The sequence below is a fragment of the Phyllobates terribilis genome, unplaced genomic scaffold (genome assembly GCF_046119375.1).
Source record: "Phyllobates terribilis strain yellow unplaced genomic scaffold, ASM4611937v1 Scaffold_325__1_contigs__length_2139453, whole genome shotgun sequence".
NCBI classification, from domain to species: domain Eukaryota; kingdom Metazoa; phylum Chordata; class Amphibia; order Anura; family Dendrobatidae; genus Phyllobates; species Phyllobates terribilis.
In genome coordinates, this window is record NW_027363085.1 from 1 (window position 1) to 1,100,538 (window position 1,100,538).

At 45.5% G+C, this 1,100,538-nt stretch overlaps 429 non-coding genes and 46 pseudogenes across 429 annotated transcripts; all 475 read left to right on the forward strand.

Moving 5' to 3' along the window:
- Positions 1-541: 541 nt before the first annotated feature.
- On the forward strand, positions 542-732 carry LOC141221195 (U2 spliceosomal RNA). The gene has a single exon (XR_012289237.1). It is a non-coding gene; the product is annotated as a U2 spliceosomal RNA (small nuclear RNA).
- A 1,115-nt stretch (positions 733-1,847) lies between these two features.
- Positions 1,848-2,038, forward strand: LOC141221463 (U2 spliceosomal RNA). Its single transcript, XR_012289494.1, has one exon. It is a non-coding gene; the product is annotated as a U2 spliceosomal RNA (small nuclear RNA).
- Positions 2,039-3,153: 1,115 nt separating this feature from the next.
- LOC141221207 (U2 spliceosomal RNA) lies at positions 3,154-3,344 on the forward strand. Its single transcript, XR_012289248.1, has one exon. It is a non-coding gene; the product is annotated as a U2 spliceosomal RNA (small nuclear RNA).
- A 1,115-nt stretch (positions 3,345-4,459) lies between these two features.
- Positions 4,460-4,650, forward strand: LOC141221218 (U2 spliceosomal RNA). The gene has a single exon (XR_012289259.1). It is a non-coding gene; the product is annotated as a U2 spliceosomal RNA (small nuclear RNA).
- A 1,115-nt stretch (positions 4,651-5,765) lies between these two features.
- On the forward strand, positions 5,766-5,956 carry LOC141221487 (U2 spliceosomal RNA). Its single transcript, XR_012289518.1, has one exon. It is a non-coding gene; the product is annotated as a U2 spliceosomal RNA (small nuclear RNA).
- A 1,115-nt stretch (positions 5,957-7,071) lies between these two features.
- Positions 7,072-7,262, forward strand: LOC141221229 (U2 spliceosomal RNA). Its single transcript, XR_012289270.1, has one exon. It is a non-coding gene; the product is annotated as a U2 spliceosomal RNA (small nuclear RNA).
- Positions 7,263-8,377: 1,115 nt separating this feature from the next.
- Positions 8,378-8,568, forward strand: LOC141221241 (U2 spliceosomal RNA). The gene has a single exon (XR_012289281.1). It is a non-coding gene; the product is annotated as a U2 spliceosomal RNA (small nuclear RNA).
- Positions 8,569-9,683: 1,115 nt separating this feature from the next.
- LOC141221252 (U2 spliceosomal RNA) lies at positions 9,684-9,874 on the forward strand. The gene has a single exon (XR_012289292.1). It is a non-coding gene; the product is annotated as a U2 spliceosomal RNA (small nuclear RNA).
- Positions 9,875-10,989: 1,115 nt separating this feature from the next.
- Positions 10,990-11,180, forward strand: LOC141221264 (U2 spliceosomal RNA). The gene has a single exon (XR_012289304.1). It is a non-coding gene; the product is annotated as a U2 spliceosomal RNA (small nuclear RNA).
- A 6,155-nt stretch (positions 11,181-17,335) lies between these two features.
- Positions 17,336-17,530, forward strand: LOC141221600 (U2 spliceosomal RNA). Its single transcript, XR_012289615.1, has one exon. It is a non-coding gene; the product is annotated as a U2 spliceosomal RNA (small nuclear RNA).
- A 1,115-nt stretch (positions 17,531-18,645) lies between these two features.
- LOC141221278 (U2 spliceosomal RNA) lies at positions 18,646-18,836 on the forward strand. Its single transcript, XR_012289316.1, has one exon. It is a non-coding gene; the product is annotated as a U2 spliceosomal RNA (small nuclear RNA).
- A 1,115-nt stretch (positions 18,837-19,951) lies between these two features.
- On the forward strand, positions 19,952-20,142 carry LOC141221290 (U2 spliceosomal RNA). The gene has a single exon (XR_012289327.1). It is a non-coding gene; the product is annotated as a U2 spliceosomal RNA (small nuclear RNA).
- Positions 20,143-21,257: 1,115 nt separating this feature from the next.
- LOC141221302 (U2 spliceosomal RNA) lies at positions 21,258-21,448 on the forward strand. The gene has a single exon (XR_012289338.1). It is a non-coding gene; the product is annotated as a U2 spliceosomal RNA (small nuclear RNA).
- Positions 21,449-22,563: 1,115 nt separating this feature from the next.
- LOC141221313 (U2 spliceosomal RNA) lies at positions 22,564-22,754 on the forward strand. Its single transcript, XR_012289349.1, has one exon. It is a non-coding gene; the product is annotated as a U2 spliceosomal RNA (small nuclear RNA).
- A 1,115-nt stretch (positions 22,755-23,869) lies between these two features.
- Positions 23,870-24,060, forward strand: LOC141221488 (U2 spliceosomal RNA). The gene has a single exon (XR_012289519.1). It is a non-coding gene; the product is annotated as a U2 spliceosomal RNA (small nuclear RNA).
- Positions 24,061-25,175: 1,115 nt separating this feature from the next.
- LOC141221324 (U2 spliceosomal RNA) lies at positions 25,176-25,366 on the forward strand. Its single transcript, XR_012289360.1, has one exon. It is a non-coding gene; the product is annotated as a U2 spliceosomal RNA (small nuclear RNA).
- Positions 25,367-26,481: 1,115 nt separating this feature from the next.
- LOC141221453 (U2 spliceosomal RNA) lies at positions 26,482-26,672 on the forward strand. The gene has a single exon (XR_012289485.1). It is a non-coding gene; the product is annotated as a U2 spliceosomal RNA (small nuclear RNA).
- Positions 26,673-27,787: 1,115 nt separating this feature from the next.
- On the forward strand, positions 27,788-27,978 carry LOC141221336 (U2 spliceosomal RNA). Its single transcript, XR_012289371.1, has one exon. It is a non-coding gene; the product is annotated as a U2 spliceosomal RNA (small nuclear RNA).
- Positions 27,979-29,093: 1,115 nt separating this feature from the next.
- Positions 29,094-29,284, forward strand: LOC141221347 (U2 spliceosomal RNA). Its single transcript, XR_012289382.1, has one exon. It is a non-coding gene; the product is annotated as a U2 spliceosomal RNA (small nuclear RNA).
- A 2,412-nt stretch (positions 29,285-31,696) lies between these two features.
- On the forward strand, positions 31,697-31,883 carry LOC141221552 (U2 spliceosomal RNA). Its single transcript, XR_012289579.1, has one exon. It is a non-coding gene; the product is annotated as a U2 spliceosomal RNA (small nuclear RNA).
- Positions 31,884-34,295: 2,412 nt separating this feature from the next.
- Positions 34,296-34,482, forward strand: LOC141221554 (U2 spliceosomal RNA). Its single transcript, XR_012289581.1, has one exon. It is a non-coding gene; the product is annotated as a U2 spliceosomal RNA (small nuclear RNA).
- A 1,115-nt stretch (positions 34,483-35,597) lies between these two features.
- On the forward strand, positions 35,598-35,788 carry LOC141221454 (U2 spliceosomal RNA). The gene has a single exon (XR_012289486.1). It is a non-coding gene; the product is annotated as a U2 spliceosomal RNA (small nuclear RNA).
- Positions 35,789-36,903: 1,115 nt separating this feature from the next.
- Positions 36,904-37,019, forward strand: LOC141221615 (U2 spliceosomal RNA; annotated as a pseudogene).
- A 524-nt stretch (positions 37,020-37,543) lies between these two features.
- Positions 37,544-37,724, forward strand: LOC141221545 (U2 spliceosomal RNA; annotated as a pseudogene).
- A 1,115-nt stretch (positions 37,725-38,839) lies between these two features.
- LOC141221359 (U2 spliceosomal RNA) lies at positions 38,840-39,030 on the forward strand. Its single transcript, XR_012289393.1, has one exon. It is a non-coding gene; the product is annotated as a U2 spliceosomal RNA (small nuclear RNA).
- Positions 39,031-40,145: 1,115 nt separating this feature from the next.
- LOC141221370 (U2 spliceosomal RNA) lies at positions 40,146-40,336 on the forward strand. The gene has a single exon (XR_012289404.1). It is a non-coding gene; the product is annotated as a U2 spliceosomal RNA (small nuclear RNA).
- A 2,412-nt stretch (positions 40,337-42,748) lies between these two features.
- LOC141221566 (U2 spliceosomal RNA) lies at positions 42,749-42,935 on the forward strand. Its single transcript, XR_012289593.1, has one exon. It is a non-coding gene; the product is annotated as a U2 spliceosomal RNA (small nuclear RNA).
- A 1,115-nt stretch (positions 42,936-44,050) lies between these two features.
- On the forward strand, positions 44,051-44,241 carry LOC141221455 (U2 spliceosomal RNA). The gene has a single exon (XR_012289487.1). It is a non-coding gene; the product is annotated as a U2 spliceosomal RNA (small nuclear RNA).
- Positions 44,242-45,356: 1,115 nt separating this feature from the next.
- On the forward strand, positions 45,357-45,547 carry LOC141221382 (U2 spliceosomal RNA). Its single transcript, XR_012289415.1, has one exon. It is a non-coding gene; the product is annotated as a U2 spliceosomal RNA (small nuclear RNA).
- A 1,115-nt stretch (positions 45,548-46,662) lies between these two features.
- Positions 46,663-46,853, forward strand: LOC141221395 (U2 spliceosomal RNA). The gene has a single exon (XR_012289427.1). It is a non-coding gene; the product is annotated as a U2 spliceosomal RNA (small nuclear RNA).
- Positions 46,854-47,968: 1,115 nt separating this feature from the next.
- LOC141221406 (U2 spliceosomal RNA) lies at positions 47,969-48,159 on the forward strand. The gene has a single exon (XR_012289438.1). It is a non-coding gene; the product is annotated as a U2 spliceosomal RNA (small nuclear RNA).
- Positions 48,160-49,274: 1,115 nt separating this feature from the next.
- On the forward strand, positions 49,275-49,465 carry LOC141221417 (U2 spliceosomal RNA). Its single transcript, XR_012289449.1, has one exon. It is a non-coding gene; the product is annotated as a U2 spliceosomal RNA (small nuclear RNA).
- Positions 49,466-50,580: 1,115 nt separating this feature from the next.
- Positions 50,581-50,771, forward strand: LOC141221428 (U2 spliceosomal RNA). The gene has a single exon (XR_012289460.1). It is a non-coding gene; the product is annotated as a U2 spliceosomal RNA (small nuclear RNA).
- Positions 50,772-51,883: 1,112 nt separating this feature from the next.
- On the forward strand, positions 51,884-52,074 carry LOC141221439 (U2 spliceosomal RNA). The gene has a single exon (XR_012289471.1). It is a non-coding gene; the product is annotated as a U2 spliceosomal RNA (small nuclear RNA).
- A 1,118-nt stretch (positions 52,075-53,192) lies between these two features.
- Positions 53,193-53,383, forward strand: LOC141221450 (U2 spliceosomal RNA). The gene has a single exon (XR_012289482.1). It is a non-coding gene; the product is annotated as a U2 spliceosomal RNA (small nuclear RNA).
- Positions 53,384-54,501: 1,118 nt separating this feature from the next.
- Positions 54,502-54,692, forward strand: LOC141221462 (U2 spliceosomal RNA). The gene has a single exon (XR_012289493.1). It is a non-coding gene; the product is annotated as a U2 spliceosomal RNA (small nuclear RNA).
- Positions 54,693-55,807: 1,115 nt separating this feature from the next.
- Positions 55,808-55,998, forward strand: LOC141221473 (U2 spliceosomal RNA). Its single transcript, XR_012289504.1, has one exon. It is a non-coding gene; the product is annotated as a U2 spliceosomal RNA (small nuclear RNA).
- A 1,115-nt stretch (positions 55,999-57,113) lies between these two features.
- On the forward strand, positions 57,114-57,304 carry LOC141221484 (U2 spliceosomal RNA). The gene has a single exon (XR_012289515.1). It is a non-coding gene; the product is annotated as a U2 spliceosomal RNA (small nuclear RNA).
- Positions 57,305-58,413: 1,109 nt separating this feature from the next.
- Positions 58,414-58,604, forward strand: LOC141221495 (U2 spliceosomal RNA). Its single transcript, XR_012289526.1, has one exon. It is a non-coding gene; the product is annotated as a U2 spliceosomal RNA (small nuclear RNA).
- A 1,109-nt stretch (positions 58,605-59,713) lies between these two features.
- LOC141221508 (U2 spliceosomal RNA) lies at positions 59,714-59,904 on the forward strand. The gene has a single exon (XR_012289538.1). It is a non-coding gene; the product is annotated as a U2 spliceosomal RNA (small nuclear RNA).
- Positions 59,905-61,019: 1,115 nt separating this feature from the next.
- LOC141221519 (U2 spliceosomal RNA) lies at positions 61,020-61,210 on the forward strand. The gene has a single exon (XR_012289549.1). It is a non-coding gene; the product is annotated as a U2 spliceosomal RNA (small nuclear RNA).
- A 1,115-nt stretch (positions 61,211-62,325) lies between these two features.
- Positions 62,326-62,516, forward strand: LOC141221530 (U2 spliceosomal RNA). Its single transcript, XR_012289560.1, has one exon. It is a non-coding gene; the product is annotated as a U2 spliceosomal RNA (small nuclear RNA).
- Positions 62,517-63,631: 1,115 nt separating this feature from the next.
- LOC141221542 (U2 spliceosomal RNA) lies at positions 63,632-63,822 on the forward strand. Its single transcript, XR_012289571.1, has one exon. It is a non-coding gene; the product is annotated as a U2 spliceosomal RNA (small nuclear RNA).
- A 1,115-nt stretch (positions 63,823-64,937) lies between these two features.
- LOC141221553 (U2 spliceosomal RNA) lies at positions 64,938-65,128 on the forward strand. Its single transcript, XR_012289580.1, has one exon. It is a non-coding gene; the product is annotated as a U2 spliceosomal RNA (small nuclear RNA).
- A 2,412-nt stretch (positions 65,129-67,540) lies between these two features.
- Positions 67,541-67,727, forward strand: LOC141221568 (U2 spliceosomal RNA). The gene has a single exon (XR_012289594.1). It is a non-coding gene; the product is annotated as a U2 spliceosomal RNA (small nuclear RNA).
- A 1,115-nt stretch (positions 67,728-68,842) lies between these two features.
- LOC141221635 (U2 spliceosomal RNA) lies at positions 68,843-68,934 on the forward strand (annotated as a pseudogene).
- A 796-nt stretch (positions 68,935-69,730) lies between these two features.
- On the forward strand, positions 69,731-69,906 carry LOC141221598 (U2 spliceosomal RNA; annotated as a pseudogene).
- Positions 69,907-71,021: 1,115 nt separating this feature from the next.
- On the forward strand, positions 71,022-71,212 carry LOC141221564 (U2 spliceosomal RNA). The gene has a single exon (XR_012289591.1). It is a non-coding gene; the product is annotated as a U2 spliceosomal RNA (small nuclear RNA).
- Positions 71,213-72,327: 1,115 nt separating this feature from the next.
- LOC141221492 (U2 spliceosomal RNA) lies at positions 72,328-72,518 on the forward strand. The gene has a single exon (XR_012289523.1). It is a non-coding gene; the product is annotated as a U2 spliceosomal RNA (small nuclear RNA).
- Positions 72,519-73,633: 1,115 nt separating this feature from the next.
- On the forward strand, positions 73,634-73,824 carry LOC141221456 (U2 spliceosomal RNA). Its single transcript, XR_012289488.1, has one exon. It is a non-coding gene; the product is annotated as a U2 spliceosomal RNA (small nuclear RNA).
- Positions 73,825-74,939: 1,115 nt separating this feature from the next.
- LOC141221576 (U2 spliceosomal RNA) lies at positions 74,940-75,130 on the forward strand. The gene has a single exon (XR_012289599.1). It is a non-coding gene; the product is annotated as a U2 spliceosomal RNA (small nuclear RNA).
- A 1,118-nt stretch (positions 75,131-76,248) lies between these two features.
- LOC141221588 (U2 spliceosomal RNA) lies at positions 76,249-76,439 on the forward strand. The gene has a single exon (XR_012289606.1). It is a non-coding gene; the product is annotated as a U2 spliceosomal RNA (small nuclear RNA).
- Positions 76,440-77,554: 1,115 nt separating this feature from the next.
- Positions 77,555-77,745, forward strand: LOC141221599 (U2 spliceosomal RNA). The gene has a single exon (XR_012289614.1). It is a non-coding gene; the product is annotated as a U2 spliceosomal RNA (small nuclear RNA).
- A 1,115-nt stretch (positions 77,746-78,860) lies between these two features.
- On the forward strand, positions 78,861-79,051 carry LOC141221611 (U2 spliceosomal RNA). Its single transcript, XR_012289620.1, has one exon. It is a non-coding gene; the product is annotated as a U2 spliceosomal RNA (small nuclear RNA).
- A 1,115-nt stretch (positions 79,052-80,166) lies between these two features.
- LOC141221623 (U2 spliceosomal RNA) lies at positions 80,167-80,357 on the forward strand. Its single transcript, XR_012289623.1, has one exon. It is a non-coding gene; the product is annotated as a U2 spliceosomal RNA (small nuclear RNA).
- A 5,689-nt stretch (positions 80,358-86,046) lies between these two features.
- Positions 86,047-86,237, forward strand: LOC141221634 (U2 spliceosomal RNA). Its single transcript, XR_012289624.1, has one exon. It is a non-coding gene; the product is annotated as a U2 spliceosomal RNA (small nuclear RNA).
- A 1,112-nt stretch (positions 86,238-87,349) lies between these two features.
- Positions 87,350-87,540, forward strand: LOC141221645 (U2 spliceosomal RNA). The gene has a single exon (XR_012289625.1). It is a non-coding gene; the product is annotated as a U2 spliceosomal RNA (small nuclear RNA).
- Positions 87,541-88,655: 1,115 nt separating this feature from the next.
- On the forward strand, positions 88,656-88,846 carry LOC141221646 (U2 spliceosomal RNA). Its single transcript, XR_012289626.1, has one exon. It is a non-coding gene; the product is annotated as a U2 spliceosomal RNA (small nuclear RNA).
- A 1,115-nt stretch (positions 88,847-89,961) lies between these two features.
- LOC141221464 (U2 spliceosomal RNA) lies at positions 89,962-90,152 on the forward strand. The gene has a single exon (XR_012289495.1). It is a non-coding gene; the product is annotated as a U2 spliceosomal RNA (small nuclear RNA).
- Positions 90,153-91,266: 1,114 nt separating this feature from the next.
- LOC141221465 (U2 spliceosomal RNA) lies at positions 91,267-91,457 on the forward strand. Its single transcript, XR_012289496.1, has one exon. It is a non-coding gene; the product is annotated as a U2 spliceosomal RNA (small nuclear RNA).
- A 1,115-nt stretch (positions 91,458-92,572) lies between these two features.
- Positions 92,573-92,763, forward strand: LOC141221647 (U2 spliceosomal RNA). The gene has a single exon (XR_012289627.1). It is a non-coding gene; the product is annotated as a U2 spliceosomal RNA (small nuclear RNA).
- A 1,115-nt stretch (positions 92,764-93,878) lies between these two features.
- LOC141221481 (U2 spliceosomal RNA) lies at positions 93,879-94,069 on the forward strand. Its single transcript, XR_012289512.1, has one exon. It is a non-coding gene; the product is annotated as a U2 spliceosomal RNA (small nuclear RNA).
- Positions 94,070-95,184: 1,115 nt separating this feature from the next.
- Positions 95,185-95,374, forward strand: LOC141221534 (U2 spliceosomal RNA). The gene has a single exon (XR_012289563.1). It is a non-coding gene; the product is annotated as a U2 spliceosomal RNA (small nuclear RNA).
- A 1,115-nt stretch (positions 95,375-96,489) lies between these two features.
- Positions 96,490-96,680, forward strand: LOC141221493 (U2 spliceosomal RNA). The gene has a single exon (XR_012289524.1). It is a non-coding gene; the product is annotated as a U2 spliceosomal RNA (small nuclear RNA).
- A 1,115-nt stretch (positions 96,681-97,795) lies between these two features.
- Positions 97,796-97,986, forward strand: LOC141221494 (U2 spliceosomal RNA). Its single transcript, XR_012289525.1, has one exon. It is a non-coding gene; the product is annotated as a U2 spliceosomal RNA (small nuclear RNA).
- Positions 97,987-99,101: 1,115 nt separating this feature from the next.
- LOC141221155 (U2 spliceosomal RNA) lies at positions 99,102-99,292 on the forward strand. The gene has a single exon (XR_012289199.1). It is a non-coding gene; the product is annotated as a U2 spliceosomal RNA (small nuclear RNA).
- Positions 99,293-100,407: 1,115 nt separating this feature from the next.
- LOC141221156 (U2 spliceosomal RNA) lies at positions 100,408-100,598 on the forward strand. The gene has a single exon (XR_012289200.1). It is a non-coding gene; the product is annotated as a U2 spliceosomal RNA (small nuclear RNA).
- A 1,115-nt stretch (positions 100,599-101,713) lies between these two features.
- LOC141221522 (U2 spliceosomal RNA) lies at positions 101,714-101,904 on the forward strand. The gene has a single exon (XR_012289552.1). It is a non-coding gene; the product is annotated as a U2 spliceosomal RNA (small nuclear RNA).
- Positions 101,905-103,019: 1,115 nt separating this feature from the next.
- Positions 103,020-103,210, forward strand: LOC141221388 (U2 spliceosomal RNA). Its single transcript, XR_012289421.1, has one exon. It is a non-coding gene; the product is annotated as a U2 spliceosomal RNA (small nuclear RNA).
- Positions 103,211-104,325: 1,115 nt separating this feature from the next.
- Positions 104,326-104,516, forward strand: LOC141221157 (U2 spliceosomal RNA). Its single transcript, XR_012289201.1, has one exon. It is a non-coding gene; the product is annotated as a U2 spliceosomal RNA (small nuclear RNA).
- A 1,115-nt stretch (positions 104,517-105,631) lies between these two features.
- LOC141221158 (U2 spliceosomal RNA) lies at positions 105,632-105,822 on the forward strand. The gene has a single exon (XR_012289202.1). It is a non-coding gene; the product is annotated as a U2 spliceosomal RNA (small nuclear RNA).
- Positions 105,823-106,934: 1,112 nt separating this feature from the next.
- LOC141221501 (U2 spliceosomal RNA) lies at positions 106,935-107,125 on the forward strand. Its single transcript, XR_012289532.1, has one exon. It is a non-coding gene; the product is annotated as a U2 spliceosomal RNA (small nuclear RNA).
- Positions 107,126-108,240: 1,115 nt separating this feature from the next.
- LOC141221159 (U2 spliceosomal RNA) lies at positions 108,241-108,431 on the forward strand. Its single transcript, XR_012289203.1, has one exon. It is a non-coding gene; the product is annotated as a U2 spliceosomal RNA (small nuclear RNA).
- Positions 108,432-109,546: 1,115 nt separating this feature from the next.
- Positions 109,547-109,737, forward strand: LOC141221617 (U2 spliceosomal RNA). The gene has a single exon (XR_012289622.1). It is a non-coding gene; the product is annotated as a U2 spliceosomal RNA (small nuclear RNA).
- A 1,115-nt stretch (positions 109,738-110,852) lies between these two features.
- Positions 110,853-111,043, forward strand: LOC141221161 (U2 spliceosomal RNA). The gene has a single exon (XR_012289205.1). It is a non-coding gene; the product is annotated as a U2 spliceosomal RNA (small nuclear RNA).
- Positions 111,044-112,158: 1,115 nt separating this feature from the next.
- LOC141221162 (U2 spliceosomal RNA) lies at positions 112,159-112,349 on the forward strand. The gene has a single exon (XR_012289206.1). It is a non-coding gene; the product is annotated as a U2 spliceosomal RNA (small nuclear RNA).
- Positions 112,350-113,461: 1,112 nt separating this feature from the next.
- LOC141221629 (U2 spliceosomal RNA) lies at positions 113,462-113,577 on the forward strand (annotated as a pseudogene).
- Positions 113,578-114,102: 525 nt separating this feature from the next.
- Positions 114,103-114,284, forward strand: LOC141221540 (U2 spliceosomal RNA). Its single transcript, XR_012289569.1, has one exon. It is a non-coding gene; the product is annotated as a U2 spliceosomal RNA (small nuclear RNA).
- A 1,115-nt stretch (positions 114,285-115,399) lies between these two features.
- LOC141221616 (U2 spliceosomal RNA) lies at positions 115,400-115,515 on the forward strand (annotated as a pseudogene).
- A 524-nt stretch (positions 115,516-116,039) lies between these two features.
- LOC141221547 (U2 spliceosomal RNA) lies at positions 116,040-116,224 on the forward strand. The gene has a single exon (XR_012289574.1). It is a non-coding gene; the product is annotated as a U2 spliceosomal RNA (small nuclear RNA).
- Positions 116,225-117,339: 1,115 nt separating this feature from the next.
- Positions 117,340-117,530, forward strand: LOC141221452 (U2 spliceosomal RNA). Its single transcript, XR_012289484.1, has one exon. It is a non-coding gene; the product is annotated as a U2 spliceosomal RNA (small nuclear RNA).
- A 6,382-nt stretch (positions 117,531-123,912) lies between these two features.
- Positions 123,913-124,149, forward strand: LOC141221592 (U2 spliceosomal RNA; annotated as a pseudogene).
- Positions 124,150-125,264: 1,115 nt separating this feature from the next.
- Positions 125,265-125,455, forward strand: LOC141221163 (U2 spliceosomal RNA). Its single transcript, XR_012289207.1, has one exon. It is a non-coding gene; the product is annotated as a U2 spliceosomal RNA (small nuclear RNA).
- A 1,115-nt stretch (positions 125,456-126,570) lies between these two features.
- Positions 126,571-126,662, forward strand: LOC141221638 (U2 spliceosomal RNA; annotated as a pseudogene).
- Positions 126,663-127,471: 809 nt separating this feature from the next.
- On the forward strand, positions 127,472-127,651 carry LOC141221584 (U2 spliceosomal RNA; annotated as a pseudogene).
- Positions 127,652-130,604: 2,953 nt separating this feature from the next.
- LOC141221612 (U2 spliceosomal RNA) lies at positions 130,605-130,797 on the forward strand. Its single transcript, XR_012289621.1, has one exon. It is a non-coding gene; the product is annotated as a U2 spliceosomal RNA (small nuclear RNA).
- A 1,115-nt stretch (positions 130,798-131,912) lies between these two features.
- On the forward strand, positions 131,913-132,103 carry LOC141221535 (U2 spliceosomal RNA). The gene has a single exon (XR_012289564.1). It is a non-coding gene; the product is annotated as a U2 spliceosomal RNA (small nuclear RNA).
- A 1,115-nt stretch (positions 132,104-133,218) lies between these two features.
- On the forward strand, positions 133,219-133,409 carry LOC141221164 (U2 spliceosomal RNA). Its single transcript, XR_012289208.1, has one exon. It is a non-coding gene; the product is annotated as a U2 spliceosomal RNA (small nuclear RNA).
- A 1,112-nt stretch (positions 133,410-134,521) lies between these two features.
- Positions 134,522-134,712, forward strand: LOC141221527 (U2 spliceosomal RNA). Its single transcript, XR_012289557.1, has one exon. It is a non-coding gene; the product is annotated as a U2 spliceosomal RNA (small nuclear RNA).
- Positions 134,713-135,827: 1,115 nt separating this feature from the next.
- LOC141221165 (U2 spliceosomal RNA) lies at positions 135,828-136,018 on the forward strand. Its single transcript, XR_012289209.1, has one exon. It is a non-coding gene; the product is annotated as a U2 spliceosomal RNA (small nuclear RNA).
- Positions 136,019-137,133: 1,115 nt separating this feature from the next.
- On the forward strand, positions 137,134-137,324 carry LOC141221486 (U2 spliceosomal RNA). The gene has a single exon (XR_012289517.1). It is a non-coding gene; the product is annotated as a U2 spliceosomal RNA (small nuclear RNA).
- A 1,115-nt stretch (positions 137,325-138,439) lies between these two features.
- LOC141221491 (U2 spliceosomal RNA) lies at positions 138,440-138,630 on the forward strand. The gene has a single exon (XR_012289522.1). It is a non-coding gene; the product is annotated as a U2 spliceosomal RNA (small nuclear RNA).
- A 1,115-nt stretch (positions 138,631-139,745) lies between these two features.
- On the forward strand, positions 139,746-139,936 carry LOC141221166 (U2 spliceosomal RNA). The gene has a single exon (XR_012289210.1). It is a non-coding gene; the product is annotated as a U2 spliceosomal RNA (small nuclear RNA).
- Positions 139,937-141,051: 1,115 nt separating this feature from the next.
- Positions 141,052-141,242, forward strand: LOC141221167 (U2 spliceosomal RNA). The gene has a single exon (XR_012289211.1). It is a non-coding gene; the product is annotated as a U2 spliceosomal RNA (small nuclear RNA).
- Positions 141,243-142,354: 1,112 nt separating this feature from the next.
- Positions 142,355-142,545, forward strand: LOC141221168 (U2 spliceosomal RNA). Its single transcript, XR_012289212.1, has one exon. It is a non-coding gene; the product is annotated as a U2 spliceosomal RNA (small nuclear RNA).
- Positions 142,546-143,660: 1,115 nt separating this feature from the next.
- Positions 143,661-143,851, forward strand: LOC141221169 (U2 spliceosomal RNA). The gene has a single exon (XR_012289213.1). It is a non-coding gene; the product is annotated as a U2 spliceosomal RNA (small nuclear RNA).
- A 1,115-nt stretch (positions 143,852-144,966) lies between these two features.
- On the forward strand, positions 144,967-145,157 carry LOC141221170 (U2 spliceosomal RNA). The gene has a single exon (XR_012289214.1). It is a non-coding gene; the product is annotated as a U2 spliceosomal RNA (small nuclear RNA).
- A 1,112-nt stretch (positions 145,158-146,269) lies between these two features.
- Positions 146,270-146,460, forward strand: LOC141221509 (U2 spliceosomal RNA). Its single transcript, XR_012289539.1, has one exon. It is a non-coding gene; the product is annotated as a U2 spliceosomal RNA (small nuclear RNA).
- A 1,115-nt stretch (positions 146,461-147,575) lies between these two features.
- Positions 147,576-147,766, forward strand: LOC141221173 (U2 spliceosomal RNA). The gene has a single exon (XR_012289216.1). It is a non-coding gene; the product is annotated as a U2 spliceosomal RNA (small nuclear RNA).
- A 1,115-nt stretch (positions 147,767-148,881) lies between these two features.
- On the forward strand, positions 148,882-149,072 carry LOC141221174 (U2 spliceosomal RNA). Its single transcript, XR_012289217.1, has one exon. It is a non-coding gene; the product is annotated as a U2 spliceosomal RNA (small nuclear RNA).
- A 1,115-nt stretch (positions 149,073-150,187) lies between these two features.
- LOC141221175 (U2 spliceosomal RNA) lies at positions 150,188-150,378 on the forward strand. Its single transcript, XR_012289218.1, has one exon. It is a non-coding gene; the product is annotated as a U2 spliceosomal RNA (small nuclear RNA).
- A 1,115-nt stretch (positions 150,379-151,493) lies between these two features.
- LOC141221510 (U2 spliceosomal RNA) lies at positions 151,494-151,684 on the forward strand. The gene has a single exon (XR_012289540.1). It is a non-coding gene; the product is annotated as a U2 spliceosomal RNA (small nuclear RNA).
- A 1,115-nt stretch (positions 151,685-152,799) lies between these two features.
- LOC141221176 (U2 spliceosomal RNA) lies at positions 152,800-152,990 on the forward strand. The gene has a single exon (XR_012289219.1). It is a non-coding gene; the product is annotated as a U2 spliceosomal RNA (small nuclear RNA).
- Positions 152,991-154,105: 1,115 nt separating this feature from the next.
- LOC141221177 (U2 spliceosomal RNA) lies at positions 154,106-154,296 on the forward strand. Its single transcript, XR_012289220.1, has one exon. It is a non-coding gene; the product is annotated as a U2 spliceosomal RNA (small nuclear RNA).
- A 1,115-nt stretch (positions 154,297-155,411) lies between these two features.
- On the forward strand, positions 155,412-155,607 carry LOC141221537 (U2 spliceosomal RNA). Its single transcript, XR_012289566.1, has one exon. It is a non-coding gene; the product is annotated as a U2 spliceosomal RNA (small nuclear RNA).
- Positions 155,608-156,722: 1,115 nt separating this feature from the next.
- Positions 156,723-156,913, forward strand: LOC141221178 (U2 spliceosomal RNA). Its single transcript, XR_012289221.1, has one exon. It is a non-coding gene; the product is annotated as a U2 spliceosomal RNA (small nuclear RNA).
- Positions 156,914-158,028: 1,115 nt separating this feature from the next.
- LOC141221160 (U2 spliceosomal RNA) lies at positions 158,029-158,219 on the forward strand. The gene has a single exon (XR_012289204.1). It is a non-coding gene; the product is annotated as a U2 spliceosomal RNA (small nuclear RNA).
- A 1,115-nt stretch (positions 158,220-159,334) lies between these two features.
- Positions 159,335-159,525, forward strand: LOC141221179 (U2 spliceosomal RNA). Its single transcript, XR_012289222.1, has one exon. It is a non-coding gene; the product is annotated as a U2 spliceosomal RNA (small nuclear RNA).
- Positions 159,526-160,640: 1,115 nt separating this feature from the next.
- LOC141221180 (U2 spliceosomal RNA) lies at positions 160,641-160,831 on the forward strand. The gene has a single exon (XR_012289223.1). It is a non-coding gene; the product is annotated as a U2 spliceosomal RNA (small nuclear RNA).
- Positions 160,832-161,946: 1,115 nt separating this feature from the next.
- On the forward strand, positions 161,947-162,137 carry LOC141221181 (U2 spliceosomal RNA). Its single transcript, XR_012289224.1, has one exon. It is a non-coding gene; the product is annotated as a U2 spliceosomal RNA (small nuclear RNA).
- A 1,118-nt stretch (positions 162,138-163,255) lies between these two features.
- Positions 163,256-163,446, forward strand: LOC141221182 (U2 spliceosomal RNA). The gene has a single exon (XR_012289225.1). It is a non-coding gene; the product is annotated as a U2 spliceosomal RNA (small nuclear RNA).
- Positions 163,447-169,588: 6,142 nt separating this feature from the next.
- Positions 169,589-169,779, forward strand: LOC141221184 (U2 spliceosomal RNA). The gene has a single exon (XR_012289227.1). It is a non-coding gene; the product is annotated as a U2 spliceosomal RNA (small nuclear RNA).
- A 1,118-nt stretch (positions 169,780-170,897) lies between these two features.
- On the forward strand, positions 170,898-171,088 carry LOC141221185 (U2 spliceosomal RNA). Its single transcript, XR_012289228.1, has one exon. It is a non-coding gene; the product is annotated as a U2 spliceosomal RNA (small nuclear RNA).
- Positions 171,089-172,203: 1,115 nt separating this feature from the next.
- LOC141221186 (U2 spliceosomal RNA) lies at positions 172,204-172,394 on the forward strand. Its single transcript, XR_012289229.1, has one exon. It is a non-coding gene; the product is annotated as a U2 spliceosomal RNA (small nuclear RNA).
- Positions 172,395-173,512: 1,118 nt separating this feature from the next.
- On the forward strand, positions 173,513-173,703 carry LOC141221188 (U2 spliceosomal RNA). Its single transcript, XR_012289230.1, has one exon. It is a non-coding gene; the product is annotated as a U2 spliceosomal RNA (small nuclear RNA).
- Positions 173,704-174,818: 1,115 nt separating this feature from the next.
- LOC141221189 (U2 spliceosomal RNA) lies at positions 174,819-175,009 on the forward strand. Its single transcript, XR_012289231.1, has one exon. It is a non-coding gene; the product is annotated as a U2 spliceosomal RNA (small nuclear RNA).
- Positions 175,010-176,124: 1,115 nt separating this feature from the next.
- LOC141221190 (U2 spliceosomal RNA) lies at positions 176,125-176,315 on the forward strand. The gene has a single exon (XR_012289232.1). It is a non-coding gene; the product is annotated as a U2 spliceosomal RNA (small nuclear RNA).
- Positions 176,316-177,430: 1,115 nt separating this feature from the next.
- On the forward strand, positions 177,431-177,621 carry LOC141221191 (U2 spliceosomal RNA). The gene has a single exon (XR_012289233.1). It is a non-coding gene; the product is annotated as a U2 spliceosomal RNA (small nuclear RNA).
- A 1,115-nt stretch (positions 177,622-178,736) lies between these two features.
- Positions 178,737-178,927, forward strand: LOC141221192 (U2 spliceosomal RNA). Its single transcript, XR_012289234.1, has one exon. It is a non-coding gene; the product is annotated as a U2 spliceosomal RNA (small nuclear RNA).
- Positions 178,928-180,045: 1,118 nt separating this feature from the next.
- Positions 180,046-180,236, forward strand: LOC141221193 (U2 spliceosomal RNA). The gene has a single exon (XR_012289235.1). It is a non-coding gene; the product is annotated as a U2 spliceosomal RNA (small nuclear RNA).
- Positions 180,237-181,348: 1,112 nt separating this feature from the next.
- LOC141221194 (U2 spliceosomal RNA) lies at positions 181,349-181,539 on the forward strand. The gene has a single exon (XR_012289236.1). It is a non-coding gene; the product is annotated as a U2 spliceosomal RNA (small nuclear RNA).
- Positions 181,540-182,654: 1,115 nt separating this feature from the next.
- On the forward strand, positions 182,655-182,845 carry LOC141221196 (U2 spliceosomal RNA). The gene has a single exon (XR_012289238.1). It is a non-coding gene; the product is annotated as a U2 spliceosomal RNA (small nuclear RNA).
- Positions 182,846-183,960: 1,115 nt separating this feature from the next.
- LOC141221197 (U2 spliceosomal RNA) lies at positions 183,961-184,151 on the forward strand. The gene has a single exon (XR_012289239.1). It is a non-coding gene; the product is annotated as a U2 spliceosomal RNA (small nuclear RNA).
- Positions 184,152-185,263: 1,112 nt separating this feature from the next.
- On the forward strand, positions 185,264-185,454 carry LOC141221532 (U2 spliceosomal RNA). Its single transcript, XR_012289561.1, has one exon. It is a non-coding gene; the product is annotated as a U2 spliceosomal RNA (small nuclear RNA).
- Positions 185,455-186,569: 1,115 nt separating this feature from the next.
- On the forward strand, positions 186,570-186,760 carry LOC141221198 (U2 spliceosomal RNA). Its single transcript, XR_012289240.1, has one exon. It is a non-coding gene; the product is annotated as a U2 spliceosomal RNA (small nuclear RNA).
- Positions 186,761-187,875: 1,115 nt separating this feature from the next.
- Positions 187,876-188,066, forward strand: LOC141221199 (U2 spliceosomal RNA). Its single transcript, XR_012289241.1, has one exon. It is a non-coding gene; the product is annotated as a U2 spliceosomal RNA (small nuclear RNA).
- Positions 188,067-189,178: 1,112 nt separating this feature from the next.
- Positions 189,179-189,369, forward strand: LOC141221200 (U2 spliceosomal RNA). The gene has a single exon (XR_012289242.1). It is a non-coding gene; the product is annotated as a U2 spliceosomal RNA (small nuclear RNA).
- A 2,412-nt stretch (positions 189,370-191,781) lies between these two features.
- Positions 191,782-191,968, forward strand: LOC141221555 (U2 spliceosomal RNA). Its single transcript, XR_012289582.1, has one exon. It is a non-coding gene; the product is annotated as a U2 spliceosomal RNA (small nuclear RNA).
- Positions 191,969-193,083: 1,115 nt separating this feature from the next.
- On the forward strand, positions 193,084-193,274 carry LOC141221515 (U2 spliceosomal RNA). Its single transcript, XR_012289545.1, has one exon. It is a non-coding gene; the product is annotated as a U2 spliceosomal RNA (small nuclear RNA).
- A 1,115-nt stretch (positions 193,275-194,389) lies between these two features.
- On the forward strand, positions 194,390-194,580 carry LOC141221201 (U2 spliceosomal RNA). The gene has a single exon (XR_012289243.1). It is a non-coding gene; the product is annotated as a U2 spliceosomal RNA (small nuclear RNA).
- Positions 194,581-196,992: 2,412 nt separating this feature from the next.
- On the forward strand, positions 196,993-197,179 carry LOC141221556 (U2 spliceosomal RNA). Its single transcript, XR_012289583.1, has one exon. It is a non-coding gene; the product is annotated as a U2 spliceosomal RNA (small nuclear RNA).
- A 1,115-nt stretch (positions 197,180-198,294) lies between these two features.
- On the forward strand, positions 198,295-198,485 carry LOC141221202 (U2 spliceosomal RNA). The gene has a single exon (XR_012289244.1). It is a non-coding gene; the product is annotated as a U2 spliceosomal RNA (small nuclear RNA).
- Positions 198,486-199,600: 1,115 nt separating this feature from the next.
- LOC141221204 (U2 spliceosomal RNA) lies at positions 199,601-199,791 on the forward strand. Its single transcript, XR_012289245.1, has one exon. It is a non-coding gene; the product is annotated as a U2 spliceosomal RNA (small nuclear RNA).
- Positions 199,792-200,906: 1,115 nt separating this feature from the next.
- On the forward strand, positions 200,907-201,097 carry LOC141221205 (U2 spliceosomal RNA). Its single transcript, XR_012289246.1, has one exon. It is a non-coding gene; the product is annotated as a U2 spliceosomal RNA (small nuclear RNA).
- Positions 201,098-202,212: 1,115 nt separating this feature from the next.
- LOC141221460 (U2 spliceosomal RNA) lies at positions 202,213-202,403 on the forward strand. Its single transcript, XR_012289491.1, has one exon. It is a non-coding gene; the product is annotated as a U2 spliceosomal RNA (small nuclear RNA).
- Positions 202,404-203,518: 1,115 nt separating this feature from the next.
- Positions 203,519-203,709, forward strand: LOC141221206 (U2 spliceosomal RNA). The gene has a single exon (XR_012289247.1). It is a non-coding gene; the product is annotated as a U2 spliceosomal RNA (small nuclear RNA).
- Positions 203,710-204,824: 1,115 nt separating this feature from the next.
- LOC141221470 (U2 spliceosomal RNA) lies at positions 204,825-205,015 on the forward strand. The gene has a single exon (XR_012289501.1). It is a non-coding gene; the product is annotated as a U2 spliceosomal RNA (small nuclear RNA).
- Positions 205,016-206,133: 1,118 nt separating this feature from the next.
- On the forward strand, positions 206,134-206,324 carry LOC141221208 (U2 spliceosomal RNA). Its single transcript, XR_012289249.1, has one exon. It is a non-coding gene; the product is annotated as a U2 spliceosomal RNA (small nuclear RNA).
- A 1,115-nt stretch (positions 206,325-207,439) lies between these two features.
- Positions 207,440-207,630, forward strand: LOC141221209 (U2 spliceosomal RNA). Its single transcript, XR_012289250.1, has one exon. It is a non-coding gene; the product is annotated as a U2 spliceosomal RNA (small nuclear RNA).
- A 1,115-nt stretch (positions 207,631-208,745) lies between these two features.
- Positions 208,746-208,936, forward strand: LOC141221471 (U2 spliceosomal RNA). The gene has a single exon (XR_012289502.1). It is a non-coding gene; the product is annotated as a U2 spliceosomal RNA (small nuclear RNA).
- Positions 208,937-210,054: 1,118 nt separating this feature from the next.
- On the forward strand, positions 210,055-210,245 carry LOC141221210 (U2 spliceosomal RNA). The gene has a single exon (XR_012289251.1). It is a non-coding gene; the product is annotated as a U2 spliceosomal RNA (small nuclear RNA).
- A 1,115-nt stretch (positions 210,246-211,360) lies between these two features.
- On the forward strand, positions 211,361-211,551 carry LOC141221211 (U2 spliceosomal RNA). The gene has a single exon (XR_012289252.1). It is a non-coding gene; the product is annotated as a U2 spliceosomal RNA (small nuclear RNA).
- A 1,112-nt stretch (positions 211,552-212,663) lies between these two features.
- On the forward strand, positions 212,664-212,854 carry LOC141221212 (U2 spliceosomal RNA). Its single transcript, XR_012289253.1, has one exon. It is a non-coding gene; the product is annotated as a U2 spliceosomal RNA (small nuclear RNA).
- A 1,115-nt stretch (positions 212,855-213,969) lies between these two features.
- On the forward strand, positions 213,970-214,160 carry LOC141221472 (U2 spliceosomal RNA). Its single transcript, XR_012289503.1, has one exon. It is a non-coding gene; the product is annotated as a U2 spliceosomal RNA (small nuclear RNA).
- A 1,118-nt stretch (positions 214,161-215,278) lies between these two features.
- LOC141221213 (U2 spliceosomal RNA) lies at positions 215,279-215,469 on the forward strand. Its single transcript, XR_012289254.1, has one exon. It is a non-coding gene; the product is annotated as a U2 spliceosomal RNA (small nuclear RNA).
- Positions 215,470-216,584: 1,115 nt separating this feature from the next.
- On the forward strand, positions 216,585-216,775 carry LOC141221214 (U2 spliceosomal RNA). Its single transcript, XR_012289255.1, has one exon. It is a non-coding gene; the product is annotated as a U2 spliceosomal RNA (small nuclear RNA).
- Positions 216,776-217,890: 1,115 nt separating this feature from the next.
- Positions 217,891-218,081, forward strand: LOC141221215 (U2 spliceosomal RNA). The gene has a single exon (XR_012289256.1). It is a non-coding gene; the product is annotated as a U2 spliceosomal RNA (small nuclear RNA).
- Positions 218,082-224,221: 6,140 nt separating this feature from the next.
- Positions 224,222-224,412, forward strand: LOC141221216 (U2 spliceosomal RNA). The gene has a single exon (XR_012289257.1). It is a non-coding gene; the product is annotated as a U2 spliceosomal RNA (small nuclear RNA).
- Positions 224,413-225,521: 1,109 nt separating this feature from the next.
- On the forward strand, positions 225,522-225,712 carry LOC141221217 (U2 spliceosomal RNA). The gene has a single exon (XR_012289258.1). It is a non-coding gene; the product is annotated as a U2 spliceosomal RNA (small nuclear RNA).
- A 1,115-nt stretch (positions 225,713-226,827) lies between these two features.
- Positions 226,828-227,018, forward strand: LOC141221219 (U2 spliceosomal RNA). Its single transcript, XR_012289260.1, has one exon. It is a non-coding gene; the product is annotated as a U2 spliceosomal RNA (small nuclear RNA).
- A 1,115-nt stretch (positions 227,019-228,133) lies between these two features.
- On the forward strand, positions 228,134-228,324 carry LOC141221220 (U2 spliceosomal RNA). Its single transcript, XR_012289261.1, has one exon. It is a non-coding gene; the product is annotated as a U2 spliceosomal RNA (small nuclear RNA).
- A 1,115-nt stretch (positions 228,325-229,439) lies between these two features.
- LOC141221221 (U2 spliceosomal RNA) lies at positions 229,440-229,630 on the forward strand. Its single transcript, XR_012289262.1, has one exon. It is a non-coding gene; the product is annotated as a U2 spliceosomal RNA (small nuclear RNA).
- Positions 229,631-230,743: 1,113 nt separating this feature from the next.
- On the forward strand, positions 230,744-230,934 carry LOC141221222 (U2 spliceosomal RNA). The gene has a single exon (XR_012289263.1). It is a non-coding gene; the product is annotated as a U2 spliceosomal RNA (small nuclear RNA).
- Positions 230,935-232,051: 1,117 nt separating this feature from the next.
- LOC141221223 (U2 spliceosomal RNA) lies at positions 232,052-232,242 on the forward strand. The gene has a single exon (XR_012289264.1). It is a non-coding gene; the product is annotated as a U2 spliceosomal RNA (small nuclear RNA).
- Positions 232,243-233,357: 1,115 nt separating this feature from the next.
- On the forward strand, positions 233,358-233,548 carry LOC141221224 (U2 spliceosomal RNA). Its single transcript, XR_012289265.1, has one exon. It is a non-coding gene; the product is annotated as a U2 spliceosomal RNA (small nuclear RNA).
- Positions 233,549-234,663: 1,115 nt separating this feature from the next.
- On the forward strand, positions 234,664-234,854 carry LOC141221225 (U2 spliceosomal RNA). Its single transcript, XR_012289266.1, has one exon. It is a non-coding gene; the product is annotated as a U2 spliceosomal RNA (small nuclear RNA).
- A 1,115-nt stretch (positions 234,855-235,969) lies between these two features.
- LOC141221226 (U2 spliceosomal RNA) lies at positions 235,970-236,160 on the forward strand. Its single transcript, XR_012289267.1, has one exon. It is a non-coding gene; the product is annotated as a U2 spliceosomal RNA (small nuclear RNA).
- Positions 236,161-237,275: 1,115 nt separating this feature from the next.
- Positions 237,276-237,466, forward strand: LOC141221227 (U2 spliceosomal RNA). The gene has a single exon (XR_012289268.1). It is a non-coding gene; the product is annotated as a U2 spliceosomal RNA (small nuclear RNA).
- A 1,115-nt stretch (positions 237,467-238,581) lies between these two features.
- Positions 238,582-238,772, forward strand: LOC141221228 (U2 spliceosomal RNA). Its single transcript, XR_012289269.1, has one exon. It is a non-coding gene; the product is annotated as a U2 spliceosomal RNA (small nuclear RNA).
- A 2,414-nt stretch (positions 238,773-241,186) lies between these two features.
- LOC141221571 (U2 spliceosomal RNA) lies at positions 241,187-241,371 on the forward strand. The gene has a single exon (XR_012289595.1). It is a non-coding gene; the product is annotated as a U2 spliceosomal RNA (small nuclear RNA).
- Positions 241,372-242,486: 1,115 nt separating this feature from the next.
- On the forward strand, positions 242,487-242,677 carry LOC141221230 (U2 spliceosomal RNA). Its single transcript, XR_012289271.1, has one exon. It is a non-coding gene; the product is annotated as a U2 spliceosomal RNA (small nuclear RNA).
- A 1,115-nt stretch (positions 242,678-243,792) lies between these two features.
- LOC141221231 (U2 spliceosomal RNA) lies at positions 243,793-243,983 on the forward strand. The gene has a single exon (XR_012289272.1). It is a non-coding gene; the product is annotated as a U2 spliceosomal RNA (small nuclear RNA).
- Positions 243,984-245,095: 1,112 nt separating this feature from the next.
- LOC141221232 (U2 spliceosomal RNA) lies at positions 245,096-245,286 on the forward strand. Its single transcript, XR_012289273.1, has one exon. It is a non-coding gene; the product is annotated as a U2 spliceosomal RNA (small nuclear RNA).
- Positions 245,287-246,401: 1,115 nt separating this feature from the next.
- On the forward strand, positions 246,402-246,592 carry LOC141221233 (U2 spliceosomal RNA). The gene has a single exon (XR_012289274.1). It is a non-coding gene; the product is annotated as a U2 spliceosomal RNA (small nuclear RNA).
- A 6,055-nt stretch (positions 246,593-252,647) lies between these two features.
- Positions 252,648-252,838, forward strand: LOC141221234 (U2 spliceosomal RNA). The gene has a single exon (XR_012289275.1). It is a non-coding gene; the product is annotated as a U2 spliceosomal RNA (small nuclear RNA).
- Positions 252,839-253,956: 1,118 nt separating this feature from the next.
- Positions 253,957-254,147, forward strand: LOC141221489 (U2 spliceosomal RNA). Its single transcript, XR_012289520.1, has one exon. It is a non-coding gene; the product is annotated as a U2 spliceosomal RNA (small nuclear RNA).
- A 1,118-nt stretch (positions 254,148-255,265) lies between these two features.
- LOC141221235 (U2 spliceosomal RNA) lies at positions 255,266-255,456 on the forward strand. Its single transcript, XR_012289276.1, has one exon. It is a non-coding gene; the product is annotated as a U2 spliceosomal RNA (small nuclear RNA).
- A 1,117-nt stretch (positions 255,457-256,573) lies between these two features.
- On the forward strand, positions 256,574-256,764 carry LOC141221236 (U2 spliceosomal RNA). Its single transcript, XR_012289277.1, has one exon. It is a non-coding gene; the product is annotated as a U2 spliceosomal RNA (small nuclear RNA).
- Positions 256,765-257,881: 1,117 nt separating this feature from the next.
- On the forward strand, positions 257,882-258,071 carry LOC141221538 (U2 spliceosomal RNA). The gene has a single exon (XR_012289567.1). It is a non-coding gene; the product is annotated as a U2 spliceosomal RNA (small nuclear RNA).
- Positions 258,072-259,189: 1,118 nt separating this feature from the next.
- LOC141221237 (U2 spliceosomal RNA) lies at positions 259,190-259,380 on the forward strand. Its single transcript, XR_012289278.1, has one exon. It is a non-coding gene; the product is annotated as a U2 spliceosomal RNA (small nuclear RNA).
- Positions 259,381-260,498: 1,118 nt separating this feature from the next.
- On the forward strand, positions 260,499-260,689 carry LOC141221490 (U2 spliceosomal RNA). Its single transcript, XR_012289521.1, has one exon. It is a non-coding gene; the product is annotated as a U2 spliceosomal RNA (small nuclear RNA).
- A 1,118-nt stretch (positions 260,690-261,807) lies between these two features.
- Positions 261,808-261,998, forward strand: LOC141221238 (U2 spliceosomal RNA). Its single transcript, XR_012289279.1, has one exon. It is a non-coding gene; the product is annotated as a U2 spliceosomal RNA (small nuclear RNA).
- Positions 261,999-263,113: 1,115 nt separating this feature from the next.
- On the forward strand, positions 263,114-263,304 carry LOC141221240 (U2 spliceosomal RNA). Its single transcript, XR_012289280.1, has one exon. It is a non-coding gene; the product is annotated as a U2 spliceosomal RNA (small nuclear RNA).
- Positions 263,305-264,419: 1,115 nt separating this feature from the next.
- Positions 264,420-264,610, forward strand: LOC141221242 (U2 spliceosomal RNA). Its single transcript, XR_012289282.1, has one exon. It is a non-coding gene; the product is annotated as a U2 spliceosomal RNA (small nuclear RNA).
- A 1,115-nt stretch (positions 264,611-265,725) lies between these two features.
- LOC141221243 (U2 spliceosomal RNA) lies at positions 265,726-265,916 on the forward strand. The gene has a single exon (XR_012289283.1). It is a non-coding gene; the product is annotated as a U2 spliceosomal RNA (small nuclear RNA).
- Positions 265,917-267,031: 1,115 nt separating this feature from the next.
- LOC141221244 (U2 spliceosomal RNA) lies at positions 267,032-267,222 on the forward strand. The gene has a single exon (XR_012289284.1). It is a non-coding gene; the product is annotated as a U2 spliceosomal RNA (small nuclear RNA).
- A 1,115-nt stretch (positions 267,223-268,337) lies between these two features.
- LOC141221245 (U2 spliceosomal RNA) lies at positions 268,338-268,528 on the forward strand. The gene has a single exon (XR_012289285.1). It is a non-coding gene; the product is annotated as a U2 spliceosomal RNA (small nuclear RNA).
- Positions 268,529-274,599: 6,071 nt separating this feature from the next.
- Positions 274,600-274,800, forward strand: LOC141221604 (U2 spliceosomal RNA; annotated as a pseudogene).
- A 1,118-nt stretch (positions 274,801-275,918) lies between these two features.
- LOC141221246 (U2 spliceosomal RNA) lies at positions 275,919-276,109 on the forward strand. Its single transcript, XR_012289286.1, has one exon. It is a non-coding gene; the product is annotated as a U2 spliceosomal RNA (small nuclear RNA).
- Positions 276,110-277,227: 1,118 nt separating this feature from the next.
- On the forward strand, positions 277,228-277,418 carry LOC141221247 (U2 spliceosomal RNA). The gene has a single exon (XR_012289287.1). It is a non-coding gene; the product is annotated as a U2 spliceosomal RNA (small nuclear RNA).
- Positions 277,419-278,536: 1,118 nt separating this feature from the next.
- On the forward strand, positions 278,537-278,727 carry LOC141221248 (U2 spliceosomal RNA). The gene has a single exon (XR_012289288.1). It is a non-coding gene; the product is annotated as a U2 spliceosomal RNA (small nuclear RNA).
- Positions 278,728-279,836: 1,109 nt separating this feature from the next.
- On the forward strand, positions 279,837-280,027 carry LOC141221249 (U2 spliceosomal RNA). Its single transcript, XR_012289289.1, has one exon. It is a non-coding gene; the product is annotated as a U2 spliceosomal RNA (small nuclear RNA).
- Positions 280,028-281,142: 1,115 nt separating this feature from the next.
- On the forward strand, positions 281,143-281,333 carry LOC141221250 (U2 spliceosomal RNA). The gene has a single exon (XR_012289290.1). It is a non-coding gene; the product is annotated as a U2 spliceosomal RNA (small nuclear RNA).
- A 1,115-nt stretch (positions 281,334-282,448) lies between these two features.
- On the forward strand, positions 282,449-282,639 carry LOC141221461 (U2 spliceosomal RNA). The gene has a single exon (XR_012289492.1). It is a non-coding gene; the product is annotated as a U2 spliceosomal RNA (small nuclear RNA).
- A 1,115-nt stretch (positions 282,640-283,754) lies between these two features.
- On the forward strand, positions 283,755-283,945 carry LOC141221251 (U2 spliceosomal RNA). The gene has a single exon (XR_012289291.1). It is a non-coding gene; the product is annotated as a U2 spliceosomal RNA (small nuclear RNA).
- Positions 283,946-285,060: 1,115 nt separating this feature from the next.
- LOC141221496 (U2 spliceosomal RNA) lies at positions 285,061-285,251 on the forward strand. The gene has a single exon (XR_012289527.1). It is a non-coding gene; the product is annotated as a U2 spliceosomal RNA (small nuclear RNA).
- A 1,115-nt stretch (positions 285,252-286,366) lies between these two features.
- Positions 286,367-286,557, forward strand: LOC141221533 (U2 spliceosomal RNA). Its single transcript, XR_012289562.1, has one exon. It is a non-coding gene; the product is annotated as a U2 spliceosomal RNA (small nuclear RNA).
- A 1,115-nt stretch (positions 286,558-287,672) lies between these two features.
- LOC141221253 (U2 spliceosomal RNA) lies at positions 287,673-287,863 on the forward strand. The gene has a single exon (XR_012289293.1). It is a non-coding gene; the product is annotated as a U2 spliceosomal RNA (small nuclear RNA).
- Positions 287,864-288,978: 1,115 nt separating this feature from the next.
- Positions 288,979-289,169, forward strand: LOC141221254 (U2 spliceosomal RNA). The gene has a single exon (XR_012289294.1). It is a non-coding gene; the product is annotated as a U2 spliceosomal RNA (small nuclear RNA).
- A 1,115-nt stretch (positions 289,170-290,284) lies between these two features.
- Positions 290,285-290,475, forward strand: LOC141221467 (U2 spliceosomal RNA). Its single transcript, XR_012289498.1, has one exon. It is a non-coding gene; the product is annotated as a U2 spliceosomal RNA (small nuclear RNA).
- A 1,115-nt stretch (positions 290,476-291,590) lies between these two features.
- On the forward strand, positions 291,591-291,706 carry LOC141221630 (U2 spliceosomal RNA; annotated as a pseudogene).
- Positions 291,707-292,231: 525 nt separating this feature from the next.
- LOC141221541 (U2 spliceosomal RNA) lies at positions 292,232-292,413 on the forward strand. The gene has a single exon (XR_012289570.1). It is a non-coding gene; the product is annotated as a U2 spliceosomal RNA (small nuclear RNA).
- A 1,115-nt stretch (positions 292,414-293,528) lies between these two features.
- Positions 293,529-293,644, forward strand: LOC141221631 (U2 spliceosomal RNA; annotated as a pseudogene).
- A 525-nt stretch (positions 293,645-294,169) lies between these two features.
- On the forward strand, positions 294,170-294,351 carry LOC141221543 (U2 spliceosomal RNA). The gene has a single exon (XR_012289572.1). It is a non-coding gene; the product is annotated as a U2 spliceosomal RNA (small nuclear RNA).
- A 1,115-nt stretch (positions 294,352-295,466) lies between these two features.
- On the forward strand, positions 295,467-295,582 carry LOC141221618 (U2 spliceosomal RNA; annotated as a pseudogene).
- A 524-nt stretch (positions 295,583-296,106) lies between these two features.
- LOC141221548 (U2 spliceosomal RNA) lies at positions 296,107-296,291 on the forward strand. The gene has a single exon (XR_012289575.1). It is a non-coding gene; the product is annotated as a U2 spliceosomal RNA (small nuclear RNA).
- Positions 296,292-302,676: 6,385 nt separating this feature from the next.
- LOC141221590 (U2 spliceosomal RNA) lies at positions 302,677-302,912 on the forward strand (annotated as a pseudogene).
- A 1,115-nt stretch (positions 302,913-304,027) lies between these two features.
- LOC141221256 (U2 spliceosomal RNA) lies at positions 304,028-304,218 on the forward strand. The gene has a single exon (XR_012289295.1). It is a non-coding gene; the product is annotated as a U2 spliceosomal RNA (small nuclear RNA).
- Positions 304,219-305,333: 1,115 nt separating this feature from the next.
- LOC141221639 (U2 spliceosomal RNA) lies at positions 305,334-305,425 on the forward strand (annotated as a pseudogene).
- An 809-nt stretch (positions 305,426-306,234) lies between these two features.
- On the forward strand, positions 306,235-306,414 carry LOC141221585 (U2 spliceosomal RNA; annotated as a pseudogene).
- A 2,973-nt stretch (positions 306,415-309,387) lies between these two features.
- Positions 309,388-309,560, forward strand: LOC141221606 (U2 spliceosomal RNA; annotated as a pseudogene).
- Positions 309,561-312,533: 2,973 nt separating this feature from the next.
- LOC141221607 (U2 spliceosomal RNA) lies at positions 312,534-312,706 on the forward strand (annotated as a pseudogene).
- Positions 312,707-313,825: 1,119 nt separating this feature from the next.
- LOC141221257 (U2 spliceosomal RNA) lies at positions 313,826-314,016 on the forward strand. Its single transcript, XR_012289296.1, has one exon. It is a non-coding gene; the product is annotated as a U2 spliceosomal RNA (small nuclear RNA).
- A 1,115-nt stretch (positions 314,017-315,131) lies between these two features.
- LOC141221258 (U2 spliceosomal RNA) lies at positions 315,132-315,322 on the forward strand. Its single transcript, XR_012289297.1, has one exon. It is a non-coding gene; the product is annotated as a U2 spliceosomal RNA (small nuclear RNA).
- Positions 315,323-316,434: 1,112 nt separating this feature from the next.
- On the forward strand, positions 316,435-316,625 carry LOC141221259 (U2 spliceosomal RNA). The gene has a single exon (XR_012289298.1). It is a non-coding gene; the product is annotated as a U2 spliceosomal RNA (small nuclear RNA).
- A 1,115-nt stretch (positions 316,626-317,740) lies between these two features.
- On the forward strand, positions 317,741-317,931 carry LOC141221476 (U2 spliceosomal RNA). Its single transcript, XR_012289507.1, has one exon. It is a non-coding gene; the product is annotated as a U2 spliceosomal RNA (small nuclear RNA).
- Positions 317,932-319,046: 1,115 nt separating this feature from the next.
- On the forward strand, positions 319,047-319,237 carry LOC141221466 (U2 spliceosomal RNA). The gene has a single exon (XR_012289497.1). It is a non-coding gene; the product is annotated as a U2 spliceosomal RNA (small nuclear RNA).
- A 1,112-nt stretch (positions 319,238-320,349) lies between these two features.
- On the forward strand, positions 320,350-320,540 carry LOC141221260 (U2 spliceosomal RNA). The gene has a single exon (XR_012289299.1). It is a non-coding gene; the product is annotated as a U2 spliceosomal RNA (small nuclear RNA).
- Positions 320,541-321,655: 1,115 nt separating this feature from the next.
- On the forward strand, positions 321,656-321,846 carry LOC141221261 (U2 spliceosomal RNA). The gene has a single exon (XR_012289301.1). It is a non-coding gene; the product is annotated as a U2 spliceosomal RNA (small nuclear RNA).
- Positions 321,847-322,961: 1,115 nt separating this feature from the next.
- On the forward strand, positions 322,962-323,152 carry LOC141221502 (U2 spliceosomal RNA). Its single transcript, XR_012289533.1, has one exon. It is a non-coding gene; the product is annotated as a U2 spliceosomal RNA (small nuclear RNA).
- Positions 323,153-324,267: 1,115 nt separating this feature from the next.
- Positions 324,268-324,458, forward strand: LOC141221262 (U2 spliceosomal RNA). The gene has a single exon (XR_012289302.1). It is a non-coding gene; the product is annotated as a U2 spliceosomal RNA (small nuclear RNA).
- A 1,115-nt stretch (positions 324,459-325,573) lies between these two features.
- LOC141221263 (U2 spliceosomal RNA) lies at positions 325,574-325,764 on the forward strand. The gene has a single exon (XR_012289303.1). It is a non-coding gene; the product is annotated as a U2 spliceosomal RNA (small nuclear RNA).
- Positions 325,765-326,879: 1,115 nt separating this feature from the next.
- On the forward strand, positions 326,880-327,070 carry LOC141221265 (U2 spliceosomal RNA). The gene has a single exon (XR_012289305.1). It is a non-coding gene; the product is annotated as a U2 spliceosomal RNA (small nuclear RNA).
- Positions 327,071-328,185: 1,115 nt separating this feature from the next.
- On the forward strand, positions 328,186-328,376 carry LOC141221267 (U2 spliceosomal RNA). The gene has a single exon (XR_012289306.1). It is a non-coding gene; the product is annotated as a U2 spliceosomal RNA (small nuclear RNA).
- A 1,113-nt stretch (positions 328,377-329,489) lies between these two features.
- On the forward strand, positions 329,490-329,681 carry LOC141221536 (U2 spliceosomal RNA). The gene has a single exon (XR_012289565.1). It is a non-coding gene; the product is annotated as a U2 spliceosomal RNA (small nuclear RNA).
- A 1,115-nt stretch (positions 329,682-330,796) lies between these two features.
- Positions 330,797-330,987, forward strand: LOC141221268 (U2 spliceosomal RNA). Its single transcript, XR_012289307.1, has one exon. It is a non-coding gene; the product is annotated as a U2 spliceosomal RNA (small nuclear RNA).
- A 1,115-nt stretch (positions 330,988-332,102) lies between these two features.
- Positions 332,103-332,293, forward strand: LOC141221269 (U2 spliceosomal RNA). The gene has a single exon (XR_012289308.1). It is a non-coding gene; the product is annotated as a U2 spliceosomal RNA (small nuclear RNA).
- Positions 332,294-333,406: 1,113 nt separating this feature from the next.
- LOC141221523 (U2 spliceosomal RNA) lies at positions 333,407-333,598 on the forward strand. Its single transcript, XR_012289553.1, has one exon. It is a non-coding gene; the product is annotated as a U2 spliceosomal RNA (small nuclear RNA).
- A 1,115-nt stretch (positions 333,599-334,713) lies between these two features.
- Positions 334,714-334,904, forward strand: LOC141221270 (U2 spliceosomal RNA). Its single transcript, XR_012289309.1, has one exon. It is a non-coding gene; the product is annotated as a U2 spliceosomal RNA (small nuclear RNA).
- A 6,120-nt stretch (positions 334,905-341,024) lies between these two features.
- Positions 341,025-341,212, forward strand: LOC141221578 (U2 spliceosomal RNA). Its single transcript, XR_012289601.1, has one exon. It is a non-coding gene; the product is annotated as a U2 spliceosomal RNA (small nuclear RNA).
- A 1,118-nt stretch (positions 341,213-342,330) lies between these two features.
- LOC141221273 (U2 spliceosomal RNA) lies at positions 342,331-342,521 on the forward strand. The gene has a single exon (XR_012289311.1). It is a non-coding gene; the product is annotated as a U2 spliceosomal RNA (small nuclear RNA).
- A 1,118-nt stretch (positions 342,522-343,639) lies between these two features.
- Positions 343,640-343,830, forward strand: LOC141221274 (U2 spliceosomal RNA). The gene has a single exon (XR_012289312.1). It is a non-coding gene; the product is annotated as a U2 spliceosomal RNA (small nuclear RNA).
- Positions 343,831-344,942: 1,112 nt separating this feature from the next.
- Positions 344,943-345,133, forward strand: LOC141221275 (U2 spliceosomal RNA). The gene has a single exon (XR_012289313.1). It is a non-coding gene; the product is annotated as a U2 spliceosomal RNA (small nuclear RNA).
- A 1,115-nt stretch (positions 345,134-346,248) lies between these two features.
- LOC141221276 (U2 spliceosomal RNA) lies at positions 346,249-346,439 on the forward strand. The gene has a single exon (XR_012289314.1). It is a non-coding gene; the product is annotated as a U2 spliceosomal RNA (small nuclear RNA).
- A 1,115-nt stretch (positions 346,440-347,554) lies between these two features.
- Positions 347,555-347,745, forward strand: LOC141221277 (U2 spliceosomal RNA). Its single transcript, XR_012289315.1, has one exon. It is a non-coding gene; the product is annotated as a U2 spliceosomal RNA (small nuclear RNA).
- Positions 347,746-348,860: 1,115 nt separating this feature from the next.
- Positions 348,861-349,051, forward strand: LOC141221279 (U2 spliceosomal RNA). The gene has a single exon (XR_012289317.1). It is a non-coding gene; the product is annotated as a U2 spliceosomal RNA (small nuclear RNA).
- A 1,115-nt stretch (positions 349,052-350,166) lies between these two features.
- Positions 350,167-350,282, forward strand: LOC141221621 (U2 spliceosomal RNA; annotated as a pseudogene).
- A 524-nt stretch (positions 350,283-350,806) lies between these two features.
- LOC141221549 (U2 spliceosomal RNA) lies at positions 350,807-350,991 on the forward strand. The gene has a single exon (XR_012289576.1). It is a non-coding gene; the product is annotated as a U2 spliceosomal RNA (small nuclear RNA).
- A 1,115-nt stretch (positions 350,992-352,106) lies between these two features.
- LOC141221640 (U2 spliceosomal RNA) lies at positions 352,107-352,198 on the forward strand (annotated as a pseudogene).
- Positions 352,199-352,990: 792 nt separating this feature from the next.
- On the forward strand, positions 352,991-353,175 carry LOC141221577 (U2 spliceosomal RNA). The gene has a single exon (XR_012289600.1). It is a non-coding gene; the product is annotated as a U2 spliceosomal RNA (small nuclear RNA).
- Positions 353,176-354,290: 1,115 nt separating this feature from the next.
- On the forward strand, positions 354,291-354,481 carry LOC141221280 (U2 spliceosomal RNA). Its single transcript, XR_012289318.1, has one exon. It is a non-coding gene; the product is annotated as a U2 spliceosomal RNA (small nuclear RNA).
- A 1,115-nt stretch (positions 354,482-355,596) lies between these two features.
- LOC141221619 (U2 spliceosomal RNA) lies at positions 355,597-355,712 on the forward strand (annotated as a pseudogene).
- A 524-nt stretch (positions 355,713-356,236) lies between these two features.
- LOC141221546 (U2 spliceosomal RNA) lies at positions 356,237-356,417 on the forward strand (annotated as a pseudogene).
- A 1,115-nt stretch (positions 356,418-357,532) lies between these two features.
- On the forward strand, positions 357,533-357,723 carry LOC141221500 (U2 spliceosomal RNA). Its single transcript, XR_012289531.1, has one exon. It is a non-coding gene; the product is annotated as a U2 spliceosomal RNA (small nuclear RNA).
- A 6,135-nt stretch (positions 357,724-363,858) lies between these two features.
- On the forward strand, positions 363,859-364,049 carry LOC141221281 (U2 spliceosomal RNA). Its single transcript, XR_012289319.1, has one exon. It is a non-coding gene; the product is annotated as a U2 spliceosomal RNA (small nuclear RNA).
- Positions 364,050-365,164: 1,115 nt separating this feature from the next.
- LOC141221282 (U2 spliceosomal RNA) lies at positions 365,165-365,355 on the forward strand. Its single transcript, XR_012289320.1, has one exon. It is a non-coding gene; the product is annotated as a U2 spliceosomal RNA (small nuclear RNA).
- Positions 365,356-366,467: 1,112 nt separating this feature from the next.
- LOC141221284 (U2 spliceosomal RNA) lies at positions 366,468-366,658 on the forward strand. Its single transcript, XR_012289321.1, has one exon. It is a non-coding gene; the product is annotated as a U2 spliceosomal RNA (small nuclear RNA).
- Positions 366,659-367,773: 1,115 nt separating this feature from the next.
- LOC141221479 (U2 spliceosomal RNA) lies at positions 367,774-367,964 on the forward strand. Its single transcript, XR_012289510.1, has one exon. It is a non-coding gene; the product is annotated as a U2 spliceosomal RNA (small nuclear RNA).
- A 1,115-nt stretch (positions 367,965-369,079) lies between these two features.
- Positions 369,080-369,195, forward strand: LOC141221622 (U2 spliceosomal RNA; annotated as a pseudogene).
- A 524-nt stretch (positions 369,196-369,719) lies between these two features.
- On the forward strand, positions 369,720-369,904 carry LOC141221550 (U2 spliceosomal RNA). Its single transcript, XR_012289577.1, has one exon. It is a non-coding gene; the product is annotated as a U2 spliceosomal RNA (small nuclear RNA).
- A 1,115-nt stretch (positions 369,905-371,019) lies between these two features.
- LOC141221285 (U2 spliceosomal RNA) lies at positions 371,020-371,210 on the forward strand. The gene has a single exon (XR_012289322.1). It is a non-coding gene; the product is annotated as a U2 spliceosomal RNA (small nuclear RNA).
- Positions 371,211-372,325: 1,115 nt separating this feature from the next.
- Positions 372,326-372,441, forward strand: LOC141221624 (U2 spliceosomal RNA; annotated as a pseudogene).
- Positions 372,442-372,965: 524 nt separating this feature from the next.
- On the forward strand, positions 372,966-373,150 carry LOC141221551 (U2 spliceosomal RNA). Its single transcript, XR_012289578.1, has one exon. It is a non-coding gene; the product is annotated as a U2 spliceosomal RNA (small nuclear RNA).
- A 1,115-nt stretch (positions 373,151-374,265) lies between these two features.
- On the forward strand, positions 374,266-374,357 carry LOC141221641 (U2 spliceosomal RNA; annotated as a pseudogene).
- A 792-nt stretch (positions 374,358-375,149) lies between these two features.
- Positions 375,150-375,334, forward strand: LOC141221575 (U2 spliceosomal RNA). Its single transcript, XR_012289598.1, has one exon. It is a non-coding gene; the product is annotated as a U2 spliceosomal RNA (small nuclear RNA).
- Positions 375,335-376,449: 1,115 nt separating this feature from the next.
- LOC141221286 (U2 spliceosomal RNA) lies at positions 376,450-376,640 on the forward strand. Its single transcript, XR_012289323.1, has one exon. It is a non-coding gene; the product is annotated as a U2 spliceosomal RNA (small nuclear RNA).
- Positions 376,641-377,755: 1,115 nt separating this feature from the next.
- LOC141221287 (U2 spliceosomal RNA) lies at positions 377,756-377,946 on the forward strand. Its single transcript, XR_012289324.1, has one exon. It is a non-coding gene; the product is annotated as a U2 spliceosomal RNA (small nuclear RNA).
- A 1,115-nt stretch (positions 377,947-379,061) lies between these two features.
- On the forward strand, positions 379,062-379,252 carry LOC141221288 (U2 spliceosomal RNA). Its single transcript, XR_012289325.1, has one exon. It is a non-coding gene; the product is annotated as a U2 spliceosomal RNA (small nuclear RNA).
- Positions 379,253-380,367: 1,115 nt separating this feature from the next.
- Positions 380,368-380,558, forward strand: LOC141221289 (U2 spliceosomal RNA). The gene has a single exon (XR_012289326.1). It is a non-coding gene; the product is annotated as a U2 spliceosomal RNA (small nuclear RNA).
- Positions 380,559-381,673: 1,115 nt separating this feature from the next.
- LOC141221291 (U2 spliceosomal RNA) lies at positions 381,674-381,864 on the forward strand. The gene has a single exon (XR_012289328.1). It is a non-coding gene; the product is annotated as a U2 spliceosomal RNA (small nuclear RNA).
- A 1,115-nt stretch (positions 381,865-382,979) lies between these two features.
- LOC141221468 (U2 spliceosomal RNA) lies at positions 382,980-383,170 on the forward strand. The gene has a single exon (XR_012289499.1). It is a non-coding gene; the product is annotated as a U2 spliceosomal RNA (small nuclear RNA).
- A 1,115-nt stretch (positions 383,171-384,285) lies between these two features.
- On the forward strand, positions 384,286-384,476 carry LOC141221498 (U2 spliceosomal RNA). The gene has a single exon (XR_012289529.1). It is a non-coding gene; the product is annotated as a U2 spliceosomal RNA (small nuclear RNA).
- A 6,155-nt stretch (positions 384,477-390,631) lies between these two features.
- On the forward strand, positions 390,632-390,824 carry LOC141221597 (U2 spliceosomal RNA). Its single transcript, XR_012289613.1, has one exon. It is a non-coding gene; the product is annotated as a U2 spliceosomal RNA (small nuclear RNA).
- A 1,115-nt stretch (positions 390,825-391,939) lies between these two features.
- LOC141221292 (U2 spliceosomal RNA) lies at positions 391,940-392,130 on the forward strand. Its single transcript, XR_012289329.1, has one exon. It is a non-coding gene; the product is annotated as a U2 spliceosomal RNA (small nuclear RNA).
- Positions 392,131-394,443: 2,313 nt separating this feature from the next.
- LOC141221620 (U2 spliceosomal RNA) lies at positions 394,444-394,559 on the forward strand (annotated as a pseudogene).
- Positions 394,560-395,083: 524 nt separating this feature from the next.
- LOC141221544 (U2 spliceosomal RNA) lies at positions 395,084-395,265 on the forward strand. The gene has a single exon (XR_012289573.1). It is a non-coding gene; the product is annotated as a U2 spliceosomal RNA (small nuclear RNA).
- A 1,115-nt stretch (positions 395,266-396,380) lies between these two features.
- LOC141221499 (U2 spliceosomal RNA) lies at positions 396,381-396,571 on the forward strand. The gene has a single exon (XR_012289530.1). It is a non-coding gene; the product is annotated as a U2 spliceosomal RNA (small nuclear RNA).
- Positions 396,572-397,683: 1,112 nt separating this feature from the next.
- Positions 397,684-397,874, forward strand: LOC141221529 (U2 spliceosomal RNA). The gene has a single exon (XR_012289559.1). It is a non-coding gene; the product is annotated as a U2 spliceosomal RNA (small nuclear RNA).
- A 1,115-nt stretch (positions 397,875-398,989) lies between these two features.
- LOC141221293 (U2 spliceosomal RNA) lies at positions 398,990-399,180 on the forward strand. Its single transcript, XR_012289330.1, has one exon. It is a non-coding gene; the product is annotated as a U2 spliceosomal RNA (small nuclear RNA).
- A 1,115-nt stretch (positions 399,181-400,295) lies between these two features.
- LOC141221294 (U2 spliceosomal RNA) lies at positions 400,296-400,486 on the forward strand. Its single transcript, XR_012289331.1, has one exon. It is a non-coding gene; the product is annotated as a U2 spliceosomal RNA (small nuclear RNA).
- A 1,115-nt stretch (positions 400,487-401,601) lies between these two features.
- Positions 401,602-401,792, forward strand: LOC141221295 (U2 spliceosomal RNA). Its single transcript, XR_012289332.1, has one exon. It is a non-coding gene; the product is annotated as a U2 spliceosomal RNA (small nuclear RNA).
- A 1,115-nt stretch (positions 401,793-402,907) lies between these two features.
- LOC141221475 (U2 spliceosomal RNA) lies at positions 402,908-403,098 on the forward strand. The gene has a single exon (XR_012289506.1). It is a non-coding gene; the product is annotated as a U2 spliceosomal RNA (small nuclear RNA).
- Positions 403,099-409,091: 5,993 nt separating this feature from the next.
- LOC141221591 (U2 spliceosomal RNA) lies at positions 409,092-409,273 on the forward strand. Its single transcript, XR_012289608.1, has one exon. It is a non-coding gene; the product is annotated as a U2 spliceosomal RNA (small nuclear RNA).
- Positions 409,274-410,388: 1,115 nt separating this feature from the next.
- On the forward strand, positions 410,389-410,579 carry LOC141221296 (U2 spliceosomal RNA). Its single transcript, XR_012289333.1, has one exon. It is a non-coding gene; the product is annotated as a U2 spliceosomal RNA (small nuclear RNA).
- Positions 410,580-411,694: 1,115 nt separating this feature from the next.
- On the forward strand, positions 411,695-411,885 carry LOC141221297 (U2 spliceosomal RNA). The gene has a single exon (XR_012289334.1). It is a non-coding gene; the product is annotated as a U2 spliceosomal RNA (small nuclear RNA).
- A 1,115-nt stretch (positions 411,886-413,000) lies between these two features.
- On the forward strand, positions 413,001-413,191 carry LOC141221518 (U2 spliceosomal RNA). Its single transcript, XR_012289548.1, has one exon. It is a non-coding gene; the product is annotated as a U2 spliceosomal RNA (small nuclear RNA).
- Positions 413,192-414,306: 1,115 nt separating this feature from the next.
- LOC141221298 (U2 spliceosomal RNA) lies at positions 414,307-414,497 on the forward strand. The gene has a single exon (XR_012289335.1). It is a non-coding gene; the product is annotated as a U2 spliceosomal RNA (small nuclear RNA).
- Positions 414,498-415,612: 1,115 nt separating this feature from the next.
- Positions 415,613-415,803, forward strand: LOC141221300 (U2 spliceosomal RNA). The gene has a single exon (XR_012289336.1). It is a non-coding gene; the product is annotated as a U2 spliceosomal RNA (small nuclear RNA).
- Positions 415,804-416,918: 1,115 nt separating this feature from the next.
- Positions 416,919-417,109, forward strand: LOC141221301 (U2 spliceosomal RNA). The gene has a single exon (XR_012289337.1). It is a non-coding gene; the product is annotated as a U2 spliceosomal RNA (small nuclear RNA).
- Positions 417,110-418,224: 1,115 nt separating this feature from the next.
- On the forward strand, positions 418,225-418,415 carry LOC141221303 (U2 spliceosomal RNA). Its single transcript, XR_012289339.1, has one exon. It is a non-coding gene; the product is annotated as a U2 spliceosomal RNA (small nuclear RNA).
- A 1,115-nt stretch (positions 418,416-419,530) lies between these two features.
- Positions 419,531-419,721, forward strand: LOC141221304 (U2 spliceosomal RNA). Its single transcript, XR_012289340.1, has one exon. It is a non-coding gene; the product is annotated as a U2 spliceosomal RNA (small nuclear RNA).
- A 1,115-nt stretch (positions 419,722-420,836) lies between these two features.
- On the forward strand, positions 420,837-421,027 carry LOC141221480 (U2 spliceosomal RNA). Its single transcript, XR_012289511.1, has one exon. It is a non-coding gene; the product is annotated as a U2 spliceosomal RNA (small nuclear RNA).
- A 1,115-nt stretch (positions 421,028-422,142) lies between these two features.
- Positions 422,143-422,333, forward strand: LOC141221305 (U2 spliceosomal RNA). Its single transcript, XR_012289341.1, has one exon. It is a non-coding gene; the product is annotated as a U2 spliceosomal RNA (small nuclear RNA).
- A 1,115-nt stretch (positions 422,334-423,448) lies between these two features.
- Positions 423,449-423,639, forward strand: LOC141221306 (U2 spliceosomal RNA). Its single transcript, XR_012289342.1, has one exon. It is a non-coding gene; the product is annotated as a U2 spliceosomal RNA (small nuclear RNA).
- Positions 423,640-424,754: 1,115 nt separating this feature from the next.
- LOC141221307 (U2 spliceosomal RNA) lies at positions 424,755-424,945 on the forward strand. Its single transcript, XR_012289343.1, has one exon. It is a non-coding gene; the product is annotated as a U2 spliceosomal RNA (small nuclear RNA).
- A 6,231-nt stretch (positions 424,946-431,176) lies between these two features.
- LOC141221569 (U2 spliceosomal RNA) lies at positions 431,177-431,352 on the forward strand (annotated as a pseudogene).
- Positions 431,353-432,467: 1,115 nt separating this feature from the next.
- Positions 432,468-432,658, forward strand: LOC141221308 (U2 spliceosomal RNA). Its single transcript, XR_012289344.1, has one exon. It is a non-coding gene; the product is annotated as a U2 spliceosomal RNA (small nuclear RNA).
- Positions 432,659-433,773: 1,115 nt separating this feature from the next.
- LOC141221309 (U2 spliceosomal RNA) lies at positions 433,774-433,964 on the forward strand. Its single transcript, XR_012289345.1, has one exon. It is a non-coding gene; the product is annotated as a U2 spliceosomal RNA (small nuclear RNA).
- A 1,115-nt stretch (positions 433,965-435,079) lies between these two features.
- LOC141221310 (U2 spliceosomal RNA) lies at positions 435,080-435,270 on the forward strand. Its single transcript, XR_012289346.1, has one exon. It is a non-coding gene; the product is annotated as a U2 spliceosomal RNA (small nuclear RNA).
- Positions 435,271-436,385: 1,115 nt separating this feature from the next.
- LOC141221311 (U2 spliceosomal RNA) lies at positions 436,386-436,576 on the forward strand. The gene has a single exon (XR_012289347.1). It is a non-coding gene; the product is annotated as a U2 spliceosomal RNA (small nuclear RNA).
- Positions 436,577-437,691: 1,115 nt separating this feature from the next.
- Positions 437,692-437,785, forward strand: LOC141221614 (U2 spliceosomal RNA; annotated as a pseudogene).
- Positions 437,786-438,603: 818 nt separating this feature from the next.
- Positions 438,604-438,797, forward strand: LOC141221560 (U2 spliceosomal RNA). Its single transcript, XR_012289587.1, has one exon. It is a non-coding gene; the product is annotated as a U2 spliceosomal RNA (small nuclear RNA).
- Positions 438,798-439,912: 1,115 nt separating this feature from the next.
- On the forward strand, positions 439,913-440,103 carry LOC141221312 (U2 spliceosomal RNA). Its single transcript, XR_012289348.1, has one exon. It is a non-coding gene; the product is annotated as a U2 spliceosomal RNA (small nuclear RNA).
- Positions 440,104-441,221: 1,118 nt separating this feature from the next.
- Positions 441,222-441,412, forward strand: LOC141221314 (U2 spliceosomal RNA). The gene has a single exon (XR_012289350.1). It is a non-coding gene; the product is annotated as a U2 spliceosomal RNA (small nuclear RNA).
- A 1,115-nt stretch (positions 441,413-442,527) lies between these two features.
- LOC141221315 (U2 spliceosomal RNA) lies at positions 442,528-442,718 on the forward strand. The gene has a single exon (XR_012289351.1). It is a non-coding gene; the product is annotated as a U2 spliceosomal RNA (small nuclear RNA).
- Positions 442,719-443,833: 1,115 nt separating this feature from the next.
- LOC141221316 (U2 spliceosomal RNA) lies at positions 443,834-444,024 on the forward strand. Its single transcript, XR_012289352.1, has one exon. It is a non-coding gene; the product is annotated as a U2 spliceosomal RNA (small nuclear RNA).
- A 2,599-nt stretch (positions 444,025-446,623) lies between these two features.
- Positions 446,624-446,809, forward strand: LOC141221605 (U2 spliceosomal RNA). The gene has a single exon (XR_012289617.1). It is a non-coding gene; the product is annotated as a U2 spliceosomal RNA (small nuclear RNA).
- Positions 446,810-447,924: 1,115 nt separating this feature from the next.
- Positions 447,925-448,115, forward strand: LOC141221524 (U2 spliceosomal RNA). Its single transcript, XR_012289554.1, has one exon. It is a non-coding gene; the product is annotated as a U2 spliceosomal RNA (small nuclear RNA).
- A 1,115-nt stretch (positions 448,116-449,230) lies between these two features.
- LOC141221317 (U2 spliceosomal RNA) lies at positions 449,231-449,421 on the forward strand. The gene has a single exon (XR_012289353.1). It is a non-coding gene; the product is annotated as a U2 spliceosomal RNA (small nuclear RNA).
- Positions 449,422-450,536: 1,115 nt separating this feature from the next.
- LOC141221318 (U2 spliceosomal RNA) lies at positions 450,537-450,727 on the forward strand. The gene has a single exon (XR_012289354.1). It is a non-coding gene; the product is annotated as a U2 spliceosomal RNA (small nuclear RNA).
- A 1,115-nt stretch (positions 450,728-451,842) lies between these two features.
- Positions 451,843-452,033, forward strand: LOC141221319 (U2 spliceosomal RNA). Its single transcript, XR_012289355.1, has one exon. It is a non-coding gene; the product is annotated as a U2 spliceosomal RNA (small nuclear RNA).
- Positions 452,034-453,148: 1,115 nt separating this feature from the next.
- On the forward strand, positions 453,149-453,339 carry LOC141221320 (U2 spliceosomal RNA). The gene has a single exon (XR_012289356.1). It is a non-coding gene; the product is annotated as a U2 spliceosomal RNA (small nuclear RNA).
- A 1,115-nt stretch (positions 453,340-454,454) lies between these two features.
- LOC141221321 (U2 spliceosomal RNA) lies at positions 454,455-454,645 on the forward strand. Its single transcript, XR_012289357.1, has one exon. It is a non-coding gene; the product is annotated as a U2 spliceosomal RNA (small nuclear RNA).
- A 1,115-nt stretch (positions 454,646-455,760) lies between these two features.
- On the forward strand, positions 455,761-455,951 carry LOC141221322 (U2 spliceosomal RNA). Its single transcript, XR_012289358.1, has one exon. It is a non-coding gene; the product is annotated as a U2 spliceosomal RNA (small nuclear RNA).
- Positions 455,952-457,066: 1,115 nt separating this feature from the next.
- Positions 457,067-457,257, forward strand: LOC141221323 (U2 spliceosomal RNA). Its single transcript, XR_012289359.1, has one exon. It is a non-coding gene; the product is annotated as a U2 spliceosomal RNA (small nuclear RNA).
- Positions 457,258-458,372: 1,115 nt separating this feature from the next.
- LOC141221326 (U2 spliceosomal RNA) lies at positions 458,373-458,563 on the forward strand. The gene has a single exon (XR_012289361.1). It is a non-coding gene; the product is annotated as a U2 spliceosomal RNA (small nuclear RNA).
- A 1,115-nt stretch (positions 458,564-459,678) lies between these two features.
- LOC141221327 (U2 spliceosomal RNA) lies at positions 459,679-459,869 on the forward strand. The gene has a single exon (XR_012289362.1). It is a non-coding gene; the product is annotated as a U2 spliceosomal RNA (small nuclear RNA).
- A 1,115-nt stretch (positions 459,870-460,984) lies between these two features.
- LOC141221328 (U2 spliceosomal RNA) lies at positions 460,985-461,175 on the forward strand. Its single transcript, XR_012289363.1, has one exon. It is a non-coding gene; the product is annotated as a U2 spliceosomal RNA (small nuclear RNA).
- Positions 461,176-462,290: 1,115 nt separating this feature from the next.
- On the forward strand, positions 462,291-462,481 carry LOC141221329 (U2 spliceosomal RNA). The gene has a single exon (XR_012289364.1). It is a non-coding gene; the product is annotated as a U2 spliceosomal RNA (small nuclear RNA).
- A 1,115-nt stretch (positions 462,482-463,596) lies between these two features.
- LOC141221482 (U2 spliceosomal RNA) lies at positions 463,597-463,787 on the forward strand. The gene has a single exon (XR_012289513.1). It is a non-coding gene; the product is annotated as a U2 spliceosomal RNA (small nuclear RNA).
- A 1,115-nt stretch (positions 463,788-464,902) lies between these two features.
- LOC141221330 (U2 spliceosomal RNA) lies at positions 464,903-465,093 on the forward strand. Its single transcript, XR_012289365.1, has one exon. It is a non-coding gene; the product is annotated as a U2 spliceosomal RNA (small nuclear RNA).
- A 1,115-nt stretch (positions 465,094-466,208) lies between these two features.
- On the forward strand, positions 466,209-466,399 carry LOC141221331 (U2 spliceosomal RNA). The gene has a single exon (XR_012289366.1). It is a non-coding gene; the product is annotated as a U2 spliceosomal RNA (small nuclear RNA).
- A 1,115-nt stretch (positions 466,400-467,514) lies between these two features.
- LOC141221332 (U2 spliceosomal RNA) lies at positions 467,515-467,705 on the forward strand. The gene has a single exon (XR_012289367.1). It is a non-coding gene; the product is annotated as a U2 spliceosomal RNA (small nuclear RNA).
- A 1,121-nt stretch (positions 467,706-468,826) lies between these two features.
- On the forward strand, positions 468,827-469,017 carry LOC141221333 (U2 spliceosomal RNA). Its single transcript, XR_012289368.1, has one exon. It is a non-coding gene; the product is annotated as a U2 spliceosomal RNA (small nuclear RNA).
- Positions 469,018-470,132: 1,115 nt separating this feature from the next.
- Positions 470,133-470,323, forward strand: LOC141221334 (U2 spliceosomal RNA). Its single transcript, XR_012289369.1, has one exon. It is a non-coding gene; the product is annotated as a U2 spliceosomal RNA (small nuclear RNA).
- A 1,112-nt stretch (positions 470,324-471,435) lies between these two features.
- On the forward strand, positions 471,436-471,626 carry LOC141221514 (U2 spliceosomal RNA). Its single transcript, XR_012289544.1, has one exon. It is a non-coding gene; the product is annotated as a U2 spliceosomal RNA (small nuclear RNA).
- A 1,115-nt stretch (positions 471,627-472,741) lies between these two features.
- LOC141221504 (U2 spliceosomal RNA) lies at positions 472,742-472,932 on the forward strand. The gene has a single exon (XR_012289535.1). It is a non-coding gene; the product is annotated as a U2 spliceosomal RNA (small nuclear RNA).
- A 1,115-nt stretch (positions 472,933-474,047) lies between these two features.
- LOC141221335 (U2 spliceosomal RNA) lies at positions 474,048-474,238 on the forward strand. The gene has a single exon (XR_012289370.1). It is a non-coding gene; the product is annotated as a U2 spliceosomal RNA (small nuclear RNA).
- Positions 474,239-480,347: 6,109 nt separating this feature from the next.
- LOC141221586 (U2 spliceosomal RNA) lies at positions 480,348-480,551 on the forward strand (annotated as a pseudogene).
- Positions 480,552-481,666: 1,115 nt separating this feature from the next.
- Positions 481,667-481,857, forward strand: LOC141221337 (U2 spliceosomal RNA). The gene has a single exon (XR_012289372.1). It is a non-coding gene; the product is annotated as a U2 spliceosomal RNA (small nuclear RNA).
- Positions 481,858-482,972: 1,115 nt separating this feature from the next.
- LOC141221338 (U2 spliceosomal RNA) lies at positions 482,973-483,163 on the forward strand. Its single transcript, XR_012289373.1, has one exon. It is a non-coding gene; the product is annotated as a U2 spliceosomal RNA (small nuclear RNA).
- A 1,115-nt stretch (positions 483,164-484,278) lies between these two features.
- Positions 484,279-484,469, forward strand: LOC141221457 (U2 spliceosomal RNA). The gene has a single exon (XR_012289489.1). It is a non-coding gene; the product is annotated as a U2 spliceosomal RNA (small nuclear RNA).
- A 1,109-nt stretch (positions 484,470-485,578) lies between these two features.
- On the forward strand, positions 485,579-485,769 carry LOC141221339 (U2 spliceosomal RNA). The gene has a single exon (XR_012289374.1). It is a non-coding gene; the product is annotated as a U2 spliceosomal RNA (small nuclear RNA).
- Positions 485,770-486,884: 1,115 nt separating this feature from the next.
- On the forward strand, positions 486,885-487,075 carry LOC141221340 (U2 spliceosomal RNA). Its single transcript, XR_012289375.1, has one exon. It is a non-coding gene; the product is annotated as a U2 spliceosomal RNA (small nuclear RNA).
- Positions 487,076-488,190: 1,115 nt separating this feature from the next.
- Positions 488,191-488,381, forward strand: LOC141221341 (U2 spliceosomal RNA). The gene has a single exon (XR_012289376.1). It is a non-coding gene; the product is annotated as a U2 spliceosomal RNA (small nuclear RNA).
- Positions 488,382-489,496: 1,115 nt separating this feature from the next.
- LOC141221342 (U2 spliceosomal RNA) lies at positions 489,497-489,687 on the forward strand. The gene has a single exon (XR_012289377.1). It is a non-coding gene; the product is annotated as a U2 spliceosomal RNA (small nuclear RNA).
- Positions 489,688-490,802: 1,115 nt separating this feature from the next.
- On the forward strand, positions 490,803-490,993 carry LOC141221343 (U2 spliceosomal RNA). Its single transcript, XR_012289378.1, has one exon. It is a non-coding gene; the product is annotated as a U2 spliceosomal RNA (small nuclear RNA).
- A 1,115-nt stretch (positions 490,994-492,108) lies between these two features.
- Positions 492,109-492,299, forward strand: LOC141221344 (U2 spliceosomal RNA). Its single transcript, XR_012289379.1, has one exon. It is a non-coding gene; the product is annotated as a U2 spliceosomal RNA (small nuclear RNA).
- A 1,115-nt stretch (positions 492,300-493,414) lies between these two features.
- Positions 493,415-493,605, forward strand: LOC141221345 (U2 spliceosomal RNA). The gene has a single exon (XR_012289380.1). It is a non-coding gene; the product is annotated as a U2 spliceosomal RNA (small nuclear RNA).
- A 1,115-nt stretch (positions 493,606-494,720) lies between these two features.
- On the forward strand, positions 494,721-494,911 carry LOC141221346 (U2 spliceosomal RNA). The gene has a single exon (XR_012289381.1). It is a non-coding gene; the product is annotated as a U2 spliceosomal RNA (small nuclear RNA).
- Positions 494,912-496,026: 1,115 nt separating this feature from the next.
- LOC141221348 (U2 spliceosomal RNA) lies at positions 496,027-496,217 on the forward strand. The gene has a single exon (XR_012289383.1). It is a non-coding gene; the product is annotated as a U2 spliceosomal RNA (small nuclear RNA).
- A 1,115-nt stretch (positions 496,218-497,332) lies between these two features.
- LOC141221349 (U2 spliceosomal RNA) lies at positions 497,333-497,523 on the forward strand. Its single transcript, XR_012289384.1, has one exon. It is a non-coding gene; the product is annotated as a U2 spliceosomal RNA (small nuclear RNA).
- A 1,121-nt stretch (positions 497,524-498,644) lies between these two features.
- On the forward strand, positions 498,645-498,835 carry LOC141221154 (U2 spliceosomal RNA). Its single transcript, XR_012289198.1, has one exon. It is a non-coding gene; the product is annotated as a U2 spliceosomal RNA (small nuclear RNA).
- A 1,115-nt stretch (positions 498,836-499,950) lies between these two features.
- Positions 499,951-500,141, forward strand: LOC141221350 (U2 spliceosomal RNA). The gene has a single exon (XR_012289385.1). It is a non-coding gene; the product is annotated as a U2 spliceosomal RNA (small nuclear RNA).
- A 1,115-nt stretch (positions 500,142-501,256) lies between these two features.
- Positions 501,257-501,447, forward strand: LOC141221352 (U2 spliceosomal RNA). Its single transcript, XR_012289386.1, has one exon. It is a non-coding gene; the product is annotated as a U2 spliceosomal RNA (small nuclear RNA).
- A 1,115-nt stretch (positions 501,448-502,562) lies between these two features.
- Positions 502,563-502,753, forward strand: LOC141221353 (U2 spliceosomal RNA). Its single transcript, XR_012289387.1, has one exon. It is a non-coding gene; the product is annotated as a U2 spliceosomal RNA (small nuclear RNA).
- Positions 502,754-503,868: 1,115 nt separating this feature from the next.
- LOC141221354 (U2 spliceosomal RNA) lies at positions 503,869-504,059 on the forward strand. Its single transcript, XR_012289388.1, has one exon. It is a non-coding gene; the product is annotated as a U2 spliceosomal RNA (small nuclear RNA).
- Positions 504,060-505,174: 1,115 nt separating this feature from the next.
- LOC141221355 (U2 spliceosomal RNA) lies at positions 505,175-505,365 on the forward strand. Its single transcript, XR_012289389.1, has one exon. It is a non-coding gene; the product is annotated as a U2 spliceosomal RNA (small nuclear RNA).
- Positions 505,366-506,480: 1,115 nt separating this feature from the next.
- Positions 506,481-506,671, forward strand: LOC141221356 (U2 spliceosomal RNA). The gene has a single exon (XR_012289390.1). It is a non-coding gene; the product is annotated as a U2 spliceosomal RNA (small nuclear RNA).
- A 1,115-nt stretch (positions 506,672-507,786) lies between these two features.
- Positions 507,787-507,977, forward strand: LOC141221521 (U2 spliceosomal RNA). The gene has a single exon (XR_012289551.1). It is a non-coding gene; the product is annotated as a U2 spliceosomal RNA (small nuclear RNA).
- Positions 507,978-509,092: 1,115 nt separating this feature from the next.
- LOC141221357 (U2 spliceosomal RNA) lies at positions 509,093-509,283 on the forward strand. Its single transcript, XR_012289391.1, has one exon. It is a non-coding gene; the product is annotated as a U2 spliceosomal RNA (small nuclear RNA).
- A 1,115-nt stretch (positions 509,284-510,398) lies between these two features.
- Positions 510,399-510,589, forward strand: LOC141221358 (U2 spliceosomal RNA). Its single transcript, XR_012289392.1, has one exon. It is a non-coding gene; the product is annotated as a U2 spliceosomal RNA (small nuclear RNA).
- A 1,115-nt stretch (positions 510,590-511,704) lies between these two features.
- LOC141221360 (U2 spliceosomal RNA) lies at positions 511,705-511,895 on the forward strand. Its single transcript, XR_012289394.1, has one exon. It is a non-coding gene; the product is annotated as a U2 spliceosomal RNA (small nuclear RNA).
- Positions 511,896-513,010: 1,115 nt separating this feature from the next.
- On the forward strand, positions 513,011-513,201 carry LOC141221361 (U2 spliceosomal RNA). The gene has a single exon (XR_012289395.1). It is a non-coding gene; the product is annotated as a U2 spliceosomal RNA (small nuclear RNA).
- A 1,115-nt stretch (positions 513,202-514,316) lies between these two features.
- Positions 514,317-514,507, forward strand: LOC141221362 (U2 spliceosomal RNA). Its single transcript, XR_012289396.1, has one exon. It is a non-coding gene; the product is annotated as a U2 spliceosomal RNA (small nuclear RNA).
- Positions 514,508-515,619: 1,112 nt separating this feature from the next.
- LOC141221497 (U2 spliceosomal RNA) lies at positions 515,620-515,810 on the forward strand. The gene has a single exon (XR_012289528.1). It is a non-coding gene; the product is annotated as a U2 spliceosomal RNA (small nuclear RNA).
- A 1,115-nt stretch (positions 515,811-516,925) lies between these two features.
- LOC141221363 (U2 spliceosomal RNA) lies at positions 516,926-517,116 on the forward strand. Its single transcript, XR_012289397.1, has one exon. It is a non-coding gene; the product is annotated as a U2 spliceosomal RNA (small nuclear RNA).
- A 1,112-nt stretch (positions 517,117-518,228) lies between these two features.
- Positions 518,229-518,419, forward strand: LOC141221528 (U2 spliceosomal RNA). The gene has a single exon (XR_012289558.1). It is a non-coding gene; the product is annotated as a U2 spliceosomal RNA (small nuclear RNA).
- Positions 518,420-519,534: 1,115 nt separating this feature from the next.
- On the forward strand, positions 519,535-519,725 carry LOC141221449 (U2 spliceosomal RNA). The gene has a single exon (XR_012289481.1). It is a non-coding gene; the product is annotated as a U2 spliceosomal RNA (small nuclear RNA).
- Positions 519,726-520,840: 1,115 nt separating this feature from the next.
- Positions 520,841-521,031, forward strand: LOC141221451 (U2 spliceosomal RNA). Its single transcript, XR_012289483.1, has one exon. It is a non-coding gene; the product is annotated as a U2 spliceosomal RNA (small nuclear RNA).
- A 1,115-nt stretch (positions 521,032-522,146) lies between these two features.
- Positions 522,147-522,337, forward strand: LOC141221511 (U2 spliceosomal RNA). Its single transcript, XR_012289541.1, has one exon. It is a non-coding gene; the product is annotated as a U2 spliceosomal RNA (small nuclear RNA).
- Positions 522,338-523,452: 1,115 nt separating this feature from the next.
- On the forward strand, positions 523,453-523,643 carry LOC141221364 (U2 spliceosomal RNA). Its single transcript, XR_012289398.1, has one exon. It is a non-coding gene; the product is annotated as a U2 spliceosomal RNA (small nuclear RNA).
- A 1,115-nt stretch (positions 523,644-524,758) lies between these two features.
- On the forward strand, positions 524,759-524,850 carry LOC141221636 (U2 spliceosomal RNA; annotated as a pseudogene).
- Positions 524,851-525,612: 762 nt separating this feature from the next.
- Positions 525,613-525,814, forward strand: LOC141221581 (U2 spliceosomal RNA; annotated as a pseudogene).
- A 1,114-nt stretch (positions 525,815-526,928) lies between these two features.
- On the forward strand, positions 526,929-527,119 carry LOC141221365 (U2 spliceosomal RNA). Its single transcript, XR_012289399.1, has one exon. It is a non-coding gene; the product is annotated as a U2 spliceosomal RNA (small nuclear RNA).
- Positions 527,120-528,234: 1,115 nt separating this feature from the next.
- Positions 528,235-528,425, forward strand: LOC141221366 (U2 spliceosomal RNA). The gene has a single exon (XR_012289400.1). It is a non-coding gene; the product is annotated as a U2 spliceosomal RNA (small nuclear RNA).
- Positions 528,426-530,426: 2,001 nt separating this feature from the next.
- LOC141221593 (U2 spliceosomal RNA) lies at positions 530,427-530,609 on the forward strand. Its single transcript, XR_012289609.1, has one exon. It is a non-coding gene; the product is annotated as a U2 spliceosomal RNA (small nuclear RNA).
- A 1,115-nt stretch (positions 530,610-531,724) lies between these two features.
- LOC141221367 (U2 spliceosomal RNA) lies at positions 531,725-531,915 on the forward strand. Its single transcript, XR_012289401.1, has one exon. It is a non-coding gene; the product is annotated as a U2 spliceosomal RNA (small nuclear RNA).
- A 1,115-nt stretch (positions 531,916-533,030) lies between these two features.
- LOC141221626 (U2 spliceosomal RNA) lies at positions 533,031-533,169 on the forward strand (annotated as a pseudogene).
- A 470-nt stretch (positions 533,170-533,639) lies between these two features.
- LOC141221557 (U2 spliceosomal RNA) lies at positions 533,640-533,832 on the forward strand. Its single transcript, XR_012289584.1, has one exon. It is a non-coding gene; the product is annotated as a U2 spliceosomal RNA (small nuclear RNA).
- Positions 533,833-534,935: 1,103 nt separating this feature from the next.
- LOC141221368 (U2 spliceosomal RNA) lies at positions 534,936-535,126 on the forward strand. Its single transcript, XR_012289402.1, has one exon. It is a non-coding gene; the product is annotated as a U2 spliceosomal RNA (small nuclear RNA).
- A 1,115-nt stretch (positions 535,127-536,241) lies between these two features.
- Positions 536,242-536,380, forward strand: LOC141221627 (U2 spliceosomal RNA; annotated as a pseudogene).
- A 470-nt stretch (positions 536,381-536,850) lies between these two features.
- On the forward strand, positions 536,851-537,043 carry LOC141221558 (U2 spliceosomal RNA). The gene has a single exon (XR_012289585.1). It is a non-coding gene; the product is annotated as a U2 spliceosomal RNA (small nuclear RNA).
- A 1,103-nt stretch (positions 537,044-538,146) lies between these two features.
- On the forward strand, positions 538,147-538,337 carry LOC141221369 (U2 spliceosomal RNA). The gene has a single exon (XR_012289403.1). It is a non-coding gene; the product is annotated as a U2 spliceosomal RNA (small nuclear RNA).
- A 1,115-nt stretch (positions 538,338-539,452) lies between these two features.
- Positions 539,453-539,591, forward strand: LOC141221625 (U2 spliceosomal RNA; annotated as a pseudogene).
- Positions 539,592-540,061: 470 nt separating this feature from the next.
- On the forward strand, positions 540,062-540,254 carry LOC141221559 (U2 spliceosomal RNA). Its single transcript, XR_012289586.1, has one exon. It is a non-coding gene; the product is annotated as a U2 spliceosomal RNA (small nuclear RNA).
- Positions 540,255-541,369: 1,115 nt separating this feature from the next.
- On the forward strand, positions 541,370-541,461 carry LOC141221632 (U2 spliceosomal RNA; annotated as a pseudogene).
- A 794-nt stretch (positions 541,462-542,255) lies between these two features.
- On the forward strand, positions 542,256-542,440 carry LOC141221610 (U2 spliceosomal RNA). Its single transcript, XR_012289619.1, has one exon. It is a non-coding gene; the product is annotated as a U2 spliceosomal RNA (small nuclear RNA).
- Positions 542,441-546,908: 4,468 nt separating this feature from the next.
- Positions 546,909-547,101, forward strand: LOC141221574 (U2 spliceosomal RNA). Its single transcript, XR_012289597.1, has one exon. It is a non-coding gene; the product is annotated as a U2 spliceosomal RNA (small nuclear RNA).
- Positions 547,102-548,216: 1,115 nt separating this feature from the next.
- LOC141221371 (U2 spliceosomal RNA) lies at positions 548,217-548,407 on the forward strand. Its single transcript, XR_012289405.1, has one exon. It is a non-coding gene; the product is annotated as a U2 spliceosomal RNA (small nuclear RNA).
- Positions 548,408-549,522: 1,115 nt separating this feature from the next.
- Positions 549,523-549,713, forward strand: LOC141221458 (U2 spliceosomal RNA). The gene has a single exon (XR_012289490.1). It is a non-coding gene; the product is annotated as a U2 spliceosomal RNA (small nuclear RNA).
- Positions 549,714-550,828: 1,115 nt separating this feature from the next.
- Positions 550,829-551,019, forward strand: LOC141221372 (U2 spliceosomal RNA). Its single transcript, XR_012289406.1, has one exon. It is a non-coding gene; the product is annotated as a U2 spliceosomal RNA (small nuclear RNA).
- Positions 551,020-552,134: 1,115 nt separating this feature from the next.
- LOC141221373 (U2 spliceosomal RNA) lies at positions 552,135-552,325 on the forward strand. Its single transcript, XR_012289407.1, has one exon. It is a non-coding gene; the product is annotated as a U2 spliceosomal RNA (small nuclear RNA).
- Positions 552,326-553,440: 1,115 nt separating this feature from the next.
- Positions 553,441-553,631, forward strand: LOC141221474 (U2 spliceosomal RNA). The gene has a single exon (XR_012289505.1). It is a non-coding gene; the product is annotated as a U2 spliceosomal RNA (small nuclear RNA).
- A 1,115-nt stretch (positions 553,632-554,746) lies between these two features.
- On the forward strand, positions 554,747-554,936 carry LOC141221525 (U2 spliceosomal RNA). Its single transcript, XR_012289555.1, has one exon. It is a non-coding gene; the product is annotated as a U2 spliceosomal RNA (small nuclear RNA).
- A 1,115-nt stretch (positions 554,937-556,051) lies between these two features.
- Positions 556,052-556,242, forward strand: LOC141221374 (U2 spliceosomal RNA). The gene has a single exon (XR_012289408.1). It is a non-coding gene; the product is annotated as a U2 spliceosomal RNA (small nuclear RNA).
- A 6,192-nt stretch (positions 556,243-562,434) lies between these two features.
- LOC141221580 (U2 spliceosomal RNA) lies at positions 562,435-562,623 on the forward strand. The gene has a single exon (XR_012289603.1). It is a non-coding gene; the product is annotated as a U2 spliceosomal RNA (small nuclear RNA).
- A 1,115-nt stretch (positions 562,624-563,738) lies between these two features.
- On the forward strand, positions 563,739-563,929 carry LOC141221375 (U2 spliceosomal RNA). The gene has a single exon (XR_012289409.1). It is a non-coding gene; the product is annotated as a U2 spliceosomal RNA (small nuclear RNA).
- A 1,115-nt stretch (positions 563,930-565,044) lies between these two features.
- Positions 565,045-565,235, forward strand: LOC141221376 (U2 spliceosomal RNA). The gene has a single exon (XR_012289410.1). It is a non-coding gene; the product is annotated as a U2 spliceosomal RNA (small nuclear RNA).
- A 1,115-nt stretch (positions 565,236-566,350) lies between these two features.
- Positions 566,351-566,541, forward strand: LOC141221378 (U2 spliceosomal RNA). Its single transcript, XR_012289411.1, has one exon. It is a non-coding gene; the product is annotated as a U2 spliceosomal RNA (small nuclear RNA).
- A 1,115-nt stretch (positions 566,542-567,656) lies between these two features.
- On the forward strand, positions 567,657-567,846 carry LOC141221526 (U2 spliceosomal RNA). The gene has a single exon (XR_012289556.1). It is a non-coding gene; the product is annotated as a U2 spliceosomal RNA (small nuclear RNA).
- A 1,115-nt stretch (positions 567,847-568,961) lies between these two features.
- On the forward strand, positions 568,962-569,152 carry LOC141221379 (U2 spliceosomal RNA). Its single transcript, XR_012289412.1, has one exon. It is a non-coding gene; the product is annotated as a U2 spliceosomal RNA (small nuclear RNA).
- A 6,192-nt stretch (positions 569,153-575,344) lies between these two features.
- On the forward strand, positions 575,345-575,532 carry LOC141221579 (U2 spliceosomal RNA). Its single transcript, XR_012289602.1, has one exon. It is a non-coding gene; the product is annotated as a U2 spliceosomal RNA (small nuclear RNA).
- A 1,115-nt stretch (positions 575,533-576,647) lies between these two features.
- LOC141221380 (U2 spliceosomal RNA) lies at positions 576,648-576,838 on the forward strand. The gene has a single exon (XR_012289413.1). It is a non-coding gene; the product is annotated as a U2 spliceosomal RNA (small nuclear RNA).
- A 1,115-nt stretch (positions 576,839-577,953) lies between these two features.
- On the forward strand, positions 577,954-578,144 carry LOC141221381 (U2 spliceosomal RNA). Its single transcript, XR_012289414.1, has one exon. It is a non-coding gene; the product is annotated as a U2 spliceosomal RNA (small nuclear RNA).
- Positions 578,145-579,259: 1,115 nt separating this feature from the next.
- LOC141221383 (U2 spliceosomal RNA) lies at positions 579,260-579,450 on the forward strand. The gene has a single exon (XR_012289416.1). It is a non-coding gene; the product is annotated as a U2 spliceosomal RNA (small nuclear RNA).
- A 1,115-nt stretch (positions 579,451-580,565) lies between these two features.
- Positions 580,566-580,756, forward strand: LOC141221384 (U2 spliceosomal RNA). The gene has a single exon (XR_012289417.1). It is a non-coding gene; the product is annotated as a U2 spliceosomal RNA (small nuclear RNA).
- A 1,115-nt stretch (positions 580,757-581,871) lies between these two features.
- On the forward strand, positions 581,872-582,062 carry LOC141221520 (U2 spliceosomal RNA). Its single transcript, XR_012289550.1, has one exon. It is a non-coding gene; the product is annotated as a U2 spliceosomal RNA (small nuclear RNA).
- A 1,115-nt stretch (positions 582,063-583,177) lies between these two features.
- Positions 583,178-583,368, forward strand: LOC141221385 (U2 spliceosomal RNA). The gene has a single exon (XR_012289418.1). It is a non-coding gene; the product is annotated as a U2 spliceosomal RNA (small nuclear RNA).
- Positions 583,369-584,483: 1,115 nt separating this feature from the next.
- Positions 584,484-584,674, forward strand: LOC141221386 (U2 spliceosomal RNA). Its single transcript, XR_012289419.1, has one exon. It is a non-coding gene; the product is annotated as a U2 spliceosomal RNA (small nuclear RNA).
- A 1,115-nt stretch (positions 584,675-585,789) lies between these two features.
- LOC141221387 (U2 spliceosomal RNA) lies at positions 585,790-585,980 on the forward strand. The gene has a single exon (XR_012289420.1). It is a non-coding gene; the product is annotated as a U2 spliceosomal RNA (small nuclear RNA).
- A 6,155-nt stretch (positions 585,981-592,135) lies between these two features.
- On the forward strand, positions 592,136-592,335 carry LOC141221602 (U2 spliceosomal RNA). The gene has a single exon (XR_012289616.1). It is a non-coding gene; the product is annotated as a U2 spliceosomal RNA (small nuclear RNA).
- Positions 592,336-593,452: 1,117 nt separating this feature from the next.
- On the forward strand, positions 593,453-593,643 carry LOC141221389 (U2 spliceosomal RNA). The gene has a single exon (XR_012289422.1). It is a non-coding gene; the product is annotated as a U2 spliceosomal RNA (small nuclear RNA).
- Positions 593,644-594,758: 1,115 nt separating this feature from the next.
- LOC141221390 (U2 spliceosomal RNA) lies at positions 594,759-594,949 on the forward strand. The gene has a single exon (XR_012289423.1). It is a non-coding gene; the product is annotated as a U2 spliceosomal RNA (small nuclear RNA).
- Positions 594,950-596,064: 1,115 nt separating this feature from the next.
- LOC141221391 (U2 spliceosomal RNA) lies at positions 596,065-596,255 on the forward strand. The gene has a single exon (XR_012289424.1). It is a non-coding gene; the product is annotated as a U2 spliceosomal RNA (small nuclear RNA).
- A 1,115-nt stretch (positions 596,256-597,370) lies between these two features.
- LOC141221392 (U2 spliceosomal RNA) lies at positions 597,371-597,561 on the forward strand. Its single transcript, XR_012289425.1, has one exon. It is a non-coding gene; the product is annotated as a U2 spliceosomal RNA (small nuclear RNA).
- Positions 597,562-598,676: 1,115 nt separating this feature from the next.
- On the forward strand, positions 598,677-598,867 carry LOC141221394 (U2 spliceosomal RNA). Its single transcript, XR_012289426.1, has one exon. It is a non-coding gene; the product is annotated as a U2 spliceosomal RNA (small nuclear RNA).
- Positions 598,868-599,982: 1,115 nt separating this feature from the next.
- LOC141221396 (U2 spliceosomal RNA) lies at positions 599,983-600,173 on the forward strand. The gene has a single exon (XR_012289428.1). It is a non-coding gene; the product is annotated as a U2 spliceosomal RNA (small nuclear RNA).
- Positions 600,174-601,288: 1,115 nt separating this feature from the next.
- LOC141221397 (U2 spliceosomal RNA) lies at positions 601,289-601,479 on the forward strand. Its single transcript, XR_012289429.1, has one exon. It is a non-coding gene; the product is annotated as a U2 spliceosomal RNA (small nuclear RNA).
- Positions 601,480-602,589: 1,110 nt separating this feature from the next.
- Positions 602,590-602,681, forward strand: LOC141221642 (U2 spliceosomal RNA; annotated as a pseudogene).
- A 794-nt stretch (positions 602,682-603,475) lies between these two features.
- On the forward strand, positions 603,476-603,658 carry LOC141221565 (U2 spliceosomal RNA). The gene has a single exon (XR_012289592.1). It is a non-coding gene; the product is annotated as a U2 spliceosomal RNA (small nuclear RNA).
- Positions 603,659-604,773: 1,115 nt separating this feature from the next.
- On the forward strand, positions 604,774-604,865 carry LOC141221643 (U2 spliceosomal RNA; annotated as a pseudogene).
- Positions 604,866-605,659: 794 nt separating this feature from the next.
- Positions 605,660-605,842, forward strand: LOC141221562 (U2 spliceosomal RNA). Its single transcript, XR_012289589.1, has one exon. It is a non-coding gene; the product is annotated as a U2 spliceosomal RNA (small nuclear RNA).
- A 2,433-nt stretch (positions 605,843-608,275) lies between these two features.
- LOC141221601 (U2 spliceosomal RNA) lies at positions 608,276-608,479 on the forward strand (annotated as a pseudogene).
- A 1,115-nt stretch (positions 608,480-609,594) lies between these two features.
- Positions 609,595-609,785, forward strand: LOC141221398 (U2 spliceosomal RNA). Its single transcript, XR_012289430.1, has one exon. It is a non-coding gene; the product is annotated as a U2 spliceosomal RNA (small nuclear RNA).
- A 1,115-nt stretch (positions 609,786-610,900) lies between these two features.
- On the forward strand, positions 610,901-610,978 carry LOC141221613 (U2 spliceosomal RNA; annotated as a pseudogene).
- Positions 610,979-616,542: 5,564 nt separating this feature from the next.
- On the forward strand, positions 616,543-616,736 carry LOC141221561 (U2 spliceosomal RNA). Its single transcript, XR_012289588.1, has one exon. It is a non-coding gene; the product is annotated as a U2 spliceosomal RNA (small nuclear RNA).
- Positions 616,737-623,859: 7,123 nt separating this feature from the next.
- LOC141221399 (U2 spliceosomal RNA) lies at positions 623,860-624,050 on the forward strand. Its single transcript, XR_012289431.1, has one exon. It is a non-coding gene; the product is annotated as a U2 spliceosomal RNA (small nuclear RNA).
- A 1,115-nt stretch (positions 624,051-625,165) lies between these two features.
- LOC141221400 (U2 spliceosomal RNA) lies at positions 625,166-625,356 on the forward strand. Its single transcript, XR_012289432.1, has one exon. It is a non-coding gene; the product is annotated as a U2 spliceosomal RNA (small nuclear RNA).
- A 1,112-nt stretch (positions 625,357-626,468) lies between these two features.
- Positions 626,469-626,659, forward strand: LOC141221401 (U2 spliceosomal RNA). The gene has a single exon (XR_012289433.1). It is a non-coding gene; the product is annotated as a U2 spliceosomal RNA (small nuclear RNA).
- Positions 626,660-627,774: 1,115 nt separating this feature from the next.
- On the forward strand, positions 627,775-627,866 carry LOC141221633 (U2 spliceosomal RNA; annotated as a pseudogene).
- Positions 627,867-628,659: 793 nt separating this feature from the next.
- Positions 628,660-628,842, forward strand: LOC141221563 (U2 spliceosomal RNA). The gene has a single exon (XR_012289590.1). It is a non-coding gene; the product is annotated as a U2 spliceosomal RNA (small nuclear RNA).
- Positions 628,843-629,957: 1,115 nt separating this feature from the next.
- Positions 629,958-630,148, forward strand: LOC141221402 (U2 spliceosomal RNA). Its single transcript, XR_012289434.1, has one exon. It is a non-coding gene; the product is annotated as a U2 spliceosomal RNA (small nuclear RNA).
- A 1,119-nt stretch (positions 630,149-631,267) lies between these two features.
- Positions 631,268-631,458, forward strand: LOC141221403 (U2 spliceosomal RNA). The gene has a single exon (XR_012289435.1). It is a non-coding gene; the product is annotated as a U2 spliceosomal RNA (small nuclear RNA).
- A 6,072-nt stretch (positions 631,459-637,530) lies between these two features.
- Positions 637,531-637,748, forward strand: LOC141221603 (U2 spliceosomal RNA; annotated as a pseudogene).
- A 1,115-nt stretch (positions 637,749-638,863) lies between these two features.
- On the forward strand, positions 638,864-639,054 carry LOC141221404 (U2 spliceosomal RNA). Its single transcript, XR_012289436.1, has one exon. It is a non-coding gene; the product is annotated as a U2 spliceosomal RNA (small nuclear RNA).
- A 2,004-nt stretch (positions 639,055-641,058) lies between these two features.
- Positions 641,059-641,241, forward strand: LOC141221595 (U2 spliceosomal RNA). The gene has a single exon (XR_012289611.1). It is a non-coding gene; the product is annotated as a U2 spliceosomal RNA (small nuclear RNA).
- A 2,004-nt stretch (positions 641,242-643,245) lies between these two features.
- LOC141221596 (U2 spliceosomal RNA) lies at positions 643,246-643,428 on the forward strand. Its single transcript, XR_012289612.1, has one exon. It is a non-coding gene; the product is annotated as a U2 spliceosomal RNA (small nuclear RNA).
- A 1,115-nt stretch (positions 643,429-644,543) lies between these two features.
- Positions 644,544-644,734, forward strand: LOC141221405 (U2 spliceosomal RNA). Its single transcript, XR_012289437.1, has one exon. It is a non-coding gene; the product is annotated as a U2 spliceosomal RNA (small nuclear RNA).
- Positions 644,735-645,849: 1,115 nt separating this feature from the next.
- Positions 645,850-646,040, forward strand: LOC141221407 (U2 spliceosomal RNA). Its single transcript, XR_012289439.1, has one exon. It is a non-coding gene; the product is annotated as a U2 spliceosomal RNA (small nuclear RNA).
- Positions 646,041-652,266: 6,226 nt separating this feature from the next.
- LOC141221573 (U2 spliceosomal RNA) lies at positions 652,267-652,443 on the forward strand (annotated as a pseudogene).
- Positions 652,444-653,556: 1,113 nt separating this feature from the next.
- On the forward strand, positions 653,557-653,747 carry LOC141221408 (U2 spliceosomal RNA). The gene has a single exon (XR_012289440.1). It is a non-coding gene; the product is annotated as a U2 spliceosomal RNA (small nuclear RNA).
- Positions 653,748-654,862: 1,115 nt separating this feature from the next.
- Positions 654,863-655,053, forward strand: LOC141221409 (U2 spliceosomal RNA). The gene has a single exon (XR_012289441.1). It is a non-coding gene; the product is annotated as a U2 spliceosomal RNA (small nuclear RNA).
- A 1,115-nt stretch (positions 655,054-656,168) lies between these two features.
- LOC141221410 (U2 spliceosomal RNA) lies at positions 656,169-656,359 on the forward strand. Its single transcript, XR_012289442.1, has one exon. It is a non-coding gene; the product is annotated as a U2 spliceosomal RNA (small nuclear RNA).
- Positions 656,360-658,795: 2,436 nt separating this feature from the next.
- LOC141221582 (U2 spliceosomal RNA) lies at positions 658,796-658,986 on the forward strand. Its single transcript, XR_012289604.1, has one exon. It is a non-coding gene; the product is annotated as a U2 spliceosomal RNA (small nuclear RNA).
- A 1,115-nt stretch (positions 658,987-660,101) lies between these two features.
- Positions 660,102-660,292, forward strand: LOC141221411 (U2 spliceosomal RNA). The gene has a single exon (XR_012289443.1). It is a non-coding gene; the product is annotated as a U2 spliceosomal RNA (small nuclear RNA).
- Positions 660,293-661,405: 1,113 nt separating this feature from the next.
- On the forward strand, positions 661,406-661,596 carry LOC141221412 (U2 spliceosomal RNA). Its single transcript, XR_012289444.1, has one exon. It is a non-coding gene; the product is annotated as a U2 spliceosomal RNA (small nuclear RNA).
- A 1,115-nt stretch (positions 661,597-662,711) lies between these two features.
- Positions 662,712-662,902, forward strand: LOC141221413 (U2 spliceosomal RNA). Its single transcript, XR_012289445.1, has one exon. It is a non-coding gene; the product is annotated as a U2 spliceosomal RNA (small nuclear RNA).
- A 1,118-nt stretch (positions 662,903-664,020) lies between these two features.
- On the forward strand, positions 664,021-664,211 carry LOC141221271 (U2 spliceosomal RNA). The gene has a single exon (XR_012289310.1). It is a non-coding gene; the product is annotated as a U2 spliceosomal RNA (small nuclear RNA).
- Positions 664,212-665,326: 1,115 nt separating this feature from the next.
- On the forward strand, positions 665,327-665,517 carry LOC141221414 (U2 spliceosomal RNA). The gene has a single exon (XR_012289446.1). It is a non-coding gene; the product is annotated as a U2 spliceosomal RNA (small nuclear RNA).
- A 1,115-nt stretch (positions 665,518-666,632) lies between these two features.
- LOC141221477 (U2 spliceosomal RNA) lies at positions 666,633-666,823 on the forward strand. Its single transcript, XR_012289508.1, has one exon. It is a non-coding gene; the product is annotated as a U2 spliceosomal RNA (small nuclear RNA).
- A 1,115-nt stretch (positions 666,824-667,938) lies between these two features.
- Positions 667,939-668,129, forward strand: LOC141221513 (U2 spliceosomal RNA). Its single transcript, XR_012289543.1, has one exon. It is a non-coding gene; the product is annotated as a U2 spliceosomal RNA (small nuclear RNA).
- Positions 668,130-669,244: 1,115 nt separating this feature from the next.
- On the forward strand, positions 669,245-669,435 carry LOC141221415 (U2 spliceosomal RNA). Its single transcript, XR_012289447.1, has one exon. It is a non-coding gene; the product is annotated as a U2 spliceosomal RNA (small nuclear RNA).
- A 1,116-nt stretch (positions 669,436-670,551) lies between these two features.
- On the forward strand, positions 670,552-670,742 carry LOC141221416 (U2 spliceosomal RNA). Its single transcript, XR_012289448.1, has one exon. It is a non-coding gene; the product is annotated as a U2 spliceosomal RNA (small nuclear RNA).
- A 1,115-nt stretch (positions 670,743-671,857) lies between these two features.
- On the forward strand, positions 671,858-672,048 carry LOC141221418 (U2 spliceosomal RNA). The gene has a single exon (XR_012289450.1). It is a non-coding gene; the product is annotated as a U2 spliceosomal RNA (small nuclear RNA).
- A 1,115-nt stretch (positions 672,049-673,163) lies between these two features.
- Positions 673,164-673,354, forward strand: LOC141221419 (U2 spliceosomal RNA). Its single transcript, XR_012289451.1, has one exon. It is a non-coding gene; the product is annotated as a U2 spliceosomal RNA (small nuclear RNA).
- A 1,115-nt stretch (positions 673,355-674,469) lies between these two features.
- LOC141221420 (U2 spliceosomal RNA) lies at positions 674,470-674,660 on the forward strand. The gene has a single exon (XR_012289452.1). It is a non-coding gene; the product is annotated as a U2 spliceosomal RNA (small nuclear RNA).
- A 1,115-nt stretch (positions 674,661-675,775) lies between these two features.
- On the forward strand, positions 675,776-675,966 carry LOC141221421 (U2 spliceosomal RNA). Its single transcript, XR_012289453.1, has one exon. It is a non-coding gene; the product is annotated as a U2 spliceosomal RNA (small nuclear RNA).
- A 1,115-nt stretch (positions 675,967-677,081) lies between these two features.
- On the forward strand, positions 677,082-677,272 carry LOC141221422 (U2 spliceosomal RNA). The gene has a single exon (XR_012289454.1). It is a non-coding gene; the product is annotated as a U2 spliceosomal RNA (small nuclear RNA).
- A 1,115-nt stretch (positions 677,273-678,387) lies between these two features.
- LOC141221423 (U2 spliceosomal RNA) lies at positions 678,388-678,578 on the forward strand. Its single transcript, XR_012289455.1, has one exon. It is a non-coding gene; the product is annotated as a U2 spliceosomal RNA (small nuclear RNA).
- Positions 678,579-679,693: 1,115 nt separating this feature from the next.
- Positions 679,694-679,884, forward strand: LOC141221424 (U2 spliceosomal RNA). The gene has a single exon (XR_012289456.1). It is a non-coding gene; the product is annotated as a U2 spliceosomal RNA (small nuclear RNA).
- Positions 679,885-680,999: 1,115 nt separating this feature from the next.
- Positions 681,000-681,190, forward strand: LOC141221425 (U2 spliceosomal RNA). Its single transcript, XR_012289457.1, has one exon. It is a non-coding gene; the product is annotated as a U2 spliceosomal RNA (small nuclear RNA).
- Positions 681,191-682,305: 1,115 nt separating this feature from the next.
- LOC141221426 (U2 spliceosomal RNA) lies at positions 682,306-682,496 on the forward strand. Its single transcript, XR_012289458.1, has one exon. It is a non-coding gene; the product is annotated as a U2 spliceosomal RNA (small nuclear RNA).
- Positions 682,497-683,611: 1,115 nt separating this feature from the next.
- On the forward strand, positions 683,612-683,802 carry LOC141221503 (U2 spliceosomal RNA). Its single transcript, XR_012289534.1, has one exon. It is a non-coding gene; the product is annotated as a U2 spliceosomal RNA (small nuclear RNA).
- Positions 683,803-684,917: 1,115 nt separating this feature from the next.
- Positions 684,918-685,108, forward strand: LOC141221427 (U2 spliceosomal RNA). The gene has a single exon (XR_012289459.1). It is a non-coding gene; the product is annotated as a U2 spliceosomal RNA (small nuclear RNA).
- Positions 685,109-686,223: 1,115 nt separating this feature from the next.
- On the forward strand, positions 686,224-686,414 carry LOC141221429 (U2 spliceosomal RNA). The gene has a single exon (XR_012289461.1). It is a non-coding gene; the product is annotated as a U2 spliceosomal RNA (small nuclear RNA).
- Positions 686,415-687,529: 1,115 nt separating this feature from the next.
- Positions 687,530-687,720, forward strand: LOC141221430 (U2 spliceosomal RNA). The gene has a single exon (XR_012289462.1). It is a non-coding gene; the product is annotated as a U2 spliceosomal RNA (small nuclear RNA).
- A 1,115-nt stretch (positions 687,721-688,835) lies between these two features.
- On the forward strand, positions 688,836-689,026 carry LOC141221172 (U2 spliceosomal RNA). The gene has a single exon (XR_012289215.1). It is a non-coding gene; the product is annotated as a U2 spliceosomal RNA (small nuclear RNA).
- A 1,115-nt stretch (positions 689,027-690,141) lies between these two features.
- Positions 690,142-690,332, forward strand: LOC141221183 (U2 spliceosomal RNA). The gene has a single exon (XR_012289226.1). It is a non-coding gene; the product is annotated as a U2 spliceosomal RNA (small nuclear RNA).
- Positions 690,333-691,447: 1,115 nt separating this feature from the next.
- On the forward strand, positions 691,448-691,638 carry LOC141221431 (U2 spliceosomal RNA). The gene has a single exon (XR_012289463.1). It is a non-coding gene; the product is annotated as a U2 spliceosomal RNA (small nuclear RNA).
- A 1,118-nt stretch (positions 691,639-692,756) lies between these two features.
- LOC141221628 (U2 spliceosomal RNA) lies at positions 692,757-692,899 on the forward strand (annotated as a pseudogene).
- A 744-nt stretch (positions 692,900-693,643) lies between these two features.
- On the forward strand, positions 693,644-693,829 carry LOC141221587 (U2 spliceosomal RNA). Its single transcript, XR_012289605.1, has one exon. It is a non-coding gene; the product is annotated as a U2 spliceosomal RNA (small nuclear RNA).
- Positions 693,830-694,944: 1,115 nt separating this feature from the next.
- Positions 694,945-695,135, forward strand: LOC141221478 (U2 spliceosomal RNA). Its single transcript, XR_012289509.1, has one exon. It is a non-coding gene; the product is annotated as a U2 spliceosomal RNA (small nuclear RNA).
- A 1,115-nt stretch (positions 695,136-696,250) lies between these two features.
- LOC141221516 (U2 spliceosomal RNA) lies at positions 696,251-696,441 on the forward strand. The gene has a single exon (XR_012289546.1). It is a non-coding gene; the product is annotated as a U2 spliceosomal RNA (small nuclear RNA).
- A 1,115-nt stretch (positions 696,442-697,556) lies between these two features.
- LOC141221517 (U2 spliceosomal RNA) lies at positions 697,557-697,747 on the forward strand. The gene has a single exon (XR_012289547.1). It is a non-coding gene; the product is annotated as a U2 spliceosomal RNA (small nuclear RNA).
- Positions 697,748-698,859: 1,112 nt separating this feature from the next.
- LOC141221432 (U2 spliceosomal RNA) lies at positions 698,860-699,050 on the forward strand. The gene has a single exon (XR_012289464.1). It is a non-coding gene; the product is annotated as a U2 spliceosomal RNA (small nuclear RNA).
- A 1,115-nt stretch (positions 699,051-700,165) lies between these two features.
- Positions 700,166-700,356, forward strand: LOC141221433 (U2 spliceosomal RNA). The gene has a single exon (XR_012289465.1). It is a non-coding gene; the product is annotated as a U2 spliceosomal RNA (small nuclear RNA).
- Positions 700,357-701,471: 1,115 nt separating this feature from the next.
- LOC141221434 (U2 spliceosomal RNA) lies at positions 701,472-701,662 on the forward strand. The gene has a single exon (XR_012289466.1). It is a non-coding gene; the product is annotated as a U2 spliceosomal RNA (small nuclear RNA).
- A 1,115-nt stretch (positions 701,663-702,777) lies between these two features.
- LOC141221435 (U2 spliceosomal RNA) lies at positions 702,778-702,968 on the forward strand. Its single transcript, XR_012289467.1, has one exon. It is a non-coding gene; the product is annotated as a U2 spliceosomal RNA (small nuclear RNA).
- A 1,115-nt stretch (positions 702,969-704,083) lies between these two features.
- Positions 704,084-704,175, forward strand: LOC141221644 (U2 spliceosomal RNA; annotated as a pseudogene).
- Positions 704,176-704,970: 795 nt separating this feature from the next.
- Positions 704,971-705,153, forward strand: LOC141221594 (U2 spliceosomal RNA). Its single transcript, XR_012289610.1, has one exon. It is a non-coding gene; the product is annotated as a U2 spliceosomal RNA (small nuclear RNA).
- Positions 705,154-706,268: 1,115 nt separating this feature from the next.
- LOC141221469 (U2 spliceosomal RNA) lies at positions 706,269-706,459 on the forward strand. The gene has a single exon (XR_012289500.1). It is a non-coding gene; the product is annotated as a U2 spliceosomal RNA (small nuclear RNA).
- Positions 706,460-707,574: 1,115 nt separating this feature from the next.
- On the forward strand, positions 707,575-707,765 carry LOC141221436 (U2 spliceosomal RNA). The gene has a single exon (XR_012289468.1). It is a non-coding gene; the product is annotated as a U2 spliceosomal RNA (small nuclear RNA).
- Positions 707,766-708,880: 1,115 nt separating this feature from the next.
- Positions 708,881-709,071, forward strand: LOC141221437 (U2 spliceosomal RNA). The gene has a single exon (XR_012289469.1). It is a non-coding gene; the product is annotated as a U2 spliceosomal RNA (small nuclear RNA).
- A 1,115-nt stretch (positions 709,072-710,186) lies between these two features.
- LOC141221438 (U2 spliceosomal RNA) lies at positions 710,187-710,377 on the forward strand. The gene has a single exon (XR_012289470.1). It is a non-coding gene; the product is annotated as a U2 spliceosomal RNA (small nuclear RNA).
- Positions 710,378-711,492: 1,115 nt separating this feature from the next.
- On the forward strand, positions 711,493-711,683 carry LOC141221440 (U2 spliceosomal RNA). The gene has a single exon (XR_012289472.1). It is a non-coding gene; the product is annotated as a U2 spliceosomal RNA (small nuclear RNA).
- Positions 711,684-712,798: 1,115 nt separating this feature from the next.
- On the forward strand, positions 712,799-712,989 carry LOC141221441 (U2 spliceosomal RNA). The gene has a single exon (XR_012289473.1). It is a non-coding gene; the product is annotated as a U2 spliceosomal RNA (small nuclear RNA).
- Positions 712,990-714,104: 1,115 nt separating this feature from the next.
- On the forward strand, positions 714,105-714,295 carry LOC141221442 (U2 spliceosomal RNA). The gene has a single exon (XR_012289474.1). It is a non-coding gene; the product is annotated as a U2 spliceosomal RNA (small nuclear RNA).
- Positions 714,296-720,526: 6,231 nt separating this feature from the next.
- On the forward strand, positions 720,527-720,702 carry LOC141221570 (U2 spliceosomal RNA; annotated as a pseudogene).
- A 1,115-nt stretch (positions 720,703-721,817) lies between these two features.
- On the forward strand, positions 721,818-722,008 carry LOC141221443 (U2 spliceosomal RNA). The gene has a single exon (XR_012289475.1). It is a non-coding gene; the product is annotated as a U2 spliceosomal RNA (small nuclear RNA).
- Positions 722,009-723,123: 1,115 nt separating this feature from the next.
- On the forward strand, positions 723,124-723,314 carry LOC141221444 (U2 spliceosomal RNA). Its single transcript, XR_012289476.1, has one exon. It is a non-coding gene; the product is annotated as a U2 spliceosomal RNA (small nuclear RNA).
- Positions 723,315-724,432: 1,118 nt separating this feature from the next.
- LOC141221512 (U2 spliceosomal RNA) lies at positions 724,433-724,623 on the forward strand. Its single transcript, XR_012289542.1, has one exon. It is a non-coding gene; the product is annotated as a U2 spliceosomal RNA (small nuclear RNA).
- Positions 724,624-725,738: 1,115 nt separating this feature from the next.
- LOC141221539 (U2 spliceosomal RNA) lies at positions 725,739-725,929 on the forward strand. Its single transcript, XR_012289568.1, has one exon. It is a non-coding gene; the product is annotated as a U2 spliceosomal RNA (small nuclear RNA).
- A 1,115-nt stretch (positions 725,930-727,044) lies between these two features.
- LOC141221483 (U2 spliceosomal RNA) lies at positions 727,045-727,235 on the forward strand. The gene has a single exon (XR_012289514.1). It is a non-coding gene; the product is annotated as a U2 spliceosomal RNA (small nuclear RNA).
- Positions 727,236-728,350: 1,115 nt separating this feature from the next.
- LOC141221445 (U2 spliceosomal RNA) lies at positions 728,351-728,541 on the forward strand. The gene has a single exon (XR_012289477.1). It is a non-coding gene; the product is annotated as a U2 spliceosomal RNA (small nuclear RNA).
- A 1,115-nt stretch (positions 728,542-729,656) lies between these two features.
- Positions 729,657-729,847, forward strand: LOC141221485 (U2 spliceosomal RNA). Its single transcript, XR_012289516.1, has one exon. It is a non-coding gene; the product is annotated as a U2 spliceosomal RNA (small nuclear RNA).
- Positions 729,848-730,962: 1,115 nt separating this feature from the next.
- LOC141221446 (U2 spliceosomal RNA) lies at positions 730,963-731,153 on the forward strand. Its single transcript, XR_012289478.1, has one exon. It is a non-coding gene; the product is annotated as a U2 spliceosomal RNA (small nuclear RNA).
- A 1,115-nt stretch (positions 731,154-732,268) lies between these two features.
- Positions 732,269-732,360, forward strand: LOC141221637 (U2 spliceosomal RNA; annotated as a pseudogene).
- A 789-nt stretch (positions 732,361-733,149) lies between these two features.
- LOC141221589 (U2 spliceosomal RNA) lies at positions 733,150-733,334 on the forward strand. Its single transcript, XR_012289607.1, has one exon. It is a non-coding gene; the product is annotated as a U2 spliceosomal RNA (small nuclear RNA).
- Positions 733,335-734,449: 1,115 nt separating this feature from the next.
- LOC141221506 (U2 spliceosomal RNA) lies at positions 734,450-734,640 on the forward strand. Its single transcript, XR_012289536.1, has one exon. It is a non-coding gene; the product is annotated as a U2 spliceosomal RNA (small nuclear RNA).
- Positions 734,641-735,755: 1,115 nt separating this feature from the next.
- On the forward strand, positions 735,756-735,946 carry LOC141221447 (U2 spliceosomal RNA). Its single transcript, XR_012289479.1, has one exon. It is a non-coding gene; the product is annotated as a U2 spliceosomal RNA (small nuclear RNA).
- Positions 735,947-737,061: 1,115 nt separating this feature from the next.
- LOC141221507 (U2 spliceosomal RNA) lies at positions 737,062-737,252 on the forward strand. The gene has a single exon (XR_012289537.1). It is a non-coding gene; the product is annotated as a U2 spliceosomal RNA (small nuclear RNA).
- A 1,115-nt stretch (positions 737,253-738,367) lies between these two features.
- On the forward strand, positions 738,368-738,558 carry LOC141221448 (U2 spliceosomal RNA). The gene has a single exon (XR_012289480.1). It is a non-coding gene; the product is annotated as a U2 spliceosomal RNA (small nuclear RNA).
- Positions 738,559-745,028: 6,470 nt separating this feature from the next.
- LOC141221572 (U2 spliceosomal RNA) lies at positions 745,029-745,213 on the forward strand. Its single transcript, XR_012289596.1, has one exon. It is a non-coding gene; the product is annotated as a U2 spliceosomal RNA (small nuclear RNA).
- Positions 745,214-751,308: 6,095 nt separating this feature from the next.
- On the forward strand, positions 751,309-751,500 carry LOC141221608 (U2 spliceosomal RNA). Its single transcript, XR_012289618.1, has one exon. It is a non-coding gene; the product is annotated as a U2 spliceosomal RNA (small nuclear RNA).
- Positions 751,501-1,100,538: the final 349,038 nt, after the last annotated feature.

Genomic DNA, 1,100,538 nt, shown 5'->3' on the forward strand with positions numbered 1-1,100,538 from the left:
GATTAGTCTGTGGCATTCTGTTAAACTGTTGCTTATGGCGGTCTCTGTGAGCTTCTCAGCGACATTCAGCCAGCCAGGTATCCTGCCTGCAGTAGATGGAATGTGGCAATGGAACGCTGGCTGCGCGTGTCATAATAGGCTCTGAGCCTTTATATACCTGTGCACAGCAGCAGCCACCTTCAGTCTGCTGCTGGACAGCCAGCAGCAGCAGCAGCAGGAGAGGTATGTAATCAGGAGCCCTCCTGCTAAGGGTAGACAGCTGCTCGTTCCACCCCACCCCCCGCCTTAATTGGTTCTCCTCCCTTCCAACGGTGTTGAGGCGGGTGGGAACAGCAGGGGGTGAAGGTGCTGTGTTTAAAGAGGTGGAGTTATGCAGATCTAAAACGCGTGGATTGCAGCAGCAGCAAGCCGAAAAGTGCAGGCATGTAAGGGATCTAGAGGTTGACAACATGTCTTCTTAACGGGAATCCAGGAGCTCATCTCCACAAATGGACTTTTCAGGATCTTTGGGTGGCTCCGTAGTTTGAAACCAATTCTGGTTATCGCTTCTCGGCCTTTTGGCTAAGATCAAGTGTAGTATCTGTTCTTATCAGTTTAATATCTGATACGTCCCCTATCTGGGGACCATATATTAAATGGATTTTTAGAACAGGGAGATGGAAAAAGAGCTTGCTCTGTCCACTCCACGCATTGACCTGGTATTGCAGTATCTCCAGGACCGGTGCACCCCTTCTTTAATGCAGTTTCTAAAATCAGAAAGAATTGAATTCAATGTTTTTTGTTCATTTTGCTTGTTTGTCGGATTTTGGGATGGACTCTTTGGCTTTGCTTTTCTTCTCCTCATTGGATTTTTCATGTTCAAAGTTGCAGAAGCCAGATTACAAGCTCATTTTGGTTCAACTTCAGCAACTGTGCATTGCATTGCCATGTAATGTGATGCAATGCTATCTTTCTAGCTCTCCCTTTTTACTTCCTTTTGGATAAACAGACATATTAGGCAAGCATTTTGGAGCTTTCACCTAAATAACTACAGGTGGTGAGATAAGCTGCACAATATAATTGACCTTTCAGTATATTGTTGCACACACACCATCTATTTAGCAAATGCCCTTGTTATCAACAGCAGCCTTTTAAACTCACCTGAGCTAACAGGTATGTGCGCTGGTTACTCTGCTGCGCTTAAAATTTCTTTTTTGGTTTGCTACAATGCCTTTTCTGAAACGTTGTCTCCTTCTGCTGGAACACTGACTTCTTTCATTTAATGCCTGCAGACTATAAAAGAGAACCCAACCCAAAAAGTTTGGTTGATTAGTCTGTGGCATTCTGTTAAACTGTTGCTTATGGCGGTCTCTGTGAGCTTCTCAGCGACATTCAGCCAGCCAGGTATCCTGCCTGCAGTAGATGGAATGTGGCAATGGAACGCTGGCTGCGCGTGTCATAATAGGCTCTGAGCCTTTATATACCTGTGCACAGCAGCAGCCACCTTCAGTCTGCTGCTGGACAGCCAGCAGCAGCAGCAGCAGGAGAGGTATGTAATCAGGAGCCCTCCTGCTAAGGGTAGACAGCTGCTCGTTCCACCCCACCCCCCGCCTTAATTGGTTCTCCTCCCTTCCAACGGTGTTGAGGCGGGTGGGAACAGCAGGGGGTGAAGGTGCTGTGTTTAAAGAGGTGGAGTTATGCAGATCTAAAACGCGTGGATTGCAGCAGCAGCAAGCCGAAAAGTGCAGGCATGTAAGGGATCTAGAGGTTGACAACATGTCTTCTTAACGGGAGTCCAGGAGCTCATCTCCACAAATGGACTTTTCAGGATCCTTGGGTGGCTCCGTAGTTTGAAACCAATTCTGGTTATCGCTTCTCGGCCTTTTGGCTAAGATCAAGTGTAGTATCTGTTCTTATCAGTTTAATATCTGATACGTCCCCTATCTGGGGACCATATATTAAATGGATTTTTAGAACAGGGAGATGGAAAAAGAGCTTGCTCTGTCCACTCCACGCATTGACCTGGTATTGCAGTATCTCCAGGACTGGTGCACCCCTTCTTTAATGCAGTTTCTAAAATCAGAAAGAATTGAATTCAATGTTTTTTGTTCATTTTGCTTGTTTGTCGGATTTTGGGATGGACTCTTTGGCTTTGCTTTTCTTCTCCTCATTGGATTTTTCATGTTCAAAGTTGCAGAAGCCAGATTACAAGCTCATTTTGGTTCAGCTTCAGCAACTTTGCATTGCATTGCCATGTAATGTGATGCAATGCTATCTTTCTAGCTCTCCCTTTTTACTTCCTTTTGGATAAACAGACATATTAGGCAAGCATTTTGGAGCTTTCACCTAAATAACTACAGGTGGTGAGATAAGCTGCACAATATAATTGACCTTTCAGTATATTGTTGCACACACACCATCTATTTAGCAAATGCCCTTGTTATCAACAGCAGCCTTTTAAACTCACCTGAGCTAACAGGTATGTGCGCTGGTTACTCTGCTGCGCTTAAAATTTCTTTTTTGGTTTGCTACAATGCCTTTTCTGAAACGTTGTCTCCTTCTGCTGGAACACTGACTTCTTTCATTTAATGCCTGCAGACTATAAAAGAGAACCCAACCCAAAAAGTTTGGTTGATTAGTCTGTGGCATTCTGTTAAACTGTTGCTTATGGCGGTCTCTGTGAGCTTCTCAGCGACATTCAGCCAGCCAGGTATCCTGCCTGTAGTAGATGGAATGTGGCAATGGAACGCTGGCTGCGCGTGTCATAATAGGCTCTGAGCCTTTATATACCTGTGCACAGCAGCAGCCACCTTCAGTCTGCTGCTGGACAGCCAGCAGCAGCAGCAGCAGGAGAGGTATGTAATCAGGAGCCCTCCTGCTAAGGGTAGACAGCTGCTCGTTCCACCCCACCCCCTGCCTTAATTGGTTCTCCTCCCTTCCAACGGTGTTGAGGCGGGTGGGAACAGCAGGGGGTGAAGGTGCTGTGTTTAAAGAGGTGGAGTTATGCAGATCTAAAACGCGTGGATTGCAGCAGCAGCAAGCCGAAAAGTGCAGGCATGTAAGGGATCTAGAGGTTGACAACATGTCTTCTTAACGGGAGTCCAGGAGCTCATCTCCACAAATGGACTTTTCAGGATCCTTGGGTGGCTCCGTAGTTTGAAACCAATTCTGGTTATCGCTTCTCGGCCTTTTGGCTAAGATCAAGTGTAGTATCTGTTCTTATCAGTTTAATATCTGATACGTCCCCTATCTGGGGACCATATATTAAATGGATTTTTAGAACAGGGAGATGGAAAAAGAGCTTGCTCTGTCCACTCCACGCATTGACCTGGTATTGCAGTATCTCCAGGACCGGTGCACCCCTTCTTTAATGCAGTTTCTAAAATCAGAAAGAATTGAATTCAATGTTTTTTGTTCATTTTGCTTGTTTGTCGGATTTGGGGATGGACTCTTTGGCTTTGCTTTTCTTCTCCTCATTGGATTTTTCATGTTCAAAGTTGCAGAAGCCAGATTACAAGCTCATTTTGGTTCAACTTCAGCAACTGTGCATTGCATTGCCATGTAATGTGATGCAATGCTATCTTTCTAGCTCTCCCTTTTTACTTCCTTTTGGATAAACAGACATATTAGGCAAGCATTTTGGAGCTTTCACCTAAATAACTACAGGTGGTGAGATAAGCTGCACAATATAATTGACCTTTCAGTATATTGTTGCACACACACCATCTATTTAGCAAATGCCCTTGTTATCAACAGCAGCCTTTTAAACTCACCTGAGCTAACAGGTATGTGCCCTGGTTACTCTGCTGCGCTTAAAATTTCTTTTTTGGTTTGCTACAATGCCTTTTCTGAAACGTTGTCTCCTTCTGCTGGAACACTGACTTCTTTCATTTAATGCCTGCAGACTATAAAAGAGAACCCAACCCAAAAAGTTTGGTTGATTAGTCTGTGGCATTCTGTTAAACTGTTGCTTATGGCGGTCTCTGTGAGCTTCTCAGCGACATTCAGCCAGCCAGGTATCCTGCCTGCAGTAGATGGAATGTGGCAATGGAACGCTGGCTGCGCGTGTCATAATAGGCTCTGAGCCTTTATATACCTGTGCACAGCAGCAGCCACCTTCAGTCTGCTGCTGGACAGCCAGCAGCAGCAGCAGCAGGAGAGGTATGTAATCAGGAGCCCTCCTGCTAAGGGTAGACAGCTGCTCGTTCCACCCCACCCCCCGCCTTAATTGGTTCTCCTCCCTTCCAACGGTGTTGAGGCGGGTGGGAACAGCAGGGGGTGAAGGTGCTGTGTTTAAAGAGGTGGAGTTATGCAGATCTAAAACGCGTGGATTGCAGCAGCAGCAAGCCGAAAAGTGCAGGCATGTAAGGGATCTAGAGGTTGACAACATGTCTTCTTAACGGGAGTCCAGGAGCTCATCTCCACAAATGGACTTTTCAGGATCCTTGGGTGGCTCCGTAGTTTGAAACCAATTCTGGTTATCGCTTCTCGGCCTTTTGGCTAAGATCAAGTGTAGTATCTGTTCTTATCAGTTTAATATCTGATACGTCCCCTATCTGGGGACCATATATTAAATGGATTTTTAGAACAGGGAGATGGAAAAAGAGCTTGCTCTGTCCACTCCACGCATTGACCTGGTATTGCAGTATCTCCAGGACCGGTGCACCCCTTCTTTAATGCAGTTTCTAAAATCAGAAAGAATTGAATTCAATGTTTTTTGTTCATTTTGCTTGTTTGTCGGATTTTGGGATGGACTCTTTGGCTTTGCTTTTCTTCTCCTCATTGGATTTTTCATGTTCAAAGTTGCAGAAGCCAGATTACAAGCTCATTTTGGTTCAACTTCAGCAACTGTGCATTGCATTGCCATGTAATGTGATGCAATGCTATCTTTCTAGCTCTCCCTTTTTACTTCCTTTTGGATAAACAGACATATTAGGCAAGCATTTTGGAGCTTTCACCTAAATAACTACAGGTGGTGAGATAAGCTGCACAATATAATTGACCTTTCAGTATATTGTTGCACACACACCATCTATTTAGCAAATGCCCTTGTTATCAACAGCAGCCTTTTAAACTCACCTGAGCTAACAGGTATGTGCGCTGGTTACTCTGCTGCGCTTAAAATTTCTTTTTTGGTTTGCTACAATGCCTTTTCTGAAACGTTGTCTCCTTCTGCTGGAACACTGACTTCTTTCATTTAATGCCTGCAGACTATAAAAGAGAACCCAACCCAAAAAGTTTGGTTGATTAGTCTGTGGCATTCTGTTAAACTGTTGCTTATGGCGGTCTCTGTGAGCTTCTCAGCGACATTCAGCCAGCCAGGTATCCTGCCTGCAGTAGATGGAATGTGGCAATGGAACGCTGGCTGCGCGTGTCATAATAGGCTCTGAGCCTTTATATACCTGTGCACAGCAGCAGCCACCTTCAGTCTGCTGCTGGACAGCCAGCAGCAGCAGCAGCAGGAGAGGTATGTAATCAGGAGCCCTCCTGCTAAGGGTAGACAGCTGCTCGTTCCACCCCACCCCCCGCCTTAATTGGTTCTCCTCCCTTCCAACGGTGTTGAGGCGGGTGGGAACAGCAGGGGGTGAAGGTGCTGTGTTTAAAGAGGTGGAGTTATGCAGATCTAAAACGCGTGGATTGCAGCAGCAGCAAGCCGAAAAGTGCAGGCATGTAAGGGATCTAGAGGTTGACAACATGTCTTCTTAACGGGAGTCCAGGAGCTCATCTCCACAAATGGACTTTTCAGGATCCTTGGGTGGCTCCGTAGTTTGAAACCAATTCTGGTTATCGCTTCTCGGCCTTTTGGCTATGATCAAGTGTAGTATCTGTTCTTATCAGTTTAATATCTGATACGTCCCCTATCTGGGGACCATATATTAAATGGATTTTTAGAACAGGGAGATGGAAAAAGAGCTTGCTCTGTCCACTCCACGCATTGACCTGGTATTGCAGTATCTCCAGGACCGGTGCACCCCTTCTTTAATGCAGTTTCTAAAATCAGAAAGAATTGAATTCAATGTTTTTTGTTCATTTTGCTTGTTTGTCGGATTTTGGGATGGACTCTTTGGCTTTGCTTTTCTTCTCCTCATTGGATTTTTCATGTTCAAAGTTGCAGAAGCCAGATTACAAGCTCATTTTGGTTCAACTTCAGCAACTGTGCATTGCATTGCCATGTAATGTGATGCAATGCTATCTTTCTAGCTCTCCCTTTTTACTTCCTTTTGGATAAACAGACATATTAGGCAAGCATTTTGGAGCTTTCACCTAAATAACTACAGGTGGTGAGATAAGCTGCACAATATAATTGACCTTTCAGTATATTGTTGCACACACACCATCTATTTAGCAAATGTCCTTGTTATCAACAGCAGCCTTTTAAACTCACCTGAGCTAACAGGTATGTGCGCTGGTTACTCTGCTGCGCTTAAAATTTCTTTTTTGGTTTGCTACAATGCCTTTTCTGAAACGTTGTCTCCTTCTTCTGGAACACTGACTTCTTTCATTTAATGCCTGCAGACTATAAAAGAGAACCCAACCCAAAAAGTTTGGTTGATTAGTCTGTGGCATTCTGTTAAACTGTTGCTTATGGCGGTCTCTGTGAGCTTCTCAGCGACATTCAGCCAGCCAGGTATCCTGCCTGTAGTAGATGGAATGTGGCAATGGAACGCTGGCTGCGCGTGTCATAATAGGCTCTGAGCCTTTATATACCTGTGCACAGCAGCAGCCACCTTCAGTCTGCTGCTGGACAGCCAGCAGCAGCAGCAGCAGGAGAGGTATGTAATCAGGAGCCCTCCTGCTAAGGGTAGACAGCTGCTCGTTCCACCCCACCCCCTGCCTTAATTGGTTCTCCTCCCTTCCAACGGTGTTGAGGCGGGTGGGAACAGCAGGGGGTGAAGGTGCTGTGTTTAAAGAGGTGGAGTTATGCAGATCTAAAACGCGTGGATTGCAGCAGCAGCAAGCCGAAAAGTGCAGGCATGTAAGGGATCTAGAGGTTGACAACATGTCTTCTTAACGGGAGTCCAGGAGCTCATCTCCACAAATGGACTTTTCAGGATCCTTGGGTGGCTCCGTAGTTTGAAACCAATTCTGGTTATCGCTTCTCGGCCTTTTGGCTAAGATCAAGTGTAGTATCTGTTCTTATCAGTTTAATATCTGATACGTCCCCTATCTGGGGACCATATATTAAATGGATTTTTAGAACAGGGAGATGGAAAAAGAGCTTGCTCTGTCCACTCCACGCATTGACCTGGTATTGCAGTATCTCCAGGACCGGTGCACCCCTTCTTTAATGCAGTTTCTAAAATCAGAAAGAATTGAATTCAATGTTTTTTGTTCATTTTGCTTGTTTGTCGGATTTTGGGATGGACTCTTTGGCTTTGCTTTTCTTCTCCTCATTGGATTTTTCATGTTCAAAGTTGCAGAAGCCAGATTACAAGCTCATTTTGGTTCAACTTCAGCAACTGTGCATTGCATTGCCATGTAATGTGATGCAATGCTATCTTTCTAGCTCTCCCTTTTTACTTCCTTTTGGATAAACAGACATATTAGGCAAGCATTTTGGAGCTTTCACCTAAATAACTACAGGTGGTGAGATAAGCTGCACAATATAATTGACCTTTCAGTATATTGTTGCACACACACCATCTATTTAGCAAATGCCCTTGTTATCAACAGCAGCCTTTTAAACTCACCTGAGCTAACAGGTATGTGCCCTGGTTACTCTGCTGCGCTTAAAATTTCTTTTTTGGTTTGCTACAATGCCTTTTCTGAAACGTTGTCTCCTTCTGCTGGAACACTGACTTCTTTCATTTAATGCCTGCAGACTATAAAAGAGAACCCAACCCAAAAAGTTTGGTTGATTAGTCTGTGGCATTCTGTTAAACTGTTGCTTATGGCGGTCTCTGTGAGCTTCTCAGCGACATTCAGCCAGCCAGGTATCCTGCCTGCAGTAGATGGAATGTGGCAATGGAACGCTGGCTGCGCGTGTCATAATAGGCTCTGAGCCTTTATATACCTGTGCACAGCAGCAGCCACCTTCAGTCTGCTGCTGGACAGCCAGCAGCAGCAGCAGCAGGAGAGGTATGTAATCAGGAGCCCTCCTGCTAAGGGTAGACAGCTGCTCGTTCCACCCCACCCCCCGCCTTAATTGGTTCTCCTCCCTTCCAACGGTGTTGAGGCGGGTGGGAACAGCAGGGGGTGAAGGTGCTGTGTTTAAAGAGGTGGAGTTATGCAGATCTAAAACGCGTGGATTGCAGCAGCAGCAAGCCGAAAAGTGCAGGCATGTAAGGGATCTAGAGGTTGACAACATGTCTTCTTAACGGGAGTCCAGGAGCTCATCTCCACAAATGGACTTTTCAGGATCCTTGGGTGGCTCCGTAGTTTGAAACCAATTCTGGTTATCGCTTCTCGGCCTTTTGGCTAAGATCAAGTGTAGTATCTGTTCTTATCAGTTTAATATCTGATACGTCCCCTATCTGGGGACCATATATTAAATGGATTTTTAGAACAGGGAGATGGAAAAAGAGCTTGCTCTGTCCACTCCACGCATTGACCTGGTATTGCAGTATCTCCAGGACCGGTGCACCCCTTCTTTAATGCAGTTTCTAAAATCAGAAAGAATTGAATTCAATGTTTTTTGTTCATTTTGCTTGTTTGTCGGATTTTGGGATGGACTCTTTGGCTTTGCTTTTCTTCTCCTCATTGGATTTTTCATGTTCAAAGTTGCAGAAGCCAGATTACAAGCTCATTTTGGTTCAACTTCAGCAACTGTGCATTGCATTGCCATGTAATGTGATGCAATGCTATCTTTCTAGCTCTCCCTTTTTACTTCCTTTTGGATAAACAGACATATTAGGCAAGCATTTTGGAGCTTTCACCTAAATAACTACAGGTGGTGAGATAAGCTGCACAATATAATTGACCTTTCAGTATATTGTTGCACACACACCATCTATTTAGCAAATGCCCTTGTTATCAACAGCAGCCTTTTAAACTCACCTGAGCTAACAGGTATGTGCCCTGGTTACTCTGCTGCGCTTAAAATTTCTTTTTTGGTTTGCTACAATGCCTTTTCTGAAACGTTGTCTCCTTCTGCTGGAACACTGACTTCTTTCATTTAATGCCTGCAGACTATAAAAGAGAACCCAACCCAAAAAGTTTGGTTGATTAGTCTGTGGCATTCTGTTAAACTGTTGCTTATGGCGGTCTCTGTGAGCTTCTCAGCGACATTCAGCCAGCCAGGTATCCTGCCTGCAGTAGATGGAATGTGGCAATGGAACGCTGGCTGCGCGTGTCATAATAGGCTCTGAGCCTTTATATACCTGTGCACAGCAGCAGCCACCTTCAGTCTGCTGCTGGACAGCCAGCAGCAGCAGCAGCAGGAGAGGTATGTAATCAGGAGCCCTCCTGCTAAGGGTAGACAGCTGCTCGTTCCACCCCACCCCCCGCCTTAATTGGTTCTCCTCCCTTCCAACGGTGTTGAGGCGGGTGGGAACAGCAGGGGGTGAAGGTGCTGTGTTTAAAGAGGTGGAGTTATGCAGATCTAAAACGCGTGGATTGCAGCAGCAGCAAGCCGAAAAGTGCAGGCATGTAAGGGATCTAGAGGTTGACAACATGTCTTCTTAACGGGAGTCCAGGAGCTCATCTCCACAAATGGACTTTTCAGGATCCTTGGGTGGCTCCGTAGTTTGAAACCAATTCTGGTTATCGCTTCTCGGCCTTTTGGCTAAGATCAAGTGTAGTATCTGTTCTTATCAGTTTAATATCTGATACGTCCCCTATCTGGGGACCATATATTAAATGGATTTTTAGAACAGGGAGATGGAAAAAGAGCTTGCTCTGTCCACTCCACGCATTGACCTGGTATTGCAGTATCTCCAGGACCGGTGCACCCCTTCTTTAATGCAGTTTCTAAAATCAGAAAGAATTGAATTCAATGTTTTTTGTTCATTTTGCTTGTTTGTCGGATTTTGGGATGGACTCTTTGGCTTTGCTTTTCTTCTCCTCATTGGATTTTTCATGTTCAAAGTTGCAGAAGCCAGATTACAAGCTCATTTTGGTTCAACTTCAGCAACTGTGCATTGCATTGCCATGTAATGTGATGCAATGCTATCTTTCTAGCTCTCCCTTTTTACTTCCTTTTGGATAAACAGACATATTAGGCAAGCATTTTGGAGCTTTCACCTAAATAACTACAGGTGGTGAGATAAGCTGCACAATATAATTGACCTTTCAGTATATTGTTGCACACACACCATCTATTTAGCAAATGCCCTTGTTATCAACAGCAGCCTTTTAAACTCACCTGAGCTAACAGGTATGTGCGCTGGTTACTCTGCTGCGCTTAAAATTTCTTTTTTGGTTTGCTACAATGCCTTTTCTGAAACGTTGTCTCCTTCTGCTGGAACACTGACTTCTTTCATTTAATGCCTGCAGACTATAAAAGAGAACCCAACCCAAAAAGTTTGGTTGATTAGTCTGTGGCATTCTGTTAAACTGTTGCTTATGGCGGTCTCTGTGAGCTTCTCAGCGACATTCAGCCAGCCAGGTATCCTGCCTGCAGTAGATGGAATGTGGCAATGGAACGCTGGCTGCGCGTGTCATAATAGGCTCTGAGCCTTTATATACCTGTGCACAGCAGCAGCCACCTTCAGTCTGCTGCTGGACAGCCAGCAGCAGCAGCAGCAGGAGAGGTATGTAATCAGGAGCCCTCCTGCTAAGGGTAGACAGCTGCTCGTTCCACCCCACCCCCCGCCTTAATTGGTTCTCCTCCCTTCCAACGGTGTTGAGGCGGGTGGGAACAGCAGGGGGTGAAGGTGCTGTGTTTAAAGAGGTGGAGTTATGCAGATCTAAAACGCGTGGATTGCAGCAGCAGCAAGCCGAAAAGTGCAGGCATGTAAGGGATCTAGAGGTTGACAACATGTCTTCTTAACGGGAGTCCAGGAGCTCATCTCCACAAATGGACTTTTCAGGATCCTTGGGTGGCTCCGTAGTTTGAAACCAATTCTGGTTATCGCTTCTCGGCCTTTTGGCTAAGATCAAGTGTAGTATCTGTTCTTATCAGTTTAATATCTGATACGTCCCCTATCTGGGGACCATATATTAAATGGATTTTTAGAACAGGGAGATGGAAAAAGAGCTTGCTCTGTCCACTCCACGCATTGACCTGGTATTGCAGTATCTCCAGGACCGGTGCACCCCTTCTTTAATGCAGTTTCTAAAATCAGAAAGAATTGAATTCAATGTTTTTTGTTCATTTTGCTTGTTTGTCGGATTTTGGGATGGACTCTTTGGCTTTGCTTTTCTTCTCCTCATTGGATTTTTCATGTTCAAAGTTGCAGAAGCCAGATTACAAGCTCATTTTGGTTCAACTTCAGCAACTGTGCATTGCATTGCCATGTAATGTGATGCAATGCTATCTTTCTAGCTCTCCCTTTTTACTTCCTTTTGGATAAACAGACATATTAGGCAAGCATTTTGGAGCTTTCACCTAAATAACTACAGGTGGTGAGATAAGCTGCACAATATAATTGACCTTTCAGTATATTGTTGCACACACACCATCTATTTAGCAAATGTCCTTGTTATCAACAGCAGCCTTTTAAACTCACCTGAGCTAACAGGTATGTGCGCTGGTTACTCTGCTGCGCTTAAAATTTCTTTTTTGGTTTGCTACAATGCCTTTTCTGAAACGTTGTCTCCTTCTTCTGGAACACTGACTTCTTTCATTTAATGCCTGCAGACTATAAAAGAGAACCCAACCCAAAAAGTTTGGTTGATTAGTCTGTGGCATTCTGTTAAACTGTTGCTTATGGCGGTCTCTGTGAGCTTCTCAGCGACATTCAGCCAGCCAGGTATCCTGCCTGCAGTAGATGGAATGTGGCAATGGAACGCTGGCTGCGCGTGTCATAATAGGCTCTGAGCCTTTATATACCTGTGCACAGCAGCAGCCACCTTCAGTCTGCTGCTGGACAGCCAGCAGCAGCAGCAGCAGGAGAGGTATGTAATCAGGAGCCCTCCTGCTAAGGGTAGACAGCTGCTCGTTCCACCCCACCCCCCGCCTTAATTGGTTCTCCTCCCTTCCAACGGTGTTGAGGCGGGTGGGAACAGCAGGGGGTGAAGGTGCTGTGTTTAAAGAGGTGGAGTTATGCAGATCTAAAACGCGTGGATTGCAGCAGCAGCAAGCCGAAAAGTGCAGGCATGTAAGGGATCTAGAGGTTGACAACATGTCTTCTTAACGGGAGTCCAGGAGCTCATCTCCACAAATGGACTTTTCAGGATCCTTGGGTGGCTCCGTAGTTTGAAACCAATTCTGGTTATCGCTTCTCGGCCTTTTGGCTGCGATCGTATGACTGTACCTTGATTGGTGCGAGTCTCCTGGAGGAATCCGGACCCTTTTGTGGAGGATTTTCTGCTTTTTCCTGTGGTATTCCATACCGACAGAATCCAAGATGTCTTTTGTGAAGAACACCATCCGTTTGTCCGTGGATCCATCTGACCAGAACAAGAACAACGTGGTTTTCATTGTCCAAGACATCGTTGAAGGCAAAGCTGGAGCAAGACGTTCTGAGATCTTCAGTGTCAACGAATTTTCACGTCAAGGTAATTATGACGTTACCTTTATGGACCAGGATGTTTGCCTTAATGTCTTTGAATGGCTCCGTGGTCACTCTAGTGACCCCTGCTTGGAAGGAGTTAGATGGGAACCTTTGTTTGGTCTGCAAGAAAAGGAGGTGACTGTGACTGTCTATAACCCTTTTACAGACCCTGAGCTGCTGGAGTGCTTCCTCTCTCGCTACTGTGAATATGTGCGGAAGGGAGTGAAGCAAGTCAATTGTCTAGGAATCTTTAACTGTCAGTATAAATTCCGTGTGAAATTGAAAAGGGATCCTGACAGTGTGGGGGGCTTTAGACACCCTCCATCAAATTTTTCCGTTGCAGGCCATAGAGGTTTCCTCTTTTACCCAGGCCAGCCCATGTTTTGCCGTAGATGCTTTTCTTTCGGACATACCATGGTAACATGCCTTAAAGGGCAGTGTTGCCGAAATTGCAGAAAGGAGGGGCATATGGCCAACCAGTGTCCAGAGGCCAAGTCCTGTGATGTCTGTGGGAGTAGTGATCACATGTATAAGGACTGTCCTATGAGTGCACCTAGACGTTCTGATAAAGAACAGAAGGAGGAGGAGCTGGAGAGGAGGCAGATGGCAAGCGCACTGAAAGTGCTGGAAAGATTGGAGAGGGAGGAGAGAGAGGGAAGGAGGCGGGAAACTGGTAGAGCCTCTCCCTCTACGGCGCCAGAGGAGGTGTCCCTGAGACCATGTTCTTCTTCTGCTGAAGAAATGAGGAAGAAGCGGAGGGAAGAAAAGGAGTTCTGGAGGGAAGTGGCAAAGGTGGAGAAAAAGGCAGTGTCTGAGAGAATATCTAGGAAAGTGGTGGAGGCAGAGCTGCCTGAGATGATGACTTTTGGAGAGGCAATGGACGCAACAGGATGTGAAGTGCAAATCTCGGAACCCGACAGTCCTGAACACCCTTCGGGTCCTGAAAACATTGAAGATTTTTCTTCGGAGGATGATAGGGGCGCAAAGAAGAGTCGTAGGGAGGATGGTGGGGGCAGTGATGATGCAGATTTTAGTGAGCCTCAGAGGAAGATCAGAACTGCCAGAATGAGGAGTGTGGGTGGTGAAGCCAGCGGGTCGGAAACCAGCTGTTCTGTTCTGATGGCGGAGGAGGATAGTGGTGGTGCTGGATAGTGTCACCATATAATATTGTAAATGTTTTTTCTTTTTGTCCTCTTGTGAGCTTTGGTTTAGGCCAAAGGCTATTTCTTTGTGTAATTGGTGAAGGAGTAGAAGTATTATGGGATTTACCATAGTGTCCCAAAACGTAAGAGTGTTTAAAAGTAAAGTAAGAAGAGCTGCTATTTTTGAGTTTTTAGCTATGCAAAATGCATCTATTTTTTGTTTACAAGAATGTGGGGTAGTGGATGGTGTGAAAGGGGATGAATGGTCTTATGGAGCGTCTGTGTGGTCGGGGAGTGCATGTAATAAGAATGATGGTGTGGGTATTTTGGTTAAAGGAAGGGAGGTTGTTTTGAGTGATTATTTGGTTATTGAGGTGGGGAGATGTATCCTTGCTAATTTTGTATACAAGAATGTAAAGTTTTGTGTTATTAATGTTTATGCGCCAGTTGAAAAAAATGAGCGCAAAAATTTATTTGAAAAAATTAAGCTTTTTGTTCCAGGAAGAATACCTGTGGTAATTGTGGGTGATATGAACTGTGATGTGGGGAGAGTGAATGTGGATGTGTCTGGGAAAGCATTATTGGAGTTAGTGAATGATTTTGGGTTGTGTGATATGCAGCGCGTGTGTAACATGAATCCTTTGTTGAACACTTTCTTTTCTGAGAGTGGTAGGGTACAATCCAGATTGGATTATTGTTTTATTTCTAAAAATATGGTTTCTGTTAATTATAGGCAGGAAAACGTTCTTTTTTCAGATCATGTGTGTATGTTGTGTGAGTTGGATATAAAAGTTGATGGAGTGTTTGGGAGAGGATTGTGGAAGTTAAATATTAAACTGTTAGAGAATGAAGATGTGAGAAAGGAGTATGAAAGGCGGTATGAAGAATGGTGTAAGCATAAAAATGAGTTTGGGAATGTTTGTGAGTGGTGGGACTGGGTGAAGAAACAAACAAAAATGTTCTTTAAAAATTTAGGATACAAGTATGCAGCAATTAAAAGAGAGAGTTTTGTTAAACTGAACGCGCGGTTGAGCGTTTTGTATAAGTTAAGGGAAGGAGGAGTTGAGGTGGAGGAGGATATTTTAGAGGTAAAAAAGGAGATTAGTGAGTTTTTGTTGGAGAGAGGGAGAAGCATAGTGTTTAGGGCAAAGATTGATAAGATGGAGCAGGATGAGAAATGTTCTCGGTTTTTCTTTAAAAAAGTTTTTGGAAAGAAACAGAGTATGAGCGTGGTGTATGGAGCAGATGGAAGTGAGGTGAGTGGAGAGGATATGTGTGAAGAGGTGGCTAAGTTTTATGAGGATCTGTATGCAGTGAAACAGAGGGATGAATGTTTGGAGAATGATGTTTTGAGTGTGTTAGAGAGTAAGTTGAGTGAAGCAGAAAGAGAGAGAGTGATGGGTGAGGTGACTGGTGATGAGGTATGGAAGGTTATGTGTAGTATGGCTTTGAATAAGACGCCGGGGGAGGATGGCCTCCCAGTAGAATTTTATCGTGTGATGTGGGGTGTGATTGGTAAGGACTTTGTGGATGTATGTAAGTATATGTGGGGAAACATGGAGGTGACTGAGAGTATGCGTGCAGGTATGGTTGTGTTGATTCCTAAGAAAGGGGATTTGAAAAGTCTGAGGAATTGGAGGCCAATAACTTTACTTAATTGTGATTATAAAATCTATGCAAAACTTATGGCTAATAGGATGCGTGATGTGATAGAGAGTGTGATTGGGGATGAGCAGTGTTGTACGGTACCTGGGAGGCGGATTCATGAGTGTGTGTGTATGTTAAGAGATTGTCTATGGGATTGCATGGGTCGTAAGAAGAGTGTATTTTTGTTAAGTTTGGATTTTGAAAAGGCTTATGATAGGTTGTCGCATGGTTTTTTGTTCAGAGTGTTGTTAAAAATGGGTTTTCCGGCTGATTTTGTTGGGCAAGTGAGAAGTTTGTATGCGGGTGTTTATAGCTGTGTTTTAATGAATGGGTATGTGGGTAGGAAAGTGAATGTGTTTTCGGGTGTGCGACAGGGGTGTCCTTTGTCCCCTGTAGCATTTATTTGTGCAATTGAGCCATTGTTGTGTATGCTGAGGAAAGATAAGGTAATTCGTGGTGTGCAAGTGCCGGGAGGTGGAGGAAAAGAATGGAAGGTGAGTGGTTATATGGATGACGTGTGTGTATTATGTGATTCTGAATGTTCGGTGAGGCGGGTGAAGTTGTTAGTGTCTATTTTTTGTGGTGCATCTGCGTTTAAAGTGAATTGGGAAAAGAGTGAGTGTAAGGGTTTTGGAGGCGGAAGTTTAAGTAGGGATGTAGGTGTGAATGTAGTGAATGGACCTATTAAAGTGTTGGGTGTGAAGTTTTCAGAGAGTTTGGATGGGAAAGAAAGTTGGGATGATGCGAAAGGAAAAGTTGAGCAGAAGTTGAATTTTTGGAAATTGAGGAGTTTATCCTTTTTTGGGAAGATTTTAATTGTTAAGAGTGTGGTGTTGCCAATATTTTTATATATTGCGGTAGTATTTCCACCAGGATATATGTGTATGAGAAGCTTGAATAGAATTTTATTTGTTTTTTTGTGGAACTCGAAAATGGAGAGAGCTAGGAGAGAAATTTTGGTTAAAAGAGTGGAAAAAGGTGGTTTGGGTTTTCCGAATTTGGACGTGTTTTTTGGTGTGAATATCGTTGTGTTTGTTTTGAAAGTGATTAGGGCGGATGGAAAGTTTTCATCTATGTGTAGGTATTTATTTGGAGCGTATTTGTTTCGTTTAAAGTGGCGAGAAAGGGATTTGCGATGTCCGATTGCTTTTGAGGTGCCTGTATGGTATGTGTGGGTTTATAAGTTTTTGGTGAGGTATGAACTGTGTGATGCAGATGTGAGATTGCTGGAGAATAAGAAGGCTGTGTATAGGATGATTGAATGTAGAGAGGTAGAATGTGGAATAAATATGGTTAGGGGTGGTGATGTGCAGAAGGTTTGGAAGAAAGTGCGGATGAGTGGTATGACCAACAAACAGAGTGAAGTTGTGTGGCAGTCTTTACATGGAGTATTACCTGTGAGAGAGTTTCAGAGGAATAGAGGTTTGGTGAGGAGTGAAATGTGTCCAAGAAATGGCTGTGGTGGAAGGGAAAGTGTGTTGCATGTTTTTTGGAATTGCCAGTATGCTAGAGATGTGATTGGGAGAATGGGGCCTTTGTGTAAAGAATTGTGTGGTGTGAATTTGTTGTCTTTTGAGTTGTTTATGTTTGGTTTGGGAATATGTGATGGGACGAAGGAAAGAGTCTTGTGGTTGATGCTTGCATGTATAAAGGAAGTGTTATGGGATGTGAGGAATGTGTATGTGTTTAAAAGGAAGGAAATTGCTGTAAAGGATAGTGTGAAGGTGATTTTGGGGAAGATGTATGTGTGTTTCCTATGGGACAAAAAGAGGAGAGGGGAAGTGGATGCAGAGGGAATATGGAAAGTTAAAAAGTGGAGATATATTGTTAGTACTTCTTGATTTTTGTTATTGTTGTTTTGAAATATGAAATAAATATTTCCGATGATGATGGGGACAGCAAATTGCGTATTGGATTTGACGCAGCTGTTTTGATGGAATTTTCCTTTGTCTGGTTTCCATAGACTGTGGAATTTCCTCGTCTGAGGAGAAAAAAAAAAAAAAAAAAAAAAAATCTGTTCTTATCAGTTTAATATCTGATACGTCCCCTATCTGGGGACCATATATTAAATGGATTTTTAGAACAGGGAGATGGAAAAAGAGCTTGCTCTGTCCACTCCACGCATTGACCTGGTATTGCAGTATCTCCAGGACCGGTGCACCCCTTCTTTAATGCAGTTTCTAAAATCAGAAAGAATTGAATTCAATGTTTTTTGTTCATTTTGCTTGTTTGTCGGATTTTGGGATGGACTCTTTGGCTTTGCTTTTCTTCTCCTCATTGGATTTTTCATGTTCAAAGTTGCAGAAGCCAGATTACAAGCTCATTTTGGTTCAACTTCAGCAACTGTGCATTGCATTGCCATGTAATGTGATGCAATGCTATCTTTCTAGCTCTCCCTTTTTACTTCCTTTTGGATAAACAGACATATTAGGCAAGCATTTTGGAGCTTTCACCTAAATAACTACAGGTGGTGAGATAAGCTGCACAATATAATTGACCTTTCAGTATATTGTTGCACACACACCATCTATTTAGCAAATGCCCTTGTTATCAACAGCAGCCTTTTAAACTCACCTGAGCTAACAGGTATGTGCGCTGGTTACTCTGCTGCGCTTAAAATTTCTTTTTTGGTTTGCTACAATGCCTTTTCTGAAACGTTGTCTCCTTCTGCTGGAACACTGACTTCTTTCATTTAATGCCTGCAGACTATAAAAGAGAACCCAACCCAAAAAGTTTGGTTGATTAGTCTGTGGCATTCTGTTAAACTGTTGCTTATGGCGGTCTCTGTGAGCTTCTCAGCGACATTCAGCCAGCCAGGTATCCTGCCTGCAGTAGATGGAATGTGGCAATGGAACGCTGGCTGCGCGTGTCATAATAGGCTCTGAGCCTTTATATACCTGTGCACAGCAGCAGCCACCTTCAGTCTGCTGCTGGACAGCCAGCAGCAGCAGCAGCAGGAGAGGTATGTAATCAGGAGCCCTCCTGCTAAGGGTAGACAGCTGCTCGTTCCACCCCACCCCCCGCCTTAATTGGTTCTCCTCCCTTCCAACGGTGTTGAGGCGGGTGGGAACAGCAGGGGGTGAAGGTGCTGTGTTTAAAGAGGTGGAGTTATGCAGATCTAAAACGCGTGGATTGCAGCAGCAGCAAGCCGAAAAGTGCAGGCATGTAAGGGATCTAGAGGTTGACAACATGTCTTCTTAACGGGAGTCCAGGAGCTCATCTCCACAAATGGACTTTTCAGGATCCTTGGGTGGCTCCGTAGTTTGAAACCAATTCTGGTTATCGCTTCTCGGCCTTTTGGCTAAGATCAAGTGTAGTATCTGTTCTTATCAGTTTAATATCTGATACGTCCCCTATCTGGGGACCATATATTAAATGGATTTTTAGAACAGGGAGATGGAAAAAGAGCTTGCTCTGTCCACTCCACGCATTGACCTGGTATTGCAGTATCTCCAGGACCGGTGCACCCCTTCTTTAATGCAGTTTCTAAAATCAGAAAGAATTGAATTCAATGTTTTTTGTTCATTTTGCTTGTTTGTCGGATTTTGGGATGGACTCTTTGGCTTTGCTTTTCTTCTCCTCATTGGATTTTTCATGTTCAAAGTTGCAGAAGCCAGATTACAAGCTCATTTTGGTTCAACTTCAGCAACTGTGCATTGCATTGCCATGTAATGTGATGCAATGCTATCTTTCTAGCTCTCCCTTTTTACTTCCTTTTGGATAAACAGACATATTAGGCAAGCATTTTGGAGCTTTCACCTAAATAACTACAGGTGGTGAGATAAGCTGCACAATATAATTGACCTTTCAGTATATTGTTGCACACACACCATCTATTTAGCAAATGCCCTTGTTATCAACAGCGGCCTTTTAAACTCACCTGAGCTAACAGGTATGTGCGCTGGTTACTCTGCTGCGCTTAAAATTTCTTTTTTGGTTTGCTACAATGCCTTTTCTGAAACGTTGTCTCCTTCTGCTGGAACACTGACTTCTTTCATTTAATGCCTGCAGACTATAAAAGAGAACCCAACCCAAAAAGTTTGGTTGATTAGTCTGTGGCATTCTGTTAAACTGTTGCTTATGGCGGTCTCTGTGAGCTTCTCAGCGACATTCAGCCAGCCAGGTATCCTGCCTGCAGTAGATGGAATGTGGCAATGGAACGCTGGCTGCGCGTGTCATAATAGGCTCTGAGCCTTTATATACCTGTGCACAGCAGCAGCCACCTTCAGTCTGCTGCTGGACAGCCAGCAGCAGCAGCAGCAGGAGAGGTATGTAATCAGGAGCCCTCCTGCTAAGGGTAGACAGCTGCTCGTTCCACCCCACCCCCCGCCTTAATTGGTTCTCCTCCCTTCCAATGGTGTTGAGGCGGGTGGAAACAGCAGGGGGTGAAGGTGCTGTGTTTAAAGAGGTGGAGTTATGCAGATCTAAAACGCGTGGATTGCAGCAGCAGCAAGCCGAAAAGTGCAGGCATGTAAGGGATCTAGAGGTTGACAACATGTCTTCTTAACGGGAGTCCAGGAGCTCATCTCCACAAATGGACTTTTCAGGATCCTTGGGTGGCTCTGTAGTTTGAAACCAATTCTGGTTATCGCTTCTCGGCCTTTTGGCTAAGATCAAGTGTAGTATCTGTTCTTATCAGTTTAATATCTGATACGTCCCCTATCTGGGGACCATATATTAAATGGATTTTTAGAACAGGGAGATGGAAAAAGAGCTTGCTCTGTCCACTCCACGCATTGACCTGGTATTGCAGTATCTCCAGGACCGGTGCACCCCTTCTTTAATGCAGTTTCTAAAATCAGAAAGAATTGAATTCAATGTTTTTTGTTCATTTTGCTTGTTTGTCGGATTTTGGGATGGACTCTTTGGCTTTGCTTTTCTTCTCCTCATTGGATTTTTCATGTTCAAAGTTGCAGAAGCCAGATTACAAGCTCATTTTGGTTCAACTTCAGCAACTGTGCATTGCATTGCCATGTAATGTGATGCAATGCTATCTTTCTAGCTCTCCCTTTTTACTTCCTTTTGGATAAACAGACATATTAGGCAAGCATTTTGGAGCTTTCACCTAAATAACTACAGGTGGTGAGATAAGCTGCACAATATAATTGACCTTTCAGTATATTGTTGCACACACACCATCTATTTAGCAAATGCCCTTGTTATCAACAGCAGCCGTTTAAACTCACCTGAGCTAACAGGTATGTGCGCTGGTTACTCTGCTGCGCTTAAAATTTCTTTTTTGGTTTGCTACAATGCCTTTTCTGAAACGTTGTCTCCTTCTGCTGGAACACTGACTTCTTTCATTTAATGCCTGCAGACTATAAAAGAGAACCCAACCCAAAAAGTTTGGTTGATTAGTCTGTGGCATTCTGTTAAACTGTTGCTTATGGCGGTCTCTGTGAGCTTCTCAGTGACATTCAGCCAGCCAGGTATCCTGCCTGCAGTAGATGGAATGTGGCAATGGAACGCTGGCTGCGCGTGTCATAATAGGCTCTGAGCCTTTATATACCTTTGCACAGCAGCAGCCACCTTCAGTCTGCTGCTGGACAGCCAGCAGCAGCAGCAGCAGGAGAGGTATGTAATCAGGAGCCCTCCTGCTAAGGGTAGACAGCTGCTCGTTCCACCCCACCCCCCGCCTTAATTGGTTCTCCTCCCTTCCAACGGTGTTGAGGCGGGTGGGAACAGCAGGGGGTGAAGGTGCTGTGTTTAAAGAGGTGGAGTTATGCAGATCTAAAACGCGTGGATTGCAGCAGCAGCAAGCCGAAAAGTGCAGGCATGTAAGGGATCTAGAGGTTGACAACATGTCTTCTTAACGGGAGTCCAGGAGCTCATCTCCACAAATGGACTTTTCAGGATCCTTGGGTGGCTCCGTAGTTTGAAACCAATTCTGGTTATCGCTTCTCGGCCTTTTGGCTAAGATCAAGTGTAGTATCTGTTCTTATCAGTTTAATATCTGATACGTCCCCTATCTGGGGACCATATATTAAATGGATTTTTAGAACAGGGAGATGGAAAAAGAGCTTGCTCTGTCCACTCCACGCATTGACCTGGTATTGCAGTATCTCCAGGACCGGTGCACCCCTTCTTTAATGCAGTTTCTAAAATCAGAAAGAATTGAATTCAATGTTTTTTGTTCATTTTGCTTGTTTGTCGGATTTTGGGATGGACTCTTTGGCTTTGCTTTTCTTCTCCTCATTGGATTTTTCATGTTCAAAGTTGCAGAAGCCAGATTACAAGCTCATTTTGGTTCAACTTCAGCAACTGTGCATTGCATTGCCATGTAATGTGATGCAATGCTATCTTTCTAGCTCTCCCTTTTTACTTCCTTTTGGATAAACAGACATATTAGGCAAGCATTTTGGAGCTTTCACCTAAATAACTACAGGTGGTGAGATAAGCTGCACAATATAATTGACCTTTCAGTATATTGTTGCACACACACCATCTATTTAGCAAATGCCCTTGTTATCAACAGCAGCCTTTTAAACTCACCTGAGCTAACAGGTATGTGCGCTGGTTACTCTGCTGCGCTTAAAATTTCTTTTTTGGTTTGCTACAATGCCTTTTCTGAAACGTTGTCTCCTTCTGCTGGAACACTGACTTCTTTCATTTAATGCCTGCAGACTATAAAAGAGAACCCAACCCAAAAAGTTTGGTTGATTAGTCTGTGGCATTCTGTTAAACTGTTGCTTATGGCGGTCTCTGTGAGCTTCTCAGCGACATTCAGCCAGCCAGGTATCCTGCCTGCAGTAGATGGAATGTGGCAATGGAACGCTGGCTGCGTGTGTCATAATAGGCTCTGAGCCTTTATATACCTGTGCACAGCAGCAGCCACCTTCAGTCTGCTGCTGGACAGCCAGCAGCAGCAGCAGCAGGAGAGGTATGTAATCAGGAGCCCTCCTGCTAAGGGTAGACAGCTGCTCGTTCCACCCCACCCCCCGCCTTAATTGGTTCTCCTCCCTTCCAACGGTGTTGAGGCGGGTGGGAACAGCAGGGGGTGAAGGTGCTGTGTTTAAAGAGGTGGAGTTATGCAGATCTAAAACGCGTGGATTGCAGCAGCAGCAAGCCGAAAAGTGCAGGCATGTAAGGGATCTAGAGGTTGACAACATGTCTTCTTAACGGGAGTCCAGGAGCTCATCTCCACAAATGGACTTTTCAGGATCCTTGGGTGGCTCCGTAGTTTGAAACCAATTCTGGTTATCGCTTCTCGGCCTTTTGGCTAAGATCAAGTGTAGTATCTGTTCTTATCAGTTTAATATCTGATACGTCCCCTATCTGGGGACCATATATTAAATGGATTTTTAGAACAGGGAGATGGAAAAAGAGCTTGCTCTGTCCACTCCACGCATTGACCTGGTATTGCAGTATCTCCAGGACCGGTGCACCCCTTCTTTAATGCAGTTTCTAAAATCAGAAAGAATTGAATTCAATGTTTTTTGTTCATTTTGCTTGTTTGTCGGATTTTGGGATGGACTCTTTGGCTTTGCTTTTCTTCTCCTCATTGGATTTTTCATGTTCAAAGTTGCAGAAGCCAGATTACAAGCTCATTTTGGTTCAACTTCAGCAACTGTGCATTGCATTGCCATGTAATGTGATGCAATGCTATCTTTCTAGCTCTCCCTTTTTACTTCCTTTTGGATAAACAGACATATTAGGCAAGCATTTTGGAGCTTTCACCTAAATAACTACAGGTGGTGAGATAAGCTGCACAATATAATTGACCTTTCAGTATATTGTTGCACACACACCATCTATTTAGCAAATGCCCTTGTTATCAACAGCAGCCTTTTAAACTCACCTGAGCTAACAGGTATGTGCGCTGGTTACTCTGCTGCGCTTAAAATTTCTTTTTTGGTTTGCTACAATGCCTTTTCTGAAACGTTGTCTCCTTCTGCTGGAACACTGACTTCTTTCATTTAATGCCTGCAGACTATAAAAGAGAACCCAACCCAAAAAGTTTGGTTGATTAGTCTGTGGCATTCTGTTAAACTGTTGCTTATGGCGGTCTCTGTGAGCTTCTCAGCGACATTCAGCCAGCCAGGTATCCTGCCTGCAGTAGATGGAATGTGGCAATGGAACGCTGGCTGCGCGTGTCATAATAGGCTCTGAGCCTTTATATACCTGTGCACAGCAGCAGCCCCCTTCAGTCTGCTGCTGGACAGCCAGCAGCAGCAGCAGCAGGAGAGGTATGTAATCAGGAGCCCTCCTGCTAAGGGTAGACAGCTGCTCGTTCCACCCCACCCCCCGCCTTAATTGGTTCTCCTCCCTTCCAACGGTGTTGAGGCGGGTGGGAACAGCAGGGGGTGAAGGTGCTGTGTTTAAAGAGGTGGAGTTATGCAGATCTAAAACGCGTGGATTGCAGCAGCAGCAAGCCGAAAAGTGCAGGCATGTAAGGGATCTAGAGGTTGACAACATGTCTTCTTAACGGGAGTCCAGGAGCTCATCTCCACAAATGGACTTTTCAGGATCCTTGGGTGGCTCCGTAGTTTGAAACCAATTCTGGTTATTGCTTCTCGGCCTTTTGGCTAAGATCAAGTGTAGTATCTGTTCTTATCAGTTTAATATCTGATACGTCTCCTATCTGGGGACCATATATTAAATGGATTTTTAGAACAGGGAGATGGAAAAAGAGCTTGCTCTGTCCACTCCACGCATTGACCTGGTATTGCAGTATCTCCAGGACCGGTGCACCCCTTCTTTAATGCAGTTTCTAAAATCAGAAAGAATTGAATTCAATGTTTTTTGTTCATTTTGCTTGTTTGTCGGATTTTGGGATGGACTCTTTGGCTTTGCTTTTCTTCTCCTCATTGGATTTTTCATGTTCAAAGTTGCAGAAGCCAGATTACAAGCTCATTTTGGTTCAACTTCAGCAACTGTGCATTGCATTGCCATGTAATGTGATGCAATGCTATCTTTCTAGCTCTCCCTTTTTACTTCCTTTTGGATAAACAGACATATTAGGCAAGCATTTTGGAGCTTTCACCTAAATAACTACAGGTGGTGAGATAAGCTGCACAATATAATTGACCTTTCAGTATATTGTTGCACACACACCATCTATTTAGCAAATGCCCTTGTTATCAACAGCAGCCTTTTAAACTCACCTGAGCTAACAGGTATGTGCGCTGGTTACTCTGCTGCGCTTAAAATTTCTTTTTTGGTTTGCTACAATGCCTTTTCTGAAACGTTGTCTCCTTCTGCTGGAACACTGACTTCTTTCATTTAATGCCTGCAGACTATAAAAGAGAACCCAACCCAAAAAGTTTGGTTGATTAGTCTGTGGCATTCTGTTAAACTGTTGCTTATGGCGGTCTCTGTGAGCTTCTCAGCGACATTCAGCCAGCCAGGTATCCTGCCTGCAGTAGATGGAATGTGGCAATGGAACGCTGGCTGCGCGTGTCATAATAGGCTCTGAGCCTTTATATACCTGTGCACAGCAGCAGCCACCTTCAGTCTGCTGCTGGACAGCCAGCAGCAGCAGCAGCAGGAGAGGTATGTAATCAGGAGCCCTCCTGCTAAGGGTAGACAGCTGCTCGTTCCACCCCACCCCCCGCCTTAATTGGTTCTCCTCCCTTCCAACGGTGTTGAGGCGGGTGGGAACAGCAGGGGGTGAAGGTGCTGTGTTTAAAGAGGTGGAGTTATGCAGATCTAAAACGCGTGGATTGCAGCAGCAGCAAGCCGAAAAGTGCAGGCATGTAAGGGATCTAGAGGTTGACAACATGTCTTCTTAACGGGAGTCCAGGAGCTCATCTCCACAAATGGACTTTTCAGGATCCTTGGGTGGCTCCGTAGTTTGAAACCAATTCTGGTTATCGCTTCTCGGCCTTTTGGCTAAGATCAAGTGTAGTATCTGTTCTTATCAGTTTAATATCTGATACGTCCCCTATCTGGGGACCATATATTAAATGGATTTTTAGAACAGGGAGATGGAAAAAGAGCTTGCTCTGTCCACTCCACGCATTGACCTGGTATTGCAGTATCTCCAGGACCGGTGCACCCCTTCTTTAATGCAGTTTCTAAAATCAGAAAGAATTGAATTCAATGTTTTTTGTTCATTTTGCTTGTTTGTCGGATTTTGGGATGGACTCTTTGGCTTTGCTTTTCTTCTCCTCATTGGATTTTTCATGTTCAAAGTTGCAGAAGCCAGATTACAAGCTCATTTTGGTTCAACTTCAGCAACTGTGCATTGCATTGCCATGTAATGTGATGCAATGCTATCTTTCTAGCTCTCCCTTTTTACTTCCTTTTGGATAAACAGACATATTAGGCAAGCATTTTGGAGCTTTCACCTAAATAACTACAGGTGGTGAGATAAGCTGCACAATATAATTGACCTTTCAGTATATTGTTGCACACACACCATCTATTTAGCAAATGCCCTTGTTATCAACAGCAGCCTTTTAAACTCACCTGAGCTAACAGGTATGTGCGCTGGTTACTCTGCTGCGCTTAAAATTTCTTTTTTGGTTTGCTACAATGCCTTTTCTGAAACGTTGTCTCCTTCTGCTGGAACACTGACTTCTTTCATTTAATGCCTGCAGACTATAAAAGAGAACCCAACCCAAAAAGTTTGGTTGATTAGTCTGTGGCATTCTGTTAAACTGTTGCTTATGGCGGTCTCTGTGAGCTTCTCAGCGACATTCAGCCAGTCAGGTATCCTGCCTGCAGTAGATGGAATGTGGCAATGGAACGCTGGCTGCGCGTGTCATAATAGGCTCTGAGCCTTTATATACCTGTGCACAGCAGCAGCCACCTTCAGTCTGCTGCTGGACAGCCAGCAGCAGCAGCAACAGGAGAGGTATGTAATCAGGAGCCCTCCTGCTAAGGGTAGACAGCTGCTCGTTCCACCCCACCCCCCGTCTTAATTGGTTCTCCTCCCTTCCAACGGTGTTGAGGCGGGTGGGAACAGCAGGGGGTGAAGGTGCTGTGTTTAAAGAGGTGGAGTTATGCAGATCTAAAACGCGTGGATTGCAGCAGCAGCAAGCCGAAAAGTGCAGGCATGTAAGGGATCTAGAGGTTGACAACATGTCTTCTTAACGGGAGTCCAGGAGCTCATCTCCACAAATGGACTTTTCAGGATCCTTGGGTGGCTCCGTAGTTTGAAACCAATTCTGGTTATCGCTTCTCGGCCTTTTGGCTAAGATCAAGTGTAGTATCTGTTCTTATCAGTTTAATATCTGATACGTCCCCTATCTGGGGACCATATATTAAATGGATTTTTAGAACAGGGAGATGGAAAAAGAGCTTGCTCTGTCCACTCCATGCATTGACCTGGTATTGCAGTATCTCCAGGACCGGTGCACCCCTTCTTTAATGCAGTTTCTAAAATCAGAAAGAATTGAATTCAATGTTTTTTGTTCATTTTGCTTGTTTGTCGGATTTTGGGATGGACTCTTTGGCTTTGCTTTTCTTCTCCTCATTGGATTTTTCATGTTCAAAGTTGCAGAAGCCAGATTACAAGCTCATTTTGGTTCAACTTCAGCAACTGTGCATTGCATTGCCATGTAATGTGATGCAATGCTATCTTTCTAGCTCTCCCTTTTTACTTCCTTTTGGATAAACAGACATATTAGGCAAGCATTTTGGAGCTTTCACCTAAATAACTACAGGTGGTGAGATAAGCTGCACAATATAATTGACCTTTCAGTATATTGTTGCACACACACCATCTATTTAGCAAATGCCCTTGTTATCAACAGCAGCCTTTTAAACTCACCTGAGCTAACAGGTATGTGCGCTGGTTACTCTGCTGCGCTTAAAATTTCTTTTTTGGTTTGCTACAATGCCTTTTCTGAAACGTTGTCTCCTTCTGCTGGAACACTGACTTCTTTCATTTAATGCCTGCAGACTATAAAAGAGAACCCAACCCAAAAAGTTTGGTTGATTAGTCTGTGGCATTCTGTTAAACTGTTGCTTATGGCGGTCTCTGTGAGCTTCTCAGCGACATTCAGCCAGCCAGGTATCCTGCCTGCAGTAGATGGAATGTGGCAATGGAACGCTGGCTGCGCGTGTCATAATAGGCTCTGAGCCTTTATATACCTGTGCACAGCAGCAGCCACCTTCAGTCTGCTGCTGGACAGCCAGCAGCAGCAGCAGCAGGAGAGGTATGTAATCAGGAGCCCTCCTGCTAAGGGTAGACAGCTGCTCGTTCCACCCCACCCCCCGCCTTAATTGGTTCTCCTCCCTTCCAACGGTGTTGAGGCGGGTGGGAACAGCAGGGGGTGAAGGTGCTGTGTTTAAAGAGGTGGAGTTATGCAGATCTAAAACACGTGGATTGCAGCAGCAGCAAGCCGAAAAGTGCAGGCATGTAAGGGATCTAGAGGTTGACAACATGTCTTCTTAACGGGAGTCCAGGAGCTCATCTCCACAAATGGACTTTTCAGGATCCTTGGGTGGCTCGGTAGTTTGAAACCAATTCTGGTTATCGCTTCTCGGCCTTTTGGCTAAGATCAAGTGTAGTATCTGTTCTTATCAGTTTAATATCTGATACGTCCCCTATCTGGGGACCATATATTAAATGGATTTTTAGAACAGGGAGATGGAAAAAGAGCTTGCTCTGTCCACTCCACGCATTGACCTGGTATTGCAGTATCTCCAGGACCGGTGCACCCCTTCTTTAATGCAGTTTCTAAAATCAGAAAGAATTGAATTCAATGTTTTTTGTTCATTTTGCTTGTTTGTCGGATTTTGGGATGGACTCTTTGGCTTTGCTTTTCTTCTCCTCATTGGATTTTTCATGTTCAAAGTTGCAGAAGCCAGATTACAAGCTCATTTTGGTTCAACTTCAGCAACTGTGCATTGCATTGCCATGTAATGTGATGCAATGCTATCTTTCTAGCTCTCCCTTTTTACTTCCTTTTGGATAAACAGACATATTAGGCAAGCATTTTGGAGCTTTCACCTAAATAACTACAGGTGGTGAGATAAGCTGCACAATATAATTGACCTTTCAGTATATTGTTGCACACACACTATCTATTTAGCAAATGCCCTTGTTATCAACAGCAGCCTTTTAAACTCACCTGAGCTAACAGGTATGTGCGCTGGTTACTCTGCTGCGCTTAAAATTTCTTTTTTGGTTTGCTACAATGCCTTTTCTGAAACGTTGTCTCCTTCTGCTGGAACACTGACTTCTTTCATTTAATGCCTGCAGACTATAAAAGAGAACCCAACCCAAAAAGTTTGGTTGATTAGTCTGTGGCATTCTGTTAAACTGTTGCTTATGGCGGTCTCTGTGAGCTTCTCAGCGACATTCAGCCAGCCAGGTATCCTGCCTGCAGTAGATGGAATGTGGCAATGGAACGCTGGCTGCGCGTGTCATAATAGGCTCTGAGCCTTTATATACCTGTGCACAGCAGCAGCCACCTTCAGTCTGCTGCTGGACAGCCAGCAGCAGCAGCAGCAGGAGAGGTATGTAATCAGGAGCCCTCCTGCTAAGGGTAGACAGCTGCTCGTTCCACCCCACCCCCCGCCTTAATTGGTTCTCCTCCCTTCCAACGGTGTTGAGGCGGGTGGGAACAGCAGGGGGTGAAGGTGCTGTGTTTAAAGAGGTGGAGTTATGCAGATCTAAAACGCGTGGATTGCAGCAGCAGCAAGCCGAAAAGTGCAGGCATGTAAGGGATCTAGAGGTTGACAACATGTCTTCTTAACGGGAGTCCAGGAGCTCATCTCCACAAATGGACTTTTCAGGATCCTTGGGTGGCTCCGTAGTTTGAAACCAATTCTGGTTATCGCTTCTCGGCCTTTTGGCTAAGATCAAGTGTAGTATCTGTTCTTATCAGTTTAATATCTGATACGTCCCCTATCTGGGGACCATATATTAAATGGATTTTTAGAACAGGGAGATGGAAAAAGAGCTTGCTCTGTCCACTCCACGCATTGACCTGGTATTGCAGTATCTCCAGGACCGGTGCACCCCTTCTTTAATGCAGTTTCTAAAATCAGAAAGAATTGAATTCAATGTTTTTTGTTCATTTTGCTTGTTTGTCGGATTTTGGGATGGACTCTTTGGCTTTGCTTTTCTTCTCCTCATTGGATTTTTCATGTTCAAAGTTGCAGAAGCCAGATTACAAGCTCATTTTGGTTCAACTTCAGCAACTGTGCATTGCATTGCCATGTAATGTGATGCAATGCTATCTTTCTAGCTCTCCCTTTTTACTTCCTTTTGGATAAACAGACATATTAGGCAAGCATTTTGGAGCTTTCACCTAAATAACTACAGGTGGTGAGATAAGCTGCACAATATAATTGACCTTTCAGTATATTGTTGCACACACACCATCTATTTAGCAAATGCCCTTGTTATCAACAGCAGCCTTTTAAACTCACCTGAGCTAACAGGTATGTGCGCTGGTTACTCTGCTGCGCTTAAAATTTCTTTTTTGGTTTGCTACAATGCCTTTTCTGAAACGTTGTCTCCTTCTGCTGGAACACTGACTTCTTTCATTTAATGCCTGCAGACTATAAAAGAGAACCCAACCCAAAAAGTTTGGTTGATTAGTCTGTGGCATTCTGTTAAACTGTTGCTTATGGCGGTCTCTGTGAGCTTCTCAGCGACATTCAGCCAGCCAGGTATCCTGCCTGCAGTAGATGGAATGTGGCAATGGAACGCTGGCTGCGCGTGTCATAATAGGCTCTGAGCCTTTATATACCTGTGCACAGCAGCAGCCACCTTCAGTCTGCTGCTGGACAGCCAGCAGCAGCAGCAGCAGGAGAGGTATGTAATCAGGAGCCCTCCTGCTAAGGGTAGACAGCTGCTCGTTCCACCCCACCCCCCGCCTTAATTGGTTCTCCTCCCTTCCAACGGTGTTGAGGCGGGTGGGAACAGCAGGGGGTGAAGGTGCTGTGTTTAAAGAGGTGGAGTTATGCAGATCTAAAACGCGTGGATTGCAGCAGCAGCAAGCCGAAAAGTGCAGGCATGTAAGGGATCTAGAGGTTGACAATATGTCTTCTTAACGGGAGTCCAGGAGCTCATCTCCACAAATGGACTTTTCAGGATCCTTGGGTGGCTCCGTAGTTTGAAACCAATTCTGGTTATCGCTTCTCGGCCTTTTGGCTAAGATCAGGTGCAGTGATCTACCAGTTGCTGCCTTGGCCTTGGCTAGGAGGTGCCCAGGGTACCCGGCTCCTTGGCCTGGGGGGATCGCTTTGTCTAACGGCAGGGCTTCACCCTCCTGCTGCTATTGGGGAGTCGGATTAGTCCCTGGGCAACGAGAGTCGATCATCGTGTCACCACACATAGCTGTGGGGGGCAGTTCTTTTGGAGGAAGAAGATGGAGTTGACGAGGAAGAGGAACTGTTTACGGTTCTATGTGAAGACGGAGTTAGAGGATTTTTCGTTGGAGGAGAATCAGATCTTGGATATTCTGTTCAAGTATGGGACGATCATTGAAGAGGACATTTTTTGTATGCAAGAAATCAAGTTTAAAAAGGTATTTGACGTAACACTGAAGTCTGAAGAAAAGTGTATTTGTCTTCTCAAGAATTGGGAAGGAAAAGAAATTGGAGTTAATGCTCTTTTTGCTGGAAGGCCGAAAAAGGTGGTTATCTGTATGGATGACCCCTTTGTAGAGATGGAGGAAGTGATGGAGTTTTTGAAGCCATGGAGTATTTTGGTAAAATTCCAGAAGGACTACTTAAATAAAGTGGGAGTCTGGAATGGGAAGAGAAGTTTCCTAGTTTGGGAAAATGGACAAAATGAACTAAGTTTAGGAAGGATTGTTATAAATGGTAAATGTGGATTCAGTTATGTGGAAAATGGTAAAAGAAGAATTGATAATGGGAAACCTGGATTTTGTTATGAGGAAGGTGGGAAAAAAGAGGAGAAAGGGAAAAAGATATTTGAAGAATCGTTTGAAGATTGTAAAGAGAAAGAAGACAAAGATATACAAGTAGTTGAAAATAAGAAGGAGTTTGTGGGAGAGAAGCAGGAATTCTCAGGAGTTGGGGAATCTATGTTTTGCAGACTGGAGAGAGTACCTAGAAGTAAAGACGTTAAGGAAAAAAGGAAGGTGGATGATAAGGGAAAAGAGAAAGTAATGCAGGATTGTGTTGATACCAGTGCTGAAGCTGAAGAAGATGAAAAGATTTTGCTGCAAGGTTTTGACTGGAAATTGTTGGACATGTCATGGAGGAAGAAGAAACGTGGAAGAAGAAAAATGTTGAGTTGATGTTTTTGTTGGAAGTTTTTTGTTGTTGATGTAAGGATATGTTATGTTATGTTTTATTTATTAATTATCATTAAATTTTCTTAAAAAAAACAAAAAGTTGAATTCGGATGATGAAGGCGTAGGCGACATTTTTTTGGTTATCCATGCAAATGGAATTTAATTTATGTCGCGTCTTCTGACGCATTCAATTAAAAAAATCTGTTCTTATCAGTTTAATATCTGATACGTCCCCTATCTGGGGACCATATATTAAATGGATTTTTAGAACAGGGAGATGGAAAAAGAGCTTGCTCTGTCCACTCCACGCATTGACCTGGTATTGCAGTATCTCCAGGACCGGTGCACCCCTTCTTTAATGCAGTTTCTAAAATCAGAAAGAATTGAATTCAATGTTTTTTGTTCATTTTGCTTGTTTGTCGGATTTTGGGATGGACTCTTTGGCTTTGCTTTTCTTCTCCTCATTGGATTTTTCATGTTCAAAGTTGCAGAAGCCAGATTACAAGCTCATTTTGGTTCAACTTCAGCAACTGTGCATTGCATTGCCATGTAATGTGATGCAATGCTATCTTTCTAGCTCTCCCTTTTTACTTCCTTTTGGATAAACAGACATATTAGGCAAGCATTTTGGAGCTTTCACCTAAATAACTACAGGTGGTGAGATAAGCTGCACAATATAATTGACCTTTCAGTATACTGTTGCACACACACCATCTATTTAGCAAATGCCCTTGTTATCAACAGCAGCCTTTTAAACTCACCTGAGCTAACAGGTATGTGCGCTGGTTACTCTGCTGCGCTTAAAATTTCTTTTTTGGTTTGCTACAATGCCTTTTCTGAAACGTTGTCTCCTTCTGCTGGAACACTGACTTCTTTCATTTAATGCCTGCAGACTATAAAAGAGAACCCAACCCAAAAAGTTTGGTTGATTAGTCTGTGGCATTCTGTTAAACTGTTGCTTATGGCGGTCTCTGTGAGCTTCTCAGCGACATTCAGCCAGCCAGGTATCCTGCCTGCAGTAGATGGAATGTGGCAATGGAACGCTGGCTGCGCGTGTCATAATAGGCTCTGAGCCTTTATATACCTGTGCACAGCAGCAGCCACCTTCAGTCTGCTGCTGGACAGCCAGCAGCAGCAGCAGCAGGAGAGGTATGTAATCAGGAGCCCTCCTGCTAAGGGTAGACAGCTGCTCGTTCCACCCCACCCCCCGCCTTAATTGGTTCTCCTCCCTTCCAACGGTGTTGAGGCGGGTGGGAACAGCAGGGGGTGAAGGTGCTGTGTTTAAAGAGGTGGAGTTATGCAGATCTAAAACGCGTGGATTGCAGCAGCAGCAAGCCGAAAAGTGCAGGCATGTAAGGGATCTAGAGGTTGACAATATGTCTTCTTAACGGGAGTCCAGGAGCTCATCTCCACAAATGGACTTTTCAGGATCCTTGGGTGGCTCCGTAGTTTGAAACCAATTCTGGTTATCGCTTCTCGGCCTTTTGGCTAAGATCAGGTGCAGTGATCTACCAGTTGCTGCCTTGGCCTTGGCTAGGAGGTGCCCAGGGTACCCGGCTCCTTGGCCTGGGGGGATCGCTTTGTCTAACGGCAGGGCTTCACCCTCCTGCTGCTATTGGGGAGTCGGATTAGTCCCTGGGCAACGAGAGGCGATCATCGTGTCACCACACATAGCTGTGGGGGGCAGTTCTTTTGGAGGAAGAAGATGGAGTTGACGAGGAAGAGGAACTGTTTACGGTTCTATGTGAAGACGGAGTTAGAGGATTTTTCGTTGGAGGAGAATCAGATCTTGGATATTCTGTTCAAGTATGGGACGATCATTGAAGAGGACATTTTTTGTATGCAAGAAATCAAGTTTAAAAAGGTATTTGACGTAACACTGAAGTCTGAAGAAAAGTGTATTTGTCTTCTCAAGAATTGGGAAGGAAAAGAAATTGGAGTTAATGCTCTTTTTGCTGGAAGGCCGAAAAAGGTGGTTATCTGTATGGATGACCCCTTTGTAGAGATGGAGGAAGTGATGGAGTTTTTGAAGCCATGGAGTATTTTGGTAAAATTCCAGAAGGACTACTTAAATAAAGTGGGAGTCTGGAATGGGAAGAGAAGTTTCCTAGTTTGGGAAAATGGACAAAATGAACTAAGTTTAGGAAGGATTGTTATAAATGGTAAATGTGGATTCAGTTATGTGGAAAATGGTAAAAGAAGAATTGATAATGGGAAACCTGGATTTTGTTATGAGGAAGGTGGGAAAAAAGAGGAGAAAGGGAAAAAGATATTTGAAGAATCGTTTGAAGATTGTAAAGAGAAAGAAGACAAAGATATACAAGTAGTTGAAAATAAGAAGGAGTTTGTGGGAGAGAAGCAGGAATTCTCAGGAGTTGGGGAATCTATGTTTTGCAGACTGGAGAGAGTACCTAGAAGTAAAGACGTTAAGGAAAAAAGGAAGGTGGATGATAAGGGAAAAGAGAAAGTAATGCAGGATTGTGTTGATACCAGTGCTGAAGCTGAAGAAGATGAAAAGATTTTGCTGCAAGGTTTTGACTGGAAATTGTTGGACATGTCATGGAGGAAGAAGAAACGTGGAAGAAGAAAAATGTTGAGTTGATGTTTTTGTTGGAAGTTTTTTGTTGTTGATGTAAGGATATGTTATGTTATGTTTTATTTATTAATTATCATTAAATTTTCTTAAAAAAAACAAAAAGTTGAATTCGGATGATGAAGGCGTAGGCGACATTTTTTTGGTTATCCATGCAAATGGAATTTAATTTATGTCGCGTCTTCTGACGCATTCAATTAAAAAAATCTGTTCTTATCAGTTTAATATCTGATACGTCCCCTATCTGGGGACCATATATTAAATGGATTTTTAGAACAGGGAGATGGAAAAAGAGCTTGCTCTGTCCACTCCACGCATTGACCTGGTATTGCAGTATCTCCAGGACCGGTGCACCCCTTCTTTAATGCAGTTTCTAAAATCAGAAAGAATTGAATTCAATGTTTTTTGTTCATTTTGCTTGTTTGTCGGATTTTGGGATGGACTCTTTGGCTTTGCTTTTCTTCTCCTCATTGGATTTTTCATGTTCAAAGTTGCAGAAGCCAGATTACAAGCTCATTTTGGTTCAACTTCAGCAACTGTGCATTGCATTGCCATGTAATGTGATGCAATGCTATCTTTCTAGCTCTCCCTTTTTACTTCCTTTTGGATAAACAGACATATTAGGCAAGCATTTTGGAGCTTTCACCTAAATAACTACAGGTGGTGAGATAAGCTGCACAATATAATTGACCTTTCAGTATATTGTTGCACACACACCATCTATTTAGCAAATGCCCTTGTTATCAACAGCAGCCTTTTAAACTCACCTGAGCTAACAGGTATGTGCGCTGGTTACTCTGCTGCGCTTAAAATTTCTTTTTTGGTTTGCTACAATGCCTTTTCTGAAACGTTGTCTCCTTCTGCTGGAACACTGACTTCTTTCATTTAATGCCTGCAGACTATAAAAGAGAACCCAACCCAAAAAGTTTGGTTGATTAGTCTGTGGCATTCTGTTAAACTGTTGCTTATGGCGGTCTCTGTGAGCTTCTCAGCGACATTCAGCCAGTCAGGTATCCTACCTGCAGTAGATGGAATGTGGCAATGGAACGCTGGCTGCGCGTGTCATAATAGGCTCTGAGCCTTTATATACCTGTGCACAGCAGCAGCCACCTTCAGTCTGCTGCTGGACAGCCAGCAGCAGCAGCAACAGGAGAGGTATGTAATCAGGAGCCCTCCTGCTAAGGGTAGACAGCTGCTCGTTCCACCCCACCCCCCGCCTTAATTGGTTCTCCTCCCTTCCAACGGTGTTGAGGCGGGTGGGAACAGCAGGGGGTGAAGGTGCTGTGTTTAAAGAGGTGGAGTTATGCAGATCTAAAACGCGTGGATTGCAGCAGCAGCAAGCCGAAAAGTGCAGGCATGTAAGGGATCTAGAGGTTGACAACATGTCTTCTTAACGGGAGTCCAGGAGCTCATCTCCACAAATGGACTTTTCAGGATCCTTGGGTGGCTCCGTAGTTTGAAACCAATTCTGGTTATCGCTTCTCGGCCTTTTGGCTAAGATCAAGTGTAGTATCTGTTCTTATCAGTTTAATATCTGATACGTCCCCTATCTGGGGACCATATATTAAATGGATTTTTAGAACAGGGAGATGGAAAAAGAGCTTGCTCTGTCCACTCCATGCATTGACCTGGTATTGCAGTATCTCCAGGACCGGTGCACCCCTTCTTTAATGCAGTTTCTAAAATCAGAAAGAATTGAATTCAATGTTTTTTGTTCATTTTGCTTGTTTGTCGGATTTTGGGATGGACTCTTTGGCTTTGCTTTTCTTCTCCTCATTGGATTTTTCATGTTCAAAGTTGCAGAAGCCAGATTACAAGCTCATTTTGGTTCAACTTCAGCAACTGTGCATTGCATTGCCATGTAATGTGATGCAATGCTATCTTTCTAGCTCTCCCTTTTTACTTCCTTTTGGATAAACAGACATATTAGGCAAGCATTTTGGAGCTTTCACCTAAATAACTACAGGTGGTGAGATAAGCTGCACAATATAATTGACCTTTCAGTATATTGTTGCACACACACCATCTATTTAGCAAATGCCCTTGTTATCAACAGCAGCCTTTTAAACTCACCTGAGCTAACAGGTATGTGCGCTGGTTACTCTGCTGCGCTTAAAATTTCTTTTTTGGTTTGCTACAATGCCTTTTCTGAAACGTTGTCTCCTTCTGCTGGAACACTGACTTCTTTCATTTAATGCCTGCAGACTATAAAAGAGAACCCAACCCAAAAAGTTTGGTTGATTAGTCTGTGGCATTCTGTTAAACTGTTGCTTATGGCGGTCTCTGTGAGCTTCTCAGCGACATTCAGCCAGCCAGGTATCCTGCCTGCAGTAGATGGAATGTGGCAATGGAACGCTGGCTGCGCGTGTCATAATAGGCTCTGAGCCTTTATATACCTGTGCACAGCAGCAGCCACCTTCAGTCTGCTGCTGGACAGCCAGCAGCAGCAGCAGCAGGAGAGGTATGTAATCAGGAGCCCTCCTGCTAAGGGTAGACAGCTGCTCGTTCCACCCCACCCCCCGCCTTAATTGGTTCTCCTCCCTTCCAACGGTGTTGAGGCGGGTGGGAACAGCAGGGGGTGAAGGTGCTGTGTTTAAAGAGGTGGAGTTATGCAGATCTAAAACGCGTGGATTGCAGCAGCAGCAAGCCGAAAAGTGCAGGCATGTAAGGGATCTAGAGGTTGACAACATGTCTTCTTAACGGGAGTCCAGGAGCTCATCTCCACAAATGGACTTTTCAGGATCCTTGGGTGGCTCCGTAGTTTGAAACCAATTCTGGTTATCGCTTCTCGGCCTTTTGGCTAAGATCAAGTGTAGTATCTTTTGAAAAGGCAGTTTTGTCCTTGGGCTGCCCTAGTAAATTGATGCATATTACACACTGGTTTGGTGCACTTGTTAGTACGCCAGGTGGCTCATAGAGTTATCTGATGGAAAACATGGCCCTCCAGGATCGAAGTCACTAGGCTGGGTAAGTGTGAGGGCTTTGGAGCAATGTGCCCCAGGAGTAGGCGCCCTGGTGGGAGTCCAAGCTTACTGGGACTGGGAACCCCAGAAAGACTTGGCTTCGTAGCACGCCGCACCTTTGCCAATCATACTTTCTGAGCAACCCCCCCTATTCCTGGCCTCCGGGCTAGGAAGGGGAATTTTTATAAACCCGGTCGGAGGTCCGGTCAGCTTTGGGCTGAGAAAACAACACAGGCTCCAGCTCCACTAGGGTGGCAGCCTAGATGGAAGCTGGGAGCACGAAAACGGCTCTTCTCCGGCTTCGGCTAGGGAGAGCATCGGAGATCCCTGACCCTCGCTGTGGCCTTCTGGCTCGGAGGGATGGGGATGGTTTATTGGGGACCCTCTCCTCCGGGAAGGGTCCACATGAATCCTCGCCTCGTGCGCTGTTTTGGTGTGACTTCGGTCACATTTTTCAGTGCCTTGGATGCAGCTTCAATCAAAAATCTGTTCTTATCAGTTTAATATCTGATACGTCCCCTATCTGGGGACCATATATTAAATGGATTTTTAGAACAGGGAGATGGAAAAAGAGCTTGCTCTGTCCACTCCACGCATTGACCTGGTATTGCAGTATCTCCAGGACCGGTGCACCCCTTCTTTAATGCAGTTTCTAAAATCAGAAAGAATTGAATTCAATGTTTTTTGTTCATTTTGCTTGTTTGTCGGATTTTGGGATGGACTCTTTGGCTTTGCTTTTCTTCTCCTCATTGGATTTTTCATGTTCAAAGTTGCAGAAGCCAGATTACAAGCTCATTTTGGTTCAACTTCAGCAACTGTGCATTGCATTGCCATGTAATGTGATGCAATGCTATCTTTCTAGCTCTCCCTTTTTACTTCCTTTTGGATAAACAGACATATTAGGCAAGCATTTTGGAGCTTTCACCTAAATAACTACAGGTGGTGAGATAAGCTGCACAATATAATTGACCTTTCAGTATATTGTTGCACACACACTATCTATTTAGCAAATGCCCTTGTTATCAACAGCAGCCTTTTAAACTCACCTGAGCTAACAGGTATGTGCGCTGGTTACTCTGCTGCGCTTAAAATTTCTTTTTTGGTTTGCTACAATGCCTTTTCTGAAACGTTGTCTCCTTCTGCTGGAACACTGACTTCTTTCATTTAATGCCTGCAGACTATAAAAGAGAACCCAACCCAAAAAGTTTGGTTGATTAGTCTGTGGCATTCTGTTAAACTGTTGCTTATGGCGGTCTCTGTGAGCTTCTCAGCGACATTCAGCCAGCCAGGTATCCTGCCTGCAGTAGATGGAATGTGGCAATGGAACGCTGGCTGCGCGTGTCATAATAGGCTCTGAGCCTTTATATACCTGTGCACAGCAGCAGCCACCTTCAGTCTGCTGCTGGACAGCCAGCAGCAGCAGCAGCAGGAGAGGTATGTAATCAGGAGCCCTCCTGCTAAGGGTAGACAGCTGCTCGTTCCACCCCACCCCCCGCCTTAATTGGTTCTCCTCCCTTCCAACGGTGTTGAGGCGGGTGGGAACAGCAGGGGGTGAAGGTGCTGTGTTTAAAGTTGTGGAGTTATGCAGATCTAAAACGCGTGGATTGCAGCAGCAGCAAGCCGAAAAGTGCAGGCATGTAAGGGATCTAGAGGTTGACAACATGTCTTCTTAACGGGAGTCCAGGAGCTCATCTCCACAAATGGACTTTTCAGGATCCTTGGGTGGCTCCGTAGTTTGAAACCAATTCTGGTTATCGCTTCTCGGCCTTTTGGCTAAGATCAAGTGTAGTATCTGTTCTTATCAGTTTAATATCTGATACGTCCCCTATCTGGGGACCATATATTAAATGGATTTTTAGAACAGGGAGATGGAAAAAGAGCTTGCTCTGTCCACTCCACGCATTGACCTGGTATTGCAGTATCTCCAGGACCGGTGCACCCCTTCTTTAATGCAGTTTCTAAAATCAGAAAGAATTGAATTCAATGTTTTTTGTTCATTTTGCTTGTTTGTCGGATTTTGGGATGGACTCTTTGGCTTTGCTTTTCTTCTCCTCATTGGATTTTTCATGTTCAAAGTTGCAGAAGCCAGATTACAAGCTCATTTTGGTTCAACTTCAGCAACTGTGCATTGCATTGCCATGTAATGTGATGCAATGCTATCTTTCTAGCTCTCCCTTTTTACTTCCTTTTGGATAAACAGACATATTAGGCAAGCATTTTGGAGCTTTCACCTAAATAACTACAGGTGGTGAGATAAGCTGCACAATATAATTGACCTTTCAGTATATTGTTGCACACACACCATCTATTTAGCAAATGCCCTTGTTATCAACAGCAGCCTTTTAAACTCACCTGAGCTAACAGGTATGTGCGCTGGTTACTCTGCTGCGCTTAAAATTTCTTTTTTGGTTTGCTATAATGCCTTTTCTGAAACGTTGTCTCCTTCTGCTGGAACACTGACTTCTTTCATTTAATGCCTGCAGACTATAAAAGAGAACCCAACCCAAAAAGTTTGGTTGATTAGTCTGTGGCATTCTGTTAAACTGTTGCTTATGGCGGTCTCTGTGAGCTTCTCATCGACATTCAGCCAGCCAGGTATCCTGCCTGCAGTAGATGGAATGTGGCAATGGAACGCTGGCTGCGCGTGTCATAATAGGCTCTGAGCCTTTATATACCTGTGCACAGCAGCAGCCACCTTCAGTCTGCTGCTGGACAGCCAGCAGCAGCAGCAGCAGGAGAGGTATGTAATCAGGAGCCCTCCTGCTAAGGGTAGACAGCTGCTCGTTCCACCCCACCCCCCGCCTTAATTGGTTCTCCTCCCTTCCAACGGTGTTGAGGCGGGTGGGAACAGCAGGGGGTGAAGGTGCTGTGTTTAAAGAGGTGGAGTTATGCAGATCTAAAACGCGTGGATTGCAGCAGCAGCAAGCCGAAAAGTGCAGGCATGTAAGGGATCTAGAGGTTGACAACATGTCTTCTTAACGGGAGTCCAGGAGCTCATCTCCACAAATGGACTTTTCAGGATCCTTGGGTGGCTCCGTAGTTTGAAACCAATTCTGGTTATCGCTTCTCGGCCTTTTGGCTAAGATCAAGTGTAGTATCTGTTCTTATCAGTTTAATATCTGATACGTCCCCTATCTGGGGACCATATATTAAATGGATTTTTAGAACAGGGAGATGGAAAAAGAGCTTGCTCTGTCCACTCCACGCATTGACCTGGTATTGCAGTATCTCCAGGACCGGTGCACCCCTTCTTTAATGCAGTTTCTAAAATCAGAAAGAATTGAATTCAATGTTTTTTGTTCATTTTGCTTGTTTGTCGGATTTTGGGATGGACTCTTTGGCTTTGCTTTTCTTCTCCTCATTGGATTTTTCATGTTCAAAGTTGCAGAAGCCAGATTACAAGCTCATTTTGGTTCAACTTCAGCAACTGTGCATTGCATTGCCATGTAATGTGATGCAATGCTATCTTTCTAGCTCTCCCTTTTTACTTCCTTTTGGATAAACAGACATATTAGGCAAGCATTTTGGAGCTTTCACCTAAATAACTACAGGTGGTGAGATAAGCTGCACAATATAATTGACCTTTCAGTATATTGTTGCACACACACCATCTATTTAGCAAATGCCCTTGTTATCAACAGCAGCCTTTTAAACTCACCTGAGCTAACAGGTATGTGCGCTGGTTACTCTGCTGCGCTTAAAATTTCTTTTTTGGTTTGCTACAATGCCTTTTCTGAAACGTTGTCTCCTTCTGCTGGAACACTGACTTCTTTCATTTAATGCCTGCAGACTATAAAAGAGAACCCAACCCAAAAAGTTTGGTTGATTAGTCTGTGGCATTCTGTTAAACTGTTGCTTATGGCGGTCTCTGTGAGCTTCTCAGCGACATTCAGCCAGCCAGGTATCCTGCCTGCAGTAGATGGAATGTGGCAATGGAACGCTGGCTGCGCGTGTCATAATAGGCTCTGAGCCTTTATATACCTGTGCACAGCAGCAGCCACCTTCAGTCTGCTGCTGGACAGCCAGCAGCAGCAGCAGCAGGAGAGGTATGTAATCAGGAGCCCTCCTGCTAAGGGTAGACAGCTGCTCGTTCCACCCCACCCCCCGCCTTAATTGGTTCTCCTCCCTTCCAACGGTGTTGAGGCGGGTGGGAACAGCAGGGGGTGAAGGTGCTGTGTTTAAAGAGGTGGAGTTATGCAGATCTAAAACGCGTGGATTGCAGCAGCAGCAAGCCGAAAAGTGCAGGCATGTAAGGGATCTAGAGGTTGACAACATGTCTTCTTAACGGGAGTCCAGGAGCTCATCTCCACAAATGGACTTTTCAGGATCCTTGGGTGGCTCCGTAGTTTGAAACCAATTCTGGTTATCGCTTCTCGGCCTTTTGGCTAAGATCAGGTGCAGTGATCTACCAGTTGCTGCCTTGGCCTTGGCTAGGAGGTGCCCAGGGTACCCGGCTCCTTGGCCTGGGGGGATCGCTTTGTCTAACGGCAGGGCTTCACCCTCCTGCTGCTATTGGGGAGTCGGATTAGTCCCTGGGCAACGAGAGGCGATCATCGTGTCACCACACATAGCTGTGGGGGGCAGTTCTTTTGGAGGAAGAAGATGGAGTTGACGAGGAAGAGGAACTGTTTACGGTTCTATGTGAAGACGGAGTTAGAGGATTTTTCGTTGGAGGAGAATCAGATCTTGGATATTCTGTTCAAGTATGGGACGATCATTGAAGAGGACATTTTTTGTATGCAAGAAATCAAGTTTAAAAAGGTATTTGACGTAACACTGAAGTCTGAAGAAAAGTGTATTTGTCTTCTCAAGAATTGGGAAGGAAAAGAAATTGGAGTTAATGCTCTTTTTGCTGGAAGGCCGAAAAAGGTGGTTATCTGTATGGATGACCCCTTTGTAGAGATGGAGGAAGTGATGGAGTTTTTGAAGCCATGGAGTATTTTGGTAAAATTCCAGAAGGACTACTTAAATAAAGTGGGAGTCTGGAATGGGAAGAGAAGTTTCCTAGTTTGGGAAAATGGACAAAATGAACTAAGTTTAGGAAGGATTGTTATAAATGGTAAATGTGGATTCAGTTATGTGGAAAATGGTAAAAGAAGAATTGATAATGGGAAACCTGGATTTTGTTATGAGGAAGGTGGGAAAAAAGAGGAGAAAGGGAAAAAGATATTTGAAGAATCGTTTGAAGATTGTAAAGAGAAAGAAGACAAAGATATACAAGTAGTTGAAAATAAGAAGGAGTTTGTGGGAGAGAAGCAGGAATTCTCAGGAGTTGGGGAATCTATGTTTTGCAGACTGGAGAGAGTACCTAGAAGTAAAGACGTTAAGGAAAAAAGGAAGGTGGATGATAAGGGAAAAGAGAAAGTAATGCAGGATTGTGTTGATACCAGTGCTGAAGCTGAAGAAGATGAAAAGATTTTGCTGCAAGGTTTTGACTGGAAATTGTTGGACATGTCATGGAGGAAGAAGAAACGTGGAAGAAGAAAAATGTTGAGTTGATGTTTTTGTTGGAAGTTTTTTGTTGTTGATGTAAGGATATGTTATGTTATGTTTTATTTATTAATTATCATTAAATTTTCTTAAAAAAAACAAAAAGTTGAATTCGGATGATGAAGGCGTAGGCGACATTTTTTTGGTTATCCATGCAAATGGAATTTAATTTATGTCGCGTCTTCTGACGCATTCAATTAAAAAAATCTGTTCTTATCAGTTTAATATCTGATACGTCCCCTATCTGGGGACCATATATTAAATGGACTTTTAGAACAGGGAGATGGAAAAAGAGCTTGCTCTGTCCACTCCACGCATTGACCTGGTATTGCAGTATCTCCAGGACCGGTGCACCCCTTCTTTAATGCAGTTTCTAAAATCAGAAAGAATTGAATTCAATGTTTTTTGTTCATTTTGCTTGTTTGTCGGATTTTGGGATGGACTCTTTGGCTTTGCTTTTCTTCTCCTCATTGGATTTTTCATGTTCAAAGTTGCAGAAGCCAGATTACAAGCTCATTTTGGTTCAACTTCAGCAACTGTGCATTGCATTGCCATGTAATGTGATGCAATGCTATCTTTCTAGCTCTCCCTTTTTACTTCCTTTTGGATAAACAGACATATTAGGCAAGCATTTTGGAGCTTTCACCTAAATAACTACAGGTGGTGAGATAAGCTGCACAATATAATTGACCTTTCAGTATATTGTTGCACACACACCATCTATTTAGCAAATGCCCTTGTTATCAACAGCAGCCTTTTAAACTCACCTGAGCTAACAGGTATGTGCGCTGGTTACTCTGATGCGCTTAAAATTTCTTTTTTGGTTTGCTACAATGCCTTTTCTGAAACGTTGTCTCCTTCTGCTGGAACACTGACTTCTTTCATTTAATGCCTGCAGACTATAAAAGAGAACCCAACCCAAAAAGTTTGGTTGATTAGTCTGTGGCATTCTGTTAAACTGTTGCTTATGGCGGTCTCTGTGAGCTTCTCAGCGACATTCAGCCAGTCAGGTATCCTGCCTGCAGTAGATGGAATGTGGCAATGGAACGCTGGCTGCGCGTGTCATAATAGGCTCTGAGCCTTTATATACCTGTGCACAGCAGCAGCCACCTTCAGTCTGCTGCTGGACAGCCAGCAGCAGCAGCAACAGGAGAGGTATGTAATCAGGAGCCCTCCTGCTAAGGGTAGACAGCTGCTCGTTCCACCCCACCCCCCGCCTTAATTGGTTCTCCTCCCTTCCAACGGTGTTGAGGCGGGTGGGAACAGCAGGGGGTGAAGGTGCTGTGTTTAAAGAGGTGGAGTTATGCAGATCTAAAACGCGTGGATTGCAGCAGCAGCAAGCCGAAAAGTGCAGGCATGTAAGGGATCTAGAGGTTGACAACATGTCTTCTTAACGGGAGTCCAGGAGCTCATCTCCACAAATGGACTTTTCAGGATCCTTGGGTGGCTCCGTAGTTTGAAACCAATTCTGGTTATCGCTTCTCGGCCTTTTGGCTAAGATCAAGTGTAGTATCTGTTCTTATCAGTTTAATATCTGATACGTCCCCTATCTGGGGACCATATATTAAATGGATTTTTAGAACAGGGAGATGGAAAAAGAGCTTGCTCTGTCCACTCCATGCATTGACCTGGTATTGCAGTATCTCCAGGACCGGTGCACCCCTTCTTTAATGCAGTTTCTAAAATCAGAAAGAATTGAATTCAATGTTTTTTGTTCATTTTGCTTGTTTGTCGGATTTTGGGATGGACTCTTTGGCTTTGCTTTTCTTCTCCTCATTGGATTTTTCATGTTCAAAGTTGCAGAAGCCAGATTACAAGCTCATTTTGGTTCAACTTCAGCAACTGTGCATTGCATTGCCATGTAATGTGATGCAATGCTATCTTTCTAGCTCTCCCTTTTTACTTCCTTTTGGATAAACAGACATATTAGGCAAGCATTTTGGAGCTTTCACCTAAATAACTACAGGTGGTGAGATAAGCTGCACAATATAATTGACCTTTCAGTATATTGTTGCACACACACCATCTATTTAGCAAATGCCCTTGTTATCAACAGCAGCCTTTTAAACTCACCTGAGCTAACAGGTATGTGCGCTGGTTACTCTGCTGCGCTTAAAATTTCTTTTTTGGTTTGCTACAATGCCTTTTCTGAAACGTTGTCTCCTTCTGCTGGAACACTGACTTCTTTCATTTAATGCCTGCAGACTATAAAAGAGAACCCAACCCAAAAAGTTTGGTTGATTAGTCTGTGGCATTCTGTTAAACTGTTGCTTATGGCGGTCTCTGTGAGCTTCTCAGCGACATTCAGCCAGCCAGGTATCCTGCCTGCAGTAGATGGAATGTGGCAATGGAACGCTGGCTGCGCGTGTCATAATAGGCTCTGAGCCTTTATATACCTGTGCACAGCAGCAGCCACCTTCAGTCTGCTGCTGGACAGCCAGCAGCAGCAGCAGCAGGAGAGGTATGTAATCAGGAGCCCTCCTGCTAAGGGTAGACAGCTGCTCGTTCCACCCCACCCCCCGCCTTAATTGGTTCTCCTCCCTTCCAACGGTGTTGAGGCGGGTGGGAACAGCAGGGGGTGAAGGTGCTGTGTTTAAAGAGGTGGAGTTATGCAGATCTAAAACGCGTGGATTGCAGCAGCAGCAAGCCGAAAAGTGCAGGCATGTAAGGGATCTAGAGGTTGACAACATGTCTTCTTAACGGGAGTCCAGGAGCTCATCTCCACAAATGGACTTTTCAGGATCCTTGGGTGGCTCCGTAGTTTGAAACCAATTCTGGTTATCGCTTCTCGGCCTTTTGGCTAAGATCAAGTGTAGTATCTGTTCTTATCAGTTTAATATCTGATACGTCCCCTATCTGGGGACCATATATTAAATGGATTTTTAGAACAGGGAGATGGAAAAAGAGCTTGCTCTGTCCACTCCACGCATTGACCTGGTATTGCAGTATCTCCAGGACCGGTGCACCCCTTCTTTAATGCAGTTTCTAAAATCAGAAAGAATTGAATTCAATGTTTTTTGTTCATTTTGCTTGTTTGTCGGATTTTGGGATGGACTCTTTGGCTTTGCTTTTCTTCTCCTCATTGGATTTTTCATGTTCAAAGTTGCAGAAGCCAGATTACAAGCTCATTTTGGTTCAACTTCAGCAACTGTGCATTGCATTGCCATGTAATGTGATGCAATGCTATCTTTCTAGCTCTCCCTTTTTACTTCCTTTTGGATAAACAGACATATTAGGCAAGCATTTTGGAGCTTTCACCTAAATAACTACAGGTGGTGAGATAAGCTGCACAATATAATTGACCTTTCAGTATATTGTTGCACACACACTATCTATTTAGCAAATGCCCTTGTTATCAACAGCAGCCTTTTAAACGCACCTGAGCTAACAGGTATGTGCGCTGGTTACTCTGCTGCGCTTAAAATTTCTTTTTTGGTTTGCTACAATGCCTTTTCTGAAACGTTGTCTCCTTCTGCTGGAACACTGACTTCTTTCATTTAATGCCTGCAGACTATAAAAGAGAACCCAACCCAAAAAGTTTGGTTGATTAGTCTGTGGCATTCTGTTAAACTGTTGCTTATGGCGGTCTCTGTGAGCTTCTCAGCGACATTCAGCCAGCCAGGTATCCTGCCTGCAGTAGATGGAATGTGGCAATGGAACGCTGGCTGCGCGTGTCATAATAGGCTCTGAGCCTTTATATACCTGTGCACAGCAGCAGCCACCTTCAGTCTGCTGCTGGACAGCCAGCAGCAGCAGCAGCAGGAGAGGTATGTAATCAGGAGCCCTCCTGCTAAGGGTAGACAGCTGCTCGTTCCACCCCACCCCCCGCCTTAATTGGTTCTCCTCCCTTCCAACGGTGTTGAGGCGGGTGGGAACAGCAGGGGGTGAAGGTGCTGTGTTTAAAGAGTTGGAGTTATGCAGATCTAAAACGCGTGGATTGCAGCAGCAGCAAGCCGAAAAGTGCAGGCATGTAAGGGATCTAGAGGTTGACAACATGTCTTCTTAACGGGAGTCCAGGAGCTCATCTCCACAAATGGACTTTTCAGGATCCTTGGGTGGCTCCGTAGTTTGAAACCAATTCTGGTTATCGCTTCTCGGCCTTTTGGCTAAGATCAAGTGTAGTATCTGTTCTTATCAGTTTAATATCTGATACGTCCCCTATCTGGGGACCATATATTAAATGGATTTTTAGAACAGGGAGATGGAAAAAGAGCTTGCTCTGTCCACTCCACGCATTGACCTGGTATTGCAGTATCTCCAGGACCGGTGCACCCCTTCTTTAATGCAGTTTCTAAAATCAGAAAGAATTGAATTCAATGTTTTTTGTTCATTTTGCTTGTTTGTCGGATTTTGGGATGGACTCTTTGGCTTTGCTTTTCTTCTCCTCATTGGATTTTTCATGTTCAAAGTTGCAGAAGCCAGATTACAAGCTCATTTTGGTTCAACTTCAGCAACTGTGCATTGCATTGCCATGTAATGTGATGCAATGCTATCTTTCTAGCTCTCCCTTTTTACTTCCTTTTGGATAAACAGACATATTAGGCAAGCATTTTGGAGCTTTCACCTAAATAACTACAGGTGGTGAGATAAGCTGCACAATATAATTGACCTTTCAGTATATTGTTGCACACACACCATCTATTTAGCAAATGCCCTTGTTATCAACAGCAGCCTTTTAAACTCACCTGAGCTAACAGGTATGTGCGCTGGTTACTCTGCTGCGCTTAAAATTTCTTTTTTGGTTTGCTACAATGCCTTTTCTGAAACGTTGTCTCCTTCTGCTGGAACACTGACTTCTTTCATTTAATGCCTGCAGACTATAAAAGAGAACCCAACCCAAAAAGTTTGGTTGATTAGTCTGTGGCATTCTGTTAAACTGTTGCTTATGGCGGTCTCTGTGAGCTTCTCAGCGACATTCAGCCAGCCAGGTATCCTGCCTGCAGTAGATGGAATGTGGCAATGGAACGCTGGCTGCGCGTGTCATAATAGGCTCTGAGCCTTTATATACCTGTGCACAGCAGCAGCCACCTTCAGTCTGCTGCTGGACAGCCAGCAGCAGCAGCAGCAGGAGAGGTATGTAATCAGGAGCCCTCCTGCTAAGGGTAGACAGCTGCTCGTTCCACCCCACCCCCCGCCTTAATTGGTTCTCCTCCCTTCCAACGGTGTTGAGGCGGGTGGGAACAGCAGGGGGTGAAGGTGCTGTGTTTAAAGAGTTGGAGTTATGCAGATCTAAAACGCGTGGATTGCAGCAGCAGCAAGCCGAAAAGTGCAGGCATGTAAGGGATCTAGAGGTTGACAACATGTCTTCTTAACGGGAGTCCAGGAGCTCATCTCCACAAATGGACTTTTCAGGATCCTTGGGTGGCTCCGTAGTTTGAAACCAATTCTGGTTATCGCTTCTCGGCCTTTTGGCTAAGATCAAGTGTAGTATCTGTTCTTATCAGTTTAATATCTGATACGTCCCCTATCTGGGGACCATATATTAAATGGATTTTTAGAACAGGGAGATGGAAAAAGAGCTTGCTCTGTCCACTCCACGCATTGACCTGGTATTGCAGTATCTCCAGGACCGGTGCACCCCTTCTTTAATGCAGTTTCTAAAATCAGAAAGAATTGAATTCAATGTTTTTTGTTCATTTTGCTTGTTTGTCGGATTTTGGGATGGACTCTTTGGCTTTGCTTTTCTTCTCCTCATTGGATTTTTCATGTTCAAAGTTGCAGAAGCCAGATTACAAGCTCATTTTGGTTCAACTTCAGCAACTGTGCATTGCATTGCCATGTAATGTGATGCAATGCTATCTTTCTAGCTCTCCCTTTTTACTTCCTTTTGGATAAACAGACATATTAGGCAAGCATTTTGGAGCTTTCACCTAAATAACTACAGGTGGTGAGATAAGCTGCACAATATAATTGACCTTTCAGTATATTGTTGCACACACACCATCTATTTAGCAAATGCCCTTGTTATCAACAGCAGCCTTTTAAACTCACCTGAGCTAACAGGTATGTGCGCTGGTTACTCTGCTGCGCTTAAAATTTCTTTTTTGGTTTGCTACAATGCCTTTTCTGAAACGTTGTCTCCTTCTGCTGGAACACTGACTTCTTTCATTTAATGCCTGCAGACTATAAAAGAGAACCCAACCCAAAAAGTTTGGTTGATTAGTCTGTGGCATTCTGTTAAACTGTTGCTTATGGCGGTCTCTGTGAGCTTCTCAGCGACATTCAGCCAGCCAGGTATCCTGCCTGCAGTAGATGGAATGTGGCAATGGAACGCTGGCTGCGCGTGTCATAATAGGCTCTGAGCCTTTATATACCTGTGCACAGCAGCAGCCACCTTCAGTCTGCTGCTGGACAGCCAGCAGCAGCAGCAGCAGGAGAGGTATGTAATCAGGAGCCCTCCTGCTAAGGGTAGACAGCTGCTCGTTCCACCCCACCCCCCGCCTTAATTGGTTCTCCTCCCTTCCAACGGTGTTGAGGCGGGTGGGAACAGCAGGGGGTGAAGGTGCTGTGTTTAAAGAGGTGGAGTTATGCAGATCTAAAACGCGTGGATTGCAGCAGCAGCAAGCCGAAAAGTGCAGGCATGTAAGGGATCTAGAGGTTGACAACATGTCTTCTTAACGGGAGTCCAGGAGCTCATCTCCACAAATGGACTTTTCAGGATCCTTGGGTGGCTCCGTAGTTTGAAACCAATTCTGGTTATCGCTTCTCGGCCTTTTGGCTAAGATCAAGTGTAGTATCTGTTCTTATCAGTTTAATATCTGATACGTCCCCTATCTGGGGACCATATATTAAATGGATTTTTAGAACAGGGAGATGGAAAAAGAGCTTGCTCTGTCCACTCCACGCATTGACCTGGTATTGCAGTATCTCCAGGACCGGTGCACCCCTTCTTTAATGCAGTTTCTAAAATCAGAAAGAATTGAATTCAATGTTTTTTGTTCATTTTGCTTGTTTGTCGGATTTTGGGATGGACTCTTTGGCTTTGCTTTTCTTCTCCTCATTGGATTTTTCATGTTCAAAGTTGCAGAAGCCAGATTACAAGCTCATTTTGGTTCAACTTCAGCAACTGTGCATTGCATTGCCATGTAATGTGATGCAATGCTATCTTTCTAGCTCTCCCTTTTTACTTCCTTTTGGATAAACAGACATATTAGGCAAGCATTTTGGAGCTTTCACCTAAATAACTACAGGTGGTGAGATAAGCTGCACAATATAATTGACCTTTCAGTATATTGTTGCACACACACCATCTATTTAGCAAATGCCCTTGTTATCAACAGCAGCCTTTTAAACTCACCTGAGCTAACAGGTATGTGCGCTGGTTACTCTGCTGCGCTTAAAATTTCTTTTTTGGTTTGCTACAATGCCTTTTCTGAAACGTTGTCTCCTTCTGCTGGAACACTGACTTCTTTCATTTAATGCCTGCAGACTATAAAAGAGAACCCAACCCAAAAAGTTTGGTTGATTAGTCTGTGGCATTCTGTTAAACTGTTGCTTATGGCGGTCTCTGTGAGCTTCTCAGCGACATTCAGCCAGCCAGGTATCCTGCCTGCAGTAGATGGAATGTGGCAATGGAACGCTGGCTGCGCGTGTCATAATAGGCTCTGAGCCTTTATATACCTGTGCACAGCAGCAGCCACCTTCAGTTTGCTGCTGGACAGCCAGCAGCAGCAGCAGCAGGAGAGGTATGTAATCAGGAGCCCTCCTGCTAAGGGTAGACAGCTGCTCGTTCCACCCCACCCCCCGCCTTAATTGGTTCTCCTCCCTTCCAACGGTGTTGAGGCGGGTGGGAACAGCAGGGGGTGAAGGTGCTGTGTTTAAAGAGGTGGAGTTATGCAGATCTAAAACGCGTGGATTGCAGCAGCAGCAAGCCGAAAAGTGCAGGCATGTAAGGGATCTAGAGGTTGACAACATGTCTTCTTAACGGGAGTCCAGGAGCTCATCTCCACAAATGGACTTTTCAGGATCCTTGGGTGGCTCCGTAGTTTGAAACCAATTCTGGTTATCGCTTCTCGGCCTTTTGGCTAAGATCAAGTGTAGTATCTGTTCTTATCAGTTTAATATCTGATACGTCCCCTATCTGGGGACCATATATTAAATGGATTTTTAGAACAGGGAGATGGAAAAAGAGCTTGCTCTGTCCACTCCACGCATTGACCTGGTATTGCAGTATCTCCAGGACCGGTGCACCCCTTCTTTAATGCAGTTTCTAAAATCAGAAAGAATTGAATTCAATGTTTTTTGTTCATTTTGCTTGTTTGTCGGATTTTGGGATGGACTCTTTGGCTTTGCTTTTCTTCTCCTCATTGGATTTTTCATGTTCAAAGTTGCAGAAGCCAGATTACAAGCTCATTTTGGTTCAACTTCAGCAACTGTGCATTGCATTGCCATGTAATGTGATGCAATGCTATCTTTCTAGCTCTCCCTTTTTACTTCCTTTTGGATAAACAGACATATTAGGCAAGCATTTTGGAGCTTTCACCTAAATAACTACAGGTGGTGAGATAAGCTGCACAATATAATTGACCTTTCAGTATATTGTTGCACACACACCATCTATTTAGCAAATGCCCTTGTTATGAACAGCAGCCTTTTAAACTCACCTGAGCTAACAGGTATGTGCGCTGGTTACTCTGCTGCGCTTAAAATTTCTTTTTTGGTTTGCTACAATGCCTTTTCTGAAACGTTGTCTCCTTCTGCTGGAACACTGACTTCTTTCATTTAATGCCTGCAGACTATAAAAGAGAACCCAACCCAAAAAGTTTGGTTGATTAGTCTGTGGCATTCTGTTAAACTGTTGCTTATGGCGGTCTCTGTGAGCTTCTCAGCGACATTCAGCCAGCCAGGTATCCTGCCTGCAGTAGATGGAATGTGGCAATGGAACGCTGGCTGCGCGTGTCATAATAGGCTCTGAGCCTTTATATACCTGTGCACAGCAGCAGCCACCTTCAGTCTGCTGCTGGACAGCCAGCAGCAGCAGCAGGAGAGGTATGTAATCAGGAGCCCTCCTGCTAAGGGTAGACAGCTGCTCGTTCCACCCCACCCCCCGCCTTAATTGGTTCTCCTCCCTTCCAACGGTGTTGAGGCGGGTGGGAACAGCAGGGGGTGAAGGTGCTGTGTTTAAAGAGGTGGAGTTATGCAGATCTAAAACGCGTGGATTGCAGCAGCAGCAAGCCGAAAAGTGCAGGCATGTAAGGGATCTAGAGGTTGACAACATGTCTTCTTAACGGGAGTCCAGGAGCTCATCTCCACAAATGGACTTTTCAGGATCCTTGGGTGGCTCCGTAGTTTGAAACCAATTCTGGTTATCGCTTCTCGGCCTTTTGGCTAAGATCAAGTGTAGTATCTGTTCTTATCAGTTTAATATCTGATACGTCCCCTATCTGGGGACCATATATTAAATGGATTTTTAGAACAGGGAGATGGAAAAAGAGCTTGCTCTGTCCACTCCACGCATTGACCTGGTATTGCAGTATCTCCAGGACCGGTGCACCCCTTCTTTAATGCAGTTTCTAAAATCAGAAAGAATTGAATTCAATGTTTTTTGTTCATTTTGCTTGTTTGTCGGATTTTGGGATGGACTCTTTGGCTTTGCTTTTCTTCTCCTCATTGGATTTTTCATGTTCAAAGTTGCAGAAGCCAGATTACAAGCTCATTTTGGTTCAACTTCAGCAACTGTGCATTGCATTGCCATGTAATGTGATGCAATGCTATCTTTCTAGCTCTCCCTTTTTACTTCCTTTTGGATAAACAGACATATTAGGCAAGCATTTTGGAGCTTTCACCTAAATAACTACAGGTGGTGAGATAAGCTGCACAATATAATTGACCTTTCAGTATATTGTTGCACACACACCATCTATTTAGCAAATGCCCTTGTTATCAACAGCAGCCTTTTAAACTCACCTGAGCTAACAGGTATGTGCGCTGGTTACTCTGCTGCGCTTAAAATTTCTTTTTTGGTTTGCTACAATGCCTTTTCTGAAACATTGTCTCCTTCTGCTGGAACACTGACTTCTTTCATTTAATGCCTGCAGACTATAAAAGAGAACCCAACCCAAAAAGTTTGGTTGATTAGTCTGTGGCATTCTGTTAAACTGTTGCTTATGGCGGTCTCTGTGAGCTTCTCAGCGACATTCAGCCAGCCAGGTATCCTGCCTGCAGTAGATGGAATGTGGCAATGGAACGCTGGCTGCGCGTGTCATAATAGGCTCTGAGCCTTTATATACCTGTGCACAGCAGCAGCCACCTTCAGTCTGCTGCTGGACAGCCAGCAGCAGCAGCAGCAGCAGGAGAGGTATGTAATCAGGAGCCCTCCTGCTAAGGGTAGACAGCTGCTCGTTCCACCCCACCCCCCGCCTTAATTGGTTCTCCTCCCTTCCAACGGTGTTGAGGCGGGTGGGAACAGCAGGGGGTGAAGGTGCTGTGTTTAAAGAGGTGGAGTTATGCAGATCTAAAACGCGTGGATTGCAGCAGCAGCAAGCCGAAAAGTGCAGGCATGTAAGGGATCTAGAGGTTGACAACATGTCTTCTTAACGGGAGTCCAGGAGCTCATCTCCACAAATGGACTTTTCAGGATCCTTGGGTGGCTCCGTAGTTTGAAACCAATTCTGGTTATCGCTTCTCGGCCTTTTGGCTAAGATCAAGTGTAGTATCTGTTCTTATCAGTTTAATATCTGATACGTCCCCTATCTGGGGACCATATATTAAATGGATTTTTAGAACAGGGAGATGGAAAAAGAGCTTGCTCTGTCCACTCCACGCATTGACCTGGTATTGCAGTATCTCCAGGACCGGTGCACCCCTTCTTTAATGCAGTTTCTAAAATCAGAAAGAATTGAATTCAATGTTTTTTGTTCATTTTGCTTGTTTGTCGGATTTTGGGATGGACTCTTTGGCTTTGCTTTTCTTCTCCTCATTGGATTTTTCATGTTCAAAGTTGCAGAAGCCAGATTACAAGCTCATTTTGGTTCAACTTCAGCAACTGTGCATTGCATTGCCATGTAATGTGATGCAATGCTATCTTTCTAGCTCTCCCTTTTTACTTCCTTTTGGATAAACAGACATATTAGGCAAGCATTTTGGAGCTTTCACCTAAATAACTACAGGTGGTGAGATAAGCTGCACAATATAATTGACCTTTCAGTATATTGTTGCACACACACCATCTATTTAGCAAATGCCCTTGTTATCAACAGCAGCCTTTTAAACTCACCTGAGCTAACAGGTATGTGCGCTGGTTACTCTGCTGCGCTTAAAATTTCTTTTTTGGTTTGCTACAATGCCTTTTCTGAAACGTTGTCTCCTTCTGCTGGAACACTGACTTCTTTCATTTAATGCCTGCAGACTATAAAAGAGAAACGAACCCAAAAAGTTTGGTTGATTAGTCTGTGGCATTCTGTTAAACTGTTGCTTATGGCGGTCTCTGTGAGCTTCTCAGCGACATTCAGCCAGCCAGGTATCCTGCCTGCAGTAGATGGAATGTGGCAATGGAACGCTGGCTGCGCGTGTCATAATAGGCTCTGAGCCTTTATATACCTGTGCACAGCAGCAGCCACCTTCAGTCTGCTGCTGGACAGCCAGCAGCAGCAGCAGCAGCAGGAGAGGTATGTAATCAGGAGCCCTCCTGCTAAGGGTAGACAGCTGCTCGTTCCACCCCACCCCCCGCCTTAATTGGTTCTCCTCCCTTCCAACGGTGTTGAGGCGGGTGGGAACAGCAGGGGGTGAAGGTGCTGTGTTTAAAGAGGTGGAGTTATGCAGATCTAAAACGCGTGGATTGCAGCAGCAGCAAGCCGAAAAGTGCAGGCATGTAAGGGATCTAGAGGTTGACAACATGTCTTCTTAACGGGAGTCCAGGAGCTCATCTCCACAAATGGACTTTTCAGGATCCTTGGGTGGCTCCGTAGTTTGAAACCAATTCTGGTTATCGCTTCTCGGCCTTTTGGCTAAGATCAAGTGTAGTATCTGTTCTTATCAGTTTAATATCTGATACGTCCCCTATCTGGGGACCATATATTAAATGGATTTTTAGAACAGGGAGATGGAAAAAGAGCTTGCTCTGTCCACTCCACGCATTGACCTGGTATTGCAGTATCTCCAGGACCGGTGCACCCCTTCTTTAATGCAGTTTCTAAAATCAGAAAGAATTGAATTCAATGTTTTTTGTTCATTTTGCTTGTTTGTCGGATTTGGGGATGGACTCTTTGGCTTTGCTTTTCTTCTCCTCATTGGATTTTTCATGTTCAAAGTTGCAGAAGCCAGATTACAAGCTCATTTTGGTTCAACTTCAGCAACTGTGCATTGCATTGCCATGTAATGTGATGCAATGCTATCTTTCTAGCTCTCCCTTTTTACTTCCTTTTGGATAAACAGACATATTAGGCAAGCATTTTGGAGCTTTCACCTAAATAACTACAGGTGGTGAGATAAGCTGCACAATATAATTGACCTTTCAGTATATTGTTGCACACACACCATCTATTTAGCAAATGCCCTTGTTATCAACAGCAGCCTTTTAAACTCACCTGAGCTAACAGGTATGTGCTCTGGTTACTCTGCTGCGCTTAAAATTTCTTTTTTGGTTTGCTACAATGCCTTTTCTGAAACGTTGTCTCCTTCTGCTGGAACACTGACTTCTTTCATTTAATGCCTGCAGACTATAAAAGAGAACCCAACCCAAAAAGTTTGGTTGATTAGTCTGTGGCATTCTGTTAAACTGTTGCTTATGGCGGTCTCTGTGAGCTTCTCAGCGACATTCAGCCAGCCAGGTATCCTGCCTGCAGTAGATGGAATGTGGCAATGGAACGCTGGCTGCGCGTGTCATAATAGGCTCTGAGCCTTTATATACCTGTGCACAGCAGCAGCCACCTTCAGTCTGCTGCTGGACAGCCAGCAGCAGCAGCAGCAGGAGAGGTATGTAATCAGGAGCCCTCCTGCTAAGGGTAGACAGCTGCTCGTTCCACCCCACCCCCCGCCTTAATTGGTTCTCCTCCCTTCCAACGGTGTTGAGGCGGGTGGGAACAGCAGGGGGTGAAGGTGCTGTGTTTAATGAGGTGGAGTTATGCAGATCTAAAACGCGTGGATTGCAGCAGCAGCAAGCCGAAAAGTGCAGGCATGTAAGGGATCTAGAGGTTGACAACATGTCTTCTTAACGGGAGTCCAGGAGCTCATCTCCACAAATGGACTTTTCAGGATCCTTGGGTGGCTCCGTAGTTTGAAACCAATTCTGGTTATCGCTTCTCGGCCTTTTGGCTAAGATCAAGTGTAGTATCTGTTCTTATCAGTTTAATATCTGATACGTCCCCTATCTGGGGACCATATATTAAATGGATTTTTAGAACAGGGAGATGGAAAAAGAGCTTGCTCTGTCCACTCCACGCATTGACCTGGTATTGCAGTATCTCCAGGACCGGTGCACCCCTTCTTTAATGCAGTTTCTAAAATCAGAAAGAATTGAATTCAATGTTTTTTGTTCATTTTGCTTGTTTGTCGGATTTTGGGATGGACTCTTTGGCTTTGCTTTTCTTCTCCTCATTGGATTTTTCATGTTCAAAGTTGCAGAAGCCAGATTACAAGCTCATTTTGGTTCAACTTCAGCAACTGTGCATTGCATTGCCATGTAATGTGATGCAATGCTATCTTTCTAGCTCTCCCTTTTTACTTCCTTTTGGATAAACAGACATATTAGGCAAGCATTTTGGAGCTTTCACCTAAATAACTACAGGTGGTGAGATAAGCTGCACAATATAATTGACCTTTCAGTATATTGTTGCACACACACCATCTATTTAGCAAATGCCCTTGTTATCAACAGCAGCCTTTTAAACTCACCTGAGCTAACAGGTATGTGCGCTGGTTACTCTGCTGCGCTTAAAATTTCTTTTTTGGTTTGCTACAATGCCTTTTCTGAAACGTTGTCTCCTTCTGCTGGAACACTGACTTCTTTCATTTAATGCCTGCAGACTATAAAAGAGAACCCAACCCAAAAAGTTTGGTTGATTAGTCTGTGGCATTCTGTTAAACTGTTGCTTATGGCGGTCTCTGTGAGCTTCTCAGCGACATTCAGCCAGCCAGGTATCCTGCCTGCAGTAGATGGAATGTGGCAATGGAACGCTGGCTGCGCGTGTCATAATAGGCTCTGAGCCTTTATATACCTGTGCACAGCAGCAGCCACCTTCAGTCTGCTGCTGGACAGCCAGCAGCAGCAGCAGCAGGAGAGGTATGTAATCAGGAGCCCTCCTGCTAAGGGTAGACAGCTGCTCGTTCCACCCCACCCCCCACCTTAATTGGTTCTCCTCCCTTCCAACGGTGTTGAGGCGGGTGGGAACAGCAGGGGGTGAAGGTGCTGTGTTTAAAGAGGTGGAGTTATGCAGATCTAAAACGCGTGGATTGCAGCAGCAGCAAGCCGAAAAGTGCAGGCATGTAAGGGATCTAGAGGTTGACAACATGTCTTCTTAACGGGAGTCCAGGAGCTCATCTCCACAAATGGACTTTTCAGGATCCTTGGGTGGCTCCGTAGTTTGAAACCAATTCTGGTTATCGCTTCTCGGCCTTTTGGCTAAGATCAAGTGTAGTATCTGTTCTTATCAGTTTAATATCTGATACGTCCCCTATCTGGGGACCATATATTAAATGGATTTTTAGAACAGGGAGATGGAAAAAGAGCTTGCTCTGTCCACTCCACGCATTGACCTGGTATTGCAGTATCTCCAGGACCGGTGCACCCCTTCTTTAATGCAGTTTCTAAAATCAGAAAGAATTGAATTCAATGTTTTTTGTTCATTTTGCTTGTTTGTCGGATTTTGGGATGGACTCTTTGGCTTTGCTTTTCTTCTCCTCATTGGATTTTTCATGTTCAAAGTTGCAGAAGCCAGATTACAAGCTCATTTTGGTTCAACTTCAGCAACTGTGCATTGCATTGCCATGTAATGTGATGCAATGCTATCTTTCTAGCTCTCCCTTTTTACTTCCTTTTGGATAAACAGACATATTAGGCAAGCATTTTGGAGCTTTCACCTAAATAACTACAGGTGGTGAGATAAGCTGCACAATATAATTGACCTTTCAGTATATTGTTGCACACACACCATCTATTTAGCAAATGCCCTTGTTATCAACAGCAGCCTTTTAAACTCACCTGAGCTAACAGGTATGTGCGCTGGTTACTCTGCTGCGCTTAAAATTTCTTTTTTGGTTTGCTACAATGCCTTTTCTGAAACGTTGTCTCCTTCTGCTGGAACACTGACTTCTTTCATTTAATGCCTGCAGACTATAAAAGAGAACCCAACCCAAAAAGTTTGGTTGATTAGTCTGTGGCATTCTGTTAAACTGTTGCTTATGGCGGTCTCTGTGAGCTTCTCAGCGACATTCAGCCAGCCAGGCATCCTGCCTGCAGTAGATGGAATGTGGCAATGGAACGCTGGCTGCGCGTGTCATAATAGGCTCTGAGCCTTTATATACCTGTGCACAGCAGCAGCCACCTTCAGTCTGCTGCTGGACAGCCAGCAGCAGCAGGAGAGGTATGTAATCAGGAGCCCTCCTGCTAAGGGTAGACAGCTGCTCGTTCCACCCCACCCCCCACCTTAATTGGTTCTCCTCCCTTCCAACGGTGTTGAGGCGGGTGGGAACAGCAGGGGGTGAAGGTGCTGTGTTTAAAGAGGTGGAGTTATGCAGATCTAAAACGCGTGGATTGCAGCAGCAGCAAGCCGAAAAGTGCAGGCATGTAAGGGATCTAGAGGTTGACAACATGTCTTCTTAACGGGAGTCCAGGAGCTCATCTCCACAAATGGACTTTTCAGGATCCTTGGGTGGCTCCGTAGTTTGAAACCAATTCTGGTTATCGCTTCTCGGCCTTTTGGCTAAGATCAAGTGTAGTATCTGTTCTTATCAGTTTAATATCTGATACGTCCCCTATCTGGGGACCATATATTAAATGGATTTTTAGAACAGGGAGATGGAAAAAGAGCTTGCTCTGTCCACTCCACGCATTGACCTGGTATTGCAGTATCTCCAGGACCGGTGCACCCCTTCTTTAATGCAGTTTCTAAAATCAGAAAGAATTGAATTCAATGTTTTTTGTTCATTTTGCTTGTTTGTCGGATTTTGGGATGGACTCTTTGGCTTTGCTTTTCTTCTCCTCATTGGATTTTTCATGTTCAAAGTTGCAGAAGCCAGATTACAAGCTCATTTTGGTTCAACTTCAGCAACTGTGCATTGCATTGCCATGTAATGTGATGCAATGCTATCTTTCTAGCTCTCCCTTTTTACTTCCTTTTGGATAAACAGACATATTAGGCAAGCATTTTGGAGCTTTCACCTAAATAACTACAGGTGGTGAGATAAGCTGCACAATATAATTGACCTTTCAGTATATTGTTGCACACACACCATCTATTTAGCAAATGCCCTTGTTATCAACAGCAGCCTTTTAAACTCACCTGAGCTAACAGGTATGTGCGCTGGTTACTCTGCTGCGCTTAAAATTTCTTTTTTGGTTTGCTACAATGCCTTTTCTGAAACGTTGTCTCCTTCTGCTGGAACACTGACTTCTTTCATTTAATGCCTGCAGACTATAAAAGAGAACCCAACCCAAAAAGTTTGGTTGATTAGTCTGTGGCATTCTGTTAAACTGTTGCTTATGGCGGTCTCTGTGAGCTTCTCAGCGACATTCAGCCAGCCAGGCATCCTGCCTGCAGTAGATGGAATGTGGCAATGGAACGCTGGCTGCGCGTGTCATAATAGGCTCTGAGCCTTTATATACCTGTGCACAGCAGCAGCCACCTTCAGTCTGCTGCTGGACAGCCAGCAGCAGCAGGAGAGGTATGTAATCAGGAGCCCTCCTGCTAAGGGTAGACAGCTGCTCGTTCCACCCCACCCCCCACCTTAATTGGTTCTCCTCCCTTCCAACGGTGTTGAGGCGGGTGGGAACAGCAGGGGGTGAAGGTGCTGTGTTTAAAGAGGTGGAGTTATGCAGATCTAAAACGCGTGGATTGCAGCAGCAGCAAGCCGAAAAGTGCAGGCATGTAAGGGATCTAGAGGTTGACAACATGTCTTCTTAACGGGAGTCCAGGAGCTCATCTCCACAAATGGACTTTTCAGGATCCTTGGGTGGCTCCGTAGTTTGAAACCAATTCTGGTTATCGCTTCTCGGCCTTTTGGCTAAGATCAAGTGTAGTATCTGTTCTTATCAGTTTAATATCTGATACGTCCCCTATCTGGGGACCATATATTAAATGGATTTTTAGAACAGGGAGATGGAAAAAGAGCTTGCTCTGTCCACTCCACGCATTGACCTGGTATTGCAGTATCTCCAGGACCGGTGCACCCCTTCTTTAATGCAGTTTCTAAAATCAGAAAGAATTGAATTCAATGTTTTTTGTTCATTTTGCTTGTTTGTCGGATTTTGGGATGGACTCTTTGGCTTTGCTTTTCTTCTCCTCATTGGATTTTTCATGTTCAAAGTTGCAGAAGCCAGATTACAAGCTCATTTTGGTTCAACTTCAGCAACTGTGCATTGCATTGCCATGTAATGTGATGCAATGCTATCTTTCTAGCTCTCCCTTTTTACTTCCTTTTGGATAAACAGACATATTAGGCAAGCATTTTGGAGCTTTCACCTAAATAACTACAGGTGGTGAGATAAGCTGCACAATATAATTGACCTTTCAGTATATTGTTGCACACACACCATCTATTTAGCAAATGCCCTTGTTATCAACAGCAGCCTTTTAAACTCACCTGAGCTAACAGGTATGTGCGCTGGTTACTCTGCTGCGCTTAAAATTTCTTTTTTGGTTTGCTACAATGCCTTTTCTGAAACGTTGTCTCCTTCTGCTGGAACACTGACTTCTTTCATTTAATGCCTGCAGACTATAAAAGAGAACCCAACCCAAAAAGTTTGGTTGATTAGTCTGTGGCATTCTGTTAAACTGTTGCTTATGGCGGTCTCTGTGAGCTTCTCAGCGACATTCAGCCAGCCAGGCATCCTGCCTGCAGTAGATGGAATGTGGCAATGGAACGCTGGCTGCGCGTGTCATAATAGGCTCTGAGCCTTTATATACCTGTGCACAGCAGCAGCCACCTTCAGTCTGCTGCTGGACAGCCAGCAGCAGCAGCAGCAGGAGAGGTATGTAATCAGGAGCCCTCCTGCTAAGGGTAGACAGCTGCTCGTTCCACCCCACCCCCCGCCTTAATTGGTTCTCCTCCCTTCCAACGGTGTTGAGGCGGGTGGGAACAGCAGGGGGTGAAGGTGCTGTGTTTAAAGAGGTGGAGTTATGCAGATCTAAAACGCGTGGATTGCAGCAGCAGCAAGCCGAAAAGTGCAGGCATGTAAGGGATCTAGAGGTTGACAACATGTCTTCTTAACGGGAGTCCAGGAGCTCATCTCCACAAATGGACTTTTCAGGATCCTTGGGTGGCTCCGTAGTTTGAAACCAATTCTGGTTATCGCTTCTCGGCCTTTTGGCTAAGATCAAGTGTAGTATCTGTTCTTATCAGTTTAATATCTGATACGTCCCCTATCTGGGGACCATATATTAAATGGATTTTTAGAACAGGGAGATGGAAAAAGAGCTTGCTCTGTCCACTCCACGCATTGACCTGGTATTGCAGTATCTCCAGGACCGGTGCACCCCTTCTTTAATGCAGTTTCTAAAATCAGAAAGAATTGAATTCAATGTTTTTTGTTCATTTTGCTTGTTTGTCGGATTTTGGGATGGACTCTTTGGCTTTGCTTTTCTTCTCCTCATTGGATTTTTCATGTTCAAAGTTGCAGAAGCCAGATTACAAGCTCATTTTGGTTCAACTTCAGCAACTGTGCATTGCATTGCCATGTAATGTGATGCAATGCTATCTTTCTAGCTCTCCCTTTTTACTTCCTTTTGGATAAACAGACATATTAGGCAAGCATTTTGGAGCTTTCACCTAAATAACTACAGGTGGTGAGATAAGCTGCACAATATAATTGACCTTTCAGTATATTGTTGCACACACACCATCTATTTAGCAAATGCCCTTGTTATCAACAGCAGCCTTTTAAACTCACCTGAGCTAACAGGTATGTGCGCTGGTTACTCTGCTGCGCTTAAAATTTCTTTTTTGGTTTGCTACAATGCCTTTTCTGAAACGTTGTCTCCTTCTGCTGGAACACTGACTTCTTTCATTTAATGCCTGCAGACTATAAAAGAGAACCCAACCCAAAAAGTTTGGTTGATTAGTCTGTGGCATTCTGTTAAACTGTTGCTTATGGCGGTCTCTGTGAGCTTCTCAGCGACATTCAGCCAGCCAGGCATCCTGCCTGCAGTAGATGGAATGTGGCAATGGAACGCTGGCTGCGCGTGTCATAATAGGCTCTGAGCCTTTATATACCTGTGCACAGCAGCAGCCACCTTCAGTCTGCTGCTGGACAGCCAGCAGCAGCAGCAGCAGGAGAGGTATGTAATCAGGAGCCCTCCTGCTAAGGGTAGACAGCTGCTCGTTCCACCCCACCCCCCGCCTTAATTGGTTCTCCTCCCTTCCAACGGTGTTGAGGCGGGTGGGAACAGCAGGGGGTGAAGGTGCTGTGTTTAAAGAGGTGGAGTTATGCAGATCTAAAACGCGTGGATTGCAGCAGCAGCAAGCCGAAAAGTGCAGGCATGTAAGGGATCTAGAGGTTGACAACATGTCTTCTTAACGGGAGTCCAGGAGCTCATCTCCACAAATGGACTTTTCAGGATCCTTGGGTGGCTCCGTAGTTTGAAACCAATTCTGGTTATCGCTTCTCGGCCTTTTGGCTAAGATCAAGTGTAGTATCTGTTCTTATCAGTTTAATATCTGATACGTCCCCTATCTGGGGACCATATATTAAATGGATTTTTAGAACAGGGAGATGGAAAAAGAGCTTGCTCTGTCCACTCCACGCATTGACCTGGTATTGCAGTATCTCCAGGACCGGTGCACCCCTTCTTTAATGCAGTTTCTAAAATCAGAAAGAATTGAATTCAATGTTTTTTGTTCATTTTGCTTGTTTGTCGGATTTTGGGATGGACTCTTTGGCTTTGCTTTTCTTCTCCTCATTGGATTTTTCATGTTCAAAGTTGCAGAAGCCAGATTACAAGCTCATTTTGGTTCAACTTCAGCAACTGTGCATTGCATTGCCATGTAATGTGATGCAATGCTATCTTTCTAGCTCTCCCTTTTTACTTCCTTTTGGATAAACAGACATATTAGGCAAGCATTTTGGAGCTTTCACCTAAATAACTACAGGTGGTGAGATAAGCTGCACAATATAATTGACCTTTCAGTATATTGTTGCACACACACCATCTATTTAGCAAATGCCCTTGTTATCAACAGCAGCCTTTTAAACTCACCTGAGCTAACAGGTATGTGCGCTGGTTACTCTGCTGCGCTTAAAATTTCTTTTTTGGTTTGCTACAATGCCTTTTCTGAAACGTTGTCTCCTTCTGCTGGAACACTGACTTCTTTCATTTAATGCCTGCAGACTATAAAAGAGAACCCAACCCAAAAAGTTTGGTTGATTAGTCTGTGGCATTCTGTTAAACTGTTGCTTATGGCGGTCTCTGTGAGCTTCTCAGCGACATTCAGCCAGCCAGGTATCCTGCCTGCAGTAGATGGAATGTGGCAATGGAACGCTGGCTGCGCGTGTCATAATAGGCTCTGAGCCTTTATATACCTGTGCACAGCAGCAGCCACCTTCAGTCTGCTGCTGGACAGCCAGCAGCAGCAGCAGCAGGAGAGGTATGTAATCAGGAGCCCTCCTGCTAAGGGTAGACAGCTGCTCGTTCCACCCCACCCCCTGCCTTAATTGGTTCTCCTCCCTTCCAACGGTGTTGAGGCGGGTGGGAACAGCAGGGGGTGAAGGTGCTGTGTTTAAAGAGGTGGAGTTATGCAGATCTAAAACGCGTGGATTGCAGCAGCAGCAAGCCGAAAAGTGCAGGCATGTAAGGGATCTAGAGGTTGACAACATGTCTTCTTAACGGGAGTCCAGGAGCTCATCTCCACAAATGGACTTTTCAGGATCCTTGGGTGGCTCCGTAGTTTGAAACCAATTCTGGTTATCGCTTCTCGGCCTTTTGGCTAAGATCAAGTGTAGTATCTGTTCTTATCAGTTTAATATCTGATACGTCCCCTATCTGGGGACCATATATTAAATGGATTTTTAGAACAGGGAGATGGAAAAAGAGCTTGCTCTGTCCACTCCACGCATTGACCTGGTATTGCAGTATCTCCAGGACCGGTGCACCCCTTCTTTAATGCAGTTTCTAAAATCAGAAAGAATTGAATTCAATGTTTTTTGTTCATTTTGCTTGTTTGTCGGATTTTGGGATGGACTCTTTGGCTTTGCTTTTCTTCTCCTCATTGGATTTTTCATGTTCAAAGTTGCAGAAGCCAGATTACAAGCTCATTTTGGTTCAACTTCAGCAACTGTGCATTGCATTGCCATGTAATGTGATGCAATGCTATCTTTCTAGCTCTCCCTTTTTACTTCCTTTTGGATAAACAGACATATTAGGCAAGCATTTTGGAGCTTTCACCTAAATAACTACAGGTGGTGAGATAAGCTGCACAATATAATTGACCTTTCAGTATATTGTTGCACACACACCATCTATTTAGCAAATGCCCTTGTTATCAACAGCAGCCTTTTAAACTCACCTGAGCTAACAGGTATGTGCGCTGGTTACTCTGCTGCGCTTAAAATTTCTTTTTTGGTTTGCTACAATGCCTTTTCTGAAACGTTGTCTCCTTCTGCTGGAACACTGACTTCTTTCATTTAATGCCTGCAGACTATAAAAGAGAACCCAACCCAAAAAGTTTGGTTGATTAGTCTGTGGCATTCTGTTAAACTGTTGCTTATGGCGGTCTCTGTGAGCTTCTCAGCGACATTCAGCCAGCCAGGTATCCTGCCTGCAGTAGATGGAATGTGGCAATGGAACGCTGGCTGCGCGTGTCATAATAGGCTCTGAGCCTTTATATACCTGTGCACAGCAGCAGCCACCTTCAGTCTGCTGCTGGACAGCCAGCAGCAGCAGCAGCAGGAGAGGTATGTAATCAGGAGCCCTCCTGCTAAGGGTAGACAGCTGCTCGTTCCACCCCACCCCCCGCCTTAATTGGTTCTCCTCCCTTCCAACGGTGTTGAGGCGGGTGGGAACAGCAGGGGGTGAAGGTGCTGTGTTTAAAGAGGTGGAGTTATGCAGATCTAAAACGCGTGGATTGCAGCAGCAGCAAGCCGAAAAGTGCAGGCATGTAAGGGATCTAGAGGTTGACAACATGTCTTCTTAACGGGAGTCCAGGAGCTCATCTCCACAAATGGACTTTTCAGGATCCTTGGGTGGCTCCGTAGCTTGAAACCAATTCTGGTTATCGCTTCTCGGCCTTTTGGCTAAGATCAAGTGTAGTATCTGTTCTTATCAGTTTAATATCTGATACGTCCCCTATCTGGGGACCATATATTAAATGGATTTTTAGAACAGGGAGATGGAAAAAGAGCTTGCTCTGTCCACTCCACGCATTGACCTGGTATTGCAGTATCTCCAGGACCGGTGCACCCCTTCTTTAATGCAGTTTCTAAAATCAGAAAGAATTGAATTCAATGTTTTTTGTTCATTTTGCTTGTTTGTCGGATTTTGGGATGGACTCTTTGGCTTTGCTTTTCTTCTCCTCATTGGATTTTTCATGTTCAAAGTTGCAGAAGCCAGATTACAAGCTCATTTTGGTTCAACTTCAGCAACTGTGCATTGCATTGCCATGTAATGTGATGCAATGCTATCTTTCTAGCTCTCCCTTTTTACTTCCTTTTGGATAAACAGACATATTAGGCAAGCATTTTGGAGCTTTCACCTAAATAACTACAGGTGGTGAGATAAGCTGCACAATATAATTGACCTTTCAGTATATTGTTGCACACACACCATCTATTTAGCAAATGCCCTTGTTATCAACAGCAGCCTTTTAAACTCACCTGAGCTAACAGGTATGTGCGCTGGTTACTCTGCTGCGCTTAAAATTTCTTTTTTGGTTTGCTACAATGCCTTTTCTGAAACGTTGTCTCCTTCTGCTGGAACACTGACTTCTTTCATTTAATGCCTGCAGACTATAAAAGAGAACCCAACCCAAAAAGTTTGGTTGGTTAGTCTGTGGCATTCTGTTAAACTGTTGCTTATGGCGGTCTCTGTGAGCTTCTCAGCGACATTCAGCCAGCCAGGTATCCTGCCTGCAGTAGATGGAATGTGGCAATGGAACGCTGGCTGCGCGTGTCATAATAGGCTCTGAGCCTTTATATACCTGTGCACAGCAGCAGCCACCTTCAGTCTGCTGCTGGACAGCCAGCAGCAGCAGCAGCAGGAGAGGTATGTAATCAGGAGCCCTCCTGCTAAGGGTAGACAGCTGCTCGTTCCACCCCACCCCCCGCCTTAATTGGTTCTCCTCCCTTCCAACGGTGTTGAGGCGGGTGGGAACAGCAGGGGGTGAAGGTGCTGTGTTTAAAGAGGTGGAGTTATGCAGATCTAAAACGCGTGGATTGCAGCAGCAGCAAGCCGAAAAGTGCAGGCATGTAAGGGATCTAGAGGTTGACAACATGTCTTCTTAACGGGAGTCCAGGAGCTCATCTCCACAAATGGACTTTTCAGGATCCTTGGGTGGCTCCGTAGTTTGAAACCAATTCTGGTTATCGCTTCTCGGCCTTTTGGCTAAGATCAGGTGCAGTGATCTACCAGTTGCTGCCTTGGCCTTGGCTAGGAGGTGCCCAGGGTACCCGGCTCCTTGGCCTGGGGGGATCGCTTTGTCTAACGGCAGGGCTTCACCCTCCTGCTGCTATTGGGGAGTCGGATTAGTCCCTGGGCAACGAGAGGCGATCATCGTGTCACCACACATAGCTGTGGGGGGCAGTTCTTTTGGAGGAAGAAGATGGAGTTGACGAGGAAGAGGAACTGTTTACGGTTCTATGTGAAGACGGAGTTAGAGGATTTTTCGTTGGAGGAGAATCAGATCTTGGATATTCTGTTCAAGTATGGGACGATCATTGAAGAGGACATTTTTTGTATGCAAGAAATCAAGTTTAAAAAGGTATTTGACGTAACACTGAAGTCTGAAGAAAAGTGTATTTGTCTTCTCAAGAATTGGGAAGGAAAAGAAATTGGAGTTAATGCTCTTTTTGCTGGAAGGCCGAAAAAGGTGGTTATCTGTATGGATGACCCCTTTGTAGAGATGGAGGAAGTGATGGAGTTTTTGAAGCCATGGAGTATTTTGGTAAAATTCCAGAAGGACTACTTAAATAAAGTGGGAGTCTGGAATGGGAAGAGAAGTTTCCTAGTTTGGGAAAATGGACAAAATGAACTAAGTTTAGGAAGGATTGTTATAAATGGTAAATGTGGATTCAGTTATGTGGAAAATGGTAAAAGAAGAATTGATAATGGGAAACCTGGATTTTGTTATGAGGAAGGTGGGAAAAAAGAGGAGAAAGGGAAAAAGATATTTGAAGAATCGTTTGAAGATTGTAAAGAGAAAGAAGACAAAGATATACAAGTAGTTGAAAATAAGAAGGAGTTTGTGGGAGAGAAGCAGGAATTCTCAGGAGTTGGGGAATCTATGTTTTGCAGACTGGAGAGAGTACCTAGAAGTAAAGACGTTAAGGAAAAAAGGAAGGTGGATGATAAGGGAAAAGAGAAAGTAATGCAGGATTGTGTTGATACCAGTGCTGAAGCTGAAGAAGATGAAAAGATTTTGCTGCAAGGTTTTGACTGGAAATTGTTGGACATGTCATGGAGGAAGAAGAAACGTGGAAGAAGAAAAATGTTGAGTTGATGTTTTTGTTGGAAGTTTTTTGTTGTTGATGTAAGGATATGTTATGTTATGTTTTATTTATTAATTATCATTAAATTTTCTTAAAAAAAACAAAAAGTTGAATTCGGATGATGAAGGCGTAGGCGACATTTTTTTGGTTATCCATGCAAATGGAATTTAATTTATGTCGCGTCTTCTGACGCATTCAATTAAAAAAATCTGTTCTTATCAGTTTAATATCTGATACGTCCCCTATCTGGGGACCATATATTAAATGGACTTTTAGAACAGGGAGATGGAAAAAGAGCTTGCTCTGTCCACTCCACGCATTGACCTGGTATTGCAGTATCTCCAGGACCGGTGCACCCCTTCTTTAATGCAGTTTCTAAAATCAGAAAGAATTGAATTCAATGTTTTTTGTTCATTTTGCTTGTTTGTCGGATTTTGGGATGGACTCTTTGGCTTTGCTTTTCTTCTCCTCATTGGATTTTTCATGTTCAAAGTTGCAGAAGCCAGATTACAAGCTCATTTTGGTTCAACTTCAGCAACTGTGCATTGCATTGCCATGTAATGTGATGCAATGCTATCTTTCTAGCTCTCCCTTTTTACTTCCTTTTGGATAAACAGACATATTAGGCAAGCATTTTGGAGCTTTCACCTAAATAACTACAGGTGGTGAGATAAGCTGCACAATATAATTGACCTTTCAGTATATTGTTGCACACACACCATCTATTTAGCAAATGCCCTTGTTATCAACAGCAGCCTTTTAAACTCACCTGAGCTAACAGGTATGTGCGCTGGTTACTCTGCTGCGCTTAAAATTTCTTTTTTGGTTTGCTACAATGCCTTTTCTGAAACGTTGTCTCCTTCTGCTGGAACACTGACTTCTTTCATTTAATGCCTGCAGACTATAAAAGAGAACCCAACCCAAAAAGTTTGGTTGATTAGTCTGTGGCATTCTGTTAAACTGTTGCTTATGGCGGTCTCTGTGAGCTTCTCAGCGACATTCAGCCAGCCAGGTATCCTGCCTGCAGTAGATGGAATGTGGCAATGGAACGCTGGCTGCGCGTGTCATAATAGGCTCTGAGCCTTTATATACCTGTGCACAGCAGCAGCCACCTTCAGTCTGCTGCTGGACAGCCAGCAGCAGCAGCAGCAGGAGAGGTATGTAATCAGGAGCCCTCCTGCTAAGGGTAGACAGCTGCTCGTTCCACCCCACCCCCCGCCTTAATTGGTTCTCCTCCCTTCCAACGGTGTTGAGGCGGGTGGGAACAGCAGGGGGTGAAGGTGCTGTGTTTAAAGAGGTGGAGTTATGCAGATCTAAAACGCGTGGATTGCAGCAGCAGCAAGCCGAAAAGTGCAGGCATGTAAGGGATCTAGAGGTTGACAACATGTCTTCTTAACGGGAGTCCAGGAGCTCATCTCCACAAATGGACTTTTCAGGATCCTTGGGTGGCTCCGTAGTTTGAAACCAATTCTGGTTATCGCTTCTCGGCCTTTTGGCTAAGATCAAGTGTAGTATCTTTCGAAAAGGCGGTTTTGGATGTTGGCCGCCCTAGTAGATTGATACATTATGCACACTGGGGTTTAGGCACTTGTTAGTACGCCAGTTGGCTAATATAGTCATCTGGTGGAAAGCATGGCCCCCCAGGATCGACGCCATTGGGCCGGGGAAGATCGAAAGCCCGAAGTGTGAAGTGCCCCAGGAGTGGTGACCCTGGGGTGCCTTAACTCACTGGGATTGGGAACCCCACTTGAGTTTATGGCACATTTGCACTAGCACTTCAATATTTCTTTCTTCACACACACCCTTATTCTGGGCCTTCTGGCCTTAGGATGGGGAATTTTTCAATTCCCGGTCGAAGGTCCGGGCAGTATTATACTGTGAAACCTTCACTATTTATTTATTTTTTTTTGTCACTGTGTGTCCACTTTTTCACGTGTGTCCACGTCCTTACTAGGATTTTGTCGGGATGCGGTTCCCTTACGGGTTCCTCTCTTGGCAGGTCTAGGGGGGGAGTGTGTGGCCATCAGGTTCCGCTCCCCCCTGAACCCCCCTGGCTCTCCTCTTTCGGGAGGAGAGCATTGTTGGCTCCCCTCTTCCGGGAGGGGAGCACAGTCTTTGGCTCCCAGTGCCTTGCTCGGGTGAGAACTCGGGCAGGTATTGGGGGTAAGATTGGGTCGCCTCTGGCTCCGGCTGGAGGTGGCTATTTGTCCCTGTTCCTCGCTGTGGCCTTCTGGCTCGGAGGGACGGGGAATGGTTTGGGGGACCCTTCTCCTTTTGGAGAGGGTTTTAAGAAGACCAGCATCCTAGTGCACTTTTTTTGTGGCACTTGTCACTTTTTTAAGCGCACTCGGGTTTTGTACACGAATTCGGGCTTTCAAAAAAAAAAATCTGTTCTTATCAGTTTAATATCTGATACGTCCCCTATCTGGGGACCATATATTAAATGGATTTTTAGAACAGGGAGATGGAAAAAGAGCTTGCTCTGTCCACTCCACGCATTGACCTGGTATTGCAGTATCTCCAGGACCGGTGCACCCCTTCTTTAATGCAGTTTCTAAAATCAGAAAGAATTGAATTCAATGTTTTTTGTTCATTTTGCTTGTTTGTCGGATTTTGGGATGGACTCTTTGGCTTTGCTTTTCTTCTCTTCATTGGATTTTTCATGTTCAAAGTTGCAGAAGCCAGATTACAAGCTCATTTTGGTTCAACTTCAGCAACTGTGCATTGCATTGCCATGTAATGTGATGCAATGCTATCTTTCTAGCTCTCCCTTTTTACTTCCTTTTGGATAAACAGACATATTAGGCAAGCATTTTGGAGCTTTCACCTAAATAACTACAGGTGGTGAGATAAGCTGCACAATATAATTGACCTTTCAGTATATTGTTGCACACACACCATCTATTTAGCAAATGCCCTTGTTATCAACAGCAGCCTTTTAAACTCACCTGAGCTAACAGGTATGTGCGCTGGTTACTCTGCTGCGCTTAAAATTTCTTTTTTGGTTTGCTACAATGCCTTTTCTGAAACGTTGTCTCCTTCTGCTGGAACACTGACTTCTTTCATTTAATGCCTGCAGACTATAAAAGAGAACCCAACCCAAAAAGTTTGGTTGATTAGTCTGTGGCATTCTGTTAAACTGTTGCTTATGGCGGTCTCTGTGAGCTTCTCAGCGACATTCAGCCAGCCAGGTATCCTGCCTGCAGTAGATGGAATGTGGCAATGGAACGCTGGCTGCGCGTGTCATAATAGGCTCTGAGCCTTTATATACCTGTGCACAGCAGCAGCCACCTTCAGTCTGCTGCTGGACAGCCAGCAGCAGCAGCAGCAGGAGAGGTATGTAATCAGGAGCCCTCCTGCTAAGGGTAGACAGCTGCTCGTTCCACCCCACCCCCCGCCTTAATTGGTTCTCCTCCCTTCCAACGGTGTTGAGGCGGGTGGGAACAGCAGGGGGTGAAGGTGCTGTGTTTAAAGAGGTGGAGTTATGCAGATCTAAAACGCGTGGATTGCAGCAGCAGCAAGCCGAAAAGTGCAGGCATGTAAGGGATCTAGAGGTTGACAACATGTCTTCTTAACGGGAGTCCAGGAGCTCATCTCCACAAATGGACTTTTCAGGATCCTTGGGTGGCTCCGTAGTTTGAAACCAATTCTGGTTATCGCTTCTCGGCCTTTTGGCTAAGATCAAGTGTAGTATCTGTTCTTATCAGTTTAATATCTGATACGTCCCCTATCTGGGGACCATATATTAAATGGATTTTTAGAACAGGGAGATGGAAAAAGAGCTTGCTCTGTCCACTCCACGCATTGACCTGGTATTGCAGTATCTCCAGGACCGGTGCACCCCTTCTTTAATGCAGTTTCTAAAATCAGAAAGAATTGAATTCAATGTTTTTTGTTCATTTTGCTTGTTTGTCGGATTTTGGGATGGACTCTTTGGCTTTGCTTTTCTTCTCCTCATTGGATTTTTCATGTTCAAAGTTGCAGAAGAAAGATTACAAGCTCATTTTGGTTCAACTTCAGCAACTGTGCATTGCATTGCCATGTAATGTGATGCAATGCTATCTTTCTAGCTCTCCCTTTTTACTTCCTTTTGGATAAACAGACATATTAGGCAAGCATTTTGGAGCTTTCACCTAAATAACTACAGGTGGTGAGATAAGCTGCACAATATAATTGACCTTTCAGTATATTGTTGCACACACACCATCTATTTAGCAAATGCCCTTGTTATCAACAGCAGCCTTTTAAACTCACCTGAGCTAACAGTTATGTGCGCTGGTTACTCTGCTGCGCTTAAAATTTCTTTTTTGGTTTGCTACAATGCCTTTTCTGAAACGTTGTCTCCTTCTGCTGGAACACTGACTTCTTTCATTTAATGCCTGCAGACTATAAAAGAGAACCCAACCCAAAAAGTTTGGTTGATTAGTCTGTGGCATTCTGTTAAACTGTTGCTTATGGCGGTCTCTGTGAGCTTCTCAGCGACATTCAGCCAGCCAGGTATCCTGCCTGCAGTAGATGGAATGTGGCAATGGAACGCTGGCTGCGCGTGTCATAATAGGCTCTGAGCCTTTATATACCTGTGCACAGCAGCAGCCACCTTCAGTCTGCTGCTGGACAGCCAGCAGCAGCAGCAGCAGGAGAGGTATGTAATCAGGAGCCCTCCTGCTAAGGGTAGACAGCTGCTCGTTCCACCCCACCCCCCGCCTTAATTGGTTCTCCTCCCTTCCAACGGTGTTGAGGCGGGTGGGAACAGCAGGGGGTGAAGGTGCTGTGTTTAAAGAGGTGGAGTTATGCAGATCTAAAACGCGTGGATTGCAGCAGCAGCAAGCCGAAAAGTGCAGGCATGTAAGGGATCTAGAGGTTGACAACATGTCTTCTTAACGGGAGTCCAGGAGCTCATCTCCACAAATGGACTTTTCAGGATCCTTGGGTGGCTCCGTAGTTTGAAACCAATTCTGGTTATCGCTTCTCGGCCTTTTGGCTAAGATCAAATGTAGTATCTGTTCTTATCAGTTTAATATCTGATACGTCCCCTATCTGGGGACCATATATTAAATGGATTTTTAGAACAGGGAGATGGAAAAAGAGCTTGCTCTGTCCACTCCACGCATTGACCTGGTATTGCAGTATCTCCAGGACCGGTGCACCCCTTCTTTAATGCAGTTTCTAAAATCAGAAAGAATTGAATTCAATGTTTTTTGTTCATTTTGCTTGTTTGTCGGATTTTGGGATGGACTCTTTGGCTTTGCTTTTCTTCTCCTCATTGGATTTTTCATGTTCAAAGTTGCAGAAGAAAGATTACAAGCTCATTTTGGTTCAACTTCAGCAACTGTGCATTGCATTGCCATGTAATGTGATGCAATGCTATCTTTCTAGCTCTCCCTTTTTACTTCCTTTTGGATAAACAGACATATTAGGCAAGCATTTTGGAGCTTTCACCTAAATAACTACAGGTGGTGAGATAAGCTGCACAATATAATTGACCTTTCAGTATATTGTTGCACACACACCATCTATTTAGCAAATGCCCTTGTTATCAACAGCAGCCTTTTAAACTCACCTGAGCTAACAGGTATGTGCGCTGGTTACTCTGCTGCGCTTAAAATTTCTTTTTTGGTTTGCTACAATGCCTTTTCTGAAACGTTGTCTCCTTCTGCTGGAACACTGACTTCTTTCATTTAATGCCTGCAGACTATAAAAGAGAACCCAACCCAAAAAGTTTGGTTGATTAGTCTGTGGCATTCTGTTAAACTGTTGCTTATGGCGGTCTCTGTGAGCTTCTCAGCGACATTCAGCCAGCCAGGTATCCTGCCTGCAGTAGATGGAATGTGGCAATGGAACGCTGGCTGCGCGTGTCATAATAGGCTCTGAGCCTTTATATACCTGTGCACAGCAGCAGCCACCTTCAGTCTGCTGCTGGACAGCCAGCAGCAGCAGCAGCAGGAGAGGTATGTAATCAGGAGCCCTCCTGCTAAGGGTAGACAGCTGCTCGTTCCACCCCACCCCCCGCCTTAATTGGTTCTCCTCCCTTCCAACGGTGTTGAGGCGGGTGGGAACAGCAGGGGGTGAAGGTGCTGTGTTTAAAGAGGTGGAGTTATGCAGATCTAAAACGCGTGGATTGCAGCAGCAGCAAGCCGAAAAGTGCAGGCATGTAAGGGATCTAGAGGTTGACAACATGTCTTCTTAACGGGAGTCCAGGAGCTCATCTCCACAAATGGACTTTTCAGGATCCTTGGGTGGCTCCGTAGTTTGAAACCAATTCTGGTTATCGCTTCTCGGCCTTTTGGCTAAGATCAAGTGTAGTATCTGTTCTTATCAGTTTAATATCTGATACGTCCCCTATCTGGGGACCATATATTAAATGGATTTTTAGAACAGGGAGATGGAAAAAGAGCTTGCTCTGTCCACTCCATGCATTGACCTGGTATTGCAGTATCTCCAGGACCGGTGCACCCCTTCTTTAATGCAGTTTCTAAAATCAGAAAGAATTGAATTCAATGTTTTTTGTTCATTTTGCTTGTTTGTCGGATTTTGGGATGGACTCTTTGGCTTTGCTTTTCTTCTCCTCATTGGATTTTTCATGTTCAAAGTTGCAGAAGCCAGATTACAAGCTCATTTTGGTTCAACTTCAGCAACTGTGCATTGCATTGCCATGTAATGTGATGCAATGCTATCTTTCTAGCTCTCCCTTTTTACTTCCTTTTGGATAAACAGACATATTAGGCAAGCATTTTGGAGCTTTCACCTAAATAACTACAGGTGGTGAGATAAGCTGCACAATATAATTGACCTTTCAGTATATTGTTGCACACACACCATCTATTTAGCAAATGCCCTTGTTATCAACAGCAGCCTTTTAAACTCACCTGAGCTAACAGGTATGTGCGCTGGTTACTCTGCTGCGCTTAAAATTTCTTTTTTGGTTTGCTACAATGCCTTTTCTGAAACGTTGTCTCCTTCTGCTGGAACACTGACTTCTTTCATTTAATGCCTGCAGACTATAAAAGAGAACCCAACCCAAAAAGTTTGGTTGATTAGTCTGTGGCATTCTGTTAAACTGTTGCTTATGGCGGTCTCTGTGAGCTTCTCAGCGACATTCAGCCAGCCAGGTATCCTGCCTGCAGTAGATGGAATGTGGCAATGGAACGCTGGCTGCGCGTGTCATAATAGGCTCTGAGCCTTTATATACCTGTGCACAGCAGCAGCCACCTTCAGTCTGCTGCTGGACAGCCAGCAGCAGCAGCAGCAGGAGAGGTATGTAATCAGGAGCCCTCCTGCTAAGGGTAGACAGCTGCTCGTTCCACCCCACCCCCCGCCTTAATTGGTTCTCCTCCCTTCCAACGGTGTTGAGGCGGGTGGGAACAGCAGGGGGTGAAGGTGCTGTGTTTAAAGAGGTGGAGTTATGCAGATCTAAAACGCGTGGATTGCAGCAGCAGCAAGCCGAAAAGTGCAGGCATGTAAGGGATCTAGAGGTTGACAACATGTCTTCTTAACGGGAGTCCAGGAGCTCATCTCCACAAATGGACTTTTCAGGATCCTTGGGTGGCTCCGTAGTTTGAAACCAATTCTGGTTATCGCTTCTCGGCCTTTTGGCTAAGATCAAGTGTAGTATCTGTTCTTATCAGTTTAATATCTGATACGTCCCCTATCTGGGGACCATATATTAAATGGATTTTTAGAACAGGGAGATGGAAAAAGAGCTTGCTCTGTCCACTCCACGCATTGACCTGGTATTGCAGTATCTCCAGGACCGGTGCACCCCTTCTTTAATGCAGTTTCTAAAATCAGAAAGAATTGAATTCAATGTTTTTTGTTCATTTTGCTTGTTTGTCGGATTTTGGGATGGACTCTTTGGCTTTGCTTTTCTTCTCCTCATTGGATTTTTCATGTTCAAAGTTGCAGAAGCCAGATTACAAGCTCATTTTGGTTCAACTTCAGCAACTGTGCATTGCATTGCCATGTAATGTGATGCAATGCTATCTTTCTAGCTCTCCCTTTTTACTTCCTTTTGGATAAACAGACATATTAGGCAAGCATTTTGGAGCTTTCACCTAAATAACTACAGGTGGTGAGATAAGCTGCACAATATAATTGACCTTTCAGTATATTGTTGCACACACACCATCTATTTAGCAAATGCCCTTGTTATCAACAGCAGCCTTTTAAACTCACCTGAGCTAACAGGTATGTGCGCTGGTTACTCTGCTGCGCTTAAAATTTCTTTTTTGGTTTGCTACAATGCCTTTTCTGAAACGTTGTCTCCTTCTGCTGGAACACTGACTTCTTTCATTTAATGCCTGCAGACTATAAAAGAGAACCCAACCCAAAAAGTTTGGTTGATTAGTCTGTGGCATTCTGTTAAACTGTTGCTTATGGCGGTCTCTGTGAGCTTCTCAGCGACATTCAGCCAGCCAGGTATCCTGCCTGCAGTAGATGGAATGTGGCAATGGAACGCTGGCTGCGCGTGTCATAATAGGCTCTGAGCCTTTATATACCTGTGCACAGCAGCAGCCACCTTCAGTCTGCTGCTGGACAGCCAGCAGCAGCAGCAGCAGCAGGAGAGGTATGTAATCAGGAGCCCTCCTGCTAAGGGTAGACAGCTGCTCGTTCCACCCCACCCCCCGCCTTAATTGGTTCTCCTCCCTTCCAACGGTGTTGAGGCGGGTGGGAACAGCAGGGGGTGAAGGTGCTGTGTTTAAAGAGGTGGAGTTATGCAGATCTAAAACGCGTGGATTGCAGAAGCAGCAAGCCGAAAAGTGCAGGCATGTAAGGGATCTAGAGGTTGACAACATGTCTTCTTAACGGGAGTCCAGGAGCTCATCTCCACAAATGGACTTTTCAGGATCCTTGGGTGGCTCCGAAGTTTGAAACCAATTCTGGTTATCGCTTCTCGGCCTTTTGGCTAAGATCAAGTGTAGTATCTGTTCTTATCAGTTTAATATCTGATACGTCCCCTATCTGGGGACCATATATTAAATGGATTTTTAGAACAGGGAGATGGAAAAAGAGCTTGCTCTGTCCACTCCACGCATTGACCTGGTATTGCAGTATCTCCAGGACCGGTGCACCCCTTCTTTAATGCAGTTTCTAAAATCAGAAAGAATTGAATTCAATGTTTTTTGTTCATTTTGCTTGTTTGTCGGATTTTGGGATGGACTCTTTGGCTTTGCTTTTCTTCTCCTCATTGGATTTTTCATGTTCAAAGTTGCAGAAGCCAGATTACAAGCTCATTTTGGTTCAACTTCAGCAACTGTGCATTGCATTGCCATGTAATGTGATGCAATGCTATCTTTCTAGCTCTCCCTTTTTACTTCCTTTTGGATAAACAGACATATTAGGCAAGCATTTTGGAGCTTTCACCTAAATAACTACAGGTGGTGAGATAAGCTGCACAATATAATTGACCTTTCAGTATTTTGTTGCACACACACCATCTATTTAGCAAATGCCCTTGTTATCAACAGCAGCCTTTTAAACTCACCTGAGCTAACAGGTATGTGCGCTGGTTACTCTGCTGCGCTTAAAATTTCTTTTTTGGTTTGCTACAATGCCTTTTCTGAAACGTTGTCTCCTTCTGCTGGAACACTGACTTCTTTCATTTAATGCCTGCAGACTATAAAAGAGAACCCAACCCAAAAAGTTTGGTTGATTAGTCTGTGGCATTCTGTTAAACTGTTGCTTATGGCGGTCTCTGTGAGCTTCTCAGCGACATTCAGCCAGCCAGGTATCCTGCCTGCAGTAGATGGAATGTGGCAATGGAACGCTGGCTGCGCGTGTCATAATAGGCTCTGAGCCTTTATATACCTGTGCACAGCAGCAGCCACCTTCAGTCTGCTGCTGGACAGCCAGCAGCAGCAGCAGCAGGAGAGGTATGTAATCAGGAGCCCTCCTGCTAAGGGTAGACAGCTGCTCGTTCCACCCCACCCCCCGCCTTAATTGGTTCTCCTCCCTTCCAACGGTGTTGAGGCGGGTGGGAACAGCAGGGGGTGAAGGTGCTGTGTTTAAAGAGGTGGAGTTATGCAGATCTAAAACGCGTGGATTGCAGCAGCAGCAAGCCGAAAAGTGCAGGCATGTAAGGGATCTAGAGGTTGACAACATGTCTTCTTAACGGGAGTCCAGGAGCTCATCTCCACAAATGGACTTTTCAGGATCCTTGGGTGGCTCCGTAGTTTGAAACCAATTCTGGTTATCGCTTCTCGGCCTTTTGGCTAAGATCAAGTGTAGTATCTGTTCTTATCAGTTTAATATCTGATACGTCCCCTATCTGGGGACCATATATTAAATGGATTTTTAGAACAGGGAGATGGAAAAAGAGCTTGCTCTGTCCACTCCACGCATTGACCTGGTATTGCAGTATCTCCAGGACCGGTGCACCCCTTCTTTAATGCAGTTTCTAAAATCAGAAAGAATTGAATTCAATGTTTTTTGTTCATTTTGCTTGTTTGTCGGATTTTGGGATGGACTCTTTGGCTTTGCTTTTCTTCTCCTCATTGGATTTTTCATGTTCAAAGTTGCAGAAGCCAGATTACAAGCTCATTTTGGTTCAACTTCAGCAACTGTGCATTGCATTGCCATGTAATGTGATGCAATGCTATCTTTCTAGCTCTCCCTTTTTACTTCCTTTTGGATAAACAGACATATTAGGCAAGCATTTTGGAGCTTTCACCTAAATAACTACAGGTGGTGAGATAAGCTGCACAATATAATTGACCTTTCAGTATATTGTTGCACACACACCATCTATTTAGCAAATGCCCTTGTTATCAACAGCAGCCTTTTAAACTCACCTGAGCTAACAGGTATGTGCGCTGGTTACTCTGCTGCGCTTAAAATTTCTTTTTTGGTTTGCTACAATGCCTTTTCTGAAACGTTGTCTCCTTCTGCTGGAACACTGACTTCTTTCATTTAATGCCTGCAGACTATAAAAGAGAACCCAACCCAAAAAGTTTGGTTGATTAGTCTGTGGCATTCTGTTAAACTGTTGCTTATGGCGGTCTCTGTGAGCTTCTCAGCGACATTCAGCCAGCCAGGTATCCTGCCTGCAGTAGATGGAATGTGGCAATGGAACGCTGGCTGCGCGTGTCATAATAGGCTCTGAGCCTTTATATACCTGTGCACAGCAGCAGCCACCTTCAGTCTGCTGCTGGACAGCCAGCAGCAGCAGCAGCAGGAGAGGTATGTAATCAGGAGCCCTCCTGCTAAGGGTAGACAGCTGCTCGTTCCACCCCACCCCCCGCCTTAATTGGTTCTCCTCCCTTCCAACGGTGTTGAGGCGGGTGGGAACAGCAGGGGGTGAAGGTGCTGTGTTTAAAGAGGTGGAGTTATGCAGATCTAAAACGCGTGGATTGCAGCAGCAGCAAGCCGAAAAGTGCAGGCATGTAAGGGATCTAGAGGTTGACAACATGTCTTCTTAACGGGAGTCCAGGAGCTCATCTCCACAAATGGACTTTTCAGGATCCTTGGGTGGCTCCGTAGTTTGAAACCAATTCTGGTTATCGCTTCTCGGCCTTTTGGCTAAGATCAAGTGTAGTATCTGTTCTTATCAGTTTAATATCTGATACGTCCCCTATCTGGGGACCATATATTAAATGGATTTTTAGAACAGGGAGATGGAAAAAGAGCTTGCTCTGTCCACTCCACGCATTGACCTGGTATTGCAGTATCTCCAGGACCGGTGCACCCCTTCTTTAATGCAGTTTCTAAAATCAGAAAGAATTGAATTCAATGTTTTTTGTTCATTTTGCTTGTTTGTCGGATTTTGGGATGAACTCTTTGGCTTTGCTTTTCTTCTCCTCATTGGATTTTTCATGTTCAAAGTTGCAGAAGCCAGATTACAAGCTCATTTTGGTTCAACTTCAGCAACTGTGCATTGCATTGCCATGTAATGTGATGCAATGCTATCTTTCTAGCTCTCCCTTTTTACTTCCTTTTGGATAAACAGACATATTAGGCAAGCATTTTGGAGCTTTCACCTAAATAACTACAGGTGGTGAGATAAGCTGCACAATATAATTGACCTTTCAGTATATTGTTGCACACACACCATCTATTTAGCAAATGCCCTTGTTATCAACAGCAGCCTTTTAAACTCACCTGAGCTAACAGGTATGTGCGCTGGTTACTCTGCTGCGCTTAAAATTTCTTTTTTGGTTTGCTACAATGCCTTTTCTGAAACGTTGTCTCCTTCTGCTGGAACACTGACTTCTTTCATTTAATGCCTGCAGACTATAAAAGAGAACCCAACCCAAAAAGTTTGGTTGATTAGTCTGTGGCATTCTGTTAAACTGTTGCTTATGGCGGTCTCTGTGAGCTTCTCAGCGACATTCAGCCAGCCAGGTATCCTGCCTGCAGTAGATGGAATGTGGCAATGGAACGCTGGCTGCGCGTGTCATAATAGGCTCTGAGCCTTTATATACCTGTGCACAGCAGCAGCCACCTTCAGTCTGCTGCTGGACAGCCAGCAGCAGCAGCAGCAGGAGAGGTATGTAATCAGGAGCCCTCCTGCTAAGGGTAGACAGCTGCTCGTTCCACCCCACCCCCCGCCTTAATTGGTTCTCCTCCCTTCCAACGGTGTTGAGGCGGGTGGGAACAGCAGGGGGTGAAGGTGCTGTGTTTAAAGAGGTGGAGTTATGCAGATCTAAAACGCGTGGATTGCAGCAGCAGCAAGCCGAAAAGTGCAGGCATGTAAGGGATCTAGAGGTTGACAACATGTCTTCTTAACGGGAGTCCAGGAGCTCATCTCCACAAATGGACTTTTCAGGATCCTTGGGTGGCTCCGTAGTTTGAAACCAATTCTGGTTATCGCTTCTCGGCCTTTTGGCTAAGATCAAGTGTAGTATCTGTTCTTATCAGTTTAATATCTGATACGTCCCCTATCTGGGGACCATATATTAAATGGATTTTTAGAACAGGGAGATGGAAAAAGAGCTTGCTCTGTCCACTCCACGCATTGACCTGGTATTGCAGTATCTCCAGGACCGGTGCACCCCTTCTTTAATGCAGTTTCTAAAATCAGAAAGAATTGAATTCAATGTTTTTTGTTCATTTTGCTTGTTTGTCGGATTTTGGGATGGACTCTTTGGCTTTGCTTTTCTTCTCCTCATTGGATTTTTCATGTTCAAAGTTGCAGAAGCCAGATTACAAGCTCATTTTGGTTCAACTTCAGCAACTGTGCATTGCATTGCCATGTAATGTGATGCAATGCTATCTTTCTAGCTCTCCCTTTTTACTTCCTTTTGGATAAACAGACATATTAGGCAAGCATTTTGGAGCTTTCACCTAAATAACTACAGGTGGTGAGATAAGCTGCACAATATAATTGACCTTTCAGTATATTGTTGCACACACACCATCTATTGTCACACTGTCACAGAATACTGGAGGTAGGGGGCCTAAGCTCACCCTAAGCTGGGGCCCTGACTAATCCCTCACCCTGGAGGTACTGTTAAAGGTACAGAGGTCCAGGCCGCCAGCGTAACCCCTACCTCCTGAGGATCCCTGCACCTAAGTAATCTAGTCCTGAGAAGGACCCCGATCACAACAATTGGGAACCAGAAATAATATGCCCACACACAGTATTTAGACGAACGAGACAGTACAAGGGAAAAACCAAAACCACCTTGCATACAACTTCTACACAACTACAACAGAGGGAACACCAACGGGAAAGGAGATAAATGATAAAGCGAGGAAAGGGAAAAAACACTTCCAAATACACTTATCTCAGCAACTCCAAACACCACGATCCGCTCTGTAAGTCTGAATGAAAAGCTTTCACCGACACCTCCCAAACAGACCTGCAGGAATATAAAGGAGTCTCACTAAAGAAGCATTGATTGCAGCTGGGCGAGGCTGGACCTCAGCTAGCCCAGAGAGAGAGAGAATTAACTCCTACACTGCCGAGAAAACACAAAGCACCAACAAGTCAGCTGCGAGAAGTCAGGCTGTGTACTCGTGACGATCTTCGTGGCAACACACCCGTGACAGTACCCCCCCTTCTACGAGGGGCCTCCGGACCCTCAGGGCCAGGTTTATCCGGGTGAGTCGTGTGGAAGGCCCGAACTAATCGGTCTGCGTTAATATCCGACGCAGGAACCCACATCCTCTCCTCAGGACCATACCCCTTCCAATGAACCAAGTACTGAAGGGACCGGCGATTAAAGCGTGAATCAATGACCCTCGATACCTGGAACTCCAAGTTACCATTGACAACCACAGGAGGGGGAGGTAAAGGTGACGGTACCACCGGCGCCACATACCTCTTAAGCAATGATCTGTGAAACACGTTGTGAATTTTAAACGTAGGGGGGAGGTCAAGACGGAATGCCACCGGATTAATAACAGAACTGATTCTGTACGGCCCGATGAACCTGGGACCCAGTTTCCAGGAGGGAACCTTAAGTTTAATATTCCTGGTAGACAACCATACCTGATCGTTCACACTTAGGTCCGGACCAGACACTCTCCTCCTATCAGCCATACGTTTGTATCGGTTCCCCATAGTATTCAGATTCTTCAGCACCCCTCTCCATACTGAAGCGAGAGATGAGGAAAATCGTTCCTCCTCCGGAACTCCCGAAGAGCCCCCCCTAGTGAAAGTACAAAACTGGGGGTGAAAACCATATGCCCCAAAAAACGGGGACTTACCAGTGGACTCGCTCCGCCTATTATTGAGAGCAAACTCTGCCAGAGGTAGGAAAGAAGCCCAGTCCTCCTGGTTCTCTGACATAAAACACCGAAGATATGTCTCCAAGCTCTGGTTCATACGTTCCGTCTGACCATTGGTCTGAGGATGAAAAGCCGACGAGAATGACAAATGCATCCCCCGCCGTGCACAAAACGCCCTCCAGAACTTGGACACAAACTGAGACCCCCGATCAGACACCACCTCGGAGGGTACCCCGTGAAGCCTCACAATCTCCCCAATGAACACCTGCGCAAGAGTTTTAGCATTAGGGAGAGCCGGAAGAGCGATGAAATGTGCCATCTTGCTGAACCTGTCCACTACAACGAGTATGACCGTTTTACCCGAAGACGGAGGGAGGTCCGTAATAAAGTCCATAGACAGATGAGTCCAAGGACGCTCCGGGATCTTCAAAGGTAAAAGGGCCCCAGACGGACGGGTATGTGAGGTCTTAGAGCGCGCACAAACCCCACAGGACGCGACAAAAGTTACCACCTCTTTATGTAAGTTAGGCCACCAAAACCGACGCGAGAGGAGATCCACAGTTGCTTTACTCCCCGGGTGTCCTGCAAAAACTGAGTTATGGTGTGCCTCGATCACCTTTTGTCGCAACTGATCTGGAACGAACAGTCTCCCCGGAGGTCCAACAGGGGCGTCCCCCTGAGCCTCCAATATCTCCTCCTCCAGCTCAGAGCATACTGCCGAAACCACCACCCCCTCCTGAAGAATAGGAATCGGGTCGTCCGTATTCCCGGCCCCAGGGAAACTACGAGATAAGGCATCCGCCTTTACATTTTTAGACCCAGGACGATATGTAACGACGAAATTAAACCTGGTAAAAAACAATGACCACCTAGCTTGTCTGGGATTCAGACGTTTAGCGGACTCCAGATATAGCAGGTTCTTGTGATCGGTGATGACGGTGACCGGATGAACTGCCCCCTCCAAAAAATGGCGCCACTCCTCAAAAGCTAACTTAATGGCCAAGAGTTCCCTATTGCCGACATCGTAATTCCTCTCAGCGGACGACAATTTTTTAGAGAAAACGGCGCACGGATGCCACTTACCAGGGGATGAACCCTGTGACAATACTGCTCCCACCCCTACCTCGGAAGCGTCTACCTCTACAAAGAATGGCTGAGACGCATCAGGTTGAATGAGTATAGGTGATGAGGCAAAACATTTTTTCAAGGAGGAGAATGCTTGACAAGCCTTGTCAGACCACCTAGAAAAATCCGTCCCCTTTTTAGTCATGTCTGTGAGAGGCTTAACCATGGACGAGAAATTACGAATGAACTTCCGGTAATAGTTAGCAAACCCCAGGAAACGTTGTAGTGCCTTAAGATTCTCCGGCCGATCCCACTCAAGAACTGCCCGCACTTTCCCAGGGTCCATACGAAAACCGGACGCTGAAACCAGGAAGCCTAAAAACTGGAGTTCCTGTACGGCGAACACACACTTTTCCCACTTGGCATACAGTTTATTATCCCGCAAGATCTGTAACACCTGTCTAACGTGCTCCTGATGAGACACCAGATCCGGCGAGTAAATTAAGATATCATCCAGATATATGACAACAAACTGTCCCACCAGGTGGCGAAAAATATCATTAACAAAGTGTTGAAACACCGCCGGGGCATTAGTCAGACCGAATGGCATGACAAGGTTCTCATAATGCCCCTCCGGAGTGTTAAAAGCCGTCTTCCACTCATCCCCCTCCTTCATCCTAATCAGATTGTACGCCCCCCTGAGATCCAACTTAGAGAACCATTTGGCGCCCACGATCTGATTAAAGAGATCGGGAATAAGTGGGAGCGGATACGGATCTCGGACCGTAATCCGATTAAGTTCACGGAAATCCAGGCAAGGGCGTAGGCCTCCATCTTTCTTCTTAACAAAGAAGAACCCCGCGGCCACCGGTGAAGATGAAGGTCTAATATGCCCCTTAGCCAGACTTTCAGAAATATAATCCTTCATGGCCTGCCTCTCAGGACCAGAAAGGTTATACAACCTAGCTTTAGGTAACTTGGCCTCAGGGAGCAGTTTTACAGAACAGTCATACTCGCGATGAGGAGGTAGTTCCTGACACCCATTCTCCGAGAATACATCCTCAAAGTCCGCCAGAAATGGAGGTAAGACCCAAGGAGTAACTGCACCGATGACCGTGTTCATGCAGTTTTTATTACAGAATTTACTCCATTGGCTGATCTCTCTGGTTTGCCAATTAATAACCGGGTTATGCTTAGCTAACCAAGGAAGGCCCAACACTATAGGAGTGGGAAGACCCTCCAACACGTAGCAAGACAACAGTTCTTTATGTATTGCCCCCACTTGAAGTTTTACGCCATGCACAGCTTGCAAAAAACTTCCCTGACCGAGAGGCCTGGCATCGAAAGTACAATTTGCATGCCTCCCGGAAAACAAAAAACTTGTCCCGCCCCCCAGTGAACCTGTCAGGGAGAGCTACTTTAGGTTCTGGTCCGGCTTGCTCCAGAGGATGCAAAACCTTGGACCTAACGTCCGCCAGCCCCATGGACAAACTCTGCAACTGCCGAGCTAGACCGGCTACTGGATCCATGGTAGCTGGAGAAAAACTAAGTTGGTCGGTGAAAATGTCACACTGTCACAGAATACTGGAGGTAGGGGGCCTAAGCTGACCCTAAGCTGGGGCCCTGACTAATCCCTCACCCTGGAGGTACTGTTAAAGGTACAGAGGTCCAGGCCGCCAGCGTAACCCCTACCTCCTGAGGATCCCTGCACCTAAGTAATCTAGTCCTGAGAAGGACCCCGATCACAACAATTGGGAACCAGAAATAATATGCCCACACACAGTATTTAGACGAACGAGACAGTACAAGGGAAAAACCAAAACCACCTTGCATACAACTTCTACACAACTACAACAGAGGGAACACCAACGGGAAAGTAGATAAATGATAAAGCGAGGAAAGGGAAAAAACACTTCCAAATACACTTATCTCAGCAACTCCAAACACCACGATCCGCTCTGTAAGTCTGAATGAAAAGCTTTCACCGACACCTCCCAAACAGACCTGCAGGAATATAAAGGAGTCTCACTAAAGAAGCATTGATTGCAGCTGGGCGAGGCTGGACCTCAGCTAGCCCAGAGAGAGAGAGAATTAACTCCTACACTGCCGAGAAAACACAAAGCACCAACAAGTCAGCTGCGAGAAGTCAGGCTGTGTACTCGTGACGATCTTCGTGGCAACACACCCGTGACATCTATTTAGCAAATGCCCTTGTTATCAACAGCAGCCTTTTAAACTCACCTGAGCTAACAGGTATGTGCGCTGGTTACTCTGCTGCGCTTAAAATTTCTTTTTTGGTTTGCTACAATGCCTTTTCTGAAACGTTGTCTCCTTCTGCTGGAACACTGACTTCTTTCATTTAATGCCTGCAGACTATAAAAGAGAACCCAACCCAAAAAGTTTGGTTGATTAGTCTGTGGCATTCTGTTAAACTGTTGCTTATGGCGGTCTCTGTGAGCTTCTCAGCGACATTCAGCCAGCCAGGTATCCTGCCTGCAGTAGATGGAATGTGGCAATGGAACGCTGGCTGCGCGTGTCATAATAGGCTCTGAGCCTTTATATACCTGTGCACAGCAGCAGCCACCTTCAGTCTGCTGCTGGACAGCCAGCAGCAGCAGCAGCAGGAGAGGTATGTAATCAGGAGCCCTCCTGCTAAGGGTAGACAGCTGCTCGTTCCACCCCACCCCCCGCCTTAATTGGTTCTCCTCCCTTCCAACGGTGTTGAGGCGGGTGGGAACAGCAGGGGGTGAAGGTGCTGTGTTTAAAGAGGTGGAGTTATGCAGATCTAAAACGCGTGGATTGCAGCAGCAGCAAGCCGAAAAGTGCAGGCATGTAAGGGATCTAGAGGTTGACAACATGTCTTCTTAACGGGAGTCCAGGAGCTCATCTCCACAAATGGACTTTTCAGGATCCTTGGGTGGCTCCGTAGTTTGAAACCAATTCTGGTTATCGCTTCTCGGCCTTTTGGCTAAGATCAAGTGTAGTATCTGTTCTTATCAGTTTAATATCTGATACGTCCCCTATCTGGGGACCATATATTAAATGGATTTTTAGAACAGGGAGATGGAAAAAGAGCTTGCTCTGTCCACTCCACGCATTGACCTGGTATTGCAGTATCTCCAGGACCGGTGCACCCCTTCTTTAATGCAGTTTCTAAAATCAGAAAGAATTGAATTCAATGTTTTTTGTTCATTTTGCTTGTTTGTCGGATTTTGGGATGGACTCTTTGGCTTTGCTTTTCTTCTCCTCATTGGATTTTTCATGTTCAAAGTTGCAGAAGCCAGATTACAAGCTCATTTTGGTTCAACTTCAGCAACTGTGCATTGCATTGCCATGTAATGTGATGCAATGCTATCTTTCTAGCTCTCCCTTTTTACTTCCTTTTGGATAAACAGACATATTAGGCAAGCATTTTGGAGCTTTCACCTAAATAACTACAGGTGGTGAGATAAGCTGCACAATATAATTGACCTTTCAGTATATTGTTGCACACACACCATCTATTTAGCAAATGCCCTTGTTATCAACAGCAGCCTTTTAAACTCACCTGAGCTAACAGGTATGTGCGCTGGTTACTCTGCTGCGCTTAAAATTTCTTTTTTGGTTTGCTACAATGCCTTTTCTGAAACGTTGTCTCCTTCTGCTGGAACACTGACTTCTTTCATTTAATGCCTGCAGACTATAAAAGAGAACCCAACCCAAAAAGTTTGGTTGATTAGTCTGTGGCATTCTGTTAAACTGTTGCTTATGGCGGTCTCTGTGAGCTTCTCAGCGACATTCAGCCAGCCAGGTATCCTGCCTGCAGTAGATGGAATGTGGCAATGGAACGCTGGCTGCGCGTGTCATAATAGGCTCTGAGCCTTTATATACCTGTGCACAGCAGCAGCCACCTTCAGTCTGCTGCTGGACAGCCAGCAGCAGCAGCAGGAGAGGTATGTAATCAGGAGCCCTCCTTCTAAGGGTAGACAGCTGCTCGTTCCACCCCACCCCCCGCCTTAATTGGTTCTCCTCCCTTCCAACGGTGTTGAGGCGGGTGGGAACAGCAGGGGGTGAAGGTGCTGTGTTTAAAGAGGTGGAGTTATGCAGATCTAAAACGCGTGGATTGCAGCAGCAGCAAGCCGAAAAGTGCAGGCATGTAAGGGATCTAGAGGTTGACAACATGTCTTCTTAACGGGAGTCCAGGAGCTCATCTCCACAAATGGACTTTTCAGGATCCTTGGGTGGCTCCGTAGTTTGAAACCAATTCTGGTTATCGCTTCTCGGCCTTTTGGCTAAGATCAAGTGTAGTATCTGTTCTTATCAGTTTAATATCTGATACGTCCCCTATCTGGGGACCATATATTAAATGGATTTTTAGAACAGGGAGATGGAAAAAGAGCTTGCTCTGTCCACTCCACGCATTGACCTGGTATTGCAGTATCTCCAGGACCGGTGCACCCCTTCTTTAATGCAGTTTCTAAAATCAGAAAGAATTGAATTCAATGTTTTTTGTTCATTTTGCTTGTTTGTCGGATTTTGGGATGGACTCTTTGGCTTTGCTTTTCTTCTCCTCATTGGATTTTTCATGTTCAAAGTTGCAGAAGCCAGATTACAAGCTCATTTTGGTTCAACTTCAGCAACTGTGCATTGCATTGCCATGTAATGTGATGCAATGCTATCTTTCTAGCTCTCCCTTTTTACTTCCTTTTGGATAAACAGACATATTAGGCAAGCATTTTGGAGCTTTCACCTAAATAACTACAGGTGGTGAGATAAGCTGCACAATATAATTGACCTTTCAGTATATTGTTGCACACACACCATCTATTTAGCAAATGCCCTTGTTATCAACAGCAGCCTTTTAAACTCACCTGAGCTAACAGGTATGTGCGCTGGTTACTCTGCTGCGCTTAAAATTTCTTTTTTGGTTTGCTACAATGCCTTTTCTGAAACATTGTCTCCTTCTGCTGGAACACTGACTTCTTTCATTTAATGCCTGCAGACTATAAAAGAGAACCCAACCCAAAAAGTTTGGTTGATTAGTCTGTGGCATTCTGTTAAACTGTTGCTTATGGCGGTCTCTGTGAGCTTCTCAGCGACATTCAGCCAGCCAGGTATCCTGCCTGCAGTAGATGGAATGTGGCAATGGAACGCTGGCTGCGCGTGTCATAATAGGCTCTGAGCCTTTATATACCTGTGCACAGCAGCAGCCACCTTCAGTCTGCTGCTGGACAGCCAGCAGCAGCAGCAGCAGGAGAGGTATGTAATCAGGAGCCCTCCTGCTAAGGGTAGACAGCTGCTCGTTCCACCCCACCCCCCGCCTTAATTGGTTCTCCTCCCTTCCAACGGTGTTGAGGCGGGTGGGAACAGCAGGGGGTGAAGGTGCTGTGTTTAAAGAGGTGGAGTTATGCAGATCTAAAACGCGTGGATTGCAGCAGCAGCAAGCCGAAAAGTGCAGGCATGTAAGGGATCTAGAGGTTGACAACATGTCTTCTTAACGGGAGTCCAGGAGCTCATCTCCACAAATGGACTTTTCAGGATCCTTGGGTGGCTCCGTAGTTTGAAACCAATTCTGGTTATCGCTTCTCGGCCTTTTGGCTAAGATCAAGTGTAGTATCTGTTCTTATCAGTTTAATATCTGATACGTCCCCTATCTGGGGACCATATATTAAATGGATTTTTAGAACAGGGAGATGGAAAAAGAGCTTGCTCTGTCCACTCCACGCATTGACCTGGTATTGCAGTATCTCCAGGACCGGTGCACCCCTTCTTTAATGCAGTTTCTAAAATCAGAAAGAATTGAATTCAATGTTTTTTGTTCATTTTGCTTGTTTGTCGGATTTTGGGATGGACTCTTTGGCTTTGCTTTTCTTCTCCTCATTGGATTTTTCATGTTCAAAGTTGCAGAAGCCAGATTACAAGCTCATTTTGGTTCAACTTCAGCAACTGTGCATTGCATTGCCATGTAATGTGATGCAATGCTATCTTTCTAGCTCTCCATTTTTACTTCCTTTTGGATAAACAGACATATTAGGCAAGCATTTTGGAGCTTTCACCTAAATAACTACAGGTGGTGAGATAAGCTGCACAATATAATTGACCTTTCAGTATATTGTTGCACACACACCATCTATTTAGCAAATGCCCTTGTTATCAACAGCAGCCTTTTAAACTCACCTGAGCTAACAGGTATGTGCGCTGGTTACTCTGCTGCGCTTAAAATTTCTTTTTTGGTTTGCTACAATGCCTTTTCTGAAACGTTGTCTCCTTCTGCTGGAACACTGACTTCTTTCATTTAATGCCTGCAGACTATAAAAGAGAACCCAACCCAAAAAGTTTGGTTGATTAGTCTGTGGCATTCTGTTAAACTGTTGCTTATGGCGGTCTCTGTGAGCTTCTCAGCGACATTCAGCCAGCCAGGTATCCTGCCTGCAGTAGATGGAATGTGGCAATGGAACGCTGGCTGCGCGTGTCATAATAGGCTCTGAGCCTTTATATACCTGTGCACAGCAGCAGCCACCTTCAGTCTGCTGCTGGACAGCCAGCAGCAGCAGCAGCAGGAGAGGTATGTAATCAGGAGCCCTCCTGCTAAGGGTAGACAGCTGCTCGTTCCACCCCACCCCCCGCCTTAATTGGTTCTCCTCCCTTCCAACGGTGTTGAGGCGGGTGGGAACAGCAGGGGGTGAAGGTGCTGTGTTTAAAGAGGTGGAGTTATGCAGATCTAAAACGCGTGGATTGCAGCAGCAGCAAGCCGAAAAGTGCAGGCATGTAAGGGATCTAGAGGTTGACAACATGTCTTCTTAACGGGAGTCCAGGAGCTCATCTCCACAAATGGACTTTTCAGGATCCTTGGGTGGCTCCGTAGTTTGAAACCAATTCTGGTTATCGCTTCTCGGCCTTTTGGCTAAGATCAAGTGTAGTATCTGTTCTTATCAGTTTAATATCTGATACGTCCCCTATCTGGGGACCATATATTAAATGGATTTTTAGAACAGGGAGATGGAAAAAGAGCTTGCTCTGTCCACTCCACGCATTGACCTGGTATTGCAGTATCTCCAGGACTGGTGCACCCCTTCTGTAATGCAGTTTCTAAAATCAGAAAGAATTGAATTCAATGTTTTTTGTTCATTTTGCTTGTTTGTCGGATTTTGGGATGGACTCTTTGGCTTTGCTTTTCTTCTCCTCATTGGATTTTTCATGTTCAAAGTTGCAGAAGCCAGATTACAAGCTCATTTTGGTTCAACTTCAGCAACTGTGCATTGCATTGCCATGTAATGTGATGCAATGCTATCTTTCTAGCTCTCCCTTTTTACTTCCTTTTGGATAAACAGACATATTAGGCAAGCATTTTGGAGCTTTCACCTAAATAACTACAGGTGGTGAGATAAGCTGCACAATATAATTGACCTTTCAGTATATTGTTGCACACACACCATCTATTTAGCAAATGCCCTTGTTATCAACAGCAGCCTTTTAAACTCACCTGAGCTAACAGGTATGTGCGCTGGTTACTCTGCTGCGCTTAAAATTTCTTTTTTGGTTTGCTACAATGCCTTTTCTGAAACGTTGTCTCCTTCTGCTGGAACACTGACTTCTTTCATTTAATGCCTGCAGACTATAAAAGAGAACCCAACCCAAAAAGTTTGGTTGATTAGTCTGTGGCATTCTGTTAAACTGTTGCTTATGGCGGTCTCTGTGAGCTTCTCAGCGACATTCAGCCAGCCAGGTATCCTGCCTGCAGTAGATGGAATGTGGCAATGGAACGCTGGCTGCGCGTGTCATAATAGGCTCTGAGCCTTTATATACCTGTGCACAGCAGCAGCCACCTTCAGTCTGCTGCTGGACAGCCAGCAGCAGCAGCAGCAGGAGAGGTATGTAATCAGGAGCCCTCCTGCTAAGGGTAGACAGCTGCTCGTTCCACCCCACCCCCGCCTTAATTGGTTCTCCTCCCTTCCAACGGTGTTGAGGCGGGTGGGAACAGCAGGGGGTGAAGGTGCTGTGTTTAAAGAGGTGGAGTTATGCAGATCTAAAACGCGTGGATTGCAGCAGCAGCAAGCCGAAAAGTGCAGGCATGTAAGGGATCTAGAGGTTGACAACATGTCTTCTTAACGGGAGTCCAGGAGCTCATCTCCACAAATGGACTTTTCAGGATCCTTGGGTGGCTCCGTAGTTTGAAACCAATTCTGGTTATCGCTTCTCGGCCTTTTGGCTAAGATCAAGTGTAGTATCTGTTCTTATCAGTTTAATATCTGATACGTCCCCTATCTGGGGACCATATATTAAATGGATTTTTAGAACAGGGAGATGGAAAAAGAGCTTGCTCTGTCCACTCCACGCATTGACCTGGTATTGCAGTATCTCCAGGACTGGTGCACCCCTTCTGTAATGCAGTTTCTAAAATCAGAAAGAATTGAATACAATGTTTTTTGTTCATTTTGCTTGTTTGTCGGATTTTGGGATGGACTCTTTGGCTTTGCTTTTCTTCTCCTCATTGGATTTTTCATGTTCAAAGTTGCAGAAGCCAGATTACAAGCTCATTTTGGTTCAACTTCAGCAACTGTGCATTGCATTGCCATGTAATGTGATGCAATGCTATCTTTCTAGCTCTCCCTTTTTACTTCCTTTTGGATAAACAGACATATTAGGCAAGCATTTTGGAGCTTTCACCTAAATAACTACAGGTGGTGAGATAAGCTGCACAATATAATTGACCTTTCAGTATATTGTTGCACACACACCATCTATTTAGCAAATGCCCTTGTTATCAACAGCAGCCTTTTAAACTCACCTGAGCTAACAGGTATGTGCGCTGGTTACTCTGCTGCGCTTAAAATTTCTTTTTTGGTTTGCTACAATGCCTTTTCTGAAACGTTGTCTCCTTCTGCTGGAACACTGACTTCTTTCATTTAATGCCTGCAGACTATAAAAGAGAACCCAACCCAAAAAGTTTGGTTGATTAGTCTGTGGCATTCTGTTAAACTGTTGCTTATGGCGGTCTCTGTGAGCTTCTCAGCGACATTCAGCCAGCCAGGTATCCTGCCTGCAGTAGATGGAATGTGGCAATGGAACGCTGGCTGCGCGTGTCATAATAGGCTCTGAGCCTTTATATACCTGTGCACAGCAGCAGCCACCTTCAGTCTGCTGCTGGACAGCCAGCAGCAGCAGCAGCAGGAGAGGTATGTAATCAGGAGCCCTCCTGCTAAGGGTAGACAGCTGCTCGTTCCACCCCACCCCCCGCCTTAATTGGTTCTCCTCCCTTCCAACGGTGTTGAGGCGGGTGGGAACAGCAGGGGGTGAAGGTGCTGTGTTTAAAGAGGTGGAGTTATGCAGATCTAAAACGCGTGGATTGCAGCAGCAGCAAGCCGAAAAGTGCAGGCATGTAAGGGATCTAGAGGTTGACAACATGTCTTCTTAACGGGAGTCCAGGAGCTCATCTCCACAAATGGACTTTTCAGGATCCTTGGGTGGCTCCGTAGTTTGAAACCAATTCTGGTGATCGCTTCTCGGCCTTTTGGCTAAGATCAAGTGTAGTATCTGTTCTTATCAGTTTAATATCTGATACGTCCCCTATCTGGGGACCATATATTAAATGGATTTTTAGAACAGGGAGATGGAAAAAGAGCTTGCTCTGTCCACTCCACGCATTGACCTGGTATTGCAGTATCTCCAGGACCGGTGCACCCCTTCTTTAATGCAGTTTCTAAAATCAGAAAGAATTGAATTCAATGTTTTTTGTTCATTTTGCTTGTTTGTCGGATTTTGGGATGGACTCTTTGGCTTTGCTTTTCTTCTCCTCATTGGATTTTTCATGTTCAAAGTTGCAGAAGCCAGATTACAAGCTCATTTTGGTTCAACTTCAGCAACTGTGCATTGCATTGCCATGTAATGTGATGCAATGCTATCTTTCTAGCTCTCCCTTTTTACTTCCTTTTGGATAAACAGACATATTAGGCAAGCATTTTGGAGCTTTCACCTAAATAACTACAGGTGGTGAGATAAGCTGCACAATATAATTGACCTTTCAGTATATTGTTGCACACACACCATCTATTTAGCAAATGCCCTTGTTATCAACAGCAGCCTTTTAAACTCACCTGAGCTAACAGGTATGTGCGCTGGTTACTCTGCTGCGCTTAAAATTTCTTTTTTGGTTTGCTACAATGCCTTTTCTGAAACGTTGTCTCCTTCTGCTGGAACACTGACTTCTTTCATTTAATGCCTGCAGACTATAAAAGAGAACCCAACCCAAAAAGTTTGGTTGATTAGTCTGTGGCATTCTGTTAAACTGTTGCTTATGGCGGTCTCTGTGAGCTTCTCAGCGACATTCAGCCAGCCAGGTATCCTGCCTGCAGTAGATGGAATGTGGCAATGGAACGCTGGCTGCGCGTGTCATATTAGGCTCTGAGCCTTTACATACCTGTGCACAGCAGCAGCCACCTTCAGTCTGCTGCTGGACAGCCAGCAGCAGCAGCAGCAGGAGAGGTATGTAATCAGGAGCCCTCCTGCTAAGGGTAGACAGCTGCTCGTTCCACCCCACCCCCCGCCTTAATTGGTTCTCCTCCCTTCCAACGGTGTTGAGGCGGGTGGGAACATCAGGGGGTGAAGGTGCTGTGTTTAAAGAGGTGGAGTTATGCAGATCTAAAACGCGTGGATTGCAGCAGCAGCAAGCCGAAAAGTGCAGGCATGTAAGGGATCTAGAGGTTGACAACATGTCTTCTTAACGGGAGTCCAGGAGCTCATCTCCACAAATGGACTTTTCAGGATCCTTGGGTGGCTCCGTAGTTTGAAACCAATTCTGGTTATCGCTTCTCGGCCTTTTGGCTAAGATCAAGTGTAGTATCTGTTCTTATCAGTTTAATATCTGATACGTCCCCTATCTGGGGACCATATATTAAATGGATTTTTAGGACAGGGAGATGGTAAAAGAGCTTGCTCTGTCCACTCCACGCATTGACCTGGTATTGCAGTATCTCCAGGACCGGTGCATCCCTTCTTTAATGCAGTTTCTAAAATCAGAAAGAATTGAATTCAATGTTTTTTGTTCATTTTGCTTGTTTGTCGGATTTTGGGATGGACTCTTTGGCTTTGCTTTTCTTCTCCTCATTGGATTTTTCATGTTCAAAGTTGCAGAAGCCAGATTACAAGCTCATTTTGGTTCAACTTCAGCAACTGTGCATTGCATTGCCATGTAATGTGATGCAATGCTATCTTTCTAGCTCTCCCTTTTTACTTCCTTTTGGATAAACAGACATATTAGGCAAGCATTTTGGAGCTTTCACCTAAATAACTACAGGTGGTGAGATAAGCTGCACAATATAATTGACCTTTCAGTATATTGTTGCACACACACCATCTATTTAGCAAATGCCCTTGTTATCAACAGCAGCCTTTTAAACTCACCTGAGCTAACAGGTATGTGCGCTGGTTACTCTGCTGCGCTTAAAATTTCTTTTTTGGTTTGCTACAATGCCTTTTCTGAAACGTTGTCTCCTTCTGCTGGAACACTGACTTCTTTCATTTAATGCCTGCAGACTATAAAAGAGAACCCAACCCAAAAAGTTTGGTTGATTAGTCTGTGGCATTCTGTTAAACTGTTGCTTATGGCGGTCTCTGTGAGCTTCTCAGCGACATTCAGCCAGCCAGGTATCCTGCCTGCAGTAGATGGAATGTGGCAATGGAACGCTGGCTGCGCGTGTCATAATAGGCTCTGAGCCTTTATATACCTTTGCACAGCAGCAGCCACCTTCAGTCTGCTGCTGGACAGCCAGCAGCAGCAGCAGCAGGAGAGGTATGTAATCAGGAGCCCTCCTGCTAAGGGTAGACAGCTGCTCGTTCCACCCCACCCCCCGCCTTAATTGGTTCTCCTCCCTTCCAACGGTGTTGAGGCGGGTGGGAACAGCAGGGGGTGAAGGTGCTGTGTTTAAAGAGGTGGAGTTATGCAGATCTAAAACGCGTGGATTGCAGCAGCAGCAAGCCGAAAAGTGCAGGCATGTAAGGGATCTAGAGGTTGACAACATGTCTTCTTAACGGGAGTCCAGGAGCTCATCTCCACAAATGGACTTTTCAGGATCCTTGGGTGGCTCCGTAGTTTGAAACCAATTCTGGTTATCGCTTCTCGGCCTTTTGGCTAAGATCAAGTGTAGTATCTGTTCTTATCAGTTTAATATCTGATACGTCCCCTATCTGGGGACCATATATTGAATGGTTTTTAGAACAGGGAGATGGAAAAAGAGCTTGCTCTGTCCACTCCACGCATTGACCTGGTATTGCAGTATCTCCAGGACCGGTGCACCCCTTCTTTAATGCAGTTTCTAAAATCAGAAAGAATTGAATTCAATGTTTTTTGTTCATTTTGCTTGTTTGTCGGATTTTGGGATGGACTCTTTGGCTTTGCTTTTCTTCTCCTCATTGGATTTTTCATGTTCAAAGTTGCAGAAGCCAGATTACAAGCTCATTTTGGTTCAACTTCAGCAACTGTGCATTGCATTGCCATGTAATGTGATGCAATGCTATCTTTCTAGCTCTCCCTTTTTACTTCCTTTTGGATAAACAGACATATTAGGCAAGCATTTTGGAGCTTTCACCTAAATAACTACAGGTGGTGAGATAAGCTGCACAATATAATTGACCTTTCAGTATATTGTTGCACACACACCATCTATTTAGCAAATGCCCTTGTTATCAACAGCAGCCTTTTAAACTCACCTGAGCTAACAGGTATGTGCGCTGGTTACTCTGCTGCGCTTAAAATTTCTTTTTTGGTTTGCTACAATGCCTTTTCTGAAACGTTGTCTCCTTCTGCTGGAACACTGACTTCTTTCATTTAATGCCTGCAGACTATAAAAGAGAACCCAACCCAAAAAGTTTGGTTGATTAGTCTGTGGCATTCTGTTAAACTGTTGCTTATGGCGGTCTCTGTGAGCTTCTCAGCGACATTCAGCCAGCCAGGTATCCTGCCTGCAGTAGATGGAATGTGGCAATGGAACGCTGGCTGCGCGTGTCATAATAGGCTCTGAGCCTTTATATACCTGTGCACAGCAGCAGCCACCTTCAGTCTGCTGCTGGACAGCCAGCAGCAGCAGCAGCAGGAGAGGTATGTAATCAGGAGCCCTCCTGCTAAGGGTAGACAGCTGCTCGTTCCACCCCACCCCCCGCCTTAATTGGTTCTCCTCCCTTCCAACGGTGTTGAGGCGGGTGGGAACAGCAGGGGGTGAAGGTGCTGTGTTTAAAGAGGTGGAGTTATGCAGATCTAAAACGCGTGGATTGCAGCAGCAGCAAGCCGAAAAGTGCAGGCATGTAAGGGATCTAGAGGTTGACAACATGTCTTCTTAACGGGAGTCCAGGAGCTCATCTCCACAAATGGACTTTTCAGGATCCTTGGGTGGCTCCGTAGTTTGAAACCAATTCTGGTTATCGCTTCTCGGCCTTTTGGCTAAGATCAAGTGTAGTATCTGTTCTTATCAGTTTAATATCTGATACGTCCCCTATCTGGGGACCATATATTAAATGGATTTTTAGAACAGGGAGATGGAAAAAGAGCTTGCTCTGTCCACTCCACGCATTGACCTGGTATTGCAGTATCTCCAGAACCGGTGCACCCCTTCTTTAATGCAGTTTCTAAAATCAGAAAGAATTGAATTCAATGTTTTTTGTTCATTTTGCTTGTTTGTCGGATTTTGGGATGGACTCTTTGGCTTTGCTTTTCTTCTCCTCATTGGATTTTTCATGTTCAAAGTTGCAGAAGCCAGATTACAAGCTCATTTTGGTTCAACTTCAGCAACTGTGCATTGCATTGCCATGTAATGTGATGCAATGCTATCTTTCTAGCTCTCCCTTTTTACTTCCTTTTGGATAAACAGACATATTAGGCAAGCATTTTGGAGCTTTCACCTAAATAACTACAGGTGGTGAGATAAGCTGCACAATATAATTGACCTTTCAGTATATTGTTGCACACACACCATCTATTTAGCAAATGCCCTTGTTATCAACAGCAGCCTTTTAAACTCACCTGAGCTAACAGGTATGTGCGCTGGTTACTCTGCTGCGCTTAAAATTTCTTTTTTGGTTTGCTACAATGCCTTTTCTGAAACGTTGTCTCCTTCTGCTGGAACACTGACTTCTTTCATTTAATGCCTGCAGACTATAAAAGAGAACCCAACCCAAAAAGTTTGGTTGATTAGTCTGTGGCATTCTGTTAAACTGTTGCTTATGGCGGTCTCTGTGAGCTTCTCAGCGACATTCAGCCAGCCAGGTATCCTGCCTGCAGTAGATGGAATGTGGCAATGGAATGCTGGCTGCGCGTGTCATAATAGGCTCTGAGCCTTTATATACCTGTGCACAGCAGCAGCCACCTTCAGTCTGCTGCTGGACAGCCAGCAGCAGCAGCAGCAGGAGAGGTATGTAATCAGGAGCCCTCCTGCTAAGGGTAGACAGCTGCTCGTTCCACCCCACCCCCCGCCTTAATTGGTTCTCCTCCCTTCCAACGGTGTTAAGGCGGGTGGGAACAGCAGGGGGTGAAGGTGCTGTGTTTAAAGAGGTGGAGTTATGCAGATCTAAAACGCGTGGATTGCAGCAGCAGCAAGCCGAAAAGTGCAGGCATGTAAGGGATCTAGAGGTTGACAACATGTCTTCTTAACGGGAGTCCAGGAGCTCATCTCCACAAATGGACTTTTCAGGATCCTTGGGTGGCTCCGTAGTTTGAAACCAATTCTGGTTATCGCTTCTCGGCCTTTTGGCTAAGATCAAGTGTAGTATCTGTTCTTATCAGTTTAATATCTGATACGTCCCCTATCTGGGGACCATATATTAAATGGATTTTTAGAACAGGGAGATGGAAAAAGAGCTTGCTCTGTCCACTCCACGCATTGACCTGGTATTGCAGTATCTCCAGAACCGGTGCACCCCTTCTTTAATGCAGTTTCTAAAATCAGAAAGAATTGAATTCAATGTTTTTTGTTCATTTTGCTTGTTTGTCGGATTTTGGGATGGACTCTTTGGCTTTGCTTTTCTTCTCCTCATTGGATTTTTCATGTTCAAAGTTGCAGAAGCCAGATTACAAGCTCATTTTGGTTCAACTTCAGCAACTGTGCATTGCATTGCCATGTAATGTGATGCAATGCTATCTTTCTAGCTCTCCCTTTTTACTTCCTTTTGGATAAACAGACATATTAGGCAAGCATTTTGGAGCTTTCACCTAAATAACTACAGGTGGTGAGATAAGCTGCACAATATAATTGACCTTTCAGTATATTGTTGCACACACACCATCTATTTAGCAAATGCCCTTGTTATCAACAGCAGCCTTTTAAACTCACCTGAGCTAACAGGTATGTGCGCTGGTTACTCTGCTGCGCTTAAAATTTCTTTTTTGGTTTGCTACAATGCCTTTTCTGAAACGTTGTCTCCTTCTGCTGGAACACTGACTTCTTTCATTTAATGCCTGCAGACTATAAAAGAGAACACAACCCAAAAAGTTTGGTTGATTAGTCTGTGGCATTCTGTTAAACTGTTGATTATGGCGGTCTCTGTGAGCTTCTCAGCGACATTCAGCCAGCCAGGCATCCTGCCTGCAGTAGATGGAATGTGGCAATGGAACGCTGGCTGCGCGTGTCATAATAGGCTCTGAGCCTTTATATACCTGTGCACAGCAGCAGCCACCTTCAGTCTGCTGCTGGACAGCCAGCAGCAGCAGCAGCAGGAGAGGTATGTAATCAGGAGCCCTCCTGCTAAGGGTAGACAGCTGCTCGTTCCACCCCACCCCCCGCCTTAATTGGTTCTCCTCCCTTCCAACGGTGTTGAGGCGGGTGGGAACAGCAGGGGGTGAAGGTGCTGTGTTTAAAGAGGTGGAGTTATGCAGATCTAAAACGCGTGGATTGCAGCAGCAGCAAGCCGAAAAGTGCAGGCATGTAAGGGATCTAGAGGTTGACAACATGTCTTCTTAACGGGAGTCCAGGAGCTCATCTCCACAAATGGACTTTTCAGGATCCTTGGGTGGCTCCGTAGTTTGAAACCAATTCTGGTTATCGCTTCTCGGCCTTTTGGCTAAGATCAAGTGTAGTATCTGTTCTTATCAGTTTAATATCTGATACGTCCCCTATCTGGGGACCATATATTAAATGGATTTTTAGAACAGGGAGATGGAAAAAGAGCTTGCTCTGTCCACTCCACGCATTGACCTGGTATTGCAGTATCTCCAGGACCGGTGCACCCCTTCTTTAATGCAGTTTCTAAAATCAGAAAGAATTGAATTCAATGTTTTTTGTTCATTTTGCTTGTTTGTCGGATTTTGGGATGGACTCTTTGGCTTTGCTTTTCTTCTCCTCATTGGATTTTTCATGTTCAAAGTTGCAGAAGCCAGATTACAAGCTCATTTTGGTTCAACTTCAGCAACTGTGCATTGCATTGCCATGTAATGTGATGCAATGCTATCTTTCTAGCTCTCCCTTTTTACTTCCTTTTGGATAAACAGACATATTAGGCAAGCATTTTGGAGCTTTCACCTAAATAACTACAGGTGGTGAGATAAGCTGCACAATATAATTGACCTTTCAGTATATTGTTGCACACACACCATCTATTTAGCAAATGCCCTTGTTATCAACAGCAGCCTTTTAAACTCACCTGAGCTAACAGGTATGTGCGCTGGTTACTCTGCTGCGCTTAAAATTTCTTTTTTGGTTTGCTACAATGCCTTTTCTGAAACGTTGTCTCCTTCTGCTGGAACACTGACTTCTTTCATTTAATGCCTGCAGACTATAAAAGAGAACCCAACCCAAAAAGTTTGGTTGATTAGTCTGTGGCATTCTGTTAAACTGTTGCTTATGGCGGTCTCTGTGAGCTTCTCAGCGACATTCAGCCAGCCAGGTATCCTGCCTGCAGTAGATGGAATGTGGCAATGGAACGCTGGCTGCGCGTGTCATAATAGGCTCTGAGCCTTTATATACCTGTGCACAGCAGCAGCCACTTTCAGTCTGCTGCTGGACAGCCAGCAGCAGCAGCAGCAGGAGAGGTATGTAATCAGGAGCCCTCCTGCTAAGGGTAGACAGCTGCTCGTTCCACCCCACCCCCCGCCTTAATTGGTTCTCCTCCCTTCCAACGGTGTTGAGGCGGGTGGGAACAGCAGGGGGTGAAGGTGCTGTGTTTAAAGAGGTGGAGTTATGCAGATCTAAAACGCGTGGATTGCAGCAGCAGCAAGCCGAAAAGTGCAGGCATGTAAGGGATCTAGAGGTTGACAACATGTCTTCTTAACGGGAGTCCAGGAGCTCATCTCCACAAATGGACTTTTCAGGATCCTTGGGTGGCTCCGTAGTTTGAAACCAATTCTGGTTATCGCTTCTCGGCCTTTTGGCTAAGATCAAGTGTAGTATCTGTTCTTATCAGTTTAATATCTGATACGTCCCCTATCTGGGGACCATATATTAAATGGATTTTTAGAACAGGGAGATGGAAAAAGAGCTTGCTCTGTCCACTCCACGCATTGACCTGGTATTGCAGTATCTCCAGGACCGGTGCACCCCTTCTTTAATGCAGTTTCTAAAATCAGAAAGAATTGAATTCAATGTTTTTTGTTCATTTTGCTTGTTTGTCGGATTTTGGGATGGACTCTTTGGCTTTGCTTTTCTTCTCCTCATTGGATTTTTCATGTTCAAAGTTGCAGAAGCCAGATTACAAGCTCATTTTGGTTCAACTTCAGCAACTGTGCATTGCATTGCCATGTAATGTGATGCAATGCTATCTTTCTAGCTCTCCCTTTTTACTTCCTTTTGGATAAACAGACATATTAGGCAAGCATTTTGGAGCTTTCACCTAAATAACTACAGGTGGTGAGATAAGCTGCACAATATAATTGACCTTTCAGTATATTGTTGCACACACACCATCTATTTAGCAAATGCCCTTGTTATCAACAGCAGCCTTTTAAACTCACCTGAGCTAACAGGTATGTGCGCTGGTTACTCTGCTGCGCTTAAAATTTCTTTTTTGGTTTGCTACAATGCCTTTTCTGAAACGTTGTCTCCTTCTGCTGGAACACTGACTTCTTTCATTTAATGCCTGCAGACTATAAAAGAGAACCCAACCCAAAAAGTTTGGTTGATTAGTCTGTGGCATTCTGTTAAACTGTTGCTTATGGCGGTCTCTGTGAGCTTCTCAGCGACATTCAGCCAGCCAGGTATCCTGCCTGCAGTAGATGGAATGTGGCAATGGAACGTTGGCTGCGCGTGTCATAATAGGCTCTGAGCCTTTATATACCTGTGCACAGCAGCAGCCACCTTCAGTCTGCTGCTGGACAGCCAGCAGCAGCAGCAGCAGGAGAGGTATGTAATCAGGAGCCCTCCTGCTAAGGGTAGACAGCTGCTCGTTCCACCCCACCCCCCGCCTTAATTGGTTCTCCTCCCTTCCAACGGTGTTGAGGCGGGTGGGAACAGCAGGGGGTGAAGGTGCTGTGTTTAAAGAGGTGGAGTTATGCAGATCTAAAACGCGTGGATTGCAGCAGCAGCAAGCCGAAAAGTGCAGGCATGTAAGGGATCTAGAGGTTGACAACATGTCTTCTTAACGGGAGTCCAGGAGCTCATCTCCACAAATGGACTTTTCAGGATCCTTGGGTGGCTCCGTAGTTTGAAACCAATTCTGGTTATCGCTTCTCGGCCTTTTGGCTAAGATCAAGTGTAGTATCTGTTCTTATCAGTTTAATATCTGATACGTCCCCTATCTGGCGACCATATATTAAATGGATTTTTAGAACAGGGAGATGGAAAAAGAGCTTGCTCTGTCCACTCCACGCATTGACCTGGTATTGCAGTATCTCCAGGACCGGTGCACCCCTTCTTTAATGCAGTTTCTAAAATCAGAAAGAATTGAATTCAATGTTTTTTGTTCATTTTGCTTGTTTGTCGGATTTTGGGATGGACTCTTTGGCTTTGCTTTTCTTCTCCTCATTGGATTTTTCATGTTCAAAGTTGCAGAAGCCAGATTACAAGCTCATTTTGGTTCAACTTCAGCAACTGTGCATTGCATTGCCATGTAATGTGATGCAATGCTATCTTTCTAGCTCTCCCTTTTTACTTCCTTTTGGATAAACAGATTTATTAGGCAAGCATTTTGGAGCTTTCACCTAAATAACTACAGGTGGTGAGATAAGCTGCACAATATAATTGACCTTTCAGTATATTGTTGCACACACACCATCTATTTAGCAAATGTCCTTGTTATCAACAGCAGCCTTTTAAACTCACCTGAGCTAACAGGTATGTGCGCTGGTTACTCTGCTGCGCTTAAAATTTCTTTTTTGGTTTGCTACAATGCCTTTTCTGAAACGTTGTCTCCTTCTGCTGGAACACTGACTTCTTTCATTTAATGCCTGCAGACTATAAAAGAGAACCCAACCCAAAAAGTTTGGTTGATTAGTCTGTGGCATTCTGTTAAACTGTTGCTTATGGCGGTCTCTGTGAGCTTCTCAGCGACATTCAGCCAGCCAGGTATCCTGCCTGCAGTAGATGGAATGTGGCAATGGAACGCTGGCTGCGCGTGTCATAATAGGCTCTGAGCCTTTATATACCTGTGCACAGCAGCAGCCACCTTCAGTCTGCTGCTGGACAGCCAGCAGCAGCAGCAGCAGGAGAGGTATGTAATCAGGAGCCCTCCTGCTAAGGGTAGACAGCTGCTCGTTCCACCCCACCCCCCGCCTTAATTGGTTCTCCTCCCTTCCAACGGTGTTGAGGCGGGTGGGAACAGCAGGGGGTGAAGGTGCTGTGTTTAAAGAGGTGTAGTTATGCAGATCTAAAACGCGTGGATTGCAGCAGCAGCAAGCCGAAAAGTGCAGGCATGTAAGGGATCTAGAGGTTGACAACATGTCTTCTTAACGGGAGTCCAGGAGCTCATCTCCACAAATGGACTTTTCAGGATCCTTGGGTGGCTCCGTAGTTTGAAACCAATTCTGGTTATCGCTTCTCGGCCTTTTGGCTAAGATCAAGTGTAGTATCTGTTCTTATCAGTTTAATATCTGATATGTCCCCTATCTGGGGACCATATATTAAATGGATTTTTAGAACAGGGAGATGGAAAAAGAGCTTGCTCTGTCCACTCCACGCATTGACCTGGTATTGCAGTATCTCCAGGACCGGTGCACCCCTTCTTTAATGCAGTTTCTAAAATCAGAAAGAATTGAATTCAATGTTTTTTGTTCATTTTGCTTGTTTGTCGGATTTTGGGATGGACTCTTTGGCTTTGCTTTTCTTCTCCTCATTGGATTTTTCATGTTCAAAGTTGCAGAAGCCAGATTACAAGCTCATTTTGGTTCAACTTCAGCAACTGTGCATTGCATTGCCATGTAATGTGATGCAATGCTATCTTTCTAGCTCTCCCTTTTTACTTCCTTTTGGATAAACAGACATATTAGGCAAGCATTTTGGAGCTTTCACCTAAATAACTACAGGTGGTGAGATAAGCTGCACAATATAATTGACCTTTCAGTATATTGTTGCACACACACCATCTATTTAGCAAATGCCCTTGTTATCAACAGCAGCCTTTTAAACTCACCTGAGCTAACAGGTATGTGCGCTGGTTACTCTGCTGCGCTTAAAATTTCTTTTTTGGTTTGCTACAATGCCTTTTCTGAAACGTTGTCTCCTTCTGCTGGAACACTGACTTCTTTCATTTAATGCCTGCAGACTATAAAAGAGAACCCAACCCAAAAAGTTTGGTTGATTAGTCTGTGGCATTCTGTTAAACTGTTGCTTATGGCGGTCTCTGTGAGCTTCTCAGCGACATTCAGCCAGCCAGGTATCCTGCCTGCAGTAGATGGAATGTGGCAATGGAACGCTGGCTGCGCGTGTCATAATAGGCTCTGAGCCTTTATATACCTGTGCACAGCAGCAGCCACCTTCAGTCTGCTGCTGGACAGCCAGCAGCAGCAGCAGCAGGAGAGGTATGTAATCAGGAGCCCTCCTGCTAAGGGTAGACAGCTGCTCGTTCCACCCCACCCCCCGCCTTAATTGGTTCTCCTCCCTTCCAACGGTGTTGAGGCGGGTGGGAACAGCAGGGGGTGAAGGTGCTGTGTTTAAAGAGGTGGAGTTATGCAGATCTAAAACGCGTGGATTGCAGCAGCAGCAAGCCGAAAAGTGCAGGCATGTAAGGGATCTAGAGGTTGACAACATGTCTTCTTAACGGGAGTCCAGGAGCTCATCTCCACAAATGGACTTTTCAGGATCCTTGGGTGGCTCCGTAGTTTGAAACCAATTCTGGTTATCGCTTCTCGGCCTTTTGGCTAAGATCAAGTGTAGTATCTGTTCTTATCAGTTTAATATCTGATACGTCCCCTATCTGGGGACCATATATTAAATGGATTTTTAGAACAGGGAGATGGAAAAAGAGCTTGCTCTGTCCACTCCACGCATTGACCTGGTATTGCAGTATCTCCAGGACCGGTGCACCCCTTCTTTAATGCAGTTTCTAAAATCAGAAAGAATTGAATTCAATGTTTTTTGTTCATTTTGCTTGTTTGTCGGATTTTGGGATGGACTCTTTGGCTTTGCTTTTCTTCTCCTCATTGGATTTTTCATGTTCAAAGTTGCAGAAGCCAGATTACAAGCTCATTTTGGTTCAACTTCAGCAACTGTGCATTGCATTGCCATGTAATGTGATGCAATGCTATCTTTCTAGCTCTCCCTTTTTACTTCCTTTTGGATAAACAGACATATTAGGCAAGCATTTTGGAGCTTTCACCTAAATAACTACAGGTGGTGAGATAAGCTGCACAATATAATTGACCTTTCAGTATATTGTTGCACACACACCATCTATTTAGCAAATGCCCTTGTTATCAACAGCAGCCTTTTAAACTCACCTGAGCTAACAGGTATGTGCGCTGGTTACTCTGCTGCGCTTAAAATTTCTTTTTTGGTTTGCTACAATGCCTTTTCTGAAACGTTGTCTCCTTCTGCTGGAACACTGACTTCTTTCATTTAATGCCTGCAGACTATAAAAGAGAACCCAACCCAAAAAGTTTGGTTGATTAGTCTGTGGCATTCTGTTAAACTGTTGCTTATGGCGGTCTCTGTGAGCTTCTCAGCGACATTCAGCCAGCCAGGTATCCTGCCTGCAGAAGATGGAATGTGGCAATGGAACGCTGGCTGCGCGTGTCATAATAGGCTCTGAGCCTTTATATACCTGTGCACAGCAGCAGCCACCTTCAGTCTGCTGCTGGACAGCCAGCAGCAGCAGCAGCAGGAGAGGTATGTAATCAGGAGCCCTCCTGCTAAGGGTAGACAGCTGCTCGTTCCACCCCACCCCCCGCCTTAATTGGTTCTCCTCCCTTCCAACGGTGTTGAGGCGGGTGGGAACAGCAGGGGGTGAAGGTGCTGTGTTTAAAGAGGTGGAGTTATGCAGATCTAAAACGCGTGGATTGCAGCAGCAGCAAGCCGAAAAGTGCAGGCATGTAAGGGATCTAGAGGTTGACAACATGTCTTCTTAACGGGAGTCCAGGAGCTCATCTCCACAAATGGACTTTTCAGGATCCTTGGGTGGCTCCGTAGTTTGAAACCAATTCTGGTTATCGCTTCTCGGCCTTTTGGCTAAGATCAAGTGTAGTATCTGTTCTTATCAGTTTAATATCTGATACGTCCCCTATCTGGGGACCATATATTAAATGGATTTTTAGAACAGGGAGATGGAAAAAGAGCTTGCTCTGTCCACTCCACGCATTGACCTGGTATTGCAGTATCTCCAGGACCGGTGCACCCCTTCTTTAATGCAGTTTCTAAAATCAGAAAGAATTGAATTCAATGTTTTTTGTTCATTTTGCTTGTTTGTCGGATTTTGGGATGGACTCTTTGGCTTTGCTTTTCTTCTCCTCATTGGATTTTTCATGTTCAAAGTTGCAGAAGCCAGATTACAAGCTCATTTTGGTTCAACTTCAGCAACTGTGCATTGCATTGCCATGTAATGTGATGCAATGCTATCTTTCTAGCTCTCCCTTTTTACTTCCTTTTGGATAAACAGACATATTAGGCAAGCATTTTGGAGCTTTCACCTAAATAACTACAGGTGGTGAGATAAGCTGCACAATATAATTGACCTTTCAGTATATTGTTGCACACACACCATCTATTTAGCAAATGCCCTTGTTATCAACAGCAGCCTTTTAAACTCACCTGAGCTAACAGGTATGTGCGCTGGTTACTCTGCTGCGCTTAAAATTTCTTTTTTGGTTTGCTACAATGCCTTTTCTGAAACGTTGTCTCCTTCTGCTGGAACACTGACTTCTTTCATTTAATGCCTGCAGACTATAAAAGAGAACCCAACCCAAAAAGTTTGGTTGATTAGTCTGTGGCATTCTGTTAAACTGTTGCTTATGGCGGTCTCTGTGAGCTTCTCAGCGACATTCAGCCAGCCAGGTATCCTGCCTGCAGTAGATGGAATGTGGCAATGGAACGCTGGCTGCGCGTGTCATAATAGGTTCTGAGCCTTTATATACCTGTGCACAGCAGCAGCCACCTTCAGTCTGCTGCTGGACAGCCAGCAGCAGCAGCAGGAGAGGTATGTAATCAGGAGCCCTCCTGCTAAGGGTAGACAGCTGCTCGTTCCACCCCACCCCCCGCCTTAATTGGTTCTCCTCCCTTCCAACGGTGTTGAGGCGGGTGGGAACAGCAGGGGGTGAAGGTGCTGTGTTTAAAGAGGTGTAGTTATGCAGATCTAAAACGCGTGGATTGCAGCAGCAGCAAGCCGAAAAGTGCAGGCATGTAAGGGATCTAGAGGTTGACAACATGTCTTCTTAACGGGAGTCCAGGAGCTCATCTCCACAAATGGACTTTTCAGGATCCTTGGGTGGCTCCGTAGTTTGAAACCAATTCTGGTTATCGCTTCTCGGCCTTTTGGCTAAGATCAAGTGTAGTATCTGTTCTTATCAGTTTAATATCTGATATGTCCCCTATCTGGGGACCATATATTAAATGGATTTTTAGAACAGGGAGATGGAAAAAGAGCTTGCTCTGTCCACTCCACGCATTGACCTGGTATTGCAGTATCTCCAGGACCGGTGCACCCCTTCTTTAATGCAGTTTCTAAAATCAGAAAGAATTGAATTCAATGTTTTTTGTTCATTTTGCTTGTTTGTCGGATTTTGGGATGGACTCTTTGGCTTTGCTTTTCTTCTCCTCATTGGATTTTTCATGTTCAAAGTTGCAGAAGCCAGATTACAAGCTCATTTTGGTTCAACTTCAGCAACTGTGCATTGCATTGCCATGTAATGTGATGCAATGCTATCTTTCTAGCTCTCCCTTTTTACTTCCTTTTGGATAAACAGACATATTAGGCAAGCATTTTGGAGCTTTCACCTAAATAACTACAGGTGGTGAGATAAGCTGCACAATATAATTGACCTTTCAGTATATTGTTGCACACACACCATCTATTTAGCAAATGCCCTTGTTATCAACAGCAGCCTTTTAAACTCACCTGAGCTAACAGGTATGTGCGCTGGTTACTCTGCTGCGCTTAAAATTTCTTTTTTGGTTTGCTACAATGCCTTTTCTGAAACGTTGTCTCCTTCTGCTGGAACACTGACTTCTTTCATTTAATGCCTGCAGACTATAAAAGAGAACCCAACCCAAAAAGTTTGGTTGATTAGTCTGTGGCATTCTGTTAAACTGTTGCTTATGGCGGTCTCTGTGAGCTTCTCAGCGACATTCAGCCAGCCAGGTATCCTGCCTGCAGTAGATGGAATGTGGCAATGGAACGCTGGCTGCGCGTGTCATAATAGGCTCTGAGCCTTTATATACCTGTGCACAGCAGCAGCCACCTTCAGTCTGCTGCTGGACAGCCAGCAGCAGCAGCAGCAGGAGAGGTATGTAATCAGGAGCCCTCCTGCTAAGGGTAGACAGCTGCTCGTTCCACCCCACCCCCCGCCTTAATTGGTTCTCCTCCCTTCCAACGGTGTTGAGGCGGGTGGGAACAGCAGGGGGTGAAGGTGCTGTGTTTAAAGAGGTGGAGTTATGCAGATCTAAAACGCGTGGATTGCAGCAGCAGCAAGCCGAAAAGTGCAGGCATGTAAGGGATCTAGAGGTTGACAACATGTCTTCTTAACGGGAGTCCAGGAGCTCATCTCCACAAATGGACTTTTCAGGATCCTTGGGTGGCTCCGTAGGTTGAAACCAATTCTGGTTATCGCTTCTCGGCCTTTTGGCTAAGATCAAGTGTAGTATCTGTTCTTATCAGTTTAATATCTGATACGTCCCCTATCTGGGGACCATATATTAAATGGATTTTTAGAACAGGGAGATGGAAAAAGAGCTTGCTCTGTCCACTCCACGCATTGACCTGGTATTGCAGTATCTCCAGGACCGGTGCACCCCTTCTTTAATGCAGTTTCTAAAATCAGAAAGAATTGAATTCAATGTTTTTTGTTCATTTTGCTTGTTTGTCGGATTTTGGGATGGACTCTTTGGCTTTGCTTTTCTTCTCCTCATTGGATTTTTCATGTTCAAAGTTGCAGAAGCCAGATTACAAGCTCATTTTGGTTCAACTTCAGCAACTGTGCATTGCATTGCCATGTAATGTGATGCAATGCTATCTTTCTAGCTCTCCCTTTTTACTTCCTTTTGGATAAACAGACATATTAGGCAAGCATTTTGGAGCTTTCACCTAAATAACTACAGGTGGTGAGATAAGCTGCACAATATAATTGACCTTTCAGTATATTGTTGCACACACACCATCTATTTAGCAAATGCCCTTGTTATCAACAGCAGCCTTTTAAACTCACCTGAGCTAACAGGTATGTGCGCTGGTTACTCTGCTGCGCTTAAAATTTCTTTTTTGGTTTGCTACAATGCCTTTTCTGAAACGTTGTCTCCTTCTGCTGGAACACTGACTTCTTTCATTTAATGCCTGCAGACTATAAAAGAGAACCCAACCCAAAAAGTTTGGTTGATTAGTCTGTGGCATTCTGTTAAACTGTTGCTTATGGCGGTCTCTGTGAGCTTCTCAGCGACATTCAGCCAGCCAGGTATCCTGCCTGCAGTAGATGGAATGTGGCAATGGAACGCTGGCTGCGCGTGTCATAATAGGCTCTGAGCCTTTATATACCTGTGCACAGCAGCAGCCACCTTCAGTCTGCTGCTGGACAGCCAGCAGCAGCAGCAGCAGGAGAGGTATGTAATCAGGAGCCCTCCTGCTAAGGGTAGACAGCTGCTCGTTCCACCCCACCCCCCGCCTTAATTGGTTCTCCTCCCTTCCAACGGTGTTGAGGCGGGTGGGAACAGCAGGGGGTGAAGGTGCTGTGTTTAAAGAGGTGGAGTTATGCAGATCTAAAACGCGTGGATTGCAGCAGCAGCAAGCCGAAAAGTGCAGGCATGTAAGGGATCTAGAGGTTGACAACATGTCTTCTTAACGGGAGTCCAGGAGCTCATCTCCACAAATGGACTTTTCAGGATCCTTGGGTGGCTCCGTAGTTTGAAACCAATTCTGGTTATCGCTTCTCGGCCTTTTGGCTAAGATCAAGTGTAGTATCTGTTCTTATCAGTTTAATATCTGATATGTCCCCTATCTGGGGACCATATATTAAATGGATTTTTAGAACAGGGAGATGGAAAAAGAGCTTGCTCTGTCCACTCCACGCATTGACCTGGTATTGCAGTATCTCCAGGACCGGTGCACCCCTTCTTTAATGCAGTTTCTAAAATCAGAAAGAATTGAATTCAATGTTTTTTGTTCATTTTGCTTGTTTGTCGGATTTTGGGATGGACTCTTTGGCTTTGCTTTTCTTCTCCTCATTGGATTTTTCATGTTCAAAGTTGCAGAAGCCAGATTACAAGCTCATTTTGGTTCAACTTCAGCAACTGTGCATTGCATTGCCATGTAATGTGATGCAATGCTATCTTTCTAGCTCTCCCTTTTTACTTCCTTTTGGATAAACAGACATATTAGGCAAGCATTTTGGAGCTTTCACCTAAATAACTACAGGTGGTGAGATAAGCTGCACAATATAATTGACCTTTCAGTATATTGTTGCACACACACCATCTATTTAGCAAATGCCCTTGTTATCAACAGCAGCCTTTTAAACTCACCTGAGCTAACAGGTATGTGCGCTGGTTACTCTGCTGCGCTTAAAATTTCTTTTTTGGTTTGCTACAATGCCTTTTCTGAAACGTTGTCTCCTTCTGCTGGAACACTGACTTCTTTCATTTAATGCCTGCAGACTATAAAAGAGAACCCAACCCAAAAAGTTTGGTTGATTAGTCTGTGGCATTCTGTTAAACTGTTGCTTATGGCGGTCTCTGTGAGCTTCTCAGCGACATTCAGCCAGCCAGGTATCCTGCCTGCAGTAGATGGAATGTGGCAATGGAACGCTGGCTGCGCGTGTCATAATAGGCTCTGAGCCTTTATATACCTGTGCACAGCAGCAGCCACCTTCAGTCTGCTGCTGGACAGCCAGCAGCAGCAGCAGCAGGAGAGGTATGTAATCAGGAGCCCTCCTGCTAAGGGTAGACAGCTGCTCGTTCCACCCCACCCCCCGCCTTAATTGGTTCTCCTCCCTTCCAACGGTGTTGAGGCGGGTGGGAACAGCAGGGGGTGAAGGTGCTGTGTTTAAAGAGGTGGAGTTATGCAGATCTAAAACGCGTGGATTGCAGCAGCAGCAAGCCGAAAAGTGCAGGCATGTAAGGGATCTAGAGGTTGACAACATGTCTTCTTAACGGGAGTCCAGGAGCTCATCTCCACAAATGGACTTTTCAGGATCCTTGGGTGGCTCCGTAGTTTGAAACCAATTCTGGTTATCGCTTCTCGGCCTTTTGGCTAAGATCAAGTGTAGTATCTGTTCTTATCAGTTTAATATCTGATACGTCCCCTATCTGGGGACCATATATTAAATGGATTTTTAGAACAGGGAGATGGAAAAAGAGCTTGCTCTGTCCACTCCACGCATTGACCTGGTATTGCAGTATCTCCAGGACCGGTGCACCCCTTCTTTAATGCAGTTTCTAAAATCAGAAAGAATTGAATTCAATGTTTTTTGTTCATTTTGCTTGTTTGTCGGATTTTGGGATGGACTCTTTGGCTTTGCTTTTCTTCTCCTCATTGGATTTTTCATGTTCAAAGTTGCAGAAGCCAGATTACAAGCTCATTTTGGTTCAACTTCAGCAACTGTGCATTGCATTGCCATGTAATGTGATGCAATGCTATCTTTCTAGCTCTCCCTTTTTACTTCCTTTTGGATAAACAGACATATTAGGCAAGCATTTTGGAGCTTTCACCTAAATAACTACAGGTGGTGAGATAAGCTGCACAATATAATTGACCTTTCAGTATATTGTTGCACACACACCATCTATTTAGCAAATGCCCTTGTTATCAACAGCAGCCTTTTAAACTCACCTGAGCTAACAGGTATGTGCGCTGGTTACTCTGCTGCGCTTAAAATTTCTTTTTTGGTTTGCTACAATGCCTTTTCTGAAACGTTGTCTCCTTCTGCTGGAACACTGACTTCTTTCATTTAATGCCTGCAGACTATAAAAGAGAACCCAACCCAAAAAGTTTGGTTGATTAGTCTGTGGCATTCTGTTAAACTGTTGCTTATGGCGGTCTCTGTGAGCTTCTCAGCGACATTCAGCCAGCCAGGTATCCTGCCTGCAGAAGATGGAATGTGGCAATGGAACGCTGGCTGCGCGTGTCATAATAGGCTCTGAGCCTTTATATACCTGTGCACAGCAGCAGCCACCTTCAGTCTGCTGCTGGACAGCCAGCAGCAGCAGCAGCAGGAGAGGTATGTAATCAGGAGCCCTCCTGCTAAGGGTAGACAGCTGCTCGTTCCACCCCACCCCCCGCCTTAATTGGTTCTCCTCCCTTCCAACGGTGTTGAGGCGGGTGGGAACAGCAGGGGGTGAAGGTGCTGTGTTTAAAGAGGTGGAGTTATGCAGATCTAAAACGCGTGGATTGCAGCAGCAGCAAGCCGAAAAGTGCAGGCATGTAAGGGATCTAGAGGTTGACAACATGTCTTCTTAACGGGAGTCCAGGAGCTCATCTCCACAAATGGACTTTTCAGGATCCTTGGGTGGCTCCGTAGTTTGAAACCAATTCTGGTTATCGCTTCTCGGCCTTTTGGCTAAGATCAAGTGTAGTATCTGTTCTTATCAGTTTAATATCTGATACGTCCCCTATCTGGGGACCATATATTAAATGGATTTTTAGAACAGGGAGATGGAAAAAGAGCTTGCTCTGTCCACTCCACGCATTGACCTGGTATTGCAGTATCTCCAGGACCGGTGCACCCCTTCTTTAATGCAGTTTCTAAAATCAGAAAGAATTGAATTCAATGTTTTTTGTTCATTTTGCTTGTTTGTCGGATTTTGGGATGGACTCTTTGGCTTTGCTTTTCTTCTCCTCATTGGATTTTTCATGTTCAAAGTTGCAGAAGCCAGATTACAAGCTCATTTTGGTTCAACTTCAGCAACTGTGCATTGCATTGCCATGTAATGTGATGCAATGCTATCTTTCTAGCTCTCCCTTTTTACTTCCTTTTGGATAAACAGACATATTAGGCAAGCATTTTGGAGCTTTCACCTAAATAACTACAGGTGGTGAGATAAGCTGCACAATATAATTGACCTTTCAGTATATTGTTGCACACACACCATCTATTTAGCAAATGCCCTTGTTATCAACAGCAGCCTTTTAAACTCACCTGAGCTAACAGGTATGTGCGCTGGTTACTCTGCTGCGCTTAAAATTTATTTTTTGGTTTGCTACAATGCCTTTTCTGAAACGTTGTCTCCTTCTGCTGGAACACTGACTTCTTTCATTTAATGCCTGCAGACTATAAAAGAGAACCCAACCCAAAAAGTTTGGTTGATTAGTCTGTGGCATTCTGTTAAACTGTTGCTTATGGCGGTCTCTGTGAGCTTCTCAGCGACATTCAGCCAGCCAGGTATCCTGCCTGCAGTAGATGGAATGTGGCAATGGAACGCTGGCTGCGCGTGTCATAATAGGTTCTGAGCCTTTATATACCTGTGCACAGCAGCAGCCACCTTCAGTCTGCTGCTGGACAGCCAGCAGCAGCAGCAGGAGAGGTATGTAATCAGGAGCCCTCCTGCTAAGGGTAGACAGCTGCTCGTTCCACCCCACCCCCCGCCTTAATTGGTTCTCCTCCCTTCCAACGGTGTTGAGGCGGGTGGGAACAGCAGGGGGTGAAGGTGCTGTGTTTAAAGAGGTGGAGTTATGCAGATCTAAAACGCGTGGATTGCAGCAGCAGCAAGCCGAAAAGTGCAGGCATGTAAGGGATCTAGAGGTTGACAACATGTCTTCTTAACGGGAGTCCAGGAGCTCATCTCCACAAATGGACTTTTCAGGATCCTTGGGTGGCTCCGTAGTTTGAAACCAATTCTGGTTATCGCTTCTCGGCCTTTTGGCTAAGATCAAGTGTAGTATCTTTTGAAAAGGCGGTTTTGTCCTTGGGCTGCTCTAGTAAATTGATGCACATTACACACTGGTTTGGTGCACTTGTTAGTACGCCAGGTGGCTCATAGAGTCATCTGATGGAAAACATGGCCCTCCAGGATCGAAGTCACTAGGCTGGGTAAGTGTGAGGGCCTTGGAGCAATGTGCCCCAGGAGTAGGCGCCCTGGTGGGAGTCCAAGCTTACTGGGACTGGGAACCCCAGAAAGACTTGGGCTTCGTAGCACGCCGCACCTTTGCCAATCATACTTTCTGAGCAACACCCCCTATTCCTGGCCTCCGGGCTAGGAAGGGGAATTTTTATAAACCCGGTCGGAGGTCCGGTCAGCTTTGGGCTGAGAAACCAACACAGGCTCCAGCTCCACTAGGGTGGCAGCCTAGCTGGACGCTGGGAGCACGAAAACGGCTCTTCTCTGGCTTCGGCAAGAGAGAGCATCGGAGATCCCCGACCCTCGCTGTGGCCTTCTGGCTCGGAGGGATGGGGATGGTTTATTGGGGACCCTCTCCTCCGGGAAGGGTCCACATGAATCCTCGCCTCGTGCGCTGTTTTGGTGTGACTTCGGTCACATTTTTCAGTGCCTTGGATGCAGCTTCAATCAAAAAATCTGTTCTTATCAGTTTAATATCTGATACGTCCCCTATCTGGGGACCATATATTAAATGGATTTTTAGAACTGGGAGATGGAAAAAGAGCTTGCTCTGTCCACTCCACGCATTGACCTGGTATTGCAGTATCTCCAGGACCGGTGCACCCCTTCTTTAATGCAGTTTCTAAAATCAGAAAGAATTGAATTCAATGTTTTTTGTTCATTTTGCTTGTTTGTCGGATTTTGGGATGGACTCTTTGGCTTTGCTTTTCTTCTCCTCATTGGATTTTTCATGTTCAAAGTTGCAGAAGCCAGATTACAAGCTCATTTTGGTTCAACTTCAGCAACTGTGCATTGCATTGCCATGTAATGTGATGCAATGCTATCTTTCTAGCTCTCCCTTTTTACTTCCTTTTGGATAAACAGACATATTAGGCAAGCATTTTGGAGCTTTCACCTAAATAACTACAGGTGGTGAGATAAGCTGCACAATATAATTGACCTTTCAGTATATTGTTGCACACACACCATCTATTTAGCAAATGCCCTTGTTATCAACAGCAGCCTTTTAAACTCACCTGAGCTAACAGGTATGTGCGCTGGTTACTCTGCTGCGCTTAAAATTTCTTTTTTGGTTTGCTACAATGCCTTTTCTGAAACGTTGTCGCCTTTTGCTGGAACACTGACTTCTTTCATTTAATGCCTGCAGACTATAAAAGAGAACCCAACCCAAAAAGTTTGGTTGATTAGTCTGTTGCATTCTGTTAAACTGTTGCTTATGGCGGTCTCTGTGAGCTTCTCAGCGACATTCAGCCAGCCAGGTATCCTGCCTGCAGTAGATGGAATGTGGCAATGGAACGTTGGCTGCGCGTGTCATAATAGGCTCTGAGCCTTTATATACCTGTGCACAGCAGCAGCCACCTTCAGTCTGCTGCTGGACAGCCAGCAGCAGCAGCAGCAGGAGAGGTATGTAATCAGGAGCCCTCCTGCTAAGGGTAGACAGCTGCTCGTTCCACCCCACCCCCCGCCTTAATTGGTTCTCCTCCCTTCCAACGGTGTTGAGGCGGGTGGGAACAGCAGGGGGTGAAGGTGCTGTGTTTAAAGAGGTGGAGTTATGCAGATCTAAAACGCGTGGATTGCAGCAGCAGCAAGCCGAAAAGTGCAGGCATGTAAGGGATCTAGAGGTTGACAACATGTCTTCTTAACGGGAGTCCAGGAGCTCATCTCCACAAATGGACTTTTCAGGATCCTTGGGTGGCTCCATAGTTTGAAACCAATTCTGGTTATCGCTTCTCGGCCTTTTGGCTAAGATCAAGTGTAGTATCTTTTGAAAAGGCAGTTTTGTCCTTGGGCTGCCCTAGTAAATTGATGCATATTACACACTGGTTTGGTGCACTTGTTAGTACGCCAGGTGGCTCATAGAGTTATCTGATGGAAAACATGGCCCTCCAGGATCGAAGTCACTAGGCTGGGTAAGTGTGAGGGCTTTGGAGCAATGTGCCCCAGGAGTAGGCGCCCTGGTGGGAGTCCAAGCTTACTGGGACTGGGAACCCCAGAAAGACTTGGCTTCGTAGCACGCCGCACCTTTGCCAATCATACTTTCTGAGCAACCCCCCCTATTCCTGGCCTCCGGGCTAGGAAGGGGAATTTTTATAAACCCGGTCGGAGGTCCGGTCAGCTTTGGGCTGAGAAACCAACACAGGCTCCAGCTCCACTAGGGTGGCAGCCTAGATGGAAGCTGGGAGCACGAAAACGGCTCTTCTCCGGCTTCGGCTAGGGAGAGCATCGGAGATCCCTGACCCTCGCTGTGGCCTTCTGGCTCGGAGGGATGGGGATGGTTTATTGGGGACCCTCTCCTCCGGGAAGGGTCCACATGAATCCTCGCCTCGTGCGCTGTTTTGGTGTGACTTCGGTCACATTTTTCAGTGCCTTGGATGCAGCTTCAATCAAAAAAAAATCTGTTCTTATCAGTTTAATATCTGATACGTCCCCTATCTGGGGACCATATATTAAATGGATTTTTAGAACAGGGAGATGGAAAAAGAGCTTGCTCTGTCCACTCCACGCATTGACCTGGTATTGCAGTATCTCCAGGACCGGTGCACCCCTTCTTTAATGCAGTTTCTAAAATCAGAAAGAATTGAATTCAATGTTTTTTGTTCATTTTGCTTGTTTGTCGGATTTTGGGATGGACTCTTTGGCTTTGCTTTTCTTCTCCTCATTGGATTTTTCATGTTCAAAGTTGCAGAAGCCAGATTACAAGCTCATTTTGGTTCAACTTCAGCAACTGTGCATTGCATTGCCATGTAATGTGATGCAATGCTATCTTTCTAGCTCTCCCTTTTTACTTCCTTTTGGATAAACAGACATATTAGGCAAGCATTTTGGAGCTTTCACCTAAATAACTACAGGTGGTGAGATAAGCTGCACAATATAATTGACCTTTCAGTATATTGTTGCACACACACCATCTATTTAGCAAATGCCCTTGTTATCAACAGCAGCCTTTTAAACTCACCTGAGCTAACAGGTATGTGCGCTGGTTACTCTGCTGCGCTTAAAATTTCTTTTTTGGTTTGCTACAATGCCTTTTCTGAAACGTTGTCTCCTTCTGCTGGAACACTGACTTCTTTCATTTAATGCCTGCAGACTATAAAAGAGAACCCAACCCAAAAAGTTTGGTTGATTAGTCTGTGGCATTCTGTTAAACTGTTGCTTATGGCGGTCTCTGTGAGCTTCTCAGCGACATTCAGCCAGCCAGGTATCCTGCCTGCAGTAGATGGAATGTGGCAATGGAACGCTGGCTGCGCGTGTCATAATAGGCTCTGAGCCTTTATATACCTGTGCACAGCAGCAGCCACCTTCAGTCTGCTGCTGGACAGCCAGCAGCAGCAGCAGCAGGAGAGGTATTTAATCAGGAGCCCTCCTGCTAAGGGTAGACAGCTGCTCGTTCCACCCCACCCCCCGCCTTAATTGGTTCTCCTCCCTTCCAACGGTGTTGAGGCGGGTGGGAACAGCAGGGGGTGAAGGTGCTGTGTTTAAAGAGGTGGAGTTATGCAGATCTAAAACGCGTGGATTGCAGCAGCAGCAAGCCGAAAAGTGCAGGCATGTAAGGGATCTAGAGGTTGACAACATGTCTTCTTAACGGGAGTCCAGGAGCTCATCTCCACAAATGGACTTTTCAGGATCCTTGGGTGGCTCCGTAGTTTGAAACCAATTCTGGTTATCGCTTCTCGGCCTTTTGGCTAAGATCAAGTGTAGTATCTGTTCTTATCAGTTTAATATCTGATACGTCCCCTATCTGGGGACCATTTATTAAATGGATTTTTAGAACAGGGAGATGGAAAAAGAGCTTGCTCTGTCCACTCCACGCATTGACCTGGTATTGCAGTATCTCCAGGACCGGTGCACCCCTTCTTTAATGCAGTTTCTAAAATCAGAAAGAATTGAATTCAATGTTTTTTGTTCATTTTGCTTGTTTGTCGGATTTTGGGATGGACTCTTTGGCTTTGCTTTTCTTCTCCTCATTGGATTTTTCATGTTCAAAGTTGCAGAAGCCAGATTACAAGCTCATTTTGGTTCAACTTCAGCAACTGTGCATTGCATTGCCATGTAATGTGATGCAATGCTATCTTTCTAGCTCTCCCTTTTTACTTCCTTTTGGATAAACAGACATATTAGGCAAGCATTTTGGAGCTTTCACCTAAATAACTACAGTTGGTGAGATAAGCTGCACAATATAATTGACCTTTCAGTATATTGTTGCACACACACCATCTATTTAGCAAATGCCCTTGTTATCAACAGCAGCCTTTTAAACTCACCTGAGCTAACAGGTATGTGCGCTGGTTACTCTGCTGCGCTTAAAATTTCTTTTTTGGTTTGCTACAATGCCTTTTCTGAAACGTTGTCTCCTTCTGCTGGAACACTGACTTCTTTCATTTAATGCCTGCAGACTATAAAAGAGAACCCAACCCAAAAAGTTTGGTTGATTAGTCTGTGGCATTCTGTTAAACTGTTGCTTATGGCGGTCTCTGTGAGCTTCTCAGCGACATTCAGCCAGCCAGGTATCCTGCCTGCAGTAGATGGAATGTGGCAATGGAACGCTGGCTGCGCGTGTCATAATAGGCTCTGAGCCTTTATATACCTGTGCACAGCAGCAGCCACCTTCAGTCTGCTGCTGGACAGCCAGCAGCAGCAGCAGCAGGAGAGGTATGTAATCAGGAGCCCTCCTGCTAAGGGTAGACAGCTGCTCGTTCCACCCCACCCCCCGCCTTAATTGGTTCTCCTCCCTTCCAATGGTGTTGAGGCGGGTGGGAACAGCAGGGGGTGAAGGTGCTGTGTTTAAAGAGGTGGAGTTATGCAGATCTAAAACGCGTGGATTGCAGCAGCAGCAAGCCGAAAAGTGCAGGCATGTAAGGGATCTAGAGGTTGACAACATGTCTTCTTAACGGGAGTCCAGGAGCTCATCTCCACAAATGGACTTTTCAGGATCCTTGGGTGGCTCCGTAGTTTGAAACCAATTCTGGTTATCGCTTCTCGGCCTTTTGGCACGATCTGTAGTTGGTTGTGACATTGGGCTGAAGGTTACTGTGGTGGCAGAACCGATTCTTGGCCTTTGGAGATATCCAGTGCTGCTTTTGGGAATCGGTGCTAAAGCTGCAGTGCCTTTTCTTTACGGAGGACGGTGTGTTGGAGGGAGGACGAACTTCGTGGAGGCTGCGATCCGTGTGTGATATTTTCCTTGGTATCTGGAAAAGAAGAGGAAAATCATGGAGACAAGGAGAAACCCTGGAGGAAGGAAGGAGAATCATGCAAGCAACCCGAATGATTATTTCTCGGAGGAGCATCCGCTGAAGGACACCATCAGGTTCGTGGTTGCTCCTGACCACCGGCAGGTGAAAGATTCTCAATTTATTTTCAATGTTATTTGTAAGCTCTTGAAGATCGACAAGGAGCATCTTTTTTGCTTTCAATCTTTTTTTTCTCGAGGACTTTATGATGTTACGCTTAATAAAGCCTCGCAGTGTGAAAGTGCCTACGCTCTTTATGAAGTAAATAAAGAGAAGGTAGAGCTGGAGGGGGTGAAAGTAATCCCCTCTTTTCAGTTTTCAATGAAAGTACTGACGATTCATTTGTTTAGTCCATTTATTACAGACTCTGAGGTTGAAAGTTACCTATCAATGTATTGTGACAAAATCATCCCTAAGAGACGCGGGGAAACACAGTTTGGAGTGTGGAACGGGAAACGTGTGTATGTGGTATCATTTAGGAAGAACCCGAATGAGGAGGGGGGCGTGTCCAGACCTCCGCCACAGGTTTATATCAACCATAGCCGCGGTTATTTATTCTTCCCAGGGATGCCACACTACTGCCGTGTGTGTAAAAAATATGGACATCTGGATGCAGAATGTAACAAGTGTTTTAGTTGCATGGGTACTCCTCACCAGATGGATGAGTGCCCTAAAAATAAGAAAAAGGATGTAGAGGAGATGGACACATCGCCTGAAGAACAGCAACAAGAAGCTAAAGACGATGTGGAAGCAGGCATTGCTGCTGAAGAGGAAAAAGGGGAAGAGGAGAAAGAAAGGAGTGAGAAGGAGGAGACAGACAGAAAGAGAAAAGAGGAAGAGGAGGGACGGGCAATGAAGGAGAAGAAGAAGGAGGAACGGGTTAAAAAATCACAAGAAGAAGAGGAAAGGAAGTTGGAAGAAAGGAAGAGAAAGAAGGAAGAGGAAAAACAGAAGAGGATAGAGGACATAGAAAAAAGGGCCATGGAGATAAAGAAACAGATGGAAAGGAAAAAGAGAGAAGAGCAGAAGAAAGAAGATAAGAAGAAAGAAGATAAGAATGAAAAGAAGAAGATAGAACAGAAGAAAGAAGATCAGAAGAGAGAAGAGAAGAGTCAAATGTTGCAAGAAATTTCTCCACTAAGTAAAGGGAGTAGTTGTGGAGGGGAAAGTGATATTCCAGAAGTAGTGGAGTCCACTCCTACTAATTCCCTGCCGCAGAGCTTACCTTGCGCGCAGGTACAAATGGACTGCACAGAAAAATCTCTAAAAAGAAGTGTGGATAGAAGTGATAATGAAGGAATACCATGTGGTGGGAAAGTAAAGGCATTAGAAGAAACAAGTCTGCTGGGGAGTGTGTCATCTTCGGATGTATCAGATCTGGAGGTAGACCCATCTTCTCCGGCAGTAGAGAATGAGGGCGGAGGGAAGAGCCCTGCACTAAATGTTAGAAGATGATCCGCTCAATGTCCCTGAATGTTCAGGGGTTTAACGACCTATATAAGAGAACTGCTTTATATGATTTTTTAAATAATGAAAATATTGATTTTATCTTTCTACAAGAATGTAATTTGACAAAAAAAATAAGCTATGAATATTTACAGGGTATATGGAAGGGTAACTTATGCTTTTCTGGTGGGAACGAGTCAAAAAGTGATGGTGTGGGGTTTTTATGCTCTAAAGATTGGGAGATTGTAAATTATGAAGAGATATACCCTGGGAGGATTTTAAGAATTGATGTGCAGAAAAATGGGAAGAAAGTGAGGTGTTTTAATGTGTATGCAAATGCAGAAAAAGCCTTGAGATTACATTTGTTTGAACTGTTGCAGCTGTTTTTACCTGGAGTAGATCCATTAGTTTTAGGTGGGGATTTTAATTGTCATTTAAAAAATGTAAAAGATGGGTCAGCTTCATGTCTTAGAAATATTTTAGCAGCTTTTAATCTTAAAGATACATGGGCATTAGATGGACAAAAAAAGGAGCATGAAGTCACTTGGGTGGGGAGAGGTGTTTCATCCAGAATAGATTATATTTTTATATCTCAAGCCCTAACATGCTCAGGTTTTAAAACGCATTCAACACCTTTTTCAGATCATAAAATAATAGAATGTAGTTTTAAAATAGAATCAGATGTGGATAAAAGACCGTCACACTGGAAATTTAATGTATCCCTACTACAAGACGAGGTGGTTATGGAAGGTTTTAAAAAGCTGTATGAAAAACTGAAGCTAAAAAAAACGTTTTTTAAATCTATTTTTAATTGGTGGGATTTTGTCAAGAAGGAGGTAAAAATATTTTTTATTAAAGAAGGAAAGAAGAAAGCTGCTGCAAAACGTATTTTTTATAATGATCTTAATGCTAAACTGCAATGTTTTTTTCACCTCGAAAATAACGGATGTGATCTGCAGGAGGCGATCCGAACAACAAAAGAAAAGATCCAAAACTGCCTGAAAGAAAAAGGTAAAGAAATTATTTTTAATTCCCGAGTAAAAGTTTTAGACGAGGATGAAAAATGCACAAAATTCTTTTTTAAAAAAATATGTGACAAGAAGGATTATATGAAGGTTTTGGAAGGAGAAACAAGTTTGGAGGGGAAGAAGATGAAAGCAAAAGAATTTTATGATGATTTATTTTCTGTTAAAAACACGGATGTGTCTCTAAAAAAACATTTTTTAGAAGGACTGGAAAAAAATTTTAATGCGGAAGATAAATCTTTTTTAATAGGGAATTTTACTAAAGAGGAAGTTTTTAATACAATTAATATGCTACAAAATAACAAAACGCCGGGAGCAGATGGACTACCTGTTGAATTTTACAAGTGTTTATGGGAGATCATGGGTGAGGATTTTTATGAAGTAATTTTAGAAGCAGAAGCATCTTTTAGTGTCCCAGAGTCGTGGTGGGAGGGTCTTATTGTTTTATTATTTAAGAAAGGAAATAAAGAACTGATTAAAAATTGGAGACCAATAACCCTTTTAAATACGGACTGTAAGGTATATGCAAAGTTACTAGCAAATAGATTAAAAAAGGTAATCGGCTCAGTAATAGAAGTGGATCAGACGTGTGCAGTGCCAAATCGGAGAATCAGCGACTCATTGATTTTAATCAGGGATGTTTTATGGGATGTTTTAGACAGAAAACAAAAGCTTGCTCTAATTACTTTGGATTTTGAAAAAGCGTACGATAGAGTTGCCCATGATTTTTTATTTGCAGTTTTAGAGAAAATGGGATGCCCGGATGTTTTTAGCAAACGTATTAAATCTCTTTACAAATCATGTTTTAGCAAAATATCTATTAATGGTTTTTTATCTGATAATGTAAAAATAAACTGTGGCGTTAAACAGGGGTGTCCCTTATCCCCTATTCTTTTTAGTTGTGCAATTGAACCACTTTTAGCAGCTTTTAGGAGAGATAAGGTAATCAATGGTTTTTTTATTCCCGGGAGTTGCAATGAACAAGTTAAAGTGGTGGCATATATGGATGATGTGACGGTTTTAGTTAAAGACACTAGAAGCATGAACAGAGCCATAAGAACAGTGGATTGGTTTGGGGGCGCATCGGATTTTAAAATTAACATGGAAAAATCTGGTATTTTAACTGTTGGTGATTTTATTGTAGATTCTGAGTGTAAATTAACAAGAATGAATGAAGTAAAAATTTTAGGTATTTATTTCTCAGAGTCAGGTGGTAATGTAAGAAATTGGGAGTCTCTGCTGGAAAGAGTTAAGAAAAAGATTACTTTCTGGCAGTTGAGAGATCTTACCCTGGAAGGAAAAATTTTAATTATTAGACAGGTTTTACTCCCAATGTTTTTATATGTCTCAACAGTTTTTATCCCCCAAAATAATATCATGAAGAGAGTTATTAAGGTATGTTTTAATTTTTTATGGAGATCCAAGATGGAAAGAGTAAAGAGAGAGGAGATATATAAATCAAAGAAAAAAGGTGGGAAAGGTTTTCCGGATATTAGGTCCTTTTTATATGCAAAGTATGTAGCGAACTGTGTATGCACTTTATTAGGACCAGGCTCTAAGCTAAAGTTGTTTTCTATATATAATTTAGGTTTCTATATTAGAAATTATAAATGGTTGGAGATGTCTCTAAATAGGCCTTATAGGTTTTTACCTCCAGGAAATTATATTGTTTTAGAAAAAATTTTAAGAGATTTTAAACTTAAGATGGTCGAAATAAATGTTCTTAAATGCCATACAAAAATCCTAAAAATCCTGGAAGAGAGAATAGGTATCAGTCCTGTGGAACATTTTTCATTCAAAATTGTGGAAAGAATCTGGATGAATGTAAATTATAGTGTGTTATCTAATGAACACAGGGATTTACTCTGGTGTATAGTAAAAGACTGCCTGCCAACCCGTGAGTTCCAACACAGGCGTGGGTTGGTAAGATCTGAAGTGTGCCCAAGATCCAGGTGTGGGAATAGTGAAACACCCATGCACATCTTCTGGAATTGTAATTTTGCACAGACAATATGGAGGAAAGTGTGCAATATAGTGAGAGCTGTGAGTACTGTTAATTTTTTGGATTTTAACAGAGTATTTTATGGGATGGGGATAAGAGAGGAGGATTTTAAAATTGTATGGATTATTATTGCATGTGTGAAGGCGGCATTGTGGAAAGCAAGGAACATTTTAGTGTTTAAACATAAGGAAGTAACAGTCGACCAGTGTATTAAATTATGTCTAAGTTATTTGTACATGTATTTCTGGAGGGACAAAATGACGCTTGGCAAGGTGAAAGCAAATGAGAAATGGAAACAATGTAAATGGAATGAACTTACCTTGTAAGATTTGATTTTTTGAAAACCTGTGGAAAAACAAAAAAAGAAGAACAAAAACAAACAAAAAAAAATAGCCAAAACTATATAATTTTTAAAAAAAAAAAAAAAAGAGGGAAAAAATAAATAAATATATATATATAAAAGAAAAAGAAAATAAAAGATTTGGAGAAGTATTAAAATTGGTAGAATGCACGATGATGGATTTGAGTCTTCTTATCTTTTTGTTGATTCCAAGACTTTGTAATCTGAGTGTAAAAAAAAGAAAAGAAAGAAAAAAAAAAAAAAAAAAAAAAAAAATCTGTTCTTATCAGTTTAATATCTGATACGTCCCCTATCTGGGGACCATATATTAAATGGATTTTTAGAACAGGGAGATGGAAAAAGAGCTTGCTCTGTCCACTCCACGCATTGACCTGGTATTGCAGTATCTCCAGGACCGGTGCACCCCTTCTTTAATGCAGTTTCTAAAATCAGAAAGAATTGAATTCAATGTTTTTTGTTCATTTTGCTTGTTTGTCGGATTTTGGGATGGACTCTTTGGCTTTGCTTTTCTTCTCCTCATTGGATTTTTCATGTTCAAAGTTGCAGAAGCCAGATTACAAGCTCATTTTGGTTCAACTTCAGCAACTGTGCATTGCATTGCCATGTAATGTGATGCAATGCTATCTTTCTAGCTCTCCCTTTTTACTTCCTTTTGGATAAACAGACATATTAGGCAAGCATTTTGGAGCTTTCACCTAAATAACTACAGGTGGTGAGATAAGCTGCACAATATAATTGACCTTTCAGTATATTGTTGCACACACACCATCTATTTAGCAAATGCCCTTGTTATCAACAGCAGCCTTTTAAACTCACCTGAGCTAACAGGTATGTGCGCTGGTTACTCTGCTGCGCTTAAAATTTCTTTTTTGGTTTGCTACAATGCCTTTTCTGAAACGTTGTCTCCTTCTGCTGGAACACTGACTTCTTTCATTTAATGCCTGCAGACTATAAAAGAGAACCCAACCCAAAAAGTTTGGTTGATTAGTCTGTGGCATTCTGTTAAACTGTTGCTTATGGCGGTCTCTGTGAGCTTCTCAGCGACATTCAGCCAGCCAGGTATCCTGCCTGCAGTAGATGGAATGTGGCAATGGAACGCTGGCTGCGCGTGTCATAATAGGCTCTGAGCCTTTATATACCTGTGCACAGCAGCAGCCACCTTCAGTCTGCTGCTGGACAGCCAGCAGCAGCAGCAGCAGGAGAGGTATGTAATCAGGAGCCCTCCTGCTAAGGGTAGACAGCTGCTCGTTCCACCCCACCCCCCGCCTTAATTGGTTCTCCTCCCTTCCAACGGTGTTGAGGCGGGTGGGAACAGCAGGGGGTGAAGGTGCTGTGTTTAAAGAGGTGGAGTTATGCAGATCTAAAACGCGTGGATTGCAGCAGCAGCAAGCCGAAAAGTGCAGGCATGTAAGGGATCTAGAGGTTGACAACATGTCTTCATAACGGGAGTCCAGGAGCTCATCTCCACAAATGGACTTTTCAGGATCCTTGGGTGGCTCCGTAGTTTGAAACCAATTCTGGTTATCGCTTCTCGGCCTTTTGGCTAAGATCAAGTGTAGTATCTGTTCTTATCAGTTTAATATCTGATACGTCCCCTATCTGGGGACCATATATTAAATGGATTTTTAGAACAGGGAGATGGAAAAAGAGCTTGCTCTGTCCACTCCACGCATTGACCTGGTATTGCAGTATCTCCAGGACCGGTGCACCCCTTCTTTAATGCAGTTTCTAAAATCAGAAAGAATTGAATTCAATGTTTTTTGTTCATTTTGCTTGTTTGTCGGATTTTGGGATGGACTCTTTGGCTTTGCTTTTCTTCTCCTCATTGGATTTTTCATGTTCAAAGTTGCAGAAGCCAGATTACAAGCTCATTTTGGTTCAACTTCAGCAACTGTGCATTGCATTGCCATGTAATGTGATGCAATGCTATCTTTCTAGCTCTCCCTTTTTACTTCCTTTTGGATAAACAGACATATTAGGCAAGCATTTTGGAGCTTTCACCTAAATAACTACAGGTGGTGAGATAAGCTGCACAATATAATTGACCTTTCAGTATATTGTTGCACACGCACCATCTATTTAGCAAATGCCCTTGTTATCAACAGCAGCCTTTTAAACTCACCTGAGCTAACAGGTATGTGCGCTGGTTACTCTGCTGCGCTTAAAATTTCTTTTTTGGTTTGCTACAATGCCTTTTCTGAAACGTTGTCTCCTTCTGCTGGAACACTGACTTCTTTCATTTAATGCCTGCAGACTATAAAAGAGAACCCAACCCAAAAAGTTTGGTTGATTAGTTTGTGGCATTCTGTTAAACTGTTGCTTATGGCGGTCTCTGTGAGCTTCTCAGCGACATTCAGCCAGCCAGGTATCCTGCCTGCAGTAGATGGAATGTGGCAATGGAACGCTGGCTGCGCGTGTCATAATAGGCTCTGAGCCTTTATATACCTGTGCACAGCAGCAGCCACCTTCAGTCTGCTGCTGGACAGCCAGCAGCAGCAGCAGCAGGAGAGGTATGTAATCAGGAGCCCTCCTGCTAAGGGTAGACAGCTGCTCGTTCCACCCCACCCCCCGCCTTAATTGGTTCTCCTCCCTTCCAACGGTGTTGAGGCGGGTGGGAACAGCAGGGGGTGAAGGTGCTGTGTTTAAAGAGGTGGAGTTATGCAGATCTAAAACGCGTGGATTGCAGCAGCAGCAAGCCGAAAAGTGCAGGCATGTAAGGGATCTAGAGGTTGACAACATGTCTTCTTAACGGGAGTCCAGGAGCTCATCTCCACAAATGGACTTTTCAGGATCCTTGGGTGGCTCCGTAGTTTGAAACCAATTCTGGTTATCGCTTCTCGGCCTTTTGGCTAAGATCAAGTGTAGTATCTTTCGAAAAGGCGGTTTTGGATGTTGGCCGCCCTAGTAGATTGATACATTATGCACACTGGGGTTTAGGCGCTTGTTAGTATGCCAGGTGGCTAATATAGTCATCTGGTGGAAAGCATGGCCCCCCAGGATCGACGCCATTGGGCCGGGGAAGATCGAAAGCCCGAAGTGTGAAGTGCCCCAGGAGTGGTGACCCTGGGGTGCCTTAACTCACTGGGATTGGGAACCCCACTTGAGTTTATGGCACATTTGCACAAGCACTTCAAATTTTCTTTCTTCGCACACACCCTTATTCCGGGCCTTCTGGCCTTAGGATGGGGAATTTTTCAATTCCCGGTCGAAGGTCCGGGCAGTATTATACTGTGAAACCTTCACTATTTATTTAATTTCTTTGTCACTGTGTGTCCACTTATTCACGTGTGTCACGTCCTACTAGGATTTTGTCGGGATGCGGTTCCCTTACGGGTTCCTCTCTTGGCAGGTCTAGGGGGGGAGTGTGTGGCCATCAGGTTCCGCTCCCCCCTGAACCCCCCTGGCTCTCCTCTTTCGGGAGGAGAGCGTTGTTGGCTCCCCTCTTTCGGGAGGGGAGCACAGTCTTTGGCTCCCAGTGCCTTGCTCGGGTGAGAACTCGGGCAGGTGCTGGTGGTAAGATTGGGTCGCCTCTGGCTTCGGCTGGAGGTGGCTTTTTGTCCCTGTTCCTCGCTGTGGCCTTTTGGCTCGGAGGGACGGGGAATGGTTTGGGGGACCCTTCTCCTTTTGGAGAGGGTTTCATGAAGACCAGCATCCTAGTGCACTTTTTTTGTGGCACTTGTCACTTTTTTAAGCGTACTCGGGTTTTGTACACGAATTCGGGCTTTCGCCAAAAGAATTTAAAAAAAAAAAAAAAAAATCTGTTCTTATCAGTTTAATATCTGATACGTCCCCTATCTGGGGACCATATATTAAATGGATTTTTAGAACAGGGAGATGGAAAAAGAGCTTGCTCTGTCCACTCCACGCATTGACCTGGTATTGCAGTATCTCCAGGACCGGTGCACCCCTTCTTTAATGCAGTTTCTAAAATCAGAAAGAATTGAATTCAATGTTTTTTGTTCATTTTGCTTGTTTGTCGGATTTTGGGATGGACTCTTTGGCTTTGCTTTTCTTCTCCTCATTGGATTTTTCATGTTCAAAGTTGCAGAAGCCAGATTACAAGCTCATTTTGGTTCAACTTCAGCAACTGTGCATTGCATTGCCATGTAATGTGATGCAATGCTATCTTTCTAGCTCTCCCTTTTTACTTCCTTTTGGATAAACAGACATATTAGGCAAGCATTTTGGAGCTTTCACCTAAATAACTACAGGTGGTGAGATAAGCTGCACAATATAATTGACCTTTCAGTATATTGTTGCACACACACCATCTATTTAGCAAATGCCCTTGTTATCAACAGCAGCCTTTTAAACTCACCTGAGCTAACAGGTATGTGCGCTGGTTACTCTGCTGCGCTTAAAATTTCTTTTTTGGTTTGCTACAATGCCTTTTCTGAAACGTTGTCTCCTTCTGCTGGAACACTGACTTCTTTCATTTAATGCCTGCAGACTATAAAAGAGAACCCAACCCAAAAAGTTTGGTTGATTAGTCTGTGGCATTCTGTTAAACTGTTGCTTATGGCGGTCTCTGTGAGCTTCTCAGCGACATTCAGCCAGCCAGGTATCCTGCCTGCAGTAGATGGAATGTGGCAATGGAACGCTGGCTGCGCGTGTCATAATAGGCTCTGAGCCTTTATATACCTGTGCACAGCAGCAGCCACCTTCAGTCTGCTGCTGGACAGCCAGCAGCAGCAGCAGCAGGAGAGGTATGTAATCAGGAGCCCTCCTGCTAAGGGTAGACAGCTGCTCGTTCCACCCCACCCCCCGCCTTAATTGGTTCTCCTCCCTTCCAACGGTGTTGAGGCGGGTGGGAACAGCAGGGGGTGAAGGTGCTGTGATTAAAGAGGTGGAGTTATGCAGATCTAAAACGCGTGGATTGCAGCAGCAGCAAGCCGAAAAGTGCAGGCATGTAAGGGATCTAGAGGTTGACAACATGTCTTCTTAACGGGAGTCCAGGAGCTCATCTCCACAAATGGACTTTTCAGGATCCTTGGATGGCTCCGTAGTTTGAAACCAATTCTGGTTATCGCTTCTCGGCCTTTTGGCTAAGATCAAGTGCAGTGATCTACCGGTTGCTGCCTTGGTCTTGGCTGAGAGGTGCCTTGGGTACCCGGCTCCTTGGCCTCGGGGGATCGCTGCATGTGGCAGTGCGGCTTCACCCCCTTGCTGCTTTTGGGGAGCCGGATTAGTCCCGGGGCAACGAGGGGCGATCAGCCTGCCTGCTTTTTTTAAGTAGGCGAGGAGGATTTTTGCCACCTTTGGTGTGAAGATATGGACGGGAGAAGCCCAAATATGCTGACCTGTGAAGAGGTCCCAGTTTTTGCAAGATTGAAGAATGCAGTGCGGTTTATTTTTTTGGATCCAGAGAAGAAGAAGTCTGGCTTGTTTTTTTTGGTAGAGAAGATTTTGTTTGAACTATTGGAAGTTCAAATGGAACAAGTTTTGTCTATGTTGGAGTTCCCGAAGAGAGGGATATATGATGTTATTTTTTGTTCAGAAGATATCTTTTCTGACTTTTGGAAGAGAATGGATCTAGTGAAGGAAGATTCGATACTTGAAGGTGTTTTTTTTGTGTCGCATTTTCCTAGGAAGTAAAGGCTAATAGTAATAAGGATGTATAGTCCTTTCATATTGGAAGAAGAGATCATGACCTTTTTATCCCGGTACTGTGAGAAAGTGAGTTCTGCTGGCAAAATGTTTAACCGATATGGTTTTTGGACCACGAGGTGGAGGTTCCTGGTCAAGTTCAAGGAAAGTTCGGATGGTGTTGTGGTACTCCCACCAAGTAGATTCAAAATCGGGACAGTTAATGGAGATATGTTCTTTACAGGTATGCCGAAGTTTTGTAGGCGTTGTAAACAGTATGGCCATGAAAAGGATTCCTGTACATTACAGTGGTGTGCCAAGTGTGAAGAAGTGGGACATAAGGCAGAGAATTGTGAAAAAAGTAAGAAATGTAATCTATGTGGTGGCAGTGGTCATTTATATGATTGCTGTCCTGTCAATAAAAGGGAGGAGAAGTCAGTTGACAAGGAAGATGGAAAAGAAGAAGAGTCTGAAGCTGCCCCCCATGATGAAACGGAAGAGAACATATCTCAAAAGAAGGAGGAACAAATAAGAGATATAAGAAAAGAAGGTGATCATATGGAAGAAGATACTGAGAGTGATATCACAGACGTTGAGATTGAAAATACTAGCTTGGAAGAAGAAGTGGAGGTGGATAGGGAGTCAGAAGATCAGGAGGAAAGTGAGTCCTCCAGTCAGGATGAAAAGGAAGGTGCTGTAAGTAATATGGAAGAGGAGGAGGAGGGTGAAGAAACTAGTGAAGAAGAAAGAGAGGATGTCGCATGTGAAGCCAGAGAAGAAATTGAAGGAGTTTTGTCATCTGGGAAGGACTCTAGTAAAGCAAAGGATGTTTCAGAAAAAAATATGAGGGAGATGGAGGAGAGACAAGAAGTGTTGAAAATGCTAAATAGTTGTGAAGGGGGGAGTCAGGCTAGTCTAAGGCGCAAAGTGTGGAATAACATTTATAGCGATATGCATCGTTTTTTTTCAACTTACAGAATACCTCAGTCGTTGGCTAAAGAGGTAGAAGAAGCTTGGGATGGTCGGTTTCTGGATGGAAGGCTTTTGAATGCCTTGGCAGCATATGGCCTGAAGAGAGGAATGTTGCCTTAAATCGTAATGGTAAAGATTGTAATGTTGTGATGTAAAGAATATGGAATAACTGTATTGTGATAATATAAACGTATATATATAAAATAAGATTGGAAAAATGGATATATGACCCACAATGATGGATAACAACCTAATACCATTTGGAAATCATTGCAAAGCATGAAATGGTAAATATGGGACTTGTAATCTGAGTGGAAAAAAAAAAATAAAAAAAAAAAAAAAAAATCTGTTCTTATCAGTTTAATATCTGATACGTCCCCTATCTGGGGACCATATATTAAATGGATTTTTAGAACAGGGAGATGGAAAAAGAGCTTGCTCTGTCCACTCCACGCATTGACCTGGTATTGCAGTATCTCCAGGACCGGTGCACCCCTTCTTTAATGCAGTTTCTAAAATCAGAAAGAATTGAATTCAATGTTTTTTGTTCATTTTGCTTGTTTGTCGGATTTTGGGATGGACTCTTTGGCTTTGCTTTTCTTCTCCTCATTGGATTTTTCATGTTCAAAGTTGCAGAAGCCAGATTACAAGCTCATTTTGGTTCAACTTCAGCAACTGTGCATTGCATTGCCATGTAATGTGATGCAATGCTATCTTTCTAGCTCTCCCTTTTTACTTCCTTTTGGATAAACAGACATATTAGGCAAGCATTTTGGAGCTTTCACCTAAATAACTACAGGTGGTGAGATAAGCTGCACAATATAATTGACCTTTCAGTATATTGTTGCACACACACCATCTATTTAGCAAATGCCCTTGTTATCAACAGCAGCCTTTTAAACTCACCTGAGCTAACAGGTATGTGCGCTGGTTACTCTGCTGCGCTTAAAATTTATTTTTTGGTTTGCTACAATGCCTTTTCTGAAACGTTGTCTCCTTCTGCTGGAACACTGACTTCTTTCATTTAATGCCTGCAGACTATAAAAGAGAACCCAACCCAAAAAGTTTGGTTGATTAGTCTGTGGCATTCTGTTAAACTGTTGCTTATGGCGGTCTCTGTGAGCTTCTCAGCGACATTCAGCCAGCCAGGTATCCTGCCTGCAGTAGATGGAATGTGGCAATGGAACGCTGGCTGCGCGTGTCATAATAGGCTCTGAGCCTTTATATACCTGTGCACAGCAGCAGCCACCTTCAGTCTGCTGCTGGACAGCCAGCAGCAGCAGCAGCAGGAGAGGTATGTAATCAGGAGCCCTCCTGCTAAGGGTAGACAGCTGCTCGTTCCACCCCACCCCCCGCCTTAATTGGTTCTCCTCCCTTCCAACGGTGTTGAGGCGGGTGGGAACAGCAGGGGGTGAAGGTGCTGTGTTTAAAGAGGTGGAGTTATGCAGATCTAAAACGCGTGGATTGCAGCAGCAGCAAGCCGAAAAGTGCAGGCATGTAAGGGATCTAGAGGTTGACAACATGTCTTCTTAACGGGAGTCCAGGAGCTCATCTCCACAAATGGACTTTTCAGGATCCTTGGGTGGCTCCGTAGTTTGAAACCAATTCTGGTTATCGCTTCTCGGCCTTTTGCCTAAGATCAAGTGTAGTATCTGTTCTTATCAGTTTAATATCTGATACGTCCCCTATCTGGGGACCATATATTAAATGGATTTTTAGAACAGGGAGATGGAAAATGAGCTTGCTCTGTCCACTCCACGCATTGACCTGGTATTGCAGTATCTCCAGGACCGGTGCACCCCTTCTTTAATGCAGTTTCTAAAATCAGAAAGAATTGAATTCAATGTTTTTTGTTCATTTTGCTTGTTTGTTGGATTTTGGGATGGACTCTTTGGCTTTGCTTTTCTTCTCCTCATTGGATTTTTCATGTTCAAAGTTGCAGAAGCCAGATTACAAGCTCATTTTGGTTCAACTTCAGCAACTGTGCATTGCATTGCCATGTAATGTGATGCAATGCTATCTTTCTAGCTCTCCCTTTTTACTTCCTTTTGGATAAACAGACATATTAGGCAAGCATTTTGGAGCTTTCACCTAAATAACTACAGGTGGTGAGATAAGCTGCACAATATAATTGACCTTTCAGTATATTGTTGCACACACACCATCTATTTAGCAAATGCCCTTGTTATCAACAGCAGCCTTTTAAACTCACCTGAGCTAACAGGTATGTGCGCTGGTTACTCTGCTGCGCTTAAAATTTCTTTTTTGGTTTGCTACAATGCCTTTTCTGAAACGTTGTCTCCTTCTGCTGGAACACTGACTTCTTTCATTTAATGCCTGCAGACTATAAAAGAGAACCCAACCCAAAAAGTTTGGTTGATTAGTCTGTGGCATTCTGTTAAACTGTTGCTTATGGCGGTCTCTGTGAGCTTCTCAGCGACATTCAGCCAGCCAGGTATCCTGCCTGCAGTAGATGGAATGTGGCAATGGAACGCTGGCTGCGCGTGTCATAATAGGCTCTGAGCCTTTATATACCTGTGCACAGCAGCAGCCACCTTCAGTCTGCTGCTGGACAGCCAGCAGCAGCAGCAGCAGGAGAGGTATGTAATCAGGAGCCCTCCTGCTAAGGGTAGACAGCTGCTCGTTCCACCCCACCCCCCGCCTTAATTGGTTCTCCTCCCTTCCAACGGTGTTGAGGCGGGTGGGAACAGCAGGGGGTGAAGGTGCTGTGTTTAAAGAGGTGGAGTTATGCAGATCTAAAACGCGTGGATTGCAGCAGCAGCAAGCCGAAAAGTGCAGGCATGTAAGGGATCTAGAGGTTGACAACATGTCTTCTTAACGGGAGTCCAGGAGCTCATCTCCACAAATGGACTTTTCAGGATCCTTGGGTGGCTCCGTAGTTTGAAACCAATTCTGGTTATCGCTTCTCGGCCTTTTGGCTAAGATCAAGTGTAGTATCTGTTCTTATCAGTTTAATATCTGATACGTCCCCTATCTGGGGACCATATATTAAATGGATTTTTAGAACAGGGAGATGGAAAAAGAGCTTGCTCTGTCCACTCCACGCATTGACCTGGTATTGCAGTATCTCCAGGACCGGTGCACCCCTTCTGTAATGCAGTTTCTAAAATCAGAAAGAATTGAATTCAATGTTTTTTGTTCATTTTGCTTGTTTGTCGGATTTTGGGATGGACTCTTTGGCTTTGCTTTTCTTCTCCTCATTGGATTTTTCATGTTCAAAGTTGCAGAAGCCAGATTACAAGCTCATTTTGGTTCAACTTCAGCAACTGTGCATTGCATTGCCATGTAATGTGATGCAATGCTTTCTTTCTAGCTCTCCCTTTTTACTTCCTTTTGGATAAACAGACATATTAGGCAAGCATTTTGGAGCTTTCACCTAAATAACTACAGGTGGTGAGATAAGCTGCACAATATAATTGACCTTTCAGTATATTGTTGCACACACACCATCTATTTAGCAAATGCCCTTGTTATCAACAGCAGCCTTTTAAACTCACCTGAGCTAACAGGTATGTGCGCTGGTTACTCTGCTGCGCTTAAAATTTCTTTTTTGGTTTGCTACAATGCCTTTTCTGAAACGTTGTCTCCTTCTGCTGGAACACTGACTTCTTTCATTTAATGCCTGCAGACTATAAAAGAGAACCCAACCCAAAAAGTTTGGTTGATTAGTCTGTGGCATTCTGTTAAACTGTTGCTTATGGCGGTCTCTGTGAGCTTCTCAGCGACATTCAGCCAGCCAGGTATCCTGCCTGCAGTAGATGGAATGTGGCAATGGAACGCTGGCTGCGCGTGTCATAATAGGCTCTGAGCCTTTATATACCTGTGCACAGCAGCAGCCACCTTCAGTCTGCTGCTGGACAGCCAGCAGCAGCAGCAGGAGAGGTATGTAATCAGGAGCCCTCCTGCTAAGGGTAGACAGCTGCTCGTTCCACCACACCCCCCGCCTTAATTGGTTCTCCTCCCTTCCAACGGTGTTGAGGCGGGTGGGAACAGCAGGGGGTGAAGGTGCTGTGTTTAAAGAGGTGGAGTTATGCAGATCTAAAACGCGTGGATTGCAGCAGCAGCAAGCCGAAAAGTGCAGGCATGTAAGGGATCTAGAGGTTGACAACATGTCTTCTTAACGGGAGTCCAGGAGCTCATCTCCACAAATGGACTTTTCAGGATCCTTGGGTGGCTCCGTAGTTTGAAACCAATTCTGGTTATCGCTTCTCGTCCTTTTGGCTAAGATCAAGTGTAGTATCTGTTCTTATCAGTTTAATATCTGATACGTCCCCTATCTGGGGACCATATATTAAATGGATTTTTAGAACAGGGAGATGGAAAAAGAGCTTGCTCTGTCCACTCCACGCATTGACCTGGTATTGCAGTATCTCCAGGACCGGTGCACCCCTTCTTTAATGCAGTTTCTAAAATCAGAAAGAATTGAATTCAATGTTTTTTGTTCATTTTGCTTGTTTGTCGGATTTTGGGATGGACTCTTTGGCTTTGCTTTTCTTCTCCTCATTGGATTTTTCATGTTCAAAGTTGCAGAAGCCAGATTACAAGCTCATTTTGGTTCAACTTCAGCAACTGTGCATTGCATTGCCATGTAATGTGATGCAATGCTATCTTTCTAGCTCTCCCTTTTTACTTCCTTTTGGATAAACAGACATATTAGGCAAGCATTTTGGAGCTTTCACCTAAATAACTACAGGTGGTGAGATAAGCTGCACAATATAATTGACCTTTCAGTATATTGTTGCACACACACCATCTATTTAGCAAATGCCCTTGTTATCAACAGCAGCCTTTTAAACTCACCTGAGCTAACAGGTATGTGCGCTGGTTACTCTGCTGCGCTTAAAATTTCTTTTTTGGTTTGCTACAATGCCTTTTCTGAAACGTTGTCTCCTTCTGCTGGAACACTGACTTCTTTCATTTAATGCCTGCAGACTATAAAAGAGAACCCAACCCAAAAAGTTTGGTTGATTAGTCTGTGGCATTCTGTTAAACTGTTGCTTATGGCGGTCTCTGTGAGCTTCTCAGCGACATTCAGCCAGCCAGGTATCCTGCCTGCAGTAGATGGAATGTGGCAATGGAACGCTGGCTGCGCGTGTCATAATAGGCTCTGAGCCTTTATATACCTGTGCACAGCAGCAGCCACCTTCAGTCTGCTGCTGGACAGCCAGCAGCAGCAGCAGCAGGAGAGGTATGTAATCAGGAGCCCTCCTGCTAAGGGTAGACAGCTGCTCGTTCCACCCCACCCCCCGCCTTAATTGGTTCTCCTCCCTTCCAACGGTGTTGAGGCGGGTGGGAACAGCAGGGGGTGAAGGTGCTGTGTTTAAAGAGGTGGAGTTATGCAGATCTAAAACGCGTGGATTGCAGCAGCAGCAAGCCGAAAAGTGCAGGCATGTAAGGGATCTAGAGGTTGACAACATGTCTTCTTAACGGGAGTCCAGGAGCTCATCTCCACAAATGGACTTTTCAGGATCCTTGGGTGGCTCCGTAGTTTGAAACCAATTCTGGTTATCGCTTCTCGGCCTTTTGGCTAAGATCAAGTGTAGTATCTGTTCTTATCAGTTTAATATCTGATACGTCCCCTATCTGGGGACCATATATTAAATGGATTTTTAGAACAGGGAGATGGAAAAAGAGCTTGCTCTGTCCACTCCACGCATTGACCTGGTATTGCAGTATCTCCAGGACCGGTGCACCCCTTCTTTAATGCAGTTTCTAAAATCAGAAAGAATTGAATTCAATGTTTTTTGTTCATTTTGCTTGTTTGTCGGATTTTGGGATGGACTCTTTGGCTTTGCTTTTCTTCTCCTCATTGGATTTTTCATGTTCAAAGTTGCAGAAGCCAGATTACAAGCTCATTTTGGTTCAACTTCAGCAACTGTGCATTGCATTGCCATGTAATGTGATGCAATGCTATCTTTCTAGCTCTCCCTTTTTACTTCCTTTTGGATAAACAGACATATTAGGCAAGCATTTTGGAGCTTTCACCTAAATAACTACAGGTGGTGAGATAAGCTGCACAATATAATTGACCTCTCAGTATATTGTTGCACACACACCATCTATTTAGCAAATGCCCTTGTTATCAACAGCAGCCTTTTAAACTCACCTGAGCTAACAGGTATGTGCGCTGGTTACTCTGCTGCGCTTAAAATTTCTTTTTTGGTTTGCTACAATGCCTTTTCTGAAACGTTGTCTCCTTCTGCTGGAACACTGACTTCTTTCATTTAATGCCTGCAGACTATAAAAGAGAACCCAACCCAAAAAGTTTGGTTGATTAGTCTGTGGCATTCTGTTAAACTGTTGCTTATGGCGGTCTCTGTGAGCTTCTCAGCGACATTCAGCCAGCCAGGTATCCTGCCTGCAGTAGATGGAATGTGGCAATGGAACGCTGGCTGCGCGTGTCATAATAGGCTCTGAGCCTTTATATACCTGTGCACAGCAGCAGCCACCTTCAGTCTGCTGCTGGACAGCCAGCAGCAGCAGCAGCAGGAGAGGTATGTAATCAGGAGCCCTCCTGCTAAGGGTAGACAGCTGCTCGTTCCACCCCACCCCCCGCCTTAATTGGTTCTCCTCCCTTCCAACGGTGTTGAGGCGGGTGGGAACAGCAGGGGGTGAAGGTGCTGTGTTTAAAGAGGTGGAGTTATGCAGATCTAAAACGCGTGGATTGCAGCAGCAGCAAGCCGAAAAGTGCAGGCATGTAAGGGATCTAGAGGTTGACAACATGTCTTCTTAACGGGAGTCCAGGAGCTCATCTCCACAAATGGACTTTTCAGGATCCTTGGGTGGCTCCGTAGTTTGAAACCAATTCTGGTTATCGCTTCTCGGCCTTTCGGCTAAGATCAAGTGTAGTATCTGTTCTTATCAGTTTAATATCTGATACGTCCCCTATCTGGGGACCATATATTAAATGGATTTTTAGAACAGGGAGATGGAAAAAGAGCTTGCTCTGTCCACTCCACGCATTGACCTGGTATTGCAGTATCTCCAGGACCGGTGCACCCCTTCTTTAATGCAGTTTCTAAAATCAGAAAGAATTGAATTCAATGTTTTTTGTTCATTTTGCTTGTTTGTCGGATTTTGGGATGGACTCTTTGGCTTTGCTTTTCTTCTCCTCATTGGATTTTTCATGTTCAAAGTTGCAGAAGCCAGATTACAAGCTCATTTTGGTTCAACTTCAGCAACTGTGCATTGCATTGCCATGTAATGTGATGCAATGCTATCTTTCTAGCTCTCCCTTTTTACTTCCTTTTGGATAAACAGACATATTAGGCAAGCATTTTGGAGCTTTCACCTAAATAACTACAGGTGGTGAGATAAGCTGCACAATATAATTGACCTTTCAGTATATTGTTGCACACACACCATCTATTTAGCAAATGCCCTTGTTATCAACAGCAGCCTTTTAAACTCACCTGAGCTAACAGGTATGTGCGCTGGTTACTCTGCTGCGCTTAAAATTTCTTTTTTGGTTTGCTACAATGCCTTTTCTGAAACGTTGTCTCCTTCTGCTGGAACACTGACTTCTTTCATTTAATGCCTGCAGACTATAAAAGAGAACCCAACCCAAAAAGTTTGGTTGATTAGTCTGAGGCATTCTGTTAAACTGTTGCTTATGGCGGTCTCTGTGAGCTTCTCAGCGACATTCAGCCAGCCAGGTATCCTGCCTGCAGTAGATGGAATGTGGCAATGGAACGCTGGCTGCGCGTGTCATAATAGGCTCTGAGCCTTTATATACCTGTGCACAGCAGCAGCCACCTTCAGTCTGCTGCTGGACAGCCAGCAGCAGCAGCAGCAGGAGAGGTATGTAATCAGGAGCCCTCCTGCTAAGGGTAGACAGCTGCTCGTTCCACCCCACCCCCCGCCTTAATTGGTTCTCCTCCCTTCCAACGGTGTTGAGGCGGGTGGGAACAGCAGGGGGTGAAGGTGCTGTGTTTAAAGAGGTGGAGTTATGCAGATCTAAAACGCGTGGATTGCAGCAGCAGCAAGCCGAAAAGTGCAGGCATGTAAGGGATCTAGAGGTTGACAACATGTCTTCTTAACGGGAGTCCAGGAGCTCATCTCCACAAATGGACTTTTCAGGATCCTTGGGTGGCTCCGTAGTTTGAAACCAATTCTGGTTATCGCTTCTCGGCCTTTTGGCTAAGATCAAGTGTAGTATCTGTTCTTATCAGTTTAATATCTGATACGTCCCCTATCTGGGGACCATATATTAAATGGATTTTTAGAACAGGGAGATGGAAAAAGAGCTTGCTCTGTCCACTCCACGCATTGACATGGTATTGCAGTATCTCCAGGACCGGTGCACCCCTTCTTTAATGCAGTTTCTAAAATCAGAAAGAATTGAATTCAATGTTTTTTGTTCATTTTGCTTGTTTGTCGGATTTGGGGATGGACTCTTTGGCTTTGCTTTTCTTCTCCTCATTGGATTTTTCATGTTCAAAGTTGCAGAAGCCAGATTACAAGCTCATTTTGGTTCAACTTCAGCAACTGTGCATTGCATTGCCATGTAATGTGATGCAATGCTATCTTTCTAGCTCTCCCTTTTTACTTCCTTTTGGATAAACAGACATATTAGGCAAGCATTTTGGAGCTTTCACCTAAATAACTACAGGTGGTGAGATAAGCTGCACAATATAATTGACCTTTCAGTATATTGTTGCACACACACCATCTATTTAGCAAATGCCCTTGTTATCAACAGCAGCCTTTTAAACTCACCTGAGCTAACAGGTATGTGCGCTGGTTACTCTGCTGCGCTTAAAATTTCTTTTTTGGTTTGCTACAATGCCTTTTCTGAAACGTTGTCTCCTTCTGCTGGAACACTGACTTCTTTCATTTAATGCCTGCAGACTATAAAAGAGAACCCAACCCAAAAAGTTTGGTTGATTAGTCTGTGGCATTCTGTTAAACTGTTGCTTATGGCGGTCTCTGTGAGCTTCTCAGCGACATTCAGCCAGCCAGGTATCCTGCCTGCAGTAGATGGAATGTGGCAATGGAACGCTGGCTGCGCGTGTCATAATAGGCTCTGAGCCTTTATATACCTGTGCACAGCAGCAGCCACCTTCAGTCTGCTGCTGGACAGCCAGCAGCAGCAGCAGCAGGAGAGGTATGTAATCAGGAGCCCTCCTGCTAAGGGTAGACAGCTGCTCGTTCCACCCCACCCCCGCCTTAATTGGTTCTCCTCCCTTCCAACGGTGTTGAGGGGGGTGGGAACAGCAGGGGGTGAAGGTGCTGTGTTTAAAGAGGTGGAGTTATGCAGATCTAAAACGCGTGGATTGCAGCAGCAGCAAGCCGAAAAGTGCAGGCATGTAAGGGATCTAGAGGTTGACAACATGTCTTCTTAACGGGAGTCCAGGAGCTCATCTCCACAAATGGGACTTTTCAGGATCCTTGGGTGGCTCCGTAGTTTGAAACCAATTCTGGTTATCGCTTCTCGGCCTTTTGGCTAAGATCAAGTGTAGTATCTGTTCTTATCAGTTTAATATCTGATACGTCCCCTATCTGGGGACCATATATTAAATGGATTTTTAGAACAGGGAGATGGAAAAAGAGCTTGCTCTGTCCACTCCACGCATTGACCTGGTATTGCAGTATCTCCAGGACCGGTGCACCCCTTCTTTAATGCAGTTTCTAAAATCAGAAAGAATTGAATTCAATGTTTTTTGTTCATTTTGCTTGTTTGTCGGATTTTGGGATGGACTCTTTGGCTTTGCTTTTCTTCTCCTCATTGGATTTTTCATGTTCAAAGTTGCAGAAGCCAGATTACAAGCTCATTTTGGTTCAACTTCAGCAACTGTGCATTGCATTGCCATGTAATGTGATGCAATGCTATCTTTCTAGCTCTCCCTTTTTACTTCCTTTTGGATAAACAGACATATTAGGCAAGCATTTTGGAGCTTTCACCTAAATAACTACAGGTGGTGAGATAAGCTGCACAATATAATTGACCTTTCAGTATATTGTTGCACACACACCATCTATTTAGCAAATGCCCTTGTTATCAACAGCATCCTTTTAAACTCACCTGAAGCTAACAGGTATGTGCGCTGGTTACTCTGCTGCGCTTAAAATTTCTTTTTTGGTTTGCTACAATGCCTTTTCTGAAACGTTGTCTCCTTCTGCTGGAACACTGACTTCTTTCATTTAATGCCTGCAGACTATAAAAGAGAACCCAACCCAAAAAGTTTGGTTGATTAGTCTGTGGCATTCTGTTAAACTGTTGCTTATGGCGGTCTCTGTGAGCTTCTCAGCGACATTCAGCCAGCCAGGTATCCTGCCTGCAGTAGATGGAATGTGGCAATGGAACGCTGGCTGCGCGTGTCATAATAGGCTCTGAGCCTTTATATACCTGTGCACAGCAGCAGCCACCTTCAGTCTGCTGCTGGACAGCCAGCAGCAGCAGCAGCAGGAGAGTATGTAATCAGGAGCCCTCCTGCTAAGGGTAGACAGCTGCTCGTTCCACCCCACCCCCCGCCTTAATTGGTTCTCCTCCCTTCCAACGGTGTTGAGGCGGGTGGGAACAGCAGGGGGTGAAGGTGCTGTGTTTAAAGAGGTGGAGTTATGCAGATCTTAAACGCGTGGATTGCAGCAGCAGCAAGCCGAAAAGTGCAGGCATGTAAGGGATCTAGAGGTTGACAACATGTCTTCTTAACGGGAGTCCAGGAGCTCATCTCCACAAATGGACTTTTCAGGATCCTTGGGTGGCTCCGTAGTTTGAAACCAATTCTGGTTATCGCTTCTCGGCCTTTTGGCTAAGATCAAGTGTAGTATCTGTTCTTATCAGTTTAATATCTGATACGTCCCCTATCTGGGGACCATATATTAAATGGATTTTTAGAACAGGGAGATGGAAAAAGAGCTTGCTCTGTCCACTCCACGCATTGACCTGGTATTGCAGTATCTCCAGGACCGGTGCACCCCTTCTTTAATGCAGTTTCTAAAATCAGAAAGAATTGAATTCAATGTTTTTTGTTCATTTTGCTTGTTTGTCGGATTTTGGGATGGACTCTTTGGCTTTGCTTTTCTTCTCCTCATTGGATTTTTCATGTTCAAAGTTGCAGAAGCCAGATTACAAGCTCATTTTGGTTCAACTTCAGCAACTGTGCATTGCATTGCCATGTAATGTGATGCAATGCTATCTTTCTAGCTCTCCCTTTTTACTTCCTTTTGGATAAACAGACATATTAGGCAAGCATTTTGGAGCTTTCACCTAAATAACTACAGGTGGTGAGATAAGCTGCACAATATAATTGACCTTTCAGAATATTGTTGCACACACACCATCTATTTAGCAAATGCCCTTGTTATCAACAGCAGCCTTTTAAACTCACCTGAGCTAACAGGTATGTGCGCTGGTTACTCTGCTGCGCTTAAAATTTCTTTTTTGGTTTGCTACAATGCCTTTTCTGAAACGTTGTCTCCTTCTGCTGGAACACTGACTTCTTTCATTTAATGCCTGCAGACTATAAAAGAGAACCCAACCCAAAAAGTTTGGTTGATTAGTCTGTGGCATTCTGTTAAACTGTTGCTTATGGCGGTCTCTGTGAGCTTCTCAGCGACATTCAGCCAGCCAGGTATCCTGCCTGCAGTAGATGGAATGTGGCAATGGAACGCTGGCTGCGCGTGTCATAATAGGCTCTGAGCCTTTATATACCTGTGCACAGCAGCAGCCACCTTCAGTCTGCTGCTGGACAGCCAGCAGCAGCAGCAGGAGAGGTATGTAATCAGGAGCCCTCCTGCTAAGGGTAGACAGCTGCTCGTTCCACCCCACCCCCCGCCTTAATTGGTTCTCCTCCCTTCCAACGGTGTTGAGGCGGGTGGGAACAGCAGGGGGTGAAGGTGCTGTGTTTAAAGAGGTGGAGTTATGCAGATCTAAAACGCGTGGATTGCAGCAGCAGCAAGCCGAAAAGTGCAGGCATGTAAGGGATCTAGAGGTTGACAACATGTCTTCTTAATGGGAGTCCAGGAGCTCATCTCCACAAATGGACTTTTCAGGATCCTTGGGTGGCTCCGTAGTTTGAAACCAATTCTGGTTATCGCTTCTCGGCCTTTTGGCTAAGATCAAGTGTAGTATCTGTTCTTATCAGTTTAATATCTGATACGTCCCCTATCTGGGGACCATATATTAAATGGATTTTTAGAACAGGGAGATGGAAAAAGAGCTTGCTCTGTCCACTCCACGCATTGACCTGGTATTGCAGTATCTCCAGGACCGGTGCACCCCTTCTTTAATGCAGTTTCTAAAATCAGAAAGAATTGAATTCAATGTTTTTTGTTCATTTTGCTTGTTTGTCGGATTTTGGGATGGACTCTTTGGCTTTGCTTTTCTTCTCCTCATTGGATTTTTCATGTTCAAAGTTGCAGAAGCCAGATTACAAGCTCATTTTGGTTCAACTTCAGCAACTGTGCATTGCATTGCCATGTAATGTGATGCAATGCTATCTTTCTAGCTCTCCCTTTTTTCTTCCTTTTGGATAAACAGACATATTAGGCAAGCATTTTGGAGCTTTCACCTAAATAACTACAGGTGGTGAGATAAGCTGCACAATATAATTGACCTTTCAGTATATTGTTGCACACACACCATCTATTTAGCAAATGCCCTTGTTATCAACAGCAGCCTTTTAAACTCACCTGAGCTAACAGGTATGTGCGCTGGTTACTCTGCTGCGCTTAAAATTTCTTTTTTGGTTTGCTACAATGCCTTTTCTGAAACGTTGTCTCCTTCTGCTGGAACACTGACTTCTTTCATTTAATGCCTGCAGACTATAAAAGAGAACCCAACCCAAAAAGTTTGGTTGATTAGTCTGTGGCATTCTGTTAAACTGTTGCTTATGGCGGTCTCTGTGAGCTTCTCAGCGACATTCAGCCAGCCAGGTATCCTGCCTGCAGTAGATGGAATGTGGCAATGGAACGCTGGCTGCGCGTGTCATAATAGGCTCTGAGCCTTTATATACCTGTGCACAGCAGCAGCCACCTTCAGTCTGCTGCTGGACAGCCAGCAGCAGCAGCAGCAGGAGAGGTATGTAATCAGGAGCCCTCCTGCTAAGGGTAGACAGCTGCTCGTTCCACCCCACCCCCCGCCTTAATTGGTTCTCCTCCCTTCCAACGGTGTTGAGGCGGGTGGGAACAGCAGGGGGTGAAGGTGCTGTGTTTAAAGAGGTGGAGTTATGCAGATCTAAAACGCGTGGATTGCAGCAGCAGCAAGCCGAAAAGTGCAGGCATGTAAGGGATCTAGAGGTTGACAACATGTCTTCTTAACGGGAGTCCTGGAGCTCATCTCCACAAATGGACTTTTCAGGATCCTTGGGTGGCTCCGTAGTTTGAAACCAATTCTGGTTATCGCTTCTCGGCCTTTTGGCTAAGATCAAGTGTAGTATCTGTTCTTATCAGTTTAATATCTGATACGTCCCCTATCTGGGGACCATATATTAAATGGATTTTTAGAACAGGGAGATGGAAAAAGAGCTTGCTCTGTCCACTCCACGCATTGACCTGGTATTGCAGTATCTCCAGGACCGGTGCACCCCTTCTTTAATGCAGTTTCTAAAATCAGAAAGAATTGAATTCAATGTTTTTTGTTCATTTTGCTTGTTTGTCGGATTTGGGGATGGACTCTTTGGCTTTGCTTTTCTTCTCCTCATTGGATTTTTCATGTTCAAAGTTGCAGAAGCCAGATTACAAGCTCATTTTGGTTCAACTTCAGCAACTGTGCATTGCATTGCCATGTAATGTGATGCAATGCTATCTTTCTAGCTCTCCCTTTTTACTTCCTTTTGGATAAACAGACATATTAGGCAAGCATTTTGGAGCTTTCACCTAAATAACTACAGGTGGTGAGATAAGCTGCACAATATAATTGACCTTTCAGTATATTGTTGCACACACACCATCTATTTAGCAAATGCCCTTGTTATCAACAGCAGCCTTTTAAACTCACCTGAGCTAACAGGTATGTGCGCTGGTTACTCTGCTGCGCTTAAAATTTCTTTTTTGGTTTGCTACAATGCCTTTTCTGAAACGTTGTCTCCTTCTGCTGGAACACTGACTTCTTTCATTTAATGCCTGCAGACTATAAAAGAGAACCCAACCCAAAAAGTTTGGTTGATTAGTCTGTGGCATTCTGTTAAACTGTTGCTTATGGCGGTCTCTGTGAGCTTCTCAGCGACATTCAGCCAGCCAGGTATCCTGCCTGCAGTAGATGGAATGTGGCAATGGAACGCTGGCTGCGCGTGTCATAATAGGCTCTGAGCCTTTATATACCTGTGCACAGCAGCAGCCACCTTCAGTCTGCTGCTGGACAGCCAGCAGCAGCAGCAGCAGGAGAGGTATGTAATCAGGAGCCCTCCTGCTAAGGGTAGACAGCTGCTCGTTCCACCCCACCCCCCGCCTTAATTGGTTCTCCTCCTTTCCAACGGTGTTGAGGCGGGTGGGAACAGCAGGGGGTGAAGGTGCTGTGTTTAAAGAGGTGGAGTTATGCAGATCTAAAACGCGTGGATTGCAGCAGCAGCAAGCCGAAAAGTGCAGGCATGTAAGGGATCTAGAGGTTGACAACATGTCTTCTTAACGGGAGTCCAGGAGCTCATCTCCACAAATGGACTTTTCAGGATCCTTGGGTGGCTCCGTAGTTTGAAACCAATTCTGGTTATCGCTTCTCGGCCTTTTGGCTAAGATCAAGTGTAGTATCTGTTCTTATCAGTTTAATATCTGATACGTCCCCTATCTGGGGACCATATATTAAATGGATTTTTAGAACAGGGAGATGGAAAAAGAGCTTGCTCTGTCCACTCCACGCATTGACCTGGTATTGCAGTATCTCCAGGACCGGTGCACCCCTTCTTTAATGCAGTTTCTAAAATCAGAAAGAATTGAATTCAATGTTTTTTGTTCATTTTGCTTGTTTTTCGGATTTTGGGATGGACTCTTTGGCTTTGCTTTTCTTCTCCTCATTGGATTTTTCATGTTCAAAGTTGCAGAAGCCAGATTACAAGCTCATTTTGGTTCAACTTCAGCAACTGTGCATTGCATTGCCATGTAATGTGATGCAATGCTATCTTTCTAGCTCTCCCTTTTTACTTCCTTTTGGATAAACAGACATATTAGGCAAGCATTTTGGAGCTTTCACCTAAATAACTACAGGTGGTGAGATAAGCTGCACAATATAATTGACCTTTCAGTATATTGTTGCACACACACCATCTATTTAGCAAATGCCCTTGTTATCAACAGCAGCCTTTTAAACTCACCTGAGCTAACAGGTATGTGCGCTGGTTACTCTGCTGCGCTTAAAATTTCTTTTTTGGTTTGCTACAATGCCTTTTCTGAAACGTTGTCTCCTTCTGCTGGAACACTGACTTCTTTCATTTAATGCCTGCAGACTATAAAAGAGAACCCAACCCAAAAAGTTTGGTTGATTAGTCTGTGGCATTCTGTTAAACTGTTGCTTATGGCGGTCTCTGTGAGCTTCTCAGCGACATTCAGCCAGCCAGGTATCCTGCCTGCAGTAGATGGAATGTGGCAATGGAACGCTGGCTGCGCGTGTCATAATAGGCTCTGAGCCTTTATATACCTGTGCACAGCAGCAGCCACCTTCAGTCTGCTGCTGGACAGCCAGCAGCAGCAGCAGGAGAGGTATGTAATCAGGAGCCCTCCTGCTAAGGGTAGACAGCTGCTCGTTCCACCCCACCCCCCGCCTTAATTGGTTCTCCTCCCTTCCAACGGTGTTGAGGCGGGTGGGAACAGCAGGGGGTGAAGGTGCTGTGTTTAAAGAGGTGGAGTTATGCAGATCTAAAACGCGTGGATTGCAGCAGCAGCAAGCCGAAAAGTGCAGGCATGTAAGGGATCTAGAGGTTGACAACATGTCTTCTTAACGGGAGTCCAGGAGCTCATCTCCACAAATGGACTTTTCAGGATCCTTGGGTGGCTCCGTAGTTTGAAACCAATTCTGGTTATCGCTTCTCGGCCTTTTGGCTAAGATCAAGTGTAGTATCTGTTCTTATCAGTTTAATATCTGATACGTCCCCTATCTGGGGACCATATATTAAATGGATTTTTAGAACAGGGAGATGGAAAAAGAGCTTGCTCTGTCCACTCCACGAATTGACCTGGTATTGCAGTATCTCCAGGACCGGTGCACCCCTTCTTTAATGCAGTTTCTAAAATCAGAAAGAATTGAATTCAATGTTTTTTGTTCATTTTGCTTGTTTGTCGGATTTTGGGATGGACTCTTTGGCTTTGCTTTTCTTCTCCTCATTGGATTTTTCATGTTCAAAGTTGCAGAAGCCAGATTACAAGCTCATTTTGGTTCAACTTCAGCAACTGTGCATTGCATTGCCATGTAATGTGATGCAATGCTATCTTTCTAGCTCTCCCTTTTTACTTCCTTTTGGATAAACAGACATATTAGGCAAGCATTTTGGAGCTTTCACCTAAATAACTACAGGTGGTGAGATAAGCTGCACAATATAATTGACCTTTCAGTATATTGTTGCACACACACCATCTATTTAGCAAATGCCCTTGTTATCAACAGCAGCCTTTTAAACTCACCTGAGCTAACAGGTATGTGCGCTGGTTACTCTGCTGCGCTTAAAATTTCTTTTTTGGTTTGCTACAATGCCTTTTCTGAAACGTTGTCTCCTTCTGCTGGAACACTGACTTCTTTCATTTAATGCCTGCAGACTATAAAAGAGAACCCAACCCAAAAAGTTTGGTTGATTAGTCTGTGGCATTCTGTTAAACTGTTGCTTATGGCGGTCTCTGTGAGCTTCTCAGCGACATTCAGCCAGCCAGGTATCCTGCCTGCAGTAGATGGAATGTGGCAATGGAACGCTGGCTGCGCGTGTCATAATAGGCTCTGAGCCTTTATATACCTGTGCACAGCAGCAGCCACCTTCAGTCTGCTGCTGGACAGCCAGCAGCAGCAGCAGCAGGAGAGGTATGTAATCAGGAGCCCTCCTGCTAAGGGTAGACAGCTGCTCGTTCCACCCCACCCCCCGCCTTAATTGGTTCTCCTCCCTTCCAACGGTGTTGAGGCGGGTGGGAACAGCAGGGGGTGAAGGTGCTGTGTTTAAAGAGGTGGAGTTATGCAGATCTAAAACGCGTGGATTGCAGCAGCAGCAAGCCGAAAAGTGCAGGCATGTAAGGGATCTAGAGGTTGACAACATGTCTTCTTAACGGGAGTCCAGGAGCTCATCTCCACAAATGGACTTTTCAGGATCCTTGGGTGGCTCCGTAGTTTGAAACCAATTCTGGTTATCGCTTCTCGGCCTTTTGGCTAAGATCAAGTGTAGTATCTGTTCTTATCAGTTTAATATCTGATACGTCCCCTATCTGGGGACCATATATTAAATGGATTTTTAGAACAGGGAGATGGAAAAAGAGCTTGCTCTGTCCACTCCACGCATTGACCTGGTATTGCAGTATCTCCAGGACCGGTGCACCCCTTCTTTAATGCAGTTTCTAAAATCAGAAAGAATTGAATTCAATGTTTTTTGTTCATTTTGCTTGTTTGTCGGATTTGGGGATGGACTCTTTGGCTTTGCTTTTCTTCTCCTCATTGGATTTTTCATGTTCAAAGTTGCAGAAGCCAGATTACAAGCTCATTTTGGTTCAACTTCAGCAACTGTGCATTGCATTGCCATGTAATGTGATGCAATGCTATCTTTCTAGCTCTCCCTTTTTACTTCCTTTTGGATAAACAGACATATTAGGCAAGCATTTTGGAGCTTTCACCTAAATAACTACAGGTGGTGAGATAAGCTGCACAATATAATTGACCTTTCAGTATATTGTTGCACACACACCATCTATTTAGCAAATGCCCTTGTTATCAACAGCAGCCTTTTAAACTCACCTGAGCTAACAGGTATGTGCGCTGGTTACTCTGCTGCGCTTAAAATTTCTTTTTTGGTTTGCTACAATGCCTTTTCTGAAACGTTGTCTCCTTCTGCTGGAACACTGACTTCTTTCATTTAATGCCTGCAGACTATAAAAGAGAACCCAACCCAAAAAGTTTGGTTGATTAGTCTGTGGCATTCTGTTAAACTGTTGCTTATGGCGGTCTCTGTGAGCTTCTCAGCGACATTCAGCCAGCCAGGTATCCTGCCTGCAGTAGATGGAATGTGGCAATGGAACGCTGGCTGCGCGTGTCATAATAGGCTCTGAGCCTTTATATACCTGTGCACAGCAGCAGCCACCTTCAGTCTGCTGCTGGACAGCCAGCAGCAGCAGCAGCAGGAGAGGTATGTAATCAGGAGCCCTCCTGCTAAGGGTAGACAGCTGCTCGTTCCACCCCACCCCCCGCCTTAATTGGTTCTCCTCCCTTCCAACGGTGTTGAGGCGGGTGGGAACAGCAGGGGGTGAAGGTGCTGTGTTTAAAGAGGTGGAGTTATGCAGATCTAAAACGCGTGGATTGCAGCAGCAGCAAGCCGAAAAGTGCAGGCATGTAAGGGATCTAGAGGTTGACAACATGTCTTCTTAACGGGAGTCCAGGAGCTCATCTCCACAAATGGACTTTTCAGGATCCTTGGGTGGCTCCGTAGTTTGAAACCAATTCTGGTTATCGCTTCTCGGCCTTTTGGCTAAGATCAAGTGTAGTATCTGTTCTTATCAGTTTAATATCTGATACGTCCCCTATCTGGGGACCATATATTAAATGGATTTTTAGAACAGGGAGATGGAAAAAGAGCTTGCTCTGTCCACTCCACGCATTGACCTGGTATTGCAGTATCTCCAGGACCGGTGCACCCCTTCTTTAATGCAGTTTCTAAAATCAGAAAGAATTGAATTCAATGTTTTTTGTTCATTTTGCTTGTTTGTCGGATTTGGGGATGGACTCTTTGGCTTTGCTTTTCTTCTCCTCATTGGATTTTTCATGTTCAAAGTTGCAGAAGCCAGATTACAAGCTCATTTTGGTTCAACTTCAGCAACTGTGCATTGCATTGCCATGTAATGTGATGCAATGCTATCTTTCTAGCTCTCCCTTTTTACTTCCTTTTGGATAAACAGACATATTAGGCAAGCATTTTGGAGCTTTCACCTAAATAACTACAGGTGGTGAGATAAGCTGCACAATATAATTGACCTTTCAGTATATTGTTGCACACACACCATCTATTTAGCAAATGCCCTTGTTATCAACAGCAGCCTTTTAAACTCACCTGAGCTAACAGGTATGTGCGCTGGTTACTCTGCTGCGCTTAAAATTTCTTTTTTGGTTTGCTACAATGCCTTTTCTGAAACGTTGTCTCCTTCTGCTGGAACACTGACTTCTTTCATTTAATGCCTGCAGACTATAAAAGAGAACCCAACCCAAAAAGTTTGGTTGATTAGTCTGTGGCATTCTGTTAAACTGTTGCTTATGGCGGTCTCTGTGAGCTTCTCAGCGACATTCAGCCAGCCAGGTATCCTGCCTGCAGTAGATGGAATGTGGCAATGGAACGCTGGCTGCGCGTGTCATAATAGGCTCTGAGCCTTTATATACCTGTGCACAGCAGCAGCCACCTTCAGTCTGCTGCTGGACAGCCAGCAGCAGCAGCAGCAGGAGAGGTATGTAATCAGGAGCCCTCCTGCTAAGGGTAGACAGCTGCTCGTTCCACCCCACCCCCCGCCTTAATTGGTTCTCCTCCCTTCCAACGGTGTTGAGGCGGGTGGGAACAGCAGGGGGTGAAGGTGCTGTGTTTAAAGAGGTGGAGTTATGCAGATCTAAAACGCGTGGATTGCAGCAGCAGCAAGCCGAAAAGTGCAGGCATGTAAGGGATCTAGAGGTTGACAACATGTCTTCTTAACGGGAGTCCAGGAGCTCATCTCCACAAATGGACTTTTCAGGATCCTTGGGTGGCTCCGTAGTTTGAAACCAATTCTGGTTATCGCTTCTCGGCCTTTTGGCTAAGATCAAGTGTAGTATCTGTTCTTATCAGTTTAATATCTGATACGTCCCCTATCTGGGGACCATATATTAAATGGATTTTTAGAACAGGGAGATGGAAAAAGAGCTTGCTCTGTCCACTCCACGCATTGACCTGGTATTGCAGTATCTCCAGGACCGGTGCACCCCTTCTTTAATGCAGTTTCTAAAATCAGAAAGAATTGAATTCAATGTTTTTTGTTCATTTTGCTTGTTTGTCGGATTTTGGGATGGACTCTTTGGCTTTGCTTTTCTTCTCCTCATTGGATTTTTCATGTTCAAAGTTGCAGAAGCCAGATTACAAGCTCATTTTGGTTCAACTTCAGCAACTGTGCATTGCATTGCCATGTAATGTGATGCAATGCTATCTTTCTAGCTCTCCCTTTTTACTTCCTTTTGGATAAACAGACATATTAGGCAAGCATTTTGGAGCTTTCACCTAAATAACTACAGGTGGTGAGATAAGCTGCACAATATAATTGACCTTTCAGTATATTGTTGCACACACACCATCTATTTAGCAAATGCCCTTGTTATCAACAGCAGCCTTTTAAACTCACCTGAGCTAACAGGTATGTGCGCTGGTTACTCTGCTGCGCTTAAAATTTCTTTTTTGGTTTGCTACAATGCCTTTTCTGAAACGTTGTCTCCTTCTGCTGGAACACTGACTTCTTTCATTTAATGCCTGCAGACTATAAAAGAGAACCCAACCCAAAAAGTTTGGTTGATTAGTCTGTGGCATTCTGTTAAACTGTTGCTTATGGCGGTCTCTGTGAGCTTCTCAGCGACATTCAGCCAGCCAGGTATCCTGCCTGCAGTAGATGGAATGTGGCAATGGAACGCTGGCTGCGCGTGTCATAATAGGCTCTGAGCCTTTATATACCTGTGCACAGCAGCAGCCACCTTCAGTCTGCTGCTGGACAGCCAGCAGCAGCAGCAGCAGGAGAGGTATGTAATCAGGAGCCCTCCTGCTAAGGGTAGACAGCTGCTCGTTCCACCCCACCCCCCGCCTTAATTGGTTCTCCTCCCTTCCAACGGTGTTGAGGCGGGTGGGAACAGCAGGGGGTGAAGGTGCTGTGTTTAAAGAGGTGGAGTTATGCAGATCTAAAACGCGTGGATTGCAGCAGCAGCAAGCCGAAAAGTGCAGGCATGTAAGGGATCTAGAGGTTGACAACATGTCTTCTTAACGGGAGTCCAGGAGCTCATCTCCACAAATGGACTTTTCAGGATCCTTGGGTGGCTCCGTAGTTTGAAACCAATTCTGGTTATCGCTTCTCGGCCTTTTGGCTAAGATCAAGTGTAGTATCTGTTCTTATCAGTTTAATATCTGATACGTCCCCTATCTGGGGACCATATATTAAATGGATTTTTAGAACAGGGAGATGGAAAAAGAGCTTGCTCTGTCCACTCCACGAATTGACCTGGTATTGCAGTATCTCCAGGACCGGTGCACCCCTTCTTTAATGCAGTTTCTAAAATCAGAAAGAATTGAATTCAATGTTTTTTGTTCATTTTGCTTGTTTGTCGGATTTTGGGATGGACTCTTTGGCTTTGCTTTTCTTCTCCTCATTGGATTTTTCATGTTCAAAGTTGCAGAAGCCAGATTACAAGCTCATTTTGGTTCAACTTCAGCAACTGTGCATTGCATTGCCATGTAATGTGATGCAATGCTATCTTTCTAGCTCTCCCTTTTTACTTCCTTTTGGATAAACAGACATATTAGGCAAGCATTTTGGAGCTTTCACCTAAATAACTACAGGTGGTGAGATAAGCTGCACAATATAATTGACCTTTCAGTATATTGTTGCACACACACCATCTATTTAGCAAATGCCCTTGTTATCAACAGCAGCCTTTTAAACTCACCTGAGCTAACAGGTATGTGCGCTGGTTACTCTGCTGCGCTTAAAATTTCTTTTTTGGTTTGCTACAATGCCTTTTCTGAAACGTTGTCTCCTTCTGCTGGAACACTGACTTCTTTCATTTAATGCCTGCAGACTATAAAAGAGAACCCAACCCAAAAAGTTTGGTTGATTAGTCTGTGGCATTCTGTTAAACTGTTGCTTATGGCGGTCTCTGTGAGCTTCTCAGCGACATTCAGCCAGCCAGGTATCCTGCCTGCAGTAGATGGAATGTGGCAATGGAACGCTGGCTGCGCGTGTCATAATAGGCTCTGAGCCTTTATATACCTGTGCACAGCAGCAGCCACCTTCAGTCTGCTGCTGGACAGCCAGCAGCAGCAGCAGCAGGAGAGGTATGTAATCAGGAGCCCTCCTGCTAAGGGTAGACAGCTGCTCGTTCCACCCCACCCCCCGCCTTAATTGGTTCTCCTCCCTTCCAACGGTGTTGAGGCGGGTGGGAACAGCAGGGGGTGAAGGTGCTGTGTTTAAAGAGGTGGAGTTATGCAGATCTAAAACGCGTGGATTGCAGCAGCAGCAAGCCGAAAAGTGCAGGCATGTAAGGGATCTAGAGGTTGACAACATGTCTTCTTAACGGGAGTCCAGGAGCTCATCTCCACAAATGGACTTTTCAGGATCCTTGGGTGGCTCCGTAGTTTGAAACCAATTCTGGTTATCGCTTCTCGGCCTTTTGGCTAAGATCAAGTGTAGTATCTGTTCTTATCAGTTTAATATCTGATACGTCCCCTATCTGGGGACCATATATTAAATGGATTTTTAGAACAGGGAGATGGAAAAAGAGCTTGCTCTGTCCACTCCACGCATTGACCTGGTATTGCAGTATCTCCAGGACCGGTGCACCCCTTCTTTAATGCAGTTTCTAAAATCAGAAAGAATTGAATTCAATGTTTTTTGTTCATTTTGCTTGTTTGTCGGATTTGGGGATGGACTCTTTGGCTTTGCTTTTCTTCTCCTCATTGGATTTTTCATGTTCAAAGTTGCAGAAGCCAGATTACAAGCTCATTTTGGTTCAACTTCAGCAACTGTGCATTGCATTGCCATGTAATGTGATGCAATGCTATCTTTCTAGCTCTCCCTTTTTACTTCCTTTTGGATAAACACACATATTAGGCAAGCATTTTGGAGCTTTCACCTAAATAACTACAGGTGGTGAGATAAGCTGCACAATATAATTGACCTTTCAGTATATTGTTGCACACACACCATCTATTTAGCAAATGCCCTTGTTATCAACAGCAGCCTTTTAAACTCACCTGAGCTAACAGGTATGTGCGCTGGTTACTCTGCTGCGCTTAAAATTTCTTTTTTGGTTTGCTACAATGCCTTTTCTGAAACGTTGTCTCCTTCTGCTGGAACACTGACTTCTTTCATTTAATGCCTGCAGACTATAAAAGAGAACCCAACCCAAAAAGTTTGGTTGATTAGTCTGTGGCATTCTGTTAAACTGTTGCTTATGGCGGTCTCTGTGAGCTTCTCAGCGACATTCAGCCAGCCAGGTATCCTGCCTGCAGTAGATGGAATGTGGCAATGGAACGCTGGCTGCGCGTGTCATAATAGGCTCTGAGCCTTTATATACCTGTGCACAGCAGCAGCCACCTTCAGTCTGCTGCTGGACAGCCAGCAGCAGCAGCAGCAGGAGAGGTATGTAATCAGGAGCCCTCCTGCTAAGGGTAGACAGCTGCTCGTTCCACCCCACCCCCCGCCTTAATTGGTTCTCCTCCCTTCCAACGGTGTTGAGGCGGGTGGGAACAGCAGGGGGTGAAGGTGCTGTGTTTAAAGAGGTGGAGTTATGCAGATCTAAAACGTGTGGATTGCAGCAGCAGCAAGCCGAAAAGTGCAGGCATGTAAGGGATCTAGAGGTTGACAACATGTCTTCTTAACGGGAGTCCAGGAGCTCATCTCCACAAATGGACTTTTCAGGATCCTTGGGTGGCTCCGTAGTTTGAAACCAATTCTGGTTATCGCTTCTCGGCCTTTTGGCTAAGATCAAGTGTAGTATCTGTTCTTATCAGTTTAATATCTGATACGTCCCCTATCTGGGGACCATATATTAAATGGATTTTTAGAACAGGGAGATGGAAAAAGAGCTTGCTCTGTCCACTCCACGCATTGACCTGGTATTGCAGTATCTCCAGGACCGGTGCACCCCTTCTTTAATGCAGTTTCTAAAATCAGAAAGAATTGAATTCAATGTTTTTTGTTCATTTTGCTTGTTTGTCGGATTTGGGGATGGACTCTTTGGCTTTGCTTTTCTTCTCCTCATTGGATTTTTCATGTTCAAAGTTGCAGAAGCCAGATTACAAGCTCATTTTGGTTCAACTTCAGCAACTGTGCATTGCATTGCCATGTAATGTGATGCAATGCTATCTTTCTAGCTCTCCCTTTTTACTTCCTTTTGGATAAACAGACATATTAGGCAAGCATTTTGGAGCTTTCACCTAAATAACTACAGGTGGTGAGATAAGCTGCACAATATAATTGACCTTTCAGTATATTGTTGCACACACACCATCTATTTAGCAAATGCCCTTGTTATCAACAGCAGCCTTTTAAACTCACCTGAGCTAACAGGTATGTGCGCTGGTTACTCTGCTGCGCTTAAAATTTCTTTTTTGGTTTGCTACAATGCCTTTTCTGAAACGTTGTCTCCTTCTGCTGGAACACTGACTTCTTTCATTTAATGCCTGCAGACTATAAAAGAGAACCCAACCCAAAAAGTTTGGTTGATTAGTCTGTGGCATTCTGTTAAACTGTTGCTTATGGCGGTCTCTGTGAGCTTCTCAGCGACATTCAGCCAGCCAGGTATCCTGCCTGCAGTAGATGGAATGTGGCAATGGAACGCTGGCTGCGCGTGTCATAATAGGCTCTGAGCCTTTATATACCTGTGCACAGCAGCAGCCACCTTCAGTCTGCTGCTGGACAGCCAGCAGCAGCAGCAGCAGGAGAGGTATGTAATCAGGAGCCCTCCTGCTAAGGGTAGACAGCTGCTCGTTCCACCCCACCCCCCGCCTTAATTGGTTCTCCTCCCTTCCAACGGTGTTGAGGCGGGTGGGAACAGCAGGGGGTGAAGGTGCTGTGTTTAAAGAGGTGGAGTTATGCAGATCTAAAACGCGTGGATTGCAGCAGCAGCAAGCCGAAAAGTGCAGGCATGTAAGGGATCTAGAGGTTGACAACATGTCTTCTTAACGGGAGTCCAGGAGCTCATCTCCACAAATGGACTTTTCAGGATCCTTGGGTGGCTCCGTAGTTTGAAACCAATTCTGGTTATCGCTTCTCGGCCTTTTGGCTAAGATCAAGTGTAGTATCTTATCTGTTCTTATCAGTTTAATATCTGATACGTCCCCTATCTGGGGACCATATATTAAATGGATTTTTAGAACAGGGAGATGGAAAAAGAGCTTGCTCTGTCCACTCCACGCATTGACCTGGTATTGCAGTATCTCCAGGACCGGTGCACCCCTTCTTTAATGCAGTTTCTAAAATCAGAAAGAATTGAATTCAATGTTTTTTGTTCATTTTGCTTGTTTGTCGGATTTTGGGATGGACTCTTTGGCTTTGCTTTTCTTCTCCTCATTGGATTTTTCATGTTCAAAGTTGCAGAAGCCAGATTACAAGCTCATTTTGGTTCAACTTCAGCAACTGTGCATTGCATTGCCATGTAATGTGATGCAATGCTATCTTTCTAGCTCTCCCTTTTTACTTCCTTTTGGATAAACAGACATATTAGGCAAGCATTTTGGAGCTTTCACCTAAATAACTACAGGTGGTGAGATAAGCTGCACAATATAATTGACCTTTCAGTATATTGTTGCACACACACCATCTATTTAGCAAATGCCCTTGTTATCAACAGCAGCCTTTTAAACTCACCTGAGCTAACAGGTATGTGCGCTGGTTACTCTGCTGCGCTTAAAATTTCTTTTTTGGTTTGCTACAATGCCTTTTCTGAAACGTTGTCTCCTTCTGCTGGAACACTGACTTCTTTCATTTAATGCCTGCAGACTATAAAAGAGAACCCAACCCAAAAAGTTTGGTTGATTAGTCTGTGGCATTCTGTTAAACTGTTGCTTATGGCGGTCTCTGTGAGCTTCTCAGCGACATTCAGCCAGCCAGGTATCCTGCCTGCAGTAGATGGAATGTGGCAATGGAACGCTGGCTGCGCGTGTCATAATAGGCTCTGAGCCTTTATATACCTGTGCACAGCAGCAGCCACCTTCAGTCTGCTGCTGGACAGCCAGCAGCAGCAGCAGCAGGAGAGGTATGTAATCAGGAGCCCTCCTGCTAAGGGTAGACAGCTGCTCGTTCCACCCCACCCCCCGCCTTAATTGGTTCTCCTCCCTTCCAACGGTGTTGAGGCGGGTGGGAACAGCAGGGGGTGAAGGTGCTGTGTTTAAAGAGGTGGAGTTATGCAGATCTAAAACGCGTGGATTGCAGCAGCAGCAAGCCGAAAAGTGCAGGCATGTAAGGGATCTAGAGGTTGACAACATGTCTTCTTAACGGGAGTCCAGGAGCTCATCTCCACAAATGGACTTTTCAGGATCCTTGGGTGGCTCCGTAGTTTGAAACCAATTCTGGTTATCGCTTCTCGGCCTTTTGGCTAAGATCAAGTGTAGTATCTGTTCTTATCAGTTTAATATCTGATACGTCCCCTATCTGGGGACCATATATTAAATGGATTTTTAGAACAGGGAGATGGAAAAAGAGCTTGCTCTGTCCACTCCACGCATTGACCTGGTATTGCAGTATCTCCAGGACCGGTGCACCCCTTCTTTAATGCAGTTTCTAAAATCAGAAAGAATTGAATTCAATGTTTTTTGTTCATTTTGCTTGTTTGTCGGATTTTGGGATGGACTCTTTGGCTTTGCTTTTCTTCTCCTCATTGGATTTTTCATGTTCAAAGTTGCAGAAGCCAGATTACAAGCTCATTTTGGTTCAACTTCAGCAACTGTGCATTGCATTGCCATGTAATGTGATGCAATGCTGTCTTTCTAGCTCTCCCTTTTTACTTCCTTTTGGATAAACAGACATATTAGGCAAGCATTTTGGAGCTTTCACCTAAATAACTACAGGTGGTGAGATAAGCTGCACAATATAATTGACCTTTCAGTATATTGTTGCACACACACCATCTATTTAGCAAATGCCCTTGTTATCAACAGCAGCCTTTTAAACTCACCTGAGCTAACAGGTATGTGCGCTGGTTACTCTGCTGCGCTTAAAATTTCTTTTTTGGTTTGCTACAATGCCTTTTCTGAAACGTTGTCTCCTTCTGCTGGAACACTGACTTCTTTCATTTAATGCCTGCAGACTATAAAAGAGAACCCAACCCAAAAAGTTTGGTTGATTAGTCTGTGGCATTCTGTTAAACTGTTGCTTATGGCGGTCTCTGTGAGCTTCTCAGCGACATTCAGCCAGCCAGGTATCCTGCCTGCAGTAGATGGAATGTGGCAATGGAACGCTGGCTGCGCGTGTCATAATAGGCTCTGAGCCTTTATATACCTGTGCACAGCAGCAGCCACCTTCAGTCTGCTGCTGGACAGCCAGCAGCAGCAGCAGCAGGAGAGGTATGTAATCAGGAGCCCTCCTGCTAAGGGTAGACAGCTGCTCGTTCCACCCCACCCCCCGCCTTAATTGGTTCTCCTCCCTTCCAACGGTGTTGAGGCGGGTGGGAACAGCAGGGGGTGAAGGTGCTGTGTTTAAAGAGGTGGAGTTATGCAGATCTAAAACGCGTGGATTGCAGCAGCAGCAAGCCGAAAAGTGCAGGCATGTAAGGGATCTAGAGGTTGACAACATGTCTTCTTAACGGGAGTCCAGGAGCTCATCTCCACAAATGGACTTTTCAGGATCCTTGGGTGGCTCCGTAGTTTGAAACCAATTCTGGTTATCGCTTCTCGGCCTTTTGGCTAAGATCAAGTGTAGTATCTGTTCTTATCAGTTTAATATCTGATATGTCCCCTATCTGGGGACCATATATTAAATGGATTTTTAGAACAGGGAGATGGAAAAAGAGCTTGCTCTGTCCACTCCACGCATTGACCTGGTATTGCAGTATCTCCAGGACCGGTGCACCCCTTCTTTAATGCAGTTTCTAAAATCAGAAAGAATTGAATTCAATGTTTTTTGTTCATTTTGCTTGTTTGTCGGATTTTGGGATGGACTCTTTGGCTTTGCTTTTCTTCTCCTCATTGGATTTTTCATGTTCAAAGTTGCAGAAGCCAGATTACAAGCTCATTTTGGTTCAACTTCAGCAACTGTGCATTGCATTGCCATGTAATGTGATGCAATGCTATCTTTCTAGCTCTCCCTTTTTACTTCCTTTTGGATAAACAGACATATTAGGCAAGCATTTTGGAGCTTTCACCTAAATAACTACAGGTGGTGAGATAAGCTGCACAATATAATTGACCTTTCAGTATATTGTTGCACACACACCATCTATTTAGCAAATGCCCTTGTTATCAACAGCAGCCTTTTAAACTCACCTGAGCTAACAGGTATGTGCGCTGGTTACTCTGCTGCGCTTAAAATTTCTTTTTTGGTTTGCTACAATGCCTTTTCTGAAACGTTGTCTCCTTCTGCTGGAACACTGACTTCTTTCATTTAATGCCTGCAGACTATAAAAGAGAACCCAACCCAAAAAGTTTGGTTGATTAGTCTGTGGCATTCTGTTAAACTGTTGCTTATGGCGGTCTCTGTGAGCTTCTCAGCGACATTCAGCCAGCCAGGTATCCTGCCTGCAGTAGATGGAATGTGGCAATGGAACGCTGGCTGCGCGTGTCATAATAGGCTCTGAGCCTTTATATACCTGTGCACAGCAGCAGCCACCTTCAGTCTGCTGCTGGACAGCCAGCAGCAGCAGCAGCAGGAGAGGTATGTAATCAGGAGCCCTCCTGCTAAGGGTAGACAGCTGCTCGTTCCACCCCACCCCCCGCCTTAATTGGTTCTCCTCCCTTCCAACGGTGTTGAGGCGGGTGGGAACAGCAGGGGGTGAAGGTGCTGTGTTTAAAGAGGTGGAGTTATGCAGATCTAAAACGCGTGGATTGCAGCAGCAGCAAGCCGAAAATTGCAGGCATGTAAGGGATCTAGAGGTTGACAACATGTCTTCTTAACGGGAGTCCAGGAGCTCATCTCCACAAATGGACTTTTCAGGATCCTTGGGTGGCTCCGTAGTTTGAAACCAATTCTGGTTATCGCTTCTCGGCCTTTTGGCTAAGATCAAGTGTAGTATCTGTTCTTATCAGTTTAATATCTGATACGTCCCCTATCTGGGGACCATATATTAAATGGATTTTTAGAACAGGGAGATGGAAAAAGAGCTTGCTCTGTCCACTCCACGCATTGACCTGGTATTGCAGTATCTCCAGGACCGGTGCACCCCTTCTTTAATGCAGTTTCTAAAATCAGAAAGAATTGAATTCAATGTTTTTTGTTCATTTTGCTTGTTTGTCGGATTTTGGGATGGACTCTTTGGCTTTGCTTTTCTTCTCCTCATTGGATTTTTCATGTTCAAAGTTGCAGAAGCCAGATTACAAGCTCATTTTGGTTCAACTTCAGCAACTGTGCATTGCATTGCCATGTAATGTGATGCAATGCTATCTTTCTAGCTCTCCCTTTTTACTTCCTTTTGGATAAACAGACATATTAGGCAAGCATTTTGGAGCTTTCACCTAAATAACTACAGGTGGTGAGATAAGCTGCACAATATAATTGACCTTTCAGTATATTGTTGCACACACACCATCTATTTAGCAAATGCCCTTGTTATCAACAGCAGCCTTTTAAACTCACCTGAGCTAACAGGTATGTGCGCTGGTTACTCTGCTGCGCTTAAAATTTCTTTTTTGGTTTGCTACAATGCCTTTTCTGAAACGTTGTCTCCTTCTGCTGGAACACTGACTTCTTTCATTTAATGCCTGCAGACTATAAAAGAGAACCCAACCCAAAAAGTTTGGTTGATTAGTCTGTGGCATTCTGTTAAACTGTTGCTTATGGCGGTCTCTGTGAGCTTCTCAGCGACATTCAGCCAGCCAGGTATCCTGCCTGCAGTAGATGGAATGTGGCAATGGAACGCTGGCTGCGCGTGTCATAATAGGCTCTGAGCCTTTATATACCTGTGCACAGCAGCAGCCACCTTCAGTCTGCTGCTGGACAGCCAGCAGCAGCAGCAGCAGGAGAGGTATGTAATCAGGAGCCCTCCTGCTAAGGGTAGACAGCTGCTCGTTCCACCCCACCCCCCGCCTTAATTGGTTCTCCTCCCTTCCAACGGTGTTGAGGCGGGTGGGAACAGCAGGGGGTGAAGGTGCTGTGTTTAAAGAGGTGGAGTTATGCAGATCTAAAACGCGTGGATTGCAGCAGCAGCAAGCCGAAAAGTGCAGGCATGTAAGGGATCTAGAGGTTGACAACATGTCTTCTTAACGGGAGTCCAGGAGCTCATCTCCACAAATGGACTTTTCAGGATCCTTGGGTGGCTCCGTAGTTTGAAACCAATTCTGGTTATCGCTTCTCGGCCTTTTGGCTAAGATCAAGTGTAGTATCTGTTCTTATCAGTTTAATATCTGATACGTCCCCTATCTGGGGACCATATATTAAATGGATTTTTAGAACAGGGAGATGGAAAAAGAGCTTGCTCTGTCCACTCCACGCATTGACCTGGTATTGCAGTATCTCCAGGACCGGTGCACCCCTTCTTTAATGCAGTTTCTAAAATCAGAAAGAATTGAATTCAATGTTTTTTGTTCATTTTGCTTGTTTGTCGGATTTTGGGATGGACTCTTTGGCTTTGCTTTTCTTCTCCTCATTGGATTTTTCATGTTCAAAGTTGCAGAAGCCAGATTACAAGCTCATTTTGGTTCAACTTCAGCAACTGTGCATTGCATTGCCATGTAATGTGATGCAATGCTATCTTTCTAGCTCTCCCTTTTTACTTCCTTTTGGATAAACAGACATATTAGGCAAGCATTTTGGAGCTTTCACCTAAATAACTACAGGTGGTGAGATAAGCTGCACAATATAATTGACCTTTCAGTATATTGTTGCACACACACCATCTATTTAGCAAATGCCCTTGTTATCAACAGCAGCCTTTTAAACTCACCTGAGCTAACAGGTATGTGCGCTGGTTACTCTGCTGCGCTTAAAATTTCTTTTTTGGTTTGCTACAATGCCTTTTCTGAAACGTTGTCTCCTTCTGCTGGAACACTGACTTCTTTCATTTAATGCCTGCAGACTATAAAAGAGAACCCAACCCAAAAAGTTTGGTTGATTAGTCTGTGGCATTCTGTTAAACTGTTGCTTATGGCGGTCTCTGTGAGCTTCTCAGCGACATTCAGCCAGCCAGGTATCCTGCCTGCAGTAGATGGAATGTGGCAATGGAACGCTGGCTGCGCGTGTCATAATAGGCTCTGAGCCTTTATATACCTGTGCACAGCAGCAGCCACCTTCAGTCTGCTGCTGGACAGCCAGCAGCAGCAGCAGCAGGAGAGGTATGTAATCAGGAGCCCTCCTGCTAAGGGTAGACAGCTGCTCGTTCCACCCCACCCCCCGCCTTAATTGGTTCTCCTCCCTTCCAACGGTGTTGAGGCGGGTGGGAACAGCAGGGGGTGAAGGTGCTGTGTTTAAAGAGGTGGAGTTATGCAGATCTAAAACGCGTGGATTGCAGCAGCAGCAAGCCGAAAAGTGCAGGCATGTAAGGGATCTAGAGGTTGACAACATGTCTTCTTAACGGGAGTCCAGGAGCTCATCTCCACAAATGGACTTTTCAGGATCCTTGGGTGGCTCCGTAGTTTGAAACCAATTCTGGTTATCGCTTCTCGGCCTTTTGGCTAAGATCAAGTGTAGTATCTGTTCTTATCAGTTTAATATCTGATACGTCCCCTATCTGGGGACCATATATTAAATGGATTTTTAGAACAGGGAGATGGAAAAAGAGCTTGCTCTGTCCACTCCACGCATTGACCTGGTATTGCAGTATCTCCAGGACCGGTGCACCCCTTCTTTAATGCAGTTTCTAAAATCAGAAAGAATTGAATTCAATGTTTTTTGTTCATTTTGCTTGTTTGTCGGATTTTGGGATGGACTCTTTGGCTTTGCTTTTCTTCTCCTCATTGGATTTTTCATGTTCAAAGTTGCAGAAGCCAGATTACAAGCTCATTTTGGTTCAACTTCAGCAACTGTGCATTGCATTGCCATGTAATGTGATGCAATGCTATCTTTCTAGCTCTCCCTTTTTACTTCCTTTTGGATAAACAGACATATTAGGCAAGCATTTTGGAGCTTTCACCTAAATAACTACAGGTGGTGAGATAAGCTGCACAATATAATTGACCTTTCAGTATATTGTTGCACACACACCATCTATTTAGCAAATGCCCTTGTTATCAACAGCAGCCTTTTAAACTCACCTGAGCTAACAGGTATGTGCGCTGGTTACTCTGCTGCGCTTAAAATTTCTTTTTTGGTTTGCTACAATGCCTTTTCTGAAACGTTGTCTCCTTCTGCTGGAACACTGACTTCTTTCATTTAATGCCTGCAGACTATAAAAGAGAACCCAACCCAAAAAGTTTGGTTGATTAGTCTGTGGCATTCTGTTAAACTGTTGCTTATGGCGGTCTCTGTGAGCTTCTCAGCGACATTCAGCCAGCCAGGTATCCTGCCTGCAGTAGATGGAATGTGGCAATGGAACGCTGGCTGCGCGTGTCATAATAGGCTCTGAGCCTTTATATACCTGTGCACAGCAGCAGCCACCTTCAGTCTGCTGCTGGACAGCCAGCAGCAGCAGCAGCAGCAGGAGAGGTATGTAATCAGGAGCCCTCCTGCTAAGGGTAGACAGCTGCTCGTTCCACCCCACCCCCCGCCTTAATTGGTTCTCCTCCCTTCCAACGGTGTTGAGGCGGGTGGGAACAGCAGGGGGTGAAGGTGCTGTGTTTAAAGAGGTGGAGTTATGCAGATCTAAAACGCGTGGATTGCAGCAGCAGCAAGCCGAAAAGTGCAGGCATGTAAGGGATCTAGAGGTTGACAACATGTCTTCTTAACGGGAGTCCAGGAGCTCATCTCCACAAATGGACTTTTCAGGATCCTTGGGTGGCTCCGTAGTTTGAAACCAATTCTGGTTATCGCTTCTCGGCCTTTTGGCTAAGATCAAGTGTAGTATCTGTTCTTATCAGTTTAATATCTGATACGTCCCCTATCTGGGGACCATATATTAAATGGATTTTTAGAACAGGGAGATGGAAAAAGAGCTTGCTCTGTCCACTCCACGCATTGACCTGGTATTGCAGTATCTCCAGGACCGGTGCACCCCTTCTTTAATGCAGTTTCTAAAATCAGAAAGAATTGAATTCAATGTTTTTTGTTCATTTTGCTTGTTTGTCGGATTTTGGGATGGACTCTTTGGCTTTGCTTTTCTTCTCCTCATTGGATTTTTCATGTTCAAAGTTGCAGAAGCCAGATTACAAGCTCATTTTGGTTCAACTTCAGCAACTGTGCATTGCATTGCCATGTAATGTGATGCAATGCTATTGTAGCACCCTGAGGATTCGGCTGCTACAGGGGTATTGCACCTCAACCCAGAGGTGTGATATTCCACTCCCGGGTAAGGATGGAGTGTGGAACTGAGCTCGGTAGGCTGCATGCACTACACACATCCCATTTCCGGGGAACAGGCCGACGGTACTCCCACTTAGAAATGTGCAGGTACGACCGAGTCTGTTCCTGGCTGGAGTGGGAGGGGGGTGGTACATCCCATGTAGTGTAGGGGCAGATAGGGGGAGCAGCCTGGGTAAAGATAGGAGCTCATTGGGTGCTGGTCACCTGAGCTCACACATAGAGGGTGTATATAAGGTGGGCACCAACAAAGAACAGGGTCAGATGCAGAGAACAAGTCAGTTGGAGACAGCAAGACAGCTGCAGAGGAGCAGACAGCAAGCAGAGAGGAAGTCAGCCTGCAGCAAGGGAGAAAAGAGAGAGACCCAGAGGAACAGAAGAGAGGACTCTAAGATCCCAACTAAAATCCCCGGGTGAAGAGTCGGCATCAGGGTACCGGAACCCAAGCTGGTGGGGGTAAAAACATTCCCCAGCCAGAGACCGGAGACCGTGGGCAGCGTTTGCCACGGTCACCCACCACATCCACCCCGAAGGCACACCACATGAAGGGTCAGGGAACCCAGGGCCAAGGGTGTCCCAACAGAAGGCCCGAGGGAGCTGGACCTAGGTGGATCATTGGTGGGGACGGCCAGAGAACGGGACAGAAGGAGAGCTCAGGGCCACGCTCCGGACTTGTTTGGGGGTTGGCTGGATCCAGGACCTGGTGGACGCAGCACGGCTCGGGTGGTCACTCGAAGCTGGAGTGACCAGTACAACATCTGCAGTAAGTAAACACCCTTAACTGCACAACCCGACTCTGTCTTCACTGCCGTCTGCACTGCACCACCACAACCCCCATCCTCTGCACCTGTCCCCTCTGAGGCTATACCCCTCCCGTTGGGGGTTATACCATCACAAGCTGCACCTACACCATCATCCTCAGCGGACCCTGCTGCAGCGGCGGCCATAGTGACCGCAATACAACGGGTGGCGTAGTCGACATTAAGAACTTATTAACATCTGTAGGACTGCCACATACAACTGAGTTTGACACCCTGGGCACGGACCGGGTCATAGCCACTCGGAGACTACAACCCCCATCTGATCCGGCTCCGGATATTCCCATAAAGAATATGGCCCAGGGGGCGCGTCAACTTTGGCGTAGTCGGCAGGATTACGTGCCCGCAACACCCGGGTACTGCGTGCCTGAAGAAAAGTGCAAGTTTACCTCAGAAAGAAGTCTCCCGCCGGTTCCGGAGGGTCCACGCCATCGGACCCCATCACAGGTCGTTTCCCGCCGATTGTCCGCCATTTCCAGCTTGTTCCCGCCATCTGCAGGGTTTCCCGCCACTGGGCGACGCTTCCCGCCAAATCCGAAGATTTCCCGCCTTGGAAGAGCAGCGGACGCCATTATGGGCGTGCCAAAGGAGGGCAAGAGGCCGCCTCCCATCGTGGGCCAGGACAGAAAATGGCGCCAAAAGTGGAAACCGCCCCCACCAACAGAGACTGTGATGCTAGAGGTGTCTGTCAGCGTGAAAGAACCGCCCCTGGAGCTGACAGTCACCCAGTGGCCCCGGGACCGCCCTCGAAGTGGGAGGAGACGAAAGAAAAGAACGAAGATGGGTACCGCCTGGAGCAGTCTGGAGCGAGCGCACCCGGAGGCAAGAAGTCTAACGAGGAGTAGCGGAGAAGCTTACCCGGATATGGAGAGAAAGCAGAACAGCACCGGCCCGCAGGACAGGAGTCTGCTAAAGACCGAGGAAGGAGAGCAGAGCAGCACCGGCCCGCTGGCCAGGAGCCTGCTGGAGGAAGAGCAGAGCAGCACCGACCCGTTGGTCAGGAGCCTGCTAGACACCACGACCCCACTAGGCCTAGTGGAGGTCCTTGCACAGCTCCCCCGAGACCGGGAGTGTGCACAGACTGCCCTGGAGGGCCTCGCACGGAGGATGGCCCGGGTACAGCGCGAGATATTGGCGGAATGGAGCCGAGAGATGGCCCAGCAAACCAAGGCCCGGAGCACGCCAGCCAAGATGAGGAGACAGACCGCCTCTGAGGATGGCGCGGGAGGACCCAAGGTCGGAGACGGCGCCGAGAAGGGAGCCGAACGCATGGAGGCAGGTAAAGGGGACGCCTATACCCCAAGCCGTGAAACCGCCCACCTGCCCCAGCTCCCCGTCGCAGAGCCCGAAAGTCCCCCTGCTGTGCCCGTAGCCGCCATGTCACCGCTATGGACTAGGCCCCGACCGGAAGCCGCCGCAGCGACCCCTGTGACGTCACGCGCCTCGACCCGGAGCGTGCAAAGCAGGAAATACCACCAGCCTGGTCGCAAGGCCTAGTACCCCCGGGCGCCGCATCACCAACAGCGCCCCCTACCTCCGCGGAGCCTCCGGCCTGGTCGCAAGGCCAGGTAGCCCAGGGCGCCGCCGTATTAACGGTGCCCTTCACCTTCCAGGTGCCCCAGGCCTGGCCGCAAGGCCTGGGCAACCCGGGCGCCACCACCACCGCGCCCGCGCCCGTAAAACCAAGGGTGCCGCGTCTGGGAGAGGACTTGTTTGCCCAGCACACGTGGCCGGACGGGCAGCCTTTCATCTGGCCCCAGAAGTATTACGAACTGGAGCACCAGAGGAGGGTTGGGGCCATGTGTGCACCCCTGATTCCGGCTCCGAAGCCCGTAATAAGGATCTCGCCCCCGCTAGCGGAAGCGCAGTTTGAGTGGGACCCCACCGGAGAAGACCTAATGGGGTTCACTCAGGAAACCCGGGCAGCTGCAGCGGAGCGTGCTGAGTGTTGCCGACAGCAGCTCGAGGAGTTCGCAAGGGAGCGGAGAGAGAGGCGGGTCCGAGAACAACAGGCCCAAATAAGGAGCGCCGAGCAGAAGAGCCGGACCAGGAGGGACCCCCGTGCAGCGCACAGTCCCCGTACCACCGGGACTGTAATAAAGTTCAACCAGCAGCATGGGTGGGGCTTCATTAGAGACAACAACACCCCCGGCGACGTCTTTGTCACGCGCAGAGACGTGGAGTCCCATCTGCCGGAGGGGCACAGAGGTCGTGACCTCTACATCGGAGACGAGGTCACCTTCACCCGGCACAAGTGTGCCAAAGGACCTTACGCCCTCCACGTACACCGCCTGACGGAGGAGGAGTTGCGGTGCGAGGAGGAGGAGCAAGAGGACCCGGACGGGTCTGAAGTTACAACCAGCTATAAGCAAAGAGCAGGAGGAAGACGCCGTTGAGTGCGGCAGAGCAGTGATGTAAATAGTTACCCGACCGGGTATCAAAGAGACTGTTGCAACATATATATAGTCCCCGTTGGGACCAGCTGAGTGCAACATATATATAGTCCCCGTTGGGACCAGCTGAGTGAACTGTTTACCCGTTAACCCCTTAATCCCACAGGCTGAGGACTGTGAGCAGCCATTCCCTTCCCTCTACCTGGCCGAGGACTGAGAGCGGCCAACTTCCCTGTATATAGTTGCGCTTCCTAAAGCGCCCCCTACCGGTTTTAGAGGAAAAACCATTTTTCTAAGAGACTGTCGCACTTTTCCCGGACACACGTTGCACAGTGTCCGGAGGAGGAATCTGAAACAAGAGACGACGAGAATGTTTATATGAAAAGTTTTATATATATATAATGTTTTATATGTTTTATTATGTTTATATGAAAAGAAAAAAATTGTATGTTTTGGTGTTGTTTTATGTCTTACAGCCCGAGGACGTGCTGTGATTTACCAGGGGGGAATGTAGCACCCTGAGGATTCGGCTGCTACAGGGGTATTGCACCTCAACCCAGAGGTGTGATATTCCACTCCCGGGTAAGGATGGAGTGTGGAACTGAGCTCGGTAGGCTGCATGCACTACACACATCCCATTTCCGGGGAACAGGCCGACGGTACTCCCACTTAGAAATGTGCAGGTACGACCGAGTCTGTTCCTGGCTGGAGTGGGAGGGGGGTGGTACATCCCATGTAGTGTAGGGGCAGATAGGGGGAGCAGCCTGGGTAAAGATAGGAGCTCATTGGGTGCTGGTCACCTGAGCTCACACATAGAGGGTGTATATAAGGTGGGCACCAACAAAGAACAGGGTCAGATGCAGAGAACAAGTCAGTTGGAGACAGCAAGACAGCTGCAGAGGAGCAGACAGCAAGCAGAGAGGAAGTCAGCCTGCAGCAAGGGAGAAAAGAGAGAGACCCAGAGGAACAGAAGAGAGGACTCTAAGATCCCAACTAAAATCCCCGGGTGAAGAGTCGGCATCAGGGTACCGGAACCCAAGCTGGTGGGGGTAAAAACATTCCCCAGCCAGAGACCGGAGACCGTGGGCAGCGTTTGCCACGGTCACCCACCACATCCACCCCGAAGGCACACCACATGAAGGGTCAGGGAACCCAGGGCCAAGGGTGTCCCAACAGAAGGCCCGAGGGAGCTGGACCTAGGTGGATCACTGGTGGGGACGGCCAGAGAACGGGACAGAAGGAGAGCTCAGGGCCACGCTCCGGACTTGTTTGGGGGTTGGCTGGATCCAGGACCTGGTGGACGCAGCACGGCTCGGGTGGTCACTCGAAGCTGGAGTGACCAGTACAACATCTGCAGTAAGTAAACACCCTTAACTGCACAACCCGACTCTGTCTTCACTGCCGTCTGCACTGCACCACCACAACCCCCATCCTCTGCACCTGTCCCCTCTGAGGCTATACCCCTCCCGTTGGGGGTTATACCATCACAAGCTGCACCTACACCATCAGCCTCAGCGGACCCTGCTGCAGCGGCGGCCATAGTGACCGCAATACAACGGGTGGCGTAGTCGACATTAAGAACTTATTAACATCTGTAGGACTGCCACATACAACTGAGTTTGACACCCTGGGCACGGACCGGGTCATAGCCACTCGGAGACTACAACCCCCATCTGATCCGGCTCCGGATATTCCCATAAAGAATATGGCCCAGGGGGCGCGTCACTATCTTTCTAGCTCTCCCTTTTTACTTCCTTTTGGATAAACAGACATATTAGGCAAGCATTTTGGAGCTTTCACCTAAATAACTACAGGTGGTGAGATAAGCTGCACAATATAATTGACCTTTCAGTATATTGTTGCACACACACCATCTATTTAGCAAATGCCCTTGTTATCAACAGCAGCCTTTTAAACTCACCTGAGCTAACAGGTATGTGCGCTGGTTACTCTGCTGCGCTTAAAATTTCTTTTTTGGTTTGCTACAATGCCTTTTCTGAAACGTTGTCTCCTTCTGCTGGAACACTGACTTCTTTCATTTAATGCCTGCAGACTATAAAAGAGAACCCAACCCAAAAAGTTTGGTTGATTAGTCTGTGGCATTCTGTTAAACTGTTGCTTATGGCGGTCTCTGTGAGCTTCTCAGCGACATTCAGCCAGCCAGGTATCCTGCCTGCAGTAGATGGAATGTGGCAATGGAACGCTGGCTGCGCGTGTCATAATAGGCTCTGAGCCTTTATATACCTGTGCACAGCAGCAGCCACCTTCAGTCTGCTGCTGGACAGCCAGCAGCAGCAGCAGCAGCAGGAGAGGTATGTAATCAGGAGCCCTCCTGCTAAGGGTAGACAGCTGCTCGTTCCACCCCACCCCCCGCCTTAATTGGTTCTCCTCCCTTCCAACGGTGTTGAGGCGGGTGGGAACAGCAGGGGGTGAAGGTGCTGTGTTTAAAGAGTTGGAGTTATGCAGATCTAAAACGCGTGGATTGCAGCAGCAGCAAGCCGAAAAGTGCAGGCATGTAAGGGATCTAGAGGTTGACAACATGTCTTCTTAACGGGAGTCCAGGAGCTCATCTCCACAAATGGACTTTTCAGGATCCTTGGGTGGCTCCGTAGTTTGAAACCAATTCTGGTTATCGCTTCTCGGCCTTTTGGCTAAGATCAAGTGTAGTATCTGTTCTTATCAGTTTAATATCTGATACGTCCCCTATCTGGGGACCATATATTAAATGGATTTTTAGAACAGGGAGATGGAAAAAGAGCTTGCTCTGTCCACTCCACGCATTGACCTGGTATTGCAGTATCTCCAGGACCGGTGCACCCCTTCTTTAATGCAGTTTCTAAAATCAGAAAGAATTGAATTCAATGTTTTTTGTTCATTTTGCTTGTTTGTCGGATTTTGGGATGGACTCTTTGGCTTTGCTTTTCTTCTCCTCATTGGATTTTTCATGTTCAAAGTTGCAGAAGCCAGATTACAAGCTCATTTTGGTTCAACTTCAGCAACTGTGCATTGCATTGCCATGTAATGTGATGCAATGCTATCTTTCTAGCTCTCCCTTTTTACTTCCTTTTGGATAAACAGACATATTAGGCAAGCATTTTGGAGCTTTCACCTAAATAACTACAGGTGGTGAGATAAGCTGCACAATATAATTGACCTTTCAGTATATTGTTGCACACACACCATCTATTTAGCAAATGCCCTTGTTATCAACAGCAGCCTTTTAAACTCACCTGAGCTAACAGGTATGTGCGCTGGTTACTCTGCTGCGCTTAAAATTTCTTTTTTGGTTTGCTACAATGCCTTTTCTGAAACGTTGTCTCCTTCTGCTGGAACACTGACTTCTTTCATTTAATGCCTGCAGACTATAAAAGAGAACCCAACCCAAAAAGTTTGGTTGATTAGTCTGTGGCATTCTGTTAAACTGTTGCTTATGGCGGTCTCTGTGAGCTTCTCAGCGACATTCAGCCAGCCAGGTATCCTGCCTGCAGTAGATGGAATGTGGCAATGGAACGCTGGCTGCGCGTGTCATAATAGGCTCTGAGCCTTTATATACCTGTGCACAGCAGCAGCCACCTTCAGTCTGCTGCTGGACAGCCAGCAGCAGCAGCAGCAGCAGGAGAGGTATGTAATCAGGAGCCCTCCTGCTAAGGGTAGACAGCTGCTCGTTCCACCCCACCCCCCGCCTTAATTGGTTCTCCTCCCTTCCAACGGTGTTGAGGCGGGTGGGAACAGCAGGGGGTGAAGGTGCTGTGTTTAAAGTGTTGGAGTTATGCAGATCTAAAACGCGTGGATTGCAGCAGCAGCAAGCCGAAAAGTGCAGGCATGTAAGGGATCTAGAGGTTGACAACATGTCTTCTTAACGGGAGTCCAGGAGCTCATCTCCACAAATGGACTTTTCAGGATCCTTGGGTGGCTCCGTAGTTTGAAACCAATTCTGGTTATCGCTTCTCGGCCTTTTGGCTAAGATCAAGTGTAGTATCTGTTCTTATCAGTTTAATATCTGATACGTCCCCTATCTGGGGACCATATATTAAATGGATTTTTAGAACAGGGAGATGGAAAAAGAGCTTGCTCTGTCCACTCCACGCATTGACCTGGTATTGCAGTATCTCCAGGACCGGTGCACCCCTTCTTTAATGCAGTTTCTAAAATCAGAAAGAATTGAATTCAATGTTTTTTGTTCATTTTGCTTGTTTGTCGGATTTTGGGATGGACTCTTTGGCTTTGCTTTTCTTCTCCTCATTGGATTTTTCATGTTCAAAGTTGCAGAAGCCAGATTACAAGCTCATTTTGGTTCAACTTCAGCAACTGTGCATTGCATTGCCATGTAATGTGATGCAATGCTATCTTTCTAGCTCTCCCTTTTTACTTCCTTTTGGATAAACAGACATATTAGGCAAGCATTTTGGAGCTTTCACCTAAATAACTACAGGTGGTGAGATAAGCTGCACAATATAATTGACCTTTCAGTATATTGTTGCACACACACCATCTATTTAGCAAATGCCCTTGTTATCAACAGCAGCCTTTTAAACTCACCTGAGCTAACAGGTATGTGCGCTGGTTACTCTGCTGCGCTTAAAATTTCTTTTTTGGTTTGCTACAATGCCTTTTCTGAAACGTTGTCTCCTTCTGCTGGAACACTGACTTCTTTCATTTAATGCCTGCAGACTATAAAAGAGAACCCAACCCAAAAAGTTTGGTTGATTAGTCTGTGGCATTCTGTTAAACTGTTGCTTATGGCGGTCTCTGTGAGCTTCTCAGCGACATTCAGCCAGCCAGGTATCCTGCCTGCAGTAGATGGAATGTGGCAATGGAACGCTGGCTGCGCGTGTCATAATAGGCTCTGAGCCTTTATATACCTGTGCACAGCAGCAGCCACCTTCAGTCTGCTGCTGGACAGCCAGCAGCAGCAGCAGCAGGAGAGGTATGTAATCAGGAGCCCTCCTGCTAAGGGTAGACAGCTGCTCGTTCCACCCCACCCCCCGCCTTAATTGGTTCTCCTCCCTTCCAACGGTGTTGAGGCGGGTGGGAACAGCAGGGGGTGAAGGTGCTGTGTTTAAAGAGGTGGAGTTATGCAGATCTAAAACGCGTGGATTGCAGCAGCAGCAAGCCGAAAAGTGCAGGCATGTAAGGGATCTAGAGGTTGACAACATGTCTTCTTAACGGGAGTCCAGGAGCTCATCTCCACAAATGGACTTTTCAGGATCCTTGGGTGGCTCCGTAGTTTGAAACCAATTCTGGTTATCGCTTCTCGGCCTTTTGGCTAAGATCAAGTGTAGTATCTGTTCTTATCAGTTTAATATCTGATACGTCCCCTATCTGGGGACCATATATTAAATGGATTTTTAGAACAGGGAGATGGAAAAAGAGCTTGCTCTGTCCACTCCACGCATTGACCTGGTATTGCAGTATCTCCAGGACCGGTGCACCCCTTCTTTAATGCAGTTTCTAAAATCAGAAAGAATTGAATTCAATGTTTTTTGTTCATTTTGCTTGTTTGTCGGATTTTGGGATGGACTCTTTGGCTTTGCTTTTCTTCTCCTCATTGGATTTTTCATGTTCAAAGTTGCAGAAGCCAGATTACAAGCTCATTTTGGTTCAACTTCAGCAACTGTGCATTGCATTGCCATGTAATGTGATGCAATGCTATCTTTCTAGCTCTCCCTTTTTACTTCCTTTTGGATAAACAGACATATTAGGCAAGCATTTTGGAGCTTTCACCTAAATAACTACAGGTGGTGAGATAAGCTGCACAATATAATTGACCTTTCAGTATATTGTTGCACACACACCATCTATTTAGCAAATGCCCTTGTTATCAACAGCAGCCTTTTAAACTCACCTGAGCTAACAGGTATGTGCGCTGGTTACTCTGCTGCGCTTAAAATTTCTTTTTTGGTTTGCTACAATGCCTTTTCTGAAACGTTGTCTCCTTCTGCTGGAACACTGACTTCTTTCATTTAATGCCTGCAGACTATAAAAGAGAACCCAACCCAAAAAGTTTGGTTGATTAGTCTGTGGCATTCTGTTAAACTGTTGCTTATGGCGGTCTCTGTGAGCTTCTCAGCGACATTCAGCCAGCCAGGTATCCTGCCTGCAGTAGATGGAATGTGGCAATGGAACGCTGGCTGCGCGTGTCATAATAGGCTCTGAGCCTTTATATACCTGTGCACAGCAGCAGCCACCTTCAGTCTGCTGCTGGACAGCCAGCAGCAGCAGCAGCAGCAGGAGAGGTATGTAATCAGGAGCCCTCCTGCTAAGGGTAGACAGCTGCTCGTTCCACCCCACCCCCCGCCTTAATTGGTTCTCCTCCCTTCCAACGGTGTTGAGGCGGGTGGGAACAGCAGGGGGTGAAGGTGCTGTGTTTAAAGTGTTGGAGTTATGCAGATCTAAAACGCGTGGATTGCAGCAGCAGCAAGCCGAAAAGTGCAGGCATGTAAGGGATCTAGAGGTTGACAACATGTCTTCTTAACGGGAGTCCAGGAGCTCATCTCCACAAATGGACTTTTCAGGATCCTTGGGTGGCTCCGTAGTTTGAAACCAATTCTGGTTATCGCTTCTCGGCCTTTTGGCTAAGATCAAGTGTAGTATCTGTTCTTATCAGTTTAATATCTGATACGTCCCCTATCTGGGGACCATATATTAAATGGATTTTTAGAACAGGGAGATGGAAAAAGAGCTTGCTCTGTCCACTCCACGCATTGACCTGGTATTGCAGTATCTCCAGGACCGGTGCACCCCTTCTTTAATGCAGTTTCTAAAATCAGAAAGAATTGAATTCAATGTTTTTTGTTCATTTTGCTTGTTTGTCGGATTTTGGGATGGACTCTTTGGCTTTGCTTTTCTTCTCCTCATTGGATTTTTCATGTTCAAAGTTGCAGAAGCCAGATTACAAGCTCATTTTGGTTCAACTTCAGCAACTGTGCATTGCATTGCCATGTAATGTGATGCAATGCTATCTTTCTAGCTCTCCCTTTTTACTTCCTTTTGGATAAACAGACATATTAGGCAAGCATTTTGGAGCTTTCACCTAAATAACTACAGGTGGTGAGATAAGCTGCACAATATAATTGACCTTTCAGTATATTGTTGCACACACACCATCTATTTAGCAAATGCCCTTGTTATCAACAGCAGCCTTTTAAACTCACCTGAGCTAACAGGTATGTGCGCTGGTTACTCTGCTGCGCTTAAAATTTCTTTTTTGGTTTGCTACAATGCCTTTTCTGAAACGTTGTCTCCTTCTGCTGGAACACTGACTTCTTTCATTTAATGCCTGCAGACTATAAAAGAGAACCCAACCCAAAAAGTTTGGTTGATTAGTCTGTGGCATTCTGTTAAACTGTTGCTTATGGCGGTCTCTGTGAGCTTCTCAGCGACATTCAGCCAGCCAGGTATCCTGCCTGCAGTAGATGGAATGTGGCAATGGAACGCTGGCTGCGCGTGTCATAATAGGCTCTGAGCCTTTATATACCTGTGCACAGCAGCAGCCACCTTCAGTCTGCTGCTGGACAGCCAGCAGCAGCAGCAGCAGGAGAGGTATGTAATCAGGAGCCCTCCTGCTAAGGGTAGACAGCTGCTCGTTCCACCCCACCCCCCGCCTTAATTGGTTCTCCTCCCTTCCAACGGTGTTGAGGCGGGTGGGAACAGCAGGGGGTGAAGGTGCTGTGTTTAAAGAGGTGGAGTTATGCAGATCTAAAACGCGTGGATTGCAGCAGCAGCAAGCCGAAAAGTGCAGGCATGTAAGGGATCTAGAGGTTGACAACATGTCTTCTTAACGGGAGTCCAGGAGCTCATCTCCACAAATGGACTTTTCAGGATCCTTGGGTGGCTCCGTAGTTTGAAACCAATTCTGGTTATCGCTTCTCGGCCTTTTGGCTAAGATCAAGTGTAGTATCTGTTCTTATCAGTTTAATATCTGATACGTCCCCTATCTGGGGACCATATATTAAATGGATTTTTAGAACAGGGAGATGGAAAAAGAGCTTGCTCTGTCCACTCCACGCATTGACCTGGTATTGCAGTATCTCCAGGACCGGTGCACCCCTTCTTTAATGCAGTTTCTAAAATCAGAAAGAATTGAATTCAATGTTTTTTGTTCATTTTGCTTGTTTGTCGGATTTTGGGATGGACTCTTTGGCTTTGCTTTTCTTCTCCTCATTGGATTTTTCATGTTCAAAGTTGCAGAAGCCAGATTACAAGCTCATTTTGGTTCAACTTCAGCAACTGTGCATTGCATTGCCATGTAATGTGATGCAATGCTATCTTTCTAGCTCTCCCTTTTTACTTCCTTTTGGATAAACAGACATATTAGGCAAGCATTTTGGAGCTTTCACCTAAATAACTACAGGTGGTGAGATAAGCTGCACAATATAATTGACCTTTCAGTATATTGTTGCACACACACCATCTATTTAGCAAATGCCCTTGTTATCAACAGCAGCCTTTTAAACTCACCTGAGCTAACAGGTATGTGCGCTGGTTACTCTGCTGCGCTTAAAATTTCTTTTTTGGTTTGCTACAATGCCTTTTCTGAAACGTTGTCTCCTTCTGCTGGAACACTGACTTCTTTCATTTAATGCCTGCAGACTATAAAAGAGAACCCAACCCAAAAAGTTTGGTTGATTAGTCTGTGGCATTCTGTTAAACTGTTGCTTATGGCGGTCTCTGTGAGCTTCTCAGCGACATTCAGCCAGCCAGGTATCCTGCCTGCAGTAGATGGAATGTGGCAATGGAACGCTGGCTGCGCGTGTCATAATAGGCTCTGAGCCTTTATATACCTGTGCACAGCAGCAGCCACCTTCAGTCTGCTGCTGGACAGCCAGCAGCAGCAGCAGCAGGAGAGGTATGTAATCAGGAGCCCTCCTGCTAAGGGTAGACAGCTGCTCGTTCCACCCCACCCCCCGCCTTAATTGGTTCTCCTCCCTTCCAACGGTGTTGAGGCGGGTGGGAACAGCAGGGGGTGAAGGTGCTGTGTTTAAAGAGGTGGAGTTATGCAGATCTAAAACGCGTGGATTGCAGCAGCAGCAAGCCGAAAAGTGCAGGCATGTAAGGGATCTAGAGGTTGACAACATGTCTTCTTAACGGGAGTCCAGGAGCTCATCTCCACAAATGGACTTTTCAGGATCCTTGGGTGGCACCGTAGTTTGAAACCAATTCTGGTTATCGCTTCTCGGCCTTTTGGCTAAGATCAAGTGTAGTATCTGTTCTTATCAGTTTAATATCTGATACGTCCCCTATCTGGGGACCATATATTAAATGGATTTTTAGAACAGGGAGATGGAAAAAGAGCTTGCTCTGTCCACTCCACGCATTGACCTGGTATTGCAGTATCTCCAGGACCGGTGCACCCCTTCTTTAATGCAGTTTCTAAAATCAGAAAGAATTGAATTCAATGTTTTTTGTTCATTTTGCTTGTTTGTCGGATTTTGGGATGGACTCTTTGGCTTTGCTTTTCTTCTCCTCATTGGATTTTTCATGTTCAAAGTTGCAGAAGCCAGATTACAAGCTCATTTTGGTTCAACTTCAGCAACTGTGCATTGCATTGCCATGTAATGTGATGCAATGCTATCTTTCTAGCTCTCCCTTTTTACTTCCTTTTGGATAAACAGACATATTAGGCAAGCATTTTGGAGCTTTCACCTAAATAACTACAGGTGGTGAGATAAGCTGCACAATATAATTGACCTTTCAGTATATTGTTGCACACACACCATCTATTTAGCAAATGCCCTTGTTATCAACAGCAGCCTTTTAAACTCACCTGAGCTAACAGGTATGTGCGCTGGTTACTCTGCTGCGCTTAAAATTTCTTTTTTGGTTTGCTACAATGCCTTTTCTGAAACGTTGTCTCCTTCTGCTGGAACACTGACTTCTTTCATTTAATGCCTGCAGACTATAAAAGAGAACCCAACCCAAAAAGTTTGGTTGATTAGTCTGTGGCATTCTGTTAAACTGTTGCTTATGGCGGTCTCTGTGAGCTTCTCAGCGACATTCAGCCAGCCAGGTATCCTGCCTGCAGTAGATGGAATGTGGCAATGGAACGCTGGCTGCGCGTGTCATAATAGGCTCTGAGCCTTTATATACCTGTGCACAGCAGCAGCCACCTTCAGTCTGCTGCTGGACAGCCAGCAGCAGCAGCAGCAGGAGAGGTATGTAATCAGGAGCCCTCCTGCTAAGGGTAGACAGCTGCTCGTTCCACCCCACCCCCCGCCTTAATTGGTTCTCCTCCCTTCCAACGGTGTTGAGGCGGGTGGGAACAGCAGGGGGTGAAGGTGCTGTGTTTAAAGAGGTGGAGTTATGCAGATCTAAAACGCGTGGATTGCAGCAGCAGCAAGCCGAAAAGTGCAGGCATGTAAGGGATCTAGAGGTTGACAACATGTCTTCTTAACGGGAGTCCAGGAGCTCATCTCCACAAATGGACTTTTCAGGATCCTTGGGTGGCTCCGTAGTTTGAAACCAATTCTGGTTATCGCTTCTCGGCCTTTTGGCTAAGATCAAGTGTAGTATCTGTTCTTATCAGTTTAATATCTGATACGTCCCCTATCTGGGGACCATATATTAAATGGATTTTTAGAACAGGGAGATGGAAAAAGAGCTTGCTCTGTCCACTCCACGCATTGACCTGGTATTGCAGTATCTCCAGGACCGGTGCACCCCTTCTTTAATGCAGTTTCTAAAATCAGAAAGAATTGAATTCAATGTTTTTTGTTCATTTTGCTTGTTTGTCGGATTTTGGGATGGACTCTTTGGCTTTGCTTTTCTTCTCCTCATTGGATTTTTCATGTTCAAAGTTGCAGAAGCCAGATTACAAGCTCATTTTGGTTCAACTTCAGCAACTGTGCATTGCATTGCCATGTAATGTGATGCAATGCTATCTTTCTAGCTCTCCCTTTTTACTTCCTTTTGGATAAACAGACATATTAGGCAAGCATTTTGGAGCTTTCACCTAAATAACTACAGGTGGTGAGATAAGCTGCACAATATAATTGACCTTTCAGTATATTGTTGCACACACACCATCTATTTAGCAAATGCCCTTGTTATCAACAGCAGCCTTTTAAACTCACCTGAGCTAACAGGTATGTGCGCTGGTTACTCTGCTGCGCTTAAAATTTCTTTTTTGGTTTGCTACAATGCCTTTTCTGAAACGTTGTCTCCTTCTGCTGGAACACTGACTTCTTTCATTTAATGCCTGCAGACTATAAAAGAGAACCCAACCCAAAAAGTTTGGTTGATTAGTCTGTGGCATTCTGTTAAACTGTTGCTTATGGCGGTCTCTGTGAGCTTCTCAGCGACATTCAGCCAGCCAGGTATCCTGCCTGCAGTAGATGGAATGTGGCAATGGAACGCTGGCTGCGCGTGTCATAATAGGCTCTGAGCCTTTATATACCTGTGCACAGCAGCAGCCACCTTCAGTCTGCTGCTGGACAGCCAGCAGCAGCAGCAGCAGGAGAGGTATGTAATCAGGAGCCCTCCTGCTAAGGGTAGACAGCTGCTCGTTCCACCCCACCCCCCGCCTTAATTGGTTCTCCTCCCTTCCAACGGTGTTGAGGCGGGTGGGAACAGCAGGGGGTGAAGGTGCTGTGTTTAAAGAGGTGGAGTTATGCAGATCTAAAACGCGTGGATTGCAGCAGCAGCAAGCCGAAAAGTGCAGGCATGTAAGGGATCTAGAGGTTGACAACATGTCTTCTTAACGGGAGTCCATTAGCTCATCTCCACAAATGGACTTTTCAGGATCCTTGGGTGGCTCCGTAGTTTGAAACCAATTCTGGTTATCGCTTCTCGGCCTTTTGGCTAAGATCAAGTGTAGTATCTGTTCTTATCAGTTTAATATCTGATACGTCCCCTATCTGGGGACCATATATTAAATGGATTTTTAGAACAGGGAGATGGAAAAAGAGCTTGCTCTGTCCACTCCACGCATTGACCTGGTATTGCAGTATCTCCAGGACCGGTGCACCCCTTCTTTAATGCAGTTTCTAAAATCAGAAAGAATTGAATTCAATGTTTTTTGTTCATTTTGCTTGTTTGTCGGATTTTGGGATGGACTCTTTGGCTTTGCTTTTCTTCTCCTCATTGGATTTTTCATGTTCAAAGTTGCAGAAGCCAGATTACAAGCTCATTTTGGTTCAACTTCAGCAACTGTGCATTGCATTGCCATGTAATGTGATGCAATGCTATCTTTCTAGCTCTCCCTTTTTACTTCCTTTTGGATAAACAGACATATTAGGCAAGCATTTTGGAGCTTTCACCTAAATAACTACAGGTGGTGAGATAAGCTGCACAATATAATTGACCTTTCAGTATATTGTTGCACACACACCATCTATTTAGCAAATGCCCTTGTTATCAACAGCAGCCTTTTAAACTCACCTGAGCTAACAGGTATGTGCGCTGGTTACTCTGCTGCGCTTAAAATTTCTTTTTTGGTTTGCTACAATGCCTTTTCTGAAACGTTGTCTCCTTCTGCTGGAACACTGACTTCTTTCATTTAATGCCTGCAGACTATAAAAGAGAACCCAACCCAAAAAGTTTGGTTGATTAGTCTGTGGCATTCTGTTAAACTGTTGCTTATGGCGGTCTCTGTGAGCTTCTCAGCGACATTCAGCCAGCCAGGTATCCTGCCTGCAGTAGATGGAATGTGGCAATGGAACGCTGGCTGCGCGTGTCATAATAGGCTCTGAGCCTTTATATACCTGTGCACAGCAGCAGCCACCTTCAGTCTGCTGCTGGACAGCCAGCAGCAGCAGCAGCAGCAGGAGAGGTATGTAATCAGGAGCCCTCCTGCTAAGGGTAGACAGCTGCTCGTTCCACCCCACCCCCCGCCTTAATTGGTTCTCCTCCCTTCCAACGGTGTTGAGGCGGGTGGGAACAGCAGGGGGTGAAGGTGCTGTATTTAAAGAGGTGGAGTTATGCAGATCTAAAATGCGTGGATTGCAGCAGCAGCAAGCCGAAAAGTGCAGGCATGTAAGGGATCTAGAGGTTGACAACATGTCTTCTTAACGGGAGTCCAGGAGCTCATCTCCACAAATGGACTTTTCAGGATCCTTGGGTGGCTCCGTAGTTTGAAACCAATTCTGGTTATCGCTTCTCGGCCTTTTGGCTAAGATCAAGTGTAGTATCTGTTCTTATCAGTTTAATATCTGATACGTCCCCTATCTGGGGACCATATATTAAATGGATTTTTAGAACAGGGAGATGGAAAAAGAGCTTGCTCTGTCCACTCCACGCATTGACCTGGTATTGCAGTATCTCCAGGACCGGTGCACCCCTTCTTTAATGCAGTTTCTAAAATCAGAAAGAATTGAATTCAATGTTTTTTGTTCATTTTGCTTGTTTGTCGGATTTTGGGATGGACTCTTTGGCTTTGCTTTTCTTCTCCTCATTGGATTTTTCATGTTCAAAGTTGCAGAAGCCAGATTACAAGCTCATTTTGGTTCAACTTCAGCAACTGTGCATTGCATTGCCATGTAATGTGATGCAATGCTATCTTTCTAGCTCTCCCTTTTTACTTCCTTTTGGATAAACAGACATATTAGGCAAGCATTTTGGAGCTTTCACCTAAATAACTACAGGTGGTGAGATAAGCTGCACAATATAATTGACCTTTCAGTATATTGTTGCACACACACCATCTATTTAGCAAATGCCCTTGTTATCAACAGCAGCCTTTTAAACTCACCTGAGCTAACAGGTATGTGCGCTGGTTACTCTGCTGCGCTTAAAATTTCTTTTTTGGTTTGCTACAATGCCTTTTCTGAAACGTTGTCTCCTTCTGCTGGAACACTGACTTCTTTCATTTAATGCCTGCAGACTATAAAAGAGAACCCAACCCAAAAAGTTTGGTTGATTAGTCTGTGGCATTCTGTTAAACTGTTGCTTATGGCGGTCTCTGTGAGCTTCTCAGCGACATTCAGCCAGCCAGGTATCCTGCCTGCAGTAGATGGAATGTGGCAATGGAACGCTGGCTGCGCGTGTCATAATAGGCTCTGAGCCTTTATATACCTGTGCACAGCAGCAGCCACCTTCAGTCTGCTGCTGGACAGCCAGCAGCAGCAGCAGGAGAGGTATGTAATCAGGAGCCCTCCTGCTAAGGGTAGACAGCTGCTCGTTCCACCCCACCCCCCGCCTTAATTGGTTCTCCTCCCTTCCAACGGTGTTGAGGCGGGTGGGAACAGCAGGGGGTGAAGGTGCTGTGTTTAAAGAGGTGGAGTTATGCAGATCTAAAACGCGTGGATTGCAGCAGCAGCAAGCCGAAAAGTGCAGGCATGTAAGGGATCTAGAGGTTGACAACATGTCTTCTTAACGGGAGTCCAGGAGCTCATCTCCACAAATGGACTTTTCAGGATCCTTGGGTGGCTCCGTAGTTTGAAACCAATTCTGGTTATCGCTTCTCGGCCTTTTGGCTAAGATCAAGTGTAGTATCTGTTCTTATCAGTTTAATATCTGATACGTCCCCTATCTGGGGACCATATATTAAATGGATTTTTAGAACAGGGAGATGGAAAAAGAGCTTGCTCTGTCCACTCCACGCATTGACCTGGTATTGCAGTATCTCCAGGACCGGTGCACCCCTTCTTTAATGCAGTTTCTAAAATCAGAAAGAATTGAATTCAATGTTTTTTGTTCATTTTGCTTGTTTGTCGGATTTTGGGATGGACTCTTTGGCTTTGCTTTTCTTCTCCTCATTGGATTTTTCATGTTCAAAGTTGCAGAAGCCAGATTACAAGCTCATTTTGGTTCAACTTCAGCAACTGTGCATTGCATTGCCATGTAATGTGATGCAATGCTATCTTTCTAGCTCTCCCTTTTTACTTCCTTTTGGATAAACAGACATATTAGGCAAGCATTTTGGAGCTTCCACCTAAATAACTACAGGTGGTGAGATAAGCTGCACAATATAATTGACCTTTCAGTATATTGTTGCACACACACCATCTATTTAGCAAATGCCCTTGTTATCAACAGCAGCCTTTTAAACTCACCTGAGCTAACAGGTATGTGCGCTGGTTACTCTGCTGCGCTTAAAATTTCTTTTTTGGTTTGCTACAATGCCTTTTCTGAAACGTTGTCTCCTTCTGCTGGAACACTGACTTCTTTCATTTAATGCCTGCAGACTATAAAAGAGAACCCAACCCAAAAAGTTTGGTTGATTAGTCTGTGGCATTCTGTTAAACTGTTGCTTATGGCGGTCTCTGTGAGCTTCTCAGCGACATTCAGCCAGCCAGGTATCCTGCCTGCAGTAGATGGAATGTGGCAATGGAACGCTGGCTGCGCGTGTCATAATAGGCTCTGAGCCTTTATATACCTGTGCACAGCAGCAGCCACCTTCAGTCTGCTGCTGGACAGCCAGCAGCAGCAGCAGCAGGAGAGGTATGTAATCAGGAGCCCTCCTGGTAAGGGTAGACAGCTGCTCGTTCCACCCCACCCCCCGCCTTAATTGGTTCTCCTCCCTTCCAACGGTGTTGAGGCGGGTGGGAACAGCAGGGGGTGAAGGTGCAGTGTTTAAAGAGGTGGAGTTATGCAGATCTAAAACGCGTGGATTGCAGCAGCAGCAAGCCGAAAAGTGCAGGCATGTAAGGGATCTAGAGGTTGACAACATGTCTTCTTAACGGGAGTCCAGGAGCTCATCTCCACAAATGGACTTTTCAGGATCCTTGGGTGGCTCCGTAGTTTGAAACCAATTCTGGTTATCGCTTCTCGGCCTTTTGGCTAAGATCAAGTGTAGTATCTGTTCTTATCAGTTTAATATCTGATACGTCCCCTATCTGGGGACCATATATTAAATGGATTTTTAGAACAGGGAGATGGAAAAAGAGCTTGCTCTGTCCACTCCACGCATTGACCTGGTATTGCAGTATCTCCAGGACCGGTGCACCCCTTCTTTAATGCAGTTTCTAAAATCAGAAAGAATTGAATTCAATGTTTTTTGTTCATTTTGCTTGTTTGTCGGATTTTGGGATGGACTCTTTGGCTTTGCTTTTCTTCTCCTCATTGGATTTTTCATGTTCAAAGTTGCAGAAGCCAGATTACAAGCTCATTTTGGTTCAACTTCAGCAACTGTGCATTGCATTGCCATGTAATGTGATGCAATGCTATCTTTCTAGCTCTCCCTTTTTACTTCCTTTTGGATAAACAGACATATTAGGCAAGCATTTTGGAGCTTTCACCTAAATAACTACAGGTGGTGAGATAAGCTGCACAATATAATTGACCTTTCAGTATATTGTTGCACACACACCATCTATTTAGCAAATGCCCTTGTTATCAACAGCAGCCTTTTAAACTCACCTGAGCTAACAGGTATGTGCGCTGGTTACTCTGCTGCGCTTAAAATTTCTTTTTTGGTTTGCTACAATGCCTTTTCTGAAACGTTGTCTCCTTCTGCTGGAACACTGACTTCTTTCATTTAATGCCTGCAGACTATAAAAGAGAACCCAACCCAAAAAGTTTGGTTGATTAGTCTGTGGCATTCTGTTAAACTGTTGCTTATGGCGGTCTCTGTGAGCTTCTCAGCGACATTCAGCCAGCCAGGTATCCTGCCTGCAGTAGATGGAATGTGGCAATGGAACGCTGGCTGCGCGTGTCATAATAGGCTCTGAGCCTTTATATACCTGTGCACAGCAGCAGCCACCTTCAGTCTGCTGCTGGACAGCCAGCAGCAGCAGCAGCAGGAGAGGTATGTAATCAGGAGCCCTCCTGCTAAGGGTAGACAGCTGCTCGTTCCACCCCACCCCCCGCCTTAATTGGTTCTCCTCCCTTCCAACGGTGTTGAGGCGGGTGGGAACAGCAGGGGGTGAAGGTGCTGTGTTTAAAGAGGTGGAGTTATGCAGATCTAAAACGCGTGGATTGCAGCAGCAGCAAGCCGAAAAGTGCAGGCATGTAAGGGATCTAGAGGTTGACAACATGTCTTCTTAACGGGAGTCCAGGAGCTCATCTCCACAAATGGACTTTTCAGGATCCTTGGGTGGCTCCGTAGTTTGAAACCAATTCTGGTTATCGCTTCTCGGCCTTTTGGCTAAGATCAAGTGTAGTATCTGTTCTTATCAGTTTAATATCTGATACGTCCCCTATCTGGGGACCATATATTAAATGGATTTTTAGAACAGGGAGATGGAAAAAGAGCTTGCTCTGTCCACTCCACGCATTGACCTGGTATTGCAGTATCTCCAGGACCGGTGCACCCCTTCTTTAATGCAGTTTCTAAAATCAGAAAGAATTGAATTCAATGTTTTTTGTTCATTTTGCTTGTTTGTCGGATTTTGGGATGGACTCTTTGGCTTTGCTTTTCTTCTCCTCATTGGATTTTTCATGTTCAAAGTTGCAGAAGCCAGATTACAAGCTCATTTTGGTTCAACTTCAGCAACTGTGCATTGCATTGCCATGTAATGTGATGCAATGCTATCTTTCTAGCTCTCCCTTTTTACTTCCTTTTGGATAAACAGACATATTAGGCAAGCATTTTGGAGCTTTCACCTAAATAACTACAGGTGGTGAGATAAGCTGCACAATATAATTGACCTTTCAGTATATTGTTGCACACACACCATCTATTTAGCAAATGCCCTTGTTATCAACAGCAGCCTTTTAAACTCACCTGAGCTAACAGGTATGTGCGCTGGTTACTCTGCTGTGCTTAAAATTTCTTTTTTGGTTTGCTACAATGCCTTTTCTGAAACGTTGTCTCCTTCTGCTGGAACACTGACTTCTTTCATTTAATGCCTGCAGACTATAAAAGAGAACCCAACCCAAAAAGTTTGGTTGATTAGTCTGTGGCATTCTGTTAAACTGTTGCTTATGGCGGTCTCTGTGAGCTTCTCAGCGACATTCAGCCAGCCAGGTATCCTGCCTGCAGTAGATGGAATGTGGCAATGGAACGCTGGCTGCGCGTGTCATAATAGGCTCTGAGCCTTTATATACCTGTGCACAGCAGCAGCCACCTTCAGTCTGCTGCTGGACAGCCAGCAGCAGCAGCAGGAGAGGTATGTAATCAGGAGCCCTCCTGCTAAGGGTAGACAGCTGCTCGTTCCACCCCACCCCCCGCCTTAATTGGTTCTCCTCCCTTCCAACGGTGTTGAGGCGGGTGGGAACAGCAGGGGGTGAAGGTGCTGTGTTTAAAGAGGTGGAGTTATGCAGATCTAAAACGCGTGGATTGCAGCAGCAGCAAGCCGAAAAGTGCAGGCATGTAAGGGATCTAGAGGTTGACAACATGTCTTCTTAACGGGAGTCCAGGAGCTCATCTCCACAAATGGACTTTTCAGGATCCTTGGGTGGCTCCGTAGTTTGAAACCAATTCTGGTTATCGCTTCTCAGCCTTTTGGCTAAGATCAAGTGTAGTATCTGTTCTTATCAGTTTAATATCTGATACGTCCCCTATCTGGGGACCATATATTAAATGGATTTTTAGAACAGGGAGATGGAAAAAGAGCTTGCTCTGTCCACTCCACGCATTGACCTGGTATTGCAGTATCTCCATTACCGGTGCACCCCTTCTTTAATGCAGTTTCTAAAATCAGAAAGAATTGAATTCAATGTTTTTTGTTCATTTTGCTTGTTTGTCGGATTTTGGGATGGACTCTTTGGCTTTGCTTTTCTTCTCCTCATTGGATTTTTCATGTTCAAAGTTGCAGAAGCCAGATTACAAGCTCATTTTGGTTCAACTTCAGCAACTGTGCATTGCATTGCCATGTAATGTGATGCAATGCTATCTTTCTAGCTCTCCCTTTTTACTTCCTTTTGGATAAACAGACATATTAGGCAAGCATTTTGGAGCTTTCACCTAAATAACTACAGGTGGTGAGATAAGCTGCACAATATAATTGACCTTTCAGTATATTGTTGCACACACACCATCTATTTAGCAAATGCCCTTGTTATCAACAGCAGCCTTTTAAACTCACCTGAGCTAACAGGTATGTGCGCTGGTTACTCTGCTGCGCTTAAAATTTCTTTTTTGGTTTGCTACAATGCCTTTTCTGAAACGTTGTCTCCTTCTGCTGGAACACTGACTTCTTTCATTTAATGCCTGCAGACTATAAAAGAGAACCCAACCCAAAAAGTTTGGTTGATTAGTCTGTGGCATTCTGTTAAACTGTTGCTTATGGCGGTCTCTGTGAGCTTCTCAGCGACATTCAGCCAGCCAGGTATCCTGCCTGCAGTAGATGGAATGTGGCAATGGAACGCTGGCTGCGCGTGTCATAATAGGCTCTGAGCCTTTATATACCTGTGCACAGCAGCAGCCACCTTCAGTCTGCTGCTGGACAGCCAGCAGCAGCAGCAGCAGGAGAGGTATGTAATCAGGAGCCCTCCTGCTAAGGGTAGACAGCTGCTCGTTCCACCCCACCCCCCGCCTTAATTGGTTCTCCTCCCTTCCAAGGGTGTTGAGGCGGGTGGGAACAGCAGGGGGTGAAGGTGCTGTGTTTAAAGAGGTGGAGTTATGCAGATCTAAAACGCGTGGATTGCAGCAGCAGCAAGCCGAAAAGTGCAGGCATGTAAGGGATCTAGAGGTTGACAACATGTCTTCTTAACGGGAGTCCAGGAGCTCATCTCCACAAATGGACTTTTCAGGATCCTTGGGTGGCTCCGTAGTTTGAAACCAATTCTGGTTATCGCTTCTCGGCCTTTTGGCTAAGATCAAGTGTAGTATCTGTTCTTATCAGTTTAATATCTGATACGTCCCCTATCTGGGGACCATATATTAAATGGATTTTTAGAACAGGGAGATGGAAAAAGAGCTTGCTCTGTCCACTCCACGCATTGACCTGGTATTGCAGTATCTCCAGGACCGGTGCACCCCTTCTTTAATGCAGTTTCTAAAATCAGAAAGAATTGAATTCAATGTTTTTTGTTCATTTTGCTTGTTTGTCGGATTTTGGGATGGACTCTTTGGCTTTGCTTTTCTTCTCCTCATTGGATTTTTCATGTTCAAAGTTGCAGAAGCCAGATTACAAGCTCATTTTGGTTCAACTTCAGCAACTGTGCATTGCATTGCCATGTAATGTGATGCAATGCTATCTTTCTAGCTCTCCCTTTTTACTTCCTTTTGGATAAACAGACATATTAGGCAAGCATTTTGGAGCTTTCACCTAAATAACTACAGGTGGTGAGATAAGCTGCACAATATAATTGACCTTTCAGTATATTGTTGCACACACACCATCTATTTAGCAAATGCCCTTGTTATCAACAGCAGCCTTTTAAACTCACCTGAGCTAACAGGTATGTGCGCTGGTTACTCTGCTGCGCTTAAAATTTCTTTTTTGGTTTGCTACAATGCCTTTTCTGAAACGTTGTCTCCTTCTGCTGGAACACTGACTTCTTTCATTTAATGCCTGCAGACTATAAAAGAGAACCCAACCCAAAAAGTTTGGTTGATTAGTCTGTGGCATTCTGTTAAACTGTTGCTTATGGCGGTCTCTGTGAGCTTCTCAGCGACATTCAGCCAGCCAGGTATCCTGCCTGCAGTAGATGGAATGTGGCAATGGAACGCTGGCTGCGCGTGTCATAATAGGCTCTGAGCCTTTATATACCTGTGCACAGCAGCAGCCACCTTCAGTCTGCTGCTGGACAGCCAGCAGCAGCAGCAGCAGGAGAGGTATGTAATCAGGAGCCCTCCTGCTAAGGGTAGACAGCTGCTCGTTCCACCCCACCCCCCGCCTTAATTGGTTCTCCTCCCTTCCAACGGTGTTGAGGCGGGTGGGAACAGCAGGGGGTGAAGGTGCTGTGTTTAAAGAGGTGGAGTTATGCAGATCTAAAACGCGTGGATTGCAGCAGCAGCAAGCTGAAAAGTGCAGGCATGTAAGGGATCTAGAGGTTGACAACATGTCTTCTTAACGGGAGTCCAGGAGCTCATCTCCACAAATGGACTTTTCAGGATCCTTGGGTGGCTCCGTAGTTTGAAACCAATTCTGGTTATCGCTTCTCGGCCTTTTGGCTAAGATCAAGTGTAGTATCTGTTCTTATCAGTTTAATATCTGATACGTCCCCTATCTGGGGACCATATATTAAATGGATTTTTAGAACAGGGAGATGGAAAAAGAGCTTGCTCTGTCCACTCCACGCATTGACCTGGTATTGCAGTATCTCCAGGACCGGTGCACCCCTTCTTTAATGCAGTTTCTAAAATCAGAAAGAATTGAATTCAATGTTTTTTGTTCATTTTGCTTGTTTGTCGGATTTTGGGATGGACTCTTTGGCTTTGCTTTTCTTCTCCTCATTGGATTTTTCATGTTCAAAGTTGCAGAAGCCAGATTACAAGCTCATTTTGGTTCAACTTCAGCAACTGTGCATTGCATTGCCATGTAATGTGATGCAATGCTATCTTTCTAGCTCTCCCTTTTTACTTCCTTTTGGATAAACAGACATATTAGGCAAGCATTTTGGAGCTTTCACCTAAATAACTACAGGTGGTGAGATAAGCTGCACAATATAATTGACCTTTCAGTATATTGTTGCACACACACCATCTATTTAGCAAATGCCCTTGTTATCAACAGCAGCCTTTTAAACTCACCTGAGCTAACAGGTATGTGCGCTGGTTACTCTGCTGCGCTTAAAATTTCTTTTTTGGTTTGCTACAATGCCTTTTCTGAAACGTTGTCTCCTTCTGCTGGAACACTGACTTCTTTCATTTAATGCCTGCAGACTATAAAAGAGAACCCAACCCAAAAAGTTTGGTTGATTAGTCTGTGGCATTCTGTTAAACTGTTGCTTATGGCGGTCTCTGTGAGCTTCTCAGCGACATTCAGCCAGCCAGGCATCCTGCCTGCAGTAGATGGAATGTGGCAATGGAACGCTGGCTGCGCGTGTCATAATAGGCTCTGAGCCTTTATATACCTGTGCACAGCAGCAGCCACCTTCAGTCTGCTGCTGGACAGCCAGCAGCAGCAGCAGGAGAGGTATGTAATCAGGAGCCCTCCTGCTAAGGGTAGACAGCTGCTCGTTCCACCCCACCCCCCGCCTTAATTGGTTCTCCTCCCTTCCAACGGTGTTGAGGCGGGTGGGAACAGCAGGGGGTGAAGGTGCTGTGTTTAAAGAGGTGGAGTTATGCAGATCTAAAACGCGTGGATTGCAGCAGCAGCAAGCCGAAAAGTGCAGGCATGTAAGGGATCTAGAGGTTGACAACATGTCTTCTTAACGGGAGTCCAGGAGCTCATCTCCACAAATGGACTTTTCAGGATCCTTGGGTGGCTCCGTAGTTTGAAACCAATTCTGGTTATCGCTTCTCGGCCTTTTGGCTAAGATCAAGTGTAGTATCTGTTCTTATCAGTTTAATATCTGATACGTCCCCTATCTGGGGACCATATATTAAATGGATTTTTAGAACAGGGAGATGGAAAAAGAGCTTGCTCTGTCCACTCCACGCATTGACCTGGTATTGCAGTATCTCCAGGACCGGTGCACCCCTTCTTTAATGCAGTTTCTAAAATCAGAAAGAATTGAATTCAATGTTTTTTGTTCATTTTGCTTGTTTGTCGGATTTTGGGATGGACTCTTTGGCTTTGCTTTTCTTCTCCTCATTGGATTTTTCATGTTCAAAGTTGCAGAAGCCAGATTACAAGCTCATTTTGGTTCAACTTCAGCAACTGTGCATTGCATTGCCATGTAATGTGATGCAATGCTATCTTTCTAGCTCTCCCTTTTTACTTCCTTTTGGATAAACAGACATATTAGGCAAGCATTTTGGAGCTTTCACCTAAATAACTACAGGTGGTGAGATAAGCTGCACAATATAATTGACCTTTCAGTATATTGTTGCACACACACCATCTATTTAGCAAATGCCCTTGTTATCAACAGCAGCCTTTTAAACTCACCTGAGCTAACAGGTATGTGCGCTGGTTACTCTGCTGCGCTTAAAATTTCTTTTTTGGTTTGCTACAATGCCTTTTCTGAAACGTTGTCTCCTTCTGCTGGAACACTGACTTCTTTCATTTAATGCCTGCAGACTATAAAAGAGAACCCAACCCAAAAAGTTTGGTTGATTAGTCTGTGGCATTCTGTTAAACTGTTGCTTATGGCGGTCTCTGTGAGCTTCTCAGCGACATTCAGCCAGCCAGGTATCCTGCCTGCAGTAGATGGAATGTGGCAATGGAACGCTGGCTGCGCGTGTCATAATAGGCTCTGAGCCTTTATATACCTGTGCACAGCAGCAGCCACCTTCAGTCTGCTGCTGGACAGCCAGCAGCAGCAGCAGCAGGAGAGGTATGTAATCAGGAGCCCTCCTGCTAAGGGTAGACAGCTGCTCGTTCCACCCCACCCCCCGCCTTAATTGGTTCTCCTCCCTTCCAACGGTGTTGAGGCGGGTGGGAACAGCAGGGGGTGAAGGTGCTGTGTTTAAAGAGGTGGAGTTATGCAGATCTAAAACGCGTGGATTGCAGCAGCAGCAAGCCGAAAAGTGCAGGCATGTAAGGGATCTAGAGGTTGACAACATGTCTTCTTAACGGGAGTCCAGGAGCTCATCTCCACAAATGGACTTTTCAGGATCCTTGGGTGGCTCCGTAGTTTGAAACCAATTCTGGTTATCGCTTCTCGGCCTTTTGGCTAAGATCAGGTGCAGTGATCTACCAGTTGCTGCCTTGGCCTTGGCTAGGAGGTGCCCAGGGTACCCGGCTCCTTGGCCTGGGGGGATCGCTTTGTCTAACGGCAGGGCTTCACCCTCCTGCTGCTATTGGGGAGTCGGATTAGTCCCTGGGCAACGAGAGGCGATCATCGTGTCACCACACATAGCTGTGGGGGGCAGTTCTTTTGGAGGAAGAAGATGGAGTTGACGAGGAAGAGGAACTGTTTACGGTTCTGTGTGAAGACGGAGTTAGAGGATTTTTCGTTGGAGGAGAATCAGATCTTGGATATTCTGTTCAAGTATGGGACGATCATTGAAGAGGACATTTTTTGTATGCAAGAAATCAAGTTTAAAAAGGTATTTGACGTAACACTGAAGTCTGAAGAAAAGTGTATTTGTCTTCTCAAGAATTGGGAAGGAAAAGAAATTGGAGTTAATGCTCTTTTTGCTGGAAGGCCGAAAAAGGTGGTTATCTGTATGGATGACCCCTTTGTAGAGATGGAGGAAGTGATGGAGTTTTTGAAGCCATGGAGTATTTTGGTAAAATTCCAGAAGGACTACTTAAATAAAGTGGGAGTCTGGAATGGGAAGAGAAGTTTCCTAGTTTGGGAAAATGGACAAAATGAACTAAGTTTAGGAAGGATTGTTATAAATGGTAAATGTGGATTCAGTTATGTGGAAAATGGTAAAAGAAGAATTGATAATGGGAAACCTGGATTTTGTTATGAGGAAGGTGGGAAAAAAGAGGAGAAAGGGAAAAAGATATTTGAAGAATCGTTTGAAGATTGTAAAGAGAAAGAAGACAAAGATATACAAGTAGTTGAAAATAAGAAGGAGTTTGTGGGAGAGAAGCAGGAGTTCTCAGGAGTTGGGGACTCTATGTTTTGCAGACTGGAGAGAGTACCTAGAAGTAAAGACGTTAAGGAAAAAAGGAAGGTGGATGATAAGGGAAAAGAGAAAGTAATGCAGGATTGTGTTGATACCAGTGCTGAAGCTGAAGAAGATGAAAAGATTTTGCTGCAAGGTTTTGACTGGAAATTGTTGGACATGTCATGGAGGAAGAAGAAACGTGGAAGAAGAAAAATGTTGAGTTGATGTTTTTGTTGGAAGTTTTTTGTTGTTGATGTAAGGATATGTTATGTTATGTTTTATTTATTAATTATCATTAAATTTTCTTAAAAAAAACAAAAAGTTGAATTCGGATGATGAAGGCGTAGGCGACATTTTTTTGGTTATCCATGCAAATGGAATTTAATTTATGTCGCGTCTTCTGACGCATTCAATTAAAAAAATCTGTTCTTATCAGTTTAATATCTGATACGTCCCCTATCTGGGGACCATATATTAAATGGATTTTTAGAACAGGGAGATGGAAAAAGAGCTTGCTCTGTCCACTCCACGCATTGACCTGGTATTGCAGTATCTCCAGGACCGGTGCACCCCTTCTTTAATGCAGTTTCTAAAATCAGAAAGAATTGAATTCAATGTTTTTTGTTCATTTTGCTTGTTTGTCGGATTTTGGGATGGACTCTTTGGCTTTGCTTTTCTTCTCCTCATTGGATTTTTCATGTTCAAAGTTGCAGAAGCCAGATTACAAGCTCATTTTGGTTCAACTTCAGCAACTGTGCATTGCATTGCCATGTAATGTGATGCAATGCTATCTTTCTAGCTCTCCCTTTTTACTTCCTTTTGGATAAACAGACATATTAGGCAAGCATTTTGGAGCTTTCACCTAAATAACTACAGGTGGTGAGATAAGCTGCACAATATAATTGACCTTTCAGTATATTGTTGCACACACACCATCTATTTAGCAAATGCCCTTGTTATCAACAGCAGCCTTTTAAACTCACCTGAGCTAACAGGTATGTGCGCTGGTTACTCTGCTGCGCTTAAAATTTCTTTTTTGGTTTGCTACAATGCCTTTTCTGAAACGTTGTCTCCTTCTGCTGGAACACTGACTTCTTTCATTTAATGCCTGCAGACTATAAAAGAGAACCCAACCCAAAAAGTTTGGTTGATTAGTCTGTGGCATTCTGTTAAACTGTTGCTTATGGCGGTCTCTGTGAGCTTCTCAGCGACATTCAGCCAGCCAGGTATCCTGCCTGCAGTAGATGGAATGTGGCAATGGAACGCTGGCTGCGCGTGTCATAATAGGCTCTGAGCCTTTATATACCTGTGCACAGCAGCAGCCACCTTCAGTCTGCTGCTGGACAGCCAGCAGCAGCAGCAGCAGGAGAGGTATGTAATCAGGAGCCCTCCTGCTAAGGGTAGACAGCTGCTCGTTCCACCCCACCCCCCGCCTTAATTGGTTCTCCTCCCTTCCAACGGTGTTGAGGCGGGTGGGAACAGCAGGGGGTGAAGGTGCTGTGTTTAAAGAGGTGGAGTTATGCAGATCTAAAACGCGTGGATTGCAGCAGCAGCAAGCCGAAAAGTGCAGGCATGTAAGGGATCTAGAGGTTGACAACATGTCTTCTTAACGGGAGTCCAGGAGCTCATCTCCACAAATGGACTTTTCAGGATCCTTGGGTGGCTCCGTAGTTTGAAACCAATTCTGGTTATCGCTTCTCGGCCTTTTGGCTAAGATCAAGTGTAGTATCTGTTCTTATCAGTTTAATATCTGATACGTCCCCTATCTGTGGACCATATATTAAATGGATTTTTAGAACAGGGAGATGGAAAAAGAGCTTGCTCTGTCCACTCCACGCATTGACCTGGTATTGCAGTATCTCCAGGACCGGTGCACCCCTTCTTTAATGCAGTTTCTAAAATCAGAAAGAATTGAATTCAATGTTTTTTGTTCATTTTGCTTGTTTGTCGGATTTTGGGATGGACTCTTTGGCTTTGCTTTTCTTCTCCTCATTGGATTTTTCATGTTCAAAGTTGCAGAAGCCAGATTACAAGCTCATTTTGGTTCAACTTCAGCAACTGTGCATTGCATTGCCATGTAATGTGATGCAATGCTATCTTTCTAGCTCTCCCTTTTTACTTCCTTTTGGATAAACAGACATATTAGGCAAGCATTTTGGAGCTTTCACCTAAATAACTACAGGTGGTGAGATAAGCTGCACAATATAATTGACCTTTCAGTATATTGTTGCACACACACCATCTATTTAGCAAATGCCCTTGTTATCAACAGCAGCCTTTTAAACTCACCTGAGCTAACAGGTATGTGCGCTGGTTACTCTGCTGCGCTTAAAATTTCTTTTTTGGTTTGCTACAATGCCTTTTCTGAAACGTTGTCTCCTTCTGCTGGAACACTGACTTCTTTCATTTAATGCCTGCAGACTATAAAAGAGAACCCAACCCAAAAAGTTTGGTTGATTAGTCTGTGGCATTCTGTTAAACTGTTGCTTATGGCGGTCTCTGTGAGCTTCTCAGCGACATTCAGCCAGCCAGGTATCCTGCCTGCAGTAGATGGAATGTGGCAATGGAACGCTGGCTGCGCGTGTCATAATAGGCTCTGAGCCTTTATATACCTGTGCACAGCAGCAGCCACCTTCAGTCTGCTGCTGGACAGCCAGCAGCAGCAGCAGCAGGAGAGGTATGTAATCAGGAGCCCTCCTGCTAAGGGTAGACAGCTGCTCGTTCCACCCCACCCCCCGCCTTAATTGGTTCTCCTCCCTTCCAACGGTGTTGAGGCGGGTGGGAACAGCAGGGGGTGAAGGTGCTGTGTTTAAAGAGGTGGAGTTATGCAGATCTAAAACGCGTGGATTGCAGCAGCAGCAAGCCGAAAAGTGCAGGCATGTAAGGGATCTAGAGGTTGACAACATGTCTTCTTAACGGGAGTCCAGGAGCTCATCTCCACAAATGGACTTTTCAGGATCCTTGGGTGGCTCCGTAGTTTGAAACCAATTCTGGTTATCGCTTCTCGGCCTTTTGGCTAAGATCAAGTGTAGTATCTGTTCTTATCAGTTTAATATCTGATACGTCCCCTATCTGGGGACCATATATTAAATGGATTTTTAGAACAGGGAGATGGAAAAAGAGCTTGCTCTGTCCACTCCACGCATTGACCTGGTATTGCAGTATCTCCAGGACCGGTGCACCCCTTCTTTAATGCAGTTTCTAAAATCAGAAAGAATTGAATTCAATGTTTTTTGTTCATTTTGCTTGTTTGTCGGATTTTGGGATGGACTCTTTGGCTTTGCTTTTCTTCTCCTCATTGGATTTTTCATGTTCAAAGTTGCAGAAGCCAGATTACAAGCTCATTTTGGTTCAACTTCAGCAACTGTGCATTGCATTGCCATGTAATGTGATGCAATGCTATCTTTCTAGCTCTCCCTTTTTACTTCCTTTTGGATAAACAGACATATTAGGCAAGCATTTTGGAGCTTTCACCTAAATAACTACAGGTGGTGAGATAAGCTGCACAATATAATTGACCTTTCAGTATATTGTTGCACACACACCATCTATTTAGCAAATGCCCTTGTTATCAACAGCAGCCTTTTAAACTCACCTGAGCTAACAGGTATGTGCGCTGGTTACTCTGCTGCGCTTAAAATTTCTTTTTTGGTTTGCTACAATGCCTTTTCTGAAACGTTGTCTCCTTCTGCTGGAACACTGACTTCTTTCATTTAATGCCTGCAGACTATAAAAGAGAACCCAACCCAAAAAGTTTGGTTGATTAGTCTGTGGCATTCTGTTAAACTGTTGCTTATGGCGGTCTCTGTGAGCTTCTCAGCGACATTCAGCCAGCCAGGTATCCTGCCTGCAGTAGATGGAATGTGGCAATGGAACGCTGGCTGCGCGTGTCATAATAGGCTCTGAGCCTTTATATACCTGTGCACAGCAGCAGCCACCTTCAGTCTGCTGCTGGACAGCCAGCAGCAGCAGCAGCAGGAGAGGTATGTAATCAGGAGCCCTCCTGCTAAGGGTAGACAGCTGCTCGTTCCACCCCACCCCCCGCCTTAATTGGTTCTCCTCCCTTCCAACGGTGTTGAGGCGGGTGGGAACAGCAGGGGGTGAAGGTGCTGTGTTTAAAGAGGTGGAGTTATGCAGATCTAAAACGCGTGGATTGCAGCAGCAGCAAGCCGAAAAGTGCAGGCATGTAAGGGATCTAGAGGTTGACAACATGTCTTCTTAACGGGAGTCCAGGAGCTCATCTCCACAAATGGACTTTTCAGGATCCTTGGGTGGCTCCGTAGTTTGAAACCAATTCTGGTTATCGCTTCTCGGCCTTTTGGCTAAGATCAGGTGCAGTGATCTACCAGTTGCTGCCTTGGCCTTGGCTAGGAGGTGCCCAGGGTACCCGGCTCCTTGGCCTGGGGGGATCGCTTTGTCTAACGGCAGGGCTTCACCCTCCTGCTGCTATTGGGGAGTCGGATTAGTCCCTGGGCAACGAGAGGCGATCATCGTGTCACCACACATAGCTGTGGGGGGCAGTTCTTTTGGAGGAAGAAGATGGAGTTGACGAGGAAGAGGAACTGTTTACGGTTCTGTGTGAAGACGGAGTTAGAGGATTTTTCGTTGGAGGAGAATCAGATCTTGGATATTCTGTTCAAGTATGGGACGATCATTGAAGAGGACATTTTTTGTATGCAAGAAATCAAGTTTAAAAAGGTATTTGACGTAACACTGAAGTCTGAAGAAAAGTGTATTTGTCTTCTCAAGAATTGGGAAGGAAAAGAAATTGGAGTTAATGCTCTTTTTGCTGGAAGGCCGAAAAAGGTGGTTATCTGTATGGATGACCCCTTTGTAGAGATGGAGGAAGTGATGGAGTTTTTGAAGCCATGGAGTATTTTGGTAAAATTCCAGAAGGACTACTTAAATAAAGTGGGAGTCTGGAATGGGAAGAGAAGTTTCCTAGTTTGGGAAAATGGACAAAATGAACTAAGTTTAGGAAGGATTGTTATAAATGGTAAATGTGGATTCAGTTATGTGGAAAATGGTAAAAGAAGAATTGATAATGGGAAACCTGGATTTTGTTATGAGGAAGGTGGGAAAAAAGAGGAGAAAGGGAAAAAGATATTTGAAGAATCGTTTGAAGATTGTAAAGAGAAAGAAGACAAAGATATACAAGTAGTTGAAAATAAGAAGGAGTTTGTGGGAGAGAAGCAGGAGTTCTCAGGAGTTGGGGACTCTATGTTTTGCAGACTGGAGAGAGTACCTAGAAGTAAAGACGTTAAGGAAAAAAGGAAGGTGGATGATAAGGGAAAAGAGAAAGTAATGCAGGATTGTGTTGATACCAGTGCTGAAGCTGAAGAAGATGAAAAGATTTTGCTGCAAGGTTTTGACTGGAAATTGTTGGACATGTCATGGAGGAAGAAGAAACGTGGAAGAAGAAAAATGTTGAGTTGATGTTTTTGTTGGAAGTTTTTTGTTGTTGATGTAAGGATATGTTATGTTATGTTTTATTTATTAATTATCATTAAATTTTCTTAAAAAAAACAAAAAGTTGAATTCGGATGATTAAGGCGTAGGCGACATTTTTTTGGTTATCCATGCAAATGGAATTTAATTTATGTCGCGTCTTCTGACGCATTCAATTAAAAAAATCTGTTCTTATCAGTTTAATATCTGATACGTCCCCTATCTGGGGACCATATATTAAATGGATTTTTAGAACAGGGAGATGGAAAAAGAGCTTGCTCTGTCCACTCCACGCATTGACCTGGTATTGCAGTATCTCCAGGACCGGTGCACCCCTTCTTTAATGCAGTTTCTAAAATCAGAAAGAATTGAATTCAATGTTTTTTGTTCATTTTGCTTGTTTGTCGGATTTTGGGATGGACTCTTTGGCTTTGCTTTTCTTCTCCTCATTGGATTTTTCATGTTCAAAGTTGCAGAAGCCAGATTACAAGCTCATTTTGGTTCAACTTCAGCAACTGTGCATTGCATTGCCATGTAATGTGATGCAATGCTATCTTTCTAGCTCTCCCTTTTTACTTCCTTTTGGATAAACAGACATATTAGGCAAGCATTTTGGAGCTTTCACCTAAATAACTACAGGTGGTGAGATAAGCTGCACAATATAATTGACCTTTCAGTATATTGTTGCACACACACCATCTATTTAGCAAATGCCCTTGTTATCAACAGCAGCCTTTTAAACTCACCTGAGCTAACAGGTATGTGCGCTGGTTACTCTGCTGCGCTTAAAATTTCTTTTTTGGTTTGCTACAATGCCTTTTCTGAAACGTTGTCTCCTTCTGCTGGAACACTGACTTCTTTCATTTAATGCCTGCAGACTATAAAAGAGAACCCAACCCAAAAAGTTTGGTTGATTAGTCTGTGGCATTCTGTTAAACTGTTGCTTATGGCGGTCTCTGTGAGCTTCTCAGCGACATTCAGCCAGCCAGGTATCCTGCCTGCAGTAGATGGAATGTGGCAATGGAACGCTGGCTGCGCGTGTCATAATAGGCTCTGAGCCTTTATATACCTGTGCACAGCAGCAGCCACCTTCAGTCTGCTGCTGGACAGCCAGCAGCAGCAGCAGCAGGAGAGGTATGTAATCAGGAGCCCTCCTGCTAAGGGTAGACAGCTGCTCGTTCCACCCCACCCCCCGCCTTAATTGGTTCTCCTCCCTTCCAACGGTGTTGAGGCGGGTGGGAACAGCAGGGGGTGAAGGTGCTGTGTTTAAAGAGGTGGAGTTATGCAGATCTAAAACGCGTGGATTGCAGCAGCAGCAAGCCGAAAAGTGCAGGCATGTAAGGGATCTAGAGGTTGACAACATGTCTTCTTAACGGGAGTCCAGGAGCTCATCTCCACAAATGGACTTTTCAGGATCCTTGGGTGGCTCCGTAGTTTGAAACCAATTCTGGTTATCGCTTCTCGGCCTTTTGGCTAAGATCAAGTGTAGTATCTGTTCTTATCAGTTTAATATCTGATACGTCCCCTATCTGGGGACCATATATTAAATGGATTTTTAGAACAGGGAGATGGAAAAAGAGCTTGCTCTGTCCACTCCACGCATTGACCTGGTATTGCAGTATCTCCAGGACCGGTGCACCCCTTCTTTAATGCAGTTTCTAAAATCAGAAAGAATTGAATTCAATGTTTTTTGTTCATTTTGCTTGTTTGTCGGATTTTGGGATGGACTCTTTGGCTTTGCTTTTCTTCTCCTCATTGGATTTTTCATGTTCAAAGTTGCAGAAGCCAGATTACAAGCTCATTTTGGTTCAACTTCAGCAACTGTGCATTGCATTGCCATGTAATGTGATGCAATGCTATCTTTCTAGCTCTCCCTTTTTACTTCCTTTTGGATAAACAGACATATTAGGCAAGCATTTTGGAGCTTTCACCTAAATAACTACAGGTGGTGAGATAAGCTGCACAATATAATTGACCTTTCAGTATATTGTTGCACACACACCATCTATTTAGCAAATGCCCTTGTTATCAACAGCAGCCTTTTAAACTCACCTGAGCTAACAGGTATGTGCGCTGGTTACTCTGCTGCGCTTAAAATTTCTTTTTTGGTTTGCTACAATGCCTTTTCTGAAACGTTGTCTCCTTCTGCTGGAACACTGACTTCTTTCATTTAATGCCTGCAGACTATAAAAGAGAACCCAACCCAAAAAGTTTGGTTGATTAGTCTGTGGCATTCTGTTAAACTGTTGCTTATGGCGGTCTCTGTGAGCTTCTCAGCGACATTCAGCCAGCCAGGTATCCTGCCTGCAGTAGATGGAATGTGGCAATGGAACGCTGGCTGCGCGTGTCATAATAGGCTCTGAGCCTTTATATACCTGTGCACAGCAGCAGCCACCTTCAGTCTGCTGCTGGACAGCCAGCAGCAGCAGCAGCAGGAGAGGTATGTAATCAGGAGCCCTCCTGCTAAGGGTAGACAGCTGCTCGTTCCACCCCACCCCCCGCCTTAATTGGTTCTCCTCCCTTCCAACGGTGTTGAGGCGGGTGGGAACAGCAGGGGGTGAAGGTGCTGTGTTTAAAGAGGTGGAGTTATGCAGATCTAAAACGCGTGGATTGCAGCAGCAGCAAGCCGAAAAGTGCAGGCATGTAAGGGATCTAGAGGTTGACAACATGTCTTCTTAACGGGAGTCCAGGAGCTCATCTCCACAAATGGACTTTTCAGGATCCTTGGGTGGCTCCGTAGTTTGAAACCAATTCTGGTTATCGCTTCTCGGCCTTTTGGCTAAGATCAAGTGTAGTATCTGTTCTTATCAGTTTAATATCTGATACGTCCCCTATCTGGGGACCATATATTAAATGGATTTTTAGAACAGGGAGATGGAAAAAGAGCTTGCTCTGTCCACTCCACGCATTGACCTGGTATTGCAGTATCTCCAGGACCGGTGCACCCCTTCTTTAATGCAGTTTCTAAAATCAGAAAGAATTGAATTCAATGTTTTTTGTTCATTTTGCTTGTTTGTCGGATTTTGGGATGGACTCTTTGGCTTTGCTTTTCTTCTCCTCATTGGATTTTTCATGTTCAAAGTTGCAGAAGCCAGATTACAAGCTCATTTTGGTTCAACTTCAGCAACTGTGCATTGCATTGCCATGTAATGTGATGCAATGCTATCTTTCTAGCTCTCCCTTTTTACTTCCTTTTGGATAAACAGACATATTAGGCAAGCATTTTGGAGCTTTCACCTAAATAACTACAGGTGGTGAGATAAGCTGCACAATATAATTGACCTTTCAGTATATTGTTGCACACACACCATCTATTTAGCAAATGCCCTTGTTATCAACAGCAGCCTTTTAAACTCACCTGAGCTAACAGGTATGTGCGCTGGTTACTCTGCTGCGCTTAAAATTTCTTTTTTGGTTTGCTACAATGCCTTTTCTGAAACGTTGTCTCCTTCTGCTGGAACACTGACTTCTTTCATTTAATGCCTGCAGACTATAAAAGAGAACCCAACCCAAAAAGTTTGGTTGATTAGTCTGTGGCATTCTGTTAAACTGTTGCTTATGGCGGTCTCTGTGAGCTTCTCAGCGACATTCAGCCAGCCAGGTATCCTGCCTGCAGTAGATGGAATGTGGCAATGGAACGCTGGCTGCGCGTGTCATAATAGGCTCTGAGCCTTTATATACCTGTGCACAGCAGCAGCCACCTTCAGTCTGCTGCTGGACAGCCAGCAGCAGCAGCAGCAGGAGAGGTATGTAATCAGGAGCCCTCCTGCTAAGGGTAGACAGCTGCTCGTTCCACCCCACCCCCCGCCTTAATTGGTTCTCCTCCCTTCCAACGGTGTTGAGGCGGGTGGGAACAGCAGGGGGTGAAGGTGCTGTGTTTAAAGAGGTGGAGTTATGCAGATCTAAAACGCGTGGATTGCAGCAGCAGCAAGCCGAAAAGTGCAGGCATGTAAGGGATCTAGAGGTTGACAACATGTCTTCTTAACGGGAGTCCAGGAGCTCATCTCCACAAATGGACTTTTCAGGATCCTTGGGTGGCTCCGTAGTTTGAAACCAATTCTGGTTATCGCTTCTCGGCCTTTTGGCTAAGATCAAGTGTAGTATCTGTTCTTATCAGTTTAATATCTGATACGTCCCCTATCTGGGGACCATATATTAAATGGATTTTTAGAACAGGGAGATGGAAAAAGAGCTTGCTCTGTCCACTCCACGCATTGACCTGGTATTGCAGTATCTCCAGGACCGGTGCACCCCTTCTTTAATGCAGTTTCTAAAATCAGAAAGAATTGAATTCAATGTTTTTTGTTCATTTTGCTTGTTTGTCGGATTTTGGGATGGACTCTTTGGCTTTGCTTTTCTTCTCCTCATTGGATTTTTCATGTTCAAAGTTGCAGAAGCCAGATTACAAGCTCATTTTGGTTCAACTTCAGCAACTGTGCATTGCATTGCCATGTAATGTGATGCAATGCTATCTTTCTAGCTCTCCCTTTTTACTTCCTTTTGGATAAACAGACATATTAGGCAAGCATTTTGGAGCTTTCACCTAAATAACTACAGGTGGTGAGATAAGCTGCACAATATAATTGACCTTTCAGTATATTGTTGCACACACACCATCTATTTAGCAAATGCCCTTGTTATCAACAGCAGCCTTTTAAACTCACCTGAGCTAACAGGTATGTGCGCTGGTTACTCTGCTGCGCTTAAAATTTCTTTTTTGGTTTGCTACAATGCCTTTTCTGAAACGTTGTCTCCTTCTGCTGGAACACTGACTTCTTTCATTTAATGCCTGCAGACTATAAAAGAGAACCCAACCCAAAAAGTTTGGTTGATTAGTCTGTGGCATTCTGTTAAACTGTTGCTTATGGCGGTCTCTGTGAGCTTCTCAGCGACATTCAGCCAGCCAGGTATCCTGCCTGCAGTAGATGGAATGTGGCAATGGAACGCTGGCTGCGCGTGTCATAATAGGCTCTGAGCCTTTATATACCTGTGCACAGCAGCAGCCACCTTCAGTCTGCTGCTGGACAGCCAGCAGCAGCAGCAGCAGGAGAGGTATGTAATCAGGAGCCCTCCTGCTAAGGGTAGACAGCTGCTCGTTCCACCCCACCCCCCGCCTTAATTGGTTCTCCTCCCTTCCAATGGTGTTGAGGCGGGTGGGAACAGCAGGGGGTGAAGGTGCTGTGTTTAAAGAGGTGGAGTTATGCAGATCTAAAACGCGTGGATTGCAGCAGCAGCAAGCCGAAAAGTGCAGGCATGTAAGGGATCTAGAGGTTGACAACATGTCTTCTTAACGGGAGTCCAGGAGCTCATCTCCACAAATGGACTTTTCAGGATCCTTGGGTGGCTCCGTAGTTTGAAACCAATTCTGGTTATCGCTTCTCGGCCTTTTGGCTAAGATCAAGTGTAGTATCTGTTCTTATCAGTTTAATATCTGATACGTCCCCTATCTGGGGACCATATATTAAATGGATTTTTAGAACAGGGAGATGGAAAAAGAGCTTGCTCTGTCCACTCCACGCATTGACCTGGTATTGCAGTATCTCCAGGACCGGTGCATCCCTTCTTTAATGCAGTTTCTAAAATCAGAAAGAATTGAATTCAATGTTTTTTGTTCATTTTGCTTGTTTGTCGGATTTTGGGATGGACTCTTTGGCTTTGCTTTTCTTCTCCTCATTGGATTTTTCATGTTCAAAGTTGCAGAAGCCAGATTACAAGCTCATTTTGGTTCAACTTCAGCAACTGTGCATTGCATTGCCATGTAATGTGATGCAATGCTATCTTTCTAGCTCTCCCTTTTTACTTCCTTTTGGATAAACAGACATATTAGGCAAGCATTTTGGAGCTTTCACCTAAATAACTACAGGTGGTGAGATAAGCTGCACAATATAATTGACCTTTCAGTATATTGTTGCACACACACCATCTATTTAGCAAATGCCCTTGTTATCAACAGCAGCCTTTTAAACTCACCTGAGCTAACAGGTATGTGCGCTGGTTACTCTGCTGCGCTTAAAATTTCTTTTTTGGTTTGCTACAATGCCTTTTCTGAAACGTTGTCTCCTTCTGCTGGAACACTGACTTCTTTCATTTAATGCCTGCAGACTATAAAAGAGAACCCAACCCAAAAAGTTTGGTTGATTAGTCTGTGGCATTCTGTTAAACTGTTGCTTATGGCGGTCTCTGTGAGCTTCTCAGCGACATTCAGCCAGCCAGGTATCCTGCCTGCAGTAGATGGAATGTGGCAATGGAACGCTGGCTGCGCGTGTCATAATAGGCTCTGAGCCTTTATATACCTGTGCACAGCAGCAGCCACCTTCAGTCTGCTGCTGGACAGCCAGCAGCAGCAGCAGCAGGAGAGGTATGTAATCAGGAGCCCTCCTGCTAAGGGTAGACAGCTGCTCGTTCCACCCCACCCCCCGCCTTAATTGGTTCTCCTCCCTTCCAACGGTGTTGAGGCGGGTGGGAACAGCAGGGGGTGAAGGTGCTGTGTTTAAAGAGGTGGAGTTATGCAGATCTAAAACGCGTGGATTGCAGCAGCAGCAAGCCGAAAAGTGCAGGCATGTAAGGGATCTAGAGGTTGACAACATGTCTTCTTAACGGGAGTCCAGGAGCTCATCTCCACAAATGGACTTTTCAGGATCCTTGGGTGGCTCCGTAGTTTGAAACCAATTCTGGTTATCGCTTCTCGGCCTTTTGGCTAAGATCAAGTGTAGTATCTGTTCTTATCAGTTTAATATCTGATACGTCCCCTATCTGGGGACCATATATTAAATGGATTTTTAGAACAGGGAGATGGAAAAAGAGCTTGCTCTGTCCACTCCACGCATTGACCTGGTATTGCAGTATCTCCAGGACCGGTGCACCCCTTCTTTAATGCAGTTTCTAAAATCAGAAAGAATTGAATTCAATGTTTTTTGTTCATTTTGCTTGTTTGTCGGATTTTGGGATGGACTCTTTGGCTTTGCTTTTCTTCTCCTCATTGGATTTTTCATGTTCAAAGTTGCAGAAGCCAGATTACAAGCTCATTTTGGTTCAACTTCAGCAACTGTGCATTGCATTGCCATGTAATGTGATGCAATGCTATCTTTCTAGCTCTCCCTTTTTACTTCCTTTTGGATAAACAGACATATTAGGCAAGCATTTTGGAGCTTTCACCTAAATAACTACAGGTGGTGAGATAAGCTGCACAATATAATTGACCTTTCAGTATATTGTTGCACACACACCATCTATTTAGCAAATGCCCTTGTTATCAACAGCAGCCTTTTAAACTCACCTGAGCTAACAGGTATGTGCGCTGGTTACTCTGCTGCGCTTAAAATTTCTTTTTTGGTTTGCTACAATGCCTTTTCTGAAACGTTGTCTCCTTCTGCTGGAACACTGACTTCTTTCATTTAATGCCTGCAGACTATAAAAGAGAACCCAACCCAAAAAGTTTGGTTGATTAGTCTGTGGCATTCTGTTAAACTGTTGCTTATGGCGGTCTCTGTGAGCTTCTCAGCGACATTCAGCCAGCCAGGTATCCTGCCTGCAGTAGATGGAATGTGGCAATGGAACGCTGGCTGCGCGTGTCATAATAGGCTCTGAGCCTTTATATACCTGTGCACAGCAGCAGCCACCTTCAGTCTGCTGCTGGACAGCCAGCAGCAGCAGCAGCAGGAGAGGTATGTAATCAGGAGCCCTCCTGCTAAGGGTAGACAGCTGCTCGTTCCACCCCACCCCCCGCCTTAATTGGTTCTCCTCCCTTACAACGGTGTTGAGGCGGGTGGGAACAGCAGGGGGTGAAGGTGCTGTGTTTAAAGAGGTGGAGTTATGCAGATCTAAAACGCGTGGATTGCAGCAGCAGCAAGCCGAAAAGTGCAGGCATGTAAGGGATCTAGAGGTTGACAACATGTCTTCTTAACGGGAGTCCAGGAGCTCATCTCCACAAATGGACTTTTCAGGATCCTTGGGTGGCTCCGTAGTTTGAAACCAATTCTGGTTATCGCTTCTCGGCCTTTTGGCTAAGATCAAGTGTAGTATCTGTTCTTATCAGTTTAATATCTGATACGTCCTCTATCTGGGGACCATATATTAAATGGATTTTTAGAACAGGGAGATGGAAAAAGAGCTTGCTCTGTCCACTCCACGCATTGACCTGGTATTGCAGTATCTCCAGGACCGGTGCACCCCTTCTTTAATGCAGTTTCTAAAATCAGAAAGAATTGAATTCAATGTTTTTTGTTCATTTTGCTTGTTTGTCGGATTTTGGGATGGACTCTTTGGCTTTGCTTTTCTTCTCCTCATTGGATTTTTCATGTTCAAAGTTGCAGAAGCCAGATTACAAGCTCATTTTGGTTCAACTTCAGCAACTGTGCATTGCATTGCCATGTAATGTGATGCAATGCTATCTTTCTAGCTCTCCCTTTTTACTTCCTTTTGGATAAACAGACATATTAGGCAAGCATTTTGGAGCTTTCACCTAAATAACTACAGGTGGTGAGATAAGCTGCACAATATAATTGACCTTTCAGTATATTGTTGCACACACACCATCTATTTAGCAAATGCCCTTGTTATCAACAGCAGCCTTTTAAACTCACCTGAGCTAACAGGTATGTGCGCTGGTTACTCTGCTGCGCTTAAAATTTCTTTTTTGGTTTGCTACAATGCCTTTTCTGAAACGTTGTCTCCTTCTGCTGGAACACTGACTTCTTTCATTTAATGCCTGCAGACTATAAAAGAGAACCCAACCCAAAAAGTTTGGTTGATTAGTCTGTGGCATTCTGTTAAACTGTTGCTTATGGCGGTCTCTGTGAGCTTCTCAGCGACATTCAGCCAGCCAGGTATCCTGCCTGCAGTAGATGGAATGTGGCAATGGAACGCTGGCTGCGCATGTCATAATAGGCTCTGAGCCTTTATATACCTGTGCACAGCAGCAGCCACCTTCAGTCTGCTGCTGGACAGCCAGCAGCAGCAGCAGCAGCAGGAGAGGTATGTAATCAGGAGCCCTCCTGCTAAGGGTAGACAGCTGCTCGTTCCACCCCACCCCCCGCCTTAATTGGTTCTCCTCCCTTCCAACGGTGTTGAGGCGGGTGGGAACAGCAGGGGGTGAAGGTGCTGTGTTTAAAGAGGTGGAGTTATGCAGATCTAAAACGCGTGGATTGCAGCAGCAGCAAGCCGAAAAGTGCAGGCATGTAAGGGATCTAGAGGTTGACAACATGTCTTCTTAACGGGAGTCCAGGAGCTCATCTCCACAAATGGACTTTTCAGGATCCTTGGGTGGCTCCGTAGTTTGAAACCAATTCTGGTTATCGCTTCTCGGCCTTTTGGCTAAGATCAAGTGTAGTATCTGTTCTTATCAGTTTAATATCTGATACGTCCCCTATCTGGGGACCATATATTAAATGGATTTTTAGAACAGGGAGATGGAAAAAGAGCTTGCTCTGTCCACTCCACGCATTGACCTGGTATTGCAGTATCTCCAGGACCGGTGCACCCCTTCTTTAATGCAGTTTCTAAAATCAGAAAGAATTGAATTCAATGTTTTTTGTTCATTTTGCTTGTTTGTCGGATTTTGGGATGGACTCTTTGGCTTTGCTTTTCTTCTCCTCATTGGATTTTTCATGTTCAAAGTTGCAGAAGCCAGATTACAAGCTCATTTTGGTTCAACTTCAGCAACTGTGCATTGCATTGCCATGTAATGTGATGCAATGCTATCTTTCTAGCTCTCCCTTTTTACTTCCTTTTGGATAAACAGACATATTAGGCAAGCATTTTGGAGCTTTCACCTAAATAACTACAGGTGGTGAGATAAGCTGCACAATATAATTGACCTTTCAGTATATTGTTGCACACACACCATCTATTTAGCAAATGCCCTTGTTATCAACAGCAGCCTTTTAAACTCACCTGAGCTAACAGGTATGTGCGCTGGTTACTCTGCTGCGCTTAAAATTTCTTTTTTGGTTTGCTACAATGCCTTTTCTGAAACGTTGTCTCCTTCTGCTGGAACACTGACTTCTTTCATTTAATGCCTGCAGACTATAAAAGAGAACCCAACCCAAAAAGTTTGGTTGATTAGTCTGTGGCATTCTGTTAAACTGTTGCTTATGGCGGTCTCTGTGAGCTTCTCAGCGACATTCAGCCAGCCAGGTATCCTGCCTGCAGTAGATGGAATGTGGCAATGGAACGCTGGCTGCGCGTGTCATAATAGGCTCTGAGCCTTTATATACCTGTGCACAGCAGCAGCCACCTTCAGTCTGCTGCTGGACAGCCAGCAGCAGCAGCAGCAGGAGAGGTATGTAATCAGGAGCCCTCCTGCTAAGGGTAGACAGCTGCTCGTTCCACCCCACCCCCCGCCTTAATTGGTTCTCCTCCCTTCCAACGGTGTTGAGGCGGGTGGGAACAGCAGGGGGTGAAGGTGCTGTGTTTAAAGAGGTGGAGTTATGCAGATCTAAAACGCGTGGATTGCAGCAGCAGCAAGCCGAAAAGTGCAGGCATGTAAGGGATCTAGAGGTTGACAACATGTCTTCTTAACGGGAGTCCAGGAGCTCATCTCCACAAATGGACTTTTCAGGATCCTTGGGTGGCTCCGTAGTTTGAAACCAATTCTGGTTATCGCTTCTCGGCCTTTTGGCTAAGATCAAGTGTAGTATCTGTTCTTATCAGTTTAATATCTGATACGTCCCCTATCTGGGGACCATATATTAAATGGATTTTTAGAACAGGGAGATGGAAAAAGAGCTTGCTCTGTCCACTCCACGCATTGACCTGGTATTGCAGTATCTCCAGGACCGGTGCACCCCTTCTTTAATGCAGTTTCTAAAATCAGAAAGAATTGAATTCAATGTTTTTTGTTCATTTTGCTTGTTTGTCGGATTTTGGGATGGACTCTTTGGCTTTGCTTTTCTTCTCCTCATTGGATTTTTCATGTTCAAAGTTGCAGAAGCCAGATTACAAGCTCATTTTGGTTCAACTTCAGCAACTGTGCATTGCATTGCCATGTAATGTGATGCAATGCTATCTTTCTAGCTCTCCCTTTTTACTTCCTTTTGGATAAACAGACATATTAGGCAAGCATTTTGGAGCTTTCACCTAAATAACTACAGGTGGTGAGATAAGCTGCACAATATAATTGACCTTTCAGTATATTGTTGCACACACACCATCTATTTAGCAAATGCCCTTGTTATCAACAGCAGCCTTTTAAACTCACCTGAGCTAACAGGTATGTGCGCTGGTTACTCTGCTGCGCTTAAAATTTCTTTTTTGGTTTGCTACAATGCCTTTTCTGAAACGTTGTCTCCTTCTGCTGGAACACTGACTTCTTTCATTTAATGCCTGCAGACTATAAAAGAGAACCCAACCCAAAAAGTTTGGTTGATTAGTCTGTGGCATTCTGTTAAACTGTTGCTTATGGCGGTCTCTGTGAGCTTCTCAGCGACATTCAGCCAGCCAGGTATCCTGCCTGCAGTAGATGGAATGTGGCAATGGAACGCTGGCTGCGCGTGTCATAATAGGCTCTGAGCCTTTATATACCTGTGCACAGCAGCAGCCACCTTCAGTCTGCTGCTGGACAGCCAGCAGCAGCAGCAGCAGGAGAGGTATGTAATCAGGAGCCCTCCTGCTAAGGGTAGACAGCTGCTCGTTCCACCCCACCCCCCGCCTTAATTGGTTCTCCTCCCTTACAACGGTGTTGAGGCGGGTGGGAACAGCAGGGGGTGAAGGTGCTGTGTTTAAAGAGGTGGAGTTATGCAGATCTAAAACGCGTGGATTGCAGCAGCAGCAAGCCGAAAAGTGCAGGCATGTAAGGGATCTAGAGGTTGACAACATGTCTTCTTAACGGGAGTCCAGGAGCTCATCTCCACAAATGGACTTTTCAGGATCCTTGGGTGGCTCCGTAGTTTGAAACCAATTCTGGTTATCGCTTCTCGGCCTTTTGGCTAAGATCAAGTGTAGTATCTGTTCTTATCAGTTTAATATCTGATACGTCCTCTATCTGGGGACCATATATTAAATGGATTTTTAGAACAGGGAGATGGAAAAAGAGCTTGCTCTGTCCACTCCACGCATTGACCTGGTATTGCAGTATCTCCAGGACCGGTGCACCCCTTCTTTAATGCAGTTTCTAAAATCAGAAAGAATTGAATTCAATGTTTTTTGTTCATTTTGCTTGTTTGTCGGATTTTGGGATGGACTCTTTGGCTTTGCTTTTCTTCTCCTCATTGGATTTTTCATGTTCAAAGTTGCAGAAGCCAGATTACAAGCTCATTTTGGTTCAACTTCAGCAACTGTGCATTGCATTGCCATGTAATGTGATGCAATGCTATCTTTCTAGCTCTCCCTTTTTACTTCCTTTTGGATAAACAGACATATTAGGCAAGCATTTTGGAGCTTTCACCTAAATAACTACAGGTGGTGAGATAAGCTGCACAATATAATTGACCTTTCAGTATATTGTTGCACACACACCATCTATTTAGCAAATGCCCTTGTTATCAACAGCAGCCTTTTAAACTCACCTGAGCTAACAGGTATGTGCGCTGGTTACTCTGCTGCGCTTAAAATTTCTTTTTTGGTTTGCTACAATGCCTTTTCTGAAACGTTGTCTCCTTCTGCTGGAACACTGACTTCTTTCATTTAATGCCTGCAGACTATAAAAGAGAACCCAACCCAAAAAGTTTGGTTGATTAGTCTGTGGCATTCTGTTAAACTGTTGCTTATGGCGGTCTCTGTGAGCTTCTCAGCGACATTCAGCCAGCCAGGTATCCTGCCTGCAGTAGATGGAATGTGGCAATGGAACGCTGGCTGCGCATGTCATAATAGGCTCTGAGCCTTTATATACCTGTGCACAGCAGCAGCCACCTTCAGTCTGCTGCTGGACAGCCAGCAGCAGCAGCAGCAGCAGGAGAGGTATGTAATCAGGAGCCCTCCTGCTAAGGGTAGACAGCTGCTCGTTCCACCCCACCCCCCGCCTTAATTGGTTCTCCTCCCTTCCAACGGTGTTGAGGCGGGTGGGAACAGCAGGGGGTGAAGGTGCTGTGTTTAAAGAGGTGGAGTTATGCAGATCTAAAACGCGTGGATTGCAGCAGCAGCAAGCCGAAAAGTGCAGGCATGTAAGGGATCTAGAGGTTGACAACATGTCTTCTTAACGGGAGTCCAGGAGCTCATCTCCACAAATGGACTTTTCAGGATCCTTGGGTGGCTCCGTAGTTTGAAACCAATTCTGGTTATCGCTTCTCGGCCTTTTGGCTAAGATCAAGTGTAGTATCTGTTCTTATCAGTTTAATATCTGATACGTCCCCTATCTGGGGACCATATATTAAATGGATTTTTAGAACAGGGAGATGGAAAAAGAGCTTGCTCTGTCCACTCCACGCATTGACCTGGTATTGCAGTATCTCCAGGACCGGTGCACCCCTTCTTTAATGCAGTTTCTAAAATCAGAAAGAATTGAATTCAATGTTTTTTGTTCATTTTGCTTGTTTGTCGGATTTTGGGATGGACTCTTTGGCTTTGCTTTTCTTCTCCTCATTGGATTTTTCATGTTCAAAGTTGCAGAAGCCAGATTACAAGCTCATTTTGGTTCAACTTCAGCAACTGTGCATTGCATTGCCATGTAATGTGATGCAATGCTATCTTTCTAGCTCTCCCTTTTTACTTCCTTTTGGATAAACAGACATATTAGGCAAGCATTTTGGAGCTTTCACCTAAATAACTACAGGTGGTGAGATAAGCTGCACAATATAATTGACCTTTCAGTATATTGTTGCACACACACCATCTATTTAGCAAATGCCCTTGTTATCAACAGCAGCCTTTTAAACTCACCTGAGCTAACAGGTATGTGCGCTGGTTACTCTGCTGCGCTTAAAATTTCTTTTTTGGTTTGCTACAATGCCTTTTCTGAAACGTTGTCTCCTTCTGCTGGAACACTGACTTCTTTCATTTAATGCCTGCAGACTATAAAAGAGAACCCAACCCAAAAAGTTTGGTTGATTAGTCTGTGGCATTCTGTTAAACTGTTGCTTATGGCGGTCTCTGTGAGCTTCTCAGCGACATTCAGCCAGCCAGGTATCCTGCCTGCAGTAGATGGAATGTGGCAATGGAACGCTGGCTGCGCGTGTCATAATAGGCTCTGAGCCTTTATATACCTGTGCACAGCAGCAGCCACCTTCAGTCTGCTGCTGGACAGCCAGCAGCAGCAGCAGCAGGAGAGGTATGTAATCAGGAGCCCTCCTGCTAAGGGTAGACAGCTGCTCGTTCCACCCCACCCCCCGCCTTAATTGGTTCTCCTCCCTTCCAACGGTGTTGAGGCGGGTGGGAACAGCAGGGGGTGAAGGTGCTGTGTTTAAAGAGGTGGAGTTATGCAGATCTAAAACGCGTGGATTGCAGCAGCAGCAAGCCGAAAAGTGCAGGCATGTAAGGGATCTAGAGGTTGACAACATGTCTTCTTAACGGGAGTCCAGGAGCTCATCTCCACAAATGGACTTTTCAGGATCCTTGGGTGGCTCCGTAGTTTGAAACCAATTCTGGTTATCGCTTCTCGGCCTTTTGGCTAAGATCAAGTGTAGTATCTGTTCTTATCAGTTTAATATCTGATACGTCCCCTATCTGGGGACCATATATTAAATGGATTTTTAGAACAGGGAGATGGAAAAAGAGCTTGCTCTGTCCACTCCACGCATTGACCTGGTATTGCAGTATCTCCAGGACCGGTGCACCCCTTCTTTAATGCAGTTTCTAAAATCAGAAAGAATTGAATTCAATGTTTTTTGTTCATTTTGCTTGTTTGTCGGATTTTGGGATGGACTCTTTGGCTTTGCTTTTCTTCTCCTCATTGGATTTTTCATGTTCAAAGTTGCAGAAGCCAGATTACAAGCTCATTTTGGTTCAACTTCAGCAACTGTGCATTGCATTGCCATGTAATGTGATGCAATGCTATCTTTCTAGCTCTCCCTTTTTACTTCCTTTTGGATAAACAGACATATTAGGCAAGCATTTTGGAGCTTTCACCTAAATAACTACAGGTGGTGAGATAAGCTGCACAATATAATTGACCTTTCAGTATATTGTTGCACACACACCATCTATTTAGCAAATGCCCTTGTTATCAACAGCAGCCTTTTAAACTCACCTGAGCTAACAGGTATGTGCGCTGGTTACTCTGCTGCGCTTAAAATTTCTTTTTTGGTTTGCTACAATGCCTTTTCTGAAACGTTGTCTCCTTCTGCTGGAACACTGACTTCTTTCATTTAATGCCTGCAGACTATAAAAGAGAACCCAACCCAAAAAGTTTGGTTGATTAGTCTGTGGCATTCTGTTAAACTGTTGCTTATGGCGGTCTCTGTGAGCTTCTCAGCGACATTCAGCCAGCCAGGTATCCTGCCTGCAGTAGATGGAATGTGGCAATGGAACGCTGGCTGCGCGTGTCATAATAGGCTCTGAGCCTTTATATACCTGTGCACAGCAGCAGCCACCTTCAGTCTGCTGCTGGACAGCCAGCAGCAGCAGCAGGAGAGGTATGTAATCAGGAGCCCTCCTGCTAAGGGTAGACAGCTGCTCGTTCCACCCCACCCCCCGCCTTAATTGGTTCTCCTCCCTTCCAACGGTGTTGAGGCGGGTGGGAACAGCAGGGGGTGAAGGTGCTGTGTTTAAAGAGGTGGAGTTATGCAGATCTAAAACGCGTGGATTGCAGCAGCAGCAAGCCGAAAAGTGCAGGCATGTAAGGGATCTAGAGGTTGACAACATGTCTTCTTAACGGGAGTCCAGGAGCTCATCTCCACAAATGGACTTTTCAGGATCCTTGGGTGGCTCCGTAGTTTGAAACCAATTCTGGTTATCGCTTCTCGGCCTTTTGGCTAAGATCAAGTGTAGTATCTGTTCTTATCAGTTTAATATCTGATACGTCCCCTATCTGGGGACCATATATTAAATGGATTTTTAGAACAGGGAGATGGAAAAAGAGCTTGCTCTGTCCACTCCACGCATTGACCTGGTATTGCAGTATCTCCAGGACCGGTGCACCCCTTCTTTAATGCAGTTTCTAAAATCAGAAAGAATTGAATTCAATGTTTTTTGTTCATTTTGCTTGTTTGTCGGATTTTGGGATGGACTCTTTGGCTTTGCTTTTCTTCTCCTCATTGGATTTTTCATGTTCAAAGTTGCAGAAGCCAGATTACAAGCTCATTTTGGTTCAACTTCAGCAACTGTGCATTGCATTGCCATGTAATGTGATGCAATGCTATCTTTCTAGCTCTCCCTTTTTACTTCCTTTTGGATAAACAGACATATTAGGCAAGCATTTTGGAGCTTTCACCTAAATAACTACAGGTGGTGAGATAAGCTGCACAATATAATTGACCTTTCAGTATATTGTTGCACACACACCATCTATTTAGCAAATGCCCTTGTTATCAACAGCAGCCTTTTAAACTCACCTGAGCTAACAGGTATGTGCGCTGGTTACTCTGCTGCGCTTAAAATTTCTTTTTTGGTTTGCTACAATGCCTTTTCTGAAACGTTGTCTCCTTCTGCTGGAACACTGACTTCTTTCATTTAATGCCTGCAGACTATAAAAGAGAACCCAACCCAAAAAGTTTGGTTGATTAGTCTGTGGCATTCTGTTAAACTGTTGCTTATGGCGGTCTCTGTGAGCTTCTCAGCGACATTCAGCCAGCCAGGTATCCTGCCTGCAGTAGATGGAATGTGGCAATGGAACGCTGGCTGCGCGTGTCATAATAGGCGCTGAGCCTTTATATACCTGTGCACAGCAGCAGCCACCTTCAGTCTGCTGCTGGACAGCCAGCAGCAGCAGCAGCAGGAGAGGTATGTAATCAGGAGCCCTCCTGCTAAGGGTAGACAGCTGCTCGTTCCACCCCACCCCCCGCCTTAATTGGTTCTCCTCCCTTCCAACGGTGTTGAGGCGGGTGGGAACAGCAGGGGGTGAAGGTGCTGTGTTTAAAGAGGTGGAGTTATGCAGATCTAAAACGCGTGGATTGCAGCAGCAGCAAGCCGAAAAGTGCAGGCATGTAAGGGATCTAGAGGTTGACAACATGTCTTCTTAACGGGAGTCCAGGAGCTCATCTCCACAAATGGACTTTTCAGGATCCTTGGGTGGCTCCGTAGTTTGAAACCAATTCTGGTTATCGCTTCTCGGCCTTTTGGCTAAGATCAAGTGTAGTATCTGTTCTTATCAGTTTAATATCTGATACGTCCTCTATCTGGGGACCATATATTAAATGGATTTTTAGAACAGGGAGATGGAAAAAGAGCTTGCTCTGTCCACTCCACGCATTGACCTGGTATTGCAGTATCTCCAGGACCGGTGCACCCCTTCTTTAATGCAGTTTCTAAAATCAGAAAGAATTGAATTCAATGTTTTTTGTTCATTTTGCTTGTTTGTCGGATTTTGGGATGGACTCTTTGGCTTTGCTTTTCTTCTCCTCATTGGATTTTTCATGTTCAAAGTTGCAGAAGCCAGATTACAAGCTCATTTTGGTTCAACTTCAGCAACTGTGCATTGCATTGCCATGTAATGTGATGCAATGCTATCTTTCTAGCTCTCCCTTTTTACTTCCTTTTGGATAAACAGACATATTAGGCAAGCATTTTGGAGCTTTCACCTAAATAACTACAGGTGGTGAGATAAGCTGCACAATATAATTGACCTTTCAGTATATTGTTGCACACACACCATCTATTTAGCAAATGCCCTTGTTATCAACAGCAGCCTTTTAAACTCACCTGAGCTAACAGGTATGTGCGCTGGTTACTCTGCTGCGCTTAAAATTTCTTTTTTGGTTTGCTACAATGCCTTTTCTGAAACGTTGTCTCCTTCTGCTGGAACACTGACTTCTTTCATTTAATGCCTGCAGACTATAAAAGAGAACCCAACCCAAAAAGTTTGGTTGATTAGTCTGTGGCATTCTGTTAAACTGTTGCTTATGGCGGTCTCTGTGAGCTTCTCAGCGACATTCAGCCAGCCAGGTATCCTGCCTGCAGTAGATGGAATGTGGCAATGGAACGCTGGCTGCGCATGTCATAATAGGCTCTGAGCCTTTATATACCTGTGCACAGCAGCAGCCACCTTCAGTCTGCTGCTGGACAGCCAGCAGCAGCAGCAGCAGCAGGAGAGGTATGTAATCAGGAGCCCTCCTGCTAAGGGTAGACAGCTGCTCGTTCCACCCCACCCCCCGCCTTAATTGGTTCTCCTCCCTTCCAACGGTGTTGAGGCGGGTGGGAACAGCAGGGGGTGAAGGTGCTGTGTTTAAAGAGGTGGAGTTATGCAGATCTAAAACGCGTGGATTGCAGCAGCAGCAAGCCGAAAAGTGCAGGCATGTAAGGGATCTAGAGGTTGACAACATGTCTTCTTAACGGGAGTCCAGGAGCTCATCTCCACAAATGGACTTTTCAGGATCCTTGGGTGGCTCCGTAGTTTGAAACCAATTCTGGTTATCGCTTCTCGGCCTTTTGGCTAAGATCAAGTGTAGTATCTGTTCTTATCAGTTTAATATCTGATACGTCCCCTATCTGGGGACCATATATTAAATGGATTTTTAGAACAGGGAGATGGAAAAAGAGCTTGCTCTGTCCACTCCACGCATTGACCTGGTATTGCAGTATCTCCAGGACCGGTGCACCCCTTCTTTAATGCAGTTTCTAAAATCAGAAAGAATTGAATTCAATGTTTTTTGTTCATTTTGCTTGTTTGTCGGATTTTGGGATGGACTCTTTGGCTTTGCTTTTCTTCTCCTCATTGGATTTTTCATGTTCAAAGTTGCAGAAGCCAGATTACAAGCTCATTTTGGTTCAACTTCAGCAACTGTGCATTGCATTGCCATGTAATGTGATGCAATGCTATCTTTCTAGCTCTCCCTTTTTACTTCCTTTTGGATAAACAGACATATTAGGCAAGCATTTTGGAGCTTTCACCTAAATAACTACAGGTGGTGAGATAAGCTGCACAATATAATTGACCTTTCAGTATATTGTTGCACACACACCATCTATTTAGCAAATGCCCTTGTTATCAACAGCAGCCTTTTAAACTCACCTGAGCTAACAGGTATGTGCGCTGGTTACTCTGCTGCACTTAAAATTTCTTTTTTGGTTTGCTACAATGCCTTTTCTGAAACGTTGTCTCCTTCTGCTGGAACACTGACTTCTTTCATTTAATGCCTGCAGACTATAAAAGAGAACTCAACCCAAAAAGTTTGGTTGATTAGTCTGTGGCATTCTGTTAAACTGTTGCTTATGGCGGTCTCTGTGAGCTTCTCAGCGACATTCAGCCAGCCAGGTATCCTGCCTGCAGTAGATGGAATGTGGCAATGGAACGCTGGCTGCGCGTGTCATAATAGGCTCTGAGCCTTTATATACCTGTGCACAGCAGCAGCCACCTTCAGTCTGCTGCTGGACAGCCAGCAGCAGCAGCAGCAGGAGAGGTATGTAATCAGGAGCCCTCCTGCTAAGGGTAGACAGCTGCTCGTTCCACCCCACCCCCCGCCTTAATTGGTTCTCCTCCCTTCCAACGGTGTTGAGGCGGGTGGGAACAGCAGGGGGTGAAGGTGCTGTGTTTAAAGAGGTGGAGTTATGCAGATCTAAAACGCGTGGATTGCAGCAGCAGCAAGCCGAAAAGTGCAGGCATGTAAGGGATCTAGAGGTTGACAACATGTCTTCTTAACGGGAGTCCAGGAGCTCATCTCCACAAATGGACTTTTCAGGATCCTTGGGTGGCTCCGTAGTTTGAAACCAATTCTGGTTATCGCTTCTCGGCCTTTTGGCTAAGATCAAGTGTAGTATCTGTTCTTATCAGTTTAATATCTGATACGTCCCCTATCTGGGGACCATATATTAAATGGATTTTTAGAACAGGGAGATGGAAAAAGAGCTTGCTCTGTCCACTCCACGCATTGACCTGGTATTGCAGTATCTCCAGGACCGGTGCACCCCTTCTTTAATGCAGTTTCTAAAATCAGAAAGAATTGAATTCAATGTTTTTTGTTCATTTTGCTTGTTTGTCGGATTTTGGGATGGACTCTTTGGCTTTGCTTTTCTTCTCCTCATTGGATTTTTCATGTTCAAAGTTGCAGAAGCCAGATTACAAGCTCATTTTGGTTCAACTTCAGCAACTGTGCATTGCATTGCCATGTAATGTGATGCAATGCTATCTTTCTAGCTCTCCCTTTTTACTTCCTTTTGGATAAACAGACATATTAGGCAAGCATTTTGGAGCTTTCACCTAAATAACTACAGGTGGTGAGATAAGCTGCACAATATAATTGACCTTTCAGTATATTGTTGCACACACACCATCTATTTAGCAAATGCCCTTGTTATCAACAGCAGCCTTTTAAACTCACCTGAGCTAACAGGTATGTGCGCTGGTTACTCTGCTGCGCTTAAAATTTCTTTTTTGGTTTGCTACAATGCCTTTTCTGAAACGTTGTCTCCTTCTGCTGGAACACTGACTTCTTTCATTTAATGCCTGCAGACTATAAAAGAGAACCCAACCCAAAAAGTTTGGTTGATTAGTCTGTGGCATTCTGTTAAACTGTTGCTTATGGCGGTCTCTGTGAGCTTCTCAGCGACATTCAGCCAGCCAGGTATCCTGCCTGCAGTAGATGGAATGTGGCAATGGAACGCTGGCTGCGCGTGTCATAATAGGCGCTGAGCCTTTATATACCTGTGCACAGCAGCAGCCACCTTCAGTCTGCTGCTGGACAGCCAGCAGCAGCAGCAGCAGGAGAGGTATGTAATCAGGAGCCCTCCTGCTAAGGGTAGACAGCTGCTCGTTCCACCCCACCCCCCGCCTTAATTGGTTCTCCTCCCTTCCAACGGTGTTGAGGCGGGTGGGAACAGCAGGGGGTGAAGGTGCTGTGTTTAAAGAGGTGGAGTTATGCAGATCTAAAACGCGTGGATTGCAGCAGCAGCAAGCCGAAAAGTGCAGGCATGTAAGGGATCTAGAGGTTGACAACATGTCTTCTTAACGGGAGTCCAGGAGCTCATCTCCACAAATGGACTTTTCAGGATCCTTGGGTGGCTCCGTAGTTTGAAACCAATTCTGGTTATCGCTTCTCGGCCTTTTGGCTAAGATCAAGTGTAGTATCTGTTCTTATCAGTTTAATATCTGATACGTCCCCTATCTGGGGACCATATATTAAATGGATTTTTAGAACAGGGAGATGGAAAAAGAGCTTGCTCTGTCCACTCCACGCATTGACCTGGTATTGCAGTATCTCCAGGACCGGTGCACCCCTTCTTTAATGCAGTTTCTAAAATCAGAAAGAATTGAATTCAATGTTTTTTGTTCATTTTGCTTGTTTGTCGGATTTTGGGATGGACTCTTTGGCTTTGCTTTTCTTCTCCTCATTGGATTTTTCATGTTCAAAGTTGCAGAAGCCAGATTACAAGCTCATTTTGGTTCAACTTCAGCAACTGTGCATTGCATTGCCATGTAATGTGATGCAATGCTATTGTAGCACCCTGAGGATTCGGCTGCTACAGGGCTATTGCACCTCAACCCAGAGGTGTGATATTCCACTCCCGGGTAAGGATGGAGTGTGGAACTGAGCTCGGTAGGCTGCATGCACTACACACATCCCATTTCCGGGGAACAGGCCGACGGTACTCCCACTTAGAAATGTGCAGGTACGACCGAGTCTGTTCCTGGCTGGAGTGGGAGGGGGGTGGTACATCCCATGTAGTGTAGGGGCAGATAGGGGGAGCAGCCTGGGTAAAGATAGGAGCTCATTGGGTGCTGGTCACCTGAGCTCACACATAGAGGGTGTATATAAGGTGGGCACCAACAAAGAACAGGGTCAGATGCAGAGAACAAGTCAGTTGGAGACAGCAAGACAGCTGCAGAGGAGCAGACAGCAAGCAGAGAGGAAGTCAGCCTGCAGCAAGGGAGAAAAGAGAGAGACCCAGAGGAACAGAAGAGAGGACTCTAAGATCCCAACTAAAATCCCCGGGTGAAGAGTCGGCATCAGGGTACCGGAACCCAAGCTGGTGGGGGTAAAAACATTCCCCAGCCAGAGACCGGAGACCGTGGGCAGCGTTTGCCACGGTCACCCACCACATCCACCCCGAAGGCACACCACATGAAGGGTCAGGGAACCCAGGGCCAAGGGTGTCCCAACAGAAGGCCCGAGGGAGCTGGACCTAGGTGGATCACTGGTGGGGACGGCCAGAGAACGGGACAGAAGGAGAGCTCAGGGCCACGCTCCGGACTTGTTTGGGGGTTGGCTGGATCCAGGACCTGGTGGACGCAGCACGGCTCGGGTGGTCACTCGAAGCTGGAGTGACCAGTACAACATCTGCAGTAAGTAAACACCCTTAACTGCACAACCCGACTCTGTCTTCACTGCCGTCTGCACTGCACCACCACAACCCCCATCCTCTGCACCTGTCCCCTCTGAGGCTATACCCCTCCCGTTGGGGGTTATACCATCACAAGCTGCACCTACACCATCAGCCTCAGCGGACCCTGCTGCAGCGGCGGCCATAGTGACCGCAATACAACGGGTGGCGTAGTCGACATTAAGAACTTATTAACATCTGTAGGACTGCCACATACAACTGAGTTTGACACCCTGGGCACGGACCGGGTCATAGCCACTCGGAGACTACAACCCCCATCTGATCCGGCTCCGGATATTCCCATAAAGAATATGGCCCAGGGGGCGCGTCAACTTTGGCGTAGTCGGCAGGATTACGTGCCCGCAACACCCGGGTACTGCGTGCCTGAAGAAAAGTGCAAGTTTACCTCAGAAAGAAGTCTCCCGCCGGTTCCGGAGGGTCCACGCCATCGGACCCCATCACAGGTCGTTTCCCGCCGATTGTCCGCCATTTCCAGCTTGTTCTCGCCATCTGCAGGGTTTCCCGCCACTGGGCGACGCTTCCCGCCAAATCCGAAGATTTCCCGCCTTGGAAGAGAAGCGGACGCCATTATGGGCGTGCCAAAGGAGGGCAAGAGGCCGCCTCCCATCGTGGGCCAGGACAGAAAATGGCGCCAAAAGTGGAAACCGCCCCCACCAACAGAGACTGTGATGCTAGAGGTGTCTGTCAGCGTGAAAGAACCGCCCCTGGAGCTGACAGTCACCCAGTGGCCCCGGGACCGCCCTCGAAGTGGGAGGAGACGAAAGAAAAGAACGAAGATGGGTACCGCCTGGAGCAGTCTGGAGCGAGCGCACCCGGAGGCAAGAAGTCTAACGAGGAGTAGCGGAGAAGCTTACCCGGATATGGAGAGAAAGCAGAACAGCACCGGCCCGCTGGCCAGGAGTCTGCTAAAGACCGAGGAAGGAGAGCAGAGCAGCACCGGCCCGCTGGCCAGGAGCCTGCTGGAGGAAGAGCAGAGCAGCACCGACCCGTTGGTCAGGAGCCTGCTAGACACCACGACCCCACTAGGCCTAGTGGAGGTCCTTGCACAGCTCCCCCGAGACCGGGAGTGTGCACAGGCTGCCCTGGAGGGCCTCGCACGGAGGATGGCCCGGGTACAGCGCGAGATATTGGCGGAATGGAGCCGAGAGATGGCCCAGCAAACCAAGGCCCGGAGCACGCCAGCCAAGATGAGGAGACAGACCGCCTCTGAGGATGGCGCGGGAGGACCCAAGGTCGGAGACGGCGCCGAGAAGGGAGCCGAACGCATGGAGGCAGGTAAAGGGGACGCCTATACCCCAAGCCGTGAAACCGCCCACCTGCCCCAGCTCCCCGTCGCAGAGCCCGAAAGTCCCCCTGCTGTGCCCGTAGCCGCCATGTCACCGCTATGGACTAGGCCCCGACCGGAAGCCGCCGCAGCGACCCCTGTGACGTCACGCGCCTCGACCCGGAGCGTGACAAAGCAGGAAATACCACCAGCCTGGTCGCAAGGCCTAGTACCCCCGGGCGCCGCATCACCAACAGCGCCCCCTACCTCCGCGGAGCCTCCGGCCTGGTCGCAAGGCCAGGTAGCCCAGGGCGCCGCCGTATTAACGGTGCCCTTCACCTTCCAGGTGCCCCAGGCCTGGCCGCAAGGCCTGGGCAACCCGGGCGCCACCACCACCGCGCCCGCGCCCGTAAAACCAAGGGTGCCGCGTCTGGGAGAGGACTTGTTTGCCCAGCACACGTGGCCGGACGGGCAGCCTTTCATCTGGCCCCAGAAGTATTACGAACTGGAGCACCAGAGGAGGGTTGGGGCCATGTGTGCACCCCTGATTCCGGCTCCGAAGCCCGTAATAAGGATCTCGCCCCCGCTAGCGGAAGCGCAGTTTGAGTGGGACCCCACCGGAGAAGACCTAATGGGGTTCACTCAGGAAACCCGGGCAGCTGCAGCGGAGCGTGCTGAGTGTTGCCGACAGCAGCTCGAGGAGTTCGCAAGGGAGCGGAGAGAGAGGCGGGTCCGAGAACAACAGGCCCAAATAAGGAGCGCCGAGCAGAAGAGCCGGACCAGGAGGGACCCCCGTGCAGCGCACAGTCCCCGTACCACCGGGACTGTAATAAAGTTCAACCAGCAGCATGGGTGGGGCTTCATTAGAGACAACAACACCCCCGGCGACGTCTTTGTCACGCGCAGAGACGTGGAGTCCCATCTGCCGGAGGGGCACAGAGGTCGTGACCTCTACATCGGAGACGAGGTCACCTTCACCCGGCACAAGTGTGCCAAAGGACCTTACGCCCTCCACGTACACCGCCTGACGGAGGAGGAGTTGCGGTGCGAGGAGGAGGAGCAAGAGGACCCGGACGGGTCTGAAGTTACAACCAGCTATAAGCAAAGAGCAGGAGGAAGACGCCGTTGAGTGCGGCAGAGCAGTGATGTAAATAGTTACCCGACCGGGTATCAAAGAGACTGTTGCAACATATATATAGTCCCCGTTGGGACCAGCTGAGTGCAACATATATATAGTCCCCGTTGGGACCAGCTGAGTGAACTGTTTACCCGTTAACCCCTTAATCCCACAGGCTGAGGACTGTGAGCAGCCATTCCCTTCCCTCTACCTGGCCGAGGACTGAGAGCGGCCAACTTCCCTGTATATAGTTGCGCTTCCTAAAGCGCCCCCTACCGGTTTTAGAGGAAAAACCATTTTTCTAAGAGACTGTCGCACTTTTCCCGGACACACGTTGCACAGTGTCCGGAGGAGGAACCTGAAACAAGAGACGACGAGAATGTTTATATGAAAAGTTTTATATATATATAATGTTTTATATGTTTTATTATGTTTATATGAAAAGAAAAAAATTGTATGTTTTGGTGTTGTTTTATGTCTTACAGCCCGAGGACGTGCTGTGATTTACCAGGGGGGAATGTAGCACCCTGAGGATTCGGCTGCTACAGGGGTATTGCACCTCAACCCAGAGGTGTGATATTCCACTCCCGGGTAAGGATGGAGTGTGGAACTGAGCTCGGTAGGCTGCATGCACTACACACATCCCATTTCCGGGGAACAGGCCGACGGTACTCCCACTTAGAAATGTGCAGGTACGACCGAGTCTGTTCCTGGCTGGAGTGGGAGGGGGGTGGTACATCCCATGTAGTGTAGGGGCAGATAGGGGGAGCAGCCTGGGTAAAGATAGGAGCTCATTGGGTGCTGGTCACCTGAGCTCACACATAGAGGGTGTATATAAGGTGGGCACCAACAAAGAACAGGGTCAGATGCAGAGAACAAGTCAGTTGGAGACAGCAAGACAGCTGCAGAGGAGCAGACAGCAAGCAGAGAGGAAGTCAGCCTGCAGCAAGGGAGAAAAGAGAGAGACCCAGAGGAACAGAAGAGAGGACTCTAAGATCCCAACTAAAATCCCCGGGTGAAGAGTCGGCATCAGGGTACCGGAACCCAAGCTGGTGGGGGTAAAAACATTCCCCAGCCAGAGACCGGAGACCGTGGGCAGCGTTTGCCACGGTCACCCACCACATCCACCCCGAAGGCACACCACATGAAGGGTCAGGGAACCCAGGGCCAAGGGTGTCCCAACAGAAGGCCCGAGGGAGCTGGACCTAGGTGGATCACTGGTGGGGACGGCCAGAGAACGGGACAGAAGGAGAGCTCAGGGCCACGCTCCGGACTTGTTTGGGGGTTGGCTGGATCCAGGACCTGGTGGACGCAGCACGGCTCGGGTGGTCACTCGAAGCTGGAGTGACCAGTACAACATCTGCAGTAAGTAAACACCCTTAACTGCACAACCCGACTCTGTCTTCACTGCCGTCTGCACTGCACCACCACAACCCCCATCCTCTGTACCTGTCCCCTCTGAGGCTATACCCCTCCCGTTGGGGGTTATACCATCACAAGCTGCACCTACACCATCAGCCTCAGCGGACCCTGCTGCAGCGGCGGCCATAGTGACCGCAATACAACGGGTGGCGTAGTCGACATTAAGAACTTATTAACATCTGTAGGACTGCCACATACAACTGAGTTTGACACCCTGGGCACGGACCGGGTCATAGCCACTCGGAGACTACAACCCCCATCTGATCCGGCTCCGGATATTCCCATAAAGAATATGGCCCAGGGGGCGCGTCACTATCTTTCTAGCTCTCCCTTTTTACTTCCTTTTGGATAAACAGACATATTAGGCAAGCATTTTGGAGCTTTCACCTAAATAACTACAGGTGGTGAGATAAGCTGCACAATATAATTGACCTTTCAGTATATTGTTGCACACACACCATCTATTTAGCAAATGCCCTTGTTATCAACAGCAGCCTTTTAAACTCACCTGAGCTAACAGGTATGTGCGCTGGTTACTCTGCTGCGCTTAAAATTTCTTTTTTGGTTTGCTACAATGCCTTTTCTGAAACGTTGTCTCCTTCTGCTGGAACACTGACTTCTTTCATTTAATGCCTGCAGACTATAAAAGAGAACCCAACCCAAAAAGTTTGGTTGATTAGTCTGTGGCATTCTGTTAAACTGTTGCTTATGGCGGTCTCTGTGAGCTTCTCAGCGACATTCAGCCAGCCAGGTATCCTGCCTGCAGTAGATGGAATGTGGCAATGGAACGCTGGCTGCGCGTGTCATAATAGGCTCTGAGCCTTTATATACCTGTGCACAGCAGCAGCCACCTTCAGTCTGCTGCTGGACAGCCAGCAGCAGCAGCAGCAGGAGAGGTATGTAATCAGGAGCCCTCCTGCTAAGGGTAGACAGCTGCTCGTTCCACCCCACCCCCCGCCTTAATTGGTTCTCCTCCCTTCCAACGGTGTTGAGGCGGGTGGGAACAGCAGGGGGTGAAGGTGCTGTGTTTAAAGAGGTGGAGTTATGCAGATCTAAAACGCGTGGATTGCAGCAGCAGCAAGCCGAAAAGTGCAGGCATGTAAGGGATCTAGAGGTTGACAACATGTCTTCTTAACGGGAGTCCAGGAGCTCATCTCCACAAATGGACTTTTCAGGATCCTTGGGTGGCTCCGTAGTTTGAAACCAATTCTGGTTATCGCTTCTCGGCCTTTTGGCTAAGATCAAGTGTAGTATCTGTTCTTATCAGTTTAATATCTGATACGTCCCCTATCTGGGGACCATATATTAAATGGATTTTTAGAACAGGGAGATGGAAAAAGAGCTTGCTCTGTCCACTCCACGCATTGACCTGGTATTGCAGTATCTCCAGGACCGGTGCACCCCTTCTTTAATGCAGTTTCTAAAATCAGAAAGAATTGAATTCAATGTTTTTTGTTCATTTTGCTTGTTTGTCGGATTTTGGGATGGACTCTTTGGCTTTGCTTTTCTTCTCCTCATTGGATTTTTCAAGTTCAAAGTTGCAGAAGCCAGATTACAAGCTCATTTTGGTTCAACTTCAGCAACTGTGCATTGCATTGCCATGTAATGTGATGCAATGCTATCTTTCTAGCTCTCCCTTTTTACTTCCTTTTGGATAAACAGACATATTAGGCAAGCATTTTGGAGCTTTCACCTAAATAACTACAGGTGGTGAGATAAGCTGCACAATATAATTGACCTTTCAGTATATTGTTGCACACACACCATCTATTTAGCAAATGCCCTTGTTATCAACAGCAGCCTTTTAAACTCACCTGAGCTAACAGGTATGTGCGCTGGTTACTCTGCTGCGCTTAAAATTTCTTTTTTGGTTTGCTACAATGCCTTTTCTGAAACGTTGTCTCCTTCTGCTGGAACACTGACTTCTTTCATTTAATGCCTGCAGACTATAAAAGAGAACCCAACCCAAAAAGTTTGGTTGATTAGTCTGTGGCATTCTGTTAAACTGTTGCTTATGGCGGTCTCTGTGAGCTTCTCAGCGACATTCAGCCAGCCAGGTATCCTGCCTGCAGTAGATGGAATGTGGCAATGGAACGCTGGCTGCGCGTGTCATAATAGGCTCTGAGCCTTTATATACCTGTGCACAGCAGCAGCCACCTTCAGTCTGCTGCTGGACAGCCAGCAGCAGCAGGAGAGGTATGTAATCAGGAGCCCTCCTGCTAAGGGTAGACAGCTGCTCGTTCCACCCCACCCCCCGCCTTAATTGGTTCTCCTCCCTTCCAACGGTGTTGAGGCGGGTGGGAACAGCAGGGGGTGAAGGTGCTGTGTTTAAAGAGGTGGAGTTATGCAGATCTAAAACGCGTGGATTGCAGCAGCAGCAAGCCGAAAAGTGCAGGCATGTAAGGGATCTAGAGGTTGACAACATGTCTTCTTAACGGGAGTCCAGGAGCTCATCTCCACAAATGGACTTTTCAGGATCCTTGGGTGGCTCCGTAGTTTGAAACCAATTCTGGTTATCGCTTCTCGGCCTTTTGGCTAAGATCAAGTGTAGTATCTGTTCTTATCAGTTTAATATCTGATACGTCCCCTATCTGGGGACCATATATTAAATGGATTTTTAGAACAGGGAGATGGAAAAAGAGCTTGCTCTGTCCACTCCACGCATTGACCTGGTATTGCAGTATCTCCAGGACCGGTGCACCCCTTCTTTAATGCAGTTTCTAAAATCAGAAAGAATTGAATTCAATGATTTTTGTTCATTTTGCTTGTTTGTCGGATTTTGGGATGGACTCTTTGGCTTTGCTTTTCTTCTCCTCATTGGATTTTTCATGTTCAAAGTTGCAGAAGCCAGATTACAAGCTCATTTTGGTTCAACTTCAGCAACTGTGCATTGCATTGCCATGTAATGTGATGCAATGCTATCTTTCTAGCTCTCCCTTTTTACTTCCTTTTGGATAAACAGACATATTAGGCAAGCATTTTGGAGCTTTCACCTAAATAACTACAGGTGGTGAGATAAGCTGCACAATATAATTGACCTTTCAGTATATTGTTGCACACACACCATCTATTTAGCAAATGCCCTTGTTATCAACAGCAGCCTTTTAAACTCACCTGAGCTAACAGGTATGTGCGCTGGTTACTCTGCTGCGCTTAAAATTTCTTTTTTGGTTTGCTACAATGCCTTTTCTGAAACGTTGTCTCCTTCTGCTGGAACACTGACTTCTTTCATTTAATGCCTGCAGACTATAAAAGAGAACCCAACCCAAAAAGTTTGGTTGATTAGTCTGTGGCATTCTGTTAAACTGTTGCTTATGGCGGTCTCTGTGAGCTTCTCAGCGACATTCAGCCAGCCAGGTATCCTGCCTGCAGTAGATGGAATGTGGCAATGGAACGCTGGCTGCGCGTGTCATAATAGGCTCTGAGCCTTTATATACCTGTGCACAGCAGCAGCCACCTTCAGTCTGCTGCTGGACAGCCAGCAGCAGCAGCAGCAGGAGAGGTATGTAATCAGGAGCCCTCCTGCTAAGGGTAGACAGCTGCTCGTTCCACCCCACCCCCCGCCTTAATTGGTTCTCCTCCCTTCCAACGGTGTTGAGGCGGGTGGGAACAGCAGGGGGTGAAGGTGCTGTGTTTAAAGAGTTGGAGTTATGCAGATCTAAAACGCGTGGATTGCAGCAGCAGCAAGCCGAAAAGTGCAGGCATGTAAGGGATCTAGAGGTTGACAACATGTCTTCTTAACGGGAGTCAAGGAGCTCATCTCCACAAATGGACTTTTCAGGATCCTTGGGTGGCTCCGTAGTTTGAAACCAATTCTGGTTATCGCTTCTCGGCCTTTTGGCTAAGATCAAGTGTAGTATCTGTTCTTATCAGTTTAATATCTGATACGTCCCCTATCTGGGGACCATATATTAAATGGATTTTTAGAACAGGGAGATGGAAAAAGAGCTTGCTCTGTCCACTCCACGCATTGACCTGGTATTGCAGTATCTCCAGGACCGGTGCACCCCTTCTTTAATGCAGTTTCTAAAATCAGAAAGAATTGAATTCAATGTTTTTTGTTCATTTTGCTTGTTTGTCGGATTTTGGGATGGACTCTTTGGCTTTGCTTTTCTTCTCCTCATTGGATTTTTCATGTTCAAAGTTGCAGAAGCCAGATTACAAGCTCATTTTGGTTCAACTTCAGCAACTGTGCATTGCATTGCCATGTAATGTGATGCAATGCTATCTTTCTAGCTCTCCCTTTTTACTTCCTTTTGGATAAACAGACATATTAGGCAAGCATTTTGGAGCTTTCACCTAAATAACTACAGGTGGTGAGATAAGCTGCACAATATAATTGACCTTTCAGTATATTGTTGCACACACACCATCTATTTAGCAAATGCCCTTGTTATCAACAGCAGCCTTTTAAACTCACCTGAGCTAACAGGTATGTGCGCTGGTTACTCTGCTGCGCTTAAAATTTCTTTTTTGGTTTGCTACAATGCCTTTTCTGAAACGTTGTCTCCTTCTGCTGGAACACTGACTTCTTTCATTTAATGCCTGCAGACTATAAAAGAGAACCCAACCCAAAAAGTTTGGTTGATTAGTCTGTGGCATTCTGTTAAACTGTTGCTTATGGCGGTCTCTGTGAGCTTCTCAGCGACATTCAGCCAGCCAGGTATCCTGCCTGCAGTAGATGGAATGTGGCAATGGAACGCTGGCTGCGCGTGTCATAATAGGCTCTGAGCCTTTATATACCTGTGCACAGCAGCAGCCACCTTCAGTCTGCTGCTGGACAGCCAGCAGCAGCAGCAGCAGGAGAGGTATGTAATCAGGAGCCCTCCTGCTAAGGGTAGACAGCTGCTCGTTCCACCCCACCCCCCGCCTTAATTGGTTCTCCTCCCTTCCAACGGTGTTGAGGCGGGTGGGAACAGCAGGGGGTGAAGGTGCTGTGTTTAAAGAGGTGGAGTTATGCAGATCTAAAACGCGTGGATTGCAGCAGCAGCAAGCCGAAAAGTGCAGGCATGTAAGGGATCTAGAGGTTGACAACATGTCTTCTTAACGGGAGTCCAGGAGCTCATCTCCACAAATGGACTTTTCAGGATCCTTGCGTGGCTCCGTAGTTTGAAACCAATTCTGGTTATCGCTTCTCGGCCTTTTGGCTAAGATCAAGTGTAGTATCTGTTCTTATCAGTTTAATATCTGATACGTCCCCTATCTGGGGACCATATATTAAATGGATTTTTAGAACAGGGAGATGGAAAAAGAGCTTGCTCTGTCCACTCCACGCATTGACCTGGTATTGCAGTATCTCCAGGACCGGTGCACCCCTTCTTTAATGCAGTTTCTAAAATCAGAAAGAATTGAATTCAATGTTTTTTGTTCATTTTGCTTGTTTGTCGGATTTTGGGATGGACTCTTTGGCTTTGCTTTTCTTCTCCTCATTGGATTTTTCATGTTCAAAGTTGCAGAAGCCAGATTACAAGCTCATTTTGGTTCAACTTCAGCAACTGTGCATTGCATTGCCATGTAATGTGATGCAATGCTATCTTTCTAGCTCTCCCTTTTTACTTCCTTTTGGATAAACAGACATATTAGGCAAGCATTTTGGAGCTTTCACCTAAATAACTACAGGTGGTGAGATAAGCTGCACAATATAATTGACCTTTCAGTATATTGTTGCACACACACCATCTATTTAGCAAATGCCCTTGTTATCAACAGCAGCCTTTTAAACTCACCTGAGCTAACAGGTATGTGCGCTGGTTACTCTGCTGCGCTTAAAATTTCTTTTTTGGTTTGCTACAATGCCTTTTCTGAAACGTTGTCTCCTTCTGCTGGAACACTGACTTCTTTCATTTAATGCCTGCAGACTATAAAAGAGAACCCAACCCAAAAAGTTTGGTTGATTAGTCTGTGGCATTCTGTTAAACTGTTGCTTATGGCGGTCTCTGTGAGCTTCTCAGCGACATTCAGCCAGCCAGGCATCCTGCCTGCAGTAGATGGAATGTGGCAATGGAACGCTGGCTGCGCGTGTCATAATAGGCTCTGAGCCTTTATATACCTGTGCACAGCAGCAGCCACCTTCAGTCTGCTGCTGGACAGCCAGCAGCAGCAGCAGCAGGAGAGGTATGTAATCAGGAGCCCTCCTGCTAAGGGTAGACAGCTGCTCGTTCCACCCCACCCCCCGCCTTAATTGGTTCTCCTCCCTTCCAACGGTGTTGAGGCGGGTGGGAACAGCAGGGGGTGAAGGTGCTGTGTTTAAAGAGGTGGAGTTATGCAGATCTAAAACGCGTGGATTGCAGCAGCAGCAAGCCGAAAAGTGCAGGCATGTAAGGGATCTAGAGGTTGACAACATGTCTTCTTAACGGGAGTCCAGGAGCTCATCTCCACAAATGGACTTTTCAGGATCCTTGGGTGGCTCCGTAGTTTGAAACCAATTCTGGTTATCGCTTCTCGGCCTTTTGGCTAAGATCAAGTGTAGTATCTGTTCTTATCAGTTTAATATCTGATACGTCCCCTATCTGGGGACCATATATTAAATGGATTTTTAGAACAGGGAGATGGAAAAAGAGCTTGCTCTGTCCACTCCACGCATTGACCTGGTATTGCAGTATCTCCAGGACCGGTGCACCCCTTCTTTAATGCAGTTTCTAAAATCAGAAAGAATTGAATTCAATGTTTTTTGTTCATTTTGCTTGTTTGTCGGATTTTGGGATGGACTCTTTGGCTTTGCTTTTCTTCTCCTCATTGGATTTTTCATGTTCAAAGTTGCAGAAGCCAGATTACAAGCTCATTTTGGTTCAACTTCAGCAACTGTGCATTGCATTGCCATGTAATGTGATGCAATGCTATCTTTCTAGCTCTCCCTTTTTACTTCCTTTTGGATAAACAGACATATTAGGCAAGCATTTTGGAGCTTTCACCTAAATAACTACAGGTGGTGAGATAAGCTGCACAATATAATTGACCTTTCAGTATATTGTTGCACACACACCATCTATTTAGCAAATGCCCTTGTTATCAACAGCAGCCTTTTAAACTCACCTGAGCTAACAGGTATGTGCGCTGGTTACTCTGCTGCGCTTAAAATTTCTTTTTTGGTTTGCTACAATGCCTTTTCTGAAACGTTGTCTCCTTCTGCTGGAACACTGACTTCTTTCATTTAATGCCTGCAGACTATAAAAGAGAACCCAACCCAAAAAGTTTGGTTGATTAGTCTGTGGCATTCTGTTAAACTGTTGCTTATGGTGTGAGCTTCTCAGTGACATTCAGCCATCCAGGTATCCCGCCTGCAGTAGACGGAATGTGGCAATGGAACGCTGGCTGCGCGTGTCATAATAGGCTCTGAGCCTTTATATACCTGCGCACAGCAGCAGCCACCTTCAGTCTGCTGCTGGACAGCCAGCAGCAGCAGCAGCAGGAGAGGTAATTAATCAGCAACCCTCCTGCTAAGGGTAGACAGCTGCTCGTTCCACCCCCCCCCCCCCGCCTTAATTGGTTCTCCTCCCTTCCAACGGTGTTGAGGCGGGTGGGAACAGCCGGGGGTTGAGGGTACTGTGCTAAAAGAGGTGGAGTTATGCAGATCTAAAACGCGTGGATTGCAGCAGCAGCAAGCCGAAAAGTGCAGGCATGTGAGGGATCTAGAGGTTGACAGCATGTCTTCTTAACGGGAGTCCAGGTGGCTCATCTCCACAAATGGACTTTTCAGGAATCCTTGGGTGGCTCCGTAGTTTGAAACCAATTCTGGTTATCGCTTCTCGGCCTTTTGGCTAAGATCAAGTGTAGTATCTGTTCTTATCAGTTTAATATCTGATACGTCCCCTATCTGGGGACCATATATTAAATGGATTTTTAGAACAGGGAGATGGAAAAAGAGCTTGCTCTGTCCACTCCACGCATTGACCTGGTATTGCAGTATCTCCAGGACCGGTGCACCCCTTCTTTAATTAGCAGTTTCTAAAATCAGAAAGAATTGAATTCAATGTTTTTTGTTCATTTTGCTTGTTTGTCGGATTTTGGGATGGACTCTTTGGCTTTGCTTTTCTTCTCCTCATTGGATTTTTCATGTTCAAAGTTGCAGAAGCCAGATTACAAGCTCATTTTGGTTCAACTTCAGCAACTGTGCATTGCATTGCCATGTAATGTGATGCAATGCTATCTTTCTAGCTCTCCCTTTTTACTTCCTTTTGGATAAACAGACATATTAGGCAAGCATTTTGGAGCTTTCACCTAAATAACTACAGGTGGTGAGATAAGCTGCACAATATAATTGACCTTTCAGTATATTGTTGCACACACACCATCTATTTAGCAAATGCCCTTGTTATCAACAGCAGCCTTTTAAACTCACCTGAGCTAACAGGTATGTGCGCTGGTTACTCTGCTGCGCTTAAAATTTCTTTTTTGGTTTGCTACAATGCCTTTTCTGAAACGTTGTCTCCTTCTGCTGGAACACTGACTTCTTTCATTTAATGCCTGCAGACTATAAAAGAGAACCCAACCCAAAAAGTTTGGTTGATTAGTCTGTGGCATTCTGTTAAACTGTTGCTTATGGCGGTCTCTGTGAGCTTCTCAGCGACATTCAGCCAGCCAGGTATCCTGCCTGCAGTAGATGGAATGTGGCAATGGAACGCTGGCTGCGCGTGTCATAATAGGCTCTGAGCCTTTATATACCTGTGCACAGCAGCAGCCACCTTCAGTCTGCTGCTGGACAGCCAGCAGCAGCAGCAGCAGGAGAGGTATGTAATCAGGAGCCCTCCTGCTAAGGGTAGACAGCTGCTCGTTCCACCCCACCCCCCGCCTTAATTGGTTCTCCTCCCTTCCAACGGTGTTGAGGCGGGTGGGAACAGCAGGGGGTGAAGGTGCTGTGTTTAAAGAGGTGGAGTTATGCAGATCTAAAACGCGTGGATTGCAGCAGCAGCAAGCCGAAAAGTGCAGGCATGTAAGGGATCTAGAGGTTGACAACATGTCTTCTTAACGGGAGTCCAGGAGCTCATCTCCACAAATGGACTTTTCAGGATCCTTGGGTGGCTCCGTAGTTTGAAACCAATTCTGGTTATCGCTTCTCGGCCTTTTGGCTAAGATCAAGTGTAGTATCTGTTCTTATCAGTTTAATATCTGATACGTCCCCTATCTGGGGACCATATATTAAATGGATTTTTAGAACAGGGAGATGGAAAAAGAGCTTGCTCTGTCCACTCCACGCATTGACCTGGTATTGCAGTATCTCCAGGACCGGTGCACCCCTTCTTTAATGCAGTTTCTAAAATCAGAAAGAATTGAATTCAATGTTTTTTGTTCATTTTGCTTGTTTGTCGGATTTTGGGATGGACTCTTTGGCTTTGCTTTTCTTCTCCTCATTGGATTTTTCATGTTCAAAGTTGCAGAAGCCAGATTACAAGCTCATTTTGGTTCAACTTCAGCAACTGTGCATTGCATTGCCATGTAATGTGATGCAATGCTATCTTTCTAGCTCTCCCTTTTTACTTCCTTTTGGATAAACAGACATATTAGGCAAGCATTTTGGAGCTTTCACCTAAATAACTACAGGTGGTGAGATAAGCTGCACAATATAATTGACCTTTCAGTATATTGTTGCACACACACCATCTATTTAGCAAATGCCCTTGTTATCAACAGCAGCCTTTTAAACTCACCTGAGCTAACAGGTATGTGCGCTGGTTACTCTGCTGCGCTTAAAATTTCTTTTTTGGTTTGCTACAATGCCTTTTCTGAAACGTTGTCTCCTTCTGCTGGAACACTGACTTCTTTCATTTAATGCCTGCAGACTATAAAAGAGAACCCAACCCAAAAAGTTTGGTTGATTAGTCTGTGGCATTCTGTTAAACTGTTGCTTATGGTGGTCTCTGTGAGCTTCTCAGCGACATTCAGCCAGCCAGGTATCCTGCCTGCAGTAGATGGAATGTGGCAATGGAACGCTGGCTGCGCGTGTCATAATAGGCTCTGAGCCTTTATATACCTGTGCACAGCAGCAGCCACCTTCAGTCTGCTGCTGGACAGCCAGCAGCAGCAGCAGCAGGAGAGGTATGTAATCAGGAGCCCTCCTGCTAAGGGTAGACAGCTGCTCGTTCCACCCCACCCCCCGCCTTAATTGGTTCTCCTCCCTTCCAACGTTGTTGAGGCGGGTGGGAACAGCAGGGGGTGAAGGTGCTGTGTTTAAAGAGGTGGAGTTATGCAGATCTAAAACGCGTGGATTGCAGCAGCAGCAAGCCGAAAAGTGCAGGCATGTAAGGGATCTAGAGGTTGACAACATGTCTTCTTAACGGGAGTCCAGGAGCTCATCTCCACAAATGGACTTTTCAGGATCCTTGGGTGGCTCCGTAGTTTGAAACCAATTCTGGTTATCGCTTCTCGGCCTTTTGGCTAAGATCAAGTGTAGTATCTGTTCTTATCAGTTTAATATCTGATACGTCCCCTATCTGGGGACCATATATTAAATGGATTTTTAGAACAGGGAGATGGAAAAAGAGCTTGCTCTGTCCACTCCACGCATTGACCTGGTATTGCAGTATCTCCAGGACCGGTGCACCCCTTCTTTAATGCAGTTTCTAAAATCAGAAAGAATTGAATTCAATGTTTTTTGTTCATTTTGCTTGTTTGTCGGATTTTGGGATGGACTCTTTGGCTTTGCTTTTCTTCTCCTCATTGGATTTTTCATGTTCAAAGTTGCAGAAGCCAGATTACAAGCTCATTTTGGTTCAACTTCAGCAACTGTGCATTGCATTGCCATGTAATGTGATGCAATGCTATCTTTCTAGCTCTCCCTTTTTACTTCCTTTTGGATAAACAGACATATTAGGCAAGCATTTTGGAGCTTTCACCTAAATAACTACAGGTGGTGAGATAAGCTGCACAATATAATTGACCTTTCAGTATATTGTTGCACACACACCATCTATTTAGCAAATGCCCTTGTTATCAACAGCAGCCTTTTAAACTCACCTGAGCTAACAGGTATGTGCGCTGGTTACTCTGCTGCGCTTAAAATTTCTTTTTTGGTTTGATACAATGCCTTTTCTGAAACGTTGTCTCCTTCTGCTGGAACACTGACTTCTTTCATTTAATGCCTGCAGACTATAAAAGAGAACCCAACCCAAAAAGTTTGGTTGATTAGTTTGTGGCATTCTGTTAAACTGTTGCTTATGGCGGTCTCTGTGAGCTTCTCAGCGACATTCAGCCAGCCAGGCATCCTGCCTGCAGTAGATGGAATGTGGCAATGGAACGCTGGCTGCGCGTGTCATAATAGGCTCTGAGCCTTTATATACCTGTGCACAGCAGCAGCCACCTTCAGTCTGCTGCTGGACAGCCAGCAGCAGCAGCAGCAGGAGAGGTATGTAATCAGGAGCCCTCCTGCTAAGGGTAGACAGCTGCTCGTTCCACCCCACCCCCCGCCTTAATTGGTTCTCCTCCCTTCCAACGGTGTTGAGGCGGGTGGGAACAGCAGGGGGTGAAGGTGCTGTGTTTAAAGAGGTGGAGTTATGCAGATCTAAAACGCGTGAATTGCAGCAGCAGCAAGCCGAAAAGTGCAGGCATGTAAGGGATCTAGAGGTTGACAACATGTCTTCTTAACGGGAGTCCAGGAGCTCATCTCCACAAATGGACTTTTCAGGATCCTTGGGTGGCTCCGTAGTTTGAAACCAATTCTGGTTATCGCTTCTCGGCCTTTTGGCTAAGATCAAGTGTAGTATCTGTTCTTATCAGTTTAATATCTGATACGTCCCCTATCTGGGGACCATATATTAAATGGATTTTTAGAACAGGGAGATGGAAAAAGAGCTTGCTCTGTCCACTCCACGCATTGACCTGGTATTGCAGTATCTCCAGGACCGGTGCACCCCTTCTTTAATGCAGTTTCTAAAATCAGAAAGAATTGAATTCAATGTTTTTTGTTCATTTTGCTTGTTTGTCGGATTTTGGGATGGACTCTTTGGCTTTGCTTTTCTTCTCCTCATTGGATTTTTCATGTTCAAAGTTGCAGAAGCCAGATTACAAGCTCATTTTGGTTCAACTTCAGCAACTGTGCATTGCATTGCCATGTAATGTGATGCAATGCTATCTTTCTAGCTCTCCCTTTTTACTTCCTTTTGGATAAACAGACATATTAGGCAAGCATTTTGGAGCTTTCACCTAAATAACTACAGGTGGTGAGATAAGCTGCACAATATAATTGACCTTTCAGTATATTGTTGCACACACACCATCTATTTAGCAAATGCCCTTGTTATCAACAGCAGCCTTTTAAACTCACCTGAGCTAACAGGTATGTGCGCTGGTTACTCTGCTGCGCTTAAAATTTCTTTTTTGGTTTGCTACAATGCCTTTTCTGAAACGTTGTCTCCTTCTGCTGGAACACTGACTTCTTTCATTTAATGCCTGCAGACTATAAAAGAGAACCCAACCCAAAAAGTTTGGTTGATTAGTTTGTGGCATTCTGTTAAACTGTTGCTTATGGCGGTCTCTGTGAGCTTCTCAGCGACATTCAGCCAGCCAGGCATCCTGCCTGCAGTAGATGGAATGTGGCAATGGAACGCTGGCTGCGCGTGTCATAATAGGCTCTGAGCCTTTATATACCTGTGCACAGCAGCAGCCACCTTCAGTCTGCTGCTGGACAGCCAGCAGCAGCAGCAGCAGGAGAGGTATGTAATCAGGAGCCCTCCTGCTAAGGGTAGACAGCTGCTCGTTCCACCCCACCCCCCGCCTTAATTGGTTCTCCTCCCTTCCAACGGTGTTGAGGCGGGTGGGAACAGCAGGGGGTGAAGGTGCTGTGTTTAAAGAGGTGGAGTTATGCAGATCTAAAACGCGTGAATTGCAGCAGCAGCAAGCCGAAAAGTGCAGGCATGTAAGGGATCTAGAGGTTGACAACATGTCTTCTTAACGGGAGTCCAGGAGCTCATCTCCACAAATGGACTTTTCAGGATCCTTGGGTGGCTCCGTAGTTTGAAACCAATTCTGGTTATCGCTTCTCGGCCTTTTGGCTAAGATCAAGTGTAGTATCTGTTCTTATCAGTTTAATATCTGATACGTCCCCTATCTGGGGACCATATATTAAATGGATTTTTAGAACAGGGAGATGGAAAAAGAGCTTGCTCTGTCCACTCCACGCATTGACCTGGTATTGCAGTATCTCCAGGACCGGTGCACCCCTTCTTTAATGCAGTTTCTAAAATCAGAAAGAATTGAATTCAATGTTTTTTGTTCATTTTGCTTGTTTGTCGGATTTTGGGATGGACTCTTTGGCTTTGCTTTTCTTCTCCTCATTGGATTTTTCATGTTCAAAGTTGCAGAAGCCAGATTACAAGCTCATTTTGGTTCAACTTCAGCAACTGTGCATTTCATTGCCATGTAATGTGATGCAATGCTATCTTTCTAGCTCTCCCTTTTTACTTCCTTTTGGATAAACAGACATATTAGGCAAGCATTTTGGAGCTTTCACCTAAATAACTACAGGTGGTGAGATAAGCTGCACAATATAATTGACCTTTCAGTATATTGTTGCACACACACCATCTATTTAGCAAATGCCCTTGTTATCAACAGCAGCCTTTTAAACTCACCTGAGCTAACAGGTATGTGCGCTGGTTACTCTGCTGCGCTTAAAATTTCTTTTTTGGTTTGCTACAATGCCTTTTCTGAAACGTTGTCTCCTTCTGCTGGAACACTGACTTCTTTCATTTAATGCCTGCAGACTATAAAAGAGAACCCAACCCAAAAAGTTTGGTTGATTAGTCTGTGGCATTCTGTTAAACTGTTGCTTATGGCGGTCTCTGTGAGCTTCTCAGCGACATTCAGCCAGCCAGGTATCCTGCCTGCAGTAGATGGAATGTGGCAATGGAACGCTGGCTGCGCGTGTCATAATAGGCTCTGAGCCTTTATATACCTGTGCACAGCAGCAGCCACCTTCAGTCTGCTGCTGGACAGCCAGCAGCAGCAGCAGCAGGAGAGGTATGTAATCAGGAGCCCTCCTGCTAAGGGTAGACAGCTGCTCGTTCCACCCCACCCCCCGCCTTAATTGGTTCTCCTCCCTTCCAACGGTGTTGAGGCGGGTGGGAACAGCAGGGGGTGAAGGTGCTGTGTTTAAAGAGGTGGAGTTATGCAGATCTAAAACGCGTGGATTGCAGCAGCAGCAAGCCGAAAAGTGCAGGCATGTAAGGGATCTAGAGGTTGACAACATGTCTTCTTAACGGGAGTCCAGGAGCTCATCTCCACAAATGGACTTTTCAGGATCCTTGGGTGGCTCCGTAGTTTGAAACCAATTCTGGTTATCGCTTCTCGGCCTTTTGGCTAAGATCAAGTGTAGTATCTGTTCTTATCAGTTTAATATCTGATACGTCCCCTATCTGGGGACCATATATTAAATGGATTTTTAGAACAGGGAGATGGAAAAAGAGCTTGCTCTGTCCACTCCACGCATTGACCTGGTATTGCAGTATCTCCAGGACCGGTGCACCCCTTCTTTAATGCAGTTTCTAAAATCAGAAAGAATTGAATTCAATGTTTTTTGTTCATTTTGCTTGTTTGTCGGATTTTGGGATGGACTCTTTGGCTTTGCTTTTCTTCTCCTCATTAGATTTTTCATGTTCAAAGTTGCAGAAGCCAGATTACAAGCTCATTTTGGTTCAACTTCAGCAACTGTGCATTGCATTGCCATGTAATGTGATGCAATGCTATCTTTCTAGCTCTCCCTTTTTACTTCCTTTTGGATAAACAGACATATTAGGCAAGCATTTTGGAGCTTTCACCTAAATAACTACAGGTGGTGAGATAAGCTGCACAATATAATTGACCTTTCAGTATATTGTTGCACACACACCATCTACTTAGCAAATGCCCTTGTTATCAACAGCAGCCTTTTAAACTCACCTGAGCTAACAGGTATGTGCGCTGGTTACTCTGCTGCACTTAAAATTTCTTTTTTGGTTTGCTACAATGCCTTTTCTGAAATGTTGTCTCCTTCTGCTGGAACACTGACTTCTTTCATTTAATGCCTGCAGACTATAAAAGAGAACCCAACCCAAAAAGTTTGGTTGATTAGTCTGTGGCATTCTGTTAAACTGTTGCTTATGGCGGTCTCTGTGAGCTTCTCAGCGACATTCAGCCAGCCAGGTATCCTGCCTGCAGTAGATGGAATGTGGCAATGGAACGCTGGCTGCGCGTGTCATAATAGGCTCTGAGCCTTTATATACCTGTGCACAGCAGCAGCCACCTTCAGTCTGCTGCTGGACAGCCAGCAGCAGCAGCAGCAGGAGAGGTATGTAATCAGGAGCCCTCCTGCTAAGGGTAGACAGCTGCTCGTTCCACCCCACCCCCCGCCTTAATTGGTTCTCCTCCCTTCCAACGGTGTTGAGGCGGGTGGGAACAGCAGGGGGTGAAGGTGCTGTGTTTAAAGAGGTGGAGTTATGCAGATCTAAAACGCGTGGATTGCAGCAGCAGCAAGCCGAAAAGTGCAGGCATGTAAGGGATCTAGAGGTTGACAACATGTCTTCTTAACGGGAGTCCAGGAGCTCATCTCCACAAATGGACTTTTCAGGATCCTTGGGTGGCTCCGTAGTTTGAAACCAATTCTGGTTATCGCTTCTCGGCCTTTTGGCTAAGATCAAGTGTAGTATCTGTTCTTATCAGTTTAATATCTGATACGTCCCCTATCTGGGGACCATATATTAAATGGATTTTTAGAACAGGGAGATGGAAAAAGAGCTTGCTCTGTCCACTCCACGCATTGACCTGGTATTGCAGTATCTCCAGGACCGGTGCACCCCTTCTTTAATGCAGTTTCTAAAATCAGAAAGAATTGAATTCAATGTTTTTTGTTCATTTTGCTTGTTTGTCGGATTTTGGGATGGACTCTTTGGCTTTGCTTTTCTTCTCCTCATTGGATTTTTCATGTTCAAAGTTGCAGAAGCCAGATTACAAGCTCATTTTGGTTCAACTTCAGCAACTGTGCATTGCATTGCCATGTAATGTGATGCAATGCTATCTTTCTAGCTCTCCCTTTTTACTTCCTTTTGGATAAACAGACATATTAGGCAAGCATTTTGGAGCTTTCACCTAAATAACTACAGGTGGTGAGATAAGCTGCACAATATAATTGACCTTTCAGTATATTGTTGCACACACACCATCTATTTAGCAAATGCCCTTGTTATCAACAGCAGCCTTTTAAACTCACCTGAGCTAACAGGTATGTGCGCTGGTTACTCTGCTGCGCTTAAAATTTCTTTTTTGGTTTGCTACAATGCCTTTTCTGAAACGTTGTCTCCTTCTGCTGGAACACTGACTTCTTTCATTTAATGCCTGCAGACTATAAAAGAGAACCCAACCCAAAAAGTTTGGTTGATTAGTCTGTGGCATTCTGTTAAACTGTTGCTTATGGCGGTCTCTGTGAGCTTCTCAGCGACATTCAGCCAGCCAGGTATCCTGCCTGCAGTAGATGGAATGTGGCAATGGAACGCTGGCTGCGCGTGTCATAATAGGCTCTGAGCCTTTATATACCTGTGCACAGCAGCAGCCACCTTCAGTCTGCTGCTGGACAGCCAGCAGCAGCAGCAGCAGGAGAGGTATGTAATCAGGAGCCCTCCTGCTAAGGGTAGACAGCTGCTCGTTCCACCCCACCCCCTGCCTTAATTGGTTCTCCTCCCTTCCAACGGTGTTGAGGCGGGTGGGAACAGCAGGGGGTGAAGGTGCTGTGTTTAAAGAGGTGGAGTTATGCAGATCTAAAACGCGTGGATTGCAGCAGCAGCAAGCCGAAAAGTGCAGGCATGTAAGGGATCTAGAGGTTGACAACATGTCTTCTTAACGGGAGTCCAGGAGCTCATCTCCACAAATGGACTTTTCAGGATCCTTGGGTGGCTCCGTAGTTTGAAACCAATTCTGGTTATCGCTTCTCGGCCTTTTGGCTAAGATCAGGTGCAGTGATCTACCAGTTGCTGCCTTGGCCTTGGCTAGGAGGTGCCCAGGGTACCCGGCTCCTTGGCCTGGGGGGATCGCTTTGTCTAACGGCAGGGCTTCACCCTCCTGCTGCTATTGGGGAGTCGGATTAGTCCCTGGGCAACGAGAGGCGATCATCGTGTCACCACACATAGCTGTGGGGGGCAGTTCTTTTGGAGGAAGAAGATGGAGTTGACGAGGAAGAGGAACTGTTTACGGTTCTATGTGAAGACGGAGTTAGAGGATTTTTCATTGGAGGAGAATCAGATCTTGGATATTCTGTTCAAGTATGGGACGATCATTGAAGAGGACATTTTTTGTATGCAAGAAATCAAGTTTAAAAAGGTATTTGACGTAACACTGAAGTCTGAAGAAAAGTGTATTTGTCTTCTCAAGAATTGGGAAGGAAAAGAAATTGGAGTTAATGCTCTTTTTGCTGGAAGGCCGAAAAAGGTGGTTATCTGTATGGATGACCCCTTTGTAGAGATGGAGGAAGTGATGGAGTTTTTGAAGCCATGGAGTATTTTGGTAAAATTCCAGAAGGACTACTTAAATAAAGTGGGAGTCTGGAATGGGAAGAGAAGTTTCCTAGTTTGGGAAAATGGACAAAATGAACTAAGTTTAGGAAGGATTGTTATAAATGGTAAATGTGGATTCAGTTATGTGGAAAATGGTAAAAGAAGAATTGATAATGGGAAACCTGGATTTTGTTATGAGGAAGGTGGGAAAAAAGAGGAGAAAGGGAAAAAGATATTTGAAGAATCGTTTGAAGATTGTAAAGAGAAAGAAGACAAAGATATACAAGTAGTTGAAAATAAGAAGGAGTTTGTGGGAGAGAAGCAGGAGTTCTCAGGAGTTGGGGACTCTATGTTTTGCAGACTGGAGAGAGTACCTAGAAGTAAAGACGTTAAGGAAAAAAAGAAGGTGGATGATAAGGGAAAAGAGAAAGTAATGCAGGATTGTGTTGATACAAGTGCTGAAGCTGAAGAAGATGAAAAGATTTTGCTGCAAGGTTTTGACTGGAAATTGTTGGACATGTCATGGAGGAAGAAGAAACGTGGAAGAAGAAAAATGTTGAGTTGATGTTTTTGTTGGAAGTTTTTTGTTGTTGATGTAAGGATATGTTATGTTATGTTTTATTTATTAATTATCATTAAATTTTCTTAAAAAAAACAAAAAGTTGAATTCGGATGATGAAGGCGTAGGCGACATTTTTTTGGTTATCCATGCAAATGGAATTTAATTTATGTCGCTTCTTCTGACGCATTCAATTAAAAAAATCTGTTCTTATCAGTTTAATATCTGATACGTCCCCTATCTGGGGACCATATATTAAATGGATTTTTAGAACAGGGAGATGGAAAAAGAGCTTGCTCTGTCCACTCCACGCATTGACCTGGTATTGCAGTATCTCCAGGACCGGTGCACCCCTTCTTTAATGCAGTTTCTAAAATCAGAAAGAATTGAATTCAATGTTTTTTGTTCATTTTGCTTGTTTGTCGGATTTTGGGATGGACTCTTTGGCTTTGCTTTTCTTCTCCTCATTGGATTTTTCATGTTCAAAGTTGCAGAAGCCAGATTACAAGCTCATTTTGGTTCAACTTCAGCAACTGTGCATTGCATTGCCATGTAATGTGATGCAATGCTATCTTTCTAGCTCTCCCTTTTTACTTCCTTTTGGATAAACAGACATATTAGGCAAGCATTTTGGAGCTTTCACCTAAATAACTACAGGTGGTGAGATAAGCTGCACAATATAATTGACCTTTCAGTATATTGTTGCACACACACCATCTATTTAGCAAATGCCCTTGTTATCAACAGCAGCCTTTTAAACTCACCTGAGCTAACAGGTATGTGCGCTGGTTACTCTGCTGCGCTTAAAATTTCTTTTTTGGTTTGCTACAATGCCTTTTCTGAAACGTTGTCTCCTTCTGCTGGAACACTGACTTCTTTCATTTAATGCCTGCAGACTATAAAAGAGAACCCAACCCAAAAAGTTTGGTTGATTAGTCTGTGGCATTCTGTTAAACTGTTGCTTATGGCGGTCTCTGTGAGCTTCTCAGCGACATTCAGCCAGCCAGGTATCCTGCCTGCAGTAGATGGAATGTGGCAATGGAACGCTGGCTGCGCGTGTCATAATAGGCTCTGAGCCTTTATATACCTGTGCACAGCAGCAGCCACCTTCAGTCTGCTGCTGGACAGCCAGCAGCAGCAGCAGCAGGAGAGGTATGTAATCAGGAGCCCTCCTGCTAAGGGTAGACAGCTGCTCGTTCCACCCCACCCCCCGCCTTAATTGGTTCTCCTCCCTTCCAACGGTGTTGAGGCGGGTGGGAACAGCAGGGGGTGAAGGTGCTGTGTTTAAAGAGGTGGAGTTATGCAGATCTAAAACGCGTGGATTGCAGTAGCAGCAAGCCGAAAAGTGCAGGCATGTAAGGGATCTAGAGGTTGACAACATGTCTTCTTAACGGGAGTCCAGGAGCTCATCTCCACAAATGGACTTTTCAGGATCCTTGGGTGGCTCCGTAGTTTGAAACCAATTCTGGTTATCGCTTCTCGGCCTTTTGGCTAAGATCAAGTGTAGTATCTGTTCTTATCAGTTTAATATCTGATACGTCCCCTATCTGGGGACCATATATTAAATGGATTTTTAGAACAGGGAGATGGAAAAAGAGCTTGCTCTGTCCACTCCACGCATTGACCTGGTATTGCAGTATCTCCAGGACCGGTGCACCCCTTCTTTATTGCAGTTTCTAAAATCAGAAAGAATTGAATTCAATGTTTTTTGTTCATTTTGCTTGTTTGTCGGATTTTGGGATGGACTCTTTGGCTTTGCTTTTCTTCTCCTCATTGGATTTTTCATGTTCAAAGTTGCAGAAGCCAGATTACAAGCTCATTTTGGTTCAACTTCAGCAACTGTGCATTGCATTGCCATGTAATGTGATGCAATGCTATCTTTCTAGCTCTCCCTTTTTACTTCCTTTTGGATAAACAGACATATTAGGCAAGCATTTTGGAGCTTTCACCTAAATAACTACAGGTGGTGAGATAAGCTGCACAATATAATTGACCTTTCAGTATATTGTTGCACACACACCATCTATTTAGCAAATGCCCTTGTTATCAACAGCAGCCTTTTAAACTCACCTGAGCTAACAGGTATGTGCGCTGGTTACTCTGCTGCGCTTAAAATTTCTTTTTTGGTTTGCTACAATGCCTTTTCTGAAACGTTGTCTCCTTCTGCTGGAACACTGACTTCTTTCATTTAATGCCTGCAGACTATAAAAGAGAACCCAACCCAAAAAGTTTGGTTGATTAGTCTGTGGCATTCTGTTAAACTGTTGCTTATGGCGGTCTCTGTGAGCTTCTCAGCGACATTCAGCCAGCCAGGTATCCTGCCTGCAGTAGATGGAATGTGGCAATGGAACGCTGGCTGCGCGTGTCATAATAGGCTCTGAGCCTTTATATACCTGTGCACAGCAGCAGCCACCTTCAGTCTGCTGCTGGACAGCCAGCAGCAGCAGCAGCAGGAGAGGTATGTAATCAGGAGCCCTCCTGCTAAGGGTAGACAGCTGCTCGTTCCACCCCACCCCCCGCCTTAATTGGTTCTCCTCCCTTCCAACGGTGTTGAGGCGGGTGGGAACAGCAGGGGGTGAAGGTGCTGTGTTTAAAGAGGTGGAGTTATGCAGATCTAAAATGCGTGGATTGCAGCAGCAGCAAGCCGAAAAGTGCAGGCATGTAAGGGATCTAGAGGTTGACAACATGTCTTCTTAACGGGAGTCCAGGAGCTCATCTCCACAAATGGACTTTTCAGGATCCTTGGGTGGCTCCGTAGTTTGAAACCAATTCTGGTTATCGCTTCTCGGCCTTTTGGCTAAGATCAAGTGTAGTATCTGTTCTTATCAGTTTAATATCTGATACGTCCCCTATCTGGGGACCATATATTAAATGGATTTTTAGAACAGGGAGATGGAAAAAGAGCTTGCTCTGTCCACTCCACGCATTGACCTGGTATTGCAGTATCTCCAGGACCGGTGCACCCCTTCTTTAATGCAGTTTCTAAAATCAGAAAGAATTGAATTCAATGTTTTTTGTTCATTTTGCTTGTTTGTCGGATTTTGGGATGGACTCTTTGGCTTTGCTTTTCTTCTCCTCATTGGATTTTTCATGTTCAAAGTTGCAGAAGCCAGATTACAAGCTCATTTTGGTTCAACTTCAGCAACTGTGCATTGCATTGCCATGTAATGTGATGCAATGCTATCTTTCTAGCTCTCCCTTTTTACTTCCTTTTGGATAAACAGACATATTAGGCAAGCATTTTGGAGCTTTCACCTAAATAACTACAGGTGGTGAGATAAGCTGCACAATATAATTGACCTTTCAGTATATTGTTGCACACACACCATCTATTTAGCAAATGCCCTTGTTATCAACAGCAGCCTTTTAAACTCACCTGAGCTAACAGGTATGTGCGCTGGTTACTCTGCTGCGCTTAAAATTTCTTTTTTGGTTTGCTACAATGCCTTTTCTGAAACGTTGTCTCCTTCTGCTGGAACACTGACTTCTTTCATTTAATGCCTGCAGACTATAAAAGAGAACCCAACCCAAAAAGTTTGGTTGATTAGTCTGTGGCATTCTGTTAAACTGTTGCTTATGGCGGTCTCTGTGAGCTTCTCAGCGACATTCAGCCAGCCAGGTATCCTGCCTGCAGTAGATGGAATGTGGCAATGGAACGCTGGCTGCGCGTGTCATAATAGGCTCTGAGCCTTTATATACCTGTGCACAGCAGCAGCCACCTTCAGTCTGCTGCTGGACAGCCAGCAGCAGCAGCAGGAGAGGTATGTAATCAGGAGCCCTCCTGCTAAGGGTAGACAGCTGCTCGTTCCACCCCACCCCCCGCCTTAATTGGTTCTCCTCCCTTCCAACGGTGTTGAGGCGGGTGGGAACAGCAGGGGGTGAAGGTGCTGTGTTTAAAGAGGTGGAGTTATGCAGATCTAAAACGCGTGGATTGCAGCAGCAGCAAGCCGAAAAGTGCAGGCATGTAAGGGATCTAGAGGTTGACAACATGTCTTCTTAATGGGAGTCCAGGAGCTCATCTCCACAAATGGACTTTTCAGGATCCTTGGGTGGCTCCGTAGTTTGAAACTAATTCTGGTTATCGCTTCTCGGCCTTTTGGCTAAGATCAAGTGTAGTATCTGTTCTTATCAGTTTAATATCTGATACGTCCCCTATCTGGGGACCATATATTAAATGGATTTTTAGAACAGGGAGATGGAAAAAGAGCTTGCTCTGTCCACTCCACGCATTGACCTGGTATTGCAGTATCTCCAGGACCGGTGCACCCCTTCTTTAATGCAGTTTCTAAAATCAGAAAGAATTGAATTCAATGTTTTTTGTTCATTTTGCTTGTTTGTCGGATTTTGGGATGGACTCTTTGGCTTTGCTTTTCTTCTCCTCATTGGATTTTTCATGTTCAAAGTTGCAGAAGCCAGATTACAAGCTCATTTTGGTTCAACTTCAGCAACTGTGCATTGCATTGCCATGTAATGTGATGCAATGCTATCTTTCTAGCTCTCCCTTTTTACTTCCTTTTGGATAAACAGACATATTAGGCAAGCATTTTGGAGCTTTCACCTAAATAACTACAGGTGGTGAGATAAGCTGCACAATATAATTGACCTTTCAGTATATTGTTGCACACACACCATCTATTTAGCAAATGCCCTTGTTATCAACAGCAGCCTTTTAAACTCACCTGAGCTAACAGGTATGTGCGCTGGTTACTCTGCTGCGCTTAAAATTTCTTTTTTGGTTTGCTACAATGCCTTTTCTGAAACGTTGTCTCCTTCTGCTGGAACACTGACTTCTTTCATTTAATGCCTGCAGACTATAAAAGAGAACCCAACCCAAAAAGTTTGGTTGATTAGTCTGTGGCATTCTGTTAAACTGTTGCTTATGGCGGTCTCTGTGAGCTTCTCAGCGACATTCAGCCAGCCAGGTATCCTGCCTGCAGTAGATGGAATGTGGCAATGGAACGCTGGCTGCGCGTGTCATAATAGGCTCTGAGCCTTTATATACCTGTGCACAGCAGCAGCCACGTTCAGTCTGCTGCTGGACAGCCAGCAGCAGCAGCAGCAGGAGAGGTATGTAATCAGGAGCCCTCCTGCTAAGGGTAGACAGCTGCTCGTTCCACCCCACCCCCCGCCTTAATTGGTTCTCCTCCCTTCCAACGGTGTTGAGGCGGGTGGGAACAGCAGGGGGTGAAGGTGCTGTGTTTAAAGAGGTGGAGTTATGCAGATCTAAAACGCGTGGATTGCAGCAGCAGCAAGCCGAAAAGTGCAGGCATGTAAGGGATCTAGAGGTTGACAACATGTCTTCTTAACGGGAGTCCAGGAGCTCATCTCCACAAATGGACTTTTCAGGATCCTTGGGTGGCTCCGTAGTTTGAAACCAATTCTGGTTATCGCTTCTCGGCCTTTTGGCTAAGATCAAGTGTAGTATCTGTTCTTATCAGTTTAATATCTGATACGTCCCCTATCTGGGGACCATATATTAAATGGATTTTTAGAACAGGGAGATGGAAAAAGAGCTTGCTCTGTCCACTCCACGCATTGACCTGGTATTGCAGTATCTCCAGGACCGGTGCACCCCTTCTTTAATGCAGTTTCTAAAATCAGAAAGAATTGAATTCAATGTTTTTTGTTCATTTTGCTTGTTTGTCGGATTTTGGGATGGACTCTTTGGCTTTGCTTTTCTTCTCCTCATTGGATTTTTCATGTTCAAAGTTGCAGAAGCCAGATTACAAGCTCATTTTGGTTCAACTTCAGCAACTGTGCATTGCATTGCCATGTAATGTGATGCAATGCTATTGTAGCACCCTGAGGATTCGGCTGCTACAGGGGTATTGCACCTCAACCCAGAGGTGTGATATTCCACTCCCGGGTAAGGAAGGAGTGTGGAACTGAGCTCAGATAGACTGCATGCACTACATACATCCCATTTCAGAGGAGCAGGCCGACGGTACTCCCACTTAGAAATGTGCAGGTACAACCGAGCCTGTTCCTGGCTGGAGTGGGAGGGGGGTGGTACATCCCATGTAGTGTAGGGGCAGATAGGGGGAGCAGTCTGGGTAGTGATAGGAGCTCATTGGGTGCTGGTCACCTGAGCTCACACATAGAGGGATATATAAGGAGGGCACCAACTAGAATCAGGGTCAGATGCAGAGGACAAGTCAGACGCAGAGAGTCAGTCAGCTGCAGAGGAGTTGGAGAGGAGAGAGAAGGAAACAGCAGCCCTGGAGAGAGAGTGGAGCAGAGAAAGACCCAGAGGGGGAAGACTGAAGGGACCCAAGAACCCAAATTAGAGCACCGGGTGAGGAGTCAGCATCAGGGTACCGGAACCCAAGCTGGTGGGGGCAAAAACAATCCCCAGCCAGAGACCGGAGATCGTGGGCAGCGTTTGCCACGGTCACCCACCACATTCACCCCGAAGGCACACCACATGAAGGGTCAGGGAACCCAGGGCCAAGGGTGTCCCAACAGAAGGCCCGAGGGAGCTGGACCTAGGTGAATCACTGGTGGGGACGGCTGAAGAAAGGACAGAGGGAGAGCTCAGGGCCACGCTCCGGACTTGTTTGGGGGTTGGCTGGATCCAGGACCTGGTGGACGCAGCACGGCTCGGGTGGTCACTAGCAGCTGGAGTGACCAGTACAACATCTGCAGTAAGTAAACACCCTTAACTGCACAACCCGAGTCTGTCTTCATTGCCGGCTGCACCGCACCACCACAACCCCCATCCTCTGCGCCTGTCCCCTCTGAGGCTATACCCCTCCCGTTGGGGGTTATCCCACCAAGCTGCGCATCCACCATCAGCCTCAGCGGACCCTGCTGCAGCGGCGGCCACAGTGACCGCATTACAACGGGTGGCGTAGTCGACACAAAAGAACTTTAGTAACATCTGTAAAGCTGCCACATAACACTGAGCTTGACGCCCTGGGCACGGGACCGGGTCACAGCCGCTCGGAGACTACAACCCCCCCCCATCTGATCCGGTGCCGGGTATTCCCCTCAAAAGGGAATATGTCCCAGGGGGCGCGTCCACTTTGGCGTAGTCGGCAGGATTACGTGCCCGCAACACCCGGGTACTGCGTGCCTGAAGAAAAGTGCAAGTTTACCTCAGAAAGAAGTCTCCCGCCGGTTCCGGAGGGTCCACGCCATCGGACTCCATCACCAGTCGTTTCCCGCCGATTGTCCGCCATTTCCAGCTTGTTCCCGCCATCTGCAGAGTTTCCCGCCACTGGGCGACGATTCCCGCCAAAACCGCAGATTTCCCGCCTTGGAAGAGCAGCGGACGCCATTATGGGCGTGCCAAAGGAGGGCAGGAGGCCACCTCCCATCGTGGGCCGGGACAGAAAATGGCGCCAAAAGTGGAAACCGCCCCCACCAACAGAGACTGTGATGCTGGAGGTGTCTGTCAGCGTGAAAGAACTCCCCCTGGAGCTGACAGTCACCGAGTTGCCCTGGGACCGCCCTCGAAGTGGGAGGAGACGAAAGAGAAGAGAAAAGATGGGTGTCGCTTGGAGCAGTCTGGAGCGAGCGCACCCGGAGGCAGGAAGCCTGGAGAGGAGCAGCAGAAAAGCTCACCCGGAGATGTCCAGAGAGCAGAGCAGCACCGGCCCGCTGGCCAGGAGCCTGCTGGAAGCAGAGCAGAGCAGCACCGACCCGTTGGTCAGGAGCCTGCTGGACACCACGACCCCACTAGGCCTAGTGGAGGTCCTTGCACAGCTCCCCCGAGACCGGGAGTGTGCACAAACTGCCCTGGAGGGCCTCGCAAGGAGGATGGCCCGGGTACAGCGCGAGATACTGGCGGAGTGGAGCCGGGAGATGGCTCAGCACGCAGAGACCAGTCAGCGGAGCACGCTACCCTGGAAGAGGAAGCAGACCGCCTCTGAGGATGGCGCGGGAGGACCCAAGGCCGGAGACGGCGCCGAAGAGGGAGCCGAACGCATGGAGGCAGGTAAAGGGGACGCCTATACCCCAAGCCGTGACACCGCTCACCTGCCCCAGCTCCCCGTCGCAGAGCCCGAAAGTCCCCCTGCTGTGCCCGTAGCCGCCACGTCACCGCTATGGACTAGGCCCCGACCGGAAGCCGCCGCGACCCCTGTGACGTCACACGCACCGACCCGGAGCGTGACAAAGCAGGAATTACCACCAGCCTGGTCGCAAGGCCTAGTACCCCCGGGCGCCGCATCACCAACAGCGCCCCCTACCTCCGCGGAGCCTCCGGCCTGGCCGCAAGGCCAGGTAGCCCAGGGCGCCGCCGTATTAACGGTGCCCTTCACCTTCCAGGTGCCCCAGGCCTGGCCGCAAGGCCTGGGCAACCCGGGCGCCACCACCACCGCGCCCGCGCCCGCAATACCAAGGGTGCCACACCTGGGGGAGGACCTGTTCAGCCAGCTCACATGGCCGGACGGGCGGCCCTTCATCTGGCCCGAAGGATACCATGAGCTGGAACGGCAGCAGAGACTAAGACCCCTGGATGAACCCCTGATTCCGGCTCCGAAGCCCGTGGCACGGATCTCGCCCCCGCTAGCGGAAGCACAGTTTGAGTGGGACCCCACCGGAGAAGATCTAATGGGGTTCACTCAGGAAACTAGGGCAGCTGCAGCAGAGCGTGCGGAGTGCTGCCGCCAACAGCTCGAGGAGTTTGCGAGGGAGCGGAGAGAGAGGCGGGTCCGGGAACAGCAGGCCCAAGTACGGAGTGCCGAGCAGAAGAGCCGGACCAGGAGGGACCCCCGTGCAGCGCACAGTCCCCGTACCACCGGGACTGTAATAAAGTTCAACCAGCAGCACGGGTGGGGCTTCATTCGAGACAACAACACCCCCGGCAACGTCTTTGTCACGCGCAGAGACGTGGAGTCCCATCTGCCGGAGGGGCACAGAGGTCGTGACCTCTACATCGGAGATGAGGTCACCTTTACCCGGCACAAGTGTGCCAAAGGACCTTACGCCCTCCATGTACACCGCTTGACGGAGGAGGAGTTGCGGTACGGGGAGGAGGAGCAAGAGGACCCGGACGGGTCTGAAGTTCAAAGAGCAGGAGGAAGACGCCGTTGAGTGCGGCAGAGCAGGTGCTGTAAATAAGTTACCCAATGGGGGTATAAAGAAACTGAAACTGTTGCTGCTAAAATAGTCCCCGTTGGGACCAGTGAACTGTTACCCGTTAACCCCTTCATCCTACAGGCTGAGGACTGTGAGCAGCCATTCCCTTCCCTCTACCTGGCCGAGGACTGAGAGCGGCCAACTTTCCCCTGTATATAGTTGCGCGTCCTAAAGCGCCCCCTACCGGTTTTATAGGAAAACCAGTTTTTCTAAGAGACTGTCGTACTTTTCCCGGACACACGTTGCACAGTGTCCGGAGGAGGAACCTGAAACCAGAGACAAGAGAAGTCTACGAGAATGTTTTATATGAAAAGTTTTATATGATGTTTTATATGTTTATGTTTATAAAAATATGTATGTTTTTGGTGTTTTATGTCTTACAGCCCGAGGACGTGCTGTGATTTACCAGGGGGGAATGTAGCACCCTGAGGATTCGGCTGCTACAGGGGTATTGCACCTCAACCCAGAGGTGTGATATTCCACTCCCGGGTAAGGAAGGAGTGTGGAACTGAGCTCAGATAGACTGCATGCACTACATACATCCCATTTCAGAGGAGCAGGCCGACGGTACTCTCACTTAGAAATGTGCAGGTACAACCGAGCCTGTTCCTGGCTGGAGTGGGAGGGGGGTGGTACATCCCATGTAGTGTAGGGGCAGATAGGGGGAGCAGTCTGGGTAGTGATAGGAGCTCATTGGGTGCTGGTCACCTGAGCTCACACATAGAGGGATATATAAGGAGGGCACCAACTAGAATCAGGGTCAGATGCAGAGGACAAGTCAGACGCAGAGAGTCAGTCAGCTGCAGAGGAGTTGGAGAGGAGAGAGAAGGAAACAGCAGCCCTGGAGAGAGAGTGGAGCAGAGAAAGACCCAGAGGGGGAAGACTGAAGGGACCCAAGAACCCAAATTAGAGCACCGGGTGAGGAGTCAGCATCAGGGTACCGGAACCCAAGCTGGTGGGGGCAAAAACAATCCCCAGCCAGAGACCGGAGATCGTGGGCAGCGTTTGCCACGGTCACCCACCACATTCACCCCGAAGGCACACCACATGAAGGGTCAGGGAACCCAGGGCCAAGGGTGTCCCAACAGAAGGCCCGAGGGAGCTGGACCTAGGTGAATCACTGGTGGGGACGGCTGAAGAAAGGACAGAGGGAGAGCTCAGGGCCACGCTCCGGACTTGTTTGGGGGTTGGCTGGATCCAGGACCTGGTGGACGCAGCACGGCTCGGGTGGTCACTAGCAGCTGGAGTGACCAGTACAACATCTGCAGTAAGTAAACACCCTTAACTGCACAACCCGAGTCTGTCTTCATTGCCGGCTGCACCGAACCACCACAACCCCCATCCTCTGCGCCTGTCCCCTCTGAGGCTATACCCCTCCCGTTGGGGGTTATCCCACCAAGCTGCGCATCCACCATCAGCCTCAGCGGACCCTGCTGCAGCGGCGGCCACAGTGACCGCATTACAACGGGTGGCGTAGTCGACACAAAAGAACTTTAGTAACATCTGTAAAGCTGCCACATAACACTGAGCTTGACGCCCTGGGCACGGGACCGGGTCACAGCCGCTCGGAGACTACAACCCCCCCCCATCTGATCCGGTGCCGGGTATTCCCCTCAAAAAGGAATATGTCCCAGGGGGCGCGTCACTATCTTTCTAGCTCTCCCTTTTTACTTCCTTTTGGATAAACAGACATATTAGGCAAGCATTTTGGAGCTTTCACCTAAATAACTACAGGTGGTGAGATAAGCTGCACAATATAATTGACCTTTCAGTATATTGTTGCACACACACCATCTATTTAGCAAATGCCCTTGTTATCAACAGCAGCCTTTTAAACTCACCTGAGCTAACAGGTATGTGCGCTGGTTACTCTGCTGCGCTTAAAATTTCTTTTTTGGTTTGCTACAATGCCTTTTCTGAAACGTTGTCTCCTTCTGCTGGAACACTGACTTCTTTCATTTAATGCCTGCAGACTATAAAAGAGAACCCAACCCAAAAAGTTTGGTTGATTAGTCTGTGGCATTCTGTTAAACTGTTGCTTATGGCGGTCTCTGTGAGCTTCTCAGCGACATTCAGCCAGCCAGGTATCCTGCCTGCAGTGAATGGAATGTGGCAATGGAACGCTGGCTGCGCGTGTCATAATAGGCTCTGAGCCTTTATATACCTGTGCACAGCAGCAGCCACCTTCAGTCTGCTGCTGGACAGCCAGCAGCAGCAGCAGCAGGAGAGGTATGTAATCAGGAGCCCTCCTGCTAAGGGTAGACAGCTGCTCGTTCCACCCCACCCCCCGCCTTAATTGGTTCTCCTCCCTTCCAACGGTGTTGAGGCGGGTGGGAACAGCAGGGGGTGAAGGTGCTGTGTTTAAAGAGGTGGAGTTATGCAGATCTAAAACGCGTGGATTGCAGCAGCAGCAAGCCGAAAAATGCAGGCATGTAAGGGATCTAGAGGTTGACAACATGTCTTCTTAACGGGAGTCCAGGAGCTCATCTCCACAAATGGACTTTTCAGGATCCTTGGGTGGCTCCGTAGTTTGAAACCAATTCTGGTTATCGCTTCTCGGCCTTTTGGCTAAGATCAAGTGTAGTATCTGTTCTTATCAGTTTAATATCTGATACGTCCCCTATCTGGGGACCATATATTAAATGGATTTTTAGAACAGGGAGATGGAAAAAGAGCTTGCTCTGTCCACTCCACGCATTGACCTGGTATTGCAGTATCTCCAGGACCGGTGCACCCCTTCTTTAATGCAGTTTCTAAAATCAGAAAGAATTGAATTCAATGTTTTTTGTTCATTTTGCTTGTTTGTCGGATTTTGGGATGGACTCTTTGGCTTTGCTTTTCTTCTCCTCATTGGATTTTTCATGTTCAAAGTTGCAGAAGCCAGATTACAAGCTCATTTTGGTTCAACTTCAGCAACTGTGCATTGCATTGCCATGTAATGTGATGCAATGCTATCTTTCTAGCTCTCCCTTTTTACTTCCTTTTGGATAAACAGACATATTAGGCAAGCATTTTGGAGCTTTCACCTAAATAACTACAGGTGGTGAGATAAGCTGCACAATATAATTGACCTTTCAGTATATTGTTGCACACACACCATCTATTTAGCAAATGCCCTTGTTATCAACAGCAGCCTTTTAAACTCACCTGAGCTAACAGGTATGTGCGCTGGTTACTCTGCTGCGCTTAAAATTTCTTTTTTGGTTTGCTACAATGCCTTTTCTGAAACGTTGTCTCCTTCTGCTGGAACACTGACTTCTTTCATTTAATTCCTGCAGACTATAAAAGAGAACCCAACCCAAAAAGTTTGGTTGATTAGTCTGTGGCATTCTGTTAAACTGTTGCTTATGGCGGTCTCTGTGAGCTTCTCAGCGACATTCAGCCAGCCAGGTATCCTGCCTGCAGTAGATGGAATGTGGCAATGGAACGCTGGCTGCGCGTGTCATAATAGGCTCTGAGCCTTTATATACCTGTGCACAGCAGCAGCCACCTTCAGTCTGCTGCTGGACAGCCAGCAGCAGCAGCAGCAGCAGGAGAGGTATGTAATCAGGAGCCCTCCTGCTAAGGGTAGACAGCTGCTCGTTCCACCCCACCCCCCGCCTTAATTGGTTCTCCTCCCTTCCAACGGTGTTGAGGCGGGTGGGAACAGCAGGGGGTGAAGGTGCTGTGTTTAAAGAGGTGGAGTTATGCAGATCTAAAACGCGTGGATTTCAGCAGCAGCAAGCCGAAAAGTGCAGGCATGTAAGGGATCTAGAGGTTGACAACATGTCTTCTTAACGGGAGTCCAGGAGCTCATCTCCACAAATGGACTTTTCAGGATCCTTGGGTGGCTCCGTAGTTTGAAACCAATTCTGGTTATCGCTTCTCGGCCTTTTGGCTAAGATCAAGTGTAGTATCTGTTCTTATCAGTTTAATATCTGATACGTCCCCTATCTGGGGACCATATATTAAATGGATTTTTAGAACAGGGAGATGGAAAAATAGCTTGCTCTGTCCACTCCACGCATTGACCTGGTATTGCAGTATCTCCAGGACCGGTGCACCCCTTCTTTAATGCAGTTTCTAAAATCAGAAAGAATTGAATTCAATGTTTTTTGTTCATTTTGCTTGTTTGTCGGATTTTGGGATGGACTCTTTGGCTTTGCTTTTCTTCTCCTCATTGGATTTTTCATGTTCAAAGTTGCAGAAGCCAGATTACAAGCTCATTTTGGTTCAACTTCAGCAACTGTGCATTGCATTGCCATGTAATGTGATGCAATGCTATCTTTCTAGCTCTCCCTTTTTACTTCCTTTTGGATAAACAGACATATTAGGCAAGCATTTTGGAGCTTTCACCTAAATAACTACAGGTGGTGAGATAAGCTGCACAATATAATTGACCTTTCAGTATATTGTTGCACACACACCATCTATTTAGCAAATGCCCTTGTTATCAACAGCAGCCTTTTAAACTCACCTGAGCTAACAGGTATGTGTGCTGGTTACTCTGCTGCGCTTAAAATTTCTTTTTTGGTTTGCTACAATGCCTTTTCTGAAACGTTGTCTCCTTCTGCTGGAACACTGACTTCTTTCATTTAATGCCTGCAGACTATAAAAGAGAACCCAACCCAAAAAGTTTGGTTGATTAGTCTGTGGCATTCTGTTAAACTGTTGCTTATGGCGGTCTCTGTGAGCTTCTCAGCGACATTCAGCCAGCCAGGTATCCTGCCTGCAGTAGATGGAATGTGGCAATGGAACGCTGGCTGCGCGTGTCATAATAGGCTCTGAGCCTTTATATACCTGTGCACAGCAGCAGCCACCTTCAGTCTGCTGCTGGACAGCAAGCAGCAGCAGCAGCAGCAGGAGAGGTATGTAATCAGGAGCCCTCCTGCTAAGGGTAGACAGCTGCTCGTTCCACCCCACCCGCCGCCTTAATTGGTTCTCCTCCCTTCCAACGGTGTTGAGGCAGGTGGGAACAGCAGGGGGTGAAGGTGCTGTGTTTAAAGAGGTGGAGTTATGCAGATCTAAAACGCGTGGATTGCAGCAGCAGCAAGCCGAAAAGTGCAGGCATGTAAGGGATCTAGAGGTTGACAACATGTCTTCTTAACGGGAGTCCAGGAGCTCATCTCCACAAATGGACTTTTCAGGATCCTTGGGTGGCTCCGTAGTTTGAAACCAATTCTGGTTATCGCTTCTCGGCCTTTTGGCTAAGATCAAGTGTAGTATCTGTTCTTATCAGTTTAATATCTGATACGTCCCCTATCTGGGGACCATATATTAAATGGATTTTTAGAACAGGGAGATGGAAAAAGAGCTTGCTCTGTCCACTCCACGCATTGACCTGGTATTGCAGTATCTCCAGGACCGGTGCACCCCTTCTTTAATGCAGTTTCTAAAATCAGAAAGAATTGAATTCAATGTTTTTTGTTCATTTTGCTTGTTTGTCGGATTTTGGGATGGACTCTTTGGCTTTGCTTTTCTTCTCCTCATTGGATTTTTCATGTTCAAAGTTGCAGAAGCCAGATTACAAGCTCATTTTGGTTCAACTTCAGCAACTGTGCATTGCATTGCCATGTAATGTGATGCAATGCTATCTTTCTAGCTCTCCCTTTTTACTTCCTTTTGGATAAACAGACATATTAGGCAAGCATTTTGGAGCTTTCACCTAAATAACTACAGGTGGTGAGATAAGCTGCACAATATAATTGACCTTTCAGTATATTGTTGCACACACACCATCTATTTAGCAAATGCCCTTGTTATCAACAGCAGCCTTTTAAACTCACCTGAGCTAACAGGTATGTGCGCTGGTTACTCTGCTGCGCTTAAAATTTCTTTTTTGGTTTGCTACAATGCCTTTTCTGAAACGTTGTCTCCTTCTGCTGGAACACTGACTTCTTTCATTTAATTCCTGCAGACTATAAAAGAGAACCCAACCCAAAAAGTTTGGTTGATTAGTCTGTGGCATTCTGTTAAACTGTTGCTTATGGCGGTCTCTGTGAGCTTCTCAGCGACATTCAGCCAGCCAGGTATCCTGCCTGCAGTAGATGGAATGTGGCAATGGAACGCTGGCTGCGCGTGTCATAATAGCTCTGAGCCTTTATATACCTGTGCACAGCAGCAGCCACCTTCAGTCTGCTGCTGGACAGCCAGCAGCAGCAGCAGCAGCAGGAGAGGTATGTAATCAAGAGCCCTCCTGCTAAGGGTAGACAGCTGCTCGTTCCACCCCACCCCCCGCCTTAATTGGTTCTCCTCCCTTCCAACGGTGTTGAGGCGGGTGGGAACAGCAGGGGGTGAAGGTGCTGTGTTTAAAGAGGTGGAGTTATGCAGATCTAAAACGCGTGGATTTCAGCAGCAGCAAGCCGAAAAGTGCAGGCATGTAAGGGATCTAGAGGTTGACAACATGTCTTCTTAACGGGAGTCCAGGAGCTCATCTCCACAAATGGACTTTTCAGGATCCTTGGGTGGCTCCGTAGTTTGAAACCAATTCTGGTTATCGCTTCTCGGCCTTTTGGCTAAGATCAAGTGTAGTATCTGTTCTTATCAGTTTAATATCTGATACGTCCCCTATCTGGGGACCATATATTAAATGGATTTTTAGAACAGGGAGATGGAAAAAGAGCTTGCTCTGTCCACTCCACGCATTGACCTGGTATTGCAGTATCTCCAGGACCGGTGCACCCCTTCTTTAATGCAGTTTCTAAAATCAGAAAGAATTGAATTCAATGTTTTTTGTTCATTTTGCTTGTTTGTCGGATTTTGGGATGGACTCTTTGGCTTTGCTTTTCTTCTCCTCATTGGATTTTTCATGTTCAAAGTTGCAGAAGCCAGATTACAAGCTCATTTTGGTTCAACTTCAGCAACTGTGCATTGCATTGCCATGTAATGTGATGCAATGCTATCTTTCTAGCTCTCCCTTTTTACTTCCTTTTGGATAAACAGACATATTAGGCAAGCATTTTGGAGCTTTCACCTAAATAACTACAGGTGGTGAGATAAGCTGCACAATATAATTGACCTTTCAGTATATTGTTGCACACACACCATCTATTTAGCAAATGCCCTTGTTATCAACAGCAGCCTTTTAAACTCACCTGAGCTAACAGGTATGTGCGCTGGTTACTCTGCTGCGCTTAAAATTTCTTTTTTGGTTTGCTACAATGCCTTTTTCTGAAACGTTGTCTCCTTCTGCTGGAACACTGACTTCTTTCATTTAATGCCTGCAGACTATAAAAGAGAACCCAACCCAAAAAGTTTGGTTGATTAGTCTGTGGCATTCTGTTAAACTGTTGCTTATGGCGGTCTCTGTGAGCTTCTCAGCGACATTCAGCCAGCCAGGTATCCTGCCTGCAGTAGATGGAATGTGGCAAGGGAACGCTGGCTGCGCGTGTCATAATAGGCTCTGAGCCTTTATATACCTGTGCACACCAGCAGCCACCTTCAGTCTGCTGCTGGACAGCAAGCAGCAGCAGCAGCAGCAGGAGAGGTATGTAATCAGGAGCCCTCCTGCTAAGGGTAGACAGCTGCTCGTTCCACCCCACCCGCCGCCTTAATTGGTTCTCCTCCCTTCCAACGGTGTTGAGGCAGGTGGGACAGCAGGGGGTGAAGGTGCTGTGTTTAAAGAGGTGGAGTTATGCAGATCTAAAACGCGTGGATGGCAGCAGCAGCAAGCCGAAAAGTGCAGGCATGTAAGGGATCTAGAGGTTGACAACATGTCTTCTTAACGGGAGTCCAGGAGCTCATCTCCACAAATGGACTTTTCAGGATCCTTGGGTGGCTCCGTAGTTTGAAACCATTCTGGTTATCGCTTCTCGGCCTTTTGGCTAAGATCAAGTGTAGTATCTGTTCTTATCAGTTTAATATCTGATACGGTCCCCTATCTGGGGACCATATATTAAATGGATTTTTAGAACAGGAGATGGAAAAAGAGCTTGCTCTGTCCACTCACGCATTGACCTGGTATTGCAGTATCTCCAGGACCGGTGCACCCCTTCTTTAATGCAGTTTCTAAAATCAGAAAGAATTGAATTCAATGTTTTTTGTTCATTTTGCTTGTTTGTCGGATTTTGGGATGGACTCTTTGGCTTTGCTTTTCTTCTCCTCATTGGATTTTTCATGTTCAAAGTTGCAGAAGCCAGATTACAAGCTCAGTTTGGTTCAACTTCAGCAACTGTGCATTGCATTGCCATGTAATGTGATGCAATGCTATCTTTCTAGCTCTCCCTTTTTACTTCCTTTTGGATAAACAGACATATTAGGCAAGCATTTTGGAGCTTTCACCTAAATAACTACAGGTGGTGAGATAAGCTGCACAATATAATTGACCTTTCAGTATATTGTTGCACACACACCATCTATTTAGCAAATGCCCTTGTTATCAACAGCAGCCTTTTAAACTCACCTGAGCTAACAGGTATGTGCGCTGGTTACTCTGCTGCGCTTAAAATTTCTTTTTTGGTTTGCTACAATGCCTTTTCTGAAACGTTGTCTCCTTCTGCTGGAACACTGACTTCTTTCATTTAATGCCTGCAGACTATAAAAGAGAACCCAACCCAAAAAGTTTGGTTGATTAGTCTGTGGCATTCTGTTAAACTGTTGCTTATGGCGGTCTCTGTGAGCTTCTCAGCGACATTCAGCCAGCCAGGTATCCTGCCTGCAGTAGATGGAATGTGGCAATGGAACGCTGGCTGCGCGTGTCATAATAGGCTCTGAGCCTTTATATACCTGTGCACAGCAGCAGCCACCTTCAGTCTGCTGCTGGACAGCCAGCAGCAGCAGCAGCAGCAGGAGAGGTATGTAATCAGGAGCCTCCTGCTAAGGGTAGACAGCTGCTCGTTCCACCCCACCCGCCGCCTTAATTGGTTCTCCTCCCTTCCAACGGTGTTGAGGCGGGTGGGAACAGCAGGGGGTGAAGGTGCTTTGTTTAAAGAGGTGGAGTTATGCAGATCTAAAACGCGTGGATTGCAGCAGCAGCAAGCCGAAAAGTGCAGGCATGTAAGGGATCTAGAGGTTGACAACATGTCTTCTTAAACGGGAGTCCAGGAGCTCATCTCCACAAATGGACTTTTCAGGATCCTTGGGTGGCTCCGTAGTTTGAAACCAATTCTGGTTATCGCTTCTCGGCCTTTTGGCTAAGATCAAGTGTAGTATCTGTTCTTATCAGTTTAATATCTGATACGTCCCCTATCTGGGGACCATATATTAAATGGATTTTTAGAACAGGGAGATGGAAAAAGAGCTTGCTCTGTCCACTCCACGCATTGACCTGGTATTGCAGTATCTCCAGGACCGGTGCACCCCTTCTTTAATGCAGTTTCTAAAATCAGAAAGAATTGAATTCAATGTTTTTTGTTCATTTTGCTTGTTTGTCGGATTTTGGGATGGACTCTTTGGCTTTGCTTTTCTTCTCCTCATTGGATTTTTCATGTTCAAAGTTGCAGAAGCCAGATTACAAGCTCATTTTGGTTCAACTTCAGCAACTGTGCATTGCATTGCCATGTAATGTGATGCAATGCTATCTTTCTAGCTCTCCCTTTTTACTTCCTTTTGGATAAACAGACATATTAGGCAAGCATTTTGGAGCTTTCACCTAAATAACTACAGGTGGTGAGATAAGCTGCACAATATAATTGACCTTTCAGTATATTGTTGCACACACACCATCTATTTAGCAAATGCCCTTGTTATCAACAGCAGCCTTTTAAACTCACCTGAGCTAACAGGTATGTGCGCTGGTTACTCTGCTGCGCTTAAAATTTCTTTTTTGGTTTGCTACAATGCCTTTTCTGAAACGTTGTCTCCTTCTGCTGGAACACTGACTTCTTTCATTTAATGCCTGCAGACTATAAAAGAGAACCCAACCCAAAAAGTTTGGTTGATTAGTCTGTGGCATTCTGTTAAACTGTTGCTTATGGCGGTCTCTGTGAGCTTCTCAGCGACATTCAGCCAGCCAGGTATCCTGCCTGCAGTAGATGGAATGTGGCAATGGAACGCTGGCTGCGCGTGTCATAATAGGCTCTGAGCCTTTATATACCTGTGCACAGCAGCAGCCACCTTCAGTCTGCTGCTGGACAGCCAGCAGCAGCAGCAGCAGCAGGAGAGGTATGTAATCAGGAGCCCTCCTGCTAAGGGTAGACAGCTGCTCGTTCCACCCCACCCCCCGCCTTAATTGGTTCTCCTCCCTTCCAACGGTGTTGAGGCGGGTGGGAACAGCAGGGGGTGAAGGTGCTGTGTTTAAAGAGGTGGAGTTATGCAGATCTAAAACGCGTGGATTTCAGCAGCAGCAAGCCGAAAAGTGCAGGCATGTAAGGGATCTAGAGGTTGACAACATGTCTTCTTAACGGGAGTCCAGGAGCTCATCTCCACAAATGGACTTTTCAGGATCCTTGGGTGGCTCCGTAGTTTGAAACCAATTCTGGTTATCGCTTCTCGGCCTTTTGGCTAAGATCAAGTGTAGTATCTGTTCTTATCAGTTTAATATCTGATACGTCCCCTATCTGGGGACCATATATTAAATGGATTTTTAGAACAGGGAGATGGAAAAATAGCTTGCTCTGTCCACTCCACGCATTGACCTGGTATTGCAGTATCTCCAGGACCGGTGCACCCCTTCTTTAATGCAGTTTCTAAAATCAGAAAGAATTGAATTCAATGTTTTTTGTTCATTTTGCTTGTTTGTCGGATTTTGGGATGGACTCTTTGGCTTTGCTTTTCTTCTCCTCATTGGATTTTTCATGTTCAAAGTTGCAGAAGCCAGATTACAAGCTCATTTTGGTTCAACTTCAGCAACTGTGCATTGCATTGCCATGTAATGTGATGCAATGCTATCTTTCTAGCTCTCCCTTTTTACTTCCTTTTGGATAAACAGACATATTAGGCAAGCATTTTGGAGCTTTCACCTAAATAACTACAGGTGGTGAGATAAGCTGCACAATATAATTGACCTTTCAGTATATTGTTGCACACACACCATCTATTTAGCAAATGCCCTTGTTATCAACAGCAGCCTTTTAAACTCACCTGAGCTAACAGGTATGTGCGCTGGTTACTCTGCTGCGCTTAAAATTTCTTTTTTGGTTTGCTACAATGCCTTTTCTGAAACGTTGTCTCCTTCTGCTGGAACACTGACTTCTTTCATTTAATGCCTGCAGACTATAAAAGAGAACCCAACCCAAAAAGTTTGGTTGATTAGTCTGTGGCATTCTGTTAAACTGTTGCTTATGGCGGTCTCTGTGAGCTTCTCAGCGACATTCAGCCAGCCAGGTATCCTGCCTGCAGTAGATGGAATGTGGCAATGGAACGCTGGCTGCGCGTGTCATAATAGGCTCTGAGCCTTTATATACCTGTGCACAGCAGCAGCCACCTTCAGTCTGCTGCTGGACAGCAAGCAGCAGCAGCAGCAACAGGAGAGGTATGTAATCAGGAGTCCTCCTGCTAAGGGTAGACAGCTGCTCGTTCCACCCCACCCCCCGCCTTAATTGGTTCTCCTCCCTTCCAACGGTGTTGAGGCGGGTGGGAACAGCAGGGGGTGAAGGTGCTGTGTTTAAAGAGGTGGAGTTATGCAGATCTAAAACGCGTGGATTGCAGCAGCAGCAAGCCGAAAAGTGCAGGCATGTAAGGGATCTAGAGGTTGACAACATGTCTTCTTAACGGGAGTCCAGGAGCTCATCTCCACAAATGGACTTTTCAGGATCCTTGGGTGGCTCCGTAGTTTGAAACCAATTCTGGTTATCGCTTCTCGGCCTTTTGGCTAAGATCAAGTGTAGTATCTGTTCTTATCAGTTTAATATCTGATACGTCCCCTATCTGGGGACCATATATTAAATGGATTTTTAGAACAGGGAGATGGAAAAAGAGCTTGCTCTGTCCACTCCACGCATTGACCTGGTATTGCAGTATCTCCAGGACCGGTGCACCCCTTCTTTAATGCAGTTTCTAAAATCAGAAAGAATTGAATTCAATGTTTTTTGTTCATTTTGCTTGTTTGTCGGATTTTGGGATGGACTCTTTGGCTTTGCTTTTCTTCTCCTCATTGGATTTTTCATGTTCAAAGTTGCAGAAGCCAGATTACAAGCTCATTTTGGTTCAACTTCAGCAACTGTGCATTGCATTGCCATGTAATGTGATGCAATGCTATCTTTCTAGCTCTCCCTTTTTACTTCCTTTTGGATAAACAGACATATTAGGCAAGCATTTTGGAGCTTTCACCTAAATAACTACAGGTGGTGAGATAAGCTGCACAATATAATTGACCTTTCAGTATATTGTTGCACACACACCATCTATTTAGCAAATGCCCTTGTTATCAACAGCAGCCTTTTAAACTCACCTGAGCTAACAGGTATGTGCGCTGGTTACTCTGCTGCGCTTAAAATTTCTTTTTTGGTTTGCTACAATGCCTTTTCTGAAACGTTGTCTCCTTCTGCTGGAACACTGACTTCTTTCATTTAATGCCTGCAGACTATAAAAGAGAACCCAACCCAAAAAGTTTGGTTGATTAGTCTGTGGCATTCTGTTAAACTGTTGCTTATGGCGGTCTCTGTGAGCTTCTCAGCGACATTCAGCCAGCCAGGTATCCTGCCTGCAGTAGATGGAATGTGGCAATGGAACGCTGGCTGCGCGTGTCATAATAGGCTCTGAGCCTTTATATACCTGTGCACAGCAGCAGCCACCTTCAGTCTGCTGCTGGACAGCCAGCAGCAGCAGCAGCAGGAGAGGTATGTAATCAGGAGCCCTCCTGCTAAGGGTAGACAGCTGCTCGTTCCACCCCACCCCCCGCCTTAATTGGTTCTCCTCCCTTCCAACGGTGTTGAGGCGGGTGGGAACAGCAGGGGGTGAAGGTGCTGTGTTTAAAGAGGTGGAGTTATGCAGATCTAAAACGCGTGGATTGCAGCAGCAGCAAGCCGAAAAGTGCAGGCATGTAAGGGATCTAGAGGTTGACAACATGTCTTCTTAACGGGAGTCCAGGAGCTCATCTCCACAAATGGACTTTTCAGGATCCTTGGGTGGCTCCGTAGTTTGAAACCAATTCTGGTTATCGCTTCTCGGCCTTTTGGCTAAGATCAAGTGTAGTATCTGTTCTTATCAGTTTAATATCTGATACGTCCCCTATCTGGGGACCATATATTAAATGGATTTTTAGAACAGGGAGATGGAAAAAGAGCTTGCTCTGTCCACTCCACGCATTGACCTGGTATTGCAGTATCTCCAGGACCGGTGCACCCCTTCTTTAATGCAGTTTCTAAAATCAGAAAGAATTGAATTTAATGTTTTTTGTTCATTTTGCTTGTTTGTCGGATTTTGGGATGGACTCTTTGGCTTTGCTTTTCTTCTCCTCATTGGATTTTTCATGTTCAAAGTTGCAGAAGCCAGATTACAAGCTCATTTTGGTTCAACTTCAGCAACTGTGCATTGCATTGCCATGTAATGTGATGCAATGCTATCTTTCTAGCTCTCCCTTTTTACTTCCTTTTGGATAAACAGACATATTAGGCAAGCATTTTGGAGCTTTCACCTAAATAACTACAGGTGGTGAGATAAGCTGCACAATATAATTGACCTTTCAGTATATTGTTGCACACGCACCATCTATTTAGCAAATGCCCTTGTTATCAACAGCAGCCTTTTAAACTCACCTGAGCTAACAGGTATGTGCGCTGGTTACTCTGCTGCGCTTAAAATTTCTTTTTTGGTTTGCTACAATGCCTTTTCTGAAACGTTGTCTCCTTCTGCTGGAACACTGACTTCTTTCATTTAATGCCTGCAGACTATAAAAGAGAACCCAACCCAAAAAGTTTGGTTGATTAGTCTGTGGCATTCTGTTAAACTGTTGCTTATGGCGGTCTCTGTGAGCTTCTCAGCGACATTCAGCCAGCCAGGTATCCTGCCTGCAGTAGATGGAATGTGGCAATGGAACGCTGGCTGCGCGTGTCATAATAGGCTCTGAGCCTTTATATACCTGTGCACAGCAGCAGCCACCTTCAGTCTGCTGCTGGACAGCCAGCAGCAGCAGCAGCAGGAGAGGTATGTAATCAGGAGCCCTCCTGCTAAGGGTAGACAGCTGCTCGTTCCACCCCACCCCCCGCCTTAATTGGTTCTCCTCCCTTCCAACGGTGTTGAGGCGGGTGGGAACAGCAGGGGGTGAAGGTGCTGTGTTTAAAGAGGTGGAGTTATGCAGATCTAAAACGCGTGGATTGCAGCAGCAGCAAGCCGAAAAGTGCAGGCATGTAAGGGATCTAGAGGTTGACAACATGTCTTCTTAACGGGAGTCCAGGAGCTCATCTCCACAAATGGACTTTTCAGGATCCTTGGGTGGCTCCGTAGTTTGAAACCAATTCTGGTTATCGCTTCTCGGCCTTTTGGCTAAGATCAAGTGTAGTATCTGTTCTTATCAGTTTAATATCTGATACGTCCCCTATCTGGGGACCATATATTAAATGGATTTTTAGAACAGGGAGATGGAAAAAGAGCTTGCTCTGTCCACTCCACGCATTGACCTGGTATTGCAGTATCTCCAGGACCGGTGCACCCCTTCTTTAATGCAGTTTCTAAAATCAGAAAGAATTGAATTCAATGTTTTTTGTTCATTTTGCTTGTTTGTCGGATTTTGGGATGGACTCTTTGGCTTTGCTTTTCTTCTCCTCATTGGATTTTTCATGTTCAAAGTTGCAGAAGCCAGATTACAAGCTCATTTTGGTTCAACTTCAGCAACTGTGCATTGCATTGCCATGTAATGTGATGCAATGCTATCTTTCTAGCTCTCCCTTTTTACTTCCTTTTGGATAAACAGACATATTAGGCAAGCATTTTGGAGCTTTCACCTAAATAACTACAGGTGGTGAGATAAGCTGCACAATATAATTGACCTTTCAGTATATTGTTGCACACACACCATCTATTTAGCAAATGCCCTTGTTATCAACAGCAGCCTTTTAAACTCACCTGAGCTAACAGGTATGTGCGCTGGTTACTCTGCTGCGCTTAAAATTTCTTTTTTGGTTTGCTACAATGCCTTTTCTGAAACGTTGTCTCCTTCTGCTGGAACACTGACTTCTTTCATTTAATGCCTGCAGACTATAAAAGAGAACCCAACCCAAAAAGTTTGGTTGATTAGTCTGTGGCATTCTGTTAAACTGTTGCTTATGGCGGTCTCTGTGAGCTTCTCAGCGACATTCAGCCAGCCAGGTATCCTGCCTGCAGTAGATGGAATGTGGCAATGGAACGCTGGCTGCGCGTGTCATAATAGGCTCTGAGCCTTTATATACCTGTGCACAGCAGCAGCCACCTTCAGTCTGCTGCTGGACAGCCAGCAGCAGCAGCAGCAGGAGAGGTATGTAATCAGGAGCCCTCCTGCTAAGGGTAGACAGCTGCTCGTTCCACCCCACCCCCCGCCTTAATTGGTTCTCCTCCCTTCCAACGGTGTTGAGGCGGGTGGGAACAGCAGGGGGTGAAGGTGCTGTGTTTAAAGAGGTGGAGTTATGCAGATCTAAAACGCGTGGATTGCAGCAGCAGCAAGCCGAAAAGTGCAGGCATGTAAGGGATCTAGAGGTTGACAACATGTCTTCTTAACGGGAGTCCAGGAGCTCATCTCCACAAATGGACTTTTCAGGATCCTTGGGTGGCTCCGTAGTTTGAAACCAATTCTGGTTATCGCTTCTCGGCCTTTTGGCTAAGATCAAGTGTAGTATCTGTTCTTATCAGTTTAATATCTGATACGTCCCCTATCTGGGGACCATATATTAAATGGATTTTTAGAACAGGGAGATGGAAAAAGAGCTTGCTCTGTCCACTCCACGCATTGACCTGGTATTGCAGTATCTCCAGGACCGGTGCACCCCTTCTTTAATGCAGTTTCTAAAATCAGAAAGAATTGAATTTAATGTTTTTTGTTCATTTTGCTTGTTTGTCGGATTTTGGGATGGACTCTTTGGCTTTGCTTTTCTTCTCCTCATTGGATTTTTCATGTTCAAAGTTGCAGAAGCCAGATTACAAGCTCATTTTGGTTCAACTTCAGCAACTGTGCATTGCATTGCCATGTAATGTGATGCAATGCTATCTTTCTAGCTCTCCCTTTTTACTTCCTTTTGGATAAACAGACATATTAGGCAAGCATTTTGGAGCTTTCACCTAAATAACTACAGGTGGTGAGATAAGCTGCACAATATAATTGACCTTTCAGTATATTGTTGCACACACACCATCTATTTAGCAAATGCCCTTGTTATCAACAGCAGCCTTTTAAACTCACCTGAGCTAACAGGTATGTGCGCTGGTTACTCTGCTGCGCTTAAAATTTCTTTTTTGGTTTGCTACAATGCCTTTTCTGAAACATTGTCTCCTTCTGCTGGAACACTGACTTCTTTCATTTAATGCCTGCAGACTATAAAAGAGAACCCAACCCAAAAAGTTTGGTTGATTAGTCTGTGGCATTCTGTTAAACTGTTGCTTATGGCGGTCTCTGTGAGCTTCTCAGCGACATTCAGCCAGCCAGGTATCCTGCCTGCAGTAGATGGAATGTGGCAATTGGACGCTGGCTGCGCGTGTCATAATAGGCTCTGAGCCTTTATATACCTGTGCACAGCAGCAGCCACCTTCAGTCTGCTGCTGGACAGCCAGCAGCAGCAGCAGCAGGAGAGGTATGTAATCAGGAGCCCTCCTGCTAAGGGTAGACAGCTGCTCGTTCCACCCCACCCCCCGCCTTAATTGGTTCTCCTCCCTTCCAACGGTGTTGAGGCGGGTGGGAACAGCAGGGGGTGAAGGTGCTGTGTTTAAAGAGGTGGAGTTATGCAGATCTAAAACGCGTGGATTGCAGCAGCAGCAAGCCGAAAAGTGCAGGCATGTAAGGGATCTAGAGGTTGACAACATGTCTTCTTAACGGGAGTCCAGGAGCTCATCTCCACAAATGGACTTTTCAGGATCCTTGGGTGGCTCCGTAGTTTGAAACCAATTCTGGTTATCGCTTCTCGGCCTTTTGGCTAAGATCAAGTGTAGTATCTGTTCTTATCAGTTTAATATCTGATACGTCCCCTATCTGGGGACCATATATTAAATGGATTTTTAGAACAGGGAGATGGAAAAAGAGCTTGCTCTGTCCACTCCACGCATTGACCTGGTATTGCAGTATCTCCAGGACCGGTGCACCCCTTCTTTAATGCAGTTTCTAAAATCAGAAAGAATTGAATTCAATGTTTTTTGTTCATTTTGCTTGTTTGTCGGATTTTGGGATGGACTCTTTGGCTTTGCTTTTCTTCTCCTCATTGGATTTTTCATGTTCAAAGTTGCAGAAGCCAGATTACAAGCTCATTTTGGTTCAACTTCAGCAACTGTGCATTGCATTGCCATGTAATGTGATGCAATGCTATCTTTCTAGCTCTCCCTTTTTACTTCCTTTTGGATAAACAGACATATTAGGCAAGCATTTTGGAGCTTTCACCTAAATAACTACAGGTGGTGAGATAAGCTGCACAATATAATTGACCTTTCAGTATATTGTTGCACACACACCATCTATTTAGCAAATGCCCTTGTTATCAACAGCAGCCTTTTAAACTCACCTGAGCTAACAGGTATGTGCGCTGGTTACTCTGCTGCGCTTAAAATTTCTTTTTTGGTTTGCTACAATGCCTTTTCTGAAACGTTGTCTCCTTCTGCTGGAACACTGACTTCTTTCATTTAATGCCTGCAGACTATAAAAGAGAACCCAACCCAAAAAGTTTGGTTGATTAGTCTGTGGCATTCTGTTAAACTGTTGCTTATGGCGGTCTCTGTGAGCTTCTCAGCGACATTCAGCCAGCCAGGTATCCTGCCTGCAGTAGATGGAATGTGGCAATGGAACGCTGGCTGCGCGTGTCATAATAGGCTCTGAGCCTTTATATACCTGTGCACAGCAGCAGCCACCTTCAGTCTGCTGCTGGACAGCCAGCAGCAGCAGCAGCAGGAGAGGTATGTAATCAGGAGCCCTCCTGCTAAGGGTAGACAGCTGCTCGTTCCACCCCACCCCCCGCCTTAATTGGTTCTCCTCCCTTCCAACGGTGTTGAGGCGGGTGGGAACAGCAGGGGGTGAAGGTGCTGTGTTTAAAGAGGTGGAGTTATGCAGATCTAAAACGCGTGGATTGCAGCAGCAGCAAGCCGAAAAGTGCAGGCATGTAAGGGATCTAGAGGTTGACAACATGTCTTCTTAACGGGAGTCCAGGAGCTCATCTCCACAAATGGACTTTTCAGGATCCTTGGGTGGCTCCGTAGTTTGAAACCAATTCTGGTTATCGCTTCTCGGCCTTTTGGCTAAGATCAAGTGTAGTATCTGTTCTTATCAGTTTAATATCTGATACGTCCCCTATCTGGGGACCATATATTAAATGGATTTTTAGAACAGGGAGATGGAAAAAGAGCTTGCTCTGTCCACTCCACGCATTGACCTGGTATTGCAGTATCTCCAGGACCGGTGCACCCCTTCTGTAATGCAGTTTCTAAAATCAGAAAGAATTGAATTCAATGTTTTTTGTTCATTTTGCTTGTTTGTCGGATTTTGGGATGGACTCTTTGGCTTTGCTTTTCTTCTCCTCATTGGATTTTTCATGTTCAAAGTTGCAGAAGCCAGATTACAAGCTCATTTTGGTTCAACTTCAGCAACTGTGCATTGCATTGCCATGTAATGTGATGCAATGCTATCTTTCTAGCTCTCCCTTTTTACTTCCTTTTGGATAAACAGACATATTAGGCAAGCATTTTGGAGCTTTCACCTAAATAACTACAGGTGGTGAGATAAGCTGCACAATATAATTGACCTTTCAGTATATTGTTGCACACACACCATCTATTTAGCAAATGCCCTTGTTATCAACAGCAGCCTTTTAAACTCACCTGAGCTAACAGGTATGTGCGCTGGTTACTCTGCTGCGCTTAAAATTTCTTTTTTGGTTTGCTACAATGCCTTTTCTGAAACGTTGTCTCCTTCTGCTGGAACACTGACTTCTTTCATTTAATGCCTGCAGACTATAAAAGAGAACCCAACCCAAAAAGTTTGGTTGATTAGTCTGTGGCATTCTGTTAAACTGTTGCTTATGGCGGTCTCTGTGAGCTTCTCAGCGACATTCAGCCAGCCAGGTATCCTGCCTGCAGTAGATGGAATGTGGCAATGGAACGCTGGCTGCGCGTGTCATAATAGGCTCTGAGCCTTTATATACCTGTGCACAGCAGCAGCCACCTTCAGTCTGCTGCTGGACAGCCAGCAGCAGCAGCAGCAGGAGAGGTATGTAATCAGGAGCCCTCCTGCTAAGGGTAGACAGCTGCTCGTTCCACCCCACCCCCCGCCTTAATTGGTTCTCCTCCCTTCCAACGGTGTTGAGGCGGGTGGGAACAGCAGGGGGTGAAGGTGCTGTGTTTAAAGAGGTGGAGTTATGCAGATCTAAAACGCGTGGATTGCAGCAGCAGCAAGCCGAAAAGTGCAGGCATGTAAGGGATCTAGAGGTTGACAACATGTCTTCTTAACGGGAGTCCAGGAGCTCATCTCCACAAATGGACTTTTCAGGATCCTTGGGTGGCTCCGTAGTTTGAAACCAATTCTGGTTATCGCTTCTCGGCCTTTTGGCAAGATCAGTGGTGGTTTTCTGCTGCTGGTGTTGTTTGGAGGGCAGTTGTGACTGGGGTTCCCCCTTGTGGGGCCCTAGTGTGCGATTGAGCGGCGATTGTGTTTATCTGCTGTAAAAATGGTGGAGAAAACACGTGGATTAGAGGACTCGGTCTGTCTGAAGGTGGCTGCAGGTCATGAAGGAGAAATCGGTTTGGACCAAGTTTGCGTTGATGTCTTGAAGAACATTAATGGCTTGAAGGTAACGGATGTATTGGCACTGCAGGATTTTCAGAAACAAGGAATTTATGATATCACTTTTGTTTCTTTGAGTATTTGCCAGAGAGTCTACATGGAGTTGGTACGAATGAAGGAAGAAAAGGAATTGAAATGCCTAGAGTTTATTGCACTGGAACCTCTGTTCCAGCAGACATATAAGTATGTGGTTGTGCACATGTATAACCCTAAAGTTCCGGATGAGACTGTTTCCAATTTTTTAGCTCGGTATTGTAGTGAGGTTAAATTTTTGGGAAGAATGAAGAACAAATACAATTATCTAAATGGCAAGAGGAGATATGTTGTAAAACTGAGACCGGATGATAGAGCTATTGGGGGTGCCAAGAGCATTCCTGGACAGTTTTCTATCGGAGGAGAAAGGGGATTTTGTTTTTATAATGGACAGATGGAATATTGTAGGAAGTGTCATGAGTTTGGACATGTTCAGAAAGATTGTCCAGTGCAAGGTGATGTTTGTAGAGGTTGTGGGAAATCTGGGCATGTTGCAAGTGGTTGCCCAATGAATAAGGTGTGTGATTTGTGTGGACATGCAGATCACCTTGCAAGGAAATGTAGATTGTGGGCTCAGATTCCTAGGTCACAGGTGGACGCTGAAGAGAGGCAGAAGAAGACTCGGCAGGAAAGTGGGGAGGAGGGCGAAGGCTCAGACTCAGAGGGGGAAAGCCAAAAACAAGATGGTGGTAGGGGAAGAGACCATGCGGTGCCCAAGATGGAGGAAAAGGGGCGGAGCCAGAAGAAAGTTGGTTTGAGGGAGGGGCTGGAAGTAATAAACAAAGTAGCTGATGTGCATGGCCCGGGTGATGGGATGGATTTGTCTAATATGGCGGAGTCAGTGAATCCTGTTTTGGGAAGAGATGGGGGTGAGGAAATGGAGGTTTTGGAGGAGGAGGATTCTGATTCGGATGGAACTATAACCCCTCAGCAGCGTGATAGGGTTAACAGTGATTGGAGTGAAAATGAGGAGGAAGATGATGGCAAGGAGGAGAGTTATGCCTCCGTGATTAAAAGAAGTAAGGTGGAGGGGTGTTGGTCTGGGGGGGCAGGAAGATCCAGTCTCCCTAAGACCAGGTTATTCTAACAGGGACTCGAGTTCTGAGTCGCCTGATATACGTAGAAAAGTGGGTGGCAGGAGTGGGTTTTCTCCTGGTTCATGATGGATCGGGTATGGTGGAGATTTTTTCCTGTTGTTATGATGGCGTTGTGTGTTGCTTCTCTGAATGTACGAGGGATTGGTTCTGCTTGTAGGAGAGCAGGGATACTGGAGTACATTGAGAGTGTGAATGCAGATATTGTCTGTCTGCAGGAATGTGTAATTAAATCTGCCCCGCATGAGAGTGAGTGGAATAAGGGGCAATCTTTTTGGTCCCCATGCTCAGAAAACAGGAATGAAGGGGTGGGCATTTTACTGTGTAATTCCAGTCTAAAGGTTTTAGAGTTTAAAGTAATCATACCTGGGAGATGTTTGTTTTTATTAGTGGATTTTTTAGGTCAGCGGGTACGGGTTTTTAATGTTTATGCCCCTGCTGATAAACAAGCAAGAGTTGGGTTTTTGGAGTCTCTAAAGTTGTTTTTACCAGGCAGAGACTTCACTATAGTGGCTGGAGATTTTAATTGTGTCAGATCCGCAAAAGATCGTAAGAGCTCTACGGAAGGTAGGACTGATGTTACGTCTAATATTTTAAATCAGATTGTGCAGGATTTACGCTACACGGATGCTGGTCTGATGGTTGGGCCAAGTGATAAGTTCACATACATATCAGACAGTGGACGTAGTGTTTCCCGAATTGACTATGTTTTTATGTCTGAAGGGATTAAGGTGGCCAAGTGCAACCACGTGATGACGACTTTTTCTGACCACAAGATGATAGTGGTAGATCTGTGTATAGCTGAGTCCCTGGCTTTTGGAAAGGGACTCTGGAAGCTGAACGTAAGCCTGCTGGAAGAGGAGAGTGTTAAGGTTGGTTTTAATAAAGTGTTTTTGTCTTGTGTGTCTGAACAGCACCTTTTTAAAGATTTGCTAGAGTGGTGGGACTGGGCTAAGGAGAAATTTGCATGTTATTTTAAAGGGGTGTGTTTTAGGAGAGCGAAAGCCAAAAGGGATCATGATGCTGCTGTTATTTCAAAATTGGAAGTACTCCATAAGTTTAAGAGAGCGGGGATGGAGGTGGATAAAGAGATTGCAGATTTGAAGGACGAACTGAAGAAGATACTTATTGAAAAAGGGAAGACTATTATGTTTAAGGCAAAAATAAAGCACATGGAGGAAAATGAGCAATGTTCGAGATACTTTTTTAAAAAATGTTTTAAACCTAAAGGGGTTTTTAAGTTTGTTTTTTCTCCTGCAGGGGAGGTATCTGGGGATGAGATGATTGGCAGTATTCTTTCCTTTTATGAAACACTCTTCTCTAACGATAGTAGAGCCAGTGATGCGGAAATTAATGATTATTGCAAAGTATTAACTAATAATATTCCTGAGGAGAAAATTGGGTTTTTAAGTGAGGAGGTTGGGAAAGATGAAATTAGACGGGCAGTGGATGGCTTGGCGAAAGGCAAGACGCCAGGCTGTGATGGTCTTCCTGCTGAATTTTATGTTAGATTTTGGGATATTATAGGTGTGGAGTTTTCCCGGGTGGTGCAATATGGTTTTACTCATGGGATTTTATCGGTTTCTATGCGTAGGGGGATTGTTACGCTGATTCATAAGAAAGGGGACATGAGGGATATTAAAAATTGGAGGCCCATAACATTGTTAAACAGTGATTACAAAATTATTTCTAAAATTGTGGCTGGTAGACTGGCAGATGTGATAGGTGATATGGTGGGGGAGTATCAGGCATGTGCAGTGCCTGGTAGGAAAATTTCAGATAATTTGCTGCTTCTAAGAGACTTAATTTATCAGGCTAATTTGAATAAGAATGCTCTTTTGTTACAGTCGGTGGACCTGGAGAAAGCCTTTGATAAAATATCACATAGATTTTTGTTCTCTGCTTTAAGTCACCTTGGTGTTCCGGATAAATTATTGATGGTCATTAAGAGTTTTTATTGTGGGGTCAGTAGCCAGATTTTAGTTAATGGGCATGTGAGTTCCAGTTTTAATATTTTATCGGGAGTTAGGCAGGGTTGTCCCCTGTCACCAATTCATTTTATCTGTGTGGTGGAGGCCCTTTTAAAAAGTGTGCAAGTTGACAAGTGTGTGGCTGGTGTTTTTATTCCTGGGGGATCCGGGGGTCCAGTCAAGTCTTTAAGTTATATGGATGATATTGTTTTTACTTGTGGTTCACAGGCGGATCTCAATAGAGTGAATTTGCACGTAAGGATTTTTTGTTGTGTGGCTGGTATGGCGGTGAATTGGGGAAAGTGCTAGCTTTGTAACTTTGGGAGGCAGGTTGAGGTTAACGTGGCAGGAGTGGAGAGTAGGGAGGAAATTGAGGTTCTTGGTGTCATCTTTGAGAAGGAACTGAAAGGGAAAAGCAGCCTGAAGATTCTAGAAGACAAAATGGATCAGAAGTTGAACTTTTGGAAACTAAGGAACCTGTCGCTGAGAGGGAAAGTGCTGGTAATCAAGTCTGTGATTCTCCCGCTTCTGCTGTACACTGCTTTGATTTTCCCACCTGCTGTGCTTTGGACAAAGAGAGTGACAAGGAAACTGTTTGTGTTTTTTTGGGGATCCAAAATGGAGAAACTAAGAAGAGGAATGGTTATGTGTTCTGTGGAAAATGGGGGTTGTGATTTTCCTAACATTGACTTATTTTTAAGAATGCATTATTTTTTGAACATTTATAAATTATCCCAGTGCAATAACAGGACTGCGGACATGTGCAAATATTTAGCAGGACGGCTTTTCCAGAAATGGAGCTGGTGTGAGAAGGATTTAAGAAAACCAGTTTCGTTTGTGATACCGTTTTTTTATGTGGTGCTTAGGTCCTTCTATGATCAAAATGGGATAAGCTCCATGGTTAGACCGGACAAAAAACTGATTGTCTCAGGTATTAAGAAGAAGGAGATGTTATGTGATGTGCCGTTTTGTAATAATGCACAGTCTGGACAGGTGTGGAAGCTTTTTTTCATGCGTGGAATCAGCAACAGACAGAAGGATGTAACCTGGATGGCGTTGCATGGATGCTTGCCAACAAGAGCTTTTTTGAATGACCGGGGGATAAAGGTTCAAGAACTATGTCCTAGGGAAGGTTGCAATAAGGTGGAAACAATACAGCATATTTTTTGGGACTGTTTTTTTGCTAAAAAAGTTTTTACCTTGTTGTCACGTATGTTTGTTGCTTTACTTGGTTTTCATTGTTTCGATTTTGAAAGGATTTTAATAGGTCAAGATTTTAAGTACTCGCAAAGGAAGCGGGCAAGCTGGATTATTTTTGTCATATATAAAGAGGTTTTATGGGACGTTCGGAATTTGGTGATTTTTAAAAAGATTGTTTTTTCCCCCATGGAATGCAGAAAGATTTTTCTTGCTAGACTGTTTTATGCCTATTTATTGGATAAAAAGAAGTATGGTGAGACAGCAGCAGAGGCACTCTGGAACTTTTCACATTGGACTTCTTACAGTAAGTAACAGTTAATTGCAGGGTTGTGTTTTTTGGGATTTTGTTTTTGTTTTTCCGAATGATGATTTGAGAACCCGTTATGTGAATATGCGCTATGATGCATAAATTAATGTGGGTCTTAATCTGAGGAAAAAAAAAAAAAAAAAAAATCTGTTCTTATCAGTTTAATATCTGATACGTCCCCTATCTGGGGACCATATATTAAATGGATTTTTAGAACAGGGAGATGGAAAAAGAGCTTGCTCTGTCCACTCCACGCATTGACCTGGTATTGCAGTATCTCCAGGACCGGTGCACCCCTTCTTTAATGCAGTTTCTAAAATCAGAAAGAATTGAATTCAATGTTTTTTGTTCATTTTGCTTGTTTGTCGGATTTTGGGATGGACTCTTTGGCTTTGCTTTTCTTCTCCTCATTGGATTTTTCATGTTCAAAGTTGCAGAAGCCAGATTACAAGCTCATTTTGGTTCAACTTCAGCAACTGTGCATTGCATTGCCATGTAATGTGATGCAATGCTATCTTTCTAGCTCTCCCTTTTTACTTCCTTTTGGATAAACAGACATATTAGGCAAGCATTTTGGAGCTTTCACCTAAATAACTACAGGTGGTGAGATAAGCTGCACAATATAATTGACCTTTCAGTATATTGTTGCACACACACCATCTATTTAGCAAATGCCCTTGTTATCAACAGCAGCCTTTTAAACTCACCTGAGCTAACAGGTATGTGCGCTGGTTACTCTGCTGCGCTTAAAATTTCTTTTTTGGTTTGCTACAATGCCTTTTCTGAAACGTTGTCTCCTTCTGCTGGAACACTGACTTCTTTCATTTAATGCCTGCAGACTATAAAAGAGAACCCAACCCAAAAAGTTTGGTTGATTAGTCTGTGGCATTCTGTTAAACTGTTGCTTATGGCGGTCTCTGTGAGCTTCTCAGCGACATTCAGCCAGCCAGGTATCCTGCCTGCAGTAGATGGAATGTGGCAATGGAACGCTGGCTGCGCGTGTCATAATAGGCTCTGAGCCTTTATATACCTGTGCACAGCAGCAGCCACCTTCAGTCTGCTGCTGGACAGCCAGCAGCAGCAGCAGCAGCAGGAGAGGTATGTAATCAGGAGCCCTCCTGCTAAGGGTAGACAGCTGCTCATTCCACCCCACCCCCCGCCTTAATTGGTTCTCCTCCCTTCCAACGGTGTTGAGGCGGGTGGGAACAGCAGGGGGTGAAGGTGCTGTGTTTAAAGAGGTGGAGTTATGCAGATCTAAAACGCGTGGATTGCAGCAGCAGCAAGCCGAAAAGTGCAGGCATGTAAGGGATCTAGAGGTTGACAACATGTCTTCTTAACGGGAGTCCAGGAGCTCATCTCCACAAATGGACTTTTCAGGATCCTTGGGTGGCTCCGTAGTTTGAAACCAATTCTGGTTATCGCTTCTCGGCCTTTTGGCTAAGATCAAGTGTAGTATCTGTTCTTATCAGTTTAATATCTGATACGTCCCCTATCTGGGGACCATATATTAAATGGATTTTTAGAACAGGGAGATGGAAAAAGAGCTTGCTCTGTCCACTCCACGCATTGACCTGGTATTGCAGTATCTCCAGGACCGGTGCACCCCTTCTTTAATGCAGTTTCTAAAATCAGAAAGAATTGAATTCAATGTTTTTTGTTCATTTTGCTTGTTTGTCGGATTTTGGGATGGACTCTTTGGCTTTGCTTTTCTTCTCCTCATTGGATTTTTCATGTTCAAAGTTGCAGAAGCCAGATTACAAGCTCATTTTGGTTCAACTTCAGCAACTGTGCATTGCATTGCCATGTAATGTGATGCAATGCTATCTTTCTAGCTCTCCCTTTTTACTTCCTTTTGGATAAACAGACATATTAGGCAAGCATTTTGGAGCTTTCACCTAAATAACTACAGGTGGTGAGATAAGCTGCACAATATAATTGACCTTTCAGTATATTGTTGCACACACACCATCTATTTAGCAAATGCCCTTGTTATCAACAGCAGCCTTTTAAACTCACCTGAGCTAACAGGTATGTGCGCTGGTTACTCTGCTGCGCTTAAAATTTCTTTTTTGGTTTGCTACAATGCCTTTTCTGAAACGTTGTCTCCTTCTGCTGGAACACTGACTTCTTTCATTTAATGCCTGCAGACTATAAAAGAGAACCCAACCCAAAAAGTTTGGTTGATTAGTCTGTGGCATTCTGTTAAACTGTTGCTTATGGCGGTCTCTGTGAGCTTCTCAGCGACATTCAGCCAGCCAGGTATCCTGCCTGCAGTAGATGGAATGTGGCAATGGAACGCTGGCTGCGCGTGTCATAATAGGCTCTGAGCCTTTATATACCTGTGCACAGCAGCAGCCACCTTCAGTCTGCTGCTGGACAGCCAGCAGCAGCAGCAGCAGCAGGAGAGGTATGTAATCAGGAGCCCTCCTGCTAAGGGTAGACAGCTGCTCATTCCACCCCACCCCCCGCCTTAATTGGTTCTCCTCCCTTCCAACGGTGTTGAGGCGGGTGGGAACAGCAGGGGGTGAAGGTGCTGTGTTTAAAGAGGTGGAGTTATGCAGATCTAAAACGCGTGGATTGCAGCAGCAGCAAGCCGAAAAGTGCAGGCATGTAAGGGATCTAGAGGTTGACAACATGTCTTCTTAACGGGAGTCCAGGAGCTCATCTCCACAAATGGACTTTTCAGGATCCTTGGGTGGCTCCGTAGTTTGAAACCAATTCTGGTTATCGCTTCTCGGCCTTTTGGCTAAGATCAAGTGTAGTATCTGTTCTTATCAGTTTAATATCTGATACGTCCCCTATCTGGGGACCATATATTAAATGGATTTTTAGAACAGGGAGATGGAAAAAGAGCTTGCTCTGTCCACTCCACGCATTGACCTGGTATTGCAGTATCTCCAGGACCGGTGCACCCCTTCTTTAATGCAGTTTCTAAAATCAGAAAGAATTGAATTCAATGTTTTTTGTTCATTTTGCTTGTTTGTCGGATTTTGGGATGGACTCTTTGGCTTTGCTTTTCTTCTCCTCATTGGATTTTTCATGTTCAAAGTTGCAGAAGCCAGATTACAAGCTCATTTTGGTTCAACTTCAGCAACTGTGCATTGCATTGCCATGTAATGTGATGCAATGCTATCTTTCTAGCTCTCCCTTTTTACTTCCTTTTGGATAAACAGACATATTAGGCAAGCATTTTGGAGCTTTCACCTAAATAACTACAGGTGGTGAGATAAGCTGCACAATATAATTGACCTTTCAGTATATTGTTGCACACACACCATCTATTTAGCAAATGCCCTTGTTATCAACAGCAGCCTTTAAAACTCACCTGAGCTAACAGGTATGTGCGCTGGTTACTCTGCTGCGCTTAAAATTTCTTTTTTGGTTTGCTACAATGCCTTTTCTGAAACGTTGTCTCCTTCTGCTGGAACACTGACTTCTTTCATTTAATGCCTGCAGACTATAAAAGAGAACCCAACCCAAAAAGTTTGGTTGATTAGTCTGTGGCATTCTGTTAAACTGTTGCTTATGGCGGTCTCTGTGAGCTTCTCAGCGACATTCAGCCAGCCAGGTATCCTGCCTGCAGTAGATGGAATGTGGCAATGGAACGCTGGCTGCGCGTGTCATAATAGGCTCTGAGCCTTTATATACCTGTGCACAGCAGCAGCCACCTTCAGTCTGCTGCTGGACAGCCAGCAGCAGCAGCAGCAGCAGGAGAGGTATGTAATCAGGAGCCCTCCTGCTAAGGGTAGACAGCTGCTCGTTCCACCCCACCCCCCGCCTTAATTGGTTCTCCTCCCTTCCAACGGTGTTGAGGCGGGTGGGAACAGCAGGGGGTGAAGGTGCTGTGTTTAAAGAGGTGGAGTTATGCAGATCTAAAACGCGTGGATTGCAGCAGCAGCAAGCCGAAAAGTGCAGGCATGTAAGGGATCTAGAGGTTGACAACATGTCTTCTTAACGGGAGTCCAGGAGCTCATCTCCACAAATGGACTTTTCAGGATCCTTGGGTGGCTCCGTAGTTTGAAACCAATTCTGGTTATCGCTTCTCGGCCTTTTGGCTAAGATCAAGTGTAGTATCTGTTCTTATCAGTTTAATATCTGATACGTCCCCTATCTGGGGACCATATATTAAATGGATTTTTAGAACAGGGAGATGGAAAAAGAGCTTGCTCTGTCCACTCCACGCATTGACCTGGTATTGCAGTATCTCCAGGACCGGTGCACCCCTTCTTTAATGCAGTTTCTAAAATCAGAAAGAATTGAATTCAATGTTTTTTGTTCATTTTGCTTGTTTGTCGGATTTTGGGATGGACTCTTTGGCTTTGCTTTTCTTCTCCTCATTGGATTTTTCATGTTCAAAGTTGCAGAAGCCAGATTACAAGCTCATTTTGGTTCAACTTCAGCAACTGTGCATTGCATTGCCATGTAATGTGATGCAATGCTATCTTTCTAGCTCTCCCTTTTTACTTCCTTTTGGATAAACAGACATATTAGGCAAGCATTTTGGAGCTTTCACCTAAATAACTACAGGTGGTGAGATAAGCTGCACAATATAATTGACCTTTCAGTATATTGTTGCACACACACCATCTATTTAGCAAATGCCCTTGTTATCAACAGCAGCCTTTTAAACTCACCTGAGCTAACAGGTATGTGCGCTGGTTACTCTGCTGCGCTTAAAATTTCTTTTTTGGTTTGCTACAATGCCTTTTCTGAAACGTTGTCTCCTTCTGCTGGAACACTGACTTCTTTCATTTAATGCCTGCAGACTATAAAAGAGAACCCAACCCAAAAAGTTTGGTTGATTAGTCTGTGGCATTCTGTTAAACTGTTGCTTATGGCGGTCTCTGTGAGCTTCTCAGCGACATTCAGCCAGCCAGGTATCCTGCCTGCAGTAGATGGAATGTGGCAATGGAACGCTGGCTGCGCGTGTCATATTAGGCTCTGAGCCTTTATATACCTGTGCACAGCAGCAGCCACCTTCAGTCTGCTGCTGGACAGCCAGCAGCAGCAGGAGAGGTATGTAATCAGGAACCCTCCTGCTAAGGGTAGACAGCTGCTCGTTCCACCCCACCCCCCGCCTTAATTGGTTCTCCTCCCTTCCAACGGTGTTGAGGCGGGTGGGAACAGCAGGGGGTGAAGGTGCTGTGTTTAAAGAGGTGGAGTTATGCAGATCTAAAACGCGTGGATTGCAGCAGCAGCAAGCCGAAAAGTGCAGGCATGTAAGGGATCTAGAGGTTGACAACATGTCTTCTTAACGGGAGTCCAGGAGCTCATCTCCACAAATGGACTTTTCAGGATCCTTGGGTGGCTCCGTAGTTTGAAACCAATTCTGGTTATCGCTTCTCGGCCTTTTGGCTAAGATCAAGTGTAGTATCTGTTCTTATCAGTTTAATATCTGATACGTCCCCTATCTGGGGACCATATATTAAATGGATTTTTAGAACAGGGAGATGGAAAAAGAGCTTGCTCTGTCCACTCCACGCATTGACCTGGTATTGCAGTATCTCCAGGACCGGTGCACCCCTTCTTTAATGCAGTTTCTAAAATCAGAAAGAATTGAATTCAATGTTTTTTGTTCATTTTGCTTGTTTGTCGGATTTTGGGATGGACTCTTTGGCTTTGCTTTTCTTCTCCTCATTGGATTTTTCATGTTCAAAGTTGCAGAAGCCAGATTACAAGCTCATTTTGGTTCAACTTCAGCAACTGTGCATTGCATTGCCATGTAATGTGATGCAATGCTATCTTTCTAGCTCTCCCTTTTTACTTCCTTTTGGATAAACAGACATATTAGGCAAGCATTTTGGAGCTTTCACCTAAATAACTACAGGTGGTGAGATAAGCTGCACAATATAATTGACCTTTCAGTATATTGTTGCACACACACCATCTATTTAGCAAATGCCCTTGTTATCAACAGCAGCCTTTTAAACTCACCTGAGCTAACAGGTATGTGCGCTGGTTACTCTGCTGCGCTTAAAATTTCTTTTTTGGTTTGCTACAATGCCTTTTCTGAAACGTTGTCTCCTTCTGCTGGAACACTGACTTCTTTCATTTAATGCCTGCAGACTATAAAAGAGAACCCAACCCAAAAAGTTTGGTTGATTAGTCTGTGGCATTCTGTTAAACTGTTGCTTATGGCGGTCTCTGTGAGCTTCTCAGCGACATTCAGCCAGCCAGGTATCCTGCCTGCAGTAGATGGAATGTGGCAATGGAACGCTGGCTGCGCGTGTCATAATAGGCTCTGAGCCTTTATATACCTGTGCACAGCAGCAGCCACCTTCAGTCTGCTGCTGGACAGCCAGCAGCAGCAGCAGCAGGAGAGGTATGTAATCAGGAGCCCTCCTGCTAAGGGTAGACAGCTGCTCGTTCCACCCCACCCCCCGCCTTAATTGGTTCTCCTCCCTTCCAACGGTGTTGAGGCGGGTGGGAACAGCAGGGGGTGAAGGTGCTGTGTTTAAAGAGGTGGAGTTATGCAGATCTAAAACGCGTGGATTGCAGCAGCAGCAAGCCGAAAAGTGCAGGCATGTAAGGGATCTAGAGGTTGACAACATGTCTTCTTAACGGGAGTCCAGGAGCTCATCTCCACAAATGGACTTTTCAGGATCCTTGGGTGGCTCCGTAGTTTGAAACCAATTCTGGTTATCGCTTCTCGGCCTTTTGGCTAAGATCAAGTGTAGTATCTGTTCTTATCAGTTTAATATCTGATACGTCCCCTATCTGGGGACCATATATTAAATGGATTTTTAGAACAGGGAGATGGAAAAAGAGCTTGCTCTGTCCACTCCACGCATTGACCTGGTATTGCAGTATCTCCAGGACCGGTGCACCCCTTCTTTAATGCAGTTTCTAAAATCAGAAAGAATTGAATTCAATGTTTTTTGTTCATTTTGCTTGTTTGTCGGATTTTGGGATGGACTCTTTGGCTTTGCTTTTCTTCTCCTCATTGGATTTTTCATGTTCAAAGTTGCAGAAGCCAGATTACAAGCTCATTTTGGTTCAACTTCAGCAACTGTGCATTGCATTGCCATGTAATGTGATGCAATGCTATCTTTCTAGCTCTCCCTTTTTACTTCCTTTTGGATAAACAGACATATTAGGCAAGCATTTTGGAGCTTTCACCTAAATAACTACAGGTGGTGAGATAAGCTGCACAATATAATTGACCTTTCAGTATATTGTTGCACACACACCATCTATTTAGCAAATGCCCTTGTTATCAACAGCAGCCTTTTAAACTCACCTGAGCTAACAGGTATGTGCGCTGGTTACTCTGCTGCGCTTAAAATTTCTTTTTTGGTTTGCTACAATGCCTTTTCTGAAACGTTGTCTCCTTCTGCTGGAACACTGACTTCTTTCATTTAATGCCTGCAGACTATAAAAGAGAACCCAACCCAAAAAGTTTGGTTGATTAGTCTGTGGCATTCTGTTAAACTGTTGCTTATGGCGGTCTCTGTGAGCTTCTCAGCGACATTCAGCCAGCCAGGTATCCTGCCTGCAGTAGATGGAATGTGGCAATGGAACGCTGGCTGCGCGTGTCATATTAGGCTCTGAGCCTTTATATACCTGTGCACAGCAGCAGCCACCTTCAGTCTGCTGCTGGACAGCCAGCAGCAGCAGCAGCAGGAGAGGTATGTAATCAGGAGCCCTCCTGCTAAGGGTAGACAGCTGCTCGTTCCACCCCACCCCCCGCCTTAATTGGTTCTCCTCCCTTCCAACGGTGTTGAGGCGGGTGGGAACAGCAGGGGGTGAAGGTGCTGTGTTTAAAGAGGTGGAGTTATGCAGATCTAAAACGCGTGGATTGCAGCAGCAGCAAGCCGAAAAGTGCAGGCATGTAAGGGATCTAGAGGTTGACAACATGTCTTCTTAACGGGAGTCCAGGAGCTCATCTCCACAAATGGACTTTTCAGGATCCTTGGGTGGCTCCGTAGTTTGAAACCAATTCTGGTTATCGCTTCTCGGCCTTTTGGCTAAGATCAAGTGTAGTATCTGTTCTTATCAGTTTAATATCTGATACGTCCCCTATCTGGGGACCATATATTAAATGGATTTTTAGAACAGGGAGATGGAAAAAGAGCTTGCTCTGTCCACTCCACGCATTGACCTGGTATTGCAGTATCTCCAGGACCGGTGCATCCCTTCTTTAATGCAGTTTCTAAAATCAGAAAGAATTGAATTCAATGTTTTTTGTTCATTTTGCTTGTTTGTCGGATTTTGGGATGGACTCTTTGGCTTTGCTTTTCTTCTCCTCATTGGATTTTTCATGTTCAAAGTTGCAGAAGCCAGATTACAAGCTCATTTTGGTTCAACTTCAGCAACTGTGCATTGCATTGCCATGTAATGTGATGCAATGCTATCTTTCTAGCTCTCCCTTTTTACTTCCTTTTGGATAAACAGACATATTAGGCAAGCATTTTGGAGCTTTCACCTAAATAACTACAGGTGGTGAGATAAGCTGCACAATATAATTGACCTTTCAGTATATTGTTGCACACACACCATCTATTTAGCAAATGCCCTTGTTATCAACAGCAGCCTTTTAAACTCACCTGAGCTAACAGGTATGTGCGCTGGTTACTCTGCTGCGCTTAAAATTTCTTTTTTGGTTTGCTACAATGCCTTTTCTGAAACGTTGTCTCCTTCTGCTGGAACACTGACTTCTTTCATTTAATGCCTGCAGACTATAAAAGAGAACCCAACCCAAAAAGTTTGGTTGATTAGTCTGTGGCATTCTGTTAAACTGTTGCTTATGGCGGTCTCTGTGAGCTTCTCAGCGACATTCAGCCAGCCAGGTATCCTGCCTGCAGTAGATGGAATGTGGCAATGGAACGCTGGCTGCGCGTGTCATAATAGGCTCTGAGCCTTTATATACCTTTGCACAGCAGCAGCCACCTTCAGTCTGCTGCTGGACAGCCAGCAGCAGCAGCAGCAGGAGAGGTATGTAATCAGGAGCCCTCCTGCTAAGGGTAGACAGCTGCTCGTTCCACCCCACCCCCCGCCTTAATTGGTTCTCCTCCCTTCCAACGGTGTTGAGGCGGGTGGGAACAGCAGGGGGTGAAGGTGCTGTGTTTAAAGAGGTGGAGTTATGCAGATCTAAAACGCGTGGATTGCAGCAGCAGCAAGCCGAAAAGTGCAGGCATGTAAGGGATCTAGAGGTTGACAACATGTCTTCTTAACGGGAGTCCAGGAGCTCATCTCCACAAATGGACTTTTCAGGATCCTTGGGTGGCTCCGTAGTTTGAAACCAATTCTGGTTATCGCTTCTCGGCCTTTTGGCTAAGATCAAGTGTAGTATCTGTTCTTATCAGTTTAATATCTGATACGTCCCCTATCTGGGGACCATATATTAAATGGATTTTTAGAACAGGGAGATGGAAAAAGAGCTTGCTCTGTCCACTCCACGCATTGACCTGGTATTGCAGTATCTCCAGGACCGGTGCACCCCTTCTTTAATGCAGTTTCTAAAATCAGAAAGAATTGAATTCAATGTTTTTTGTTCATTTTGCTTGTTTGTCGGATTTTGGGATGGACTCTTTGGCTTTGCTTTTCTTCTCCTCATTGGATTTTTCATGTTCAAAGTTGCAGAAGCCAGATTACAAGCTCATTTTGGTTCAACTTCAGCAACTGTGCATTGCATTGCCATGTAATGTGATGCAATGCTATCTTTCTAGCTCTCCCTTTTTACTTCCTTTTGGATAAACAGACATATTAGGCAAGCATTTTGGAGCTTTCACCTAAATAACTACAGGTGGTGAGATAAGCTGCACAATATAATTGACCTTTCAGTATATTGTTGCACACACACCATCTATTTAGCAAATGCCCTTGTTATCAACAGCAGCCTTTTAAACTCACCTGAGCTAACAGGTATGTGCGCTGGTTACTCTGCTGCGCTTAAAATTTCTTTTTTGGTTTGCTACAATGCCTTTTCTGAAACGTTGTCTCCTTCTGCTGGAACACTGACTTCTTTCATTTAATGCCTGCAGACTATAAAAGAGAACCCAACCCAAAAAGTTTGGTTGATTAGTCTGTGGCATTCTGTTAAACTGTTGCTTATGGCGGTCTCTGTGAGCTTCTCAGCGACATTCAGCCAGCCAGGTATCCTGCCTGCAGTAGATGGAATGTGGCAATGGAACGCTGGCTGCGCGTGTCATAATAGGCTCTGAGCCTTTATATACCTGTGCACAGCAGCAGCCACCTTCAGTCTGCTGCTGGACAGCCAGCAGCAGCAGCAGCAGGAGAGGTATGTTATCAGGAGCCCTCCTGCTAAGGGTAGACAGCTGCTCGTTCCACCCCACCCCCCGCCTTAATTGGTTCTCCTCCCTTCCAACGGTGTTGAGGCGGGTGGGAACAGCAGGGGGTGAAGGTGCTGTGTTTAAAGAGGTGGAGTTATGCAGATCTAAAACGCGTGGATTGCAGCAGCAGCAAGCCGAAAAGTGCAGGCATGTAAGGGATCTAGAGGTTGACAACATGTCTTCTTAACGGGAGTCCAGGAGCTCATCTCCACAAATGGACTTTTCAGGATCCTTGGGTGGCTCCGTAGTTTGAAACCAATTCTGGTTATCGCTTCTCGGCCTTTTGGCTAAGATCAAGTGTAGTATCTGTTCTTATCAGTTTAATATCTGATACGTCCCCTATCTGGGGACCATATATTAAATGGATTTTTAGAACAGGGAGATGGAAAAAGAGCTTGCTCTGTCCACTCCACGCATTGACCTGGTATTGCAGTATCTCCAGAACCGGTGCACCCCTTCTTTAATGCAGTTTCTAAAATCAGAAAGAATTGAATTCAATGTTTTTTGTTCATTTTGCTTGTTTGTCGGATTTTGGGATGGACTCTTTGGCTTTGCTTTTCTTCTCCTCATTGGATTTTTCATGTTCAAAGTTGCAGAAGCCAGATTACAAGCTCATTTTGGTTCAACTTCAGCAACTGTGCATTGCATTGCCATGTAATGTGATGCAATGCTATCTTTCTAGCTCTCCCTTTTTACTTCCTTTTGGATAAACAGACATATTAGGCAAGCATTTTGGAGCTTTCACCTAAATAACTACAGGTGGTGAGATAAGCTGCACAATATAATTGACCTTTCAGTATATTGTTGCACACACACCATCTATTTAGCAAATGCCCTTGTTATCAACAGCAGCCTTTTAAACTCACCTGAGCTAACAGGTATGTGCGCTGGTTACTCTGCTGCGCTTAAAATTTCTTTTTTGGTTTGCTACAATGCCTTTTCTGAAACGTTGTCTCCTTCTGCTGGAACACTGACTTCTTTCATTTAATGCCTGCAGACTATAAAAGAGAACCCAACCCAAAAAGTTTGGTTGATTAGTCTGTGGCATTCTGTTAAACTGTTGCTTATGGCGGTCTCTGTGAGCTTCTCAGCGACATTCAGCCAGCCAGGTATCCTGCCTGCAGTAGATGGAATGTGGCAATGGAACGCTGGCTGCGCGTGTCATAATAGGCTCTGAGCCTTTATATACCTGTGCACAGCAGCAGCCACCTTCAGTCTGCTGCTGGACAGCCAGCAGCAGCAGCAGCAGGAGAGGTATGTTATCAGGAGCCCTCCTGCTAAGGGTAGACAGCTGCTCGTTCCACCCCACCCCCCGCCTTAATTGGTTCTCCTCCCTTCCAACGGTGTTGAGGCGGGTGGGAACAGCAGGGGGTGAAGGTGCTGTGTTTAAAGAGGTGGAGTTATGCAGATCTAAAACGCGTGGATTGCAGCAGCAGCAAGCCGAAAAGTGCAGGCATGTAAGGGATCTAGAGGTTGACAACATGTCTTCTTAACGGGAGTCCAGGAGCTCATCTCCACAAATGGACTTTTCAGGATCCTTGGGTGGCTCCGTAGTTTGAAACCAATTCTGGTTATCGCTTCTCGGCCTTTTGGCTAAGATCAAGTGTAGTATCTGTTCTTATCAGTTTAATATCTGATACGTCCCCTATCTGGGGACCATATATTAAATGGATTTTTAGAACAGGGAGATGGAAAAAGAGCTTGCTCTGTCCACTCCACGCATTGACCTGGTATTGCAGTATCTCCTAAACCGGTGCACCCCTTCTTTAATGCAGTTTCTAAAATCAGAAAGAATTGAATTCAATGTTTTTTGTTCATTTTGCTTGTTTGTCGGATTTTGGGATGGACTCTTTGGCTTTGCTTTTCTTCTCCTCATTGGATTTTTCATGTTCAAAGTTGCAGAAGCCAGATTACAAGCTCATTTTGGTTCAACTTCAGCAACTGTGCATTGCATTGCCATGTAATGTGATGCAATGCTATCTTTCTAGCTCTCCCTTTTTACTTCCTTTTGGATAAACAGACATATTAGGCAAGCATTTTGGAGCTTTCACCTAAATAACTACAGGTGGTGAGATAAGCTGCACAATATAATTGACCTTTCAGTATATTGTTGCACACACACCATCTATTTAGCAAATGCCCTTGTTATCAACAGCAGCCTTTTAAACTCACCTGAGCTAACAGGTATGTGCGCTGGTTACTCTGCTGCGCTTAAAATTTCTTTTTTGGTTTGCTACAATGCCTTTTCTGAAACGTTGTCTCCTTCTGCTGGAACACTGACTTCTTTCATTTAATGCCTGCAGACTATAAAAGAGAACCCAACCCAAAAAGTTTGGTTGATTAGTCTGTGGCATTCTGTTAAACTGTTGCTTATGGCGGTCTCTGTGAGCTTCTCAGCGACATTCAGCCAGCCAGGCATCCTGCCTGCAGTAGATGGAATGTGGCAATGGAACGCTGGCTGCGCGTGTCATAATAGGCTCTGAGCCTTTATATACCTGTGCACAGCAGCAGCCACCTTCAGTCTGCTGCTGGACAGCCAGCAGCAGCAGCAGCAGGAGAGGTATGTAATCAGGAGCCCTCCTGCTAAGGGTAGACAGCTGCTCGTTCCACCCCACCCCCCGCCTTAATTGGTTCTCCTCCCTTCCAACGGTGTTGAGGCGGGTGGGAACAGCAGGGGGTGAAGGTGCTGTGTTTAAAGAGGTGGAGTTATGCAGATCTAAAACGCGTGGATTGCAGCAGCAGCAAGCCGAAAAGTGCAGGCATGTAAGGGATCTAGAGGTTGACAACATGTCTTCTTAACGGGAGTCCAGGAGCTCATCTCCACAAATGGACTTTTCAGGATCCTTGGGTGGCTCCGTAGTTTGAAACCAATTCTGGTTATCGCTTCTCGGCCTTTTGGCTAAGATCAAGTGTAGTATCTGTTCTTATCAGTTTAATATCTGATACGTCCCCTATCTGGGGACCATATATTAAATGGATTTTTAGAACAGGGAGATGGAAAAAGAGCTTGCTCTGTCCACTCCACGCATTGACCTGGTATTGCAGTATCTCCAGGACCGGTGCACCCCTTCTTTAATGCAGTTTCTAAAATCAGAAAGAATTGAATTCAATGTTTTTTGTTCATTTTGCTTGTTTGTCGGATTTTGGGATGGACTCTTTGGCTTTGCTTTTCTTCTCCTCATTGGATTTTTCATGTTCAAAGTTGCAGAAGCCAGATTACAAGCTCATTTTGGTTCAACTTCAGCAACTGTGCATTGCATTGCCATGTAATGTGATGCAATGCTATCTTTCTAGCTCTCCCTTTTTACTTCCTTTTGGATAAACAGACATATTAGGCAAGCATTTTGGAGCTTTCACCTAAATAACTACAGGTGGTGAGATAAGCTGCACAATATAATTGACCTTTCAGTATATTGTTGCACACACACCATCTATTTAGCAAATGCCCTTGTTATCAACAGCAGCCTTTTAAACTCACCTGAGCTAACAGGTATGTGCGCTGGTTACTCTGCTGCGCTTAAAATTTATTTTTTGGTTTGCTACAATGCCTTTTCTGAAACGTTGTCTCCTTCTGCTGGAACACTGACTTCTTTCATTTAATGCCTGCAGACTATAAAAGAGAACCCAACCCAAAAAGTTTGGTTGATTAGTCTGTGGCATTCTGTTAAACTGTTGCTTATGGCGGTCTCTGTGAGCTTCTCAGCGACATTCAGCCAGCCAGGTATCCTGCCTGCAGTAGATGGAATGTGGCAATGGAACGCTGGCTGCGCGTGTCATAATAGGCTCTGAGCCTTTATATACCTGTGCACAGCAGCAGCCACCTTCAGTCTGCTGCTGGACAGCCAGCAGCAGCAGCAGCAGGAGAGGTATGTAATCAGGAGCCCTCCTGCTAAGGGTAGACAGCTGCTCGTTCCACCCCACCCCCCGCCTTAATTGGTTCTCCTCCCTTCCAACGGTGTTGAGGCGGGTGGGAACAGCAGGGGGTGAAGGTGCTGTGTTTAAAGAGGTGGAGTTATGCAGATCTAAAACGCGTGGATTGCAGCAGCAGCAAGCCGAAAAGTGCAGGCATGTAAGGGATCTAGAGGTTGACAACATGTCTTCTTAACGGGAGTCCAGGAGCTCATCTCCACAAATGGACTTTTCAGGATCCTTGGGTGGCTCCGTAGTTTGAAACCAATTCTGGTTATCGCTTCTCGGCCTTTTGGCTAAGATCAAGTGTAGTATCTGTTCTTATCAGTTTAATATCTGATACGTCCCCTATCTGGGGACCATATATTAAATGGATTTTTAGAACAGGGAGATGGAAAAAGAGCTTGCTCTGTCCACTCCACGCATTGACCTGGTATTGCAGTATCTCCAGGACCGGTGCACCCCTTCTTTAATGCAGTTTCTAAAATCAGAAAGAATTGAATTCAATGTTTTTTGTTCATTTTGCTTGTTTGTCGGATTTTGGGATGGACTCTTTGGCTTTGCTTTTCTTCTCCTCATTGGATTTTTCATGTTCAAAGTTGCAGAAGCCAGATTACAAGCTCATTTTGGTTCAACTTCAGCAACTGTGCATTGCATTGCCATGTAATGTGATGCAATGCTATCTTTCTAGCTCTCCCTTTTTACTTCCTTTTGGATAAACAGACATATTAGGCAAGCATTTTGGAGCTTTCACCTAAATAACTACAGGTGGTGAGATAAGCTGCACAATATAATTGACCTTTCAGTATATTGTTGCACACACACCATCTATTTAGCAAATGCCCTTGTTATCAACAGCAGCCTTTTAAACTCACCTGAGCTAACAGGTATGTGCGCTGGTTACTCTGCTGCGCTTAAAATTTCTTTTTTGGTTTGCTACAATGCCTTTTCTGAAACGTTGTCTCCTTCTGCTGGAACACTGACTTCTTTCATTTAATGCCTGCAGACTATAAAAGAGAACCCAACCCAAAAAGTTTGGTTGATTAGTCTGTGGCATTCTGTTAAACTGTTGCTTATGGCGGTCTCTGTGAGCTTCTCAGCGACATTCAGCCAGCCAGGTATCCTGCCTGCAGTAGATGGAATGTGGCAATGGAACGCTGGCTGCGCGTGTCATAATAGGCTCTGAGCCTTTATATACCTGTGCACAGCAGCAGCCACCTTCAGTCTGCTGCTGGACAGCCAGCAGCAGCAGCAGCAGGAGAGGTATGTAATCAGGAGCCCTCCTGCTAAGGGTAGACAGCTGCTCGTTCCACCCCACCCCCCGCCTTAATTGGTTCTCCTCCCTTCCAACGGTGTTGAGGCGGGTGGGAACAGCAGGGGGTGAAGGTGCTGTGTTTAAAGAGGTGGAGTTATGCAGATCTAAAACGCGTGGATTGCAGCAGCAGCAAGCCGAAAAGTGCAGGCATGTAAGGGATCTAGAGGTTGACAACATGTCTTCTTAACGGGAGTCCAGGAGCTCATCTCCACAAATGGACTTTTCAGGATCCTTGGGTGGCTCCGTAGTTTGAAACCAATTCTGGTTATCGCTTCTCGGCCTTTTGGCTAAGATCAAGTGTAGTATCTGTTCTTATCAGTATAATATCTGATACGTCCCCTATCTGGGGACCATATATTAAATGGATTTTTAGAACAGGGAGATGGAAAAAGAGCTTGCTCTGTCCACTCCACGCATTGACCTGGTATTGCAGTATCTCCAGGACCGGTGCACCCCTTCTTTAATGCAGTTTCTAAAATCAGAAAGAATTGAATTCAATGTTTTTTGTTCATTTTGCTTGTTTGTCGGATTTTGGGATGGACTCTTTGGCTTTGCTTTTCTTCTCCTCATTGGATTTTTCATGTTCAAAGTTGCAGAAGCCAGATTACAAGCTCATTTTGGTTCAACTTCAGCAACTGTGCATTGCATTGCCATGTAATGTGATGCAATGCTATCTTTCTAGCTCTCCCTTTTTACTTCCTTTTGGATAAACAGACATATTAGGCAAGCATTTTGGAGCTTTCACCTAAATAACTACAGGTGGTGAGATAAGCTGCACAATATAATTGACCTTTCAGTATATTGTTGCACACACACCATCTATTTAGCAAATGCCCTTGTTATCAACAGCAGCCTTTTAAACTCACCTGAGCTAACAGGTATGTGCGCTGGTTACTCTGCTGCGCTTAAAATTTCTTTTTTGGTTTGCTACAATGCCTTTTCTGAAACGTTGTCTCCTTCTGCTGGAACACTGACTTCTTTCATTTAATGCCTGCAGACTATAAAAGAGAACCCAACCCAAAAAGTTTGGTTGATTAGTCTGTGGCATTCTGTTAAACTGTTGCTTATGGCGGTCTCTGTGAGCTTCTCAGCGGCATTCAGCCAGCCAGGTATCCTGCCTGCAGTAGATGGAATGTGGCAATGGAACGCTGGCTGCGCGTGTCATAATAGGCTCTGAGCCTTTATATACCTGTGCACAGCAGCAGCCACCTTCAGTCTGCTGCTGGACAGCCAGCAGCAGCAGCAGCAGGAGAGGTATGTAATCAGGAGCCCTCCTGCTAAGGGTAGACAGCTGCTCGTTCCACCCCACCCCCCGCCTTAATTGGTTCTCCTCCCTTCCAACGGTGTTGAGGCGGGTGGGAACAGCAGGGGGTGAAGGTGCTGTGTTTAAAGAGGTGGAGTTATGCAGATCTAAAACGCGTGGATTGCAGCAGCAGCAAGCCGAAAAGTGCAGGCATGTAAGGGATCTAGAGGTTGACAACATGTCTTCTTAACGGGAGTCCAGGAGCTCATCTCCACAAATGGACTTTTCAGGATCCTTGGGTGGCTCCGTAGTTTGAAACCAATTCTGGTTATCGCTTCTCGGCCTTTTGGCTAAGATCAAGTGTAGTATCTTTTGAAAAGGCGGTTTTGTCCTTGGGCTGCTCTAGTAAATTGATGCACATTACACACTGGTTTGGTGCACTTGTTAGTACGCCAGGTGGCTCATAGAGTCATCTGATGGAAAACATGGCCCTCCAGGATCGAAGTCACTAGGCTGGGTAAGTGTGAGGGCTTTGGAGCAATGTGCCCCAGGAGTAGGCGCCCTGGTGGGAGTCCAAGCTTACTGGGACTGGGAACCCCAGAAAGACTTGGGCTTCGTAGCACGCCGCACCTTTGCCAATCATACTTTCTGAGCAACACCCCCTATTCCTGGCCTTCGGGCTAGGAAGGGGAATTTTTATAAACCCGGTCGGAGGTCCGGTCAGCTTTGGGCTGAGAAACCAACACAGGCTCCAGCTCCACTAGGGTGGCAGCCTAGCTGGACGCTGGGAGCACGAAAACGGCTCTTCTCTGGCTTCGGCAAGAGAGAGCATCGGAGATCCCCGACCCTCGCTGTGGCCTTCTGGCTCGGAGGGATGGGGATGGTTTATTGGGGACCCTCTCCTCCGGGAAGGGTCCACATGAATCCTCGCCTCGTGCGCTGTTTTGGTGTGACTTCGGTCACATTTTTCAGTGCCTTGGATGCAGCTTCAATCAAAAAATCTGTTCTTATCAGTTTAATATCTGATACGTCCCCTATCTGGGGACCATATATTAAATGGATTTTTAGAACTGGGAGATGGAAAAAGAGCTTGCTCTGTCCACTCCACGCATTGACCTGGTATTGCAGTATCTCCAGGACCGGTGCACCCCTTCTTTAATGCAGTTTCTAAAATCAGAAAGAATTGAATTCAATGTTTTTTGTTCATTTTGCTTGTTTGTCGGATTTTGGGATGGACTCTTTGGCTTTGCTTTTCTTCTCCTCATTGGATTTTTCATGTTCAAAGTTGCAGAAGCCAGATTACAAGCTCATTTTGGTTCAACTTCAGCAACTGTGCATTGCATTGCCATGTAATGTGATGCAATGCTATCTTTCTAGCTCTCCCTTTTTACTTCCTTTTGGATAAACAGACATATTAGGCAAGCATTTTGGAGCTTTCACCTAAATAACTACAGGTGGTGAGATAAGCTGCACAATATAATTGACCTTTCAGTATATTGTTGCACACACACCATCTATTTAGCAAATGCCCTTGTTATCAACAGCAGCCTTTTAAACTCACCTGAGCTAACAGGTATGTGCGCTGGTTACTCTGCTGCGCTTAAAATTTCTTTTTTGGTTTGCTACAATGCCTTTTCTGAAACGTTGTCTCCTTCTGCTGGAACACTGACTTCTTTCATTTAATGCCTGCAGACTATAAAAGAGAACCCAACCCAAAAAGTTTGGTTGATTAGTCTGTGGCATTCTGTTAAACTGTTGCTTATGGCGGTCTCTGTGAGCTTCTCAGCGGCATTCAGCCAGCCAGGTATCCTGCCTGCAGTAGATGGAATGTGGCAATGGAACGCTGGCTGCGCGTGTCATAATAGGCTCTGAGCCTTTATATACCTGTGCACAGCAGCAGCCACCTTCAGTCTGCTGCTGGACAGCCAGCAGCAGCAGCAGCAGGAGAGGTATGTAATCAGGAGCCCTCCTGCTAAGGGTAGACAGCTGCTCGTTCCACCCCACCCCCCGCCTTAATTGGTTCTCCTCCCTTCCAACGGTGTTGAGGCGGGTGGGAACAGCAGGGGGTGAAGGTGCTGTGTTTAAAGAGGTGGAGTTATGCAGATCTAAAACGCGTGGATTGCAGCAGCAGCAAGCCGAAAAGTGCAGGCATGTAAGGGATCTAGAGGTTGACAACATGTCTTCTTAACGGGAGTCCAGGAGCTCATCTCCACAAATGGACTTTTCAGGATCCTTGGGTGGCTCCGTAGTTTGAAACCAATTCTGGTTATCGCTTCTCGGCCTTTTGGCTAAGATCAAGTGTAGTATCTTTTGAAAAGGCGGTTTTGTCCTTGGGCTGCTCTAGTAAATTGATGCACATTACACACTGGTTTGGTGCACTTGTTAGTACGCCAGGTGGCTCATAGAGTCATCTGATGGAAAACATGGCCCTCCAGGATCGAAGTCACTAGGCTGGGTAAGTGTGAGGGCTTTGGAGCAATGTGCCCCAGGAGTAGGCGCCCTGGTGGGAGTCCAAGCTTACTGGGACTGGGAACCCCAGAAAGACTTGGGCTTCGTAGCACGCCGCACCTTTGCCAATCATACTTTCTGAGCAACACCCCCTATTCCTGGCCTTCGGGCTAGGAAGGGGAATTTTTATAAACCCGGTCGGAGGTCCGGTCAGCTTTGGGCTGAGAAACCAACACAGGCTCCAGCTCCACTAGGGTGGCAGCCTAGCTGGACGCTGGGAGCACGAAAACGGCTCTTCTCTGGCTTCGGCAAGAGAGAGCATCGGAGATCCCCGACCCTCGCTGTGGCCTTCTGGCTCGGAGGGATGGGGATGGTTTATTGGGGACCCTCTCCTCCGGGAAGGGTCCACATGAATCCTCGCCTCGTGCGCTGTTTTGGTGTGACTTCGGTCACATTTTTCAGTGCCTTGGATGCAGCTTCAATCAAAAAATCTGTTCTTATCAGTTTAATATCTGATACGTCCCCTATCTGGGGACCATATATTAAATGGATTTTTAGAACTGGGAGATGGAAAAAGAGCTTGCTCTGTCCACTCCACGCATTGACCTGGTATTGCAGTATCTCCAGGACCGGTGCACCCCTTCTTTAATGCAGTTTCTAAAATCAGAAAGAATTGAATTCAATGTTTTTTGTTCATTTTGCTTGTTTGTCGGATTTTGGGATGGACTCTTTGGCTTTGCTTTTCTTCTCCTCATTGGATTTTTCATGTTCAAAGTTGCAGAAGCCAGATTACAAGCTCATTTTGGTTCAACTTCAGCAACTGTGCATTGCATTGCCATGTAATGTGATGCAATGCTATCTTTCTAGCTCTCCCTTTTTACTTCCTTTTGGATAAACAGACATATTAGGCAAGCATTTTGGAGCTTTCACCTAAATAACTACAGGTGGTGAGATAAGCTGCACAATATAATTGACCTTTCAGTATATTGTTGCACACACACCATCTATTTAGCAAATGCCCTTGTTATCAACAGCAGCCTTTTAAACTCACCTGAGCTAACAGGTATGTGCGCTGGTTACTCTGCTGCGCTTAAAATTTCTTTTTTGGTTTGCTACAATGCCTTTTCTGAAACGTTGTCGCCTTTTGCTGGAACACTGACTTCTTTCATTTAATGCCTGCAGACTATAAAAGAGAACCCAACCCAAAAAGTTTGGTTGATTAGTCTGTGGCATTCTGTTAAACTGTTGCTTATGGCGGTCTCTGTGAGCTTCTCAGCGACATTCAGCCAGCCAGGTATCCTGCCTGCAGTAGATGGAATGTGGCAATGGAACGCTGGCTGTGCGTGTCATAATAGGCTCTGAGCCTTTATATACCTGTGCACAGCAGCAGCCACCTTCAGTCTGCTGCTGGACAGCCAGCAGCAGCAGCAGCAGGAGAGGTATGTAATCAGGAGCCCTCCTGCTAAGGGTAGACAGCTGCTCGTTCCACCCCACCCCCCGCCTTAATTGGTTCTCCTCCCTTCCAAAGGTGTTGAGGCGGGTGGGAACAGCAGGGGGTGAAGGTGCTGTGTTTAAAGAGGTGGAGTTATGCAGATCTAAAACGCGTGGATTGCAGCAGCAGCAAGCCGAAAAGTGCAGGCATGTAAGGGATCTAGAGGTTGACAACATGTCTTCTTAACGGGAGTCCAGGAGCTCATCTCCACAAATGGACTTTTCAGGATCCTTGGGTGGCTCCATAGTTTGAAACCAATTCTGGTTATCGCTTCTCGGCCTTTTGGCTAAGATCAAGTGTAGTATCTTTTGAAAAGGCAGTTTTGTCCTTGGGCTGCCCTAGTAAATTGATGCATATTACACACTGGTTTGGTGCACTTGTTAGTACGCCAGGTGGCTCATAGAGTTATCTGATGGAAAACATGGCCCTCCAGGATCGAAGTCACTAGGCTGGGTAAGTGTGAGGGCTTTGGAGCAATGTGCCCCAGGAGTAGGCGCCCTGGTGGGAGTCCAAGCTTACTGGGACTGGGAACCCCAGAAAGACTTGGCTTCGTAGCACGCCGCACCTTTGCCAATCATACTTTCTGAGCAACCCCCCTTATTCCTGGCCTCCGGGCTAGGAAGGGGAATTTTTATAAACCCGGTCGGAGGTCCGGTCAGCTTTGGGCTGAGAAACCAACACAGGCTCCAGCTCCACTAGGGTGGCAGCCTAGATGGAAGCTGGGAGCACGAAAACGGCTCTTCTCCGGCTTCGGCTAGGGAGAGCATCGGAGATCCCTGACCCTCGCTGTGGCCTTCTGGCTCGGAGGGATGGGGATGGTTTATTGGGGACCCTCTCCTCCGGGAAGGGTCCACATGAATCCTCGCCTCGTGCGCTGTTTTGGTGTGACTTTGGTCACATTTTTCAGTGCCTTGGATGCAGCTTCAATCAAAAAAAAATCTGTTCTTATCAGTTTAATATCTGATACGTCCCCTATCTGGGGACCATATATTAAATGGATTTTTAGAACAGGGAGATGGAAAAAGAGCTTGCTCTGTCCACTCCACGCATTGACCTGGTATTGCAGTATCTCCAGGACCGGTGCACCCCTTCTTTAATGCAGTTTCTAAAATCAGAAAGAATTGAATTCAATGTTTTTTGTTCATTTTGCTTGTTTGTCGGATTTTGGGATGGACTCTTTGGCTTTGCTTTTCTTCTCCTCATTGGATTTTTCATGTTCAAAGTTGCAGAAGCCAGATTACAAGCTCATTTTGGTTCAACTTCAGCAACTGTGCATTGCATTGCCATGTAATGTGATGCAATGCTATCTTTCTAGCTCTCCCTTTTTACTTCCTTTTGGATAAACAGACATATTAGGCAAGCATTTTGGAGCTTTCACCTAAATAACTACAGGTGGTGAGATAAGCTGCACAATATAATTGACCTTTCAGTATATTGTTGCACACACACCATCTATTTAGCAAATGCCCTTGTTATCAACAGCAGCCTTTTAAACTCACCTGAGCTAACAGGTATGTGCGCTGGTTACTCTGCTGCGCTTAAAATTTCATTTTTGGTTTGCTACAATGCCTTTTCTGAAACGTTGTCTCCTTCTGCTGGAACACTGACTTCTTTCATTTAATGCCTGCAGACTATAAAAGAGAACCCAACCCAAAAAGTTTGGTTGATTAGTCTGTGGCATTCTGTTAAACTGTTGCTTATGGCGGTCTCTGTGAGCTTCTCAGCGACATTCAGCCAGCCAGGTATCCTGCCTGCAGTAGATGGAATGTGGCAATGGAACGCTGGCTGCGCGTGTCATAATAGGCTCTGAGCCTTTATATACCTGTGCACAGCAGCAGCCACCTTCAGTCTGCTGCTGGACAGCCAGCAGCAGCAGCAGCAGGAGAGGTATGTAATCAGGAGCCCTCCTGCTAAGGGTAGACAGCTGCTCGTTCCACCCCACCCCCCGCCTTAATTGGTTCTCCTCCCTTCCAACGGTGTTGAGGCGGGTGGGAACAGCAGGGGGTGAAGGTGCTGTGTTTAAAGAGGTGGAGTTATGCAGATCTAAAACGCGTGGATTGCAGCAGCAGCAAGCCGAAAAGTGCAGGCATGTAAGGGATCTAGAGGTTGACAACATGTCTTCTTAACGGGAGTCCAGGAGCTCATCTCCACAAATGGACTTTTCAGGATCCTTGGGTGGCTCCGTAGTTTGAAACCAATTCTGGTTATCGCTTCTCGGCCTTTTGGCACGATCTGTAGTTGGTTGTGACATTGGGCTGAAGGTTACTGTGGTGGCAGAACCGATTCTTGGCCTTTGGAGATATCCAGTGCTGCTTTTGGGAATCGGTGCTAAAGCTGCAGTGCCTTTTCTTTACGGAGGACGGTGTGTTGGAGGGAGGACGAACTTCGTGGAGGCTGCGATCCGTGTGTGATATTTTCCTTGGTATCTGGAAAAGAAGAGGAAAATCATGGAGACAAGGAGAAACCCTGGAGGAAGGAAGGAGAATCAAGCAAGCAACCCGAATGATTATTTCTCGGAGGAGCATCCGCTGAAGGACACCATCAGGTTCGTGGTTGCTCCTGACCACCGGCAGGTGAAAGATTCTCAATTTATTTTCAATGTTATTTGTAAGCTCTTGAAGATCGACAAGGAGCATCTTTTTTGCTTTCAATCTTTTTTTTCTCGAGGACTTTATGATGTTACGCTTAATAAAGCCTCGCAGTGTGAAAGTGCCTACGCTCTTTATGAAGTAAGTAAAGAGAAGGTAGAGCTGGAGGGGGTGAAAGTAATCCCCTCTTTTCAGTTTTCAATGAAAGTACTGACGATTCATTTGTTTAGTCCATTTATTACAGACTCTGAGGTTGAAAGTTACCTATCAATGTATTGTGACAAAATCATCCCTAAGAGACGCGGGGAAACACAGTTTGGAGTGTGGAACGGGAAACGTGTGTATGTGGTATCATTTAGGAAGAACCCGAATGAGGAGGGGGGCGTGTCCAGACCTCCGCCGCAGGTTTATATCAACCATAGCCGCGGTTATTTATTCTTCCCAGGGATGCCACACTACTGCCGTGTGTGTAAAAAATATGGACATCTGGATGCAGAATGTAACAAGTGTTTTAGTTGCATGGGTACTCCTCACCAGATGGATGAGTGCCCTAAAAATAAGAAAAAGGATGTAGAGGAGATGGACACATCGCCTGAAGAACAGCAACAAGAAGCTAAAGACGATGTGGAAGCAGGCATTGCTGCTGAAGAGGAAAAAGGGGAAGAGGAGAAAGAAAGGAGTGAGAAGGAGGAGACAGACAGAAAGAGAAAAGAGGAAGAGGAGGGACGGGCAATGAAGGAGAAGAAGAAGGAGGAACGGGTTAAAAAATCACAAGAAGAAGAGGAAAGGAAGTTGGAAGAAAGGAAGAGAAAGAAGGAAGAGGAAAAACAGAAGAGGATAGAGGACATAGAAAAAAGGGCCATGGAGATAAAGAAACAGATGGAAAGGAAAAAGAGAGAAGAGCAGAAGAAAGAAGATAAGAAGAAAGAAGATAAGAATGAAAAGAAGAAGATAGAAGAACAGAAGAAAGAAGATCAGAAGAGAGAAGAGAAGAGTCAAATGTTGCAAGAAATTTCTCCACTAAGTAAAGGGAGTAGTTGTGGAGGGGAAAGTGATATTCCAGAAGTAGTGGAGTCCACTCCTACTAATTCCCTGCCGCAGAGCTTACCTTGCGCGCAGGTACAAATGGACTGCACAGAAAAATCTCTAAAAAGAAGTGTGGATAGAAGTGATAATGAAGGAATACCATGTGGTGGGAAAGTAAAGGCATTAGAAGAAACAAGTCTGCTGGGGAGTGTGTCATCTTCGGATGTATCAGATCTGGAGGTAGACCCATCTTCTCCGGCAGTAGAGAATGAGGGCGGAGGGAAGAGCCCTGCACTAAATGTTAGAAGATGATCCGCTCAATGTCCCTGAATGTTCAGGGGTTTAACGACCTATATAAGAGAACTGCTTTATATGATTTTTTAAATAATGAAAATATTGATTTTATCTTTCTACAAGAATGTAATTTGACAAAAAAAATAAGCTATGAATATTTACAGGGTATATGGAAGGGTAACTTATGCTTTTCTGGTGGGAACGAGTCAAAAAGTGATGGTGTGGGGTTTTTATGCTCTAAAGATTGGGAGATTGTAAATTATGAAGAGATATACCCTGGGAGGATTTTAAGAATTGATGTGCAGAAAAATGGGAAGAAAGTGAGGTGTTTTAATGTGTATGCAAATGCAGAAAAAGCCTTGAGATTACATTTGTTTGAACTGTTGCAGCTGTTTTTACCTGGAGTAGATCCATTAGTTTTAGGTGGGGATTTTAATTGTCATTTAAAAAATGTAAAAGATGGGTCAGCTTAATGTCTTAGAAATATTTTAGCAGCTTTTAATCTTAAAGATACATGGGCATTAGATGGACAAAAAAAGGAGCATGAAGTCACTTGGGTGGGGAGAGGTGTTTCATCCAGAATAGATTATATTTTTATATCTCAAGCCCTAACATGCTCAGGTTTTAAAACGCATTCAACACCTTTTTCAGATCATAAAATAATAGAATGTAGCTTTAAAATAGAATCAGATGTGGATAAAAGACCGTCACACTGGAAATTTAATGTATCCCTACTACAAGACGAGGTGGTTATGGAAGGTTTTAAAAAGCTGTATGAAAAACTGAAGCTAAAAAAAACGTTTTTTAAATCTATTTTTAATTGGTGGGATTTTGTCAAGAAGGAGGTAAAAATATTTTTTATTAAAGAAGGAAAGAAGAAAGCTGCTGCAAAACGTATTTTTTATAATGATCTTAATGCTAAACTGCAATGTTTTTTTCACCTCGAAAATAACGGATGTGATATGCAGGAGGCGATCCGAACAACAAAAGAAAAGATCCAAAACTGCCTGAAAGAAAAAGGTAAAGAAATTATTTTTAATTCCCGAGTAAAAGTTTTAGACGAGGATGAAAAATGCACAAAATTCTTTTTTAAAAAAATATGTGACAAGAAGGATTATATGAAGGTTTTGGAAGGAGAAACAAGTTTGGAGGGGAAGAAGATGAAAGCAAAAGAATTTTATGATGATTTATTTTCTGTTAAAAACACGGATGTGTCTCTAAAAAAACATTTTTTAGAAGGACTGGAAAAAAATTTTAATGCGGAAGATAAATCTTTTTTAATAGGGAATTTTACTAAAGAGGAAGTTTTTAATACAATTAATACGCTACAAAATAACAAAACGCCGGGAGCAGATGGACTACCTGTTGAATTTTACAAGTGTTTATGGGAGATCATGGGTGAGGATTTTTATGAAGTAATTTTAGAAGCAGAAGCATCTTTTAGTGTCCCAGAGTCGTGGTGGGAGGGTCTTATTGTTTTATTATTTAAGAAAGGAAATAAAGAACTGATTAAAAATTGGAGACCAATAACCCTTTTAAATACGGACTTTAAGGTATATGCAAAGTTACTAGCAAATAGATTAAAAAAGGTAATCGGCTCAGTAATAGAAGTGGATCAGACGTGTGCAGTGCCAAATCGGAGAATCAGCGACTCATTGATTTTAATCAGGGATGTTTTATGGGATGTTTTAGACAGAAAACAAAAGCTTGCTCTAATTACTTTGGATTTTGAAAAAGCGTACGATAGAGTTGCCCATGATTTTTTATTTGCAGTTTTAGAGAAAATGGGATGCCCGGATGTTTTTAGCAAACGTATTAAATCTCTTTACAAATCATGTTTTAGCAAAATATCTATTAATGGTTTTTTATCTGATAATGTAAAAATAAACTGTGGCGTTAAACAGGGGTGTCCCTTATCCCCTATTCTTTTTATTTGTGCAATTGAACCACTTTTAGCAGCTTTTAGGAGAGATAAGGTAATCAATGGTTTTTTTATTCCCGGGAGTTGCAATGAACAAGTTAAAGTGGTGGCATATATGGATGATGTGACGGTTTTAGTTAAAGACACTAGAAGCATGAACAGAGCCATAAGAACAGTGGATTGGTTTGGGGGCGCATCGGGTTTTAAAATTAACATGGAAAAATCTGGTATTTTAACTGTTGGTGATTTTATTGTAGATTCTGAGTGTAAATTAACAAGAATGAATGAAGTAAAAATTTTAGGTATTTATTTCTCAGAGTCAGGTGGTAATGTAAGAAATTGGGAGTCTCTGCTGGAAAGAGTTAAGAAAAAGATTACTTTCTGGCAGTTGAGAGATCTTACCCTGGAAGGAAAAATTTTAATTATTAGACAGGTTTTACTCCCAATGTTTTTATATGTCTCAACAGTTTTTATCCCCCAAAATAATATCATGAAGAGAGTTATTAAGGTATGTTTTAATTTTTTATGGAGATCCAAGATGGAAAGAGTAAAGAGAGAGGAGATATATAAATCAAAGAAAAAAGGTGGGAAAGGTTTTCCGGATATTAGGTCCTTTTTATATGCAAAGTATGTAGCGAACTGTGTATGCACTTTATTAGGACCAGGCTCTAAGCTAAAGTTGTTTTCTATATATAATTTAGGTTTCTATATTAGAAATTATAAATGGTTGGAGATGTCTCTAAATAGGCCTTATAGGTTTTTACCTCCAGGAAATTATATTGTTTTAGAAAAAATTTTAAGAGATTTTAAACTTAAGATGGTCGAAATAAATGTTCTTAAATGCCATAAAAAAATCCTAAAAATCCTGGAAGAGAGAATAGGTATCAGTCCTGTGGAACATTTTTCATTCAAAATTGTGGAAAGAATCTGGATGAATGTAAATTATAGTGTGTTATCTAATGAACACAGGGATTTACTCTGGTGTATAGTAAAAGACTGCCTGCCAACCCGTGAGTTCCAACACAGGCGTGGGTTGGTAAGATCTGAAGTGTGCCCAAGATCCAGGTGTGGGAATAGTGAAACACCCATGCACATCTTCTGGAATTGTAATTTTGCACAGACAATATGGAGGAAAGTGTGCAATATAGTGAGAGCTGTGAGTACTGTTAATTTTTTGGATTTTAACAGAGTATTTTATGGGATGGGGATAAGAGAGGAGGATTTTAAAATTGTATGGATTATTATTGCATGTGTGAAGGCGGCATTGTGGAAAGCAAGGAACATTTTAGTGTTTAAACATAAGGAAGTAACAGTCGACCAGTGTATTAAATTATGTCTAAGTTATTTGTACATGTATTTCTGGAGGGACAAAATGACGCTTGGCAAGGTGAAAGCAAATGAGAAATGGAAACAATGTAAATGGAATGAACTTACCTTGTAAGATTTGATTTTTTGAAAACCTGTGGAAAAACAAAAAAAGAAGAACAAAAACAAACAAAAAAAAATAGCCAAAACTATATAATTTAAAAAAAAAAAAAAAAAAGAGGGAAAAAATAAATAAATATATATATATAAAAGAAAAAGAAAATAAAAGATTTGGAGAAGTATTAAAATTGGTAGAATGCACGATGATAGATTTGAGTCTTCTTATCTTTTTGTTGATTCCAAGACTTTGTAATCTGAGTGTAAAAAAAAGAAAAGAAAGAAAAAAAAAAAAAAAAAAAAAAAAATCTGTTCTTATCAGTTTAATATCTGATACGTCCCCTATCTGGGGACCATATATTAAATGGATTTTTAGAACAGGGAGATGGAAAAAGAGCTTGCTCTGTCCACTCCACGCATTGACCTGGTATTGCAGTATCTCCAGGACCGGTGCACCCCTTCTTTAATGCAGTTTCTAAAATCAGAAAGAATTGAATTCAATGTTTTTTGTTCATTTTGCTTGTTTGTCGGATTTTGGGATGGACTCTTTGGCTTTGCTTTTCTTCTCCTCATTGGATTTTTCATGTTCAAAGTTGCAGAAGCCAGATTACAAGCTCATTTTGGTTCAACTTCAGCAACTGTGCATTGCATTGCCATGTAATGTGATGCAATGCTATCTTTCTAGCTCTCCCTTTTTACTTCCTTTTGGATAAACAGACATATTAGGCAAGCATTTTGGAGCTTTCACCTAAATAACTACAGGTGGTGAGATAAGCTGCACAATATAATTGACCTTTCAGTATATTGTTGCACACACACCATCTATTTAGCAAATGCCCTTGTTATCAACAGCAGCCTTTTAAACTCACCTGAGCTAACAGGTATGTGCGCTGGTTACTCTGCTGCGCTTAAAATTTCTTTTTTGGTTTGCTACAATGCCTTTTCTGAAACGTTGTCTCCTTCTGCTGGAACACTGACTTCTTTCATTTAATGCCTGCAGACTATAAAAGAGAACCCAACCCAAAAAGTTTGGTTGATTAGTCTGTGGCATTCTGTTAAACTGTTGCTTATGGCGGTCTCTGTGAGCTTCTCAGCGACATTCAGCCAGCCAGGTATCCTGCCTGCAGTAGATGGAATGTGGCAATGGAACGCTGGCTGCGCGTGTCATAATAGGCTCTGAGCCTTTATATACCTGTGCACAGCAGCAGCCACCTTCAGTCTGCTGCTGGACAGCCAGCAGCAGCAGCAGCAGGAGAGGTATGTAATCAGGAGCCCTCCTGCTAAGGGTAGACAGCTGCTCGTTCCACCCCACCCCCCGCCTTAATTGGTTCTCCTCCCTTCCAACGGTGTTGAGGCGGGTGGGAACAGCAGGGGGTGAAGGTGCTGTGTTTAAAGAGGTGGAGTTATGCAGATCTAAAACGCGTGGATTGCAGCAGCAGCAAGCCGAAAAGTGCAGGCATGTAAGGGATCTAGAGGTTGACAACATGTCTTCATAACGGGAGTCCAGGAGCTCATCTCCACAAATGGACTTTTCAGGATCCTTGGGTGGCTCCGTAGTTTGAAACCAATTCTGGTTATCGCTTCTCGGCCTTTTGGCTAAGATCAAGTGTAGTATCTGTTCTTATCAGTTTAATATCTGATACGTCCCCTATCTGGGGACCATATATTAAATGGATTTTTAGAACAGGGAGATGGAAAAAGAGCTTGCTCTGTCCACTCCACGCATTGACCTGGTATTGCAGTATCTCCAGGACCGGTGCACCCCTTCTTTAATGCAGTTTCTAAAATCAGAAAGAATTGAATTCAATGTTTTTTGTTCATTTTGCTTGTTTGTCGGATTTTGGGATGGACTCTTTGGCTTTGCTTTTCTTCTCCTCATTGGATTTTTCATGTTCAAAGTTGCAGAAGCCAGATTACAAGCTCATTTTGGTTCAACTTCAGCAACTGTGCATTGCATTGCCATGTAATGTGATGCAATGCTATCTTTCTAGCTCTCCCTTTTTACTTCCTTTTGGATAAACAGACATATTAGGCAAGCATTTTGGAGCTTTCACCTAAATAACTACAGGTGGTGAGATAAGCTGCACAATATAATTGACCTTTCAGTATATTGTTGCACACGCACCATCTATTTAGCAAATGCCCTTGTTATCAACAGCAGCCTTTTAAACTCACCTGAGCTAACAGGTATGTGCGCTGGTTACTCTGCTGCGCTTAAAATTTCTTTTTTGGTTTGCTACAATGCCTTTTCTGAAACGTTGTCTCCTTCTGCTGGAACACTGACTTCTTTCATTTAATGCCTGCAGACTATAAAAGAGAACCCAACCCAAAAAGTTTGGTTGATTAGTCTGTGGCATTCTGTTAAACTGTTGCTTATGGCGGTCTCTGTGAGCTTCTCAGCGACATTCAGCCAGCCAGGTATCCTGCCTGCAGTAGATGGAATGTGGCAATGGAACGCTGGCTGCGCGTGTCATAATAGGCTCTGAGCCTTTATATACCTGTGCACAGCAGCAGCCACCTTCAGTCTGCTGCTGGACAGCCAGCAGCAGCAGCAGCAGGAGAGGTATGTAATCAGGAGCCCTCCTGCTAAGGGTAGACAGCTGCTCGTTCCACCCCACCCCCCGCCTTAATTGGTTCTCCTCCCTTCCAACGGTGTTGAGGCGGGTGGGAACAGCAGGGGGTGAAGGTGCTGTGTTTAAAGAGGTGGAGTTATGCAGATCTAAAACGCGTGGATTGCAGCAGCAGCAAGCCGAAAAGTGCAGGCATGTAAGGGATCTAGAGGTTGACAACATGTCTTCTTAACGGGAGTCCAGGAGCTCATCTCCACAAATGGACTTTTCAGGATCCTTGGGTGGCTCCGTAGTTTGAAACCAATTCTGGTTATCGCTTCTCGGCCTTTTGGCTAAGATCAAGTGTAGTATCTTTCGAAAAGGCGGTTTTGGATGTTGGCCGCCCTAGTAGATTGATACATTATGCACACTGGGGTTTAGGCGCTTGTTAGTATGCCAGGTGGCTAATATAGTCATCTGGTGGAAAGCATGGCCCCCCAGGATCGACGCCATTGGGCCGGGGAAGATCGAAAGCCCGAAGTGTGAAGTGCCCCAGGAGTGGTGACCCTGGGGTGCCTTAACTCACTGGGATTGGGAACCCCACTTGAGTTTATGGCACATTTGCACAAGCACTTCAAATTTTCTTTCTTCGCACACACCCTTATTCCGGGCCTTCTGGCCTTAGGATGGGGAATTTTTCAATTCCCGGTCGAAGGTCCGGGCAGTATTATACTGTGAAACCTTCACTATTTATTTAATTTCTTTGTCACTGTGTGTCCACTTATTCACGTGTGTCACGTCCTACTAGGATTTTGTCGGGATGCGGTTCCCTTACGGGTTCCTCTCTTGGCAGGTCTAGGGGGGGAGTTTGTGGCCATCAGGTTCCGCTCCCCCCTGAACCCCCCTGGCTCTCCTCTTTCGGGAGGAGAGCGTTGTTGGCTCCCCTCTTTCGGGAGGGGAGCACAGTCTTTGGCTCCCAGTGCCTTGCTCGGGTGAGAACTCGGGCAGGTGCTGGTGGTAAGATTGGGTCGCCTCTGGCTTCGGCTGGAGGTGGCTTTTTGTCCCTGTTCCTCGCTGTGGCCTTTTGGCTCGGAGGGACGGGGAATGGTTTGGGGGACCCTTCTCCTTTTGGAGAGGGTTTCATGAAGACCAGCATCCTAGTGCACTTTTTTTGTGGCACTTGTCACTTTTTTAAGCGCACTCGGGTTTTGTACACGAATTCGGGCTTTCGCCAAAAGAATTTAAAAAAAAAAAAAAAAAATCTGTTCTTATCAGTTTAATATCTGATACGTCCCCTATCTGGGGACCATATATTAAATGGATTTTTAGAACAGGGAGATGGAAAAAGAGCTTGCTCTGTCCACTCCACGCATTGACCTGGTATTGCAGTATCTCCAGGACCGGTGCACCCCTTCTTTAATGCAGTTTCTAAAATCAGAAAGAATTGAATTCAATGTTTTTTGTTCATTTTGCTTGTTTGTCGGATTTTGGGATGGACTCTTTGGCTTTGCTTTTCTTCTCCTCATTGGATTTTTCATGTTCAAAGTTGCAGAAGCCAGATTACAAGCTCATTTTGGTTCAACTTCAGCAACTGTGCATTGCATTGCCATGTAATGTGATGCAATGCTATCTTTCTAGCTCTCCCTTTTTACTTCCTTTTGGATAAACAGACATATTAGGCAAGCATTTTGGAGCTTTCACCTAAATAACTACAGGTGGTGAGATAAGCTGCACAATATAATTGACCTTTCAGTATATTGTTGCACACACACCATCTATTTAGCAAATGCCCTTGTTATCAACAGCAGCCTTTTAAACTCACCTGAGCTAACAGGTATGTGCGCTGGTTACTCTGCTGCGCTTAAAATTTCTTTTTTGGTTTGCTACAATGCCTTTTCTGAAACGTTGTCTCCTTCTGCTGGAACACTGACTTCTTTCATTTAATGCCTGCAGACTATAAAAGAGAACCCAACCCAAAAAGTTTGGTTGATTAGTCTGTGGCATTCTGTTAAACTGTTGCTTATGGCGGTCTCTGTGAGCTTCTCAGCGACATTCAGCCAGCCAGGTATCCTGCCTGCAGTAGATGGAATGTGGCAATGGAACGCTGGCTGCGCGTGTCATAATAGGCTCTGAGCCTTTATATACCTGTGCACAGCAGCAGCCACCTTCAGTCTGCTGCTGGACAGCCAGCAGCAGCAGCAGCAGGAGAGGTATGTAATCAGGAGCCCTCCTGCTAAGGGTAGACAGCTGCTCGTTCCACCCCACCCCCCGCCTTAATTGGTTCTCCTCCCTTCCAACGGTGTTGAGGCGGGTGGGAACAGCAGGGGGTGAAGGTGCTGTGATTAAAGAGGTGGAGTTATGCAGATCTAAAACGCGTGGATTGCAGCAGCAGCAAGCCGAAAAGTGCAGGCATGTAAGGGATCTAGAGGTTGACAACATGTCTTCTTAACGGGAGTCCAGGAGCTCATCTCCACAAATGGACTTTTCAGGATCCTTGGGTGGCTCCGTAGTTTGAAACCAATTCTGGTTATCGCTTCTCGGCCTTTTGGCTAAGATCAAGTGCAGTGATCTACCGGTTGCTGCCTTGGTCTTGGCTGAGAGGTGCCTTGGGTACCCGGCTCCTTGGCCTCGGGGGATCGCTGCATGTAGCAGTGCGGCTTCACCCCCTTGCTGCTTTTGGGGAGCCGGATTAGTCCCGGGGCAACGAGGGGCGATCAGCCTGCCTGCTTTTTTTAAGTAGGCGAGGAGGATTTTTGCCACCTTTGGTGTGAAGATATGGACGGGAGAAGCCCAAATATGCTGACCTGTGAAGAGGTCCCAGTTTTTGCAAGATTGAAGAATGCAGTGCGGTTTATTTTTTTGGATCCAGAGAAGAAGAAGTCTGGCTTGTTTTTTTTGGTAGAGAAGATTTTGTTTGAACTATTGGAAGTTCAAATGGAACAAGTTTTGTCTATGTTGGAGTTCCCGAAGAGAGGGATATATGATGTTATTTTTTGTTCAGAAGATATCTTTTCTGACTTTTGGAAGAGAATGGATCTAGTGAAGGAAGATTCGATACTTGAAGGTGTTTTTTTTGTGTCGCATTTTCCTAGGAAGGAAAGGCTAATAGTAATAAGGATGTATAGTCCTTTCATATTGGAAGAAGAGATCATGACCTTTTTATCCCGGTACTGTGAGAAAGTGAGTTCTGCTGGCAAAATGTTTAACCGATATGGTTTTTGGACCACGAGGTGGAGGTTCCTGGTCAAGTTCAAGGAAAGTTCGGATGGTGTTGTGGTACTCCCACCAAGTAGATTCAAAATCGGGACAGTTAATGGAGATATGTTCTTTACAGGTATGCCGAAGTTTTGTAGGCGTTGTAAACAGTATGGCCATGAAAAGGATTCCTGTACATTACAGTGGTGTGCCAAGTGTGAAGAAGTGGGACATAAGGCAGAGAATTGTGAAAAAAGTAAGAAATGTAATCTATGTGGTGGCAGTGGTCATTTATATGATTGCTGTCCTGTCAATAAAAGGGAGGAGAAGTCAGTTGACAAGGAAGATGGAAAAGAAGAAGAGTCTGAAGCTGCCCCCCATGATGAAACGGAAGAGAACATATCTCAAAAGAAGGAGGAACAAATAAGAGATATAAGAAAAGAAGGTGATCATATGGAAGAAGATACTGAGAGTGATATCACAGACGTTGAGATTGAAAATACTAGCTTGGAAGAAGAAGTGGAGGTGGATAGGGAGTCAGAAGATCAGGAGGAAAGTGAGTCCTCCAGTCAGGATGAAAAGGAAGGTGCTGTAAGTAATATGGAAGAGGAGGAGGAGGGTGAAGAAACTAGTGAAGAAGAAAGAGAGGATGTCGCATGTGAAGCCAGAGAAGAAATTGAAGGAGTTTTGTCATCTGGGAAGGACTCTAGTAAAGCAAAGGATGTTTCAGAAAAAAATATGAGGGAGATGGAGGAGAGACAAGAAGTGTTGAAAATGCTAAATAGTTGTGAAGGGGGGAGTCAGGCTAGTCTAAGGCGCAAAGTGTGGAATAACATTTATAGCGATATGCATCGTTTTTTTTCAACTTACAGAATACCTCAGTCGTTGGCTAAAGAGGTAGAAGAAGCTTGGGATGGTCGGTTTCTGGATGGAAGGCTTTTGAATGCCTTGGCAGCATATGGCCTGAAGAGATGAATGTTGCCTTAAATCGTAATGGTAAAGATTGTAATGTTGTGATGTAAAGAATATGGAATAACTGTATTGTGATAATATAAACGTATATATATAAAATAAGATTGGAAAAATGGATATATGACCCACAATGATGGATAACAACCTAATACCATTTGGAAATCATTGCAAAGCATGAAATGGTAAATATGGGACTTGTAATCTGAGTGGAAAAAAAAAAATAAAAATAAAAAAAAAAAATCTGTTCTTATCAGTTTAATATCTGATACGTCCCCTATCTGGGGACCATATATTAAATGGATTTTTAGAACAGGGAGATGGAAAAAGAGCTTGCTCTGTCCACTCCACGCATTGACCTGGTATTGCAGTATCTCCAGGACCGGTGCACCCCTTCTTTAATGCAGTTTCTAAAATCAGAAAGAATTGAATTCAATGTTTTTTGTTCATTTTGCTTGTTTGTCGGATTTGGGGATGGACTCTTTGGCTTTGCTTTTCTTCTCCTCATTGGATTTTTCATGTTCAAAGTTGCAGAAGCCAGATTACAAGCTCATTTTGGTTCAACTTCAGCAACTGTGCATTGCATTGCCATGTAATGTGATGCAATGCTATCTTTCTAGCTCTCCCTTTTTACTTCCTTTTGGATAAACAGACATATTAGGCAAGCATTTTGGAGCTTTCACCTAAATAACTACAGGTGGTGAGATAAGCTGCACAATATAATTGACCTTTCAGTATATTGTTGCACACACACCATCTATTTAGCAAATGCCCTTGTTATCAACAGCAGCCTTTTAAACTCACCTGAGCTAACAGGTATGTGCGCTGGTTACTCTGCTGCGCTTAAAATTTCTTTTTTGGTTTGCTACAATGCCTTTTCTGAAACGTTGTCTCCTTCTGCTGGAACACTGACTTCTTTCATTTAATGCCTGCAGACTATAAAAGAGAACCCAACCCAAAAAGTTTGGTTGATTAGTCTGTGGCATTCTGTTAAACTGTTGCTTATGGCGGTCTCTGTGAGCTTCTCAGCGACATTCAGCCAGCCAGGTATCCTGCCTGCAGTAGATGGAATGTGGCAATGGAACGCTGGCTGCGCGTGTCATAATAGGCTCTGAGCCTTTATATACCTGTGCACAGCAGCAGCCACCTTCAGTCTGCTGCTGGACAGCCAGCAGCAGCAGCAGCAGGAGAGGTATGTAATCAGGAGCCCTCCTGCTAAGGGTAGACAGCTGCTCGTTCCACCCCACCCCCCGCCTTAATTGGTTCTCCTCCCTTCCAACGGTGTTGAGGCGGGTGGGAACAGCAGGGGGTGAAGGTGCTGTGATTAAAGAGGTGGAGTTATGCAGATCTAAAACGCGTGGATTGCAGCAGCAGCAAGCCGAAAAGTGCAGGCATGTAAGGGATCTAGAGGTTGACAACATGTCTTCTTAACGGGAGTCCAGGAGCTCATCTCCACAAATGGACTTTTCAGGATCCTTGGGTGGCTCCGTAGTTTGAAACCAATTCTGGTTATCGCTTCTCGGCCTTTTGGCTAAGATCAAGTGCAGTGATCTACCGGTTGCTGCCTTGGTCTTGGCTGAGAGGTGCCTTGGGTACCCGGCTCCTTGGCCTCGGGGGATCGCTGCATGTAGCAGTGCGGCTTCACCCCCTTGCTGCTTTTGGGGAGCCGGATTAGTCCCGGGGCAACGAGGGGCGATCAGCCTGCCTGCTTTTTTTAAGTAGGCGAGGAGGATTTTTGCCACCTTTGGTGTGAAGATATGGACGGGAGAAGCCCAAATATGCTGACCTGTGAAGAGGTCCCAGTTTTTGCAAGATTGAAGAATGCAGTGCGGTTTATTTTTTTGGATCCAGAGAAGAAGAAGTCTGGCTTGTTTTTTTTGGTAGAGAAGATTTTGTTTGAACTATTGGAAGTTCAAATGGAACAAGTTTTGTCTATGTTGGAGTTCCCGAAGAGAGGGATATATGATGTTATTTTTTGTTCAGAAGATATCTTTTCTGACTTTTGGAAGAGAATGGATCTAGTGAAGGAAGATTCGATACTTGAAGGTGTTTTTTTTGTGTCGCATTTTCCTAGGAAGGAAAGGCTAATAGTAATAAGGATGTATAGTCCTTTCATATTGGAAGAAGAGATCATGACCTTTTTATCCCGGTACTGTGAGAAAGTGAGTTCTGCTGGCAAAATGTTTAACCGATATGGTTTTTGGACCACGAGGTGGAGGTTCCTGGTCAAGTTCAAGGAAAGTTCGGATGGTGTTGTGGTACTCCCACCAAGTAGATTCAAAATCGGGACAGTTAATGGAGATATGTTCTTTACAGGTATGCCGAAGTTTTGTAGGCGTTGTAAACAGTATGGCCATGAAAAGGATTCCTGTACATTACAGTGGTGTGCCAAGTGTGAAGAAGTGGGACATAAGGCAGAGAATTGTGAAAAAAGTAAGAAATGTAATCTATGTGGTGGCAGTGGTCATTTATATGATTGCTGTCCTGTCAATAAAAGGGAGGAGAAGTCAGTTGACAAGGAAGATGGAAAAGAAGAAGAGTCTGAAGCTGCCCCCCATGATGAAACGGAAGAGAACATATCTCAAAAGAAGGAGGAACAAATAAGAGATATAAGAAAAGAAGGTGATCATATGGAAGAAGATACTGAGAGTGATATCACAGACGTTGAGATTGAAAATACTAGCTTGGAAGAAGAAGTGGAGGTGGATAGGGAGTCAGAAGATCAGGAGGAAAGTGAGTCCTCCAGTCAGGATGAAAAGGAAGGTGCTGTAAGTAATATGGAAGAGGAGGAGGAGGGTGAAGAAACTAGTGAAGAAGAAAGAGAGGATGTCGCATGTGAAGCCAGAGAAGAAATTGAAGGAGTTTTGTCATCTGGGAAGGACTCTAGTAAAGCAAAGGATGTTTCAGAAAAAAATATGAGGGAGATGGAGGAGAGGCAAGAAGTGTTGAAAATGCTAAATAGTTGTGAAGGGGGGAGTCAGGCTAGTCTAAGGCGCAAAGTGTGGAATAACATTTATAGCGATATGCATCGTTTTTTTTCAACTTACAGAATACCTCAGTCGTTGGCTAAAGAGGTAGAAGAAGCTTGGGATGGTCGGTTTCTGGATGGAAGGCTTTTGAATGCCTTGGCAGCATATGGCCTGAAGAGAGGAATGTTGCCTTAAATCGTAATGGTAAAGATTGTAATGTTGTGATGTAAAGAATATGGAATAACTGTATTGTGATAATATAAACGTATATATATAAAATAAGATTGGAAAAATGGATATATGACCCACAATGATGGATAACAACCTAATACCATTTGGAAATCATTGCAAAGCATGAAATGGTAAATATGGGACTTGTAATCTGAGTGGAAAAAAAAAAATAAAAATAAAAAAAAAAAATCTGTTCTTATCAGTTTAATATCTGATACGTCCCCTATCTGGGGACCATATATTAAATGGATTTTTAGAACAGGGAGATGGAAAAAGAGCTTGCTCTGTCCACTCCACGCATTGACCTGGTATTGCAGTATCTCCAGGACCGGTGCACCCCTTCTTTAATGCAGTTTCTAAAATCAGAAAGAATTGAATTCAATGTTTTTGGTTCATTTTACTTGTTTGTCGGATTTGGGGATGGACTCTTTGGCTTTGCTTTTCTTCTCCTCATTGGATTTTTCATGTTCAAAGTTGCAGAAGCCAGATTACAAGCTCATTTTGGTTCAACCTCCGCAACTGTGCATTGCATTGCCATGTAATGTGATGCAATGCTATCTTTCTAGCTCTCCCTTTTTACTTCCTTTTGGATAAACAGACATATTAGGCAAGCATTTTGGAGCTTTCACCTAAATAACTACAGGTGGTGAGATAAGCTGCACAATATAATTGACCTTTCAGTATATTGTTGCACACACACCATCTATTTAGCAAATGCCCTTGTTATCAACAGCAGCCTTTTAAACTCACCTGAGCTAACAGGTATGTGCGCTGGTTACTCTGCTGCGCTTAAAATTTATTTTTTGGTTTGCTACAATGCCTTTTCTGAAACGTTGTCTCCTTCTGCTGGAACACTGACTTCTTTCATTTAATGCCTGCAGACTATAAAAGAGAACGAACCCAACCCAAAAAGTTTGGTTGATTAGTCTGTGGCATTCTGTTAAACTGTTGCTTATGGCGGTCTCTGTGAGCTTCTCAGCGACATTCAGCCAGCCAGGTATCCTGCCTGCAGTAGATGGAATGTGGCAATGGAACGCTGGCTGCGCGTGTCATAATAGGCTCTGAGCCTTTATATACCTGTGCACAACAGCAGCCACCTTCAGTCTGCTGCTGGACAGCCAGCAGCAGCAGCAGCAGGAGAGGTATGTAATCAGGAGCCCTCCTGCTAAGGGTAGACAGCTGCTCGTTCCACCCCACCCCCCGCCTTAATTGGTTCTCCTCCCTTCCAACGGTGTTGAGGCGGGTGGGAACAGCAGGGGGTGAAGGTGCTGTGTTTAAAGAGGTGGAGTTATGCAGATCTAAAACGCGTGGATTGCAGCAGCAGCAAGCCGAAAAGTGCAGGCATGTAAGGGATCTAGAGGTTGACAACATGTCTTCTTAACGGGAGTCCAGGAGCTCATCTCCACAAATGGACTTTTCAGGATCCTTGGGTGGCTCCGTAGTTTGAAACCAATTCTGGTTATCGCTTCTCGGCCTTTTGGCTAAGATCAAGTGTAGTATCTGTTCTTATCAGTTTAATATCTGATACGTCCCCTATCTGGGGACCATATATTAAATGGATTTTTAGAACAGGGAGATGGAAAAAGAGCTTGCTCTGTCCACTCCACGCATTGACCTGGTATTGCAGTATCTCCAGGACCGGTGCACCCCTTCTTTAATGCAGTTTCTAAAATCAGAAAGAATTGAATTCAATGTTTTTTGTTCATTTTGCTTGTTTGTCGGATTTTGGGATGGACTCTTTGGCTTTGCTTTTCTTCTCCTCATTGGATTTTTCATGTTCAAAGTTGCAGAAGCCAGATTACAAGCTCATTTTGGTTCAACTTCAGCAACTGTGCATTGCATTGCCATGTAATGTGATGCAATGCTATCTTTCTAGCTCTCCCTTTTTACTTCCTTTTGGATAAACAGACATATTAGGCAAGCATTTTGGAGCTTTCACCTAAATAACTACAGGTGGTGAGATAAGCTGCACAATATAATTGACCTTTCAGTATATTGTTGCACACACACCATCTATTTAGCAAATGCCCTTGTTATCAACAGCAGCCTTTTAAACTCACCTGAGCTAACAGGTATGTCCGCTGGTTACTCTGCTGCGCTTAAAATTTCTTTTTTGGTTTGCTACAATGCCTTTTCTGAAACGTTGTCTCCTTCTGCTGGAACACTGACTTCTTTCATTTAATGCCTGCAGACTATAAAAGAGAACCCAACCCAAAAAGTTTGGTTGATTAGTCTGTGGCATTCTGTTAAACTGTTGCTTATGGCGGTCTCTGTGAGCTTCTCAGCGACATTCAGCCAGCCAGGTATCCTGCCTGCAGTAGATGGAATGTGGCAATGGAACGCTGGCTGCGCGTGTCATAATAGGCTCTGAGCCTTTATATACCTGTGCACAGCAGCAGCCACCTTCAGTCTGCTGCTGGACAGCCAGCAGCAGCAGCAGCAGGAGAGGTATGTAATCAGGAGCCCTCCTGCTAAGGGTAGACAGCTGCTCGTTCCACCCCACCCCCCGCCTTAATTGGTTCTCCTCCCTTCCAACGGTGTTGAGGCGGGTGGGAACAGCAGGGGGTGAAGGTGCTGTGTTTAAAGAGGTGGAGTTATGCAGATCTAAAACGCGTGGATTGCAGCAGCAGCAAGCCGAAAAGTGCAGGCATGTAAGGGATCTAGAGGTTGACAACATGTCTTCTTAACGGGAGTCCAGGAGCTCATCTCCACAAATGGACTTTTCAGGATCCTTGGGTGGCTCCGTAGTTTGAAACCAATTCTGGTTATCGCTTCTCGGCCTTTTGGCTAAGATCAAGTGTAGTATCTGTTCTTATCAGTTTAATATCTGATACGTCCCCTATCTGGGGACCATATATTAAATGGATTTTTAGAACAGGGAGATGGAAAAAGAGCTTGCTCTGTCCACTCCACGCATTGACCTGGTATTGCAGTATCTCCAGGACCGGTGCACCCCTTCTTTAATGCAGTTTCTAAAATCAGAAAGAATTGAATTCAATGTTTTTTGTTCATTTTGCTTGTTTGTCGGATTTTGGGATGGACTCTTTGGCTTTGCTTTTCTTCTCCTCATTGGATTTTTCATGTTCAAAGTTGCAGAAGCCAGATTACAAGCTCATTTTGGTTCAACTTCAGCAACTGTGCATTGCATTGCCATGTAATGTGATGCAATGCTATCTTTCTAGCTCTCCCTTTTTACTTCCTTTTGGATAAACAGACATATTAGGCAAGCATTTTGGAGCTTTCACCTAAATAACTACAGGTGGTGAGATAAGCTGCACAATATAATTGACCTTTCAGTATATTGTTGCACACACACCATCTATTTAGCAAATGCCCTTGTTATCAACAGCAGCCTTTTAAACTCACCTGAGCTAACAGGTATGTGCGCTGGTTACTCTGCTGCGCTTAAAATTTCTTTTTTGGTTTGCTACAATGCCTTTTCTGAAACGTTGTCTCCTTCTGCTGGAACACTGACTTCTTTCATTTAATGCCTGCAGACTATAAAAGAGAACCCAACCCAAAAAGTTTGGTTGATTAGTCTGTGGCATTCTGTTAAACTGTTGCTTATGGCGGTCTCTGTGAGCTTCTCAGCGACATTCAGCCAGCCAGGTATCCTGCCTGCAGTAGATGGAATGTGGCAATGGAACGCTGGCTGCGCGTGTCATAATAGGCTCTGAGCCTTTATATACCTGTGCACAGCAGCAGCCACCTTCAGTCTGCTGCTGGACAGCCAGCAGCAGCAGCAGGAGAGGTATGTAATCAGGAGCCCTCCTGCTAAGGGTAGACAGCTGCTCGTTCCACCACACCCCCCGCCTTAATTGGTTCTCCTCCCTTCCAACGGTGTTGAGGCGGGTGGGAACAGCAGGGGGTGAAGGTGCTGTGTTTAAAGAGGTGGAGTTATGCAGATCTAAAACGCGTGGATTGCAGCAGCAGCAAGCCGAAAAGTGCAGGCATGTAAGGGATCTAGAGGTTGACAACATGTCTTCTTAACGGGAGTCCAGGAGCTCATCTCCACAAATGGACTTTTCAGGATCCTTGGGTGGCTCCGTAGTTTGAAACCAATTCTGGTTATCGCTTCTCGGCCTTTTGGCTAAGATCAAGTGTAGTATCTGTTCTTATCAGTTTAATATCTGATACGTCCCCTATCTGGGGACCATATATTAAATGGATTTTTAGAACAGGGAGATGGAAAAAGAGCTTGCTCTGTCCACTCCACGCATTGACCTGGTATTGCAGTATCTCCAGGACCGGTGCACCCCTTCTTTAATGCAGTTTCTAAAATCAGAAAGAATTGAATTCAATGTTTTTTGTTCATTTTGCTTGTTTGTCGGATTTTGGGATGGACTCTTTGGCTTTGCTTTTCTTCTCCTCATTGGATTTTTCATGTTCAAAGTTGCAGAAGCCAGATTACAAGCTCATTTTGGTTCAACTTCAGCAACTGTGCATTGCATTGCCATGTAATGTGATGCAATGCTATCTTTCTAGCTCTCCCTTTTTACTTCCTTTTGGATAAACAGACATATTAGGCAAGCATTTTGGAGCTTTCACCTAAATAACTACAGGTGGTGAGATAAGCTGCACAATATAATTGACCTTTCAGTATATTGTTGCACACACACCATCTATTTAGCAAATGCCCTTGTTATCAACAGCAGCCTTTTAAACTCACCTGAGCTAACAGGTATGTGCGCTGGTTACTCTGCTGCGCTTAAAATTTCTTTTTTGGTTTGCTACAATGCCTTTTCTGAAACGTTGTCTCCTTCTGCTGGAACACTGACTTCTTTCATTTAATGCCTGCAGACTATAAAAGAGAACCCAACCCAAAAAGTTTGGTTGATTAGTCTGTGGCATTCTGTTAAACTGTTGCTTATGGCGGTCTCTGTGAGCTTCTCAGCGACATTCAGCCAGCCAGGTATCCTGCCTGCAGTAGATGGAATGTGGCAATGGAACGCTGGCTGCGCGTGTCATAATAGGCTCTGAGCCTTTATATACCTGTGCACAGCAGCAGCCACCTTCAGTCTGCTGCTGGACAGCCAGCAGCAGCAGCAGCAGGAGAGGTATGTAATCAGGAGCCCTCCTGCTAAGGGTAGACAGCTGCTCGTTCCACCCCACCCCCCGCCTTAATTGGTTCTCCTCCCTTCCAACGGTGTTGAGGCGGGTGGGAACAGCAGGGGGTGAAGGTGCTGTGTTTAAAGAGGTGGAGTTATGCAGATCTAAAACGCGTGGATTGCAGCAGCAGCAAGCCGAAAAGTGCAGGCATGTAAGGGATCTAGAGGTTGACAACATGTCTTCTTAACGGGAGTCCAGGAGCTTATCTCCACAAATGGACTTTTCAGGATCCTTGGGTGGCTCCGTAGTTTGAAACCAATTCTGGTTATCGATTCTCGGCCTTTTGGCTAAGATCAAGTGTAGTATCTGTTCTTATCAGTTTAATATCTGATACGTCCCCTATCTGGGGACCATATATTAAATGGATTTTTAGAACAGGGAGATGGAAAAAGAGCTTGCTCTGTCCACTCCACGCATTGACCTGGTATTGCAGTATCTCCAGGACCGGTGCACCCCTTCTTTAATGCAGTTTCTAAAATCAGAAAGAATTGAATTCAATGTTTTTTGTTCATTTTGCTTGTTTGTCGGATTTTGGGATGGACTCTTTGGCTTTGCTTTTCTTCTCCTCATTGGATTTTTCATGTTCAAAGTTGCAGAAGCCAGATTACAAGCTCATTTTGGTTCAACTTCAGCAACTGTGCATTGCATTGCCATGTAATGTGATGCAATGCTATCTTTCTAGCTCTCCCTTTTTACTTCCTTTTGGATAAACAGACATATTAGGCAAGCATTTTGGAGCTTTCACCTAAATAACTACAGGTGGTGAGATAAGCTGCACAATATAATTGACCTTTCAGTATATTGTTGCACACACACCATCTATTTAGCAAATGCCCTTGTTATCAACAGCAGCCTTTTAAACTCACCTGAGCTAACAGGTATGTGCGCTGGTTACTCTGCTGCGCTTAAAATTTCTTTTTTGGTTTGCTACAATGCCTTTTCTGAAACGTTGTCTCCTTCTGCTGGAACACTGACTTCTTTCATTTAATGCCTGCAGACTATAAAAGAGAACCCAACCCAAAAAGTTTGGTTGATTAGTCTGTGGCATTCTGTTAAACTGTTGCTTATGGCGGTCTCTGTGAGCTTCTCAGCGACATTCAGCCAGCCAGGTATCCTGCCTGCAGTAGATGGAATGTGGCAATGGAACGCTGGCTGCGCGTGTCATAATAGGCTCTGAGCCTTTATATACCTGTGCACAGCAGCAGCCACCTTCAGTCTGCTGCTGGACAGCCAGCAGCAGCAGCAGCAGGAGAGGTATGTAATCAGGAGCCCTCCTGCTAAGGGTAGACAGCTGCTCGTTCCACCCCACCCCCCGCCTTAATTGGTTCTCCTCCCTTCCAACGGTGTTGAGGCGGGTGGGAACAGCAGGGGGTGAAGGTGCTGTGTTTAAAGAGGTGGAGTTATGCAGATCTAAAATGCGTGGATTGCAGCAGCAGCAAGCCGAAAAGTGCAGGCATGTAAGGGATCTAGAGGTTGACAACATGTCTTCTTAACGGGAGTCCAGGAGCTCATCTCCACAAATGGACTTTTCAGGATCCTTGGGTGGCTCCGTAGTTTGAAACCAATTCTGGTTTTCGCTTCTCGGCCTTTTGGCTAAGATCAAGTGTAGTATCTGTTCTTATCAGTTTAATATCTGATACGTCCCCTATCTGGGGACCATATATTAAATGGATTTTTAGAACAGGGAGATGGAAAAAGAGCTTGCTCTGTCCACTCCACGCATTGACCTGGTATTGCAGTATCTCCAGGACCGGTGCACCCCTTCTTTAATGCAGTTTCTAAAATCAGAAAGAATTGAATTCAATGTTTTTTGTTCATTTTGCTTGTTTGTCGGATTTTGGGATGGACTCTTTGGCTTTGCTTTTCTTCTCCTCATTGGATTTTTCATGTTCAAAGTTGCAGAAGCCAGATTACAAGCTCATTTTGGTTCAACTTCAGCAACTGTGCATTGCATTGCCATGTAATGTGATGCAATGCTATCTTTCTAGCTCTCCCTTTTTACTTCCTTTTGGATAAACAGACATATTAGGCAAGCATTTTGGAGCTTTCACCTAAATAACTACAGGTGGTGAGATAAGCTGCACAATATAATTGACCTTTCAGTATATTGTTGCACACACACCATCTATTTAGCAAATGCCCTTGTTATCAACAGCAGCCTTTTAAACTCACCTGAGCTAACAGGTATGTGCGCTGGTTACTCTGCTGCGCTTAAAATTTCTTTTTTGGTTTGCTACAATGCCTTTTCTGAAACGTTGTCTCCTTCTGCTGGAACACTGACTTCTTTCATTTAATGCCTGCAGACTATAAAAGAGAACCCAACCCAAAAAGTTTGGTTGATTAGTCTGTGGCATTCTGTTAAACTGTTGCTTATGGCGGTCTCTGTGAGCTTCTCAGCGACATTCAGCCAGCCAGGTATCCTGCCTGCAGTAGATGGAATGTGGCAATGGAACGCTGGCTGCGCGTGTCATAATAGGCTCTGAGCCTTTATATACCTGTCCACAGCAGCAGCCACCTTCAGTCTGCTGCTGGACAGCCAGCAGCAGCAGCAGGAGAGGTATGTAATCAGGAGCCCTCCTGCTAAGGGTAGACAGCTGCTCGTTCCACCCCACCCCCCGCCTTAATTGGTTCTCCTCCCTTCCAACGGTGTTGAGGCGGGTGGGAACAGCAGGGGGTGAAGGTGCTGTGTTTAAAGAGGTGGAGTTATGCAGATCTAAAACGCGTGGATTGCAGCAGCAGCAAGCCGAAAAGTGCAGGCATGTAAGGGATCTAGAGGTTGACAACATGTCTTCTTAACGGGAGTCCAGGAGCTCATCTCCACAAATGGACTTTTCAGGATCCTTGGGTGGCTCCGTAGTTTGAAACCAATTCTGGTTATCGCTTCTCGGCCTTTTGGCTAAGATCAAGTGTAGTATCTGTTCTTATCAGTTTAATATCTGATACGTCCCCTATCTGGGGACCATATATTAAATGGATTTTTAGAACAGGGAGATGGAAAAAGAGCTTGCTCTGTCCACTCCACGCATTGACCTGGTATTGCAGTATCTCCAGGACCGGTGCACCCCTTCTTTAATGCAGTTTCTAAAATCAGAAAGAATTGAATTCAATGTTTTTTGTTCATTTTGCTTGTTTGTCGGATTTTGGGATGGACTCTTTGGCTTTGCTTTTCTTCTCCTCATTGGATTTTTCATGTTCAAAGTTGCAGAAGCCAGATTACAAGCTCATTTTGGTTCAACTTCAGCAACTGTGCATTGCATTGCCATGTAATGTGATGCAATGCTATCTTTCTAGCTCTCCCTTTTTACTTCCTTTTGGATAAACAGACATATTAGGCAAGCATTTTGGAGCTTTCACCTAAATAACTACAGGTGGTGAGATAAGCTGCACAATATAATTGACCTTTCAGTATATTGTTGCACACACACCATCTATTTAGCAAATGCCCTTGTTATCAACAGCAGCCTTTTAAACTCACCTGAGCTAACACGTATGTGCGCTGGTTACTCTGCTGCGCTTAAAATTTCTTTTTTGGTTTGCTACAATGCCTTTTCTGAAACGTTGTCTCCTTCTGCTGGAACACTGACTTCTTTCATTTAATGCCTGCAGACTATAAAAGAGAACCCAACCCAAAAAGTTTGGTTGATTAGTCTGTGGCATTCTGTTAAACTGTTGCTTATGGCGGTCTCTGTGAGCTTCTCAGCGACATTCAGCCAGCCAGGTATCCTGCCTGCAGTAGATGGAATGTGGCAATGGAACGCTGGCTGCGCGTGTCATAATAGGCTCTGAGCCTTTATATACCTGTGCACAGCAGCAGCCACCTTCAGTCTGCTGCTGGACAGCCAGCAGCAGCAGCAGCAGGAGAGGTATGTAATCAGGAGCCCTCCTGCTAAGGGTAGACAGCTGCTCGTTCCACCCCACCCCCCGCCTTAATTGGTTCTCCTCCCTTCCAACGGTGTTGAGGCGGGTGGGAACAGCAGGGGGTGAAGGTGCTGTGTTTAAAGAGGTGGAGTTATGCAGATCTAAAACGCGTGGATTGCAGCAGCAGCAAGCCGAAAAGTGCAGGCATGTAAGGGATCTAGAGGTTGACAACATGTCTTCTTAACGGGAGTCCAGGAGCTCATCTCCACAAATGGACTTTTCAGGATCCTTGGGTGGCTCCGTAGTTTGAAACCAATTCTGGTTATCGCTTCTCGGCCTTTTGGCTAAGATCAAGTGTAGTATCTGTTCTTATCAGTTTAATATCTGATACGTCCCCTATCTGGGGACCATATATTAAATGGATTTTTAGAACAGGGAGATGGAAAAAGAGCTTGCTCTGTCCACTCCACGCATTGACCTGGTATTGCAGTATCTCCAGGACCGGTGCACCCCTTCTTTAATGCAGTTTCTAAAATCAGAAAGAATTGAATTCAATGTTTTTTGTTCATTTTGCTTGTTTGTCGGATTTTGGGATGGACTCTTTGGCTTTGCTTTTCTTCTCCTCATTGGATTTTTCATGTTCAAAGTTGCAGAAGCCAGATTACAAGCTCATTTTGGTTCAACTTCAGCAACTGTGCATTGCATTGCCATGTAATGTGATGCAATGCTATCTTTCTAGCTCTCCCTTTTTACTTCCTTTTGGATAAACAGACATATTAGGCAAGCATTTTGGAGCTTTCACCTAAATAACTACAGGTGGTGAGATAAGCTGCACAATATAATTGACCTTTCAGTATATTGTTGCACACACACCATCTATTTAGCAAATGCCCTTGTTATCAACAGCAGCCTTTTAAACTCACCTGAGCTAACAGGTATGTGCGCTGGTTACTCTGCTGCGCTTAAAATTTATTTTTTGGTTTGCTACAATGCCTTTTCTGAAACGTTGTCTCCTTCTGCTGGAACACTGACTTCTTTCATTTAATGCCTGCAGACTATAAAAGAGAACCCAACCCAAAAAGTTTGGTTGATTAGTCTGTGGCATTCTGTTAAACTGTTGCTTATGGCGGTCTCTGTGAGCTTCTCAGCGACATTCAGCCAGCCAGGTATCCTGCCTGCAGTAGATGGAATGTGGCAATGGAACGCTGGCTGCGCGTGTCATAATAGGCTCTGAGCCTTTATATACCTGTGCACAGCAGCAGCCACCTTCAGTCTGCTGCTGGACAGCCAGCAGCAGCAGCAGCAGGAGAGGTATGTGATCAGGAGCCCTCCTGCTAAGGGTAGACAGCTGCTCGTTCCACCCCACCCCCCGCCTTAATTGGTTCTCCTCCCTTCCAACGGTGTTGAGGCGGGTGGGAACAGCAGGGGGTGAAGGTGCTGTGTTTAAAGAGGTGGAGTTATGCAGATCTAAAACGCGTGGATTGCAGCAGCAGCAAGCCGAAAAGTGCAGGCATGTAAGGGATCTAGAGGTTGACAACATGTCTTCTTAACGGGAGTCCAGGAGCTCATCTCCACAAATGGACTTTTCATGATCCTTGGGTGGCTCCGTAGTTTGAAACCAATTCTGGTTATCGCTTCTCGGCCTTTTGGCTAAGATCAAGTGTAGTATCTGTTCTTATCAGTTTAATATCTGATACGTCCCCTATCTGGGGACCATATATTAAATGGATTTTTAGAACAGGTAGATGGAAAAAGAGCTTGCTCTGTCCACTCCACGCATTGACCTGGTATTGCAGTATCTCCAGGACCGGTGCACCCCTTCTTTAATGCAGTTTCTAAAATCAGAAAGAATTGAATTCAATGTTTTTTGTTCATTTTGCTTGTTTGTCGGATTTTGGGATGGACTCTTTGGCTTTGCTTTTCTTCTCCTCATTGGATTTTTCATGTTCAAAGTTGCAGAAGCCAGATTACAAGCTCATTTTGGTTCAACTTCAGCAACTGTGCATTGCATTGCCATGTAATGTGATGCAATGCTATCTTTCTAGCTCTCCCTTTTTACTTCCTTTTGGATAAACAGACATATTAGGCAAGCATTTTGGAGCTTTCACCTAAATAACTACAGGTGGTGAGATAAGCTGCACAATATAATTGACCTTTCAGTATATTGTTGCACACACACCATCTATTTAGCAAATGCCCTTGTTATCAACAGCAGCCTTTTAAACTCACCTGAGCTAACAGGTATGTGCGCTGGTTACTCTGCTGCGCTTAAAATTTCTTTTTTGGTTTGCTACAATGCCTTTTCTGAAACGTTGTCTCCTTCTGCTGGAACACTGACTTCTTTCATTTAATGCCTGCAGACTATAAAAGAGAACCCAACCCAAAAAGTTTGGTTGATTAGTCTGTGGCATTCTGTTAAACTGTTGCTTATGGCGGTCTCTGTGAGCTTCTCAGCGACATTCAGCCAGCCAGGTATCCTGCCTGCAGTAGATGGAATGTGGCAATGGAACGCTGGCTGCGCGTGTCATAATAGGCTCTGAGCCTTTATATACCTGTGCACAGCAGCAGCCACCTTCAGTCTGCTGCTGGACAGCCAGCAGCAGCAGCAGCAGGAGAGGTATGTAATCAGGAGCCCTCCTGCTAAGGGTAGACAGCTGCTCGTTCCACCCCACCCCCCGCCTTAATTGGTTCTCCTCCCTTCCAACGGTGTTGAGGCGGGTGGGAACAGCAGGGGGTGAAGGTGCTGTGTTTAAAGAGGTGGAGTTATGCAGATCTAAAACGCGTGGATTGCAGCAGCAGCAAGCCGAAAAGTGCAGGCATGTAAGGGATCTAGAGGTTGACAACATGTCTTCTTAACGGGAGTCCAGGAGCTCATCTCCACAAATGGACTTTTCAGGATCCTTGGGTGGCTCCGTAGTTTGAAACCAATTCTGGTTATCGCTTCTCGGCCTTTTGGCTAAGATCAAGTGTAGTATCTGTTCTTATCAGTTTAATATCTGATACGTCCCCTATCTGGGGACCATATATTAAATGGATTTTTAGAACAGGGAGATGGAAAAAGAGCTTGCTCTGTCCACTCCACGCATTGACCTGGTATTGCAGTATCTCCAGGACCGGTGCACCCCTTCTTTAATGCAGTTTCTAAAATCAGAAAGAATTGAATTCAATGTTTTTTGTTCATTTTGCTTGTTTGTCGGATTTTGGGATGGACTCTTTGGCTTTGCTTTTCTTCTCCTCATTGGATTTTTCATGTTCAAAGTTGCAGAAGCCAGATTACAAGCTCATTTTGGTTCAACTTCAGCAACTGTGCATTGCATTGCCATGTAATGTGATGCAATGCTATCTTTCTAGCTCTCCCTTTTTACTTCCTTTTGGATAAACAGACATATTAGGCAAGCATTTTGGAGCTTTCACCTAAATAACTACAGGTGGTGAGATAAGCTGCACAATATAATTGACCTTTCAGTATATTGTTGCACACACACCATCTATTTAGCAAATGCCCTTGTTATCAACAGCAGCCTTTTAAACTCACCTGAGCTAACAGGTATGTGCGCTGGTTACTCTGCTGCGCTTAAAATTTCTTTTTTCGTTTGCTACAATGCCTTTTCTGAAACGTTGTCTCCTTCTGCTGGAACACTGACTTCTTTCATTTAATGCCTGCAGACTATAAAAGAGAACCCAACCCAAAAAGTTTGGTTGATTAGTCTGTGGCATTCTGTTAAACTGTTGCTTATGGCGGTCTCTGTGAGCTTCTCAGCGACATTCAGCCAGCCAGGTATCCTGCCTGCAGTAGATGGAATGTGGCAATGGAACGCTGGCTGCGCATGTCATAATAGGCTCTGAGCCTTTATATACCTGTGCACAGCAGCAGCCACCTTCAGTCTGCTGCTGGACAGCCAGCAGCAGCAGCAGCAGGAGAGGTATGTAATCAGGAGCCCTCCTGCTAAGGGTAGACAGCTGCTCGTTCCACCCCACCCCCCGCCTTAATTGGTTCTCCTCCCTTCCAACGGTGTTGAGGCGGGTGGGAACAGCAGGGGGTGAAGGTGCTGTGTTTAAAGAGGTGGAGTTATGCAGATCTAAAACGCGTGGATTGCAGCAGCAGCAAGCCGAAAAGTGCAGGCATGTAAGGGATCTAGAGGTTGACAACATGTCTTCTTAATGGGAGTCCAGGAGCTCATCTCCACAAATGGACTTTTCAGGATCCTTGGGTGGCTCCGTAGTTTGAAACCAATTCTGGTTATCGCTTCTCGGCCTTTTGGCTAAGATCAAGTGTAGTATCTGTTCTTATCAGTTTAATATCTGATACGTCCCCTATCTGGGGACCATATATTAAATGGATTTTTAGAACAGGGAGATGGAAAAAGAGCTTGCTCTGTCCACTCCACGCATTGACCTGGTATTGCAGTATCTCCAGGACCGGTGCACCCCTTCTTTAATGCAGTTTCTAAAATCAGAAAGAATTGAATTCAATGTTTTTTGTTCATTTTGCTTGTTTGTCGGATTTTGGGATGGACTCTTTGGCTTTGCTTTTCTTCTCCTCATTGGATTTTTCATGTTCAAAGTTGCAGAAGCCAGATTACAAGCTCATTTTGGTTCAACTTCAGCAACTGTGCATTGCATTGCCATGTAATGTGATGCAATGCTATCTTTCTAGCTCTCCCTTTTTACTTCCTTTTGGATAAACAGACATATTAGGCAAGCATTTTGGAGCTTTCACCTAAATAACTACAGGTGGTGAGATAAGCTGCACAATATAATTGACCTTTCAGTATATTGTTGCACACACACCATCTATTTAGCAAATGCCCTTGTTATCAACAGCAGCCTTTTAAACTCACCTGAGCTAACAGGTATGTGCGCTGGTTACTCTGCTGCGCTTAAAATTTCTTTTTTGGTTTGCTACAATGCCTTTTCTGAAACGTTGTCTCCTTCTGCTGGAACACTGACTTCTTTCATTTAATGCCTGCAGACTATAAAAGAGAACCCAACCCAAAAAGTTTGGTTGATTAGTCTGTGGCATTCTGTTAAACTGTTGCTTATGGCGGTCTCTGTGAGCTTCTCAGCGACATTCAGCCAGCCAGGTATCCTGCCTGCAGTAGATGGAATGTGGCAATGGAACGCTGGCTGCGCGTGTCATAATAGGCTCTGAGCCTTTATATACCTGTGCACAGCAGCAGCCACCTTCAGTCTGCTGCTGGACAGCCAGCAGCAGCAGCAGCAGGAGAGGTATGTAATCAGGAGCCCTCCTGCTAAGGGTAGACAGCTGCTCGTTCCACCCCACCCCCCGCCTTAATTGGTTCTCCTCCCTTCCAACGGTGTTGAGGCGGGTGGGAACAGCAGGGGGTGAAGGTGCTTTGTTTAAAGAGGTGGAGTTATGCAGATCTAAAACGCGTGGATTGCAGCAGCAGCAAGCCGAAAAGTGCAGGCATGTAAGGGATCTAGAGGTTGACAACATGTCTTCTTAATGGGAGTCCAGGAGCTCATCTCCACAAATGGACTTTTCAGGATCCTTGGGTGGCTCCGTAGTTTGAAACCAATTCTGGTTATCGCTTCTCGGCCTTTTGGCTAAGATCAAGTGTAGTATCTGTTCTTATCAGTTTAATATCTGATACGTCCCCTATCTGGGGACCATATATTAAATGGATTTTTAGAACAGGGAGATGGAAAAAGAGCTTGCTCTGTCCACTCCACGCATTGACCTGGTATTGCAGTATCTCCAGGACCGGTGCACCCCTTCTTTAATGCAGTTTCTAAAATCAGAAAGAATTGAATTCAATGTTTTTTGTTCATTTTGCTTGTTTGTCGGATTTTGGGATGGACTCTTTGGCTTTGCTTTTCTTCTCCTCATTGGATTTTTCATGTTCAAAGTTGCAGAAGCCAGATTACAAGCTCATTTTGGTTCAACTTCAGCAACTGTGCATTGCATTGCCATGTAATGTGATGCAATGCTATCTTTCTAGCTCTCCCTTTTTACTTCCTTTTGGATAAACAGACATATTAGGCAAGCATTTTGGAGCTTTCACCTAAATAACTACAGGTGGTGAGATAAGCTGCACAATATAATTGACCTTTCAGTATATTGTTGCACACACACCATCTATTTAGCAAATGCCCTTGTTATCAACAGCAGCCTTTTAAACTCACCTGAGCTAACAGGTATGTGCGCTGGTTACTCTGCTGCGCTTAAAATTTCTTTTTTGGTTTGCTACAATGCCTTTTCTGAAACGTTGTCTCCTTCTGCTGGAACACTGACTTCTTTCATTTAATGCCTGCAGACTATAAAAGAGAACCCAACCCAAAAAGTTTGGTTGATTAGTCTGTGGCATTCTGTTAAACTGTTGCTTATGGCGGTCTCTGTGAGCTTCTCAGCGACATTCAGCCAGCCAGGTATCCTGCCTGCAGTAGATGGAATGTGGCAATGGAACGCTGGCTGCGCGTGTCATAATAGGCTCTGAGCCTTTATATACCTGTGCACAGCAGCAGCCACCTTCAGTCTGCTGCTGGACAGCCAGCAGCAGCAGCAGCAGGAGAGGTATGTAATCAGGAGCCCTCCTGCTAAGGGTAGACAGCTGCTCGTTCCACCCCACCCCCCGCCTTAATTGGTTCTCCTCCCTTCCAACGGTGTTGAGGCGGGTGGGAACAGCAGGGGGTGAAGGTGCTGTGTTTAAAGAGGTGGAGTTATGCAGATCTAAAACGCGTGGATTGCAGCAGCAGCAAGCCGAAAAGTGCAGGCATGTAAGGGATCTAGAGGTTGACAACATGTCTTCTTAACGGGAGTCCAGGAGCTCATCTCCACAAATGGACTTTTCAGGATCCTTGGGTGGCTCCGTAGTTTGAAACCAATTCTGGTTATCGCTTCTCGGCCTTTTGGCTAAGATCAAGTGTAGTATCTGTTCTTATCAGTTTAATATCTGATACGTCCCCTATCTGGGGACCATATATTAAATGGATTTTTAGAACAGGGAGATGGAAAAAGAGCTTGCTCTGTCCACTCCACGCATTGACCTGGTATTGCAGTATCTCCAGGACCGGTGCACCCCTTCTTTAATGCAGTTTCTAAAATCAGAAAGAATTGAATTCAATGTTTTTTGTTCATTTTGCTTGTTTGTCGGATTTTGGGATGGACTCTTTGGCTTTGCTTTTCTTCTCCTCATTGGATTTTTCATGTTCAAAGTTGCAGAAGCCAGATTACAAGCTCATTTTGGTTCAACTTCAGCAACTGTGCATTGCATTGCCATGTAATGTGATGCAATGCTCTCTTTCTAGCTCTCCCTTTTTACTTCCTTTTGGATAAACAGACATATTAGGCAAGCATTTTGGAGCTTTCACCTAAATAACTACAGGTGGTGAGATAAGCTGCACAATATAATTGACCTTTCAGTATATTGTTGCACACACACCATCTATTTAGCAAATGCCCTTGTTATCAACAGCAGCCTTTTAAACTCACCTGAGCTAACAGGTATGTGCGCTGGTTACTCTGCTGCGCTTAAAATTTCTTTTTTGGTTTGCTACAATGCCTTTTCTGAAACGTTGTCTCCTTCTGCTGGAACACTGACTTCTTTCATTTAATGCCTGCAGACTATAAAAGAGAACCCAACCCAAAAAGTTTGGTTGATTAGTCTGTGGCATTCTGTTAAACTGTTGCTTATGGCGGTCTCTGTGAGCTTCTCAGCGACATTCAGCCAGCCAGGTTTCCTGCCTGCAGTAGATGGAATGTGGCAATGGAACGCTGGCTGCGCGTGTCATAATAGGCTCTGAGCCTTTATATACCTGTGCACAGCAGCAGCCACCTTCAGTCTGCTGCTGGACAGCCAGCAGCAGCAGCAGTAGGAGAGGTATGTAATCAGGAGCCCTCCTGCTAAGGGTAGACAGCTGCTCGTTCCACCCCACCCCCCGCCTTAATTGGTTCTCCTCCCTTCCAACGGTGTTGAGGCGGGTGGGAACAGCAGGGGGTGAAGGTGCTGTGTTTAAAGAGGTGGAGTTATGCAGATCTAAAACGCGTGGATTGCAGCAGCAGCAAGCCGAAAAGTGCAGGCATGTAAGGGATCTAGAGGTTGACAACATGTCTTCTTAACGGGAGTCCAGGAGCTCATCTCCACAAATGGACTTTTCAGGATCCTTGGGTGGCTCCGTAGTTTGAAACCAATTCTGGTTATCGCTCTCGGCCTTTTGGCTAAGATCAAGTGTAGTATCTGTTCTTATCAGTTTAATATCTGTTACGTCCCCTATCTGGGGACCATATATTAAATGGATTTTTAGAACAGGGAGATGGAAAAAGAGCTTGCTCTGTCCACTCCACGCATTGACCTGGTATTGCAGTATCTCCAGGACCGGTGCACCCCTTCTTTAATGCAGTTTCTAAAATCAGAAAGAATTGAATTCAATGTTTTTTGTTCATTTTGCTTGTTTGTCGGATTTTGGGATGGACTCTTTGGCTTTGCTTTTCTTCTCCTCATTGGATTTTTCATGTTCAAAGTTGCAGAAGCCAGATTACAAGCTCATTTTGGTTCAACTTCAGCAACTGTGCATTGCATTGCCATGTAATGTGATGCAATGCTATCTTTCTAGATCTCCCTTTTTACTTCCTTTTGGATAAACAGACATATTAGGCAAGCATTTTGGAGCTTTCACCTAAATAACTACAGGTGGTGAGATAAGCTGCACAATATAATTGACCTTTCAGTATATTGTTGCACACACACCATCTATTTAGCAAATGCCCTTGTTATCAACAGCAGCCTTTTAAACTCACCTGAGCTAACAGGTATGTGCGCTGGTTACTCTGCTGCGCTTAAAATTTCTTTTTTGGTTTGCTACAATGCCTTTTCTGAAACGTTGTCTCCTTCTGCTGGAACACTGACTTCTTTCATTTAATGCCTGCAGACTATAAAAGAGAACCCAACCCAAAAAGTTTGGTTGATTAGTCTGTGGCATTCTGTTAAACTGTTGCTTATGGCGGTCTCTGTGAGCTTCTCAGCGACATTCAGCCAGCCAGGTATCCTGCCTGCAGTAGATGGAATGTGGCAATGGAACGCTGGCTGCGCGTGTCATAATAGGCTCTGAGCCTTTATATACCTGTGCACAGCAGCAGCCACCTTCAGTCTGCTGCTGGACAGCCAGCAGCAGCAGCAGCAGGAGAGGTATGTAATCAGGAGCCCTCCTGCTAAGGGTAGACAGCTGCTCGTTCCACCCCACCCCCCGCCTTAATTGGTTCTCCTCCCTTCCAACGGTGTTGAGGCGGGTGGGAACAGCAGGGGGTGAAGGTGCTGTGTTTAAAGAGGTGGAGTTATGCAGATCTAAAACGCGTGGATTGCAGCAGCAGCAAGCCGAAAAGTGCAGGCATGTAAGGGATCTAGAGGTTGACAACATGTCTTCTTAACGGGAGTCCAGGAGCTCATCTCCACAAATGGACTTTTCAGGATCCTTGGGTGGCTCCGTAGTTTGAAACCAATTCTGGTTATCGCTTCTCGGCCTTTTGGCTAAGATCAAGTGTAGTATCTGTTCTTATCAGTTTAATATCTGATACGTCCCCTATCTGGGGACCATATATTAAATGGATTTTTAGAACAGGGAGATGGAAAAAGAGCTTGCTCTGTCCACTCCACGCATTGACCTGGTATTGCAGTATCTCCAGGACCGGTGCACCCCTTCTTTAATGCAGTTTCTAAAATCAGAAAGAATTGAATTCAATGTTTTTTGTTCATTTTGCTTGTTTGTCGGATTTTGGGATGGACTCTTTGGCTTTGCTTTTCTTCTCCTCATTGGATTTTTCATGTTCAAAGTTGCAGAAGCCAGATTACAAGCTCATTTTGGTTCAACTTCAGCAACTGTGCATTGCATTGCCATGTAATGTGATGCAATGCTATCTTTCTAGCTCTCCCTTTTTACTTCCTTTTGGATAAACAGACATATTAGGCAAGCATTTTGGAGCTTTCACCTAAATAACTACAGGTGGTGAGATAAGCTGCACAATATAATTGACCTTTCAGTATATTGTTGCACACACACCATCTATTTAGCAAATGCCCTTGTTATCAACAGCAGCCTTTTAAACTCACCTGAGCTAACAGGTATGTGCGCTGGTTACTCTGCTGCGCTTAAAATTTCTTTTTTGGTTTGCTACAATGCCTTTTCTGAAACGTTGTCTCCTTCTGCTGGAACACTGACTTCTTTCATTTAATGCCTGCAGACTATAAAAGAGAACCCAACCCAAAAAGTTTGGTTGATTAGTCTGTGGCATTCTGTTAAACTGTTGCTTATGGCGGTCTCTGTGAGCTTCTCAGCGACATTCAGCCAGCCAGGTATCCTGCCTGCAGTAGATGGAATGTGGCAATGGAACGCTGGCTGCGCGTGTCATAATAGGCTCTGAGCCTTTATATACCTGTGCACAGCAGCAGCCACCTTCAGTCTGCTGCTGGACAGCCAGCAGCAGCAGCAGCAGGAGAGGTATGTAATCAGGAGCCCTCCTGCTAAGGGTAGACAGCTGCTCGTTCCACCCCACCCCCCGCCTTAATTGGTTCTCCTCCCTTCCAACGGTGTTGAGGCGGGTGGGAACAGCAGGGGGTGAAGGTGCTGTGTTTAAAGAGGTGGAGTTATGCAGATCTAAAACGCGTGGATTGCAGCAGCAGCAAGCCGAAAAGTGCAGGCATGTAAGGGATCTAGAGGTTGACAACATGTCTTCTTAACGGGAGTCCAGGAGCTCATCTCCACAAATGGACTTTTCAGGATCCTTGGGTGGCTCCGTAGTTTGAAACCAATTCTGGTTATCGCTTCTCGGCCTTTTGGCTAAGATCAAGTGTAGTATCTGTTCTTATCAGTTTAATATCTGATACGTCCCCTATCTGGGGACCATATATTAAATGGATTTTTAGAACAGGGAGATGGAAAAAGAGCTTGCTCTGTCCACTCCACGCATTGACCTGGTATTGCAGTATCTCCAGGACCGGTGCACCCCTTCTTTAATGCAGTTTCTAAAATCAGAAAGAATTGAATTCAATGTTTTTTGTTCATTTTGCTTGTTTGTCGGATTTTGGGATGGACTCTTTGGCTTTGCTTTTCTTCTCCTCATTGGATTTTTCATGTTCAAAGTTGCAGAAGCCAGATTACAAGCTCATTTTGGTTCAACTTCAGCAACTGTGCATTGCATTGCCATGTAATGTGATGCAATGCTCTCTTTCTAGCTCTCCCTTTTTACTTCCTTTTGGATAAACAGACATATTAGGCAAGCATTTTGGAGCTTTCACCTAAATAACTACAGGTGGTGAGATAAGCTGCACAATATAATTGACCTTTCAGTATATTGTTGCACACACACCATCTATTTAGCAAATGCCCTTGTTATCAACAGCAGCCTTTTAAACTCACCTGAGCTAACAGGTATGTGCGCTGGTTACTCTGCTGCGCTTAAAATTTCTTTTTTGGTTTGCTACAATGCCTTTTCTGAAACGTTGTCTCCTTCTGCTGGAACACTGACTTCTTTCATTTAATGCCTGCAGACTATAAAAGAGAACCCAACCCAAAAAGTTTGGTTGATTAGTCTGTGGCATTCTGTTAAACTGTTGCTTATGGCGGTCTCTGTGAGCTTCTCAGCGACATTCAGCCAGCCAGGTTTCCTGCCTGCAGTAGATGGAATGTGGCAATGGAACGCTGGCTGCGCGTGTCATAATAGGCTCTGAGCCTTTATATACCTGTGCACAGCAGCAGCCACCTTCAGTCTGCTGCTGGACAGCCAGCAGCAGCAGCAGTAGGAGAGGTATGTAATCAGGAGCCCTCCTGCTAAGGGTAGACAGCTGCTCGTTCCACCCCACCCCCCGCCTTAATTGGTTCTCCTCCCTTCCAACGGTGTTGAGGCGGGTGGGAACAGCAGGGGGTGAAGGTGCTGTGTTTAAAGAGGTGGAGTTATGCAGATCTAAAACGCGTGGATTGCAGCAGCAGCAAGCCGAAAAGTGCAGGCATGTAAGGGATCTAGAGGTTGACAACATGTCTTCTTAACGGGAGTCCAGGAGCTCATCTCCACAAATGGACTTTTCAGGATCCTTGGGTGGCTCCGTAGTTTGAAACCAATTCTGGTTATCGCTCTCGGCCTTTTGGCTAAGATCAAGTGTAGTATCTGTTCTTATCAGTTTAATATCTGATACGTCCCCTATCTGGGGACCATATATTAAATGGATTTTTAGAACAGGGAGATGGAAAAAGAGCTTGCTCTGTCCACTCCACGCATTGACCTGGTATTGCAGTATCTCCAGGACCGGTGCACCCCTTCTTTAATGCAGTTTCTAAAATCAGAAAGAATTGAATTCAATGTTTTTTGTTCATTTTGCTTGTTTGTCGGATTTTGGGATGGACTCTTTGGCTTTGCTTTTCTTCTCCTCATTGGATTTTTCATGTTCAAAGTTGCAGAAGCCAGATTACAAGCTCATTTTGGTTCAACTTCAGCAACTGTGCATTGCATTGCCATGTAATGTGATGCAATGCTATCTTTCTAGATCTCCCTTTTTACTTCCTTTTGGATAAACAGACATATTAGGCAAGCATTTTGGAGCTTTCACCTAAATAACTACAGGTGGTGAGATAAGCTGCACAATATAATTGACCTTTCAGTATATTGTTGCACACACACCATCTATTTAGCAAATGCCCTTGTTATCAACAGCAGCCTTTTAAACTCACCTGAGCTAACAGGTATGTGCGCTGGTTACTCTGCTGCGCTTAAAATTTCTTTTTTGGTTTGCTACAATGCCTTTTCTGAAACGTTGTCTCCTTCTGCTGGAACACTGACTTCTTTCATTTAATGCCTGCAGACTATAAAAGAGAACCCAACCCAAAAAGTTTGGTTGATTAGTCTGTGGCATTCTGTTAAACTGTTGCTTATGGCGGTCTCTGTGAGCTTCTCAGCGACATTCAGCCAGCCAGGTATCCTGCCTGCAGTAGATGGAATGTGGCAATGGAACGCTGGCTGCGCGTGTCATAATAGGCTCTGAGCCTTTATATACCTGTGCACAGCAGCAGCCACCTTCAGTCTGCTGCTGGACAGCCAGCAGCAGCAGCAGCAGGAGAGGTATGTAATCAGGAGCCCTCCTGCTAAGGGTAGACAGCTGCTCGTTCCACCCCACCCCCCGCCTTAATTGGTTCTCCTCCCTTCCAACGGTGTTGAGGCGGGTGGGAACAGCAGGGGGTGAAGGTGCTGTGTTTAAAGAGGTGGAGTTATGCAGATCTAAAACGCGTGGATTGCAGCAGCAGCAAGCCGAAAAGTGCAGGCATGTAAGGGATCTAGAGGTTGACAACATGTCTTCTTAACGGGAGTCCAGGAGCTCATCTCCACAAATGGACTTTTCAGGATCCTTGGGTGGCTCCGTAGTTTGAAACCAATTCTGGTTATCGCTTCTCGGCCTTTTGGCTAAGATCAAGTGTAGTATCTGTTCTTATCAGTTTAATATCTGATACGTCCCCTATCTGGGGACCATATATTAAATGGATTTTTAGAACAGGGAGATGGAAAAAGAGCTTGCTCTGTCCACTCCACGCATTGACCTGGTATTGCAGTATCTCCAGGACCGGTGCACCCCTTCTTTAATGCAGTTTCTAAAATCAGAAAGAATTGAATTCAATGTTTTTTGTTCATTTTGCTTGTTTGTCGGATTTTGGGATGGACTCTTTGGCTTTGCTTTTCTTCTCCTCATTGGATTTTTCATGTTCAAAGTTGCAGAAGCCAGATTACAAGCTCATTTTGGTTCAACTTCAGCAACTGTGCATTGCATTGCCATGTAATGTGATGCAATGCTATCTTTCTAGCTCTCCCTTTTTACTTCCTTTTGGATAAACAGACATATTAGGCAAGCATTTTGGAGCTTTCACCTAAATAACTACAGGTGGTGAGATAAGCTGCACAATATAATTGACCTTTCAGTATATTGTTGCACACACACCATCTATTTAGCAAATGCCCTTGTTATCAACAGCAGCCTTTTAAACTCACCTGAGCTAACAGGTATGTGCGCTGGTTACTCTGCTGCGCTTAAAATTTCTTTTTTGGTTTGCTACAATGCCTTTTCTGAAACGTTGTCTCCTTCTGCTGGAACACTGACTTCTTTCATTTAATGCCTGCAGACTATAAAAGAGAACCCAACCCAAAAAGTTTGGTTGATTAGTCTGTGGCATTCTGTTAAACTGTTGCTTATGGCGGTCTCTGTGAGCTTCTCAGCGACATTCAGCCAGCCAGGTATCCTGCCTGCAGTAGATGGAATGTGGCAATGGAACGCTGGCTGCGCGTGTCATAATAGGCTCTGAGCCTTTATATACCTGTGCACAGCAGCAGCCACCTTCAGTCTGCTGCTGGACAGCCAGCAGCAGCAGCAGCAGGAGAGGTATGTAATCAGGAGCCCTCCTGCTAAGGGTAGACAGCTGCTCGTTCCACCCCACCCCCCGCCTTAATTGGTTCTCCTCCCTTCCAACGGTGTTGAGGCGGGTGGGAACAGCAGGGGGTGAAGGTGCTGTGTTTAAAGAGGTGGAGTTATGCAGATCTAAAACGCGTGGATTGCAGCAGCAGCAAGCCGAAAAGTGCAGGCATGTAAGGGATCTAGTGGTTGACAACATGTCTTCTTAACGGGAGTCCAGGAGCTCATCTCCACAAATGGACTTTTCAGGATCCTTGGGTGGCTCCGTAGTTTGAAACCAATTCTGGTTATCGCTTCTCGGCCTTTTGGCTCAGACCTAGTGTTTGGACAAGAGGTTCCTTGTGTACTAGCCCTCGGCCTTCCAGCATCGCCACTTCGGTGGCTTAAGCTGGATGCTGCTATAGGGGGAGAGTGAGGAGGAAACGAGAAGGCGATTCCTGAAGCGACCATGGGTGTCAAGCTTCGCTTTGCTGGGACCGGGGATCCCCGGGTCAAGAATGCTTTCCGTATCGAGGTCTCTGAGGAGAAGAAGGACCATTTCTCGTTGTCATACCTGGTCAACGCCATTTTCTATGAAATCCTGAAGATCCAGAAGTCGGAGATCATCTGTTTGCAGGAGTTCAGAAGGGAGCATAGGTACGTCTTGGTGCTTTCTTCTATGGCGGCTTGCCAAAACCTTTTCAAAACTCTTCAAGTCCTTTCAGAGCACCCTCAGCTGGATGGACTTATCTTCACTGTACTCTACTCTAAGGGGGATATCCCGGTGGTAGTATTCATGCACAACCCCTTTATCTCCCGGGATGATATCACTGCATTCCTGAGAAGACACTGCATTTTTGTGCAATTCTCCCATAAAATCTTAAATGGAGAAGGGCTGTGGACTGGGAAGTATAAATACTTTGTGAGGTTTGGGATAGACCCTCATGGTCCTGGAGGTATTCACTATCCTCCCCTGAACTTTACAATTGGAAGAGACTCTGGATATCTGTTTTTTCCCGAGGCGCCATTGTTCTGCAGGAGATGCAACATGTTCGGGCATATCCAGGATTTCTGCAAACAATTGCCAAACTGTAGAAAGTGCAACAAGTACGGTCATCTGGCGAAGGATTGTTCCAACCCGGTGGTATGTGATGCCTGCGGGGAGGAAGGACATGTGATTCGGGATTGTAAGGCTAAAGTCAAGCCTAGGTCCTTCTCCGAAGTGACCAAAGGTAAGCCTACTGTCCCTGCTGTTACCCCACAGGTGACTACTGCAGAGATCAATGAGGAGACGGAGCCCCCTGAGGTTGAAGATCTGGTGGGTGAGGCCCAGACCCTGTTGGACCCTCCAGCCCCTGCTGGGCCAAGTATGGAGATCTCTGAGTTGGATGTGGACCTCCCTCATCAGTCCGAAATATGTGGTGAGGGTGACATGGATGTGTCTCTTGCTCGAACCCCTGCATTGTCCTGGGGTGCTACAGACGAAGAGGTGGCCAGGGATGGTGGCCAAGGAGACTTTACTTCTGGGAGGTCTTTTGATGATGATGATACTCCTGAACTGGCCAATAAAAAACCCAGACGAGAGTACTCACCTGCCAGCGGAGGGTGCGACAGTCCTGCAAGTGACCGCATTTACCCGCAGGATGTCTTCTCCCCTGATGCTCCTTACCTTGGCATCCCTGAGAGCATCAACACCTTTGGGGTGCTTTCCCAGTCTGATGATAATGGATGAGTATGGTGTGATCAACATTGAGTCATGTATTTCTTTTCTTTAATTAATGTCTTGCCAATCTGGTTGGGATGTAGTGTCCCTAAATGTAAGGCAGATCAGATCTAAAATCAGAAGAACAACTGTTCTGGACTACCTGAAACATTTAGGTGCTGATGTTTTTTGCCTTCAGGAGTGTGGGATTCAGGATGCTCCTTGTGACAAAGACTGGCCTTACGGACAGCATATCTGGTCAGGGTCTAATCATAATAAAAATGATGGGGTGGGGATATTAGTTGGGAATAAAGAAATCTCTATTGATAGTTATATTGTGGGGGAGGTGGGCCGATGTTTAATTGCATTTTTGAGTTATAGAGGGTGGCGGGTCAGAATTATTAATTTATATTGCCCTACAGGGAAGGAAGAGCGGCTTGCTCTTCTTGAAAAATTAAGTTTTTTTCTTCCAGGGAAATCTCCCACTATTTTTGTTGGGGACGTTAATTGTGTCACAGAAGGAAAGTGTGACATAACAGGAAAGAAATTGTCCCATTTAATTTGTGATTTTTCCTTTTTAGATGCAGCAGTTGTTGTTCTTGGCATGCCACCACCGCCGACATACCATGCTGACCGTGGTGAGATTCATTCCAGAATTGATTTAATGTTATTTTCTAAAAATATGGTATGTTTGGATTTTTCTCAACAAAAGGTACCTTTTTCGGACCATGAATGTTTGAGAGGCGTGTTTTGTGCGAATGGTGACCAAGTGTATGGCGGTGGGGTATGGAAGTTGAATGCAAGGCTGTTAGAGGATGATGAGGTGATGAATGAGTTTAATGTAAAGTATGAAAGATGGAGAATGCGTAAGAAGGATTTTGTGTGTGTTCTTGACTGGTGGGACTGGGTGAAAGTGCAATTTAAAACTTTCTTCAAAAAGTGGGGCTATAGAAAAGCTGCCAGATATAGGAATAGGTTTAATGACCTTAATAGACGGATTGACTGGTTGAGAAAGTGTGTTGCAAGTGGTTTGGAGATGTCTGATCAACTTACTGAGGCTAAGAATGAATTGAAGCGTGTGTTGGATGAGAAAGGAAAGGAAATTATATATCGTACTAAAATTGAGCACCTGGAGAAAAATGAGAAGTGTACGAGGTTCTTTTTTAAAAAAATGAATGGTAGGAAGACTGATATGAATGAAGTTGTGAATGAAAGTGGAACCAACTGTATGGGTGAGGATGTGCTGAAAGAAGTGAATAGGTTTTATAGCAAGTTGTATGATGAGAAATGGATTGACTCTGGGCTTGTGTCATATGTTCTGAATGGTGTGGAGAAAAAACTTGATTCTGAGGAGCGTGATCTGTTGTGTGAGGATGTAGTTCTGGATGAAGTGAAGAATGTGGTGTGGAGTGCTAAAAAGAGTAAGACTCCTGGAAAAGATGGTATACCTGTAGAGTTGTATGTGAAAGCATGGGAAGCTTTGGGAACAGATTTGACTGAGGTATGTAAGTATATCTGGGTGAATGGTAGGTTGTGTGAATCAATGAAAGAAGGAGTGGTTGTGCTTGTGTATAAAAAGGGTGAGAGGAAACGTTTGGAAAACTGGAGACCAATAACACTGCTGAATTCGGATTATAAGGTCTACAGTAAGTTACTGGCAAATCGTATGCGTGAAGTGATTGGTAGTGTTGTGGAGGAGGACCAAGTATGTGCAGTGCCTGGAAGAAGTATGAGTGATAACTTGTTATTGTTGAGAGATATGATTGGGGATTGCAAGGATAGAAAGCAGAAATGTATGACTTTAGCTATTGATTTTGAGAAGGCGTTTGACAGGGTTTCGCATGTGTTTTTGTTTAAAGTACTGGAAAGAATGGGGTTTCCTAGAGAATTTGTGAATTGTGTAAAATCATTGTATGATTGTGTGTCAAGTGAGTTCTTGGTTAATGGGTGGCTGTGTGACAAAGTGAAGATTAGGTCAGGAGTAAGGCAGGGGTGTCCTATGTCCCCCGTCTTATTTGTATGTGTAATAGAACCATTGTTATGTTTGATTAGACGGGATAAAATGATGAGAGGTTTGTTGGTGCCTGGTAGTGGTGGTAAGCATGTGAAAGTGTTAGGTTATATGGATGATGTTGTGGTTGTGAGTGAAAGTATGGCTTCTTTGAGTAGAATTAAATTGCTTTTGGATTTTTTTGTTGGTGCGTCTGGTTTTAGGGTAAATTGGAATAAATGTAGTTTTAAATGTTTTGGAGATAGTAGTATTCGTATGGATGGTGTAAAGTGTGAAGTGGGTGCAATCAAGATTTTGGGCGTATTATTTAATGATGACTTAAAAGGGAATGAAAGTTGGGAAGAGTGTGGTATGCGGGTTGAACGTAAATTGAATTTTTGGCGAATGAGAGAATTGACTCTGCGTGGTAAGGTATTAATTATCAAAGCAGTGATTCTCCCTATCCTGCTTTATGTGGCGACTGTTTTTCCTTCTCCTTACAGGAAAATTAAGAGAATAGAGAAGTTGGTATTCACATTCCTGTGGTGTAGTAAGATGGAGAAGTTGAAGCGGGAGAGCCTTTTTAAGGCTTGTCAGCATGGTGGGCTGGCCTTTCCCAATATTGAAGTTTTTTTAGGTCTTAATTATATTAAGACTGTGGTTATTTTGCTGGGTAAAGGCAATAAAGGTGCTTTTATGGCTAATTATTCTGCTGGATGGATGTTGTATGGGTTATGCTGGAGGAAGAGAGATGCGAGTGTGCCTGTGGCCTTTAAGTGTCCTGTTTGGTATGAGGTGATTGAGAAATTTGTGAGAAAGCATGATTTGTTGAGTGTGGGAATGAATGATTTTAGAATGACCAAGAATGTGGTGAAAAGAATGAGTGCAAATGAGGTAGAGTGTAATATTGTTGGGCTGAGAGGGAATGAGGTTTCAGATGCATGGAAGAAGTTAGATACGTTTGGGATGTCAAACAAACAGAAGGATGTGGTGTGGATGACTTTACATAATATTTTACCTGTGAGAGAAGTGCAGAAGAAAAGAGAGTTGATAAGAACAGATGTGTGTCCGAGAGTGGGATGTGGTGGTTGTGAGACTGTGAGGCATGTTATGTGGGATTGTGAGTACGCGTACAGTGTGTGGAAGTGTGTAGGTGGATTGTGTAAGGGTTTAGCAGGCGTGAATTTTGTGGATTGGCGTGTGGCGATGTTTGGAATTGGTGCGTGTAGTCGGTCTAAAGATAGAATTTTATGGTTGATAATGGCTTGTGTGATGGAGAGTTTGTGGGATGCAAGGAACCTTGGACTTTTCAAGAGGAAATCTTTATCAGTGAATGAATGTGTTAGACTTATTCTTTCAAGACTATACCTGATATATAAGTTGGACAGCAGAGGCGGTGGTGGCACAGATGCCGAAGGGATTTGGAAATTTAAAAAGTGGCATTACCTTATCAAATACCAGTGATTTTTTTCTTTGTGATTCCTTGAAGTTTCTGCATTTGTGTTACGTAAAGGATGTTCCCTTGTGATTATATTTCGTCTTATACTACTGCTGAATAAATAGAACCATGATGATGAGAAGTTTTAAGTAGCAAATTTTGGAGAAATTCATACTGTTTGCTAAAAAACTAAACTGAATGGTTTAAAAAAAAAAAAAAATCTGTTCTTATCAGTTTAATATCTGATACGTCCCCTATCTGGGGACCATATATTAAATGGATTTTTAGAACAGGGAGATGGAAAAAGAGCTTGCTCTGTCCACTCCACGCATTGACCTGGTATTGCAGTATCTCCAGGACCGGTGCACCCCTTCTTTAATGCAGTTTCTAAAATCAGAAAGAATTGAATTCAATGTTTTTTGTTCATTTTGCTTGTTTGTCGGATTTTGGGATGGACTCTTTGGCTTTGCTTTTCTTCTCCTCATTGGATTTTTCATGTTCAAAGTTGCAGAAGCCAGATTACAAGCTCATTTTGGTTCAACTTCAGCAACTGTGCATTGCATTGCCATGTAATGTGATGCAATGCTATCTTTCTAGCTCTCCCTTTTTACTTCCTTTTGGATAAACAGACATATTAGGCAAGCATTTTGGAGCTTTCACCTAAATAACTACAGGTGGTGAGATAAGCTGCACAATATAATTGACCTTTCAGTATATTGTTGCACACACACCATCTATTTAGCAAATGCCCTTGTTATCAACAGCAGCCTTTTAAACTCACCTGAGCTAACAGGTATGTGCGCTGGTTACTCTGCTGCGCTTAAAATTTCTTTTTTGGTTTGCTACAATGCCTTTTCTGAAACGTTGTCTCCTTCTGCTGGAACACTGACTTCTTTCATTTAATGCCTGCAGACTATAAAAGAGAACCCAACCCAAAAAGTTTGGTTGATTAGTCTGTGGCATTCTGTTAAACTGTTGCTTATGGCGGTCTCTGTGAGCTTCTCAGCGACATTCAGCCAGCCAGGTATCCTGCCTGCAGTAGATGGAATGTGGCAATGGAACGCTGGCTGCGCGTGTCATAATAGGCTCTGAGCCTTTATATACCTGTGCACAGCAGCAGCCACCTTCAGTCTGCTGCTGGACAGCCAGCAGCAGCAGCAGCAGCAGGAGAGGTATGTAATCAGGAGCCCTCCTGCTAAGGGTAGACAGCTGCTCGTTCCACCCCACCCCCCGCCTTAATTGGTTCTCCTCCCTTCCAACGGTGTTGAGGCGGGTGGGAACAGCAGGGGGTGAAGGTGCTGTGTTTAAAGAGGTGGAGTTATGCAGATCTAAAACGCGTGGATTGCAGCAGCAGCAAGCCGAAAAGTGCAGGCATGTAAGGGATCTAGAGGTTGACAACATGTCTTCTTAACGGGAGTCCAGGAGCTCATCTCCACAAATGGACTTTTCAGGATCCTTGGGTGGCTCCGTAGTTTGAAACCAATTCTGGTTATCGCTTCTCGGCCTTTTGGCTAAGATCAAGTGTAGTATCTGTTCTTATCAGTTTAATATCTGATACGTCCCCTATCTGGGGACCATATATTAAATGGATTTTTAGAACAGGGAGATGGAAAAAGAGCTTGCTCTGTCCACTCCACGCATTGACCTGGTATTGCAGTATCTCCAGGACCGGTGCACCCCTTCTTTAATGCAGTTTCTAAAATCAGAAAGAATTGAATTCAATGTTTTTTGTTCATTTTGCTTGTTTGTCGGATTTTGGGATGGACTCTTTGGCTTTGCTTTTCTTCTCCTCATTGGATTTTTCATGTTCAAAGTTGCAGAAGCCAGATTACAAGCTCATTTTGGTTCAACTTCAGCAACTGTGCATTGCATTGCCATGTAATGTGATGCAATGCTATCTTTCTAGCTCTCCCTTTTTACTTCCTTTTGGATAAACAGACATATTAGGCAAGCATTTTGGAGCTTTCACCTAAATAACTACAGGTGGTGAGATAAGCTGCACAATATAATTGACCTTTCAGTATATTGTTGCACACACACCATCTATTTAGCAAATGCCCTTGTTATCAACAGCAGCCTTTTAAACTCACCTGAGCTAACAGGTATGTGCGCTGGTTACTCTGCTGCGCTTAAAATTTCTTTTTTGGTTTGCTACAATGCCTTTTCTGAAACGTTGTCTCCTTCTGCTGGAACACTGACTTCTTTCATTTAATGCCTGCAGACTATAAAAGAGAACCCAACCCAAAAAGTTTGGTTGATTAGTCTGTGGCATTCTGTTAAACTGTTGCTTATGGCGGTCTCTGTGAGCTTCTCAGCGACATTCAGCCAGCCAGGTATCCTGCCTGCAGTAGATGGAATGTGGCAATGGAACGCTGGCTGCGCGTGTCATAATAGGCTCTGAGCCTTTATATACCTGCGCACAGCAGCAGCCACCTTCAGTCTGCTGCTGGACAGCCAGCAGCAGCAGCAGCAGCAGGAGAGGTATGTAATCAGGAGCCCTCCTGCTAAGGGTAGACAGCTGCTCGTTCCACCCCACCCCCCGCCTTAATTGGTTCTCCTCCCTTCCAACGGTGTTGAGGCGGGTGGGAACAGCAGGGGGTGAAGGTGCTGTGTTTAAAGAGGTGGAGTTATGCAGATCTAAAACGCGTGGATTGCAGCAGCAGCAAGCCGAAAAGTGCAGGCATGTAAGGGATCTAGAGGTTGACAACATGTCTTCTTAACGGGAGTCCAGGAGCTCATCTCCACAAATGGACTTTTCAGGATCCTTGGGTGGCTCCGTAGTTTGAAACCAATTCTGGTTATCGCTTCTCGGCCTTTTGGCTAAGATCAAGTGTAGTATCTGTTCTTATCAGTTTAATATCTGATACGTCCCCTATCTGGGGACCATATATTAAATGGATTTTTAGAACAGGGAGATGGAAAAAGAGCTTGCTCTGTCCACTCCACGCATTGACCTGGTATTGCAGTATCTCCAGGACCGGTGCACCCCTTCTTTAATGCAGTTTCTAAAATCAGAAAGAATTGAATTCAATGTTTTTTGTTCATTTTGCTTGTTTGTCGGATTTTGGGATGGACTCTTTGGCTTTGCTTTTCTTCTCCTCATTGGATTTTTCATGTTCAAAGTTGCAGAAGCCAGATTACAAGCTCATTTTGGTTCAACTTCAGCAACTGTGCATTGCATTGCCATGTAATGTGATGCAATGCTATCTTTCTAGCTCTCCCTTTTTACTTCCTTTTGGATAAACAGACATATTAGGCAAGCATTTTGGAGCTTTCACCTAAATAACTACAGGTGGTGAGATAAGCTGCACAATATAATTGACCTTTCAGTATATTGTTGCACACACACCATCTATTTAGCAAATGCCCTTGTTATCAACAGCAGCCTTTTAAACTCACCTGAGCTAACAGGTATGTGCGCTGGTTACTCTGCTGCGCTTAAAATTTCTTTTTTGGTTTGCTACAATGCCTTTTCTGAAACGTTGTCTCCTTCTGCTGGAACACTGACTTCTTTCATTTAATGCCTGCAGACTATAAAAGAGAACCCAACCCAAAAAGTTTGGTTGATTAGTCTGTGGCATTCTGTTAAACTGTTGCTTATGGCGGTCTCTGTGAGCTTCTCAGCGACATTCAGCCAGCCAGGTATCCTGCCTGCAGTAGATGGAATGTGGCAATGGAACGCTGGCTGCGCGTGTCATAATAGGCTCTGAGCCTTTATATACCTGTGCACAGCAGCAGCCACCTTCAGTCTGCTGCTGGACAGCCAGCAGCAGCAGCAGGAGAGGTATGTAATCAGGAGCCCTCCTGCTAAGGGTAGACAGCTGCTCGTTCCACCCCACCCCCCGCCTTAATTGGTTCTCCTCCCTTCCAACGGTGTTGAGGCGGGTGGGAACAGCAGGGGGTGAAGGTGCTGTGTTTAAAGAGGTGGAGTTATGCAGATCTAAAACGCGTGGATTGCAGCAGCAGCAAGCCGAAAAGTGCAGGCATGTAAGGGATCTAGAGGTTGACAACATGTCTTCTTAACGGGAGTCCAGGAGCTCATCTCCACAAATGGACTTTTCAGGATCCTTGGGTGGCTCCGTAGTTTGAAACCAATTCTGGTTATCGCTTCTCGGCCTTTTGGCTAAGATCAAGTGTAGTATCTGTTCTTATCAGTTTAATATCTGATACGTCCCCTATCTGGGGACCATATATTAAATGGATTTTTAGAACAGGGAGATGGAAAAAGAGCTTGCTCTGTCCACTCCACGCATTGACCTGGTATTGCAGTATCTCCAGGACCGGTGCACCCCTTCTTTAATGCAGTTTCTAAAATCAGAAAGAATTGAATTCAATGTTTTTTGTTCATTTTGCTTGTTTGTCGGATTTTGGGATGGACTCTTTGGCTTTGCTTTTCTTCTCCTCATTGGATTTTTCATGTTCAAAGTTGCAGAAGCCAGATTACAAGCTCATTTTGGTTCAACTTCAGCAACTGTGCATTGCATTGCCATGTAATGTGATGCAATGCTATCTTTCTAGCTCTCCCTTTTTACTTCCTTTTGGATAAACAGACATATTAGGCAAGCATTTTGGAGCTTTCACCTAAATAACTACAGGTGGTGAGATAAGCTGCACAATATAATTGACCTTTCAGTATATTGTTGCACACACACCATCTATTTAGCAAATGCCCTTGTTATCAACAGCAGCCTTTTAAACTCACCTGAGCTAACAGGTATGTGCGCTGGTTACTCTGCTGCGCTTAAAATTTCTTTTTTGGTTTGCTACAATGCCTTTTCTGAAACGTTGTCTCCTTCTGCTGGAACACTGACTTCTTTCATTTAATGCCTGCAGACTATAAAAGAGAACCCAACCCAAAAAGTTTGGTTGATTAGTCTGTGGCATTCTGTTAAACTGTTGCTTATGGCGGTCTCTGTGAGCTTCTCAGCGACATTCAGCCAGCCAGGTATCCTGCCTGCAGTAGATGGAATGTGGCAATGGAACGCTGGCTGCGCGTGTCATAATAGGCTCTGAGCCTTTATATACCTGTGCACAGCAGCAGCCACCTTCAGTCTGCTGCTGGACAGCCAGCAGCAGCAGCAGCAGGAGAGGTATGTAATCAGGAGCCCTCCTGCTAAGGGTAGACAGCTGCTCGTTCCACCCCACCCCCCGCCTTAATTGGTTCTCCTCCCTTCCAACGGTGTTGAGGCGGGTGGGAACAGCAGGGGGTGAAGGTGCTGTGTTTAAAGAGGTGGAGTTATGCAGATCTAAAACGCGTGGATTGCAGCAGCAGCAAGCCGAAAAGTGCAGGCATGTAAGGGATCTAGAGGTTGACAACATGTCTTCTTAACGGGAGTCCAGGAGCTCATCTCCACAAATGGACTTTTCAGGATCCTTGGGTGGCTCCGTAGTTTGAAACCAATTCTGGTTATCGCTTCTCGGCCTTTTGGCTAAGATCAAGTGTAGTATCTGTTCTTATCAGTTTAATATCTGATACGTCCCCTATCTGGGGACCATATATTAAATGGATTTTTAGAACAGGGAGATGGAAAAAGAGCTTGCTCTGTCCACTCCACGCATTGACCTGGTATTGCAGTATCTCCAGGACCGGTGCACCCCTTCTTTAATGCAGTTTCTAAAATCAGAAAGAATTGAATTCAATGTTTTTTGTTCATTTTGCTTGTTTGTCGGATTTTGGGATGGACTCTTTGGCTTTGCTTTTCTTCTCCTCATTGGATTTTTCATGTTCAAAGTTGCAGAAGCCAGATTACAAGCTCATTTTGGTTCAACTTCAGCAACTGTGCATTGCATTGCCATGTAATGTGATGCAATGCTATCTTTCTAGCTCTCCCTTTTTACTTCCTTTTGGATAAACAGACATATTAGGCAAGCATTTTGGAGCTTTCACCTAAATAACTACAGGTGGTGAGATAAGCTGCACAATATAATTGACCTTTCAGTATATTGTTGCACACACACCATCTATTTAGCAAATGCCCTTGTTATCAACAGCAGCCTTTTAAACTCACCTGAGCTAACAGGTATGTGCGCTGGTTACTCTGCTGCGCTTAAAATTTCTTTTTTGGTTTGCTACAATGCCTTTTCTGAAACGTTGTCTCCTTCTGCTGGAACACTGACTTCTTTCATTTAATGCCTGCAGACTATAAAAGAGAACCCAACCCAAAAAGTTTGGTTGATTAGTCTGTGGCATTCTGTTAAACTGTTGCTTATGGCGGTCACTGTGAGCTTCTCAGCGACATTCAGCCAGCCAGGTATCCTGCCTGCAGTAGATGGAATGTGGCAATGGAACGCTGGCTGCGCGTGTCATAATAGGCTCTGAGCCTTTATATACCTGTGCACAGCAGCAGCCACCTTCAGTCTGCTGCTGGACAGCCAGCAGCAGCAGCAGCAGGAGAGGTATGTAATCAGGAGCCCTCCTGCTAAGGGTAGACAGCTGCTCGTTCCACCCCACCCCCCGCCTTAATTGGTTCTCCTCCCTTCCAACGGTGTTGAGGCGGGTGGGAACAGCAGGGGGTGAAGCTGCTGTGTTTAAAGAGGTGGAGTTATGCAGATCTAAAACGCGTGGATTGCAGCAGCAGCAAGCCGAAAAGTGCAGGCATGTAAGGGATCTAGAGGTTGACAACATGTCTTCTTAACGGGAGTCCAGGAGCTCATCTCCACAAATGGACTTTTCAGGATCCTTGGGTGGCTCCGTAGTTTGAAACCAATTCTGGTTATCGCTTCTCGGCCTTTTGGCTAAGATCAAGTGTAGTATCTGTTCTTATCAGTTTAATATCTGATACGTCCCCTATCTGGGGACCATATATTAAATGGATTTTTAGAACAGGGAGATGGAAAAAGAGCTTGCTCTGTCCACTCCACGCATTGACCTGGTATTGCAGTATCTCCAGGACCGGTGCACCCCTTCTTTAATGCAGTTTCTAAAATCAGAAAGAATTGAATTCAATGTTTTTTGTTCATTTTGCTTGTTTGTCGGATTTTGGGATGGACTCTTTGGCTTTGCTTTTCTTCTCCTCATTGGATTTTTCATGTTCAAAGTTGCAGAAGCCAGATTACAAGCTCATTTTGGTTCAACTTCAGCAACTGTGCATTGCATTGCCATGTAATGTGATGCAATGCTATCTTTCTAGCTCTCCCTTTTTACTTCCTTTTGGATAAACAGACATATTAGGCAAGCATTTTGGAGCTTTCACCTAAATAACTACAGGTGGTGAGATAAGCTGCACAATATAATTGACCTTTCAGTATATTGTTGCACACACACCATCTATTTAGCAAATGCCCTTGTTATCAACAGCAGCCTTTTAAACTCACCTGAGCTAACAGGTATGTGCGCTGGTTACTCTGCTGCGCTTAAAATTTCTTTTTTGGTTTGCTACAATGCCTTTTCTGAAACGTTGTCTCCTTCTGCTGGAACACTGACTTCTTTCATTTAATGCCTGCAGACTATAAAAGAGAACCCAACCCAAAAAGTTTGGTTGATTAGTCTGTGGCATTCTGTTAAACTGTTGCTTATGGCGGTCTCTGTGAGCTTCTCAGCGACATTCAGCCAGCCAGGTATCCTGCGTGCAGTAGATGGAATGTGGCAATGGAACGCTGGCTGCGCGTGTCATAATAGGCTCTGAGCCTTTATATACCTGTGCACAGCAGCAGCCACCTTCAGTCTGCTGCTGGACAGCCAGCAGCAGCAGCAGCAGGAGAGGTATGTAATCAGGAGCCCTCCTGCTAAGGGTAGACAGCTGCTCGTTCCACCCCACCCCCCGCCTTAATTGGTTCTCCTCCCTTCCAACGGTGTTGAGGCGGGTGGGAACAGCAGGGGGTGAAGGTGCTGTGTTTAAAGAGGTGGAGTTATGCAGATCTAAAACGCGTGGATTGCAGCAGCAGCAAGCCGAAAAGTGCAGGCATGTAAGGGATCTAGAGGTTGACAACATGTCTTCTTAACGGGAGTCCAGGAGCTCATCTCCACAAATGGACTTTTCAGGATCCTTGGGTGGCTCCGTAGTTTGAAACCAATTCTGGTTATCGCTTCTCGGCCTTTTGGCTAAGATCAAGTGTAGTATCTGTTCTTATCAGTTTAATATCTGATACGTCCCCTATCTGGGGACCATATATTAAATGGATTTTTAGAACAGGGAGATGGAAAAAGAGCTTGCTCTGTCCACTCCACGCATTGACCTGGTATTGCAGTATCTCCAGGACCGGTGCACCCCTTCTTTAATGCAGTTTCTAAAATCAGAAAGAATTGAATTCAATGTTTTTTGTTCATTTTGCTTGTTTGTCGGATTTTGGGATGGACTCTTTGGCTTTGCTTTTCTTCTCCTCATTGGATTTTTCATGTTCAAAGTTGCAGAAGCCAGATTACAAGCTCATTTTGGTTCAACTTCAGCAACTGTGCATTGCATTGCCATGTAATGTGATGCAATGCTATCTTTCTAGCTCTCCCTTTTTACTTCCTTTTGGATAAACAGACATATTAGGCAAGCATTTTGGAGCTTTCACCTAAATAACTACAGGTGGTGAGATAAGCTGCACAATATAATTGACCTTTCAGTATATTGTTGCACACACACCATCTATTTAGCAAATGCCCTTGTTATCAACAGCAGCCTTTTAAACTCACCTGAGCTAACAGGTATGTGCGCTGGTTACTCTGCTGCGCTTAAAATTTCTTTTTTGGTTTGCTACAATGCCTTTTCTGAAACGTTGTCGCCTTCTGCTGGAACACTGACTTCTTTCATTTAATGCCTGCAGACTATAAAAGAGAACCCAACCCAAAAAGTTTGGTTGATTAGTCTGTGGCATTCTGTTAAACTGTTGCTTATGGCGGTCTCTGTGAGCTTCTCTACGACATTCAGCCAGCCAGGTATCCTGCCTGCAGTAGATGGAATGTGGCAATGGAACGCTGGCTGCGCGTGTCATAATAGGCTCTGAGCCTTTATATACCTGTGCACAGCAGCAGCCACCTTCAGTCTGCTGCTGGACAGCCAGCAGCAGCAGCAGCAGGAGAGGTATGTAATCAGGAGCCCTCCTGCTAAGGGTAGACAGCTGCTCGTTCCACCCCACCCCCCGCCTTAATTGGTTCTCCTCCCTTCCAACGGTGTTGAGGCGGGTGGGAACAGCAGGGGGTGAAGGTGCTGTGTTTAAAGAGGTGGAGTTATGCAGATCTAAAACGCGTGGATTGCAGCAGCAGCAAGCCGAAAAGTGCAGGCATGTAAGGGATCTAGAGGTTGACAACATGTCTTCTTAACGGGAGTCCAGGAGCTCATCTCCACAAATGGACTTTTCAGGATCCTTGGGTGGCTCCGTAGTTTGAAACCAATTCTGGTTATCGCTTCTCGGCCTTTTGGCTAAGATCAAGTGTAGTATCTTTTGAAAAGGCAGTTTTGTCCTTGGGCTGCCCTAGTAAATTGATGCATATTACACACTGGTTTGGTGCACTTGTTAGTACGCCAGGTGGCTCATAGAGTTATCTGATGGAAAACATGGCCCTCCAGGATTGAAGTCACTAGGCTGGGTAAGTGTGAGGGCTTTGGAGCAATGTGCCCCAGGAGTAGGCGCCCTGGTGGGAGTCCAAGCTTACTGGGACTGGGAACCCCAGAAAGACTTGGCTTCGTAGCACGCCGCACCTTTGCCAATCATACTTTCTGAGCAACCCCCCCTATTCCTGGCCTCCGGGCTAGGAAGGGGAATTTTTATAAACCCGGTCGGAGGTCCGGTCAGCTTTGGGCTGAGAAACCAACACAGGCTCCAGCTCCACTAGGGTGGCAGCCTAGATGGAAGCTGGGAGCACGAAAACGGCTCTTCTCCGGCTTCGGCTAGGGAGAGCATCGGAGATCCCTGACCCTCGCTGTGGCCTTCTGGCTCGGAGGGATGGGGATGGTTTATTGGGGACCCTCTCCTCCGGGAAGGGTCCACATGAATCCTCGCCTCGTGCGCTGTTTTGGTGTGACTTCGGTCACATTTTTCAGTGCCTTGGATGCAGCTTCAATCAAAAAAAAATCTGTTCTTATCAGTTTAATATCTGATACGTCCCCTATCTGGGGACCATATATTAAATGGATTTTTAGAACAGGGAGATGGAAAAAGAGCTTGCTCTGTCCACTCCACGCATTGACCTGGTATTGCAGTATCTCCAGGACCGGTGCACCCCTTCTTTAATGCAGTTTCTAAAATCAGAAAGAATTGAATTCAATGTTTTTTGTTCATTTTGCTTGTTTGTCGGATTTTGGGATGGACTCTTTGGCTTTGCTTTTCTTCTCCTCATTGGATTTTTCATGTTCAAAGTTGCAGAAGCCAGATTACAAGCTCATTTTGGTTCAACTTCAGCAACTGTGCATTGCATTGCCATGTAATGTGATGCAATGCTATCTTTCTAGCTCTCCCTTTTTACTTCCTTTTGGATAAACAGACATATTAGGCAAGCATTTTGGAGCTTTCACCTAAATAACTACAGGTGGTGAGATAAGCTGCACAATATAATTGACCTTTCAGTATATTGTTGCACACACACCATCTATTTAGCACATGCCCTTGTTATCAACAGCAGCCTTTTAAACTCACCTGAGCTAACAGGTATGTGCGCTGGTTACTCTGCTGCGCTTAAAATTTCTTTTTTGGTTTGCTACAATGCCTTTTCTGAAACGTTGTCTCCTTCTGCTGGAACACTGACTTCTTTCATTTAATGCCTGCAGACTATAAAAGAGAACCCAACCCAAAAAGTTTGGTTGATTAGTCTGTGGCATTCTGTTAAACTGTTGCTTATGGCGGTCTCTGTGAGCTTCTCAGCGACATTCAGCCAGCCAGGTATCCTGCCTGCAGTAGATGGAATGTGGCAATGGAACGCTGGCTGCGCGTGTCATAATAGGCTCTGAGCCTTTATATACCTGTGCACAGCAGCAGCCACCTTCAGTCTGCTGCTGGACAGCCAGCAGCAGCAGCAGCAGGAGAGGTATGTAATCAGGAGCCCTCCTGCTAAGGGTAGACAGCTGCTCGTTCCACCCCACCCCCCGCCTTAATTGGTTCTCCTCCCTTCCAACGGTGTTGAGGCGGGTGGGAACAGCAGGGGGTGAAGGTGCTGTGTTTAAAGAGGTGGAGTTATGCAGATCTAAAACGCGTGGATTGCAGCAGCAGCAAGCCGAAAAGTGCAGGCATGTAAGGGATCTAGAGGTTGACAACATGTCTTCTTAACGGGAGTCCAGGAGCTCATCTCCACAAATGGACTTTTCAGGATCCTTGGGTGGCTCCGTAGTTTGAAACCAATTCTGGTTATCGCTTCTCGGCCTTTTGGCTAAGATCAAGTGTAGTATCTTTCGAAAAGGCGGTTTTGGATGTTGGCCGCCCTAGTAGATTGATACATTATGCACACTGGGGTTTAGGCGCTTGTTAGTACGCCAGGTGGCTAATATAGTCATCTGGTGGAAAGCATGGCCCCCCAGGATCGACGCCATTGGGCCGGGGAAGATCGAAAGCCCGAAGTGTGAAGTGCCCCAGGAGTGGTGACCCTGGGGTGCCTTAACTCACTGGGATTGGGAACCCCACTTGAGTGTATGGCACATTTGCACTAGCACTTCAATATTTCTTTCTTCACACACCCTTATTCCGGGCCTTCTGGCCTTAGGATGGGGAATTTTTCAATTCCCGGTCGAAGGTCCGGGCAGTATTATACTGTGAAACCTTCACTATTTATTTAATTTTTTTTTGTCACTGTGTGTCCACTTTTTCACGTGTGTCCACGTCCTTACTAGGATTTTGTCGGGATGCGGTTCCCTTACGGGTTCCTCTCTTGGCAGGTCTAGGGGGGGAGTGTGTGGCCATCAGGTTCCGCTCCCCCCTGAACCCCCCTGGCTCTCCTCTTTCGGGAGGAGAGCGTTGTTGGCTCCCCTCTTCCGGGAGGGGAGCACAGTCTTTGGCTCCCAGTGCCTTGCTCGGGTGAGAACTCGGGCAGGTATTGAGGGTAAGATTGGGTCGCCTCTGGCTCCGGCTGGAGGTGGCTATTTGTCCCTGTGCCTCGCTGTGGCCTTCTGGCTCGGAGGGACGGGGAATGGTTTGGGGGACCCTTCTCCTTTTGGAGAGGGTTTCAAGAAGACCAGCATCCTAGTGCACTTTTTTTTGTGGCACTTGTCACTTTTTTAAGCGCACTCGGGTTTTGTACACGAATTCGGGCTTTCGATAAAAAAAAAAAAATCTGTTCTTATCAGTTTAATATCTGATACGTCCCCTATCTGGGGACCATATATTAAATGGATTTTTAGAACAGGGAGATGGAAAAAGAGCTTGCTCTGTCCACTCCACGCATTGACCTGGTATTGCAGTATCTCCAGGACCGGTGCACCCCTTCTTTAATGCAGTTTCTAAAATCAGAAAGAATTGAATTCAATGTTTTTTGTTCATTTTGCTTGTTTGTCGGATTTTGGGATGGACTCTTTGGCTTTGCTTTTCTTCTCCTCATTGGATTTTTCATGTTCAAAGTTGCAGAAGCCAGATTACAAGCTCATTTTGGTTCAACTTCAGCAACTGTGCATTGCATTGCCATGTAATGTGATGCAATGCTATCTTTCTAGCTCTCCCTTTTTACTTCCTTTTGGATAAACAGACATATTAGGCAAGCATTTTGGAGCTTTCACCTAAATAACTACAGGTGGTGAGATAAGCTGCACAATATAATTGACCTTTCAGTATATTGTTGCACACACACCATCTATTTAGCAAATGCCCTTGTTATCAACAGCAGCCTTTTAAACTCACCTGAGCTAACAGGTATGTGCGCTGGTTACTCTGCTGCGCTTAAAATTTCTTTTTTGGTTTGCTACAATGCCTTTTCTGAAACGTTGTCTCCTTCTGCTGGAACACTGACTTCTTTCATTTAATGCCTGCAGACTATAAAAGAGAACCCAACCCAAAAAGTTTGGTTGATTAGTCTGTGGCATTCTGTTAAACTGTTGCTTATGGCGGTCTCTGTGAGCTTCTCAGCGACATTCAGCCAGCCAGGTATCCTGCCTGCAGTAGATGGAATGTGGCAATGGAACGCTGGCTGCGCGTGTCATAATAGGTTCTGAGCCTTTATATACCTGTGCACAGCAGCAGCCACCTTCAGTCTGCTGCTGGACAGCCAGCAGCAGCAGCAGCAGGAGAGGTATGTAATCAGGAGCCCTCCTGCTAAGGGTAGACAGTTGCTCGTTCCACCCCACCCCCCGCCTTAATTGGTTCTCCTCCCTTCCAACGGTGTTGAGGCGGGTGGGAACAGCAGGGGGTGAAGGTGCTGTGTTTAAAGAGGTGGAGTTATGCAGATCTAAAACGCGTGGATTGCAGCAGCAGCAAGCCGAAAAGTGCAGGCATGTAAGGGATCTAGAGGTTGACAACATGTCTTCTTAACGGGAGTCCAGGAGCTCATCTCCACAAATGGACTTTTCAGGATCCTTGGGTGGCTCCGAAGTTTGAAACCAATTCTGGTTATCGCTTCTCGGCCTTTTGGCTAAGATCAAGTGTAGTATCTGTTCTTATCAGTTTAATATCTGATACGTCCCCTATCTGGGGACCATATATTAAATGGATTTTTAGAACAGGGAGATGGAAAAAGAGCTTGCTCTGTCCACTCCACGCATTGACCTGGTATTGCAGTATCTCCAGGACCGGTGCACCCCTTCTTTAATGCAGTTTCTAAAATCAGAAAGAATTGAATTCAATGTTTTTTGTTCATTTTGCTTGTTTGTCGGATTTTGGGATGGACTCTTTGGCTTTGCTTTTCTTCTCCTCATTGGATTTTTCATGTTCAAAGTTGCAGAAGCCAGATTACAAGCTCATTTTGGTTCAACTTCAGCAACTGTGCATTGCATTGCCATGTAATGTGATGCAATGCTATCTTTCTAGCTCTCCCTTTTTACTTCCTTTTGGATAAACAGACATATTAGGCAAGCATTTTGGAGCTTTCACCTAAATAACTACAGGTGGTGAGATAAGCTGCACAATATAATTGACCTTTCAGTATATTGTTGCACACACACCATCTATTTAGCAAATGCCCTTGTTATCAACAGCAGCCTTTTAAACTCACCTGAGCTAACAGGTATGTGCGCTGGTTACTCTGCTGCGCTTAAAATTTCTTTTTTGGTTTGCTACAATGCCTTTTCTGAAACGTTGTCTCCTTCTGCTGGAACACTGACTTCTTTCATTTAATGCCTGCAGACTATAAAAGAGAACCCAACCCAAAAAGTTTGGTTGATTAGTCTGTGGCATTCTGTTAAACTGTTGCTTATGGCGGTCTCTGTGAGCTTCTCAGCGACATTCAGCCAGCCAGGTATCCTGCCTGCAGTAGATGGAATGTGGCAATGGAACGCTGGCTGCGCGTGTCATAATAGGCTCTGAGCCTTTATATACCTGTGCACAGCAGCAGCCACCTTCAGTCTGCTGCTGGACAGCCAGCAGCAGCAGCAGCAGGAGAGGTATGTAATCAGGAGCCCTCCTGCTAAGGGTAGACAGCTGCTCGTTCCACCCCACCCCCCACCTTAATTGGTTCTCCTCCCTTCCAACGGTGTTGAGGCGGGTGGGAACAGCAGGGGGTGAAGGTGCTGTGTTTAAAGAGGTGGAGTTATGCAGATCTAAAACGCGTGGATTGCAGCAGCAGCAAGCCGAAAAGTGCAGGCATGTAAGGGATCTAGAGGTTGACAACATGTCTTCTTAACGGGAGTCCAGGAGCTCATCTCCACAAATGGACTTTTCAGGATCCTTGGGTGGCTCCGTAGTTTGAAACCAATTCTGGTTATCGCTTCTCGGCCTTTTGGCTAAGATCAAGTGTAGTATCTTTTGAAAAGGCAGTTTTGTCCTTGGGCTGCCCTAGTAAATTGATGCATATTACACACTGGTTTGGTGCACTTGTTAGTACGCCAGGTGGCTCATAGAGTTATCTGATGGAAAACATGGCCCTCCAGGATCGAAGTCACTAGGCTGGGTAAGTGTGAGGGCTTTGGAGCAATGTGCCCCAGGAGTAGGCGCCCTGGTGGGAGTCCAAGCTTACTGGGACTGGGAACCCCAGAAAGACTTGGCTTCGTAGCACGCCGCACCTTTGCCAATCATACTTTCTGAGCAACCCCCCCTATTCCTGGCCTCCGGGCTAGGAAGGGGAATTTTTATAAACCCGGTCGGAGGTCCGGTCAGCTTTGGGCTGAGAAACCAACACAGGCTCCAGCTCCACTAGGGTGGCAGCCTAGATGGAAGCTGGGAGCACGAAAACGGCTCTTCTCCGGCTTCGGCTAGGGAGAGCATCGGAGATCCCTGACCCTCGCTGTGGCCTTCTGGCTCGGAGGGATGGGGATGGTTTATTGGGGACCCACTCCTCCGAGAAGTGTCCACATGAATCCTCGCCTCGTGCGCTGTTTTGGTGTGACTTCGGTCATATTTTTCAGTGCCTTGGATGCAGCTTCAATCAAAAATCTGTTCTTATCAGTTTAATATCTGATACGTCCCCTATCTGGGGACCATATATTAAATGGATTTTTAGAACAGGGAGATGGAAAAAGAGCTTGCTCTGTCCACTCCACGCATTGACCTGGTATTGCAGTATCTCCAGGACCGGTGCACCCCTTATGTAATGCAGTTTCTAAAATCAGAAAGAATTGAATTCAATGTTTTTTGTTCATTTTGCTTGTTTGTCGGATTTTGGGATGGACTCTTTGGCTTTGCTTTTCTTCTCCTCATTGGATTTTTCATGTTCAAAGTTGCAGAAGCCAGATTACAAGCTCATTTTGGTTCAACTTCAGCAACTGTGCATTGCATTGCCATGTAATGTGATGCAATGCTATCTTTCTAGCTCTCCCTTTTTACTTCCTTTTGGATAAACAGACATATTAGGCAAGCATTTTGGAGCTTTCACCTAAATAACTACAGGTGGTGAGATAAGCTGCACAATATAATTGACCTTTCAGTATATTGTTGCACACACACCATCTATTTAGCAAATGCCCTTGTTATCAACAGCAGCCTTTTAAACTCACCTGAGCTAACAGGTATGTGCGCTGGTTACTCTGCTGCGCTTAAAATTTCTTTTTTGGTTTGCTACAATGCCTTTTCTGAAACGTTGTCTCCTTCTGCTGGAACACTGACTTCTTTCATTTAATGCCTGCAGACTATAAAAGAGAACCCAACCCAAAAAGTTTGGTTGATTAGTCTGTGGCATTCTGTTAAACTGTTGCTTATGGCGGTCTCTGTGAGCTTCTCAGCGACATTCAGCCAGCCAGGTATCCTGCCTGCAGTAGATGGAATGTGGCAATGGAACGCTGGCTGCGCGTGTCATAATAGGCTCTGAGCCTTTATATACCTGTGCACAGCAGCAGCCACCTTCAGTCTGCTGCTGGACAGCCAGCAGCAGCAGCAGCAGGAGAGGTATGTAATCAGGAGCCCTCCTGCTAAGGGTAGACAGCTGCTCGTTCCACCCCACCCCCCGCCTTAATTGGTTCTCCTCCCTTCCAACGGTGTTGAGGCGGGTGGGAACAGCAGGGGGTGAAGGTGCTGTGTTTAAAGAGGTGGAGTTATGCAGATCTAAAACGCGTGGATTGCAGCAGCAGCAAGCCGAAAAGTGCAGGCATGTAAGGGATCTAGAGGTTGACAACATGTCTTCTTAACGGGAGTCCAGGAGCTCATCTCCACAAATGGACTTTTCAGGATCCTTGGGTGGCTCCGTAGTTTGAAACCAATTCTGGTTATCGCTTCTCGGCCTTTTGGCTAAGATCAAGTGTAGTATCTGTTCTTATCAGTTTAATATCTGATACGTCCCCTATCTGGGAACCATATATTAAATGGATTTTTAGAACAGGGAGATGGAAAAAGAGCTTGCTCTGTCCACTCCACGCATTGACCTGGTATTGCAGTATCTCCAGGACCGGTGCACCCCTTCTTTAATGCAGTTTCTAAAATCAGAAAGAATTGAATTCAATGTTTTTTGTTCATTTTGCTTGTTTGTCGGATTTTGGGATGGACTCTTTGGCTTTGCTTTTCTTCTCCTCATTGGATTTTTCATGTTCAAAGTTGCAGAAGCCAGATTACAAGCTCATTTTGGTTCAACTTCAGCAACTGTGCATTGCATTGCCATGTAATGTGATGCAATGCTATTGTAGCACCCTGAGGATTCGGCTGCTACAGGGGTATTGCACCTCAACCCAGAGGTGTGATATTCCACTCCCGGGTAAGGATGGAGTGTGGAACTGAGCTCGGTAGGCTGCATGCACTACACACATCCCATTTCCGAGGAACAGGCCGACGGTACTCCCACTTAGAAATGTGCAGGTACGACCGAGTCTGTTCCTGGCTGGAGTGGGAGGGGGGTGGTACATCCCAAGTAGTGTAGGGGCAGATAGGGGGAGCAGCCTGGGTAAAGTTAGGAGCTCATTGGGTGCTGGTCACCTGAGCTCACACATAGAGGGATATATAAGGTGGGCACCAACTAGAAACAGGGTCAGACGCAGAGAGTCAGATGCAGAGAGGATCAGCTGCAGAAAACAAGTTAGGAGAGGAGAGAAGAAAGACCAAGACCCAGAGTGAGAGAGGAGAAAAGAGAAAGACCCAGAGCACAGAAGAGAAGGGACCCAAGAACCCAAATCAGAGCACCGGGTGAGGAGTCAGCATCAGGGTACCGGAACCCAAGCTGGTGGGGGTAAAAACAATCCCCAGCCAGAGACCGGAGACCGTGGGCAGTGTCTGTCACGGTCACCCACCACATTCACCCTGAAGGCACACCACATGAAGGGTCAGGGAACCCAGGGCCAAGGGTGTCCCAACAGAAGGCCCGAGGGAGCTGGACCTAGGTGAATCACTGGTGGGGACGGCTGAAGAAAGGACAGAGGGAGAGCTCAGGGCCACGCTCCGGACTTGTTTGGGGGTTGGCTGGATCCAGGACCTGGTGGACGCAGCACGGCTCGGGTGGTCACTAGCAGCTGGAGTGACCAGTACAACATCTGCAGTAAGTAAACACCCTTAACTGCACAACCCGACTCTGTCTTTACTGCCGTCTGCACTACACCACCACAACCCCCATCCTCTGCGCCTGTCCCCTCTGAGGCTATACCCCTCCCGTTGGGGGTTATCTCACCAAGCTGCGCACCCACCATCAGCCTCAGCGGACCCTGCTGCAGCGGCGGCCACAGTGACCGCATCACAACGGGTGGCGTAGTCGACACAAAAGAACTTTAGTAACATCTGTAGAACTGCCCACATCACACTGAGCTTGACGCCCTGGGCACGGGACCGGGTCACAGCCGCTCGGAGACTACAACCCCCCATCTGATCCGGTGCCGGGTATTCCCCTCAAAAAGGAATATGTCCCAGGGGGCGCGTCAACTTTGGCGTAGTCGGCAGGATTACGTGCCCGCAACACCCGGGTACTGCGTGCCTGAAGAAAAGTGCAAGTTTACCTCAGAAAGAAGTCTCCCGCCGGTTCCGGAGGGTCCACGCCATCGGACTCCATCACCAGTCGTTTCCCGCCGATTGTCCGCCATTTCCAACTTGTTCCCGCCATCTGCAGAGTTTCCCGCCACTGGGCGACGCTTCCCGCCAAAACCGCAGATTTCCCGCCTTGGAAGAGCAGCGGACGCCATTATGGGCGTGCCAAAGGAGGGCAGGAGGCCACCTCCCATCGTGGGCCAGGACAGAAAATGGCGCCAAAAGTGGAAACCGCCCCCACCAACAGAGACTGTGATGCTAGAGGTGTCTGTCAGCGTGAAAGAACTACCCCTGGAGCTGACAGTCACCGAGTTGCCCCGGGACCGCCCTCGAAGTGGGAGGAGACGAAAGAGAAGAGAAAAGATGGGTGTCGCTTGGAGCAGTCTGGAGCGAGCGCACCCGGAGACAAGAGGTCTAACGAGGAGTAGCGGAGGAGCTCACCCGGAGATGGAGAGAAAGCAGAACAGCACCGGCCCGCTGGCCAGGAGTCTGCTAGAGACCGAGGAAGGAGGGCAGAGCAGCACCGGCCCGCTGGCCAGGAGCCTGCCGGAAGCAGAGCAGAGCAGCACCGACCCGATGGTCAGGAGCCTGCTAGAGTCCACAACCCCGCTAGGTCTAGCGGAGATCTTAGCACAGCTCCCCCGAGACCGGGAGTGTGCGCAGACTGCCCTGGAGGGCCTCGCAAGGAGGATGGCCCGGGTACAGCGTGAGATACTGGCGGAGTGGAGCCGGGAGATGACCCAGCAAGCTGAGACCAGTCAACGGAGCACGCTACCCTGGAAGAGGAAGCAGACCGCCTCTGAGGATGGCGCGGGAGGACCCAAGGCCGGAGACGACGCCGAGAAGGGAGCCGAACGCATGGAGGCAGGTAAAGGGGACGCCTATACCCCAAGCCGTGACACCGCTTACCTGCCCCAGCTCCCCGTCGCAGAGCCCGAAAGTCCCCCTGCTGTGCCCGTAGCCGCCACGTCACCGCTATGGACTAGGCCCCGACCGGAAGCCGCCGCAGTGACCCCTGTGACGTCACGCGCCTCGACCCGGAGCGTGACAAAGCAGGAATTACCACCAGCCTGGTCGCAAGGCCTAGTACCCCCGGGCGCCGCATCACCAACAGCGCCCCCTACCTCCGCGGAGCCTCCGGCCTGGCCGCAAGGCCAGGTAGCCCAGGGCGCCGCCGTCCTAACGGTGCCCTTTACCTTCCAGGTGCCCCAGGCCTGGCCGCAAGGCCTGGGCAACCCGGGCGCCACCACCACCGCGCCCGCGCCCGCAAAACCAAGGGTGCCACACCTGGGGGAGGACCTCTTCAGCCAGCTCACATGGCCGGACGGGCGGCCCTTCATCTGGCCCGAAGGATACCATGAGCTGGAGCGGCAACAAAGACTAGGGCCCTTGTGTGAGCCCCTGATCCCGGCTCCGAAGCCCGTGACTCGGGTCTCGCCTCCTTTAGAAGAAGCCCAATTCGAGTGGGACCCCACCGGAGAAGATTTGATGGGGTTCACTCAGGAAACTCGGGCAGTCGCCGCTGAGCGTACTGAGTGTTGTCGTCAGCAGCTAGCAGAGTTCACGAGAGAACGGGAGGAGAGGCGGGTCAGAGAACAACAGGCCCAAATCCGGAGCGCGGAGCAGAAGAGCCGGACTAGGAGGAACCCCCGTGCAGCGCACTGTCCCCGCACCATCGGGACGGTGATAAAGTTCAACCCGCAGCATGGGTGGGGCTTTATTCGGGACCGTAACAACCGCGGTGACGTTTTTGTGACCCGCAGAGACGTCGAGTCCCACCTGCCGGAAGGTCACAAAGGCCGTGACCTCTACGTCGGGGACGAGGTCACTTTCACCCGGCACAAGTGTGCCAAAGGACCTTACGCCCTCCACGTACACCGCCTGACGGAGGAGGAGTTGCGGTGCGAGGAGGAGGAGCCAGAGGACCCGGACGGGTCTGAAGCAACACCGTATCGCCAAGAAAGAGCAGGAGGACGCCGTCGCTAAGGACAGCGAAGCAGGAGCTGTATATAGTTGCCCGTCGGGGCACAGTGAATTGAAACTGAAACAGTAAAATTGAAACTGTTGCTGCTAAAATAGTCCCCGTTGGGACCAGTGAACTGTTTACCCGTTAACCCCTTCATCCTACAGGCTGAGGACTGTGAGCAGCCATTCCCTTCCCTCTACCTGGCCGAGGACTGAGAGCGGCCAACTCCCCTGTATATAGTTGCGCTTCCTAAAGCGCCCCCTACCGGTTTTATAGGAAAACCAGTTTTTCTAAGTGACTGTCGCACTTTTCCCGGACACACGGTGCACAGTGTCCGGAAGAGGAATCTGAAACAAGAGACGACGAGAAAGTTTTATCTGCTAAGATATGTTATTTATATAGTGTTTTATATGTTTATTATGTTTATATGAAAATTTTGTATGTTTTGGTGTTATTTATGTCTTACAGCCCGAGGACGTGCTGTGATTTACCAGGGGGGAATGTAGCACCCTGAGGATTCGGCTGCTACAGGGGTATTGCACCTCAACCCAGAGGTGTGATATTCCACTCCCGGGTAAGGATGGAGTGTGGAACTGAGCTCGGTAGGCTGCATGCACTACACACATCCCATTTCCGAGGAACAGGCCGACGGTACTCCCACTTAGAAATGTGCAGGTACGACCGAGTCTGTTCCTGGCTGGAGTGGGAGGGGGGTGGTACATCCCAAGTAGTGTAGGGGCAGATAGGGGGAGCAGCCTGGGTAAAGTTAGGAGCTCATTGGGTGCTGGTCACCTGAGCTCACACATAGAGGGATATATAAGGTGGGCACCAACTAGAAACAGGGTCAGACGCAGAGAGTCAGATGCAGAGAGGATCAGCTGCAGAAAACAAGTTAGGAGAGGAGAGAAGAAAGACCAAGACCCAGAGTGAGAGAGGAGAAAAGAGAAAGACCCAGAGCACAGAAGAGAAGGGACCCAAGAACCCAAATCAGAGCACCGGGTGAGGAGTCAGCATCAGGGTACCGGAACCCAAGCTGGTGGGGGTAAAAACAATCCCCAGCCAGAGACCGGAGACCGTGGGCAGTGTCTGTCACGGTCACCCACCACATTCACCCCGAAGGCACACCACATGAAGGGTCAGGGAACCCAGGGCCAAGGGTGTCCCAACAGAAGGCCCGAGGGAGCTGGACCTAGGTGAATCACTGGTGGGGACGGCTGAAGAAAGGACAGAGGGAGAGCTCAGGGCCACGCTCCGGACTTGTTTGGGGGTTGGCTGGATCCAGGACCTGGTGGACGCAGCACGGCTCGGGTGGTCACTAGCAGCTGGAGTGACCAGTACAACATCTGCAGTAAGTAAACACCCTTAACTGCACAACCCGACTCTGTCTTTACTGCCGTCTGCACTACACCACCACAACCCCCATCCTCTGCGCCTGTCCCCTCTGAGGCTATACCCCTCCCGTTGGGGGTTATCTCACCAAGCTGCGCACCCACCATCAGCCTCAGCGGACCCTGCTGCAGCGGCGGCCACAGTGACCGCATCACAACGGGTGGCGTAGTCGACACAAAAGAACTTTAGTAACATCTGTAGAACTGCCCACATCACACTGAGCTTGACGCCCTGGGCACGGGACCGGGTCACAGCCGCTCGGAGACTACAACCCCCCATCTGATCCGGTGCCGGGTATTCCCCTCAAAAAGGAATATGTCCCAGGGGGCGCGTAACTATCTTTCTAGCTCTCCCTTTTTACTTCCTTTTGGATAAACAGACATATTAGGCAAGCATTTTGGAGCTTTCACCTAAATAACTACAGGTGGTGAGATAAGCTGCACAATATAATTGACCTTTCAGTATATTGTTGCACACACACCATCTATTTAGCAAATGCCCTTGTTATCAACAGCAGCCTTTTAAACTCACCTGAGCTAACAGGTATGTGCGCTGGTTACTCTGCTGCGCTTAAAATTTCTTTTTTGGTTTGCTACAATGCCTTTTCTGAAACGTTGTCTCCTTCTGCTGGAACACTGACTTCTTTCATTTAATGCCTGCAGACTATAAAAGAGAACCCAACCCAAAAAGTTTGGTTGATTAGTCTGTGGCATTCTGTTAAACTGTTGCTTATGGCGGTCTCTGTGAGCTTCTCAGCGACATTCAGCCAGCCAGGTATCCTGCCTGCAGTAGATGGAATGTGGCAATGGAACGCTGGCTGCGCGTGTCATAATAGGCTCTGAGCCTTTATATACCTGTGCACAGCAGCAGCCACCTTCAGTCTGCTGCTGGACAGCCAGCAGCAGCAGCAGCAGGAGAGGTATGTAATCAGGAGCCCTCCTGCTAAGGGTAGACAGCTGCTCGTTCCACCCCACCCCCCGCCTTAATTGGTTCTCCTCCCTTCCAACGGTGTTGAGGCGGGTGGGAACAGCAGGGGGTGAAGGTGCTGTGTTTAAAGAGGTGGAGTTATGCAGATCTAAAACGCGTGGATTGCAGCAGCAGCAAGCCGAAAAGTGCAGGCATGTAAGGGATCTAGAGGTTGACAACATGTCTTCTTAACGGGAGTCCAGGAGCTCATCTCCACAAATGGACTTTTCAGGATCCTTGGGTGGCTCCGTAGTTTGAAACCAATTCTGGTTATCGCTTCTCGGCCTTTTGGCTAAGATCAAGTGTAGTATCTGTTCTTATCAGTTTAATATCTGATACGTCCCCTATCTGGGGACCATATATTAAATGGATTTTTAGAACAGGGAGATGGAAAAAGAGCTTGCTCTGTCCACTCCACGCATTGACCTGGTATTGCAGTATCTCCAGGACCGGTGCACCCCTTCTTTAATGCAGTTTCTAAAATCAGAAAGAATTGAATTCAATGTTTTTTGTTCATTTTGCTTGTTTGTCGGATTTTGGGATGGACTCTTTGGCTTTGCTTTTCTTCTCCTCATTGGATTTTTCATGTTCAAAGTTGCAGAAGCCAGATTACAAGCTCATTTTGGTTCAACTTCAGCAACTGTGCATTGCATTGCCATGTAATGTGATGCAATGCTATCTTTCTAGCTCTCCCTTTTTACTTCCTTTTGGATAAACAGACATATTAGGCAAGCATTTTGGAGCTTTCACCTAAATAACTACAGGTGGTGAGATAAGCTGCACAATATAATTGACCTTTCAGTATATTGTTGCACACACACCATCTATTTAGCAAATGCCCTTGTTATCAACAGCAGCCTTTTAAACTCACCTGAGCTAACAGGTATGTGCGCTGGTTACTCTGCTGCGCTTAAAATTTCTTTTTTGGTTTGCTACAATGCCTTTTCTGAAACGTTGTCTCCTTCTGCTGGAACACTGACTTCTTTCATTTAATGCCTGCAGACTATAAAAGAGAACCCAACCCAAAAAGTTTGGTTGATTAGTCTGTGGCATTCTGTTAAACTGTTGCTTATGGTGGTCTCTGTGAGCTTCTCAGCGACATTCAGCCAGCCAGGTATCCTGCCTGCAGTAGATGGAATGTGGCAATGGAACGCTGGCTGCGCGTGTCATAATAGGCTCTGAGCCTTTATATACCTGTGCACAGCAGCAGCCACCTTCAGTCTGCTGCTGGACAGCCAGCAGCAGCAGCAGCAGGAGAGGTATGTAATCAGGAGCCCTCCTGCTAAGGGTAGACAGCTGCTCGTTCCACCCCACCCCCCGCCTTAATTGGTTCTCCTCCCTTCCAACGGTGTTGAGGCGGGTGGGAACAGCAGGGGGTGAAGCTGCTGTGTTTAAAGAGGTGGAGTTATGCAGATCTAAAACGCGTGGATTGCAGCAGCAGCAAGCCGAAAAGTGCAGGCATGTAAGGGATCTAGAGGTTGACAACATGTCTTCTTAACGGGAGTCCAGGAGCTCATCTCCACAAATGGACTTTTCAGGATCCTTGGGTGGCTCCGTAGTTTGAAACCAATTCTGGTTATCGCTTCTCGGCCTTTTGGCTAAGATCAAGTGTAGTATCTGTTCTTATCAGTTTAATATCTGATACGTCCCCTATCTGGGGACCATATATTAAATGGATTTTTAGAACAGGGAGATGGAAAAAGAGCTTGCTCTGTCCACTCCACGCATTGACCTGGTATTGCAGTATCTCCAGGACCGGTGCACCCCTTCTTTAATGCAGTTTCTAAAATCAGAAAGAATTGAATTCAATGTTTTTTGTTCATTTTGCTTGTTTGTCGGATTTTGGGATGGACTCTTTGGCTTTGCTTTTCTTCTCCTCATTGGATTTTTCATGTTCAAAGTTGCAGAAGCCAGATTACAAGCTCATTTTGGTTCAACTTCAGCAACTGTGCATTGCATTGCCATGTAATGTGATGCAATGCTATCTTTCTAGCTCTCCCTTTTTACTTCCTTTTGGATAAACAGACATATTAGGCAAGCATTTTGGAGCTTTCACCTAAATAACTACAGGTGGTGAGATAAGCTGCACAATATAATTGACCTTTCAGTATATTGTTGCACACACACCATCTATTTAGCACATGCCCTTGTTATCAACAGCAGCCTTTTAAACTCACCTGAGCTAACAGGTATGTGCGCTGGTTACTCTGCTGCGCTTAAAATTTCTTTTTTGGTTTGCTACAATGCCTTTTCTGAAACGTTGTCTCCTTCTGCTGGAACACTGACTTCTTTCATTTAATGCCTGCAGACTATAAAAGAGAACCCAACCCAAAAAGTTTGGTTGATTAGTCTGTGGCATTCTGTTAAACTGTTGCTTATGGCGGTCTCTGTGAGCTTCTCAGCGACATTCAGCCAGCCAGGTATCCTGCCTGCAGTAGATGGAATGTGGCAATGGAACGCTGGCTGCGCGTGTCATAATAGGCTCTGAGCCTTTATATACCTGTGCACAGCAGCAGCCACCTTCAGTCTGCTGCTGGACAGCCAGCAGCAGCAGCAGGAGAGGTATGTAATCAGGAGCCCTCCTGCTAAGGGTAGACAGCTGCTCGTTCCACCCCACCCCCCGCCTTAATTGGTTCTCCTCCCTTCCAACGGTGTTGAGGCGGGTGGGAACAGCAGGGGGTGAAGGTGCTGTGTTTAAAGAGGTGGAGTTATGCAGATCTAAAACGCGTGGATTGCAGCAGCAGCAAGCCGAAAAGTGCAGGCATGTAAGGGATCTAGAGGTTGACAACATGTCTTCTTAACGGGAGTCCAGGAGCTCATCTCCACAAATGGACTTTTCAGGATCCTTGGGTGGCTCCGTAGTTTGAAACCAATTCTGGTTATCGCTTCTCGGCCTTTTGGCTAAGATCAAGTGTAGTATCTGTTCTTATCAGTTTAATATCTGATACGTCCCCTATCTGGGGACCATATATTAAATGGATTTTTAGAACAGGGAGATGGAAAAAGAGCTTGCTCTGTCCACTCCACGCATTGACCTGGTATTGCAGTATCTCCAGGACCGGTGCACCCCTTCTTTAATGCAGTTTCTAAAATCAGAAAGAATTGAATTCAATGTTTTTTGTTCATTTTGCTTGTTTGTCGGATTTTGGGATGGACTCTTTGGCTTTGCTTTTCTTCTCCTCATTGGATTTTTCATGTTCAAAGTTGCAGAAGCCAGATTACAAGCTCATTTTGGTTCAACTTCAGCAACTGTGCATTGCATTGCCATGTAATGTGATGCAATGCTATCTTTCTAGCTCTCCCTTTTTACTTCCTTTTGGATAAACAGACATATTAGGCAAGCATTTTGGAGCTTTCACCTAAATAACTACAGGTGGTGAGATAAGCTGCACAATATAATTGACCTTTCAGTATATTGTTGCACACACACCATCTATTTAGCAAATGCCCTTGTTATCAACAGCAGCCTTTTAAACTCACCTGAGCTAACAGGTATGTGCGCTGGTTACTCTGCTGCGCTTAAAATTTCTTTTTTGGTTTGCTACAATGCCTTTTCTGAAACGTTGTCTCCTTCTGCTGGAACACTGACTTCTTTCATTTAATGCCTGCAGACTATAAAAGAGAACCCAACCCAAAAAGTTTGGTTGATTAGTCTGTGGCATTCTGTTAAACTGTTGCTTATGGCGGTCTCTGTGAGCTTCTCAGCGACATTCAGCCAGCCAGGTATCCTGCGTGCAGTAGATGGAATGTGGCAATGGAACGCTGGCTGCGCGTGTCATAATAGGCTCTGAGCCTTTATATACCTGTGCACAGCAGCAGCCACCTTCAGTCTGCTGCTGGACAGCCAGCAGCAGCAGCAGCAGGAGAGGTATGTAATCAGGAGCCCTCCTGCTAAGGGTAGACAGCTGCTCGTTCCACCCCACCCCCCGCCTTAATTGGTTCTCCTCCCTTCCAACGGTGTTGAGGCGGGTGGGAACAGCAGGGGGTGAAGGTGCTGTGTTTAAAGAGGTGGAGTTATGCAGATCTAAAACGCGTGGATTGCAGCAGCAGCAAGCCGAAAAGTGCAGGCATGTAAGGGATCTAGAGGTTGACAACATGTCTTCTTAACGGGAGTCCAGGAGCTCATCTCCACAAATGGACTTTTCAGGATCCTTGGGTGGCTCCGTAGTTTGAAACCAATTCTGGTTATCGCTTCTCGGCCTTTTGGCTAAGATCAAGTGTAGTATCTGTTCTTATCAGTTTAATATCTGATACATCCCCTATCTGGGGACCATATATTAAATGGATTTTTAGAACAGGGAGATGGAAAAAGAGCTTGCTCTGTCCACTCCACGCATTGACCTGGTATTGCAGTATCTCCAGGACCGGTGCACCCCTTCTTTAATGCAGTTTCTAAAATCAGAAAGAATTGAATTCAATGTTTTTTGTTCATTTTGCTTGTTTGTCGGATTTTGGGATGGACTCTTTGGCTTTGCTTTTCTTCTCCTCATTGGATTTTTCATGTTCAAAGTTGCAGAAGCCAGATTACAAGCTCATTTTGGTTCAACTTCAGCAACTGTGCATTGCATTGCCATGTAATGTGATGCAATGCTATCTTTCTAGCTCTCCCTTTTTACTTCCTTTTGGATAAACAGACATATTAGGCAAGCATTTTGGAGCTTTCACCTAAATAACTACAGGTGGTGAGATAAGCTGCACAATATAATTGACCTTTCAGTATATTGTTGCACACACACCATCTATTTAGCAAATGCCCTTGTTATCAACAGCAGCCTTTTAAACTCACCTGAGCTAACAGGTATGTGCGCTGGTTACTCTGCTGCGCTTAAAATTTCTTTTTTGGTTTGCTACAATGCCTTTTCTGAAACGTTGTCGCCTTCTGCTGGAACACTGACTTCTTTCATTTAATGCCTGCAGACTATAAAAGAGAACCCAACCCAAAAAGTTTGGTTGATTAGTCTGTGGCATTCTGTTAAACTGTTGCTTATGGCGGTCTCTGTGAGCTTCTCTACGACATTCAGCCAGCCAGGTATCCTGCCTGCAGTAGATGGAATGTGGCAATGGAACGCTGGCTGCGCGTGTCATAATAGGCTCTGAGCCTTTATATACCTGTGCACAGCAGCAGCCACCTTCAGTCTGCTGCTGGACAGCCAGCAGCAGCAGCAGCAGGAGAGGTATGTAATCAGGAGCCCTCCTGCTAAGGGTAGACAGCTGCTCGTTCCACCCCACCCCCCGCCTTAATTGGTTCTCCTCCCTTCCAACGGTGTTGAGGCGGGTGGGAACAGCAGGGGGTGAAGGTGCTGTGTTTAAAGAGGTGGAGTTATGCAGATCTAAAACGCGTGGATTGCAGCAGCAGCAAGCCGAAAAGTGCAGGCATGTAAGGGATCTAGAGGTTGACAACATGTCTTCTTAACGGGAGTCCAGGAGCTCATCTCCACAAATGGACTTTTCAGGATCCTTGGGTGGCTCCGTAGTTTGAAACCAATTCTGGTTATCGCTTCTCGGCCTTTTGGCTAAGATCAAGTGTAGTATCTTTTGAAAAGGCAGTTTTGTCCTTGGGCTGCCCTAGTAAATTGATGCATATTACACACTGGTTTGGTGCACTTGTTAGTACGCCAGGTGGCTCATAGAGTTATCTGATGGAAAACATGGCCCTCCAGGATTGAAGTCACTAGGCTGGGTAAGTGTGAGGGCTTTGGAGCAATGTGCCCCAGGAGTAGGCGCCCTGGTGGGAGTCCAAGCTTACTGGGACTGGGAACCCCAGAAAGACTTGGCTTCGTAGCACGCCGCACCTTTGCCAATCATACTTTCTGAGCAACCCCCCCTATTCCTGGCCTCCGGGCTAGGAAGGGGAATTTTTATAAACCCGGTCGGAGGTCCGGTCAGCTTTGGGCTGAGAAACCAACACAGGCTCCAGCTCCACTAGGGTGGCAGCCTAGATGGAAGCTGGGAGCACGAAAACGGCTCTTCTCCGGCTTCGGCTAGGGAGAGCATCGGAGATCCCTGACCCTCGCTGTGGCCTTCTGGCTCGGAGGGATGGGGATGGTTTATTGGGGACCCTCTCCTCCGGGAAGGGTCCACATGAATCCTCGCCTCGTGCGCTGTTTTGGTGTGACTTCGGTCACATTTTTCAGTGCCTTGGATGCAGCTTCAATCAAAAAAAAATCTGTTCTTATCAGTTTAATATCTGATACGTCCCCTATCTGGGGACCATATATTAAATGGATTTTTAGAACAGGGAGATGGAAAAAGAGCTTGCTCTGTCCACTCCACGCATTGACCTGGTATTGCAGTATCTCCAGGACCGGTGCACCCCTTCTTTAATGCAGTTTCTAAAATCAGAAAGAATTGAATTCAATGTTTTTTGTTCATTTTGCTTGTTTGTCGGATTTTGGGATGGACTCTTTGGCTTTGCTTTTCTTCTCCTCATTGGATTTTTCATGTTCAAAGTTGCAGAAGCCAGATTACAAGCTCATTTTGGTTCAACTTCAGCAACTGTGCATTGCATTGCCATGTAATGTGATGCAATGCTATCTTTCTAGCTCTCCCTTTTTACTTCCTTTTGGATAAACAGACATATTAGGCAAGCATTTTGGAGCTTTCACCTAAATAACTACAGGTGGTGAGATAAGCTGCACAATATAATTGACCTTTCAGTATATTGTTGCACACACACCATCTATTTAGCACATGCCCTTGTTATCAACAGCAGCCTTTTAAACTCACCTGAGCTAACAGGTATGTGCGCTGGTTACTCTGCTGCGCTTAAAATTTCTTTTTTGGTTTGCTACAATGCCTTTTCTGAAACGTTGTCTCATTCTGCTGGAACACTGACTTCTTTCATTTAATGCCTGCAGACTATAAAAGAGAACCCAACCCAAAAAGTTTGGTTGATTAGTCTGTGGCATTCTGTTAAACTGTTGCTTATGGCGGTCTCTGTGAGCTTCTCAGCGACATTCAGCCAGCCAGGTATCCTGCGTGCAGTAGATGGAATGTGGCAATGGAACGCTGGCTGCGCGTGTCATAATAGGCTCTGAGCCTTTATATACCTGTGCACAGCAGCAGCCACCTTCAGTCTGCTGCTGGACAGCCAGCAGCAGCAGCAGCAGGAGAGGTATGTAATCAGGAGCCCTCCTGCTAAGGGTAGACAGCTGCTCGTTCCACCCCACCCCCCGCCTTAATTGGTTCTCCTCCCTTCCAACGGTGTTGAGGCGGGTGGGAACAGCAGGGGGTGAAGGTGCTGTGTTTAAAGAGGTGGAGTTATGCAGATCTAAAACGCGTGGATTGCAGCAGCAGCAAGCCGAAAAGTGCAGGCATGTAAGGGATCTAGAGGTTGACAACATGTCTTCTTAACGGGAGTCCAGGAGCTCATCTCCACAAATGGACTTTTCAGGATCCTTGGGTGGCTCCGTAGTTTGAAACCAATTCTGGTTATCGCTTCTCGGCCTTTTGGCTAAGATCAAGTGTAGTATCTGTTCTTATCAGTTTAATATCTGATACGTCCCCTATCTGGGGACCATATATTAAATGGATTTTTAGAACAGGGAGATGGAAAAAGAGCTTGCTCTGTCCACTCCACGCATTGACCTGGTATTGCAGTATCTCCAGGACCGGTGCACCCCTTCTTTAATGCAGTTTCTAAAATCAGAAAGAATTGAATTCAATGTTTTTTGTTCATTTTGCTTGTTTGTCGGATTTTGGGATGGACTCTTTGGCTTTGCTTTTCTTCTCCTCATTGGATTTTTCATGTTCAAAGTTGCAGAAGCCAGATTACAAGCTCATTTTGGTTCAACTTCAGCAACTGTGCATTGCATTGCCATGTAATGTGATGCAATGCTATCTTTCTAGCTCTCCCTTTTTACTTCCTTTTGGATAAACAGACATATTAGGCAAGCATTTTGGAGCTTTCACCTAAATAACTACAGGTGGTGAGATAAGCTGCACAATATAATTGACCTTTCAGTATATTGTTGCACACACACCATCTATTTAGCAAATGCCCTTGTTATCAACAGCAGCCTTTTAAACTCACCTGAGCTAACAGGTATGTGCGCTGGTTACTCTGCTGCGCTTAAAATTTCTTTTTTGGTTTGCTACAATGCCTTTTCTGAAACGTTGTCGCCTTCTGCTGGAACACTGACTTCTTTCATTTAATGCCTGCAGACTATAAAAGAGAACCCAACCCAAAAAGTTTGGTTGATTAGTCTGTGGCATTCTGTTAAACTGTTGCTTATGGCGGTCTCTGTGAGCTTCTCTACGACATTCAGCCAGCCAGGTATCCTGCCTGCAGTAGATGGAATGTGGCAATGGAACGCTGGCTGCGCGTGTCATAATAGGCTCTGAGCCTTTATATACCTGTGCACAGCAGCAGCCACCTTCAGTCTGCTGCTGGACAGCCAGCAGCAGCAGCAGCAGGAGAGGTATGTAATCAGGAGCCCTCCTGCTAAGGGTAGACAGCTGCTCGTTCCACCCCACCCCCCGCCTTAATTGGTTCTCCTCCCTTCCAACGGTGTTGAGGCGGGTGGGAACAGCAGGGGGTGAAGGTGCTGTGTTTAAAGAGGTGGAGTTATGCAGATCTAAAACGCGTGGATTGCAGCAGCAGCAAGCCGAAAAGTGCAGGCATGTAAGGGATCTAGAGGTTGACAACATGTCTTCTTAACGGGAGTCCAGGAGCTCATCTCCACAAATGGACTTTTCAGGATCCTTGGGTGGCTCCGTAGTTTGAAACCAATTCTGGTTATCGCTTCTCGGCCTTTTGGCTAAGATCAAGTGTAGTATCTTTTGAAAAGGCAGTTTTGTCCTTGGGCTGCCCTAGTAAATTGATGCATATTACACACTGGTTTGGTGCACTTGTTAGTACGCCAGGTGGCTCATAGAGTTATCTGATGGAAAACATGGCCCTCCAGGATTGAAGTCACTAGGCTGGGTAAGTGTGAGGGCTTTGGAGCAATGTGCCCCAGGAGTAGGCGCCCTGGTGGGAGTCCAAGCTTACTGGGACTGGGAACCCCAGAAAGACTTGGCTTCGTAGCACGCCGCACCTTTGCCAATCATACTTTCTGAGCAACCCCCCCTATTCCTGGCCTCCGGGCTAGGAAGGGGAATTTTTATAAACCCGGTCGGAGGTCCGGTCAGCTTTGGGCTGAGAAACCAACACAGGCTCCAGCTCCACTAGGGTGGCAGCCTAGATGGAAGCTGGGAGCACGAAAACGGCTCTTCTCCGGCTTCGGCTAGGGAGAGCATCGGAGATCCCTGACCCTCGCTGTGGCCTTCTGGCTCGGAGGGATGGGGATGGTTTATTGGGGACCCTCTCCTCCGGGAAGGGTCCACATGAATCCTCGCCTCGTGCGCTGTTTTGGTGTGACTTCGGTCACATTTTTCAGTGCCTTGGATGCAGCTTCAATCAAAAAAAAATCTGTTCTTATCAGTTTAATATCTGATACGTCCCCTATCTGGGGACCATATATTAAATGGATTTTTAGAACAGGGAGATGGAAAAAGAGCTTGCTCTGTCCACTCCACGCATTGACCTGGTATTGCAGTATCTCCAGGACCGGTGCACCCCTTCTTTAATGCAGTTTCTAAAATCAGAAAGAATTGAATTCAATGTTTTTTGTTCATTTTGCTTGTTTGTCGGATTTTGGGATGGACTCTTTGGCTTTGCTTTTCTTCTCCTCATTGGATTTTTCATGTTCAAAGTTGCAGAAGCCAGATTACAAGCTCATTTTGGTTCAACTTCAGCAACTGTGCATTGCATTGCCATGTAATGTGATGCAATGCTATCTTTCTAGCTCTCCCTTTTTACTTCCTTTTGGATAAACAGACATATTAGGCAAGCATTTTGGAGCTTTCACCTAAATAACTACAGGTGGTGAGATAAGCTGCACAATATAATTGACCTTTCAGTATATTGTTGCACACACACCATCTATTTAGCACATGCCCTTGTTATCAACAGCAGCCTTTTAAACTCACCTGAGCTAACAGGTATGTGCGCTGGTTACTCTGCTGCGCTTAAAATTTCTTTTTTGGTTTGCTACAATGCCTTTTCTGAAACGTTGTCTCCTTCTGCTGGAACACTGACTTCTTTCATTTAATGCCTGCAGACTATAAAAGAGAACCCAACCCAAAAAGTTTGGTTGATTAGTCTGTGGCATTCTGTTAAACTGTTGCTTATGGCGGTCTCTGTGAGCTTCTCAGCGACATTCAGCCAGCCAGGTATCCTGCCTGCAGTAGATGGAATGTGGCAATGGAACGCTGGCTGCGCGTGTCATAATAGGCTCTGAGCCTTTATATACCTGTGCACAGCAGCAGCCACCTTCAGTCTGCTGCTGGACAGCCAGCAGCAGCAGCAGCAGGAGAGGTATGTAATCAGGAGCCCTCCTGCTAAGGGTAGACAGCTGCTCGTTCCACCCCACCCCCCGCCTTAATTGGTTCTCCTCCCTTCCAACGGTGTTGAGGCGGGTGGGAACAGCAGGGGGTGAAGGTGCTGTGTTTAAAGAGGTGGAGTTATGCAGATCTAAAACGCGTGGATTGCAGCAGCAGCAAGCCGAAAAGTGCAGGCATGTAAGGGATCTAGAGGTTGACAACATGTCTTCTTAACGGGAGTCCAGGAGCTCATCTTCACAAATGGACTTTTCAGGATCCTTGGGTGGCTCCGTAGTTTGAAACCAATTCTGGTTATCGCTTCTCGGCCTTTTGGCTAAGATCAAGTGTAGTATCTTTCGAAAAGGCGGTTTTGGATGTTGGCCGCCCTAGTAGATTGATACATTATGCACACTGGGGTTTAGGCGCTTGTTAGTACGCCAGGTGGCTAATATAGTCATCTGGTGGAAAGCATGGCCCCCCAGGATCGACGCCATTGGGCCGGGGAAGATCGAAAGCCCGAAGTGTGAAGTGCCCCAGGAGTGGTGACCCTGGGGTGCCTTAACTCACTGGGATTGGGAACCCCACTTGAGTGTATGGCACATTTGCACTAGCACTTCAATATTTCTTTCTTCACACACCCTTATTCCGGGCCTTCTGGCCTTAGGATGGGGAATTTTTCAATTCCCGGTCGAAGGTCCGGGCAGTATTATACTGTGAAACCTTCACTATTTATTTAATTTTTTTTTGTCACTGTGTGTCCACTTTTTCACGTGTGTCCACGTCCTTACTAGGATTTTGTCGGGATGCGGTTCCCTTACGGGTTCCTCTCTTGGCAGGTCTAGGGGGGGAGTGTGTGGCCATCAGGTTCCGCTCCCCCCTGAACCCCCCTGGCTCTCCTCTTTCGGGAGGAGAGCGTTGTTGGCTCCCCTCTTCCGGGAGGGGAGCACAGTCTTTGGCTCCCAGTGCCTTGCTCGGGTGAGAACTCGGGCAGGTATTGAGGGTAAGATTGGGTCGCCTCTGGCTCCGGCTGGAGGTGGCTATTTGTCCCTGTGCCTCGCTGTGGCCTTCTGGCTCGGAGGGACGGGGAATGGTTTGGGGGACCCTTCTCCTTTTGGAGAGGGTTTCAAGAAGACCAGCATCCTAGTGCACTTTTTTTTGTGGCACTTGTCACTTTTTTAAGCGCACTCGAGTTTTGTACACGAATTCGGGCTTTCGATAAAAAAAAAAAAATCTGTTCTTATCAGTTTAATATCTGATACGTCCCCTATCTGGGGACCATATATTAAATGGATTTTTAGAACAGGGAGATGGAAAAAGAGCTTGCTCTGTCCACTCCACGCATTGACCTGGTATTGCAGTATCTCCAGGACCGGTGCACCCCTTCTTTAATGCAGTTTCTAAAATCAGAAAGAATTGAATTCAATGTTTTTTGTTCATTTTGCTTGTTTGTCGGATTTTGGGATGGACTCTTTGGCTTTGCTTTTCTTCTCCTCATTGGATTTTTCATGTTCAAAGTTGCAGAAGCCAGATTACAAGCTCATTTTGGTTCAACTTCAGCAACTGTGCATTGCATTGCCATGTAATGTGATGCAATGCTATCTTTCTAGCTCTCCCTTTTTACTTCCTTTTGGATAAACAGACATATTAGGCAAGCATTTTGGAGCTTTCACCTAAATAACTACAGGTGGTGAGATAAGCTGCACAATATAATTGACCTTTCAGTATATTGTTGCACACACACCATCTATTTAGCAAATGCCCTTGTTATCAACAGCAGCCTTTTAAACTCACCTGAGCTAACAGGTATGTGCGCTGGTTACTCTGCTGCGCTTAAAATTTCTTTTTTGGTTTGCTACAATGCCTTTTCTGAAACGTTGTCTCCTTCTGCTGGAACACTGACTTCTTTCATTTAATGCCTGCAGACTATAAAAGAGAACCCAACCCAAAAAGTTTGGTTGATTAGTCTGTGGCATTCTGTTAAACTGTTGCTTATGGCGGTCTCTGTGAGCTTCTCAGCGACATTCAGCCAGCCAGGTATCCTGCCTGCAGTAGATGGAATGTGGCAATGGAACGCTGGCTGCGCGTGTCATAATAGGCTCTGAGCCTTTATATACCTGTGCACAGCAGCAGCCACCTTCAGTCTGCTGCTGGACAGCCAGCAGCAGCAGCAGCAGGAGAGGTATGTAATCAGGAGCCCTCCTGCTAAGGGTAGACAGCTGCTCGTTCCACCCCACCCCCCGCCTTAATTGGTTCTCCTCCCTTCCAACGGTGTTGAGGCGGGTGGGAACAGCAGGGGGTGAAGGTGCTGTGTTTAAAGAGGTGGAGTTATGCAGATCTAAAACGCGTGGATTGCAGCAGCAGCAAGCCGAAAAGTGCAGGCATGTAAGGGATCTAGAGGTTGACAACATGTCTTCTTAACGGGAGTCCAGGAGCTCATCTCCACAAATGGACTTTTCAGGATCCTTGGGTGGCTCCGTAGTTTGAAACCAATTCTGGTTATCGCTTCTCGGCCTTTTGGCTAAGATCAAGTGTAGTATCTGTTCTTATCAGTTTAATATCTGATACGTCCCCTATCTGGGGACCATATATTAAATGGATTTTTAGAACAGGGAGATGGAAAAAGAGCTTGCTCTGTCCACTCCACGCATTGACCTGGTATTGCAGTATCTCCAGGACCGGTGCACCCCTTCTTTAATGCAGTTTCTAAAATCAGAAAGAATTGAATTCAATGTTTTTTGTTCATTTTGCTTGTTTGTCGGATTTTGGGATGGACTCTTTGGCTTTGCTTTTCTTCTCCTCATTGGATTTTTCATGTTCAAAGTTGCAGAAGCCAGATTACAAGCTCATTTTGGTTCAACTTCAGCAACTGTGCATTGCATTGCCATGTAATGTGATGCAATGCTATCTTTCTAGCTCTCCCTTTTTACTTCCTTTTGGATAAACAGACATATTAGGCAAGCATTTTGGAGCTTTCACCTAAATAACTACAGGTGGTGAGATAAGCTGCACAATATAATTGACCTTTCAGTATATTGTTGCACACACACCATCTATTTAGCAAATGCCCTTGTTATCAACAGCAGCCTTTTAAACTTACCTGAGCTAACAGGTATGTGCGCTGGTTACTCTGCTGCGCTTAAAATTTCTTTTTTGGTTTGCTACAATGCCTTTTCTGAAACGTTGTCTCCTTCTGCTGGAACACTGACTTCTTTCATTTAATGCCTGCAGACTATAAAAGAGAACCCAACCCAAAAAGTTTGGTTGATTAGTCTGTGGCATTCTGTTAAACTGTTGCTTATGGCGGTCTCTGTGAGCTTCTCAGCGACATTCAGCCAGCCAGGTATCCTGCCTGCAGTAGATGGAATGTGGCAATGGAACGCTGGCTGCGCGTGTCATAATAGGCTCTGAGCCTTTATATACCTGTGCACAGCAGCAGCCACCTTCAGTCTGCTGCTGGACAGCCAGCAGCAGCAGCAGCAGGAGAGGTATGTAATCAGGAGCCCTCCTGCTAAGGGTAGACAGCTGCTCGTTCCACCCCACCCCCCGCCTTAATTGGTTCTCCTCCCTTCCAACGGTGTTGAGGCGGGTGGGAACAGCAGGGGGTGAAGGTGCTGTGTTTAAAGAGGTGGAGTTATGCAGATCTAAAACGCGTGGATTGCAGCAGCAGCAAGCCGAAAAGTGCAGGCATGTAAGGGATCTAGAGGTTGACAACATGTCTTCTTAACGGGAGTCCAGGAGCTCATCTCCACAAATGGACTTTTCAGGATCCTTGGGTGGCTCCGTAGTTTGAAACCAATTCTGGTTATCGCTTCTCGGCCTTTTGGCTAAGATCAAGTGTAGTATCTGTTCTTATCAGTTTAATATCTGATACGTCCCCTATCTGGGGACCATATATTAAATGGATTTTTAGAACAGGGAGATGGAAAAAGAGCTTGCTCTGTCCACTCCACGCATTGACCTGGTATTGCAGTATCTCCAGGACCGGTGCACCCCTTCTTTAATGCAGTTTCTAAAATCAGAAAGAATTGAATTCAATGTTTTTTGTTCATTTTGCTTGTTTGTCGGATTTTGGGATGGACTCTTTGGCTTTGCTTTTCTTCTCCTCATTGGATTTTTCATGTTCAAAGTTGCAGAAGCCAGATTACAAGCTCATTTTGGTTCAACTTCAGCAACTGTGCATTGCATTGCCATGTAATGTGATGCAATGCTATCTTTCTAGCTCTCCCTTTTTACTTCCTTTTGGATAAACAGACATATTAGGCAAGCATTTTGGAGCTTTCACCTAAATAACTACAGGTGGTGAGATAAGCTGCACAATATAATTGACCTTTCAGTATATTGTTGCACACACACCATCTATTTAGCAAATGCCCTTGTTATCAACAGCAGCCTTTTAAACTCACCTGAGCTAACAGGTATGTGCGCTGGTTACTCTGCTGCGCTTAAAATTTCTTTTTTGGTTTGCTACAATGCCTTTTCTGAAACGTTGTCTCCTTCTGCTGGAACACTGACTTCTTTCATTTAATGCCTGCAGACTATAAAAGAGAACCCAACCCAAAAAGTTTGGTTGATTAGTCTGTGGCATTCTGTTAAACTGTTGCTTATGGCGGTCTCTGTGAGCTTCTCAGCGACATTCAGCCAGCCAGGTATCCTGCCTGCAGTAGATGGAATGTGGCAATGGAACGCTGGCTGCGCGTGTCATAATAGGCTCTGAGCCTTTATATACCTGTGCACAGCAGCAGCCACCTTCAGTCTGCTGCTGGACAGCCAGCAGCAGCAGCAGCAGGAGAGGTATGTAATCAGGAGCCCTCCTGCTAAGGGTAGACAGCTGCTCGTTCCACCCCACCCCCCGCCTTAATTGGTTCTCCTCCCTTCCAACGGTGTTGAGGCGGGTGGGAACAGCAGGGGGTGAAGGTGCTGTGTTTAAAGAGGTGGAGTTATGCAGATCTAAAACGCGTGGATTGCAGCAGCAGCAAGCCGAAAAGTGCAGGCATGTAAGGGATCTAGAGGTTGACAACATGTCTTCTTAACGGGAGTCCAGGAGCTCATCTCCACAAATGGACTTTTCAGGATCCTTGGGTGGCTCCGTAGTTTGAAACCAATTCTGGTTATCGCTTCTCGGCCTTTTGGCTAAGATCAAGTGTAGTATCTGTTCTTATCAGTTTAATATCTGATACGTCCCCTATCTGGGGACCATATATTAAATGGATTTTTAGAACAGGGAGATGGAAAAAGAGCTTGCTCTGTCCACTCCACGCATTGACCTGGTATTGCAGTATCTCCAGGACCGGTGCACCCCTTCTTTAATGCAGTTTCTAAAATCAGAAAGAATTGAATTCAATGTTTTTTGTTCATTTTGCTTGTTTGTCGGATTTTGGGATGGACTCTTTGGCTTTGCTTTTCTTCTCCTCATTGGATTTTTCATGTTCAAAGTTGCAGAAGCCAGATTACAAGCTCATTTTGGTTCAACTTCAGCAACTGTGCATTGCATTGCCATGTAATGTGATGCAATGCTATCTTTCTAGCTCTCCCTTTTTACTTCCTTTTGGATAAACAGACATATTAGGCAAGCATTTTGGAGCTTTCACCTAAATAACTACAGGTGGTGAGATAAGCTGCACAATATAATTGACCTTTCAGTATATTGTTGCACACACACCATCTATTTAGCAAATGCCCTTGTTATCAACAGCAGCCTTTTAAACTTACCTGAGCTAACAGGTATGTGCGCTGGTTACTCTGCTGCGCTTAAAATTTCTTTTTTGGTTTGCTACAATGCCTTTTCTGAAACGTTGTCTCCTTCTGCTGGAACACTGACTTCTTTCATTTAATGCCTGCAGACTATAAAAGAGAACCCAACCCAAAAAGTTTGGTTGATTAGTCTGTGGCATTCTGTTAAACTGTTGCTTATGGCGGTCTCTGTGAGCTTCTCAGCGACATTCAGCCAGCCAGGTATCCTGCCTGCAGTAGATGGAATGTGGCAATGGAACGCTGGCTGCGCGTGTCATAATAGGCTCTGAGCCTTTATATACCTGTGCACAGCAGCAGCCACCTTCAGTCTGCTGCTGGACAGCCAGCAGCAGTAGCAGCAGGAGAGGTATGTAATCAGGAGCCCTCCTGCTAAGGGTAGACAGCTGCTCGTTCCACCCCACCCCCCGCCTTAATTGGTTCTCCTCCCTTCCAACGGTGTTGAGGCGGGTGGGAACAGCAGGGGGTGAAGGTGCTGTGTTTAAAGAGGTGGAGTTATGCAGATCTAAAACGCGTGGATTGCAGCAGCAGCAAGCCGAAAAGTGCAGGCATGTAAGGGATCTAGAGGTTGACAACATGTCTTCTTAACGGGAGTCCAGGAGCTCATCTCCACAAATGGACTTTTCAGGATCCTTGGGTGGCTCCGTAGTTTGAAACCAATTCTGGTTATCGCTTCTCGGCCTTTTGGCTAAGATCAAGTGTAGTATCTGTTCTTATCAGTTTAATATCTGATACGTCCCCTATCTGGGGACCATATATTAAATGGATTTTTAGAACAGGGAGATGGAAAAAGAGCTTGCTCTGTCCACTCCACGCATTGACCTGGTATTGCAGTATCTCCAGGACCGGTGCACCCCTTCTTTAATGCAGTTTCTAAAATCAGAAAGAATTGAATTCAATGTTTTTTGTTCATTTTGCTTGTTTGTCGGATTTTGGGATGGACTCTTTGGCTTTGCTTTTCTTCTCCTCATTGGATTTTTCATGTTCAAAGTTGCAGAAGCCAGATTACAAGCTCATTTTGGTTCAACTTCAGCAACTGTGCATTGCATTGCCATGTAATGTGATGCAATGCTATCTTTCTAGCTCTCCCTTTTTACTTCCTTTTGGATAAACAGACATATTAGGCAAGCATTTTGGAGCTTTCACCTAAATAACTACAGGTGGTGAGATAAGCTGCACAATATAATTGACCTTTCAGTATATTGTTGCACACACACCATCTATTTAGCAAATGCCCTTGTTATCAACAGCAGCCTTTTAAACTTACCTGAGCTAACAGGTATGTGCGCTGGTTACTCTGCTGCGCTTAAAATTTCTTTTTTGGTTTGCTACAATGCCTTTTCTGAAACGTTGTCTCCTTCTGCTGGAACACTGACTTCTTTCATTTAATGCCTGCAGACTATAAAAGAGAACCCAACCCAAAAAGTTTGGTTGATTAGTCTGTGGCATTCTGTTAAACTGTTGCTTATGGCGGTCTCTGTGAGCTTCTCAGCGACATTCAGCCAGCCAGGTATCCTGCCTGCAGTAGATGGAATGTGGCAATGGAACGCTGGCTGCGCGTGTCATAATAGGCTCTGAGCCTTTATATACCTGTGCACAGCAGCAGCCACCTTCAGTCTGCTGCTGGACAGCCAGCAGCAGCAGCAGCAGGAGAGGTATGTAATCAGGAGCCCTCCTGCTAAAGGTAGACAGCTGCTCGTTCCACCCCACCCCCCGCCTTAATTGGTTCTCCTCCCTTCCAACGGTGTTGAGGCGGGTGGGAACAGCAGGGGGTGAAGGTGCTGTGTTTAAAGAGGTGGAGTTATGCAGATCTAAAACGCGTGGATTGCAGCAGCAGCAAGCCGAAAAGTGCAGGCATGTAAGGGATCTAGAGGTTGACAACATGTCTTCTTAATGGGAGTCCAGGAGCTCATCTCCACAAATGGACTTTTCAGGATCCTTGGGTGGCTCCGTAGTTTGAAACCAATTCTGGTTATCGCTTCTCGGCCTTTTGGCTAAGATCAAGTGTAGTATCTGTTCTTATCAGTTTAATATCTGATACGTCCCCTATCTGGGGACCATATATTAAATGGATTTTTAGAACAGGGAGATGGAAAAAGAGCTTGCTCTGTCCACTCCACGCATTGACCTGGTATTGCAGTATCTCCAGGACCGGTGCACCCCTTCTTTAATGCAGTTTCTAAAATCAGAAAGAATTGAATTCAATGTTTTTTGTTCATTTTGCTTGTTTGTCGGATTTTGGGATGGACTCTTTGGCTTTGCTTTTCTTCTCCTCATTGGATTTTTCATGTTCAAAGTTGCAGAAGCCAGATTACAAGCTCATTTTGGTTCAACTTCAGCAACTGTGCATTGCATTGCCATGTAATGTGATGCAATGCTATCTTTCTAGCTCTCCCTTTTTACTTCCTTTTGGATAAACAGACATATTAGGCAAGCATTTTGGAGCTTTCACCTAAATAACTACAGGTGGTGAGATAAGCTGCACAATATAATTGACCTTTCAGTATATTGTTGCACACACACCATCTATTTAGCAAATGCCCTTGTTATCAACAGCAGCCTTTTAAACTCACCTGAGCTAACAGGTATGTGCGCTGGTTACTCTGCTGCGCTTAAAATTTCTTTTTTGGTTTGCTACAATGCCTTTTCTGAAACGTTGTCTCCTTCTGCTGGAACACTGACTTCTTTCATTTAATGCCTGCAGACTATAAAAGAGAACCCAACCCAAAAAGTTTGGTTGATTAGTCTGTGGCATTCTGTTAAACTGTTGCTTATGGCGGTCTCTGTGAGCTTCTCAGCGACATTCAGCCAGCCAGGTATCCTGCCTGCAGTAGATGGAATGTGGCAATGGAACGCTGGCTGCGCGTGTCATAATAGGCTCTGAGCCTTTATATACCTGTGCACAGCAGCAGCCACCTTCAGTCTGCTGCTGGACAGCCAGCAGCAGCAGCAGCAGGAGAGGTATGTAATCAGGAGCCCTCCTGCTAAGGGTAGACAGCTGCTCGTTCCACCCCACCCCCCGCCTTAATTGGTTCTCCTCCCTTCCAACGGTGTTGAGGCGGGTGGGAACAGCAGGGGGTGAAGGTGCTGTGTTTAAAGAGGTGGAGTTATGCAGATCTAAAACGCGTGGATTGCAGCAGCAGCAAGCCGAAAAGTGCAGGCATGTAAGGGATCTAGAGGTTGACAACATGTCTTCTTAACGGGAGTCCAGGAGCTCATCTCCACAAATGGACTTTTCAGGATCCTTGGGTGGCTCCGTAGTTTGAAACCAATTCTGGTTATCGCTTCTCGGCCATTTGGCTAAGATCAAGTGTAGTATCTGTTCTTATCAGTTTAATATCTGATACGTCCCCTATCTGGGGACCATATATTAAATGGATTTTTAGAACAGGGAGATGGAAAAAGAGCTTGCTCTGTCCACTCCACGCATTGACCTGGTATTGCAGTATCTCCAGGACCGGTGCACCCCTTCTTTAATGCAGTTTCTAAAATCAGAAAGAATTGAATTCAATGTTTTTTGTTCATTTTGCTTGTTTGTCGGATTTTGGGATGGACTCTTTGGCTTTGCTTTTCTTCTCCTCATTGGATTTTTCATGTTCAAAGTTGCAGAAGCCAGATTACAAGCTCATTTTGGTTCAACTTCAGCAACTGTGCATTGCATTGCCATGTAATGTGATGCAATGCTATCTTTCTAGCTCTCCCTTTTTACTTCCTTTTGGATAAACAGACATATTAGGTAAGCATTTTGGAGCTTTCACCTAAATAACTACAGGTGGTGAGATAAGCTGCACAATATAATTGACCTTTCAGTATATTGTTGCACACACACCATCTATTTAGCAAATGCCCTTGTTATCAACAGCAGCCTTTTAAACTCACCTGAGCTAACAGGTATGTGCGCTGGTTACTCTGCTGCGCTTAAAATTTCTTTTTTGGTTTGCTACAATGCCTTTTCTGAAACGTTGTCTCCTTCTGCTGGAACACTGACTTCTTTCATTTAATGCCTGCAGACTATAAAAGAGAACCCAACCCAAAAAGTTTGGTTGATTAGTCTGTGGCATTCTGTTAAACTGTTGCTTATGGCGGTCTCTGTGAGCTTCTCAGCGACATTCAGCCAGCCAGGTATCCTGCCTGCAGTAGATGGAATGTGGCAATGGAACGCTGGCTGCGCGTGTCATAATAGGCTCTGAGCCTTTATATACCTGTGCACAGCAGCAGCCACCTTCAGTCTGCTGCTGGACAGCCAGCAGCAGCAGCAGCAGGAGAGGTATGTAATCAGGAGCCCTCCTGCTAAGGGTAGACAGCTGCTCGTTCCACCCCACCCCCCGCCTTAATTGGTTCTCCTCCCTTCCAACGGTGTTGAGGCGGGTGGGAACAGCAGGGGGTGAAGGTGCTGTGTTTAAAGAGGTGGAGTTATGCAGATCTAAAACGCGTGGATTGCAGCAGCAGCAAGCCGAAAAGTGCAGGCATGTAAGGGATCTAGAGGTTGACAACATGTCTTCTTAACGGGAGTCCAGGAGCTCATCTCCACAAATGGACTTTTCAGGATCCTTGGGTGGCTCCGTAGTTTGAAACCAATTCTGGTTATCGCTTCTCGGCCTTTTGGCTAAGATCAAGTGTAGTATCTGTTCTTATCAGTTTAATATCTGATACGTCCCCAGATAGGGGACCATATATTAAATGGATTTTTAGAACAGGGAGATGGAAAAAGAGCTTGCTCTGTCCACTCCACGCATTGACCTGGTATTGCAGTATCTCCAGGACCGGTGCACCCCTTCTTTAATGCAGTTTCTAAAATCAGAAAGAATTGAATTCAATGTTTTTTGTTCATTTTGCTTGTTTGTCGGATTTTGGGATGGACTCTTTGGCTTTGCTTTTCTTCTCCTCATTGGATTTTTCATGTTCAAAGTTGCAGAAGCCAGATTACAAGCTCATTTTGGTTCAACTTCAGCAACTGTGCATTGCATTGCCATGTAATGTGATGCAATGCTATCTTTCTAGCTCTCCCTTTTTACTTCCTTTTGGATAAACAGACATATTAGGCAAGCATTTTGGAGCTTTCACCTAAATAACTACAGGTGGTGAGATAAGCTGCACAATATAATTGACCTTTCAGTATATTGTTGCACACACACCATCTATTTAGCAAATGCCCTTGTTATCAACAGCAGCCTTTTAAACTCACCTGAGCTAACAGGTATGTGCGCTGGTTACTCTGCTGCGCTTAAAATTTCTTTTTTGGTTTGCTACAATGCCTTTTCTGAAACGTTGTCTCCTTCTGCTGGAACACTGACTTCTTTCATTTAATGCCTGCAGACTATAAAAGAGAACCCAACCCAAAAAGTTTGGTTGATTAGTCTGTGGCATTCTGTTAAACTGTTGCTTATGGCGGTCTCTGTCAGCTTCTCAGCGACATTCAGCCAGCCAGGTATCCTGCCTGCAGTAGATGGAATGTGGCAATGGAACGCTGGCTGCGCGTGTCATAATAGGCTCTGAGCCTTTATATACCTGTGCACAGCAGCAGCCACCTTCAGTCTGCTGCTGGACAGCCAGCAGCAGCAGCAGCAGGAGAGGTATGTAATCAGGAGCCCTCCTGCTAAGGGTAGACAGCTGCTCGTTCCACCCCACCCCCCGCCTTAATTGGTTCTCCTCCCTTCCAACGGTGTTGAGGCGGGTGGGAACAGCAGGGGGTGAAGGTGCTGTGTTTAAAGAGGTGGAGTTATGCAGATCTAAAACGCGTGGATTGCAGCAGCAGCAAGCCGAAAAGTGCAGGCATGTAAGGGATCTAGAGGTTGACAACATGTCTTCTTAACGGGAGTCCAGGAGCTCATCTCCACAAATGGACTTTTCAGGATCCTTGGGTGGCTCCGTAGTTTGAAACCAATTCTGGTTATCGCTTCTCGGCCTTTTGGCTGCGATCGTATGACTGTACCTTGATTGGTGCGAGTCTCCTGGAGGAATCCGGACCCTTTTGTGGAGGATTTTCTGCTTTTTCCTGTGGTATTCCATACCGACAGAATCCAAGATGTCTTTTGTGAAGAACACCATCCGTTTGTCCGTGGATCCATCTGACCAGAACAAGAACAACGTGGTTTTCATTGTCCAAGACATCGTTGAAGGCAAAGCTGGAGCAAGACGTTCTGAGATCTTCAGTGTCAACGAATTTTCACGTCAAGGTAATTATGACGTTACCTTTATGGACCAGGATGTTTGCCTTAATGTCTTTGAATGGCTCCGTGGTCACTCTAGTGACCCCTGCTTGGAAGGAGTTAGATGGGAACCTTTGTTTGGTCTGCAAGAAAAGGAGGTGACTGTGACTGTCTATAACCCTTTTACAGACCCTGAGCTGCTGGAGTGCTTCCTCTCTCGCTACTGTGAATATGTGCGGAAGGGAGTGAAGCAAGTCAATTGTCTAGGAATCTTTAACTGTCAGTATAAATTCCGTGTGAAATTGAAAAGGGATCCTGACAGTGTGGGGGGCTTTAGACACCCTCCATCAAATTTTTCCGTTGCAGGCCATAGAGGTTTCCTCTTTTACCCAGGCCAGCCCATGTTTTGCCGTAGATGCTTTTCTTTCGGACATACCATGGTAACATGCCTTAAAGGGCAGTGTTGCCGAAATTGCAGAAAGGAGGGGCATATGGCCAACCAGTGTCCAGAGGCCAAGTCCTGTGATATCTGTGGGAGTAGTGATCACATGTATAAGGACTGTCCTATGAGTGCACCTAGACGTTCTGATAAAGAACAGAAGGAGGAGGAGCTGGAGAGGAGGCAGATGGCAAGCGCACTGAAAGTGCTGGAAAGATTGGAGAGGGAGGAGAGAGAGGGAAGGAGGCGGGAAACTGGTAGAGCCTCTCCCTCTACGGCGCCAGAGGAGGTGTCCCTGAGACCATGTTCTTCTTCTGCTGAAGAAATGAGGAAGAAGCGGAGGGAAGAAAAGGAGTTCTGGAGGGAAGTGGCAAAGGTGGAGAAAAAGGCAGTGTCTGCGAGAATATCTAGGAAAGTGGTGGAAGCAGAGCTGCCTGAGATGATGACTTTTGGAGAGGCAATGGACGCAACAGGATGTGAAGTGCAAATCTCGGAACCCGACAGTCCTGAACACCCTTCGGGTCCTGAAAACATTGAAGATTTTTCTTCGGAGGATGATAGGGGTGCAAAGAAGAGTCGTAGGGAGGATGGTGGGGGCAGTGATGATGCAGTTTTTAGTGAGCCTCAGAGGAAGATCAGAACTGCCAGAATGAGGAGTGTGGCTGGTGAAGCCAGCGGGTCGGAAACCAGCTGTTCTGTTCTGATGGCGGAGGAGGATAGTGGTGGTGCTGGATAGTGTCACCATATAATATTGTAAATGTTTTTTCTTTTTGTCCTCTTGTGAGCTTTGGTTTAGGCCAAAGGCTATTTCTTTGTGTAATTGGTGAAGGAGTAGAAGTATTATGGGATTTACCATAGTGTCCCAAAACGTAAGAGTGTTTAAAAGTAAAGTAAGAAGAGCTGCTATTTTTGAGTTTTTAGCTATGCAAAATGCATCTATTTTTTGTTTACAAGAATGTGGGGTAGTGGATGGTGTGAAAGGGGATGAATGGTCTTATGGAGCGTCTGTGTGGTCGGGGAGTGCATGTAATAAGAATGATGGTGTGGGTATTTTGGTTAAAGGAAGGGAGGTTGTTTTGAGTGATTATTTGGTTATTGAGGTGGGGAGATGTATCCTTGCTAATTTTGTATACAAGAATGTAAAGTTTTGTGTTATTAATGTTTATGCGCCAGTTGAAAAAAATGAGCGCAAAAATTTATTTGAAAAAATTAAGCTTTTTGTTCCAGGAAGAATACCTGTGGTAATTGTGGGTGATATGAACTGTGATGTGGGGAGAGTGAATGTGGATGTGTCTGGGAAAGCATTATTGGAGTTAGTGAATGATTTTGGGTTGTGTGATATGCAGCGCGTGTGTAACATGAATCCTTTGTTGAACACTTCCTTTTCTGAGAGTGGTAGGGTACAATCCAGATTGGATTATTGTTTTATTTCTAAAAATATGGTTTCTGTTAATTATAGGCAGGAAAACGTTCTTTTTTCAGATCATGTGTGTATGTTGTGTGAGTTGGATATAAAAGTTGATGGAGTGTTTGGGAGAGGATTGTGGAAGTTAAATGTTAAACTGTTAGAGAATGAAGATGTGAGAAAGGAGTATGAAAGGCGGTATGAAGAATGGTGTAAGCATAAAAATGAGTTTGGGAATGTTTGTGAGTGGTGGGACTGGGTGAAGAAACAAACAAAAATGTTCTTTAAAAATTTAGGATACAAGTATGCAGCAATTAAAAGAGAGAGTTTTGTTAAACTGAACGCGCGGTTGAGCGTTTTGTATAAGTTAAGGGAAGGAGGAGTTGAGGTGGAGGAGGATATTTTAGAGGTAAAAAAGGAGATTAGTGAGTTTTTGTTGGAGAGAGGGAGAAGCATAGTGTTTAGGGCAAAGATTGATAAGATGGAGCAGGATGAGAAATGTTCTCGGTTTTTCTTTAAAAAAGTTTTTGGAAAGAAACAGAGTATGAGCGTGGTGTATGGAGCAGATGGAAGTGAGGTGAGTGGAGAGGATATGTGTGAAGAGGTGGCTAAGTTTTATGAGGATCTGTATGCAGTGAAACAGAGGGATGAATGTTTGGAGAATGATGTTTTGAGTGTGTTAGAGAGTAAGTTGAGTGAAGCAGAAAGAGAGAGAGTGATGGGTGAGGTGACTGGTGATGAGGTATGGAAGGTTATGTGTAGTATGGCTTTGAATAAGACGCCGGGGGAGGATGGCCTCCCAGTAGAATTTTATCGTGTGATGTGGGGTGTGATTGGTAAGGACTTTGTGGATGTATGTAAGTATATGTGGGGAAACATGGAGGTGACTGAGAGTATGCGTGCAGGTATGGTTGTGTTAATTCCTAAGAAAGGGGATTTGAAAAGTCTGAGGAATTGGAGGCCAATAACGTTACTTAATTGTGATTATAAAATCTATGCAAAACTTATGGCTAATAGGATGCGTGATGTGATAGAGAGTGTGATTGGGGATGAGCAGTGTTGTGCGGTACCTGGGAGGCGGATTCACGAGTGTGTGTGTATGTTAAGAGATTGTCTATGGGATTGCATGGGTCGTAAGAAGAGTGTATTTTTGTTAAGTTTGGATTTTGAAAAGGCTTATGATAGGTTGTCGCATGGTTTTTTGTTCAGAGTGTTGTTAAAAATGGGTTTTCCGGCTGATTTTGTTGGGCGAGTGAGAAGTTTGTATGCGGGTGTTTATAGCTGTGTTTTAATGAATGGGTATGTGGGTAGGAAAGTGAATGTGTTTTCGGGTGTGCGACAGGGGTGTCCTTTGTCCCCTGTAGCATTTATTTGTGCAATTGAGCCATTGTTGTGTATGCTGAGGAAAGATAAGGTAATTCGTGGTGTGCAAGTGCCGGGAGGTGGAGGAAAAGAATGGAAAGTGAGTGGTTATATGGATGACGTGTGTGTATTATGTGATTCTGAATGTTCGGTGAGGCGGGTGAAGTTGTTAGTGTCTATTTTTTGTGGTGCATCTGCGTTTAAAGTGAATTGGGAAAAGAGTGAGTGTAAGGGTTTTGGAGGCGGAAGTTTAAGTAGGGATGTAGGTGTGAATGTAGTGAATGGACCTATTAAAGTTTTGGGTGTGAAGTTTTCAGAGAGTTTGGATGGGAAAGAAAGTTGGGATGATGCGAAAGGAAAAGTTGAGCAGAAGTTGAATTTTTGGAAATTGAGGAGTTTATCCTTTTTTGGGAAGATTTTAATTGTTAAGAGTGTGGTGTTGCCAATATTTTTATATATTGCGGTAGTATTTCCACCAGGATATATGTGTATGAGAAGCTTGAATAGAATTTTATTTGTTTTTTTGTGGAACTCGAAAATGGAGAGAGCTAGGAGAGAAATTTTGGTTAAAAGAGTGGAAAAAGGTGGTTTGGGTTTTCCGAATTTGGACGTGTTTTTTGGTGTGAATATCGTTGTGTTTGTTTTGAAAGTGATTAGGGCGGATGGAAAGTTTTCATCTATGTGTAGGTATTTATTTGGAGCGTATTTGTTTCGTTTAAAGTGGCAAGAAAGGGATTTGCGATGTCCGATTGCTTTTGAGGTGCCTGTATGGTATGTGTGGGTTTATAAGTTTTTGGTGAGGTATGAACTGTGTGATGCAGATGTGAGATTGCTGGAGAATAAGAAGGCTGTGTATAGGATGATTGAATGTAGAGAGGTAGAATGTGGAATAAATATGGTTAGGGGTGGTGATGTGCAGAAGGTTTGGAAGAAAGTGCGGATGAGTGGTATGACCAACAAACAGAGTGAAGTTGTGTGGCAGTCTTTACATGGAGTATTACCTGTGAGAGAGTTTCAGAGGAATAGAGGTTTGGTGAGGAGTGAAATGTGTCCAAGAAATGGCTGTGGTGGAAGGGAAAGTGTGTTGCATGTTTTTTGGAATTGCCAGTATGCTAGAGATGTGATTGGGAGAATGGGGCCTTTGTGTAAAGAATTGTGTGGTGTGAATTTGTTGTCTTTTGAGTTGTTTATGTTTGGTTTGGGAATATGTGATGGGACGAAGGAAAGAGTCTTGTGGTTGATGCTTGCATGTATAAAGGAAGTGTTATGGGATGTGAGGAATGTGTATGTGTTTAAAAGGAAGGAAATTGCTGTAAAGGATAGTGTGAAGGTGATTTTGGGGAAGATGTATGTGTGTTTCCTATGGGACAAAAAGAGGAGAGGGGAAGTGGATGCAGAGGGAATATGGAAAGTTAAAAAGTGGAGATATATTGTTAGTACCTCTTGATTTTTGTTATTGTTGTTTTGAAATATGAAATAAATATTTCCGATGATGATGGGGACAGCAAATTGCGTATTGGATTTGACGCAGCTGTTTTGATGGAATTTTCCTTTGTCTGGTTTTCATAGACTGTGGAATTTCCTCGTCTGAGGAGAAAAAAAAAAAAAAAAAAAAAATCTGTTCTTATCAGTTTAATATCTGATACGTCCCCTATCTGGGGACCATATATTAAATGGATTTTTAGAACAGGGAGATGGAAAAAGAGCTTGCTCTGTCCACTCCACGCATTGACCTGGTATTGCAGTATCTCCAGGACCGGTGCACCCCTTCTTTAATGCAGTTTCTAAAATCAGAAAGAATTGAATTCAATGTTTTTTGTTCATTTTGCTTGTTTGTCGGATTTGGGGATGGACTCTTTGGCTTTGCTTTTCTTCTCCTCATTGGATTTTTCATGTTCAAAGTTGCAGAAGCCAGATTACAAGCTCATTTTGGTTCAACTTCAGCAACTGTGCATTGCATTGCCATGTAATGTGATGCAATGCTATCTTTCTAGCTCTCCCTTTTTACTTCCTTTTGGATAAACAGACATATTAGGCAAGCATTTTGGAGCTTTCACCTAAATAACTACAGGTGGTGAGATAAGCTGCACAATATAATTGACCTTTCAGTATATTGTTGCACACACACCATCTATTTAGCAAATGCCCTTGTTATCAACAGCAGCCTTTTAAACTCACCTGAGCTAACAGGTATGTGCGCTGGTTACTCTGCTGCGCTTAAAATTTCTTTTTTGGTTTGCTACAATGCCTTTTCTGAAACGTTGTCTCCTTCTGCTGGAACACTGACTTCTTTCATTTAATGCCTGCAGACTATAAAAGAGACCCCAGCCCAAAAAGTTTGGTTGATTAGTCTGTGGCATTCTGTTAAACTGTTGCTTATGGCGGTCTCTGTGAGCTTCTCAGCGACATTCAGCCAGCCAGGTATCCTGCCTGCAGTAGATGGAATGTGGCAATGGAACGCTGGCTGCGCGTGTCATAATAGGCTCTGAGCCTTTATATACCTGTGCACAGCAGCAGCCACCTTCAGTCTGCTGCTGGACAGCCAGCAGCAGCAGCAGCAGGAGAGGTATGTAATCAGGAGCCCTCCTGCTAAGGGTAGACAGCTGCTCGTTCCACCCCACCCCCCGCCTTAATTGGTTCTCCTCCCTTCCAACGGTGTTGAGGCGGGTGGGAACAGCAGGGGGTGAAGGTGCTGTGTTTAAAGAGGTGGAGTTATGCAGATCTAAAACGCGTGGATTGCAGCAGCAGCAAGCCGAAAAGTGCAGGCATGTAAGGGATCTAGAGGTTGACAACATGTCTTCTTAACGGGAGTCCAGGAGCTCATCTCCACAAATGGACTTTTCAGGATCCTTGGGTGGCTCCGTAGTTTGAAACCAATTCTGGTTATCGCTTCTCGGCCTTTTGGCTAAGATCAAGTGTAGTATCTGTTCTTATCAGTTTAATATCTGATACGTCCCCTATCTGGGGACCATATATTAAATGGATTTTTAGAACAGGGAGATGGAAAAAGAGCTTGCTCTGTCCACTCCACGCATTGACCTGGTATTGCAGTATCTCCAGGACCGGTGCACCCCTTCTTTAATGCAGTTTCTAAAATCAGAAAGAATTGAATTCAATGTTTTTTGTTCATTTTGCTTGTTTGTCGGATTTGGGGATGGACTCTTTGGCTTTGCTTTTCTTCTCCTCATTGGATTTTTCATGTTCAAAGTTGCAGAAGCCAGATTACAAGCTCATTTTGGTTCAACTTCAGCAACTGTGCATTGCATTGCCATGTAATGTGATGCAATGCTATTGACGCGCCCCCTGGGACATATTCCTTTTTGAGGGGAATACCCGGCACCGGATCAGATGGGGGGTTGTAGTCTCCGAGCGGCTGTGACCCGGCCCGTGCCCAGGGCGTCAAACTCAGTGTTATGTGGCAGTCCTACAGATGTTATTAAGAGTTCTTTTGTGTCGACTACGCCACCCGTTGTGATGCGGTCACTGTGGCCGCCGCTGCAGCAGGGTCCGCTGAGGCTGATGGTGGGTGCGCAGCTTGGTGGGATAACCCCCAACGGGAGGGGTATAGCCTCAGAGGGGACAGGTGCAGAGGATGGGGGTTGTGGTGGTGCAGTGCAGACGGCAATGAAGACAGAGTCGGGTTGTGCAGTTAAGGGTGTTTAATTACTGCAGATGTTGTACTGGTCACTCCAGCTTCGAGTGACCACCTGAGCCGTGCTGCGTCCACCAGGTCCTGGATCCAGCCAACCCCCAAACAAGTCCGGAGCGTGGCCCTGAGCTCTCCTTCTGTCCCGTTCTCTGGCCGTCCCCACCAGTGATCCACCTAGGTCCAGCTCCCTCGGGCCTTCTGTTGGGACACCCTTGGCCCTGGGTTCCCTGACCCTTCATGTGGTGTGCCTTCGGGGTGGATGTGGTGGGTGACCGTGGCAAACGCTGCCCACGGTCTCCGGTCTCTGGCTGGGGAATGTTTTTACCCCCACCAGCTTGGGTTCCGGTACCCTGATGCCGACTCCTCACCCGGTGCTTTAATTTGGGTTCTTGGGTCCTCTCTGCTGTTTCCCCCTCTGGGTCTTTCTCTCTCTTCTCCTCTCTCACTCTGGGTCCTTCTTCTCCTCTGCTCCTGACTTGTTCTCTGCATCTGACCCTGTTCTTAGTTGGTGCCCACCTTATATACACCCTCTATGTGTGAGCTTAGGTGACCAGCACCCAATGAGCTCCTATCTCTACCCAGACTGCACCCCCTATCTGCCCCTACACTACATGGGATGTTCCACCCCCCTCCCACTCCAGCCAGGAACAGACTCGGTCGTACCTGCACATTTCTAAGTGGGAGTACCGTCGGTCTGCTCCTCGGAAATGGGATGTGTGTAGTGCATGCAGCCTACCGAGCTCAGATCCACACTCCATCCTTGCCCGGGAGTGGAATATCACACCTCTGGGTTGAGGTGCAATACCCCTGTAGCAGCCGAATCCTCAGGGTGCTACACTATCTTTCTAGCTCTCCCTTTTTACTTCCTTTTGGATAAACAGACATATTAGGCAAGCATTTTGGAGCTTTCACCTAAATAACTACAGGTGGTGAGATAAGCTGCACAATATAATTGACCTTTCAGTATATTGTTGCACACACACCATCTATTTAGCAAATGCCCTTGTTATCAACAGCAGCCTTTTAAACTCACCTGAGCTAACAGGTATGTGCGCTGGTTACTCTGCTGCGCTTAAAATTTCTTTTTTGGTTTGCTACAATGCCTTTTCTGAAACGTTGTCTCCTTCTGCTGGAACACTGACTTCTTTCATTTAATGCCTGCAGACTATAAAAGAGAACCCAACCCAAAAAGTTCGGTTGATTAGTCTGTGGCATTCTGTTAAACTGTTGCTTATGGCGGTCTCTGTGAGCTTCTCAGCGACATTCAGCCAGCCAGGTATCCTGCCTGCAGTAGATGGAATGTGGCAATGGAACGCTGGCTGCGCGTGTCATAATAGGCTCTGAGCCTTTATATACCTGTGCACAGCAGCAGCCACCTTCAGTCTGCTGCTGGACAGCCAGCAGCAGCAGCAGCAGGAGAGGTATGTAATCAGGAGCCCTCCTGCTAAGGGTAGACAGCTGCTCGTTCCACCCCACCCCCCGCCTTAATTGGTTCTCCTCCCTTCCAACGGTGTTGAGGTGGGTGGGAACAGCAGGGGGTGAAGGTGCTGTGTTTAAAGAGGTGGAGTTATGCAGATCTAAAACGCGTGGATTGCAGCAGAAGCAAGCCGAAAAGTGCAGGCATGTAAGGGATCTAGAGGTTGACAACATGTCTTCTTAACGGGAGTCCAGGAGCTCATCTCCACAAATGGACTTTTCAGGATCCTTGGGTGGCTCCGTAGTTTGAAACCAATTCTGGTTATCGCTTCTCGGCCTTTTGGCTAAGATCAAGTGTAGTATCTTTTGAAAAGGCAGTTTTGTCCTTGGGCTGCCCTAGTAAATTGATGCATATTACACACTGGTTTGGTGCACTTGTTAGTACGCCAGGTGGCTCATAGAGTTATCTGATGGAAAACATGGCCCTCCAGGATCGAAGTCACTAGGCTGGGTAAGTGTGAGGGCTTTGGAGCAATGTGCCCCAGGAGTAGGCGCCCTGGTGGGAGTCCAAGCTTACTGGGACTGGGAACCCCAGAAAGACTTGGCTTCGTAGCACGCCGCACCTTTGCCAATCATACTTTCTGAGCAACCCCCCCTATTCCTGGCCTCCGGGCTAGGAAGGGGAATTTTTATAAACCCGGTCGGAGGTCCGGTCAGCTTTGGGCTGAGAAACCAACACAGGCTCCAGCTCCACTAGGGTGGCAGCCTAGATGGAAGCTGGGAGCACGAAAACGGCTCTTCTCCGGCTTCGGCTAGGGAGAGCATCGGAGATCCCTGACCCTCGCTGTGGCCTTCTGGCTCGGAGGGATGGGGATGGTTTATTGGGAACCCTCTCCTCCGGGAAGGGTCCACATGAATCCTCACCTCGTGCGCTGTTTTGGTGTGACTTCGGTCACATTTTTCAGTGCCTTGGATGCAGCTTCAATCAAAAAATCTGTTCTTATCAGTTTAATATCTGATACGTCCCCTATCTGGGGACCATATATTAAATGGATTTTTAGAACAGGGAGATGGAAAAAGAGCTTGCTCTGTCCACTCCACGCATTGACCTGGTATTGCAGTATCTCCAGGACCGGTGCACCCCTTCTTTAATGCAGTTTCTAAAATCAGAAAGAATTGAATTCAATGTTTTTTGTTCATTTTGCTTGTTTGTCGGATTTGGGGATGGACTCTTTGGCTTTGCTTTTCTTCTCCTCATTGGATTTTTCATGTTCAAAGTTGCAGAAGCCAGATTACAAGCTCATTTTGGTTCAACTTCAGCAACTGTGCATTGCATTGCCATGTAATGTGATGCAATGCTATCTTTCTAGCTCTCCCTTTTTACTTCCTTTTGGATAAACAGACATATTAGGCAAGCATTTTGGAGCTTTCACCTAAATAACTACAGGTGGTGAGATAAGCTGCACAATATAATTGACCTTTCTGTATATTGTTGCACACACACCATCTATTTAGCAAATGCCCTTGTTATCAACAGCAGCCTTTTAAACTCACCTGAGCTAACAGGTATGTGCGCTGGTTACTCTGCTGCGCTTAAAATTTCTTTTTTGGTTTGCTACAATGCCTTTTCTGAAACGTTGTCTCCTTCTGCTGGAACACTGACTTCTTTCATTTAATGCCTGCAGACTATAAAAGAGAACCCAACCCAAAAAGTTTGGTTGATTAGTCTGTGGCATTCTGTTAAACTGTTGCTTATGGCGGTCTCTGTGAGCTTCTCAGCGACATTCAGCCAGCCAGGTATCCTGCCTGCAGTAGATGGAATGTGGCAATGGAATGCTGGCTGCGCGTGTCATAATAGGCTCTGAGCCTTTATATACCTGTGCACAGCAGCAGCCACCTTCAGTCTGCTGCTGGACAGCCAGCAGCAGCAGCAGCAGGAGAGGTATGTAATCAGGAGCCCTCCTGCTAAGGGTAGACAGCTGCTCGTTCCACCCCACCCCCCGCCTTAATTGGTTCTCCTCCCTTCCAACGGTGTTGAGGCGGGTGGGAACAGCAGGGGGTGAAGGTGCTGTGTTTAAAGAGGTGGAGTTATGCAGATCTAAAACGCGTGGATTGCAGCAGCAGCAAGCCGAAAAGTGCAGGCATGTAAGGGATCTAGAGGTTGACAACATGTCTTCTTAACGGGAGTCCAGGAGCTCATCTCCACAAATGGACTTTTCAGGATCCTTGGGTGGCTCCGTAGTTTGAAACCAATTCTGGTTATCGCTTCTCGGCCTTTTGGCTAAGATCAAGTGTAGTATCTGCTCTTATCAGTTTAATATCTGATACGTCCCCTATCTGGGGACCATATATTAAATGGATTTTTAGAACAGGGAGATGGAAAAAGAGCTTGCTCTGTCCACTCCACGCATTGACCTGGTATTGCAGTATCTCCAGGACCGGTGCACCCCTTCTTTAATGCAGTTTCTAAAATCAGAAAGAATTGAATTCAATGTTTTTGGTTCATTTTGCTTGTTTGTCGGATTTGGGGATGGACTCTTTGGCTTTGCTTTTCTTCTCCTCATTGGATTTTTCATGTTCAAAGTTGCAGAAGCCAGATTACAAGCTCATTTTGGTTCAACTTCAGCAACTGTGCATTGCATTGCCATGTAATGTGATGCAATGCTATCTTTCTAGCTCTCCCTTTTTACTTCCTTTTGGATAAACAGACATATTAGGCAAGCATTTTGGAGCTTTCACCTAAATAACTACAGGTGGTGAGATAAGCTGCACAATATAATTGACCTTTCAGTATATTGTTGCACACACACCATCTATTTAGCAAATGCCCTTGTTATCAACAGCAGCCTTTTAAACTCACCTGAGCTAACAGGTATGTGCGCTGGTTACTCTGCTGCGCTTAAAATTTCTTTTTTGGTTTGCTACAATGCCTTTTCTGAAACGTTGTCTCCTTCTGCTGGAACACTGACTTCTTTCATTTAATGCCTGCAGACTATAAAAGAGAACCCAACCCAAAAAGTTTGGTTGATTAGTCTGTGGCATTCTGTTAAACTGTTGCTTATGGCGGTCTCTGTGAGCTTCTCAGCGACATTCAGCCAGCCAGGTATCCTGCCTGCAGTAGATGGAATGTGGCAATGGAACGCTGGCTGCGCGTGTCATAATAGGCTCTGAGCCTTTATATACCTGTGCACAGCAGCAGCCACCTTCAGTCTGCTGCTGGACAGCCAGCAGCAGCAGCAGGAGAGGTATGTAATCAGGAGCCCTCCTGCTAAGGGTAGACAGCTGCTCGTTCCACCCCACCCCCCACCTTAATTGGTTCTCCTCCCTTCCAACGGTGTTGAGGCGGGTGGGAACAGCAGGGGGTGAAGGTGCTGTGTTTAAAGAGGTGGAGTTATGCAGATCTAAAACGCGTGGATTGCAGCAGCAGCAAGCCGAAAAGTGCAGGCATGTAAGGGATCTAGAGGTTGACAACATGTCTTCTTAACGGGAGTCCAGGAGCTCATCTCCACAAATTGACTTTTCAGGATCCTTGGGTGGCTCCGTAGTTTGAAACCAATTCTGGTTATCGCTTCTCGGACTTTTGGCTAAGATCAAGTGTAGTATCTGTTCTTATCAGTTTAATATCTGATACGTCCCCTATCTGGGGACCATATATTAAATGGATTTTTAGAACAGGGAGATGGAAAAAGAGCTTGCTCTGTCCACTCCACGCATTGACCTGGTATTGCAGTATCTCCAGGACCGGTGCACCCCTTCTTTAATGCAGTTTCTAAAATCAGAAAGAATTGAATTCAATGTTTTTTGTTCATTTTGCTTGTTTGTCGGATTTGGGGATGGACTCTTTGGCTTTGCTTTTCTTCTCCTCATTGGATTTTTCATGTTCAAAGTTGCAGAAGCCAGATTACAAGCTCATTTTGGTTCAACTTCAGCAACTGTGCATTGCATTGCCATGTAATGTGATGCAATGCTATCTTTCTAGCTCTCCCTTTTTACTTCCTTTTGGATAAACAGACATATTAGGCAAGCATTTTGGAGCTTTCACCTAAATAACTACAGGTGGTGAGATAAGCTGCACAATATAATTGACCTTTCAGTATATTGTTGCACACACACCATCTATTTAGCAAATGCCCTTGTTATCAACAGCAGCCTTTTAAACTCACCTGAGCTAACAGGTATGTGCGCTGGTTACTCTGCTGCGCTTAAAATTTCTTTTTTGGTTTGCTACAATGCCTTTTCTGAAACATTGTCTCCTTCTGCTGGAACACTGACTTCTTTCATTTAATGCCTGCAGACTATAAAAGAGAACCCAACCCAAAAAGTTTGGTTGATTAGTCTGTGGCATTCTGTTAAACTGTTGCTTATGGCGGTCTCTGTGAGCTTCTCAGCGACATTCAGCCAGCCAGGTATCCTGCCTGCAGTAGATGGAATGTGGCAATGGAACGCTGGCTGCGCGTGTCATAATAGGCTCTGAGCCTTTATATACCTGTGCACAGCAGCAGCCACCTTCAGTCTGCTGCTGGACAGCCAGCAGCAGCAGCAGCAGGAGAGGTATGTAATCAGGAGCCCTCCTGCTAAGGGTAGACAGCTGCTCGTTCCACCCCACCCCCCGCCTTAATTGGTTCTCCTCCCTTCCAACGGTGTTGAGGCGGGTGGGAACAGCAGGGGGTGAAGGTGCTGTGTTTAAAGAGGTGGAGTTATGCAGATCTAAAACGCGTGGATTGCAGCAGCAGCAAGCCGAAAAGTGCAGGCATGTAAGGGATCTAGAGGTTGACAACATGTCTTCTTAACGGGAGTCCAGGAGCTCATCTCCACAAATGGACTTTTCAGGATCCTTGGGTGGCTCCGTAGTTTGAAACCAATTCTGGTTATCGCTTCTCGGCCTTTTGGCTAAGATCAAGTGTAGTATCTGTTCTTATCAGTTTAATATCTGATACGTCCCCTATCTGGGGACCATATATTAAATGGATTTTTAGAACAGGGAGATGGAAAAAGAGCTTGCTCTGTCCACTCCACGCATTGACCTGGTATTGCAGTATCTCCAGGACCGGTGCACCCCTTCTATAATGCAGTTTCTAAAATCAGAAAGAATTGAATTCAATGTTTTTTGTTCATTTTGCTTGTTTGTCGGATTTGGGGATGGACTCTTTGGCTTTGCTTTTCTTCTCCTCATTGGATTTTTCATGTTCAAAGTTGCAGAAGCCAGATTACAAGCTCATTTTGGTTCAACTTCAGCAACTGTGCATTGCATTGCCATGTAATGTGATGCAATGCTATCTTTCTAGCTCTCCCTTTTTACTTCCTTTTGGATAAACAGACATATTAGGCAAGCATTTTGGAGCTTTCACCTAAATAACTACAGGTGGTGAGATAAGCTGCACAATATAATTGACCTTTCTGTATATTGTTGCACACACACCATCTATTTAGCAAATGCCCTTGTTATCAACAGCAGCCTTTTAAACTCACCTGAGCTAACAGGTATGTGCGCTGGTTACTCTGCTGCGCTTAAAATTTCTTTTTTGGTTTGCTACAATGCCTTTTCTGAAACGTTGTCTCCTTCTGCTGGAACACTGACTTCTTTCATTTAATGCCTGCAGACTATAAAAGAGAACCCAACCCAAAAAGTTTGGTTGATTAGTCTGTGGCATTCTGTTAAACTGTTGCTTATGGCGGTCTCTGTGAGCTTCTCAGCGACATTCAGCCAGCCAGGTATCCTGCCTGCAGTAGATGGAATGTGGCAATGGAACGCTGGCTGCGCGTGTCATAATAGGCTCTGAGCCTTTATATACCTGTGCACAGCAGCAGCCACCTTCAGTCTGCTGCTGGACAGCCAGCAGCAGCAGCAGCAGGAGAGGTATGTAATCAGGAGCCCTCCTGCTAAGGGTAGACAGCTGCTCGTTCCACCCCACCCCCCGCCTTAATTGGTTCTCCTCCCTTCCAACGGTGTTGAGGCGGGTGGGAACAGCAGGGGGTGAAGGTGCTGTGTTTAAAGAGGTGGAGTTATGCAGATCTAAAACGCGTGGATTGCAGCAGCAGCAAGCCGAAAAGTGCAGGCATGTAAGGGATCTAGAGGTTGACAACATGTCTTCTTAACGGGAGTCCAGGAGCTCATCTCTACAAATGGACTTTTCAGGATCCTTGGGTGGCTCCGTAGTTTGAAACCAATTCTGGTTATCGCTTCTCGGCCTTTTGGCTAAGATCAAGTGTAGTATCTGTTCTTATCAGTTTAATATCTGATACGTCCCCTATCTGGGGACCATATATTAAATGGATTTTTAGAACAGGGAGATGGAAAAAGAGCTTGCTCTGTCCACTCCACGCATTGACCTGGTATTGCAGTATCTCCAGGACCGGTGCACCCCTTCTTTAATGCAGTTTCTAAAATCAGAAAGAATTGAATTCAATGTTTTTTGTTCATTTTGCTTGTTTGTCGGATTTGGGGATGGACTCTTTGGCTTTGCTTTTCTTCTCCTCATTGGATTTTTCATGTTCAAAGTTGCAGAAGCCAGATTACAAGCTCATTTTGGTTCAACTTCAGCAACTGTGCATTGCATTGCCATGTAATGTGATGCAATGCTATCTTTCTAGCTCTCCCTTTTTACTTCCTTTTGGATAAACAGACATATTAGGCAAGCATTTTGGAGCTTTCACCTAAATAACTACAGGTGGTGAGATAAGCTGCACAATATAATTGACCTTTCAGTATATTGTTGCACACACACCATCTATTTAGCAAATGCCCTTGTTATCAACAGCAGCCTTTTAAACTCACCTGAGCTAACAGGTATGTGCGCTGGTTACTCTGCTGCGCTTAAAATTTCTTTTTTGGTTTGCTACAATGCCTTTTCTGAAACGTTGTCTCCTTCTGCTGGAACACTGACTTCTTTCATTTAATGCCTGCAGACTATAAAAGAGAACCCAACCCAAAAAGTTTGGTTGATTAGTCTGTGGCATTCTGTTAAACTGTTGCTTATGGCGGTCTCTGTGAGCTTCTCAGCGACATTCAGCCAGCCAGGTATCCTGCCTGCAGTAGATGGAATGTGGCAATGGAACGCTGGCTGCGCGTGTCATAATAGGCTCTGAGCCTTTATATACCTGTGCACAGCAGCAGCCACCTTCAGTCTGCTGCTGGACAGCCAGCAGCAGCAGCAGCAGGAGAGGTATGTAATCAGGAGCCCTCCTGCTAAGGGTAGACAGCTGCTCGTTCCACCCCACCCCCCGCCTTAATTGGTTCTCCTCCCTTCCAACGGTGTTGAGGCGGGTGGGAACAGCAGGGGGTGAAGGTGCTGTGTTTAAAGAGGTGGAGTTATGCAGATCTAAAACGCGTGGATTGCAGCAGCAGCAAGCCGAAAAGTGCAGGCATGTAAGGTATCTAGAGGTTGACAACATGTCTTCTTAACGGGAGTCCAGGAGCTCATCTCCACAAATGGACTTTTCAGGATCCTTGGGTGGCTCCGTAGTTTGAAACCAATTCTGGTTATCGCTTCTCGGCCTTTTGGCTAAGATCAAGTGTAGTATCTGTTCTTATCAGTTTAATATCTGATACGTCCCCTATCTGGGGACCATATATTAAATGGATTTTTAGAACAGGGAGATGGAAAAAGAGCTTGCTCTGTCCACTCCACGCATTGACCTGGTATTGCAGTATCTCCAGGACCGGTGCACCCCTTCTTTAATGCAGTTTCTAAAATCAGAAAGAATTGAATTCAATGTTTTTTGTTCATTTTGCTTGTTTGTCGGATTTGGGGATGGACTCTTTGGCTTTGCTTTTCTTCTCCTCATTGGATTTTTCATGTTCAAAGTTGCAGAAGCCAGATTACAAGCTCATTTTGGTTCAACTTCAGCAACTGTGCATTGCATTGCCATGTAATGTGATGCAATGCTATCTTTCTAGCTCTCCCTTTTTACTTCCTTTTGGATAAACAGACATATTAGGCAAGCATTTTGGAGCTTTCACCTAAATAACTACAGGTGGTGAGATAAGCTGCACAATATAATTGACCTTTCAGTATATTGTTGCACACACACCATCTATTTAGCAAATGCCCTTGTTATCAACAGCAGCCTTTTAAACTCACCTGAGCTAATAGGTATGTGCGCTGGTTACTCTGCTGCGCTTAAAATTTCTTTTTTGGTTTGCTACAATGCCTTTTCTGAAACGTTGTCTCCTTCTGCTGGAACACTGACTTCTTTCATTTAATGCCTGCAGACTATAAAAGAGAACCCAACCCAAAAAGTTTGGTTGATTAGTCTGTGGCATTCTGTTAAACTGTTGCTTATGGCGGTCTCTGTGAGCTTCTCAGCGACATTCAGCCAGCCAGGTATCCTGCCTGCAGTAGATGGAATGTGGCAATGGAACGCTGGCTGCGCGTGTCATAATAGGCTCTGAGCCTTTATATACCTGTGCACAGCAGCAGCCACCTTCAGTCTGCTGCTGGACAGCCAGCAGCAGCAGCAGCAGGAGAGGTATGTAATCAGGAGCCCTCCTGCTAAGGGTAGACAGCTGCTCGTTCCACCCCACCCCCCGCCTTAATTGGTTCTCCTCCCTTCCAACGGTGTTGAGGCAGGTGGGAACAGCAGGGGGTGAAGGTGCTGTGTTTAAAGAGGTGGAGTTATGCAGATCTAAAACGCGTGGATTGCAGCAGCAGCAAGCCGAAAAGTGCAGGCATGTAAGGGATCTAGAGGTTGACAACATGTCTTCTTAACGGGAGTCCAGGAGCTCATCTCCACAAATGGACTTTTCAGGATCCTTGGGTGGCTCCGTAGTTTGAAACCAATTCTGGTTATCGCTTCTCGGCCTTTTGGCTGAGATCAAGTGTAGTATCTGTTCTTATCAGTTTAATATCTGATACGTCCCCTATCTGGGGACCATATATTAAATGGATTTTTAGAACAGGGAGATGGAAAAAGAGCTTGCTCTGTCCACTCCACGCATTGACCTGGTATTGCAGTATCTCCAGGACCGGTGCACCCCTTCTTTAATTCAGTTTCTAAAATCAGAAAGAATTGAATTCAATGTTTTTTGTTCATTTTGCTTGTTTGTCGGATTTGGGGATGGACTCTTTGGCTTTGCTTTTCTTCTCCTCATTGGATTTTTCATGTTCAAAGTTGCAGAAGCCAGATTACAAGCTCATTTTGGTTCAACTTCAGCAACTGTGCATTGCATTGCCATGTAATGTGATGCAATGCTATCTTTCTAGCTCTCCCTTTTTACTTCCTTTTGGATAAACAGACATATTAGGCAAGCATTTTGGAGCTTTCACCTAAATAACTACAGGTGGTGAGATAAGCTGCACAATATAATTGACCTTTCAGTATATTGTTGCACACACACCATCTATTTAGCAAATGCCCTTGTTATCAACAGCAGCCTTTTAAACTCACCTGAGCTAACAGGTATGTGCGCTGGTTACTCTGCTGCGCTTAAAATTTCTTTTTTGGTTTGCTACAATGCCTTTTCTGAAACGTTGTCTCCTTCTGCTGGAACACTGACTTCTTTCATTTAATGCCTGCAGACTATAAAAGAGAACCCAACCCAAAAAGTTTGGTTGATTAGTCTGTGGCATTCTGTTAAACTGTTGCTTATGGCGGTCTCTGTGAGCTTCTCAGCGACATTCAGCCAGCCAGGTATCCTGCCTGCAGTAGATGGAATGTGGCAATGGAACGCTGGCTGCGCGTGTCATAATAGGCTCTGAGCCTTTATATACCTGTGCACAGCAGCAGCCACCTTCAGTCTGCTGCTGGACAGCCAGCAGCAGCAGCAGCAGGAGAGGTATGTAATCAGGAGCCCTCCTGCTAAGGGTAGACAGCTGCTCGTTCCACCCCACCCCCCGCCTTAATTGGTTCTCCTCCCTTCCAACGGTGTTGAGGCAGGTGGGAACAGCAGGGGGTGAAGGTGCTGTGTTTAAAGAGGTGGAGTTATGCAGATCTAAAACGCGTGGATTGCAGCAGCAGCAAGCCGAAAAGTGCAGGCATGTAAGGGATCTAGAGGTTGACAACATGTCTTCTTAACGGGAGTCCAGGAGCTCATCTCCACAAATGGACTTTTTAGGATCCTTGGGTGGCTCCGTAGTTTGAAACCAATTCTGGTTATCGCTTCTCGGCCTTTTGGCTACGACCAAGTGTTGTTGCTGGAAGACTCCAAAGCCTATCGCATCCTCGGCCTTGAGGCATCGGCAGTTCTACTGTCTTAAGCCTCCTGCTGCTATAGGGGGTGTGCGTGCTGAAGAGAACCAAGAAGGCGATCGACTTATCTGAATATGGCGATGGCGACATCGGCTACTCTCCGTTCTGCTGGAGCTGGCGACTTGAAGATCAAGAACTCTTTCAAGATTGAAGTTGAAGAGCGAGCCCGTGACAAGTTCTCCCTGTCTTTCTTCGTGAGGAAGGTCCTGCTTGAGATCCTGCAGGTGAAAAGGGAGAACATTCTGGCACTTCAAGATGCTCCTGGACGCTTTGTGCTTACCCTGACCTCTGAAGTGGCATCTCAGAATTTTTACCATCAGATCAAGCTGAGACTTCAGGAGGAAGATCTTAAAGGACTGTGTTTTGTGACCCTCTGCCTGGCAGAAGAGAAGTCTGTGGTGGTTCATATGAGCAATCCGCATGTCTCTGAAAAGGATGTGGCTGCGTTTCTGCATAACTATTGCTCTGAGGTCTACTTTTCTCACAAAATCATGAACTCTGAGAGGTTGTGGACCGGAAAATACAAGTTCATCGTGAAGCTGAGAGAAGGTTTGGGAATTGGTGGACTCATTCATCCGCCTCAGAGCTTCCTGATTGGCAGAGAGAGAGGAAGACTCTTCTATCCAGGGATGCCTATCTTCTGCAGAAAATGTATGGACTTTGGGCATTCCTTTGAGAGCTGCAAGGAGGAGAACGCTCTTTGCAAGAAGTGCTATCAAAAAGGACATGTCACTCTGAACTGCCCAAATCAGATGATCTGTAATATCTGCCGTATCCCTGGGCACTCTTTTCGGGATTGTCCGTTGAGAAAAAAGACCTTCAGCTATGCAGATGCAGCTCGGGGGGGAGCCCCTCCGAAGCGGTCCAGTCCTGAAGAACAAACAGACAAATCCAAGGACCCTCCCGGGAACCCTTCTGGGGATCCGCCCAAGGACACTGCTGGGGACCCGCCTGGGGATAGCATTGTTCTCAAGGATTGGTCGGAGAGTCCAGATGGTCATGTGGTGGAGGAGAATCCAGCTGAGTCTGAAGTGGAGATGGGAGAGGAGTCTTCTAAGGAGGCTGGTGGTGAGGAGGAGGAGGAGGAGATTAACATTGACGTGGAGGTTTTGAGGAAAAGGAAAAAGGAGAAGTCGAGTTTGTTTAAGGGAGAGAGCGCCAGCAAAAGACCTGCTGGGCGTTTGAAAATAGTCCTCCCTAATTACTCACCTAAACCGATCATCTCAGTTCCTAAACCTGTAAACCCATCTGATCCGGTGAACATCGAGGAATTCTCAGACACGGACGTTTCTGCGGGTCCCTCTACCCCGGTCGGATTCATGTCAGATACGGACTCAAGCTCTGTTTAAATGATTTATGGCTACACTCAAAATTGCCTCACTAAATGTGAGGAGTTTAAAGGGCTCTGTCAAGAGAGCTGCTTTATTTTCTTACCTGATGACTTTAGATGCTGATATTTTTTTACTTCAAGAATGCGGCATTGACCATGACCCTAACTATAACAAACTAAGGGAAGATTGGGCGAACGGACCTTCCATCTGGTCCGGTGAAAATGGATCGCGTGCTACTGGTTTTGGCGTCCTGTTTAAAAACAAAGACTTTAAGGTTACCTCGTTCACTGAAGTTGAACCTGGACGTGCACTAGTTGTTAATGTGAGTTACTGTGGATCCGAGTTCAAGCTGATTAATGTTTATGCATCTCCGATTAAAGAGGAAAGATCCAGTTTATTAGATATCATCAAACTCTTTATACCTGGTCCTACACCAACTGTGGTTGGCGGTGACTTCAATTGTATCCGGTCTGATGAAAATAGGACATCAGGTACTAGAAGGAAAGACAAAACTGAGATGCAGTTAAAAAATCTAATCGACGATACTTGCCTGAATGATGTCTGGAGAGTAAAGAATACCTCTGAACCAGGATACACTTGGGAGAACAATCTTCTAAAATCAAGAATTGACTTTGTTCTGACATCACAGAGTTTTAAAGTGAATAAAGTGGATCTAACAGGTAACATCTTTTCTGACCACAAAACGTTAATTACTCACTTGGAATTGCCCAGTCTAGAGAAAGGGCGAGGTGTCTGGAAGTTGAACACTCTGCTGCTGGAAGATGAAAGTATAAAAGAGGAATTTTTGAAATTTTATAAAAAACTACAGGGGAAAAAACATTATTACAAAAGAATTCTAGAATGGTGGGAGTATGTGAAGTCTCAAATTAGACATTTTTTTCTCTTAGCTGGCAAAAGGAAGGCCAGACAGAATCAGAAATGGTTTAAAGACCTGAATACAAAACTGCAAACAGGTTACAAACTCAGAAATGCAGGGATAGATATGGAGGATGTTATTTTACAAGTCAAAGAAGACATTAAAAAAGCAATTGAACAGAAAGGCAAAGAAATAATTTTCAACGCCAAGGTAGAACATATGGAAAAAAATGAAACATGTTCCAGGTTCTTTTTCAAAAAATCTTTAGAACGCAAAGAATTAATTAAAGAACTTGATGGTGAAACAACTAAAGATGGACTGTTGGACAAAGCGCAAACTTTTTATCAAAATCTTTTTAGCGAAAAGAAAATTGATGCTGATTTTTTACCTGATGCTCTTAATTCATTGCAGAATCACCTTCAAAAGCAAGATCAAGAGTTGTTGATTGAAGATATCTGTGAAGAAGAACTGCTAAGTGCAATCAAAAGCTTTTCTAGAGGAAAAACACCGGGTACTGACGGACTACAAATTGAATTTTATCTTACTTTTTGGGAGATTTTAAAAGACGACCTGTTTGAGATTTTTAAAGCTGTCTTTTTATGTGACAAATTGCCTGAATCTTGGAGAAGTGGTGTGGTCACCCTGCTTTTTAAAAAAGGAGATAAGACTAATCTAGAGAACTGGAGACCAATCACGTTACTCAACGTAGATTATAAAATTATGGCAAAAATCATGGTGAACAGAATGAAGAAGGTGATAGAGAAGGTCGTGCATCCTGATCAGGTATGTGGTGTGCCTGGTCGTACAATTGCAGAAAACTTGAATATTATACGGGACGCAATTTGGTATCAGCAAGAGAGGAAGCAAAAGCTAGCTCTTCTGTCCCTTGATTTCCAGAAAGCGTACGACAGAGTCTCTCATAAGTACCTGTATTCTGTGTTAAAGAAAATGAAATTCCCGGATGTTTTTATTAAGCACATTGCACTTTTATATGATGGAAGTTTTAGCAGGATTTTAATTAATGGTTTTTTATCTTCAGAAGTTGTTCTAAAGTCGGGCGTCAAACAAGGATGCCCACTTTCGCCTCTGCTCTTTATCTGCGCAATCGAGCCTCTACTGGCAATGTTGAGGAAAGATAAGATGGTGAAAGGTGTACCCATACCAGGTGGAAATGGACTAAGTACTAAGTCACTGGGGTACATGGATGACATCACGATCCTGTGCGACTCAGAACAATCGCTGAGAAGAGCAGTAAGAACTACTGATTTTTTCTGTTTAGCATCTGCCTTCAAACTGAACTTGGAGAAGAGCGAATGTCTTGGATTCGGTGATTGGTCAGATGCGCAGATTCCTCAACTTAAAATAAGAAGTGATAAGATCAAAATTTTAGGTGTTGTGTTTACAAAAAAGAATGATGGAGAAGAAAGTTGGCAGTTGGTGAAGGAGAAAATGCAAAAGAAGATAAGTTTATGGAAACTCAGAAAATTATCAATGGAAGGTAAAAACTTGATCATTAAGTCTTTGTTGTTGCCGATAATGTTGTTTTTAAGTATGTTGTACCCCCCGAATGAGAACACAGTAAAGTTTCTCCAGAGACAAATTTTTCTTTTTCTGTGGGGATCAAAAATGGAGAAGGTTCGAAGAGAGACAATGTACAAGCAGCATAAATATGGTGGAAAGAATATCCCAAATATCAAAAAATTTTTGTACCTAAAGTTCTTTAGTTTTTGCTTCAAAATGACCAATCTAAGAACTCATTGGTCTTTCTACTTAAGATATGCAGCTGGAGATATCTTTAGGAAAAGAAAGTGGATAACATTGCCCCCAAATTCTCCTGTCCTAATTACACCGCCAAAACAATATGTCTTACTAGAAAAAACAATTAGACTTTATAACTTACCTGAAGTAGATGTGGAGATGCTGTCAAATTCAAGAAGACTGGCTCTAGAGACAAAGAGAAAAGAAACGATGACAGCAGTGGCAAACTTTATATACACTAAAAGTGGAAGAATTTGGAGAATGACTTATGCACCTTATCTAACAAATGAATATAAAGACTTGGCATGGGCAATAGTGCAAGAATGTGTTCCTGTTAGATTTTTTCAACACAGAAGGGGATTGTGCAATACTGCAAGATGCCCTAGAACAGGCTGTGTTAGAGAGGAAACAGTTTTACACACCTTTTGGAACTGTTTTTATGCCCAAAATGTCTGGAAAGAAGTTGGAAGTCTCTTAAAGTTTGTTACTGGTCTTAAGTTTTTAAATCACGAAGTAGTTTTATATGGAAATTTTACATGTCAATCAAAAGAAAAAGAAAGAGTCATTTGGATAATGATAAATGGAATAAAGAATGCGCTATGGAAAGTCCGAAACATATTGCTTTTTAAAAGAGATTTTATAAGTGAAAGTGAATGCATAAAATTAGCACTAAGTGAAATATATATTTATTACCTGTTAGATCTGAAGAGAATTGGGAAAAAAAGAGCCAAGAGTCTATGGAACTTTCATCTGTGGAACCTTGTAGCATGAACAGATTATAAGGCAAGAGAAATATTAGAAGAGAAATAACAACTGAAATATAAGAACAAAATGAAAAAGAAAAAAATCTGTTCTTATCAGTTTAATATCTGATACGTCCCCTATCTGGGGACCATATATTAAATGGATTTTTAGAACAGGGAGATGGAAAAAGAGCTTGCTCTGTCCACTCCACGCATTGACCTGGTATTGCAGTATCTCCAGGACCGGTGCACCCCTTCTTTAATGCAGTTTCTAAAATCAGAAAGAATTGAATTCAATGTTTTTTGTTCATTTTGCTTGTTTGTCGGATTTGGGGATGGACTCTTTGGCTTTGCTTTTCTTCTCCTCATTGGATTTTTCATGTTCAAAGTTGTAGAAGCCAGATTACAAGCTCATTTTGGTTCAACTTCAGCAACTGTGCATTGCATTGCCATGTAATGTGATGCAATGCTATCTTTCTAGCTCTCCCTTTTTACTTCCTTTTGGATAAACAGACATATTAGGCAAGCATTTTGGAGCTTTCACCTAAATAACTACAGGTGGTGAGATAAGCTGCACAATATAATTGACCTTTCAGTATATTGTTGCACACACACCATCTATTTAGCAAATGCCCTTGTTATCAACAGCAGCCTTTTAAACTCACCTGAGCTAACAGGTATGTGCGCTGGTTACTCTGCTGCGCTTAAAATTTCTTTTTTGGTTTGCTACAATGCCTTTTCTGAAACGTTGTCTCCTTCTGCTGGAACACTGACTTCTTTCATTTAATGCCTACAGACTATAAAAGAGAACCCAACCCAAAAAGTTTGGTTGATTAGTCTGTGGCATTCTGTTAAACTGTTGCTTATGGCGGTCTCTGTGAGCTTCTCAGCGACATTCAGCCAGCCAGGTATCCTGCCTGCAGTAGATGGAATGTGGCAATGGAACGCTGGCTGCGCGTGTCATAATAGGCTCTGAGCCTTTATATACCTGTGCACAGCAGCAGCCACCTTCAGTCTGCTGCTGGACAGCCAGCAGCAGCAGCAGCAGGAGAGGTATGTAATCAGGAGCCCTCCTGCTAAGGGTAGACAGCTGCTCGTTCCACCCCACCCCCCGCCTTAATTGGTTCTCCTCCCTTCCAACGGTGTTGAGGCGGGTGGGAACAGCAGGGGGTGAAGGTGCTGTGTTTAAAGAGGTGGAGTTATGCAGATCTAAAACGCGTGGATTGCAGCAGCAGCAAGCCGAAAAGTGCAGGCATGTAAGGGATCTAGAGGTTGACAACATGTCTTCTTAACGGGAGTCCAGGAGCTCATCTCCACAAATGGACTTTTCAGGATCCTTGGGTGGCTCCGTAGTTTGAAACCAATTCTGGTTATCGCTTCTCGGCCTTTTGGCTAAGATCAAGTGTAGTATCTGTTCTTATCAGTTTAATATCTGATACGTCCCCTATCTGGGGACCATATATTAAATGGATTTTTAGAACAGGGAGATGGAAAAAGAGCTTGCTCTGTCCACTCCACGCATTGACCTGGTATTGCAGTATCTCCAGGACCGGTGCACCCCTTCTTTAATGCAGTTTCTAAAATCAGAAAGAATTGAATTCAATGTTTTTTGTTCATTTTGCTTGTTTGTCGGATTTGGGGATGGACTCTTTGGCTTTGCTTTTCTTCTCCTCATTGGATTTTTCATGTTCAAAGTTGCAGAAGGCAGATTACAAGCTCATTTTGGTTCAACTTCAGCAACTGTGCATTGCATTGCCATGTAATGTGATGCAATGCTATCTTTCTAGCTCTCCCTTTTTACTTCCTTTTGGATAAACAGACATATTAGGCAAGCATTTTGGAGCTTTCACCTAAATAACTACAGGTGGTGAGATAAGCTGCACAATATAATTGACCTTTCAGTATATTGTTGCACACACACCATCTATTTAGCAAATGCCCTTGTTATCAACAGCAGCCTTTTAAACTCACCTGAGCTAACAGGTATGTGCGCTGGTTACTCTGCTGCGCTTAAAATTTCTTTTTTGGTTTGCTACAATGCCTTTTCTGAAACGTTGTCTCCTTCTGCTGGAACACTGACTTCTTTCATTTAATGCCTGCAGACTATAAAAGAGAACCCAACCCAAAAAGTTTGGTTGATTAGTCTGTGGCATTCTGTTAAACTGTTGCTTATGGCGGTCTCTGTGAGCTTCTCAGCGACATTCAGCCAGCCAGGTATCCTGCCTGCAGTAGATGGAATGTGGCAATGGAACGCTGGCTGCGCGTGTCATAATAGGCTCTGAGCCTTTATATACCTGTGCACAGCAGCAGCCACCTTCAGTCTGCTGCTGGACAGCCAGCAGCAGCAGCAGCAGGAGAGGTATGTAATCAGGAGCCCTCCTGCTAAGGGTAGACAGCTGCTCATTCCACCCCACCCCCCGCCTTAATTGGTTCTCCTCCCTTCCAACGGTGTTGAGGCGGGTGGGAACAGCAGGGGGTGAAGGTGCTGTGTTTAAAGAGGTGGAGTTATGCAGATCTAAAACGCGTGGATTGCAGCAGCAGCAAGCCGAAAAGTGCAGGCATGTAAGGGATCTAGAGGTTGACAACATGTCTTCTTAACGGGAGTCCAGGAGCTCATCTCCACAAATGGACTTTTCAGGATCCTTGGGTGGCTCCGTAGTTTGAAACCAATTCTGGTTATCGCTTCTCGGCCTTTTGGCTAAGATCAAGTGTAGTATCTGTTCTTATCAGTTTAATATCTGATACGTCCCCTATCTGGGGACCATATATTAAATGGATTTTTAGAACAGGGAGATGGAAAAAGAGCTTGCTCTGTCCACTCCACGCATTGACCTGGTATTGCAGTATCTCCAGGACCGGTGCACCCCTTCTTTAATGCAGTTTCTAAAATCAGAAAGAATTGAATTCAATGTTTTTTGTTCATTTTGCTTGTTTGTCGGATTTGGGGATGGACTCTTTGGCTTTGCTTTTCTTCTCCTCATTGGATTTTTCATGTTCAAAGCTGCAGAAGCCAGATTACAAGCTCATTTTGGTTCAACTTCAGCAACTGTGCATTGCATTGCCATGTAATGTGATGCAATGCTATCTTTCTAGCTCTCCCTTTTTACTTCCTTTTGGATAAACAGACATATTAGGCAAGCATTTTGGAGCTTTCACCTAAATAACTACAGGTGGTGAGATAAGCTGCACAATATAATTGACCTTTCAGTATATTGTTGCACACACACCATCTATTTAGCAAATGCCCTTGTTATCAACAGCAGCCTTTTAAACTCACCTGAGCTAACAGGTATGTGCGCTGGTTACTCTGCTGCGCTTAAAATTTCTTTTTTGGTTTGCTACAATGCCTTTTCTGAAACGTTGTCTCCTTCTGCTGGAACACTGACTTCTTTCATTTAATGCCTGCAGACTATAAAAGAGAACCCAACCCAAAAAGTTTGGTTGATTAGTCTGTGGCATTCTGTTAAACTGTTGCTTATGGCGGTCTCTGTGAGCTTCTCAGCGACATTCAGCCAGCCAGGTATCCTGCCTGCAGTAGATGGAATGTGGCAATGGAACGCTGGCTGCGCGTGTCATAATAGGCTCTGAGCCTTTATATACCTGTGCACAGCAGCAGCCACCTTCAGTCTGCTGCTGGACAGCCAGCAGCAGCAGCAGCAGGAGAGGTATGTAATCAGGAGCCCTCCTGCTAAGGGTAGACAGCTGCTCGTTCCACCCCACCCCCCGCCTTAATTGGTTCTCCTCCCTTCCAACGGTGTTGAGGCGGGTGGGAACAGCAGGGGGTGAAGGTGCTGTGTTTAAAGAGGTGGAGTTATGCAGATCTAAAACACGTGGATTGCAGCAGCAGCAAGCCGAAAAGTGCAGGCATGTAAGGGATCTAGAGGTTGACAACATGTCTTCTTAACGGGAGTCCAGGAGCTCATCTCCACAAATGGACTTTTCAGGATCCTTGGGTGGCTCCGTAGTTTGAAACCAATTCTGGTTATCGCTTCTCGGCCTTTTGGCTAAGATCAAGTGTAGTATCTGTTCTTATCAGTTTAATACTTGATACGTCCCCTATCTGGGGACCATATATTAAATGGATTTTTAGAACAGGGAGATGGAAAAAGAGCTTGCTCTGTCCACTCCACGCATTGACCTGGTATTGCAGTATCTCCAGGACCGGTGCAACCCTTCTTTAATGCAGTTTCTAAAATCAGAAAGAATTGAATTCAATGTTTTTTGTTCATTTTGCTTGTTTGTCGGATTTGGGGATGGACTCTTTGGCTTTGCTTTTCTTCTCCTCATTGGATTTTTCATGTTCAAAGTTGCAGAAGCCAGATTACAAGCTCATTTTGGTTCAACTTCAGCAACTGTGCATTGCATTGCCATGTAATGTGATGCAATGCTATCTTTCTAGCTCTCCCTTTTTACTTCCTTTTGGATAAACAGACATATTAGGCAAGCATTTTGGAGCTTTCACCTAAATAACTACAGGTGGTGAGATAAGCTGCACAATATAATTGACCTTTCAGTATATTGTTGCACACACACCATCTATTTAGCAAATTCCCTTGTTATCAACAGCAGCCTTTTAAACTCACCTGAGCTAACAGGTATGTGCGCTGGTTACTCTGCTGCGCTTAAAATTTCTTTTTTGGTGTGCAACAATGCCTTTTCTGAAACGTTGTCTCCTTCTGCTGGAACACTGACTTCTTTCATTTAATGCCTGCAGACTATAAAAGAGAACCCAACCCAAAAAGTTTGGTTGATTAGTCTGTGGCATTCTGTTAAACTGTTGCTTATGGCGGTCTCTGTGAGCTTCTCAGCGACATTCAGCCAGCCAGGTATCCTGCCTGCAGTAGATGGAATGTGGCAATGGAACGCTGGCTGCGCGTGTCATAATAGGCTCTGAGCCTTTATATACCTGTGCACAGCAGCAGCCACCTTCAGTCTGCTGCTGGACAGCCAGCAGCAGCAGCAGCAGGAGAGGTATGTAATCAGGAGCCCTCCTGCTAAGGGTAGACAGCTGCTCGTTCCACCCCACCCCCCGCCTTAATTGGTTCTCCTCCCTTCCAACGGTGTTGAGGCGGGTGGGAACAGCAGGGGGTGAAGGTGCTGTGTTTAAAGAGGTGGAGTTATGCAGATCTAAAACGCGTGGATTGCAGCAGCAGCAAGCCGAAAAGTGCAGGCATGTAAGGGATCTAGAGGTTGACAACATGTCTTCTTAACGGGAGTCCAGGAGCTCATCTCCACAAATGGACTTTTCAGGATCCTTGGGTGGCTCCGTAGTTTGAAACCAATTCTGGTTATCGCTTCTCGGCCTTTTGGCTAAGATCAAGTGTAGTATCTGTTCTTATCAGTTTAATATCTGATACGTCCCCTATCTGGGGACCATATATTAAATGGATTTTTAGAACAGGGAGATGGAAAAAGAGCTTGCTCTGTCCACTCCACGCATTGACCTGGTATTGCAGTATCTCCAGGACCGGTGCACCCCTTCTTTAATGCAGTTTCTAAAATCAGAAAGAATTGAATTCAATGTTTTTTGTTCATTTTGCTTGTTTGTCGGATTTGGGGATGGACTCTTTGGCTTTGCTTTTCTTCTCCTCATTGGATTTTTCATGTTCAAAGTTGCAGAAGCCAGATTACAAGCTCATTTTGGTTCAACTTCAGCAACTGTGCATTGCATTGCCATGTAATGTGATGCAATGCTATCTTTCTAGCTCTCCCTTTTTACTTCCTTTTGGATAAACAGACATATTAGGCAAGCATTTTGGAGCTTTCACCTAAATAACTACAGGTGGTGAGATAAGCTGCACAATATAATTGACCTTTCAGTATATTGTTGCACACACACCATCTATTTAGCAAATTCCCTTGTTATCAACAGCAGCCTTTTAAACTCACCTGAGCTAACAGGTATGTGCGCTGGTTACTCTGCTGCGCTTAAAATTTCTTTTTTGGTTTGCAACAATGCCTTTTCTGAAACGTTGTCTCCTTCTGCTGGAACACTGACTTCTTTCATTTAATGCCTGCAGACTATAAAAGAGAACCCAACCCAAAAAGTTTGGTTGATTAGTCTGTGGCATTCTGTTAAACTGTTGCTTATGGCGGTCTCTGTGAGCTTCTCAGCGACATTCAGCCAGCCAGGTATCCTGCCTGCAGTAGATGGAATGTGGCAATGGAACGCTGGCTGCGCGTGTCATAATAGGCTCTGAGCCTTTATATACCTGTGCACAGCAGCAGCCACCTTCAGTCTGCTGCTGGACAGCCAGCAGCAGCAGCAGCAGGAGAGGTATGTAATCAGGAGCCCTCCTGCTAAGGGTAGACAGCTGCTCGTTCCACCCCACCCCCCGCCTTAATTGGTTCTCCTCCCTTCCAATGGTGTTGAGGTGGGTGGGAACAGCAGGGGGTGAAGGTGCTGTGTTTAAAGAGGTGGAGTTATGCAGATCTAAAACGCGTGGATTGCAGCAGCAGCAAGCCGAAAAGTGCAGGCATGTAAGGGATCTAGAGGTTGACAACATGTCTTCTTAACGGGAGTCCAGGAGCTCATCTCCACAAATGGACTTTTCAGGATCCTTGGGTGGCTCCGTAGTTTGAAACCAATTCTGGTTATCGCTTCTCGGCCTTTTGGCTAAGATCAAGTGTAGTATCTGTTCTTATCAGTTTAATATCTGATACGTCCCCTATCTGGGGACCATATATTAAATGGATTTTTAGAACAGGGAGATGGAAAAAGAGCTTGCTCTGTCCACTCCACGCATTGACCTGGTATTGCAGTATCTCCAGGACCGGTGCACCCCTTCTTTAATGCAGTTTCTAAAATCAGAAAGAATTGAATTCAATGTTTTTTGTTCATTTTGCTTGTTTGTCGGATTTGGGGATGGACTCTTTGGCTTTGCTTTTCTTCTCCTCATTGGATTTTTCATGTTCAAAGTTGCAGAAGCCAGATTACAAGCTCATTTTGGTTCAACTTCAGCAACTGTGCATTGCATTGCCATGTAATGTGATGCAATGCTATCTTTCTAGCTCTCCCTTTTTACTTCCTTTTGGATAAACAGACATATTAGGCAAGCATTTTGGAGCTTTCACCTAAATAACTACAGGTGGTGAGATAAGCTGCACAATATAATTGACCTTTCAGTATATTGTTGCACACACACCATCTATTTAGCAAATGCCCTTGTTATCAACAGCAGCCTTTTAAACTCACCTGAGCTAACAGGTATGTGCGCTGGTTACTCTGCTGCGCTTAAAATTTCTTTTTTGGTTTGCTACAATGCCTTTTCTGAAACGTTGTCTCCTTCTGCTGGAACACTGACTTCTTTCATTTAATGCCTGCAGACTATAAAAGAGAACCCAACCCAAAAAGTTTGGTTGATTAGTCTGTGGCATTCTGTTAAACTGTTGCTTATGGCGGTCTCTGTGAGCTTCTCAGCGACATTCAGCCAGCCAGGTATCCTGCCTGCAGTAGATGGAATGTGGCAATGGAACGCTGGCTGCGCGTGTCATAATAGGCTCTGAGCCTTTATATACCTGTGCACAGCAGCAGCCACCTTCAGTCTGCTGCTGGACAGCCAGCAGCAGCAGCAGCAGGAGAGGTATGTAATCAGGAGCCCTCCTGCTAAGGGTAGACAGCTGCTCGTTCCACCCCACCCCCCGCCTTAATTGGTTCTCCTCCCTTCCAACGGTGTTGAGGCGGGTGGGAACAGCAGGGGGTGAAGGTGCTGTGTTTAAAGAGGTGGAGTTATGCAGATCTAAAACGCGTGGATTGCAGCAGCAGCAAGCCGAAAAGTGCAGGCATGTAAGGGATCTAGAGGTTGACAACATGTCTTCTTAACGGGAGTCCAGGAGCTCATCTCCACAAATGGACTTTTCAGGATCCTTGGGTGGCTCCGTAGTTTGAAACCAATTCTGGTTATCGCTTCTCGGCCTTTTGGCTAAGATCAAGTGTAGTATCTGTTCTTATCAGTTTAATATCTGATACGTCCCCTATCTGGGGACCATATATTAAATGGATTTTTAGAACAGGGAGATGGAAAAAGAGCTTGCTCTGTCCACTCCACGCATTGACCTGGTATTGCAGTATCTCCAGGACCGGTGCACCCCTTCTTTAATGCAGTTTCTAAAATCAGAAAGAATTGAATTCAATGTTTTTTGTTCATTTTGCTTGTTTGTCGGATTTGGGGATGGACTCTTTGGCTTTGCTTTTCTTCTCCTCATTGGATTTTTCATGTTCAAAGTTGCAGAAGCCAGATTACAAGCTCATTTTGGTTCAACTTCAGCAACTGTGCATTGCATTGCCATGTAATGTGATGCAATGCTATCTTTCTAGCTCTCCCTTTTTACTTCCTTTTGGATAAACAGACATATTAGGCAAGCATTTTGGAGCTTTCACCTAAATAACTACAGGTGATGAGATAAGCTGCACAATATAATTGACCTTTCAGTATATTGTTGCACACACACCATCTATTTAGCAAATGCCCTTGTTATCAACAGCAGCCTTTTAAACTCACCTGAGCTAACAGGTATGTGCGCTGGTTACTCTGCTGCGCTTAAAATTTCTTTTTTGGTTTGCTACAATGCCTTTTCTGAAACGTTGTCTCCTTCTGCTGGAACACTGACTTCTTTCATTTAATGCCTGCAGACTATAAAAGAGAACCCAACCCAAAAAGTTTGGTTGATTAGTCTGTGGCATTCTGTTAAACTGTTGCTTATGGCGGTCTCTGTGAGCTTCTCAGCGACATTCAGCCAGCCAGGTATCCTGCCTGCAGTAGATGGAATGTGGCAATGGAACGCTGGCTGCGCGTGTCATAATAGGCTCTGAGCCTTTATATACCTGTGCACAGCAGCAGCCACCTTCAGTCTGCTGCTGGACAGCCAGCAGCAGCAGCAGCAGGAGAGGTATGTAATCAGGAGCCCTCCTGCTAAGGGTAGACAGCTGCTCGTTCCACCCCACCCCCCGCCTTAATTGGTTCTCCTCCCTTCCAACGGTGTTGAGGCGGGTGGGAACAGCAGGGGGTGAAGGTGCTGTGTTTAAAGAGGTGGAGTTATGCAGATCTAAAACGCGTGGATTGCAGCAGCAGCAAGCCGAAAAGTGCAGGCATGTAAGGGATCTAGAGGTTGACAACATGTCTTCTTAATGGGAGTCCAGGAGCTCATCTCCACAAATGGACTTTTCAGGATCCTTGGGTGGCTCCGTAGTTTGAAACCAATTCTGGTTATCGCTTCTCGGCCTTTTGGCTAAGATCAAGTGTAGTATCTGTTCTTATCAGTTTAATATCTGATACGTCCCCTATCTGGGGACCATATATTAAATGGATTTTTAGAACAGGGAGATGGAAAAAGAGCTTGCTCTGTCCACTCCACGCATTGACCTGGTATTGCAGTATCTCCAGGACCGGTGCACCCCTTCTTTAATGCAGTTTCTAAAATCAGAAAGAATTGAATTCAATGTTTTTTGTTCATTTTGCTTGTTTGTCGGATTTGGGGATGGACTCTTTGGCTTTGCTTTTCTTCTCCTCATTGGATTTTTCATGTTCAAAGTTGCAGAAGCCAGATTACAAGCTCATTTTGGTTCAACTTCAGCAACTGTGCATTGCATTGCCATGTAATGTGATGCAATGCTATCTTTCTAGCTCTCCCTTTTTACTTCCTTTTGGATAAACAGACATATTAGGCAAGCATTTTGGAGCTTTCACCTAAATAACTACAGGTGGTGAGATAAGCTGCACAATATAATTGACCTTTCAGTATATTGTTGCACACACACCATCTATTTAGCAAATGCCCTTGTTATCAACAGCAGCCTTTTAAACTCACCTGAGCTAACAGGTATGTGCGCTGGTTACTCTGCTGCGCTTAAAATTTCTTTTTTGGTTTGCTACAATGCCTTTTCTGAAACGTTGTCTCCTTCTGCTGGAACACTGACTTCTTTCATTTAATGCCTGCAGACTATAAAAGAGAACCCAACCCAAAAAGTTTGGTTGATTAGTCTGTGGCATTCTGTTAAACTGTTGCTTATGGCGGTCTCTGTGAGCTTCTCAGCGACATTCAGCCAGCCAGGTATCCTGCCTGCAGTAGATGGAATGTGGCAATGGAACGCTGGCTGCGCGTGTCATAATAGGCTCTGAGCCTTTATATACCTGTGCACAGCAGCAGCCACCTTCAGTCTGCTGCTGGACAGCCAGCAGCAGCAGCAGCAGGAGAGGTATGTAATCAGGAGCCCTCCTGCTAAGGGTAGACAGCTGCTCGTTCCACCCCACCCCCCGCCTTAATTGGTTCTCCTCCCTTCCAACGGTGTTGAGGCGGGTGGGAACAGCAGGGGGTGAAGGTGCTGTGTTTAAAGAGGTGGAGTTATGCAGATCTAAAACGCGTGGATTGCAGCAGCAGCAAGCCGAAAAGTGCAGGCATGTAAGGGATCTAGAGGTTGACAACATGTCTTCTTAACGGGAGTCCAGGAGCTCATCTCCACAAATGGACTTTTCAGGATCCTTGGGTGGCTCCGTAGTTTGAAACCAATTCTGGTTATCGCTTCTCGGCCTTTTGGCTAAGATCAAGTGTAGTATCTGTTCTTATCAGTTTAATATCTGATACGTCCCCTATCTGGGGACCATATATTAAATGGATTTTTAGAACAGGGAGATGGAAAAAGAGCTTGCTCTGTCCACTCCACGCATTGACCTGGTATTGCAGTATCTCCAGGACCGGTGCACCCCTTCTTTAATGCAGTTTCTAAAATCAGAAAGAATTGAATTCAATGTTTTTTGTTCATTTTGCTTGTTTGTCGGATTTGGGGATGGACTCTTTGGCTTTGCTTTTCTTCTCCTCATTGGATTTTTCATGTTCAAAGTTGCAGAAGCCAGATTACAAGCTCATTTTGGTTCAACTTCAGCAACTGTGCATTGCATTGCCATGTAATGTGATGCAATGCTATCTTTCTAGCTCTCCCTTTTTACTTCCTTTTGGATAAACAGACATATTAGGCAAGCATTTTGGAGCTTTCACCTAAATAACTACAGGTGGTGAGATAAGCTGCACAATATAATTGACCTTTCAGTATATTGTTGCACACACACCATCTATTTAGCAAATGCCCTTGTTATCAACAGCAGCCTTTTAAACTCACCTGAGCTAACAGGTATGTGCGCTGGTTACTCTGCTGCGCTTAAAATTTCTTTTTTGGTTTGCTACAATGCCTTTTCTGAAACGTTGTCTCCTTCTGCTGGAACACTGACTTCTTTCATTTAATGCCTGCAGACTATAAAAGAGAACCCAACCCAAAAAGTTTGGTTGATTAGTCTGTGGCATTCTGTTAAACTGTTGCTTATGGCGGTCTCTGTGAGCTTCTCAGCGACATTCAGCCAGCCAGGTATCCTGCCTGCAGTAGATGGAATGTGGCAATGGAACGCTGGCTGTGCGTGTCATAATAGGCTCTGAGCCTTTATATACCTGTGCACAGCAGCAGCCACCTTCAGTCTGCTGCTGGACAGCCAGCAGCAGCAGCAGCAGGAGAGGTATGTAATCAGGAGCCCTCCTGCTAAGGGTAGACAGCTGCTCGTTCCACCCCACCCCCCGCCTTAATTGGTTCTCCTCCCTTCCAACGGTGTTGAGGCGGGTGGGAACAGCAGGGGGTGAAGGTGCTGTGTTTAAAGAGGTGGAGTTATGCAGATCTAAAACGCGTGGATTGCAGCAGCAGCAAGCCGAAAAGTGCAGGCATGTAAGGGATCTAGAGGTTGACAACATGTCTTCTTAACGGGAGTCCAGGAGCTCATCTCCACAAATGGACTTTTCAGGATCCTTGGGTGGCTCCGTAGTTTGAAACCAATTCTGGTTATCGCTTCTCGGCCTTTTGGCTAAGATCAAGTGTAGTATCTGTTCTTATCAGTTTAATATCTGATACATCCCCTATCTGGGGACCATATATTAAATGGATTTTTAGAACAGGGAGATGGAAAAAGAGCTTGCTCTGTCCACTCCACGCATTGACCTGGTATTGCAGTATCTCCAGGACCGGTGCACCCCTTCTTTAATGCAGTTTCTAAAATCAGAAAGAATTGAATTCAATGTTTTTTGTTCATTTTGCTTGTTTGTCGGATTTGGGGATGGACTCTTTGGCTTTGCTTTTCTTCTCCTCATTGGATTTTTCATGTTCAAAGTTGCAGAAGCCAGATTACAAGCTCATTTTGGTTCAACTTCAGCAACTGTGCATTGCATTGCCATGTAATGTGATGCAATGCTATCTTTCTAGCTCTCCCTTTTTACTTCCTTTTGGATAAACAGACATATTAGGCAAGCATTTTGGAGCTTTCACCTAAATAACTACAGGTGGTGAGATAAGCTGCACAATATAATTGACCTTTCAGTATATTGTTGCACACACACCATCTATTTAGCAAATGCCCTTGTTATCAACAGCAGCCTTTTAAACTCACCTGAGCTAACAGGTATGTGCGCTGGTTACTCTGCTGCGCTTAAAATTTCTTTTTTGGTTTGCTACAATGCCTTTTCTGAAACGTTGTCTCCTTCTGCTGGAACACTGACTTCTTTCATTTAATGCCTGCAGACTATAAAAGAGAACCCAACCCAAAAAGTTTGGTTGATTAGTCTGTGGCATTCTGTTAAACTGTTGCTTATGGCGGTCTCTGTGAGCTTCTCAGCGACATTCAGCCAGCCAGGTATCCTGCCTGCAGTAGATGGAATGTGGCAATGGAACGCTGGCTGCGCGTGTCATAATAGGCTCTGAGCCTTTATATACCTGTGCACAGCAGCAGCCACCTTCAGTCTGCTGCTGGACAGCCAGCAGCAGCAGCAGCAGGAGAGGTATGTAATCAGGAGCCCTCCTGCTAAGGGTAGACAGCTGCTCGTTCCACCCCACCCCCCGCCTTAATTGGTTCTCCTCCCTTCCAACGGTGTTGAGGCGGGTGGGAACAGCAGGGGGTGAAGGTGCTGTGTTTAAAGAGGTGGAGTTATGCAGATCTAAAACGCGTGGATTGCAGCAGCAGCAAGCCGAAAAGTGCAGGCATGTAAGGGATCTAGAGGTTGACAACATGTCCTCTTAACGGGAGTCCAGGAGCTCATCTCCACAAATGGACTTTTCAGGATCCTTGGGTGGCTCCGTAGTTTGAAACCAATTCTGGTTATCGCTTCTCGGCCTTTTGGCTAAGATCAAGTGTAGTATCTGTTCTTATCAGTTTAATATCTGATACGTCCCCTATCTGGGGACCATATATTAAATGGATTTTTAGAACAGGGAGATGGAAAAAGAGCTTGCTCTGTCCACTCCACGCATTGACCTGGTATTGCAGTATCTCCAGGACCGGTGCACCCCTTCTTTAATGCAGTTTCTAAAATCAGAAAGAATTGAATTCAATGTTTTTTGTTCATTTTGCTTGTTTGTCGGATTTGGGGATGGACTCTTTGGCTTTGCTTTTCTTCTCCTCATTGGATTTTTCATGTTCAAAGTTGCAGAAGCCAGATTACAAGCTCATTTTGGTTCAACTTCAGCAACTGTGCATTGCATTGCCATGTAATGTGATGCAATGCTATCTTTCTAGCTCTCCCTTTTTACTTCCTTTAGGATAAACAGACATATTAGGCAAGCATTTTGGAGCTTTCACCTAAATAACTACAGGTGGTGAGATAAGCTGCACAATATAATTGACCTTTCAGTATATTGTTGCACACACACCATCTATTTAGCAAATGCCCTTGTTATCAACAGCAGCCTTTTAAACTCACCTGAGCTAACAGGTATGTGCGCTGGTTACTCTGCTGCGCTTAAAATTTCTTTTTTGGTTTGCTACAATGCCTTTTCTGAAACGTTGTCTCCTTCTGCTGGAACACTGACTTCTTTCATTTAATGCCTGCAGACTATAAAAGAGAACCCAACCCAAAAAGTTTGGTTGATTAGTCTGTGGCATTCTGTTAAACTGTTGCTTATGGCGGTCTCTGTGAGCTTCTCAGCGACATTCAGCCAGCCAGGTATCCTGCCTGCAGTAGATGGAATATGGCAATGGAACGCTGGCTGCGCGTGTCATAATAGGCTCTGAGCCTTTATATACCTGTGCACAGCAGCAGCCACCTTCAGTCTGCTGCTGGACAGCCAGCAGCAGCAGCAGCAGGAGAGGTATGTAATCAGGAGCCCTCCTGCTAAGGGTAGACAGCTGCTCGTTCCACCCCACCCCCCGCCTTAATTGGTTCTCCTCCCTTCCAACAGTGTTGAGGCGGGTGGGAACAGCAGGGGGTGAAGGTGCTGTGTTTAAAGAGGTGGAGTTATGCAGATCTAAAACGCGTGGATTGCAGCAGCAGCAAGCCGAAAAGTGCAGGCATGTAAGGGATCTAGAGGTTGACAACATGTCCTCTTAACGGGAGTCCAGGAGCTCATCTCCACAAATGGACTTTTCAGGATCCTTGGGTGGCTCCGTAGTTTGAAACCAATTCTGGTTATCGCTTCTCGGCCTTTTGGCTAAGATCAAGTGTAGTATCTGTTCTTATCAGTTTAATATCTGATACGTCCCCTATCTGGGGACCATATATTAAATGGATTTTTAGAACAGGGAGATGGAAAAAGAGCTTGCTCTGTCCACTCCACGCATTGACCTGGTATTGCAGTATCTCCAGGACCGGTGCACCCCTTCTTTAATGCAGTTTCTAAAATCAGAAAGAATTGAATTCAATGTTTTTTGTTCATTTTGCTTGTTTGTCGGATTTGGGGATGGACTCTTTGGCTTTGCTTTTCTTCTCCTCATTGGATTTTTCATGTTCAAAGTTGCAGAAGCCAGATTACAAGCTCATTTTGGTTCAACTTCAGCAACTGTGCATTGCATTGCCATGTAATGTGATGCAATGCTATCTTTCTAGCTCTCCCTTTTTACTTCCTTTAGGATAAACAGACATATTAGGCAAGCATTTTGGAGCTTTCACCTAAATAACTACAGGTGGTGAGATAAGCTGCACAATATAATTGACCTTTCAGTATATTGTTGCACACACACCATCTATTTAGCAAATGCCCTTGTTATCAACAGCAGCCTTTTAAACTCACCTGAGCTAACAGGTATGTGCGCTGGTTACTCTGCTGCGCTTAAAATTTCTTTTTTGGTTTGCTACAATGCCTTTTCTGAAACGTTGTCTCCTTCTGCTGGAACACTGACTTCTTTCATTTAATGCCTGCAGACTATAAAAGAGAACCCAACCCAAAAAGTTTGGTTGATTAGTCTGTGGCATTCTGTTAAACTGTTGCTTATGGCGGTCTCTGTGAGCTTCTCAGCGACATTCAGCCAGCCAGGTATCCTGCCTGCAGTAGATGGAATATGGCAATGGAACGCTGGCTGCGCGTGTCATAATAGGCTCTGAGCCTTTATATACCTGTGCACAGCAGCAGCCACCTTCAGTCTGCTGCTGGACAGCCAGCAGCAGCAGCAGCAGGAGAGGTATGTAATCAGGAGCCCTCCTGCTAAGGGTAGACAGCTGCTCGTTCCACCCCACCCCCCGCCTTAATTGGTTCTCCTCCCTTCCAACAGTGTTGAGGCGGGTGGGAACAGCAGGGGGTGAAGGTGCTGTGTTTAAAGAGGTGGAGTTATGCAGATCTAAAACGCGTGGATTGCAGCAGCAGCAAGCCGAAAAGTGCAGGCATGTAAGGGATCTAGAGGTTGAGAACATGTCTTCTTAACGGGAGTCCAGGAGCTCATCTCCACAAATGGACTTTTCAGGATCCTTGGGTGGCTCCGTAGTTTGAAACCAATTCTGGTTATCGCTTCTCGGCCTTTTGGCTAAGATCAAGTGTAGTATCTGTTCTTATCAGTTTAATATCTGATACGTCCCCTATCTGGGGACCATATATTAAATGGATTTTTAGAACAGGGAGATGGAAAAAGAGCTTGCTCTGTCCACTCCACGCATTGACCTGGTATTGCAGTATCTCCAGGACCGGTGCACCCCTTCTTTAATGCAGTTTCTAAAATCAGAAAGAATTGAATTCAATGTTTTTTGTTCATTTTGCTTGTTTGTCGGATTTGGGGATGGACTCTTTGGCTTTGCTTTTCTTCTCCTCATTGGATTTTTCATGTTCAAAGTTGCAGAAGCCAGATTACAAGCTCATTTTGGTTCAACTTCAGCAACTGTGCATTGCATTGCCATGTAATGTGATGCAATGCTATCTTTCTAGCTCTCCCTTTTTACTTCCTTTTGGATAAACAGACATATTAGGCAAGCATTTTGGAGCTTTCACCTAAATAACTACAGGTGGTGAGATAAGCTGCACAATATAATTGACCTTTCAGTATATTGTTGCACACACACCATCTATTTAGCAAATGCCCTTGTTATCAACAGCAGCCTTTTAAACTCACCTGAGCTAACAGGTATGTGCGCTGGTTACTCTGCTGCGCTTAAAATTTCTTTTTTGGTTTGCTACAATGCCTTTTCTGAAACGTTGTCTCCTTCTGCTGGAACACTGACTTCTTTCATTTAATGCCTGCAGACTATAAAAGAGAACCCAACCCAAAAAGTTTGGTTGATTAGTCTGTGGCATTCTGTTAAACTGTTGCTTATGGCGGTCTCTGTGAGCTTCTCAGCGACATTCAGCCAGCCAGGTATCCTGCCTGCAGTAGATGGAATGTGGCAATGGAACGCTGGCTGCGCGTGTCATAATAGGCTCTGAGCCTTTATATACCTGTGCACAGCAGCAGCCACCTTCAGTCTGCTGCTGGACAGCCAGCAGCAGCAGCAGCAGGAGAGGTATGTAATCAGGAGCCCTCCTGCTAAGGGTAGACAGCTGCTCGTTCCACCCCACCCCCCGCCTTAATTGGTTCTCCTCCCTTCCAACGGTGTTGAGGCGGGTGGGAACAGCAGGGGGTGAAGGTGCTGTGTTTAAAGAGGTGGAGTTATGCAGATCTAAAACGCGTGGATTGCAGCAGCAGCAAGCCGAAAAGTGCAGGCATGTAAGGGATCTAGAGGTTGACAACATGTCTTCTTAACGGGAGTCCAGGAGCTCATCTCCACAAATGGACTTTTCAGGATCCTTGGGTGGCTCCGTAGTTTGAAACCAATTCTGGTTATCGCTTCTCGGCCTTTTGGCTAAGATACCACATCTTGCCAGAAGGATTCTAAGCCAATCGTGCCCTTGGCCTTGAGGCATCGGCGGTGTAAAAGCCGTCTTAAGCCTCATGCTGCTTTAGGGGGCAGATACGCAAAGAAACCAAGAAGGCGATCGACCCTATCTACCTTTTGAAGATGGCATCAGCAGTAGCGGCCGCAGTGCGCTATGCCAGAGCTGGTGACCTTCGCATCAAGAACTCTTTCAAGATCGAAGTGGACGATGCATCCAAGGAGAAGATGACCTTGAAGTTTTTCGTGAGGAGAGTGCTGCTGGAGATCCTAGGAGTAAAGAGGGAAGACATCCTGGCCCTTCAAGATCGCCCCGGTTCCTTCACTTTGACTCTGGAGTCGGAGTATGCGTGCCAGAACCTCTTCCGCCAGATTCACCTGCACCTTTCAGATGAGGATCTTAAAGGACTCACCTTTGTCATCCTTTACTCCGGTGGAGAGAAGCCGCTCGTGGTTCAGATGAGCAACCCTCATGTTCCCTTAGTTAATATTATTTGCTTTCTTCAAAACTATTTCCCAGAACTGCGGTATTCCCACAAGGTCATGAATGAGGAAAACCTCTGGACGGGAAAGCATAAATTTTTTGTTAAATTTTGTGAAGATCCAAATGGCATTGGTGGTCAGCGTCATCCTCCGTCAAGTTTCCTGATCGGTAGGGAGCGGGGGCGCCTCTTCTACCCGGACATGCCCCTCTTCTGCCGGAAATGCATGTGTTTCGGTCACACTTATGAGAACTGCAAGGAGGAGGTGGCAATCTGTAAGAAGTGCTACAAGCATGGACATGCCACAATGGACTGTACCAATGAGATGGTGTGCAACATCTGCCGGGTCCCAGGTCACTCCTTCCGGGAGTGTCCTTTGAAGAAAAAGGCGGAAACCTATGCTGAAACGCTGGCAAAGCAACCTGCCCGTGTGCCTCCATCTGCTCCCGGGGGGCAGAGGCAACCCTCTGCTGTTCCTGCTCCTGCGGGTGCGTCTACAGCGCGGGGGCAGTCTTCTAGCTCTCCAGTACCTGCTCCACAGACCAAGCCTGCTAGTACATCAGGTGGTACGTCTGCACCTGCTGCACAGAGGAAGCCAACCAACCCTCCTGCTCCTGCTGCTAAGGGGGGTCCCACCAGTGCTCCTGTATCTACTGTGCGAACACAACCCCCTGTAGGCGGGTCCACAAGCACTTCAGTGCCTGCTGCACAGGGAAAACCTGCCAGTTCTCCTATTCCTGCTGCGCATAAGCCCACGTCTATGCAGAAACCTCCAGCTGAGAAACCTGTCCGTCCTGAGAGGAGGGAAGCTTCATCTAAGGACTGGGCTGCTGATTCTGATCCGGGTGATATGGTGGTGGAGGGGAGTCCCTCTGCTGAAATCGGGACATTTAGCTCGGAGGAAGAAGCAATGGAGCTGGAAACTCGTAGGAAAAGGAAAACAGATGATAGGTCTGATGAGAATGTGGCCAGGGAGACTTCCAAGAAGTGTCCATTAAAACCAAGTCTTCTGCAATACAAGCCAATGGCTCCCGCTGCCCCTCCTGAGGAGCCAAGGCCTTCAGACCCTATAAACATTTCTTTTTCGGACTCAGAAGTGCAGAGCCCGTTAACATCGGTGGGCTTTATGTCTGATTCTGACAGTAGTGTGACCTGAACTATCCTATCATGACCTCATCAATTAAAGTAGCCTCGCTCAATGTGAGGAGTATAAGGGGCTCTACAAGAAGGGCTGCTTTGTTTTCCTACCTGTCAACAGTGGACTGTGATGTCTTTTGTTTGCAAGAATGTAACATTGACTTTGATATGAATTATGCAGATTTAAGAAAAGATTGGCCTCATGGGCCCTCTATCTGGTCCGGAGATAATGAAAATCGTTCCTCTGGCATTGGAGTGCTGTTTAGGTCGCATGACTTTAAAATCAACTCTTTTGTGGACATTTCTTCTGGACGTGCTCTTTTCTTAAATATTAGTTTTAAAGGTGTGGACTTTAGACTTTTGAACATTTATGCTTCTCCGGTGAAGGAAGAGAGACATCAGTTGTTTGAAGATGTGCAATATTACCTACCTGGTTCATCGCCTCTGATGTTCTGTGGGGATTTCAATTGTGTCTTGCCTGGTGAAGGGAGAAGCGGGAGTTCCACCGTTCCTAAAAAAGACAAAACAGAGAAACAACTAAAGGATTTGTTAACTGATTTTTTTCTTAGAGACTCCTGGAAAGAGATCCGTAGTAATGATCCCGGTTATACTTGGGAGAACTCTTCTTCTAAATCTCGTATTGATTTTATTTTCATGTCCCAATATGTGAATGTCAAATCTGTTGTCTTAATCCCAAACATTTTTTCAGATCATAAGATGTTGCTATCAGAGTTAGAATTACCTGGGCTTGTCAAGGCAAGAGGAGTTTGGAGGCTAAATACAACATTGTTACAAGATCCTAAGGTAAGAACAGATTTTAAAGCGTTTTTTAATTATTTAAGAACAAAACAACAAAAATTTTTAACTCTGCTAGAATGGTGGGAATACAGCAAGATGAAGATAAAAAGTTTTTTTATCAAGGTCAGCATAGCCAATGCAAGAGAAAAGTCCGCTTGGCATAAAAGGCTTATTACTAAATTGCAGACCTGTTATCAACTAAGAGATGTGGGACTTGAAATGGACGATTTAATTGAAGCAACAAAAAAAGAAATTAAAAAGAGTATAGAGTCGAAGGGTAAGGAAATAATTTATAACTCAAAAATTGAAGTGATGGAGAAAAATGAAAAGTGCTCAAGATTTTTTTTTAAAAAAGTAGTTGCTGCTAAGGAAATGATAACAGAATTAGAGGGTGAAACTACAACTGAAGGTATGCTCAACCAAGCTCACCAGTTTTATCAGCAGCTTTTTAATGAGAAAACTATAGACCAGTCTTTTACTGAAGATGCCCTTAATTCATTAAAAAATAGTCTGAGCCGCGAAGACCAAGAATTGTTATGCACTGAAGTCACCTTGTCGGAAGTAGATGCTGCTATCAAAAGTTTTTCCTATGGGAAAACCCCTGGTTCTGACGGTTTGCCTGTTGAATTTTATCGTGAATTTTGGAATTTTTTAAAACCCGACTTGTTTTTAGTAATCAAAGAAGCTTTTAAGTGTGATATCCTGCCTATATCTTGGAGAAGTGGTCTGGTCTCCCTGATTTTTAAAAAAGGAGCCAAATCCCATCTGGCAAACTGGAGACCAATCACACTGTTGAATGTTGATTACAAGTTGATGTCCAAAATTTTAGTGAACCGTTTTAAAAAAGTTTTATCCAAAGTTATTTATGAAGACCAGGTATGTGGGGTGCCAGGAAGAGGAGTTGCGGAGCATCTCAATACCATCCGCGATGTCATATGGTACCAGCAATCCAGGAAGCAAGACTTAGCAATTTTATCGTTGGATTTTCAAAAGGCTTTTGATCGTGTCTCTCATTGTTTTTTATGGTTGGTTTTAAAAAAAATGGGCTTCCCTGAAATTTTTATCAAGCAAGTGGCACTTTTATATAAGAACTCTTTTAGTAAAATTTTAATCAATGGATTTTTGTCTAATGAAGTGTTTTTGCATTCAGGTGTGAAGCAAGGCTGCCCTTTGTCCTCAGTGCTATTTATATGTGCAATAGAGCCTCTTTTATCTATGCTACGAGAGGATAAAGTGATTAAAGGTGTCCCTATCCCTGGAGGACATGGAAGAGATGTGAAGGTAATGGGCTACATGGATGATATTACTATTTTTTGTTCATCACCTGCCGCTCTCAGGAGAGCTATAAGAACGACCAATTTTTTTTGTGAAGCCTCAGGTTTTAAGTTAAACATTGAGAAATGTGATTGTTTTGTCCGTGGCAATTGGGCGGATGTGTCCATCCCTGATCTCCCGATGCAGTCAGAGAAGATTAAAATTCTGGGCGTGATTTTTGATCGACAGAATGATGGAATGAAGAGCTGGGATGGAGTAAGGGACAAAATACAAAAGAAGATTGACTTTTGGAAATTAAGAAAATTAACAATCGAAGGTAAAGTTTTAATTATTAAGGCCCTTCTGCTTCCTGTCATGTTATATCTCAGTTATGTTTATCCCCCAAGTGACCTTACAGCGAGAAGATTACAGAGAATGCTGTTTGAATTTGTGTGGAACTCTAAGTTCGAAAAGGTGAAGAGAGAAACAATGTACAAGATGCACCACCTTGGTGGTAAGGATGTTCCCAACGTCAAACTGTTTTTATACTCCAAGTTTTTTAGCCTCTGTTTTAAATATATGTTTGCTTCAAGCCCTTGGGCACATTTTTTAAGATATGCAGCTGGCCACATTTTTAGGAGGCGAAAGTGGATATCCATTTCTTTAACAAGCCCAGTGTTGTTATCACCTCCACAACAATATGCCATCCTGGAGAAAGTTATCAGATTATATGGCCTAGATTCTTTTGAGATGGAGACATTGAAGAATGCAAGGAAGCTGCTGCAGCAATTAAAAAAGAAAGAAACTTTGACGCCCATAAGCCATTATTCATATAGCAGAGTCACTAAAATATGGAATTTAACAAATGCACCTTACCTGATGAATCAACATAAAGACTTAGCTTGGATGATTGTGCAGGAATGTTTACCGACTCGTGATTTCCAGTATAAAAGAAGACTTAGCACTATACAAACCTGCCCGAGGCATCAGTGCAATAATGATGAGACTACTATGCACCTTATTTGGAATTGTGATTTTGCACAGCAAGTGTGGAAAGACTGTGGTGAGCTTTTAAAATTTTTATCTGGTCTTAATTTTTTAAGCCATGAAGTGGTTTTATATGGGATTTTACCAAACATGACGAAAGAAAAAGAGAGAGTTTTATGGTGCACTTTGAGTTGTGTTAAAAGTGCTCTATGGAAGACCAGAAACATATTGTTGTTTAAAAGAGACTATATAGAAGTCAAGGATTGTATAAGACTGGCATTAAGTGAAATTTATATGTACTACCTAATGGATATGAAGAAGCTTGGAAAGAAAAGAGCCCTGAGTATATGGAACTATCACCTATGGAAGATGTTATTTTAAAGCTCTGAAGAAAAGATAAAGACTACGATATTTTAAATATAAACGCAAAATCTGTTCTTATCAGTTTAATATCTGATACGTCCCCTATCTGGGGACCATATATTAAATGGATTTTTAGAACAGGGAGATGGAAAAAGAGCTTGCTCTGTCCACTCCACGCATTGACCTGGTATTGCAGTATCTCCAGGACCGGTGCACCCCTTCTTTAATGCAGTTTCTAAAATCAGAAAGAATTGAATTCAATGTTTTTTGTTCATTTTGCTTGTTTGTCGGATTTGGGGATGGACTCTTTGGCTTTGCTTTTCTTCTCCTCATTGGATTTTTCATGTTCAAAGTTGCAGAAGCCAGATTACAAGCTCATTTTGGTTCAACTTCAGCAACTGTGCATTGCATTGCCATGTAATGTGATGCAATGCTATCTTTCTAGCTCTCCCTTTTTACTTCCTTTTGGATAAACAGACATATTAGGCAAGCATTTTGGAGCTTTCACCTAAATAACTACAGGTGGTGAGATAAGCTGCACAATATAATTGACCTTTCAGTATATTGTTGCACACACACCATCTATTTAGCAAATGCCCTTGTTATCAACAGCAGCCTTTTAAACTCACCTGAGCTAACAGGTATGTGCGCTGGTTACTCTGCTGCGCTTAAAATTTCTTTTTTGGTTTGCTACAATGCCTTTTCTGAAACGTTGTCTCCTTCTGCTGGAACACTGACTTCTTTCATTTAATGCCTGCAGACTATAAAAGAGAACCCAACCCAAAAAGTTTGGTTGATTAGTCTGTGGCATTCTGTTAAACTGTTGCTTATGGCGGTCTCTGTGAGCTTCTCAGCGACATTCAGCCAGCCAGGTATCCTGCCTGCAGTAGATGGAATGTGGCAATGGAACGCTGGCTGCGCGTGTCATAATAGGCTCTGAGCCTTTATATACCTGTGCACAGCAGCAGTCACCTTCAGTCTGCTGCTGGACAGCCAGCAGCAGCAGCAGCATGAGAGGTATGTAATCAGGAGCCCTCCTGCTAAGGGTAGACAGCTGCTCGTTCCACCCCACCCCCCGCCTTAATTGGTTCTCCTCCCTTCCAACGGTGTTGAGGCGGGTGGGAACAGCAGGGGGTGAAGGTGCTGTGTTTAAAGAGGTGGAGTTATGCAGATCTAAAACGCGTGGATTGCAGCAGCAGCAAGCCGAAAAGTGCAGGCATGTAAGGGATCTAGAGGTTGACAACATGTCTTCTTAACGGGAGTCCAGGAGCTCATCTCCACAAATGGACTTTTCAGGATCCTTGGGTGGCTCCGTAGTTTGAAACCAATTCTGGTTATCGCTTCTCGGCCTTTTGGCTAAGATCAAGTGTAGTATCTGTTCTTATCAGTTTAATATCTGATACGTCCCCTATCTGGGGACCATATATTAAATGGATTTTTAGAACAGGGAGATGGAAAAAGAGCTTGCTCTGTCCACTCCACGCATTGACCTGGTATTGCAGTATCTCCAGGACCGGTGCACCCCTTCTTTAATGCAGTTTCTAAAATCAGAAAGAATTGAATTCAATGTTTTTTGTTCATTTTGCTTGTTTGTCGGATTTGGGGATGGACTCTTTGGCTTTGCTTTTCTTCTCCTCATTGGATTTTTCATGTTCAAAGTTGCAGAAGCCAGATTACAAGCTCATTTTGGTTCAACTTCAGCAACTGTGCATTGCATTGCCATGTAATGTGATGCAATGCTATCTTTCTAGCTCTCCCTTTTTACTTCCTTTTGGATAAACAGACATATTAGGCAAGCATTTTGGAGCTTTCACCTAAATAACTACAGGTGGTGAGATAAGCTGCACAATATAATTGACCTTTCAGTATATTGTTGCACACACACCATCTATTTAGCAAATGCCCTTGTTATCAACAGCAGCCTTTTAAACTCACCTGAGCTAACAGGTATGTGCGCTGGTTACTCTGCTGCGCTTAAAATTTCTTTTTTGGTTTGCTACAATGCCTTTTCTGAAACGTTGTCTCCTTCTGCTGGAACACTGACTTCTTTCATTTAATGCCTGCAGACTATAAAAGAGAACCCAACCCAAAAAGTTTGGTTGATTAGTCTGTGGCATTCTGTTAAACTGTTGCTTATGGCGGTCTCTGTGAGCTTCTCAGCGACATTCAGCCAGCCAGGTATCCTGCCTGCAGTAGATGGAATGTGGCAATGGAACGCTGGCTGCGCGTGTCATAATAGGCTCTGAGCCTTTATATACCTGTGCACAGCAGCAGCCACCTTCAGTCTGCTGCTGGACAGCCAGCAGCAGCAGCAGCAGGAGAGGTATGTAATCAGGAGCCCTCCTGCTAAGGGTAGACAGCTGCTCGTTCCACCCCACCCCCCGCCTTAATTGGTTCTCCTCCCTTCCAACGGTGTTGAGGCGGGTGGGAACAGCAGGGGGTGAAGGTGCTGTGTTTAAAGAGGTGGAGTTATGCAGATCTAAAACGCGTGGATTGCAGCAGCAGCAAGCCGAAAAGTGCAGGCATGTAAGGGATCTAGAGGTTGACAACATGTCTTCTTAACGGGAGTCCAGGAGCTCATCTCCACAAATGGACTTTTCAGGATCCTTGGGTGGCTCCGTAGTTTGAAACCAATTCTGGTTATCGCTTCTCGGCCTTTTGGCTAAGATCAAGTGTAGTATCTGTTCTTATCAGTTTAATATCTGATACGTCCCCTATCTGGGGACCATATATTAAATGGATTTTTAGAACAGGGAGATGGAAAAAGAGCTTGCTCTGTCCACTCCACGCATTGACCTGGTATTGCAGTATCTCCAGGACCGGTGCACCCCTTCTTTAATGCAGTTTCTAAAATCAGAAAGAATTGAATTCAATGTTTTTTGTTCATTTTGCTTGTTTGTCGGATTTGGGGATGGACTCTTTGGCTTTGCTTTTCTTCTCCTCATTGGATTTTTCATGTTCAAAGTTGCAGAAGCCAGATTACAAGCTCATTTTGGTTCAACTTCAGCAACTGTGCATTGCATTGCCATGTAATGTGATGCAATGCTATCTTTCTAGCTCTCCCTTTTTACTTCCTTTTGGATAAACAGACATATTAGGCAAGCATTTTGGAGCTTTCACCTAAATAACTACAGGTGGTGAGATAAGCTGCACAATATAATTGACCTTTCAGTATATTGTTGCACACACACCATCTATTCAGCAAATGCCCTTGTTATCAACAGCAGCCTTTTAAACTCACCTGAGCTAACAGGTATGTGCGCTGGTTACTCTGCTGCGCTTAAAATTTCTTTTTTGGTTTGCTACAATGCCTTTTCTGAAACGTTGTCTCCTTCTGCTGGAACACTGACTTCTTTCATTTAATGCCTGCAGACTATAAAAGAGAACCCAACCCAAAAAGTTTGGTTGATTAGTCTGTGGCATTCTGTTAAACTGTTGCTTATGGCGGTCTCTGTGAGCTTCTCAGCGACATTCAGCCAGCCAGGTATCCTGCCTGCAGTAGATGGAATGTGGCAATGGAACGCTGGCTGCGCGTGTCATAATAGGCTCTGAGCCTTTATATACCTGTGCACAGCAGCAGCCACCTTCAGTCTGCTGCTGGACAGCCAGCAGCAGCAGCAGCAGGAGAGGTATGTAATCAGGAGCCCTCCTGCTAAGGGTAGACAGCTGCTCGTTCCACCCCACCCCCCGCCTTAATTGGTTCTCCTCCCTTCCAACGGTGTTGAGGCGGGTGGGAACAGCAGGGGGTGAAGGTGCTGTGTTTAAAGAGGTGGAGTTATGCAGATCTAAAACGCGTGGATTGCAGCAGCAGCAAGCCGAAAAGTGCAGGCATGTAAGGGATCTAGAGGTTGACAACATGTCTTCTTAACGGGAGTCCAGGAGCTCATCTCCACAAATGGACTTTTCAGGATCCTTGGGTGGCTCCGTAGTTTGAAACCAATTCTGGTTATCGCTTCTCGGCCTTTTGGCTAAGATCAAGTGTAGTATCTGTTCTTATCAGTTTAATATCTGATACGTCCCCTATCTGGGGACCATATATTAAATGGATTTTTAGAACAGGGAGATGGAAAAAGAGCTTGCTCTGTCCACTCCACGCATTGACCTGGTATTGCAGTATCTCCAGGACCGGTGCACCCCTTCTTTAATGCAGTTTCTAAAATCAGAAAGAATTGAATTCAATGTTTTTTGTTCATTTTGCTTGTTTGTCGGATTTGGGGATGGACTCTTTGGCTTTGCTTTTCTTCTCCTCATTGGATTTTTCATGTTCAAAGTTGCAGAAGCCAGATTACAAGCTCATTTTGGTTCAACTTCAGCAACTGTGCATTGCATTGCCATGTAATGTGATGCAATGCTATCTTTCTAGCTCTCCCTTTTTACTTCCTTTTGGATAAACAGACATATTAGGCAAGCATTTTGGAGCTTTCACCTAAATAACTACAGGTGGTGAGATAAGCTGCACAATATAATTGACCTTTCAGTATATTGTTGCACACACACCATCTATTCAGCAAATGCCCTTGTTATCAACAGCAGCCTTTTAAACTCACCTGAGCTAACAGGTATGTGCGCTGGTTACTCTGCTGCGCTTAAAATTTCTTTTTTGGTTTGCTACAATGCCTTTTCTGAAACGTTGTCTCCTTCTGCTGGAACACTGACTTCTTTCATTTAATGCCTGCAGACTATAAAAGAGAACCCAACCCAAAAAGTTTGGTTGATTAGTCTGTGGCATTCTGTTAAACTGTTGCTTATGGCGGTCTCTGTGAGCTTCTCAGCGACATTCAGCCAGCCAGGTATCCTGCCTGCAGTAGATGGAATGTGGCAATGGAACGCTGGCTGCGCGTGTCATAATAGGCTCTGAGCCTTTATATACCTGTGCACAGCAGCAGCCACCTTCAGTCTGCTGATGGACAGCCAGCAGCAGCAGCAGCAGGAGAGGTATGTAATCAGGAGCCCTCCTGCTAAGGGTAGACAGCTGCTCGTTCCACCCCACCCCCCGCCTTAATTGGTTCTCCTCCCTTCCAACGGTGTTGAGGCGGGTGGGAACAGCAGGGGGTGAAGGTGCTGTGTTTAAAGAGGTGGAGTTATGCAGATCTAAAACGCGTGGATTGCAGCAGCAGCAAGCCGAAAAGTGCAGGCATGTAAGGGATCTAGAGGTTGACAACATGTCTTCTTAACGGGAGTCCAGGAGCTCATCTCCACAAATGGACTTTTCAGGATCCTTGGGTGGCTCCGTAGTTTGAAACCAATTCTGGTTATCGCTTCTCGGCCTTTTGGCTAAGATCAAGTGTAGTATCTGTTCTTATCAGTTTAATATCTGATACGTCCCCTATCTGGGGACCATATATTAAATGGATTTTTAGAACAGGGAGATGGAAAAAGAGCTTGCTCTGTCCACTCCACGCATTGACCTGGTATTGCAGTATCTCCAGGACCGGTGCACCCCTTCTTTAATGCAGTTTCTAAAATCAGAAAGAATTGAATTCAATGTTTTTTGTTCATTTTGCTTGTTTGTCGGATTTGGGGATGGACTCTTTGGCTTTGCTTTTCTTCTCCTCATTGGATTTTTCATGTTCAAAGTTGCAGAAGCCAGATTACAAGCTCATTTTGGTTCAACTTCAGCAACTGTGCATTGCATTGCCATGTAATGTGATGCAATGCTATCTTTCTAGCTCTCCCTTTTTACTTCCTTTTGGATAAACAGACATATTAGGCAAGCATTTTGGAGCTTTCACCTAAATAACTACAGGTGGTGAGATAAGCTGCACAATATAATTGACCTTTCAGTATATTGTTGCACACACACCATCTATTTAGCAAATGCCCTTGTTATCAACAGCAGCCTTTTAAACTCACCTGAGCTAACAGGTATGTGCGCTGGTTACTCTGCTGCGCTTAAAATTTCTTTTTTGGTTTGCTACAATGCCTTTTCTGAAACGTTGTCTCCTTCTGCTGGAACACTGACTTCTTTCATTTAATGCCTGCAGACTATAAAAGAGAACCCAACCCAAAAAGTTTGGTTGATTAGTCTGTGGCATTCTGTTAAACTGTTGCTTATGGCGGTCTCTGTGAGCTTCTCAGCGACATTCAGCCAGCCAGGTATCCTGCCTGCAGTAGATGGAATGTGGCAATGGAACGCTGGCTGCGCGTGTCATAATAGGCTCTGAGCCTTTATATACCTGTGCACAGCAGCAGCCACCTTCAGTCTGCTGCTGGACAGCCAGCAGCAGCAGCAGCAGGAGAGGTATGTAATCAGGAGCCCTCCTGCTAAGGGTAGACAGCTGCTCGTTCCACCCCACCCCCCGCCTTAATTGGTTCTCCTCCCTTCCAACGGTGTTGAGGCGGGTGGGAACAGCAGGGGGTGAAGGTGCTGTGTTTAAAGAGGTGGAGTTATGCAGATCTAAAACGCGTGGATTGCAGCAGCAGCAAGCCGAAAAGTGCAGGCATGTAAGGGATCTAGAGGTTGACAACATGTCTTCTTAACGGGAGTCCAGGAGCTCATCTCCACAAATGGACTTTTCAGGATCCTTGGGTGGCTCCGTAGTTTGAAACCAATTCTGGTTATCGCTTCTCGGCCTTTTGGCCAAGATCAAGTGTAGTATCTGTTCTTATCAACTGGAGGGACTCAAGCCCGACTTGTGGAAGCCCAAAACTATCCACAAGCTAATCAGAGCCAAGGATGACGTGGAGAACATCACAGGACTTCACCAGGACACGCTGGAGACTGTGTGGACAAATGTGTCGTCTGACAGGCTGACCAACGGGCACAAGGACTTGTCGTGGATGGCGATTCAGGGCGGACTGCCCGTCCGGTCATTCTTGCATGCCCGGAACCTGTGCAAGACCCGGTACTGCCCAAGGTGCCCCTTCGTGGAGGAAACATCTTTGCACACTTTTTGGGACTGCGGATTTGCACAGCGCCTATTGACTGCACTTGAGGACGACCTGAGGAACTCTGTCCCCAGGGCGAGCCTATCGCACCATTCTGTGCTTTACGGACTCTTCCCTGGGGTTCATACCGTCGGAGCCATCCAGGAGGCTTGGCGCCTTATGAACTGCTTCAAGGATGCCGTTTGGGTCGCCAGGAACCGGCTCATCTTGAGGAGGGAGAGGATGTCCATCCAGGACTGCCGCAGGCTGATCCACAGCCTGCTCAGAGACTATTCCATCATGGACGGTCCGGAGGACGAGGACGAGGACTAAACCCCTCCTCCCCCTCTCCCCTTATTTGTCTTGTCTTTCAATAAAGCTTCGGGCCTGTGATTTTCCCCTCCCCATCCCCTTTTTCCCAATCCCCATCCCTTATCACGGTTCGTCGTACTGTATTGATTGACATGCTTTTTCTTTCAGATTGAGTGTTTTGTGTAGCATAGGGGTGTGATGTGTCTAGTTAGTGCGTCGTATCCTCATGCTATGTAAATATGATGTAGAATTCTGTGTGTACTGGGCTGCGGCACTGTACACTGTCTGTTAACTTATTTTTTGTGCTAATAAAAGATATATTCAATCAAAAAAATCTGTTCTTATCAGTTTAATATCTGATACGTCCCCTATCTGGGGACCATATATTAAATGGATTTTTAGAACAGGGAGATGGAAAAAGAGCTTGCTCTGTCCACTCCACGCATTGACCTGGTATTGCAGTATCTCCAGGACCGGTGCACCCCTTCTTTAATGCAGTTTCTAAAATCAGAAAGAATTGAATTCAATGTTTTTTGTTCATTTTGCTTGTTTGTCGGATTTGGGGATGGACTCTTTGGCTTTGCTTTTCTTCTCCTCATTGGATTTTTCATGTTCAAAGTTGCAGAAGCCAGATTACAAGCTCATTTTGGTTCAACTTCAGCAACTGTGCATTGCATTGCCATGTAATGTGATGCAATGCTATCTTTCTAGCTCTCCCTTTTTACTTCCTTTTGGATAAACAGACATATTAGGCAAGCATTTTGGAGCTTTCACCTAAATAACTACAGGTGGTGAGATAAGCTGCACAATATAATTGACCTTTCAGTATATTGTTGCACACACACCATCTATTTAGCAAATGCCCTTGTTATCAACAGCAGCCTTTTAAACTCACCTGAGCTAACAGGTATGTGCGCTGGTTACTCTGCTGCGCTTAAAATTTCTTTTTTGGTTTGCTACAATGCCTTTTCTGAAACGTTGTCTCCTTCTGCTGGAACACTGACTTCTTTCATTTAATGCCTGCAGACTATAAAAGAGAACCCAACCCAAAAAGTTTGGTTGATTAGTCTGTGGCATTCTGTTAAACTGTTGCTTATGGCGGTCTCTGTGAGCTTCTCAGCGACATTCAGCCAGCCAGGTATCCTGCCTGCAGTAGATGGAATGTGGCAATGGAACGCTGGCTGCGCGTGTCATAATAGGCTCTGAGCCTTTATATACCTGTGCACAGCAGCAGCCACCTTCAGTCTGCTGCTGGACAGCCAGCAGCAGCAGCAGCAGGAGAGGTATGTAATCAGGAGCCCTCCTGCTAAGGGTAGACAGCTGCTCGTTCCACCCCACCCCCCGCCTTAATTGGTTCTCCTCCCTTCCAACGGTGTTGAGGCGGGTGGGAACAGCAGGGGGTGAAGGTGCTGTGTTTAAAGAGGTGGAGTTATGCAGATCTAAAACGCGTGGATTGCAGCAGCAGCAAGCCGAAAAGTGCAGGCATGTAAGGGATCTAGAGGTTGACAACATGTCTTCTTAACGGGAGTCCAGGAGCTCATCTCCACAAATGGACTTTTCAGGATCCTTGGGTGGCTCCGTAGTTTGAAACCAATTCTGGTTATCGCTTCTCGGCCTTTTGGCTAAGATCAAGTGTAGTATCTGTTCTTATCAGTTTAATATCTGATACGTCCCCTATCTGGGGACCATATATTAAATGGATTTTTAGAACAGGGAGATGGAAAAAGAGCTTGCTCTGTCCACTCCACGCATTGACCTGGTATTGCAGTATCTCCAGGACCGGTGCACCCCTTCTTTAATGCAGTTTCTAAAATCAGAAAGAATTGAATTCAATGTTTTTTGTTCATTTTGCTTGTTTGTCGGATTTGGGGATGGACTCTTTGGCTTTGCTTTTCTTCTCCTCATTGGATTTTTCATGTTCAAAGTTGCAGAAGCCAGATTACAAGCTCATTTTGGTTCAACTTCAGCAACTGTGCATTGCATTGCCATGTAATGTGATGCAATGCTATCTTTCTAGCTCTCCCTTTTTACTTCCTTTTGGATAAACAGACATATTAGGCAAGCATTTTGGAGCTTTCACCTAAATAACTACAGGTGGTGAGATAAGCTGCACAATATAATTGACCTTTCAGTATATTGTTGCACACACACCATCTATTTAGCAAATGCCCTTGTTATCAACAGCAGCCTTTTAAACTCACCTGAGCTAACAGGTATGTGCGCTGGTTACTCTGCTGCGCTTAAAATTTCTTTTTTGGTTTGCTACAATGCCTTTTCTGAAACGTTGTCTCCTTCTGCTGGAACACTGACTTCTTTCATTTAATGCCTGCAGACTATAAAAGAGAACCCAACCCAAAAAGTTTGGTTGATTAGTCTGTGGCATTCTGTTAAACTGTTGCTTATGGCGGTCTCTGTGAGCTTCTCAGCGACATTCAGCCAGCCAGGTATCCTGCCTGCAGTAGATGGAATGTGGCAATGGAACGCTGGCTGCGCGTGTCATAATAGGCTCTGAGCCTTTATATACCTGTGCACAGCAGCAGCCACCTTCAGTCTGCTGCTGGACAGCCAGCAGCAGCAGCAGCAGCAGGAGAGGTATGTAATCAGGAGCCCTCCTGCTAAGGGTAGACAGCTGCTCGTTCCACCCCACCCCCCGCCTTAATTGGTTCTCCTCCCTTCCAACGGTGTTGAGGCGGGTGGGAACAGCAGGGGGTGAAGGTGCTGTGTTTAAAGAGGTGGAGTTATGCAGATCTAAAATGCGTGGATTGCAGCAGCAGCAAGCCGAAAAGTGCAGGCATGTAAGGGATCTAGAGGTTGACAACATGTCTTCTTAACGGGAGTCCAGGAGCTCATCTCCACAAATGGACTTTTCAGGATCCTTGGGTGGCTCCGTAGTTTGAAACCAATTCTGGTTATCGCTTCTCGGCCTTTTGGCTAAGATCAAGTGTAGTATCTGTTCTTATCAGTTTAATATCTGATACGTCCCCTATCTGGGGACCATATATTAAATGGATTTTTAGAACAGGGAGATGGAAAAAGAGCTTGCTCTGTCCACTCCACGCATTGACCTGGTATTGCAGTATCTCCAGGACCGGTGCACCCCTTCTTTAATGCAGTTTCTAAAATCAGAAAGAATTGAATTCAATGTTTTTTGTTCATTTTGCTTGTTTGTCGGATTTGGGGATGGACTCTTTGGCTTTGCTTTTCTTCTCCTCATTGGATTTTTCATGTTCAAAGTTGCAGAAGCCAGATTACAAGCTCATTTTGGTTCAACTTCAGCAACTGTGCATTGCATTGCCATGTAATGTGATGCAATGCTATCTTTCTAGCTCTCCCTTTTTACTTCCTTTTGGATAAACAGACATATTAGGCAAGCATTTTGGAGCTTTCACCTAAATAACTACAGGTGGTGAGATAAGCTGCACAATATAATTGACCTTTCAGTATATTGTTGCACACACACCATCTATTTAGCAAATGCCCTTGTTATCAACAGCAGCCTTTTAAACTCACCTGAGCTAACAGGTATGTGCGCTGGTTACTCTGCTGCGCTTAAAATTTCTTTTTTGGTTTGCTACAATGCCTTTTCTGAAACGTTGTCTCCTTCTGCTGGAACACTGACTTCTTTCATTTAATGCCTGCAGACTATAAAAGAGAACCCAACCCAAAAAGTTTGGTTGATTAGTCTGTGGCATTCTGTTAAACTGTTGCTTATGGCGGTCTCTGTGAGCTTCTCAGCGACATTCAGCCAGCCAGGTATCCTGCCTGCAGTAGATGGAATGTGGCAATGGAACGCTGGCTGCGCGTGTCATAATAGGCTCTGAGCCTTTATATACCTGTGCACAGCAGCAGCCACCTTCAGTCTGCTGCTGGACAGCCAGCAGCAGCAGCAGCAGGAGAGGTATGTAATCAGGAGCCCTCCTGCTAAGGGTAGACAGCTGCTCGTTCCACCCCACCCCCCGCCTTAATTGGTTCTCTGCCCTTCCAACGGTGTTGAGGCGGGTGGGAACAGCAGGGGGTGAAGGTGCTGTGTTTAAAGAGGTGGAGTTATGCAGATCTAAAACGCGTGGATTGCAGCAGCAGCAAGCCGAAAAGTGCAGGCATGTAAGGGATCTAGAGGTTGACAACATGTCTTCTTAACGGGAGTCCAGGAGCTCATCTCCACAAATGGACTTTTCAGGATCCTTGGGTGGCTCCGTAGTTTGAAACCAATTCTGGTTATCGCTTCTCGGCCTTTTGGCTAAGATCAAGTGTAGTATCTGTTCTTATCAGTTTAATATCTGATACGTCCCCTATCTGGGGACCATATATTAAATGGATTTTTAGAACAGGGAGATGGAAAAAGAGCTTGCTCTGTCCACTCCACGCATTGACCTGGTATTGCAGTATCTCCAGGACCGGTGCACCCCTTCTTTAATGCAGTTTCTAAAATCAGAAAGAATTGAATTCAATGTTTTTTGTTCATTTTGCTTGTTTGTCGGATTTGGGGATGGACTCTTTGGCTTTGCTTTTCTTCTCCTCATTGGATTTTTCATGTTCAAAGTTGCAGAAGCCAGATTACAAGCTCATTTTGGTTCAACTTCAGCAACTGTGCATTGCATTGCCATGTAATGTGATGCAATGCTATCTTTCTAGCTCTCCCTTTTTACTTCCTTTTGGATAAACAGACATATTAGGCAAGCATTTTGGAGCTTTCACCTAAATAACTACAGGTGGTGAGATAAGCTGCACAATATAATTGACCTTTCAGTATATTGTTGCACACACACCATCTATTTAGCAAATGCCCTTGTTATCAACAGCAGCCTTTTAAACTCACCTGAGCTAACAGGTATGTGCGCTGGTTACTCTGCTGCGCTTAAAATTTCTTTTTTGGTTTGCTACAATGCCTTTTCTGAAACGTTGTCTCCTTCTGCTGGAACACTGACTTCTTTCATTTAATGCCTGCAGACTATAAAAGAGAACCCAACCCAAAAAGTTTGGTTGATTAGTCTGTGGCATTCTGTTAAACTGTTGCTTATGGCGGTCTCTGTGAGCTTCTCAGCGACATTCAGCCAGCCAGGTATCCTGCCTGCAGTAGATGGAATGTGGCAATGGAACGCTGGCTGCGCGTGTCATAATAGGCTCTGAGCCTTTATATACCTGTGCACAGCAGCAGCCACCTTCAGTCTGCTGCTGGACAGCCAGCAGCAGCAGCAGCAGGAGAGGTATGTAATCAGGAGCCCTCCTGCTAAGGGTAGACAGCTGCTCGTTCCACCCCACCCCCCGCCTTAATTGGTTCTCCTCCCTTCCAACGGTGTTGAGGCGGGTGGGAACAGCAGGGGGTGAAGGTGCTGTGTTTAAAGAGGTGGAGTTATGCAGATCTAAAACGCGTGGATTGCAGCAGCAGCAAGCCGAAAAGTGCAGGCATGTAAGGGATCTAGAGGTTGACAACATGTCTTCTTAACGGGAGTCCAGGAGCTCATCTCCACAAATGGACTTTTCAGGATCCTTGGGTGGCTCCGTAGTTTGAAACCAATTCTGGTTATCGCTTCTCGGCCTTTTGGCTAAGATCAAGTGTAGTATCTGTTCTTATCAGTTTAATATCTGATACGTCCCCTATCTGGGGACCATATATTAAATGGATTTTTAGAACAGGGAGATGGAAAAAGAGCTTGCTCTGTCCACTCCACGCATTGACCTGGTATTGCAGTATCTCCAGGACCGGTGCACCCCTTCTTTAATGCAGTTTCTAAAATCAGAAAGAATTGAATTCAATGTTTTTTGTTCATTTTGCTTGTTTGTCGGATTTGGGGATGGACTCTTTGGCTTTGCTTTTCTTCTCCTCATTGGATTTTTCATGTTCAAAGTTGCAGAAGCCAGATTACAAGCTCATTTTGGTTCAACTTCAGCAACTGTGCATTGCATTGCCATGTAATGTGATGCAATGCTATCTTTCTAGCTCTCCCTTTTTACTTCCTTTTGGATAAACAGACATATTAGGCAAGCATTTTGGAGCTTTCACCTAAATAACTACAGGTGGTGAGATAAGCTGCACAATATAATTGACCTTTCAGTATATTGTTGCACACACACCATCTATTTAGCAAATGCCCTTGTTATCAACAGCAGCCTTTTAAACTCACCTGAGCTAACAGGTATGTGCGCTGGTTACTCTGCTGCGCTTAAAATTTCTTTTTTGGTTTGCTACAATGCCTTTTCTGAAACGTTGTCTCCTTCTGCTGGAACACTGACTTCTTTCATTTAATGCCTGCAGACTATAAAAGAGAACCCAACCCAAAAAGTTTGGTTGATTAGTCTGTGGCATTCTGTTAAACTGTTGCTTATGGCGGTCTCTGTGAGCTTCTCAGCGACATTCAGCCAGCCAGGTATCCTGCCTGCAGTAGATGGAATGTGGCAATGGAACGCTGGCTGCGCGTGTCATAATAGGCTCTGAGCCTTTATATACCTGTGCACAGCAGCAGCCACCTTCAGTCTGCTGCTGGACAGCCAGCAGCAGCAGCAGCAGGAGAGGTATGTAATCAGGAGCCCTCCTGCTAAGGGTAGACAGCTGCTCGTTCCACCCCACCCCCCGCCTTAATTGGTTCTCCTCCCTTCCAACGGTGTTGAGGCGGGTGGGAACAGCAGGGGGTGAAGGTGCTGTGTTTAAAGAGGTGGAGTTATGCAGATCTAAAACGCGTGGATTGCAGCAGCAGCAAGCCGAAAAGTGCAGGCATGTAAGGGATCTAGAGGTTGACAACATGTCTTCTTAACGGGAGTCCAGGAGCTCATCTCCACAAATGGACTTTTCAGGATCCTTGGGTGGCTCCGTAGTTTGAAACCAATTCTGGTTATCGCTTCTCGGCCTTTTGGCTAAGATCAAGTGCAGTGATTTAGCGATTGCTGCCTTGGTTTTGGTTGGAGGTGTCTAGGGTACCTGGCTCGTCGGCCTTGGGGGATCGTCCTTACCTAATTGTGGGGACTTCACCCCCTTGCTGCTATAGGCGTGTCGGCTTAGTCCCCAGACAACGGGAAGTGATCATACTCGCTCCTTCTGTGTGTTGGAGTGGAGATTACGCTCATTCTGTTGGAGAATCATGGCAACAGAGGCGGAGTTGTGGCCGAAGTTGGAGGTTCCAGAACATGCACGTGTGGAGACCGCTTTCCGGATTTTTGTCCGGAGAGACTGTCAGAAGGTTAAGGACTTTCGGTTTATTATGAAGGAGATCATCTTGGGTGTCGCAAAGGTGAATAAAGAAGACATCGTGGCAGTTATGGATTATCCCCAAAAGGGTGTCTATGACGTGTTTTTTGAGTCTAGGAAGATTTTGGAGAACTATATGGATTCTTTTGATGAATTGAGACATGAGAAGTTTGTTGGAATTCGGTTTCAACGTCACGTATTTAGTAGTGAAAAGATGGTGACAGTGAAAATGTTTTCACCACTGGTTCCAGAAGAGGACATTGTCACGTTTTTGAGTGGTTTTGCCAAGTCTGTAGTATCAAAAGGTAAAGTAATGAATGAATTCGGAGTATGGACGGGAAAGTGGAAATTTTTTGTGGAATTTAACATGAACAAGGATAGGAGTTTTTCCTACCCGCCTCAAAGGTTTAAGCTTGGTAAAGTAAGTGGGAATTTATTCTTTAATGGGATGGATTCCTTTTGCTCAATTTGTGAGGTATATGGTCATAAACGTGAAGACTGTACTGCAGAAAAGTGTTGGAAGTGTAAAGCGGAAGGACATGTTTCTAAATCATGTCCAGTAGAAAGGAATAAGTGTAACCTGTGTATGGAAATTGGGCATAGGTTTAAGGAATGCCCAAAGAGAAAGAGTAATAAGGAGAAGATGGAAAGTGCAAAGGCGGAAAAGAAAGAAAAAAAGAAGACGGTAGAGGTTCAGAGGCAAACAGAAGAGGAGGAAGCTGATAAAGAAATGGACAAAGTTAAAAAAGGAATTGCGGAAATGAAGGGAAGTGGTGTGTGTTTTGAAGCTTTTTTTCCAAAGGTAATCGCAAGTGTGAAGGCAAATAAAGAGAGGTTTTTTGAAACCTATAAGGTGGGAAGGACATGGATAGATTATGTGAATACAAACTTTGAATCTTTCTCGCAAGAGAAAGGACTGTTGGAGTATCTAACATATTATGCGTTGAAGGGAGGAATGCAGTAATGTGTTTTGTTTCCTTCCTCTATATATTATGTGTCTGAGAGGAAATACTGGTTGTTGTTTTGTTTTTTTTGTATATGCATTAAATAATGTTTTTTTGTTTTAAAATGACACGATGATGGATTTGGTCCATCACCGTTTTCAGAAGTATGGAATCGAGATGGTACTTGTAATCTGAGTGTTAAGAAAAAAAAAAAAAAAAAAATCTGTTCTTATCAGTTTAATATCTGATACGTCCCCTATCTGGGGACCATATATTAAATGGATTTTTAGAACAGGGAGATGGAAAAAGAGCTTGCTCTGTCCACTCCACGCATTGACCTGGTATTGCAGTATCTCCAGGACCGGTGCACCCCTTCTTTAATGCAGTTTCTAAAATCAGAAAGAATTGAATTCAATGTTTTTTGTTCATTTTGCTTGTTTGTCGGATTTGGGGATGGACTCTTTGGCTTTGCTTTTCTTCTCCTCATTGGATTTTTCATGTTCAAAGTTGCAGAAGCCAGATTACAAGCTCATTTTGGTTCAACTTCAGCAACTGTGCATTGCATTGCCATGTAATGTGATGCAATGCTATCTTTCTAGCTCTCCCTTTTTACTTCCTTTTGGATAAACAGACATATTAGGCAAGCATTTTGGAGCTTTCACCTAAATAACTACAGGTGGTGAGATAAGCTGCACAATATAATTGACCTTTCAGTATATTGTTGCACACACACCATCTATTTAGCAAATGCCCTTGTTATCAACAGCAGCCTTTTAAACTCACCTGAGCTAACAGGTATGTGCGCTGGTTACTCTGCTGCGCTTAAAATTTCTTTTTTGGTTTGCTACAATGCCTTTTCTGAAACGTTGTCTCCTTCTGCTGGAACACTGACTTCTTTCATTTAATGCCTGCAGACTATAAAAGAGAACCCAACCCAAAAAGTTTGGTTGATTAGTCTGTGGCATTCTGTTAAACTGTTGCTTATGGCAGTCTCTGTGAGCTTCTCAGCGACATTCAGCCAGCCAGGTATCCTGCCTGCAGTAGATGGAATGTGGCAATGGAACGCTGGCTGCGCGTGTCATAATAGGCTCTGAGCCTTTATATACCTGTGCACAGCAGCAGCCACCTTCAGTCTGCTGCTGGACAGCCAGCAGCAGCAGCAGCAGGAGAGGTATGTAATCAGGAGCCCTCCTGCTAAGGGTAGACAGCTGCTCGTTCCACCCCACCCCCCGCCTTAATTGGTTCTCCTCCCTTCCAACGGTGTTGAGGCGGGTGGGAACAGCAGGGGGTGAAGGTGCTGTGTTTAAAGAGGTGGAGTTATGCAGATCTAAAACGCGTGGATTGCAGCAGCAGCAAGCCGAAAAGTGCAGGCATGTAAGGGATCTAGAGGTTGACAACATGTCTTCTTAACGGGAGTCCAGGAGCTCATCTCCACAAATGGACTTTTCAGGATCCTTGGGTGGCTCCGTAGTTTGAAACCAATTCTGGTTATCGCTTCTCGGCCTTTTGGCTAAGATCAAGTGTAGTATCTGTTCTTATCAGTTTAATATCAGATACGTCCCCTATCTGGGGACCATATATTAAATGGATTTTTAGAACAGGGAGATGGAAAAAGAGCTTGCTCTGTCCACTCCACGCATTGACCTGGTATTGCAGTATCTCCAGGACCGGTGCACCCCTTCTTTAATGCAGTTTCTAAAATCAGAAAGAATTGAATTCAATGTTTTTTGTTCATTTTGCTTGTTTGTCGGATTTGGGGATGGACTCTTTGGCTTTGCTTTTCTTCTCCTCATTGGATTTTTCATGTTCAAAGTTGCAGAAGCCAGATTACAAGCTCATTTTGGTTCAACTTCAGCAACTGTGCATTGCATTGCCATGTAATGTGATGCAATGCTATCTTTCTAGCTCTCCCTTTTTACTTCCTTTAGGATAAACAGACATATTAGGCAAGCATTTTGGAGCTTTCACCTAAATAACTACAGGTGGTGAGATAAGCTGCACAATATAATTGACCTTTCAGTATATTGTTGCACACACACCATCTATTTAGCAAATGCCCTTGTTATCAACAGCAGCCTTTTAAACTCACCTGAGCTAACAGGTATGTGCGCTGGTTACTCTGCTGCGCTTAAAATTTCTTTTTTGGTTTGCTACAATGCCTTTTCTGAAACGTTGTCTCCTTCTGCTGGAACACTGACTTCTTTCATTTAATGCCTGCAGACTATAAAAGAGAACCCAACCCAAAAAGTTTGGTTGATTAGTCTGTGGCATTCTGTTAAACTGTTGCTTATGGCGGTCTCTGTGAGCTTCTCAGCGACATTAAGCCAGCCAGGTATCCTGCCTGCAGTAGATGGAATGTGGCAATGGAACGCTGGCTGCGCGTGTCATAATAGGCTCTGAGCCTTTATATACCTGTGCACAGCAGCAGCCACCTTCAGTCTGCTGCTGGACAGCCAGCAGCAGCAGCAGCAGGAGAGGTATGTAATCAGGAGCCCTCCTGCTAAGGGTAGACAGCTGCTCGTTCCACCCCACCCCCCGCCTTAATTGGTTCTCCTCCCTTCCAACGGTGTTGAGGCGGGTGGGAACAGCAGGGGGTGAAGGTGCTGTGTTTAAAGAGGTGGAGTTATGCAGATCTAAAACGCGTGGATTGCAGCAGCAGCAAGCCGAAAAGTGCAGGCATGTAAGGGATCTAGAGGTTGACAACATGTCTTCTTAACGGGAGTCCAGGAGCTCATCTCCACAAATGGACTTTTCAGGATCCTTGGGTGGCTCCGTAGTTTGAAACCAATTCTGGTTATCGCTTCTCGGCCTTTTGGCTAAGATCAAGTGTAGTATCTGTTCTTATCAGTTTAATATCTGATACGTCCCCTATCTGGGGACCATATATTAAATGGATTTTTAGAACAGGGAGATGGAAAAAGAGCTTGCTCTGTCCACTCCACGCATTGACCTGGTATTGCAGTATCTCCAGGACCGGTGCACCCCTTCTTTAATGCAGTTTCTAAAATCAGAAAAAATTGAATTCAATGTTTTTTGTTCATTTTGCTTGTTTGTCGGATTTGGGGATGGACTCTTTGGCTTTGCTTTTCTTCTCCTCATTGGATTTTTCATGTTCAAAGTTGCAGAAGCCAGATTACAAGCTCATTTTGGTTCAACTTCAGCAACTGTGCATTGCATTGCCATGTAATGTGATGCAATGCTATCTTTCTAGCTCTCCCTTTTTACTTCCTTTTGGATAAACAGACATATTAGGCAAGCATTTTGGAGCTTTCACCTAAATAACTACAGGTGGTGAGATAAGCTGCACAATATAATTGACCTTTCAGTATATTGTTGCACACACACCATCTATTTAGCAAATGCCCTTGTTATCAACAGCAGCCTTTTAAACTCACCTGAGCTAACAGGTATGTGCGCTGGTTACTCTGCTGCGCTTAAAATTTCTTTTTTGGTTTGCTACAATGCCTTTTCTGAAACGTTGTCTCCTTCTGCTGGAACACTGACTTCTTTCGTTTAATGCCTGCAGACTATAAAAGAGAACCCAACCCAAAAAGTTTGGTTGATTAGTCTGTGGCATTCTGTTAAACTGTTGCTTATGGCGGTCTCTGTGAGCTTCTCAGCGACATTAAGCCAGCCAGGTATCCTGCCTGCAGTAGATGGAATGTGGCAATGGAACGCTGGCTGCGCGTGTCATAATAGGCTCTGAGCCTTTATATACCTGTGCACAGCAGCAGCCACCTTCAGTCTGCTGCTGGACAGCCAGCAGCAGCAGCAGCAGGAGAGGTATGTAATCAGGAGCCCTCCTGCTAAGGGTAGACAGCTGCTCGTTCCACCCCACCCCCCGCCTTAATTGGTTCTCCTCCCTTCCAACGGTGTTGAGGCGGGTGGGAACAGCAGGGGGTGAAGGTGCTGTGTTTAAAGAGGTGGAGTTATGCAGATCTAAAATGCGTGGATTGCAGCAGCAGCAAGCCGAAAAGTGCAGGCATGTAAGGGATCTAGAGGTTGACAACATGTCTTCTTAACGGGAGTCCAGGAGCTCATCTCCACAAATGGACTTTTCAGGATCCTTGGGTGGCTCCGTAGTTTGAAACCAATTCTGGTTATCGCTTCTCGGCCTTTTGGCTAAGATCAAGTGTAGTATCTGTTCTTATCAGTTTAATATCTGATACGTCCCCTATCTGGGGACCATATATTAAATGGATTTTTAGAACAGGGAGATGGAAAAAGAGCTTGCTCTGTCCACTCCACGCATTGACCTGGTATTGCAGTATCTCCAGGACCGGTGCACCCCTTCTTTAATGCAGTTTCTAAAATCAGAAAGAATTGAATTCAATGTTTTTTGTTCATTTTGCTTGTTTGTCGGATTTGGGGATGGACTCTTTGGCTTTGCTTTTCTTCTCCTCATTGGATTTTTCATGTTCAAAGTTGCAGAAGCCAGATTACAAGCTCATTTTGGTTCAACTTCAGCAACTGTGCATTGCATTGCCATGTAATGTGATGCAATGCTATCTTTCTAGCTCTCCCTTTTTACTTCCTTTTGGATAAACAGACATATTAGGCAAGCATTTTGGAGCTTTCACCTAAATAACTACAGGTGGTGAGATAAGCTGCACAATATAATTGACCTTTCAGTATATTGTTGCACACACACCATCTATTTAGCAAATGCCCTTGTTATCAACAGCAGCCTTTTAAACTCACCTGAGCTAACAGGTATGTGCGCTGGTTACTCTGCTGCGCTTAAAATTTCTTTTTTGGTTTGCTACAATGCCTTTTCTGAAACGTTGTCTCCTTCTGCTGGAACACTGACTTCTTTCATTTAATGCCTGCAGACTATAAAAGAGAACCCAACCCAAAAAGTTTGGTTGATTAGTCTGTGGCATTCTGTTAAACTGTTGCTTATGGCGGTCTCTGTGAGCTTCTCAGCGACATTCAGCCAGCCAGGTATCCTGCCTGCAGTAGATGGAATGTGGCAATGGAACGCTGGCTGCGCGTGTCATAATAGGCTCTGAGCCTTTATATACCTGTGCACAGCAGCAGCCACCTTCAGTCTGCTGCTGGACAGCCAGCAGCAGCAGCAGCAGGAGAGGTATGTAATCAGGAGCCCTCCTGCTAAGGGTAGACAGCTGCTCGTTCCACCCCACCCCCCGCCTTAATTGGTTCTCCTCCCTTCCAAGGGTGTTGAGGCGGGTGGGAACAGCAGGGGGTGAAGGTGCTGTGTTTAAAGAGGTGGAGTTATGCAGATCTAAAACGCGTGGATTGCAGCAGCAGCAAGCCGAAAAGTGCAGGCATGTAAGGGATCTAGAGGTTGACAACATGTCTTCTTAACGGGAGTCCAGGAGCTCATCTCCACAAATGGACTTTTCAGGATCCTTGGGTGGCTCCGTAGTTTGAAACCAATTCTGGTTATCGCTTCTCGGCCTTTTGGCTAAGATCAAGTGTAGTATCTGTTCTTATCAGTTTAATATCTGATACGTCCCCTATCTGGGGACCATATATTAAATGGATTTTTAGAACAGGGAGATGGAAAAAGAGCTTGCTCTGTCCACTCCACGCATTGACCTGGTATTGCAGTATCTCCAGGACCGGTGCACCCCTTCTTTAATGCAGTTTCTAAAATCAGAAAGAATTGAATTCAATGTTTTTTGTTCATTTTGCTTGTTTGTCGGATTTGGGGATGGACTCTTTGGCTTTGCTTTTCTTCTCCTCATTGGATTTTTCATGTTCAAAGTTGCAGAAGCCAGATTACAAGCTCATTTTGGTTCAACTTCAGCAACTGTGCATTGCATTGCCATGTAATGTGATGCAATGCTATCTTTCTAGCTCTCCCTTTTTACTTCCTTTTGGATAAACAGACATATTAGGCAAGCATTTTGGAGCTTTCACCTAAATAACTACAGGTGGTGAGATAAGCTGCACAATATAATTGACCTTTCAGTATATTGTTGCACACACACCATCTATTTAGCAAATGCCCTTGTTATCAACAGCAGCCTTTTAAACTCACCTGAGCTAACAGGTATGTGCGCTGGTTACTCTGCTGCGCTTAAAATTTCTTTTTTGGTTTGCTACAATGCCTTTTCTGAAACGTTGTCTCCTTCTGCTGGAACACTGACTTCTTTCATTTAATGCCTGCAGACTATAAAAGAGAACCCAACCCAAAAAGTTTGGTTGATTAGTCTGTGGCATTCTGTTAAACTGTTGCTTATGGCGGTCTCTGTGAGCTTCTCAGCGACATTCAGCCAGCCAGGTATCCTGCCTGCAGTAGATGGAATGTGGCAATGGAACGCTGGCTGCGCGTGTCATAATAGGCTCTGAGCCTTTATATACCTGTGCACAGCAGCAGCCACCTTCAGTCTGCTGCTGGACAGCCAGCAGCAGCAGCAGCAGGAGAGGTATGTAATCAGGAGCCCTCCTGCTAAGGGTAGACAGCTGCTCGTTCCACCCCACCCCCCGCCTTAATTGGTTCTCCTCCCTTCCAAGGGTGTTGAGGCGGGTGGGAACAGCAGGGGGTGAAGGTGCTGTGTTTAAAGAGGTGGAGTTATGCAGATCTAAAACGCGTGGATTGCAGCAGCAGCAAGCCGAAAAGTGCAGGCATGTAAGGGATCTAGAGGTTGACAACATGTCTTCTTAACGGGAGTCCAGGAGCTCATCTCCACAAATGGACTTTTCAGGATCCTTGGGTGGCTCCGTAGTTTGAAACCAATTCTGGTTATCGCTTCTCGGCCTTTTGGCTAAGATCAAGTGTAGTATCTGTTCTTATCAGTTTAATATCTGATACGTCCCCTATCTGGGGACCATATATTAAATGGATTTTTAGAACAGGGAGATGGAAAAAGAGCTTGCTCTGTCCACTCCACGCATTGACCTGGTATTGCAGTATCTCCAGGACCGGTGCACCCCTTCTTTAATGCAGTTTCTAAAATCAGAAAGAATTGAATTCAATGTTTTTTGTTCATTTTGCTTGTTTGTCGGATTTGGGGATGGACTCTTTGGCTTTGCTTTTCTTCTCCTCATTGGATTTTTCATGTTCAAAGTTGCAGAAGCCAGATTACAAGCTCATTTTGGTTCAACTTCAGCAACTGTGCATTGCATTGCCATGTAATGTGATGCAATGCTATCTTTCTAGCTCTCCCTTTTTACTTCCTTTTGGATAAACAGACATATTAGGCAAGCATTTTGGAGCTTTCACCTAAATAACTACAGGTGGTGAGATAAGCTGCACAATATAATTGACCTTTCAGTATATTGTTGCACACACACCATCTATTTAGCAAATGCCCTTGTTATCAACAGCAGCCTTTTAAACTCACCTGAGCTAACAGGTATGTGCGCTGGTTACTCTGCTGCGCTTAAAATTTCTTTTTTGGTTTGCTACAATGCCTTTTCTGAAACGTTGTCTCCTTCTGCTGGAACACTGACTTCTTTCGTTTAATGCCTGCAGACTATAAAAGAGAACCCAACCCAAAAAGTTTGGTTGATTAGTCTGTGGCATTCTGTTAAACTGTTGCTTATGGCGGTCTCTGTGAGCTTCTCAGCGACATTAAGCCAGCCAGGTATCCTGCCTGCAGTAGATGGAATGTGGCAATGGAACGCTGGCTGCGCGTGTCATAATAGGCTCTGAGCCTTTATATACCTGTGCACAGCAGCAGCCACCTTCAGTCTGCTGCTGGACAGCCAGCAGCAGCAGCAGCAGGAGAGGTATGTAATCAGGAGCCCTCCTGCTAAGGGTAGACAGCTGCTCGTTCCACCCCACCCCCCGCCTTAATTGGTTCTCCTCCCTTCCAACGGTGTTGAGGCGGGTGGGAACAGCAGGGGGTGAAGGTGCTGTGTTTAAAGAGGTGGAGTTATGCAGATCTAAAACGCGTGGATTGCAGCAGCAGCAAGCCGAAAAGTGCAGGCATGTAAGGGATCTAGAGGTTGACAACATGTCTTCTTAACGGGAGTCCAGGAGCTCATCTCCACAAATGGACTTTTCAGGATCCTTGGGTGGCTCCGTAGTTTGAAACCAATTCTGGTTATCGCTTCTCGGCCTTTTGGCTAAGATCAAGTGTAGTATCTGTTCTTATCAGTTTAATATCTGATACGTCCCCTATCTGGGGACCATATATTAAATGGATTTTTAGAACAGGGAGATGGAAAAAGAGCTTGCTCTGTCCACTCCACGCATTGACCTGGTATTGCAGTATCTCCAGGACCGGTGCACCCCTTCTTTAATGCAGTTTCTAAAATCAGAAAGAATTGAATTCAATGTTTTTTGTTCATTTTGCTTGTTTGTCGGATTTGGGGATGGACTCTTTGGCTTTGCTTTTCTTCTCCTCATTGGATTTTTCATGTTCAAAGTTGCAGAAGCCAGATTACAAGCTCATTTTGGTTCAACTTCAGCAACTGTGCATTGCATTGCCATGTAATGTGATGCAATGCTATCTTTCTAGCTCTCCCTTTTTACTTCCTTTTGGATAAACAGACATATTAGGCAAGCATTTTGGAGCTTTCACCTAAATAACTACAGGTGGTGAGATAAGCTGCACAATATAATTGACCTTTCAGTATATTGTTGCACACACACCATCTATTTAGCAAATGCCCTTGTTATCAACAGCAGCCTTTTAAACTCACCTGAGCTAACAGGTATGTGCGCTGGTTACTCTGCTGCGCTTAAAATTTCTTTTTTGGTTTGCTACAATGCCTTTTCTGAAACGTTGTCTCCTTCTGCTGGAACACTGACTTCTTTCATTTAATGCCTGCAGACTATAAAAGAGAACCCAACCCAAAAAGTTTGGTTGATTAGTCTGTGGCATTCTGTTAAACTGTTGCTTATGGCGGTCTCTGTGAGCTTCTCAGCGACATTCAGCCAGCCAGGTATCCTGCCTGCAGTAGATGGAATGTGGCAATGGAACGCTGGCTGCGCGTGTCATAATAGGCTCTGAGCCTTTATATACCTGTGCACAGCAGCAGCCACCTTCAGTCTGCTGCTGGACAGCCAGCAGCAGCAGCAGCAGGAGAGGTATGTAATCAGGAGCCCTCCTGCTAAGGGTAGACAGCTGCTCGTTCCACCCCACCCCCCGCCTTAATTGGTTCTCCTCCCTTCCAAGGGTGTTGAGGCGGGTGGGAACAGCAGGGGGTGAAGGTGCTGTGTTTAAAGAGGTGGAGTTATGCAGATCTAAAACGCGTGGATTGCAGCAGCAGCAAGCCGAAAAGTGCAGGCATGTAAGGGATCTAGAGGTTGACAACATGTCTTCTTAACGGGAGTCCAGGAGCTCATCTCCACAAATGGACTTTTCAGGATCCTTGGGTGGCTCCGTAGTTTGAAACCAATTCTGGTTATCGCTTCTCGGCCTTTTGGCTAAGATCAAGTGTAGTATCTGTTCTTATCAGTTTAATATCTGATACGTCCCCTATCTGGGGACCATATATTAAATGGATTTTTAGAACAGGGAGATGGAAAAAGAGCTTGCTCTGTCCACTCCACGCATTGACCTGGTATTGCAGTATCTCCAGGACCGGTGCACCCCTTCTTTAATGCAGTTTCTAAAATCAGAAAGAATTGAATTCAATGTTTTTTGTTCATTTTGCTTGTTTGTCGGATTTGGGGATGGACTCTTTGGCTTTGCTTTTCTTCTCCTCATTGGATTTTTCATGTTCAAAGTTGCAGAAGCCAGATTACAAGCTCATTTTGGTTCAACTTCAGCAACTGTGCATTGCATTGCCATGTAATGTGATGCAATGCTATCTTTCTAGCTCTCCCTTTTTACTTCCTTTTGGATAAACAGACATATTAGGCAAGCATTTTGGAGCTTTCACCTAAATAACTACAGGTGGTGAGATAAGCTGCACAATATAATTGACCTTTCAGTATATTGTTGCACACACACCATCTATTTAGCAAATGCCCTTGTTATCAACAGCAGCCTTTTAAACTCACCTGAGCTAACAGGTATGTGCGCTGGTTACTCTGCTGCGCTTAAAATTTCTTTTTTGGTTTGCTACAATGCCTTTTCTGAAACGTTGTCTCCTTCTGCTGGAACACTGACTTCTTTCATTTAATGCCTGCAGACTATAAAAGAGAACCCAACCCAAAAAGTTTGGTTGATTAGTCTGTGGCATTCTGTTAAACTGTTGCTTATGGCGGTCTCTGTGAGCTTCTCAGCGACATTCAGCCAGCCAGGTATCCTGCCTGCAGTAGATGGAATGTGGCAATGGAACGCTGGCTGCGCGTGTCATAATAGGCTCTGAGCCTTTATATACCTGTGCACAGCAGCAGCCACCTTCAGTCTGCTGCTGGACAGCCAGCAGCAGCAGCAGCAGGAGAGGTATGTAATCAGGAGCCCTCCTGCTAAGGGTAGACAGCTGCTCGTTCCACCCCACCCCCCGCCTTAATTGGTTCTCCTCCCTTCCAAGGGTGTTGAGGCGGGTGGGAACAGCAGGGGGTGAAGGTGCTGTGTTTAAAGAGGTGGAGGTATGCAGATCTAAAACGCGTGGATTGCAGCAGCAGCAAGCCGAAAAGTGCAGGCATGTAAGGGATCTAGAGGTTGACAACATGTCTTCTTAACGGGAGTCCAGGAGCTCATCTCCACAAATGGACTTTTCAGGATCCTTGGGTGGCTCCGTAGTTTGAAACCAATTCTGGTTATCGCTTCTCGGCCTTTTGGCTAAGATCAAGTGTAGTATCTGTTCTTATCAGTTTAATATCTGATACGTCCCCTATCTGGGGACCATATATTAAATGGATTTTTAGAACAGGGAGATGGAAAAAGAGCTTGCTCTGTCCACTCCACGCATTGACCTGGTATTGCAGTATCTCCAGGACCGGTGCACCCCTTCTTTAATGCAGTTTCTAAAATCAGAAAGAATTGAATTCAATGTTTTTTGTTCATTTTGCTTGTTTGTCGGATTTGGGGATGGACTCTTTGGCTTTGCTTTTCTTCTCCTCATTGGATTTTTCATGTTCAAAGTTGCAGAAGCCAGATTACAAGCTCATTTTGGTTCAACTTCAGCAACTGTGCATTGCATTGCCATGTAATGTGATGCAATGCTATCTTTCTAGCTCTCCCTTTTTACTTCCTTTTGGATAAACAGACATATTAGGCAAGCATTTTGGAGCTTTCACCTAAATAACTACAGGTGGTGAGATAAGCTGCACAATATAATTGACCTTTCAGTATATTGTTGCACACACACCATCTATTTAGCAAATGCCCTTGTTATCAACAGCAGCCTTTTAAACTCACCTGAGCTAACAGGTATGTGCGCTGGTTACTCTGCTGCGCTTAAAATTTCTTTTTTGGTTTGCTACAATGCCTTTTCTGAAACGTTGTCTCCTTCTGCTGGAACACTGACTTCTTTCATTTAATGCCTGCAGACTATAAAAGAGAACCCAACCCAAAAAGTTTGGTTGATTAGTCTGTGGCATTCTGTTAAACTGTTGCTTATGGCGGTCTCTGTGAGCTTCTCAGCGACATTCAGCCAGCCAGGTATCCTGCCTGCAGTAGATGGAATGTGGCAATGGAACGCTGGCTGCGCGTGTCATAATAGGCTCTGAGCCTTTATATACCTGTGCACAGCAGCAGCCACCTTCAGTCTGCTGCTGGACAGCCAGCAGCAGCAGCAGCAGGAGAGGTATGTAATCAGGAGCCCTCCTGCTAAGGGTAGACAGCTGCTCGTTCCACCCCACCCCCCGCCTTAATTGGTTCTCCTCCCTTCCAAGGGTGTTGAGGCGGGTGGGAACAGCAGGGGGTGAAGGTGCTGTGTTTAAAGAGGTGGAGTTATGCAGATCTAAAACGCGTGGATTGCAGCAGCAGCAAGCCGAAAAGTGCAGGCATGTAAGGGATCTAGAGGTTGACAACATGTCTTCTTAACGGGAGTCCAGGAGCTCATCTCCACAAATGGACTTTTCAGGATCCTTGGGTGGCTCCGTAGTTTGAAACCAATTCTGGTTATCGCTTCTCGGCCTTTTGGCTAAGATCAAGTGTAGTATCTGTTCTTATCAGTTTAATATCTGATACGTCCCCTATCTGGGGACCATATATTAAATGGATTTTTAGAACAGGGAGATGGAAAAAGAGCTTGCTCTGTCCACTCCACGCATTGACCTGGTATTGCAGTATCTCCAGGACCGGTGCACCCCTTCTTTAATGCAGTTTCTAAAATCAGAAAGAATTGAATTCAATGTTTTTTGTTCATTTTGCTTGTTTGTCGGATTTGGGGATGGACTCTTTGGCTTTGCTTTTCTTCTCCTCATTGGATTTTTCATGTTCAAAGTTGCAGAAGCCAGATTACAAGCTCATTTTGGTTCAACTTCAGCAACTGTGCATTGCATTGCCATGTAATGTGATGCAATGCTATCTTTCTAGCTCTCCCTTTTTACTTCCTTTTGGATAAACAGACATATTAGGCAAGCATTTTGGAGCTTTCACCTAAATAACTACAGGTGGTGAGATAAGCTGCACAATATAATTGACCTTTCAGTATATTGTTGCACACACACCATCTATTTAGCAAATGCCCTTGTTATCAACAGCAGCCTTTTAAACTCACCTGAGCTAACAGGTATGTGCGCTGGTTACTCTGCTGCGCTTAAAATTTCTTTTTTGGTTTGCTACAATGCCTTTTCTGAAATGTTGTCTCCTTCTGCTGGAACACTGACTTCTTTCATTTAATGCCTGCAGACTATAAAAGAGAACCCAACCCAAAAAGTTTGGTTGATTAGTCTGTGGCATTCTGTTAAACTGTTGCTTATGGCGGTCTCTGTGAGCTTCTCAGCGACATTCAGCCAGCCAGGTATCCTGCCTGCAGTAGATGGAATGTGGCAATGGAACGCTGGCTGCGCGTGTCATAATAGGCTCTGAGCCTTTATATACCTGTGCACAGCAGCAGCCACCTTCAGTCTGCTGCTGGACAGCCAGCAGCAGCAGCAGCAGGAGAGGTATGTAATCAGGAGCCCTCCTGCTAAGGGTAGACAGCTGCTCGTTCCACCCCACCCCCCGCCTTAATTGGTTCTCCTCCCTTCCAAGGGTGTTGAGGCGGGTGGGAACAGCAGGGGGTGAAGGTGCTGTGTTTAAAGAGGTGGAGTTATGCAGATCTAAAACGCGTGGATTGCAGCAGCAGCAAGCCGAAAAGTGCAGGCATGTAAGGGATCTAGAGGTTGACAACATGTCTTCTTAACGGGAGTCCAGGAGCTCATCTCCACAAATGGACTTTTCAGGATCCTTGGGTGGCTCCGTAGTTTGAAACCAATTCTGGTTATCGCTTCTCGGCCTTTTGGCTAAGATCAAGTGTAGTATCTGTTCTTATCAGTTTAATATCTGATACGTCCCCTATCTGGGGACCATATATTAAATGGATTTTTAGAACAGGGAGATGGAAAAAGAGCTTGCTCTGTCCACTCCACGCATTGACCTGGTATTGCAGTATCTCCAGGACCGGTGCACCCCTTCTTTAATGCAGTTTCTAAAATCAGAAAGAATTGAATTCAATGTTTTTTGTTCATTTTGCTTGTTTGTCGGATTTGGGGATGGACTCTTTGGCTTTGCTTTTCTTCTCCTCATTGGATTTTTCATGTTCAAAGTTGCAGAAGCCAGATTACAAGCTCATTTTGGTTCAACTTCAGCAACTGTGCATTGCATTGCCATGTAATGTGATGCAATGCTATCTTTCTAGCTCTCCCTTTTTACTTCCTTTTGGATAAACAGACATATTAGGCAAGCATTTTGGAGCTTTCACCTAAATAACTACAGGTGGTGAGATAAGCTGCACAATATAATTGACCTTTCAGTATATTGTTGCACACACACCATCTATTTAGCAAATGCCCTTGTTATCAACAGCAGCCTTTTAAACTCACCTGAGCTAACAGGTATGTGCGCTGGTTACTCTGCTGCGCTTAAAATTTCTTTTTTGGTTTGCTACAATGCCTTTTCTGAAACGTTGTCTCCTTCTGCTGGAACACTGACTTCTTTCATTTAATGCCTGCAGACTATAAAAGAGAACCCAACCCAAAAAGTTTGGTTGATTAGTCTGTGGCATTCTGTTAAACTGTTGCTTATGGCGGTCTCTGTGAGCTTCTCAGCGACATTCAGCCAGCCAGGTATCCTGCCTGCAGTAGATGGAATGTGGCAATGGAACGCTGGCTGCGCGTGTCATAATAGGCTCTGAGCCTTTATATACCTGTGCACAGCAGCAGCCACCTTCAGTCTGCTGCTGGACAGCCAGCAGCAGCAGCAGCAGGAGAGGTATGTAATCAGGAGCCCTCCTGCTAAGGGTAGACAGCTGCTCGTTCCACCCCACCCCCCGCCTTAATTGGTTCTCCTCCCTTCCAACGGTGTTGAGGCGGGTGGGAACAGCAGGGGGTGAAGGTGCTGTGTTTAAAGAGGTGGAGTTATGCAGATCTAAAACGCGTGGATTGCAGCAGCAGCAAGCCGAAAAGTGCAGGCATGTAAGGGATCTAGAGGTTGACAACATGTCTTCTTAACGGGAGTCCAGGAGCTCATCTCCACAAATGGACTTTTCAGGATCCTTGGGTGGCTCCGTAGTTTGAAACCAATTCTGGTTATCGCTTCTCGGCCTTTTGGCTAAGATCAAGTGTAGTATCTGTTCTTATCAGTTTAATATCTGATACGTCCCCTATCTGGGGACCATATATTAAATGGATTTTTAGAACAGGGAGATGGAAAAAGAGCTTGCTCTGTCCACTCCACGCATTGACCTGGTATTGCAGTATCTCCAGGACCGGTGCACCCCTTCTTTAATGCAGTTTCTAAAATCAGAAAGAATTGAATTCAATGTTTTTTGTTCATTTTGCTTGTTTGTCGGATTTGGGGATGGACTCTTTGGCTTTGCTTTTCTTCTCCTCATTGGATTTTTCATGTTCAAAGTTGCAGAAGCCAGATTACAAGCTCATTTTGGTTCAACTTCAGCAACTGTGCATTGCATTGCCATGTAATGTGATGCAATGCTATCTTTCTAGCTCTCCCTTTTTACTTCCTTTTGGATAAACAGACATATTAGGCAAGCATTTTGGAGCTTTCACCTAAATAACTACAGGTGGTGAGATAAGCTGCACAATATAATTGACCTTTCAGTATATTGTTGCACACACACCATCTATTTAGCAAATGCCCTTGTTATCAACAGCAGCCTTTTAAACTCACCTGAGCTAACAGGTATGTGCGCTGGTTACTCTGCTGCGCTTAAAATTTCTTTTTTGGTTTGCTACAATGCCTTTTCTGAAACGTTGTCTCCTTCTGCTGGAACACTGACTTCTTTCATTTAATGCCTGCAGACTATAAAAGAGAACCCAACCCAAAAAGTTTGGTTGATTAGTCTGTGGCATTCTGTTAAACTGTTGCTTATGGCGGTCTCTGTGAGCTTCTCAGCGACATTCAGCCAGCCAGGTATCCTGCCTGCAGTAGATGGAATGTGGCAATGGAACGCTGGCTGCGCGTGTCATAATAGGCTCTGAGCCTTTATATACCTGTGCACAGCAGCAGCCACCTTCAGTCTGCTGCTGGACAGCCAGCAGCAGCAGCAGCAGGAGAGGTATGTAATCAGGAGCCCTCCTGCTAAGGGTAGACAGCTGCTCGTTCCACCCCACCCCCCGCCTTAATTGGTTCTCCTCCCTTCCAACGGTGTTGAGGCGGGTGGGAACAGCAGGGGGTGAAGGTGCTGTGTTTAAAGAGGTGGAGTTATGCAGATCTAAAACGCGTGGATTGCAGCAGCAGCAAGCCGAAAAGTGCAGGCATGTAAGGGATCTAGAGGTTGACAACATGTCTTCTTAACGGGAGTCCAGGAGCTCATCTCCACAAATGGACTTTTCAGGATCCTTGGGTGGCTCCGTAGTTTGAAACCAATTCTGGTTATCGCTTCTCGGCCTTTTGGCTAAGATCAAGTGTAGTATCTGTTCTTATCAGTTTAATATCTGATACGTCCCCTATCTGGGGACCATATATTAAATGGATTTTTAGAACAGGGAGATGGAAAAAGAGCTTGCTCTGTCCACTCCACGCATTGACCTGGTATTGCAGTATCTCCAGGACCGGTGCACCCCTTCTTTAATGCAGTTTCTAAAATCAGAAAGAATTGAATTCAATGTTTTTTGTTCATTTTGCTTGTTTGTCGGATTTGGGGATGGACTCTTTGGCTTTGCTTTTCTTCTCCTCATTGGATTTTTCATGTTCAAAGTTGCAGAAGCCAGATTACAAGCTCATTTTGGTTCAACTTCAGCAACTGTGCATTGCATTGCCATGTAATGTGATGCAATGCTATCTTTCTAGCTCTCCCTTTTTACTTCCTTTTGGATAAACAGACATATTAGGCAAGCATTTTGGAGCTTTCACCTAAATAACTACAGGTGGTGAGATAAGCTGCACAATATAATTGACCTTTCAGTATATTGTTGCACACACACCATCTATTTAGCAAATGCCCTTGTTATCAACAGCAGCCTTTTAAACTCACCTGAGCTAACAGGTATGTGCGCTGGTTACTCTGCTGCGCTTAAAATTTCTTTTTTGGTTTGCTACAATGCCTTTTCTGAAACGTTGTCTCCTTCTGCTGGAACACTGACTTCTTTCATTTAATGCCTGCAGACTATAAAAGAGAACCCAACCCAAAAAGTTTGGTTGATTAGTCTGTGGCATTCTGTTAAACTGTTGCTTATGGCGGTCTCTGTGAGCTTCTCAGCGACATTAAGCCAGCCAGGTATCCTGCCTGCAGTAGATGGAATGTGGCAATGGAACGCTGGCTGCGCGTGTCATAATAGGCTCTGAGCCTTTATATACCTGTGCACAGCAGCAGCCACCTTCAGTCTGCTGCTGGACAGCCAGCAGCAGCAGCAGCAGGAGAGGTATGTAATCAGGAGCCCTCCTGCTAAGGGTAGACAGCTGCTCATTCCACCCCACCCCCCGCCTTAATTGGTTCTCCTCCCTTCCAACGGTGTTGAGGCGGGTGGGAACAGCAGGGGGTGAAGGTGCTGTGTTTAAAGAGGTGGAGTTATGCAGATCTAAAACGCGTGGATTGCAGCAGCAGCAAGCCGAAAAGTGCAGGCATGTAAGGGATCTAGAGGTTGACAACATGTCTTCTTAACGGGAGTCCAGGAGCTCATCTCCACAAATGGACTTTTCAGGATCCTTGGGTGGCTCCGTAGTTTGAAACCAATTCTGGTTATCGCTTCTCGGCCTTTTGGCTAAGATCAAGTGTAGTATCTGTTCTTATCAGTTTAATATCTGATACGTCCCCTATCTGGGGACCATATAGTAAATGGATTTTTAGAACAGGGAGATGGAAAAAGAGCTTGCTCTGTCCACTCCACGCATTGACCTGGTATTGCAGTATCTCCAGGACCGGTGCACCCCTTCTTTAATGCAGTTTCTAAAATCAGAAAGAATTGAATTCAATGTTTTTTGTTCATTTTGCTTGTTTGTCGGATTTGGGGATGGACTCTTTGGCTTTGCTTTTCTTCTCCTCATTGGATTTTTCATGTTCAAAGTTGCAGAAGCCAGATTACAAGCTCATTTTGGTTCAACTTCAGCAACTGTGCATTGCATTGCCATGTAATGTGATGCAATGCTATCTTTCTAGCTCTCCCTTTTTACTTCCTTTTGGATAAACAGACATATTAGGCAAGCATTTTGGAGCTTTCACCTAAATAACTACAGGTGGTGAGATAAGCTGCACAATATAATTGACCTTTCAGTATATTGTTGCACACACACCATCTATTTAGCAAATGCCCTTGTTATCAACAGCAGCCTTTTAAACTCACCTGAGCTAACAGGTATGTGCGCTGGTTACTCTGCTGCGCTTAAAATTTCTTTTTTGGTTTGCTACAATGCCTTTTCTGAAACGTTGTCTCCTTCTGCTGGAACACTGACTTCTTTCATTTAATGCCTGCAGACTATAAAAGAGAACCCAACCCAAAAAGTTTGGTTGATTAGTCTGTGGCATTCTGTTAAACTGTTGCTTATGGCGGTCTCTGTGAGCTTCTCAGCGACATTCAGCCAGCCAGGTATCCTGCCTGCAGTAGATGGAATGTGGCAATGGAACGCTGGCTGCGCGTGTCATAATAGGCTCTGAGCCTTTATATACCTGTGCACAGCAGCAGCCACCTTCAGTCTGCTGCTGGACAGCCAGCAGCAGCAGCAGCAGGAGAGGTATGTAATCAGGAGCCCTCCTGCTAAGGGTAGACAGCTGCTCGTTCCACCCCACCCCCCGCCTTAATTGGTTCTCCTCCCTTCCAAGGGTGTTGAGGCGGGTGGGAACAGCAGGGGGTGAAGGTGCTGTGTTTAAAGAGGTGGAGTTATGCAGATCTAAAACGCGTGGATTGCAGCAGCAGCAAGCCGAAAAGTGCAGGCATGTAAGGGATCTAGAGGTTGACAACATGTCTTCTTAACGGGAGTCCAGGAGCTCATCTCCACAAATGGACTTTTCAGGATCCTTGGGTGGCTCCGTAGTTTGAAACCAATTCTGGTTATCGCTTCTCGGCCTTTTGGCTAAGATCAAGTGTAGTATCTGTTCTTATCAGTTTAATATCTGATACGTCCCCTATCTGGGGACCATATATTAAATGGATTTTTAGAACAGGGAGATGGAAAAAGAGCTTGCTCTGTCCACTCCACGCATTGACCTGGTATTGCAGTATCTCCAGGACCGGTGCACCCCTTCTTTAATGCAGTTTCTAAAATCAGAAAGAATTGAATTCAATGTTTTTTGTTCATTTTGCTTGTTTGTCGGATTTGGGGATGGACTCTTTGGCTTTGCTTTTCTTCTCCTCATTGGATTTTTCATGTTCAAAGTTGCAGAAGCCAGATTACAAGCTCATTTTGGTTCAACTTCAGCAACTGTGCATTGCATTGCCATGTAATGTGATGCAATGCTATCTTTCTAGCTCTCCCTTTTTACTTCCTTTTGGATAAACAGACATATTAGGCAAGCATTTTGGAGCTTTCACCTAAATAACTACAGGTGGTGAGATAAGCTGCACAATATAATTGACCTTTCAGTATATTGTTGCACACACACCATCTATTTAGCAAATGCCCTTGTTATCAACAGCAGCCTTTTAAACTCACCTGAGCTAACAGGTATGTGCGCTGGTTACTCTGCTGCGCTTAAAATTTCTTTTTTGGTTTGCTACAATGCCTTTTCTGAAACGTTGTCTCCTTCTGCTGGAACACTGACTTCTTTCATTTAATGCCTGCAGACTATAAAAGAGAACCCAACCCAAAAAGTTTGGTTGATTAGTCTGTGGCATTCTGTTAAACTGTTGCTTATGGCGGTCTCTGTGAGCTTCTCAGCGACATTCAGCCAGCCAGGTATCCTGCCTGCAGTAGATGGAATGTGGCAATGGAACGCTGGCTGCGCGTGTCATAATAGGCTCTGAGCCTTTATATACCTGTGCACAGCAGCAGCCACCTTCAGTCTGCTGCTGGACAGCCAGCAGCAGCAGCAGCAGGAGAGGTATGTAATCAGGAGCCCTCCTGCTAAGGGTAGACAGCTGCTCGTTCCACCCCACCCCCCGCCTTAATTGGTTCTCCTCCCTTCCAAGGGTGTTGAGGCGGGTGGGAACAGCAGGGGGTGAAGGTGCTGTGTTTAAAGAGGTGGAGTTATGCAGATCTAAAACGCGTGGATTGCAGCAGCAGCAAGCCGAAAAGTGCAGGCATGTAAGGGATCTAGAGGTTGACAACATGTCTTCTTAACGGGAGTCCAGGAGCTCATCTCCACAAATGGACTTTTCAGGATCCTTGGGTGGCTCCGTAGTTTGAAACCAATTCTGGTTATCGCTTCTCGGCCTTTTGGCTAAGATCAAGTGTAGTATCTGTTCTTATCAGTTTAATATCTGATACGTCCCCTATCTGGGGACCATATATTAAATGGATTTTTAGAACAGGGAGATGGAAAAAGAGCTTGCTCTGTCCACTCCACGCATTGACCTGGTATTGCAGTATCTCCAGGACCGGTGCACCCCTTCTTTAATGCAGTTTCTAAAATCAGAAAGAATTGAATTCAATGTTTTTTGTTCATTTTGCTTGTTTGTCGGATTTGGGGATGGACTCTTTGGCTTTGCTTTTCTTCTCCTCATTGGATTTTTCATGTTCAAAGTTGCAGAAGCCAGATTACAAGCTCATTTTGGTTCAACTTCAGCAACTGTGCATTGCATTGCCATGTAATGTGATGCAATGCTATCTTTCTAGCTCTCCCTTTTTACTTCCTTTTGGATAAACAGACATATTAGGCAAGCATTTTGGAGCTTTCACCTAAATAACTACAGGTGGTGAGATAAGCTGCACAATATAATTGACCTTTCAGTATATTGTTGCACACACACCATCTATTTAGCAAATGCCCTTGTTATCAACAGCAGCCTTTTAAACTCACCTGAGCTAACAGGTATGTGCGCTGGTTACTCTGCTGCGCTTAAAATTTCTTTTTTGGTTTGCTACAATGCCTTTTCTGAAACGTTGTCTCCTTCTGCTGGAACACTGACTTCTTTCATTTAATGCCTGCAGACTATAAAAGAGAACCCAACCCAAAAAGTTTGGTTGATTAGTCTGTGGCATTCTGTTAAACTGTTGCTTATGGCGGTCTCTGTGAGCTTCTCAGCGACATTCAGCCAGCCAGGTATCCTGCCTGCAGTAGATGGAATGTGGCAATGGAACGCTGGCTGCGCGTGTCATAATAGGCTCTGAGCCTTTATATACCTGTGCACAGCAGCAGCCACCTTCAGTCTGCTGCTGGACAGCCAGCAGCAGCAGCAGCAGGAGAGGTATGTAATCAGGAGCCCTCCTGCTAAGGGTAGACAGCTGCTCGTTCCACCCCACCCCCCGCCTTAATTGGTTCTCCTCCCTTCCAACGGTGTTGAGGCGGGTGGGAACAGCAGGGGGTGAAGGTGCTGTGTTTAAAGAGGTGGAGTTATGCAGATCTAAAACGCGTGGATTGCAGCAGCAGCAAGCCGAAAAGTGCAGGCATGTAAGGGATCTAGAGGTTGACAACATGTCTTCTTAACGGGAGTCCAGGAGCTCATCTCCACAAATGGACTTTTCAGGATCCTTGGGTGGCTCCGTAGTTTGAAACCAATTCTGGTTATCGCTTCTCGGCCTTTTGGCTAAGATCAAGTGTAGTATCTGTTCTTATCAGTTTAATATCTGATACGTCCCCTATCTGGGGACCATATATTAAATGGATTTTTAGAACAGGGAGATGGAAAAAGAGCTTGCTCTGTCCACTCCACGCATTGACCTGGTATTGCAGTATCTCCAGGACCGGTGCACCCCTTCTTTAATGCAGTTTCTAAAATCAGAAAGAATTGAATTCAATGTTTTTTGTTCATTTTGCTTGTTTGTCGGATTTGGGGATGGACTCTTTGGCTTTGCTTTTCTTCTCCTCATTGGATTTTTCATGTTCAAAGTTGCAGAAGCCAGATTACAAGCTCATTTTGGTTCAACTTCAGCAACTGTGCATTGCATTGCCATGTAATGTGATGCAATGCTATCTTTCTAGCTCTCCCTTTTTACTTCCTTTTGGATAAACAGACATATTAGGCAAGCATTTTGGAGCTTTCACCTAAATAACTACAGGTGGTGAGATAAGCTGCACAATATAATTGACCTTTCAGTATATTGTTGCACACACACCATCTATTTAGCAAATGCCCTTGTTATCAACAGCAGCCTTTTAAACTCACCTGAGCTAACAGGTATGTGCGCTGGTTACTCTGCTGCGCTTAAAATTTCTTTTTTGGTTTGCTACAATGCCTATTCTGAAACGTTGTCTCCTTCTGCTGGAACACTGACTTCTTTCATTTAATGCCTGCAGACTATAAAAGAGAACCCAACCCAAAAAGTTTGGTTGATTAGTCTGTGGCATTCTGTTAAACTGTTGCTTATGGCGGTCTCTGTGAGCTTCTCAGCGACATTCAGCCAGCCAGGTATCCTGCCTGCAGTAGATGGAATGTGGCAATGGAACGCTGGCTGCGCGTGTCATAATAGGCTCTGAGCCTTTATATACCTGTGCACAGCAGCAGCCACCTTCAGTCTGCTGCTGGACAGCCAGCAGCAGCAGCAGCAGCAGCAGGAGAGGTATGTAATCAGGAGCCCTCCTGCTAAGGGTAGACAGCTGCTCGTTCCACCCCACCCCCCGCCTTAATTGGTTCTCCTCCCTTCCAAGGGTGTTGAGGCGGGTGGGAACAGCAGGGGGTGAAGGTGCTGTGTTTAAAGAGGTGGAGTTATGCAGATCTAAAACGCGTGGATTGCAGCAGCAGCAAGCCGAAAAGTGCAGGCATGTAAGGGATCTAGAGGTTGACAACATGTCTTCTTAACGGGAGTCCAGGAGCTCATCTCCACAAATGGACTTTTCAGGATCCTTGGGTGGCTCCGTAGTTTGAAACCAATTCTGGTTATCGCTTCTCGGCCTTTTGGCTAAGATCAAGTGTAGTATCTGTTCTTATCAGTTTAATATCTGATACGTCCCCTATCTGGGGACCATATATTAAATGGATTTTTAGAACAGGGAGATGGAAAAAGAGCTTGCTCTGTCCACTCCACGCATTGACCTGGTATTGCAGTATCTCCAGGACCGGTGCACCCCTTCTTTAATGCAGTTTCTAAAATCAGAAAGAATTGAATTCAATGTTTTTTGTTCATTTTGCTTGTTTGTCGGATTTGGAGATCGACTCTTTGGCTTTGCTTTTCTTCTCCTCATTGGATTTTTCATGTTCAAAGTTGCAGAAGCCAGATTACAAGCTCATTTTGGTTCAACTTCAGCAACTGTGCATTGCATTGCCATGTAATGTGATGCAATGCTATCTTTCTAGCTCTCCCTTTTTACTTCCTTTTGGATAAACAGACATATTAGGCAAGCATTTTGGAGCTTTCACCTAAATAACTACAGGTGGTGAGATAAGCTGCACAATATAATTGACCTTTCAGTATATTGTTGCACACACACCATCTATTTAGCAAATGCCCTTGTTATCAACAGCAGCCTTTTAAACTCACCTGAGCTAACAGGTATGTGCGCTGGTTACTCTGCTGCGCTTAAAATTTCTTTTTTGGTTTGCTACAATGCCTTTTCTGAAACGTTGTCTCCTTCTGCTGGAACACTGACTTCTTTCATTTAATGCCTGCAGACTATAAAAGAGAACCCAACCCAAAAAGTTTGGTTGATTAGTCTGTGGCATTCTGTTAAACTGTTGCTTATGGCGGTCTCTGTGAGCTTCTCAGCGACATTCAGCCAGCCAGGTATCCTGCCTGCAGTAGATGGAATGTGGCAATGGAACGCTGGCTGCGCGTGTCATAATAGGCTCTGAGCCTTTATATACCTGTGCACAGCAGCAGCCACCTTCAGTCTGCTGCTGGACAGCCAGCAGCAGCAGCAGCAGGAGAGGTATGTAATCAGGAGCCCTCCTGCTAAGGGTAGACAGCTGCTCGTTCCACCCCACCCCCCGCCTTAATTGGTTCTCCTCCCTTCCAACGGTGTTGAGGCGGGTGGGAACAGCAGGGGGTGAAGGTGCTGTGTTTAAAGAGGTGGAGTTATGCAGATCTAAAACGCGTGGATTGCAGCAGCAGCAAGCCGAAAAGTGCAGGCATGTAAGGGATCTAGAGGTTGACAACATGTCTTCTTAACGGGAGTCCAGGAGCTCATCTCCACAAATGGACTTTTCAGGATCCTTGGGTGGCTCCGTAGTTTGAAACCAATTCTGGTTATCGCTTCTCGGCCTTTTGGCTAAGATCAAGTGTAGTATCTGTTCTTATCAGTTTAATATCTGATACGTCCCCTATCTGGGGACCATATATTAAATGGATTTTTAGAACAGGGAGATGGAAAAAGAGCTTGCTCTGTCCACTCCACGCATTGACCTGGTATTGCAGTATCTCCAGGACCGGTGCACCCCTTCTTTAATGCAGTTTCTAAAATCAGAAAGAATTGAATTCAATGTTTTTTGTTCATTTTGCTTGTTTGTCGGATTTGGGGATGGACTCTTTGGCTTTGCTTTTCTTCTCCTCATTGGATTTTTCATGTTCAAAGTTGCAGAAGCCAGATTACAAGCTCATTTTGGTTCAACTTCAGCAACTGTGCATTGCATTGCCATGTAATCTGATGCAATGCTATCTTTCTAGCTCTCCCTTTTTACTTCCTTTTGGATAAACAGACATATTAGGCAAGCATTTTGGAGCTTTCACCTAAATAACTACAGGTGGTGAGATAAGCTGCACAATATAATTGACCTTTCAGTATATTGTTGCACACACACCATCTATTTAGCAAATGCCCTTGTTATCAACAGCAGCCTTTTAAACTCACCTGAGCTAACAGGTATGTGCGCTGGTTACTCTGCTGCGCTTAAAATTTCTTTTTTGGTTTGCTACAATGCCTTTTCTGAAACGTTGTCTCCTTCTGCTGGAACACTGACTTCTTTCATTTAATGCCTGCAGACTATAAAAGAGAACCCAACCCAAAAAGTTTGGTTGATTAGTCTGTGGCATTCTGTTAAACTGTTGCTTATGGCGGTCTCTGTGAGCTTCTCAGCGACATTCAGCCAGCCAGGTATCCTGCCTGCAGTAGATGGAATGTGGCAATGGAACGCTGGCTGCGCGTGTCATAATAGGCTCTGAGCCTTTATATACCTGTGCACAGCAGCAGCCACCTTCAGTCTGCTGCTGGACAGCCAGCAGCAGCAGCAGGAGAGGTATGTAATCAGGAGCCCTCCTGCTAAGGGTAGACAGCTGCTCGTTCCACCCCACCCCCCGCCTTAATTGGTTCTCCTCCCTTCCAACGGTGTTGAGGCGGGTGGGAACAGCAGGGGGTGAAGGTGCTGTGTTTAAAGAGGTGGAGTTATGCAGATCTAAAACGCGTGGATTGCAGCAGCAGCAAGCCGAAAAGTGCAGGCATGTAAGGGATCTAGAGGTTGACAACATGTCTTCTTAACGGGAGTCCAGGAGCTCATCTCCACAAATGGACTTTTCAGGATCCTTGGGTGGCTCCGTAGTTTGAAACCAATTCTGGTTATCGCTTCTCGGCCTTTTGGCTAAGATCAAGTGTAGTATCTGTTCTTATCAGTTTAATATCTGATACGTCCCCTATCTGGGGACCATATATTAAATGGATTTTTAGAACAGGGAGATGGAAAAAGAGCTTGCTCTGTCCACTCCACGCATTGACCTAGTATTGCAGTATCTCCAGGACCGGTGCACCCCTTCTTTAATGCAGTTTCTAAAATCAGAAAGAATTGAATTCAATGTTTTTTGTTCATTTTGCTTGTTTGTCGGATTTGGGGATGGACTCTTTGGCTTTGCTTTTCTTCTCCTCATTGGATTTTTCATGTTCAAAGTTGCAGAAGCCAGATTACAAGCTCATTTTGGTTCAACTTCAGCAACTGTGCATTGCATTGCCATGTAATGTGATGCAATGCTATCTTTCTGGCTCTCCCTTTTTACTTCCTTTTGGATAAACAGACATATTAGGCAAGCATTTTGGAGCTTTCACCTAAATAACTACAGGTGGTGAGATAAGCTGCACAATATAATTGACCTTTCAGTATATTGTTGCACACACACCATCTATTTAGCAAATGCCCTTGTTATCAACAGCAGCCTTTTAAACTCACCTGAGCTAACAGGTATGTGCGCTGGTTACTCTGCTGCGCTTAAAATTTCTTTTTTGGTTTGCTACAATGCCTTTTCTGAAACGTTGTCTCCTTCTGCTGGAACACTGACTTCTTTCATTTAATGCCTGCAGACTATAAAAGAGAACCCAACCCAAAAAGTTTGGTTGATTAGTCTGTGGCATTCTGTTAAACTGTTGCTTATGGCGGTCTCTGTGAGCTTCTCAGCGACATTCAGCCAGCCAGGTATCCTGCCTGCAGTAGATGGAATGTGGCAATGGAACGCTGGCTGCGCGTGTCATAATAGGCTCTGAGCCTTTATATACCTGTGCACAGCAGCAGCCACCTTCAGTCTGCTGCTGGACAGCCAGCAGCAGCAGCAGCAGGAGAGGTATGTAATCAGGAGCCCTCCTGCTAAGGGTAGACAGCTGCTCGTTCCACCCCACCCCCCGCCTTAATTGGTTCTCCTCCCTTCCAACGGTGTTGAGGCGGGTGGGAACAGCAGGGGGTGAAGGTGCTGTGTTTAAAGAGGTGGAGTTATGCAGATCTAAAACGCGTGGATTGCAGCAGCAGCAAGCCGAAAAGTGAAGGCATGTAAGGGATCTAGAGGTTGACAACATGTCTTCTTAACGGGAGTCCAGGAGCTCATCTCCACAAATGGACTTTTCAGGATCCTTGGGTGGCTCCGTAGTTTGAAACCAATTCTGGTTATCGCTTCTCGGCCTTTTGGTTAAGATCAAGTGTAGTATCTGTTCTTATCAGTTTAATATCTGATACGTCCCCTATCTGGGGACCATATATTAAATGGATTTTTAGAACAGGGAGATGGAAAAAGAGCTTGCTCTGTCCACTCCACGCATTGACCTGGTATTGCAGTATCTCCAGGACCGGTGCACCCCTTCTTTAATGCAGTTTCTAAAATCAGAAAGAATTGAATTCAATGTTTTTTGTTCATTTTGCTTGTTTGTCGTATTTTGGGATGGACTCTTTGGCTTTGCTTTTCTTCTCCTCATTGGATTTTTCATGTTCAAAGTTGCAGAAGCCAGATTACAAGCTCATTTTGGTTCAACTTCAGCAACTGTGCATTGCATTGCCATGTAATGTGATGCAATGCTATCTTTCTAGCTCTCCCTTTTTACTTCCTTTTGGATAAACAGACATATTAGGCAAGCATTTTGGAGCTTTCACCTAAATAACTACAGGTGGTGAGATAAGTTGCACAATATAATTGACCTTTCAGTATATTGTTGCACACACACCATCTATTTAGCAAATGCCCTTGTTATCAACAGCAGCCTTTTAAACTCACCTGAGCTAACAGGTATGTGCGCTGGTTACTCTGCTGCGCTTAAAATTTCTTTTTTGGTTTGCTACAATGCCTTTTCTGAAACGTTGTCTCCTTCTGCTGGAACACTGACTTCTTTCATTTAATGCCTGCAGACTATAAAAGAGAACCCAACCCAAAAAGTTTGGTTGATTAGTCTGTGGCATTCTGTTAAACTGTTGCTTATGGCGGTCTCTGTGAGCTTCTCAGCGACATTCAGCCAGCCAGGTATCCTGCCTGCAGTAGATGGAATGTGGCAATGGAACGCTGGCTGCGCGTGTCATAATAGGCTCTGAGCCTTTATATACCTGTGCACAGCAGCAGCCACCTTCAGTCTGCTGCTGGACAGCCAGCAGCAGCAGCAGCAGGAGAGGTATGTAATCAGGAGCCCTCCTGCTAAGGGTAGACAGCTGCTCGTTCCACCCCACCCCCCGCCTTAATTGGTTCTCCTCCCTTCCAACGGTGTTGAGGCGGGTGGGAACAGCAGGGGGTGAAGGTGCTGTGTTTAAAGAGGTGGAGTTATGCAGATCTAAAACGCGTGGATTGCAGCAGCAGCAAGCCGAAAAGTGCAGGCATGTAAGGGATCTAGAGGTTGACAACATGTCTTCTTAACGGGAGTCCAGGAGCTCATCTCCACAAATGGACTTTTCAGGATCCTTGGGTGGCTCCGTAGTTTGAAACCAATTCTGGTTATCGCTTCTCGGCCTTTTGGCTAAGATCAAGTGTAGTATCTGTTCTTATCAGTTTAATATCTGATACGTCCCCTATCTGGGGACCATATATTAAATGGATTTTTAGAACAGGGAGATGGAAAAAGAGCTTGCTCTGTCCACTCCACGCATTGACCTGGTATTGCAGTATCTCCAGGACCGGTGCACCCCTTCTTTAATGCAGTTTCTAAAATCAGAAAGAATTGAATTCAATGTTTTTTGTTCATTTTGCTTGTTTGTCGGATTTTGGGATGGACTCTTTGGCTTTGCTTTTCTTCTCCTCATTGGATTTTTCATGTTCAAAGTTGCAGAAGCCAGATTACAAGCTCATTTTGGTTCAACTTCAGCAACTGTGCATTGCATTGCCATGTAATGTGATGCAATGCTATCTTTCTAGCTCTCCCTTTTTACTTCCTTTTGGATAAACAGACATATTAGGCAAGCATTTTGGAGCTTTCACCTAAATAACTACAGGTGGTGAGATAAGCTGCACAATATAATTGACCTTTCAGTATATTGTTGCACACACACCATCTATTTAGCAAATGCCCTTGTTATCAACAGCAGCCTTTTAAACTCACCTGAGCTAACAGGTATGTGCGCTGGTTACTCTGCTGCGCTTAAAATTTCTTTTTTGGTTTGCTACAATGCCTTTTCTGAAACGTTGTCTCCTTCTGCTGGAACACTGACTTCTTTCATTTAATGCCTGCAGACTATAAAAGAGAACCCAACCCAAAAAGTTTGGTTGATTAGTCTGTGGCATTCTGTTAAACTGTTGCTTATGGCGGTCTCTGTGAGCTTCTCAGCGACATTCAGCCAGCCAGGTATCCTGCCTGCAGTAGATGGAATGTGGCAATGGAACGCTGGCTGCGCGTGTCATAATAGGCTCTGAGCCTTTATATACCTGTGCACAGCAGCAGCCACCTTCAGTCTGCTGCTGGACAGCCAGCAGCAGCAGCAGCAGCAGGAGAGGTATGTAATCAGGAGCCCTCCTGCTAAGGGTAGACAGCTGCTCGTTCCACCCCACCCCCCGCCTTAATTGGTTCTCCTCCCTTCCAACGGTGTTGAGGCGGGTGGGAACAGCAGGGGGTGAAGGTGCTGTGTTTAAAGAGGTGGAGTTATGCAGATCTAAAACGCGTGGATTGCAGCAGCAGCAAGCCGAAAAGTGCAGGCATGTAAGGGATCTAGAGGTTGACAACATGTCTTCTTAACGGGAGTCCAGGAGCTCATCTCCACAAATGGACTTTTCAGGATCCTTGGGTGGCTCCGTAGTTTGAAACCAATTCTGGTTATCGCTTCTCGGCCTTTTGGCTCAGACCTAGTGTTTGGACAAGAGGTTCCTTGTGTACTAGCCCTCGGCCTTCCAGCATCGCCACTTCGGTGGCTTAAGCTGGATGCTGCTATATGGGGAGAGTGAGGAGGAAACGAGAAGGCGATTCCTGAAGCGACCATGGGTGTCAAGCTTCGTTTTGCTGGGACCGGGGATCCCCGGGTCAAGAATGCTTTCCGTATCGACGTCTCTGAGGAGAAGAAGGACCATTTCTCGTTGTCATACCTGGTCAACGCTATTTTCTATGAAATCCTGAAGATCCAGAAGTCGGAGATCATCTGTTTGCAGGAGTTCAGAAGGGAGCATAGGTACGTCTTGGTGCTTTCTTCTATGGCGGCTTGCCAAAACCTTTTCAAAACTCTTCAAGTCCTTTCAGAGCACCCTCAGCTGGATGGACTTATCTTCACTGTACTCTACTCTAAGGGGGATATCCCGGTGGTAATATTCATGCACAACCCCTTTATCTCCCGGGATGATATCACTGCATTCCTGAGAAGACACTGCATTTTTGTGCAATTCTCCCATAAAATCTTAAATGGAGAAGGGCTGTGGACTGGGAAGTATAAATACTTTGTGAGGTTTGGGATAGACCCTCATGGTCCTGGAGGTATTCACTATCCTCCCCTGAACTTTACAATTGGAAGAGACTCTGGATATCTGTTTATTCCCGAGGCGCCATTGTTCTGCAGGAGATGCAACATGTTCGGGCATATCCAGGATTTCTGCAAGCAATTGCCAAACTGTAGAAAGTGCAACAAGTACGGTCATCTGGCGAAGGATTGTTCCAACCCGGTGGTATGTGATGCCTGCGGGGAGGAAGGACATGTGATTCGGGATTGTAAGGCTAAAGTCAAGCCTAGGTCCTTCTCCGAAGTGACCAAAGGTAAGCCTACTGTCCCTGCTGTTACCCCACAGGTGACTACTGCAGAGATCAATGCTGAGACGGAGCCCCCTGAGGTTGAAGATCTGGTGGGTGAGGCCCAGAACCTGTTGGACCCTCCGGCCCCTGCTGGGCCAGGTATGGAGATCTCCGAGTTGGATGTGGACCTCCCTCATCAGTCCGAAATATGTGGTGAGGGTGACATGGATGTGTCTCTAGCTCGAACCCCTGCATTGTCCTGGGGTGCTACAGACGAAGAGGTGGCCAGGGATGGTGGCCAAGGAGACTTTACTTCTGGGAGGTCTTTTGATGATGATGATACTCCTGAACTGGCCAATAAAAAACCCAGACGAGAGTACTCACCTGCCAGCGGAGGGTGCGACAGTCCTGCAAGTGACCGCATTTACCCGCAGGATGTCTTCTCCCCTGATGCTCCTTACCTTGGCATCCCTGAGAGCATCAACACCTTTGGGGTGCTTTCCCAGTCTGATGATAATGGATGAGTATGGTGTGATCAACATTGAGTCATGTATTTCTTTTCATTAATTAATGTCTTGCCAATCTGGTTGGGATGTAGTGTCCCTAAATGTAAGGCAGATCAGATCTAAAATCAGAAGAACAACTGTTCTGGACTACCTGAAACATTTAGGTGCTGATGTTTTTTGCCTTCAGGAGTGTGGGATTCAGGATGCTCCTTGTGACAAAGACTGGCCTTACGGACAGCATATCTGGTCAGGGTCTAATCATAATAAAAATGATGGGGTGGGGATATTAGTTGGGAATAAAGAAATCTCTATTGATAGTTATATTGTGGTGGAGGTGGGCCGATGTTTAATTGCATTTTTGAGTTATAGAGGGTGGCGGGTCAGAATTATTAATTTATATTGCCCTACAGGGAAGGAAGAGCGGCTTGCTCTTCTTGAAAAATTAAGTTTTTTTCTTCCAGGGAAATCTCCCACTATTTTTGTTGGGGACGTTAATTGTGTCACAGAAGGAAAGTGTGACATAACAGGAAAGAAATTGTCCCATTTAATTTGTGATTTTTCCTTTTTAGATGCAGCAGTTGTTGTTCTTGGCATGCCACCACCGCCGACATACCATGCTGACCGTGGTGAGATTCATTCCAGAATTGATTTAATGTTATTTTCTAAAAATATGGTATGTTTGGATTTTTCTCAACAAAAGGTACCTTTTTCGGACCATGAATGTTTGAGAGGCATGTTTTGTGCGAATGGTGACCAAGTGTATGGCGGTGGGGTATGGAAGTTGAATGCAAGGCTGTTAGAGGATGATGAGGTGATGAATGAGTTTAATGTAAAGTATGAAAGATGGAGAATGCGTAAGAAGGATTTTGTGTGTGTTCTTGACTGGTGGGACTGGGTGAAAGTGCAATTTAAAACTTTCTTCAAAAAGTGGGGCTATAGAAAAGCTGCCAGATATAGGAATAGGTTTAATGACCTTAATAGACGGATTGACTGGTTGAGAAAGTGTGTTGCAAGTGGTTTGGAGATGTCTGATCAACTTACTGAGGCTAAGAATGAATTGAAGCGTGTGTTGGATGAGAAAGGAAAGGAAATTATATATCGTACTAAAATTGAGCACCTGGAGAAAAATGAGAAGTGTACGAGGTTCTTTTTTAAAAAAATGAATGGTAGGAAGACTGATATGAATGAAGTTGTGAATGAAAGTGGAACCAACTGTATGGGTGAGGATGTGCTGAAAGAAGTGAATAGGTTTTATAGCAAGTTGTATGATGAGAAATGGATTGACTCTGGGCTTGTGTCATATGTTCTGAATGGTGTGGAGAAAAAACTTGATTCTGAGGAGCGTGATCTATTGTGTGAGGATGTAGTTCTGGATGAAGTGAAGAATGTGGTGTGGAGTGCTAAAAAGAGTAAGACTCCTGGGAAAGATGGTATACCTGTAGAGTTGTATGTGAAAGCATGGGAAGTTTTGGGAACAGATTTGACTGAGGTATGTAAGTATATGTGGGTGAATGGTAGGTTGTGTGAATCAATGAAAGAAGGAGTGGTTGTGCTTGTGTATAAAAAGGGTGAGAGGAAACGTTTGGAAAACTGGAGACCAATAACACTGCTGAATTCGGATTATAAGGTCTACAGTAAGTTACTGGCAAATCGTATGCGTGAAGTGATTGGTAGTGTTGTGGAGGAGGACCAAGTATGTGCAGTGCCTGGAAGAAGTATGAGTGATAACTTGTTATTGTTGAGAGATATGATTGGGGATTGCAAGGATAGAAAGCAGAAATGTATGACTTTAGCTATTGATTTTGAGAAGGCGTTTGACAGGGTTTCGCATGTGTTTTTGTTTAAAATACTGGAAAGAATGGGGTTTCCTAGAGAATTTGTGAATTGTGTAAAATCATTGTATGATTGTGTGTCAAGTGAGTTCTTGGTTAATGGGTGGCTGTGTGACAAAGTGAAGATTAGGTCAGGAGTAAGGCAGGGGTGTCCTATGTCCCCCGTCTTATTTGTATGTGTAATAGAACCATTGTTATGTTTGATTAGACGGGATAAAATGATGAGAGGTTTGTTGGTGCCTGGTAGTGGTGGTAAGCATGTGAAAGTGTTAGGTTATATGGATGATGTTGTGGTTGTGAGTGAAAGTATGGCTTCTTTGAGTAGAATTAAATTGCTTTTGGATTTTTTTGTTGGTGCGTCTGGTTTTAGGGTAAATTGGAATAAATGTAGTTTTAAATGTTTTGGAGATAGTAGTATTCGTATGGATGGTGTAAAGTGTGAAGAGGGTGCAATCAAGATTTTGGGCGTATTATTTAATGATGACTTAAAAGGGAATGAAAGTTGGGAAGAGTGTGGTATGCGGGTTGAACGTAAATTGAATTTTTGGCGAATGAGAGAATTGACTCTGCGTGGTAAGGTGTTAATTATCAAAGCAGTGATTCTCCCTATCCTGCTTTATGTGGCGACTGTTTTTCCTTCTCCTTACAGGAAAATTAAGAGAATAGAGAAGTTGGTATTCACATTCCTGTTGTGTAGTAAGATGGAGAAGTTGAAGCGGGAGAGCCTTTTTAAGGCTTGTCAGCATGGTGGGCTGGCCTTTCCCAATATTGAAGTTTTTTTAGGCCTTAATTATATTAAGACTGTGGTTATTTTGCTGGGTAAAGGCAATAAAGGTGCTTTTATGGCTAATTATTCTGCTGGATGGATGTTGTATGGGTTATGCTGGAGGAAGAGAGATGCGAATGTGCCTGTGGCCTTTAAGTGTCCTGTTTGGTATGAGGTGATTGAGAAATTTGTGAGAAAGCATGATTTGTTGAGTGTGGGAATGAATGATTTTAGAATGACCAAGAATGTGGTGAAAAGAATGAGTGCAAATGAGGTAGAGTGTAATATTGTTGGGCTGAGAGGGAATGAGGTTTCAGATGCATGGAAGAAGTTAGATACGTATGGGATGTCAAACAAACAGAAGGATGTTGTGTGGATGACTTTACATAATATTTTACCTGTGAGAGAAGTGCAGAAGAAAAGAGAGTTGATAAGAACAGATGTGTGTCCGAGAGTGGGATGTGGTGGTTGTGAGACTGTCAGGCATGTTATGTGGGATTGTGAGTACGCGTACAGTGTGTGGAAGTGTGTAGGTGGATTGTGTAAGGGTTTAGCAGGCGTGAATTTTGTGGATTGGCGTGTGGCGATGTTTGGAATTGGTGCGTGTAGTCGGTCTAAAGATAGAATTTTATGGTTGATAATGGCTTGTGTGATGGAGAGTTTGTGGGATGCAAGGAACCTTGGACTTTTCAAAAGGAAATCTTTATCAGTGAATGAATGTGTTAGACTTATTCTTTCAAGACTATACCTGATATATAAGTTGGACAGCAGAGGCGGTGGTGGCACAGATGCCGAAGGGATTTGGAAATTTAAAAAGTGGCATTACCTTATCAAATACCAGTGATTTTTTTCTTTGTGATTCCTTGAAGTTTCTGCATTTGTGTTACGTAAAGGATGTTCCCTTGTGATTATATTTCGTCTTATACTACTGCTAAATAAATAGAACCATGATGATGAGAAGTTTTAAGTAGCAAATTTTGGAGAAATTCATACTGTTTGCTAAAAAACTAAACTGAATGGTTTAAAAAAAAAAAAAAAAATCTGTTCTTATCAGTTTAATATCTGATACGTCCCCTATCTGGGGACCATATATTAAATGGATTTTTAGAACAGGGAGATGGAAAAAGAGCTTGCTCTGTCCACTCCACGCATTGACCTGGTATTGCAGTATCTCCAGGACCGGTGCACCCCTTCTTTAATGCAGTTTCTAAAATCAGAAAGAATTGAATTCAATGTTTTTTGTTCATTTTGCTTGTTTGTCGGATTTTGGGATGGACTCTTTGGCTTTGCTTTTCTTCTCCTCATTGGATTTTTCATGTTCAAAGTTGCAGAAGCCAGATTACAAGCTCATTTTGGTTCAACTTCAGCAACTGTGCATTGCATTGCCATGTAATGTGATGCAATGCTATCTTTCTAGCTCTCCCTTTTTACTTCCTTTTGGATAAACAGACATATTAGGCAAGCAGTTTGGAGCTTTCACCTAAATAACTACAGGTGGTGAGATAAGCTGCACAATATAATTGACCTTTCAGTATATTGTTGCACACACACCATCTATTTAGCAAATGCCCTTGTTATCAACAGCAGCCTTTTAAACTCACCTGAGCTAACAGGTATGTGCGCTGGTTACTCTGCTGCGCTTAAAATTTCTTTTTTGGTTTGCTACAATGCCTTTTCTGAAACGTTGTCTCCTTCTGCTGGAACACTGACTTCTTTCATTTAATGCCTGCAGACTATAAAAGAGAACCCAACCCAAAAAGTTTGGTTGATTAGTCTGTGGCATTCTGTTAAACTGTTGCTTATGGCGGTCTCTGTGAGCTTCTCAGCGACATTCAGCCAGCCAGGTATCCTGCCTGCAGTAGATGGAATGTGGCAATGGAACGCTGGCTGCGCGTGTCATAATAGGCTCTGAGCCTTTATATACCTGTGCACAGCAGCAGCCACCTTCAGTCTGCTGCTGGACAGCCAGCAGCAGCAGCAGCAGGAGAGGTATGTAATCAGGAGCCCTCCTGCTAAGGGTAGACAGCTGCTCGTTCCACCCCACCCCCCGCCTTAATTGGTTCTCCTCCCTTCCAACGGTGTTGAGGCGGGTGGGAACAGCAGGGGGTGAAGGTGCTGTGTTTAAAGAGGTGGAGTTATGCAGATCTAAAACGCGTGGATTGCAGCAGCAGCAAGCCGAAAAGTGCAGGCATGTAAGGGATCTAGAGGTTGACAACATGTCTTCTTAACGGGAGTCCAGGAGCTCATCTCCACAAATGGACTTTTCAGGATCCTTGGGTGGCTCCGTAGTTTGAAACCAATTCTGGTTATCGCTTCTCGGCCTTTTGGCTAAGATCAAGTGTAGTATCTGTTCTTATCAGTTTAATATCTGATACGTCCCCTATCTGGGGACCATATATTAAATGGATTTTTAGAACAGGGAGATGGAAAAAGAGCTTGCTCTGTCCACTCCACGCATTGACCTGGTATTGCAGTATCTCCAGGACCGGTGCACCCCTTCTTTAATGCAGTTTCTAAAATCAGAAAGAATTGAATTCAATGTTTTTTGTTCATTTTGCTTGTTTGTCGGATTTTGGGATGGACTCTTTGGCTTTGCTTTTCTTCTCCTCATTGGATTTTTCATGTTCAAAGTTGCAGAAGCCAGATTACAAGCTCATTTTGGTTCAACTTCAGCAACTGTGCATTGCATTGCCATGTAATGTGATGCAATGCTATCTTTCTAGCTCTCCCTTTTTACTTCCTTTTGGATAAACAGACATATTAGGCAAGCATTTTGGAGCTTTCACCTAAATAACTACAGGTGGTGAGATAAGCTGCACAATATAATTGACCTTTCAGTATATTGTTGCACACACACCATCTATTTAGCAAATGCCCTTGTTATCAACAGCAGCCTTTTAAACTCACCTGAGCTAACAGGTATGTGCGCTGGTTACTCTGCTGCGCTTAAAATTTCTTTTTTGGTTTGCTACAATGCCTTTTCTGAAACGTTGTCTCCTTCTGCTGGAACACTGACTTCTTTCATTTAATGCCTGCAGACTATAAAAGAGAACCCAACCCAAAAAGTTTGGCTGATTAGTCTGTGGCATTCTGTTAAACTGTTGCTTATGGCGGTCTCTGTGAGCTTCTCAGCGACATTCAGCCAGCCAGGTATCCTGCCTGCAGTAGATGGAATGTGGCAATGGAACGCTGGCTGCGCGTGTCATAATAGGCTCTGAGCCTTTATATACCTGTGCACAGCAGCAGCCACCTTCAGTCTGCTGCTGGACAGCCAGCAGCAGCAGCAGCAGGAGAGGTATGTAATCAGGAGCCCTCCTGCTAAGGGTAGACAGCTGCTCGTTCCACCCCACCCCCCGCCTTAATTGGTTCTCCTCCCTTCCAACGGTGTTGAGGCGGGTGGGAACAGCAGGGGGTGAAGGTGCTGTGTTTAAAGAGGTGGAGTTATGCAGATCTAAAACGCGTGGATTGCAGCAGCAGCAAGCCGAAAAGTGCAGGCATGTAAGGGATCTAGAGGTTGACAACATGTCTTCTTAACGGGAGTCCAGGAGCTCATCTCCACAAATGGACTTTTCAGGATCCTTGGGTGGCTCCGTAGTTTGAAACCAATTCTGGTTATCGCTTCTCGGCCTTTTGGCTAAGATCAAGTGTAGTATCTGTTCTTATCAGTTTAATATCTGATACGTCCCCTATCTGGGGACCATATATTAAATGGATTTTTAGAACAGGGAGATGGAAAAAGAGCTTGCTCTGTCCACTCCACGCATTGACCTGGTATTGCAGTATCTCCAGGACCGGTGCACCCCTTCTTTAATGCAGTTTCTAAAATCAGAAAGAATTGAATTCAATGTTTTTTGTTCATTTTGCTTGTTTGTCGGATTTTGGGATGGACTCTTTGGCTTTGCTTTTCTTCTCCTCATTGGATTTTTCATGTTCAAAGTTGCAGAAGCCAGATTACAAGCTCATTTTGGTTCAACTTCAGCAACTGTGCATTGCATTGCCATGTAATGTGATGCAATGCTATCTTTCTAGCTCTCCCTTTTTACTTCCTTTTGGATAAACAGACATATTAGGCAAGCATTTTGGAGCTTTCACCTAAATAACTACAGGTGGTGAGATAAGCTGCACAATATAATTGACCTTTCAGTATATTGTTGCACACACACCATCTATTTAGCAAATGCCCTTGTTATCAACAGCAGCCTTTTAAACTCACCTGAGCTAACAGGTATGTGCGCTGGTTACTCTGCTGCGCTTAAAATTTCTTTTTTGGTTTGCTACAATGCCTTTTCTGAAACGTTGTCTCCTTCTGCTGGAACACTGACTTCTTTCATTTAATGCCTGCAGACTATAAAAGAGAACCCAACCCAAAAAGTTTGGTTGATTAGTCTGTGGCATTCTGTTAAACTGTTGCTTATGGCGGTCTCTGTGAGCTTCTCAGCGACATTCAGCCAGCCAGGTATCCTGCCTGCAGTAGATGGAATGTGGCAATGGAACGCTGGCTGCGCGTGTCATAATAGGCTCTGAGCCTTTATATACCTGTGCACAGCAGCAGCCACCTTCAGTCTGCTGCTGGACAGCCAGCAGCAGCAGCAGCAGGAGAGGTATGTAATCAGGAGCCCTCCTGCTAAGGGTAGACAGCTGCTCGTTCCACCCCACCCCCCGCCTTAATTGTTTCTCCTCCCTTCCAACGGTGTTGAGGCGGGTGGGAACAGCAGGGGGTGAAGGTGCTGTGTTTAAAGAGGTGGAGTTATGCAGATCTAAAACGCGTGGATTGCAGCAGCAGCAAGCCGAAAAGTGCAGGCATGTAAGGGATCTAGAGGTTGACAACATGTCTTCTTAACGGGAGTCCAGGAGCTCATCTCCACAAATGGACTTTTCAGGATCCTTGGGTGGCTCCGTAGTTTGAAACCAATTCTGGTTATCGCTTCTCGGCCTTTTGGCTAAGATCAAGTGTAGTATCTGTTCTTATCAGTTTAATATCTGATACGTCCCCTATCTGGGGACCATATATTAAATGGATTTTTAGAACAGGGAGATGGAAAAAGAGCTTGCTCTGTCCACTCCATGCATTGACCTGGTATTGCAGTATCTCCAGGACCGGTGCACCCCTTCTTTAATGCAGTTTCTAAAATCAGAAAGAATTGAATTCAATGTTTTTTGTTCATTTTGCTTGTTTGTCGGATTTTGGGATGGACTCTTTGGCTTTGCTTTTCTTCTCCTCATTGGATTTTTCATGTTCAAAGTTGCAGAAGCCAGATTACAAGCTCATTTTGGTTCAACTTCAGCAACTGTGCATTGCATTGCCATGTAATGTGATGCAATGCTATCTTTCTAGCTCTCCCTTTTTACTTCCTTTTGGATAAACAGACATATTAGGCAAGCATTTTGGAGCTTTCACCTAAATAACTACAGGTGGTGAGATAAGCTGCACAATATAATTGACCTTTCAGTATATTGTTGCACACACACCATCTATTTAGCAAATGCCCTTGTTATCAACAGCAGCCTTTTAAACTCACCTGAGCTAACAGGTATGTGCGCTGGTTACTCTGCTGCGCTTAAAATTTCTTTTTTGGTTTGCTACAATGCCTTTTCTGAAACGTTGTCTCCCTCTGCTGGAACACTGACTTCTTTCATTTAATGCCTGCAGACTATAAAAGAGAACCCAACCCAAAAAGTTTGGTTGATTAGTCTGTGGCATTCTGTTAAACTGTTGCTTATGGCGGTCTCTGTGAGCTTCTCAGCGACATTCAGCCAGCCAGGTATCCTGCCTGCAGTAGATGGAATGTGGCAATGGAACGCTGGCTGCGCGTGTCATAATAGGCTCTGAGCCTTTATATACCTGTGCACAGCAGCAGCCACCTTCAGTCTGCTGCTGGACAGCCAGCAGCAGCAGGAGAGGTATGTAATCAGGAGCCCTCCTGCTAAGGGTAGACAGCTGCTCGTTCCACCCCACCCCCCGCCTTAATTGGTTCTCCTCCCTTCCAACGGTGTTGAGGCGGGTGGGAACAGCAGGGGGTGAAGGTGCTGTGTTTAAAGAGGTGGAGTTATGCAGATCTAAAACGCGTGGATTGCAGCAGCAGCAAGCCGAAAAGTGCAGGCATGTAAGGGATCTAGAGGTTGACAACATGTCTTCTTAACGGGAGTCCAGGAGCTCATCTCCACAAATGGACTTTTCAGGATCCTTGGGTGGCTCCGTAGTTTGAAACCAATTCTGGTTATCGCTTCTCGGCCTTTTGGCTAAGATCAAGTGTAGTATCTGTTCTTATCAGTTTAATATCTGATACGTCCCCTATCTGGGGACCATATATTAAATGGATTTTTAGAACAGGGAGATGGAAAAAGAGCTTGCTCTGTCCACTCCACGCATTGACCTGGTATTGCAGTATCTCCAGGACCGGTGCACCCCTTCTTTAATGCAGTTTCTAAAATCAGAAAGAATTGAATTCAATGGTTTTTGTTCATTTTGCTTGTTTGTCGGATTTTGGGATGGACTCTTTGGCTTTGCTTTTCTTCTCCTCATTGGATTTTTCATGTTCAAAGTTGCAGAAGCCAGATTACAAGCTCATTTTGGTTCAACTTCAGCAACTGTGCATTGCATTGCCATGTAATGTGATGCAATGCTATCTTTCTAGCTCTCCCTTTTTACTTCCTTTTGGATAAACAGACATATTAGGCAAGCATTTTGGAGCTTTCACCTAAATAACTACAGGTGGTGAGATAAGCTGCACAATATAATTGACCTTTCAGTATATTGTTGCACACACACCATCTATTTAGCAAATGCCCTTGTTATCAACAGCAGCCTTTTAAACTCACCTGAGCTAACAGGTATGTGCGCTGGTTACTCTGCTGCGCTTAAAATTTCTTTTTTGGTTTGCTACAATGCCTTTTCTGAAACGTTGTCTCCTTCTGCTGGAACACTGACTTCTTTCATTTAATGCCTGCAGACTATAAAAGAGAACCCAACCCAAAAAGTTTGGTTGATTAGTCTGTGGCATTCTGTTAAACTGTTGCTTATGGCGGTCTCTGTGAGCTTCTCAGCGACATTCAGCCAGCCAGGTATCCTGCCTGCAGTAGATGGAATGTGGCAATGGAACGCTGGCTGCGCGTGTCATAATAGGCTCTGAGCCTTTATATACCTGTGCACAGCAGCAGCCACCTTCAGTCTGCTGCTGGACAGCCAGCAGCAGCAGCAGCAGGAGAGGTATGTAATCAGGAGCCCTCCTGCTAAGGGTAGACAGCTGCTCGTTCCACCCCACCCCCCGCCTTAATTGGTTCTCCTCCCTTCCAACGGTGTTGAGGCGGGTGGGAACAGCAGGGGGTGAAGGTGCTGTGTTTAAAGAGGTGGAGTTATGCAGATCTAAAACGCGTGGATTGCAGCAGCAGCAAGCCGAAAAGTGCAGGCATGTAAGGGATCTAGAGGTTGACAACATGTCTTCTTAACGGGAGTCCAGGAGCTCATCTCCACAAATGGACTTTTCAGGATCCTTGGGTGGCTCCGTAGTTTGAAACCAATTCTGGTTATCGCTTCTCGGCCTTTTGGCTAAGATCAAGTGTAGTATCTGTTCTTATCAGTTTAATATCTGATACGTCCCCTATCTGGGGACCATATATTAAATGGATTTTTAGAACAGGGAGATGGAAAAAGAGCTTGCTCTGTCCACTCCACGCATTGACCTGGTATTGCAGTATCTCCAGGACCGGTGCACCCCTTCTTTAATGCAGTTTCTAAAATCAGAAAGAATTGAATTCAATGTTTTTTGTTCATTTTGCTTGTTTGTCGGATTTTGGGATGGACTCTTTGGCTTTGCTTTTCTTCTCCTCATTGGATTTTTCATGTTCAAAGTTGCAGAAGCCAGATTACAAGCTCATTTTGGTTCAACTTCAGCAACTGTGCATTGCATTGCCATGTAATGTGATGCAATGCTATCTTTCTAGCTCTCCCTTTTTACTTCCTTTTGGATAAACAGACATATTAGGCAAGCATTTTGGAGCTTTCACCTAAATAACTACAGGTGGTGAGATAAGCTGCACAATATAATTGACCTTTCAGTATATTGTTGCACACACACCATCTATTTAGCAAATGCCCTTGTTATCAACAGCAGCCTTTTAAACTCACCTGAGCTAACAGGTATGTGCGCTGGTTACTCTGCTGCGCTTAAAATTTCTTTTTTGGTTTGCTACAATGCCTTTTCTGAAACGTTGTCTCCTTCTGCTGGAACACTGACTTCTTTCATTTAATGCCTGCAGACTATAAAAGAGAACCCAACCCAAAAAGTTTGGTTGATTAGTCTGTGGCATTCTGTTAAACTGTTGCTTATGGCGGTCTCTGTCAGCTTCTCAGCGACATTCAGCCAGCCAGGTATCCTGCCTGCAGTAGATGGAATGTGGCAATGGAACGCTGGCTGCGCGTGTCATAATAGGCTCTGAGCCTTTATATACCTGTGCACAGCAGCAGCCACCTTCAGTCTGCTGCTGGACAGCCAGCAGCAGCAGCAGCAGGAGAGGTATGTAATCAGGAGCCCTCCTGCTAAGGGTAGACAGCTGCTCGTTCCACCCCACCCCCCGCCTTAATTGGTTCTCCTCCCTTCCAACGGTGTTGAGGCGGGTGGGAACAGCAGGGGGTGAAGGTGCTGTGTTTAAAGAGGTGGAGTTATGCAGATCTAAAACGCGTGGATTGCAGCAGCAGCAAGCCGAAAAGTGCAGGCATGTAAGGGATCTAGAGGTTGACAACATGTCTTCTTAACGGGAGTCCAGGAGCTCATCTCCACAAATGGACTTTTCAGGATCCTTGGGTGGCTCCGTAGTTTGAAACCAATTCTGGTTATCGCTTCTCGGCCTTTTGGCTAAGATCAAGTGTAGTATCTGTTCTTATCAGTTTAATATCTGATACGTCCCCTATCTGGGGACCATATATTAAATGGATTTTTAGAACAGGGAGATGGAAAAAGAGCTTGCTCTGTCCACTCCACGCATTGACCTGGTATTGCAGTATCTCCAGGACCGGTGCACCCCTTCTTTAATGCAGTTTCTAAAATCAGAAAGAATTGAATTCAATGTTTTTTGTTCATTTTGCTTGTTTGTCGGATTTTGGGATGGACTCTTTGGCTTTGCTTTTCTTCTCCTCATTGGATTTTTCATGTTCAAAGTTGCAGAAGCCAGATTACAAGCTCATTTTGGTTCAACTTCAGCAACTGTGCATTGCATTGCCATGTAATGTGATGCAATGCTATTTTTCTAGCTCTCCCTTTTTACTTCCTTTTGGATAAACAGACATATTAGGCAAGCATTTTGGAGCTTTCACCTAAATAACTACAGGTGGTGAGATAAGCTGCACAATATAATTGACCTTTCAGTATATTGTTGCACACACACCATCTATTTAGCAAATGCCCTTGTTATCAACAGCAGCCTTTTAAACTCACCTGAGCTAACAGGTATGTGCGCTGGTTACTCTGCTGCGCTTAAAATTTCTTTTTTGGTTTGCTACAATGCCTTTTCTGAAACGTTGTCTCCTTCTGCTGGAACACTGACTTCTTTCATTTAATGCCTGCAGACTATAAAAGAGAACCCAACCCAAAAAGTTTGGTTGATTAGTCTGTGGCATTCTGTTAAACTGTTGCTTATGGCGGTCTCTGTGAGCTTCTCAGCGACATTCAGCCAGCCAGGTATCCTGCCTGCAGTAGATGGAATGTGGCAATGGAACGCTGGCTGCGCGTGTCATAATAGGCTCTGAGCCTTTATATACCTGTGCACAGCAGCAGCCACCTTCAGTCTGCTGCTGGACAGCCAGCAGCAGCAGCAGCAGGAGAGGTATGTAATCAGGAGCCCTCCTGCTAAGGGTAGACAGCTGCTCGTTCCACCCCACCCCCCGCCTTAATTGGTTCTCCTCCCTTCCAACGGTGTTGAGGCGGGTGGGAACAGCAGGGGGTGAAGGTGCTGTGTTTAAAGAGGTGGAGTTATGCAGATCTAAAACGCGTGGATTGCAGCAGCAGCAAGCCGAAAAGTGCAGGCATGTAAGGGATCTAGAGGTTGACAACATGTCTTCTTAACGGGAGTCCAGGAGCTCATCTCCACAAATGGACTTTTCAGGATCCTTGGGTGGCTCCGTAGTTTGAAACCAATTCTGGTTATCGCTTCTCGGCCTTTTGGCTAAGATCAAGTGTAGTATCTGTTCTTATCAGTTTAATATCTGATACGTCCCCTATCTGGGGACCATATATTAAATGGATTTTTAGAACAGGGAGATGGAAAAAGAGCTTGCTCTGTCCACTCCACGCATTGACCTGGTATTGCAGTATCTCCAGGACCGGTGCACCCCTTCTTTAATGCAGTTTCTAAAATCAGAAAGAATTGAATTCAATGTTTTTTGTTCATTTTGCTTGTTTGTCGGATTTTGGGATGGACTCTTTGGCTTTGCTTTTCTTCTCCTCATTGGATTTTTCATGTTCAAAGTTGCAGAAGCCAGATTACAAGCTCATTTTGGTTCAACTTCAGCAACTGTGCATTGCATTGCCATGTAATGTGATGCAATGCTATTTTTCTAGCTCTCCCTTTTTACTTCCTTTTGGATAAACAGACATATTAGGCAAGCATTTTGGAGCTTTCACCTAAATAACTACAGGTGGTGAGATAAGCTGCACAATATAATTGACCTTTCAGTATATTGTTGCACACACACCATCTATTTAGCAAATGCCCTTGTTATCAACAGCAGCCTTTTAAACTCACCTGAGCTAACAGGTATGTGCGCTGGTTACTCTGCTGCGCTTAAAATTTCTTTTTTGGTTTGCTACAATGCCTTTTCTGAAACGTTGTCTCCTTCTGCTGGAACACTGACTTCTTTCATTTAATGCCTGCAGACTATAAAAGAGAACCCAACCCAAAAAGTTTGGTTGATTAGTCTGTGGCATTCTGTTAAACTGTTGCTTATGGCGGTCTCTGTGAGCTTCTCAGCGACATTCAGCCAGCCAGGTATCCTGCCTGCAGTAGATGGAATGTGGCAATGGAACGCTGGCTGCGCGTGTCATAATAGGCTCTGAGCCTTTATATACCTGTGCACAGCAGCAGCCACCTTCAGTCTGCTGCTGGACAGCCAGCAGCAGCAGCAGCAGGAGAGGTATGTAATCAGGAGCCCTCCTGCTAAGGGTAGACAGCTGCTCGTTCCACCCCACACCCCGCCTTAATTGGTTCTCCTCCCTTCCAACGGTGTTGAGGCGGGTGGGAACAGCAGGGGGTGAAGGTGCTGTGTTTAAAGAGGTGGAGTTATGCAGATCTAAAACGCGTGGATTGCAGCAGCAGCAAGCCGAAAAGTGCAGGCATGTAAGGGATCTAGAGGTTGACAACATGTCTTCTTAACGGGAGTCCAGGAGCTCATCTCCACAAATGGACTTTTCAGGATCCTTGGGTGGCTCCGTAGTTTGAAACCAATTCTGGTTATCGCTTCTCGGCCTTTTGGCTAAGATCAAGTGTAGTATCTGTTCTTATCAGTTTAATATCTGATACGTCCCCTATCTGGGGACCATATATTAAATGGATTTTTAGAACAGGGAGATGGAAAAAGAGCTTGCTCTGTCCACTCCACGCATTGACCTGGTATTGCAGTATCTCCAGGACCGGTGCACCCCTTCTTTAATGCAGTTTCTAAAATCAGAAAGAATTGAATTCAATGTTTTTTGTTCATTTTGCTTGTTTGTCGGATTTGGGGATGGACTCTTTGGCTTTGCTTTTCTTCTCCTCATTGGATTTTTCATGTTCAAAGTTGCAGAAGCCAGATTACAAGCTCATTTTGGTTCAACTTCAGCAACTGTGCATTGCATTGCCATGTAATGTGATGCAATGCTATCTTTCTAGCTCTCCCTTTTTACTTCCTTTTGGATAAACAGACATATTAGGCAAGCATTTTGGAGCTTTCACCTAAATAACTACAGGTGGTGAGATAAGCTGCACAATATAATTGACCTTTCAGTATATTGTTGCACACACACCATCTATTTAGCAAATGCCCTTGTTATCAACAGCAGCCTTTTAAACTCACCTGAGCTAACAGGTATGTGCGCTGGTTACTCTGCTGCGCTTAAAATTTCTTTTTTGGTTTGCTACAATGCCTTTTCTGAAACGTTGTCTCCTTCTGCTGGAACACTGACTTCTTTCATTTAATGCCTGCAGACTATAAAAGAGAACCCAACCCAAAAAGTTTGGTTGATTAGTCTGTGGCATTCTGTTAAACTGTTGCTTATGGCGGTCTCTGTGAGCTTCTCAGCGACATTCAGCCAGCCAGGTATCCTGCCTGCAGTAGATGGAATGTGGCAATGGAACGCTGGCTGCGCGTGTCATAATAGGCTCTGAGCCTTTATATACCTGTGCACAGCAGTAGCCACCTTCAGTCTGCTGCTGGACAGCCAGCAGCAGCAGCAGCAGGAGAGGTATGTAATCAGGAGCCCTCCTGTTAAGGGTAGACAGCTGCTCGTTCCACCCCACCCCCCGCCTTAATTGGTTCTCCTCCCTTCCAACGGTGTTGAGGCGGGTGGGAACAGCAGGGGGTGAAGGTGCTGTGTTTAAAGAGGTGGAGTTATGCAGATCTAAAACGCGTGGATTGCAGCAGCAGCAAGCCGAAAAGTGCAGGCATGTAAGGGATCTAGAGGTTGACAACATGTCTTCTTAACGGGAGTCCAGGAGCTCATCTCCACAAATGGACTTTTCAGGATCCTTGGGTGGCTCCGTAGTTTGAAACCAATTCTGGTTATCGCTTCTCGGCCTTTTGGCTAAGATCAAGTGTAGTATCTGTTCTTATCAGTTTAATATCTGATACGTCCCCTATCTGGGGACCATATATTAAATGGATTTTTAGAACAGGGAGATGGAAAAAGAGCTTGCTCTGTCCACTCCACGCATTGACCTGGTATTGCAGTATCTCCAGGACCGGTGCACCCCTTCTTTAATGCAGTTTCTAAAATCAGAAAGAATTGAATTCAATGTTTTTTGTTCATTTTGCTTGTTTGTCGGATTTTGGGATGGACTCTTTGGCTTTGCTTTTCTTCTCCTCATTGGATTTTTCATGTTCAAAGTTGCAGAAGCCAGATTACAAGCTCATTTTGGTTCAACTTCAGCAACTGTGCATTGCATTGCCATGTAATGTGATGCAATGCTATCTTTCTAGCTCTCCCTTTTTACTTCCTTTTGGATAAACAGACATATTAGGCAAGCATTTTGGAGCTTTCACCTAAATAACTACAGGTGGTGAGATAAGCTGCACAATATAATTGACCTTTCAGTATATTGTTGCACACACACCATCTATTTAGCAAATGCCCTTGTTATCAACAGCAGCCTTTTAAACTCACCTGAGCTAACAGGTATGTGCGCTGGTTACTCTGCTGCGCTTAAAATTTCTTTTTTGGTTTGCTACAATGCCTTTTCTGAAACGTTGTCTCCTTCTGCTGGAACACTGACTTCTTTCATTTAATGCCTGCAGACTATAAAAGAGAACCCAACCCAAAAAGTTTGGTTGATTAGTCTGTGGCATTCTGTTAAACTGTTGCTTATGGCGGTCTCTGTGAGCTTCTCAGCGACATTCAGCCAGCCAGGTATCCTGCCTGCAGTAGATGGAATGTGGCAATGGAACGCTGGCTGCGCGTGTCATAATAGGCTCTGAGCCTTTATATACCTGTGCACAGCAGCAGCCACCTTCAGTCTGCTGCTGGACAGCCAGCAGCAGCAGCAGCAGGAGAGGTATGTAATCAGGAGCCCTCCTGCTAAGGGTAGACAGCTGCTCGTTCCACCCCACCCCCCGCCTTAATTGGTTCTCCTCCCTTCCAACGGTGTTGAGGCGGGTGGGAACAGCAGGGGGTGAAGGTGCTGTGTTTAAAGAGGTGGAGTTATGCAGATCTAAAACGCGTGGATTGCAGCAGCAGCAAGCCGAAAAGTGCAGGCATGTAAGGGATCTAGAGGTTGACAACATGTCTTCTTAACGGGAGTCCAGGAGCTCATCTCCACAAATGGACTTTTCAGGATCCTTGGGTGGCTCCGTAGTTTGAAACCAATTCTGGTTATCGCTTCTCGGCCTTTTGGCTAAGATCAAGTGTAGTATCTGTTCTTATCAGTTTAATATCTGATACGTCCCCTATCTGGGGACCATATATTAAATGGATTTTTAGAACAGGGAGATGGAAAAAGAGCTTGCTCTGTCCACTCCACGCATTGACCTGGTATTGCAGTATCTCCAGGACCGGTGCACCCCTTCTTTAATGCAGTTTCTAAAATCAGAAAGAATTGAATTCAATGTTTTTTGTTCATTTTGCTTGTTTGTCGGATTTTGGGATGGACTCTTTGGCTTTGCTTTTCTTCTCCTCATTGGATTTTTCATGTTCAAAGTTGCAGAAGCCAGATTACAAGCTCATTTTGGTTCAACTTCAGCAACTGTGCATTGCATTGCCATGTAATGTGATGCAATGCTATCTTTCTAGCTCTCCCTTTTTACTTCCTTTTGGATAAACAGACATATTAGGCAAGCATTTTGGAGCTTTTACCTAAATAACTACAGGTGGTGAGATAAGCTGCACAATATAATTGACCTTTCAGTATATTGTTGCACACACACCATCTATTTAGCAAATGCCCTTGTTATCAACAGCAGCCTTTTAAACTCACCTGAGCTAACAGGTATGTGCGCTGGTTACTCTGCTGCGCTTAAAATTTCTTTTTTGGTTTGCTACAATGCCTTTTCTGAAACGTTGTCTCCTTCTGCTGGAACACTGACTTCTTTCATTTAATGCCTGCAGACTATAAAAGAGAACCCAACCCAAAAAGTTTGGTTGATTAGTCTGTGGCATTCTGTTAAACTGTTGCTTATGGCGGTCTCTGTGAGCTTCTCAGCGACATTCAGCCAGCCAGGTATCCTGCCTGCAGTAGATGGAATGTGGCAATGGAACGCTGGCTGCGCGTGTCATAATAGGCTCTGAGCCTTTATATACCTGTGCACAGCAGCAGCCACCTTCAGTCTGCTGCTGGACAGCCAGCAGCAGCAGCAGCAGGAGAGGTATGTAATCAGGAGCCCTCCTGTTAAGGGTAGACAGCTGCTCGTTCCACCCCACCCCCCGCCTTAATTGGTTCTCCTCCCTTCCAACGGTGTTGAGGCGGGTGGGAACAGCAGGGGGTGAAGGTGCTGTGTTTAAAGAGGTGGAGTTATGCAGATCTAAAACGCGTGGATTGCAGCAGCAGCAAGCCGAAAAGTGCAGGCATGTAAGGGATCTAGAGGTTGACAACATGTCTTCTTAACGGGAGTCCAGGAGCTCATCTCCACAAATGGACTTTTCAGGATCCTTGGGTGGCTCCGTAGTTTGAAACCAATTCTGGTTATCGCTTCTCGGCCTTTTGGCTAAGATCAAGTGTAGTATCTGTTCTTATCAGTTTAATATCTGATACGTCCCCTATCTGGGGACCATATATTAAATGGATTTTTAGAACAGGGAGATGGAAAAAGAGCTTGCTCTGTCCACTCCACGCATTGACCTGGTATTGCAGTATCTCCAGGACCGGTGCACCCCTTCTTTAATGCAGTTTCTAAAATCAGAAAGAATTGAATTCAATGTTTTTTGTTCATTTTGCTTGTTTGTCGGATTTTGGGATGGACTCTTTGGCTTTGCTTTTCTTCTCCTCATTGGATTTTTCATGTTCAAAGTTGCAGAAGCCAGATTACAAGCTCATTTTGGTTCAACTTCAGCAACTGTGCATTGCATTGCCATGTAATGTGATGCAATGCTATCTTTCTAGCTCTCCCTTTTTACTTCCTTTTGGATAAACAGACATATTAGGCAAGCATTTTGGAGCTTTCACCTAAATAACTACAGGTGGTGAGATAAGCTGCACAATATAATTGACCTTTCAGTATATTGTTGCACACACACCATCTATTTAGCAAATGCCCTTGTTATCAACAGCAGCCTTTTAAACTCACCTGAGCTAACAGGTATGTGCGCTGGTTACTCTGCTGCGCTTAAAATTTCTTTTTTGGTTTGCTACAATGCCTTTTCTGAAACGTTGTCTCCTTCTGCTGGAACACTGACTTCTTTCATTTAATGCCTGCAGACTATAAAAGAGAACCCAACCCAAAAAGTTTGGTTGATTAGTCTGTGGCATTCTGTTAAACTGTTGCTTATGGCGGTCTCTGTGAGCTTCTCAGCGACATTCAGCCAGCCAGGTATCCTGCCTGCAGTAGATGTAATGTGGCAATGGAACGCTGGCTGCGCGTGTCATAATAGGCTCTGAGCCTTTATATACCTGTGCACAGCAGCAGCCACCTTCAGTCTGCTGCTGGACAGCCAGCAGCAGCAGCAGCAAGAGAGGTATGTAATCAGGAGCCCTCCTGCTAAGGGTAGACAGCTGCTCGTTCCACCCCACCCCCCGCCTTAATTGGTTCTCCTCCCTTCCAACGGTGTTGAGGCGGGTGGGAACAGCAGGGGGTGAAGGTGCTGTGTTTAAAGAGGTGGAGTTATGCAGATCTAAAACGCGTGGATTGCAGCAGCAGCAAGCCGAAAAGTGCAGGCATGTAAGGGATCTAGAGGTTGACAACATGTCTTCTTAACGGGAGTCCAGGAGCTCATCTCCACAAATGGACTTTTCAGGATCCTTGGGTGGCTCCGTAGTTTGAAACCAATTCTGGTTATCGCTTCTCGGCCTTTTGGCTAAGATCAAGTGTAGTATCTGTTCTTATCAGTTTAATATCTGATACGTCCCCTATCTGGGGACCATATATTAAATGGATTTTTAGAACAGGGAGATGGAAAAAGAGCTTGCTCTGTCCACTCCACGCATTGACCTGGTATTGCAGTATCTCCAGGACCGGTGCACCCCTTCTTTAATGCAGTTTCTAAAATCAGAAAGAATTGAATTCAATGTTTTTTGTTCATTTTGCTTGTTTGTCGGATTTTGGGATGGACTCTTTGGCTTTGCTTTTCTTCTCCTCATTGGATTTTTCATGTTCAAAGTTGCAGAAGCCAGATTACAAGCTCATTTTGGTTCAACTTCAGCAACTGTGTATTGCATTGCCATGTAATGTGATGCAATGCTATCTTTCTAGCTCTCCCTTTTTACTTCCTTTTGGATAAACAGACATATTAGGCAAGCATTTTGGAGCTTTCACCTAAATAACTACAGGTGGTGAGATAAGCTGCACAATATAATTGACCTTTCAGTATATTGTTGCACACACACCATCTATTTAGCAAATGCCCTTGTTATCAACAGCAGCCTTTTAAACTCACCTGAGCTAACAGGTATGTGCGCTGGTTACTCTGCTGCGCTTAAAATTTCTTTTTTGGTTTGCTACAATGCCTTTTCTGAAACGTTGTCTCCTTCTGCTGGAACACTGACTTCTTTCATTTAATTCCTGCAGACTATAAAAGAGAACCCAACCCAAAAAGTTTGGTTGATTAGTCTGTGGCATTCTGTTAAACTGTTGCTTATGGCGGTCTCTGTGAGCTTCTCAGCGACATTCAGCCAGCCAGGTATCCTGCCTGCAGTAGATGGAATGTGGCAATGGAACGCTGGCTGCGCGTGTCATAATAGGCTCTGAGCCTTTATATACCTGTGCACAGCAGCAGCCACCTTCAGTCTGCTGCTGGACAGCCAGCAGCAGCAGCAGCAGGAGAGGTATGTAATCAGGAGCCCTCCTGCTAAGGGTAGACAGCTGCTCGTTCCACCCCACCCCCCGCCTTAATTGGTTCTCCTCCCTTCCAACGGTGTTGAGGCGGGTGGGAACAGCAGGGGGTGAAGGTGCTGTGTTTAAAGAGGTGGAGTTATGCAGATCTAAAACGCGTGGATTGCAGCAGCAGCAAGCCGAAAAGTGCAGGCATGTAAGGGATCTAGAGGTTGACAACATGTCTTCTTAACGGGAGTCCAGGAGCTCATCTCCACAAATGGACTTTTCAGGATCCTTGGGTGGCTCCGTAGTTTGAAACCAATTCTGGTTATCGCTTCTCGGCCTTTTGGCTAAGATCAAGTGTAGTATCTGTTCTTATCAGTTTAATATCTGATACGTCCCCTATCTGGGGACCATATATTAAATGGATTTTTAGAACAGGGAGATGGAAAAAGAGCTTGCTCTGTCCACTCCACGCATTGACCTGGTATTGCAGTATCTCCAGGACCGGTGCACCCCTTCTTTAATGCAGTTTCTAAAATCAGAAAGAATTGAATTCAATGTTTTTTGTTCATTTTGCTTGTTTGTCGGATTTTGGGATGGACTCTTTGGCTTTGCTTTTCTTCTCCTCATTGGATTTTTCATGTTCAAAGTTGCAGAAGCCAGATTACAAGCTCATTTTGGTTCAACTTCAGCAACTGTGCATTGCATTGCCATGTAATGTGATGCAATGCTATCTTTCTAGCTCTCCCTTTTTACTTCCTTTTGGATAAACAGACATATTAGGCAAGCATTTTGGAGCTTTCACCTAAATAACTACAGGTGGTGAGATAAGCTGCACAATATAATTGACCTTTCAGTATATTGTTGCACACACACCATCTATTTAGCAAATGCCCTTGTTATCAACAGCAGCCTTTTAAACTCACCTGAGCTAACAGGTATGTGCGCTGGTTACTCTGCTGCGCTTAAAATTTCTTTTTTGGTTTGCTACAATGCCTTTTCTGAAACGTTGTCTCCTTCTGCTGGAACACTGACTTCTTTCATTTAATGCCTGCAGACTATAAAAGAGAACCCAACCCAAAAAGTTTGGTTGATTAGTCTGTGGCATTCTGTTAAACTGTTGCTTATGGCGGTCTCTGTGAGCATCTCAGCGACATTCAGCCAGCCAGGTATCCTGCCTGCAGTAGATGGAATGTGGCAATGGAACGCTGGCTGCGCGTGTCATAATAGGCTCTGAGCCTTTATATACCTGTGCACAGCAGCAGCCACCTTCAGTCTGCTGCTGGACAGCCAGCAGCAGCAGCAGCAGCAGCAGGAGAGGTATGTAATCAGGAGCCCTCCTGCTAAGGGTAGACAGCTGCTCGTTCCACCCCACCCCCCGCCTTAATTGGTTCTCCTCCCTTCCAACGGTGTTGAGGCGGGTGGGAACAGCAGGGGGTGAAGGTGCTGTGTTTAAAGAGGTGGAATTATGCAGATCTAAAACGCGTGGATTACAGCAGCAGCAAGCCGAAATGTGCAGGCATGTAAGGGATCTAGAGGTTGACAACATGTCTTCTTAACGGGAGTCCAGGAGCTCATCTCCACAAATGGACTTTTCAGGATCCTTGGGTGGCTCCGTAGTTTGAAACCAATTCTGGTTATCGCTTCTCGGCCTTTTGGCTAAGATCAAGTGTAGTATCTGTTCTTATCAGTTTAATATCTGATACGTCCCCTATCTGGGGACCATATATTAAATGGATTTTTAGAACAGGGAGATGGAAAAAGAGCTTGCTCTGTCCACTCCACGCATTGACCTGGTATTGCAGTATCTCCAGGACCAGTGCACCCCTTCTTTAATGCAGTTTCTAAAATCAGAAAGAATTGAATTCAATGTTTTTTGTTCATTTTGCTTGTTTGTCGGATTTTGGGATGGACTCTTTGGCTTTGCTTTTCTTCTCCTCATTGGATTTTTCATGTTCAAAGTTGCAGAAGCCAGATTACAAGCTCATTTTGGTTCAACTTCAGCAACTGTGCATTGCATTGCCATGTAATGTGATGCAATGCTATCTTTCTAGCTCTCCCTTTTTACTTCCTTTTGGATAAACAGACATATTAGGCAAGCATTTTGGAGCTTTCACCTAAATAACTACAGGTGGTGAGATAAGCTGCACAATATAATTGACCTTTCAGTATATTGTTGCACACACACCATCTATTTAGCAAATGCCCTTGTTATCAACAGCAGCCTTTTAAACTCACCTGAGCTAACAGGTATGTGCGCTGGTTACTCTGCTGCGCTTAAAATTTCTTTTTTGGTTTGCTACAATGCCTTTTCTGAAACGTTGTCTCCTTCTGCTGGAACACTGACTTCTTTCATTTAATGCCTGCAGACTATAAAAGAGAACCCAACCCAAAAAGTTTGGTTGATTAGTCTGTGGCATTCTGTTAAACTGTTGCTTATGGCGGTCTCTGTGAGCTTCTCAGCGACATTCAGCCAGCCAGGTATCCTGCCTGCAGTAGATGGAATGTGGCAATGGAACGCTGGCTGCGCGTGTCATAATAGGCTCTGAGCCTTTATATACCTGTGCACAGCAGCAGCCACCTTCAGTCTGCTGCTGGACAGCCAGCAGCAGCAGCAGCAGGAGAGGTATGTAATCAGGAGCCCTCCTGCTAAGGGTAGACAGCTGCTCGTTCCACCCCACCCCCCGCCTTAATTGGTTCTCCTCCCTTCCAACGGTGTTGAGGCGGGTGGGAACAGCAGGGGGTGAAGGTGCTGTGTTTAAAGAGGTGGAGTTATGCAGATCTAAAACGCGTGGATTGCAGCAGCAGCAAGCCGAAATGTGCAGGCATGTAAGGGATCTAGAGGTTGACAACATGTCTTCTTAACGGGAGTCCAGGAGCTCATCTCCACAAATGGACTTTTCAGGATCCTTGGGTGGCTCCGTAGTTTGAAACCAATTCTGGTTATCGCTTCTCGGCCTTTTGGCTAAGATCAAGTGTAGTATCTGTTCTTATCAGTTTAATATCTGATACGTCCCCTATCTGGGGACCATATATTAAATGGATTTTTAGAACAGGGAGATGGAAAAAGAGCTTGCTCTGTCCACTCCACGCATTGACCTGGTATTGCAGTATCTCCAGGACCGGTGCACCCCTTCTTTAATGCAGTTTCTAAAATCAGAAAGAATTGAATTCAATGTTTTTTGTTCATTTTGCTTGTTTGTCGGATTTTGGGATGGACTCTTTGGCTTTGCTTTTCTTCTCCTCATTGGATTTTTCATGTTCAAAGTTGCAGAAGCCAGATTACAAGCTCATTTTGGTTCAACTTCAGCAACTGTGCATTGCATTGCCATGTAATGTGATGCAATGCTATCTTTCTAGCTCTCCCTTTTTACTTCCTTTTGGATAAACAGACATATTAGGCAAGCATTTTGGAGCTTTCACCTAAATAACTACAGGTGGTGAGATAAGCTGCACAATATAATTGACCTTTCAGTATATTGTTGCACACACACCATCTATTTAGCAAATGCCCTTGTTATCAACAGCAGCCTTTTAAACTCACCTGAGCTAACAGGTATGTGCGCTGGTTACTCTGCTGCGCTTAAAATTTCTTTTTTGGTTTGCTACAATGCCTTTTCTGAAACGTTGTCTCCTTCTGCTGGAACACTGACTTCTTTCATTTAATGCCTGCAGACTATAAAAGAGAACCCAACCCAAAAAGTTTGGTTGATTAGTCTGTGGCATTCTGTTAAACTGTTGCTTATGGCGGTCTCTGTGAGCTTCTCAGCGACATTCAGCCAGCCAGGTATCCTGCCTGCAGTAGATGGAATGTGGCAATGGAACGCTGGCTGCGCGTGTCATAATAGGCTCTGAGCCTTTATATACCTGTGCACAGCAGCAGCCACCTTCAGTCTGCTGCTGGACAGCCAGCAGCAGCAGCAGCAGGAGAGGTATGTAATCAGGAGCCCTCCTGCTAAGGGTAGACAGCTGCTCGTTCCACCCCACCCCCCGCCTTAATTGGTTCTCCTCCCTTCCAACGGTGTTGAGGCGGGTGGGAACAGCAGGGGGTGAAGGTGCTGTGTTTAAAGAGGTGGAGTTATGCAGATCTAAAACGCGTGGATTGCAGCAGCAGCAAGCCGAAAAGTGCAGGCATGTAAGGGATCTAGAGGTTGACAACATGTCTTCTTAACGGGAGTCCAGGAGCTCATCTCCACAAATGGACTTTTCAGGATCCTTGGGTGGCTCCGTAGTTTGAAACCAATTCTGGTTATCGCTTCTCGGCCTTTTGGCTAAGATCAAGTGTAGTATCTGTTCTTATCAGTTTAATATCTGATACGTCCCCTATCTGGGGACCATATATTAAATGGATTTTTAGAACAGGGAGATGGAAAAAGAGCTTGCTCTGTCCACTCCACGCATTGACCTGGTATTGCAGTATCTCCAGGACCGGTGCACCCCTTCTTTAATGCAGTTTCTAAAATCAGAAAGAATTGAATTCAATGGTTTTTGTTCATTTTGCTTGTTTGTCGGATTTTGGGATGGACTCTTTGGCTTTGCTTTTCTTCTCCTCATTGGATTTTTCATGTTCAAAGTTGCAGAAGCCAGATTACAAGCTCATTTTGGTTCAACTTCAGCAACTGTGCATTGCATTGCCATGTAATGTGATGCAATGCTATCTTTCTAGCTCTCCCTTTTTACTTCCTTTTGGATAAACAGACATATTAGGCAAGCATTTTGGAGCTTTCACCTAAATAACTACAGGTGGTGAGATAAGCTGCACAATATAATTGACCTTTCAGTATATTGTTGCACACACACCATCTATTTAGCAAATGCCCTTGTTATCAACAGCAGCCTTTTAAACTCACCTGAGCTAACAGGTATGTGCGCTGGTTACTCTGCTGCGCTTAAAATTTCTTTTTTGGTTTGCTACAATGCCTTTTCTGAAACGTTGTCTCCTTCTGCTGGAACACTGACTTCTTTCATTTAATGCCTGCAGACTATAAAAGAGAACCCAACCCAAAAAGTTTGGTTGATTAGTCTGTGGCATTCTGTTAAACTGTTGCTTATGGCGGTCTCTGTGAGCTTCTCAGCGACATTCAGCCAGCCAGGTATCCTGCCTGCAGTAGATGGAATGTGGCAATGGAACGCTGGCTGCGCGTGTCATAATAGGCTCTGAGCCTTTATATACCTGTGCACAGCAGCAGCCACCTTCAGTCTGCTGCTGGACAGCCAGCAGCAGCAGCAGCAGGAGAGGTATGTAATCAGGAGCCCTCCTGCTAAGGGTAGACAGCTGCTCGTTCCACCCCACCCCCCGCCTTAATTGGTTCTCCTCCCTTCCAACGGTGTTGAGGCGGGTGGGAACAGCAGGGGGTGAAGGTGCTGTGTTTAAAGAGGTGGAGTTATGCAGATCTAAAACGCGTGGATTGCAGCAGCAGCAAGCCGAAAAGTGCAGGCATGTAAGGGATCTAGAGGTTGACAACATGTCTTCTTAACGGGAGTCCAGGAGCTCATCTCCACAAATGGACTTTTCAGGATCCTTGGGTGGCTCCGTAGTTTGAAACCAATTCTGGTTATCGCTTCTCGGCCTTTTGGCTAAGATCAAGTGTAGTATCTGTTCTTATCAGTTTAATATCTGATACGTCCCCTATCTGGGGACCATATATTAAATGGATTTTTAGAACAGGGAGATGGAAAAAGAGCTTGCTCTGTCCACTCCACGCATTGACCTGGTATTGCAGTATCTCCAGGACCGGTGCACCCCTTCTTTAATGCAGTTTCTAAAATCAGAAAGAATTGAATTCAATGTTTTTTGTTCATTTTGCTTGTTTGTCGGATTTTGGGATGGACTCTTTTGCTTTGCTTTTCTTCTCCTCATTGGATTTTTCATGTTCAAAGTTGCAGAAGCCAGATTACAAGCTCATTTTGGTTCAACTTCAGCAACTGTGCATTGCATTGCCATGTAATGTGATGCAATGCTATCTTTCTAGCTCTCCCTTTTTACTTCCTTTTGGATAAACAGACATATTAGGCAAGCATTTTGGAGCTTTCACCTAAATAACTACAGGTGGTGAGATAAGCTGCACAATATAATTGACCTTTCAGTATATTGTTGCACACACACCATCTATTTAGCAAATGCCCTTGTTATCAACAGCAGCATTTTAAACTCACCTGAGCTAACAGGTATGTGCGCTGGTTACTCTGCTGCGCTTAAAATTTCTTTTTTGGTTTGCTACAATGCCTTTTCTGAAACGTTGTCTCCTTTTGCTGGAACACTGACTTCTTTCATTTAATGCCTGCAGACTATAAAAGAGAACCCAACCCAAAAAGTTTGGTTGATTAGTCTGTGGCATTCTGTTAAACTGTTGCTTATGGCGGTCTCTGTGAGCTTCTCAGCGACATTCAGCCAGCCAGGTATCCTGCCTGCAGTAGATGGAATGTGGCAATGGAACGCTGGCTGCGCGTGTCATAATAGGCTCTGAGCCTTTATATACCTGTGCACAGCAGCAGCCACCTTCAGTCTGCTGCTGGACAGCCAGCAGCAGCAGCAGCAGGAGAGGTATGTAATCAGGAGCCCTCCTGCTAAGGGTAGACAGCTGCTCGTTCCACCCCACCCCCCGCCTTAATTGGTTCTCCTCCCTTCCAACGGTGTTGAGGCGGGTGGGAACAGCAGGGGGTGAAGGTGCTGTGTTTAAAGAGGTGGAGTTATGCAGATCTAAAACGCGTGGATTGCAGCAGCAGCAAGCCGAAAAGTGCAGGCATGTAAGGGATCTAGAGGTTGACAACATGTCTTCTTAACGGGAGTCCAGGAGCTCATCTCCACAAATGGACTTTTCAGGATCCTTGGGTGGCTCCGTAGTTTGAAACCAATTCTGGTTATCGCTTCTCGGCCTTTTGGCTAAGATCAAGTGTAGTATCTGTTCTTATCAGTTTAATATCTGATACGTCCCCTATCTGGGGACCATATATTAAATGGATTTTTAGAACAGGGAGATGGAAAAAGAGCTTGCTCTGTCCACTCCACGCATTGACCTGGTATTGCAGTATCTCCAGGACCGGTGCACCCCTTCTTTAATGCAGTTTCTAAAATCAGAAAGAATTGAATTCAATGTTTTTTGTTCATTTTGCTTGTTTGTCGGATTTTGGGATGGACTCTTTGGCTTTGCTTTTCTTCTCCTCATTGGATTTTTCATGTTCAAAGTTGCAGAAGCCAGATTACAAGCTCATTTTGGTTCAACTTCAGCAACTGTGCATTGCATTGCCATGTAATGTGATGCAATGCTATCTTTCTAGCTCTCCCTTTTTACTTCCTTTTGGATAAACAGACATATTAGGCAAGCATTTTGGAGCTTTCACCTAAATAACTACAGGTGGTGAGATAAGCTGCACAATATAATTGACCTTTCAGTATATTGTTGCACACACACCATCTATTTAGCAAATGCCCTTGTTATCAACAGCAGCCTTTTAAACTCACCTGAGCTAACAGGTATGTGCGCTGGTTACTCTGCTGCGCTTAAAATTTCTTTTTTGGTTTGCTACAATGCCTTTTCTGAAACGTTGTCTCCTTCTGCTGGAACACTGACTTCTTTCATTTAATGCCTGCAGACTATAAAAGAGAACCCAACCCAAAAAGTTTGGTTGATTAGTCTGTGGCATTCTGTTAAACTGTTGCTTATGGCGGTCTCTGTGAGCTTCTCAGCGACATTCAGCCAGCCAGGTATCCTGCCTGCAGTAGATGGAATGTGGCAATGGAACGCTGGCTGCGCGTGTCATAATAGGCTCTGAGCCTTTATATACCTGTGCACAGCAGCAGCCACCTTCAGTCTGCTGCTGGACAGCCAGCAGCAGCAGCAGCAGGAGAGGTATGTAATCAGGAGCCCTCCTGCTAAGGGTAGACAGCTGCTCGTTCCACCCCACCCCCCGCCTTAATTGGTTCTCCTCCCTTCCAACGGTGTTGAGGCGGGTGGGAACAGCAGGGGGTGAAGGTGCTGTGTTTAAAGAGGTGGAGTTATGCAGATCTAAAACGCGTGGATTGCAGCAGCAGCAAGCCGAAAAGTGCAGGCATGTAAGGGATCTAGAGGTTGACAACATGTCTTCTTAACGGGAGTCCAGGAGCTCATCTCCACAAATGGACTTTTCAGGATCCTTGGGTGGCTCCGTAGTTTGAAACCAATTCTGGTTATCGCTTCTCGGCCTTTTGGCTAAGATCAAGTGTAGTATCTGTTCTTATCAGTTTAATATCTGATACGTCCCCTATCTGGGGACCATATATTAAATGGATTTTTAGAACAGGGAGATGGAAAAAGAGCTTGCTCTGTCCACTCCACGCATTGACCTGGTATTGCAGTATCTCCAGGACCGGTGCACCCCTTCTTTAATGCAGTTTCTAAAATCAGAAAGAATTGAATTCAATGTTTTTTGTTCATTTTGCTTGTTTGTCGGATTTTGGGATGGACTCTTTGGCTTTGCTTTTCTTCTCCTCATTGGATTTTTCATGTTCAAAGTTGCAGAAGCCAGATTACAAGCTCATTTTGGTTCAACTTCAGCAACTGTGCATTGCATTGCCATGTAATGTGATGCAATGCTATCTTTCTAGCTCTCCCTTTTTACTTCCTTTTGGATAAACAGACATATTAGGCAAGCATTTTGGAGCTTTCACCTAAATAACTACAGGTGGTGAGATAAGCTGCACAATATAATTGACCTTTCAGTATATTGTTGCACACACACCATCTATTTAGCAAATGCCCTTGTTATCAACAGCAGCCTTTTAAACTCACCTGAGCTAACAGGTATGTGCGCTGGTTACTCTGCTGCGCTTAAAATTTCTTTTTTGGTTTGCTACAATGCCTTTTCTGAAACGTTGTCTCCTTCTGCTGGAACACTGACTTCTTTCATTTAATGCCTGCAGACTATAAAAGAGAACCCAACCCAAAAAGTTTGGTTGATTAGTCTGTGGCATTCTGTTAAACTGTTGCTTATGGCGGTCTCTGTGAGCTTCTCAGCGACATTCAGCCAGCCAGGTATCCTGCCTGCAGTAGATGGAATGTGGCAATGGAACGCTGGCTGCGCGTGTCATAATAGGCTCTGAGCCTTTATATACCTGTGCACAGCAGCAGCCACCTTCAGTCTGCTGCTGGACAGCCAGCAGCAGCAGCAGCAGGAGAGGTATGTAATCAGGAGCCCTCCTGCTAAGGGTAGACAGCTGCTCGTTCCACCCCACCCCCCGCCTTAATTGGTTCTCCTCCCTTCCAACGGTGTTGAGGCGGGTGGGAACAGCAGGGGGTGAAGGTGCTGTGTTTAAAGAGGTAGAGTTATGCAGATCTAAAACGCGTGGATTGCAGCAGCAGCAAGCCGAAAAGTGCAGGCATGTAAGGGATCTAGAGGTTGACAACATGTCTTCTTAACGGGAGTCCAGGAGCTCATCTCCACAAATGGACTTTTCAGGATCCTTGGGTGGCTCCGTAGTTTGAAACCAATTCTGGTTATCGCTTCTCGGCCTTTTGGCTAAGATCAAGTGTAGTATCTGTTCTTATCAGTTTAATATCTGATACGTCCCCTATCTGGGGACCATATATTAAATGGATTTTTAGAACAGGGAGATGGAAAAAGAGCTTGCTCTGTCCACTCCACGCATTGACCTGGTATTGCAGTATCTCCAGGACCGGTGCACCCCTTCTTTAATGCAGTTTCTAAAATCAGAAAGAATTGAATTCAATGTTTTTTGTTCATTTTGCTTGTTTGTCGGATTTTGGGATGGACTCTTTGGCTTTGCTTTTCTTCTCCTCATTGGATTTTTCATGTTCAAAGTTGCAGAAGCCAGATTACAAGCTCATTTTGGTTCAACTTCAGCAACTGTGCATTGCATTGCCATGTAATGTGATGCAATGCTATCTTTCTAGCTCTCCCTTTTTACTTCCTTTTGGATAAACAGACATATTAGGCAAGCATTTTGGAGCTTTCACCTAAATAACTACAGGTGGTGAGATAAGCTGCACAATATAATTGACCTTTCAGTATATTGTTGCACACACACCATCTATTTAGCAAATGCCCTTGTTATCAACAGCAGCCTTTTAAACTCACCTGAGCTAACAGGTATGTGCGCTGGTTACTCTGCTGCGCTTAAAATTTCTTTTTTGGTTTGCTACAATGCCTTTTCTGAAACGTTGTCTCCTTCTGCTGGAACACTGACTTCTTTCATTTAATGCCTGCAGACTATAAAAGAGAACCCAACCCAAAAAGTTTTTTTGATTAGTCTGTGGCATTCTGTTAAACTGTTGCTTATGGCGGTCTCTGTGAGCTTCTCAGCGACATTCAGCCAGCCAGGTATCCTGCCTGCAGTAGATGGAATGTGGCAATGGAACGCTGGCTGCGCGTGTCATAATAGGCTCTGAGCCTTTATATACCTGTGCACAGCAGCAGCCACCTTCAGTCTGCTGCTGGACAGCCAGCAGCAGCAGCAGCAGGAGAGGTATGTAATCAGGAGCCCTCCTGCTAAGGGTAGACAGCTGCTCGTTCCACCCCACCCCCCGCCTTAATTGGTTCTCCTCCCTTCCAACGGTGTTGAGGCGGGTGGGAACAGCAGGGGGTGAAGGTGCTGTGTTTAAAGAGGTGGAGTTATGCAGATCTAAAACGCGTGGATTGCAGCAGCAGCAAGCCGAAAAGTGCAGGCATGTAAGGGATCTAGAGGTTGACAACATGTCTTCTTAACGGGAGTCCAGGAGCTCATCTCCACAAATGGACTTTTCAGGATCCTTGGGTGGCTCCGTAGTTTGAAACCAATTCTGGTTATCGCTTCTCGGCCTTTTGGCTAAGATCAAGTGTAGTATCTCTTCTTATCAGTTTAATATCTGATACGTCCCCTATCTGGGGACCATATATTAAATGGATTTTTAGAACAGGGAGATGGAAAAAGAGCTTGCTCTGTCCACTCCACGCATTGACCTGGTATTGCAGTATCTCCAGGACCGGTGCACCCCTTCTTTAATGCAGTTTCTAAAATCAGAAAGAATTGAATTCAATGTTTTTTGTTCATTTTGCTTGTTTGTCGGATTTTGGGATGGATTCTTTGGCTTTGCTTTTCTTCTCCTCATTGGATTTTTCATGTTCAAAGTTGCAGAAGCCAGATTACAAGCTCATTTTGGTTCAACTTCAGCAACTGTGCATTGCATTGCCATGTAATGTGATGCAATGCTATCTTTCTAGCTCTCCCTTTTTACTTCCTTTTGGATAAACAGACATATTAGGCAAGCATTTTGGAGCTTTCACCTAAATAACTACAGGTGGTGAGATAAGCTGCACAATATAATTGACCTTTCAGTATATTGTTGCACACACACCATCTATTTAGCAAATGCCCTTGTTATCAACAGCAGCCTTTTAAACTCACCTGAGCTAACAGGTATGTGCGCTGGTTACTCTGCTGCGCTTAATATTTCTTTTTTGGTTTGCTACAATGCCTTTTCTGAAACGTTGTCTCCTTCTGCTGGAACACTGACTTCTTTCATTTAATGCCTGCAGACTATAAAAGAGAACCCAACCCAAAAAGTTTGGTTGATTAGTCTGTGGCATTCTGTTAAACTGTTGCTTATGGCGGTCTCTGTGAGCTTCTCAGCGACATTAAGCCAGCCAGGTATCCTGCCTGCAGTAGATGGAATGTGGCAATGGAACGCTGGCTGCGCGTGTCATAATAGGCTCTGAGCCTTTATATACCTGTGCACAGCAGCAGCCACCTTCAGTCTGCTGCTGGACAGCCAGCAGCAGCAGCAGCAGGAGAGGTATGTAATCAGGAGCCCTCCTGCTAAGGGTAGACAGCTGCTCGTTCCACCCCACCCCCCGCCTTAATTGGTTCTCCTCCCTTCCAACGGTGTTGAGGCGGGTGGGAACAGCAGGGGGTGAAGGTGCTGTGTTTAAAGAGGTGGAGTTATGCAGATCTAAAACGCGTGGATTGCAGCAGCAGCAAGCCGAAAAGTGCAGGCATGTAAGGGATCTAGAGGTTGACAACATGTCTTCTTAACGGGAGTCCAGGAGCTCATCTCCACAAATGGACTTTTCAGGATCCTTGGGTGGCTCCGTAGTTTGAAACCAATTCTGGTTATCGCTTCTCGGCCTTTTGGCTAAGATCAAGTGTAGTATCTGTTCTTATCAGTTTAATATCTGATACGTCCCCTATCTGGGGACCATATATTAAATGGATTTTTAGAACAGGGAGATGGAAAAAGAGCTTGCTCTGTCCACTCCACGCATTGACCTGGTATTGCAGTATCTCCAGGACCGGTGCACCCCTTCTTTAATGCAGTTTCTAAAATCAGAAAGAATTGAATTCAATGTTTTTTGTTCATTTTGCTTGTTTGTCGGATTTTGGGATGGACTCTTTGGCTTTGCTTTTCTTCTCCTCATTGGATTTTTCATGTTCAAAGTTGCAGAAGCCAGATTACAAGCTCATTTTGGTTCAACTTCAGCAACTGTGCATTGCATTGCCATGTAATGTGATGCAATGCTATCTTTCTAGCTCTCCCTTTTTACTTCCTTTTGGATAAACAGACATATTAGGCAAGCATTTTGGAGCTTTCACCTAAATAACTACAGGTGGTGAGATAAGCTGCACAATATAATTGACCTTTCAGTATATTGTTGCACACACACCATCTATTTAGCAAATGCCCTTGTTATCAACAGCAGCCTTTTAAACTCACCTGAGCTAACAGGTATGTGCGCTGGTTACTCTGCTGCGCTTAAAATTTCTTTTTTGGTTTGCTACAATGCCTTTTCTGAAACGTTGTCTCCTTCTGCTGGAACACTGACTTCTTTCATTTAATGCCTGCAGACTATAAAAGAGAACCCAACCCAAAAAGTTTGGTTGATTAGTCTGTGGCATTCTGTTAAACTGTTGCTTATGGCGGTCTCTGTGAGCTTCTCAGCGACATTCTGCCAGCCAGGTATCCTGCCTGCAGTAGATGGAATGTGGCAATGGAACGCTGGCTGCGCGTGTCATAATAGGCTCTGAGCCTTTATATACCTGTGCACAGCAGCAGCCACCTTCAGTCTGCTGCTGGACAGCCAGCAGCAGCAGCAGCAGGAGAGGTATGTAATCAGGAGCCCTCCTGCTAAGGGTAGACAGCTGCTCGTTCCACCCCACCCCCCGCCTTAATTGGTTCTCCTCCCTTCCAACGGTGTTGAGGCGGGTGGGAACAGCAGGGGGTGAAGGTGCTGTGTTTAAAGAGGTGGAGTTATGCAGATCTAAAACGCGTGGATTGCAGCAGCAGCAAGCCGAAAAGTGCAGGCATGTAAGGGATCTAGAGGTTGACAACATGTCTTCTTAACGGGAGTCCAGGAGCTCATCTCCACAAATGGACTTTTCAGGATCCTTGGGTGGCTCCGTAGTTTGAAACCAATTCTGGTTATCGCTTCTCGGCCTTTTGGCTAAGATCAAGTGTAGTATCTGTTCTTATCAGTTTAATATCTGATACGTCCCCTATCTGGGGACCATATATTAAATGGATTTTTAGAACAGGGAGATGGAAAAAGAGCTTGCTCTGTCCACTCCACGCATTGACCTGGTATTGCAGTATCTCCAGGACCGGTGCACCCCTTCTTTAATGCAGTTTCTAAAATCAGAAAGAATTGAATTCAATGTTTTTTGTTCATTTTGCTTGTTTGTCGGATTTTGGGATGGACTCTTTGGCTTTGCTTTTCTTCTCCTCATTGGATTTTTCATGTTCAAAGTTGCAGAAGCCAGATTACAAGCTCATTTTGGTTCAACTTCAGCAACTGTGCATTGCATTGCCATGTAATGTGATGCAATGCTATCTTTCTAGCTCTCCCTTTTTACTTCCTTTTGGATAAACAGACATATTAGGCAAGCATTTTGGAGCTTTCACCTAAATAACTACAGGTGGTGAGATAAGCTGCACAATATAATTGACCTTTCAGTATATTGTTGCACACACACCATCTATTTAGCAAATGCCCTTGTTATCAACAGCAGCCTTTTAAACTCACCTGAGCTAACAGGTATGTGCGCTGGTTACTCTGCTGCGCTTAAAATTTCTTTTTTGGTTTGCTACAATGCCTTTTCTGAAACGTTGTCTCCTTCTGCTGGAACACTGACTTCTTTCATTTAATGCCTGCAGACTATAAAAGAGAACCCAACCCAAAAAGTTTGGTTGATTAGTCTGTGGCATTCTGTTAAACTGTTGCTTATGGCGGTCTCTGTGAGCTTCTCAGCGACATTCAGCCAGCCAGGTATCCTGCCTGCAGTAGATGGAATGTGGCAATGGAACGCTGGCTGCGCGTGTCATAATAGGCTCTGAGCCTTTATATACCTGTGCACAGCAGCAGCCACCTTCAGTCTGCTGCTGGACAGCCAGCAGCAGCAGCAGCAGGAGAGGTATGTAATCAGGAGCCCTCCTGCTAAGGGTAGACAGCTGCTCGTTCCACCCCACCCCCCGCCTTAATTGGTTCTCCTCCCTTCCAACGGTGTTGAGGCGGGTGGGAACAGCAGGGGGTGAAGGTGCTGTGTTTAAAGAGGTGGAGTTATGCAGATCTAAAATGCGTGGATTGCAGCAGCAGCAAGCCGAAAAGTGCAGGCATGTAAGGGATCTAGAGGTTGACAACATGTCTTCTTAAAGGGAGTCCAGGAGCTCATCTCCACAAATGGACTTTTCAGGATCCTTGGGTGGCTCCGTAGTTTGAAACCAATTCTGGTTATCGCTTCTCGGCCTTTTGGCTAAGATCAAGTGTAGTATCTGTTCTTATCAGTTTAATATCTGATACGTCCCCTATCTGGGGACCATATATTAAATGGATTTTTAGAACAGGGAGATGGAAAAAGAGCTTGCTCTGTCCACTCCACGCATTGACCTGGTATTGCAGTATCTCCAGGACCGGTGCACCCCTTCTTTAATGCAGTTTCTAAAATCAGAAAGAATTGAATTCAATGTTTTTTGTTCATTTTGCTTGTTTGTCGGATTTTGGGATGGACTCTTTGGCTTTGCTTTTCTTCTCCTCATTGGATTTTTCATGTTCAAAGTTGCAGAAGCCAGATTACAAGCTCATTTTGGTTCAACTTCAGCAACTGTGCATTGCATTGCCATGTAATGTGATGCAATGCTATCTTTCTAGCTCTCCCTTTTTACTTCCTTTTGGATAAACAGACATATTAGGCAAGCATTTTGGAGCTTTCACCTAAATAACTACAGGTGGTGAGATAAGCTGCACAATATAATTGACCTTTCAGTATATTGTTGCACACACACCATCTATTTAGCAAATGCCCTTGTTATCAACAGCAGCCTTTTAAACTCACCTGAGCTAACAGGTATGTGCGCTGGTTACTCTGCTGCGCTTAAAATTTCTTTTTTGGTTTGCTACAATGCCTTTTCTGAAACGTTGTCTCCTTCTGCTGGAACACTGACTTCTTTCATTTAATGCCTGCAGACTATAAAAGAGAACCCAACCCAAAAAGTTTGGTTGATTAGTCTGTGGCATTCTGTTAAACTGTTGCTTATGGCGGTCTCTGTGAGCTTCTCAGCGACATTCAGCCAGCCAGGTATCCTGCCTGCAGTAGATGGAATGTGGCAATGGAACGCTGGCTGCGCGTGTCATAATAGGCTCTGAGCCTTTATATACCTGTGCACAGCAGCAGCCACCTTCAGTCTGCTGCTGGACAGCCAGCAGCAGCAGCAGCAGGAGAGGTATGTAATCAGGAGCCCTCCTGCTAAGGGTAGACAGCTGCTCGTTCCACCCCACCCCCCGCCTTAATTGGTTCTCCTCCCTTCCAACGGTGTTGAGGCGGGTGGGAACAGCAGGGGGTGAAGGTGCTGTGTTTAAAGAGGTGGAGTTATGCAGATCTAAAACGCGTGGATTGCAGCAGCAGCAAGCCGAAAAGTGCAGGCATGTAAGGGATCTAGAGGTTGACAACATGTCTTCTTAACGGGAGTCCAGGAGCTCATCTCCACAAATGGACTTTTCAGGATCCTTGGGTGGCTCCGTAGTTTGAAACCAATTCTGGTTATCGCTTCTCGGCCTTTTGGCTAAGATCAAGTGTAGTATCTGTTCTTATCAGTTTAATATCTGATACGTCCCCTATCTGGGGACCATATATTAAATGGATTTTTAGAACAGGGAGATGGAAAAAGAGCTTGCTCTGTCCACTCCACGCATTGACCTGGTATTGCAGTATCTCCAGGACCGGTGCACCCCTTCTTTAATGCAGTTTCTAAAATCAGAAAGAATTGAATTCAATGTTTTTTGTTCATTTTGCTTGTTTGTCGGATTTTGGGATGGACTCTTTGGCTTTGCTTTTCTTCTCCTCATTGGATTTTTCATGTTCAAAGTTGCAGAAGCCAGATTACAAGCTCATTTTGGTTCAACTTCAGCAACTGTGCATTGCATTGCCATGTAATGTGATGCAATGCTATCTTTCTAGCTCTCCCTTTTTACTTCCTTTTGGATAAACAGACATATTAGGCAAGCATTTTGGAGCTTTCACCTAAATAACTACAGGTGGTGAGATAAGCTGCACAATATAATTGACCTTTCAGTATATTGTTGCACACACACCATCTATTTAGCAAATGCCCTTGTTATCAACAGCAGCCTTTTAAACTCACCTGAGCTAACAGGTATGTGCGCTGGTTACTCTGCTGCGCTTAAAATTTCTTTTTTGGTTTGCTACAATGCCTTTTCTGAAACGTTGTCTCCTTCTGCTGGAACACTGACTTCTTTCATTTAATGCCTGCAGACTATAAAAGAGAACCCAACCCAAAAAGTTTGGTTGATTAGTCTGTGGCATTCTGTTAAACTGTTGCTTATGGCGGTCTCTGTGAGCTTCTCAGCGACATTCAGCCAGCCAGGTATCCTGCCTGCAGTAGATGGAATGTGGCAATGGAACGCTGGCTGCGCGTGTCATAATAGGCTCTGAGCCTTTATATACCTGTGCACAGCAGCAGCCACCTTCAGTCTGCTGCTGGACAGCCAGCAGCAGCAGCAGCAGGAGAGGTATGTAATCAGGAGCCCTCCTGCTAAGGGTAGACAGCTGCTCGTTCCACCCCACCCCCCGCCTTAATTGGTTCTCCTCCCTTCCAACGGTGTTGAGGCGGGTGGGAACAGCAGGGGGTGAAGGTGCTGTGTTTAAAGAGGTGGATTTATGCAGATCTAAAACGCGTGGATTGCAGCAGCAGCAAGCCGAAAAGTGCAGGCATGTAAGGGATCTAGAGGTTGACAACATGTCTTCTTAACGGGAGTCCAGGAGCTCATCTCCACAAATGGACTTTTCAGGATCCTTGAGTGGCTCCGTAGTTTGAAACCAATTCTGGTTATCGCTTCTCGGCCTTTTGGCTAAGATCAAGTGTAGTATCTGTTCTTATCAGTTTAATATCTGATACGTCCCCTATCTGGGGACCATATATTAAATGGATTTTTAGAACAGGGAGATGGAAAAAGAGCTTGCTCTGTCCACTCCACGCATTGACCTGGTATTGCAGTATCTCCAGGACCGGTGCACCCCTTCTTTAATGCAGTTTCTAAAATCAGAAAGAATTGAATTCAATGTTTTTTGTTCATTTTGCTTGTTTGTCGGATTTGGGGATGGACTCTTTGGCTTTGCTTTTCTTCTCCTCATTGGATTTTTCATGTTCAAAGTTGCAGAAGCCAGATTACAAGCTCATTTTGGTTCAACTTCAGCAACTGTGCATTGCATTGCCATGTAATGTGATGCAATGCTATCTTTCTAGCTCTCCCTTTTTACTTCCTTTTGGATAAACAGACATATTAGGCAAGCATTTTGGAGCTTTCACCTAAATAACTACAGGTGGTGAGATAAGCTGCACAATATAATTGACCTTTCAGTATATTGTTGCACACACACCATCTATTTAGCAAATGCCCTTGTTATCAACAGCAGCCTTTTAAACTCACCTGAGCTAACAGGTATGTGCGCTGGTTACTCTGCTGCGCTTAAAATTTCTTTTTTGGTTTGCTACAATGCCTTTTCTGAAACGTTGTCTCCTTCTGCTGGAACACTGACTTCTTTCATTTAATGCCTGCAGACTATAAAAGAGAACCCAACCCAAAATGTTTGGTTGATTAGTCTGTGGCATTCTGTTAAACTGTTGCTTATGGCGGTCTCTGTGAGCTTCTCAGCGACATTCAGCCAGCCAGGTATCCTGCCTGCAGTAGATGGAATGTGGCAATGGAACGCTGGCTGCGCGTGTCATAATAGGCTCTGAGCCTTTATATACCTGTGCACAGCAGCAGCCACCTTCAGTCTGCTGCTGGACAGCCAGCAGCAGCAGCAGGAGAGGTATGTAATCAGGAGCCCTCCTGCTAAGGGTAGACAGCTGCTCGTTCCACCCCACCCCCCGCCTTAATTGGTTCTCCTCCCTTCCAACGGTGTTGAGGCGGGTGGGGACAGCAGGGGGTGAAGGTGCTGTGTTTAAAGAGGTGGAGTTATGCAGATCTAAAACGCGTGGATTGCAGCAGCAGCAAGCCGAAAAGTGCAGGCATGTAAGGGATCTAGAGGTTGACAACATGTCTTCTTAACGGGAGTCCAGGAGCTCATCTCCACAAATGGACTTTTCAGGATCCTTGGGTGGCTCCGTAGTTTGAAACCAATTCTGGTTATCGCTTCTCGGCCTTTTGGCTAAGATCAAGTGTAGTATCTGTTCTTATCAGTTTAATATCTGATACGTCCCCTATCTGGGGACCATATATTAAATGGATTTTTAGAACAGGGATATGGAAAAAGAGCTTGCTCTGTCCACTCCACGCATTGACCTGGTATTGCAGTATCTCCAGGACCGGTGCACCCCTTCTTTAATGCAGTTTCTAAAATCAGAAAGAATTGAATTCAATGTTTTTTGTTCATTTTGCTTGTTTGTCGGATTTTGGGATGGACTCTTTGGCTTTGTTTTTCTTCTCCTCATTGGATTTTTCATGTTCAAAGTTGCAGAAGCCAGATTACAAGCTCATTTTGGTTCAACTTCAGCAACTGTGCATTGCATTGCCATGTAATGTGATGCAATGCTATCTTTCTAGCTCTCCCTTTTTACTTCCTTTTGGATAAACAGACATATTAGGCAAGCATTTTGGAGCTTTCACCTAAATAACTACAGGTGGTGAGATAAGCTGCACAATATAATTGACCTTTCAGTATATTGTTGCACACACACCATCTATTTAGCAAATGCCCTTGTTATCAACAGCAGCCTTTTAAACTCACCTGAGCTAACAGGTATGTGCGCTGGTTACTCTGCTGCGCTTAAAATTTCTTTTTTGGTTTGCTACAATGCCTTTTCTGAAACGTTGTCTCCTTCTGCTGGAACACTGACTTCTTTCATTTAATGCCTGCAGACTATAAAAGAGAACCCAACCCAAAAAGTTTGGTTGATTAGTCTGTGGCATTCTGTTAAACTGTTGCTTATGGCGGTCTCTGTGAGCTTCTCAGCGACATTCAGCCAGCCAGGTATCCTGCCTGCAGTAGATGGAATGTGGCAATGGAACGCTGGCTGCGCGTGTCATAATAGGCTCTGAGCCTTTATATACCTGTGCACAGCAGCAGCCACCTTCAGTCTGCTGCTGGACAGCCAGCAGCAGCAGCAGCAGGAGAGGTATGTAATCAGGAGCCCTCCTGCTAAGGGTAGACAGCTGCTCGTTCCACCCCACCCCCCGCCTTAATTGGTTCTCCTCCCTTCCAACGGTGTTGAGGCGGGTGGGAACAGCAGGGGGTGAAGGTGCTGTGTTTAAAGAGGTGGATTTATGCAGATCTAAAACGCATGGATTGCAGCAGCAGCAAGCCGAAAAGTGCAGGCATGTAAGGGATCTAGAGGTTGACAACATGTCTTCTTAACGGGAGTCCAGGAGCTCATCTCCACAAATGGACTTTTCAGGATCCTTGAGTGGCTCCGTAGTTTGAAACCAATTCTGGTTATCGCTTCTCGGCCTTTTGGCTAAGATCAAGTGTAGTATCTGTTCTTATCAGTTTAATATCTGATACGTCCCCTATCTGGGGACCATATATTAAATGGATTTTTAGAACAGGGAGATGGAAAAAGAGCTTGCTCTGTCCACTCCACGCATTGACCTGGTATTGCAGTATCTCCAGGACCGGTGCACCCCTTCTTTAATGCAGTTTCTAAAATCAGAAAGAATTGAATTCAATGTTTTTTGTTCATTTTGCTTGTTTGTCGGATTTGGGGATGGACTCTTTGGCTTTGCTTTTCTTCTCCTCATTGGATTTTTCATGTTCAAAGTTGCAGAAGCCAGATTACAAGCTCATTTTGGTTCAACTTCAGCAACTGTGCATTGCATTGCCATGTAATGTGATGCAATGCTATCTTTCTAGCTCTCCCTTTTTACTTCCTTTTGGATAAACAGACATATTAGGCAAGCATTTTGGAGCTTTCACCTAAATAACTACAGGTGGTGAGATAAGCTGCACAATATAATTGACCTTTCAGTATATTGTTGCACACACACCATCTATTTAGCAAATGCCCTTGTTATCAACAGCAGCCTTTTAAACTCACCTGAGCTAACAGGTATGTGCGCTGGTTACTCTGCTGCGCTTAAAATTTCTTTTTTGGTTTGCTACAATGCCTTTTCTGAAACGTTGTCTCCTTCTGCTGGAACACTGACTTCTTTCATTTAATGCCTGCAGACTATAAAAGAGAACCCAACCCAAAATGTTTGGTTGATTAGTCTGTGGCATTCTGTTAAACTGTTGCTTATGGCGGTCTCTGTGAGCTTCTCAGCGACATTCAGCCAGCCAGGTATCCTGCCTGCAGTAGATGGAATGTGGCAATGGAACGCTGGCTGCGCGTGTCATAATAGGCTCTGAGCCTTTATATACCTGTGCACAGCAGCAGCCACCTTCAGTCTGCTGCTGGACAGCCAGCAGCAGCAGCAGGAGAGGTATGTAATCAGGAGCCCTCCTGCTAAGGGTAGACAGCTGCTCGTTCCACCCCACCCCCCGCCTTAATTGGTTCTCCTCCCTTCCAACGGTGTTGAGGCGGGTGGGGACAGCAGGGGGTGAAGGTGCTGTGTTTAAAGAGGTGGAGTTATGCAGATCTAAAACGCGTGGATTGCAGCAGCAGCAAGCCGAAAAGTGCAGGCATGTAAGGGATCTAGAGGTTGACAACATGTCTTCTTAACGGGAGTCCAGGAGCTCATCTCCACAAATGGACTTTTCAGGATCCTTGGGTGGCTCCGTAGTTTGAAACCAATTCTGGTTATCGCTTCTCGGCCTTTTGGCTAAGATCAAGTGTAGTATCTGTTCTTATCAGTTTAATATCTGATACGTCCCCTATCTGGGGACCATATATTAAATGGATTTTTAGAACAGGGATATGGAAAAAGAGCTTGCTCTGTCCACTACACGCATTGACCTGGTATTGCAGTATCTCCAGGACCGGTGCACCCCTTCTTTAATGCAGTTTCTAAAATCAGAAAGAATTGAATTCAATGTTTTTTGTTCATTTTGCTTGTTTGTCGGATTTTGGGATGGACTCTTTGGCTTTGTTTTTCTTCTCCTCATTGGATTTTTCATGTTCAAAGTTGCAGAAGCCAGATTACAAGCTCATTTTGGTTCAACTTCAGCAACTGTGCATTGCATTGCCATGTAATGTGATGCAATGCTATCTTTCTAGCTCTCCCTTTTTACTTCCTTTTGGATAAACAGACATATTAGGCAAGCATTTTGGAGCTTTCACCTAAATAACTACAGGTGGTGAGATAAGCTGCACAATATAATTGACCTTTCAGTATATTGTTGCACACACACCATCTATTTAGCAAATGCCCTTGTTATCAACAGCAGCCTTTTAAACTCACCTGAGCTAACAGGTATGTGCGCTGGTTACTCTGCTGCGCTTAAAATTTCTTTTTTGGTTTGCTACAATGCCTTTTCTGAAACGTTGTCTCCTTCTGCTGGAACACTGACTTCTTTCATTTAATGCCTGCAGACTATAAAAGAGAACCCAACCCAAAAAGTTTGGTTGATTAGTCTGTGGCATTCTGTTAAACTGTTGCTTATGGCGGTCTCTGTGAGCTTCTCAGCGACATTCAGCCAGCCAGGTATCCTGCCTGCAGTAGATGGAATGTGGCAATGGAACGCTGGCTGCGCGTGTCATAATAGGCTCTGAGCCTTTATATACCTGTGCACAGCAGCAGCCACCTTCAGTCTGCTGCTGGACAGCCAGCAGCAGCAGCAGCAGGAGAGGTATGTAATCAGGAGCCCTCCTGCTAAGGGTAGACAGCTGCTCGTTCCACCCCACCCCCCGCCTTAATTGGTTCTCCTCCCTTCCAACGGTGTTGAGGCAGGTGGGAACAGCAGGGGGTGAAGGTGCTGTGTTTAAAGAGGTGGAGTTATGCAGATCTAAAACGCGTGGATTGCAGCAGCAGCAAGCCGAAAAGTGCAGGCATGTAAGGGATCTAGAGGTTGACAACATGTCTTCTTAACGGGAGTCCAGGAGCTCATCTCCACAAATGGACTTTTCAGGATCCTTGGGTGGCTCCGTAGTTTGAAACCAATTCTGGTTATCGCTTCTCGGCCTTTTGGCTAAGATCAAGTGTAGTATCTGTTCTTATCAGTTTAATATCTGATACGTCCCCTATCTGGGGACCATATATTAAATGGATTTTTAGAACAGGGAGATGGAAAAAGAGCTTGCTCTGTCCACTCCACGCATTGACCTGGTATTGCAGTATCTCCAGGACCGATGCACCCCTTCTTTAATGCAGTTTCTAAAATCAGAAAGAATTGAATTCAATGTTTTTTGTTCATTTTGCTTGTTTGTCGGATTTTGGGATGGACTCTTTGGCTTTGCTTTTCTTCTCCTCATTGGATTTTTCATGTTCAAAGTTGCAGAAGCCAGATTACAAGCTCATTTTGGTTCAACTTCAGCAACTGTGCATTGCATTGCCATGTAATGTGATGCAATGCTATCTTTCTAGCTCTCCCTTTTTACTTCCTTTTGGATAAACAGACATATTAGGCAAGCATTTTGGAGCTTTCACCTAAATAACTACAGGTGGTGAGATAAGCTGCACAATATAATTGACCTTTCAGTATATTGTTGCACACACACCATCTATTTAGCAAATGCCCTTGTTATCAACAGCAGCCTTTTAAACTCACCTGAGCTAACAGGTATGTGCGCTGGTTACTCTGCTGCGCTTAAAATTTCTTTTTTGGTTTGCTACAATGCCTTTTCTGAAACGTTGTCTCCTTCTGCTGGAACACTGACTTCTTTCATTTAATGCCTGCAGACTATAAAAGAGAACCCAACCCAAAAAGTTTGGTTGATTAGTCTGTGGCATTCTGTTAAACTGTTGCTTATGGCGGTCTCTGTGAGCTTCTCAGCGACATTCAGCCAGCCAGGTATCCTGCCTGCAGTAGATGGAATGTGGCAATGGAACGCTGGCTGCGCGTGTCATAATAGGCTCTGAGCCTTTATATACCTGTGCACAGCAGCAGCCACCTTCAGTCTGCTGCTGGACAGCCAGCAGCAGCAGCAGCAGGAGAGGTATGTAATCAGGAGCCCTCCTGCTAAGGGTAGACAGCTGCTCGTTCCACCCCACCCCCCGCCTTAATTGGTTCTCCTCCCTTCCAACGGTGTTGAGGCGGGTGGGAACAGCAGGGGGTGAAGGTGCTGTGTTTAAAGAGGTGGAGTTATGCAGATCTAAAACGCGTGGATTGCAGCAGCAGCAAGCCGAAAAGTGCAGGCATGTAAGGGATCTAGAGGTTGACAACATGTCTTCTTAACGGGAGTCCAGGAGCTCATCTCCACAAATGGACTTTTCAGGATCCTTGGGTGGCTCCGTAGTTTGAAACCAATTCTGGTTATCGCTTCTCGGCCTTTTGGCTAAGATCAAGTGTAGTATCTGTTCTTATCAGTTTAATATCTGATACGTCCCCTATCTGGGGACCATATATTAAATGGATTTTTAGAACAGGGAGATGGAAAAAGAGCTTGCTCTGTCCACTCCACGCATTGACCTGGTATTGCAGTATCTCCAGGACCGATGCACCCCTTCTTTAATGCAGTTTCTAAAATCAGAAAGAATTGAATTCAATGTTTTTTGTTCATTTTGCTTGTTTGTCGGATTTTGGGATGGACTCTTTGGCTTTGCTTTTCTTCTCCTCATTGGATTTTTCATGTTCAAAGTTGCAGAAGCCAGATTACAAGCTCATTTTGGTTCAACTTCAGCAACTGTGCATTGCATTGCCATGTAATGTGATGCAATGCTATCTTTCTAGCTCTCCCTTTTTACTTCCCTTTGGATAAACAGACATATTAGGCAAGCATTTTGGAGCTTTCACCTAAATAACTACAGGTGGTGAGATAAGCTGCACAATATAATTGACCTTTCAGTATATTGTTGCACACACACCATCTATTTAGCAAATGCCCTTGTTATCAACAGCAGCCTTTTAAACTCACCTGAGCTAACAGGTATGTGCGCTGGTTACTCTGCTGCGCTTAAAATTTCTTTTTTGGTTTGCTACAATGCCTTTTCTGAAACGTTGTCTCCTTCTGCTGGAACACTGACTTCTTTCATTTAATGCCTGCAGACTATAAAAGAGAACCCAACCCAAAAAGTTTGGTTGATTAGTCTGTGGCATTCTGTTAAACTGTTGCTTATGGCGGTCTCTGTGAGCTTCTCAGCGACATTCAGCCAGCCAGGTATCCTGCCTGCAGTAGATGGAATGTGGCAATGGAACGCTGGCTGCGCGTGTCATAATAGGCTCTGAGCCTTTATATACCTGTGCACAGCAGCAGCCACCTTCAGTCTGCTGCTGGACAGCCAGCAGCAGCAGCAGCAGGAGAGGTATGTAATCAGGAGCCCTCCTGCTAAGGGTAGACAGCTGCTCGTTCCACCCCACCCTCCGCCTTAATTGGTTCTCCTCCCTTCCAACGGTGTTGAGGCGGGTGGGAACAGCAGGGGGTGAAGGTGCTGTGTTTAAAGAGGTGGAGTTATGCAGATCTAAAACGCGTGGATTGCAGCAGCAGCAAGCCGAAAAGTGCAGGCATGTAAGGGATCTAGAGGTTGACAACATGTCTTCTTAACGGGAGTCCAGGAGCTCATCTCCACAAATGGACTTTTCAGGATCCTTGGGTGGCTCCGTAGTTTGAAACCAATTCTGGTTATCGCTTCTCGGCCTTTTGGCTAAGATCAAGTGTAGTATCTGTTCATATCAGTTTAATATCTGATACGTCCCCTATCTGGGGACCATATATTAAATGGATTTTTAGAACAGGGAGATGGAAAAAGAGCTTGCTCTGTCCACTCCACGCATTGACCTGGTATTGCAGTATCTCCAGGACCGGTGCACCCCTTCTTTAATGCAGTTTCTAAAATCAGAAAGAATTGAATTCAATGTTTTTTGTTCATTTTGCTTGTTTGTCGGATTTTGGGATGGACTCTTTGGCTTTGCTTTTCTTCTCCTCAGTGGATTTTTCATGTTCAAAGTTGCAGAAGCCAGATTACAAGCTCATTTTGGTTCAACTTCAGCAACTGTGCATTGCATTGCCATGTAATGTGATGCAATGCTATCTTTCTAGCTCTCCCTTTTTACTTCCTTTTGGATAAACAGACATATTAGGCAAGCATTTTGGAGCTTTCACCTAAATAACTACAGGTGGTGAGATAAGCTGCACAATATAATTGACCTTTCAGTATATTGTTGCACACACACCATCAATTTAGCAAATGCTCTTGTTATCAACAGCAGCCTTTTAAACTCACCTGAGCTAACAGGTATGTGCGCTGGTTACTCTGCTGCGCTTAAAATTTCTTTTTTGGTTTGCTATAATGCCTTTTCTGAAACGTTGTCTCCTTCTGCTGGAACACTGACTTCTTTCATTTAATGCCTGCAGACTATAAAAGAGAACCCAACCCAAAAAGTTTGGTTGATTAGTCTGTGGCATTCTGTTAAACTGTTGCTTATGGCGGTCTCTGTGAGCTTCTCAGCGACATTCAGCCAGCCAGGTATCCTGCCTGCAGTAGATGGAATGTGGCAATGGAACGCTGGCTGCGCGTGTCATAATAGGCTCTGAGCCTTTATATACCTGTGCACAGCAGCAGCCACCTTCAGTCTGCTGCTGGACAGCCAGCAGCAGCAGCAGCAGGAGAGGTATGTAATCAGGAGCCCTCCTGCTAAGGGTAGACAGCTGCTCGTTCCACCCCACCCCCCGCCTTAATTGGTTCTCCTCCCTTCCAACGGTGTTGAGCTGGGTGGGAACAGCAGGGGGTGAAGGTGCTGTGTTTAAAGAGGTGGAGTTATGCAGATCTAAAACGCGTGGATTGCAGCAGCAGCAAGCCGAAAAGTGCAGGCATGTAAGGGATCTAGAGGTTGACAACATGTCTTCTTAACGGGAGTCCAGGAGCTCATCTCCACAAATGGACTTTTCAGGATCCTTGAGTGGCTCCGTAGTTTGAAACCAATTCTGGTTATCGCTTCTCGGCCTTTTGGCTAAGATCAAGTGTAGTATCTGTTCTTATCAGTTTAATATCTGATACGTCCCCTATCTGGGGACCATATATTAAATGGATTTTTAGAACAGGGAGATGGAAAAAGAGCTTGCTCTGTCCACTCCACGCATTGACCTGGTATTGCAGTATCTCCAGGACCGGTGCACCCCTTCTTTAATGCAGTTTCTAAAATCAGAAAGAATTGAATTCAATGTTTTTTGTTCATTTTGCTTGTTTGTCGGATTTGGGGATCGACTCTTTGGCTTTGCTTTTCTTCTCCTCATTGGATTTTTCATGTTCAAAGTTGCAGAAGCCAGATTACAAGCTCATTTTGGTTCAACTTCAGCAACTGTGCATTGCATTGCCATGTAATGTGATGCAATGCTATCTTTCTAGCTCTCCCTTTTTACTTCCTTTTGGATAAACAGACATATTAGGCAAGCATTTTGGAGCTTTCACCTAAATAACTACAGGTGGTGAGATAAGCTGCACAATATAATTGACCTTTCAGTATATTGTTGCACACACACCATCTATTTAGCAAATACCCTTGTTATCAACAGCAGCCTTTTAAACTCACCTGAGCTAACAGGTATGTGCGCTGGTTACTCTGCTGCGCTTAAAATTTCTTTTTTGGTTTGCTACAATGCCTTTTCTGAAACGTTGTCTCCTTCTGCTGGAACACTGACTTCTTTCATTTAATGCCTGCAGACTATAAAAGAGAACCCAACCCAAAAAGTTTGGTTGATTAGTCTGTGGCATTCTGTTAAACTGTTGCTTATGGCGGTCTCTGTGAGCTTCTCAGCGACATTCAGCCAGCCAGGTATCCTGCCTGCAGTAGATGGAATGTGGCAATGGAACGCTGGCTGCGCGTGTCATAATAGGCTCTGAGCCTTTATATACCTGTGCACAGCAGCAGCCACCTTCAGTCTGCTGCTGGACAGCCAGCAGCAGCAGCAGCAGGAGAGGTATGTAATCAGGAGCCCTCCTGCTAAGGGTAGACAGCTGCTCGTTCCACCCCACCCCCCGCCTTAATTGGTTCTCCTCCCTTCCAACGGTGTTGAGGCGGGTGGGAACAGCAGGGGGTGAAGGTGCTGCGTTTAAAGAGGTGGAGTTATGCAGATCTAAAACGCGTGGATTGCAGCAGCAGCAAGCCGAAAAGTGCAGGCATGTAAGGGATCTAGAGGTTGACAACATGTCTTCTTAACGGGAGTCCAGGAGCTCATCTCCACAAATGGACTTTTCAGGATCCTTGGGTGGCTCCGTAGTTTGAAACCAATTCTGGTTATCGCTTCTCGGCCTTTTGGCTAAGATCAAGTGTAGTATCTTTCGAAAAGGCGGTTTTGGATGTTGGCCGCCCTAGTAGATTGATACATTATGCACACTGTGGTTTAGGCGCTTGTTAGTACGCCAGGTGGCTAATATAGTCATCTGGTGGAAAGCATGGCCCCCCAGGATCGACGCCATTGGGCCGGGGAAGATCGAAAGCCCGAAGTGTGAAGTGCCCCAGGAGTGGTGACCCTGGGGTGCCTTAACTCACTGGGATTGGGAACCACACTTGAGTTTATGGCACATTTGCACAAGCACTTCAAATTTTCTTTCTTCGCACACACCCTTATTCCGGGCCTTCTGGCCTTAGGATGGGGAATTTTTCAATTCCCGGTCGAAGGTCCGGGCAGTATTATACTGTGAAACCTTCACTATTTATTTAATTTCTTTGTCACTGTGTGTCCACTTATTCACGTGTGTCACGTCCTACTAGGATTTTGTTGGGATGCGGTTCCCTTACGGGTTCCTCTCTTGGCAGGTCTAGGGGGGGAGTGTGTGGCCATCAGGTTCCGCTCCCCCCTGAACCCCCCTGGCTCTCCTCTTTCGGGAGGAGAGCGTTGTTGGCTCCCCTCTTCCGGGAGGGGAGCACAGTCTTTGGCTCCCAGTGCCTTGCTCGGGTGAGAACTCGGGCAGGTGCTGGGGGTAAGATTGGGTCGCCTCTGGCTTCGGCTGGAGGTGGCTTTTTGTCCCTGTTCCTCGCTGTGGCCTTTTGGCTCGGAGGGACGGGGAATGGTTTGGGGGACCCTTCTCCTTTTGGAGAGGGTTTCAAGAAGACCAGCATCCTAGTGCACTTTTTTTGTGGCACTTGTCACTTTTTTAAGCGCACTCGGGTTTTGTACACGAATTCGGGCTTTCAAAAAATCTGTTCTTATCAGTTTAATATCTGATACGTCCCCTATCTGGGGACCATATATTAAATGGATTTTTAGAACAGGGAGATGGAAAAAGAGCTTGCTCTGTCCACTCCACGCATTGACCTGGTATTGCAGTATCTCCAGGACCGGTGCACCCCTTCTTTAATGCAGTTTCTAAAATCAGAAAGAATTGAATTCAATGTTTTTTGTTCATTTTGCTTGTTTGTCGGATTTTGGGATGGACTCTTTGGCTTTGCTTTTCTTCTCCTCATTGGATTTTTCATGTTCAAAGTTGCAGAAGCCAGATTACAAGCTCATTTTGGTTCAACTTCAGCAACTGTGCATTGCATTGCCATGTAATGTGATGCAATGCTATCTTTCTAGCTCTCCCTTTTACTTCCTTTTGGATAAACAGACATATTAGGCAAGCATTTTGGAGCTTTCACCTAAATAACTACAGGTGGTGAGATAAGCTGCACAATATAATTGACCTTTCAGTATATTGTTGCACATACACCATCTATTTAGCAAATGCCCTTGTTATCAACAGCAGCCTTTTAAACTCACCTGAGCTAACAGGTATGTGCGCTGGTTACTCTGCTGCGCTTAAAATTTCTTTTTTGGTTTGCTACAATGCCTTTTCTGAAACGTTGTCTCCTTCTGCTGGAACACTGACTTCTTTCATTTAATGCCTGCAGACTATAAAAGAGAACCCAACCCAAAAAGTTTGGTTGATTAGTCTGTGGCATTCTGTTAAACTGTTGCTTATGGCGGTCTCTGTGAGCTTCTCAGCGACATTCAGCCAGCCAGGTATCCTGCCTGCAGTAGATGGAATGTGGCAATGGAACGCTGGCTGCGCGTGTCATAATAGGCTCTGAGCCTTTATATACCTGTGCACAGCAGCAGCCACCTTCAGTCTGCTGCTGGACAGCCAGCAGCAGCAGCAGCAGGAGAGGTATGTAATCAGGAGCCCTCCTGCTAAGGGTAGACAGCTGCTCGTTCCACCCCACCCCCCGCCTTAATTGGTTCTCCTCCCTTCCAACGGTGTTGAGGCGGGTGGGAACAGCAGGGGGTGAAGGTGCTGTGTTTAAAGAGGTGGAGTTATGCAGATCTAAAACGCGTGGATTGCAGCAGCAGCAAGCCGAAAAGTGCAGGCATGTAAGGGATCTAGAGGTTGACAACATGTCTTCTTAACGGGAGTCCAGGAGCTCATCTCCACAAATGGACTTTTCAGGATCCTTGGGTGGCTCCGTAGTTTGAAACCAATTCTGGTTATCGCTTCTCGGCCTTTTGGCTAAGATCAAGTGTAGTATCTGTTCTTATCAGTTTAATATCTGATACGTCCCCTATCTGGGGACCATATATTAAATGGATTTTTAGAACAGGGAGATGGAAAAAGAGCTTGCTCTGTCCACTCCACGCATTGACCTGGTATTGCAGTATCTCCAGGACCGGTGCACCCCTTCTTTAATGCAGTTTCTAAAATCAGAAAGAATTGAATTCAATGTTTTTTGTTCATTTTGCTTGTTTGTCGGATTTTGGGATGGACTCTTTGGCTTTGCTTTTCTTCTCCTCATTGGATTTTTCATGTTCAAAGTTGCAGAAGCCAGATTACAAGCTCATTTTGGTTCAACTTCAGCAACTGTGCATTGCATTGCCATGTAATGTGATGCAATGCTATCTTTCTAGCTCTCCCTTTTTACTTCCTTTTGGATAAACAGACATATTAGGCAAGCATTTTGGAGCTTTCACCTAAATAACTACAGGTGGTGAGATAAGCTGCACAATATAATTGACCTTTCAGTATATTGTTGCACACACACCATCTATTTAGCAAATGCCCTTGTTATCAACAGCAGCCTTTTAAACTCACCTGAGCTAACAGGTATGTGCGCTGGTTACTCTGCTGCGCTTAAAATTTCTTTTTTGGTTTGCTACAATGCCTTTTCTGAAACGTTGTCTCCTTCTGCTGGAACACTGACTTCATTCATTTAATGCCTGCAGACTATAAAAGAGAACCCAACCCAAAAAGTTTGGTTGATTAGTCTGTGGCATTCTGTTAAACTGTTGCTTATGGCGGTCTCTGTGAGCTTCTCAGCGACATTCAGCCAGCCAGGTATCCTGCCTGCAGTAGATGGAATGTGGCAATGGAACGCTGGCTGCGCGTGTCATAATAGGCTCTGAGCCTTTATATACCTGTGCACAGCAGCAGCCACCTTCAGTCTGCTGCTGGACAGCCAGCAGCAGCAGCAGCAGGAGAGGTATGTAATCAGGAGCCCTCCTGCTAAGGGTAGACAGCTGCTCGTTCCACCCCACCCCCCGCCTAAATTGGTTCTCCTCCCTTCCAACGGTGTTGAGGCGGGTGGGAACAGCAGGGGGTGAAGGTGCTGTGTTTAAAGAGGTGGAGTTATGCAGATCTAAAACGCGTGGATTGCAGCAGCAGCAAGCCGAAAAGTGCAGGCATGTAAGGGATCTAGAGGTTGACAACATGTCTTCTTAACGGGAGTCCAGGAGCTCATCTCCACAAATGGACTTTTCAGGATCCTTGGGTGGCTCCGTAGTTTGAAACCAATTCTGGTTATCGCTTCTCGGCCTTTTGGCTAAGATCAAGTGTAGTATCTGTTCTTATCAGTTTAATATCTGATACGTCCCCTATCTGGGGACCATATATTAAATGGATTTTTAGAACAGGGAGATGGAAAAAGAGCTTGCTCTGTCCACTCCACGCATTGACCTGGTATTGCAGTATCTCCAGGACCGGTGCACCCCTTCTTTAATGCAGTTTCTAAAATCAGAAAGAATTGAATTCAATGTTTTTTGTTCATTTTGCTTGTTTGTCGGATTTTGGGATGGACTCTTTGGCTTTGCTTTTCTTCTCCTCATTGGATTTTTCATGTTCAAAGTTGCAGAAGCCAGATTACAAGCTCATTTTGGTTCAACTTCAGCAACTGTGCATTGCATTGCCATGTAATGTGATGCAATGCTATCTTTCTAGCTCTCCCTTTTTACTTCCTTTTGGATAAACAGACATATTAGGCAAGCATTTTGGAGCTTTCACCTAAATAACTACAGGTGGTGAGATAAGCTGCACAATATAATTGACCTTTCAGTATATTGTTGCACACACACCATCTATTTAGCAAATGCCCTTGTTATCAACAGCAGCCTTTTAAACTCACCTGAGCTAACAGGTATGTGCGCTGGTTACTCTGCTGCGCTTAAAATTTCTTTTTTGGTTTGCTACAATGCCTTTTCTGAAACGTTGTCTCCTTCTGCTGGAACACTGACTTCTTTCATTTAATGCCTGCAGACTATAAAAGAGAACCCAACCCAAAAAGTTTGGTTGATTAGTCTGTGGCATTCTGTTAAACTGTTGCTTATGGCGGTCTCTGTGAGCTTCTCAGCGACATTCAGCCAGCCAGGTATCCTGCCTGCAGTAGATGGAATGTGGCAATGGAACGCTGGCTGCGCGTGTCATAATAGGCTCTGAGCCTTTATATACCTGTGCACAGCAGCAGCCACCTTCAGTCTGCTGCTGGACAGCCAGCAGCAGCAGCAGCAGGAGAGGTATGTAATCAGGAGCCCTCCTGCTAAGGGTAGACAGCTGCTCGTTCCACCCCACCCCCCGCCTTAATTGGTTCTCCTCCCTTCCAACGGTGTTGAGGCGGGTGGGAACAGCAGGGGGTGAAGGTGCTGTGTTTAAAGAGGTGGAGTTATGCAGATCTAAAACGCGTGGATTGCAGCAGCAGCAAGCCGAAAAGTGCAGGCATGTAAGGGATCTAGAGGTTGACAACATGTCTTCTTAACGGGAGTCCAGGAGCTCATCTCCACAAATGGACTTTTCAGGATCCTTGGGTGGCTCCGTAGTTTGAAACCAATTCTGGTTATCGCTTCTCGGCCTTTTGGCTAAGATCAAGTGTAGTGTCTTTCGAAAAGGCGGTTTTGGATGTTGGCCGCCCTAGTAGATTGATACATTATGCACACTGGGGTTTAGTCGCTTGTTAGTACGCCAGGTGGCTAATATAGTCATCTGGTGGAAAGCATGGCCCCCCAGGATCGACGCCATTGGGCCGGGGAAGATCGAAAGCCCGAAGTGTGAAGTGCCCCAGGAGTGGTGACCCTGGGGTGCCTTAACTCACTGGGATTGGGAACCCCACTTGAGTTTATGGCACATTTGCACTAGCACTTCAATATTTCTTTCTTCACACACACCCTTATTCCGGGCCTTCTGGCCTTAGGATGGGGAATTTTTCAATTCCCGGTCGAAGGTCCGGGCAGTATTATACTGTGAAACCTTCACTATTTATTTAAATTTCTTTGTCACTGTGTGTCCACTTATTCACGTGTGTTACGTCCTACTAGGATTTTGTCGGGATGCGGTTCCCTTACGGGTTCCTCTCTTGGCAGGTCTAGGGGGGGAGTGTGTGGCCATCAGGTTCCGCTCCCCCCTGAACCCCCTTGGCTCTCCTCTTTCGGGAGGAGAGCGTTGTTGGCTCCCCTCTTCCGGGAGGGGAGCACAGTCTTTGGCTCCCAGTGCCTTGCTCGGGTGAGAACTCGGGCAGGTGCTGGGGGTAAGATTGGGTCGCCTCTGGCTCCGGCTGGAGGTGGCTATTTGTCCCTGTTCCTCGCTGTGGCCTTCTGGCTCGGAGGGACGGGGAATGGTTTGGGGGACCCTTCTCCTTTTGGAGAGGGTTTCAAGAAGACCAGCATCCTAGTGCACTTTTTTGTGGCACTTGTCACTTTTTTAAGCGCACTCGGGTTTTGTACACGAATTCGGGCTTTCGATAAAAAAAAAAAAAAAATCTGTTCTTATCAGTTTAATATCTGATACGTCCCCTATCTGGGGACCATATATTAAATGGATTTTTAGAACAGGGAGATGGAAAAAGAGCTTGCTCTGTCCACTCCACGCATTGACCTGGTATTGCAGTATCTCCAGGACCGGTGCACCCCTTCTTTAATGCAGTTTCTAAAATCAGAAAGAATTGAATTCAATGTTTTTTGTTCATTTTGCTTGTTTGTCGGATTTTGGGATGGACTCTTTGGCTTTGCTTTTCTTCTCCTCATTGGATTTTTCATGTTCAAAGTTGCAGAAGCCAGATTACAAGCTCATTTTGGTTCAACTTCAGCAACTGTGCATTGCATTGCCATGTAATGTGATGCAATGCTATCTTTCTAGCTCTCCCTTTTTACTTCCTTTTGGATAAACAGACATATTAGGCAAGCATTTTGGAGCTTTCACCTAAATAACTACAGGTGGTGAGATAAGCTGCACAATATAATTGACCTTTCAGTATATTGTTGCACACACACCATCTATTTAGCAAATGCCCTTGTTATCAACAGCAGCCTTTTAAACTCACCTGAGCTAACAGGTATGTGCGCTGGTTACTCTGCTGCACTTAAAATTTCTTTTTTGGTTTGCTACAATGCCTTTTCTGAAACGTTGTCTCCTTCTGCTGGAACACTGACTTCTTTCATTTAATGCCTGCAGACTATAAAAGAGAACCCAACCCAAAAAGTTTGGTTGATTAGTCTGTGGCATTCTGTTAAACTGTTGCTTATGGCGGTCTCTGTGAGCTTCTCAGCGACATTCAGCCAGCCAGGTATCCTGCCTGCAGTAGATGGAATGTGGCAATGGAACGCTGGCTGCGCGTGTCATAATAGGCTCTGAGCCTTTATATACCTGTGCACAGCAGCAGCCACCTTCAGTCTGCTGCTGGACAGCCAGCAGCAGCAGCAGCAGGAGAGGTATGTAATCAGGAGCCCTCCTGCTAAGGGTAGACAGCTGCTCGTTCCACCCCACCCCCCGCCTTAATTGGTTCTCCTCCCTTCCAACGGTGTTGAGGCGGGTGGGAACAGCAGGGGGTGAAGGTGCTGTGTTTAAAGAGGTGGAGTTATGCAGATCTAAAACGCGTGGATTGCAGCAGCAGCAAGCCGAAAAGTGCAGGCATGTAAGGGATCTAGAGGTTGACAACATGTCTTCTTAACGGGAGTCCAGGAGCTCATCTCCACAAATGGACTTTTCAGGATCCTTGGGTGGCTCCGTAGTTTGAAAAAAATTCTGGTTATCGCTTCTCGGCCTTTTGGCTAAGATCAAGTGTAGTATCTGTTCTTATCAGTTTAATATCTGATACGTCCCCTATCTGGGGACCATATATTAAATGGATTTTTAGAACAGGGAGATGGAAAAAGAGCTTGCTCTGTCCACTCCACGCATTGACCTGGTATTGCAGTATCTCCAGGACCGGTGCACCCCTTCTTTAATGCAGTTTCTAAAATCAGAAAGAATTGAATTCAATGTTTTTTGTTCATTTTGCTTGTTTGTCGGATTTTGGGATGGACTCTTTGGCTTTGCTTTTCTTCTCCTCATTGGATTTTTCATGTTCAAAGTTGCAGAAGCCAGATTACAAGCTCATTTTGGTTCAACTTCAGCAACTGTGCATTGCATTGCCATGTAATGTGATGCAATGCTATCTTTCTAGCTCTCCCTTTTTACTTCCTTTTGGATAAACAGACATATTAGGCAAGCATTTTGGAGCTTTCACCTAAATAACTACAGGTGGTGAGATAAGCTGCACAATATAATTGACCTTTCAGTATATTGTTGCACACACACCATCTATTTAGCAAATGCCCTTGTTATCAACAGCAGCCTTTTAAACTCACCTGAGCTAACAGGTATGTGCGCTGGTTACTCTGCTGCGCTTAAAATTTCTTTTTTGGTTTGCTACAATGCCTTTTCTGAAACGTTGTCTCCTTCTGCTGGAACACTGACTTCTTTCATTTAATGCCTGCAGACTATAAAAGAGAACCCAACCCAAAAAGTTTGGTTGATTAGTCTGTGGCATTCTGTTAAACTGTTGCTTATGGCGGTCTCTGTGAGCTTCTCAGCGACATTCAGCCAGCCAGGTATCCTGCCTGCAGTAGATGGAATGTGGCAATGGAACGCTGGCTGCGCGTGTCATAATAGGCTCTGAGCCTTTATATACCTGTGCACAGCAGCAGCCACCTTCAGTCTGCTGCTGGACAGCCAGCAGCAGCAGCAGCAGGAGAGGTATGTAATCAGGAGCCCTCCTGCTAAGGGTAGACAGCTGCTCGTTCCACCCCACCCCCCGCCTTAATTGGTTCTCCTCCCTTCCAACGGTGTTGAGGCGGGTGGGAACAGCAGGGGGTGAAGGTGCTGTGTTTAAAGAGGTGGAGTTATGCAGATCTAAAACGCGTGGATTGCAGCAGCAGCAAGCCGAAAAGTGCAGGCATGTAAGGGATCTAGAGGTTGACAACATGTCTTCTTAACGGGAGTCCAGGAGCTCATCTCCACAAATGGACTTTTCAGGATCCTTGGGTGGCTCCGTAGTTTGAAACCAATTCTGGTTATCGCTTCTCGGCCTTTTGGCTAAGATCAAGTGTAGTATCTGATTTGCACAGCGCCTGTTGACTGCCCTTGAGGACGACCTGAGGAACTCTGTCCCCAGGGCGAGCCTATCGCACCATTCTGTGCTTTATGGACTCTTCCCTGGGGTTCATACCGTCGGAGCCATCCAGGAGGCTTGGCGCCTTATGAACTGCTTCAAGGATGCCGTTTGGGTCGCCAGGAACCGGCTCATCTTGAGGAGGGAGAAGATGTCCATCCAGGACTGCCGCAGGCTGATCCACAGCCTGCTCAGAGACTATTCCATCGAGGACGGTCCGGAGGACGAGGATGAGGACTAAACCCCTCCTCCCCCTCTCCCCTTATGTGTCTTGTCTTTCAATAAAGCTTCGGGCCTGTGATTTTCCTCTCCCCATCCCCTTTTTCCCAATCCCCATCCCTTATCACGGTTCGTCGTACTGTATTGATTGACATGCTTTTTCTTTCAGATTGAGTGTTTTGTGTAGCATAGGGGTGTGATGTGTCTAGTTAGTGCGTCGTATCCTCATGCTATGTAAATATGATGTAGAATTCTGGGTGTACTGGGCTGCGGCACTGTACACTGTCTGTTAACTTATTTTTTGTGCTAATAAAAGATATATTCAATCAAAAAATCTGTTCTTATCAGTTTAATATCTGATACGTCCCCTATCTGGGGACCATATATTAAATGGATTTTTAGAACAGGGAGATGGAAAAAGAGCTTGCTCTGTCCACTCCACGCATTGACCTGGTATTGCAGTATCTCCAGGACCGGTGCACCCCTTCTTTAATGCAGTTTCTAAAATCAGAAAGAATTGAATTCAATGTTTTTTGTTCATTTTGCTTGTTTGTCGGATTTTGGGATGGACTCTTTGGCTTTGCTTTTCTTCTCCTCATTGGATTTTTCATGTTCAAAGTTGCAGAAGCCAGATTACAAGCTCATTTTGGTTCAACTTCAGCAACTGTGCATTGCATTGCCATGTAATGTGATGCAATGCTATCTTTCTAGCTCTCCCTTTTTACTTCCTTTTGGATAAACAGACATATTAGGCAAGCATTTTGGAGCTTTCACCTAAATAACTACAGGTGGTGAGATAAGCTGCACAATATAATTGACCTTTCAGTATATTGTTGCACACACACCATCTATTTAGCAAATGCCCTTGTTATCAACAGCAGCCTTTTAAACTCACCTGAGCTAACAGGTATGTGCGCTGGTTACTCTGCTGCGCTTAAAATTTCTTTTTTGGTTTGCTACAATGCCTTTTCTGAAACGTTGTCTCCTTCTGCTGGAACACTGACTTCTTTCATTTAATGCCTGCAGACTATAAAAGAGAACCCAACCCAAAAAGTTTGGTTGATTAGTCTGTGGCATTCTGTTAAACTGTTGCTTATGGCGGTCTCTGTGAGCTTCTCAGCGACATTCAGCCAGCCAGGTATCCTGCCTGCAGTAGATGGAATGTGGCAATGGAACGCTGGCTGCGCGTGTCATAATAGGCTCTGAGCCTTTATATACCTGTGCACAGCAGCAGCCACCTTCAGTCTGCTGCTGGACAGCCAGCAGGAGAGGTATGTAATCAGGAGCCCTCCTGCTAAGGGTAGACAGCTGCTCGTTCCACCCCACCCCCCGCCTTAATTGGTTCTCCTCCCTTCCAACGGTGTTGAGGCGGGTGGGAACAGCAGGGGGTGAAGGTGCTGTGTTTAAAGAGGTGGAGTTATGCAGATCTAAAACGCGTGGATTGCAGCAGCAGCAAGCCGAAAAGTGCAGGCATGTAAGGGATCTAGAGGTTGACAACATGTCTTCTTAACGGGAGTCCAGGAGCTCATCTCCACAAATGGACTTTTCAGGATCCTTGGGTGGCTCCGTAGTTTGAAACCAATTCTGGTTATCGCTTCTCGGCCTTTTGGCTAAGATCAAGTGTAGTATCTGTTCTTATCAGTTTAATATCTGATACGTCCCCTATCTGGGGACCATATATTAAATGGATTTTTAGAACAGGGAGATGGAAAAAGAGCTTGCTCTGTCCACTCCACGCATTGACCTGGTATTGCAGTATCTCCAGGACCGGTGCACCCCTTCTTTAATGCAGTTTCTAAAATCAGAAAGAATTGAATTCAATGTTTTTTGTTCATTTTGCTTGTTTGTCGGATTTTGGGATGGACTCTTTGGCTTTGCTTTTCTTCTCCTCATTGGATTTTTCATGTTCAAAGTTGCAGAAGCCAGATTACAAGCTCATTTTGGTTCAACTTCAGCAACTGTGCATTGCATTGCCATGTAATGTGATGCAATGCTATCTTTCTAGCTCTCCCTTTTTACTTCCTTTTGGATAAACAGACATATTAGGCAAGCATTTTGGAGCTTTCACCTAAATAACTACAGGTGGTGAGATAAGCTGCACAATATAATTGACCTTTCAGTATATTGTTGCACACACACCATCTATTTAGCAAATGCCCTTGTTATCAACAGCAGCCTTTTAAACTCACCTGAGCTAACAGGTATGTGCGCTGGTTACTCTGCTGCGCTTAAAATTTCTTTTTTGGTTTGCTACAATGCCTTTTCTGAAACGTTGTCTCCTTCTGCTGGAACACTGACTTCTTTCATTTAATGCCTGCAGACTATAAAAGAGAACCCAACCCAAAAAGTTTGGTTGATTAGTCTGTGGCATTCTGTTAAACTGTTGCTTATGGCGGTCTCTGTGAGCTTCTCAGCGACATTCAGCCAGCCAGGTATCCTGCCTGCAGTAGATGGAATGTGGCAATGGAACGCTGGCTGCGAGTGTCATAATAGGCTCTGAGCCTTTATATACCTGTGCACAGCAGCAGCCACCTTCAGTCTGCTGCTGGACAGCCAGCAGCAGCAGCAGCAGGAGAGGTATGTAATCAGGAGCCCTCCTGCTAAGGGTAGACAGCTGCTCGTTCCACCCCACCCCCCGCCTTAATTGGTTCTCCTCCCTTCCAACGGTGTTGAGGCGAGTGGGAACAGCAGGGGGTGAAGGTGCTGTGTTTAAAGAGGTGGAGTTATGCAGATCTAAAACGCGTGGATTGCAGCAGCAGCAAGCCGAAAAGTGCAGGCATGTAAGGGATCTAGAGGTTGACAACATGTCTTCTTAACGGGAGTCCAGGAGCTCATCTCCACAAATGGACTTTTCAGGATCCTTGGGTGGCTCCGTAGTTTGAAACCAATTCTGGTTATCGCTTCTCGGCCTTTTGGCTAAGATCAAGTGTAGTATCTGATTTGCACAGCGCCTGTTGACTGCCCTTGAGGACGACCTGAGGAACTCTGTCCCCAGGGCGAGCCTATCGCACCATTCTGTGCTTTATGGACTCTTCCCTGGGGTTCATACCGTCGGAGCCATCCAGGAGGCTTGGCGCCTTATGAACTGCTTCAAGGATGCCGTTTGGGTCGCCAGGAACCGGCTCATCTTGAGGAGGGAGAGGATGTCCATCCAGGACTGCCGCAGGCTGATCCACAGCCTGCTCAGAGACTATTCCATCGAGGACGGTCCGGAGGACGAGGATGAGGACTAAACCCCTCCTCCCCCTCTCCCCTTATGTGTCTTGTCTTTCAATAAAGCTTCGGGCCTGTGATTTTCCCCTCCCCATCCCCTTTTTCCCAATCCCCATCCCTTATCACGGTTCGTCGTACTGTATTGATTGACATGCTTTTTCTTTCAGATTGAGTGTTTTGTGTAGCATAGGGGTGTGATGTGTCTAGTTAGTGCGTCGTATCCTCATGCTATGTAAATATGATGTAGAATTCTGGGTGTACTGGGCTGCGGCACTGTACACTGTCTGTTAACTTATTTTTTGTGCTAATAAAAGATATATTCAATCAAAAAATCTGTTCTTATCAGTTTAATATCTGATACGTCCCCTATCTGGGGACCATATATTAAATGGATTTTTAGAACAGGGAGATGGAAAAAGAGCTTGCTCTGTCCACTCCACGCATTGACCTGGTATTGCAGTATCTCCAGGACCGGTGCACCCCTTCTTTAATGCAGTTTCTAAAATCAGAAAGAATTGAATTCAATGTTTTTTGTTCATTTTGCTTGTTTGTCGGATTTTGGGATGGACTCTTTGGCTTTGCTTTTCTTCTCCTCATTGGATTTTTCATGTTCAAAGTTGCAGAAGCCAGATTACAAGCTCATTTTGGTTCAACTTCAGCAACTGTGCATTGCATTGCCATGTAATGTGATGCAATGCTATCTTTCTAGCTCTCCCTTTTTACTTCCTTTTGGATAAACAGACATATTAGGCAAGCATTTTGGAGCTTTCACCTAAATAACTACAGGTGGTGAGATAAGCTGCACAATATAATTGACCTTTCAGTATATTGTTGCACACACACCATCTATTTAGCAAATGCCCTTGTTATCAACAGCAGCCTTTTAAACTCACCTGAGCTAACAGGTATGTGCGCTGGTTACTCTGCTGCGCTTAAAATTTCTTTTTTGGTTTGCTACAATGCCTTTTCTGAAACGTTGTCTCCTTCTGCTGGAACACTGACTTCTTTCATTTATTGCCTGCAGACTATAAAAGAGAACCCAACCCAAAAAGTTTGGTTGATTAGTCTGTGGCATTCTGTTAAACTGTTGCTTATGGCGGTCTCTGTGAGCTTCTCAGCGACATTCAGCCAGCCAGGTATCCTGCCTGCAGTAGATGGAATGTGGCAATGGAACGCTGGCTGCGCGTGTCATAATAGGCTCTGAGCCTTTATATACCTGTGCACAGCAGCAGCCACCTTCAGTCTGCTGCTGGACAGCCAGCAGGAGAGGTATGTAATCAGGAGCCCTCCTGCTAAGGGTAGACAGCTGCTCGTTCCACCCCACCCCCCGCCTTAATTGGTTCTCCTCCCTTCCAACGGTGTTGAGGCGGGTGGGAACAGCAGGGGGTGAAGGTGCTGTGTTTAAAGAGGTGGAGTTATGCAGATCTAAAACGCGTGGATTGCAGCAGCAGCAAGCCGAAAAGTGCAGGCATGTAAGGGATCTAGAGGTTGACAACATGTCTTCTTAACGGGAGTCCAGGAGCTCATCTCCACAAATGGACTTTTCAGGATCCTTGGGTGGCTCCGTAGTTTGAAACCAATTCTGGTTATCGCTTCTCGGCCTTTTGGCTAAGATCAAGTGTAGTATCTGTTCTTATCAGTTTAATATCTGATACGTCCCCTATCTGGGGACCATATATTAAATGGATTTTTAGAACAGGGAGATGGAAAAAGAGCTTGCTCTGTCCACTCCACGCATTGACCTGGTATTGCAGTATCTCCAGGACCGGTGCACCCCTTCTTTAATGCAGTTTCTAAAATCAGAAAGAATTGAATTCAATGTTTTTTGTTCATTTTGCTTGTTTGTCGGATTTTGGGATGGACTCTTTGGCTTTGCTTTTCTTCTCCTCATTGGATTTTTCATGTTCAAAGTTGCAGAAGCCAGATTACAAGCTCATTTTGGTTCAACTTCAGCAACTGTGCATTGCATTGCCATGTAATGTGATGCAATGCTATCTTTCTAGCTCTCCCTTTTTACTTCCTTTTGGATAAACAGACATATTAGGCAAGCATTTTGGAGCTTTCACCTAAATAACTACAGGTGGTGAGATAAGCTGCACAATATAATTGACCTTTCAGTATATTGTTGCACACACACCATCTATTTAGCAAATGCCCTTGTTATCAACAGCAGCCTTTTAAACTCACCTGAGCTAACAGGTATGTGCGCTGGTTACTCTGCTGCGCTTAAAATTTCTTTTTTGGTTTGCTACAATGCCTTTTCTGAAACGTTGTCTCCTTCTGCTGGAACACTGACTTCTTTCATTTAATGCCTGCAGACTATAAAAGAGAACCCAACCCAAAAAGTTTGGTTGATTAGTCTGTGGCATTCTGTTAAACTGTTGCTTATGGCGGTCTCTGTGAGCTTCTCAGCGACATTCAGCCAGCCAGGTATCCTGCCTGCAGTAGATGGAATGTGGCAATGGAACGCTGGCTGCGCGTGTCATAATAGGCTCTGAGCCTTTATATACCTGTGCACAGCAGCAGCCACCTTCAGTCTGCTGCTGGACAGCCAGCAGCAGCAGCAGCAGGAGAGGTATGTAATCAGGAGCCCTCCTGCTAAGGGTAGACAGCTGCTCGTTCCACCCCACCCCCCGCCTTAATTGGTTCTCCTCCCTTCCAACGGTGTTGAGGCGGGTGGGAACAGCAGGGGGTGAAGGTGCTGTGTTTAAAGAGGTGGAGTTATGCAGATCTAAAACGCGTGGATTGCAGCAGCAGCAAGCCGAAAAGTGCAGGCATGTAAGGGATCTAGAGGTTGACAACATGTCTTCTTAACGGGAGTCCAGGAGCTCATCTCCACAAATGGACTTTTCAGGATCCTTGGGTGGCTCCGTAGTTTGAAACCAATTCTGGTTATCGCTTCTCGGCCTTTTGGCTAAGATCAAGTGTAGTATCTGATTTGCACAGCGCCTGTTGACTGCCCTTGAGGACGACCTGAGGAACTCTGTCCCCAGGGCGAGCCTATCGCACCATTCTGTGCTTTATGGACTCTTCCCTGGGGTTCATACCGTCGGAGCCATCCAGGAGGCTTGGCTCCTTATGAACTGCTTCAAGGATGCCGTTTGGGTCGCCAGGAACCGGCTCATCTTGAGGAGGGAGAGGATGTCCATCCAGGACTGCCGCAGGCTGATCCACAGCCTGCTCAGAGACTATTCCATCGAGGACGGTCCGGAGGACGAGGATGAGGACTAAACCCCTCCTCCCCCTCTCCCCTTATGTGTCTTGTCTTTCAATAAAGCTTCGGGCCTGTGATTTTCCCCTCCCCATCCCCTTTTTCCCAATCCCCATCCCTTATCACGGTTCGTCGTACTGTATTGATTGACATGCTTTTTCTTTCAGATTGAGTGTTTTGTGTAGCATAGGGGTGTGATGTGTCTAGTTAGTGCGTCGTATCCTCATGCTATGTAAATATGATGTAGAATTCTGGGTGTACTGGGCTGCGGCACTGTACACTGTCTGTTAACTTATTTTTTGTGCTAATAAAAGATATATTCAATCAAAAAATCTGTTCTTATCAGTTTAATATCTGATACGTCCCCTATCTGGGGACCATATATTAAATGGATTTTTAGAACAGGGAGATGGAAAAAGAGCTTGCTCTGTCCACTCCACGCATTGACCTGGTATTGCAGTATCTCCAGGACCGGTGCACCCCTTCTTTAATGCAGTTTCTAAAATCAGAAAGAATTGAATTCAATGTTTTTTGTTCATTTTGCTTGTTTGTCGGATTTTGGGATGGACTCTTTGGCTTTGCTTTTCTTCTCCTCATTGGATTTTTCATGTTCAAAGTTGCAGAAGCCAGATTACAAGCTCATTTTGGTTCAACTTCAGCAACTGTGCATTGCATTGCCATGTAATGTGATGCAATGCTATCTTTCTAGCTCTCCCTTTTTACTTCCTTTTGGATAAACAGACATATTAGGCAAGCATTTTGGAGCTTTCACCTAAATAACTACAGGTGGTGAGATAAGCTGCACAATATAATTGACCTTTCAGTATATTGTTGCACACACACCATCTATTTAGCAAATGCCCTTGTTATCAACAGCAGCCTTTTAAACTCACCTGAGCTAACAGGTATGTGCGCTGGTTACTCTGCTGCGCTTAAAATTTCTTTTTTGGTTTGCTACAATGCCTTTTCTGAAACGTTGTCTCCTTCTGCTGGAACACTGACTTCTTTCATTTAATGCCTGCAGACTATAAAAGAGAACCCAACCCAAAAAGTTTGGTTGATTAGTCTGTGGCATTCTGTTAAACTGTTGCTTATGGCGGTCTCTGTGAGCTTCTCAGCGACATTCAGCCAGCCAGGTATCCTGCCTGCAGTAGATGGAATGTGGCAATGGAACGCTGGCTGCGCGTGTCATAATAGGCTCTGAGCCTTTATATACCTGTGCACAGCAGCAGCCACCTTCAGTCTGCTGCTGGACAGCCAGCAGCAGCAGCAGCAGGAGAGGTATGTAATCAGGAGCCCTCCTGCTAAGGGTAGACAGCTGCTCGTTCCACCCCACCCCCCGCCTTAATTGGTTCTCCTCCCTTCCAACGGTGTTGAGGCGGGTGGGAACAGCAGGGGGTGAAGGTGCTGTGTTTAAAGAGGTGGAGTTATGCAGATCTAAAACGCGTGGATTGCAGCAGCAGCAAGCCGAAAAGTGCAGGCATGTAAGGGATCTAGAGGTTGACAACATGTCTTCTTAACGGGAGTCCAGGAGCTCATCTCCACAAATGGACTTTTCAGGATCCTTGGGTGGCTCCGTAGTTTGAAACCAATTCTGGTTATCGCTTCTCGGCCTTTTGGCTAAGATCAAGTGTAGTATCTTTCGAAAAGGCGGTTTTGGATGTTTGCCGCCCTAGTAGATTGATACATTATGCACACTGGGGTTTAGGCGCTTGTTAGTACGCCAGGTGGCTAATATAGTCATCTGGTGGAAAGCATGGCCCCCCAGGATCGACGCCATTGGGCCGGGGAAGATCGAAAGCCCGAAGTGTGAAGTGCCCCAGGAGTGGTGACCCTGGGGTGCCTTAACTCACTGGGATTGGGAACCCCACTTGAGTTTATGGCACATTTGCACTAGCACTTCAATATTTCTTTCTTCACACACACCCTTATTCCGGGCCTTCTGGCCTTAGGATGGGGAATTTTTCAATTCCCGGTCGAAGGTCCGGGCAGTATTATACTGTGAAACCTTCACTATTTATTTAATTTTTTTTTGTCACTGTGTGTCCACTTTTTCACGTGTGTCCACGTCCTTACTAGGATTTTGTCGGGATGCGGTTCCCTTACGGGTTCCTCTCTTGGCAGGTCTAGGGGGGGAGTGTGTGGCCATCAGGTTCCGCTCCCCCCTGAACCCCCCTGGCTCTCCTCTTTCGGGAGGAGAGCGTTGTTGGCTCCCCTCTTCCGGGAGGGGAGCACAGTCTTTGGCTCCCAGTGCCTTGCTCGGGTGAGAACTCGGGCAGGTATTGAGGGTAAGATTGGGTCGCCTCTGGCTCCGGCTGGAGGTGGCTATTTGTCCCTGTGCCTCGCTGTGGCCTTCTGGCACGGAGGGACGGGGAATGGTTTGGGGGACCCTTCTCCTTTTGGAGAAGGTTTCAAGAAGACCAGCATCCTAGTGCACTTTTTTTTGTGGCACTTGTCACTTTTTTAAGCGCACTCGGGTTTTGTACACGAATTCGGGCTTTCGATAAAAAAAAAAAAATCTGTTCTTATCAGTTTAATATCTGATACGTCCGCTATCTGGGGACCATATATTAAATGGATTTTTAGAACAGGGAGATGGAAAAAGAGCTTGCTCTGTCCACTCCACGCATTGACCTGGTATTGCAGTATCTCCAGGACCGGTGCACCCCTTCTTTAATGCAGTTTCTAAAATCAGAAAGAATTGAATTCAATGTTTTTTGTTCATTTTGCTTGTTTGTCGGATTTTGGGATGGACTCTTTGGCTTTGCTTTTCTTCTCCTCATTGGATTTTTCATGTTCAAAGTTGCAGAAGCCAGATTACAAGCTCATTTTGGTTCAACTTCAGCAACTGTGCATTGCATTGCCATGTAATGTGATGCAATGCTATCTTTCTAGCTCTCCCTTTTTACTTCCTTTTGGATAAACAGACATATTAGGCAAGCATTTTGGAGCTTTCACCTAAATAACTACAGGTGGTGAGATAAGCTGCACAATATAATTGACCTTTCAGTATATTGTTGCACACACACCATCTATTTAGCAAATGCCCTTGTTATCAACAGCAGCCTTTTAAACTCACCTGAGCTAACAGGTATGTGCGCTGGTTACTCTGCTGCGCTTAAAATTTCTTTTTTGGTTTGCTACAATGCCTTTTCTGAAACGTTGTCTCCTTCTGCTGGAACACTGACTTCTTTCATTTAATGCCTGCAGACTATAAAAGAGAACCCAACCCAAAAAGTTTGGTTGATTAGTCTGTGGCATTCTGTTAAACTGTTGCTTATGGCGGTCTCTGTGAGCTTCTCAGCGACATTCAGCCAGCCAGGTATCCTGCCTGCAGTAGATGGAATGTGGCAATGGAACGCTGGCTGCGCGTGTCATAATAGGCTCTGAGCCTTTATATACCTGTGCACAGCAGCAGCCACCTTCAGTCTGCTGCTGGACAGCCAGCAGCAGCAGCAGCAGGAGAGGTATGTAATCAGGAGCCCTCCTGCTAAGGGTAGACAGCTGCTCGTTCCACCCCACCCCCCGCCTTAATTGGTTCTCCTCCCTTCCAACGGTGTTGAGGCGGGTGGGAACAGCAGGGGGTGAAGGTGCTGTGTTTAAAGAGGTGGAGTTATGCAGATCTAAAACGCGTGGATTGCAGCAGCAGCAAGCCGAAAAGTGCAGGCATGTAAGGGATCTAGAGGTTGACAACATGTCTTCTTAACGGGAGTCCAGGAGCTCATCTCCACAAATGGACTTTTCAGGATCCTTGGGTGGCTCCGTAGTTTGAAACCAATTCTGGTTATCGCTTCTCGGCCTGTTGGCTAAGATCAAGTGTAGTATGCGTCCCCACTGAAGAATGAGCGTTTGAAGCTTTTCCAGACCCTGCGGCTTCAGCTTGCCACCACCAGGACCTTAGTGATGGCCGGGGATTTCAACTGCCCCATCGAGGAGGATGGTCGTAATTCTGGCACATCTGCCAAGTTGGACATCACGTCCAAGCTGCTCATCGAGATGGTAACCGAGGCCTCTCTTCAGGACGTGGTGGGCTCCATGGGGAGAGGCTCCACAAACTATTCGTGGAGCCGACCCGATGGCTCACTCCGCTCCAGGATTGACTTTGTGTTCACCTCTCGGGCAGTCAGGCAGAGTAGGCACTCGATGGTCCCCTGCTTCTTCTCCGACCACAGAGCCATTCACTTACAAGGTGTCCTCGGCGACGGTTTTCCGTCCGGCCCCGGCTCCTGGAAGCTGAATTGTGCTCTGCTGGCTCAGGATGAAGTCGTGGAGGAGCTGAGAGCAGCCTACGCAATGTGGCAGTCCTACAAGGGTATCTTCCAAACAGTCTCTGATTGGTGGGAATATGTTAAACTTGAGTTTCGCTGTTTCTTTCAGGCCAAGGGTCGACAACAGGCGTGTGAGAAGAGGAGGGACTTCAGAGGGCTGCAGCGCGAGCTGCGGTCGCTGCAGGACCTTCTTCACTGCGGCTGGGACGTGAGGGAGGAGCTGGAGGAGACCAAGAAGAGCCTGAAAAGGCACTTTGAGGAGGAGTCCAAGCGAATCGTCTTCCGTTCCAAAGTGGAGAATCTGGAGAAGGGTGAGAAATGTAACTCATTCTTTTTCAGGAAACTTCATGCCGGTCACACGCCCCTGAACGAGCTGCGAGACGAGAGCGGAAACATGCGACGTGGGAAGGAGGACGTGATGAAGGTCGTCAGCGACTTCTACAGCGAACTCTACTCCCACAAGACTACCGACCCCGACGCTGCTGATAAGTTCCTGTCAGGTATCACTAACCATCTTGATCCTGCAGGCACGGCAGCCTTGGACAAACCTCTGATGGTGGGCGAATTGCTCTCTGCCGCTAAATCCTTTAGGACCGGCAGGACCCCGGGCAGTGATGGTCTTCCAGCGGAGCTCTATGTAGCGCTGGGAGACCTCATCTGTCCGGACCTGTTGGACCTGTACGAGGAGATGGTGGTGGAGGGTAGAATGCCTCCATCTTTGAGGGAAGGAATGGTCACGATCCTGTACAAGCGGAAGGGAGAGAGGTGCGACCTGAGGAATTGGCGTCCCATCACTCTGCTCAACGTGGACTACAAGATCCTGGCCAAGACAATGGCGACACGACTTAAGACGGTCATCGGACGGATCATCCACCCGGACCAGACCTGCGGCATCCCTGGACGTCGAATCGCAGACAGCCTCGCTCTCGTGCGGGACACGGTCGAGTACATCAAGTTCCGCCGCGCACACGCGGCCCTGGTCTCCTTGGATCAGGGGAAGGCCTTCGACCGGGTTTCCCACGAGTTCATGGGCCGAGCTCTGCACCGGTTAGGTTTGGGTAACATGTTTTGTTCGTATGTCCGTCTGATGTATTTTGATATCCACAGCTCGGTGTTGGTGAACGGCTGGAAGACTGACCCCTTCCCTGTCCTCTCTGGGGTCAGACAAGGCTGCCCTCTATCACCTCTTCTTTTTGTTTGTGTTATAGAACTCTTCGCAGAGGCTATCCGGCAGAATGGAGAGATCAGAGGGATCACCGCACCGGGTCCGGGACGACACGAGGTCAAGTGCTCGCTCTACATGGACGACGTCACCGTCTTCTGCGCTGATCGTGGTTCAGTCGACGCCCTCGTCCAGACGTGTGAGAGGTTCGGCCGGGCTTCAGGGGCCAAAGTCAACTGCAGGAAGTCGGAAGCCATGCTCTTCGGGGATTGGCAGCCGGCCTCCTCCGCCCCCTTCCCCTTCAACATTCAACCGGATTTCCTCAAGGTGCTGGGAGTCTGGTTCGGGAAGGAAGGAGCGGCCCTCAAGTCCTGGCAAGAACGCTTGGCCAAGGTGAAGCAACGGATCGGACTCTGGAGCCTCAGACACCTCACTTGTGAGGGTAAGGCACTCGTCCTGCGTAATGAGGTCCTGCCCGTCTTGCAGTACACGGCGCAGGCCTGGCCCCCACACGTCACTGTGTGCAGGGCCATTACCAGGACAGTGTTTCACTTTGTCTGGGGATCCAAGATGGACAGAGTCAGGCGGGCCGTCATGTACAAGGAGCCTCGCAAGGGTGGGAAGGGCGTTCCAGATATCCCCACCCTCCTGCGATCCTCTTTTGTGTGTGATTGTGTCCGCCGGACTTTGCAAGTCAAGAATGGCTCCGCGGGCAGGTCCATGTCTCGCTTCTTCCTGCTTCCTCTTTGGAGGCGACTCGGCTGGGACAAGTGGGACAGCTCCTTCCCCTACAACTGGACGACGTCATGGTTCTACGGAGACGTCGTTCGATTTGTGGGGGAACATCAACTGGAGGGACTCAAGCCCGACTTGTGGAAGCCCAAAACTATCCACAAGCTCATCAGAGCCAAGGATGACGTGGAGAACATCACAGGACTTCACCAGGACATGCTGGAGACTGTGTGGACAAATGTGTCGTCTGACAGGCTGACCAACGGGCACAAGGACTTGTCGTGGATGGCGATTCAGGGCGGACTGCCCGTCCGGTCATTCATGCATGCCCGGAACCTGTGCAAGACCCGGTACTGCCCAAGGTGCCCCTTCGTGGAGGAAACATCTTTGCACACTTTTTGGGACTGCGGATTTGCACAGCGCCTGTTGACTGCCCTTGAGGACGACCTGAGGAACTCTGTCCCCAGGGCGAGCCTATCGCACCATTCTGTGTTTTACGGACTCTTCCCTGGGGTTCATACCGTCGGAGCCATCCAGGAGGCTTGGCGACTTACGAACTGCTTCAAGGATGCCGTTTGGGTCGCCAGGAACCGGCTCATCTTGAGGAGGGAGAGGATGTCCATCCAGGACTGCCGCAGGCTGATCCACAGCCTGCTCAGAGACTATTCCATCGTGGACAGTCCGGAGGACGAGGATGAGGACTAAACCCCTCCTCCCCCTCTCCCCTTATGTGTCTTGTCTTTGAATAAAGCTTCGGGCCTGTGATTTTCCCCTCCCCATCCCCTTTTTCCCAATCCCCATCCCTTATCACGGTTCGTCGTACTGTATTGATTGACATGCTTTTTCTTTCAGATTGAGTGTTTTGTGTAGCATAGGGGTGTGATGTGTCTAGTTAGTGCGTCGTATCCTCATGCTATGTAAATATGATGTAGAATTCTGTGTGTACTGGGCTGCGGCACTGTACACTGTCTGTTAACTTATTTTTTGTGCTAATAAAAGATATATTCAATCAAAAAATCTGTTCTTATCAGTTTAATATCTGATTCGTCCCCTATCTGGGGACCATATATTAAATGGATTTTTAGAACAGGGAGATGGAAAAAGAGCTTGCTCTGTCCACTCCACGCATTGACCTGGTATTGCAGTATCTCCAGGACCGGTGCACCCCTTCTTTAATGCAGTTTCTAAAATCAGAAAGAATTGAATTCAATGTTTTTTGTTCATTTTGCTTGTTTGTCGGATTTTGGGATGGACTCTTTGGCTTTGCTTTTCTTCTCCTCATTGGATTTTTCATGTTCAAAGTTGCAGAAGCCAGATTACAAGCTCATTTTGGTTCAACTTCAGCAACTGTGCATTGCATTGCCATGTAATGTGATGCAATGCTATCTTTCTAGCTCTCCCTTTTTACTTCCTTTTGGATAAACAGACATATTAGGCAAGCATTTTGGAGCTTTCACCTAAATAACTACAGGTGGTGAGATAAGCTGCACAATATAATTGACCTTTCAGTATATTGTTGCACACACACCATCTATTTAGCAAATGCCCTTGTTATCAACAGCAGCCTTTTAAACTCACCTGAGCTAACAGGTATGTGCGCTGGTTACTCTGCTGCGCTTAAAATTTCTTTTTTGGTTTGCTACAATGCCTTTTCTGAAACGTTGTCTCCTTCTGCTGGAACACTGACTTCTTTCATTTAATGCCTGCAGACTATAAAAGAGAACCCAACCCAAAAAGTTTGGTTGATTAGTCTGTGGCATTCTGTTAAACTGTTGCTTATGGCGGTCTCTGTGAGCTTCTCAGCGACATTCAGCCAGCCAGGTATCCTGCCTGCAGTAGATGGAATGTGGCAATGGAACGCTGGCTGCGCGTGTCATAATAGGCTCTGAGCTTTTATATACCTGTGCACAGCTGCAGCCACCTTCAGTCTGCTGCTGGACAGCCAGCAGCAGCAGCAGCAGGAGAGGTATGTAATCAGGAGCCCTCCTGCTAAGGGTAGACAGCTGCTCGTTCCACCCCACCCCCCGCCTTAATTGGTTCTCCTCCCTTCCAACGGTGTTGAGGCGGGTGGGAACAGCAGGGGGTGAAGGTGCTGTGTTTAAAGAGGTGGAGTTATGCAGATCTAAAACGCGTGGATTGCAGCAGCAGCAAGCCGAAAAGTGCAGGCATGTAAGGGATCTAGAGGTTGACAACATGTCTTCTTAACGGGAGTCCAGGAGCTCATCTCCACAAATGGACTTTTCAGGATCCTTGGGTGGCTCCGTAGTTTGAAACCAATTCTGGTTATCGCTTCTCGGCCTTTTGGCTAAGATCAAGTGTAGTATCTGTTCTTATCAGTTTAATATCTGATACGTCCCCTATCTGGGGACCATATATTAAATGGATTTTTAGAACAGGGAGATGGAAAAAGAGCTTGCTCTGTCCACTCCACGCATTGACCTGGTATTGCAGTATCTCCAGGACCGGTGCACCCCTTCTTTAATGCAGTTTCTAAAATCAGAAAGAATTGAATTCAATGTTTTTTGTTCATTTTGCTTGTTTGTCGGATTTTGGGATGGACTCTTTGGCTTTGCTTTTCTTCTCCTCATTGGATTTTTCATGTTCAAAGTTGCAGAAGCCAGATTACAAGCTCATTTTGGTTCAACTTCAGCAACTGTGCATTGCATTGCCATGTAATGTGATGCAATGCTATCTTTCTAGCTCTCCCTTTTTACTTCCTTTTGGATAAACAGACATATTAGGCAAGCATTTTGGAGCTTTCACCTAAATAACTACAGGTGGTGAGATAAGCTGCACAATATAATTGACCTTTCAGTATATTGTTGCACACACACCATCTATTTAGCAAATGCCCTTGTTATCAACAGCAGCCTTTTAAACTCACCTGAGCTAACAGGTATGTGCGCTGGTTACTCTGCTGCGCTTAAAATTTCTTTTTTGGTTTGCTACAATGCCTTTTCTGAAACGTTGTCTCCTTCTGCTGGAACACTGACTTCTTTCATTTAATGCCTGCAGACTATAAAAGAGAACCCAACCCAAAAAGTTTGGTTGATTAGTCTGTGGCATTCTGTTAAACTGTTGCTTATGGCGGTCTCTGTGAGCTTCTCAGCGACATTCAGCCAGCCAGGTATCCTGCCTGCAGTAGATGGAATGTGGCAATGGAACGCTGGCTGCGCGTGTCATAATAGGCTCTGAGCCTTTATATACCTGTGCACAGCAGCAGCCACCTTCAGTCTGCTGCTGGACAGCCAGCAGCAGCAGCAGCAGGAGAGGTATGTAATCAGGAGCCCTCCTGCTAAGGGTAGACAGCTGCTCGTTCCACCCCACCCCCCGCCTTAATTGGTTCTCCTCCCTTCCAACGGTGTTGAGGCGGGTGGGAACAGCAGGGGGTGAAGGTGCTGTGTTTAAAGAGGTGGAGTTATGCAGATCTAAAACGCGTGGATTGCAGCAGCAGCAAGCCGAAAAGTGCAGGCATGTAAGGGATCTAGAGGTTGACAACATGTCTTCTTAACGGGAGTCCAGGAGCTCATCTCTACAAATGGACTTTTCAGGATCCTTGGGTGGCTCCGTAGTTTGAAACCAATTCTGGTTATTGCTTCTCGGCCTTTTGGCTAAGATCAAGTGTAGTATCTGTTCTTATCAGTTTAATATCTGATACGTCCCCTATCTGGGGACCATATATTAAATGGATTTTTAGAACAGGGAGATGGAAAAAGAGCTTGCTCTGTCCACTCCACGCATTGACCTGGTATTGCAGTATCTCCAGGACCGGTGCACCCCTTCTTTAATGCAGTTTCTAAAATCAGAAAGAATTGAATTCAATGTTTTTTGTTCATTTTGCTTGTTTGTCGGATTTTGGGATGGACTCTTTGGCTTTGCTTTTCTTCTCCTCATTGGATTTTTCATGTTCAAAGTTGCAGAAGCCAGATTACAAGCTCATTTTGGTTCAACTTCAGCAACTGTGCATTGCATTGCCATGTAATGTGATGCAATGCTATCTTTCTAGCTCTCCCTTTTTACTTCCTTTTGGATAAACAGACATATTAGGCAAGCATTTTGGAGCTTTCACCTAAATAACTACAGGTGGTGAGATAAGCTGCACAATATAATTGACCTTTCAGTATATTGTTGCACACACACCATCTATTTAGCAAATGCCCTTGTTATCAACAGCAGCCTTTTAAACTCACCTGAGCTAACAGGTATGTGCGCTGGTTACTCTGCTGCGCTTAAAATTTCTTTTTTGGTTTGCTACAATGCCTTTTCTGAAACGTTGTCTCCTTCTGCTGGAACACTGACTTCTTTCATTTAATGCCTGCAGACTATAAAAGAGAACCCAACCCAAAAAGTTTGGTTGATTAGTCTGTGGCATTCTGTTAAACTGTTGCTTATGGCGGTCTCTGTGAGCTTCTCAGCGACATTCAGCCAGCCAGGTATCCTGCCTGCAGTAGATGGAATGTGGCAATGGAACGCTGGCTGCGCGTGTCATAATAGGCTCTGAGCCTTTATATACCTGTGCACAGCAGCAGCCACCTTCAGTCTGCTGCTGGACAGCCAGCAGCAGCAGCAGCAGGAGAGGTATGTAATCAGGAGCCCTCCTGCTAAGGGTAGACAGCTGCTCGTTCCACCCCACCCCCCGCCTTAATTGGTTCTCCTCCCTTCCAACGGTGTTGAGGCGGGTGGGAACAGCAGGGGGTGAAGGTGCTGTGTTTAAAGAGGTGGAGTTATGCAGATCTAAAACGCGTGGATTGCAGCAGCAGCAAGCCGAAAAGTGCAGGCATGTAAGGGATCTAGAGGTTGACAACATGTCTTCTTAACGGGAGTCCAGGAGCTCATCTCCAGAAATGGACTTTTCAGGATCCTTGGGTGGCTCCGTAGTTTGAAACCAATTCTGGTTATCGCTTCTCGGCCTTTTGGCTAAGATCAAGTGTAGTATCTGTTCTTATCAGTTTAATATCTGATACGTCCCCTATCTGGGGACCATATATTAAATGGATTTTTAGAACAGGGAGATGGAAAAAGAGCTTGCTCTGTCCACTCCACGCATTGACCTGGTATTGCAGTATCTCCAGGACCGGTGCACCCCTTCTTTAATGCAGTTTCTAAAATCAGCAAGAATTGAATTCAATGTTTTTTGTTCATTTTGCTTGTTTGTCGGATTTTGGGATGGACTCTTTGGCTTTGCTTTTCTTCTCCTCATTGGATTTTTCATGTTCAAAGTTGCAGAAGCCAGATTACAAGCTCATTTTGGTTCAACTTCAGCAACTGTGCATTGCATTGCCATGTAATGTGATGCAATGCTATCTTTCTAGCTCTCCCTTTTTACTTCCTTTTGGATAAACAGACATATTAGGCAAGCATTTTGGAGCTTTCACCTAAATAACTACAGGTGGTGAGATAAGCTGCACAATATAATTGACCTTTCAGTATATTGTTGCACACACACCATCTATTTAGCAAATGCCCTTGTTATCAACAGCAGCCTTTTAAACTCACCTGAGCTAACAGGTATGTGCGCTGGTTACTCTGCTGCGCTTAAAATTTCTTTTTTGGTTTGCTACAATGCCTTTTCTGAAACGTTGTCTCCTTCTGCTGGAACACTGACTTCTTTCATTTAATGCCTGCAGACTATAAAAGAGAACCCAACCCAAAAAGTTTGGTTGATTAGTCTGTGGCATTCTGTTAAACTGTTGCTTATGGCGGTCTCTGTGAGCTTCTCAGCGACATTCAGCCAGCCAGGTATCCTGCCTGCAGTAGATGGAATGTGGCAATGGAACGCTGGCTGCGCGTGTCATAATAGGCTCTGAGCCTTTATATACCTGTGCACAGCAGCAGCCACCTTCAGTCTGCTGCTGGACAGCCAGCAGCAGCAGCAGCAGGAGAGGTATGTAATCAGGAGCCCTCCTGCTAAGGGTAGACAGCTGCTCGTTCCACCCCACCCCCCGCCTTAATTGGTTCTCCTCCCTTCCAACGGTGTTGAGGCGGGTGGGAACAGCAGGGGGTGAAGGTGCTGTGTTTAAAGAGGTGGAGTTATGCAGATCTAAAACGCGTGGATTGCAGCAGCAGCAAGCCGAAAAGTGCAGGCATGTAAGGGATCTAGAGGTTGACAACATGTCTTCTTAACGGGAGTCCAGGAGCTCATCTCCAGAAATGGACTTTTCAGGATCCTTGGGTGGCTCCGTAGTTTGAAACCAATTCTGGTTATCGCTTCTCGGCCTTTTGGCTAAGATCAAGTGTAGTATCTGTTCTTATCAGTTTAATATCTGATACGTCCCCTATCTGGGGACCATATATTAAATGGATTTTTAGAACAGGGAGATGGAAAAAGAGCTTGCTCTGTCCACTCCACGCATTGACCTGGTATTGCAGTATCTCCAGGACCGGTGCACCCCTTCTTTAATGCAGTTTCTAAAATCAGAAAGAATTGAATTCAATGTTTTTTGTTCATTTTGCTTGTTTGTCGGATTTTGGGATGGACTCTTTGGCTTTGCTTTTCTTCTCCTCATTGGATTTTTCATGTTCAAAGTTGCAGAAGCCAGATTACAAGCTCATTTTGGTTCAACTTCAGCAACTGTGCATTGCATTGCCATGTAATGTGATGCAATGCTATCTTTCTAGCTCTCCCTTTTTACTTCCTTTTGGATAAACAGACATATTAGGCAAGCATTTTGGAGCTTTCACCTAAATAACTACAGGTGGTGAGATAAGCTGCACAATATAATTGACCTTTCAGTATATTGTTGCACACACACCATCTATTTAGCAAATGCCCTTGTTATCAACAGCAGCCTTTTAAACTCACCTGAGCTAACAGGTATGTGCGCTGGTTACTCTGCTGCGCTTAAAATTTCTTTTTTGGTTTGCTACAATGCCTTTTCTGAAACGTTGTCTCCTTCTGCTGGAACACTGACTTCTTTCATTTAATGCCTGCAGACTATAAAAGAGAACCCAACCCAAAAAGTTTGGTTGATTAGTCTGTGGCATTCTGTTAAACTGTTGCTTATGGCGGTCTCTGTGAGCTTCTCAGCGACATTCAGCCAGCCAGGTATCCTGCCTGCAGTAGATGGAATGTGGCAATGGAACGCTGGCTGCGCGTGTCATAATAGGCTCTGAGCCTTTATATACCTGTGCACAGCAGCAGCCACCTTCAGTCTGCTGCTGGACAGCCAGCAGCAGCAGCAGCAGGAGAGGTATGTAATCAGGAGCCCTCCTGCTAAGGGTAGACAGCTGCTCGTTCCACCCCACCCCCCGCCTTAATTGGTTCTCCTCCCTTCCAACGGTGTTGAGGCGGGTGGGAACAGCAGGGGGTGAAGGTGCTGTGTTTAAAGAGGTGGAGTTATGCAGATCTAAAACGCGTGGATTGCAGCAGCAGCAAGCCGAAAAGTGCAGGCATGTAAGGGATCTAGAGGTTGACAACATGTCTTCTTAACGGGAGTCCAGGAGCTCATCTCCACAAATGGACTTTTCAGGATCCTTGGGTGGCTCCTTAGTTTGAAACCAATTCTGGTTATCGCTTCTCGGCCTTTTGGCTAAGATCAAGTGTAGTATCTGTTCTTATCAGTTTAATATCTGATACGTCCTCTATCTGGGGACCATATATTAAATGGATTTTTAGAACAGGGAGATGGAAAAAGAGCTTGCTCTGTCCACTCCACGCATTGACCTGGTATTGCAGTATCTCCAGGACCGGTGCACCCCTTCTTTAATGCAGTTTCTAAAATCAGAAAGAATTGAATTCAATGTTTTTTGTTCATTTTGCTTGTTTGTCGGATTTTGGGATGGACTCTTTAGCTTTGCTTTTCTTCTCCTCATTGGATTTTTCATGTTCAAAGTTGCAGAAGCCAGATTACAAGCTCATTTTGGTTCAACTTCAGCAACTGTGCATTGCATTGCCATGTAATGTGATGCAATGCTATCTTTCTAGCTCTCCCTTTTTACTTCCTTTTGGATAAACAGACATATTAGGCAAGCATTTTGGAGCTTTCACCTAAATAACTACAGGTGGTGAGATAAGCTGCACAATATAATTGACCTTTCAGTATATTGTTGCACACACACCATCTATTTAGCAAATGCCCTTGTTATCAACAGCAGCCTTTTAAACTCACCTGAGCTAACAGGTATGTGCGCTGGTTACTCTGCTGCGCTTAAAATTTCTTTTTTGGTTTGCTACAATGCCTTTTCTGAAACGTTGTCTCCTTCTGCTGGAACACTGACTTCTTTCATTTAATGCCTGCAGACTATAAAAGAGAACCCAACCCAAAAAGTTTGGTTGATTAGTCTGTGGCATTCTGTTAAACTGTTGCTTATGGCGGTCTCTGTGAGCTTCTCAGCGACATTCAGCCAGCCAGGTATCCTGCCTGCAGTAGATGGAATGTGGCAATGGAACGCTGGCTGCGCGTGTCATAATAGGCTCTGAGCCTTTATATACCTGTGCACAGCAGCAGCCACCTTCAGTCTGCTGCTGGACAGCCAGCAGCAGCAGCAGCAGGAGAGGTATGTAATCAGGAGCCCTCCTGCTAAGGGTAGACAGCTGCTCGTTCCACCCCACCCCCCGCCTTAATTGGTTCTCCTCCCTTCCAACGGTGTTGAGGCGGGTGGGAACAGCAGGGGGTGAAGGTGCTGTGTTTAAAGAGGTGGAGTTATGCAGATCTAAAACGCGTGGATTGCAGCAGCAGCAAGCCGAAAAGTGCAGGCATGTAAGGGATCTAGAGGTTGACAACATGTCTTCTTAACGGGAGTCCAGGAGCTCATCTCCAGAAATGGACTTTTCAGGATCCTTGGGTGGCTCCGTAGTTTGAAACCAATTCTGGTTATCGCTTCTCGGCCTTTTGGCTAAGATCAAGTGTAGTATCTGTTCTTATCAGTTTAATATCTGATACGTCCCCTATCTGGGACCATATATTAAATGGATTTTTAGAACAGGGAGATGGAAAAAGAGCTTGCTCTGTCCACTCCACGCATTGACCTGGTATTGCAGTATCTCCAGGACCGGTGCACCCCTTCTTTAATGCAGTTTCTAAAATCAGAAAGAATTGAATTCAATGTTTTTTGTTCATTTTGCTTGTTTGTCGGATTTTGGGATGGACTCTTTGGCTTTGCTTTTCTTCTCCTCATTGGATTTTTCATGTTCAAAGTTGCAGAAGCCAGATTACAAGCTCATTTTGGTTCAACTTCAGCAACTGTGCATTGCATTGCCATGTAATGTGATGCAATGCTATCTTTCTAGCTCTCCCTTTTTACTTCCTTTTGGATAAACAGACATATTAGGCAAGCATTTTGGAGCTTTCACCTAAATAACTACAGGTGGTGAGATAAGCTGCACAATATAATTGACCTTTCAGTATATTGTTGCACACACACCATCTATTTAGCAAATGCCCTTGTTATCAACAGCAGCCTTTTAAACTCACCTGAGCTAACAGGTATGTGCGCTGGTTACTCTGCTGCGCTCAAAATTTCTTTTTTGGTTTGCTACAATGCCTTTTCTGAAACGTTGTCTCCTTCTGCTGGAACACTGACTTCTTTCATTTAATGCCTGCAGACTATAAAAGAGAACCCAACCCAAAAAGTTTGGTTGATTAGTCTGTGGCATTCTGTTAAACTGTTGCTTATGGCGGTCTCTGTGAGCTTCTCAGCGACATTCAGCCAGCCAGGTATCCTGCCTGCAGTAGATGGAATGTGGCAATGGAACGCTGGCTGCGCGTGTCATAATAGGCTCTGAGCCTTTATATACCTGTGCACAGCAGCAGCCACCTTCAGTCTGCTGCTGGACAGCCAGCAGCAGCAGCAGCAGGAGAGGTATGTAATCAGGAGCCCTCCTGCTAAGGGTAGACAGCTGCTCGTTCCACCCCACCCCCCGCCTTAATTGGTTCTCCTCCCTTCCAACGGTGTTGAGGCGGGTGGGAACAGCAGGGGGTGAAGGTGCTGTGTTTAAAGAGGTGGAGTTATGCAGATCTAAAACGCGTGGATTGCAGCAGCAGCAAGCCGAAAAGTGCAGGCATGTAAGGGATCTAGAGGTTGACAACATGTCTTCTTAACGGGAGTCCAGGAGCTCATCTCCACAAATGGACTTTTCAGGATCCTTGGGTGGCTCCTTAGTTTGAAACCAATTCTGGTTATCGCTTCTCGGCCTTTTGGCTAAGATCAAGTGTAGTATCTGTTCTTATCAGTTTAATATCTGATACGTCCCCTATCTGGGGACCATATATTAAATGGATTTTTAGAACAGGGAGATGGAAAAAGAGCTTGCTCTGTCCACTCCACGCATTGACCTGGTATTGCAGTATCTCCAGGACCGGTGCACCCCTTCTTTAATGCAGTTTCTAAAATCAGAAAGAATTGAATTCAATGTTTTTTGTTCATTTTGCTTGTTTGTCGGATTTTGGGATGGACTCTTTAGCTTTGCTTTTCTTCTCCTCATTGGATTTTTCATGTTCAAAGTTGCAGAAGCCAGATTACAAGCTCATTTTGGTTCAACTTCAGCAACTGTGCATTGCATTGCCATGTAATGTGATGCAATGCTATCTTTCTAGCTCTCCCTTTTTACTTCCTTTTGGATAAACAGACATATTAGGCAAGCATTTTGGAGCTTTCACCTAAATAACTACAGGTGGTGAGATAAGCTGCACAATATAATTGACCTTTCAGTATATTGTTGCACACACACCATCTATTTAGCAAATGCCCTTGTTATCAACAGCAGCCTTTTAAACTCACCTGAGCTAACAGGTATGTGCGCTGGTTACTCTGCTGCGCTTAAAATTTCTTTTTTGGTTTGCTACAATGCCTTTTCTGAAACGTTGTCTCCTTCTGCTGGAACACTGACTTCTTTCATTTAATGCCTGCAGACTATAAAAGAGAACCCAACCCAAAAAGTTTGGTTGATTAGTCTGTGGCATTCTGTTAAACTGTTGCTTATGGCGGTCTCTGTGAGCTTCTCAGTGACATTCAGCCAGCCAGGTATCCTGCCTGCAGTAGATGGAATGTGGCAATGGAACGCTGGCTGCGCATGTCATAATAGGCTCTGAGCCTTTATATACCTGTGCACAGCAGCAGCCACCTTCAGTCTGCTGCTGGACAGCCAGCAGCAGCAGCAGCAGGAGAGGTATGTAATCAGGAGCCCTCCTGCTAAGGGTAGACAGCTGCTCGTTCCACCCCACCCCCCGCCTTAATTGGTTCTCCTCCCTTCCAACGGTGTTGAGGCGGGTGGGAACAGCAGGGGGTGAAGGTGCTGTGTTTAAAGAGGTGGAGTTATGCAGATCTAAAACGCGTGGATTGCAGCAGCAGCAAGCCGAAAAGTGCAGGCATGTAAGGGATCTAGAGGTTGACAACATGTCTTCTTAACGGGAGTCCAGGAGCTCATCTCCACAAATGGACTTTTCAGGATCCTTGGGTGGCTCCGTAGTTTGAAACCAATTCTGGTTATCGCTTCTCGGCCTTTTGGCTCAGATCTGTAATGGGTCTAGTCATTTGGCTGTCTGTGCGTTAACTCTTGGCCCTGTGGCATCGCCATTTTATGGCTTAAGCCACTTGCTGCTATAAGGAGTTGGCCAGTAGACACGACTAGCGATAATGGGACGCATTCGATACGCTGGGCCCGGTGAGGCTCGAGTGAAGTTTGGAATCCAGATTGATGTGGAAGAAGGCAAAGAAGGAATCTTTACCCTCAGCTTCGTGGTGAAGGAGATTTTGTTTGGACTCCTTGAAGTGAAGAAGGAAGAAATCTTGTGCCTCCAGCAATTCAAAAGCAAGTATAATCTTGTATTTACTTCTATGGCTGTTTGCAACAATTTCTATGATTGTTTGAAAAAGAATCTGGACAATCAATATTTGGATGGGCTGACTTTTGTCATCTTGTATTGCTGCAAAGAGGTACCTCTGACTGTTTTCATGTACAACCCACATGTGGACTTGGCTTTGATTTATGCCTTTCTAAATAGGCACTGCTATATTACCAAGGTGGCAGTAAAAGTCATGAATGAGGAGGAACTATGGACCGGTAAATATCGTTTCATGGTCAAGTTCCGGGAAAGTCCTGATGAACCAGGGGGTATACATTATCCTCCATCAAATTTTTCCATTGGGAGTGAGCGGGGTTACCTGTTCTTCCCCAATGCGCCCAGGTTTTGTCGTCATTGTAGGAGGTATGGCCATACTCAGGAAGCATGCGACATCAGACAGATTATTTGCAGGAAGTGCAATGAGGTGGGTCATTCTTCCAATAATTGCAAAAATGAAATAGTCTGTAACCTCTGCGGAGAGAAGGGGCATGCCTTCAGAGACTGTATATTCCATCCTGGTTCATATGCGGGGGCAGCGGGAAGGGGAAGGAGAAGAAATGAATCTCCTGCACCCACAGCTACAACTCCGACTGCTCCAACTCCGACTGCTCCGATATCTACTCTGGCTTTCCTGGATGAGGAGGAGGCTCGGGTTGCTTTTCCAGAACTGGTTCGTGTGAATGTAAGAGGAAATATGGAGCTGGCACCTGAGCCACCGGTGCAGAGGGCCGCGTCTGTGGCTTCAGATGTCAGTGAGTCTGAGACGATAACTGATGATCGCATAGGCATGGAAGTGGCCCCGGTGGAGGATCTGGAGGCTGAAATTCCAGACATGATGGTTACATTGCAGGGGGAAGAGGAGTCTGATCTGACCAGAACACCGCATGTGGCCTGGAGCGATGTCGTTTCTGACCTTGAGGAGGAGGGATGTCAGGGGGACTTTGACCCCCAGCGGCGGGATTATAGTTCAGATGAAGATGGAGGCGCTTCAGTGAAGAAAAAGAAGAAAACTGAACCATCCTTTTCCCCTTTAAGTGACTGCAGTGTGAGTCCAGCCCGGGTGTACCCTACTGCATCCGATCCCCAAGATGTGTCTTTTTTGGGGGAAGGCACAAACTACGATATCTGCACGTCCAGCGTCCTACCCCCAGAAGGGTTAGGATGATGTACAGGTGGGCATGTTGTCGTGACCTGCCACATCAAATTAATAGATGGGTGCCCAAGTTGCTCTCAGCATCTTGTCGCTAAATGTTCGGCTGATTAAATCTGAGTCGAGAAGAGTGGCAATTTTGGACTACTTGAGCAACTTGGATGCGGACGTATACTGTGTGCAGGAGTGTGCGATCTCCGATCCCTTAAGTGAAAATGCATGGCCTTTAGGTCAAAGTGTGTGGTCTGGTTCTGTATGTAATAAAAATTGTGGGGTAGGTGTTTTGGTGAAGGGTTATAGTGTTAAGATAGAAAGTTACATGGTGGTGGAGGCGGGGAGGTGTGTAATATGTGAGTTAAATTGTAGGGGGTGGAGGGTTAGGGTGGTAAATATGTATGCACCAATAGATAAAGGGGAGAGGCTGGAAATTTTTGAGAAATTATGTTTTTTTTTATCTGGCAAAATGCCAATAATTTTTGTTGGAGATTTCAATTGTGTGACGGAGGGGGATAAGATGGATGTTACAGGTAAAAGACTCAAGAGTCTTGTGGCGGATTTTTCCTTACAGGATGCTGCGGAAGTTTTTTTAGGTAATCCACCTCCTGCGACCTATAAGGCCGACAGGGGAGGCATAGAGTCTAGAATAGACCGTATCTTCTTTTCTTCACAAAATGTTATTTGTAGGAATTTCCAGCAGGAAGATGTTCCCTTCTCTGACCATGTGTGTTTGAGGGCACGTCTAGAAGGTAAGATTTCCTTTGTATATGGTGGTGGCGTGTGGAAACTTAATGTGCGTTTGCTGGAAGATAATAGGATCATGCGTGATTTTAGGCGAATGTATGTTAGGTGGAGGGATAAAAAAAGTGATTACAGGAATGTGCTTGAGTGGTGGGACTGGATGAAGAGTGAGATTGTTTTTTTCTTTAGAAAAAGGGGCAGGAGGAAAGCAGCAATGAATAGAGCAAAATTTAATGATTTAAGCTCTAGACTGGAGTGGCTGAGGAAGTTAAGGATGATTGGAGTGGATGTGGATGTTTTGATGTGTCAAGTGAAAGAAGAGATTAAGAAATATATTGAGGGTAAAGGGAAAGAAATTATTTACCGTTCTAAGATTGAACATTTGGAGAAAAATGAGAAATGCACAAGGTTTTTTTTCAAAAAAGTTTTTGGGAAGAAAGTAGATATGGATGAGGTGGTGAATGGCGATGGGGTGTGTGTGAGTGGGAAGGATGTGATGCAGGAGGTGGTGTTGTTTTATAAGGAGTTGTATGGGGAAAAATGGGTTGATGATAGGATGTTGACTGATGCTTTGGGGTGTTTAGAAGGTTGTTTGGGTGAGGATGAACGTGAAATATTGGATGATGTAATTGTGTTGGATGAAGTTAAAAAAGTGGTGATGTCTGCGAGTAAGAATAAAACACCTGGGAAGGATGGACTGCCCGTGGAGTTATATGTTAAGGAATGGGACACGATGGGAAATGACTTATTGGAGGTGTGCCAGTATATGTTCACGGAGAATATGTTGAGTGAATCTATGAGAGATGGGGTGGTGGTTTTGGTTCATAAGAAAGGTGATAAAAAGGATTTGGGGAATTGGAGGCCAATCACCCTTTTGAATGCAGACTATAAGGTGTTTAGTAAATTGTTGGCTAGCCGGATGCGGGAAGTGATTGGCGGTGTGGTGGATGAAGATCAAGTGTGTGCAGTGCCTGGGAGAAGTATGACTGAAAATTTGGTGTTGTTGCGTGATGTGATTGGGGATTGTATGAGTCGTAAGCAGAAATGTTTGTTGTTTTCGGTTGATTTTGAAAAAGCTTTTGACCGTGTGTCACATAGCTTTATGTTTAAGGTTTTGTCTAAGATGGGTTATTCCAGGAATTTTGTAAACTGTGTTAGGAGTTTGTATTGTAATGTTTCAAGTGAATTTTTGGTGAATGGGTGGTTGAGTGAGAAAGTGAGAATTAAATCAGGAGTGCGTCAGGGGTGCCCTATGTCCCCTTTTTTGTTTATTAGTGTGATTGAAGTGTTGATGTGTATGGTTAGGAAGGATAAGTTTATGAGAGGTGTGATGATTCCTGGGAGTAATGGAAAGGATGTGAGAATTCTAGGTTACATGGATGATGTAGTGATTGTGAGTGGGAATATGGCTGCGATGAGTAGGGCAAGGTTGATATTAAGTTTGTTTTGTAGTGTCTCAGCTTTTAAGGTCAATTGGACTAAGAGTTCCTTTAAATGTTTTGGTGAGAGGAATGTACGGATGGATGGTGTGAGGTGTGAGGATGGTGCAATAAAGGTGCTTGGGATTAAGTTTAATGATGATTTGAAAGGAAATGAGAGTTGGGAACATTGTGGGGTGAGAGTGGTGCGCAAGTTGAATTTTTGGCGAATGAGAGAATTAACTCTGACTGGGAAAGTTCTGATTATTAAGGCGGTTATTTTGCCTATTTTGTTGTTTGTTGCGAATGTATATCCTGCTGCTTTTAAGAAAATTAGGAAAACTGAGAAATTCATCTTTAATTTTCTTTGGGGAAGTCGCATGGAGAAATTGAAACGGGAATATGTCTATAAGTTATGTGTAAATGGTGGTTTGGATTTTCCAAATATTGATTTCTTTTTAGGGATTAGTTACGTGAAAATGGTGGTGGTGGTTCTAGGGAAAAGTAATAAGTGTGCTTATATGATGAAGTATTCGGCTGGATGGATGCTTTATGGCTTAAAGTGGGTCAAAAGGGATGCTAGAGTGCCTGTTGCTTTTAAGTGTCCTGTATGGTATGGTTGTGTTGAGAAATTTGTAAGGAAGTATGATTTGTTGTCCGTTAACATGAGTGATTTTAGTCAAAAGAAGAAAGTCATTAGGATGGTGCGTGAGCGTGAGGTGGTATGTAATATCAATGGGTTGAGAGGGGAGGAAGTAACCGAGATGTGGAGAAAATTAAGTATAGATGGTGTGACTAACAGACAGAGAGATATCGCTTGGATGATATTGCATGACATTTTGCCTGTTAGAGATGTGCAAAAGAAGAGGGATTTAGTTAAATCTGAGGTATGCCCGAGGGATGGATGTGGTTTGAGAGAGCATGTTAGACATATGGTATGGGATTGTGATTTTCCATATGATGTATGGAAGGGTATAGGGGGACTTTGCAAGGAATTGGTGGGTGTAAAGTATGTAAATTGGAAACTTGCTATGTTTGGGATGGGTGCATGTAGTAGAATTAAGGATAGGATTTTATGGTTGTTGGTGGTGTGTGTAATTGAAAGTTTGTGGGATGCGAGGAATTTGTTAGTTTTTAAAAGGAAGAAAATGTCAGTTAATGAATGTTTGAGATTGATTCTGTCACGTATGTATGTAATATACCTCTGGGATCAGGAACGTGGAAGTATTATAGATGCTGAAGGGATCTGGAAGTTTAAAAAGTGGAGGTTTTTGGTAAAGTTTAATTAGTAGTGTATAATGTACCTGATGATAAGGTTTGGTTTTATTTTTGATTATATACCAAGTGTGATGAAAGGCTAAGTGTCAATGAAAGGCTTTTGTAAGTCGATTTGATTGAGCTTATGCTCCGGCCTATCTGATTTTGAAAAAAAAAAAAAAAAAAAAAAAAATCTGTTCTTATCAGTTTAATATCTGATACGTCCCCTATCTGGGGACCATATATTAAATGGATTTTTAGAACAGGGAGATGGAAAAAGAGCTTGCTCTGTCCACTCCACGCATTGACCTGGTATTGCAGTATCTCCAGGACCGGTGCACCCCTTCTTTAATGCAGTTTCTAAAATCAGAAAGAATTGAATTCAATGTTTTTTGTTCATTTTGCTTGTTTGTCGGATTTTGGGATGGACTCTTTGGCTTTGCTTTTCTTCTCCTCATTGGATTTTTCATGTTCAAAGTTGCAGAAGCCAGATTACAAGCTCATTTTGGTTCAACTTCAGCAACTGTGCATTGCATTGCCATGTAATGTGATGCAATGCTATCTTTCTAGCTCTCCCTCTTTACTTCCTTTTGGATAAACAGACATATTAGGCAAGCATTTTGGAGCTTTCACCTAAATAACTACAGGTGGTGAGATAAGCTGCACAATATAATTGACCTTTCAGTATATTGTTGCACACACACCATCTATTTAGCAAATGCCCTTGTTATCAACAGCAGCCTTTTAAACTCACCTGAGCTAACAGGTATGTGCGCTGGTTACTCTGCTGCGCTTAAAATTTCTTTTTTGGTTTGCTACAATGCCTTTTCTGAAACGTTGTCTCCTTCTGCTGGAACACTGACTTCTTTCATTTAATGCCTGCAGACTATAAAAGAGAACCCAACCCAAAAAGTTTGGTTGATTAGTCTGTGGCATTCTGTTAAACTGTTGCTTATGGCGGTCTCTGTGAGCTTCTCAGCGACATTCAGCAAGCCAGGTATCCTGCCTGCAGTAGATGGAATGTGGCAATGGAACGCTGGCTGTGCGTGTCATAATAGGCTCTGAGCCTTTATATACCTGTGCACAGCAGCAGCCACCTTCAGTCTGCTGCTGGACAGCCAGCAGCAGCAGCAGCAGGAGAGGTATGTAATCAGGAGCCCTCCTGCTAAGGGTAGACAGCTGCTCGTTCCACCCCACCCCCCGCCTTAATTGGTTCTCCTCCCTTCCAACGGTGTTGAGGCGGGTGGGAACAGCAGGGGGTGAAGGTGCTGTGTTTAAAGAGGTGGAGTTATGCAGATCTAAAACGCGTGGATTGCAGCAGCAGCAAGCCGAAAAGTGCAGGCATGTAAGGGATCTAGAGGTTGACAACATGTCTTCTTAACGGGAGTCCAGGAGCTCATCTCCACAAATGGACTTTTCAGGATCCTTGGGTGGCTCCGTAGTTTGAAACCAATTCTGGTTATCGCTTCTCGGCCTTTTGGCTAAGATCAAGTGTAGTATCTGTTCTTATCAGTTTAATATCTGATACGTCCCCTATCTGGGGACCATATATTAAATGGATTTTTAGAACAGGGAGATGGAAAAAGAGCTTGCTCTGTCCACTCCACGCATTGACCTGGTATTGCAGTATCTCCAGGACCGGTGCACCCCTTCTTTAATGCAGTTTCTAAAATCAGAAAGAATTGAATTCAATGTTTTTTGTTCATTTTGCTTGTTTGTCGGATTTTGGGATGGACTCTTTGGCTTTGCTTTTCTTCTCCTCATTGGATTTTTCATGTTCAAAGTTGCAGAAGCCAGATTACAAGCTCATTTTGGTTCAACTTCAGCAACTGTGCATTGCATTGCCATGTAATGTGATGCAATGCTATCTTTCTAGCTCTCCCTTTTTACTTCCTTTTGGATAAACAGACATATTAGGCAAGCATTTTGGAGCTTTCACCTAAATAACTACAGGTGGTGAGATAAGCTGCACAATATAATTGACCTTTCAGTATATTGTTGCACACACACCATCTATTTAGCAAATGCCCTTGTTATCAACAGCAGCCTTTTAAACTCACCTGAGCTAACAGGTATGTGCGCTGGTTACTCTGCTGCGCTTAAAATTTCTTTTTTGGTTTGCTACAATGCCTTTTCTGAAACGTTGTCTCCTTCTGCTGGAACACTGACTTCTTTCATTTAATGCCTGCAGACTATAAAAGAGAACCCAACCCAAAAAGTTTGGTTGATTAGTCTGTGGCATTCTGTTAAACTGTTGCTTATGGCGGTCTCTGTGAGCTTCTCAGCGACATTCAGCCAGCCAGGTATCCTGCCTGCAGTAGATGGAATGTGGCAATGGAACGCTGGCTGCGCGTGTCATAATAGGCTCTGAGCCTTTATATACCTGTGCACAGCAGCAGCCACCTTCAGTCTGCTGCTGGACAGCCAGCAGCAGCAGCAGCAGGAGAGGTATGTAATCAGGAGCCCTCCTGCTAAGGGTAGACAGCTGCTCGTTCCACCCCACCCCCCGCCTTAATTGGTTCTCCTCCCTTCCAACGGTGTTGAGGCGGGTGGGAACAGCAGGGGGTGAAGGTGCTGTGTTTAAAGAGGTGGAGTTATGCAGATCTAAAACGCGTGGATTGCAGCAGCAGCAAGCCGAAAAGTGCAGGCATGTAAGGGATCTAGAGGTTGACAACATGTCTTCTTAACGGGAGTCCAGGAGCTCATCTCCACAAATGGACTTTTCAGGATCCTTGGGTGGCTCCGTAGTTTGAAACCAATTCTGGTTATCGCTTCTCGGCCTTTTGGCTAAGATCAAGTGTAGTATCTGTTCTTATCAGTTTAATATCTGATACGTCCCCTATCTGGGGACCATATATTAAATGGATTTTTAGAACAGGGAGATGGAAAAAGAGCTTGCTCTGTCCACTCCACGCATTGACCTGGTATTGCAGTATCTCCAGGACCGGTGCACCCCTTCTTTAATGCAGTTTCTAAAATCAGAAAGAATTGAATTCAATGTTTTTTGTTCATTTTGCTTGTTTGTCGGATTTTGGGATGGACTCTTTGGCTTTGCTTTTCTTCTCCTCATTGGATTTTTCATGTTCAAAGTTGCAGAAGCCAGATTACAAGCTCATTTTGGTTCAACTTCAGCAACTGTGCATTGCATTGCCATGTAATGTGATGCAATGCTATCTTTCTAGCTCTCCCTTTTTACTTCCTTTTGGATAAACAGACATATTAGGCAAGCATTTTGGAGCTTTCACCTAAATAACTACAGGTGGTGAGATAAGCTGCACAATATAATTGACCTTTCAGTATATTGTTGCACACACACCATCTATTTAGCAAATGCCCTTGTTATCAACAGCAGCCTTTTAAACTCACCTGAGCTAACAGGTATGTGCGCTGGTTACTCTGCTGCGCTTAAAATTTCTTTTTTGGTTTGCTACAATGCCTTTTCTGAAACGTTGTCTCCTTCTGCTGGAACACTGACTTCTTTCATTTAATGCCTGCAGACTATAAAAGAGAACCCAACCCAAAAAGTTTGGTTGATTAGTCTGTGGCATTCTGTTAAACTGTTGCTTATGGCGGTCTCTGTGAGCTTCTCAGCGACATTCAGCCAGCCAGGTATCCTGCCTGCAGTAGATGGAATGTGGCAATGGAACGCTGGCTGCGCGTGTCATAATAGGCTCTGAGCCTTTATATACCTGTGCACAGCAGCAGCCACCTTCAGTCTGCTGCTGGACAGCCAGCAGCAGCAGCAGCAGGAGAGGTATGTAATCAGGAGCCCTCCTGCTAAGGGTAGACAGCTGCTTGTTCCACCCCACCCCCTGCCTTAATTGGTTCTCCTCCCTTCCAACGGTGTTGAGGCGGGTGGGAACAGCAGGGGGTGAAGGTGCTGTGTTTAAAGAGGTGGAGTTATGCAGATCTAAAACGCGTGGATTGCAGCAGCAGCAAGCCGAAAAGTGCAGGCATGTAAGGGATCTAGAGGTTGACAACATGTCTTCTTAACGGGAGTCCAGGAGCTCATCTCCACAAATGGACTTTTCAGGATCCTTGGGTGGCTCCGTAGTTTGAAACCAATTCTGGTTATCGCTTCTCGGCCTTTTGGCTAAGATCAAGTGTAGTATCTGTTCTTATCAGTTTAATATCTGATACGTCCCCTATCTGGGGACCATATATTAAATGGATTTTTAGAACAGGGAGATGGAAAAAGAGCTTGCTCTGTCCACTCCACGCATTGACCTGGTATTGCAGTATCTCCAGGACCGGTGCACCCCTTCTTTAATGCAGTTTCTAAAATCAGAAAGAATTGAATTCAATGTTTTTTGTTCATTTTGCTTGTTTGTCGGATTTTGGGATGGACTCTTTGGCTTTGCTTTTCTTCTCCTCATTGGATTTTTCATGTTCAAAGTTGCAGAAGCCAGATTACAAGCTCATTTTGGTTCAACTTCAGCAACTGTGCATTGCATTGCCATGTAATGTGATGCAATGCTATCTTTCTAGCTCTCCCTTTTTACTTCCTTTTGGATAAACAGACATATTAGGCAAGCATTTTGGAGCTTTCACCTAAATAACTACAGGTGGTGAGATAAGCTGCACAATATAATTGACCTTTCAGTATATTGTTGCACACACACCATCTATTTAGCAAATGCCCTTGTTATCAACAGCAGCCTTTTAAACTCACCTGAGCTAACAGGTATGTGCGCTGGTTACTCTGCTGCGCTTAAAATTTCTTTTTTGGTTTGCTACAATGCCTTTTCTGAAACGTTGTCTCCTTCTGCTGGAACACTGACTTCTTTCATTTAATGCCTGCAGACTATAAAAGAGAACCCAACCCAAAAAGTTTGGTTGATTAGTCTGTGGCATTCTGTTAAACTGTTGCTTATGGCGGTCTCTGTGAGCTTCTCAGCGACATTCAGCCAGCCAGGTATCCTGCCTGCAGTAGATGGAATGTGGCAATGGAACGCTGGCTGCGCGTGTCATAATAGGCTCTGAGCCTTTATATACCTGTGCACAGCAGCAGCCACCTTCAGTCTGCTGCTGGACAGCCAGCAGCAGCAGCAGCAGGAGAGGTATGTAATCAGGAGCCCTCCTGCTAAGGGTAGACAGCTGCTCGTTCCACCCCACCCCCCGCCTTAATTGGTTCTCCTCCCTTCCAACGGTGTTGAGGCGGGTGGGAACAGCAGGGGGTGAAGGTGCTGTGTTTAAAGAGGTGGAGTTATGCAGATCTAAAACGCGTGGATTGCAGCAGCAGCAAGCCGAAAAGTGCAGGCATGTAAGGGATCTAGAGGTTGACAACATGTCTTCTTAACGGGAGTCCAGGAGCTCATCTCCAGAAATGGACTTTTCAGGATCCTTGGGTGGCTCCGTAGTTTGAAACCAATTCTGGTTATCGCTTCTCGGCCTTTTGGCTAAGATCAAGTGTAGTATCTGTTCTTATCAGTTTAATATCTGATACGTCCCCTATCTGGGACCATATATTAAATGGATTTTTAGAACAGGGAGATGGAAAAAGAGCTTGCTCTGTCCACTCCACGCATTGACCTGGTATTGCAGTATCTCCAGGACCGGTGCACCCCTTCTTTAATGCAGTTTCTAAAATCAGAAAGAATTGAATTCAATGTTTTTTGTTCATTTTGCTTGTTTGTCGGATTTTGGGATGGACTCTTTGGCTTTGCTTTTCTTCTCCTCATTGGATTTTTCATGTTCAAAGTTGCAGAAGCCAGATTACAAGCTCATTTTGGTTCAACTTCAGCAACTGTGCATTGCATTGCCATGTAATGTGATGCAATGCTATCTTTCTAGCTCTCCCTTTTTACTTCCTTTTGGATAAACAGACATATTAGGCAAGCATTTTGGAGCTTTCACCTAAATAACTACAGGTGGTGAGATAAGCTGCACAATATAATTGACCTTTCAGTATATTGTTGCACACACACCATCTATTTAGCAAATGCCCTTGTTATCAACAGCAGCCTTTTAAACTCACCTGAGCTAACAGGTATGTGCGCTGGTTACTCTGCTGCGCTCAAAATTTCTTTTTTGGTTTGCTACAATGCCTTTTCTGAAACGTTGTCTCCTTCTGCTGGAACACTGACTTCTTTCATTTAATGCCTGCAGACTATAAAAGAGAACCCAACCCAAAAAGTTTGGTTGATTAGTCTGTGGCATTCTGTTAAACTGTTGCTTATGGCGGTCTCTGTGAGCTTCTCAGCGACATTCAGCCAGCCAGGTATCCTGCCTGCAGTAGATGGAATGTGGCAATGGAACGCTGGCTGCGCGTGTCATAATAGGCTCTGAGCCTTTATATACCTGTGCACAGCAGCAGCCACCTTCAGTCTGCTGCTGGACAGCCAGCAGCAGCAGCAGCAGGAGAGGTATGTAATCAGGAGCCCTCCTGCTAAGGGTAGACAGCTGCTCGTTCCACCCCACCCCCCGCCTTAATTGGTTCTCCTCCCTTCCAACGGTGTTGAGGCGGGTGGGAACAGCAGGGGGTGAAGGTGCTGTGTTTAAAGAGGTGGAGTTATGCAGATCTAAAACGCGTGGATTGCAGCAGCAGCAAGCCGAAAAGTGCAGGCATGTAAGGGATCTAGAGGTTGACAACATGTCTTCTTAACGGGAGTCCAGGAGCTCATCTCCACAAATGGACTTTTCAGGATCCTTGGGTGGCTCCTTAGTTTGAAACCAATTCTGGTTATCGCTTCTCGGCCTTTTGGCTAAGATCAAGTGTAGTATCTGTTCTTATCAGTTTAATATCTGATACGTCCCCTATCTGGGGACCATATATTAAATGGATTTTTAGAACAGGGAGATGGAAAAAGAGCTTGCTCTGTCCACTCCACGCATTGACCTGGTATTGCAGTATCTCCAGGACCGGTGCACCCCTTCTTTAATGCAGTTTCTAAAATCAGAAAGAATTGAATTCAATGTTTTTTGTTCATTTTGCTTGTTTGTCGGATTTTGGGATGGACTCTTTAGCTTTGCTTTTCTTCTCCTCATTGGATTTTTCATGTTCAAAGTTGCAGAAGCCAGATTACAAGCTCATTTTGGTTCAACTTCAGCAACTGTGCATTGCATTGCCATGTAATGTGATGCAATGCTATCTTTCTAGCTCTCCCTTTTTACTTCCTTTTGGATAAACAGACATATTAGGCAAGCATTTTGGAGCTTTCACCTAAATAACTACAGGTGGTGAGATAAGCTGCACAATATAATTGACCTTTCAGTATATTGTTGCACACACACCATCTATTTAGCAAATGCCCTTGTTATCAACAGCAGCCTTTTAAACTCACCTGAGCTAACAGGTATGTGCGCTGGTTACTCTGCTGCGCTTAAAATTTCTTTTTTGGTTTGCTACAATGCCTTTTCTGAAACGTTGTCTCCTTCTGCTGGAACACTGACTTCTTTCATTTAATGCCTGCAGACTATAAAAGAGAACCCAACCCAAAAAGTTTGGTTGATTAGTCTGTGGCATTCTGTTAAACTGTTGCTTATGGCGGTCTCTGTGAGCTTCTCAGTGACATTCAGCCAGCCAGGTATCCTGCCTGCAGTAGATGGAATGTGGCAATGGAACGCTGGCTGCGCATGTCATAATAGGCTCTGAGCCTTTATATACCTGTGCACAGCAGCAGCCACCTTCAGTCTGCTGCTGGACAGCCAGCAGCAGCAGCAGCAGGAGAGGTATGTAATCAGGAGCCCTCCTGCTAAGGGTAGACAGCTGCTCGTTCCACCCCACCCCCCGCCTTAATTGGTTCTCCTCCCTTCCAACGGTGTTGAGGCGGGTGGGAACAGCAGGGGGTGAAGGTGCTGTGTTTAAAGAGGTGGAGTTATGCAGATCTAAAACGCGTGGATTGCAGCAGCAGCAAGCCGAAAAGTGCAGGCATGTAAGGGATCTAGAGGTTGACAACATGTCTTCTTAACGGGAGTCCAGGAGCTCATCTCCACAAATGGACTTTTCAGGATCCTTGGGTGGCTCCGTAGTTTGAAACCAATTCTGGTTATCGCTTCTCGGCCTTTTGGCTCAGATCTGTAATGGGTCTAGTCATTTGGCTGTCTGTGCGTTAACTCTTGGCCCTGTGGCATCGCCATTTTATGGCTTAAGCCACTTGCTGCTATAAGGAGTTGGCCAGTAGACACGACTAGCGATAATGGGACGCATTCGATACGCTGGGCCCGGTGAGGCTCGAGTGAAGTTTGGAATCCAGATTGATGTGGAAGAAGGCAAAGAAGGAATCTTTACCCTCAGCTTCGTGGTGAAGGAGATTTTGTTTGGACTCCTTGAAGTGAAGAAGGAAGAAATCTTGTGCCTCCAGCAATTCAAAAGCAAGTATAATCTTGTATTTACTTCTATGGCTGTTTGCAACAATTTCTATGATTGTTTGAAAAAGAATCTGGACAATCAATATTTGGATGGGCTGACTTTTGTCATCTTGTATTGCTGCAAAGAGGTACCTCTGACTGTTTTCATGTACAACCCACATGTGGACTTGGCTTTGATTTATGCCTTTCTAAATAGGCACTGCTATATTACCAAGGTGGCAGTAAAAGTCATGAATGAGGAGGAACTATGGACCGGTAAATATCGTTTCATGGTCAAGTTCCGGGAAAGTCCTGATGAACCAGGGGGTATACATTATCCTCCATCAAATTTTTCCATTGGGAGTGAGCGGGGTTACCTGTTCTTCCCCAATGCGCCCAGGTTTTGTCGTCATTGTAGGAGGTATGGCCATACTCAGGAAGCATGCGACATCAGACAGATTATTTGCAGGAAGTGCAATGAGGTGGGTCATTCTTCCAATAATTGCAAAAATGAAATAGTCTGTAACCTCTGCGGAGAGAAGGGGCATGCCTTCAGAGACTGTATATTCCATCCTGGTTCATATGCGGGGGCAGCGGGAAGGGGAAGGAGAAGAAATGAATCTCCTGCACCCACAGCTACAACTCCGACTGCTCCAACTCCGACTGCTCCGATATCTACTCTGGCTTTCCTGGATGAGGAGGAGGCTCGGGTTGCTTTTCCAGAACTGGTTCGTGTGAATGTAAGAGGAAATATGGAGCTGGCACCTGAGCCACCGGTGCAGAGGGCCGCGTCTGTGGCTTCAGATGTCAGTGAGTCTGAGACGATAACTGATGATCGCATAGGCATGGAAGTGGCCCCGGTGGAGGATCTGGAGGCTGAAATTCCAGACATGATGGTTACATTGCAGGGGGAAGAGGAGTCTGATCTGACCAGAACACCGCATGTGGCCTGGAGCGATGTCGTTTCTGACCTTGAGGAGGAGGGATGTCAGGGGGACTTTGACCCCCAGCGGCGGGATTATAGTTCAGATGAAGATGGAGGCGCTTCAGTGAAGAAAAAGAAGAAAACTGAACCATCCTTTTCCCCTTTAAGTGACTGCAGTGTGAGTCCAGCCCGGGTGTACCCTACTGCATCCGATCCCCAAGATGTGTCTTTTTTGGGGGAAGGCACAAACTACGATATCTGCACGTCCAGCGTCCTACCCCCAGAAGGGTTAGGATGATGTACAGGTGGGCATGTTGTCGTGACCTGCCACATCAAATTAATAGATGGGTGCCCAAGTTGCTCTCAGCATCTTGTCGCTAAATGTTCGGCTGATTAAATCTGAGTCGAGAAGAGTGGCAATTTTGGACTACTTGAGCAACTTGGATGCGGACGTATACTGTGTGCAGGAGTGTGCGATCTCCGATCCCTTAAGTGAAAATGCATGGCCTTTAGGTCAAAGTGTGTGGTCTGGTTCTGTATGTAATAAAAATTGTGGGGTAGGTGTTTTGGTGAAGGGTTATAGTGTTAAGATAGAAAGTTACATGGTGGTGGAGGCGGGGAGGTGTGTAATATGTGAGTTAAATTGTAGGGGGTGGAGGGTTAGGGTGGTAAATATGTATGCACCAATAGATAAAGGGGAGAGGCTGGAAATTTTTGAGAAATTATGTTTTTTTTTATCTGGCAAAATGCCAATAATTTTTGTTGGAGATTTCAATTGTGTGACGGAGGGGGATAAGATGGATGTTACAGGTAAAAGACTCAAGAGTCTTGTGGCGGATTTTTCCTTACAGGATGCTGCGGAAGTTTTTTTAGGTAATCCACCTCCTGCGACCTATAAGGCCGACAGGGGAGGCATAGAGTCTAGAATAGACCGTATCTTCTTTTCTTCACAAAATGTTATTTGTAGGAATTTCCAGCAGGAAGATGTTCCCTTCTCTGACCATGTGTGTTTGAGGGCACGTCTAGAAGGTAAGATTTCCTTTGTATATGGTGGTGGCGTGTGGAAACTTAATGTGCGTTTGCTGGAAGATAATAGGATCATGCGTGATTTTAGGCGAATGTATGTTAGGTGGAGGGATAAAAAAAGTGATTACAGGAATGTGCTTGAGTGGTGGGACTGGATGAAGAGTGAGATTGTTTTTTTCTTTAGAAAAAGGGGCAGGAGGAAAGCAGCAATGAATAGAGCAAAATTTAATGATTTAAGCTCTAGACTGGAGTGGCTGAGGAAGTTAAGGATGATTGGAGTGGATGTGGATGTTTTGATGTGTCAAGTGAAAGAAGAGATTAAGAAATATATTGAGGGTAAAGGGAAAGAAATTATTTACCGTTCTAAGATTGAACATTTGGAGAAAAATGAGAAATGCACAAGGTTTTTTTTCAAAAAAGTTTTTGGGAAGAAAGTAGATATGGATGAGGTGGTGAATGGCGATGGGGTGTGTGTGAGTGGGAAGGATGTGATGCAGGAGGTGGTGTTGTTTTATAAGGAGTTGTATGGGGAAAAATGGGTTGATGATAGGATGTTGACTGATGCTTTGGGGTGTTTAGAAGGTTGTTTGGGTGAGGATGAACGTGAAATATTGGATGATGTAATTGTGTTGGATGAAGTTAAAAAAGTGGTGATGTCTGCGAGTAAGAATAAAACACCTGGGAAGGATGGACTGCCCGTGGAGTTATATGTTAAGGAATGGGACACGATGGGAAATGACTTATTGGAGGTGTGCCAGTATATGTTCACGGAGAATATGTTGAGTGAATCTATGAGAGATGGGGTGGTGGTTTTGGTTCATAAGAAAGGTGATAAAAAGGATTTGGGGAATTGGAGGCCAATCACCCTTTTGAATGCAGACTATAAGGTGTTTAGTAAATTGTTGGCTAGCCGGATGCGGGAAGTGATTGGCGGTGTGGTGGATGAAGATCAAGTGTGTGCAGTGCCTGGGAGAAGTATGACTGAAAATTTGGTGTTGTTGCGTGATGTGATTGGGGATTGTATGAGTCGTAAGCAGAAATGTTTGTTGTTTTCGGTTGATTTTGAAAAAGCTTTTGACCGTGTGTCACATAGCTTTATGTTTAAGGTTTTGTCTAAGATGGGTTATTCCAGGAATTTTGTAAACTGTGTTAGGAGTTTGTATTGTAATGTTTCAAGTGAATTTTTGGTGAATGGGTGGTTGAGTGAGAAAGTGAGAATTAAATCAGGAGTGCGTCAGGGGTGCCCTATGTCCCCTTTTTTGTTTATTAGTGTGATTGAAGTGTTGATGTGTATGGTTAGGAAGGATAAGTTTATGAGAGGTGTGATGATTCCTGGGAGTAATGGAAAGGATGTGAGAATTCTAGGTTACATGGATGATGTAGTGATTGTGAGTGGGAATATGGCTGCGATGAGTAGGGCAAGGTTGATATTAAGTTTGTTTTGTAGTGTCTCAGCTTTTAAGGTCAATTGGACTAAGAGTTCCTTTAAATGTTTTGGTGAGAGGAATGTACGGATGGATGGTGTGAGGTGTGAGGATGGTGCAATAAAGGTGCTTGGGATTAAGTTTAATGATGATTTGAAAGGAAATGAGAGTTGGGAACATTGTGGGGTGAGAGTGGTGCGCAAGTTGAATTTTTGGCGAATGAGAGAATTAACTCTGACTGGGAAAGTTCTGATTATTAAGGCGGTTATTTTGCCTATTTTGTTGTTTGTTGCGAATGTATATCCTGCTGCTTTTAAGAAAATTAGGAAAACTGAGAAATTCATCTTTAATTTTCTTTGGGGAAGTCGCATGGAGAAATTGAAACGGGAATATGTCTATAAGTTATGTGTAAATGGTGGTTTGGATTTTCCAAATATTGATTTCTTTTTAGGGATTAGTTACGTGAAAATGGTGGTGGTGGTTCTAGGGAAAAGTAATAAGTGTGCTTATATGATGAAGTATTCGGCTGGATGGATGCTTTATGGCTTAAAGTGGGTCAAAAGGGATGCTAGAGTGCCTGTTGCTTTTAAGTGTCCTGTATGGTATGGTTGTGTTGAGAAATTTGTAAGGAAGTATGATTTGTTGTCCGTTAACATGAGTGATTTTAGTCAAAAGAAGAAAGTCATTAGGATGGTGCGTGAGCGTGAGGTGGTATGTAATATCAATGGGTTGAGAGGGGAGGAAGTAACCGAGATGTGGAGAAAATTAAGTATAGATGGTGTGACTAACAGACAGAGAGATATCGCTTGGATGATATTGCATGACATTTTGCCTGTTAGAGATGTGCAAAAGAAGAGGGATTTAGTTAAATCTGAGGTATGCCCGAGGGATGGATGTGGTTTGAGAGAGCATGTTAGACATATGGTATGGGATTGTGATTTTCCATATGATGTATGGAAGGGTATAGGGGGACTTTGCAAGGAATTGGTGGGTGTAAAGTATGTAAATTGGAAACTTGCTATGTTTGGGATGGGTGCATGTAGTAGAATTAAGGATAGGATTTTATGGTTGTTGGTGGTGTGTGTAATTGAAAGTTTGTGGGATGCGAGGAATTTGTTAGTTTTTAAAAGGAAGAAAATGTCAGTTAATGAATGTTTGAGATTGATTCTGTCACGTATGTATGTAATATACCTCTGGGATCAGGAACGTGGAAGTATTATAGATGCTGAAGGGATCTGGAAGTTTAAAAAGTGGAGGTTTTTGGTAAAGTTTAATTAGTAGTGTATAATGTACCTGATGATAAGGTTTGGTTTTATTTTTGATTATATACCAAGTGTGATGAAAGGCTAAGTGTCAATGAAAGGCTTTTGTAAGTCGATTTGATTGAGCTTATGCTCCGGCCTATCTGATTTTGAAAAAAAAAAAAAAAAAAAAAAAATCTGTTCTTATCAGTTTAATATCTGATACGTCCCCTATCTGGGGACCATATATTAAATGGATTTTTAGAACAGGGAGATGGAAAAAGAGCTTGCTCTGTCCACTCCACGCATTGACCTGGTATTGCAGTATCTCCAGGACCGGTGCACCCCTTCTTTAATGCAGTTTCTAAAATCAGAAAGAATTGAATTCAATGTTTTTTGTTCATTTTGCTTGTTTGTCGGATTTTGGGATGGACTCTTTGGCTTTGCTTTTCTTCTCCTCATTGGATTTTTCATGTTCAAAGTTGCAGAAGCCAGATTACAAGCTCATTTTGGTTCAACTTCAGCAACTGTGCATTGCATTGCCATGTAATGTGATGCAATGCTATCTTTCTAGCTCTCCCTCTTTACTTCCTTTTGGATAAACAGACATATTAGGCAAGCATTTTGGAGCTTTCACCTAAATAACTACAGGTGGTGAGATAAGCTGCACAATATAATTGACCTTTCAGTATATTGTTGCACACACACCATCTATTTAGCAAATGCCCTTGTTATCAACAGCAGCCTTTTAAACTCACCTGAGCTAACAGGTATGTGCGCTGGTTACTCTGCTGCGCTTAAAATTTCTTTTTTGGTTTGCTACAATGCCTTTTCTGAAACGTTGTCTCCTTCTGCTGGAACACTGACTTCTTTCATTTAATGCCTGCAGACTATAAAAGAGAACCCAACCCAAAAAGTTTGGTTGATTAGTCTGTGGCATTCTGTTAAACTGTTGCTTATGGCGGTCTCTGTGAGCTTCTCAGCGACATTCAGCAAGCCAGGTATCCTGCCTGCAGTAGATGGAATGTGGCAATGGAACGCTGGCTGTGCGTGTCATAATAGGCTCTGAGCCTTTATATACCTGTGCACAGCAGCAGCCACCTTCAGTCTGCTGCTGGACAGCCAGCAGCAGCAGCAGCAGGAGAGGTATGTAATCAGGAGCCCTCCTGCTAAGGGTAGACAGCTGCTCGTTCCACCCCACCCCCCGCCTTAATTGGTTCTCCTCCCTTCCAACGGTGTTGAGGCGGGTGGGAACAGCAGGGGGTGAAGGTGCTGTGTTTAAAGAGGTGGAGTTATGCAGATCTAAAACGCGTGGATTGCAGCAGCAGCAAGCCGAAAAGTGCAGGCATGTAAGGGATCTAGAGGTTGACAACATGTCTTCTTAACGGGAGTCCAGGAGCTCATCTCCACAAATGGACTTTTCAGGATCCTTGGGTGGCTCCGTAGTTTGAAACCAATTCTGGTTATCGCTTCTCGGCCTTTTGGCTAAGATCAAGTGTAGTATCTGTTCTTATCAGTTTAATATCTGATACGTCCCCTATCTGGGGACCATATATTAAATGGATTTTTAGAACAGGGAGATGGAAAAAGAGCTTGCTCTGTCCACTCCACGCATTGACCTGGTATTGCAGTATCTCCAGGACCGGTGCACCCCTTCTTTAATGCAGTTTCTAAAATCAGAAAGAATTGAATTCAATGTTTTTTGTTCATTTTGCTTGTTTGTCGGATTTTGGGATGGACTCTTTGGCTTTGCTTTTCTTCTCCTCATTGGATTTTTCATGTTCAAAGTTGCAGAAGCCAGATTACAAGCTCATTTTGGTTCAACTTCAGCAACTGTGCATTGCATTGCCATGTAATGTGATGCAATGCTATCTTTCTAGCTCTCCCTTTTTACTTCCTTTTGGATAAACAGACATATTAGGCAAGCATTTTGGAGCTTTCACCTAAATAACTACAGGTGGTGAGATAAGCTGCACAATATAATTGACCTTTCAGTATATTGTTGCACACACACCATCTATTTAGCAAATGCCCTTGTTATCAACAGCAGCCTTTTAAACTCACCTGAGCTAACAGGTATGTGCGCTGGTTACTCTGCTGCGCTTAAAATTTCTTTTTTGGTTTGCTACAATGCCTTTTCTGAAACGTTGTCTCCTTCTGCTGGAACACTGACTTCTTTCATTTAATGCCTGCAGACTATAAAAGAGAACCCAACCCAAAAAGTTTGGTTGATTAGTCTGTGGCATTCTGTTAAACTGTTGCTTATGGCGGTCTCTGTGAGCTTCTCAGCGACATTCAGCCAGCCAGGTATCCTGCCTGCAGTAGATGGAATGTGGCAATGGAACGCTGGCTGCGCGTGTCATAATAGGCTCTGAGCCTTTATATACCTGTGCACAGCAGCAGCCACCTTCAGTCTGCTGCTGGACAGCCAGCAGCAGCAGCAGCAGGAGAGGTATGTAATCAGGAGCCCTCCTGCTAAGGGTAGACAGCTGCTCGTTCCACCCCACCCCCCGCCTTAATTGGTTCTCCTCCCTTCCAACGGTGTTGAGGCGGGTGGGAACAGCAGGGGGTGAAGGTGCTGTGTTTAAAGAGGTGGAGTTATGCAGATCTAAAACGCGTGGATTGCAGCAGCAGCAAGCCGAAAAGTGCAGGCATGTAAGGGATCTAGAGGTTGACAACATGTCTTCTTAACGGGAGTCCAGGAGCTCATCTCCACAAATGGACTTTTCAGGATCCTTGGGTGGCTCCGTAGTTTGAAACCAATTCTGGTTATCGCTTCTCGGCCTTTTGGCTAAGATCAAGTGTAGTATCTGTTCTTATCAGTTTAATATCTGATACGTCCCCTATCTGGGGACCATATATTAAATGGATTTTTAGAACAGGGAGATGGAAAAAGAGCTTGCTCTGTCCACTCCACGCATTGACCTGGTATTGCAGTATCTCCAGGACCGGTGCACCCCTTCTTTAATGCAGTTTCTAAAATCAGAAAGAATTGAATTCAATGTTTTTTGTTCATTTTGCTTGTTTGTCGGATTTTGGGATGGACTCTTTGGCTTTGCTTTTCTTCTCCTCATTGGATTTTTCATGTTCAAAGTTGCAGAAGCCAGATTACAAGCTCATTTTGGTTCAACTTCAGCAACTGTGCATTGCATTGCCATGTAATGTGATGCAATGCTATCTTTCTAGCTCTCCCTTTTTACTTCCTTTTGGATAAACAGACATATTAGGCAAGCATTTTGGAGCTTTCACCTAAATAACTACAGGTGGTGAGATAAGCTGCACAATATAATTGACCTTTCAGTATATTGTTGCACACACACCATCTATTTAGCAAATGCCCTTGTTATCAACAGCAGCCTTTTAAACTCACCTGAGCTAACAGGTATGTGCGCTGGTTACTCTGCTGCGCTTAAAATTTCTTTTTTGGTTTGCTACAATGCCTTTTCTGAAACGTTGTCTCCTTCTGCTGGAACACTGACTTCTTTCATTTAATGCCTGCAGACTATAAAAGAGAACCCAACCCAAAAAGTTTGGTTGATTAGTCTGTGGCATTCTGTTAAACTGTTGCTTATGGCGGTCTCTGTGAGCTTCTCAGCGACATTCAGCCAGCCAGGTATCCTGCCTGCAGTAGATGGAATGTGGCAATGGAACGCTGGCTGCGCGTGTCATAATAGGCTCTGAGCCTTTATATACCTGTGCACAGCAGCAGCCACCTTCAGTCTGCTGCTGGACAGCCAGCAGCAGCAGCAGCAGGAGAGGTATGTAATCAGGAGCCCTCCTGCTAAGGGTAGACAGCTGCTTGTTCCACCCCACCCCCTGCCTTAATTGGTTCTCCTCCCTTCCAACGGTGTTGAGGCGGGTGGGAACAGCAGGGGGTGAAGGTGCTGTGTTTAAAGAGGTGGAGTTATGCAGATCTAAAACGCGTGGATTGCAGCAGCAGCAAGCCGAAAAGTGCAGGCATGTAAGGGATCTAGAGGTTGACAACATGTCTTCTTAACGGGAGTCCAGGAGCTCATCTCCACAAATGGACTTTTCAGGATCCTTGGGTGGCTCCGTAGTTTGAAACCAATTCTGGTTATCGCTTCTCGGCCTTTTGGCTAAGATCAAGTGTAGTATCTGTTCTTATCAGTTTAATATCTGATACGTCCCCTATCTGGGGACCATATATTAAATGGATTTTTAGAACAGGGAGATGGAAAAAGAGCTTGCTCTGTCCACTCCACGCATTGACCTGGTATTGCAGTATCTCCAGGACCGGTGCACCCCTTCTTTAATGCAGTTTCTAAAATCAGAAAGAATTGAATTCAATGTTTTTTGTTCATTTTGCTTGTTTGTCGGATTTTGGGATGGACTCTTTGGCTTTGCTTTTCTTCTCCTCATTGGATTTTTCATGTTCAAAGTTGCAGAAGCCAGATTACAAGCTCATTTTGGTTCAACTTCAGCAACTGTGCATTGCATTGCCATGTAATGTGATGCAATGCTATCTTTCTAGCTCTCCCTTTTTACTTCCTTTTGGATAAACAGACATATTAGGCAAGCATTTTGGAGCTTTCACCTAAATAACTACAGGTGGTGAGATAAGCTGCACAATATAATTGACCTTTCAGTATATTGTTGCACACACACCATCTATTTAGCAAATGCCCTTGTTATCAACAGCAGCCTTTTAAACTAACCTGAGCTAACAGGTATGTGCGCTGGTTACTCTGCTGCGCTTAAAATTTCTTTTTTGGTTTGCTACAATGCCTTTTCTGAAACGTTGTCTCCTTCTGCTGGAACACTGACTTCTTTCATTTAATGCCTGCAGACTATAAAAGAGAACCCAACCCAAAAAGTTTGGTTGATTAGTCTGTGGCATTCTGTTAAACTGTTGCTTATGGCGGTCTCTGTGAGCTTCTCAGCGACATTCAGCCAGCCAGGTATCCTGCCTGCAGTAGATGGAATGTGGCAATGGAACGCTGGCTGCGCGTGTCATAATAGGCTCTGAGCCTTTATATACCTGTGCACAGCAGCAGCCACCTTCAGTCTGCTGCTGGACAGCCAGCAGCAGCAGCAGCAGGAGAGGTATGTAATCAGGAGCCCTCCTGCTAAGGGTAGACAGCTGCTTGTTCCACCCCACCCCCCGCCTTAATTGGTTCTCCTCCCTTCCAACGGTGTTGAGGCGGGTGGGAACAGCAGGGGGTGAAGGTGCTGTGTTTAAAGAGGTGGAGTTATGCAGATCTAAAACGCGTGGATTGCAGCAGCAGCAAGCCGAAAAGTGCAGGCATGTAAGGGATCTAGAGGTTGACAACATGTCTTCTTAACGGGAGTCCAGGAGCTCATCTCCACAAATGGACTTTTCAGGATCCTTGGGTGGCTCCGTAGTTTGAAACCAATTCTGGTTATCGCTTCTCGGCCTTTTGGCTAAGATCAAGTGTAGTATCTGTTCTTATCAGTTTAATATCTGATACGTCCCCTATCTGGGGACCATATATTAAATGGATTTTTAGAACAGGGAGATGGAAAAAGAGCTTGCTCTGTCCACTCCACGCATTGACCTGGTATTGCAGTATCTCCAGGACCGGTGCACCCCTTCTTTAATGCAGTTTCTAAAATCAGAAAGAATTGAATTCAATGTTTTTTGTTCATTTTGCTTGTTTGTCGGATTTTGGGATGGACTCTTTGGCTTTGCTTTTCTTCTCCTCATTGGATTTTTCATGTTCAAAGTTGCAGAAGCCAGATTACAAGCTCATTTTGGTTCAACTTCAGCAACTGTGCATTGCATTGCCATGTAATGTGATGCAATGCTATCTTTCTAGCTCTCCCTTTTTACTTCCTTTTGGATAAACAGACATATTAGGCAAGCATTTTGGAGCTTTCACCTAAATAACTACAGGTGGTGAGATAAGCTGCACAATATAATTGACCTTTCAGTATATTGTTGCACACACACCATCTATTTAGCAAATGCCCTTGTTATCAACAGCAGCCTTTTAAACTCACCTGAGCTAACAGGTATGTGCGCTGGTTACTCTGCTGCGCTTAAAATTTCTTTTTTGGTTTGCTACAATGCCTTTTCTGAAACATTGTCTCCTTCTGCTGGAACACTGACTTCTTTCATTTAATGCCTGCAGACTATAAAAGAGAACCCAACCCAAAAAGTTTGGTTGATTAGTCTGTGGCATTCTGTTAAACTGTTGCTTATGGCGGTCTCTGTGAGCTTCTCAGCGACATTCAGCCAGCCAGGTATCCTGCCTGCAGTAGATGGAATGTGGCAATGGAACGCTGGCTGCGCGTGTCATAATAGGCTCTGAGCCTTTATATACCTGTGCACAGCAGCAGCCACCTTCAGTCTGCTGCTGGACAGCCAGCAGCAGCAGCAGCAGGAGAGGTATGTAATCAGGAGCCCTCCTGCTAAGGGTAGACAGCTGCTCGTTCCACCCCACCCCCCGCCTTAATTGGTTCTCCTCCCTTCCAACGGTGTTGAGGCGGGTGGGAACAGCAGGGGGTGAAGGTGCTGTGTTTAAAGAGGTGGAGTTATGCAGATCTAAAACGCGTGGATTGCAGCAGCAGCAAGCCGAAAAGTGCAGGCATGTAAGGGATCTAGAGGTTGACAACATGTCTTCTTAACGGGAGTCCAGGAGCTCATCTCCACAAATGGACTTTTCAGGATCCTTGGGTGGCTCCGTAGTTTGAAACCAATTCTGGTTATCGCTTCTCGGCCTTTTGGCTAAGATCAAGTGTAGTATCTGTTCTTATCAGTTTAATATCTGATACGTCCCCTATCTGGGGACCATATATTAAATGGATTTTTAGAACAGGGAGATGGAAAAAGAGCTTACTCTGTCCACTCCACGCATTGACCTGGTATTGCAGTATCTCCAGGACCGGTGCACCCCTTCTTTAATGCAGTTTCTAAAATCAGAAAGAATTGAATTCAATGTTTTTTGTTCATTTTGCTTGTTTGTCGGATTTTGGGATGGACTCTTTGGCTTTGCTTTTCTTCTCCTCATTGGATTTTTCATGTTCAAAGTTGCAGAAGCCAGATTACAAGCTCATTTTGGTTCAACTTCAGCAACTGTGCATTGCATTGCCATGTAATGTGATGCAATGCTATCTTTCTAGCTCTCCCTTTTTACTTCCTTTTGGATAAACAGACATATTAGGCAAGCATTTTGGAGCTTTCACCTAAATAACTACAGGTGGTGAGATAAGCTGCACAATATAATTGACCTTTCAGTATATTGTTGCACACACACCATCTATTTAGCAAATGCCCTTGTTATCAACAGCAGCCTTTTAAACTCACCTGAGCTAACAGGTATGTGCGCTGGTTACTCTGCTGCGCTTAAAATTTCTTTTTTGGTTTGCTACAATGCCTTTTCTGAAACGTTGTCTCCTTCTGCTGGAACACTGACTTCTTTCATTTAATGCCTGCAGACTATAAAAGAGAACCCAACCCAAAAAGTTTGGTTGATTAGTCTGTGGCATTCTGTTAAACTGTTGCTTATGGCGGTCTCTGTGAGCTTCTCAGCGACATTCAGCCAGCCAGGTATCCTGCCTGCAGTAGATGGAATGTGGCAATGGAACGCTGGCTGCGCGTGTCATAATAGGCTCTGAGCCTTTATATACCTGTGCACAGCAGCAGCCACCTTCAGTCTGCTGCTGGACAGCCAGCAGCAGCAGCAGCAGGAGAGGTATGTAATCAGGAGCCCTCCTGCTAAGGGTAGACAGCTGCTCGTTCCACCCCACCCCCCGCCTTAATTGGTTCTCCTCCCTTCCAACGGTGTTGAGGCGGGTGGGAACAGCAGGGGGTGAAGGTGCTGTGTTTAAAGAGGTGGAGTTATGCAGATCTAAAACGCGTGGATTGCAGCAGCAGCAAGCCGAAAAGTGCAGGCATGTAAGGGATCTAGAGGTTGACAACATGTCTTCTTAACGGGAGTCCAGGAGCTCATCTCCACAAATGGACTTTTCAGGATCCTTGGGTGGCTCCGTAGTTTGAAACCAATTCTGGTTATCGCTTCTCGGCCTTTTGGCTAAGATCAAGTGTAGTATCTGTTCTTATCAGTTTAATATCTGATACGTCCCCTATCTGGGGACCATATATTAAATGGATTTTTAGAACAGGGAGATGGAAAAAGAGCTTGCTCTGTCCACTCCACGCATTGACCTGGTATTGCAGTATCTCCAGGACCGGTGCACCCCTTCTTTAATGCAGTTTCTAAAATCAGAAAGAATTGAATTCAATGTTTTTTGTTCATTTTGCTTGTTTGTCGGATTTTGGGATGGACTCTTTGGCTTTGCTTTTCTTCTCCTCATTGGATTTTTCATGTTCAAAGTTGCAGAAGCCAGATTACAAGCTCATTTTGGTTCAACTTCAGCAACTGTGCATTGCATTGCCATGTAATGTGATGCAATGCTATCTTTCTAGCTCTCCCTTTTTACTTCCTTTTGGATAAACAGACATATTAGGCAAGCATTTTGGAGCTTTCACCTAAATAACTACAGGTGGTGAGATAAGCTGCACAATATAATTGACCTTTCAGTATATTGTTGCACACACACCATCTATTTAGCAAATGCCCTTGTTATCAACAGCAGCCTTTTAAACTCACCTGAGCTAACAGGTATGTGCGCTGGTTACTCTGCTGCGCTTAAAATTTCTTTTTTGGTTTGCTACAATGCCTTTTCTGAAACGTTGTCTCCTTCTGCTGGAACACTGACTTCTTTCATTTAATGCCTGCAGACTATAAAAGAGAACCCAACCCAAAAAGTTTGGTTGATTAGTCTGTGGCATTCTGTTAAACTGTTGCTTATGGCGGTCTCTGTGAGCTTCTCAGCGACATTCAGCCAGCCAGGTATCCTGCCTGCAGTAGATGGAATGTGGCAATGGAACGCTGGCTGCGCGTGTCATAATAGGCTCTGAGCCTTTATATACCTGTGCACAGCAGCAGCCACCTTCAGTCTGCTGCTGGACAGCCAGCAGCAGCAGCAGCAGGAGAGGTATGTAATCAGGAGCCCTCCTGCTAAGGGTAGACAGCTGCTCGTTCCACCCCACCCCCCGCCTTAATTGGTTCTCCTCCCTTCCAACGGTGTTGAGGCGGGTGGGAACAGCAGGGGGTGAAGGTGCTGTGTTTAAAGAGGTGGAGTTATGCAGATCTAAAACGCGTGGATTGCAGCAGCAGCAAGCCGAAAAGTGCAGGCATGTAATGGATCTAGAGGTTGACAACATGTCTTCTTAACGGGAGTCCAGGAGCTCATCTCCACAAATGGACTTTTCAGGATCCTTGGGTGGCTCCGTAGTTTGAAACCAATTCTGGTTATCGCTTCTCGGCCTTTTGGCTAAGATCAAGTGTAGTATCTGTTCTTATCAGTTTAATATCTGATACGTCCCCTATCTGGGGACCATATATTAAATGGATTTTTAGAACAGGGAGATGGAAAAAGAGCTTGCTCTGTCCACTCCACGCATTGACCTGGTATTGCAGTATCTCCAGGACCGGTGCACCCCTTCTTTAATGCAGTTTCTAAAATCAGAAAGAATTGAATTCAATGTTTTTTGTTCATTTTGCTTGTTTGTCGGATTTTGGGATGGACTCTTTGGCTTTGCTTTTCTTCTCCTCATTGGATTTTTCATGTTCAAAGTTGCAGAAGCCAGATTACAAGCTCATTTTGGTTCAACTTCAGCAACTGTGCATTGCATTGCCATGTAATGTGATGCAATGCTATCTTTCTAGCTCTCCCTTTTTACTTCCTTTTGGATAAACAGACATATTAGGCAAGCATTTTGGAGCTTTCACCTAAATAACTACAGGTGGTGAGATAAGCTGCACAATATAATTGACCTTTCAGTATATTGTTGCACACACACCATCTATTTAGCAAATGCCCTTGTTATCAACAGCAGCCTTTTAAACTCACCTGAGCTAACAGGTATGTGCGCTGGTTACTCTGCTGCGCTTAAAATTTCTTTTTTGGTTTGCTACAATGCCTTTTCTGAAACGTTGTCTCCTTCTGCTGGAACACTGACTTCTTTCATTTAATGCCTGCAGACTATAAAAGAGAACCCAACCCAAAAAGTTTGGTTGATTAGTCTGTGGCATTCTGTTAAACTGTTGCTTATGGCGGTCTCTGTGAGCTTCTCAGCGACATTCAGACAGCCAGGTATCCTGCCTGCAGTAGATGGAATGTGGCAATGGAACGCTGGCTGCGCGTGTCATAATAGGCTCTGAGCCTTTATATACCTGTGCACAGCAGCAGCCACCTTCAGTCTGCTGCTGGACAGCCAGCAGCAGCAGCAGCAGGAGAGGTATGTAATCAGGAGCCCTCCTGCTAAGGGTAGACAGCTGCTCGTTCCACCCCACCCCCCGCCTTAATTGGTTCTCCTCCCTTCCAACGGTGTTGAGGCGGGTGGGAACAGCAGGGGGTGAAGGTGCTGTGTTTAAAGAGGTGGAGTTATGCAGATCTAAAACGCGTGGATTGCAGCAGCAGCAAGCCGAAAAGTGCAGGCATGTAAGGGATCTAGAGGTTGACAACATGTCTTCTTAACGGGAGTCCAGGAGCTCATCTCCACAAATGGACTTTTCAGGATCCTTGGGTGGCTCCGTAGTTTGAAACCAATTCTGGTTATCGCTTCTCGGCCTTTTGGCTAAGATCAAGTGTAGTATCTGTTCTTATCAGTTTAATATCTGATACGTCCCCTATCTGGGGACCATATATTAAATGGATTTTTAGAACAGGGAGATGGAAAAAGAGCTTGCTCTGTCCACTCCACGCATTGACCTGGTATTGCAGTATCTCCAGGACCGGTGCACCCCTTCTTTAATGCAGTTTCTAAAATCAGAAAGAATTGAATTCAATGTTTTTTGTTCATTTTGCTTGTTTGTCGGATTTTGGGATGGACTCTTTGGCTTTGCTTTTCTTCTCCTCATTGGATTTTTCATGTTCAAAGTTGCAGAAGCCAGATTACAAGCTCATTTTGGTTCAACTTCAGCAACTGTGCATTGCATTGCCATGTAATGTGATGCAATGCTATCTTTCTAGCTCTCCCTTTTTACTTCCTTTTGGATAAACAGACATATTAGGCAAGCATTTTGGAGCTTTCACCTAAATAACTACAGGTGGTGAGATAAGCTGCACAATATAATTGACCTTTCAGTATATTGTTGCACACACACCATCTATTTAGCAAATGCCCTTGTTATCAACAGCAGCCTTTTAAACTCACCTGAGCTAACAGGTATGTGCGCTGGTTACTCTGCTGCGCTTAAAATTTCTTTTTTGGTTTGCTACAATGCCTTTTCTGAAACGTTGTCTCCTTCTGCTGGAACACTGACTTCTTTCATTTAATGCCTGCAGACTATAAAAGAGAACCCAACCCAAAAAGTTTGGTTGATTAGTCTGTGGCATTCTGTTAAACTGTTGCTTATGGCGGTCTCTGTGAGCTTCTCAGCGACATTCAGCCAGCCAGGTATCCTGCCTGCAGTAGATGGAATGTGGCAATGGAACGCTGGCTGCGCGTGTCATAATAGGCTCTGAGCCTTTATATACCTGTGCACAGCAGCAGCCACCTTCAGTCTGCTGCTGGACAGCCAGCAGCAGCAGCAGCAGGAGAGGTATGTAATCAGGAGCCCTCCTGCTAAGGGTAGACAGCTGCTCGTTCCACCCCACCCCCCGCCTTAATTGGTTCTCCTCCCTTCCAATGGTGTTGAGGCGGGTGGGAACAGCAGGGGGTGAAGGTGCTGTGTTTAAAGAGGTGGAGTTATGCAGATCTAAAACGCGTGGATTGCATCAGCAGCAAGCCGAAAAGTGCAGGCATGTAAGGGATCTAGAGGTTGACAACATGTCTTCTTAACGGGAGTCCAGGAGCTCATCTCCACAAATGGACTTTTCAGGATCCTTGGGTGGCTCCGTAGTTTGAAACCAATTCTGGTTATCGCTTCTCGGCCTTTTGGCTGCGATCGTATGACTGTACCTTGATTGGTGCGAGTCTCCTGGAGGAATCCGGACCCTTTTGTGGAGGATTTTCTGCTTTTTCCTGTGGTATTCCATACCGACAGAATCCAAGATGTCTTTTGTGAAGAACACCATCCGTTTGTCCGTGGATCCATCTGACCAGAACAAGAACAACGTGGTTTTCATTGTCCAAGACATCGTTGAAGGCAAAGCTGGAGCAAGACGTTCTGAGATCTTCAGTGTCAACGAATTTTCACGTCAAGGTAATTATGACGTTACCTTTATGGACCAGGATGTTTGCCTTAATGTCTTTGAATGGCTCCGTGGTCACTCTAGTGACCCCTGCTTGGAAGGAGTTAGATGGGAACCTTTGTTTGGTCTGCAAGAAAAGGAGGTGACTGTGACTGTCTATAACCCTTTTACAGACCCTGAGCTGCTGGAGTGCTTCCTCTCTCGCTACTGTGAATATGTGCGGAAGGGAGTGAAGCAAGTCAATTGTCTAGGAATCTTTAACTGTCAGTATAAATTCCGTGTGAAATTGAAAAGGGATCCTGACAGTGTGGGGGGCTTTAGACACCCTCCATCAAATTTTTCCGTTGCAGGCCATAGAGGTTTCCTCTTTTACCCAGGCCAGCCCATGTTTTGCCGTAGATGCTTTTCTTTCGGACATACCATGGTAACATGCCTTAAAGGGCAGTGTTGCCGAAATTGCAGAAAGGAGGGGCATATGGCCAACCAGTGTCCAGAGGCCAAGTCCTGTGATGTCTGTGGGAGTAGTGATCACATGTATAAGGACTGTCCTATGAGTGCACCTAGACGTTCTGATAAAGAACAGAAGGAGGAGGAGCTGGAGAGGAGGCAGATGGCAAGCGCACTGAAAGTGCTGGAAAGATTGGAGAGGGAGGAGAGAGAGGGAAGGAGGCGGGAAACTGGTAGAGCCTCTCCCTCTACGGCGCCAGAGGAGGTGTCCCTGAGACCATGTTCTTCTTCTGCTGGAGAAATGAGGAAGAAGCGGAGGGAAGAAAAGGAGTTCTGGAGGGAAGTGGCAAAGGTGGAGAAAAAGGCAGTGTCTGCGAGAATATCTAGGAAAGTGGTGGAAGCAGAGCTGCCTGAGATGATGACTTTTGGAGAGGCAATGGACGCAACAGGATGTGAAGTGCAAATCTCGGAACCCGACAGTCCTGAACACCCTTCGGGTCCTGAAAACATTGAAGATTTTTCTTCGGAGGATGATAGGGGTGCAAAGAAGAGTCGTAGGGAGGATGGTGGGGGCAGTGATGATGCAGATTTTAGTGAGCCTCAGAGGAAGATCAGAACTGCCAGAATGAGGAGTGTGGCTGGTGAAGCCAGCGGGTCGGAAACCAGCTGTTCTGTTCTGATGGCGGAGGAGGATAGTGGTGGTGCTGGATAGTGTCACCATATAATATTGTAAATGTTTTTTCTTTTTATCCTCTTGTGAGCTTTGGTTTAGGCCAAAGGCTATTTCTTTGTGTAATTGGTGAAGGAGTAGAAGTATTATGGGATTTACCATAGTGTCCCAAAACGTAAGAGTGTTTAAAAGTAAAGTAAGAAGAGCTGCTATTTTTGAGTTTTTAGCTATGCAAAATGCATCTATTTTTTGTTTACAAGAATGTGGGGTAGTGGATGGTGTGAAAGGGGATGAATGGTCTTATGGAGCGTCTGTGTGGTCGGGGAGTGCATGTAATAAGAATGATGGTGTGGGTATTTTGGTTAAAGGAAGGGAGGTTGTTTTGAGTGATTATTTGGTTATTGAGGTGGGGAGATGTATCCTTGCTAATTTTGTATACAAGAATGTAAAGTTTTGTGTTATTAATGTTTATGCGCCAGTTGAAAAAAATGAGCGCAAAAATTTATTTGAAAAAATTAAGCTTTTTGTTCCAGGAAGAATACCTGTGGTAATTGTGGGTGATATGAACTGTGATGTGGGGAGAGTGAATGTGGATGTGTCTGGGAAAGCATTATTGGAGTTAGTGAATGATTTTGGGTTGTGTGATATGCAGCGCGTGTGTAACATGAATCCTTTGTTGAACACTTTCTTTTCTGAGAGTGGTAGGGTACAATCCAGATTGGATTATTGTTTTATTTCTAAAAATATGGTTTCTGTTAATTATAGGCAGGAAAACGTTCTTTTTTCAGATCATGTGTGTATGTTGTGTGAGTTGGATATAAAAGTTGATGGAGTGTTTGGGAGAGGATTGTGGAAGTTAAATGTTAAACTGTTAGAGAATGAAGATGTGAGAAAGGAGTATTGAAGGCGGTATGAAGAATGGTGTAAGCATAAAAATGAGTTTGGGAATGTTTGTGAGTGGTGGGACTGGGTGAAGAAACAAACAAAAATGTTCTTTAAAAATTTAGGATACAAGTATGCAGCAATTAAAAGAGAGAGTTTTGTTAAACTGAACGCGCAGTTGAGCGTTTTGTATAAGTTAAGGGAAGGAGGAGTTGAGGTGGAGGAGGATATTTTAGAGGTAAAAAAGGAGATTAGTGAGTTTTTGTTGGAGAGAGGGAGAAGCATAGTGTTTAGGGCAAAGATTGATAAGATGGAGCAGGATGAGAAATGTTCTCGGTTTTTCTTTAAAAAAGTTTTTGGAAAGAAACAGAGTATGAGCGTGGTGTATGGAGCAGATGGAAGTGAGGTGAGTGGAGAGGATATGTGTGAAGAGGTGGCTAAGTTTTATGAGGATCTGTATGCAGTGAAACAGAGGGATGAATGTTTGGAGAATGATGTTTTGAGTGTGTTAGAGAGTAAGTTGAGTGAAGCAGAAAGAGAGAGAGTGATGGGTGAGGTGACTGGTGATGAGGTATGGAAGGTTATGTGTAGTATGGCTTTGAATAAGACGCCGGGGGAGGATGGCCTCCCAGTAGAATTTTATCGTGTGATGTGGGGTGTGATTGGTAAGGACTTTGTGGATGTATGTAAGTATATGTGGGGAAACATGGAGGTGGCTGAGAGTATGCGTGCAGGTATGGTTGTGTTAATTCCTAAGAAAGGGGATTTGAAAAGTCTGAGGAATTGGAGGCCAATAACGTTACTTAATTGTGATTATAAAATCTATGCAAAACTTATGGCTAATAGGATGCGTGATGTGATAGAGAGTGTGATTGGGGATGAGCAGTGTTGTGCGGTACCTGGGAGGCGGATTCATGAGTGTGTGTGTATGTTAAGAGATTGTCTATGGGATTGCATGGGTCGTAAGAAGAGTGTATTTTTGTTAAGTTTGGATTTTGAAAAGGCTTATGATAGGTTGTCGCATGGTTTTTTGTTCAGAGTGTTGTTAAAAATGGGTTTTCCGGCTGATTTTGTTGGGCGAGTGAGAAGTTTGTATGCGGGTGTTTATAGCTGTGTTTTAATGAATGGGTATGTGGGTAGGAAAGTGAATGTGTTTTCGGGTGTGCGACAGGGGTGTCCTTTGTCCCCTGTAGCATTTATTTGTGCAATTGAGCCATTGTTGTGTATGCTGAGGAAAGATAAGGTAATTCGTGGTGTGCAAGTGCCGGGAGGTGGAGGAAAAGAATGGAAGGTGAGTGGTTATATGGATGACGTGTGTGTATTATGTGATTCTGAATGTTCGGTGAGGCGGGTGAAGTTGTTAGTGTCTATTTTTTGTGGTGCATCTGCGTTTAAAGTGAATTGGGAAAAGAGTGAGTGTAAGGGTTTTGGAGGCGGAAGTTTAAGTAGGGATGTAGGTGTGAATGTAGTGAATGGACCTATTAAAGTTTTGGGTGTGAAGTTTTCAGAGAGTTTGGATGGGAAAGAAAGTTGGGATGATGCGAAAGGAAAAGTTGAGCAGAAGTTGAATTTTTGGAAATTGAGGAGTTTATTCTTTTTTGGGAAGATTTTAATTGTTAAGAGTGTGGTGTTGCCAATATTTTTATATATTGCGGTAGTATTTCCACCAGGATATATGTGTATGAGAAGCTTGAATAGAATTTTATTTGTTTTTTTGTGGAACTCGAAAATGGAGAGAGCTAGGAGAGAAATTTTGGTTAAAAGAGTGGAAAAAGGTGGTTTGGGTTTTCCGAATTTGGACGTGTTTTTTGGTGTGAATATCGTTGTGTTTGTTTTGAAAGTGATTAGGGCGGATGGAAAGTTTTCATCTATGTGTAGATATTTATTTGGAGCGTATTTGTTTCGTTTAAAGTGTCAAGAAAGGGATTTGCGATGTCCGATTGCTTTTGAGGTGCCTGTATGGTATGTGTGGGTTTATAAGTTTTTGGTGAGGTATGAACTGTGTGATGCAGATGTGAGATTGCTGGAGAATAAGAAGGCTGTGTATAGGATGATTGAATGTAGAGAGGTAGAATGTGGAATAAATATGGTTAGGGGTGGTGATGTGCAGAAGGTTTGGAAGAAAGTGCGGATGAGTGGTATGACCAACAAACAGAGTGAAGTTGTGTGGCAGTCTTTACATGGAGTATTACCTGTGAGAGAGTTTCAGAGGAATAGAGGTTTGGTGAGGAGTGAAATGTGTCCAAGAAATGGCTGTGGTGGAAGGGAAAGTGTGTTGCATGTTTTTTGGAATTGCCAGTATGCTAGAGATGTGATTGGGAGAATGGGGCCTTTGTGTAAAGAATTGTGTGGTGTGAATTTGTTGTCTTTTGAGTTGTTTATGTTTGGTTTGGGAATATGTGATGGGACGAAGGAAAGAGTCTTGTGGTTGATGCTTGCATGTATAAAGGAAGTGTTATGGGATGTGAGGAATGTGTATGTGTTTAAAAGGAAGGAAATTGCTGTAAAGGATAGTGTGAAGGTGATTTTGGGGAAGATGTATGTGTGTTTCCTATGGGACAAAAAGAGGAGAGGGGAAGTGGATGCGGAGGGAATATGGAAAGTTAAAAAGTGGAGATATATTGTTAGTACCTCTTGATTTTTGTTATTGTTGTTTTGAAATATGAAATAAATATTTCCGATGATGATGGGGACAGCAAATTGCGTATTGGATTTGACGCAGCTGTTTTGATGGAATTTTCCTTTGTCTGGTTTCCATAGACTGTGGAATTTCCTCGTCTGAGGAGAAAAAAAAAAAAAAAAAAAAAAAAAAAAATCTGTTCTTATCAGTTTAATATCTGATACGTCCCCTATCTGGGGACCATATATTAAATGGATTTTTAGAACAGGGAGATGGAAAAAGAGCTTGCTCTGTCCACTCCACGCATTGACCTGGTATTGCAGTATCTCCAGGACCGGTGCACCCCTTCTTTAATGCAGTTTCTAAAATCAGAAAGAATTGAATTCAATGTTTTTTGTTCATTTTGCTTGTTTGTCGGATTTTGGGATGGACTCTTTGGCTTTGCTTTTCTTCTCCTCATTGGATTTTTCATGTTCAAAGTTGCAGAAGCCAGATTACAAGCTCATTTCGGTTCAACTTCAGCAACTGTGCATTGCATTGCCATGTAATGTGATGCAATGCTATCTTTCTAGCTCTCCCTTTTTACTTCCTTTTGGATAAACAGACATATTAGGCAAGCATTTTGGAGCTTTCACCTAAATAACTACAGGTGGTGAGATAAGCTGCACAATATAATTGACCTTTCAGTATATTGTTGCACACACACACCATCTATTTAGCAAATGCCCTTGTTATCAACAGCAGCCTTTTAAACTCACCTGAGCTAACAGGTATGTGCGCTGGTTACTCTGCTGCGCTTAAAATTTCTTTTTTGGTTTGCTACAATGCCTTTTCTGAAACGTTGTCTCCTTCTGCTGGAACACTGACTTCTTTCATTTAATGCCTGCAGACTATAAAAGAGAACCCAACCCAAAAAGTTTGGTTGATTAGTCTGTGGCATTCTGTTAAACTGTTGCTTATGGCGGTCTCTGTGAGCTTCTCAGCGACATTCAGCCAGCCAGGTATCCTGCCTGCAGTAGATGGAATGTGGCAATGGAACGCTGACTGCGCGTGTCATAATAGGCTCTGAGCCTTTATATACCTGTGCACAGCAGCAGCCACCTTCAGTCTGCTGCTGGACAGCCAGCAGCAGCAGCAGCAGGAGAGGTATGTAATCAGGAGCCCTCCTGCTAAGGGTAGACAGCTGCTCGTTCCACCCCACCCCCCGCCTTAATTGGTTCTCCTCCCTTCCAACGGTGTTGAGGCAGGTGGGAACAGCAGGGGGTGAAGGTGCTGTGTTTAAAGAGGTGGAGTTATGCAGATCTAAAACGCGTGGATTGCAGCAGCAGCAAGCCGAAAAGTGCAGGCATGTAAGGGATCTAGAGGTTGACAACATGTCTTCTTAACGGGAGTCCAGGAGCTCATCTCCACAAATGGACTTTTCAGGATCCTTGGGTGGCTCCGTAGTTTGAAACCAATTCTGGTTATCGCTTCTCGGCCTTTTGGCTAAGATCAAGTGTAGTATCTGTTCTTATCAGTTTAATATCTGATACGTCCCCTATCTGGGGACCATATATTAAATGGATTTTTAGAACAGGGAGATGGAAAAAGAGCTTGCTCTGTCCACTCCACGCATTGACCTGGTATTGCAGTATCTCCAGGACCGGTGCACCCCTTCTTTAATGCAGTTTCTAAAATCAGAAAGAATTGAATTCAATGTTTTTTGTTCATTTTGCTTGTTTGTCGGATTTTGGGATGGACTCTTTGGCTTTGCTTTTCTTCTCCTCATTGGATTTTTCATGTTCAAAGTTGCAGAAGCCAGATTACAAGCTCATTTTGGTTCAACTTCAGCAACTGTGCATTGCATTGCCATGTAATGTGATGCAATGCTATCTTTCTAGCTCTCCCTTTTTACTTCCTTCTGGATAAACAGACATATTAGGCAAGCATTTTGGAGCTTTCACCTAAATAACTACAGGTGGTGAGATAAGCTGCACAATATAATTGACCTTTCAGTATATTGTTGCACACACACCATCTATTTAGCAAATGCCCTTGTTATCAACAGCAGCCTTTTAAACTCACCTGAGCTAACAGGTATGTGCGCTGGTTACTCTGCTGCGCTTAAAATTTCTTTTTTGGTTTGCTACAATGCCTTTTCTGAAACGTTGTCTCCTTCTGCTGGAACACTGACTTCTTTCATTTAATGCCTGCAGACTATAAAAGAGAACCCAACCCAAAAAGTTTGGTTGATTAGTCTGTGGCATTCTGTTAAACTGTTGCTTATGGCGGTCTCTGTGAGCTTCTCAGCGACATTCAGCCAGCCAGGTATCCTGCCTGCAGTAGATGGAATGTGGCAATGGAACGCTGGCTGCGCGTGTCATAATAGGCTCTGAGCCTTTATATACCTGTGCACAGCAGCAGCCACCTTCAGTCTGCTGCTGGACAGCCAGCAGCAGCAGCAGCAGGAGAGGTATGTAATCAGGAGCCCTCCTGCTAAGGGTAGACAGCTGCTCGTTCCACCCCACCCCCCGCCTTAATTGGTTCTCCTCCCTTCCAACGGTGTTGAGGCGGGTGGGAACAGCAGGGGGTGAAGGTGCTGTGTTTAAAGAGGTGGAGTTATGCAGATCTAAAACGCGTGGATTGCAGCAGCAGCAAGCCGAAAAGTGCAGGCATGTAAGGGATCTAGAGGTTGACAACATGTCTTCTTAACGGGAGTCCAGGAGCTCATCTCCACAAATGGACTTTTCAGGATCCTTGGGTGGCTCCGTAGTTTGAAACCAATTCTGGTTATCGCTTCTCGGCCTTTTGGCTAAGATCAAGTGTAGTATCTGTTCTTATCAGTTTAATATCTGATACGTCCCCTATCTGGGGACCATATATTAAATGGATTTTTAGAACAGGGAGATGGAAAAAGAGCTTGCTCTGTCCACTCCACGCATTGACCTGGTATTGCAGTATCTCCAGGACCGGTGCACCCCTTCTTTAATGCAGTTTCTAAAATCAGAAAGAATTGAATTCAATGTTTTTTGTTCATTTTGCTTGTTTGTCGGATTTTGGGATGGACTCTTTGGCTTTGCTTTTCTTCTCCTCATTGGATTTTTCATGTTCAAAGTTGCAGAAGCCAGATTACAAGCTCATTTTGGTTCAACTTCAGCAACTGTGCATTGCATTGCCATGTAATGTGATGCAATGCTATCTTTCTAGCTCTCCCTTTTTACTTCCTTTTGGATAAACAGACATATTAGGCAAGCATTTTGGAGCTTTCACCTAAATAACTACAGGTGGTGAGATAAGCTGCACAATATAATTGACCTTTCAGTATATTGTTGCACACACACCATCTATTTAGCAAATGCCCTTGTTATCAACAGCAGCCTTTTAAACTCACCTGAGCTAACAGGTATGTGCGCTGGTTACTCTGCTGCGCTTAAAATTTCTTTTTTGGTTTGCTACAATGCCTTTTCTGAAACGTTGTCTCCTTCTGCTGGAACACTGACTTCTTTCATTTAATGCCTGCAGACTATAAAAGAGAACCCAACCCAAAAAGTTTGGTTGATTAGTCTGTGGCATTCTGTTAAACTGTTGCTTATGGCGGTCTCTGTGAGCTTCTCAGCGACATTCAGCCAGCCAGGTATCCTGCCTGCAGTAGATGGAATGTGGCAATGGAACGCTGGCTGCGCGTGTCATAATAGGCTCTGAGCCTTTATATACCTGTGCACAGCAGCAGCCACCTTCAGTCTGCTGCTGGACAGCCAGCAGCAGCAGCAGCAGGAGAGGTATGTAATCAGGAGCCCTCCTGCTAAGGGTAGACAGCTGCTCGTTCCACCCCACCCCCCGCCTTAATTGGTTCTCCTCCCTTCCAACGGTGTTGAGGCGGGTGGGAACAGCAGGGGGTGAAGGTGCTGTGTTTAAAGAGGTGGAGTTATGCAGATCTAAAACGCGTGGATTGCAGCAGCAGCAAGCCGAAAAGTGCAGGCATGTAAGGGATCTAGAGGTTGACAACATGTCTTCTTAACGGGAGTCCAGGAGCTCATCTCCACAAATGGACTTTTCAGGATCCTTGGGTGGCTCCGTAGTTTGAAACCAATTCTGGTTATCGCTTCTCGGCCTTTTGGCTAAGATCAAGTGTAGTATCTGTTCTTATCAGTTTAATATCTGATACGTCCCCTATCTGGGGACCATATATTAAATGGATTTTTAGAACAGGGAGATGGAAAAAGAGCTTGCTCTGTCCACTCCACGCATTGACCTGGTATTGCAGTATCTCCAGGACCGGTGCACCCCTTCTTTAATGCAGTTTCTAAAATCAGAAAGAATTGAATTCAATGTTTTTTGTTCATTTTGCTTGTTTGTCGGATTTTGGGATGGACTCTTTGGCTTTGCTTTTCTTCTCCTCATTGGATTTTTCATGTTCAAAGTTGCAGAAGCCAGATTACAAGCTCATTTTGGTTCAACTTCAGCAACTGTGGATTGCATTGCCATGTAATGTGATGCAATGCTATCTTTCTAGCTCTCCCTTTTTACTTCCTTTTGGATAAACAGACATATTAGGCAAGCATTTTGGAGCTTTCACCTAAATAACTACAGGTGGTGAGATAAGCTGCACAATATAATTGACCTTTCAGTATATTGTTGCACACACACCATCTATTTAGCAAATGCCCTTGTTATCAACAGCAGCCTTTTAAACTCACCTGAGCTAACAGGTATGTGCGCTGGTTACTCTGCTGCGCTTAAAATTTCTTTTTTGGTTTGCTACAATGCCTTTTCTGAAACGTTGTCTCCTTCTGCTGGAACACTGACTTCTTTCATTTAATGCCTGCAGACTATAAAAGAGAACCCAACCCAAAAAGTTTGGTTGATTAGTCTGTGGCATTCTGTTAAACTGTTGCTTATGGCGGTCTCTGTGAGCTTCTCAGCGACATTCAGCCAGCCAGGTATCCTGCCTGCAGTAGATGGAATGTGGCAATGGAACGCTGGCTGCGCGTGTCATAATAGGCTCTGAGCCTTTATATACCTGTGCACAGCAGCAGCCACCTTCAGTCTGCTGCTGGACAGCCAGCAGCAGCAGCAGCAGGAGAGGTATGTAATCAGGAGCCCTCCTGCTAAGGGTAGACAGCTGCTAGTTCCACCCCACCCCCCGCCTTAATTGGTTCTCCTCCCTTCCAACGGTGTTGAGGCGGGTGGGAACAGCAGGGGGTGAAGGTGCTGTGTTTAAAGAGGTGGAGTTATGCAGATCTAAAACGCGTGGATTGCAGCAGAAGCAAGCCGAAAAGTGCAGGCATGTAAGGGATCTAGAGGTTGACAACATGTCTTCTTAACGGGAGTCCAGGAGCTCATCTCCACAAATGGACTTTTCAGGATCCTTGGGTGGCTCCGTAGTTTGAAACCAATTCTGGTTATCGCTTCTCGGCCTTTTGGCTAAGATCAAGTGTAGTATCTGTTCTTATCAGTTTAATATCTGATACGTCCCCTATCTGGGGACCATATATTAAATGGATTTTTAGAACAGGGAGATGGAAAAAGAGCTTGCTCTGTCCACTCCACGCATTGACCTGGTATTGCAGTATCTCCAGGACCGGTGCACCCCTTCTTTAATGCAGTTTCTAAAATCAGAAAGAATTGAATTCAATGTTTTTTGTTCATTTTGCTTGTTTGTCGGATTTTGGGATGGACTCTTTGGCTTTGCTTTTCTTCTCCTCATTGGATTTTTCATGTTCAAAGTTGCAGAAGCCAGATTACAAGCTCATTTTGGTTCAACTTCAGCAACTGTGCATTGCATTGCCATGTAATGTGATGCAATGCTATCTTTCTAGCTCTCCCTTTTTACTTCCTTTTGGATAAACAGACATATTAGGCAAGCATTTTGGAGCTTTCACCTAAATAACTACAGGTGGTGAGATAAGCTGCACAATATAATTGACCTTTCAGTATATTGTTGCACACACACCATCTATTTAGCAAATGCCCTTGTTATCAACAGCAGCCTTTTAAACTCACCTGAGCTAACAGGTATGTGCGCTGGTTACTCTGCTGCGCTTAAAATTTCTTTTTTGGTTTGCTACAATGCCTTTTCTGAAACGTTGTCTCCTTCTGCTGGAACACTGACTTCTTTCATTTAATGCCTGCAGACTATAAAAGAGAACCCAACCCAAAAAGTTTGGTTGATTAGTCTGTGGCATTCTGTTAAACTGTTGCTTATGGCGGTCTCTGTGAGCTTCTCAGCGACATTCAGCCAGCCAGGTATCCTGCCTGCAGTAGATGGAATGTGGCAATGGAACGCTGGCTGCGCGTGTCATAATAGGCTCTGAGCCTTTATATACCTGTGCACAGCAGCAGCCACCTTCAGTCTGCTGCTGGACAGCCAGCAGCAGCAGCAGCAGGAGAGGTATGTAATCAGGAGCCCTCCTGCTAAGGGTAGACAGCTGCTCGTTCCACCCCACCCCCCGCCTTAATTGGTTCTCCTCCCTTCCAACGGTGTTGAGGCGGGTGGGAACAGCAGGGGGTGAAGGTGCTGTGTTTAAAGAGGTGGAGTTATGCAGATCTAAAACGCGTGGATTGCAGCAGCAGCAAGCCGAAAAGTGCAGGCATGTAAGGGATCTAGAGGTTGACAACATGTCTTCTTAACGGGAGTCCAGGAGCTCATCTCCACAAATGGACTTTTCAGGATCCTTGGGTGGCTCCGTAGTTTGAAACCAATTCTGGTTATCGCTTCTCGGCCTTTTGGCTAAGATCAAGTGTAGTATCTGTTCTTATCAGTTTAATATCTGATACGTCCCCTATCTGGGGACCATATATTAAATGGATTTTTAGAACAGGGAGATGGAAAAAGAGCTTGCTCTGTCCACTCCACGCATTGACCTGGTATTGCAGTATCTCCAGGACCGGTGCACCCCTTCTTTAATGCAGTTTCTAAAATCAGAAAGAATTGAATTCAATGTTTTTTGTTCATTTTGCTTGTTTGTCGGATTTTGGGATGGACTCTTTGGCTTTGCTTTTCTTCTCCTCATTGGATTTTTCATGTTCAAAGTTGCAGAAGCCAGATTACAAGCTCATTTTGGTTCAACTTCAGCAACTGTGCATTGCATTGCCATGTAATGTGATGCAATGCTATCTTTCTAGCTCTCCCTTTTTACTTCCTTTTGGATAAACAGACATATTAGGCAAGCATTTTGGAGCTTTCACCTAAATAACTACAGGTGGTGAGATAAGCTGCACAATATAATTGACCTTTCAGTATATTGTTGCACACACACCATCTATTTAGCAAATGCCCTTGTTATCAACAGCAGCCTTTTAAACTCACCTGAGCTAACAGGTATGTGCGCTGGTTACTCTGCTGCGCTTAAAATTTCTTTTTTGGTTTGCTACAATGCCTTTTCTGAAACGTTGTCTCCTTCTGCTGGAACACTGACTTCTTTCATTTAATGCCTGCAGACTATAAAAGAGAACCCAACCCAAAAAGTTTGGTTGATTAGTCTGTGGCATTCTGTTAAACTGTTGCTTATGGCGGTCTCTGTGAGCTTCTCAGCGACATTCAGCCAGCCAGGTATCCTGCCTGCAGTAGATGGAATGTGGCAATGGAACGCTGGCTGCGCGTGTCATAATAGGCTCTGAGCCTTTATATACCTGTGCACAGCAGCAGCCACCTTCAGTCTGCTGCTGGACAGCCAGCAGCAGCAGCAGCAGGAGAGGTATGTAATCAGGAGCCCTCCTGCTAAGGGTAGACAGCTGCTCGTTCCACCCCACCCCCCGCCTTAATTGGTTCTCCTCCCTTCCAACGGTGTTGAGGCGGGTGGGAACAGCAGGGGGTGAAGGTGCTGTGTTTAAAGAGGTGGAGTTATGCAGATCTAAAACGCGTGGATTGCAGCAGCAGCAAGCCGAAAAGTGCAGGCATGTAAGGGATCTAGAGGTTGACAACATGTCTTCTTAACGGGAGTCCAGGAGCTCATCTCCACAAATGGACTTTTCAGGATCCTTGGGTGGCTCCGTAGTTTGAAACCAATTCTGGTTATCGCTTCTCGGCCTTTTGGCTAAGATCAAGTGTAGTATCTGTTCTTATCAGTTTAATATCTGATACGTCCCCTATCTGGGGACCATATATTAAATGGATTTTTAGAACAGGGAGATGGAAAAAGAGCTTGCTCTGTCCACTCCACGCATTGACCTGGTATTGCAGTATCTCCAGGACCGGTGCACCCCTTCTTTAATGCAGTTTCTAAAATCAGAAAGAATTGAATTCAATGTTTTTTGTTCATTTTGCTTGTTTGTCGGATTTTGGGATGGACTCTTTGGCTTTGCTTTTCTTCTCCTCATTGGATTTTTCATGTTCAAAGTTGCAGAAGCCAGATTACAAGCTCATTTTGGTTCAACTTCAGCAACTGTGCATTGCATTGCCATGTAATGTGATGCAATGCTATCTTTCTAGCTCTCCCTTTTTACTTCCTTTTGGATAAACAGACATATTAGGCAAGCATTTTGGAGCTTTCACCTAAATAACTACAGGTGGTGAGATAAGCTGCACAATATAATTGACCTTTCAGTATATTGTTGCACACACACCATCTATTTAGCAAATGCCCTTGTTATCAACAGCAGCCTTTTAAACTCACCTGAGCTAACAGGTATGTGCGCTGGTTACTCTGCTGCGCTTAAAATTTCTTTTTTGGTTTGCTACAATGCCTTTTCTGAAACGTTGTCTCCTTCTGCTGGAACACTGACTTCTTTCATTTAATGCCTGCAGACTATAAAAGAGAACCCAACCCAAAAAGTTTGGTTGATTAGTCTGTGGCATTCTGTTAAACTGTTGCTTATGGCGGTCTCTGTGAGCTTCTCAGCGACATTCAGCCAGCCAGGTATCCTGCCTGCAGTAGATGGAATGTGGCAATGGAACGCTGGCTGCGCGTGTCATAATAGGCTCTGAGCCTTTATATACCTGTGCACAGCAGCAGCCACCTTCAGTCTGCTGCTGGACAGCCAGCAGCAGCAGCAGCAGGAGAGGTATGTAATCGGGAGCCCTCCTGCTAAGGGTAGACAGCTGCTCGTTCCACCCCACCCCCCGCCTTAATTGGTTCTCCTCCCTTCCAACGGTGTTGAGGCGGGTGGGAACAGCAGGGGGTGAAGGTGCTGTGTTTAAAGAGGTGGAGTTATGCAGATCTAAAACGCGTGGATTGCAGCAGCAGCAAGCCGAAAAGTGCAGGCATGTAAGGGATCTAGAGGTTGACAACATGTCTTCTTAACGGGAGTCCAGGAGCTCATCTCCACAAATGGACTTTTCAGGATCCTTGGGTGGCTCCGTAGTTTGAAACCAATTCTGGTTATCGCTTCTCGGCCTTTTGGCTAAGATCAAGTGTAGTATCTGTTCTTATCAGTTTAATATCTGATACGTCCCCTATCTGGGGACCATATATTAAATGGATTTTTAGAACAGGGAGATGGAAAAAGAGCTTGCTCTGTCCACTCCACGCATTGACCTGGTATTGCAGTATCTCCAGGACCGGTGCACCCCTTCTTTAATGCAGTTTCTAAAATCAGAAAGAATTGAATTCAATGTTTTTTGTTCATTTTGCTTGTTTGTCGGATTTTGGGATGGACTCTTTGGCTTTGCTTTTCTTCTCCTCATTGGATTTTTCATGTTCAAAGTTGCAGAAGCCAGATTACAAGCTCATTTTGGTTCAACTTCAGCAACTGTGCATTGCATTGCCATGTAATGTGATGCAATGCTATCTTTCTAGCTCTCCCTTTTTACTTCCTTTTGGATAAACAGACATATTAGGCAAGCATTTTGGAGCTTTCACCTAAATAACTACAGGTGGTGAGATAAGCTGCACAATATAATTGACCTTTCAGTATATTGTTGCACACACACCATCTATTTAGCAAATGCCCTTGTTATCAACAGCAGCCTTTTAAACTCACCTGAGCTAACAGGTATGTGCGCTGGTTACTCTGCTGCGCTTAAAATTTCTTTTTTGGTTTGCTACAATGCCTTTTCTGAAACGTTGTCTCCTTCTGCTGGAACACTGACTTCTTTCATTTAATGCCTGCAGACTATAAAAGAGAACCCAACCCAAAAAGTTTGGTTGATTAGTCTGTGGCATTCTGTTAAACTGTTGCTTATGGCGGTCTCTGTGAGCTTCTCAGCGACATTCAGCCAGCCAGGTATCCTGCCTGCAGTAGATGGAATGTGGCAATGGAACGCTGGCTGCGCGTGTCATAATAGGCTCTGAGCCTTTATATACCTGTGCACAGCAGCAGCCACCTTCAGTCTGCTGCTGGACAGCCAGCAGCAGCAGCAGCAGGAGAGGTATGTAATCGGGAGCCCTCCTGCTAAGGGTAGACAGCTGCTCGTTCCACCCCACCCCTTAATTGGTTCTCCTCCCTTCCAACGGTGTTGAGGCGGGTGGGAACAGCAGGGGGTGAAGGTGCTGTGTTTAAAGAGGTGGAGTTATGCAGATCTAAAACGCGTGGATTGCAGCAGCAGCAAGCCGAAAAGTGCAGGCATGTAAGGGATCTAGAGGTTGACAACATGTCTCCTTAACGGGAGTCCAGGAGCTCATCTCCACAAATGGACTTTTCAGGATCCTTGGGTGGCTCCGTAGTTTGAAACCAATTCTGGTTATCGCTTCTCGGCCTTTTGGCTAAGATCAAGTGTAGTATCTTTCGAAAAGGCGGTTTTGGATGTTGGCCGCCCTAGTAGATTGATACATTATGCACACTGGGGTTTAGGCGCTTGTTAGTACGCCAGGTGGCTAATATAGTCATCTGGTGGAAAGCATGGCCCCCCAGGATCGACGCCATTGGGCCGGGGAAGATCGAAAGCCCGAAGTGTGAAGTGCCCCAGGAGTGGTGACCCTGGGGTGCCTTAACTCACTGGGATTGGGAACCCCACTTGAGTTTATGGCACATTTGCACTAGCACTTCAATATTTCTTTCTTCACACACACCCTTATTCCGGGCCTTCTGGCCTTAGGATGGGGAATTTTTCAATTCCCGGTCGAAGGTCCGGGCAGTATTATACTGTGAAACCTTCACTATTTATTTAATTTTTTTTTGTCACTGTGTGTCCACTTTTTCACGTGTGTCCACGTCCTTACTAGGATTTTGTCGGGATGCGGTTCCCTTACGGGTTCCTCTCTTGGCAGGTCTAGGGGGGGAGTGTGTGGCCATCAGGTTCCGCTCCCCCCTGAACCCCACTGGCTCTCCTCTTTCGGGAGGAGAGCGTTGTTGGCTCCCCTCTTCCGGGAGGGGAGCACAGTCTTTGGCTCCCAGTGCCTTGCTCGGGTGAGAACTCGGGCAGGTATTGGGGGTAAGATTGGGTCGCCTCTGGCTCCGGCTGGAGGTGGCTATTTGTCCCTGTTCCTCGCTGTGGCCTTCTGGCTCGGAGGGACGGGGAATGGTTTGGGGGACCCTTCTCCTTTTGGAGAGGGTTTCAAGAAGACCAGCATCCTAGTGCACTTTTTTTTGTGGCACTTGTCACTTTTTTAAGCGCACTCGGGTTTTGTACACGAATTCGGGCTTTCGATAAAAAAAAAAATCTGTTCTTATCAGTTTAATATCTGATACGTCCCCTATCTGGGGACCATATATTAAACGGATTTTTAGAACAGGGAGATGGAAAAAGAGCTTGCTCTGTCCACTCCACGCATTGACCTGGTATTGCAGTATCTCCAGGACCGGTGCACCCCTTCTTTAATGCAGTTTCTAAAATCAGAAAGAATTGAATTCAATGTTTTTTGTTCATTTTGCTTGTTTGTCGGATTTTGGGATGGACTCTTTGGCTTTGCTTTTCTTCTCCTCATTGGATTTTTCATGTTCAAAGTTGCAGAAGCCAGATTACAAGCTCATTTTGGTTCAACTTCAGCAACTGTGCATTGCATTGCCATGTAATGTGATGCAATGCTATCTTTCTAGCTCTCCCTTTTTACTTCCTTTTGGATAAACAGACATATTAGGCAAGCATTTTGGAGCTTTCACCTAAATAACTACAGGTGGTGAGATAAGCTGCACAATATAATTGACCTTTCAGTATATTGTTGCACACACACCATCTATTTAGCAAATGCCCTTGTTATCAACAGCAGCCTTTTAAACTCACCTGAGCTAACAGGTATGTGCGCTGGTTACTCTGCTGCGCTTAAAATTTCTTTTTTGGTTTGCTACAATGCCTTTTCTGAAACGTTGTCTCCTTCTGCTGGAACACTGACTTCTTTCATTTAATGCCTGCAGACTATAAAAGAGAACCCAACCCAAAAAGTTTGGTTGATTAGTCTGTGGCATTCTGTTAAACTGTTGCTTATGGCGGTCTCTGTGAGCTTCTCAGCGACATTCAGCCAGCCAGGTATCCTGCCTGCAGTAGATGGAATGTGGCAATGGAACGCTGGCTGCGCGTGTCATAATAGGCTCTGAGCCTTTATATACCTGTGCACAGCAGCAGCCACCTTCAGTCTGCTGCTGGACAGCCAGCAGCAGCAGCAGCAGGAGAGGTATGTAATCGGGAGCCCTTCTGCTAAGGGTAGACAGCTGCTCGTTCCACCCCACCCCCCGCCTTAATTGGTTCTCCTCCCTTCCAACGGTGTTGAGGCGGGTGGGAACAGCAGGGGGTGAAGGTGCTGTGTTTAAAGAGGTGGAGTTATGCAGATCTAAAACGCGTGGATTGCAGCAGCAGCAAGCCGAAAAGTGCAGGCATGTAAGGGATCTAGAGGTTGACAACATGTCTCCTTAACGGGAGTCCAGGAGCTTATCTCCACAAATGGACTTTTCAGGATCCTTGGGTGGCTCCGTAGTTTGAAACCAATTCTGGTTATCGCTTCTCGGCCTTTTGGCTAAGATCAAGTGTAGTATCTTTCGAAAAGGCGGTTTTGGATGTTGGCCGCCCTAGTAGATTGATACATTATGCACACTGGGGTTTAGGCGCTTGTTAGTACGCCAGGTGGCTAATATAGTCATCTGGTGGAAAGCATGGCCCCCCAGGATCGACGCCATTGGGCCGGGGAAGATCGAAAGCCCGAAGTGTGAAGTGCCCCAGGAGTGGTGACCCTGGGGTGCCTTAACTCACTGGGATTGGGAACCCCACTTGAGTTTATGGCACATTTGCACTAGCAGTTCAATATTTCTTTCTTCACACACACCCTTATTCCGGGCCTTCTGGCCTTAGGATGGGGAATTTTTCAATTCCCGGTCGAAGGTCCGGGCAGTATTATACTGTGAAACCTTCACTATTTATTTAATTTTTTTTTGTCACTGTGTGTCCACTTTTTCACGTGTGTCCACGTCCTTACTAGGATTTTGTCGGGATGCGGTTCCCTTACGGGTTCCTCTCTTGGCAGGTCTAGGGGGGGAGTGTGTGGCCATCAGGTTCCGCTCCCCCCTGAACCCCACTGGCTCTCCTCTTTCGGGAGGAGAGCGTTGTTGGCTCCCCTCTTCCGGGAGGGGAGCACAGTCTTTGGCTCCCAGTGCCTTGCTCGGGTGAGAACTCGGGCAGGTATTGGGGGTAAGATTGGGTCGCCTCTGGCTCCGGCTGGAGGTGGCTATTTGTCCCTGTTCCTCGCTGTGGCCTTCTGGCTCGGAGGGACGGGGAATGGTTTGGGGGACCCTTCTCCTTTTGGAGAGGGTTTCAAGAAGACCAGCATCCTAGTGCACTTTTTTTTGTGGCACTTGTCACTTTTTTAAGCGCACTCGGGTTTTGTACACGAATTCGGGCTTTCGATAAAAAAAAAAATCTGTTCTTATCAGTTTAATATCTGATACGTCCCCTATCTGGGGACCATATATTAAATGGATTTTTAGAACAGGGAGATGGAAAAAGAGCTTGCTCTGTCCACTCCACGCATTGACCTGGTATTGCAGTATCTCCAGGACCGGTGCACCCCTTCTTTAATGCAGTTTCTAAAATCAGAAAGAATTGAATTCAATGTTTTTTGTTCATTTTGCTTGTTTGTCGGATTTTGGGATGGACTCTTTGGCTTTGCTTTTCTTCTCCTCATTGGATTTTTCATGTTCAAAGTTGCAGAAGCCAGATTACAAGCTCATTTTGGTTCAACTTCAGCAACTGTGCATTGCATTGCCATGTAATGTGATGCAATGCTATCTTTCTAGCTCTCCCTTTTTACTTCCTTTTGGATAAACAGACATATTAGGCAAGCATTTTGGAGCTTTCACCTAAATAACTACAGGTGGTGAGATAAGCTGCACAATATAATTGACCTTTCAGTATATTGTTGCACACACACCATCTATTTAGCAAATGCCCTTGTTATCAACAGCAGCCTTTTAAACTCACCTGAGCTAACAGGTATGTGCGCTGGTTACTCTGCTGCGCTTAAAATTTCTTTTTTGGTTTGCTACAATGCCTTTTCTGAAACGTTGTCTCCTTCTGCTGGAACACTGACTTCTTTCATTTAATGCCTGCAGACTATAAAAGAGAACCCAACCCAAAAAGTTTGGTTGATTAGTCTGTGGCATTCTGTTAAACTGTTGCTTATGGCGGTCTCTGTGAGCTTCTCAGCGACATTCAGCCAGCCAGGTATCCTGCCTGCAGTAGATGGAATGTGGCAATGGAACGCTGGCTGCGCGTGTCATAATAGGCTCTGAACCTTTATATACCTGTGCACAGCAGCAGCCACCTTCAGTCTGCTGCTGGACAGCCAGCAGCAGCAGCAGGAGAGGTATGTAATCAGGAGCCCTCCTGCTAAGGGTAGACAGCTGCTCGTTCCACCCCACCCCCCGCCTTAATTGGTTCTCCTCCCTTCCAACGGTGTTGAGGCGGGTGGGAACAGCAGGGGGTGAAGGTGCTGTGTTTAAAGAGGTGGAGTTATGCAGATCTAAAACGCGTGGATTGCAGCAGCAGCAAGCCGAAAAGTGCAGGCATGTAAGGGATCTAGAGGTTGACAACATGTCTTCTTAACGGGAGTCCAGGAGCTCATCTCCACAAATGGACTTTTCAGGATCCTTGGGTGGCTCCGTAGTTTGAAACCAATTCTGGTTATCGCTTCTCGGCCTTTTGGCTAAGATCAAGTGCAGTGATCTAGCGGTTGCTGCCTTGGTCTTGACTGGGAGGTGCTTGGGGTACCCGGCTCCTTGGCCTGGGGGGATCGCTACACTCATCGGTGGAGCTAAACCCCCCTGCTGCTATTAGGGAGTCGGATTAGTCCCTGGGCAACGAGAGGCGATCACCTTGTCACCACACATAGCTGTGGGGGGCAACTGTCGCCACACATAGCTGTGGTGGCAACATTTGGAGGATTAAAAGGAAAAACGGAAGGAAAACGGATTGTTGAGATGGAGTTTTGGAAAAAGAAGAGATGCTTACGTTTTTTTGTGAAACGGGAGACGGAAGAAACTTTTTTGGAAGAAAAATGGATTCTGGAAATTTTGAGGAAACATGAAGTTTTGGAGAAGGATATCTACTGTATGCAAGAAATAAAGCAAGGTAAAGTTTGTGATGTGACTCTAGTTTCTGAGGAAAAGTGCATTCATTTTTTCAAATGCTGGAGTGAAGAGGATTCTGGGAAAATTGGAGTAAGTGCATCATTCATGGGGAAACCGAAGAGTGTGATAATTTACATGGACAATCCGTTTGTGGAAATAGAGGAGATAATGTTTTTTTTGGAATCTAAATGTAAGATGGTAAAGTTTCAGAAATTATACAGGAACAAAGTTGGTATTTGGAACGGAAAGAGACGTTTTTTGGTGTGGACAACAGGAGAAGAAAATTTGCATAATGGGAGGATTATGGTAAACGGGAGTTCTGGGTATTGTTACATGGAAAGCAGCAAAGGAACTTTTGAAAAGAACTTTGGAGGACAAAAGGAAGATATTGGTGATAAAATGAAGAAGGAAGTTGATGCGATAATTATAGAGGAGAATAAGCAGGGAAAAGAAGTTGAAAGTTTAAAGGTGAAGAAAAAGGTAACGGTACAGGAAAATTGTGGATCAAGGAAAGTATCTGGTGAAAAGAAAGAAGTAAAAGAGGAAAAGGGTAAAGTTTTGGAGAAGGTGGTGACTTTCAGAGATGATGAGGAAGAGTATGATTGGGAACAGATGCGGTTAGAGCATGAGGAGGAAGAAAAGAAGTTAAGGGGTTTTGTTGGGAGGAAAGTAAAAGGGAAAAAGGGGATATTTAGTTTGGGAAACCGGGTGAAGTAATGTCAGTTGTGATTTGTTTGGAAACTGTTGAAACTGTAAAGGAATTGTTATGTTTAACTTTATATATATTAATTCAAATGAAAAAATATAAATATAATATCTAAACACGATGATGGAACTAAAATCTTGAGTTTAGTGATATATGATTTAAGATTATAAAACTTAATTTCTGAGTGTTTGGAAAAAAAAAAAAAAAAAAAAAAAAAAAAAATCTGTTCTTATCAGTTTAATATCTGATACGTCCCCTATCTGGGGACCATATATTAAATGGATTTTTAGAACAGGGAGATGGAAAAAGAGCTTGCTCTGTCCACTCCACGCATTGACCTGGTATTGCAGTATCTCCAGGACCGGTGCACCCCTTCTTTAATGCAGTTTCTAAAATCAGAAAGAATTGAATTCAATGTTTTTTGTTCATTTTGCTTGTTTGTCGGATTTTGGGATGGACTCTTTGGCTTTGCTTTTCTTCTCCTCATTGGATTTTTCATGTTCAAAGTTGCAGAAGCCAGATTACAAGCTCATTTTGGTTCAACTTCAGCAACTGTGCATTGCATTGCCATGTAATGTGATGCAATGCTATCTTTCTAGCTCTCCCTTTTTACTTCCTTTTGGATAAACAGACATATTAGGCAAGCATTTTGGAGCTTTCACCTAAATAACTACAGGTGGTGAGATAAGCTGCACAATATAATTGACCTTTCAGTATATTGTTGCACACACACCATCTATTTAGCAAATGCCCTTGTTATCAACAGCAGCCTTTTAAACTCACCTGAGCTAACAGGTATGTGCGCTGGTTACTCTGCTGCGCTTAAAATTTCTTTTTTGGTTTGCTACAATGCCTTTTCTGAAACGTTGTCTCCTTCTGCTGGAACACTGACTTCTTTCATTTAATGCCTGCAGACTATAAAAGAGAACCCAACCCAAAAAGTTTGGTTGATTAGTCTGTGGCATTCTGTTAAACTGTTGCTTATGGCGGTCTCTGTGAGCTTCTCAGCGACATTCAGCCAGCCAGGTATCCTGCCTGCAGTAGATGGAATGTGGCAATGGAACGCTGGCTGCGCGTGTCATAATAGGCTCTGAGCCTTTATATACCTGTGCACAGCAGCAGCCACCTTCAGTCTGCTGCTGGACAGCCAGCAGCAGCAGCAGCAGGAGAGGTATGTAATCAGGAGCCCTCCTGCTAAGGGTAGACAGCTGCTCGTTCCACCCCACCCCCCGCCTTAATTGGTTCTCCTCCCTTCCAACGGTGTTGAGGCGGGTGGGAACAGCAGGGGGTGAAGGTGCTGTGTTTAAAGAGGTGGAGTTATGCAGATCTAAAACGCGTGGATTGCAGCAGCAGCAAGCCGAAAAGTGCAGGCATGTAAGGGATCTAGAGGTTGACAACATGTCTTCTTAACGGGAGTCCAGGAGCTCATCTCCACAAATGGACTTTTCAGGATCCTTGGGTGGCTCCGTAGTTTGAAACCAATTCTGGTTATCGCTTCTCGGCCTTTTGGCTAAGATCAAGTGTAGTATCTGTTCTTATCAGTTTAATATCTGATACGTCCCCTATCTGGGGACCATATATTAAATGGATTTTTAGAACAGGGAGATGGAAAAAGAGCTTGCTCTGTCCACTCCACGCATTGACCTGGTATTGCAGTATCTCCAGGACCGGTGCACCCCTTCTTTAATGCAGTTTCTAAAATCAGAAAGAATTGAATTCAATGTTTTTTGTTCATTTTGCTTGTTTGTCGGATTTTGGGATGGACTCTTTGGCTTTGCTTTTCTTCTCCTCATTGGATTTTTCATGTTCAAAGTTGCAGAAGCCAGATTACAAGCTCATTTTGGTTCAACTTCAGCAACTGTGCATTGCATTGCCATGTAATGTGATGCAATGCTATCTTTCTAGCTCTCCCTTTTTACTTCCTTTTGGATAAACAGACATATTAGGCAAGCATTTTGGAGCTTTCACCTAAATAACTACAGGTGGTGAGATAAGCTGCACAATATAATTGACCTTTCAGTATATTGTTGCACACACACCATCTATTTAGCAAATGCCCTTGTTATCAACAGCAGCCTTTTAAACTCACCTGAGCTAACAGGTATGTGCGCTGGTTACTCTGCTGCGCTTAAAATTTCTTTTTTGGTTTGCTACAATGCCTTTTCTGAAACGTTGTCTCCTTCTGCTGGAACACTGACTTCTTTCATTTAATGCCCGCAGACTATAAAAGAGAACCCAACCCAAAAAGTTTGGTTGATTAGTCTGTGGCATTCTGTTAAACTGTTGCTTATGGCGGTCTCTGTGAGCTTCTCAGCGACATTCAGCCAGCCAGGTAGCCTGCCTGCAGTAGATGGAATGTGGCAATGGAACGCTGGCTGCGCGTGTCATAATAGGCTCTGAGCCTTTATATACCTGTGCACAGCAGCAGCCACCTTCAGTCTGCTGCTGGACAGCCAGCAGCAGCAGCAGCAGGAGAGGTATGTAATCAGGAGCCCTCCTGCTAAGGGTAGACAGCTGCTCGTTCCACCCCACCCCCCGCCTTAATTGGTTCTCCTCCCTTCCAACCGTGTTGAGGCGGGTGGGAACAGCAGGGGGTGACGGTGCTGTGCTTAAAGAGGTGGAGTTATGCAGATCTAAAACGCGTGGATTGCAGCAGCAGCAAGCCGAAAAGTGCAGGCATGTAAGTGATCTAGAGGTTGACAACATGTCTTCTTAACGGGAGTCCAGGAGCTCATCTCCACAAATGGACTTTTCAGGATCCTTGGGTGGCTCCGTAGTTTGAAACCAATTCTGGTTATCGCTTCTCGGCCTTTTGGCTAAGATCAAGTGTAGTATCTGTTCTTTTAAGAACTCAAGAGCTACGATCTACACTTGACGAGAGCGATCGAACTCGGAAGGAGAAGAGCTTCGGATCCCAGCTGACATCGGAGAACGAAGGCGGATATCGGTGGGAGGAAGAAGCTCTAAAGAATCCAGAAGAAGACGAAGACTCGGAGAAGAATCGGGCTGTCCTGTGGAATCTTCGAGGAAGAAAATCATCGAGACAAAGACCTTTCGGGGAATTTGTCCAGAACACGACGGGAGAAGAATCTGCATAGCTCCACCCATTCCGGGAAGAGTTCCAGATCCAGCTCCAAGAAGTAACTGCAGGAGGAAAGCCATGGCAAGCGCTGCGAGGAAGGCCGAAAAGAAGAGCCTGGAGCTGGGGACAGCCAGGAGGGCCCAGCCTGGAGCCGATTCTGACCCCAAGGACTCTGCCTCCACGACTGGCCAGCAGAAGGGACCCCAGAAGCCCCGCCACGAAGCTCCAGCCCTGGAGCCATGGATGCGGCAGACGGTGGCCCTGAATCTGAAGGAAGTGGATGGGAGGGTGCCGGACATGTCCTCGGACGTGTTCTGCCAGAAGATGCTGCTGGATCGAGGCTTCTCCAGGTCGGACACCCTCAGCATCCAGACCTTCTTGACGGGGATCTTCTTCGTCACCTTCGCCACTGTGAACACCTGCAGGAGGTTCTGGGAAATGGTAAGCGCAAAAGGACCGGATAATTCTTTCTCTGCCTTTACAGGTAGCTGCCCTATCCAGAGGGATGAAAGGAGGATCACGGTCTCCATGCGCAACCCGCACACCCCAGGCCAAGACATCTGTACCTTCCTGAGACGCTTCTGTTTGGTTGTGAAGGAACCCTCTCACATCCTGAATGGACTCGGCTTCTGGACAGGTAAGTGGTCGGTGACCGTTAGACTTCACAGGGACCTGGCGTACTCAGACGGACTTCGGCACCTGCCCCCGACATTCTCCCTGGGCAACTCCTACGGCCTCATCTATTACCCGGACATGCCGCGGAACTGCAGGAGATGCGGCAAGAACGGCCACGAGATGAAGGACTGCAAGGAGGATGCCTGCAGGATTTGTCGAGTGACGGGACACAGCTCGAAGGACTGCCCGAAGAAGACGTCCTGCAACCTGTGTGGGCTGGCGGCTCATCTGTACAAGGATTGCCCCAGGCGTGAGAGATCCTGGGCATCGGTGGTTGCGACGACCCCAGCTACGGAGGACAAGGCCCCGACGACCAGGCCTGTGAAGGTCAAGGACGCGACGACCAAGGCCCCAGCGGCCAAGGCCGAGACGACCAAGGCCAAAGCGGTCAAGGAGTCGGTGGCCAAAGCCCCAGCGACGGTCCCAACAGCTCCGAAGCAGAAGAAAAAGTCAAAGGAGGGTAAGAGTTCTGTCACCCCTCTCTCGATCCCTCCCCCTGCCACCCCCGTCCAATCCCCCCCCACCCCGGCCACCCCTGCTGAGGATTCCACTTCCTCTTCCTCCTTCCCCTACTCCTCAGCAGGTGTCCTTTCCCCTGCCCCGGCAGCCACTCTCCCTCCCCAGACCATGGTAGCGGTGGAATTAACCTTTCCTCCACCCGCCGCTATCTATTCCGAGGAGGATTTTCCCCTTCTTGTCTCCCCAGTTCCAACCCGGGGAAAGAGGAAGGTGGAGGACAGCCCTGCTACTGAATCCTCCAAAAAGAAGATTCTGGATTTCGTAGGCGAAAAGGAGGATACCCTCCCTGAGCCAGAAGAGATGGAGCACATGGTTGAGACCCTGGTGGCCGAGCCAGAAGAGGAGGAACTGGTGGTCGCCGAGATCGAGGCCGCGCTGCTTGACCAGATGGAGGAAGAGGGCCTGCTGGTGATCCCGTCACCAGCAGTCAACACCGACGAGGGACCACCCGACCGGAGTGGTAACTAAGGTGTATTGCCTGCGCTAACTTTTTCTTTTTTCCCTACATGATGGCTAATATTAACTTATTTTCCATTAATGTCAGGAGCATCAAGGACAAGTTCAGACGTCAGACTATTTATGCCTTCCTTACTTCCCAGTTGTGTGATGTTTATATGTTGCAGGAATGTTCCCTTCCCTCCTCTAGGTCCTTCAAACATCTGGCCAGGGAGTGGTCCCACGGTCCATCCTACTGGTCCGGTGGGGGTGACTGCAAGTCTGCGGGGGTCGCAATTCTGATCAGGGGGGGCGCATTCACGCTTGAGTCCGTCCAGGAGCTCATCTGCGGCAGGGCTCTTGTTGTAGATGGCAACTGGGCGGGAGAACCTGTCAGGTTCATCAACGTGTATGCGTCCCCACTGAAGAATGAGCGTTTGGAGCTTTTCCAGACCCTGCGGCTTCAGCTTGCCACCACCAGGACCTTAGTGATGGCCGGGGATTTCAACTGCCCCATCGAGGAGGACGGTCGTAGTTCTGGCACATCTGCCAAGTTGGACATCACGTCCAAGCTGCTCATCGAGATGGTAACCGAGGCCTCTCTTCAGGACGTGGTGGGCTCCATGGGGAGAGGCTCCACGAACTATTCGTGGAGCCGACCCGATGGCTCACTCCGCTCCAGGATTGACTTTGTGCTCACCTCTCGGGCAGTCAGGCAGAGTAGGCACTCGATGGTCTCCTGCTTCTTCTCCGACCACAGAGCCATTCACTTACAAGGTGTCCTCGGCGACGGTTTTCCGTCCGGCCCCGGCTCCTGGAAGCTGAATTGTGCTCTGCTGGCTCAGGATGAAGTCGTGGAGGAGCTGAGAGCAGCCTACGCAATGTGGCAGTCCTACAAGGGTAGCTTCCAAACAGTCTCTGATTGGTGGGAATATGTTAAACTTGAGTTTCGCTGTTTCTTTCAGGCCAAGGGTCGACAACAGGCGTGTGAGAAGAGGAGGGACTTCAGAGGGCTGCAGCGCGAGCTGCGGTCGCTGCAGGACCTTCTTCACTGCGGCTGGGACGTGAGGGAGGAGCTGGAGGAGACCAAGAAGAGCCTGAAAAGGCACTTTGAGGAGGAGTCCAAGCGAATCATCTTCCGTTCCAAAGTGGAGAATCTGGAGAAGGGTGAGAAATGTAACTCATTCTTTTTCAGGAAACTTCATGCCGGTCACACGCCCCTGAACGAGCTGCGAGACGAGAGCGGAAACATGCGACGTGGGAAGGAGGACGTGATGAGGGTCGTCAGCGACTTCTACAGCGAACTCTACTCCCACAAGACTACCGACCCCGACGCTGCTGATAAGTTCCTGTCAGGTATCACTAACCATCTTGATCCTGCAGGCACGGCAGCCTTGGACAAACCTCTGATGGTGGGCGAATTGCTCTCTGCCGCTAAATCCTTTAGGACCGGCAGGACCCCGGGCAGTGATGGTCTTCCAGCGGAGCTCTATGTAGCGCTGGGAGACCTCATCTGTCCGGACCTGTTGGACCTGTACGAGGAGATGGTGGTGGAGGGTAGAATGCCTCCATCTTTGAGGGAAGGAATGGTCACGATCCTGTACAAGCGGAAGGGAGAGAGGTGCGACCTGAGGAATTGGCGTCCCATCACTCTGCTCAACGTGGACTACAAGATCCTGGCCAAGACGATGGCGACACGACTTAAGACGGTCATCGGACGGATCATCCACCCGGACCAGACCTGCGGCATCCCTGGACGTCGCATCGCAGACAGCCTCGCTCTCGTGCGGGACACGGTCGAGTACATCAAGGTCCGCCGCGCACACGCGGCCCTGGTCTCCTTGGATCAGGAGAAGGCCTTCGACCGGGTTTCCCACGAGTTCATGGGCCGAGCTCTGCACCGGTTAGGTTTGGGTAACATGTTTTGTTCGTATGTCCGTCTGATGTATTTTGATATCCACAGCTCGGTGTTGGTGAACGGCTGGAAGACTGACCCCTTCCCTGTCCTCTCTGGGGTCAGACAAGGCTGCCCTCTATCACCTCTTCTTTTTGTTTGTGTTATAGAACTCTTCGCAGAGGCTATCCGGCAGAATGGAGAGATCAGAGGGATCACCGCACCGGGTCCGGGACGACACGAGGTCAAGTGCTCGCTCTACATGGACGACGTCACCGTCTTCTGCGCTGATCGTGGTTCAGTCGACGCCCTCGTCCAGACGTGTGAGAGGTTCGGCCGGGCTTCAGGGGCCAAAGTCAACTGCAGGAAGTCGGAAGCCATGCTCTTCGGGGATTGGCAGCCGGCCTCCTCCGCCCCCTTCCCCTTCAACATTCAACCGGATTTCCTCAAGGTGCTGGGAGTCTGGTTCGGGAAGGAAGGAGCGGCCCTCAAGTCCTGGCAAGAACGCTTGGCCAAGGTGAAGCAACGGATCGGACTCTGGAGCCTCAGACACCTCACTTGTGAGGGTAAGGCACTCATCCTGCGTAATGAGGTCCTGCCCGTCTTGCAGTACACGGCGCAGGCCTGGCCCCCACACGTCACTGTGTGCAGGGCCATTACCAGGACAGTGTTTCACTTTGTCTGGGGATCCAAGATGGACAGAGTCAGGCGGGCCGTCATGTACAAGGAGCCTCGCAAGGGTGGGAAGGGCGTTCCAGATATCCCCACCCTCCTGCGATCCTCTTTTGTGTGTGATTGTGTCCGCCGGACTTTGCAAGTCAAGAATGGCTCCGCGGGCAGGTCCATGTCTCGCTTCTTCCTGCTTCCTCTTTGGAGGCGACTCGGCTGGGACAAGTGGGACAGCTCCTTCCCCTACAACTGGACGACGCCATGGTTCTACGGAGACGTCGTTCGATTTGTGGGGGAGCATCAACTGGAGGGACTCAAGCCCGACTTGTGGAAGCCCAAAACTATCCACAAGCTAATCAGAGCCAAGGATGACGTGGAGAACATCACAGGACTTCACCAGGACACGCTGGAGACTGTGTGGACAAATGTGTCGTCTGACAGGCTGACCAACGGGCACAAGGACTTGTCGTGGATGGCGATTCAGGGCGGACTGCCCGTCCGGTCATTCATGCATGCCCGGAACCTGTGCAAGACCCGGTACTGCCCAAGGTGCCCCTTCGTGGAGGAAACATCTTTGCACACTTTTTGGGACTGCGGATTTGCACAGCGCCTATTGACTGCACTTGAGGACGACCTGAGGAACTCTGTCCCCAGGGCGAGCCTATCGCACCATTCTGTGCTTTACGGACTCTTCCCTGGGGTTCATACCGTCGGAGCCATCCAGGAGGCTTGGCGCCTTATGAACTGCTTCAAGGATGCCGTTTGGGTCGCCAGGAACCGGCTCATCTTGAGGAGGGAGAGGATGTCCATCCAGGACTGCCGCAGGCTGATCCACAGCCTGCTCAGAGACTATTCCATCATGGACGGTCCGGAGGACGAGGACGAGGACTAAACCCCTCCTCCCCCTCTCCCCTTATGTGTCTTGTCTTTCAATAAAGCTTCGGGCCTGTGATTTTCCCCTCCCCATCCCCTTTTTCCCAATCCCCATCCCTTATCACGGTTCGTCGTACTGTATTGGTTGACATGCTTTTTCTTTCAGATTGAGTGTTTTGTGTAGCATAGGGGTGTGATGTGTCTAGTTAGTGCGTCGTATCCTCATGCTATGTAAATATGATGTAGAATTCTGTGTGTACTGGGCTGCGGCACTGTACACTGTCTGTTAACTTATTTTTTGTGCTAATAAAAGATATATTCAATCAAAAAAATCTGTTCTTATCAGTTTAATATCTGATACGTCCCCTATCTGGGGACCATATATTAAATGGATTTTTAGAACAGGGAGATGGAAAAAGAGCTTGCTCTGTCCACTCCACGCATTGACCTGGTATTGCAGTATCTCCAGGACCGGTGCACCCCTTCTTTAACCCCTTAATAACATCTGACGTACTAATACGCGTCTGTGCCCTGGGACTTAAGAGCCAGACCCGTATTAGTACGTCATCGCGATCGCGCCCGCACACAGGCTGTGCGGGCGCGATCGCCGCCGGGTGTCAGCTGATTGTCACAGCTGACACCCGGTACTATGTGCAGGGAGCGGTCACGCACCGCTCCCAGCACATTAACCCCCGCGATGCTGCGATCGAAGTCGATCGCGGCATTGCGGGGGCAAGGGGAGGTGATCGGCTATACTCACCTCCTCTTCCGGCTTCCAGCGCAGTCTGCAAAGGCTTCCCGGGTGTTGCCATGACGACCCGATGTCGTCATGACAACATCCGGGTCACCAGAGAGCAGGAAGATTGCTTGGACATGCGCAGTGCATCTCCAAGCAATCTTCACACTGTGCACTTCTGACAGCCTTCATGGCATAGGGATGGTGCTCCATTCCTGTGCCATGCAGGCGATCAGAAAAAAAAAAGTGAAAGTCCCAGAGTGGGACAAAGTAATAAAGTGTATAAACTGTGTGAAAGTGGAAAAAAAAAAAAAAAAAAAATGTGCAAAAATATTATAAAAAAATAAAAAAAATAATACACCAAAAATAAAAATATAATGTACCCATCAATAAATATTATTATAAAAAAAATAAAAAAAAAACAATAAAAGTACACATATTTGGTATCGCCGCGTCCGGAACAACCTGACCTATAAAATTGTCCCACTAGTTAACCCCTTCAGTGAACACGGTAAAAAAAAAAAAAAAAAAACCAAGCAAAAAACAATGCTTTATCACCATACCGCCAAACAAAAAGTGGAATAACACGCGATCAAAAAGACGTATATAAATAAATATGATACCGCTGAAAACGTCATCTCGTCCCACAAAAAACAAGCCGCCATATAGCTCCATCAGCCGAAAAATAAAAAAGTTATAGCTCTCAGAATAAAGCGATACTAAAAAATATTTATTTCTATAAAATAGCTTTTATTGTGTATAAGCGCCAAAACATAGAAAAATGATACAAATGTGGTACCGCTGTAAACGTACTGACCCGAAGAGTAAAGCTGCCTTATCAATTTTACCACACGCGGAACAGAATAAAAAAAAAAAAAAAAAAACAATTCCTGAATTGTTGGTTTTTGTTTATTCTGCCTCCCAAAAATCGGAATAGAAAGCGATCAAAAAATGTCACGTGCCTGAAAATGGCACCAATAACAACGTCAAGTCATCCCGCAAAAAACGAGCCGTCACATGACTGTCTGCCAAAATCTGGAAAAATTATAGCTCTCAAAATATGGCGATGCAAAAACTAGATTTTACAAAAAATGCGTCTTTTAGTGTGTGACAGCTGTCAGTCATAAAAACCCCATATGATTCTGGCATTGCTGTAATCACACCGACCCGAAGAATAAAGTCGTCTAATCACTTATACCGCACAAGGAACGGCGTCAAAAATAAACTCTTGAGTTAGGATTGGGCTAGGGTTAGGGCTGGGTTTGGGGCTAGGGTTGTGCTGGGGCTAGGGTTGTGCTGGGGCTAGGGTTGTGCTGGGGCTAGGGTTGTGCTAGGGTTAGGGCTGGGGTTGGGATTTTTTTCAAAAGTAAGAAAAAAAGATGACGATATGGCGACTAGTGTTGAGAGCAAGTGCTCGCTACTTGAGTTTGCATCGGGTGCTCTGGTATGCATTTAGTATCGTGGGTATTTGAGTGACATGCTCGAGTCTCTGCCCCATATGCTTCGCGGCCAAAAAACTTTACGGGGATTGCCTGCCATGCACGAGCGATCCCCGCATGTTTTTTTTTGGGTGTCTAATAACCGTGAAACATGCGGAGCAGGGACTCGAGCATGTCACTCGAGCACACGCTGTACATGGTGCATACCTGAGTACCCGATGCAAACTCAAGTAGCGAGCACTTGCGCTCAAGAATAATGAAAACTTATTCAATATGATGACCTAATGTAAACAAATAATGTGCCGTACCTCTGGGTTCAAAATGTTCACTATACACCTTAATAAAATCTTTGAGGGGTATAGTTTCCAAAATGGGGACACTTGTGGGGGAGCTCCACTGTTTAGGCACATCACGGGCTCTCCAAACGCGACATGGTGTCCGCTAACAAATTGAATGGAAAATCGGCTCAAATTGTTAGCGGACGCCATGTTGCGTTTGGAGAGCCCCTGTGTGTCCAAACATTGGAGCTCCCCCACAAGTGACCCCATTTTGGAAACTAGACCCCCCAAGGCACCTATCTAGATGCATAGTGAGCACTTAGAACCCCCAGGTGCTTCACAAATTGATTCGTAAAAATGAAAAAGTGAAAATAAAACACTTTTTCATTTTTATGAATCAATTTGTGAAGCACCTGGGGTTCCAAGTGCTCACTATGAATCTACATAGGTGCCTTGGGGGGTCTAGTTTCCAAAATGGGGTCACTTGTGGGGGAGCTCCAATGTTTGGGCACACAGGGACTCTCTAAATGCAACATGGTATCCGCTAACAAATTGAATGGAAAATCGGCTCAAATTGTTAGCGGACACCACATTGCGTTTGGAGAGCCCCTCTGTGCCCAAACTTTGGAGCTCCCCCACAAGTGACCCCATTTTGGAAACTAGACCCCCCAAGGCACCTTTCTAGATGCATAGTGAGCACTTGGAACCCCCAGGTGCTTCACAAATTGATTCATAAAAATGAAAAAGTGAAAAAAAAAACACTTTTTCATTTTTATGAATCAATTTGTGAAGCACCTGGGGTTCCAAGTGCTCACTATGAATCTAGAAAGGTGCCTTGGGGGGTCTAGTTTCCAAAATGGGGTCACTTGTGGGGGAGCTCCAATGTTTGGGCACACAGGGACTCTCTAAATGCAACATGGTATCCGCTAACAAATTGAATGGAAAATCGGCTCAAATTGTTAGCGGACACCACATTGCGTTTGGAGAGCCCCTCTGTGCCCAAACTTTGGAGCTCCCCCACAAGTGACCCCATTTTGGAAACTAGACCCCCCAAGGCACCTTTCTAGATGCATAGTGAGCACTTGGAACCCCCAGGTGCTTCACAAATTGATTCGTAAAAATGAAAAAGTGAAAAAAAAAACACTTTTTCATTTTTATGAATCAATTTGTGAAGCACCTGGGGTTCCAAGTGCTCACTATGAATCTAGATAGGTGCCTTGGGGGGTCTAGTTTCCAAAATGGGGTCACTTGTGGGGGAGCTCCAATGTTTGGGCACACAGGGACTCTCTAAATGCAACATGGTATCCGCTAACAAATTGAATGGAAAATCGGCTCAAATTGTTAGCGGACACCACATTGCGTTTGGAAAGCCCCTCTGTGCCCAAACTTTGGAGCTCCCCCACAAGTGACCCCATTTTGGAAACTAGACCCCCCAAGGCACCTTTCTAGATGCATAGTGAGCACTTGGAACCCCCAGGTGCTTCACAAATTAATTCGTAAAAATGAAAAAGTGAAAAAAAAAACACTTTTTCATTTTTATGAATCAATTTGTGAAGCACCTGGGGTTCCAAGTGCTCACTATGAATCTAGATAGGTGCCTTGGGGGGTCTAGTTTCCAAAATGGGGTCACTTGTGGGGGAGCTCCAATGTTTGGGCACACAGGGACTCTCCAAATGCAACATGATATCCGCTAACAAATTGTCGGCTCAAATTGTTAGCGGATATCATGTTGCATTTGGAGAGTCCCTGTGTGCCCAAACATTGGAGCTCCTCCACAAGTGACCCCATTTTGGAAACTAGACCCCCCAAGGCACCTATCTAGATGCATAGTGAGCACTTGGAACCCCTAGGTGCTTCACAAATTAATTCGTAAAAATGAAAAAGTGTTTTTTTTTTCACTTTTTCATTATTACGAATCAATTTGTGAAGCACCTGGGGGTTCCAAGTGCTCACTATGCATCTAGAAAGGTGCCTTGGGGGGTTTAGTTTCCAAAATGGGGTCACTTGTGGGGGAGCTCCAAAGTTTGGGCACAGAGGGGCTCTCCAAACGCAATGTGGCGTCCGCTAACAATTTGAGCCGATTTTCCATTCAATTTGTTAGCGGATACCATGTTGCATTTAGAGAGTCCCTGTGTGCCCAAACATTGGAGCTCCCCCACAAGTGACCCCATTTTGGAAACTAGACCCCCCAAGGCACCTATCTAGATGCATAGTGAGCACTTGGAACCCCTAGGTGCTTCACAAATTGATTTGTAAAAATGAAAAAGTGTTTTTTTTTTCACTTTTTCATTATTACGAATCAATTTGTGAAGCACCTGGGGGTTCCAAGTGCTCGCTATGCATCTAGAAAGGTGCCTTGGGGGGTCTAGTTTCCAAAATGGGGTCACTTGTGGGGGAGCTCCAAAGTTTGGGCACAGAGAAGCTCTATAAACGCAATGTGGTGTCCGCTAACAATTTGAGCCGATTTTCCATTCAATTTGTTAGCGGACACCATGTTGCATTTAGAGAGCCGCTGTGTGCCCAAATATTGGAGCTCCCCCACAAGTGACCCCATTTTGGAAACTAGACCACCCAAGGCACCTATCTAGATGCATAGTGAGCACTTGGAACCCTCAGGTGCTTCACAAATTGATTCATACAAATGAAAAAGTGTTTTTTTTTTCACTTTTTCATTGTTACGAATCAATTTGTGAAGCACCTGGGGGTTCCAAGTGCTCACTATGCATCTAGATAGGTGCCTTGGGGGGTCTAGTTTCCAAAATGGGGTCACTTGTGGGGGAGCTCCAATGTTTGGGCACACAGGGACTCTCTAAATGCAACATGGTGTCCTCTAACAAATTTAACGGAAAATCGGCTCAAATTGTTAGCGACACCATGTTGCGTTTGGAGAGCCGCTGTGTGCCCAAACATTGGAGCTCCCCCACAAGTGACCCCATTTTGGAAACTAGACCCCCCAAGGCACCTATCTAGATGCATTGTGAGCACTTGGAACACTCAGGTGCTTCACAAATTGATTCATAAAAATGAAAAAGTGTTTTTTTTTTTCACTTTTTCATTGTTACGAATCAATTTGTGAAGCACCTGGGGGTTGCAAGTGCTCACTATGCATCTAGAAAGGTGCCTTGGGGGGTCTAGTTTCCAAAATGGGGTCACTTGTGGGGGAGCTCCAAAGTTTGGGCACACATGGGCTCTCCAAACACAACATGGCGTCCGCTAATTATTCAAGCAAATTTTACAATCAAAAAGTCAATTAGCGCTCCTTCCCTTCCGAGCCCTGCCGTGCGCCCAAACAGTATTTTTTCCCCAAATATTGGGTATCTGCGTGCCCAGGGGAAATTGCACAACAAATTTTGGGGTCCATTTTTTCTTGTTACCCCTGTGAAAATAAAAAAAATTGGGTCTAAATTAACATTTTTGTGAAAAAAGTTAAATGTTCATTTTTTTCTTCCACATTCAAAAAATTCCTGTGAAGCACCTGAAGGGTTAATAAAGTTCTTGAATGTGGTTTTGAGCACCTTGAGGGGTGCAGTTTTTAGAATGGTGTCACTTTTGGGTATTTTCTGTCATAAAGACCTCTCAAAGTGACTTCAAATGTGATGTGGTCCCTAAAAAAATGGTTTTGTAAATTTTGTTGGAAAAATGAGAAATCGCTGGTCAACTTTTAACCCTTATAGCTCCCTAACAAAAAAAAATTTTGGTTCCAAAATTGTGCTGATGTAAAGTAGACATGTGGGAAATGTTATTTATTAACTCTTTTGTGTGACATATCGCTCTGATTTCAGGGCTTAAAAATTCAAATTTTGAAAATTGCAAAATTTTCAAAATTTTCGCCAAATTTCCGTTTTTTTCACAAATAAACGCAAGTGATATCGAAGAAATTTTTCCACAATCATGAAGTACAATATGTCACGAAAAAACAGTCTCAGAATCAGGGGGATCCGTTGAAGCGTTCGAGAGTAATTACCTCATAAAGTGACAGTGGTCAGAATTGTAAAAATTGGCCCGGTCATTAACGTGCAAGCCACCCGCGGGGCTTAAGGGGTTAATGCAGTTTCTAAAATCAGAAAGAATTGAATTCAATGTTTTTTGTTCATTTTGCTTGTTTGTCGGATTTTGGGATGGACTCTTTGGCTTTGCTTTTCTTCTCCTCATTGGATTTTTCATGTTCAAAGTTGCAGAAGCCAGATTACAAGCTCATTTTGGTTCAACTTCAGCAACTGTGCATTGCATTGCCATGTAATGTAATGAAATGCTATCTTTCTAGCTCTCCCTTTTTACTTCCTTTTGGATAAACAGACATATTAGGCAAGCATTTTGGAGCTTTCACCTAAATAACTACAGGTGGTGAGATAAGCTGCACAATATAATTGACCTTTCAGTATATTGTTGCACACACACCATCTATTTAGCAAATGCCCTTGTTATCAACAGCAGCCTTTTAAACTCACCTGAGCTAACAGGTATGTGCGCTGGTTACTCTGCTGCGCTTAAAATTTCTTTTTTGGTTTGCTACAATGCCTTTTCTGAAACGTTGTCTCCCTCTGCTGGAACACTGACTTCTTTCATTTAATGCCTGCAGACTATAAAAGAGAACCCAACCCAAAAAGTTTGGTTGATTAGTCTGTGGCATTCTGTTAAACTGTTGCTTATGGCGGTCTCTGTGAGCTTCTCAGCGACATTCAGCCAGCCAGGTATCCTGCCTGCAGTAGATGGAATGTGGCAATGGAACGCTGGCTGCGCGTGTCATAATAGGCTCTGAGCCTTTATATACCTGTGCACAGCAGCAGCCACCTTCAGTCTGCTGCTGGACAGCCAGCAGTAGCAGCAGCAGGAGAGGTATGTAATCAGGAGCCCTCCTGCTAAGGGTAGACAGCTGCTCGTTCCACCCCACCCCCCGCCTTAATTGGTTCTCCTCCCTTCCAACGGTGTTGAGGCGGGTGGGAACAGCAGGGGGTGAAGGTGCTGTGTTTCAAGAGGTGGAGTTATGCAGATCTAAAACGCGTGGATTGCAGCAGCAGCAAGCCGAAAAGTGCAGGCATGTAAGGGATCTAGAGGTTGACAACATGTCTTCTTAACGGGAGTCCAGGAGCTCATCTCCACAAATGGACTTTTCAGGATCCTTGGGTGGCTCCGTAGTTTGAAACCAATTCTGGTTATCGCTTCTCGGCCTTTTGGCTAAGATCAAGTGTAGTATCTGTTCTTATCAGTTTAATATCTGATACGTCCCCTATCTGGGGACCATATATTAAATGGATTTTTAGAACAGGGAGATGGAAAAAGAGCTTGCTCTGTCCACTCCACGCATTGACCTGGTATTGCAGTATCTCCAGGACCGGTGCACCCCTTCTTTAATGCAGTTTCTAAAATCAGAAAGAATTGAATTCAATGTTTTTTGTTCATTTTGCTTGTTTGTCGGATTTTGGGATGGACTCTTTGGCTTTGCTTTTCTTCTCCTCATTGGATTTTTCATGTTCAAAGTTGCAGAAGCCAGATTACAAGCTCATTTTGGTTCAACTTCAGCAACTGTGCATTGCATTGCCATGTAATGTGATGCAATGCTATCTTTCTAGCTCTCCCTTTTTACTTCCTTTTGGATAAACAGACATATTAGGCAAGCATTTTGGAGCTTTCACCTAAATAACTACAGGTGGTGAGATAAGCTGCACAATATAATTGACCTTTCAGTATATTGTTGCACACACACCATCTATTTAGCAAATGCCCTTGTTATCAACAGCAGCCTTTTAAACTCACCTGAGCTAACAGGTATGTGCGCTGGTTACTCTGCTGCGCTTAAAATTTCTTTTTTGGTTTGCTACAATGCCTTTTCTGAAACGTTGTCTCCTTCTGCTGGAACACTGACTTCTTTCATTTAATGCCTGCAGACTATAAAAGAGAACCCAACCCCAAAAGTTTGGTTGATTAGTCTGTGGCATTCTGTTAAACTGTTGCTTATGGCGGTCTCTGTGAGCTTCTCAGCGACATTCAGCCAGCCAGGTATCCTGCCTGCAGTAGATGGAATGTGGCAATGGAACGCTGGCTGCGCGTGTCATAATAGGCTCTGAGCCTTTATATACCTGTGCACAGCAGCAGCCACCTTCAGTCTGCTGCTGGACAGCCAGCAGCAGCAGCAGCAGGAGAGGTATGTAATCAGGAGCCCTCCTGCTAAGGGTAGACAGCTGCTCGTTCCACCCCACCCCCCGCCTTAATTGGTTCTCCTCCCTTCCAACGGTGTTGAGGCGGGTGGGAACAGCAGGGGGTGAAGGTGCTGTGTTTAAAGAGGTGGAGTTATGCAGATCTAAAACGCGTGGATTGCAGCAGCAGCAAGCCGAAAAGTGCAGGCATGTAAGGGATCTAGAGGTTGACAACATGTCTTCTTAACGGGAGTCCAGGAGCTCATCTCCACAAATGGACTTTTCAGGATCCTTGGGTGGCTCCGTAGTTTGAAACCAATTCTGGTTATCGCTTCTCGGCCTTTTGGCTAAGATCAAGTGTAGTATCTGTTCTTATCAGTTTAATATCTGATACGTCCCCTATCTGGGGACCATATATTAAATGGATTTTTAGAACAGGGAGATGGAAAAAGAGCTTGCTCTGTCCACTCCACGCATTGACCTGGTATTGCAGTATCTCCAGGACCGGTGCACCCCTTCTTTAATGCAGTTTCTAAAATCAGAAAGAATTGAATTCAATGTTTTTTGTTCATTTTGCTTGTTTGTCGGATTTTGGGATGGACTCTTTGGCTTTGCTTTTCTTCTCCTCATTGGATTTTTCATGTTCAAAGCTGCAGAAGCCAGATTACAAGCTCATTTTGGTTCAACTTCAGCAACTGTGCATTGCATTGCCATGTAATGTGATGCAATGCTATCTTTCTAGCTCTCCCTTTTTACTTCCTTTTGGATAAACAGACATATTAGGCAAGCATTTTGGAGCTTTCACCTAAATAACTACAGGTGGTGAGATAAGCTGCACAATATAATTGACCTTTCAGTATATTGTTGCACACACACCATCTATTTAGCAAATGCCCTTGTTATCAACAGCAGCCTTTTAAACTCACCTGAGCTAACAGGTATGTGCGCTGGTTACTCTGCTGCGCTTAAAATTTCTTTTTTGGTTTGCTACAATGCCTTTTCTGAAACGTTGTCTCCTTCTGCTGGAACACTGACTTCTTTCATTTAATGCCTGCAGACTATAAAAGAGAACCCAACCCCAAAAGTTTGGTTGATTAGTCTGTGGCATTCTGTTAAACTGTTGCTTATGGCGGTCTCTGTGAGCTTCTCAGCGACATTCAGCCAGCCAGGTATCCTGCCTGCAGTAGATGGAATGTGGCAATGGAACGCTGGCTGCGCGTGTCATAATAGGCTCTGAGCCTTTATATACCTGTGCACAGCAGCAGCCACCTTCAGTCTGCTGCTGGACAGCCAGCAGCAGCAGCAGCAGGAGAGGTATGTAATCAGGAGCCCTCCTGCTAAGGGTAGACAGCTGCTCGTTCCACCCCACCCCCCGCCTTAATTGGTTCTCCTCCCTTCCAACGGTGTTGAGGCGGGTGGGAACAGCAGGGGGTGAAGGTGCTGTGTTTAAAGAGGTGGAGTTATGCAGATCTAAAACGCGTGGATTGCAGCAGCAAGCCGAAAAGTGCAGGCATGTAAGGGATCTAGAGGTTGACAACATGTCTTCTTAACGGGAGTCCAGGAGCTCATCTCCACAAATGGACTTTTCAGGATCCTTGGGTGGCTCCGTAGTTTGAAACCAATTCTGGTTATCGCTTCTCGGCCTTTTGGCTAAGATCAAGTGTAGTATCTGTTCTTATCAGTTTAATATCTGATACGTCCCCTATCTGGGGACCATATATTAAATGGATTTTTAGAACAGGGAGATGGAAAAAGAGCTTGCTCTGTCCACTCCACGCATTGACCTGGTATTGCAGTATCTCCAGGACCGGTGCACCCCTTCTTTAATGCAGTTTCTAAAATCAGAAAGAATTGAATTCAATGTTTTTTGTTCATTTTGCTTGTTTGTCGGATTTTGGGATGGACTCTTTGGCTTTGCTTTTCTTCTCCTCATTGGATTTTTCATGTTCAAAGTTGCAGAAGCCAGATTACAAGCTCATTTTGGTTCAACTTCAGCAACTGTGCATTGCATTGCCATGTAATGTGATGCAATGCTATCTTTCTAGCTCTCCCTTTTTACTTCCTTTTGGATAAACAGACATATTAGGCAAGCATTTTGGAGCTTTCACCTAAATAACTACAGGTGGTGAGATAAGCTGCACAATATAATTGACCTTTCAGTATATTGTTGCACACACACCATCTATTTAGCAAATGCCCTTGTTATCAACAGCAGCCTTTTAAACTCACCTGAGCTAACAGGTATGTGCGCTGGTTACTCTGCTGCGCTTAAAATTTCTTTTTTGGTTTGCTACAATGCCTTTTCTGAAACGTTGTCTCCTTCTGCTGGAACACTGACTTCTTTCATTTAATGCCTGCAGACTATAAAAGAGAACCCAACCCAAAAAGTTTGGTTGATTAGTCTGTGGCATTCTGTTAAACTGTTGCTTATGGCGGTCTCTGTGAGCTTCTCAGCGACATTCAGCCAGCCAGGTATCCTGCCTGCAGTAGATGGAATGTGGCAATGGAACGCTGGCTGCGCGTGTCATAATAGGCTCTGAGCCTTTATATACCTGTGCACAGCAGCAGCCACCTTCAGTCTGCTGCTGGACAGCCCCCAGCAGCAGCAGCAGGAGAGGTATGTAATCAGGAGCCCTCCTGCTAAGGGTAGACAGCTGCTCGTTCCACCCCACCCCCCGCCTTAATTGGTTCTCCTCCCTTCCAACGGTGTTGAGGCGGGTGGGAACAGCAGGGGGTGAAGGTGCTGTGTTTAAAGAGGTGGAGTTATGCAGATCTAAAACGCGTGGATTGCAGCAGCAGCAAGCCGAAAAGTGCAGGCATGTAAGGGATCTAGAGGTTGACAACATGTCTTCTTAACGGGAGTCCAGGAGCTCATCTCCACAAATGGACTTTTCAGGATCCTTGGGTGGCTCCGTAGTTTGAAACCAATTCTGGTTATCGCTTCTCGGCCTTTTGGCTAAGATCAAGTGTAGTATCTTTCGAAAAGGCGGTTTTGGATGTTTGCCGCCCTAGTAGATTGATACATTATGCACACTGGGGTTTAGGCGCTTGTTAGTACGCCAGGTGGCTAATATAGTCATCTGGTGGAAAGCATGGCCCCCCAGGATCGACGCCATTGGGCCGGGGAAGATCGAAAGCCCGAAGTGTGAAGTGCCCCAGGAGTGGTGACCCTGGGGTGCCTTAACTCACTGGGATTGGGAACCCCACTTGAGTTTATGGCACATTTGCACTAGCACTTCAATATTTCTTTCTTCACACACACCCTTATTCCGGGCCTTGTGGCCTTAGGATGGGGAATTTTTCAATTCCCGGTCGAAGGTCCGGGCAGTATTATACTGTGAAACCTTCACTATTTATTTAATTTTTTTTGTCACTGTGTGTCCACTTTTTCACGTGTGTCCACGTCCTTACTAGGATTTTGTCGGGATGCGGTTCCCTTACGGGTTCAACTCTTGGCAGGTCTAGGGGGGGAGTGTGTGGCCATCAGGTTCCGCTCCCCCCTGAACCCCCCTGGCTCTCCTCTTTCGGGAGGAGAGCGTTGTTGGCTCCCCTCTTCCGGGAGGGGAGCACAGTCTTTGGCTCCCAGTGCCTTGCTCGGGTGAGAACTCCGGCAGGTATTGAGGGTAAGATTGGGTCGCCTCTGGCTCCGGCTGGAGGTGGCTATTTGTCCCTGTGCCTCGCTGTGGCCTTCTGGCTCGGAGGGACGGGGAATGGTTTGGGGGACCCTTCTCCTTTTGGAGAGGGTTTCAAGAAGACCAGCATCCTAGTGCACTTTTTTTTGTGGCACTTGTCACTTTTTTAAGCGCACACGGGTTTTGTACACGAATTCGGGCTTTCGATAAAAAAAAAAATCTGTTCTTATCAGTTTAATATCTGATACGTCCCCTATCTGGGGACCATATATTAAATGGATTTTTAGAACAGGGAGATGGAAAAAGAGCTTGCTCTGTCCACTCCACGCATTGACCTGGTATTGCAGTATCTCCAGGACCGGTGCACCCCTTCTTTAATGCAGTTTCTAAAATCAGAAAGAATTGAATTCAATGTTTTTTGTTCATTTTGCTTGTTTGTCGGATTTTGGGATGGACTCTTTGGCTTTGCTTTTCTTCTCCTCATTGGATTTTTCATGTTCAAAGTTGCAGAAGCCAGATTACAAGCTCATTTTGGTTCAACTTCAGCAACTGTGCATTGCATTGCCATGTAATGTGATGCAATGCTATCTTTCTAGCTCTCCCTTTTTACTTCCTTTTGGATAAACAGACATATTAGGCAAGCATTTTGGAGCTTTCACCTAAATAACTACAGGTGGTGAGATAAGCTGCACAATATAATTGACCTTTCAGTATATTGTTGCACACACACCATCTATTTAGCAAATGCCCTTGTTATCAACAGCAGCCTTTTAAACTCACCTGAGCTAACAGGTATGTGCGCTGGTTACTCTGCTGCGCTTAAAATTTCTTTTTTGGTTTGCTACAATGCCTTTTCTGAAACGTTGTCTCCTTCTGCTGGAACACTGACTTCTTTCATTTAATGCCTGCAGACTATAAAAGAGAACCCAACCCAAAAAGTTTGGTTGATTAGTCTGTGGCATTCTGTTAAACTGTTGCTTATGGCGGTCTCTGTGAGCTTCTCAGCGACATTCAGCCAGCCAGGTATCCTGCCTGCAGTAGATGGAATGTGGCAATGGAACGCTGGCTGCGCGTGTCATAATAGGCTCTGAGCCTTTATATACCTGTGCACAGCAGCAGCCACCTTCAGTCTGCTGCTGGACAGCCAGCAGCAGCAGCAGCAGGAGAGGTATGTAATCAGGAGCCCTCCTGCTAAGGGTAGACAGCTGCTCGTTCCACCCCACCCCCCGCCTTAATTGGTTCTCCTCCCTTCCAACGGTGTTGAGGCGGGTGGGAACAGCAGGGGGTGAAGGTGCTGTGTTTAAAGAGGTGGAGTTATGCAGATCTAAAACGCGTGGATTGCAGCAGCAGCAAGCCGAAAAGTGCAGGCATGTAAGGGATCTAGAGGTTGACAACATGTCTTCTTAACGGGAGTCCAGGAGCTCATCTCCACAAATGGACTTTTCAGGATCCTTGGGTGGCTCCGTAGTTTGAAACCAATTCTGGTTATCGCTTCTCGGCCTTTTGGCTAAGATCAAGTGTAGTATCTGTTCTTATCAGTTTAATATCTGATACGTCCCCTATCTGGGGACCATATATTAAATGGATTTTTAGAACAGGGAGATGGAAAAAGAGCTTGCTCTGTCCACTCCACGCATTGACCTGGTATTGCAGTATCTCCAGGACCGGTGCACCCCTTCTTTAATGCAGTTTCTAAAATCAGAAAGAATTGAATTCAATGTTTTTTGTTCATTTTGCTTGTTTGTCGGATTTTGGGATGGACTCTTTGGCTTTGCTTTTCTTCTCCTCATTGGATTTTTCATGTTCAAAGTTGCAGAAGCCAGATTACAAGCTCATTTTGGTTCAACTTCAGCAACTGTGCATTGCATTGCCATGTAATGTGATGCAATGCTATCTTTCTAGCTCTCCCTTTTTACTTCCTTTTGGATAAACAGACATATTAGGCAAGCATTTTGGAGCTTTCACCTAAATAACTACAGGTGGTGAGATAAGCTGCACAATATAATTGACCTTTCAGTATATTGTTGCACACACACCATCTATTTAGCAAATGCCCTTGTTATCAACAGCAGCCTTTTAAACTCACCTGAGCTAACAGGTATGTGCGCTGGTTACTCTGCTGCGCTTAAAAATTCTTTTTTTGGTTTGCTACAATGCCTTTTCTGAAACGTTGTCTCCTTCTGCTGGAACACTGACTTCTTTCATTTAATGCCTGCAGACTATAAAAGAGAACCCAACCCAAAAAGTTTGGTTGATTAGTCTGTGGCATTCTGTTAAACTGTTGCTTATGGCGGTCTCTGTGAGCTTCTCAGCGACATTCAGCCAGCCAGGTATCCTGCCTGCAGTAGATGGAATGTGGCAATGGAACGCTGGCTGCGCATGTCATAATAGGCTCTGAGCCTTTATATACCTGTGCACAGCAGCAGCCACCTTCAGTCTGCTGCTGGACAGCCAGCAGCAGCAGCAGCAGCAGGAGAGGTATGTAATCAGGAGCCCTCCTGATAAGGGTAGACAGCTGCTCGTTCCACCCCACCCCCCGCCTTAATTGGTTCTCCTCCCTTCCAACGGTGTTGAGGCGGGTGGGAACAGCAGGGGGTGAAGGTGCTGTGTTTAAAGAGGTGGAGTTATGCAGATCTAAAACGCGTGGATTGCAGCAGCAGCAAGCCGAAAAGTGCAGGCATGTAAGGGATCTAGAGGTTGACAACATGTCTTCTTAACCGGAGTCCAGGAGCTCATCTCCACAAATGGACTTTTCAGGATCCTTGGGTGGCTCCGTAGTTTGAAACCAATTCTGGTTATCGCTTCTCGGCCTTTTGGCTAAGATCAAGTGTAGTATCTGTTCTTATCAGTTTAATATCTGATACGTCCCCTATCTGGGGACCATATATTAAATGGATTTTTAGAACAGGGAGATGGAAAAAGAGCTTGCTCTGTCCACTCCACGCATTGACCTGGTATTGCAGTATCTCCAGGACCGGTGCACCCCTTCTTTAATGCAGTTTCTAAAATCAGAAAGAATTGAATTCAATGTTTTTTGTTCATTTTGCTTGTTTGTCGGATTTTGGGATGGACTCTTTGGCTTTGCTTTTCTTCTCCTCATTGGATTTTTCATGTTCAAAGTTGCAGAAGCCAGATTACAAGCTCATTTTGGTTCAACTTCAGCAACTGTGCATTGCATTGCCATGTAATGTGATGCAATGCTATCTTTCTAGCTCTCCCTTTTTACTTCCTTTTGGATAAACAGACATATTAGGCAAGCATTTTGGAGCTTTCACCTAAATAACTACAGGTGGTGAGATAAGCTGCACAATATAATTGACCTTTCAGTATATTGTTGCACACACACCATCTATTTAGCAAATACCCTTGTTATCAACAGCAGCCTTTTAAACTCACCTGAGCTAACAGGTATGTGCGCTGGTTACTCTGCTGCGCTTAAAATTTCTTTTTTGGTTTGCTACAATGCCTTTTCTGAAACGTTGTCTCCTTCTGCTGGAACACTGACTTCTTTCATTTAATGCCTGCAGACTATAAAAGAGAACCCAACCCAAAAAGTTTGGTTGATTAGTCTGTGGCATTCTGTTAAACTGTTGCTTATGGCGGTCTCTGTGAGCTTCTCAGCGACATTCAGCCAGCCAGGTATCCTGCCTGCAGTAGATGGAATGTGGCAATGGAACGCTGGCTGCGCGTGTCATAATAGGCTCTGAGCCTTTATATACCTGTGCACAGCAGCAGCCACCTTCAGTCTGCTGCTGGACAGCCAGCAGCAGCAGCAGCAGCAGGAGAGGTATGTAATCAGGAGCCCTCCTGCTAAGGGTAGACAGCTGCTCGTTCCACCCCACCCCCGCCTTAATTGGTTCTCCTCCCTTCCAACGGTGTTGAGGCGGGTGGGAACAGCAGGGGGTGAAGGTGCTGTGTTTAAAGAGGTGGAGTTATGCAGATCTAAAACGCGTGGATTGCAGCAGCAGCAAGCCGAAAAGTGCAGGCATGTAAGGGATCTAGAGGTTGACAACATGTCTTCTTAACGGGAGTCCAGGAGCTCATCTCCACAAATGGACTTTTCAGGATCCTTGGGTGGCTCCGTAGTTTGAAACCAATTCTGGTTATCGCTTCTCGGCCTTTTGGCAAGATCAGTGGTGGTTTTCTGCTGCTGGTGTTGTTTGGAGGGCAGTTGTGACTGGGGTTCCCCCTTGTGGGGCCCTAGTGTGCGATTGAGCGGCGATTGTGTTTATCTGCTGTAAAAATGGTGGAGAAAACACGTGGATTAGAGGACTCGGTCCGTCTGAAGGTGGCTGCAGGTCATGAAGGAGAAATCGGTTTGGACCAAGTTTGCGTTGATGTCTTGAAGAACATTAATGGCTTGAAGGTAACGGATGTATTGGCACTGCAGGATTTTCAGAAACAAGGAATTTATGATATCACTTTTGTTTCTTTGAGTATTTGCCAGAGAGTCTACATGGAGTTGGTACGAATGAAGGAAGAAAAGGAATTGAAATGCCTAGAGTTTATTGCACTGGAACCTCTGTTCCAGCAGACATATAAGTATGTGGTTGTGCACATGTATAACCCTAAAGTTCCGGATGAGACTGTTTCCAATTTTTTAGCTCGGTATTGTAGTGAGGTTAAATTTTTGGGAAGAATGAAGAACAAATACAATTATCTAAATGGCAAGAGGAGATATGTTGTAAAACTGAGACCGGATGATAGAGCTATTGGGGGTGCCAAGAGCATTCCTGCACAGTTTTCTATCGGAGGAGAAAGGGGATTTTGTTTTTATAATGGACAGATGGAATATTGTAGGAAGTGTCATGAGTTTGGACATGTTCAGAAAGATTGTCCAGTGCAAGGTGATGTTTGTAGAGGTTGTGGGAAATCTGGGCATGTTGCAAGTGGTTGCCCAATGAATAAGGTGTGTGATTTGTGTGGACATGCAGATCACCTTGCAAGGAAATGTAGATTGTGGGCTCAGATTCCTAGGTCACAGGTGGACGCTGAAGAGAGGCAGAAGAAGACTCGGCAGGAAAGTGGGGAGGAGGGCGAAGGCTCAGACTCAGAGGGGGAAAGCCAAAAACAAGATGGTGGTAGGGGAAGAGACCATGCGGTGCCCAAGATGGAGGAAAAGGGGCGGAGCCAGAAGAAAGTTGGTTTGAGGGAGGGGCTGGAAGTAATAAACAAAGTAGCTGATGTGCATGGCCCGGGTGATGGGATGGATTTGTCTAATATGGCGGAGTCAGTGAATCCTGTTTTGGGAAGAGATGGGGGTGAGGAAATGGAGGTTTTGGAGGAGGAGGATTCTGATTCGGATGGAACTATAACCCCTCAGCAGCGTGATAGGGTTAACAGTGATTGGAGTGAAAATGAGGAGGAAGATGATGGCAAGGAGGAGAGTTATGCCTCCGTGATTAAAAGAAGTAAGGTGGAGGGGTGTTGGTCTGGGGGGCAGGAAGATTCAGTCTCCCTAAGACCAGGTTATTCTAACAGGGACTCGAGTTCTGAGTCGCCTGATATACGTAGAAAAGTGGGTGGCAGGAGTGGGTTTTCTCCTGGTTCATGATGGATCGGGTATGGTGGAGATTTTTTCCTGTTGTTATGATGGCGTTGTGTGTTGCTTCTCTGAATGTACGAGGGATTGGTTCTGCTTGTAGGAGAGCAGGGATACTGGAGTACATTGAGAGTGTGAATGCAGATATTGTCTGTCTGCAGGAATGTGTAATTAAATCTGCCCCGCATGAGAGTGAGTGGAATAAGGGGCAATCTTTTTGGTCCCCATGCTCAGAAAACAGGAATGAAGGGGTGGGCATTTTACTGTGTAATTCCAGTCTAAAGGTTTTAGAGTTTAAAGTAATCATACCTGGGAGATGTTTGTTTTTATTAGTGGATTTTTTAGGTCAGCGGGTACGGGTTTTTAATGTTTATGCCCCTGCTGATAAACAAGCAAGAGTTGGGTTTTTGGAGTCTCTAAAGTTGTTTTTACCAGGCAGAGACTTCACTATAGTGGCTGGGGATTTTAATTGTGTCAGATCCGCAAAAGATCGTAAGAGCTCTACGGAAGGTAGGACTGATGTTACGTCTAATATTTTAAATCAGATTGTGCAGGATTTACGCTACACGGATGCTGGTCTGATGGTTGGGCCAAGTGATAAGTTCACATACATATCAGACAGTGGACGTAGTGTTTCCCGAATTGACTATGTTTTTATGTCTGAAGGGATTAAGGTGGCCAAGTGCAACCACGTGATGACGACTTTTTCTGACCACAAGATGATAGTGGTAGATCTGTGTATAGCTGAGTCCCTGGCTTTTGGAAAGGGACTCTGGAAGCTGAACGTAAGCCTGCTGGAAGAGGAGAGTGTTAAGGTTGGTTTTAATAAAGTGTTTTTGTCTTGTGTGTCTGAACAGCACCTTTTTAAAGATTTGCTAGAGTGGTGGGACTGGGCTAAGGAGAAATTTGCATGTTATTTTAAAGGGGTGTGTTTTAGGAGAGCGAAAGCCAAAAGGGATCATGATGCTGCTGTTATTTCAAAATTGGAAGTACTCCATAAGTTTAAGAGAGCGGGGATGGAGGTGGATAAAGAGATTGCAGATTTGAAGGACGAACTGAAGAAGATACTTATTGAAAAAGGGAAGACTATTATGTTTAAGGCAAAAATAAAGCACATGGAGGAAAATGAGCAATGTTCGAGATACTTTTTTAAAAAATGTTTTAAACCTAAAGGGGTTTTTAAGTCTGTTTTTTCTCCTGCAGGGGAGGTATCTGGGGATGAGATGATTGGCAGTATTCTTTCCTTTTATGAAACACTCTTCTCTAACGATAGTAGAGCCAGTGATGCGGAAATTAATGATTATTGCAAAGTATTAACTAATAATATTCCTGAGGAGAAAATTGGGTTTTTAAGTGAGGAGGTTGGGAAAGATGAAATTAGACGGGCAGTGGATGGCTTGGCGAAAGGCAAGACGCCAGGCTGTGATGGTCTTCCTGCTGAATTTTATGTTAGATTTTGGGATATTATAGGTGTGGAGTTTTCCCGGGTGGTGCAATATGGTTTTACTCATGGGATTTTATCGGTTTCTATGCGTAGGGGGATTGTTACGCTGATTCATAAGAAAGGGGACATGAGGGATATTAAAAATTGGAGGCCCATAACATTGTTAAACAGTGATTACAAAATTATTTCTAAAATTGTGGCTGGTAGACTGGCAGATGTGATAGGTGATATGGTGGGGGAGTATCAGGCATGTGCAGTGCCTGGTAGGAAAATTTCAGATAATTTGCTGCTTCTAAGAGACTTAATTTATCAGGCTAATTTGAATAAGAATGCTCTTTTGTTACAGTCGGTGGACCTGGAGAAAGCCTTTGATAAAATATCACATAGATTTTTGTTCTCTGCTTTAAGTCACCTTGGTGTTCCGGATAAATTATTGATGGTCATTAAGAGTTTTTATTGTGGGGTCAGTAGCCAGATTTTAGTTAATGGGCATGTGAGTTCCAGTTTTAATATTTTATCGGGAGTTAGGCAGGGTTGTCCCCTGTCACCAATTCTTTTTATCTGTGTGGTGGAGGCCCTTTTAAAAAGTGTGCAAGTTGACAAGTGTGTGGCTGGTGTTTTTATTCCTGGGGGATCCGGGGGTCCAGTCAAGTCTTTAAGTTATATGGATGATATTGTTTTTACTTGTGGTTCACAGGCGGATCTCAATAGAGTGAATTTGCACGTAAGGATTTTTTGTTGTGTGGCTGGTATGGCGGTGAATTGGGGAAAGTGCCAGCTTTGTAACTTTGGGAGGCAGGTTGAGGTTAACGTGGCAGGAGTGGAGAGTAGGGAGGAAATTGAGGTTCTTGGTGTCATCTTTGAGAAGGAACTGAAAGGGAAAAGCAGCCTGAAGATTCTAGAAGACAAAATGGATCAGAAGTTGAACTTTTGGAAACTAAGGAACCTGTCGCTGAGAGGGAAAGTGCTGGTAATCAAGTCTGTGATTCTCCCGCTTCTGCTGTACACTGCTTTGATTTTCCCACCTGCTGTGCTTTGGACAAAGAGAGTGACAAGGAAACTGTTTGTGTTTTTTTGGGGATCCAAAATGGAGAAACTAAGAAGAGGAATGGTTATGTGTTCTGTGGAAAATGGGGGTTGTGATTTTCCTAACATTGACTTATTTTTAAGAATGCATTATTTTTTGAACATTTATAAATTATCCCAGTGCAATAACAGGACTGCGGACATGTGCAAATATTTAGCAGGACGGCTTTTCCAGAAATGGAGCTGGTGTGAGAAGGATTTAAGAAAACCAGTTTCGTTTGTGATACCGTTTTTTTATGTGGTGCTTAGGTCCTTCTATGATCAAAATGGGATAAGCTCCATGGTTAGACCGGACAAAAAACTGATTGTCTCAGGTATTAAGAAGAAGGAGATGTTATGTGATGTGCCGTTTTGTAATAATGCACAGTCTGGACAGGTGTGGAAGCTTTTTTTCATGCGTGGAATCAGCAACAGACAGAAGGATGTAACCTGGATGGCGTTGCATGGATGCTTGCCAACAAGAGCTTTTTTGAATGACCGGGGGATAAAGGTTCAAGAACTATGTCCTAGGGAAGGTTGCAATAAGGTGGAAACAATACAGCATATTTTTTGGGACTGTTTTTTTGCTAAAAAAGTTTTTACCTTGTTGTCACGTATGTTTGTTGCTTTAGTTGGTTTTCATTGTTTCGATTTTGAAAGGATTTTAATAGGTCAAGATTTTAAGTACTCGCAAAGGAAGCGGGCAAGCTGGATTATTTTTGTCATATATAAAGAGGTTTTATGGGACGTTCGGAATTTGGTGATTTTTAAAAAGATTGTTTTTTCCCCCATGGAATGCAGAAAGATTTTTCTTGCTAGACTGTTTTATGCCTATTTATTGGATAAAAAGAAGTATGGTGAGACAGCAGCAGAGACACTCTGGAACTTTTCACATTGGACTTCTTACAGTAAGTAACAGTTAATTGCAGGGTTGTGTTTTTTGGGATTTTGTTTTTGTTTTTCCGAATGATGATTTGAGAACCCGTTATGTGAATATGCGCTATGATGCATAAATTAATGTGGGTCTTAATCTGAGGAAAAAAAAAAAAAAGAAGAAATAAAAAAAAGGAAAAATCTGTTCTTATCAGTTTAATATCTGATACGTCCCCTATCTGGGGACCATATATTAAATGGATTTTTAGAACAGGGAGATGGAAAAAGAGCTTGCTCTGTCCACTCCACGCATTGACCTGGTATTGCAGTATCTCCAGGACCGGTGCACCCCTTCTTTAATGCAGTTTCTAAAATCAGAAAGAATTGAATTCAATGTTTTTTGTTCATTTTGCTTGTTTGTCGGATTTGGGGATGGACTCTTTGGCTTTGCTTTTCTTCTCCTCATTGGATTTTTCATGTTCAAAGTTGCAGAAGCCAGATTACAAGCTCATTTTGGTTCAACTTCAGCAACTGTGCATTGCATTGCCATGTAATGTGATGCAATGCTATCTTTCTAGCTCTCCCTTTTTACTTCCTTTTGGATAAACAGACATATTAGGCAAGCATTTTGGAGCTTTCACCTAAATAACTACAGGTGGTGAGATAAGCTGCACAATATAATTGACCTTTCAGTATATTGTTGCACACACACCATCTATTTAGCAAATGCCCTTGTTATCAACAGCAGCCTTTTAAACTCACCTGAGCTAACAGGTATGTGCGCTGGTTACTCTGCTGCGCTTAAAATTTCTTTTTTGGTTTGCTACAATGCCTTTTCTGAAACGTTGTCTCCTTCTGCTGGAACACTGACTTCTTTCATTTAATGCCTGCAGACTATAAAAGAGAACCCAACCCAAAAAGTTTGGTTGATTAGTCTGTGGCATTCTGTTAAACTGTTGCTTATGGCGGTCTCTGTGAGCTTCTCAGCGACATTCAGCCAGCCAGGTATCCTGCCTGCAGTAGATGGAATGTGGCAATGGAACGCTGGCTGCGCGTGTCATAATAGGCTCTGAGCCTTTATATACCTGTGCACAGCAGCAGCCACCTTCAGTCTGCTGCTGGACAGCCAGCAGCAGCAGCAGCAGGAGAGGTATGTAATCAGGAGCCCTCCTGCTAAGGGTAGACAGCTGCTCGTTCCACCCCACCCCCCGCCTTAATTGGTTCTCCTCCCTTCCAATGGTGTTGAGGCGGGTGGGAACAGCAGGGGGTGAAGGTGCTGTGTTTAAAGAGGTGGAGTTATGCAGATCTAAAACGCGTGGATTGCATCAGCAGCAAGCCGAAAAGTGCAGGCATGTAAGGGATCTAGAGGTTGACAACATGTCTTCTTAACGGGAGTCCAGGAGCTCATCTCCACAAATGGACTTTTCAGGATCCTTGGGTGGCTCCGTAGTTTGAAACCAATTCTGGTTATCGCTTCTCGGCCTTTTGGCTAAGATCAAGTGTAGTATCTGTTCTTATCAGTTTAATATCTGATACGTCCCCTATCTGGGGACCATATATTAAATGGATTTTTAGAACAGGGAGATGGAAAAAGAGCTTGCTCTGTCCACTCCACGCATTGACCTGGTATTGCAGTATCTCCAGGACCGGTGCACCCCTTCTTTAATGCAGTTTCTAAAATCAGAAAGAATTGAATTCAATGTTTTTTGTTCATTTTGCTTGTTTGTCGGATTTTGGGATGGACTCTTTGGCTTTGCTTTTCTTCTCCTCATTGGATTTTTCATGTTCAAAGTTGCAGAAGCCAGATTACAAGCTCATTTTGGTTCAACTTCAGCAACTGTGCATTGCATTGCCATGTAATGTGATGCAATGCTATCTTTCTAGCTCTCCCTTTTTACTTCCTTTTGGATAAACAGACATATTAGGCAAGCATTTTGGAGCTTTCACCTAAATAACTACAGGTGGTGAGATAAGCTGCACAATATAATTGACCTTTCAGTATATTGTTGCACACACACCATCTATTTAGCAAATGCCCTTGTTATCAACAGCAGCCTTTTAAACTCACCTGAGCTAACAGGTATGTGCGCTGGTTACTCTGCTGCGCTTAAAATTTCTTTTTTGGTTTGCTACAATGCCTTTTCTGAAACGTTGTCTCCTTCTGCTGGAACACTGACTTCTTTCATTTAATGCCTGCAGACTATAAAAGAGAACCCAACCCAAAAAGTTTGGTTGATTAGTCTGTGGCATTCTGTTAAACTGTTGCTTATGGCGGTCTCTGTGAGCTTCTCAGCGACATTCAGCCAGCCAGGTATCCTGCCTGCAGTAGATGGAATGTGGCAATGGAACGCTGGCTGCGCGTGTCATAATAGGCTCTGAGCCTTTATATACCTGTGCACAGCAGCAGCCACCTTCAGTCTGCTGCTGGACAGCCAGCAGCAGCAGCAGCAGGAGAGGTATATAATCAGGAGCCCTCCTGCTAAGGGTAGACAGCTGCTCGTTCCACCCCACCCCCCGCCTTAATTGGTTCTCCTCCCTTCCAACGGTGTTGAGGCGGGTGGGAACAGCAGGGGGTGAAGGTGCTGTGTTTAAAGAGGTGGAGTTATGCAGATCTAAAACGCGTGGATTGCAGCAGCAGCAAGCCGAAAAGTGCAGGCATGTAAGGGATCTAGAGGTTGACAACATGTCTTCTTAACGGGAGTCCAGGAGCTCATCTCCACAAATGGACTTTTCAGGATCCTTGGGTGGCTCCGTAGTTTGAAACCAATTCTGGTTATCGCTTCTCGGCCTTTTGGTTAAGATCAAGTGAAGTATCTTTCGAAAAGGCGGTTTTGGATGTTGGCCGCCCTAGTAGATTGATACATTATGCACACTGGGGTTTAGGCGCTTGTTAGTACGCCAGTTGGCTAATATAGTCATCTGGTGGAAAGCATGGCCCCCCAGGATCGACGCCATTGGGCCGGGGAAGATCGAAAGCCCGAAGTGTGAAGTGCCCCAGGAGTGGTGACCCTGGGGTGCCTTAACTCACTGGGATTGGGAACCCCACTTGAGTTTGTGGCACATTTGCACTAGCACTTCAATATTTCTTTCTTCACACACACCCTTATTCCGGGCCTTCTGGCCTTAGGATGGGGAATTTTTCAATTCCCGGTCGAAGGTCCGGGCAGTATTATACTGTGAAACCTTCACTATTTATTTAATTTTTTTTGTCACTGTGTGTCCACTTTTTCACGTGTGTCCACGTCCTTACTAGGATTTTGTCGGGATGCGGTTCCCTTACGGGTTCCTCTCTTGGCAGGTCTAGGGGGGGAGTGTGTGGCCATCAGGTTCCGCTCCCCCCTGAACCCCCCTGGCTCTCCTCTTTCGGGAGGAGAGCATTGTTGGCTCCCCTCTTCCGGGAGGGGAGCACAGTCTTTGGCTCCCAGTGCCTTGCTCGGGTGAGAACTCGGGCAGGTATTGGGGGTAAGATTGGGTCGCCTCTGGCTCCGGCTGGAGGTGGCTATTTGTCCCTGTTCCTCGCTGTGGCCTTCTGGCTCGGAGGGACGGGGAATGGTTTGGGGGACCCTTCTCCTTTTGGAGAGGGTTTTAAGAAGACCAGCATCCTAGTGCACTTTTTTTGTGGCACTTGTCACTTTTTTAAGCGCACTCGGGTTTTGTACACGAATTCGGGCTTTCAATAAAAAAAAAAAAAAAATCTGTTCTTATCAGTTTAATATCTGATACGTCCCCTATCTGGGGACCATATATTAAATGGATTTTTAGAACAGGGAGATGGAAAAAGAGCTTGCTCTGTCCACTCCACGCATTGACCTGGTATTGCAGTATCTCCAGGACCGGTGCACCCCTTCTTTAATGCAGTTTCTAAAATCAGAAAGAATTGAATTCAATGTTTTTTGTTCATTTTGCTTGTTTGTCGGATTTTGGGATGGACTCTTTGGCTTTGCTTTTCTTCTCCTCATTGGATTTTTCATGTTCAAAGTTGCAGAAGCCAGATTACAAGCTCATTTTGGTTCAACTTCAGCAACTGTGCATTGCATTGCCATGTAATGTGATGCAATGCTATCTTTCTAGCTCTCCCTTTTTACTTCCTTTTGGATAAACAGACATATTAGGCAAGCATTTTGGAGCTTTCACCTAAATAACTACAGGTGGTGAGATAAGCTGCACAATATAATTGACCTTTCAGTATATTGTTGCACACACACCATCTATTTAGCAAATGCCCTTGTTATCAACAGCAGCCTTTTAAACTCACCTGAGCTAACAGGTATGTGCGCTGGTTACTCTGCTGCGCTTAAAATTTCTTTTTTGGTTTGCTACAATGCCTTTTCTGAAACGTTGTCTCCTTCTGCTGGAACACTGACTTCTTTCATTTAATGCCTGCAGACTATAAAAGAGAACCCAACCCAAAAAGTTTGGTTGATTAGTCTGTGGCATTCTGTTAAACTGTTGCTTATGGCGGTCTCTGTGAGCTTCTCAGCGACATTCAGCCAGCCAGGTATCCTGCCTGCAGTAGATGGAATGTGGCAATGGAACGCTGGCTGCGCGTGTCATAATAGGCTCTGAGCCTTTATATACCTGTGCACAGCAGCAGCCACCTTCAGTCTGCTGCTGGACAGCCAGCAGCAGCAGCAGCAGGAGAGGTATATAATCAGGAGCCCTCCTGCTAAGGGTAGACAGCTGCTCGTTCCACCCCACCCCCCGCCTTAATTGGTTCTCCTCCCTTCCAACGGTGTTGAGGCGGGTGGGAACAGCAGGGGGTGAAGGTGCTGTGTTTAAAGAGGTGGAGTTATGCAGATCTAAAACGCGTGGATTGCAGCAGCAGCAAGCCGAAAAGTGCAGGCATGTAAGGGATCTAGAGGTTGACAACATGTCTTCTTAACGGGAGTCCAGGAGCTCATCTCCACAAATGGACTTTTCAGGATCCTTGGGTGGCTCCGTAGTTTGAAACCAATTCTGGTTATCGCTTCTCGGCCTTTTGGCTAAGATCAAGTGAAGTATCTTTCGAAAAGGCGGTTTTGGATGTTGGCCGCCCTAGTAGATTGATACATTATGCACACTGGGGTTTAGGCGCTTGTTAGTACGCCAGTTGGCTAATATAGTCATCTGGTGGAAAGCATGGCCCCCCAGGATCGACGCCATTGGGCCGGGGAAGATCGAAAGCCCGAAGTGTGAAGTGCCCCAGGAGTGGTGACCCTGGGGTGCCTTAACTCACTGGGATTGGGAACCCCACTTGAGTTTGTGGCACATTTGCACTAGCACTTCAATATTTCTTTCTTCACACACACCCTTATTCCGGGCCTTCTGGCCTTAGGATGGGGAATTTTTCAATTCCCGGTCGAAGGTCCGGGCAGTATTATACTGTGAAACCTTCACTATTTATTTAATTTTTTTTGTCACTGTGTGTCCACTTTTTCACGTGTGTCCACGTCCTTACTAGGATTTTGTCGGGATGCGGTTCCCTTACGGGTTCCTCTCTTGGCAGGTCTAGGGGGGGAGTGTGTGGCCATCAGGTTCCGCTCCCCCCTGAACCCCCCTGGCTCTCCTCTTTCGGGAGGAGAGCATTGTTGGCTCCCCTCTTCCGGGAGGGGAGCACAGTCTTTGGCTCCCAGTGCCTTGCTCGGGTGAGAACTCGGGCAGGTATTGGGGGTAAGATTGGGTCGCCTCTGGCTCCGGCTGGAGGTGGCTATTTGTCCCTGTTCCTCGCTGTGGCCTTCTGGCTCGGAGGGACGGGGAATGGTTTGGGGGACCCTTCTCCTTTTGGAGAGGGTTTTAAGAAGACCAGCATCCTAGTGCACTTTTTTTGTGGCACTTGTCACTTTTTTAAGCGCACTCGGGTTTTGTACACGAATTCGGGCTTTCAATAAAAAAAAAAAAAAAATCTGTTCTTATCAGTTTAATATCTGATACGTCCCCTATCTGGGGACCATATATTAAATGGATTTTTAGAACAGGGAGATGGAAAAAGAGCTTGCTCTGTCCACTCCACGCATTGACCTGGTATTGCAGTATCTCCAGGACCGGTGCACCCCTTCTTTAATGCAGTTTCTAAAATCAGAAAGAATTGAATTCAATGTTTTTTGTTCATTTTGCTTGTTTGTCGGATTTTGGGATGGACTCTTTGGCTTTGCTTTTCTTCTCCTCATTGGATTTTTCATGTTCAAAGTTGCAGAAGCCAGATTACAAGCTCATTTTGGTTCAACTTCAGCAACTGTGCATTGCATTGCCATGTAATGTGATGCAATGCTATCTTTCTAGCTCTCCCTTTTTACTTCCTTTTGGATAAACAGACATATTAGGCAAGCATTTTGGAGCTTTCACCTAAATAACTACAGGTGGTGAGATAAGCTGCACAATATAATTGACCTTTCAGTATATTGTTGCACACACACCATCTATTTAGCAAATGCCCTTGTTATCAACAGCAGCCTTTTAAACTCACCTGAGCTAACAGGTATGTGCGCTGGTTACTCTGCTGCGCTTAAAATTTCTTTTTTGGTTTGCTACAATGCCTTTTCTGAAACGTTGTCTCCTTCTGCTGGAACACTGACTTCTTTCATTTAATGCCTGCAGACTATAAAAGAGAACCCAACCCAAAAAGTTTGGTTGATTAGTCTGTGGCATTCTGTTAAACTGTTGCTTATGGCGGTCTCTGTGAGCTTCTCAGCGACATTCAGCCAGCCAGGTATCCTGCCTGCAGTAGATGGAATGTGGCAATGGAACGCTGGCTGCGCGTGTCATAATAGGCTCTGAGCCTTTATATACCTGTGCACAGCAGCAGCCACCTTCAGTCTGCTGCTGGACAGCCAGCAGCAGCAGCAGCAGGAGAGGTATGTAATCAGGAGCCCTCCTGCTAAGGGTAGACAGCTGCTCGTTCCACCCCACCCCCCGCCTTAATTGGTTCTCCTCCCTTCCAACGGTGTTGAGGCGGGTGGGAACAGCAGGGGGTGAAGGTGCTGTGTTTAAAGAGGTGGAGTTATGCAGATCTAAAACGCGTGGATTGCAGCAGCAGCAAGCCGAAAAGTGCAGGCATGTAAGGGATCTAGAGGTTGACAACATGTCTTCTTAACGGGAGTCCAGGAGCTCATCTCCACAAATGGACTTTTCAGGATCCTTGGGTAGCTCCGTAGTTTGAAACCAATTCTGGTTATCGCTTCTCGGCCTTTTGGCTAAGATCAAGTGTAGTATCTGTTCTTATCAGTTTAATATCTGATACGTCCCCTATCTGGGGACCATATATTAAATGGATTTTTAGAACAGGGAGATGGAAAAAGAGCTTGCTCTGTCCACTCCACGCATTGACCTGGTATTGCAGTATCTCCAGGACCGGTGCACCCCTTCTTTAATGCAGTTTCTAAAATCAGAAAGAATTGAATTCAATGTTTTTTGTTCATTTTGCTTGTTTGTCGGATTTTGGGATGGACTCTTTGGCTTTGCTTTTCTTCTCCTCATTGGATTTTTCATGTTCAAAGTTGCAGAAGCCAGATTACAAGCTCATTTTGGTTCAACTTCAGCAACTGTGCATTGCATTGCCATGTAATGTGATGCAATGCTATCTTTCTAGCTCTCCCTTTTTACTTCCTTTTGGATAAACAGACATATTAGGCAAGCATTTTGGAGCTTTCACCTAAATAACTACAGGTGGTGAGATAAGCTGCACAATATAATTGACCTTTCAGTATATTGTTGCACACACACCATCTATTTAGCAAATGCCCTTGTTATCAACAGCAGCCTTTTAAACTCACCTGAGCTAACAGGTATGTGCGCTGGTTACTCTGCTGCGCTTAAAATTTCTTTTTTGGTTTGCTACAATGCCTTTTCTGAAACGTTGTCTCCTTCTGCTGGAACACTGACTTCTTTCATTTAATGCCTGCAGACTATAAAAGAGAACCCAACCCAAAAAGTTTGGTTGATTAGTCTGTGGCATTCTGTTAAACTGTTGCTTATGGCGGTCTCTGTGAGCTTCTCAGCGACATTCAGCCAGCCAGGTATCCTGCCTGCAGTAGATGGAATGTGGCAATGGAACGCTGGCTGCGCGTGTCATAATAGGCTCTGAGCCTTTATATACCTGTGCACAGCAGCAGCCACCTTCAGTCTGCTGCTGGACAGCCAGCAGCAGCAGCAGCAGGAGAGGTATGTAATCAGGAGCCCTCCTGCTAAGGGTAGACAGCTGCTCGTTCCACCCCACCCCCCGCCTTAATTGGTTCTCCTCCCTTCCAACGGTGTTGAGGCGGGTGGGAACAGCAGGGGGTGAAGGTGCTGTGTTTAAAGAGGTGGAGTTATGCAGATCTAAAACGCGTGGATTGCAGCAGCAGCAAGCCGAAAAGTGCAGGCATGTAAGGGATCTAGAGGTTGACAACATGTCTTCTTAACGGGAGTCCAGGAGCTCATCTCCACAAATGGACTTTTCAGGATCCTTGGGTGGCTCCGTAGTTTGAAACCAATTCTGGTTATCGCTTCTCGGCCTTTTGGCTAAGATCAAGTGTAGTATCTGTTCTTATCAGTTTAATATCTGATACGTCCCCTATCTGGGGACCATATATTAAATGGATTTTTAGAACAGGGAGATGGAAAAAGAGCTTGCTCTGTCCACTCCACGCATTGACCTGGTATTGCAGTATCTCCAGGACCGGTGCACCCCTTCTTTAATGCAGTTTCTAAAATCAGAAAGAATTGAATTCAATGTTTTTTGTTCATTTTGCTTGTTTGTCGGATTTTGGGATGGACTCTTTGGCTTTGCTTTTCTTCTCCTCATTGGATTTTTCATGTTCAAAGTTGCAGAAGCCAGATTACAAGCTCATTTTGGTTCAACTTCAGCAACTGTGCATTGCATTGCCATGTAATGTGATGCAATGCTATCTTTCTAGCTCTCCCTTTTTACTTCCTTTTGGATAAACAGACATATTAGGCAAGCATTTTGGAGCTTTCACCTAAATAACTACAGGTGGTGAGATAAGCTGCACAATATAATTGACCTTTCAGTATATTGTTGCACACACACCATCTATTTAGCAAATGCCCTTGTTATCAACAGCAGCCTTTTAAACTCACCTGAGCTAACAGGTATGTGCGCTGGTTACTCTGCTGCGCTTAAAATTTCTTTTTTGGTTTGCTACAATGCCTTTTCTGAAACGTTGTCTCCTTCTGCTGGAACACTGACTTCTTTCATTTAATGCCTGCAGACTATAAAAGAGAACCCAACCCAAAAAGTTTGGTTGATTAGTCTGTGGCATTCTGTTAAACTGTTGCTTATGGCGGTCTCTGTGAGCTTCTCAGCGACATTCAGCCAGCCAGGTATCCTGCCTGCAGTAGATGGAATGTGGCAATGGAACGCTGGCTGCGCGTGTCATAATAGGCTCTGAGCCTTTATATACCTGTGCACAGCAGCAGCCACCTTCAGTCTGCTGCTGGACAGCCAGCAGCAGCAGGAGAGGTATGTAATCAGGAGCCCTCCTGCTAAGGGTAGACAGCTGCTCGTTCCACCCCACCCCCCGCCTTAATTGGTTCTCCTCCCTTCCAACGGTGTTGAGGCGGGTGTGGAACAGCAGGGGGTGAAGGTGCTGTGTTTAAAGAGGTGGAGTTATGCAGATCTAAAACGCGTGGATTGCAGCAGCAGCAAGCCGAAAAGTGCAGGCATGTAAGGGATCTAGAGGTTGACAACATGTCTTCTTAACGGGAGTCCAGGAGCTCATCTCCACAAATGGACTTTTCAGGATCCTTGGGTGGCTCCGTAGTTTGAAACCAATTCTGGTTATCGCTTCTCGGCCTTTTGGCTAAGATACCACATCTTGCCAGAAGGATTCTAAGCCAATCGTGCCCTTGGCCTTGAGGCATCGGCGGTGTAAAAGCCGTCTTAAGCCTCATGCTGCTTTAGGGGGCAGATACGCAAAGAAACCAAGAAGGCGATCGACCCTATCTACCTTTTGAAGATGGCATCAGCAGTAGCGGCCGCAGTGCGCTATGCCAGAGCTGGTGACCTTCGCATCAAGAACTCTTTCAAGATCGAAGTGGACGATGCATCCAAGGAGAAGATGACCTTGAAGTTTTTCGTGAGGAGAGTGCTGCTGGAGATCCTAGGAGTAAAGAGGGAAGACATCCTGGCCCTTCAAGATCGCCCCGGTTCCTTCACTTTGACTCTGGAGTCGGAGTATGCGTGCCAGAACCTCTTCCGCCAGATTCACCTGCACCTTTCAGATGAGGACCTTAAAGGACTCACCTTTGTCATCCTTTACTCCGGTGGAGAGAAGCCGCTCGTGGTTCAGATGAGCAACCCTCATGTTCCCTTAGTTAATATTATTTGCTTTCTTCAAAACTATTTCCCAGAACTGCGGTATTCCCACAAGGTCATGAATGAGGAAAACCTCTGGACGGGAAAGCATAAATTTTTTGTTAAATTTTGTGAAGATCCAAATGGCATTGGTGGTCAGCGTCATCCTCCGTCAAGTTTCCTGATCGGTAGGGAGCGGGGGCGCCTCTTCTACCCGGACATGCCCCTCTTCTGCCGGAAATGCATGTGTTTCGGTCACACTTATGAGAACTGCAAGGAGGAGGTGGCAATCTGTAAGAAGTGCTACAAGCATGGACATGCCACAATTGACTGTACCAATGAGATGGTGTGCAACATCTGCCGGGTCCCAGGTCACTCCTTCCGGGAGTGTCCTTTGAAGAAAAAGGCGGAAACCTATGCTGAAACGCTGGCAAAGCAACCTGCCCGTGTGCCTCCATCTGCTCCCGGGGGGCAGAGGCAACCCTCTGCTGTTCCTGCTCCTGCGGGTGCGTCTACAGCGCGGGGGCAGTCTTCTAGCTCTCCAGTACCTGCTCCACAGACCAAGCCTGCTAGTACATCAGGTGGTACGTCTGCACCTGCTGCACAGAGGAAGCCAACCAACCCTCCTGCTCCTGCTGCTAAGGGGGGTCCCACCGGTGCTCCTGTATCTACTGTGCGAACACAACCCCCTGTAGGCGGGTCCACAAGCACTTCAGTGCCTGCTGCACAGGGAAAACCTGCCAGTTCTCCTATTCCTGCTGCGCATAAGCCCACGTCTGTGCAGAAACCTCCAGCTGAGAAACCTGTCCCTCCTGAGAAGAGGGAAGCTTCATCTAAGGACTGGGCTGCTGATTCTGATCCGGGTGATATGGTGGTGGAGGGGAGTCCCTCTGCTGAAATCGGGACATTTAGCTCGGAGGAAGAAGCAATGGAGCTGGAAACTCGTAGGAAAAGGAAAACAGATGATAGGTCTGATGAGAATGTGGCCAGGGAGACTTCCAAGAAGTGTCCATTAAAACCAAGTCTTCTGCAATACAAGCCAATGGCTCCCGCTGCCCCTCCTGAGGAGCCAAGGCCTTCAGACCCTATAAACATTTCTTTTTCGGACTCAGAAGTGCAGAGCCCGTTAACATCGGTGGGCTTTATGTCTGATTCTGACAGTAGTGTGACCTGAACTATCCTATCATGACCTCGTCAATTAAAGTAGCCTCGCTCAATGTGAGGAGTATAAGGGGCCCTACAAGAAGGGCTGCTTTGTTTTCCTACCTGTCAACAGTGGACTGTGATGTCTTTTGTTTGCAAGAATGTAACATTGACTTTGATATGAATTATGCAGATTTAAGAAAAGATTGGCCTCATGGGCCCTCTATCTGGTCCGGAGATAATGAAAATCGTTCCTCTGGCATTGGAGTGCTGTTTAGGTCGCATGACTTTAAAATCAACTCTTTTGTGGACATTTCTTCTGGACGTGCTCTTTTCTTAAATATTAGTTTTAAAGGTGTGGACTTTAGACTTTTGAACATTTATGCTTCTCCGGTGAAGGAAGAGAGACATCAGTTGTTTGAAGATGTGCAATATTACCTACCTGGTTCATCGCCTCTGATGTTCTGTGGGGATTTCAATTGTGTCTTGCCTGGTGAAGGGAGAAGCGGGAGTTTCACCGTTCCTAAAAAAGACAAAACAGAGAAACAACTAAAGGATTTGTTAACTGATTTTTTTCTTAGAGACTCCTGGAAAGAGATCCGTAGTAATGATCCCGGTTATACTTGGGAGAACTCTTCTTCTAAATCTCGTATTGATTTTATTTTCATGTCCCAATATGTGAATGTCAAATCTGTTGTCTTAATCCCAAACATTTTTTCAGATCATAAGATGCTGCTATCAGAGTTAGAATTACCTGGGCTTGTCAAGGCAAGAGGAGTTTGGAGGCTAAATACAACATTGTTACAAGATCCTAAGGTAAGAACAGATTTTAAAGCGTTTTTTAATTATTTAAGAACAAAACAACAAAATTTTTTAACTCTGCTAGAATGGTGGGAATACAGCAAGATGAAGATAAAAAGTTTTTTTATCAAGGTCAGCATAGCCAATGCAAGAGAAAAGTCCGCTTGGCATAAAAGGCTTATTACTAAATTGCAGACCTGTTATCAACTAAGAGATGTGGGACTTGAAATGGACGATTTAATTGAAGCAACAAAAAAAGAAATTAAAAAGAGTATAGAGTCGAAGGGTAAGGAAATAATTTATAACTCAAAAATTGAAGTGATGGAGAAAAATGAAAAGTGCTCAAGATTTTTTTTTAAAAAAGTAGTTGCTGCTAAGGAAATGATAACAGAATTAGAGGGTGAAACTACAACTGAAGGTATGCTCAACCAAGCTCACCAGTTTTATCAGCAGCTTTTTAATGAGAAAACTATAGACCAGTCTTTTACTGAAGATGCCCTTAATTCATTAAAAAATAGTCTGAGCCGCGAAGACCAAGAATTGTTATGCACTGAAGTCACCTTGTCGGAAGTAGATGCTGCTATCAAAAGTTTTTCCTATGGGAAAACCCCTGGTTCTGACGGTTTGCCTGTTGAATTTTATCGTGAATTTTGGAATTTTTTAAAACCCGACTTGTTTTTAGTAATCAAAGAAGCTTTTAAGTGTGATATCCTGCCTATATCTTGGAGAAGTGGTCTGGTCTCTCTGATTTTTAAAAAAGGAGCCAAATCCCATCTGGCAAACTGGAGACCAATCACACTGTTGAATGTTGATTACAAGTTGATGTCCAAAATTTTAGTGAACCGTTTTAAAAAAGTTTTATCCAAAGTTATTTATGAAGACCAGGTATGTGGGGTGCCAGGAAGAGGAGTTGCGGAGCATCTCAATACCATCCGCGATGTCATATGGTACCAGCAATCCAGGAAGCAAGACTTAGCAATTTTATCGTTGGATTTTCAAAAGGCTTTTGATCGTGTCTCTCATTGTTTTTTATGGTTGGTTTTAAAAAAAATGGGCTTCCCTGAAATTTTTATCAAGCAAGTGGCACTTTTATATAAGAACTCTTTTAGTAAAATTTTAATCAATGGATTTTTGTCTAATGAAGTGTTTTTGCATTCAGGTGTGAAGCAAGGCTGCCCTTTGTCCCCAGTGCTATTTATATGTGCAATAGAGCCTCTTTTATCTATGTTACGAGAGGATAAAGTGATTAAAGATGTCCCTATCCCTGGAGGACATGGAAGAGATGTGAAGGTAATGGGCTACATGGATGATATTACTATTTTTTGTTCATCACCTGCCGCTCTCAGGAGAGCTATAAGAACGACCAATTTTTTTTGTGAAGCCTCAGGTTTTAAGTTAAACATTGAGAAATGTGATTGTTTTGTCCGTGGCAATTGGGCGGATGTGTCCATCCCTGATCTCCCGATGCAGTCAGAGAAGATTAAAATTCTGGGCGTGATTTTTGATCGACAGAATAATGGAATGAAGAGCTGGGATGGAGTAAGGGACAAAATACAAAAGAAGATTGACTTTTGGAAATTAAGAAAATTAACAATCGAAGGTAAAGTTTTAATTATTAAGGCCCTTCTGCTTCCTGTCATGTTATATCTCAGTTATGTTTATCCCCCAAGTGACCTTACAGCGAGAAGATTACAGAGAATGCTGTTTGAATTTGTGTGGAACTCTAAGTTCGAAAAGGTGAAGAGAGAAACAATGTACAAGATGCACCACCTTGGTGGTAAGGATGTTCCCAACGTCAAACTGTTTTTATACTCCAAGTTTTTTAGCCTCTGTTTTAAATATATGTTTGCTTCAAGCCCTTGGGCACATTTTTTAAGATATGCAGCTGGCCACATTTTTAGAAGGCAAAAGTGGATATCCATTTCTTTAACAAGCCCAGTGTTGTTATCACCTCCACAACAATATGCCATCCTGGAGAAAGTTATCAGATTATATGGCCTAGATTCTTTTGAGATGGAGACATTGAAGAATGCAAGGAAGCTGCTGCAGCAATTAAAAAATAAAGAAACTTTGACGCCCATAAGCCATTATTCATATAGCAGAGTCACTAAAATATGGAATTTAACAAATGCACCTTACCTGATGAATCAACATAAAGACTTAGCTTGGATGATTGTGCAGGAATGTTTACCGACTCGTGATTTCCAGTATAAAAGAAGACTTAGCACTATACAAACCTGCCCGAGGCATCAGTGCAATAATGATGAGACTACTATGCACCTTATTTGGAATTGTGATTTTGCACAGCAAGTGTGGAAAGACTGTGGTGAGCTTTTAAAATTTTTATCTGGTCTTAATTTTTTAAGCCATGAAGTGGTTTTCTATGGGATTTTACCAAACATGACGAAAGAAAAAGAGAGAGTTTTATGGTGCACTTTGAGTTGTGTTAAAAGTGCTCTATGGAAGACCAGAAACATATTGTTGTTTAAAAGAGACTATATAGAAGTCAAGGATTGTATAAGACTGGCATTAAGTGAAATTTATATGTACTACCTAATGGATATGAAGAAGCTTGGAAAGAAAAGAGCCCTGAGTATATGGAACTATCACCTATGGAAGATGTTATTTTAAAGCTCTGAAGAAAAGATAAAGACTACGATATTTTAAATATAAACGCAAAAATCTGTTCTTATCAGTTTAATATCTGATACGTCCCCTATCTGGGGACCATATATTAAATGGATTTTTAGAACAGGGAGATGGAAAAAGAGCTTGCTCTGTCCACTCCACGCATTGACCTGGTATTGCAGTATCTCCAGGACCGGTGCACCCCTTCTTTAATGCAGTTTCTAAAATCAGAAAGAATTGAATTCAATGTTTTTTGTTCATTTTGCTTGTTTGTCGGATTTTGGGATGGACTCTTTGGCTTTGCTTTTCTTCTCCTCATTGGATTTTTCATGTTCAAAGTTGCAGAAGCCAGATTACAAGCTCATTTTGGTTCAACTTCAGCAACTGTGCATTGCATTGCCATGTAATGTGATGCAATGCTATCTTTCTAGCTCTCCCTTTTTACTTCCTTTTGGATAAACAGACATATTAGGCAAGCATTTTGGAGCTTTCACCTAAATAACTACAGGTGGTGAGATAAGCTGCACAATATAATTGACCTTTCAGTATATTGTTGCACACACACCATCTATTTAGCAAATGCCCTTGTTATCAACAGCAGCTTTTTAAACTCACCTGAGCTAACAGGTATGTGCGCTGGTTACTCTGCTGCGCTTAAAATTTCTTTTTTGGTTTGCTACAATGCCTTTTCTGAAACGTTGTCTCCTTCTGCTGGAACACTGACTTCTTTCATTTAATGCCTGCAGACTATAAAAGAGAACCCAACCCAAAAAGTTTGGTTGATTAGTCTGTGGCATTCTGTTAAACTGTTGCTTATGGCGGTCTCTGTGAGCTTCTCAGCGACATTCAGCCAGCCAGGTATCCTGCCTGCAGTAGATGGAATGTGGCAATGGAACGCTGGCTGCGCGTGTCATAATAGGCTCTGAGCCTTTATATACCTGTGCACAGCAGCAGCCACCTTCAGTCTGCTGCTGGACAGCCAGCAGCAGCAGCAGGAGAGGTATGTAATCAGGAGCCCTCCTGCTAAGGGTAGACAGCTGCTCGTTCCACCCCACCCCCCGCCTTAATTGGTTCTCCTCCCTTCCAACGGTGTTGAGGCGGGTGTGGAACAGCAGGGGGTGAAGGTGCTGTGTTTAAAGAGGTGGAGTTATGCAGATCTAAAATGCGTGGATTGCAGCAGCAGCAAGCCGAAAAGTGCAGGCATGTAAGGGATCTAGAGGTTGACAACATGTCTTCTTAACGGGAGTCCAGGAGCTCATCTCCACAAATGGACTTTTCAGGATCCTTGGGTGGCTCCGTAGTTTGAAACCAATTCTGGTTATCGCTTCTCGGCCTTTTGGCTAAGATCAAGTGTAGTATCTGTTCTTATCAGTTTAATATCTGATACGTCCCCTATCTGGGGACCATATATTAAATGGATTTTTAGAACAGGGAGATGGAAAAAGAGCTTGCTCTGTCCACTCCACGCATTGACCTGGTATTGCAGTATCTCCAGGACCGGTGCACCCCTTCTTTAATGCAGTTTCTAAAATCAGAAAGAATTGAATTCAATGTTTTTTGTTCATTTTGCTTGTTTGTCGGATTTTGGGATGGACTCTTTGGCTTTGCTTTTCTTCTCCTCATTGGATTTTTCATGTTCAAAGTTGCAGAAGCCAGATTACAAGCTCATTTTGGTTCAACTTCAGCAACTGTGCATTGCATTGCCATGTAATGTGATGCAATGCTATCTTTCTAGCTCTCCCTTTTTACTTCCTTTTGGATAAACAGACATATTAGGCAAGCATTTTGGAGCTTTCACCTAAATAACTACAGGTGGTGAGATAAGCTGCACAATATAATTGACCTTTCAGTATATTGTTGCACACACACCATCTATTTAGCAAATGCCCTTGTTATCAACAGCAGCCTTTTAAACTCACCTGAGCTAACAGGTATGTGCGCTGGTTACTCTGCTGCGCTTAAAATTTCTTTTTTGGTTTGCTACAATGCCTTTTCTGAAACGTTGTCTCCTTCTGCTGGAACACTGACTTCTTTCATTTAATGCCTGCAGACTATAAAAGAGAACCCAACCCAAAAAGTTTGGTTGATTAGTCTGTGGCATTTTGTTAAACTGTTGCTTATGGCGGTCTCTGTGAGCTTCTCAGCGACATTCAGCCAGCCAGGTATCCTGCCTGCAGTAGATGGAATGTGGCAATGGAACGCTGGCTGCGCGTGTCATAATAGGCTCTGAGCCTTTATATACCTGTGCACAGCAGCAGCCACCTTCAGTCTGCTGCTGGACAGCCAGCAGCAGCAGCAGCAGGAGAGGTATGTAATCAGGAGCCCTCCTGCTAAGGGTAGACAGCTGCTCGTTCCACCCCACCCCCCGCCTTAATTGGTTCTCCTCCCTTCCAACGGTGTTGAGGCAGGTGGGAACAGCAGGGGGTGAAGGTGCTGTGTTTAAAGAGGTGGAGTTATGCAGATCTAAAACGCGTGGATTGCAGCAGCAGCAAGCCGAAAAGTGCAGGCATGTAAGGGATCTAGAGGTTGACAACATGTCTTCTTAACGGGAGTCCAGGAGCTCATCTCCACAAATGGACTTTTCAGGATCCTTGGGTGGCTCCGTAGTTTGAAACCAATTCTGGTTATCGCTTCTCGGCCTTTTGGCTAAGATCAAGTGTAGTATCTGTTCTTATCAGTTTAATATCTGATACGTCCCCTATCTGGGGACCATATATTAAATGGATTTTTAGAACAGGGAGATGGAAAAAGAGCTTGCTCTGTCCACTCCACGCATTGACCTGGTATTGCAGTATCTCCAGGACCGGTGCACCCCTTCTTTAATGCAGTTTCTAAAATCAGAAAGAATTGAATTCAATGTTTTTTGTTCATTTTGCTTGTTTGTCGGATTTTGGGATGGACTCTTTGGCTTTGCTTTTCTTCTCCTCATTGGATTTTTCATGTTCAAAGTTGCAGAAGCCAGATTACAAGCTCATTTTGGTTCAACTTCAGCAACTGTGCATTGCATTGCCATGTAATGTGATGCAATGCTATCTTTCTAGCTCTCCCTTTTTACTTCCTTTTGGATAAACAGACATATTAGGCAAGCATTTTGGAGCTTTCACCTAAATAACTACAGGTGGTGAGATAAGCTGCACAATATAATTGACCTTTCAGTATATTGTTGCACACACACCATCTATTTAGCAAATGCCCTTGTTATCAACAGCAGCCTTTTAAACTCACCTGAGCTAACAGGTATGTGCGCTGGTTACTCTGCTGCGCTTAAAATTTCTTTTTTGGTTTGCTACAATGCCTTTTCTGAAACGTTGTCTCCTTCTGCTGGAACACTGACTTCTTTCATTTAATGCCTGCAGACTATAAAAGAGAACCCAACCCAAAAAGTTTGGTTGATTAGTCTGTGGCATTCTGTTAAACTGTTGCTTATGGCGGTCTCTGTGAGCTTCTCAGCGACATTCAGCCAGCCAGGTATCCTGCCTGCAGTAGATGGAATGTGGCAATGGAACGCTGGCTGCGCGTGTCATAATAGGCTCTGAGCCTTTATATACCTGTGCACAGCAGCAGCCACCTTCAGTCTGCTGCTGGACAGCCAGCAGCAGCAGCAGCAGGAGAGGTATGTAATCAGGAGCCCTCCTGCTAAGGGTAGACAGCTGCTCGTTCCACCCCACCCCCCGCCTTAATTGGTTCTCCTCCCTTCCAACGGTGTTGAGGCGGGTGGGAACAGCAGGGGGTGAAGGTGCTGTGTTTAAAGAGGTGGAGTTATGCAGATCTAAAACGCGTGGATTGCAGCAGCAGCAAGCCGAAAAGTGCAGGCATGTAAGGGATCTAGAGGTTGACAACATGTCTTCTTAACGGGAGTCCAGGAGCTCATCTCCACAAATGGACTTTTCAGGATCCTTGGGTGGCTCCGTAGTTTGAAACCAATTCTGGTTATCGCTTCTCGGCCTTTTGGCTAAGATCAAGTGTAGTATCTGTTCTTATCAGTTTAATATCTGATACGTCCCCTATCTGGGGACCATATATTAAATGGATTTTTAGAACAGGGAGATGGAAAAAGAGCTTGCTCTGTCCACTCCACGCATTGACCTGGTATTGCAGTATCTCCAGGACCGGTGCACCCCTTCTTTAATGCAGTTTCTAAAATCAGAAAGAATTGAATTCAATGTTTTTTGTTCATTTTGCTTGTTTGTCGGATTTTGGGATGGACTCTTTGGCTTTGCTTTTCTTCTCCTCATTGGATTTTTCATGTTCAAAGTTGCAGAAGCCAGATTACAAGCTCATTTTGGTTCAACTTCAGCAACTGTGCATTGCATTGCCATGTAATGTGATGCAATGCTATCTTTCTAGCTCTCCCTTTTTACTTCCTTTTGGATAAACAGACATATTAGGCAAGCATTTTGGAGCTTTCACCTAAATAACTACAGGTGGTGAGATAAGCTGCACAATATAATTGACCTTTCAGTATATTGTTGCACACACACCATCTATTTAGCAAATGCCCTTGTTATCAACAGCAGCCTTTTAAACTCACCTGAGCTAACAGGTATGTGCGCTGGTTACTCTGCTGCGCTTAAAATTTCTTTTTTGGTTTGCTACAATGCCTTTTCTGAAACGTTGTCTCCTTCTGCTGGAACACTGACTTCTTTCATTTAATGCCTGCAGACTATAAAAGAGAACCCAACCCAAAAAGTTTGGTTGATTAGTCTGTGGCATTTTGTTAAACTGTTGCTTATGGCGGTCTCTGTGAGCTTCTCAGCGACATTCAGCCAGCCAGGTATCCTGCCTGCAGTAGATGGAATGTGGCAATGGAACGCTGGCTGCGCGTGTCATAATAGGCTCTGAGCCTTTATATACCTGTGCACAGCAGCAGCCACCTTCAGTCTGCTGCTGGACAGCCAGCAGCAGCAGCAGCAGGAGAGGTATGTAATCAGGAGCCCTCCTGCTAAGGGTAGACAGCTGCTCGTTCCACCCCACCCCCCGCCTTAATTGGTTCTCCTCCCTTCCAACGGTGTTGAGGCGGGTGGGAACAGCAGGGGGTGAAGGTGCTGTGTTTAAAGAGGTGGAGTTATGCAGATCTAAAACGCGTGGATTGCAGCAGCAGCAAGCCGAAAAGTGCAGGCATGTAAGGGATCTAGAGGTTGACAACATGTCTTCTTAACGGGAGTCCAGGAGCTCATCTCCACAAATGGACTTTTCAGGATCCTTGGGTGGCTCCGTAGTTTGAAACCAATTCTGGTTATCGCTTCTCGGCCTTTTGGCTAAGATCAAGTGCAGTGATCTAGCGGTTGCTGCCTTGGTCTTGACTGGGAGGTGCTTGGGGTACCCGGCTCCTTGGCCTGGGGGGATCGCTACACTCATCGGTGGAGCTAAACCCCCCTGCTGCTATTAGGGAGTCGGATTAGTCCCTGGGCAACGAGAGGCGATCACCTTGTCACCACACATAGCTGTGGGGGGCAACTGTCGCCACACATAGCTGTGGTGGCAACATTTGGAGGATTAAAAGGAAAAACGGAAGGAAAACGGATTGTTGAGATGGAGTTTTGGAAAAAGAAGAGATGCTTACGTTTTTTTGTGAAACGGGAGACGGAAGAAACTTTTTTGGAAGAAAAATGGATTCTGGAAATTTTGAGGAAACATGAAGTTTTGGAGAAGGATATCTACTGTATGCAAGAAATAAAGCAAGGTAAAGTTTGTGATGTGACTCTAGTTTCTGAGGAAAAGTGCATTCATTTTTTCAAATGCTGGAGTGAAGAGGATTCTGGGAAAATTGGAGTAAGTGCATCATTCATGGGGAAACCGAAGAGTGTGATAATTTACATGGACAATCCGTTTGTGGAAATAGAGGAGATAATGGTTTTTTTGGAATCTAAATGTAAGATGGTAAAGTTTCAGAAATTATACAGGAACAAAGTTGGTATTTGGAACGGAAAGAGACGTTTTTTGGTGTGGACAACAGGAGAAGAAAATTTGCATAATGGGAGGATTATGGTAAACGGGAGTTCTGGGTATTGTTACATGGAAAGCAGCAAAGGAACTTTTGAAAAGAACTTTGGAGGACAAAAGGAAGATATTGGTGATAAAATGAAGAAGGAAGTTGATGCGATAATTATAGAGGAGAATAAGCAGGGAAAAGAAGTTGAAAGTTTAAAGGTGAAGAAAAAGGTAACGGTACAGGAAAATTGTGGATCAAGGAAAGTATCTGGTGAAAAGAAAGAAGTAAAAGAGGAAAAGGGTAAAGTTTTGGAGAAGGTGGTGACTTTCAGAGATGATGAGGAAGAGTATGATTGGGAACAGATGCGGTTAGAGCATGAGGAGGAAGAAAAGAAGTTAAGGGGTTTTGTTGGGAGGAAAGTAAAAGGGAAAAAGGGGATATTTAGTTTGGGAAACCGGGTGAAGTAATGTCAGTTGTGATTTGTTTGGAAACTGTTGAAACTGTAAAGGAATTGTTATGTTTAACTTTATATATATTAATTCAAATGAAAAAATATAAATATAATATCTAAACACGATGATGGAACTAAAATCTTGAGTTTAGTGATATATGATTTAAGATTATAAAACTTAATTTCTGAGTGTTTGGAAAAAAAAAAAAAAAAATCTGTTCTTATCAGTTTAATATCTGATACGTCCCCTATCTGGGGACCATATATTAAATGGATTTTTAGAACAGGGAGATGGAAAAAGAGCTTGCTCTGTCCACTCCACGCATTGACCTGGTATTGCAGTATCTCCAGGACCGGTGCACCCCTTCTTTAATGCAGTTTCTAAAATCAGAAAGAATTGAATTCAATGTTTTTTGTTCATTTTGCTTGTTTGTCGGATTTTGGGATGGACTCTTTGGCTTTGCTTTTCTTCTCCTCATTGGATTTTTCATGTTCAAAGTTGCAGAAGCCAGATTACAAGCTCATTTTGGTTCAACTTCAGCAACTGTGCATTGCATTGCCATGTAATGTGATGCAATGCTATCTTTCTAGCTCTCCCTTTTTACTTCCTTTTGGATAAACAGACATATTAGGCAAGCATTTTGGAGCTTTCACCTAAATAACTACAGGTGGTGAGATAAGCTGCACAATATAATTGACCTTTCAGTATATTGTTGCACACACACCATCTATTTAGCAAATGCCCTTGTTATCAACAGCAGCCTTTTAAACTCACCTGAGCTAACAGGTATGTGCGCTGGTTACTCTGCTGCGCTTAAAATTTCTTTTTTGGTTTGCTACAATGCCTTTTCTGAAACGTTGTCTCCTTCTGCTGGAACACTGACTTCTTTCATTTAATGCCTGCAGACTATAAAAGAGAACCCAACCCAAAAAGTTTGGTTGATTAGTCTGTGGCATTCTGTTAAACTGTTGCTTATGGCGGTCTCTGTGAGCTTCTCAGCGACATTCAGCCAGCCAGGTATCCTGCCTGCAGTAGATGGAATGTGGCAATGGAACGCTGGCTGCGCGTGTCATAATAGGCTCTGAGCCTTTATATACCTGTGCACAGCAGCAGCCACCTTCAGTCTGCTGCTGGACAGCCAGCAGCAGCAGCAGCAGGAGAGGTATGTAATCAGGAGCCCTCCTGCTAAGGGTAGACAGCTGCTCGTTCCACCCCACCCCCCGCCTTAATTGGTTCTCCTCCCTTCCAACGGTGTTGAGGCGGGTGGGAACAGCAGGGGGTGAAGGTGCTGTGTTTAAAGAGGTGGAGTTATGCAGATCTAAAACGCGTGGATTGCAGCAGCAGCAAGCCGAAAAGTGCAGGCATGTAAGGGATCTAGAGGTTGACAACATGTCTTCTTAACGGGAGTCCAGGAGCTCATCTCCACAAATGGACTTTTCAGGATCCTTGGGTGGCTCCGTAGTTTGAAACCAATTCTGGTTATCGCTTCTCGGCCTTTTGGCTAAGATCAAGTGTAGTATCTGTTCTTATCAGTTTAATATCTGATACGTCCCCTATCTGGGGACCATATATTAAATGGATTTTTAGAACAGGGAGATGGAAAAAGAGCTTGCTCTGTCCACTCCACGCATTGACCTGGTATTGCAGTATCTCCAGGACCGGTGCACCCCTTCTTTAATGCAGTTTCTAAAATCAGAAAGAATTGAATTCAATGTTTTTTGTTCATTTTGCTTGTTTGTCGGATTTTGGGATGGACTCTTTGGCTTTGCTTTTCTTCTCCTCATTGGATTTTTCATGTTCAAAGTTGCAGAAGCCAGATTACAAGCTCATTTTGGTTCAACTTCAGCAACTGTGCATTGCATTGCCATGTAATGTGATGCAATGCTATCTTTCTAGCTCTCCCTTTTTACTTCCTTTTGGATAAACAGACATATTAGGCAAGCATTTTGGAGCTTTCACCTAAATAACTACAGGTGGTGAGATAAGCTGCACAATATAATTGACCTTTCAGTATATTGTTGCACACACCATCTATTTAGCAAATGCCCTTGTTATCAACAGCAGCCTTTTAAACTCACCTGAGCTAACAGGTATGTGCGCTGGTTACTCTGCTGCGCTTAAAATTTCTTTTTTGGTTTGCTACAATGCCTTTTCTGAAACGTTGTCTCCTTCTGCTGGAACACTGACTTCTTTCATTTAATGCCTGCAGACTATAAAAGAGAACCCAACCCAAAAAGTTTGGTTGATTAGTCTGTGGCATTCTGTTAAACTGTTGCTTATGGCGGTCTCTGTGAGCTTCTCAGCGACATTCAGCCAGCCAGGTATCCTGCCTGCAGTAGATGGAATGTGGCAATGGAACGCTGGCTGCGCGTGTCATAATAGGCTCTGAGCCTTTATATACCTGTGCACAGCAGCAGCCACCTTCAGTCTGCTGCTGGACAGCCAGCAGCAGCAGCAGCAGGAGAGGTATGTAATCAGGAGCCCTCCTGCTAAGGGTAGACAGCTGCTCGTTCCACCCCACCCCCCGCCTTAATTGGTTCTCCTCCCTTCCAACGGTGTTGAGGCGGGTGGGAACAGCAGGGGGTGAAGGTGCTGTGTTTAAAGAGGTGGAGTTATGCAGATCTAAAACGCGTGGATTGCAGCAGCAGCAAGCCGAAAAGTGCAGGCATGTAAGGGATCTAGAGGTTGACAACATGTCTTCTTAACGGGAGTCCAGGAGCTCATCTCCACAAATGGACTTTTCAGGATCCTTGGGTGGCTCCGTAGTTTGAAACCAATTCTGGTTATCGCTTCTCGGCCTTTTGGCTAAGATCAAGTGTAGTATCTGTTCTTATCAGTTTAATATCTGATACGTCCCCTATCTGGGGACCATATATTAAATGGATTTTTAGAACAGGGAGATGGAAAAAGAGCTTGCTCTGTCCACTCCACGCATTGACCTGGTATTGCAGTATCTCCAGGACCGGTGCACCCCTTCTTTAATGCAGTTTCTAAAATCAGAAAGAATTGAATTCAATGTTTTTTGTTCATTTTGCTTGTTTGTCGGATTTTGGGATGGACTCTTTGGCTTTGCTTTTCTTCTCCTCATTGGATTTTTCATGTTCAAAGTTGCAGAAGCCAGATTACAAGCTCATTTTGGTTCAACTTCAGCAACTGTGCATTGCATTGCCATGTAATGTGATGCAATGCTATCTTTCTAGCTCTCCCTTTTTACTTCCTTTTGGATAAACAGACATATTAGGCAAGCATTTTGGAGCTTTCACCTAAATAACTACAGGTGGTGAGATAAGCTGCACAATATAATTGACCTTTCAGTATATTGTTGCACACACACCATCTATTTAGCAAAAGCCCTTGTTATCAACAGCAGCCTTTTAAACTCACCTGAGCTAACAGGTATGTGCGCTGGTTACTCTGCTGCGCTTAAAATTTCTTTTTTGGTTTGCTACAATGCCTTTTCTGAAACGTTGTCTCCTTCTGCTGGAACACTGACTTCTTTCATTTAATGCCTGCAGACTATAAAAGAGAACCCAACCCAAAAAGTTTGGTTGATTAGTCTGTGGCATTCTGTTAAACTGTTGCTTATGGCGGTCTCTGTGAGCTTCTCAGCGACATTCAGCCAGCCAGGTATCCTGCCTGCAGTAGATGGAATGTGGCAATGGAACGCTGGCTGCGCGTGTCATAATAGGCTCTGAGCCTTTATATACCTGTGCACAGCAGCAGCCACCTTCAGTCTGCTGCTGGACAGCCAGCAGCAGCAGCAGCAGGAGAGGTATGTAATCAGGAGCCCTCCTGCTAAGGGTAGACAGCTGCTCGTTCCACCCCACCCCCCGCCTTAATTGGTTCTCCTCCCTTCCAACGGTGTTGAGGCGGGTGGGAACAGCAGGGGGTGAAGGTGCTGTGTTTAAAGAGGTGGAGTTATGCAGATCTAAAACGCGTGGATTGCAGCAGCAGCAAGCCGAAAAGTGCAGGCATGTAAGGGATCTAGAGGTTGACAACATGTCTTCTTAACGGGAGTCCAGGAGCTCATCTCCACAAATGGACTTTTCAGGATCCTTGGGTGGCTCCGTAGTTTGAAACCAATTCTGGTTATCGCTTCTCGGCCTTTTGGCTAAGATCAAGTGTAGTATCTGTTCTTATCAGTTTAATATCTGATACGTCCCCTATCTGGGGACCATATATTAAATGGATTTTTAGAACAGGGAGATGGAAAAAGAGCTTGCTCTGTCCACTCCACGCATTGACCTGGTATTGCAGTATCTCCAGGACCGGTGCACCCCTTCTTTAATGCAGTTTCTAAAATCAGAAAGAATTGAATTCAATGTTTTTTGTTCATTTTGCTTGTTTGTCGGATTTTGGGATGGACTCTTTGGCTTTGCTTTTCTTCTCCTCATTGGATTTTTCATGTTCAAAGTTGCAGAAGCCAGATTACAAGCTCATTTTGGTTCAACTTCAGCAACTGTGCATTGCATTGCCATGTAATGTGATGCAATGCTATCTTTCTAGCTCTCCCTTTTTACTTCCTTTTGGATAAACAGACATATTAGGCAAGCATTTTGGAGCTTTCACCTAAATAACTACAGGTGGTGAGAGAAGCTGCACAATATAATTGACCTTTCAGTATATTGTTGCACACACACCATCTATTTAGCAAAAGCCCTTGTTATCAACAGCAGCCTTTTAAACTCACCTGAGCTAACAGGTATGTGCGCTGGTTACTCTGCTGCGCTTAAAATTTCTTTTTTGGTTTGCTACAATGCCTTTTCTGAAACGTTGTCTCCTTCTGCTGGAACACTGACTTCTTTCATTTAATGCCTGCAGACTATAAAAGAGAACCCAACCCAAAAAGTTTGGTTGATTAGTCTGTGGCATTCTGTTAAACTGTTGCTTATGGCGGTCTCTGTGAGCTTCTCAGCGACATTCAGCCAGCCAGGTATCCTGCCTGCAGTAGATGGAATGTGGCAATGGAACGCTGGCTGCGCGTGTCATAATAGGCTCTGAGCCTTTATATACCTGGGCACAGCAGCAGCCACCTTCAGTCTGCTGCTGGACAGCCAGCAGCAGCAGCAGCAGCAGGAGAGGTATGTAATCAGGAGCCCTCCTGCTAAGGGTAGACAGCTGCTCGTTCCACCCCACCCCCCGCCTTAATTGGTTCTCCTCCCTTCCATCGGTGTTGAGGCGGGTGGGAACAGCAGGGGGTGAAGGTGCTGTGTTTAAAGAGGTGGAGTTATGCAGATCTAAAACGCGTGGATTGCAGCAGCAGCAAGCCGAAAAGTGCAGGCATGTAAGGGATCTAGAGGTTGACAACATGTCTTCTTAACGGGAGTCCAGGAGCTCATCTCCACAAATGGACTCTTCAGGATCCTTGGGTGGCTCCGTAGTTTGAAACCAATTCTGGTTATCGCTTCTCGGCCTTTTGGCTAAGATCAAGTGTAGTATCTGTTCTTATCAGTTTAATATCTGATACGTCCCCTATCTGGGGACCATATATTAAATGGATTTTTAGAACAGGGAGATGGAAAAAGAGCTTGCTCTGTCCACTCCACGCATTGACCTGGTATTGCAGTATCTCCAGGACCAGTGCACCCCTTCTTTAATGCAGTTTCTAAAATCAGAAAGAATTGAATTCAATGTTTTTTGTTCATTTTGCTTGTTTGTCGGATTTTGGGATGGACTCTTTGGCTTTGCTTTTCTTCTCCTCATTGGATTTTTCATGTTCAAAGTTGCAGAAGCCAGATTACAAGCTCATTTTGGTTCAACTTCAGCAACTGTGCATTGCATTGCCATGTAATGTGATGCAATGCTATCTTTCTAGCTCTCCCTTTTTACTTCCTTTTGGATAAACAGACATATTAGGCAAGCATTTTGGAGCTTTCACCTAAATAACTACAGGTGGTGAGATAAGCTGCACAATATAATTGACCTTTCAGTATATTGTTGCACACACACCATCTATTTAGCAAATGCCCTTGTTATCAACAGCAGCCTTTTAAACTCACCTGAGCTAACAGGTATGTGCGCTGGTTACTCTGCTGCGCTTAAAATTTCTTTTTTGGTTTGCTACAATGCCTTTTCTGAAACGTTGTCTCCTTCTGCTGGAACACTGACTTCTTTCATTTAATGCCTGCAGACTATAAAAGAGAACCCAACCCAAAAAGTTTGGTTGATTAGTCTGTGGCATTCTGTTAAACTGTTGCTTATGGCGGTCTCTGTGAGCTTCTCAGCGACATTCAGCCAGCCAGGTATCCTGCCTGCAGTAGATGGAATGTGGCAATGGAACGCTGGCTGCGCGTGTCATAATAGGCTCTGAGCCTTTATATACCTGTGCACAGCAGCAGCCACCTTCAGTCTGCTGCTGGACAGCCAGCAGCAGCAGCAGCAGGAGAGGTATGTAATCAGGAGCCCTCCTGCTAAGGGTAGACAGCTGCTCGTTCCACCCCACCCCCCGCCTTAATTGGTTCTCCTCCCTTCCAACGGTGTTGAGGCGGGTGGGAACAGCAGGGGGTGAAGGTGCTGTGTTTAAAGAGGTGGAGTTATGCAGATCTAAAACGCGTGGATTGCAGCAGCAGCAAGCCGAAAAGTGCAGGCATGTAAGGGATCTAGAGGTTGACAACATGTCTTCTTAACGGGAGTCCAGGAGCTCATCTCTACAAATGGACTTTTCAGGATCCTTGGGTGGCTCCGTAGTTTGAAACCAATTCTGGTTATCGCTTCTCGGCCTTTTGGCTAAGATCAAGTGTAGTATCTGTTCTTATCAGTTTAATATCTGATACGTCCCCTATCTGGGGACCATATATTAAATGGATTTTTAGAACAGGGAGATGGAAAAAGAGCTTGCTCTGTCCACTCCACGCATTGACCTGGTATTGCAGTATCTCCAGGACCGGTGCACCCCTTCTTTAATGCAGTTTCTAAAATCAGAAAGAATTGAATTCAATGTTTTTTGTTCATTTTGCTTGTTTGTCGGATTTTGGGATGGACTCTTTGGCTTTGCTTTTCTTCTCCTCATTGGATTTTTCATGTTCAAAGTTGCAGAAGCCAGATTACAAGCTCATTTTGGTTCAACTTCAGCAACTGTGCATTGCATTGCCATGTAATGTGATGCAATGCTATCTTTCTAGCTCTCCCTTTTTACTTCCTTTTGGATAAACAGACATATTAGGCAAGCATTTTGGAGCTTTCACCTAAATAACTACAGGTGGTGAGATAAGCTGCACAATATAATTGACCTTTCAGTATATTGTTGCACACACACCATCTATTTAGCAAATGCCCTTGTTATCAACAGCAGCATTTTAAACTCACCTGAGCTAACAGGTATGTGCGCTGGTTACTCTGCTGCGCTTAAAATTTCTTTTTTGGTTTGCTACAATGCCTTTTCTGAAACGTTGTCTCCTTCTGCTGGAACACTGACTTCTTTCATTTAATGCCTGCAGACTATAAAAGAGAACCCAACCCAAAAAGTTTGGTTGATTAGTCTGTGGCATTCTGTTAAACTGTTGCTTATGGCGGTCTCTGTGAGCTTCTCAGCGACATTCAGCCAGCCAGGTATCCTGCCTGCAGTAGATGGAATGTGGCAATGGAACGCTGGCTGCGCGTGTCATAATAGGCTCTGAGCCTTTATATACCTGTGCACAGCAGCAGCCACCTTCAGTCTGCTGCTGGACAGCCAGCAGCAGCAGCAGCAGGAGAGGTATGTAATCAGGAGCCCTCCTGCTAAGGGTAGACAGCTGCTCGTTCCACCCCACCCCCCGCCTTAATTGGTTCTCCTCCCTTCCAACGGTGTTGAGGCGGGTGGGAACAGCAGGGGGTGAAGGTGCTGTGTTTAAAGAGGTGGAGCTATGCAGATCTAAAACGCGTGGATTGCAGCAGCAGCAAGCCGAAAAGTGCAGGCATGTAAGGGATCTAGAGGTTGACAACATGTCTTCTTAACGGGAGTCCAGGAGCTCATCTCCACAAATGGACTTTTCAGGATCCTTGGGTGGCTCCGTAGTTTGAAACCAATTCTGGTTATCGCTTCTCGGCCTTTTGGCTAAGATCAAGTGTAGTAACTGTTCTTATCAGTTTAATATCTGATACGTCCCCTATCTGGGGACCATATATTAAATGGATTTTTAGAACAGGGAGATGGAAAAAGAGCTTGCTCTGTCCACTCCACGCATTGACCTGGTATTGCAGTATCTCCAGGACCGGTGCACCCCTTCTTTAATGCAGTTTCTAAAATCAGAAAGAATTGAATTCAATGTTTTTTGTTCATTTTGCTTGTTTGTCGGATTTTGGGATGGACTCTTTGGCTTTGCTTTTCTTCTCCTCATTGGATTTTTCATGTTCAAAGTTGCAGAAGCCAGATTACAAGCTCATTTTGGTTCAACTTCAGCAACTGTGCATTGCATTGCCATGTAATGTGATGCAATGCTATCTTTCTAGCTCTCCCTTTTTACTTCCTTTTGGATAAACAGACATATTAGGCAAGCATTTTGGAGCTTTCACCTAAATAACTACAGGTGGTGAGATAAGCTGCACAATATAATTGACCTTTCAGTATATTGTTGCACACACACCATCTATTTAGCAAATGCCCTTGTTATCAACAGCAGCCTTTTAAACTCACCTGAGCTAACAGGTATGTGCGCTGGTTACTCTGCTGCGCTTAAAATTTCTTTTTTGGTTTGCTACAATGCCTTTTCTGAAACGTTGTCTCCTTCTGCTGGAACACTGACTTCTTTCATTTAATGCCTGCAGACTATAAAAGAGAACCCAACCCAAAAAGTTTGGTTGATTAGTCTGTGGCATTCTGTTAAACTGTTGCTTATGGTGGTCTCTGTGAGCTTCTCAGCGACATTCAGCCAGCCAGGTATCCTGCCTGCAGTAGATGGAATGTGGCAATGGAACGCTGGCTGCGCGTGTCATAATAGGCTCTGAGCCTTTATATACCTGTGCACAGCAGCAGCCACCTTCAGTCTGCTGCTGGACAGCCAGCAGCAGCAGCAGCAGGAGAGGTATGTAATCAGGAGCCCTCCTGCTAAGGGTAGACAGCTGCTCGTTCCACCCCACCCCCCGCCTTAATTGGTTCTCCTCCCTTCCAACGGTGTTGAGGCGGGTGGGAACAGCAGGGGGTGAAGGTGCTGTGTTTAAAGAGGTGGAGTTATGCAGATCTAAAACGCGTGGATTGCAGCAGCAGCAAGCCGAAAAGTGCAGGCATGTAAGGGATCTAGAGGTTGACAACATGTCTTCTTAACGGGAGTCCAGGAGCTCATCTCCACAAATGGACTTTTCAGGATCCTTGGGTGGCTCCGTAGTTTGAAACCAATTCTGGTTATCGCTTCTCGGCCTTTTGGCTAAGATCAAGTGTAGTATCTGTTCTTATCAGTTTAATATCTGATACGTCCCCTATCTGGGGACCATATATTAAATGGATTTTTAGAACAGGGAGATGGAAAAAGAGCTTGCTCTGTCCACTGCACGCATTGACCTGGTATTGCAGTATCTCCAGGACCGGTGCACCCCTTCTTTAATGCAGTTTCTAAAATCAGAAAGAATTGAATTCAATGTTTTTTGTTCATTTTGCTTGTTTGTCGGATTTTGAGATGGACTCTTTGGCTTTGCTTTTCTTCTCCTCATTGGATTTTTCATGTTCAAAGTTGCAGAAGCCAGATTACAAGCTCATTTTGGTTCAACCTCAGCAACTGTGCATTGCATTGCCATGTAATGTGATGCAATGCTATCTTTCTAGCTCTCCCTTTTTACTTCCTTTTGGATAAACAGACATATTAGGCAAGCATTTTGGAGCTTTCACCTAAATAACTACAGGTGGTGAGATAAGCTGCACAATATAATTGACCTTTCAGTATATTGTTGCACACACACCATCTATTTAGCAAATGCCCTTGTTATCAACAGCAGCCTTTTAAACTCACCTGAGCTAACAGGTATGTGCGCTGGTTACTCTGCTGCGCTTAAAATTTCTTTTTTGGTTTGCTACAATGCCTTTTCTGAAACGTTGTCTCCTTCTGCTGGAACACTGACTTCTTTCATTTAATGCCTGCAGACTATAAAAGAGAACCCAACCCAAAAAGTTTGGCTGATTAGTCTGTGGCATTCTGTTAAACTGTTGCTTATGGCGGTCTCTGTGAGCTTCTCAGCGACATTCAGCCAGCCAGGTATCCTGCCTGCAGTAGATGGAATGTGGCAATGGAACGCTGGCTGCGCGTGTCATAATAGGCTCTGAGCCTTTATATACCTGTGCACAGCAGCAGCCACCTTCAGTCTGCTGCTGGACAGCCAGCAGCAGCAGCAGCAGGAGAGGTATGTAATCAGGAGCCCTCCTGCTAAGGGTAGACAGCTGCTCGTTCCACCCCACCCCCCGCCTTAATTGGTTCTCCTCCCTTCCAACGGTGTTGAGGCGGGTGGGAACAGCAGGGGGTGAAGGTGCTGTGTTTAAAGAGGTGGAGTTATGCAGATCTAAAACGCGTGGATTGCAGCAGCAGCAAGCCGAAAAGTGCAGGCATGTAAGGGATCTAGAGGTTGACAACATGTCTTCTTAACGGGAGTCCAGGAGCTCATCTCCACAAATGGACTTTTCAGGATCCTTGGGTGGCTCCGTAGTTTGAAACCAATTCTGGTTATCGCTTCTCGGCCTTTTGGCTAAGATCAAGTGTAGTATCTGTTCTTATCAGTTTAATATCTGATACGTCCCCTATCTGGGGACCATATATTAAATGGATTTTTAGAACAGGGAGATGGAAAAAGAGCTTGCTCTGTCCACTCCACGCATTGACCTGGTATTGCAGTATCTCCAGGACCGGTGCACCCCTTCTTTAATGCAGTTTCTAAAATCAGAAAGAATTGAATTCAATGTTTTTTGTTCATTTTGCTTGTTTGTCGGATTTTGGGATGGACTCTTTGGCTTTGCTTTTCTTCTCCTCATTGGATTTTTCATGTTCAAAGTTGCAGAAGCCAGATTACAAGCTCATTTTGGTTCAACTTCAGCAACTGTGCATTGCATTGCCATGTAATGTGATGCAATGCTATCTTTCTAGCTCTCCCTTTTTACTTCCTTTTGGATAAACAGACATATTAGGCAAGCATTTTGGAGCTTTCAACCAAAATAACTACAGGTGGTGAGATAAGCTGCACAATATAATTGACCTTTCAGTATATTGTTGCACACACACCATCTATTTAGCAAATGCCCTTGTTATCAACAGCAGCCTTTTAAACTCACCTGAGCTAACAGGTATGTGCGCTGGTTACAATGCTGCGCTTAAAATTTCTTTTTTGGTTTGCTACAATGCCTTTTCTGAAACATTGTCTCCTTCTGCTGGAACACTGACTTCTTTCATTTAATGCCTGCAGACTATAAAAGAGAACCCAACCCAAAAAGTTTGGTTGATTAGTCTGTGGCATTCTGTTAAACTGTTGCTTATGGCGGTCTCTGTGAGCTTCTCAGCGACATTCCGCCAGCCAGGTATCCTGCCTGCAGTAGATGGAATGTGGCAATGGAACGCTGGCTGCGCGTGTCATAATAGGCTCTGAGCCTTTATATACCTGTGCACAGCAGCAGCCACCTTCAGTCTGCTGCTGGACAGCCAGCAGCAGCAGCAGCAGGAGAGGTATGTAATCAGGAGCCCTCCTGCTAAGGGTAGACAGCTGCTCGTTCCACCCCACCCCCCGCCTTAATTGGTTCTCCTCCCTTCCAACGGTGTTGAGGCGGGTGGGAACAGCAGGGGGTGAAGGTGCTGTGTTTAAAGAGGTGGAGTTATGCAGATCTAAAACGCGTGGATTGCAGCAGCAGCAAGCCGAAAAGTGCAGGCATGTAAGGGATCTAGAGGTTGACAACATGTCTTCTTAACGGGAGTCCAGGAGCTCATCTCCACAAATGGACTTTTCAGGATCCTTGGGTGGCTCCGTAGTTTGAAACCAATTCTGGTTATCGCTTCTCGGCCTTTTGGCTAAGATCAAGTGTAGTATCTGTTCTTATCAGTTTAATATCTGATACGTCCCCTATCTGGGGACCATATATTAAATGGATTTTTAGAACAGGGAGATGGAAAAAGAGCTTGCTCTGTCCACTCCACGCATTGACCTGGTATTGCAGTATCTCCAGGACCGGTGCACCCCTTCTTTAATGCAGTTTCTAAAATCAGAAAGAATTGAATTCAATGTTTTTTGTTCATTTTGCTTGTTTGTCGGATTTTGGGATGGACTCTTTGGCTTTGCTTTTCTTCTCCTCATTGGATTTTCCATGTTCAAAGTTGCAGAAGCCAGATTACAAGCTCATTTTGGTTCAACTTCAGCAACTGTGCATTGCATTGCCATGTAATGTGATGCAATGCTATCTTTCTAGCTCTCCCTTTTTACTTCCTTTTGGATAAACAGACATATTAGGCAAGCATTTTGGAGCTTTCACCTAAATAACTACAGGTGGTGAGATAAGCTGCACAATATAATTGACCTTTCAGTATATTGTTGCACACACACCATCTATTTAGCAAATGCCCTTGTTATCAACAGCAGCCTTTTAAACTCACCTGAGCTAACAGGTATGTGCGCTGGTTACTCCGCTGCGCTTAAAATTTCTTTTTTGGTTTGCTACAATGCCTTTTCTGAAACGTTGTCTCCTTCTGCTGGAACACTGACTTCTTTCATTTAATGCCTGCAGACTATAAAAGAGAACCCAACCCAAAAAGTTTGGTTGATTAGTCTGTGGCATTCTGTTAAACTGTTGCTTATGGCGGTCTCTGTGAGCTTCTCAGCGACATTCAGCCAGCCAGGTATCCTGCCTGCAGTAGATGGAATGTGGCAATGGAACGCTGGCTGCGCGTGTCATAATAGGCTCTGAGCCTTTATATACCTGTGCACAGCAGCAGCCACCTTCAGTCTGCTGCTGGACAGCCAGCAGCAGCAGCAGCAGGAGAGGTATGTAATCAGGAGCCCTCCTGCTAAGGGTAGACAGCTGCTCGTTCCACCCCACCCCCCGCCTTAATTGGTTCTCCTCCCTTCCAACGGTGTTGAGGCGGGTGGGAACAGCAGGGGGTGAAGGTGCTGTGTTTAAAGAGGTGGAGTTATGCAGATCTAAAACGCGTGGATTGCAGCAGCAGCAAGCCGAAAAGTGCAGGCATGTAAGGGATCTAGAGGTTGACAACATGTCTTCTTAACGGGAGTCCAGGAGCTCATCTCCACAAATGGACTTTTCAGGATCCTTGGGTGGCTCCGTAGTTTGAAACCAATTCTGGTTATCGCTTCTCGGCCTTTTGGCTAAGATCAAGTGTAGTATCTGTTCTTATCAGTTTAATATCTGATACGTCCCCTATCTGGGGACCATATATTAAATGGATTTTTAGAACAGGGAGATGGAAAAAGAGCTTGCTCTGTCCACTCCACGCATTGACCTGGTATTGCAGTATCTCCAGGACCGGTGCACCCCTTCTTTAATGCAGTTTCTAAAATCAGAAAGAATTGAATTCAATGTTTTTTGTTCATTTTGCTTGTTTGTCGGATTTTGGGATGGACTCTTTGGCTTTGCTTTTCTTCTCCTCATTGGATTTTTCATGTTCAAAGTTGCAGAAGCCAGATTACAAGCTCATTTTGGTTCAACTTCAGCAACTGTGCATTGCATTGCCATGTAATGTGATGCAATGCTATCTTTCTAGCTCTCCCTTTTTACTTCCTTTTGGATAAACAGACATATTAGGCAAGCATTTTGGAGCTTTCACCTAAATAACTACAGGTGGTGAGATAAGCTGCACAATATAATTGACCTTTCAGTATATTGTTGCACACACACCATCTATTTAGCAAATGCCCTTGTTATCAACAGCAGCCTTTTAAACTCACCTGAGCTAACAGGTATGTGCGCTGGTTACTCTGCTGCGCTTAAAATTTCTTTTTTGGTTTGCTACAATGCCTTTTCTGAAACGTTGTCTCCTTCTGCTGGAACACTGACTTCTTTCATTTAATGCCTGCAGACTATAAAAGAGAACCCAACCCAAAAAGTTTGGTTGATTAGTCTGTGGCATTCTGTTAAACTGTTGCTTATGGCGGTCTCTGTGAGCTTCTCAGCGACATTCAGCCAGCCAGGTATCCTGCCTGCAGTAGATGGAATGTGGCAATGGAACGCTGGCTGCGCGTGTCATAATAGGCTCTGAGCCTTTATATACCTGTGCACAGCAGCAGCCACCTTCAGTCTGCTGCTGGACAGCCAGCAGCAGCAGCAGCAGGAGAGGTATGTAATCAGGAGCCCTCCTGCTAAGGGTAGACAGCTGCTCGTTCCACCCCACCCCCCGCCTTAATTGGTTCTCCTCCCTTCCAACGGTGTTGAGGCGGGTGGGAACAGCAGGGGGTGAAGGTGCTGTGTTTAAAGAGGTGGAGTTATGCAGATCTAAAACGCGTGGATTGCAGCAGCAGCAAGCCGAAAAGTGCAGGCATGTAAGGGATCTAGAGGTTGACAACATGTCTTCTTAACGGGAGTCCAGGAGCTCATCTCCACAAATGGACTTTTCAGGATCCTTGGGTGGCTCCGTAGTTTGAAACCAATTCTGGTTATCGCTTCTCGGCCTTTTGGCTAAGATCAAGTGTAGTATCTGTTCTTATCAGTTTAATATCTGATACGTCCCCTATCTGGGGACCATATATTAAATGGATTTTTAGAACAGGGAGATGGAAAAAGAGCTTGCTCTGTCCACTCCACGCATTGACCTGGTATTGCAGTATCTCCAGGACCGGTGCACCCCTTCTTTAATGCAGTTTCTAAAATCAGAAAGAATTGAATTCAATGTTTTTTGTTCATTTTGCTTGTTTGTCGGATTTTGGGATGGACTCTTTGGCTTTGCTTTTCTTCTCCTCATTGGATTTTTCATGTTCAAAGTTGCAGAAGCCAGATTACAAGCTCATTTTGGTTCAACTTCAGCAACTGTGCATTGCATTGCCATGTAATGTGATGCAATGCTATCTTTCTAGCTCTCCCTTTTTACTTCCTTTTGGATAAACAGACATATTAGGCAAGCATTTTGGAGCTTTCACCTAAATAACTACAGGTGGTGAGATAAGCTGCACAATATAATTGACCTTTCAGTATATTGTTGCACACACACCATCTATTTAGCAAATGTCCTTGTTATCAACAGCAGCCTTTTAAACTCACCTGAGCTAACAGGTATGTGCGCTGGTTACTCTGCTGCGCTTAAAATTTCTTTTTTGGTTTGCTACAATGCCTTTTCTGAAACGTTGTCTCCTTCTGCTGGAACACTGACTTCTTTCATTTAATGCCTGCAGACTATAAAAGAGAACCCAACCCAAAAAGTTTGGTTGATTAGTCTGTGGCATTCTGTTAAACTGTTGCTTATGGCGGTCTCTGTGAGCTTCTCAGCGACATTCAGCCAGCCAGGTATCCTGCCTGCAGTAGATGGAATGTGGCAATGGAACGCTGGCTGCGCGTGTCATAATAGGCTCTGAGCCTTTATATACCTGTGCACAGCAGCAGCCACCTTCAGTCTGCTGCTGGACAGCCAGCAGCAGCAGCAGCAGGAGAGGTATGTAATCAGGAGCCCTCCTGCTAAGGGTAGACAGCTGCTCGTTCCACCCCACCCCCCGCCTTAATTGGTTCTCCTCCCTTCCAACGGTGTTGAGGCGGGTGGGAACAGCAGGGGGTGAAGGTGCTGTGTTTAAAGAGGTGGAGTTATGCAGATCTAAAACGCGTGGATTGCAGCAGCAGCAAGCCGAAAAGTGCAGGCATGTAAGGGATCTAGAGGTTGACAACATGTCTTCTTAACGGGAGTCCAGGAGCTCATCTCCACAAATGGACTTTTCAGGATCCTTGGGTGGCTCCGTAGTTTGAAACCAATTCTGGTTATCGCTTCTCGGCCTTTTGGCTAAGATCAAGTGTAGTATCTGTTCTTATCAGTTTAATATCTGATACGTCCCCTATCTGGGGACCATATATTAAATGGATTTTTAGAACAGGGAGATGGAAAAAGAGCTTGCTCTGTCCACTCCACGCATTGACCTGGTATTGCAGTATCTCCAGGACCGGTGCACCCCTTCTTTAATGCAGTTTCTAAAATCAGAAAGAATTGAATTCAATGTTTTTTGTTCATTTTGCTTGTTTGTCGGATTTTGGGATGGACTCTTTGGCTTTGCTTTTCTTCTCCTCATTGGATTTTTCATGTTCAAAGTTGCAGAAGCCAGATTACAAGCTCATTTTGGTTCAACTTCAGCAACTGTGCATTGCATTGCCATGTAATGTGATGCAATGCTATCTTTCTAGCTCTCCCTTTTTACTTCCTTTTGGATAAACAGACATATTAGGCAAGCATTTTGGAGCTTTCACCTAAATAACTACAGGTGGTGAGATAAGCTGCACAATATAATTGACCTTTCAGTATATTGTTGCACACACACCATCTATTTAGCAAATGCCCTTGTTATCAACAGCAGCCTTTTAAACTCACCTGAGCTAACAGGTATGTGCGCTGGTTACTCTGCTGCACTTAAAATTTCTTTTTTGGTTTGCTACAATGCCTTTTCTGAAACGTTGTCTCCTTCTGCTGGAACACTGACTTCTTTCATTTAATGCCTGCAGACTATAAAAGAGAACCCAACCCAAAAAGTTTGGTTGATTAGTCTGTGGCATTCTGTTAAACTGTTGCTTATGGCGGTCTCTGTGAGCTTCTCAGCGACATTCAGCCAGCCAGGTATCCTGCCTGCAGTAGATGGAATGTGGCAATGGAACGCTGGCTGCGCGTGTCATAATAGGCTCTGAGCCTTTATATACCTGTGCACAGCAGCAGCCACCTTCAGTCTGCTGCTGGACAGCCAGCAGCAGCAGCAGCAGGAGAGGTATGTAATCAGGAGCCCTCCTGCTAAGGGTAGACAGCTGCTCGTTCCACCCCACCCCCCGCCTTAATTGGTTCTCCTCCCTTCCAACGGTGTTGAGGCGGGTGGGAACAGCAGGGGGTGAAGGTGCTGTGTTTAAAGAGGTGGAGTTATGCAGATCTAAAACGCGTGGATTGCAGCAGCAGCAAGCCGAAAAGTGCAGGCATGTAAGGGATCTAGAGGTTGACAACATGTCTTCTTAACGGGAGTCCAGGAGCTCATCTCCACAAATGGACTTTTCAGGATCCTTGGGTGGCTCCGTAGTTTGAAACCAATTCTGGTTATCGCTTCTCGGCCTTTTGGCTAAGATCAAGTGTAGTATCTGTTCTTATCAGTTTAATATCTGATACGTCCCCTATCTGGGGACCATATATTAAATGGATTTTTAGAACAGGGAGATGGAAAAAGAGCTTGCTCTGTCCACTCCACGCATTGACCTGGTATTGCAGTATCTCCAGGACCGGTGCACCCCTTCTTTAATGCAGTTTCTAAAATCAGAAAGAATTGAATTCAATGTTTTTTGTTCATTTTGCTTGTTTGTCGGATTTTGGGATGGACTCTTTGGCTTTGCTTTTCTTCTCCTCATTGGATTTTTCATGTTCAAAGTTGCAGAAGCCAGATTACAAGCTCATTTTGGTTCAACTTCAGCAACTGTGCATTGCATTGCCATGTAATGTGATGCAATGCTATCTTTCTAGCTCTCCCTTTTTACTTCCTTTTGGATAAACAGACATATTAGGCAAGCATTTTGGAGCTTTCACCTAAATAACTACAGGTGGTGAGATAAGCTGCACAATATAATTGACCTTTCAGTATATTGTTGCACACACACCATCTATTTAGCAAATGTCCTTGTTATCAACAGCAGCCTTTTAAACTCACCTGAGCTAACAGGTATGTGCGCTGGTTACTCTGCTGCGCTTAAAATTTCTTTTTTGGTTTGCTACAATGCCTTTTCTGAAACGTTGTCTCCTTCTGCTGGAACACTGACTTCTTTCATTTAATGCCTGCAGACTATAAAAGAGAACCCAACCCAAAAAGTTTGGTTGATTAGTCTGTGGCATTCTGTTAAACTGTTGCTTATGGCGGTCTCTGTGAGCTTCTCAGCGACATTCAGCCAGCCAGGTATCCTGCCTGCAGTAGATGGAATGTGGCAATGGAACGCTGGCTGCGCGTGTCATAATAGGCTCTGAGCCTTTATATACCTGTGCACAGCAGCAGCCACCTTCAGTCTGCTGCTGGACAGCCAGCAGCAGCAGCAGCAGGAGAGGTATGTAATCAGGAGCCCTCCTGCTAAGGGTAGACAGCTGCTCGTTCCACCCCACCCCCCGCCTTAATTGGTTCTCCTCCCTTCCAACGGTGTTGAGGCGGGTGGGAACAGCAGGGGGTGAAGGTGCTGTGTTTAAAGAGGTGGAGTTATGCAGATCTAAAACGCGTGGATTGCAGCAGCAGCAAGCCGAAAAGTGCAGGCATGTAAGGGATCTAGAGGTTGACAACATGTCTTCTTAACGGGAGTCCAGGAGCTCATCTCCACAAATGGACTTTTCAGGATCCTTGGGTGGCTCCGTAGTTTGAAACCAATTCTGGTTATCGCTTCTCGGCCTTTTGGCTAAGATCAAGTGTAGTATCTGTTCTTATCAGTTTAATATCTGATACGTCCCCTATCTGGGGACCATATATTAAATGGATTTTTAGAACAGGGAGATGGAAAAAGAGCTTGCTCTGTCCACTCCACGCATTGACCTGGTATTGCAGTATCTCCAGGACCGGTGCACCCCTTCTTTAATGCAGTTTCTAAAATCAGAAAGAATTGAATTCAATGTTTTTTGTTCATTTTGCTTGTTTGTCGGATTTTGGGATGGACTCTTTGGCTTTGCTTTTCTTCTCCTCATTGGATTTTTCATGTTCAAAGTTGCAGAAGCCAGATTACAAGCTCATTTTGGTTCAACTTCAGCAACTGGGCATTGCATTGCCATGTAATGTGATGCAATGCTATCTTTCTAGCTCTCCCTTTTTACTTCCTTTTGGATAAACAGACATATTAGGCAAGCATTTTGGAGCTTTCACCTAAATAACTACAGGTGGTGAGATAAGCTGCACAATATAATTGACCTTTCAGTATATTGTTGCACACACACCATCTATTTAGCAAATGCCCTTGTTATCAACAGCAGCCTTTTAAACTCACCTGAGCTAACAGGTATGTGCGCTGGTTACTCTGCTGCGCTTAAAATTTCTTTTTTGGTTTGCTACAATGCCTTTTCTGAAACGTTGTCTCCTTCTGCTGGAACACTGACTTCTTTCATTTAATGCCTGCAGACTATAAAAGAGAACCCAACCCAAAAAGTTTGGTTGATTAGTCTGTGGCATTCTGTTAAACTGTTGCTTATGGCGGTCTCTGTGAGCTTCTCAGCGACATTCAGCCAGCCAGGTATCCTGCCTGCAGTAGATGGAATGTGGCAATGGAACGCTGGCTGCGCGTGTCATAATAGGCTCTGAGCCTTTATATACCTGTGCACAGCAGCAGCCACCTTCAGTCTGCTGCTGGACAGCCAGCAGCAGCAGCAGCAGGAGAGGTATGTAATCAGGAGCCCTCCTGCTAAGGGTAGACAGCTGCTCGTTCCACCCCACCCCCCGCCTTAATTGGTTCTCCTCCCTTCCAACGGTGTTGAGGCGGGTGGGAACAGCAGGGGGTGAAGGTGCTGTGTTTAAAGAGGTGGAGTTATGCAGATCTAAAACGCGTGGATTGCAGCAGCAGCAAGCCGAAAAGTGCAGGCATGTAAGGGATCTAGAGGTTGACAACATGTCTTCTTAACGGGAGTCCAGGAGCTCATCTCCACAAATGGACTTTTCAGGATCCTTGGGTGGCTCCGTAGTTTGAAACCAATTCTGGTTATCGCTTCTCGGCCTTTTGGCTAAGATCAAGTGTAGTATCTGTTCTTATCAGTTTAATATCTGATACGTCCCCTATCTGGGGACCATATATTAAATGGATTTTTAGAACAGGGAGATGGAAAAAGAGCTTGCTCTGTCCACTCCACGCATTGACCTGGTATTGCAGTATCTCCAGGACCGGTGCACCCCTTCTTTAATGCAGTTTCTAAAATCAGAAAGAATTGAATTCAATGTTTTTTGTTCATTTTGCTTGTTTGTCGGATTTTGGGATGGACTCTTTGGCTTTGCTTTTCTTCTCCTCATTGGATTTTTCATGCTCAAAGTTGCAGAAGCCAGATTACAAGCTCATTTTGGTTCAACTTCAGCAACTGTGCATTGCATTGCCATGTAATGTGATGCAATGCTATCTTTCTAGCTCTCCCTTTTTACTTCCTTTTGGATAAACAGACATATTAGGCAAGCATTTTGGAGCTTTCACCTAAATAACTACAGGTGGTGAGATAAGCTGCACAATATAATTGACCTTTCAGTATATTGTTGCACACACACCATCTATTTAGCAAATGCCCTTGTTATCAACAGCAGCCTTTTAAACTCACCTGAGCTAACAGGTATGTGCGCTGGTTACTCTGCTGCGCTTAAAATTTCTTTTTTGGTTTGCTACAATGCCTTTTCTGAAACGTTGTCTCCTTCTGCTGGAACACTGACTTCTTTCATTTAATGCCTGCAGACTATAAAAGAGAACCCAACCCAAAAAGTTTGGTTGATTAGTCTGTGGCATTCTGTTAAACTGTTGCTTATGGCGGTCTCTGTGAGCTTCTCAGCGACATTCAGCCAGCCAGGTATCCTGCCTGCAGTAGATGGAATGTGGCAATGGAACGCTGGCTGCGCGTGTCATAATAGGCTCTGAGCCTTTATATACCTGTGCACAGCAGCAGCCACCTTCAGTCTGCTGCTGGACAGCCAGCAGCAGCAGCAGCAGGAGAGGTATGTAATCAGGAGCCCTCCTGCTAAGGGTAGACAGCTGCTCGTTCCACCCCACCCCCCGCCTTAATTGGTTCTCCTCCCTTCCAACGGTGTTGAGGCGGGTGGGAACAGCAGGGGGTGAAGGTGCTGTGTTTAAAGAGGTGGAGTTATGCAGATCTAAAACGCGTGGATTGCAGCAGCAGCAAGCCGAAAAGTGCAGGCATGTAAGGGATCTAGAGGTTGACAACATGTCTTCTTAACGGGAGTCCAGGAGCTCATCTCCACAAATGGACTTTTCAGGATCCTTGGGTGGCTCCGTAGTTTGAAACCAATTCTGGTTATCGCTTCTCGGCCTTTTGGCTAAGATCAAGTGTAGTATCTGTTCTTATCAGTTTAATATCTGATACGTCCCCTATCTGGGGACCATATATTAAATGGATTTTTAGAACAGGGAGATGGAAAAAGAGCTTGCTCTGTCCACTCCACGCATTGACCTGGTATTGCAGTATCTCCAGGACCGGTGCACCCCTTCTTTAATGCAGTTTCTAAAATCAGAAAGAATTGAATTCAATGTTTTTTGTTCATTTTGCTTGTTTGTCGGATTTTGGGATGGACTCTTTGGCTTTGCTTTTCTTCTCCTCATTGGATTTTTCATGTTCAAAGTTGCAGAAGCCAGATTACAAGCTCATTTTGGTTCAACTTCAGCAACTGTGCATTGCATTGCCATGTAATGTGATGCAATGCTATCTTTCTAGCTCTCCCTTTTTACTTCCTTTTGGATAAACAGACATATTAGGCAAGCATTTTGGAGCTTTCACCTAAATAACTACAGGTGGTGAGATAAGCTGCACAATATAATTGACCTTTCAGTATATTGTTGCACACACACCATCTATTTAGCAAATGCCCTTGTTATCAACAGCAGCCTTTTAAACTCACCTGAGCTAACAGGTATGTGCGCTGGTTACTCTGCTGCGCTTAAAATTTCTTTTTTGGTTTGCTACAATGCCTTTTCTGAAACGTTGTCTCCTTCTGCTGGAACACTGACTTCTTTCATTTAATGCCTGCAGACTATAAAAGAGAACCCAACCCAAAAAGTTTGGTTGATTAGTCTGTGGCATTCTGTTAAACTGTTGCTTATGGCGGTCTCTGTGAGCTTCTCAGCGACATTCAGCCAGCCAGGTATCCTGCCTGCAGTAGATGGAATGTGGCAATGGAACGCTGGCTGCGCGTGTCATAATAGGCTCTGAGCCTTTATATACCTGTGCACAGCAGCAGCCACCTTCAGTCTGCTGCTGGACAGCCAGCAGCAGCAGCAGCAGGAGAGGTATGTAATCAGGAGCCCTCCTGCTAAGGGTAGACAGCTGCTCGTTCCACCCCACCCCCCGCCTTAATTGGTTCTCCTCCCTTCCAACGGTGTTGAGGCGGGTGGGAACAGCAGGGGGTGAAGGTGCTGTGTTTAAAGAGGTGGAGTTATGCAGATCTAAAACGCGTGGATTGCAGCAGCAGCAAGCCGAAAAGTGCAGGCATGTAAGGGATCTAGAGGTTGACAACATGTCTTCTTAACGGGAGTCCAGGAGCTCATCTCCACAAATGGACTTTTCAGGATCCTTGGGTGGCTCCGTAGTTTGAAACCAATTCTGGTTATCGCTTCTCGGCCTTTTGGCTAAGATCAAGTGTAGTATCTGTTCTTATCAGTTTAATATCTGATACGTCCCCTATCTGGGGACCATATATTAAATGGATTTTTAGAACAGGGAGATGGAAAAAGAGCTTGCTCTGTCCACTCCACGCATTGACCTGGTATTGCAGTATCTCCAGGACCGGTGCACCCCTTCTTTAATGCAGTTTCTAAAATCAGAAAGAATTGAATTCAATGTTTTTTGTTCATTTTGCTTGTTTGTCGGATTTTGGGATGGACTCTTTGGCTTTGCTTTTCTTCTCCTCATTGGATTTTTCATGTTCAAAGTTGCAGAAGCCAGATTACAAGCTCATTTTGGTTCAACTTCAGCAACTGTGCATTGCATTGCCATGTAATGTGATGTAATGCTATCTTTCTAGCTCTCCCTTTTTACTTCCTTTTGGATAAACAGACATATTAGGCAAGCATTTTGGAGCTTTCACCTAAATAACTACAGGTGGTGAGATAAGCTGCACAATATAATTGACCTTTCAGTATATTGTTGCACACACACCATCTATTTAGCAAATGCCCTTGTTATCAACAGCAGCCTTTTAAACTCACCTGAGCTAACAGGTATGTGCGCTGGTTACTCTGCTGCGCTTAAAATTTCTTTTTTGGTTTGCTACAATGCCTTTTCTGAAACGTTGTCTCCTTCTGCTGGAACACTGACTTCTTTCATTTAATGCCTGCAGACTATAAAAGAGAACCCAACCCAAAAAGTTTGGTTGATTAGTCTGTGGCATTCTGTTAAACTGTTGCTTATGGCGGTCTCTGTGAGCTTCTCAGCGACATTCAGCCAGCCAGGTATCCTGCCTGCAGTAGATGGAATGTGGCAATGGAACGCTGGCTGCGCGTGTCATAATAGGCTCTGAGCCTTTATATACCTGTGCACAGCAGCAGCCACCTTCAGTCTGCTGCTGGACAGCCAGCAGCAGCAGCAGCAGGAGAGGTATGTAATCAGGAGCCCTCCTGCTAAGGGTAGACAGCTGCTCGTTCCACCCCACCCCCCGCCTTAATTGGTTCTCCTCCCTTCCAACGGTGTTGAGGCGGGTGGGAACAGCAGGGGGTGAAGGTGCTGTGTTTAAAGAGGTGGAGTTATGCAGATCTAAAACGCGTGGATTGCAGCAGCAGCAAGCCGAAAAGTGCAGGCATGTAAGGGATCTAGAGGTTGACAACATGTCTTCTTAACGGGAGTCCAGGAGCTCATCTCCACAAATGGACTTTTCAGGATCCTTGGGTGGCTCCGTAGTTTGAAACCAATTCTGGTTATCGCTTCTCGGCCTTTTGGCTAAGATCAAGTGTAGTATCTGTTCTTATCAGTTTAATATCTGATACGTCCCCTATCTGGGGACCATATATTAAATGGATTTTTAGAACAGGGAGATGGAAAAAGAGCTTGCTCTGTCCACTCCACGCATTGACCTGGTATTGCAGTATCTCCAGGACCGGTGCACCCCTTCTTTAATGCAGTTTCTAAAATCAGAAAGAATTGAATTCAATGTTTTTTGTTCATTTTGCTTGTTTGTCGGATTTTGGGATGGACTCTTTGGCTTTGCTTTTCTTCTCCTCATTGGATTTTTCATGTTCAAAGTTGCAGAAGCCAGATTACAAGCTCATTTTGGTTCAACTTCAGCAACTGTGCATTGCATTGCCATGTAATGTGATGCAATGCTATCTTTCTAGCTCTCCCTTTTTACTTCCTTTTGGATAAACAGACATATTAGGCAAGCATTTTGGAGCTTTCACCTAAATAACTACAGGTGGTGAGATAAGCTGCACAATATAATTGACCTTTCAGTATATTGTTGCACACACACCATCTATTTAGCAAATGCCCTTGTTATCAACAGCAGCCTTTTAAACTCACCTGAGCTAACAGGTATGTGCGCTGGTTACTCTGCTGCGCTTAAAATTTCTTTTTTGGTTTGCTACAATGCCTTTTCTGAAACGTTGTCTCCTTCTGCTGGAACACTGACTTCTTTCATTTAATGCCTGCAGACTATAAAAGAGAACCCAACCCAAAAAGTTTGGTTGATTAGTCTGTGGCATTCTGTTAAACTGTTGCTTATGGCGGTCTCTGTGAGCTTCTCAGCGACATTCAGCCAGCCAGGTATCCTGCCTGCAGTAGATGGAATGTGGCAATGGAACGCTGGCTGCGCGTGTCATAATAGGCTCTGAGCCTTTATATACCTGTGCACAGCAGCAGCCACCTTCAGTCTGCTGCTGGACAGCCAGCAGCAGCAGCAGCAGGAGAGGTATGTAATCAGGAGCCCTCCTGCTAAGGGTAGACAGCTGCTCGTTCCACCCCACCCCCCGCCTTAATTGGTTCTCCTCCCTTCCAACGGTGTTGAGGCGGGTGGGAACAGCAGGGGGTGAAGGTGCTGTGTTTAAAGAGGTGGAGTTATGCAGATCTAAAACGCGTGGATTGCAGCAGCAGCAAGCCGAAAAGTGCAGGCATGTAAGGGATCTAGAGGTTGACAACATGTCTTCTTAACGGGAGTCCAGGAGCTCATCTCCACAAATGGACTTTTCAGGATCCTTGGGTGGCTCCGTAGTTTGAAACCAATTCTGGTTATCGCTTCTCGGCCTTTTGGCTAAGATCAAGTGTAGTATCTGATCTTATCAGTTTAATATCTGATACGTCCCCTATCTGGGGACCATATATTAAATGGATTTTTAGAACAGGGAGATGGAAAAAGAGCTTGCTCTGTCCACTCCACGCATTGACCTGGTATTGCAGTATCTCCAGGACCGGTGCACCCCTTCTTTAATGCAGTTTCTAAAATCAGAAAGAATTGAATTCAATGTTTTTTGTTCATTTTGCTTGTTTGTCGGATTTTGGGATGGACTCTTTGGCTTTGCTTTTCTTCTCCTCATTGGATTTTTCATGTTCAAAGTTGCAGAAGCCAGATTACAAGCTCATTTTGGTTCAACTTCAGCAACTGTGCATTGCATTGCCATGTAATGTGATGCAATGCTATCTTTCTAGCTCTCCCTTTTTACTTCCTTTTGGATAAACAGACATATTAGGCAAGCATTTTGGAGCTTTCACCTAAATAACTACAGGTGGTGAGATAAGCTGCACAATATAATTGACCTTTCAGTATATTGTTGCACACACACCATCTATTTAGCAAATGCCCTTGTTATCAACAGCAGCCTTTTAAACTCACCTGAGCTAACAGGTATGTGCGCTGGTTACTCTGCTGCGCTTAAAATTTCTTTTTTGGTTTGCTACAATGCCTTTTCTGAAACGTTGTCTCCTTCTGCTGGAACACTGACTTCTTTCATTTAATGCCTGCAGACTATAAAAGAGAACCCAACCCAAAAAGTTTGGTTGATTAGTCTGTGGCATTCTGTTAAACTGTTGCTAATGGCGGTCTCTGTGAGCTTCTCAGCGACATTAAGCCAGCCAGGTATCCTGCCTGCAGTAGATGGAATGTGGCAATGGAACGCTGGCTGCGCGTGTCATAATAGGCTCTGAGCCTTTATATACCTGTGCACAGCAGCAGCCACCTTCAGTCTGCTGCTGGACAGCCAGCAGCAGCAGCAGCAGGAGAGGTATGTAATCAGGAGCCCTCCTGCTAAGGGTAGACAGCTGCTCGTTCCACCCCACCCCCCGCCTTAATTGGTTCTCCTCCCTTCCAACGGTGTTGAGGCGGGTGGGAACAGCAGGGGGTGAAGGTGCTGTGTTTAAAGAGGTGGAGTTATGCAGATCTAAAACGCGTGGATTGCAGCAGCAGCAAGCCGAAAAGTGCAGGCATGTAAGGGATCTAGAGGTTGACAACATGTCTTCTTAACGGGAGTCCAGGAGCTCATCTCCACAAATGGACTTTTCAGGATCCTTGGGTGGCTCCGTAGTTTGAAACCAATTCTGGTTATCGCTTCTCGGCCTTTTGGCTAAGATCAAGTGTAGTATCTGTTCTTATCAGTTTAATATCTGATACGTCCCCTATCTGGGGACCATATATTAAATGGATTTTTAGAACAGGGAGATGGAAAAAGAGCTTGCTCTGTCCACTCCACGCATTGACCTGGTATTGCAGTATCTCCAGGACCGGTGCACCCCTTCTTTAATGCAGTTTCTAAAATCAGAAAGAATTGAATTCAATGTTTTTTGTTCATTTTGCTTGTTTGTCGGATTTTGGGATGGACTCTTTGGCTTTGCTTTTCTTCTCCTCATTGGATTTTTCATGTTCAAAGTTGCAGAAGCCAGATTACAAGCTCATTTTGGTTCAACTTCAGCAACTGTGCATTGCATTGCCATGTAATGTGATGCAATGCTATCTTTCTAGCTCTCCCTTTTTACTTCCTTTTGGATAAACAGACATATTAGGCAAGCATTTTGGAGCTTTCACCTAAATAACTACAGGTGGTGAGATAAGCTGCACAATATAATTGACCTTTCAGTATATTGTTGCACACACACCATCTATTTAGCAAATGCCCTTGTTATCAACAGCAGCCTTTTAAACTCACCTGAGCTAACAGGTATGTGCGCTGGTTACTCTGCTGCGCTTAAAATTTCTTTTTTGGTTTGCTACAATGCCTTTTCTGAAACGTTGTCTCCTTCTGCTGGAACACTGACTTCTTTCATTTAATGCCTGCAGACTATAAAAGAGAACCCAACCCAAAAAGTTTGGTTGATTAGTCTGTGGCATTCTGTTAAACTGTTGCTTATGGCGGTCTCTGTGAGCTTCTCAGCGACATTCAGCCAGCCAGGTATCCTGCCTGCAGTAGATGGAATGTGGCAATGGAACGCTGGCTGCGCGTGTCATAATAGGCTCTGAGCCTTTATATACCTGTGCACAGCAGCAGCCACCTTCAGTCTGCTGCTGGACAGCCAGCAGCAGCAGCAGCAGGAGAGGTATGTAATCAGGAGCCCTCCTGCTAAGGGTAGACAGCTGCTCGTTCCACCCCACCCCCCGCCTTAATTGGTTCTCCTCCCTTCCAACGGTGTTGAGGCGGGTGGGAACAGCAGGGGGTGAAGGTGCTGTGTTTAAAGAGGTGGAGTTATGCAGATCTAAAACGCGTGGATTGCAGCAGCAGCAAGCCGAAAAGTGCAGGCATGTAAGGGATCTAGAGGTTGACAACATGTCTTCTTAACAGGAGTCCAGGAGCTCATCTCCACAAATGGACTTTTCAGGATCCTTGGGTGGCTCCGTAGTTTGAAACCAATTCTGGTTATCGCTTCTCGGCCTTTTGGCTAAGATCAAGTGTAGTATCTGTTCTTATCAGTTTAATATCTGATACGTCCCCTATCTGGGGACCATATATTAAATGGATTTTTAGAACAGGGAGATGGAAAAAGAGCTTGCTCTGTCCACTCCACGCATTGACCTGGTATTGCAGTATCTCCAGGACCGGTGCACCCCTTCTTTAATGCAGTTTCTAAAATCAGAAAGAATTGAATTCAATGTTTTTTGTTCATTTTGCTTGTTTGTCGGATTTTGGGATGGACTCTTTGGCTTTGCTTTTCTTCTCCTCATTGGATTTTTCATGTTCAAAGTTGCAGAAGCCAGATTACAAGCTCATTTTGGTTCAACTTCAGCAACTGTGCATTGCATTGCCATGTAATGTGATGCAATGCTATCTTTCTAGCTCTCCCTTTTTACTTCCTTTTGGATAAACAGACATATTAGGCAAGCATTTTGGAGCTTTCACCTAAATAACTACAGGTGGTGAGATAAGCTGCACAATATAATTGACCTTTCAGTATATTGTTGCACACACACCATCTATTTAGCAAATGCCCTTGTTATCAACAGCAGCCTTTTAAACTCACCTGAGCTAACAGGTATGTGCGCTGGTTACTCTGCTGCGCTTAAAATTTCTTTTTTGGTTTGCTACAATGCCTTTTCTGAAACGTTGTCTCCTTCTGCTGGAACACTGACTTCTTTCATTTAATGCCTGCAGACTATAAAAGAGAACCCAACCCAAAAAGTTTGGTTGATTAGTCTGTGGCATTCTGTTAAACTGTTGCTTATGGCGGTCTCTGTGAGCTTCTCAGCGACATTCAGCCAGCCAGGTATCCTGCCTGCAGTAGATGGAATGTGGCAATGGAACGCTGGCTGCGCGTGTCATAATAGGCTCTGAGCCTTTATATACCTGTGCACAGCAGCAGCCACCTTCAGTCTGCTGCTGGACAGCCAGCAGCAGCAGCAGCAGGAGAGGTATGTAATCAGGAGCCCTCCTGCTAAGGGTAGACAGCTGCTCGTTCCACCCCACCCCCCGCCTTAATTGGTTCTCCTCCCTTCCAACGGTGTTGAGGCGGGTGGGAACAGCAGGGGGTGAAGGTGCTGTGTTTAAAGAGGTGGAGTTATGCAGATCTAAAACGCGTGGATTGCAGCAGCAGCAAGCCGAAAAGTGCAGGCATGTAAGGGATCTAGAGGTTGACAACATGTCTTCTTAACGGGAGTCCAGGAGCTCATCTCCACAAATGGACTTTTCAGGATCCTTGGGTGGCTCCGTAGTTTGAAACCAATTCTGGTTATCGCTTCTCGGCCTTTTGGCTAAGATCAAGTGTAGTATCTGTTCTTATCAGTTTAATATCTGATACGTCCCCTATCTGGGGACCATATATTAAATGGATTTTTAGAACAGGGAGATGGAAAAAGAGCTTGCTCTGTCCACTCCACGCATTGACCTGGTATTGCAGTATCTCCAGGACCGGTGCACCCCTTCTTTAATGCAGTTTCTAAAATCAGAAAGAATTGAATTCAATGTTTTTTGTTCATTTTGCTTGTTTGTCGGATTTTGGGATGGACTCTTTGGCTTTGCTTTTCTTCTCCTCATTGGATTTTTCATGTTCAAAGTTGCAGAAGCCAGATTACAAGCTCATTTTGGTTCAACTTCAGCAACTGTGCATTGCATTGCCATGTAATGTGATGCAATGCTATCTTTCTAGCTCTCCCTTTTTACTTCCTTTTGGATAAACAGACATATTAGGCAAGCATTTTGGAGCTTTCACCTAAATAACTACAGGTGGTGAGATAAGCTGCACAATATAATTGACCTTTCAGTATATTGTTGCACACACACCATCTATTTAGCAAATGCCCTTGTTATCAACAGCAGCCTTTTAAACTCACCTGAGCTAACAGGTATGTGCGCTGGTTACTCTGCTGCGCTTAAAATTTCTTTTTTGGTTTGCTACAATGCCTTTTCTGAAACGTTGTCTCCTTCTGCTGGAACACTGACTTCTTTCATTTAATGCCTGCAGACTATAAAAGAGAACCCAACCCAAAAAGTTTGGTTGATTAGTCTGTGGCATTCTGTTAAACTGTTGCTTATGGCGGTCTCTGTGAGCTTCTCAGCGACATTCAGCCAGCCAGGTATCCTGCCTGCAGTAGATGGAATGTGGCAATGGAACGCTGGCTGCGCGTGTCATAATAGGCTCTGAGCCTTTATATACCTGTGCACAGCAGCAGCCACCTTCAGTCTGCTGCTGGACAGCCAGCAGCAGCAGCAGCAGGAGAGGTATGTAATCAGGAGCCCTCCTGCTAAGGGTAGACAGCTGCTCGTTCCACCCCACCCCCCGCCTTAATTGGTTCTCCTCCCTTCCAACGGTGTTGAGGCGGGTGGGAACAGCAGGGGGTGAAGGTGCTGTGTTTAAAGAGGTGGAGTTATGCAGATCTAAAACGCGTGGATTGCAGCAGCAGCAAGCCGAAAAGTGCAGGCATGTAAGGGATCTAGAGGTTGACAACATGTCTTCTTAACGGGAGTCCAGGAGCTCATCTCCACAAATGGACTTTTCAGGATCCTTGGGTGGCTCCGTAGTTTGAAACCAATTCTGGTTATAGCTTCTCGGCCTTTTGGCTAAGATCAAGTGTAGTATCTGTTCTTATCAGTTTAATATCTGATACGTCCCCTATCTGGGGACCATATATTAAATGGATTTTTAGAACAGGGAGATGGAAAAAGAGCTTGCTCTGTCCACTCCACGCATTGACCTGGTATTGCAGTATCTCCAGGACCGGTGCACCCCTTCTTTAATGCAGTTTCTATAATCAGAAAGAATTGAATTCAATGTTTTTTGTTCATTTTGCTTGTTTGTCGGATTTTGGGATGGACTCTTTGGCTTTGCTTTTCTTCTCCTCATTGGATTTTTCATGTTCAAAGTTGCAGAAGCCAGATTACAAGCTCATTTTGGTTCAACTTCAGCAACTGTGCATTGCATTGCCATGTAATGTGATGCAATGCTATCTTTCTAGCTCTCCCTTTTTACTTCCTTTTGGATAAACAGACATATTAGGCAAGCATTTTGGAGCTTTCACCTAAATAACTACAGGTGGTGAGATAAGCTGCACAATATAATTGACCTTTCAGTATATTGTTGCACACACACCATCTATTTAGCAAATGCCCTTGTTATCAACAGCAGCCTTTTAAACTCACCTGAGCTAACAGGTATGTGCGCTGGTTACTCTGCTGCGCTTAAAATTTCTTTTTTGGTTTGCTACAATGCCTTTTCTGAAACGTTGTCTCCTTCTGCTGGAACACTGACTTCTTTCATTTAATGCCTGCAGACTATAAAAGAGAACCCAACCCAAAAAGTTTGGTTGATTAGTCTGTGGCATTCTGTTAAACTGTTGCTTATGGCGGTCTCTGTGAGCTTCTCAGCGACATTCAGCCAGCCAGGTATCCTGCCTGCAGTAGATGGAATGTGGCAATGGAACGCTGGCTGCGCGTGTCATAATAGGCTCTGAGCCTTTATATACCTGTGCACAGCAGCAGCCACCTTCAGTCTGCTGCTGGACAGCCAGCAGCAGCAGCAGCAGGAGAGGTATGTAATCAGGAGCCCTCCTGCTAAGGGTAGACAGCTGCTCGTTCCACCCCACCCCCCGCCTTAATTGGTTCTCCTCCCTTCCAACGGTGTTGAGGCGGGTGGGAACAGCAGGGGGTGAAGGTGCTGTGTTTAAAGAGGTGGAGTTATGCAGATCTAAAACGCGTGGATTGCAGCAGCAGCAAGCCGAAAAGTGCAGGCATGTAAGGGATCTAGAGGTTGACAACATGTCTTCTTAACGGGAGTCCAGGAGCTCATCTCCACAAATGGACTTTTCAGGATCCTTGGGTGGCTCCGTAGTTTGAAACCAATTCTGGTTATAGCTTCTCGGCCTTTTGGCTAAGATCAAGTGTAGTATCTGTTCTTATCAGTTTAATATCTGATACGTCCCCTATCTGGGGACCATATATTAAATGGATTTTTAGAACAGGGAGATGGAAAAAGAGCTTGCTCTGTCCACTCCACGCATTGACCTGGTATTGCAGTATCTCCAGGACCGGTGCACCCCTTCTTTAATGCAGTTTCTATAATCAGAAAGAATTGAATTCAATGTTTTTTGTTCATTTTGCTTGTTTGTCGGATTTTGGGATGGACTCTTTGGCTTTGCTTTTCTTCTCCTCATTGGATTTTTCATGTTCAAAGTTGCAGAAGCCAGATTACAAGCTCATTTTGGTTCAACTTCAGCAACTGTGCATTGCATTGCCATGTAATGTGATGCAATGCTATCTTTCTAGCTCTCCCTTTTTACTTCCTTTTGGATAAACAGACATATTAGGCAAGCATTTTGGAGCTTTCACCTAAATAACTACAGGTGGTGAGATAAGCTGCACAATATAATTGACCTTTCAGTATATTGTTGCACACACACCATCTATTTAGCAAATGCCCTTGTTATCAACAGCAGCCTTTTAAACTCACCTGAGCTAACAGGTATGTGCGCTGGTTACTCTGCTGCGCTTAAAATTTCTTTTTTGGTTTGCTACAATGCCTTTTCTGAAACGTTGTCTCCTTCTGCTGGAACACTGACTTCTTTCATTTAATGCCTGCAGACTATAAAAGAGAACCCAACCCAAAAAGTTTGGTTGATTAGTCTGTGGCATTCTGTTAAACTGTTGCTTATGGCGGTCTCTGTGAGCTTCTCAGTGACATTCAGCCAGCCAGGTATCCTGCCTGCAGTAGATGGAATGTGGCAATGGAACGCTGGCTGCGCGTGTCATAATAGGCTCTGAGCCTTTATATACCTGTGCACAGCAGCAGCCACCTTCAGTCTGCTGCTGGACAGCCAGCAGCAGCAGCAGCAGGAGAGGTATGTAATCAGGAGCCCTCCTGCTAAGGGTAGACAGCTGCTCGTTCCACCCCACCCCCCGCCTTAATTGGTTCTCCTCCCTTCCAACGGTGTTGAGGCGGGTGGGAACAGCAGGGGGTGAAGGTGCTGTGTTTAAAGAGGTGGAGTTATGCAGATCTAAAACGCGTGGATTGCAGCAGCAGCAAGCCGAAAAGTGCAGGCATGTAAGGGATCTAGAGGTTGACAACATGTCTTCTTAACGGGAGTCCAGGAGCTCATCTCCACAAATGGACTTTTCAGGATCCTTGGGTGGCTCCGTAGTTTGAAACCAATTCTGGTTATCGCTTCTCGGCCTTTTGGCTAAGATCAAGTGTAGTATCTGTTCTTATCAGTTTAATATCTGATACGTCCCCTATCTGGGGACCATATATTAAATGGATTTTTAGAACAGGGAGATGGAAAAAGAGCTTGCTCTGTCCACTCCACGCATTGACCTGGTATTGCAGTATCTCCAGGACCGGTGCACCCCTTCTTTAATGCAGTTTCTATAATCAGAAAGAATTGAATTCAATGTTTTTTGTTCATTTTGCTTGTTTGTCGGATTTTGGGATGGACTCTTTGGCTTTGCTTTTCTTCTCCTCATTGGATTTTTCATGTTCAAAGTTGCAGAAGCCAGATTACAAGCTCATTTTGGTTCAACTTCAGCAACTGTGCATTGCATTGCCATGTAATGTGATGCAATGCTATCTTTCTAGCTCTCCCTTTTTACTTCCTTTTGGATAAACAGACATATTAGGCAAGCATTTTGGAGCTTTCACCTAAATAACTACAGGTGGTGAGATAAGCTGCACAATATAATTGACCTTTCAGTATATTGTTGCACACACACCATCTATTTAGCAAATGCCCTTGTTATCAACAGCAGCCTTTTAAACTCACCTGAGCTAACAGGTATGTGCGCTGGTTACTCTGCTGCGCTTAAAATTTCTTTTTTGGTTTGCTACAATGCCTTTTCTGAAACGTTGTCTCCTTCTGCTGGAACACTGACTTCTTTCATTTAATGCCTGCAGACTATAAAAGAGAACCCAACCCAAAAAGTTTGGTTGATTAGTCTGTGGCATTCTGTTAAACTGTTGCTTATGGCGGTCTCTGTGAGCTTCTCAGCGACATTCAGCCAGCCAGGTATCCTGCCTGCAGTAGATGGAATGTGGCAATGGAACGCTGGCTGCGCGTGTCATAATAGGCTCTGAGCCTTTATATACCTGTGCACAGCAGCAGCCACCTTCAGTCTGCTGCTGGACAGCCAGCAGCAGCAGCAGCAGGAGAGGTATGTAATCAGGAGCCCTCCTGCTAAGGGTAGACAGCTGCTCGTTCCACCCCACCCCCCGCCTTAATTGGTTCTCCTCCCTTCCAACGGTGTTGAGGCGGGTGGAAACAGCAGGGGGTGAAGGTGCTGTGTTTAAAGAGGTGGAGTTATGCAGATCTAAAACGCGTGGATTGCAGCAGCAGCAGCAAGCCGAAAAGTGCAGGCATGTAAGGGATCTAGAGGTTGACAACATGTCTTCTTAACGGGAGTCCAGGAGCTCATCTCCACAAATGGACTTTTCAGGATCCTTGGGTGGCTCCGTAGTTTGAAACCAATTCTGGTTATCGCTTCTCGGCCTTTTGGCTAAGATCAAGTGTAGTATCTTTCGAAAAGGCGGTTTTGGATGTTTGCCGCCCTAGTAGATTGATACATTATGCACACTGGGGTTTAGGCGCTTGGTAGTACGCCAGGTGGCTAATATAGTCATCTGGTGGAAAGCATGGCCCCCGAGGATCGACGCCATTGGGCCGGGGAAGATCGAAAGCCCGAAGTGTGAAGTGCCCCAGGAGTGGTGACCCTGGGGTGCCTTAACTCACTGGGATTGGGAACCCCACTTGAGTTTATGGCACATTTGCACTAGCACTTCAATATTTCTTTCTTCACACACACCCTTATTCCGGGCCTTCTGGCCTTAGGATGGGGAATTTTTCAATTCCCGGTCGAAGGTCCGGGCAGTATTATACTGTGAAACCTTCACTATTTATTTAATTTTTTTTTGTCACTGTGTGTCCACTTTTTCACGTGTGTCCACGTCCTTACTAGGATTTTGTCGGGATGCGGTTCCCTTACGGGTTCCTCTCTTGGCAGGTCTAGGGGGGGAGTGTGTGGCCATCAGGTTCCGCTCCCCCCTGAACCCCCCTGGCTCTCCTCTTTCGGGAGGAGAGCGTTGTTGGCTCCCCTCTTCCGGGAGGGGAGCACAGTCTTTGGCTCCCAGTGCCTTGCTCGGGTGAGAACTCGGGCAGGTATTGAGGGTAAGATTGGGTCGCCTCTGGCTCCGGCTGGAGGTGGCTATTTGTCCCTGTGCCTCGCTGTGGCCTTCTGGCTCGGAGGGACGGGGAATGGTTTGGGGGACCCTTCTCCTTTTGGAGAGGGTTTCAAGAAGACCAGCATCCTAGTGCACTTTTTTTTTGTGGCACTTGTCACTTTTTTAAGCGCACTCGGGTTTTGTACACGAATTCGGGCTTTCGATAAAAAAAAAAAAAATCTGTTCTTATCAGTTTAATATCTGATACGTCCCCTATCTGGGGACCATATATTAAATGGATTTTTAGAACAGGGAGATGGAAAAAGAGCTTGCTCTGTCCACTCCACGCATTGACCTGGTATTGCAGTATCTCCAGGACCGGTGCACCCCTTCTTTAATGCAGTTTCTAAAATCAGAAAGAATTGAATTCAATGTTTTTTGTTCATTTTGCTTGTTTGTCGGATTTTGGGATGGACTCTTTGGCTTTGCTTTTCTTCTCCTCATTGGATTTTTCATGTTCAAAGTTGCAGAAGCCAGATTACAAGCTCATTTTGGTTCAACTTCAGCAACTGTGCATTGCATTGCCATGTAATGTGATGGAATGCTATCTTTCTAGCTCTCCCTTTTTACTTCCTTTTGGATAAACAGACATATTAGGCAAGCATTTTGGAGCTTTCACCTAAATAACTACAGGTGGTGAGATAAGCTGCACAATATAATTGACCTTTCAGTATATTGTTGCACACACACCATCTATTTAGCAAATGCCCTTGTTATCAACAGCAGCCTTTTAAACTCACCTGAGCTAACAGGTATGTGCGCTGGTTACTCTGCTGCGCTTAAAATTTCTTTTTTGGTTTGCTACAATGCCTTTTCTGAAACGTTGTCTCCTTCTGCTGGAACACTGACTTCTTTCATTTAATGCCTGCAGACTATAAAAGAGAACCCAACCCAAAAAGTTTGGTTGATTAGTCTGTGGCATTCTGTTAAACTGTTGCTTATGGCGGTCTCTGTGAGCTTCTCAGCGACATTCAGCCAGCCAGGTATCCTGCCTGCAGTAGATGGAATGTGGCAATGGAACGCTGGCTGCGCGTGTCATAATAGGCTCTGAGCCTTTATATACCTGTGCACAGCAGCAGCCACCTTCAGTCTGCTGCTGGACAGCCAGCAGCAGCAGCAGCAGGAGAGGTATGTAATCAGGAGCCCTCCTGCTAAGGGTAGACAGCTGCTCGTTCCACCCCACCCCCCGCCTTAATTGGTTCTCCTCCCTTCCAACGGTGTTGAGGCGGGTGGGAACAGCAGGGGGTGAAGGTGCTGTGTTTAAAGAGGTGGAGTTATGCAGATCTAAAACGCGTGGATTGCAGCAGCAGCAAGCCGAAAAGTGCAGGCATGTAAGGGATCTAGAGGTTGACAACATGTCTTCTTAACGGGAGTCCAGGAGCTCATCTCCACAAATGGACTTTTCAGGATCCTTGGGTGGCTCCGTAGTTTGAAACCAATTCTGGTTATCGCTTCTCGGCCTTTTGGCTAGGATCAAGTGTAGTATCTGTTCTTATCAGTTTAATATCTGATACGTCCCCTATCTGGGGACCATATATTAAATGGATTTTTAGAACAGGGAGATGGAAAAAGAGCTTGCTCTGTCCACTCCACGCATTGACCTGGTATTGCAGTATCTCCAGGACCGGTGCACCCCTTCTTTAATGCAGTTTCTAAAATCAGAAAGAATTGAATTCAATGTTTTTTGTTCATTTTGCTTGTTTGTCGGATTTTGGGATGGACTCTTTGGCTTTGTTTTTCTTCTCCTCATTGGATTTTTCATGTTCAAAGTTGCAGAAGCCAGATTACAAGCTCATTTTGGTTCAACTTCAGCAACTGTGCATTGCATTGCCATGTAATGTGATGCAATGCTATCTTTCTAGCTCTCCCTTTTTACTTCCTTTTGGATAAACAGACATATTAGGCAAGCATTTTGGAGCTTTCACCTAAATAACTACAGGTGGTGAGATAAGCTGCACAATATAATTGACCTTTCAGTATATTGTTGCACACACACCATCTATTTAGCAAATGCCCTTGTTATCAACAGCAGCCTTTTAAACTCACCTGAGCTAACAGGTATGTGCGCTGGTTACTCTGCTGCGCTTAAAATTTCTTTTTTGGTTTGCTACAATGCCTTTTCTGAAACGTTGTCTCCTTCTGCTGGAACACTGACTTCTTTCATTTAATGCCTGCAGACTATAAAAGAGAACCCAACCCAAAAAGTTTGGTTGATTAGTCTGTGGCATTCTGTTAAACTGTTGCTTATGGCGGTCTCTGTGAGCTTCTCAGCGACATTCAGCCAGCCAGGTATCCTGCCTGCAGTAGATGGAATGTGGCAATGGAACGCTGGCTGCGCGTGTCATAATAGGCTCTGAGCCTTTATATACCTGTGCACAGCAGCAGCCACCTTCAGTCTGCTGCTGGACAGCCAGCAGCAGCAGCAGCAGGAGAGGTATGTAATCAGGAGCCCTCCTGCTAAGGGTAGACAGCTGCTCGTTCCACCCCACCCCCCGCCTTAATTGGTTCTCCTCCCTTCCAACGGTGTTGAGGCGGGTGGGAACAGCAGGGGGTGAAGGTGCTGTGTTTAAAGAGGTGGAGTTATGCAGATCTAAAACGCGTGGATTGCAGCAGCAGCAAGCCGAAAAGTGCAGGCATGTAAGGGATCTAGAGGTTGACAACATGTCTTCTTAACGGGAGTCCAGGAGCTCATCTCCACAAATGGACTTTTCAGGATCCTTGGGTGGCTCCGTAGTTTGAAACCAATTCTGGTTATCGCTTCTCGGCCTTTTGGCTAAGATCAAGTGTAGTATCTGTTCTTATCAGTTTAATATCTGATACGTCCCCTATCTGGGGACCATATATTAAATGGATTTTTAGAACAGGGAGATGGAAAAAGAGCTTGCTCTGTCCACTCCACGCATTGACCTGGTATTGCAGTATCTACAGGACCGATGCACCCCTTCTTTAATGCAGTTTCTAAAATCAGAAAGAATTGAATTCAATGTTTTTTGTTCATTTTGCTTGTTTGTCGGATTTTGGGATGGACTCTTTGGCTTTGCTTTTCTTCTCCTCATTGGATTTTTCATGTTCAAAGTTGCAGAAGCCAGATTACAAGCTCATTTTGGTTCAACTTCAGCAACTGTGCATTGCATTGCCATGTAATGTGATGCAATGCTATCTTTCTAGCTCTCCCTTTTTACTTCCTTTTGGATAAACAGACATATTAGGCAAGCATTTTGGAGCTTTCACCTAAATAACTACAGGTGGTGAGATAAGCTGCACAATATAATTGACCTTTCAGTATATTGTTGCACACACACCATCTATTTAGCAAATGCCCTTGTTATCAACAGCAGCCTTTTAAACTCACCTGAGCTAACAGGTATGTGCGCTGGTTACTCTGCTGCGCTTAAAATTTCTTTTTTGGTTTGCTACAATGCCTTTTCTGAAACGTTGTCTCCTTCTGCTGGAACACTGACTTCTTTCATTTAATGCCTGCAGACTATAAAAGAGAACCCAACCCAAAAAGTTTGGTTGATTAGTCTGTGGCATTCTGTTAAACTGTTGCTTATGGCGGTCTCTGTGAGCTTCTCAGCGACATTCAGCCAGCCAGGTATCCTGCCTGCAGTAGATGGAATGTGGCAATGGAACGCTGGCTGCGCGTGTCATAATAGGCTCTGAGCCTTTATATACCTGTGCACAGCAGCAGCCACCTTCAGTCTGCTGCTGGACAGCCAGCAGCAGCAGCAGCAGGAGAGGTATGTAATCAGGAGCCCTCCTGCTAAGGGTAGACAGCTGCTCGTTCCACCCCACCCCCCGCCTTAATTGGTTCTCCTCCCTTCCAACGGTGTTGAGGCGGGTGGGAACAGCAGGGGGTGAAGGTGCTGTGTTTAAAGAGGTGGAGTTATGCAGATCTAAAACGCGTGGATTGCAGCAGCAGCAAGCCGAAAAGTGCAGGCATGTAAGGGATCTAGAGGTTGACAACATGTCTTCTTAACGGGAGTCCAGGAGCTCATCTCCACAAATGGACTTTTCAGGATCCTTGGGTGGCTCCGTAGTTTGAAACCAATTCTGGTTATCGCTTCTCGGCCTTTTGGCTAAGATCAAGTGTAGTATCTGTTCTTATCAGTTTAATATCTGATACGTCCCCTATCTGGGGACCATATATTAAATGGATTTTTAGAACAGGGAGATGGAAAAAGAGCTTGCTCTGTCCACTCCACGCATTGACCTGGTATTGCAGTATCTACAGGACCGATGCACCCCTTCTTTAATGCAGTTTCTAAAATCAGAAAGAATTGAATTCAATGTTTTTTGTTCATTTTGCTTGTTTGTCGGATTTTGGGATGGACTCTTTGGCTTTGCTTTTCTTCTCCTCATTGGATTTTTCATGTTCAAAGTTGCAGAAGCCAGATTACAAGCTCATTTTGGTTCAACTTCAGCAACTGTGCATTGCATTGCCATGTAATGTGATGCAATGCTATCTTTCTAGCTCTCCCTTTTTACTTCCTTTTGGATAAACAGACATATTAGGCAAGCATTTTGGAGCTTTCACCTAAATAACTACAGGTGGTGAGATAAGCTGCACAATATAATTGACCTTTCAGTATATTGTTGCACACACACCATCTATTTAGCAAATGCCCTTGTTTTCAACAGCAGCCTTTTAAACTCACCTGAGCTAACAGGTATGTGCGCTGGTTACTCTGCTGCGCTTAAAATTTCTTTTTTGGTTTGCTACAATGCCTTTTCTGAAACGTTGTCTCCTTCTGCTGGAACACTGACTTCTTTCATTTAATGCCTGCAGACTATAAAAGAGAACCCAACCCAAAAAGTTTGGTTGATTAGTCTGTGGCATTCTGTTAAACTGTTGCTTATGGCGGTCTCTGTGAGCTTCTCAGCGACATTCAGCCAGCCAGGTATCCTGCCTGCAGTAGATGGAATGTGGCAATGGAACGCTGGCTGCGCGTGTCATAATAGGCTCTGAGCCTTTATATACCTGTGCACAGCAGCAGCCACCTTCAGTCTGCTGCTGGACAGCCAGCAGCAGCAGCAGCAGGAGAGGTATGTAATCAGGAGCCCTCCTGCTAAGGGTAGACAGCTGCTCGTTCCACCCCACCCCCCGCCTTAATTGGTTCTCCTCCCTTCCAACGGTGTTGAGGCGGGTGGGAACAGCAGGGGGTGAAGGTGCTGTGTTTAAAGAGGTGGAGTTATGCAGATCTAAAACGCGTGGATTGCAGCAGCAAGCCGAAAAGTGCAGGCATGTAAGGGATCTAGAGGTTGACAACATGTCTTCTTAACGGGAGTCCAGGAGCTCATCTCCACAAATGGACTTTTCAGGATCCTTGGGTGGCTCCGTAGTTTGAAACCAATTCTGGTTATCGCTTCTCGGCCTTTTGGCTAAGATCAAGTGTAGTATCTGTTCTTATCAGTTTAATATCTGATACGTCCCCTATCTGGGGACCATATATTAAATGGATTTTTAGAACAGGGAGATGGAAAAAGAGCTTGCTCTGTCCACTCCACGCATTGACCTGGTATTGCAGTATCTCCAGGACCGGTGCACCCCTTCTTTAATGCAGTTTCTAAAATCAGAAAGAATTGAATTCAATGTTTTTTGTTCATTTTGCTTGTTTGTCGGATTTTGGGATGGACTCTTTGGCTTTGCTTTTCTTCTCCTCATTGGATTTTTCATGTTCAAAGTTGCAGAAGCCAGATTACAAGCTCATTTTGGTTCAACTTCAGCAACTGTGCATTGCATTGCCATGTAATGTGATGCAATGCTATCTTTCTAGCTCTCCCTTTTTACTTCCTTTTGGATAAACAGACATATTAGGCAAGCATTTTGGAGCTTTCACCTAAATAACTACAGGTGGTGAGATAAGCTGCACAATATAATTGACCTTTCAGTATATTGTTGCACACACACCATCTATTTAGCAAATGCCCTTGTTATCAACAGCAGCCTTTTAAACTCACCTGAGCTAACAGGTATGTGCGCTGGTTACTCTGCTGCGCTTAAAATTTCTTTTTTGGTTTGCTACAATGCCTTTTCTGAAACGTTGTCTCCTTCTGCTGGAACACTGACTTCTTTCATTTAATGCCTGCAGACTATAAAAGAGAACCCAACCCAAAAAGTTTGGTTGATTAGTCTGTGGCATTCTGTTAAACTGTTGCTTATGGCGGTCTCTGTGAGCTTCTCAGCGACATTCAGCCAGCCAGGTATCCTGCCTGCAGTAGATGGAATGTGGCAATGGAACGCTGGCTGCGCGTGTCATAATAGGCTCTGAGCCTTTATATACCTGTGCACAGCAGCAGCCACCTTCAGTCTGCTGCTGGACAGCCAGCAGCAGCAGCAGCAGGAGAGGTATGTAATCAGGAGCCCTCCTGGTAAGGGTAGACAGCTGCTCGTTCCACCCCACCCCCCGCCTTAATTGGTTCTCCTCCCTTCCAACGGTGTTGAGGCGGGTGGGAACAGCAGGGGGTGAAGGTGCAGTGTTTAAAGAGGTGGAGTTATGCAGATCTAAAACGCGTGGATTGCAGCAGCAGCAAGCCGAAAAGTGCAGGCATGTAAGGGATCTAGAGGTTGACAACATGTCTTCTTAACGGGAGTCCAGGAGCTCATCTCCACAAATGGACTTTTCAGGATCCTTGGGTGGCTCCGTAGTTTGAAACCAATTCTGGTTATCGCTTCTCGGCCTTTTGGCTAAGATCAAGTGTAGTATCTGTTCTTATCAGTTTAATATCTGATACGTCCCCTATCTGGGGACCATATATTAAATGGATTTTTAGAACAGGGAGATGGAAAAAGAGCTTGCTCTGTCCACTCCACGCATTGACCTGGTATTGCAGTATCTCCAGGACCGGTGCACCCCTTCTTTAATGCAGTTTCTAAAATCAGAAAGAATTGAATTCAATGTTTTTTGTTCATTTTGCTTGTTTGTCGGATTTTGGGATGGACTCTTTGGCTTTGCTTTTCTTCTCCTCATTGGATTTTTCATGTTCAAAGTTGCAGAAGCCAGATTACAAGCTCATTTTGGTTCAACTTCAGCAACTGTGCATTGCATTGCCATGTAATGTGATGCAATGCTATCTTTCTAGCTCTCCCTTTTTACTTCCTTTTGGATAAACAGACATATTAGGCAAGCATTTTGGAGCTTTCACCTAAATAACTACAGGTGGTGAGATAAGCTGCACAATATAATTGACCTTTCAGTATATTGTTGCACACACACCATCTATTTAGCAAATGCCCTTGTTATCAACAGCAGCCTTTTAAACTCACCTGAGCTAACAGGTATGTGCGCTGGTTACTCTGCTGCGCTTAAAATTTCTTTTTTGGTTTGCTACAATGCCTTTTCTGAAACGTTGTCTCCTTCTGCTGGAACACTGACTTCTTTCATTTAATGCCTGCAGACTATAAAAGAGAACCCAACCCAAAAAGTTTGGTTGATTAGTCTGTGGCATTCTGTTAAACTGTTGCTTATGGCGGTCTCTGTGAGCTTCTCAGCGACATTCAGCCAGCCAGGTATCCTGCCTGCAGTAGATGGAATGTGGCAATGGAACGCTGGCTGCGCGTGTCATAATAGGCTCTGAGCCTTTATATACCTGTGCACAGCAGCAGCCACCTTCAGTCTGCTGCTGGACAGCCAGCAGCAGCAGCAGCAGGAGAGGTATGTAATCAGGAGCCCTCCTGCTAAGGGTAGACAGCTGCTCGTTCCACCCCACCCCCCGCCTTAATTGGTTCTCCTCCCTTCCAACGGTGTTGAGGCGGGTGGGAACAGCAGGGGGTGAAGGTGCTGTGTTTAAAGAGGTGGAGTTATGCAGATCTAAAACGCGTGGATTGCAGCAGCAGCAAGCCGAAAAGTGCAGGCATGTAAGGGATCTAGAGGTTGACAACATGTCTTCTTAACGGGAGTCCAGGAGCTCATCTCCACAAATGGACTTTTCAGGATCCTTGGGTGGCTCCGTAGTTTGAAACCAATTCTGGTTATCGCTTCTCGGCCTTTTGGCTAAGATCAAGTGTAGTATCTGTTCTTATCAGTTTAATATCTGATACGTCCCCTATCTGGGGACCATATATTAAATGGATTTTTAGAACAGGGAGATGGAAAAAGAGCTTGCTCTGTCCACTCCACGCATTGACCTGGTATTGCAGTATCTCCAGGACCGGTGCACCCCTTCTTTAATGCAGTTTCTAAAATCAGAAAGAATTGAATTCAATGTTTTTTGTTCATTTTGCTTGTTTGTCGGATTTTGGGATGGACTCTTTGGCTTTGCTTTTCTTCTCCTCATTGGATTTTTCATGTTCAAAGTTGCAGAAGCCAGATTACAAGCTCATTTTGGTTCAACTTCAGCAACTGTGCATTGCATTGCCATGTAATGTGATGCAATGCTATCTTTCTAGCTCTCCCTTTTTACTTCCTTTTGGATAAACAGACATATTAGGCAAGCATTTTGGAGCTTTCACCTAAATAACTACAGGTGGTGAGATAAGCTGCACAATATAATTGACCTTTCAGTATATTGTTGCACACACACCATCTATTTAGCAAATGCCCTTGTTATCAACAGCAGCCTTTTAAACTCACCTGAGCTAACAGGTATGTGCGCTGGTTACTCTGCTGCGCTTAAAATTTCTTTTTTGGTTTGCTACAATGCCTTTTCTGAAACGTTGTCTCCTTCTGCTGGAACACTGACTTCTTTCATTTAATGCCTGCAGACTATAAAAGAGAACCCAACCCAAAAAGTTTGGTTGATTAGTCTGTGGCATTCTGTTAAACTGTTGCTTATGGCGGTCTCTGTGAGCTTCTCAGCGACATTCAGCCAGCCAGGTATCCTGCCTGCAGTAGATGGAATGTGGCAATGGAACGCTGGCTGCGCGTGTCATAATAGGCTCTGAGCCTTTATATACCTGTGCACAGCAGCAGCCACCTTCAGTCTGCTGCTGGACAGCCAGCAGCAGCAGCAGCAGGAGAGGTATGTAATCAGGAGCCCTCCTGCTAAGGGTAGACAGCTGCTCGTTCCACCCCACCCCCCGCCTTAATTGGTTCTCCTCCCTTCCAACGGTGTTGAGGCGGGTGGGAACAGCAGGGGGTGAAGGTGCTGTGTTTAAAGAGGTGGAGTTATGCAGATCTAAAACGCGTGGATTGCAGCAGCAGCAAGCCGAAAAGTGCAGGCATGTAAGGGATCTAGAGGTTGACAACATGTCTTCTTAACGGGAGTCCAGGAGCTCATCTCCACAAATGGACTTTTCAGGATCCTTGGGTGGCTCCGTAGTTTGAAACCAATTCTGGTTATCGCTTCTCGGCCTTTTGGCTAAGATCAAGTGTAGTATCTGTTCTTATCAGTTTAATATCTGATACGTCCCCTATCTGGGGACCATATATTAAATGGATTTTTAGAACAGGGAGATGGAAAAAGAGCTTGCTCTGTCCACTCCACGCATTGACCTGGTATTGCAGTATCTCCAGGACCGGTGCACCCCTTCTTTAATGCAGTTTCTAAAATCAGAAAGAATTGAATTCAATGTTTTTTGTTCATTTTGCTTGTTTGTCGGATTTTGGGATGGACTCTTTGGCTTTGCTTTTCTTCTCCTCATTGGATTTTTCATGTTCAAAGTTGCAGAAGCCAGATTACAAGCTCATTTTGGTTCAACTTCAGCAACTGTGCATTGCATTGCCATGTAATGTGATGCAATGCTATCTTTCTAGCTCTCCCTTTTTACTTCCTTTTGGATAAACAGACATATTAGGCAAGCATTTTGGAGCTTTCACCTAAATAACTACAGGTGGTGAGATAAGCTGCACAATATAATTGACCTTTCAGTATATTGTTGCACACACACCATCTATTTAGCAAATGCCCTTGTTATCAACAGCAGCCTTTTAAACTCACCTGAGCTAACAGGTATGTGCGCTGGTTACTCTGCTGCGCTTAAAATTTCTTTTTTGGTTTGCTACAATGCCTTTTCTGAAACGTTGTCTCCTTCTGCTGGAACACTGACTTCTTTCATTTAATGCCTGCAGACTATAAAAGAGAACCCAACCCAAAAAGTTTGGTTGATTAGTCTGTGGCATTCTGTTAAACTGTTGCTTATGGCGGTCTCTGTGAGCTTCTCAGCGACATTCAGCCAGCCAGGTATCCTGCCTGCAGTAGATGGAATGTGGCAATGGAACGCTGGCTGCGCGTGTCATAATAGGCTCTGAGCCTTTATATACCTGTGCACAGCAGCAGCCACCTTCAGTCTGCTGCTGGACAGCCAGCAGCAGCAGCAGCAGGAGAGGTATGTAATCAGGAGCCCTCCTGCTAAGGGTAGACAGCTGCTCGTTCCACCCCACCCCCCGCCTTAATTGGTTCTCCTCCCTTCCAACGGTGTTGAGGCGGGTGGGAACAGCAGGGGGTGAAGGTGCTGTGTTTAAAGAGGTGGAGTTATGCAGATCTAAAACGCGTGGATTGCAGCAGCAGCAAGCCGAAAAGTGCAGGCATGTAAGGGATCTAGAGGTTGACAACATGTCTTCTTAACGGGAGTCCAGGAGCTCATCTCCACAAATGGACTTTTCAGGATCCTTGGGTGGCTCCGTAGTTTGAAACCAATTCTGGTTATCGCTTCTCGGCCTTTTGGCTAAGATCAAGTGTAGTATCTTTCGAAAAGGCGGTTTTGGATGTTGGCCGCCCTAGTAGATTGATACATTATGCACACTGGGGTTTAGGCGCTTGTTAGTACGCCAGGTGGCTAATATAGTCATCTGGTGGAAAGCATGGCCCCCCAGGATCGACGCCATTGGGCCGGGGAAGATCGAAAGCCCGAAGTGTGAAGTGCCCCAGGAGTGGTGACCCTGGGGTGCCTTAACTCACTGGGATTGGGAACCCCACTTGAGTTTATGGCACATTTGCACTAGCACTTCCATATTTCTTTCTTCACACACACCCTTATTCCGGGCCTTCTGGCCTTAGGATGGGGAATTTTTCAATTCCCGGTCGAAGGTCCGGGCAGTATTATACTGTGAAACCTTCACTATTTATTTAAATTTCTTTGTCACTGTGTGTCCACTTATTCACGTGTGTTACGTCCTACTAGGATTTTGTCGGGATGCGGTTCCCTTACGGGTTCCTCTCTTGGCAGGTCTAGGGGGGGAGTGTGTGGCCATCAGGTTCCGCTCCCCCCTGAACCCCCTTGGCTCTCCTCTTTCGGGAGGAGAGCGTTGTTGGCTCCCCTCTTCCGGGAGGGGAGCACAGTCTTTGGCTCCCAGTGCCTTGCTCGGGTGAGAACTCGGGCAGGTGCTGGGGGTAAGATTGGGTCGCCTCTGGCTCCGGCTGGAGGTGGCTATTTGTCCCTGTTCCTCGCTGTGGCCTTCTGGCTCGGAGGGACGGGGAATGGTTTGGGGGACCCTTCTCCTTTTGGAGAGGGTTTCAAGAAGACCAGCATCCTAGTGCACTTTTTTTGTGTCACTTGTCACTTTTTTAAGCGCACTCGGGTTTTGTACACGAATTCGGGCTTTCGATAAAAAAAAAAAAAAAATCTGTTCTTATCAGTTTAATATCTGATACGTCCCCTATCTGGGGACCATATATTAAATGGATTTTTAGAACAGGGAGATGGAAAAAGAGCTTGCTCTGTCCACTCCACGCATTGACCTGGTATTGCAGTATCTCCAGGACCGGTGCACCCCTTCTTTAATGCAGTTTCTAAAATCAGAAAGAATTGAATTCAATGTTTTTTGTTCATTTTGCTTGTTTGTCGGATTTTGGGATGGACTCTTTGGCTTTGCTTTTCTTCTCCTCATTGGATTTTTCATGTTCAAAGTTGCAGAAGCCAGATTACAAGCTCATTTTGGTTCAACTTCAGCAACTGTGCATTGCATTGCCATGTAATGTGATGCAATGCTATCTTTCTAGCTCTCCCTTTTTACTTCCTTTTGGATAAACAGACATATTAGGCAAGCATTTTGGAGCTTTCACCTAAATAACTACAGGTGGTGAGATAAGCTGCACAATATAATTGACCTTTCAGTATATTGTTGCACACACACCATCTATTTAGCAAATGCCCTTGTTATCAACAGCAGCCTTTTAAACTCACCTGAGCTAACAGGTATGTGCGCTGGTTACTCTGCTGCACTTAAAATTTCTTTTTTAGTTTGCTACAATGCCTTTTCTGAAACGTTGTCTCCTTCTGCTGGAACACTGACTTCTTTCATTTAATGCCTGCAGACTATAAAAGATAACCCAACCCAAAAAGTTTGGTTGATTAGTCTGTGGCATTCTGTTAAACTGTTGCTTATGGCGGTCTCTGTGAGCTTCTCAGCGACATTCAGCCAGCCAGGTATCCTGCCTGCAGTAGATGGAATGTGGCAATGGAACGCTGGCTGCGCGTGTCATAATAGGCTCTGAGCCTTTATATACCTGTGCACAGCAGCAGCCACCTTCAGTCTGCTGCTGGACAGCCAGCAGCAGCAGCAGCAGGAGAGGTATGTAATCAGGAGCCCTCCTGCTAAGGGTAGACAGCTGCTCGTTCCACCCCACCCCCCGCCTTAATTGGTTCTCCTCCCTTCCAACGGTGTTGAGGCGGGTGGGAACAGCAGGGGGTGAAGGTGCTGTGTTTAAAGAGGTGGAGTTATGCAGATCTAAAACGCGTGGATTGCAGCAGCAGCAAGCCGAAAAGTGCAGGCATGTAAGGGATCTAGAGGTTGACAACATGTCTTCTTAACGGGAGTCCAGGAGCTCATCTCCACAAATGGACTTTTCAGGATCCTTGGGTGGCTCCGTAGTTTGAAACCAATTCTGGTTATCGCTTCTCGGCCTTTTGGCTAAGATCAAGTGTAGTATCTGTTCTTATCAGTTTAATATCTGATACGTTCCCTATCTGGGGACCATATATTAAATGGATTTTTAGAACAGGGAGATGGAAAAAGAGCTTGCTCTGTCCACTCCACGCATTGACCTGGTATTGCAGTATCTCCAGGACCGGTGCACCCCTTCTTTAATGCAGTTTCTAAAATCAGAAAGAATTGAATTCAATGTTTTTTGTTCATTTTGCTTGTTTGTCGGATTTTGGGATGGACTCTTTGGCTTTGCTTTTCTTCTCCTCATTGGATTTTTCATGTTCAAAGTTGCAGAAGCCAGATTACAAGCTCATTTTGGTTCAACTTCAGCAACTGTGCATTGCATTGCCATGTAATGTGATGCAATGCTATCTTTCTAGCTCTCCCTTTTTACTTCCTTTTGGATAAACAGACATATTAGGCAAGCATTTTGGAGCTTTCACCTAAATAACTACAGGTGGTGAGATAAGCTGCACAATATAATTGACCTTTCAGTATATTGTTGCACACACACCATCTATTTAGCAAATGCCCTTGTTATCAACAGCAGCCTTTTAAACTCACCTGAGCTAACAGGTATGTGCGCTGGTTACTCTGCTGCACTTAAAATTTCTTTTTTAGTTTGCTACAATGCCTTTTCTGAAACGTTGTCTCCTTCTGCTGGAACACTGACTTCTTTCATTTAATGCCTGCAGACTATAAAAGATAACCCAACCCAAAAAGTTTGGTTGATTAGTCTGTGGCATTCTGTTAAACTGTTGCTTATGGCGGTCTCTGTGAGCTTCTCAGCGACATTCAGCCAGCCAGGTATCCTGCCTGCAGTAGATGGAATGTGGCAATGGAACGCTGGCTGCGCGTGTCATAATAGGCTCTGAGCCTTTATATACCTGTGCACAGCAGCAGCCACCTTCAGTCTGCTGCTGGACAGCCAGCAGCAGCAGCAGCAGGAGAGGTATGTAATCAGGAGCCCTCCTGCTAAGGGTAGACAGCTGCTCGTTCCACCCCACCCCCCGCCTTAATTGGTTCTCCTCCCTTCCAACGGTGTTGAGGCGGGTGGGAACAGCAGGGGGTGAAGGTGCTGTGTTTAAAGAGGTGGAGTTATGCAGATCTAAAACGCGTGGATTGCAGCAGCAGCAAGCCGAAAAGTGCAGGCATGTAAGGGATCTAGAGGTTGACAACATGTCTTCTTAACGGGAGTCCAGGAGCTCATCTCCACAAATGGACTTTTCAGGATCCTTGGGTGGCTCCGTAGTTTGAAACCAATTCTGGTTATCGCTTCTCGGCCTTTTGGCTAAGATCAAGTGTAGTATCTGTTCTTATCAGTTTAATATCTGATACGTCCCCTATCTGGGGACCATATATTAAATGGATTTTTAGAACAGGGAGATGGAAAAAGAGCTTGCTCTGTCCACTCCACGCATTGACCTGGTATTGCAGTATCTCCAGGACCGGTGCACCCCTTCTTTAATGCAGTTTCTAAAATCAGAAAGAATTGAATTCAATGTTTTTTGTTCATTTTGCTTGTTTGTCGGATTTTGGGATGGACTCTTTGGCTTTGCTTTTCTTCTCCTCATTGGATTTTTCATGTTCAAAGTTGCAGAAGCCAGATTACAAGCTCATTTTGGTTCAACTTCAGCAACTGTGCATTGCATTGCCATGTAATGTGATGCAATGCTATCTTTCTAGCTCTCCCTTTTTACTTCCTTTTGGATAAACAGACATATTAGGCAAGCATTTTGGAGCTTTCACCTAAATAACTACAGGTGGTGAGATAAGCTGCACAATATAATTGACCTTTCAGTATATTGTTGCACACACACCATCTATTTAGCAAATGCCCTTGTTATCAACAGCAGCCTTTTAAACTCACCTGAGCTAACAGGTATGTGCGCTGGTTACTCTGCTGCGCTTAAAATTTCTTTTTTGGTTTGCTACAATGCCTTTTCTGAAACGTTGTCTCCTTCTGCTGGAACACTGACTTCTTTCATTTAATGCCTGCAGACTATAAAAGAGAACCCAACCCAAAAAGTTTGGTTGATTAGTCTGTGGCATTCTGTTAAACTGTTGCTTATGGCGGTCTCTGTGAGCTTCTCAGCGACATTCAGCCAGCCAGGTATCCTGCCTGCAGTAGATGGAATGTGGCAATGGAACGCTGGCTGCGCGTGTCATAATAGGCTCTGAGCCTTTATATACCTGTGCACAGCAGCAGCCACCTTCAGTCTGCTGCTGGACCGCCAGCAGCAGCAGCAGCAGGAGAGGTATGTAATCAGGAGCCCTCCTGCTAAGGGTAGACAGCTGCTCGTTCCACCCCACCCCCCGCCTTAATTGGTTCTCCTCCCTTCTAACGGTGTTGAGGCGGGTGGGAACAGCAGGGGGTGAAGGTGCTGTGTTTAAAGAGGTGGAGTTATGCAGATCTAAAACGCGTGGATTGCAGCAGCAGCAAGCCGAAAAGTGCAGGCATGTAAGGGATCTAGAGGTTGACAACATGTCTTCTTAACGGGAGTCCAGGAGCTCATCTCCACAAATGGACTTTTCAGGATCCTTGGGTGGCTCCGTAGTTTGAAACCAATTCTGGTTATCGCTTCTCGGCCTTTTGGCTAAGATCAAGTGTAGTATCTGTTCTTATCAGTTTAATATCTGATACGTCCCCTATCTGGGGACCATATATTAAATGGATTTTTAGAACAGGGAGATGGAAAAAGAGCTTGCTCTGTCCACTCCACGCATTGACCTGGTATTGCAGTATCTCCAGGACCGGTGCACCCCTTCTTTAATGCAGTTTCTAAAATCAGAAAGAATTGAATTCAATGTTTTTTGTTCATTTTGCTTGTTTATCGGATTTTGGGATGGACTCTTTGGCTTTGCTTTTCTTCTCCTCATTGGATTTTTCATGTTCAAAGTTGCAGAAGCCAGATTACAAGCTCATTTTGGTTCAACTTCAGCAACTGTGCATTGCATTGCCATGTAATGTGATGCAATGCTATCTTTCTAGCTCTCCCTTTTTACTTCCTTTTGGATAAACAGACATATTAGGCAAGCATTTTGGAGCTTTCACCTAAATAACTACAGGTGGTGAGATAAGCTGCACAATATAATTGACCTTTCAGTATATTGTTGCACACACACCATCTATTTAGCAAATGCCCTTGTTATCAACAGCAGCCTTTTAAACTCACCTGAGCTAACAGGTATGTGCGCTGGTTACTCTGCTGCGCTTAAAATTTCTTTTTTGGTTTGCTACAATGCCTTTTCTGAAACGTTGTCTCCTTCTGCTGGAACACTGACTTCTTTCATTTAATGCCTGCAGACTATAGAAGAGAACCCAACCCAAAAAGTTTGGTTGATTAGTCTGTGGCATTCTGTTAAACTGTTGCTTATGGCGGTCTCTGTGAGCTTCTCAGCGACATTCAGCCAGCCAGGTATCCTGCCTGCAGTAGATGGAATGTGGCAATGGAACGCTGGCTGCGCGTGTCATAATAGGCTCTGAGCCTTTATATACCTGTGCACAGCAGCAGCCACCTTCAGTCTGCTGATGGACAGCCAGCAGCAGCAGCAGCAGGAGAGGTATGTAATCAGGAGCCCTCCTGCTAAGGGTAGACAGCTGCTCGTTCCACCCCACCCCCCGCCTTAATTGGTTCTCCTCCCTTCCAACGGTGTTGAGGCGGGTGGGAACAGCAGGGGGTGAAGGTGCTGTGTTTAAAGAGGTGGAGTTATGCAGATCTAAAACGCGTGGATTGCAGCAGCAGCAAGCCGAAAAGTGCAGGCATGTAAGGGATCTAGAGGTTGACAACATGTCTTCTTAACGGGAGTCCAGGAGCTCATCTCCACAAATGGACTTTTCAGGATCCTTGGGTGGCTCCGTAGTTTGAAACCAATTCTGGTTATCGCTTCTCGGCCTTTTGGCTAAGATCAAGTGTAGTATCTGTTCTTATCAGTTTAATATCTGATACGTCCCCTATCTGGGGACCATATATTAAATGGATTTTTAGAACAGGGAGATGGAAAAAGAGCTTGCTCTGTCCACTCCACGCATTGACCTGGTATTGCAGTATCTCCAGGACCGGTGCACCCCTTCTTTAATGCAGTTTCTAAAATCAGAAAGAATTGAATTCAATGTTTTTTGTTCATTTTGCTTGTTTGTCGGATTTTGGGATGGACTCTTTGGCTTTGCTTTTCTTCTCCTCATTGGATTTTTCATGTTCAAAGTTGCAGAAGCCAGATTACAAGCTCATTTTGGTTCAACTTCAGCAACTGTGCATTGCATTGCCATGTAATGTGATGCAATGCTATCTTTCTAGCTCTCCCTTTTTACTTCCTTTTGGATAAACAGACATATTAGGCAAGCATTTTGGAGCTTTCACCTAAATAACTACAGGTGGTGAGATAAGCTGCACAATATAATTGACCTTTCAGTATATTGTTGCACACACACCATCTATTTAGCAAATGCCCTTGTTATCAACAGCAGCCTTTTAAACTCACCTGAGCTAACAGGTATGTGCGCTGGTTACTCTGCTGCGCTTAAAATTTCTTTTTTGGTTTGCTACAATGCCTTTTCTGAAACGTTATCTCCTTCTGCTGGAACACTGACTTCTTTCATTTAATGCCTGCAGACTATAAAAGAGAACCCAACCCAAAAAGTTTGGTTGATTAGTCTGTGGCATTCTGTTAAACTGTTGCTTATGGCGGTCTCTGTGAGCTTCTCAGCGACATTCAGCCAGCCAGGTATCCTGCCTGCAGTAGATGGAATGTGGCAATGGAACGCTGGCTGCGCGTGTCATAATAGGCTCTGAGCCTTTATATACCTGTGCACAGCAGCAGCCACCTTCAGTCTGCTGCTGGACAGCCAGCAGCAGCAGCAGCAGGAGAGGTATGTAATCAGGAGCCCTCCTGCTAAGGGTAGACAGCTGCTCGTTCCACCCCACCCCCCGCCTTAATTGGTTCTCCTCCCTTCCAACGGTGTTGAGGCGGGTGGGAACAGCAGGGGGTGAAGGTGCTGTGTTTAAAGAGGTGGAGTTATGCAGATCTAAAACGCGTGGATTGCAGCAGCAGCAAGCCGAAAAGTGCAGGCATGTAAGGGATCTAGAGGTTGACAACATGTCTTCTTAACGGGAGTCCAGGAGCTCATCTCCACAAATGGACTTTTCAGGATCCTTGGGTGGCTCCGTAGTTTGAAACCAATTCTGGTTATCGCTTCTCGGCCTTTTGGCTAAGATCAAGTGTAGTATCTGTTCTTATCAGTTTAATATCTGATACGTCCCCTATCTGGGGACCATATATTAAATGGATTTTTAGAACAGGGAGATGGAAAAAGAGCTTGCTCTGTCCACTCCACGCATTGACCTGGTATTGCAGTATCTCCAGGACCGGTGCACCCCTTCTTTAATGCAGTTTCTAAAATCAGAAAGAATTGAATTCAATGTTTTTTGTTCATTTTGCTTGTTTGTCGGATTTTGGGATGGACTCTTTGGCTTTGCTTTTCTTCTCCTCATTGGATTTTTCATGTTCAAAGTTGCAGAAGCCAGATTACAAGCTCATTTTGGTTCAACTTCAGCAACTGTGCATTGCATTGCCATGTAATGTGATGCAATGCTATCTTTCTAGCTCTCCCTTTTTACTTCCTTTTGGATAAACAGACATATTAGGCAAGCATTTTGGAGCTTTCACCTAAATAACTACAGGTGGTGAGATAAGCTGCACAATATAATTGACCTTTCAGTATATTGTTGCACACACACCATCTATTTAGCAAATGCCCTTGTTATCAACAGCAGCCTTTTAAACTCACCTGAGCTAACAGGTATGTGCGCTGGTTACTCTGCTGCGCTTAAAATTTCTTTTTTGGTTTGCTACAATGCCTTTTCTGAAACGTTGTCTCCTTCTGCTGGAACACTGACTTCTTTCATTTAATGCCTGCAGACTATAAAAGAGAACCCAACCCAAAAAGTTTGGTTGATTAGTCTGTGGCATTCTGTTAAACTGTTGCTTATGGCGGTCTCTGTGAGCTTCTCAGCGACATTCAGCCAGCCAGGTATCCTGCCTGCAGTAGATGGAATGTGGCAATGGAACGCTGGCTGCGCGTGTCATAATAGGCTCTGAGCCTTTATATACCTGTGCACAGCAGCAGCCACCTTCAGTCTGCTGCTGGACAGCCAGCAGCAGCAGCAGCAGGAGAGGTATGTAATCAGGAGCCCTCCTGCTAAGGGTAGACAGCTGCTCGTTCCACCCCACCCCCCGCCTTAATTGGTTCTCCTCCCTTCCAACGGTGTTGAGGCGGGTGGGAACAGCAGGGGGTGAAGGTGCTGTGTTTAAAGAGGTGGAGTTATGCAGATCTAAAACGCGTGGATTGCAGCAGCAGCAAGCCGAAAAGTGCAGGCATGTAAGGGATCTAGAGGTTGACAACATGTCTTCTTAACGGGAGTCCAGGAGCTCATCTCCACAAATGGACTTTTCAGGATCCTTGGGTGGCTCCGTAGTTTGAAACCAATTCTGGTTATCGCTTCTCGGCCTTTTGGCTAAGATCAAGTGTAGTATCTGTTCTTATCAGTTTAATATCTGATACGTCCCCTATCTGGGGACCATATATTAAATGGATTTTTAGAACAGGGAGATGGAAAAAGAGCTTGCTCTGTCCACTCCACGCATTGACCTGGTATTGCAGTATCTCCAGGACCGGTGCACCCCTTCTTTAATGCAGTTTCTAAAATCAGAAAGAATTGAATTCAATGTTTTTTGTTCATTTTGCTTGTTTGTCGGATTTTGGGATGGACTCTTTGGCTTTGCTTTTCTTCTCCTCATTGGATTTTTCATGTTCAAAGTTGCAGAAGCCAGATTACAAGCTCATTTTGGTTCAACTTCAGCAACTGTGCATTGCATTGCCATGTAATGTGATGCAATGCTATCTTTCTAGCTCTCCCTTTTTACTTCCTTTTGGATAAACAGACATATTAGGCAAGCATTTTGGAGCTTTCACCTAAATAACTACAGGTGGTGAGATGAGCTGCACAATATAATTGACCTTTCAGTATATTGTTGCACACACACCATCTATTTAGCAAATGCCCTTGTTATCAACAGCAGCCTTTTAAACTCACCTGAGCTAACAGGTATGTGCGCTGGTTACTCTGCTGCGCTTAAAATTTCTTTTTTGGTTTGCTACAATGCCTTTTCTGAAACGTTGTCTCCTTCTGCTGGAACACTGACTTCTTTCATTTAATGCCTGCAGACTATAAAAGAGAACCCAACCCAAAAAGTTTGGTTGATTAGTCTGTGGCATTCTGTTAAACTGTTGCTTATGGCGGTCTCTGTGAGCTTCTCAGCGACATTCAGCCAGCCAGGTATCCTGCCTGCAGTAGATGGAATGTGGCAATGGAACGCTGGCTGCGCGTGTCATAATAGGCTCTGAGCCTTTATATACCTGTGCACAGCAGCAGCCACCTTCAGTCTGCTGCTGGACAGCCAGCAGCAGCAGCAGCAGGAGAGGTATGTAATCAGGAGCCCTCCTGCTAAGGGTAGACAGCTGCTCGTTCCACCCCACCCCCCGCCTTAATTGGTTCTCCTCCCTTCCAACGGTGTTGAGGCGGGTGGGAACAGCAGGGGGTGAAGGTGCTGTGTTTAAAGAGGTGGAGTTATGCAGATCTAAAACGCGTGGATTGCAGCAGCAGCAAGCCGAAAAGTGCAGGCATGTAAGGGATCTAGAGGTTGACAACATGTCTTCTTAACGGGAGTCCAGGAGCTCATCTCCACAAATGGACTTTTCAGGATCCTTGGGTGGCTCCGTAGTTTGAAACCAATTCTGGTTATCGCTTCTCGGCCTTTTGGCTAAGATCAAGTGTAGTATCTGTTCTTATCAGTTTAATATCTGATACGTCCCCTATCTGGGGACCATATATTAAATGGATTTTTAGAACAGGGAGATGGAAAAAGAGCTTGCTCTGTCCACTCCACGCATTGACCTGGTATTGCAGTATCTCCAGGACCGGTGCACCCCTTCTTTAATGCAGTTTCTAAAATCAGAAAGAATTGAATTCAATGTTTTTTGTTCATTTTGCTTGTTTGTCGGATTTTGGGATGGACTCTTTGGCTTTGCTTTTCTTCTCCTCATTGGATTTTTCATGTTCAAAGTTGCAGAAGCCAGATTACAAGCTCATTTTGGTTCAACTTCAGCAACTGTGCATTGCATTGCCATGTAATGTGATGCAATGCTATCTTTCTAGCTCTCCCTTTTTACTTCCTTTTGGATAAACAGACATATTAGGCAAGCATTTTGGAGCTTTCACCTAAATAACTACAGGTGGTGAGATAAGCTGCACAATATAATTGACCTTTCAGTATATTGTTGCACACACACCATCTATTTAGCAAATGCCCTTGTTATCAACAGCAGCCTTTTAAACTCACCTGAGCTAACAGGTATGTGCGCTGGTTACTCTGCTGCGCTTAAAATTTCTTTTTTGGTTTGCTACAATGCCTTTTCTGAAACGTTGTCTCCTTCTGCTGGAACACTGACTTCTTTCATTTAATGCCTGCAGACTATAGAAGAGAACCCAACCCAAAAAGTTTGGTTGATTAGTCTGTGGCATTCTGTTAAACTGTTGCTTATGGCGGTCTCTGTGAGCTTCTCAGCGACATTCAGCCAGCCAGGTATCCTGCCTGCAGTAGATGGAATGTGGCAATGGAACGCTGGCTGCGCGTGTCATAATAGGCTCTGAGCCTTTATATACCTGTGCACAGCAGCAGCCACCTTCAGTCTGCTGATGGACAGCCAGCAGCAGCAGCAGCAGGAGAGGTATGTAATCAGGAGCCCTCCTGCTAAGGGTAGACAGCTGCTCGTTCCACCCCACCCCCCGCCTTAATTGGTTCTCCTCCCTTCCAACGGTGTTGAGGCGGGTGGGAACAGCAGGGGGTGAAGGTGCTGTGTTTAAAGAGGTGGAGTTATGCAGATCTAAAACGCGTGGATTGCAGCAGCAGCAAGCCGAAAAGTGCAGGCATGTAAGGGATCTAGAGGTTGACAACATGTCTTCTTAACGGGAGTCCAGGAGCTCATCTCCACAAATGGACTTTTCAGGATCCTTGGGTGGCTCCGTAGTTTGAAACCAATTCTGGTTATCGCTTCTCGGCCTTTTGGCTAAGATACCACATCTTGCCAGAAGGATTCTAAGCCAATCGTGCCCTTGGCCTTGAGGCATCGGCGGTGTAAAAGCCGTCTTAAGCCTCATGCTGCTTTAGGGGGCAGATACGCAAAGAAACCAAGAAGGCGATCGACCCTATCTACCTTTTGAAGATGGCATCAGCAGTAGCGGCCGCAGTGCGCTATGCCAGAGCTGGTGACCTTCGCATCAAGAACTCTTTCAAGATCGAAGTGGACGATGCATCCAAGGAGAAGATGACCTTGAAGTTTTTCGTGAGGAGAGTGCTGCTGGAGATCCTAGGAGTAAAGAGGGAAGACATCCTGGCCCTTCAAGATCGCCCCGGTTCCTTCACTTTGACTCTGGAGTCGGAGTATGCGTGCCAGAACCTCTTCCGCCAGATTCACCTGCACCTTTCAGATGAGGATCTTAAAGGACTCACCTTTGTCATCCTTTACTCCGGTGGAGAGAAGCCGCTCGTGGTTCAGATGAGCAACCCTCATGTTCCCTTAGTTAATATTATTTGCTTTCTTCAAAACTATTTCCCAGAACTGCGGTATTCCCACAAGGTCATGAATGAGGAAAACCTCTGGACGGGAAAGCATAAATTTTTTGTTAAATTTTGTGAAGATCCAAATGGCATTGGTGGTCAGCGTCATCCTCCGTCAAGTTTCCTGATCGGTAGGGAGCGGGGGCGCCTCTTCTACCCGGACATGCCCCTCTTCTGCCGGAAATGCATGTGTTTCGGTCACACTTATGAGAACTGCAAGGAGGAGGTGGCAATCTGTAAGAAGTGCTACAAGCATGGACATGCCACAATGGACTGTACCAATGAGATGGTGTGCAACATCTGCCGGGTCCCAGGTCACTCCTTCCGGGAGTGTCCTTTGAAGAAAAAGGCGGAAACCTATGCTGAAACGCTGGCAAAGCAACCTGCCCGTGTGCCTCCATCTGCTCCCGGGGGGCAGAGGCAACCCTCTGCTGTTCCTGCTCCTGCGGGTGCGTCTACAGCGCGGGGGCAGTCTTCTAGCTCTCCAGTACCTGCTCCACAGACCAAGCCTGCTAGTACATCAGGTGGTACGTCTGCACCTGCTGCACAGAGGAAGCCAACCAACCCTCCTGCTCCTGCTGCTAAGGGGGGTCCCACCAGTGCTCCTGTATCTACTGTGCGAACACAACCCCCTGTAGGCGGGTCCACAAGCACTTCAGTGCCTGCTGCACAGGGAAAACCTGCCAGTTCTCCTATTCCTGCTGCGCATAAGCCCACGTCTATGCAGAAACCTCCAGCTGAGAAACCTGTCCGTCCTGAGAGGAGGGAAGCTTCATCTAAGGACTGGGCTGCTGATTCTGATCCGGGTGATATGGTGGTGGAGGGGAGTCCCTCTGCTGAAATCGGGACATTTAGCTCGGAGGAAGAAGCAATGGAGCTGGAAACTCGTAGGAAAAGGAAAACAGATGATAGGTCTGATGAGAATGTGGCCAGGGAGACTTCCAAGAAGTGTCCATTAAAACCAAGTCTTCTGCAATACAAGCCAATGGCTCCCGCTGCCCCTCCTGAGGAGCCAAGGCCTTCAGACCCTATAAACATTTCTTTTTCGGACTCAGAAGTGCAGAGCCCGTTAACATCGGTGGGCTTTATGTCTGATTCTGACAGTAGTGTGACCTGAACTATCCTATCATGACCTCATCAATTAAAGTAGCCTCGCTCAATGTGAGGAGTATAAGGGGCTCTACAAGAAGGGCTGCTTTGTTTTCCTACCTGTCAACAGTGGACTGTGATGTCTTTTGTTTGCAAGAATGTAACATTGACTTTGATATGAATTATGCAGATTTAAGAAAAGATTGGCCTCATGGGCCCTCTATCTGGTCCGGAGATAATGAAAATCGTTCCTCTGGCATTGGAGTGCTGTTTAGGTCGCATGACTTTAAAATCAACTCTTTTGTGGACATTTCTTCTGGACGTGCTCTTTTCTTAAATATTAGTTTTAAAGGTGTGGACTTTAGACTTTTGAACATTTATGCTTCTCCGGTGAAGGAAGAGAGACATCAGTTGTTTGAAGATGTGCAATATTACCTACCTGGTTCATCGCCTCTGATGTTCTGTGGGGATTTCAATTGTGTCTTGCCTGGTGAAGGGAGAAGCGGGAGTTCCACCGTTCCTAAAAAAGACAAAACAGAGAAACAACTAAAGGATTTGTTAACTGATTTTTTTCTTAGAGACTCCTGGAAAGAGATCCGTAGTAATGATCCCGGTTATACTTGGGAGAACTCTTCTTCTAAATCTCGTATTGATTTTATTTTCATGTCCCAATATGTGAATGTCAAATCTGTTGTCTTAATCCCAAACATTTTTTCAGATCATAAGATGTTGCTATCAGAGTTAGAATTACCTGGGCTTGTCAAGGCAAGAGGAGTTTGGAGGCTAAATACAACATTGTTACAAGATCCTAAGGTAAGAACAGATTTTAAAGCGTTTTTTAATTATTTAAGAACAAAACAACAAAAATTTTTAACTCTGCTAGAATGGTGGGAATACAGCAAGATGAAGATAAAAAGTTTTTTTATCAAGGTCAGCATAGCCAATGCAAGAGAAAAGTCCGCTTGGCATAAAAGGCTTATTACTAAATTGCAGACCTGTTATCAACTAAGAGATGTGGGACTTGAAATGGACGATTTAATTGAAGCAACAAAAAAAGAAATTAAAAAGAGTATAGAGTCGAAGGGTAAGGAAATAATTTATAACTCAAAAATTGAAGTGATGGAGAAAAATGAAAAGTGCTCAAGATTTTTTTTTAAAAAAGTAGTTGCTGCTAAGGAAATGATAACAGAATTAGAGGGTGAAACTACAACTGAAGGTATGCTCAACCAAGCTCACCAGTTTTATCAGCAGCTTTTTAATGAGAAAACTATAGACCAGTCTTTTACTGAAGATGCCCTTAATTCATTAAAAAATAGTCTGAGCCGCGAAGACCAAGAATTGTTATGCACTGAAGTCACCTTGTCGGAAGTAGATGCTGCTATCAAAAGTTTTTCCTATGGGAAAACCCCTGGTTCTGACGGTTTGCCTGTTGAATTTTATCGTGAATTTTGGAATTTTTTAAAACCCGACTTGTTTTTAGTAATCAAAGAAGCTTTTAAGTGTGATATCCTGCCTATATCTTGGAGAAGTGGTCTGGTCTCCCTGATTTTTAAAAAAGGAGCCAAATCCCATCTGGCAAACTGGAGACCAATCACACTGTTGAATGTTGATTACAAGTTGATGTCCAAAATTTTAGTGAACCGTTTTAAAAAAGTTTTATCCAAAGTTATTTATGAAGACCAGGTATGTGGGGTGCCAGGAAGAGGAGTTGCGGAGCATCTCAATACCATCCGCGATGTCATATGGTACCAGCAATCCAGGAAGCAAGACTTAGCAATTTTATCGTTGGATTTTCAAAAGGCTTTTGATCGTGTCTCTCATTGTTTTTTATGGTTGGTTTTAAAAAAAATGGGCTTCCCTGAAATTTTTATCAAGCAAGTGGCACTTTTATATAAGAACTCTTTTAGTAAAATTTTAATCAATGGATTTTTGTCTAATGAAGTGTTTTTGCATTCAGGTGTGAAGCAAGGCTGCCCTTTGTCCCCAGTGCTATTTATATGTGCAATAGAGCCTCTTTTATCTATGCTACGAGAGGATAAAGTGATTAAAGGTGTCCCTATCCCTGGAGGACATGGAAGAGATGTGAAGGTAATGGGCTACATGGATGATATTACTATTTTTTGTTCATCACCTGCCGCTCTCAGGAGAGCTATAAGAACGACCAATTTTTTTTGTGAAGCCTCAGGTTTTAAGTTAAACATTGAGAAATGTGATTGTTTTGTCCGTGGCAATTGGGCGGATGTGTCCATCCCTGATCTCCCGATGCAGTCAGAGAAGATTAAAATTCTGGGCGTGATTTTTGATCGACAGAATGATGGAATGAAGAGCTGGGATGGAGTAAGGGACAAAATACAAAAGAAGATTGACTTTTGGAAATTAAGAAAATTAACAATCGAAGGTAAAGTTTTAATTATTAAGGCCCTTCTGCTTCCTGTCATGTTATATCTCAGTTATGTTTATCCCCCAAGTGACCTTACAGGGAGAAGATTACAGAGAATGCTGTTTGAATTTGTGTGGAACTCTAAGTTCGAAAAGGTGAAGAGAGAAACAATGTACAAGATGCACCACCTTGGTGGTAAGGATGTTCCCAACGTCAAACTGTTTTTATGCTCAAAGTTTTTTAGCCTCTGTTTTAAATATATGTTTGCTTCAAGCCCTTGGGCACATTTTTTAAGATATGCAGCTGGCCACATTTTTAGGAGGCGAAAGTGGATATCCATTTCTTTAACAAGCCCAGTGTTGTTATCCCCTCCACAACAATATGCCATCCTGGAGAAAGTTATCAGATTATATGGCCTAGATTCTTTTGAGATGGAGACATTGAAGAATGCAAGGAAGCTGCTGCAGCAATTAAAAAAGAAAGAAACTTTGACGCCCATAAGCCATTATTCATATAGCAGAGTCACTAAAATATGGAATTTAACAAATGCACCTTACCTGATGAATCAACATAAAGACTTAGCTTGGATGATTGTGCAGGAATGTTTACCGACTCGTGATTTCCAGTATAAAAGAAGACTTAGCACTATACAAACCTGCCCGAGGCATCAGTGCAATAATGATGAGACTACTATGCACCTTATTTGGAATTGTGATTTTGCACAGCAAGTGTGGAAAGACTGTGGTGAGCTTTTAAAATTTTTATCTGGTCTTAATTTTTTAAGCCATGAAGTGGTTTTATATGGGATTTTACCAAACATGACGAAAGAAAAAGAGAGAGTTTTATGGTGCACTTTGAGTTGTGTTAAAAGTGCTCTATGGAAGACCAGAAACATATTGTTGTTTAAAAGAGACTATATAGAAGTCAAGGATTGTATAAGACTGGCATTAAGTGAAATTTATATGTACTACCTAATGGATATGAAGAAGCTTGGAAAGAAAAGAGCCCTGAGTATATGGAACTATCACCTATGGAAGATGTTATTTTAAAGCTCTGAAGAAAAGATAAAGACTACGATATTTTAAATATAAACGCAAAATCTGTTCTTATCAGTTTAATATCTGATACGTCCCCTATCTGGGGACCATATATTAAATGGATTTTTAGAACAGGGAGATGGAAAAAGAGCTTGCTCTGTCCACTCCACGCATTGACCTGGTATTGCAGTATCTCCAGGACCGGTGCACCCCTTCTTTAATGCAGTTTCTAAAATCAGAAAGAATTGAATTCAATGTTTTTTGTTCATTTTGCTTGTTTGTCGGATTTTGGGATGGACTCTTTGGCTTTGCTTTTCTTCTCCTCATTGGATTTTTCATGTTCAAAGTTGCAGAAGCCAGATTACAAGCTCATTTTGGTTCAACTTCAGCAACTGTGCATTGCATTGCCATGTAATGTGATGCAATGCTATCTTTCTAGCTCTCCCTTTTTACTTCCTTTTGGATAAACAGACATATTAGGCAAGCATTTTGGAGCTTTCACCTAAATAACTACAGGTGGTGAGATAAGCTGCACAATATAATTGACCTTTCAGTATATTGTTGCACACACACCATCTATTTAGCAAATGCCCTTGTTATCAACAGCAGCCTTTTAAACTCACCTGAGCTAACAGGTATGTGCGCTGGTTACTCTGCTGCGCTTAAAATTTCTTTTTTGGTTTGCTACAATGCCTTTTCTGAAACGTTATCTCCTTCTGCTGGAACACTGACTTCTTTCATTTAATGCCTGCAGACTATAAAAGAGAACCCAACCCAAAAAGTTTGGTTGATTAGTCTGTGGCATTCTGTTAAACTGTTGCTTATGGCGGTCTCTGTGAGCTTCTCAGCGACATTCAGCCAGCCAGGTATCCTGCCTGCAGTAGATGGAATGTGGCAATGGAACGCTGGCTGCGCGTGTCATAATAGGCTCTGAGCCTTTATATACCTGTGCACAGCAGCAGCCACCTTCAGTCTGCTGCTGGACAGCCAGCAGCAGCAGCAGCAGGAGAGGTATGTAATCAGGAGCCCTCCTGCTAAGGGTAGACAGCTGCTCGTTCCACCCCACCCCCCGCCTTAATTGGTTCTCCTCCCTTCCAACGGTGTTGAGGCGGGTGGGAACAGCAGGGGGTGAAGGTGCTGTGTTTAAAGAGGTGGAGTTATGCAGATCTAAAACGCGTGGATTGCAGCAGCAGCAAGCCGAAAAGTGCAGGCATGTAAGGGATCTAGAGGTTGACAACATGTCTTCTTAACGGGAGTCCAGGAGCTCATCTCCACAAATGGACTTTTCAGGATCCTTGGGTGGCTCCGTAGTTTGAAACCAATTCTGGTTATCGCTTCTCGGCCTTTTGGCTAAGATCAAGTGTAGTATCTGTTCTTATCAGTTTAATATCTGATACGTCCCCTATCTGGGGACCATATATTAAATGGATTTTTAGAACAGGGAGATGGAAAAAGAGCTTGCTCTGTCCACTCCACGCATTGACCTGGTATTGCAGTATCTCCAGGACCGGTGCACCCCTTCTTTAATGCAGTTTCTAAAATCAGAAAGAATTGAATTCAATGTTTTTTGTTCATTTTGCTTGTTTGTCGGATTTTGGGATGGACTCTTTGGCTTTGCTTTTCTTCTCCTCATTGGATTTTTCATGTTCAAAGTTGCAGAAGCCAGATTACAAGCTCATTTTGGTTCAACTTCAGCAACTGTGCATTGCATTGCCATGTAATGTGATGCAATGCTATCTTTCTAGCTCTCCCTTTTTACTTCCTTTTGGATAAACAGACATATTAGGCAAGCATTTTGGAGCTTTCACCTAAATAACTACAGGTGGTGAGATAAGCTGCACAATATAATTGACCTTTCAGTATATTGTTGCACACACACCATCTATTTAGCAAATGCCCTTGTTATCAACAGCAGCCTTTTAAACTCACCTGAGCTAACAGGTATGTGCGCTGGTTACTCTGCTGCGCTTAAAATTTCTTTTTTGGTTTGCTACAATGCCTTTTCTGAAACGTTGTCTCCTTCTGCTGGAACACTGACTTCTTTCATTTAATGCCTGCAGACTATAAAAGAGAACCCAACCCAAAAAGTTTGGTTGATTAGTCTGTGGCATTCTGTTAAACTGTTGCTTATGGCGGTCTCTGTGAGCTTCTCAGCGACATTCAGCCAGCCAGGTATCCTGCCTGCAGTAGATGGAATGTGGCAATGGAACGCTGGCTGCGCGTGTCATAATAGGCTCTGAGCCTTTATATACCTGTGCACAGCAGCAGCCACCTTCAGTCTGCTGCTGGACAGCCAGCAGCAGCAGCAGCAGGAGAGGTATGTAATCAGGAGCCCTCCTGCTAAGGGTAGACAGCTGCTCGTTCCACCCCACCCCCCGCCTTAATTGGTTCTCCTCCCTTCCAACGGTGTTGAGGCGGGTGGGAACAGCAGGGGGTGAAGGTGCTGTGTTTAAAGAGGTGGAGTTATGCAGATCTAAAACGCGTGGATTGCAGCAGCAGCAAGCCGAAAAGTGCAGGCATGTAAGGGATCTAGAGGTTGACAACATGTCTTCTTAACGGGAGTCCAGGAGCTCATCTCCACAAATGGACTTTTCAGGATCCTTGGGTGGCTCCGTAGTTTGAAACCAATTCTGGTTATCGCTTCTCGGCCTTTTGGCTAAGATCAAGTGTAGTATCTGTTCTTATCAGTTTAATATCTGATACGTCCCCTATCTGGGGACCATATATTAAATGGATTTTTAGAACAGGGAGATGGAAAAAGAGCTTGCTCTGTCCACTCCACGCATTGACCTGGTATTGCAGTATCTCCAGGACCGGTGCACCCCTTCTTTAATGCAGTTTCTAAAATCAGAAAGAATTGAATTCAATGTTTTTTGTTCATTTTGCTTGTTTGTCGGATTTTGGGATGGACTCTTTGGCTTTGCTTTTCTTCTCCTCATTGGATTTTTCATGTTCAAAGTTGCAGAAGCCAGATTACAAGCTCATTTTGGTTCAACTTCAGCAACTGTGCATTGCATTGCCATGTAATGTGATGCAATGCTATCTTTCTAGCTCTCCCTTTTTACTTCCTTTTGGATAAACAGACATATTAGGCAAGCATTTTGGAGCTTTCACCTAAATAACTACAGGTGGTGAGATAAGCTGCACAATATAATTGACCTTTCAGTATATTGTTGCACACACACCATCTATTTAGCAAATGCCCTTGTTATCAACAGCAGCCTTTTAAACTCACCTGAGCTAACAGGTATGTGCGCTGGTTACTCTGCTGCGCTTAAAATTTCTTTTTTGGTTTGCTACAATGCCTTTTCTGAAACGTTGTCTCCTTCTGCTGGAACACTGACTTCTTTCATTTAATGCCTGCAGACTATAAAAGAGAACCCAACCCAAAAAGTTTGGTTGATTAGTCTGTGGCATTCTGTTAAACTGTTGCTTATGGCGGTCTCTGTGAGCTTCTCAGCGACATTCAGCCAGCCAGGTATCCTGCCTGCAGTAGATGGAATGTGGCAATGGAACGCTGGCTGCGCGTGTCATAATAGGCTCTGAGCCTTTATATACCTGTGCACAGCAGCAGCCACCTTCAGTCTGCTGCTGGACAGCCAGCAGCAGCAGCAGCAGGAGAGGTATGTAATCAGGAGCCCTCCTGCTAAGGGTAGACAGCTGCTCGTTCCACCCCACCCCCCGCCTTAATTGGTTCTCCTCCCTTCCAACGGTGTTGAGGCGGGTGGGAACAGCAGGGGGTGAAGGTGCTGTGTTTAAAGAGGTGGAGTTATGCAGATCTAAAACGCGTGGATTGCAGCAGCAGCAGCAAGCCGAAAAGTGCAGGCATGTAAGGGATCTAGAGGTTGACAACATGTCTTCTTAACGGGAGTCCAGGAGCTCATCTCCACAAATGGACTTTTCAGGATCCTTGGGTGGCTCCGTAGTTTGAAACCAATTCTGGTTATCGCTTCTCGGCCTTTTGGCTAAGATCAAGTGTAGTATCTGTTCTTATCAGTTTAATATCTGATACGTCCCCTATCTGGGGACCATATAGTAAATGGATTTTTAGAACAGGGAGATGGAAAAAGAGCTTGCTCTGTCCACTCCACGCATTGACCTGGTAATGCAGTATCTCCAGGACCGGTGCACCCCTTCTTTAATGCAGTTTCTAAAATCAGAAAGAATTGAATTCAATGTTTTTTGTTCATTTTGCTTGTTTGTCGGATTTTGGGATGGACTCTTTGGCTTTGCTTTTCTTCTCCTCATTGGATTTTTCATGTTCAAAGTTGCAGAAGCCAGATTACAAGCTCATTTTGGTTCAACTTCAGCAACTGTGCATTGCATTGCCATGTAATGTGATGCAATGCTATCTTTCTAGCTCTCCCTTTTTACTTCCTTTTGGATAAACAGACATATTAGGCAAGCATTTTGGAGCTTTCACCTAAATAACTACAGGTGGTGAGATAAGCTGCACAATATAATTGACCTTTCAGTATATTGTTGCACACACACCATCTATTTAGCAAATGCCCTTGTTATCAACAGCAGCCTTTTAAACTCACCTGAACTAACAGGTATGTGCGCTGGTTACTCTGCTGCGCTTAAAATTTCTTTTTTGGTTTGCTACAATGCCTTTTCTGAAACGTTGTCTCCTTCTGCTGGAACACTGACTTCTTTCATTTAATGCCTGCAGACTATAAAAGAGAACCCAACCCAAAAAGTTTGGTTGATTAGTCTGTGGCATTCTGTTAAACTGTTGCTTATGGCGGTCTCTGTGAGCTTCTCAGCGACATTCAGCCAGCCAGGTATCCTGCCTGCAGTAGATGGAATGTGGCAATGGAACGCTGGCTGCGCGTGTCATAATAGGCTCTGAGCCTTTATATACCTGTGCACAGCAGCAGCCACCTTCAGTCTGCTGCTGGACAGCCAGTAGCAGCAGCAGCAGGAGAGGTATGTAATCAGGAGCCCTCCTGCTAAGGGTAGACAGCTGCTCGTTCCACCCCACCCCCCGCCTTAATTGGTTCTCCTCCCTTCCAACGGTGTTGAGGCGGGTGGGAACAGCAGGGGGTGAAGGTGCTGTGTTTAAAGAGGTGGAGTTATGCAGATCTAAAACGCGTGGATTGCAGCAGCAGCAAGCCGAAAAGTGCAGGCATGTAAGGGATCTAGAGGTTGACAACATGTCTTCTTAACGGGAGTCCAGGAGCTCATCTCCACAAATGGACTTTTCAGGATCCTTGGGTGGCTCCGTAGTTTGAAACCAATTCTGGTTATCGCTTCTCGGCCTTTTGGCTAAGATCAAGTGTAGTATCTATTCTTATCAGTTTAATATATGATACGTCCCCTATCTGGGGACCATATAGTAAATGGATTTTTAGAACAGGGAGATGGAAAAAGAGCTTGCTCTGTCCACTCCACGCATTGACCTGGTATTGCAGTATCTCCAGGACCGGTGCACCCCTTCTTTAATGCAGTTTCTAAAATCAGAAAGAATTGAATTCAATGTTTTTTGTTCATTTTGCTTGTTTGTCGGATTTTGGGATGGACTCTTTGGCTTTGCTTTTCTTCTCCTCATTGGATTTTTCATGTTCAAAGTTGCAGAAGCCAGATTACAAGCTCATTTTGGTTCAACTTCAGCAACTGTGCATTGCATTGCCATGTAATGTGATGCAATGCTATCTTTCTAGCTCTCCCTTTTTACTTCCTTTTGGATAAACAGACATATTAGGCAAGCATTTTGGAGCTTTCACCTAAATAACTACAGTTGGTGAGATAAGCTGCACAATATAATTGACCTTTCAGTATATTGTTGCACACATACCATCTATTTAGCAAATGCCCTTGTTATCAACAGCAGCCTTTTAAACTCACCTGAGCTAACAGGTATGTGCGCTGGTTACTCTGCTGCGCTTAAAATTTCTTTTTTGGTTTGCTACAATGCCTTTTCTGAAACGTTGTCTCCTTCTGCTGGAACACTGACTTCTTTCATTTAATGCCTGCAGACTATAAAAGAGAACCCAACCCAAAAAGTTTGGTTGATTAGTCTGTGGCATTCTGTTAAACTGTTGCTTATGGCGGTCTCTGTGATCTTCTCAGCGACATTCAGCCAGCCAGGTATCCTGCCTGCAGTAGATGGAATGTGGCAATGGAACGCTGGCTGCGCGTGTCATAATAGGCTCTGAGCCTTTATATACCTGTGCACAGCAGCAGCCACCTTCAGTCTGCTGCTGGACAGCCAGCAGCAGCAGCAGCAGGAGAGGTATGTAATCAGGAGCCCTCCTGCTAAGGGTAGACAGCTGCTCGTTCCACCCCACCCCCCGCCTTAATTGGTTCTCCTCCCTTCCAACGGTGTTGAGGCGGGTGGGAACAGCAGGGGGTGAAGGTGCTGTGTTTAAAGAGGTGGAGTTATGCAGATCTAAAACGCGTGCATTGCAGCAGCAGCAAGCCGAAAAGTGCAGACATGTAAGGGATCTAGAGGTTGACAACATGTCTTCTTAACGGGAGTCCAGGAGCTCATCTCCACAAATGGACTTTTCAGGATCCTTGGGTGGCTCCGTAGTTTGAAACCAATTCTGGTTATCGCTTCTCGGCCTTTTGGCTAAGATCAAGTGTAGTATCTGTTCTTATCAGTTTAATATCTGATACGTCCCCTATCTGGGGACCATATAGTAAATGGATTTTTAGAACAGGGAGATGGAAAAAGAGCTTGCTCTGTCCACTCCACGCATTGACCTGGTATTGCAGTATCTCCAGGACCGGTGCACCCCTTCTTTAATGCAGTTTCTAAAATCAGAAAGAATTGAATTCAATGTTTTTTGTTCATTTTGCTTGTTTGTCGGATTTTGGGATGGACTCTTTGGCTTTGCTTTTCTTCTCCTCATTGGATTTTTCATGTTCAAAGTTGCAGAAGCCAGATTACAAGCTCATTTTGGTTCAACTTCAGCAACTGTGCATTGCATTGCCATGTAATGTGATGCAATGCTATCTTTCTAGCTCTCCCTTTTTACTTCCTTTTGGATAAACAGACATATTAGGCAAGCATTTTGGAGCTTTCACCTAAATAACTACAGGTGGTGAGATAAGCTGCACAATATAATTGACCTTTCAGTATATTGTTGCACACACACCATCTATTTAGCAAATGCCCTTGTTATCAACAGCAGCCTTTTAAACTCACCTGAGCTAACAGGTATGTGCGCTGGTTACTCTGCTGCGCTTAAAATTTCTTTTTTGGTTTGCTACAATGCCTTTTCTGAAACGTTGTCTCCTTCTGCTGGAACACTGACTTCTTTCATTTAATGCCTGCAGACTATAAGAGAGAACCCAACCCAAAAAGTTTGGTTGATTAGTCTGTGGCATTCTGTTAAACTGTTGCTTATGGCGGTCTCTGTGAGCTTCTCAGCGACATTCAGCCAGCCAGGTATCCTGCCTGCAGTAGATGGAATGTGGCAATGGAACGCTGGCTGCGCGTGTCATAATAGGCTCTGAGCCTTTATATACCTGTGCACAGCAGCAGCCACCTTCAGTCTGCTGCTGGACAGCCAGCAGCAGCAGCAGCAGGAGAGGTATGTAATCAGGAGCCCTCCTGCTAAGGGTAGACAGCTGCTCGTTCCACCCCACCCCCCGCCTTAATTGGTTCTCCTCCCTTCCAACGGTGTTGAGGCGGGTGGGAACAGCAGGGGGTGAAGGTGCTGTGTTTAAAGAGGTGGAGTTATGCAGATCTAAAACGCGTGGATTGCAGCAGCAGCAAGCCGAAAAGTGCAGGCATGTAAGGGATCTAGAGGTTGACAACATGTCTTCTTAACGGGAGTCCAGGAGCTCATCTCCACAAATGGACTTTTCAGGATCCTTGGGTGGCTCCGTAGTTTGAAACCAATTCTGGTTATCGCTTCTCGGCCTTTTGGCTAAGATCAAGTGTAGTATCTGTTCTTATCAGTTTAATATCTGATACGTCCCCTATCTGGGGACCATATATTAAATGGATTTTTAGAACAGGGAGATGGAAAAAGAGCTTGCTCTGTCCACTCCACGCATTGACCTGGTATTGCAGTATCTCCAGGACCGGTGCACCCCTTCTTTAATGCAGTTTCTAAAATCAGAAAGAATTGAATTCAATGTTTTTTGTTCATTTTGCTTGTTTGTCGGATTTTGGGATGGACTCTTTGGCTTTGCTTTTCTTCTCCTCATTGGATTTTTCATGTTCAAAGTTGCAGAAGCCAGATTACAAGCTCATTTTGGTTCAACTTCAGCAACTGTGCATTGCATTGCCATGTAATGTGATGCAATGCTATCTTTCTAGCTCTCCCTTTTTACTTCCTTTTGGATAAACAGACATATTAGGCAAGCATTTTGGAGCTTTCACCTAAATAACTACAGGTGGTGAGATAAGCTGCACAATATAATTGACCTTTCAGTATATTGTTGCACACACACCATCTATTTAGCAAATGCCCTTGTTATCAACAGCAGCCTTTTAAACTCACCTGAGCTAACAGGTATGTGCGCTGGTTACTCTGCTGCGCTTAAAATTTCTTTTTTGGTTTGCTACAATGCCTTTTCTGAAACGTTGTCTCCTTCTGCTGGAACACTGACTTCTTTCATTTAATGCCTGCAGACTATAAAAGAGAACCCAACCCAAAAAGTTTGGTTGATTAGTCTGTGGCATTCTGTTAAACTGTTGCTTATGGCGGTCTCTGTGAGCTTCTCAGCGACATTCAGCCAGCCAGGTATCCTGCCTGCAGTAGATGGAATGTGGCAATGGAACGCTGGCTGCGCGTGTCATAATAGGCTCTGAGCCTTTATATACCTGTGCACAGCAGCAGCCACCTTCAGTCTGCTGCTGGACAGCCAGCAGCAGCAGCAGCAGGAGAGGTATGTAATCAGGAGCCCTCCTGCTAAGGGTAGACAGCTGCTCGTTCCACCCCACCCCCCGCCTTAATTGGTTCTCCTCCCTTCCAACGGTGTTGAGGCGGGTGGGAACAGCAGGGGGTGAAGGTGCTGTGTTTAAAGAGGTGGAGTTATGCAGATCTAAAACGCGTGGATTGCAGCAGCAGCAAGCCGAAAAGTGCAGACATGTAAGGGATCTAGAGGTTGACAACATGTCTTCTTAACGGGAGTCCAGGAGCTCATCTCCACAAATGGACTTTTCAGGATCCTTGGGTGGCTCCGTAGTTTGAAACCAATTCTGGTTATCGCTTCTCGGCCTTTTGGCTAAGATCAAGTGTAGTATCTGTTCTTATCAGTTTAATATCTGATACGTCCCCTATCTGGGGACCATATAGTAAATGGATTTTTAGAACAGGGAGATGGAAAAAGAGCTTGCTCTGTCCACTCCACGCATTGACCTGGTATTGCAGTATCTCCAGGACCGGTGCACCCCTTCTTTAATGCAGTTTCTAAAATCAGAAAGAATTGAATTCAATGTTTTTTGTTCATTTTGCTTGTTTGTCGGATTTTGGGATGGACTCTTTGGCTTTGCTTTTCTTCTCCTCATTGGATTTTTCATGTTCAAAGTTGCAGAAGCCAGATTACAAGCTCATTTTGGTTCAACTTCAGCAACTGTGCATTGCATTGCCATGTAATGTGATGCAATGCTATCTTTCTAGCTCTCCCTTTTTACTTCCTTTTGGATAAACAGACATATTAGGCAAGCATTTTGGAGCTTTCACCTAAATAACTACAGGTGGTGAGATAAGCTGCACAATATAATTGACCTTTCAGTATATTGTTGCACACACACCATCTATTTAGCAAATGCCCTTGTTATCAACAGCAGCCTTTTAAACTCACCTGAGCTAACAGGTATGTGCGCTGGTTACTCTGCTGCGCTTAAAATTTCTTTTTTGGTTTGCTACAATGCCTTTTCTGAAACGTTGTCTCCTTCTGCTGGAACACTGACTTCTTTCATTTAATGCCTGCAGACTATAAAAGAGAACCCAACCCAAAAAGTTTGGTTGATTAGTCTGTGGCATTCTGTTAAACTGTTGCTTATGGCGGTCTCTGTGAGCTTCTCAGCGACATTCAGCCAGCCAGGTATCCTGCCTGCAGTAGATGGAATGTGGCAATGGAACGCTGGCTGCGCGTGTCATAATAGGCTCTGAGCCTTTATATACCTGTGCACAGCAGCAGCCACCTTCAGTCTGCTGCTGGACAGCCAGCAGCAGCAGCAGCAGGAGAGGTATGTAATCAGGAGCCCTCCTGCTAAGGGTAGACAGCTGCTCGTTCCACCCCACCCCCCGCCTTAATTGGTTCTCCTCCCTTCCAACGGTGTTGAGGCGGGTGGGAACAGCAGGGGGTGAAGGTGCTGTGTTTAAAGAGGTGGAGTTATGCAGATCTAAAACGCGTGGATTGCAGCAGCAGCAAGCCGAAAAGTGCAGGCATGTAAGGGATCTAGAGGTTGACAACATGTCTTCTTAACGGGAGTCCAGGAGCTCATCTCCACAAATGGACTTTTCAGGATCCTTGGGTGGCTCCGTAGTTTGAAACCAATTCTGGTTATCGCTTCTCGGCCTTTTGGCTAAGATCAAGTGTAGTATCTGTTCTTATCAGTTTAATATCTGATACGTCCCCTATCTGGGGACCATATATTAAATGGATTTTTAGAACAGGGAGATGGAAAAAGAGCTTGCTCTGTCCACTCCACGCATTGACCTGGTATTGCAGTATCTCCAGGACCGGTGCACCCCTTCTTTAATTCAGTTTCTAAAATCAGAAAGAATTGAATTCAATGTTTTTTGTTCATTTTGCTTGTTTGTCGGATTTTGGGATGGACTCTTTGGCTTTGCTTTTCTTCTCCTCATTGGATTTTTCATGTTCAAAGTTGCAGAAGCCAGATTACAAGCTCATTTTGGTTCAACTTCAGCAACTGTGCATTGCATTGCCATGTAATGTGATGCAATGCTATCTTTCTAGCTCTCCCTTTTTACTTCCTTTTGGATAAACAGACATATTAGGCAAGCATTTTGGAGCTTTCACCTAAATAACTACAGGTGGTGAGATAAGCTGCACAATATAATTGACCTTTCAGTATATTGTTGCACACACACCATCTATTTAGCAAATGCCCTTGTTATCAACAGCAGCCTTTTAAACTCACCTGAGCTAACAGGTATGTGCGCTGGTTACTCTGCTGCGCTTAAAATTTCTTTTTTGGTTTGCTACAATGCCTTTTCTGAAACGTTGTCTCCTTCTGCTGGAACACTGACTTCTTTCATTTAATGCCTGCAGACTATAAAAGAGAACCCAACCCAAAAAGTTTGGTTGATTAGTCTGTGGCATTCTGTTAAACTGTTGCTTATGGCGGTCTCTGTGAGCTTCTCAGCGACATTCAGCCAGCCAGGTATCCTGCCTGCAGTAGATGGAATGTGGCAATGGAACGCTGGCTGCGCGTGTCATAATAGGCTCTGAGCCTTTATATACCTGTGCACAGCAGCAGCCACCTTCAGTCTGCTGCTGGACAGCCAGCAGCAGCAGCAGCAGGAGAGGTATGTAATCAGGAGCCCTCCTGCTAAGGGTAGACAGCTGCTCGTTCCACCCCACCCCCCGCCTTAATTGGTTCTCCTCCCTTCCAACGGTGTTGAGGCGGGTGGGAACAGCAGGGGGTGAAGGTGCTGTGTTTAAAGAGGTGGAGTTATGCAGATCTAAAACGCGTGGATTGCAGCAGCAGCAAGCCGAAAAGTGCAGGCATGTAAGGGATCTAGAGGTTGACAACATGTCTTCTTAACGGGAGTCCAGGAGCTCATCTCCACAAATGGACTTTTCAGGATCCTTGGGTGGCTCCGTAGTTTGAAACCAATTCTGGTTATCGCTTCTCGGCCTTTTGGCTAAGATCAAGTGTAGTATCTTTCGAAAAGGCGGTTTTGGATGTTGGCCGCCCTAGTAGATTGATACATTATGCACACTGGGGTTTAGGCGCTTGTTAGTACGCCAGGTCGCTAATATAGTCATCTGGTGGAAAGCATGGCCCCCCAGGATCGACGCCATTGGGCCGGGGAAGATCGAAAGCCCGAAGTGTGAAGTGCCCCAGGAGTGGTGACCCTGGGGTGCCTTAACTCACTGGGATTGGGAACCCCACTTGAGTTTATGGCACATTTGCACAAGCACTTCAAATTTTCTTTCTTCGCACACACCCTTATTACGGGCCTTCTGGCCTTAGGATGGGGAATTTTTCAATTCCCGGTCGAAGGTCCGGGCAGTATTATACTGTGAAACCTTCACTATTTATTTAATTTCTTTGTCACTGTGTGTCCACTTATTCACGTGTGTCACGTCCTACTAGGATTTTGTCGGGATGCGGTTCCCTTACGGGTTCCTCTCTTGGCAGGTCTAGGGGGGGAGTGTGTGGCCATCAGGTTCCGCTCCCCCCTGAACCCCCCTGGCTCTCCTCTTTTGGGAGGAGAGCGTTGTTGGCTCCCCTCTTCCGGGAGGGGAGCACAGTCTTTGGCTCCCAGTGCCTTGCTCGGGTGAGAACTCGGGCAGGTGCTGGGGGTAAGATTGGGTCGCCTCTGGCTTCGGCTGGAGGTGGCTTTTTGTCCCTGTTCCTCGCTGTGGCCTTTTGGCTCGGAGGGACGGGGAATGGTTTGGGGGACCCTTCTCCTTTTGGAGAGGGTTTCAAGAAGACCAGCATCCTAGTGCACTTTTTTTGTGGCACTTGTCACATTTTTAAGCGCACTCGGGTTTTGTACACGAATTCGGGCTTTCGAGAAAAAAAAAAAAATCTGTTCTTATCAGTTTAATATCTGATACGTCCCCTATCTGGGGACCATATATTAAATGGATTTTTAGAACAGGGAGATGGAAAAAGAGCTTGCTCTGTCCACTCCACGCATTGACCTGGTATTGCAGTATCTCCAGGACCGGTGCACCCCTTCTTTAATGCAGTTTCTAAAATCAGAAAGAATTGAATTCAATGTTTTTTGTTCATTTTGCTTGTTTGTCGGATTTTGGGATGGACTCTTTGGCTTTGCTTTTCTTCTCCTCATTGGATTTTTCATGTTCAAAGTTGCAGAAGCCAGATTACAAGCTCATTTTGGTTCAACTTCAGCAACTGTGCATTGCATTGCCATGTAATGTGATGCAATGCTATCTTTTTAGCTCTCCCTTTTTACTTCCTTTTGGATAAACAGACATATTAGGCAAGCATTTTGGAGCTTTCACCTAAATAACTACAGGTGGTGAGATAAGCTGCACAATATAATTGACCTTTCAGTATATTGTTGCACACACACCATCTATTTAGCAAATGCCCTTGTTATCAACAGCAGCCTTTTAAACTCACCTGAGCTAACAGGTATGTGCGCTGGTTACTCTGCTGCGCTTAACATTTCTTTTTTGGTTTGCTACAATGCCTTTTCTGAAACGTTGTCTCCTTCTGCTGGAACACTGACTTCTTTCATTTAATGCCTGCAGACTATAAAAGAGAACCCAACCCAAAAAGTTTGGTTGATTAGTCTGTGGCATTCTGTTAAACTGTTGCTTATGGCGGTCTCTGTGAGCTTCTCAGCGACATTCAGCCAGCCAGGTATCCTGCCTGCAGTAGATGGAATGTGGCAATGGAACGCTGGCTGCGCGTGTCATAATAGGCTCTGAGCCTTTATATACCTGTGCACAGCAGCAGCCACCTTCAGTCTGCTGCTGGACAGCCAGCAGCAGCAGCAGCAGGAGAGGTATGTAATCAGGAGCCCTCCTGCTAAGGGTAGACAGCTGCTCGTTCCACCCCACCCCCCGCCTTAATTGGTTCTCCTCCCTTCCAACGGTGTTGAGGCGGGTGGGAACAGCAGGGGGTGAAGGTGCTGTGTTTAAAGAGGTGGAGTTATGCAGATCTAAAACGCGTGGATTGCAGCAGCAGCAAGCCGAAAAGTGCAGGCATGTAAGGGATCTAGAGGTTGACAACATGTCTTCTTAACGGGAGTCCAGGAGCTCATCTCCACAAATGGACTTTTCAGGATCCTTGGGTGGCTCCGTAGTTTGAAACCAATTCTGGTTATCGCTTCTCGGCCTTTTGGCTAAGATCAAGTGTAGTATCTGTTCTTATCAGTTTAATATCTGATACGTCCCCTATCTGGGGACCATATATTAAATGGATTTTTAGAACAGGGAGATGGAAAAAGAGCTTGCTCTGTCCACTCCACGCATTGACCTGGTATTGCAGTATCTACAGGACCGGTGCACCCCTTCTTTAATGCAGTTTCTAAAATCAGAAAGAATTGAATTCAATGTTTTTTGTTCATTTTGCTTGTTTGTCGGATTTTGGGATGGACTCTTTGGCTTTGCTTTTCTTCTCCTCATTGGATTTTTCATGTTCAAAGTTGCAGAAGCCAGATTACAAGCTCATTTTGGTTCAACTTCAGCAACTGTGCATTGCATTGCCATGTAATGTGATGCAATGCTATCTTTCTAGCTCTCCCTTTTTACTTCCTTTTGGATAAACAGACATATTAGGCAAGCATTTTGGAGCTTTCACCTAAATAACTACAGGTGGTGAGATAAGCTGCACAATATAATTGACCTTTCAGTATATTGTTGCACACACACCATCTATTTAGCAAATGCCCTTGTTATCAACAGCAGCCTTTTAAACTCACCTGAGCTAACAGGTATGTGCGCTGGTTACTCTGCTGCGCTTAAAATTTCTTTTTTGGTTTGCTACAATGCCTTTTCTGAAACGTTGTCTCCTTCTGCTGGAACACTGACTTCTTTCATTTAATGCCTGCAGACTATAAAAGAGAACCCAACCCAAAAAGTTTGGTTGATTAGTCTGTGGCATTCTGTTAAACTGTTGCTTATGGCGGTCTCTGTGAGCTTCTCAGCGACATTCAGCCAGCCAGGTATCCTGCCTGCAGTAGATGGAATGTGGCAATGGAACGCTGGCTGCGCGTGTCATAATAGGCTCTGAGCCTTTATATACCTGTGCACAGCAGCAGCCACCTTCAGTCTGCTGCTGGACAGCCAGCAGCAGCAGCAGCAGGAGAGGTATGTAATCAGGAGCCCTCCTGCTAAGGGTAGACAGCTGCTCGTTCCACCCCACCCCCCACCTTAATTGGTTCTCCTCCCTTCCAACGGTGTTGAGGCGGGTGGGAACAGCAGGGGGTGAAGGTGCTGTGTTTAAAGAGGTGGAGTTATGCAGATCTAAAACGCGTGGATTGCAGCAGCAGCAAGCCGAAAAGTGCAGGCATGTAAGGGATCTAGAGGTTGACAACATGTCTTCTTAACGGGAGTCCAGGAGCTCATCTCCACAAATGGACTTTTCAGGATCCTTGGGTGGCTCCGTAGTTTGAAACCAATTCTGGTTATCGCTTCTCGGCCTTTTGGCTAAGATCAAGTGTAGTATCTGTTCTTATCAGTTTAATATCTGATACGTCCCCTATCTGGGGACCATATATTAAATGGATTTTTAGAACAGGGAGATGGAAAAAGAGCTTGCTCTGTCCACTCCACGCATTGACCTGGTATTGCAGTATCTCCAGGACCGGTGCACCCCTTCTTTAATGCAGTTTCTAAAATCAGAAAGAATTGAATTCAATGTTTTTTGTTCATTTTGCTTGTTTGTCGGATTTTGGGATGGACTCTTTGGCTTTGCTTTTCTTCTCCTCATTGGATTTTTCATGTTCAAAGTTGCAGAAGCCAGATTACAAGCTCATTTTGGTTCAACTTCAGCAACTGTGCATTGCATTGCCATGTAATGTGATGCAATGCTATCTTTCTAGCTCTCCCTTTTTACTTCCTTTTGGATAAACAGACATATTAGGCAAGCATTTTGGAGCTTTCACCTAAATAACTACAGGTGGTGAGATAAGCTGCACAATATAATTGACCTTTCAGTATATTGTTGCACACACACCATCTATTTAGCAAATGCCCTTGTTATCAACAGCAGCCTTTTAAACTCACCTGAGCTAACAGGTATGTGCGCTGGTTACTCTGCTGCGCTTAAAATTTCTTTTTTGGTTTGCTACAATGCCTTTTCTGAAACGTTGTCTCCTTCTGCTGGAACACTGACTTCTTTCATTTAATGCCTGCAGACTATAAAAGAGAACCCAACCCAAAAAGTTTGGTTGATTAGTCTGTGGCATTCTGTTAAACTGTTGCTTATGGCGGTCTCTGTGAGCTTCTCAGCGACATTCAGCCAGCCAGGTATCCTGCCTGCAGTAGATGGAATGTGGCAATGGAACGCTGGCTGCGCGTGTCATAATAGGCTCTGAGCCTTTATATACCTGTGCACAGCAGCAGCCACCTTCAGTCTGCTGCTGGACAGCCAGCAGCAGCAGCAGCAGGAGAGGTATGTAATCAGGAGCCCTCCTGCTAAGGGTAGACAGCTGCTCGTTCCACCCCACCCCCCGCCTTAATTGGTTCTCCTCCCTTCCAACGGTGTTGAGGCGGGTGGGAACAGCAGGGGGTGAAGGTGCTGTGTTTAAAGAGGTGGAGTTATGCAGATCTAAAACGCGTGGATTGCAGCAGCAGCAAGCCGAAAAGTGCAGGCATGTAAGGGATCTAGAGGTTGACAACATGTCTTCTTAACGGGAGTCCAGGAGCTCATCTCCACAAATGGACTTTTCAGGATCCTTGGGTGGCTCCGTAGTTTGAAACCAATTCTGGTTATCGCTTCTCGGCCTTTTGGCTAAGATCAAGTGTAGTATCTGTTCTTATCAGTTTAATATCTGATACGTCCCCTATCTGGGGACCATATATTAAATGGATTTTTAGAACAGGGAGATGGAAAAAGAGCTTGCTCTGTCCACTCCACGCATTGACCTGGTATTGCAGTATCTACAGGACCGGTGCACCCCTTCTTTAATGCAGTTTCTAAAATCAGAAAGAATTGAATTCAATGTTTTTTGTTCAGTTTGCTTGTTTGTCGGATTTTGGGATGGACTCTTTGGCTTTGCTTTTCTTCTCCTCATTGGATTTTTCATGTTCAAAGTTGCAGAAGCCAGATTACAAGCTCATTTTGGTTCAACTTCAGCAACTGTGCATTGCATTGCCATGTAATGTGATGCAATGCTATCTTTCTAGCTCTCCCTTTTTACTTCCTTTTGGATAAACAGACATATTAGGCAAGCATTTTGGAGCTTTCACCTAAATAACTACAGGTGGTGAGATAAGCTGCACAATATAATTGACCTTTCAGTATATTGTTGCACACACACCATCTATTTAGCAAATGCCCTTGTTATCAACAGCAGCCTTTTAAACTCACCTGAGCTAACAGGTATGTGCGCTGGTTACTCTGCTGCGCTTAAAATTTCTTTTTTGGTTTGCTACAATGCCTTTTCTGAAACGTTGTCTCCTTCTGCTGGAACACTGACTTCTTTCATTTAATGCCTGCAGACTATAAAAGAGAACCCAACCCAAAAAGTTTGGTTGATTAGTCTGTGGCATTCTGTTAAACTGTTGCTTATGGCGGTCTCTGTGAGCTTCTCAGCGACATTCAGCCAGCCAGGTATCCTGCCTGCAGTAGATGGAATGTGGCAATGGAACGCTGGCTGCGCGTGTCATAATAGGCTCTGAGCCTTTATATACCTGTGCACAGCAGCAGCCACCTTCAGTCTGCTGCTGGACAGCCAGCAGCAGCAGCAGCAGGAGAGGTATGTAATCAGGAGCCCTCCTGCTAAGGGTAGACAGCTGCTCGTTCCACCCCACCCCCCGCCTTAATTGGTTCTCCTCCCTTCCAACTGTGTTGAGGCGGGTGGGAACAGCAGGGGGTGAAGGTGCTGTGTTTAAAGAGGTGGAGTTATGCAGATCTAAAACGCGTGGATTGCAGCAGCAGCAAGCCGAAAAGTGCAGGCATGTAAGGGATCTAGAGGTTGACAACATGTCTTCTTAACGGGAGTCCAGGAGCTCATCTCCACAAATGGACTTTTCAGGATCCTTGGGTGGCTCCGTAGTTTGAAACCAATTCTGGTTATCGCTTCTCGGCCTTTTGGCTAAGATCAAGTGTAGTATCTGTTCTTATCAGTTTAATATCTGATACGTCCCCTATCTGGGGACCATATATTAAATGGATTTTTAGAACAGGGAGATGGAAAAAGAGCTTGCTCTGTCCACTCCACGCATTGACCTGGTATTGCAGTATCTCCAGGACCGGTGCACCCCTTCTTTAATGCAGTTTCTAAAATCAGAAAGAATTGAATTCAATGTTTTTTGTTCATTTTGCTTGTTTGTCGGATTTTGGGATGGACTCTTTGGCTTTGCTTTTCTTCTCCTCATTGGATTTTTCATGTTCAAAGTTGCAGAAGCCAGATTACAAGCTCATTTTGGTTCAACTTCAGCAACTGTGCATTGCATTGCCATGTAATGTGATGCAATGCTATCTTTCTAGCTCTCCCTTTTTACTTCCTTTTGGATAAACAGACATATTAGGCAAGCATTTTGGAGCTTTCACCTAAATAACTACAGGTGGTGAGATAAGCTGCACAATATAATTGACCTTTCAGTATATTGTTGCACACACACCATCTATTTAGCAAATGCCCTTGTTATCAACAGCAGCCTTTTAAACTCACCTGAGCTAACAGGTATGTGCGCTGGTTACTCTGCTGCGCTTAAAATTTCTTTTTTGGTTTGCTACAATGCCTTTTCTGAAACGTTGTCTCCTTCTGCTGGAACACTGACTTCTTTCATTTAATGCCTGCAGACTATAAAAGAGAACCCAACCCAAAAAGTTTGGTTGATTAGTCTGTGGCATTCTGTTAAACTGTTGCTTATGGCGGTCTCTGTGAGCTTCTCAGCGACATTCAGCCAGCCAGGTATCCTGCCTGCAGTAGATGGAATGTGGCAATGGAACGCTGGCTGCGCGTGTCATAATAGGCTCTGAGCCTTTATATACCTGTGCACAGCAGCAGCCACCTCCAGTCTGCTGCTGGACAGCCAGCAGCAGCAGCAGCAGAAGAGGTATGTAATCAGGAGCCCTCCTGCTAAGGGTAGACAGCTGCTCGTTCCACCCCACCCCCCGCCTTAATTGGTTCTCCTCCCTTCCAACGGTGTTGAGGCGGGTGGGAACAGCAGGGGGTGAAGGTGCTGTGTTTAAAGAGGTGGAGTTATGCAGATCTAAAACGCGTGGATTGCAGCAGCAGCAAGCCGAAAAGTGCAGGCATGTAAGGGATCTAGAGGTTGACAACATGTCTTCTTAACGGGAGTCCAGGAGCTCATCTCCACAAATGGACTTTTCAGGATCCTTGGGTGGCTCCGTAGTTTGAAACCAATTCTGGTTATCGCTTCTCGGCCTTTTGGCTGCGGTCAAGTGTCTTGTACAGGCGACTGTGGTTCAGAAGGTACTCGGGTACCCCTCTCCTCGGCCTTGCAGGGTGACCCACTTCGGTGGGCTCCCCTGCCTGCTGCTATTGGGAGAGGGCTTAGTCCCAGGGTAACGGGTTGCGATCCCCCCCAGCCTCTCAGGTGTTTCTGTTTACAGAACTCTGAAAGGCGCAGATTGCAAGCGGTTTGCGATTTGCTTTTTCTTGTTGCGTTACCATGGAGGTTGACCCCAACCTCGTGCCTCACTATGCGAGGCTTAAAAACACTATCCGTATTCATTTCACAGAGGGCGGAAGTGATGAAAGGAAATTGTGGTACGTAGTCCAGGACGTGCTTGAAGGGCTCTTTCATGTGCAGAAGAACGAGATTCTCTCTATCCAGGATTATCCGAGGCGTGGCGATTATGACATCACCTTCACCGGGGAAGGCATTTTTCAGGATGTCCTGGTAAGAGCCAGAAAGGCAAAAAACAATCCTATTCTAAAAGGAATACAAGTTATCGAGCACGTCCTGGATGAGGTAAAAATGGTAATCCTTAAAGTATTTTCTCCTTTCGTTACTTCAGTGGAACTAACATGTTTTCTTTCAATGTACTTTAAAAGTGTAAAATGTATAGGGAAAGTACTTAATGAGTTTCACATATGGACGTCCAAATGGAAATTTCTAGTAACATGTGAAAGAGACCCTAATTTCCCAGGCGGTGTGAAACTCCCTCCTGCACGTTTTAAAATAGGTTCCTCAAATGGAGACTTCTTTTTTTCTGGTATGCCACCCTTTTGTAGAAACTGTGGAAAATATGGCCATTTTAAGGATGACTGTGAGGCAACCTGTAGAAACTGTGCTAGTACAGAACATGACACCAAAGAATGTCCTCATGATAAAAAATGTAATTTCTGCCAAAAACCTGGTCATTTTTATTTTTCATGCCCACATAGGTTCTGGGAGGCCGAACAGAGACGGAAGGAAAAGGCCAGGACATCCGAAAATGAACCAACAGGTCAGACCACCCCTCAGGAGGAGGAACAACAACCTGGAGCCTCAGCGAGCAAAGAGGGCAATTCGAGTGATGAGGAAAGCTCAGAGGTAATGAAGGGTAACTCCCAAGCAGTGAGGAAAAGTTGGCACCAAGACAACAGGGAGGCTAAAAGAAAGGCAGAAAAGGAACAATAGGGCATGATCGGTAAAACCAAAAGAGACCGGCAGAAGGTTGACACCGAGCCCGAGGCAAAAACTGGGTTTCCTGGGCCTGAGTCTGAGGCTAACTGGACTACGGTGGGTCCCCATAAAAAGAAAAGAGGGAAGAAAGATGGTTCGAATGGAGCGGCTGATGGGGATCAGATGGACACATCTCCTGGTGGGGAGGTGGACGTTGGTCCCCCAAAAGTCCCGGACCCTGCTGACCCCGGTGGGGAGCCGGGCCTTGCCAGCTCCGTGAGCTCGGGTACATTGCCTTGTACCCAACCTTCCCCTGTGTGTCGGCCTCCCCTGGGTGCAGGGGAGCCACCTGGGGACCCACCTGATAAGGATCTGAATGGCCAGCCCATGGAGACCCAGGGTGCTGTTCCTCTTAGTTGTCTCCCAAGCTACTCACATGTAGCGTTGGGTCATTGTCTTGGTGAGTCAAGTTCCTCCTCCATGGAGTCCTTACTTACGATAAATTCGGACGAGGGAAGTAGCTCGAGCGTAAGTGGTCTGGCCGGTTCAGCGGATAGGAAGTAAGTTCCGTATTTCTGTTTTATATAATTTTTTTACTTTCCTCCAATGGCAGAACTTAAGGGCATTTCCCTCAATGTGAGGGGTCTAAAATCAAAAACCAGAAGAGTAACATTATTTAATTTTTTAACTTGTCTTACGGCTTCCGTCTTCTTTTTACAGGAATGCAATATCCCGCACACAGTATCCTACAAAAAATACAAAGAGGATTGGAAATGTGGCCCATCAGTGTGGTCCGGGTCAAATGTTACCGGATCAGCAGGGATAGCTATACTTTTTAAGGGAAACGTTCAAATTGATTTTATCCAAGAGATTTTACCAGGTCGTATGTTATTAGTTAAAGCTTTTATTAATGGTGTAAAATGGCAATTTTTAAATTTTTATGGGTCCCCAGATAAAAATGAAAGAGCTGACATGTTAGAGATTTTACCATTATTTATTAATACCTCTGAACCTTTTATCTTGGCAGGTGATTTTAATTGTATTTTAAAGGGTGAAAGTCGGCGCTCTACAGCCGTAAGTAGAAACTATGACAAAACTACCGGTATGTTAAGTAATATTTTAAGTGATTTTAGACTTGTTGATATTTATAAAGAATGCAACAAGACTAGTTCAGTAGAAGCCGGCTTTACCTGGAGCAATTTAAATTGCAGTTCAAGAATAGATTTTATATTCGGTTCAGAACAAATTTTACCTGATAAATGTGAAACCCACGATAATATCTTCTCAGATCATAAATTTTTATCTTTTAGTGTAAAAATTAATGCTAATAAAAAATGTGGGAAAAAAACTTGGAAAATGAATGTATCCCTTTTAAATGATTCTAAGATTTTATCGGATTTTATTGAATTTTATAAAAACTGCAGGAGGAAGAAAGATGTAAATGTCCCTATAAGTGCCTGGTGGGATAAAATGAAAAAAAAAATAAAAGATTTTTTTATTAAGAAAAGCATATATAAAGCAAAAGAAAAGCTAGAATTATATAATAATTTAAATACCCGGTTACAGACCTTATATAAACTTAGAGAAAATGGTCTAGAAGTAGAAAAAGATATTAAAATACTGAAAGAAGAAATAACAAAATCACTAGAACAAAAAGGGAAAGAGCTCATTTTCCGCTCCAGAATAAAACACGTGGAGGAAGACGAAAAATGTTCTAGATATTTTTTTAAAAAAATTAGAGAGAAAAAAACAGTAATTGAAGATATAGATGGAGAGAAAAATATGGGAAAAATTTTGGAAAAGGTACATGGTTACTATTTTAATCTTTTTAATGATAAAAGAATAGATGAAAATATAATGCAAAATTCTCTAGAAGAAATAACATCTGTTTTAGATACCGCCTCCCAAGAGTTTTTATCACAAAACATAACAGAAGAAGAAATTTTACAAACCATAAAAAGTTTTAAAATTGGAAAAGTCCCTGGATCAGACGGTATTCCTATAGAGTTTTATGTAAAATTTTATGATATTTTAAAAGAGGATCTGTTTTATGTTTTTATTGAAGTTTTTAATGATAAGGTTTTATTAAAATCCTGGAAAAAAGGGGAGGTCTCATTATTATATAAGAAAGGTGATAAGACAGACTTAAAAAACTGGAGACCTATAACCCTACTAAGCTGTGACTATAAAATAATGGCAAAAATTTGTGCAAACCGCCTTAAAAAAATTATAGGAAAAATAATCCACTCAAACCAAGTATGTGGTGTGCCTGAGCGCAGTATCTGGGACAATCTAAACCTTGTTAAAGACTGTATTGAAGACATTAAAAACAGAAAAGGGAAGATGGCAATTTTATCAATTGACTTCGAAAAAGCTTTTGATCAGATTTCTCATTTTTATCTTTTTAAGGTTTTAGAAAAAATGGGCATACCAGAAAGATTTTTATTATCTCTTAAAGCGTTTTATAAGGACTGCACAAGTAAGATTTTAGTAAATGGTTTTAAGACACAAGATGTTTTTTTAAAATCAGGGGTAAAACAGGGGTGCCCCCTGTCCCCACTACTTTTTATTTGTGCTCTTGAGCCACTTTTATGTGCAATCCGTAGAGATAGACAAATATGTGGTATCCCTCTACCTGGAAGCAAAGGAACAGAAGCAAAAGTGGTGGGTTACATGGACGATGTGGCGGTCCTTTGCCGAGATGCACCATCACTACAAAACTCACTCAAACAGATCCAATCCTTTTGTACAGCTTCTGGTTTTAAGGTTAATTTTAATAAGAGTAGTATTTTAAATATTGGGGAGATGATTTTACACGATGTTTTTATTCCAATAACTGAATCTATTAATATTTTAGGTATTTGTTTCTGTGAATCCAATAATGGTCTAAATAACTGGGAGGCGGTAGCTCAGAAAGTGAATACGAAAATATGTATGTGGAATATGAGAAAATTAACGATGGAGGGTAAAGTATTAATTATAAAAATGGTCATTTTGCCTCTTTCATTGTATTTGAGTTTGGTTTTCCCTCCCCCTGTAAATATTTTAAAAAAGATCACTAAAGCATGTTTTACTTTTTTCTGGAGTTCTAAGATGGAGAAATTAAAAAGAGAAATTGTAACAAAACCAAAGCTCAAAGGTGGGAAAGACTTTCCAGATTTTAGTAGATTCCTTTTAATTAAATTTTTTTGCTTCTGTTTTAATGCCCTTTTTAAAAATCACTATTGGTCCTTTTTTATGCGTTATAACACTGGTTTTTTTATGAGAAAGTTTGGGTGGTTTGAAACGGTTTTATCATCTCCATATGCTTTTAAACTGCCAACGCATTATTTAATTTTAGAAAAAATAGTGATTCATTTTAATTTAGGGGGTAAAGAAGCGGGAGATCTACAAAATAGTAAGAAATTAATTAAAAGTCTTTGTAAAAATGAAGAGTTATGTAACATTGAGCGCTATGATGATGAACAAATATTGAATATATGGAAAGTCATTAATGCAAAATATCTTTTTAATATACAGAAAGATTTGGCTTGGAGCTGCGCACACCAATGTCTTCCGTGCCGGGCATTCCAACATAGAAGAGGACTCGTGAGGTCTGCCATTTGCCCAAGAAGCGGATGTCAAGAGGAGGAATCAGTGAAACATCTACTATGGACTTGTCCTTTTGCAAAAGTGTTCTGGAGAAAATTGCTCCCTCTGATGGAAAAAGTGGCAGACCTCAAAGACTTTAACTACGCCACAATACTTTATGGACTTATGGAATGCCCAACAGAAGACCAAAAAATTATGGCATGGAAGACAATAAATTGCGCCAAAATAGCTCTCTGGAAAGCCCGAAATATTTTAATTTTTAATCATGATGAATTGTCTTTAAATGATGTTTTTAGTTTTTGTTTAAGTGAAATGTATGTATATTTTTTATTAGATAAAAAAAATAATCCAAATATCTCCCTAAAATGGGATGTCAATGTATGGAACACATTTTGAATTTTTGTAACATTTTATTAATTTGAATATATGCAAATTTCTATCCTATTTGAATAATTTATGTTTTTAAGTCTCGTATGTTTCGAGACAATGTATAAAAATTTGTAATGATGTAAAATGTTGCTTTTATTTCTGTACATCTGTGTAATTTTTAAATAAAACTGGTTTTATCCCTGTGAGGGGATAGCCAAATTAAAAAAATCTGTTCTTATCAGTTTAATATCTGATACGTCCCCTATCTGGGGACCATATATTAAATGGATTTTTAGAACAGGGAGATGGAAAAAGAGCTTGCTCTGTCCACTCCACGCATTGACCTGGTATTGCAGTATCTCCAGGACCGGTGCACCCCTTCTTTAATGCAGTTTCTAAAATCAGAAAGAATTGAATTCAATGCTTTTTGTTCATTTTGCTTGTTTGTCGGATTTTGGGATGGACTCTTTGGCTTTGCTTTTCTTCTCCTCATTGGATTTTTCATGTTAAAAGTTGCAGAAGCCAGATGACAAGCTCATTTTGGTTCAACTTCAGCAACTGTGCATTGCATTGCCATGTAATGTAATGCAATGCTATCTATCTAGCTCTCCCTCTTTACTTCCTTTTGGATAAACAGACATATTAGGCAAGCATTTTGGAGCTTTCACCTAAATAACTACAGGTGGTGAGATAAGCTGCACAATATAATTGACCTTTCAGTATATTGTTGCACACACACCATCTATTTAGCAAATGCCCTTGTTATCAACAGCAGCCTTTTAAACTCACCTGAGCTAACAGGTATGTGCGCTGGTTACTCTGCTGCGCTTAAAATTTCTTTTTTGGTTTGCTACAATGCCTTTTGTGAAACGTTGTCTCCCTCTGCTGGAACACTGACTTCTTTCATTTAATGCCTGCAGACTATAAAAGAGAAACCAACCCAAAAAGTTTGGTTGATTAGTCTGTGGCATTCTTTTAAACTGTTGCTTATGGCGGTCTCTGTGAGCTTCTCAGTGACATTCAGCCATCCAGGTATCCCGCCTGCAGTAGATGGAATGTGGCAATGGAACGCTGGCTGCGCATGTCATAATAGGCTCTGAGCCTTTATATACCTGCGCACAGCAGCAGCCACCTTCAGTCTGCTGCTGGACAGCCAGCAGCAGCAGCAGGAAAGGTAAGTAATCAGCAACCCTCCTGCTAAGTGTAGACAGCTGCTCGTTCCACCCCCCCCCGCCTTAATTGGTTCTCCTCCCTTCCAATGGTGTTGAGGCGGGTGGGAACAGCCGGGGGTGAGGGTGCTGTGCTAAAAGAGGTGGAGTTATGCAGATCTAAAACGCGTGGATTGCAGCAGCAGCAAGCTGAAAAGTGCAGGCATGTGAGGGATCTAGAGGTTGACAGCATGTCTTCTTAACGGGAGTCCAGGTGGCCATCTCCACAAATGGACTTTTCAGGATCCTTGGGTGGCACCGTAGTCCGAAACCAATTCTGGTTATCGCTTCTCGGCCTTTTGGCTTAGATCTTGTATCTGATCAGAAGGATCCTATAGTGTCTCCCCCTCGGCCTTGCAGCATCGCCACTTAGGTGGCTTAAGCTGCCTGCTGCTATTGGGGGGGGTCCAGAGGAAACGAGAGGTGATAATGGGCGTCAAGATTCGCTATGCCGGGACCGATGATATTCGGGTCAAAAATGCTTTTCGCATTGATATTGAGGAGTCGAGGAGGAATTTCTTTAACCTGCGGTTCTTGGTGGAAGTCGTCATCTTCAAGATTTTGAATGTTGGTCGTGGAGACATCATTTGCCTACAGGAGTTCCCAAAGAATGGCCGGTACGTTTTAGTCCTTGATCGTATGGCAGCTTGCCAGAATCTTTTCAAGACTCTAAAGGATCAGCAAGCCTTGGATCATCCGGCTCTTGATGGGCTTACATTCACGGTATTGTATACTAAGGGGGAAGTGCCAGTTATTGTGTTTATGCACAACCCCCTTGTGGATGTGGAGGACATTACTAGATTCCTGAACCGTCATTGCAGCTATGTGTCCTACTCACACAAGGTGAGGAATGAGGTGGGCTTGTGGACTGGCAAACACAAATTTTTTGTACGGTTCCAGGAGGACCCCCAGGGACCTGGGGGTATCCACTACCCTCCCCTCAGTTTTGCCATCGGGAGGGATAGAGGGTATATGTATTTTCCTGGTGCTCCGCGTTTTTGCAGGAAGTGTAAATCCTTTGGACACTACCAAGAGGACTGCACGGTGGAGAAGTTTTGTGGGAAATGCAATAAAGAGGGTCATCTGGCAATGGAGTGTACTAACTCCATGGTTTGTAATGCATGTGGCGAGGAGGGACACGCTTTCAAGGACTGTCCCCATCGTTCCAGGTCATATGCAGAGGCCGTGTCCCCACGTCCTACTACTGCCGCCACTATTGGTGAGGCGATCGAGGCAGTAAGGGACTTCATGGAAGAGATGGAGCAAGCACCCGATCCTGCTGGTGGAAGCGCTGTTGAGATAGAGCCTGCAGATATGTCAATTCTGCTTGATGTGAGTGGTGAGGGAGAAGTGAGCGGTTCACTCTCCACAACGCCGGTGTTGGCTTTGGAAAGCTCAGAGGCAATTCATGAAGGTGGTGGTGGCCAGGGTGACTTCACCGGGGCTGTGGTGAGGCCCCCTGATGAGGATTCTGATGTGTCTTCTGCAAAGAAGTTCCGGCCAGATTTTTCACCTGCCAGTATTGGGAGCATCAGCCCCTTAAGTGATAGGAGCTATCCCGAGAGCTACAGTGCCTCTCCTAGGAGGTCTTTTTTGGAGGAGGGGGCCAGCATTCTCTGCTTAACATCAGGAATCGAGTTTCAAGACGAGAAAGGTTGACTCTTCGGTGGGGGGTATGTTCTTTTTTACCGAATATGGTTAAAAAATGGGCTCCAACGTGGGCTGTAGTGTACTGTCAATAAATGTAAGGCTTATAAAATCTAAGCCTAGAAGATTGGCTATACTGGAAGAACTAAAAAATCTTGGAGCAAATATTTACTGTCTGCAAGAGTGCGGAATTGAAGAGTCACCTCCTGAAAAGGACTGGGTATATGGGTATAGCATTTGGTCAGGTTCAATGACAAACAAAAATGATGGTGTGGGGATTTTGTTGGGGAATAGGGATTTAAGTTTTGAAAATTATATGGTGGTGGAGCCAGGTCGTTGTATAATGGCAGTGGTTAAGGGGAGAGGGTGGAGGGTGAAAATTGTTAACGTGTATTGTCCAATTAACAAAGGGGATAGGTTAGCACTATTAGAGAAAATACGTTTATTTTTGCCTGGAAGGATTCCAATATTATTAGTTGGTGATTTCAATTGTGTTTCTGAAGGGGAAATTGATGTCACGGGTAAGGTCCTTAATCAAATTACATCTGATTTTTCTTTTTTAGATGCAGCGGAATTTTTGAGTAAGCCACCACCGGCCACATATAGAGCTGATAGGGGAGGAATAGTGTCCAGGATTGACCGCATGCTGTATACAAATAGAAGTTTGGTGTGTAAATTTTTTAAACAGCATGTTTTTTCTTTCACAGACCATGAATGTTTGTGGGGTATGTTTGAAGGTGATAAAAAAATGGTGCATGGTGTTGGGGTATGGAAGCTAAATGTTAGGTTGTTAGAGGATGTTAGGGTTATGAGAGACTTCGAAAGTAAGTATGAATGGTGGAGGTCTAGGAAAAATAATTTTGTGGATGTGACTGTATAGTGGGATTGGGTGAAAGTGGAAATTAAGATTTTTTTTAGGAGGTGGGGTTATAAAAAAGCAGCAATTGAAAGAGGCAGATTTAAAGATTTAAATATGAGGATTGAGTGGTTACATAAAATGAGTATGAAAGGAATTGATGTTAGTGATCAACTCAGAGGAGCGAGAGATGAGATGAAGCGTGTTTTGGAAAAGCGTGGGAAGGAAATTATTTTTAGGACGAGAGTTGAGCATTTGGATATGGATGAGAAGTGTATGAGGTACTTTTTTAAAAAAATGTGCAGTAAAAAAGATGAGTTGGATGAGGTTGTAAATGATAATGGTATGACTGTGGTTGGAAGGGAAGTGTTGGATGAGGTACATAGTTTCTATAGTAGTTTATTTGAGTCTAAATGGGTGGATGGGGGTTTGAAAAAGCATGTGTTAGGTATGTTGGAGAGTCAGCTTGAATCAGGGGAACGTGAGTGTTTGAGTGAAGATATTGTTTTTGATGAGGTTAAAAAGGCGGTGGATGGTGCGAAAAAGAATAAAACACCTGGGAAAGATGGGTTGCCTGTGGAGTTTTATGTAAAAGCATGGGATGTGATTGGTGTTGATTTTGTGGAGGTATGTCAATATATGTGGATGAATGGTGTACTTTGTAATTCCATGAAAGAAGGAGTAGTTGTTTTACTATATAAGAAGGGTGAGAAAAAGAATTTGCGTAATTGGAGGCCGATTACATTACTCAATGCAGATTATAAAGTCTTTAGCAAAATTCTGGCTAACCGTATGCGTGGGGTGATTGGAAGTGTGGTTGGTGATGATCAAGTGTGCGCGGTGCCAGGTAGGTGTATGACTGATAACCTCTTGTTGTTGAGGGACGTAATTGGAGATTGTATGTTTAGGAAGGGGAAATGTATGGTTTTTTGTGTGGATTTTGAGAAAGCTTTTGATAGAGTGTCGCATGCGTTTATGTTTGAGGTGTTAGTTACGATGGGTTTTCCTAGTGTTTTTGTGAATGCCATAAGGTGTTTGTATGATGGTGTGGTGAGTGAAGTGTTAGTGAATGGATGTTTGAGTGAGAAGGTGTGCATAAAATCAGGGGTCAGGCAGGGGTGTCCGTTGTCCCCTGTCCTGTTTATAAGTGTGATTGAGCCCCTGTTGTGCATGATTCGGAAAGAGAAAGTGATGAATGGTCTTCTGATCCCAGGGAGTGGTGGAAAGACTGTAAAGGTAATGGGGTATATGGACGATGTTGTTGTGGTGAGTGATAATATGGCTGCTATGAATCGAGCAAGGTTGCTTTTAGATTTCTTTTGTGGTGCATCTGGTTTTAGGGTGAATTGGGGGAAGTGTAGCTTTAAGTGTTTCGGGGATTCGAGTGTTAGGATGCATGGTGTGATATGTGAAGAAGGTGCTATTAAGGTTTTGGGGGTGTGGTTTAACAAAGATCTGAAAGGGAATGAGAGATGGGATGAATGCGGTAAGAGGATTGAACAGAAGTTAAATTTTTGGAGGTTGCGGGACTTGACATTGTCAGGCAAAGTCCTTATTATTAAGTCAGTGATTCTTCCTATGTTACTTTTTGTGTCAGTGGTTTTTCCAGCCCCTTATAGGGGTTTTAGGCGGATTGAGAAGCTAATTTTTACGTTTTATTGGGGAAGTAAGATGGAAAAACTTAAAAGGGAATATTTGTGTAAGTTACGTGAACATGGGGGAATGGATTTCCCAAATTTTGAAATTTGTCTTGGTTTAAATTTTATTAAAACAGTGGTTGTTCTGTTAGGTAGGGATAACAAGACGGCTTATATGATTAAATATATGGCTGGATGGATGTTGTTTGGGTTGAAATGGATGAGAAGGGATGCAAGAGTGCCTGTTTCGTTTAAATGTCCAGTGTGGTATGAGTTTGTTGAAAAATTTGTTGTCAAGCATGATTTGTTGGATGTTCCTATGGGTGATTTCAAAGTGATAAGGAATGTAAGGAGAAGGATGCGAGTTAGAGAGTTTGAATGTAACATTAGGGGCTTGAGATCGAGTGAAGCGTTGTGTGTATGGAGGAACCTGAGTATAAAAGGAATATCGAATAGGCAGCGTGATATCGTATGGATGAGTTTGCATGAGATTTTGCCTGTGAGAGAGGTACAGAAGAGGAGGGATCTGATTAGAACAGAGGTATGTCCGAGGGATGGATGTGGGGCGAGTGAAACTGTTATGCATTTGGTTTGGAATTGTGATTATGCTCAGAGTGTTTGGAAGGGAGTGGGTGGTTTATGCAAGGAACTAGCGGGCGTGAATTTTATAAATTGGAGAGTGGTAATGTTTGGGATGGGTGCAAGTAGCCGGGTGAAAGAGAGATTGTTGTGGTTGATAATGGCATGTGTAATAGAAAGTCTGTGGGACGTTAGGAATTTGTGTTTATTTAAAAGGAAAATAATCTCAGTTAATAATTGTGTTAGGATGGTTTTGTCAAGGTTATACATAGTTTATTTATGGGATAGCCGTGGCGGTGGTGGCTCTGATTCAGAAGGTTTTTGGAAAGTCAAAAAATGGAGGTCACTGGTAAAGTACCAGTAAGTCCTTGTTTAAGTGTTGTGATCTGTCATTTTTTATGACAATGGTATGTTTTTATAGTTTTTGTCCATTCAAAAGGTCTTACAACTGTTTCAGTATAAAGTTATAAATATGAAATAAAGAAAGTACCATTATGATGTAAGACTGGGCAACGTAGTATGAGTTTTTATACTATTGATTGTTGCTTGAAAAATTTTACTGAATGGTATAAAAAAAAAAAAAAAAAATCTGTTCTTATCAGTTTAATATCTGATACGTCCCCTATCTGGGGACCATATATTAAATGGATTTTTAGAACAGGGAGATGGAAAAAGAGCTTGCTCTGTCCACTCCACGCATTCACCTGGTATTGCAGTATCTCCAGGACCGGTGCACCCCTTCTTTAATGCAGTTTCTAAAATCAGAAAGAATTGAATTCAATGCTTTTTGTTCATTTTGCTTGTTTGTCGGATTTTGTCATATTCTAGAATACACAATGCGTTAGAATCGGGCCACCATCTAGTAAACAATAATTCCAATCATAGACAAACCTCATGTGACACTGGATCAAACTGCCCGAACAGCTGCCCCATGGTGATGGCTTTAGGGTTCACTGTCCGGTAAATCACTTTTTCTTCTTCGCACCCTCGCTCATTCATAAGAGACAGCGTATCAGCGAGGACGTGGAGGACCTTCGTTTTTCCAGAGAACGGCTCTCCAACCAACATAAAACTGTACGGGATAAACAAAATGCAGCATGGTCCATTGTATAAAATGGAAACAGCGAAGAATAAATCCCCCGTCCCATGGACTTCTGTAGTTACAGCTTACCCGTTTCTGACAATCATCATCTCATACGTCTGGATCATTTCCTCCAGGAAGACCTTCTCGGGCTGGATGTTGTGTCCAGCACAGCTCTCCTGTGCGCATTCCAGTAAATCCTGAGCAAAAGGAAGGTAAAATATTTCATCAGTCTGTTTACAGTGGATCCAATTAGAGGTGGGAGAATACATTTTCAGGAACCAGATCAGTATTCTGTGGCCGCTGGACAGGACCCATGAGAGCCGCCTCTTAGCTGCCGGCATCCCCGGCTCCTCTTCTGATTATATGGCCTGGTGTACATCATGCTGCAACCATAACGTCATGCCAGGCCGGCTAATCTGAAGAAGAGACGGGGGGCAGGAAGAAATAAGGTGGCTCTCAGGGGTCTCATTCAGTGCCCACCACTGACCTGATGTCACGCACAGTGTAGGAAAGACAAAGTGCGACACAAAGGGATGAGGGGAAGGGAGCCCAGATACTAGGGAAAGGGGGAAATGGAGACCTCCTAGGCTGATCTGCAATCACCCTGTCTCCCCTACCGACTCTATATTGGTTCCTCACCAATTGCCGCACAGGAACCTATCCCTGTATTTCCTTAGCGCTTGACCCTGGATAGGGAAGGGGGGTGAGCACTAGTCGATCCCCACTGACAACTAAAGACAGCAAGGGGAGACAGACACAGGGGAAGTAGCTTAGCTTGAGTCGACTTCAGAGAGATGGCACACACATCCTCTTAGCACCAGAGAGGAAGTAAGAACTGCACTTGCTCCAAGCCTTCACAAGGGGTCATGTGAATATCAATGGCACCTCTGTGTAGCAACCTGGAAATATTTAAACACCCAGGCCTGATTGTCAATTAGAACAGGAGGGAGGTAGCCGCTGGGTCCTACAGTGAGACCGCTAAGAAGATGTCCGTAATGCCAAACGAAGGGATCTCCTGCAACCAACTGCAGGGCGACTGTCTGTCACATCTGACGCACCCATGACACCTGGCCATTGGATCAGTCTCCTGCGAATCGATTCATTCATCTAAAAAAAAATGTCTCCATAACCTACAACTAAACTAGCGATAAATCACTCACAGATGTTTTAACCATTTTTTTTCTACATCAGATCATCCTGCATTGGAGGTATACGTGAGCCCCCTTACCTCTGGTGCCCCTGTGCAGCTGCCCAGGTTGCACTAATGGGACCGGACGATGAGTGACAAGGTCATGTAACACAATTCCAAAGCAGTGGACCAGGATCGGGTGATTTCAATGGGATTGGTCTACCCTCTACTGTGTATGGGGGCCTCATGACAGATTATGTTGGGGGACATAAAAATCGGGCGGTTGGAATTTAATCACCCAATCCTTACTTTCTGACCCTGAAATTAGCAGCTGACATAAGATTCTGGCAGCGACTCTGTCTTAGAGAAAACAGGAATGAGCATTCCTGAATATGGGGGAGCCGGGAAAGATAACTGTCATCCTAATGATAGCTGGCCCGCTATATAGGACCTATCACTTGCCATTAATATGCAATTTTATTACCTGGTGTAAATGCCGCTGTTCTCCTGAATTCGGTGTTGTTTTTCTTTTGCTCCTGCGTCTCTCCATTCCTGAGATATAGCCGCTTTATAGAAATCTAGTTCATAATTTTTAATAGCCAAGTGGGCGTGGTCATCAAGTCCTCTCTGTGGGAGTCTTCAGGAAGGCCTTGCCCAGTTGGCTTAAAGGGCTAGAGGAGAGTGACAGATGTCAGGAACGGAGAGGAGCAGGAAGAAAAGAAAAACAATGCCGGAGTCAGGAGAACAGCGGCATTTACATATTTATGGCGAGGGACAAGTCCTCTTTAAGTCTTGGAAAACCCCTTTAAGACACTATTATATTTTAATACCTTATAGTCGGCTTCCGGAAGTTGAATGCCAGGGAACAGGTCGCTGGTAATCCTATTGAACAGAGGAATATCATGAGACAAAAATTTGGGTTCGTTTACATCCTTAATTGACCGCAAGAGCTAAATAGAATGAAAAAGGATTAAATGATAAAATAATTCATATACAATATGACATGAAACAATATTAAAAGTGAAGAACCCCATTACAAAGGAGCAGTCAGTTCTTGTGGTATGTCTGTATTAGTAAAGAATAGTATTCTCCAAAAAATAAGTATGAAACCTCTTTTCCTAAAACGCTACATTGTATCGTCCCTCTGTTATACCTCCTGGAAATGTATGTGTAAATGATATATAATGTATATGTGGCACCCCAGGGGTCTGGTCTCCACAATAATAGCAATATTATGTCTGAGAGCAGGTGGGAGGTCTCTTGGTCAGGAATCCTATGCATGCCACACCTCCTGCCCAGTCCTGGGAGGGGAAGAACTTCCCCTATATAAACCTGGGGCTGAGGCAGGGTTAGAGACTAGAGTAGAGAGAAGAGAAGCAGCCATAGGAAGAAACAACAGGAGCTCTGTGGGAGCAGTGCTACAAGGAGTCAGGGGCTGGCAGCTGCAGAGCTCGCCCTGACTGAGAAGTTATCACCGGACCCGGAGTCCGAGGCTGTGGGGACTAATCTTTACCCAGCAGCAGAAAACGACCGGCAGGGGATTGCAGGTCCTCTGGCCCAGAAACCCGAAGGCACGGTCACACGCGTGGGACCAGCACCGCCATCGTTGAGCGGAAGCCATTAGAAGGCCCCGAGTCACCGGCCATACGGGTGAGCACCACACGGTACACTCAGGGATGTGGGCTACTTTTACCCGCCTCTAGCAAGGTAGCCAGAAGAGTACAGTTAGTTGGGAAGGCCTACAACTCCGCCTGGCCAGGGGAAATCCCATCTGCTCAAGGACTGACCAGGCCCCGATCGCTAGCAAGTACTCCGGGAGGGTCTATCTTTGTCACCAGTAAAGACCCTGAACTACACCGCATCGTCTCTGAGTGGTTCCTGCTACCCCCATCATCCATGTCGGCTGCCCTGAGGCCATACCCCTCCCGTTGGGGGTTATACCATCCACGCTGCACCATCCTTCCACCGGCCTCAGCGGTCTGCCCTGCAGCGGCAGCTCCATAGCTGCATTCAACGGGTGGCGTAGTCGTCCTACATCTACTGCTAATATACTGCCTCCTAGTTTGACACCCTGGGCACGGACCGGGTCACCGCCACAAGGACTACTACCCCTATCCAGATCCGGCTCCGGGTATCCCCTGAACATGGCCCAGGGGGCGCGTCAACTTTTGGCGTAGTCGGCAGGATTTCGTGCCCGCAACCACCGGGTACTGCGTGCCTGAAAAAGAGACTTTTAAAACTTACCTGTGGTAAAGATTCCCGCCATCCGGCGCCATCTTCAGCCTTCTTCCCGCCATCGGTAAAGATTCCCGCCATCCGGCGCCATTTTCAGCCTTCTTCCCGCCATCCGTGAAGTTTTCCCGCCATCCGGCGCCATCTTCAGCCTTCTTCCCGCCATCCGTGGAGTTTTCCCGCCGTTGGACGCCATCTTGAAGACGCCGCGCGGGAAGAAGAGGGGCGTGGACTCCGAAAGCGCGCGAGAACTGAAGCCCCGCCTCACGTCCGGACGTCGCGTAAGGTCCTGGAAGGAGCCCAGCAGACGCTGACGTCACAGGCGCGCGACGGAAGGTCCTCAACCCTGACGATCCACTGCGGAACCGCGGCCTACGGAAGAGGATCATCGCAAGGTAGGCCACGGTCCACTAGGGGGGAGGAAGATGTCGGATACGGAGGAGAGCTTCACTGCCTCAACCCCCGCCAGCGCCAGCGCTGCTGCAGTCATGCCTTTCACCATGCCCTATATCCCGGGAGCAGCCTGGCTACCCCAATACTCAGGGGAGTCACATACCCTGAATGACTTTAGAGAGAAGCTGGATAGCCTCTTCCAGGTGTACCCCCTCACAGAAGAGCAAAAAGTGAGCATCCTGGTGGCCCAACTAACCGGGGCAGCCCAAAGGGAGGTAAAGTCCTGGCCACCTGGGAGGAGGACTGTCGCAGGGATACTAACCCGGCTGAGGGACACCTTTGATACCCGCACCTCAGCCGAGATTAAGCTTAGATTCTATGGGTGCAAGCAGCGAGCACATGAGAGTATAAGGGACTATGCACTCAACCTACAAGAGGCCCTGAGAGCCATTAAGCAGACCGACCCTGACAGCGTGGGAAACGAGGACAGGCTGTTGACCGAACAATTTATAGAGGGACTATATTGCAATGTCCACCGAACCCAGTTGCGGGCCATAGCCTTACAGGATCCTCATCTGGACTTTGCACAGTTCAAGGACAGAGCCATCCGGGTGCTCCGAGAACCGGCACCGGGTGGCGTTGTGGCCCACAGGCGCCCTGCTACCGCTTACCACCAGGAGGCGACACCCTTGTAGGCAGGGCCAGTGGGAGCTGATGCGCAGGCTTTGAACAATGACCCGGCTCCAGACCTGCACCATCAGGTCCAAGAGCTAGCTAAAAGCGTTGCTGCGCTAACCCGAACTGTGCAGTCTTTACAGGTTTCCACTCCAGGGAAGATCCAGCTGGCATCCGGACCGGAGGACATCCCGTGGCGTCGACCAAAGAGGACCCCACCGGCCAGAGGAAGACCCAGCGACCGGTAAAACGAGGACAGACAACGCATCTGCCGCCGCTGCAATCAACCCGGACATATGGCAAGGTGCTGTCCTTTAAACTGGCACAACCTGGGGTAGAGGGCCAACCCCCAGGAAAAAGATCACCAGGCCCATCGAACTGGCGCGACAAATATGTAGGAGGACGTCCAGTCTTGCCTGTGGTACTGGATGGCATTCCTATGAGTGCCCTACTGGACACCGGGTCACAGGTCACCACCATCCCGTACGTGCTCTTCAAGCAGTACTGGAATGACTCGGATATAACCCGCTACCCTGACGACGACTTGAGTATCATCGCCAGCAATGGTCAACCCGTGCCGCAGATCGGATTTAAAGAGATGACCATTAAAATCGGTAGAGTCGAACTGGCAGCACAGGGACTGATCATTGTAGACATTGACAAGCGCGAGAGTCACCCAAAGATAACTTTAGGAACTAATGTGATTGAAAATTGTCTTGCAGAGGTGATTTTCATTTTACAGCAGGTTGCCAAGAACGCCAGCTCCGGCCAGCAGCGAGTGCTCCAGAAAGAGATCCGGGCACTGATGCGACGGCAACAGGTGGAACTCTCCGGCAGTGAGATTGGTAGCGTAAGAATGTGTGACCCTTTCCCTATTGCTATGCCCCCGAAAAGTGAAATGATGATTTGGTGCCGGGCAGCTATTGGTCTGAGAGGTAGAGATTACCAGGCAATGGTAGAACCAGTCTATTCAGACAGTAGGCCCACCATTTTGACAGCCCGGGGGGTAGTTGATGTACGCCATGGGAGGGTGCCCGTTCGCATAATAAATATCGGGAAAAGGGAAGTATACCTGCCCCGGTATGCCACGCTAGCCAAATTATATACCATCAACCAAAACTCTATAGAGTCTGTGGAACCCTTGCCTCCATCTCACCCGGAGGAAGGTAACGGCTCTAAGAAAATAATGGAGGATTGGTGTCAGCAACTACATTTGGGTACTGACTCCACTCCCTCCCACCAGAAACAGGGAGTCTACCGGGTGGTTCAAGAGTACGAGAGAGTGTTTAGTAAACACCCGTTAGACTTCGGGCGAGTCAAGGGGGTAGAACACCACATCCCCACGGGAGACCATCCTCCCATAAAAGAGAGGTATCGACCCGAACCCCCTGCACACTACCAACACGCCAAGGGGATGCTTAGAGACATGAAGGAGGCTGGGGTAATCAGGGATAGCTGTAGCCCCTGGGCAGTCCCACTAGTCTTAGTCAAAAAGAAAGACAACACCATGAGGATGTGTGTAGATTACCGGAAAATCAACCGTATCACACACAAGGATGCGTACCCCTTACCAAGGATAGAGGAGTCTTTGGCTGCTTTAAGATCTGCTAACTTCTTCTCTACCTTGGATCTCACTAGCGGGTACTGGCAGGTTCCTGTAGCAGAGGCGGACCGGGAGAAAACCGCATTCACCACCCCGATGGGACTCAGCGAGTTTACTTGTATGCCGTTCGGACTCTGCAATGCACCAGGAACCTTCCAACGATTAATGAAGTGCTGTCTGGGACACAGAAACTTCGAGACGGTCCTGTTGTACCTGGACGATGTCATCGTATATTCCAAGACTTATGAGGACCACCTGAAACACCTGGCGGAAGTGTTCGAAGCCCTGGCAAGATACGGCCTGAAGGTGAAACCCTCTAAGTGTCACCTCCTGAAGCCAAAGGTGCAGTACCTGGGACACGTGGTGAGTGCTGACGGAGTGGCTCCCGACCCTGATAAGATCACCGCAATTAAGGAATGGCCAAGCCCCTCCAGCGTAAAGGAAGTGAGGCAGTTCCTCGGGTTGGTAGGCTACTACCGAAGGTTTATTCCCGGTTTCACCAAAAAGGCAGCTCCTATGCAGGACCTCCTGATAGGCCAGTCCAGGAAGGCCAAGAACCAGAAGCCACCCTTTAGATGGGAGAAGCTAGAAGAAGAGTCCTTCCGCCAGCTGAAGATGGCCCTCACTGGGGATGAAATCCTGGCATACCCTGATTATAGCCAGCCCTTTATCATCTACACCGACGCCAGTAACATCGGGCTAGGAGCCGTACTGTTCCAGATCCAGCAGGGGAAAGAACGGGTAATTGCTTACGCCAGCCGAAAACTGCGACCCACCGAAAGAAACCCTGAAAATTACAGCTCATTTAAGCTAGAGTTCCTGGCAGTGGTGTGGGCAGTCACCGAACGCTTTAAGCACTACCTCGCTTCTTCCCGGTTCACCGTGTACACGGATAACAACCCGTTGACACACCTGGACACTGCAAGACTCGGTGCCCTAGAGCAAAGATGGATGGCCCGCTTGTCCAACTATGAGTTCACAATCAGGTACCGGGCAGGACGCTCCAATACCAACGCGGACGCCCTGTCCAGGATGCCAAATCTACCGGACGTAGGGGAAGATTCAGAGGGACTGGAAGAAGTTGAACTCCCCGCATTCCACCGTCATGGGACTATCCAGTATTCCCACCGTGTAAGGAGTAAATCCGCTACGTTCAACCCTTTACCTCATTACAACTGGGCGGAGACGCAAGACAGTGACCCTGCCGTCCGACTGGTAAAGGAGATGCTGACTCGGCCAGATGCACGCCTTGACCCAGACGCTCCGGAGGAAGCCAAGCAACTGTGGGCTGAGAAGAGTCGACTGTTCCTTTACAAGGGGAAGTTGTGCCGCAGAATGGTTAACTCCCGGACGCATGAACTAATCTGGCAAGTAGTGGTGCCAAGAAGAGACGCAGCTATGGTGATGGAGGCATACCACGACGGAGCTGGGCACTTCGGATGGAAGAAGCTGGAGTTCCTGCTGCGCGGGCGGTTCCATTGGGTAGGCATGAGGGGAACCATCGAGAGGTGGTGCAGAGACTGTGGCCCGTGCAACCTAAGAAGGAAGGACCGTGCCAGCCAGAAGACTCCCCTGCAGTCCATCGTCACCCGGCAGCCGTTGGAACTGGTAGCCTTGGATCATGTAAAACTGACCCCAAGCAGAAGTGGCTACGTCTACGCGCTAACCATCGTGGATCACTACTCCCGGTTCTTGGTTGTCGTCCCCGTCAAGGACTTAACAGCTCAAACAGCAGCTAGAGCCTTCCAGCAGCATTTCTGCCGTCCACACGGGTACCCGGACCAAGTGTTGACGGATCAGGGACCTGCCTTTGAAGCGGAGGTCTTCCAAGAATTCTGCACTCTGTATGGCTGCCGGAAGATAAGGACGACACCCTATCATCCGCAAACTAATGGACTTTGTGAGAAAATGAACCAGGTGGTGATAGATCTTCTGAAAACATTGCCCCTGGAAGAACGCAGTCTGTGGCCCGAGAGGCTGCCCGACCTAGTGGACCTATACAACCACATCCCGGTAGGTTCCACCAACTGTACCCCGGCTTACCTGATGAGGGCAAGACCTGGTAAGCTACCTGTTGACCTGGAGATGGGAGTCCTGACACCCGAGGACACTTCACCAGAAGCAGACTGGGATACAGAGAGGCAGCAGCAGTACCGGAAAGTACAGGAGAGCGTGGAGCGTAGTCTCTGTCAAGCTAGGGAAAGACAAGAGAAAACTTACAACCAGTATGCTCCCGCTGTTCCCCTGGTGCCCGGAGAGCAGGTCTTGAAGAGGAAAAGACGGCTCCACAAGTTGGACGACCAGTGAGAGAAGGACCCATACACCGTACTGCCCTCAAGCCACGACAACCCGAAGGTCTGTACCATCAGCAAAGACGGAGGGGAAACCACAGCCATTGTATCCCGGGATCACCTGAAGAAGTGTCCCGAACAGCTACGGAACCCTGAAGAGGAACAAGAAGACCCTCGACCCGTAGAGGAAAGGGAAGATATGGTTAGTACTGTGCTCGGAGACTTCCCTCGGTCCTGGACTCAAGTCAATGGTGCAGTTGTGGTACCCGTCCTCACGTTCCTCCAACCAGCATCCCAAGTACTTACGGAGCAACCGGTAGAGCTGGAAGAACAGCCGGTCCAGGAGGCAGAAGACTCCACACAAGCAGATCAGGAGGATCAACCCTCTGCTTATAGTGAGCCTGCCATACCCCTAGTGACCCAAAGAGTCCGTAGACGGCTGCCCAGTTTACCCTTGACAGCTCCTATACCCTGTAGCTCAGGACCAGTCAGCCAGCTCCGTAGGTCCACTAGGGTCACTAGAGGCCAGTTGCCCGTACGGTGGAGGATCTAAGTGTTTAAGCTGTTTTATTAATGTTCACCTGTTTATTGTTGCTTGTGTATAATTCTGTGTTTCTAGTTATTTATAGGAGTCTTTGGTGGATTTACCGGGAATCCTTTGTGTATAGTTGGAGCGTAACCCAGGACGGACTAAAGACTGTTAAGGACTCGGGGCAGGACAGACCCCTACCTGGTTACGTCTCCCTGTTTTGGTGAAATGGACACCTTTGTTTTCTTCAAAGACTGCACCCGGTTGCGGACACGCCGTGACCATTTAATGTATTTTATTGTTGTTGTTATACCCTGTTATGTATACAAAAATATGTTTAGTCCCGGAGTACTAAATTTCACTAGGGGGGAATGTGGCACCCCAGGGGTCTGGTCTCCACAATAATAGCAATATTATGTCTGAGAGCAGGTGGGAGGTCTCTTGGTCAGGAATCCTATGCATGCCACACCTCCTGCCCAGTCCTGGGAGGGGAAGAACTTCCCCTATATAAACCTGGGGCTGAGGCAGGGTTAGAGACTAGAGTAGAGAGAAGAGAAGCAGCCATAGGAAGAAACAACAGGAGCTCTGTGGGAGCAGTGCTACAAGGAGTCAGGGGCTGGCAGCTGCAGAGCTCGCCCTGACTGAGAAGTTATCACCGGACCCGGAGTCCGAGGCTGTGGGGACTAATCTTTACCCAGCAGCAGAAACCGACCGGCAGGGGATTGCAGGTCCTCTGGCCCAGAAACCCGAAGGCACGGTCACACGCGTGGGACCAGCACCGCCGTCGTGGAGCGGAAGCCATTAGAAGGCCCCGAGTCACCGGCCATACGGGTGAGCACCACACGGTACACTCAGGGACGTGGGCTACTTTTACCCGCCTCTAGCAAGGTAGCCAGAAGAGTACAGTTAGTTGGGAAGGCCTACAACTCCGCCTGGCCAGGGGAAATCCCATCTGCTCAAGGACTGACCAGGCCCCGATCGCTAGCAAGTACTCCGGGAGGGTCTATCTTTGTCACCAGTAAAGACCCTGAACTACACCGCATCGTCTCTGAGTGGTTCCTGCTACCCCCATCATCCACGTCGGCTGCCCTGAGGCCATACCCCTCCCGTTGGGGGTTATACCATCCACGCTGCACCATCCTTCCACCGGCCTCAGCGGTCTGCCCTGCAGCGGCAGCTCCATAGCTGCATTCAACGGGTGGCGTAGTCGTCCTTCATCTACTGCTAATATACTGCCTCCTAGTTTGACACCCTGGGCACGGACCGGGTCACCGCCACAAGGACTACTACCCCTATCCAGATCCGGCTCCGGGTATCCCCTGAACATGGCCCAGGGGGCGCGTCATATATATAATCTATATAGGGGACAACCCTATACAATCTGACTGTGCCCAAACAGTGGTGACATTGTCAGACTGTGTAGGGTACTCGTTATTGACAGATTTCAATTAATTCCTACATTTCCAGGAATGATAAAGGAGGAATGGAACGCTGCTGAGTTGCACTAAAATATGCTTCAGAATTGTTTTTCCATAGGGAATACATGTGGCCTCTGTGTTGCACTGTTAATTGCCGGCTGCAGAATGAGTTAAGTGAGATACTGTCAGTGAACTCGTTTTTGCTGGCTGACGGGGAGTTTGTAAATGTTTAGAGGTTTAGCGTGCAGAAAACCATAAGAATAAAGGCAGATCTCCACAATCAGAGCATAGTTGGGGGCCATCATTGCTACAGTCCGGAAAAGAACCTGAAATGCGCAAACCAGATGGGTCAGTCAACAAATGAAACTAAATTACTGTAAACCAGGCATAGAGCCGGGGAACCCATTATGTCCATTTACACTATCCTCCACCCCAGACCTAAAAGTGATGTGTCTATTCCACATCAGAGGAAAGTCAGTCAAAGTGTGGTTAAAGGGGTATTCCCATCTCCAAGATCCTGTCCCAATATGTAATAGGTATAATAATATTAATGTTTGCAAATATCTCCAATTAGAAATGTAGTATAGTTCTTCTGATTAGCTATGTTCCTTACCCCCATGTGCAGGACATTGCAGTAGCTTAGGTATCCATGGTTACGACCACTCATAGTAACAGTTAGTTACTTGCTAGTGGTCGTAACCATGGATACCTAAGCTACTGCTATGCCCTGCACATGGGTTAAGCAACATAGCTAATCAGAAGAACTATACTACATTTCCAATTGGAGGTATTTGCTATTAATATTATTATTACACCTATTACATATTTGGGATAGAATCTTGGAGATGGGAATACTCCTTTAACACTTTCCAAATCTCTCTCCACACCTCTACTGTGTCCATTTTGGAAAATAGGAGAATGGGACATCAATATTAAGGAGCTTGCAGAAATGAGGGCATCAGGTGTTGTGATTATACATTGGAATTGTACAATCTCATAGAGGTTTGGGGGAGAATAATCCCTTTGATGAAATCTTATGTTTCTTTTGTAAACCTAGTATTTACTTGAAAGTTTGTGAACCCCTCAAAAATTTCTGTATTACTGCATAAGTTTGACTTAACCGCTTCGCGACGGCCCACTGTAGATAAACGTCGGCGCTGCCTGGGCTCTGTGCAGCGCCGACGTTTAAAAACGGTGAGTGGTCCCGCAGCGCTCAGGACCCCGAGGGTCCTGCAAGTTCTGGGGGAGCGGTGCAGAGCGATAGCTCTGACAGGGAACATCATCGGGACCTGATTGGATCAGGTCCCAGTGATGTTAACCCTTTGCTGTCTTCTATATGCCGCGATCTATAGTGATCGCGGCATATAGAAGACAGCAGGAGGAGAGGGAGTCGTATACTTACCTCTCCGAAGACCCCTGATACTTCCAGGACCTGACGTTGCTATGGCAGCTGGAGGTCACATGACCGCCTCCAGATCTGCCATATATGGTGTCCTGCCTGGCTCAGCCTGCAGCAGAAGCCTGGCAGGAGACTCTGACTGTGAAACAGTCAGCAAAGATCTCATGTAATGTAATATATGTCTATTACATTACATGAGATCAGTGATCAGAAATATAAAAATTAATGTCCCATACAGGGACTAAGTAAAAATGTAAAAAAAAAGTAAAAAAAATGTTTTGAAATTGTTAAAAAAAAATTCACAAAATAAATAAAAATAAATAAAGAAAATATTAAACCGATAAATCCGTATATTTATGCAAAAACAAAAAAAGTACACATATTTGGTATCGCCGTGTCCGAAACAACCCGAGCTATAAAACTGTCACACTAATTAACTCCTTCTGTGCACACCGTAATTAAAAATAAATAAAAAACGGAGCAAAAAACTATGCTTTTTCCTCATATCGCCAAACAAAAAGTGGAAAAAAATGCGATCAAAAAGCAAAATGGAAATAAAAATGGTACCGCTGAAAACGTCATCTTGTTCCACAAAAAAAAAGCCGCCATACAGCTCCATTAGCCGAAAAATAAAAATGTTATAGCGCTCAGAATAAAGTGATGCAAAAAAAATATTTTTTCTATAAAATTGTTTTATTGTGTAAAAGCGCCAAAACATAAAAAAAATATACAGTACGTGTAGTATCGCTGTAAACGTACTGACCCGAAGAATAATGCTGCCTTATCACTTTTACCACACGCAGAACGGCATAAAAAAACCCTCAAAAAACAATGAATTGTTGGTTTTTGTTAATTTTACCTCCCAAAAAATGGAATAGAAAGCGATCAAAAAATGTCACGTACCCAAAAATGGTAACAATAAAAATGTCAACTCGTCCCGCAAAAAACAAGCCGTCACATGACTCTGTCAGCCGAAATATGGAAAAATTATAGCTCTCAAAATATGGCGATGCAAAAACTAGATTTTGCAAAAAAAAAGCGTCTTTTAGTGAGTGACAGCTGTCAATCATAAAAACCCGATATAAATCTGGTATCTCTGTAATCGCACCGACCCAAAGAATAAAGTAATCTCATCACTTATACCGCACGAGGAATGGCGTAAAAAATAAAACCAATTCTTCACCTGCTACTGATTTGTTTATTATGTCTCCCAATGTGCTCACCACACATCTAGATAAGTTCCCTAAGGGGTCTAGTTTACATAATGGTATCACTTGTGGGGGGTTTCCACTGTTTAGGCACATCAGGAGCTCTCCAAATGCAACATGGTGTCCGCTAATTATTCAAACAAATTTTACATTCAAAAAGTCAAATGGTGCTCCTTCCCTTCCGAACCCTGCAGTGTACCCAAATAGTGGTTTTCCCCCACATATGGGGTATCGACATACTCAGGAGAAATTGCACAGCAAATTTAATGGTGCAATTTCTCCTGTTACCCTTATGATAATGCAAAATTAGGGGATGAAAAACATTTTTTGTGGGAAAAATGTGAAAATTTTATTTTTACGGCTCAATATTATAAACTTCTGTGAAGCACCTTGGGGTGCAAGGTGCTCACCACACATCTAGATAAGTTCCCTAAGGGGTCTAGTTTCAAAAATGGGGTCACTTGTGGGGGGTTTCCACTGTTTAGGCGCATTAGGGGCTCTCCAAAAGCAACATGGTGTCTGTTAATTATTCAAGCAAATTTTACATTCAAAAAGTCAAATGGCACGCCTTCCCTTCCGAGCCCTGCCGTGCGCCCAAACAGTGGTTTTACCCCACATATGGGGTATCAGCGTGCTCAGGAGGAATTGCACAAACAATTGCATGGAGCAATTTCTCCTGTTACCCTTATGAAAATGCAAAATTGGAGGCTGAAAAACATTTTTGTTGCAAAAATGTGAAAATTTTATATTTACGGCTCAATGTTCCATACTTCTGTGAAGCACCTGGGGGTTCAAGGTGCTCACCACACATCTAGATAAGTTCCCTGAGGGGTCTAGTTTACAAACTGGTGGGGTATCAACGCGCTCAAGAGAAATTGCACAAAAAATGTTGGGGTTCATTTTTTCCTGTTACCCCTGCGAAAATAAAAAAAATTGGGTCTAAAGTAACATTTTTGTGAAAAAAGTTAAATGTTAATTTTTTTCTTCCACATTCCAAAAATTCCTGTGAAGCACCTGAAGGGTTAATAAAGTTCTTCAATGTGGTCTTGAGCAACTTGAGGGGTGCAGTTTTTAGAATGGTGTCACTTTTGGGTATTTTCTGTCATAAAGACCCCTCAAAGTGACTTCAAATATGATGTGGTCCCTAAAAAAATGTTTTTGTAAATTTTGCTGGAAAAATGAGAAATCGCTGGTCAAATTTTAACCCTTATAGCTCCCTAACAAAAAAAAATTTTCGTTCCAAAATTGTGCTGATGTAAAGTAGACATGTGGGAAATGTTATTTATTAACTATTTTGTGTGACATATCTCTCTGATTTAAGGGCATGAAAATTCAAAGTTTGAAAATTGCAAAATTTTCAAAATTTTCACCAAATTTCCGATTTTTTCACAAATAAACGCAAGTGATATCAAAGAAATTTTACCACTATCATGAAGTACAATATGTCACGAAAAAACAGTCTCAGAATCAGGGGAATCCGTTGAAGCGTTCCAGAGTAATTACCTCATAAAGTGACAGTGGTCAGAATTGAAAAAATTGGCCCGGTCACGAAGGCAAAAACAGGCTCTGGAGCGAAGTGGTTAAAGCTACATCAGTCTGTGAGGTCACAAAGGAACTCAAGGTAACCGCTAAGCAACTAAAGGCCTCTCCTCACATTAGCTAATGTAATTGTTCATGAGTCCACCATCAGAAGGACAATGAACAACAATGGCGAGCATGGCAGGATTGCAATGAGAACGGCAATGCGATTTAAAATGTCACTGCTAAAACTCACCTGGGCACATCAATAGGTAACTGGAATAATGCTTTGTGGAAGGATGAGGCCAAGATAGAGATTTTAAGTGAAAAGCTATATGTTTGCAGAAAGAAAATACTGCATTACAGCATAAGAACCTCCTATCATCTATGAAACACAAAGATGGTAATCGTAACATGCTTTGGGCCTGTTTTGCTGCACTTGGCCAAGGACGGCTGCCATCATTGATGGAACAATGAATTCTAAAATCTATCAGCAAATGCTAAAATATCAGGATATCAGTTCATGTACTGAATCTCAAGAAAACGTGGGTCATGCAGCAAGACAATGGCCCAAAGACACAAGTCGTTCTACAAAAGAATGGTTGAATAAACATAAAGTTTTGGAATGGCCGAGTCATAGTCCTGAGCTGAATCCTATAGAAATGTTGTGGAAGGACCCGATGCAAAGCACTGGGACTCTTTACCTTGAGGTTATCCGGCAGCTCAGAACGTCCGGCGTAGCCAGGATTCATGGTAATGGCTACGAAGCAATTTGGGTTAAGCTTCAGTTCTGTTCCTTCGAAGTTGAACATGTCCATCTTCGTCTGGATGGCTCTCTGGATGCGGAGAATCTGTTGGGCCACCACGGACAACACCTCCAGCTCAATACGGTTAAACTCATCAAAACACGCCCATGCTCCCGATGATGCCAGCCCTTTGAAAAACTAAAAAAAAGTATATACAGTACAGACCAAAAGTTTGGACACACCTTCTCATTTAAAGATTTTCTGTATTTTCATGACTATGAAAATTGCACATTCACACTGAAGGCATCAAAACTATGAATTAACTATGTGAAAAAATATATACTTAACAAAAAAGTGTGAAACAACTGAAAATATGCCTTATATTCTAGGTTCTTCAAAGTAGCCACCTTTCGCTTTGATGACCGCTTTGCACACTCTTGGCATTCTCTTGATGATCTTCAAGAGGTAGTCACCTGAAATGGTCTTCCAACAATCTTGAAGGAGTTCCCAGAGATGCTTAGCACTTGTTGGCCCTTTTGCCTTCACTCTGCGGTCCAGCTCACCCCAAACCATCTCGATTGGGTTCAGGTCTGGTGACTGTGGAGGCCAGGTCATCTGGCGTAGCACCCCATCACTCTCCTTCTTGGTCAAATAGCCCTTACACAGCCTGGAGGTGTGTTGGGGTCATTGTCCTTTTGAAAAATAAATGATGGTCCAACTAAATGCAAACTGGATGGAATAGCATGCCGCTGCAAGATGCTGTGGTAGCCATGCTGGTTCAGTATGCCTTCAATTTTGAATAAATCCCAAACAGTGTCACCAGCAAAGCACCCCTACACCATCACACCTCCATGCTTCACGGTGGGAACCAGGCATGTAGAGTCCATCCGTTCACCTTTTCTGCGTCGCACAAAGACACGGTGGCTGGAACCAAAGATCTCAAATTTGGACTCATCAGACCAAAGCACAGATTTCCACTGCTCTAATGTCCATTCCTTGTGTTCTTTAGCCCAAACAAGTCTCTTCTGCTTGTTGCCTGTCCTTAGCAGTGGTTTCCTAGCAGCTATTTTACCATGAAGGCCTGCTGCACAAAGTCTCCTCTTAACAGTTGTTGTAGAGATGTGTCTGCTGCTAGAACTCTGTGTGGCATTGACCTGGTCTCTAATCTGAGCTGCTGTTAACCTGCGACTTTTAAGAACCTAGAATATAAGACATATTTTCTGTTGTTTAACACTTTTTTGTTAAGTATATAATTCCACATGTGTTAATTCATAGTTTTGATGCCTTCAGTGCGAATGTACAATTTTCTTAGTCATTAAAATACGGAAAAATCTTTAAATGAGAAGGTGTGTCCAAACTTTTGGTCTGTATTATATAATCAAAAGGTGTCAGCAGAACATCGGTTGGAGTCAGTTTATTATCTGCAATGGAGCAGCTTAACATTGTATGTACCTTTCACATTGCTATGTAGTCCAAACCATCAGAGCAGTTAAAGACCACACACTGCACGGCCAGCGCCTTGGCCAAATCTTTGGTGGTCTCAGTTTTTCCTGTGCCGGCCGGACCTTCTGGAGCTCCACCAAGATTTAGATAAAAAGCACCGATCTACCAATGAAACATGAAAGAACTGGTATGAAATATCAATAAACTTTCTAATAAGTTTCATGCATCATACAAAAGTCAAAAAGATTTCTGAGCATAACCCATCACATCATAGCAGAGTCCGCTAGCATCTGTCAGTGAGCGGAGTGATGACCAGGCGTGGGGAGTTGCCCAGGTACTCATAGGTGGACTTCACATTGCAGTTGATGATTCGCACTCTCGCATTCTCATTCTCCCAGTAATAGCGGAGTTGGGCAAGCCACTGGAAGTCTGTTTCATGAGAAACTCCTGAGCAATGTAGGAAAAGGTAGTCAACCTCTAAGACACTGCAGAATCACAAGGGAGAGTTTCTAAAGAGAAGGCAAATGCACATACATTATAGGACAAAACGCCTAGTCACCGAATTCTGCTTTTTTCATTTAGTCCCATTGCCCACGGTGTATAACATCCGGACTCTCAGCCCCCAGTTTATAAAATCCGGCCTCTCGCCTCCCCCGATGTATAACATCCGCCCCTCGCCCCTAGTTTAGTATAACATCCGTCCCCTCGCCCCCCCGCCAGTGTATAAAATCCATCCCCTCAACCCCACTGTATAACATCCAACCCCAAGCCCTCCTTTGCATAACATCCGGCCCCCAGGGTATAACATCTGGCCCCCAGCCCCAGTGTATAACATCTGTCCCCTCGCTCCCTCCCCCTGGTGTATAACATCCGGCCTCTCGCCCCCCCGGTGTATAATATCCGTCCCCTCGCTCCCAGTGTATAACAACCATCCCCTCGCCCACGGTGTATAATATCCGTCCCCTCGCCCCTAGGGGGAATAATATCCGTCCCCTCGCCCCGGTGTATAATATCCGTCCCCTCGCCCCTGGTGTATAATATCCGTCCCCTCGCCCCTGGTGTATAATATCCGTCCCCTCACCCCGGTGTATAATATCCGTCCCCTCGCCCCTGGTGTATAATATCCGTCCCCTCGCCCCTCAGTGTATAACATCCAGCCCTCGGACTTGTATAACATCTAGCCCCTTGTACCCCCAGTGTATAACATCTGGCCCCTCGGCCTTGTTGTATAACATTAAGACTCTCGCCCCCCACCAGTGTATAACATCAATCCCCTCGCCCCTGGTGTATAATATCCATCCCCTCGCCCCTGGTGTATATTATCCGTCCCCTCGCCCCGGTGTATAATATCCGTCCCCTCGCCCCTGGTGTATAATATCCGTCCCCTCGCCCCGGTGTATAATATCCGTCCCCTCGCCCCTCAGTGTATAACATCTGGCCCCTCGGCCTTGTTGTATAACATTAAGACTCTCGCCCCCCACCAGTGTATAACATCAATCCCCTCGCCCCTGGTGTATAATATCCGTCCCCTCGCCCCTGGTGTATAATATCCGTCCCCTTGCCCCTCAGTGTATAACATGCAGCCCTCGGACATGTATAACATCTAGCCCCTCGTACCCCTAGGGTATAACATCTGGCCCCTCGGCCTTGTATAACATTAAGACTCTCGCCCCCACCAGTGTATAACATCAATTCCCACGCCCCCCGGTGTATAACATCCGCCCTCCCATGCTGTGTGCTGTTACTAACATTTGACAGAACGGCTGGTGGTGCAGAGCTCTCTGATACCAGCGCGGTCCTGTAATAGGAGCCACCGGGGTAACAAGTCTGGATATTACATTTCTTCCCTCCTAAATCTTCCCCCATCACATGTGAGTGATATTATTAAGGAGTAGAAGGAACTGCAGCAACTCAGGAGACCCCGGAACATTACAGAGCGGGGTCACTGAGTGCTGAGGAGCAGAGGGCAGAACGCTCTCCTGACTCCATTGGTAACAACATCACCACAAACACTGCGTCCCCGCCAGGAGCTTTATGGCCGAGCAGCTGCATGCAGCCTTACATCACCAAGCAAGATGCCGAGCGTCAGATGGAGTGGTGTGAAGCCGCCACCACAGGACTCTGGAGGAGACCTGTTCTGTGCAGTGACGGATCACACTTCTCTATCTGGCATCTGATGGACGAGTCTGGATTTGGTGAATGCCAGGAGAACGTTACCCTATTAACTGCATTGTGCCCGCTGTACAGTTTGCTGGTGGAGGTATGGCCTTGTTTTTAGGGGTTGGTCTAGGCCCCTTAGTTCCAGTGAAAAGATATCTTAATGCTTCAGCACAAGACATTTTAAACAATTGTAGCTTCCAACCCTAAGGGAATAGAAGAGCAGAACTGTTTCACACACGTTCTCAACCTCAACCCCACTAAACACCTTTAGGATGATTAATTAGAACAAATACTGCACAATGGCAGCATAAATATGTCACCGCAACATAGGGAAGAACAATGTCAGTCACACATCAATTACATTGCCATATGTCTGCTCAGGCTTAGAATGGCTGACCATTCAGAGAATTACATAATACCTACAAAGAAACCGAACAAAAGGTCATTAAAGGAATTGACATAAAAACCCTTTATTAGTACATCCATGGTTATGGAAGGACACCGCACAGAGGAGGGCACACACACCATTGATAGAAAATATTACAAACCGCACCTAGGCCATCCAAAACACTGACTATAAAGAATATCAATTGTGGCAATGAGTCATATACAGGGGACGCCGACACCTACAGATGCCAAAACATTCCTATATAGGGACCACCATCTCAATATGCAGAAATGACTACTGCTCCATAGACGTCATTGTAAGTACACCCCAAGATTGCTTTACTGTGACAAGATCAATTGTGTCCTATGAAAACTCAAAGAAAAGAGGGGGGAATATAACATAGATATGGAAAGAACATAGGAATGGGGTGAAATGTATGAAGGTGCTCTGCATATTGAGCTGTGATATCTGTAGAGGGACGGACTCCATATTAACATCCTGTATATGGATTTAGAATAGGGGGCCATAAAAGCCCCTGTAGGTGTAATGTGGAGGGGGCACAATACCTTTCTCCATGTAGTGTATAATAAATAGAACATGGTATTGGAAAGTTTGGTGCCAGCCATGATGTTTGCACAAACCTGTTTGGATCATTTCCATGACCAGGTCACGAGCGTGCCCCTCTATGGTGACGAGAGCCCCCAATGTGGTGCGAGGCTGCTGGAACAATTTGCCTCCTCGCACAAGCTCCACAATATCATTTAGCTGGAGCTGCAGATTATCATAGGAGTTTTTCAGGCCCTACAAGAAGGATGTAACAGTGAAATTGACGCGCCCCTGGGCCTGTGTCGCGCAGCGTTGCGCACGCGGGAGCTTACCCGGAGCCGGATCTGTTGAGGGTTGTAGTCTCGTGGCGGTGACCCGGTCCGTGCCCAGGGAGTCAGACTAAGTGGCGCTGTATTAGCGGTAGATGTTGGACGACTACGCCACCCGTTGAGTACAGCTAAGGAGCTGCTGCTGCAGGGCAGACCGCTGAGGCCGGTGGTAGGATTGTGCAGCGTGATAGTATAACCCCCAACGGGAGGGGTATGGCCTCAGGGCAGCCGACGTGGATGATGGGGGTAGCAGGAACCACTCGGAGACGGTACGGTGTAGTTCAGGGTCTTTACTGGTGACAAAGATAGACCCTCCCGGAGTACTGGCTAGCGATTGGGGCCTGGTCAGTCCTTGAGCAGATGGGATCTCCCTTGGCCAGGCGGAGTTGTAGGCCTCCCAAACTAACGAGACTCTTCTGGCTACCTTGCTAGAAGCGGGTATAAGTAGCCCACGTCCCTGAGTGTACCGTGTGGTGCTCACCCGTATGGCCGGTGACTCGGGGCCTTCTAGTAGCTTCCGCTCCACGACGGCGGTGCTGGTCCCACGCGTGTGACCGTGCCTTCGGGTTTCTGGGCCAGAGGACCTGCAATCCCCTGCCGGTCGGTTTCTGCTGCTGGATAAGAGTTAGTCCCCACAGCCTCGGACTCCGGGTCCGGTGATAACTTCTCAGTCAGGGCGAGCTCTGCAGCTGCCAGCCCCTGACTCCTTGTAGTACTGTTCCCACAGAGCTCCTGATGTTCTTTTCCTATATCTGTTTCTCTGTCTCTACTTCTTCTCTACTCACTCACCCTGCCTCAGCCCCAGGTTTTTATAGGGGAAGTTCTTCCCCTCCCAGGACTGGGCAGGAGGTGTGGCATGCATAGGATTCCTGACCAAGAGACCTCCCACCTGCTCTCAGACATAACATTGCCGTTACTGTGGAAACCAGACCCCTGGGGTGCCACATTCCCCCCTAGTGAAATTTAGTACTCCGGGACTAAACATATTTCTAGAAAAACATAACAAGGTATAACAATAATAATACAATAAGAAAAACACATAAAGATGGTCACGGCGTGTCCGTAACCGGGTGCAGTCTTTGAAGAAAAGCAAGGTGTCCATTTCACCAAAACAAGGAGACGTAACCAGGTAGGGGTCTGTCCTGCCCCGAGTCCTTAACAGTCTTTAGTCCGTCCTGGGTTACGCTCCAACTATACACAAAGGATTCCCGGTAAATCCACCAAGGACTCCTAAAAATAACTAGAAACACATAATTATACACAAGCAACAATAAACAAGTAACCACAAATAAAACAATTTATACACTTCAAATCCTCCAACGTGCGGGTAACTGGCCTCTAGTGGCCCTAGTGGACCTACGGAGCTGACTGTCTGGCCCTGAACTACAGGGTGTAGGAGCTGTCAAGGGTAAACTGGGCAGCTGTCCACGGGCCCTTTGGCTCACTAGAGGTATGGCAGGCTCACTATAAGCAGAGGGTTGATCCTCCTGGTCTGCTGGTGTGGGGTCTTCTGCCTCCTGGACCGGCTGTTCTTCCAGCTCTACCTGTTGCTCCGTAGGTGCTTGGGATGATGGTTGGAGGAAGGTGAGTACGGGTACCACAACTGCACCATTGACTTGAGTCCAAGACCGAGGGAAGTCTCCGAGCACAGTACTAACCATATCTTCCCTTTCCTCTACGGGTCGATGGTCTTCTTGTTCCTCTTCAGGGTTCCGTAGCTGTTCAGGACACTTTTTCAGGTGATCCCGGGATACAATGGCTATGGTCTCCCCTCCGTCTTTACTGATGGTACAGACCTTCGGGTTCTCGTGGCTTGAGGGCAGTACGGTGTACGGGTCCTTCTCCCACTGGTCGTCCAACTTGTGGAGCCGTCTTTTCCTCTTCAAGACCTGCTCTCCGGGTACCAGGGGAACAGCGGGAGCATACTGGTTGTAAGTTTTCTCTTGTCTTTCCCTAGCTTGACAGAGACTTTGCTCCACACTCTCCTGTACTTTCTGGTACTGCTGCTGCCTCTCTGTGTCCCAGTCTGCTTCTGGTGAAGTGTCCTCGGGTGTCAGGACTCCCATTTCCAGGTCAACAGGTAACTTACCAGGTCTCGCCCTCATTAGGTAAGCCGGGGTACAGTTGGTGGAACCTACCGGGATGTGGTTGTATAGGTCCACCAGATCGGGCAGCTTCTCAGGCCACAGACTGCGTTCTTCCAGGGGCAACGTTTTCAGAAGATCCATTACCACCTGGTTCATTTTCTCACAAAGTCCATTAGTTTGCGGATGATAGGGTGTCGTCCTTATCTTCCGGCAGCCATACAGATTGCAGAATTCCTGGAAGACCTCCGCTTCAAAGGCAGGTCCCTGGTCCGTCAGCACTTGGTCCGGGTACCCATGTGGACGGCAGAAGTGCTGCTGGAAGGCTCTAGCTGCTGTTTGAGCCGTTAAGTCCTTGACGGGGACGACAACCAAGAACCGGGAGTAATGATCCACGATGGTTAGCGCGTAGACGTAGCCACTTCTGCTTGGGGTCAGTTTTACATGATCCAAGGCTACCAGTTCCAACGGCTGCCGGGTGACGATGGACTGCAGGGGAGTCTTCTGGCTGGCACGGTCCTTCCTTCTTAGGTTGCACGGGCCACAGTCTCTGCACCACCTCTCGATGGTTCCCCTCATGCCTACCCAGTGGAACCGCCCGCGCAGCAGGAACTCCAGCTTCTTCCATCCGAAGTGTCCAGCCCCGTCGTGGTATGCCTCCATCACCATGGCTGCGTCTCTTCGTGGCACCACTACTTGCCAGATTAGTTCATGCGTCCGGGAGTTAACCATTCGGCGGCACAACTTCCCCTTATAAAGGAACAGTCGACTCTTCTCAGCCCACAGTTGCTTGGCTTCCTCCGGAGCGTCTGGGTCAAGGCGAGCCTCTGGCCGAGTCAGCATCTCCTTTACCAGCCGGACGGCAGGGTCACTGTCTTGCGTTTCCGCCCAGTTGTAATGAGGCAAGGGATTAAACGTAGCGGCTTGCTTACTCCTTACCCGGTGGGAATACTGGATAGTCCCATGACGGTGGACCGCGGGGAGTTCGACTTCTTCCAGTCCCTCTGAATCTTCTCCTACGTCCGGTAGATTTGGCATCCTGGACAGGGCGTCCGCGTTGGTATTGGAGCGTCCTGCCCGGTATTTGATTGTGAACTCGTAGTTGGACAGACGGGCCATCCATCTCTGCTCTAGGGCACCGAGTCTTGCTGTGTCCAGGTGTGTCAACGGGTTGTTATCCGTGTACACGATGAACCGGGAAGAAGCGAGGTAGTGCTTAAAGCGTTCGGTGACTGCCCACACCACTGCCAGGAACTCTAGCTTAAATGAGCTGTAATTCTCAGGGTTTCTCTCGGTGGGTCGCAGTTTTCGGCTGGCGTAAGCGATTACTCGTTCTTTCCCCTGCTGGATCTGGGACAGCACAGCTCCTAGCCCGATGTTACTTGCGTCGGTGTAGAGGATAAAGGGCTGGCTGTAATCAGGGTACGCCAGGATTTCATCCCCCGTGAGGGCCATCTTCAGCTGGCGGAAGGACTCTTCTTCTAACTTCTCCCATCTGAAGGGCGGCTTCTGGCTCTTGGCCTTCCGGGACTGGCCTATCAGGAGGTCCTGCATAGGAGCTGCCTTTTTGGTGAAACCGGGGATGAATCTGCGGTAATAGCCTACCAACCCGAGGAACTGCCGCACTTCCTTTACACTGGAGGGACTTGGGCATTCCTTAATTGCGGTGATCTTATCAGGGTCGGGAGCCACTCCGTCAGCGCTCACCACGTGTCCCAGGTACTGCACCTTTGGCTTCAGGAGGTGACACTTAGAGGGTTTCACCTTCAGGCCGTAACTTGCCAGGGCTTCGAACACTTCCGCCAGATGTTTCAGGTGGTCCTCATAAGTCTTGGAATATACGATGACATCGTCCAGGTACAACAGGACCGTCTCGAAGTTTCTGTGTCCCAGACAGCACTCCATTAATCGTTGGAAGGTTCCTGGTGCGTTACAAAGTCCAAACGGCATGCAGGTAAACTCGCTAAGTCCCATCGGGGTGGTGAATGCGGTCTTCTCCCGGTCCGCCTCTGCTACAGGAACCTGCCAGTACCCGCTAGTGAGATCCAAGGTAGAGAAGAAGTTAGCAGATCTTAAAGCAGCCAAAGACTCCTCTATCCTTGGTAAAGGGTACGCATCCTTGTGTGTGATACGGTTGATTTTCCGGTAATCTACACACATCCTCATAGTGTTGTCTTTCTTTTTGACTAAAACTAGTGGGGCTGCCCAGGGGCTACAGCTATCCCGGATTACCCCAGCCTCCTTCATGTCTCTAAGCATCCCCTTGGCGTGTTGGTAATGTGCAGGGGGTACGGGTCGATACCTCTCTTTTATGGGAGGATGATCTCCCGTGAGGATGTGGTGTTCTACCCCCTTGACTCGCCCGAAGTCTAACGGGTGTTTACTAAACACTCTCTCATACTCTTGAACCACCCGGTAGACTCCCTGTTTCTGGTGGGAGGGAGTGGAGTCAGTTCCCAAGTGTAGTTGCTGACACCAATCCTCCATTACTTTCTTAGAGCCGTTACTTTCCTCCGGGTGAGATGGAGGCAAGGGTTCCACAGACTGTATAGAGTTTTGGTTGATGGTATATAATTTGGCTAGCGTGGCATACCGGGGTAGGTATACTTCCCTCTTCCCGATATTTATTAGGCGAACTGGCACCCTCCCATGGCGTACATTAACCACCCCCCGTGCTGTCAAAATGGTGGGCCTACGGTCTGAGTAAACTGGTTCTACCATTGCCTGGTAATCTCTACCTCTCGGACCAATAGCTGCCCGGCACCAAATCATCATTTCACTTTTTGGGGGCATGGCAATAGGGAAAGGGTCACACATTCTTACGCTACCAATGTCACCACCGGAGAGTTCTAGCTGTTGCCGTCGCATCAGTGCCCGGATCTCTTTCTGGAGCACTCGCTGCTGGCCGGAGCTGGCGTTCTTGGCAACCTGCTGTAAAAGGAAAATCACCTCTGCAAGACAATTTTCAATTACATTAGTTCCTAGAGTTATCTTTGGGTGACTCTCGTGTTTGTCAATGTCTACAATGATCAGTCCCTGTGCTGCCAGTTCGACTCTACCGATTTTGATGGTCATCTCTTTAAATCCGATCTGCGGCACGGGTTGACCATTGCTGGCGATAATACTCAAGTCGTCGTCAGGGTAGCGGGTTATATCCGAGTCATTCCAGTACTGCTTGAAGAGCACGTACGGGATGGTGGTGACCTGTGACCCGGTGTCCAGTAGGGCACTCATAGGGATGCCATCCAGTACCACAGGCAACACTGGACATCCTCCCACATATTTGTCGCGCCAGTTCGATGGGCCTGGTGATCTTTTTCCTGGGGGTTGGCCCTCTACCCCAGGTTGTGTCAGTTTAAAGGACAGTACCTTGCCATATGTCCGGGTTGATTGCAGCGGCGGCAGATGGGTCGTCCGTCCTCGTTGTATCGGTCGCTGGGTCTTCCTCTGGCCGGTGGGGTCCTCCTTGGTCGAAGCCACGGGATGTCCTCCGGTCCGGATGCCAGCTGGATCTTCCCTGGAGTGGAAACCTGTAAAGACTGCACAGTTCGGGTTAGCGCAGCAACGCTTTTAGCTAGCTCTTGGACCTGATGGTGCAGGTCTGGAGCCGGGTCATTGTTCAAAGCCTGCGCATCAGCCCCCACAGGCCCTGCCGACAAGGGCGCCGCCTCCTGGTGGTAAGTGATAGCTGGGCGCCTGTGGGTCACAACGCCACCCGGTGCCGGTTCTCGGAGCACCCGGATGGCTCTGTCCTTGAACTGTGCAAATCCCAGATGAGGGTCCTGTAAGGCCATTGCCCGCAACTGGGTTCGGTGGGCATTGCAATATAAACCCTCTATAAATTGTTCAGTCAACAGCCTGTCCTCGTCTCCCACACCGTCAGGGTCGGTCTGTTTAACGGCTCTCTGGGCCTCTTGTAGGTTTGTATAGTCCCTTATACTCTCATGTGCCCGCTGTTTGCACCCGTAGAATCTAAGCTTGATCTCGGCTGAGGTGCGGGTATCAAAGGTGTCCCTCAGCCGGGTTAGTATCCCTGCGACAGTCCTCCCCCCAGGTGGCCAGGACTTTACCTCCCTTTGGGCTGCCCCGGTTAATTGGGCCACCAGGATGCTCACTTTTTGCTCTTCTGTGAGGGGGTACACCTGGAAGAGGCTATCCAGCTTTTCTCTAAAGTCCTGCAGGGTATGTGACTCCCCTGAGTACTGGGGTAGCCAGGCTGCCCCCGGGATATAGGGCATGGTGAAAGGCATGACCGCAACAGCGGTGGCGCTGGCGGGGGTTGGAGCGGTGAAGCTCTCCTCCGTATCCGACATCCTTCTCCCCCCTAGTGGACCGTGGCCTACCTTGCGATGATCCTCTTCCGTAGGCCGCGGCTCCGCAGTGGATCGTCAGGGTTGAGGACCTTCCGTCGCGCTCCTGTGACGTCGGCGTCTGCTGGGCTCCTTCCAGGACCTTACGCAGCGTCCGGACGTGAGGCGGGGCTTCAGTTCTCGCGCGCTTTCGGAGTCCACGCCCCTCTTCTTCCCGCGCGGCGTCCTCAAGATGACGTCCAATGGCGGGAAAACTCCACGGATGGCGGGAAGAAGGCCGAAGATGGCGCCGGATGGCGGGAAAACTCCACCGATGGCGGGAAGAAAGCGGAAGATGGCGCCGGATGGCGGGAATCTTCACCACAGGTAAGTTTGAACAGTCTTTTTCAGGCACGCAGTACCCGGTGGTTGCGGGCACGAAATCCTCCCGACTACGCCAAAAGTTGACGCGCCCCTGGGCCTGTGTCGCGCAGCGTTGCGCACGCGGGAGCTTACCCGGAGCCGGATCTGTTGAGGGTTGTAGTCTCGTGGCGGTGACCCGGTCCGTGCCCAGGGAGTCAGACTAAGTGGCGCTGTATTAGCGGTAGATGTTGGACGACTACGCCACCCGTTGAGTACAGCTAAGGAGCTGCTGCTGCAGGGCAGACCGCTGAGGTCGGTGGTAGGATTGTGCAGCGTGATAGTATAACCCCCAACGGGAGGGGTATGGCCTCAGGGCAGCCGACGTGGATGATGGGGGTAGCAGGAACCACTCGGAGACGGTACGGTGTAGTTCAGGGTCTTTACTGGTGACAAAGATAGACCCTCCCGGAGTACTGGCTAGCGATTGGGTCCTGGTCAGTCCTTGAGCAGATGGGATCTCCCTTGGCCAGGCGGAGTTGTAGGCCTCCCAAACTAACGATACTCTTCTGGCTACCTTGCTAGAAGCGGGTATAAGTAGCCCACGTCCCTGAGTGTACCGTGTGGTGCTCACCCATATGGCCGGTGACTCGGGGCTTTCTAGTAGCTTCCGCTCCACGACGGCGGTGCTGGTCCCACGCGTGCCTTCGGGTTTCTGGGCCAGAGGACCTGCAATCCCCTGCCGGTCGGTTTCTGCTGCTGGATAAGAGTTAGTCCCCACAGCCTCGGACTCCGGTTCTGGTGATAACTTCTCAGTCAGGGCGAGCTCTGCAGCTGCCAGCCCCTGACTCCTTGTAGTACTGTTCCCACAGAGCTCCTGATGTTCTTTTCCTATATCTGCTTCTCTGTCTCTACTTCTTCTCTACTCACTCACCCTGCCTCAGCCCCAGGTTTTTATAGGGGAAGTTCTTCCCCTCCCAGGACTGGGCAGGAGGTGTGGCATGCATAGGATTCCTGACCAAGAGACCTCCCACCTGCTCTCAGACATAACATTGCCGTTACTGTGGAAACCAGACCCCTGGGGTGCCACAAAATCATCTGCAGAAACATTCATAGAACATACATATTGCAAGGGCGCTGAAATCTATACAGATTATAAGCTGCAGACTAGATTGAGAACTCCACAATATGCAGGCACTTTATAATGTACACAACAATTTTACAACATATCTTTATAGAAGTTGGAGATCTGGATTGAACCCAGAGCTCCAAATACCCAGATGTACCTCTATAAAACCCTGCCACAAACAGCATGGAAAACTCAATGCAGATGGATTCATTTTATGCTGGTATTATGGGAAATCCCATACAATGTCTTCCCTTATTGGTAGATATGACGAGAGTAGAGATGAGCGAATGGATTTGCAGGACTCTGGTCCAACAGTCGGGTCAGTATTCCACGGCCGCAGGACTGGAGCTCCATAAACCGGCATCTCCGGCTCCTCTTTTGATGTCGATGTCATAGCTGTGATGTGAGGCACAAATGACATCACGCCTGGCCGGCTAATCAAAAGAGGAGCCAGGGATGCCGGCATGTAAGAGGCGGTTAGCAAGGCTCCCATCCAACAGCCACAGACTACTAACCTGCTCTCTTAGACCAAGGTCCTGCAAATTTAGTTGCTCATCTCTAGACAAGATGCATGAATCAATGCAAAATCCCAACAATACTATGGAGCCTTTTGGGTACCTTCAAGATATTGAGCCGCTGTACAACTGCAACCCCCAGGAGAAGACCCCTGGGCAAGAACAGTACATGGGCTCTTCGCAGTCTAACAACGTACTGTGAAAGAAGCTACTTGCATCTTTTGATGTGAATGTGGGTCCCCTTACCTCTGTTGCACCAGTGGTATATCCGCCCCTGGAAACTCCTATAAGCTGCGTCCCTAGGTATGACAGTCTATTAGCAGGAGAACTCATGAAGTCTGTCTATGAATGTATATATGTATTTCTCCCAGAAAATTATTACAATTACACATCTTGTTGTTCACATGTTTATTTCATTTGTGTGTATTGGAACAACACAAAAATAAGATATTGGTCAACAATTTTGGTTCTCAAGTCCTCAGACAGTTCTCTTCTCCTCTTTCTGTTCTCCCTGCTTAGTGTGGCATGTAACAACACAAAGATTGAGTCAACTTTTCCCCTTTGTATCGGGTTTCAGGTGTGATTTTCATATTGCCCACACCTTTTACTTGCCACAGGTGAGTTTGAAAGAGCATCACATGCTTGAAACAAAATTGTTTACCCACAATTTTGGAAAGATGCCAACAATTTTGTCCGGCCCATTTTTGGGGTTTTGTGTGAAATTATATCCAATTTGCCTTTTTTATCTCTGTTTTTTTTTGTGTTGTTCCAATACACACAAAGGAAATAAACATGTGTATAACCAAAAATACACATGCAATTGCAATAATTTCATGGAAAAATACTTCATTTTCTGGAACAACTTCAAGGGTGCCAACACTTCCGGCCATGACTGTTTATAGTGAAGCAACCTTGATCAGTAAAGGAGCTTATGCCGTACCTCTGGGCCACTGCCGATAGCTTCATGCACTTCACTTGTCCAGAACATCTGAGACACACAGAGCACGACCTGTCCCGGCCATTCCCTCACCCAGTCTTTTCTTGCAGTCTCAGGGTATGCCTTTTAAAAAACAAAGTTAAATTACGTTGACAGAAGCATTTAAGAGAGGGACAACCTTACTAGTATTATCTAGCAAATTCATTTCTACCGATTGCAGGTAGAAGATCTGCTACCTGGCTCTATAGCAATGAGATACATCATCCACAAATCATTCACTGCTGCCAAATAATCTTATACAAATATAAAAGTACTAGATTAGTTCCAATTAATGCTTTTGGTCTGTAGGTAGATCCGTACCATTCGTGACCGAGCAATAACATCATGCATGCTCCTTAACATGACATCTTCCCCTTGGATGAGCCACTTCTCCACGGCCCCCCGAGCCTCGGAGGTGGAGATGGTCTGGATGAGCTCTACGCGTTCCCCCTCGGTGCTGTACATGGCTTTGATGTCCAGGTTAGGAAGGAACTCCAGCTTTGCGATGCCTTCAAAGCCCTTCTTTAGATGTGGTTGGAACCGCAGAGGATCTTTAGTCTCAGAGAGAATTTCTAGCATTTCGTCTTTGGACAGGAAGAAAAAGCTAAAGCGAAAATGCACAATATGATAAAAATGTCATTAAAGTATTGGGTCAGGCGCCTTTTGTATTAGTGTCTATGTGAGAAAATAGAAAAGCAAAGCTTTAAAGTAAAGATTCAGTCCCCATATACATTGGATTAAAATAATAAACCAGGAGAAACACAAGTATAATGGCATACAAAAGTTTATTATAATTTCATATTTAAAGTCCATATATAAATAAGACAGTAAGGTGCTGACAAACAGATCCAAGAAGCAAAAATAATAAGTCGTGAGATAGAGCAAAATAAAAAATAATAATGTGACACTTAATGTATAGAGGGCACAAATACCATAATCCTGCACAATGTTTCTATTGCTGCAGTGTGTATCAAATGCATAATAGGGGTAACTCAGCCCAAAGTATCACACCTAGCTAGGGACAGATGAGGGCCAATATCTACCAGAAAAGGGCTGCCTCAAAGAGTGTGACACTTATTATATGGGGAGTACATATACCATAGTCCTGCACAGTTGCATCATTATTCCAATAAATATCAAGTACATGGTAAAAGTAAACTCACCCCAAGGTATCACACGTGACTAGAGACAAGCGAGGGCCAGTGTCTGTCAAGAGAGGCTGCCTCGACGCGCGTTTCGCGGGTGCTTTATCAAGAGGCGTAGATAACAAGGGTACAAGGACCTTTTTAAATGTATAATTCCGCCCCTTCAATATATCACATGTGTGGTCATGTGACAGTTCAGGATGACCGTCAGCGGAGAGGTACGAGCGGCGCGTACACTGGGAGAGTCAACGCCCCCCGAGGTCCCGCACCGCCCATCATGACGTCGGCGTGACCCGGAAGTGTCAAAAGACTACATCCGGGAAGCGCATCGGCGCCATAGAGATGGGCGACGCGAGAGCAGGGGGAGTGAATCCCCCGCACACGTGCACAGTACGACTCCGAGGACGGTTCCCCATACAGCACTCTAAAGAAGTACCGCTCCGTACTAATAAAGACTGTCATGCAGTACAAGAATAAAGGGGAATGTGAATAGATCCGGCCACATATACGAGGGATAAGAAATGAGTATACAGACATGAGAGGGAGATGAAATGGAAGAGAGGGGGGAGGAAACAAAAAATGGAAAAATACATATAAATACATGAGGACACATACAACAAAACAGATAATAACAACGACGCCATGATAAATAAACCGATATACTGTTGCAAGTCGCTCCTCCATAACGTATACAAATATTCAATCGATCGTTGTTTAGGAGAGTTCTGAAGCATCTGATATCCGAACATTAGGAAAAAATTCCAAAAAAAATCCTTAAATAAATCAAAAAAGAAAAAAATGAACAACCATTTATGGAGGAGCGACTTGCAACAGTATATCGGTTTATTTATCATGGTGTCATTGTTATTATCTGTTTTGTTGTATGTGTCCTCATGTATTTATATGTATTTTTCCATTTTTTGTTTCCTCCCCCCTCTCTTCCTTTTCATCTCCCTACCTCCATCTCATTTCTCCCCCATCCTTGTAGATATGCTGCTCCCCCATCCTTGTATATATGCTGCTCCCCCATCCTTGTATATATGCTGCTCCCCCATCCTTGTATATATCCTGCTTCCCCATCCTTGTAGATATGTTGCTCCCCCATCCTTGTAGATATGTTTCTCCCCCATCCTTGTATATATGCTGCTCCCCCATCCTTGTATATATCTTGCTCCCCCATCCTTGTATATATGCTGCTCCCCCATCCTTGTATATATGCTGCTCCCCCATCCTTGTATATATGTTGCTCCCCCATCCTTGTATATATGCTGCTCCCTCATCCTTGTATATATGTTGCTCCCCCATCCTTGTAGATATGCTGCCCCCCATCCTTGTAGATATGCTGCTCCCCCATCCTTGTATATATGCTGCTCCCCCATCCTTGTATATACGCTGCTCCCCCATCCTTGTATATATGCTGCTCCCCAATCCTTGTATATATGCTGCTCCCCTATCCTTGTATATATGCTGCTCCCCTATCCTTGTATATACGTTTCTCCCCCATCCTTGTATATATGTTGCTCCCCCATCCTTGTATATATGTTGCTCCCCCATCCTTGTAGATATGTTGCTCCCCCATCCTTGTATATATGCTGCCCCCCATCCTTGTAGATATGCTGCTCCCCCATCCTTGTATATATGTTTCTCCCCCATCCTTGTATATATGCTGCCCCCCCATCCTTGTATATATGCTGCTCCCCCATCCTTGTATATATGCTGCTCCCCCATCCTTGTATATATCCTGCTTCCCCATCCTTGTATATATGCTGCTCCCCCATCCTTGTATATATGCTGCTCCCCCATCCTTGTATATATGTTGCTCCCCCATCCTTGTATATATGCTGCTCCCTCATCCTTGTATATATGTTGCTCCCCCATCCTTGTAGATATGCTGCCCCCCATCCTTGTAGATCTGCTGCTCCCCCATCCTTGTATATATGCTGCTCCCCCATCCTTGTATATATGCTGCTCCCCCATCCTTGTATATACGCTGCTCCCCCATCCTTGTATATATGCTGCTCCCCCATCCTTGTATATATGCTGCTCCCCTATCCTTGTATATATGCTGCTCCCCTATCCTTGTATATACGTTGCTCCCCCATCCTTGTATATATGTTGCTCCCCCATCCTTGTATATATGTTGCTCCCCCATCCTTGTAGATATGTTGCTCCCCCATCCTTGTATATATGCTGCCCCCCATCCTTGTAGATATGCTGCTCCCCCATCCTTATATATATGTTTCTCCCCCATCCTTGTATATATGCTGCCCCCCCATCCTTGTGTATATGCTGCCCCCCATCCTTGTAGATATGTTGTCGTCTCCCATCCTTCATCCTGGTACATGCCCACCCATGAATATGCTCCCCCATCCTTGTATTTGCGCAGCTGCTCATCGCATAGTAAAAACAGACAAACATAATAAACTCTCCTACTCACCTTCCTTCCTCTCCCACGCCGCGTCCTCTCCTGTAGCCGGCAGCTGATTTCAGCGTCCTATAGACGGGGCGCATGACGTCACTGCCATGCGCCCAGTCGCTTGTACGCTGACGCCGCCTGCTGGCAGAGTGTATGGCCGCGCACGGGTTTGGCAAGTTCGTGCGCTGCAATACACTTCAGCTAGATGTGTGTCAGAGAACGCACATCTAGCTGAAGTCGGGGGGCTCCAAGTAATTACCCGCCAGGCCCGGTCCTAGTGCTGAGGCAATGGCGCTCGTGCCCTTTAGGGAGGGCTCTGCGTGCCCTCTCTGGCACGCGTGCCATAGGTTCGCCAGCACTGTCCTAGGTCATAGCACAAAGGCTCAGCAGATGGATAGTACCCAGCGCCTAGGACATAAGATATTTTAGGAATCATTCTGAATTATTAGAAAACTTACAGTGTAAAATCATAATCTTCTTAAAGGGATTTACTGCTGCAATTAAAAAATATAAGTCACATGCAGATCTCCACTGGGAATTTAAAGGGGTTGTCCACTACTCGGACAACCTCTTCTCAATCCCTATGTGTCTCCCAGTAAAATAATAACACTCACTTCCAGTGCCGCCGCTGTTCCAGCGGTGTAGGCACTGGCTCTCCCGGGGCTTGTGTGACATTGTTATATCACGCAATCCCTGCAGCCAATCAGCACTGCTTCACTTTTCCCTCCTTCATACAAATCAAGACATTCGGAGTAAGTGAGAGTTGCTGCTGCTCTTTCACTTCCCCTGGATGTCAATTCTATCCATAGCAGAGGAAAGTGAAGCCACCGCTGATTGGCCAAAGGGATCGCAGGGAGCACTGGAAGGGACACCGTAGGAACGGCGCCGGTGGTAAGTATAAGTTTTGTTATTTTAACTGAGGGTAAACATAGGAATTCAAAAGGGGTTGCCAAGTAGCTAACTTAGCAAAGTAGGTAACTTCTCCACAAAGAGAAAATGTATCCCTTGGATCCCCTGTCAGAGGTCACTCACCCATACAAGCAAGTTCTCTCCTGTCTTGCACTGATGAGGGACAAAACATCCTTAAACACGTGTCCTGAAAATGGAGTTTCAGGTTTGGCCTTTTTATCCTAAGTCATGTGACAATACCCTTTAAAGAATCGATATTGACTTTTGAAATTAATACTTACAATAGGTGGCGCTAGTGTCATGGGTATGTCAAATGTAACAGACAGTTGCCCTGCAGTTGGTTGCAGAAGATCTCTTCGTTTGGCAATACAGACACTTTCTTAGCTGTTTCCCTCTAAGACCCATCGGCTACCTCCCACCAGCTAATTGACACCCTGGCCTGGGTGTTTAAATAGTTTCACTTTGCAGCAGGGAGGGGCCGGTGATAGTCACGTTTCCTTGTGAATGCTTGCAGCTCTCACACTGCTAACTTCCTCTGTGGTGGTAGGAGGACGCCTGGCGTTATCTCTACGAAGTCGGCTAAAGCTAAGCTACTTTCCCCCGTGTCTGTCTACCTTGTAGTCTTTATGAGGCAAAGTAATTTGACAATATAGGTCACATATCAGAAAAACAGAGTCTGTTCAACGTCTCAAATAATGATTCATATAAAGAGAATGACGCACAAGAACATAGTAATATTAAAAATACAAAGTTTATTATTATCCAAAGTTAAAAAAATGACTTACATATAAACCATAATGGCGCAGATACATTAGTGGTGGGCAAAAAGACAAAGTACTCTAGGACCGATCCAACACATGATATAGATTAGTAATAAAGAGACCATTAGAGTAAGATATATATAATCCAACACATGATGTAGATTGATAATCAAAAAGTCGCTGAAATGAGACGGATGGTCCTCCAAATTGTATGATGGCCTCTACATAGCATTCCAAATAGCATGATGGCCTTCAAATAGTATGACTGCCCCCACATAGCCAACCAGATAGTATGACCGCCCCCACATAGCCCTCCAAATAGTATGTCGGCCCCCATATAGCCCTCCAAATAGTATGATGGTCCCCACATAGCCCTCCAAATAGTATGATGGTCCCCACATAGCCCTCCAAATAGTATGATGGCCCCCACCTAGCCCTCCAAATAGTATGATGGCCCACAAACAGTATGATTACCCAAGATCCCTCAGATTCATGGGCCTCATAGCAGCCATACGTTTATCTGCTGTTAGCAGTATGCCACTGCGTCATGACCGTACCACATGTGACTGCTGCAGCCAATCAGTAGACTGATCAGCTCATACCATGTACACTAGGATTAGACAGCACCTGGCACAGCTGTGATGGATTGGTTTGGGCATATCAGGTGTACACATAGTGAGGCCAATATTATTCACTAGGTCAGATGTTGAAGCAGGGTAAGACATGGTTCCAGAGGCAACTGAGATGAGGATAGAGAAGCCATGCTCTCCTCTATCGTAGCCACCTCAGAGCTGGACCGGGACCGCTCCCTGCACATAGCCCCGGGTGTCAGCTGTGACAATCAGCTGTCACCCGGGGGCGATCGCGCCCGCACAGCCTGTGTACGGGCGAATTCTCCAGGGCGTATTAATACGTATCTGGTCCATAAGTCCCAGGGCACAGATACGTACTAATATGCCCTATGTCATAAAGGGGTTAATGTCCATTAAAAAGGCACATATAGAAGTCCTTATATTTAAAGGGGTTGTCCACTAGTTTTGTAGGATACGGCATCAATGTAAAAGTAGTAGACAACTTCTTAAGTAGTATAAATCCAACTCATTAAGTGGATTCTTTCAGATGAGGTAGTAGAAGTTGGGACAGGACCCTCTAGGACCTGGTAATAGGTGGTCCTTTGTCTGTAGTGTCAAATAGGCAAAAACATAGTGTGAACAGATTATTCAGATAAGGAGCAATGTCTGGTAAGACACTAATGTCAAGGCAGGGCCCCCAGAGAGGTTAGCGTGGGGAACACATAGTTTTACAGGCCCAGTAGAATATTTGTTCTGGAGGTAAGAATTTTGGCTATACTTTGGCTGTATTTGTGCTCCCCTTTCCGTTCTTCTTTCTCCTCCTACTCTTTTCGGCAATGGTACTTATCATTTCAGAGTCACTGTTGTCTCAGCTGTGATCCTCTACCAGCAAGTTCTAGAAGATTCTGTTGTTTGCGCAGGAAGATGCATCTTTATCCTGATGGGAGAACTAATGCTAGCGCCGGAATATTTCTGCATAAAAGGCCCAGTTTCACCAAAGTCCGGGGTAGTCCGTGCACAGCAAGTCACCAGCGTTGGCCACCCACCCGCTTTTTGTTGCGATGCCTATCAGTTGGCTAAGGCTGGGAGGACTAGGTCCATTTTTGATAGTCACAGTTGATTATTTATTTGATTACTGACTGATTAATTTATTCCATGGTTTTTAATATTTATTGACTTATTAATTTATGTTTTAAGTAACCTATTCTTTATCCAAACTAACCTTGTCTAGTCTTTTTTTATTAATAGGTTAAAGGGAATCTGTCACCAGGTTTTTGTTACTGAATCTGAGAGCAGCATAATGTAGAGACTCTGATTGCAGTGATGTGTCACTTATTGGGCTGCTTGCCATAGTTTTGATAAAATCACTGTTTTTTCAACAGGAAATTATCACTAGACGACTACTAATCCTGCTGCCAGGTAGTCCTCCATATTCATGAGCTCTATATAACCTCGCCCCCCCACCACTGATTGGCAGCTTTCTGCCTATGCACAGTGTACACATAAATGTGCCAATCAGTGATATGGGCAGGGTTATACAGAGCTCTGCATTTTTAGATCAGCTAGATCTGCTGCAGGGAAAACTGTGATTTCATAAAAACTGCAGCAAGCAGCCCATTAAGTGATATATCACTGGAATCAGGGTCTCAGCCCCTACATCATGCTGCTCTCAGATGGGGCAGCAAAAACCCAGTGACACATTCACTTTAAGTTAATTGGTTGTGACGCACCCCCTGGGCCATATTCTTTAGGGGAATACCCGGAGCCGGATCAGATGGGGGTTGTAGTCTCCGAGTGGCTGTGACCCGGTCCGTGCCCAGGGTGTCAAGCTCAGTGTGTGGCAGTCCTTACTGATGTTACTAAAGTTCTTTATGTCGACTACGCCACCCATTGGATTGCGGTCACTACGGCCGACGCTGCAGCAGGGTCCGCTGAGGCTGATGGTGTTGGTGCAGCTTTAGATAGTATAACCCCCAACGGGAGGGGTATGGCCTCAGGGGGTCAGGTGCAGAGGATGGGGGTTGTGGTGGTGCAGCGTAGATGATAATTAAAGACAGAGTCGGGTTGTGCAGTTCAGGGTGTTTACTTACTGCAGATATTCCGGTCACTCCGGCCTTGAGTGACCACCCAAGCCGTGCTGCGTCCACCAGGTCCTGGATTCAGCCAACCCCCAAGCAAGTCCGGAGCGTGTCCCTGAGCCCTCCTTCTTGTCCTTTCTTCTGGCCGTCCCCACCAGGGATCCACCTAGGTCCAGCTCCCTCGGGCCTTCTGTTGGGAGACCCTTGGCCTTGGGTTCCCTGACCCTACACGTGGTTTGCCATCACGGTGGATGTGGTGGGTGGCCGTGGCAGATCCTGCCCACGGCCTCCGGTCTCTGGCTGAGGTATGCTTTAGCCCCCACCAGTTTGGGATCCGGTACCCTGTTGCCAACTCTTCACCCTAGGGTTGTACTTGGGTTCTCAGAGTTCCTTCTGTCTCCCCCTCTCTGGGTCTTTCTTGCTCTCCTCTCTCTCTCTTGCTCTGGGGCTGCTCTGCTCTTCTGCTCTCTTCCTCTGACTTCTCTGCAAAGACTGGCTGACTGACTGACCTCTCACAGACTGACCCTGATCTTAGATGGTGCCCACCTTATATACTCCCTCTATGTGTGAGCTCAGGTGACCAGCACCCAATGAGCTCCTAACTTTACCCAGGCTGCTCCCCCTATCTGCCCCTACACTACTGGGATGTACCACCCCCCTCCCACTCCAGCCAGGAACAGACTCGGTCGTACCTGCACATTTCTAAGTGGGAGTACCGTTGGTCTGCTCCTCGGAAATGGGATGTGTGTAGTGCATGCAGCTTTCTGAGCTCAGTTCCACACTCCATCCTTACCCGGGAGTGGAATATCACACCTCTGGGTTGAGGTGCAATACCCCTGTAGCAGCCGAATCCTCAGGGTGCTACAGTTGTATTTTTGTTGGTTCTTGGGAGGGTGCAACCTAAATAAAGACCAGAGTGGCAGCCAAAAATGCACAGTTACAATATTCTCAACAAGAAAAACAAAGGATTGGACATCCAAATATATAATAGGATATCTTTATTGTCAACGCTATCAAGAGAAAAGCAGAACAAATCCACAGATCACAAAAATCTAAAAAACACATCAACGTGTGCAAAATGACCAATCCATGTCCCAAGTCATGGACGGAAAGAACAACCCCCCCCATACTCCAAATAAGAGCAGGGGTTCCCAGGAAACATACAAGGATAGTAAAAAATACTCAATAAGTAGAAAAGACTCAATGTAACAGAGGAAATATGGAATGAAAACAATTATTAAATTGCAGAAAATGGCTTTGATAAAGTATTCATACCCTGTGAACTTTTCCATATTTTTCCATGTTACATCCACAAACTTAAATGTATTTTATTGGGATTTTATGTGATACAACAACACAAAGTACCAAGTATTTGTGAAGTGTAATGGAAATGATACATGGGTTTCTAAATATTTTAAAAATATCATCCCTAGTAACCATGATATATGAGAAATAGTATTATAACATGAAAGATAAAAGTAATGATTTTTTTAAATATATGGAAACCCTAGAATTACATTGGTAATGGGAAGAGCTGGTATTTTATAGTATGTTAGGTTTTTTAATGTATTTTTGACTTATTATTATCTGTCTGTATAATGTGAATAAAAAGAATGTATTATGAAATAAAAAAAAACAGCACTAGAAGCCGCCATGAAGTTCTGTGCCGTTCCTCTGGACCCTAAACTGTCCCCCATGATGCCCACATCAGTGTATCGGGCAGAGCGGGCCACGAGCCGCTGCCTGCACACGACCAACTGCCGTTTACTTTCAACTGTCGGCTGAAGAGATCGGACGGAAGTCTACAGACTGGAAGATATTACTGCAAATGGCGTCTACTGGACACAGAGAAAGCGAGAAGCAGAGAGAAGACAAGAGGAAGAGAGAAGAGGACAGTGATACTTCTGGATTCAAGAATATCACAAAGAAGAGGAGAGAGGCCAAAGGCAATGGACTGGAGGATGAACAGCCAACACCTGGATGCAGCAGGGACCCCGGAACATCCAGCCCCTACCCCAGGCTTAACATCAGCAATTTTACCATCCATGATATCTTGGGTAGGGGCAGTTTTGGCCAAGTAAGTTTTTATATATTTTTCTTTATCACCTATACTTGCCATGTTGTCTCCATCCGTTGTCTTCTGCAGCAGGGTCGGCATCACCAGCCGGCACACCCGGGAAAGCGCCAGGGCCCTGAGGAAGCGGGGGAGCACACTCACCGTCAGGACACTGGCACATTGTGGGACCTGTGGGGCTGGATGGCAAATTTTGGCCTAGGGGGCAAGCACACAGGAGCGGCTCATCTTTTTTGTATTTACCTATGGCTATTTCATAAAGGGAGCAGAAGGTACAAGACTTTAAAAACATAAAGCCGGAGAAATGATGGGATAGTTGTGGTCAAATGCCGACTAGATTCTCATCCACTTCTATCAGGGAGCTGCTCAGAGAGGTGTCTGAGACTAATCTGCATGCGACCATAACTATGCAAACTCATACTTGCGATCACTACACTGGAAATACGAAGGAATCGTGACAGTGTGTGCACAGCGCTCTATCACGATTCAGCAATCTGCAGTGACAGAGGGACTACAGGAAGATGAGCTCTGAAAAGTGTGTTAGAAACAAAAGTATGCGGCTGGTAAATTGCATCATGTCTTCAGAATTGATTAATAATATAATAATAATATTTTTTATTTTTATAGCACCAACATATTCCGCAGCACTTTACATTTTAGAGGGGACTTGTTCAGAAAATAAAAGACATTACAAAATAACGATGATCACATAAATCAACAGATACCAGGAGAAGAGAGGACCTTGCTCGCAAGCTTACAATCTATGAGGAAAGGATTAATATATTCTTGCCTCTATTGTAAAATAGACAAAACCGTCCACCTATACAGGATAATATGTGACTGCTGTATATTATACTATGTGTACAGACATCTGATGGTATATACAGAATAGTATGTGACTGCTGTATATTATACTATGTGTACAGACATCTGATGGTATATACAGGATAGTATGTGACTGCTGTATATTATACTATGTGTACAGACATCTGATGGTATATACAGGATAGTATGTGACTGCTGTATATTATACTATGTGTACAGACATCTGATGGTATATACAGGATAGTATGTGTCTGCTGTATATTATACTATGTGTACAGACATCTGATGGTATATACAGGATAGTATGTGACTGCTGTATATTATACTATGTGTACAGACATCAGATGGTATATACAGGATAGTATGTGACTGCTGTATATTATACTATGTGTACAGACATCTGATGGTATATACAGGATAGTATGTGACTGCTGTATATTATACTATGTGTACAGACATCTGATGGCATATACAGGAAAGTATGTGACTGCTGTATATTATACCATGTGTACTGACATCTGATGGTATATACCGGATAGTATGTGACTGCTGTATATTATACTATGTGTACAGACATCTGATGGTATATACAGGATAATATGTGACTGCTGTATATTATACTATGTGTACAGACATCTGATAGTATATACAGGATAGTATGTGACTGCTGTATATTATACTATGTGTACAGACATCTGATGGTATATACAGGATAGTATGTGACTGCTGTATATTATACTATGTGTACAGACATCTGATGGTATATACAGGATAGTATGTGACTGCTGTATATTATACCATGTGTACTGACATCTGATGGTATATACAGAATAATATGTGACTGCTGTATATTATACTATGTGTACAGACATCTGATGGTATATACAGGATAGTATGTGACTGCTGTGTATTATACTATGTGTACAGACATCTGATGGTATATACAGGATAGTATGTGACTGCTGTATATTATACCATGTGTACTGACATCTGATGGTATATACAGGATAATATGTGACTGCTGTATATTATACTATGTGTACAGACATCTGATGGTATATACAGGATAGTATATGACTGTTGTATATTATACTATGAGTACAGACATCTGATAGTATAATAAACAGCAGTCACATACTATCCTGTATATACCATCTGATGTCTGTACACATAGTATAATATACAGCAGTCACATACTATCCTGTATATACCATCAGATGTCTGTACTCATAGTATAATATACAGCAGTCACATACTATCCTGTATATACCATCAGATGTCTGTACACATAGTATAATACACAGCAGTCACATATTATCCTGTATATACCATCTGATGTCTGTACACATAGTATAATATACAGCAGTCACATACTATCCTGTATATACCATCAGATGTCTGTACACATAGTATAATATACAATAGTCACATATTATCCTGTATATACCATCAGATGTCTGTACACATAGTATAATATACAGCAGTCACATACTATCCTGTATATACCATCTGATGTCTGTACTCATAGTATAATATACAGCAGTCACATACTATCCTGTATATATCATCTGATGTCTGTACACATGGTATAATATACAGCAGTCACATATTATCCTGTGTATACCATCAGATGTCTGTACACATAGTATAATATACAGCAGTCACATATTATCCTGTATATACCATCAGATGTCTGTACACATAGTATAATATACAGCAGTCACATACTATCCTGTATATACCATCAGATGTCTGTACTCATAGTATAATATACAGCAGTCACATACTATCCTGTATATACCATCAGATGTCTGTACACATAGTATAATATACAGCAGCTCATCTCACGGCTGCTAGCAGCGTAAGTACCCCGACCTGCAGCGCCGCTGACCCCCATGCGGCTACCGTCGGGAGATCAGAAGCTTGGCCCGCTAATCTCCCGACGGCAAGTGTGAAGGGAGGGATGGTGCCGCTGCCTGGTCCTCAGTAATACGGTTCGCTGATTGTTCGCAGCCGGCGTCAAATCTAAACACCGCTCTGCTGATTGGCGCCAAATTTAAACACCGCTCTGCGGATTGGCGCCAAGTTTAAACACCGCTCTGCTGATTGGTCGCGGTCGCGACCAATCAGCGATATTGGCGCCATATTTAAACACCGCTCTGCTGATTGGTCGCGGCCGGGGCCACGACCAATCAGCGATTTTGGTGCCAAATGTAAACACTGCTCTGATTGCGCCTGGTCGGCCACATACATGTTCTAGAATACCCGATGCGTTAGAATCGTGCCACCATCTAGTATGCTAATATATGTACTGATGTCCTAAATTATGTGCACACATACACAGCGTTATATGTGGGGTGCATTCACACTGTGTTCTGGCACAAGTTTGCTGTTTCCTTTGGGGCTTATGACTGAACCTCCCCCCTCCCACATCCCCACCGTGCATCATTTTTGGGCTCGTACGCCTACTGGAGGCAGACAGTAACACGTGCTTCTGAGTGTCCGTCTCCAGTAGAGGCACATGTCCAAAAATGACCCTTGTCAGAGCACATGTTCGCTCTTCTGTCGCCACCATTATAGTCAAAAGCCCCGTCGGCGCATACGCCCGAATCACGTTTTGCTGGGGATTCGGAAGTAGGCCCCAGCGGGACCAATGAACGAGCGCCAGAACGCAGTGTGAATACACCCTTACTGATTACACCTGGACCTGGCTACAGAACATCACATATTATCATGTATAGCAGTATATATAATGTATGATGTCCTGGATCCAGGCTCAGGAGCAGTCAGTGTTGGAGTATATATACAGTCTGCAGTGGCTCTGGGACTTTCCTGCAGATCTGGCTACAGACAGCGCGACCTGATGTAGCTGCAGTAATAACTCATGAGACCTCAGAGCATCGCTGACACAAGACACTCAGGATCCAGCCCTGACCTCCTGCCCTGGCCCCTGCTGACCTCTCTCCGGTGAAGACCCAGCAGGCCGGCGTGCTAGTGAGTTCAAGAGATAGGGTCACACAGCCGGCAATACAGGGATGGCCGGACCAGCACTTATATACAATTAAAGTGCTGGCTGCTGTCTTCTTGGCAGCCGACGGCTCAAAGCCTCTGCTGGGGAACGGGCCGGGGGGCATTTGTCCCTCTTCCCCCAGGCCCAGCCCGCTCCTGCCTGTGAGTAAGCAGAGTTTGGTGCCAGAGCCTGTGAGAGGGGCCCCCCCGCTTGCTCAGGGCCCCGGCACTTGCAATACTTACCTCTCCCTGTTCCACCACAGCTCCGGTGTCTTCGGCGTCTTCTGACTCTGTGATGTTGTGACGCCTCACGAAAGCCCTACCCTGGGAGATGGGGGACTTGGAGCAGGATCCTATGTTGTAGATGGGGTGCAGCCGTGGCCCGGACCCGCTCCGTGCCCAGGGCCGTCACATTAAAAAGGGATGGTACGGGCTTATCCGGGTTGAGTGGCTGATCTCCACTACGCCACCTGTGGCACCTGGTGAAGGCCACCAGCGCTGCTGCAGTCCTCTGAGGCGGGATGTTACGGCAGCCGTCGTTGTTACTACTCCCCACAGGTGGAGCAGGGCCTCAGGGCAGAGAGACAGGATGGAGGGGGTAGTAGTCTAGGAGTTCTTGTGCCGTGTAGTGCGGAGTAGTGCAGAATAAAGAGTCCAGAGGCCATAGGGGTTAACTTCCAGGGTTTTTACTCATGTTGAAGAGTACAGCTGCAATGCTTCTCCCTGTTCCTCGCGGAGTTCTGCGGTCACCAGGAACGAGGGTCCAACCACCTCCGAGTAATACAAGTGTTTAATCAGGACCCCACACCAGAGTGTTCCTAGACTTCAGACTGGGTCCATTCCTGTCTGCGTGTGTAGATAGGCCAGGTCTCCCTCTGAACTCCTCTCAGAAACAGGGTACGGGTGGCAGCTTCGCTCTTTCCATTACCTGGTGGGATCCTCAGGGCCTACCGGGCTTTCCCGACCAGGACGTGGAGTAGCAAGGTCGGGTGTCGGTACCCCTCTTGCAGCCGGAATCCCTCTGAATAGATCAGCATAGCGAGGACAGGTGGCGTACACCGCTCCGTCTGCATCCTCCCTGGGATCCATTTGCGGTGGAGCTACACTCTTAAGCTCCGGGCCTTCTTGGTCATGGTCCTTGACCGGGTTGAGACATACATTATCTGCAACCTGCCCCTCGACACAAGGCCAAGGTACGAGAGCTGTGTCTCCATCAGCTGCAGGTCCACACAGGATCCACGCTCAGGGTGGGAGATCACAGTAGAGGACAGTCAAAGAACCATTGCAAAGGACAGACTGCCAAAAGACGACGACAAATAACCAAGATGGCTGTGTATTAAATATGAATTATTGTCACTAAAATGTGAGTCTTCCACCCTCACCCACTAAATGGTTCCCCTATCTCTTGGTTCCCCAGTCTCCTGAGTACCCAAGAGGGAAGCACCTAGTGCATTCTAGCCCCCTCTGGTGGGAGAAGCGTGGTGTTGGATGTGGAGGTGGGGTCCTGACCATCACACTGTTCTTACCTCAGAGGAGGAACACTACACTCCATTAAAGAAGTGCAGTATCCCTGTGGCAGTCGAACCCTCAGGGGCGCCACATTGTCATAGGACAGAGGGAGCGATGACGTCACTACAGAAGCACCCTCTGTACTGAGAAGTGCTCAGACACAGAAGATGCTAACACTGAGGAGTCCGAAGCAGAGCAGCGGCCAGTGAGGAGAGGTGAGTATTTGATTTTTTTTATGTATGGAGCAAAATATGGGGCCCATTATGTATGGAGCATTACATGGTGCCCATTCTATATGGAGTATTATATTGGGCCCATACTGTATGGAGCAATATATGGTACCCATTATTCTGTATGGAGCATTATATGGGGCCCATCATTCTGTATGCAGGACTATGTGGTGCCCATAATACTGTATGGAGGACTATGTGGTGCCCATAATACTGTATGGAGGACTATGTGGGGCTATTATACTGTATGGAGGACTATGTGGTGCCTATAATACTGTATGAGGGCTACGTGGGGCCCATTATTCTGTATGGAGGACTATGTGGTGCCCATAATACTGTATGGAGGACTATGTGGGGCCATTATACTGTATGGAGGACTATGTGGTGCCTATAATACTGTATGGAGGACTACGTGGGTCCCATTATTCTGTATGGAGGACTATGTGGTGCCCATAATACTGTATGGAGGACTATGTTGGTTCCATAATACTGTATGAAGGACTATGTGGTGCCTATAATACTGTATGGAGTGCTATACTGTCCAGTCTGCACTGTGCGTTGCGAGGATTCGCCGGTTTCTGAGTTATGTAGAATTTACAATAGATATCACTCATGTAAGTGAAATCTTTGGCATTGTACTATACCTATATTTCTCTACCGTATCTGTGCATCATGAATGGTGGTATGTGTTAAAGGGGCCCACTTAGACTTTTTCACCCGGTGCCCATGAAAACCTGGGGTTGGCCCTGTTCTGTAGATATATATTCATTGAAGTGCTCTTCTATGGGATGACTGAAAAAACATCCAGACGCTCCCCTGAGCCCATGATTATTTCACATATTAGCTCATCTATTCTATAAATGGGTATTCTGATTCATTGAAGAGCTGATCTCTGGGATCACATCTGTGGGGAGTTGGGGGGACAAGGTTTATTTCCGTCCATGCCCTGGTCCATATGACGCGCCCCCTGGGCCGTGGGGTGCACGGTGCCGGGCCGGTCGGTGCAGGGGATGTCACAGTGGCAGTGACCCGATCCGTGACCCAGGCCGGTCAATAAAAGGCGATTATAGTTTTTATAGTTTAATGTTCATGACCAACCTGTGGTATGCAGCTATATGGAGCCGCCGCTGCGGTGCAGATCCCTTGGAGCTAATGGTGATGCAGCAGAGTTGGTTCAGCTCTCCACAGGTAGAGCTATGCTCCAGGGCAGGATATAGTGATTTTATGAGGTAGATGTTGCTGGTGCTGTGTAGTGCAGGGCTGGTGATGGTTATTCAAGGACACAGTGGGGTGCTGTCTTCAGATTTTACTCAGTTATCACGCTGCTCCTGGTTACAACTGCCAACTTATAACCACCCACGTCGCCCTGCGTTCACCAAGGAAGGGGTTCAGCAATCCCTCTTTCAGGAGTACTTAAACGAAGTACTAAAACGGGACCCCGTTCTATGTGCCTTCCTTTTTCAGGAGTACTTAAACGGGACCCCGTTCTATGTGCCTTCTTTTTTCAGGAGTACTTAAACGGGACCCCGTTCTATGTGCCTTCCTTGGTCGTCTTCCTGCGCTGGCTCTCACCCTCCTGCCCTGCGCCTCACAATCAGTGCCCCAAGCCGGTAGCCTCGGATCTTGTCGGGCGACTTGCAGTCCCCTGGACCTTCTGTGACCACCTTTTCGGCGATGTATTTGTGGTGGTTGGCAGCTGCACCTTGCAAGTACAGCAGCCTCTGGTTTCTAGCTGAGATTTGTAGTTCTCCACTAGTTAGGGGCCGGTCCCCTCTGCGGCCTGATCCTTCCACTTCCTGGTAAATTCGGGCGCACGGGTGGCATCCGCACTTCCCGTGCCCCTGGGATCCCCTCTGTTCCTCTTGGAGCTTCCCTCTGCTCCCATCCTCTCTCTCAGTCTGTTCTCCTGGGCCTCCCAGACTAGGCCCGCTCCTTCCTCCTCTCCTCCTGAGCAGAATTCCTCCAGAGCTCCTGCTCCCAACTATCTCTCTCTCAGACTGACCACACTCTCTCAAGATGGCTCCCCTTTTTATACACCTACTGAAGTGCTCCCCTAAACTACTTCTTCCACCCACACCCACTACATGGTTCCACCCTCCAGCTAGAGACCAGGGACTGTGCTCTCCCTTAGGAGCAATCTCGCCCTTCCCTCTGAAGTGGAGTGTAATGGATGCAAGTGTGTGGGTCCCGGGCAGTTCTCCATCCTTACCTGAGAGTGGGATACCACACCTCTGGGTGAGATGCAGTACCTATGGGGCGCCACACATATATGCTCCTATCAGGATACAATATATACATTTCCCTCTATGTTTCAGTAAACTTTAAATCAGTTGCACATTGATATAAGACCAATACTGACTCCAACCAGCTCAAAGTGCCATCCAGTGTTTGTCCTATTTGTTCCCATATGGTGATAATGGAATACCCTTTAAGACCTCTCCATAGAGCATTCATGGAGCAGATAGTGCATTATGCCGATAGATTAGCTTTGCTCAGCTATAAGGTCCAGGTTACTGGAGCCGGGCCTCCGTGTAGGGTGGATGCAGTCGTGACCTAGGCCCGCTCCGTGCCCAGGGTTGTCACATAAAAATACGGGCTAGGAGGGATGATGGAAACGTACTCGACTACGCCACCTGTGGTGTCCGGTGATTGCCAACAGTGCTGCAGCAGTCCTCTGAGGCGGGATGTCGTGGCAGCAGCAGATGGTACTACTCCCCACAGGCGGAGCAGGGCCTCAGGGCAGCGAAGAGGGATCAGGAGAGTAGTAGTGGGTTGTATGTTGTGGTGTGGTGTCGCGCTAGAATAAAGGACTGGAGGCAATGGATGCAGTCTTCCAAGGTTTACTCATGTTGTCAATGGTCAGCTGCAAGGCTTCTCCTTGCTCCTCACGGCGCGCTGCGGCCACCAGGAAAGGGGGTTCGGCACTCTCCGGGTAGTTCGGGTGCATCAATCAGGAACCCCAGCACCAGAGTGTTCCTAGAAACTCCCACTAGGTCCTCTCCTGTTCGTGTGTGGTGCGTGTAGTAAGGCTGGGTCTCCCTCTGGTTACTCACAGAACAAGGGTACGGGTGGCGACTCCGCTCCGTCTGTTACCCGGTGGGATCCACCAAGCCTCCGGAGCTTTTCTGACTAGGACGTGAAGTAACAAAGTCAGATAACGGGGGCCGGTCCCCTCTTGCAGCAGGAGTCCCTCTGACTAGGCCAGAATGAAGAGTACAGGTGGCGTAAACCGCTCCGTCCAAATTCCCTGGGATCCTTTTGCTTGTGGAGCTTTACTCCTCCGCTCCCCTCCAGGCCTTCTTAGGTAGGGACCTTGACCGGGTAGAGACATTCGTTAACTCTAACCCGCTCCTCGCCTCAAGGCCAGAGTACGAGGACCGTGTATCTTCAACAGCTGCAGGTTCTAGCAGAAAGCCAAGTTCAGTGATGAAGATCTCAATCAAAAGACCTTGAACCTAAGATGGCCGTTTATTAAATATGTATTAGCAAGTGTAACCTCCTGGTGTGTCCTCCACCCTCACCCACTACTAGGTTCCCCCTATCTTTGGTTCCGCCCATCTCCTCTTATCCTGGCTGGGGCAGCACCCTGGTGCATATAAGAACCCTACAGGTGGGAGAGGTGTAGTGTTGAATGCAGAGGTGGGGTCCTGACAGGTGCTCCATCCTTACCTCGGAGAGGAGATACCACACCTCATTAAAGAGATGCAGTACCCCTGTGGCGACAGAACCCTCAGGGGCGCCCCATTACCATCAGACTCACACACCACTCAGCCCACCCGTTTCTTGTGCAGTGATAAACCAGCTGTTCACCTCCCATACACATTTTCTAAGCATTCCCTATTTCTTTCTTCAGGTGGTCCTGACATCAGTCCCCAGCCGAAACATCTTTATGGCTGTAAAAATGATCAAGAAAAAGAAGGTGAAGGAAAACATCCTTATGAGAGAGCGGCGGATACTCCTGGCGGCCCGAGACTGCCCATTCTTATGTCACCTCTATGCCGCACAGCAGTCTCGGAAGCTGGCGTATTTCATCACGGAGTATCTGTCCGGCGGCAGCCTCGAGGCTTTGATTGACATGTGCGGCTGCCTGAACATCGACAGCGTAAGGTGAGTATGAGGAAGATATACGAAAAAAGAGAGCAGAGGGGTGAAAATAAAAGCAGAGGGGTGAAAATAAAAGCAGAGGTGGAGATGTAGCTGGGAGAGGACTGGCAGGTCATGTAGCCCAGGAGGGAAGGAGGTATCAGCGATGACATTGATACTACACTCTGTTCTCTCCATCAGATTCTACACAGCAGAGATTGTATGTGGTCTCCAGTTCCTCCACGGACACAACATCGTCCACCGGTAAGCACAACTTTCCTCCTTCTCTCTGTCCCCTCTACATGCTCAAAAAATTGCCCCCAACTTTCCTGGGCTCCTGAGGTGCTTCTCAAAAAAGGATATGGCACAGCAGTGGATTGGTGGAGCCTGGGGATTGTGGTGTCCAAGATGGCAACAGGATGCTCCCCATTTTACACCGGCTCCGTCAGCAAAATGGCTTACACAGCGATAACCAGAGGAGAGCCTGAAATTCCATCTTGGCTTGATGCTGACTTCAAAGATCTTATCAAGAAGCTGCTGTGCAAAAATCCTGAGAAACGATTGGATGTGTGCGGGAACATCAGAGAGCATCCATTCTTTACCAACATCGGCTGGGAGGATCTAGAGAAAAGGAGAGCAAAGCCGCCATTTATACCATTCAGGCCAGTTCTGGAGAACCATCATCTGCAGTGGCCGGAGGATAAGAAAGCCTTTAACCCCGTGGCCGGATTCAATTATGTGTCATCAAGCTGGGCCCGGTAAGATCATCCTCTGTGAGGATAAATCCCATCAAATGTTCTTCTCACCTTGGGGCCATTATGACCATCTTTGTCTTCTCCCACTGTTTCTGTCAATGACTATGTCTCTGTCATTCTTAGGTGGATGAGAATATCTGGGCTGTGAAAGAATCCACGACCATCTGGTGAGTGACCGCTGTACACACAGGACACCGATCATTAGATGTGTACATTATATCTGATGTTACATAGGGGAATGGTTCATTATAATGACCATTCCTCTAAGATAACAGAAGATCCAGGAGATAGAAGTTATTGAAATGTCTTCCTCCTTATGTCTTGCAGGATGAACCCGTGCCAACTGCCCAGAACTTCTTGCCTCCTGACCCGTACCTCACGTCTCTGCTGCTGTTTGTCACCTCGGCTGCCCTAGAACATCATGTCTCTCATTAACACCTTCATGTCGGACCACTGCCATCGTGTCGCTGCACCAGGCCCTTGACTTGGCCTCCTCCAATCCATGGCTGGCATCTGAGATCCCTCCAGCCCGAAGGTCTTCTGCGCCCCAGGAGCGGCCTGTGCTAAGTTTCCATCTGGTGAGTTCAGGAACAATAGTATAATATAGGCCATTATCCCTGAACTTACCTCAGCGCAGGCCGGGTAAGTACTGCACCCATCATCCGTCACATCCACAGTACATGATAGGTGTAGACCCTACACTACACTACAGGTATAGGCACACACACATAGACACATAGGACGTAGATAGAGATTTCGGCTCTTGATCCTGGGATTTAATCTGATCGCCATATTTGGGGTCAGGAAGGAATTTTCCCCCCTAATATGAGGATAATTGGCCCATTCCTCATAGGGGGGTTTTCGCCTTCCTCTGGATCTACACGGCCTTAAATAGGTTTAGTAATATATCAATAAGTAGATTCACACATAAGTAGTGCAAAAAAATAAGTAAAAAAAAATAAAATTCAAAAATAGTTTATTTTACACAAACCAAAAACATTTTTAGTCTAAATATATAACAATTAAAAAATGTAAATATATTTTTTAAAAATCTCACTTCCATTACACACAGGGAGGTACGAGCCTTTGATCCTGGGATTTAATCTGATCGCCATATTTGGGGTCAGGAAGGAATTTTTCCCCCGTCATGAGAATAATTGGCCCATTTCTCACGTGGGGTTTTCGCCTTCCTCTGGATCAACACGGCCCATAGATAGGTTTAGTAAAATAGAAGAAATAAGTAGGTTCTTATATTTATAATGAAAAAATATAAAAAAAAATAATTTATTTTTTGGTTTAAGAAAAATTAGTTAAAATAAATATAAAAATAAATTAGCCCAAAAATTGAAAATAATTAAATATTTAAATAAAAAATGTACACTTACGTATCACACATTAGCTATGAGCCCTTGATCCTGGGATTCATCCCGATCGTTATATTTGGGATCAGGAAGGAATTTTTCACCTTCTTCTGGATCAACACGGCCTTAAATAGATATAAACTGACAGTTATATAAGTAATTCCCAGATTAATGGCTTATTATAAATACATAAAAACATTTTAAAGTATAGGGAGATTTTCAGATAATGTATAATATATACCGTAGCTCTGAACTTAAATAAGGAAAAGATAAATAGTTTAATACATCTTTTAGAAATTCATTTATTTTCGGTCTCAGCCCTTGATCCTGGGATTTATTCTGATCGCCATATTTGGGGTCAGGAAGGAATTTTCCCCCTGATATGAGGACAATTGGCTTATTCCTCACAGGGGGTTTCCGCCTTCCTCTGGATCAACGGGGCCCATAAATAGGATTATTCTGATAGAAGAATAATTTACACATATACATGATACTATAACATATAATAACCCCATCTATAAATAAAATCTTTCGTTTACCCCCTACATCGTTGTTCTTGTCTTTATTCCATCGGTCGTCCATGTAGTGAATGTGGGTTTCGCCCCTGAGTCTTGATGGGGTCGTACGGTCTCATGTAAGGTTTCTCCATATGGGTCAGAGGTGAAACCCCAAAGTGCTGCGGATAAAGACCAAACTGATCCCTTCTGCAGTAAGCGAGTACCCGGCAGCAGGTGCTGCATTTCCCTACAGCGCCTCCAAAGGAGAAATGAAGTATTACACATGATTCTCTGTAATCACTGGGCTGTACCTGGAAATCATGGAAGTGTTGGGTCCTCCAGGGCAGGAGACGCTGTTTGGTGGTCGTTTTCATTCTGACTAATGGATGAGAATACAGAACTTCAGATTCCCATAAAATGGCATTTGGATATTGGGTTTTCTACAGCTGCCGCTCACTATACACAGAGCGGTGATTGAAACCGCGCAGGCGCCGCCCCTGTGACTGACAGAGAGAGGCTGCTGGGTGACATAAAGTTAATTTCCTCCTGGCAGCGGGGCTCTCAGTGCAGGCACCGCACAGTGTCACAATGCTATTACTTGCAGATTTACCCCATATCCCATATCTGCAGGTTAAGTGTTATTTTACATGACAGGTTCCCTTTAACCCATGATGTAGTTTTGTCCCAGGTCTCTAAGGCCTGTATGAAACCAACTCAGTAGTAAAGCTCACATCATATGTAGCAGATGCCGGCTGTGCTACACAGCCAAAAACTGCCTGTAACTGCAGCAACCGGAGCTCGCTCCGATCGCTGAGGTTTATCCATCTAAATGCCTTTGTCAATCACTGAATGGCGATTGCAGGGAGCTGATGGGTTACTGACGCGCCCCCTGGGGCTGTGGGGTACTCGGTAGCTGGGCCGGTTGGTGCTGGGGATGTCACGGTGGCAGTGACCCGGTCCGTGGCCCCGGGTGGTCAAATTAAAGGAAAAGTAAAAGGGGAATAAAGTTTTTTAGAGATAATATTCGTGACGCCACCTGTGGTATGCGGCTATATGGGGCAGCCGCTGCGGTGCAGATCCACTGGAGCTGAAGGTGGCGCAGCAGAGTTGGTTCAGTTCTCCACAGGCAGAGCTAAGCCCCAGGGCAGAATAAGATGAATTTTGAAGGTAGATGTTGTTGGTGCCGTGTAATGCAGGTGATGGCGCAGCAATTATTCAAGGACACAGTGGGGTGCAGTCTTCAGGTTTTACTCACAGTTGTTAAGTTCCTCAGGTTACAGTCACCAGTGTGCAACTTCCCACGTCGCCCTGTGTCCTCCGGGGTAGTGATCCAGCAAACTCTAAAGTACCTCAGGAGCACTTGGACGGGACCCCGTTCTATGTACCTTTCCTGGTCGTCTCACGGCTCTGGTTCTCACCCTCCTACCCTGCGCCTCACAATCAGTGTCCCAAGCCAGTGGCCTCGGGCCTTGTCGGGCAACTTGCAATCTCCTGTACCCTATGTGGCCACCTTTTCAGCGATATAATTGTGAATTTTGGCTGCAACACCTTGCAAATGCTGCAGCCTCCTGTTGGCTAGCTGAGCCTGGTTGTTCTCCACTAGTCTGGGGCCGGTACCCCTCTGCGGCCTGATCCCTCCACGTCAGCATGAATTCGGGCACACGGGTGGCTTCCTGCACTCACCGTGCCCCTGGGATCCCCTCTGTCTCTGGAGCCTTTCTCTCGCTGCTCCCGTCTTCTCTCACTCTCCTTCTGGGCCTCTCTTACTAGGTCTGACTCCTCTCTCTCCTTCCTTGCTCTCCTGAGCGGAGCTCCTGCTGAGCTCCCACTCCCAACTGAGCTCCTCTCTGTACTGTCCACTTCTAGATGGTTCCCCTTGTCTTTTATACTCTTTCTGTCTGTGCTCCTCTGAACTTCTTCCTCCACCCACCTCCTCTACCTGGTTCCACCCTCCAGCTAGGGACCAGAGACTGCTCTCCCTTAGAATCAATCTTCCCTTCCCTACTGTAGTGAAGAGTATTGGATGTGGGTGTGTGGGTCCCGGGTAGTACTCCGTCCTTACCTGAGTGTGAAGTACCACACCTCAGAGGTGAGATGCAGTACCTCTGTGGCAACTGGACCCGCAGGGGCGCCACATTACCATGGCAGCCGGAAAGTATAGTGTAAGCAATCGAACAATTGCAGGTTGAGATCCCCTAGTGGTACAAAAAAAGTAGAAATAAAAAAATGGGAACCTGTCACGTGAAAAAACAGGGTTAATCTGCAGGTTAATAGCATTCTGAACCTGTCTGGCCCTGGCACTTAGAGCCCCGCTGCCGGGAGGAAATTATGTGTATTCCTCCTGGCAGCGGTCAGCTTCCAGTCATAGGTGCGGTGGCGCGGGTTCAGTCACTGCTCTGTACATAGAGAGTGGCGCCTCCAGCACTGACTGTCGTCCGGTCGTACTGCTGAGCTGCTGTCAATCAATGCCGGGGGGTGCGGTTACACCAATGCCGGGAGGAATAAAGCTTCCTCCTGGCAGCGGGGCTCAAAGTGTGGGCGCCGAGCAAGTTCAGAGTAACCCCACATCTGCAGGTTGATAGCGTTATTTCACATGATAGGTTCCATTTAAAAAATAAAAATGTATAAAAAACTGCACCTCCTTTGTCCCCATTCAAAAATGGAAAAATGGAAAAAAAAATTGATATCGTCATGACTAAAATGTCCGATCTATCGAAATATTAAATTATTCAGACAATATGTTAAACATGAAGAAGGAAAAAAAAAGTTATGGCTCTGGGAAGAAGGGGAGCAAAAAACGAAAACGCAAAAATGGAAAAACCCAAGGTGGTGAATGGGTTAAAAGCCTCAGCTCCCAGTGAAAAATAACCAAGACCTCACTCAGCTCCATGAGCGAAAAGATGCAGGTCTCAGAATATGGAGGAACAAACAATTTAAGGTCCTGAATTTTTTTTTAACCACTAAAATATAAAGAAACGTCATAAGGGTATGTGCACATGTTCAGTAATTGCAGCCGAAAAACCCACTGCAAATATTGGAGTATTATTTTCCGTCCTATAACAGAACCCAGAGGGTCCCCTTGCTTCCATTTGTATCAGACATACTGATAGGGAATGTAGATTGTGAGCCCTGATGGGGACAGCGCCCATAATGTCTGTAAATTGTCTGAATTGTAAAGAGCTGCAGAATATGTTGGCGCTATATAAATAAAAAGATTATTATTATTATAAAGATTATTAGTTATGCAAAGGGTTGAAAAAACGCAGCATGTGAACATAGCCTAATAACTGTTCTTAAAAATAAACTATTATCACTTCTATTTTTAAAGTTTTTTACTCTGCGGCATATTTTCCACACCTGCCTAAAACTTTTGCACAGTACTGTATATGAGATGCTTTTACAAAAAGATGCAGTATTTTTTGATAGTATGATACAAATCACTCTTGCTATGTGACTCCCTATTTCTTAATTTAAGAATCCATGTAGTAATTTGCATTTCGACCTCTAGATGGTGACACCTGAATACTGCAGTGACAATATCTCCTAAATATCCTAGGTCAGTGATGGCGAACCTTTTACAGACCGAGAGCCCAAACTGCAACCCAAAACCCACTTATTTATCCCATAGTGCCAACACGGTCATTTAACCAGAATACTGAGGTTTTAGTTTAGAAAAACAACTCATACATAGAGCAGGCAAGGGGAACCGAAAGCAGACACAAACAGGAGCAGGGGTATGAGACTGCAGATAGAAAAAATATGCTCCCCCTTCCATCCTGGTATATGTTTGCCCATCCTTGTATATATGCTGCCCCCCATCCTTGTATGTGCTCCCCCCCATCCTTGTATGTATGTGCTCCCCCCCATCCTTGTATATATGCTGCTCCCCCATCCTTGTATATATGCTGCTCCCCCATCCTTGTATATATGCTGCCCCCCATCCTTGTATGTGCTCCCCCCATCTTTGTATATATGCTGCTCCCTATACTTGTATATATGCTGCTCCCCATCCTTGTATATATGCTGCTCCCCCATCCTTGTATATATGCTGCTCCCCCATCCTTGTATATATGCTGCTCCCCCATCCTTGTATATATCCTGCTTCCCCATCCTTGTATATATGCTGCTCCCTCATCCTTGTAGATATGCTGCTCCCTCATCCTTGTAGATATGCTGCTCACTAGTGTTGAGCGATACCTTCCGATATCAGGAAATATAGGATCGGATTGGATCGGGCCGATACCCAAAAAGTATCGGATATCGCCGATTCCGATACCGGAAACCAATGCAAGTCAATGGGACACAAATATCGGAATGAAAATAAACCCTTTCTTTTCTTGTAGGTTAATTCTACATGAAGGAAAACAACTAACAATAATGTAGAATGTATTGGGGGAGGTGGTTGCCCAAATCGATGGGAACAATGCTCACAGTGAAACATGAAAAGCCGGCAATTCATCAGCGGCATACACCGGTACCCGACAATTTATAACAGAAAGAATAGAGCTTCACACATAGATTAGATAGATAGAAACATGTCAGTCACATATATATGAAGTACAGTGACAGTGTTGCTTACTGTACTTGCCATTTAGTGTAAAGGATTTATTTAAAAAAATATTAGTGTTTTCATGCACCGTCTCTTAAAAAAGCGGGCCGGCAATTCAGCATCTGTACCCGACAATTTAGAATAGAAAGAATAGAGCATCACACATAGATTAGATACATAGAAACATGTCAGTCACATATATAAGAAGTACAGTGATAGTGTTGATTACTGTACTTGTCATTTAGTGTTAAAATAAAGGATTTATTTAAAAAAAAATTGGCGTGTGGTTCCCCCTAATTTTAGTCTCTAGCGGAGGTTAAGCAGACGGCAGGGGCAGATGTTTGAAGCCTGGGAAGGGGGTAATACCCACGGAGCTTCCCAGGCTACTAATATCAGCCCCCAGCTGAATACCTAGCCTTTACTAGCTATTAAAATGGGGGACCCCCCAAAAAAATGACGTGGGGTCCCCCCTATTTTAATAGCTAGCAAAGGCTAGGCAGACAGCTGGGGGCTGATATTAATAGCCCAGGAAGGGTGCCATGAATATTGGCCCCCTCCCAGGCTAGAAACACCAGCCGTCAGCCGCCCCAGAAATGGCGCATCCATAGGATGCGCCAATTCTGGCACTTAGCCTCGCTCTTCCCACTGCCCTGTAGCGGTGGCAGTGGGGTAATAGGGCTGGGGTTGATGTCAGCTTATAATGCCAGCTGACATCAAGCCCAGGTTAGTAATGGAGAGGCGTCTATAAGACACCCCCATTACTAACCCCATAGTCAAAGTTAAAAAAAGAAACACAAATGTAGCACCCTGAGGACTCGGCTGCTACAGGGGTATTACACCTCAACCCAGAGGTGTGGTATTCCACTCCCGGGTAAGGATGGAGTGTGGAACTGAGCTCAGTAGGCTGCATGCACTACATACATCCCATTTCCGGGGGACAGAACTACGGTACTCCCACCAAGTATATGTGCAGGTACGACAGCGTCTGTCCCTGGCTGGAGTGGGAAGGGGGGTGGAACATCCCAGTAGTGTAGGGGCAGATAGGGGGAGTAGTCTGGGTAAAGCTAGGAGCTCATTGGGTGCTGGTCACCTGGGCTCACACATAGAGGGAGTATATAAGGTGGGCACCATCTTAGGACAGGGTCTTTTTTTTAGTCTGTTCCGTCTGAGGAGAAGCAGAGCAGAGGAGCTCAGCCAGGAGGGCTGACAGGGAGCTGTGGCTCCGGCTGGGCCCAGCTCCAGGGCCAGGCCTGCAGTGAAGAGAGAGGAGGAAGGAAGGCCCAGAGTGGAAGACAAGAGGGAACCCTGAGATCCCAGAATTAAGCCAGAAGGGTGAAGGGTTGGCGGACACGGGTACCGGAACCCGAACTGGTGGAGGCTAATGATCCTCAGCCAGGAACCGGAGGTCGTGGTCAAGTTTTGCCACGGCCCTCACCATATCCACCAGAAAGGCACACCACGAGTAGGGTCAGGAAAGCCAGAGAAGGTTCAACCACCAAGAGACCCGAGGGAGCCGGCCAAAGGTGGATCCCTGGTGGGGACGGCCAGAGAGAGAGTGAGAGAAGGGAGCTCAGGACCACGCTCCGGAACTGCCTGGGGGTTAGCCGAGTCCCTGACCTGGTGGACGCAGCACGGCTCGGGTGGTCACTCAAGGCCAGAGTGACTGAAAGAACACCCGTGAGTAAAAACCCTGAAACTGCATCTCACGTCTCTGACTCTCCTTTCTACACCATCACTACCTCCATCATCCACACCTGCTGCCCTGAGGCCATACCCCTCCCGTTGGGGGTTATACCACCACGCTGCACATCCTTATACACCTGGCCTCAGCGGACTGTTCTGCAGGGGCGGCTTCAAAGCCGCACTCAACGGGTGGCGTAGTCGATCAAGTTAACATCTACTGCCATAGACTGCCACTTAGTTTGACACCCTGGGCACGGACCGGGTCACCGCCACAAGGACTACTACCCCTATCCAGATCCGGCTCCGGGTATCCCCTGAACATGGCCCAGGGGGTGCGTCACAAACACCCAGAATAAAGTCCTTTAATTGAAATAAACACACAATTCTTTATTGTTCTAAATTAAACCATACTTACCGTCACACCCATTCCAGCTGAAGCCAACGATCTCCTGCAATAAAAATAAAATAATAAAGCAGCATCATCCTTACCTTTCCATGGTTCCCAGGACGGCTTCAGCTCTGCTACATCGAGATGACAGGCTGGACCGCAGCAGAACGCTGCCATCCAGCCTGTCATCCCGCAGACACTGAGAAGCGCAGGCATGCTTGCGCTCCTCAGTGTCTGGCTGTGACGGCATCCAGACATAGGCCGATGGGAGTAGTAGTGTCACATCGGCCTATATCTGCCTGCACGCACACCCCCCAGACATCGCACAGACACCGCGCACACCCGCACAGACACCGCGCACACACCCGCAGACATCGCACAGACATCGCACAGACACCACGCACACTCGCAGACATCGCACAGACACCGCGCACACACCCGCAGACATCGCACAGACATCGCACAGACACCACGCACACTCGCAGACATCGCACAGACACCCCGCACACACCCGCAGACACCGCACACACTCACAGACACCGCACAGACACCCGCAGACATCGCACAGACACCGCGCACACACTCGCAGACATCGCACAGACACCACGCACACACCCGCAGACATCGCACAGACACCGCACACACTCGCAGACATCGCACAGACACCCCGCACACACCGCACAGACACCGCACACACCCGCAGACACCGCACACACTCACAGACACCGCACAGACACCCGCAGACATCGCACAGACACCGCGCACACACCCGCAGACATCGCAGACACCGCACACACTCGCAGACATCGCACAGACACCGCACACACTCGCAGACATCGCACAGACACCGCGCACACACCCGCAGACACCGCACAGACACCCGCAGACATCGCACAGACACCGCACACACCTGCAGACATCGCACAGACACCGCACACACTCGCAGACATCGCACAGACACCGCACACACACTAATCATGACGGGCTGATGGTCTGGGAGGTGAGGCTGACCTGTGCGGCCGTGGGAAAGTTCATGTGAGTTCATGCAATGCAGTCAAGCATGAACTCACATGAACCCTCTGAGGGCACCGCGGCTACTTCAAATGAACAGCTGATCGGCATCACCTCAGCTGTTCATTTGAAATAACCGGTGGGAAAGCGCAGCACAGAACGGGAAAGCCGGCGGTGAAGTCTTTTCACTGCCGGCTTCCCCGCCCGGGTCCTTCGCTCCGCGCTCCTTGGTGCTGCTCTCCCCGCCCTGTCCTAACTTACGATCGGGATGGGAGGTGGCGAGGGGAGCGGAGGATCGGGGTGGGAGGCTGCGGGGAAGCAGTATGGGGCTGTGTGATTGTTTAAAAGCCGTCGGCTTTTTACCGCCCCCCGGCTTTTAAACAATCAGGAGAATTCTCTCACGCTGGGATGGCATTCTGATGACAGGCTGGATCGCAGCTGAGCGCTGCCATCCAGCTTGTCATCCTTCAGAGACACTGCAGAGCGCAGGCATTATGGGAACTTCCGATTCCGGTATTCGATATTGCAAAAGTATCGGAATTAAGTATTGGAATTCCGATACCGCGAATATCGGCCGATACCCGATATTTCAGTATCGGAATGCTCAACACTACTGCTCACCCATTTTTGTATGTATGCTACCCCCCATCCTTGTATATATCCTGCTACCCCCCATCTTTGTTTATATGCTGCTCCCCTATCCTTGTATATATGCTGCTCCCCATCTTGTATATATCCTGCTTCCCCATCCTTGTATATATGCTTCTCCCCTATCCTTGTATGTGCTCCCCCAAATCCTTGTATATATGCTGCTCCCCCATACTTGTATATATGCTGCTCCCTATCCTTGTGACTCGTCCCCTGGGCCGTGGGGTACTCGGAACCGGGCTTCCGGGCAATGCTGGGAGTAGTGGTGGCGACCCGGTCCCGTGGCTCAGGGTGGTCAGACCAGTGGTAGTCTACTATGTGCTTTAGGTAATGTCCGACTACGCCACCCGTGGATTGCGGCTATTAAGAACTGCCGCTGCAAGGCAGACCACTGAGGCTGATGGTGTATGCAGCTGAGGTAGTGTAACTCCCCACGGGAAGAGTGCAGCCCCAGGGCAGTGTAGTGAATGGTGGGGGTGATGGTGCAGGGAGTCCCAGTACCATTAGTGCTGGCGAAGCAAAAAGCACAAAGACAACGTGTTGCAGTCCAGGGTCTTTCACTCACAGTTCGTACATTCCCAGTCACTTCTGTCAGCAATGACCGCCCGAGCCGTGCTGCATCCACCAGGTGAGGGGCTCAGTCAACCCCCAGGCAGTTCAGGAACATGGCACAAAACTCCCTTCCATCCTTTCTCTGGCCTGCCCCACCAGTGACCAACTTTTGTCCAGCTACCGCGGATCTGCGCGGGTAAACGTGGGCCCCGTTCCCCGCTGTCCTATATGGTGCCTTCCTAGCAGGTTTGGTGAGGTGTCGCACCAATAAATGATCACGACCTCCGGTCTTTGGCTGAGGGTAGTTTCTCCTCCACCAACTTGGGATCCGGTACCCTTAATCTGCCTGACCCTTCACCCGGTATTCTCATGGGCTCTTAGGGTCCCTTCTGCCTTCTTGTTTGAGCCCTTCTACACTTTGGGTACTTCTCTTTTCTTTGCTGTTTCTTTCTGTTTCTGTTCCTTCCTTCTGGCTCCGGCCTTCACCCTAGGCCTGCCTCGTGGAGCTGGGCCCAGACTGAGCCACAGCCTCCTGTCAGCCCTCTCTGGCTGAACTCCTTCTCTCACTGAACTCAACCACCCAGAACTAAGATGGTGCCCACCTTATATACCCTTCCCCAGTGTGTGAGCTCAGGTGACCAGCAACCAATGAGCTCCTTCCTATGCTCAGGAACCGTCCCCTCCTGCTCCTACATCACTGGGTTCCCCCCCCCCCTCCCCACTCCAGCCAGGGACATGGTCTGTCGTGCCTGCATCACTGTAGTAATGGGAGCACCGTTGAGCTGTCCCTCGGAAATGGGGTGTGTGTGATGCATGCAGCTAACTGAGCCCTGGTCCATACTCCATCCTTACCCGGGAGTGGAATATCACACCTCTGGCAGAGGTGCAATACCCCTGTAGCGGCCGAACCCTCGGGGCGCTACACTTGTATATATGCTGCTCCCCCATCCCTGTATATATGCTGCTACCCCATCCTTGTATATATGCTGCTACCCCATCCTTGTATATATGCTGCTACCCCATCCTTGTATATATCCTGCTTCCTCATCCTTGTATATATGCTCCTTCCCCATCCTTGTATATATGTTGCTCCCCCATCCTTGTATATATGCTGCTCCCCCATCCTTGTATATATGCTGCTCCCCCATCCTTGTATATATGTTGCTCCCCCATCCTTGTATATATGTTGCTCCCCCATCCTTGTATATATGCTGCTCCCCCATCCTTGTATATATGCTGCCCCCCATCCTTGTATATATGCTGCTCCCTATCCTTGTATATATGCTGCTCCCCCATCCTTGTATATATGTTGCTTCCCCATCCTTGTAGATATGCTGCTCCCCCATTCTTGTATATATGCTGCCCCCCATCCTTGTATATATGCTGCTCCCTATCCTTGTATATATGCTGCTCCCCCATCCTTGTATATATCCTGCTTCCCCATTCCTGTATATATGCTGCCCCCCATCCTTGTATATATGCTGCTCCCCCATCCTTGTATATATGCTGCCCCCCATCCTTGTATATATGCTACTCCCCCATCCTTGTATATATGCTGCCCCCCATCCTTGTATATATGCTGCCCCCCATCCTTGTATATATGCTGCTCCCCCATCCTTGTATATATGCTGCCCCCCATCCTTGTATATATGCTGCTCCCCCATCCTTGTATATATGCTGCCCCCCATCCTTGTATATATGCTTCTCCCCCATCCTTGTATATATTCTGCTCCCCCATCCTTGTATATATGCTGCCGCCCATCCTTGTATGTGCTCCCCCCATCCTTGTATATATGCTGCCCCCATCCTTGTATATATGCTTCTCCCCCATCCTTGTTGGAACAAAGAGGAATCAGCTACTAGTGAAAAGTTTCTGTGTTTTCTTATTAGGAGTTTTCCCAGTAGAAATCGATGCATACCATGGAAGAAATGTGGGACTCCATATCCTTTAATACCAGTCCCTATCGAGAATCTGGCGTTTCTATTCTATCAGCAGTGGATGAAATCCAAACCACTCTGGATGAGCAAATTGTGAAGACTCAGACAATGAGGGGATCGCCTTTCATCAAGCCCTATGAGAAAGAAATCAAGGTATAAAATATTCACTTGCTTATTAGCAGAAGCTAAGGTTTCATTAGGATCTCCGAGGCTAAAGTTACATGCGGCTCCAGCTTACATGTACAGGGGATAGTATCAAGGAGTCTCACCAAACTTTCCCTACAAATGTCCAACAATTCAGAATTCATATCCATTGATAATTTATCTTCTAAAATGATAGCATTTTTTTCTATCATTTTCATTTTATGTGTAATTAACTTTTTGCTCTCCTCCTTTAAGCAATGGGAGGAACGACTGATAAGGATCCAGGAAACCATTGATGAATGGCTGAAGGTGCCGGCCCAGTGGCTTTATCTAGACCCCATCTTCTCTTCTGAGGACATCATGCAGCAAATGCCTGAAGAAGGACGCTTATTCCAGACTGTGGACAGAAACTGGAGAGAGATCATGAAACATTCCGTTAAAGACCCGAAGGTAAATGGATGCTTCATGGTGGACTGATACAAGAAAGCACGGTCATCTTGCATCCAGGATTGATGTTTTCCAAGAGTCCGTGTCCTGATGCTTCCATCACAAGGATCCCGGGTTATGGGGCTCCGCACTGCCTGGACTCCAGCCTCCCGCATCTTCTATTTTCTATCCAAATAGGTTCTATTTTTTTTTTTAATATGAACTATTGGCACAATAGTCAATGAATGTGACCTTTTTTCAGTCTCTATAACTATATAATGGAATCTTACTTATGGGCTATCTACTTTGTTTTAGGTTTTAAGCGCCACTTCTCTGACCGGACTTCTGGAAAAACTTCAGGACAGCAATGTGCTTCTGGATAAAATCATGAAAGGGCTGAATGCCTATCTGGAGAAGAAGAGGCTTTTTTCCCACGGTATAGTCCTTTCACTTGTTGCAATGATTCTATATACTACTTAAAGAAATTTTTTTTTTCTTATTTAAACCATTGAAATCATTTTTGTAATTGGATTTCATTAATAATTTTGCACTGTTTGCCTTCTATTGGCTCTGTGTTGCGCTGGCTATTGGACTTATTTTTAATCTGTCTTTTTTCAGCTCCTCTTAGCCGATTTATGACCACAGATCACATCAAAGCTGAATGTGCAGGAAACAAAAAGCCGAACGGTGCAACATTTTTAATGAAACTGAATTGTCACAAATACTCGCAATTAAATGGGTATTCCCATCTCCAAGATCCTATCCCAATATGTAGTAGGCGTAGTAATAATAATAATATTAGCAAATACCTCCAATTAGAAATGTAGTATAATTCTTCTGATTCGCTATGTCGCTTTCCCCAGCTTCGGTATCCATAGTTACGACCACTCATATAGTGACAGTTATTTGCTAGTGGTCGTAACCTAAGCCACTGCAATGCCCTGCACATGGGGTAAGCGACAAAGCAAATCAGAAGAACTATACTACACTTCTAATTGGAGCTATTTGCTAATATTATTATTACTACGCCTACTACATATTGGGGTAGAATCCTGGAGATGGGAATACCCATTTCAGTTAAATAAAAAAAGTTCCCAAAGCTGGATAGCCCCTTTAAGCTAGCCATACGCATGAGATATGAGATACCCGTGGTCTGAATGGTTATTTGGCTATTTCTCCTGACTCCCACATATTCTGCTGAACAGTCATGTGTTTTTAATGGGGAGAGAGGAGAAAGTCAGTACTGGACACCTCCGGCAGCGGGTTATCTCCCCTGAGAACCAAAAGACCGGGTATTGAAATCCCATCTGCCCGATCCTTCTGGCCCTGACATCCTCTATCGGGGGAGAGTCAGGAGACCCCCATACACATCAGTGGGTAGGCCGGTCCTGCTGCAATAGTCAGGTTTAAACTATTTTAATCCAATGTGTATGGGGACTGAATCTTTACTTTAAAGCTTTGCTTTTCTATTTTCTCACATAGACACTAATACAAATGGCGCCTGACCCAATACTTTAATGACATTTTTATCATATTGTGCATTTTCGCTTTAGCTTTTTCTTCCTGTCCAACGACGAAATGCTAGAAATTCTCTCTGAGACTAAAGATCCTCTGCGGGTCCAACCACATCTAAAGAAGGGCTTTGAAGGCATCGCAAAGCTGGAGTTCCTTCCTAACCTGGACATCAAAGCCATGTACAGCACCGAGGGGGAACGCGTAGAGCTCATCCAGACCATCTCCACCTCCGAGGCTCGGGGGGCCGTGGAGAAGTGGCTCATCCAAGGTGAAGATGTCATGTTAAGGAGCGTGCATGATGTTATTGCTCGGCCATGAATGGTACGGATCTACCTACAGACCAAAAGCATTAATTGGAACTAATCTAGTACTTTTATATTTGTGTAAGATTATTTGGCGGCAGTGAATGATTTGTGGATGATGTATCTCTTGCTATAGAGCCAGGTAGCAGATCTTCTACCTGCAATCGGTAGAAATGAATTTGCTAGATAATACTAGTAAGGTTGTCCCTCTCTTAAATGTTTTTGTCAACGTAATTTAACTTTGTTTTTTAAAAGGCGTACCCTGAGACTGCAAGAAAAGACTGGGTGAGGGAATGGCCGGGACAGGTCGTGCTCTGTGTGTCTCAGATGTTCTGGACCAGTGAAGTGCATGAAGCTATCGGCAGTGGCCCAGAGGTACGGCATAAGCTCCTTTACTGATCAAGGTTGCTTCACTAGAAACAGTCATGGCCGGAAGTGTTGGCACCCTTGAAGTATTTTCCATAAAATTATTGCAATTGCATGTGTATTTTTTGTTATACACATGTTTATTTCCTTTGTGTGTATTGGAACAACACAAAAAAAAAACAGAGAAAAAAAGGCAAATTGGATATAATTTCACACAAAACCCCAAAAATGGGCCGGACAAAATTGTTGGCATCTTTCCAAAATTGTGGGTAAACAATTTTGTTTCAGGCATGTGATGCTCGTTCAAACTCACCTGTGGCAAGTAAAAGGTGTGGGCAATATGAAAATCACACCTGAAACCTGATACAAAGGGGAAAAGTTGACTCAATCTTTGCGTTGTTACGTGCCACACTAAGTAGGGAGAACAGAAAGAGGAAAAGAGAACTGTCTGAGGACTTGAGAACCAAAATTGTTGACCAATATCTTCTTTTTGTGTTGTTCCAATACGCACAAATTAAATAAACATGTGAACAACAAAACATGTGTAATTGTAATAATTTTCTGGGAGAAATACATATATATACATTCATAGACAGACTTCATGTGTTCTCCTGCTAATAGACTGTCATACCCAGGGACGCAGCTTATAGGAGTTTCCAGGGGCGGATATACCATTGGTGCAACAGAGGTAAGGGGACCCACATTCACATCAAAAGATGCAAGTAGCTTCTTTCACAGCACGTTATTAGACTGCAAAGAGCCCATGTACTGTTCTTGCCCAGGGGTCTTCTCCTGGGGGTTGCAGTTGTACAGCGGCTCAATATCTTGAAGGTACCCAAAAGGCTCCATAGTATTGTTGGGATTTTGCATTGATTCATGCATCTTGTCTAGAGATGAGCAACTAAATATGCAGGACCTTGGTCTAAGAGAGCAGGTTAGTAGTCTGTGGCTGTTGGATGGGAGCCTTGCTAACCGCCTCTTACATGCCGGCATCCCTGACTCCTCTTTTGATTAGCCGGCCAGGCGTGATGTCATTTGTGCCTCACACCACAACTATGACATCGACATCAAAAGAGGAGCCGGAGATGCCGGTTCATGGAGCTCCGGTCCTGCGGCCGTGGAATACTGACCCGACTGTTGGACCAGAGTCCTGCAAATCCATTCGCTCATCTCTACTCTCGTCATATCTACCAATAAGGGAAGACATTGTATGGGATTTCCCATAATACCAGCATAAAATGAATCCATCTGCATTGAGTTTTCCATGCTGTTTGTGGCAGGGTTTTATAGAGGTACATCTGGGTATTTGGAGCTCTGGGTTCAATCCAGATCTCCAACTTCTATAAAGATATGTTGTAAAATTGTTGTGTACATTATAAAGTGCCTGCATATTGTGGAGTTCTCAATCTAGTCTGCAGCTTATAATCTGTATAGATTTCAGCCCCCTTGCAATATGTATGTTCTATGAATGTTTCTGCAGATGATTTCACCGTTACATCCTTCTTGTAGGGCCTGAAAAACTCCTATGATAATCTGCAGCTCCAGCTAAATGATATTGTGGAGCTTGTGCGAGGAGGCAAATTGTCCCAGCAGACTCGCAGCACATTGGGGGCTCTCGTCACCATAGAGGGGCACGCTCGTGACGTGGGCATGGGAATGATCCAAACAGGTTTGTGCAAACATCATGGCTGGCACCAAACTTTCCAATACCATGTTCTATTTATTATACACTACATGGAGAAAGGTATTGTGCCCCCTCCACATTACACCTACAGGGGCTTTTATGGCCCCCTATTCTAAATCCATATACAGGATGTTAATATGGAGTCCGTCCCTCTACAGATATCACAGCTCAATATGCAGAGCACCTTCATACATTTCACCCCATTCCTATGTTCTTTCCATATCTATGTTATATTCCCCCCTCTTTTCTTTGAGTTTTCATAGGACACAATTGATCTTGTCACAGTAAAGCAATCTTGGGGTGTACTTACAATGACGTCTATGGGGCAGTAGTCATTTATGCATATTGAGATGGTGGTCACTATACAGTTATATGAAAAAGTTTGGGCACCCCTATTAATCTTAAGCTTAATGTTTTATAAAAATTGGTGTTTTTGCAACAGCTATTTCAGTTTGATATATGTAATAACTGTTGGACACAGTAATGTTTCTGCCTTGAAATGAGGTTTATTGTACTAACAGAAAATGTGCAATCTGCATTCAAACAAAATTTGACAGGTGCATAAGTATGGGCACCTCACCAGAAAAGTGACATTAATATTTAGTAGATCCTCCTTTTGCAAAAATAACAGCCTCTAATCACTTCCTGTAGCTTTTATTGATATCCTGGATGAAGGTATTTTTGACCATTCTTCTTTACAAAACAATTCCAGTTCAGTTAAGTTTGATGGTCGCCGAGCATGGACAGCCCTCTTCAAATGATCCCACAGATGTTCAATGATATTCAGGTCTGGGGACTGGGATGGCCATTCCAGAACATTGTAATTGTTCCTCTGCATGAATGCCTGAGTAGATTTGGAGCCGTGTTTTGAATCATTGTCTTGCTGAAAGATCCATCCCCTGTGTAACTTCAACTTTGTCACTGATTCTTGAACATTATTGTCAAGAATCTGCTGATACTGAGTGGAATCCATGCGTCCCTCAACTTTAACAAGATTCCCGGTGCCGGCATTGGCCACACAGCCCCAAAGCATGATGGAACCTCCACCAAATTTTACTGTGGGTAGCAAGTGTTTTTCTTGGAATGCTGTGTTTTTTTGCCGCCATGCATAACGCCTTTTTGTATGACCAAACAACTCAATCTTGGTTTCATCAGTCCACAGGACCTTCTTCCAAAAGGAAATTGGCTTCTCCAAATGTGCTTTTGCATACCTCAGCCGACTCTGTTTGTGGCGTGCTTGCAGAAACGGCTTCTTTCGCATCACTCTCCCATACAGCTTCTCCTTGTGCAAAGTGCGTTGCATAGTTGACCGATGCACAGTGACACCATCTGCAGCAAGTTGATGCCGCAGCTCTCTGGAGGTGGTCTGAGGATTGTCCTTGACTGATCTCACCATTCTTCCTCTCTGCCTTTATGATGTTTTTCTTGGCCTGCCACTTCTGGCCTTAACAAGAACTGTCCCTGTGTTCTTCCATTTCCTTACTATGTTCCTCACAGTGGAAACTGACAGGTTAAATCTCTGAGACAGCTTTTTGTATCCTTCCCCTGAACAACTATGTTGAATAATCTTTGTTTTCAGATCATTTGACAGTTGTTTTGAGGAGCCCATGATGCCACTCTTCAGAGGAGATTCAAACAGGAGAACAACTTGCAAGTGGCCACTTTAAGTAGCTTTTCTCATGATTGCATACACCTGGCTATGAAGTTCAAAGCTCAATGAGGTTACAAAACCAAAAAAAGTGCTTTAGTAAGTCATTAAAAAGTAGGTAGGAGTATTTAAAACAAGAAAATGATAAGGGTGCCCATACTTATGCACCTGTCAAATTTTGTTTGAATGCAGATTGCACATTTTCTGTTAGTACAATAAACCTCATTTCAAGGCAGAAACATTACTGTGTCCAACAGTTATTACATATATCAAACTGAAATAGCTGTTGCAAAAACACCAATTTTTATAAAACAATAAGCTTAAGATTAATAGGGGAGCCCAAACTTTTTAATATAACTGTATATGAATGTTTTTGCATCTGTATGTGTCGGCATCCCCTGTATATGACTCATTGCCACAATTGATATTCTTTATAGTCAGTGTTTTGGATGGCCTAGGTGCGGTTTGTAATATTTTCTATCAATGGTGTGTGTGCCCTCCTCTGTGCGGTGTCCTTCCATAACCATGGATGTACTAATAAAGGGGTTTTATGTCAATTCCTTTAATGACCTTTTGTTCGGTTTCTTTGTAGGTATTATGTAATTCTCCGAATGGTCAGCCATTCTAAGCCTGAGCAGACATATGGCAATGTAATTGATGTGTGACTGACATTGTTCTTCCCTATGTTGCGGTGACATATTTATGCTGCCATTGTGCAGTATTTGTTATAATTAATCATCCTAAAGGAGTTTAGTGGGGTTGAGGTTGAGAACGTGTGTGAAACAGTTCTGCTCTTCTATTCCCTTAGGGTTGGAAGCTACAATTGTTTAAAATGTCTTGTGCTGACGCATTAAGATATCTTTTCACTGGAACTAAGGGGCCTAGACCAACCCCTAAAAACAAGGCCATACCTCCACCAGCAAACTGTACAGCGGGCACAATGCAGTTAATAGGGTAACGTTCTCCTGGCATTCACCAAATCCAGACTCGTCCATCAGATGCCAGATAGAGAAGTGTGATCCGTCACTGCACAGAACAGGTCTCCTCCAGAGTCCTGTGATGGCGGCTTCACACCACTCCATCTGACGCTCGGCATCGTGCTTGGTGATGTAAGGCTGCATGCAGCTGCTCGGCCATAAAGCTCCTGGCGGGGACGCAGTGTTTGTGGTGATGTTGTTACCAATGGAGTCAGGAGAGCGTTCTGCCCTCTGCTCCTCAGCACTCAGTGACCCTGCTCTGTAATGTTCCGGGGTCTCCTGAGTTGCTGCAGTTCCTTCTACTCCTTAATAATATCACTCACATGTGATGTGGGAAGATTTAGGAGGGAAGAAATGTAATATCCAGACTTGTTACCCCGGTGGCTCCTATTACAGGACCGCGCTGGTATCAGAGAGCTCTGCACCACCAGCCGTTCTGTCATATGTTAGTAACAGCACACAGCATGGGAGGGCGGATGTTATACACCGGGGGGCGTGGGGATTGATGTTATACACTGGTGGGGGGCGAGAGTCTTAATGTTATACAAGGCCGAGGGGCCAGATGTTATACACTGGGGGTACAAGGGGCTAGATGTTATACATGTCCGAGGGCTGGATGTTATACACTGAGGGGCAAGGGGACGGATATTATACACCAGGGGAGAGGGGATGGATATTATACACCAGGGGCGAGGGGATGGATATTATACACCAGGGGCGAGGGGACGGATATTATACACCAGGGGCGAGGGGACGGATATTATACACCACGGGCGAGAGTCTTAATGTTATACAACAAGGCCGAGGGGCCAGATGTTATACACTGGGGGTACAAGGGGCTAGATGTTATACAAGTCCGAGGGCTGGATGTTATACACTGAGGGGCGAGGGGACGGATATTATACACCGGGGCGAGGGGACGGATATTATACACTGAGGGGTGAGGGGACGGATATTATACACCAGGGGCGAGGGGATGGATATTATACACCGTGGGCGAGGGGACGGATATTATACACCGGGGCGAGGGGACGGATATTATACACCAGGGGTGAGGGGACGGATATTATACACCAGGGGCGAGGGGATGGTTGTTATACACTGGGAGCGAGGGGACGGATATTATACACAGGGGGGCAAGAGGCCGGATGTTATACACCAGGCTGAGGGAGCGAGGGGACAGATGTTATACACCGGGGCTGGGGGCCAGATGTTATACCCTGGGGGTCGGATGTTATGCAATGGATGGCTTGGGGTTGGATGTTATACAGTGGGGTTGAGGGGATGGATTTTATACACTGGCGGGGGGGCGAGGGGACGGATGTTATACTAAACTAGGGGCAAGGGGCGGATGTTATACACCGGGGGAGGCGAGAGGCCGGATTTTATAAACTGGGGGCTGAGAGTCCGGATGTTATACACCGTGGGCAATGGGACTAAATGAAAAAAGCAGAATTCGGTGACTAGGAGTTTTGTCCTATAATGTATGGGCATTTGCCTTCCCTTTAGAAACTCTCCCTTGTGATTCTGCAGTGTCTTAGAGGTTGACTATCTTTTCCTACATTGCTCAGGAGTTTCTCATGAACAGACTTCCAGTGGCTTGCCCAACTCCGCTATTACTGGGAGAATGAGAATGCGAGAGTGCGAATCATCAACTGCAATGTGAAGTCCGCCTAGGAGTACATGGGCAACTCCCCACGCCTGGTCATCACTCCGCTCACTGACAGATGCTAGCGGACTCTGCTATGATGTGATGGGTTATGCTCAGAAATCTTTTTGACTTTTGTATGATGCATGAAACTTATTAGAAAGTTTATTGATATTTCATACCAGTTCTTTCATGTTTCATTGGTAGATCGGTGCTTTTTATCTAAATCTTGGTGGAGCTCCAGAAGGTCCGGCCGGCACAGGAAAAACTGAGACCACTAAAGATTTGGCCAAGGCGCTGGCCGTGCAGTGTGTGGTCTTTAACTGCTCTGATGGTTTGGACTACATAGCAATGTGAAAGGTACATACAATGTTAAGCTGCTCCATTGCAGATAATAAACTGACTCCAACCGATGTTCTGCTGACATGTTTTGATTATATAGTACAGACCAAAAGTTTGGACACACCTTCTCATTTAAAGAAATTTCTGTATTTTCATGACTGTGAAAATTGTACATTCGCACTGAAGGCATCAAAACTATGAATTAACACATGTGGAATTATATACTTAACAAAAAAGTGTGAAACAACAGAGCCAAGCTGAAATTCCCCCATGAAAATGAAGATATTCTTGTAAGTTCTGAACTGTTGGTCGCTTTACATCTCGTATAGGATAGCATTACCATCTTACCGAGAAGCATTTGGATCACAAAAATTACAGCTGTATGATTTTATAGTAGCAGACAGAGACTTGCAAATAATTTCTGTACATTGCTGTTCCTGGCTTGTTAGATCTCATCTGTGCAAAAATGTCAAAACTATAGTTGTTAAACACGTAGCTTGTTCATCTTATGGGACAGTTTTGATTTTTAACTTAAACACATGTATTTTAGGCTAAAAATCATTTTAACAATTGGGTTTTATTAAAAATTTTGCATCGCTTGGCTTTCACCGGCTTTTTGATTCCCTGCACATTCAATTTTGATAAGGTCTGTGGTCATAAATAAACTGAGAGGAGCTCAGAAAAAGACAGATAAAACATTTACAAACTCCCTGTCAGCCAGCAAAAACGAGTTCACTGACAGTATCTCACTTAACTCATTCTGCAGCCGGCAATTAACAGTGCAACACAGAGGCCACATGTATTCCCTATGGAAAAACAATTCTGCAGCATATTATAGTGCAACTCAGCAGCGTTCCATTCCTCTTTTATCATTCCTGGAAATGTAGGAATTAATTGAAATCTGTCAATAACGAGTCCCCTACACAGTCTGACAATGTCACCACTGTTTGGGCACAGTCAGATTGTATAGGGTTGTCCCCTATATAGATTATATGTACATTATATATCATTTACACATACATTTCCAGGAGGTATAACAGAGGGACGATACAATGTAGAGTTTTAGGAAAAGAGGTTTCATACTTATTTTTTGGAGAATACTATTCTTTACTAATACAGACATACCACAAGAACTGACGGCTCCTTTGTAATGGGGTTCTTCACTTTTAATATTGTTTCATGTCATATTGTATATGAATTATTTTATCATTTAATCCTTTTTCATTCTATTTAGCTCTTGCGGTCAATTAAGGATGTAAACGAACCCAAATCTTTGTCTCCTGATATTCCTCTGTTCAATGGGATTACCAGTGACCTGTTCCCTGGCATTCAACTTCCGGAAGCCGACTATAAGGTATTAAAATATAATAGTGTCTTAAAGGGGTTTTCCAAGACTTAAAGAGGACTTGTCCCTCGCCATAAATGTGTAAATGCCGCTGTTCTCCTGACTCCGGCATTGTTTTTCTTTTCTTCCTGCTCCTCTCCGTTCCTGACATCTGTCACTCTCCTCTAGCCCTTTAAGCCAACTGGGCAAGGCCTTCCTGAAGACTCCCACAGAGAGGACTTGATGACCACGCCCACTTGGCTATTAAAAATTATGAACTAGATTTCTATAAAGAGGCTATATGTCAGGAATGGAGAGGCGCAGGAGCAAAAGAAAAACAACACCGGATTCAGAAGAACAGCGGCATTTACACCAGGTAATAAAATTGCATATTAATGGCAAGTGATAGGTCCTATATAGCTGGCCAGCTATCATTTGGATGACAGTTATCTTTCCCGGCTCCCCCATATTCAGGAATGCTCGCTCCTGTTTTCTCTATGACAGAGTCGCTGCCAGAATCTTATGGCAGCTGCTAATTTCAGGGTCAGAAAGTAATCGGGTGATTAAATTCCAACCGCCCGATTTTTATGTCCCCCAACATAATCTGTCATGAGGCCCCCATACACAGTAGATGGTAGACCAATCCCATTGAAATCACCCGATCCTGATCCACTGCTTTGGAATTGGGTTACATGACCTTGTCACTCATCGTCCGGTCCCATTAGTGCAACCTGGGCAGCTGCACAGGGGCACCAGAGGTAATGGGGCTCACTTATACCTCCAATGCAAGATGATCTGATGTAGAAAACAAATGGTTAAAACATGTTAGTGATTTATCGCTAGTTTAGTTGTAGGTTATGGAGACATTTTTTTCAGATGAATGAATCGATTTGCAGGAGCCTGATTCAATGGCCAGGTGTCATGGGTGCGTCAGATGTGACAGACAGTCGCGCTGCAGTTGGTTGCAGGAGATCCCTTCGTTTGGCATTACAGACATCTTCTTAGCGGTCTCACTGTAGGACCCAGCGGTTACCTCCCTCCTATTCTAATTGACAATCAGGCCTGGGTGTTTAAATACTTCCAGGTTGCTACACAGAGGTGCCAGTGATATTCACATGACCCCTTGTGAAGGCTTGGAGCAAGTGCAGCTCTTACTTCCTCTCTGATGCTAAGAGGATGTGTGTGCCATCTCTCTGAAGTCGACTCAAGCTAAGCTACTTCCCCTGTGTCTGTCTCCCCTTGCTGTCTTTAGTTGTCAGTGGGGATCGACTAGTGCTCACCCCCCCTTCCCTATCCAGGGCCAAGGAAATACAGGGATAGGTTCCTGTGCGGCAATTGGTGAGGAACCAATATAGAGTCGGTAGGGGAGACAGGGTGATTGCAGATCAGCCTAGGAGGTCTCCATTTCCCCCTTTCCCTAGTGTCTGGGCTCCCTTCCCCTCATCCCTTTGTGTCGTACTTTGTCTTTCCTACACTGTGCGTGACATCAGGTCAGTGGTGGGCACTGAATGAGACCCCTGAGAGCCACCTTATTTCTTCCTGCCCCCCGGCTCTTCTTCATATTAGCCGGCCTGGCATGACGTTATGGTTGCAGCATGATGTACACCAGGCCATATAATCAGAAGAGGAGTCGGGGATGCCGGCAGCTAAGAGGCGACTCTCAGGGGTCCCGTCCAGCGGCCACAGAATACTTATCTGGGTCCTGAAAATGTATTCTCCCACCTCTAATTGGATCCACTGTAAACAGACTGATGAAATATTTTACCTTCCTTTTGCTCAGGATTTACTGGAATGCGCACAGGAGAGCTGTGCTGGACACAACATCCAGCCCGAGAAGGTCTTCCTGGAGAACATGATCCAGACGTATGAGATGATGATTGTCAGACACGGGTAAGCTGTAACTACAGAAGTCCATGGGACGGGGGATTTATTCTTCGCTGTTTCCATTTTATACAATGGACCATGCTGCATTTTGTTTATCCCGTACAGTTTTATGTTGGTTGGAGAGCCGTTCTCTGGAAAAACGAAGGTCCTCCACGTCCTCGCTGATACGCTGTCTCTTATGAGTGAGCGAGGGTGCGAAGAAGAAAAAGTGATTTACCGGACAGTGAACCCTAAAGCCATCACCATGGGGCAGCTGTTCGGGCAGTTTGATCCAGTGTCACATGAGGTTCGTCTATGATTGGAATTATTGTTTATAATACTAATATCTTTGCTGAAAATGGGAAAATCTCCCCTTTTATGGCTTATGGACATGGTAGAAGGGGTTCCTTCAGAGACATAGACCCCAGCCATACATTGCCGGACAATCATTTTATTATGACTTACTCCCTGTTTGCACAAAAATTGGAAACTGTTTTATTTTCCCCATCAGACATGGAAACAACAAATTGTATTATTTATGGCAGAAATTAGCATAAGTTTGCATACTTCCAGATACATTCTGACTAGACTGTGTCTGGCCTCACTCAATACACTTGCTTTGAGTGAGGTCACGCACTTCTAGTTGGCATGTGACCGCATATATGCAAATCACTTACTTGGGGTCTCTCCCGGTGCCGGCACGTTCACATCAATAGGGGCCACGTGTAGTCAATACATGTGTATCATCAATATCATAATCCCAGGCATTCCCTTTAATAAACCTTTCAATTGTGGGATTGTATTGGATTTTATGGGAAGAGCAATTTTATTGATGCCTCTCTTCATTTGCAGTGGACCGATGGGATAGTCGCTAATACTTTCCGGGAGTTTGCGTTATCTGAGACTCCGGAAAGAAAATGGGTTATCTTTGATGGACCTATTGATACGCTAGGGATAGAAAGTATGAACACAGTCCTAGATGATAACAAAAAGGTAACTCTCTATTTTACTTTGTGTAACTTTTTTTTTAAAATTTAACCACTTCCCGACCGCCCACTGTAGATAAAAGTCCGCGCAGCCTGGGCTCTGTGCAGCGCGGACGCTTAAAAACGGTGGGTGGTCCCGCAGCACTCAGGACCCCGAGGGTCCTGCAAGCGCTGCGGGTGCGGTGCAGAGCGATAGCTCTGACAGGGAACATCATCGGGACCTGATTGGATCAGGTCCCAGTGATGTTAACCCTTTGCTGTCTTCTATATGCCACGATCTATAGTGATCGCGGCATATAGAAGACAGCAGGAGGAGAGGGGGTCGTCTACTTACCTCTCCGACGACCCCTGATACCTTCTAGGACCTGGCGTTGCTATGGCAGCTGGAGGTCACATGACCGCCTCCAGATCTGCCATATATGGTGTCCTGCCAGGCTCAGCCTGCAGCTGAAGCCTGGCAGGAGACACTGACTGTGAAACAGTCAGCAAAGATCTCATGTAATGTAATACATGTCTATTACATTACATGAGATCAGTGATCAGAAAAATAAAAATTACTGTCCCATACAGGGACTAAGTAAAAATGTAAAAAAAAGTAAAGAAAATGTTTTCAAAGTACTAAAAAAAAAATCACAAAATAAATAAAAATAAATAAATAAAATATTAAACCGATAAATCCGTATATACTTATGCAAAAACAAAAAAAGTACACATATTTGGTATCGCGGCATCCGAAACAACCCGAGCTATAAAATTGTCACACTAATTAACTCCTTCTGTGCACACCGTAATAAAAATAAATAAAAAACGGAGCAAAAAACTATGCTTTTTCCTCATATCGCCAAACAAAAAGTGGAAAAAAATGCGATCAAAAAGCAAAATGGAAATAAAAATGCTACCGCTGAAAACGTCATCTTATTCCGCAAAAAAAAAGCCACCATAGAGCTCCATCAGCCGAAAAATAAAAAAGTTATAACTCTCAGAATAAAGCAATGCAAAAAAAATATTTTTTCTATAAAATTGTTTTATTGTGTAAAGCGCCAAAACATAAAAAAATATACAGTAAGTGTAGTATCGCTGTAAACGTACTGACCCGAAGAATAATGCTGCCTCATCAATTTTACCACACGCAGAACGGCATAAAAAAAAACTCAAAAAACAATTCCTGAATTGTTGGTTTTTGTTAATTTTACCTCCCAAAAAACGGAATAGAAAGCGATCAAAAAATTTCACGTACACAAAAATGGTACGAATAAAAATGTCAACTCGTCCCGCAAAAAACAAGCCGTCAAAAGACACTGTCGGCCGAAATATGGAAAAATTATAGCTCTCAAAATATGGCGACACAAAAACTAGATTTTACAAAAAAAAACGTCTTTTAGTGTGTGACAGCTGTCAATCATAAAAACTCAATATGAATCTGGTATCTCTGTAATCGCACCGACCCAAAGAATAAAGTAATCTCATCACTTATACCGCACGAGGAACGGCGTAAAAAATAAATAAAACCAATTCTTCACCTGTTACTGATTTGTTTATTATGTCTCCCAATGTGCTCACCACACATCTAGATAAGTTCCCTAAGGGGTCTAGTTTACAAAATGGTGTCACTTGTGGGGGGTTTCCACTGTTTAGGCACATCAGGGGCTCCCCAAATGCAACATGGCGTCCACTAATTATTCAAACAAATTTTACATTCAAAAAGTCAAATGGCGCTCCTTCCCTTCCAAACCCTGCAGTGTACCCAAATAGTGGTTTTCCCCCACATATGGGGTATCAGCGTACTCAGGAGAAATTGTACAGAAAATTTAATGGTGCAATTTCTCCCGTTACCCTTATGATAATGAAAAATTAGGGGAAGAAAAACATTTTTTGTGGGAAAAATGTGAACATTTTATTTTTACGGCTCAATATTATAAACTTCTGTGAAGCACCTGGGGGTGCAAGGTGCTCACCACACATCTAGATAAGTTCCCTAAGGGGTCTAGTTTCCAAAATGGTGTCACTTGTGGGGGGTTTCCACTGTTTAGGCACATCAGGGGCTCCCCAAATGCAACATGGCGTCCATTAATTATTCAAGCAAATTTTACATTCAAAAAGTCAAATGGCGCTCCTTCCCTGCGCCCAAACAGTGGTTTTGCCCGACATATGGGGTATCGGCGTGTTCAGGAGAAATTGCACAACAAATTTCATGGTGCAATTTATCCTATTACCCTTATGATAATGCAAAATTAGGGGATGAAAAACATTTTTGTGGGAAAAATGTGAAAATTTTATTTTTACAGCTCAATATTATAAACTTCTGTGAAGCACCTTGGGGTTCAAGTTGCTCACCACACATCTAGATAAGTTCCCTAAGGGGTCTAGTTTCCAAAATGGTGTCACTTGTGGGGGGTTTCCACTGTTTAGGCACATCAGGAGCTCCCCAAACGCAACATGGCGTCTGCTAATTATTCAAACAAATTTTACATTCAAAAAGTCTAATGGCGCTCCTTCCCTTCCGAACACTGCAGTGCGCCCAAATAGTGGTTTTCCCTCACATATGGGGTATCAGCGCGCTCAAGAGAAATTGCACAAAAAATTTTGGGGTTCAATTTTTCCTGTTACCCCTACGAAAATAAAAAAAAAATGGGTCTAAAGTAACATTTTTGTGAAAAAAGTTAAATGTTCATTTTTTTCTTCCACATTCCAAAAATTCCTGTGAAGCACCTGAAGGGTTAATAAAGTTCTTGAATGTGGTTTTGAGCACCTTGAGGGGTGCAATTTTTAGAATGGTGTCACTTTTGGGTATTTTCTGTCATAAAGACCCCTCAAAGTGACTTCAAATATGATGTGGTCCCTAAAAAAATGTTTTTGTAAATTTTGTTAGAAAAATGAGAAATCGCTGGTCAACTTTTAACCCTTATAGCTCCCTAACAAAAAAAAATTTTGGTTCCAAAATTGTGCTGATGTAAAGTAGACATGTGGGAAATGTTATTTATTAACTATTTTGTGTGACATACAGTACAGACCAAAAGTTTGGACACACCTTCTCATTTAAAGATTTTTCTGTACTTTCATGACTTTGAAAATTTTACATTCACACTGAAGGCATCAAAACTATGAATTAACACATGTGGAATTATATTCTTAAGAAAAAAGTGTGAAACAACTGAAAATATGTCTTATATTCTAGGTTCTTCAAAGTAGCCACCTTTTGCTTTGATGACTGCTTTGCACACTCTTGGCATTCTCTTGATGAGCTTCAAGAGGTAGTCACCGGAAATGGTTTTCACTTCACAGGTGTGCCCTGTCAGGTTTAATAAATGGGATTTCTTGCCTTATAAATGAAGTTGGGACCATCAGTTGTGTTGTGCAGAAGTCAGGTGGCTACACAACTGATAGTCCTTTTAAATAGACTGTTAGAATTTGTATTATGGCAAGAAAAAAGCAGCTAAGTAAAGAAAAACAAGTGGCCATCATTACTTTAAGAAATGAAGGTCAGTCAGTCCGAAAAATTGGGCAAACTTTGAAAGTGTCCCCAAGTGCAGTTGCAAAAACCATCAAGCGCTACAAAGAAACGGGCTCACATGAGGACTGCCCCAGGAAAGGAAGACCAAGAGTCACCTCTGCTTCTGAGGATAAGTTTATCCGAATCACCAGCCTCAGAAATCGCAGGTTAACAGCAGCTCAGATTAGAGACCAGGTCAATGCCACACAGAGTTCTAGCAGCAGACACATCTCTACAACAACTGTTAAGAGGAGACTTTGTGCAGCAGGCCTTCATGGTAAAATAGCTGCTAGGAAACCACTGCTAAGGACAGGCAACAAGCAGAAGAGACTTGTTTGGGCTAAAGAACACAAGGAATGGACATTAGACCAGTGGAAATCTGTGCTTTGGTCTGATGAGTCCAAATTTGAGATCTTTGGTTCCAACCACCGTGTCTTTGTGCGATGCAGAAGAGGTGAACGGATGGACTCTACATGCCTGGTTCCCACCGTGAAGCATGTGTGATGGTGTGGGGGTGCTTTGCTGGTGACACTGTTGCGGATTTATTCAAAATTAAAGGCATACTGAACCAGCATGGCTACCACAGCATCTTGCAGCGGCATACTATTCCATCCGGTTTGCGTTTAATTGGACCATCATTTAGTTTTCAACAGGACAATGACCCCAAACACACCTCCAGGCTGTGTAAGGGCTATTTGACCAAGAAGGAGAATGATGGGGTGCTACGCCAGATGACCTGGCCTCCACAGTCACAAGACCTGAACTCAATCAAGATGGTTTGGGGTGAGCTGGACCGCAGAGTGAAGGCAAAAGGGCCAACAAGTGCTAAGCATCTCTGGGAACTCCTTCAAGATTGTTGGAAGACCATTTCCGGTGACTACCTCTTGAAGCTCATCAAGAAAATGCCAAGAGTGTGCAAAGCAGTCATCAATGCAAAAGGTAACTACTTTGAAGTACCTAGAATATAAGACATATTTTCAGTTGTTTCACACTTTTTTGTTAAGTATATAATTCCACATGTGTTAATTCATAGTTTTGATGCCTTCAATGTGAATGTACAATTTTCATAGTCATGAAAATACAGAAAAATCTTTAAATGAGAAGGTGTGTCCAAAATTTTGGTCTGTACTGTATCTCTCTGATTTAAGGGCATGAAAATTCAAAGTTTGAAAATTGCAAAATTTTCGCCAAATTTCCGATTTTTTCACAAATAAAATCGAAGAAATTTTACCACTATCATGAAGTACAATATGTCAAGAAAAAACATTCGCAGAATCAGGGGGATCCGTTGAAGCGTTCCAGAGTAATTACTTCATAAAGTGACAGTGGTCAGAATTGTAAAAATTGGCCCGGTCACGAAGGCAAAAACAGGCTCTGGAGCGAAGTGGTTAAACAATTCTCGACTGCCCATATGATGATGCCATGTGTTTGGAAGCTTCTAATAGTTTTTTTGGCAACATCTGAGTTAATTAGAGACACACCTGTGGATGTTTGAACATTGGCGGCAGCCTAGGCACGGGAAATTGCCTAATCGTGGTGTAGATAATGTCGTCTGGTGTGTCCTTGGGTTAAAACTCCCAATGTCGGCCTGTACCAGTCTGTCCCTAAGGTTCAGAGGTCTTTTGTTACATACCATGACATATTGCCCATTATTATTGCTTTGTTCTGTATTTCTTATATTATGTTTTTACTTTTTTCACAGATCCTACATATATGAACCGGATATATCCTTTTTGTCACCCTATATAATATTTTCTATGTTACACTGTATTGCTTATAATGTTTTGCGGATGCTATATTACATGTACTCTATATAATATATATTTCCCCTGCCTCTCCCCTCTCACATGGATATGTATGTGTGTCTATTTATCAATCATCACCCCCTGTCTTTCCCCTTCTCCCTGCATGTACCATCATATACTATCTGTATATGTTTCCCCAGCCTTTCTCCTCTTATGTATATGTTTATTCATTTTTTCCTTCTCCCAGGCATACATTAACATTTCCCCAATATGGTCCTCCCCTTCATCTATATTACCCTTATCCATTTTTAGCTACCGCTCCCTGAGCTCCTAATGGCTTTCTTTAGGTTCACTCAGCTCCACAGTACGCATCCTACGCACGCGTTGTTGTTGTTTTTTTCCCTCTATGTATATCTCATCCATTGTGTCGCGCGCATGCGCTGTCATGCATTCCACGCAACCGGAAGTTGCGTTCCACGAGACCAGATGTTGCGTCATCGCATTCCGGAAGCAGCAAGTCACACAGCGCTATTTAAACACCGTCACCGCTCCTGACACCACACCACCACCGGCAGGATACACTTTCCAAGAGGCATATAGGTAAGAGCCTTCTGGGCTGATCATCATGACCCCATGTAGACTTCGGTATTTACCCACTTTTTCTGGTCTTAGGTCCACTTACCATACCCCGTAGGCATACCTCCTCGGCCATTACCACTATTATTGCTTAAGGCAAGTATTTTCGTGGCTTGATACAGGTTATATCTGGATACTGGTGACTCATTTTCCCTTTGCTGTCTATCCACAGCTACTATTGCCGGCTGACATTTTTCCCTTACGACAACAACGACTGGTTCTCTTTATTGTAATTTATCCTGACCTTCTCTGCAGTAACGTGGATAGATTCCCAGATATTAAGCAGTTCATAGCAACTAGGTATCTTGAAATTCTTTCACTTTACAACGGTCCGCTCCTTTTGTTTTGAGTGTATACGCTCCCTTTTCTCTTTACTCCCGTTGTTCTCCCTAATACTTTCCCTTTTTTCTCCCTTCTCCTCCTTTTCCTCCCCCTAGCCCCCTCCTCCCCCCCTTTTTTCCCCCTCGTCTTGTTCCATCAACATGTACCTATTTTTGTATATATTACTCATTGTATTATCTACTATATTGTATCTCACTTATGTCTTTATTTATGCTTATGCTCTGGTTTTTAAGCTCTTCTGATGCCCCTGAGGAAAACCCTGTTGGGGTTGAAACGTTGGGCAACTGTATACTGACCATGATTTGAACCAGTTGATATTGGAGAAATAAAGCATCTACTATTTTATCACCTATATGAGACTTTTCTATATTATTTGGTGTGCCGGAATCTTTATCTACATGGATGCATGTGTTGTAATCCTGGCACCCTTCTTTTTCAATAGTTGAGCTTGGTCTTTATTAATTATTGTCATTTAGTCATTTGACAGGTCACGTGACCACTGATGTCGGCAGTCGCTTGACCTGTCACAAGACTAAATGACGTCATGGAAAGTCCTTTTACACCATCGCGAGCCGCCCAAGACACCGGACGCACCGGAGAAGGAGACCGGGGGCCATCGGAAGGCGAGTAGAATGTTTTTTTTGTTTACCATTTTTATTCTTTTTTTAACTATTAACTTGGTAACACTATATAAATCCATGCCGGTTGCATGGATTTATATAGTGTGACCAAGTTGTCAAGCACTTTTCCAAGTGATGCTAAAATAGCTTGGAAAAGCGCTTGACAACCCGCATTGCAAAAATGCATGCAAAAACGCTTGACAAACGCTTCTACCTGGCGGGAAAAACGCATGTAAAATCCGCATGCATTTTTCCTGCCAGGGAGATACAGAAAAAATCCGGAGCATTTTTGCTTCGTGGGCACTTAGCCTGCGAGTCTTATATGTTGGAAACCACCCAAAAGTGATACCATTTTAAACACTGCACCCCTCAACGTATTTAAAATTGCTTTCATATAGTTCATTAACCCTTCTGGTTCTTTTCAGGAAGTAATGGAAAGTGGAATGACAAGAATGAAAAAGTTTATTTTTACAATCTAGATTTTGATAACTTCTGAACAGGCAATTATAGCCGGCATACTTTAAAGGTAGTTATTTGGCCATGAGCTGCCAAGGCAAACATCAGGACCACACAATCAAGATATCAAGGTGCCGATAAAGTTAAAAGGAAGCCCCCACACTGTGTTAACTATTTAAATTCTATAATCACTATTGACAACAGAATCAAAGGGGTTAAACGTCCATGGTCTGTGCCAACACTGATCATGGCTGATGCAGCAAGTTGTCAGCTATAATGTACAGGTGACAGCTACAGGATAGTCACCTGTCGGGGAACGCTAGCCTCTTATATTGCAGATCAGTAAAAAGACGTCTATTGGTCAATAAGGGGTTAAGGATAACAAAGTCAATGTTTTGGAGCGGCCATCACAAAGCCCTGATCTTAAAGAACAAATAAAGTAGCACACTGTAACACTGAGTATATAGATATGAAATATGAAATATGAATAGCTTAACTGCTGTAGAAAATAAAAATAAATGAAAAAAATTTTTTGAAAAATTTTTTTGCGCATGTAAATATGAAGTATGGAAAATGAATAGCATTACTGCTGTAAATAAATGAGAAATCTTAGCGCATAAATTGGCCAATTCATGTGTACCTGACAGCCGCGGTAAGGCGTTTCACGATGTCAGGACCTATAATGTGAATGACGCGCCCCCTGGGCCATATTCTTTAGGGGGAATATCCGGAGCCGGATCAGATGGGAGTTGTAGTCTTCCGAGTGGCTGTGACCCGGTCCGTGCCCAGGGTGTCAAACTCAGTTGTATGTGGCAGTCCTACAGATGTTATTAAGTTCTTAATGTCGACTACGCCACCCGTTGTATTGCGGTCACTATGGCCGCCGCTGCAGCAGGGTCCGCTGAGGCTGATGGTGTAGGTGCAGCTTTTGATGGTATAACCCCCAACGGGTGGGGTATAGCCTCAGGGGGTCAGGTGCAGAGGATGGGGGTTGTGGTGGTGCAGCGTAGATGTAAAATGAAGACAGAGTCGGGTTGTGCAGTTTAGGGTATTTACTCACTGCTGATGTTCCGGTCACTCCAGCTTCAAGTGACCACCCGAGCCGTGCTGCGTCCACCAGGTCCTGGATCCAGCCAACCCCCAAGCAAGTCCGGAGCGTGACCCTGAGCTCTCCTTCTGTCCTTTCCTCTGGCCGTCCCCACTAGTGATCCACCCAGGTCCAGCTCCCTCGGGCCTTCTGTTGGGAGACCCTTGGCCTTGGGTTCCCTGACCCTCCACGTGGTATGCCTTCGGGGTGGATGTGGTGGGTGGCCGTGGCAGACACTGCCCACGGCCTCCGGTCTCTGGCTAGGGTGTGCTTTTGCCCCCACCAGCTTGGGATCCGGTACCCTTTTGCCAACTCTTCACCCGCTGATGGACTTTGGGTTCTCAGAGTTCCTTTTCTGTTTCCCCCTCTGGGTCTTTCTGGCTTTCTCCTCTCTCTCTCTGGGGCTTCTCTGCTCCTCTTCCTCCGACTTCTCTGCAAAGACTGACTGACTGACTGACCCTGTTCTCTGATGGCGCCCACCTTATATACACCCTCTATGTGTGAGCTCAGGCGACCAGCACCCAATGAGCTCCTATCTTTACCCAGGCTGCTCCCCCTATCTGCCCCTACACTACTTGGGATGTACCACCCCCCTCCCACTCCAGCCAGGAACAGACTCGGTCGTACCTGCACATTTCTAAGTGGGAGTACCGTCGGCCTGTTCCTCGGAAATGGGATGTGTGTAGTGCATGCAGCCTACCGAGCTCAGTTCCACACTCCATCCTTACCCGGGAGTGGAATATCACACCTCTGGGTTGAGGTGCAATACCCCTGTAGCAGCCGAATCCTCAGGGTGCTACATTCCCCCCTGGTAAATCACAGCACGTCCTCGGGCTGTAAGAACAAAACACCAAAAACATACAAATTTTTGCATAAACATATAAAACATCATATATATATATATATATTAATAAAACTTTTCATATAAAACTTTCTCGTAGTCACTTTCTTTGGAACTCGTGGCTTTCCTATAAAACCAGTAGGGGCGCTTTAGGACGCGCAACTATTTACAAGGATATGGCCGCTCTCAGTCCTCGGCCAGGTATTAGGGAGGAATGACCGCTCTCAGTCCTCGGTCAGTGGGATTTAGGGGTTAAACGGGTAAACAGTTCAATTCTCTGGTCCCAACGGGGACTACATTAGCAACTGTAACAGTTCACTGTGCCCCGACGGGCAACTATATACAGCTTCGGCTCCGCTGTACTTAACGACGGCGTCCTCCTGCTCTTTCTTTATGGTTACCTCTAACTCTAGTTTCAGACCCGTCCGGGTCCTCTTGTTCTTCCTCCTCACACCGCAGCTCTTCCTCCGTCAGACGATGCACATGGAGGGCGTAGGGTCCTTTGGCACACTTGTGCCGGGTGAAGGTGACCTCGTCCCCGATGTAAAGGTCACGACCTCTGTGTCCCTCCGGTAGGTGGGACTCAACGTCTCTCCTGGTCACGAAGACGTCGCCTAGGGTGCGGTGGTCTCGGATGAAGCCCCACCCATGCTGCATGTTAAACTTTATCACAGTCCCGGTGGTGCGGGGACTATGCGCTGCACGGGGGTCTCTCCTGGCCCGGCTCTTCTGCTCCGCGCTCCTTATTTGAGCTTGCTGTTCCCGGACCCGCCTCTCTCTCCGCTCCCTCTCAAAGTCCTCGAGCTGTTGGCGGCAGCACTCAGCACGCTCCGCTGCAGCTGCCCGAGTCTCTTGAGTGAACCCCATGAGATCTTCTCCGGTGGGGTCCCACTCAAACTGCGCTTCTGCTAGCGGGGGCGAGATCCTCTTTACGGGCTTTGGAGCCGGGATCAGGGGTTCATCCAGGGGTCTCTCTCTCCGGAGTCGGGGATGGTGAAACTCCGGTGGCCATATAAATGGCTGCCCATCCGGGCACGTGTGCTGGGCGTACAGGTCCTCTCCCAGATGCGGCACTCTTGGTCTTATGGGCGCGGTGGTGTTAGCGCCCGGGTTGCCCGGGCCTTGCGGCCAGGCCTGGGGCATCTGGAAGATGAAGGGCACCGTAAGGACGGCGGTGCCCTGGGCTACTTGGCCCTGCGACCAGGCCGGGGGCTCCGCGGAGGTAGGGGGCGCTGTTGGTATTGCGGCGCCCGGGGGTACTAGGCCTTGCGACCAGGCTGGTGGTACTTCCTGCTTGGTCACGCCCGGGGTCGAGGCGTGTGACGTCACAGGGGTCGCGGCTCCCGTTTGAGGCCTAGTCTGCGGCGGTGACGTTGCAGCGACGGGCACGGCAGGATAGACTTCGGGCTCTGCGACGGGGAGCTGGGGCAGGTACGCGGTTTCCCGGTTTGGGGTATAGACGTCCCCTTTACCTGCCTCCACTCGTTCGGCTCCCTTCTCGGCGCCGTCTCCGGCCTTCAATCCTCCCGCGCCATCCTCAGAGGCGGTCTGTCTCCTCGTCTCGGGTGGCGTGCTCCGCTGACAGGTCTCGGTCTGCTGGGCCATCTCACGGCTCCACTCCGCCAACGTCTCTCGCTGCACCCGGGCCATCCTCCTTGCGAGGCCCTCCAGAGCGGTCTGTGCACACTCCCGGTCTCGGGGGAGCTGTGCTAGGACCTCCACTAGTCCTAGTGGGGTCGTTGTTTCCAGCAGGCTCCTGACCAACGGGTCGGTGCTGCTCTGCTCTCCTACTGTTGTCTCCAGCAGGCTCCTGGCCAACGGGCCGGTGCTGCTCTGCTCTCCCTCCTCTGTTTCTAGCAGGCTCCTGGCCAACGGGCCGGTGCTGCTCTGCTTTCTCGCCATCTCCGGGTAAGCTCCTCCGATATTCTTCTCCAGGCTTCTTGCCTCCGGGTGCGCTCGCTCCAGACTGCTCCAAGCGACACCCATCTTTTTTCTCTCCTCTTCTCCGTCCTCCCACTTCGAGGGCGGTCCCAGGGCCACTTGGTGATTGTCAGCTCCAGGGGCGGTTCTTTCACGCTGACAGACACCTCTAGCATCACAGTCTCTGTTGGTGGGGGCGGTTTCCACTTTTGGCGCCATTTTCGGTCCTGGCCCACGATGGGAGGTGGCCTCTTGCCATCCTCTGGCACGCCCATAATGGCGTCCGCTCTTCCAAGGCGGGAAACCTTTGGAAATGGCGGGAATCGTCTCCCAGTGGCGGGAAACTCTGCAGATGGCGGGAAAAAGCTGTTAATGGCGGACAACCGGCGGGAATCGACCTGTGATGGAGTCCGATGGCGGGGACCCTCCGGAACCGGCAGGAGACTTCTTTTTGAGGTAAACTTGTTCTTTTCTTCAGGCACGCAGTACCCGGGTGTTGCGGGCACGTAATCCTGCCGACTACGCCAAAGTTGACGCGCCCCCTGGGCCATATTCTTTAGGGGGAATATCCGGAGCCGGATCAGATGGGAGTTGTAGTCTTCCGAGTGGCTGTGACCCGGTCCGTGCCCAGGGTGTCAAACTCAGTTGTATGTGGCAGTCCTACAGATGTTATTAAGTTCTTAATGTCGACTACGCCACCCGTTGTATTGCGGTCACTATGGCCGCCGCTGCAGCAGGGTCCGCTGAGGCTGATGGTGTAGGTGCAGCTTTTGATGGTATAACCCCCAACGGGTGGGGTATAGCCTCAGGGGGTCAGGTGCAGAGGATGGGGGTTGTGGTGGTGCAGCGTAGATGTAAAATGAAGACAGAGTCGGGTTGTGCAGTTTAGGGTATTTACTCACTGCTGATGTTCCGGTCACTCCAGCTTCAAGTGACCACCCGAGCCGTGCTGCGTCCACCAGGTCCTGGATCCAGCCAACCCCCAAGCAAGTCCGGAGCGTGACCCTGAGCTCTCCTTCTGTCCTTTCCTCTGGCCGTCCCCACTAGTGATCCACCCAGGTCCAGCTCCCTCGGGCCTTCTGTTGGGAGACCCTTGGCCTTGGGTTCCCTGACCCTCCACGTGGTATGCCTTCGGGGTGGATGTGGTGGGTGGCCGTGGCAGACACTGCCCACGGCCTCCGGTCTCTGGCTAGGGTGTGCTTTTGCCCCCACCAGCTTGGGATCCGGTACCCTTTTGCCAACTCTTCACCCGCTGATGGACTTTGGGTTCTCAGAGTTCCTTTTCTGTTTCCCCCTCTGGGTCTTTCTGGCTTTCTCCTCTCTCTCTCTGGGGCTTCTCTGCTCCTCTTCCTCCGACTTCTCTGCAAAGACTGACTGACTGACTGACCCTGTTCTCTGATGGTGCCCACCTTATATACACCCTCTATGTGTGAGCTCAGGCGACCAGCACCCAATGAGCTCCTATCTTTACCCAGGCTGCTCCCCCTATCTGCCCCTACACTACTTGGGATGTACCACCCCCCTCCCACTCCAGCCAGGAACAGACTCGGTCGTACCTGCACATTTCTAAGTGGGAGTACCGTCGGCCTGTTCCTCGGAAATGGGATGTATGTAGTGCATGCAGCCTACCGAGCTCAGTTCCACACTCCATCCTTACCCGGGAGTGGAATATCACACCTCTGGGTTGAGGTGCAATACCCCTGTAGCAGTCGAATCCTCAGGGTGCTACATGAATACCTCTCTAAGAGACCTCCGTCTGCTTATGTATGGGAAAGACAGATCCTGATGCATTTAAAACCACCTGCGGCATGGGGGTGGGGGTGGAGTGCTCAGTTCACACCTAGTTTTTGTAGTGGAAGTGCCGTCATTTTCTTTGTTACTAGATTTAGCGTTGACTGAGCACTCCACCCCCACCCCCATGCCGCAGGTGGTTTTAAATGCATCAGGATCTGTCTTTCCCATACATAAGCAGACGGAGGTCTCTTAGAGAGGTATTCACATTATAGGTCCTGACATCGAGAAACGCCTTACCGCGGCTGTCAGGTACACATGAATTGGCCAATTTATGCGCTAAGATTTCTCATTTATTTACAGCAGTAATGCTATTCATTTTCCATACTTCATATTTACATGCGCAAAAAAAATTTTCAAAAAATTTTTTTCATTTATTTTTATTTTCTACAGCAGTTAAGCTATTCATATTTCATATCTATATACTCAGTGTTACAGTGTGCTACTTTATTTGCTCATTATATATGGAGGTAGCTGCTCTTAGTAAGCACCTGTTCACACCTAGTTTTTGTAGTGGAAGTGCCGTCATTTTCTTTGTTACTAAAGCCCTGATCTTAGTCCTATTGAAAATGTATGGGCAAAGCTGAAAAGGCCGGTGCGAGCAAGACGACCTACAAACCTGGATCAGTTACAGCAGTTGTGTCAGGAGAAATAGGCCCAAATTCCAACCTAAGAGTATGTGCCCACGTAGCGTTTTACAAGCGTATATGCTGCGGACTTTCCTCAGGGTAAACGCTTGTGAAACGCTAGGTAATCTGCCCCCCATGGTCCCCAAGGGGAATCCGCAAGTTCTATGCCCATGCTGCGGATTTTTCCGCAGCGTTTTTGATGCGCGCAATAATCCACAGCATGTCAATTAATTTTGCGTTTCCGCAAGCGGAATTACCTTTGTAATGCAATAAAAAACGCAAGGCAATTCCACATGTGGAAAACGCGCGATAAACGCAGGATGAACGCGCGTGGAATTCCGCATGTGGAAAACGCGCGATAAACGCAGGATAAACGCGCGTGGAATTCCGCATGTGGAAAACGCGCGATAAACGCAGGATAGACGCGCGTGGAATTCCGCATGCGTTTTTCCGGGAGAGGACATGCGGAAATGAAGCAGAAATTTTCTGCTTCATTTCCGCAACGTGGGCACATAGCCTTATATTGTGAGAAGCTTGTGGGAGGAAATCCCAAATGTTTCACCCAAGTCATTCACTTTAAGGACAATGGTACCAAATACTAATGAAATGGATGGAAAGTTTTGACTTTGTTTTAAGCATTTTTATTACTTACTGCATTCTCGCTCTCTCATTATTCTGGCATTTGGCAAATATTACAAATGATGGTAATCCTAATTGACCTAAAACGGGAAAGGTTTATTCTGATTTCATGTCAGATATGGAGAGAAACATGCATATACTGTGTGTCTTTTTATATAGTGTATGGAAACTTCTGGTTTCAACTGTATATGAGATATTGAAATGTAATTGGTCATATTGTAATTTATTTTGAATGAAGTAAGTGAATTCCCACATTAATTTGACATTATATAATAATGTCTTTATATTTAAATAAATCTCAAGTGATTTCAACAATACAACAGGATGTTATTTTCTTATAATAAAAAAATTAAAATAAAAAATTCTATTGTGGTGTTAATTTTGTAATATTGATTTCTTTATCTGTTTCATTTATGTCTCAGTGTTTGAAAAAGGCCTTTTGCATAAGGCTGAAACGTTACATTGAATTTTGGGATTTCTTTATGAAATAAAGAATTGCATTATCATTCTGAATATTTGAGTGCCGAGTATCTATATATACACTGGCATGCCAGGCATGTCAATCTCCACAAGGAGAAAAATTACCCTTTAGATCCCAGTGAGAAGCCTCTCATACAGTCAAATCGGATCTCATGCTTTGTACTGACGAGGAGCAATGCCCTGAAACACCGTGGCTGCAAATTGAGATTCTGGTTTGGCTTTTATCCCAAGTCATGTGACAAGGCTCGTTAAAGGGTCGATATTGACTTTTAGGATTGCTACTTCCAATAGACTTGTCACTTATCTCACTTTTAGCAAATCAGAATATACCGTAGATCATATATAATAGAAATAATCATTATCCACTGTCTGTCTTTCCAAAAGTGATAATAGGAAGTGCAGCCATATCGGTTGTGACCTTTGAATTAATTTCTCAGAAACAGACAGTGAACAGTCATTTTGTCAGGATGTTATATCAATGACTAAGTCATTAGTTTCCAAGAAGCTGCTTTAAAATTGACAAACTACTTCTTCCTATTTTTGCAGCGGTGCAATATTGCCATCTTATTAGAGAAGAGCAGTTAAAGAGAATGTGTTATCAAACAATAACCAATTGTTTAAATTACCTTTTTACATGAAATTTATTATTTTTATTTTACTTTTTTTCGACTATAGTAACCATCTAAACTAAAAAACACACCCACAGATCCTGCAATTATCACCCTGGCCAAAATTAGTTTCATATTTCCTGTTGTATGCAGAAGATTTTTCAGCAGTTTTATTATCATGACTGAAAATGACAATGAAAGATGACACCTCTATATAAAGCAGATAAAGTAGCCACCATTCACAAGAAATGATAGTCACAGCTCACCTCCTCACCCTTCCTTCACAATGAGTCTATTCTTAGGACTAGTGGCCAGTGTGAAAATTGTAAGACTTCAGGATTGGTTTTTTTTTTGATTGTGATGTTAAAAAGTGAAAATCTAAAAAAAATGACATTTAAAGTAAATTTAATGTAATCCCTTCTCACCATGGACAGTTTTAGTTTTTGGGCTTTTTCTTTGTTCCTCTCCTTCTTTCTCCCCTTTCGTGTGACATAGCTGTATGAGGGCTGTTTTTTTTTACCCTACAATATACTGGAAAACTGGAACAAAAATTCCAAGTGAAGTTAAATGGGATTGCGTTTTTCATTGTTTTTGGGTTTTGTTTCTAAGGTTTCATTGTGCAGTGAAAATGACCTGTGAACATGATTCTTCACGTCGAGCAAACTTGAAAAACCAGATATCAAACTTGTAGTTTTATTTTGATGGTGAAAATATTTCAGCGATTCGGTCGATAGAGCTTTATGAGGGCTTGTTAATTGCTGAGGTTTTCATTAATAACATTTTTTGGGTTATATACGATGTTTCAATCCCACTTTTTCATATACCAACATGGCAGCCATGGGGGCGGTCAGCAGGCTCATGGTTGCCACTGAAATCCATAAGCAGCACTTTCACTTAGTGAAGGGGGGTGGAAGGCAACATCCCATGGGCATCCAAAATGGTGAACCTCTGGGACATCGCACCTTAACTACCACGGTCAGGGATTTACTGCAGCATCTAAGGGGTTAACAGCAGCAACCAGAGCTGCTCTAATAGCGGCTTTTACAGACAAATACCGGCAGTATAACACAGCTGGAATCTGCAGGTATATTGCGGGTTGAGTTGCAGAGTCCACTCCACACACTCGCACCCAACATGCACTATACATGTAGGGCAGATAGGGGTTAAACAACAGAGGACACGTTCCTTTTAAGCACTTAAGAATTTATTTATTTTTTACTTTGCAGATAGTATACTGGCATATGCTTTGTACTTAAAGGGAATGTCTGCATTAGTTAATGTCTTTTTGTTAGAAGGGCCCCAATATGCTGACTAAAGGATGATCTGTTGCTGGCAATCTAAGCAATAAGCCATTTGTTGAAAAATATGGCAACAAGCATTTAATTCTCCTGCACTGCCACCAAAGGAAACAGGAGGTACTGCACAGTATCCAGTGAAATCAATAAGCTGACTATGTAAAGAATGAAGTCCTGGGACCTTCAAAGTGGGAATGACTCCATGTAACTGCTCTCTAGTCTGCATAAAATGGGTTCAGGTTTACAACGGAGAATCCCCACTATTAACCAGTATAGTGCCCCAAGTATGTGCAAGTGGTTTCTAAACCAGACAACCTCATTAAGTCTCATAACACCTTTGTCAATAAACAGGTATTCTCAAATTACTAAGTTGCTTTAATTAGTTAAACAGCATGAAAATACGCAAGTTTGCCACTGACTTGCTTTTTCTATCTGCTGTCATTCTCCTGCAATGAGAGCTTTTATCTTACATAGTGTAAAGCTCATTTCCATGGAGTTCAGCCACTAGTATACCTTGGTAAAGAGTGTGCAGTAGTCACATTCCAGGAGAAAAGTTAACTCCTAACATACCGTTATCTCTGTCCAGCCCATTCATTTCTATACATCAGTTAGCTGCTCCCTTTAGGCTTTTGACGAGATGCTCTTATCCATCCTGTAGAATCACAATTCCTGGCACCCAGTATCTAGGCTCTCATTGTCTGTGGCTGTGTGCTTGCTCAAATACCCTGTTGTCTCTATGTGTAAAAATAGTGATAGTGGTAGAGTACATTCCAGAACCAACCACTGATGGCTGAATGTGTTACAGCAGAACTTGTGCTGAGCTTTATAGTTCTAATAATACTACAGCTCTGCTGCTCATCAGAGCTATCACTCAGGGAGAAGAGCCCGTCCTGCCAGAAATCAGGAAGTAAGGAGACTGCACAGCTCTGAGCTGCTCAAGAGATCACTTATGAAAACTCCTTTTAGGCATCAAACATTTCCTTTGTTCAAATAGAAAGAATATAGATCTACATATTTTAGAATGTCGCTTGTCCTTGGGATCACTTGACATAACAATGTCACGTGATCCCAAGGAGAGCCAATGCCGACACGGCTGCAACACTGGAGGGGAGTATAGGTGTTATTATTTTACTGAGGGCAAAAATATATTTATGGAGAAGGAGATGTCCGAGTAGTAGAAAACCCCTTTAAGTGTTGGCTACTACTTTCATGGATGTGGACAGAAAGCTCTTTCTGAGTTCATTAAGTAGTTCAATCTGACAAAGGTTTCCAATAGAGTTGGTGCGAGTCAATTCGCAGGACCCAGTCCATCAGCCACATCCATAATCTGTGACCGCTGCATCGGAGCCCTGAGAACCACCTCCTACATCCCGGCATCCACAGCTGTTCTACTGATTAGCCGGCCTGATGCAATGTCACATATGCATCATGCTGTAACCATAAAGATGCAGCTAATCAGAAGAGAAGCAGGGAATCTTGGAAGGTAGAAGGCAGGTCTTGAGGCTCCTGTCCAGCATCCAAACATTACTGACGTGGCCGATGGACCGAGTGCTGCGAAACGAATCGCACCAACTCTAGTTTTCAAATAAAACAACAATGACTAAATGGCTAACCAATATTGCATTAAAGGATCTATCTACTTTATTTCTCCCCAAAACTGTGCCTCTCTTGTCCATGGGGTGTGTCTGGTATTGCAACTCAGTGCCCCATTGATTTGGTTAGGGATAAGCTACAATATCAGGCAGCGCTCACGGGTAGTGTGAAATGTGTATGGAGTGTGGTCTGTATCTATGCTATTCTCTTTGTTTGAATTTTTTTTTATACATTTGTAGGTAACTCAAATGGATGATAAACTCAATCTCATAACCGATATGATTCACCACCTAATAGCAAACCAACAAAGCGGTCAGTCTACCAACAGAACACCGCACCGGAGCAACTCTCTGAACGACGGGAGCAACCTCTCCAGTACTCTGCCTACCTACCAACAGTTAACAGTGCCAAGACGAGACCAAGATAATGCATCTTGATGAACAAACACAAACTCGTTCTTCTACTGTCCTCAATGCAGATATTCATTATTTTAATGAATGCATTTATAAGCAGAAAGTAAATTGAATGATGAAATTAGACTGAGTATCGAGTAAGTGTGTAACACTGTAAAGGACGTCTTGTCTATTCTCTGTAGATCCTATCAGGTTTCATTGAAGGTTTCTTAGAGAAAGGGACATGGAACATATGTGTATTGCTCCATGTAGAAACATGCAAGAAAGCATCTGATACATTGATGAATCCTTTCTCAGGAAGATTGTAGCTCATCGGCCTGTGGGATCGTAAATCGCTACGGGTCGTGCTGTAAAACTGGCAATACAACTGAACAATTACCCTGATTTTTTTTATTGTATTAAAATACACTTTTTACATTGATTTTCAATTTTTGGGGGGCCTAAAATGACAATTCTTTTGAGAAAAATACAAATAAATATTGTAATGTAGAAAATTACACTTCTTTTTTTTACAATGTATTTTTGGTAAAAATGGTATTAAAGAGTTAATTTTTCTTTATGATTTCTGATCACAATTTTTTTTTATGGAATATTTTTTGACATCTGATCAAATGTATTGTATTTTCTCAAAAATGTTGATATTTGCACATTGATTGGTTTAAAGCAGTGATGGCGAATCTTTTAGAGACCGAGTGCCCAAACTGCAATCCAAAACCCACTTATTTATCGCCAAGTGCCAACACGGCAATTTATCCTAAATATTGAGGTTTTACTGATACAAACAACTGATACAAAGAGCAGGCGAGGGCAGCATAGAGTAGCCACAGACAGGAGCAGGGGTAAGAGACTGCAGAAATAAAGAATGTGCTCACCCCCATCCTGGTATATATGCTGGCCCTCCCCTCAATCCTGGTATATATGCTGGCCCTCCCCTCAATCCTGGTATATATGCTGGCCCTCCCCTCAATCCTGGTATATATGCTGGCCCTCCCCTCAATCCTGGTATATATGCTGGCCCTCCCCTCAATCCTGGTATATATGGTGGCCCTCCCCTCAATCCTGGTATATATGCTGGCCCTCCCCTCAATCCTGGTATATATGCTGGCCCTCCGCTCAATCCTGGTATATATGCCCCCCCCCTCAATCCTGGTATATATGCTGGCCCTCACCTCAATCCTGGTATATATGCTAGCCCTCACCTCAATCCTGGTATATATGCTGGCCCTCACCTCAATCCTGGTATATATGCTGGCCCTCCCCTCAATCCTGGTATATATGCTGGCCCTCCCCTCAATCCTGGTATATATGCTGGCCCTCACCTCAATCCTGGTATATATGCTGGCCCTCCCCTCAATCCTGGTATATATGCTGGCACTATCCTCAATCCTGGTATATATGCTGGCCCTCCCCTCAATCCTGGTATATATGCTGGCCCTCTCCTCAATCCTGGTATATATGCTGGCCCTCCCCTCAATCCTGGTATATATGCCCCCCCACCTCAATCCTGGTATATATGCTGGCCCTCCCCTCAATCCTGGTATATATGCCCACCCCCTCAATCCTGGTATATATGCTGGCCCTCTCCTCAATCCTGATATATATGCTGGCCCTCCCCTCAATCCTGGTATATATGCCCCCCCCTCAATCCTGGTATATATGCTGGCCCTTCCCTCAATCCTGGTATATATGCTGGCCCTTCCCTCAATCCTGGTATATATGATGGCCCTCCCCTCAATCCTGGTATATATGCTGGCCCTCCCCTCAATCCTGGTATATATGATGGCCCTCCCCTCAATCCTGGTATATATGATGGCCCTCCCCTCAATCCTGGTATATATGCTGCCCCCCCTCAATCCTGGTATATATGCTGGCTCTCCCCTCAATCCTGGTATATATGCTGGCCCTCCCCTCAATCCTGTTATATATTCTGCCCCCCCCTCAATCCTGGTATATATTCTGGCCCTCCCCTCCATCCTGGTATATATGCCCCCCCCTCAATCCTGGTATATATGCTGGCCCTCCCCTCAATCCTGGTATATGTGCAGGCCCTCCCCTCAATCCTGGTATATATGCTGGCCCTCCCCTCAATCCTGGTATATATGCTGGCTCTCCCCTCAATCCTGGTATATATGCAGGCCCTCCCCTCAATCCTGGTATATATGCTGGTCCTCCCCTCAATCCTGGTATATATGCTGGCCCTCCCCTCAATCCTGGTATATATGCTGGCCCTCCCCTCAATCCTGGTATATATGCTGGCCCTCCCCTCAATCCTGGTTTATATGCTGGCCCTCCCTTTAATCGTGGTATATATGCTGGCCCTCCCCTCAATCCTGGTATATATGCTGGTCCTCCCCTCAATCCTGGTATATATCCTGGCCCTCCCCTCAATCCTGGTATATATGCTGGCCCTCCCCTCAATCCTGGTATATATGCTGGCCCTCCCCTCAATCCTGGTACATATGCTGTCCCTCCCCTCAATCCTGGTATATATGCTGGTCCTCCCCTCAATCCTGGTATATATGATGGCCCTCCCCTCAATCCTGGTATATATGCTGGCTCTCCCCTCAATCCTGGTATATATGCTGGCTCTCCCCTCAATCCTGGTATATATGCTGGCCCTCCCCTCAATCCTGGTATATATGCTCCCCCTCCCCTCAATCCTGGTATATATGCTGGCCCTCCCCTCAATCCTGGTATATATGCTGGCCCCCCCCTCAATCCTGGTATATATGCTGGCTCTCCCCTCAATCCTGGTATATATGATGGCCCTCCCCTCAATCCTGGTATATATGCTGGCCCTCTCCTCAATCCTGGTATATATGCTGGCCCTCCCCTCAATCCTGGTATATATGCTGGCCCTCCCCTCAATCCTGGTATATATGCTGTCCCTCCCCTCAATCCTGGTATATATGCTGGCCTCCCCTCAATCCTGGTATATATGCTGGCCCTCCCCTCAATCCTGGTATATATGCTGGCCCTCCCCTCAATCCTGGTATATATGATGGCCCTCCCCTCAATCCTGGTATATATGCTGGCTCTCCCCTCAATCCTGGTATATAAGCAGGCTCTCCCCTCAATCCTGGTATATATGCTGGCCCTCCCCTCAATCCTGGTATATATGCTGGCCCTCCCCTCAATCCTGGTATATATGCTGGCCCCCTCAATCCTGGAATATATGCTGGCCCTCCCCTCAATCCTGGTATATATGCTGCCCCCCCCCCTCAATCCTGGTATATATGCTGGCCCTCCCCTCAATCCTGGTATATATGGTGGCCCTCCTCTCAATCCTGGTATATATGCTGGCCCTCCCCTCAATCCTGGTATATATGCTGGCCCTCCCCTCAATCCTGGTATATATGCTGCCCCCCCTCAATCCTGGTATATATGCTGGCCCTCCCCTCAATCCTGGTATATATGCTGGCCCCCCCCCTCAATCCTGGTATATATGCTGGCCCCCCCCTCAATCCTGATATATATGCTGGTCCTCCCCTCAATCCTGGTATATATGCTGGCCCTCCCCTCAATCCTGGTATATATGCTGGCCCTCCCCTCAATCCTGGTATACATGCTCCCTCTCCCCCCCCCCAGTCACTGTGCATCGCATATTAAAAAAAAAAAACACATAATAAACCCTCCTCCTCACCTTCCTTCTTCTCCCGCGCAGCGTCCTCTCCTGTAGTCGGCACATCTAGCTGAAGAGTATTGCAGCACGTACTAGCCAGGTCCGCGGGCGCTGGCCTCTGATTGGCCGGCAGCCGCTTCTGATTGTCCGGAAGCCGCTAGCCTCTGACTGGCCGGCCAACGTCATGCTGGTCTCTGATTGGCCAGAAGCCGCAGGCCTCTGATTGGCCGACCGAATTCATGCTGGCCTCTGATTGGACGGCAGCCGCTGGCCTCTTTTGGCCGACCGACGTCATGCTGGCCTCTGATTGGCCGGAAGCCGCTGGCCTCTGATTGGCCGGCCGACGTCATGCTGGCCTCTGATTGGTAGGAAGCCGCTGGGCTCTGATTGGCCGGCCGACGTCATGCTGGCCTCTGATTGGCCGGCAGACGCTGGCCTCTGATTGACCGGTCGATGTCATGCTGGCCTCTGATTGGCCGGTAGCCTATGGCCTCTGATTGGCCGGCAGACGCTGGCCTCTGATTGACCGGTCGACGTCATGCTGGCCTCTGATTGGCCGGCAGCGTGTATTGCAGCGCTCGGACCTGGCTAGTTCGTGCGCTGCAATACACTTCAGCTCGATGTGTTTCCGTCCGAGAGAGATCGCACATCTAGCTGCAGTAGCGGAGCTGGTGCCGGCACTCGGCGGCTCAGAGTTCTCCCCGCCGGCCCGATCCAGTAGCGCTAGTGCTGCGGCCATGGTGCCCCCCAGGAGGGCTCTGCTGCCCCCTCTGCACGCTGCCATAGGTTCCCAGCACTGGTGTAAAGCATTTCTTCTTTTACAGCTGACGACCCAAAATTGGTGATTTTCTGAAAAAAAAAAAAAAATGGCCAGTCTGCATTATATATGGTGGAAGTGGGAATGTATCATCTGGATAAGGGGGTGGTCTTCACAGAGGGGTCTATGGAGAGATGTCTCTTTATAAGGAGCACATAGCATGGAATACCGGGGGGAAGCCTTCTGGCTCCTTATGTTGCTCCAGTCCGGAATGCTCCACTATGGTCCATCCTTCTATAGTTCTTCTCTTACACTTTCTGCTGGTCGGTATATGGACGTATTCGCTCTATGCTGACAGGCGCTCCCTTAGTATAGCTCATGTAATGCACGGCACCACAATGTTGTAGGTTCTGACTACTGTGTAATAAAACACCCACCCAGAGACCGGCCATAATCTTATAGTCTGGGTGTGAATAAGCTGTAGGTAGAGCTACACTTTTGTTGTGGAAATTTTGGTCATTTTATTTACCTTTTTGCATTTAGGCTATGTGCCCACGATGCAGAAATGAAGCAGAAAATTTCTGCATCTCCCTGGCAGAAAAAACGCATGCAGATTGACAAGCGCTTTCCAGGCGATTTTAGCATCACTTGGAAAGTGCTTGACAACTAGGTCACACTGTATAAATTCATGGAAACAGCATGGATTTATATAGTGTGAACCGTAAAAATGAAAACAAATAAAGCTATACTCACCCCTGATGCCCGACTTGGCTGCAGCGCTGCTTCCTGTCTGGTTCCTGGATGCCGGCATATCGCGAGACAGAGCGGTGAAGGGCCTGCGGTCACATGACTGTGACGTCACCGCAGATCCTCAAGCAATGCCGGCATTCAGAGAGAAGCCGCCAGACAGGTGAATATAAACTTTATTTGTTTTTTTATTCTTTTTTTACAGGTACAATGGTACCCAGGTCTGGATGAGAGTCTCCTCTCCTCCAGAACTGGGTACCATCCGCACATAGAGACGCATAGAAGCCGCTTGTAAAAATGTACAGTCGCGGTTTCTATGCGTCTCAATGCAAGTCAATGGCGGGAGTTCCGCTGCGCTTCTGCAAAATTAAATGACATGCTGCAGATTTTTGTACGCAGCATAAACGCTGCGGAAAAATCCGCAGCATGTGCATAGAACATGCGGAATCCCCTTGGGGACCATGGGGTGCGGATTACCTAGCGTTTCACAAGCGTTTATGCTGCGGAAATTCCGCAGCATAAACGCTTGAAAAACGCTACGTGGGCACTCAGCCTTACCCGAATGAGGCTTGTGAGAAATCCTTAAATATGCTGCAGATTTCTCCTGTATGATGCTGACCAATCATAAGCAAGCAGCAACACTCAAAGAAAAGAAGAACATGCCCCCACCATAGCTCAAAGCGGGTTTCTTAGGGTATAAAGCCACGTTCTCACTATGAGTTTTTAGTGAGTTTTTACGCTGCATATTTTAGAAATAATGCAAGTAACCTATCTTAATGGGTGCAGAAATTCTGCAACATCAAAAACTCACCAAAAGCTCATCGTGGGAACCTAGCCTAAGATGTGTAATGATGGAGAGTCCTGATCTCCTGGTCTAACCTTCTGCATGATTAGAAAGCCGAGGTAACAGCTCTTAGACAAGGAAGGAGCCGCACAGCTGAGTTTCTCTGTGTTACATTACAAACCCTTTTATTGACTCTCCTGATTATGGAGTGTGCCAGTATCACACTTATGTCTTCTGTGCTCAAGCAACTTGTATTCTTTCTGCAGTGATATTAGGCTGTTATTACACCTCACACAGGAGCAGTGTGTTCTGGGTTACTTCTATGGTGAAATGCAATGACAGTCTGCTCTAATCTCACTGCAGAATGAGTACAAGTTGAGCACAATGGATCTAAGTGTGATACTGACACTGTGCTCTCATTTCTGGACAGGCAGTTTGGGATAGGCGCAGAACAGCAGAGGTGAGAGTGCCATAAGAGGAGGAAAGCTGTTAGAAAGGTTTGTAATGTTGCACAACTAAACTCTCTTGTGCTGTCCCTTCACCCACAGAGACCTTAACTGAAAGGTATTAGTCAGTTGTGTGCTCTAATCATGCAGGAGGTTAGCCCAGGAGACCAGGTCTGTATCCTTACATCTTAGACACTGAGAAATCTGCTCTAAGCTATGGTGGGGATGTGATCATCTTTCTTTTCAGTGTTGTCGTCTGCTTATAATTGGTCAGCATCATGCAGGGAGAAGAATTTCGCACCCCCAGTGAAAACTCTGATAACATCTACTTGGACTTAATTTTTTTTAACTCATTAGGCGCCAAATACTTTCATTGCTAATATCTCTGCAAATGAAAGATAAAATAGAAAGAGCATGGATGAGATACCAGGACACTGTGTGTGGCACTTTATTATTATTATTATTTATTATTCTAGCTCCATTTATTCCATGGTGCTTTACATGTGAAAAAGGGGTTATACATAGCAAACACAATTGCAAAAATCTTGAACAAAAACGCAATGGCAAACTGGTACTGGAGGAGAGAGAACCCTACCTGCGATGTCTCACAATCTTCAAGGGATGGGTGAGGATACAGTAGGTGAGGGTAGAGCTGGTCATGCAGCGGTGTGGTGGAGCAATGATTACTGCAGGTTGTAGGCTTTTCGGAAGAGGTGGGTTTTCAGGTTCCTTTAGAAGGTTTCCACGGTAGGCGAGAGTCTGATGTTTTGGGGTAGAGAGTTCTAGAGTAGGGGGGATGCACGGGAGAAATCTTGTATGCAATTGTGAGAAGAAACGATAAGAGGGGAGTAGAGAAGGAGATCTTGTGAGGATCGTAGGTTGCGTGTAGGTGTGTACCGGGAGACTAGGTCACAGATGTATGGAGGAGACAGGTAGTGGATGGCTTGGTATGCCACGGTTAGGGTTTTGAACTGGAGTCTCTGGGCAATGGGGAGTCAGTGAAGCATTTGACAGAGAGGAGAGGCCGGGGAGTAGGCGGAAGGCAGGTGGATTAGTCGGGCAGCAGAGTTTAGGATAGATTGGAGGGGTACGGGAGTGTTAGCGGGGAGGCCACAGAGCAGGAGGTTGTAGTAGTCGAGGCGGGAGATGATGAGGGCGTGCACTAGTGTTTTTGCAGATTCATGGTTGAGGAATATGCGGATCCATGTTTTTGAGTTGGAGTCGGCAGGAGGAGGAAAGGGCTTTGATATGTGGCTTGAAGGAGAGGTTAGAGTCCAGGGTTACTCTGATGCAGCGAGCTTGTGGGACTGGGGAAAGTGGACAGCCATTGATTTTGATGGATAGGTCAGATGGGGAGGCTGAGTGAAATGGGGGAAAGATGATGAATTCTGTTTTATCCATGTTAAGTTTTAGAAATCTAGCAGAGAAGAAGGATGAGATAGCGAACAGACATTTTGGGGTTCTGGTTAGTAAGGAGGTGATATCAGGTCCAGAGAGGTAAATCTGTGTGTCGTTAGCATAGAGACGATACTGAAAGCCGTGGGACTCTATGAGCTGTCCCAGGCCGAAGGTGTAGATGGAGAAGAGCAGGGGTCCTATGACTTAACCTTGGGGAACACTGACAGATAGGATGCGAGATGAGGAGGTGGTGTGTGAGTGAGAAACACTGAAGGTTCTGTCTGTTAAGTATGAGTAGATCCAAGATTATTTTGTTCTGCAACATAAACTAGGGAAAGAAGGGGAGAGCTGTCCCCACAGTAAGACTAAGCTGAGTCCCTACGTTGTAGCAGGCAACCTGTTCCTTGTGAACAGACCCGCCTTCGTCCTCGGCTAGTCTGAACGGAGACCTATAGAGAAAGGAAGGGGTCCCTAAAAGAACTAAGGACTGGGACAAAAATGGGACACCTCCTAACACAAGTTGTTGCAGAGCAAAAGAAAAACTGACAAAAGTACTAGAGGTCCAGAGGACCAAGCAAACTAGAGATAGATAGGCACAAAAGCACCTGGCTAGAAAGACAGTCTAAACAACACTGAAGTCTAGCAAGGCCAGAAGGGCGGAGCTGTAATAAATAGGAAGATGGTCACGTGACCGCAAAACACAAGATAGAAACAAAAACAAACAGGAGGGTTCTAACAGTACCCCCTCTTTTATGAGGATCCTCCGGATCCTCCAGGCCCAGGCCTATCTGGAAATCTCCTGTGGAAAGCTCTGACAAGTCTAGGGGCAGAGACATCATCCGCCTTAACCCAGGAGTTATTCCTCGGGACCGAAACCTTTCCAAGCGACGAGATACTGCAATCTCCCTCTATGCTCTCTGGAATTCAGGATACGAGAAATTTCATATTCGCCGTCTTAAACCACCGGAGGAACTGTGACAGTGGCCTCCCTATCCGATACATCAGCCTTTTTGAACAAGGAAACATGAAACACAGGATTAATCTTCCAGGAGGAGGGAACCTCCAACCTAACAGCAGACTGGTTAACCACCTGAAGCACCTTAAAAGGCCCCACAAACTTCGGACCCAATTTTTTAGAGGAAATCCTCAATCGCAGATTCTTTGAGGACAACCAAACCATGTCACCCACAGTAAACAAAACCTCTTTACATTTCCTGTTAAAATACTTCTTGGACTTTTTGTTAGCCTCTTGAAGGTTACAACGTACATTAGTCCAAACTCTCTCCAAATCACCGGAAAAATTCTCCTCCTCCGGCACCGCTGACCGCAATTTGGAGAACGAACCAAAAGACGGATGTCTCCCAGTACAACAAAAAAAGAACACCCAGCAGAGGAGGATGTATGGTTGTTAAGAGCAAATTCTGCGAGTGGCAGAAACTCAGACCACCCCTCTTGATTGTCTGCCACAAATCAACGCAAAAACTGTTCCACATCCTGGTTCTTTCTTTCAGTCTGTCCATTAGACTCAGGATGATAACCAGACGAAAATGACAAATGGACTCCCAACCTGTCACAAAAAGCACGCCAAAAGCGAGCCACAAACTGAGGTCTCCTATCAGAAACAATGTCGGTGGGAACGCCATGGTGCCTGACAATTTCCTTAACAAACGCCTTAGCGAGTGTCTTAGCGCAGGGTAGCTTAATGAATGGAACCAAATGACACATCTTGCTAAAACGATCCACGACCACCCAGATGTCAGTGAAACCCTCAGACACAGGAAGGTCAGTAATAAAATCCATTGCCAAATGCGTCCAAGGCGCACTAGGAACCTCCAGAGGTCAAAGCAACCCCGCAGCAGGGGTATGGGAAGCCTTTGACCTAGCACACACCGTACACTGACGCACCCACTTGATGACTTCCTTCTGCCACCCGGGCCACCAAAAACTGCGACTGATAAGTCTCTTAGTCCCAGAAATTCCTGGATGACCTGCCAACCGAGACTCATGATACCCCACAAACAAATCTCTCCTAGAGGTTCTAGGCACAAACAATCTCCCATGAGGAGTGTTAGATGGGGCATCCTCTTGGGCTTTCAGAATCCCTTCTTCCAAAACAGAGTCTAATGCTGCTACCACAACTCCTTCCTGTAAAATGCTCTCCTCCTCCTCGGTACCAACCATGGGGGAAAAGCTGCGAGATAAAGCATCGGCTTTAACATTCCTAGTACCAGGGATATAGGTAACAGAAAAATTAAACCGAGAAAAAAAAAGTGCCCACCTAGCTTGACGGGCATTCAAGCGTTTGGCAGCATCCAGATAGATCAAATTCTTATGATCTGTGAAAACCTGAACAGGAAATTTAGCACTTTCCAAGAAATTATGCCAATGTTCAAACGCAAGTTTAATAGCCAACAATTCCCGATTACCAACATCGTAATTAAGTTCAGTTTCTGAAAAAATTTTTGAAAAAAAATCACAGGGATGTACTCCATCCTTGTTCTCCTGAGAGAAAACTGCACCGACCCCCACCGAAGAAGCATGAACCTCGACCAAAAAAGGCTTGGTCTCATCAGGCTGCATAAGGATAGGGGCAGAACTGAACCTCTCCTTGAGATACACAAAAGCTTCAATGGCCTCAGTAGTCCACTGGACCGTATTCGCACCTTTCCTGGTGAGATCAGTCAGTGGCTTAACAATTATAGAAAAATTCTTAATGAATTTCCTGTAATAATTGGCGAAACCCCAAAATCTCTGTATCAATTTCAAACCAATAGGCCTAGGCCATTCCTGCACAGCCTGAACTTTCACCGGGTCCATCTCAAAGCCCTCGCTGGAGATAATGTAGCCCAAAAAACTAATTCTCTGCACAGCGAACTCACATTTCTCCAGCTTAGCAAAAAGTGAATTATCACTCAATAACTGCAACACCTCATGTGCGCTCTGCCAATGGGAATCCAGATCTGGTGAATAAATCAGAATGTCATCCAAATACACAACCACATTCTTGCCAATCAAAGGTCTCAGGATGTCATTAATAAGGTTCTGAAAAAACGCGGGTGCATTGGTAAGACCGAAGGGCATCACCAGATTCACAAAATGACCTACCGGAGTGTTAAAAGCAGTTTTCCATTCATCACCCTCCTTCATTCGTAACAAATTGTATGCCCCCCGGAGATCAATTTTATAGAACCACTTGGTCCCCACTAACTGGTTAAACAAGTCTGGAACTAACGGCAATGGGTAGGAATTGCGTACGGTAATCTTATTAATTTCACGAAAGTCCAGACATGGACGTAAACCACCGTCTTTTTTTTTAACAAAGAAAAATCCAACGGCCACAGGCGACTTAGAAGGTCTAATGTGACCAGCAGCCAAGCTCGTCTGTATGTATTCCTCCAAGGCCTTTCTTTCAGGGATAGTCAGATTTAATAAGCGACTCTTGGGAAGAGTAGCTCCAGAAACAAACTCAATGGTGCAATCATAGTCCCTATGAGGAGGTAAAACTTGCGACTCCTCCTCTGAAAAAACCTTCCAAAAATCCTGAATAGGTACAGGTAATTCCCCTTTTTCCACAGCCGCAATGCGACCATTACAACATTTATCATAGCACTTAGGACTCCAAGACTTAATCTCATTAGTAGACCAGTCCAGTAAAGGATTGTGCAGTTTTAACCAAGGCAAACCTGCACATGCGGATTTCAATTGGGGAACATTGCTGCCCTTCTACCATGCGTTTTTCATGCGTTTCCGCGGCGTTTACGCAACTGTAAAAATGCCGCGGAAACGCATGAAAAACGCATCGTGTGAACTCAGCCTCAGGCTTTGTGCCCACGTTGCAGAAATGAAACAGAAAATTTCTGCTTCATTTCTGCAAGTCCTCTCCCGGAAAAACGCATGCGGAATTCCGCACGCATTTATCGCGCGTTTTTCGTGCGTTTATCTCGCGTATTCCACATGCGGAATTGCCTTGCGTTTTTAATGCATTGCACAAGGCAATTCCGCTTGCGGAAACGCAAAATTAATTGACATGCTGCGGATTTTTGAACGCAGCATAAAAGCTGCGGAAAAATCCGCAGCATGTGCATAGAACTTGCGGAATCCCCTTGGGGACCATGGGGTGCGGATTACCATGCGTTTTACAAGCATTTCCGCTGCGGAAATTCCGCATCAAAAACGCTTGTAATCCGCAACGTGGGCACGCAGCCTAAAAGCAAAAGTATAAATACTAATTATTTATCAAAGCTGGACAAAATCTAGAAACCATATAATAAAACTGGCATAAAATATAGTGCTGAGCAAGAGTTTAGGGAGAGATGTACAACTGGCACTGGCCTTTAAAAGGGATTGTGTAATCGCACAAAACTAGCAAAAATGTAAAGTGCCTGTAAAACAAGGAACGTGCAATTTACCTCTTAGTAAAAATCCTATTCTTTCTCAAGAACGGGAGGAATTTTAATTTCATGATTTTTTTTTAATCAAATAATTTTTATTGAAAAACTCCAAATACAAATTTTCCATCTTTCAAATAACATACATGACATAGTAATTCCATAGTATAAAACATGAACAAAGTATCTGAACTTCAATTCCCTAACCCACCCTAAACCCAAATCCCAACACTCCAGAGAGAACCATTTTCAGAGCAGTTCTAGAATAACGGACTACAGCATTCGTAGAAGAGGGAAGAAGATAAAAAAAGTGACTAACAAAGGGATAGCAGCGTTTTAATTTTATCATTTACTGCTTGATGCCTGAGCCGGGAAGTGCACGCTTGAAAACTGTTGCAGGCTGCTGTAATCACAGGACACAAGCAAACAGCATGGCATTTCCTATCAGCAGGGAGGAAGTAAAGGGAACAGTAATGAAAGTCTCCTCCTACTCCGCTCCATAATGAAATGAACAGTGTGCATGCTACAAATGCGATGCATACAGCAAACAATTCATTTTCCATACACAGGTTTTGAGTTGACCACTGGATATACACATGTGTATAACTAATTACCAGAACTGGAAATCGAAAAAAAAGACGAGCAAGTTTGGGGTGAATCCTGCCTTCATTACTGCACAGCCGCTCATAGAGGGATCGGTACTAGGAACAGCAGGAGTGCCGGCGATGTTCACAGATTTACCTGCTGCGGGACTGAAGGAGTCTGATAGTGTTCGGCTCTAAGCTTTTTACCTTGTTTACGACAGGAATAATTGAAAGCTGTGCTTCAAAGGCGAGGAAGAAGTTGGTCACCGTCTGCGCTTGAATACCCTTAAGGGGGGAAAAAATATATATATACATATATACAAATACTGAAACATCTAAATGCATTAGAACATCAAACCTGGTGAAGCGGTAAATGACTTGTCCTCCAGGGATACAGGCTACTGTCATTCAGTAATTATTTAATAGGAATTTTACATTTTATGTGATCACCACGCTAGAATGTAAATGATGAAAACACAACACAACTCCTCACCATATGAAGATATTTTGTGTTTTAGGCTATGTGCCCACGATGCAGAAATGAAGCAGAAAATTTCTGCAGCATTTCTGCATCTCCCTGGCAGAAAAAAACGCATGCAGATTGTACATGCAGATTGTGCATGTGTTTTTCCTGCAGAATACATGCGGATCCACATGCGGATTCACATGCATTTCCGCATGCAGATTGACAAGCACTTTCCAGGCGATTAGCATCACTTGGAAAGTGCTTGACAACTAGGTCACACTGTATAAATCCATGGAAACAGCATGGATTTATATAGTGTGAACCGTAAAAATTAAAACAAATAAAGCTATACTCACCCCTGATGCCCGACGTGGCTGCAGCGCTCGTTCCTGTCTGGTTCCCGGCTGCCGGCATATCGCGAGACAGAGCGGTGAAGGGCCTGCGGTCACATGACTGTGACGTCACCGAAGGTCCATCAGCGCTGCTGGCATTCAGAGAGAAGACGCCGGACAGGTGAATATAAACTTTATTTGTTATTTTATTCTTTTTTTTACAGGTACAGTGGTACCCAGGTCTGGATCAGAGTCTCCTCTCCTCCAGAACTGGGTACCATCCGCACATAGAGACGCATAGAAGCCGCTTGTAAAAATGTACATTCGCGGTTTCTGTGCATCTCAATGCAAGTCAATGGTGGGAGTTCCGCTGCGATTCCGCAAAATTAAATGACATGCTGCGGATTTTTGTACGCAGCATAAACGCTGCGGAAAAATCCGCAGCATGTGCATAGAACATGCGGAATCCCCTTGGGGACCATGGGGGGCGGATTACCTAGCGTTTTACAAGCGTTTCGGCTGCGGAAATTCCGCAGCATAAACGCTTGAAAAATGCTACGTGGGCACACAGCCTTATAGAACAGCATTTCTGTGGAATAACACAACTGATTTACTGTGTATGCACCATAGCCTTCATTTGATGTCACTTACTGTCACCTGTCACCTTGCCCCAACTCTGCAATCCCCAATATCAGTCCATGACCTCAATGGGGTCACTATAAAATTCTAAAGAGGACTGGTCATGTCTCTATTAGAAAATAGATAAACTTAGGATAGAAACAATATGAGCATATACCCTGCTATAAGTAAGTAAAAAGCAATAGTGAATATATATAATATAGGGTACTTAGTAAACATGGTTTTTGATTTAAAAAAAGCCATCCCACCCACACCAAGGTGTACCCAGTCAGTTACAGTGCCTACAAGTAGTATTCAACCCCCTGCAGATTTAGCTGGTTGACACATGCAGAATTAACTTGGCATTGTGACATTTGTACTGTAGATCAGCCTGGAAGTGGGAAATGCACTGCAGCAACTATTGTTTTTTTTTTTGTTTGTTTGTTTTTTTTAAAACGTTAAAAGTTAATTCAGAGTGTCATTTATTATTCAACCCCTCAAACCACAAGAATTCTGTTTGGTCCCCCTAAAGTATTAAGAAGTAGTTCAGGCACCAAGAATAATGAACTTCACATGTGTGGATTAAAGATCTCTTTTGCCAGCCTTTTCTGACTATTTAAGACCCTCCACAAACTTGTGAACAGCACTCAGACATGGTCAACATGGGAAAGACAAAGGAGCATTCCAAGGCCATCAGAGACAAGATCGTGGAGGGTCACAAGGCTGGCAAGGGGTACAAAACCCTTTCCAAGGAGTTGGGCCTACCTGTCTCCACTGTTGGGAGCATCATCCGTAAGTGGAAGGCTTATGGAACTACTGTTAGCCTTCCACGGCCTGGACAGCCTTTGAAAGTGTCCTCCCGTGCCGAGGCCAGGCTTGTCCGAAGAGTCAAGGCTAACCCAAGGACAACAAGGAAGGAGCTCCAGGAAGATCTCATGGCAGTGGGGACATTGGTTTCAGTCAATACCATAAGTAACGTACTCCACCGCAATGGTCTCCGTTCCAGACGAGCCCGTAAGGTACCTTTACTATCAAAGCGTCATGTCAAGGCTCGTCTACAGTTTGCTCATGATCACTTGGAGGACTCTGAGACAGACTGGTTCAAGGTTCTATGGTCTGATGAGACCAAGATCGAGATCTTTGGTGCCAACCACACACGTGACGTTTGGAGACTGGATGGCACTGCATACGACCCCAAGAATACCATCCCTACAGTCAAGCATGGTGGTGGCAGCATCATGCTGTGGGGCTGTTTCTCAGCCAAGGGGCCTGGCCATCTGGTCCGCATCCATGGGAAGATGGATAGCACGGCCTACCTGGAGATTTTGGCCAAGAACCTCCGCTCCTCCATCAAGGATCTTAAGATGGGTCGTAATTTCATCTTCCAACAAGACAACGACCCAAAGCACACAGCCAAGAAAACCAAGGCCTGGTTCAAGAGGGAAAAAGTCAAGGTGTTGGAGTGGCCTAGTCAGTCTCCTGACCTTATCCCAATTGAAAACTTGTGGAAGGAGCTCAAGAATAAAGTCCACATGAGACACCCAAAGAACCTAGATAACTTGGAGAAGATCTGCATGGAGGAGTGGGCCAAGATAACTCCACAGACCTGTGTCGGCCTGATCAGGTCTTATAAAAGACGATTATTAGCTGTAATTGCAAACAAGGGTTATTCCACAAAATATTAAACATAGGGGTTGTATAATAATTGACCCACACTTTTATGTTTAAAATTTAATATAATTCAACTGCGCAACATAACTTTTTGGTTTGTAAGATTTATGCTTCTGTTCATAAAACCTACTCTCGTTTGCAGTTTGAAGGCTCTAACTTATTTGCATCTTATCAAACCAGCTAAATCTGCAGGGGGTTGAATACTACTTGTAGGCACTGTATGTGAAATATATAATAAAATACACTTTAGTACAATATTAGTGTTTTGTCCCTTTAAATCTGCTGCTACTTCTGTCACAGTGGTAACTGCTTTCATACTCAGCCAATAGGATTGCTCGGTTTGAATTTGGAAAAAAAAAAAAAAGTCCTATATCGTCAGTTTGTTCCTTCTCATCTGAGTGTGAAGACAGACACCTGCGATCAGCGAGAGATTATAGGTATAAGACGTGATATAATATAACGGACGGAGCCACATCCCATCACACGCACTCAGCGACCACAACTGACAGGAGTCAGCACATTTACCAGACAATAAGTTATTATTCCCCAACACATGATACGCTGAGACACCAGTGGGGGGCGCCGCACTCGTTACATCTCCCATCTGGATGGATCCAGCGACGAGATCCTGATATTTACCCCCAGCTCCGCTCCTCCATAGGGAATGGCCCAGATGCACGCAGAACGGACCGAAGTGTAATACTGCTAGAACTCTGCATGATATCACATCCTCCATATATACCACATAATAAAGGGGTGCTCCCACTGGGACAGGTCATCACCTATCCAGAGATCAGTGATAACTTGTTCCAACTAGACATCCCCTTTAATGGAAGAGATCACATCTCTAACAGTCAATACGCTATTCATTCCCAATCTTCCCTGGCCCCAGTAATGCCACTGAGTATATCGCCAATATGAGCCAATCATCAAACCCTCTGCTGACTGTTCCCGATGTTTTATAGAGTTTGGAGACGTTGCTACAAGAGAAGATATCAGCGGACACCATGGGGGTGGAGTATTCTGCCAGCGATGGAGCAGGTAGTATCCACCAGTCTGTGATATCTGACCTTCCTCCATATTCTGCTCTTACATGCGTTTCTTCAGCTTTACCCCTTCCCGACATAACCAATTTATGTTTTTTTTCTGTTTTTTCCTCCGCTTTTTCCAAGGGCTATAACTTTTTGATATCTGTCCACATAGTGTGAGGTCTTGTTATTTTGTAGGATGAGCTGTCCTTATAAATGACACCATTCATTTACCACATAGTCCTAGAAAACGGGAAAAACATTTCAAGTGCAGTAAAAGTGCGAAAAAAAAAGCCTGACATTGTTTTTCTGGGAACGGTTTTAACGGCGCACATTGTGTGGTAAAAATGACCTGGTAATAGGATCCTACTCCTCAGTGTGATTACAGCAAGACCAAACTTCTCCAATAGTTTTGGCAAAAGAAAAAAACTTTTTTTTGATGCTGTCACCATTTTTTCTGAGACCCGAAACATTTTCAGTTTCCGGGTTGATGGAGCTGTGTGGGGGCTTATTTTTTGAAGGGCAAGAGGACTTTATTGATAACATTTTGGGACACATATGTCATGGTCATCGCTTCTTACAGGATTTTCTGCAGTATTGAGGCGAACGAAAAAATGCAATTTTGTCTTTTTGAATTTTTTTCTGTGTTCACTGATCGTTTTTTTTTTTTATATTTTGATAGATTGTATTTCTCTGAAAGAGACCATACCACAAAATGTGTATATTTTTATTATCTTTATTTTTAGTGGGAGGTGAGTTGAACGTGTGGGGTTTTAATAAATATATATATACTTTTTTTCACTGTATTTGTATACATCATCTGATTGCTTGTGCTATATACAGCGATACCACAGTAATGCTCCATATAGCAAAACCACGGTCTTCTTTACAGCCCAAATGAAGCTTTATGATGACAGGCACGGAGGCTTCAGCAGACCCCCGGATGTCATAGCAGTCCATCGGCGCCCTATGATCGCGTCACAGGAGCGCCGGTGGGCATATGGAACGACGCGTCCCAATGCTGGCGCGCTGTTAATGCTGCTGTTAGAGATTGACAGCAGCACTGAACAGGTTAACAGTGGTGGGCAGATCTTCGCTCCACTCGCAGCTGTTAGAGGCAGGTCCTGGTTGTTTGTCACAGCCATTATCTGCCATGTACGGGGTGAGCTGACCCTGCTCCATACACCCGCTACTGACTTATACCATACATGTACGGCAGATGTTGGTAAGGAGTTAAAGCGGTTGTCCAGCTTTGGGGCCATTTTTTTTACTTTAATGCAAGTATTTGGGGCTAAAATCGATTTCTGTAACATTAAAAATGTTGCCTTCTGTAGCATCTGTGCTGCACTGTCTATTGCTGGCTGCAAAATTAGCTAACTGAGAATCTATCAGTGAGCTCCTTAGTCTTAAGGGAGAGTTTGTAGATCTTTAATCTGTTTTTTTTTCCTGAGTGCCTATTAGCTGATCTATGCCCAAAGAAAACACAAAACTTGAATGTGCAGGGAAACAATAAGTCTGTAATAGTCGGTGTAAAACACTTAATGAAACCTAAATGTAAAAAATTACTTTTAGTAGTAAATACATGACATGAGAAAATATACACTGCTCAAAAAAATAAAGGGAACACTTAAACAACAGAATATAACTCCAAGTAAATCAAACTGCTGTGAAATCAAACTGTCCACTTAGGAAGCAACACTGATTGACAATCAATTTCACATGCTGTTGTGCAAATGGAAGACAATAGATGGAAATTATTGGCAATTATCAAGACACACTCAATCAAGGAGTGGTTCTGCAGGTGGAGACCACAGACCACATCTCAGTACCAATGCTTTCTGGCTGATGTTTTGGTCACTTTTAAATGTTGGTTGTGCTTTCACACTCGTGGTAGCATGAGACGGACTCTACAACCCACAGAAGTTGCTCAGGTAGTGCAGCTCATCCAGGATGGCACATCATTGCGAGCTGTGGCAAGAAGGTTTGCTGCGTCTGTCAGCGTAGTGTCCAGAGGCTGGAGGCGCTACCAGGAGACAGGCCAGTACACCAGGAGACGTGGAGGGGGCCATAGGAGGGCAACAACCCAGCAGCAGGACCCCTACCTCTGCCTTTGTGCAAGGAGGAACAGGAGGAGCACTTCCAGAGCCATGCAAAATGACCTCCAGCAGGCCACAAATGTGCATGTGTCTGCATAAACGGTTAGAAACCGACTCCATGAGAGTGGGATGAGGGCCAGACGTCCACAGATGGGGGTTGTGCCCAATGCCAGACCTCATGTGGCTGGAGTATGTCAGCAGTTCCTGCAAGATGAAGGCATTGAAGCTATGGACTAGCCCGCCCGTTCCCCAGACCTGAATCCCATTGAGCACATCTGGGACATCATGTCTCACTCCATCCACCAACGTCACATTGCACCACAGACTGTCCAGGAGTTGGTGGATGCTTTAGTCCAGGTCTGGGAGGAGATCCCACAGGAGACCATCCGCAACCTCATCAGGAGCATGTCCAGGCGTTGTAGGGAGGTTATACAGGCACGTGGAGGCCACACACAATACTGAGCCTCATTTTGACTTGATTTAAGGACATTACATCAAAGTTGGATCAGCCTGTAGTGTGTTTTTCCACTTTAATTTTGGGGGTGACTCCGAATCCAGGCCTCCATTGGTTAATAAATTTGATTTCCAATGATGATTTTTGTGTGATTTTGTTGTCAACACATTCAACTTTGTACAGAACAAAGTATTCAATGAGAATATTTCATTCATTCAGATCTAGGATGTGTTATTTGAGTGTTCCCTTTATTTTTTTGAGCAGTGTGTATATATAATATAAATAATTACTGCAGCTTTAATGCTATTTATTACGTCTCAGGAGGAGGACGGAAGAGGAAGAGGATGGAAGAGGCGGAGGACGGAAGAGATGGAGGACGGAAGAGGCAGAGGACGGAAGAGGAGGAGGACAGAAGAGGAGGAGGACGGAAAAGGAGGAGGACGGAAGAGGAGGAGGATGGAAGAGAAGGAGGACGGAAGAGGCGGAGGACGGAAGAGGCGGAGGATGGAAGAGGCAGAGGACAGAAGAGGCGGAGGACGGAAGAGGCGGAGGACGGAAGAGAAGTAGGACGGAAGAGGAGGAGGATGGAAGATGAGGAGGACCGAAGAGGAGGAGGACGTAAGAGGAAGAGGACGGAAGAGGAAGAGGACGAAAGAGGCGGAGGACAGAAAAGGCGGAGGACGGAAGAGGCGGAGGACAGAAGAGGCGGAGGACGGAAGAGGCGGAGGACAGAAGAGGAGGAGGACGGAAGAGCTGGAGGACAGAAGAGGAGGAGGACGGAAGAGGAAGTGGACGGAAGAGGAGGAGGACGAAAGTGGAGGAGGATGGAAGAGGAGGAGGACAGAATAGGAGGAGGAGGACAGAACTGCACCTTAAGATCCCTAGGGGGAAAGGGATGGTAGTAATATAGTGGTAGTATATCCGTATTAGTGTAATATGAGTAATAATACTAGTGATAATAGTAAGAAAGTAATAAAATAACAGTAGTAATAGTAGTAGGTAGAATAGCAGTGTGATCCAGGGTCCTAGGACTGATCGCCTTTTCTCGGGGTCAAGAAGGAATTTTTCCCCTGTGACACAAATTGGCTGAAGGTGTCCTGGGGTTTTTGCCTTCTTCTGGATCAACACTGTAGGTATAGGGCAGTATTAGTAGTGATAGGAAAGAAGAATAATACTGTAATAAGATAGCACAATGTAATAATAACCATATCAAATAGATTTATAAAAACAAATTAAAATAACTCCAGTAGTACAATAATTAGTGTAATATTATATAACTTGTAATAACATTAATAGGTTTGATCCAGGGTCCTAGGACTGATCGCCTTTTCCCGGGGTCAAGAAGGAATTTTTCCCCTGTGACACAAATTGGCTGAAGGTGTCCTGGGGTTTTTGCCTTCTTCTGGATCAACACTGTAGGTATAGGGCAGTATTAGTAGTGAAAGGAAAGAAGAATAATACTGTAATAAGATAGCACAATGTAATAATAACCATATCAAATAGATTTATAAAAACAAATTAAAATAACTCCAGTAGTACAATAATTAGTGTAATATTATATAACTTGTAATAACATTATTAGGTTTGATCCAGGGTCCTAGGACTGATCGCCTTTTCCCGGGGTCAAGAAGGAATTTTTCCCCTGTGACACAAATTGGCTGAAGGTGTCCTTTGGTTTTTGCCTTCTTCTGGATCAACAGCTTTAGGCATAGGGATTTTAGTAATACCATTATTAGAATCACAAGATTAATAAAAAAAAATTAGAATTACATTTTTTTAATTCGTTTTATAACAGTTACAATTAATTGCATTAATGCAATAATAATAAATAGTAAAAATGGTGGTAATAATAATAATACAAAAAACTAGTCCCAGTTAGTAAGTTAGTGTAATGTTAGTGTAGGGACCCATCTGAAGAGGTCGCCTTGACGTTGGCAGATGGGCTCGCACAATTTGCTCAAAATGTGCGCTAAGAACCTCATATTTCTATGTACAGGAGATCTAGCAGTAATACCATTCAGGAGATAGATATCTGTGTACACACATTTTGTTATATACTTTTGTGCAGCACACAGGGCAGGTATACAGGTACAGGGCGAGAGTGTTACAGTGATATTATAACTCGGCCTTAAGGATAAAATGCTGATAACTACAGATCCTGGAAACACATTCGAAACTAGACCTTGTAAGTAACTGGTTCCCAGCTAGTGGTAAATGTGTACAGGGCAGTCCGGTACCAAGACCTGCTCTATAGGACACATTATCATCAGGCAGGTCCTTACAAGATCTGCGGCAGAAGTGTGGCTGTATAACACAGTCCTGCTCCTGCCTCAGCTGCCCACAGTGGAGCCAACCTTGATCCTGGCAGCTTAATCCATTGAATGACACAGTAGGGGGCTTCCACAGCATTTAGGCACTTTAGACAGGAGAGGGAGGCATGATCATGGTGCCAATGAGTTTCTATGGCAGCTGAGATCTAACAATGGACCCCATGATGGCCATTTTACTGCTCCTATTAGACCCCGGCTGAGGAAAGGTCTATGAGGACACCGGTCAGACTTATGTCGCCTGCTCTGCACATATTAGAAATACCTAGGGCTGATTAGTTTGCCATTTGTAAATCTGATCCAGCAGCGCTGGGCTACCACTGACGTGATCAGGGCTATTGAGCTCCTAGATTGGGCAGAGGAGCTCAGTATTCAGCAGGAGCTGGCCGAGGAGAGCAGAGCAACTTGCATGGGGCTGCTGCACAAGAAGCAACTCACAAGGTGGAGATTTACCCGGAGACGCTGTGCTCGGGCTGTGATCTGCTGTGCAGGCTGCATAGTAGATGCCTCGAAGGACCCGAACTTCACCCCTAACAGGCACAGCAGAGCTCGGACGGCTGTAAGTGAACAGAGAGCGGCTGATTAGTAACTGCTGCGTCTCCTGCAGCTCAGATAAGAGCCGCACAGAGCGGGGGATCAGTAATGATGAATATGGGAAGTGTCCGCCCCTCACATGCCCTAAATGCGGCCTCCAGAGGTAAAGTTTCCCCTGTAACCAGCGCCTCCTCCCACCTTCTCTGCTGGCATGCTCCATTACTTAAAGGGGATGTCTGAAGAAAACAAGTTATCACTTATCCACAGGCTCGGTGATCACTTACTGATCGTGGGGTCTGACCGCTGTGAGCCATCGTCTGATCGGGAAGGAGTGGAAAGTCAGGGATCAACTGCAGCTCCATTCATTCTCTATGGGGCTCCGGAAAAGCCGAGCTCAGCGCTTGAATGCCACATATGGAGTGAATGGAGCGGATCCTGGAGTAATAACATGCCCTCCTCTCCTCAGCTTTCTGTCTGTGTAAGTGGCTCAGCCCTTGTCTCCCCTTCTGCTCCGGCTTCTGTGCTGGTCCTTGTGAGGAAGAGGAAACCCTCTGCCCTTCTGCTCCGGCTTCTGTGCTGGTCCCTGTGAGGAAGAGGAAACCCTCTGCCCTTCTGCTCTCAGTCCTCTGCGACTTTTCACAATCGCTCAGTGCACCCATTATATGTAATAAGGATCATTCTTCATCCCTTGTCCAGCTTTCATCCCCCCCAGTCTGACCAGCGGACAAGATAATAAACATGTGAGTGGAAGGTTCACAATTATTAGATGTGTTGTGAAAAGTCTCCACAGCATTATCCGGAGAAAACTGCAGGGTGACCGCTTGTGAAACCAGCACAAAATCCAGCGTACAGCGCTTCCCTGCCCCCCGTCGGTCTCTGTATCCTGGCATTCAGCTATTCCATTTGGTGCTTATTCTGGAAGGAAAACAAAAATGTGATGTTCTTACACAGACGCCTGAAGACGCAGCTTTTCATCATCCATGTTGGGCTGTTGTATGACGTGTGGATTACTCTGCTTGCTGGATTCTTGCATTACCACAAACACTGCCTTTATTTTGTGATTTCTGTGCCGCTTCCCACTTCTATTGGCACTGTGATATATCAGCACGTGAGGGCTGCCACAATCATGTGTCAATAGGTTATTGCTGGAGCCTGTGATATAGAGACCATCCTGGACCAGGGAAGACTTGGTACAGAAGCACCTAGAGAGGGGGGTACGGGGGCTACATTTCAATTTTAAACTTAGCTGGATTGTGTTTAGCTACAAGAATGGAAAGTAAAATAATAAAATCTTAATTTTTTTTTTCTATTTGGCAAAATCGTCCATCAGAGGTTTGGCCACTACCGAAAAGTTTTTGATGAACTTACAGTAGTAGCTGGCGAAACCCAAAAAACTTTGTAACGCCTTTAAGTCTTGAATATAATACCAATCCAGTACCGTCCGGACTTTGGCCAGATCCATGCAAAAACGGTGAATGATAAGAACTAACCCTGAATGGAGAACATACATTTCTCTGGTTTGACAAATAATTTATTATCTTTGAGTATCTGTAAGACCTGCCTGATATGTACCTGATGTGACTGGAGGTAAGTAAATTAATATGTCATCAAGATTGGTTTGTTGTGATCTACCTGCCAGATGACTAAAAATGTCACTAACAGTGTTGAAAGAAAGCGGGAGCATTAGTCAACCCAAATGCCATCACAAGCTTTTCATAGTGCCCCTCAGGAGTATTGAAGGCCATCTTCCAATCATCTCCTCAATGTGAATGAGATTATAAGCCCCCCTGAGGTCTAGTTTAATCAAATCGTAGGAGCCAAATTTTTTTCTAAAGAGGTCGGGGATGAGAGGGAGAGGATATGCATCCCAGACCGTGATCCGATTAAACTCGCGAAAATCAAGGCGGGGGCGCAACCCCCAGTCTTTTTTTTTGACAAATAAAAACCCCACTGCAACGGGAGATGAAGAACGTCTTATAGGGCCCAATGGTAGACTGACTGACCATTCTGTTCTGAACTGCCACCCTAAGATGGCTTCCCATTATATACCTACTGTATAAGTGCTCCCTCTAACGGCTTCCTCCACCCACACCCACTACTGGTTCCCCCTACCTTTGGGTTCCCCCCACTCCAGCCAGGGACAGGGCTCAGCAGCTGCACTCTGCATGTTGGATGCAGGTGTTTTGGGGGGTTCTGTGCAGCACTCCCATCTTACCTGAGTGAAGGGAGACACCCCCCTCCTCAGTCCATGCATACATGCTCCCTCTCCCCCCCAGCCATTGTGCATCCCATATTAAAAAAACAAACAAACACATAATAAACCCTCCTCCTCACCTTCCTTCTTCTCCCGCGCAGCGTCCTCTCCTGTAGTCGGCACATCTAGCTGAAGTGTATTGCCGCGCACGTACTAGCCAGGTCCGTGCGCGCTGCAGTACACGCTGCCGGCCAATCAGAGGCCAGCGGCCGCTGGCCTCTGATTGGCCAGCCGACGTCATGCTGGCCTCTGATTTGCTGGCAGCCGCTTCTGATTGTCCGGAAGCCACTAGCCTCTGATTGGCCGGCCAACGTCATGCTGGTCTCTGATTGGCCAGAAGCCGCAGGCCTCTGATTGGCCGGCCGAATTCATGCTGGCCTCTGATTGGAAGGAAGCCACTGGCCTCTGATTGGCCGGTCGATGTCATGCTGGCCTCTGATTGGCCGGCAGACGCTGGCCTCTGATTGACCGGTCGACGTCATGCTGGCCTCTGATTGGCCGGCAGCCGCTTCTGATTGTCCGGAAGCCGCTAGCCTCTGATTGTCCGGCCGAATTCATACTGGCCTCTGTTTGACCGGAAGCCGCTGGCCTCTGATTGACCGGCCGACGTCATGCTGGCCTCTGATTGGCCGGCAGCCGCTGGCCTCTGATTGGCCGGCAGCGTGTATTGCAGCGCACGGGCCTGGCTAGTTCGTGCGCTGCAATACACTCCAGCTCGATGTATTTCCGTCCTAGAGAGATCGCACATCTAGCTGCAGTAGCGGAGCTGGTGCCGGCACTCGGCGGCTCAGAGTTCTCCCCCGCCGGCCCGATCCAGTAGCGCTAGTGCTGCGGCCATGGTGCCCCCCAGGAGGGCTCTGCTGCCCCCTCTGCACGCTGCCATAGGTTCCCAGCACTGGTGTAAAGCATTTCTTCTTTTACAGCTGACGACCCAAAATTGGTGATTTTCTGAAAAAAAAAAAAAAAAATGGCCAGTCTGCATTATATATGGTGGAAGTGAGAATGTATCATCTGGATAAGGGGGTGGTCTTCACAGAGGGGTCTATGGAGAGATGTCACTTTATAAGGAGCACATAGCATGGAATACCGGGGGGAAGCCTTCTGGCTCCTTATGTTGCACCAGTCCGGAATGCTCCACTATGGTCCATCCTTCTATAGTTCTTCTCTTACACTTTCTGCTGGTCGGTATATGGACGTATTCGCTCTATGCTGACAGGCGCTCCCTTAGTATAGCCCATGTAATGCACGGCACCACAATGTTGTAGGTTCTGACTACTGTGTAAAAAAACACCCACCCAGAGACCGGCCATAATCTTATAGTCTGGGTGTGAATACGCTGTAGGTAGAGCTACACTTTTGTTGTGGAAATTTTGGTAATTTTATTTACCTTTTTGCATTTAGGCTATGTGCCCACGATGCAGAAATGAAGCAGAAAATTTCTGCAGCATTTCTGCATCTCCCTGGCGGAAAAAACGCATGCAGATTGACAAGCGCTTTCCAGGCGATTTTAGCATCACTTGGAAAGTGCTTGACAACTAGGTCACACTGTATAAATTCATGGAAACAGCATGGATTTATATAGTGTGAACCGTAAAAATGAAAACAATTAAAGCTATACTCACCCCTGATGCCCGACGTGGCTGCAGCGCTGCTTCCTGTCTGGTTCCTGGATGCCGGCATATCGCGAGACAGAGCGGTGAAGGGCCTGCGGTCACATGACTGTGACGTCACCGCAGGTCCTCAAGCGATGCCGGCATTCAGAGAGAAGCCGCCGGACAGGTGAATATAAACTTTATTTGTTTTTTTATTCTTTTTTTACAGGTACAATGGTACCCAGGTCTGGATGAGAGTCTCCTCTCCTCCAGAACTGGGTACCATCCGCACATAGAGACGCATAGAAGCCGCTTGTAAAAATGTACAGTCGCGGTTTCTATGCGTCTCAATGCAAGTCAATGGCGGGGCTTCCGCTGCGCTTCTGCAAAATTAAATGACATGCTGCAGATTTTTGTACGCAGCATAAACGCTGCGGAAAAATCCGCAGCATGTGCATAGAACATGCGGAATCCCCTTGGGGACCATGGGGTGCGGATTACCTAGCGTTTCACAAGCGTTTATGCTGCGGAAATTCCGCAGCATAAACGCTTGAAAAACACTACGTGGGCACTCAGCCTTACCCGAATGAGGCTTGTGAGAAATCCTTAAATATGCTGCAGATTTCTCCTGTATGATGCTGACCAATCATAAGCAAGCAGCAACACTCAAAGAAAAGAAGAACACGCCCCCACCATAGCTCAAAGCGGGTTTCTTAGGGTATAAAGCTACGTTCTCACTATGAGTTTTTAGTGAGTTTTTACGCTGCATATTTTAGAAATAATGCAAGTAACCTATCTTAATGGGTGCAGAAATTCTGCAACATCAAAAACTCACCAAAAGCTCATCGTGGGAACCTAGCCTAAGATGTGTAATGATGGAGAGTCCTGATCTCCTGGTCTAACCTTCTGCATGATTAGAAAGCAGAGGTAACAGCTCTTAGACAAGGAAGGAGCCGCACAGCTGAGTTTCTCTGTGTCACATTACAAACCCTTTTATTGACTCTCCTGATTATGGAGTGTGCCAGTATCACACTTATGTCTTCTGTGCTCAAGCAACTTGTATTCTTTCTGCAGTGATATTAGGCTGTTATTACACCTCACACAGGAGCAGTGTGTTCTGGGTTACTTCTATGGTGAAATGCAATGACAGTCTGCTCTAATCTCACTGCAGAATGAGTACAAGTTGAGCACAACGGATCTAAGTGTGATACTGACACTGTGCTCTCATTTCTGGACAGGCAGTTTGGGATAGGCGCAGAACAGCAGAGGTGAGAGTGCCATAAGAGGAGGAAAGCTGTTAGAAAGGTTTGTAATGTTGCACAACTAAACTCTCTTGTGCTGCCCCTTCACCCACAGAGACCTTAACTGAAAAGTATTAGTCAGTTGTGTGCTCTAATCATGCAGGAGGTTAGCCCAGGAGACCAGGTCTGTATCCTTACATCTTAGACACTGAGAAATCTGCTCTAAGCTATGGTGGGGATGTGATCATCTTTCTTTTCAGTGTTGTCGTCTGCTTATAATTGGTCAGCATCATGCAGGGAGATGAATTTCGCACCCCCAGTGAAAACTCTGATAACATCTACTTGGACTTAATTTTTTTTAACTCATTAGGCGCCAAATACTTTCATTGCTAATATCTCTGCAAATGAAAGATAAAATAGAAAGAGCATGGATGAGATACCAGGACACTGTGTGTGGCACTTTATTATTATTATTATTTATTATTCTAGCTCCATTTATTCCATGGTGCTTTACATGTGAAAAAGGGGGTATACATAGCAAACACAATTGCAAAAATCTTGAACAAAAACGCAATGGCAAACTGGTACTGGAGGAGAGAGAACCCTACCTGCGATGTCTCACAATCTTCAAGGGATGGGTGAGGATACAGTAGGTGAGGGTAGAGCTGGTCATGCAGCGGTGTGGTGGAGCAATGATTACTGCAGGTTGTAGGCTTTTCGGAAGAGGTGGGTTTTCAGGTTCCTTTAGAAGGTTTCCACGGTAGGCGAGAGTCTGATGTTTTGGGGTAGAGAGTTCTAGAGTAGGGGGGATGCACGGGAGAAATCTTGTATGCAATTGTGAGAAGAAACGATAAGAGGGGAGTAGAGAAGGAGATCTTGTGAGGATCGTAGGTTGCGTGTAGGTGTGTACCGGGAGACTAGGTCACAGATGTATGAAGGAGACAGGTAGTGGATGGCTTGGTATGCCACGGTTAGGGTTTTGAACTGGAGTCTCTGGGCAATGGGGAGTCAGTGAAGCATTTGACAGAGAGGAGAGGCCGGGGAGTAGGCGGAAGGCAGGTGGATTAGTCGGGCAGCAGAGTTTAGGATAGATTGGAGGGGTACGGGAGTGTTAGCGGGGAGGCCACAGAGCAGGAGGTTGTAGTAGTCGAGGCGGGAGATGATGAGGGCGTGCACTAGCGTTTTTGCAGATTCATGGTTGAGGAATATGCGGATCCATGTTTTTGAGTTGGAGTCGGCAGGAGGAGGAAAGGGCTTTGATATGTGGCTTGAAGGAGAGGTTAGAGTCCAGGGTTACTCTGATGCAGCGAGCTTGTGGGACTGGGGAAAGTGGACAGCCATTGATTTTGATGGATAGGTCAGATGGGGAGGCTGAGTGAAATGGGGGAAAGATGATGAATTCTGTTTTATCCATGTTAAGTTTTAGAAATCTAGCAGAGAAGAAGGATGAGATAGCGAACAGACATTTTGGGGTTCTGGTTAGTAAGGAGGTGATATCAGGTCCAGAGAGGTAAATCTGTGTGTCGTTAGCATAGAGATGATACTGAAAGCCGTGGGACTCTATGAGCTGTCCCAGGCCGAAGGTGTAGATGGAGATGAGCAGGGGTGCTATGACTTAACCTTGGGGAACACTGACAGATAGGATGCGAGATGAGGAGGTGGTGTGTGAGTGAGAAACACTGAAGGTTCTGTCTGTTAAGTATGAGTAGATCCAAGATTATTATGATCTGCAACATAAACTAGGGAAAGAAGGGGAGAGCTGTCCCCACAGTAAGACTAAGCTGAGTCCCTACGTTGTAGCAGGCAACCTGTTCCTTGTGAACAGACCCGCCTTCGTCCTCGGCTAGTCTGAACGGAGACCTATAGAGAAAGGAAGGGGTCCCTAAAAGAACTAAGGACTGGGACAAAAATGGGACACCTCCTAACAGAAGTTGTTGCAGAGCAAAAGAAAAACTGACAAAAGTACTAGAGGTCCAGAGGACCAAGCAAACTAGAGATAGATAGGCACAAAAGCACCTGGCTAGAAAGACAGTCTAAACAACACTGAAGTCTAGCAAGGCCAGAAGGGTGGAGCTGGAATAAATAGGAAGATGGTCACGTGACCGCAAAACACAAGATAGAAACAAAAACAAACAGGAGGGTTCTAACAGTACCCCCTCTTTTATGAGGATCCTCCGGATCCTCCAGGCCCAGGCCTATCTGGAGATCTCCTGTGGAACGCTCTGACAAGTCTAGGGGCAGAGACATCATCCGCCTTAACCCAGGAGTTATTCCTCGGGACCGAAACCTTTCCAAGCGACGAGATACTGCAATCTCCCTCTATGCTCTCTGGAATTCAGGATACGAGAAATTTCATATTCGCCGTCTTCCACCACCGGAGGAACTGTGACAGTGGCCTCCCTATCCGATACATCAGCCTTTTTCAATAAGGAAACATGAAACACAGGATTAATCTTCCAGGAGGAGGGAACCTCCAACCTAACAGCAGACTGGTTAACCACCTGAAGCACCTTAAAAGGCCCCACAAACTTCGGACCCAATTTTTTAGAGGAAATCCTCAATCGCAGATTCTTTGAGGACAACCAAACCATGTCACCCACAGTAAACAAAACCTCTTTACATTTCCTGTTAAAATACTTCTTGGACTTTTTGTTAGCCTCTTGAAGTTTACAACGTACATTAGTCCAAACTCTCTCCAATCACCGGAAAAATTCTCTTCCTCCGGCACCGCCGACCGCAATTTGGAGAACGAACCAAAAGACGGATGTCTCCCAGTACAACAAAAAAAGAACACCCAGCAGAGGAGGATGTATGGTTGTTAAGAGCAAATTCTGCGAGTGGCAGAAATTCAGACCACCTCTCTTGATTGTCTGCCACAAATCAACGCAAAAACTGTTCCACATCCTGGTTCTTTCTTTCAGTCTGTCCATTAGACTCAGGATGATAACCAGACGAAAATGACAAATGGACTCCCAACCTGTCATAAAAAGCACGCCAAAAGCGAGCCACAAACTGAGGTCTCCTATCAGAAACAATGTCGGTGGGAACGCCATGGTGCCTGACAATTTCCTTAACAAACGCCTTAGCGAGTGTCTTAGCGCAGGGTAGCTTAATGAATGGAACCAAATGACACATCTTGCTAAAACGGTCCATGACCACCCAGATGTCAGTGAAACCCTCGGACACAGGAAGGTCAGTAATAAAATCCATTGCCAAATGCGTCCAAGGCGCACTAGGAACCTCCAGAGGTCAAAGCAACCCCGCAGCAGGGGTATGGGAAGCCTTTGACCTAGCACACACCGTACACTGACGCACCCACTTGATGACTTCCTTCTGCCACCCGGGCCACCAAAAACTGCGACTGATAAGTCTCTTAGTCCCAGAAATTCCTGGATGACCTGCCAACCGAGACTCATGATACCCCACAAACAAATCTCTCCTAGAGGTTCTCCCATGAGGAGTGTTAGATGGGGCATCCTCTTGGGCTTTCAGAATCCCTTCTTCCAAAACAGAGTCTAATGCTGCTACCACAACTCCTTCCTGTAAAATGCTCTCCTCCTCCTCGGTACCAACCATGGGGGAAAAGCTGCGAGATAAAGCATCGGCTTTAACATTCCTAGTACCAGGGATATAGGTAACAGAAAAATTAAACCAAGAAAAAAAAAGTGCCCACCTAGCTTAACGGGCATTCAAGCGTTTGGCAGCATCCAGATAGATCAAATTCTTATGATCTGTGAAAACCTGAACAGGAAATTTAGCACTTTCCAAGAAATTATGCCAATGTTCAAACGCAAGTTTAATAGCCAACAATTCCCGATTACCAACATCGTAATTAAGTTCGGTGAAATAATTAAAAAAAAAATACGTGGGGCTTCGCCCTATTTTTGTGTCCAGCCAGGTACAACTAGGCAGCTGGGGGCTGGAATCCGCAGCGCAGGGAGGCCCAAGCTTTCTGGGCCCCCCCCCCCCGCTGCAAATTGCAGTCCGCAGCCACCCCGGAAAATGGCGCGTTCATAGAAGCGCCATCTTCTGGCGCTGTACCCAACTCATCCAGGGCCCTGGTGCGGTGGCTCACTGGGTAATAAAGGGGTTAGGGCCAGCTTGGTATTATCAGCTGGCCCCAAGCCCAAAATTCATGGGGTCACGCCAGTATTAGACATGACCGCCATGAATTTCTAGTAAAGTATTTAAAAAAAACACAACACCCAGAATAAAGTCCTTTAATTGAAATAAAGACACAATTCTTTATTGTTCTAAATTAAACCATACTTACCATCACACCCATTCCAGCTGAAGCCAACGATCTCCTGCAATAAAAGAAAAATAATAAACCAACCTCATCCTTACCTTTCCATGGTTCCCACGACAGCTTCAGCTCTGCTACATCGAGATGACTGGCTGGACCGCAGCAGAACGCTGCCATCCAGTCTGTCATCCCGCAGACACTGAGAAGCGCAGGCATGCTTGCGCTCCTCACTGTCTCGCTGTGACGGCATCCAGATGAGCCGAGGTCATGTCCAATGAACTCGGCTCACCTCATGCACGTCACTGACAGCGTGGGAAAATTCTCACGCTGAAGTGCTGAGTGCAGGAGAATTCTCCCACGCTGTCAGTGATGTGCATGAGGTGAGCTCATGTCCAATGAACTGTCAGTGACGTGCATGAGGTGAGCCGAGTTCATTGGACATGAACTCGGCTCATCTGGATGTCGTCACAGAGAGACGCTGAGCAGCGCAAGCAAGCCTGCGCTTCTCAGTGTCTGCGGGATGACAGGCTGGATGGCAGCGTTCTGCTGCGGTCCAGCCTGTCATCTCGATGTAGCAGAGCTGAAGCTGTCGTGGGAACCATGGAAAGGTAAGGATGAGGTTGCTTTATTATTTTTCTTTTATTGCAGGAGATCGTTGGCTTCAGCTGGAATGGGCGTGACGGTAAGTATGGTTTAATTTAGAACAATAAAGGATTGTGTCTTTATTTCAATTAAAGGACTTTATTCTGGGTGTTTGTGTTTTTTTTAACTTTGACTATGGGGTTAGTAATGGGGGTGTCTTATAGACGCCTCTCCATTACTAACCTGGGCTTGATGTCAGCTGGCATTATAAGCTGACATCAACCCCAACCCTATTACCCCCTGCCACCGCACCAGGGCAGCGTGGAAGAGCGAGGCTAAGTGCCAGAATTGGCGCATCCTATGAATGCGCCATTTCTGGGGCGGCTGACGGCTGGTGTTTCTAGCCTGGGAGGGGGCCAATATTCATGGCTCCCTTCCTGGGCTATTAATATCAGCCCCCAGCTGTCTGCCTAGCCTTTGCTAGCTATTAAATTAGGGGGGACCCCACGTCATTTTTTTTGGGGGGGTCCCCCATTTTAATAGCTAGTAAAGGCTATGTATTCAGCTGGGGGCTGATATTAGTAGCCTGGGAAGCTCCGTGGGTATTACCCCTTTCCGAGGCTTCAAACATCTGCCCCAGCCGTCTGCTTAACCTCCGCTAGAGCCTAAAATTATGGGGGAACCCACGCCAATTTTTATTTTAATAAATCCTTTATTTTAACACTAAATGACAAGTACAGTAACCAACACTGTCACTGTACTTATTATAAATGTGACTGACATGTTTCTATCTATCTAATCTATGTGTGATGCTCTATCTTTCTGTTCTAAATTGTCGGGTACCGCTGCTGAATTGCCGGCTGGCTTTTTTAAAGAGACAGTGCATGAAAACACTATTATTTTTTTAAATAAATCCTTTACACTAAATGACAAGTACAGTAAGCAACACTGTCACTGTACTTATTATATATGTGACTGACATGTTTCTATCTATCTAATCTATGTGTGAAGCTCTATTCTTTCTGTTCTAAATTGTCGGGTACAGATGCTGAATTGCCGGCCGGCTTTTTTAAAGAGACGGTGCATGAAAACACTAATATTTTTTTTAATAAATCCTTTACACTAAATGACAAGTGCAGTAACCAACACTGTCACTGTGCTTCTTATATGTGTGACTGACATGTTTCTATCTATCTAATCTATGTGTGATGCTCTATTCCTTCTTGTCTAAATTGTCGGGTACCGGTGTATGCCGCTGCTGAATTTGCCGGCCGGCTTTTTTAAAGAGAGTGTCTTCTGAGCAGTTTGTCAGCTTTTGGACACCTTTGCAGGTGTTTTCTATGTGTTTCTATGTGTTTTTGTTTGCCTGCCATTGGTTTTAACGGTGTTCGACGGTGTTCTAAGGTGTTCGACGAACAGTTCGACGAACAGTTCCTCGAACATCCCGGTGTTCGACGAACCGAACCGAACCCGAACACTACGGGGGTGGCTCAACACTAATTATAACTAGGCCTTAAGGATAAAATGCTGATAACTACAGATCCTGGAAACACATTCGAAACTAGACCTTGTAAGTAACTGGTTCCCAGCTAGTGGTAAATATGTACAGGGCAATCCGGTACCAAGACCTGCTCTATAGGACACATTATCATCAGGCAGGTCCTTACAAGATCTGCGGCAGAAGTGTGGCTGTGTAACACAGTCCTGCTCCTGCCTCAGCTGCCACAGTGGAGCCAACCTTGATCCTGGCAGCTTAATCCATTGTATGACACAGTAGGGGGCTTCCACAGCATTTAGGCACTTTAGACAGGAGAGGGAGGCATGATCATGGTGCCAATGAGTTTCTATGGCAGCTGAGATCTAACAATGGACCCCATGACGGCCATTTTACTGCTCCTATTAGACCCCGGCTGAGGAAAGGTCTATGAGGACACCGGTCAGACTTATGTCGCCTGCTCTGCACATATTAGAAATACCTAGGGCTGATTAGTTTGCCATTTCTAAATCTGATCCAGCAGCGCTGGGCTACCACTGACGTGATCAGGGCTATTGAGCTCCTAGATTGGGCAGAGGAGCTCAGTATTCAGCAGGAGCAGGCCGAGGAGAGCAGAGCAACTTGCATGGGGCTGCTGCACAAGAAGCAACTCACAAGGTGGAGATTTACCTGGAGACGCTGTGCTCGGGCCGTGATCTGCTGTGCAGGCTGCATAGTAGATGCCTTGAAGGACCCGAACTTCACCCCTAACAGGCACAGCAGAGCTCGGACGGCTGCAAGTGAACAGAGAGCGGCTGATTAGTAACTGCTGCGTCTCCTGCAGCTCAGATAAGAGCCGCACAGAGTGGGGGTTCAGTAATGATGAATATGGGAAGTGTCCGCCCCTCACATGCCCTAAATGCGGCCTCCAGAGGTAAAGTTTCCCCTGTAACCAGCGCCTCCTCCCACCTTCTCTGCTGGCATGCTCCATTACTTAAAGGGGATGTCTGTATAAAACAAGTTATCACTTATCCACAGGCTCGGTGATCACTTACTGATCGTGGGGTCTGACCGCTGCGAGCTATCGTCTGATCGGGAAGGAGTGGAAAGTCAGGGATCAACTGCAGCTCCATTCATTCTCTATGGGGCTCCGGAAAAGCCGAGCTCAGCGCTTGAATGCCACATAGGGAATGAATGGAGCGGATCCTGGAGTAATAACATGCCCTCCTCTCCTCAGCTTTCTGTCTGTGTAAGTGGCTCAGCCCTTGTCTCCCCTTCTGCTCCGGCTTCTGTGCTGGTCCTTGTGAGGAAGAGGAAACCCTCTGCCCTTCTGCTCCGGCTTCTGTGCTGGTCCCTGTGAGGAAGAGGAAACCCTCTGCCCTTCTGCTCTCAGTCCTCTGCGACTTTTCACAATCGCTCAGTGCACCCATTATATGTAATAAGGATCATTCTTCATCCCTTGTCCAGCTTTCATCCCCCCCAGTCTGACCAGCGGACAAGATAATAAACATGTGAGTGGAAGGTTCACAATTATTAGATGTGTTGTGAAAAGTCTCCACAGCATTATCCGGAGAAAACTGCAGGGTGACCGCTTGTGAAACCAGCACAAAATCCAGCGGACAGCGCTTCCCTGTCCCCCGCCGGTCTCCGTATCCTGGCATTCAGCTATTCCATTTGGTGCTTATTCTGGAAGGAAAACAAAAATGTGATGTTCTTACACAGACGCCTGAAGACGCAGCTTTTCATCATCCATGTTGGGCTGTTGTATGACGTGTGGATTACTCTGCTTGCTGGATTCTTGCATTACCACAAACACTGCCTTTATTTTGTGATTTCTGTGCCGCTTCCCACTTCTATTGGCACTGTGATATATCAGCACGTGAGGGCTGCCACAATCATGTGTCAATAGGTTATTGCTGGAGCCTGTGATATAGAGACCATCCTGGACCAGGGAAGACTTGGTACAGAAGCACCTAGAGAGGGGGGTACAGGGGCTTCATTTCAATTTTAAACTTAGCTGGATTGTGTTTAGCTACAAGAATGGAAAGTAAAATAATAAAATCTTAATTTTTTTTTTCTATTTGGCAAAATCGTCCATCAGAGGTTTGGCCACTACCGAAAAGTTTTTGATGAACTTACAGTAGTAGCTGGCGAAACCCAAAAAACTTTGTAATGCCTTTAAGTCTTGAATATAATACCAATCCAGTACCGTCCGGACTTTGGCCAGATCCATGCAAAAACGGTGAATGATAAGAACTAACCCTGAATGGAGAACATACATTTCTCTGGTTTGACAAATAATTTATTATCTTTGAGTATCTGTAATACCTGCCTGATATGTACCTGATGTGACTGGAGGTAAGTAAATTAATATGTCATCAAGATTGGTTTGTTGTGATCTACCTGCCAGATGACTAAAAATGTCACTAACAGTGTTGAAAGAAAGCGGGAGCATTAGTCAACCCAAATGCCATCACAAGCTTTTCATAGTGCCCCTCAGGAGTATTGAAGGCCATCTTCCACTCATCTCCTCAATGTGAATGAGATTATAAGCCCCCCTGAGGTCTAGTTTAATCAAATCGTAGGAGCCAAATTTTTTTCTAAAGAGGTCGGGGATGAGAGGGAGAGGATATGCATCCCAGACCGTGATCCGATTAAACTCGCGAAAATCAAGGCGGGGGCGCAACCCCCAGTCTTTTTTTTTGACAAATAAAAACCCCACTGCAACGGGAGATGAAGAACGTCTTATAGGACCCAATGGTAGACTGACTGACCATTCTGTTCTGAACTGCCACCCTAAAATGGCTTCCCATTATATACCTACTGTATAAGTGCTCCCTCTAACGGCTTCCTCCACCCACACCCACTACTGGTTCCCCCTACCTTTGGGTTCCCCCCACTCCAGCCAGGGACAGGGCTCAGCAGCTGCACTCTGCATGTTGGATGCAGGTGTTTTGGGGGGTTCTGTGCAGCACTCCCATCTTACCTGAGTGAAGGGAGACACCACACCTCTGGGTGAGGTGCAGTACCACTATGGCGACTGAACACTCAGGGGCGCCACATTCCCCCCCCCGGTAAAACACAGCACGTCCGCGGGCTGGAACAGAGCAAAACCAGGCATAACTGACATGCAAAATTTTTAAGATGCATCAGCATATTTGACCATAAAACAACATTTCTTCCCTTTATGGGAGGCACATTTCTTTTAACGTTACTGGTTACATTATAAAACATCATAAGAGTATTGTCATATAAAACAATTTTCAAGACAGTTCCAGCACCAAGGTGCAACAGTAGCAGCATGAGGGACCCGTCCACAAACCCTCAACGTAGGCCCTGGGCATGGCTGCAGGGCATAGACGATCCAATCCTGGACCTCGTCTTCCGCCACGCCAAGCGGGTTTTTGTTCTGAGGTATATTTGTAATTATAAAACCAATAGGATGCACTTTAAGAAGTGCTAAACTATGTACAATGTCAACGTCCGGCTTCTCACAGTCCTCAGCCTGTCAGTCTCTGTACCCTGACGGGTAACTGGGTAGCAAACATGAAGTCAACTGCACCCTTCCGGGCAACTTATGTACAGTCCAGTTAACTAAAACAGTTTAACAGTGGGGCCCCCTCCGGGGGAACCCCTGGTTTCTGCAGGCTGACCCAGCCTGGTCATCAGCCTCAGGCTGCAGGGGGACCAGGGATGGAGCAGCGCCAGCCGCATTTGGGACAGGGACATCACTCCGACCTGCTCCCGCGACTGCGTCAGCTCGGCCTGACACCTCCCGGTCTTTACGCAGCTTCTCTCCACCGCCTCTCCTCTTTCGGGGGCGGTCCCATGGCACTTTGCTGTCGGTCACTCCCTGTGTCGGCCTCCCCGCTTTGACGGACACATCTATGCGGACAGTCACTGTTGCAAGGGGCAGGGCCTGCTTTTGGAGCCATTCTGGGACCCGGCCCACGACGGGAGGTTCCATTCTGTTGTTCTTTAGCACGCACATAATGGCGCCCGTTCTTCTGGGGCGGGCGCCACATTCAAGGCAGAAAACACTTCTTTAGGCGCACATTACCCGCAGATGGCAGGCTGGTCACGTATCCTGTTCGTGACGCCAAGTGGTGACTCGCTGCCCCCTGGGCCGCGGGGCACACGGCAGCCGGGCCGTATGGCTGCTTTGGGGAATATCACGGTGGCTGGCCCGGGGCGGTCAGTGCAAAAGGGATTATTTATAGGATTTGTCGTGAAGCCACCTGTGGTGTCTGGTGAGGATCACCAGCGCTGCAACAGTCCTCTGAGGCAGATGTTAGGGCAGCTAGAGATGGAACGGCTCCCCACAGGTGGAGCGGGCCTCAGGGCAGTGTAAATAGATGGAGGGTGCGCTGGGCGTTGTAGTGCAGGGAGGGAAATGGCACCAGTGAAGGAATAGACGGAGGCAACTCAGTGCAGTCGTCCAAGATTTTAATTCACAGTTCTTCAGGAAACACAAAAGTGCAATTTACAGGTGAAGGCCTCCCACGTTGCGCCGTGTTCACCCTGGCAGGGGTTCAATCCTTCCTCAGGAAGTTTAGGAATGCTTGGCAGAACCCCACTTTCTCGTGTTCCTACTTTGACCGTCTTCACACTAGGTCCTTCTCCCTGCTGCCCTGCGCTGCCCACTCTCAATCCCGCTCGGGTATGCTGAAGTCCTTCCTGTACGTCGGATCCGGGACCAACCTGACCCCCTGGAGATTAGAATGGGACAACCGATCCCTCTGTCTTCTGACAGATGCGGGGCGTATGGGTGCTGTCCTGCACGCGCCGTACCCCTGGGATCCCTTCTTAGAATGGAGCCTACTCCCTTCTCCCCTCCGGGGCCTCTATCCCGGGCCCTTCTTGTGGAGCAGAGCTCCTGCTGAGCCTCTGCTCCCAGACAGTCCTCACTGACCGTCTGTACTGTACTGACTGACCATTCTGTTCTGAACTGCCACCCTAAGATTGCTTCCCATTATATACCTACTGTGTGCTCCTTCTAACTGCTTCCTCCACCCACACCCACTACTGGTTCCCCCTACCTTTGGGTTTCCCCCACTCCAGCCAGGGACAGGGCTCAGCAGCTGCGCTCTGCATGTTGCCCTTCCAGCCGGTCTGAAGCAGTGTAATGTTGGATGCAGGTGTTTTGGGGGGTTCTCTGCAGCACTCCCATCTTACCTGAGTGAAGGGAGACACCACACCTCTGGGTGAGGTGCAGTACCTCTGTGGCGACTGAACCCTCAGGGGCGCCACATGCCCACGATGCAGAAATGCTCCGGATTTTTCCTGAGTGTTTCTGCATCTCCCTGGCAGAAAAAACGCATGCAGATTTTACATGCGTTTTTCCTGCCAGGGACAAACGTAAGTGAAGCATTTTTCACATGCATGTCCGCATGCGGGTTGTCAACCGCTTTCCAAGCGATTTTAGCATCACTTGGAAAGTGCTTGACAACTTGGTCACACTATATAAATCCTTGCAACCGGCATGTATTTATATAGTGTGAACAAGTTAATAGTTGAAAAAAAGAATAAAAATGGTAAAAAAAAAAAAATAGAATTAGACTTACCGGTAATTCTGTTTCTAAGACCCTCCACGACAGCACACCTGGAGGTAGCCTCCCCATCCTAATTAGGGACAGGAAAACAAGATGTTAAATAGCCCATCCCTGCTACAATCCCCAGTGTTTTCAAAGGACCACACAGTATGAATGCTCTAAATATTTATTAACACTAAGGATTTTTCCAATCAAAGAAATGGAGGGAACTACCCATGCTGTTGTGGAGGGTCTTAGAAACCGAATTACTGGTAAGTCTAATTCTATTTTCTCCAATCCCCTCCATGACAGCACACCTGGAGTAATACCAAAGAATGAATTTTAGGGAGCGACAACAGCCTGAAGGACTTTCCTTCCAAATGCTAAGTCTCTATTAGATATTACATCTAGTCTATAATGTTTAGCAAAGGTATGGACAGACGACCATGTAGCTGCCCTGCAAATCTGCTCAATGGATGCACTAGCTTTTTCCGCCCAGGAGACCCACATAGCTCTAGTAGAAAGAGCTTTCAAGGATTTCAGAGGAGGCAAATCTTGAACTATGTATGTTTCACAAATTGCTTTCTTAATCCAATTTGCTAGTGTAGCACCCTGAGGATTCGGCTGCTACAGGGGTATTGCACCTCAACCCAGAGGTGTGATATTCCACTCCCGGGTAAGGATGGAGTGTGGAACTGAGCTAGTAGGCTGCATGCACTACACACATCCCATTTCCGGGGAACAGACCGATGGTACTCCCACTAGAGAAATGTGCAGGTACGACAGTGTCTGTTCCTGGCTGGAGTGGGAGGGGGGTGGAACATCCCAGTAGTGTAGGGGCAGATAGGGGGAGCAGCCTGGGTAAAGTTAGGAGCTCATTGGGTGCTGGTCACCTGAGCTCACACATAGAGGGAGTATATAAGGTGGGCACCATCTTAGATCAGGGTCAGTCAGTTGTCAGTCAGTCAGTCAGACAGTCTGTCTGAGAGCCTGAGAAGCAGAGCAGAGGAGAAGAGAGAGAGATCCAGAGGCGCAGAGGGGACCCCAAGAGCCCATAAGAGAGCTAATAGGGTGAAGGGTCGGCAACAGGGTACCGGATCCCAAGCTGGCAGAGGCTACAGCACACCTTAGCCAGGAACCGGAGGTCGTGGGCAGGATCTGCCACGATCACCCACTAAATCCACCCGGAAGGCAGACCAAGAATAGGGTCAGGGAGCCCAGAGGAGGCTTGACCAACAAGAGGCCCGAGGGAGCCGGACTTAGGTGGATCCCTGGTGGGAACGGCCAGAAGAAGGGAGAGACAGAAAGGAGCTCAGGACCACACTCTGGAGTTGCCTGGGAGTTGACCGAGTCCAGGACCTGGTGGACGCAGCACGGCTTGGGTGGTCACTGCTGTACACAGTGACCCGAGCAACACCAGTAAGTAAAACCCTGGAACTGCATTTTATGTCTCTGAGTCTCCTTGCTGCACCTTCACAACCACCATCCTCCACGGCTGACCCCTGAGGCTATACCCCTCCCGTTGGGGGTTATACTACCTAAGCTGCACTCACATCATCAGCCTCAGTGGACCCGTATTGACCGCAAATCAACGGGTGGCGTAGTCGACACAAAAGAACATCTAGTAACATCATAAGGACTGCCACACACTGAGCTTGACACCCTGGGCACGGACCGGGTCACAGCCACTCGGAGACTACAACCCCCATCTGATCCGGCTCCGGGTATCCCCCAAACAACACTGGCCCAGGGGGCGCGTCAACTTTGGCGTAGTCGGAAGGATCACGTGCCCGCAACAACCGGGTACTGCGTGCCTGAAGAAAAGTTCATCGTTACCTTAAAAAGAAGTCTCCTGCCGGTTCCGGAGGGTCCCCGCCATCGGGCCCCATCACAGGTCGTTTCCCGCCGGTTGTCCGCCATTTGCAGCTTTTTCCCGCCATCCATGGAGTTTCCCGCCACTGGGAGACGATTCCCGCCATTTCCGAAGATTTCCCGCCTTGGAAGAGCGGACGCCATTATGGGCGTGCCGGAGGGTGGCAAGAGGCCACCTCCCATCGTGGGCCAGGTCGAAGAATGGCGCCAAAAGCGGAAACCGCGCCCACCAACAGAGACTGTGATGCTGGAAGTGTCCATCAGCGTGAGAGAACTGCCCCTGGAACTGACAATCACAAAGTTGCCCCGGGACCACCTTCAATGTGGGCGGAGACAGAACAAGAGAACAAAGATGGGTGTCGCCTGGAGCAGTCTGGAGAGAGCGCACCCGGAGACAAGACGTCTGGAAGAGAGTCCAGAGAGAGCCTACCCGGAGATGGAGGGAGAGTCAGGCAGCACCGACCCAGTGGTCAGGAGCCTGTTGCAGGTCGCCACTCCAGAAGGCCTGCTGGAGATCCTGGCACAGCTCCCCCGAGACCGGGAGTGTGCACAGACCGCGCTGGAGGGCCTCGCACGGAGGATGGCCCGGGTACAGCGAGAGACGTTGGCGGAGTGGAGCCGAGAGATAGCCCAGCAGACCGAAATCCGTCAGCGGAGCACGCCACTCGAGACGAGGAGACAGACCGCCTCTGAGGATGGCGCAGGAGGAATGAAGGCAGGAGACGGCGCCGAGAAGGGAGCTGAACGGACGGAGGCAGGTAAAGGGGACGTCTCTACCCCGAGCCGGGAAACCGCGTGCCTGCCCCAGCTCCCCGTCGCAGAGCCCGAAATTCCCCCTGCCGTGCCCGTCGCTGCATCGTCACCGCCGCCGACTAGGCCTCAACCGGAAACCGCGGCCGCGACCCCTGTGACGTCACACGCCTCGACCTCGAGTGTGGCCAAGCAGGAAATACCATCGGCCTGGTCGCAAGGCCTAGTACACCCGGGCGGCGCAATTCCAACAGCGCCCCTACCTCCGCGGAGCCACCGGCCTGGCCGCAGGGCCGAGTAACCACGGGCGCCGCCGTTCTTACGGTGCCCTTTTCCTTTAGCGTGCCCCAAGCCTGGTCGCAAGGCCTGGTCAACCCGGGCGCCGCTACCACCACAGCGCCCATAACACCTAAAGTGCCGCTCCTGGGTGAAAATCTATTTGCCCAGCATACGTGCCCGGATGGGCAGCCCTTTATATGGCCACCGGAGTTTCACCATCCCCGACTCCGGAAAGAGAGACCCCTAGACGAGCCCCTGATTCCGGCTCCGAAGCCTGTAAAGAGGACCTCGCCCCCGCTGGAGGAGGCACAGTTCGAGTGGGACCCCACCGGAGAAGACCTCATGGGGTTCACTCAGGAGACTCGGGCGGCCGCAGCAGAGCGTGCAGAGTGCTGCCGGCAGCAGCTCGAGGTCTTCGAGAGGGAGCGGAGAGAGAGGCGGGTCCGGGAACAGCAAGCGCAGATAAGGAGCGCGGAGCAGAAGAGCCGGACCAGGAGGAATCCCCGTGCAGCACATGGTCCCCCTTCCACCGGGACTGTGATAAAATTCAACATGCAGCACGGATGGGGCTTCATTAGAGACCATCAGACCCCCGGCGACGTCTTTGTAACCCGCAGAGACGTAGAAAGCCATCTGCCGGAGGGACACAGAGGTCGTGACCTGTATGTAGGGGACGAGGTCACCTTCACCCGGCACAAGTGTGCCAAAGGACCCTACGCCCTCCATGTGCATCGCCTGACGGAGGAGGAGCTGCGGTGTGAGGAGGAGCAAGAGGACCCGGACGGGTCTGAAGAATCTAAAGAAGGAGCAGGAGGACGCCGTCGTTGAAGTACGGTAGAGAGAGACTGTACATAGTTACCCGTCAGGGTATAAGAACTGTTCTAGTTAAAATATAGTCCCCGTTGGGACCAGCAGATTGAACTGAAACCCGTGTGTCCCTATTCCCACAGGCTGAGGACTGTGAACAGCCATCCCTTTTCCCCACTGGTCGAGGACTGAGAGCGGCCATATTTCCCTTGTATATAGTTGCGCTTCCTAAAGCGCCCCCTACCGGTTTTATAGGAAACTGTTTTTTTTTTCAAGAAGAAACTGTTGCACTTTACCCGGTCACAAGTTGCACCGTGACCGGAGGAACCAGAAACAAGAATGTTATTTAAATGAAGAGTTTATTGCTGCTGATAATATATATAGTGTTTTATATGTTTTATATGTTTATGTTATGAAAAAAAAATGTATGTTTTGGATGTTTATATTTTACAGCCCGAGGACGTGCTGTGATTTACCAGGGGGGAATGTAGCACCCTGAGGATTCGGCTGCTACAGGGGTATTGCACCTCAACCCAGAGGTGTGATATTCCACTCCCGGGTAAGGATGGAGTGTGGAACTGAGCTAGTAGGCTACATGCACTACACACATCCCATTTCCGGGGAACAGACCGATGGTACTCCCACTAGAGAAATGTGCAGGTACGACAGTGTCTGTTCCTGGCTGGAGTGGGAGGGGGGTGGAACATCCCAGTAGTGTAGGGGCAGATAGGGGGAGCAGCCTGGGTAAAGTTAGGAGCTCATTGGGTGCTGGTCACCTGAGCTCACACATAGAGGGAGTATATAAGGTGGGCACCATCTTAGATCAGGGTCAGTCAGTTGTCAGTCAGTCAGTCAGACAGTCTGTCTGAGAGCCTGAGAAGCAGAGCAGAGGAGAAGAGAGAGAGACCCAGAGGCGCAGAGGGGACCCCAAGAGCCCATAAGAGAGCTAATAGGGTGAAGGGTCGGCAACAGGGTACCGGATCCCAAGCTGGCAGAGGCTACAGCACACCTTAGCCAGGAACCGGAGGTCGTGGGCAGGATCTGCCACGATCACCCACTAAATCCACCCGGAAGCAGACCAAGAATAGGGTCAGGGAGCCCAGAGGAGGCTTGACCAACAAGAGGCCCGAGGGAGCCGGACTTAGGTGGATCCCTGGTGGGAACGGCCAGAAGAAGGGAGAGACAGAAAGGAGCTCAGGACCACACTCCGGAGTTGCCTGGGAGTTGACCGAGTCCAGGACCTGGTGGACGCAGCACGGCTTGGGTGGTCACTGCTGTACACAGTGACCCGAGCAACACCAGTAAGTAAAACCCTGGAACTGCATTTTATGTCTCTGAGTCTCCTTGCTGCACCTTCACAACCACCATCCTCCACGGCTGACCCCCTGAGGCTATACCCCTCCCGTTGGGGGTTATACTACCTAAGCTGCACTCACATCATCAGCCTCAGTGGACCCTGCTGCAGCGGCGGCCGTATTGACCGCAAATCAACGGGTGGCGTAGTCGACACAAAAGAACATCTAGTAACATCATAAGGACTGCCACACACTGAGCTTGACACCCTGGGCACGGACCGGGTCACAGCCACTCGGAGACTACAACCCCCATCTGATCCGGCTCCGGGTATCCCCCAAACAACACTGGCCCAGGGGGCGCGTCACTAGCATATTTTTGCAATTTTCTTTCCTTTATTGGGGCTTCCATATTGGACAAATAGGTTCTGATCCTTCCTCCAGGTTTCAGTCTGCCTCAAATAGCGGATTATAGTCCTTCTTACATCCAACGCGTGGAATTCTTCTTCCTTGCTATTTGATGGATTTTGACAGAATGACGGAAGAATTATTGGCTGAGACATATGAAAATTAGACGACACTTTAGGTAGAAAAGAAGGATCCAACTGGAGGATGATCCTGTCCTCCAAAATATGACAATAAGTCTCTCTGATAGACAGGGCTTGGATTTCACTCACTCTTCTGGCTGTAGTCAGAGCTATAAGCAATGCCGCTTTCCAAGACAATTTGTCTATGTGTGCCTCGGCTATTGGCTCGAAAGGATGCATAGTTAGGCCTCTAAGAACTACGTTGAGATCCCAAGGTGGAACTATTTTAGCTCTTGTTGGATTAATCCAAGAAGCAGCTATCATGAACCTCTTAATCCATCTGTTTTGGGCCAAATCAGCATCAAAATAGGAACTTAAAGGCGAGACTTGGACCTTCAGCGTGCTTGGTCTTAATCCTTTAGACAGACCGCTCTGTAGGAAATCCAAGATTCTGGCCACGTCAGGCCGAAAGGGATCTAATGGACGAGGCTCATACCATAGCTTGAAAGCTTTCTAGATTTTTCCATAGATGGAAATTGTGACTGGTTTTCTGCTTTTCTGCAGTGTATGTGACTCGCCCCCAGGGGTGTCGCGGGGCACCCGGCAGCCGGGCCTAAGACTGCCTGCGGGGATTATCGCGGTGGCTGGCCCAGGGCGGTCAGTGCCAAAAGGAATTATTTGTAGGGAATTTGTTGTGACGCCACCTGCGGTGTCTGGTGAGGATCACCAGCGCTGCAACAGTCCTCTGAGGCAGATGTCAGGACAGCTTGAGATGGAACGGCTCCCCACAGGTGGAGCAGGCCTCAGGGCAGTATAAATGATGCAGGTTGCGCTGAGCATTGTGGTGCAGGGAAAGCGATGGCACAGCAGGAGTAACGGACAGAGACAGGGGATTTGCTTCATTTCCTTTACTGGTACAGCTGTTAGGTACGGTCCAGGGTACTCCAGATGAAGGGCGCACTTTTGGACTTCTCCCCAGGGAGCAGGTATAGGGCCTCCTGATCCGTGTCTGTCCCTATGTATGCTCCTGGCCAGCCTGCAACTGGGCCTAGCTTATGTGTCCTGCTTTTACTTCACCAGATGCTCAGAAATAGGACCTCTGGTTGGTAACCACTTTCCCTGGACGTCGGGGCCTTCGTGGTTCCTGATCCTGTGTGTGTCAAGCCTTCAGGTTTGTCAGGGACTTGTAGTCCTCCTGGGATTCCGGTTATCCCCACTGGGTGTAAAGGGTCCCTGTAGGCGCGGATCCGGTGTCCGGTAGATATAATGGGGTGAGCTTATTGTGCTCCTCTGCCCCCTTGGTTTCACTCCCCTTTTTCTCCTTGCCGTCGGCCACACTCGGGGCCCTCACTACTAGGCAGCTGACGTGCTGCGTCTTCACCGCTATCTGAGTGTCGGCACGCTCTCAGGCTCTCTCTCAGCCTGCCTGCTCTGCTCTGACTCTGAGCACTCACTAATCAACTGAGCTGCCTGGCTCCACCTTCCCTATATATATCCCTATCTGGGCTCCCTCTGCTGGTATGAGTTGGAAGGTAGAGGTGTTTGTATCTAGTGAGGGCCTCTTGTGGAGAAATCCATCCATGCACCCTTCTGGGTTCTGTGGCACCAATGCACAGCAGGGCGCCACATTTGGATCACCTGTACTGAGAAGCCTCTGGCTTTTCAGAGGGTGGTCTCAGAAGCCAAGCTGCTAGAGCCAAATTCTGAGGGACCGGATGGAAAATCTGGCCCTAATGCAGCAGATCGTGGATTCGAGGAAGCATCAATGGATCATCCATTCTTAGACTGCTCAATGTTCCGAACCATGCTCTTTTTGGCCACATTGGAGCTATTAGGATAGTCTTGAGCCCTTCCGACCTGATTTTTTGTAAAGTCCTTGGTATTAACAGAATCAGGGGAAAAGCATTAGCGAGCCCAACTTTCCAAGGGTGAGCGAATGCATCTATCCCTGTTGCTGAATCCTCGGGTTTCAAAGAGAAAAAGGCTCTTACTTTTGCGTTTTCCTGGTTCGCAAACAGGTCCACATCTGGGTATTCCCACTTTTGAACAATCATCTGAAATATCTTCGAGTTCATGCTCCACTCCCCTGGATGAATGTATTTTCTGCTCAGAAGATCTGCATGATAGTTGTCGGAGCCCCTCAGATGCAGAGCCGATAATGATAGTAGATTATGCTCCGCCCAGTGGAAGATCCTTTCGGAGATCATCTGTAACCTCCTGTTTCTTGTACTTCCCTGATGTCTCAAGTGGGCTATAGTTGTCATATTGTCCGAGTAGACTCTGACATTCGACCCCTGAAGCACAGTAGTGGCTGCCCATAGGGTTTCTTCCACCACTTTCATTTCTCTTAAGTTTGAGTACTGCTCTGCTATTGTAGTGCCGGCGTCCCTGCCCTCTGCTAGGCAGGGACGCTGTTCCCCTCACCGCTCTGCTCCGTGCCCGGCGTCCCTCTCCCGCTCTGCTGGCAGCGCGCGCTCCTTCCCGGCCACTGTGCTTAGGGCGCGCGCGCGCGCCCTCCCTCCCTCTTAAAGGGGCCGCGCGCGCCGTCCTAAGGAGTCCCCGGCCAATGGCCGGAGGACTTTACCATATATAAGGCACCTCCTCCAAAATGGAGGTGCCCGAGCAATGTTGTTGCACCGTTCTACTCTGCTTTAGCCCTCAGGTCCCGTTGCCAGTTACCTGCCAGTTACCTGCCAGATTCCTGCCAGCTTGCTGTCCTAATCCTGCCTGATTTCCTGTTACCTGCCTGCCTGCCTGAGGTCCGACAGTCTGCCTTACAACTCCGGTCAGTCTGTCTAAGGACCAACTTGCCCGCTCACCTGGGAGCGCACATCAGCTACCTGCCTGCTTGCCTGAGGTCCGACGGTCTGCCTTACAACTCCGGTCAGTCTGTCTATGGACCAGCTTGCCCGCTCACCTGGGAGCGCTTCTCCGCTACCTGCCTGCTTGCCTGCCCGGAGGCTCCGCTGTCACGTGCTGTGACCACCAGCTATTCCAGACTCTTGCCCGCTCACCTGGGAGCGCTTCTCCGCTACCTGCCTGCTTGCCTACCTTGAGGCTCCGCCGTCACGTGCTGTGACCACCTGCTATTCCAGAGACTCTCGCTTGCTCACCTGGGAGCACACATCCTCCATCTGCCTTGCTAGCCTACCTGGAGGTTCAGCCATCACAGGTCGTACCTACCCCTTACCTAGAGACTGCCCCGGTCACTTGCCGTGACCTCCAGCCCGTTCTTCCAGAGACTGCCCCGGTCACTTGCCGTGACCTCCAGCCCGTTCTTCCAGAGACTGCCCTGATCACTTGCCGTGACCTCCTGCCCGTACACCCAGAGACTGTCCCGGTCACCTGCTGTGACTGCCTGCCTGGTCGCCACCCGCTCCCTTACAAGGACCGCTCCCTTGTATAGTAGCCCAGAGGTTCAGCCTCCCAGACCCGTTACAGTTTGCTCGGGCCATGGAACCCGGTGGCACCCAAGCTCCCTCGCTCTCGGACCTGTGTCATGAACTGTCCCGTCAAAGGTCCCAACAGGAGTCCATCCTGGGTCACCTGCGGAATGTCAATACTCGCCTGGACACTCTGACTGTTCCACCAACAACCTCCGCCAGTGCCATGTCTCGCAATCCGGCAGCTCCGCTGTCCACTAACACCATGATATCCTACCCTGGACCTCGGCTTTCTTCTCCTCCTCGCTTCGGAGGCGACTCAGCCCAGGCTCGGGGCTTCATAAATCAGTGCACCCTGCACTTTGAACTATTGTCCCACCAGTTTAACTCCGACCGAGCCAAAATTGAATTCATCATGTCCCATCTCACCGGGGAGGCCCTGGCCTGGCTAAATCCTCTATGGGAGAGAGGAGACCCCCTGGTGTCCAACTTGCCTGCTTTTCTCACGGCTTTCCGGAAAGTCTTCGACGGACCCCGACGGAAGACCTCATCCGCATCATCGTTGCTACGCCTCCGTCAGGAAAGTCTCACCGTGGGCCAATATGCCATACGGTTCCGTACCCTTGCCTCGGAGCTGGCCTGGGATAACGACGCTCTGGTTTCCGTCTTCTGGGAGGGTCTGTCCGGCCGTATTAAAGATGAACTTGCCGGTCGGGACATTCCTACCACTCTCGATGACTTAATAACTCTTGCCACCCGGATTGACCTACGGTTCCAGGAGCGTGCCAGAGAGGTCACCCGTGAGAGGAGGTTACCACGTCTAGCTCCTACTTTTCAGAAACCCGTCACTCCTTCTGTCTCTAACCAGGTACACCCTCCTGAGCCTATGCAGGTCGACCAGACCAAGATGGTCAAGACCCGTCAGGACTTACGCCGTGCCGAGGGGACCTGCTTCTACTGTGGCAGTAAGGAGCACCGGATCCGTGTCTGCCCGGAGAGGTCGGGAAACGCCTGTGTCTAGGTTCGCTCAGAGAGGTCCACCTAGACAAGAATAAATCCTCTCCATCCCTGCTGTTGTCAGTTTCAATCGTCTACGGGAGAACCGTTATTTCGAACTAGCCCAACTGGACTCTGGAGCAGCCGGGAATCTTATTTCACAGTCCCTGGTAGAGAAATACCGCATCCCCACCAAACCTCTGGCTGTACCCTTGTCTGTTGCTGCCGTGGATGGGGGGCTCTTACCACGCCCCATCCAACACATCACCGAATCCATTACTCTGCAGGTGGGAATGCTGCATTCTGAAAGTATCTCCTTCCATGTTCTGCCTGGACTCTCTCACGCCCTCTTGCTAGGCCTACCTTGGCTCCAGAAACATGCACCCGTTCTTGACTGGCAGACCGGAGAAGTCCTTCGCTGGGGACAGGGCTGCCATAAGACCTGTCTGGTTCCCGTTCATCCCGTCCGTCCTTCTCCTACCCCAGCTAATCTACCTGGACTTCCGATTCCTTATTGGTCTTATGCTGATGTCTTTAATAAAAAGGAAGCAGAGACACTACCCCCTCATAGACCATACGACTGCCCTATCGACCTGTTACCTGGTACTTCTCCTCCCCGTGGGCGTATTTATCCATTATCCGCTGCTGAGACCCGGTCGATGTCCGAATATATTGAGGAGAATCTGGCCAGGGGATTCATCCGGAAATCTACCTCCCCGGCGGGAGCAGGCTTCTTTTTCGTCAAAAAGAAGGACGGCTCTCTCCGTCCCTGTATAGACTATAGAGGCCTTAACCAGATCACGGTGAAGAATAAGTACCCCCTTCCGCTCATTCCGGAGTTATTTGATCGTCTGAGGGGGGCTAGAATCTTCACCAAACTGGACCTCCGTGGGGCGTACAACCTGGTTCGTATCCGTCAGGGGGATGAATGGAAGACGGCATTCAACACCCGGGACGGCCACTATGAATATCTGGTAATGCCCTTTGGCCTCTGTAACGCTCCTGCCGTCTTTCAAGAGTTGGTCAATGACATCTTCCGGGACCTTCTCTACTTCTGCGTAGTGGTGTACCTGGACGACATCTTAGTCTTCTCTCCGGATCTCCAGACTCACCGGAGGGATGTTCGTCAGGTCCTGCTCAGGCTCAGGCAGAACCATCTCTACGCTAAATATGAGAAGTGCCTCTTTGAGCAGACCTCGCTTCCGTTTCTGGGCTACATTATCTCTCAGACCGGCCTACAAATGGATCCTGAGAAACTGTCTGCCATTGAGAAATGGCCCCGACCAGAGGGGTTGAAGGCTATTCAACGGTTCCTGGGCTTCGCCAACTATTACCGCCTCTTCATCCCGCACTTCTCTTCCCGGACTGCCCCAATTTCCGCGCTCACCCGTAAGGGTACTAATCCCAAAGAGTGGCTGCCCGAAGCAGAGGAGGCCTTTCTTTCCCTAAAACAGGCCTTCTCTTCCGCCCCGGTGCTGCATCGCCCGGACGGCAACAAGCAGTTCTTCCTGGAAGTTGACGCCTCCTCCTCTGGAGCCGGAGCGGTACTTACTCAAAAATCATCTTCCGGGAGAATGGTAACTTGTGGCTTCTTCTCCAAACTCTTCTCCTCTTCTGAGCGCAACTATTCCATAGGAGACCGAGAGTTATTGGCCATCAAGCTGGCGTTGGAGAAGTGGCGTTACCTACTCGAGGGGGCTCTTCATCCGGTAATAATTTACACTGACCACAAGAACTTGGCTTACCTCCAGCATACCCAGAGACTTAACCCTCGCCAAGCCCGGTGGTCCTTGTTTTTTGCTCGCTTTGATTTTGTTCTTCATTTTCGCCCGGCTGACAAAAACGTCAAAGCAGACGCCTTGTCCCGATCCTTTCTGGTGTCCGATCTCGAGGAATAACCTAAACATATCATCGATCCCGCCAGAGTAATGCAGGTGGCTCCCGTGAGTCTAAATCGTCTCCCTCCCGGTAAGACGTTTGTTTCAGTACCTGATCGGGAGAAGATCCTACACTGGGGCCATTCGTCTAAACTAGCTGGCCACGCCGGTCAGAAAAAGACCCTCCAGCTTATTGCCCGGCACTATTGGTGGCCTACCCTGCACAAGAACATAATAGACTTTGTTTCTGCCTGTGTGTCCTGCGCCCGCAACAAAGTCCCGAGACATCTGCCAGCCGGACGCCTCCTTCCGCTTCCTGTACCTGCTGCCCCCTGGCAGCATATAGCAATGGACTTTATAACTGATCTCCCCGTCTCTGCCGGTTGTACGGTCATTTGGGTGGTCGCTGACCGCTTTTCCAAGATGGCTCACTTTATTCCCCTGCCAGGCCTTCCGTCTGCACCCGAGCTGGCTAAAGACTTTATCCGCCACATCTTCCATCTTCATGGCCTGCCCCTCCACATCGTGTCGGATCGTGGGGTACAGTTCACCTCACGTTTCTGGAGAGCCACTTGTAAACTACTAGACGTCACCCTGGACTTCTCTTCCGCTTACCACCCACAGTCCAATGGTCAAGTGGAGCGGATCAATCAGAACCTGACCAGTTACCTCCGGCACTTCGTTAATGCCCACCATTCTGACTGGGTGGATCTCCTACCATGGGCCGAGTTCTCTTATAATAATCACGAGAGCGAATCCTCCTCCAAATCCCCGTTTTTTGTAGTCTTTGGTCAGCATCCTCGGATTCCTTTTCCTGTCTCCACCTCTGTGGACAACCCGGCTGCGGAATCTCTCGTTAGCAAATTTTCCTCCATATGGGAGAGTACCCGGTCCGCACTCCTTCTGTCATCCGAGCGTATGAAAAGACATGCTGACAAAAAACGCCTGGATCCTCCACAATTTCGTCCAGGAGATAAAGTCTGGCTCTCATCTAAATATGTTCGACTCAAGATACCTTCTTACAAGTTAGGGCCTCGGTTCATCGGTCCTCTGGAGGTCATCAGTCAGATCAACCCGGTGGCCTATAAATTGCAACTCCCGGCCAACTTACGGATCCCTAACTCCTTCCATGTATCTCTCCTCAAACCCGTGGTGCTTAACTCTTTTTCCAAGTCTACAGATACGCCTCCTGCTCCGGTTTCTGCTGAGGACGAGTTTGAGGTAGAGAACATTCTTGCCACCAAAAGGGTAAGAGGAAAGACCTTTTTTCTGGTAGATTGGAAGGGGTTTGGTCCTGAGGAGAGAACGTGGGAGCCCCGGGAGAACATCCATGCCCCTCTCATCCTAGCTAAATTTCTATCTGGCCTAAAAAAGGGGGGGCCTAAAGGGGGGGGGTACTGTAGTGCCGGCGTCCCTGCCCTCTGCTAGGCAGGGACGCTGTTCCCCTCACCGCTCTGCTCCGTGCCCGGCGCCCCTCTCCCGCTCTGCTGGCAGCGCGCGCTCCTTCCCGGCCACTGTGCTTAGGGCGCGCGCGCCCTCCCACTTAAAGGGGCCGCGCGCGCCGTCCTAAGGAGTCCCCGGCCAATGGCCGGAGGACTTTACCATATATAAGGCACCTCCTCCAAAATGGAGGTGCCCGAGCAATGTTGTTGCACCGTTCTACTCTGCTTCAGCCCTCAGGTCCCGTTGCCAGTTACCTGCCAGTTACCTGCCAGATTCCTGCCAGCTTGCTGTCCTAATCCTGCCTGATTTCCTGTTACCTGCCTGCCTGCCTGAGGTCCGACAGTCTGCCTTACAACTCCGGTCAGTCTGTCTAAGGACCAACTTGCCCGCTCACCTGGGAGCGCACATCAGCTACCTGCCTGCTTGCCTGAGGTCCGACGGTCTGCCTTACAACTCCGGTCAGTCTGTCTATGGACCAGCTTGCCCGCTCACCTGGGAGCGCTTCTCCGCTACCTGCCTGCTTGCCTGCCCGGAGGCTCCGCTGTCACGTGCTGTGACCACCAGCTATTCCAGACTCTTGCCCGCTCACCTGGGAGCGCTTCTCCGCTACCTGCCTGCTTGCCTACCTTGAGGCTCCGCCGTCACGTGCTGTGACCACCTGCTATTCCAGAGACTCTCGCTTGCTCACCTGGGAGCACACATCCTCCATCTGCCTTGCTAGCCTACCTGGAGGTTCAGCCATCACAGGTCGTACTTACCCCTTACCTAGAGACTGCCCCGGTCACTTGCCGTGACCTCCAGCCCGTTCTTCCAGAGACTGCCCCGGTCACTTGCCGTGACCTCCAGCCCGTTCTTCCAGAGACTGCCCTGATCACTTGCCGTGACCTCCTGCCCGTACACCCAGAGACTGTCCCGGTCACCTGCTGTGACTGCCTGCCTGGTCGCCACCCGCTCCCTTACAAGGACCGCTCCCTTGTATAGTAGCCCAGAGGTTCCGCCTCCCAGACCCGTTACAGCTATTTCTTGCGACCAGACCCCTTGGAAGGCCACGTGGGAGACTATTGCTCCCCATCCTCTTTTGCTTGCGTCTGTTTTGACGGATAACAAGGGAAGTTGAATCCATGCTGAACTTTTCTCCAGATTTCCTGGACAGAGCCACCAATTTAAAGATGCTTTCACCTTCTCTGGCAGATGAATTCTGTTGGAGAGGGAACTTGGAGATTTGTCCCAACAGGAAAGGATGTAGTTTTGAAGGACCCTTGAATGCGCTTGAGCCCAAGGTACCGCCTAAATAAATGAGGTCATGGACCCGAGGACGGACATGGCGAATCTTAATGACACTCCTCTCTGGTTCTTTAGTGCATAAACTTTCGACCTCAACTGAATCTGCTTCTCTTTTGGCAGAAAAGAGGCTTGTTGCTGAGAATCCAGGAGAATTCCCAAGGAGGTCTTCCTGGTGGAGGGAATCAGATCTGACTTTTGGTAGTTTATCAACCATCCCAAGGATTCCAGGATCTGGAGGGTCATCTGGAGGTCTCTTTCCAAACTTGAAACCGAGGGAACCATCACCAAAAAATTGTCTAAATATGGGACGATGCAGATATTCAGTTTCCTTAGATAAACCTACTACCTCTGCCATGATCTTTGTAAACAGGCGGGGTGCTGACGAAATGCCGAAGGGGAGTACATTGAATTGAAAATGAAGTACCTCTCGGTTCTGAGTTACAGCAAATCTGAGAAATTTTCTGTAATCCGGATGAATTGGCACGTGGTAGTAAGCCTCTGGCTGGTCTACTGTTGCCACGACAAATCCTTTTCCAATCAATAAGCTGCCATTGAGGAAGGAAGCTCGCAATTCTGCCTCCTACCTTCTTGGCGTCATTGTCTGTCCTGCCTAGAACCTTGAAAGATATTTCTACCTCTTCCCCCTTTTGTGTAACTCCAGCGACCAGTTTTACCCTTGCCTCTGTACTGAAATGCTTGCTGCTGTTGTTGTTGAGGGAGAAGAAATGGTCTCTTTCTGAAACTTTTTGGATTCTTTGGCTCTGGCAGAGACTTCTTCTTGTCGGATGCTTTCTCCAACAACTCGTCTAGCACCGCCCCAAACATATACTCTCCTTTAAATGGAATGGAACAAAGCTTAGATTTTGATGCGTTGTCCCCACTCCACATCTTCAACCACAGAGCTCTTCTCATAGAATTTGATAATGCTGCCGATCTTGCCGTAATCTTGACCGACTCCGCCAAGGCATCCGCTAGGAATCCAGTGGCCTTCTGCAGAAAAGGAAGAGATGCTAGGAGGTCCTCTTGAGTGGTACCTTTCCAGAGATGTTCCTCTAGTTGTTGGAGCCAGAGGAACATGGAACGAGCTACACAAGTTGAAGCGATATTAGTCTTCAGTGAAGCCGCCGATGTTTCCCATGCCTTCCTTAGAAGGCTGTCCATCTTCCTATCCATAGGATTTTTGAGCTGTGACGAGTCTTCAAAGGGAAGGGTTGTTTTCTTCGCAACCCTTGCCACCTGTACTTCAACCTTCGGGACTTCCATCCATAGCTTAGCCGCCTTTTCATCTAGAGGGAATCTATCCTTCATTTCTCCTGCCATACTAAGCCTTTTCTCAGGTGACTCCCATTCATCCAAAATAAGACTCCAAATGTTGTCATGCACAGGGAACACTACCTTCTTCTTGGATTTCAGACCGCCAAACATTTCATCCTGAACTGTACGGGTTTCCTTCTCCTCTTCCACCTGCATCGTGTCTCTCACCTGCGACAACAATTCCTCCATATTCTCAGACGAAAAGTAATATTTCCTATCTTCCTCATGATCTTCACTTAGGACCCCTTCTTCCGGTTCCTCCATAGACCCTAATTCTGAATCAGAGGTCTCCCTAACCGTATATTTTCTCCTTTTGGGGGGAGATGGACCTTCAGCTCTGGCTTGTGAGAAGGAGGCTAGGGAAGATTGTATTTCCTGCCGAACCATTCCCCTGACTTCTTCCATAAGGGAAGGCTGTTCTTCCTTCACAATGTTGTCAGTGCATTTCCAGCATAGGGGTTTCTTATGCCCTGAAGCCAGCTTTTTTATACAGATGGCACATTTGAAAACTGTAGTGCTTTCTCCCACTGTCGGTGCCGGATCCTTGTCTCCCTAAATTAAAAATAAAAAAAGGGGAGATTTAAAATATATTTAGGATCCTGCTCAAAAGAGAGTGGGGAATAACCTAGGACCTAGTACTTACTGGGGCCGGGTTAGCGCTGGGCTCTGCAGACGCAGGCTTTGGAACAGCACCCTCCATAGTAGCAGAATATTCTGTCCTACCTTAATGGAGTCTTCTCATCTGGGTCTTTTATAGGGGAGACCGAGATCCAGTGCCAAATTTTCACCTATCTGGTGAAGGATCCTCATTTTCAGGGCAAACCGCGGCTTCTCCTTTTGAATTTCCCGCCGCGGCCCCATGTGTTCCACGGTGGAACGCACCAGAAGTGACGTCCCGCTGGCCAAAAGCCTGACTTCCGGCACGCCGCCATGGAGGACAGAGGAGACTCCGGCCGGGGAGCTACAGGAGGCCCCCAGCCCCCAAAACCCTACTCGGCTTTACACGCAGGCGAGTGTGTGTGTGGGGGGTCCCGCTCTCAAGGAGACACGGGAGCTGCAAAGGAAGGAAGGTCGGAGGCGTTCGCTCCCTGCAGCCCGGCAGGTAAATTTAATAGGGCCCTGCTTGCCGGCTGCAGGCACCCCAGGTAACCTCTTCATCCCATAGGGACAGGAAAACACTGGGGATTGTAGCGGGAAGGGGCTATTTAACCTCTTGTTTTCCTGTCCCTAATTAGGATGGGGAGGCTACCTCCAGGTGTGCTGTCATGGAGGGGATTGGAGAAAATAACATTATACTTACCTTCTGATGGCTCCCGGTCTTTTCTCCACTGCGTCCGGTCTCTTGTACGGCTCGCGGTGGTGTGAAAGGACCTTCCATGACATCATTTAGTTATGTGACAGGTCACGCGACCGCCGTGACCAGTTGAACATCCGCAACAAGACCACAGAGAAACAAATCAAGAAGAAACGTCACACTCACCGGAGTGTTGATCAGGTTCAGGAGATACTTCTTTCCCTCGTAAGTGTAAAACAGAGACGCAGTCAGGGCCTTCACCGTAATCCCGCACTCCCTCTCCACCTGCAGCTTGTCCAGAACTTGCTTATTGGAGGAGGCTTTTGGCATACAACCTGAGGGAAGGAGCGAGACACCAGAATCCACACTGTTAGATCGTAGTGGCAGTGTCTCCCTCCATACTAGTCTGTCAATGGTAGCTTGTTTCTGTGTTTTATATATGTATTTTAGGTGTGTAAACCCTCTTCATGTGTACAGCAGCCTGGAATGAACGCTGCTTAAAAAATAAATAATAGAGTAAGGCCTCATTCAGACTTTCATCAGCTTTGTTTTGCATCCGAGAAGCTCTAAACTTTGATTTGGATCAAAGTCCGACAGGTCAACGTGTTTCGGTGAAAAATACGCGGTCCACAGAAATATGTGAACAGCCCTAGACTATAATAGATATGAGCTCTGTGAAAAACAAGGATCGAGCTCGTACGAAATCCAACATTTCATTCTATAAATCTACATAAATTAAGTAACGTGCCAAATTGCTTTTTTTTGGTTTATGTTTTGTTTATGTACAGAGGGAAAGTTCCCAGTGCTAGTGTCTAGCTCACTGATTTTCCTTGTTTGGTGCCTGACGTCCCAAAAAACTGACAGTGAGCTTTCAATCAAGATAAAGAGGCTGGTGCTGGGCAGGGAAGCAACCTTGGAAGGCTGAGGCTTGGTTAGTGCTCCGTTACACCCAGAGCACTCAGAAATGCAGCAACAGATAAAAGATATAGAGGTGTCTATGGATTTAGCTTTCCAAATCCTGCATGGTCATGAATGGGAATTGGAGGGAGGGGTATATCTGATGGATACCCTTAAATTGTTAATTGGCAATTGCAGTTCACATAGTTGCATATTACTTAATCATTAGAGCTACAAAAATTTGCACTTCAAGCACCAGTAAAACAGAGGCCAAAAAAGATTCCTTAGAGGCATCTGGTCACTATTAGTGATGATCGAGCGTGTTCTATCAACCCCTTCGGCGAGCACGCTCAGGTGCTCGCCGAGTATTTTGGCATGCTCGGCATTTCTTTTAAGGTCGTCGTGCCTGCAAGTGTCACGGCTGTTAGACAGTGTGCTCGCTGAATGGGTTCATAGAACACGCTCAATCATCACTAGTCACTATACATTAGTATACAATAAAAAAACACATATCACATAGTGAATAACACAGACACTATTCAATACAGCAGGGTTGAGGTGTACTTTGTGGGATAAAATTGCAGCATTTTTGAAAGACGCCATTCACTTTACTGTGCAACATATATAAAAAAAAGGGCAATGAATTCCAAATAAAGTGAAATGGTGCAGAAGAAAACGAAAACATTTTACTGCTTTTAAAAAATTCTAAACTTTGCAAACAAATTGTTTGGCTTGTGTTTCAATTTTCTAAGACCGTTTTTAATACCATTTTGGGGTACAACTTTTTGATTGCTCCATCAAATGTATAGTCGTAAGTTACTTACCGGTAACGGGATTTTTCAGAGACAGCACCACGAGAGAGGGGATCCGCCCACCAAGGAGAGGAAACCTACAGGCTTAAAAGGGCGCCACCTCTCTCCCGCCTCAGTTGGGATTACAGAGCATTGAGAGGACCGCCAGGTTAATAAACACAGCAAACAATCACAAAATTGCCATACCAGACGACACCTATTGAGTGTGATATTATAATTAATAAAAGGGGAGTGTTCCCACAAACGTGAAAGGAGGAAATATAAGGGTGCTGTCATGGTCTCCGAAAAATTCCATTACCGGTATGTAATTTAAGATTTTATCGGTCGACCATGACAGCACCACGAGAGAATTACAGAGATGAAGTAATCTATTGAAGGACCACAGCCTGGAACACTCTTCTCCCAAAGGTGAGGTCAGCCGATACACCCATATCTAACCTATCGTGTCTATGGAATGTAGAGGGACAGGACCAGGTAGCAGCCTTACATATGTCTTCTATCGAGACACCTGTCTTCTCAGCCCAGGAGGGGTGGGGTGGGATGAGCCTTCAGCCCTTCTGGCACTTCTTCGCCGCTAGATGTACAGACCAAAAGTTTGGACACATCTTCTCATTTAAAGATTCTTCTGTATTTTCATGACTATGAAAATTGTACATTCACACTGAAGACATCAAAACTATGAATTAACACATGTGGAATTATATACTTAACAAAAAAGTGTGAAACAACTGAAAATATGTCTTATATTCTAGGTTCTTCAAAGTAGCCACCTTTTGCTTTGATGACTGCTTTGCACACTCTTAGCATTCTCTTGATGAGCTTCAAGAGGTAGTCACCGGAAATTGTTTTCACTTCACAGGTATGCCTTGTCAGGTTTAATAAGTGGGATTTCTTGCCTTATAAATGGGGTTGGGACCATCAGTTGTGTTGTGCAGAAGTCTGGTGGATACACAGCTGATAGTCCTACTGAACAGACTGTTAGAATTTGTATTATGGCAAGAAAAAAGCAGCTAAGTAAAGAAAAACGAGTGGCCATCATTACTTTAAGAAATGAAGGTCAGTCAGTCCGAAAAATTGGGAAAACTTTGAAAGTGTCCCCAAGTGCAGTTGCAAAAACCATCAAGCGCTACAAAGAAACTGGCTCACATGAGGACCGCCCCAGGAAAGGAAGACCAAGAGTCACCTCTGCTTCTGAGGATAAGTTTATCCGAGTCACCAGCTTCAGAAATCGCAGTTTAACAGCAGCTCAGATTAGAGACCAGTTCAATGCCACATAGAGTTCTAGCAGCAGACACATCTCTTCAACAACTGTTAAGAGGAGACTTTGTGCAGCAGGCCTTCATGGTAAAATAGCTGCTAGGAAACCACTGCTAAGGACGGGCAACAAGCAGAAGAGACTTGTTTGGGCTAAAGAACACAAGGAATGGACATTAGACCAGTGGAAATCTGTGCTTTGGTCTGATGAGTCCAAATTTGAGATCTTTGGTTCCAACCACCGTGTCTTTGTGCGACGCAGAAAAGGTGAACGGATGGACTCTACATGCCTGGATCCCACCGTGAAGCATGGAGGAGGAGGTGTGATGGTGTGGGGGTGCTTTGCTGGTGACACGGTTGGGGATTTATTCAAAATTGAAGGCATACTGAACCAGCATGGCTACCACAGCATCTTGCAGCGGCATGCTATTCCATCTGGTTTGCGTTTAGTTGGACCATCATTTATTTTTCAACAGGACAATGACCCCAAACACACCTCCAGGCTGTGTAAGGGCTATTTGACCAAGAAGGAGAGTGATGGGGTGCTACGCCAGATAACCTGGCCTTCACAGTCACCAGACCTGAACCCAGTTGTTTCACACTTTTTTGTTAAATATATAATTCCACATGTGTTAATTCATAGTTTTGATGCCTTCAGTGTGAATGTACAATTTCAATAGTCAAGAAAATACAGAAAAATCTTTAAATGCGAAGGTGTGTCCAAACTTTTGGTCTATACTGTATATGATAGAGAAATGGCCTCCTAATTCCATCTAGCTATGGTGGACTTCGTGACCTTAGACCGTTCCTAGCCCCTTGGTAGGATATAAACAACGAGTTATCTTTCCTAAAGCATTGGTAACTGAATGGTACCTAACCACACATCTCCTCACTTCTAACATATGTAACTCCACCTCTTTCTGGTTACTAGGATGTGGACAAAAGGAGGGTAGGAGGACTTCCTGAAGTCTGTGGAAACGAGTAGCTACCTTAGGGAGAGAGAGTGATTTTTAGACCAGATCCTGCCTATCGTCCAGAATTTGAGTAAACGGCGAGGCCATAGACAGGGTCTGGATGTCACTAATGCTCCTGGCCGAGGTTAAAGATATTAAAGCGGTCTTAAGAGAGAGGGATTTAAGGGTTGCTGACTATTAGCTCAAACGGCGAGCTAGTCAAGGCCTTTAGAACCAAATTTAAATCCCAGGGAACCAAGCTGCTTTTAATAATGAGTCTAGATCTAAAAGCTGCCTTAATGAACCGAGAAACCCAGTAGCTACAAGCTACATCACAGCTATATAGGGCACCCAAGGCAGAAATCTGTACTTTAAGGGTGCTGGTGGATAACCCTAGTTCAAGACCTTTTTGTAAAAACTCCAAAGATTTGTCCTATTGGCACCCCTTCCCCATCAACCCCAGAACCAGAGAAAGACAAAAACTTTCTCCAACTTGTGGCATAAATCTGGGTTGTAACAGGTTTTCTGCTGTGCAGGATGGTTACTAGACCTTTGGAAAAACCTTTCTGATTTGGCAGTGTCCTTTCAAGTTCCACACCGTCAAGTGGAGGCCAGTTGCTTGAGGATGGAATATCGGACCCCGGAGAAGGAGATATGGAATCTCTGGAAGAACCCAAGGATCAGAGATGGACATGTTCCTCAGGCATGAGAACCAGGGCCTCCTGGGCCAAAAGGGTGCGATCAGCAGAACCCTGGCCTTCTCCTCCCTGATCTTTCTTATTACCATGAGAAGAACAGCCAACCAGGGGGGAAGGAGTCATACGCCAGGCTGAAATACCAACGTATCAGGAAAGCGTCCACAGCTAGAAGATTTAGGGAACACAAGATCTTTGTCTTCCGATTTAGTTTTGTGGCAAACGGATCTACCTGACCGGAGGCCCCCCCATCTTCGGCTATTTGGGTAAAAATTCCTTGATTTAGTTCCCATTCCCCTTGCATCAGAGGATAGCAGCTTAGGAAATCTGCTCTCATGTTTTCTTTTTCCATTATATGGAGGGCCATCAGGGAAAGGAGGTGACTTTCTGTAATCTGGAAGAGATGATCTGTCACTCTCATCAGCGATCTTGACCATGTATCCCCCTGGTGGTTCACATATGCTACCGCAACTAGATTATCCAAGAGGATCTTTACATTCTGGCCCTGAAGGAAAGGTAAGAAATTATTCACCGCCTTGTCTACCGCCAGAAGTTCTTTTGAATTGGAGGAGAGACCCTTTTCAATATCTGACCAGGTCCCCTGGGCTACCATATCTCCCAGATGGGCTCCCCACCCTCTCGGACTCGCATCTGTGGTAATTGTTCTAGTGACCCTAAGTACCCAGGGAACCCCTCAAGATAGGTTAGGCTCATCCTGCCACCACTATAAAGATTTTACTGACCGGGGTGATAAGGACATCTTCCAAGTGCCCCTTAAGAGAAACTTCATTATGTAGCACATCCCACTGTAGAACTGTGGCGCCCCTGAAGGTTCGACCGCCACAGGGATGCTGCACTTCTGTAATGGAGTGTAGTGTTCCTCCTCCGAGGTAAGAACAGCGTGATGGTCGGGACCCAACCTTTGCATCCAACACCACATTTCTCCACCAGGGGGGCTAGTATGCACCAGGTGCTGCCCTCCTGGTTACAGGGAGACTGGGGAACCAAGAGTGAGGGGAACCAGTTAGTGGGTGAGGGTTGAGGACTTACAATTTAGTGACACTTTAAATTTCATATTTAATAAAAAGCCATCTTTGGTTTTGGTCTTTGTGCTGTTAATTACTGTGAGGTATTGTGATATCCCACCCTGAACGTGGATCCTGTGTGGACCTGCAGTGGATGGAGACACAGCCCTCATACCCCAGCCTTGGGACGGGGGGCAGGTTGCAGACGAGGAATGTCTCAACCCGGTCAAGGACCACGACCAAGAAGGCCCGGAGCTTAAGAGTGTAGCTCCACAGCTAATGGATCCCGGGGAGGATGCAGACGGAGCAGTGTACGCCACCTGTCCTCACCATCTGATATATTCAGAGGGAGTCCGGCTGCAAGAGGGGTACCGGCCCCGACACCCGACCTTGCTTCTCCATGTCCTGGTTGGTAAAGCCTGGTAGGCCCAGAGGATCCCATCGGGTATCGGAAGGAGCGGAGCTGCCACCCGTGCCCTTGTTCTGAGAGGAGTTCAGAGGGAGACCCGGCCTATCTACACACACAGACAGGAGAGGATACGGTCTGTAGTTCAGGAACACTCTGGTGCGGGGTCCCGATTGAATGCTGGACTTGCTCGGAGGTTGTCGGACCCCCATCCCTGGTGACTGCAGGACTCCGTGGGGATCAGGGAGTCGCCTTCCTTCTGCCATCTCTAATGTGAGTAAAGCCTTGGAAGTTCACCCCTATGGCCTCCGGACTGTTTATTCTGCGCTACACCGCGCGACGTGGCATCCGTTCTTCCTCCACTACTACCCCCTCCATCCTTCCTGTCCCTCTGCCCTGAGGCCTTGCTCCGCCTGTGGGGAGTAGTAATAACTCTGGCCGCCGTAACACTATGCCTCAGCGGACTGCAGCGGCGCTGGTGGCCTTCACCAGGTGCCACAGGTGGCGTAGTCGTAAATCAGCCACTCAACCCGGATAAGCCCACACCATCTCTTTTAATGTGACGGCCCTGAGCACGGGTCGGGTCCGGGCCACGGCTGCACCCCATCTCTCCATCACAGGACCCGACTCCGAGTCCCCCATCTCCCAGGGTAAAGAAAAGGGCTTTTTCGAGTAAGAGACGTCACGCTATCACTTGTGGGGGGTTTCTGCTGTTTTTGCATGTCAGGGGCTCTCCAAATGTGATATGGCATCCACTTTTTTCATATGGCATTTTGTTTTCATAATGGAATTACGGCATTCATTTTAATATGGTGATATGGCATTCAGTCTTTTTTGCGTTCAAAAAGTCGAAACGGTGCTCCTTCCCTTCCGAGCCCTGTCATGTGCCCAAACAATAGTTTTCCCCCACATATGGGGTATCAACATGCTCAGTAGAAATTACACAACAAATTTTGTGGTTCATTTTATCTTGTTACCCTTGTGAAAATAAAAAAATTGGGGCTATAGTAAAATTTTTGTGAAAAAAAGTAAAATGTTCATTTTTCTTTCCACATTGCTTTAGTTCCTTTTGGGTATTTTCTGTCATAAAGGCCCCTCAAAGTCACTTCAAATGTGATGTGGTCCCTAAAAAAATGGTTTTGTAAATTTTGTTGGAAAAATTAGAAATCGCTGGTCAACTTTTAAACCTTCTAACTTCCTAACAAAAAAAATGTTTTAAAAATTGTGCTGATGTAAAGTAAACATATGAGAAATGTTATTTATTAACTATTTTGTGTGACATAACTCTCTGGAATTAAAAGTTTGAAAATTGCAAAATTATCAAAATTTTCACCAAATTGTCGTATCAAAATTGGTTACCACTATCATGAAGTACAATATGTCACTAAACACAATCTCAGAATCAGTGGGATCCATTGTAAAATAACAAGAAAATAATAAAATCCTTATACTCACATGTCCTATGTGTCCCTAGCTGTAATTCTCTGACCGCTGACGCTGAGGAGCCGAGGAGAATGAGCCGCTCCGGCGAGCGGGCCCTGAAGCTGAGGTCAGGAGCGGTGTCCTGTCACTCAGTGAGCGCAGCTCCGGGGCCACTATCCGGGGAACACTTAGGACCATAGGCAGATTATAATGAGGGCAATCTGGGCTACCGCCCGGGGCCCCGGGGCTCCGGGGAGCCCCGGGGGGTCCATGGCCAAGCTTAAAGGATCCCTCACTTTACACACTTAACATCTTTTATCCATTGTTAAAAAGCGTCATAGATTTCAAGCTTTTTTCATAGTGTTTTTTACCCTTGAATTTGTTCCAGAAAATAAAGTATTGCTCCTGGAAAATTAATGTAATTACACATGTGTTGGTATAGATATGTTTATTTCATTTGTATGTAATGGAACAACACAAAAAAACAAACAAAAAAGGCAAATTGGACATAATTTCACACAAAACTCCCAAAATGGGCCAAACCAAAATGTTGGCACTTTTCCAAAGTTGTAGGTAAACAACTTTGTTTTAAGCATATGATGCTCATTCAAACTCACCTGTGGCAAGTAACAGGTTTGAGCAATATGAAATCATACCTGAAACCAGATAAAAAGGTGAGAAATTTACATATTCTTTGCATTGTATGACTGTGTGTGCCAAACTAAGCATGGAGAACACAAAGAGGAGAAGAGAACTGTCTGAGGAGTTGAGAACCAAAATTGTTGAAAAATATCAACAATCTCAAGGTTACAAATTAATCTCCAGAGATCTTGATGTTCCTTTGTCCATGGTGCGCAACATTATCAAGAAGTTTACAACCCATAGCACTGTAGCTAATCTCTCTGGATGTGGACAGCCAAGAAAAATTGATGAAAGGTTGCAACGCAGGATAGTCCAAATGGTGGATAAGCAACCCCAATCAAGTTCCAAAGATATTCAAGCTGTCCTGCATGCTCAGGGTGCATCAGTGTCAGCGTGAACTATATGTAGTCTTTTGAATGAAATGAATCACCATGGCAGGAGACCCAGGAGGACCCCACTGCTGACATAGATACATAAAAAAGCTAGACTACAATTTACCAATATGTGCGTGAGTAAGCCTAAATCCTTTTGGGAAATCATCTTGTGGACAGATGAAACCAAGATAGAGCTTTTTGGTGAAGCACATCATTCTACTGTTTACCAAAAATGGAATGAGGACTGCAAAGAAAAGAACACAGTACCTACAGTCATATATGGTGGAGGTTCAAAGATGTTTTGGGATTGTTTTGTTGCCTCTGGCACTCATTGCTTTGACTGCGTGCAAAGCATCATGAAATCTGAAGATTACCAAAGGATTTTGGGTCACAATGTAGTGTCTATTGTCAGAAAGCTGGGTTTGCGTCCTAGGTCATGGGACTTCGAGCAGGACAATTACCCCAAACATATTTCAAGAAGCACCAAGAAATGGATGGGAACAAAGTGCTGGAGAGTTCTGAGGTGGCAGCAATGAGTCCGGATCTAAATCCTTTTGAACACCTGTGGATTTAGATCCAGACTCATTGCTTAGTCCGGATCTAAATTGCTCTTAAAATTGCTCTTGGGAGGAGACACACTTCACATATGGGAGACCTGGGACAGTTTGCAAAAGAAGAGTGGTCTACATACTTTATATATATATATATATATATATATATATATACATATATATATATATATATATATATATGTATAATACTTGACACCTAATGGGAGCCAAAGGCCAAAGAAGGGGGCATTGTCCTAAGTAGGGGCCACAGAGGGAGACATTATTTTAATTGGGGTCCAAGGAGGGGGACATTATTTTAAATGGGGGCCCCAAGAGGGGACATTATTGTAAATTTTGTCTAAAAAGGGGGGCATCATACCATGGGAGCAAAAGGGGAACATTATGATAAATGGTGGCCAAAGAAGGGGACTTTATTCTAAATGAGGACCAAAAAGAGAGACATTGTACTACAGGGGGCCAAAGAGAGTTATATATAATAATATTTTTTATTTAATTTCTATATTTAGTAGAGACATGTACAAACTGAATAAGACAATACCGATTATCACATAATTCATGACATACTAAGAGGAGTGAAGGCCCTGCTAACAAGCTTACAGTCTATGAAGATATAGGAGTGACACAAAAGATAAAAAGGTGCTTGTCATGTATGGTCCGGCCATGATTATTATAAACAGGGGAATTCAAATACCATTACATGAACCAGTCATCAGCCAGAATCTGTATAAGTACAGATACAAGGAGCTGTAGAGTGCATGGAGGCTGTGGATACAGATGAGTGAAGGGACCAGATTCTGGAGAAAATTAAGGAAGGGAGAACAGGGCATAGTTAGATTAACCATATTCTGTGGGATAGTGCATTCCAGAGAACTGCTGCAGCACAAGAGAAGTCCTGAAGATGGGGGTAGAAGGTTTTGATTACAGAGGATGCTAGTCTTAGGTAGATAGTTGATTTTACATTTCTGGATTCTGTAGATTTGTGATTTGTATTAAACAAAAAAAAAAAACAACAACAATCCGAGGTGTCAGTATTCTTTAATGAGGACATAGCCCTCATGGTTTGTAATTCCAGTGTGTGATGATTAAATAAATGTTGTGATTAAGGTGCAGTTACTGCAGTATATCACAGATCAATTAATCCACAGTCACACTAGCTATGTATACGGATGTCCCCCAGGCCGATACCCCAGCAGTTGTTTCGGGATGCCTTGGCTTCTGCTGCTTTAGAAGATGCAGGTCATCCTTGTACATTTATCTGTATAGAAATAAATGGTTCGAGGCATGGTCATTAATTTTCCACAAAGCACTCTGCTACTATGCAAGCCAAATAATTTGTCCCTTTTTCCTTTCTGTTAAATTTGGGAATTATACAATAGATAACAGTCACATATTATCCTGTATATGATATCTGACTTCTGTAATCACTGTATACCATATACCAGTCATATATTATCCTGTATACTGCAGGTGCTATACTATGTGTATAGACATCAGATGATATATAGACTCCTTCATCATATCCTATGAGCTTTATTTATTGTTGTGGAGTTCAATTGTTTCCCATGGTATTTAATGGGTATTTTTAGAAATTACTTTTGTTATGTTTTTATATTTATTTTTAATAAAGGCATTTTTTTATTGCTTCAGTTGTACGTTGTTATTGTGGCTACTAGAATGGGAGTAACACTCAATCAGGTCAAAGAAGTATAGATGCACAAGTTTGATAAAAAGATTTGGAACTTTTATTGAATTATTTAAAAGAAATTTATAAAACACACATAAAGGGGAAGTGAACCAATGAAGGTGCCTGCAGTGCTAGTAACAAGGGTAGTCAATCATTTATTCTGTTTAACAAGACTTACAAAAGGAGATCATATCAATGAACCCAGTGATAAATACATGAAGAATTAAATAAATAAATAAGTAAAAGGATCAGTATCCAAAATTCATTCATCTAGTAAGCATTAGTGGATAACAAGTACATACCTTAAAGTATCCAGCATAGATAAATGTAGTCAAAATGCCATGAAAGTATATATCTATAAATATGTCAATAGGTCATATAGAGAGAAGCCATAAAGCCCACAAGTGGTAGACAAGTGTCAATATAGGGCAAAGTCAATCATGGCCCACAAAATACAGATGGTATCACCAAGCACAGAGATTAACAGAATGTAAATAAAGACAATACAGCTGTCCTTACCTGTAGTTGAAAGGTTGTATTGTCTTTATTTACATTCTGTTTATCAGAACAGAATAAATGATTGACTACCCTTGTTACTAGCACTGCAGGCACCTTCATTGGTTCACTTCCCCTTTATGTGTGTTTTATAAATTTCTTTTAAATAATTCAATAAAAGTTCCAAATCTTTTTATCAAACTTGTGCATCTATACTTCTTTGACCTGATTGAGTGTTTGTTGAATAGAAGTATTGTACCAAATAGGCTTTTTACTTTTTGGACTAATAGAATGGAAGTATTAGTAGGATATTTTGCAATTATTGGGCTTTTGTTTTGCAGTATATGACAACGCCCCCCTGAGGAAGCGATAGGTGAAACACGCATCAAGCTGTGGGTGGCTGCCCGATCTCCATCATTTCCACTTGATCACATTTGATTGATCTTTCTCATTGTGTACCTAGTGGGCACTTATGATTTTGGTTACTTAGTCCCACTTTGGTTTATGCCCACTATGGATAAAATGCACATTACTTCTGTTATACTATAACTGGGCTGCAATCCTCCTCCTCCTCCTAATCTTTGTGCAGTATCACTTCTAATTGTATATCTATATATTTTTATGCTCTAATAAAGATTGTTATTTTCCATGGATTTTGTATCGTTCGCCTTATCCGCATTGTTATACATAGTGGGGAAATCTGTCTGTCTTAGGGGATATATACAGTAGACATTATCCATTATGGAGTGTATAGGATTGTAGTGTTATAGGATTGTATTTTGCAGTGTATACTAATATAGGAATGAGGCTTCAGATTCAGGATTGGTTATTACTTTCTATGGACGTCGCTGTATTGTACAGATCTGTAATACTATAGTGTGCAGGGGCCCTGATGCTTTTTAGTCTAATATAAATATTTGCTAAAGTAATCAAATTATACAGATCATTACATTGCTGGAGCTACACAATACATCTCCGTATATTCAGAAGAAAACAGAAGAAACTTACAAAAGTCACCAACAATATAAATAATATAAATTACTACTTAAATAAAATAATCTATGACGATGTGTAATGTGAAGTGTAACCACCAGATCTGATGTTACTATGTAACCATTAGTGTCATTTACATTAGATACAAGGGGGCGGAGCTATTACCACTGACCCCTCCCCCAAATGTAGTGTCCCAGTCCTATATAAAGAGGCCTCTTCCATCTGCTCCTCACTTCTTACCTGTAGTCATACAGAAGCGAGGACCACCATGCAGGCCACTTACCTTCTCCTCCTCTGCTGCGTGACCCCCATATTTTCTGCACCTCGTAAGTCCAGTTCCTTTATCTATTGTCTGATTTCTTACAGCTTCTTAGTATATGTAATAGTTATATCATAATATCTTATGCTCTAGTGGTTTAATCCTGTAAGAATCTAAATCCAACATCAATGTCTTCAATTAATTAAACACTCAAATGCACAATGTTCCATTATATGTATCTATTGTCTGACTTCTTACTGCTTCTTATTATATGTAATATTTGTATGGTAATATCTTATGCTCTATTGTTGTAATCCTGTAAGAATATAAATCCAACATCAATGTGTTCATTTAATTCCACTATTAATTACAGACTCTTCTATGGGGAATCCCTGGGTAGACCTTACTTTGGGCACAGCTTAGGCGGCATTATGTGTCTTTATGTGTGATAGCATTCTTGGACACACCAAGCAGTTAGATATTTCTATCTGTTGATGAATCTTGCTACAAGAACGGCTTCTGCGATTGTCGCCCTCCACATAATGTAGATAGTTTACATTGTGTAACTTATTTTCCAATAATTTTATTGGTCATTACCATAGGTAATAGTAATAGTATATACAGTTATATGAAAAAGTTTGGGCACCCCTATTAATCTTAAGCTTATTGTTTTATAAAAATTGATGTTTTTGCAACAGCTATTTCAGTTTGATATATGGAATAACTGTTGGACACAGTAATGTTTCTGCCTTGAAATGAGGTTTATTGTACTAACAGAAAATGTGCAATCTGCATTCAAACAAAATTTGACATGTGCATAAGTATGGGCACCTCACCAGAAAAGTGACATTAATATTTAGTAGATCCTCCTTTTGCAAAAATAACAGCTTCTAGTCGCTTCCTGTAGCTTTTAATGAGTTCCTGGATCCTGGATGAAGGTATTTTTGACCATTCCTCTTTACAAAACATTTCCAGTTCAGTTAAGTTTGATGGTCGCCGAGCATGGAGAGCCCCCTTCAAATGATCCCACAGATCTTCAATGAACATAATGGAACCTCCACCAAATTTTACTGTGGGTAGCAAGTGTTTTTCTTGGAATGCTGTGTTTTTTTGCCGCCATGCATAACGCCTTTTTGTATGACCAAACAACTCAATCTTGGTTTCATCGGTCCACAGGACCTTCTTCCAAAAAGAAATTGGCTTCTCCAAATGTGCTTTTGCATACCTCAGCCGACTCTGTTTGTGGCGTGCTTGCAGAAACGGCTTCTTTCGCATCACTCTCCCATACAGCTTCTCCTTGTGCAAAGTGTGTTGTATAGTTGACCGATGCACAGTGACACCATCTGCAGCAAGTTGATGCTGCAGCTCTCTGGAGGTGGTCTGAGGATTGTCCTTGACTGACCTCACCATTCTTCTTCTCTGCCTTTCTGATGTTTTTCTTGGCCTTCCACTTCTGGCCTTAACAAGAACTGTCCCTGTGTTCTTCCATTTCCTTACTATGTTCCTCACAGTGGAAACTGACAGGTTAAATCTCAGAGACTGCTTTTTGTATCCTTCCCCTGAACAACTATGTTGAATAATCTTTGTTTTCAGATCATTTGACAGTTGTTTTGAGGAGCCTATGATGCCACTCTTCAGAGGAGATTCAAACTGGAGAACAACTTGCAAGTGGCCACTTTAAGTAGCTTTTCTCATGATTGCATACACCTGGCTTTGAAGTTCAAAGCTCAATGAGGTTACAAAACCAAAAAAAGTGCTTTAGTAAGTCAGTAAAATGTAGGTAGGAGTATTTAAAACAAGAAAATGATAAGGGTGCCCATACTTATGCACCTGTCAAATTTTGTTTGAATGCAGATTGCACATTTTCTGTTAGTACAATAAACCTCATTTCAAGGCAGAAACATTACTGTGTCCAACAGTTATTACATATATCAAACTGAAATAGCAGTTGCAAAAACACAAATTTTTATAAAACATTAAGCTTAAGATTAATAGGGGTGCCCAAACTTTTTCATATAACTGTATTGTAATCGTAATAGTATATATTATAATATTTAGAGTATTCTAAACATAATTACTGTATATATTATAGTTTACTGCTAAGAACAAATGTAATAATTTAACAAGTAATTACAAATTTATAATGTGATATATATTAACTTGATGTTCATGTGCACACTATCTATGAAGTGGCATAAGGAACACAATGGCTGAATTTTTGCATTTCTACCATGGTTGCACATACACCAATGTGATACATTTGCTGCAATTAGTGACATTTTTAAAGACTAGTAAATGCATGCCCTCTCTCTGATAATTTTAATAAATATCCCCAATTGAGCTGTTTTATAATCTAATTCTTCCCACGTGAATAAACCCCAGCGCGTTGTGTTCCTTAACACACAAAGTTGCTCTTGGATACTAATCTGCTTGTTCTTTTGTAGTTTTAATATTTTTTTGCTGTTTAGTAACTAATTATGAAATTGATGGCTGCTAACTATTGAATTTTTTAGTTTTTGAAGGATCTGGATTAGGATCTGGCGAGGAATTTGTCACAATAATCGGTCAAGATGAAGGATCTGGCATTGTCATCACTCCAGAAGGATCTGGCTCTGTAATCGGTCAAGATCAAGGATCTGGCATTGTCATCACTCCAGAATAAGGATCTGGCTCTGTAATCGGTCAAGATGAAGGATCTGGCATTGTCATCACTCCAGAAGGATCTGGCTCTGTAATCGGTCAAGATCAGGGATCTGGCATTGTCATCACTCCAGAATAAGGATCTGGCTCTGTAATCGGTCAAGATGAAGGATCTGGCATTATCATCACTCCAGAAGAAGGATCTGGCGCTATAATCGGTCAAGATGAGGGATCTGGCATTGTCATCACTCCAGAAGAAGGATCTGGCGCTATAATCGGTCAAGATGAGGGATCTGGCATTGTGATCACTCCAGAAGAAGGATCTGGCGACATAATCGGTCAAGATGAAGGATCTGGCATTATCATCACTCCAGAAGAAGGATCTGGCACAATAATCAGTCAAGATGAAGGATCTGGCATTGTCATCACTCCAGAAGAAGGATCTGGCGCAATAGTTGGTCAAGATGAAGGATCTGGCATTGTCATCACGCCAGAAGAAGGATCTGGTGCAACAATTGGTCAAGATGAAGGATCTGGCATAATCATCACTCCAGAAGAAGGATCTGGCACTATAATCGGTCAAGATGAAAGATCTGGTATTGTCATCCCTCCAGAAGAAGGATCTGGCACAAAATAATTGATCAAAATGAAGAATCTGGCATTTCAATCCCTCCAGAAGAAGGATCTGGCACACAATAATTGATCAAAATGAAGGATCTGGCATTTCAATCCCTCCAGAAGAAGGATCTGGCATTAGTTCTTTCTCTAAAAAATAAACTGGTTGAAAATATATACTATTGGGAAACCAGATCACTTTTGGACATTAAGGAGATGCCCCATCACGTGTTTGTTAGTGTGATTTCTTCTTTTAGGTGCTTATTTTATGAACTTAATTCCACAAAGCCGAAATAAAGCAAAGTAATCCAACCTGCACTGTATTCATGCATTTATCTTGTGCCTTGTATCCAGTTCACAGTTGAATATCAGTATCTTATATTTTTTTCAATAATAAAAATAACTTTTGCAACATATTTCACTTCATTTCATATGAATTCTATTAATATTACAATGAGAAAATTAATCTAAAAAACTCCATTTGATCTCTGTAAACCAGGGCCGGACTGGGACAAAAAAGCAGCCCTGCAAGACAAACCCCACCAGCCCACATACTGTAACACTCATTACCCCAGATCAGTAAATTTGGCTTTACTTAGTCGTGCCCCTCATCACTCCCTTTAAGGAGTTATTTGATGAGCCACATGTGAATAGTGCAGCAGTGTGTATGATCCACCATAGCCCCACTAACATGGTGCTCTTCAGAGCTCTGGATCTCGGGATTATGGGGGTCTCAGTGGACGGACCCCCAGTGATTGGAAAGTTCTCAGGATAGGGGATACTTGGGATGTTTAAATTAGTTTTCCAATATTTATTCTTATTTTATCATAGGAATATTGAAAATAATAAACCAATATTAACCCAACCAAAGTCTAATGTTGCCTCACGACAACAGGACACAAAAAGTGGTACTGTGCAGTGTATATGTATATACAGGAAACAAGAAGTGGTACTGTGCAGTGTATATATACACGACAGGAGAAGTGGTACTGTGCAGTATATATATATACAGGAAAGGAGAAGTGGGACTGTGCAGTGTATATAAACAGGAGAAGTGGTACTGTGCAGTGTATATACACAGGACAGGAGAAGTGGTACTGTGCAGGAAAGGAGAAGTGATACTGTGCAGTGTATATATACAGGACAGGAGGAGTGGTGCTGTGCAGTGTATATATACAGGAAACAAGAAGTGGTACTGTGCAGTGTATATTTACACGACAGGAGAAGTGGTACTGTGCAGTATATATATATAGGAAAGGAGAAGTGGGACTGTGCAGTGTATATATACAGGAGAAGTGGTACTGTGCAGTGTATATACACAGGACAGGAGAAGTGGTACTGTGCAGTATATATATACAGGAAAGGAGAAGTGGTACTGTGCAGTGTATATATACAGGACAGGAGGAGTGGTGCTGTGCAGTGTATATATACAGGAAACAAGAAGTGGTACTGTGCAGTGTATATTTACACGACAGGAGAAGTGGTACTGTGCAGTATATATATACAGGACAGGAGAAGTGGGACTGTGCAGTGTATATATACAGGAGAAGTGGTACTGTGCAGTGTATATATACAGGAGAATTGGTACTGTGCAGTGTATATGTAGCGCCCCGAGGGTTCGGCCGCTACAGGGGTATTGCACCTCAGACCAGAGGTGTGATATTCCACTACCGGGTAAGGATGGAGTATGGACCAGGGCTCAGTTAGCTGCATACAGCACACACACCCCATTTCCGAGGGACAGCTCAGCAGTGCTCCCACTAGACAGAAGTGCAGGCACGACCAACTATGTCCCTGTCTGGAGTGGGGAGGGGGGTGGAACACCCAGTGCTGTAGGGGCAGATAGGGGTTGGTTCCTGAGCGTAGATAGGAGCTCATTGGTTGCTGGTCCCCTGGGCTCATGGCTAGAGGGAGGTATAAAAGGTGGGCACCATCTTAGATCTAGGTTCTGTCCAGAGAAGAGAAGACAGGGAGTAGAGGCTCTGTAGGAGCTCTACTCCAGAGTGGGCCTAGTGAGAGGCCGAGGAGGAGAGTGGAGAGAGAGAGAGAGGAGGTGAAGTGGAGCTGAGATTACGTCTCATCCCAGCTCCACGAGAAAGGAACAGAAAAGGAGAAGAAGAGAGAGAGAAACAGAAGGGCTCAGGAACAAGAAGGTGGAAGGGACCCTAAGAACCCACGAGAATCCAGGGTGCAGGGTCAGGCAGATTAAGGGTACCAGATCCCAAGTTGGTGGAGGAGAAACAACCCTCAGCCAAAGACCGGAGGTTGTGATCATTTATTGGTGCGACACCTCATCAAACCTGCTAGGAAGGCACCATATAGGACAGCGGAGGACGGGGCCCACGTTTAACCGCACAAGTCCGCGGTAGCTGGACAAAAGTGGGTCACTGGTGAGGCAGGCCAGAGAAAGGACAAAAGGGGGTCTTGAGCCATACTCCTGAGCTGTCTGGGGGTTGACCGAGCCCCTCACCTGGTGGACGCAGCACGGCTCGGGCAGTCATTCCCCGCAGAAGTGACTTGGATATTAATCGTGAGTAAAGACCCTGGACTGCAGTACGTTGTCTGTGTGCTTTTTCACTCCTCCGGCATTACCGGTACTGGGACTCTCACCACCATCACTCCCACCATCCACTACACTGCCCTGGGGCCGCACTCTTCCCGTGGGGAGTCACACCATCCCAGCTGCATACATCATCGGCACCAGCGGTCTGCCCTGCAGCGGCGGTTCCTAATAACCGCAATCCACGGGTGGCGTAGTCGGACATTATCTAAAACATCTAAAAGACTGCCACTGGTCTGACCACCCTGAGCCACGGGACCGGGTCGCCACTACTACCCTCATCGTCTCCCTATTGCCCGGTTCTGAGTGCCCCACGGCCCAGGGGGCGAGTCATATATACACAGGACAGGAGAAGTGGTACTGTGCAGTATACAGTATATACAGGAAAGGAGAAATGGGACTGTGCAGTGTATATATACAGGACTGTGTATATATATATAGTGTATATGTACAGTGTATATATACAGGACTGTATTCAGGACTGTATATATACAGTCTATATATACTGTATATATACAGGTATATATACAGGACTGTATATATACAGGACTGTATATATACTGTATATATGTATATATACAGGTACTGTGCAGTGTATATACTGTATACAGGAGAATTGGTACTTTGCAGTGTATATATACAGTACACAGGACAGGAGGAGTGGTGCTGAGAGTAGCACCTGCCTCCTGAGCTCAAGCACTTCCAGGAGGAGGGTCGTCGTCTGCCTCTCTTCTCCCTAGGGAGAGGCAGGCCTACTGGGAGGCCGGCATGGCTTCCCAGCCTCCTATCCCCCGGTCTATGCCGGCGGGGGAGAAGGAGCCTCAACAACCGGCCCAGAAGGGAGTGAGGAGATCGGGAAGGGTGAGGAAGAGTACATCCACCTACTCCAACCCCGAGACTGTTCACCGCCCGCCCAGAGAGGGAGACCGGGGCACCCCAGGCCCCAGGAACAAGAGCCCAGCAAGATCCTGGGGGGAGATGAGCTCTTGCGAGTGCACAAGTTCCTTCTCCTCCCGAGTGGTCGCCACGTTGCGAGAGTACGAGGACGCCGGCAAAGCACTAACCCAGCTGAAAGAGGAGCTGAGGGAGGCCTGGGTCCTGAACACCCGGGCGTCCAACAAGGAAAGACCCGCGACCTCCCAGAGGTTTAAAGCCCTCAGAGACGAGGTGGTCAGGTTAGTACTCCTCCGGGAGGGGATTGAGAAAAGCGCAGGTCCCTTCCTGGAAAGGTTTAAGAACCAGCGGTGGTTCTCAGAAATGAAGGGGTTAAACACCTCAGGAGAACCGCCAACCGGCGTCCTTAGTGAAGAGGAGGAGGAGGATGAAGAGGTGACTGGAGTTTCAGTTGCTGGAGCCAGTGAGGGGCAGAGCCGGAGCCCAAGTGGTCTCCCTGCAGGGCAGAGGACTCCGACAGCAGAGGCTGGAGTGTTGGGGGAGGAGGAGGAAGGAGGATTGCTGAGGGAGATCCGACTGCTGGAGTTTCCAGTGGACCTGACGCGGTTTTCCTTCGGTGAGAACAAACCAGTAGAGGAGACCAAGAGGAGGAAGAGGAAGACCGGAGGAGCCGCACAGGAGGTGGTGAGTTACAAGTATGTACCAATGTCTGATGTTGTGCCTGCCACCTTCTGTTTAAACCCCACCAAACCTAAAGACACGGGCTCTGCAGTGGGCTTGAGGCAGAGGCAAGGTGGGGAGAGGAGAAGGATGTCCGGCGATGCTGCCATCTGTGCAGGGAACAGTGCAGAGGGCGAGGCTGTGGAGGTACTCACAGCGCCGGACATAGGAAGTTCTGTGGAGTTTCCCTCCCTGCCCTCTGCGGCTAAGCCAGTTATCACCGGGGCTGGGGGGGCCGGGAGGGATGTGAAAAACACATCTGCGAGGAACACTGGGCACACTGCTGCGACAGGGGGGCAGTGTGCCCCAGCGCCCAAAAAGGACACTAAGACCCCAAAGTCTGTGGGTGCAGGGCGGGCAGTGGTGCCCAACAAACAGTCTGCCCAGCACAAGGACCAAAATGCTGCAGTAGGGGGGCAGGGCGCTCCAGGAGACGACCTGTAGAGAGCCAGCAGCAACCAAAGGGAAAAGGGTGTGGTGCTGCAGGGAAAGGAGTCTCTGGAAGTGCTCCCCTCCCCCGGCCCAGCAGGTGTGAGTGCAGAGACACCAGACACAAGGGAGGAAGGAATGGAGGTGACTGTGGAAGGTGCAGAGAACAGCAGAGGTATTGGGGTGACAAGTAAAGGGAATGGAAGTAGTGGTGTAGTGAATGATGGGAGTAGTGGTGGAGCAGATGGTGGGAGTAATGGTGGAGCAGATGGTGGGAGTAGTGGTGGAGTGAATGGTGGGAGTAGTGGGAATGGTGGGAGTAGTGGTGTAGCAAATGGTGGGGGTAGTGGTGGAATGAATGCTGGGAGTAGTGGGAATGGTGGGAGTAGTGGTGTAGCAAATGGTGGGGGTAGTGGTGGAATGAATGGTGGGAGTAGTGATGCAGCAAATGGTGGGAGAAGTAGTGGAGTGAATGATGGGAGTAATGGTCCTGCGAATGGTGGGAGTAGTAGTGAAGTGAATGGTGGGAGCAGCACTGGTGTTGGTGGGGGGAAAGTAGGTGCTGGTCCCGCTGCCCCCCCCAGCATTGGCGGGGGCTTCAGCCCAAAGCTATTCAGGAGCTGTCAGTGCTGGGGGTAGTAGTGCGCCCTCGTCTGGTGGCCCTGGGGATGGTGACTTGCAACAGCAGCTCCTGGACGCCCTGAGGAGAGGGGAGAGCTCCATCACTATAGAGGGGAGGGAGGTTGATCTGTCTTTCTGGATAGAGAGACATGGTCTTTCAGCCTTCCGAGATAGAGGGGCAGAGACTGTCTGGTCTCTGTCGACAACGGGGCAGAGGAGTAACCATAGGAACGTGGTCCGTCTCCAGTGGGTAAGCAAGGATGCCTGTCCTGATAGGTGGAAGGTGGTTGAGCTCCTGCTGGGGATGGGCTTTGCGGCATATGACATCTTTGCCTTGATCCATCCCTACGGGACCTCCTACTTCGATGTCAGCTTCGTGAGACCAGAGGGCCTTGAGCTTTTCTGGTCTTGCCATGAGCTGGCTCGGAGTCGCCCCCAATGGCATGGTCTCTTTCCCCTGGCAATAACCCGCCAAGATTCAGTCAGGAAAGTGACCGTTTTGACTAGTAACGAGTCGCTTTCCTGTATGGACATTACGACCTGGGTGAGTCGATACGGAGAGGTCACCAATATTCCCGAAAAGAATCTGAATGGCCATAGTATCTGGTCAGGAGCCTGGACCTTCATGGTGAGATTGAAGGTTTCGGGAAACACTATTACCCATATCCCCTCCTCAACCTTTTTGGGGAGGGATAGGATCTTGATTTTCTACCGGGGGCAGCCTAAGGTCTGTCACAGGTGCGGTAGCCCCACACACTTCAGTGCGCAGTGTACCACCCAGAAATGCGCACTGTGTGGGGACCTTGGTCATCTTGCTGCTGCCTGTCGCAGGATTAGGTGTAACTTGTGTGGTGACCTCGGTCACCCGTTCAGTCGCTCTCCACGTTCCTTCGCCAATGCTGTCCTGAAAGCGGCGAGTGCGGGACAAGCGAAAGCCAGGACTAATCTTGCCGGTGAAGGGACCAGTAGAGGCGGGGAGGCAGGGAACCGGTGAGGAGCAAGCTGACGCCATCCACCATCAGGCGGCAGGAGCAGCGCCGTGTGGACAGGGGGCAGGGAGTAATGTCCCTAAACTCTGACCCAGGTACTTCACTTGCAGCTGAGGATCCTAAAGACAGTGAATTGAGCGAGGAGGTCAAGAGACTTGAAAGGGAAGAGCGAGAGGACGCCACGTCTTCCCAGGAACCCTCTTCTGGTGACAGTCTAGATGAGGGAGAGGGGGAGTGGTCACAGAAAAAGAAAAAGGGTAACAGGAAAACGGCCAGAGGTAGGAGGGGGACCAGGTCTCGAGCTGCCTCTTTGGAGTGCGACCCCTCTGACTCTCTGGCCGTGATCCAAGCGCCATTGGAGGGTTCAGCCGCCCCCCCTCTGGTGGATCTCTCCAACCGGTTCGGGGCTCTCCAGGACCTCCCTCTGCAGGGGGGAAATGGGGACCCGGGGCCGGAGGTTGCGGACAAGGTGGTTGCAGCTCAGGAGATGGCTGGGTCTTCCTCTCGGGGGCAAATACAAAGCCCTCTGGGGGGACGACTAACCCAGGACCACCAGACGGGGGCAAGAATGTATGTAAGGAGAGAATGGACGAGTCTGTTTGTCTTAAGCGCACTAAAAACCCGTCATTATCGGAGGAAGAGGTTGGGACTGTCAGTGGTGGGAAGAAAAAGGCTATCTAATTCAACCATTCATGATGGCGGCACCCATCCCGTTGACGTTGGCAACTATTAATGTTTGCAGCATAAAGTCAGATGCGGCAAGGTACACGGCCTTTCATTTTCTCGGCCAACTTGACGCCGACATTTTATTTTTGCAGGAGACCAGGTTGACCGATATATCAACCTTGCATAAAGCAAGGCGGGAGTGGAGGCATGGGCCCTCCTACTGGTCTCTTGCGGCCGAGCCGTATAGCGGGGTGGCGGTCCTTTTTAAGACCGCAGCGGTTGAATGCAGACGAGTGATCGAATTAGAAATGGGGAGATGCTTGATCCTAGATGTCTCCATGGGGGGACAAGAGCTTCGGCTCATTAACATCTATGGTCCCCAGTCCAAGTGGGACCACAAATGTCTCTTCCTGAAGATCAAACCTTTTTTATTTTCGAGTCGGCAGGTGGTCTTCGGAGGGGATTTCAACAATGTCACGAGATCCTGTGATAGAGGAGGTTCCGGAGACCGGCTGTCTTATGACTGGGTCGCGTTAAACAGGATAGTGAGTGAGGCTCGCCTGGTGGATGTCCACATCCGGCACAACCCGGGCAACACGGGATTCACCTTTTCTAGAGGTAGTCAGTGCAGGTCTAGGCTAGACAGGTTTTATTTGAAGGAGGAGGCCGTCTCTTCACCGTTGTCGGTTGTGGAGGTGGAGTTCTCCGATCACTGTTTGATTATGTTTTCTCTGAACGTTACAGAGACTCCTCGGATGGGAAGAGGTTATTGGAAGCTGAATTCGTCACTCCTTGAGGAAGAAGCTGTAAGACGTTCTTTTGAGGAATTATTTCAGAGCCAGGTACCATTGCTGGGCCTAAGTAACACTAAGTCAGAGTGGTGGGAGATGTTCAAAAATCGGGTGGCGAGATTCTTCCGGCAGCTCTCGAACTTCAGAAGCCTGAACAGGGATCGCCTGTATCAGAGCCTGAGGAGGAAACTCGAGCATCTTAACTGGAGGTAGCCGCGAGGAGATCTCCAGAGTGAAGTCCTTGCTGAAGAGGTGTCAGTACGATAGGCATGCATCTATGGTTTTCGAGAGGGACTACGGGAAGTACTGCTCGCCCGACCCTTACAGAAACTGTAAGATGTCAGTGAATAGTAAGATAGTGACGGGGCTGGTGGACAGTACGGGGTCCCTGAGAAGGTCCAGGTCAGTGATCTTGGAGGTCGTCAGTTCCTACTACTCGTACCTCTTGGGAAAGAGGGAGCTTGATCGTGACGGGATGTCGGCTTTCCTGACTGAATCTGTTCCTGAGCCAGGGGCTGACCTCTCGCTGGGCGATTTGGCAGAAGCGATCAAAGAAGAGGAAGTGAGACTGGCGATCGATGGGCTTAGGCCCAAAAAGTCGCCAGGTCCAGATGGCTTAACATCCGAGTTCTTTAGGACCTTTAGGGACTCTTTGGTCCCCCTCTTGACTCAGGTGCTTAACGAGTGTCTCTCCTCGGGCACTCTGCCGAGATCGTTAAGGAGGTCAGCTTTGATCATTTTGTCAAAGGGTAAGGATCCATCACGCATTGAGAACTGGCGTCCCATAGCACTTCTCAATGTGGACAGGAAGATTTTGGCTAAGATACTTTTCAACAGGCTGGTGAAGTTTGCACCCCGGCTCCTTTCGGAGGTTCAGCACTGTTGCGTTCCTGGCCGTAGCACTTTTAGTGCTGTTCTAGGTGTCCGAGAGGCCGTGGAGCAAGGCAGGGCGGGCCTCTGGAAGGGGTTCTTGCTGACCTTGAATCAGGCAAAAGCCTTTGATCGGGTTAACCACGAGTACCTCTGGTCCACTCTTTTGAGGTATGGTCTGCCTGGAGGGTTTGTGGACAGGCTTAAGACCTTATATGCAGGGGCTGAGACTTTCCCTCTGGTGAATGGGTGGATTGGACGACCTTTCGGGGTAGGATCCGGTGTCCGTCAGGGCTGTCCTCTTAGCCCTTTGCTTTACGCGTTTGCAATCGATCCCTTCCTCAGAAGGATCGATTGTGGACCGATGGCGGGGGTGCGGATGGGCGGGGCGGCACCGGAGGCTATCCTGAGGGTGGTGGCCTACGCGGACGATGTCACCGTATTTGTTTCTTCGCAAGGGGAGGCAGCGAGTGGAGCGCTACTCGGAGCATCCGGGTCCAAGGTCAACCAGGATAAGTGTGAGAGTCTCTGGCTGGGAGGCGGAGATCCCGGGTTTGATCTTCCGGACACCCTCCCCGAACCCCAAGAACATGCCAAAGTCCTGGGCATCGAATTCGGCCAGGGTGATTACTCCACGAAAAACTGGGAAGGCAGAATCAAAGGTGTCGCCCAAAGAGTGGACCAATGGAGGGGATGTTCTTTGACCCTGAGGGAAAGGGTTGGCCTGTGCAAAGCTTTCCTGCTCCCCTTGCTAATCTACCTGGGCAGCGTCTGTGTCTTGCCAGAGCCTCTCTGGACACGGGTCTACAGTCTGTTCTTCCAGATGTTATGGGGTAACAGACTGAACCTAGTCAAGCGGGAGGTCACTTACCACACGAGGAGACTAGGGGGTTTGAATATGGTGAACCCCGTGGTGTTCCTAGTGAACACCTTCTTGAAAGTGAACGTGTCAAACCTCTGGAAAGAGAGGGCTCCTCCGTGGGTATTCTCCTGCAAGGGATGGTTTCAGCCTTTCTTCCAGGAATGGGAGACAGGGGGAAGATTGAAGGATCTTCGCACACCACACGGGCATCTAAGGCTTATGTTACCCCGGTTCTGAAAATAATCCACCGGTGGGGTCTGGGAATGTGGGAGGTGAGGTCCCTCCCGAGGAAACTCCTCGATATGAGGGTCTTGGTTTCTCATTTTCAGAGTCCATTGGCCCTCAAAGACTGCCCAAGTCGGGATCTGGAGGTTGGGTTGAGTTTGTTAAATTCTAGCAGGATCCCCGAGAAGTACTGGGACTTGACTTGGCGCTGCTTCCATGGTAAGCTGTATGTGAGGGACAATTTGAAGTACAGGAGCTCCGAGGACAGGAATTGCCCCCGTGAGGCTTGTGCTAACGTGCTGGAAAGCATGGAGCACTTCCTGCTTCATTGTCCCTTTAATACAGAGGTGTACAACAGGGTGGGGACTTCCATTGGTTGGCTGCGGCTGGCTACTCTGTCCTACCCCGGGTGGGCCTATGGAGCGTTCGGAGACCTTGGGAGAAGGGACCGAGACACTTTATTCATAGTCAGCGCAGTAGTCAGGTATTTCACGTGGAACGCACGAGTTTTAGTTTCGACGCAGAGTAAAATCCTCCATGTAGATGAAGTCTGTAGGAACATCCTAGGTGACCTGGTGAAGGTACATTCTCTGGAGTATGAAAGACTGGGTGCCCGGAGGGCGGCCCGTCTCTGGAGGGGCTTTTCCTTCAGGGTGCCTTAGTCCGGTAGTACTCCTATATCCTGGTGGTGGGCTGATGTCTTTCCACCCTAGATTTTTGTTTTGTATTTCTGTCTCCTGAATAGAAGGTTTGCCGGCATCGAACTTGAGCCTTGGATGGTGAGTGTGTAGGTTGTGTTCTGTATATATTGTATATAATGTATAATAGGGGGTTTTAGTTAGGTTGGGTGGGGGATTTGGGGAAGTTCTTCATCAGCGGTGATAAGAGGACTGATCTGGCCTGGTCCAGGCCCCGCCTGGGGAAAAACTTTGGGGTCTGATCCTAGCTCGGAGTAATCCTGAACTTTGTGGCCAGAGCTGGATCAGGGGTGGCGGGATAGTTAGTGTAGGTGTGTGTTTTATATATATATATTAAAAAATTACAAAAAAAATATAAAAAAAAAAATACAAAAAAAAAAAATATACAAAACAAAAAAAGGTTTAAAATTGTTCATGTCACTATTGTATATATTGTTATTTTTGGTTTTCTGTGGTGTGAATGAGGTGCGGTAAGGGTGTGACTGTAAGGTCAGGCAGTGGGACCAGTAGGTTAGTGTTAGTTTCCGGTTGTATATACGTTATATTAGGTTTAGTGTTTTGTGTTTCTAGCGTTTTATTGTATATAATCTTGTATATAGGACGGTGTTTTATGTGTATATAGGACAGTGTGAGCGTTGTGTGGGATTGTATATAGTAGTATGAATGAAGCTGGGCCGGAGGTTTTATAGGTTTTATAATATTTATTTCTTGTATATGTATATATTCCTGGGGGGATTTATTTTGTTTCTATTTTCTGTGATTTGTCGTCTTGTTTTGTTCATATGTTTGGTGTCCTGTAATGTATTATTGTTCTGACATGTACTGTACTTATTCTATCAATAAAAAAAAGACCTGCAGTGTATATATACAGGACAGGAGAAGTGGTGCTGTGCAGTGTATATGCACAGGACAGGAGGAGTGGTGCTGTGCTGTGTATATATACAGGACAGGAGGAGTGGTGCTGTGCAGTGTATATATACAGGACAGGAGGAGTGGTGCTGTGCAGTGTATATATACAGAACAGGAGGAGTGGTGCTGTGCAGTGTATATATACAGGACAGGAGGAGTGGTGCTGTGCAGTGTATATATACAGGACAGGAGGAGTGGTGCTGTGCAGTGTATATATACAGGACAGGAGGAGTGGTGCTGTGCAGTGTATATATACAGGACAGGAGGAGTGGTGCTGTGCAGTGTATATATACAGGACAGGAGGAGTGGTGCTGTGCAGTGTATATATACAGGACAGGAGGAGTGGTGCTGTGCAGTGTATATATACAGGACAGGAGGAGTGGTGCTGTGCAGTGTATATATACAGGACAGGAGGAGTGGTGCTGTGCAGTGTATATATACAGGACAGGAGGAGTGGTGCTGTGCAGTGTATATATACAGGACAGGAGGAGTGGTGCTGTGCAGGGTATATATACAGGACAGGAGGAGTGGTGCTGTGCAGTGTATATATACAGGACAGGAGGAGTGGTACTGTGCAGTGTATATACAGGACAGGAGGAGTGGTGCTGTGCAGTGTATATATACAGGACAGGAGGAGTGGTACTGTGCACTGTATATATACAGGACAGGAGGAGTGGTACTGTGCAGTGTATATGTACAGGACAGGAGGAGTGGTACTGTGCAGTGTATATATACAGGACAGGAGAAGTGGTACTGTGCAGTGTATATATACAGGACAGGAGAAATGGTGCTGTGCAGTGTATATATACAGGACAGGAGGAGTGGTGCTGTGCAGTGTATATATACAGGACAGGAGAAGTGGTACTGTGCAGTGTATATATACATGATAGGAGGAGTGGTGCTGTGCAGTGTATATATACAGGACAGGAGGAGTGGTACTGTGCAGTGTATATGTACAGGACAGGAGGAGTGGTACTGTGCAGTGTATATATACAGGACAGGAGGAGTGGTGCTGTGCAGTGTATATATACAGGACAGGAGGAGTGGTGCTGTGCAGTGTATATATACAGGACAGGAGGAGTGGTACTGTGCATTGTATATATACAGGACATGAGAAGTGGTACTGTGCATTGTATATATACAGGACAGGAGAAGTGGTACTGTGCAGTGTATATATACATGACAGGAGGAGTGGTGCTGTGCAGTGTATATATACAGGACAGGAGGAGCGGTACTGTGCAGTGTATATATAGAGGACAGGAGGAGTAGTACTGTGCAGTGTATATATACAGGACAGGAGGAGTGGTACTGTGCAGTGTATATGTACAGGACAGGAGGAGTGGTGCTGTGCAGTGTATATATACAGGACAGGAGGAGCGGTACTGTGCAGTGTATATATAGAGGACAGGAGGAGTAGTACTGTGCAGTGTATATATACAGGACAGGAGGAGTGGTACTGTGCAGTGTATATATACAGGACAGGAGGAGTGGTGCTGTGCTGTGTATATATACAGGACAGGAGGAGTGGTACTGTGCAGTGTATATATACAGGACAGGAGGAGTGGTGCTGTGCAGTGTATATATACAGGACAGGAGGAGTGGTACTGTGCACTGTATATATACAGAACAGGAGAAGTGGTACTGTGCAGTGTATATATACAGGACAGGAGGAGTGGTACTGTGCAGTGTATATATACAGGACAGGAGAAGTAGTACTGTGCAGTGTATATATACAGGACAGGAGGAGTGGTGCTGTGCAGTGTATATATACAGGACAGGAGGAGTGGTGCTGTGCAGTGTATATATACAGGACAGGAGGAGTGGTACTGTGCTGTGTATATATACAGGACAGGAGGAGTGGTGCTGTGCAGTGTATATATACAGGACAGGAGGAGTGGTGCTGTGCAGTGTATATATACAGGACAGGAGGAGTGGTACTGTGCAGTGTATATATACAGGACAGGACTAGTGGTACTGTGCATTGTATATATACAGGACAGGATGAGTGGTACTGTGCATTGTATATATACATTTGTACCCTGCAGATGCCAGCCTCTATGACGACAATTCAGTTCCATAACAGAACATGAATCCGAAACATAACCACATGGGCTAATAAAGAAGAGTCCTCCATTTTTTTGACAATTAATCAGAGTGTTGAGATATATATATTATTATATTATGCGTGTATGTATGTACACACACACGCAAACATAATAAGAGCAGATGCTGAGAATGACACCATGTATACAGGGCAGGGGAAGTATACAAATCATACACAGCTCCACAATATATTCTACAATCAATTATATACCCAGCTCCACACTATATACTGTGCAAAAGAATATAGAGTCGAGCTGTTTATATACTATATATATTATATAGTGTAGGGATGTGCCTGTGTATATAGTGTGGATTCCAAACTATATACTACACTATGTACACAGCACCATACTATATAAACATCTCTACACTATACAGTACAGACCAAAAGTTTGGACACACCTCATTTAAAGATTTTTCTGTATTTTCATGACTATGAAAATTGTACATTCACACTGAAGGCATCAAAACTATGAATTAACACATGTGGAATTATATACTTAACAAAAAAGTGTGAAACAACTGAAAATATGTTTTATATTCTAGGTTCTTCAAAGTAGCCATCTTTTGCTTTGATGTCTGCTTTGCACACTCTTGGCATTCTCGTGATGAGCTTCAAGAGGAAGTCACCGGAAATGGTCTTCCAACAATCTTGAAGGAGTTCCCAGAGATGCTTAGCACTTGTTGGCCCTTTTGCCTTCACTCTGCGGTCCAGCTCACCCCAAACCATCTCGATTGGGTTCAGGTCTGGTGACTGTGGAGGCCAGGTCATCTGGCGTAGCCCCCCATCACTCTCTTTCTTGGTCAAATAGCCCTTACACAGCCTGGAGGTGTGTTGGGGTCATTGCCCTGTTGAAAAATAAATGATGGTCCAACTAAACGCAAACCGGATGGAATAGCATGCCGCTGCAAGATGCTGTGGTAGCCATGCTGGTTCAGTATGCCTTCAATTTTGAATAAATCCCCAACAGTGTCACCAGCAAAGCACCCCCACACCATCACACCTCCTCCTTCATGCTTCACGATGGGAACCAGGCATGTAGAGTCCATCCGTTCACCTTTTCTGCGTCGCACAAAGACACGGTGGTTGGAACCAAAGATCTCAAATTTGGACTCATCAGACCAAAGCACTTATTTCCACTGGTCTAATGTCCATTCCTTGTGTTCTTTAGCCCAAACAAGTCTATTCTGCTTGTTGCCTGTCATTAGCAGTGGTTTCCTAGCAGCTATTTTACCATGAAGGCCTGCTGCACAAAGTCTCCTCTTAACAGTTGTTGAAGAGATGTGTCTGCTGCTAGAACTCTGTGTGGCATTGACCTGGTCTCTAATCTGAGCTGCTGTTAACCTGCGATTTCTGAGGCTGGTGACTCGGATAAACTTATCCTCAGAAGCAGAGGTGACTCTTGGTCTTCCTTTCCTGGGGTGGTCCTCATATGAACCAGTTTCTTTGTAGCGCTTGATGTTTTTTGCAACTGCACTTGGGGACACTTTCAAAGTTTTCCCAATTTTTCGGATTGACTGACCTTCATTTCTTAAAGTAATGATGGCCACTCGTTTTTCTTTACTTAGCTGCTTTTTTCTTGCCATAATACAAATTCTAACAGTCTATTCAGTAGGACTATCAGCTGTGTATCTGACTTGCCCCCTGGGCCGTGGGGCACTCGGATCCGGGCAATAGGGGGAACGATGGGAGTAGTAGTGGCAACCCGGTTCCGTGGCTCAGGGTGGTCAGGCCAGTGGTAGTCCGTTATGTGTTGTTGATTATGTCCGACTACGCCACCCGTGGATTTGCGGTCATTAGGAACCGCCGCTGCAAGGCAGACCGCTGGGGCTGATGATGTGTGCAGCTGGGATGGTGTGACTCCCCACGGGAAGAGTGCGGCCCAGGGCAGTGTAGTGGATGGTGGGAGTGATGGTGGTGAGAGTCCCAGTACTGGTAGTGCTGGAGGCGCGAAGGAGCACACAGACAATTGGTTGCAGTCCAGGGTCTTTACTGAAACAGGTAAACTGACTCATAAACAGTCCCAGCTAGGAGGGGACCTGGATGTCTGAGAGCAACGGGGAAATTGGCCCTGGTCAGGGTGAGGGTGTAGGCCTACCGTGCTTTCTGCGCTCCTTCTGGCTATCTCCTCGTTATAGGGTAACAGCCCACGTTTCCGAGCTTTCCGTGTATTATCACCTGTTTGGCCTGCGACGTGGGTTCCTTTCTGCTCCCAGCCTTGTACGGCTTTACTGGTCCCTTCGGTTGTGGCAGGGCCTCCAGGCTTCTTAGGCCAAGGAATATACAGTCCCTTGCGGACTGGTTATCTGCTGGAGGATGTAGAATCCTCCCAGCCTCAGACACCAATGTCTGGTAAAGTAAGTCTTTTATCTGCCAAGACAGGCTCTCTTCGCCTCTTGTCTCTGGCTTGTGGCTCTCCTCCTGCCACACTTCCTCTTAGGTGCAATACAACTTTCTGTCCCTGCTCTGCTCTGGGACAAGTCTCAGTGCTGAGACAGGCCATCCAGTTCTCTCTAACCCTGCCCCCAGTAACAGCTTTTATAGGGGCAGCCTGCTCCCCCTACTGGCCTGAGACAGGAGGTACTGCATGCTAATGTTCCCCTGACTAAAGAACCTCCCCCTTGCTCTCAGACACAGCTTTAATTACACTTGTGGCATCCAGGCCAGGGTGACACATATCCACCAGACTTCTGCACAACACAACTGATGGTCCCAATCCCATTTATAAGGCAAGAAATCCCACTTATTAAACCTGACAGGGCACACCTGTGAAGTGAAAACCATTTCCGGTGACTACCTCTTGAAGCTCATCAAGAGAATGACAAGAGTGTGCAAAGCAGTCATCAAAGCAAAAGGTGGCTACTTTGAAGGACCTAGAATATAAGACATATTTTCAGTTGTTTCACACTTTTTTGTTAAGTATATAATTCCACATGTGTTAATTCATAGTTTTGATGTCTTCAATGTGAATGTACAATTTTCATAGTCATGAAAATACAGAAAGATCTTTAAATGAGAAGGTGTGTCCAAACTTTTGGTCTGTACTGTATATACACAACTTTACATTATAATTAAGACCACATTATACTATATTATGAAACACACATCACAGGAGACACATATACATCACATAGGACACACAGCAACTGCTGAATATGTATCACAGATCCATAAACACATCAGTCAGCCCCGCAAGTTAGTAGTCAGCCCCCAGCCCCATAAGTAAGCCTCCAGCCCCATAAGTAATCCCCCAGCCCCAGAGGTCAGCCCCTAGCCCCATAAGTAAGCCCCCAGCCTCAGAGGTCAGCCCCCAGACCCATAAGTAATCCCCCAGCCCCAGAGGTCAGCCCCTAGCCCCATATGTAAGCCCCCAGCCCCAGAGGTCATCCCCCACCCCCCACCCCTGGGTACCAGAAACATGTTTTTTACTGGCTAAACAACAGCATACATCATCATGCCACTGTACTCACCCAGGTAGGAGCAGAGCTGCAGAGATCCGCTTCCTGATTCGGTACGGCACCGGGCTGCGCTGCACCAACAGCTGCAGCCGGTGTTGTAAAGGCGGGAGAGAGGATCGCGCTCTCCTCCCACAGAGAACGCTGATGTGTTCTTATATGTGACGCATGCAGCGGTTCAAATAGTGAACCCTGCGTGCAGGCGCAGAGCGCCCCAATCCCGGCTGTGCCTCCAGATTTAAGGGGCCAGCGGCCAGAAAAGCGGGTCGGTGGCCGGATCAGCAGGCCGGTGGCCGGATCAGCGGGCCCCGTGGCCTACTACAATGCACACATCCGTGGACCACTGGGAAAATGCCCGGTGCGCCAGATTAGCAATTCTGGCCTGCTGTAAACTATTAATATGGGCATATAGGTTATGGACTGCAGAGGAGAGTGATGCCTGTATGCCTCATATCTGATGCCTTGTTGCTGATAAATCATCTTTTATCACTTTATGTAAATGACCTCTTCCTGGCTCTGGGGACGACGCTGCCTGGAAGATAACTCTGCCTCCTTATCTCACATGAAGGGGAGTTCCCAGTGTGATGTGTGATGGCCGCTCTCTGCTCTCCTGATCTCACTGCAGAGCTGTGTGCGCTTAGAACTGACACGTCTGCAGCTTCCTCTCAGCTTCCATCTCACAGGCAGACAGGGCTGCAATATAGGACAACAAATGTCACTACTTACACCAGACATGATGGGGAAATTCAAAGAACCATGATTAAACTACAGCAAAACATTTCATATCGATGTAATCATCCAGAATTATGATAGAAATAAATACCTTAAATGAAAACGGCAAAAACAATAATAACAATTATAAGAATCAATCACACTCTAAATGGAGATGCCCCTAAGTGAGGGACAAACCACTTAGTAAGGAGCAAGCATTGTTCAAAACGCTGGTTTCACTGTTATCTTGACGTGTAATCAGGCTGCCAATCATTCCATAAATCAGTAAAACACTCATTCATCGGGGGAAATTATATTTTGTGCAAAACAAAAGATCATCATTCTCAGCTTGGCATCGTCCTGGATAAACAGGTCTCACACTGCCGAGAACTATGATCGATCACTCAGTTTTCATCGTTTGCTTTGGTCTGCCTGCGTAAACTGCCACTGAAACAACCATTGATACTTAGTTTATTGATCAGCGTTCATATAGTGCCACTGGCCAGTTCATGTAAACGGACCTTTAGATTGCAGAAAAGCTACAATTGGCCCTGTGTGGGGCTTCTGTGTGTCAGACCCCAATCACTCTTACATTGATGACCTATTCTAAGGGCTTGAGCAGACAACCGTATTATCAGTCCTAGTGTGATCCAACAAAACATAGGATCGCACTTAGATCATTATTATTGTATAGGGCTGTGCAAATGTCAGATTTTTTTCTCAGACAGAGCTGGTCCGAGGAAAACAATTACAGCATGTACTAAATTGATCCAAAATTCGGAGCGCACTTGGCAATGCAAGTCTATGAGTCGAAGGAAAATATTGGACTGCACTCAGATTACATTTGAGTGCAGTCCGATTTTCATGGACTGACATAATGGAGAAGATGGAGAAATTTTGTTCTCCATCTTCTCATCCAACAGAATCGGAACACACTATGATCATGCTCTGATAAAACTCTAATTAGAGTTTTATCAGAGTGTGATTTGTCTAATCGACCCAATTCCCTTGGATGAGACATATATGCTTGTTTGACCCTAGCCTTAGGAAAGGTTATTTGTTTTACTACAGTGTAATACATTTAGGGATATAATGGTTATGTTATATAAATTGTTTCATTATTATTATTATTATTTCATAAGTCATCTGTTGATGGAGGAAATAATCATCCTTTGTTCGCATCACTTGTCTGTGCCTTTACTACTCTATACTTTCTATACTGTACCCACAGTTCAGATTGCCATTGCATTATGATAGACACATTCATAAATTCCAATACATCACATAATATAAACAAATTTGGTTCTTCTCACAACTATACCTAAGTGTGCAATACATGTCTGCATTTCTGCTCATTTTGCAATGATTTTGCAATATTCCCCATCCTGGCCGCTTTCTTTAATATTGTCCCCCATCTTGACCACCATCCTGTAATAATGTCCCTCTGTGGCGCCCTGCTGTGCACTGGTGCCACAGAACCCAGAAGGGTGCATGGATGGACTTCTCCACAAGAGGCCCTCACACATTCACACACCTCCACCCTACCACCTCAGACCACCAGAGGGAGTCCTTCAGGGATATATAAAGGGAGGGTGGAGCCAGGCAGCTCAGTCTAGTTAGTGAGTCTCTCAGACACAGAGAGGGACAGAGCTCAGAGTTGAGCAGAGAGCGTGCTGACGCTCAGAGAGCAGCGAAGAGGCAGCAAGCTGGCTGCTGTGCTTAGCGAGCCAAGGCCTACAGCACGTGTGAAGGCCTAGTGAGGGCCCTGAGTGTGGCCGAAGGATAGAGGAGAAGGAAGAAGTAGCCAAGGGGGCAGAGGAGCTTACCAGGCTCACCCCGAGATATATACCGGACACCGGGTCCGCGCCTACAGGGACCCTCAATACCCAGTAGGAACCACCGGAACCCCTGGAGGACTACAGGTCCCAGGTTCACCAAATACTGATTGCAGTACCAGGGCTAGGAGTCACGGAGGCCCCAGCATCCAGGGAGAGTGATCTGCAAGAGTAGGCCCTACCACCAGGTCAGCAGGTGCAAAAGAGAGACAGCAACCAAGCTAGGCCTAGCTCCAGGCAGGTCAGAAGCTTAGCGAGTAAAGCCACGGATCAGGAGGCCCTATACCCGCTCACTAGGGAGAGTCCAAAAGTGCGCCCTTGTCTGGAGTACCCTGGACCGTGCCTGCAACATCACCAGTAAAGGTACAGAAGCTTACCCCCGTGTGAGTGTCCTTCTTTCCTCCGGGACCATCCTGCCGTCTCTCCCTGCACCACCATCCATTACACCTCACGCTGCCCTGGAGCTAGCTCTACCTGTGGAGAGCCACACCATCCCTGCTGCCGTAACACCAGCTCCAGAGGACGGCTCCAGAACTTTCCAAATCCCCTATACATATTCCCCCTTTTACTGACCACCCTGGGTCACGGACCGGGCCAGCCACCGTGATATCCCCCATACCGGCATCCATAGGCCCAGCACCTGGTACCCCACGGCCCAGGGGGCGCGTCACCTCCACCTACACCTCTTCCTGGTATAATTTCCTCCATCCTTTGCCTCTTCCTATTACAACCCTTCGAAAAAATTATGGAATCACCGGGCTCGGAGGATGTTCATTCAGTTGTTTAATGTTGTTGAAAAAAAGCAGATCACAGACATGGCACAAAACTAAAGTCATTTCAAATGGCAACTTTAGGGCTTTAAGAAACACTAAAAGAAATCAAGATTAAAAATGTGGTACTCAGTAAGGGTAATTTTTTTCAGACCAAGCATAATTTTTGCCAGGGGTTGTATAATGTCCCCTGTCCTGTACTCTTTCTGGTAAAATGTCCTCCATCCTGAGCCCTTTCCAGTAATAATGTCCCCCATCCTGAGCCTCTTCCTGGTATAATGTCCCCTGTCCTTGACCCCTTATTGTAATAATGTTCCACATTCTGGTACCTTCGTGTAACAATGTCACCCATCCTGGTATAATGTCCCCCATCATGGGGGCTTCCTGGTGTAATGTCTCCTGTACTGGGCCCCTTACTGTAATATTGTACACCATCCTGACACCATCATGGACCCTTTCCTGTTATAATGTCCTCCATTGTATAACCATGTCCCAGAATTCCCAGCCCCTTCCTAGTATAATTTCTCCCATCCTGGACCCCTTCCTGGTATACTGTGCCCCTTCCTGGTATAATGAGCTCCATCTTGGTATAATAATCCTGATCCTTAACCCCTTCCTGGTGTAATGTCCCCCATCCTGGGCTCCTTGCTGGTATAATAACCCCCATCCTAGGCCCCTTCCTTGTATAATGTCCCCCATCCTGGGGTCCACTGTTTAATTTTTTTTTACATAGCGTAAACTGACCAGCCGTGTGTGTTTGAAATCCTCAACATGTCAATTTTCTTGTGGACATTCAGAGTTTAAAGTCAGAATTGCATTGCATTGCATAAAATGCTGAAAATCCACAGGTAAAAATTAGAGATGAGTGAGCACTAAAATGCTCAGATGCTCGTTACTCGACCTAAACAATTTCTAATGCTTGGATGCTCATTTCAAGTAACGAGTATAATGAGCGTCAATGAGAAATCAAAGCATTTTTCCAGAAGACCCTACAAGGAGGTCTGGGGGGCACTGAAAATGATGAAATGGATGGTAAAAGTGCTGAATGGAAGGAGAACAGCATGGAGAAGACCCCTGGAAGCATCTCTGACTCCCAGATCGCTACTGAGAACAAATTTCCATGTCTCAATGTTATAAAATTCTGTGAGGCATCCATGGGTTCAAAATCTCACTACACCCCTAGATGAATTCCTTAGGTAGTGGAGTTTCCAATATGGGGTGACCTGGGGGTGGGGGTTCTGCTGTTTTGGCACCTCAGGGGCTAAACTAATGGAGCCCATAATCTATTCAAAAGAAATCTGCGTTCTAAAAGCCAAGTAGCGCTCCTTCCCATCTGATCCCTGCCGGGTGCTCAAACAGTAGTGTATATCCACATATAGAATGCTGCCACATGCGGGAGAAATTGCAGAACAAATTGTTGGGTCCAAATTTGGTGCTAAAACAGTGTTTTTGTAAAAAAAAAAAAAAAATTTGTTCTCACATCTAAATGTGTTATTCCTTGAGGGGGCTAGTTTCCAAAATGCTGTCACTTGTGGGGGTTTCTGCTGTTTTTCATGTCAGGGGCTCTCCAAATGTGACATGGCATCCACTCTTGATTCAGTCTTTTTTGCGTTCAAAAAGTCAAAACGGTGCTCCTTCCCTTCCAAGCCTTGTTGTGTGCCCAAACAATAGTTTTCCCCCACATATGGGGAATCAACATGCTCAGTAGAAATTGCACAACAAATTTTGTGGTCCATTTTATCCTGTTACCCTTGTGAAAATAAAAAATTTGGGGCTATAGTAAAATTTTTATGAAAAAATTTTAATTTTTGCTTCCACATTGCTTTAGTTCCTGTGAAGCACCTGAAGGGTTAATAAACTTCTTGAATGCGGTTTTGAGGACTTGGAGGGGTGCAGGTTTTAGAATGGTGTCACTTTTGGGTATTTTCTGTCATATCGGCCTCACAAAGTCACTTCAAATGTGATATGGTCCCTATAAAAATAGTTTTGTAAATTTTGTTGGAAAAATTAGAAATCACTGGTCAACATTTAAACCTTCTAACTTCCTAACAAAAAAAAAATATGTTTTAAAAATTGTGCTGTTGTAAAGTAAACATATAGGAAATGTTATTTATTAACTATTTTGTGTGACATAACTCTCTGGTTTAAAGGCATAGGAATTAAAAGTTTAAAAATTGCAAAATTTTCAAAATTTTCACCAAATTGTCGTATCAAAATTTTTTACCACTATCATGAAATACAATATGTCACTAAAAACAGTCTCAGAATCAGCGGGATCCATTGAAGCATTCCAGAGTTATTACCACATGAAGTGACACTGGTCAGAATTCAAAAATTTGGCCTGGTCATTAATGTCCAAATTGTCTCAGTCACTAAGGGGTTAATAGACAATTTACACAGGAATACTGCGCTTCAGATACACTCTGAATGATCTGTATTAGACAATTGTTCATTGGCTGTCATTGTTTTCGGCAGCACAAGTCTTGTGCCAAGAATGATAATGTTGTGTGCATGCCAAAAGATCATTTCACCTGACGATTGAGCAGTTTGTTTATTCGGAGGATTTTTCGCAGCCGATTTAGGCCGGTTTCACATGTCCGTATATTTCGGTATAAACCGGTACCAGAGATATCCGTGTCTCATGTTTCCCTGTGTGTCACATGTGGCAACCATGTGCCACCCCTGAGCAGCATCAAGATCACACGGAACGGTGCCTGGGAATCACTGTACAGTTAGCACTGTTCCCATGCGCGGGGTGCTGAACACTGCCCTCATCATGGTTCCTACCGGTGCTGCGATCAGCACCAGCAGGAGACAATGATGAGGGTAGTAGTGTCTGCTCCCGCAGTGTCCACCTGTAAAAATAAGAATAAAATAATAAAATCCTTATACTCACATGTCCTATGTGTCCCTAGCTTTAATTCTCTGACCGCTGATGCTGAGGAGCCAGGGATAATGAGCCGCACCAGCGAGCGGGCCCCGGAGCTGAGCTCAGGAGCGGTGTCCTGTCACTCAGTGAGCCCAGCTCCGGGGCCATGTGTCTATAAATTCTTAGTGGGGTTTTTCCTAAAATTGTCAGCCGTTGGACTCACTGCATACCCTATAACTGTATAGCAGACTCTCTCTTTTCTAATGGGAACATGTCGTACTTGTTACTGTGGCCCTGCTCCATGTGTCTTTAAATTCTTAGTGGGGTTTTTCCTAAAATTGTCAGCTGCTGGACTCACTGCATACCCTATAACTGTATAGCAGACTCTCTCCTTTCTAATGGGAACAAGTCGTACCTTGTTACTGTGGCCCTGCTCTGTGTGTCTTTAAATTCTTAGTGGGTTTTTTCCTAAAATTGTCAGCCATTGGACTCATTGCATACCCTATAACTGTATAGCAGACCCTCTCCTTTCTAATGGGAACATGTCGTACCTTGTTACTGTGGCCCTGCTCTATGTGTCTTTAAATTCTTAATGGGGTTTTTCCCAAATTTTGGCAGCCCTTGCAGTCACAGCATGGGCATTACCACTTATAGGAGACCCGATCCTTTATAATGGGAACATTTTTTTACTGAGACCCTCCTCTATGTCTCTTCAAAGGGGTATTGGGTTGCATCCAAATTTCTGGCAGCCCTTGCAGTCACTGGATAAGCTATAACAGTATAGGAGACCCACTTGTTAATAATGGGAACAACAAAGCATAGCCGGCTGATGGCTCTCTAACAATAGCTAGGGCCGACTGCTGGCCTTTTAAGAATAGTAAGGGCCGTCTGATGTCCCTATAAAAATAGGCTTTATGACTTTCAGAGTCCCTCCATCATAAATAAAACAGGAAGTGTCTGATGATGTGTCACACACCACATTACCAGCTAAGGTTGTAAAATGTTAAAATGACATTTCCCGGTGAATGCATTTGTCTTAAAAAAATACATAAAAAAAAACAAAACAATAGGATCTTTCTTTAGTATAAAAAACAGCGTCACCAATTTAGCAACAATGTAATCACATTGTTCAGCTCATGCACCTCCTCCTCCATCTCCGAAATGACCACATCAGTCACAAGCTGACAGCACTGCAGCACTGTCTTGGCCAAGCAGCAACAGGCTGTGCTGAAGATAACATGCTTAATACTTAATTGACAAACCGCCCAGCGCTGCAGAGTTGTTGAAAGCTGTAACACAGCAGTCTGATCTGTGGCTCTCACCGCTGAACATACAGCCAGGCATGGTCGTGTGTGTCAATGTCCGGAACCTGGTGACGGAGAAATGACACCCAGAATAGATATGGTTTCCCTCTATGCCAGACCTTTCGCCGAGCTAAATACAACTCTCAGCAAAAAAAGCTGTGGAGTGGCTCCATACCGTCCCTGGCCACATTCACCTGTCCACGTGTTTGTGGTTAGGCGGTCCTTCCCAGTAAGTGCACTGGGGAGGGCACTGGTAATGTTGTGGGACCCATGCTTGTGGAAGGCGGAGACGACACCGGGAGAAACAGTGGCGGCTGGGGACCGAGTATGGACACCCGGCCGCCGCAGGCATGAGGTTATGAAAAGCTTCCGCCTCCACGAGCCTAAAAGGCCACATTTCAAGTGCAAGCAGCTGTCAAAAATTTGGCAGTATAGTATTGCAGCCTGTGGGTGGGTGGCTGCCTGCATACTTGCGCTTGCATTCCAAGGAATGGGGTAGGGAAAACTGAATGCTGCACTGGGACAAGGACGTGGACGGTGATGTCTGCAACGACAGGTGCATGGCGGGAGGCATCTTCGCATGCGCCAAGAATCACTTATGATGGGCACACTTTTAGGCAGTGACCTGGGAGTCAGAAATGGTTCCAGAGGTCTTCCCCATGCTGGTCCCATGTCTTTTCAGCACTGTATGCATGTGTCTGATGATGTGTCACACACCACATGGCCAGATAAGGTTGTAAAATGTTAAAATGACATTTCCCAGTGTATGCATTTGTCTTTGCTGAAAGCAATGCAGAAGTGCAAAATCGCATCAAAAACTACGTGTGAACATAGCCCAATGTGTGGAGGAGTATTTTTGGTTTTGGTTATTTATTTTGCCATATATACAAGTCATTACCCTGGAAAGGATGTTCCTTAATATATTTCCCAGGAAAATCCATTTTGGTTTTGTTTTTGTATGTTTTATTGTGAGTCCGTAAAAGTGGCGTAATACTCTGACAACGTTGTTGACAGCAGTGACTTGGGAGTCAGAAATGCTTCCAGGGGTCTTCCCCATGCTGTTCCCATGTCATTTGGGCACTGTTCCCATCGATTTGGGAAATTTTTAGGCCCTCTGCAGACCGCCGGGTGGAGCCGCCTGAAAAATGCTCGAGTTTCCCATAGACTTACATTGGGCTCGTTGCTCGGGTCGAGCACCCGAGTATTACAATGTGCTCGACCCGAGCAACGAGTACCCAAGCATTTTAGTGCTCGCTCATCACTAATAATAATGCCTACACACTGTAGTTCACTCCCAGAAGATTTAGGTCTGAGCCGAAAATACAACAAACAAGCGTTTTTAAATGAAAAAAAATTCTGTTGTTTACCCGAGAAACACTCAGGTAATCCTACCTTAAGTTCTTCATAGCATTCTGCAGGGTATTTACTCATGTACTGCTGAAGATCGGCAACCTCCAGAGTCAATCCTTTCAAGCATTGAGCAAGCTCCTGGATGGTACACATACTGAAGATAACCCAGGAAGAGGAGAGGAGAAAAAAAAACAAAACTTTTTTTTTTTTAAACAGGGCGGGACATACTGTTATGTACTGCAACTTAGAACTAAGGAATAGGAGGGAAAAGCTGTCCCTTCACTGAGACTCAGCTTAACCCTACGCTGGAGTGGGTGCCCTATTATGAATAGCCGCACCTAAACTCCTGCACTGAACTCAAACGAAGACATGAAGGAAGGGGAAAAGGGGTCCCTAAAAGATCTAAGGACTGGGAGCAAAACTGGAGACCTCCTAACAGAAAAGTTAGTTGCAGAAACTAAGATAAAAGGGAACAAAACTGGTGGAACAAGAAGTCCCAAGCAATCAATTGTCCAAAGCACAAAGAACTTAACAAGGCTACTTAGCCAGAGCACAAGCGTAACAACACTGATGTGCAGCATGGAATGGGAGACAGGTGCTAAGTAATAAAGAGTGAAGAGATCACATGACCAAGACACCCAGCACCAGAGGAAAAGACTAGAAGCCAGCAAACCACAACAAGATGGCCGATAGTAAAACAACATAGATTCTAACAGCCAGACTGCCAACAGCCAAGACTTCCCTTTCCTGACAAAGAGGACGACTGTCCATGCTTTCCTCCTCCTCATCCTCCACCTTTCCACCTCTTCATTCTCCCTCTCCTCACGCCATCCACGCTGACCAGGCGGTATGAATGTTGTGTGGGTAGTAACATCTGTAGCGCATGAAACCAGCTCCTGTTCCTCCTCCTGTTCCTCCTTCTCCTCATTATCACCCAACCTGCATTGAGATGAGATGAGGCTAGGCTGTGTAGCATCAACCTGTATAGTTCCTTGCTCCATATCATGCTCCGCCTGCAATGCCTCCTCTTTAATTGTGAGCAACAAGCGTTTCATTAGACAGAGAAGAAGGATGGTGACGTCATCGCCGCTCACCATCTTGATGGAGTCCTCAAAGTTTTGGAGGATGGCACAGATGTCAGACATTTATGCCCACTCATCAGCTCTTATGTGTGGAGGCTGACTTGAATACCGACAGGCGTATTGAAGCTGGTACTCAACGACTGCCCTCTGCTGCTCACAAATCCTCCCCAACATATGCAAGGTTGAGTTCTACTGTATGGTGACATCACACACCAGTTGATGAGCTGGAAGCTGCAAGCGCTGCTGAAGCACAGCGAGGGTGGTGGAAGCTGTAGCTGACTTTCCGAAATGGGCAGACTGACGGCGTACTTTGACAACCAGCTCCGGCAGATCCGGGTAAGTTTTGAAAAACCGCTGAATCACTAGGTTGAGCACATGGACCAGGCATGGTACTTGTGCGAGGTTGCCAAGCTTCAGAGCCACCACCAGGTTCTGGCCATTGTCACACACCACCATGCCTGGCTGTAGGTGCAGCGGTGACAGACAGAGTTCTGCCTGCTCTGTTAAAGCTGTCAACAACACCATAGAGGTGTGCGGTTTGTCCCATAAGCATATCAGCTTCAGCACAGCCTGTTGCCACTTGGCCGAGGCAGTACTGCAGTGCTTCCAGCTTCCTACTGATGTGGTAATTTCGGAGATGGAGGCTGAAGAGGAGGAGGAGGTGCAGGAGCTTTATAATGTAGGGGCAACCCTGATTGACCCAGGGCCCACAATCCTTAGCGTCAGGAGGATGTGTTCCGTCCGACTGGGTCCCGGCTTCCCCTATTAACCCAGTGTGCCATCAGCGAGATGTATCGTCCCTGGCCACAAGCACTTGTCCATGTGTCCGTGGTTAGGTGGACCTTCCCTGTAACTGCATTGTTGAGGGCACGGCTAATGATCTGGGACACGTGCTTGTGTAAGGCAGGGACACCACACAGGGAGAAATAGTGGCAGCTGGAAACCGAGTACTGAGGGATGGCCGCCACCATGAGGTTGAAGAAAGATTGTGTCTCCACGAGCCTAAAAGACAATATTTAAAGTGCAAGCATTTTAGAAATGTGGCAGTTTAGTGCTATGGCCTGTGAGTGGTTGGCTGCATATTTGCGCTTGCGTTCAAAGGACTGGGGCAGGGACAAATGAATGCAGCCCTGGGACAAGGATGTGCACGTGGTTGCTGATGGTGGTGGTTGTGAGTGTCAAACTACAGGTGCAGGGCGGGAGGCATCTTTGCCTGCACCATGGACAGAGGATTGGTGTGCACGCAGAACAGCGGTACAGGCAGTATTGTCACCCTTAGACACTGTTTCTGGACTCTGACATTACTAGTCGGGTGCTTTGCTGTCATGTGCCTGAGCTTGCTGGTGGTGGTCAGGCTGGTAGTTTTGCTGCCCCTGATGATGCTGGCATGGCAGATTTTGCAAATAGCCTTTTTTTGGGTTAACTGGACAGTTTTTAAAAAAGAGCCAGACTCTGGAAGACCTAACAGTTGGACTGGCAACTTTCCTCGTGTTAATGTCCCACCTCGTCTTCCCCGTATGCACCCTGGGCCTCCTTCTGACTCGCTGGCAATTGTGTCTCATCATCATCATCCACCTCTTGCGACAGTAATTGCACTTTTCGACCGTCGCCTTTATGTAACCATGGCTGCTCAAATATTTGGGCATAGCTACATGTGATCTCTTCTTGCCCCACTTGAAACGGGCCAGGAGAGAGGCCCAAATCTATAAATGGGAAAGTAAACAGCTCTTCTGAGCGTTCAAGTGTGGGATCAGCTGTCTCTGGGCACTCGGCATAGTGGGAGTAAGGAGGATCAGGGTGAGGAATATGTGGTCCATACTCATGGCTACTGAGACTGGACAGTGTGAAAGACGGTGGTGGTGGTGGCAAAGTGACTGGAAGCATTATATGCTATCCAACCAACAACCTTTTCACACTGCTCTGGCTTTAAGAGTGGGGTTCCGCTGCCCCCTACAAAGTGGGACAGGAAGATAGGGTGACCATGATGTGGGTGCTTGTTGTGCTCACTCAGCAGACATAATTTCAGCTTGCCCACGGCATAGGCCTTTGCGTGCACCATCACCATTACGTCCACTTCACTGTCCCTTGCCAAGCGTTTTGCCCATTTTAAATGGAGTGTAATTTTTGGCCCGCTCCAAAAAATGTCACGATTATAACTGCAGTAATATCGGATCACGTCTGATGACCAGGGTTTTAGGCAATGGCCTTATAGATGTGGTATTGGTCAGCGATCAAGTGTGAATAGGATGAACAACACACAACTGGCAGACTTTAAATGGAGGGTAATATGTAGCTTGCTCCAAAAAATGTCACGATTATCTCCTCAGTAATATCGGATAACGTCTGATGACTACGGTTTTAGGCAGTGGCCTTATAAATGTGGTATTGGTCAGCGACCAAGTGTGAATAGGATGAACAACACACAACTGGCAGACTTTAAATGGAGGGTAATATTTGGCACGCTCCAAAAAATGTCATGATTACCGCAGTAATATCAGATAACGTCTGATGACCACGGTTTTAGGCCTTATAGATGTGGTATTGGTCATAAACCAAGTGTGAATAGCATGAATAACACACAGCTGGCAGACTTTAAATGGAGGGTAAAATTTGGCATGCTCCAAAAAATGTCATGATTATTACAGCAGTAATATCGGATAATGTCTGATGACCATGGTTTTAGGCAGTGGCCTTATAGATGTGGCATTGGTCAGCGACCAAGTGTGAATATGTTGAACAACACATAACTTGCAGACTTTAAATGGAGGGTAATATTTGGCATGCTCCAAAACATGTCACGATTATTACAGAAGTAATATCATATCACGTCTGACCACGGTTTTAAGCAGTGGCGTTATAGATATAAATAATCAGGATTAAGAGCAAAAAAAAATTTGGATGTGAATGTATTTTAATGCACATCTGAAACACACTTCTTTTTTGTGTAGCATCATGGGAAAGTGTAAAGAAATCAGCCAAGATATCAGGAAGAGAAATGTGGACTTTCACAAGTCTGGCTCATCCTTGGGTACAATTTCAAGATACCTGAAGGTGCCTCGCTCATCTGTACAAACAATTATACATAAGTACAAACAAGATGGGAATGTCCAGCATTCATACTGCTCAGGAAGGTAATGGGTTCTGTGTCCCAGACATGAACGTGCTTTGGTCCAACATGTGCATATAAATCCAAGGACAAAAGCAAAAGACCTTGTGAAGATGATGGCAGAAGCTGATAAGATTGTGTCAATATCCACAGTGAAACGAGTACTGTATCAACATAGGCTGAAAGTCCATGCTGCCAGGAAGAAGTCATTACTCCAAAAGAAACATAAAGAAACCAGATTAATGTTTGTAAATGTACACAGGAACAAAGACCTTAATTTTTGGAAACTTGTCCTGTGGTCTGAAGAAACTAAAATTGAACTTTTTTGGGCATAATGACCATCGTTAAGTTTGGAGGAAAAAGGGAGAAGATTGGAAGCCTAAGAATACCATCCCAACTGTGAAATACGGGGGTGGCATCATCATGTTGTGGGGTTGCTTTGACAACCAGCTCCGGCAGATCCGGGTAAGTTTTGAAAAACCGCTGAATCACTAGGTTGAGCACATGGAACAGGCATGGTACTTGTGCGAGGTTGCCAAGCTTCAGAGCCACCACCAGGTTCTGGCCATTGTCACACACCACCATGCCTGGCTGTAGGTGCAGCGGTGACAGCCAGAGTTCTGCCTGCTCTGTTAAAGCTGTCAACAACACCATAGAGGTGTGCGGTTTGTCCCATAAGCATATCAGCTTCAGCACAGCCTGTTGCCACTTGGCCGATGCAGTGCTGCAGTGCTTCCAGCTTCCTACTGATGTGGTAATTTCGGAGATGGAGGCTGAAGAGGAGGAGGAGGTGCAGGAGCTTTATAATGTAGGGGCAACCCTGATTGACCCAGGGCCCACAATCCTTGGCGTCAGGAAGATGTGTTCCGTCCGACTGGGTCCCGGCTTCCCCTATTAACCCAGTGTGCCATCAGCGAGATGTATCGTCCCTGGCCACAAGCACTTGTCCATGTGTCCGTGGTTAGGTGGACCTTCCCTGTAACTGCATTGTTGAGGGTACGGCTAATGATCTGGGACACGTGCTTGTGTAAGGCAGGGACACCACACAGGGAGAAATAGTGGCAGCTGGAAACCAAGTACTGAGGGATGGCCGCCACCATGAGGTTGAAGAAAGATTGCGTCTCCACGAGCCTAAAAGACAATATTTAAAGTGCAAGCATTTTAGAAATGTGGCAGTTTAGTGCTATGGCCTGTGGGTGGTTGGCTGCATATTTGCGCTTGCGTTCAAAGGACTGGGGCAGGGACAAATGAATGCAGCCCTGGGACAAGGATGTGCACGTGGTTGCTGATGGTGGTGGTTGTGAGTGTCAAACTACAGGTGCAGGGCAGGAGGCATCTTCGCCTGCACCATGGACAGAGGATTGGCGTGCACGCACAACAGCGGTACAGGCAGTATTGTCACCCTTAGACACTGTTTCTGGACTCTGGCATTACTAGTCAGGTGCTTTGCTGTCATGTGCCTGAGCTTGCTGGTGGTGGTCAGGCTGGTAGTTTTGCTGCCCCTGATGATGCTGGCATGGCAGATTTTGCAAATAGCCTTTTTTTGGGTTAACTGGACAGTTTTTAAAAAAGAGCCAGACTCTGGAAGACCTAACAGTTGGACTGGCAACTTTCCTCATGTTAATGTCCCACCTCGTCTTCCCCGTATGCACCCTGGGCCTCCTTCTGACTCGCTGGCAATTGTGTCTCATCATCATCATCCACCTCTTGCGGCAGTAATTGCACTTTTCGACCGTCGCCTTTATGTAACCATGGCTGCTCAAATATTTGGGCATAGCTACATGTGATCTCTTCTTGCCCCACTTGAAACGGGCCAGGAGAGAGGCCCAAATCTATAAATGGGAAAGTAAACAGCTCTTCTGAGCGTTCAAGTGTGGGATCAGTTGTCTCTGGGCACTCGGCATAGTGGGAGTAAGGAGGATCAGGGTGAGGAATATGTAGTCCATACTCATGGCTACTGAGACTGGACAGTGTGAAAGACGGTGGTGGTGGTGGCAAAGTGACTGGAAGCATTATATGCTATCCAACCAACAACCTTTTCACACTGCTCTGGCTTTAAGAGTGGGGTTCCGCTGCCCCCTACAAAGTGGGACAGGAAGATAGGGTGACCATGATGTGGGTGCTTGTTGTGCTCACTCAGCAGACATAATTTCAGCTTGCCCACGGCATAGGCCTTTGCGTGCACCATCACCATTACGTCCACTTCACTGTCCCTTGCCAAGCGTTTTGCCCATTTTAAATGGAGTGTAATTTTTGGCCCGCTCCAAAAAATGTCACGATTATAACTGCAGTAATATCGGATCACGTCTGATGACCAGGATTTTAGGCAATGGCCTTATAGATGTGGTATTGGTCAGCGATCAAGTGTGAATAGGATGAACAACACACAACTGGCAGACTTTAAATGGAGGGTAATATGTAGCTTGCTCCAAAAAATGTCACGATTATCTCCTCAGTAATATCGGATAACGTCTGATGACTACGGTTTTAGGCAGTGGCCTTATAAATGTGGTATTGGTCAGCGACCAAGTGTGAATAGGATGAACAACACACAACTGGAAGACTTTAAATGGAGGGTAATATTTGGCACGCTCCAAAAAATGTCATGATTACTGCAGTAATATCAGATGACGTCTGATGACCACGGTTTTAGGCAGTGGCCTTATAGATGTGGTATTGGTCAGCGATCAAGTGTGAATAGGATGAACAACACACAACTGGCAGACTTTAAATGGAGGGTAATATTTGGCACGCTCCAAAAAATGTCATGATTACTGCAGTAATATCAGATGACGTCTGATGACCACGGTTTTAGGCAGTGGCCTTATAGATGTGGTATTGGTCATAGACCAAGTGTGAATAGCATGAATAACACACAGCTGGCAGACTTTAAATGGAGGGTAAAATTTGGCATGCTCCAAAAAATGTCATGATTATTACAGCAGTAATATCGGATAATGTCTGATGACCATGGTTTTAGGCAGTGGCCTTATAGATGTGGCATTGGTCAGCGACCAAGTGTGAATATGTTGAACAACACATAACTTGCAGACTTTAAATGGAGGGTAAAATTTGGCATGCTCCAAAAAATGTCACGATTATTACAGAAGTAATATCATATCACGTCTGACCACGGTTTTAAGCAGTGGCGTTATAGATATAAATAATCAGGATTAAGAGCAAAAACAATTTGGATGTGAATGTATTTTAATGCACACCTGAAACACACTTCTTTTTTGTGTAGCATCATGGGAAAGTGTAAAGAAATCAGCCAAGATATCAGGAAGAGAAATGTGGACTTTCACAAGTCTGGCTCATCCTTGGGTACAATTTCAAGATACCTGAAGGTGCCTCGCTCATCTGTACAAACAATTATACATAAGTACAAACAAGATGGGAATGTCCAGCATTCATACTGCTCACGAAGGTAATGGGTTCTGTGTCCCAGACATGAACGTGCTTTGGTCCAACATGTGAATATAAATCCAAGGACAAAAGCAAAAGACCTTGTGAAGATGATGGCAGAAGCTGATAAGATTGTGTCAATATCCACAGTGAAACGAGTACTGTATCAACATAGGCTGAAAGTCCATGCTGCCAGGAAGAAGTCATTACTCCAAAAGAAACATAAAGAAACCAGATTAATATTTGTAAATGTACACAGGAACAAAGACCTTAATTTTTGGAAACTTGTCCTGTGGTCTGAAGAAACTAAAATTGAACTTTTTGGGCTTAATGACCATCGTTAAGTTTGGAGGAAAAAGGGAGAAGCTTGGAAGCCTAAGAATACCATCCCAACTGTGAAATACGGGGGTGGCATCATCATGTTGTGGGGTTGTTTTGCTGCAGGAGGGTCTGGTGCCCTTCACAAAATAGATGGCATCATGAGAAAAGAAGATCATGTGACAATACTGAAGCAACATCTCAAGACATCAGCTAGGAAGTTAAAGCTTGGTAAGAAATGCGTCTTCCAAATGGACAATGACCTGAAACTGTAATGCACACGCCCGGGCTGAGCGGCGTGTGCGTGCGATTCCACTGGACCATGCCGGAGAGTGAATGCCTGGAGGGGCGTAACTAGGTATTCACCCGATCCGACCAGGGTCGCACGACGGCATACGATGCCAGTGCACCAAGGAGGAACCGAGCAGAGGGACCAGGTGCTACTCCAGGACAGACCCCGGACACAGCTGTTGACCCACACAGGGGAATACAGGAACAAACAGGTTAGGCTGGCACACAGACTGGTGGGTATAGGCAGGCACGACTGGTATGCAGGCAGGCGGGTATGCAGGCAGGGGGGTACAGGCAAGCACGGCTAGAGTGCAGACAGGGAGGCGCTAGCAGGTAGGAACACAGGCGGGATAGGACCCAGTACACAGTGGGACTCAGGAACAGAACCACAGATGTGGCGGACAAACACAGCAGAGTGAGGCCGCCCAGAGAGGCGAGCGAGAGCAGGGCAGGACGAGACCGCCTAAAGCGGCGAGCGAGAGCAGAGCAGGACGAGGCCGCCCGGAGCGGCGAGCAAGAGCAGAGCAGGACGAGGCCGCCTGGAGCGGCGAGCAAGAGCAGAGCAGGACAAGGCCGCCCGGAGCAGCGAGCAAGAGCAGAGCAGGACAAGGCCGCCCGGAGCAAGAGCAGAGCAGGACGAGGCCGCCCGGAGCGGTGAGCAAGAGCAGAGCAGGACGAGGCCGCCTGGAGCGGCGAGCAAGAACAGAGCAAGACAAGGCCGCCCGGAGCGGCGAGCAAGAGCAGAGCAAGACAAGGCCGCTCGGAGCAAGAGCAGAGCAGGACAAGGCCGCCTGGAGCGGCGAGCAAGAGCAGAGCAGGCTAGAACCGCCAGGAGCGGCGAGCAAGAGCAGAGCAGGCTAGAACCGCTGGAGCGGTGAGCAAGAGCAGAGCAGGCTAGAACCGCCAGAGCGGTGAGCAAAGGCAGAGCAGGCTAGAACCGCCGGAGCGGTGAGCAAAGGCAGAGCAGGCTAGAACCGCCGGATCGGTGAGCAAAGGCAGAGCAGGCTAGATCCGCCGGAGCGGTGAGCAAAGGCAGAGCAGGCTAGAACCGCCAGAGCGGTGAGCAAAGGCAGAGCAGGCTAGAACCGCCAGAGCGGTGAGCAAAGGCAGAGCAGACTAGAACCGCCGGAGCGGTGAGCAAAGGCAGAGCAGGCTAGAACCGCCGGAGCGGTGAGCAAAGGCAGAGCAGGCTAGAACCGCTGGAGCGGTGAGCAAAGGCAGAGCAGGCTAGAACCGCCGGAGCGGTGAGCAAAGGCAGAGCAGGCTAGAACCGCCGGAGCGGTGAGCAAAGGCAGAGCAGGCTAGAACCGCCAGAGCAGTGAGCAAAGGCAGAGCAGGCTAGAACCGCCGGAGCGGTGAGCAAAGGCAGAGCAGGCTAGAACCGCCGGAGCGGTGAGCAAAGGCAGAGCAGGCTAGAACCGCCGGAGCAGTGAGCAAAGGCAGAGCAGGCTAGAACAGGGCTCTGTTCACACGGAACAGACAGGAAGGGAAAGGCAGAACCAGATACCCACAGGGTACTTGCAGTGAAGTAGCGAGTGGACCACAAACTCACAACCGGGAGTACAGTGACAACGAGCAGGAGTTAGGTACGAGTTCAGACTGTGCAGAAAAAGGAAAGGTACGGACGTAGAGAAACACGGGAAAACAGGCTAGAAGAGTATACAGACAAGAACAGACACAGTAGCAAGATACAGGAGCGGGTCTAGGAATGCAGACCCTAGAAGGTGGGAGGAACAGGCCAGGAGCGTGTTCAGACAGGACAGACAAGATACAGGAGCGGGTCTAGGTATGCGGCCCCTAGAAGGCGAGACGAACAGGCAAGGAGCGTGTTCAGACAGGCCTGGAAATACAGCCTCCAGGATAGGCAGACAAGAGAACACAGAAGGGGACCTGGCACAATCAGAGTGAAAGACCACACTGAATGAAACACAATGCTCAGGCAGGGATTCATTGGAGTAGCTGGGTTAAATAGCAGATGACAGACAGCAATAGGCTGAGAACACACAAGGGGTGTGCCTGCAGCAGGTACAAGAAACAGGAAGTGATCGGGCGCCGCCCTTAAGCAGCAGACACAGAGGCAAGCAAACAGCATGGAGGGAAGCCAGGCTAGCAGACTGGACTGGAGATCAAGTGCGCGCTCTTGCACAGTGGGAGATGGACCACTATGCAAGGACGCCGCCAGGTATGTTACAGAAACATACTGCCAAAATGCTAACAAAGTGGCTTAAGGATAACAAAGTCAATGTTTTGAAGTGGCCATTACAGAACCCTCATCTCAATCCTATTGAAAATTTATGGGCAAAGCTGAAAACGCAGGTGTGAGCAAGGCGACCTACAAACCTGGATCAGTTACACCAGTTTTGTCAGGAGGAATGGGCCCGAATTCCGACCAACTATTGTGAGAAGCTTGTGGAAGTCAGATCCAAGTCATTCAGTTTAAGGGCAATGGCACCAAATACTAATGAAATGTATGTAAACTTTTGACTTTGTAGTAAGTAATAAAAATGCCTTAAAACATTCTCTCTCTCTCATTATTCTGGCATTTTGGCAAATATTAAAAATTATGGTAATCCTAATTGACCTAAAATGGGAAAGGTTTATTCTGATTTCAAGTTATATATTGAGAAAAACATGCATATGTGTCTTTTTATATAGTGTATGTAAACTTCTGGTGTCAACTGTATATACAACTCCAATTTATAAGGAGGTTTTTCTCTAAAATTCTGCAGGAATCAGAGTGGAAAAGATTGCATTAATTCTAGGGGAGAAAATCAACTTAAATACAACACATAACATTCATAGTACAGCAGGTCCTATTTCACAACTTCAAACTTTTACAGTCAACTTTTTACAGACTGATGATGTCATAACAGTCATGACAAATCAAAGGCTGTCCTAGAGACTCCGAATGTAAGAGATCCGCAGGCCTCCCGTCTACCTGCCAGGTGCCACTGCCCTGGAACATGAACCGGAGTCTTGCAAATCGATCCGCTCATCTCAAATTGGGACTTGGATTTATTTTTGTCATTTTTAGTTGTATCTGAAGCGCCCCCTGGGCCGTGGGGTACTCGGTAGCCGGGTCGGTCGATGCTGGGGATGTCATGGTGGCGGTGACCCGGTCCGCGACCCAGAGCGGTCAATTAAAGGAAAAGTAAAACGGGAATAAAGTTTTTGGAGAATAATATTTTGTGACGCCACCTGTGGTATGCGGCTATATAGGGCTACCGCTGCGGTGCAGATCCACTGGAGCCGATGGTGACGCAGCAAAGTTGGTTCAGTTCTCCACAGGCAGAGCTTAGCTCCAGGGCAGTGTAGATGGTGATTTTATGAGGTAGATGTTGTCGGTGCAGTGTAGTGCAGGGCAGTTGATGGCGCATCAATTATTCAAGGACACAGTGGGTCTTCAGGTTTTACTCACAGTTGTTCAAGACTCCAGGTTACAGTTACCGGTGTGTAACATCGTCCTGTGTCCTCCGGGGTAGGGGTCCAGCAAACCCTCAGGTATCTCAGGAGCACTTACACGGGACCCCGTTCTATGTACCTTTTTCGGTCGTCTCACTGCGCTGGCTCTCACCCTCCTGCCCTGCACCTCACAATCAGTGTCCCAAGCTAGTGGCCTCGGGTCTTGTCGGGCGACGTGCTCTCAGTCCCCTGGACCCTATGCGGCCACCTTTTCGGCGATGTAATTGTGGATTTTGGCTGCAACACCTTGAAAATGCTGCTGCCTCCGGTTGGCTAGCTGAGAGTGGTTGTTCTCAACTAGTTTGGGGCCGGTCCCCTTCTGCAGCCTGATCCCTCCACGTCAGCGTGAATTCGGGGTCACGGGTTGCCTCTGCACTCGCCGTGCCTCTGGGATCCCTTCTGTCTTCCTGGAACCCTCCTCACTGCTCTTCTCTTCTTTCCTCTCTCTCTCTCTCCTCCTTGCTCTCCTGAGCAGAGCTCCTCCTGAGCTCTCACAGACTCCTCTCCACTCAACTCTTTCTCCTGACTCCAAGTCTGTGCTCTACTGAACTTCTTCCTCCATCCACACAAACTACATGGTTCCCCCTCTCTTGGTTCCCCCCCTTCCAGCCAGGGACAGGGCTCCGCAGTGAACAAGTGCATATTGCACCGCCTGCTGGTCTGGCGTGGTGTAGTGTTGGATGTAGATGTGTGGGTCCTGGGTAGTACTCCATCCTTACCTAAGAGTGGGGTACCACACCTCTGGGTGAGATGCAGTACCTCTGTGGCAACTGGACCTGCAGGGACGCCACATTAGTCAGAACTCTTTCATTTTTACATAAGCATCACTATATGACATCTGGCTTTTTTGGTGTCTTTAAGGCCGAGTTCACACAGAGAGTAAATACTCATTATTGCATTTTCGCTGCCTGTTTTATGTATTTTCTCCCTTATTTGATGTGTTTTTGGTGCAGATGTTGAAGCTGTATTTTAAATGTGTTTTTATAATACAGGAAAGCTTTGATTCTGCAGGTATTTGGCTGAGTGCAGGCGCCGGGCAGCATAATAACGCTGTTATCCTGCAGATTAACCCCATATGTGCAGGCTAATAGCGTTATTTCTGGTGACGGTTTCCCTTTAAGCTGTGTATCTAATCCTATCATGTGCAGTTCAATCAAATAATACAGTCTGCTGATCTGTGTATCTCATCCTATCATGTGTAGTCCTATCAAATAATGGAGACTGCGTTCCCCTTCATCTGGTATTAACCAGAATGCCCTGGGCACATTGCCATTAGGCTGGAAAAGCTCCTTGAAAATAATAAAAAAATATGAAAAAGATGACAGCACCGGGGTCTTTGAAAAATTGATACAATGTGGATTTGTTACCACCACAAAGTGCCCATATACAGATATAAATATAGGTCAAGACTACATTGATTATAGTATTTATTAGGAAAAAAGTGAACGAAGAATGAATTAATAAAGATCACAAAAAAATTATCAAACATGATTCATAATAAGGGCTGGTTCGACAGGTAGGCAGGGTAGGCACTAGCCTAGGGCGCTACCCCTTGTCTCCCCGAGGGGGCTCAGTTTAAAAAAAAAAATGACATTGTTTCGGCCCCTTCCTCCAGTCACAGGCATTCAGTGAGTCACTAACACCGCTCACCGCCTGTCGCTCCCTCTCTGCACTGAATTGTATTTGCCTCTTTAAGACAATCTGAGCGCTGCCCAGGACAGGAGCAAAAGAGCTGTAATCAGCTCCCTCCCCTGCCGGTAACTCCAACAAGACGCAGGCTACTTCCGGTGTGTTCTCTGTTACAGGATGGCGCCACACAGGAATACGGCACTAGAAACGCCATCAGTTTTGTTACAAGTTGCATCTGTCACATGACCTTAATTGAAACCCACGGCCTCCATTATACTAACAGCTATATTAGTTTCCATCACTATCCTTGGGTAGGACATTTAAAATATAGAATGTCAGGGATGAATAACACTATTTGTCCCTTGTAATGTGTAATTGGTCCACAAACAATGAACGATTCTATATAGAACTTTGACATTGCGCTCCCTTTTAAGCCTCATCCCTAAAGTACGCCACATTTTTTTTACTTGTGCTGGTATTTTTTTGGTGAGAAAAGTAATAATTTGAGTGGAAGTGGTCGTCAGAGATTATTATCGGGCTGATCGGAGGGAGGAGGTGCAGTATTAGGGGTCCTGTTACCTCAGTTTCTTGCCTATTCCTTTGGTGGGGGTCACCATAGGCTTCATTTGCCTAAGGCACCAAAATACCTTGTCCTTATCATGATATTAATAAAAATAACAAAAAGCAGGTCTGTATATGAGAAGAATTTAACCAAACGCACAAAAGACACTTAGATGTTTTATATATACATATATATATATTTGTGCAATAAAGTTGTTACAAATTTGCAATGATGATAAAAGAAAGTGTGTAGATACAGTGATTTTCTATAGAAAGGAGCAGATGATTCTGCTCCTCAGGCCTCGGCTTACACTTTTGCCGCTTTTGGACATCCAGGTCTGGATCACACATGAGAGAGGAGAAGAGCAGGAATGTGTGACTTGTGATCTGTATAGTTGGAGTTTTCCTGGATTCCTTCAGCATCGCGATTAGCCATATGGCCTTCTGTCTGACCATGGTCAGGAAGGTGAAGGAGCAGCAGCTTCCTTCTGTCTGACCATGGCCTGGTAGAGGAAGGAGCAGCCGCTTCCTTCTGTCTGACCATGGCCTGGTAGAGGAAGGAGCAGCCGCTTCCTTCTGTCTGTACATGGCCAAGTAGGAGAAGGAGCAGCCGCTTCCTTGTGTCTGTACATGGCCAAGTAGGAGAAGGAGCAGCCGCTTCCTTCTTTATGTCCATATCTTGTAGTCGTCTCCTTACCACCACATTGTAGATGAGTCGTCCAGATGGTAACATAGCAAGTATGGCTGAAAGAAGTCCTTCAATTTCAGCCTTTAATTACTTGCTATGTTGATCCAGAGGAAGGCGAAAAATAACCCTGAGGACTCGTTGCTGGATCATCCTCATATCAAGGGAAAAAAATTCCTTCCTGACCCCAAATATGGCGATCGGAATAAATCCCTGGATGTTTGGTGCTCAAATCTACTTGGATGTTATGTGGTGGAAGCTCGGTAGGTTTGTCACAGTCCGGTAAATAAGAAAGTCCAGTGTAATTGTCTCATCCGATTAATGTAAATCTTCATTCCTGGATGTTACTGGAATGGGGCTGATTTTTATCAGCCTAATACTCCTGCTGTAAGAAGAGAAATATACACGTCTGAGAATCAGCCCCTCACATACAGTATATACAGTACTAGGGGGATATAGCGATAAGGTGTATAGTGGGTAAGTGCGTTACTGGGTAGTGATAACACTATGGATGTCTGTATGTGTTGTACTTACATAGCAATATGGGAATGGTGGGTCGGCTCTGCCGGACTCCACATCGCTCCAGTCTATAGAATAGAAAAACGGATGCGATCTGATGGATGATGTAATGGCAGATCGGGCAGATGGAGATTTGCAGAGAAGCTAGAAAATGATAGAGACCATTAGTCATTATATTATGTATTATTACTGACAAGTTTTTACACAATGTCTATGGACTATTCCCATCTTATCTTCTATCTCTTTTAGTAATCCCCCCATCATACTTATCCATCTGATCTTACTCACCCCTTTTATGATGTCCATGGTATGACAGCAGATCCCAGGTGGAAAATAAGGGATGTCATCACGCAGAGACTGGTGGTATTCATCCATTGTGCCTTTGCAATAGAATGGCTGGTCACCTACACTCATTATATATAAGATGACGCCGAAGGAAAAGGAGTCTGCCAGATGGTTGTAGCCTTTACTGTCCATTATCTGTGGAAACATGAGATTGGAGAGAATCTGAATATACCGGGAAGGGGATTTACACACAGAGACTATGAGGACCGGTCTGTGATTAGATATCAGCAGGATACATTGGGATCAGATTATCCCTCAATCCTACTATTGGCATCAATCACACAGAGATGTTCCTTACCTCGGGCGCTATGTAACCCTTAGTGCCAACCTTGTTCTTCACTATGCCATCCTCAAATACATTCATGGCTGCTAAGCCAAAGTCGGAGATTTTGATGTGTCCGGTGTCTTGGAGGAGGATATTATCTGGCTTCAGGTCACTGCAGGGAGAAGGAGCAGACACTGATTGTGAGGACAATTCATGGAAAGAACTTTCTACAATAGATATGTAAGGAGACAACAGAGAGTCACAGGTGACAGATTTATGAAGGTGAAATGATTACCGGTGTATGACGCCGCGTTCATGCAGGAACTGGAGTCCGCACACCATCTCTGCCGCAAAGAGTCTGTGGAGTAGAAAGGATGGATCAGTGGTTACATGCACAATCATACAGAGAACATGAGGAGATCACACACGTGTCCTTTTCATGTCATTATTTTCTCCTGTTGTCGTTGTCCATTGCTCTAGGACTACAGTGCGAGGGCAACGGATTATTAATATTCAGTATAAGACATTTACCTTGTTGTCCTTGTGTTAAACAGCATTGAATCTGCCATGTGGTCAAACAGGTCTCCTCCGGCCATATAGTCCATGGCTATCACATACTCCAATGGTGATTCCATAAACGCCCGCATAGTCATTAGGTAGGGGCATCCTGCTGCCATTCTCAGGACTTCTAGCTCTGTAGAGAATATGTCCTCTCTACAATAACTTCTGTCCATGATTTTAATGGCCTGAAGTCCTTCATTAACCAGATCTAATGCCAAGATGACCTGGAGAAAAATCACAACAGATCAGACCAAACTCCCATCTATTAGTGTGTAGTAGTTCACTAGTTTATCTCATATATCATTACATATGAGCATCATGTAATGAATATGTACAACCCTCCTGTGCATCTGGTGCAGGATACATTGATGAACATGGTGGAGGATAAATTCACACTTACATTTCCGAAGCCTCCCTTTCCAAGAACTTTCTGGAAGTCAAGGCTGTCAAAGTCAATAGTATTATTAGTGTTGACCACTTCTCTCAGGGGTGAAATACAGATTCTAGCATCACCGGGGTCTTCTGCTGGCATGTCTTCTATGTCAGGGGGTATCATAAGGCCTCCATCTGCTGAGAAAATACAAGATTTATTAAACCCTTTGCGAACACATAATGGAAATGTTTGTCATGTTGTGCATAAAATGTATGAAGCGGGCTCATTAGCTGAGCATGCACCATATCAGGCAGATGCTGGCTGTATTACATAGCTGACACTTGCCTATAACTGCAGCGACTGGAGCACACTCCAATTACTGTAGTTTAACCATTTCAATGCTGACAGTGATATTTAAATGAAGCTATTGCCGATTTGAGTGCACCAGCACCTATTAACCCCCCAGGACACTATTGCAGGGGGTCAATTGTTTAAAATGACTACCTGGGCCTACTGCTGAAAGCCCCAGTCTGTCACTTTTGGCCTAGTGTTAAGACCAGCCTGGCTTAATTTCATACGAGAATGTCAATTTATCTATATACAGTTCTACCACAGTATATAGTACAAGCGATCAGAAAATCACAGGTTTAAGTCCCCCAAGGAAACTAAAAAGTGAAGTAAATAAAAAAAATAGTTTAAAAAAGGGAAAATGTAAAAAATATTTGAATCACCAAATTGACATAATTATAATCATATTTATAAGCACATCTTGTATCCGCATAAGTCCGATTTACAAAAATATAAAATTAAATATTGCAAACAGTGAACACTAACATGATAAAAAAAATGAAACATTAGAATTGCATTTTTGGGGGGCGCTGTATCCACCTAAAAAATTGCAATAAAAAGATATCACAATGTCCTGTCTACCCAGGAAAGGTATCAATAAAAGCTACAGTTCACCACGCAAAAAATCATCAAGCCCTCACACATCTCCATCCAGCGATCACAATCACACAGTTCCAATGTCTCAGAACATGGCCACACAAAGCATTTGTTTAAATAAAATTCTTAAGTATTTTTTAGAAACCCCTATGCAAGTTCAGCAGTATCATAGCTGTAACTGACATGGAGAATCATTTTGTCAGGTCATTTTTACCACTCAATGAACATCTAGAAAAAAACAATGTTGGAATCACTTTTTTTCCACAATTTTCCCACAGATTAAATCTTTTTCCCCGTGTTCCAGAACATTGAATGGTAAAATAAATAATGTTCAAAACTACAGCTCGGCCACTAAAAAAACAAGTCCACATACAGCTACATTGCCAGAAAAATTAATAAATAAATAGTCATGGGTTTTCAAAGGAGGGGGAGAAAAAAAAAGGTTGCCTGGTCAATAAGGGGTTAACAAATGTAGCTCCAGAGAAAATATTATAATTTTAAATGGCATTATGTAAATGAGCAGGAAATGTCTAATATTTGGGCTCTCATTTATCAAAACTGTCCAATAGCAAAACTGTCCCTATTGTCCATAGCAACGAATCACAACATAGATTCCATCTCTTAACATTCTATGGAACAATGAAAGCCGCATTGTGATTGGTTGCTATGGGCAACAAGGACAGTTTTTCTGCACTTTTGATAATTGATGCCAGTACATAATATTAGGAGTATAATCCTCCTCACCCCCAGTCTTATTACACTGAGCAGATCCATCTTACCTGGTCCATCTGTATCCAGTGATGTGTTTGGTGGAGAAACACTCAGCTGTTTGTTCTCTGGGATGGAGATGTTTTCAGCTGATGACCTCGACCTCCGCAATGCACCATTCCCATTTATAATGGATTTAGCGTAGATGAGACGTCTTCTACATTGGACAACCCAGTCTCTGCTGTTCCTGATCCTCTTCTGGGCTGCCGCTCTTTGTAGTTTCGGTGCCTCCAGACTTTCAGATCTGGAGGATGTGACTTGTCTCGGTGTCTCTTGGAGAACCTCTTCCAGCTCTAACTCTGCGCTGATGTTTCTCCTCTTATTGAGGATGACATCTTTGTTCCTCCTCCGTATTTCAGGGACCAGATCTCCGAGTTTTTTCAAGGCGATAAGTATGGCCCTCTGAAGCTCAGCGGAGGTTGCAGAGTGAGACTCCATGAGGGTCTCCATTTTCCTTCTCTCTGTAAGGATCTCATGTCTTTTGATCTTTCTCATTTTGTCCAGAGTTTGACGTTTGGACGCCATTTCTGAGGCGTCAGTGTCCACGTCCGGTAGTATAAAGCCTTTTCGCCCAATAGCGAACAATGGTACCTGCTCATCATTTAATCCTCTCCTCTCACTGAGAACCCGATCTCTATGGGCTCTTCTTCTCTCTTTATCCATTTTATAATCAATTTTTGCTTCGTTCGTGACGAAAAACAAAAGGGGCTGCCTCACCCTTGGGAGTCTGTAAGGCAGTGATTTCCCTTAGGCCGGAACACTGGGATATAGAATGCGGTGATGTCATCACATCACTTGTGACATCATTTTCATTCTGATCTCACCTCACAATGAGATAGATGGATAGATAGATAGATAGATAGATAGATAGATAGATAGATAGATAAGAAATAAGATAAAAAACAGCACAAGCAAAAAGTTTAGGTGAAAAGCCCCCTGTTATATACCAGTCCTCTTATATAATCCAAAAATATGGAGGCAGCACACAGATGAAGTAGAAAAATTTATATTATGTAATAGCCCATGTAGCTTCAGAAAGGTGCACAATACTGGACCGAAACGTCGCCACATGGGCTATTAAATAATAATAAAAAAAAAAATTTCTTCAACTGTGTGCTGCCTCCATATTTTTGGATTAGATAGATAGATAGATATCAAATTTGGAGGATGCTGAACCAAACTTTTGCTTATAAATAAATAAATATATATATATATGCACTGTGTGTTCAATTTGCATTTTTGATTATTCATTTTAATATTGAACAACTCCAGTGCAGTCGGTCAATTTAAAACGTTAATAAACCTGAACCCTGAATATTTAGGAAAATAAAAGTGAGGTTTTGTCTTTCTTATGAGAATATCTATGTGTGCAGAATTATTATTGTTTTTTTTAAACTCGTTTCTTGAAGAATTCTTTATAATAAATGTTACAAACATACAGCAATAAGATAGAAATCCGAATCCTGTTATAAACATCAGTAAATATCCATTTTAAAACAATGTTGCAGGTATTGTATCACACGTTTAACAATAGATAACTGCAATACAGTAAAATATTTAATATATATAATCGTCTTATCCTGTCTGTCTGTCCAGGAAATCCCGCGTCGCTGATTGGGCCAATCAGCGACGCGGGATTTCAGAAAAAGATGGCGGCCGTTAGCGGCTCATCTGCCGGACGGAAGTCAGCGGCGATGCAGCCGGGAGATGAGCGGCGCTAGCTGCTCATCTCCCCGCTGCTGGCAGCACAAGTACCCCGACGGGCGGCGCCGCTGACCTCCATGCGGCTACTGTCGGGAGATCAGCGGCTTGGGCCGCTGATCTCCCGACGGCAAGTGTGAAGGGAGGGACGGCGCCGCTGCCCGGTCCTCAGTAATACGGTTCGCTGATTTAAACACCGCTCTGCTGATTGGTCGCGGCCGCTACCAATCAGCGAGATTGGCGCCAAATTTAAACAACGCTCTGCTGATTGGTCGCGGCCGCCAGCAGCGAACAATCAGGGAGATTGGCGCCAAATTTAAACATCGCTCTGCTGATTGGTCGCAGTCGCCACCAATCAGCAATATTGGCGCCAAATCTAAACCCCGCTCTGCTGATTGGTCGCGACCGCTGGCCGCGACCAGTCAGCGATATTGGCGCCAAATTTAAACACCGTTTTGCTGATTGGTCTCGGTCGCGACTAATCAGCGATTTTAGCGCCAAATTTAAACAAGCTCTCCGGTCCTCACTAACACAGTTCGCTGAATGGTCGCGGCCGCCACCCGCAACCAATCACCGATATTGCCGCCAAATTTAAACACCGTTTTGCTGATTGGTCGCGGTTGCCGGCCGCGACCAATCAGCGATTTTGGCGCCAAATTTAAACAACGCTCTGCTGAATGCACCCGGTCGGCCGCGTACATATTGTAGAATACCCGATGCGTTAGAATCGGGCCACCATCTAGTATTAATATATAGGACATTGAAGTATCGGAATTATGTGAATATTACAGAGATCAAAGTATTTATTATTCAAGACAGGAGGACAGTCTTCTTGATCCATTTTATATCAGGAATCTCATCATCCCATGTATTTACGAACCTGGAGCACATCGGGCTGCTACATATTTTTTAATTTCTTTGATTATTATTATTTATTCTTTCTGAATAACCTATTATTTTTTATTCCTTATGGTTCATTTTTCATTATTTTTCTTTATTTTTCATCTTTTATCTTTATTTTTCCCCTTTTTACATCTTTATTTTTTTATTTTATTTTATTTTTTATTAATTTTATTTTTTCCTTTATTTTTTTCATTTTCATTTTTATTTTATTTTTCTTTCCTCTTATTCAGTCTTTTCCTATGTTTTTTTCCCTTCCTCTACACTTTTTATCTGCTCCTAGCATGGTTTCATTTTCCACCTCTTTCTCTCTTCTGTTTTTTTATGACAATAAAACTACCCCTCCTGCTTTCCCACCCATTCCTCATGTTCTGCTCCATCCGTTAGTGGCCTGACATACAGTACAGACCAAAAGTTTGGACACACCTTCTCATTTAAAGATTTTTCTGTATTTTCATGACTATGAAAATTGTACATTCACACTGAAGGCATCAAAACTTTGAATTAACACATGTGGAATTATATACTTAACAAAAAAATGTGAAACAACTGAAAATATGTCTTATATTCTAGGTTCTTCAAAGTAGCCACCTTTTGCTTTGATGACTGCTTTGCACACTCTTGGCATTCTCTTGATGAGCTTCAAGAGGTAGTCACCGGAAATGGTTTTCACTTCACAGGTGTGCCCTGTCAGGTTTAATAAGTGGGATTTCTTGCCTTTTAAATGGCGTTGAGACCATCAGTTGTGTTGTGCAGAAGTCTGGTGGATACACAGCTGATAGTCCTACTGAATAGACTGTTAGAATTTGTATTATGGCAAGAAAAAAGCAGCTAAGCAAAGAAAAACGAGTGGCCATCATTGCTTTAAGAAATGAAGGTCAGTCAGTGCGAAAAATTGGGAAAACTTTGAAAGTGTCCCCAAGTGCAGTTGCAAAAACCATCAAACGCTACAAAGAAACTGGCTCACATGAGGACCGCCACAGGAAAGGAAGACCAAGAGTCACCTCTGCTTCTGAGGATAAGTTTATCCGAGTCACCAGCCTCAGAAATCGCAGGTTAACAGCAGCTCAGATTAGAGACCAGGTCAATGCCACACAGAGTTCTAGCAGCAGACACATCTCTTCAACAACTGTTAAGAGGAGACTTTGTGCAGCAGGCCTTCATGGTAAAATAGCTGCTAGGAAACCACTGCTAAGGACAGGCAACAAGCAGAAGAGACTTGTTTGGGCTAAAGAACACAAGGAACGGACATTAGACCAGTGGAAATCTGTGCTTTGGTCTGATGAGTCCAAATTTGAGATCTTTGGTTCCAACCACCGTGTCTTTGTGCGACGCAGAAAAGGTGAACGGATGGACTCTACATGCCTGGTTCCCACCGTGAAGCATGGAGGAGGAGGTGTGATGGTGTGGGGGTGCTTTGCTGGTGACACTGTTGGGGATTTATTCAAAATTGAAGGCATACTGAACCAGCATGGCTACCACAGCATCTTGCAATGGCATGCTATTCTATCCGGTTTGCGCTTAGTTGGACAATCATTTATTTTTCAACAGGACAATGACCCCAAACACACCTCCAGGCTGTGTAAGGGCTATTTGACCAAGAAGGAGAGTGAAGGGGTGCTACGCCAGATGACCTGGCCTCCACAGTCACCAGACCTGAACCCAATCGAGATGGTTTGGGGTGAGCTGGACCGCAGAGTGAAGGCAAAAGGGCCAACAAGTGCTAAGCATCTCTGGGAACTCCTTCAAGATTATTCTAAGACCATTTCCGGTGACTACCTCTTGAAGCTCATCAAGAGAATGCCAAGAATGTGCAAAGCAGTCATCAAAGCAAAAGGTGGCTACTTTGAAGAACCTAGAATATAAGACATATTTTCAGTGGTTTCACACTGTTTTGTTAAGTATATAATTCCACATGTGTTAATTCATAGTTTTGATGCCTTCAGTGTGAATGTAAAATTTTCATAGTCATGAAAATACAGAAAAATCTTTCAATGAGAAGGTGTGTCCAAACTTTTGGTCTGTACTGTATATGATAAGGTTCCGCTTTGTATCTTATTTTACAGTTTGGGATAAATTAGTTCTAGATCAGGACTCTCCAGTGGACTTTGGACTTGGGGCTTCTTTGTGACCACCATTCAATCCCCCCACCTTCTATGTACCATCTGTTTCATTTTTTATAGTCCCATGTTAAGTATTGCTTATTTCTATTTTGCGTTGTACCCTGCATATTTATTTCCCCATAGAGACATAGTATCTTCTACACTATATATATTTTGGAGTTAGGGACCTGCCTACCTCCAACCCTGGTCTTCATGTATATTGTTTGGTGGCTCTTACAAACTGCAATACATATATATTTTTCACCATTGCTCATAGACTTGGTGTCTGTATCTGCCAGATCTTGTGGTCCTCACTTAAGCATTACGTCATATCTATCTTTATAGTTTCATGTTCTGTATTATATTTCTCATGTTAAGTCTTTTGTTTTTTTATTTGTTGTGTGGCGCCCCTGAGGGTTCAGTCGCCACAGGGGTACTGCACGTCAGATAGAGATGTGGTATCTCCTCTCCCAGGTAAGGATGGAGCATCACTCAGAACCTCACTTCGCACTCAACACTACACCACTCCTGTCCTGTAGGGGGCCTAAATGGACCAGGGTGCTGCCCTGGCCCGGGATAGAGGAGATGGGGGGTAACCAAAGATAGGGGGAACCAAGTAGTGGGTGAGGGTGGAGGAAACACTTACAGGAAGCACTTATAGAACCATATATAATAAATGGCCATCTTTAGTTCAAGGTCTTTTGATTGTGGTCTTCTGTCAGGGTCCAGCAAGAGTCTGCAGCTGGCTGAAGATTCACGGTCCTCGTTCTCTGGCCTTGAGACGAGGAGCGGGTCAGGGTTAACCAGTTTCTCTGCCCGGTCAGGGTCCTGTTCTAAGAAGGCCTTGGAGGGGAGCAGAGGAGATAGGCTCCACAGGCAAAAGGATCCCAGGGGAATACGGACGGAGCGGAGTCGCCACCTGTATTCTTCACTCTGGCTTAGCCAGAGGGATTCCTTCTGCAAGAGGGGTGACCGGCTCCCGATATCTGACTGTGTACTTCACGTCACTGTTGGAAAAGCCCGGCGGCTTAGTGGATCCCAGGGAGGAACACAAGCGGGAGGAGAGAAAAAGGAGAGGAACACACCAGCGGGGTCTTGACAGGTGCCCTTGATCTACCTGGGAAGTGCTGAACCCCCTACCCGGTGGCCGCAGTACGCCGTGTGTAGCAGAGAGAAGCTTTGCGGCTGAAAGTACATCTAAAGTGAGTAAAGACCAGGATGACTTCATCCACCGCCTCCGCTTGTTTATTCCTGCGCGGCACTGCACCCACCATACCTCCACACAGATCGTTCATTGATCACTGCCCTGAGGCCTACTCCGCCTGTGGGGAGTAGTACCAAACCGAGCTGCCATAACATCAGCCTCAGAGGACTGTTGCAGCGCTCGTGGCCTTCACCAGAAACCACAGGTGGCGAAGTCAAACAACCACTCATCCAATTGCCCATATTTTTCATGTGACAGCCCTGGGCACGGAACGGGCCAAGGCCACGACTGCATCCCCGCGACATCTGCAAGGCCCGGCTCCGAGTATCCCCCATAGCCCAGGGAGGGCGATTCAGTTGCCTCTACAGTATATGTTTGACAAAGGTCTTTGATGATGGAAACGTTACATGTAATACACACTGTCCATATGGACCACTGCAATAAAAGATTCATGTTTTTCACTCTACTCACCTCAGAGTGATGGATTCTTTCTACTATTTGATTGATACGGATTGGGATCCTATCCGGGGACCTACAATTACCAGGAGTGCTGTATTTTATTGCTACTACTTAATAACATCACTGTTTTATCTGCGGCAGATCTAGCGGTTCTCTGAATGCTGAGCTCTGTATATCACCACCCACACCACTGATTGGCAGCTTCCTGTCTACACTGTGCATAGGCAGAAAGCTGCCAATCAGTGGTGGGGGCTATGTTGGATTACCTGGCAACAGGTTTACTAGTCATCTAATGATAATTTCCTGCTGATACTATTGTAAAAAACTGGCAAGTCCTTCGGTCGACAAAATGGACCAAGGAAATAGAGGTAGAAACCACTGTAGCACATTCTATTATTATTATGATGATGATTCAAACGTGAATAACTGCATTTAGAATTCTGCTGGTAAGTTTTGGAAACAATCAGAAAGCTGGATGGATTGATGGCTCCCAATCAGATGAGCTCTTGTAACGCAGAAAGGTATTTTGTTATTCCTATATCAGATGAATGTACAGAGGCTGATGACATCTCATTAATGCAAATGATCAGAGTAAGCTCCGCACAGACACTGAAGTTGGAGTCAATGCTGGGGGATTTCAGCTTTACAGAAAGACTTCAGCTTTATCTACTGTCATGTAAAGCCCTTTCCTCATTAACCTGAACACATGAGTGAACAGAGTCACAGCCTCCAGTATCCCTGAGTGCAATTTTTCTAGTCTGATTTTCTAGTCTGTTTTGCTTCAATTTCCTATAAAATGAAGGTCCTCTATGATCCTAACCCTATAAAAACAACCCCAATAAGGTCATAGGATTAGACCACATCCATTATGTTGGGATATCCCAGAGTGAATACTCATTGTTGGTCTGATGTATTGACCAAGCTCTCAATATGGCTAATTTATCCTTCACCCCTGGTGAGCGGGTTCTTCAGACCTGGGTGGTGTCAAGGTGATTTGGAGATCTACGCAGGGTGATGTGGATCCAAGGAGGCGTTTCAACCTATGGGTTTATCCTCTGCTTAGCCAACAGGTCTCTAAAGGCCACTTCTTACTGGCTGTATGGGGAGCTACAGCGCAACCCTGACAGATTGTTCTCATTTTGCCGCATGCACCTTGTAACCATTGATCGCCTGTTGGAGGAGCTTCATCCTGGCCTTTAGTTCCTAAACACAACAATTAGGCGCTGTATTTCGGTAGAGGAACATCTTTTTATCGCCCTCAGGTGAGTTTAAACTGTGCCATTTGATTTGATTCTAGTGGTGCTTAATTTATAAGGAGGTGCTGCCGCCCTTCCTTTGCGGAGTGCTATGGCTCCTCACAAGCTTGCCTCTGTCTTTAGGTAAAACGTTCCTGTAAGCAAACCAAGAGATTTGTGCACAATCAGCTCTGCTAGGCCACATAAATGGAGCCAGTATGGTGGGCCTTCATCTCATTTTATATATGATGGGTTCTGGCGTCCATGTCACTTGTAGATACATAAATGTGTTTTTTACATTTTAATAGCTTGTGCAAATACAGAATGATTTGACTCACATTATGAGATGTCCTTCCCCTCCTATTAATTATATACTGTGGTTACCAGGCTCCATATAATTGCCATCAGTCCACATAACAATTGTTCCACTAAACCACCCAAAAAGCAATATAATGTTCAAGCACCTTGTGATTTATAGTTGATGCCAGTGTGGCCCTAAACAGTGGTGTGATTGGAGGCAGTTGGGCCCCGGTGCAAGATTTGGATGGCCCACCATCCTGATTTTTAATATAGGTGTATATATATATATACAGTATATACTGTACATATATATACAGTATAGTGAAAAGGCAACGTTTCGTTCCAAGTGTGGAACTTTCTCAAGCAGTGCAATGGTATATATTGATATATTAAATAGGTGCAGCAATGATATCAATAAATAAACATTCCAGCACATCATAAAAATTACATATATAAAGAGCTTACATAAGATCCTTCCATTTTTGTCCCAATTCCACAAAATGCTTTCACATAGGTAAATCTAATTTCTTTTTCCTAATTGTATATCGATGGTGGTTTATTCTAGTTTTAAAATCCCAGGTTGTTTTCCCCACATATAACAATTTACATGGGCATTGTAAAACATAGATAACATATTCAGTATCACATGCCACATAGAACTTAATATTAAATATTGTTTGAGACATGGGATTGTTGGAAATTCTCACCCTTTAACATATACATGTTACATGCACGCCGGTAGGTTCAGGTAGGGGCGAAACAGGTTACATCCTGGGGGAACAGTTACTCAGGGAGACCATAGACCATGTGCTGCAGCTTCTCTCAGGCACACAGGGGTATTGACCCTCAGGCACAAACACGTAGGTTGTTTCACTTGGTGACCAGACACACTTGACAAGAGTCCTTATAAACGGTAGAACAGTAGCTTTTAATAAGAAACCGCACAGCCAGTGCAAGTTAAGTCTTATGAGCAACAGACTCCAGTGACAAACAATACAGTTTCCGTAGCAGCACAGCAGTTCACAGTCTTCCCAGTAGTGCAGAACAGCACAGTTCTAATGCAAAGGCACATTAATGAGCACAGCATTCTTTACAGCAGAGGGAGATGGAGGAGGGGGGATGGGTTTGCTGAGGGAGATGATCCCTGTGACACCATTTCTTATAGTCCTTATCTGTCTGCCTGACAATACTCTGCACTGTTAGTTCAGGAACTCTCCCTGACCTGTGCTTAGCTTCACTCCTGACTTGAATCCTTTTCACTTGCAGGGGTGCTTCTGTGAGATACAGAACACACACACCACCTTTCTCTTTGGCTCCAGCCAGACAGTACACAACTTCCCCACAATCCCCCTGAGGCTCTGCTAAAACACTCCCCTTCTCCTGTGACTGTGTTAACCCCTCTAGTTGCTGGATGCTTCTGGAGCACAACCTGTCTCATGTACTTGTGTTACTTCTAATAGTTGCTGAATGCTTTTAAAGCAACAGCACTACTTCTGCATGCCACACATTTCCCTCCTTTTTGAATGTCGTCCTCGACATTCGTCTTAATTGATCAATCTAACCAATTCTGAGACAGTGGTGAAAGTTGAATAACTTTATATGCAAATTGGCATTGTGAAATTAGTATAACGTTTATAAACATTGATAACAACCTAACCTTTTTCTTGTAGGATGCCTGTAAGAAATAAACAATTAACACAATTAAAACACTCAGCATCTCTTCAGCTGGAGCTTTTCGTACGTCTTCAACCAGCTCTCCCTCTCTATGCTTTAACAGTTCTTTGTTTCTACAAAGTCTTTTAAGGAAAATCAAAGAATGAAAACAAGTCTTTCCACCAGGCAACATCTTCAATACTGCCTCACGTTGGTGAATACCACTCAAGTGGGCTTACCTAGTCCACAGGCAGAGATACCTGTTTCCAGTCGACAGTCCTTAGCACTTGACTCGGTTCAGCAAGTGTCTCATACGTCAGCATCATGGGCTTCCTCATTTCTCACGTCAACATCCTCCTGGTGGGTTGTTCCTCAGAGACCACGGGTTCTTCGGTCACAGAAGTTTCTTTCCGAGCTTGGCAAAGAGCTGGTTCTCAAATTCTCTTTCTTGGCCATGGCGTAACCTTGTAGGGAACCCAAACCTCACAGCAAAATCATTGAAGATCTTCTCTGCCGCTGTTCGACCCGATGTATTGGTGGTGGCATATGCTTGAGCAAATCGAGTGAAATGGTCCATCACCACCAAGATGTATTAGTAACCACCCTTGCACGTCTCGAGATGTAGAAAGTCTATTGAGACCATCTCAAACGGATATGTAGTTTGGATGTTTCCCATAGGTGCCCGAGTTGATGTGTTGATGTGTTTCAGACACGCGCACTCCCTGGTCACGTACCTCTCAATACCTCTCTGTATGTACGGCCAGAAGAAACGTTCATGGATCAAGTTGGCTGTCCTTTCCACTCCCAGGTGTCCCATGTTTTCATGGAGTGCTTTGAAGACCAACCTACGGAATACTCTGGGTAGTACCAACTGCCGTTTTTGTCCTCCTTTACGATACAGGATACCGTCTTCAGTGAGGTAGAGCTTCGTCCACTCTTTATTTAAAACAGATACTGCTGATGACTCATTGTCTCTCTCTCGTTTACTTGGAAACCGATTTTGGTCCACATAAAGTAGTATTCTACCAATTATCTGATCTTCCCGTTGTGCTGCCATTTTGGTAATTGTTGAATAGACCGAGGGTGATCTTGTTCTCTCGTTTTTATGGTGTTTTCCACCATCAACGGATACCATAATGGTGTGTCTTCCTCCTGATAAGCTTCTACTGCTTGGGTACTGATCTCAATTGCTTCCAGACTGACTTCCTCCGAGCATTCTTGCATGAACTCCTCAGGCTCTAGTGGCATTCTTGACAATCCGTCAGCATCCACATTGCATTTTCTTGGCCTGGACTTGATGCTGAAATTGAAGTCAGCTAGTTCAGCGACCCATCTCTGACCCGTTGCAATCAGTTTGGCTGTAGTAAGGACATAGGTCAAAGGGTTTTTGTCAGTGCATACCTCAAACTCTTTCCTCTAGTAGAACTAATCTCTAAATCGTTCTCAGATAGCCCATTTCAATGCCAGGAACTCCAATTTTCCGGAATGTAGATGGTAATTCTTCTCGACATCTGTCAACGTTCTAGAACCGTAACCGATGACTCTCATTTTTCCATCTTGATGCTGATACAGGGCAGCTCCCAGTCCAACTTGAGAAGCGTCACAATGAAGAACAAATGGTAAATTGAAATCAGGATATCCCAAGGTTTTACCAGGTAGTCTACTAGTTCTTCCAATACCTCCTGGTGGTCTGCTGTCCAGAGAATGGGCTGTTGGGATGAAACGGCGTTCTTTCTTTTAAGCCCGGTCCTACCCGCATTCTTCTTTTACTCCGTGAGTGTTGTTGTCTCTGTTATCCCACCCCAAGAGGAGGTATAGTACGGCGACAATCCTGGAGAAGTTCCGAAGGTAAGTACGATAGTAGGAGAGGAATCTTAATATCTGCATCAACTCCCCGACGGTCGAGGGCTGCCTGTCTTTTAAGGTCAGTACAGGAGCGATTTCTGCTGGGTCCATGGTATATCCTTCTCTGGACACAATTTTCCCTAGAAAACGGACTTGTCTTTTGAACAGTTCACACTTCTTTGGGGTCAACTTAACTCCATGTTGTTGATATAGTTGAAATACGGTCCTCACGTGTTCAACATGAGGACAGAGAATCAGGTGCTTCTTGATAGGCTATCCAGCATATCTTGGATCTTTGGTATCGGCTGCCGATCAGGTACTGACTTTCGGTTTAGTTCCCAGTAATCACAACAGAGTCTCAACGTACCATCCTTCTTCCTAACACAGACAATTGGAGAGGAATAAGATGACTTCGACTTTTGGACCCAACCTCTGTTGATGAGATCTTGTAAATATTCTTTCACTTCACAATGTAATGGTTTTAGCACAGACATGTCACTTCTGGTTACTGTGGTCGTGTCTTTCAAATTGATTTTCAAATGCAAGTACAGGATACAGCCTATATCAGAGTCATCTTTGGAGAACGCATGACACTATTCTCTCAGCATTTGTTTTGCTACCGCTAGATCTTCAGCACACAAGTGTTCCAGGGGTACTGGGGGATCCCAGGACCCCGAGGTGGGTTGCACAATTTCCTCCCCTGGGCAATATATGGGCCATTATACTGTACGGAGCAATATATGGGGCCCATTATATACTATATGAGGCCCTTATACTGTATTGAGCAATTTATGGTGCCCAGTATATACAGTATGGAGCAAAATATGTGGCACATTATACACTATATGGGGCCATTATGCTGTGAAGCAATATATGGGGCCCAGTATATACTGTATGGAGCAATATATGGGGCCCAAAATATACTGTATGGAGCAAAAAAAATGGCCCTTTATATATTATTAGGGGCCATTATACTGTGGGGCAATATCTGGGGCTCAGTATATACTGTATGGAGCAATATATGGGGCTCATTATATACTATATGGGGCCATTATACTGTATGGATCAATATATGGGGCCTATTATATACTATATGGGCCATTTTACTGTATGGAGCAATATATTGGGCCCATTATATACTGTATGGAGCAATATATGGGGCCCATTATATACTGTATGGAGCAATATAAGGGGCCTATTATATACTATATGGGGCCATTATACTGTATAGAGCAATATATGGGGCCTATTAAATACTATATGGGGCCATTATAGTGTATGGAGCAATAAATGGGGCCCAGTATATACTGTATGGATAAATATATGGGGCCCATTATATACTGTATGGAGCCATATATGGGGCCCATTATATACTATAAGGGGCTATTATACTGTATGGAGAAATAAATGTGTCAATTATACTGTATGGAACAATATATGGGGCTCATTATATTCTATATGGGGCCGTTTTAATTTATGGAGCAATATATGGGGTCCAGTATATACTGTATGGAGCACTATATGGGGCCATTATACTGTATGGAGCAATATGTGGGACCCATTATATACGATAAGGGGCTATTATACCGTATGGAGCAATATATGGGGCCCATTATATACTATATGGTGCCATTATACTTTATGGAGCAATATATGGGGTCCAGTATATACTGTATGGAGCAATATATGGGCCCATTATACTCTATGGAGCACTATATGGGGCCATTATGCTGTATTGAGCAATTTATGGTGCCCAGTATATACTGTATGGAGCAAAATATGTGGAACATTATACACTATATGGGACAATTATACTGTATGGAGCAATATGTGGGGCCCATTATATACTATAAGATGCTATTGTACCGTAAGGATCAATTTATGGTGCCCAGTATATACTGTATGGGGCCCAGTATATACAGTATGGAGCAAAATATTTGGCACATTATACACTATATGAGGCCATTTTACTGTGCAGCAATATATGGGGCCCAGTATATACTGTGTGGAGCAATATATGGGGCCCAGTATATACAGTATTGAGCAAAAAAAATGGCCATTTATATATTATAAGGGGCCATTATACTGTGGAGCAATATCTGGGGCTCAGTATATACTGTATGAAGCAATATATGGGGCCCATTATATACTATATGGGGCCATTATACTGTATGGAGCAATATATGGGGCCCATTATATACTGTATGGAGCAATATATGGGGTCCAGTATATACTGTATGGAGCACTATGTGGGGCCTATTATATACTATATGTGGTTCAGTATATACTGTATGGAGCAATATATGGGGTCCAGTATATACTGTATGGAGCACTATGTGGGGCCTATTATATACTATATGTGGTCCAGTATATACTGTATGGAGCAATATATGGGGCCCAATATATACTGTATGGAGCACTATATGGGGCCTATTATGGAGGAGTGTTTAAACTAGGGATTGTGGGGGGGGTATTCATTTTATAGGTGGGGAAGATGGTGCAGATAGTGACCTGGGCACAAATAAAGAAATTGGGGGTGGGGTTAGAACAGTCAATAAAGTAAGAAGGAATAGAGGTACAGAGAGATACATAAAATGCATGTACACTAATGCCAGAAGCCTCGCCAACAAAATGGAGGAATTAGAATTAATTTTGTTGGAAAATAATTATGACATGGTGGGGATATCTGAGACATGGCTGGACGAGAGCCATGACTGGGCAGTTAACTTACAGGGCTATAGTCTGTTCTGAAATGACCGTACAAACAAGCGAGGGGGGTGTGTGTTTATATGTAAAATCATCCTTAAAACCCATCTTGCGGGAGAATATATGTGAATCTAATGAAAATGTAGAGTCCCTGTGGGTGGAGATAAGGGGAGGGGAAAAAATAATAAATTACTGATAGGGGTTTGTTATAAGTCTCCAAAAATAATGGAAGCAGTGGAGAATATCCTTGTAAAGCATATAGATGAAGCAGCGACTCAAGGAGAAGTCATTATTATGGGAGACTTCAACTACACGGAAATACATTGGGGGACAGAAACATGTAGTTCAAGCAAAGGAAATAGGTTTTTGACAACTATGAGAGACAATTACCTTTCACAACTGGTTCAGGACCCAACAAGAAGGGGGGCACTGCTAGACCTAATATTAACCAATAGGCCAGACCGCATATCAAATATACGAGTTGGGGGTCACTTGGGTAATAGTGATCACAAAATAATACATTTTCATGTAACCTTTAATAAGATGTGTAGTAGAAGGGTTACAAGGACACTAAACTTCAGGAAGGCAAATTTCCAACGGTTAAGAGATGATCTTAGTGCAATAAACTGGGACGATATCCTGAGACATAAAGCTACACAAAGCAAATGGGAGACATTTATTAACATCCTGAATAGTACCTGTGCACAATATATACCCTTTGGGAATAAACATGCTAGAAATAGGAGGAAACCACTATGGCTAAATAGAGCTGTAAGGGGCGCAATAAGTGATAAAAAGAAAGCATTTAGAGAACTAAAGCAAGTAGGTAGTGATGAGGCATTAAATAAATATAGAAAATTAAATAAATTATGTAAAAAAAAAATCAAGGCAGCAAAGATTGAGGCAGAGAGAATCATTGCCAGAGAAAGTAAAAATAACCCCAAAATATTCTTTAACTACATAAATAGTAAAAAACTAAAAAATGATAGTGTTGGCCCCCTTAAAAATAGTCTGGGTGAAATGGTGGATGAGGATGAGGAAAAAGCCAATATGCTAAATGATTTTTTTTCAACCGTATTTACACAAGAAAATCGCATGACAGAAAACATGATTAGTGATAACAAAAATTCTCCAGTAAATGTCACTTGCTTAACCCAGCAGGAAGTACGGCGGCGTCTAAAATCACTAAAGTTGACAAATCCCCGGGCCCGGATGGGATACACCCGCGAGTACTGCAGGAATTAAGTACCGTCATAGATAGACCATTATTTTTAATCTTTAAAGATTCCATAATAACAAGGTCTGTACCACAGGACTGGCATATAGCAAATGTGGTGCCAATATTCAAAAAGGGGACAAAAACTGAACATGGAAATTATAGGCCAGTAAGCTTAACCTCTACTGTGGCTAAAATCCTGGAGGGTTTCCTAAGAGATGCTATGGTAGAGTATCTGAAGAAGAATAACCTCATGACCCAATATCAACATGGGTTTACGAGGGACCGTTCCTGTCAAACTAATCTGATCAGTTTTTATGAGGCGGCAAGTTCTGGACTGGACCAAGGAAATGCAGTGGATGTTGTGTATATGGACTTTTCAAAAGCTTTTGATATGGTTCCACACAAAAGGTTGATACATAAAATGAGAACAATGGGGATAGGGGAAAATATATGTATGTGGGTTAAGAATTGGCTCAGTGATAGGAAACAAAGGGTGGTTATTAATGGAAAACACTCAGACTGGGTCTCAGTTAACAGTGGGGTACCACAGGGGTCAGTATTGGGCCCCCTTCTTTATAACATATTTATTAATGACCTTGTAGGGGGCATACAGAGTAATATTTCAATATTTGCAGATGACACTAAACTCTGCAGGGTAATCAATACAGAGGAGGACAATTTTATATTACAGGAGGATCTATGTAAACTAGAAGCTTGGGCTGATAAATGGCAAATGAGCTTTAATGGGGATAAATGTAAGGTAATGCACTTGGGCAGAGGAAATAAAATGTATAATTATATGCTTAATTGTAAAACACTGGGCAAAACTGTAACTGAAAAAGACCTGGGTGTATTGGTGGACGACAAGCTCACGTTTAGTGGCCAGTGTCAGGCAGCTGCTGCAAAGGCAAATAAAATAATGGGGTGCATTAAAAGAGGCATAGATGCTCATGAGGAGAACATAATTTTACCTCTATACAAGTCAATAGTGCGACCACACTTAGAATACTGTGTACAGTTCTGGTGTCTGGTGTATAAGAAAGACATAGCTGAACTACAGCGGGTGCAGAGAAGAGCGACCAAGGTTATTAGAGGACTGGGGGGTCTGCAATACCAAGACAGGTTATTACACTTGGGGTTATTTACTGTGGAAAAAAGAAGGCTTAGGGGTCATCTTATTACTATGTACAAGTATATGAGGGGACAGTACAAAGACCTTTCTACTGATCTTTTTACTCTGAGGCCTGAGACGGGGATGACGCGCCCCCTGGGCCATATTCTTTAGGGGAATACCCGGAGCCGGATCAGATGGGGGTTGTAGTCTCCGAGTGGCTGTGACCCGGTCCGCGCCCAGGGTGTCAAGCTCAGAGTATGTGGCAGTCTTACAGATGTTATAAAGTTCTTTATGTCGACTACGCCACCCGTTGTATTGCGGTCACTACGGCCGCCGCTGCAGCAGGGTCCGCTGAGGCTGATGGTGTTGGTGCAGCTTTTGATAGTATAACCCCCAACGGGTGGGGTATAGCCTCAGGGGGTCAGGTGCAGAGGATGGGGGTTGTGGTGGTGCAGCATAGATGATAATTAAAGACAGAGTCGGGTTGTGCAGTTTAGGGTATTTACTTACTGCTGATGTTCCGGTCACTCCAGCTTCAAGTGACCACCCGAGCCGTGCTGCGTCCACCAGGTCCTGGATTCAGCCAACCCCCAAGCAAGTCCGGAGCGTGACCCTGAGCCCTCCTTCCTGTCCTGTCTTCTGGCCGTCCCCACCAGGGATCCACCTAGGTCCAGCTCCCTCGGGCCTTCTGTTGGGAAATCCTTGGCCTTGGGTTCCCTGACCCTACATGTGGTTTGCCTTCAGGGTGGATGTGGTGGGTGGCCGTGGCAGATCCTGCCCACGGCCTCCGGTCTCTGGCTAGGGTGTGCTTTAGCCCCCACCAGTTTGGGATCCGGTACCCTTTTGCCAACTCTTCACCCGATGATGGACTTTGGGTTCTCAGAGTCCTTTTCTTTCACCCCCTCTGGGTCTTTCTTCCTTTCTCCTCTCTCTCTCTCTCTGGGGCTGCTCTGCTCCTCTTCCTCTACTCTGCTCTGACAAAAGGCTGACAGACTGACCCTGATCTTAGATGGTGCCCACCTTAAATACTCCCTCTATGTGTGAGCTCAGGTGACCAGCACCCAATGAGCTCCTATCTTTACCCAGGCTGCTCCCCCTATCTGCCCCTACACTACTGGGATGTACCACCCCCCTCCCACTCCAGCCAGGAACAGACTCGGTCGTACCTGCACATTTCTAAGTGGGAGTACCGTTGGTCTGTTCCTCGGAAATGGGATGTGTGTAGTGCATGCAGCTTTCTGAGCTCGGTTTCACACTCCATCCTTACCCGGGAGTGGAATACCACACCTCTGGGTTGAGGTGCAATACCCCTGTAGCAGCCGAATCCTCAGGGTGCTACATTCCCCCCTGGTAAATCACAGCACGTCCTCGGGCTGTAAAAGAATAAACACCACAAACATACAATTTTTGCATAAACATATAAAACATCATATAAAACATTATATATATATATATCAATAAAACTTTTCATATTAATAACATTCTTGTAGACTTTTCCTCGCTTCTAGCTCCTCCTTCGGTCACTGTGCAACGTGTGACCGGGTAAAGTGCGACAGTCTTTGGAACTCGTGGCTTTCCTATAAAACCAGTAGGGGGCGCTTTAGGACGCGCAACTATTTACAAGGGATATGGCCGCTCTCAGTCCTCGGCCAGGGATTAGGGAGGAATGACCGCTCTCAGTCCTCGGTCAGTGGGATTTAAGGGATAAACGGGTAAACAGTTCACACTTGCTGGTCCCAACGGGGACTATATTAGCAACAGTTCACTGTGCCCCGACGGGCAACTATATACAGCTTGTACTCTGCTGTACTTAACGACGGCGTCCTCCTGCTCTTTCTTTGTGGTTACCTTTAGCTTCAGACCCGTCCGGGTCCTCTTGTTCTTCCTCCTCACACCGCAGCTCTTCCTCCGTCAGGCGATGCACATGGAGGGCGTAGGGTCCTTTGGCACACTTGTGCCGGGTAAAGGTGACCTCGTCCCCGATGTAAAGGTCACGACCTCTGTGTCCCTCCGGTAGGTGGGACTCAACGTCTCTCCTGGTCACGAAGACGTCGCCTGGGGTGCGGTGGTCTCGGATGAAGCCCCACCCATGCTGCATGTTAAACTTGATCACAGTCCCGGTGGTGCGGGGACTATGCGCTGCACGGGGGTCTCTCCTGGCCCGGCTCTTCTGCTCCGCGCTCTTTATTTGGGCTTGTTGTTCCCGGACCCGCCTCTCTCTCCGCTCCCTCTCGAAGACCTCGAGCTGTTGCCGGCAGCACTCTGCACGCTCCGCTGCAGCTGCCCGAGTCTCCTGAGTGAACCCCATGAGATCTTCTCCGGTGGGGTCCCACTCAAACTGTGCCTCTGCTAGCGGGGGCGAGATCCTCTTAACGGGCTTTGGAGCCGGGATCAGGGGTTCACACATGGGCCTTGCCCTCTTTTGGAGCTCTTGTTCGTAGTACTCCCTGGGCCAGACAAAGGGCTGCCCGTCCGGCCATGTGTGTTGGGCGAACAGATCTTCTCCCAGATGCGGCACTTTTGGTTTTATGGGCGCGGTGGTGGTGGCGCCCGGGTTGCCCAGGCCTTGCGGCCAGGCCTGGGGCACCTGGAAAGTGAAGGGCACCGTAAGGACGGCGGCGCCCTGGGCTACTTGGCCCTGCGACCAGGCCGGTGGCTCCGCGGAGGTAGGGGGCGCTGTTGGTATTGCGGCGCCCGGGGGTACTAGGCCTTGCAACCAGACTGGTGGTACTTCCTGCTTGGTCACGCTCGGGGTCGAGGCGTGTGACGTCACAGGGGTCGCGGCTCCCGTTTGAGGCCTAGTCTGCGGCGGTGACGTTGCAGCGACGGGCACGGCAGGGGATACTTCGGGCTCTGCGACGGGGAGCTGGGTCAGGTGCGCGGTTTCCCGGTTTGGGGTAGAGACGTCCCCTTTACCTGCCTCCTTTCGTTCGGCTCCCTTCTCGGCGCCGTCTCCTGCCTTCAGTCCTCCTGCGCCATCCTCAGAGGCGGTCTGTCTCCTCATCTCGGGTGGCGTGCTCCGCTGACGAGTCTCGGTCTGCTGGGCCATCTCTCGGCTCCACTGCGCCAACGTCTCTCGTTGCACCCGGGCCATCCTCCTTGCGAGGCCCTCCAGAGCGGTCTGCGCACACTCCCGGTCTCGGGGGAGCTGTGCCAGGACCTCCACTAAGCCTAGTGGGGTCGTTGCTTCTAGCAGGCTCCTGACCAACGGGTCGGTGCTGCTCTGCTCTCCTTCTGCTGTTCCCGGCAGGCTCCTGGCCAGCGGGCCGGTGCTGCTCTGCTCTTCTCCCATCTCCGGGTAAGCTTCTTCTGGACTCAGCTCTAGGCTTCTTGTCTCCGGGTGCGCTCTCTCCAGACTGCTCCAGGCGACACCCATCTTTGCTCTCTTCTTCTCAGTCCTCCCACTTCGAGGGCGGTCCCGGGGCCACTTGGTGATTGTCAGCTCCAGGGGCAGTTCTTTCACGCTGACAGACACCTCTAGCATCACAGTCTCTGTTGGTGGGGGCGGTTTCCACTTTTGGCGCCATTTTCGGTCCTGGCCCACGATGGGAGGTGGCCTCTTGCCACCCTCTGGCACGCCCATAATGGCGTCCGCTCTTCCAAGGCGGGAAACCTTTGGAAATGGCGGGAATCGTCTCCCAGTGGCGGGAAACTCTGCAGATGGCGGGAAAAAGCTGTTAATGGCGGACAACCGGCGGGAATCGATCTGTGATGGAGTCCGATGGCGGGGACCCTCCGGAACCGGCAGGAGACTTCTTTTTGAGGTAAACTCGTTCTTTTCTTCAGGCACGCAGTACCCGGTTGTTGTGGGCACGTAATCCTGCCGACTACGCCAAAGTTGACGCGCCCCCTGGGCCATATTCTTTAGGGGAATACCCGGAGCCGGATCAGATGGGGGTTGTAGTCTCCGAGTGGCTGTGACCCGGTCCGTGCCCAGGGTGTCAAGCTCAGAGTATGTGGCAGTCTTACAGATGTTATAAAGTTCTTTATGTCGACTACGCCACCCGTTGTATTGCGGTCACTACGGCCGCCGCTGCAGCAGGGTCCGCTGAGGCTGATGGTGTTGGTGCAGCTTTTGATAGTATAACCCCCAACGGGTGGGGTATAGCCTCAGGGGGTCAGGTGCAGAGGATGGGGGTTGTGGTGGTGCAGCATAGATGATAATTAAAGACAGAGTCGGGTTGTGCAGTTTAGGGTATTTACTTACTGCTGATGTTCCGGTCACTCCAGCTTCAAGTGACCACCCGAGCCGTGCTGCGTCCACCAGGTCCTGGATTCAGCCAACCCCCAAGCAAGTCCGGAGCGTGACCCTGAGCCCTCCTTCCTGTCCTGTCTTCTGGCCGTCCCCACCAGGGATCCACCTAGGTCCAGCTCCCTCGGGCCTTCTGTTGGGAAATCCTTGGCCTTGGGTTCCCTGACCCTACATGTGGTTTGCCTTCAGGGTGGATGTGGTGGGTGGCCGTGGCAGATCCTGCCCACGGCCTCCGGTCTCTGGCTAGGGTGTGCTTTAGCCCCCACCAGTTTGGGATCCGGTACCCTTTTGCCAACTCTTCACCCGATGATGGACTTTGGGTTCTCAGAGTCCTTTTCTTTCACCCCCTCTGGGTCTTTCTTCCTTTCTCCTCTCTCTCTCTCTCTGGGGCTGCTCTGCTCCTCTTCCTCTACTCTGCTCTGACAAAAGGCTGACAGACTGACCCTGATCTTAGATGGTGCCCACCTTAAATACTCCCTCTATGTGTGAGCTCAGGTGACCAGCACCCAATGAGCTCCTATCTTTACCCAGGCTGCTCCCCCTATCTGCCCCTACACTACTGGGATGTACCACCCCCCTCCCACTCCAGCCAGGAACAGACTCGGTCGTACCTGCACATTTCTAAGTGGGAGTACCGTTGGTCTGTTCCTCGGAAATGGGATGTGTGTAGTGCATGCAGCTTTCTGAGCTCGGTTTCACACTCCATCCTTACCCGGGAGTGGAATACCACACCTCTGGGTTGAGGTGCAATACCCCTGTAGCAGCCGAATCCTCAGGGTGCTACAGGGACAAGGGGGCATCTTCTACGTCTGGAGGAAAGAAGGTTTAATCATAATCACAGACGGGGATTCTTTACTGTAAGAGCAGTGAGACTATGGAACTCTCTGCCGCATGATGATGTAATGAGTGATTCACTGTTAAAATTTAAGAAGGGCATAGATGCCTTTCTTGAAAAGTATAATATTACAGGTTATAAATACTAGATTCCTTGATAGGGCGTTGATCCAGGGAACTAGTCTGATTGTCGTATGGAGTCGGGAAGGAATTTTTTTCCCCAATGTGGAGCTTAGTGTTTGCCACATGTTTTTTTTGTTGCCTTCCTCTGGATCAAGATGTTAGGCTATGGGTTGAACTAGATGAACTTGGTCTTCCTTCAACCTTAAAAACTATGTTACTGTGTTACTATGTTATATACTATATGTGGTCATTATACTGTTTGGAGCACTATATGGGTTCATTATGCTGTATGGAGCAATGTATGGGGCCCATTATATACTGTATGCGGCAATATATGGGGCCCATTATATAATATGTGGTCATTATACTGTATGAAGCAATATATGGGGCCTATTATATACTATATGTGGTCATTATACAGTATGAAACACTATGTGGGGCTATTATGCTGTAAGGAGCAACATATAGGGCCCATTATATCTATATCAGAGTCATCTTTGGAGAACGCATGACACTATTCTCTCAGCATTTGTTTTGCTACCGCTATATATTCAGCACACAAGTGTTCCAGGGGTACTGGGGGATCCCAGGACTCCGAGGTGGGTTGCACAATTTCCTCCCCTGGGCAATATATGGGCCATTATACTGTACGGAGCAATATATGGGGCCCATTATATACTATATGAGGCCCTTATACTGTATTGAGCAATTTATGGTGCCCAGTATATACAGTATGGAGCAAAATATGTGGCACATTATACACTATATGGGGCCATTATGCTGTGAAGCAATATATGGGGCCCAGTATATACTGTATGGAGCAATATATGGGGCCCAAAATATACTGTATGGAGCAAAAAAAATGGCCCTTTATATATTATTAGGGGCCATTATACTGTGGGGCAATATCTGGGGCTCAGTATATACTGTATGGAGCAATATATGGGGCTCATTATATACTATATGGGGCCATTATACTGTATGGATCAATATATGGGGCCTATTATATACTATATGGGCCATTTTACTGTATGGAGCAATATATTGGGCCCATTATATACTGTATGGAGCGATATATGGGGCCCATTATATACTGTATGGAGCAATATATGGGGCCCAATATATATTATATGTGGCCATTATACTGTATGGAGCAATATATGGGGCCTATTATATACTATATGTGGTCATTATACTATATGGGGCCATTATGATGTATGGAGCAATATATGGGGCCCATTATATATTATATGGGGCAATTTTATTGTATTTAGCAATTTATGGAGCCCATTATATACTATATGGAGCCATTATACTGTGCAGCAATATATGGGGCCCAGTATATACTATATGGAGCAATATATGGGGCCCATTATATACTATAAGTGGCCATTATACTATATGGAACAATATATCGGGCTTATTTTATACTATATGGGGCCATTATACTGTGCAGCAATATATGGGGCACAGTAAGTACTGTATGGAGCAATATATGGGGCTCAGTATATACATTATGGAGCAATATATGGGGCCCAGTATATACTGTATGGAGCAATATATTGGGCCCATTGTATAATATATGGGGCCATTATACTGTATGGAGCTATTTATGGAGCCCATTATATACTATATGGGGCAATTATATTGTGCAGCAGTATATGGGGCCCAGTATATACTGTATTTAGCAATATATTGGGGCCCAGTATATACAGTATTGAGCAAAAAATGTGGCCCTTTCTATATTACATGGGGCCATTATACTTTGCAGCAATATATGGGGCCTAGTATATACTGTATGGATCAATATATGGGGCCCAGTATATACTGTATGGAGCAATATTTGGGGCCTATTATATTCTATATGTGGCCATTACACTGTATGGAACAGTATCTAGGGCCCAGTATATACTGTATGGAGCAATACATTGGGCCCATTATATAATATATGGGGCCATTATACTGTCTGGAGCAATATATGGGGCCCAGTATATACTGTATGCAGCAATATATGGGGCCTGTTATATACTATATGAGGGGGTTATACTGTATGGAGAAATATATGTGGCCATTATACTGTATGGAACAATATATGGGGCTCATTATATACTATATGCGGCCTTTACACTTTATGGAGCAATATATGGGGCCCATTATATACTGTATCGAGCACTATATGGGGCCATTATACTGTATGGAGCAATATGTGGGGCCCAAGTAAATACTATAAGGGGCTATTATACCGTATGGAGCAATATATGGGGCCCATTATATACTATATGGGGCCATTATACTGTATGGAGCAATATATGGGGCCCATTATACTGTATGGAGCAATATATGGGGCCTATTATATATTATATATGGTCATTATACTATATGGAGCACTATATGGGGCCATTATACTGTATTGAGCAATATATTATATACAGTTTGGAGCAAAATATGTGGCACATTATACACTATATGGGGTCATTATACTGTATGGAGCAATATCTAGGGCCCATTATATACTATATGGGGCCATTATACTGTGGATCAATATATGGGGCCCAGTATATAATGTATGGAACAATATATGGGGCCCAGTATATACTGTATGGAGCACTATATGGGGCCTATTATAAACTATATGTTGTTATTATACTGTATGGAGCACTATATGGGGCCATTATGCTGTATGGAGCAATGTATGGGGCCCATTATGTACTGTATGGAGCAATACATGGGGCCCATTATATACTATATGTGGCCATTATACTGTATGGAGCAATATATGGTGCCTATTATATACTATATGGGGCCATTATACTTTATGGAGCAATATATGGGGTCCAGTATATGCTGTATGGAGCAATATATGGGGCCCATTATATACTATATGGGGCCATTATACTTTATGGAGCAATATATGGGGTCCAGTATATGCTGTATGGAGCAATATATGGGGCCCATTATACTGTATGGAGCAATATATGGGGCCTATTATATATTATATATGGTCATTATACTATATGGAGCACTATATGGGGCCATTATACTGTATTGAGCAATTTATGGTGCCCAGTATATACAGTTTGGAGCAAAATATGTGGCACATTATACACTATATGGGGCCATTATACTGTATGGAGCAATATCTAGGGCCCATTATATACTATATGGGGCCATTATACTGTGGATCAATATATGGGGCCCAGTATATAATGTATGGAACAATATATGGGGCCCAGTATATACTGTATGGAGCACTATATGGGGCCTATTATAAACTATATGTTGTTATTATACTGTATGGAGCACTATATGGGGCCATTATGCTGTATGGAGCAATGTATGGGGCCCATTATGTACTGTATGGAGCAATATATGGGGCCCATTATATACTATATGTGGCCATTATACTGTATGGAGCAATATATGGTGCCTATTATATACTATATGTGGTCAGTATACTGTATGGAGCACTTTATGGAGCTATTATGCTGTATGGAGCAATATATGGGGCCCAGTATATACTGTATGGAGCAATATATGGGGCCCAGTATATACAGTATAGAGCAATATATGGGGCCCAGTTTATACTGTATGGAGCAATATATGGGGCCCAGTATATACAGTATGGAGCAAAAACTGTGGCCCTTTATATATTATAAGGGGAAATTATACTGTGCAGAAATATATGGGGCCCAGTATATACTGTATGGAGCAATATATGGGGCCATTATACTGTATGGAGCAATATATGGGGCCTATTATATACTATATGGGGCCATGATACTGTATGGAGCAATGTATGTAGGCCATTATATACTATATGGGGCAATTAAATTGTATGGAACAATTTATGGGGCCCAGTATATACTGTGTGGAGCAATACATTGGGCCCATTATATACTACATGGGGCCTTTATACTGTTTGGAGCAATTTAGAGGACCCAGTATATACTGTATGGAACAATATATAGGTCCCATTATATACTGTATGGGGCCATTATACTGTATGGGGCAATACATGGGGCCAATTATATACTATATGAGGCCATTATACTGTATGGAGCAAGATATGGGGCCCATTATATACTGTATGGAGCAATATAAGGGGCCTATTATATATTATATGGGGCCATTGTACTGTATAGAGCAATATATGGTGCCTATTATATACTATATGAGGCCATTATAGTGTATGGACCATTAAATGGGGCTCAGTATATACTTTATGGAGCGATATATGGGGCCCATTATATACTCTATGGAGAAATATATGGGGCTCATCATATACTGTATGTAGCAATATATGGGGCCATTATACTGTATGGAACAATATATGGGGCTCATTATATACTATATGGGGCCATTATGCTTTATGGAGCAATATATGGGGTCCAGTATATACTGTATGGAGCACTATATTGGGCCATTATACTGTATGGAGCAATATGTGGGGCCCATTATACACTATATGGGGCCATTATACTTAATGGAGCATTATATGGGGTCCAGTATATACTGTGTGGAGAAATATATGGGGCCCATTCTACTGTTTGGAGCACTATATGGGACCTATTATATACTATATGGGGCCATTATATTGTATTGAGCAATTTATGGTGCCCAGTATATACTGTATGGAGCAAAATATGTGGCACATTATACACTATATGGGGCCATTATACTGTATGGAGCAATATATGGGGCCCATTATACAATACAGACCAAAAGTTTGGACACACCTTCTCATTTAAAGATTTTTCTGTATTTTCATGACTATGAAAAATGTACATTCACACTGAAGGCATCAAAACTATGAATTAACACATGTGGAATTATATACTTAACAAAAAAGTGTGAAACAACTGAAAATATGTCTTATATTCTAGGTTCTTTAAAGTAGCCACCTTTTGCTTTGATGACTGCTTTGCACACTCTTGGCATTCTCTTGATGAGCTTCAAGATGTAGTCACCGGAAATGGTTTTCACTTCACAGGTGTGCCCTGTCAGGTTTAATAAGGGGATTTCTTGCCTTATAAATGGGGTTGGGACCATCAGTTGTGTTGTGTAGAAGTCAGGTGGATACACAGCTGATAGTCCTACTGAATAGACTGTTAGAATTTGTATTATGGCAAGAAAAAAGCAGCTAAGTAAAGAAAAACGAGTGGCCATCGTTACTTTAAGAAATGAAGGTCAGTCAGTGCGAAAAATTGGGAAAACTTTGAAAGTGTCCCCAAGTGCAGTTGCAAAAACCATCAAACGCTACAAAGAAACTGGCTCACATGAGGACCGCCCCAGGAAAGGAAGACCAAGAGTCACCTCTGCTTCTGAGGATAAGTTTATCCAAGTCACCAGCCTCAGAAATCTCAGGTTAACAGCAGCTCAGATTAGAGACCAGGTCAATGCCACACAGAGTTCTAGCAGCAGACACATCTCTTCAACAACTGTTAAGAGGAGACTTTGTGCAGCAGGTCTTCATGGTAAAATAGCTGCTAGGAAACCACTGCTAAGGACAGGCAACAAGCAGAAGAGACTTGTTTGGGTTAAAGAACACAAGGAATGGACATTAGACCAGTGGAAATCTGTGCTTTAGTCTGATGAGTCCAAATTTGAGATCTTTGGTTCCAACCACCGTGTCTTTGTGCGACGCCGAAAAGGTGAACGGATGGACTCTACATGCCTGGTTCCCATCGCGAAGCATGGAGGAGGAGGTGTGATGGTGTGGGGGTGCTTTGCTGGTGACACTGTTGGGGATTTATTCAAAATTGAAGGCATACTGAACCAGCATGGCTACCACTGCATCTTGCAGCGGCATGCCATTCCATCCGGTTTGCGTTTAGTTGGATCATCATTTATTTTTCAACAGGACAATGACCCCAAACATACCTCCAGGCTGTGTAAGGGCTATTTGACCAAGAAGGAGAGTGATGGGGTGCTACGCCAGATGACCTGGCCTCCACAGTCACCAGACCTGAACCCAATCGAGATGGTTTGGTGTGAGCTGGACCGCAGAGTGAAGGCAAAAGGACCATCAAGTGCTAAGCATCTCTGGGAACTCCTTCAAGATTGTTGGAAGATCATTTCCGGTGACTACCTCTTGAAGCTCATCAAGAGAATGCCAAGAGTGTGCAAAGCAGTCATCAAAGCAAAAGGTGTCTACTTTGAAGAACCTAGAATATAAGACATATTTTCAGTTGTTTCACACTTTTTTGTTAAGTATATAATTCCACATGTGTTAATTCATAGTTTTGATGCCTTCAGTGTGAATGTACAATTTTTATAGTCATGAAAATACAGAAAAATCTTTAAATGAGAAGGTGTGTCCAAACTTTTGGTCTGTACTGTATATTATATGGGGCCATTATACTGTGCAGCAATATATGGGGTTCAGTATATACTGTATGGGAGCAATATATGGGGCCCATTATATACTATATGGGGCCATTATACTGTATGTAGCAATATATGGGGCCTATTATATACTATACGTGGCCATTTTACTGTATGGAGCAATATATGGGGCCCGTTATATACTATATGGGGCTATTATACTGTGGATCAATATATGGGGCCCAGTTTATACTGTATGGAGCAATATATGGAGTCCATTATATAATATATGGAGCCATTATACTGTATGCATCAATATATGGGGTCCAGTATATACTGTATGGAGCAATATATAGGGCCCATTATATGCTATATATGGCCATTATACTATATGGAGCAATATATCAGGCCTATTTTATACTATATGGGGCCATTATACTGTGCAGCAATTTATGGGGACCAGTAAGTACTGTATGAAGCAATATATGGGGCCCAGTATATACAGTATGGAGCAATATATGGGGCCAAGTATATACTGTATGAAGCAATATATGGGGCCCAGTATATACAGTATGAAGCAATATATGGGGCCCATTATACACTGTGTGGAGCAATATCTGGGGCCTATTATATACTGTATGGAGCAATATATGGGTCCCATTATATACTGTGTGGAGCAATATATGGGGCCTATTATATACTATATGGGGCCATGATACTGTATGGAGCAATATATGTCTGCCATTATATACTATATGGGGCCCAGTAAGTACTGTATGGAGCAATATATGGGGCCCAGTATATACAGTATGGAGCTAACGGCCGCCATCTTGTTCTGAAATCCTGCTTCGCTGATTGGTCCGGCCGGCAATTCCTGGATGGACAGACAGACGGGATAAGCCAATTATATAGTAGATGGGGCCATGATACTATATTGAGCAATATATGTCGGCCATTATATACTACAGTGGTGGCCAGAAGTATTGGCACCCCTGTAATTCTGTCAGATAATACTCAGTTTCTTCCTGAAAATGATTGCAATCACAAATTCTTTGGTATTATTATCTTCATTTAATTTGTCTTCAATGAAAAAACACAAAAAGAATTGTCCTAAAGCCAAATTGGATACAATTCCTCACCAAACCTAAAAAAGGGGGTGGACAAAAGTATTGGCACTGTTTGAAAAATTATGTGATGCTTCTCTAATTCGTGTAATTAACAGCACCTGTAACTTACCTGTGGCACCTAACAGGTGTTGGCAATAACTATATCACACTTGCAGCCAGTTAACATGGATTAAAGTTGACTCAACCTCTGTCCTGTGTCCTTGTGTGTATCACATTGAGCATGGAGAAAAGAAAGAAGACCAAAGAACTGTCTGAGGACTTGAGAAACCAAATTGTGAGGAAGCATGAGCAATCTCAAGGCTACAAGTCCATCTCCAAAGACCTGAATGTTCCTGTGTCTTCCGTGCGCAGTGTCATCAAGAAGTTTAAAGCCCATGGCACTGTGGCTAACCTCCCTAGATGTGGACGGAAAAGAAAAATTGACGAGAGAGTTCAACGCAAGATTGTGCGGATGGTGGATAAAGAATCTCGACTAACATCCAAACAAGTTCAAGCTGCCCTGCAGTCCGAGGGTACAACAGTGTCAACCCGTACTATCCGTCGGCGTCTGGATGAAAAGGGACTGTATGGTAGGATACCCAGGAAGACCCCACTTCTTACCCCGAGACATAAAAAATCCAGGCTGGAGTTTGCCAAAACTTACCTGAGAAAGCCTAAAACGTTTTGGAAGAATGTTCTCTGGTCAGATGAGACAAAAGTAGAGCTTTTTGGCAAAAAGCATCAACATAGAGTGTATAGTAAAAAAAAGAGGCATTCAAAGAAAAGAACACGGTCCCTACAGTCAAACATGGCAGAGGTTCCCTGATGTTTTGGGGTTGCTTTGCTGCCTCTGGCACTGGACTGCTTGACCGTATGCATGGCATTATGTAGTCTGAAGACTACCAACAAATTTTGCAGCATAATGTAGGGCCCAGTGTAAGAAAGCTGGGTCTCCCTCACAGGTCATGGGTCTTCCAGCAGGACAATGACCCAAAACACACTTCCAAAAGCACTATAAAATGGTTTGATAGAAAGCACTGGAGACTTCTAAGGTGGCCAGCAATGAGTCCAGACCTGAATCCCATAGAACACCTGTGGAGAGATCTCAAAATGGCAGTTTGGAGAAGGCACCCTTCAAATATCAGGGACCTGGAGCAGTTTGCTAAAGAAGAATGGTCTACAATTCCAGCAGAGCATTGTAAGAAACTCATTGATGGTTACCGGAAGCGGTTGTTCGCAGTTATTTTGGCTAAAGGTTGTGCAACCAAGTATTAGGCTGAGGGTGCTAATACTTTTGTCTGGCCCATTTTTGGAGTTTTGTGTGAAATGATCAGTGATTTGATTTTTGCTTCATTCTCTTTTGTGTTTTTTCCTTGCAAGCAAATTAAATGAAGATAATAATACCAAAGAATTTGTGATTGCAATCATTTTCAGGAAGAAACTGAGTATTATATGACAGAATTGCAGGGGTGCCAATACTTTTGGCCACCACTGTATGTCCTTACTATTACTACAGCCAAACAGAATGCAACGGGTCAGAGATGGGTCTCTGAACTAGCTGACTTCAATTTCAGCATTAAGTACAGGCCAGGAAAATACAATGCGGATGCTGACTGATTGTCGAGAATGCCACCAGAGCCTGAGGAGTTCATGCAAGAATGCTCGGAGGAAGTCAGTCTGGAAGCAATTGAGAGCATTACCCAAGCAGTGCAAGCTTATCAAGAGGAAGACACACCATTGTGGTGTCCGTTGACGGTGGAAACCACCATAAAAACGAGAGAACAAGATCACCCCCGGTCTATTCAACAATTACCAAAAGGAAAAATCTGTAGAGCACAGCGGGAAGATCAGATAATTGGTAGAATACTACTTTATGTGGACCAAAATCGGTTTCTAAGTAGACGGGAGAGCGATAATGAGTCACCAGCAGTATCTGTTTTAGTTAAAGAATGGATGAAGCTCTACCTCAGTGGAGACGGTATCCTGTATCGTAAAGGAGGGCAAAACCGGCAGTTGGTACTACCCAGAGTATTCCGTAGGTTGGTCTTCAAAGAACTCCATGAAAACATGGGACACCTGGGAGTGGAAAGGACAACCAATTTGATCCGTGAACGTTTCTTCTGGCCGTACATGCAGAGAGATATTGAGAGGTACGTGACCAGGGAGTGTGGGTGTCTGAAAGATAAACATCCCAACACATCAACCCTGGTACCTATGGGCAACATTCAAACTATGTATCCGTGTGAGATGGTCTCAATAGACTTTCTATATCTTGAGACGTGAAACGGTGGTTACAAATACATATTGGTGGTGATGCACCATTTTACTCGATTTGCCCAATCATATGCCACCGCCAATAAAGCTGGTCGAACAGCGGCAGAGAAGATCTTCAATGATTTTGCTTTGAGGTTTGGGTTCCCTACAAGGTTACACCATGACCAAGGAAGAGAATTTGAGAACCAGCTCTTTGCCAAGCTAGGAAAGTACTGTAGAATTCAGAGATCCCACACAACGTCCTATCACCCAGAGGGTAATGGACAAGTGGAATGTTTTAACCGGACATTATTGTCGATGTTGCGCACTTTAACAGCTGACGAGAAGAAAGACTGGAAGAGTTCTCTGTCAAAAGTGGTACATGCCTATAACTGTACAAAGAGCGATGCAACGGGTTACTCACCCTTCTTCCTATTGTATGGACAATCGGCAAGACTGCCAATTGACATCATGTTCGATACTCCGGTGTCAGAGACTTACAGAAGATATCTGGAGTACGTTCGGAAATGGAAGGAATGGATGGCAGAGGCATACAACATAGCGTCCAAAGTGGTTATGCAAGGACAGAGCAAGATTAAGGAGTACTATGATCAAAAATGTTATGGAGCAGAAATGGCACCGGGAAGCCGGGTGCTAGTCAAGAACGTAGGTGAGAAAGGTGGTTCAGGAAAACTTTGTTCGTACTGGGAGGACAAGGTGTATGTGGTCGTAAAGAGGAAAGCTGATGACATTCCAGTGTATGAAATCTGATTGGAAAGAGGGGACAAGAAAACCCGAATAGTCCATCGGAATTTATTACTAACCTGTGATTATCTCCCACCACAACAAAACTTTCCAGAAGCAGACCGACATCGACCGAGATCAACTAAGGGACCACCACAGACTGAAGCTCCGGAGGTGGATAGTGACCTTGAAAGTTCCGATGAGGAAGAGCACACCGTTGTATTTCTCAGACCGGCAAGAAAAGGGACGTACCATCCTCAAGAGAGTGAACTATGTCCTGAGGCTCCAAAGTTTGTACCAAGGAGTACAGATGAAGTCCAATTCAGATCTGATGATCGAATACTGATCACTGAAGAGACTGATCGACACTCAGGAGGAGTGGAATTACCAGACCGTGTGGAAACAGGCGATTCAGGAGAAGTACAGAAAGTTACAGAGGCAGATCCAAGAGCGTCTGAGGAAGCATGGGAAATGAGTGCAGTGGAAGAAACTGCTGTTATCGAAGAACCTTTGGTATCTGAGGAACAACCCACCAGGAGGATGTCGACTCGAGAAGTAAGGAGGCCCGTGATGCTGACGTATGAGACAATTGGAGAACCGAGTCAAGTGCCAAGGACTGTCGACTGGAAACAGGTATCTCTGCCTGCGGACCAGGTAAGCCCACTTGAGTGGTATTCACCTCTGAGAGACAGTATGGACAATGTTACCTGGTGGAAAGACTTGTTTTGGCCTAGTGATAGTGAGAGCTGGTTGAAGACGTACGAAAAGCTCCAGCGGAAGAGATGCTGATTGTTATAATTGTGTTAATTGCTTATTTCTTACTGGAGTCCTACAAGGAAAAGGTTGTAAGAATAGGTTATTATCAATGTTTATAAATGTTATACCAATTTGATAATGACAAATTTATATATAGTAACTAAGCTTTCATCACTGTCTCAGAATTGTTCAGATTGACCAATTAAGACGAATGTCGAGGAGAACGACATTCAAAAAGGAGGGAAGAGTGTGACATGCAGAAGTAGTGTTGTTGCTTCCAAAGCATCCAGCAACTGTTACAAATAACACAGTCACAGGAGACAGATAGTGTTTTAGCAGAGCCCCAGGGTGATTGTGAGGAACTTGTTATTGCAGTCTGACTGAAGCCAAAGAGAAAGGTGGTGGTGTGTTATCTGGATCTGATAGAAGGAGAGAAACTAAACACAGGTAAGATAAACTCCCTGGACTAACAGTGCAGAGTATTATCGGGCAGGAAGGTAAGGGCTGGAAGGAATTGTGTCCCAGGGATCATCTCCCTCATCAAACACTCCCCCCCTCCATCTCCATGCTGGATAAAGAATGTTGTGTACTATTGTGTCCTTGTGAAGGAAAAGCTTGTGGTTGTGTATGCATATAAGTGTGCTGCTAAGAGATCTAATCTATGCTGAATTATGCTACTGAAGATACTGTAATACTGTGTGTGACATGCAGAAGTAGTGCTGTTGCTTTAAAAGCATTCAGCAACTATTAGAAGTAACACAAGCACATGAGACAGGAAGTGCTGTGCTCCACAAGCATCCAGCAACTAGAAGGGTTAACACAGTCACAGGAGAAGGGGAGTGTTTTAGCAGAGCCCCAGGGGGATTGTGGGGAAGTTGTTTACTGTCTGGCTGGAGCCAAAGAGAAATGTAACATGTGTGTTCTGCTTCTGACAGAAGCGCCCCGGCAAGTGAAAAGGATTCAAGTCAGGAGTGAAGCTAAGCACAGGTCAGGTAGAGTTCCTAAACTAGCAGTGCAGAGTATTGTCAAGCAGAAAGATAAGGACTGGAAGAAATGGTGTCACAGGGATCATCTCCCTCAGCAAAACCTCCCCCCTCCTCCATCTCACTGTACTGTAAAGAATGCTGTGTTCATTAATGTGCCTTTTCATTAGAACTGTGCTGTCCTGTACTACTGGGAAGACTGTGAACTGCTGTGCTGCTAAGGAAACTGTACTGTTTGTCACTGGAGCCTGTTGCTCATCAGGCTTAACTTGCACTGGCTATGTGGCTTCTTATTAAATGCTACTGTTCTACCATTTATGAGGACTCTTGTCAAGTGTGTCTGGTCAGCAAGTGAAACAACCTACGTGTCTGTGCCTGAAGGTCAATACCCCTGTGTGCCTGAGAGAAGCTGCAGCACACGGTCTATGGTTGCCTGAGTAACGGTTCCCCCAGGATTCCAAAGAATTCATGTAACCTGTTTCGCCCCTATCTGAACATAGCGGCGTGCGTGTAACACGTACATAGATATCATCGGGACCCATAGCAAAATTTTTAATTGCCCCCCCCCAAAAAAAAATTGAAAAATTTGTCGGGGGTCACAGAATACCAGATCTCACAACTTTCCAGTCTTTACATAGTAATTTTCCTCCTGCTGAAGTCCTAGATTCCTCATTCATTGTCCCCATAAAGCATCATAGCAACAAAAGTGCCCCCCAAACACCGTGATACCCCAATGGTGAATTCCTCTTCATGAATAGTATAATGACGCTACTGTACCCAACTTCAACTTTCAAAGCAAAGTATGGTGACCCCAACACGGTTTGATCCCTTACACAGCCCTCCATACAGTATAATAGCCTCACAATGTATAATGGCCCGCACACTTCTCCACATTGAATAATGGCCCACTCTAGCCCTCCAAACAGTATAATGGTCCCCACACAGCCCTCCACATAGTATGATGGACTCCACTCAAACCTTCACACTGTATAATTGCTTGCATACAGTATAATGACCCCACATAGCCTTCCATATAGTATAATGCGCCCCTCATAATCCTTCATATAGTATTATGCACTTCCCATGGTGCTCCATAGAATATAATGCATTCGCCATGGTCCTCCATATAGTATAATGCACCCTCCATGGTCCTCTGTACAATAAAATGCACCCCCATGGTCCTCCATACAGTATAATGCACTCCACATAGTTCTCAATACAGTATAATGCACTCTCCATGATCCGCTATACAGTATAATGCACCCCCATGGTTCTCTATACAGTAAAATGCACCTCTATGGTCCTCAATACAACATAATGAAGCCTCTTTAGTTTTCTATACAATAAAATGATCTCTCCTTGGTCCTCCAAACAATATAATGCACCCCCATGGTCCTCCATACAATATAATGCACCCCCTATGGTCCTCCATACAATATAATGCACCCCCCATGGTCCTCCATACAATATAATTCACCTCCCATGGTCCTCCATACAATATAATGCACCTCCCATGATCCTCCATACAATATAATGCACCTCCCATGGTACTCCATGCAATATAATGCAACCTCTATGGTCCTCCATACAATATAAACACCTCCCATGGTCCTCCATACAATATAATGCAACCCCTATGGTCCTAAATACAATATAATGCACCCCCATGGTCTTCCGTATAATATAATGCACCCCTATGGTCCTTCATACAATATAATGCACCCCTCATGGTCCTACATACAGTATAATGCACCCTCCATGTTCCTCCATACAATATAATGCACCCTCCATGGTCCTCCATACAATATAATGCACCCCTCATGGTCCTCCATACAGTATAATACACCCTCCATGGTCCTCCATACAGTATAATGCACCCCTCATGGTCCTCCATACAATATAATGCACCTCCCATGGTCCTCCATACAATATAATGCAATCCCTATGGTCCTCCATACAATATAATGCACCCCCCATGGTCTTTCATACAATATAATGCACCCCCCATGGTCTTCCATACAATATAATGCACTCCTCATGTTCTTCCATACAATATAATGCACCACCCATGGTCCGCTATACAATATAATGCACCCCCATGGTCCTCCATGCAATATAATGCACCCCCATGGTCCCCCATACAATATAATGCACCCCCCATGGTCCTTCATATAATATAATGCACACCCCATGGCCCGACATACAATATAATGCACCCCCCATGATCCTCCATACAATATAATGCACCCCCCCATGATCCTCTATACCATATAATGCACCCCTCATGGTCCTCCATACAATATAATGCACCCCCCCCATGATCCTCTATACAATATAATGTACCCCATGATCCTCCATACAATATAATGCACCCCCATGATCCTCCATACAATATAATGCACCCCCCATGATCCTCCATACAATATAATGCACCCCCCATGATCCTCCATACAATATAATGCACCCCCCCATGATCCTCTATACAATATAACGCACCCCCCATGATCCTCCATACAATATAATGCACCCCCCCATGATCCTATATACAATATAATGCACCCCCCATGGTCTTCCATACAATATAATGCACTCCTCATGGTCTTCCATACAATATAATGCACCACCCATGGTCCGCTATACAATATAATGCACCCCCATGGTCCTCCATACAATATAATGCACCCCCATGGTCCCCCATACAATATTTGGGTAAGAATACAAGGAGAGAACAACGGAAAGGACACCATTGTAGGCATTTACTACAGGCCACCTGGGCAAGCTGAAGATATGGATGAACTCTTTATGTATCAAATGACCAAGTTCTCCAAAAAATATGACGTAGTGGTCATGGGAGATTTCAACTATCCAGACATTTGTTGGGAATCTCTCTCAAGTAAAACTAACAGGTCAAGCAAATTCTTATCCTCTCTTGCTGACAACTTTATCTTCCAAAAGGTAGGGGAGAAAACAAGGGGATCTGCTACTTTGGATCTAATCCTTATAAACAGGGAGGAAATGGTTGAGGAGGTAAAGGTGGCTGGGACCCTAGGAGGCAGCGATCATGCTATTATAGAATTTTGGATAACTAGAGGAGGAAGACATGTGAAGACTCAAACTTCAAGGTTAGATTTTAGAAAGGCAGATTTTAAGAGACTCAGAAAGAGAATAGGAGGGATCCAATGGCTGGATGTCCTTAAGGACAAAAATGTCCAGGAAGGATGGGAAATTTTTAAAAATGAGATTCTCAAAGCACAATCGTTAACAATCCCGAAAAGTAGGAAGAATGGGAAGCATTTAAGGAAACCAGGATGGATGAACACAGAACTTAAACACATGCTAAAAAGAAAGAAAGAAATGTTTATTAAATGGAAAGAGGGAGGCATATCTAAAGAAGATTATAATGCAGTCTGCAGATCCTGCAGGGCACGTATCAGGTTAGCTAAAGCTGACAATGAATTAAGGCTTTCAAGAGATGTCAAAAGCAATAAAAAAGGATTTTGGGGGTATGTCAAAAGTAAAAGAAAAGTCAAAGATGCTATAGGATTTTTACAGGATGAAAATGGAGAAATGGTAAGAGAGGATGTTGAGAAGGCCGAACTTTTTAATTCCTATTTTGCATCTGTTTTCTCTCAGAAAGAAAATGTAACATCAACTGACCTTCACTGTCCTTTTAAAGGAATAGAGGAATCCAAGTTATCTGTAAACAGAAAGATTGTGAGGGAATATTTAGCTAACATAAATGAGTTCAAGTCTCCAGGTCCAGATGAATTACACCCCAGAGTACTGAAGGAGATCGTAGAAGAAATTTTAGAACCACTCTCCATAATCTTTGAAAATTCTTGGAGAACAGGAGAAGTCCCAGAAGACTGGAGAAGAGCAAATGTTGTTCCTATCTTCAAAAAGGGGAAGAAGGTGGACCCAGGGAACTATAGGCCGGTGAGTCTGACTTCTATACCAGGAAAGATCTTTGAACAAATTATTAAACAACATGTATGTAAGTACCTGGATAAGAATGAAGTGATTAACCAGAGTCAGCATGGGTTTGTAACTAACAAGTCATGTCAGACTAACTTAATTTCCTTCTATGACAGAATCACTGACTGGGTGGATCAGGGAAATGCTGTAGATATAGTATATCTTGACTTCAGCAAAGCATTTGACAAAGTATCTCACACCATCCTTATTGAAAAAATGACCAAGTATGCAATGGACCAGGCAACTGTTAGGTGGATTCATAACTGGCTTAGTGATCGGACTCAAAGGGTGGTTGTAAATGGCTTCACATCCAGCTGGATGAATGTCTCAAGTGGGGTACCACAGGGCTCCGTCCTGGGACCTGTATTGTTCAACATCTTTATCAATGATTTAGATGAAGGAATTGAGGGTAAACTGATTAAATTTGCTGATGACACAAAGCTAGGAGGGATAGCTAATACTAGAGAAGAGAGAGAGAGGATTCAAAAAGACCTAAATAAACTGGAGCAGTGGGCAGCAACCAACAGAATGGTTTTTAACAGGGAAAAATGCAAAGTACTACATCTGGGCAATAAAAATGAAAAAAGCATATACAGAATGGGAGGAATAGAGCTAAGCAACAGTACATGTGAAAAAGACTTAGGTATACTAATAGATCATAGACTGAACATGAGTCAACAGTGTGATGCAGCAGCAAAAAAGGCAAATACAATTCTGGGATGTATTAACAGAAGCATACAGTCTAGATCACGTGAAGTCATTATCGGTCTTTACTCCTCTTTGGTCAGACCTCATCTGGAATACTGTGTACAGTTTTGGGCACCACATTTTAAAAAAGACATAGACAAACTGGAGCAAGTTCAGAGAAGAGCGACCAGAATGGTGACTGGTTTGCAAACCATGTCCTATGAGGAACGGTTGCAGGATTTGGGAATGTTTAGCTTGCAAAAAAGAAGACTGAGAGGAGACTTAATAGCTGTCTACAAATATGTCAAGGGCTGTCACATTGTAGAAGGATCATCTTTATTCTCATTTGCACAAGGAAAGACTAGAAGCAATGGGATGAAACTAAATGGGAGGAGACACAGATTAGATATTAGAAAAAACTTTTTGACAGTTAGGGTGATTAATGAGTGGAACAGGCTGCCACGAGAGGTGGTGAGTTCCCCTTCAATGGACGTCTTCAAACAGAGGCTGGACAGACATCTGTCTGAGATGATTTAGTGAATCCTGCTTTGAGCAGGGGGTTGGACCAGATGACCCAGGAGGTCCCTTCCAACTCTACCATTCTATGATTCTATGATAATGCACCCCCATGGTTCTTCATACAATATAATGCACCCCCATGATCCTCCATACAATATAATGCACCCCCCCATGATCTTCTATACAATATAATGCACCCCCATGGTCCCCCATACAATATAATGCACCCCCCATGGTCCTTCATACAATATATTGCACACCCCATGGTCCTACATACAATATAATGCACCCCCCATGACCCTCTATACAATATAATGCACCCCTCATGGTCCTCCATACAGTATAATGCACCCTCCATGGTCCTCCATACAATATAATGCACCCCTCATGATCCTCCATACAGTATAATGCACCCCCCATGAACCTCCACACAGTATAATGCACCCTCCATGGTCCTCCATACAATATAATGCACCCCTCATGATCCTCCATACAGTATAATGCACCCCCATGATCCTCCATACTCTTTTGTCACTGATTTAAAAAAATAAACACAGTACTCACCTCTCTGTATTCCTTGTTTCACCAGATGCTCTGATCTGCTGAGCCTTTGGTGTGAAATGCTGCACATCTCAGAACAGCGGGCGCCCTGTAATGACATCATCGATGCCGCTGCTCTGACTCGTCAGACGTCGAGGAAGACTGATGGGGGTGGAAGCGTCTGCTGACACTCCCTCCTCCATCCTCATTGCTCGCGTTGATGGCTAGAACCCCCCTCTGGTTGTCAGCACAAGCATTGATGACGAAGGAGTAAGCATCAGCAGACGCTTCCACCCCATCATTCTGTGTGGGCAGTGTGGGCGCAGATGGGCGGAGGGGGGGCCCGGTGTCAGTGCCAGTTCATGGGCCCCATATCCGTGGCGTGGCCTGCCATCCTATAGTCCAAGTGGGTGAGGATATAAAAGACAGATGTATAGCAGCCATATTGTTATGCTGTTTACCTGGAGCATATACTGCTGATTGATCCCCTAGAGACAAGGCTGAGACAGACCTGATACTAGAATTTGTAAAGACCAGGCTAGTAGTGAAGGGCACTTGAACTTGAATTTTTCTGTAATTCAGTAGCCTGCATAATAATAGGTCACCAAGTATACTGCTCTCTATACATGCAAGAACCATGAGATAAGGATTATTGGCCATGTTTCCTCTTTTTATCTAGCGTTTGCATTCTTGCTTTGTTAGAAAATCTGGTCTCGAAGGGCATGTTGACATCAAGTTTTTTGAGGAGTCTGAAAAATTGCTCAAAAAACGCTTATAAGACTCTTCCTATCCAGTCTTTTAAGCATATTTTTCAATTTCAGGATTCGAAACAAAACACAATGTGGGCAAAAAAAGAAAAAGTGTACCGTATGTTAGTTATTTCCAGATGAAAAACGTTCGAAACTAGACACCATCCAATGAAAAGGTTACAAGAAAACGCTCCAGAAAAAAATCTCTTCCAAAAATGAAAAAAAAATCCTACAGAAACTTCCCAGACAAGGAACATTTCCTGCTGCGGTTTCCACTAGAAATATCATCACTTCCCTGCACGTTTACCACCGGGAGCTTGGCACAGCTACAACCGAGCTCCTGTGGTAACAGTCAGGGACAATGGCCGCACTGCCCCAGGCTGATTAACTGTCTTGTATTGTAGACAAGTATTTCACATTTTGACTCATCGGTGCAGAGCACCTGCTGCCATTTTTCTGCACCCGTCACTATGCTTTCATGCATAGGTAAGTCTCTTGACCTTGTTTCCATGTCAAATGCGTTCGTTTTTGCTTTCAATTCGTCCATAAGGATCAGTTCTGGCCAGACTTCTCCGAACAGTACATGGGGGTAGCTGAGTCCCACTGGTTGCTGCCAGTTCTGAGCTGATGGCACTGCTGGACATCTTCTGATTTCAAGTGGAAGTAAGCATGATGTGTCTTTCATCTGCTGTACTAAGTTTCCATGGCCGATCACTGCATCTATGATCTCCAACTTTGCCCATTTCTTGGAGTTCTCAATGATGAGAAATATAGGTAACTACTTATCCATGAAGAAGAACAAGAAGTCCTGGAAGTGATGATTCGGACCCCACAGAACCCTGATCTTACATCACCCAGTCTGTTTAGGATTACATGAAGAGACAGAAGCATTTGCACAAACGACATCCTCAGAAGATCTGTGGTTACTTCTCCAAGATGTTTGGAACAACCTCCTGCCGAGTTCTGTAAAAAACTATATACAATTGTAGTTAGAAGAATTGATGCTTTGAAGCTCTTATTGAAGGCAAAGGGCAGTCAGACCAATATCTCACCCATGTTCCCCATTCTTCTACTTACTTTTCTGTGTGTTGGTGTAAGACAAGTGTCTGCAGCAGGAGCCTCCCCCCTCTGCCCTGTTTGTCGTAGGACAAAACATCATACCATCTCCTTGTCCAAGGGTCAGGGCTTCAGCAGCCAAAGATGGAACTGATTGACAAGAGATTGATCCTTGTGTTCTCTGCAGGATTTCTACAAGACAGTTTCATGATCAGGCCGGAAATGCTGCAGACTAACAAGCGGAGAGGACAACTATTTTCTTATTTGATTTGTACATTTATTTTTAGGATTAGTGTTAATTTAAAGCAAAGCTATCAGCAGAAAATGAATGATTGTATGTTTCAGAATTTTGTGTTACATTATTTTTGTTTAAACTGTTGCCATTTTTTTTTTCATATGATGATCTTTAATACAAAAGAAAAAAATTCACAATGGCCACTTGGGCTTTTTTTAGACTCATACTTTCTGTCTTTTCAGGAAGAGTTTTCAGCAGGCTCCTTATCAGCAGAGGCAGGATTGCAATGAGAGGTAACATCTCTGAAACACAGCTGATAACACAGGAACCAGCAATCACAATAGGTAATGTTACAGCTTTCCCTGCTCCCTCTTCCTTCACAATGACCTTTGCATATGCTCATTAGATGCTTTAATATAAAAGATCGGATCTTTTCATTGTGGTTAATGTACATGTGTTGTTTCCTGAAACAACAGGAAGTTAAAGTAAAAAAAAGCCCAAGTGGTCGGTTTGAAAATTGCAAGATTTGTGTTTTTTATTTATAGTACACATTGTGATATGGAAAAAAAAATGGCCCCAAACAATAAGTTTAACACAAAAACCCGATTTAAACAATAGTCCATTTCCTGATAGCTTCACTTTAAGTAAAAGAAGTTGAGTTTTAATACCAGACAGTTTCAATACTCAGCCTATATGGGAGAGAAATGATTGCAAATAGTCTGACATACAATCAGGCTCGGACTAGCCCACCGGGGAATCGGTGAATCCTCCGGTGGGCCCTGATGCAGGGCCAGCTCTGACTGCGTTAGAAGGCTCCTCCCCCACATACCCTAGCAAAGGGAAGCACTGCCCGGCTAATGGCATCCATAGCAGCACGCTCCCTCCTTCCCCTGCTGTGCTGGCGCTAGGTGTTGGAGTCAGACTAACATCTGTGCAGGAGCGGTGTCACTGACAGTAACAGCTCTCCGGAATCGGTGTCATTCTGACTGGACACATAGCAGGAGCACCGCAGGGGAGGGAGGGAGCCTGCTGCTATGGGAGCAGATTAGCTGGGCAGCGCATAGCTAATGAGTGTGGTAAGTGACACCTCTCCTGCAGAGGAGCAATAGCCTCGCCCCTCCCCCACAGCACGGGTACGGCTGGGGAGATGACTACCACAGCAGTCTGAGCGCCATCACCCCTCTCTTGCAGAAGGAGTTTGATGAGGCTAGGCTGTCATTGGTGCGGTGTCATTGCCCAGCATGCAGCAGCTGCCCGGACTTCCTCCATCTTCTGCAGCTAATGCCATCAGACTCTTTCCTGGATCTCAGAAGACTGTGAGTGGCAGCAGTTTTCATTTTTAAATATTATTTCATATGAAATTGATATGTGTGTAATACAACAGTATATATACAAGTGCATCTCACAAAATTAGAATATCATCAAAAAGTAAATTTATTTCTGTTCTTCAATACAAAAAGTGAAACTCATATATTATATAGAGTCATTACAGACAGAGTGATCTATTTCAAGTGTTTATTTCTGTTAATGTTGATGATTATGGCTTACAGCCAATGAAACACAAAAGTCATTATCTCAGTAAATGAGAATAATTAACAAAAAAACACCTGCAAAGGCTTCCTAAGCATTTAAAAAGGGTCCTTAGTCTGTTTCAGTAGGCTCCACAATCTTGGGGAAGACTGATGACAGATGTCCGGAGGGCAGTCGTGTCTGCGTATTGTATCATACGTATTATATCTGTGTACCATGTCTGCGTACCGTGTGCGCGTGCATGTCTGCGTATCCTGTGCATGTGCGTGTCTGCGTATCCTGTGCATGCGCGTGTCTGCATACCATGTGCATAGGCATGTTTGCGTACCGTGTGTGCGAGTGCGCATGTCTGCGTATCATGTGTGTGTGCGCATATCTGCGTACCGTATCCTGTGCGTGCGCATGTCTGCATACCATGTGCATAGGCATGTTTGCGTACCGTGTGTGCGAGTGCGCATGTCTGCGTATCATGTGTGTGTGCGCATATCTGCGTACCGTGTGTATGCGTGCGCATGTCTGCTTACCATGAGTGTGTGCGCTTGTCTGCATACTGTGTGTGTGTGTGTGTGTGTGTGTAGTGCCCCGGGGGCTCGGTCGCTACAGAGGTATTGCACCTCTGCCAGAGGTGTGATATTCCACTCCCGGGTAAGGATGGAGTGTGGACCAGGGCTCAGGTAGCTGCATGCAGCATACACACCCCATTTCCGAGGGAGAGCTCAACGGTGCTCCCATTAGACAGTAATGCAGGCACGACAGACTATGTCCCTGGCTGGAGTGGGGAGTGGGGAGGAAAACCCGGTGATGTAGGAGCAGGAGGGGACGGTTCCTGAGCGTAGGTAGGAACTCATTGGTTGCTGGTCACCTGGGCTCATGTTCTTGGAGAGGTATAAAAGGTGGACACCATCTTAGATTGGAGAGTTCAGTCAGAGAGAGGAGAAGACAGGGAGCAGAGGCTCTGTAGGAGCTCTGCTCAGAGGCAGGCCTAGAGAAAAGGCCGGGGCCTGAGAGGAGAAGGAACAGAGGAGAAGAGAAGGAACAGGAAAGGGAAAGAAGTGGCCAAGAAACAGAAGGGCTCAGGAACAAGAAGGTGGAAGGAACCCTAAGGACCAACGTGAATCGGGTGACGGGTCAGGCAAGAAGAGGGTACCGGATCCCAATTTGGTGGAAGCTAATAATCTTCAGCCAAGAACCGGAGGTCGCGACCATCACTTGGTGCGACCCCTTGCTAAACCCTGCTAGGAAGGCATACCATATAGGGTAGCGGGAAACGGGGCCCACGTTTGCCCACATAGACCCGTGGGAGCTGGACAAAAGCTTGGTCACTGGTGGGGCACGAGCCGAAGAAAGGATAGGAAGGAGCTCTGAACCATACTCCTGAGTTGCCTGGGGGTTGACCGAGTCCCTCACCTGGTGGACACCGTACGGCTTGGGTGGTCACTGCTTGCGCTGAAGTGACCCGGAGCATACGAACTGTGAGTAAAAGACATTGGACTGCAGTACGTTGTCTGTGTACTCCTTGCTCTTCCAGCACTAACGGCACTGGGACTCTCTTCACCATCACCCCCACCATCCACTGCACTGCCCTGGGGTTACACTCTTCCCGTGGGGAGTTATACAATCTCAGCTGCATACACCATCAGCCTCAGGGGATTACCTTGCAGCAGCGGTTCGTAATAACCGCAATCCACGGGTGGCGTAGTCGGACATTACCTAAAACATATAAAAGGACTGCCACTGGTCTGACCACCCTGAGCCACGGGACCGGGCTGCCACTACTACTCCCAGCGTTGCCCTGAAGCCCGGTTCCGAGTGCCCCACGGCCCAGGGGGCGAGTCATGTGCATGTCTGCCTACTGTGCGTGTGCATGTCTGCTTCCTGTGCCTGCATGTCTGCCTCCTGTGTGTGTGCATGTTTGCATATGTGAAGGATGAGTGGACAGGCTGGGCCCTGTGTTGTATACCTATATTTCTCCGCTGTATCTGTGCATCAATGGTGGTATGTGAAAGGGGCCCACTGAGACTCTTTCGCCTAAAGCCCACGAAAACCTGGAGCCGGCCCCGGATATAGGCTATAAATAGAGGAAGGAGACTTGACTATATATGCTATATGTGGGGGAGGGGGACTTGACTATATATGCTATATGCTATATGTGGGAGAGGGGAACTTGGCTATATATGTTATATGTGGGGGAGGAGGACATGCCGGGTCAGACTGGCCCACCAGAGGCATACTGACCGCTCTGTTACTTACAAATAGTGAGCCGCAGTCTGATACGCTCACTGCTGTCCTGGGTTGTCTAACTCTGGGAGGAGCTGCAAGCAGAACATTCTCCCAGCCTCTACATCACTACTCCTTGCAACTCCTCCCAGAGTTAGACAACCCAGGAGAGCATTGCACGCGTCACTGACGGCATTGAAGACACTCTCGCCTGCTGCAGACTGCGGCTCACTATTTGTAAGTAACAAAGTGTTGTTGCGCCCTGATTACTTTTTATGTCACCGCTCTTCCCTGTGTTGAACAAGCAGGGCAGCCAATCAATGTGAGCTTTTATTGTGTCCTCTTCTCCCCGGCTGTACAGCACAGCTCAGGTAATGAGCTGTGCTGTCATCCATAACATGCGCTCCTCTTCCCCACAATGTAAGCAGCAGAGGGAGTTATAGGACTCCCTACTACAGCTGCAATGATTGAAGGAGGGTTCCCTCCAGCCTAGCAGTGAGTAAGCCCTGACTGACTGAGCCCCCTCTTCCTGCATTACCCCTGACTGACTGAGCATATTCTCTCTGTATCACCCCTGACTGACTGCACCCATTCCCTGTGTATCATCTTTGACTGACTGTGCCCCCTCCCCCTGTATCGCTCCTGACTGACTGTGCCCCCTCCTCTTGTATCACCCCTGACTGACTAAGCCCCATCTCCCTATATCAGCCCTGACTGACTGAGCCTCCTCTCTCCCTGTATCACCCCTGATTGACTATGACCCCTCCTGTATCACCCCTGACTGACTGAGCCCCCTCTCCCTGTATCACCCCTGACTTACTGAGCCCTCACCCTCTGTATCACCCCTGACTGACTGAGCCCCCCCTCGCTGTATCACCCCTGATTGACTGTGCCCCCTCCCCCTCTTTCACCGCTGACTGACTGCACCCCCCCCTATATTACCCCTCACTGAGCCCCCTCTCCCTGTATCAGTTTTCTTCTTCCACTACTAACAAAATGAGGCCCTTCATAAAAAGTTATGGCCTTATAGGTGGCAGAAAGATTTCTGTAAAAAGTGTACAAGGGATGTGAGGGAAAGCTATTTTGCTATCACTCCAGTGTCATACATAACTGATTTAGGACCCCCACCACTATTAGTGGCTCTCTTCACATAATGTATTTGCTGCTTCATTTCTTCAATGGAATTCCCACAGCAAATAAACTGTGGTAATATCCACCCAGATATTGTGCAGATATTGCTGCTTTTACTACTACGCAATGATGCACCTTTACCATTGACCTGTTCCTTTGTATTGCAAAGAATGAAATCGAAGGTGAATATCCACAGCATAAATTGACACGTGATGCCAAATCCGCAGCGCCGGTCAATTCACGCCGTGGATTTTCTCAGCGTAAGGATGAGATGTCATAAAATCCCTTCCACTCCGCTGGTGCAATAAAACATTGGTTTAGTGGTTAGTAAACACCAGGGTACATTTATCATTGAGTTTGCACCAAAAATGTGATGCAAGTTTTTTCTATAACATTAAGTGTACTATCTTATATTATACGCTGATATTAGCGTGTTTTACCACACAATTGGTGGTCTTGTATTTACAGTTGTGATCAAAAGTTTACATACCCCGGCAGAATTTTTCCTTTCTTGGTCTTGTTTCAGAGAATATGAATGATAACAAAAAACTTTTTCTCCACTCATGATTATTGGTTGGGTGAAGTCATTTATTGTCAAACTACTGTGTTTTCTCTTTTTAACTCTTAATGACAACCAAAAGCATCCAAATGACCCTGACCAAAAGTTCACATACCCTGGTGATTTTGGCCTGATAGCATGCACAGAATTTGACACAAATGGGTTTGAATGGCTATTAAAGGTAACATCCTCACCTGTGACCTGTTTGCTTGTAATCAGTATGTGTGCATAAAAGCTGAGTGAGTTTCTGGGATCCAGACAGACTCTTGCATCTTTCATCCAGCCACTGATTTCTGGATTGCGAGTCATGGGGAAGGCAAAAGAATTGTCAACGGATCTACAGGAAAAGGTAGTTGAACTGTATAACACAGGAAAGGGATACAAAAACATACCCAAGGAAATGATAATGCCAGTCAGCAGCGTTCAAACTGTGATTAACAAATGGAAAATCAGGGGCTCTGTAAAAACCAGGCACAGGAAACTTGGTAAAAGTTGAAGGAAAGATGAATGCAGCACGTTATCAGAAAATACTGGAGGCAAATTTGCACTCATCAGCCCGGAAGCTGCGCATGGGACGTACTTGGACGTTCCAACATGACAACGATCCAAAGCACAAGGCCAAGTCGACCTGTCATTGGCTACAGCAGAACAAAGTGAAGGTTCTGTAGTGGCCACCTCAGTAGTCTCCTGACCTCAATATCATTGAGCCACTCTGGGGAGATCTCAAGTGCGCAGTTCATGCAAGACAGCCCAGGAATTTACAGGAACTGGAGGCTTTTTGCCAAGAAGAATGGGCAGCTTTACCATCTGAGGAAATACAGAACCTCATCCACAACTACCACAAAAGACTTCAAGCTGTCACTGATTTTAGAGGGGGAATACACGGTATTAAGAACTGGGGTATGTGAACTTTTCATGATGGTCATTTGGATGTTTTTAATTGTCATTAAGATTTAAATAGAGAAAACACAGTAGTTTGACAATAAATGGCTTCACCCAACCAATAACCATGAGTGGAGAAAAAGTTTTTTTGTTATCATTCATATTCTCTAAAACAAGGCCAAGAAAGGAAAAATTCTGCCGGGGTATGTAAACTTTTGAGCCCAACTGCATTTCTATGTAGCTACACAGTGGGCCCCAAGAATGATTTTCTCTGGTGGGCCCAATGTACTCCAGTCCAACGCTGCATACAAGTGCCAGAGATAAGGTGTTCAAAAATACCCTAGAAAGGACTCCTAGACAAAGAAATGCTTTTCATTGGAAATGTTCAAATTTTTCTGGCGTGTTTTAATTCTGTGTATTAGGTAGCCCCTCAGAGTAAGACAATTGTGAATGCAGGTTGTTCTAGGCATATCATGGTGATGGATAATTTTATTCATATTAATAGAAGCCAAGAAGAAGTAGAAAGTTACCATATTTTTCGGAGTATAAGACGCACTCCAAAATTTTGGGGGCCCGCCAGTAACCATGATCTTTCAGACCACGCGCCGCAGCACACTCAGCGCGCGGCGCATACCTTCCCCTTGATGGTCGCCTTCAGGAAAATCTACTCTCTGCTATGCGCTGCGCACAGACGGTGCATAGCAGTGACGTTCAAAGGCCGCCAGTCAATCAAGGCTGCGCGCGTCAGTGTTCGGCCTCTGATAGGCTGGTGCAGGTCCTGTTACTGTGCAGGGCGGCACTATGTCACTTTTTTTCTTCATCAGCTGTAGTGTAGAAATCAGGAAATAAATGGGGAATGTGCTCTAGATGTGATCAGCTATTGATAACTGTGGGTTATTTTCTGCAGCGACAAGTCCTGGATGGAAGAAGTAATGGCGGTCTGTGCTAGATGAAGCACTTCAACTAGAGACGTCACTGGTGAGTCAGTGTATTACATGTAAATGCACACTATACACTATATACAGAGCTCCTGTGTATAATGTCACTGGTGATCACTGCATTACCAGTACCCTATACACTATATACAGAACTCCTGTGTATAATGTCACTTGTGATCACTACATTACCAGTACACTATATACAGAGCTCATGTGTATAATGTCACTTGTGATCACTGCATTACCAGTACCCTATACACTATATACAGAGCTCGTGTGTATAATGTCACTTGTGATCACTGCATTACCAGTACCCTATACACTATATACAGAGCTCCTGTGCATAATGTCACTGGTGATCACTGCATTACCAGTACCCTATACACTATATACAGAACTCCTGTGTATAATGTCACTTGTGATCACTGCATTACCAGTACACTATACACTATATACAGAGCTCATGTGTATAATGTCACTTGTGATCACTGCATTACCAGTACCCTATACACTATATACAGAGCTCCTGTGTATAATGTCACTTGTGATCACTGCATTACCAGTACCCTATACACTATATACAGAGCTCCTGTGCATAATGTCACTGGTGATCACTGCATTACCAGTACCCTATACACTATATACAGAGCTCCTGTGCATAATGTCATGGTGTGGCGGTATTTGTCACTTGTACGTGGTGCTAATATGTGGTCTGATCATGGTGTGGCGGTATTTGTCCCTTGTATGTGGTATTATTCTGTTATTATGTGGTAGTAATATGTGGTCTGGTCATGGTGTGACGGTTTTTGGTCCCTTGTATGTGGTATTATTCGGTTACTATGTGGTGGTAATATGTGGTCTGATCATGATGTGGCGGTTTTTGTCCCTTGTATGTGGTATTATTCGGTTGCTATGTGGTGGTAATATGTGGTCTGATCATGGTGTGGCGGTATTTGTCCCTTGTATGTGGTATTATTCGGTTACTATGTGGTGATAATATGTGGTCTGATCACGGTGTGGCGGTATTTATCCCTTGTATGTGGTATTATTCGGTTACTATGTGGTAGTAATATGTGGTCTGGTCATGGTGTGGTGGTATTTGTTCCTTGTATGTGGTATTATTCAGTCACTATGTGGTCTGGTCATGGTGTGGCGGTATTTGTCACTTGTATGTGGTGCTAATATGTGGTCTGATCATGATGTGGCGGTATTTGTCCCTTGTATGTGGTATTATTCGGTTACTATGTCGTGGTAATATGTGGTCTGATCATGGTGTGGCGGTATTTGTCCCTTGTATGTGGTATTATTCGGTTACTATGTGGTGGTAATATGTGGTCTGATCATGGTGTGGCGGTATTTGTTCCTTATATGTGGTATTATTCGGTTACTATGTGGTGGTAATATGTGGTCTGGTCACGGTGTGGTGGTATTTGTTCCTTGTATGTGGTATTATTCGGTTACTATGTGGTGGTAATATGTGGTCTGATCATGGTGTGGCGGTATTTGTTCCTTGTATGTGATATTATTCGGTTACTATGTGGTGGTAATATGTGGTCTGGTCATGATGTGACAGTATTTGTTCCTTGTATGTGGTATTATTGGTGTTTGTATAGGAGATTACGTTGTGTATGGAGGTCACTTGTTCTCTCTGACATCAATAAGTAGAAGATTCTTTATTAGAGATTAATTACGTTGACGTTTAACCCTTCCCTGCCCTGTGTCTATTACACAGTAGCAAATATGCACTTAGAGAGGTTCTCCGGTGAAAACAAGTAATCGCCTATCCTAAGGCCACATTCACTCGTTCAGCATTTGGTCAGTATTTTACATCAGTATTTGTAAGCCAAAACCAGGAGTGGGTGATAAATACAGAAGTGGTGACGTGTTTCTATTATACTTTTCCTCTGATTGTCCCACTCCTGATTTTGGCTTACAAATAAGTGATGTAAAATACTGACCAAATACTGATGTGTGAACGTGGCCTAAGAATAACTTATTGATTGGTGGGGGTCTGACTGATGGAACCCGTGCGATCGGCAGACTGTGGAGCTTTTATCCCCATTAGACTGGAGGTCATGTGCGACTTGATCACTGATCCATACATTCCCTCAGTGGCTGCTCTTGTTTTTTTTCTGGAAGCCTCAAAGAGGATGAATGGAGCTGCGGTCAGACGTCCCACCTGCTGCTGCATTTTAAAATGTGGATAAGTGTCCTGACAGGGATAAAAGTTCCCCATTCTTCTGATCGGTGCGGTTTCCAATGGTCAGATTACACCGATCAATAAGATATTGTGGCGCCCCTGCGGTTCAGTCGCCACAGAGGTACTGCATCTCACCCAGAGGTGTGGTATCTCACTCTCAGGTAAGGATAGAGTGCTGCCCGGGACCCTAACACCAGCATCCAAGACATCCACTTCAGTGGGGGGCAGGGCGAGATTGCTCCTAAGGGAGAGCACAGTCCCTGGTCCCTAGCTGAAGGGTGGAACTATGTAGTGGGTGTGGGTGGAGGACGTAGTTCAGGGGAGCACAGGAAAGGAAGTGATATAAAAGAGGAACCATCTTGGAAAGGGAGTGAAGTTCAGTCAGAGGAGCAGGAAGGAAGGCTACAGGAGGAACGAGGGGATCCTAGGGGTACGGGCAGTGCTGGAGGCCACCCGTATGCCCGAATCTACCAGGACGTGGAAGGTTCAAGCCGCAGAGGGGACCGGCCCCTAACTAGTAAGAATTGCAACATTCAGCTAGAAACCGGATGCTTCTGTACTTTTAGGGTGCAGTTGCTACAGTCACAACTACATCGCCGAAAAGGGGGCCACAGAGGGTCCAGGGGACTGCAGGTCGCCCGACAAGACCCAAGGCTACCGGCTTGGGACACTGATTGTGAGGCGCAGGGCAGGAGGGTGAGAGCCAGCACAGGAAGACGACTGAGAAAGGCACACAGAAAGGAGTCCCGTTAAGTGCTCTTGAATTACCTGAAGGATTGCTGAACCCCTCCCTGAGTAAGCACAGGACGACGTGGGAAGTTACACCGGTACCTGCAACTTGGATTGCAACAACTGTGAGTAAACTCTGAAGACTGCACCCCACTGTCTCCGTGAATTACTGCTGCGCCATCATCCCTGCACTACATTACACCACAACTGCTACAGCAACATCTATAACATCCCAGCAACGCCCTGGAGCTAAGCTCTACCTGTGGAGAGCTAAACCAACTCTGCTGCATTAAACACCAGCTCCAGAGGACCTTCTCCGCAGCGGCGGCTGTACATAGCCACATACCACAGGTGGCGTCACGAACATTAAATATAAAAACTATAAATCCCCTGTAAATAAACCCCTTTTATTGACCGCCCTGGGACACGGACCGGGTCACCGCCACTGTGACATTTCCCCTACCAACGACCGGCCCGGCACTGAGTACCCCACGGCCCAGGGGGCGCGTCAATATCACCTACCTAACCTGTGATTCGGTGATAACTTGTTTTCATCAAAGAACCCCCTATAATGTAAACTACTGTAATTGTACATCCCAGTTATGGTGGCGCACAGTAGATGTGCAGGAGCCGCCTGTGTTTTACAGTCGACGCTCCACTATAACAGGGATAACTGCTAACAGGTATTTGCATATAACTGTAGGGTGGGCCCCGAGGATCAATTCCTCCTGTGGGCCCCAGACACCCCAGTCCGACCCTGGTTGAGAGGAATGAATATTCATTCTCTTTAACAGTGGGCATACGTGATCGCCGAGCCGCTGCAGGCTGCGGCTGACACTGTGCGGTATTAAAGAAAATGAATAATCACTCCTCTCCACACCCATAATCATCTCACTGTGTGAGGGCACATGGTAGTGACGTCATACACTTCTTACAGGCTGAGATCAGCTGCTGCATACCAGGATTGGTGATGAGGAGGCCATGCATACCAGGATTGGTGATGAGGAGGCCATGCATACCAGGATTGGTGATGAGGAGGCCATGCATACCAGGATTGGTGATGAGGAGGCCATGCATACCAGGATTGGTGATGAGGGGGCCATGCATACCAGAATGGGGATGAAAGAGCCATGCATATCAGGATGGGGATGAACGGCCTTGCATATCAGGATGGGGATGAGAGGACCATGCATACCAGGATGGGGATGAAGGAGCCATGCATACCAGGATGGGGATGAAGGAGCCATGCATACCAGGATGGGGATGAAGGAGCCATGCATACCAGAATGGGGATGAAGGAGCCATGCATATCAGGATGGGGATGAAGGAGCCTGCATATCAGGATGGGGATGAACGGACCATGCATATCAGGATGGGGATGAGGGGACAATGTAGGAAAAAAAAAAAAAGGAGAAAAGCTCCAGCCACAGAAAAATCCCCAAAAATAGTTGTCTTTATTGAGTTAAGATACAGATATCAAAGCCATGTCCATAAAAGCAACGCGTTTCGAACACAAATGGTGTGATCTTTTTCCAAGCTACATACAAATGACAAAGACCCAGTATATATACATAGATAGACCAATAAAAACACAGCAATCGGATCACATGACAAAAAAAAAAAAAAAACACCACTTGAATAAGTAAATAAGAAAACGTACAATTATTTAAAAATAATGAAAAAGAAGTTCTCGTCGCATATTGAGTCCATCTGGGTGGCAAGTATTGAGAACATACATCCAGAAAGCTTCTCGGTTTAAAAGGTGTCTTCTGTTGTCGCCACCTCTTGGGTTCAAAATTAAAGATTCAATTCCATACGCCCGAAAAGAGGAAGGATTCCTGCTGTGAACTTGTATAAAAAGCCTGGAAGCATGAGATCTATTGCCATTAGTGACATTGATAATATCTCTGGTGTGTTCTGCAATGCGTTTTTTTAGTTTGCGCACTGTAGATCCAACATATAATTTATTACAACTTGTGCATTCTATTATATATACCAGATGATCACTATTACAATTAATAAATTGTTTTATATCATGTTGCTGAGTTTTATCTGTATTAAAAAATTCCTTTGTGGTTTTTGCATAGCGGCACATGCCACAACGATTCTGACCACACCTAAAAAATCCTTGCAATTTAGCCTTGTATGACGCTGGTTTTTTGGGGTCTGAAAACTAGGAGATAATATATTACCTAAGGTTTGAGCCCGTTTAGCCACTACTCTGCATCCTGTTTTTAATATGTTGGCTAATGTACTGTCATCATATAAAATGGGTAGATGTTTCAAAATGATTTGTTTAATCTGAAAAAATTGGGGACTGAATTTCAGAGAGATGGTTAATTTATTATTTTGATGGTTAATAATACCAGAATTGGATGCAATTTTCCTATTTGATGTTGAATGAGATTATCCCTAGATTTATTGTGGACAATACTCTCAGCTCTTTTGAGTGTCCAAGCTGGATAACCCCTTTTAATTAATCTTTTTTGCATGTATCAAATTCATTTTGAAGTTCAGCAACATCACTGCAATTTCTCTTTATAGGAGTAAATTCACCTACTGGAATAGCCGTAATGGCAGAAAGAGGATGTCCACTAGCAGCATGCAAGATACTGTTACCTGCCAGGGGTTTCACAAAAGTGGATGGAACAATTTTACCTTCAATGCTTTTCAAATTAAGATCTAAAAAAGAAATACACGTGGGATGAGAATGATATGTGAAAGACAAATGAAATACATTCGTATTAAGATGTGTTACAAACTCTGGTATGGCAGATACACCTCCACACCAGACAAAAATCAGGTCATCTATGTATCTGCCATACCAGAAAATGCCATGGGACCAGGGATTGGAAAGAGAATACAATTCTCTATATTCCCAAAAAGACATCACCAAATTAGCGATTGAAGGGGAATACTTAGCCCCCATGGAAACCCCTCTCGCCTGGAGAAAAAATTGTTGCTCATACATGAAAAAATTATGGGTCATTAAAAACTTCGTGACATTTAGCAAGTATTCAGATAATTCAGAAGTATAATTGCTGTACTTCTTCAAATGAAAATCCAGTGCTTGTAGTGCAATATGATAGGGTATGCTAGTATATAATGCAACTACATCGCAGCTTAACCAGCTAAATTCTTCTTTCCAATGTAATTTTGCTAATTGATCCAAAACATCCTTAGAATCCTTCAAAAATCCAGCAGACCTCTGTACTAAAGGCTGTAACAATGTATCAAGCCAGTCACCCAGGTGTTCAGAGACAGATTGAATACTGGAGACAATGGGTCTCATAGGGGGAGGTATAATTCCTTTGTGAATCTTTGGTAACCCATAAAGACAGGGTAACATCGGGTGATCCACCAGCATAAAATCCCTCTGTTTTTCTGAAATAACTCCAAGATTAAATCCTTCTAAAATGATGTCATGTGTAGCAATTTTGTATGATTCCAGGGGATTTGAAGAAAGCTTTGTATAGATTGTTGTGTCAGACAGCATTAATGACATTTGATTATCATTAGTGTTGAGCGATACCTTCCGATTTCGGGAAATATCGGATCGGATTGGATCGGACCGATACCGAAAAAGTATCGGATATCGCCGATTCCGATACTGGAAACCAATGCAAGTCAATGGGACACTAATATCGGAATAAAAATAAACCCTTTCTTTCCTTGTAGGTTAATTCTACATGAAGGAAAACAACTAAGAATAATGTAGAATGTATTGGGGGAGGTGGGGGAGACAATAAAGGCATAGAGGTTTAGCCCAATCAAATGGAATAGCAGGAATTTATATTTTTTTTAAGACGTTCTGAGTTACGGAAATATTGACTATGTTAAGTTTTTTTATATTTTGTCAGATATTTATGTTTCACTACTTCCATGCTCTTCACCTTCTTTTTTACTTCTCCCACACTTTCTCCTTCATCATCCTCAGCATCTTTTTCATCCACTTCTTCTTCACCTTCTTCATCTTCTTCTTCTTCACCTTCTTCGTATTATTCTTTTTTTTTACATTCTTCATATTCTACTTCTTCATCTTCTTCATCTTCTTCTTCTTCATCATATTCTTATTTGTGGCAGGCATTCCTGTAGTTGTTATCTATAAAAGGTTGGACATTACACCTTTCATTCTGCCCGTCACAAAAGATTTACAACAGGATTTGTCCGCATTCAGTTTGGCCTGCAGCAGCAGGTCTTTTCCAGGGGCACCACGAGGAGGAACGGACTCACCCCCATACACTGCTTAGTCATCTTCTGCTTATAATTTAGATATTATCTTTTGCTCTGATTTTTAGTCTTATGCTTAATGTTCTTCCGCTTTTTGTTCTGCAGCTTCTTGTATTTCTGCTTCTTGGTTTTCTGTCTCTTGTTCTTCTGTATCTTGGTGCTTGTCTTCTCTTCTTTGTCCTCTTGGTCAACTTCTTCAGGGTCATCTTCTTGGTCTTCTTCGGGGTGGTCTTCAGGGTCGTCGTCTTCGGGGGTCCTCTTCTTCGGGGTCCTCGTCTTCTTCGGGTTGGTCTTCTGGGTCCTCGTCTTCGGGGTCCTCGTCTTCTTCGGGGTGGTCTTCAGGGTCCTCGTCTTCTTCGGGGTGGTCTTCAGGGTCCTCATCTTCTTCGGGGTGGTCTTCAGGGTCCTCGTCTTCAGGGTCGTCGTCTTCGGGGTCCTCGTCTTCTTAGGGTTGGTCTTCAGGGTCCTCGTCTTCAGGGTCCTCGTCAGGGAGATCTAGAGTGATTACCAAGAACCATTTCAAAAAGCTTGAACTTGGAAATGTAGCAGAAGGTACAAGAAAGCTGAGGAACTACCGAGGACCAGCTGACGGTACTGGAACCCGGATGGGTAGCAGAAGGTACAAGAGCCAATGGAACTGCCGAAGACCAGCTGACGGTACTGGAACTCGGTTACTAAGCAGGAGGTACCTGTGCCAGAAAGCACTACCAAGGACCAGCAGACGTTGGTGGAACTTGGATACCGAGAAGGAGGCACCTAATCCAAAGGCACTGCCGAGAACCAGCTGACGGTACTGGAACCCGGATGGGTAGCAGAAGGTACCCATGTAAAAAAAAGTTCAAGGCCGCGAGCCGGCCGCAGTTACCAAAACCCACAGTCCTACAGGGGGTGCTTGTCCTATTGGCACTATGGAACCAGCCTTCATTGCCAGATCCCGCAGCCCACATAGGAGTCACCTAAACTGCAGGCACCATAGAGTCGGCTAACCCGACCGCAACACGACAGGACAACGCATTGGAGGCAAAGTGATGTTGTCACTGCCGAGAACCAGCTGACGGTATTGGAACCCGGATGGGTAGTAGAAGGTACAAGAGCAAATGGAACTACCGAGAACCAGCTGGCGGTATTGGAGCCCAGGGTAAATACTAAAAACAGAGGAGCCAGAGGTGTATTTGGAGGAGGTTTTAAATCCGTAGTACAGTGGATGTGGACAAAGCAGGAGAATTTGCCGGACACACAGCTGGGGATCAGCTGACGTTACTGAACCCCAATAACACGGCAGCAAGTGTTGATTGTGCAGACAGCACTTCCGAGCGCCAACTGGCGGTGTTGGAGCTCAGGGATAATACTGAAAACAGAGGAGCCAGAGGTGTAATTGGAGCAACTTTAAAATCTGTAGTAGTGAGAATGTGGACAGAGCAGGAGAAATTGACGTCCGCACAGCAGGGGAACAGCTGACGTTACTGAACCCCAATAACATGGCAGCAAGTGTTGACTGTGCAGATGGCATTTCCGAGCGCCAACTGGCGGTGTTGGAGCTCAGGGATTACAGTTCAGGTGGTAGAAACATGAACACAACAGGAGACCTGGATACTGTTGCCAACCAATTATTTATTCTGGAAGAGGACTGGCAAATTTATGAGAGATCCAGGCCTTGTTCATTTTGAGAAAAGTAAGCCGGTCAACGTTATCGGAGGATAGTCGCATGCCACGGTCTGTTAGTACACCACCTGCGGCACTAAAGACGCGTTCCGATAATACACTAGCAGCAGGGCAAGCTAGCACCTCCAATGCATACTGACTAAGCTCTGGCCATGTATCCAGCTTACAGACCCAAAACTTGAAGGGAGAAGAGCCGTCTGGGAGTACACTAAGAGGGCAAGACATGTAGTCTGTCACCATCTGACGGAAACGTTGCCTCCTGCTGACTGGAGCCGTCTGTGATGGTGTAGACATTTGTGGCGGCGGGGACACAAAACTTTGCCACATTTCGGCCATACTGGTCTTGCCTTGTGCTGAGGCGCTGCTTCTGCTCCCTCTTTGTGCAGAGCTTCCTCCACTGCCTCGACGCACTGAGCTGCTTTGTAAAGCACTAGCAGCACTGCTCTCGGTTGGAATGGAGAACATGATGGAATGCACCAGTGCGTCTTGGTACTCCCGCATTTTACGCTCCCGGTTCAACGGTGTTATGAGGCTTTGTAAGTTGTCCCGGTAGCGAGGATCTAGGAGGGTGGACACCCAATAATCAGCCGTGTTGAGAATGTGGGCGATGCGGCGGTCGTTTCTCAGGCACTGCAGCATGAAATCAACCATGTGCTGCAGACTGCCAACTGGCCAAGAAACGCTGTCCCCTGCTTGAGGCGTGATCTCTGCCTGCTCTGCATCACCCCACCCTCGCTCTAGATACTGACTACTAGAGCATTGTGTACCTCCCTCCTCTGGACAGATGTCTTCCTCATCCATTGACTCGTCCTCATCCTCCTCACAAAGTGTCCCCTGCCTAGGCCTTTGTGAGAAACCACGTTGCGCAGACTGTAGAGAAGCAGATGGCATTTGTGACTCCTCATCCTCCACCTCTTCCAAAACCTCGTCCCTTAGTGCTTGCAGTGTTTTTTCAAGCAGGCAGATAAGGGGGATAGTCATGCTGACTACTGCATCATCTGCACTCGCCATCCGCGTGGAATAATCGAAGGCACGCAAAACGTGGCAAATGTCCTTCATAGAGGCCCACTCAGTGGTGGTGAAGTGTGAACGGCGCGCACTGCGACTTGTTTGCGCCTGCTGCAGCTGGTACTCCATTACTGCTGCCTGCTGCTCACACAACCTCTCCAACATATGTAACGTTGAATTCCACCTGGTGGGTAGGTCACATATGATGCGATGTTCCGGAAGACGTAATCGGCGCTGCAGAGCTGCAATGCGTGATCTTGCATTGCTGGAACGCCGCAAGTGAGCGCACTCTATGCGGACCTTGTGAAGCAGTGCATCAAGATCCGGATAGTCCCTCAAAAAACTCTGCACGACCAAGTTGAGCACATGTGCCAGACATGGGATGTGAGTGAGGTTGCCTAGGCCCAGAGCTGCCACCAGATTTCGGCCATTGTCACACACTACCATGCCTGGCTGGAGATTCGCTGGCACAAACCACACGTCGCTCTGCTGCTTGATGGCATTCCAGAGCTCCTGCGCTGTGTGGCTTCGATTCCCCAAAGAAATTAATTTTAATACGGCCTGTTGACGTTTGGCCACGGCTGTGCTCATATTGGTCACCATAACAGGTAACCGTTCACGGGTCGATGTGGAGGTAGACCGTGACGGCTCCTGCATCGCTGATTCAGAGGAACTGGAGTATGAGGAGGAGTCAATGTGTACAGACTGGATTCCTGCAATCCTTGGAGTTGGCAGAACACGTACAGCGCCACTCTCAAGATCTGTACCCGGCTCCACAACATTTACCCAATGGGCAGTGAGGGAAAGGTATCGTCCCTGTCCATGCTTACTGGTCCACGCATCGGTGGTCAGGTGGACCTTGCTACTGACGGCGTTTTGTAGCGCATGTTTAATTTTTCCCTCCACATGATGTTGCAGGGCAGGGACGGCTTGCCTGCTGAAATAAAAGTGGCTGGGCACGTTGTATTGTGGGACTGCCAATGCCATAAAGTTACGGAATGTGTCAGTCTCCACCAGCCTGAATGATAGCATTTCAAGGGCCAGTAGTTTAGCAATGCCAGCATTCAGAGCCTGTGCTCGGGGGTGGTTTGCCGAGTATGGGTGCCTTTTCTCCCATGCCTGTGCTAACGATGGCTGTAGACTGGCCTGGGAGTGTGAGGATGACTGGGAAAGTGGTGCTGTGGGTGGAATTACACTGTGTCTCTGTACAACAGTGCCAGAGATTCTTCCATGGCGATCCTGTGAGGAAGCCGAACCAGCTGTGTGTGAGCTGGAGGAAGAGGCTACAACACGAGCTGAAGAGGTGGTAGGTGGCGCTGTAGGTTGGCCTAGGTCTTCAGTGTGTTTTTGTAACTCCACCACGTGCTTGGTCCACACATGTTTCCACATATTTGTGGTATTGAGGTTGCTGACACTTTTCCCTCTTTTCACCTTCTGATTACACAGCTTGCATTTGACAAAGCAAATGTCATCTGCAACTGTGTCAAAAAAGGACCAGGCACTGCAAGTCTTGGGAGCGCCCGCTTTGGATTTTGGAAGAGCCATGCTCCTAATGGGTGCCGAAGTGGAGGCTACAGGCAACCAAGTCTGCCCCCTCCCTCTCCCTCCTTTTTGGGCTGTTCGGGGAATCTCTTCCTCAGAGCTGCTCCCACCACCTTCCTGTCCCTCACGCCATGATGGGTCAAGGACCTCATCATCTACACCACCCTCTTCAAACAACTGCTTCTCCTGGGTAGTCTCGACAGCACAGTACGCACCAGAAAGTGGCACCTGAGTCTCATCATCAGATGCGTACTGAGGTGTGCTGCTGACCATAGGCACTGGCCCACCCGCCTCTTCAGATTCAGAGAGACAAAACGGTTGCGCATCACTGCATACTACCTCTTCTTCAAATTCTCGAATTCTGCTTGGCTGGCCCCCTCTTTCCAAGCCAAGAGATTCAGAGAACAGAAGTAGAGATGGCTCCTGTCCAGGGCTCTCTGACTGCCTGGGCAATTTGGCAGGTGGTGAAGAGACAGATGGGTGCTCTTCAGTGCTCAGGACCTGAGAGGATCTGGAACTAATTGAAGTCGATGCGTTAGCTGCCATCCATCCGACAACGGCTTCAATTTGGTCCTCGCGCAGCAGTGGGGTACAGCTAGCTCCTACAAAGCTGCGCATAAAGGACTGTTCCCTGGTAAAACTGGGGGATGCTGAGTCACTGGTGCCCGCAGCAGGCACAGAATCCCCACGTCCTCTCCCTGCAGGCACAGAATCCTCACGTCCTCTCCCTGCAGAAACTCCACGCCCACGCCCACGACCACATGCCTTACTCCCTGCCTTCTTCATCTTGGTAGACTGATAAAGATAGGCAGAAAAGTACTAAGGGCTTAGTGTGCTTATTCCTGAACAGCTGCTAACAGGTATAAGAAACACTAATTTTATAAAGTGTGGACTAGACTTTAATATGAGCTAATGTGGCCTACACAACTGTAAAGTGGAGTGTTTGGTGAACTTTATTTAGTTTTTTTTTGTCACAAAAAGACACTGGATGTGCCCAAAGATGTAATAACGATAGTATCACAAACTTTTTGTAGCTATTACAATGTAGGAAGGTAACCTACAATGCAATAGATGAGGCTGCAAAAAATAGGCTAATACTAATCTGGCTGGGGCTGCAGGGCCCAATGCTGCAGAAAGGCTCCTCTAACTACTCCTATATAGTGTGTTTGGAACCAATTTAGCTGAATACGGATGGAACCACCACACTAATAGGAGAAATCAGGAAAAATTATGAATTGGCAAAAAAGGACAATGTATGAGGCAGTGACACACACTGAGTGCACTACAACCAGACTTGGCTGAAGCACACACTACAGCGTGAGCTGCACTCACACACACAGACCTTGCAGACAGCGGTGAACAGCACAGAGAACTGTGCATTAGCACTGCAAGGCACAGCGATTTATAAAGTAGCTTGGGTAAAGCAGAATAGAGCAAATAGGTAGCTAAAACTGTCCCTCAGAACAACAGCGTCCTATCCCTAACTGAATTCACAGCAGAGTGAGCTCAAAATGGCGGCGGCGGCTTTTATAGTGCATCATGACATCATTTCAGCAGCCAATCACAGCCATGCCATTAGTTAACATGCCTACATGCCTAACAGGATGTGCCCACACTTCTTAGGATCCTCATTGGCTGAATAAAATGAAAATGGCTCATTGCATTATGGGAACTTCCGATTCCGGTATACGATATTGCAAAAGTATCGGAATTAAGTATCGGAATTCCGATACCGCGAATATCGGCCGATACCCGATATTTCAGTATCGGAATGCTCAACACTAATTATCATACATTATTTTGTCCATAACAACCACCCGACCACCTTTATCCGACATTTATATTATGATTTCATTATTATGCATAAGCTCATAGAGAGCTCTATTCTGACTGTTAGAGTTATTTGTGAAGGCTTTGCACTCATGCACTGAAGTGAGATCAATCACCCGATGTTACCCTGTCTTTATGGGTTACCAAAGATTCACAAAGGAATTATACCTCCCCCTATGAGACCCATTGTCTCCAGTATTCAATCTGTCTCTGAACACCTGGGTGACTGGCTTGATACATTGTTACAGCCTTTAGTACAGAGGTCTGCTGGATTTTTGAAGGATTCTAAGGATGTTTTGGATCAATTAGCAAAATGACATTGGAAAGAAGAATTTAGCTGGTTAAGCTGCGATGTAGTTGCATTATATACTAGCATACCCTATCATATTGCACTACAAGCACTGGATTTTCATTTGAAGAAGTACAGCAATTATACTTCTGAATTATCTGAATACTTGCTAAATGTCACGAAGTTTTTAATGACCCATAATTTTTTCATGTATGAGCAACAATTTTTTCTCCAGGCGAGAGGGGTTTCCATGGGGGCTAAGTATTCCCCTTCAATCGCTAATTTGGTGATGTCTCTTTGGGAATATAGAGAATTGTATTCTCTTTCCAATCCCTGGTCCCATTGCATTTTCTGGTATGGAAGATACATAGATGACCTGATTTTTGTCTGGTGTGGAGGTGTATCTGCCATACCAGAGTTTGTAACACATCTTAATACGAATGTATTTCATTTGTCTTTCACATATCATTCTCATCCCACGTGTATTTCTTTTTTAGATCTTAATTTGAAAAGCATTGAAGGTAAAATTGTTCCATCCACTTTTGTGAAACCCCTGGCAGGTAACAGTTAGTGTTGAGCCACCCCCGTAGTGTTCGGGTTCGGTTCGGTTCGTCGAACACCGGGATGTTCGAGGATCTGTTCGTCGAACTGTTCGTCGAACACCTTAGAACACCGTCGAACACCGTTTAAACCAATGGCAGGCAAACAAAAACACATAGAAACACATAGAAAACACCTTCAAAGGTGTCCAAAAGCTGACAAACTGCTCAGAAGACGCTCTCTTTAAAAAAGCCGGCCGGCAATTCAGCAGCGGCATACACCGGTACCCGACAATTTAGAGAAGAAGGAATAGAGCCTCACACATAGATTAGATAGATAGAAACATGTCAGTCACATATATATGAAGTACAGTGACATTGTTGCTTACTGTACTTGTCATTTAGTGTAAAGGATTTATTTAAAAAAATAATAGTGTTTTCATGCACCGTCTCTTTAAAAAAGCCGGCCGGCAATTCAGCAGCGGTACCCGACAATTTATAACAGAAAGAATAGAGCTTCACACATAGATAGATATAAACATGCCAATCACATATATAATAAGTACAGTGATAGTGTTGGTTACTGTACTTGTCATTTAGTGTAAAGGATTTATTTACAAAAATAATAGTGTTTTCATGCACCGTCTCTTTAAAAAAGCCGGCCGGCAATTCAGCATCTGTACCCGACAATTTAGAACAGAAAGAATAGAGCTTCACACATAGATTAGATAGATAGAAACATGTCAGTCACATATATATGAAGTACAGTGACAGTGTTGCTTACTGTACTTGTCATTTAGTGTTAAAATAAAGGATTTATTAAAAAAAAAATTGGCGTGGGGGTCCCCGTAATTTTAGTCTCTAGCTGAGGTTAAGCAGACAGCTGGGGCAGATGTTTGAAGCCTGGGAAGGGGGTAATACCCACGGAGCTTCCCAGGCTACTAATATCAGCCCCCAGCTGAATACCTAGCCTTTACTAGCTATTAAAATGGGGGACCCCCCCAAAAAAATGACGTGGGGTCCCCCCTATTTTAATAGCTAGCAAAGGCTAGGCAGACAGCTGGGGGCTGATATTAATAGCTCAGGAAGGGTGCCATGAATATTGGCCCCCTCCCAGGCTAGAAACACCAGCCGTCAGCCGCCCCAGAAATGGCGCATGCATAGGATGCGCCAATTCTGGCACTTAGCCTCGCTCTTCCACGCTGCCCTGGTGCGGTGGCAGTGGGGTAATAGGGCTGGGGTTGATGTCAGCTTATAATGCCAGCTGCCATGAAGCCCAGGTTAGTAATGGAGAGGCGTCTATAAGACATCCCCATTACTAACCCCATAGTCAAAGTTAAAAAAAAAACACAAACACCCAGAATAAAGTCCTTCCGGGTCGGGATACTTCTGCTGCGAGCGCCCGCTCATGTCCCGGGTTCTCGCAGCGGAAGTATCCGCACAGGCAGCGCCGCTGACATCCATGCGGCTAGGGTGTGAAGGGAGGACCGGGGAGCGGCGCTGACATCCAATTGGTCGCGGCCGCTATTTAAATGTGCGGCACAAATCGGTGATTGGTCGCCGTCTTGACCGCGACCAATCACTGATCTTGCCACCAAAGTTAAACACTACTGTGCTGATTGGTCGGATATTTAAATTTGGCGCACAAATCGGTGATTGGTCGCGGGCAGCGTCCGCGACCAATCAGCACGGTAGTGTTTAACTTTGGCGGCAAGATCAGTGATTGGTCGCGCGCCAAGACCGCGACCAATCACCGATTTGGGCGCCACATTTAAATATCGGCCGCGAACAATCACCGATCTTGGATCCACATTTAAACAACGCTGTGCTGATTGGTCGCGGCCGATATTTAAATGTGGCGCCCTAATCGGAGATTGGTCGCGGTCTTGGCGCGCGACCAATCACTGATCTTGCCGCCAAAGTTAAACACTACCGTGCTGATTGGTCGCGGACGCTGCCCGCGACCAATCACCGATTTGTGCGCCAAATTTAAATATCAGCCTCATGTACGTCACTGACAGCGTGGGAAAATTCTCCTGCACTCAGCGCTTCAGCGTGAGAATTCTCCCACGCTGTCAGTGACGTACATGAGGTGAGCTGAGTTCATTGGACATGAGCTCACCTCATGCACGTCACTGACAGCGTGGGAAAATTCTCACGCTGAAGCGCTGAGTGCAGGAGAATTTTCCCACGCTGTCAGTGACGTGCATGAGGTGAGCTGAGTTCATTGGACATGACCTCGGCTCAGAGAGACACTGAGAGACACTGAGGAGCGCAAGCAAGCCTGCTCTTCTCAGTGTCTGCGGGATGACAGGCTGGATGGCAGCGTTCTGCTGCGGTCCAGCCTGTCATCTCGATGTAGCAGAGCTGAAGCTGTCGTGGGAACCATGGAAAGGTAAGGATGAGGTTGCTTTATTATTTTTCTTTTATTGCAGGAGATCGTTGGCTTCAGCTGGAATGGGCGTAATCGTAAGTATGGTTTAATTTAGAACAATAAAGAATTGTGTGTTTATTTCAATTAAAGGACTTTATTCTGGGTGTTTGTGTTTTCTTTTAACTTTGACTATGGGGTTAGTAATGGGGGTGTCTTATAGACGCCTCTCCATTACTAACCTGGGCTTGATGTCAGCTGGCATTATAAGCTGACATCAACCCCAGCCCTATTACCCCACTGCCACCGCTACAGGGCAGTGGGAAGAGCGAGGCTAAGTGCCAGAATTGGCGCATCCTATGGATGCGCCATTTCTGGGGCGGCTGACGGCTGGTGTTTCTAGCCTGGGAGGGGGCCAATATTCATGGCACCCTTCCTGGGCTATTAATATCAGCCCCCAGCTGTCTGCCTAGCCTTTGCTAGCTATTAAAATAGGGGGGACCCCACGTCATTTTTTTGGGGGGGTCCCCCATTTTAATAGCTAGTAAAGGCTAGGTATTCAGCTGGGGGCTGATATTAGTAGCCTGGGAAGCTCCGTGGGTATTACCCCCTTCCCAGGCTTCAAACATCTGCCCCAGCCGTCTGCTTAACCTCCGCTAGAGCCTAAAATTACGGGGAACCCCACGCCAATTTTTTTTTAAATAAATCCTTTATTTTAACACTAAATGACAAGTACAGTAATCAACACTATCACTGTACTTCTTATATATGTGACTGACATGTTTCTATCTATCTAATCTATGTGTGATGCTCTATTCCTTCTATTCTAAATTGTCGGGTACAGATGCTGAAATGCCGGCCGGCTTTTTTAAAGAGACAGTGCATGAAAACACTATTATTTTTTTTAATAAATCCTTTACACTAAATGACAAGTACAGTAAGCAACACTGTCACTGTACTTCATATATATGTGACTGACATGTTTCTATCTATCTAATCTATGTGTGATTCTCTATTCTTTCTATTCCAAATTGTCGGGTACCGCTGCTGAATTGCCGGCCGGCTTTTTTAAAGAGACAGTGCATGAAAACACTATTATTTTTTTTAATAAATCCTTTACACTAAATGACAAGTACAGTAAGCAACACTGTCACTGTACTTCATATATATGTGACTGACATGTTTCTATCTATCTAATCTATGTGTGAAGCTCTATTCTTTCGGTTCTAAATTGTCGGGTACCGGTGTATGGCGCTGCTGAATTGCTGGCTTTTCATGTTTCACTGTGAGCACTGTTCCCATCGATTTGGGCAATCACTGTAATGCCACAACCACCATGGCTGTGGCATTACAGTGAGTGGCAGACAATCCCTGCATGATTGGTGCTCTAAATAGCGCCAGACATGCAGGACAAGCTTTTGGTGCACGAACAGTTATCGAACATAACCTCGAACAGCCGAATTTTTTGCAAATCGTTCGGGTTCGTCGAACAACTCGAACACCGCCCAAAACAGCTCGAATTTGAGATTGGCGAACAGTTCTAGTCGAACACTGCTCATCTCTAGTAACAGTATCTTGCATGCTGCTAGTGGACATCCTCTTTCTGCCGTTACGGCTATTCCAGTAGGTGAATTTACTCGTATAAAGAGAAATTGCAGTGATGTTGCTGAACTTCAAAATGAATTTGATACATGCAAAAAAGATTAATTAAAAGGGGTTATCCAGCTTGGACACTCAAAAGAGCTGAGAGTATTGTCCACAATAAATCTAGGGATAATCTCATTCAAACATCAAACAGGAAAATTGCATCCAATTCTGGTATTATTAACCATCAAAATAATAAATTAACCATCTCTCTGAAATTCAGTCCCCAATTTTTTCAGATTAAACAAATCATTTTGAAACATCTACCCATTTTATATGATGACAGTACATTAGCCAACATATTAAAAACAGGATGCAGAGTAGTGGCTAAACGGGCTCAAACCTTAGGTAATATATTATCTCCTAGTTTTCAGACCCCAAAAAACCAGCGTCATACATGGCTAAATTGCAAGGGTTTTTTAGGTGTGGTCAGAATCGTTGTGGCATGTGCCGCTATGCAAAAACCACAAAGGAATTTTTTAATACAGATAAAACTCAGCAACATGATATAAAACAATTTATTAATTGTAATAGTGATCATCTGGTATATATAATAGAATGCACAAGTTGTAATAAATTATATGTTGGATCTACAGTGCGCAAACTAAAAAAACGCATTGCAGAACACACCAGAGATATTATCAATGTCACTAATAGAGATGAGCGTTGTTCTACTCGAACTGTTCGCCAATCTCAAATTCGAGCTGTTTTGGGCGGTGTTCGAGCCGTTCGGCGAACACGAACGATTTGAGAAAAATTCGGCTGTTCGAGGTTATGTTCGATAACTGTTCGTGCACCAAAATCATAACTGGATTTTTTCTCAGTAATGATGAAAATTAATGTTAATACGCAGTTTGAGTGTACAGCGGGGTGGGGGGAGGGGCAGGGGATGGATCTCTGCAGGAACAATGAAGATCTCCATTTTTTTTTCTCTTTCCCGCATTTGCAGTGGGGAGGTGCAATCTGTCAGCCTATCAGCAGCGCACATGTAGCACCCCGAGGACTCGGCTGCTACAGGGGTATTGCACCTCAGACCAGAGGTGTGGTATTCCACTCCCGGGTAAGGATGGAGTGTGGAACTGGGCTCAGATAGCTGCATGCACCACACTCACCCCATTTCCGGGGGACAGATCAACGGTACTCCCACCAGATAGATGTGCAGGTACGACAGCTTCTGTCCCTGGCTGGAGTGGGGAGGGGGGGAGGAACATCCTAGTGGTGTAGGAGCAGAGAGGGGAGGGACTCTGGGCAGAGGTAGGAGCCCATTGGTTGCTCGTCACCTGGGCTCGGGTGTCAGAGGGAGTATATAAGGTGGGCACCATCCTAGGACAGGGTCTGTTCTGTGCAGAGAGGAGCTCAGCCAGAGAGGGCTGACAGGGAGCTGTGGCTCAGTCTGGGCCCAGCTCCAGAGTCAGGCCTGGAGTGGAGGCCTGAAGCTGAGAGAGGGAGAGAGAGAGAAGTCAGAGGAAGAAGGAACAGAAACACCAGGAAAGGCCCAGAGACGCAAGAGAGAGGGAACCCTAAGATCCCACGAAATAACGGGTGAAGGGTTGGCAGAACAGGGTGCCGGATCCCAAACTGGTGGAGGCCAATTATCCTTAGCCAGGAACCGGAGGTCGTGGACAAGTTTTGGCGCGACCCCTCGCCATATCTACCAGGAAGGCATACCATATAGGGTCAGGGAAATCGGGAAAGGTTTCACCACCAGAAGGCCCGAGGGAGCTGGACAAAGGTGGATCCCTGGTGGGGACGGCCAGTAGAAAGGAAGAGAGGGGAGCTCAGGACCACGCTCTGGAACTGCCTGGGAGTTGGCCGAGTCCCGCACCTGGTGGACGCAGCACCGCTCGGGTGGTCCTAGCTGTACACAAGGGACCTGATAAAGAACTGTGAGTAAAGCTGTGAAAACTGCAATTGCACGTCTCTGAGCTTCCTTGTCACACCACCACTACCACTATCATCTTTTCCTGCATCATCAGCTGCCCTGAGGCCATACCCCTCCCGTTGGGGGTTATACCATCCACGCTGCACATCCGTACCACCGGCCTCAGCGGACTGCCCTGCAGCGGCGGCTTCATAGCCGCATTCAACGGGTGGCGTAGTCGGACACTAATACCATCATATCAATAACGCCACTTAGTTTGACACCCTGGGCACGGACCGGGTCACCGCCACAAGGACTACTACCCCTATCAGATCCGGCTCCGGGTATTCCCCGCGTGCGCAACGCTACTCAACATGGCCCAGGGGGTGAGTCAACTTTGGCGTAGTCGGCAGGATTACGTGCCCGCAACCACCGGGTACTGCGTGCCTGAAGAAAAGTTCACATTTACCGCAAAAAGGAGTCTCCCGCCAATTCTAGAGGGTTCCCGCCATCGGACGCCATCTGGGGTCGTTTCCCGCCGTTTGCCCGCCATCTGCAGTCTTTGCCCGCCATCTGCGAAGTTTCCCGCCATCGGGAGACGATTCCCGCCATCTGAGACGATTTCCCGCCCTGGCAGAGCGGACGCCATTATGGGCGTGCCAGAGGGTGGCAAGAGACGACCTCCCATCGTGGGCGCGGTCCCAGAAGGGCGCCAAAAGCGGAGACCGCCCCCACCAGCCGAGACTACCACCATGGAAATGTCCATCAAAGTGGGGGGTCTGCCCCTGAAACTGACTGTCACTAAGTTGCCCCGGGACCACTCCCAAGGGGGGCGGATAGAGAACAAAACGGAGAAGATGGGTGCGACCTGGAGAAGTCTGGACAGATCGCACCCGGGGATGGAAGAAGAGACAAGTGGTACCGACCCCGTGGTCCGGGGCCTGCTGCAGGCCGCCACCCCAGAAGGCCTGGTGGAGATCCTGGCACAACTCCCCAGAGATCGGGAGCGTGCACAGACCGCGCTGGAGGCCTTGGCCCGGAAGATGGCCCGAGTACAGCAAGAAGCACTGGCCGAATGGAGAAGGGAGATGGCCCAGGAGGCTGGAACCCGCCAGCAGAGGACGCCACCCGCAACGTGGAGCATGTCTGCCCCTGAGGATGGTGCAGGAGGGACGAAGGCCGGAGACGACGCCGCGGAGGGAGCTGCAAGGAAGGAAGCAGGTAATGGGGACGTCATCACCCCGTGCCCAGTAGCCGTAAGCCTGCCCCAGCTCCCCGTCGCAGAGCCCGAAGTCCCACTCACCGCGCCCGTTGCCGCACCGCCACCGCTCCTAACTAGGCCTCAAGCGGCAGAAGCCGCGGTCACGCCCTCTGTTACGCCATGCCCCTTGACCCTGAGCGCGGCAAAACAGGAAGTGCCACCGGTCTGGTCGCAAGGCCAAGTACCCCCGGGCGCCGCGGTCTCCACAGCGCCCTCCTCCCCAAAGGTGCCATACCTGGACCCAAAGAGGATGCCTCCGGCCTGGACGCAAGGCCGGGTACCTCCGGGCGCCGCTGCCCCCACAGCGCCCTCGACCTCCACAGTGCTGCCCCTGGGCGAAGATCTCTTTGCGCAGCATAATAGCCCGGACGGGCTGCCCTTCGTGTGGCCACCGGAGTACATCAACCCCCGACTCCGGAGGGAACGGCCCCTGTGTGAGCCTCTGATCCCGGCACCGGCACCCGCCAAAATTGTCCCGCTCCCGTTGGAAGACGCCCAATTCGCATGGGATCCCACCGGTGAGGACCTCATGGGATTCACCAAGGAGACCCGGGCGGCCGCAGCCCGGAGGGAGGAGTGCTGCCGTCAACAGCTGGAGGTCTTTGGGAGAGAACGGCGAGAGAGGCGGATCCGCGAGGAACAGCTGCAGGTCCAAAGCGCGGAGCAGAAACGCCGGGCCCGACGAAACCCCCGTGCGGCCCACGGTCCCCGCGCCAACGGGACCGTAATAAAGTTCCAGTTGGAGCATGGCTGGGGCTTTATCCGGGATCACCGAACCCCCGGCGATGTCTTTGTCACCCGCAGGGATGTCGAGAGCCACCTGCCGGAGGGACACCGCGGACGTGACCTCTACCCGGGTGATGAGGTCACCTTCACCCGGCATCAGTGTGCCAAAGGACCGTACGCCCTTCACGTACACCGGCTGACTGAGGAGGAGATACAGTATGAGGAAAGCCAAGAGGACCCGGACGGGTCTGAAGACTACCCTCAGGAAGGAGCACGAAGAGGACACCATTATTAGAGAGTGGTAAAGAAGGACTGTATATAGTTACCCGTCGGGGTACAAGAACTGTCGTAAAATTGGTGTTTGTGTGAACTGTTACTTGTGTGCCCCTTCCTAAATTACCAGGCTGAGGACTGTGAGCAGCCATTCCCCTATCCCCACTGGCCGAGGACTGAGAGCGGCCACCCTGTAAATAGTTGCACTTCTTAAAGTGCCCCCTACTGGTTTTATAGAAGAACTGCTTTTCTACTTTGGAACTAGTGACTGTTGCACTTTACCTGGTCACAAGTTGCACGGTGACCAGAGATCAAGAACGTGTTGGTCAAGAATGTTTTATATGACAAAGTTTTATATGATGCTAAAAGAGTTAATGGTATTTTATAAGTATGTGAAGAAAGTCTGATAATGTTTCCGAAATGTTTTATACCTGTAACGTTAAGAGAAAGAAGAAAAGAGTACCTCCCATAAAGGGATGAGTTGTTGGTTAACGTCTTATATGTGAGTGCACTTTAAAAATTTTGTATGTTGTAATTTGCTTTTGCTCTATTCCAGCCCGAGGACGTGCTGTGGTTTACCAGGGGGGAATGTAGCACCCCGAGGACTCGGCTGCTACAGGGGTATTGCACCTCAGACCAGAGGTGTGGTATTCCTCTCCCGGGTAAGGATGGAGTGTGGAACTGGGCTCAGATAGCTGCATGCACCACACTCACCCCATTTCCGGGGGACAGATCAACGGTACTCCCACCAGATAGATGTGCAGGTATGACAGCTTCTGTCCCTGGCTGGAGTGGGGAGGGGGGGAGGAACATCCTAGTGGTGTAGGAGCAGAGAGGGGAGGGACACTGGGCAGAGGTAGGAGCCCATTGGTTGCTCGTCACCTGGGCTCGGGTGTCAGAGGGAGTATATAAGGTGGGCACCATCCTAGGACAGGGTCTGTTCTGTGCAGAGAGGAGCTCAGCCAGAGAGGGCTGACAGGGAGCTGTGGCTCAGTCTGGGCCCAGCTCCAGAGTCAGGCCTGGAGTGGAGGCCTGAAGCTGAGAGAGGGAGAGAGAGAGAAGTCAGAGGAAGAAGGAACAGAAACACCAGGAAAGGCCCAGAGACGCAAGAGAGAGGGAACCCTAAGATCCCACGAAATAACGGGTGAAGGGTTGGCAGAACAGGGTGCCGGATCCCAAACTGGTGGAGGCCAATTATCCTTAGCCAGGAACCGGAGGTCGTGGACAAGTTTTGGCGCGACCCCTCGCCATATCTACCAGGAAGGCATACCATATAGGGTCAGGGAAATCGGGAATGGTTTCACCACCAGAAGGCCCGAGGGAGCTGGACAAAGGTGGATCCCTGGTGGGGACGGCCAGTAGAAAGGAAGAGAGGGGAGCTCAGGACCACGCTCTGGAACTGCCTGGGAGTTGGCCGAGTCCCGCACCTGGTGGACGCAGCACGGCTCGGGTGGTCCTAGCTGTACACAAGGGACCTGATAAAGAACTGTGAGTAAAGCTGTGAAAACTGCAATTGCACGTCTCTGACCTTCCTTGTCACACCACCACTACCACTATCATCTTTTCCTGCATCATCAGCTGCCCTGAGGCCATACCCCTCCCGTTGGGGGTTATACCATCCACACTGCACATCCGTACCACCGGCCTCAGCGGACTGCCCTGCAGCGGCGGCTTCATAGCCGCATTCAACGGGTGGCGTAGTCGGACACTAATACCATCATATCAATAACGCCACTTAGTTTGACACCCTGGGCACGGACCGGGTCACCGCCACAAGGACTACTACCCCTATCGGATCCGGCTCCGGGTATTCCCCGCGTGCGCAACGCTACTCAACATGGCCCAGGGGGTGAGTCACACACACGGAGCGAAGTGCTTTTTATCACACAAGCAAGGGCATGTGTCATTGGCAGTGTATGTCACATGTCCTTGCCCTATAAGACCAAGCCATTTTCCCCGTCGCCACCATTTTCTCACTGCTGCAGCTGAGTGTTAGACGGCACCGCTGTTGCTGTGTGCGCTATACCTTGTTAATTTCAAGCCAATTTTCGCACAAATCTACAGATAGCTTGGGAGTAGGGAATAGTTGTGATTGCAGTCCTTTTAAGGACTAGGTTACAGCATTTCCTACGACTTTTATCAGGCAGGTCTGTCCTCTTAAATAGATAGATTGTGGGAGTAAAGACTAATTGTAATTGGAGTCCTTTTCAGGACTAGGTTACATCAGTTCCTATCAGTTTTTGCCAGGCAGGTCTGTGCCAGTGCTGTGCAAGTTTTTTTCACAGCATTTGGCTGAATCTAGCAAAGCTAATCCTTTTTGGCCTATTGCAGAGTGTGTTAGTCAGTGGAGTAGCCTATCTGTGTTGCAAGATATACCACCTGTGTATAGAATACCAATTTTTTTACTGCACCTAGTGAAGTAAAATCTTTTGGGCATAGCATCATTCTATTAGTCCATCTATACTGACCTCCATCAGGTTGCAAATTGAATATAATTTTTTTCTGCATCTAGCTCTGAAAAAATATTGGGCTTCTAGCTGTGTGTGGGACTTGTTCTATTAATCCATCTATACAGACCTCCATCAGGTTGCAAACTGAATATATTTTTTTCTGCATCTACCTCTGAAAAAATATTGGGCTTCTAGCTGTGTGTGGGACTTGTTCTATTAATCCATCTATACAGACCTCCATCAGGTTGCAAACTGAATATATTTTTTTCTGCATCTACCTCTGAAAAAATATTGGGCTTCTAGCTGTGTGTGGGACTTGTTCTATTAATCCATCTATACAGACCTCCATCAGGTTGCAAACTGAATATATTTTTTTCTGCATCTACCTCTGAAAAAATATTGGGCTTCTAGCTGTGTGTGGGACTTGTTCTATTAATCCATCTATACAGACCTCCATCAGGTTGCAAACTGAATATATTTTTTTCTGCATCTACCTCTGAAAAAATATTGGGCTTCTAGCTGTGTGTGGGACTTGTTCTATTAATCCATCTATACAGACCTCCATCAGGTTGCAAATTGAATATAATTTTTTTCTGCATCTAACCCAGCCAATAGTTTTGGCCTAATACCACAGTTTGGCCACTCAGCTCTGCTCGGTTCCCATCCATTGTTTTTTTGTGCAAACAACTCCAGAGTTGTGAATTAGTTAACCACCAAAATGAGTGGAAAAAGGCCTGCTGCTGGTGGAAAGGGGAATAGGCGTGTTGGGAAGGGGAAAAAAGGTTGTGTCCGTGGGGTAGGTGTTAAAGCAACAGTAACATCTGCAGAAGAAAGACCATCTTCCAGCCAAACTAAAATGTCTACTTCTTTTAGCGGACAATGTGATAAGATCCCTTTCTTACGGCCACGCCAATCGCTACAAATTCCAGATGAGGCGCAAAAACAGCAGGTGCTTCAACGGATATCAAGTGCTCCTTTAAGTGGGCTCTCCTCCACATCAACTTCAACATCACAAATACTCCAGTCCTCAAAGGTGTCACCCCAATCGCACTTGCTTCCTCACAGCTCCCAAATCTCCAGCTGCCCGTCTGAGTATGAGGTAGAACAGATGGTTGAGTCTGCAGAGCTGTTTACTCATACTATAGCCTGGGAATCAGAGGTCGACTCCAGCGCTTCTGTGAATCCAGACGAGGAAATGATCTGCACTGATGCCCAGAATCTTTATGAGTCGGATCCAGGACCAGACGCAGAAGGTTCTGACCATAATGTAGACCCTCATTCCCAAACTGTAACTCCTGTTGGTGGAGACAATGAGGAAGACGATGATAAGACTCAAATACCTGATTGGAGCGACAACTTTAGTTTTTTGTCAGGGCAGGAACAGGTTGGCTCTGAGGACGACGGGTGTGATAACGCACAGGGTGATGATGATGAGGTTGGAGATCCCACTTACTGTCAACCCACAGTCAGCCAAGAGATGAGGTCAGCAGAGGAGGTGGAGGAAGATGCTAGTGACGACGAGGTCAGGTTGCGCCTTCCTGGACAGAGACGTAGTACTGGAAGCACGTCAACAACTGCATCCTCAAACACAACTCTGCCTCTCACCACAAGTCGTGGTGGCTCTTCAGGTCGCATGGGTGCTAAGCCTTGCATAGCCTGGGCATTTTTTCAGATCGATAAAGATGACCCAACTCGTGTTATCTGTAACATTTGTCAGCAAAAGCTAAGTAGAGGCCAAAAAATACATAGTTTGAGTACTTCATGCATGAACCGGCACATGGACATGAAGCATAAGTTGCAGTGGGAAGCTCAGTGTGCTACAATGCGGCCTAGCCGGCCGGGCCAACCACCGTCTGCCATATCTTGTGCATCCGCGGCCTCTTCATCCTCTGTGACTGGGGGGACAGCAGTCACACCTGTTTTGGGGCGCAGACCTGCCACCTCTTTACCCGCAACAGCCAGCGTGATTGGCAGGTCATCATTTTCTTTGGAGGTGGTAACACCAGCTGGTGTTGAGCGCTGTCCGACATCGATAGAACCACCTTTGGATCAAAGCAACCTAACATGTCCGCCTGCATCTTCCTCACAGACCGGCAGTTTGCCGGGGACACCCTTATCAACCCCGTCTAAGCACAATAGCCAGCCCTCGGTCCCTCAGATGTGGACAAGTAAAAGACCATTTCCTCCTAGCCATGAGAAAGCTAAGAGGTTGCATTTCACCATCTGCAAGCTCTTGGCTACAGAAATGCTGCCTTTCCGCCTGGTGGACACAGAGGATTTTCGAGACCTTATGTCCGTCGCAGTGCCCCAGTACCAGATGCCCAGTCAGCACTACTTCTCAAAAAAAGGTGTGCCTGCGCTCCACCAGCATGTCGCACACAACATCACCGCTTCTTTGAGAAACTGTGTGTGTGACAGGGTGCATTTCACCACAGACACTTGGACGAGTAGTAATGGACAGGGGCGTTACATGTCGCTGACTGGGCACTGGGTAACTATGGTGACAGCAGGACAAGGGGCTGCTGTCCAAGTCTTGCCGTCCCCACGAGTTGTGCGTCAATCCTCTTTATCTCAAAGTTCCTCCACTGCTTCTGCCTCCTCAACCTCCTCTCGGTCTTCCACCTGCACCCAAAGCCTGTCTGGTCATGCCACAAGCTTTCTAACTGCGCAGAAGGGATCCTGCACACCTCCTTACTATGCTGGCAGTAGGGCTCAACGTCATCAGGCGGATTTTACATTGAAATGTCTGGGAAATGTGAGTCACACAGCTGAGGAGTTGTGGTCAGCTCTGGAGAACCAATTTCATGAATGGTTGTCTCCACTGGACCTGAAACCAGGGAAGGCCGTGTGCGACAATGCTGCAAACCTGGGTGCGGCCCTTCGCCGGGGCAATGTCACACACGTGCCTTGTATGGCTCACGTGTTGAACCTGGTTGTCCAGCAATTTTTAGCCCACTATCCCAGACTAGATGGCCTTCTGCAGAGGGCACGGTCGCTGTGTGCTCACTTCCGCCGTTCGCATCCCGCAGCTCAGCGACTTACATCTCTACAGAAGTCGTTGGGCCTGCCACTTCACCGGCTAAAATGCGATGTGCCTACCCGGTGGAATTCAACTCTGCACATGTTGCAGCGACTGTGGCAGCACCGACAAGCCCTGGTGCAATACGTTCTGACGTATAGCCTGGGCCAACGAGATTCAGAGGTGGGGCAAATCACGCTGGAGGAGTGGTCTCAGATCAGGGACCTATGCACCCTTCTGCACAGTTTTGAAATGGCGACGAAGATGTTTAGTGCTGACGATGCCATTATCAGCATGACTATTCCGGTGATTTACATGCTGGAGCACATGTTAAACAGAATTCGGAGTCAGGTGGTGGCACAAGAGGAGGTGGAGGAAGTAGAGGAGGAGGAGTTGTATGCGGAAGGGCTAACATCTGCAAGGTCCAGACGGTCGGCAGCACCAAGGCGGCAGGCATGTGAGTGTGGGGGAGATGGTTTTACCAGGGTGCATGGTAGCAGCCAAACTAGTGAGGAAGGTGCAGGAGCCCAGGAAGAAGTGGAGGACGAACTGATGGAAGACTCATCAGATGAGGGAGACCTTGATCACATTTCTGTTGTGCGAGGTTGGGGGGAGAGGACAGAGGAAGGAAGCATGATTGTTACCTCGCCACCAACACAACAGGGACTTGGTGCTCCTGGATGCGCAACACACATGAGTGCCTTCTTGCTGCACTACCTGCAACATGACCCTCGAATTGTGAGAATTAGAAATAATCCTGACTACTGGGTTGCCACACTGTTAGATCCCCGGTACAAAAGTAAATTTGCAGAAATTATTCCTGCCATAGAAAGGGATGCACGCATGCAGGAGTATCAGCAGAGACTGTTGCAGAATCTTACATGTGCTTTTCCACAAAATACCAGTGGTGCACGTAGTGAATCTCACAGTTCCAACTTGCCAACCGTGGGACCGTCAAGTGTTCAGCACTCAAACCGTAACAGAACCACAGTATCTGCTGGTAACATCAATTTTGCGGAATCATTTCACCACTTTTTTAGCCCATCCTTTGCAAGGCCACAGGAGACAAGAAGTCTGACACATAGTCAACGCCTAGAGACGATGGTACAGGAGTATCTCCAAGTAAACATTGAAGCCACGACTGTGTCACTGGACCCTTGCTCTTTTTGGGCTTCCAATCTGGATAAATGGCCGGAGCTAGCCACTTACGCCTTGGAGATCTTGTCATGCCCCGCAGCCAGCGTTCTGTCTGAACGTGTGTTCAGCGCTGCTGGTGGTGTGCTGACAGATAAGCGCACGCGGCTCTCCACTGATAATGTAGACAGACTCACGTTCATAAAGATGAACAAATCATGGATCCGAAACGACTTTTCTACCCCTGTGTCATCCTGGGGAGAGTAAAAGCTTGATGATTGGTTAAAATCACCCTACCAACCGTTTTAAGCTTTCAAATTACTAATCATGTTTATCTGTATCTTGGCTGGAAAATAATTTGGGCTTTGTAGCAGTGTGCAGCACTGATTCTATTAGGCCATCTATAATAAGCTCCACCAGATTTAAAATTACTAATCATGTTTATCTGTATCTTGACTGGAAAATAATTTGGGCTTTGTAGCAGTGTGCAGCACTGATCCTATTAGGCCATCTATACTAAAGCTTCACCAGATTTAAAATTAATAATAATTTTTAGCTGCATCTAGCCCGGAAAATAATTTTGGGGCTCCGAGATGCGCAAGACACATAAGTGCCTTCTTGCTGCACTACCTGCAGCATGACCCTCATATTGTCAGAATTCGAAGTAATCATGACTAGTGGGTTGCCACACTCTTAGATCCCCCAAACTTTTCGATCAACCTTTTCATTTTAATAAAGACCAAAAAAATGGTCATTTTTGAAATTATAAGCATTAGCAGGTTGTTAGAAACTGAAATCAAACAGTTTTCAACTCAAAACTTTATTCTAGGTGATGTTACATTTTCACATAGGACCCCTTGTTCGAAAGGAGCTTCTGAACTCTCTCGTCCATTGAATTTGTCAGGTTTTGGATGGTTTCTGCTTCAATTGTTTTGCATGAGGACAGAATACCCTCCCAGAGCTGTTGCTTAGATGTGAACTGCCTCCCGCCATCATAGACACTCCTTTTAATGATGCTCCAAAGGTTCTGAATGGGGTACAGGTCAGGGGAGCATGGGGGTCACACCATAAGTTTGTCCCCTTTTATGCCCATATCAGCCAGAGATGCAGATGTTTTATGTGCAGCATGAGATGGTGCATTATCATGCAGAAAAATGATCTTGCTGTGAAATACACGGTTCTTCTTCTTGAACCATGGCAGGAAGTGCTGTTTGAGAAAATCCACATACATTATGGAGTTCATCTTTAGCGCCTTCAGGGATCCTAAAGGGGCCGACAATCTCTCTCCCCATGATTCCAGCCCAAAACATTACTCCACCTCCTCCTTGTTGGCGCTGTAGCCGTGTTTGCGTGGGGTGTCCATCAACCAGCCATCCTCCACTCCATCCATCTGGACCATCGAGCGCTGCACGGCACTCATCCGTGAACAAAACAGTTTTGAAATCAGTCTTCATGTAATGTTTGGCCCACTGGAGCCGTTTCTGCTTGTGTGAAGTGGAAAGAGGAGGTCGACAGGATGGCGTATGCACAGCTGCAAACCTCTGAAGGACCCTGCATCTTGTTGTTCGGGGGACGTTGGAGGCACAAGCAGCTTCAAAAACTTGTCTGCTGCTATGACAAGGCTTTTTTGCCGCAGCTCTTTCAACCTGACGTAATTGCCTGTAGGAAAGAGTCCTCAATTTGCCCTTATCAGCACGCACACGTGTGTACTGTGAATCAGCTACATACTTCTTGATTGCCAAGACACTTCATCCTGATCATCGCACAATGTTGATTGTAGTCATGCCTTGACCTAAACACTCCACAATTTGTTGCTTCTCAGCAGCCGACACATCCTTTTTCTTTCCCATTTTGGCAGAAAATGTAGGCTGCTTAATAATGTGAGACAGCCTTCTTAAGTAGTCTTGCCTTTCATTGGACACACCTGCCAAACTAATTAGCACAGGTGTCTGCAATTGCTTACAGTGATATAAAGAGCCCTGACACACATCACCATCAATGAGTTTAACTGACAAACAAACAAATTCTTCCCTTATCACTCCTAAACACTTTTTGCATAATAATTTGGAACGCAGTGTACATGTGCTTTTCCACAAAACACTAGTGGTTCACGTAGTGAATCTTACAGTTCTAACTTGCCAACCGTGGTCTGTATGGAGTTGTTCAATAAAGGGCCCAAAATTAAGATAACATAGATGGGAGAGGTCTCTATGAATAGGAATTCCTAAGTATTTGATACCCTGTGAGGGCCAGGCAAAGGGAAAGTTGGACTGGATGGAATCCTATATGGATTTGGGGAGGGAGACATCGAGGGCCTCAGACTTCGCTGCATTGATTTTAAAATTTGACCATGTAACAAAGTGATCTATTTCAGCCATAACAGCATGGATGGATATATGTGATTGAGTGATATATACTAGGACATCATCAGCAAATAGAGAGCACTTGTACTCGGTGCCTCCCACCTCAATCCACCTAATATTGGGGTTATGGCGAATTGATGAGAGCAGGTGCTCCGTCACTAGGATGTATAAGAGAGGGGACAGAGGACATCCCTGCCTTGTCCCATTGGTGATTGTGAAAGGTGATGAAAATGTTCTGATGCACCCCCTGGGCCTTGGGACACCCGGAGCCGGACCCTTTTTGGTGGATGCTGGTGGTTGTAGTCTTCGTGGCGGCGACCCGGTTCCGTGGCTCAGGGTGGTCAAACCAGTGGCGGAACTATTTATGTGGTTTTGATGTTTAAATGTCCGACTACGCCACCCGTGGATTGCGGTCAGAGTGAACCGCCGCTGCAGGGCAGACCGCTGAGGCTGGTGTTGTGGGTGCAGCAGAGCGTAGCATAACTCCCCACGGGAGGAGTATAGCCTCAGGGCAGTGTATGCGGAGGATGGGGGTGATGGTGCAGGGCAGCAGCAGTAACGACACGGAGTCAGTGATGCAGTCCAGGGCCTTTACTCACAGTTCTTATTATCCAGACCACGTCTGCAGGTAACGGCTGCCCACGTCGTACTGTGCTCACCAGGTGAGGGGCTCAGACAACTCCCAGATAACTTTGGAGCGCTTCACAGGACCCCCTTTGTGTGTCCTTTGTCTGGCCTTTCTTACCAACCCTTCTGTCCGGCTGCCTCGGGCCTCCTCTTGGTAAACTTGGCGCCAGTTTCCCTGACCCTATGTGGTGCCTTCCTAGCGGGTGTAGCGAGGGGCTGCGCCACATAAAATGTCACAGCCTCCGGTTTCTAGCTGAGGGTCGTTTCCTGCCTCCACTAGTTTCGGGGACCGGTCTCCCCCTTTGGCCTGACCCCTCCACGCAGGTGGATTCGGGCGTGCGGTGGCGACTCGCCCGTCCGCACCCCTGGGATCCCTTCATTCCTCGTTCCTGGAGCCTTCTCCGCTCCTCTTCCTTCCTTCTCCCTCTTCCAGGCCTGGGCCTCTGTTACTAGGCCCGCCTCCGGAGCAGAGCTCATGCAGAGCCCCTGCTCCCTGCCACTTCTGCTCAGACTTCTCTGCACTGAACTAAGATGGTGCCCACCTTTTATACTCCCTTCTCAATGCACCCAGGAACTGCTTCCTCCCTGCTCCTGCACTACAGGGTTCCCCTTCCTCAGTGTTCCCTCCCCCCACTCCAGCCAGGGACAGGGACTGTCGTGCCCATCTCAGAGGCATATTGGTCGCCCTGCCCCACGGCAATGTGGTGTAATGCATGCAGGTGTCGGGTCCTGATCGACACTCCATCCTTACCTGAGAGTGAGATATCACACCTCTGGGTGAGGTGCAATACCTCTGTAGCAACCGAGCCCTCAGGGTGCTACAGTTCCATTTATCTTCAGCCTAGGTGACGTATTGTGATACAGGGCCGTGATTTTGGCTATAAAAGGGTCCCCTAGACCCCTACCCCAAGCTTTTTAAGAGAATCATATATGGCGTGCCAGGAGACTCTATGGAATGCTTTCTCAGCATCCAACAAGAGTATCTAATTACAAATTTTTAACTGCATCTAGCCCAGGAAATACTTTGTGCCTAGTAGCAGTGTCTGCTAGTCAGCGGATTATCCCGGCTGTTAAGCAAGCTACACCAACTGTAGTTTAGACACTTAATTTTTTCAAAGGAAATGCTTCGGGACCATGGGATACTCAGTGAAGAGCATCAGGAGGCACCCCAAGGCATAGGGGCTGGGACTGGCAGTAGGATGCCTTGCGGTGGACAGCCGAGCTCGATCCTTATAAAAGCTTTTAACTGCAGCAGCTTTAGTGGACGCTACTGGAGATGGAATTACGCGGCTGCTGGCATGAGACTTGCCCTCCAATAGATCCTTGTAAATGGATTTAAAGTGTATTCATTCAAATTAGAGAGACAATTTAAATTAAAAAGCTTAGAGCTGCCTCCACCACAGGGGGGCTCGCTCGACCCACCAGTGGACAGGCACCAGTATTGGGAGAGGGGGGCTGGCCATCAGGGTTCACCGCGGCTCTGGCACAAACCCGGCGACACGGAGGTGGCACGGGCAGGAGCGGACTGGCCGTGTCGGCTTCTCACTTTTTGGATTTTAGAAGGGCATGACATGCCTATATCTGTGTCTCCCCCTCCTTTTACTCCTCCACCTCTTTTATTTTCGCATGACTATATGTACTTGTCACTTTTCCATGTGTTAGTTATGTCTTCTGAGCAGTTTGTCAGCTTTTGGACACCTTTGAAGGTGTTTTCTATGTGTTTCTATGTGTTTTTGTTTGCCTGCCATTGGTTTTAACGGTGTTCGAAGGTGTTCGACGAACAGTTCGACGAACAGTTCGGCGAACACACGGGTGTTCGACGAACCGAACCGAACTCGAACACTACGGGGGTGGCTCAACACTAGTCACTAATCGCAATAGATCTCATGCTTCCAGGCTTTTTATACAAGTTCACAGCAGGAATCCTTCCTCTTTTCGGGCGTATGGAATTGAATCTTTAATTTTGAACCCAAGAGGTGGCGACAACAGAAGACACCTTTTAAACCGAGAAGCTTTCTGGATGTATGTTCTCAATACTTGCCACCCAGATGGACTCAATATGCGACGAGAACTTCTTTTTCATTATTTTTAAATAATTGTACTTTTTCTTATTTACTTATTCAAGCGGTGTTTTTTTTTTTTTTTTGTCATGTGATCCGATTGCTGTGTTTTTATTGGTCTATCTATGTATATATACTGGGTCTTTGTCATTTGTATGTAGCTTGGAAAAAGAACACACCATTTGTGTTCGAAACGCGTTGCTTTTATGGACATGGCTTTGATATCTGTATCTTAACTCAATAAAGACAACTATTTTTGGGGATTTTTCTGTGGCTGGAGCTTTTCTCCTTTTTTTTTTTTTCCTACATTGTCCCCTCATCCCCATCCTGATATGCATGGCCCGTTCATCCCCATCCTGATATGCAGGCTCCTTCATCCCCATTCTGGTATGCATGGCCGCATCCTCCCCATCCTGGTATGCATGGCTCCTTCATCCCCATCCTGGTATGCATGGTCCTTTCATCCCCATCCTCATATGCATGGCCGTTCATCCCCATCCTGATATGCATGGCTCTTTCATCCCCATTCTGGTATGCATGGCCGCATCCTCCCCATCCTGGTATGCATGGCCCCCTCATCACCAATCCTGGTATGCATGGCCTCCTCATCACCAATCCTGGTATGCAGCAGCTGATCTCAGCCTGTAAGCAGTGCATGACGTCACTGCCATGTGCCCTCACACAGTGAGATGATTATGGGTGTGGAGAGGAGTGATTATTCATTTTCTTTATTACCGCACAGTGTCAGCCGCAGCCTGCAGCGGCTCGGCGATCACGTATGCCCACTGTTAAAGAGAATGAATATTCATTCCTCTCAACCAGGGTCGGACTGGGGTGTCTGGGGCCCACAGGAGGAATTGATCCTCGGGGCCCACCCTACAGTTATATGCAAATACTTGTTAGCAGTTATCCCTGTTATAGTGGAGCGTCGACTGTAAAACACAGGCGGCTCCTGCACATCTACTGTGTGCCACCATAACTGGGATGTACAATTACAGTAGTTTACATTATAGGGGTTCTTTGATGAAAACAAGTTATCACCGAATCACAGGTTAGGTAGGTGATATTGACGCGCCCCCTGGGCCGTGGGGTACTCAGTGCCGGGCCGGTCGTTGGTAGGGGAAATGTCACAGTGGCGGTGACCCGGTCCGTGTCCCAGGGCGGTCAATAAAAGGGGTTTATTTACAGGGGATTTATAGTTTTTATATTTAATGTTCGTGACGCCACCTGTGGTATGTGGCTATGTACAGCCGCCGCTGCGGAGAAGGTCCTCTGGAGCTGGTGTTTAATGCAGCAGAGTTGGTTTAGCTCTCCACAGGTAGAGCTTAGCTCCAGGGCGTTGCTGGGATGTTATAGATGTTGCTGTAGCAGTTGTGGTGCAGTGTAGTGCAGGGATGATGGTGCAGCAGTAATTCACGGAGACAGTGGGGTGCAGTCTTCAGAGTTTACTCACAGTTGTTGCAATCCAAGTTGCAGGTACCGGTGTAACTTCCCAAGTCGTCCTGTGCTTACTCAGGGAGGGGTTCAGCAATCCTTCAGGTAATTCAAGAGCACTTAACGGGACCCCTTTCTGTGTGCCTTTCTCAGTCGTCTTCCTGTGCTGGCTCTCACCCTCCTGCCCTGCGCCTCACAATCAGTGTCCCAAGCCGGTAGCCTCGGGTCTTGTCGGGCGACCTGCAGTCCCCTGGACCCTCTGTGACCTCTTTTTCGGCGATGTAATTGTGGCTGTGGCAACTGCACCCTAAAAGCCTCCGGTTTCTAGCTGAACGTTGCAATTCTCACTAGTTAGGGGCCGGTCCCCTCTGCGGCTTGATCCTTCCACGTCCTGGTAGATTCGGGCATACAGGTGGCATCCAGCACTGCCCGTACCCCTAGGATCCCCTCGTTCCTCCTGTAGCCTTCCTTCCTGCTCCTCTGACTGAACTCCACTCCCTTTCCAAGATGGTTCCTCTTTTATATCACTTCCTTTCCTGTGCTCCTCTGAACTACGTCCTCCACCCACACCCACTACATAGTTCCACCCTTCAGCTAGGGACCAGGGACTGTGCTCTCCCTTAGGAGCAATCTCGCCCTGCCCCCACTGAAGTGGATGTCTTGGATGCTGGTGTTAGGGTCCCGGGCAGCACTCTATCCTTACCCGAGAGTGAGATACCACACCTCTGGGTGAGATGCAGTACCTCTGTGGCGACTGAACCCGCAGGGGGGCCACAATATCTTATTGATCGGTGTAATCTGACCATTGGAAACCGCACCGATCAGAAGAATGGGGAACTTTTATCCCTGTCAGGACACTTATCCACATTTTAAAATGCAGCAGCAGGTGGGACGTCTGACCGCAGCTCCATTCATCCTCTTTGAGGCTTCCAGAAAAAAAACAAGAGCAGCCACTGAGGGAATGTATGGATCAGTGATCAAGTCGCACATGACCTCCAGTCTAATGGGGATAAAAGCTCCTCAGTCTGCCGATCGCACGGGTTCCATCAGTCAGACCCCCACCAATCAATAAGTTATTCTTAGGCCACGTTCACACATCAGTATTTGGTCAGTATTTTACATCACTTATTTGTAAGCCAAAATCAGGAGTGGGACAATCAGAGGAAAAGTATAATAGAAACATGTCACCACTTCTGTATTTATCACCCACTCCTGGTTTTGGCTTACAAATACTGATGTAAAATACTGACCAAATGCTGAACGAGTGAATGTGGCCTTAGGATAGGCGATTACTTGTTTTCACCGGAGAACCTCTCTAAGTGCATATTTGCTACTGTGTAATAGACACAGGGCAGGGAAGGGTTAAACGTCAACGTAATTAATCTCTAATAAAGAATCTTCTACTTATTGATATCAGAGAGAACAAGTGACCTCCATACACAACGTAATCTCCTATACAAACACCAATAATACCACATACAAGGAACAAATACTGTCACATCATGACCAGACCACATATTACCACCACATAGTAACCGAATAATATCACATACAAGGAACAAATACCGCCACACCATGATCAGACCACATATTACCACCACATAGTAACCGAATAATACCACATACAAGGAACAAATACCACCACACCGTGACCAGACCACATATTACCACCACATAGTAACCGAATAATACCACATACAAGGAACAAATACCGCCACACCATGATCAGACCACATATTACCACCACATAGTAACCGAATAATACCACATACAAGGGACAAATACCGCCACACCATGATCAGACCACATATTACCACCACATAGTAACCGAATAATACCACATACAAGTGACAAATACCGCCACACCATGACCAGACCACATAGTGACTGAATAATACCACATACAAGGAACAAATACCACCACACCATGACCAGACCACATATTACTACCACATAGTAACCGAATAATACCACATACAAGGGACAAACACCGCCACACCATGATCAGACCATATATTATCACCACATAGTAACCGAATAATACCACATACAAGGGACAAATACCGCCACACCATGATCAGACCACATATTACCACCACATAGTAACCGAATAATACCACATACAAGGGACCAAAAACGGTCACACCATGTCCAGACCACATATTACTACCACATAATAGCAGAATAATACCACATACAAGGGACAAATACCGCCACACCATGATCAGACCACATATTAGCACCACATACAAGTGACAAATACCGCCACACCATGACCAGACCACATAGTGACTGAATAATACCACATACAAGGAACAAATACCACCACAGAATGGCCAGATCATATATTACCACCACATACAAGTGACAAATACCACTATACTATGACCAGACCACACGTTACCATTACATAGTCACCGAATAATGCTACAATAAGGATCATGAATAAAAAACACAATACTAATACACAGGAGCTCTGTATATAGTGTATAGGGTACTGGTAATGCAGTGATCACCAGTGACATTATGCACAGGAGCTCTGTATATAGTGTATAGGGTACTGGTAATGCAGTGATCACAAGTGACATTATACACAGGAGTTCTGTATATAGTGTATAGGGTACTGGTAATGCAGTGATCACCAGTGACATTATATACAGGAGCTCTGTATATAGTGTATAGTGTGCATTTACATGTAATACACTGACTCACCAGTGACGTCTCTAGTTGAAGTGCTTCATCTAGCACAGACCGCCATTACTTCTTCCATCCAGGACTTGTCGCTGCGGAAAATAACCCACAGTTATCAATAGCTGATCACATCTAGAGCACATTCCCCATTTATTTCCTGATTTCTACACTACAGCTGATGAAGAAAAAAAGTGACATAGTGCCGCCCTGCACAGTAACAGGACCTCCCTTTTGTTACTCCCCCAGGTAGAACAGTATCCTCAAAAGTAAATTATAGTACAGCAACAATGTCCCCTACAGTAATTATGTCCCCATTTGCCACCATAAAGTAATACCTCATTCTGGCCCCCATACTGTAATTGTCACCCATCCTGGCCACCTTTATTTAATAATATTCCCCATCCTTGGTTCTCATGTATCTCCCCCACCCATCCTGGGCCGGTATGTATCATCCTCTCTCTCCCCCATCATGTGTCCCTATATAGCATCCTCTCCCTAACCATCATGGGCCTCTATGTAACATCCTCTCCCTAACCATCATGTGCCCATACATAGCATCCTCTCCCCCATCATGTGCCCATACATAGCATCCTCTCCCCCTTCATGTGCCCATATATAGCATCCTCTCCCCCATCATGTGCCCCTATATAGCATCCTCTCCCCCATCATGTGCCCATATATAGCATCCTCTCCCCCATCATGTGCCCATATATAGCATCCTCTCCCCCATCATGTGCCCCTATATAGCATCCTCTCCCCCATCATGTGCCCATATATAGCATTCTCTCACCCTTCATGTGCCCATATATAGCATCCTCTCCCCCATCATGTGCCCCTATATAGCATCCTCTCCCCCATCATGTGCCCCTATATAGCATCCTCTCCCCCATCATGTGCCCCAATATAGCATCTTCTCCCTCATCATGTGCCCCTATATAGCATCCTCTTCCCCATCATGTGCCCATATATAGCATCCTCTCCCCCATCATGTGCCCCTATATAGCATCCTCTCCCCAATCATGTGCCCGTATATAGCATCCTCTTCCCCATCATGTGCCCCTATATAGCATCCTCTCCCCCTTCATGTTACCATATATAGCATTCTCTTTCGCCCCCATTCATTCACTACCCTGCCTGTTCATAAAGGAAAAAAAATCTTCTTACCTTTCTGCGCACCCCCGGCGGCGTCCTCTGCAGGTTCATCCTCATCATGGGCCCCTGAGGTCTCCGCCGACCGATCAGAGGCTGCGCGCTGACAGCAGCCCGCCGGCCGGAGGCCTTTTCAGATCACTGCTATGCGCTGTGCACTGACGTCACCGTCCGGCGCATAGAAGTGACGTTCAATGTCCACCAGCCTATCAGAGGCCGAACACTGACGCGCGCAGCTTTGATTGACTGGCGGCTTTGAAAGTCACTGCTATGCGCCGTCTGTGCGCAGCGCATAGCAGAGAGTAGATTTTCCTGAAGGCGACCATCAAGGGGAAGGTATGCACCGCGCGCTGAGTGTGCTGCGGCCCGTGGTCTGAAAGATCATGTTTACTGGCGGGCCCCCAAAATTTTGGAGGAAAAAGTGCGTCTTATAGTCCGAAAAATATGGTAACTCTTTCTACTTCTTCTTGGCTTCTATTAATATGAATAAAATTATCCATCACCATGATACGCCTAGAACAACCTGCATTCACAATTGTCTTACTCTGAGGGGCTACCTAATACACAGAATTAAAACACGCCAGAAAAATTTGAACATTTCCAATGAAAAGCATTTCTTTGTCTAGGAGTCCTTTCTAGGATATTTTTGAACACCTTATCTCTGGCACTTGTATGCAGCGTTGGACTGGAGTACATTGGGCCCACCAGAGAAAATCATTCTTGGGGCCCACTGTGTAGCTACATAGAAATGCAGTTAGGCTCAAAAGTTTACATACCCCGGCAGAATTTTTCCTTTCTTGGCCTTGTTTCAGAGAATATGAATGATAACAAAAAAACTTTTTCTCCACTCATGGTTATTGGTTGGGTGAAGCCATTTATTGTCAAACTACTGTGTTTTCTCTATTTAAATCTTAATGACAATTAAAAACATCCAAATGACCATCATGAAAAGTTCACATACCCCAGTTCTTAATACCGTGTATTCCCCCTCTAAAATCAATGACAGCTTGAAGTCTTTTGTGGTAGTTGTGGATGAGGTTCTGTATTTCCTCAGATGGTAAAGCTGCCCATTCTTCTTGCCAAAAAGCCTCCAGTTCCTGTAAATTCCTGGGCTGTCTTGCATGAACTGCGCACTTGAGATCTCCCCAGAGTGGCTCAATGATATTGAGGTCAGGAGACTACTGAGATGGCCACTACAGAACCTTCACTTTGTTCTGCTGTAGCCAATGACAGGTCGACTTGGCCTTGTGCTTTGGATCGTTGTCATGTTGGAACGTCCAAGTTCGTCCCATGCGCAGCTTCGGGGCTGATGAGTGCAAATTTGCCTCCAGTATTTTCTGATAACGTGCTGCATTCATCTTTCCTTCAACTTTTACCAAGTTTCCTGTGCCTGGTTTTTACAGAGCCCCTGATTTTACATTTGTTAATCACAGTTTGAACGCTGCTGACTGGCATTATCATTTCCTTGGGTATGTTTTTGTATCCCTTTCCTGTGTTATACAGTTCAACTACCTTTTCCCGTAGATCCGTTGACAATTCTTTTGCCTTCCCCATGACTCGCAATCCAGAAATCAGTGGCTGGATGAAAGATGCAAGAGTCTGTCTGGATCCCAAAAACTCTCTCAGCTTTTATGCACACATACTAATTACAAGCAAACAGGTCACAGGTGAGGATGTTACCTTTAGTAGCCATTCAAACCCATTTGTGTCAAATTCTGTGCATGCTATCAGGCCAAAATCACCAGGGTATGTGAACTTTTGGTCAGGGTCATTTGGATGCTTTTGGTTGTCATTAAGAGTTAAAAAGAGAAAACACAGTAGTTTGACAATAAATGGCTTCACCCAACCAATAATCATGAGTGGAGAAAAAGTTTTTTGTTATCATTCATATTCTCTGAAACAAGACCAAGAAAGGAAAAATTCTGCCGGGGTATGTAAACTTTTGATCACAACTGTAAATACAAGACCACCAATTGTGTGGTAAAACACGCTAATATCAGCGTATAATATAAAATAGTACACTTAATGTTATAGAAAAAGCTTGCATCACATTTTTGGTGCAAACTCAATGATAAATGTACCCTGGTGTTTACTAACCACTAAACCCATGTTTTATTGCACCAGCGGAGTGGAAGGGATTTTATGACATCTCATCCATATGCTGAGAAAATCCATGGCGTGAATTGACCGGCGCTGCGGATTTGACATCACGTGTCAATTTATGCTGTGGATATTCACCTTCGATTTCATCCTTTGCAATAGAAAGGAACAGGTCAATGGTAAAGGTGCATCATTGCGTAGTAGTAAAAGCAGCAATATCTGCACAATATCTGGGTGGATATTACCCTGTTCATTTGCTGTGGGAATTTCATTGTAGAAATTAAGCAGCAAATACATTATGTGAATAGAGCCACTAATAGTGGTGGGGGTCCTAAATCAGTTATGTATGACACTGGAGTGATAGCAAAATAGCTTTCCCTCACATCCCTTGTACGCTTTTTACGGAAATCTTTCTGCCACCTATAAGGCCATAACTTTTTATGAAGGGCCTCATTTTGTTAGTAGTGGAAGAAGAAAACTGATGATACAGGGAGAGGGGGCTCAGTGAGGGGTGATATAGGGGGAGGGGGTGCAGTCAGTCAGAGGTGAAAGAGGGGGAGGGGGCACAGTCAATCAGGGGTGATATAGGGGGAGGGGGTGCAGTCAGTCAGGGGTGATACAGCGAGGGGGGGCTCAGTCAGTCAGGGGTGATACAGGAGGGGGCATAGTCAGTCAGGGGTGATACAGGGAGAGAGGAGGCTCAATCAGTCAGGGGTGATATAGGGAGATGGGGCTCAGTCAGTCAGGGGTGATACAAGAGGAGGGGGCACAGTCAGTAAGGAGCAATACAAGGGGAGGGGGCACAGTCAGTCAAAGATGATACACAGGGAATGGGTGCAGTCAGTCAGGGGTGATACAGGAAGAAGATGCTCAGTCAGTCAGGGGTAATGCACGAAGAGGGAGCTCAGTCAGTCAGGGCTTACTCACTGCTAGGCTGGAGGGAACCCTCCTTCAATCATTGCAGCTGTAGTAGGGAGTCCTATAACTCCCTCTGCTGCTTACATTGTGGGGAAGAGGAGCGCATGTTATGGATGACAGCACAGCTCATTACCTGAGCTGTGCTGTACAGCCGGGGAGAAGAGGACACAATGAAAGCTCACATTGATTGGCTGCCCTGCTTGTTCAACACAGGGAAGAGCGGTGACATAAAAAGTTATCAGGGCGCAACAACACTTTGTTACTTACAAATAGTGAGCCACAGTCTGCAGCAGGCGAGAGTGTCTTCAATGCTGTCAGTGACACGTGCAATGCTCTCCTGGGTTGTCTAACTCTGGGAGGAGCTGCAAGAAGTAGTGACATAGAGGCTGGGAGAATGTTCTGCTTGCAGCTCCTCCCAGAGTTAGACAACCCAGGACAGCAGTGAGCATATCAGACTGCGGCTCACTATTTGTAAGTAACAGAGCGGTCAGTATGCCTCTGGTGGGCCAGTCTGACCCGGCATGTCCTCCTCCCCCACATATAACATATATAGCCAAGTTCCCCTCTCCCACATATAGCATATAGCATATATAGTCAAGTCCCCCTCCCCCACGTATAGCATATATAGTCAAGTCTCCTTCCTCTATTTATAGCCTATATCCGGGGCTGGCTCAAGGTTTTCGTGGGCTTCGGGCAAAAGAGTCTCAGTGGGCCCCTTTAACACATACCACCATTGATGCACAGATACAGCGGAGAAATATACAGTGCCTACAAGTAGTATTCAACCCCCTGCAGATTTAGCTGGTTTGATAAGATGCAAATAAGTTAGAGCCTTCAAACTGCAAACGAGAGTAGGTTTTATGAACAGAAGCATAAATCTTACAAACCAAAAAGTTATGTTGCTCAGTTGAATTTTATTAAATTTTAAACATAAAAGTGTGGGTCAATTATTATACAACCCCTATGTTTAATATTTTGTGGAATAACCCTTGTTTGCAATTACAGCTAATAATCGTCTTTTATAAGACCTGATCAGGCCGGCACAGGTCTGTGGAGTTATCTTGGCCCACTCCTCCATGCAGATCTTCTCCAAGTTATCTAGGTTCTTTGGGTGTCTCATGTGGACTTTATTCTTGAGCTCCTTCCACAAGTTTTAAATTGGGTTAAGGTCAGGAGACTGACTAGGCCACTCCAACACTTTGACTTTTTCCCTCTTGAACCAGGCCTTGGTTTTCTTGACTGTGTGCTTTGGGTCGTTGTCTTGTTGGAAGATGAAATTACGACCCATCTTAAGATCCTTGATGGAGGAGCGGAGTTTCTTGGCCAAAATCTCCAGGTAGGCCGTGCTATCCATCTTCCCATGGATGCGGACCAGATGGCCAGGCCCCTTGGCTGAGAAACAGCCCCACAGCATGATGCTGCCACCACCATGCAGTGCCATCCAGTCCCCAAACGTCACGTGTGTGGTTGGCACCAAAGATCTCGATCTTGGTCTCATCAGACCATAGAACCTTGAACCAGTCTGTCTCAGAGTCCTCCAAGTGATCATGAGCAAACTGTAGACGAGCCTTGACATGACGCTTTGAAAGTAAAGGTACCATACAGGCTCGTCTGGAACTTAGACCATTGCGGTGGAGTACGTTACTTATGGTATTGACTGAAACCAATGTCCCCACTGCCACGAGATCTTCCCGGAGCTCCTTCCTTGTTGTCCTTGGGTTAGCCTTGACTCTTCGGACAAGCCTGGCCTCGGCACGGGAGGACACTTTCAAAGGCTGTCCAGGCCGTGGAAGGCTAACAGTAGTTCCATAAGCCTTCCACTTACGGATGATGCTCCCAACAGTGGAGACAGGTAGGCCCAACTCCTTGGAAAGGGTTTTGTACCCCTTGCCAGCCTTGTGACCCTCCACGATCTTGTCTCTGATGGCCTTGGAATGCTCCTTTGTCTTTCCCATGTTGACCATGTCTGAGTGCTGTTCACAAGTTTGGGGAGGGTCTTAAATAGTCAGAAAAGGCTGGCAAAAGAGATCTTTAATCCACACATGTGAAGCTCATTATTCTTGGTGCCTGAACTACTTCTTAATACTTTAGGGGGACCAAACAGAATTCTTGTGGTTTGAGGGGTTGAATAATAAATGACACTCTGAATTAACTTTTAAAAAAAAAAAAAAAAAAAAACAAAAACAAAATTTGCTGCAGTACATTTCCCACTTCCAGGCTGATCTACAGTACAAATGTCACAATGCCAAGTTAATTCCGCATGTGTCAACCAGCTAAATCTGCAGGGGGTTGAATACTACTTGTAGGCACTGTAGGTATACAACACAGGGCCCAGCCTGTCCACTCATCCTTCACATATGCAGACATGCACACACACAGGAGGCAGACATGCAGGCACAGGAAGCAGACATGCACACGCACAGTAGGCAGACATGCAGAAGCACACACACAGTACGCAGACATGCGCACACACTCATGGTAAGCAGACATGCGCACGCACACACATGGTACGCAGACAAGCGCACGCACACACGCGGTACGCAGATATGCGCACACGCACGATATGCAGACGTGCACAGGCGCACACACGGTACTCAGACATGCGTATGCACAGGGTACGCTGACATGCACGCGCACACGGTATGCAGACATGGTACACAGATATAATACGTATGATACAATACGCAGACACGACTGCCCTCCAGACATCTGTCATCAGTCTTCCCCAAGATTATGGAGCCTACTGAAACAGACTAAAGACCCTTTTTAAATGCTTAGGAAGCCTTTGCAGGTGTTTTTTGTTAATTATTCTCATTTACTGAGATAATGACTTTTGTGTTTTCATTGGCTGTAAGCCATAATCATCAACATTAACAGAAATAAACACTTGAAATAGATCACTCTGTAATGACTATATAATATATGAGTTTCACTTTTTGTATTGAAGAACAGAAATAAATTTACTTTTTGATGATATTCTAATTTTGTGAGATGCACTTGTATATATACTGTTGTATTACACACATATCAATTTCATATGAAATAATATTTAAAAATGAAAACTGCTGCCACTCACAGTCTTCTGAGATCCAGGAAAGAGTCTGATGGCATTAGCTGCAGAAGATGGAGGAAGTCCGGGCAGCTGCTGCATGCTGGGCAATGACACCGCACCAATGACAGCCTAGCCTCATCAAACTCCTTCTGCAAGAGAGGGGTGATGGCGCTCAGACTGCTGTGGTAGTCATCTCCCCAGCCGTACCCGTGCTGTGGGGGAGGAGCGAGGCTATTGCTCCTCTGCAGGAGAGGTGTCACTTACCACACTCATTAGCTATGCGCTGCCCAGCTAATCTGCTCCCATAGCAGCAGGCTCCCTCCCTCCCCTGCGGTGCTCCTGCTATGTGTCCAGTCAGAATGACACCGATTCCGGAGAGCTGTTACTGTCAGTGACACCGCTCCTGCACAGATGTTAGTCTGACTCCAACACCTAGCGCCAGCACAGCAGGGGAAGGAGGGAGCGTGCTGCTATGGATGCCATTAGCCGGGCAGTGCTTCCCTTTGCTAGGGTATGTGGTGGAGGAGCCTTCTAACGCAGTCAGAGCTGGCCCTGCATCAGGGCCCACCGGAGGATTCACCAATTCCCCGGTGGGCTAGTCCGAGCCTGATTGTATGTCAGACTATTTGCAATCATTTCTCTCCCATATAGGCTGAGTATTGAAACTGTCTGGTATTAAAACTCAACTTCTTTTACTTAAAGTGAAGCTATCAGGAAATGGACTATTGTTTAAATCGGGTTTTTGTGTTAAACTTATTGTTTGGGGCCATTTTTTTTCCATATCACAATGTGTACTATAAATAAAAAACACAAATCTTGCAATTTTCAAACCGATCACTTGGGCTTTTTTTTACTTTAACTTCCTGTTGTTTCAGGAAACAACACATGTACATTAACCACAATGAAAAGATCCGATTTTTTATATTAAAGCATCTAATGAGCATATGCAAAGGTCATTGTGAAAGAAGAGGGAGCAGGGAAAGCTGTAACATTACCTATTGTGATTGCTGGATCCTGTGTTATCAGCTGTGTTTCAGAGATGTTACTTCTCATTGCAATCCTGCCTCTGCTGATAAGGAGCCTGCTGAAAACTCTTCCTGAAAAGACAGAAAGTATGAGTCTAAAAAAAGCCCAAGTGGCCATTGTGAATTTTTTTCTTTTGTATTAAAGATCTGTGGCACCCCAGGGGTCTGGTTTTCCACAGTAATGTAATGTTATGTCTGAGAGCAGGTGGGAGGTCCTTTGGTCAGGGATCCTGTGCATGCCACACCTCCTGCCCAGTCTTGGGAGGGGAAGAACTTCCCCTGTATAAACCCGGGGCTGAGGCAGGGTGAGTCAGACAAGGAGAGTGGAGACAAGAAGCAGCATAGAAAACAGCAGGCTTACAAGGAGTCAGGGGCTGGCAGCTGCAGAGCTTGCCCTGACTAAGAAGATTCTTTACCGGACCCGGAGTCCGAGGCTGTGGGGACTAACTCCTACCCAGCAGCAGAATCCGTCAGGCAGGGGATTTCAGGTCCCCTGGCCCAGAAGCCCGAAGGCACGGTCACACGCGTGGGACCAGCACCGCCATCGTGGAGCGGAAGCCATTAGAAGGCCCCGAGTCACCGGCCATACGGGTGAGCACCACACGGTACACTCAGGGACGTGGGCTACTTACATCAGCTTCTAGCAAGGTAGCCAGAAGAGTACAGTCAGTTTGGGAGGCCTACAACTACGCCTGGCCAGGGGAGATCCCATCTGCTCAAAGACTGACCAGGCCCCGTTTGCTAGCAAGTACTCCGGGAGGGTCTGTCGTTGTTACCAGTAAAGACCCTGAACTACACCGTACCGTCTCTGAGTGGTTCCTGCTACCCCCATCATCCACGTCGGCTGCCCTGAGGCCATACCCCTCCCGTTGGGGGTTATACTATCACGCTGCACAATCCTACCACCGGCCTCAGCGGTCTGCCCTGCAGCAGCAGCTCCCTGGCTGCTCTCAACGGGTGGCGTAGTCATCAACTATTTACTACTAATAGACTGCCGTCTAGTTTGACTCCCTGGGCACGGACCGGGTCACCGCCACGAGACTACAACCCTAAACAGATCCGGCTCCGGGTAAGCTCCCGCGTGCGCAACGCAGCGCGACACAGGCCCAGGGGCGCGTCAGCTTTGGCGTAGTCGGCAGGATCTCGTGCCCGCAACCACCGGGTACTGCGTGCCTGAAAAGCAAAGACTGTTCAAACTTACCAGTGGTGAAGATTCCCACCATCGGTGAAGATTCCCGCCATCCGGCGCCATCTTCAGCCTTCTTCCCGCCATCGGTGAAGTTTCCCGCCATCCGGCGCCATCTTCAGCCTTCTTCCCGCCATCCGTGGAGTTTTCCCGCCATTGGACGCCATCTTGAGGACGCCGCGCGGGAAGAAGAGGGGCGTGGACTCCGAAAGCGCGCGAGAACTGAAGCCCCGCCTCACGTCCGGACGTTGCGTAAGGTCCTGGAAGGAGCCCAGCAGACGCCGATGTCACAGGAGCGCGACGGAAGGTCCTCAACCCTGACGATCCACTGCGGAGCCGCGGCCTACGGAACAGGATCATCGCAAGGTAGGCCACGGTCCACTAGGGGGGAGGAAGATGTCGGATACGGAGGAGAGCTCCACTGCCTCAACCCCCGCCAGCGCTACCGCTGTTGCAGTTATGCCCTTCACCATGCCCTATATCCCGGGAGCAGCTTGGCTACCCCAGTACTCAGGGGAGTCACATACCCTGCATGACTTTAGAGAAAAGCTGGATAGCCTCTTCCAGGTGTACCCCCTCACAGAAGAGCAAAAAGTGAGCATCCTGGTGGCCCAACTAACTGGGGCAGCCAAAAGGGAAGTAAAATCCTGGCCACCTGGGAGGAAGACTGTCGCAGGGATACTAACCCGGCTGAAGGACACCTTTGATACCCGCACCTCAGCCGAGATTAAACTTAGATTCTACGGGTGCAAGCAGCGAGCGCATGAGAGTATAAGGGACTATGCACTCAACCTACAAGAGGCCCTGAGGGCCATTAAGCAGACCGACCCTAATGGAGTGGGAAACGAGGACAGGCTGTTGACCGAACAATTTATAGAGGGTTTATATTGCAATGCCCACCGCACCCAGTTGCGGGCAATGGCCTTACAGGACCCTCATCTAGAATTTGCACAGTTCAAGGACAGAGCCATCCGGGTGCTCCGAGAACCGGCACCAGGTGGCGTTGTGACCCACAGACGCCCCACTACCACTTACTACCAGGAGGCGGCGCCCTTGTCAGCAGGGCCTGTGGGAGCTGATGCGCAGGCTTTGGACAATGACCCGGCTCCAGACCTACACCATCAGGTCCAAGAGCTAGCTAAAAGCGTTGCTGCGCTAACCCGAACTGTGCAGTCTTTACAGGTTTCCACTCCAGGGAAGATCCAGCTGGCATCCGGACCGGAGGACATCCCGTGGCGTCGACCAAGGAGGACCCCACCGGCCAGAGGAAGACCCAGTGACCGATACAGCGAGGACGGACGACCCATCTGCCGCCGCTGCAATCAACCCGGACATATGGAAAGGTACTGTTCTTTAAACGGGCACAACCTGGGGTAGAGGGCCAACCCCCAGGAAAAAGATCACCAGGCCCATCGAACTGGCGCGACAGATATGTGGGAGGACGTCCAGTCTTGCCTGTGGTACTGGATGGCATTCCCATGAGTGCCCTACTGGACACCGGGTCACAGGTCACCACCATCCCGTACGTGCTCTTCAAGCAGTACTGGAATGACTCGGATATTACCCGCTACCCTGACGACGACTTGAGTATCATCGCCAGCAATGGTCAGCCCGTGCCACAGATCGGATTTAAAGAGGTGACCATCAAAATTGGTAGAGTCGAACTGGCCGCACAGGGACTGATCATTGTAGATATTGACAAACATGAGAGTCACCCAAAAATAACTCTAGGAACTAATGTAATTGAAAATTGTCTTGCAGAGGTGATTTTCCTTTTACAGCAGGTTGCCAAGAATGCCAGCTCCGGCGAGCAGCGGGTGCTCCAGAAAGAGATCCGGGCACTGATGCAACGGCAACAAGTGGAACTCTCCGGCGGTGAGATTGGTAGCGTAAGAATGTGTGACCCTTTTCCTATTGCCATGCCCCCAAAAAGTGAAATGATGATTTGGTGCCGGGCAGCTATTGGTCTGAGAGGTAGAGATTACCAGGCAATGGTAGAACCAGTTTACTCAGACAGTAGGCCCACCATTTTGACAGCACGGGGGGTGGTCAATGTACGCCATGGGAGGGTGCCCGTTCGCATAATAAATATCGGGGAGAGGGAAGTGTACCTGCCCCGGTATGCCACGCTAGCCAAATTATATACCACTAATCAAAATTCTATACAATCTGTGGAACCCTTGCCTCCATCTCACCCGGAGGAAGGTAACGGCTCTAAGAAAGACATGGAGGACTGGTGTCAGCAACTACATCTGGGTACTGACTCCACTCCCTCACACCAGAAACAAGGAGTCTATCGGGTGGTTCAAGAGTATGAGAGAGTGTTTAGTAAACACCCGTTAGACTTCGGGCGAGTCAAGGGGGTAGAACACCGCATCCCCACGGGAGATCATCCTCCCATAAAAGAGAGGTATCGACCCGTACCCCCTGCACACTACCAACACGCCAAGGGGATGCTTCGAGACATGAAGGAGGCTGGGGTAATCCGGGATAGCTGTAGCCCCTGGGCAGCCCCACTAGTTTTAGTCAAAAAGAAAGACAACACCATGAGGATGTGTGTAGATTACCGGAAAATCAACCGTATCACACACAAGGATGCGTACCCCTTACCAAGGATAGAGGAGTCATTGGCTGCTTTAAGATCTGCTAACTTCTTCTCTACCTTGGATCTCACTAGCGGGTACTGGCAGGTTCCTGTAGCAGAGGCGGACCGGGAGAAGACCGCATTCACCACCCCGATGGGACTTAGCGAGTTCACCTGCATGCCGTTCGGACTCTGCAACGCCCCAGGAACCTTCCAACGATTAATGGAGTGCTGTCTGGGCCACAGAAACTTCGAGACGGTCCTGTTGTACCTGGACGATGTCATCGTATACTCCAAAACTTATGAGGACCACCTGAAACACCTGGCGGAGGTGTTCGAAGCTCTGGCGAGTTACGGCCTAAAGGTGAAACCCTCCAAGTGTCACCTCCTGAAACCAAAGGTGCAATACCTGGGACACGTGGTGAGCGCTGACGGAGTGGCTCCCGACCCCGATAAGATCACCGCAATTAAGGGATGGCCAAGCCCCTCCAGCGTAAAAGAAGTGCGGCAGTTCCTAGGGTTGGTAGGCTACTACCGAAGGTTTATTCCCGGTTTCACCAAAAAGGCAGCGCCTATGCAGGACCTCCTGATAGGCCAGTCCCGGAAGGCCAAGAACCAGAAGTCGCCCTTCAAATGGGAAGAGCTAGAAGAAGAGTCCTTCCGCCAGCTGAAGATGGCCCTCACGGGGGATGAAATCTTGGCGTACCCGGACTATAGCCAGCCCTTCATCCTCTACACCGACGCCAGTAACATCGGGCTAGGAGCCGTACTGTCCCAGATTCAGCAGGGGAGAGAACGAGTAATCTCCTATGCCAGCCGAAAACTGCGACCCACCGAAAGGAACCCCGAGAATTACAGCTCATTTAAGTTAGAGTTCCTGGCCGTGGTATGGGCAGTCACCGAGCGCTTTAGGCATTACCTCGCTTCTTCCCTGTTCACCGTATACACGGATAACAACCCGTTGATACACCTGGACACGGCAAGACTCGGTGCCCTGGAGCAGAGGTGGATGGCCCGTCTGTCCAACTACGAGTTCACAATCAAATACCGGGCAGGACGCTCCAATACTAACGCGGATGCCCTGTCCAGGATGCCCAACCTGCCGGACGAAGGAGAAGATCCGGAGGGACTGGAAGAAGTTGAACTCCCTGCGTTCCACCGTCATGGGACTATCCAGTATTCCCACCGGGTAAGGGGTAAGCAGGCTGCTACGTTGAACCCCTTACCCCACTACAACTGGGCGGAAACGCAAGACAGCGACCCTGCCGTCCGACTAGTGAAGGAGATGCTGACTCGGCCGGAGGCTCGCCTTGAACCAGACGCTCCGGAGGAAGCCAAACAACTATGGGCGGAGAAGAGTCGACTATTCCTTTACAAGGGGAAGTTGTGCCGCAGAATGGTCAACTCCCGGACGCATGAACTACTCTGGCAAGTAGTGGTGCCACGAAGAGACGCAGCCATGGTGATGGAGGCATACCACGACGGAGCTGGACACTTCGGGTGGAAAAAGCTGGAGTTCCTGCTGCGCGAGCGGTTCCACTGGGTAGACATGAGGGGAACCATCGAGAAGTGGTGCAGAGACTGTGGCCCGTGCAATCTGAGAAGGAAGGACCGGGCCAGCCAGAAGACTCCCCTGCAGTCCATCGTCACCCGGCAACCGTTGGAACTGGTAGCCTTGGATCATGTAAAACTGACCCCAAGCAGAAGTGGCTACGTCTACGCGTTAACCATCGTGGATCATTACTCCCGGTTCTTGGTTGTCGTCCCCGTCAAGGACTTAACGGCTCAAACAGCAGCTAGAGCCTTCCAGCAGCACTTCTGCCGTCCACACGGGTACCCGGACCAAGTGCTGACGGACCAGGGACCTGCCTTTGAAGCGGAGGTCTTCCAGGAATTCTGCAATCTGTATGGCTGCCGGAAGATAAGGACGACACCCTACCATCCGCAAACTAATGGACTTTGTGAAAAAAATGAACCAGGTGGTAATGGATCTTCTAAAAACATTGCCCCTGGAAGAACGCAGTCTGTGGCCTGAGAAGTTGCCCGATCTGGTGGACCTATACAACCACATCCCGGTAGGTTCCACCAACTGTACCCCGGCTTACCTAATGAGGGCGAGACCTGGTAAGTTACCTGTTGACCTGGAAATGGGAGTCCTGACACCTGAGGACACTTCACCAGAAACAGACTGGGACACAGAGAGGCAGCAGCAGTACCGGAGAGTACAAGAGAGCGTGGAGCGAAGTCTCTGTCAGGCTAGGGAAAGACAAGAGAAAACTTACAACCAGTATGCTCCCGCTGTTCCCCTGGTACCCGGAGAGCAGGTCTTGAAGAGGAAAAGACGGCTCCACAAGTTGGATGACCAGTGGGAGGAGGACCCGTACACCGTACTGCCCTCAAGCCACGAGAACCCGAAGGTCTGTACCATCAGTAAAGACGGAGGGGAAACCACAGCCATTGTATCCCGGGACCACCTGAAGAAGTGTCCCGAACAACTGAGGAACCCTGAAGAGGAACAAGAAGACCATCGACCCGTGGGAGAAAGGGAAGATATGGTTAGTACCGTGCTCGGGGACTTCCCTCGGTCTTGGACTCAAGTCAATGGTGCAGTTGTGGTACCCGTACTCACCTTCCTCCAACCATCATCCCAAGAACCTACGGAGCAACGGGTAGAGCTGGAAGAACAGCCGGTCCAGGAGGCAGAAGACTCCACACGAGTAGAACAGGAGAATCAACCCTCTGCTTATAGTGAGCCTGCCGTACCCCTAGTGAGACAAAGAGCCGGTAGACAGCTGCCCAGTTTACCCTTGACAGCTCCTACACCCTGTAGTTCAGGGCCAGACAGTCAGCTCCGTAGGTCCACTAGGGCCACTAGAGGCCAGTTACCCGCACGCTGGAGAATTTAAAGTGTATAAATTGTTTTATTTATGTTTTTCTGTGTCTTGTTGCTTGTGTATAATTTTGTGTTTCTAGTTATTTTTAGGAAACCTTGGTGGATTTACCGGGAATCCTTGTATATAGTTGGAGCGTAACCCAGGATGGACTAGAGACTGTTAAGGACTCGGGGTAGGACAGACCCCTACCTGGTTACGTCTCCCTGTGTTGGTGAAATGGACACCTTTGCTTTTCTTCAAAGACTGCATCCGGTTGCGGACACGCCGTAACCATCTTATCTGTTTTTCTTATAGTATTGTTATTGTTATACTTTGTTATGTTTTTCTAAATGTGTTTAGTCCCGGAGTACTAAATTTCACTAGGGGGGAATGTGGCACCCCAGGGGTCTGGTTTTCCACAGTAATGTAATGTTATGTCTGAGAGCAGGTGGGAGGTCCTTTGGTCAGGGATCCTGTGCATGCCACACCTCCTGCCCAGTCTTGGGAGGGGAAGAACTTCCCCTGTATAAACCCGGGGCTGAGGCAGGGTGAGTCAGACAAGGAGAGTGGAGACAAGAAGCAGCATAGAAAACAGCAGGCTTACAAGGAGTCAGGGGCTGGCAGCTGCAGAGCTTGCCCTGACTAAGAAGATTCTTTACCGGACCCGGAGTCCGAGGCTGTGGGGACTAACTCCTACCCAGCAGCAGAATCCGTCAGGCAGGGGATTTCAGGTCCCCTGGCCCAGAAGCCCGAAGGCACGGTCACACGCGTGGGACCAGCACCGCCATCGTGGAGCGGAAGCCATTAGAAGGCCCCGAGTCACCGGCCATACGGGTGAGCACCACACGGTACACTCAGGGACGTGGGCTACTTACATCAGCTTCTAGCAAGGTAGCCAGAAGAGTACAGTCAGTTTGGGAGGCCTACAACTACGCCTGGCCAGGGGAGATCCCATCTGCTCAAAGACTGACCAGGCCCCGTTTGCTAGCAAGTACTCCGGGAGGGTCTGTCGTTGTTACCAGTAAAGACCCTGAACTACACCGTACCGTCTCTGAGTGGTTCCTGCTACCCCCATCATCCACGTCGGCTGCCCTGAGGCCATACCCCTCCCGTTGGGGGTTATACTATCACGCTGCACAATCCTACCACCGGCCTCAGCGGTCTGCCCTGCAGCAGCAGCTCCCTGGCTGCTCTCAACGGGTGGCGTAGTCATCAACTATTTACTACTAATAGACTGCCGTCTAGTTTGACTCCCTGGGCACGGACCGGGTCACCGCCACGAGACTACAACCCTAAACAGATCCGGCTCCGGGTAAGCTCCCGCGTGCGCAACGCAGCGCGACACAGGCCCAGGGGCGCGTCAGATCATCATATGAAAAAAAAATGCCAACAATTTAAACAAAAATAATGTAACACAAAACTCTGAAACATACAATCAGTCATTTTCTGCTGATAGCTTTGCTTTAAATTAACACTAATCCTAAAAATAAATGTTCAAATCAAATAAGAAAATAGTTGTCCTCTCCGCTTGTTAGTCTGCAGCATTTCCGGCCTGATCATGAAACTGTCTTGTAGAAATCCTGCAGAGAACACAAGGATCAATCTCTTGTCAATCAGTTCCATCTTTGGCTGTTGATGCCCTGACCCTTGGACAAGGAGATGGTATGATGTTTTGTCCTACTACAAACAGGGCAGAGGGGGGAGGCTCCTGCTGCAGACACTTGTCTTACACCAACACACAGAAAAGTAAGTAGAAGAATGGGGAACATGGGTGAGATATTGGTCTGACTGCCCTTTGCCTTCAATAAGAGCTTCAAAGCATCAATTCTTCTAACTACAATTGTATATAGTTTTTTACAGAACTCGGCAGGAGGTTGTTCCAAACATCTTGGAGAAGTAACCACAGATCTTCTGAGGATGTCGTTTGTGCAAATGCTTCTGTCTCTTCATGTAATTCTAAACAGACTGGGTGATGTAAGATCAGGGTTCTGTGGGGTCCGGATCATCACTTCCAGGACTTCTAGTTCTTCTTCATGGATAAGTAGTTACCTATATTTCTCATCATTGAGAACTCCAAGAAATGGGCAAAGTTGGAGATCATAGACGCACTGATCGGCCATGGAAACTTAGCACAGCAGATGAAAGACACATCATGCTTACTTCCACTTGAAATCAGAAGATATCCAGCAGTGCCATCAGCTCAGAACTGGCAGCAACCAGTGGGACTCAGCTACCCCCATGTACTGTTCGGAGAAGTCTGGCTAGAACTGATCCTTATGGACGAATTGAAAGCAAAAACGAACGCATTCGACACGGAAACAAGGTCAAGAGACTTAACTATGCATGAAAGCATAGTGACGGGTGCAGAAAAATGTCAGCAGGTGCTCTGCACCGATGAGTCAAAATGTGAAATACTTGTCTATAACACAAGACAGTTAATCAGCCTGGGGCAGTGCGGCCATTGTCCCTGACTGTTACCACAGGAGCTCGGTTGTAGCTGTGCCAAGCTCCCGGTGGTAAACGTGCAGGGAAGTGATGATATTTCTAGTGGAAACCGCAGCAGGAAATGTTCCTTGTCTGGGAAGTTTCTGTAGGATTTTTTTTTCATTTTTGGAAGAGATTTTTTTCTGGAGCGTTTTCTTGTAATCTTTTCATTGGATGGTGTCTAGTTTCGAACGTTTTTCATCTGGAAATAACTAACATACGATACACTTTTTCTTTTTTTGCCCACATTGTGTTTTGTTTCGAATCCTGAAATTGAAAAATATGCTTAAAAGACTGGATAGGAAGAGTCTTTTAAGCGTCTTTTGAGCAATTTTTCAGACTCCTCAAAAAACTTGATGTCAACATGCCCTTCGAGACCAGATTTTCTAACAAAGCAAGAATGCAAACGCTAGATAAAAAGAGGAAACATGGCCAATAATCCTTATCTCATGGTTCTTGCAGGTATAGAGAGCAGTAGACTTGGTGACCTATTATTATGCAGGCTACTGAATTACAGAAAAATTCAAGTTCAAGTGCCCTTCACTACTAGCCTGGTCTTTACAAATTCTAGTATCAGGTCTGTCTCAGCATTGTCTCTAGGGGATCAATCAGCAGTATATGCTCCAGGTAAACAGCATAACAATATGGCTGCAATACATCTGTCTTTTATATCCTCACCCACTTGGACTATAGGATGGCAGGCCACGCCACGGATATGGGGCCAATGAACTGGCACTGACACCGGGCCCCCCCTCCGCCCATCTGCGCCCACACTGCCCACACAGAATGATGGGGTGGAAGCGTCTGCTGATGCTTACTCCTTCATCATCATTGCTTATGCTGACAACCAGAGGGGGGCTCTAGCCATCAACGCGAGCAATGAGGATGGAGGTGGGAGTGTCAGCAGACGCTTCCACCCCCATCAGTCTTCCTCGACGTCTGACGAGTCAGAGCAGTGGCATCGATGATGTCATTACAGGGCGCCCGCTGTTCTGAGATGTGCAGCATTTCACACCAAAGGCTCAGCAGATCAGAGCATCTGGTGGAACAAGGAATAAAGAGAGGTGAGTACTGTGTTTATTTTTTTTTAATCAGTGACAAAAGAGTCTGGAGGATCATGGGGGGGTGCATTATACTGTATGGAGGATCATGAGGGGTGCATTATATTGTATAGAGGACCATGGAGGGTGCATTATACTGTATGGAGGATCATGGGAGGTGCATTATACTGTATGGAGGATCATGAGGGGTGCATTATATTGTATGGAGGACCATGGAGGGTGCATTATACTGTATGGAGGACCATGAGGGGTGCATTATGCTGTATAGAGGGTCATGGGGGGTGCATTATATTGTATGGAGGATCATGGGGGGTGCATTATATTGTATGGAGGACCATGGGGTGTGCAATATATTGTATGAAGGACCATGGGGGTGCATTATATTGTATGGGGGACCATGGGGGTGCATTATATTGTATAGAAGATCATGGGGGATGCATTATATTGTATGGGGGATCATGGGGGTGCATTATATTGTATGAAGGACCATGGGGGGTGCATTATATTGTATGGGGGACCATGGGGGTGCATTATATTGTATGGAGGACCATGGGGGTGCATTATATTGTATAGCGGACCATAGGTGGTGCATTATATTGTATGGAAGACCATGAGGAGTGCATTATATTGTATGGAAGACCATGGGGGTGCATTATATTGTATGGAAGACCATGAGGGGTGCATTATATTGTATAGAGGATCATTGGGGGGGTGCATTATATTGTATGGAGGATCATGGGGGGTGCGTTATATTGTATAGAGGATCATGGGGGGGGTGCATTATATTGTATGGAGGATCATGGGGGGTTCATTATATTGTATGGAGGATCATGGGGGGTGCATTATATTGTATGGAGGATCATGGGGGGTGCATTATATTGTATGGAGGATCATGGGGTGCATTATATTGTATAGAGGATCATGGGGTGGTGCATTATATTGTATGGAGGACCATGAGGGGTGCATTATATTGTATAGAGGATCATGGGGGGGTGCATTATATTGTATGGAGGATCATGGGGGGTGCATTATATTGTATGTAGGACCATGGGGTGTGCATTATATTGTATGAAGGACCATAGGGGTGCATTATATTATACGGAAGACCATGGGGGTGCATTATATTGTATTTAGGACCATAGGGGTTGCATTATATTGTATGGAGGATCATGGGAGGTGCATTATATTGTATGGAGGACCATGGGAGGTGAATTATATTGTATGGAGGACCATGGGGGTGCATTATATTGTATGGAGGACCATATGGGGTGCATTATATTGTATGGAGGACCATGGGGGTGCATTATATTGTTTATTGTATAGAAAACTAAAGATGTTTCAATATGTTGTATTGAGGACCATAGAGGTGCATTTTACTGTATAGAGAACCATGGGGGTGCATTATACTGTATAGCGGATCATGGAGAGTGCATTATACTGTATTGAGAACTATGTGGAGTACATTATACTGTATGGAGGACCATGGGGGTGCATTTTATTGTACAGAGGACCATGGAGGGTGCATTATACTATATGGAGGACCATGGCGAGTGCATTATATTCTATGGAGCACCATGGGAAGTGCATAATACTATATGAAGGATTATGAGGGGCGCATTATACTATATGGAAGGCTATGTGGGGTCATTATACTGTATGCAAGCAATTATACAGTGTGAAGGTTTGAGTGGAGTCCATCATACTATCTGGAGGGCTGTGTGGGGACCATTACACTGTTTGGAGGGCTAGAGTGGGCCATTATTCAATGTGGGGAAGTGTGCGGGCCATTATACATTGTGAGGCTATTATACTGTATGGAGGGCTGTGTAAGGGATCAAACCGTGTTGGGGTCACCATACCTTGCTTTGGGAGTTGAAGTTGGGTACAGTAGCATCATTATACTATTCATGTAGAGGAATTCACCATTGGGGTATCACGGTGTTTGGGGGGCACTTTTGTTGCTATGATACTTTATGGGGACAATGAATGAGGAATCTTGGACTTCAGCAGGAGGAAAATTACTATGTAAAGGCTGGAAAGTTGTGAGATCTGCTATTCTGTGACCCCCGACAAATTTAAAAATTTTTTTTTTTTTTTTGGGGGGGGGGGGGGGCAATTAAAAATTTTGCTATGGGTCCCGATGATATCTATGTACGTGTTACACGCACGCCGCTAGGTTCAGATAGGGGCGAGACAGGTTACATGAATTCTTTGGAATCCTGGGGGAACCGTTACTCAGGCGACCATAGACCGTGTGCTGCAGCTTCTCTCAGGCACACAGGGGTATTGACCTTCAGGCACAGACACGTAGGTTGATTCACTTGCTGACCAGACACACTTGACAAGAGTCCTCATAAATGGTAGAACAGTAGCATTTAATAAGAAGCCACATAGCCAGTGCAAGTTAAGTCTGATGAGCAACAGGCTCCAGTGACAAACAGTACAGTTTCCTTAGCAGCACAGCAGTTCACAGTCTTCCCAGTAGTACAGGACAGCACAGTTCTAATGAAAAGGCACATTAATGAACACAGCATTCTTTACAGTACAGTGAGATGGAGGAGGGGGGAGGGTTTGCTGAGGGAGATGATCCCTGTGACACCATTTCTTCCAGTCCTTATCTTTCTGCTTGACAATACTCTGCACTGCTAGTTTAGGAACTCTACCTGACCTGTGCTTAGCTTCACTCCTGACTTGAATCCTTTTCACTTGAAAGGGCGCTTATGTCAGAAGCAGAACACACATGCTACATTTCTCTTTGGCTCCAGCCAGACAGTAAACAACTTCCCCACAATCCCCCTGGGGATCTGCTAAAGCACTCCCCTTCTCATGTGACTGTGTTCACCCTTCTAGTTGCTGGATGCTTGTGGAGCACAGCACTTCCTGTCTCATGTGCTTATGTTACTTCTAATAGTTGCTGAATGCTTTTAAAGCAACAGCACTACTTCTGCATGTCACACACAGTATTACAGTCTCTTCAGTAGCATAATTCAGCATAGATTAGATCTCTTAGCAGCACACTTATATGCATACACAACCACAAGCTTTTCATTCACAAGGACACAATAGTACACAACATTCTTTATCCTGCATGGAGATGGAGGGGGGAGTGTTTGATGAGGGAGATGATCCCTGGGACACAATTCCTTCCAGCCCTTACCTTCCTGCCCGATAATACTCTGCACTGTTAGTCCAGGGAGTTTATCTTACCTGTGTTTAGTTTCTCTCCTTCTATCAGATCCAGATAACACACCACCACCTTTCTCTTTGGCTTCAGTCAGACTACAATAACAAGTTCCTCACAATCACCCTGGGGCTCTGCTAAAACACTATCTGTCTCCTGTGACTGTGTTATTTGTAACAGTTGCTGGATGCTTTGGAAGCAACAACACTACTTCTGCATGTCACACTCTTCCCTCCTTTTTGAATGTCGTTCTCCTCGACATTCGTCTTAATTGGTCAATCTGAACAATTCTGAGACAGTGGTGAAAGCTTAGTTACTATATATATAAATTTGTCATTATCAAATTGGTATAACATTTATAAACATTGATAATAACCTATTCTTACAACCTTTTCCTTGTAGGACTCCTGTAAGAAATAAGCAATTAACACAATTATAACAATCAGCATCTCTTCCGCTGGAGCTTTTCGTACGTCTTCAACCAGCTCTCACTCTCACTAGGCCAAAACAAGTCTTTCCACCAGGAAACATTGTCCATACTGTCTCTCGGAGGTGAATACCACTCAAGTGGGCTTACCTGGTCCGCATGCAGAGATACCTGTTTCCAGTCGACAGTCCTTGGCTCTTGACTCGGTTCTCCAAGTGTCTCATACGTCAGCATCACGGGCCTCCTTACTTCTCGAGTCGACATCCTCCTGGTGGGTTGTTCCTCAGATACCAAGGGTTCTTCGGTAACAGGAGTTTCTTCCACTGCACTCATTTCCCAAGCTTCCTCAGATGCTCTTGGATCTGCCTCTGTAACTTTCTGTACTTCTCCTGAATCGCCTGTTTCCACACGGTCTGGTAATTCCACTCCTCCTGAGTGTCGATCAGTCTCTTCAGTGATAAGTATTCGATCATCAGATCTGAATTGGACTTCATCTGTACTCCTTGGTACAAACTTTGGAGCCTAAGGACATAGTTCACTCTCTTGAGGATGGTACGTCCTTTTCCTTGCCGGTCCGAGAAATACAACGGTGTGCTCTTCCTCATCGGAACTTTCAAGGTCACTATCCACCTTCGGAGCTTCAGTCTGTGGTGGTCCCTTAGTTGATCTCGGTCGATGTCGGTCCGCTTCTGGAAAGTTTTGTTGTGGTGGGAGATAGTCACAGGTTAGTAATAAATTCCGATGGACTATTCTGGTTTTCTTGTCCCCTCTTTCCAATCAGATTTCATACACTGGAATGTCATCAGCTTTCCTCTTTACGACCACATACACCTTGTCCTCCCAGTACGAACAAAGTTTTCCTGGACCACCTTTCTCACCTACGTTCTTGACTAGCACCCGGCTTCCCGGTGCCATTTCTGCTCCATAACATTTTTGATCATAGTACTCCTTAATCTTGCTCTGTCCTTGCGTAACCACTTTGGATGCTATGTTGTATGCCTCTGCCATCCATTCCTTCCATTTCCGAACGTACTCCAGATATCTTCTGTAAGTCTCTGACACCGGAGTATCGAACATGATGTCGATTGGCAGTCTTGCCGATTGTCTATACAATAGGAAGAAGGGTGAGTAACCCATTGCATCGCTCTTTGTACAGTTATAGGCATGTACCACTTTTGACAGAGAACTCTTCCAGTCTTTCTTCTCGTCAGCTGTTAAAGTGCGCAACATCGACAATAATGTCCGGTTAAAACATTCCACTTGTCCATTACCCTCTGGGTGATAGGACGTTGTGTGGGATCTCTGAATTCTACAGTACTTTCCTAGCTTGGCAAAGAGCTGGTTCTCAAATTCTCTTCCTTGGTCATGGTGTAACCTCGTAGGGAACCCAAACCTCAAAGCAAAATCATTGAAGATCTTCCCTGCCGCTGTTCGACCAGCTTTATTGGCGGTGGCATATGATTGGTCAAATCAAGTAAAATGATCCATCACCACAAATATGTATTTGTAACCACCCTTTCACGTCTCAAGATATAGAAAGTCTATTGAGACCATCTCACACGGATACATAGTTTGAATGTTGCCCATAGGTACCAGGGTTGATGTGTTGGGATGTTTATCTTTCAGACACCCACACTCCCTGGTCACGTACCTCTCAATATCTCTCTGCATGTACGGCCAGAAGAAACGTTCACGGATCAAATTGGTTGTCCTTTCCACTCCCAGGTGTCCCATGTTTTCATGGAGTTCTTTGAAGACCAACCTACGGAATACTCTGGGTAGTACCAACTGCCGGTTTTGCCCTCCTTTACGATACAGGATACCGTCCCAACTGAGGTAGAGCTTCATCCATTCTTTAACTAAAACAGATACTGCTGGTGACTCATTATCGCTCTCCCGTCTACTTGGAAACCGATTTTGGTCCACATAAAGTAGTATTCTACCAATTATCTGATCTTCCCGCTGTGCTCTACAGATTTTTCCTTTTGGTAATTGTTGAATAGACCGGGGGTGATCTTGTTCTCTCGTTTTTATGGTGGTTTCCACCGTCAACGGACACCACAATGGTGTGTCTTCCTCTTGATAAGCTTGCACTGCTTGGGTAATGCTCTCAATTGCTTCCAGACTGACTTCCTCCGAGCATTCTTGCATGAACTCCTCAGGCTCTGGTGGCATTCTCGACAATCAGTCAGCATCCGCATTGTATTTTCCTGGCCTGTACTTAATGCTGAAATTGAAGTCAGCTAGTTCAGAGACCCATCTCTGACCCGTTGCATTCTGTTTGGCTGTAGTAATAGTAAGGACATACAGTGGTGGCCAAAAGTATTGGCACCCCTGCAATTCTGTCATATAATACTCAGTTTCTTCCTGAAAATGATTGCAATCACAAATTCTTTGGTATTATTATCTTCATTTAATTTGCTTGCAAGGAAAAAACACAAAAGAGAATGAAGCAAAAATCAAATCATTGATCATTTCACACAAAACTCCAAAAATGGGCCAGACAAAAGTATTAGCACCCTCAGCCTAATACTTGGTTGCACAACCTTTAGCCAAAATAACTGCGAACAACCGTTTCCGGTAACCATCAATAAGTTTCTTACAATGCTCTGCTGGAATTGTAGACCATTCTTCTTTAACAAACTGCTCCAGGTCCCTGATATTTGAAGGGTGCCTTCTCCAAACTGCCATTTTGAGATCTCTCCACAGGTGTTCTATGGGATTCAGGTCTGGACTCATTGCTGGCCACCTTAGAAGTCTCCAGTGATTTCTCTCAAACCATTTTATAGTGCTTTTGGAAGTGTGTTTTGGGTCATTGTCCTGCTGGAAGACCCATGACCTGTGAGGGAGACCCAGCTTTCTCACACTGGGCCCTACATTATGCTGCAAAATTTGTTGGTAGTCTTCAGACTTCATAATGCCATGCATACGGTCAAGCAGTCCAGTGCCAGAGGCAGCAAAGCAACCCCAAAACACCAGGGAACCTCCGCCATGTTTGACTGTAGGGACCGTGTTCTTTTCTTTGAATGCCTCTTTTTTTTCCTGTACACTCTATGTTGATGCTTTTTGCCAAAAAGCTCTACTTTTGTCTCATCTGACCAGAGAACATTCTTCCAAAACGTTTTAGGCTTTCTCAGGTAAGTTTTGGCAAACTCCAGCCTGGCTTTTTTATGTCTCGGGGTAAGAAGTGGGGTCTTCCTGGGTATCCTACCATACAGTCCCTTTTCATTCAGACGGTGATGGATAGTACGTGTTGACACTGTTGTACCCTCGGACTGCAGGGCAGATCGAACTTGTTTGGATGTTAGTCGAGGTTCTTTATCCACCATCCGCACAATCTTGCGTTGAAATCTCTCGTCAATTTTTCTTTTCCGTCCACATCTAGGGAGGTTAGCCACAGTGCCATGGGCTTTAAACTTCTTGATGACACTGCGCACGGAAGACACAGGAACATTCAGGTCTTTGGAGATGGACTTGTAGCCTTGAGATTGCTCATGCTTCCTCACAATTTGGTTTCTCAAGTCCTCAGACAGTTCTTTGGTCTTCTTTCTTTTCTCCATGCTCAATGTGGTACACACAAGGACACAGGACAGAGGTTGAGTCAACTTTAATCCATGTTAACTGGCTGCAAGTGTGATTCAGTTATTGCCAGCACCTGTTAGGTGCCACAGGTAAGTTACAGGTGCTGTTAATTACACGAATTAGAGAAGCATCACATGATTTTTCAAACAGTGCCAATACTTTTGTCCACCCCCTTTTTTAGGTTTGGTGTGGAATTATATCCAATTTGGCTTTAGGACAATTCTTTTTGTGTTTTTTCATTGAAGACAAATTAAATGAAGATAATAATACCAAAGAATTTGTGATTGCAATCATTTTCAGGAAGAAACTGAGTATTATCTGACAGAATTACAGGGGTGCCAATACTTTTCGCCACCACTGTAGTATATAATGGCCGACATATATTGCTCAATATAGTATCATGGCCCCATCTACTATATAATTGGCTTATCCCGTCTGTCTGTCCATCCAGGAATTGCCGGCCGGTCCAATCAGCGAAGCGGGATTTCAGAACAAGATGGCGGCCGTTAGCTCCATACTGTATATACTGGGCCCCATATATTGCTCCATACAGTATCATGGCCCCATATAGTATATAATAGGCCCCATATATTGCTCCACACAGTATATAATGGGACCCATATATTGCTCCATACAGTATATAATAGGCCCCATATATTGCTCCACACAGTGTATAATGGGCCCCATATATTGCTTCATACTGTATATACTGGGCCCCATATATTGCTTCATACAGTATATACTTGGCCCCATATATTGCTCCATACTGTATATACTGGGCCCCATATATTGCTCCATACAGTACTTACTGGGCCCCATAAATTGCTGCACAGTATAATGGCCCCATATAGTATAAAATAGGCCCGATATATTGCTCCATATAGTATAATGGCCATATATAGTATATAATGGGCCCTATATATTGCTCCATACAGTATATACTGGGCCCCATATATTGCTGCACAGTATAATGGCCCCATATAGTATATAATGGGCTCCATAAATTGCTAAATACAGTATAATGGCCCCAATATAATATATAAGGGGCCCCATATATTGCTCCATACAGCATAATGGCCCCATATAGTGCTCCATATAGTATAATGACCACATATAGTATATAATAGGCCCCATATATTGCTCCATACAGTATAATGGGCCCCATATATTGCTCCATACGGTATAATAGCCCCTTATAGTATTTAATTGGGCCCCACATATTGCTCCATACAGTATAATGGCCCCATATAGTGCTCCATACAGTGTATAATGGGCCCCATATATTGCTCCATAAAGTGTAAAGGCCGCATATAGTATATAATGAGCCCCATATATTGTTCCATACAGTATAATGGCCACATGTATTTCTCCATACAGTATAACCCCCTCATATAGTATATAACAGGCCCCATATATTGCTCCATACAGTATATACTGGGCCCCATATACTGCTCCATACAGTAGAATGGCCCCATATATTATATAATGGGCCCAATGTATTGCTCCATACAGTATATACTGGGCCCTAGATACTGTTCCATACAGTATAATGGCTACATATAATATATAATAGTTCCCATATATTGCTCCATACAGTGTAATGGCCACATATAGTATATAATAGGCCCCAAATATTGCTCCATACAGTATATACTGGGCCCCATATATTGCTCCATACAGTATATACTGGGCCCCATATATTGCTGCAAAGTATAATAGCCCCATGTAATATAGAAAGGGCCACATTTTTTGCTCAATACTGTATATACTGGGCCCCAATATATTGCTAAATACAGTATATACTGGGCCCCATATACTGCTGCACAATATAATTGCCCCATATAGTATATAATGGGCTCCATAAATAGCTCCATACAGTATAATGGCCCCATATATTATACAATGGGCCCAATATATTGCTCCATACAGTATATACTGGGCCCCATATATTGCTCCATAATGTATATACTGAGCCCCATATATTGTTCCATACAGTAATTACTGTGCCCCATATATTGATGCACAGTATAATGGCCCCATATAGTATAAAATAAGCCCGATATATTGTTCCATATAGTATAATGGCCACTTATAGTATATAATGGGCCCCATATATTGCTCCATATAGTATATACTGGGCCATATATTGCTGCACAGTATAATGGCCCCATATAGTATATAATGGGCTCCATAAATTGCTAAATACAGTAAAATGGCCCCATATAATATATAATGGGCCCCATATATTGCTCCATACACCATAATGGCCCCATATAGTGCTCCATATAGTATAATGACCACATATAGTATATAATAGGCCCCATATATTGCTCCATACAGTATAATGGCCACATATAGTATATATTGGGCCCCATATATTGCTCCATACAGTATATAATGGGCCCCATATATTGCTCCATACAGTATAATGGCCCCATATAGTGCTCCATACAGTATAATGGCCCCATATTATATATAATGGGCCCCATATGTTGCTCCTTACAGCATAATAGCCCCATATAGTGTTCCATACGGTATAATGACCACATATAGTATATAATAGGCCCCGTATATTGCTTCATACAGTATAATGACCACATATTATATAATGGGCCCGATATATTGCTCCATACAGTATATAATGGGCCCCATACATTGCTCCATACAGCTTAATGGACCCATATAGTGCTCCAAACAGTATAATGACCACATATAGTATATAACATAGTAACATAGTTTTTAAGGTTGAAGGAAGACCAAGTCCATCTAGTTCAACCCATAGCCTAACTTGTTGATCCAGAGGAAGGCAAAAAAAACCCATGTGGCAAACACTAAGCTCCACATTGGGGAAAAAAATTCCTTCCCAACTCCATACGACAATCAGACTAGTTCCCTGGATCAACGCCCTATCAAGGAATCTAGTATTTATAACCTATAATATTATACTTTTCAAGAAAGGCATCCATGCCCTTCTTAAATTTTAATAGTGAATCACTCATTACAACATCATGCGGCAGAGAGTTCCATAGTCTCACTGCTCTTACAGTAAAGAATCCCCGTCTGTGATTATGATTAAACCTTCTTTCCTCCAGACGTAGAAGATGCCCCCTTGTCCCCGTCTCAGGCCTCAGAGTAATAAGATCAGTAGAAAGGTCTTTGTACTGTCCCCTCATATACTTGTACATAGTAATAAGATGACCCCTAAGCCTTCTTTTTTCCACCTTAAATAACCCCAAGTGTAATAACCTGTCTCGGTATTGCAGACCCCCCAGTCCTCTAATAACCTTGGTCGCTCTTCTCTGCACCCGCTCTAGTTCAGCTATGTCTTTCTTATACACCGGAGACCAGAACTGTACACAGTATTCTAAGTGTGGTCGCACTAATGACTTGTATAGAGGTAAAATTATGTTCTCCTCATGAGCATCTATGCCTCTTTTAATGCATCCCATTATTTTATTTGCCTTTGCAGCAGCTGCCTGACACTGGCCACTAAACGTGAGCTTGTCGTCCACCAATACACCCAGGTCTTTTTCAGTTACAGTTGTGCCCAGTGTTTTACAATTAAGCATATAATTATACATTTTATTTCCTCTGCCCAAGTGCATTACCTTACATTTATCCCCATTAAAACTCATTTGCCATTTATCAGCCCAAGCTTCTAGTTTACATAGATCCTCCTGTAATATAAAATTGTCCTCCTCTGTATTGATTACCCTGCAGAGTTTAGTGTCATCTGCAAATATTGAAATATTACTCTGTATGCCCCCTACAAGGTCATTAATAAATATGTTAAAAAGAAGGGGGCCCAATACTGACCCCTGTGGTACCCCACTGTTAACGGAGACCCAGTCTCAGTGTTTTCAATTAATAACCACCCTTTGTTTCCTATCACTGAGCCAATTCTTAACCCACATACATATATTTTCCCCTATCCCCATTGTTCTCATTTTATGTATCAACCTTTTGTGTGGAACTGTATCAAAAGCTTTTGAAAAGTCCATATACAGAACACCCACTGCATTTCCTTGGTCCAGTCCAGAACTTGCCTCCTCATAAAAACTGATCAGATTAGTTTGACAGGAACGGTCCCTCGTAAACCCATGTTGATATTGGGTCATGAGGTTATTCTTCTTCAGATACTCTATCATAGCATCTCTTAGGAAACCCTCCAGGATTTTAGCCACAGTAGAGGTTAAGCTTACCGGCCTATAATTTCCAAGTTCAGTTTTTGTCCCCTTTTTGAATATTGGCACCACATTTGCTATACGCCAGTCCTGTGGTACAGACCTTGTTATTATGGAATCTTTAAAGATTAAAAATAATGGTCTATCTATGATGGTACTTAATTCCTGCAGTACTCGCGGGTGTATCCCATCCGGGCCCAGGGATTTGTCAACTTTAGTGATTTTTAGACGCCGCCGTACTTCCTGCTGGGTTAAGCAAGTGACATTTACTGGAGAATTTTTGTTATCACTAATCATGTTTTCTGTCATGCGATTTTCTTGTGTAAATACGGTTGAAAAAAAATCATTTAGCATATTGACTTTTTCCTCATCCTCATCCACCATTTCACCCAGACTATTTTTAAGGGGGCCAACACTATAATTTTTTAGTTTTTTACTATTTATGTAGTTAAAGAATATTTTGGGGTTATTTTTACTTTCTCTGGCAATGATTCTCTCTGCCTCAATCTTTGCTGCCTTGATTTTTTTTTTACATAAGTTATTTAATTTTCTATATTTATTTAATGCCTCATCACTACCTACTTGCTTTAGTTCTCTAAATGCTTTCTTTTTGTCACTTATTGCGCCCCTTACAGCTCTATTTAGCCATAGTGGTTTCCTCCTATTTCTAGCATGTTTATTCCCAAGGGGTATATATTGTGCACAGGTCCTATTCAGGATGTTAATAAATGTCTCCCATTTGCTTTGTGTAGCTTTATGTCTCAGGATATCGTCCCAGTTTATTGCACTAAGATCATCTCTTAATCGTTGGAAATTTGCCTTCCTGAAGTTTAGTGTCCTTGTAACCCTTCTACTACACATCTTATTAAAGGTTACATGAAAACGTATTATTTTGTGATCACTATTACCCAAGTGACCCCCAACTCGTATATTTGATATGCGGTCTGGCCTATTGGTTAATATTAGGTCTAGCAGTGCCCCCCTTCTTGTTGGGTCCTGAACCAGTTGTGAAAGGTAATTGTCTCTCATAGTTGTCAAAAACCTATTTCCTTTGCTTGAACTACATGTTTCTGTCCCCCAATGTATTTCCGTGTAGTTGAAGTCTCCCATAATAATGAGTTCTCCTTGAGTCGCTGCTTCATCTATTTGCTTTACGAGAATATTCTCCGCTACTTCCATTATTTTTGGAGATTATAAGAAACCCCTATCAGTAATTTATTATTTTTTCCCCCTCCCCTTATCTCCACCCACAGAGACTCTACATTTTCATTAGATTCACATATATCCTCCCGTAAGACAGGTTTTAAGGATGATTTTACATATAAACACCCCCCCCCCCTCGCTTGTTTGTACGGTCATTTCTGAACAGACTATAGCCCTGTAAATTAACTGCCCAGTCATGGCTCTCGTCCAGCCATGTCTCAGATATCCCCACCATGTCATAGAATCATAGAATCATAGAATCATAGAATGGTAGAGTTGGAGGGGACCTCCTGGGTCATCTGTTCCAACCCCCTGCTCAAAGCAGGATTCACTAAATCATCTCAGACAGATTTCTGTCCAGCCTCTGTTTGAAGACGTCCATTGAAGGGGAACTCACCACCTCTCGTGGCAGCCTGTTCCACTCATTAATCACCCTAACTGTCAAAAAGTTTTTTCTAATATCTAATCTGTGTCTCCTCCCATTTAGTTTCATCCCATTGCTTCTAGTCTTTCCTTGTGCAAATGAGAATAAAGATGATCCTTCTACAATGTGACAGCCCTTGACATATTTGTAGACAGCTATTAAGTCTCCTCTCAGTCTTCTTTTTTGCAAGCTAAACATTCCCAAATCCTGCAACCGTTCCTCATAGGACATGGTTTGCAGACCAGTCACCATTCTGGTCGCTCTTCTCTGAACTTGCTCCAGTTTGTCTATGTCTTTTTTAAAATGTGGTGCCCAAAACTGTACACAGTATTCCAGATGAGGTCTGACCAAAGAGGAGTAAAGACCGATAATGACTTCACGTGATCTAGACTGTATGCTTCTGTTAATACATCCCAGAATTGTATTTGCCTTTTTTGCTGCTGCATCACACTGTTGACTCATGTTCAGTCTATGATCTATTAGTATACCTAAGTCTTTTTCACATGTACTGTTGCTTAGCTCTATTCCTCCCATTCTGTATATGCTTTTTTCATTTTTATTGCCCAGATGTAGTACTTTGCATTTTTCCCTGTTAAAAACCATTCTGTTGGTTGCTGCCCACTGCTCCAGTTTATTTAGGTCTTTTTGAATCTTCCCTCTCTCTTCTCTAGTATTAGCTATCCCTCCTAGCTTTGTGTCATCAGCAAATTTAATCAGTTTACCCTCAATTCCTTCATCTAAATCATTGATAAAGATGTTGAACAATACAGGTCCCAGGACGGAGCCCTGTGGTACCCCACTTGAGACATTCATCCAGCTGGATGTGAAGCCATTTACAACCACCCTTTGAGTCCGATCACTAAGCCAGTTATGAATCCACCTAACAGTTGCCTGGTCCATTGCATACTTGGTCATTTTTTCAATAAGGATGGTGTGAGATACTTTGTCAAATGCTTTGCTGAAGTCAAGATATACTATATCTACAGCATTTCCCTGATCCACCCAGTCAGTGATTCTGTCATAGAAGGAAATTAAGTTAGTCTGACATGACTTGTTAGTTACAAACCCATGCTGACTCTGGTTAATCACTTCATTCTTATCCAGGTACTTACATACATGTTGTTTAATAATTTGTTCAAAGATCTTTCCTGGTATAGAAGTCAGACTCACCGGCCTATAGTTCCCTGGGTCCACCTTCTTCCCCTTTTTGAAGATAGGAACAACATTTGCTCTTCTCCAGTCTTCTGGGACTTCTCCTGTTCTCCAAGAATTTTCAAAGATTATGGAGAGTGGTTCTAAAATTTCTTCTACGATCTCCTTCAGTACTCTGGGGTGTAATTCATCTGGACCTGGAGACTTGAACTCATTTATGTTAGCTAAATATTCCCTCACAATCTTTCTGTTTACAGATAACTTGGATTCCTCTATTCCTTTAAAAGGACAGTGAAGATTAGTTGATGTTACATTTTCTTTCTGAGAGAAAACAGATGCAAAATAGAAGTTAAAAAGTTCGGCCTTCTCAACAGCCTCTCTTACCATTTCTCCATTTTCATCCTGTAAAAATCCTATAGCATCTTTGACTTTTCTTTTACTTTTGACATACCCCCAAAATCCTTTTTTATTGCTTTTGACATCTCTTGCAAGCCTTAATTCATTGTCAGCTTTAGCTAACCTGATACGTGCCCTGCAGGATCTGCAGACTGCATTATAATCTTCTTTAGATATGCCTCCCTCTTTCCATTTAATAAACATTTCTTTCTTTCTTTTTAGCATGTGTTTAAGTTCTGTGTTCATCCATCCTGGTTTCCTTAAATGCTTCCCATTCTTCCTACTTTTCGGGATTGTTAACGATTGTGCTTTGAGAATCTCATTTTTAAAAATTTCCCATCCTTCCTGGACATTTTTGTCCTTAAGGACATCCAGCCATTGGATCCCTCCTATTCTCTTTCGGAGTCTCTTAAAATCTGCCTTTCTAAAATCTAACCTTGAAGTTTGAGTCTTCACATGTCTTCCTCCTCTAGTTATCCAAAATTCTATAATAGCATGATCGCTGCCTCCTAGGGTCCCAGCCACCTTTACCTCCTCAACCATTTCCTCCCTGTTTATAAGGATTAGATCCAAAGTAGCAGATCCCCTTGTTTTCTCCCCTACCTTTTGGAAGATAAAGTTGTCAGCAAGAGAGGATAAGAATTTGCTTGACCTGTTAGCTTTACTTGAGAGAGATTCCCAACAAATGTCTGGATAGTTGAAATCTCCCATGACCACTACGTCATATTTTTTGGAGAACTTGGTCATTTGATGCATAAAGAGTTCATCCATATCTTCAGCTTGCCCAGGTGGCCTGTAGTAAATGCCTACAATGGTGTCCTTTCCATTGTTCTCTCCTTGTATTCTTACCCAAACAGTTTCCACAGAACTCCCAGTCTCTGAAGCTTCAATCTCTGTGCAGATATACGCTTTTCTAACATACAATGCGTATGTACAATGTCATAATTATTTTCCAACAAAATTAATTCTAATTCCTCCATTTTGTTGGCGAGGCTTCTGGCATTAGTGTACATGCATTTTATGTATCTCTCTGTACCTCTATTCCTTCTTACTTTATTGACTGTTCTAACCCCACCCCCAATTTCTTTATTTGTGCCCAGGTCACTATCTGCACCATCTTCCCCACCTATAAAATGAATACCCTCCCCCCCAATCCCTAGTTTAAACACTCCTCCATAATAGGCCCCATATAGTGCTCCATACAGTATATATTGGGCCCCATATATTGCTCCATACAGTATATACTGGACCACATATAGTATATAATAGGCCCCACATAGTGCTCCATACAGTATATACTGGACCCCATATATTGCTCCACAGTATAATGGGCCCCATATATTGCTCCATACAGTATAATGGCCCCATATAGTATATACTGGGCCCCATATATTGCTCCACACAGTATATACTGGGCCCCATATATTGCTCCACACAGTATATACTGGGCCCCATATATTGCTGCACAGTAAAATGGCCCCATATAGTGTATAATGTGCCAAATATTTTGCTCCATACTGTATATACTGGGCCCCATACAGTATATACTGGGCACCATAAATTGATCCATACGGTACAATAGCATCTTATAGTATATAATGGACCCCACATATTGCTCCATACAGTATAATGGTCCCATATAGTGTATAATGTTCCACATATTTTGCTCCATACAGTATATACTGGGCACCATAAATTGCTCAATACAGTATAATGGCCCCATATAGAGCTCCATAGAGTATAATGGGCCCATATATTGCTCCATACAGTATATACTGGACCCCATATATTGCTCCATACAGTATAATAGCCCCTTATAGTATATAATGGGTCCCACATTTTGCTCCATACAGTATAATGGCCCCATATAGTGCTCCATACAGTATATACTGGACCCCATATATTGCTTCATAAATTTAAACGGCCCCATGTAGTATATGATGATCCCCATATATTGTTCCATACAGTATAATGGACACATTTATTTCTCCATACAGTATAATAGCCCCTTATAGTATATAATAGGCCCCACATATTGCTCCATACAGTATAATGGCCCCTTATATTGCTACATACAGTATATAATGGGCCCCATATATGGCTCCATACAGTATATAATGGGCCCCATATATTTATCCATACAGTATATACTGGGCCCCATTTATTGCTCCATACACTATAATGGCCCTATATAGTATATAATAGGCCCCATATATTGCTCTATGCAGTATAATGGCCCCATATAGTATAAATAGGAACCTTATATTGCTACACACAGTATATAATGGGCCCCATATATTGCTCCATACAGTATATAATGGGCCCAATATATTGCTCCATACAGTAAAATGGCCCATATAGTATATAATAGGCCCCATATATTGATCCATACAGTATAATGGCCCCATATAGTATATAATGGGCCCCATATATTGCTCCATACAGTATACACTGAGCCCCAGATATTGTCCCACAGTATAATGGCCCCTAATAATATATAAAGGGCCATTTTTTTGCTCCATACAGTATATTTTGGGCCCCATATATTGCTCCATACAGTATATACATGGCCCCATATATTGCTTCACAGCATAATGGCCCCATATAGTGTATAATGTGCCACATATTTTGCTCCATACTGTATATACTGGGCACCATAAATTGCTCAATACAGTATAAGGGCCTCATATAGTATATAATGGGCCCCATATATTGCTCCATACAGTATTATGGCCCATATATTGCCCAGGGGAGGAAATTGTGCAACCCACCTCGGGGTCCTGGGATCCCCCAGTACCCCTGGAACACTTGTGTGCTGAAGATCTAGCGGTAGCAAAACAAATGCTGAGAGAATAGTGTCATGTGTTCTCCAAAGATGACTCTGATATAGGCTGTATCCTGTCGTTGCATTTGAAAATCAATTTGAAAGACACGACCCCAGTAACCAGAAGTGACATGTCTGTGCTAAAACCATTACATTGTGAAGTGAAAGAATATTTACAAGATCTCATCAACAGAGGTTGGGTCCAAAAGTCGAAGTCATCTTATTCCTCTCCAATTATCTGTGTTATGAAGAAGGATGGTACGTTGAGACTCTGTTGTGATTACTGGGAACTAAACCGAAAGTCAGTACCTGATCGACACCCGATACCAAAGATCCTAGATATGCTGGATAGCCTATCAAGAAGCACCTGGTTCTCTGTCCTCGATCAGAGTAAGGCATACCACCAAAGGTTTGTCGAAGAGTCCAGTAGACCTTTGACAGCATTCATCACACCGTGGAGATTATATGAGTGGATCTGCATACCGTTTGGACTCAGTTCAGCTCCAGCATAATTTCAGATGAGCATGGAGTCATGTTTAGAAGGATTGAGGGACGATATCTGCCAGCCGTACTTGGATGACAATGTGGTACACAGCAAAACCTTCCGGGAGCATGTTGAACACGTGAGGACCGTATTTCAACGATATCAACAACATGGAGTTAAGTTGACCCCAAAGAAGTGTGAACTGTTCAAAAGACAAGTCCGATTTCTAGGAAAAATTGTGTCCAGAGAAGGATATACCATGGACCCAGCAGAAATCGCTCCTGTACTGACCTTAAAAGACAGGCAGCCCTCGACCGTCGGGGAGTTGATGCAGATATTAGGATTCCTCTCCTACTATCGTACCTACGATCGGAACTTCTCCAGGATTGTCGCCGCACTATACCTCCTCTTGGGGGGGATAACAGAGACAACAACACTCACGGAGTAAAAGAAGAACGCGGGTAGAACCGGGCTTAAAAGAAAGAATGCCGTTTCATCCCAACAGCCCATTCTCTGGACAGCAGACCACCAGGAGGTATTGGAAGAACTAGTAGACTACCTGGTAAAACCTTGGGATATCCTGATTTCAATTTACCATTTGTTCTTCATTGTGACGCTTCTCAAGTTGGACTGGGAGCTGCCCTGTATCAGCATCAAGATGGAAAAATGAGAGTCATCGGTTACGGTTCTAGAACGTTGACAGATGTCGAGAAGAATTACCATCTACATTCCGGAAAATTGGAGTTCCTGGCATTGCAATGGGCTATCTGAGAACGATTTAGAGATTAGTTCTACTAGAGGAAAGAGTTTGAGGTATGCACTGACAAAAACCCTTTGACCTATGTCCTTACTACAGCCAAACTGATTGCAACGGATCAGAGATGGGTCGCTGAACTAGCTGACTTCAATTTCAGCATCAAGTACAGGCCAAGAAAATGCAATGTGGATGCTGACGGATTGTCAAGAATGCCACTAGAGCCTGAGGAGTTCATGCAAGAATGCTCAGAGGAAGTCAGTCTGGAAGCAATTGAGATCAGTACCCAAGCAGTACAAGCTTATCAGGAGGAAGACACACGATTATGGTATCCGTTGATGGTGGAAACCACCATAAAAACGAGAGAACAAGATCACCCCCGGTCTATTCAACAATTACCAAAACGGCAGCACAACGAGAAGATCAGATAATTGGTAGACTACTACTATTCCGTAGGTTGGTCTTCAAAGAACTCCATGAAAACATGGGACACCTGGGAGTGGAAAGGACAACCAACTTGATCCATGAACGTTTCTTCTGGCCGCACATACAGAGAGGTATTGAGAGGTACGTGACCAGGGAGTGTGCGTGTCTGAAACACATCAACACATCAACCCAGGCACCTATGGGAAACATCCAAACTATATATCCGTTTGAGATGGTCTCAATAGACTTTCTACATCTCGAGACGTGCAAGGGTGGTTACAAATCCATCTTGGTGGTGATGGACCATTTCACTCGATTTGCTCAAGCATATGTCACCACCAATACATCGAGTCGAACAGCGGCAGAGAAGATCTTCAATGATTTTGCTGTGAGGTTTGGGTTCCCTACAAGGTTACGCCATGGCCAAGAAAGAGAATTTGAGAACCAGCTCTTTGCCAAGCTCGGAAAGTACTGTAGAATTCAGAGATCCCACAAAACGCCCTATCACTCAGAGGGTAATGGACAAGTGGAATGTTTTAACCAAACATTATTGTCAATGTTGCGCACTTTAACTGCTGATGAGAAGAAAGACTGGAAGAGTTCTCTGTCAAAAGTGGTACATGCCTATAACTGTACAAAGTCCAACGGGTTGCTCACCCTTTTTCCTATTGTATGGACGGTCTCCAAGACTGCCAATCGACATCATGTTCCATACTCCGGTGTCAGAGACTTACAGATTGTATCCGGAGTACGTTCGGAAATGGAAGGAACGGATGGCAGAGGCATACAGTATAGCGTCCAAAGTAGTTACGCAAGGACTGAGCAAGAGTAATGAGTACTATGATCGAAAATGTTATGGAGCAGAATTGGCACCAGGAAGCCAGGTGCTAGTCAAGAAAGTATGTGAGAAATGCGGTCCAGGAAAACGTTCGTACTGGGAAGACGAGGTGTATGTGGTCGTAAGAAGAAAAGCTGATGACAGCCCAGTGTATGAAATCCGATTGGAAATGGGAGACAAGAAAACCAGAATAGTCCATCGGAATTTACTACTACCCTGTGACTATCTCCCACCACAACAAGACTTCCCAGAAGTAGACTGACATCGTCCGAGATTGACTAAAAGACCACCACAGACTGAAGCTCCGGAGGTGGATAGTGACCTTGAAAGTTCCGATGGAGAAGAACACACCATTGTATCTCTCGGACCAGCAAGGAGAGGGATGTACCATCCTCAGGAGAGTGAACTAAACCCTGAGGCTCCAGAGTTCGTACAAAGGAGTATAGATGAAGTCCAATTCAGATCTGATGATCGAACACCGGCTCCTGAAGAGACCGATAGACACTCAGGAGGAGCAAAATTACCAGACTGTGCGGAAACAAGCGACTCAGGAGAACTACAGGAACTTACAGAGGCAGCTCCATGAGCATTTGAGGATGCACGGGAAATGAGTGCGGCGGAAGAAACTTCTGTGACCGAAGAACCCGTGGTCTATGAGGAACAACCCACCAGGAGGATGTCGACGCGAGAAGTGAGGAAGCCCATGATGCTGACGTATGAGACACTTGCTGAACCGAGTCAAGTGCCAAGGACTGTCGACTGGAAACAGGTATCTCTGCCTGTGGACTAGGTAAGCCCACTTGAGTGGTATTCACCAACATGAGGCAGTATTGAAGATGTTGCCAGGTGGAAAGACTTGTTTTCATGCTTTGATTTTCCTTAAAAGACTTTGTAGAAACAAAGAATTGTTAAAGCATAGAGAGAGAGAGAGCTGGTTGAAGAGGTACGAAAAGCTCCAGCTGAAGAGATGCTGAGTGTTTTAATTGTGTTAATTGTTTATTTCTTACAGGCATCCTACAAGAAAAAGGTTATAAGATTAGGTTGTTATCAATGCTTATGAACGTTATACTAATTTCACAATGCCAATTTGCATATAAAGTTATTCAACTTTCACCACTGTCTCAGAATTGGTTAGATTGATCAATTAAGACGAATGTCAAGGACGACATTGAAAAAGGAGGGAAATGTGTGGCATGCAGAAGTAGTAAGGTTGCTTTAAAAGCATTCAGCAACTATTAGAAGTAACACAGGTACATGAGACAGGAAGTGTTGTGCTCCAGAAGCATCCAGGAACTAGAGGGGTTAACACAGTCACAGGAAAAGGGGAGTGTTTTAGCAGAGCCCCAGGGGGATTGTGGGGAAGTTGTGTAGTACTGTTTGGCTGGAGCCGAAGAGAAAGGTGGTGTGTGTGTTCTGTATCTCACAGAAGTGCCCCTGCAAGTGAAAAGGATTCAAGTCAGGAGTGAAGCTAAGCACAGGTCAGGGAGAGTTCCTGAACTAACAGTGCAGAATATTGTCAGGCAGACAGATAAGGACTGTAAGAAATGGTGTCACAGGGATCATCTCCCTCAGCAAACCCATCCCCCCTCCTCCATCTCCCTCTGCTGTAAAGAATGCTGTGCTCATTAATGTGCCTTTGCATTAGAACTGTGCTGTTCTGTACTACTGGGAAGACTGTGAACTGCTGTGCTGCTAGGGAAACTGTATTGTTTGTTACTGGAGTCTGTTGCTCATAAGACTTAACTTGCACTGGCTGTGCGGTTTCTTATTAAAAGCTACTGTTCTACCGTTTATAAGGACTCTTGTCAAGTGTGAAACAACCTACGTGTTTGTGCCTGAGGGTCAATACCCCTGTGTGCCTGAGAGAAGCTTCAGCACATGGTCTATGGTCTCCCTGAGTAACTGTTTCCCCAGGATTCCAAAGAATTCATGTAATCTGTCTCGCCCCTACCTGAACCTAGAGGCGTGCATGTAACATGTATATGTTAAAGGGTGAGAATTTTCAACATCCCATGTCTCAAACAATATTTAATACTAAGTTCTATATGGCATGTGATACTGAATATGTTATCTATGTTTTACAATGCCCATGTAAATTATTATATGTGGGGAAAACAACTTGGGATTTTAAAACTAGAATAAATCACCATCGATATACAGTTAGGAAAAAGAAATTAGATTTACCTATGTGAAAGCATTTTGTGGAATTGGGACAAAAATGGAAGGATCTTATGTAAGCACTTTATATATGTAATTTTTATGATGTGTTGGACCCTGACAGAAGACCACAATCCAAAGACCTTGAACTAAAGATGGCCGTTTATTATATATGGTTCTATAAGTGCTTCCTGTAAGTGTTTCCTTCACCCTCACCCACTACTTGGTTCCCCCTATCTTTGGTTCCCCCCCATCTCCTCTATCCCGGGCCAGGGCAGCACCCTGGTGCATTTATGCCCCCTACAGAACAGGAGTGGTGTAGTGTTGAGTGCGAAGTGGGGTTCAGGTCCTCTTACCTGGGAGAGGAGATACCACATCTCTATCTGAGGTGCAGTACCCCTGTGGCGACTGAACCCTCAGGGGCGCCACACAACAAATAAAAAAACAAAAGACTTAACATGAGAAATATAATACAGAACATAAAACTATAAAGATAGATATGACGTAATGCTTAAGTGAGGACCACAAGATCTGGCAGATACAGACACCAAGTCTATGAGCAATGGTGAAAAATATATATTGCAGTTTGTAACAGCCACAAAATAATATACATGAAGACCAGAGTTGGAGGTAGGCAGGTCCCTAACTCCAAAATATATATAGTGTAGAAGATACTATGTCTCTATGGGGAAATAAATATGCAGGGTACAACGCAAAATAGAAATAAGCAATACTTAACATGGGACTATAAAAAATGAAACAGATGGTGCATAGAAGGTGGGGGGATTGAATGGTGGTCACAAAGAAGCCCCAAGTCCAAAGTCCACTGGAGAGTCCTGATATAGAACTAATTTATCCCAAACTGTAAAATAAGATACAAAGCGGAACCTTATCATATATGTCAGGCCACTAACGGATGGAGCAGAACATGAGGAATGGGTGGGAAAGCAGGAGGGGTAGTTTTATTGTCATAAAAAAACAGAAGAGAGAAAGAGGTGGAAAATGAAACCATGCTAGGAGCAGATAAAAAGTGTAGAGGAAGGGAAAAAACATAGGAAAAGACTGAATAAGAGGAAAGAAAAATAAAATAAAAATGAAGATGAAAAAAAAATAAAGGAAAAAATAAAATTAATAAAAAATAAAATAAAAAAATAAAGATGAAAAAAGGGGAAAAATAAAGATAAAAGATGAAAAATAAAGAAAAATAATGAAAAATGAACCATAAGGAATAAAAAATAATAGATTATTCAGAAAGAATAAATAATAATAATCAAAGAAATTAAAAAATATGTAGCAGCCCGATATGCTCCAGGTTCCTAAATACATGGGATGATGAGATTCCTGATATAAAACGGATCAAGAAGACTGTCCTCCTGTTTTGAATAATAAATACTTTGATCTCTGCAATATTCACATAATTCCGATACTTCAATGTCCTATAAATTAGTACTAGATGGTGGCCGGATTCTGGCGCCGCTCATCTCCCGGCTGCATCGCCGCTGACTTCCGTCCGGCAGATGAGCCGCTAACGGCCGCCATCTTTTTCTGAAATCCCGCGTCGCTGATTGGCCGCGGCCAGACCAATCAGCAACGCGGGATTTCCTGGACAGACAGACAGACAGACAGGATAAGACGATTATAAATATTAGATATTTTACTGTATTGCAGTTACCTATTGTTAAACGTGTGATACAATACCTGCAACATTGTTTTAAAATGGATATTTACTGATGTTTATAACAGGATTCGGATTTATATCTTATTGCTGTATGTTTGTAACATTTATTATAAAGAATTCTTCAAGAAACGAGTTTAAAAAAAACAATAATAATTCTGCACACATAGATATTCTCATAAGAAAGACAAAACCTCACTTTTATTTTCCCAAATATTCAGGGTTCAGGTTTATTAACGTTTTAAATTGACCGACTGCACTGGAGTTGTTCAATATTAAAATGAATAATCAAAAATACAAATTGAGCACACAGTGCATATATATGTATATATATATATATATATATATATATATATATTTTTTTATATATATATATACATATATATATTTATTTATTTATAAGCAAAAGTTTGGTTCAGCATCCTCCAAATTTGATATCTATCTATCTATCTAATCCAAAAATATGGAGGCAGCACACAGTTGAAGAAATTTTTTTTTTATTATTTAATAGCCCATGTGGCGACGTTTCGGTCCAGTATTGTGCACCTTTCTGAAGCTACATGGGCTATTACATAATATAAATTTTTCTACTTCATCTGTGTGCTGCCTCCATAGTTTTGGATTATATTAGAGGACTGGTATGTAACAAGGGGGCTTTTCACCTAAACTTTTTGCTTGTGCTGTTTTTTATCTTATTTCATATCTATCTATCTATCTATCTATCTATCTATCTATCTATCTATCTATCTATCTATCTATCCATCTATCTCATTGTGAGGTGAGATCAGAATAAAAATGATGTCACAAGTGATGTGATGACATCACCACATTCTATATCCCTGTGTTCCGGCCTAAGGGAAATCACTGCCTTACAGACTCCCAAGGGTGAGGCAGCCCCTTTTCTTTTTCGTCACGAACGAAGCAAAAATTGATTATAAAATGGATAAAGAGAGAAGAAGAGCCCATAGAGATCGGGTTCTCAGTGAGAGGAGAGGATTAAATGAAGAGCAGGTACCATTGTTCGCTATTGGGCGAAAAGACTTTATACTACCGGACGTGGACACTGATGCCTCAGAAATGGCATCCAAACGTCAAACTCTGGACAAAATGAGAAAGACCAAAAGATACGAGATCCTTACAGAGAGAAGGAAAATGGAGACCCTCATGGAGTCTCACTCTGCAACCTCCGCTGAGCTTCAGAGGGCCATACTTATCTCCTTGATAAAACTCAGAGATCTGGTCCCTGAAATACGGAGGAGGAACAAAGATGCCATCCTCAATAAGAGGAGAAACATCAGCGCAGAGTTAGAGCTGGAAGAGGTTCTCCAAGAGACACCGAGACAAGTCACATCCTCCAGATCTGAAAGTCTGGAGGCACCGAAACTACAAAGAGCAGCAGCCCAGAAGAGGATCAGGAACAGCAGAGACTGGGTTGTCCAATGTAGAAGACGTCTCATCTATGCCAACCCCATTATAAATGGGAATGGTGCATTGCGGAGGTCGAGGTCATCAGCTGAAAACATCTCCATCCCAGAGAACAAACAGCTGAGTGTTTCTCCACCAAACACATCACTGGATACAGATGGACCAGGTAAGATGGATCTGCTCAGTGTAATAAGACTGGGGGTGAGGAGGATTATACTCCTAATATTATGTACTGGCATCAATTATCAAAAGTGCAGAAAAACTGTCCTTGTTGCCCATAGCAACCAATCACAATGCGGCTTTCATTGTTCCATAGAATGTTAAGAGATGGAATCTACAGTATGTTGTGATTCGTTGCTATGGACAACAGGGACAGTTTTGCTATTGGACAGTTTTGATAAATGAGAGCCCAAATATTAGACATTTCCTGCTCATTTACATAATGCCATTTAAAATTATAATATTTTCTCTGGAGCTACATTTGTTAACCCCTTATTGACCAGGCAACCTTTTTTTTTCTCTCCCTCCTTTGAAAACCCATAACTATTTATTTATTAATTTTTCTGGCAATGTAGCTGTATGTGGACTTGTTTTTTTAGTGGACGAGCTGTAGTTTTGAACATTATTTATTTTACCATTCAATGTTCTGGAGCACGGGGAAAAAGATTTAATTTGTGGTAAAATTGTGGAAAAAAAGTGATTCCAACATTGTTTTTTTCTAGATGTTCATTCAGTGGTAAAAATGACCTGACAAAATGATTCTCCATGTCAGTTACAGCTATGATACTGCTGAACTTGCATAGGGGTTTCTAAAAAATACTTAAGAATTTTATTTAAAAAAAATGCTTTGTGTGGCCATGTTCTGAGACATTGGAACTGTGTGATTGTGATCGCTGGATGGAGATGTGTGAGGGCTTGATGATTTTTTGCGTGGTGAACTGTAGCTTTTATTGATACCTTTCCTGGGTAGACAGGACACTGTGATATCTTTTTATTGCAATTTTTTAGGTGGATACAGCGCCCCCCAAAAATGCAATTCTAATGTTTAATTTTTTTATCATGTTAGTGTTCACTGTTTGCAATATTTAATTTTATATTTTTGTAAATCGGACTTATGCGGATGTCGTGATACAAGATGTGCTTATAAATATGATTATAATTATGTCAATTTGGTGATTCAAATATTTTTTACATTTTCCCTCTTTTTTAAACTATTTTTTTTTATTTACTTCACATTTTAGTTTCCTTGTGGGACTTAAACCTGTGATTTTCTGATCGCTTGTACTATATACTGTGGTAGAACTGTATATAGATAAATTGACATTCTCGTATGAAATTAAGCCAGGCTGGTCTTAACACTAGGCCAAAAGTGACAGACTGGGGCTTTCAGCAGTAGGCCCAGGTAGTCATTTTAAACAATTGACCCCCTGCAATAGTGTCCTGGGGGGTTAATAGGTGCTGGTGCACTCAAATCGGCAATAGCTTCATTTAAATATCACTGTCAGCATTGAAATGGTTAAACTACAGTAATTGGAGTGTGCTCCAGTCGCTGCAGTTAAAGGCAAGTGTCAGCTATGTAATACAGCCAGCATCTGCCTGATATGGTGCATGCTCAGCTAATGAGCCCGCTTCATACATTTTATGCACAACATGACAAACATTTCCATTATGTGTTCGCAAAGGGTTTAATAAATCTTGTATTTTCTCAGCAGATGGAGGCCTTATGATACCCCCTGACATAGCAGACATGCCAGAAGAAGACCCTGGTGATGCTAGAATCTGTATTTCACCCCTGAGAGAAGTGGTCAACACTAATAATACTATTGACTTTGACAGCCTTGACTTCCAGAAAGTTCTTGGAAAGGGAGGCTTCGGAAATGTAAGTGTGAATTTATCCTCCACCATGTTCATCAATGTATCCTGCACCAGATGCACAGGAGGGTTGTACATATTCATTACAGGATGCTCATATGTAATGATATATGAGATAAACTAGTGAACTACTACACACTAATAGATGGGAGTTTGGTCTGATCTGTTGTGATTTTTCTCCAGGTCATCTTGGCATTAGATCTGGTCAATGAAGGACTTCAGGCCATTAAAATCATGGACAGAAGTTATTGTAGAGAGGACATATTCTCTACAGAGCTAGAAGTCCTGAGAATGGCTGCCGGATGCCCCTACCTAATGACTATGCGGGCGTTTATGGAATCACCATTGGAGTATGTGATAGCCATGGACTATATGGCCGGAGGAGACCTGTTTGACCACATGGCAGATTCAATGCTGTTTAACACAAGGACAACAAGGTAAATGTCTTATACTGAATATTAATAATCCGTTGCCCTCGCATTGTAGTCCTAGAGCAATGGACAACGACAACAGGAGAAAATAATGACATGAAAAGGACACGTGTGTGATCTCCTCATGTTCTCTGTATGATTGTGTATGTAACCACTGATCCATCCTTTCTACTCCACAGACTCTTTGCGGCAGAGATGGTGTGCGGACTCCAGTTCCTGCATGAACGCGGCGTCATACACCGGTAATCATTTCACCTTCATAAATCTGTCACCTGTGACTCTCTGTTGTCTCCTTACATATCTATTGTAGAAAGTTCTTTCCATGAATTGTCCTCACAATCAGTATCTGCTCCTTCTCCCTGCAGTGACCTGAAGCCAGATAATATCCTCCTCCAAGACACCGGACACATCAAAATCTCAGACTTTGGCTTAGCAGCCATGAATGTATTTGAGGATGGCATAGTAAAGAACAAGGTTGGCACTAAGGGTTACATAGCGCCCGAGGTAAGGAACATCTCTATGTGATTGATGCCAATAGTAGGATTGAGGGATAATCTGATCCCAATGTATCCTGCTGATATCTAATCACAGACCGGTCCTCATAGTCTCTGTGTGTAAATCCCCTTCCCGGTATATTAAGCTCCTCTCCAATCTCATGTTTCCACAGATAATGGACAGTAAAGGCTACAACCATCTGGCAGACTCCTTTTCCTTCGGCGTCATCTTATATATAATGAGTGTAGGTGACCAGCCATTCTATTGCAAAGGCACAATGGATGAATACCACCAGTCTCTGCGTGATGACATCCCTTATTTTCCACCTGGGATCTGCTGTCATACCATGGACATCATAAAAGGGGTGAGTAAGATCAGATGGATAAGTATGATGGGGGGATTACTAAAAGAGATAGAAGATAAGATGGGAATAGTCCATAGACATTGTGTAAAAACTTGTCAGTAATAATACATAATATAATGACTAATGGTCTCTATCATTTTCTAGCTTCTCTGCAAATCTCCATCTGCCCGATCTGCCATTACATCATCCATCAGATCGCATCCGTTTTTCTATTCTATAGACTGGAGCGATGTGGAGTCCGGCAGAGCCGACCCACCATTCCCATATTGCTATGTAAGTACAACACATACAGACATCCATAGTGTTATCACTACCCAGTAACACACTTACCCACTATACACCTTATCGCTATATCCCCCTAGTACTGTATATACTGTATGTGAGGGGCTGATTCTCAGACGTGTATATTTCTCTTCTTACAGCAGGAGTATTAGGCTGATAAAAATCAGCCCCATTCCAGTAACATCCAGGAATGAAGATTTACATTAATCGGATGAGACAATTACACTGGACTTTCTTATTTACCGGACTGTGACAAACCTACCAAGCTTCCACCACATAACATCCAAGTAGATTTGAGCACCAAACATCCAGGGATTTATTCCCATCGCCATATTTGGGGTCAGGAAGGAATTTTTTTCCCTTGATATGAGGATGATCCAGCAACGAGTCCTCAGGGTTATTTTTCGCCTTCCTCTGGATCAACATAGCAAGTAATTAAAGGCTGAAATTGAAGGACTTCTTTCAGCCATACTTGCTATGTTACCATCTGGACGACTCATCTACAATGTGGTGGTAAGGAGACGACTACAAGATATGGACATAAAGAAGGAAGCGGCTGCTCCTTCTCCTACTTGGCCATGTACAGACACAAGGAAGCGGCTGCTCCTTCCTCTACCAGGCCATGGTCAGACAGAAGGAAGCGGCTGCTCCTTCACCTTCCTGACCATGGTCAGACAGAAGGCCATATGGCTAATCGTGATGCTGAAGGAATCCAGGAAAACTCCAACTATACAGATCACAAGTCACACATTCCTGCTCTTCTCCTCTCTCATGTGTGATCCAGACCTGGATGTCCAAAAGCGGCAAAAGTGTAAGCCGAGGCCTGAGGAGCGGAATCATCTGCTCCTTTCTATAGAAAGTCACTGTATCTACACACTTTCTTTTATCATCATTGCAAATTTGTAACACCTTTATTGCACAAATATATATATATGTATATATAAAACATCTAAGTGTCTTTTGTGCGTTTGGTTAAATTCTTCTCATATACAGACCTGCTTTTTGTTATTTTTATTAATATCATGATAAGGACAAGGTATTTTGGTGCCTTAGGCAAATGAAGCCTATGGTGACCCCCACCAAAGGAATAGGCAAGAAACTGAGGTAACAGGACCCCTAATACTGCACCTCCTCCCTCCGATCAGTCCGATAATAATCTCTGACGACCACTTCCACTCAAATTATTACTTTTCTCACCAAAAAAATACCAGCACAAGTAAAAAAAATGTGGCGTACTTTAGGGATGAGGCTTAAAAGGGAGCGCAACTTCAAAGTTATGTATAGAATCGTTCATTGTTTGTGGACCAATTACACATTACAAGGAACAAATAGCGTTATTCATCCCTGACATTCTATATTTTAAATGTCCTACACAAGGATAGTGATGGAAACTAATATAGCTGTTAGTATAATGGAGGCCGTGGGTTTCAGTTAAGGTCATGTGACAGATGCAACTTGTAACAAAACTGATGGCGTTTCTAGTGCCGTATTCCTGTGTGGCGCCATCCTGTAACAGAGAACACACCGGAAGTAGCCTGCGTCTTGTTGGAGTTACGGGCAGGGGAGGGAGCTGATTACAGCTCTTTTGCTCCTGTCCTGGGCAGCGCTCAGATTGTCTTAAAGAGGCAAATACAATTCAGTGCAGAGAGGGAGCGACAGGCGGTGAGCGGTGTTACTGACTCACTGAATGCCTGTGACTGGAGGAAGGGGCCGAAACAATGTCATTTTTTTTTTTAAACTGAGCCCCCTCGGGGAGACAAGGGGTAGCGCCCTAGGCTAGTGCCTACCCTGCCTACCTGTCGAACCAGCCCTTATTATGAATCATGTTTGATAATTTTTTTGTGATCTTTATTAATTCATTCTTCATTCACTTTTTTCCTAATAAATACTATAATCAATGTAGTCTTGACCTATATTTATATCTGTATATGGGCACTTTGTGGTGGTAACAAATCCACATTGTATCAATTTTTCAAAGACCCCGGTGCTGTCATCTTTTTCATATGTTTTTATTATTTTCGAGGAGCTTTTCCAGCCTAATGGCAATGTGCCCAGGGCATTCTGGTTAATACCAGATGAAGGGGAACGCAGTCTCCATTATTTGATAGGACTACACATGATAGGATGAGATACACAGCTCAGCAGACTGTATTATTTGATTGAACTGCACATGATAGGATTAGATACACAGCTTAAAGGGAAACTGTCACCAGAAATAACGCTATTAGCCTGCACATATGGGGTTAATCTGCAGGATAACAGCGTTATTATGCTGCCCGGCGCCTGCACTCAGCCAAATACGTGCAGAATCAAAGCTTTCCTGTATTATAAAAACACATTTAAAATACAGCTTCAACATCTGCACCAAAAACACATCAAATAAGGGAGAAAATTCATAAAAAAGGCAGCGAAAATGCAATAATGAGTATTTACTCTCTGTGTGAACTCGGCCTTAAAGACACCAAAAAAGCCAGATGTCATATAGTGATGCTTATGTAAAAATGAAAGAGTTCTGACTAATGTGGCGTCCCTGCAGGTCCAGTTGCCACAGAGGTACTGCATCTCACCCAGAGGTGTGGTACCCCACTCTTAGGTAAGGATGGAGTACTACCCAGGACCCACACATCTACATCCAACACTACACCACGCCAGACCAGCAGGCGGTGCAATATGCACTTGTTCACTGCGGAGCCCTGTCCCTGGCTGGAAGGGGGGGAACCAAGAGAGGGGGAACCATGAAGTTTGTGTGGATGGAGGAAGAAGTTCAGTAGAGCACAGACTTGGAGTCAGGAGAAAGAGTTGAGTGGAGAGGAGTCTGTGAGAGCTCAGGAGGAGCTCTGCTCAGGAGAGCAAGGAGGAGAGAGAGAGAGAGGAAAGAAGAGAGGAGCAGTGAGGAGGGCTCCAGGAAGACAGAAGGGATCCCAGAGGCACGGCGAGTGCAGAGGCAACCCGTGACCCCGAATTCACGCTGACGTGGAGGGATCAGGCTGCAGAAGGGGACCGGCCCCAAACTAGTTGAGAACAACCACTCTCAGCTAGCCAACCGGAGGCAGCAGCATTTTCAAGGTGTTGCAGCCAAAATCCACAATTACATCGCCGAAAAGGTGGCCGCATAGGGTCCAGGGGACTGAGAGCACGTCGCCCGACAAGACCCGAGGCCACTAGCTTGGGACACTGATTGTGAGGTGCAGGGCAGGAGGGTGAGAGCCAGCGCAGTGAGACGACCGAAAAAGGTACATAGAACGGGGTCCCGTGTAAGTGCTCCTGAGATACCTGAGGGTTTGCTGGACCCCTACCCCGGAGGACACAGGACGATGTTACACACCGGTAACTGTAACCTGGAGTCTTGAACAACTGTGAGTAAAACCTGAAGACCCACTGTGTCCTTGAATAATTGATGCGCCATCAACTGCCCTGCACTACACTGCACCGACAACATCTACCTCATAAAATCACCATCTACACTGCCCTGGAGCTAAGCTCTGCCTGTGGAGAACTGAACCAACTTTGCTGCGTCACCATCGGCTCCAGTGGATCTGCACCGCAGCGGTAGCCCTATATAGCCGCATACCACAGGTGGCGTCACAAAATATTATTCTCCAAAAACTTTATTCCCGTTTTACTTTTCCTTTAATTGACCGCTCTGGGTCGCGGACCGGGTCACCGCCACCATGACATCCCCAGCATCGACCGACCCGGCTACCGAGTACCCCACGGCCCAGGGGGCGCTTCAGATACAACTAAAAATGACAAAAATAAATCCAAGTCCCAATTTGAGATGAGCGGATCGATTTGCAAGACTCCGGTTCATGTTCCAGGGCAGTGGCACCTGGCAGGTAGACGGGAGGCCTGCGGATCTCTTACATTCGGAGTCTCTAGGACAGCCTTTGATTTGTCATGACTGTTATGACATCATCAGTCTGTAAAAAGTTGACTGTAAAAGTTTGAAGTTGTGAAATAGGACCTGCTGTACTATGAATGTTATGTGTTGTATTTAAGTTGATTTTCTCCCCTAGAATTAATGCAATCTTTTCCACTCTGATTCCTGCAGAATTTTAGAGAAAAACCTCCTTATAAATTGGAGTTGTATATACAGTTGACACCAGAAGTTTACATACACTATATAAAAAGACACATATGCATGTTTTTCTCAATATATAACTTGAAATCAGAATAAACCTTTCCCATTTTAGGTCAATTAGGATTACCATAATTTTTAATATTTGCCAAAATGCCAGAATAATGAGAGAGAGAGAATGTTTTAAGGCATTTTTATTACTTACTACAAAGTCAAAAGTTTACATACATTTCATTAGTATTTGGTGCCATTGCCCTTAAACTGAATGACTTGGATCTGACTTCCACAAGCTTCTCACAATAGTTGGTCGGAATTCGGGCCCATTCCTCCTGACAAAACTGGTGTAACTGATCCAGGTTTGTAGGTCGCCTTGCTCACACCTGCGTTTTCAGCTTTGCCCATAAATTTTCAATAGGATTGAGATGAGGGTTCTGTAATGGCCACTTCAAAACATTGACTTTGTTATCCTTAAGCCACTTTGTTAGCATTTTGGCAGTATGTTTCTGTAACATACCTGGCGGCGTCCTTGCATAGTGGTCCATCTCCCACTGTGCAAGAGCGCGCACTTGATCTCCAGTCCAGTCTGCTAGCCTGGCTTCCCTCCATGCTGTTTGCTTGCCTCTGTGTCTGCTGTTTAAGGGCGGCGCCCGATCACTTCCTGTTTCTTGTACCTGCTGCAGGCACACCCCTTGTGTGT